The sequence below is a fragment of the Anolis sagrei genome, chromosome 4 (assembly GCF_037176765.1).
Source record: "Anolis sagrei isolate rAnoSag1 chromosome 4, rAnoSag1.mat, whole genome shotgun sequence".
NCBI lineage: Eukaryota > Metazoa > Chordata > Lepidosauria > Squamata > Dactyloidae > Anolis > Anolis sagrei.
The window spans coordinates 167,785,662-168,891,876 of NC_090024.1; the positions used below are offsets into that span (position 1 = coordinate 167,785,662).

Sequence of the window (1,106,215 nt, forward strand, 5' to 3'; positions counted from 1 at the left end):
GATTATTTTCAAACCATGATTGGTTGAAATTGTGGGTGCAGAACCCATGGATATGGAGGGCAGACTGTTAAAGCAGACTGGAATGTAGGAAGATAACAGCTTCTGAAATTGAAGTAATCTCTATTAATATAGGTGTTTTATTTGAAATGAACTGCTGGACCTGTCTTAACTCAGTCTGGTGATCAAACACAGCCTAACTGTCCCTATATACTCATGTATAAGTCTAAAAATTTCATTCGAGAAATTGTCCCAAAAATCTGGGTCAATTTATCATGGGGCAATATACCTTAATCCTTATCAGAAAGAAATCATTCTCTTCTCTAAATAAAGTGGCAAAAGGTGACAGCTATCCTGGGAGAACCTAAAATATGTCTCTTTACAGTGGCACCACTCCTGGCCCTTTTGAATGCCTGGATGGAAAAATAGCAGCAGCCCCCTTGAAACAATGGTGGTGTTTTCCCCTCTGGAATAATCCTCAATCTATCTACAAACCATATTAAAAAACCCATAATATTGCCCCCTCCCAAACCTGTCCTTGACTTATACACAAGGTCAACTTATATATGAGTATATACAATATGTATCAGGAGAGGGCAGAAACGTGTGGCCTGCCAGACATTGCTGGACAGCTGTTCCCTTAAGAGTTTTCCAGAATAATCCATGGTGAATGCTGCTTTGAGTTGTAATCCAGCAACACCTGGAATTCCCCCTTTAATCAGAACAATGATTCCCATGTGCAATTGTACTGATTGCTTTTAGTCCAGAATTTGTGAATTCAATCGAAACTCATCAGTTTATAAATGACTCATTTTCTTGTATTTTGCTTTCTTATTTTTCCCTGGAAAAACTACTAATTTAAGAAAAGTACTTATGTTTAAAGACTTTCTTATTTCTCCATAGGAAAGGAAAACACGGGGGTGGGGGTGGGGGTGGGGGTGGGTGGGATCCACACATCTGGAATTCTGCACCTGGTTATGAAAAAAATTTAACAATATTTTTAAAGCAACAAAATGTTTTATATTCTAGACACAATGACTTGCTTGCCATAGGCACTTTATGTGCTTGTCTTTGGAGAGCAGAAAGGCAATTATCTAAGGATACAGTAAGGTCATCCTTATACCTTAACTGAGTATAAACTTCTGGCACCAACAGTTTTTCACAATTAATGCCTGATCTCTCTTGACCCTTGATTTCCCAGTTAAATTTTTCATTTACAATGAGCCATCTTCTCCTTTCATCTACAATATAGCAAGGATGAAAAAGCATTGAAGTTTTTGTTTTGCTTATTTAGCTGATGACTAATATATTCCTATCATTGTTTGAACAGTCACTTTCTCTTAGGTGAGAAGGAACACGAGGACTCCCACTCACTAGTAGTTCTCCTGTGGGGAATGACATAATTCTGGATATGAGAGAAATGAAAATAATCGAGCCTGAGCAAGAAAAAAAGGAGTGAAATAATTGAAATAATATGTAAGTTTAAGCTTAAGAAATTGGTTACAATGTTTCTTCTTTCATACACTATTACTTTTATTCAATATAGCTATCTATGATATAGTGTGACCCCAAATACCAGTACCTGAACTTTCATCTACCTGCATCCAAGAAAATATATCCTCTTTAAGAATTACCTGGGCCCTACAAATGATTCTAATATATGTTTCTGCCAGACATTATCATATAGTCGCACTCAAGGACCTAGCAAATTCTTAGATGCCTCTCTAACGGCCCTTCCACACAGCCATATAACTGAGAATATCAAGGCAGAAAATCCCACAATATCCTAATTGAACTGGACTATCTGAGTCCACACTGCCATATATTCCAGTTCAAAGCAGAAAATGTGGGATTTTATTTAGCTGTGTAGAAGGGGCCTTAGCCTAGGGCAATTCTATGGTACCTTCTGGCACAAGTTGTTTATTTCAAAAGAGTTCAAAGATTATCATGGTTTGCTGATTCCACTGTAAGTTCAGGAATATATCATGGATACAAGGAACCTACTATATCTGTACTTCCAGTTTTTTATATGGATAGGGGACGTTGCAACTTATTAGGATGGTGGTGGTTTACTCCTTCTCTTCAAGGCATAATATTGAGGAAAAAACACTTCCCTACAATCCTCTCTGATTCTAGGCTCTAAATCAGCGGTTCTCAAAGTGTGCTCCACTGAGAGGCTCTGTTTTCCTCCCTCCTTCCCTCCAAGTTTTCCCTCCTCTTTCCTGCTCCTCTCCCTCCAGCGTCTCCCTCGCCATCAAAAGCCTCCCCCCACCCCCAGTTACAAAAAGTTTTCTTCTCACACCCCTTTTCCCCAAAAGCCTTTTTTTCCTCGCCTCCCATGCCTGGTATATATACATGCAATGCAATGCAATGCAATGCAATGCAATGCAATGCAATGCAATGCAATGCAATGCAATGCAATGCAATGCAATAACATTTCTTGGGGCTCCATGAGAAACATTTGCTTCAGAAAGGGCTCCATGGCTGAAAACATTAGAGATCCACTGTTCTAAAGGGAAGAAAAAGGTCTTATTTTATCATAATTCTATTTTGTAAGGTCCACTTTTGGAGAAAGGTGAGGTATAAATAAAGTGATGGATGGATTGGTGGGTTGCTGTGAGTTTTCTGGGCTGTATGGCATGTTTTAGAAGCATTCTCTCCTGATGTTTTGCTCACATCTATCACAGCATTCACATTTGCAATTAATCAATTGCAGCATTCACACTTGTCTCAAACAGACAAGAGTTTGTTTCCCCCATCCCAGACATTTCACAGATGTATAAACCCCACTTGCCTTGTTTCCAACAAACCTCACAATCTCTGTGGATGCCTGCCATAGATGTGGGTGAAACATCAGGGGAGAGTGCTTCTGGAACATGGCCATATAGCTTGGAAATCTCACGGCAACCAAGTGATTCCAGCCATGAAAGCCTTCGACAACACAAAGTGATGGATGGTTGGATTATCTGCTTTTAAAACATTTTGAGAGAGGTATATACAGAATGGAGGGCCTCAGTTTAGCCCTGGCATGACTTTTTCACCTGCAATATGAATTTCAATAATAGAAGAACCAATTGTTTATTTCTCCTTTCATTTAGATGGTACCCACGATCACTATAGGTTATGCAATACTATAGTGTAGATGGAATGAGTGTATTGCAGTGTTTGCTGTTTCCTGTGACTTACAGACATGCTCAAAGATGGAGTACTATTGTTCCAACAAGAAATCAGGTCTTTAATTCTTTTATCCCATATATGTGGAGAAAGGTGAGAGCAGATTATTCTTAAACATATGTGAATTCTTCATTTCTTACCATAGCAAAGTGGGACCCGGATGCATGGAACAAAAGCAGGTTTCCAGCCTGTTTTCTTGTTGCTCCAGTCTTTGATGCATCTACCGTGTAACTCTTTGGTTCAGGAGGTTAAAAGTTATTAACTGAAAATCAATTGAAATATTTTTAAAAAGCTGAAAGGAAAAAAGTCCATTTGCCGCACTATACAGTTTACTCCCCAGATTGCTTCTCCCTGCATTGCAGTAAAATAAACCTGCAACAGTGAAAGAAAGAAAGCTAGATGAATAAAAATAAGACAAGAATGCAACACGGAAGCCATGGAAGCCTTTAAATATATTCAGGAAATAAGATTTAAGATAACTAAGCACTCTAGTTAGAGAAGATTGGAGTTAACTGAATGATGTAACATCAAATGCCTCTAGAACATGGCCATATATACTGAGTGGTAAATGCACATAAGTTTAGGTGATTGGAATTGTGGTCATGGAAATTTACAATTTACAATGTAAAAAAATTAGCCAAGTATAATAGTGAACAGTGTGCAGAATCCAAGAATAGTGCATAGAGGGATCCAGTGTCGACCTGTGCAGAGCTGCATTGCACTGGGGGCAGTTCCACCTGTGACTGAAATAGCCATGGATTTGCCACAGAGGACACTAGGACAATTGGTTGTTATTGCTTTTCCACAGAGTAAATATCCCATTGTGCATATCCTGCTCCCAGCACAACTGTGCTAGTGGAAGATGCCCATAGTGATTGGATATAACCACACATTAATTTTTTAAAATAAAATGGCTAGCAGTTTGATCCTGTTTCATGAAATGTGTCCCGTTCCCCACTTCTTTCTCCTCCCCGCTCCTCTTCCTTCTCTCCTTCTTTGCCTCCTCCTCCTCTTCCTCCTCCTCACTAAGCATTTTAACCAGGTTTTTAAAATAAAAAAATTATCAAGTTGCCATGTTGTTGTTTATTCATTCAGTTGTTTCCGACTCTTTGTGACCTCATGGACCAGATCACGCCAGAGCCCCCTGTTAGTTGTTGCCACCCCCAGCTCTTTCAAGGTCAAGCCAGTTACTTCAAGGATAACATCCATCCACCTTACCCATGGTCGGGCCCTCTTGCTTTTTCTTTCCATTTCCCTTCAGCATCATTATCTTCTCCAAGTTTCCTGCCTTCTCATTATGTGGCCAAAGTACTTCATCTTTGCCTCTAATATCCTTCCCTCCAGTGAGCAATCGGGCTTTATTTTCTGGCGCATGGACTGGTTTGATCTTCCTGCAGTCAAAGACATTCTGATAATTTACCTCCAGTACCACAATTTGAAAGCGTTATCTTCCTCCACTCAGCCTCTCTATGGTCCAGCTCTCTCATCCATAGGTTACTACAGGGAATACCATTGCTTTTGCAAGTTGACATACAAACCCAAAAAATGCAACAGTCATGGCCCAGGCTTACAACCTAAAAGTTAAACACAAAGGGGGTAAGGAGGGGGTAAACATGCCCAGGTGCCAGTTTTTAAACTTAAAGCATAATTCTTATTTTTTATTGTGTTTGGATTAGAGACAATATTTGAAGGCTGGTCATAGAACCATAGAATTTAGAGTCCTAGAGCTGGAAGGAGCCCTAAGAGTCATCTAAACCAAACATTTGCCATGCAGGAAGACACAATTAGAGTCCACTTGAAAGGTGCTCATTCAAGCTCTGTTTAAGGAACTCTGAAGTTGGAGAGCCCACCAGTCCCTCAGGTGCCCCATCCCACTACTGAACATTTCTTACAGTATATTCTTCTTAATGTTTAAAGGAGGATGGAGTTGGTATTGCAATAGAGCTGTGTTTTTCAACCTGGTAAACTGGCTGGGATTTCTGGGAGTTGTAGGCCAAAACACCTGGGGACCCACAGGTTGAGAACCGCTGCAATATTTATTTATTTATTTCGTATACTTCTACCCCGCCCTTCTCAACCCCCAAGGGGGGACTCAGTGCGCCTTACAAAAAGGCACAATTTGATGCCTGCACAGTAATACAGATAAAAAATATAGACAGTAATTAAAACAGTTTCGACAGTTAAAATAATCAATATACATCACAATCAATAAAAAACCAATCTTATGCTCAACGTTCGCAACTCAGAGTCCATAACATCATTCCACAATTTCCCATTCCTATCAGTCGTCGTTGTCCTTTATTTATCTCTCTGCCAGATTGCCCGAACGCCTGGTCCCAAATCCATGTCTTCAATTTCCTTCTAAAGGAAAGGAGGGATGGCGATGATCTAATTTCCCCGGGAAGTGAATTCCATAGGTGAGGGGCCACCACCGAGAAGGCCCTGCTCCTCGTCCCCACCGATCTCACTTGTGATAGAGGCGGGGCCAAGAGCAGGGCCTCCCCGGAGGACCTTAAACTCCGAGTTGGGACGTAGAGGGAGATGCGTTCGGACAGATACACTGGGCCAGAACCGTATAGGGTTTTGTAGGTCAAAACCAGCACTTTGAATTGTGCTCGGAGCTGGATCGGCAGCCAGTGGAGCCGACACAACAGGGGGGTGGTATGCTCCCTGTATGACGCTCCGGTGAGCAATCTGGCTGCCTCCCGCTGGACTAATTGAAGTTTCCGAACAGTCTTCAAAGGCAGCCCCATGTAGAGTGCGTTGCAGTAATCTATTCAGGATGTAACAAGAGCGTGGGCCACCGTGGCCAGATCCGACTTCCCAAGGTACGGGCGCAGCTGGCGCACAAGTTTTAATTGTGCAAAAGCTCTCCCGGCCATCGCCGAGACCTGGGGTTCCAGGCTCAGCGATGAGTCCAGGATTACTCCCAAGCTGTGAACCTGTGTCTTCAGGGGGAGTGTAACCCCGTCTAACACAGGCTGTAACCCTATGTCCTGTTCGGCCTTACGACTGACCAGTAGGACCTCTCTCTTGTCTGGATTCAATTTCAATTTGTTAGTGCTCATCCAGTCCGACACAGCAGCCAAGCACCGGTCCAAGGTCTGAACAGCCTCCTTGGTGACAGGTGAGAAGGAGTGACAGATCTGGACATCATCTGCGTAGAGATAACATCTCATTCCGAAACTCCAAATGATCTCCCCCAGCGGCTTCATGTAGATGTTAAATAACATCGGGGACAGAATTGAACCCTGTGGGATTCCACAAAACAACGGTTGTGGGGCCGAACAGGTGTCACCCAATAACACCTTCTGGGACCGTCCCTCAAGGAAGGATCGGAGCCACTGCAGAGCAGTGCCCCCGAGCCCCATATCCATGAGGCACCCCAGAAGGATACCGTGATCGACGGTATCGAAGGCTGCTGAGAGGTCCAACGGGGAATGGGGTGATGCCTTCTGTTTCCTGTATGAAATGAATGAATAAACAGTTTCCCTGAAAGTGCCCATCTTATTGTTAGGTAAAGTCCACTGCCTCAAGTAACAGGTTACCAGTAATTGTTGTTACCCTGGTTTTGCTACCAGTACCTTGTTGCCATTGGGGTTTTAATATTTATGTTTACTCACCTACTTTAAATCCTACCTTTCTTGCAAGATGGGTTCCGAGGCAGCCTTCTATGGGGAAGAGGTCTCTAACTTAAATAATAAAACAACTTAACTAGCTTTGGCTACTGTGCAGGTTGGATAGCTGAGATATGCGATTGGCTGATCTGAGGTAGGTGCAGAAATGTGTTTGGTTGTGCTGCTTGAGAAACGTGCTGTATTTATCATCATCATCATCATCATCATCACGATCATCATCATCATCATCTCATGATTTATTTTTCAGGTGAGATATATCATTTTCACAGAGCATATCATGCAACATATTTTTAACAGATTTATATAGGAACAGCTGTCTGACAAGACAGGCAGCTTGTAAAATTACTTGTGAGCCACTAGATGGCAGCAGATTAACTCTTCAAATGCCAGAGGATGATTTATTTTTTGAAAACTTCCTAACAGAGAGTGGGGCCAGAGGGTTTCCACTGAAACTTTGTTGGTAACTCCTAATTGCATCTGATATGGGTACGTAACTACAAGTATGTTTGGTGGTTCCCCTTCCTAGCCAGCAGTCCACTGTATTAATAATTTTTGTGAGCCCAACTTTTAGCATTTTCCGATAGCCTTCTTCGGCTCATGTCCCAATGCCTAATCTAGGCAGTATTATTTTTCAGTTACTATTTGAATTCTCCATCACATTGCCAGCAGACAACATTTATTTTAAAAATTCATATCTGTGTAGAAACTAGCTAAATGTTTGAACCTTTACTTTCTGAATTTTCCATAAAGATCCCCAGATCATAGAATCATAGAGTTGGAAGAGACCTCATGGGCCATCCAGTCCAACCCCCTGCCAAGAAACAGGAAAATTTCATTCAAAGCACCTTCGACAGATAGCCATCCATCCTCTGTTTAAAAGCCTCAAAAGAAGAAGCCTTCACCACACTCCGGGGCAGAGAGTTCCACTGCTAAACAGTTCTCACAGTCAGGAAGTTCTTCCTAATGTTCAGATGGAATCTCCTTTCCTGTAGTTTGAAGCCATTGTTCCGCATCCTAGTTTCCATGGAAGCAGAAAACAAGCTTGCTCCCTCTTCCCTATAACTTCCTCTCACATACTTATACATAGCTATCATGTCTCCTCTCAGCCTTCTCTTCTGCAGGATAAACATGCCCAGCTCTTTAAGCCACTCCTCATAGGGCTTGTTCTCCAGACCCTTGATCATTTTAGTTGCCTTCCTCTGGACACATTCCAGTTTGTCAACATCTCCCTTCAATTGTGGTACCCAGAATTGGACACAATATTCCAGGTGTGGTCTAACCATGGCAGAATAGCAGGGTAGCATGACTTCCCCGGATCTAGACACTATACTCCTACTGATGCAGGCCAAAATCTCATTGGCTTTTTTTGCTGCTGCATCACATTGTTGGCTTATGTTTAACTTGTTGTCCACGAGGACTCCCTACATCTTTTTCACATGTACTGCATTTCATTTTTTCTGCCTAAGTGGGGTATCTTGCATTTGTCACTGTTGAATTTCATTTTGTTAGTTTTGGCCCACCTCTCTAATCTGTTAAGATCATTTTGAATTCTGCTCCTGTCTTCTGGAGTATTGGCCATCTCTCCCAATTTGGTGTCGTCTGCAAACTTGATGATCATGCCTTCTAGCCCTTCATCTAAGTCATTAATAAAGATGTTGGACAGGACCGGGCCCAGAACGGAACCCTGCGGCACTCCGCTCGTCACTTCTTTCCAGGATGAAGAGGAAGCATGGTGAGCACCCTCTCGATTTGTCCGCTTAACCAAGGGAAGGGGCCATTTTTATCTCTTTAGGGAGGGCATTCCTCCCTAAAGGAATGCCAGAGGTAGGGGTGGATTGCAGAGAAGGCCCTCTCTCTCATTCCAACCAGCCATACTTGGGACGTGGGTGGGATCGAGAGTAGGGCCTCCTCTGCTGACTGCAGTGTCTGAGTAGGTCTATAAGAGGAGATGCAGTTCTTCAAATAGCCTGGACCCAAACTGTTAAAGGCTTTAAATGTAATGGCCAGCACTTTGTATCTATCCTGGAAGCAGACAGGCAGCCATTAGAGCTGCCGCAACATGGGAGTTGTCCACTTCCTGTACAGAGCTCCAGTTAGTAATCTGGCTGCTGATCTCTGCACCTGTTGAATCTTCTGAAATGTCTTCAAAGGCAGCCCTGCATAGAGAGCATTGTAGTAGTCCAAACGGGATGTGAGTAAGGCATGGACTTTAACTGCAAAGTCTCTCCAGGCCACTGCTGACACCTGGAATTCCAGGGTGTGCCTTCAGGGGGAGTGTGACCCCATCCAACACAGACTGTAAGCCCGCACTCTGATCTGCCTTCCAACTGACCAGGGATACCTCTCCCTATCTCTATCTGTAAAAATATAGTTCAAACTAAATCACTATTCTGCTTCTCTTTAATAGCATCAAAAATCTGCTCCTTAATATGACTTATCTAATGGAAAGTCAAATGCTGTCATAATATAACACATTCTCAGGATGTATGCCAAAGGTACAGAATTTGTATGAAATTTATCTTCATATTTGTCTGATAATTGTAGCCCTTCGGGTTTTATATTTCAAAGTTGGAGATGTTCAGCACCTCACTGAAGTCGTGGCTATTATTTTTCTTTGCCTTTCTCATACACTTGCATTATAATCCACAACATGTATTTCTTTTAAGAAAGTAAATTTCCAAGAAGTGTACAATTTACAAGAAAAAAACACAAATATTGCATTTGCCACTCTTCTGCTACAAGATTACTATTCCTAAAAAAGTTAGGATGACTCTGTCTTCTATTACACTGAGGACATTGTTGAAATAGAGCATTCGTTTGTACTCAAAACTTGTCAAAAACTCACTTTGAGACTGTCCACTCTATACCACCTACTACCTTCTCCAAGACATCATTCCTGCCCCAAGAGATTCTTCTTTTTTTCAAGGAGAGGGTGTTTCTTAATCGGACCAGACCAGACCAATTGCTAGCAGATGAAAGCCAGCAGCTACTAATCTATCTGTCTGATCAATCTTGATGCAGACCTTCATCTGCCAGTGATCACTATGTCTGAAGGTAGAAGAAGGCAGGAAAGAAACACTTGGTTAATAGATGATTTTTTAAACTATGCCACACATTTGCATTTATATTTCCAGATGTGTGTGAGAGCATGTCTGTTTAGTAATGATAGAGAGAAAGACAATTTGGAAAGGAACTAGAAAAGGAGTGTAGGACAATGGGCAAAGTTTTGGCTTGACTGACAAACTTTTTCTCCTTGACACCTAATCATTAGGGCCAAACTTTCCAGACATTTCATGTTAGTGACACTCTTTTTAGACATGCATCATTTTGCGACACAGTAATTCATTTTTTACTAGCAAAAAGGAGATTAAAGCAATCCTTTATAAAAGATACAGACACATACATAACGAAATGTATGGGGACACAAGGCCCTCTGGTGATACAGCGGGTTAAACCGCTGAGCTGCTGAATTTACTGAACAAAAGGTTGGCGGTTTGAATCCAGGGAGTGAGGTGAGCTCCTGCTGTTAGGCCCAGCTTTTGCCAACCTAGCAGTTCGAAAACATGCAAATGTGAGTAGATCAATAGATACCGCTTCTGTGGGAAGGTAATGGCACTCCATGCAATAATGCTGGACACATGACCTTGGAGGTGTCTACGGACAACACCAGCTCTTCAGCTTAGAAATGGAGATGAGCACTCCCCCCCCCCCCCAAGAGTTGGACACAACTAGACTTAATGTCAGGGGAAAACTTTACCTTAACTTTATCTGTAAGGGGACACATATCTCATGAAAACCTTTCATTTATATTTTCAGACATATATGATTTGTAGATAATATTTATTTACATGATTTTTGTCACTTATAGTTAACAATATGTAAATATGTGAAGAATAAAAATTGTATAATGCTGCTTTTTAAGATTTGGTGGAATATTAGATGAAGACACTAGCATTTTGTCAAGGATGTTTAAAATTTCCATGTTTCAATGTTATTGCTTATTTTATGTAGACTCAGTGATTTCTCATTACTTTCACGCAACACACATACACACTGCAGCTGACAGACTAATGTGTTGCTACATACTGATTGGAAATCTCTGCATTAAGGCATCTAGGGTCACACCTATATCAAGCATAATATGCTCACTGAAGTTGGATCTACAATACTTTATATCCCAGGATCTGATCCCAGATTATCTTCTTCTGAAACATTATCTCGCAGTGTAGGGCCCTTCCAGACAGGCCCTATATCCCAGGATCTGATCCCAAGTTTTCTGTTTATCCCAGATTATCTGGCAGCGTGGACTCATATAATCCAGTTTAAAGCAGATAATTTGGGATCAGATCCTGGGATATAAAGCAGTGTCAAAGGGGCATGAATGTCCCCAACCACTCAAAATCAGAATTGAAGCAGAATTGAACTCTCACAATTGAAAATGAAGCACAATAGCAGTAAAAGAGGTCATTAACATATTTAGTATATATATAAATTTCCCAAATCATCTTCCAATGGGAGAACAATAGAATATAATTAGCCCCAGCCAAAGATGCGTAATTGCGATTTACCTACCTTGTTTGATAAAGCTCTTAGTATAGAGTATAATCCGCATTGTCATCAACCACATGTCACTTCACGTTGCCATATATTTTAATTACCTAATCAATTTAATTTCTTAATTGTTATATAAGGTAATTTCAGCCCATTATTGTTCCGTGATCAGAATGAATCCCTTGATGCCCTGCTTATTTTGTCCGATTAAATGCCCGGTTGCATGGATAAGATACCTATTTAGGAGTCATTAAGCATAACACATTTTCAGTGGCAAGATACTTCTGATAGACCAAATGCCTCAAATTTCCCCCAAGGTGTTCAGATTAATTCAATACTTTTCCAGTAATAATGTTTGATTATGACCTGAAAACAACTACATTGCAGTGAATTTCATAGTGATAAAAGTAACTTTACAGGACATGTTTACTAGTTTTTTCCAGCTTTTTTAACCAGAACATTGGTGCTGAGGGTGGGGAGGGGGTGGGACTCCAACTGCTACTGCAAAGAAAGACTTGAAACTTTATCATTAGGTTACTCCTGACATAAAAAGCCAATAGAAGATGCAAATGACCAAGTGTTAATCTTTTGTGCAGCTTCTTATGTGTCATGTTGTTGGCCTCCTCACAATTAATCTCTCATATTGGTTACTGCACTTAAATGTTCTTGAGATAAACATGCCCTTGAAGCACCTACAATAGCCTTTTATGGATTGTACAGGCATGGAGGAATCTCAGAGTGAAAGTATTGCCTTAAATAATGTGAGTATATACATTTTCCTCAAATGTACATCCAGAAATGTGGTGTGTTTCATCAGAATGATCTACTCTCTGCAACTGTGATTGATGTAACCATCAAGAGCTATCATGCTCTTTTGTAGACTATCTTGGACTTCTTTTCCCAATACATTTTATAAAATCAAATGAGTTTCAGTATTGTCAGAAATTTCAGTATTGTCAGATTTCCCCCTGACAGATTCCAATGACTTGCATGAATATATACAGTCTGGTAGTCAGAATGATGCATAAGGTCCATCAGTGTCTGGCTCGTCACAGACAGCCCTAGCACTGGACAAAACAAAGTGGTTGTCATGCGTGAGCAGCAAATTGTTATATATTTAATTTGGAAATGTGTTTTTTGCCAGCGGTTGGAGGTGGGCTAGTGATATTGATGGGATTATCAGAATTGTGTCTGCCAAAATTGTGTTAAATGGTTAAGATTCTAATGTATCTTGATTTAAGCGAGAGTGAAAGTCACTTGCTGCTCTTCCAAATGTCCTAGCGTTGGGTGGTAGTGTCTCTCCTGAAGCTAAAGGAGGATATGCTTACCAGTTTAGAATACTAGAAGGATCATCGTACAATCGACTGCATAAACAAACATGCAGAAAGTGTCATGAATCTGTAATTGTGTTGTGTTTGACTTCAAATTATCACCACATTTGAAAAACTTGGCAAAGCGGCTGTTAAACCTTTCCCCATTAATTCAGAGTTCACATTTATAATTTTGTAAGCCATGGCTGGTAACCAATGAATATGAATTAAAGAATTTGCAAGTCATATATTAGGAGATTTCATTTAATAGTTTGTTTTTATCATTCACTTCTATAATTGTAGGCATGGCTGAATGAGTTGCTGAGCTGGCAAATGAGTGTTTAGATGGGGTGCCGCAGCTGGGGCTCCCATACAAGGTATTGGGCTTACTTTTGGGAAGGATCTAAAACATTTGGAACCACCTCTAACCTCTAGACTTTCCTTTACATCAACACTATACAACATGGGTGATCCTCGGGAATTCTGGGAGTTGTTGTCCAAAACATCTGGATTGTACCAGATTGTTCTAGTATCTAAGACCAATGTAAATTAGCACGTCTAGGGACTTTATCAAACTCACTGCAGAAAGTGTGTGTGTCCCATCAGATGCTTTATGTTCTCTGGCCTTTTCCTTCTTTCCCACATTCTGAACCATCACACAAGTAAGTGACACTGCATTCTTTTTTTAAAATCAGGGGAAACTTTGAAATTGCCGAAAAACAAAATTAAAAAGTTAGCTATAGAGCAATATTGAAAGCCAAGGTTACTATAGACCTCATTCCATTTTGGTAAACCCTTTTGCCATGATTGGTCTTTCCCATACCTTTCTGCCCTCCATTACACCTGTGTTATTATAAACCCCTTTTCCATGATCCCTTCCTCCCATGCCTTTTATTTATTTATTTATTTATTTGCTTCACTTTTATACCGCATATTTCAGCCCTTGACAGGCGACTCAATGCGGTTTACAGTGTAATTAAAACACAGCAATACAACAACCGGGAGGACAACGTCGCTCCACAACAATTAACATCAGACAGACAAATCAACAAACAACATATATAACGCCTCCGTTAAAGTCAGATCCATTCTCATAGCCATTGTGCCGTTCCTATGTTCAGTTACCGTCTTCCTTAGTTAGTTGCATTGCTTAGCCAAACGCTTGTTCGTAAAGCCAGGTCTTGACCATTCTCCGAAACGCCAGCAACGAAGGTGCCTGTCTGATGTCTGCTGGCAAGGCATTCCATAGCCGAGGGGCCACCACTGAGAAGGCCCTGTCTCTCGTCCCCGCCAAGCGCACCTGTGACGCAGGCGGGATCGAGAGCAGGGCCTCCCCAGACGATCTTAACGTTCTAGTCGGTTCGTAGGCGGAAATGCGTTCGGAGAGGTAAGCGGGGCCAGAACCGTTTAGGGCTTTATAGGCCAAGGCCAGCACCTTGAATTGAGCCCGGTAGCGGATTGGCAGCCAGTGGAGCTGGCTCAGCAGGGGAGTGGTGTGCTCCCTGAGTGCCGCTCCTGTTAGCAACCTGGCTGCCGAGCGCTGGACCATCTGAAGCTTCCGGGCTGTCTTCAAGGGCAACCCCACGTAGAGCGCGTTGCAGTAATCAATCCGGGATGTGACCAGAGCGTGGACCACCGTGGCCAAGTCCGACTTCCCAAGGTACGGGCGCAGCTGGCGCACAAGTTTGAGTTGTGCAAATGCTCCCCTGGACACCGCCGAAACCTGGGGTTCCAAGCTTAGCGAGGAGTCCAGGATCACACCCAAGCTGCGAACCTGCGTCTTCAGGGGGAGTGTAACCCCGTCCAACACAGGCTGTAACCCTATACCCTGTTCGGCCTTCCGACTGACCAGGAGTGCCTCTGTCTTATCTGGATTCAATTTCAATTTGTTCGCCCTCATCCAGTCCGATACAGCGGCCAAGCAACGGTTCAGGACCTGAACAGCCTCCTTAGTAGTAGGTGGGAAGGAGTGACAGAGTTGGACGTCATCTGCGTACAGATAACACCGCACCCCGAAACTCCGGATGATCTCTCCCAACGGCTTCATGTAGATGTTAAATAACATGGGGGACAATATTGAGCCCTGCGGGACCCCACAAGTCAATGGTTGTGGGGTAGAGCAGTTGTCCCCCAGCAACACCTTCTGAGTACGATCCTCTAGGAAGGACCTGAGCCACTGCAGAGCAGTGCCACCAAGGCCCATTCCCGCGAGGCGTCCCAGAAGGATACCGTGGTCGACGGTATCGAAGGCCGCTGAGAGGTCCAGCAGAACTAACAGGGACACACTCCCCCTGTCTAGCTCCCTGCGCAGATCATCCACTAAGGCGACCAAGGCTGTCTCGGTACCATGTCCCGGCCTGAAACCAGACTGTGCCGGATCTAGATAATCAGTGTCTACCAAGAATGCCTGGAGTTGTGAGGCCACCACACGTTCCAGGACTTTGCCCAAAAAGGGAAGATTGGAAACAGGCCGAAAGTTGACGAATTGAGTGGGATCCAGTGATGGTTTCTTCAACAGCGGTTTTATCACAGCTTGTTTTAAGCTGGCTGGAATTTTGCCTTCCCGAAGGGAGGCATTAACCACCACCTCCACCCACTCGGCCAATCCCCCTCTGGCCTCCTTTAGAAGCCAGGATGGGCAGGGGTCTATGATGCATGTGGTAGCTCTCATTCCTCCAAGCATCTTGTCCACATCCTCAGGTTTCACCAATTGAAATGAATCCAACGAAATCGGATAAGCAGATGCTCGTGTTACATCCTCTGAGACTGCCGTTAACATGGTGTCCAGGTCAGAACGGATCAAAGCGACTTTGTCCGCAAAGAACCGAGCAAAAGCTTCACAGCGGGCCGTCGAGTTGTCAGGGTTCCCATCCGACTTGGTGGGATTTAATAGACCTCTGACAACTCGAAACAGCTCAGCTGGACGGTTCTTTGCGGACGCAATATTGGCTGCAAAGAAAGATTTCGTTGCTGCCTTTATTGCCACGGCATATGCCCTAAGAAGAGCGACATACCGTGTTCGATTTGACTCGCTCGGGTCCGAACGCCACACACGCTCTAGTCTCCTCTTTCTTCGCTTCATTGCTGCCAGCTCCTCGGTGAACCAAGGAGCTGGTTTAGCTCGGCTACTTGAGAGGGGACGTTCCGGAGCAATCGTGTCTATTGCCCTAGTCATCTCCCTATTCCAGTGAGACACCAGGGCATCAACAGGATCACCAACCAAGGAAGCGGGAAAATCCCCAAGAGCCGTCAGGAATCCATTCGGATCCATAAGCCTCCTGGGGCGGACCAACTTAATGGGTCCCCCACCTCTGCAGAGGTTGGGAGGTGCAGTAAGTCTAAAGCTGACCAGATAGTGGTCGGTCCATGGCAACGGAGAGATGGATAACTCCTCAACACCGCCACTCTGCTCCCATCCCTGACAGAAAACCAAGTCCAATGTGTGTCCAGCACTGTGAGTGGGGCCAGATATCTGTTGGGACAGCCCCATGGTTGCCATGGAAGACATGAAGTCCTGAGCCGCTCCTACTAGGGTAGTCTCAGCATGTACATTGAAGTCCCCCAGCACAAGAAGCCGTTGGGACTCCAATGCCAGGCCCGAGACCACCCCTGCTAGCTCAGGTAGGGAGACCGTAGTGCAGCGAGGTGGGCGGTACACTAACAGAATCCCTATTCAGTCCCGGTCACCCACCTTCAGGTAGACACATTCAAAATTAGTTGACTGCGGGATGGGGCCTCTGGTCAGGGGAATGGAATTCTTATAGACAACCGCAACTCCGCCTCCCCGCCCTCCAGGTCTCGACTGGTACTGTACGGAGAAGCCTGGTGGACAAAGCTGGGTCAAATTTACTCCTCCGGCTTCGTCCAACCAGGTCTCCGTAATGCACGCCAGATCTGCCCGCTCCTCCAGAATTATATCTTGGATGAAGGATGTTTTTCCGTTGACAGATCTGGCATTCAACAGCACCAGCTTCAACCCAGAGGGACCGCCATCCTTGGTACACCCACTTACCATGTCAGGAGACCGATTACAAGTTCTTAAATTTCTTTTTCTATCCCTAGGCCGAATTTGAGTTATTTTAAATTTTCCGTTATCTCTAGGCCGAATTGGCGGTCTCCCTTTCCCGCATCTCCGCCTCCCCATTATGGTTTCTATGGGGGCCCCTCGGCCAATGGAATACCTCTCCTCGATCATATTGCACTTCAATTTTGTGGCTTCATCCCATAGTTCTTTCCAAATTATTTGTTTTAATGACTTCTCTTTGTGCCATACAACCTCCTTCCAGTCCTTTCCTAACCTTGCAATGCTATTTCTAGAATCTAGCCCCCCACTCCACCCTCTGTTCCCTTCCCAGTTTATCAACAATGTTGTTAGCAAGTACCAAAGGATGAGAGCCGACATGGATAACAGCGATGGGGCAACGTTGGTACAAGTTACTAGCTTCAAGTATCAGCAGATGTTAAAGTGCAAGATGCAATAAAGTGCTTTGATCTAACCCATTGGTAATAGTTAAAGTGCTGTAATGGAGGCTAATGGGATTAAAGTGCGAGAGTTTAAAGTGCACTCAGCAATTGAAGTAACAAGGTCTAAAGTGCAGGTTATACCTAGTGGCTTAAAGTGCTGGCAGATGGGGAATGAGCAGCGTTGGCCAAAATGGTCGTAATAACAATGTAACAACAATACAACAAGATTTAACCCCCCCTCCCCCCTATACATCAGACATAGGGCAGAGTCAAGGGTGGAGATCTTATGAAAGGGAGGGGGCAGCACGGATGAGCCTTGCAGGCTTGGTGGACGCCGCTGCTGGGTCTCGTTCCCTTCTCTTCCTCCCCCAGAGAGGCAGGAGGGAGGGGGCAGCACGGATGAGCCTTGCAAGCTTGGTGGACGCCGCTGCTGGGCCTCGTTCCTTCTCTTCCTCCCCCAGAGAGGCAGGAGGGAGGGGGCAGCACGGAGGAGCCTTGCAGGCTTGGTGGACGCCGCTGCTGGGTCTCGTTCCTTCTCTTCCTCCCCCAGAGAGGCAGGAGGGAGGGGGCAGCACGGATGAGCCTTGCAGGCTTGGTGGACGCCGCTGCTGGGCCTCGTTCCCTTCTCTTCCTCCCCCAAAGAGGCAGGACGGAGGGGGCAGCACGGAGGAGCCTTGCAGGCTTGGTAGACGCCGCTGCTGGGTCTCGTTCCTTCTCTTCCTCCCCCAGAGAGGCAGGAGGGAGGGGGCAGCACGGAGGAGCCTTGCAAGCTTGGTGGACGCCGCTGCTGGGTCTCGTTCCCTTCTCTTCCTCCCCCAGAGAGGCAGGAGGGAGGGGGCAGCACAGAGGAGCCTTGCAAGCTTGGTGGATGCCGCTGCTGGGCCTCGTTCCCTTCTCTTCCTCCCCCAGAGAGGCAGGAGGGAGGGGGCAGCACGGATGAGCCTTGCAAGCTTGGTGGACGCCGCTGCTGGGCCTCGTTCCCTTCTCTTCCTCCCCCAGAGAGGCAGGAGGGAGGGGGCAGCACGGATGAGCCTTGCAAGCTTGGTGGACGCCGCTGCTGGGCCTCGTTCCCTTCTCTTCCTCCCCCAGAGAGGCAGGAGGGAGGGGGCAGCACGGAGGAGCCTTGCAGGCTTGGTAGACGCCGCTGCTGGGTCTCGTTCCTTCTCTTCCTCCCCCAGAGAGGCAGGAGGGAGGGGGCAGCACGGAGGAGCCTTGCAAGCTTGGTGGACGCCGCTGCTGGGCCTCATTCCCTTCTCTTCCTCCCCCAGAGAGGCAGAAGGGAGGGGGCAGCACGGATGAGCCTTGCAAGCTTGGTGGACTCCTTTCATAGTTTAAATCATACATTTGGGCACAATGTGATATGAGTACTTGTAAATTTAAGGGAAAATTATAAGGTTACTGCAAATTGTTCCTAAACTTTCATAAGCACCAGAACTTCCTACAATGGGTAAAAAAAGAGCAAAAAGGTTAAAAAGCTAGCAATAGCACAATTTCAAAAACCTAGACTACTATGAAGGAGAAAATGCAGCGGAAGCTAAGTGGTGATATCTTACAATCATGCTATTCCTAAGAATTTCATTATTTTTTTTAAAAAAAACTACTCTTCCAGGCTCATGCAGAAGGATTTTGTAAAAGAATTGGAGCATCAGAGACTGCCCATAGTAGCATCCATTCCTCCACATCACTGAAGAGATTCAAAACGGGCAAATCTGACAGATCCCATCCCATGTGTTTTTAACCACATTCTCTCATTTCCAGGCATGTTGGGAACTCAGAAGATTGTTTTCACCCATCTCCTGACCCCATCCTTCTCCACACTTGTAGTACATTTCAGGGTGAAGTGCAACAGATGACAACCAGAATTAGTTCTACATTGTGCAAAGTGCTCAGTGGCACTTTATCTCTGAAATGTATTTGAAGTGTGTGGAAATGGAGGAGGACTTGTGTTTAAACTCCAGCATCTGCTTTCAGTACTCTACTGAGTACCCCCCCCCCATACTTTGAGATTATATGTGCTGTCACACAAAGCTATCCTGGATGCAAAGGTATAGAACAAGGCATGAAGGAGTTGGAATAGCACCTGCCATTTAGATGTTACTTCCTTTTCTCTAATGCTGTGGAAAAATTGTTGCTAGAATGAAGAGAACCTATTGTATAGCTTAGATTGGCACTGGGACAGAATTTATATTTTGCATTTAGTAACTCCAGATTAATTTTGAGGCATTTCAATTGAAAATTGGATGAGGTAGCCAGTGATAGAATTGGGGTACCGTCAACTCTCCATATTAACGAGAGTTAGGGGCACAGGAGCCTTGCAGAAGTGAAAAACTGCAAAGAATAAATTGCTACTTTAAAAAAACTGAGATAAACTTTTCCTGGAATCTATAGATTCTCCAACATAACTCTTGTCAACTTCTGCTGGAGGACCTAGAGATTTCAAGAAAGGTGTTCTCCCTAGGAATCTCTACATCCTCCAGCATGGCTCTATGGTCACCTTCTGGCAGAAATTGGCCTAGAGTGGTATTAGAGGATCTAGAGATTCCTAGAGATTACATTTCAATCATATCTGTGAATAACCACATCTACAAAAGTCAAAAATGCGGATGGGCGATTGTAGACAATTCTTGGTTTAGTAGACAAAATAGTATAGGCTAGTATAAAGCAGCTTCCCATGTATTCCACCCTACCTCCCCAAGGGGACTCAGAAATGCTGGGGTGGGATTTGGGCCTGGCCAATGTGTGCAGAGGATTTTGATATTCCAAAAAAGCAATTCTTCTGAGTTGTGCTCAATGCACTAAGGGCATTTTTGACAGTTATAGAATGTTATGCATTTACTTTCAGAAGCAAGTTATTAGAATGATTATGAGTCAATACAAATCAGTCAATCAATCACTTTATTTCTTTCACACCTTTTCCCAAAGAGTAAAACTCAAGGTGAATCTCATTTTGGTAGAAACGTAGGATATAAATTTGACAAATAAATAAGGATGGCTTTTTGAATAAAATATAACTAAATGCATACAAATAATTGAGATTAAAATAATATTAAACAGTCTTTAGAATTAATATACCAATGATATGACTATGAAGAACTGAAAAATGGAGGAATCATGGATTACACAAATTGGATAAGAGGATAAGAAATATTCTAACTGGATAAGAAATATTCCAATTCATCAGCAGAAGGTTTTGGGAATTTTCAAATTGGAATTACAGTGTTGGTCTTGGTGGGGGTTACTGATGATTCTTTGGCATCTAAGCTTGTTTCCCCCTTTCCATAATCTGATATAACTTATTAGCTGAGACAGCTATGCATGGAACAAAACATAAAACAGCTAGCTTCACCATATTGTATAGCCTTTGAGTAAATGCAAGTCTTTTTTGTGTACAAAAGACCATGAAGGACAAAAAAATGGTTCGATAGATATTTCCTGCCAGCTGGCAATCCGTAGTGATATTTTCCCTCAGGTTTGCAAAATGTCCTATATAGAGAATTAGAAAGCACATTGATAGGTCAAGAAGGCAAGGTGAGCACTGATGGTTACAGGCACTGCTAGCTTTATGATGGTAATCTGAGAGCATAGCAACAAGAGAGCTACCTATGCACAAAAGTAGCCAGGCTGTTACAGTCCTAAAAATATAAAATCATAGAATAGTAGAGTTGGGAAAGACTACATGGGCCATCTAGTCCAACCCTCTGCTATATTGCTAAAATATAGGAGGGAACTCAACAGAGTAGATGCACCCATTGTGTTAGTGGAGAAACTCAATGCTTTTCAGTTTTCTTGTTTGCTGGGGTGGCACCTCCTTTGTTCTTCAGTTAAGGTATACAAGGAACACTTGTATAGCAGGTTGTGTAGGTAACAACTGTATTGGATTCATGATGGTGCTTTGTCTGTCGCTAAGAGTAGATCTACACTGTAGAATTCATGCAGTTTGATACCACATGACCTGGAATGGCTCAATGGTAAAGAATCCTGGGAGTTGTGATTTTACAAGCTTTTTAACTTTTCTGCCAGAGTGCTGGTGCACCATCAAACTGTAAATCTGAGGTTTCCATAGCACTGAACCACGGCAGTGCATGTTTTGTCAAACTACATTGATTCTACAGTGTACATGCACCCAAAATATCTATATAAACAAAGTTATTTGTACTTTCAGAATAACACAATAATGGTTTCTGCTTATTGTCTTCATTGCCTTCAACTGTCTAAACAATTATGTAGCCTATACTCAAATGCCCACTTTTGCAGCAGATTTGTTCCCCTTTCTCCTTGGCTTACTTCAGTTGCTGTAAACCAAATTCAAAGTACAAAAATAATTAAAGTTAATTCACAAGAGGAGAGAAGAGAGGAAGACGTGAAGATGTGGTGTCTATTTGATGCTTAGACAATTTTATGGTAGGGAAGACCTCTAAATGGGCCCAAACAATCTGGAGAGTGGGAGATGGCAAAATAGTCTCTTAGGACATTTTCCCACCAGTGTTATAAAATAGAGGTTATTATCTGTCAATTGTCAGAGTTGCTCCTGCAGGATTCTGGGAAATGTAGTTCAGGCTGGAGACTTTGGAATTCTTAGCTAGTGAGGTTCTTGGCTTCCCTAAACTACATTTCTCAGAATTGTGCAGGAACAGACTGGAAGATTGGCCTCCGTTTCATAACGCTGGTGGGAAAACATCCATAGAACTTTAAGGGTGGGTGGAATTTTGCATATTTTTTCCAAAACCTCAGGTGGAGCTTTCTTTGAGGGATTGCACACACAGATTTCTGAGGGGACAACTTATGGTCTGTGTGCCCATTTTTCATACCCCTGCCTTCCATGGATGGGACGGGTAACTTTATGTGGTAGTGACTGTAGACCTTCTTGGAGAATTTAAGACCTCAAAAGCGGAGTCAGGACTTCTGCCACATGGACATTATTGTGTCTGTGCAAGGCCTCTCTGTTCAAATCTGCTCCATCCAGAGATGGCTGCCTTTTTCTGCACCTTTCTGGCTTTCTGTTGTTATATCTGTATTCTTCAGAATTGCTTTGTCTTGAGTGGAAGCATGTATTAAAACTCATTCACATTTCCCAAGATCCCACTGGAAGATAGTGTTCTTGCCTTCCCTTTTTCCAGAGTGCAAGGGAAACATTTGAAGGAACTCTAATGCAAGTTTGTTGCTGTTGCTTTCCATATTAAATATTTGGCTCCCTGCAGGTTTGATTAAAAGCTCTTCCAGAGTGTTTACGAAAACAACATCTCTCCCTTTTCCAGACTTACTTCTTGTTGTGTACGGATGAAGCAACAAACTTTTTGAACCCGGAGCAACATATGGTTACTGTTTGCTCGGAAGATGTAGAAACCCATTATTCCATAGCGTGTGACCAAAAAAGAAAAATCTAGTATGTTAACAGCAGCAGTGCTTAACTTTGTTTAATTTTTTAAAGGATGGCTATACTTTTAAAAATTGTGCTCTTTCTTCTTTGTTTCTTCTGAAAACCAATGTGTGGTTTCAGTGGCTTCAGCTGTAATAGGCTGAAATGGATTGCATGTGATATTACTTAGTTTGGGAATCTGGTTTCAATTTGGGTTGTATTTTGCGCAGCGACTCGTTAGTCACAAAACACTGACATGTTGTTGTAAGTATGCCATCTTTCCCATTGTTTATATGCAAGTGCTGAGACTACAATGATTTATTTATGTTTTAATTAAAAATCGGCAAATAGACCCGTGGATTTTTCTTCCTCTTTTCCCTTTTGTGTGTGTGAAGTATGCCATTCCTAATTTGTGGCCTCTAGGGAGAAAAAATCAATAACCTGATACCATTTATATTTTTATAGTTACCTCAGGCATTTGTAATGCAGACCTGCCATTCACCTGTATTCTGACTTGGAGAATAGCTACCCGTTCAGTATAAATCTTAAAAGGAGGGAAAGAGGTTCTACATTTCTGAGTCACTTCAATCCAGTTTGAGTAAAGCAAGAGAGAGCAAGCGATGTAACACCTTCCTGCTCTTGTCAAGGTGTATAAGTAAAATTAATATAGCAAGTAAATTGATGTACTGTAAGTTTTATAACACCTGACTGAATCCGTAACAGATGCCTAGAATTTTAATAATTTAAGCTCATTGATTCCCTCTTCCATTCCCCCATCATTTGACATATAGTATGCTGATCTAAAAATGTAACCCATGGGCTCTTTAGAGAGGGAGACATGCCAAATGCTAAGGTTTTATAAGGAAAGAATGTATTTCATTCAGCTTAGGCTCATAAATTATAAATTTTAAAAAATGGGGTGATGTCAGTGTATTTAATTGTATACACAGTTAATACATACACGTCATACAGGTTCCTCCCCTCCTCATATGAAGAAGGAACAAGATGAGTTGTGGACATGTAAATGAATGTTCAGATATTCACTGTGGTAAACCGTGACCTGATGTATTTGCAGGGCAGGAGTGCCTTGAATACGAAAACTGTGATTTAGAACGGTTGAGAACTAGTTTTTACTGACTTCTTAAAGAGCTTCTCAGTTTGATGAACTAAGGCATGTGCATCTGCTAGGAAACTGGCATGTTCTTGAAGAAGTGTTGGCAGAATGAGAAGAAAGAGAGGCAAGCCTGTTTGGCATTTGAATGAGATGCTTGTTGTTGTACCCGTTGGTGGTCATAGATATCAGACCACTTCTTCTCAAAGGGATTGTTTTAATTCCTGCTTGCTAAATTTGTTATAGGTTGAACATCCCTTATGTGAAATTCCAAAATCTGAAACTGTCGACATGGATGGCTGAGACTGACACCTTTGCTTTCTGAATGTTCAGCGTACATAAACTTTGTTTCATGAAAATATTTTTTAAAAATATTATGTAAAATTATCTTCAGGCTATGTTTATAAGGTGTATATGAAACATAAATGGAGTTTGTGTTTAGGAGTGGATTGCATCTCTAGGATAGCTCATTATGCATGTAAATGCAAATATAGGTATTCCAAAATCCACAAAAATAAAATCCAAAATACTTCTGTTCCCAGGCATCTCATATAGGGATTCCCAACCTGTATTAATGTTCTGCCTACCTCTTTCCACAGTTTAATGCTCCCCTCATTAGAGGATAAGGTTTAAGCAGATAATCTTATATCTTTCATGGTCCTAAATTGGCCCTTCAAAATATTTATTTATTTACCATATTTATATCCCATCCTTCTCACCCCGCAGAGGACTCAGAGTGGCCTTACAAAAAGGCATAATTTGATGCCACGTAACATTCATACAGTAAGGTAAATAAATAAACCAGCCCCTTGGTTCACTGAGGAGCTGGCAGCGATGAAGCGAAGGAAGAGGGTTCTAGAGAGCGTGTGGCGCTCGGACCCAAGCGAGCCAAACCGAACACGGTTTGTGTCCTTTTTAAGGGCATATGCCGCGGCAATAAAAGCCGCAAAGAAAACTTTCTTTGCGGCCACTATTGCGTCTGCAAAAAACCGTCCGGCGGAGTTGTTTCGGATTGTCAGAGGTCTTTTAACTCCCCCTATTTCAGGTGGGAGCCCTGACAATTCGGCAACGCGCTGTGAAGCATTTGCTCGGTTCTTTGCAGACAAAGTCGCTTTGATCCGCTCTGGGCTGGACGCCACATTAAATGCAGTCTCCGTGGATGTGACACAAGCACCTGCTTGTCCGATTTTGTTGGATTCTTTTCAGTTTGTGAAACCCGAGGATGTGGACAAGATACTTGGAGGAATGAGACCCACCACGTCCATCCTAGACCCCTGCCCATCCTGGCTTTTGAAGGAGGCCAGAGGGGGATTGGCCGAGTGGGTAACGGTGGTGGTTAATGCCTCCCTTCGGGAAGGCAAGATTCCAGCGAGCCTAAAACAGGCTGTTATAAAGCCGCTGTTGAAGAAACCATCACTTGACCCCACTAAATTGGACAACTTTCGGCCTGTTTCCAATCTTCCCTTCTTGGGCAAAGTCATGGAAAGCGTGGTGGCCTCACAACTCCAGGTATTCTTGAGAGACACGGATTATCTGGATCCGGCACAGTCTGGTTTCAGACCGGGACATGGTACCGAGACGGTCTTGGTCGCCTTAGTGGATGATCTGCGCCGGGAGCTAGACAGGGGGAGTGTGTCCCTGTTGGTGCTCCTGGACCTCTCAGCGGCCTTCGATACCGTCGACCACGGTATTCTTCTGGGGCGCCTTGCAGAGATAGGTCTTGGGGGTACTGCTCTGCAGTGGCTCCGGTCATTTCTGGAAGGTCGTACCCAGAAGGTGTTATTGGGGGACTCCTGTTCAACGCCACAGCCGTTGACCTGTGGCGTTCCTCAGGGCTCCATCTTGTCCCCCTTGCTGTTTAACATCTACATGAAGCCGCTGGGTGAGATCATCCGGAGTTTCGGGGTGCGGTGTCACCTGTACGCAGATGACGTCCAACTCTGTCACTCCTTCCCACCTGCTACTAAGGAGGCCGTCGAAGTCCTGAACCGGTGCCTGGCCGCTGTAATGGTCTGGATGAGGGCGAACAAACTGAAACTAAATCCAGACAAGACAGAGGTACTCCTGGTCAGTCGCAAGGCCGAACAGGGTATAGGGTTACAGCCTGTGCTGGACGGGGTCGCACTCCCCTTGAAGGCGCAGGTTCGCAGCTTGGGTGTGACCCTGGACTCATCGCTGAGCCTGGAGCCTCAGGTTTCAGCGGTGACCAGGGGAGCATTTGCACAGCTTAGGCTCGTGCGCCAGCTGCGCCCGTATCTTGGGAAGTCTGACTTGGCCACGGTGGTACACGCTTTGGTCACATCCCGCCTCGACTACTGCAACGCTCTCTACGTGGGGCTGCCCTTGAAGACGGCCCGGAAGCTTCAGCTAGTACAACGCGCGGCAGCCATGTTGTTAACAGGAGCAGGACGCAGAGAGCATACAACGCCCCTGCTGTCCCAGCTCCACTGGCTGCCGATCTGCTACCGGGCCCAATTCAAGGTGCTGGTGTTATCCTACAAAGCCCTAAACGGTTCCGGCCCAAAATACCTTGCAGACCGCATCTCGGCCTATGAGCCCACGAGGGCCTTGAGATCATCCGGGGAGGCCCTTCTCTCGGTCCCGCCTGCCTCACAGGCACGCCTGGCGGGGACGAGGGAGCGGGCCTTCTCGGTGGTGGCCCCCCGGCTGTGGAACACCCTCCCTACTGAAGTTAGACAGGCGCCCTCCTTGATGGCCTTTCGTAGGGGCCTGAAAACATGGCTCTTCGAGCAGGCCTTCAACTGAGTATCTTGGAACGACACTGGAATGGACTAGGACTATGAAATCGACTATGACCCCAGGTTTTGACGAAGCGGATTTTTAGCATAAGTATATGTTATGTTAGTAATAGTCTGGTTTGTATTGTTGTGATTTACTGTACACTGTCTTTCTATGTTGTTGTCCACCGCCACGAGTCGCCCTAGGGCTGAGAGTGGCAGTCAATAAATGCAAGAAATAAATAAATAAATAAATAATAAATGGCCTGAGTCTCTTTCTGGAGGTTGAGAATAGGATGGGATATAAATGTTCTAAATAAATAAATACATAAATAAATAAATACATACATTAAAATTAACACATTAAAAACATATCAATATTAAAGCCAAAACCAACTGATTAAAACCACATAATCCAAAGTCCTAGTCCGTAGCCAGTCCAGTTATCATTGCACTATTCCATATCTTCTGACATTCCTCTTGCAAGGACAGGAAAGATCCACCATAATCACAGGAAGCTATCAAGAAATAAAAGCACATTTCCTTAAAGAAGAACAGGAAAATAAGATTCTGACTGTAAATAGAAGGCCAGCTGCTGTCCTCTCCTTGAAGTGACTCAGAAATGTAGAACCTCTTTCCCTCCTTTTAAGATTTATACTGAACGGGTAGCTATTCTCCAAGTCAGAATACAGGTCTTTTACTCATGTTATATTTTGAAATGGTTATATGACTGGTCAAATAAATAAATAAATAAAATATTATTATTTCTTTATTGCGCTGCAGATTACTGTCCAAAAGCTTGGTCCCAAAGCGATATTTTACTTTTTTTCTGAAGGTCAAGAGAGAGGGAGCTGATCTAATTTTGCTGGGGAGGGAGTTCCACAGGCGAGGGGTCACCACTGAGAAGGTCCTGTCTCTTCTCCCCAACAACTGCACCTGCGAAGATGGTGGGATCGAGAGGAGGGAGATGTGATCAGACAAGTAAGCTGGGCTGGGACCATTTAAGGCAGGCATCCTCAAACTGCGTCTCTCTAACTGTTTGGGCCTCCAACTCCCTGAACTCCTGGCCAATGAACAAGCTGGCAAGGGCTTATGGGAGTTGGAGGCCAAAACATCTGTATGGCTGCAGTTTGAGGATGCCTGGTTAAGGCTTTATAGGCTAAATCCAGCACTTAAAATTGTGCTCGGTGGCTGACTGGAACCCAGTGGAGCTGATGTAACAGGGATACTGCACATAATCTGAGGTATGTGTACAAAGTATTTTTCCCACCACACAAAAAAATGTAATATTATATAGAAATTCTATGTGATTATTGTGCATTTATTTTGGAAAAGAGATGAGGAGCTCAGAGGACTGAAGATTTGCATTGAGTTAGGCTAGAACATAAGCCCAACATAAGGCATTTTATTTCAGATCTGTCACATATGAACCTACCTGAGGTTGTGATAACTGGAAGCAAAGTTTCTTTCAGATCCACTACTTGTGGGAGAAGTTATTCAGTTATTCAGAAGTTATTCAGCATTTTGGAATTAGATGTCACCAGTATGTAGATGATACCAAACTCTGTATTCATCTTTTCATCCATTCATCTTTCTGTTTCATCTTTCCATCCAGTCCCAAAAAATGCTGTCTCAGTAAACCAATGCCTGCTGTTGGTAATTTACTGATTTTGATTAAACAAAGTGAACTTAATCTGGACAAGACAGAAGTGTTTCTGGTCAGTTGAAAGACAGATCAAGGAATTGGGATCCAGCCTGTGATAGACTCCTGAAATTTCAGTTTCAGATCTTGGGCATGCTCCTGTATGTCCAGGCTTCAGTACTGGACAGGAGTGTGTATGCACAGGAAAAACTGGGATGTCAACTGCATCTGTTCCTTGAGACATCAGACCTGGCTACAGTGAAATATGCCTTGATTACATCCTATTTGGATTTCTGCCCTACACTGTATATGGGGCTGCATTTGGAAACAGTTCGGAGACTACAGTAGGTCCCAAATGCTGCAGGCAGGTTGTTGATTGGGGCAGGTTATAGGAATCCCTTTGTTAAATCAGCTCCACTGGCTGCAAACCTATTTCAAGGCAGAATGGAAAATGTTGGTCAAGATCTTTACAGACAAACACATCTTGGGTACAGACTTTTGGGGAAAAACATGCCTCTTTATATTAGCCTGTCTGTGATCTAAGATTTTATTTTGGTCCCTTCATCATCCCAGGCATGTCTAATGAGGACACGAGAACCTTGCTCCCCTGTCTGGTGCTTACTTCCTTAGGAGATCCAATTGACCCCCTCCTTGCTGTCTTTCCACTGCAAGTAAAATTAATACCACTCCATTGTTACCCTTTGTGGATGTGCCTTTCTCTAATTCTCCAGTCTCTTTGGAGTATGTGTGAAATGCCAGAGATTCCAGTACATGGTTGGGATGAATCCATGCCTCTCACCATTTCACAAATCTTCACATCTCTTTCTAGCCTCCCATCTCTCTATAGTCTCCTCTCTTTGGGGAGATGACAGGTGCCTACTTTCACTTTACAAACAGGAGTGCCACAGCTTCTGCTCTGAAGGCATGAACAGGCTGGCTCCAAAAAGTTTCAGATTTTGGAGTATTTTAGAACGTAAATATCCAGATAAGGGATGCTCAACCTTTACAAAGCTGCTCCTTCCTGTCACACACCACATGGTGGAACAGGGGAGTGTATGGCCAGCTCTGCCACTAGCAGAGTGAGGCAACTGTCAAAGGAAGGAGATGATGAGGATTAGGATAGCACTTCTGTGGCAATCTCATCAGTTGCCATTTTATACATAGAAAGGCCAAGAGTGGGACACCATTTTGACACTTGTCTCAAGCAGAAAAATATCTTGGACCGATCCAGAGTGTATGTGAATAAAATACAATAAAATAATCATAACCAAAATAATGTTATAAAATAAAACAATCCTAAAAGAAGTAATTCAAAACAAGGCAATTTTAGTACAATAAGGTACTGAACACTGGCTAAAACCCATAACTATAGTTCTCAGGATTTCTTGGGCAGATATGGGGAGAAGGGGGAATGACTGTTAAACCAACTTAAGTCTGTCATTCAGATACACCTAGAGTTTTGCAAGGAATGCAAAACACTTCCAAAAAATCCACATAACTCAGGTGAAGATAACAGATGACTTTAATGTGATGTGAGACTTTGAAGATGAAGTAAGTTGCTGAAATAACATTCTCACGACCTTGAAGAGCCACGGCTTCAACCCTTGTGTAGTTTGCTCTTGCTCATTAAATCTCTTGTACTGGTTTATTTTCCACATGCCATGAGATATACTAGCTGAAGAAGCTTGTCACATGCATCCCAAACCTCCATTTGTATTGCAAAAGTTTATTCAGATGATTTATAACTCTGTCATAACGTTGATCCTACAGAGTAGGGAGGTGAGCATTCCTTTTCACATAAAGTAAAAGACTGAGATAGGATTCTCTGATAAGCAGCCCTTCCTCTTCAAAATACAACAGCTGGACTAAGTCTTTATTTAAACTATCCAGTGTAAAGGACACATTGAATTATGCCCTTTAGAAAATTATCTACCAAACTGACCCAAAATACTGCTCTGCCCAGACAGCTGTGTAAGTTACACCTCAGTCTAAAATATCAACATTTGTTCTAGCATCAGAGCACTGCATCAAAGGCATGACAATCTGGGATATTTTATAAAAATGGGTGAATCTGCCAGTTTCACTTTCTTCCACCTCTAAAAGTTGGGAATGTTGAGATACTCACTACAAAATTTTACTGAAATGAAATCTCTATCTGTTCCTAACGTTTTCTTTACCAATCACCATCCATGAAGCTCCTTTTTTGCTTGTTTTTCTCTCCATACTTTAAGGTCAGGGCAGACAACATGTATCCCCAACCCAAAACCTGGGGTGGGTGTGGTTCCCAAGTCTTGGGCTTTGGTGCCTTTTGCCTTTTCCAGACTCTGAACCAACCTTTTTCTAGTCCAAAAGACAAAGGATAATTGCCAGCATTGGAGAGCTCCAAAAGTTGCAAGCAATCTTTTAAATGGGATTCACCCCATCCAAACATTTCTGCAATTTTGTAAAAAAGAAAAAAAAAGACAGAGGGGAAAATGTTGCTATGGGCGGTTTTATGGTAATGTCTGGCAGAAGCATCTTACAGAGTCTCCTGGAAAAATCCTAGTGAGGACATATTTTGTCATATGTAAGTTAGTAAAACCACAGGTACTGTTCTTATGGGCATGGAAATAATATTGCAGTACAACACAGCCCCAGCAAATCAGATCTCTAGTTTACACAACTTTTCAGGGTGGAGCCAATAGTCCCATTCCCTGATTTTAAAAGAAGAACCAACTGATAGATGACTGGACAAAGAGGTGACAACGATTGACAAAGAATCTTACCTCTTTAGTCTCATATGTAGGGAGAATAAACTGCTGGGAGAAGTATGCTGGCTTTGTCCCTCCCTCATCCATGCATTCCTTGCATGAGACATGGTTTTCTGATCAAGAGAAACTTCCTCTGTTCATGGAAATTGTCCCCATAAATCAGAATGCTGAATATAAGGTTCTGGATTGTGTGAAAAGACATAATGGATAGAAAAAGCTGCTCCAAAGTGTGGTGATATCATGGTTTAGTTAGTATGGATCCACTCTTCCTGTGTCTATGTTGGCATTTAGTTCCACCCACACAGACATCAAAATCCATGGTTGTGCAAGTGCCATTACATACAATTGTGTAATAAAATTGTGCCTCTTGTATAAAATCGCAAACAACACAATCAAGTGCTAAAAAGAGCCTGAGGATCTAAGAAATGGCAGGAGGCTACCTAGAGGATATCCCCACATGTCAACATAGTGTGTGGCACATAGCAATATCAAGTTGTTTTTTTTAACCCCCCCCCCCCCCCAAATTTTAGTGCCATGGTTGGTTGAACTTGTGAATGGAGAACTCATGGAAATAGAGGAAATACTGTAATAATAATATGAAAATATTGCTGACTCTCAATGGTTTCACAAGGCTGCATTGTTAATAGCAGGATGTTTAGTAATGTACAACATTTCACCATTATTTCATGAAGGTCAGTTTACTAGATACTACTCAAGCACCCCCCTGCCCAGATTGTATGGAGGAAGGTGATCTTGTAGGTAACCTGGACCCAAATCATGTAGGGCTTTAAAGGTTAACCCCACACTTTGTACTTTGCCTGAAAATGAATTGACAACCAGTGGAGTGACTTTAATATGAGTGTCATGTACTCACTCCTAGATGTTCCTGTAAGTAATCTGTATGCTGTGTTTTGAACTAATTGCAGTTGGTACAGAAGTAACCCAATATATAGCACACCGCAGAAGTCCAATCTTGAGGTTACCAATGAGTTCATTACTATCTTTTGGTCTTCTGAATCTAGGAAGGGACACAGCTGCTGTATCAGCCAAAGCTTGTAGTAAGCACTCCTAACAATCATATCTATTTGGACTAACATCTGGAGCAACAGATCCAGGAGCACCCCCAAGCTGTGAACACAGTCTTCCACAGTGTAACCCCATCTAGGACTGGTTGACACACCTGTGTCCCTAGATTAGGATCCTTAATTGCAAGCACCTCTGTTTTATCTGGATTTAGTTTGAATTTTATCCAGCCCATTTTTCCCCCAGGCATTCATTCAGAGGGGCATGCTATTCTTAGGTAAAGCTATATTTTTAAAATAATCTTTATTTGAAATTTTAGTTTAAAAACAAGACAACATCAAAAGGGGGAGAAGAAACATAAATTTTACAAAATTTAAACAATAAAAAAAGAAAAATTACAAAGAAAAAAACTCCATATACAGATATATAAAAACTCCATATATAGATAAAGAAAATAAGAAAATTTTGATTTAGTAAAGAGAAATTGGGCAATATAAAAAGGAAGAGTATAAGAAGAGAGGGTAAGAAGCAAATAAGAATAAGAAGTAGAAGAGGAGGGGAAGAAGAAGGTGTGGTGAAGTGTGAGTTTTAATCTACAGGTATGTATAATAATAGATAGGTGTTTATAAGGGTAAGTATTTAAACTAGCATAGCATAACTGGGGGGATGGGGGCCCCCGGTGGCGCAGTGGGTTAAAGCACCGAGCTGATGAGCTTGTTGATCGAAAGGTCGCAGGTTCGATTCCGGGGAGCGGCGTGAGCTTCCGCTGTCAGCCCTAGCTTCTGCCAACCTAGCAGTTCGAAAACATGCAAATGTGAGTAGATCAATAGGTACCGCTCCGGCGGGAAGGTAACGGCGCTCCATGCAGTCATGCCGGCCACATGACCTTGGAGGTGTCTATGGACAACGCTGGCTCTTCGGCTTAGAAATGGAGATGAGCACCACACCCCAGAGTCAGACATGACTGGACTTAATGTCAGGGGACTACCTTTACCTTTAACTGGGGGGATGGTAGCCAGCTTAGCTCATTTTGAGCTGAGTTGTCAAGGAAAAAGGGGCGGAGCCAACTGCCACTTGGCAGGGCAGCTATTTTAAAACAGTCAGTCTGTAGTCAGCAAACTACAGGGAAGGCTGGTTCTGTTGTGTGTTGAGAACCAGAAAGGTAGTCTATAGTCTAAGAACTACAGAGAAAGGCTGATTCTGCGGTGTTGAGAATCAGGAGGGTTTAGGCGTTTAACCTGTGTAGTTTAGATAGGTCAAGTTGACTTATTTAGGTTAGTAGTTAGTGTATGAGTAGAAAGGGTGAGAGACCCTAATAAGAATCTTTACTGCAACAGAAATAACATAAGGAAAGAATAAGCTTGTGCCTGAAGTAATCTGTTAAAGAAAGAAACACATTTTGAAGGAAAATAAGTTTAAAAACTGTGTAGTGAAAAGAATAGTCCTCTTAAGAGTTGTTTTATGAAATGTATTAAATGTAACCTCTGAAGATATGTGCCTCTAAGAGTTAAGAAACATTGAAACCATCAAGCTTCTTCTATAACTTCGATAAACTTGTTACAGTTTCTTCTAAAGCCAAGTCTCTGTTACAAATACTTTCAAGTTAAGCCACACTACACATTCAAGAAAGACCAATTCAATATTACAAGCTATTAGTTGTGTTATCAATTTAGTAAGTTTTTACAAAGTGGTGGCTCCTTTACAACATTTACAAACTGGTGGCATCTTTACAGATTGGGTGCCTCCTTCACAAATTAGTGGCCCCATTACAAAAGGGAAGAAGAATACAAAAGAAAAAGACCCCAGGAAGATACCAGGAAGACAAAATATCTACTTGTCTATCTATATTCTTAGCTAAAGCTATATTTGGATATCATCCGCATACTAATAGCATCCCACCCCATGTCTCCAGATGATCTTTCCCAACAGTTTCATGTAAATGTTAAAAAGCACTGCAGATAGAATGGCCCCTGTGGAATGCCACATAACAGCTCCTTTCTTGAGGAGCAGCTATCTCCAAGGACCATCACCAGGAACCAGAACCATTACAACACAGTGCCTCCAATTCCCTTCACTTTTAGGCATTCCAAAAGGATACTATGGCCAATGGTATCAAAAGCAACAGAGAGATCTAGAAGCACCAACAGGGACACACACTCAATGTCAGTGTTGAGATGGAGATCTCAATTAAGAACCTTTTCTTCTTAACTATTCCATAAACTAACAAAAACAGGACATGCACATACAGATAGGTACAAGCACACACATGAAATGACATCCAATCTTTTTATGGTTCCAGGAGAGCTCCAGAAAGTGAGAAAGCAATTGGTGGTAGAGTTCAAATTGGCAGAACTTTGAGAACAGCATCCTCTTGTAAAGTTCATAAACATATGCTTTCATCTATTTCCTGAGGCAAAGGAACACACCGACTGATGAATATGGAGATAGCCATGCTGTTAGTAATGTAATGGGTGCCTTGACTTTCTGACAGGCACTTTTAATAAATTAAAACAAATAACTGAACGTCAAATTGTGCTGTGTATTGCAATACAGGCTCAGTGCTGTGCTCCACATTTCTTTTCCTTTTCATGGCTCAGAGAGACCCCTCCCCCACCGATATCTTATGTAAATGTGTATTAATTAAAGCACTTTGGCAATGCAGAATATTGACCTAATAGGCTATAATGGCTCTGTTGAAGCAATTACTATCTATCACAGAGATATACATTTGCAGAGTTATTTTTCTGGAATATGCATTATTGGCTTGAGGGAGCTTAACAGTTTCTTCAGAGCTGTTCCTTCCTGTGCAGAGCTGCCTTGTCTCCTAGATCACGGGCATAACTTATTGAAACAACTTTAATATGAAGTGGCCATCAGATCAACTTTGATTTGAAGGGCAAATTTTCAGTATTGCCCTCTGGTTGCTCTATAGATCTTTTATAATACATTCTATATTTATGCAACAAAACTTAATGCACATGAAAGGAATGGGGGATACGTATTGTTCATCATACGTTGAACCCTGTAGTGGGTTGCCGCAGCAAAAGCAATCAAATAGTATTTTAGGCTTCACTGATTATAACCATAGTTTAATATGTTAAGTGAAGTAATAGTCCCACCATACTCTGTACTAGTCAGTCTCATCTGGGGTGTTGTATTCACTTCTGGCCACTTCATTTTAGGACCATTGCACTAGCAGTAAGTGTGAAGTGCAAGTATATTTGGGATCTTTTTAAAGAACCCATCTTATTGTATTTACGCAACATTCTACCTGTCACAATAATTTTCTGTCATTTAAATAATCATAATACTAAGCTCATTTTTATTCTTTTAGAAAAAAAGGAACTGTCTGTCAATATTTAGGAAATAATCAATTATGTAAAATTCCCAAAGAACAAAAAGAGATATCTCTTTCCCATTCTTTGGATGGCAGCCTGCTCCTGTTTATATCCCCCCACCAGCATAAATTAGTTAAAATATTTAGTTGACATTACCCACTGGTATATTTCAGAAACTCCCAGAAAAAGCATTGCCTAGTATTGTTCTGGCCATTGCTCCCAGCACTTTGGTACTATAAAGTTTCCCATTCACCTGACAAGGCCAGGCTCATTTAGATCAGAGATTCCCATCAGATTTCCAGATTTGTTTCAAAACAGTTATAATCTCATGATGCAGGAGGACTCCCTGCCTGTGCCCATCATGCCCATCATGCTCTGTAAGGTAAATGTCTAAAACAGTCTAAAAAAGGGGAGTGGGGAGAAGATGATCTGAGATCGTCTCAGGAGCTTAGGATCCATAGTATTCCATTTCTAAAATACCATGTGGGATGAAAGCTGTCAGAATCACCTGAATTGAATTGAATAGGATGATCTGGGCAAATGGACTGTCCTGTGGGTAATCTCCTAACCAGCAGCAAGCCCCCAGTACTCTGCATAATGTGGCCATTCAATCCTTTTCAGTTTTTTTTAAAAATTAAAACTAAGAAATATCATAATGTTGTTATTTTACTTTGTCTTTTGTGTTAGGGTTCAATCATTTGCAATGTTGAAATTAGACACCTTTTTTTAAAGGGAAGAGAGCAGGGATAAAGATGAAAAGGTATAGTAACAAGTAAAGCAGCTAATTCAGATGACATGTGACAAGTTATGAATACAGAACATAGTGATTTGCAACGTTATAGGACTAAACACCATGCTTAGATGACACAACCCCCCCCCCTCCTCACACACGCACACACACACACACACAGGATAAGGTCCTCAGTCTTTGTCTAAAGACATTGACCATCACTTTGTAGTAAATGGAAAGGAAATACAGAATTTCAGCAGGAAAATAGATAATGTTGCTGCTCCTTTAAAAGATGGCATATGCAACTAGTTATAAACACACTTGCAGAGGTAAAATTTAAAGCTCTCAGATGACAGCATGTTTAATCTGATAAATCATGATATGATTAACATGATGAAGAAAAACTACAGCATGAAGTCAACACAGCAATCGGTTGGGTTTCCATTTATTTCCAGGAGGTTGTATTGACTGAATGGGTTTATGAATGAGGAGGGGGGCTATTAATTAACATTTGAAATAACAAATTCACAAAGATAAATAATAAGATTCCGGTCTTCACTGTAGCAGATGAATGCCCTGATTCATTTAATGAATTTCAAATAGTTCATGACATGGTCTTTCCCTTTTCACTTCTGTCCTGTTTCTAAACCAGTGATCTGTTAGTTTCCCTTCGTTTTAGTTTTTAAGTTTATTCTGGCTCTATTCCAGTTTAGCACTTAAGCAACTGATTAAATTTAAGCACATGAGTAGCAGCGGTAGCTTCAATGGGTTATTCACAGATCTAAAACAGTTAATCAAGTGTAGGAATCTAGTTGAACCAGATTCAAAGACTGCCTCAAAGCTTGGACAAAGTGAAGGGCAGTCATCAGTTTCCTTTTATTGAGGTTTATATATGTAACTACAATACTTGGATTTATAAATGTATTTTTTATCCTGGTTATTTATGAATTTTGTAGTTTTGTAGTTTAGGTGACTTAAATTAGAACTTTTTCAACTGCAGTGAAAGAACATATTGCTGTTTATTTTTGTTATATATCAAGGTAATATGTCATCGTAAACACAGCTCTGCTCGGGTATCATATGGGCGCATACTTCAAGAAGAGACATTGCTAATATCTTAAACCTGGCTGTAGCATCCATGGTGTTATTAATTTTTTTTAAAAAGTTACACAATCAAATGAAGTCTATCAGCATACAATGTGAGTTAGAAATGCTTCCCAGGGATGAAACTTCCCTTATCATTATGAAAAAGAAATACGAACAGTGTGAAGAAGTAAAAAGGGATGATATGACAAACACTAAACCCAGAGATGCTTGGATCTCAATGAAATGGGACAACTGAAAAAAGTAATTGCACCTAGCAGATGGATGTCCTATCCATGGACCAGCTTCATGTGGCAGGTGTAATATTTAAAACAGCATATTATGGCCTTCTAAATTTTGCTAGCCTGTGACACTCACTCAATCAGACTCAGATCTAGGGACAGTTGTAATGCCAAACCTGAGCACTTGAGACAAGCCACATGTGACAGAATTTATGTATTTAGGAATTTCCCTATATATTAAAAAAACCTGCATCTGCAATGACAGCCAGGTATGCATATGTACAGGTATTCCTCCATTAATGAAGTAGAGTATTCCTGGGCATTACTTCTTTAACAGAAAATTTGGTGACAGAAGTAGAAATGATATAAGAATAGTGATAGGTTTCTACATCACAAAAAAGGAAGAGCAATTCAATATGTTTCAATGAAGTTTGTATTAAAATGGCATGAACATGCAAAATGAAACAAACTAAGTCAAGAAATCCTTGCGTAAGTGCCCCCAAACCCCTTGAACCTTCTAGAGATTCCTCGGAAGCTCCTTCAGTATCCAGAGATAATGCATTTTTTTCAACAGCATTTTTCTTACGAGTTCCATTTTGATGGCTAAATTCAAAGATTTTTGTTAACATGTTGGAGGGTAGCTAGTGATGGAAGCTTTGTTTTGGTTTGGTTGTTCACTCATTAGGTGTAAGGGATTCTAGAGGGACCAGCGATTACAACAGTGAACCCTATATTTTACCACTGTATTTTGATCATTGTACCGTGTGTTTTGGTATATGTATTTTATAGTGATGTGTTTTGACATATCTACTTCGTTGTATGAAATTGGTTTGTTTTAATGCATAGGATTTTGTTAACAAATTACGTTTATGTTTTAATGGCTACTCTGTATGTTTATGTTTTCTGTGGAAACCCCCCTGAGTCCCCAAGGAGAGACAGAGTGGTATATAAATAATAACAACAACAACAACAATAATAATAATAATAATAATAATGTTGGGAAAGGCTGATACCAAATAATAATAATAATAATAATAGGACTACTTGTTTATTGTTTCCAAATGCCGGCAAATCATGATCTGTCAACTGTAAAAGGCCACCTTAATTGGATCTGCACCTTAATTGGATCTCCACGTATCATTCGATAATACATCACACAGTCCTAGTCACTTGGGAAGTGATTTTGTGATAAGAAATCCAGCATATATATCTCATTTGCTTGACATGCTGTGTTTTTGTATCAGTAAAATAATAGGAATACTTGCTGCTGACATGCTGCTGCAACCAAACAATTGCATGTCCTTTCCTACCTGCCCAATTCAAATACTCTATTTCTCTTCTTTTTTTTAAAAAAAAAAACAACGATCTCATGGTGGCATGGGAATTGCAGTTCAAAAAGATTTGAGAAAAGAGTTGAGCAGAAAAAGGTATGGCTTCTTCGTTAAGCTGTATCTAAACACATATTCAATCTCATTTCCTAATACTTTCACTGACAACCAAGACCTGCCATGTTTCAGCGAATACAAATATTTTATGTAGAAATTCAATATTAATACTTAAATTGAACAGGAATTATTGAATGTTGTCTCAGTTAATTTAGTCATGAATGGTGCTTAAACCTATACAAGCATCTCCGGAGATAGGTCTCTCTGAACCTTCTCCATTTAGGAATCATTTTCTGTTTTGTAAAGTAGGATTGCCCAGTACTTGAATCAAATTAACAAATTATGTAATCTGGGTGTCCAAAATGTTGACATTACCATCAGTCCCCACTATTCATAGGTTCTGTATCCACAGATTCAACCACCCATGGTTTGGAAAAATCCAAAAGGAAACCTTGGTTTCCCCATTCTACGAATAAAAAGGATGTCATTTTAGTACACCATTGGATATAATGGGGCTTGAGCATCCAGAAATCATGGTATCCCAGGAATCCTGGAACCAAAACCCAGTGGACAACAAGGGTTTACTATAATTGCTCCACTGGGAATTAAATAGGTGTCATTTATCTTGATTGTGCCAATGACCTCCAAGGTTTGCTCATCTTTCATTTTTTATTTTATTACATTGACATTCTATTATTATTTTTTGTAATTAGTCCTGGACCAGACTACTCTGTTTCTCCAAATCCTTTTGAATTACAGTTCTCACTATTTATAACCATTGCTTATGCTGGTGAGGCTTGGTAGAAACTGAGGTCCAACAACATCTAATCCAGTCTACTAGCTTAAGTTTCAAGTTTTTAAAAAGATGGTATAATGAACTGCAATAAAATCTAAAGATACCAATATTTCTAGGAAGATGCTGCAAAATATACCATGCAAATGTGATGGGATTATGTCCAGAAGACACTATGTCATGTTCTACTGCAGGAATGACATTTAGCTGCTAATGTAAATCTATGCCCAGTATCTATGCCCTGTAATCTAGAGATTCTCTCTCCCTCTCTTGAAATTCTAATGTAATTCTAAAGCCTTTTTGTTTATATACACTCTTCCCTCACTCCAATGCTAAACTAAATGATTTCAGATTCTAAGGTGATGATTCTTCAAGAGACAGCTGGTATGAATGAAGAATGGAGAAATATCACTACACAGTATTAGAAAAGAGAATTTACCCAACTGCAAAGTCTTGTGCAAAGAGGGTGAGGATCGGAGACAAAGATTGTAGGATTCCTCTTGAGACTTAAAACTCTGTCGGAAGCAGAGAAGAATATGACAGAGGAGTTGATGTGCCTTGGCTATTATTCATGATCAATGAATCATGGGATAACAATCGCAACTACAACCTGAAAAAGTCAAGGGCATGTAACTTACTTATGTCCCAGGGCTGCTATAACTCCTCCACCCCATTTCAATTATTACTGCTGAATGTGCGTTATTTATGCATTCTTCCAGGCCTGCACTTTTTCATTATATTTTACGCCTTTGTGGCATATAGCTGCTTTGCATGCAGTCACCAATGCACACTGTGTAACAGAATGTCAGAGTCAAAAGGCTCAGATCAAAGGTAGACCCATATTTAACCATATCCTGAGCAATAAATCACCAGGCAAAAGACGAGGCTACCACACTGACCACAATGAGGGTGTTTTTTTGTTTTATGTTTAACTAAAGCTAAGCATGTACTAAAGTTAGGCATTTTAGAGCCCTGTTTATTTTACCAAGCCAGCATAGGGACATTTTCTTAACTTTCCTATTAAAATCCATTGGGGTTAAAAAGTGTCTAACTGTACTTAGATTATTCCTAAAATTGTTCATTCTTGAAAATCACTTTGCTAATCCGGCAAAGAATGTAACAATTCTTAGAACAAAAAATGAAAATGAAACAAGCCAAAGCTAATTGACTTGTTATCTAGCAGTATATTTAATGCACTGGTTTAATGACTAGTGGTAAATACAAAGGGTGAAATCCACTAGATATTGACCTCTTATAAAGTACTAGCAGTCCCCTGCCACGCGTTGCTGTGGCCCAGTCTGTTGATCTGGAAAATAAAGTAATGAGAAAGTGTTGGTTTCTAATATATGTAATTTCTTTATGCTTGTGGGTTAACAGTATTTCTTGCTGTTTCTTTGTCAGTGTTGATGTAGAGAGTGTTTGGTTTGCCCACCCTGGAACATGCAACATATCATTGCCCTTCTTTAAGGGTCCCTTTCAAATCTATGATTCTATACCTGTGAGTGTGTGAATCATATCTATCTATCTATCTATCTATCTATCTATCTATCTATCTATCTAGTCTGTCTGTCTGTCTGTCTGTTTCTATCTATCTATCTATCTATCTATCTATCTATCTATCTATCATCTGTCTGTCTGTCTGTCTGTCTGTCTGTCTGTCTGTCTGTCTGTCTATGGCTGGATGGCTCTTTGTCAGGAGGACTTTGATTACGTTTTCTTACCCTGATGAAGGGAGTTGGATTGGATGGCCTTAAGTATTTTCTGTTGGTCATGGGGGTTCTGTGTGGGAAGTTTGCCCCGATTCTGTTGTTCGTGGGGTTCAGAATGCTCTTTGATTGTAGGTGAACTGTGAATCCTAGTGATGACAATTCCCAAATGTCAAGGTCTATTTCCCCCAAACTCCATCTGTGTTCATATTTCGGCGTATTGAGTGCTTGTGCCAAGTTTGGTCCAAACCATCATTGTTTGAGTCCACAGTGCTCTCTGGATGTAGGTGAACTACAACTCCCAAACTCAAGGTCAATGCCCACCAGTATTTTCTGTTGGTCATGGGAGTTCTGTGTGCCAAGTTTGGTTCAATTCCATCATTGATGGAGTTCAGAATGCTCTTTGATTGTAGGTGAACTATAAATCCCAGAAACTACAACTCCCAAATGACAAAATCATAATTTTTTGTTTTGTGAGACATTTTGTTGCCAAATTTGGTGTGGTTTCATTCATTGGTTCTTTTGTTTTTAAGGTACTCATTTTGCACAGAGCATTTTTATATATATAGATGTGAGATGAATGCCGATGGCTTATATTACTGTCTTTGTCTAATGAATTACAGGAAGGTTACATTATTTGAGGTTAATGGGAATGCAAGGATGCATCTCCACTGTAAAATTAATGCAGTTTTACACCACTTTAACTGTCATGGCTCAATGTTATAGAATCATGGGAATTGTAGTTTGGTAAGGCACCAGACCTCTTTGGCAGAGAAGGCTAAGATCTTGCAAAATCACAACTCCTATGACGCCACTTCATTGAGCCTTGGCAAATAAAACGTGGTGTCAAACTGCATTCATTCTACCTGGAAATGCACCCTCCAGTACTGCTATGGCATACTCAATCTTACAGATATATCTATTTATTGAGTTGAAATGCCTGGCCACTAATTTTCTAGCTTTCTCTTTAGGATAGCAGATTCCTGAGGGGTGTAAGCATGCCTATGGTTGTTTTGCTCAAATACAGCAGATGACATCCTGAGGGCTTGTATTCAATCATGTAAATATGAGGGTTATCTGGAAAGTAAGTTTACAATTTTTAAAAAATCAGAGAATAAATATATTTTAATAAAACTTACATGGATTGTAGCATAGGTGTTACATTATTTTTCCACATAATCACCATTCAGTTCAATATATTTTGCCATCTGTGGGATGAGCTTTTGATTCCTGTGTCATAGAAATTTCCCTCCACCTTTTTCAGCCAGTTTGTCACTTCTATGTTCACCTCATCATCGTCAGAAAAGTGTTTTCCACTAAGGTGTTCCTTCAATTTAGTGAACAGATGACAATCACTGGGTACAAGATCGGGGCATAAAACATACCAACCAAATGAAGTCAACAACTCTTGTGTTGCATGAGAGGTGCGAGGATGCACATTGTCATGAAGGAGACAGGCTCCTGCCGTCAGCATCCCATGACTTTTGTTTTGGGTGTCTCTGCAAAGTTTCTTCATGGTCTTACAATATATTCCATACCCATTTTGTTACATAATGTCTTGTCCATAAACTGAAACAATTTTGCAATGAATCACAGTGGCGTTCATGCCCATAGCATTTAGGAAGCATAATACAGTGCAAACTTCACATTTGGAGGGAAATGGAATGAGGACGCTCATCTCCAACCTTCACCACAATGCCAGTCAATGAGCTACCGACGACTGGCACTGCTCATTTGCTTCCGCTGGCTTCCTACTACATGGCAGTGATACTAACTTGCCCCAAGAAAATTCCCCACAAGAGCTACATGCCTTGTAACCTTACTTTCTGGATAACCTTCATAAAATAGTTTAATATAGTACGTCCTGCCAGACACTGTGCTCCTAAAAATGACAGTCTGCTTAAGGCATTTACAAGTGATTTGTCATGTCAGGAGCGACTTGAGAAACTGCAAGTCGCTTCTGGTGTGAGAGAATTGGCCGTCTTCAAGGATGTTGCCCAGGGGACACCCGGATGATTTATGATGTTTTATCATCCTTGTGGGAGGCTTCTCTCATGTCCCCGCATGAGGAGCTGGAGCTGATAGAGGGAGCTCATCCGCCTCTCCCTGGATTCGAACCTGCGACCTGTCGGTCTTCAGTCCTGCCGGCACAGGGGTTTAACCCACTGCGCCACCAGGGGCTCCTGGTGATCCAGTGCTTTGCTGGACTGTTGACTGGTGTTTTCAGAACAGCTTTTACTTGCAATTTCCTTCAACTTGGATTCTGATGGAAAGCTATAACATGAGTCTTTCTGATTAGTTCAATAAGATACTCAGAATTTGTTAGCGACTGATAATTTGATCTAAGCGCCAGTCCAATGGGTATAGATGCATTTTGCCACATGTGCCCCATGGTGAAGAACAACATAGTTATGATACTTAATGCTCTAATGCCATCCAGATTAGACTACTGTAACACATACTTTTCAGGGCAGCCTCTCAAAAACGTCTGGAACCTATAACTAGTACTGAAAGCAGATGCCAAGGTTCTGCCAAGGACAGGCAGCTTGGAACATATGATACCAATCGGTTAAAAACCACACTGGTTTCAAATTGTTTCCAGGCTCAATTTAAAATTCTAGTTTTAGGCTTTAAATCCTTAAATGATCAGGGTCAGGGACATTGGAAGAAGCACTTTCGCTTGTATAAGAGTAGGAAACATTTTTCTTCTTTAATCTATAAAGGGCCTGCATTCAGAGCTCTCTCTCTCTCTCTCTCTCTCTCTCTCTCTCTCTCTCTTTCTCTCTCACACACACACCACTTGCAAAATAATACAACCGCCAGCATATTCTACTATGTTTTCTTTATGGAAAAGGCTACACAGGCTTATAATATATCTTACTTGCAAATCGCAGTACAATTCTTTCTCTTCAGCTTGCACAGGCATCAATAGAATTAGTGTATAGTATATTATTTCCATATTCAGTGCAGCTCATGAAATGGATTTTGATCCATATCACTTTATGGTGTTATACATTAGCTTATTAGGTATCCACTACAGAATGCTTTGCAGTATTTCAATTTTTACTCCCATGTATCTTGAAGTCATGTATCCTTTGCAGTCAAAGGTGGCGGACATCCATCCAGTCGGTGAAAACAAGACCTGGGGCTGACTGTAGCTCAGATCACAAACTTCTTATTGCTCAATTTAGAATAAAACTAAAGAGATCAGGGAAAATACACAGACCAGTTAGATATGATCTCACTAACATTCCTAGCGAATATACAGTGGAAGTGAAGAACAGATTTGAAGGACTAGATTTAGTAAACAGAGTCCTAGAAGAACTATGGACAGAAGTCCGAGACATTGTTCAAGAGGCGGCAACAAAGTACGTCCCAAAGAAAAAGAAAACCAAGAAGGCAAAATGGTTGTCTGCTGAGCACTGGAAGTAGCCCAAGAAAGGAGGAAAGCAAAAGGAAACAGTGATAAGGGGAGATATGCCCAGTTAAATGCGCAATTCCAGAGGTTAGCCAGAAGAGATAAGGAACTATTTTTAAATAAGCAATGCATGGAAGTGGAAGAAGACAACAGAATAGGAAGGACAAGAAACCTCTTCCAGAAAATTAGAAACATTGGAGGTAAATTTTAGGCAAAAATTGGTATGATAAGAAACGAAGATGGCAGGGACCTAACAGAAGCTGAAGAGATCAAGAGAAGATGGCGAGACTATACAGAAGATCTGTCTAGGAAGGATAATAATATTGAGGATAGCTTTGACGGTGTGGTGAATGAATTAGAACCAGACATCCTGAGGAGTGAGGTTGAATGGGCCTTAAGAAGCATTGCTAACAACAAGGCAGCAGGAGACGACGGGATCCCAGCTGAACTGTTTAAAATCTTAAAAGATGATGCTGTCAAGGTGATGCATGCCATATGCCAGCAAATATGGAAAACACAAGAATGGCCATCAGACTGGAAAAAATCAACTTATATCCCCATACCAAAAAAGGGAAATGCGAAAGACTGCTCCAACTTCCATACAGTGGCCCTTATTTCTCATGCCAGTAAGGTAATGCTCAAGATCCTGCAAGGAAGACTCCAGCAATACATGGAGCGAGAGTTGCCAGATGTTCAAGCTGGGTTTAGAAAAGGCAGAGGAACGAGAGACCAGATTGCCAATATCCGCTGGATAATGGAGAAAGGCAGGGAGTTTCAGAAAAACATCTATTTTTGCTTCATTGACTATTCTAAAGCCTTTGACTGTGTGGATCATAATAAACTGTGGCAAGTTCTTGGTGGGATGGGCATACCAAGCCACCTTGTCTCTCTCCTGAGGAATCTGTACAAGGACCAAGTAGCAACAGTAAGAACTGACCACGGAACAACAGACTGGTTCACGATTGGGAAAGGCGTATAGCAAGGCTGCATCCTCTCACCCAACCTTTTTAACTTGTATGCAGAACACATCATGCGATGTGCGGGGCTTGATGAATGCAAAGCTGGGGTGAAAATTGCTGGAAGAAACATTAACAACCTCAGATATGCAGGTGACACCACTCTGATGGCCGAAAGTGAGGAGGAGCTGAGGAGCCTTCTAATCAAGGTGAAAGAAGAAAGCGCAAAAGCTGGGTTGCAGCTAAACATAAAAAAAACCAAGATTATGGCAACAAGAATGATTGACAACTGGGAAATAGAGGGAGAAAATGTGGAGGCCGTGACAGACTTTGTATTTCTAGGTGCAAAGATTACTGCAGATGCAGACTGTGGCCAGGAAATCAGAAGACGCTTACTTCTTGGGAGGAGAGCAATGTCCAGTCTCGATAAAATAGTAAAGAGTAGAGGCATCACACTGGCAACAAAGATCCGCCTAGTCAAAGCCATGGTATTCCCTGTAGTAACCTACGGATGTGAGAGCTGGACCTTAGGGAAGGCTGAGCGAAGGAAGATCGATGCTTTTGAGCTGTGGTGTTGGAGGAAAGTTCTGAGAGTGCCTTGGACTGCGAGAAGATCCAACCAGTCCATCCTCCAGGAAATAAAGCCTGACTGCTCACTGGAGGGAAGGATACTAGAGACAAAGTTGAAGTACTTTGGCCACATCATGAGGAGACAGCAAAGCCTAGAGAAGACAATTATGCTGGGGAAAGTGGAAGGCAAAAGGAAGAGGGGCCGACCAAGGGCAAGATGGATGGATGGCATCCTTGAAGTGACTGGACTGACCTTGAAGGAGCTGGGGGTGGTGACAGCTGACAGGGAGCTCTGGCGTGGACTGGTCCATGAGGTCACGAAGAGTCGGAGACGACTGAACGAATGAACAACAACAACATCTTGAAGTCAGAGAGCCGGTATTCCTCTCCATTTGGTGTTGGTATCGTATTGTGTCGTGGTTTAAGTGTTGTGACTATGATTCTGGAAACCAGGGTTCAAATTCCTGTTCTGCCATGGAAACTCATAGAGGTGTGCACAAAGCCAAAAGATCCTTTATTTGTATTGACAAAATTCATGTGACCCCCATTTTGATTCTGTTTAGAAAAATGTATAAGGGTTTCTGTCATATCTATTATGGGTTTCCAAAAAGTTAGTTAGATTTGTGTTATGTTATTTTTAAAACCTACAAGAGTTAAGCTAATGCTATACCTTGGGGCCTCCTCCTCCGCCAGGTGCATGGCTTGCTTTGAGGGGGAGGCCGACGGGGAGTAAGGGAGAGAGGGGAAGAGAGACAGCAACCCTGCCACTGCTGGTACGAGGAGGAAGAGGGGAGCAAACGGAAGGGGGATGGTGGCTCTGGGGTTTTAAATCCGGTTGTAAGTATGAATTTAACAAAACAGGATTTACAACCCTCTTGCAATTTTTTGCATAGCCTGAGAAACTCATTGGGTTTCGCCATAGTTCTTCACACTTTCGTTGACCCTCCCATCTGTAATCCTATTATGTAAACATCTAAGGACGGTATCCTTCCAGTTGTGACCTTAATCTAATTTGAAGTGCACCTGCACTTTCCCTGGGCTCTATCTAGAAACGATTGCACAGTCCCTGGCCCCTCCGCACTCAGCACTTATTCTCTCAGCCGTGATATTGTTTTTAAAATGTGTAATATGATTGTAATGTTTCTCTGATGTCATGGTTGATTTTATTTTGTCTTTGTTATTTTATTGTGTGTGTTTTAATCTGTATTTTATTGGGCCTGTCCCCTTGTAAGCCGCCCCGAGTCCCTTTGGGGAGATGGTGGCGGGGTACAAAAATAAAGTTATTAATATTATTATTGGGTGACTTTGGGCAAATCACACTCTCAGAATAAAGCAAAAGTAAACCCTATGTGAAGTCATCTTGCCAAGAAAACTACATGATAGGTTTCCTCTAAAATTGTCATAAGTCAAAAATGGCCTAAAGTCATGTAACGACATCTTAAAACGTGTCCATATGACTCTAAGGCCTCTCTTGCTCATAGCCACAGTATCTGCATTCACTTGGGAATTCACTATCAGTAAAAGAGGCAAAAGATATACTGTTAAAAGTCAGATTTTTTCATTGTAATATCTCCCACTTGTCCTGCTTCTCCAGCCATTGTTCAGTCAAGTATATAATTTGAGATGGATCCTTTTGCTGCTCTTGTCCTTACTCCTCTAAGCAAGCCCCCAAAGAAGGAGTGGATTACACTTTGAGAAAGTTATGCTTCAGACTATATGCATGCTTACTGAGAAATTTGGGATGTTTGTCCAAAATCTTTTTTCAAGTTATAGGTCACCCCCCCCCCCCACCAATGGGCCTTATGGGCCCAAATTCCTGCTACACAAGGATAATAATAATAATAATAATAATAATAATAATAATAATAACCATTGCTCAGATTATTCATTGGAACCTGTGCCACAAGCCGAAAAAAGTTACAGAAAATGAACACATCAAACTACTCTGGTACTTCCGAATTCAGACAGACAGAGTTTTGGAGCACAATACTCCTGACCTCACGATCGTGTTAAAAAACAAAGTATGGATTGTCGATGTTGCAATCCCAGGTGACAGCAGGATTGAAGAGGATCAACTGGAAAGATCGAACTGCAAAGACTCTGTCACAAGCCAGTCAAGGGGGTCCCAGTGGTGATCAGCACACTGGGTGCAGTGCCTAAAGACCTTGACCTGCACTTAAACACAATCGGCGTTGACAAAATTAACATCCTCCAGCTGCAGAAGGCCACCTTACTGGGATCTGCATGCATTATTCGCCGATATATCACACAGTCCTAGAGACTTGGGAAGTGTCCGACATGTGATCCAATACAACAGCCAGCAAAGTGATCTTGTCTGCTTGGACTCATCTTGCTGTGTTTCAAATAATAATAATAATAATAATAATAATTATTATTATTATTATTATAATTCTCCTTCTCATATAAGTGACTTCTGTTCACCTGGTGCTGGTTTCCCCTCTTGCCATTGCATCCTTCTCCTTTTCCTTCTCATATAAAATTAGCATTCCACTTCCATTCAGCATGCATGACCCTCATTTGGCTGCTTCTGGGATGTGTTTTATCTTGCAAAACTTGGTGTTCTCCCAAGCTCGCTGCCTCTTGGGCATGAGTGCTGCCATTTTGGCTACATAAGCACTGATATGCATAGCCTGAATACTTCAAATAGAGAAAATTATACTGCCTTAGAATATGGAGTTTCCATTTAGCTGTCACTATTGATGTATCTGTCCTCTATGAATTTATCTAAACCTATTTTAAAGCTGTGCAAGCCTGTACCCAACACAAAGTCTTGCAGCAGCACAATTCATATATTAGTTGTGCATTTGAGAAGAAATTATTTTCTTGGTATTGAGTCTCCTTCTAATCAGGATCAATGAGTAATCCCACATTTCTGGTCCTTACCAGTGGTTCTCAACCTGTGGGTCCCCAGGTGTTTCGGCCTACAACTCCCAGAAATCCCAGTCAGTTTACCAATTGTGAGGATTTCTGGGAATTGAAGGTCAAAACATCTGGGGACTCACAGGTTGAGAACCACTGGCTTAGACAATAGATATTTATCCATGTAAAGTTGATGAACTCTTCCAGACAGCACTAAATCAAGGATTTAAGTGAGGGGGGAAAATCCCAGGACTTCAGGAGAGGTCCACATACAGAGCAGTCGGTCCCGATATTTCTGCCTCTGTTGTCCAGACTTGATGCTTTGTTCCAAGAAATAGAGGCCCCCAAGATGGCCACTGTGGGACTTCTGCCAGAAACCGGCATTTTTTCTTTTAAAAAACTGCAAGATGCTAATATGCGGACTTTCAGTTATGTGGATCACTGCAAAAGTTCCATTCTATGTGCAGGCCAGAGAAACAGTGCCCTCCACACATTTCATAAAGTTTCTGACTCACAAATAAAATTTACGGGGTAGGACTACTTCTGTCCAAGTCAGCACTACACAATGAAACAGGAACACACACTTTTAAGTCAGGAACAGAACTTTGTCATTATCTACTATTTTTAGAGCCTGGCTGCCAGGCCATCTGCCTAGACAGATTTGCTTGTGTACTTGTGGCATCAAACAACAGGGTGCTGTTCCTGGATTATACATGGCTGTTCCTGATTGCTTTTCTTGTGAAAAAATGTACAACATTGACTAGTGGGACACGACTTTTTCCTGGTCAGAAAAAATATGCTGTCCACATGTTTCATGAAGTTTCTGCCACACAAACTATGTTTTTGCCTTCTACTCAAGTACCTTCTTTTTAGGAACCAACCAATCAGGAACAAGCATCTAAAATTTGAGATTGCAGGGACATACAGGCATGCAGAGATCTGGATATTCAGTTCAAAAACCGTGATATTCCCGCACTTGGAAATCTTGCGGTTTTTGCCTTTTGTAGCGATTGCTTGAGGGTTTACAGAGAATGGGGTCTGGCCACCCTCCTGTTTGCTGTGGAAGCTCCTGGGATAAAGGAACTGTCTGGATAGGCCCTCAGATACTGGTTTAGGATAGATAAAAATAGTTGCTAATTGGCCACATCCTCTCCATTCTGCATGACTCTTTGGGCATCTTCATATTTAACAGGAGCAGAAATATTCTGCTAATGAACCAAAAATGCATGACTTCACTTAAATGATACTTTTTGAAGGACTGGGAAACAGCTTCTATTGATGCAATTTCTAAAGGCGTAAAACAGCATTAAATATTGACTTCAGGGTGGCTTAAATCATGTCAGAAACAGCATCAACACCTTGCAAAGAAAGCTTTTGTCCCTTGTGAAATATACCACCAAGTTTAATTTGCCCCCTAAATCAAGCAATGTATTAATCTTCAATAGAAAACATGTTTCAGTTGCACAAACAATATTTAAATGCTATGATAGAGACATCTTTTATAAATACTTGCAGCAAGTCCTGCAGAAAGGTATGGGGCTATAATTAATCGAAATGCCAAGTGCCAGTTAAAGCAGAAAAACTCAAACATCATAAATCTGTCCTTAGCACTCTCACATATACTGATGGATGGTTACTCTATGCTCAAACATTTCACAATCAATAATTCAAATGCAGCTCCTGCCCTATTAAATTTGTCATTTTTATAAATAAATACAATATTTAGCTGACTTTCACATAAAACACTCATATACTTCATTCAATATCCCAAAATACACATTTTTGAAAGGTCTCTCTCTCTCAAAAACAAGGAGTACCATACTTAGCATTCTGGGAGAATAATCACACAAATCAAGGCTGTCTATTGAGAATATTTCATATCATTTCCTCCCATATAGCTGACATGCAAATCTACCCCAAACCAATCTCTTTTAATGTACAGTAAGCACACTTAAGGCTAAAGATACCTGGAGTTTATCAAAACCACATTGGCAGTTGGGCAGATGAAATTGAACACAATATTGAATGAAACTGTGAATTATTTACACAGAGTTCTGTAGCTCTTTGTGGCACGGAGCAAGATCACGTCTCTCATTGTTATTCAAGCCCTTTCCCTCCCTATGAGACAACAAGTACATGGAAGTTATCCTGAGCTACTGGCCTTTGGAAGCCTCCCTTTTGGGTGTTTCATTACACATTAAGAATATTACTATTGGAATGTAACCATTTTAATTAAATACACACACAAAGGAAAGCAGTAATAGTGAACTGTGATTGATTCCCTCTACCTGGTCATTCAACTTATGCTTCTGCTTTCATCTTATCTGACTCTGGAAATACTACTGGAATTCTCCATTTGTACCTAGCCCTCAATGGAGTGACCCTCAATAAAGTCTTCTGCTTACTTGTACCTTTTTTTTTTGAGCTGAATGTTGTGTTCGTTAGTGGATGAAGATGATAATTGTGGTTAGTTGCCCATTCATAATTTAGTAATATATTCAAACTGGTGGCTTCAAAATCTAAAACTTGATAGTGCCAGATACTTATTATAAGTGTGTAGCTCATCTTGGAAGCTAAGCAGGATCAGTCCTGGTTAACATTTGAATGGGAGACTGCCAATGAATACCAAGTGCTGTAGTAGGCTATATTTCAAAGGAGAGAACCAGCTCTTGAAACTGTGTAATTCTAAGTATTATGTGTAGTTCCAAAAGAATGAACCTAATCCAAATAAAATAGTGATTTTCATTCTTGTTTCAGCTGTAATGCCTGGTTAAAGGGGCAGGATTTACAGCTTTGTTTTTTGGACTGCACATTTTCCACCGACCTTACTAAATTTTGAATTGATGTGCAGTGGGTAGAAGTAATGGTATGTTAAAGATATCTGCCTGATTCATTTACTGTCCTAAACAAATGATTGTTGTGAGGCTCAGAATGTTGTTGTTCTGATCAGCTGATGGAGACACTTTCACAGTACTTGGTTTAGGTTTCTCAGCCTATATTGTATTTTTATACTTCATGCCCTTTACAGCTCTCACACTTTCTAGAAGTTCCTTTCATTCTGCGAAGTTACTCATTGAAAGCAAAAATAATTGGTTTGGGAAGAGATGCTCAGGAGTCAACTACAGCCAGGAAGTGATTCAGATGTGTACACTCCTAGTTTGGTGAGATCTTGGTTGTAGTTTTGCAATTTTTAGCCATGTCTTGATTGGAAAACTGTAATGTGTTTGAAATACGCAGGGGTGGCTCAGCCCATTACGCAAAGTAAGCATTTGCAGTATAGTTGATTTTGCCCAGGGGCGCTCTTGAGGCACTCTTGGGGGAAAATAGACCTTGACATATGCGAGTTGTAGTTACTGGGATGTATAGTTCACCTACAATCAAAGAGAATTCTGAACTCCACCAATGATGGAATTGAACCAAATATGGCACACAGAACTCCCATGACGAACAGAAAATATATATCTGTGATTGGTTGGGGGTGGGGGTGTGTGTGTGTGTGCCAAAATACTGTTTGCTTACCGTTGAAAATTACCTAGGGCCGCCTCTGGCAATAGGTCAGCCTGTAAAAACCATTCTGAAAGATTAGGTGGTAAAGAATATTAACCTTCTGTTCTGTCCTATAAATAAAGCTCATGGCATGTTAAAATCATATGTCCCCTGCTAAGTGAACCTGTCCATCCTTCAAGTCAAGTCACTGACGCTTCTTTCAAGTGACATTACCATCCAAACATGTCTCAGAAATCAATGTGCAAAGACAGTCTTCTCTGCATCTGTGTGCCATATCCACTTCATTTATGCTCAGTTTGCAACTGGAGATACTTCTCTGTAAACAACAGTTTGATTCTGTTTTTGTTTGATTTCATGTATGAGTTCTTTGGGTGGTTGGCATTTCAGGCTTTGTTGCTGCTTTGAGTTTGATAATTTGTTTCAGACATTTCAGTGACTGAATATTACAGTTGCATCAACTGGCCCTGGATCTCCCTTCCTACAGAGGCTAGATTGGTTTCTTCTTTACTGACCTTCCAGCAACAGGCGAAGACTAGTTTGGAGTCATATTTGTTGCTTCTGAATTGGTATGTTTTAAAATTGCTTTTAATACTATGGACAGTTGAATCATATTTTAACTTCTGTTTGTTTTCAAAAAAATTGATTTTTATTTGCATCTTCCTGTGCCTGGAGATAGGGAAAAGGCAGGTGACTCTTCATCCTCCTCCTCCTTCTCTCTTTCACCTTCACCCCAACATTTATAATTTCTGTTCATTGCTTTATGTTCTTACTTGTCGCCCCAAACTAATTTGTTAATTTGACCAGTGAAATGTCTGCATGAAGTTACTTTTTAAATGAATTAATTACTATGTAATAGAACCACTGAAGGAGTAGAGCATGATAATGTAATATGTAGGTAGGTGTCCTATTATCTATATAAAGAAAAATGTAAATGTCAATTTCTTCAAAACCTTAAATCTCCCCAAATACTTCACTGGTTGCTTTGAAATTTTGACACAATGTAGCATTTGAATAGGTGCATGTTTTTATGTTTTTGAATTAGTTTCATTTTGATTTAATTGTGTTGGCATTCTCCAGTGCCTGGAATATCAGTATGCCAAGTGATCACACTGTAGAACGGATTCAGTTTGACACCACTTTCACAATCCTGGCTCAAGGCTGTGGGATTGTAGGAGTTGCAGTTTTTTGCAGCACTCCTTGGCAGAGCTGGTTAAATGCCTTGTCGAACAAAGGCTCCCATGACTTCATGCCTTTGAGTTGGGGTGATGTCATAGCTGCACCCATTCTTCAGGCAAAGAGCCAAAAGGAGGCAGCAGCAATGACTCACCCACTCCCTGTGTGGGGCTCTCTGGGGAGCTGTGATGACAACAGGGAAAGACAGGCGGCGGTGGCTCCCAGGACCAGGAGGAACCCGGCTAGTGGCCTCATGGCAGAGCAGTGATGAAGCAAAGGCCGTGGGGAGGCACAAGATGCAGGCTTTATCTCTTCCTCTTTGCCTTTCCACACAGCCATATAACCCAGAATATCAAGGCATATAATCCACAATATCTGTTTTGAACTGTATTGTCAGAGTCCACACTACCATATAATCCAATGTGAATTTTATACAGCTGTCTGGAAGGGACCCCAGAATATCAAGGCAGAAAATCCCACAATATCTGCTTTGACTTGGGTTATCTGAGTCCACACTGCCATCTATCCCAGTTTGAATCAAATATTGTGGGGTTTTCTACCCTTGATATTCTGGGTTATATGGCTGTGTGGGAGGGCCCAGAGTCCACACTGCCACATAACCCAGTTCAAAGCAGATAATGTGGGATTTTATTCAGTTGTGTGGAAAGGGCCTCAAAGTGGCTCACAATCAAAAACATTACAACTTACAATCTTATATAAATAAAAATGTAATTGAAATTACATATACTAGGAACCAGCTCTTTCTCTTTTCTTTCTTTTCCATTTAACCAGACTGGGCCACAGCAACACATAGCCGGGGACAGCTAGTGGATTATACATATATGGTTGCTCCTGGCTGTAAGATGTCATTAATTTCTTACCAGAGATTAGGCATTATTCAGAAAATGTTGATTTAAAGAACTATTTCATGCAAGTCTCCAATGTCTTTGCTTAGTGTGACTTGCAATTAATTCCTTAAAGGTTCATTAAGTAACTTGGAAAAAGAATAAAATACAAAGACACAATGAAGTTATCAAACACTGGCTATTAATAGCATGTCTCATGAACAGCCATATCTGGTTTTCCTCTTCAAAATTGTGCTTTTATCTCAAAAGAGAACTTTTTTCTTCTGGTTGACAAACAGAAAATCTCAATTTTCAGGAGTTTTTTTTTTGGGGGGGGGTCATCACCCCATCTTTCCTCTTGACTCCATTCCTTATATGATTTTTTGTAGTTTGCATCGGTCATGCCTGTATTCAGTTGTTGCTGATGCATCAGATTTGAACAACTTGTGCTATATGGAGTTAGAATTAGCAATAGAAGCATAGCACATAATATTTCCGGCACCTATGAGGAGTAAACAAAAGTTGACATAATAAACTGTCTTGAAGACATTGCCTTCAGCATTTAATTTTTAGTAAATCCATGAGGAATTATAGCTGGGCTGTGAACCTTTCTCCTATGAAGTATTGCTTGACTCCATCTCACAAGGTAATGATAACACAAAGTACAAATTCCAGGGCATGTTTACCACTATTTTTCTCTCTGTCTCTTGCACTCACCATACCCTACAAATATCCTGATTTGGCAAGGACAATCTCAGTCAATCCCACTTTGTCAGCTCCTTTCATGTCCTGGTTTCTCTCCCATCCCTTTCACCTCTGCTTACTTCAGTTGTTGAAAACTGAGTCCAAACTGTAAAAATAGTTTGCACTCAACTCAGCAGTAGAAGAAAAGCAAGCAAACTTTTGTCCTTCCCAGTAGATTCAGGAAAAAACAAACCGTTGAAGCCTTTCCGATTTGGATGTTCTTTCTCATCAAATTATTTTGGTCACACTTGGATATTGCCCAGCCACAGACATCCTGGATTTAAGATAGCAGGCTAAAAGTGAAACGGCCCTTAGAAAATGTCTCTATTACATAGAAGAAGCTGAGAATGCAGCTGTTCAAAAGAAATGCAATTTACAATTTTAGCATCTTGTTACAAAACACCTTATACCAACATGGTCTTATGATTTATGGGGCAATACCTATCTGATGGTGCAATGGATCAATCCTTGTGTCCCCGGATTCAGCAGTTTGAATCTGGGGAGAGTGGGTTGAGATCCCTGTCAGCTCCAGCTCCCCAGGTGGGGACATGAGAGAAACCTCCCACAAGGACAGTAAAACATCAAAAACATCCAGGCATCCCCGGGGCAATGTCCTTGCAGACAGCCAATTCTCTCACACCAGAAGCGACTTGCAGTTTCTCAAGTCACTCCTGACACACACAAAAAATCTCTTGAAGATAGTTTAAAAGCTGCAACTAGTCCAGTCAGGTTACTAACTGGAGCGAGTACATAGAGAGAACCACTCCTATGTTAGGGCAGCTCCACTGGCTGTCAGTCAGCTTCCAGGCTAAATACAAAGTGTTGGTTATTACCTATAAAGCCCTAAACGGTTTGGGCCCAGATTATTTGAAAAACTGCATCTCCATATACAAACCAGCATGAACACTGCGGTCTGCAGATGAGGTCCTGCTCTTGGTCCCACCTCCGCTGCAAACATGGTTGGCGGGAACAAGAGGGTGCCTTCTCCATGATCACCTCCCCACCTCTGGAACTCCCTTCCCTAAAGAGGTAAAAATGGCCCCCTTTCTCCACTTCTTTAAAAAGCTTGCCTAGAGGACACCTACCTCAGCTGGATGCTGTAAATCATTTTATGCTTTTAATGCATTTAGTTTAATTTGTATGAATTTATGTGTTATGTTTATTTAAGTTTGATTATTGGCTATTCTTCTGTTCGTTATAAAAGTCATATTGAGATTGTTTTATCCATTGTTTTGACTTGATTTGTTGTTTGTCTGTTTTCAGCACTGAATGCTTGTTATTTTTGTTACTCATTGGAAACTGCCTGAGTTCCTTTGGGGAGACAGGACGAGTTACAAATAAAGTGTGTATGTGTGTGTATCCAGATATGTAAACCCCACTTGCCTAGTTTCCAACAGACCTCACAACCTCTGAGGATGCCTGCCCTAGAGAATGCTTTGGGAACATGGCCACACAACCCGGAAAACTCACAGCAACCCGAAGTATTATTACTATTGTTATTATTATTATTCGTAGATATCAGCAGTAGTATTTATTACAGTGGGACACCAATATCTGCTAGGGTTTCATTCATCACATTTGCTTTTAGGATTTTTTCCTGAATATTTCTGAGCCATAGTTTGTTGAATCAATGGATACAGTACTAATGGATATTGAGGGCCAACTGTATTATTATTTGATTCATACATTGGTTTCCTGACTGCCCTTTAGGGAATCCAGAGTGCCCAATGCAAACTTTCTAACCCTCTTCCATCTCAAGTAGTAGCTACATTCCTTATAAGAGACTAAGCTTTATTAGATGTGTTTAAAGCTGTCCTGCATCTTCTCCACTGAGTTAAAAAGCCCTTTTGTCTGCCTTGCACTTTCCTATCTGTTCTTTAGGTTCTCCAGAGGGTGAGTGCAATATTATGCCTCCAAATGCAAAACATACTCTGCTTGGTTAGCAAAGAGAAATATGCAGTTCCTATAATTACCAATGTGTAATTGAACTTAGCTCTGCTATAGAGATGCACACTAGAGAAGGGGAGCAAGGAATAGTGGAGTAGTTAGTGCTCATGGTTAAGCCTAGTGTGAATGAATCCTTTAAAATATGGTTTTTGTTCTAAGTAAGTGAGAAGGAAGATTATACTGAAGTGATCACACAGCCTCATCTTAGTGCTCCTCTGGAGCTAAATTTGAGTTATGATTACATAAATCTCCATTTCAAATTTATTGCCATAATTTATCAGCTCATGTTGCTCAATGGCCAAGTAGTTAATTTTAAAATGAAGTGGTGCTATTTTCATTAATACCCTTGTGCTAACTACCTATCAAAACACTCAGAGGCAATTAATACCATGTTGCTGAAGTACTGAACCAATAAATATCTCCAGCACTGCCTTGACTTTGGCAGATAAAAGGCATTAAGCTAACCCACTATTTTAATAATGCTTCCCCATTCCCTTTCTTCCCATATTATCAGAAACATTTACACTTTGAGGAAGGGATTAAATAGCCTAATAAGCGCACAAGATGAATTTAAAAGGCTGTTCCTTTTGAAATTCTTCCTGACACCCAAGAGATCCCTCAGGATATAATTTCAAATCAATAAGCTTGAAAGTTGACGCAAAATTTTGGAGCTCATATATCATGAACACATGAAATTGAGCTCATACAAGGGACCTCATATTGTCCTTAATGGTATGGCAGGCATTGTACATTTTGCTATCTATTAATTGGTTAGAAATTATACTTTTGTTATGCTTTTGTTAAAAAGGCCTTTTTCTTACATCACACCAGGGCTCTTTCAAATATTTTTAAAAGGTTTGCTGAAATGGCTCTATGTTGGGAAGGATAAATGTTTTGTAGGGAAAACATTCCTCTGAGCTTTTAAAAAATCTGACACATTATACAGTTATAATGCAGACATGACTTTAAATCAGCTGTTTAGGGTTTATGGACAATGAGATGATTTGAAATGGCCACAAATGTACATTCCTGGAACCCATGGATGGAACAATCCTTGTTCTGGGATGATTCATGGAGAAAAATCACTGAAACCTTTAAGGAAAAATGCTCAGGTCTTTAAAGAATATATGGCAAAACCTTTAAGAAGAAACTCAAGATGCTACAGGAAATATCCTAAGGACCTTAAATAGCCAATAGTCCTGAATTTACAGCACTTTTCAATTTAAAACACATGGTATTATCCACCACACAGGATATATCTGGGGCTTTTCAGTCAGTGGAAACTACAATCAGCTCTTCACATCCACAGATACAGCCATCAACAGCTTGAAAAAAAGCTAAAAAGCCAAATGCCAAAAGCAAATTTTGATTTTGCCATTTTACTATACCAAAATCCACAAATGTTCAACTTGTAATATATACATTGTGCACTAAAATAGTGGCCCTCACATAAAATGACCAAATCAAAGGGGTTTTCTTGGAACTTTTTTGGAGAATATTTTGAAGATAGTAGATGGTTGAATCGGTGGAAAAATCTATGGTTACAAATGGCTGATTGTATAAAGGTGAAGGCAGTTATCACAGTCAAGGTTACACAACACTTTTATTAGCTTAATAGAAGCTTGTTTTTAGTCGAGGTGCCCTTGCCCTCCTCCACCAACAGACATTTTTGGGCGGGGTGGGGTGGGGTGGTGTTTTACTGGAGAAGATAGCAAAGGGAGTCTATATTGTGCTTCTCCCTTTTTTGTGGGAAAAGAAGACTGTGATTTTGGCTCAAATATTACTTGAGAGTGCTGAATGAAAAAGAAAACATTCCTCTCTCTTTTTTTGCATAGAAGGAAGCTGCTTAGGACACAACAAGATGGAAGTTGTGGCTTCTATCTCATCACTTTCTGATTTTACTATGTATTGCCACTTCTGTGGGTATAAAGCATTTATTTGTACATACAAATAATGGGGTTTTGTGCAGTAGTTTATATAACTATATACATTTATATCACTATACAATTTTACTATATATATAATACATATAGAGAGAGGGGGGATACAAAGGGCACCTAAACTATTATAATCTCTCTGTGCCCATTAGATAATCTGCATGCCCATCCCCCTCCAAACACCCCACCTGTCATGCTCAGCACGTTTTAATTTTAATTTTAATTATTACATTTGGCCTGGCCATTGTTTTTAACTGCATCATTGCATGTTGTTAATGTTATTGCTTGTTTTTTGTTTTATTTTGCTGTATTATAGTTGTTGTTTTATTGTTGTATTTTGGGCTCGGCCTCGTGTAAGCTGCACCGAGTCCTTCGGGAGATGGTAACGGGGTACAAATAAAGGTTTATTATTATTATAGTCTTAAATCTGATTTCTCTACAGCATTTTCCAGTATTTTTTACTCACACAAAGCAGCAAAGTCATTATATATTGAAGTTGCAGTTGTGTTCTGCAGTTCTGAAGGAAGCAGCTTCCAACGCCCAGCCAACATGACAACCATATTTTCAAGAGACACGGTTTTGAATGAGGCTACCTGATAGGGCAGGAGTGAAAATGTGTAGCTTCTTCTGAGTTTCAACCAGGCTCATTTATCATAGAGCAAACTGCTGAGCAAGTTCCTGGTTTTAATCTTATCTGGCCAGGACATTGCAAATTGAGGCTATGGTTGTCTGGAGTGGGGGTGGGTATGATTTGTTCCTGACTGTAAATAGAAATAAAATAGAAACTTAAATCTTTCTGTTTTTTGCAGCTACAAGGTCTGTGAAAGGTGTGCAAGGTGTGGAAATCATTTAAGCCATGCCTTCGCTATTGTATCTAGAGTTTTAAAAACAACCCCTGAGCATCCCCTGTGTTGGAAGTATTCACATTATCTTTCTACAATATTTGTTTGTGGAGATTTCTGACAAAAGCATATCAATACAATGAAAAATAGAATCTCTCAACCAGCAATGCCAATGGCAGAATCCTGGAGATACTCAGATATTGAGCAAGCATGTTATAGTGGGTTCATCTTTTTGTTGATGAGACTGGTTTCCTGAGACACAGTCTTCCTCATTGCCAAGATTCTGGTTGATTTAAAGGTTTTCTTCTTCACATAGCTTCTATCAGCCAGAGTGGCAACTCAAGGATGGTTTAGAACCACATTCCTATGCCCCTGACGTCTGCCTACGATACCCTGCTAGTTTAGGATGACTAGAATTAGAAATCAATTGATAGTAGTAAGAATGGCACGCTGATATTCATAGAAAGAAGGCTCCGAGTTGTTACCTGCATAATGGGTTCAAATAATACAGAGAGAGGTCAACCCCCGTTTAAGGGGCTCCACTGGCTGCCATTCATTTTCTGGTCCCAATTCAAGGTGCAGGTGCTTACCTACAAAGCCCTAAATGGTTTGGGACCCGCCTACCTCCGTGACCGCATTTCAGTGTACGAACCCACACGATCTCTTCGTTCATCTGGAGAGGCCCTGCTTACGATCCCACCGGCATTGCAAGCATGATTGGTGGGGACGAGGGATAGGGCTTTCTCGGTGGTGGCCCCTCGACTCTGGAACTTTCTCCCTAAGGACATCAGGCAGGCCCCGTCGCTAGCAATCTTTAGGAGGAGCTTGAAAATGTGGATGTTCCAGTGTGCCTTTCCAGAATAAGGAAACTCCTAGCATTATGTCCCAATGCACTTTATCAGATATCTGCATGTCCATCCCCTCCAAACATCCCACCTGTCATGCCCAGCACTTTTAATTTTAATTTTAATTATTTAAAATTTTAATTTTAATTATTACATTTGGCCTGGCCATTGTTTTTAACTGCATCATTGCGTGTTGTTAATGTTTATTGCTTGTTTTTGTTTTATTTTGCTGTATTATTGTTGTTGTTTTATTGTTGTATTTGGGCTCGGCCTTGTGTAAGCCGCACCGAGTCCTTTGGGGGATGGTAGTGGGGTACAAATAAAGGATTATTATTATTATTATTATTATTATTATTATTATTAGGCTGTGAGCTCTTCTTGTTACACTGTTTGTGCTCTAGAGCTCTTAATACAGTAGTTAGGATCTGGGGATCTGGAAACCTCCTTCTAGACTGGAACTTCAAGTAGAATATAGGTAAAGAGAAAAGTTTCCCCTGACATTAAATCTAATCATGTCCGACTCTGGGTGGTGGTGCTCATCTCCATTTCTAGGCTGAAGAGCCTGCATTGTCTGTAGACACCTCCAAGGTCATGTGGCCAGCATGACTGCATGGAGTGCCATTACCTTCCCACAGAAGCAGTACCTATTGATCTACTCACATTAGCATGTTTTCAAACTGCTAGGTTGGCAGAAGCTGGGCCTAACAGTGGGAGCTCACCCTTGGGCTCCAGATTCGAACCGCCAATCTTTCAGTCAGCAAGTTCAGCAGCTCAGCGGTTTAACCTGCTATGCCACCAGGAGGCCATAGGTAGAATATATTCTACTGATATTTTTTCCTGAAATCCTGTGAAATACATATTTGTATTGTTATTTTTTGTTAGTGAAGTCAGTATTGCCAGTATCAAACATTTAGTATGCTTTTTCTCACCCCAATATCTCAGTATTGCTCCTGCTAATCGAAAATGTACAAAATATGACAGTTATTTTCACAGTTCCGTAAATACATAGGAGTATTCATGCTGGGCTGTTACCATACAGGTTGCCGTAAGCAGCAAGGAAATACCTCTGTGTAGTGGTTTGAGTTTTAGGCTAAGTCTTTGAGAGACCAGGGTTTGAATCCCTGCTCAGTCATGGAGTCACAATCTCTTCATCTCAGAGGAAGGCAATAGAAAATATCGTCTGAGCAAATCTTAGCAAGAAAACCCCATGATAAATTTACCTTAGGGTCACCATAAGTAGAAAACATCTTGAAAGCAAGCAATAACTTGTATACACACTATAGACTAAAGAACAATGAAACGTGTTAGCATTAGCAATTTTTTATTTTCCTTTTTTGTTGCATAGGAAATGCAGTACTTGCTTCCAGTAATCGTATTGTAATGTGAGAGGGTGGTAGCACTAATGGTTGAATACAAGTGTTAAACTAATCCACACCAGCTCAAAAAACCTGCAGAGATTTAGTTTTTTTTTTAAAAAAAAGAATGGATGCCCACAGTGATTTTCAACCAATTGCAAAATTTTTACAGAACACAGTAAAACTAAAATGGTAACTATGAGAGTCAATACAAGGATACTAGAGGCACAAGGGACCCGATTCATACAATGGTGGAGACATGAGAGTATTAACACAGGGATCAAGTGATTTTGCAGCAGATATTTCACATATATATTGGAAGAACTTTTGTTACACCAAATTGGAAAAAAAATAGATATCAGGGATATCTATTAGATCTGCACGAGTGAATTACTCAGTGTGCAAAGGCCAACCATAGGTATATTGTGGTTATTTCCACAAACACATTTTGCAATCTTGAAAAATAACTGCAAAGCGAGCTTCCAATCTTTTTTACAGCAGCAATAATAGCAGAGGTACAGGTGAGAGACTGTCCACTCAGCCACGTTGCTATATTTAATATCTGTGCTCTCTAAGCATCATTGAGTTGGAATGATACCTCTACATTAAACTGCCAATCTTCTCGCTCTCATTCACATTTAGATTTCTCTCTTTCTTTTGGAGAAGAATTGTTCAGTGATCTGAGGCTTGCCACTCAATGTGAGTAAGGAAATACTTGGTGAAATACTGGATTGTAAATGTTTTCTCTTATACTGCTTAGACTAGGGAGGGTCTTGAAAACAAAATCCAGTAGATCTTCCTGTGGCCAAGAGAGTTTGTTGAGCAAGATAGTAAAACTCTTATATCTGAGCAGAGTGCAGAATTCAGGAAGCTCTAGACAAATTAGCATGACTTAGGAAATGTTTTCCTTCATGGTAACTGATACATGTACTCAAGTTATATGCTCCAAATCTTGTTCTGCCTTCATGTAGAACTTGGGTGGATGTGAAAATCATGTCAAATCTTGGCAACAGCAATGTGCTGAAGTTCTATTGGCCTTAGAATGAAAGAACAAGTCCCCAAATTTGGATTTAAAAATATACACCAAAATCCTATGTTAATGCCCAGTGACCATTCATGAATCGGGCCCAAAGTATATACAGAGTTTTGAAGAAAAAAATGCAACAATGCATGAAACTAAAGAGCCATATGACGTTGGGTTTTAAAAGGTTCTTTAAAAGTTTGTTTTAATATAAGGAGGTCTGGTGTGAAGAAGGGTCAAACATGGGTACCTGGTTTGAATATTGTCCATTAAGAAACCACTTTCAAGGTCAGTTCCAAGCTTGAGGATTGTTCCTTACTTTGAAACTTGATGTCTTGTTTTTTCTTCTGAGATTGAGCTCTTAAAGAGTTCTTATGGATGCTTTAAGCGAAAAAAACAAAACAGAACAGAACAGAACAAAACCCTACCAGGCAAGGATTTTTTTGATTTGAAACCCATGCCTTCCCTCAAGAATAAAGAATGCCCCCCACAAATAATACTGAATTTTAAGTTAACTGTATATCTTCAAAATACTGAAAACACCCAAAATCAAGAGAGAAAAAACCCAGAAGTTGTGTTCTCAGTGAAATATCTTTAAACCTATCTGACAAGAACCAAGTCAGGAAAAAAAAGACTAACATAACTTTGAGTAATATTCATACAGCTCACTAAGCATTATGGAATAGCATGCATTAATATTGTACGGTTATTTTACATCACCTATATCAGAAGGTTCTGACAGACAGCGAAGGCTACTGGTGTAGAAAAATCTTACTTCAGAAGAGCAATATAATACAGATTTCACAGGCACTACATTTTTAATATATCAGGTATTATGCTGGTTTTCTTATATTTTCTTTCTGTCCTAAAGCTGGCATTTATAATAATGACCAAAAAGGCAAGGATTGAAGTAAACAGAAACTAGATACCAAAGTTGATATATTTCTTTCTCTTTTTTCAGATTTATATTAGTGCATAGTTCTCATGCAGATAAACACTGCTATGCATTTACATTGTTGGAAAGCAGAGTGAATTGAGCCCAAGTTGTCACATTTTTGTAAATCATTTTGCCAGCCTGTAATAGCACCATGTAATGGATTTGCATTAAACATTAAATTGATTTCAGAATTGGTGACACAGTATTCACTACAGTTAAGTGCTATGGAATAGCTTCAATGTTACCTGCTATATATCAAAGCAATTTTCATCCCACGGCTTTTTTATTGGGAAAAAAATAAAAGGAAAATGTACTCGATACTAATTAGACTATTGCACAGCCTTGGACTTGATGGTGGCATAGCCGGGTTTTACTGTCAAACAGTAATACATGCATTGACTTCAAGACAAAATTGGCTCTGTAAGCTTGATTTAATGGAAACCTTGCCTGGTAGGCAGAGTTCACTTCATGAGATCTCCTCCAATAGATTTCATGAAAGATGGGTTTCATTTAGGTGCCATTGAAGCTCTCCTTCCATTTCTATGCCGGTTGTGGTTTGCAATGTTTGTTCTATGGAGGTCTTCTACCAAAGTAAAATTATTATTTTTTTTAAAAAAGAAGATATTTCCAGAGACACAATGCAAAGTATAATGGTGACATTTAAGGAAAAAAAACACAAGGGGCAAAAAAGCGGTTTATGTTATGTATTTGGGGTTCTCGTTGTGTATATGTGTACGGTAAATGTTAACACTGTCACTACTAAGCTGCAAAATATATAGAATGAAAAAGATAGAGAGAAAGAAAGCTAGGTAGAGGGATTTTGCATATTCCTGTGGGCTGACTGAATACTGTGGAGCTGGAAAAGGTTCTATTCCTTTACTCTTCAACTTTCCAAAGAGAAGGAGGAGAGTTTACAATACAGACAAGGTATACTCATGGGTGATATTGGCCTATCGTTTAAAAATATATATATAATAAGATGAATAATTACAATATTGCAGGGGTGTGCAGAATAATAATAACAAGCTAGAGTCCTATTTTGAAAAGGGGTCAGGGGAATAATAATAATAATAATAACAAAAAGACTATTTTCGGTAGTGTCAATTCCAAGTGGGCTCCTGTTTGTGTTTTGTGTGAGGAAGCAGAAGTCGGTGTTGTGCGTTTGTCAGTTCTCAAAGAAAAAGATCAGAAAGAAAACTGGTTTGTACAAAGGATGAAAAGCGATTTTGGAATGGGCAAGTGCGCGTGTGAATCTGCTTTCTAAGTGTGACCCGAGATTATTTCTCTATTGTCGACTGTACACCCCATGCGGTTGTCTCCCCTCATATCTCCGTTCTCTGCTCTACTTCGAGGAATAAAACTCTGTTTGTTCTCCACACTTGAACAGATCCGAATTGCTGTGTATCTGCATGAAAATCAGATGAACCACCATTGAATTTAGTGTCTTTAATACTTTACAACTCCTGTTGGTAAACACCCCTGACCGCCCTATCTAACGTTTAAAGCCTTGAAAACAATTTGTTTTGACACAATTCCGATCAGAATTTCCCTAACTTTACCATCTTCAAACTTAATATGATAAAACACCTTCAAAAATACAGCATATCTGTAATGTCCATTTACAATGGTTCTTCAGTAGCCTATACTTCTCAAGCATAGGAATATGCTATACTATTGAGAGAAGAAAAAAATAATAACTGTATTTAAATACATACAAAAAGGAAACAGGAAAGTTTTAAACTTAAATCCAGTTCCCAAAGGAAAAAAAGCAATTCTATGAATGCTGCCTTTATAACGAACAATCAGAAATTCCGCTAAGCTAATTTGACAGAATTTTTCCTCATTTAAACAACATTACAAAAGTCCTGCATTATAAAATAGGGTAGAATAAATCAGTGTAATCAATAAAACTATACAACATACAAATTACATCGCTTCTGCGTGGGCAGCTTTGATTCTCTCTCTTTGCGGCCATGACTACGACATGCTCACTAAAAACAACTATCTGCCCAAACTATTGCTTAGTTTGCTTTGTTTTTCTTTTTTAAAAAAGGGTGCAATTTTGTTGTATATACAACCAATTCACTGGTAATACCTTGGCTTATAGCAAGGTTCTGACAAAATGTTTGTCTAGGCTTTTTTTCCCTTCACTGTGAAGCACTGAAAGCTGCTATTTTTTATCTTTTCTTCTTTTTTTTAGTGCACATATGTCTTAATAAGGTAATGCCCTGCTAAGTGCTATAGGGAAGGCAAAAGATGCTGGCTAGTGGATGTGATACCATAATACTAACAATCACACAATACAACAGAGCAAATGACTACTCAACCACTTATTTGACATATATGAAAATCCAAAACATTTTTTTCTTTAAATAGAGAATAACCAGTAAACAATTTTCAGAACTTGGAAGTTTAAAAACGTGCATATAAAAATGGGCATTATATACTTTTTATTGAATGTGGGTTGATTGCAATCTGCTAATAAAAATGGGTGTGGGATCTGAAGAAAAAGGGATTTCTTTTTTTTTTTAAGGCTTGCTTGTGAAAGGAACAGTTGTAAAACAAAAAAAAAAATTGCTTGAAGCAGGGTTCAGCTTAGTGCTTCACAGTTTGACTGCTTCTCTAAGAAGAGCCCTTCCTGCGTGTGCATTCAAAAAAAATCACGACAACAAAAAAGTACAAAGACAAACACCTAAAACACACTGCGTCAATTGCAGCACCGACTTTGGTCAAATAAAAAAAAAGTCAAAAGAAAAATCAAGAATTGCTAAGCTTTTCTTCTACATGATATAAGCAGGTATTGCATATTTTCATATATCTGGGAGAGAAAAAAATTAAAAACAAAACAAGAGGAAGACTCCAAATAAAATGTAAAATGCAGCAACATCAAAAATACTGATAATCTAGCATCTACAGATCTTAGAATAGCACTGCCACTGACCGTACAGGACAAGAAAACACTACCCCTATCTGTGGAACAACTAACGCTCTACTCAGTTCTAAGATGCCGAAACTGACAATGGCTGACATAAAAGTCACATTTACAAAAAAGTGTCTCCAAATGCTTGACTAGGGAGAAAAAACCCCTTTCAATATAGGAACATGTGCAACAATTCCACAAATAATCGCTATCCAGGGCAAGGCACATTGATATGGAATTCTTTTTTTTTTTTGTTTCGTGCAAATCAAGAAAACAAAACAAAAAAAATTAGTTTTAGGGAAAAGATGAGGAGCAAAGTGTCTTCCCAAGAAATTCAGTTTACTTGATTGTATAGGACAGTAGTAGAAACCCTTCTGAAGGGCTGAACAAACATAGTTTAAAGGCAAGTGCCTGGATTAGGGATTACAATATTGTGTCTTAATGCACTCTACTTTACCCTACATTAACTATATAAAAATTAGTTACTAACACTAGAACATGCAGAGACTTTCTCTGATTAGCTAGATCGGCCAACCAGAACGTATATATATGTATAATATAGGAAACCTTCTTAAAGTTGCATGGGAAGCAAAGGGGTGCTCCGCTGTCTGATAGAAAAAAAATCTCTTGCATTTTTTTGCTGTTTTTTTTCCTCCTTTTCCTTTTTTTTCTTTTTTGTACATAACATACAGGACATTTGGGGTCCAAACTCTTCTTCATCATCTTTTTGTTTTGTCTAAGCAAGTGTCATTGCCTTGAACTGGCACAAGATATATAATCAGCATTTTGCTTCTGTATTGCTGCCTTTGCAGTCCAGGAAAAATAAAGCCAGTTCAGGGATACAAAGGGGTTCTACGTTCTGGACAGCTCTGTCTTATTATTATTGTCTCAAGGGCCACGATCCAATGCAGGGAGAGGCAGGCTTAAAGCCATCTGTTCCAAAAGGCTTAAGCACACCTACTTCCGTGTTGGGTTGTGTCCAAGGTATTCTGAGAAGTGATATACCCTATATTGCCGGAAACACATATGATTTGTCAGAATTGGCATAATTTATTATAGTGACTTTTAGCTTATAAAATTAACAGATATTATGATTTAATTTTAATTATGTGCTTTGATAACAGAAAATGATTAATTAGCATTTAATGTAGATAACATAGTGTGGTAAAAGCACCATTAAATTCTGTTTTTTTAAAATTTCCTTCAGTTTTAAAGGGATACAAGTTTAACAATAAAAAACATAAAAAGCAAAAATAGCTCCCCCTTTTTTTCTCGCAAGGCTGTTTTTTACCCCAATAATTTAGAGTCCTGGGGTGATAGGACTTGGAAAACAAAAATAGAATTTTCAACAATCTCTATCTTACAAAGATATTTAGCTATCCAATGAAATTGCACTTTTCTCAATTCAAAATTCGATTGTTTTGATTGACTTCTTTCAGTTTCTATCAAAACAGACCAACTTCCCCATCTCCATGTGGATTTTATGTCATTGTTGAAAATTGTCACAAATGCTTTATGTAAGTGCAGCATTTAAACCCTTTTTTCTATTTCACGTGAATAGCAGTAGGTTGATCTTTCATATTTCTCTGCAACTTGGGTGGAAAATCAACTTGTTGATAATGTTCTTATGATTCATGTCACATATCTAACTAACCGCTGACTGCAATTGAAAAAAAAAAAGAACTGATATGTTACAGAAAAAAACAAAAAGCAAAACCCAACCCCCAGGTCTGTCCTGTAAATTCTGTATTGCAGAATTCAGGTATTGCAAAAGTTATCATTTAACGTGTGTTCCTTATGATTTCTCAAGAAGTTTCACACCTGTATGGGGAAAAGTCAGTGAAAATACTGTAAAACAGTTAGGCGCCATATGGAAAGTGTTATAACAGCAAGTCAGTAAGCAGCCAGAAGGCTGGCTCTACTACCAGTGTCCCTAATGCTTACACTACCAATTGAACACTTCAAAAAGTATGAAGCCCAAACATTTCCAGCACCATATGAGAAATTACATCGGTCACTAAGGTGTTCTTATTTTTGTTGTTGAAAAAAAATCCCCCTCCTCCCCATGCCCCTGAACAATGTTACGGCGTTTGTTGATAAACCATAACTTTTGCCATTTTTTGAAGATAAGCAGTTGTTTGCTATCAGTATCTGTTCATCTTCCCTTCCACAGAGGTGAAGTAACTGCACTGCACTGCGGCTGCTTCCATGTTACAGAGTTGGGAAGGGGTCAGGTGGTCGGTCTGGCAGATGGTGGGAAGCCGAGAGTTTTATCCCAGGTACCAGGACTGTAAGGAGGAAAGAAAAAGGGAAACAAAAAATGGTTAGTATGTGTGGCAACAATAGCAAAATGATAGCAGTTTGATGCCTCTACATGGCATGGGTCCATTGATTATGGAATCAATCAATCTGATCTCACCACTGTTGATCTCATCAATTAAAAAAATTACAGGGTTTCAAAAGATATTAAAATGATAATACAGTATTGCAATTATGTAGTATGGATATACCTTGAAACAGATACCCAGAGTTTGGAAACATTGTCTTTCTGACAATAAATTCCCTATATTAGCATGATTTATGGCTGGGGAGGATTTTGGCAGTTTTAATTCAATATGTTTATTTTCCAATCTTTTTAACCTCTCCCATGTATATGTAAAGGTGAAAGAAATCAGCTTGTATCTTAATTAAAGTTCTACATCAGCTTTCTTCCAATGAGTTTGGCTCCTCAAGGCTGCCTGAAAGAGCCTCTGTGTGTTGGTTGTTCTACATCAGTGGCTCCCAACCTTTGGTCCTCCTGGTGTTTTGGACCTCATCTCTCTCAGTTCTTAACACTGATAAGCTAGCTGGGATTTCTGGGAGCTGAAGTCCAAAACAACTGGAGGACCAAAGGACCACTGGAGGACCACTGTTCTGCGCTACGGTTGCGCATTCTATAATACATAATCACCATCACACTATACTGCACCTTCCTTCAGTGGGAAAGAGGATGCAATGATCATCGGCAGAGCTGCAGCTATTCCATACAGTCCTGTTGTGTGAACTTTCAATGCGTGAGGCAGGGATAGTCATGTGATCTTTGCTATTTGTGAGAATACAGAAGTGTTTTTCAGAGGTTATGGGGGGGGGGGGTGTCCTGAATCTCATGGCAGAATACTCCATGTCTTGATGTATAATAGTAACTGGAGGGATTCCCGAATGCATCCTTAGTCCCCAGCCACTTATGGGCTGTGGAGGTGTACTTTGGTGTACCTCTGCTCTTTAGCTCACTCAAATGAAGGAGTAAGCATACACTGTGCCCTTAAGCCTGTTGTTGCACATCTGGGGAAGGAGGAAGAGCAGGAAGAAGTATCTCTCCAAATCTTGGTCCTTTTGTAACCTTCTTCTTATGAAAGTAAATCAGGCACTGGATACTATAAAATGGATTGGAGTAGCCATGGATATTTTTCAGGACATTTTCAGGTGTACCTCTGAAAGAGTTGAATGCACTTATTACATGGAGCCCCTGGTGGCGCAATGGGTTATACCCTTGTGCCGCCAGGACTGAAGACCAACAGGTTGGCGGTTCAAATCAGGGGGAGCACGGATGAGCTCCCTCTTTCAGCTCCAGCTCCCCATGCGGGGATGTGAGAGAAGCCTCCCACAAGGATGGTAAAACATCAAAACATCTGGGCATCCCCTGGACAACATCCTTGCAGACAGCCAGTTCTCTCACACCAGAAGCGACTTGCAGTTTCTCAAGTCGCTACTGGCACACAAAAAAACCCAACATCTGGAATACATTTCATTCCCTGTGAACTTAGAGTAAGGCCTGACAGTTTATCCAAAAAATCAAGAAGTCACTGAATTCACCAATGTAGATCACCTTACAGCATCAATTCTGCACTTAAAAGAGACCTTAATAGGGGACACAGAAAGAGCCTCCTCGAAGACTGAGGAAATACAGTCAGGAGTCCCTTGGGCAATGTTTCTTGTAAATGGCAAAACTCAAAAGCATTGCTGTACAACATATTAACCAGAAGGTATCTTTCTTCCCTCCACAAACAGACAAATTTATGTAACGCTTTTGACACAAAATAAATAAAATAAAGATATTCCAATGTTCTAATTTAAAATGGTGACATGAGTTTGGAAAATTATATATTTAAAACCAAAAGTTGGAACACATGCCACAGCTGAAGAATCTGGAAGCTATAGTTCAAATATGCTTCAAGTGCTGATCCTTCTAGTTTGAAATGCTTAGGATAAGGCCTCATTGCTTTGTAGTCAAATATCAGTCATAATGGCAAATAAAAAACAAAACAAACATTGACAGTACCTTAACATCAACTTTCAAATATCATGATTCAAATAGCTCCTTTGTTATACAACGGCTGCCAAAATTCTAATATATGGTTAGGATGTTTCCCATTTACATTTTAATTTATTGATTTGCTTTGCCATTAAAAAATTGTTCATTGATTTGATATCCCCACCTTTCTTCCAGACTTCACAGACAAGTTGGTTTTCAACTGAACAACTTCCAGTAAAAAACACAATAAATCACACAAAATAACATAAATTAAATTAATTATACTATTAAACTGTGAATAGAAAAAGCTGAAAATGCTTCAGCAATAATACATAAGCAGTAAAATATTTATAGGTTCAACACGTTTGCCCAATGATATCTCTGATGGTAACATACAGTAGTAATTTGTTGAAGGCCTGCATGAATAGGAAGGTCTGGATCACAAACCCAGGTAACATAAATAATCATTTATTTGTATAATGTCAATGGAGTTATAAAATACAAATGATCTAAGCATTACACAAAATTGGGTTCAAAATAAATGAAAATAGTAAAAAAAGGAAAAAAGAATTGATAATAAGCTCTACTTTTAGATGCCCGCTCAAATTGTTTTAAGGCCCTTCCATACAGGCCCTATATTTGAGGATCTGATCCCAGGTTTTCCACTTTAAACTGGATTATATGCGTTTGCACTGCCAGATAATATTGAAAAGCCAGACTTGGCTACTGTAGTCCATGCTCTTGTTACATCTCAAATAGGCTACTGCAATGTGCTCTACGTGGGCTTGCCTTTGAAGACTGTTCAGAATCTTCAAGTAGTTCAAAGGGGGGCAGCCAGGTTGCTTACCTGAGTGGCATACAGGGAGCATACAACTCTCCTGTTGCATCATCTCCACTGGCTGCCAATTTGCTACTGAGCACTATTAAAAGTGTTGGCTTTAGCCTATAAAGCCCTAAGCAGTTTTGGCCCAACTTACCTGTCAGAACGTATCTCTCCTATGAACCATCTAGAGCACTAAGATCTGCAGGGGAGGCCCTGCTCTCAATCCCACCCCCCTCACAAGCTCAACTGGTAAGGATGAGAAACAGAGCCTTTTTGGTGGTGGCCCTCCCAGCTATGGAACTCCCTCCCCAGTGACATCAGATTGGCCCCCTCCCTTCTGATATTTAGGAAGAACCTAAAGACCTGGCTCTGGAACCAGGTATCCAGGCAGTAGCACAATATGGAATATGCATATGGAAGTTGGCTTAAATGCAGCACCATGAATAATGGTTTGGGAATGGGCATTAGGTTTTAATCTGTGCTAATTGTATTTATATGTTTTATTGGTTTTACAGCTTTATATTTGTTTTTGTCTATTGTATTTATAATGTGCCATTGAATTTTGCCTTATTTGTAAGCTGCTCTGAGTCCCTCTCAGGATGAGAAGAGTGGGTTAGAAATATAGGAAATAAATAAATAATCTGGGATAAACAGAAAACTTGGAATCAGATCCTGGGATATAGGGCCTGTCTGGAGGGGACCTTTGTTTCTGGAATCAAAACCAGAACTGATTCCAGAGGTTAAAAACTAGAACTGGTTTCATTTGGTGCACAAGTTCTACTTAGTGGAAGTTGGCAATGATGTGCAGATGCTGGGCTGCTTCCACATGATTTTTTTCTCCACATCTTCTCCTAGGAATGGATGTAACCTTCAAACATCCATTTAGACTATACCTCCCCCCAGCACCAACTGCAGCTCTGGGCCAGAGCAAAGAGAGGGGAGGCCAGGGGACAGTTCCACCTTGTCTCCTGTGCTATTCTAATAATATGTTATAATATAATATATTGTATATACATATAATATTTATAATATTGTAATGTAATGCAATATAATACTAGTAATTGTTTTTAAATGCATAATGATTTTGTATTCTGTATATCTAAACTGTTGTAAACCGCTCTGAGTCGCCTAAAGGCTGAGAAGAGCGGTATACAAATAAAGTAAGTAAATAAATAAATAAATAAATAGTGAAGGTGGTCCATTTAGCTTCAGATCAGGAAACAAGGAGAAAGATTCCTACAAATAAACCTGCTATGAGTAGAAGAGTCCTTGTGGCAGGCTTGCTCTCTAATAAGAAGAGAAAGGGGAGCTGGAAATGGCATCCTCCACAGCAACTGGCTAGGAGCCGTTATTCCAGCACACATTGTATGCTCTCAGTGGTTTAAGACTTTTGGCTCACAAAGGGTCTTCCCATTTTATTGTTACAACAACATTCTCCAAAGTCTAATATATCCACTATACTTTCAGATTCTCCAGGCATCTACCTTATCAGTAAACTAATACTATCAGTCTTACCTTGGTCTTTTTTTTCCTTTCGGAAGAATAGCATACCAGTTATGTCATAATATAATGTATTTACACTGAGGCATTTTATGATAAGTGGCCTATCCCGATCAAATTAGATAATGGTCCCTGTTGATAAATGGTGATGAAAATTGAGGCCTTTACTGTCCCTATAGTATCCCATACAAAATACACCAAAATTGGTACCACATTACTTAAGTTATAATATTATTAAGCAAAGTATTTTTCTCTGTTTTAAGATTTCATAATTTTTGTTTTGACAATATCTGTTGAGCATCCTTAATCTAGAATTCTCAGTGGTGGCCCCTTGACTCTGGAAATCACTCCCCAAGGACATCAGGCATGCCCCAACTCTGGCAGTCTTTAGGAGGAGCCTGAAAACATGGTTGTTCCAGGGTGCCTTCCCAGAATAAGGAAACTCCCAGCAATACGTCCCTCAATACACTTTATTAGTGATCTAGGAATGTCTGCTCGCCCATTCCTCTCTGAAAATTCTATCTAAGTTATATTTCACCTGGTCATGCTCAGCATTTTTTATAATTTTAATTATTAAATTTGGCCCAGCCATAGGCTTTTAAACGTTGTTGTGTTACTATTAATGTTTACTGCTATTTTCTGTTTATGAGTTTTATTTTATTGTTATGTATTATTGTTGTTATTGTTTTTACTGATGTGCTGTGGGCTTGGCCTCATGTAAGCCGCACCGAGTCCCTTGAGAGATGGTAGCAGGGTACAAATAAAGATTATTATTATTATTATTATTATTATTATATCCGTCAGAATCCAAAATTTCCCGCATGGGTGGCTGAGATAGTGACAGTTTTGGTTTCTGATGGTTCAATGTATACAAACTTTGATTAATGCAAAAGTATTAAAATGTTATGCAAAATTATCTTCAAACTATAAAAATGAATTTTGAATGAAATGAAATATCTCGTTGTGTATGGCTATGCAAACACAGGTATTCCAAATCCCCTCAAAAACTGGAATCAAAAACATTTTTGGTACTTCTGGTACCAAGTACGTCGTCGTCGTCATCATCATCATCATCATCATCATCTAATTACTTATTAATCACCCTCCATCCGAGAATGCTCCAGGCGATTTACAGCTAAATTGTAAAAGATAAAATACATACATACAAAAATTAAAATTAACAGAGATCGAATGCTCTAGTAAAAAGCCAGGCCTTAAGTGCTTGAGTAAAAGGCCCTAAATCACGCATGGCTCTCATGTAGGGCGGCAAGGAATTCCATAAGGCCGGGGCAGAAATAGAAAAAGTCCTGCGCCTGGTCCTTTCCAAGGGATATTATGTAAGGGACTATGTAGAGAAATTAAATTAATCAACATTAATACAAATACGCATTTGAAACGTGTTTCAAATATTTGTATGTGCATATGTCTCTGTGTTAACATTTTCCCCATCTTCTCACTGAATACTTTGTGAATCAGATACATTATGTAACATTTAATCAAAAGACAGAACTTTGAAGTTACATCATTTTCTTCACATCAACTCCACTGACTAAATCAAAGTACTTTCTCTATACAACTGTTTTGAAAATTCCTGCATTATCAGTGTAATGTATACTAATAATCAGCAGATTCTAACACTATGATCTAAATGTGTTAACTAAAATCTCCAGAAAATAATCTCATGTGTTCTAATGGAGCATCCTAAGGTAAGTTTTACCTGGGCATATCTGCTTGGAACATGGGCATGAGCTCCTATTTCACTGCAAAACATGATATTGGTAATACAAAGAACCACCAAAAAGTTTGAATTCCAGGTTTAGAGAGCTGATAGCAGAAGGCTAATGGTTTCACTAGAAAAAAACCCCATTTGTTCTGAGTATTAGGTAAACTCATATTTCAAGTTACTATCTATTTTGAAATGTATAGTATTTGCCTATCAAATTGCTATATGTTACAAACATATATAAATCCACAATAACCTTAGAAGCCTTAAACAATGATGCCATTTAGGTTTTTTTTAAGGGACTCGTCACAAAAATGGTCCAGGGATTTGATTCAACCATCTGGGTGCAAGTATACTCTATCTCACTCAGGGACATGTAGTAAAAAAGTTTGAAACTGTAGCAGAACATGAACTATACTCAGCACACATTTTGATAACGGTCACTACGCATTTTGGACACGAGGGGGTGCACTTTTCCATGACACCTTTTTCCCCTGTCCCACTCACTGCATTAATTTTTTTTCACCAAAAAAGTCTGCAGTGGTTTTGCACTTCTCTCAGAAAAGGGGGTGTTGGAGTTGGGGGAGAGGAGGAAGTTTCTTTACCCATCTTACTATTCAGTGTGTGCCTTGCAGACAAGGTTACCCCAGAGCAGCTCTGTAATCCTTCACTGAAATAGGCTTTATTGATTGCTCTGGTCTATTGTTCCCTTTTCAAGTCCCCCAAGTTCAAGTTCATCCTGGTGTTACATCATGTCTGGTTGCTATGAGCAACCAGACAGACCCAGACGTGACTATCATTAGCAAGACACACTCGGCTCCCCTCCCACCAACCTTCCAGTGGCTCTGACGTAGCAGGGCCCACTGCAAACACATTGAAGTATTTATTCAGCCTAATTTATGACCTACCCAGCCAGCGAGACCCCCTCTCCAAAACCCAACGCTGTTGTATATTTAATTAATCAGCCTCTCCCTGGCACTTGGGAAAGTTAGACAAAGGGCTAATTATTGTGTTGTTGCACTCCCCACCCTTTTCTTCTTTTCCTTCTTTTAATAGTTGGGGGGTGATTCAGGAGGGGGGTAGAAAAGAGTTGAATATTTGCATGGGAAAGAAACTTACAAGGCTCACGCCATTTGCACCCTCTTCCCATAAACACCTTTCTCCCACTCTCCTGCCCTCCTGACATTTTGTGAAATACTTGAGCTGCTTAAGGGAATTAGAAAAAAAAATCTGATGTGAATGTAACTCCTTCAGAGTTGGTATTCAGTAACACAAATCAACTCATGACATGTTTAAATTTAAATGCTAACCACACACTCTGAGAGTTACTTTAAAGGTTAGTTTTTAATCAATAGAAGTTGCTGACTCTGGAGTTTTCGAGCTGCGCACTGCAGCTCTTGTGCCTTTGTCTAAGCCTTAAGGCTTTCAAACTTTTTTCTTTTCTTCTGTTTTTTTTTTTTCAAAGATGATTTTAGCAATGATTTGCAGACAGAGTGCTATTGTGTTCTCGGCGAGCAACATGTCAATAAAGGAGTAGAATTACCCTGCGCTGGGGGTGTCAATATGACTCCGGGAGGCACCAATCATGCCGGACAGGACAGAAAACTCATTTAACCCTTTCTCAGTCCAACTACTTTTCAGAGATGTTGGTTCTTGTACACATTTAACTGGCTCCAAAGTTCTTTTTCAAAGTGAGACATCCCCAAACCACATTTTATAAACAGTACAATACTTCCAGAGTCATCCAACTCCTATCCAAAAACCCTACATGCCAATGCACTTACTAAAACCACATCTTTTTTTGTAGCAAGAGTGTGTTTATTGGATACAAGGTGAATTTTTGAGTGTGTACATACATCAGGGGGAAGAATAATGCACACTGATTTTCGTGTGGTTATTTTAAGATCCCCGCTACTCAATTCCACAATCCTTTTGTTTTCTGTTTTTAGCCGAATGTTTGGAATTGCGGTCAAAGTCTATTTCTGATGAACTTGCAGAGGTACTACTACAAGACAATTTGAGCTTGAAAATATGTGATCAACAGATTATTATTAATTTACTATTAAACATGGGTATTTTTTGCATGCTAGGTATTTGCAAACAGGATTTTTTTGGGGGGGGGGGGGTTATAGGAATATTATTTATTCTCTTGGGAATGGATCTCCTGCCAGAAACTGTTACTGTGTCTATACCTGCCCATTCTCAGCAATTCTGCAGCATTAGATGCTCTGAGACTGCTGCCTGGCCGGCATGGAAACATTTTGCTTGCTTGCACCCAGGGCTATTACAGTTCAGTGTTGTCCTAAAATGGCACTGTCCTTTCTCCAGAGCTCAAGGTGAAACATCAAAAAGAATTCTGCAGTCCACTACAAGATCTTCGCCTTCCTTTCTCCAGTCAAATGAAGAAGTAATCTCATCAGGTTGAAAACTGCTGACTAAGGATTTAATAAAGTGCCTGCAGATGTGTGTCATCTCTAAGGTATTCAACTCATGTAATGCAAAACAGTTCCACATTGAATGTGCTTATAAAATTCCATTTAACCATTGCTGAGCTCTGTTTTAATGTTCTCGGAGGAGTATTATCACACTCCCCCCTCCCTAATTTACAGCACAATGAAAGTTGAGACTCTATAATGCCAGTATCCTGAAATCCTCACAGTAGTAAGGTTTTATGAACCATAAACAATATCTACTTGACTGAATCCTAAACAGGAAATCTGAAATGGCAATTACATTACTTAGAGAATGTCAATCTATATCTAATGCTAGCTGAAAGAGAGGATGCTTTGAAAAACAACCCTTCTAATTCTGCCTTTGGTATTCACTACCCATTCTGATTCTGCTTGTTGTTGTGTGCCTTGAAGCGATTTCTGACTTATGGTGACCCTGGGGTGACCCTACCTTGGCAAGATTTGTGCAGGGTGCAGGTTTGCCCCTGGCTCCCTCTGAGACTGAGAGAGTGTGACTTATTCAAGGTCACCCAGTGGGTTTCCATGGGTGAGCAGGGATTTAAACCTTGATCTCCAGAGGCATGGTTCAGTGCTCAAACCACTATGCCATGTTGGCTCTCAATTGCACTTAGCAGAACAGAAATAGGAATTTCTGTTCTGGAATATTTTTATATTTATTGTCTGCTATCTCATTCAAAAGATTTCTATCTGTGCATTCCCTCACAAATGTGGTTATGGTAATAAGAAATTGTTGTTTTTCCAAGCACAAAAAGTTACATTGATTTTTCAAGGGAAAAGTCTAATACTCTGGAAGGAGGTTGTTAATATGGAATCCAGAACTAGGTGTGATGAGTTAGTTTGCTTCAGAAGTCAAATTGGCTATTTAAGGACATGCATACAGTTTAACTGTTCTCTGACAATGGCATAGATTAGGATTTATGAATGATCACGCTGTTTTTATCAATGTACTAAATCTGTATCCTATTCTCCCCAGGGGAGAATCCTTTTGGAGAGAATCCTTTCTAAAATCCTGTTGTGGTTTTACACTAATATTATGCAAGTATTTCCACCTTCTTAGAGGTTAAACAAGGGTAGTATTCTATTCAAGGTTGCACAAACCTTACTACCTGGAAGTAAACCATTGCACAAGTGGCTCAATTGGCTTGGAAGTTTTTAAAGTGTGATCCTCATTTGTGGGTGAGAAGCTAGATTATAAAGGAATCGAAAGGCCATACTACCCGTTATATGCTTTACTGTACAATACTAAAACCTTGAGTACCTATGCTGGTGTAATATTATACCATGCAACTAGTGAGCATAACAGGGAGGAAGACAGGGGGAGGCAAAACAGTAATGTGGCAGCATCTTTAATTTGAACTGGCTTTATTTTTTGCATGGGTTTTGTGGAGATAAACCTTTTTAGATCTAAGCCTCTGAGAGCTCCAAACTCTGTGCTGTAGTTCGAAAAAGTGACATTTCCCAGATCTGTTTTCATCATGTAGCTACTAAACCACTGTCCTGCACCGATATTAAGCCCTTCTGATTTAAAGATGTTTGTAAGTAAGTTAATTTTTAAATTAAAAAAGCAAAAAGTGGACAATACTTATTTTTTTAAAAAAAATCTAGGTGGCTCTATTGGAAGGGAAAGGACATTGAGGGGATATGGATTAGGAGGAAGTAGAATGGGACAATGGGTCAATGGTTCAGGAAGAAAAGGACATTGAAGGGAGGTGGATTGGGAAGAAAACAAGTGGGTGAAGACATTGATGGACTGGAAGGAGTTTAAAATCTGGATAGAAAGATAAGACATTGAGGGAGGAGAACTGAGAAGAAGAGTAGGGTGAAGAGGTTAATAGACTGGAAAGGAGTTTACAATCTGAGTGGATCTGCTGGAAGGACATGAGATTCAGGGATGAGAATTGGGAAGAAGAGGAGTAAGACAAAGAAGTTGATAGACTTAAAAGGGGTTTTAATCATCATGCAAATGTCCTTGTCACAATACAGCTGGCCCTACACATTCTTTGGTTCCTTTTTGCAGATTTGATTATTTGTGAGTTTATAGCTGCCCTTAACTAGCTATACCAGTGATTCTCAACCTGTGGGTCCCCAGGTGTTTTGATTGACATCTCCCAGAAATCTCAACGAGTTTACCAGCTGTTAGGATTTCTGGGAGCTGAAGGCCAAAACATCTGGGGACCCACAGATTGAGAACCACAGAGATATACCCTCTACTGTCTCAGTCTTATATCCTTCCATTAGAGCAGTGGTTCTCAACCTGTTGGTCTCCAGATGTTTTGGTCTTCAACTCCCAGAAATCCTAACAGCTGGTAAACTGGCTGGGATTTCTGGGAGTTGTAGGCCAAAACGCCTGGGGATACACAGGGTGAGAACCACTGCATTAGAGCCACTCAGATTTTAAAGCCATTTAGAATGTTCACATTTCTTTCTTTATCTGTTAAATTATATCATTACTGTTACAATATATAACACTCTTATTATATGAGAAGCCAAGCCTTTGACATGTTTTTTGCCTAAGGCTACCTTTTGAGTTTTTGGCTGAAATGACATTTGAGCAGAGTGTTAAAATTGCTTTTGAAAATAGTTATATAGTTTCAGAAGCCCTAAATAAGTTACCACTATAGTTGCAATTCTAAAAACAGTTAATGTTGTCTTTACTGCTTTACAAAATGAATGAAATAGTTATAGATATTAATAACCTTACCACCTGAATGTTATAAAATACTATAAAAATAGCCCAAAACACACTTTTTGTTATTAACTCAACAACTACACCACAACATAAGAGTTACAGTTTCACTGCAAAAGGATTAATATTATCCCACAATAGATCACAGTACCAACTGAAAATTAAATACAAAAATATTGTTTAAAGAAATTATTTGCAAAATTGTAAGTAAAGAAATAGATCGTGTCTTGCAAAAACAATTATTCTCCTTTAAATTTTATTGTTTTACAATCTGGAATTGAATTTTGAATAATGGAATTCATTGGGATTGTCACCACTTATACTATGCATGAAAGTGCAAAATGTGTTTATTGTGGTAGAGAAGTTAAGTAGACAAAAACAAACTAGCACTAGTTGCTTAAACAAAGATTCCTTAGTTATGCAATCAATACTTGTGAGAAGCACTTTTCATGGCAGTTCTAGTTACGAATCTTGCACATGTCTTTTCCAGCTTTGCACATCTGGACCCTGCCAATTTTCTCATATGTATTGGTAAAATTTCAACTTATTCCTGGGTCTTACCAAAATCTATAATTTTGGCCCCCAAACCTGCCCTCAGCCATTACACAAGTTTGATTTACATGCACAAGTATATACAGGATCTAATCACAAGACAAGAACTTGCTTTGTCTATTTAGAACTAGTTCAGATTATCATGTTACCAGAGACACAACCGAACTATGAACTAGGTGCCAAATTTTACAATCATAGGGGTTCTTAATGGTCCCCTATGTGCAGTGGACCCCCATCTCAATGAAATTAAGGTCCAAGCATATGTTCCTTCATTTCAATATAGCCCAAGCAGGAGATGTAGCAAGATTTTCACCTGTCTATAAACAGTTGATAATTCAAGAAAATGGAGACAAAAGTGGGAGTTAATATATTTTAATGAGAACTATATGATCTAATAAGAGAATGCAGTTTATTCAACCCTTTAGTAAAAAAATTCAAGCCCATCTTTATAGCTGGTTGTTTATTTTTCATAGTCTGAGTCTTACCTTTTCATTATTTTTGTGCTGAATTCTTTTTGTATTTATGGCAAAGAAGCCTGTTTCAGTAAAATCATTCTAAAATGTCCTAAATTATCATGAAATAGAGGACAAGGTATTTTGACAATTCATTAGCCATTATTACTCAAATTAAAACTAATGTTATGTGTGGGTACAGGGGAAGACACTAAGAATTTGTCATTGTTTAATAATGTTAAATACTTGATCGATGTTTATTTCAAACATAAATACATCCACAAAAAAGGGACGCTCCATGGATTAGCAAAGCATAATGTATCACCAACAGACAAGGCCATATTTCATGGGGAAAAATAACAGGACAAAATATACAGACCAGCTCTTGAATATATTCAGTATTTTCAGTGCAATCCTATACAGTACATGTCTACTGCAAAAGAAACCCATCTACATCCCTGAACCTTACTCCCATGCAAGCTAGTATAGAATTGTGAAACATGAAAAATGTTGAGATCTTCCCAAACATTTATTATAGTTTTTTTAAAGTCTTAAAAAAGCAATGGTATATTAATCATATCAAGTTGAATTACCAGTTAGATGCCATAGCTTAAAACAGGGCCTCTGCTTGCTGACTGTTCAAGTTGAAGTCACACCTTTTTTTTAAATAGAGAGTGCACTTGCACTGGGACTGCTTGACCTTTTTATATTAATGTCTAGTTTTACCATTTACTACTGTGTCAGTCTTTCCCCTTCTTGTTTGGTTGTCCAACCAGTTGCTAAGATTTCATTTTTCCCTCCTCTTCTGGAGAACAAACAAAGCATGCCAGAGATGATGGACATGGACAGCCACTGGAAGGGAATGCTTTGTTTCCCAGTCGGAAGAACACAACAGGCTACCACCTGTATGCAAACAGGTGAGCAAGAATGGAGGGATGAGGAGGAAATACTAGTGTTCAGAAGAACTGCGCGATAGAGACAGAAAGAGTTCAGCTCCCAGCACATTTAGTATATTAAACACACTTCTGTCTTATATTGATTTCTACTATTCCATTGCTGGGACTAACAAATGTTTTTCAGTTCCAATCTGTTTGGACTGAATTTCAGGACTGTACCCCCAATCAAGATTTCCCTTTCAACTCATTCTTTCCATTCTTTATGCCCAATGAATGCCCATCAAAAACCCTCCACAAAAAGTTTCTTGCAGCAGCTCTTTCTGTTGGTTCCAGACTTTTGAACACGAAGAACATCTATCTACTAATCCAGGAAGTTTCCTGTGTCTCCGGCCTAATTCTAAAAGACCCCTTGTGTTTGAAATGTGAAGAATAAGTTTTAAAGGTTGGTTGAACTGTAACACACTACAATTTAGTCTGAAAATAATATAATACAGAATTGTCACTTGGAAATTCTTGAAATATCCAAGCAAGCAGGACAGACGCTACTTTGAATATGATGTATAAATTATGTATAGGAATATATGATCTAAATTAGATAGATAAGAAGAAAACTTTCATTTTCTTTTCAACTACAAAGAAAATAAACTGACGTTATGTTTGTAAGAGAGATGTTAAGGTTTTTGTCACGTTTTGAGGGAAAGTCATGCTTTTGAAGAAAGGCTTTTCTTTTATTTTATTACCAAGTTTACTTTAAATGAAGGTCCTAAACTTTCATGTCACAGATTCAAAGACAGCCACCGCAATAGTAAGCTTCGGATATGTCTAGTAGAGAGGAGGGCGGAAAGGAAGGCAAAGAAAAGAAAGAGTAGTCAAGCAAACAAGAGAAAGAAACAATCCCATTCGGGTTTTGTTATATGAGGGCATACTACATAGATCAGAGGCTTTAAAAAAATACAAACCCCCACTGTACACAAAGCACAGGAAAATGTGGTGGGGGGAAAGGAAAATCTAAAAGCAGCTTAGGATGTGTTAACTCTGCCATTCTGTCAGCTTAAAGAGTATTTTATGCTTGATCAACAGCTCCCTTTTATTATGCTTTCCTTTCATTCATTGAAGACATCAAAGAAGTGAGCCACCAGTGTACCTGATCTACTTGGAGAACTAGTAAGGGCGTTCTAAAGAAACGGGGATATTGGGAGCCAGACACCCCTGCGGACAAGCAAGTTCAAAGGGAATATTTCAACAATGATTACATTTTGTAAATCTTTTTTTTCTCTCCTGCACGAAAGACAGCTTATTTCCTGCTTTTTCATGAAAAATAGATTGTGCCCATTAAAGTAAGCCTGCGGAATGGAAGTTACTTGAGAGCTGAAGTACAGCAAGGGGATTAAGTGGAAAGCAAGATGAAATCTTTCAGAGACTTCCAAAGTGTTGCTTGCTATTTTGTTGTAAGACATCAAGGTTTTCTTACTGGAATACAAATGCTTGGGCTCTACCTACTTCGTTGGTGACTCTAAAGCATGCATAAAATGTAGCTTCCACCCACCCTGATATTCTACCTAGTGGAGATTAGTGTACTAAAAATCTACTTGACATCTTGAAAGTACCTGATACTATATTTTAAATATCTTTAGTAGTTTTTTCCAACCTTTTATTATTTCTTGAAAGGTTTTCAGATTTTTTTTTCTACAGTAAAATAATTCCCTCCTCCTTCTTGCCCAATTATATTGTTGAATACACCAGTCGGCATATTCCAAAAGACTTCTGCAGGAATTTAGCCGGGACACAGCAGATGGCACAATGAGATGGTGAACTTGCCAGCATTTTGTGGATCCATTACGCTGGTAGTTTAATGACACATTCTTATTTGATAAAGACCCAGATGTGTATCATGAATCAGAAAGAGAAAAGTTGCCATTTGAAATAGAATATGTGTCTATCTATATTGCTGGGATCGGCTCTGCCTTGCTGAGAATTCTGGCTCCTCCATAGAGAAGGAAACCAACAAATGTTGTTGATAAAGGAATGGGATAATTAAATATGGATGATACTTCATGCCTTTAGGAAGTAGTGATCTGTATGATGTCTGTTGTCAATCTGTCACATGCAACTCAGCTTAAAATTGAATGTTCTTTTAATAATAATATATATTTGTGATTAATGAAGGCTTGATCTCAACTAAATAGGAGCACTGCAGGCCATCACATGTACAGTACAAATACATTCCTCCATGCTTGCGAGTTCAGTCATGTTTAACGTGACAGTTTTGTTTTGCTATCTATACATGTATACAAGTGTGAAGGGGAAATATGTTCCAGACATGCTTTGGATATATGCCAGGGAATCCTGGCCAAACACAGCTCCCCTGACATATGTCCGTCACCTGCTTCTGAGAGTTGGAAATGTGTCTTCCCTTCACACTTTCTGTGTTTTATGAAAGTCTGGGATATAAAACTACCTCTTCCCCCTCCCTTTCCCCCCTCTTTTAATTCCCCCTTTTTTGCAACGGGACTGTACTCAGAACAAAATGGTTTCCTGCTGTACCCAGCAAAGCTTTATGTCCAGCCCCATTGGAATGTATTTAAAAGTTCAAGTTCAGATATAAACCAAATAAAATGCTCCTTGGGAGCCTAGAGCCAGCCTTCATTTACATGTGATCTCTCTGAACTTCTCTTGTGCTAGCTTGCTCTGTTTCCAGGGCCCACCGAAGGAATGTTCTGCAGTTACAGCCTGCAGTGCTTTCTCAGGCATTTGAGACCCAGAGGCACAAGTTTCAAGCTGGAGTTATTAAAAGTTTCCACTTATCTAAAGCAGTCAGGAAAGGAGGGTACAAGGTACAACAATATATTCCTAATTATTTACATATAGTATCACACTTAAAGTATTATTATTCTTGTTGTTATTGTTGTTGTTATTTCTTTAAAGGGACATAACTTATTCCAACAATCTTAGTATTATAATATGGACTTTCATGACCTCTTTGTTCTTCTTAGCACTTTCTCCTTTTGCAAAAATCCTTTTGTTAGTCGTCGCTCAAGACTGTACTTGCAGTTTTATTTAGTTTAAACCACAACCTGGGTTCCTGAAGGAAGTGAACTACAACAGACCTTTTTATAGTGAATCTCAAGAGGATGACATGGAAAAATGTCAAAAAGTGTAAAATAATGCTATTGTTCTTTTCCAAATAATTGCTAAGTGCCCACCATAAACACTAGTATGCAGACATTGGATAAAATTGCTTCTTTAATTGTCTGGCCATGAAATGTACCTTATCTCTACCCCCAACAAGGATAAAGAGAGATGTGAAAATATCAGAGAATACTGAAATTATATCTCAAAATACACTTTGCTGTAAAAAAAAATCAGAGTTTTACTACAGTTGCAGATCAATTGCTTATCACCTTTCTTAGAGGAAAGAGATTGTGTTATTTCCAATATTATATTGACATGAAGCAATGCTGATTTAATGGCAAGTGACAGTAAATATGTACACACATACACCCTCAAACACACTTGAAAAAATACCTTAGTAAGCGATGGCCTCTCCTTGTCCGTGGCCACTATTTTAAAATCAGTCATAATGACTTCAGTGGATACTTCAAGAATTAGTCAGAAAAGTTTCTTATGATATATTTTGTATTATAAGTTGGTCATGCCAAAATACATGAGTCTACAGTGTTCATTGTCAAAAAAGGAAAGTCTGGCTGGCACACAACTACCTCACACAATTAATATTTTACATTTAACCAAAGATGATGATGATGTTTATTTTTTACCCCACTTTCTTCTCCTAAAGATGTTTTAGACTTAAAGCTGAAATGGAGTGAGTGTGTTCTTGAATACATCTTGATTTTCTTATCAGAATGGTACAACTATTTGACTGTCAAGAGAAGTAGTGCTAGCACTGAGAGTTGGTGTTCTATAAAGTAAATGGGCATTGACTGATCATTCAAGAACAGGATACCACAAAATACTTTGCATTAAAACAGGGACAACTCAAAAGAATGCACTCTTTCTGGGAAAAATCCAGTTCTTCCCAGTTATCTCAGGATTTTATCTAAGGTGAGATAGGATGCAGCCTCCTTTTTTCTCTATTACCTTCTCAAACATTGTCTGTTCTAGTGAGTCATGTTTTCTCCTGGTATGTACAAAGTATATCACTCTCAGTTTAGTCATCTTGGCTTCTCTGAGAGTTCAGGCTTGATTTGCTCCAGGACCCATTTATTTGTTTCTCAGCAGCAACATGCTACACTCAGATACAGGAACAGAGCTGGATGCAGAGTGATCAAAGGAATGTGATCACAGCAAATATAAATGTTCTAAGTGAGAATGAATTACAATATCTCACTATGAAATGCTAGAAATTCAGAAATAGAAGGAAATAGAAGGAAAACTTCATTTGCAGGGACAAAATTCCTATGAGGAGTACAGTGTCTTCAATTTGTGTGCCCCCCCCCCCCCCCGCCACCAAAATACCTATTTCCTGGAACATAAGAGAAAAAAATGAAAGAAATCCAGCTTTTTGCCACATTTCTGATTTTGAACAGAAGTCCTTCCATTTCATTAAGGAATAAACTAGTTGTTAAATCATTGTGAACAAGTCACCCACAGGGCAAAATGACTCCAAATTCCCTTTGACCCAAAAATGAACTTCTATTTTCTTTCATTGCTTCTAGCTGAATCCAGGCCATGCAATTAATCTAATCTTATACAATTTCTGGGTCCAACATTCCTGGCCCCCTTAGCTTTGCCTAGACAGCAGCAATATGCAGAGCTTTCCGAGATGAACGAAGCCGAGTCTCACATTACGCTGCAGTGACCCTCTGGCTGAGATAGGAAAATGGCTAGAGGAGCCCAACACAGCTGTCCTTAGTGAACAAAGGACACTGCATTGAATATCCTGGAACACAATGAAAACATAGACAGTATTGAGGGGCTGGATCTGGAGAGTCATCCATGAAGGACAATTAAAGTCAAGGACAATTTGCAAAAGCAAACTCTGACTGAAGAAATACTAAATATGAACTATCATTTAATTAAAAACTCTGAGGAAATTTAATTAGTCACTCTTCGTGTAATTAATGATTATTTCAGCACACCTTCCTTTTCATAAAACAAAATAGTTTGGGGAAGAGGTATGGATATTGATGCTTTTAAATGATGTTTGTTTGCAAAAAATTAGGAAAACTGTTGTGTCTTGTGGGAACCAGAAGGGAAATGGTATTTTCCCCCCTAAAACGTAGGAGTATAAATGGTCCCACTCAAAATACAGGTCACTGACATACAGATTATGAAGATATCTTTACTGAAAACCATTTACAAGAATTCTAAATCCCGCCACTGAATTTCCTGGACAGAACTAAGAGTAGAAATACTTATTTTCTTTTGCAATTTTCTAGGTTGTTTAGTGCTAATTGTTATGTCACTAAAATAATCTTTTGGCTGCATATTTCCTGACCACTGGTATTTCATTTTATTTGGCTTGATCTGCATACTAATTAGAGAATACTTATTGATGGGTAGCCATACATATTTAATCAAGCAATGATTTACTCAGAAGCAAGTCCTATTGAAGTAAGTAAGTGCTTACTTCAAAAAAAAAAAAAAAGGTCAATTCAATTAGTTGGCCCTCTGTAACTATGGGTTCTGCACACATAGATGACTTGAACTTTTTTAAAAGATAAAAAAACCAGACTGATTTTGCAGTGACCCTCTTGCGCCCATACCATGGGAAATCTGACTTGGCCACGGTAACCCATGCTCTTGTTACACCCTGAATAGATTACTGCAACACACTCTATGTGAGGTTGCCTTTGAAGACTGTTCGGAAGCTTCAACTAATTCAATGGGCAGCAGCCAGGCTGCGAACCAGAGTGGCATACAGAGAGCATACAACCCCTCTGTTATGCCAGCTCCACTAGCTGCCGCTCTGCTACCGAGCACAATTCAAAGTGCTGGCTTTAGCCTATAAAGCCCTGAAAGGTTCTGGCCCAGTTTACCTGTCCAAACGTATCTCCTACTATGAACTGCCGCGAAGGTTAAGATTGTTGGGAGAGACCCTGCTCTTGGTCCCACCATCCTCGCAAACATGACTGCTGGAGAGGAGAGACAGGGCCTTCTCAGAGGTGGCTCCTTGTCTGTGGAACTCCCTTCTCAGTGTCATCAGATAAGCCCCTCCCTCCTATCCTTTAGAAAACAACTTAAAACATGGTTGTGGGGTCAAGCAGTCGAACATCAGATGCAGAAATTGAGATTGATACTGAACTTATATTACTGACAATTAGAATCACAGAATCATAGAGTTGGAAGAGACCTCATGGGCCATCCAGTCCAACCCCCTGCCAAGAAGCAGGAAAATTGCATTCAAAGCACCCCCGACAGATGGCCATCCAGCCTCTGTTTAAAAGCTTCCAAAGAAGGAGTCTCCACCACACTCTGGGTTTGGTTTGACCTGGACTATGATTTAAATTTAAGTGGTTTTAAATGAATGTTTTAATAATTTAATGTTTTAATTACAGTTTTAATTGCAATTGTTATTTATAAATCTGTTTGATTTCATCAAATGGTTGCCTGTTGTAAGCTGCCCTGAGTCCCCCTAGGGGGCGAGAAGGACAGGATACAAATATGTGAAATAAATAAATATTAGTAATGTGCTCAAAAAGCACAAAATGTAGCCAATGAACTGATTAATAGCTGCAATAATGAAAATAAAAAGAACAATCACTTCTTTTGATTTAGTTCTTTGACAGGACTGAATAAGGGAACCACACACACCTATGTGTTTACTCATCTTCAAAACTTGTGATTTTGAAAATTGCTCATTATTTCATATGCTTAAATAAAATGTTTGAAATGTCAGATCTTGCAGGCACTTCAATTGGCAAGAAATGACTTACTAACACTTGGGGTTTGTTGCAATCCTACACATACACTGGAATTGAGGATCCACCGTGTGGCACCATGATGGAGAAAGCAGAGAGGATTGGGGTGTTTAAATTCTCCTGGGACTGATTAAGTTTTTACCTTTCTCCATTCTATTCAGAAAAAAATATTTTAAAAAATAGGAGTTAAGCTACATTACTTACATTGACCCATAAATAATTTGGCCCTTGTGTTTGCACCAACATTTCTGGACTTATACATAGAAGTTATAATGCTAAAATATTAGCCTTAGTTAGAAGAGAGGAGACCTGAATTTTACATATAAACAGAGGAAAGGTGCTCTGGACTCCTTGAAAAATAATCAATATGGTGTGTACAAGAATGGCTTTTAGACTATAACTACATTTACTGCCTGCAAAGAAAATGGCTGTTTTGACCTTTGTCCTCTCTTCAACATGAAAGATGAAAGTCACTCTGTCTCTTTTGCACATATATTTTAAAACAGAATGTAAGCATTGATTTTTTTTAAAAAAAAGTAGGGGGGAATTCATTGCAAATATCAACTAACTGCAGTTGTAGATGTTAATAGCACTGACTTTGCAGCACTTTCCCTCTTCTACAGACACCAAAAATCTTTGTAAATGTATATGAATTATGGGCCATATTAGTACATTTTAAAAATTAATCAAAGATATTTTTAAAAACTGCATAGCCTGCACATTCATAGTCAATGATTCATAAATCTGCTTTACTCTGTCTCTTATGTAATATATTATCCGATTTTAGATATCTTTGCTCAGCTGGTCAATATCATTCCCATTTTTATATATAGCATGTGGTAAAGATTTTCCCTAAGATCTATTAAAATCTACCATTTTTTTCCAAATTGTCCTTTGGTGACAGAATTATACAGCTTACAGATGGTGAGTCCCATCACATATCAATATATATAGAAGCCATATTTTGCTCCAAACACTCATTTCCAAGTGTACAGATTATGTATCTGAATCCTCAGACTACTCAACTGATATGGCTAAAATGCTTTCAATGATAACATCTCAACTTACTTGAAAGGTCTTTGACATGTAGACTTTACTCTTTTTTCATTTACTCACAGTTCTTTAGTATTCATCCATCATCTTAATCCTGATTCCATTTCTTTTAATAACATTGATTGGAATCATGTATCTATATATATAAATCTGTTAGGTTGGTTCAACCGGACAGCAAAACTCCACAACCCCCCAACGAAACTGTACCAAAATTGCCATGCCCATAACACAACCCACAAGGTACAAACATATCTACTCAAACTGAAAAACAACACAACAACACACTCACAAAACGGCAAAACAACAAAACTCAAAAAAACCCAACGAAACTTAACCAAAATTCCCATGCCCATAACACAACCCACAAGGTACAAACATATCTACTCAAAATGAAAAACAACACAACAACACACTCACAAAACGGCAAAACAACAAAACTCAAAAAAACCCAACGAAACTTAACCAAAATTCCCATGCCCATAACACAACCCACAAGGTACAAACATATCTACTCAAAATGAAAAACAACACAACAACACACTCACAAAACGGCAAAACAACTGAGCATGCGCATTGGTGCCCAGCCGCAAGTTCCCTGGCGTGCCCACACAGTCTTCCGGCCAACGTTCCCTCTGCGGAAGCCATGCCCACTCCAAGCCCCACCGTGCCGCTTCCCACACACCCCCCCCTGCTGCACGCACACACAACCCCACGCTCAATCACTCCCCCGCCGCACACACACATGCAACCCCACGCTCCATCACTTCCCCCACCGCCACACACACACGCGCAACCCCACTCCCCCCGCTGCCGCACACACACGCGCAACCCCACGCTCCATCACTCCCCCCGCCGCCGCACACACACACACAACCCCACGCTCCATCACTCCCCTGCCCAATCTTACCTCCTTTTACTTCATGCCACCTCCAAACCCCACCCCGCCCCTTCCCGCCCTGTCAAAATCCAGGAAAGACAGGAAGGAAGGAAAGAAGGAAGAAAGAGAAAGGGAGATAAAGAAAAGGGGGAAGGAAGGAAAGTTAGAGAAAGAAGGAAGAAGAAAAGGAAAGAAAAGGAAAGATGGAAGGAAAGAAAAGAGAGACAGCAGAAGAGAAAGAAAAAGGGGGAAGGAAGGAAAGAGGTAGAGAAGGAAGAAATGAGAGACAGAGGGAGGGAAAGAAAAAGGGGGAAGGAAGGACGGAGAGAAGGAAAGGAAAAAGGGAATAAAGGAAGGAAAGAGGGAGTGAAGGAAGGGCGAAGATGTAGAGAAAGAGGGAGGGAAGGAAAGAAGAAAAGAGAGAAGGAAGAAAAGAGACCAGAAGAGAAAGAAAAAGGGGGAAGGAAAGAAGGAGAGAAGGAAAGAAAAAAGGGAATGAAGGAAGGAAAGAGGGAATGAAGGAAGAGGGAAGATGTAGAGAAAGAGGGAGGGAAAGAAAGAAGGAAAGAGAGAAGGAAGAAAAGAGACCAGAAGAGAAAGAAAAAGGGGGAAGGAAGGAAAGAGATAGAGAAGGAGGAGAGAAGGAAAGATGGGAGGGAAGGAAAGAAGGAGGGAAGGAAGGAGAGAAAGAGGGAAGGTTGGCCACAGCAACGCGTGTAGGGTAAAGGTTGTTATTTCTATGATTATTATGATGCTATTATTCCTATGAGACCCTTTTAGGGGGAATGGGAGAGGTGTCAGGTCCCAGAGGCAATGCATTGCATTATTGTTATTGTTATGATGGTGGTGAAATAACGGGAAATAAAAAGAAAAAGAAGGAAGCAAACAGGGAGGGAAGAAAGGCAAAGGAAGAAAGGGGGAGGGAATGAAGGAAAGAGAAGGATGAAACCAAGTAGTGAAAGAAGGAAAGAAAGAAAGAGGTAGAGAAGGAAGAAAGGAGAGAAAGGGGGAGGAAAAGGGGGAAGGAATAGGTAGGTACCTCTCTTTCATAATAGTCCAGATATCTACCTCAACTTTGATAAGTTTTACTATAGGCCACAGCAACGCGTGGCAGGGCACAGCTAGTCAGCTTATATTTTACTAAGGGTGCTTCCAGACAGTGCCAAACTCTGTGCCAAAGCAGGTTTAAGAAACTTGTTTTGGCAAAGATTCCTATCCCCAGTCTCCCCGAAAACCCCAGGCTTTCCCGGGGGATGGGGGTGGTGGCGGCTATATGCCATCCCAATAACAATCGGGGTGGCTTGCAGCCACCCCAAGGCCCTCCAAAACAACCCTTAACACTTTTAAAAACTTACCTGGACTCCATTAAGGTCTTCCTCTCTTCTGGTCTCTTTTCTTCCTTCTCTCTTTCCTTCTTTCCTTCCCTCCCTCTTTCTCTACATCTTCGCCCTTCCTTCACTCACTTTCGCATGAGGAAATGATGCGCCAGGAGAGGGGGGTCCCACCCCCCCCCCCAATCTCCTGGATTACACAAGGTGGACCCTAATTGCAGGCAGGTAAGTTTTTCAAAGTGTTAAGGGTTGTTTTGGGGACTGGGGGGAGGGGTTGGATGCCATTCTGGACTTTTGGAAGCCCAAAAGGTTTGGGATGGCAAATGGGGCTTAATAATAATAATAATAATAATAATAATAATAATAATAATACTTTATTTGTACCCCGCTACCATTTCCCCAAGGGACTCGGTGCGGCTTACATGAGGCCGAGCCCAAACACAACAATACAGGCAATAATCACAACAATACAAGCAATTAAAATAATAAATGATAAACATATAACATTATCAATAGGACAGCATACAGTTAAAACTGTGGGAAGGCCAAATGTAAAAATTAAAATTGGAATAGTGCTGAGGCATGGACGAAAAGGTAATAGTGGCGTTTGTGGAAGAGCAGACCTAAAAGTATAAAGTGCTTTGGTGGGAAAAAGTGCTATGGGACCATTATTCCGGGAAGGCACACTGGAACAACCACGTCTTCAAGCTCCTCCTGAAGACTGCCAGAGTTGGGGCCTGACTGATGTTCTTAAGGAGTGAGTTCCAGAGTTGAGGGGCCACCACCGAAAAGGCCCTCTCTCTCGTCCCCACCAATCGCGCCTTCGATGCTGGTGGGATCGAGAGCAGGGCCTCTCCAGATGAATGAAGAGATCGTGTGGGTTCGTATACAGAGATGCGGTCACGCAGATAGGCGGGTCCCAAACCGTTCAGGGCTTTGAATGTAAGAACCTGCACCTTGAATTGGGTCCAGTAGATGAATGGCAGCCAGTGGAGCTCCTTGAACAGGAGGGTTGATGGCCCCCTGTAAGGAGCCCCAGTTAACAACCTGGCTACCGCCCGTTGGATCATCTGAAATTTCCGGGCCGTTTTCAAGGGCAGCCCTACGTAGAGTGCATTGCAGTAGTCCAGTCTAGAGGTGACTAAGGCGTGGACCACCCTGGCCTACCCAGTAGTGAGTCCCCACAGGCCCAATACTCCATTAGACCTAGTTTTTCAGGGAGGCCTGGATCTAATGGGGTATTTGATTAATTTGGAATAACCAAGGTTATTCCAAATTAATTCGTTTTATTGGGGTTGGTTGGATGCCCCTCGGTAAAAACCCAGACAGGGTCTGTCTAGATCAGGGGTCCCCAAACTTTTTAAACAGAGGGCCAGGTCACAGTCCCTCAAACTGTTGGAGGGCCAGATTATAATTTGAAAAAACAAACAGCAATGAATTCCTATGCATACCGCACATATCTTATTTGTAGTGCAAAAAACACTTGTATACAATAATTAAAATGAAATTTTTTAACAAATATAAACTTATTAGTATTGTAATAGGAAATGTGGGCCTGCTTTTGGCTGATGAGATAGGATTGTTGTTGTTGTTGTTGTTGTTGTTGTGTGCTTTCAAGTCATTTCAGATTTATGTTGACCCTAAGCAAGGGCCAGGTAAATGACCTTGGAGGGCCGTATGCGGCCCCCGGGCTTTAGTTTGAGGACCCCTGGTCTAGATGGTCCCTAAGTAGCTTTTCCTAGCTCAGTTCTTCCAAATCAGATGGAAAGATTCAACTATGTTCTGATCATTGGCATAATGGATCTCTTTTTCTCCTGTAAGTGATGCCTTGTTAAATAAGTTGGGGATATTCATGGAAATAGTCAAAACTATGACTTAAGGTGTACTGTAAAATTAATGCAGGATGGCACCACTTGAATTGCCATGCCTCAATGCTGTAGAGTCAGGAGAGTTGTAGTTTTACAAGGTTGTTAGCCTTCTCTGCCAAATAATGCTGGTGCTTCACCAAAGTATGCATCCCATGATTTCATAGCATCAAGCCGTGGTAGTTAAGGTGGCGTTAAATTGCTTTAATTGTATAGTGTATATGCCCCCTAAGTATTGATGATGAATATTACATACTTAGCTAAGTATAATCTGATTGTGTTTCCATTCTTATGCTTAACAGGTAATCCAAATGGCATTTCTGAGACCTCTTGCTCCCTCTTTTTTAAACTTAGGAATATTTCCAGTAGCAGCTCAAAGAGTATTCTCCAATGTTCCTACCACCTCTTTAAACTTCAAAAAGCCGAATAGTGTGCCTCACAACCCCTCACTTGTTTTATGGCAAATTTTAGCCTAGGCATATATTTAATACCTTGACAAACATACATAGATTCACATCAGACATGTAGCTGGGGGGGGGGGGGGGGTGAGGGGCTTCAGCCCCCCCCCCCCCCCGAAATTCTCATGGTGGTTCGTGAAAAGACCTTACTGGTGCATTATTTAAACTGTTATGTTTATTCATATCATAATCTGATCACCATACTCAATATATCCCATATGCATGGGGGTATTAGGGTAACGATACAAAAAGTTTGCTAGGGTAGACCCTCTTTCACTCAGACTCAGCCCCCCCCCCCCGAATCGAAATCCTGGCTACGGGCCTGATTCAAATTCCAAACTATGCAGTGAGTATAAAAGTGAGTTGTGATAGTGCAAGCCTCATTTGGGACATCATAATTCACTAATAGGATGGTAACAAGTACTTTTGGTTGTCAAATTTTACTGCTAAATTTCAAGTTAAAATTCTCAGTGAGTCACTCAGTTATAGAAAAAAAATGTGGTAGCGGTGTCATTTTGAAATTTGTGTTTAACATTTTTCCGAGATATACATGGATCTGCTTCCAGAAATACTTTACTTTGCTGCAAGTGCACCATGTGTGGCAGAATGTTCCTTTTTCTTTCCCACATTTCCAATATCTGTTGGAGCAATTATACATCTTAGCTAGTCTTTCTGGAGAGAGTTACCATTGCAGGTGCATTTTATAAACATTTTCTTTTAGGTTTTGACATGCAGTGTATTTCATTTTTCTCTTGCATGTCTTTTCCCACTGGGACATTTTTATCTTTTGGCCTATTATGGTTTGGAATTTTATTCTAACAGGGCAACAACCAAATTCCAACTCCCAACTTATCTTGTAAGCAAAACACACATCTCTCTGCAACAAGGCTATTTCCATGTTGTTGGAGAGTGGGAAGAAGACTGGAAATCCATCCAGCTATTTTTCTGGTCCTAGCCATCGCAGAATGTACAGCTATAGGAAAATAGCTGGATGAGTCCCTACTCATCCCCCAGTTCTCTGATAAAACAGAAATGATGGTGTTGGGTGTGTGTGCTGCTTACAAGGTGAGCTTTTGGGAGTAATGGTACTCAAAAGACAGTGTTCTTCAGTACTAAGAATGCAATCCTATGAAGCCAACATAAAAGAATGGAAGGACCAAAGAAAAAAAGTTGGGGGGTTTTCTTAAATGGTGGTCTCAATGTCAGGCTTGTCACCAGGTAGCACCTAAACTGACGCAATTAATAATGTAAGGAGGAGCTGATTGACTTAAGTGAAGTCGTCTTTGCTACATAAACCCACCAAGATCTATAGAATAAGAAAAAAGAGGAAGGTAAGGACAGAATGAAATGCTATTTTTTTCCTATGGACATGCTCTTGCTTTCCATTCTGCTCTTGTAACAATTACTGTACTAGCCTCTCTGACAGAGTCAATAAATTGATCGGGATCTGATGCAGCTGCAAGGCAGGCTAATCCAATACACCATTATCTGCAGTAGAGGTTAGGGGGGGAGGTGAAAGTGGAGAGCAGGAAGTCAGAAAAGAAGAAAAATAAAGATAGAAAAATTCATAATTCAGTTTCGAGCCTTTATGTACATTCGGCACATCTATGAAGGTATGTGCTAGAAGAGAACTGGCTTCATGTGAGAACATTTTAAGCTAAAACTGGGTATCTATAAAACTCTGTAGTTTATCAGAGATCCAAAGAAGAACTATGATGTTGTCTGAGTCCCATCTCTCAACCAGATACAAATAGTCATATGAGCCAATACCAGAAAAGAAAGTCAAGAGGGAAAGCAGACTACCAGTTGATTACTTCCATGTTATCCTTCACTTGTCCTTTAATGTATGATCTCTAAATTACAGCGGAGAAGAAGTAAAATTGAAGTTCGGGTAGACAACATGACAGCTGACACAGGCAAATCACTAAAAGAGAGGTGAAAAATGAAGGTAGGTAAATGGATCCATAATAACAAAACTACATATTATGTGAAGAGATTGGGCTCTAATTGTCATCTAAGTATCTTCAGAACGGTCTGCATGGTCAATGGGCATAGCTGGGGATAACTGCTAACTATCTATACCTTGTTTCTGGAAAAACACACACCCCTCTAATTAACCTCAGTGGGAACAAGGCAATCTGAAGGGCATGGAAGTGGCAAACACCCCTATACTCTCCCCTCATTAAGAGACCCTGGTTTTACTATAACATTTACCTCCTTCACTCCTTTTCCAGCTTCGTCTTTCATTAGAATAACTATATGTTCCACAACTGGGCTTCATTCATCCTAGTTTTCCAAGAGACTAACTTCTCTATCAAAGACTGCTATCTAACTTTCTTGTTGTTCTCCAGCTGGTTGGTCTGACATTGATTTATAGTGTTGTAGAAGGGAGTGGCTCTAAAGGCAGAAAGCCAGGTAAGTTTTGTAATTTCATATTGAGGAGGATACCAAGATCAGCTATTTCTACGTGTATTTATATAATGATGTCATGTATTTGTGGACTGAGCATTTCAAACATAATTGTGATTAAAACTTGATAGTGCAGAATTCCTATAAAATATTTTTTATTAAAGAAGTATACCAAGCCTGTGGAGAGTTACACAGAATTTTAATCTCTATACACATTCATAACCTTTTCTCCTTTACTAGCTTTCTTAGTCTGACACTTATAAAAATAAAAATGTTTGCAAAAATGTAAGGGATGGGAAAGAAAAAAGAGTGTCTTAAAAATTAATCATTTTTGAAAAATAAACAGATAATATGCAGTAGTATCTTGTATAACATTGACATGCTATATAGCCCCATAACTATGGTGTTACATAGTGGATACCGGATAGACTCCTCTCAAATCCTGCCACTGGTAGCCAATAGTATTAATAGGGACACATTCCCCTACCAATTGAGAAGCAGCTGCCTAATATTCCCACGCTCTCCCACAAGTAATCTCCAGTACAACAGGCAGAAAAACGATCTGCTACAAATCTCTCTTTTCCTGTAGATCATGTGCAAGCGGAGTACTGGGGCTGTCAGGCTAATGCTTCTTGATCTACAGGGAACTACACCTCTACAGATCCCAGGGGTTTGGGGCACTTTCCTGGTCCCTAAATAGCCCCTAAACTAGGGATGAACACATTGCAGTTACATATCCATAACTGTCAGATTACGTATATGTAATTGTCCAACATGATCCTCTTGGGGACACTTAGTGGAACTGGATTCAAAAATCCATCTTTGTTGTGAACTTTGTTGTCATTCATTCTGATGAGCTCTTTAAGCAGAGTGCACAAAAATAGATTCTAAAATAAGCCAAATGCCCAGCTAGGTATATTGGGAAGAAAATGAAAGATCTCCCTCCTTGAGAGTTACTCAAGCATTTGAAGGTTTTGGCTCCCTTTGAACCCTTTGAGATATCCTAAAGATTGAAAAGGACACAAGATAGTAATAAATTCCTATGAATCTTGATTTTTTTTTATACACATGGTCGCTATTATTTTTCTTTTTCTTTTTCTTTTTCTTTCTTTTTTTTTTTTTTTTGCTATTCTGTCTCTGGTATAATTTTTATGTTAAAGTAATGCCCAGCAGTGTATCTACTTCCATGACAAGGCTTTTTTTCAAGGATGGTTGTGATGAGTTTTTTTTTCTTTTCAGCCTTTTCCTCCCTATAATGTCTAAGCAAATATAGGCAAAACTAGACATAATGAATGTCTAATGAAATGTTCATTCTTCTTCTGGATCTTAAAAAACTTGAGAAAATATAAGCTTGGTCATGTGACTCAGCACAGGATCCACAACTAACAGAAGCCAATACACCAAAATGCTAGAAAAAGAAGGGAATTCTCAGTGTGTTTTGGCAAAGACATAGTAGTGTGTGAATCACTGAAGAGTAGTAGTGTGTGAATCACTGTTTCATATGGAAGTCAGTGTGGGAAAAGGGGCCAAGGAAGTGTTTTTGCACTACAGACATCAATGGAGCAAATAGTTCAGGGAACTAATGGTAATACAGGAATCTGCCATTTCTTGCCAAAGTAGTTGCAAAATAGCCAATATCACATGCAAGTAAGTGTATGCTTTAGTATTGGATGTCAAGGCAGAAAATACTGAATATTATTGCTGGGAGAATATATCTATGAGATATTACTTCCTTTGTGGAAAAAAGAGCACCTGTATATCATGAGTAATGTACATTTTTTATTTATTTTTATCCTGCTTTTCTCTCAATATAGGTGATCAAAAGCAAACAGCAATACTGTGAACATGTCCTAAAATCTAATATGTTTTATTCTTTTCACAAAAAACACACCCTTTTCAATTTGGCATGGTGTTGTGTCTGGGAAGAGAAATTTTTGTTCACATGCAAAGTCAACAATCATGAACGACAAAGTTCTAAGAAAGTACATCGAGATCCAGGATAGGGTTGCCAGCTAAAATAAGGGATTAAGTTGCTTTCACTTTATTACTAATGTAGAAGAGAGAATCTCAGGAGGCAATGCTTGCATGACATGGAATATCTGCTGAACTTCCTCTTCTACACAGCCATTAAAGGAACAGGAGCTTTGTCTATTATTTCACCTGGATCAACTTTAGGGCAGGGAATTCTCCAGACATTCTAGGGGTTCCATCCCTAATGTTGTTGTCAGTGAGTGTTTTATGGGAGAAATCAATATGTTCATTTGGGGAAGTTACAACCATGAATCTAAAAAGACAGATGGGACAGTTTTATAGGATTTCGCCTTGTGCTACTGTAGTGCAGCACATGGAACCAAATTAAACAACAAATGGTTAAGCCCAGACCAATGCAAATAAAGGTGGTCATGTCTACTCCTGGTTAATAAAAAAGATTAAAATGAAAGCAAGTATAGTAGAAATTAGATCCCATTAAATCAATATGATTTTCTTCCGTGCAAATAAAAGTGAGTCAGTGGGCACCTATTTCTAAGTGAGTGTGCACAAGATTGCTGAAGTGTACAGTTGTGCACAGCTTGTCTTATACTATTTCTTAATGATAATATTTGCAGCTACTATAGTAATGCTATAGTTTAACTATAAAAGTGTTTTTACATTTTCCCCCACATCTGCTAAACGGGAGGAACTTGAAGTGAAACTGTACTGTAGAGAAGCAGGCAAGCAAGTTGCTTTTTGCTGCTCAACCAATGGAAACAGACCCAGAAGAGTTAAAATATTCTCTGAGCTGCTGGTGTACTTTCTGTGACCTTGTTCAGTGCAGAAATCCAACACAGTTTAACCACTTCTATCTATGTTGCTATAAAGGAGAGCCTTTGCCAAAGAGTGCAAATGGAGACATCAGCAAGAAAACAGAGAACGCTCTCACAGTCTGAGTCCTGAAAAAATATTGATTTCATTACCGAGGATAAGTTCACACAATTTTTGAACATGCTATAACTTGCAGTTTTTGTGAAATGAACTGCAGCTACTCTGTGACTGCCTTCTTACTTGCTTGTGAAAAGGTATTTCTCAGTTTTGCCATTCTTACTTATCACATATTAAGAAAACTCTGGCAGTAAGTCAGGGATAACACCTTTACACTAACAAGTGTTCTCTATATTCCATGTTTATAACATAGAATACGATTGGTCTTCAAGCGAGTCACCATCGTGATAGGTCATGTAGTTTTAGCTGGATTCTAGGCACTATCAAGTGTCCATTTGCACCATTAGCTGGCTCAAATTCCAAATTTTCATTTTTTAAAAATAAGTAAGCCTCTGGTCCTTTTGAAAATCATGCTATAAGACTGTTTTTATTTGTGTTTTGCTTTGCATGAAACACACCCATTACAACTTTTCAATGTTTAGCCAATACATGAAGTCTCATGGAGTTATAGAACATTAAATCCTAGATTGTCCCATTTCCAATTATCTGTATAAATGTTGCAATTTTGAAGAAATGTTGACTGTTTGAAGAGAGTTGGGGTCTGTTTTTACAAAGCTGCCTGTGACGACACATAGAAAGAATGGAGCTGAATCATAACATACCATCATATAGGGTTAACATATACCCTCTTCCTGGTTGGGTTTCTTTTTTCTTTTCTTTTTTTTTGTGGTACGATTTCTGTTTTAACTGATGTTTTAAATATCCAGGTGTTCTTAACTTGAGATTCAAATGGAAAATTAAAGGTTTTTAGAAAGAAGTAACAGAGGACTCAGTCCTCTATAAGCTCAGTTTCCTAGAGCGGTAGGAAATGTTAATGATGGGGAAGGATAAGAATGGTGCACCTTTTCTTTTCCAGAAATTAAAAAAATATTCTTATGTGGAAAATGAAAGCAGGTTGGTGAAGAGCAGTAGGAGAAGGATTAGGAGAGATGGATGGAGGCCTGTTCTTATTTACAGGAGAAAAGAATGGAGAAGACACTCTTGGCATGGCTAGGTGGCAGTGGCTGAAATGTCTTCTGTATGGAAAGAGCCTTGGATGGGTCACGAGAATTAACTAGATATGGGGCAGGTGCCTGTTTTGGGGGTTTACATGAAGGACAGAATGATTGAGAAATATTATAGGATGTTGGAGTGCCAGAGGAGCCATGAGTAGTGAGAAATAGAATCTCAAAAGTGGGGAAGAGATGGAAGATAGAGCTTCTTCTTATTGGAAAGGCAAACAATGGGAAGTATGGGCAGTGAGAGATGACCGCCCCCCTCCCCAACCTCCCCATTCTTGGAATGGGTGTGGAATGCCTTTGAGTTCCCTAGAGGTGAGGAGAGCATAAGCTAGTGCATGGAAGAGAAGGAAGCATAGTATGTATGCAGATTTGTATATTTATTACAGATTCACCCTGTTCACCAACAAAATGCTACTCATACCAGCAATGAGGTAGATGGTAAGAAACTTTTATGTTTGCCCGTCTTTATATGCAAACTGTCCTGAGTGTCCCTTGCGGGAGAGAGGGCAGTCTAGAATAATAATAATAATAATAATAATAATTATTATTATTATTATTATTATTATTATTATTTTAAGGAAAAAGGGTAATATGTCCTCATGAGACTGGGATATTAATTAGTATTAAAATAGATGTCAGGAAACCACTGTCTGCATTCAACTTACAATTCAATGGACTGGAGTTTGAAGCTCTTGAGCCCAGTTCATTACCTCTTTCTGGTTCCTGGCCAGCATCAGGTTATATTACAAATATTCCCTCCACCGTTCACATGGTTATCTACTCAACTTGGTTTTAGGCAATATAATTCCTCCTTTGTTCCCTAATGACCATAGTTAAAACTGAACTTGTCACTTCATTGCCATATTCACACATTTCACATTTCTATGAATACACACATACAGCATGCTGTTAAGATCAGCTCCTATGCACTTCACTCCATGCATCTGAGAAAACAGATATAGTCTATGAAAAGCTTATGCTACTAACTTCTTTCTGAAAGTTAGTTTCTCAAGTGCTACAAGATTTCTTTGCACTTCCTTGATGTATTGGATTTGCATATTGCATAAACACCCATTAAATGCAAATAAACACCTCTGGGGTTGGAGAGCTGTAGTATGACACCCCACCGCATATGAATGGATCTGTGAACACACTACAGGGTCCAGAATTAGGTCCAGTTCCCCAAAAGAAAGAGTGCCAGGTGGCTAATTCAAATACAAATGTAAGGTTGTTGGTTAGTGCTACAGTTTGTGTTAAGTTATAATATAATGTTATTAGAGTTAAAGAAGAACTTCACTGCAAGAAATAGTTATCTGTAACTAATTGCTTCCAACTCTGCTCACAGCTGGTTATGCAACAGTATGTGCACTCTCCCATTCCATTTCCACCAGTACTCAACTGTGTGAAAAAATAAATGTCTGACCAGGCCTATATAGTAGCTATTGGATGTATGCAACTAGAAACACAATAAGGATGCAGTTTATTTTGGAACGGATTCTTCTAGTATGTCACATCTGTGTGCTGTTTAGGCCATGCTTCATATTGTTCCAATTTTATGGAGGAGGAACACAATTAAATCCCATTTTAAGTTTTCATGCTAAATTAGTATTTTGAAATTATAATTGCCAAATGATAATGCTTCTTGTTCTTGACCTTTCAAAGACTGTGCTGTAACCATGAAAACATGCTAAATAAAAGCTATAGTTGTCCTAAACATAAGTTTCTCTGGTTAATTCTTTCCGTCCTCATGATGATGGGAAATTAAGCACAGCCTTAATATTTTTTAACATCTGCTTCAAATTAGCTGCTAACAAAACTGCCAACAATTATTTTCTTAAGTGACATTGGAAATTTGAAATGGCTTGGGAAAAGCACATTCAGAACGTGTCCCTGTCTAAGACGACAAAGTGTTTTGGTCAAGCTTCTGATTCAAATATTTCACAAAGTCTGTATAAGGTGAAGGTAGAGTTATCCCAATATCAGTGAGATCAAATTAGTGTTGGATGAATTTAAGATGCTCTTCGTGGTTTCTCACTTTTATGTTCCATCTGATGTAAAAAACAAAACAAAAACCAAGGGTGCATTCAGACTGATGAAAAAGACTAGAAAGTCTCAAATTTTGTTCCTGTTCTTTCTGATATTTTTTGGAGATACACACACATTGTTGTTGTCCAAGAATATTTTTAGTAGGTGCCTGATACAATTAGATATTTTTTTATATCAGCTTGACAGACCCGTTCATTTTAATTCAGTATAAAATCAGGAAGCATAAGACCAAAATATGGAACTTTTCACTCAGTCTGGATGCACTCCAATGGCATTATCTTCCTTTTCTTAATATCAGTGAGAAAACTTGGTATGTGCCCCCCCCCCCCCAAATGTCTTCTGGCCTATGTAGAGAAATAGGATGTATTCCAACATGTTTTCATTCAGTTTCCTATCACTGTTCCTCATCATGTCTGAATCACTTGATCTCATATGTTATTGCAACTGATCTAATGAGCAAGAATCGAAAATTCAAAATGGTGTTCAGTTCAAAAGAGCTTTAGATTATTGTAAGGGAATGCTTTGTCGTCATGTATAATATGAATGTTGGACAACCAAACCAGGATTAAAGCATAGATAAAGGCTTCTTCATCCCAAGTCTATATTCCAATGTTGATTGGGTCTCCATGAAACTTCTTTTTAAAATCCTGTTAGCTAGGGCTAAGTGGTGAATTTAGTCTGGTACTGCTTCACCACTCCAAAAAACCAAACCAAATATACAATAACTTCAAATAACTCCCTTACAATACACCAGTAGTATTTTATATAATAAAAAACAAGGCAAATTTTAAATAGCAAACAGAGAAAATATAGAAGACAAACTCATACAAATCAATGGTGCACCCATGGCTTGAACATTATGTAGTTCTGACTGTGCTATTAACACAAAGCATTGTGTGAGTTGAAAATGCTGAAAATGAATGTCTGCATAGGACCATTATGCTGTCGAAGCTAGACAAGTCTGAACAAGTAGAAGGGAGTTGTAATGGGCACTCTTAAGTACTGACATTGAATATTTCAAAGGGATAGCCATGGCCTATCAAGCATATATTCTGAAAATATGAATCATATCATGTCTACTGAAAAATAAGTCCAATTGAATTATTAGGGACTTACTCTCAAATAAGTATGTTTAGCATTGTAGCCTCTGACACTCTTGGTCCAAAAATAAAATGCTTCATGCTGTATGATAAAAATGATGAATTGCATTTATTCACATAGTTAGCATCTTTAACTCTGTATTATCTTTTTTACTTCCCCTCACTAGAAATGAGATTAATGTGGCCCTGCAGGTTTTACTGGACTACAACTCCAAACAGTCCTAGCCAGCATAGCCAATGATAAGGAATGCAGGGAGTTGAGGTACAACATATCTGAAGGGCCACATTATTCCCAACCTTTCCCCTTCCATTAACAGAATATTATCATAGGAAGCCAGCTGTATAAAGATATCTGCCAAGTTAGCTAGCTGAATTCAAACTAGTAAGGAAGTTGCATATCAAGTTCTAGCTGATCAAGTGTGTGTGTAAGTATCCTATAATACACTTTTTTGATTTCATACAGACTCTAAATATTACTGTTGTATGGTAGAATATTAGAAAACATTAGAGACCACGTTTCTGGAGAGATGCATGTACAAGGAGCTGTTGGTGAAATTTTTTTTATTGCTGCGTAAGTGTCACATCAGCTGCAATACAGATGCTTTGTCTTATAATTTATGGTTTCTCTTTAGTGGAGAAATCATGACTATAACAGCAAGCACTGTAATATAAACTTCTGCCCTACTCTAAATCCATTGTTCTATTTCCTCTAATGCATTCTTGATCTCCTTGGTTAGAACTGTCCGATATAACATTATTCCCCTATGTAATCAAGTATAAATGCAATTTATTTTAGTATCACCTCTAATCAACTGGGGTAGTAGAAAAACATTCATTTCAGTCTTAGGAATATTTAATCAATAATATATTTGAATTTGTGAATTTAAATTTATTCCAATTCTCATTAAAAAATGTTTTGGAAATCAATCCAAACCAAAAATATCCAAAGACAAAAGTTAGTGTGCCCTAGTGTTAAAACTGTTGTTGTACCTCTAACTGGGCCCTGGTGGCACAACAGGTCAAATCACTGAGCTGCTGAACTTGCTGACCAAAAAGCTGGGGGTTCGAATCTGGGGAGCGGGGTGAACTCCCGCTGTTAGGCCCAGCTTCTGTCAACCCAGCAGTTTGAAAACATGCAAGTGTGAGTAGATTAATAGGTATCGCGTCTGCAGGAAGGTAACAGCGTTCCATGCAGTCATGCTGGCCACATGACTTTGGAGGCATATATGGACAACACCAGCTCTTTGGCTTAGAAATGGAGTGAGCAACCCCCCCCCCCCCCCCCGAGTCGAACATGACTAGATAATCGCAGAGGAAACCTTTACCTCTAACTATGATGGTTATTTTATAAATACATTTGCTGTGTTTTCATTCCCTTTGTAACTTTGTCTGCCCCTTTTCTTGTGATGTCTAAACTGCATTTCTGAATGCACGACTAAAGTTTTTAACATGCTGCAATGCTAGAAATTTGGGGCATGAAGGAAAATTAATGGGAGGGAAAGCAATGCCCTTATTTCCCCTTATTTCTTGAAGCTCTCTTTTTGAGTAAGACCATGTGACATCAATGTACAAAACTGAACTTAAAAAAACATGTTGATGATACTAATTTGCAAAGTAAGGCTTACCAAAAAAAAAGCCTTTGACCATTCATGAGATCTCCCCAATAAAGTTCATATTTAAAAAGGCTTTACTAACTAGAACAAAACAGAGACATAATGATTCATGGGCACTGTGTACTAAAAGCTGTTCCAAAACAAATTTAAAAGTTGAAAATGGGGAGCTATTCTCTAAGGTCCCATAGAGGACTGATGTAGCTCCTCAGTTCTCTGTTCTATAGGAAATAATTGCAGATATCTGAAGTACAGGAGTAAAAATAATGGGTTTTTTTTCTAGGTACAAAGAACAAAAAGCACTGTTGTCACAACATCCTGGAACAAATACAAACATATACTCGGAATGACATTTCACCATTGACACTCAGACTATGAGAATGAGCTGACTGGTGGAGAAATGCAAGTTAAGTGCCAAAGCAACGTGAAAATACACCAGAGAATTAACAAGCAGCACATCAAAGAGCAGTAGATGAAAGCTTCCCACCTGTGTCTGTTGAGGGATATTTACAAAGCTTGGATCCCGTGGTCCAACACTGACGAATCGGTTTGCAGGGGAGGTGCTGGGTGTCGAGTAGGCTGTGAAGGGAAGGGATACATGCGTTCAGGAAGCAGCACTAGATCACGGACAAACAACATCAAAAAAACAACAAAGCCACCTAAACAGATGCTGATGCTGAAACATATAATGGAGTCATGTTGTCAGGACTTGGAACAACTGGATTTTAAATGATGGAGATAATCAATGTGGACATAATTAGGTAAGAGAAAATGGTCTCTCTTTTCAACACAAAGTGAGATGATGTCATACATCTGGACTAAGGCATGTCAACTTCAATAAAAATACTTTTACCTGTGGGACAAGTAATTTATAGCAATCATTTACTCCACTCATTCACAGGAACAAAGATATGATCTTCACTGATGCTAAATTGATTTGCATGCATTTTATGGCAATCAGTTCATTGTTCCAGATCAGAACTCAGGGTATGAATCCAAGGCTGACAAATCCCTCATCATTTTATTATGGATTTGTTCAGTAAAAATGATACAGTAACAGAACATAATGGGGTGCTGTGCATTTGGTAGGTGAAAAACTATATCAATAAGTTGATATTTATATAAAAGCATTGGCCGTGATTAAGTGGCTCCTATGTTACTGAGCAACATGGTCCATTAATTCCATTTGTTCTAGCTAGAAATCTGGAGGATCACCATTAAATGGTATATGAAAAACTAAACTAGAACCCTTCAAAATATACTTGTATTAAGAAAAACCATACTGAGCGGCATAGAGACTTATGCTGGCTAAGGGAGGCAGCAGGCAAATGTATCTTTTTCTTGTTGCCAACAGTTCAGTTTTTGTTTTTTCCTCTCAATTCATTTCAATGGAACATAGCTGTATTATCTCCATGCTGATGTTACTGAATGGCCTAATCCTAGGGAATGAATGGAAATGCTGTCTCTGATACAGTCTTGGAAGACCTTCCACTGGCAAAACATCACCAGAGCTATGCCTATGGAGTTTTCTGTTGGTATACCAAGGACCTCATCTTTGCCAGGGGAATTCTTTTGTCTAACATAACTCACTTTAATTAGTAGATCTGAAAAACAGGATTGTTTAGAAATAAATGATCTTAATTTTGACCTAGCATTTCTTCACTGTTGTTTTTAGACCTTCTCACACTTGGAATGCAAGTGTCCAGTACATTTCTCAGTAGAGTTTTTGCAGACATCAATTCACTGTGCAAAATGAGAACAAGCTATATTTCTTAGAACAATTACAAACCTTAATTTGATTTATATGACAAATTCATTTTTTCCTTTGAAAAAAGTATACATGAGTAAAAAAAAAACAACCCTCCAGTCAATGAAGATCAGGACCTTGTTTGTTGCATCATTTTCTTACTAACAGAATTACTGATATCAGTAAAATAGTGATCAATCATCCTAAATCAATGGACAAAGTCTCAACAAAATCTAGTTTATCTCCCCCACCTCCACAACTCCATAGTTAGGCCACTCTTTTGTTAGATTACTAACATAGAGTAACTGTGAGACTGCCATCAATATGCATGATAGTCAACAAACGATTACTGGAAAAATGGTCAACTATTCGTGTCTTATGAAAGAATTAAATTCCAGTAGGATTATGTGCTAAGGGTATGAAAATCAACACAAACATTGTTGCACTTTTCCCAATATCAAGCAGGAGAAGAAAACACATAAAATATGCCAGCTCTGAGAAACCTTTTCCTCCAATGCCCTACTTCCTTCACTGATTCTATGCTCGCAACCACAACCTCCTAGATTGGTATAATTATGCTGATATAGTACACCAAAAAGATTACAAAATGCTGCTTAGGATCATAACGACCCACCATTTTATCTCAGAAAGATAAACCAACAGATGTATAAGGTAGTTTCCTATGTTCTTACATATACAGGAAAGAAGGATTGTGTGGATCTGAGCAGCACAAGAAAAACAACTGTTGTGAAGAGTGAAAGAACTGGTTGCATTACTATGTTCCTGGACAGTGGTTCCAACCTTTGGTACTACAGGTGTTTGGGACTTCAACTCCCAGAAACCTCAGCCAGCTTGGCCAACTGTCAGGAATTCTGGGTACCAAAATGCAAAAGCGCCTGAAGGATAAAAGGTTGAGAACTTTTAGAAGCATCCAGCAGTTATTCCCAAATGTTGGTTCTCCAGTTATTTTGGACCTTGGCTCCTTGGAAACTCTAGCCAGCTTGGGCAATTGTCAGGAATTCTAAGAGCTGAAGTTCAAAACACTTGGAGAACCAAAGTTTGGAAACCACTAGCATATAGCATGAAGTGTTTCCAAGATAGTCCTGAGTTTAACTGCACTACCTAAGAAGTTAATAAACTTGTAACTGCATAAACCAAGTGGAGTGGAGGTGTGGGATAAGCATTCCCCTACTTCCTCTAATGCAGTGGTTTCCAACCTTTTTTTTTTTTTTTTGACAAGGGACCACTTTTTAACATTAGTAACAAAAGGATTATAAATTTGTTTTTGGTCAATTTTAGTTTCAGTTTAGTTATCTGGGGTGCTGATTCAGAAATGTACATTGGATAGACCACGACAGCTCTAGTTTCTGATAAAGATATGCTATCCAGTTGTCTGTTTACCCACAGAAAACCATATTTAATAAGTCTCGGCACTATATGAGGGTTTTATGAGGCCAGTAGCTCTCGTTGCAACAATGTAGAAACAGTGAGGCCATAGACCATACTTTAGTTCTTGTGCACCACTGTGGGTCCATGGACCACAGGTTGGGAACCACTGCTTTAATGCAACTTAGTCTACACTGCTCAAATGCTTTTCTCTATTTATAATTAGGATGGATTTTAAACCAGAGAGGGTCATAATTTGTTCCTGTTCTTTTCAGTATAATTTTGGAGATCCGTACATATTTTTTAATCCCAAAATATATCCTGTTAGCACTTGGTATAATCTGATAAATTTTATACATGTTCCCTCACTCAGTTTATTTTAACAACCAGTATAAAATAAGAAAGAATAGGCACAACACCTGGGGCTTTTTAAATCACTTTAGATGTAACCTCTGCTAAGAAAAAGCAAATGGCAAACAATTCCAGATCATTCATTCCTAATACAGTGACCCGATTAGGAACTGCACTACTTTAGTACATCTGATTATCTACTTTAGTACATCTGCTGTAGTATATCTCAACTGACAATGCCCTCAAAGTTGCATCTAGAGAGAAAAAAATCATTCTGGACAGGAATCATCAAAAAGAGAGTGCTGTTTCTTTTGTCACAAGAAAGAAGATATGTACAAATGCATAGTTTGAATAACTATACTGACATAGCTGGTAGTAACATTTAATCCCCTCCAAATGCTTTTCTAAGATGCAAACAAGAAAACCTGACAGAACACATCTGAAAGACAGTAATTTTGGAGGGTAGCAACACCTTCTGGCATAAAGCATGCTGCAAACATTAGAAAATGGGCTTGTGCCAGCAAAGTGCTTTCAGAACCAGAGTGTACATAAAGGAAATGAAAGCTCAGCAGCATTTTACAGATGCAGAAGCAAACGATATTGCTCCAAGAGACAAGAAGCATGCCTGTGGGGGAATAGCCCAGTCTCAAAATCTGCCACCAAAGCTATCAGATCAATCTGCATACCTGATCCCGTCCTCCCTCCCTTTCTACACGATACATCTACTACTACAGCACTACCATGTTGTTGTTCATTCATTTACTACCAATTTGTTGTTATGGGAAGATCCCACCATCAGCTTCCAGGAAGCTTCTCAGGAGACACATCCAGAGCTGCTTGCACTTTTCAAATCTAATTCCAGCTACTCAAGCATGACATTTGGTATGACTTGCAGGGACTTCCCTGAACATACCTCCAATTAATTTGATCTTAAACCAATGTAATTTTGAGTAACAGTAGTGAGTCCAAATTGTAGCTTTTGAACATCCAGTGGAGATAATGGCACACGTATAATTTAATCAAAGAACTAAGAACACAGATTCAGACTGGACATGAAACTGACTAATGCTAGGGTATCACATGTGTAAAAATATTTACTCCCTTTTAAAAACTTGGTCCAATATGAAGCAAACAAACACCCCACATGAGCCATTTGAGTGAGGGATACTCAATAATAATTTCTTTTAAAATAGCAAACCTTCATTTTTAAGTATAGGCATCATGCTTAGGCAAAAAAATAAGGAGTAAATGTGAATTATCTAACAAAAATTACAGATATGATGTGTTAGTGTACTGTCTAGATCAGGGGTCCTCAAACTAAGGCCCTAGGGCCAGACAGAGCCCTCCAAGGTCATTTACCCAGCCCTCGCTCAGGGTCAACCTATGTCTGAAATGACTTGAAAGCACGCAACAACAATCACATCTCATCAGCCAAAAGCAGGCCCATACTTCCTATTGAAATACTAATAATTTATATTTGTTAAAATTGTTCTTCATTTTAATTATTGTATTGTTTTAAGGTGTTTTTTGCACTACAAATAAGATATGTGCAGTGTGCATAGGAATTCATTCATTTTTTTGCAAATTATAATGTGGCCCCCCAACAGTTTGAGGGACTGTGACATGGCCCTCTCTTTAAAAAGTTTGAGGACCCTGGTCTATATTGTGGGAAATAGCACCACTCTATTCTGTTTTGGTCAGGTCTGACATGAAATACTGCATCTAGTTCTGGGCATCACAATTCAAAGACACTGATAAGTGAGAACATGTCAAGAGGATGACCAAAATGATTAAAGGTCTGGAAGTCAAGCCCCATAAAACCGGCTGAGGGAGCTGGGTATGCTTAAACATAACTTGGAGAAGAGAAAGTTTAGAAGGGACATGCCTGTCATTTTTAAATATTTGAAAGGATGTTGCAATGAGAGTGGGAATGCTTGTTTTCTGCTTCTCTAGAGACTAGGATACAGAGAAATGGATTCAAACTGTAGGAAAAGCCCACTTAAACATTAGGAAGAATTTCATGATAGCAAGAACTGTTCACCAGTGGAATATGCTGCCTGAGAGTGTGGTGGAATCTCCTTCTCTGGAGGTTTTTAAGCAGAGGCTGGACTCGATGGCCATCTGTTGGGGATGCTTTGATTGTGATTTTCCTGCATGACAGGGGGTTAGACTGGATGGTCCTTGAGGTCTCTCCCAATTCTATGATTCTATGAGAAAGGGATAGACACTCAGATGTGCAAAACTATGCACGACCAAAAGAATACTGATGCCAGTTTCAGCATCAGTATTCCTGCATATGTGGGCATGCCAAGAGTGCACGTCCACATATGCAGTGTCACCTCATTAAAAGTTTGCTTCCACAACCTCGAATTGGATAAAAAATTTCTTCATGACAAAAATGTCTGACCACTTCCAAAGGGGAGTACTAATAGGATTCTAGCCTCTATGTTACCTGCATGAATGATGGATTATCAACCCAGTTGATATCTAGCTCTTTCATGGCAACAACCTTATTGATTTACCCTGTTAATCCTGAAATGGAGCTGTGGATACTGCATGAATGGGCTCTTTCAATGTGTGGAGAGAAAGAGACCCCTTTTGCAGTGACAGCTGTAGGCAAAGAAAGGTGGGCAGCAGATAACTGATAGCAGATAGCAGAATATTTTAGTTAAAGTACAACATTATCAGGTTTTCTCTTTTTAATGCCCCAAGAAAGGATCAAGTATATTTGGGGATCATTGTGTTGATATCAAATTTAAAAACATTTTTCATAGATTTCAGTGGGAAAGTATATAAAGGTTCAGTATGCCTTAAATGAAATGCTTGGGAACAGAGGTATTTTGAATATTTGTTTAGATTTTGGAATACCTATATTTACATATATGTTCATGATTGGTTATCTCTAAGATGGGATATGAAATTCATTTATGTTTTATATATATATATATCCTATACACTTAGCCTGACGGTAATTTTATACATAATATTTGTTATAAGTTAATGCATAAAACAAACCTTTGTACATTGAACCATCAGAAAGCAAAACCCTCATTATCTCAGCAACCAATGTGGATAGCTTTGGATTGTGGAGTATTTTCAATTTTGTAATTCCAGATAAGGGATTCTCAATTTATACCTAGATCCACACTACCAGGGAACTTTACAAATATTTAAGCAAGAAAGCAAATTTAGTAATCTCTCCTTACACTTTTCACAAGAAATCAATTCTATTATTTTATTTTTTGCTGTTTGGCAGCTCTGACGCTCACAAGGAATGTTCTTAATGAATTATTGTTCTACTTCTCAGAGGTATGAAGGAGGGGTTGAGAAAGCCACAAATAATAATATCAGTCCCATTGTTTTCTCCTTTCAGCAGTTGTACTTACTTGGTGAAGTAGGAGAAGCGGCACCTCCTTCTGCTGACGTAGTTGGAGGCTTTGTGTCTGGCACTGGCAGAGGTACAGGCCTGGCCATTGGTGGTGGAGGTGGCGGTGGCAACATTGGAGTAGGAAGGAATGGATTGTGCACCTTGCCTTGGCTGCTACCATTGGGCTGCCAAATACACAAGGAAACAATTAATAACTATTAGTTACCTCTGGTAACAAAATAACAGCACATTGACAGCAGAAGCTTGAAATTGCTCAGGGCTAAAAACACATGCACACACACACAAAATTCGTAAGAGAGTTGGCTTGGATTGATATAATTTAATATATACATTTTGCATGGCTTGAACCCAAATTTCCTTTTGTGCATGCCTCTCTTTTTCCTCTGCTGTTGAGGCACTGACCCATTGAAAATAGTAGGATACATCCTCTGGCTTGGCTGCAGATGAATGAGACAAGTTGATGTAAATCACACCTTCTGAAACCAGTGAATGAGGAAGCAACTTAGGAGTCAAGCCGTATTATGTTATATATAGAAGGAATTTTTTTATACCTTTTCCAACATTGTGTTTTTACAAGGGCTCAAATGTAAGAATCACTTCTGTCATATTCTTTGATTTCATTTGAGAAATTCTGTTGATCAAGGTGATTTGGGGATTTGCAGTTCAGAATTAACACACGAAGAAGTCAAAACCTCAAGCAACTTTTCTGTTGTTAGATGTTTCAACAAATGAAAGGGCTGGCATCACACCCAACCACTTTTCACCTGAATCCACTGGACAAAAATTCTTTCTAACATTGCATAGACAAATCACAAATCTGATTTTAGGAATGCAACACTAATAATGCTTAAGAGCATTATTTGTTTTATGTATGAGAAGGAAGTGAACCAGGTGCTTCTTGGATTTGTTTGTTCTTTGGTCAAAATGTTTATTTTTGATGAACGTTATGAAACCTATAGGCACTTTGATTAAAAGAAAAGAAAAAAAAACACCAGAATGCATGTCAAATAAACAGATGCAACAATGGGGAAGGGGTCTAACATGGAGTAAATGGTGTGTGAGCTTTTTCTTTTACTATAATGTGTCTTTTTACCACTTTGCCCATCTATTTTTAATTCTTTCCAGTTTATGACAAAGCACATGATTTGGGATAAGAAAAGCAAATTGCTATTCATAAAAAAACTTTTAATGTCTACAAAAATATTTTAATGATAGTTTGGGTAATAGTTAAAATAATGGCTCAAATATACAGAATTGTATTGGATCAGACCTTTCACTGGGATGCTGTGTGAGAACAAAGAAAGTAGTCATGTAATTCTATGTATACCTATTCAGAAGTTAAGTTTCCCTAGACCCAATTTCATAAAGGTACAAAGAAATTCCAGAGATATTGCTTATGCTACACCCTGTGCAAAGCACTGAAAAGCAGAAGCCTGATAATTGCTACAGAAAGCAGTCCGGCAGGTACTGTTTTAAACAATGTTAATTTCCTTATGCCTGTAGTTGTTTGGGTCCAGCTCCAGGGTCTGGATCTAAAGCATTGGTCATGGTGTCAGATATAGCTTTATCAGACACAGCTAACAAATTGGGTGCTAAAAGCAACCATTTATACTTTCAGGAATGATGCATATCGGAAACATAAAGAGTAAAAACAACAACACCAATCATTATTCTTCAGTTAAGTGCCTTACTGTTTGCAAGATATTTAAGCCTTATTTGTAGATAAAGCTCTAAACAGAGTCAATCATTTCTGCATACAAATGGAATGTTATTCCAATCCCCATGAAGATAATTATTAAAGTTTCTTTGAGAAAAGCAACAACCTGAGGTTGCTCAACCATAATCTTGGAACATTGTTTAATTTTTCAGAGAGATAAGGGGAAGATAACAGCTTTTAGCAATAACAAACCATAAGGAACTGTACTTTTATCTCCTTGAGTTCAAGTTCTGGTCAACTTAATCTAAAGTGCTATAGGAAAGCCTTTTTAAAAAAAGTGAATGTGGCTGATCTGAAACAGCTGTCTTTTACTTTCCCGTCTGAAGACATAATTAGTAAAAATTACAAGGTCATCATTTTTAGTTATACTTTCCTGTCAAAAAGGATGAAACTGAATAATTTACCTTTCGAATCATGGAAGGTAAAACTAAGAGACTGAGATTGCACTTATATTGTAAGTGATGTTGTCATTTTATTGTTAGATTCCCTATCAATTGTCAGCCTATCATTTGATTATGATTAGATATTACACAAAGTAAATATTGTGACCATACAGTGAGGCTCTTTCTTGTCTTGAAAATATTAGGGCATTTATACACCTACTCTTTTAGGAGCGGGAACCTCATACCCTGCAAACTGAAGAACTTCTGACATTTTCTTCCAGCCATGTAGACTCAATCACCTGCCTAATGTTCCTTCCTTGATATCTGCACACCTCTCTAATAGGCCATTATAAGATGACATGCAGTTGGAAAGTATTCATCATAGTAGGTTACATCACAGTAGCCCCAAAGCACTTCCCCCCCCCCCCCAATGCCACTTTCTCCATTACCACTCTGGATTTTAGTCCCAGCTTTAAAGGGGGTGCTGAACTTATTTTGGGAAATGGTACTTCCTTTAAAGTTTTAACTGAACCCCAGAACCACCAATACAAGCTTCTGCTTTTATCTGATTGTGAGCAAGAGAGAACGCCAAAAGAGATCTCCATATAATATTCATAACTTGTTTGTACGTAAATATGATTAAGCATTACATGGATGGCACTTTGACTTATCTCGTTTTAGTGTTTCCATTTTTAATGCTTCAGAGTTATGTTGAAAATCTATGTAAACAATAGAATCACATGTCTGTTTTTTTCTTGTCTCATTCCCTTCTTTACACAATTGTATCTTGTGAAACACTTTGTGAGTGATAGCATTATATCTGATGGCCATTATTGGCATGATGTCTTGAGCTTACTTGAAACATTTTCACATAAAACTGTGCTTAGGAAACTACTGTTCAATGACTCACCTGAAAATTATATATTAGCAAATAAAAAATGTGTGATGGGCACAAGCTAGCCAACATCAAGCATATGCAAATCTCATCAATCTAACCCCATTAACAATCAGTAGGTCTTAATTCCCTTAAACTTGACCTCACTCATGTTCCACAATATAGTTTTTCCTTGCAGCAGCACACAATTGGTCAAATGTGTCTTTAACTCATCTCCTCTACCACCAACTCTGTCAACATGATTATTTGATACAGTAATAATCATCTAGGAAATAAAAGAGAAATGGCTTCCTTACATTGAGGAACCCCACCTGTCCAGCCTGCTGACCAGCGTCGGGACAGACAAGTTGGACAAACTCTTTCAGAGTCTCCTGAGGATGATAGCGGATTGCTGGGTGTGAGAAGTATGGCCCAGGCTGTTGAATAATGGGTGATGTTGGAAAATGAAGAGTCGATGGTGTTGCATGTGGACTTGCTATAGGAAAGAAAAACAAAAGACATTATAAGGAATAGAGTTTTGGGTTTGGATACACATATTTAAAATTCATTGTAGCTCTAATTATTTTAATACATCTCCATTTAGAAAGCCCTTTCCCCAAATGTATATTTTGTAAAATACGATGCTCATGCTCCCTGTACTGATTTTCAGAGTACATCAGGTCATATTAAATTCTACAGCATTGCAAGTATAGAGGCAGAGCTTAAATGCAGCCAGATTTTAAAATGTCTTTCCTGCATTTTTAGTGGTCATCATTTATAAAGGAGCCAGCAGTTCTTGGTAAAAGTGACGAGTATTCATTACCTTAAGAGCCTTTCTAATGAAACCAGCAATAAAAAATGTATTTGGGAGATTACAGTTGATTTAATTGACATTCTGCATAATTCTGGTTTGCACATGGGGACCCATTTTATTTTGAGCTATAAATGGGCAATAACATAATGATGGTTCTCTTTCAGGCTTTGTTTATGTCACTTTTTCTGTACAGTGGAGGAATATTATTTTTAAGGAATTTGTTTTCATGTAAACCAGCATCCATATTCTATCTTTTATATGTGAGAAATGAAACGTTCCCAGGCAAAATTTTTAGATATCCTATTTTGAGAAGTATAAGGTAGTAACTTCACATGTTAAGGATTCACAGATAAAATCTTAACAGGAAAAGAGATTGGGTTATTGCTGTTAGTGCAGTTGCCTTTAGATATCCCAAGGCAATGAATGAGGCAGTGAAGTACACTGATGCATTTCAGTGATGTCATTTGTTCATGTGAGCAAACTCTTTTAAAACCCTAATACTCTACTTCAATGACCAGGATAATCATAAAAATTAGTAGTCACAGTACAGTTTGCTTAAGTGGATTAAGTGCTCTACAGATGCTGTATTATCCAAGTAGGAGACTACAAATTAATTTCAGCAGATATAGTTTTTTCTTGAAAACACCAATATGGTCTTTTTAAATACAACATACGTTTAAGCCAATTTAACTACCATAACTGAATCCTTCAGAATTCTGGAAATGTAGTTTGGGGTGGCGCTAGAGGTCCCAAGTAGAAAATTCTTGACACCTTATGAAATTGCAAATCTCAGAATTCGTTAAATATGCATGTGTACTGTGAAAGAGATCTATCCTGCTATCATACGTCATAGCTTGTGGAGAATTTCCACCTAATAAAGATATGGAAGAATGACACTTTTATAATGGCAGTGTGAGGGTGTCATCCTGTGGAAGGCAATTTTACAAGTAGGACTGTTCTTATTTTCATGTTTGGTATACTCAGAGCTTGAGACTGTGGATGCATCTACATTGAAGAATTAATGCAGTTTGGCACTGCTTTAACTGCCATGGTTCAATGCTATGGAATCCTGGAACTTGTAGCTTGATGTGGCACTAGCTGAGCATTAAGACGTGGCCGTTAGAGTGGTGTCAAACTACATTAGTTCAATAGTGTAGATGCATCCTAAGCAACAGTGGTTTGTCTAAGGCTATTCTATGTCTGGGCTGTTGGTTCTGAAGTCAGAGGAAATGTGAATCCACTCAGGTTTTCACATGATATTTTTTAAAGCTAGGCAACTGTTTTCCAAGAATATTTCAGCATAATCCTGGAGTGGACTCATCACCCCAGTGAGATTGGAGGAACTAGCTACCCATGTTTCCATCTTGTTTCTGTTCAAGATGAAGAACAATCAGCTTTCTACCTCATTCAACATCTGTTTCAAAAGATCTGGGTGACAATAGCAATGATAAAGCACGTAGACATTGGTTGGCATTGGTAGATGAAATATGATAGAAGGCAATGTATCAAAAAGTCATAGACACTCATTTTTAGTAGTATCATGTGGTAATGTGGTGTTGAGGTACAGACAATGTTTTGAATTAGCCTTTGCTAATTTTACACAGTACTTATATATAGTTTTATTTTCATTTTCTCCCCAATTTCCCCCCTCTCTACCAAAACTATGAAAACAACCACATCTAAGATAGCATTCCATATTTCAGTTGCTCTGATAACTGGGGAACAAAACTGTGTCCCTGAAAAAATAATATTTCTCTCTGAATTCTGGTTAAATATAATACATATATTCAAAATAAAAGCAATCCTTCGGTAAAGTTATTTGAATTCCATATTACAAATTCATCATTGTTGTACTATAAAGCTGATCATGTCTAGAAAGCGTCTATATTTTGCTGACTTTCTTTCATTTTAGCACACTGAATCACAGAAGAGTATTGGATTTGTACAAAATAGCTTCTCTCATATTACAATTTATTTCTGACTAAAGTATATAGTCATCCTCTCTTGGCCAGCCCTATTAAACTTTTATGGCTATCTACGCCCATATACTGCACTTGTAAACCACAAAGAACTGCTTCAATAAAAGTTATGAAAGTCACGCTGTGTACAGGGAAATATATTGCATTAGTCTTGAAGTATGCTTAATATATTGAAGGAGCAGAATGTATAGACAATCTGGCAATACACAATTTGGCAGTACACAGCAAAGTTGAATGAAGATTGTAAGCCAATATCAAAAGAAGAGCTAAAAATATGCACTTCTGTCTCACTGATACTATAGAGGAAGCTTAATGAAACAAATGCAAAGGTCCCTTTACTTGCCCTTTGTTCCATGCAAGTTGGACTATGAATACTTTTCCATTAATAAATCGTTCATAATAAAGAATGTGGACATCACAGCCAGTAGTTCTGGACCACGCTCCATGCAAAACAACCTTATTTTTTAAAGCCCCACAGACCTTTTTGCTGCAGAAGTAGCCATCTTGGCAGCTTGGTCACTTCCTCATCTCCTTTTGAGTGAATGGCTATAGCAGTTCTCCCCACATCCTGAAACTTTCAGCTATGATGTGCATATGCGAAAATTATATATGTAGAGTGTTATCCTTCTGAAGTACAGGCTCCTGGACATAGATGATCTCCATAGCCACATACTACTGCATCCCATATAATCATTAATACTACACATACTACTGCATCCCATACAATCATTAATCTCAATGGATTAGAAAGCCCGCACAACAAGGAATTTTCCCCATTTTAAAAACCAAAGCATATTTTTATGAGAAAAAGAGAAGCAGCAGTAGAAACACTATCTGTTCTTCATACTGCAGCCTTCTACATTTTGCCTCATGGTGGTTGTTGAATTTTGTTTCAGGGTGGCATATCTAATTTGGCTCTTACTGCCACCCATCCTTAAGATGCTGCGAGGTCATCTAGACCTCTGTTGATTCTGAACTCTGCACCAGGGTTCATTCTTAATTTGGATTGTCTGTGTGTGGAGAAGTAGAAAATTGCTGTTGGGACTTGCTGCCCCCATAGCAGGAGATTCAGGAGTCAACCAGTCCGCCCACCCATGACGAGACGTTGAACTTTGCTTCTGGTTGTTTGGTTCTGATGTTGTTTTATATACTGTTTAATGTTGTTTATTTCATTATATCATTTCTGTTATCATTTTGTTGATATGCATTTTAATGTATATGCACCAGCTCCACTGGCTGCCGATCTGCTACCGAGCTCAATTCAAAGTGCTGGCTCTGGCCTTTAAAGCCCTAAACGGTTCTGGCCCAACTTACCTATCCGAACGTATCTCGGCCTATCAGCCCACCAGGACCCTAAGATCTTCTGGGGAGGCCCTGCTCTCTATCCCGCCTGCTTCACAGGTGTGGCTGGCGGGGACAAGAGACAGGGCCTTTTCTGTGGTGGCCCCGCGGCTATGGAACGCCCTTCCCATGGAGGTAAGATCAGCCCCCTCATTGATAGTATTCCGTAGAAGACTAAAAACCTGGATGTTCGAGCAGGCATTCGGTTAACTCAGTGCAAGGAATGTAATGATTAAAGGACTGGCAATATGGACAACGAAACTGGATCACGATTTTAGTCAGGAGTTGAATTGGATTGTTTGTTGATATATGTATTGTGTATTATGTTTTTTATGCTTTTAAACTGTATATTGCCGATTGTTATATTTTGTTGTAAACCGCGCTGAGTCGCCGGCTAGGCTGAGAAGCAGCGGTATACAAGTATAGCAAATAAATAAATAATAAATATTATGTTTTAACTGTTCTATTGGGCTTAACCCCATGTAAGTCATTCTGAGTTCCTTCAAGGAGATGGAGGCGGGTTATTAAAATAAAATATAATAATAATAATAATAATAATAATAATAATTACTATTAACCCGGACTTCACTGGAATTATCTTAGCATGAACAGTGTGCATACCCGTCCCCTCCACACTTGGGCTTTACGTTGTAGTTCCTCATTTTTCAACTTTTCCTCATGCCACTGCTTGTGTCAAACTAGACCAAATGCTGCTTTACTAGACTCTTTTCCTAGGAGATATACAAGCCAAGTTACCCTTTCTACTGTTCAAATATGGGAGGTATCAAAATTTGATAAATTTTACAACTTCTGTACTCTTTAAATGGGTAAATAAGAAGGCTATAGGAGCCTTTAGCTCATTTTTTGTGTTCTACAAACAGCGCCAATCTAGTAATGTGCATAGATTGGGATGGTGACAGGTGATGGAGTATCCATTTCAAATATCTTGCCTAGAGTTGAAATATATACTCCACATGAGGGAAATCCAGATGTGAACAGATGGGTTTGCCATTTTCACATCTAATTGTGATTATGCAAACCTATTGACTACACTTTTAAACTCAATCTGCAAGGAAAATCTTATAGATAACAAAACTGAATGCAGATTTGTAGTGCTGACATGGATAATGTTTATCAAATACCACAGAGTTTCAAAACTTCATTGTCTATAAGGTCCTTATTTTACAATCCTGTCACTAATAAAGAATAAAAATGTGAAACTCTATATGCTATTTGATCCATGTAAGCATTACAGTAATTCTGCAAGATAGGTTAATTTTGATATCTATTGATAAGCTTCGCACTGCAGACTGAGTTTAAAAGTAGAGTCAGCAGCTTTGCATAATCACAATTAGATGTGACAGTGGCAAAGCTGTCTAATGAAATAGATCTCCCTTATTCACACAGGCTAGAATCCAAAGTGTGGTTCTGCTGTAGGACCTCCTTCCATTAGCAGACCCATAGGATAGATGACTGCGGGTCCATCCAGACAGGCCCCAAAACCGGGACCTGTCTCGGTTTTACCGAAGGCATCCAAATGAAACCTCTGGTAGTACTGAATTAATTTGGAAGAAACCAGGGTTTTCATGCTCTGTTCCGAATTAATTAAATACCTGGTAAGATCTGGATCTTACCAGGTATGGGCCTAGTGTGGATTGGGCCCAGAGACCATGCCAAGCAATCCTCGAGCCCAATCCACACAGCTATTTTGGTTTTTCAGGCTTGTTCCCACCTTTGTCTCCTGCTGAATCATCTCCTCATACCAGGGGGGTGTGAGGAAAACCACAATGGCAGCTCAGTAAGTTTTTAAAACTTTTTACAGGTTCTTTGGGGTGGCTTTGTGGTGGTTGCATGCTGCATGTAGACAGGTTCTTTTGGGTGGCTTTGTGGTGGTTGCATGCTGCATTTCCCCTCCCACTGGGAAAGCCTGTTTTTTTGGGCGTGTGGGGAATTTAACCCATGTCAAAGTGGGTTTTTAAAATTCACTTCAGCGCAGCGCACATTTATGCCATGTCTGGCAGCGCTCTGCCTTACAACACCCCATGCACCTCCAGAACCCGTTCTAGATGGCAGAGACACTTTCTGGAGCTGTTTTTCTGTGTTACGCACAGCTGAAGGGGAAGGGAAGAAAGTTTTATTGCACTAGCCATTGAGCAATAGTGTGACACTGCTTTATGGTTAGTTACGGAACAGGGAAAGTTTATATATGTTTTAATCGTAACAGGAATGCAAAAGTGAGAAGTGCAAAATTCTTACTATATGCAACATATTTTATAACAGTCCTACTCTACTTCTTAAAGATTGTATCTTTATTTAATGAGCTCCCTTCTCTAACTAGAGCCTATATGTGAGGAGAATGGCACCAAGGAGAGGAAAGATTAAGGCCAGTTCAGCCATAAGTTGACAAGGAAATTTGGCAGTTGTGAGTAACACATTCTTCTTCTACTTCTTAGGCAATCCCTCGTAGTCTGAGGATGATGGTCCTCCAAGAGTGGTAACCTTGGGGTGGATCCGTAGGTGGCTGTGGAGCCCTATTCTTGATTTGCATCTTCTCCTGCAGTGAGGGCATCGGTTTCCAGGTGGGAGGCTGTCTCGTTAATGGTTGGCTCGACACGCCTTCCTTTTGGCACATTTCTCTCTTTCGCCCTCCATTCGTGCCTCTTCAAATTCTGCAGCACTGCTGGTCACAGCTGACCACCAATTGGAGTGCTCAAGGGCTTCCCAGTTCTCAGTGTCTATGCCAGAGTTTTTAAGGTTGGCTTTGAGCCCATCTTTAAATCTCTTTTCCTGTCCTCTAACATTCCATTTTCTGTTCTTGAGTTCGGAGTAAAGCAACTGCTTTGGGAGACCGTGGTTGGGCATCCAGACAACATGGCCAGTCCAGCGGAGTTGATGGTGGAGGACCATTGCTACAGTGTTGGTGGTCTTTGTTTCTTCCAGCACGCTGAAATTTGTCCGCTTGTATTCCCAGGAGATTTGCAGCATTTTCCGGAGGCAGCGCTGAAGGAATCGTTCCAGGAGCAGCATGTGAGGTCTGTAGACAGTCCATGTCTCATAGGCGTATAGCAGGGTTGGGAGGACAATAGCTTTATAAACAAGCACCTTGGTATCCCTACGGATGTCCCAGTCCTCAAATACTCTCTGCTTCATTCGGAAAAATGCTGCACTCGCAGAGCTCAGGCGATGTTGAATTTCGGTGTCAATGTTGACTTTGATGGAGAGGTGGCTGTCAAGGTAGCAGATATGGTCAACATTTTCTAATGTTACACCATTAAGCTGTATCTCTGGCATTGGAGAGGGATTAGCCGGTGACTGCTGGAAGAGCACTTTGGTTTTCTCAATGTTTAATGACAGGCCAAGCTTCTCGTATGCTTCTGCAAAGATGTTTAGAGTGGCTTGCAGGTCTTCTTCTGAATGCGAACAGAGTAACACACTATTTCTCAGTGAATATTACACCCCCTTCTTTCTATAAGATTGGGGTAGTTGTTACTACTACTACTACTACTACTACTACTACTTTTTAGATTTATAAGATTGGGGTAGTTACTACTACTACTACTACTACTACTACTACCCTGCTTTATCTCTTCTGAAGGAGACTCGAAGTGGCTTAACATAAAAGCATTAGCCTACAATTTAACTATACAATTATGCAAACATTGAAACAGAACTAAATATAAACAGTACTTAAAAATGCACAGTTAAAATCCATTAAAACATATTAAAAGTTAAAAACCACAGCACCCCTGACTTAATCTTTAAAACGTTCATCTTTAAAAGCCTGTCTGAATAAAAAGGTTTTAGTCTGCCACTGGAAGAACAGCAGGAATGGGTCCATTTGGCTTCTCTGGGCAGAGAGTTCCAGGGTTGAGGGGCTGTCACCAACAAGACCTCCTCTCTCGTTCCCATAACTGAGCTTGGGATTGAGGTGGAACTGAGAGAGGGACCTCTTCTGATGATCTCAGGGCCCGGGCTGGTTCGTACAAGGGGATACATTCAGCCAAACAGCCTGGACCTGAATCTGACAGAGAATTGCTGTCATTCTGCCTAATTTAGCCCTTAGGCTACTAGATGAAAACATGGTTGAGGTGACATCAGAACCAAACACTTCTTATACTCCCAGAACTTCCCTTCATACTCATAATACTCGTTATGACAACTCTCTGCAATAACCAAATCAAAAACTTTCAATGAACAACTGCTGTTCTGAAACTATGGGGACATTTTAGGATGGCATGGGTTCATAGGCAACAACAATTCTATCATTCAGGTGACACAAGAACTACTCTTAGAACCTTTTTCCTTTTGTTTCATAGGAGAAAGATATAGAAATATCTCTTAGGTTGGAATTTTGTTGTGTAACTGAAGTAACAAGTCACTGAATTTTCTTGGGTGGTTGAGTACAGAAAGGTGGCACAAACTCTTTATTGATTGCACAAGTACTGGTTATGAGGTAACACTTTCTATAAAGCTCTATAAATGGAGACTTGGATCAATGATACAACAGCATGATGAGTTGCACAATAGCATGATACATTATTGTAGTCTTTGACTAATTTCATGCTGTCCCACTAGTGGATAGGATCTTGGACCTAAATTTATCATAAAGCATGCATTTCCCCCCTTATAAACAGTTTAGTCATGAAGAAGCAAAATAATGCTCTATCAGCTCTATTTTTTTTAAAGAAAAGACTTAACCTTATTAGAAATGGGAAGGTATTTGTTAAAAGGCATTTAAGTGGAAACCCTGTTGTAGTTCATTCCCTCAGATGCTTCCCTTTCAATCTTTTTGAGATGTTTTAGCTCTCTGTGATCTGCAATTTCACTCGTAACATTAAAGCAATGCAAATGCCAGTTCAAATTATGCAAGATAGATCCCATCCTTTGTACCCAAAAAGTACTTTTAAAAAATGGCTGTATTAGAGAACTAATTGAATAAGCCACCATGGTGGCTGATGTGAAATGCTTTCAAATGCAGTACAACAGCTGTGTTGATCAGAAATAAGAAGACTTTTTAATAAGAAAAGCTGGCAACATGCCAGGATGTTTGAAGGGAACTTGAACTTCTATATGTAATGTAATTCAAGAGTTAGAGAACAGGACTCTGAATGAACAGATTAAAAATACAGAATTAAGGTGTAATTCTATTAAAACCAGTGGGGACTTTTCCACAAACTACTGCGGGAGGTAAATTACAACCTGTATGGAAAAGCATGGTCCCCACTGTACCTTTCACCAATGCAAATCTGAAACAACCAATCAAAGATTGTTCCAAAGTAGCTTACAATACCTGTTCAAATACATTTGAATAAAACTGTGTCACAGCAGTTTGTGAGCAAGATTTGTACAGAGGAGATTTGGCATTGTCCTCCTCTGAAGCTGAAAGAGGGTGACTCGTTAGAGGTCAACCAGTGGGATTTCTATGGCTAATGAGAGAGTTGAACCGGGTCTCATAAAGTTCTAGCTAAACATTAGAACAACTGGCTCTCAAAACTTTAGCCTTAGAATTTGAATTCACTGAATGCAATTTCCTATACAGGCATGTCATATTTACAGATTAACGAAAAGAAAAAAACACAGGATACTCTAAAAGCTACTTAAAAGTTTTATAACAGGTTGTGATGTGGACTAAATGATGCAGCAACTCTGTTGAAGACAAGAAAGCCCCGATATGGATAGTTATGATACAAACAAAATGAGATATAAAAGTCATAAATGGAAAGACAGTAGGTTGGAGTATCAGAATAGACATGAAGACGTCCAGATCACTATCTCTCAGCCAAGCTCATCCAGTTGTGAGGACAAAATGGATGTAAAACTATAACTAAAACTAAAACTATAACTATAATGCGATTTATAGGAGCTCCCGGTGGTGCAATGGGTCAAACCCTTGTGCTGGCAGAACTGAAGACTGACACCTCAGAGGTTCGAATCTGGGGAGAGCACGGATGAGCTCCCTCTGTCAGCTCCAGCTCCCCATGCGGGGACATGAGAGAAGCTTCCCACAAGGATGGTAAAACATCAAAACATCCAGGCGTCCCCTCGGCAACATCCTTGCAGACAGCCAATTCTCTCACACCAGAAGTGACTTGCAGTTTCTCAAGTCGCTCCTGACACACACAAAAATGTGATTCAAGGTTCTACCAATATAATAGGTTGGAAATCCTGAAGTCTGATGCTTAAACATGGGTTCAGGGCATACGGGAATGATATACTTTAGTGTGAATGCCTGAAGTGAACAGAAAATTTAACATACAAGGACAATTAGCATTAAAACTATTCAAATATATAGTTTAACCCCACTGACACATCAAAGCAAAGCAATGAAACTAAATATATAACAAGCAAAAGAGCAGGCTAAATGTCATGTTGTAAGAGTATTCATTTTATGTTATTATTTTATATATGCACAAAATCTTATTGGTGTGTTCAAAATGTATCTCTCCCTTTTCCTGTAATGTGGGTGTGGTGTGATGTGTTGTATTGTGTGTATGTAACTTTAAATCTCTGTCCACTTTATTATTAATCACCCCCAGTCTTCTGTGTAGCATTTCTTCCCCAAGGCATTTTTATTCCTCTTTAAGAGATTAAGCGTCCAAATCATCTTATTGCTCTAACTTGTCCTCAGTGGAACAACATATTAACACAATGCCTCACTAAAAAGCCCCTTTTCTAGAAGTTTGCAGCAGGGATGACAAATTATCCCAGCATGATGTCCCACACATCTATCTTTGTGCAAATTATTAGTGTAATAGAGCTTTTAGTTATGCATTTATCTAGAGTTATTGAACAGTTGAAGAGAACGAAGCTGAGCAATCAGGATCCTTTACGAGGTAATCCCAGTGGGTGGCCTTATAGTTAATTTCGGCTAGTAGTCCTCTAAGCTTTTTACTCACATACAAATTAGCTAAATAAGCTATTCCTTTAAATATTTCCTATGTCATGGGGTAACTCTTTAAAATCCAATAAAGGTAGAGTTTTAATTACATGGTTCCTGACTTTTGATTAGTTCTAGTTTTAACTAATCACAACATTCTTGTTTACAGGACAGGATGCAAGCATGAGAAAACTATACATTTCAATCAGAGTTTACAAGTCATAGATTCAAAGTAATTATGTTACTTATCCTGCTTTCCTTTTTTCGAGTAACAAGAAGGCAATATTTTCACTTTTTGATATTCTCAAGGCAGGGTGGACAACTGTGATGGGTTGGGGGGGGGGGGTGCTGCCTCAAAGACCCTCCAGGGGCCACACAAGATGCCAAAAAATCCTCCTCAAAAGAGAATGACTGGAAATCCATTTTGTTTGAAAACTTTAAACTTTTTCTGATCTTAAAGTGGAGGATGGATGCCTGGGAAGTTGCAACATATTTCAAAGGTGACCTTGGTTCCTACTCTTGGTGGTTTTCAGGAGAGGCAATTAACCCTTTTTCCACAAGGAAAAGGGAGAGCCAGAAAGTTTGGGAAGTGATCAAAAGTCACCAAAATGTATTTGAAGGTCACATGAAGCATGAGGGCTGTGTTTTGCTCACCTCTGTTCTAATGAATGAATTGAAGGGATACCACATTTGCATAACAAATCATACTCACTCATGATTGCAAAAAACATTTATTTTGGGGAGACTTGTGTGTGTGCATGTACTTTTATCTAAAAACAAACCATATCTATTACACATAACTATTTACATCTCTAAGCTCTGGTTTCACTAGGGAATTATCTCATTGAAGTCTCTACTAATGAATGCTTTGTTCCAGCAATTTCCATCACAGCTAGTTAAAGTATGTTTTAATGTCTGATGCATAGTTAAATCTATGACATAAATGAGCCCCTTATCAGGCCAGCCTCAAATATGTGGGACCCCAACAAAGAACACCCATTAGTTCTCTTTCTATGTTGATGACCATTTTCATTATATTATAGCAATCCTATTAAATACTTTGAGGAAATGCTATATCATTCACTTGTGATAAAAATGGTGAGTTAGAGCCACTACATTGGAAAACTGAAACAGGAGAAGTGCCATGAAGGAGGGGGGAAACCTGCAGGGATATTGTGCCTGCGTAGTTCCTCAGGTTTGCAAATTTTCCTGCTAGGCCTAGAATATTTCATTCTTGATTGAAAGAAAGATTATAAAATTGAAAATGTTTTCGACCCGCAGGGTGTGATTCTGCATTTTTAAATTATGTGTTTTCTGACTTTTTTTTGAGAGTGCAATACACACACAGATATACATATACAGGGTGAGGCAGCATAAATTCCTGTTTTCAAAACTTAATAAAACCCATTCTATGAATCAGAAATTTTTATTCTTTTTATAATCTAGGTGCATACCTAAAGCTTTGTTTTACGTAGTTTTGAAGATCAAATTAGGTAGGTGACGTCCCCCATTCTCCATTCTCCATACACTGAGTAAACCAATTTCTGGCGTTTGTCATGACTTTTGCCAGCATAGCAGGCATTATGTTGGCAATTTCTTCCTGGATGTTGGTCTTCAAATCTTGTAGGGTCCTTGGACGGTTCACATAAACATGGGATTTCAAAAGAAACCCATAGAAAAAAATCACAAGGGGCCAAATCTGGAGAGCGGGCTGGCCACTCCAAATCCACTCAATGGCAAAAGCACGCTCCTCACTGTTCCAACACATGATGGCGACTGAACTGTGTCAGGACAAAACTTTATACTCCCGCCTCTCGAACGAGACCACTAGCTCTCCGCTACGTCTTCAACCGACTGAATGGTGCACATTTTAAAAAAGGAAGGTATACTGCCTTACTCTGTACATACACACACACATACAGTGGGAAAAATACTTTTTGTAAAAGAAAATAAATTCTCCCAAATGTGTAGGCTCTTGTTGCAGTGGACCACTTTGTCAGTACAGCATCTCAATGTTCCAAGATACCCTTTCTCACCGAAAATAAAAAATGTGAGTATTCTTTATACCACTTTACCTCAACATAGTTTGGCATATATATTAAATATGTCTATCTTAATATTTCCTCTATTCTATGCCACCCTTCCATTTTTATTCCTTTCTATGCCCTTGCTGTTAAAAAAAACTTAAAAGGAGGAAAATACTACCTTGGGTTCTACTTTAGGTCTTCCCAAAGTGGGCTTTGGGGAGCCTCCCTAATGAATAGCAATGCCCTTACACACATGCAAACCTGTGGTTCGTACATGACCTTCATGGGTCTCCTGTGCCATCCACTGACCAATTGTGTTCAGAGACTGATCTGCTTTCTGTCTCCATGTTCAGAGACTGGCAAGGAAGGGAATTCATTCTTCCTTGCTTGTGAGTTTCTTTCTGAAATAGAACACTAACGGGACATTCCTTGATTAGATGCTTTTCCGTCTCCAAGCCTAGAGAGCAGACTACAGAACACACCAAATGAAATGTCTAATTTCTCACTATCTGGTTGGAAACTGCAACTGCAACTGCCTACCACATCTGGCCAAATATTTTATTTCCCCTGCCATTTCCTTTTTTTTTTTTTTTTTTAGCATTCTAGACTTCTGCTCCAATAACAACTTTGTTACAGACAGTGTATACCTTCTATAGAGATTGTTTTTGTTTTGGGCCTTCAGCTGATTCCAGTTATAGTGGCACTATCCTTGTGTTATTTTGGCAGATTTTATCAAAGGATGGTTCCACTGCTTTTCTCTTCAGACTGAGGGAGTATGACTTTCCAAAACCAACAGGCAAAGGAAGAGACAGGTCTGCACATACAGTCTTTCAAAAGCCTTTCAAGATTAACCTATTTTGTAAAAAGCCCTTGGCATTTTGGCCTTTACATTGCATTGAATGGTCTTCTTAAGGGGCTATACTATAACCAAACATAAATACCAATAGGAAATTAAATTTCAAAATTTAGTAAGGATAACACATATTTCTAATTAGGTTTATATAAAATCCCCTAATGGTTAACATTACTTATAATTTAACAATTACTTAATTGTCCAATGTGTAAAGCTAAAGCAGATGCCTCTAGTTCCCTGGGGACAGTGGGAAGTGTGAACCACAAATACCACTTAGTATATGAATGCAATATTGCATTTCCTTACAGGATTTTTATAGGGATTATAAAGAAACGTACAGCAGGTTATATCAAAGGATACTGGGATGTTTTTAGGAGTGGGGAGCAGAACATGCTTGACTTCTAAAGTAGATGATGTTGATTATTCAAACTTTAAGGTTGCACTTTCTACTTTTATAAGCTCTTTATAAAATGGAAACTACAGTTTTGAGTAATAACCTTCCACGTCATTTCTGTATCCACATTTATTCCAGTGTTCAATCATTTTTATTTTTCCCAGGATTACATCTATTCTTGTTCAAATGCACTTTACACATTTTCAAAAAGACACGCTTGAATATTCAGAACTACCAATAGATCTGGCAATAGAGATCTGGCCAACACTAGCACAGAGTCATCCAGTTGCTGGATGGGATGAGAAGCAATAGCATCAGGAAGAGGCACAGATGGAAAAAGACAGGTGTGGTACCCCTCACAAATGTTAACTCGGCGATTCAGGTAGCATCTTCCTGCTGTAAGTTGATTTCCTCCAAGGCAGTGTAATGTTTCTGTTTCTTTCAACTTTATTGTCATAGCAATTCTGTCAGGTAGGTCAAGCAGAGAGAGAAAATGGCATCTGGTATGTTAAATAGCTTAGTGGATTAGAATCTGGTTCTCTCAAGATCCAGTCCAACACTTTAACCAGTATGTGTTGATGTATTTTAACATACCTGTTTTTCCCCACCTTGATCCCTAGAGAAAGGCAGGGTAATAACAAAAATGACAATACTAGAACTACTACTACTACCTCCACTATAATACTATACAGAATCCCCTCCACAACAAAAGAAATGGACTTATGACTAAAAAAATGGTAAACTTCTAATGATGATGTTCATAGGGCAGCATTGTTTTTATTTATTTCATACTGAATAACTGTAATATTACTTGATATGAAAAATGTATTATTATAATCAGTATTAATATTATTAGTATTTATGTTCCACCTTTTCCACAATTACCCATTTTTTCAAAGTGTCTTATAAGAGATTTAAAATAGTCAAAATTCACAAAACAAAAAAGTTAAACACTGATTAAATTTTAAAAATAAAAGTAAATAAAAATAAACTATAAAAGACACTACAGCATGCACACACGTGTGCACACGCACACTAAACGTAAAAAGCCAGCACATCTTCCATGCTGCCTAAACAATCAATCCTCAAAGACCTAAGAGAACATAAAGTTCTTCACCCATTTACAGAAGGAGTGTAGGAAGGGTGTTTATTTAACTACTTTGGGCAGCCACTAAGAATGCTTTCTCCTACAGTATGTAAGATGTTAGATGACAAGAAGTGGGGGGAGGGGGGAGGACTAACATCAATAGAATACACTATATTACGAGTGTATAGGTGAAGCACTCACCACTACATGTCTGAAAAATAAAATGTCTGTAACAGTCCTATGTTTCGTGTCAGGAGTTAGGTATTAGACTCCTTTTGGGAATGGCTTTCTCTTTGTTTCAATCTATTAGCCTTTAAGATGCCTCCCAACTCTGTTGTTTTTATTGCAACAAACTGACATCGTTTTCTGGTGGATAGAAGACTGTCAAAGTGAGTTGACTTGGACAGTCCGTACCACGCCTAGCCTGTATGAGATATCGCTCCAGCTCCAGCAATGTAATCCTCTGGTGGGGATATGACCACAGAAAAGACCAAGATAGGACTAGGCGGCACTTACATTTCAGAAGAAACTTCAGAGTCAGCTGGTGTACAGCTGAATATACTGCTAATGTAGCTTTGATACTATGAATACCTTGCTATTATCACCAATTATCAAGACTGTTCTTAAAATGCATGCATGCATGCCTCCCAGCAACTGGCTATATGATTAGCAAAAATTAATTCCACCCCTGGCCTCCAATGGAATAATTGGTCTGTAATTTTATTCTGATCGCTATGTAGGCCACAAAGCAAAGTTTCATTGTAGTATGATCTCATGCACTGGTTCAGTTGCTGGATTTCAACTTTATATTAGGACAATTTATTTAGAGGACAATAAGGTTTTAGGATTGTAATTCTATACACACTTAGGAGGAAGCCTCACTGAACTTTATGGGCCCTACCTGTGAGTAAACAGGCACAGAACTGGACTTTACAAAAAAAATTGTCCTTTTCTCAAATATGAATTTCAACCATGTTTTATATGCTTGGCTCAGGAGTATATTATTTAAATCAAACTGTTACAAGAAAAAATTGATACAACATTCCATTTTATTTTTATTTATATAAAGTGTTTTAAGAAGTTTATAAATACATGGTTCATGGGGAGGAGAATAAATGTTTAAAATTATAAGGTACAAGTTGAGGATCACTGTACGTTAAAATTCCAACATCTAAAACACTCCTAAAATCATCTACTTGGGTAGCTGAGATATTGGTACCATTGCTTTCCGATGGTTCAATACTCAAAATTAATCTAAATATTTTATAAAATTACCTTTGGACTATGTATATAAGGTATATATGAAACATACATGAATTTTGTGTTTAGGCTTGGCTCCTATCTCCAAGATATCTATACATACATGAAAGCAAAGATTTCTGAAATCCAAAAACACTTCTCATCCCAAGCATTTTGGATAGGGGATACACAACCTGTCCACACCTCAAATTTTAAATGCCTATAAGAATCTAAATGTATGATATTTTCCAAATAGACATTTGGCTTTTGCAACCTGTTCTTCACATATTAACATAGTATTTTTATTTCTCTAATACAAGCTGACAATCTGTGTCCAACCAATTATTTACCAATCATTTCTATTCACACAAAAGAGGACTGGTGAAAACCAACTAGGCTATGAAAATTCAATAAGTATGTGAATGAGGGCAAATGCTCTAATACCATGACTCTTAAAGCTGAATGTAAAAATGACATACAATGCAAAAAGCAGGATTGTTGAAGGATTAAATCATGCAGCAATAGAATGGAGGTCTACTGATGATCTGATTGCAAGCAACCTCATAACACACATTTACACTGTAAATATTGAAGTCTCATTGCCTTTGACTTCAAAGGCAATGAAACCACCCCCAGACTGCTCCCAGGCAATGAAACCATCTGTACAGTATCAGATCAGAGGAGCAAATGTTTGCCTGCTCTCTGTCTTGGATAGGCACTTGAAACAGCAACTCCTTCACAACCTGATGGCAAGGGGCACCATGGTTCAAGTTCAAGTCCACTGGTGCGCTTTGCTGAGGCCTCACCTCTGGGTCCTGTAATGACAGGTCGATGATGCTGTGTGAATGCCGTTCCAAGGGAGGAGGTCTGCGAAGGCGAGGGACTGCTGAAACCAGACTTCTCTGACTTCTTTAATGTAGTTGGCGATGGCATTCCTGGCAAGAATGATTGATAAGTGCAATTTAATAATGCTAGGTCATGGAAAAACAGCCTATGCATTGTGAAAGTGGGTGCAAAAGCAGATAGATAAACTTAAAGGACAAATTAAATTGCATAGAACAGCAAGCTTGAAAGCTCACCTTTATTTATTATTGTCTTTGGGGGCAAAGGGTTGGCTATCACTGGCATAAAGAAACACCTATTACAATGAGGACACCTTTAAAAAAATTTGAGGGAGACTCACTAACATGTTATTAGTATGCAAAGGGCTCGTGTAGCATCTTAGTGACTGAGAGAATGAAGCTGGTAGCATAAGCTTTCACAGGCTAAGTCTACTTCCTCAAATGAATACCATAGTATGCTGTGCAAACATACCCAAAGGTTTTGCATTTCTATGGCTGTTCTCACACACAGTCAGCCCATAAAGGTCACTTTCCTAGGGTGTTCATTCTATGTCTCTGAGGAAGTGGACCTAGTCTATGAAAGCATACGTTACCAACTTAATCACTTACTTGGTCTCTAAAGTGCTACAAAAACCCTTTGCATATTGATATTCCAGACTAACATGGATTTGACTTCTACTGACAGGTTACTTGCTATCATTCTTATTAAGCCCTGTTCTTTACATTTTAATGGCCTACAATATAGATGCAGGAGTTTACTGTTTTAAGAAACATATTTTAAAGTCTGTTCTTACATAAACCTTCTACTTGCTCTAGTTTATGTCTAATGAAGTGAATAAAACTCTAAAATCCCAGAGGGTAGACACGATGAAGTCATCTCTGAGATTTCTGGATCAGTCTTGTGAGTGAGAATGAAGAGCAGTGCACAAGAATCCAGATGGCAGTGGTCGGGAAGTTCTAGGGATATACACAAAGTTGAAAAAATGTTTTTGGGAACTGGGTGGGTGGACTGGATGAATGTTTTAAAGAGTTCCAGATGTTTCTGAACTAATGAATGTTTTTCTTAGCATCATATGAATGGGGTTTTATATCAGTCTATGTGTTTACTTTGCTTTATATAGCATTAACAGAGACTTCAGTGGAGGACAGACCTTCCATCGAAGTAAAGAAACTTTCTTCTAACACTGATTGCATCTTCAGCCTTTTATGCTGAAAGTAGGAAGACTGGATGTTGCCTTATACCAGGTGGTCTGGCTATTTTTCCATTGATCCCAGTGCTGAGTAATGTGACCAGCAGAGAGTCAGCTGAGGTCTCAGTCAAAGGTCTGACTCATCAACTGTTGCCTAAGGAATTAAGGCCTGGGACTTTTCACACACAAAATATGTGGCCTATCACTGAACTATGATTTCTCCTTGTTTTTTTCCAAACTTATTATTCACTTTATATTAGATTTAATTATTATGTTTGTGAAAATTTATATGCAATATATAAGAGAGACTACTGTGTACATCTCATATTTGGTAAATATATTGCCTAAGATATACATACAGTAAAAGGGAGATGCAAGAAAGACATGGATGAAGTCTTTCCAGCAATGTGTTAAGTGGGATTTACTCATGGGTGTGGCAGCTTAATGACTTTTTGTAGCTTTTCTGTCAACCCAGCAAATTAACTAGTCTGTAGAACTGTATTATTTTAAAAAAGGGTTGCAATCATGAAGTCATGAGTGCTAATCCTCCGCCCTCTCAAAGGTCTTTCTTCTTCCAGAAAAAGAAGAATTGTCCTTCATGGGAATCTCAAGGAGCACCAATGCTCTTTTCATACAACCAAAAAGAGAGAGACATTCTCCCCTACTTATGGGGGTTCTCATACTACATTATAGCACTATGATTTTACTTTAATTGTCATAGCATCCTATGGAAGTTGGGATTTGTAGATGGTGAGCACTAGAGCCATCTCTAAATGGCAAATTTCAAGATCCCATGGCAGTTTAAAGTGGGATCATAGAACTATAATTGTGCAGTGAAAGGACTTCTGACAACTTCTAGTGTTTTTTAAAAAATAAGGAATAATATCTCCTTGTTTCATCTAATAATAATAATAATAATAATAATAATAATAACAATAATAATAATAATAAGAATAATAGCTTTATTTATATCCCACCCCCTCTCCCCAAAAGGACCTGGGGCAGCTTACAACAGAAGAACACAATATAGATGATAATAAACATACCACCAAATCTATTAAGGAGTCTCTTTTAGAGTCCTGAATCTTTGGTAAATTGAAGGAACTCTTCTATTAGTGAAATAGACAATGTGGGTCTAACCTATTTTTTTTTATTCTTTTACCATATATTTAAGGAAATGTGCAAGTATAGGGATTTACATACATACTATAAAAGTCTACTCGACTGGCATTGATTTGATCAGTGGTTCTCAACCTGTAGGTCCCCAGGTGTTTTGGCCCACAACTCCCAGAAATCCCAGCCAGTTTACCAGCTGTTAGGATTTCTGGGAGTTGAGGGCCAAAACATCTGGGGACCCACAGGTTGAGAACCACTGGACTAGATAGTCTTCTTTTCTGAGTCAAGCCATTTAAAAACCCACTTAAACCCAAAAGGGCTTCTAAATAGACACACATACCTTTGCACTATAGCAATGCAACTCTTATTATTATTTGGAAAAAAGACCCCATTGTGTTTACTTCCTTATAAGTATGTTCAGTGTTAATACTGTTTTAATATTTGTATATTGTGAGTTGTATTGCAATGGTTTTAGTTGTGAGCCACTTTGAAACTCCATATGGATATAAATAACCATAATAAAAATAAATAAATAGGGTTGCATGCTAAATGTGGTCATATGAATTAAATTCAGAGTTTAATTAAATTCAGAGTTCTGTTTAAGGTTGGATGACATGAATAGTATAAATATGAGGTTTCAGCTGATGGTTTATACTGTAAAATTATTATTATTTGGTACATAAAGGTGGCTAAGCTCCAGTCTCATGCAGATGTGTCACAGTGTGAATTGATTCTAAAATATATGCATAGTCTTGGCACGTAGGGGTGAGAGATAAAGTACAACTGGCATATCGTGTCGTGGTTGGGAGTATGTCCTATATCTGAAGCCTGACCTCACCTTTTGCTGCTCTGTTGCAGCACACAGACATGTGAGCATTTGGGTTTGCTTTCTGATCTAGGTTCTAATTTGGGCTTGTACAGATAGAGATGGTATATATATGTGTGTACTGGATTTATTACGTAAGTCTTAATTTGAAGAAAACAAATAAAGGGACTCCTAATGTGAGTGTTGTGCTAGGCGAGGTAGAATAAGGTATTATCTGACAAGTTGTTCTAGCACTGTTATATATGTATATTTTAAGTGTGGCTTGAGTAAAGTTGATCTCAGACTCAGCCCCTTGCCACAATATGTAGCTTCTAATTGTAGTGTGTTTTATAGGGCATTCTTTAAGAAATAACCAGATAATATATGTGAACTGTTGCAGAAATACTAAGCATTAAGCACCAAATATTCTGATTTATATGATCATTGCAAAATATAAAGAAAGTTAGTCACAATAATGTCCCACTGAAATTTTGGACATAAATTTACTACATATATTTTCTACTTGTCCTATTGATTTCTATGGCACTTAAACATGACACTTCCTGGTATTGGCCGCTAAGTGTTATTATCAAAATCATTTGAAGAAAGAGATTCTTCATCTATCTATTTATCTATGACCTAAGTAAAATTTAGGAAGTAATTCCCAATGAATCCAAGGGGTTTTTGAGTAGACGTGCATAAGACTATACTGTTAATATGTTTGTTGGAGACAGAAATACTTCACAACAACCTTATTTAAACCCTTTTATACATATTAACCGGAATGGCTTTAAAATTGTGTGAATGCACACATACACGTTTTCAACTGTAATTTGTAACTTAACAGAAATGTATGAATGTATAAACCCATTTCATTCAAAGGAATTGGAGACTTGCTTCTTTTAGATATTTTGAGGTGTTCTAAATAAACTAGAACTGCACATTTCTAGGAGTATATTTTAGGGTCTAGAAAATCTTTTAGGAGCGTTCTCTCCTCTTATAAAACTTGAGCTAAGATGGAAAAGACTTCATTCTTCAAGATAGCTGTGCTATTATCAGTAATAACAATAAAAGTAATATGAAATATATTTTGTCCTTTAAGACAGAAAAGTTATAGTGGGCATGTTAGACAGTGCAAAACAAATAGCATCATTCACATTTTATGGTTCATTAGCATGGTGTTCCAAGCAACAGAACTGAAACATTAATTTGAATGGGTTAATAAAAGGAGGCATACAGCCAGCATGCAAGAATGGAAAGTTCTAAGAAGCAGCTAAAATAAAAATAAATTTAGTTCTTCATCATTAGCTGGATGACACTGTCCTTAAGACTACAAGGCAAGTCAGCATTTGTGACATATTTCAGAAGATCTGCTGTGTCTTAAAATTGAAACTGTAATTTAGCACCACGTTTTGTTAATGTTCTTGATACATCCCACATGTTTCTTAGCCTATTCTCTTTCATTATTCACATGGGCAACTGATTTGTAACTGCACCTGATTTGCTATTCCTAATCTACATCAAATGATGCAGCCATTGGTGTTCGAGACAAATGATACAGTGGCAACAACTGGACACTGAAGTCACAAAAAGGATTAGCATTTTGAGTATTTGGCTGACGATCAGGTTATTTGAAAATCTGGCATTTTCAAAGTGATGCCACAACACAAGAGCAATTACCCAAGCTGGTAGGATGCTTGGAAAATCAAATCTAAATAACTAATAAACCATGTTGTATGGTTGTTCATGCAGCACAGTGTTAAGATAATGCCTTAGTGATGCTAGTCCTAGTGCAGGGAGAATTCTTTCTCCTTGTTCTAGTTAACAGAAGCAACAAAATTTGGATTCTAAAGGACTTCTAAAGGGATGGGAAGGAAGTCCTTTTCACCTAGCACTCAATCTTAAGGTCCAATTGACTTTCAAATATTCCAAACATTGCTTCCCCAATATTTTAAAGAGGGTTACTTAGGATATTTTTTAGGACAAACCATGCAGTCCTGCTATGTTGCTTTTGCCCTACAAAATATGCAGATCTCTAGGTGGCTTCTGTAGATTTAGAGTCTTAACTATACCTTGCTTCCACTCATGCTGTTATCGCTCAATCATCTTAGATAGTACAGGCAAATAGTAATCCTGAGGCTCAGGGTCTACCAACGTAAATCGTTTAGGGATATAAAGCTATTTTGTCTTCCCTCTTAAAATGCTTGGGCTTCATGGGATTAGAGTTCAAGAGCATATGCTCCAGATGGGTAGTTTAGTCATATATAAATATACTCTCATAATCTCTTTACAGGCTCAATCAGAGCAACTGAAGGTCAGAGATCAGAAATATTTATTGGTAGCTACCTCTGTCCCATAGGCAATCCTGAATTGATAATCTAGGATACTTAGTGTACATGCTCTAAATTAGTGCTACTGGTTCCTAGACTAGTGCCTATCAGAAACTGTTAATTCATTGCAAGATTCCAGAAAGAAGAATAATAATATCTAATGGAAACAAATACAATGCCATCTCCAAAAATGCAGGTCCCTAAAATCACTTGTTTTTTTTTCAAATAGATCTATTAATTGAATGTTCTGTTAGTCATTTAAACAGTTTAAATCATAGTATGATTCTACAAGTATCCACAGAGAGGGAAGTCTTCCAGACACAATGCACTTGGAGAAAGCCCTGCATCCCATCCAATCTCATCTGGTTCTGGAGCATTTGCAGATTCCACCACATGAGCTGCTGGCTCATCCAAAGAAACCTTTGTAAACCAAACTCTAGAGACCATGCCTGGAATACTTGGGTGATGAGCAAATGTTGCTGGATGACATATCTCATCAGTCCTAGCCAACAGTTAGTGGGGAGGAATACTTGGAGCTACACTCCAGGAACGCTTGGAACCCTGCATTATTCCCAGTCTTATGATAGTACTTTAGAAATGATACATAGAAATATGGCAATACTTTATGCCATTTTGACAAAAAAAGAAAACAAACTATTTACAACTGTCTAGAAGTAGGGATGCAAAAAGACTACTTGCAAATGTTATTGGCCTTGATCACACAAGGTCCCTTGACACATTGAAACATCCCACTGAAATAATGGTTCACGTTTTGGGGTGAATACTTCATATATGCAATAAATTTTCTATAAAAATATTTGGGAGACAAAATCCCACAATGATTTTTTTTTTTACAAACACTCTCAAAATTTCATCCAACAGAGGAAAAAAGACAATTGTTATTGTATACAAGAACAAAGTAAGAAAAGAGTTACATCCCTAAGTCCCACTGGATCTATTTCTAAAGTTGTGTATATAAACTTGAGCCATTCAAGTATTTAACTAACCTAAAATAAGTCTAATCGTAAAGCAATTGAACTATCATATTTCCAATTTCTGCCGATTTTAGTTGTAGCAGAGTTAGGATACATACAGTCAGTCCTCCATATCCATCCACCAATTCCACCATCAACAGCTTGAACGTATTACAAATTTCTTTTCAAACATCCAAAAAGCAAAACTTGATTTTGTCTTTTATATAAAGAAACTCCATTTTCTGACACCATTGTATCCAATGGGGCTTGAACATTCACAGATGTTGGCATCCATAGGGGACCCTGGAACCAAAACCCCAGAAGAAACCAAGATCCCAGTGTATACAAAAAGAAATTACCTTAAAAAAACACAAATTCTGAATATTTGTATTTTTGCTTTGGACATATTCATTCTCATCATCATATTGAGATTGTGTCCATATCTGATCATCCTTAGGTCAGTTAAGTAGATTTGTTTGACAAATCTCTGATGGTGCAGGATCAGGTTTATAATGGTGCTGAACAGAACAACATATTATTTTTATATACAATTAATAGGGAAATGCACGTTAGATACTAATTGAGAAAAAGAATTTGGTAGCAAAAGCTTTCATAGACTAAGTTGATTTTCTCAGCAGATGCAAGGGATCTGTAGGAAATCCAAACAGTAGTGAACTTGAAAACTGTACACAAATCCATTTTTATCTTACAATAAATGTGGGTATCCCTTCTCTAATTAAACCTAACTGAATTTTCTGTGTGCATCATTTTCTCAAATATAAATCTATTGTGTCCCTTCCAAATAAAGCATCACATCCATTTGCTCAATGTACAAATGCAAGCATTAATGGGATCCTTCTCTTTTGGATGCTTCTGGTCAGTGGAATCGTGGCACAGATGGCAAAGTCTCCCAGGAAGGCCTTCCAAAATGCTGCCATTCACAAACCTCCAAACCAAGTTAATGTTTGTTCAATAACTTTATATTCATCATCTTCTATGGATCAATGGAGCAATGTATTGGTTTATAATCCTGGACCTTGTTATTTGCTAATCAAGAAAGTAACTAGTCAAGAAATATAAATGTTTTTACTCCACAGACAAAAATCCTTTCCCATAAACTAGAAAACAGAGTTTTACGTTTAAATAATCCACCACTACCCTGGATACCAACAGCGATAATATTTTCTGTGTCAGTGTAAATGTTGGGAAGGAGGGGACATCACCAAATTTTATTCCTTTTTATTCATGAGTACTTCTAGGTAGCTTTCAGTGTAGAGTTACATCACAAACCAGGTATCCATTTCTGATCTTCTTGTTACAACACAGTTCCATGTTTGTCCTATGAATGAAAGTTAGTGACGGCTAATGTCAACATAAATATGAACGCAGCACTGATTGGTATGTCTTTCGGCAGGAGGAATGCGCTCAAAGGAAAATAGGATGGTAAATCATTGTAAGGAATACTCTTCTAAATAATTCATAAGAAAACATATTTGCACCAGAAAAAAATAGTAAGTACAGTTGAAAGAGAAAGAAAGAGGAGTTTTTTTTTAAAGATGGTAATTTGCCAAAGTAAAGCTGTTTTAATTATTACTTTGGCAGGATCTCTTGGTTATCAGATGGACCTTAATACCCTCTGTTAGTCTAGTGCAGCTGCAGTTCTTTCTGACACATATGTAATATAAAGTTGGGGTAGAGGGTTTGCTTGAATAATGCATACGGTCCTATTTTCTGGCTTAATTCTTAAGCTCCTAGAATATCATTACCTCTATTATCTACCAAGTGACTATTATAAAAAAATGTCCATTTTGCAATGTTAATCAACTATATGATAGAACGTATGCACCATTTCCAGGGCAATCCTATACTTGCCTCCTCAAAAGCAATCTCAACTATGTACTATGAGACTTATTTCCTGGTAAGTGTATCTAGAATTACAACTGTACTGATTTATTTAGCCGCAAGAATGCTGAATAAACTTTTATTTCTCAGTGTCTCCTCTATCTGTCCAGGCTCTTTCGCTGGTTAACAACTATCACCACACTCAACTGACTTCAATATAAAAGAAGATTCAAGCATAGAACAGAAGCATAATCATTCTTTTAAGAAATGATGGTGAATCATTCTGAATACATAAATTACACATATATTATGAATATCAAATACTTCAAGGGAAACAAAATTTGAATTCTTTTTTAAAGAATATTTAAAACATTTCTTTAATTCTTTACAAATAAAATTGCGGGATATTATTAGCTCTCTTTTGGAACTGTCACAGACCTTTGCGAGACTTCTGAGGATTCTTACTAGCTGCCCTCCACTGTAGTCTCTGCATGTTGCCGAATGTGATGGGAAGTCTTTCATTCATCAAAGACTGGGGTTCTTTCAATTTAAAACCATCTTGCTGCCTTTGTATTAAATATATAAGGCTGTCTTAGCATCAGTTTTCTTTTACATATCTCACATCCCACATGAAACTTTATTTCATTAACGGGATTCGATTTATTCAGATGCCACAGTACCTTAATACCTTATGTCATTATACATAAGTGCTCTTTTTCTTAAGATGCTCTGGCTTTAAATTTCTAGGAATCTCTTAAAGCTATTTTTGCAACTGATATTGTGCTCTGCTGGGTATATTAGATAAAGCAGTAGGAACAAATCATAGCTATTCAGAATATACTGTTTTATGAAGGCACTGCAGACTGGAAAAAAATTGTGACAGGCAAAATACAATTATAAATTCAAACAGTTACTAAACTGTTACCTATTATTGCAGCTGAGGCACAAAACCTTTGGAAATCAGTGATCAAAGACACATTTATACTATCTTCACATGAGACAAATGGCTAGTAAATTGTATGCGAATGAAAGGAAGGTGAATACAATTCTGAACACAATAGAAAAATGATCACTACAATTCTTCTGCACAAACATACAGACACCTTAATAGGAAATGATAAAACAAGCGAACATTAATATTACTTAGATATGTAACTTTTTACAGCAATACTTTGAACACACACTTTGTACAATATTTTGGCTGCATTTACTCTTAGGTAGAGCTATTTAGTCTATGTTTTTATTACTAAATGGATTTCATTTCCACAGAATTAAATATAAATGAGAACTGTTTAAAAGTTATTCCACTGGCAAAAAGATACATCTCCATATGGTAAGAATGTCAATACTCAGGAATTCTTAGGAAAAGAAAAAAGTGCAAATTATGAGAGAACCGACAAAGAACATTTGCATCAACCATGGACCAACAAAGCAGGCTGAGTTTTTTTTTCTGCATTTGCATCAAATTCAGTTATTCCACTACTAAGAAGAGTTTCGAGTTATGCATGTCTTCGATAGTTTTGTTTTATATGCTCCACCATTAAACAGTTTGAATTGATGGTATACTTATAGGTCTCAAACAGTTGTTCTAGTATGCCATCTTTATATGCATTCCTTTCCCAAAGCCCTACACATTTTGCTGCCTAAGGCAGAACAAGTAATGGTACCTCATTCCACAAAAGCAAGGTGCATAATACCCAAAGTATTTTGGAACCTTTGGATGAGGTACCCAACTCTTCTTATTTCAAGTAAAATACAATGATAATAAATATGTAATTAAGAATTTGCATCTTTTTTCATTACCCTGAAAACTAGTTGTCTGAGATATCTGCCTCAGTCAAATAATAGGGCTCGTCCTGTTTTTGCCCCTCTTTTTTAGTTTCCTGCCGGTAACTGTTGTAGCTGGATCTTCTTGGGACCTAGAAATCCAAGACTATCCGCACTGACATTTTCTCTGACATTAAAATTAAGATCCAATAGGAAACCACCATCTCTTTTACTATCTTTTCTTCTTTGTTCATCTACTTCATTATTATCTTTTGTACTTGTTTCTGGCTGGAATTAGGCAATATTGTCTGCTCTGCTTTTCTGTGACTTTCTTTTATTTTGGTAAGGCAATGGGTCTTTGCAGTCACCTTCCTTCACTGAAAAAATGTCGTTGGTGTCCTTGAAACACTGATATTTTATTTTAGGGTTCTGGCTGCCTTTCAAATGATGTGAAAGTGTAGATCACTTCAAGATTATTTTTCAAGAACTAGCAGGGTTATGGTGCAATGTAACAGATTGTGAAAATATATTTACAATCTTAGTCAAGAATGTAGCTCTGGAAATATGTTATGCAAAGTCCTAAAACTACGGGCTAGGAAAAAAACCCATTTAAGTACCTACCTATACTACTTTGTGCTTATCATGCAAAAATATTCTTAGTTTCTCATAGGTTTTGTGTGCATGGATCAACTGAGACCCAGGTATATTATAGCCAATGTGTTGTAAATATTCTAGGAATTGCAATATATGTCCAAATGAGCATTTTTAACTGAGATATTTTTGGATTTTTATGCAGAAGTGCTCCAAATGTACTAACACAATGGAGTTGAGCAATAAGATACTCCACATGTCTCTCTCATTATTGAGTGGGCCAAGACAAAGCAGACATCTGAAAGGGAGAATCTAAAGCAGAATGTGAGCCCCCCTTGAAGACCCAACAAAACATGTAAAGCAAATGAGATTTTTATCCTGCTGCAATGATTTGATATACTCTTACTTATTTTTGCTAAGACCTTAAGAAAAAGGGCTGAAATCAATGATCAGATCTCTGATCTCTTTACAGTTAAGCCAACTGCAGTTAGGGGTTAGAACCATGGCGAGGGGTAAAAGAACCTCAACGCTTCCCCCCACATCATCTCCCAGATGAAAAATCCACCATCCTCTTAAGCTGCCAGCAGTTTTCATTGGGAAAATGGCATTAAACCCTCCTCCAGCTCCACGACTTTGATCTCTACTGTCACAGATCTGCATTCTTTTGCCTAGTTAGGCCGTGAGCATAAAAGCATTATAAGATAATGTAGGCAGGGCTGGGAATTTTTTCTATTCTCCCCGTCGATCCTCTAAAATAAAGTGGACAGGATTCAATCTGAATAAATATGCTATTATTAAATAAATCCTGTGGCAAAGAGTGAATTTAAAGTTCAGTTTTAAATCATAAATATCATCTAACTATCCTCATATTTATAAAGCTTGGCTCATGGTGTTAAGGACACCTTAAATCCCATTACCCCGATTCTATTTCTTTTTTCTTTTCTTTTCATTACATCTTTTTATTACAGGCTTTCTCTTCCTGCAGTCAGATCTTAATTCAGAATTGAAGACAAAGTCCTTATTTCACCTCCTAAAAGCTTTTTTTTTTTTGTTCTCTGCAATCTTTTTCCAGCTTTTCTTCTAACTCCTTTTTCAACTTTTACTCCTTTCTCTGTTCCAGTCTCTCTTTCAATACTCTCTTGGGATTGTCATATTCTGCTAAAGCACATTTATGGATAGGAAACAGAAGGTGAGATTTTCGTAGGCCTCATCTACACTGACAATTAATGCAGCTTCAAACTATCTTCAAAATGCAGCAAGCTATACAACACACACTGTGAAAGAGAGCTGCGGTGTATTTTAAACCTGTTAATCTGGTCCAAGCAAAGTAGGGAGAAAGTGTTTAAAAAGTTGATTATGTGCATCAGCATGCTACAATGTAAATTACATCGCATGGCAAAATCAACTCTGTAGAATGCTAGTCGCTGTGCTGATACCTAAAGTGCTCCGCTGATGCACAAACGCGCATTCCAGGGAGCAGTTAGAAAAAACTTCTTTGAATCCTGGAACTGGTTAATCCATGCACTGTGGTGTGTGTAAGCACCATCCAGACCTCAGACTGGTTCCAGAATTATCAATCTAATTATATGTGTACCAACATTATTTTCTTCTAAGCCAGTCTGAAACTGAACTAAGTGGTAAGTGCAGATTCATCCTTAGGATTTTAATGACGGAGAGTACAAACTACAGCTCTTTTTCACTTTTGTTTTTTTTAATTTAAGAGATGAACCAGAAGATAAATATACATACTTTAACTTCAGCTTACATGTTCTATTGCAGGAAATGTACAGCTGGAAAACACAAAACCCAGAATATTTATAACTCACAACTAAACTATTCTAAAATTTATAGTTGACTATTATCATTTTAGCCTTGCAACAGCAATAGCTATATGCAGCATGCATGTATAGATTATAGGGATCAATGGGTCACTCTACATTCTCTAATCTATTAAGATGTCAAACACTGATGTCAATCACAACTATGACAACACTCATTAACTAATAAAGGTTGAATAGCCCTTGTCCAGAAGTGTTTTGGATTTCACATCTTTTTTTTCAGATTTTCCAATATTTTCAAATACATAATGAGATATCTTGAAGTTGGGAACAAATCTAAATATTAAATTGATTTATGTTTCATGTACACATCATGTGTAGATAGTGTATTAAATATGAATGATATTTGTGTTCAGATCTGGATTCCATCTCCAAATAGCTAAAGGTAATTCTAATCACAATATTTTTAATAATGTTGTGCATGAAACAAAATTTGAGAACACTTTACAACCAGAAAGCAAAGCTTTCACTATCTCAGTAAATCATGTGTACAATTCTGGAGTTTCAGATATTGAATTTTCAGATGGGTATATTCAACCTATATTGCTTAAAAGTGGACAAAATATTTCAATAAAAGTGACATTCTTATACCAGAATAAAAAAGCAACAACAATCATGCAGTCTTCTAATACCTTGCTGCTTTCTTGCACAGGGACGATGTGATATTACTTTTAGAGAAAGCTAAAATGTGCAACTGTATGTCACAGCCGACCTCAACAGCTTTATTTAAAGCAAAAATTAGAAGGTGATCAAAACGTTTTATAGAGGAGAACCAGAATATAATGCTTAAGCCTCTTAAAATTGCCTGAACTGTGAAATCAAGTAATGAACACTAGAAAAGGTTTTGTCAGCTGGAATCAAAGCTCAGGCAAGTCAGCATTTTCACCTAAACCCTTATTACAGTGAGGCATTTGATTTTTCATCTCTGCACTCCATTCTGCCCAGCAAATAAACCAGCCTGACCTCTACCTGTTATGTTATGAAGTCTGCATGCCATCTTTTAACTCAAGCCTTTCTTCTCAAAACCTTTTGTGCCAATATAAGAGAGATGTCAAACTAGCTGAGATTTCAATTGTGTGGTTTGAGAATTTGAAAATTTTCTCCTTGATCTTACATGTTTTTTAACTAATTGTAGCAGCTGAGGGAAGCTGGTCTGGATCTGGCAAAACCGTTCTGTATACCATATTCCAACTGAAACAGACCACTATTTGCTGCTTTTATCCAATGATTTTAAAATTATGGCTCCCATTCTGCTTGTCTCATGAATTTTTCCTTTAGTCCCCAATTTCTCGGGAACCATAACACAATACATTATTCACAAAGAAGCAATGCTTTTATTGGGCCACCAGTAGAGCACAAGAATTAATAGTACTGCAGTAATTTATAAATACAATGTAGGCATCCAACGAAGGGGGCGGGCCAAGTTACCAAGGGAATGCAAATACAGCAAATGTAAAATTTCAAGGTGTGCCTAACTTTCAATGTCTCACACTCTGCAATGATAGATATCTGGGGAGTATAAAAAATTTCCACATAGGATAGTATCTTCATTTCATAGCATCAAATAAGAATATATAGTTCCACTCCTCTAGCTCTTTCATATGCAAAGTATCTCTTTGTATGTGAGGTATTCCAAAAAAGTTCTACCAATCTTCTTGAACACATCTGCAAAAAGTGAGTGTCACAAAAGTCTACACAGGAAGGTGGACATATCCAAACTGATCTCTTCCATGAACACAGCTTGAAGGAGAGATTTCTAAACCAGGAAATTGGTGCAACTTTCCCATGGCTCCAAACTTAATTGAGGGGGGCATTTCTAAAAGAGCCATGGCCCACTTGCACCTACTTTCTTTAGATAAACAACACCACAACAACCACAACACTATATAGCCAAATATTAGAGAAAAAAGGTAACCCAAAATTCTTTTGAAATTGCAACTAATGAACTCCATAATCCAAAACCATAAAATTGTAGCTGTCAATTACTTCAAGTATGATATCTTGACAAAAGAAGTGTAAGAAGCTTTCTAATACAAAGGCATATCAGTGAAAGCTCTTTTCTGGAAAGTTGGGCTTTTCCTACTGATTAATGCTACATTCAACAAAAAAGACACTGTCTGGCTAATTACGTTAAATACTTATCTTCAGGGGATTAGCAGGGTGTTTCTGCTCAATGTCACTCTTCCTGACAACCTAATGATAGATCTGTTTACTTAAGAGAGCAATTAGTATTTTTAAAAACTGTTTTCTTAACTGCTTCCATATCATGAAAATATTTGATTAACACACACTAGCTTATCTTATAGTGGGAACAGCACATTCCACATATTTTGCTCTTTCTTCAAAGAAGTATGACTGCTACTTGCAGTTATCTTCCAACACCCTCACATTCCACCTTCATAAAGTCCAAGAATTAGATGTTATATCAAAACAGTATTTTAATGTTATCCCTCACCACCATAATGCTATGAACTAAAAGGTAAAGAATTAAACAGAAAAACAGGAAAGGATTTTGCCTGTTACCAAATATATTAATGTACAAATGAACCTCATGTATAAGTTGACGGCTTGTTTTGAGGCCAAAATTATGGAATTTGACATGACCCATCGATAAATTGAGTATCATTCCAAAGAGAGCAGAAAGCACCAATGCCATCTCAGGCAGGCAGCTGACCCTTGCTGCCGTCGCCACCATTTTCCCACCCAGAGATTCATAGAGACCAGAAGTGGTGCCACAGCAGAGAAAGTACAGAGGGACAGTGTGTCTTTTAGGTTTTCCTAGGATGGACTACTCTTTTGCTTTTGCTACTTCACTCTGAGAAAGGAATGGCTCCTTTTTGAAAGAAAGAATCAAGTATAGTACTTACACTGACCTGTCGATAAGTCAAGCTACTTGGGCGTTTGTGTGATTTTTAAACTAGTGAGTCCAAAATGACCACATTGTTCAACCAAAAAACAAGGCTCTAAACTTTCAAGCTACATCTCAGCAGTCCCCACTAAAGGCATAAAATCAAAAACTGAGAAACATTGCCCTTTCCAAGAAAATACGCAAAATAATGCAATAGGATTTAAAGAAGATATAACCTTGCTCAGAATCTGACACATGCAAAATTAGAGAATGCCAATATGTCAGCTACTGAGGCTCCTAGATGTTGGCATGTTTCGCAACATTCAGAAATGGAAATTGTGCACTAATTATGTTGTGGCTTTTTATTGTGGTGTGTAATATTATTAATAATGTGCCATTTGTTTTTAATATTTGTGATTGCTATCTGTCTTGATCATGGAATCATAAAATCTTAGGGTTGGAAGTGATCACAAGGGTAATCTAGTCCCATTCCCTGGCATACATTTAGCACTTCTGGAAGATGCCAAATTTCTGTTTAAAGACCTCCAAAGATGGCAAATGGTTCATATTCTAGCCTTTACAGCAGGAGATAACAGGCCTGTTCCATCTTTTACATGGCATCACTTCAGATATTAAAGAATAACTATCATGTCAGCTCTCAGAGTCTGAAGACTTAGGCAGATAGGATAAAATGTTTCAGCATAAAGGAAAAGCATAGCTAACTGTCAAAACATCTTCTTATAAAACAAAAATTTAGATACAAGATAATTACATTGTGTAAAATTTATAATGACATGGTGTTACTTGAAGAAAAATATGGAAAATGCAGTTGAATTCTAAAATAGTCACATCATTAGAGTGTTTTTTTCATGTTGGTTCAGTGTGAATTTAGAGGGAATATTGTTTACCAAAACCCAAACTTAACTAACAACTCTAAAATCTGAAAATTCAGTAGTGAGTGAAGGTAAGTAGAATAATTATTACTAACCTGGACTCTGGGAAGTTATTGAAGGACAAGCAAGAAATTATATTTCAGGCATGAGATAACACTGTTCTTCAGGAATTTCCTATTTAATATAAGGAGGTAACCAAATACTGCTCTGCCATAAGATTTCCAAATGATTTTCAAGAGTAGCTGCATTGCAGTATTCGAGTGTGGAGCCCACAAGGGCAGTGATAACTGTGACACAAGAACTGCATCAGCAAAAAGGGTCATAGGTATTCAGCTAAATTTGTACTTACACTGTGGAGGTTTAGACACCAACAATAACTTTCCCTGCCTCTTTCATACCTTGAGTTTGAATAGGTTACAGAACTGTCACCCCTTTGGTCCCATCATACTATTGGCTGTGGGTTAAAAGGTTTATGAAAAAAAATATCTTGGCTGTTATGTTTCCTGGAAAGAATGTCAAAAGGGGAATGGTAGCAAGAGAACAAAAAGTGTCAAGAGGGATTAGAACTGGAAAGCAAAATATTTGCTAGACTACCACATAGCTTGTTAATTTGTTGTGTGCCTTCAACTTTCCAATTATGGCTACCCATAAAACTATCATGGGGTTATCTTGGCAAGATCTGTTTGAAGGGAGTTTGTCTTTGCCATATTCTGAAGCTGAGAGAATGTTACTTGCTCTGGTCTAAGCCTTGGTTTCCACGGTAATGGCCCAATGATTTCCAAGCACAGCATGCTGCTTCTCTATTCTCGCACTAACAGAACCAAATTTTATATGGCATTGAGACCATTGAAGCCATTTCATTTCTTAAAACTTATTATAGCTTTTTACCTATTACATTATCCTATTATCAAGATTCAAATAAGAATATTTTTACAGGATGTTGCAATTGTAGCAGTCTTCCATTACTACAAAGGAACTCAATTAGTATTTGGCAAATCTTAAAATAATAAAACCATGTTAAAAACAGTGACAAAATAAAAATTAACACTTAAAATTTGGTAGCAACTTGTGTGCTGTGTTTGGAAATCATATGGCCTTCCAGATGTTGGACTCCAGGATCTTGTATTCTTGACCACTGGTTTTGCTTTCCTGAGATGCTGGGACTTGGATTCTAACAAAACAAAGATGCCTCATGATCTGCACTCCTGTTGTACTCCAGTGAGATTCTAAAATTGATAGCAACTAATGATCTTTGGTGAGGCTTGGCAGATTAAAATACAAATATGGGGGCCACGTTCTATTTCTGAGATGTTCACTGGGGCAAAAGAGTGAGACCAGAAATGCCAGCATATGCTGGTCTTACTGCCAGAAGTTCTTACTGCCAGAAAGGAGGTAGGTAACCTTAGAAGTGGCCATACTTTCTCCCATGACTTCATATGACTTCATGTAGATGGTTATTTGTTCTTCTGGGGAATCCTGCAAAAGATTAACTTTAGATCCTAGGAAGGGCTGAAATTCTCTTTCCCTGCCATAAATGTCAGAAATAAAGTTTCTGCTGCACTTACCTAAGACATTACCTCAATGATATGGTAGGATGGGGCTACTTCCAGCTTATGGACACTCTCCAAGGTAGAAGGAACCTTCTTTGCTCAGACTACCTGCTGGACTACATAATTTGGTATTGTGGGGGAATGACACATTGTGGACTAGAACTCTCACAACTAAGATACATTGGAAGGACATACAGATCAAGGAAAGCCTATGAAGTTATATTTTACTGGCCAAGTGAGGAAAGATACAATTTACTGAAAGTCTACCCATCTATAAGCTAAATGATTGCAAGTTAAAAAATGTCAATGAAACAGATTATTGTCACAGACAACGGTCACCAGCTGCTCTATAAATTGCCAAAGAAAGAAAGACATATTGATCCAACTGTAACTTTCTGTCATTATGTCTATGCCTATTAGAGAAAATGAAGGCCATTTAATTATTTTACTTAATGGCTACAATGGAAAATTTGTGATTGTGTTCCAAGTACTGCTATTGACCTGCTACATTTTGTGTATTATCATATCCATTAATAGATTTTTGTTGGCTACAGCTAGATGGACATTATAACAGTGGGGTTGTATAAAACATGACAATGTATAAAAGGATGTACAACCATACTACTCCTCAAAAGTAATGCTGAATCTATTGCAAGTCAGTCCAACTAGTACTTGTAGAATGAATTACCAGAACACAAAAAGATGCAGAATAAGTGATCATAAAGCAGAACATGAGCTTTAAACCTGGAAATGTGGTGCATGAAGAATCTGGAGCAAATAAAATAGAGTTTGGAAGGTTCTAAGAAACTGCTACAAATCTTCGAGAAGTAATTTATTACTGCTGCCATTCAATTCAGAGATAATCCAAATTACTTTCTGCAGTAGACCCCCCCCCCCGTTTCCAAGATCCATGCTAAAGTTACAATTAAAAGCAATTCTCTGCTTTCTTATTATCCTGATAACTAAATCATTTTTGTTAATTTATTCAATAGTAACTGATTAACTATTTCATGTAAAAAAACCTCCAAAATGCTATAAGATACTGGTCTGAGAGTAAACAACACAAGAAGTAAGCATTCACTTCCCTGTTAACAAAAATGAATATAAATACACACAAAGTTACAATGCAAAAGGGGTGGTGTTATACAACACTAAATTACAATTGTTTAATAACTTATTTCTGCCTTATAAATCAGGTAAGAAGTAATTCCAAATGAACAGGAGTGTTTCTTCCAAGCCGTAGCTGCCAAACAAGATGAAAAAGCTTAAAGGTAAAAGTAAAAACACTCATAGTATATAAAAATCCATGTTTATCCAGAATTCAAGTAAATCCATTCATGAGATCTGGTGCTATTTTTCTAGTCCCAGGCTGAAACAGGGCATGTGCCATTCTTTCCATTTAAAACAGCACATGGCCAGAAGGTCAATTCCACTTAAAAGAAACAAAATTCCAGTTTGGTGAATAGCATAACCAAATGGTGGGTGGCATTTCAGGTACAATTGGGTGTTGTTTTGGCAGCCCTTGATGAGTAATTCTCAATTTTGTGTCAATTTTTAAAGGAAATTTAGGAGGCGCGTAGGGTAGCCAAAGCAGAAATACCTTCCAGTAGGCCACATGCTGCATATAATCTTCACTCTTATGTTAGAAATATCATACTTGCCATACTTTAAGGATACTTTTGACATTTCTTGCCACGCTATGGAGATTCCCAGGTCTAGACTTCTAAAGAAGTTCAACTATTTTTGAACTTCAGTTCCCGTAATTTCCTGGTGATTTGGCTAATGGTAAAAATAATGTGTGCACAATAATTCATCAGCATCTGGAAAGCTGCATGATCCTTGTTTTAAACGACTATGTGACCAGGCAAATTTTTATATCTACACTGACCACTGGCAAAACAAGAAAAATGGATTCTGGTCAAAACAGAGTTCACATGAATTGAGAAGATCATTTGAGAACAATAAATTCTGACTTCCTCTTTCCAACCACTCAAGCACTATATTCTTCATCTGTAATATTACAAAAAATGATTTTAACGTACTTTAACATTTGCAAACAACTAAGTTGTGGAAATAGTTCTTTTTCCAAATCAATGCTAGTATATCTGCACATGACCTTTTCTAAGATGTTGAAGCATTCCAACACAAGCCTGCTTCTATTAATGACCTTTCTACACAGTGACTAAAGAGACACCTTCTACCAATTCTTATAGTTACTTTCAAAACCCGATTATTCTGATAACAAAATCCAAGATCCTATGGTGATAAATTGCACAGAGAAAAAGTTAGATGGTAGAAGATGCTGATTCAACATACTGTGTACTTTCATCATTGCTTGCTCCCTACTTCTTGCAATTAAAAACAAAGCAAAAAAGTTGGTGCTGTTCTGATGACAAATCCAATAGCAGTGCAGCATTCTAAGACAAAGTTTAGATAAGAAGCCAATCACTCGGAGTGTGAAAAAGCAAATTGCTAACACAGCTATCCTCTTTCATATAGCAACAGCTGAGCCTAATGCATTGTGATCTCAAGGTCCTATGGGCTTGTTCTTGAAAAGGTACTAGATGTTTAGAAGCAAAAAATTATCTCCTGACTGCCAGTGCTAATGAACCAAAAAGTAAGGTGTGTGTTGTGACTCGTTCTTATTGTTATTTTTTCCCCTCACTGTATTGCAAGGTCACCTCTGATTCTGATAATCATTTATAAGGCCAGGTTGAACCATGTTATACCTTGCTGAACTACCATCAGTTGTAGCCAACATAGCCAACAATGACAAATTAGGGAGGATTCTAATACCATTTGACCACTCATGGTTTAGCCATTTTAGTACTGCTTTGAATTTGTGTTGCTTGTCTGACAAACCAAGGTTCAAATTGTTTCACGATTCTATATCAGTGCTTTCTAGACTTGGATCCCCAAAAACTACAGAAGGAGTCCCCATAACTGGTCATGTGCATCAGAACTGCTAGAAGTTGTAGTCCAACCATACCCCAGGTCCCTAGATTGGGAACCACTGCTCCACTAGTCTTCTGAAGGGGTAATTATCCTGCCAGGGTTCAGACCAGTATTCTATAGACTATGGCTTAAAGGAGAGACAGGAGGTTGATGAAAGTTCACAGTTGGCATTAACTAGAACTGCATGGGATGCAGCCTTAAGAGAGAAATCAAATAGTTGCTTGGGAGATTGGCTGCAGGAGGAGTTGTTTTAATCTAATTGTGATCTATGTGTGAATTTGCAAATAAAGCAAATTTTATAAAGACTTCTTTAAGAATTTCATATGTTTTCATTCAAAAGAAAAATGAACAACACAGTCCTTTCTCTATACCTTCATGGGGTTTGTGGATGGAAGGATGTGTAACAATACCTATGCAACAAGAAATGCCTTTGAATGAAAATCTGGTGTATAGAAAGCCCCAGAGACCATAATTATATGACACAGTATTCAGTTATAAATATTTTAAGCCTTGATACTGCACTCCTTTGATTGTTTGCCTTTTGGAGGGGGGAAAGTTAAATGCTTTTTGTAGAAATCTGGTCAACGATTCTGAGTATTCATGTCTGCTGTGTATCTCAAGCAGGTTAAATAAACGATCTAAGGCTGTTATTCAGGCTGTGCACTGCTATCCAAGAAGGGAGCATCAGGGATTCTAGCCATACTGACAAAGAAGCCTCTTTGCTGCAAAAGGTCACAGTAGGTCATATAGTAAACTGTGACTTCTACAAAGGCTCATTCAGTGGTGTGAACCACTAGAAGATTCCAGTGTAGTTATTGATTGACATGCTCCCTGATGGTTTGGCTTTATCATTAACTTAACAGAAATGGTTCCTGTCTTATCTGTTACTCATCCCTGTGTTTTATATGATAATTCACCTATTAATACAGAGATTTGGTTTGCAAAAAGATCCTGGTGGAAACGTAAGGGAAGGAGATTCACACTCCATGAAGAACATGAAACAATCTAATAAAAAAGGAAAAATGAGACCACACTAATGTTCAAGTGATTCTTAAAATATACAATGTGTAATAAATATGGCATACATGTTATTTGGCATAAGAATTTTGTATATCTGAATACTTTTATACATGTCACCCCTATCTGTCAGCTCTAACCTAGTTCCAAGGGTAAAGTCCTTATCCAAGCACATGAACCAAAGTTGGTTATAGCTCCTGGCAGTGCTTAAAACTACATTTCTTATAAAGGTTTAAAAAGTTGACCCTCTCCTCTATGCTAAGAAGATGGGAAATCTGATCAAACAACTGGACCTTTTTTATATAGCAAGCAGGCATGTAGCCAGGGGGGGGGGCTCGGGGGGCTTCAGCCCCCCCCGAAATTCTCATGGTGGTTCGCGAAAAGGCCTTACTGGTGCATTATTTAAACTGTTATGTTTATTAATATCATGATTTGATCACCATTCTCAATATATCCCATATGTATGGGGGTATTGGGGTAATGATACAAAAGGTTTGCTAGGCTAGACCCTCTTTCACTCAGACTCCGCCCCCCCCGAAACTCAGCCCCCCCGAAACCCCCCCTGAAAATTTTTTAGCCCCCCCCCGAAACGAAATCCTGGCTACGGGCCTGATAGCAAGAGAGAGAAATTATTAGCTCTCAAGATATTTTTGGAGTCCCACAATCCCTTACCATTGGCCATGCTGAATGGGGTTATTGAAAACAGCTGGTCCCAAAATCTAGAGCATCTCTCAACCACTAGATTATCAAGGAAACAATTTTTTTTAAAAAAAATAATAATTGTAATCAGTATAAGGTACAATGATTTTGATGGTTTATAGGAAAATGGTCAAAGCTTGTTAATTTAAATGTAACAAATGTATCCATTTTATCATATTCCTTCCCTTCTTCCCCTTCTGTGTCTCTAAATAAGAAATCTGGGGGGTGGGGGGGGGGACTAGCACCTTGGACAAGATGTAGCCTTCAAAAAGACCGCATAAGTTAAAAACAGCATTGAATCTGTACTTGATAAAATAATGCAAAAAGGAGAGAGAATAACAAGGAGGAAACAGAACTATTTTATATCATTTGGCTTCATAAATTGCATTTGATCATGGAAGATTAAAAAAAAACAAAATCCTGAAGTCAAGAGCTTTTAGGTATATTTATGGCTGTGTAACAGTTCATACTAATTTAAAAATGGATCCAATACAGAATTGCATCAGAGTGGAAATTCAAGTCTGACGCTGCTTGATTTTACTTACCAAGTATCCTCATTATCTTCTCTTGCCTTCTTTCCCTGTTAGCAAGAGTTATGCGATAAAAGTGCTGAGATAAAGTAATGGTAAGGAGGATACCACAAGAGGTATTTGAAAAGCAGGAATAATTTACTATGTCTCTGCTTTGTTTTACTTCCCCGAGTCTTCCTGTGGTGAAAGCGAATTTATCTTTTCTGGCAGACTCTAGCCTTTTTAGGCCTGAGAGCTCCCCAAGCACACTGGAGTGCAGGTAAATGGATGCAAGTCTCCATGAGTACAGTATTAGGAGGAAGGATTTAATGCAATATTTTGCTTAGTATATCATGTTCCAACTACCAATCACAGGGAGGAAAATTCAGAGTTTGAAGGGACACAAGGCCATGTAGCCCAACCCAATGTTCAGTGCCGGTTTCTTGCCATTACAGAGTCCATGCAGGCTTATTTACAAAAAAAAAAAAAAAATGCATGCTGACTAGGGGATTCTGAAAGTTGTATGTACTTTTTTTCCAAAATTCCAAACATTAATAACAACCATAATTGGAAATCCTTTCTTTTGAACATTTTTCTGGAATTTTACAGAATTATAACACTTCAATTAGGGCAAAACTATGGGTGTGATTCAAAGTATTGATCCATACAGAAAAACAGCAACACAATAGTAGTTTTGGCAGTATATCCTAAAATGTTGAATAGATGTTAACTTGCAACAAGTTGGTGTAAAAGCACTAATAAACCAGTAAGAAATAAAATTTATAGCTTCTATTATAACAGACACGGGAAAAGTATGTCCATCAAATATCTGACGTGGCTCTGCTTAAAGTAACTGTAGTATTTCCCCTCACCCTTGCTGGTTTTAAGAAAGCTATGCTACGTCAGCTTAAAAAAGGAAATGAAAATGCCAAACTCAGTTTGGCAACCTAGAAAAGAAGACTATGGACCTTATCATACAACTCCTTTATGCAAGATAATTCCATTTGAAATCTGCTCCAGCCATTCATGTGAGGCTAGCAGATTGTTGATTCTTTCCACCATGCCCTTGTTGCATTTGCCCTTTAATAATGGCATTGATACTGTTTCTTCGTCCACATAAATGTTGTGCACCTTCAAGTTATTTCTGATTGATGGCAAATCTAAAACAAATCTGTCATGGGCAAGATTTGTTCAGAGAAAAGTTGCACTAGGCGATTCCCTTGGCCATATGGGGAATTGAACCCTGGTCTCCAGACTTCCAGTCCAACACTTAAACCACTGGACCACACTGGCTCATCATGATTGTGGATACATATAATTTAGATGCATTGGAACTGATTTGTTATTATTGTGCACCTTCAAAGTAATTTCTGTCTTATGTTAATCCTCAAATGAAACTATCACAGAGTTTTCTGAGTCTGCGAGAGTGTGACTCTCTCAAAAATGGTTTTCATGACTCCATGTTGGCTTCCATATTAGGATTTATATCAATTTATTATGTAGTCTGATAACCAGTTCAGATACACTAAGACTGCCCTAACAAATTGTAGTCTGTCACATCATAAGTGAAAATTCAAAATCTAACTTTATACTCTCAGTAAGATCTAAAACAAGTATGATGGAATAAAATATGCAAACAATGCCAAAGGATTAATTTAAAACAAAAAGGCTTCCAGTTACAGTTGCAACCACCCTTCCCCACATAGCTACTGCTTCACTGAGGGGCAATATGGAAATACAGAGGAACGCCCAATACTGTATTTGTTGCCTAGCCTTGTTACAGTCATCCAACACTGCTTTGCATAATTTTAAAATTAAATTAAATTAAAATCCATATGCCTAAACATCAAAATACACAAAGTGGTAGACACACCAACAACACTGTGTGAATATGACATTTATTGCTAGAAAAGTCACATTTATTTATTTATCGTATCAGAAGTGAACCAAGGGTACAGTTGTAATGAGTTTAGAAACTTGGCATTATATTAAATGCCCTTTGACCAGTAGCTAACCACTTGGAGTGCCTCTGGTGTGGCTATAAGGAGGTCCTCCATTAGGCATGTGGCAGGGCTCAGACTGCATTGTAATAGGTGGTCTGTGGTTGCCCTCTCCACACTCACACCAGAAGCAACCAGAAAAGTCACATAAACCATTTATACTTTTAGGAAAAGAGTTGTCTCCAGGACTTGCTTATACTTGTATTGTTGGGGCCAAGTGTAGTACTGGAGGCATGTTCTAGAAATGTGGTGACAGCTATAGTTCCTGGCCATCAATATCTGATAAACCACAAATTTTAACCATTGAAGTTTTTGAACTAATTTCAAAGGAATTCTCACAAAATGTGCATGGCAAGGTAACAAGTACATGGATTCAAATGAACCAGATATGACTACAAGTCTGGGCTGATAGAAAACACACAGACATCCAGATGACTTCTCCCAGATACTTCAATATATTAAGAAGAACAAGCTTGAAACTTGAGATTAAAGATGGAAGAACAATTACCTGGTAATATCTTACATATCCTCAAGATGCTATATGCGCAGAACCTGGAGATGTTACTTATTTCTACAAATCCCAAAACAATGTAAATAAATCTTATTCCGGGAAATATAGTCCAAAACTGGATTCGGGGAATTGCAGTACAAAAAAGTAAATTTTGCCAAGCCCTGGTGAAATTTGTGTGCAGATCATAAATCAACAATATAACACAAGAAGACATAAAAACAAGAGAGTTGAAAATTAAGTAATTAATCAGGCAGAAATGCAACAATATCATAATAGATAGAACGATTTCATTCAACCTTTCCAATGTTTTAACAGAACAAAACAACCTTTCTTACAATGCCACTAAGAAGCCATTGCAGAACAAAATCAATTCAAGTTAACAATAGCCTGGATTTTTAAAATTATTTTTTCTTTTCAAATGAGCCGAACTATTTTCATTTTACAGTACAATATAACTGAAGTATGCAGCCCTTTTTGGGGGCAAGCCAGCCTAATTCAGAGTAATATTTTGGGATAAGGAAGCCTTGACAGCCCAGGAAGACAATATTCAACATTACAAACGCTTTCCTGTGAACATCGTCAATATGTTTGCAGCTGCAGCAGACCCATTCAGCTTATGTAGACTTTCATACGACAGTTCACACATGAAACCTCTCTCTTATAAGTCTTAAAGTGAGTATACTCAGCATTGCCTAGGACTCTTTTAGAGTCACCTGAGTGACCCTATTTACCTGGCTCCACTTCATGCCATCCACTTGACTGACTGCCACTTCCTGGAGACCGCCCTTGGCTTGTATAAAATGGCTCTTCACCCGGACTGTCCATTTCATCCTCTACAGATTTGAGGCGCTTTGTAGAGCTGAAATTGAAGGACAGATACATTATTACATCACCTGAAGTGAGAAGACAGGTCACACGGCCCTGGAGGTCTACAGAGCCAGACAACATTCTATTTTTGAAGAAAAGGTGAGGCAGACACTGTGCTTGCTTCCCTGTTCCGGCTCCTCTGACTGCCTTCTGAGATGCAAGCTGGCTTTTCCTTTATAATCTGGGCAAATAGTCATCAGATTTGTGTTAAATAAGGCTACACAACATTTTGAAAGTTGTCACAGAAAAAATAGGATATGCAAAATGAGTACTATAGGAAATGAGGAGAGAGGGGGAAAATCTGATATGAATTCTGATATAAAGCCTGCCTTGGGAGCCACTGAAACACTTCGATAATATTTATAATAGTAGTAAAGGAGAAGTATCCCTTAAAGCTTTCCACACAAAAAAAGAAGAAGAAGAAGAAGAAGAAGAAGAAGAAGAAGAAGAAGAAAGAAAAAGAGGAAAAAAGAGGGAGACTAATCTCAAAGAAGAAGAGAATGATTCCCAAAATTTGATCTTGAAACCCAAAATCAGATTTTTTTTTGGAACTTGAGCAATTCAGAAGGAAAACACAGATCATTACTTATCACTTGCCCATATACATTTCTCCCTCATGTAACATCCAGGCAAAGCCTGAAAGAAAAAGTCACTCTTATGCTGAGCTCTGAAGGTCAATCGACTTGGACTCTGGCAGGGGAATGTGGAGAACTGTGGAGCCAGAAGCCCTCAGCTTCTTGAGCTATAGTAAGAGGAACTGACTGCATTGGGGAGGGGAAGATGTCCTATTGAATTCACTTTTCAAGGCAGGCTCGGCAAATACTACATCTATTGTCAGCTTTAAGGGGTCTATTGCATATTTCTATGTATGATGGCAGTAGAAACTCACAAGGGTAAGCTGTCTGGCAAACTGTGGTGAGATGATGAAGACTATTTTCCATATCAGAAATCCAATGCACTGGGGAACTGATATCATTTTACACATATCTAAATCTTTATAGAGATAATTTACACCGGTTCTTCTTGAAATTTAGGATATTGTTTTTTAGTATTTGAAAAGAGATCTTCTCAGAGCTGGGAAGAGCTCTTTTCCTGGAACTACAATTGCCAGGATCCCCAGCTAGCATGGCTCTCAAAAGATTACTTTTCAATTCCCTGGATCTTGGTAGAAGAAGATATGAAGACATGGGTGACTAATGCACAAGGAACAGGGATTTTTTTAACATCCTCTATTACATTCTCTCTGCATTAGTCATTTTATTTTCTCACACTAACATAATCTGAATACAGTCACTCCTCACTGACGTTAGAGCAGGCATGGGCAGACTTCGGCCCTTCGAGTGTTTTGGACTCCAACTCCCACAATTCCTAACAGCCTACCAACTGTTAGGAATTGTGAGAGTTGAAGTCCAAAACATCTGGAAGGCCGAAGTCTGCCCATGCCTAGGTTAAAGGCTTAAATCCTCACAGAAATGGAAAAAAATGAATTGAAAATGCTGGTTTTTTTCCTTGAGAAAACACTCATCTATGCATCTCTAGGTCCTCTAGTTGACCATGGAAGTAAACTGGAGGACTTAGAGTTTTCTAGAGAGAACATTGTACTCAAATCTGCAAAAGTCAATCCACAAATGTGGAGGGCTGACTGTATTTTATCTTTAGGGGGAAACATAAATGTGTTATATTACATCAACATTCATTGCAAGTGTAAATATAAAGATGGCTTGTTGAACATTTGGTCCCCATATTTTTAAATTTGTTTCAGTCTCATGAACACTAGGCATTCCAGTCATAGATGAGCCATAGATTAGGAATACTAACATATCACAGTGCTAGAAAACCTCAACTTTGTTTCTGAAGCATTTTAAATGTCAAGAGGAGACATTTTTTGCTTACAATATAATTACTGTCTTGGTTGTTCTATTCAACTTCAAAGCTAAGTAAATGTTAGTAAAATCAATTGAAACATATTTCCAAGTAAATATATTTAAGAGTGAGATATAAGTCTTTGATTTAAGGACTCTTTTTTGTCTAACAAGAAAGTAATATAATGTGAGGAAAAAAACAAACATGTTGTGCAGTTATTAACTACTGATGCTGTTTATAATTAGCTTCTTATCTGTATCATGTATTTGTGGAAGCATACAAGAGTGACATCTGAGCTTTACTTATAAGGAGCATTAATAATCTGTCTATTCTATCAGTCCTGAAGTAAACATAGCTTGTGAAGACTAAATCTAATGAATTACTCTTGTCCATATAGTTTTCAGTGTACTTACCAAAAATAAAAAGCCAAAGAACGAATATCCTGATGAGTGCTTTATCTAATGATTAGTTTATTTGTCAAATAACAGAATGTTGACTGAGTACAAGTCACAGATATTGTCTGTGTCAGCACAGCTACTAGCCAAACAGCCACCATTCCAGATACATTTATGGAATGAAACAGTGAACTCCTCATATTAATTCAATGATTGAGTGGCTGGCATCCTGGGAAGCATCTACATTGGAGAATTGATGCAGTTTGACAGAACGTTAACTGTCATGGCTTAATACTATGGGATCAAAGGAGTAATAGTTTGACAAGGTTGACATTAGCATTCATTGCTAATGAGTGTTGGTGTCAACACCAAATCTTATAGGAATCAATTGCACTGTGCCATGGCATGGAAGTGGCATCAAATTGCATAAACTCTATAGTGTAAATGCACCTCGTGGTGGTACACCACAGCAAAACTATGATGGCATGGGCAGGAGCCACAGAAGGGAAAACAATGCAGGCATAATGGACATGAAGCAAGCAAAGCACTGGAGAAGCAGGCTGCCCGGAGTGGCAGATTTTGTCTGCTGCCACCTGTAACCTGCAACTGCCAGCATACTTCACCCATATGATTCTGGCTACCATACCTAAAACCTCTTCAAGTGGGTTTGCAGAATCAGAAATACCAAATAAGGAAATACATTATTTCCAATGTATTCCTTTTGAAAATAATGCAACTACAGTAACTACTGTAACTAGTCCAACTACAGTATCCACAGGGTCCCTTGGACACATGAACCTGCCGATAATAGTGAACCATATTAAAATGAATATCCTCCAGTCCATGCTGGAGGACCTAGAAAATTCCTGGAGAGGACATATTTTGTCAGATGTGGATAAATGAAACTGCTAATAAATAATTATGGGCTACAATGCCAATTTTCTGTACATAAAATAATATTTACTACTTACTTTTTATTATTATTTGGAAGGCTAAAATGTTTTCCTGGTAGGTTGTGAAGAGATTTTTTATAAATATTCTAGTATTTTAATTTTTTACCCCCATCCCTTATTCCCAGACTTTGTTGAAATCAATCTAAATCATAACAAATTACTTGAGTGGTGGGTGGGTTATATTATGGATTACCTTTTTTAAACTGTCTTTATAAGATTAATGCAGAACTCGGGAGAATGCACATGACATTTTATTACACATCACTTCAATATAGGAATAGTGATATATAGGTAGTCTCTCTCTGTGTGTGTGTGTGTGTGTGTCTGTGTGTGTGTGTCTGTATGACAGCATAAGGAAGGGTTAACACCCCTGTGGTGTTGGTTTTGCCGTCTGTGCCCCTGTTCAAAAGATTTCACCTCACTTTCTGTCTGTCATAAATGAGTTTGGATATATTTGGCTTCTTGTGGAAATAAGGATTGGTAATAATGCTTCAGTTAAGACACCTTTTCCTCATGAAAACTCTTTCAGGAGTGAATTTCTCTCCCGAGGGGTAGAATTCTTTCACTTTCTCTTGTCTAACCACTGTTTGTAACTATGAGTCATTTGTAAGTCGGATGTTTGCAACTTGGGGACTGCCTGTTTTCTGACTATTTTGCTGAGTGCATCCATAACAAGAAGCCACAAGTTATAAGGATGTGATTACCTGTGTGTGTGTGTGCATATACTGTTACGGTTTGCGTATTATAGACATAATTTCTCTTACAGAGAAGTGACATTTCTGTAGGAAAAACGTGACTTGTGAAACAGCCCTATGATCAAAAGTAACCAGGTGAAACTGTTATGTCTTGTCATGTGTGTGAAGTATCTGATCCACTTTAAAGGAAAGAAAAAAAATCAATTTGGATCATTACTAGGATTCAAAATGGCTACAGACTTTGAGCCTGTTTAAACATTGATTAGATTGGATTTGTGAAGAAAAGGCCATGGCATAAAGTAATAAAAAAAATAAAGTATCCTTATCTTCAAATTGGTATCTAAACTGCAAAATCAAGAGGTACAGGAACCCAGATCAAAATAGTCACCATTGTTGAGTCACTAAATTCCTACAGCTTTATTTTTCCAGTCAATTTCCAAAGGTCAGTTCCTCAAACCTACATCAGTGTCTTAGTTAATGCCGTTACAGATAGTACATACTGATTTATCTGAAGCCTGCTATTATTCCTACCTTTCCTACAATATTAGGAAACTTCTCTGTTCATACTAACAGAGAAGTTAGTATGAATTTACTAATAAACAGCAGTTTAAAGACATCATGTATTTCTTATACATATAATACAGGGACCTAATTCACATGTTATGGGTTTCTGCTATGTGAACAATTCTGCAAAAACACTGTCCCAACCTTTCCATTTTTCTTTTGCAGATGTGAGCAGGAAACAAACTTTATAGTGTTCCACATAAATCTGGTCTAAAATAGTGGGTTAATTCTGCATTGTTCTCTGTAGAGTTTGGTTTCTTCTCCCTAGAGTTTAATTCTTTGGTCTCACAAGTATTTAGGCCATCATCAGCTGCTTACCACTAGACATGTTGGGTGGGACAAATGACAATTCCTGGACAAACATCTGGAGGACCAAATGCCCTTCATCTCAAGTTTAAGCTAAGCAGGGTGGTTAGATATATACATTACAGTGAACTTCTGTATGTTTAAAACAGTGGTGTTTACTCTTTGGTCCTCCAGGTGTTTGGGACTCCAACTTCCAGAAGCCCTGACCAGCTTTTCCGATGGTAAGGAATTTTGGGAGCTTAAGTCCAAAACACCTGGAGGAACAAAGATTGAACATGACTGGTTTAAAAAGTGTAATGGATGCTTCTAATCTCTTTCTTGCAGCTGCAAGAGAATAGCAGATGAAAGGGAGAATGCATGAGCCTGTTTGTGCAGCCTTATTTGTAAAGAAGGAAACCGCAGGTCAATGTTGTGAAATGCCCTTTAGTTGTTTCAGTATCGCCTGTGGCAACTGACATTGGGTTTTTAGGTATACATTATTTGCCAATGAATTTTTCTAACTGGAAATGCCAAGGATTAAACATGGAAACCTCGGCATCAATAATGGTCAGCACATAATACTGAAGTCCATATTTTTGCTACCCCCAACTAGGCCACTGAATTTCAAGGGCTATCTGTACTACTGATGTTGATGGTGCAAAAATTAGCTATCATTCTATCTTGAAGATAAAATGATCTTCAATGAACAATAATAACAAATGTCCTTTGGAAGGCCCTCTTGTTGAAATGCTATCAGGCTTAGAGAACCAAGCATGAAATTAATGCTATACTATGATATTACTTACCACAACCATTAATAGATTGACCACTGCAGTGGCAGACTGTACACTGCTGTTGCACATTTTGTCAGCCAAGGAGACACCATAAAGACAAACCGTTTGTGTGTAGAAGAACAGCCTTCTGTTTTAGGTACTCTATTTGATTCCTCTTTATCTAGCCTTGATACAGCCCAATAGATTCTTCTAATAGGCTTACTGTTTGTGAACCATTACAGTTGAACGGCTGGCTGCTGTTCATCTGTGTGGCCTGTTCAGATCCCCAGACATGTTTGCACCTTCCTGGCCACCTGAGCAGCTGCATAAATTGAAAATTCCTGGATTAGACCCAATTTAATTTAGATGTGCAAATGGCACTGTGATTACTGCTTGAAACACAATGGTGTAGAGACAGTTCCATGTGGCCAGCCATTTGTGTGAACCAGCTTCCTGCATTATTCCAGCACTTTTAGCCATGCCAGTATGGACTCTGTGCTTTGTATGCACTGGGCCTTTGTCATTATATTGCCAATTTTCTTCATTTGCATTGGGTTACCTCCTTTCTTCTGGCCTTAAAAATATTCAGAATAATGATCCTTAACTCTGAATCCCAAACTAGTGTATTTTTAGCTACTTCTGTTCTAGTGATCTATATGATGTTTATTGACATCAGCTTTCAGCTAGAGAGAAAAAATCATTTTTTCTACAATTTCACAGAATTGCAAAGAATAAATAGTGTTTAGAGTGGCTGGTTAAAGTGAATGTTCCACTAAATTCTTAGAAAGTTTCAACGTCTCCAACAGAATACATCACACAACATGAGCAAAAAATGACAGCATTACTCATTTTGAAACATGTATCGGAAGTCAGAGGAATCTGAGTCATAACTAAAAAGCATGCATAGATTAAATTACCTGGTAGAGGAAGTGCTTGGTAAAGATCTTCTCATTGCTCCTGGGCTCATGCTATAGTATGAGGAACTTTCCAAATCTGAGAGTGAGAAATTAGGACCTGTTCCTGTAGTTATTGGTGCTAAAGAAACAAAGAAAAAGATAGAGAAGAAGCAGTCAGTAAGTCATGTGTAAAAGGTATAATTATATTTCAAATATTCACTTTCACCTTAATGACTTCCCCCAGCATGTAGATAGAAAGGTATGAGTTAATTGGCAGTGTAATCAGCAAGATTAAATGATCACTATGCTGCTTTATGATTAAGGTCTTTTTTGAAGGTCTTTTCTTGGTGGCTAAATCTTATTTTGTAACAATGTATTTCTGTGGTTTTTCCCTTAGAAACTAAAATAATATCATTTTTTCGTAGACTGTTTTCCCATGAATCGTAACAGTGGATAATTCAACAATGCTCTCTTGATTAGTTATTACTGTTTGATGTCTGATACACTTGAATGATCTTCCTTTCCTGATACAATTATTTGCAATGATTTTTAACAAATAGAATATCAAGTCCTTTCTCTGTTGTATTATTCTCCTGCCGTAAATAATATAGATCTGGTACCGTTCACATGAGAAGTCAATAAATGACTTTATAGATAATAATTTTATTACAGAATAAACATGCAGTTAGATTCCTCTGAGGATTCCTACCATAGATGCAGGCAAAATGTCAGGAGAGAATACTTCTAGAACATGGCCATACAGGCCAAAAAACCTACAACAACCCAATGATTCCAGCCATGAAAGTCTTCAGCAATACTACCGAAAATATATTGAGAAAGTTTTCCAAGGGCCAGGGCAATTCTAAATTGTGTTTTAAGGGATAACAGAAAGAAGAGCCTTAATGGATTTCCCCCACTATCTAGAAAAACTTGGTTTTATTGTTCCAATTGTAATTTAGGGTAGGGCTACTGGTCCATGGTAATTCATGAGTTCCCAGGAAAGAAAAAAAAATGTAACTAGTGGACACATATACAGTGCTGGGGAAAAAAACTGTTGGTCTCCCATTGCAGGTAGCTTGGAAAGCACTGTTTTATGGCCCTTCCACACAAACATATAACACAGAATATCAAGGCAGAAAATCCCACAATATGCTGTGCACTGGGTTATCTGAGTCCACACTGCCATATATTCCAGTTCCAAGAAGAAAATGTGGGATTTGTGGAAGGGGCCTTAGTATACTCTGATGCCATTTTATTTGTATGGCTACAAATGTCTATTTTCAACTGCTACAGCAGAAGTGGTGATATATGAATATTTATAGTATTTTATAGTACAGACCAGTGGCTCATATCAAGCACTTTCTCCTACCCTCATGAATTTCTGGGATTTCATTCAAAGGTTTTGCTATCTGAAATCCTTTTTGTTAGGGAACCCATAGCTAAATCTAGGACCCTATGCATTCAAGGTGCATTGCAATTTCTACTATTAAAGTCAGATTGCTAGGGGCTACTATGTACTAAGTGGTCAGGAAACTGCAGCTGAAGTACAACAATAATGGGCAACGCAAAGAAGAATATCCTCATTCAACACTGCATACACAGTTGCCTCCCATAATCTATGAAGTACTATAAGTAGTGGTTTAAGCACAACCAGCGAATTGATATGCACGGAGAGCAATGCATTTTTAAAAGCATGGGATGGGAAGTAGAATGCAATGATATTAAAGAGGGAGCCAGTCTGTAATGATCTTTAAAAGGAATTAACTGGGGAAATAATTTACAAGAACACTCCAAACTCATTTGCTATCTTACTTTAACTACAATATGCTTCCTGAGCAATTGGTGAATGAATTTTTTTTTAAAAAAAGCATTGTAAAATTAACTCATTTTATCAATTTGTGCTGTCTGCTAGAGTTTCCTGACAGCAGAGACAAGGAGCTGTAAAACTGATGAATCTGCATGGAAAAAGAAACCAGTGTAAGTAATTTGTGTAAAAGGTAACACGGACATGGACTGCTATAATTCAGGCACCCTGCAGATAGCAAACTGCTGCAGTGTGAGCAGTTATGGGTTAGAAAAATGACCACACTGCAGTCAGTCTGACTTGAATGGAAATCAATCATAAAGGTACACTCTGCAGCACCCACTCTACAGTTTCAGCAACTTCTTAGCCAAACATATTTGCACTTTAAAAAGCTTTTGCTTGATAAATTTTCTTTCATACCATACCTATGGGAGATGTAGTTGAAAGGATAACAATGTTCCTTTCAAACATAGCATTTTCACTTCCTGACTACTATAATATGTATTAACCAAATTTATTTGGGACAGAAAGTTTGGGGATAAAAATACTTCTTGATAAGTCCAGTTTATACATGCATTATTGGGAAGTATATCTTTCAGCAGAACCATAAGATATTTAGTGGTTGGTTAGCACAGAACCACATCTATTCAGCACCAGCAATAATCTCCCCGGTTAATTCTGATAGAAAAAATGTAACAGTTTGCAGGTGCATAAAAGGGGGATGTGTATGGAATTCTACTTCTTCAGGTAGCGTTAATCAATGACACTGCCTGGAGAGAATGGGTGGATGACACTGTTGGATATTTCTGCTGAATGACATTCTGTGACATTCACCATGTACACAAGCCCATGTTCATGGCCACTTAGGATGCACCTACACTTTCACAAATAATTTGAAAGGCTGTATTCCAGAGCATCCCCAAAGCCATTTAGTGCTGAGAGCGCTTCGGGCCTCTGCTACTGCTGTTGTTTTGCCACTCAAAAACCAGCTCCCTTGCAGGGGCTTGCTAACAACATTGCTTCTGGTGAAATCACATCAGGGTACTCCATGAGATCATCAGAAGCAATGTCAACAGCAAGGCTCTGCAAGGGAGCTTGTTTTGGCTGATGAAACAGCAGCAGCAATCAAGAATGTAGGCTTGTATGCATTCCACAAGAGTGTCTTTCAGCAGAATATCCAACATTGCCATCCACCCATTCTCTCCTGGAAGAAAAATCTAGACTGTGTCAATAGTGACACAGCAGTGAATTTGTTGGACATGTGGGCACTGGACCTTGCCAGATCTAGCCTAATCTAGCTATCCACACTTCAAAAACATCAAGAGCACTCTAGAGCTTCTTGGAGCTCTGGATTAAATTCTGTTTCCCCTTATTCTGGATGCACAACTGTAAACAGCACTTCTGCTGTGAAACCAGCAGCATGTCATGTAGATTCCCTGCAGCAGATGCAAAGCGAGTTTGCTTTATTTGGCCCATGTAGATATACTCTTGCTCTTTCCCTTATTTATTTTTATCTATTTGCAGTATTTATATACTGCCCTTCTCAACCCCAAAGGGGACTCAGGGTAGTTCACAGTGTTGGCAACAATTCCATGTCATCGATTAAAAAAAACAAACAGTAGAATGGACAACTAAACATTACCACCCTCTTCACATGTTCACCCAAAAATAATTTCTATTTCACATCCGAGTCTGGAGGGAGGAGATTAAAACTTGATTTAATCTATAGTTTAGGGTTGCAGAAATGTGTGGCCTTCCAGGTTTTTTTCTAGGTGGTAATTTCCATCTTTTCTTACTACTAACTACATTTTCTAGGGGCAATGGGTGCTGCACTCCATCAACATGTTGCAGTCAAACAAATGTCTTGTCTTAGCTGAAGTGCTATATATTCTCTCTCCCTCCACCCCAAGTATTCATAGCATGAACTGCACTTAGGTATCAATAAAACAGTCCAAATAGTTCAAATGTAAAAGTGTTTCTCAGCATTTCCAGTAAGTGAACAAAGATCATGCTGGAGTAACCCAAGGACATTAACCTTTGTAGCAGAAGGAAAAGGAGAGGGGGGAAATCTATGGTAGAATGAAATAACTTATCCACTATATTTTGTGACTAACTAGCAATAACCAAATCTATACTCTCAGTTTCAAGTTACTGGTCAGCTGAATAATTTTTTGCAGTTAGCAGTGTAATGGAAGTGGGATGCAACAATTATATTCAGACTATGTTTAAACAATCAAGGTTTTTCTTCTAGTGCTTGGGAAAAAAATATTCCCCTTTTTACTATAGTGCTGAACTACAGATATATACTCATTGTTTTGTTGGGTAAAACTCAGTCAAGGACACACAGAACAAAAATATATAGTGCAGCATTGTGTGCCCACAGTGGCAACCAAATGCTTACAAGCAACACACAAAAAGGATATAGGCATCTAGCATGGGATATGATGTGGAAGCAGGTGTAAGGCAAGGCCTCTAGGGGGGAAATGTTGCCGTATGTAGTTTGGTGCCCTACTCCAGGTCCTTGAATAAGAAAGTTACAAAGGGAGACTAGAAAGAGCAATATTTGGATTGAATTATATTCAAAAATTACAATCCATTAGCAGAAGAAAGAACAGAGATAATGGCTTCATGGCAGTCTGCATGTGTTAATACAAGAGTCCTCACTACTACTCAGGGAAAGTTTTGAATCTCTGGTACACACATTTATTGCTTTTACATTTCAGCACTAACTGATCACTGTAAAGATCTGAAATATCTTTCGCAGCCCTTTGAAAATTTAGGACAGGGGTCATGATTTGCATTATTCTGGATCCTACTGCATTCTATCCCAGTCCCACAACTGTATAATTATTCCTTCTATCTGAGGCCTTAATACAAATGGTTACTGCATCTAAAAAAGTGGGTTTATCGCCACAAACGCTCTTGCTAAAATAGAAACCAGTTAGCCTCAAAGGTGCTGCTACATTACATTTTTTTCTACCCCCTCCTCCTTTTTAGCCATTAAACACTCTCATAACAGGTAGAATTTTGTAGTTGTCACAGAAACTGAATAAATCCCACTAAAATTATCTGTTATTCAAAACTAAACTTTCCCTCCATTTTCCTCACAGTTACTTGTGCCAAAGAATTTATTTATTTATTTATTTATTTATTTATTTATTTTGCTTATATACCGCTGTTCTCAGCCCAGGGGCGACTCACAGCAGTGTACAACATAGGAACCACAAAATTCAAGACACAGTATAAAACAATTCACAATCCAGCATTATACAAAAACATCGTCATTACTACGAAAACCATTCAGCGTCGTCTCATCGTCCAGGCCACAATCCAGTACATTTCCGTTGTTCCATTCCTATAGTCATTACCAATCATTGCACTTCTTGTTCGAACGCCTTCTTGAACAACCAAGTCTTTAATTTCCTGCAGAATATCATCAGGGAAGGAGCCAGTCTAATGTCCGTGGGAAGAGTGTTCCACAGCTGAGGAGCCACCACCGAGAAGGCCCTATCTCTCATCCACACCAGCCGTGCTTGTGAAGCAGGCGGGATCGAGAGCAGGGCCTCCCCGGAAGATCTCAAAGTCCTGGTGGGCTTGTAGGTCGAGATGCGGTCGGATAGGTATCTTGGGCCAGAACCAATTGTCTAGTGACAATTGTTTCATGATAGGGAGTATTGAATACATTGGCTTTACGTCCAGTGATAGTCCTATCATAAAGGACAAGGACCTTGCAGTTCTGTTTTAGAAATCAAGAAACAAATGTATAAAAAATCACACAAAATAGTGTTTTTTACACAAATTGTTAGTCTTAATTACTCCAATATAACACAAGAGGACTTTTTTTTGCTTTGATTCCAATGCCCAATGTATTGCTCACCTGCTTGAAACAGTTATCTAGACTAAAATGAATGCACACCAAGTGCATTTATTCAGTGAAAGACTAGCTTATCCTTCAGCCTCTCACAGGATTCATGTGTGTAGGGCTTGTCTAGCTGAGCTAATGCTGCTTTGGAATCCAGTTTCAGCTGACTGGGTGGCCTGGTCACAAACCCCAACAGACACAAGGGATATATTTCAGTCACTGGGAATGTAGAATGAATTTGCCAGAAGGAGTCACCCATGATAACACTAATTAAAAATATACCAGTAATTGTCTCCATCTACCCAGGTCATTTTAAAAAAGTCCAAGTTCCTCAAGAAAACCTAGGACAACATTACAAATTTGCTTTGATTTGACAGAATGTGATAGGTGGTGCAGTGTTCAGAACAGGAAGAACCAGTATCTGGGCTTCAGAGGGTGCTGAATGTGAACCAGCTGGGTGACACCACACTCTCCTGCCAATCGGTTGCTCCCCAGTTACTCAAGAATACATGGAGAAGGCACAAGATCTTACAGGCATGAACTATACTGGAAAATGTATTGTTTATATACTGTACTTATTTGATTTATATCCTGCCCTCCTCCCAAAATGGGTATAAGTGGTCTGACTCTGGATGACCTGGGCTTATAGCCTCACTTGGCCATGGAAACCCACAGGATGACTGTGGACAAGTCTCCTGGCCTCAGAGGAATGCAATGAGAAATCTGAATAATCTTGCCTTGGGTCACCAGAAGTTGGAAATTACTTCGATGTACACAACAACAAAAACAACAACTGGAATAACTGTCCATAAATGTTCAGTAACACAGGAAACTATGTTAGTGGTTTGCTTAACTTAAATGAAGCCAATAAGTTCAGCTTGTATTTAGAACCTTTTGGGATTTTTAAAGTAATAATAATAATAATAATAATAATAATAATAATAATAATAATGTGTTGCATTTACCCAAAGTTATAGCAACAAGTTGGCAAATATCCCTCCACCCAACTCTAAATCAACATGCTTCATATTTTAGCAAGATACTTTGGTACCCTTTTTGCATTTATAATAAACCCCAGATGAAAGCAGAATTTGGAAAACTACAGCAGTAAAGGGGTGGCGTATTTAGGGTTAAATGGAGGTAAAGAGAAGTTTCCTTTAACCAGCATGTCATTTCAATAATAAAGTAATAAGTAGGAGGCAGGAGAAGTGCTTTGCGACAAATGTGGCTAAAATTAGTGTATCCGCCTTTTTCTTCAAACAAACAATTGTGGCAGATTTGTCAGAGAGCTTTGTAAGAAAATCACAGATATGAAATGTGTGTTGTTCATTTTCACATTACTAGTACATCATGTTATTGGCCATCGAGTTATGCTGAATTCCATGTATAAACCACAAAGTTTATGGCAACTGTGTGTGTATGTGTTTTAATAAGATATTGATTGAGAGCAAGGTTTGAGTGCACTGCCATTGAATTGTGTAATGGTATACAAAAGGCAAGGTCACTGCAACAGTTCGTTCAAAGCCCTCAGTTCATTTGTATTATGATTCTTTCTTCTCCCCTTCTTTTCGTATTCAAACTTAAATAGTAAACTTTGGACAGCCATCCTTTGCTGTTAAAGATGAAGTTAGTTACTTTTGTGGTTCTTTTTCATGCTGCCTTTTTAACTATCAGCCTCTTACAATATTGATTAGTACAGAAGAAAACTAACAGGCTTGTACATGGAGAAGCAGCATAGATAACTGCAGTAGAAATTACAAGATGTCAAGGGACTGCAAATACATTTTCTGTGGATGATCAATTATTTCTCATTCACCACATTTTGACTAGGACAAAATCAGCTTCCCATCTGGAACTCCATGTGAATGAAGAATGCTGGATTTTTAAGCACCATTAGGCTGCTTAAAAATCTAACTGAATTTACAAGATCCTGCACACAGTTGTGGCACAACTCACAACTATGATATAATAACGAATTACCATCATTTCTGTCTTTAAAGCCTTGACACTGCTTAATTTTCTAAGAGAGAAGGTAGTAGGTTGCAATTATGTTCTCCTCAAACCCTCAGACATAGCCTGTTCTTTCATATATCCTTAAGTGCTCAAGCAGAGAAACCCTGGAGAGCCCTGGCTAAGTTGGGGCTTTCCCTTCTGTCCTCCATTTAAAGTGGCTTGAGTACTGATACTGACTGGAAGTTAATGTCCAGTATCTATTTGGTCCTTTCAATCAATAGCTGTTGTGTGTCTTCAAGCTGCTTTCAAGTTCAAGTTGTTTCCAACCCTAATGAAAACCTATCACAAGATTTTCTCAGAAAGGTTTGTTCACAGTGTTCTTTGCTTTTGCCCCCCACCTGTTGAGGCTGAGGGAGAGTTACTTGTCACCCAGGGTGCTTTCACACTACACTTAAATGTTCGCTGAAGTTGATTTAAAAGACATGTTTCAGTGCACATTTAAGCCCACTTCAAAAAACAAAAAAAAACAAAAACAGGTGTTTACATGCCACCCTGATAAATACTGGGATGGCTCACAAGCTGCCCAAAAGCTGCCCAAGACAACCCTTAAAATAAAATATAAACTAACCTGGCCGCCATTAAGGGACTCTTTGAGTCCTTCTGGTGTGAAGAAATGTCATACCAGGAGATTGGAAGAGGAGCTGAGGAGGAAAATCACCCTCCCCCTCCTGGCACATAATTTCTTCTTGTCAGGAGGATTCACAGAGTACCTTATTGGCAGCCAGGTAAGGTTTTTTTTAAAAAAAAAAAATTAAGGGTTGTTAAGGGATCATCCTAGCCTTGCCCTTTCTCTTGTTGCTCTCCTAAGAACAGCAATTTGATGAGAAGACTCCCATATTGGTAGATCCCATATTCATGGTTTAATTTATTTGCTGTTTTCATAACAGCCTCAGGTTTTTTTTGGGGGGGGGGGGGGCAGGGCAGAATTGCTCCTACTGCCATCACTGCTTTGTTGCCCTGAAGAAGGCTGGAAAGCCCCCCTTTCTTTCTAACAATGAAACAGAACTCTGTCAAGTGGGGATGAGAGACAAGCAGCCCTCTTCTCCCAGACAAGAAAGCAAAGGGGCTGCATCTACATTCAGCTCTATGGGGCAGTAGGTGAGTGAGGGGGGGGGGGGGGGGAGTGAATTATTTGTTTTTGCTCCAAGTGTGAAAATAAAGCATTTACTCATGGTTTCCAAACTGTGGGAGGTTCTGGAACACATTTCCAGCAACTGCAGATAATCATCCCCTACATTAGTAAATGACTATGTGAAGCTGGGCCCACTGGAGCATGTTTGTTCACATCACCACTGTTTGAAAAACAAATAGTGATCATCCCAGGACCAAACCCCCACAGATAGTGTGGGCCCAATGGCTTCAAATTGCCTTTCTAGTTATGGCAAACTCATAAATGTTACAGGGTCTTTAGGCAAAGATTATTCACATTACCTTCCTTTGGATAGACCCTGCAGTACCTAGTACTCTCTGGTGGTCTTCTTCCCAAATACTAACCAGTCCTGATTAGTTTTTGAGATCACTTGAGGTCTTACCTTCACAGTATTTAAGCAGATACATAGTGGATATTATATCCAGAGAAATATGTTTTGCTAGATGTTTTGGACTTTAATACCCCCAATCCCTTATCATGATTAATAGGACTTTGGGGAACTGTAGTCAAGAGTTGGAGAGAAAAGGTTCTTGTCCCTGCTAGGACCAAAAGCACACATCACTGCATCCTCCAAAGATGACTCCTTATCTCCTCAATCTCCTAGCCAGCGGGGGATTGGCCAAGTGGTTTGTGAGGACAAATTCCATCCTGCCTAAAACAGGCAATAGTAAGACCAATCCTGAAAAAGGTATCCCTTGACTCCTAAGGAATGAATAACTATTGGCCAATTTCAAATCTTCCCTTTTTTGGGCAAGGTTCTGGAGCGAGTGGTTGCGACTCAGCTCCAAGGATTCTTGGATGAAACTGACTATCTGGATATGTCACAGTCAGGCTTCAGACCTGGTCATGGTACAGAGAGGGCTTTGGTCACCTTGGTGGATGACCTCAGCAGAGAGCTTGACAGGGGGAGTGTGTCCTTGTTAGTTCTCCTGAACATCTCAGTGGCTTTCGATACCATCAGTCATGGTATCCTTCTGGAACAGCTTTCTGGAATGGGTTTTGGGAGCACTGCTTTGCAGTGGCTCCAATCCTTCCTGGAGGGTCGCACTCAGTCGGTGAAGCTAGGGGATTCCTGCTTGGACCCCTGGCCTTTGTCCTGTGGGGTCCCACAAGGTTCTATTCTATCCCCTATGCTCTTTAACATTTATTTATTTATTTATTTGCAGTATTTATATTCCGCCCTTCTTACCCTTCAGGGGACTCAGGGCAGATTGCAATGTACATATACATGATAAACATTCAATGCCATAGACACACAATACATATAGACAGACAGTCAGAGGCTATTTAACATTCCAACTTTTTCTGGCCACCAGGAGAGCTGTCGCTTCACCGCCCATCTGCGATGTTGATGAAGTACTTCCTCATTCCCCGCATGCTCGCTGATCTTTATGGCTTCGTAAATTAGTTAAATTAGCCTCCCCAGAAAGTGGTACCTAAATTTCCTTCTTGACAGATTCAACTGTCTTTCAAGCTGCAAAGTTCGACAACAAGCTACACAAATTTGGTCGGAAGCTCACTCCGACCCGGGCTGGCTTCAAACTCATGCCCTTTCGGTCAGTAGTGATCTTAATGCAGCTGACACCCAGCTAGCTGCGCCATAGTCACCACTGTAGCTCAATGCCAGACTGGAATAGGAAGGTTCTGGTTCTGATTATGACAATCAGGGCACAATATAGGTAGAATATTCTTTATCCAAAATTCCAAAATATTCCAAAATCCAAAATTGTCCACATAGGTTGCTGTGATCGTGACATCTTTGTTTTCTAGTGGTTCAATATATATAGAACTGGTTTCAAGCATAAAGTGATTAAAAGTAGTATGTATGTATGTATGTATTATTATTATTAACTTTATTTATAAGATAATAACTTTATTATTATTATTAACTTTATTTATAGAAAACAAATTATTGTTGTGATTAGACTTGGGTCCTATTTCCTAATGTATAAATAAATATGCAAATACAGGTATTCCGAAATATTAAAAAACCCTGAAATACCTCTGGTCCCAAGCTTTTTGGATAAGGGATCCTAAACCTATACATCCTTACCTGATCCATAACTTCTTTCTTGTGTTTCCCCCTCTTTTCTTTGATGCACCTTCGGCTTTAGTTCTAGTCCTAATTCAGCAGCAAGAAAATCCCTAGTCTTATGAAAATTTTCAGATCAGAAGGTCATCAATGAGGAGGATTAACCTGCTAAGGTGATTGTGAGGAGTCAGATTGTACATGAGAGAGAGAGAGATCGCTATGTTCTTTATTCTTTTAAGCATCAGTGATTCATGCTGCTGAGCAGGAGAATTATTGCAAATTTCAAACACTAGGGTGCCACCTTATGCCAATCTATGACTTACATTTCATTCTAGTTTTTATTGCCAGAGACTCTGCATTCAATATACCTGTTTGTGCAGCAATTGCAATGTATTCCTATTATCCGTTTAACTAGAGAGCACACATCCAGTTCGGCCAATACCATAACAACCTGTATTTCTGGATTTTCCAGATGCCATAGAAGTACATTTGATATATTGAATATGGATTTGAACTCTGCAGCAAATAAATTAATAATAATAATAATAATAATAATAATAATAATAATAATTCCTGTGTGTATATGTTGTTGGAGGGAGGATATCTCAGCTAATAGTTTTAAAATACTGCACCCATTTGGATATCTAAATATGATTAATGGGCTGAAGAAGTAAGTGCAATGCATTTACAAAGAGATCTCATTCTGTTTAATGAGGATCTGATACATATGGCTAAGGAAATATGCATGAAGACTGCTGTGAAAGCTTCTTCTTCTGAATGGAAAGGAAACGTTGTACAGAATTTGTATTATAGGAAAGGCATATTCCAACTTTGTTTTTCACTGTACATGAAAATCTCCAATAAGACAAGTTCTGGTTTAGCTATCATCAGAGCAGCAGCACAACAGTGACACAATGGTGTCCATGTCTCCTTGGACTGTCTGGATTATGTCATAGTAAAATACAATAAAAGGACCTTTGATCAATGGAACAGGGTGGTGACAGGTACTCCTGATTCACTGTTGTTAGTGAATATTGACAAACTGGTAATGATCATACTGCAGAATGCCATTCAGATGAAGGGCATCAGCATTCTTCAAAGGTCAAAAGCAACTACTTTTAAAAGGCAGGATTCCATTGTATTTAGGCCTCAGAAATTTGAAAGTCTTTATTCATTTGGAGTATAAAAAAAGTATGAGAGCGATCAGTTCGCTAATACTGGACATGACTTCATGTTGTGTAAGTTTTTGCAGATTCATAACACCTGTAAAAATAATCAGTGCTGTATAATCCAGATGCAAAACATATGGACAGACAGCATAAACAGAAAGCATGTACTATTGTGCATAAAGAGGATTTTGACATCATTTGATATCCAAATGTATCCAAGTAGTTCATATTTTTAAAAGTATAAAAACAATATAAAATTGTAAAACCTATTTAAAACTAAAGGATTTTTTAAAAAAAAATAAAATCTGATGTTCTGTGATTGAAGGCACAGGGATTTCTATATGGATTTACCAATCATTATAAAATTGCTAGGAAGCTGTAAACCAGAAGTGAAATGGTAGCTGCTTGAATACAGACCAACAAGGCTGTTCTTGCCCCCTTCCAAAATTTTCAGTGGAAAGTGAGTGCGCTACCCTTTTGTCTCAGATCCAAGTCACTTTCCCTCAAACTAGAAGTGACCTTCCTTTTTCCAGGGCAGCAATCTCTGGGATAGAATAGTAGAGACCTCAAGGGCCATCCAATCCAACCCTCTGTCATGGAGGAATATAAAATCAAAGCACTCCCAACAGATGGCCATTAGCCTCTGCTTAAAAATCAGGTATCAGAATTAACAATCTAATTCTTCTGAAATCATGGTATTATTACTTATTACTAGATAATGTCTTTTCTTAATATGTTTCTAAGTGAGTTTTCTAAGTAGTTGTTGACAAGGTATAGCAGGGATTATCTGGGTTGTTGTAGGTTTTTTAGCTGCATGGCCATGTTCTAGAAGCATTCTCTCCTGACATTTTGCCTGCATTTATGGCAGGCATCCTCAGAGGTTGTGAGGTCTGTTGGAAACTAGGAAAATTGGGTTTATATATCTGTGGGAAATCCAGAGTGGGAGAAAGAAATCTTGTCTTCTGGAGCTAGGTGTGAATGTTTCAATTGGCCACCTTGATTAGCATTTGATGGCCTGACAGCTTTTAGGTGTGGCTTGTTACTGCCTGGGGGAATCCTTTGTTGAGAGGTGATTAGCTGTTCCTGATTTGTTTCTTGTCTGGAGTTGCTAATCAAGGTGACAACCCTGAACTTTCCACAGATATATAAACCCAATTTCCTTAGTTTCCAACAGACCTCACAACCTCTGAGGATGCCTGACATAGATGCAGGCGAAACGTCAGATGAGAGTGTTTCTAGAATATGGCCATACAGCTGAAAAACCTACAATAACCCTGTGAATCTGGCCATGAAAGCCTTCGACAACACAGGGATTATCTGATTTACAAATTACCTCATCTAGAAATTATGCCAGGGTAGAGAAATCAAGGGAAAGATTGAAATTAAAAATATTTGATTATAATAAGAAATTATACTTACTTTGCGAGACCCTTACTAGTTCAGTCACACTGAACACACCTGATGTGACAAAACTGTCTTGGAAGCCCAAATGTCCTAGAAAACACAAGAAAATTATAGATGCGATTAGCCTTAAGCACTTAATGACAGTACTCTCAAATACCTTGGTATCTGTTTAATGTAGAAGAAATTGAATATTTAATTTCCCACTTATCACTAATTGCTATTTAGGTAGGCAGATATATGGTTAGAGTTTAGGGAAGTTAACATGACACATTAACAGAGAGAACTGCATGTATTAAAACATCACAGCTGGAAATCTGAAACAAAAGCAGCTCATTTTCATAAACAGTTACCTCAGATGACCCTGACAACTCAACAACTGAAATTAAAATGCTGTACCTAGGAATCAGATGGGATAACTAAGTTCTATAATCGTTTTAAATGTTATTCTCCAAAGAAACATCTGATCAGGATTATCTACTCCTTCGTTCAAACAAAACAAGATTTAAAGATGTACTCTTCATTTTCTGTGGTTACATTAGGGAGATCTTGAAATAGCAGCTGTTAAAAAAATCTTGAAAAAGAATGCCTTTCAAAAAGGAAAAGAGAACAAGAATGTTTTATATATTTTAAAAGCCTCTTTAAAATGAGCTTTTCCAAAAGGGAAACCAAATCTTTGCATAAGAAAGCTTTAACTCTAATCCTCTGAATTTCTTTAAGAGACAGGGCATATGGTTGCTTGCTGATTTCATTTGTGTAAAGGATTTTTTTATATCAAAATGTTATTACACTTCCCATAACAAGTAGTTCCCTTTTTCTGTAAAAACATGTCTATCACCAAATGTTAATTTAATTTTCTGGGTAGAATCAATTACAAAATAAGAAGCTCTCAAACTGCAGGATGGGCAAAGGGAATTGCTGAACCACACAGATTATTGCACAAAGTATCTATCAGGACTTAAATTAAAGGTCTATAGCTAATAGGCTAGCATGACCTATTGCTTTTGAAGCTGGGTCAAAGAAAACAGAGGATAAAAGGAATGTGAAAAGATCTGTAAAGTCATTCCTGTCCGGAGGATGTGCCATATTTTTTTTAAGATTGTCCTAATTAAGGTTACCCATTCTAACATCCATGAGCAAAGACATATGCTATTTAATGCAACATAAGACTCCATGTGATTAAACACAAGACATAGTGAATATTCCATTTGATTTCAATGTATTCATCAACTGAATTAACTTCTTGCTTGCAGCACACACACTCACACACAATGTAAAATGTATTTGGTGACCTGCAAGGATTGATTGAATTCTCTCTGAATGATTTACAGATTGATCAAAAATCTAAAATAACCGGTCTATTCCTGCAAAAGAAATCCAGTATTGACAGTATTATCGAGAGTAATCTCAGAAGTGCTTTCATTCAGGCAAAATATTCAAATTGGTTTCCCAATAAATAATGTAATGCTGCAAGCATGTTTTTGCGGTGCAGAGGCACCAGTTCGGATCCTGGATATGCCAGCTTCTTCCGCCTACTTTCATTCAGGATTGCAGAATTTGCAACCAACACTAAAAGCTGCATGAAGGATTTGGGCCCCACCAACCTATTAGCTAATGCTTCTCCTGGACAGCTACCCAGGTAAGTTGAAGGTCAGAGCTGCAAGCGTTTGAATAAATTCAACATACAATACTTATCCCCAGAAATCAATGAAGACTTTAGTACTGTGTGCAGCATCCTCAAGCCATAAATTACCCCAGAGTAAATCTGCTGTGTGCTTATAATCTCAGGAAAGGATTCCTTCCCTCAGGTATTAGTGAATATAAGCCCTTTAAATTTCCTGATCGATGAGAACAATGTAAGATTGTATTTTAAAAACTGTACAGAATAATGAGAAAATTATGCACATTTCCTGTAATAATTTATAAATGATTTGGAGTTTGTTTAATTTATTTATTCACAGTGGATTTTATCATCTGTTTTATTCCACATTGGAACTGGTTTAAGCAGAGATAAATAGGTCTAAGGGACACCTTGTCATCATAAAGCCCTCCTGGGGCTGCATAGATTGAAAAAATATCCAAAGTGACTCAGATTATTTCTGGATTTGAAAAACATTACTTGCAACCTATTTAAACATTGAATTTCTGCTCCTGACTTCCAGAAGAGGCAATCCAGCTTTGTTTTTGACAAGAAAAAACAGCCGCCTGGGGAAGCTGGAGGGTCAACATGGGTCACATAAATGACGTGACTGAATTTTGCCTACCTCTGGGTTAGAGGTTTGGGCTGAAATTTAAAATATTAAGGTCTTCACACATTATAGTTCCCAGGGACCCTTTTACACCATATATAGCTCTATGATTCCACTCTTCCTGTCATAGTAGCATCTTGTGGAATCCTGGGATTTAGCATTTGGGAAGGATATTTCAAATTCTTAGACACAAAAGTTTTCTACTGCTTCCACAAACTACAAACCTCAGGATTTCAGAAGAATTGTTGCAGTATATCTGTATTTATAAAGGGAGCCCAGATATTCTTGGGACAGTGACCGTATCTGACCTACCCACATTGGACTGTGTGTACTGAAAATTAACTGAAAGGAAGTTGAAATATAATATTAATTTATAAGCCTAGAGTTGTTATGGTGAATATCTGGGACACTATACCTGGGTGTGTGTGTGTGTGTGTGTGTGTGTTTGCAGGGCTCAACCAGTCCAAGATCTCCAGATTGCACTTTTCCTGGTCAAAAGAGTTTACAAATGTGGCCATGTGAATTTTGCCCATGTGGATTTTGGCCTAGATGTTTCCAGCACTGAAAATTAACATTTGAAATTACATGGCTCCTCTGCCCTGTTAAACATCAAAACTCAAAGACTCAAAGTGGGCTTTTATCTACACCTGGAGTCATTTATTTTCTGGCACGTATAACAGCCAGCATACTGTAGTGGTTTTCGTGTTGGATTCTGGGTTACTAGAGTTGGAATCCCCATTTGGCCACAGAAACTCGGCCACTGGATGACCTTGCACAAGTCCCACTTTCTCAGACTCAGTGGAAGACAAAGGCAAATCCCCTCTGAACAAATCTTTCCAAGGAAATCCTATGATAGGTTTGTGATAAGTCGGAAATGACTTTAGGTCACACAACAACAATCCCCCCCTCCTGAAGGTCTCAAAAGAAGACTGTCCCTCAAACCTACAAAAGTTGCCTAATCTTGAAATAAAATGAAGGAAGGAATAAAAGGCTAACAAAACATATAAAACAGTAAGAAACCAAATAATAACCACTTCGGCATGAAAAAACATACTTCAAAATCTACATGAATATATGCATCCTTTCTTTTTTTACAGGATCAACCAACACACCCACAGAATATTGATGAATAAATGGCTAATAAAATGCATGTTCTAAATACTCATCATGCAACCTGTAAAAGCTAATTTTTAAATCACAAAGCTATACCAACAAGGAAAAGCCCTGCCTTACAAAGTATCTCAATATACACAGACCTTTAGAAACCTTAAAATAGTCATGATCAATTAGAACCTCAAGCCTATTATCTTAACCAAATGCCCGATTAGAAAGAAAAGCCTTCCCTACTCTAACTGCAACTTGATTCCTCTTGGTTTTATCCCCTCCTGAGATTATCCTCTGTTTCACAAACAATGTCATGCAAGTAACATCTAACAATACTTTAAAAATAGATGTCTATAACACTGGTTACAGAGACACTTTTGGAGAATCACTGAAAATATTTTCTGCTCTATGTAGGAAGGTAAGTGTTAGCAATGTCCTTTGAGGTAGATTTTGAATGCACTAAGCACATTAAATTCATTACTTTAATTTGAATTGTCATGTACTTTCATATCTGAAAACTTCACAAAATCCGCAACAGTTATACATGTATTATTTTGACCCTTTATTGCAATCAAGCTAGCTATTTGCTATTGGTGGAATACATTGGCTGGGATCCTCCTGAAAAGTTACGAATGAGTAAGATAGAATTATTCATTTGTAAGTGTTTGGTATTCATGTTTATCATTATTGTACTACTGCCATTATGACAAATGCCTCCCAAAGCTACCTTCTGAAGAAGCAGGACATCTAACTGGAAATCCCTTCCTCCCAAAGATCTCTGGTCGGAAGAGGCTGGAAATGTACTGATATACATTCTGATCATCAATAGAAAATACAGTCTCTCTTTTTAAAAGAGGGCTTCTCTTTTTTAAAATGAAAATGCTTAGACATAAATTCTATGTCTAATTCCTTGAACCGAAGGATTTACTTTTGAGTAGATATATATAGGACTGTACTGCGTTAAATGAAACACGGTTAGTTTGACTAAACCAAAACGGTTAAAACAAATGCGTTCTTATTTTAATAATTAGGATTCACTATAGTTGAAAAATAAGAGTTCATACAATATCCCTCTATTTTTCTAACTGTACATTATTTGCTAACTGTTATTTGTCATTTTCACACATCAGTCATTTTATTAAACCTTCAAATGATGTCCGAAATATCCCACCAAACTTACATTGCCAATATTGTCATGCCAGTATTATCAGAAGTGTGCTTGCACATGCAGTTTCAGAACAACTTTCAAGAACCACTAGAACATTCTTTGTAGGAAATACACAGATAGACTATTTTAGCTAAATAATGTTAATACAATGGAGGGTACCTTAAAGACTTAAAAGTCATGTAATACAACCCTAGGCTGGATCAGTTGTTGAAAAGGGCAGAATACAAGTGGCTAAAAGAAAAAAAGAGCCAATATTTGACAACACAAATCAGCATAACCTTTTAACTGCAGCAGTCATGGATGACTGCCCTTTGACCTGAGGAGATTATGTGGGATTTCAATGACAACAGCTGGAAGTGAGTATGTCTGAATAGGGAACACAGGATGTTAGGCCTAACACAAAAGCCTGTCCAGATCAGAGCATTGATTAGAAATTGCTTCCTGGTCCCAGCTTAATAGAGTGTAATAATGAAAGTTTTGTTAACTCTTCCAAGCATCCAAAATTAGAAGGAGCTTCATCTTTTGTAGTCTTTCAAATAAATTTCACAAATCCATCCTCTAATGAAGATATGTTCAAAGGAAAGGCAAATATGGAAACACGTGTGTAGAATAGGATGCAAAAATGTGCATGACTTAGCTCAGATTGAACATGCCCATTTATCTGAATAGCACATGCACAAGAAATGTGGAAAATTAAAAAGGTGAGGCATATTGATGACAATCAGACTAATGAAATAATATGAAAAAGGAGCCAGTAGATTCCAAAGATAGATTACTGTGAGTCAGGCCGTTGATACATCAAGCCCAATATAGCGCCTCATAGTTTCCAAAACTCTCCCCTCCCATTTAGCAAGTTTTCATAAGAGTCTTATTCAAAAATAAATTTTCCCTCCATGCTAGCTGTCTTGGTATTAGCCCTTTGTGTTGTCCATGCATTGTGAACATTTGCAAGGAGAAAGCCCACAAAACATGTATAAGTTGTTGTTGCCATACACTGCACTCTTAGCGTGCAAAGTCTGTCTATCTCTCTAAGCAAAAGTACCTGTATGGAGAGAACCAAACCAAACAGCATGGTTTCTCAACATTTCAGGAAAGTTTCTCCAACTTATCTGAGATTTCACCCAGCTACCCAAGACACATCAATGTCCATCAGCACCATCCAGCATGTGCTATAGTGGAATATGATGGTAGCTCTAATTCAGCGGGGTCTGCTTTACCAGGAAATGGCAAGACTGAACAGGAGTCTTTCTATACAGAAGGATTTGATCTGACATTGTCTTATAGCCTTCCAACACAGTGTAAGAACTGAAGATCACAAGCAATGGGCTAATCATGCAAGGTTGACTGCTTGAGAAATCAGAGTGAATTATACCTACAGTTATCACAGGGAAAACTGGGGGTGGAAAGTGATATTTAGGAGTAATGCTGTTTGGAGCAACAGCAGAATCACATACATTAGCTTTGCTGTTGTACCCCCTTCTTGTCCTGCCCCATTACATCAATTCACTGTGAATGATCTGAGGATAATGGTACTAAAATGTATAACGTCTTTCCATGAACTGCAGAACTCATTGCCCTTTTCTTATGGAAAGGCCAGCACTTTAGCCCTGAAAAAGCTTGGGGTCGTTGCCTTAAAAGTAAGGAATGTTCCATTGTTCTGAACAGTGCTATAACATTAAAAGTCCACCAGCAATTTTTGGTGAAATAAAAATGAATCACCTTTTCATTAGAAAATCACCAGCATAATCGCTGTTTAGGGAATCTGCCTTTTTGAAAGGAACAGATGTCTCAATTTAGCATTTTTCACATATCTAACTTAAAAATTAGTATTAAAAGGAGACACCATTACAAATAGTAATATTCATCTGACAGATTATATGATAACATATTTTTCAAATCCCCTTCAAACTAAATGAGATGGAATCTACAGAAGGTTAATCATTTTGGAATATTTATGGCCTCTGAAAAGATGGTAATAAAAAGAAAAGTCACCCTAAAAATAATGAAAAGGAGATATTTATCTTCTTCTCCTAATCATTGCTGCCATAATTTCTTTCGCTAATTGCAACAAAAATCACAACTATAATCTTTGAAAAAATCAGTGTGACTTTTAATGTTTTTAAAGCCCTTTTGTTTAAAATCCACACTGTTGTTCACAGGAACTGTGGGCACTTCATATTGCTATATGAAACTTTAAGATGAGGTGGCTTTTCCATTTCTCATTTTGTTCCGATAAACATAAATTTAAGTCTGTTTTATCGTTTTGAACCATTTATTTATCCAAACCAATCAAGAGCTGGAATCATCACATTTGTTTCAGTGCCTGGCTTACTGGTGCCCATCCCCTCATTCTTTTAAATCTTCTCCTTTGCCATAGAGGTGTTTACTGAATATCCATCATTTTTGAGCAGTTTGTGCCAAGAGCCAGCCTTACTGAAACCCTTTCTGTTTTCTATTCTCTAAGGGGCTCGTTTAGATCAGCTGTTACCCATGTCCAATACACTTAGGGCTGTGAATTTACAATGGTACCCGGTTCACCCAGTTAAGCATAATATTGAAGTGGGGGGGGGGGGGGGGAGAGATCATATGGTAAGCAGTATTTCTCACCAAGTGTAAATTGTCAACCTGATTTGAAATTAATTTTTTAGATTAACATGAGACTACTGTGTATATGTGTGTGTATCTTTTAGGAAGCCAGTAAGAGAAACTCTTACATAGAATAATAAAATCATAGAGTTTGAAGAGACCACATGGGCCATTCAGTCCAACTCCCTGCCATGCAGGAAAAGCACAAAGTGGGCAGCCAGCCTGTTTGAAAGAAGAAGCCTCCCCTACACTCTGAGACGGACCGTTCCACTGTTGAACAACTCTTGGATGTCAGGAAGTTCTTCCTAATGTTCAGGAGGAATCTCCTTTCATATAATTTGAATCCATCACTCTGAATTCTAGACTTCAGGGCCACAGAAAGCAAGCCTGCTTCCTCTTCCTTATGACATCCTTTCAGATATTTCAATGTGGCAACCATGTCTCCTCTCAATCTTCTCTTCTGCAGGCTAAACATTCTCAGCACTTTATGTCACTCCTCATAGGGCATGGTTTCCAGACTTTTGAGCATTTTAGTCAACCTCCTCTGAACATGTTCCAGCTTGTCAATATCTCTCTAAAATGGTGGTGCCCAGAAATGGACACAGTATTGACTAAAGTAGAATAGAGGGGCACCATATACGCTGTATTCCTTTTGATGCAGCCCAAAATCTCAATGTACTGCATCACATTGTTGGCTCATGTTCATCTTATTGTCTACTAAGACTCGAAGATCTTTTTCATATGTACTCTTGTCTAGCCAGGCATCACCCATCCAGTATCTGTGCATTTCATTTTTCTGCCTAAGTGTATTATCCTACATTTCTCCTTGTTGAAATTTGTTTTGTTAGTTTTGCCTCAGCTCTACAATCTGTTGAGGTCATTTTGAATTCTGACCATCTTCTGGAGTATTAGCTATCCTTCTCAATTTGGTGTAATCTGCAGCAAACTTGAGAAGCACACCATCAAAACTTTCATCTAAGTCATTAATAAAGATATTGAACAGCACTGAGCCTAGGACAGAACCCTGCAGCATTCCATTAGTAACTTCTTTTCAGGATGAAGAGGAACCGTTGGTGAGCATTCAATTGTCTAGCTCACATTTTACTAGTTTGTTTGCAAGAAGACCACGGAGAACCTCTTTAGTTATATCTCCCTTTTTTCATTTCTTGTACAAGTCTCTTTAAATTAAGATGAACCTTTCCACATTTGTGGAGAATTATTTTAGAAGTTAAAGAGTCAGTGTGGCATAGCAGTAGGGATAGCAGACCAAAACTGGTGAAGCAGGTTCAACTCCTACTCTTCTAGTAGGGCATTTGCTAACTCTTGGTTTAGTCTGTTTCACAAAGCTATTTTGAGGATAAAATGAAAAACTGTGGACACCATGGTCAGACTTTTGGAGAAACGAATGGGTTCTACCAAATATTCAAGCATGCCACTGCCAATGGGCATGCTGCCTAATCTGCTATCTAGGTGTTCACTGTGGATGGGCAACTGTCCTTTCTTAAAGTTGGTTAAATCAGACGTAAACTGAACTGCCATTCAAAAATATGCCATTTTCAATTATAGGACTGGCCTCTGCCATCCGTTCAAGTTCTGGACATCCCTCTGTGAAAGGTGGAGCATCTCTTATCCAGAATTCTGAAATCAAATATAGTGACACCTCCGATTTCTGATAGCTCAATGCACACACATTTTGTTTCATGTACAAAACTATTACAAATATTGCATAAAATTACCTCTGGGTTATGCATATAGGGTATACATTAAACAAACAAATTTCATATTTAAATTTGGGTCCCATCTCCAAAATATCTCATTATGTATATATGTAAATATAAGTGTTCCAAAATCCAAAAAAGAGAAAAGATCCAAACCACTTCCAATCCCAAGCTTTTCAAATAAGGCATGCTATTGCTAAGCTCATGGAGTATATTTGAAGAGTATGTTTTTTTTTCTTTTTTCTTTTAAATACACTTCATATAAAGGTCGCCAATGAAGGACAAATTCTTGTCCCATTACTTATAACTTGACTTTAAAAGGCCTGAAATTATTTACAACAATAATATATATTGGTACCATTGAGCTAGCCAAACTATCTCTAGTTGCTCCTGAAAATATTCAACACATTGGGGGGCTGGGGGGGGGGGGAGCCTGGAGAAAAATGGTGGCAATCTCTACTGTCTAATTCAGTTATGGGCAAACGTTGGTCCTCCGGGTGTTTTAGACTTCAACTCCCATAATTCCTAACAGCCTTCCGGAGGGGCAAAGTCTGTCCATGCCTGGTCTAACTGCTTAAATTCATTTAATTCAGACAGTGCCCTGAGGTTTTATGATACAAGGAATAAACCAACAAATAAAGGTGCCCCATTTTTCACTTCTCAGAGTAAAAAAGCTTTAAAAGTTAGTCTTAATGTTGATTTTTTAATTCTCCTCCCCACCCCACCGACTTCCCGAACTCTAGTTCCCTTCTGACAAAGAAGGGAAAAAATCATCCTTTCCCATTACAGTGTGCTGTCTTCATCGTGCCTTAAGTGCTAATTTGAATTTTTTTACCTTTATTCCTGGCACACAGTTTTAACCTAAGACGTAAAAGGTTGTAAAAGTCATGTACTGTACTGCCAGTCTACCCTTGTGTTCCTGTCCATCATCTTGTTCAGACACGGAAAAGGCTAATGATCTGTCAACTAGGTAAATTCATTACCCAAGAGAGAATACTGTGCCTGCTTCGGCTGCCCATTTACAGGCAGAGTTTCTTTCCGTATGATGTTGCATCTTCTCGTCTCATGGGAACTGTTTATGGTTGAGAGGATAGCACTAATAACAACAATTTACATTTATGTGATTCAGGGTACATTCTATATTTCTGCTCGTTGATTGTTCATACTCCCAGTGCAGATTCATCAATCAGCATGATGGCACACAAGGAAAAGGTGCTGTTTTTATTTTCAGGAAAGGGTGACAGTAAGCCTGATTCAAGAAGTTCAATTGGTGTAACTTGGAGAAAACAGGAGATGAGAACAGACTAGTGATAACAAGGGTCCAAAGAAAAGAATCTTATGAGAATTATTTCCTAGCTAATATTTCTGTTCATGTTTCTCTCTAGATGAAAGAATGCATATTAAGCACATGTACCAGGTGAAAGTACCCTAATTCAGACAGGAGCACTTCCATCAGAAGAAGAAGCCTTTCATTGGAGAAAAGGAATTCTTAGACCATTTGATGATCTGATTTGTAGGCTTCTGTTTTTGGATAGATTTCTGTAGGCTTGCATTTTGAGTCCACTTCTGATTCCCCAAGTTGCATGGTGTCATGATGAAGATCACAAAACAAGGGCTTTCTGTGTAGATTTTGATACAGTTAGACTGGTCTTTCCATTGGCTTAAAACTGTATAACCAAGCATCCTTTTTAAACAGTATACTTTCACAGATTTTTATGGAAATAGTCTACAAATAGTTTCCCAATTTCCTATATTGCTGCTTGTTGTTTTTAATCAGCTATTTTGCATTTCAACATAATTTGTTGAATCCAGACTTAGTCATGGTAGCTATACCTACTGATTTCATTTGGTTTTCTCCAAGCATTTCTATCTCTGAATTTAACCCACCATTTCTTTCACATGTACTCCACCAGGTACACTTGAAATCAGTCATATAGAAGATAGATCCCAGACTATTTCTGCTGTGATCATTTCTGGCTGGATTGATTAACCAGCCAGAAATTATATGAAATATTTCAGATCATAAAATGGGGAGTGCATCTGTGTAAGAAATGTTTGTACCCATTTGGATACGAAGTTCACAGTTTTTATTCCAAAACTTCAGGCATTCAACACACAGAGATTATATTTGGTGATCATTACTAAGTTTTATATTAGTTATATATTTTGCAATATTTTTATGGATTATTACATGGTCTATTTAGTGTTTAGGTTAATGATGTACAGTAACGGTTTCTTATCGTAACACTAGATATTAAAAATGAAAAAATACTGACTTCTTTGTATTATATTTTGATTTATCACTTATCGGTAACAAAATGTATCTTTGTCATAGACTTTTTAAATCATATATGCAAGCATTTTCTTTATTTATAAAAAGTATACATTTTACACAAATAAAAATGGAAAAAGACATTTTTATTCCACAATGTACACCCCAATATTAATTTTGTTTCAGGAGCTTTTCTATGAATTGTCTTTCCTATTGTCCAAGTAACCTAACACCCGTGAATCTTTAATTATATATAATTTTGTTTGTATCTTGATTTTTAATATTTTGTTACTCTGAGATTTACTTTTAAAAGTGTTTATTAATGGTCTGTGCCATTGACAGTCTTATTATTCCTCATACTTCAACACATCAAACTATTAATGTTTCCTATCCTTGTATCACAATGCTGCAGTCTATGATCATTCTATGACACTGATTCAGGGCATAAAAGAAAGCAACATACACAAAAGCATCTCTCAAATAACTTGCTACAATGCAAGGTGGTGGTAAGTGTTAATTTGGATGAATTTTAAATTCATGGAGGATGTCTCTTTCAGTGCCTACCCGACACAATGTCTAGATTGCACACCTAAGATCTTCGGGTGCATTCCAGAGGTGTTTGGACACTATGGGAAACAGGATGTTTATCTGGATTAATCTTAACAGGTATCTTCTAATATCATGACTGTTGTGCCCCATGAAGCACTGTTTACCCCTAGTGAAACTCTTTTAGTTAGAGGGATTAATATTTTATGTACAGTTTCTAGGGGGTTAGTCTAGACAACCTGTTTGCATTTGAAGCCTCCGTCACCTTGCCCCTTTAAGAATCTCCTCAGGGGCGGAGCCTCAGGCAAGGCACTCCTGGTTCTTGGAAGAGTCATCATTTATGCTGACTGGAAGATAAAGAAAGAGGAAGGCCGGAGGGTCCACAAAATAGCACATCCAGTCAGAGATGTATTCAAGTCCAGTTGGAGTTAAATATTGAGACTATCTTAGAGATAGCTGAACGCCATACAAGAAATAGACAATAGAAAGAAATATAGATTCAAGAGCCTCAGTTCAGCCAGAACTGTGTCTGTCTCTTAAAGACTTTATCTCTCCTCGTGAAGACTTTGTAGTGAGACTCGGGAGGAGAGAAACTCTAAAATTCTTATTACTTAATAAATTCTTGTTTGATTCAACTATATAGTGTCCATTCCCTGTGCAGCCAGTTCATCTTCCAAGTAGTTAAGACAGCATGGAGGCACAACAATGACCTTGTGCTCCAAAATCATGGAGCAGGTCACATATAAATGTGAAGCAACCAGATTTGCATTTCCTAAACTTATAAATGAACTGAACAGTTCTTTCATAAGCTAGAGATAAAAACATGTGTACTAACTTCAGGTATTAAATGAAGTAGAAAGAAAAATCCATATATCACAAAAAGTGCTTAGAGCAGCATTTTATTTAGTGTGGTGAACACTTGGCAAAGTTTGTGTGAAAAAGTACACACTGAGAAAAGAAAACAGAAATATGTCTGAATTTTCTGTAGAATGTGTTATAGAAAAATGGCAAACTGTAAGGGAAAAAAGCCAGAATGGTGAGGATCTTGCTGGGAGATTTTACTACAAGCAACCCCCCCCCCCCCTCTAAAGTTGTATAGTTATGGTGCGGAAAGACTGACAAAGTCTGCTGCTTTGAGCAGCCTATTTCTCTAGGGCTTTACTGTCTTCACAGCAACTGTGCCCCTGAACTTTTTATTCCAACCGTCATTTACTGCCGCCACCAACAGAATTCCAGCCAATGAATTTAATGTTTGAAAAACAAGAAACATGGTGATAGATACGTCCATTTGTTGTAATGTACCATATTTTTCTTGCCGTACTGTTTCCCTTGTCACAAAACACAAATCTGGAACACGAGTTTCCTCTGCACATCTGGCACTATCTAATAGTAGGAAAATAAGTCACTGGTGAAACAGTGAGATCAGCAACTTGGGAAGAGAAAATGCAGTGTCAATCTTTGGAGCATTAAAACAAAAACAAAGATGATGATCTGCAGCTAGATTCACTGCCTCTTTATCAGAAATTACTCAAGATTAACCCTAACAAGTCAGATAAAGATCTTCCCTTTGAAAGTCCAGTCTTCTGCTCTTGATTCATCTTCTGTTGCTGTTTCTTTTCTTTTTTTAATTTCTGGCTTTTTTTTTTTTAGAGAAACGCATGCATTATTAGAACTGTGCTTCTCATCTACTTTTAAGACTCCTCACTGCACTGCTTGGAGGCAATAGAAAGTAGTCGTTCAAGAATGCTAAAGGATTTTATAAATCACTGTGCAGATGAGATGGAGGAGAGGGAGGAGGTGCTTTACTTGACAGCACATATTCAGCCAACAAAAGTCTCCCATTTGTCAAACTTCAGCATTTCCTTGCAGTACTGTAGCAAGCAACACATGGAAAGAGACACAGTAAATGTGATGGACATTATAAACAGCCTATCAGCAGTTTGATTCAATAGTGTTGCTTTGGCTGCGGCAGCACAAGCAGAGACTTGCGCCACTGCAGCTGAAATGATATATTAGGCCATGCGGCTCTGTCTTCTGTTTCATCCAAATACCTAACAACTTTATATTTCCTCTTACTAATATGATACGACACTGCAGTAAGCCCAGGTAAGCCCCTCTCCCATTTATTCTATTTAGAAAAACACACATCGGCACAGAGGCTTCAAGTAAATGGTGGCACAGCTGGACCAGTGGCTCTTATCGTGGAGGTAGCTCAGGCACTGCCACTATGCATCATAATTGAAACATGAACTTAAAAGTGTACAGTATTTAGAACTCTATATTGGTTTTGTTTTTAAACTCAGAGGTAAATGACTCTTGCATCCAGAACAGTATGGTGCAGAAATCCTTGCTTTGTATAAGGAAAAGGTCTTTAAATCTGTCCCTATCATGAAAAATTTCCACCAACAAGCTCCCATTGGTAATGTTAGTGACTTTTAAAACAGTCAGTTAACAGGAAGGAGATTATCATTGTAGTACGGTACTCACTTGTGAATGCCCCAGACTACATCCCAGATAACTACACATTGCAACTAGAATCCTAGCCACCAACCGATCGCTTAAAATTTCACAAATGTATCTATGCTAAATAATAATACTTTATGTTTATAGTATAAAAATAATACTAAAACATTTGATTGTGCCCAGGCCCATAGCCAGGATTTTGAGTTGTGGGGGGGGTGAGTTTGAAGGGGGGGCTGAGGATCTACCCCCAGCAAACCTTTTGTATCTTTACCCCAATACCCCCATGCATATGGGATATATTGAGCATGGTGATCAGATCATGATATGAATAAACATAACAGTTTAAATTATGTACCAGTAAGGCCTTCTCACGGACCACCCTGAGAATTGGGGGGGGGGGGCTGAAGCCCCTCAAGCCCCCCCTCCCAGCTACATGCCTGATTGTGCCAGTGCACAAGGAATGGCACAGTCATGCACTCTGTAATTGTGCAATAGTCACTCCAACTCCCCATCCACTGCTAAGGACCATGCTTAGCAAATATCCTAGGCAGAATGCCAAGGCTTCCACGATAGTTTAAAATAGTGTGTAATAGATTGTGCAAAACCTTGCACAGGATCTCATTCTTGTACAAGTTCCAAGAAAGTTCAAGAACCCCTCACTCCACACAGTCAGAAAGTGAAATTGGTTGAAAAGTTGAACCCAGGTTACTTTAGCTCACAAATGCATTTTAGCCACTGAAAAATAGAAACAACACACAGTTTGAAACTGCATTATATGGCAGTGTAGATCAGACTGAAAATTACTTTTAAATGTGTAATAAAGTTAACAAAGCTTTTTGTACACTCAAAAGTGATTCAAAGAGAGGTCCACTTTTTCCTTTGGTGAGCCTTGGGACCACAGATATGTATGCAAGCAGTTCCAAGCAAGCCTTGTAGGCAGGAAGAACTGATAACAGAACAGAAACCTTGTGAAATTAACATAACTTGTATGTAATTTGCAAGCAGTGAAAGAGTGAATTGTCAGAAGCAAAGCATCTAAAGTTGGAGGAAACCCTTGCAATGCCAAGGTCACAAAGAAATTCTGACATCCCTAATTGCATATGCTGCATATGCTTCTTTCTAACATTACACATTGCTTGGAAAAGTTACTTGGAAAAGTTACTTTCTGGATTACTATTTCAAGAATCCCCCTGACAGAATGGGGCTTCTAGGGACTGGAGTCTAAAAAGTACTTTTTCCAGGCTCTGGTCATTTATAACCAACTCACAGAAATGACTACTCTCTAGAGTAAAACAGCATGGTGCATAGTGAAGCCATGTCATGGTCTGCTTATTCAAGGGGCATTCACACACCCTCTTCAGTGTGTATGGGGATCCTCAAGCCATATGGACTAGACCCATTCATTGCTAGAAATATAAGCTGCTTCTCTTTTCCACTGATGAATGTTCACTTTCATAAGAATGAAGAAGAGAGACTTAAAGAGCTGGGTATGTTTAACCTGCAGAAGTGAAGATGGAGAGAAGACAGGACAGCCTTGTTTAAGTATGTGAAAGGGTGTCATTAGGAAGAGTGGGCTGGTTTGTTTTTTGTTGTCCCTAAAACTAGGACTTGGAGCAATGGGTTCAAATTACAGGAAAGGAGATTCCACCTGAACATTAGGAAGAACTTCGTGACCATACAAGCTGTTCAAAAGTATAACTCTCTGCTTTGAAGTGTGGTGGAAGCTCCTTCCTTGAAAACTTTTAAACAGAGGCTGGATGGCCATCTGTCAGGGATACTTTGATTGTGCTTTTCCTGCATGGCAGAGAGTTGGACTAGATGGCCCATGTGATCTCTTCCAACTCTATTATTCTATGAGTTCTCTACTTGCACTGTTTCCATGAGAAGTGAGGATGAGGTGGAATACAGTTGTCATAGTGGGCATGCAATAAGGACTGTATGTCACTTTGTGTAATGAAAGAAAGTCACCTCCAAGTTGAAGTCACTTATAATAATTTATTTCTGACTGGAGAGGAATTGTTTCTCGGTAATTTGAGGGCTCTGATTTCAGCTTGGAGGCTTCCAGGAGGATATGTGCAACTAACTGTATGGCTGCATCACAATTATATTATTATACTGCAGATGCCTTTTGCACACACTTAATGAGCGCTAAGAGTGTTTATAGGCTGGATTTTGAATACTGCGATGGACTCTAGACTCCAGAATAGGTATCAAGCCAATGGGATTTAGAAAAAGTGTTTCATTTAAATAATATATTTGGAGCAGAGCAACTCTACTCATCCCTGCCTGTTCTGAATTTCCCAACTGAGAGTTTATTCATGATTTTCATATCCCAGCTCATTTTTAACACTGTTTAAGATTTTCCTCACTTGACCATTTTGTGCAGGAAAGGCCCTGGAAATGATAACTCCCACAACATTTAGCATGTGCCAAGCTAAAGTACAGTCTGGCACACCCTGGACTTGCTTTTGCCATGCCCTCACTGACCCACATTTGGGGCAATTTGTGGAGGAGTGCCAAAACGTTAACCCAACCACTTGGCACAGGCTGATACAGCAGCAGTTAGATTTTTTTCTATGATTGCTGCTAACTAAAATGAGCATGCGAGCAAGCTCCGAATCCTGTTTTAAATGCAAACAGAAGTTTAGGTTCTGGTTGCCTATATCATTTCTTCTTTCTTCCTCCTGTTCATATGCATAGACATATCAGAAAAAGAAATTACAACAGCCAATGTAAAACTGTTTGCAAGCCAAAAGCTAGACAATCACAATTCTATCAGGAGTACTTTGATTGTGTATTTCTGCACGGCAGGGAATTGGACTGGATGGCTCTTGTGGTCTCTTCCAACCATACAATCCTATGATTCAATGATTACTGTATTCAGAGCTAAGGGACCAATTGTACTTTAACATGAGCTAATGGTAACATCCTCCTGCCAGAATGTCTTCAGGAGAGGACTGCAGAGTTTTGGCCTCTAGTTCTTGAAATTTTATAAAATGGATAACCATGTAATATAGTTGTTTATCAAGTCCCAACTTTGAGGGAAAAGCAGTGTATAAAGGTTCTTTTTTTAAATGTCAGGAGCGACTTGAGAAACTGCAAGTCACTTCAAAGCACTTCTGGTGTGAGAGAATTGGCTGTCTGCAAGGACGTTGCCCAGGGGATGCCCAGATGTTTTGATGTTTTACCATCCTTGTGGGAGGCTTCTCTCATGTCCCCATGCGAGGAGCTGGAGCTGAGAGAGGGATTCGAACCTCCAATCTGTTGGTCTTAAGTCCTGCCAGCACAAGAGTTTAACCGATTGCACCATCGGGAGCTCAATGTTAATGGAATGGAATGGAATCTATCTATCACATGAAGCTTGAAGGGATAGCCTGCAGCACAGAATGTGGAATCAATGTTTAAAATGTGCAGGTACAAATAAAAATAAATAATTACATATATATAGTAATCTATTTAGTTTTTTTAACTGAAAGCCACAAGTATGTCTAAGTGGAGAAGTTTAATATATGACAAAAGTAAGACATCGGAACTTTTTAAAAAAAGTAAATGCACTAATTTGCTACATAAATAGAACCTTTCCCCTGCTTTTGTAAGCCCTCTATTTAGAGTGAGGTTCACAGGAAGGAGATAGTGGGAAATATATGAACCACTCCAACTGAGCCAGGTCTCCTATCAATTCTCTTTTCTCTCTGGACAACAGCTGTATATATCCCATATGGCTTGTCTTCATCCTCTATAAAAGCCTGATGGCCTTGGATGTGCTGGAGGAGGCCACGTTAGTACTGAAGTTAACTTCGTCATATAAAATGAAGGGAAGCATATTCTAGTTCTTTGGCACTTGCAGCAAAGTGTTTTTGGATGGTTCTGTGCCAGATTTTTAAAAGAATCATAGAATCAGTGTGGAAACTGACCTTATGGGCCATCCAGTCAACTCCCCGTCAAGCAGGAAAACACAATCAAATCACTTCTGACAAGATGGCTATCCAGCCTCTGCCACTACACTGAGGCAGCATATTATTCCACTGTCAAATAGCTCTTATCATCAGGAAGTTCTTCCTAATATTTAGGTGGAAGTCATGGAGTTCTTGTACTTTTGCATAAAAGTTTCAAATGAGTTTATTTTAGCAGGTTTGACTTGCCATGAAAGATGAAACTGCTGAAATTATAGCAGGATCCCCATGAAACTGGGAAACTGCAAATAAAAAAGCACTACAAGCTGTCCCTGAATTACAAACATCCGACTTACAAACTACTCATTGTTAAGAAGGGAGGGTGACACAACAGAAAGTGAGAAATATCTCCCCCCTCAGAAGGGAAATTCCCTCCTGGAAGAATTATCATTGAGCAAAGGTGTCTCCGCTGAAGTTTTATCACCAATCCTTGTTTCCACAAGCCAAATTTATCAAAATCCAATTAACACAGGGACTGTCAGTGAGGTGAAACAGGGGCACAGATGGCAAAACAAATCACAGGGGTGTTAACCCTTCACTATGCACTTATTTTAACTGAGAGAACACCTCTGTGAATATCCAGAGTGACCCAGTGTTGGCCAGAATGTTGTGCTGGAGGACCTAGACATTCCTAGAGAAGTGTTCTCTCTAAGAATTGCTAGATGCTCTGTGACTTCTAGCAGAAGTAGACCAAACAGTTGTTGGAAATAGTAACTTCCCAGGCCTCCAAGCCTCCACTTACTGTTTGCAAATGTGTATAATTGTTAACCTATATTGTATGCACATTTTGGTTTGCCAGTTTGACTGTACCTCTTTGGTGTGGGAAGGGCTTCAGACTCAGGACCCCATTTTTGTTATACAGTATGCTTTTATTTATTTATTTTATTTACATCATTTCTATCCCACCCATTTCAGCCCGAAGGCAACTCAGACCACAATGGAGGTGGATGTAGTGTGTCTCCTTTCAGACTTCAATGAGTACAGTTAGACTATGTACTAGTATGCTGAATATATACAAATAGTTTGCCAGTAAACCTGAGATGTTATTTTTAAAGAAGACTACTTTGCTTTTGTCTCTTGAGTGCACATTTTAATTAAGAGGTTTCAAGGGAGTGTATATCTTTTGGGCAATTACAACTGCAAATTCTACATCAAATAAACAACCATCCTTTGCTAACTAAACCTATTTTTGTAGTGGCATGTTTTTATCCTTGGCAGTTTAAAGACATGGTTCTTCCGTTTAACAGCTGAGTTGCCTGTGTGCTGTTACACAAGTGTTTATGAATATCACTTGTTCAAAGAGTTAACTTCTAACAAGGCCATGATTTTCTTGACAAGTAGTTTTCAAAAGGTGGCCTCCACATGTTTATGGAGATTCACATTTGCCAAACGGATGTGACATCATTTTTACCCTTTCAATAAGGTTGTGGTGCAGTTATTGCCAATAGGTTATGAAATTTCCAATAACATTTGCCCTGGAGGATATAAAGATTCATATGGGATGAGATCACATTAGCATTATAGAATGGAGGATTTCATCTCCCTACCACTCAGTTCACTCCAGAAGAATTCTGGGATATGTAATTTAAGGAAGCCAGGGCCTCTCCAGCTGAAAATTCCAAAGGCCCTGAATTTTGCAGGAGCAAACTGGCATATTGGGAAATGAAAACCTCTGTTCTATAACACTAATGTGATCTCATCCTAAGAGAACGTATTAATCAAATTCACAAATAATCAGATCCACAAATGTTAAACCCACAAATGTGGAGGGCTGACTGTATTTCAGGAAAACTACCATCTTTTTTTTTAAAAAAAACTTGTTCCAGATCTTTCTTTCTTTTTAGCTCTGATAAAGATGAGGAACCACTTTTTATGATTTGGTGGTCTGTGCCTTCATGCAAAATGGTGTCATGTGGAAGTAATGTGTGGCAACATACACTGATGTAAGAAAGGGAAAAATGAGCCTAAGACTTGTAGTAACAATCTTGTAATGGGAAGTCATGGCTGACTGTCAGTTCCAATCTACACACCTAAATGAATGCTCAGCCCTTTTTCTGAGTCAGGTAAATTGACCCTTCCTGCCTGGCTCTTCATCTAGCTAATTTATAGAATTATCAACTCTTTCATGGCTTCATCCCAAAGAAAGAGGACCCATTGCATTTGTCATCCTAGAATTCATCATTTAAATGATACTACAAATCAAACCATCCCTGTTTGAACATGAAACTCGCCCTGGGCATTTTCTAGGATAGATACTATGATGAGGTTCTTTAAGTATGTTAGCAAGATGACACAGAACACTTTTTAACTGCATTACTTATCATTTCAACATGCATTCAATTGAATTACAACAAAGCAGTATGAGACTGGGTTCAACATGCAAATGCCAGGAGAGTCACTCTCTGATTTCATCAAAGACTCCTTGAGATATTGATCTATGTTTGACAACGAAGAGGAAGGATATGACAGTTGTGTACAGCAGTGACTATATTTGAAGGCTGGGGCCAATTTCTACAGGATGGGATGTTGATTTGATATGTATGTGACCTGCATAGGAAGACAAGCCATTGGACCCTGGAACATCTAATAAAACCGAGCTGGTGGGAAAGAGGCATCCAGTTGAGCTGAGTAAGCAGCATGGCTAAAGTCCCTGTGATATTTCAGCCTATAAAGCAGGGGTCCTCAAACTTTTTAAAAAGAGGGCCAGGTCAAAGTCCCTCAAACTGTTGGAGGGCCGGATTATAATTTGAAAAAAAATGAATGAATTCCTATGCACACTGCACATATCTTATTTGTAGTGCAAAAACACTTAAAAACAATACAATTATTAAATTGAAGAATAATTTTAACAAATATAAACTTAGTATTTCAAGGGGAAGTGTGGGCCTGCTTTTGGCTGATGAGATAGGGTTATTGTTGTTGTTGTTGTTGTGTGCTTTCAAGTCGTTTCAGATTTAGGCTGACCCTGAGCAAGGGCTGGGTAAATGACCTTGGGGGGCCGTATCCAGCCCTCGGGCCTTAGTTTGAGGACCCTTGCTATAAAGGAAGGTATTCCATGAGGGAAGCTCTGGTTGGCTTACCTCTAAGTAAGCTAAAGTGCATTCAGAGGAAGGAATGGGTGCTGCTACTTCATTGCTAACGGTGATGGAGAAATATGATACTTCAAAGGTAAAGGTTTTCCTCTGACATTAAGCCCAGACATGTCTGACTCAGGGTTGGTGCTCATCTCCATTTCTAAGCCAAAGAGCCGGCACTGTCTGTAGACGCCTCCTAGGTCATGTGGCCGGCATGACTGTATGGAGTGCCATTACCTTCCTGCCGGAATGGTAACTATTGATCTACTCACATTTGCATGTTTTCAGACTGCTAGGTTGGCAGAAGCTGGGGCTAATAACAGAAGCACACGCCGCTCCTCGGATTCAAACCTGCGACCTTTCAGTCAGCAACTCAGCACTTTAACCCACTGCGCCACTAGGGGCACATATCTCCATCTATTTCCTCTCACTTCCAGCATACTTTTTTCCTGATATAAAAGGATGAATCTTGTGAAAACAATATTCAATCATGTCAGTCTTCATAAACCAAGCAAGCTCTGTCATGAATATGTTAAAGGAGTCTTACCTCAATCACAAAAACACTTCCACATTCGACACCATCTGACACTTTTTTTGCTTTATTTACCCAGAATTACATATATTTTAAGCTACATTAATTTGCATAGAAGATAGAGACACATATAAATTACAGTACATACCATTGATTTAAACCTGATTAACTCTGGTTGGTGCTCGGCCTTTGTTTTCCCCCAAACATTCCTTTGAACCATCAAGCTAATGTGTGCCCAACCCTTTCTTTTTAAAAAAGTGAATGAATGAAAGAATTCTTAGGCTACATTTGCAAGCTCAGTGTAATTTACCGCCAGGGTTGACAAACCAGTTCTGTGAGTAGTGGTTTGTCATTTGTTTAGTACTTTATACTGTTAGGAAGAACAAGGTGCCTTTCACTGATGAGATACAGTCAAGGTACTACATCCATCTCAAAGCACAAAGAATGCCTTGGAATTACAAAAATGTTTGATTTGGCTATAAAGGACTTTGTTTAGAATCCCACCCACAGACAAATCTCTACTTATAAAACGAACTAAAGATTGCATTGACCAATAGAAGTCTTGTGTGCAGATTCATTTTGGATGTTTGCTTTCAATTTGTTCCATTTTTTTTCAACCGAAAAGGACCACGCAGCTGCCGGTCGCGGCTACCTTCCATTTTATTCGGTATCATCCAGCATGTGGAGAGGCTGCTGCATGCTCACATGGGGTTTCCTTGTGAGGCCTGCCTGTTGGGCCAATCAGAATAGAAGAAAGCTATAACGTGTATTACGCAACCTGTGTCTATTTAATGGGGTGAGCGCCTCCATTGCTCAGTTGTGTTCTGGCTCTAGGAGATTGGTCGCTGTAATCACATTGCCTTGCCACTTGCTATATTATGTTCTTTATTTTTTATTAAGGGACTGGGAGTTGGAAAGTGAGTGGGTGCGTGGCGTTTGAGGACTTGTGAGTGAGCACATCGCTTTTCTTTTAGGGTTTATCTGAGGTTTAAGTCACCCTTTACCTTTAAAAGGTAAAGGTTGTCCCCTAACATTAAGTCTAGTCATGCCTGACTCTGGGGTGTGGTGCTCATCTCCATTTCTAAGCTGAAGAGCCGCCGTTGTCCATAGATACCTCCAAGACAATGTGGCCAGCATGACTGCATGGAGTGCCGTTACCTTCCTGCCGGAGCGGTACCTATTGATCTACTCACATTTGCATGTTTTTAAACTGCTAGGTTGGCAGAAGCTGGGGCTGACAGTGGATGCTCATGCAACTCCCCGGATTCGAACCTTTCGGTCAACAAGGTCAGCAGCTCAGCAGTTTAACCCAATGTGCCACCAGGGGCCCCTTTGCCTTTACTAAAGCCTTTAGCGTCTTCTCTTTTCTCTCCTCCCTTTCTTTTAGAAAGTACTTTTAAAAGATTATTATTATTTATTATTATAAGAATTCCAGCAAACAGCAAAGCCTTATTCTCAGAAAAACTACCTACCCACCTACCATCAATACCGATTTTTTTTTCTTTTGCAATCTCATCACAAGTTCTGTTGTTTTATTATATTTCTCTCTGTGCTCTCTGCCTTCTTTATTTTCATTTTAAAATAATAATTTGGTTGTTGCCTAAAAATAATAAAACTATTGGGCTTCTGTAGAAGCTCTGCCAAAACCAACAGAACCCATCGTCTCTCCCTAACTCCAATCTCCATCTGGACATAAAAGATTATAGTTTGTTATTATTATTTGTATTCATAAGAATCGTACCAGCAAAACACCATCAACCACAGTTATACCAGCCTTCCTCTACCAACTCTATCCTTTGAAATCTCTCTGCCTTTTTAATTTCATTTAATAATAAAAATTTGGCTCTTGCCTAAAAATAACAAAGCTATTGGGCTTCTGTGGAAGCTCTACCAAGCCAACAGAACCCATCATTTCTCTCCAACTGCCATCAGGACAGAAAACATTGTTATTGTTATTATTCTTTGAATTCATAAGAATTATACCAGCAAAACATCACCTTCCAAAGTCAAGAAATGCAAAAGCTTTGGAAGAAGTTGCTTGCTGATTTTTATTTATAAAGAAAGTGGAATAGTGGGCTGTATGATGTGGAAGTCTGAATCTTTGACATTTGGCAGGAAGGAATGGTGTCCTGCTGCTGCTCCTGGAGCTGTTACAGGGTGGAGCCAGCAGGGATACATTTTTAGAAATTTTTAAAGGCAATTTTTATTTCTAGAAAGAAAATAAATTCCTAAAAATCAGGGGATGACACAAATGTAGGCCAACAGTGATCGATGTATTTTCCAAGTTTGGCCATTTTCATCCCGACAGCCCTAAGAACTACAGAAAGGGGAGCCCAGGAAGTCCCACCCCCACCCCCATTGCTGGATCTTGTCACATTTTTTGGCTGTGTACTGAAATTGGCTTTTTGGGCAGTGTCTACTTTCAGGAGATCCACAAAAACAGATCAGTGGTCCCACCAAAATTTGGATAACAGAACAGATTGCTGTTCAGCTGAAATGCACAAGCCTAACGAATAGTGACCTATATGTTGTTGTTGTTCATTCATTCAATCGTTTCTGACTCTTTGTGACCTCATGGACCAGGCCACGCCAGAGCTCCCTGTTGACTGTCACCTCCCCCAGCTCCTTCAGAGTCAAAACAGTCAGTTCAAGGATGCCATCGATCCATCTTGCCCTTGGTCAGCACCTCTTCCTTTTTCCTTCCATTTCCCCCAGCATAATTGTCTTCTCTAAGTTTTCCTGTCTCCTCATGATGTGGCCAAAGTACTTCAACTTTGTCTCTAATATCTTTCCCTCCAATGAGCAGTCGGGCTTTATTTCCTGAAGTATGGACTGATTGGATCTTCTCGCAGTCCAAAGCACTCTCAGAACTTTCCTCCAGCACCACAGTTCAAAAGCATCTATCTTCCTTTGCTCAGCCTTCCCTGTGATCCAGCTCTCACATCCATAGGTGGCTATGGGGAATACTTATGGCTTTAACTATGCAAATCTTCATTGCTAGTGTGATGTCTCTACTCTTCACTCTTCACTCTTTCATCGAGATTGGACATTGCTCTCCTCCCAAGAAGTAAGCGTCTCCTGATTTCCTGGCTGCAGTCTGCATCTGCAATAATCTTTGCACCTAGAAATACAAAGTCTGTCACTGCCTCCACATTTTCTCCCTCTATTTCCCAGTTGTCAGCCATTCTTGTTGCCATAATCTTGTTGTGTTTTTTTTATGTTTAACTGCAACCCAGCTTTTGCGCTTTCTTCTTTCACCTTGATTAGAAGGCTCTTCATCTCCTCCTCACTTTCAGCCATCTAAGGGGTATCATCTGCATATCTAAGGTTGTTAATGTTTCTTCCAGCAATTTTCACCCCAGCCTTGCATTTGTCAAGCCCTGCACATCGCATGATGTGTTCCGCATGCAAGCTGAATAAGTTGGGTGAGAGTATACAACCCTGCCATACTCCTTTCCCAATCTTGAACCAGTCTGTTTTTCCATGGTCAGTTCTTACTGTTGCTACTCGGTCCTTATAGAGATTCCTCAGGAGAGAGACAAGATGATTTGGTATGCCCATACCATTAAGAACTTGCCACAATTTATTATGATCCACACAGTCAAAGGCTTTAGAATAGTCAATAAAACAGAAATAGATGTTTTTCTGAAATTCCGTGCCTTTCTCCATTATCCAATGGATATTGGCAATTTGGTCTCTTGTTCCTTTGCCTTTTCTAAACCTAGCTTGTACATCTGGCAATTCTTGCTCCATGTATTGCTGGAGTCTTCCTTGCAGGATCTTGAGCATTACCTTACTGGCATGAGAAATAAGGGCCACTGTATGAAAGTTTGAGCAGTCTTTAGCATTTCCGTTTTTTGGTATCGGGATATAAGTTGATTTTTTCCAGTCTGATAGCCATTCTTATGTTTTTCCATATTTGTTGGCATATGGCATGTATCACCTTGACAGCATCATCTTTCAAGATTTTAAACAATTCCACTGGGATCCCGTCGTCTCCTGCTGCCTTGTTGTTAGCAATGCTTCTTGAGGCCCATTCAACCTCACTCCTCAGGATGTCTGGTTCTAATTCAATCACCACACTGTCAAAACTATCCTCGATATTATTATCCTTCCTATACAGGTCTTCTGTATAGTCTCACCACCTTCTCTTGATCTCTTCAGCTAGGTCCCTGCCATCTTTGTTTCTTATCATGCCAATTTTTGCCTGAAATTTACCTCCAGTGCTTCTAATTTTATGGAAGAGGTCTCTTGTCCTTCCTTTCCTGTTGTCTTCTTCCACTTCCATGCATTGCTTGTTTAAAAACAGTTCCTTATCTCTTCTGTCAAACCTCTGGAATCGCGCATTTAATTGGGCATATCTCCTTCTATCACTGTTTACTTTGGCTTTTCTCCTTTCTTGGGCTACTTCCAGTGTCTCAGCAGACAACCATTTTGCCTTCTTGGTTTTCTTTTTCTTTGGGACATACTTTGTTGCCACCTCCTGAACAATGTCGTGGACTTCTGTCCATAGTTCTTCTGGGACTCTATTTACTAAATCTAATCCTTTAAATCTGTTCTTCACTTCCACTGCATATTCACTAGGAATGTTAGTGAGATCATATCTAACTGGTCTCTATATGATTGACATTTAAATGTGAGCAATTTCATAAATTAAAAAGTTATCGTAAATTTACAATTAAAACTATAAGCATTGCAATATGTGATTGTTCAGACTATTTCAGGACTACAATTCACAATTTTTCATTTTGCATGTTTCTAGATTAACCGTTTATTCTACTCCTGAAAAGCAGATGCAAACCTAAATGTTGTTCTTTTTAAATGTTGAATTTGTAAAATCATATAAAAAGGTCTTTTCAATAGAGAACACAATTTGGAACCAATGTTCCAAAATGGCAGAGGGAAGTCCTGCTTCATTCTCCAGTCCTAGCAGAACATCCTAGAATGATCATATGAAGTAGTGAAGCATATTATTAATCCCCAGGTTGAAATCCATGGAGACAAAAAGATAGTGTCAGCACTCTCTTCACTGGCTTCAATGATTTTGAGACCAAGTAAAATATAAAAATATCTCCCATTAAGGTTTTCTACAGTTCTCTAGTAACACATATGCCAGCCATTATCTTCTAGTCCAGAGTTTCTCAAATTATTCCTGGCTCTAAAATGGCAACACTGGGTACAGGGGATGTGGCACAAATGCCCCATTACACCCCTAGAAGGCATCTGGGAACATATGGGAAGAACTGTTTTTCCTTTTTTAACCTCCATAGGTCTGTGGGAGGCCAGAAAGCAGACCTAAGGGGCCATTTGCAGCCTGTGGATAGCACTCCGCTCTTCCCTGATTCAGAAAGAAGTATGATTTTGTACCTGGAGTTTGTGGATTCTTCCTGATCTACCTTTGCAAATAATAGCCAGATTAAAGCAATCTGTTGAGTTCCCTGCTTTGGGAATACCAAAATTGTCCTAAGGTTATGATTTAAAGTGAAAACTATTCAAACAAATACAGACAGGTACAAACTCACCATTTTCTGGCTGGTCCTTAATATCAGCTTCGCTTGGCTGGCTTGGACTTTCAGACTGACTTGAATCTAAAAAACATAAAGATGCCCCAAAATTATAGAACTCAACTGCAGATTGGTAACAAACGTTCAGACCTTCAGACTTCAAATGAAATATATTAAAAGTTACATTTTTTCAACTGATAACTAATATCTGGCCACTGTTTTTTTTAAAACAAGGAATTATAGGATTGAAGACTTAATAAAAGAAGCATATGATCATACAAGCCTAAGTAGTTCTAGGATTGATCTCTTACTTTTCAATCATTATTGTATTAAAAACCCTTTTTAAAACTTCAGGAGAAATTCTTCTGAAATCAAAATTACTAGTTGCATCAGATTTCTTAAACTGTGTCCCAACTAGAGATGTTGGCTCTGTAGTCCATTGGTGTGCTGCAAACATAATTGTTTCCAATATGGGTTGAACATCCCTTATTTCATCCCAGCCCGGGGCCAGAAGTATTTGGGATAGTAAATTCCACCCCCCCCCAAAAATCCCAGGATTCCTGCATTTGCATATACATACATAAGAGATGCAAGCTGGGTTTAAACAAGAAATGCATTGCACCTTATATACTTTGTCTGAAGGTCATTTTATATAAAAAAAAAATTAAAAAATTGGTATGAAACAAAGTTTGTGTATACCAAACCACCAGAAAGCAAAGCTGTCACTATTTCTGTCACCCCTCTGGAAAATTTTGGATTTTGGAATATTTTGGAATTTGGAATTACAAAAAAGGGACATCTGGATGGCCATCTGTAGGGGGTGCTGTAATGCTATTTTCCTGCTTCTTGGCAGTGGGTTGGACTGGATGGCCCATGAGGTCTCTTCCAACTCTATGATTCTATGACACTCAACTTGTATTGAATTTTGTCATTTTTTCAGTACTCTAGCAGTTTGCTACTAAGTTATTAATCTTTAATGTTTGTATTACTAGTTACACAAGTACAAAAGTCCAAACTAAATAAGATATTAGAGAACACTTATGAACATATTTCAGCCTTTACAAAGAATTATGGTAACTGAATGCCATAATTTTATCCATGTCCAGATTTTTTGCTGCTGACCCAAACAACCAGATTACATTATTGTAATATACAATGCAGATGAGAACTACAGCAGATGTCAAAGAGTAAATCTCCTCATCTCTACACTAGAGTTATGATCCATACTATGACTTCAGCACTTCTTCCGGAATAGGAACTCCAAAGTTTGAATGGGAGAAATGGAGATGATAGCTATCCTATAAAAAGAACAATGTTTCAGCCCTCCTTTCTGAAACTATTAACAGTAAATACAACTATGCAAACAAGTTCTAGAAATCACAAGACAGTACTGTCCATTCAAAATGAAATGAAAATCTAAGGCTGAAATGCTAAGTATACTTAGATGGAAGTAAGCAGCATAAATAGTAGTCCTTACTTTTAATAAAAGAAGCATATGATCATACAAGCCTAAGTAGTTCTTGGATACCACCCTCTTTACTCAAGTATATCCATCTCAGTCAACTCACGATATCACTCTAAAGTGAGTTTGAATCCATTAAAGTTTAAGCCACAGTGCCAAATACAGTAATTATTTTTTATTTCATTCTGCTATTACGCTAAATTTAACATTTTGTGGCATTTTTAAAGAAGTTCAAAAACAAGCTGATTCCTAACGTTTCAAAAGGCACTCTGCCCCACACAGAAATATACAACATATACCAGAATGAGAAAAAAGTTCACAACTGCTTTACTTTAAAGATACATAAAATGTAACACATTAGAATTTTTGAAACCGAAAGGGATCACTTTAATATTATATAACAATTCCAGCCCACCCATCCACATATAACTATATTGTTATCCAGTTTTCCTCTAACACTTCATTGTATTTACCAAGTTGAGATCTTGGAACAGAACAGAAAAACAACAGCTAAAATTAAAGTAGAAGACACTTTCAAGCTTTGCATCTTCACTCATATGAATTTAGAAAATATATGTGTTTTTTAATCTTCCAACACTAATCATGTTGAAGAACTTTCATTTCAGACTCTGAAGTTTTTTTTTCTTTCTCCTCTTTTTGAAACCTAGTAAGTTGAGGAACAAAAATGACGGAGACAAAACCTGACAAACTGAATCTAGCTGAAAGAACTTCTCTGAGGTCTTCTGAGAATTATCTAAACATTCCAGGAAACATCACCCTGTAATGAACTTAGACATAATGTTAACCAGACGATACCAAACAGGACTGTTGAGATTCAAGAGAAAAGTATCAGCCTTGCAGAACTCTAAAGTTAGGAGAAAATAAATGTACTGCTATTTTCCCATCCATGAGATCTTAATGGTGACCCTGAATCAAGCTATTTTAATATACTACTTTAATTTTTTTCTTTTAGACTAATGAAGGTTTTCATTATTAGCCTAACATATAAAGAAATGCCTACTGTAGATATTCAGCCAAAAACAGTGTTTACCTATCGGAGTAAAAATGCAGAAGAAAATCCTGCATAAATAACAACTGTACAAGTAATGAAAGTACACATAATACAGGGCTCTTAAGTTGTAATGTTACATTTAAGCAAATAAAACCAAAATTCAAGTACAGTTTAGGAATTCAATTCAACCAATCTACATCAGTGAGGAAGAAGAACCTAACCTAAGTATATACTGTACATTAATATATATTCATGTATATTCTCAGGAATCTAAGTTATATTAACGTAGATATATTAACTTATATCTGGATTACTGTCCAACTTTAACACATAGTTCTTTCCCTGATTTCTCTACAATAAATGTGATAAGAGTTAAACTTAAAATGTAAGTTATAAATTTATCACTTCATCAAATTTTAGTATCATATTACTACATGGAAATCTATCATGAAATTAATGTGGGCCACAAAGGTATCTGGATGACCAGACAAGAGGTGCTCATTGTTTATGTATAATATTTACTAAGAGGAACTGGCAGCTTATGGACCAAGTGAGAGGGGCATCTGCTACAACACTACAGAGTGACTTGCCAGCATCAAGTCCATGGTGAGTGTCTTGAAGCAGAATTCGTCTGGTGACTATATGCACAAAACTAGGTTTCCTACCTATACCATACCTCTTTGCATAAACAATTGTGGGTCTGAAGAAATGTTATATGGCTTCTAATGTTATATGGCACCAGGTATCATATATTTTACAGTTGTACAGAAAACCTTCCGATTTTATATTCAAACCTGGATGCAATGAAATGCAGAGAATGGATTTAGTAGTTGTGCCTCTTGGAGATGTCATTCAAATGTCAACCTAGATAAGTTCCTTACTCCTAGAGTGTCTGTGTTCTGTAAAGTTAACTAGTGATTTCAACACACATTAGTTTAACTGAAACTGTTCTGCCCCCATGCTATCTTAAATACTTGGAAGGTGCAGGGAACAGATCGGAGACTATATAGTTGAATCAAACAAGAATTTATTAACTGACAAGAATTTTAGATTTTCTCTCCTCCTGAGTCTCACTACAAACTCTTTATGAGGAGAGGTAAAGTATTTGAGAGATAGACACAGTTTTGGCTGAACTGAGGCTCTTGAATCTATATTTCTTTCTATTGTCTATTTCTTGTATGGCGTTCAGCTATCTCTAAGATAGTCTCAATATTTAACTCCAACTGGACTTGAATACATCTCTGACTGGATGTGCTATTTTGTGGACCTGAGGCTCTTGAATCTTTATTTCTTTTTATTGTCTCTTTCTTGTATGGTGCTCAACTATCTCTAAGATGGAACTAGGTTGACATTTGAATGACATCTCCAAGAGGCACAACTACTAAATCTATTCTCTGCATTTCAGCAGTGGAACTCTCTGCCCCGGAGTGTGGTGGAGGCTCCTTCTTTGGAAGCTTTTAAACAGAGGCTGGATGGCCATCTGTCAGGGGTGATTTGAATGAAATATTCCTGCTTCTTGGCAGGGGGTTGGACTGGATGGCCCATGAGGTCTCTTCCAACTCTTTGATTCTATGATTTTAAAATTGATCTCCATATTTAACTCTGACTGGACTTGAATACAGCTCCAACTGGACGAGCTATTTTGTAGACTTTCTGGCCTTCCTCTCTCTTCACCTTCCAATCACCAAAAAGGCTGACTCCTCCAGGAACCAGAAGTGCCTTCCCTGAGGTTCTACCCTTGAGGGGATTCTTAAAGTGGCAGGGTGATAGAGCCTTCAAAGGGAAAGAGTCTATCTAGACTCCCTCCCCCCCCCCCAAAAAAAACCCTATACACAAAATATTAAATTCCTCTAACTAATAGGGTAAACAAAGTGGTAAACGTCGAAGGCTTTCATGGCTGGAATCACTAGGTTCTTGTGGGTTTTTTCGGGCTACAGAGCCATGTTCTAGAGGCATTTCTCCTGACGTTTCGCCTGCATCTATGGCAAGCATCCTCAGAGGTAGTGAGGTCTATTGGAATTAGGACAATGGGTTTATATATCTGTGGAATGGCTGCCCCGCCCCACCCCTTCCACAGATATATAAACCCATTGTCCTAATTCCAACAGACCTCACTACCTCTGAGGATGCTTGCCATAGATGCAGGCGAAACGTCAGGAGAAATGCCTCTAGAACATGGCTCTATAGCCTGAAAAAACCCACAAGAACGTAAAGTGCTAAACAATGAGAGTTCTTGAGGAGCCACAACAGAAATCCTGATTCGTAGTGGTTTGGTCCTGATCTCTCTCATTCATTTCATTGATTTAGATTCCATCTATTGGGACATCATCAGAAAAGACAACAACTCTTTTAATATCCCTATGGAGGAGCGTCTGTCATCTTCCTTTAAAGATTTCAGAACCTGTTGTGATTCCAAACTGCAAGTGTTGAAAACTTTTTTAAAAACCCATAGGGTGTGATAAATGTCATCAGAATAGCACAATGATTTTCAGTTTGGCTTCTTGCTGTGAAGAGGTTCATTAATATTGGGGAAAATTTTCCTTAGCTTCATCAACTGTTATAAAATCTACATTCTGTTTCTGTTGATTAATGGCTACACCAAAGGTTATTCACATTCACACAGGTAAAACAATATGTAAAAGGCAACAATATAAAACTGTATAAAAGGAAAATGGTGTAAAATATTATAAAATTACTGCATAAAACAAATGGCATAAAGATATTGTGATCAAATTCAATATAATTAAAATACAATAAAACAACGAGGATAAAATTCTTTAGTTAAATTTGTCCCCATAATAGTTAACTGTGATACTGACAATAAGATTCACCCGAATTTTCTTTGCTGCCAGGGCAAAAAGAGAAGCCTTGTGAAAGTTACCAGAGAATTGGTGACACACAGGAGGTAGGGTTTTTCCCGTGACACATTATAATGACATATGGTACATTATATATGCAATCCTTGTAAAACTTCAAGGACCTTATTGGTTGCAATTTTTCCTAAAAACTCATTTGTTTAAAATACCAAGACCCATATTTATCTCTAAGGCAATTTTTTTATCAGTGCCATGTCTGTTTGCACATAGCTCTAACAATTGATGAATTCTCCAGGTTTCTGAGTTCTTTGAGAGAAGCAGGCCTTCTCAAAAACCTTTTTTTTTTACACAAAAATAAGTGTGAAAACATGATCCGCAGTGAAACCCTAGCTCAGGAGCAGAGAGGCTGGAATTTGTTGCCCTCTGTGGCAATCCTGATGAGAACTGGATGGATCGATGCCTATGATTCACGGGGGGCAACATTTCCTACCGAAATTCCCATATTCAGACTCGAGTTTGTTTAAAACACCAAATCAAATAAATCCCTAGTTTTTTGAAAATAATTTGCAATAAAGTAGTTTTTCCAACATGCACAAAAATATAATTGGTTGGTTGTTCTACCAAGATGTGCCTAAAATATCTTCAAGGAACTTTTCTCATGGCAGATTATATGTCTATCCCATAAAAACAATGGTCCAAATCAAACACTGTTCTAGCACCTAAATCTTAGGGTGCATCTACACTACAGAATTAAAATTTGACACCTTTTTAACTACCATGGCACAATGCTATGGAATTCTAGGAGTTGTAGTTTGGTGAGGCATTATTTGACAAAGAAGACAAAAGACTGTGTACAACTACACCTCTTATGATTCCACAGTATTGTGCAATGGCAATTAAAATGTGTCAAACTACATTAATTCTACAGTGTAGGTGCCCTCTACTCTGTGCACACGTAAAGTACTATATGTGACCTGGAAACTGAAAGGATGGGTGTAGAATCTAAAAGGAGTGTTCAGTGAGAAAAGCAGTTCTGCCCACAGAACTATCATGCTGGAGAGTTGCCCACAGTTCTAAAGAAAAGGGGTGTCCAAATGTTTCCAAACATTTTAATTCCTTGATCCAATTCAGGCAGTGAAAAACTCAGATCTGAATTATATGAGCCCCTCACAATATGCACATTGATACAAATGAAATAATTTTCATTTATATTTAAATTTATTTATCACCCAATACAGATTTGGGTAAGCAATTAATCTGATTTTCTCTTTCCTGTATAAACAATTATACACAAAGAAAAATACAAGCAAGGAAACTTATAATCTACCATCGACAAATACATTAACAGTACGAATTCTAGGCTGGAATCTGTCTCTAGTCAGATCTTGCTGCAAAAAGGGTGGGAAAAAGGATAAATAATTGTAAAATTGACACAAAAGGGTATAGACACAATATAATAATTTATAAATCTCATTAATTTTATTTGAAACAAGTTAAGCATCGACATAATTCTGCCATTAAAACCAATGGGATTTAAAGTGGATTGTGCCCAATGTATTGAAAGTGAGACCTTAATTTACTACAGATGGAGCTAGAGGCATTACATTGAAGAAAACTCTATTAGAGATAGAAATATATTTTAATCCAGGTATCTAGTATTAGGAAACTTTTGCTAGTAAGTTTCTTTAAAAACTTAAATGTCAAAGAGTTGGTTTTGTTTTTGGTGCATAAAAAGGAGTTAGAAATCTTCAGATGTGATTCTTAGGATACAAATTATCTAAATTATCTAAGGTTCTATAGCAATATTCTTAAGAGATTGCACTGTGGAATAACTATCAGAGCTACTAGAAATATGTAATTGTTGAAATAATTCCCTAACTTGATTAATATACTGTTTCTGATGAGAGAGAAAGTGTGACAGATGATCCAAACATTCCTCTTTGTACAGAGTATCTGATTTCATGCTCAGGTTTTCAGAGACTTTTTAGCTCTTAGACAGGATTTCTTGACTTTCACAGGCATAGTAATACTATATCAAAATCCTTACTCTGATCCTGAAACTTTATCAGTCTCTAAAAACCACAGAAAGCTGCGATTTTTTTCACTAAGATGAAAACCTTTTGACCCCATTTTAAAAAAAATCCCAGGAATTCTACTCTCTCATTTTTCAAAGATGTTTGGGGGATATGTGGGCAGAAACTCATAAATCTGCTAAAACAACTGCAGTTTGAAAAAAGAAACCTGTGCAATGAAAATTATAAATAAAGAGTAACAGCAGACACTAATTGGAAGATTAATACAGAAGCACTGCAGCAGTTATTTCAGTCATAGAAAAAAATGGTCATCAAATGTAGTATAAATGTATAAATGTATAGGAAGAAGGGCAAAATTAATACTTCATATGAAATTAATTTATCTGCAGCTTTGAGCCAGGATTGGCTCTTTCACTTGTGGAAGTTATGATGAAGTGTTTTAGTGTAGTGGGTGTAATCGTAAACACATTCTAATATATATATATAGAGAGAGAGAGAGAGAGAGAGAGCTACCTCAAGACCACTAAGTGAGTTTCATAGGTCAACTGAGATTTCAACTTGAATCTCCTCTAACCCAGAGCTTTCCAAACATTTCATTTTGGTGACTCATTTCTTAGACACATGCCATTTTGTGACACAGTAATTCAGTTTTACAAGCAAACCAGAGGTTAAACCAACCTCTTACAAGAGATATGGACACATACTTAAATTGTAATAATGGAATTCATGGGGACATAACATATTGCATGGGAACTTTTCATTTATATTTTTAAAATATATGATTTGTTCCTTATTTCACCCAGACTCATTATGTTCACATGACATATCTATACACTGCAGCCGACATGCTAATGTGTCATGACACACAGTTTGGAAAGCTCTAACCACTGTGCTATACTAGCCACTGGAGAGATAATGGAAACTTTTTTGATGGATAAGTAGAAGACTATCTTTGGTTAACTCTACACTGATAATTTCCAGAGTAAACTACTGCAAAGCATTGCTACAAAGGACTTCCTCTGAAGACGATGTGAATGTTTTGGAAAGTATAACAGTTAGTAGGAATGTATCTCACTGTTTGTCACTTAGGTCAATTATTTTTCAGCAAATGAGATACCAATGTATTCAATCATTTTCTTTCAAAATCTTTAGCTTTTCTGCCATAATATTTCTAAGGCCTGAGTCTGATTGTTAATTCTAATTAGTGTAGCACTACTGAATTAACTGTTGAAGGGCGGCAAATACACCTGAAGCTGTACAGCACAAGGAAAACATATATATCCCATTGATTCCATGGGTCTAGCCTAGTTGGAGTAGGACTCATGCTGGAGCCCTTTTCCTTTTAGCAATTATATCCTAACAGCTCCTGAGAAAAAGGTTCTACATTGTGATAAAATAACAGCAACCCAGCCTCATTTTTCTGAGAGGACTCTTAATTCCCATACACTGGGAAAGAGATTATCTTCGATAATGGAAATGTAAATTAAAGCTTGCTGTTGTTTATTCCAGACAGACATTTGTGCGTTAAGTCTGTTTATCAGGCAACACTCTGTCTAAGCCAGGAAGCAGTCAGCCTTTGTGAGAAGATGTATGCAAATATATTTCCCAAGAGTCCTTGCAATAAACTTTTGTAGCCAATCCACCCCAACCTCCCACTCCTTGTTACTTTACCAGTAAAATTGTACTAAGCCAGCCCACAAGTAAATGAGCAAAAACAACTAGCTAAACTATGCTGATGAGCATGAATAAAACCAAAACATGTGCGCACAGTCTGCTGCCCTTTATTCTAAGCAGACTTTGTGTATTACATCTGTTTAGCAAGCAATACTTTGTCTGAGTTGTCGGGCTTTGAAAAAAAGAGGTTCCCAGAAACTTCAAGGTAAATGTTAGGCACAAAAGGACCTTATTACAAGCCATAATACACCACTCCATATAGAATATTATTAGGATTCTTAACAGGATTCCCCGAAAGCTACATCAAATGCAGCCTCACTTCACTTGAATGTATAAAGTTGAGCGTCACTTTAATTTATTCTAAATTTTGCATGAATTTTTTTGCTGGTACTGTCTGATGGGCTACACTTTTTGGAGGGGGAATGTTGCCAACTTTTAACGTACTTTAAAATGTTTGCTTTCAAAATGTCTGTTTGCTTTGTTTCATCACTAGACCACATTTCTTTTGTAGCATCATACATAAATTTTGACTTAATTAAAACTGTCATAAAAATGTTTTCCTTTTTTAAGAAAGTATTCCTAAATGATATTGTGCTCTGCTTTCTAAGGGTGAAAAAAAATTCAAAGGCGAAGGGGGGGAAATCTGTTACCCAAAGGAATTGAAGTCCAGGTTTTCTAGCCTCCCCTCCCACTAACTGAAAATAAACATTTTAGGACTTCACTTGTTTGTATTCTCCTCAGTGGGCTTGTATGCATCAGCAGCTAAAAACAAAGAAACTTTTAGCTGCTCAGACAAAATGCAGAAGCTCCCCAAACGACAAAGCAAGGGGAGGGGGCTGGGAAGCATTCAGAAACTCTGACAGTCCATTCAATATACGGATGATGGCCATAATGCATCCAGGGTCCCCTTGCTAATTAAATATGCATTGGCACAGTTTTGATCGATGCGAGCCATGGATCCGATGACACACCTGCAAAATTGTGAGCCCAGCGCTCCCAGGGAAAAAAAGGGGGAAAATACAGCCTGTCTCCTTATCTTTGTTTTCAAAGGCTCTCAATTTCTGTGCTTAGATATCTAATTTAATTCTCTCACCCCTCAGCAAACTGGATTAGGAAAGTCAATACTGCCTTTGTGCATCGACAGGAACACACAGCTTTCCTTTTATTCAATTTAGCCATGACCTTTAGACAAAGATAATGACAACTGTCTAAAAGAAAGGTACAGCTTCAAGGAAGGAGTTCTTGAGAAGCCTGCTGCCCCCCCCCTTCTGCCTCCTGCGGTTCCCCCACTCGGGTTTGTCTACAAGATAAGCTTTCTCACAAGGAACCAACACTTAGCCAATGCCTGAAAGCTCTTAATATTGCCATAGGCAACTCTGATATTTAGCACCCAACTTCTGTACTTGGATTCACTTTCTAACTCTTTGCCAAGGAAAAGTAGTAACTACTTGGACAAGAGGTTGCTTCAATGGCAAGGATTTTTTTTAAAGCAAAGGCAGTTAGTTAATAGGCTTTATAAAAATAAAGATGGAGCAAATACCAGAACATGTTGGTTGCATCATAGTAGGTAAGAATACGCATACCTCTGCATCACTTGGAAAGATTCTGTCCAAAATAATTATGAATAATTTCAAAACTGAGATGTAATTCAGCTCTCTTTTACTGTAACAATCACAACAACTTTAAGAGTATTAAAATTAGACACAAATGCACATCCTAGTAAACTACGTTTGATTAGTAAAGTTCAGTGGTACTCTTACTTTCCTCCTTTCCTGTGTCATATTAACAGACTGGATTTTTAAAAAATAAATAAATAATAATTTTGGAATTCATTTAACAGGCTCTAAATTGCAACCAAAAAATTCCTTACAATATAAATTACTGTGACTGTTTTTTCTCCATGATAGCATATGCTTATGTATTATGATAAAGGGAAAACCATTTGTTCATTCTCTGTGTGAAAAATTAGACTCCCAATATGAAAAAACAAAAAGTGTGGCAGGATGAACCGTATGACTCAAGAAAGTCTTATGTACTATTATTTGCTCACATTTCATCACCATAAACTGATTTACACACATGCATATACACAGAGGGAAATTAAGTCTCTGTCCTCTTAGCCATTTCTTAGCCTGCCCACACAACTGATTTACATTATTCTCGACTATGAATTCTAGCATGATTTAAATTTATTGGGTCGTTTAAATTTTTAGAGAGCTTCCAATTGGATCTATATGGCTTCCTAGACATATGCAGAGCTCAGTTATTTAAAATTAATTGCAGTACAATAATTTTAAATTACTTCACACTGTACTAATCTCAAGTACTTTGAAATATCCGAATTGCTCTATTTAGAAGCCATCAGGACTCTGCTGCATATGGGCACTACAGATCAATGTAAAATACTGAATGGACCTCTAATGATTTATGCCAACAAGCAAACAATTACGGCAGCCTTACCGTTAGCCATAATGTCCAAAATCTAAGTATGATTCTAGTTATTTTTTATATTTGCTTTCAATTAATACTTTCTGTATCATCTGAAAAGTGGCTACAAAAAGGTTAAACAATTAAAAAGTGGGTCAACATAAGAAAGGGAGCCACTGGATTTTTTAACTGTCACGTGTCCATTTTGAATCATATTTACTGACATTCTGTAAATATAGATGATTCTCCAAAGGTCAAGATAGGAAACAGACAAGTATCAAAGTAATACTGTCTTAAAAATTCCCTATCTCTCCTGGTAGTTTCCTACTTGATAACTTCCAAAGCAAGAAGGGGAAAAAATGTAACATTATATCAGAAGGCATTATCTTCATTATAGAAACTGGGCAACATATGGTTCTCTAAGAGGCATAGCTTCAATTTTTTCAGCTTTGTCATATTTTGTAGTATACATTATGTTTTCTAGATAGGGAGCAAGAGTGACAGCAGAGATCATTCAAAAAGAGTAATTCACACAACACAGAGAATGTCCTAATGCAGTACAGTATAACCTCCATATCCATGGGGATAAGTTCCTGGACTTCTCATGGACATGTGAAACTATGGATAATATCAAACTGTATTATTAAAATGGGACAAATGACAGAGCTAACAAGAAGAAAATGTTACAGTAGGCCCTAGGTGAATAAGTGAAACTGTGGCTAAGTGAAACTATGTACATCAGTTCTGCAAAGTATTGTGTTCTCTTCAACATGGCTTTTGTTACCAAGGGATTTATAAGACAGACCAAGTATCTTCCTGATATTCTGTCTAGGATGATGGGTATACTGCAGTGCCAAATGGCTGTAAAGTGAACTGTGGTCTATAATCTGGGGGGGGGGGGGGGGAGAGAGGCGGGAGGTTGATCCCAACTTCTTAATAATTTTCTGAAATGCAGTCACAGAACTATGTTGATATGAAGAGGAACTATGCCTCCACACTGCTATTATCAGTACCACGTTTCAGAATTTGCCCTGGAATGTGATGTCCAAAAGATAAATGTCCCGAGAACCTATCATAAGTACATAAAATGCCTACCTTTCCAAAGAGTATCTGGGATTAGGTCAGAACAATAGCCCAATTTACCTGTCTGAACGTATCCTCCCCTATGAGCCATCAAGATTACTAAGATCATCTGGAGGGGCCCTGCTCTCGATTCCACTGGCCTCACAGGCGCGGCTGGTGGGGACGAGAGACAGGGCCTTCTTGGTGGTGGCCCCTCGACTCTGGAACTCCCTTCCACTGGAGATCAGAACTGCCCCTTTGATCTTAACGTTCAGGAAACAGGTGAAAACCTGGCTTTGGGGATTGGCATTCAACGAATGAGCCATCATCCTGTGATATGGATGGATGACGACGAATAATGACTTTGATGACGACTGACCACTGTAATCATATGATTGTATTTTTGCCATTTCAATTGTTTCAATGTTTTAATGTTTTAGTGTGATTTAGAAATATGATGTTTTAATGACAGTCTGTAATATTGATGTTGGAAACCGGCCCGAGTCCCTCAAATGGAGGTGAGAAGACCGGTATACAAAACTACCAAATAAATAATTCAATGTTTCAATGTTTTAGTGTGATTTAGAAATATGATGTTTTAATGACGATCTGTAATATTGATGTTGGAAACCAGCCCGAGTCCCTCAAATGGAGGTGAGAAGACCGGTATACAAAACTACCAAATAATATTTTATCACAATGTAGACCTCTTGGTCATATCTAGATTGGACTACTGCAACGCGCTCTATGTAGGGCTGCCCTTGAAAACGGCTCAGAAATTCCAACTGGTCCAACGGGCAGCAGCCAGGATGTTAACCGGGGCTCATTACAGAGAGAGGTCAACCTTCCTGTTCAAGGAGCTCCACTGGCTGCCGTTTATTTTCCGAGCCCAGTTTAAGGTGCAGGTGCTTACCTACAAAGCCCTGAACAGTTTGGGACCACCCTACCTGCATGACCGCATCTCCATCTACGAACCCACACGTTCACTCCGGTCATCTGGAGAGGCCCTGCTCATTATCCCGCCCGCGTCGCAAGCACGCTTGGTGGGAACTCAAGAGAGGGCCTCTTCTGTGGTGGCCCCCCGACTCTGGAATGCCCTCCCAAAAGATCTTAGACAGGCCCCTTCGCTGGCAGTCTTCAGAAAGAACTTGAAGACCTGGCTGTTCCGATGTGTCTTTTCAGATTAGGAACCCCCAATAAAGTCCTAGAAGCACTTTAGTAGAGCTAAGATCACTGCACACCGCACACTGCACTTACTTTATAATCCTACATACCTCCTGCCACATCAGCACTTTTAATCTTGTACCCATTACTCTGGCCTGGCCCAATTTTATAGTATTTATTTTATTTATTATTTATTTCGAGGTTTTATATACCGACCCTCTCACCTTCAAAGAGGGATTCGGACCGGTTCACAACATGTGCTAACATACAAAGAATATACAATAACAACACAATGCCACATAGTGTCTTGATGTCTCGATGTATTGTTATTGCTGTTGTTTATTCTGCTTAACTGTTTTTAATTTGCTCTAGGTATTGTATTGTTGTATTGTGTTTTGAGGCTTTGGCCTATGTAAGCCGCATCGAGTCCTTCGGGAGATGCTAGCGGGGTACAAATAAAGTAATAATAATAATAATAATAATAATAAATATTGAAAAGGGGAGCTTTTAATTTTGTGTATATTTATAGAAGCAGAATGATTCTTCACACTGTGCTCTTTAAGCCTGAGGATGAGACTACAGGCAGTCCTCAGGTACCCAGCATCTGATTTACAAACAACTCATAGTTAAGAACTGGAGGGTGGGGGCAGGGGTTGAGACAACAGAAAGTGAGAAGAAATCTATCCCCAGGAAGAGTTTTCCTTGGGAAAAGGTGTCTCACTGAAGCTTTATCAGCAATCCTTGTTTTCACAAGCCAAATTTTTCAAAATCCAATCATCACAGGGACAGAAAGTGAGGTGAAATCTTCTGAACAGGGAACAGAGAGCAAAAACAAAGAACAAAACAAAAAAAACCCCAGAAAACCCCCACAGAGATGTTAACCATTTCCTATGCTATCCAAAACTGTTCCGGCTTACATACAAATTCAGTATAAGAACAAATCTACAAAACATATCTTATTCATAAGTTGGGGACTATCTGTATACAAGATGGGTACAACTACACATTTTAAAACTGTTGTTGTTGTTGTTTATTCGTTCAGTCGTCTCCGACTCTTCGTGACCTCATGGACCAGCCCACGCCAGAGCTCCCTGTCGGCCGTTACCACCCCCAGCTCTCTCAAGGTCAATCCAGTCACTTCAAGGATGCCATCCATCCATCTTGCCCTTGGTCGGCCCCTCTTCCTTTTGCCTTCCACTTTCCCCAGCATAATTGTCTTCTCTAGGCTTTCCTGTCTCCTCATGATGTGGCCAAAGTACTTCAACTTTGTCTCTAGTATCTTTCCCTCCAGTGAGCAGTCGGGCTTTATTTCCTGGAGGATGGACTGGTTGGATCTTCTCGCAGTCCAAGGCACTCTCAGAACTTTCCTCCAACACCACAGTTCAAAAGCATCGATCTTCCTTCGCTCAGCCTTCCCTAAGGTCCAGCTCTCACATCCGTAGGTGACTACAGGGAATACCATGGCTTTGACTAGGCGGATCTTTGTTGCCAGTCTGATGTCTCTACTCTTTACTATTTTATCGAGATTGGACATTGCTCTCCTCCCAAGAAGTAAGCGTCTTCTGATTTCCTGGCCACAGTCTGCATCTGCAGTAATCTTTGCACCTAGAAATACAAAGTCTGTCACGGCCTCCACGGTTTCTCCCTCTATTTCCCAGTTGTCAATCATTCTTGTTGCCATAATCTTGGTTTTTTTGACGTTTAGCTGCAACCCGGCTTTTGCGCTTTCTTCTTTCACCTTGATTAGAAGGCTCCTCAGCTCCTCCTCGCTTTCGGCCATCAGAGTGGTGTCATCTGCATATCTGAGGTTGTTAATGTTTCTTCCAGCAATTTTCACCCCAGCTTTGCATTCATCCAGCCCCGCACATCGCATGATGTGTTCTGCATACAAGTTAAAAAGGTTGGGTGAGAGTATGCAGCCTTGCCGTACGCCTTTCCCAATCTTGAACCAGTCTGTTGTTCCGTGGTCAGTTCTGACTGTTGCTACTTGGTCCTTGTACAGATTCCTCAGGAGAGAGACAAGGTGGCTTGGGATGCCCATCCCACTAAGAACTTGCCACAATTTATTATGATCCACACAGTCAAAGGCTTTAGAATAGTCAATGAAGCAGAAGTAGATGTTTTTCTGAAACTCCCTGCTTTTCTCCATTATCCAGCGGATATTGGCAATCTGGTCTCTCGTTCCTCTGCCTTTTCTAAACCCAGCTTGAACATCTGGCAACTCTCGCTCCATGTATTGCTGGAGTCTTCCTTGCAGGATCTTGAGCATTACCTTACTGGCATGAGAAATAAGGGCCACTGTACGGAAGTTGGAGCAGTCTTTTGCATTTCCCTTTTTTGGTATGGGGATATAAGTTGATTTTTTCCAGTCTGATGGCCATTCTTGTGTTTTCCATATTTGCTGGCAAATGGCATGCATCACCTTGACAGCATCATCTTTTAAGATTTTAAACAGTTCAGCTGGAATCCCGTCGTCTCCTGCTGCCTTGTTGTTAGCAATGCTTCTTAAGGCCCATTCCACCTCACTCCTCAGGATGTCTGGTTCTAATTCATTCACCACACCGTCAAAACTATCCTCAATTTTATTATCCTTCCTATACAGATCTTCTGTATAGTCTCGCCACCTTCTCTTGATCTCTTCAGCTTCTGTTAGGTCCCTGCCATCTTTGTTTCTTATCATACCAATTTTTGCCTGAAATTTACCTCCAATGTTTCTAATTTTCTGGAAGAGGTCTCTTGTCCTTCCTATTCTGTTGTCTTCTTCCACTTCCATGCATTGCTTATTTAAAAATAGTTCCTTATCTCTTCTGGCTAACCTCTGGAATTGCGCATTTAACTGGGCATATCTCCCCTTATCCCTGTTTCCTTTTGCTTTCCTCCTTTCTTGGGCTACTTCCAGTGTCTCAGCAGACAACCATTTTGCCTTCTTGGTTTTCTTTTTCTTTGGGACGTACTTTGTTGCCGCCTCCTGAACAATGTCGCGGACTTCTGTCCATAGTTCTTCTGGGACTCTGTTTACTAAATCTAGTCCTTCAAATCTGTTCTTCACTTCCACTGTATATTCGCTAGGAATGTTAGTGAGACCATATCTAACTGGTCTGTGTATTTTCCCTGATCTCTTTAGTTTTATTCTAAATTGGGCAATAAGAAGTTCGTGATCTGAGCTACAGTCAGCCCCAGGTCTTGTTTTCACCGACTGGATGGATGTCCGCCACCTTTGGCTGCAAAGGATGTAGTCAATCTGATTTCGGTGCTGACCATCTGGTGAAGTCCATGTATAAAGCCGTCTTTTAGGTTGTTGGAAGAGAGTGTTTGTTATACACAGCGAGTTTTCCTGGCAGAATTCTATCAGCCTGCGTCCCGCTTCATTTTGTTCTCCCAGACCATGCTTGCCTGTGATCCCAGTTGTCATTTGACTTCCCACCTTGGCATTCCAGTCTCCTGTAATGAAAATAATGTCTCTTTTTGGTGTATTATCCAGTAGGTCCTGCAGATCCTCATAGAACTGATCTACTTCTGCTTCTTCAGCAGCTGTGGTTGGGGCGTATATTTGGATCACTGTAATGTTGAAAGGCTTTCCTTGCACTCGAATTGAGATCATTCTGTCATTTTTTGGGTTGTATCCAAGCACCGCTTTAGCAAATTTCTTATTAATTATGAAGGCTACTCCATTTCTTCGATGTTCCTCTTGTCCGCAGTAGTAGATCTGGTGGTCATCTGATGTGAAGTGGCCCATTCCAGTCCATTTCAGTTCGCTGACCCCCAGAATGTCTATCTTTAGTCTTGACATCTCACCAATAACAACATCCAATTTGCCCTGGCTCATAGATCTTACATTCCAGGTTCCTATGGTGTGTTGATCTTTAGAGCATCGGATTCGTCGTTCACCTCCAGTACCGTCGGCCGCTAGCCTTCCTTTCGGCTTTGAGCTAGCTGCGTCATCACATCTGGGGCTAGTTGAACTTATCCTCTGCTCCTCCCCAGTAGCATTTTGGCCATCTTCCGACCTGGGAGTCCCATCTTCCAATGGCATACCGACATATCTCTGGTTGTACTGGTCCATTTAGTTTTCTTGGCAAGGATACTGGAGTGGTTTGCCATTGCCTTCCCCAGGGATCACGCTTGGTCTGACCTCTCTGCCACAACCGTCCCGTCTTGGGTGTCCCTTCACGGTTTCGCTCATGACATCATTGAGGTGCTCAAGCTCCAGCGCCCCGACAAGGCGGTGATCCTTTGCTGGAGTTTAAAACTGTTATTACAGTATTTTTTAGTCAAACTAAACTCTGATATCAGCAGTGAGCTAGGCTGTGATAAAAAATGCCTGAAGCAATGAAGCACAGAAATGTGTGAGAGGAGGACATGTTTCATTGATGTCCATTTGGCCAAAGTTACAACTATACGATGGGGCAATTTACATGGTGGTTTAAAGGAAGTCTTGGTCTTTAATTTAGGTGTTAAGTAAGAACTTTGGAAACTGCAAGAAGAAGTGCACACCATCCCTTATAAATAGTATTGTATTGATATACGGAGAACACATTTCTAGTTCATTTATACTCTGAAGGACCTCCAAAAACCTGGTGCCATTATGTAGTCTACACTGAAGAAAGCTGAAGATTAGCAAGATTTAAAGCAGTGCCCCAAGATGAGTTCCCTATGCTTACTAAATAACAGATTACCTTTCTTGTATATTCAGAAAGTTAAAGCATTAAAGTTTAGATTTCCAAGCATAGAAATGCAGTGTATCATTGTCATCCAGATCTTAACCAGCCCACACTAGAAATGAAAAGATATCTGATGTGGGTGCTCACAATCAGCTAGATGAATCTATGGCTAGGTGCACATGACTTCTGTATGTTTTTGAAGTTTATGAGTTATGACATATCTTAGCTGCTTTATGTAGGCCCCAAGCCCATATTGTCATATTAATTTTCCCCAGCTAGCAAGTAAATTCCATATGTGAAATAGTGAAATATAAGAGATCTTTCACACAGGGCAGCTGTATCAGAATTATAAAGAGATCCAAAAGCAGCTTCCTACCCATTTTGAATATCAATAGTTAACATTCATTTGTTTATTTCTGTCTTTGCTTTTCCCCACCAAACTTTCAAATTTCTATCAACAGAAAAACAGTAACTTTTTGATCTGAGTTTGAAGGCATCTTCTGATAAGATCTTATGATCTTATTAAAGTTACTAACTAAAAATTACTCTCTTTGTATATTCAGGAAGTTTGGAAAGTTTGAAGATGCAGCAGTCTACAGAAACTTATGTATGAGGCTCTATATTTCTGAAAAACTTGATAATTGCAGTACCTTTGAACCTCAGAATTATGCTGATCAGAAGAAAAAAACCAGTTCAAGAATCCTACTCGGGGACTTTTTATGAGATACTATGGATCACATCTAAATGCTGTATGAAGTGGATTGAAATTAAGTCCCCTTTTTTCCTTGGGTACATAAAGTAAATGCATTGTTGTTGCCTTGCACATTTGCTCTTCCTTTTGCAAAACACAGGACTTTGCCCAAGCCTACCAGCTCCACAACATTCCTGACATGCATGGATGCAAAGCATACCCTGTCTAGAATGGACTAAGAACACATTATAACCTGAAACTCCTTATCTATAGGCTGGTTCAAAACACTATGAAGAAACCCAAAGGAAAAGATTTGGAGTTCTAGATCTGAGATTCCGATCAGGATTTATACTTACAGCCCTCCAAATGACCATATCTCCTAATTTCCCATGCCATTTGAGGGACATGAAAAATGTGAAAACAGAGCAGTCCTTCTTCACAAATAAAACAGCTGGGAATAGTCTGTACTGCCAGTATGTTTGTGCCTCATCGTTCCACTTTTCTCATATCATGGTTTCTAATAGAAGGGTGTCAAAATGTCTGAGGATGTTTGGTAGACCAACCATGCTTACAATATAGGCAGGATGTGAGTAGAAGTATCTGGAGACTAATGAGATGGCATCGCTTCTTTAGTTCTAGTCTGCTCTTATTTGGCATGCTGAAGCAAATGTATTATCCTGAAGAAACACTACTGATAACATAGATAACTTTTTATAGTTCAGGGTAAAGGTCAACAGGACTACTTTTATACTCAAAACTGCCAGTAATGTTATCATAACTATGTTTACATGAAAGTGTTTCCATCACACTATATGCCAAGTATGTTTTATAGTTTCTTCTTTCATCTGATTCCTAATGGCAGCTCTTTGTCTAAGGGCTATTTTAACGGGTGGGGATGGGAGGATGTTGCTCAAGAAAGCTTATCTTCTTTAAAATAGTTAAAGCTACCACCCTCTTGCTGTCTTTCGTTACTTCTTCACTAGCAATATTGGGGGGCAGATTTAGCCCATAGCTACAGTTGCTGAGTCTGTTCTGTACTCAACCAGAATACAAAGAGGCATATTAACTGAGAGCCAAATATGCAGCTGCATTTGCTAATAGCTACTGAAGCTAAACTGGCGTTCTATCCAGCAGCTTGGACTGACAACCATTAGACAGAGCAACTAGGGTATTCTACAGTTCCCCAAATGACTAGTAAATCTGCTCTTCTCTTCCCTCACTTCTGCTATAGCAGTGCACATGTTCACACGGCAGTGGAAATAGCACGGAACCATAACAGGGATACAATTGACTGACAAAATCAAACCTGGGCTTACTGGTTTGGACCAGTACTACCAGGTGTATGGAGTACCTTAGGAAAAGGTCTTTCTAGTCTTGTTTCCTGATTTTTTGTTAATACAGTCAACATTTCATCACATTTGCTGGTGTTAGAGAACAGTGAAAGTAAAAAGTTGCAAATAAACAAAACCACTCTTTTTTATCTGAGAGATCACTTCTCTAAGAATTTCTGTGGTTTAGGAAGCTGACCACAGAAATGCATTGGAGGACCTAGAAATGCATTGGAGGACCTGGATTTCTAAAAAAATACCTCAAGGTCCTTCTCTCTAGAGAGTACTAGAGAGAACATTTTAAATCAAATCTATGAATAATCAAACCTACAAAAGCCAAAACTGCAAGTGTGGAGGGACAAGTGTACTAGACTTCACAATATGGGTTGGACAGGGCTACTACAACAAATCAGTACTCTTAAAGTAATTTATCTTTACTCCTTTAATTGTTTCCTAGGCAAAGAAACATCCCCAGATCTCTTTGTTATCATTGGGATCTGCTATTCATTCTCTAACACTACATAGCATATGACTATAATTAAAGCACTATAAATACAAAACACTATGTAATATAAAAAAGCTGCATAGGTGAAATGTCATTTTAATGTCATGCATATCATTTTTGAAATTATATCAAAGTTATGTAGCCATATAAGCAGAAATAAAAAATGTACAAGAGTCTACTCTATTTTCAATTTTTTAAAAAATTCTACCATACTTCTTACAGCACCATCTACACATGTCTATTTAGAAGTAGGACCCACTAGCTAAGTAACATTTACAAAAATGAGGTGGCTTTTACAGAATTACAACCTTAGAAGGAAATATTATTTAGTTAGCAGTGGTAGTAGTTCAGCCCAGTCCCGTAGCCAGGATTTCGTTTCGGGGGGGGGTGTGAATTTTTTTGGGGGGAGTTCGGGGGGGGGGCTGAGTTTCGGGGGGGGCTGTCTGAGTGAAAGAGGGTCTAGCCTAGCAAATCTTTTGTATCATTACCCCAATACCCCCATGCATATGGGATATATTGAATATGGTGATCAGATCATGATATGAATAAACATAACAGTTTAAATAATGCACCAGTAAGGCCTTTTCGCGAACCACCATGAGAATTACTAACACCAAAATGTGCTGACTTTTTGAATTCCAGGATGAGAAAAGATCACACAGTACCAAAGCCTTAAATAAGTGAATGGTTCTGCAAGTTTCAAAAAGTCAACAGAAGTACAAAATAAAACCTCACATTCAGTTGCCATTGTGAAGTTCCTGAAAAAAAAATCCAGGAAATTTTAGTAAGAAAACTAGATATTTTCATGAAAAGCCACTAATCAGATGTTTTGAATTTTTAATGTGTATGTTTGTAAATATTAGCCTTTCATTAAAGCTTGATAATTTGGTTATATCTTATTACAATTATATTGTATTATATTTTATATACATCCAGGTTGCTCTTCTATTGTTCTCTTGACATCAAAATACTGAATGCATTCAAAAATTGAAAACCTATACCCTACTGAGACTTAAAAAAGTGAAACAGGGAGATAAAATAGCATTTAAAGTGTTAAAATCACAACAACAAAAACAATATCAAAAGGAGGGAAGATACATTTGAAGGCATTCTGCTAAAATCTATATTCCTTTGAATTGCATCGCTGTTGTAAAATGTTAAAAACAACTAATGAATATAGAAGAGTTATAAAGAGTTTGACTCTAACTTTTGATTCGATGCCTAAAACTCACATTATGGAGACTGCTTCCATGCAAATTAGGATATTAAAAACTGTGATCACTCTGAGAACTGAATACAAGGCTCCATCAATGTATCACAGAAAAACAATGGTAATCCATGAACACTCAATGCTAAAATAAACTCTTTTCAGTTTTCTTTCTACAAAGTAAGCAAGGATAGCACGTACTTGTCCAACATAGAAATACTGATGTATTTTTATCAGTGCTTGCCTGGTTGGTTCCCTGTGCATGGGAAAAGTGTAAGTGCAAAGTGCAAAGCAAGGGCAAACACTTTACTGAGAAGGCATGTCTACTAATTTTTTTTCACATAATTGTACCAGGATTTTTCCATATGCCTGAAAAGATTATTACTAAATACAAATAGTACGTATTCCCGATTCAATATACTGTACACAACATAGAAACAGTTTATGCCTTCCTAGTGAAGTGTTTGGTCTTTCTTGGCCCTTTGCACTTGCTCTTTTCCCATGTACAGAGAGCCAACAAGGCAAACTATTATTAAAATACATCACCGTAGTACAATATGCAGAATAAAGAATACTACTGTACTTAATAATAACCTTTCCAGGCACATAAAAAAGTCCTAGTCCAATACTGTTGTTGATGAAGCGATTAGTAGACATGCACTGTTTTGTTTTGTTTTGTTATCAACAAAGAAAACTGTACCTTTCAGAAAGGTATCCTGGAACAATGGAAGAAACACATTGTGTCAGAATTATGGACCATCTAAGCATTTCACCTTTAACTATAACCACCTAGATCCACGAGAAAGTCACATGCAAGACAAGGAAACCTAGTCTGTATATGATTCCACATATAAGAGCTAGGAAAGCCATGTTTTCTTGATATTGTATTAACTCTACATTCTTTCACACACACACCAAAAAAACAACAACATAATCATGATACTGTTATTCTGCAAAACTATGGGATTTGTTCTCAAACAGAAGATTCTGTTCCTGTTAATTCTCATCACTTTCATTTTGACACACCCTTTCTTATATTTGATTCTGTTCTTGAAATATCATAGCTTTGAAAGACAGTGCAGTTCAATTTTTGAAAGAATTTCATCCAAATATTTATGGGATCCCATCTTTGGAAGTTTGAAACAATGGTACAATTTATTTGTTTGTTTGTTTATTTGTCCTATTCATACTCTGCCTTTCTCAACCCCGAAGAGGACTCAAGGCAGCTTACATATAAACAACTATTCAATGCCTTAAAACAACATACAATTGAAATGAACATTTAAATTAAAAATTAAAAATAATACATATTAAACACTAAAAAACATTACCATCACTATGAAAATCATGCCACCCACAATCATAATCTGGCCCAATCCAGAATTCACTGCACATATTCCATATCTAAAAATGGAATATCATGAAAGCTATTGTATCATATCTTTCTAGCAACCTCCTAAGCACAGCAACTAATATGCTGAAAAGCTTCAGGCAAGGGACTTTCTACAAACCAGGAATACTGCATTTTCCAGATCACCTCATCTGGATGTGTCCCTTCTTTGCACTCTCAAAATATTGCAAATGGTTAGCAGAGCACATATTTCTTTTGCAGAAGTACTATTGTCTCCTGTTTGTACTAAAATCTTCCATTATTTGTTGAAGAACCTATTATCACAATGTATATTCTATTTAGAAGAAACTTCAGTGAAGTCAACAGTTTTTACTCTGGTATTAATATGCTTGAAATTCGAGTAATAATAATACTCAACAATGCCTTCCACTAAGACAAAGTTCTGGCAGACTTATTAGTACATTGATCACTCAATCAAAAAATAAACATAGAAAAAAATATTTTTTTATCAAACTGTTTTTAAAATTTAGATGTTTGTTTAGATATTTGTTTGCTTTGTGTGGATGTGACAAAATCAATGCTGCATTATATTTCTTTCCCTCCCATCAGTGCTTTATTTGTTGACAGAATGGCATATTCATATTTACTTCATTTTCCCAATTGTATTTTGTAAAAGCATAACACATAGGACATTTCTGTCCTGAGCAAAGATAAGGCTAAATCCTTTTTTGAGCTATGCATATTATAATCCTTGGAGGTTTTGTACCACAGGAACGGCTGGACAGTGAAGAAAAAGCATTTGAAGTCCCTGGAAAGTTCGACTTCTCTATTGCAAACACTACGAAACATAAGATTCAAGACATATTGCTGACACAGCAACATCATTGCCTCAAAGTAACTGTGGGAAATGTCAGATTTATGGTCCTATGGGCAATGGGTGGAAGATTGTCCCCCCTCCTCCTTTCAACAAGCCTGTGTCAGAAACAGAGCTTCTCAAAAGTTTTTGGCTATGTCCCAGCAAAGCAGAAGGAAGCTGTATTCCACGGTTCCCCTGGGACCCAATGAAATATACAGCCTCTGGGTTTCTTTCAATTTGGTCTTTCAGATTGCTAAACCAGTGAAAGAAGGATCCTAGCTGTTAGGGACATCACATGTTTGGGGTCACCTGCTGCTCAGGGGTACTCATGCCAGTTGTTGATACAATAAGCACCCCTTATACTTTAATTACAATTCACAGTGTGCAAACTCAGCAATCTGTTTTTTACGGCCAACTGTTGTTGTTTTTAAACAACAACACTGTTCTCTACTTACTTTTAGCTCGTAAATGGGGTAACAAAACACAGTATAATCCCATAGATGTGTTTATCCAGAACTAAGCACCTCTGAATTCAGCATGACGTGCTCCCAAGGAAGTGAGTACAGTACTGCACCCTAAATGTATTAAATGTTTTTGGACTCCTGGGGAAAAAGAAGCAATATCTAATTTGTACTCATGCAATTGCATTCTCTGTCCGTAATAATACAGAACCTGAGCTGAAATGAGATCACAGCCTTCTAACTTATTTGGCAGCACCAGGTGACTGAGAGAGTTTTTATTTGGTGGATGCCTGTGATGAGTGACATTTTCAAGAAAACTCTTCGAGACTGTTTCTTTTCAACTCCATATAAGTGGAGCTTTCTTTGTCTCGCTGTATGTTTGTGTGTTTATGAGAATCAAACAAGACAGTGGCTATTGAAATATTGCTCACTGCCGACTGCTCACTGGAGGGAAAGATATTAGAGGCAAAGATGAAGTACTTTGGCCACATAATTAGATGGCCAAAAAGCTTTGAGAAGACAATGATGCTGGGGAAAATGGAAGGAAAGGGGAAGAGGGGTTGGAGAAGGGCAAGATGGATGGAAGGTATCCTTGAAGTGACTGGCTTGACTTTGAAGAAGCTGGAGGTGGCCATGGCTGACAGGGAGCTCTGGTGTGGGCTGGTCCATGAGGTTATGAAGAGTTGGAAGTTACTGAATGAATAATACAGTTTTAGAACGAGTACTCCCATACTAGGTATTCTGGGAGCTGTAATCCAAAAAGTAACTTTTCCATGCTCTGCTACAAATTTGGGCTGCTTTTTATAAAATAGTAATATTTCAGTGCTGTGTACTGAAGTTGTCAGGAAAAGCTACCGAAACAACTTTTTTTTTTCTCACAATCAGTTCTGTTCCATGGCCATTTTCCTGAAATCTCCCAGTGTCTTCATAGAGGCTCTTCACTTATCATAAAATCTACAGATTTCTTCTGTGGCTTTCCTTTTCTACACTTCTCTAGACTCGTCTGGTTCCTTTGAGCTTCTGCTATTGCCCAGATGCTATTCAATGTCTGTGGAGAACTAACTGCCCCATGGTTTCCTGGTCATAGGTCTTCACTTGGTATTTCAGGTTTTAACTTCTTCAGGTCCTATGGGGATGGTTTTAAATTAGAGTGAAGAGCTGAAAACAAAGAAGGCCAAGTTGAGTTCCCTATCAGCACCTTGCCTTCTTTTTAAATGGAAAACACCCCTTTCTAGCAAGTTCTCAGTGTTTTTCTCTTGTTGTTAACACAACACTAAGCAGAATACCATTTGACAAGAGAGAAAGGTCAGTGGGTCACCTATGGCAGCCCTGTTTCCCTATGATCCATAGTGGGAAGTATGGCAGCCTAAGCAATCTTGAAAGGCCCAAGTCACATTCTCCAAATGTGTTGGCACAAAATTTTCTAATGCCCCCTCATGTAAAGGGAATAGAGATACAAAGACAGCCATAATAAATGTGTCCCTCACATAATGGTGACATGTCTGAGTATAAAGACATGAGTGCTATGTGATTCTGGGTCCCAAGTCCAAAGTAGTAGTATTTTTCAACTGTGATCATCCAAGTAATACATATAAGGACTATTTGGATGAAAAAGTGGAAGAAAGACAGCATTCAGTGTTACTGTTGCAATTATGACTGATACAGATTAGCACCGTTTTGTGAATATTTTTTTCTTAAGGAATTCCTTTGTTTCATTGTAACTGAGCATTGGGTCGCTCAGTTAAAAATGGAACAAACAGAACAATGAGAAATGACTAAGTGTACCGAGAGTAAAAGTTCTGGCCTATTTCCCAAAGCAAGTGTATCCATATCATAGCATGTTGCCCGTGGCCATCTCACTATTCTGAACAGTTATTCCTGTAATCACTGTCACATTCAGCCACAGGAACAATTATGACTAAGGTTTAAGTGTTGTAAACCTTTAAGTTGGCATCTTTTTTGTTAGTCCCAACTATAACTGGCCCATTAATCCAATTATTGAATTGTGAGTCAACACCATTTGGTGCAGTGAGTCTACTCTATTGATAATTGACAACAGAATTTAGCTCAACATATGTAAGAAAGCTGTTGTCAGAGGTCCCCTACACTCTAGTAGAGCCCAATTTCAAAGCTACCTTGTGTAGGGAGAGCAAAGGAGATTTCCCTAATTGATGGTGCTGACAAATATCTTCCTCCAGATGAATACTTGAATATGGAATGATCCTGGACTTGCCCCAGCACACATCTTGCTGAGTACAGACATTGAATGGACTAATATGGCCCTTGAAACATTACAGTCGACACTATAAACAGGTATCTCACAACATCCCTCGGCAAATGGACACCACATGTATCTTAGTATGTTATCCATCTATTCTTTCTCTGGCAGATTCTGGAATATCTGCTTTGATTCCCCTCTGCCACATGCACACACACACACTTGATTCACTGGACAATGCCAAGATGCTGACAATAAACCCAGCCTTGAATGCAAAGCAGCACATACGAGGAGCAAAGAGCCATTTTAAAAAGTAAGTATTTTCCAGATATCTAGACCAGAGCTTTCCAAACTGTGTATCGCAACACATTGGTGTGTTGGCTGCAGTATAAAGTGTGTCACACACAAATGTAATGAGAAATGACAAAAATCTCAGAAATGTATGCCGTATCTTACAAATCATATCTTTAAAAAATATATAAATAACAGGTTTTCATGAGATACGTTGTGCCCCTGTACAAATAATTATTACAATGTATGTATGGCTCTGTATTTCTTAGAACAGGTTGGTTTAACCCTCTGGTCTGCAAGGAAAACTGAATTACTGTGTCATGAAATGATGGATGTTAAAAAAGTGTGTCACCAACTTAAAAAAAATGGAAAGTTGTGATCTAGACCAAATCCCAAAAAGTATGCACAGTCTGAAATAGGGATGTATCCTATCATGTTAACTAGGAAATAAGTGAAATATGAGTTGCCGTACATCCTCCTACTTTAGTAACTGTGTGCAACCATTTATTCCATTTTTATCATCTATATGTACCTTGAGAATCTTATTTAGCAGCTTCACATTTCCAAATCATACTTCTTCTTCTCATTTCTTGACTACTGTTTCAATTTTAGAAAATATTTTAACAATCTTCATCAACCACGTTGAAATTATGTAAGATTTCTTTGAGAGATTGTATGCTGTAGTGTGGTTTGGGTGTTGGACTAGGACCCTGCAGCTTAGAATTTGAATCTGTGCTCAGTCATGGAAACCCACTGTCATACCCTTTCAGCTTGAAAAAGTAGTTAATGACAAATACCACATTATCACTGCAAACATTCAGTCTGAAAGCCGTTATATTTACAAAAACTTCATACCTGTATACCCATCTTTGTGTGGTATTAGTATATCAATGCATCCCTGCCTGATCCATCACTCACTGGAATTAAAGCCTGACACACATAATAATAATAATAATAATAATAATAATAATAATAATAATAATGTGGAATCCAACATATATATCTCATTTGCTGTGATATATTGTGTTTTTGTGTCAGTAAAATAATAATTTAATTTCTTACCTGCGTCTCCCATGGCTCGAGACAGGTCACAATACAGTTAAAAACACACAAATATGTAAAAAATTCTACAAACATACATTAAAGATACAGATCAAAGCATGTATATAAAATGCACATTAATCACATAGGACAGAGACCAAAACACATGACACAAGTTTAAAAACCTAGCTGGGTAGGCCAATGCATAGGAATAACTACACTACATGGTAACAAAGGAGGGTGCTGTAAGTATGGCCTCTATAGTGACCTTTTTTTATTCTTCAGGTTGCCCAAAAAAGAAATGTTTATCATGGTCCAGAAATAATATTTCTGGAAATACTATGACAGAGTGATTTTTTTTTAAAAAAAAACTGTTTTGAAAAGTTAACGACAGCAGGCTGTATAAGCAAAAAGAACACAAACTCGCTGTTACATATAAATTCTCTGCCTCTCTGTAAGTGTTAGTGGGGGTGTAGTACACAGCATGTTTGGTTAAAACCATTTCATGTTCAAAAGGAAATGAAACCAAAGAATAAGTTATTAAAAGGAGTCTTTGAAGCCAAAGCAGTGATGTGTGAAAAGCATAACCAGAAGAGTTTGTTTAAACACAGAGCTGAGAAAACAGGGGAAAACAGGAATTAGGAAATCAGAGGCACAGTCTTCATGGCACCATGCAGCCCTTTCTTGGTAGCAGAAATTCTTGTATCTATGAATATTTTATCCAGATTCCAACTACCTTTTTCAAGTTCTCCATATCAACATCCCAGACTCTGTCTTCAATAAATTTAGAAATGAGTCCCCCAAATTTATCAGTCCTAGTGGTTGATGCATAAACAGTTGTATATGGCTATGACAAGCAAAGCTTCAGGAAGCCTTCTGCCCTTCAGTTTTCATGCTTTCCTCTGCAAACCATTCAATAAGGGAGCAATAATAAAATCAGCAATGGATGAGGTTCACTTTTATTTCATACAAATGGAGGCAAGGAAAAGGAAATGAAAGGAGAGGGGGAAATGTAACGGTTTTCTTTCATTTCTTTGCTATGAGTTTTAGGCTTTGATATATTCTTTGCCTCGAAAATCTGAAACCATGTCTGTTACAGCAAATCTACTACTGCAGGAGAAGAAAGACAGACTAATTGAGATGCAACATTTGTTCTTCCTACACAAAATACACACGTAATACTTTACTGGGAATTTTAACCAATCCAGTATCTTCAGGAATAATTCACTAGACTTTGTAGATGAATTGTATGAATCAAGAGGTCTCCTAGCTGTTGATAGACTACTAATCACAGCTGTAATAATGAACCATCAGGAATGATGGGATTTCTGATCAACAGGGTCTAAGGCCCCTTCTGCACAGCTGAATAAAATCCCACATTATCTCTTCTGAACTGGAATATATGGCAGTGTGGACTTGGATAACTCAGTTCTGCAGCTATTGTCGGATTTTTTGCCTTGATATTCTAGGTTATATGGCTGCGTGGAAGGGCCCTAAAAGGCCATAGGATCCCCTCCTGTATATAGTTAACCTATCCAAAATGTTTTGCTACAAGTGACAACCCTGTTGTACTTTCTTCTATGAGTTCATTCCTCCTGTCTTGTTCGAGACCAAAGATGTTACCAATTCCTGCAATTATTTACTGTCAAACCACAGTTTGTTCAGTAAAACATGTTCACAGGTCGGCAACAACAGTTATCACCCTCTAGAGCATTGGTTCTCAATTTGTGGGTCCCCAGATGTTTTGGCCTTCAACTCCAAGAAATCCTAACAGCTGGTAAACTGGCTGAGATTTCTGAGAGTTGCAGGCCAAAAAGACCTGGGGACCCACAGGTTGAGAACCACTGCTCTAAAGTCATGTTCAGATACCACTTGAAACTTCAGTGTTCAAACTGGACTATTTTATTTGTATCACAATGCAAGTATACTGAGCTTTAGAACTATGACAATTTATGGGTATTAATTTGCACAGTAAATCTTAACTCATGTGGGCTCAGAACTAAGATCCACTGAGGCCTGACAGCAATCCTATTCATGTTCATCTAGAAGGAAGACTTAATTGAACTCAATAGGGCTTATTTCTGATTAGACACATATAGGACCGTGCAGTGAATCTGCCACTTTCTCTTTTCTTTGGCAATTAGTTACTAAAGGCTTCAGTGGGATTTGTCTCAGAGGGGAGTCATTGCTGCGAAGACTGGGAAAACAGACAAGAGGCCCAGAAGATTTTTATGTTCTAAAACACAACTTCTTTTGGAGCAGAGGAAAAAAATTATCCTGTGAGCTTCAGAAAGCTTTAATGGCCTATGATTTAGAGACAAAAGAAGCACTTTTACAAATAGTTCCTAATTAATCAGTTGTACGATCTTGATGATTCCCCCCCCCCCACCCTTTCTTAAGTTAATCCCTATATCTATTGTGCTGTTCTCAGAGATTTTATTGTAAAACTATTTCATTATTTGGTTATGCTGCAAAAACATATTTGTGAATGGTTCTATTATCTCAGTAATCAGTGCCTTGGTGAACAGAAATAAACTTTATGAACAGCCATTTACCGAGTCTGTTGTATTCTTTTTTTATCCTATGGTTTGGCACACACACAAAAACTTTTCTTCTTCTTTAGTGTTTCTATTTTCAATAATTCCTACTTTCTCCAGCCACCAAAAATAGTAGCTTCTACTGTATTTATACTGACATTAAATGAAGGGGAGAAACATTTAACAAATGAGATTCTTTTCTGAAGAGAAGGTTCTTATGGAATCTTGCTTCTGATAAAATGTTTCAAAATATAGAACTTTCACAAAAAAAATATAGATGGCCCAATTAAGTTTATAATTTACTGCCATGAGGGATGTAGCATAAGTGAAGTTTATTTAATTGTTATTAAAACTGTTCTCCATAATTTGAGGAAAAGGTTCAGTTATAAATAAGCAACTTTTATAAGTGTGGTGGTCTCTGGAGAAGTGCCAGTCTCAGAATCACTGGGAGTCAATCCTTAACAAGTTTCCAAGAAAAAAAGGAAGTTGTACCCAGCGGGCATAAATATGGTCCCAGAACTGAGGGAAAAATAATCAGAATTTTATCATAACTACACTGGTATATTTATACACTACAGTAGAACTAAATATGATTTGGGTCTAACTTGAGAAACACTGCTTTACAATACACGAGTGCTTCTTTGCCCTATTTTGATGTAGGAAGGGAATGGAAGAATATGATGCCAGTGAAATTTCTGCTAACTTCTGTTCATAAAAACCTTGCTGAGGAGAGACCTAGACCAAGATCATATGTGCTTTAACCATAGTGTATTTACAGGGATCTATTCATGCCCCATCCTTAAAGTCCAAACTGAGAAGGGATTGTGTGTGCACATAATTGGCTGTGCTTGTCTTATAATCCTTCCCAAAAGCCACTTAGGCAGCTCTTCATTCCATCCTACTTCTTGTCAACTCAATTTCAGATTTCATATCTTCTCAAATCCATCAAAGCTTCTGCAAAATATACATTCCAGTACACCATCCAGTTCATATAGATGGGGAGGGTCTATGGGGGACTGTGGTGAGACTAAGAAGAGTTGAAGGCCCCTATATCTTGAGCCCAGAGATAATAAGCTGAAATATAATGGCTTGAAGCAATGTCTTTAAGTCTGGCTGGTGTGGGATTGTGAGGTGGGAGCAGTGGTTGGGTGGGGGTGAAGAGTGTGTTAACAAAGACACTGTCACCATTCACCAAAAGGTGCCAATGTTGCTTTTTTACTCAGCAGATAACATGTTGCTTTTGAAATTGTTTCACATAACTTGAAAAAAATTGCTGTGCACTGACGTTGTCTTTTGAAATTTAACATTCGTCATCGATTGGATTCAATTATTTGCATTTTTGGAAGCATAATGGCTAAAAACCACTAGTTAAGCAGTGGCATTTGGAGAGTTCACTGCACTCTCTCACCTACGCTGGCGAACACATAGCTCTGGCTGTGAAGAAAACCACAATGTGGGAAGGAAAGCCTACAAAAGAATGAAAACAGAAAGTGTCTCAGGCCTTGGCAGAAGGACACTAAATAAAATAGAGAGTGGTGACTCATTCTGGCAGGGAATCTACCTCAACCCCTTCAAAGGTTTTGGCAAGAGTCCTCGGAGGAGACCCTCAGCTTTTGCCAAGCCACAAAACACCACAATTATTATCGCAGCAGTCATCAACAAAACAGATTTTGTAAACTGACTTGCTGGCACATAGATTAAAGAAGCTATAAAAAGGAATAACAGCTGTTTGGGTTATCCTGTACTGAAACTCACTCCGAGGAAACCATGTCATGCCTGTAACATCTGCCTACATGTATGTTAATGCACTAACTGCACACATACAAAAACTTTGAGTAGTTCCAAAACTGAAGTAGATCAAAAGTAAAAAGTAAGTGACTCTGGAAGGCAGAAAATCCATGCTAACTGCTGCTGTAATTTCTGAATGTTTTAGTTACATCAAAGACAGTGATAGGTTACATCTCAAAATGCAGGAGATTGCATATTGGACTGAAAAGAATATCCCAATGCAGAAGAGATCAGGGCTCCTCTACCTCTAATTGTTAGATAGCAGAAGAAAAACTGTTATTCGCATGAAGTAAAGGTTGTACATTACAGCTTGAAAAGTTACATTTCAAATAAGTATTAGACTTTCAGTAAGGAAGCTCTTAACAATATAGTTGCCATTAGCTTTAACCTCATGAAGCCACCTTTTACTTTCTTCTTTCTTATAAGTCCCCCACTCTGGTTAGGGCAATAAGACATTGATTTCAAGTCTCATCACTTCAAAAAAGGCTTCTTACCTCTGCCTCTTGTCATAATCCAGTTTCTGAATCCAGATTATCTGCTTTCAACTGGATTATATGAGTCTACAGTGCCATATAATCCAATCCAATTCAAGCAGATAATCTGGATTCAGAAACTGGATTATATGACAGTGTAGATGGAAGCGGAGTCTAACAGAGACAGGTTGCTTTTCTTGCTTCTCTCCCCCCCCCCCCCCCCGCTCTTTTTTTCTAGGCCACAATTCTTTTTCTTTTTATCATATATATTTCTTTCCCTGTCTGAATTTGTAGAGTTTAGACATTTTAAGAACAACATTATAATTTAGACACACGCAGAGATGCTATTTTAACCCACAATAAACAGAGCATCATCTTCTCTTTAGCTCTTCCTAAATATGTTCCCCCTATGTACTTTTAAAAGGAAATGAAAGTATTTGTTTGTTATATCCCCCTATGTTTTATCCTCCACTTACCCATGGTCATAGCAAATCCATTATTTTGAGCCCAAAATATGTCCTCAATGTATTGACAAAGTCAACTTATAATCGACTATATATATGGTCGCATAGTTATTTTTTAGCTAATTTCTGAATGCTACAAGACACTGGAGATCTTTTATAAAATATACACTCCTTTCTTCTTCAATAGCTACAAGGCAGAACACTGACATTCCTCCTTTGTGAGGCCATACCTTACAAGCATAAGATAATAAAAGCTTACTGTTACATCACAAGAGGGAGTGAGGTTATCCCTTTGTCAAGATTCAGTCATAATGAAATATAGTTATGAACCACTGCCTTAACATGACATCATGAAAAGCTGACTCAAAATTAAATAGAGTGCTGCTTCCATGAAAAGTAGTAAGCAAGAACTTGAGAGATTTCTTAGCTTGGGTATGAAGGAAATAACTTGGTTTAGATATAAAGATAATGAAAAATGGTTCAAATGTACAGATTTAATGGTCAAATATTTTCTCTGCAGGTTCTATTCCACTTAAATATCAGCTGTCATCTGTCTTCATTCAGGCAACACAATTTCCGGCCTCAACAAACAGAAGGGGAAACAAACAAATAGAAGGGAAAATATTTATTAACTCTCCTTTGACAAAATACCTTACAAGCATAAGATAATAAGAGAGGAGATTCCATCTGAACATTAGGAAGAACTTCCTGACTGTGAGAGCCGTTCAGCAGTGGAACTCTCTGCCCCGGAGTGTGGTGGAGGCTCCCTCTTTGGAAGCTTTTAAGCAGAGGCTGGATGGCCATCTGTCAGGGGTGATTTGAATGCAATATTCCTGCTTCTTGGCAGGGGGTTGGACTGGATGGCCCATGAGGTCTCTTCCAACTCTTTGATTCTATGATTCTATGATTCTAAAATAAGTTTTAGGCGAAGCTGCCCTGGTCTAAAAAGTATCAAATGAAGAGCAAACCTGCCAGATTTTCATTCAGTGAAACTGACTGCAGGGCAAAAAGAATACCAAGTACTTTACAATGTGTAGAGTAAAAATGAGATGGCCTATTGACCTTCAACTAACTTCTGGCACAGGCGACTCAGCCGCAAGGGTGAGATAACTGAGGATGCCTTCACTTCCACTGAGCTATATTTTGATCTAATTTTGGTTTCAACATGTGCATGTATGTTTATAAGACACACATATAACAACAACTTGAAAGAAAACACAAGACAACAAAAGCAAAAATTGCAGACTCCAACTGTGATTTCCAAAAAAGGTCATATTGACTTGACTCAGTTAAATAAGTCTCTAGAAGGAAAAAATCTCTTGTTAACACTCATACAGAACTTTTTACACTGCAAGGGATATATTCATGCATGCCCCCTTCCCAAAAAGGCATTCAAACATCTGTAAATTCATTTTGTACTTTACTAAATATACTTCTAGCCAATGGTATATTTAAAACTTGTCTTGTTCTATTTAGCATTTTCAGCATTTTGCTGTTCTTAGAAGAGTAACTATTTGTTTTATCTTATTCTTTCTCTACTGCCTTTACACCTACCTGGGATTTAATATTATTCCGCTACATAATTAACGATCACACTAGCAGCAGCTATGTTCCACCTCTTGAAGAATTCAAAAAGTATTCTAGTATGGAGCGTCTTCTCTATAACCCAGAGGAGCATCCCCATTGAGTCTCTGCCAAGTCCCTGAAAAGTTGGACACAGCATTCAGTATTTACACTAAGCTAAAATTCTAATCATCATTAACAGCCGTGTGTCTTCATTCAACATTATGATTTTATTTCAATCTGCTATGCAACTCTACTGCCATAATGAAAGTTCCTATAAATGTAAGTAAACAAATGCAGCAACGAAAATACATTTGAAGCTTGCACCATAAAGTTTGCATTTGTTTAGAGATGCGTGTTAAAAAAAAGAAGGAAATAGCTTGAAATATCCTTGACAGCTGCTTACTTCAGAGTTCTTTGAAAATAATATATCCTTCCAGTTCATGTTTGGTATACTGTAGCCAAGGAAAGAAAACTCCTAGCATTATTTTACACTAGCTAGTTCACCTCATGTCATCCCTTAAAGAGCTTTCTGCCAAGTTCTGTGAAACAAGAACACAGTTACTATTCAGATCTCTGGATGACTCTATAAAATGTAGTGCCAATAGACTGGTGCCAAGTTCAGCATCTTCCTTGCTTTGAAAGTAGGGGGGGGGGGGGCGCAGAACTGCCAGCAAAATTTTGTAAAGTTGGTCACCATTTTGGACCTGTTTTATGTATTCATACCTTGGCAGCCATCTTATAGCTTGGCAACCATTTTGAGAATTTGTCTGGCATGCACTCAGAAGTGTCTGACGCTGTTTAAACAGAATGGCGGTTAAATATATTCCAAATTAAACAGTATAATTTGATACCAGGTAACACAGTTCTTATGAAGTCATCCAACAAAACGGCTGATAAGCAATTCAAATAAAAATAAATAAATAACCATTATCTGAAAATAATCATTCAGATTTCCTAGAAGAGCACATATTCTACGAAGGAAATTGAAGCTGCAAGAACCATTATGGATCCACGATTAAGAAATGACAGATCAAAAATTACAAAGAGAAGAATGCACTTTCTCTTTTGTTAATGTTTAATGAGGCTATTTCAACTCTAGCCAGAGTCAGAATACAGGCTCACTTTTTTTTATTTTGGATAAAGTTCATAAAAAAAGAAAGTCTGAAACCAACACTCTGAGATTTGGGGTTCAGATTTATGCAGATATATATTTTATTTTAATATTTTGAATTAGAAATGAAAGAGCAAAACATGATCCCAGTACAGAACTCACATAACAATCAAACAAAAAGGTAATTAACACTATAAGCAATTTTAGAGCTGTCAGGTCCCTGGGTATTGGGACAAAATTTCAGATAATTCTAGTTTTCCTAGTCTCCAGATGGAGTAATGTCAAGGCGGCTGACAACGGAAGTCGATAACTGTACATCAAGTGGCTAGATGCTTTTTCTCAGCTGTGTTCAGGACTCTCTGGTTCAAGTGTTGATATGATATTTGTACAACCCTGGGGCACAAAAACACACACACACACACACACACACACACACACACACCAGGAAATGAGGAGATGGAAAAGGGGATGGGGTGGTAGGTGAATGCATTTGGACCATCATTCCATTTGGACCAAACCACAGACTCGAGTGCCAAAATTCTTGCTATACAAGTTTTCTTAATAGTAGCTCAGGGCCTGGGTAGGGGGTGGGGGAAGCTGGGAATTGGCAGTGGGCCTTTCAAAACCCTCAGCAGCAGAGCTAGGCACAGATAGATTGCTCATGTATCTTTGTGCTATAGATAATACCCCATAGAATAGTTATATATTAATTCCGATGTTTTATGTTCATTTCTATGTTAGTTATAATTTTTGATAGATTGCATTCTATCTAAGTTATAGTTGTTATGTTTAAGTTGTTCTTTATGTGGGATTATTCTATGATTATTTTATTTGTACTTATTGCTATTGAGGCATTGAATGTTTGCCTTTTTGTTTGTTGCAATCCACCCTGAGTCCCCCAGGGGAGATAGGGTGGAATATAAATTAAATTGTTGTTGTTGTTGTTGTTGTTGTTAGTATTATTATGGGATGTGAGGCCTATAGATGGAAATGGGAGCAACTTGAATTCTGGGTTACATCATTATACCGGGTTAGGTGGGTCTTGCCCAAATTCTTGTCTAATTGTTGTGCTGATCCTTTATACCAGTGTTTCTCAACCAGTGGGTCCCCAGTGTTTTGGCCTACAATTCCCAGAAATCCCAGCCAGTTTACCAGCTGTTAGGATTTCTGGGAGATGAAGAAACATCTGGGGACCCACAGATTGAGAACCATTGCTTTCCACAATCACTTAAAATCAGTTCTTTCTGCCTCCCTATGATACAACAAGGATATATTCAGTGTCATATCTGAAAAGCACATTTCTCTGACAGTATAGGAACACTTCTTCATCCCTGGTTTGAGCTCTTAAACCTGAGAGACTGAGATGTGTTGTTGACCTAACAACCCTAGTAACCATGTGCTATAAAATCATTAAAGGTAAACAGTCAATAAGTTTAGTTTACGGCATCCTATTCTAATTTTAATATTGCAATATCAGTCATTCAGAAGTAGATAAATGATCTATAAAACATTTCTATGTAAAGTACATATTTGTCTTTTAAAAATCTAATATAGGCAATTAGCACAAAACAAATACATAAATTGTACCTTAAATGACATGCTTTCTAAAGTACAGGAAACGTTTGATGAGGAAATTACATGTTGTGCAATGTATGAGGAAGAAATTCTGCCATAACCTCTTTTAAGTTCTAGTTCAGATTACTATAGCTTGACTGTCACTCAGGAGGGAAGGAAAGGGCAGGGCAAAAATGAAGCTTGCACTCAGAAGGCTTGTGTTTATCTCAACTTATTAAGGCAATACAGGATTGGTCAAATTGGGCTCCTTTTTTTCTCAGTCCTATGCACAATCTGGGGTGTGGTTTGTTTGGGAACTCACTGACTGGAACACACAGTGGTTAAAAATATGAGTAGAATAAACTGGATATCTCTAGTCACATTTATGATCTCCCAAGACTTTCTGTATGAGGGCATTTAAATGCCAAAATAACAACATACACCTGTGACTTGGAAGTGCTGAAATTATGTAGCTGAAGCCAAAATGCATGGAAAGTATATTTAGGCCAAGATCTAATTAGAAGCTAACAGGACAAAGTTTCATGATGGTAATTATGCAGATCTGAGAAGGAGACAGGTTACCAATTGTGTGAAAGAATGAAGAAGCTCTCCCACTACACACACATGGGGGGGGGGAGGCAGGGGGGAGGGGGGAGATAGATTTTGGCCAACCAGTGGGCACTTGGATCAAGGACAGAGATGTGCTCTAGACTAGAGCCATCAGGCACTTGTGCATCAAGGATGAAACCATTATGTTAGGCTGAACTACATGCCTCCTTATGAAATACAGTATTTTCTGGCGTATAAGATGACTTTTAAACCCAAGCAAATCCTCTCCAAAACACCTAGAGGAGCAGTTTGAGAAACACTGCACAAAACTGATGGAGCTTACATATAAATATTGATTTATGTAAATGCCAGGTGTTGTCTTACAGGGCGGGTGCTGAAATTTCTGAGCCGGACTGGAGAATCTGCAGTCACCGGATATGGTGGGGGGGAGCTCAAAAACAGCTGTGGCCACATTCCCATCGTATGTAGCAACTGTACAAAAGCAGCAAGGGTGGCACTGTACAAGTATGGTAGAAGAAAATCCACTAATCAGGATTTGTGGAAAGAAGTAACTTAACTAGGTCCAATGACAAGGGGAGGGGAAGCCTCATCAGGAAGGTGTAAGTGAAGGATGGAGCAAGCATCTGGGATGCCCAAAGTATGAAAAAAGAGATAAAGTGGCACTGTGCCCAGAAAAACATGCCTCTCTCACCTGTCTGGCCTACCCTTGTATCCTATTACTGTACCCCTTCTCTGCCTCTCAGATCTCGCTCCTGACTACTGCAGTGAAGTGGAACAGGTGCACATGTGCGAGATCTGAGAGGCAGAGAAGGAGATACGGTAACAGGAAAATTACCATATTGAAATAAAATCTGATGTTTTTTAAATTTTTATTTGGTGTGCATTGGAAGAGGAGTAGTCTTATACGGCGAGTATATCCCAAACTCAATATTTTAACTGGAAAAGTTGGGGGTCATCTTATACACCCAAAAATCTTTTATGCCAAAAGTACTCACAATGGCATAACCCAGAAACTATGTAGCTGAAGCCAAAATGCATGGAAAGTATATTTAGGCCAAGATCTAATTAGAAGCTAACAGGACAAAGTTTCATGATGGTAATTATGCAGATCTGAGAAGGAGACAGGTTACCAATTCAGACAATGTTCTAGCCTACATGAAATTTTAAGCTGTCCTCAATCACAGTGAGGGTGAGTGATAACAAAATAGATTAGGAGACAAAATTTGGGGTACTATGTTTCTTTTGTAAGGTAGAAATTGGCATTTTAACTCTCTTCTTTTAACATTAAAAATAAACTTTAGAAACCTGAAAACAAACCAGTTAATTAAGTAAAATTCCGCAGTGAATGGTAATTGCACTGCATGAGAATATATTAAAGTGAAATAGATAGGAATAACATCCGGACTGCTGGATATTTATAGATTGAGGGACAATATCTGCAATGCCATGACGTCAACTGTGCTATACAAGTTTGGAATGCATTGATAAATTGCTCCATCGATTCTGTTCTGCTTCACTTACCATAATTATAGCATAGTAATGGATGGCATGAGTGATATATTCTTACTTTAAAGGAAAGCCAAGAGTTTGCCTGTTTCTTTATGAGATTAGACCAAATCCTTTCAATTAATATAGCATGATTGATACCTAGAAGTGTACTGAGTTCAGGCACTTGCTTTAAGTGTGTGTACTTGAAGTTTATTGACATAAAAATTTCTTGCTGATACACAAAGCTCAAAATATTTTTAAACTGGCACATTTTTTCATTGTCTTTCTGAACCTAAATCTAAAACTTGATTTTGGTTGTTATCCTTTTTTGGGGGGTGGGGGGGGGGTGCCTAACCATACTAGCGTTAGCATAATTTGAGCATAGGTCTAGGGTCATATCTAAACTGACATTATAATGCAGCTTGGAAATGATTTGGGAGGAGCCAGTTTCACCATGTGTGCTATTAGATTGACAGGTATGGAACTGATTTGAGGCCAAGAAGGTGATTACATTAACCATAAAGCCTGGCCTCAAAATACCACCACCCCTTTTATGCATATCAATGCTCTAGAAGAATAGGAGATCCAAAAAAGGGGGAAAGTTAAAAGTGGAGGTAATCTGTTACCTGTCCCAGGGTCATTACTTAGTCTCCTGCTATCCAGTGATGCCCTTGGGTTATTTTTGGTAGCCTCCTTGCCCCTTGTTCCCGAATCCTACAAAGCACTTCAAAATGCAAAGCCAATGTTGCCCTGGAATCTGCTACAGTGCATTAAAGGGCTTGTTTTGGAGTCATCTTTGAATTTCTATAATATACTGTATACACATTAACCATGTTGCAGCATTCATTTTGTGGCCACTGCAGTTTCTAATTGGCTTGGAAACACTGATGTATGCATGAGCCCTAGGATTCTGGAGACCATGGTTCAAATTCCTGCTAAGCCACGAAACCTACTGGGTGACCTTGGGAAAGTCACTCTCTTAGCCTCAGAGAAAAGAAAAGGGCAACCTCTGCTGAACAACTCTTTCCAAGAAAACCCCATGAAAAGTTCACTTCAGGTTGGTAAGAACTTAAAACACAGCAGCACAAACATACCACAGGAAATTCTTGAATTTGAAAAATTCCCTCTGCTGTGATCTTAGCTGAGCTAGACATCAATGAAATTAAGGGCAATGATAAATATATTATGTATTTTACATACCTTGTGTGAGCTTTCATTCATAATATAGAGGCAAATAGATGGTTATCTGCAATCCACTACTGGACCACCTAATGATTACTGGTTGCTGGAATACTTACAAAGAATGCTAAAATACTAGCTGGAATCTGGCACAGCACTTCTTATGTTCTAAAGCAAGGGGTTATATTTAAGAGCACTTAATAGAAGTGAGCTGTGTTTTAACTGCTAAGAGAACTTCAGTACGTTCTCTTAAAAACAGATTTGCGGACCACAGGAATTCTAGTAATAAAAAAAAAACCAGGAAAAAGGCCAAGTCAATCCACTCCTAACTATTTGCCTGCAACCAGAAGTATTTTGTTGCGAGTTTCACATTATAAAAATTGGATGCACAGAAAATTACAAGTATGCAGAATAACCATAATTATTCAACTTGGAATTATCTAGCAATCTTGAGTGCTTAGATTTAGAATAATTTAAGTTTAAACTTAGTAATGCTTAGAGCAAAGTCAGTGAAATCAACTGATTGATTTCAATGAATATTGTAAGCATAGTACTTTGTCAACAAATTACAAGAATACCTGTGGGAGGATACACTCCCAGACTTTGTGAGGATATGTGAACTATTGATATTATTTTCAATGGAGCAAACACTGGAGGAAGTGAGAAAAAGGTGTAGCTTGCACAGGAGGTCTTACATGAATAAGTGAAACCACAGATGTGAGGGTCATACTGTAATCATATATGCAAGGATGGAGAGAGACAAATATTATCAGCTTCTAGGTAGGACTGTGCCTATCATAGCCCATGAGAAGAATATTTCATACTGTACTAGCTGTGCCCTGCCACACATTGCTGTGGCCTATAGTAAGAATTTTCGAAGTAGAGGTAGATATCTGGACTATTATGAAAGAGAGGTACCTACCTATTCCTTCCCCCTTTTTCTTCCCCTTCCCCTTTCTCTCCTTTCTTCCTTCCCTATCTCCTTCTTTCATTCCTTCTTTCGCTCTTTGGTGTCATCCTTCCTTTTTCCTTTCCTTCCTTCACTCCCCCTTTCTCTACTTCTTCCTTTGTCTCCTTTCTTCCCTCCCTGTTTCCTTCCTTCTTTCACTTTTTCTTTCATTTTCTCCTTCCTTCTTTCTTTACTTCTTTCCTGCATTTCCCTCCTTTTTTCTTTCCTTTCTACTTTCTCTTCTTCCTTCCTTCAGTACCTCTTGCTTTCCTTCTCTCCTTCCTTCTCTCCTTCCTTCTCTCCTTCCTTCCCTCTTTCCTTCTTTCCCTCCCTCCTTCTCTCTTTCCTTCCTTCCCCCTTTCCCTTCTTCATTCCTTCCCTTTTTCCCTCCTTCCTTTCTTCTCTCCTTCCTTCCTGTCTGTTCTCCCCCAATACCATGATAGAGTCCCTTCTAACTCTATTCTATGAGTCTATTTAATATAGTAATATATAGTAGTAACATTATATTATATAGTAGTATATATAACAATAATATATATAATATAATATATATGTATTATATAGCAATATATAATAGTAACATATAAAGCATTGTAATTACACACACACACACACACCAGTGATCCAACATCCATCCATGTGTGTGTGTGTGTGTGTGCATGTGTCTACACTGCCTTATAATCCTGTCCTAAGTAGATAATCCGGATTTTACATGGCAGTGTGGAAGGGTTGACTATGGGTGCATCTACACTGTAGTTTTAATAAAGGAGGATGAAGCTGGTGAGGGGAGGAAAAAAAGGAGGGAAAGAGAGGAAGGGAAGGAGAAGGAAGGGAAGTAGAGAAAGGGAGGAAGGGAGGGAGGGAAGGAGGGTAGGAGGGGGTTGGACCGAATGGCCTTTACGGCTCCCTTTCAACTGGTTGGCCATCCATTATGAGGGCTTTGATGGTGTCTTCCTTTACTGCCAAATGAGGTTGGGCTGGATGGTCTTTAGGGCTCCTTTCCAAGCCATGTCAGTTTTGTGTGTCCCTATGACCCCCCTTCCTCCTTTCCTTGTGCTGTGGGAGTGTGTGTGTGGGAGATAGAGTGTGTGCACAGAGTGTGGCCCACCTCCCTCTTTTTTCCTCCCCCCCTCTCTCTCTCCTCCCCCTCCTCCTTCTCCTCAGCCTCTGCCCTTTGATCCCTTGCCTTAGTGCTGCTTCGGAACTTTCATTCTGTGTCCTCAGCGGGAGGGGGAGGGGGAAGGGGCAGGGACAGGGGAGGTGTGTTGGCCTCTTCCTTTTTTGATTTTTTTTTCATAATGATTTTTATTTTGCATATTAGTGTATACAACAAAAATCAACAGTGACTGTAATGACATCAATGACTGCAAACCCGCCACCTCCCCTACATTGTGAAAGAAAGATAGATTAAAAGAGAGAAAAAAAGAGGGGAGGAAAAGAAAAAAAGAAAAAAACACACCAAAAAAAGAAGAAGAAGAAAAGAATTAAAAATTGAGACTGAACTTCCCATAATCTTCTGAGAAGTTAGAGTAACTTTGGTTTGTTATTAGCTCTGTTTGCTCTAAACTTCTCGTGTTCACTTTAAGTAACTTATCATTATTTCATAAGTTAGACAAGTCTATCATAAGTGGAATCTTTCTAGATTCAATAAAGTCTGAAAAACCTGACCAGTCCGTTCTTTTCCGGGCATTATTCAATTTTTGTGATAGACAGTCCATTTGCACTATTTCAAATACTTTGATTATCCAGTCTTCAGTCCTGGGAACTTCTTCTTGTTTTCATAGTCTTGCAAGCAGTAGTCTGGCTGCGGTGCTAAGTAAAAAGAGCATCTTCTCCTGGTTTTCACTTAACTTTGCCTCTATTATCCCTAGTAGATAGGTCTCTGGATTAAGGGAGAAGCTGGTTTTTAGGATCTGTTGTGTCATGGAGTGTATTTCCTTCCAATATTTTTTGATTCTCTTACATGTCCACCATGCATATATAAAAGTCCCTTTTTCTTCTTTACACTTCCAGCAAGCATTGGATATCCCTTTATTAAATTTGGCAAGTTTATCCGGGGTATAGTACCAGTGATATAGCATTTTGTACCAGTTCTCCTTTAGATCATTAGCTGCCGTGTATTTTAATTTTTTATTCCAAATTTCTTCCCATTGTGCTGTGAGGATGTTGTGCCCTATGTCTTTTGCCCATTGTACTTGGCAATTTTTAATTTGTTCTTCTTCTGTGGACCAGGTTAGGAGTTTTTGGTATAAAATTCTAATCAGTTCTTTATCTTTTTGTAAGGTTATTTCCCAAATTCCCTCCTCTTGATTGAAGCCTATTTTGCTGTCTTCTTTATAGCCTTGTTGAATTTGGAAATACTGTAGCCAGGTTATTTTTTCATTTAGAGTTTTTATATCCTCGTAGGGTTTAAATGTAATTTTTCCTTCGGCGTCTTTTTAAAAAAATTGTTTATAGGTTAGCCAATTCTCCTCCCCTAGATCTCTCTTGTGACTGGCTTCAATTGGGGATATCCACTGAGGAGTCTTATTGTAAAACCTTAATTTATACTTTTCCCAGGTTTTGATAAGTGCCGCCCTTATAAAGTGATTGCTAAAAATTTTTTCCACCTTCCTTTTATTATACCACAGATAGCCATGCCATCCGGTTCTCAAATCATGTCCTTCTAATGTTAATAGTGTTTTGTTTTTTAGGGTGGCCCATTCTTTAATACCTACCAGATTGCAGGCCTCATAGTATAATTTGAAATTTGGCAGGCCCAATCCCCCTCTTTTCCTATTATCAGTTAGCACTTTGAAGTTTACCCTTTGTTTGCAATTTTTCCATATAAATTTAGTGATTTCTTTGTTCCATTTCTTAAATAGGTGGTCATTTCTAATTATCGGTAATGTCTGAAAAAGGAATAGGAGTTTAGGAAGTATATTCATTTTTAATATTGCAATCCTACCCAGCAGTGATATGTTTTCATGTTTCCATCTCTCTAATTTTTTTAAATTTTATTCCAGGTATGCTCGTAATTGTTCTTTATTAATTTTGCGTTGCTTTGTGTGATTGTTATTCCTAAGTATTTAACTTTGCTTTCGATCTTTATTCCTGTTTTGTCTTGTATCTGTTCTTTTGTTTTTATGTCCATATTTTTGACTAGGAGCTTTGTTTTTTGTTTGTTAAGTTTAAAACCTGCCAACTCCCCAAATGTTTCTATTTTGACCAGCCAATCTTTAATGGTCTTTAGTGGATCTTCGATTATGCAGACTACATCCCTTCCTTTTTTGAATTTAAAGACTCTTCCTTTTTTGAATTTAAAGGTGTTTTTGTGGGGGTTTTTTCAGTGATGGTCACTCCTTGGATTGTGAGGAGTTTTATTGCCAAATTTGGGGTCATTTGGCTCCGCAGTCTTTTTGTTTTTAAGCCACTCATTATGCACAGTCCATTTTTATATATATAGATTCGCCTTTCCAAAGATAAATACTATCTGTGCCTATTCCCTAACATGGTACAGGAGAGAGAGAAAATCTATACAAAGCAACATGACACATACTCAACTGATAGCTGATTCATTATTTCAACTACCTCTGTTATACAGTTTCAAAGGACTAGGCAGATAACTAAGGGAACCTATGGAAAGTGTAGGACCAGAGAGCATGACCCCCCCCCCCCCCCCGGCATAAGTTGCACACCTTGAGTTTTTGTTTTATCCAGAAGAGCAAAGAAGATGTCTGATAAGTATAGCAGAATGGAGATGGATACAAAGGGGCAAAGCCGGCCCAGAAAGTGTTTACTCTTAAGTACCCATGTCTTAAGGCAGAACTAGACAACAGAGATGGGATGTTTGCATGCCTTGTCTGTTTTATAACCTCTGTTGATGCCACCATCACTGGTCCTTTGAAAGCAGTTAAAATAACAGATCAACTATAAGATGGGTATGTGTCACATTTTTTCACTCTGATGTTTTCTTCTTCCCAGTTGCATTGCTGAAAGAAGAGGTGTTCCTAGTGTGCCATGTTTACAAGTAGATTTGTCCTTCCAGGAGCATACATCTATTTCTAAACAAGGAACAAGGGAAATTATTTCTTTAATTGTAATGCATCATTTTAGAACTAAACATGGTATTTTGTAGTAAGCTTTCACTGAAGGCTATATTGTAGGTTAAACTTAACTGAAATCAAGTGCATGTTATCTATCTCTCTATCTATATGAATATATGAATGAGTGTTCTTTTTCAACAAAACTAAATGTATAGTGACATTATGTTAGTACAATTCAGATGTTAATAAAGGACATGAAGGCTTTTCTTTTTACCCAGATTTTTTAAATAACATGTCATGATTGATTGTTGGAGAAAATGTTAGCATTAACGTTCAAAAGTTGACTGAAAAGCCATCATACTGTCTTTGAATTAACGGCATCTTTGGCTAAAGCCCTCTCAAAAACTCTGCTCTTCAACTATTGCAACAATCAAATTGATCTGGACTCAGAAATGTTGGATTTCTTCCCTTCTCACCTTACAAACCCTGTCACTGGAAATAAAAGGTAACTTGGGATGACTGTAGCAGCTATCAGACCTCCTTTGACACATTATAATGTCTGATGCCCAGACACTCATGGTTTACATCAGAAAAACTTCAGCATGTAGTGAACAACTCAAAACCAACTATTGATCGCATATATTGATTTCTGTGCAGAAAACCAAGAAGGAAAAAGCCCCAGAAAAGATAAGATTTCTCGCCCCCGCTCCTGTGTCTAACTTACTGGCTCCCAATCTCGGGTCTTCTAAGGCTAAAGCCATCAGAAGTTTATGTTGCAGCTCGCCAGAATGTCTGCACAAGATAATTCAAGCTGAAGGCAGATATTCTGTAGGAGGGCTGAAATCCATTGTAAAGAGTGGAAATCCCGAGAGAAGCTTCTTTACTGTAAAAGATAGTTGGACTTCAAAACAGTACACATAAACTTCTTTATGTTTCAAATGTCTTTGATTGCACCTGACTTTTCTATATCTGCTGTTACAAGCTGCTATTTCCACAAACATATTCTAAATCAAGTTCTCAAGAAGAGTTTAGATTTAAATCAAATTGCCACATTGTGTGTGTGTATGTGTGTGTGTGTGGGGGGGGGGGGGGTCAGAAAGTTAAAGTGACTGCACATTAGACCAGTCCACTGTAGTGGGTGAGGATGGCAGGAGCTACCCAATAGTTTTGGTGCGGGGATGTAGTCCAGTTTCAAGACTAACACAGCAATGACTACTGGGAAGTACTAAACACAGACGGGTAGAAAAAGAATTTAAAGAATAAATTTCCCTGAAATTCCATGTTGCTGTAAGAATATGAGCTAGTCCAAAAAAAACCAATTCTTCCAAACTCTATCTAGAGGTAATGTCCGCAGCCCAGAGAGGGTAGAAAATAACATGGTCCACCAATGTAGCCATTATTTCCCTTCCTCCTCTTTTAATAAGAATTATTAGGTAGATTTTAATGAAAACAATGGCAGGGTTAATATGACATTTATCTATACTGATATTTATAAAATGGGGATGTGAGGCCTCCTGTCATCCAAAGATCAAAGAGATAGTGAAAATGAAAATGATGCCAGTCTTTATTCATCCATACTTATGAACAAATGCAAATACATTTCTATCATAATGTTTTGAGATCTAGTTTTGAAATAACTTGGCCAGTGTTCAAAGCTCAGGAAAAAAATTGTGAGTTCCATATTGCTTCACTAGATAAACATGGTTTTTCAATTTCTAAGGGTATAGTTAGGGTGCAAATCCTTCAACATAATGTATGCACTGTAAATGACACTTGATGGAAATCTCAATAGGTAGCCTTTTTTTAAAAAAAAAAAAGCTTATTAGTTTTAGGTTAAATCATCTGTATGACAAAATTATGTTGAGTCATCAGTAATAAAGCATCTAACTAGTTGTTTTTTTAATAAGGCCTGAACCATGTCATTTATTCCAGTACACAATGTTGTTGTTGTTTTTTTTCCCCAAATCATTTGCTTTGCTATCTTTTGTGTTTATTCTATCCCGTTTTGTGTATTATTTCAACAGCTACACTGTTTAACCTATTCTTCATCTTTATGTGGGTGGGTGCATGCCTGTCTTCAAGTTGTGATGAACCCATGGATTTCATAGGGATTTTTGTCTCACAAAATATGTTTTTAATTAAATCAATTTAATACATATATGCTTCTGGTTGCCTGCCAACTTATGGGGACTCCATGAATTTCATAAGGTTTTCTTAGGCAAGGAATATTCAGAGGGAGATTTGAGAGTTACTTCCTCTGAAATATAACCTTTAGCACCTGATATTTGTTGTTGGTCTCAATTGAAGTGCTATTCAAGGCTATCTGCTTAGCTTCCAAAATCAGAGCAGATCTGGTGTGTTTGGGGAAGTAGGCCATCTTCTAGGTATTCACCATTATAATCTTTCAGCTTTATGGTTATCATTTTGGGAGATAATTTTATTTTTAACATACTTACTCCCTTACTTTTTACTACCTAATGTTTCATATATGAAAGTGATCAGATTTCTAGAGTGCTCGAAATAACCAGCTGCATTCACATATATGCTGCTCTTGAAATGTGTTCTTGAAATGGAAACCAATATAGAAGTCGATGGCTTTGTCCTACTTTGCTATCCAGTCTCTATGGAGCCTTGTGTTCACCAAAATGCAGAAACACAGCTATGCATTTAAAACACAAACTTGGAACCTGTGAAAAGCAATGCTAGCAGTGATTCAGAGAAAAATTGTGGATATTGGAAGGACTATTCAACTTTTTCTCTTCCTGAAACTTGTTTTTGCTAAAGAGCTGTCATGATAACTTAATTACATTTGGTTATTTAAGCTCAAATTATAAACTTTCAATTCCTTCAAAATTAACCAAGATAAACTAAGATATTGTGACCAACACATAATAATTTGTTTTTTTTAAAAAAATCTGAAAATACACTTATGAAAACCTAATAATGAAACACTGAACCACGACTGGAGAAATACATAAAACCGCTATCTAAATAATCCACAACACGGATGAAAGCAGTCCTAAAACTCAAATCTAAACATTATCGATAAACTATGTTAAAAATTATTAATGTATTAATAGGCAAAAGTAAACAATAACTCAACCCAAGACTAAAGACTAAAGACAACTCTGTAAAACAAAACCTTTTCCAAAGCATTACTTCACATTCATTGATGAATTTAATCCCAAATGAGCCCAGAATTATTATTTTTTGTGTTTTATTTCAAATATGTTTGGAGCACAGTTAACCATTTTTAATCTCATCAATACCTTCATGAACAACATGGAAATTACATCCGTTCACACAGACACTTATGGTACCTTCACTGATATGTCCCAATTGCTAGTGGTTTGAAAAAGACAAGAAGGAATCTCTTGTTTTTACTTAAGCTAGGAAAGAGTCCCATTATCAATCATTTTGACAGAGACAATTGTTGGGACTCTGCATGAAATAGGTTCTTGGTCCACCACTCACTACCTAGAATGAAAATAGACAATGGCTGGAAAATGTCCCTTTCACAGTGAATCTGGGAGGGAGGGAAGAATGTTCCAGGATGTGTTAAAGAACATTTTATTTCTCAAAATACTGTAGCCCAGCATGTTTTGGCCTAAATAAATAAAATAATACTGGGATGGCCTTCTTCAAGCACTTTTAAAAGAAAAGGAGGCACAATACACATATAGTAACAGTCACAGTGAAGGCACACACTAAATATACACATATGCAGACAGCTTTATTAAATTATATGTTAAATATGCTAATTATGAAACATTATATTAAACTGTTAACTAATAATAATAATTTGAAAATTTATTTGGGTGTTTGGAAACCCTTTTTTCAGAATGGCAAAACATTGTCGAGAAAGGGAACAGATGAGTGCTAAAGGTTGGTTTAATTGGGTACTGTCTAAGTGGAAATCTGTAGTCTGAACATCCTGAAAGTTTAGACCTTCACTGTTCTTTACTCTCTTTGTTTTAATAGCCCTTGAACAAGGCTACACTAATACTTTTCAGTTGAAACACTTTTTTTGAGAAATAAAATCTTATTTACACATCCTGACTGTATATTTCACACCAGATTCCTTGGATATGTCCAGTCCCATCTGCTTTTATTTCACAATGCGCCAAGCAAAATGATAAAAAGTCAATTATAAAATACGGATGAAACTATTCACAATAGCACTGATATTTTTATAACAAAAGATATATTTTGTTTTTACACAGAGGAAAAGAGGCAAGGTGGCAAGCCTATTGAAACCACATGCAAATATTTCAAAATGAAAGAATTGAAGCAAATGTTTTTCATTGGAATCACTTCCATTTTAAAAAAAAATCTTAAGGAAGTCATGACCCAATATATCTCTTTAATGAATAGAGACTGCTGCACAAAAGACATAAATCAGCTAAAGAAGAGGATTTTCCCTTAGTACTACCAAGTCAGCAACAGGAAGAAAGTATTTGTGATCCCATTTTGTCGAACTAAGTTTCTATCCATAAAAACTGAAACCTATCTATGTACATATATATGGCTTGATGAATCTTGAACCTATTAGCCATCTTTTTAAAAATGCATACATACAAAACAAAATAGAAAACAGCCTTTCCCAACCTCATTCTTTTGGAATGCAACTTTCATCATCCACAACCACAACCATTGTTCATAATGGCAATGCGGGCTATAGTTTAACCTGCTATGGGGACACAAGGCTGAAAAAATGATGACTAAAAGAATTTGTTTGAAAAATTTGGTCACATTGGTTTACCCTATTATGGAGGTAGAAGTAAAATCACGAGACAGGCATTTGAGGAGTTTGATGAGACTGCATATTTATTCTGGGTCAGAAAAAAACAATCATTATGTTCATCTTAGAAGAAAACAACGTAACCAAGATAGATAATTTTTACCTGCCATCTATATTCCTTGAACACATTCACAAAATATTAGTTAATGATCATGTTTATCTTGCTGATATGAAACATTTCTCTCATATATATATATATATATATCTTCAGGTGATGTTATATAGCATGAAACCACTTCAGGCCTAGTTTATGTAGTGAGTTGTTCAACTTAAGGTTCAGTATCTAGCAAAGTCAACTGCCTGCAGAAGGAACCATAACCTACATCACACTTCAACAGGTTAAGTATGTGTCAAACTATCTGGGAAAGGCCACATTTTTCTTTATCCTGCAATAAAGATCCATAAAATAAGACACCACAGAAAAAGAAAATTCTTCCATCCAAGCAGAACTATCAACACACTAACTGACTGTACAGAAGTATGTTTACCATTTTCCAGAACCCATTTCCTATCAATAAATTGAAAGAAATGCTGTCTTGATTCCAGGACATTGCTGCCTGGACAGAAAAGGTCTGAAAAAGCATTTCATAGTGAACAGCTTTGCACAAAAATGACAAACGATCATTCTCATTTGTTTCAGCCATCTACCATTGCCATATTTTATCGAATACTTGCTGAATGGAATTTTTGTTCCAATTCCTGGCCTTGTCGTCAAAAACTACCCACACTGTAAATTAAAATTAAACTGGTTATTTAAAAAGAAAAACCTGTATCACTGAGGCCTCCATATGGCATAAATGCTAAAGTTATATTTCATTGGATTGCCACTTCCAGAATGTGCGAGCAAATATTCCATAATGTAAGAGACAAACAAAAATCTTTGGTAGGCGCTACTTAGAAAATACTATCTTTACAGTCTTGGGTTGAAAATGGTGGCTTGTCAGTCAATGTGTCTAACTGCAGCATATGGATAAAGGTTTCAGTCTGCTATCTCCAGACTCACGTTATGGCCCTGGTTCAACACGACTGAACTGCTCTCCAGACAAAAGAAACACATTCAGAATGGGTGCTGAGAGCTGTCTGGCCAGTACAAACTACAGAGTCTGTCTGAATGTGCACAAACTACTGGCCGTGGCAACATGGGATGTAGTGCAGAGAGGTCTTTAGAGCTTTGTAAAAGCTAAAAGAGAAAAAAAGCTGCCTGAAGGTTAAAGCTGGCTAGTCAGAATGGCATACTTGGCTGCGTATATAGCCAGGTGGCTTAGGCATATTGGCAAACTGCCCAATACATATGGCTTGGATTGTTTTGCTCTTCCCAGGAAGCTTTTCCTAGACTCTTGAGCAGACATTTAATTCAGAGTAATAGGCATAAAGATTTTAAAAGAAACTTGCCTCCTGAAATGTACAGGGGTTCTCTCTTTTATTCCTCGACAAAAAAAGAAAACGTTAAAGTATGTTCCCACACACACACACACCCCTCTCTCACTCGAATAACTATATTTTGATCATACCATTGCTGCCTGGTTGATCACACCACTCTTTCATTTCCTTGCTTTATTAGTATTCATCACCTTTAACTCCAAAACTGAAGTCCTATGTTAGAAACAAACCAAACAATGGTACTTTTGATGACACTCTCAAAGACACTTTCCACAACAATGACAAAAACCCATCCTTTTTAATTAGAAAATTTAGAATCAATTTAGAACTGCAATGAAACAGAATAAATGAACAACAGAACTCTAGCAAAAAAAACCCTTTTACATGAAAAAAGAAAAGACACACTCACAGATTTAACACACCTCCATTAAAAGCTCCCCCAAAAACCCACTAAATGGATTAAACTGGGTTTTTTTTAATCTTAGGTAAGTGGGGATTCCATAAAAATTGAATAAAACTGAAGGATAAATGTTAATAAGGTCGAAACAATTCTGCCTGTGTCTGGTGGTAGCATCTTCAACAGGATCCATACAGAACTTGAGCATTAAAGAAGCAACCTAGACCAAGCCTCTACAAAGTTTCAAAACAGTCCTTTCCAACTTGGATGCCTATAGTTGTTTTCATCACTTTCTTGAACACATTATGGTTTCCAAATACGATTCTCAGATCTCAGGACATGGTTGTGAGTTGTTTCAGAGCCTAGAACCACTTCTAAAATTGCAACAGCACAACAACAGAGAGGAAACAAACAAGGACATCTAATTACCTCTCAACAAAAATTTGCCCCAGGTGCAGTCAGGCCATTGTATGCTAATCAAGGTGGTCAATTGAAACATTCACACCTAGCTCTAGCAGAGAAGAGTCCTTTGTCTCACCCTGGTCATGCCACAGATATATAAATCCTTTTGCCTAGTTCCAACAGACCTCACTACCTCTGAGGATGCTTGCCAAAGTGCAGGTGAAACGTCAGGAGAGAATGCCTCTAGACCATGTCCATACAGCCTGAAAAAACCTACAACAACCCAGCAAAGAAAGTAATCTATGGGAAATCCTTTTGAAATGAGAGAAGTATTTATTCAAATTAAAAGGTTTTACTCCATCTAAATATACATTATGGTGTGTATGTTGTGTTTATGTCTGTATGCTTTTCAATAAATGGTAATTCTTTAGTATATTAGCTATACTGCAGGGCAGCCAGATTCATGAGAAGGGCATAAGGACAATTTTGCCTTTTGGATACTAGCCTCTTTTTAGAAATCTTGGGTGTATTCCTTCTCTGCTCTGTCTTTTAAGGAAATTCTTTCCCTTTGAATAAACTTTCTTCCCATTCTGTCAAGTGAGTGTGACACTGATATCTTTCTACATATAGGGAAACAAGCATCTTATTGCCTTGCCTTGCTGTAAAGTAACAAGGTCAGAAAGAGGTGGAACAAAAATGTAAAAATACCTGTTTGTGGGTGCATTCAAGGGAAACAGAAAGAAGAGGACTCTGTCTAACTGAAGATATAAATTGCATAAAAATTGAATTACCCAATATAATCTATTCACTAAGTTATAAGTGATGTATTTTGTGATGTTAACGCCATAAAACAAAAGTGTTGGAGAACAATGTACTCACTAAAGACATTTTTAAATACACAATTAAACACATAATGGAGAAATGGAGAATGGGTCAGTCAGGGGTTGTTCTGAATTGCGTTGCTAGAGAATATAAGCCGCTAGGGCTCTCAAAGAAGTCTCAACCCTAAACCACATCTGTAAACTATATTAAAAGGAGTCAATACTATATCATCTACAGCAGTAGTTCTCAACCTGTGGGTCCCCAGGTGTTTTGGTTTTCAACTCCCAGAAATCCTAACAGCTGGAAAACTGGCTGGGATTTCTGGGAGCTGTAGGCCCAAACACCTGGGGACCCATAGGTTGAGAACCACTGATCTACAGCATGTCTGACTTCTGCTTCTTTGTTTCAATGTGTGTTATAATCTCTAGGAGGACAATGTATCTCAAACTGTGCTCCTCCAAATGTTTTGGACTTCAGCTCCCACAATTCCTAACAGCTGGTAAGCTGGTTGGGATTTCTGGGAGATGATGTCCCAAAACACTTGGAGGAACATAGCTTAAGATACACTACTCTAGGATAATGCAGTTCTATATGTGAGTTATCATCCCAGGTGTCTTGCAACTCTTTGTTGTGACTTAATGTCCCAATCAAATAATGGGATGGGTTAACTCTGTGGTCAGACTCCTGGCAAGATTCTCCTCTCTTACTGCACTGGGAAAGCAAGGTAATACTAAAGGTACACTATTTTTGGATTTTGTCTCCTCCTCTCAAGTTACATGTATCCCAGAAAACATTTCTCAGTGGACCTTTTTTAAAACCAATCATAGCTATTACAGCCTTTTTCATTAAAATGTAGTAAATGTGCCAAAAGCAGAATATCTGAACATTCCGATCTATAAAATTAATATCCTTTGGACAGTCTCAAACTACTATTTGGCAGACCAGGCTCTGCCAAATAACACATTTTAAAAAGCCCAGTGAAATTTTACCAGTCCAATCATAAAACCTGTTTACCTAGAAGTAAATTCCACTGGTATATATACTTCCTAATAAACATAATAAAAACGGCTGCTTCAAAAACAAAGCTAGTTGGCAACATAGACAGGAGCCTGAGCAAACAGTAACAAAATTCTAAAATTGTAAATGAATTGGAGGGGATAGGGTTGAGGAATACCTCACTTCCTGACTGGTGCCATCTACACATCCTCCATATTGTGAACACAACTGAGCCCCTTTTTAAGAGACTGCTTTTGCATAGAGATAAGGTTACCAATAGAGGAAGAAAGCTCTTCCCCAGGCTGCTTCTACACAGCCACATAATTTGGATTAGAATGTAGATTAAATAAATCAATATCCACTCTAGAGAGTCTTCACACACACCCAGGGAACTGTGAAAAAGCTCATGCAGAACCCACAATGTTCTCCTCATGCTAAATCAATCTAACAGACCACTTTTTTGGGAATGGAGATACACATAATTTGAGACAACAGCACTGAAATGCAGCAGCCCATTAGATAAGAATCAGCAATAGAGCTCATTTCTTCTGAGGGAAGGAAGGAAAAGGTGTTTGTTTACCTTCTTAAGAGCGCCATATCCGGATTTTTATCCACATTTTCCAGAGGTTGCAGTTTACAATTGACTGCAGCACATTTTAGTGCTGGACTGGATTTTGGACTATCTTCTGACTTTTTAAAACATGTTTTCCATGTGGTTGAACATTGCACCATCCACATGTGTGTTATCTAGTCACCGCTGCCCCCACCCCCTTATAATCTACATAATTTTGGATTTTATAGCATATGTAGACTGATCCATCCTCCATTTCTATTTTTTGTGTTTTGTTATAATTAGAGACACATTCACCATATCTGCTCCCTCTGTTGTGTGGCTTCAAGTTATTCAATTGGCTATTGTTGTCATCTAGTTATCTCTCCTCTTCCATGTTGTCAAATCTGCACAACTTGTGTCACACGAGGACATGTAAATTGACCTGTAATGTGCTTCACAATCAATTTTTGTTGTCCTGGGAAAGTGACAGAAACACCTTTGTGGATTGGTTAAATAATGTACTGGACAATACATCTAAATAGATGATTTTCCAACATATGATTTTCAATGTACAATTTCTCATGTATCATACACACTATTCAGACTTGGCCCAACTCATTCTTAGAACCAGAGGAAACATACCTTCACAAAATGTTTTGTGATATTGAATAATTAAATAATAAATCAAGAGAGAACATGACAAAAATGATGCTTCCTACTTTATAAACTGCTGGATAATCTATTTGAATACATAAGGTAAAGGTAAAGGTAAAGGTTTCCCCTTGACGTTAAGACTAGTCGTGTCCAACTCTGGGAGATGGTGCTCATCTCCATTTCTAAGCCCAAGAGCTAGCGATGTCCATAGATGCCTCCAAGGTCCTGTGGCCGATATAACTGCATGGAGTGTCGTTACCTTCCTGCCAAAGCGGTACCTATTGATCTACTCACATTTGCATTTTTTCAATCTGCTAGGTGGCCAGAAGCTGGGGCTGACAACAGGAGCTCATCCTACTCCTCAGATTTGAACTGCAGATCTTTCAATCAGTATGTTCAGCAGCTCAGCAGTTTAACCCACTGCGCTACCGGGGGCTCCCATCTGAATATATATCAGGCTCCATTTATATCACCATAAATCCTTTTTTAAGAAAGACATATTTATATGAAGGTCTTTATTATTAATGTAAAATGCTTTGTCATCTTGAGTTTTTACTTATTTTCTGAACAACAAAAATGTTATCTGAGACAATTCAAGATAAGGATAAGGTCAGCCTGGGAGAGTTGCAACCAGTTTTGCTGGGGAGAAAGCTGTGTATCCTCTAATTTTTCAATACTGTCTCTGAGCTCAAGCAATGCTGAAGGAGCCAGGTCTCTAGATTCTTGGTAACATTCCACACGTATGGGAAGCTATGAAGCTATATGCAACAGATGTTAAAAGCAAGCAAGCAAGCAAGAAAGAAACTCACTAAGAAAAAACAAAGACAATTGTCTATATATAATGCAGCTGTAGAAATCTTTACTGCACTCATGATGTCCTCAGGGCCACATATCTTCAATATAATATTTTCCAGTTTATATTCAATATATTCTTTTCAATATTTCTTTCCCATTTACACTAAATGTTTCAGACCATAACTAACAGTTTTTAAAATCTGCTTCTTCTAGTTCCAAAGTGAGGAAAAGAATTGCATGCCATGGAATAAGTGTAATATAGCACTTTGATGTGTAGTGTTTAAAGACCATAATCATGACTGGAAAAAAGTGAAGTCAAAGAGGCGAAGTCCTGCTATATATGCACACCTTTTTCTTGGTACCAGTCTCTGGAAAATGATGTCTGTCTTTATATTTAAACTTCTGAGAGCAAAACATTTCTGTATAACTTTTTACAAGTTCCTGAAACCCAAAGACCAACTCTTCAGGTTTTCAAACCAACAATGTCTGCTCATTTTGTTCCAGTCCTTCCAGCTTAAAAATTCACAATGTGCCATTATTATGGAATCATTATCTGCTCTGACAACAGCATCATATGGGCTATGAAAGGCTTCTTTCTTCTCATGATTATTCTCAAAAACATTTCCTCATCTTACAGTGCTTTTTGACTTCCCAGAATGCATTGCTCAATTACAGTGCTGAAATTAACTGTATGCCATTCATATTTATCAATAAAAGAATAATAAAATGCCCCAGCCCATATCCTGCTTTAGCCATAATTTCTGTATCAAGTTCCAAGTAATTCATTTAACATTTTCCAAGTCAGAAACTTGCCAATATTTTTCACAGTAACATTGGAATTGGTTCATTTACATGTCACAGTCTCCCATATAATGCCTGTGTACATTGAGACTTTTTAATATATCAGCTGTGAAAAATAAAGATATTACACTTCTCCTTTTCAAATAGGTGATAGGTCCTTAAAATTGCTTAAAAACGTAACAGTTAAAATATTCTACAGAAGGTTGTCTAATAGCTAAGTTTGTACAAGCAGAGAAGTACAGTAAGAGTACAGTGGATCCAATAAGCCCAATGAACTATATCTGTTTTAAGTAAGGGGATACTATAACTTGCCAGCTGGACTCTTATACTTGGTGATGAGCTATCCTAGTGAAATCAGACTACTGAAAGGTTGTATGGCAACAACTGATCTGGAAAGTAAATCTCAAAGTATATTACAGGCATTCGCTGCTTATTCTACAGGATAGAGTCACTGAAATGGGGAACCCAATCTTTCAGATCGCCAGGGTAAGCGCCGGTTATTGTTGAAGGAGTGAATTGTTGAAAAGCAGACTGTTGAAAAATGGTCTCTGCTGTAATCTAGTTTTGCTTTCTCAGAAATGACTACCTTCTACATAAGATGGGTTAATATTTCAGATCTATAAAGCAGAATTCTGTTCCTTACTCTTCTTCAAGAATACCATCCAGTATATTCAAGATAGTGATTGATGATATGCTTTACATTCCAGTCCTATGAGTGCCCATTTTCCCCCTAGAACTATGCTAACTATGGTATGAAGCATGGATTTATGCAAGTACAATTCACTCTGTGACCACAATGTCTTTTGTTTGATGCATGAAAATAACAACTGAAATGTTATAGGACAGATATTACTAATGAAAACAACTTTTAATTTCCAAAAAATTTAAAGCAAGACATATGTTTAAGTTTATATCACTGAAAGTAAAGAAATATCTTTCTGATATTTAAAGGTTATGATTTCAATAATAGTATGGGCCTTGGCTGTCATAGGAAAAAAAATATAAAACTTTCTTTAAACCTCAATGATACTTGCTAACCCATGACTACATTAATCATTTATACCACATGATTATTGCTCAGCATTTGTGAAATAACAAAAGGGAGGGGACAGGGGTTACTGTGGGTTTTAGGAAACCACATTCTATTTAGGCAGAGCCAACTATTAAACAAAGGCTGAACTTGCCAAACCAAGATAAATAGTTGCCATTATTACAATGACATAAAAGCCACCATTTTCAGCATTACATTTTCTCTTATAATTCACACTATTATAATTAATTAAATGAATGCATATGTTTACAGGGTGTCTGGGATGGTGAAGTGATTTAACGATGGTGCCCATAATTCCTTTAAACTGCACTACTGGCAGACTTCACAATTGGCGAAATAAAATACCACACCACCACAATAAATTGGTTAATCATCTGGTAAAGTCAGCATCACTGTTGAGCTTAAATGCATCATGATATTAGAACTAGTTCCTCTTTAGTATGGAGTGCATATTCACGATTGGTTTAAGAACTCCCCGTAGATACCAAAATCTATGGATGCTCAAGTCCTATTATATCCTAGCACATTATAAAATGACATCTCTTATTTTAAAATGGCAAAACAAGTCCAGACAGCAGAAGTAGTGGGTTTATCCCGTGCCTTCCAAGAAGGTGTGGAATAAATCCACTAACAATTAAATTCACCACAAACTAGGGTTTCCCCGGTTTTTAGTAAATGGTTTTGTGTTTGCCTAGGACGTCATCTGGATGGCCCCCTTTTAATTGCAGAAACTCCCGCATTAAAGGGGCTGTCTGGACGCACCCTAAGTTGAGTCAGCTCCACGTACTGGTTAGTACTTGGATGGCAGGTCACTAATGAAAACCAGAGGAAGGAATGGATAAAACCATCTATGAGGATCCCTTGTCTAAGAAAACCCTTTGAAATTAATGGGGTCCCTTCCTATTAGCCATCAAGGCAACCAGAAGGCACATATACATTAAACTGACTTAATGAAGGACATATTTTCTGAGAGAGAGAAAATGCTTACAAAGCAAAGTAAGCATAAAAAAGAAGCCTGTTGACATATGCCTCTGTAACTATCAGAGAGAGGGATAGGGAAAGAAACAGAATTAACATCTTAATAGGATTTTTACTCCAAGGGAAGCCATATACCCTCACACATACATATATAAATAGATAGGAAACTACAGATACAGCTGCTATAAACTACAATTCAATTCAGGCTTTTCAGAAACAAGACCTATTGATAAAGATTTTAAAAGTTCCTGGAGCTATTGCTGATCTGCATTTTGTTCAAAGAGGCCTACCATCTTAAGATATAAGAATAAAACTGCAGATTCCATTTGCAATCCTCACTCTATATTATATACTGCAAGAGAGGGAGCCCTATCTTATTTGCCATTAAATTAGTTTTAACTTGTTGTAACCCTATGACTGAGAGACTTCAGTGAGCTTCAGTCATGAACAACTCTGCTCAAGTCATTCAAACTCAGGGCCATGGTTTCCTTAGTTGAATCAATCCACACATGAGGCAAGCTTTTACTTTTCCTACTGCCTTCCACTTTCCTGAGCATTACCATATTTTCTAGTGAACCATGTCATTACATACTTTGTCCTAAAGTACAATACCCTAAATTAAGGCTATTGTGGCTTGAAAATCTAATCAAGTCTACTTTTGAGCCAGTTAATATATATCCAGGTGGTAAACTAATCTGAGTTTACAAGAACAGCGTGCATATACCCAAATTAAGTAGACTTAGGAAATCAACTGATGTTATAGAACAGAGGTAAGCAAATTGTGGTCTCCCAATGTCACAGGACTACAACTACCATATTCCCCTCACCATTGCCTATGCAAGTTAAAGCTGATGAAAATCTCAGTAAATGACATCTGGAAAGCCACAAATCACCCATCTCTGAGGTGGAAAAAAACCCACAGGAAGTAATCATTTGAATACATCTTTCATTTGTTGCTGTTTCCCCAGTCTATCTGGACTGCAATGTTGATCAAACAATTAGGAAACTATTTACTCCTGCATTAAAAAGCATGTGTAAATGTGACATCAGTACCTAAAAATGATACTGGAATTACATGTGGTCACAGCTGGTGTCTCTTTCTTGTCCTGACAGCTCTAGGCTGAGATGAGACATCTTTCCAAGAAACAGTGTTTCAATTCCTGAAGCAATCTTATTAATTTTAATGGGACCACGTAGAATTTAAAAGGTACTCATCAATGAGGCAAGCAGATACTTGTGTGGTAAAATGCCATTGTTAATAAAATTACAACAGCTGAGATCTTCCCCTACTAAAATGACAGATAGCATAGCACAGCCCTCACCAGCAATAACTCTTATCCCATATGTGGAAGATAATTCTTTCTCCTGCAAAGATGAGCAGAATTCAGGCTGCAAGTACCTCTGGCACGCAAAGCAAACCAAGTAGGATTTTATAGAAGCAATGTAATCTGCATCACCCTCCAACTTCAGATATACTTGCAAATGTCACCTCTTCACTTATCCATTAGACTTGGTCCTCCATATTCACAGATTCTGCATTCACACATTCAACCATCCAAAACTTGAAAGTACAGTATTTTAAAGAAAAACAAAAAAACAAATGTTGATTTTGTAATTTTCTATAAGGGAAAGGGTTGTACTCTATGCCATTGTATATAATGGGATTAGAGCACCCACAGTTTTTGGTAGTCACAGGGGGTCCTAGAAACAAACTCCAGCATATACCAGAGGCCCATTATATTTTGTTATTCAAATTGTTCTTTCTTTCTGACCATTTGCATGTTTCTAAGTAAGGTTCACAGCAGAGACAACTGGTACCAAAATTAATCTCAAACATCTGCACCTCAAGTTCTGCTTTTCTGGAGGTACACATCTAAGGTAGTCATTTTCTATATTTGTCGAACTCTAACCTGTATTCAGGCCACCTGAACTAGATATTTTAAATGTGTGTATACTCCTTCAATTAGTCTTGCTTTTACATTAAAAGTAACAATCATGAGAGATCCAATCATGATTGGGATTGTAGGGTGTGATTTTTTTTTTTTTTTTTTTTTTTGCTGTGCATAGAGATTTCCTCTACACCAAAAGGTGATGTTTGGAAGGAAGCTGTGGTTTGGCCTTAAAAAATCATGTTTTAATTTAACATGTTCTAAATGTGAAGAAACACTGCAGATTATATGATCAGAACTGTTTGAACTTTTTAGCAATGCAGTAGAGTCTCACTTATCCAACCTTCATTCATCCAACGTTCTGTATTATCCAATGCAGTTTGCCTCTTGTCCGGGTCCACAGCTGTTTCAATACATTGCGATGTTTTGGTGCTAAATTCATCAATGCAGTAATTACTACATAACATTACCATGTACTGAACTGCTTTTTCTGTTGATTTGCTGTAAAACATGATGTTTTGGTGCTTAATTTGTAAAATCATTACGTAATTTGACATTTAATAGGCTTTTCCTTAATCCCTCCTTATTATCCAACATTTTCGCTTATCCAATGTTCTACTGGTCCATTTATGTTGGATAAGTGAGACTCTACTATATGCATTAAATGCTTGTTTAAATGGGTCAAAGTATGTCGTCTTACTGTTAAGTAAATTAATGCATTTTATTCCTTTTCCTGTACATGCTTCACTTGGACAACAAAAAAAGGTTTTAATATCTGTATGATATGCAGAATTTCTTTTTTTAGTTGTTAGTATGCAAATGTTTGACTCTTAATTTTACCCCACGTTTCATCTGTTCAAGGGAATGCACAAGAATAAATCTAAAAGATAGTTTCAACAGTAGTAGACAAACTGAATCATGAACAGAATCTATTTGGAACTCTAGAAGTTGGATATAGGCCACAAGTATCACCACACCATGATGAACAAGATAAGAAACATAAAGCAAAGCATACATTAGATGGGAAATATGTGTACCAAATAATATGTAACAAATTAATTTGAATTTCTGTGATGGAGTATTGTTAGTTTCCTCCAGTGAGGATCAGAATCATGTCATTGTGGTTGTTTCCACAAGTACAAAAATACAGCATCAGTAATCAATTGGTTGTGCCTTGCCGTAAGAGTAGCTGCTGCTTATCTGTGGAGTTTCAGTTCTTTTATGACCTGCTGCGGCTTCCTACTCTGCCGTTCCAAGTAAAAGGGAAATCCCGGTGGCACTCAGCCACTGCCTCTCTGGCTAGAGAGAGCAAGGCGTCTAGGCCAGGAGGAAGATCCTACTGCCCTGGCATTCCTGGGCTGATAGAAAAGTCCCTTGAGGCTACTGGCAGGCAGAGAGGATTAGGTCAGCCATTCTGTCAGACAGTACTGAAAAGTGGGTTTTGCAGCTTCCAAGCAAAAATCCAAACAATGTGTGTGTGTGCATACGCACACAATATGATTTCTTGTGATTTTCAAAAACAAAACAAAGTATCACACTACATATGAAACCAAAGCAAAAACATGCAGTCCAAAAATACTGTGTGATACAGAGCTTGGAATTTTATTTAGCAGAGCTTGGAAATTTTATTTTCAAAAGAATACAGCTCCCAGCATCCCTCAGCCAACAAGGGCAACAAAACTGATCTTTTCAGTACTCTGCACTTTAATCATGAAATCACAAAAATTGATCAGGGTAGCACTATAAATAAGTTTCTGCCAAACTATTTTAGTTATGCAGCTCAGTTTTTGCTAGAAGCTTGGGAAGAATGACAGGATGGATCTCTCCAGTATTCCACTGTCAGGCTAAAAACCAGTGTACCACAAAATGGGATATTATGACTGTATGGACAAGGATTTTTGTTCAATAAAAGTTATAAAGTGCTGACTTACAACCAGTTAGTGAAAAATGGGGAAGAAAAATCATTTTTAAGAGGATAAAGGCATTTTTGGCGTGCTACTATCACACATTTAACATCTGGGAAGAGAGACTGGCACATTTCAGTAAATCAATACCTGAAATATCAGAACATCTGTGTGCCGCTGCATACCACTTTGCTAGCACTCTATGAACAAATACTACTTCAAAAACATATAAGGCATTTGCATTCATTGTTAATTGCCTGAAATATATTAGGCATGACTAAGATATCCAAGCCTGGGACAAGCAAACCAAAATCTTCTTAAGGCTAAAAGCAACAAGGCTGTTTCACTGAAACTGCTCCCTATTCCCTATAGTACCCTGAACACTTCTTTTACTGATTTATCTTTTCCTCTTTTTCCTCCCTCTTTGCTAGCATAGCATTTGTTACCAGGAATGTTGTAAAAATGACCATGTGCCTGACTCCTTGCTATATCTAATTTTTAAAACACATTTTGTAATCAAAGGCTCATCATTCATCAATCAAATAAGGCTGTTGTCTCAAATTATGTGTGTCTCGATTCCCAGAAAATAGTGCAAACTCCCAGATGAAACACTCCTAAACATTATGTGATTACAAGTCACTGACTAGGGGGCTTTACAGATAACAGATGAACAATTCCTTAACATCTGTTCTTAACAACACTTTGCCAATTGTCTTGGAAGAGTCACAGATGTACAGAGGACAAAGGGCAGAATGAGCCATTATGAGAACAGATACAACTTGCTTTCGGCAAGTGAACACTTCCCAAACCAAAACCACATACAGTAATGTCGCTGTTTGTACAGTATAGATTGACAGTTCATATAAGGTCAAATCAATCAATCCCTTCCATCATTGGCTCGATCTGACAGCTATAGAGAGACAGCTATGAATCAAATTGAGAAATCTGAAAACAAGGGAGGCTTATATGTTCATTTAGGCACCCCTTGATGTTGCCTGAACCCAGAACCCCTGTGGACTGCTCTGCCGCCTATTTGCACAACTGCTGAATAAAGCAGCAATCTTGAAAACTCAAGAAAATTAAGGGTCTTCAATGTGGTGATAATGCTCTCTGCTAAAAAGCAGAGCTTGGACTATAACTCAGAATTTTCCACCTAGTATGACCAGATCTAAAATATTGATGCTGGGAAAAATGGAAGAAAAAAGGAAGAGAGGCCAACCAAGGGCAAGATGCATGGATGGTATCCCTGAAGTGACTGGCTTGACCTTGAAGGAGCAGGGTGTTGCCACAGCTGACAGGGAGCTCTGGTCCATGAGGCCACAAAGAGTCAGAAGAGACTGAATGGATAAACAACAACAAAATGACCATAACTAGTGAACAGCAACTAATACACCCGGCAGGTGTTTCAGATTTCAGCTCTCAGAATTCCTGGACATTGGACAAGCTGGTTAGAGTTTCCTGGAGTTGGAGGCCCAAATACCTAGAAGCCTATGCTTTTTTTGCAGGCCTGCTCTAATCCATGGGTTCAATATTCAGTTTCACTCTCTCTCTCTCTCTCTCTCTCTCTCTCTCTCTATATATATATATATATATATATCCTGGAAGTGTTTGTAGGCCTCTCTAGGTCCTCCATTGTGATTTTATAGTATTTACCTCCCACAGATACATAGGTCACATTGTAGTAACTAAAATAACAAGCAAATTGTTTTGTTTTGTTTTTGAAAAAAACCCACATGTAATGGGAATTCTCTTTTCACCAGGTTTTTGGAAGATGCTTCCTCTTGAAGTTCTTCCTCCTCTTAAAAGGGAAGGTTAGGAGGACAACTAAAACAACAGAAAAGCATGTGAAGAATTGATATGGGCAATCTTGGTGTTTGGCCATCTACCTTCCCTTTGTGGTGAAAGCTCTCCCTCTCCAACAACAAAGCTAGCTCCTTGGATAACGTATTGGTTTCCTGCTGGCTAACATCTGAGGAAGTAGTAACAAATTGACTGGCTTCCAGCCCACAAAGGAATCAGAGAAGAAATCTCACTTCCTTACCCAGAAAGAATCTTGTCCTTTATATACTCCCCAATTTATAAGTCCCCAATTTATAACCACGTTTCTCATTTCCTTGAGCTATAACTCACAAAAAATGTCCTAGGCAACAGTAACACACAACTCCCCAAAATCTTCCTCTTAAGCCAGGCAGCAGCCTAACTCAAGGGTTTTGGATGGGCTGCTGATAACCACTTTGGAAAATTAATGACTGCAGTGCTTTCTTGGTCAGGGGATGCATTGAGACAATCAGCTATGGTAGGACACCAAGAGAGTCACTCCAGCTTCCTTTCTCAAAGTGCCCCAGAGCTGGCAGAGTACTACAGCCTAATTTCCCAGTGCCCCAATTCTCAATGCCTCTGAATTCCTTCACTTAGAGAACTGCCTGGCTTAAGAGATAGTTTTTTGGGTGGTGCCATTCTCCAAAATAACTACTAGGGCAGAGGTCCCATATCATAGCTATGTCTGATAATGCAGGATGTTGGCCAAGGAGTATATTTTCCAACCTTGCATTCATAGATGGTGAATGTTCATGCACCAAACTAAATCCATTTAAGATATCCCATTTAAGAATATGTGATGTCCGATTTCTTTTAAAAGCCATTATGGTGAGCTACATATGTGATTTTATAGACAGTCCTAAGGACTACTTAAAGATAAGCACGAATGAATAAAGCAGAATTCCCCTGTTCTACTTTTTAAAGTCTATAGAGATTTTCCCAGCAATTAGCACAAAACTGGACCGGGCCTAAGACCTGAAGGACCACATATATAATTTTACTATATAATTTATTGGAGGGTTCCCCCCCCCCCCCCCCCCACTGAGCTAGCCATATTGTTTTATCCATTTGCGTGACAGGATGTCTAGGAAGCAGCTGAAAGAATTATTTGCAGTGAACTCAGAACACACTGTGAGAGAAATATGCACACACACAAAACCTTGTTAAGCAAATAATGGGGTATCTGTTCCCTGGCTGGCTTTTAGAATTTAACCCCTTCAGGTTATATGCTGGGTGTTATCTGTAAATGACTGCATTACCCGTGTTGTCTTAGCTTCCATCACGCCTGAAAGTTATAACGAAGTGAAGATGATTTCCCATTAAGCTAAAAAGGAGTGGCTGATTAAAGCGAAAGAAAGCAAAAGGGAGAACCTTTTCCTGCACCCTTTCTAGAGAGATCATCCAGTAGTAACAACTATAGATGAATACTTCCCAGATTAACTTTATGTTTCTGCTTCTACAGGGAAACACTGAATGAGAGTACAAGTACAACAGGTTCAGGACATGAGGGAAAACAACATTTATGTAACTTTTCATTTAATTCATATGACTAGTCCAGCACACAATCAAAGGAACAACAGATCCCAAAGATATTTACATGGCTAGACTATCAGAAAAAGCAAAATATGACTAAGAAAGAAGAACATCAAAATAAAATCAATTACACAAAGGGAATTTTCCATTTTCCAAGTCAAAATATTGCATTGGTTAATTATCTCATAACAGCAAAATGTGGGAGTGAAGAGCACACAATATGTATATGCAAGTGTGAGAAGCAAAGGTACAAAATGCACACAAACAGTGTTACTCAGCTAAATTTGTCTGGCTTTGGAAATGCTCCCCTGAGCCATCACATTGAGACAACGAACAGTTAGAAAGCCTATCATGACTTACAAACATTCCAAAATTTGAAGAATAACATTATCAATTTAAAAGTATTTTTAATCCAATAGGACCTTTCAAAATTGTCCAAAAAATTGTATTTAACATTTTGAAGAAATGTTACTTTTTACACCAAATAGTCAAACACTATTAATTATCACATTATTTTTCAAAATATTATGATTTTGTCTCTTATGGCTCACAAAGATACAAGTGTTCATAAATACTTATTACACTATACATCAAAGCCAGTGGTTCCTGAACTGTTTTTGACCAGGGACAACTTTGACCAGGGGGCACTGGAGTCAAAGAAACAGCCAGTTCAATGCTCCCTGAAAAGCCCCTGTTTCTTCACTGGTGGTTGAGGTGATAGGCTCCTTCCAAAAAATGAGGGAACATTAAAAAGAAGTTTGCAATCTATATGAAGTTCAGTGTTTGAACTAAAAAGGGGGGATTAAAAACCCAGCCTGCACATGCTTAAAAAGGGATACCACCCGTTTTTTGAATTAGCAACATCTAAGGACCCTTCCACACAGCCCTATATCCCAGAATATCAAGGCAGGAAATCCCACATTATCTGAGTGTGGACTCAGACAGTCCAGTTCAAAGCAGATATTGTGGGATTTCTCGCCTTGAAATTCTGGGATATAGGGCTGTGTGAAAGGGCCCCAAGAATCCTCCAGCAAACTTCCCCCAGCTCTGATGTTTTACTACTGACTTTGCTGAGTGCCAGGTTTTAGGATTTACCATCTAAAGGTGTTTTTTTTCCAAGCTCTGGTTAGTTCTCATATCATACTCATCTAAGTGTATGTCTCCTATAAAAAACAACCCTAGAAACAATGGGAGAAACTGTTCTTTTATTTCCTTTTCTCATTATAAATGCATTTCTTTCTCAAGTAAAGGAAAAGTTTATATGGCAGAATGGCCAAAATAAAGTACACTTTCTAAGCACAAATCTATTAGAATTCACACTAGAAACTATCCCATTTCTTCCTGTTTGTTATTAATAGATGTTCCACAGTGCAATACATTGGATATCATTGGTCATCTGTGACAAGGTTTTTAATATTGCAGGTCAGATCAATACCAACGCAAATAAAATAATGTTGTGTCAGTCCTGATTTCTCTGGGTAGCCAATGAGGCTATGTCCATTTCTGACTTTCAAATATTAGCTGTAGAAGACAATAAATGTAAAAAGCTTGGTATAATTACTGTTTTTTAATGGAAGTACTTATCTGGCAACCTATCTAAAAACATATCAATCTCTGAGAATCAGAAAAAATAGCAAAGAACCATTTTAGCACAGATGTTAAGAAATTTCATTACTGAAAATAAAATTAATCTAATTGTTTCATTTGTTGCGTCTGCATTCATACAAAGCAAATGAAGGAAATCATTTGTTTTCTTATTCACTTTCTGGTTGATCTAAAGTTGCAGGTAACCTTTCTTTTGCACCTCAGGTTATGTGCTAAAAGATGAAATACTGACGGTACAAAGACAATGGAAGCACATCCATTGATTTCATTGGAGCCAGGATTCCAGCCACAGAACCCCAGTGGAGCTCTCTAAAAATGCAGGTTAAGTGAAGGGTTATTCTGTATTGGCATATAAATATAAATCTTTTATACAACTGTACTAAGCATACAAACATGTGGCCTACTTTATTATGAGGACTAATCAAATATTGTAATACCAGAATGTGCAATGAAAGCAGTGAGCTGTTTGAATTGAACTCTTTAGCACTAGTCAGATGTTGTCCCTTGCTCCATGATTGTGTAAAGGGGAAGGGCAAGGATGATCTCATTGGCCCTGCCAAGATGCACATTTGCGTGTGTGTGTGCGTTTGCTGCAAATCAGATTTTCCTTATGAATGAGAAACATCCAGGAGCCCTTGTTATCAACAGCCTTGTTCAGGTCTTGCAAACTGAGGGTCATGACTTCATTAACTGACTCAAGTAACTGCAATGTGGTCTTCCTATAGTTATCATAATGTTCTCTGAATACAAATAAAGGGGCAATGCAAGGGTAGACAAATAACAAGGGGGTGCATCACTCCCCAAAGGCTGCTGCTCTTTGCCTTCACCCCTTTTAGGCTCCCTGGGAAATATTGGTGTAAAACGTACTGATTTAAAGTCTCTAACCATTTTGTAAAGATCTGGTTCACTTTGCATCCCCCTCACCCTTTTATGGTCAGAATGGGCCTTATTTCCAGGCAGGAAGTGACCAGTAAGTTTTCTTGCTTTTAAAAAATTCCCCATTGAGGCCTTTGAAATGTAAGAGGAATCCCAGACTTCCATGGTGGGTATAAAGAATCTTGGGTGCAACAAAAACAGATTTTGCTAAAGCAACTTGCTTTGGCTTGAACCTCCTTTTATCTCCTCAAAACAAAATTTACACATCCAGAAAATATGCTGTACAATGTATCTGGTAGGACCGTTCATTTACAATTCAGAAAACTGAATGTTTGCCCATGAGTAGGCATTATAAAATGCACACACATAGTAGTTTTCCCTTCCTTTGCTTAAGGCTATTGCAATTCAATCATGAAATTGTATCTGCAATATTACAGAAGGTGATTCTGATTACTGTAGCTAAGATACCCACTGTGGAAATATTGATTTACGTAGCAAAGTTATATTTATTTTCTTGTTCTATTTGTATTTATCTTGAGCATTGCTGTGGCCTATTGGCTAAAACAATTAATTAACAAAAGGAAGAAAAACCAATTCTTATAGCAATACATCTACAAAAGGCTTACTTGTCTACAAGAAAAGCAGTTTAGTGGGTCAAGCATGAGAACGGGATTCCAGGGGGAAAGAAAAGCCTGTATTCCTTTCCTAATCGAGAACACAGAAGAATTACAACCACACTGTCAAATCTGCTAATGAAAAATAAACTCTTTTTTTCCTGTGTCAGCAACATCAAGGTCAACAGAAGCCTGACAATGGTTTTGAAATGGAAAGCTTGCTAAAAACTTTGACACAATGACTATAATTATACTCTCAGTTATGTTGCTCTAGCAGGAGCATGTCTGTAAAGAATGAACAGGACTGAAGAGCTTTCTTGCTACACAATGGCAAGACAAGATCCGTTTGTGTGGATGGCAGAATGGCAGTAGGTTTTTTTTTCTAAAGCAGGATGGCATATGCTATTGACATATGGCAACGCATTGCCATCTGGGTTCAGAAGCAGACCTAGGTTCCCAAGCTGTTGCTGGCCAAAGCCAAGAACATCGGTAGGTGCTAGGTCACAGCAGCTAGGGACCGTTCTGCCAAAACAAAACAAAATTCCCCTGGATGCTTTATTGCCTTCATTAAAAGGCTGCCTGCCTGCCTGCTTGCCCTCGGAGGTGAAGGTCTGTGCAAGACAAAAGGAACAGTGTGGAGCAAGATCAAAAAGCAGTTAAGCTGAAACAACTAATTATTTCCCAGGTTTTGGTCTTTACAGATAGATAAATCAAGTATATTAATGATACAACAGGCGGAGGTAGAGAAAAAAGAAGGCTCCTTCCACTGGCTTGCTGGTCGCTTAGCCCTTCCCTCACCAACCAGCCCAACATAAGATAGAGAGATGAAAAGCTCATTTCTGTCTGTCTGCTTTGATGAACTCACACTGTATATTTGTTAGGTACCTTGAGATGTTCAATTGAAAACTGGTGAGAAATTAGGCTCAAACCCATAGCAAAAGAGACTTGTGAGAGTAATTTGCAAAATTGGTTCCTCAAATCAAGTTTCTTCATCTTGGCATTTAACTAAGTTAAATTTCAATTTTGTTTTTATGAGGGATGAAAAAACATCACTTGGAAAAGAAATCTGCAATTCAGTGGCAACTGCCACACTGTCACGGGCAATGAAATTTTCACAGTAACACATTTCTCTTAAGTCACTCCTCTGGCTGCCAATTAGTTTATGGGCAAAGTACAAAGTGTTGGTTTTGACCTTTAAAACTTTCATGGTTTGGGCTCAGGCTACCTACAATCTGCTCTTTAGGACACTGAGGTCCTTTGGTGATCATCTACTCCAACCAGCCAGAACCTGACTGGTGACTGTCATCCAGAGAACCTTTTCATTGGTCACCCCAAGATTGTGGAATGACCTGCAGGAAGAACTCCCACAGCTAAACAAGGTGTTGGAATTTTAAAGGCAACCGAAGACCCATCTCTTCCAGTAGGCTATCCAGTCAACTGTCAGTCATGAGTTCTGTCTTGCATTCTATTACCATTATGTGTCAATTTTGTAGCTTTGTTAGGTATAAATTTTATATGTGTGTGCTTTTACCTATGTAATTTCGTAATTTATTGTATTTTATGTTCATTTGTTCTTGAATTGTTGCACCCTGCCTCAAGCCATCAGGAGAGGCAGGTAATAAATTTATTATTATTATTATTATTATTATTATTATTATTATTCTGACACAAAAACACAGTATGTCACAGAAAATGAGATATATATGCTTGATTTCATATCACAAAATCACAAGTTGAACTTTTCCCAAGCATCTAAGACTGTGTGATGTATTTTCTAAAGATGTCTGCAGATCCTATTATTATTATTATTATTATTATTATTATTATTATTATTATTTGCAATCCACTTACTGTAGTTGCTATAAAATGTTCCAATTTGTACTTGTACTGGTGGAACCAAACAGTAGTTTACAGTTTTACACTGAAACTTGAAGGCCACATCAATGGGGAGGAATGAATTCCTCCTCCACTGCAACTTTAAAAAATATTGAGAGTTCTTGCCCCTAATTCTTCTTATTTCCTCATTCTGAAACCGACTGGGCAAGAAAGTGCAAACTTGGACATTTTGGGCTACTAACAGGAGGAAGGAAAACCAAACTGGTTTCCCTGAACAAAAAACAAAAGGTAGATAGGCAACAGAAGATCCCATTTCTACCAAGTCCATAACTTTGACGCAAGAAGATGGAATCTAACAACCTACCTCATGCCTTTGGTTAACATTCTATCTTAATTGGAATTAATTTAAACCTTTATAAACTCTGTCTAAAACAGCCTTACTCGATCTTTTTTTTTTTTTTTTTGCCTCAGAGGAATCGGAAATAAATGTTAATGCCTCATAGAACCCGTCTAAATATTGTTTTATCTGCATCTACACCTCAGAAAGGAAATGATTATTGATTTTCAATTATAATCTCTTATAGAACCCCTGACAACCTTTTGTAGAACTCAGGGATTCCAGGAAATCTCAGCTGAGAAATCCTGGTCTAACGATTCATAAAAGTCTGGAAAAGCTGCTCTGTTTATAAATCCTCCAAAAGCAAGCATTCTTGGACCTATCCTCTGTACATCTCTGTCACCCCTTAGAGAGAAATTAGAAGAGGTCCTCTGTTGAAATATTTATTTTATCAAATCTGGTGCAAGGAAAAGAGAGGCAGTGAGTGCAAGAAAAGAAACGCGACCTACCTCTCTTTAAAGGATCTAAATTCCGAAGTCTTTGCTCATTGTCAATCCTACCAATTAATCAGATGCCAAATTTTAATCTGCTACTAAAGCTTCAGTTGATTAATCGCTTTGATTAAAGCTTGTAGGCCTATTTAAAATGTTTTCAAATACTCTACAGTCAGTTCAAGAGGATAAGCTGAAGTTACAACAGCCACCAAAGTGGGAAAGTCTGAGACCAAAAATGCAATTAACAGATGATACATTTGAATGTTCATCCTCTCAGATCAGAGATCTTGTTCAGGTTTTTTAAAGTTGCACTCAATAGCTCACTGTATAGAATAAATTCAGTCTACTGCTTTCTAGTACACAAAATGAATGGATTTACATCACAATTTATTTTTCTTCAAGTTAATTTTTGGAAAGCCACAAAACAAATAGAAGATTAGCATCAGTTATCCCAGACTTCAGAAACCCTGCTGCAAGCTGGGAAATGTAGATATTACAGCTTTATACTCAATCGCTGTACGCTATTAAGGGGAGGTGGGTAGCAAACTCATATTTGGTGCACACACTCTCTAAATGAGCTATTCAGTTTATGTGTGCCAGAAAAAAGTCTCCAAAACATTAGATATTAATTTAAATGTGATAGTGAATACTATTTCTAGGACCATATAAAAATTATCAAACAGTTCAATTATACCAATACAAATCTCTAAGTAAAAAAATTCCAAAATATTTATTTCTTTTGTTCATGAAACACAGTATGAAATGGAATGGTAGATATCATAAAGATTTTCATTCATTCTTTCTGTATCAGTTAATAACTGAAAATAACTACATATATTCATCATGTAAAGGTCACAATAACGCTATATCTGTATTGCCAGTCTAAAAGAGGATTTTCTGTTCTCTTATTTTACATTCTTGCATCATTTGTTTTTATTGTACATGTACAGTATAGTGATTCTATGGAATGCATTCATTTAGCCTTCTTGGCAAGATTTCTTAAAAGAGGGGTTGAAATTGCCTTCCTCTGAGGCAAAGAGAGTGTGTCTAACTCAAGCACACCCAGTGGGTTTCTGTGGCCAAATGACCCTGGTCTCCTAAACTCCTAGGATGCATCTTCACTGCAGAATTGATGCAGTTTGAAACCTCTTTAGCTGCCATGGCTCGGTCCCATGGAATCATGGAAGTTGTACTTTTTAGGTCTTCAATCTTCTCTGTCAAATAGTGCTGGTGTCTCACCAAACTCCAACTCTCATAATTCCATAGCACTGAGCCATGGCAGTTAAAGTGACATGAAACTGCATTAATTCGACATGTAGAAGCACCCCAAATCTAACATTCACACCACTATACCACACTGGCCTTTGTTCTATATATGCTTTCAGAAGTGTTCAGTCCCAATTTCAGGATTTGAGCAAATGAAGTCGTAACTTCGAGAATACTATTTCTATTTGCCTCAACTGTAGTCACAAGATTAGAAAATCTAGACTGAGGTTGGATCTAGACTGCCATATAATGCAATTTTAGAATAAAGATGAATTACATTGCTCTGGATTATATGGCAGTGTACAGTCATATAATCCAGTTCAATGCAGTTAATCTGCATTCTGAATCTGCAGTGTATAACAGTTTAGATCCAGCCTGAGATAAAGGTTGTAACTTTGAAACAGTAATTAGCAGATTTGACTAAATGTTGGGAAGCTTCATGCTTTTAGACTCTGACAACACCCTAGCTCATTCTTCCTATCTGGCTCCTTGTAAAAGAAGACTATGAATCAATATACTGGGGGAAAATCATAGCTTTGTGAGTCACAATACTCCACTATTTATCACACAGGCCACAGAAACCTGGTATTTTAACCACATTGACCCACTGGGCCTGAAACAATTCAGAGTACCTGATATTTTGTAAAAGCATTTATCTCATAGTAGGTGGTTTAAAGAAATAAAAGAATCCTCTCCAAACCCTATTATTATTCCCCAGGAACCGCCAACAAATACAATCAAAGCCCATAACTATCACTTACTAAAACAGAGACAAATCACCTCTCTCCCTTAATAGTCACAGTGCTTCTTATCCACTTCTCTTTCCTAACCTGCTGTCTACCTTTCTATCCCCTCTTCTCCTTTTCTTTCTCTCTCCCCCTCTCCAACATTCCTCTCTCCTCCCTCCTACAGCTATTATTTAACCTTCAGGTACTCATTTAAGCAAGCCACCAACCAGCAATAATGATCACATATAGTTACTAGATTGCTATGTAATCACCTTGCCTGCTGCGTTAATGTCAGTTGTCTTTTGCTTATGTACATGACATTTCTTTATCCTTCCCGTATGTTAAACCTGAATTACTGTTTGTTTGGTATCAGCTATTCTTAACTGCACCTGGGCTCATTTTCAATTCTTAAAATAAAACAAAATTACCAAGGCACATTATATATATAAACTAGTGGAATAATAAAAGGTCTACTCTCATCCTTCCATCACAGCAATGCAAGCTGCAGGGTAATGACACATAGACATATACAAATCTATTCCCTCCAGACTAATAGAACGTACTATCATTATTCTTCAACAGTTATTTCTGAAAGTTGCTTTTATTTTCACTTGGTAAGCTGTAAACTGAAAAGACTTTGACTAACAAGTCTTTATACTTCCTAGAGCTTTGAAGGTACTGCTGTTGCATAACCCTCCATGAAAGGGATATATTGTTGGCTAGCATTCCTCAGTTAGACAATACAATTTATAAAATAAGCTGATAAAAGGGAATAACAAAGCCAGATTAGGATCAAGGGACAGCAAGCATAAGCATAGCTGGCAGAGAGAAGGGTCAGAGATGGCTAAAGCGCTATCAGGATTATGTAGTGATGAACTGATCCCACAACAAATGATCCTACTACGGTATCTCAAGATTGTTTTTCAGAACTCACAAAAGTCACTGTTATGAATTATAACTCCCTGTCCCTGAATCTCCAATAGCCATTGGCCATTCTGGGAGCTGTAGCCCTTATAGTATCTTTCCCAGGCTCTGGCATAAGCTTTTAGGGACTGTAGCTAGTCTCTGTTGATGTTGTGGCAACAGCATAAAGCCCATTCCCACACAAAGTATTTTTGTAATTTTAGCAGGATCAAAGGGAAATTTCATGAGCTGTTATATATTACATGTCAGAATCTAAAAAAAAATAGCCTTCTTCAAGTAAGCATGTAACAGAACAAAATGCAGTGTTAAATCTAATTAACAGACTTCACACCTATATCCTCTTTATTTATTTATTATTTGTGATATTTATATACCGCCCATCTCAACCCTGAAGAGGACTCAGGACGGTTCACTGGGTTGGCAACAATTTAATGCCATTGATACAAACCGTATAAAACATTAAAATTAACCCTCCCCAGATAAAACATTAAACATTATTAAACACATCACATAAAATAACATCACCTATCACACAGAGACATAGCTGTTGTTGTAAACAGTCCTGGGTCATTGCATTTTCAACATTCACTTTCACTTTAAATATTCCTATGATGGACCGAATGCTTGGTTCCACAGCCAGGTCTTTAGCTGTCTCCTAAAGGTCAAGAGGGAGGGGGCCAACCTGATCTCACTCGGAAGGGAGTTCCATAGCCATGGGACCACGACTGCAAAGGCCCTGTCCCTCGTCCCCACCAGCCGCATCTGTGAGGCCAGTGGGGCTGAGAGCAGGATCTCCCCGAAAGATCTTAATCTACAAACTAGTTCATAGAGAGAGATATGTTTGGACAGGTAAGTTGGACCAGAGCCATTTAAGGCTTTATAGGCTAAAGCCAGCACTTCAAATATGCCATTCGTTTTGCGACTCCTCAAACACACCTTCTACTGAAAGACTGTGGGAGGAAATGCTCAAGATAAAAAATCTATCAGAAGAGCATGATTCAATGACAATAATAAAGATAAAGGAGACTTCCCAGACCACACAGACATCACAGAAAAATGTTTAGCGTTGTTGTTGCTACTATGGTTTAAATGAAGATATGGAAGCTCACCTTTGGTCTTGCTTGGTCCAGTTTCTTGTTAGTAAAACAAAGTCCAGGTAATTTATAGATATTTTCAGATTTTTTAGCTTCCACTTCTTCTTTTCTTACCCCTATAAAACTCTGGCACAAATACATGTAAAAACCTTTAACAAGGCCGAAAAAATGAACATTTTATTTGATCTTCAATTAAAATAATTTTAAAACAGCATTAGATACTATAGTCATGGCTTCCTATCTAGGAAACCCATGTGGTTTATCTGTCTCATAGTAGTGTTTTCAAAAATATTTTTACAATGACTAGAAACAACTTGTTGTTGGATCTGGAACGATTAATGGGGAACTGTCAATTGTAATGCTAAGATGATGTCTTGAAATCATGTAGGTATGTTGCATATGCTTCTGCTCTAGCTTGCCTTGTTCTTTGTCTTATATTTTATATTTAGTCATAGTGTCAGACTCTCTGACTTTTAAGAAACTGCCACTGACGGCCCTTCTAGAGAGACACTTAAAGTTTTCTTTAATTTTTTCCCCTTATTGACACTGAGATGCGCTCCACCTCATAAGTGCTGATGTGCATATAAAAATGTGCATACAAGCAAATTTCCTGCCATCCTCTCTCCTCAATGGTTTCACTTGCTTGCTATGCTGGTGCCGACTGTGTAAATTCAAGCTCTGTTTAATTTCAGAAATATGAGAACAAATGAATGGTTGAAGAAGGTTCTCATGGGAATTGCTTTCCTCTTGTGCTTCCATTTGGCATCATCTGTTTACACCAGTGGTTCCCAACCTTTTTTTGACCAGGGACCACTTTGACCAGGGGCCACTCTCCAACATTAGTACCAAAAAGGTTACGAATTGGTTTTTGGTCAATGTATTGTCGAAGGCTTTCATGGCCAGAATCACTGGGTTGTTGTAGTTTTTTCGGGCTGTATGGCCATGTTCTAGAAGCATTCTCTTCTGATGTTTCACCTGCATCTGTGGCAGGCATCCTCAGAGGTTGTGAGGTCTGTTGGCAACTAGGAAATTGTTGGAAACCCTGGACCTTCCACAGATATACAAACCCAATTTTCCTAGTTTCCAACAGACCTCACAATCTCTGAGGATGTCTGCCACAGATGCAGGTGAAACATCAGGAGATAATGCTTCTAGAACATGGCCATAAAGCCTGAAAAATCTACAACAACTCGGTTTTTTGGTCAACTTTAGATTTGGTTTGGTTATTTGTGGTGCTGATTCAGAAATTTGCATTTGGATAGACCACATCAGCTCTAATTTCTGATACAGAACATATGCCATCCAGTAGTCGCCATCTTCACTACAATGCTGATGACCTAGTAACTTATATAAAAATATTGCTTGCTTTACCCGGTTTTTAGAGGACTTCCTCAGAAGTTTCACTGGTTGGAAAAGCCAATTTGAAAACCAGGAAGTCATCCAGATATTTTGAATGGGAACAACCAAAAGAGTGTCCATCTTTGTCCATCATTCCTTTCTTCTTATGGAAAGTAACATGCTTGAAGAAAAGAGTTCCCTGTTTAAATGGAGGCTTTCTTTGTAAGAAGATTTGTGATTTTCTCAAGCTTATTACAAAAACCTCTCCCATTTAGATGCTGTGTTTTTCATATGAGGGAAATGACAGTAAAGAGGGTCAAGGACCAGCACTTGAAGAAAGTAAGGTCAGTAATGTTTAGAAAAGTAAGGTCAGTAAGGCCTCAATACAATTAAAAGTCTGCAGATATTTTCCCCTATAAAGGGCTGATCAGACAAATTACAAAATTTTTCAACATCCTTCCATTTCTCTAGGGTCTACATTGATGGAAACCAATAAATACATGGAAAAGCTCTACTAGAGAGCACAGACCAGATCCAGAGATGACAGGAAATATTAGGTTTTCTGCAGCTATCTCAATCAAAATATATGCATGAAAATGGAGTCTACATTATGCTCAGTCAGGTTCTTTGCAAGTCTTTCTCCATCAATGCTGTAGTTTTGTTCCCATTTATCTTATTACTCTTATTATTCCCAGTTTATCTGGAAACAAGGGAATCTTAATTGTTTTCTGCAAGGGAAAGAGATGCTTAGGAACAATTGTTTGAGCCAAGTCTTTATTTCAAATCATGAAGGCACTGTCATAGGTGATAGAAATCCTTCAAAGCCACCATTCAGATCCATTGACTTCTGAACCATTGGATAGTTGTTGTTGTTGTTCATTCGTTCAGTCGTCTCCGACTCTTCGTGACCTCATGGACCAGCCCACGCCAGAGCTCCCTGTCGGCCGTTACCACCCCCAGCTCCCTCAAGGTCAGTCCAGTCACTTCAAGGATGCCATCCATCCATCTTGCCCTTGGTCGGCCCCTCTTCCTTTTGCCTTCCACTTTCCCCAGCATAATTGTCTTCTCTAGGCTTTCCTGTCTCCTCATGATGTGGCCAAAGTACTTCAACTTTGTCTCTAGTATCTTTCCCTCCAGTGAGCAGTCGGGCTTTATTTCCTGGAGGATGGACTGGTTGGATCTTCTCGCAGTCCAAGGCACTCTCAGCACTTTCCTCCAACACCACAGCTCAAAAGCATCAATCTTCCTTCGCTCAGCCTTCCCTAAGGTCCAGCTCTCACATCCGTAGGTGACTACAGGGAATACCATGTCTTTGACTAGGTGGATCTTTGTTGTCAGTCTGATGTCTCTACTCTTTACTATTTTATCGAGACTGGACATGGATAGTTACAACCCTGAATTTAATCAGGCAATTCTTTGAAAAAACAAAGCAATTCAACATTTCCTCATTCCTAGATTGAGCATGGCCATTGAATGAACCAGATATCAACTGTGACAGGCCCATTGTTATTGGTGTTGCCATGAATTCCTGAGCTACTTTTGGACATATTTGAGAACAAAAAGCCCTGGGAACTTTACACCACATCATATCCTTGTTCACTGATGTTGCACATAAAAAGAAAGCATGCCAACTGAAAACTAGAATGCCAAATCTTAAGAGCCAAAGCTGGATGAAAACTCAGATGGAGAAATGGTCCCTATATCATTGAGATCTCTGTTCCCATAACAGAATAATAAATACCAATTGTTATGTTATCATTCCCATCCGTCCCAAAATATTTTCTTCCTGGGTGTCACTGCTTCTGGTCACTTTTACAAAGCACAGTAGCTTAGGAACTGTAAGTTTTGAACTTGCATGGTAGACAGGAAAGTAAAAGTTATTCCATGCTGGATAAACTATCTCTGTTGCATTGCAACCCAGGCAGAGGAACCCCAAGAGACAGAGGCTGGTCACTCCTTCCAAGTTTTGCTATATCCTGTTTTTTTTTAATTCTGCGGTTACCCTGGAAACCAGGGGTATCCTTTTCTCTGTACTTGCTGGACAGTTGCCCAGCTGGTTGTCTGTAGTGAAAGGAGATGTATAAGAATAGTAATGAGCAATGGTAAGATGTGTGCCAGTGCTCATCAGAAGCAGGTGAAAAATGATTTCACATAATGTGTGACTTTTTAAGACCTTTTATTTTAATGCCAACCTGCTTCATTTAATAGCATCATTGCATCCATATTTGCTGGTTCATCTTCCAGTGATAAAATGGTGATCTGGAAAAAACTCATCCATCCAATGTAGGCATTTGCAGTGGAACTCTGACCTTAATGTCTGACACTGTTTTATATACCAAACGTGAAAAAATAACATATGAACCTAAATCCAATTGTTTGTCTCAAAAACAGTAGGCCAACTGGATCAAAGGAAACCTGGGAGGGTCAATGCCTTGGGAAGTGCCACTGCTTGCACTAACAGTAAGATAACAAGAAGCCATGAGTGACTTGCAGTGTAACATCTGAAGAAGACTGCTTGCCTTTAGATATAAGATCTCCACTGCTTTTAAGGTAACATTTACCTATATTGGAGATTGGGGAGGAATCTAGCCTTCTCCTTGCATACTTTTTGCCCACTTTGTGTCTTCTCTGCTATGGATGTACAAAGGCCATCAATAACAGATATGTTCCACTTCTCTCCGATGTGGGACAGGTCTAGTGGGGTAGGATCTGCAAGACTTTGGTGAAGCTCCAGCACTGGTTTGCCTGCATAGAGACTTCATTATTGTTGCCGCAGTTGCAGAGTCAAAGTTCTGGTGATAGTCCTAAGATAGAGTTATCTGAGCGTCTTATGAAATCAAGTGCTCACATGTATGCCTTGTCTAATTTATTGTTAGACCTGGATGCTGGACATTTGGCAAATCGTGATTTTATAGAGCTTGCAAAAAATACATGGTCAGCTGTCTGGAGGGAAGCATTGTTATTCAAAAAGTATGTTCTCTGCTCTTTTGTGAACATTCCTATCATCAAAGTCCCTAATTATGTATTCTAGATTCCCTAGAGACAGGCCCGTAGCCAGGATTTCGTTTCGGGGGGGGGGGGGGCTAAAAAATTTTAAGGGGGGGGGTTGGGGGGGGCTGAGTTTCGGGGGGGGGGCTGAGTCTGAGTGAAAGAGGGTCTAGCCTAGCAAACCTTTTGTATCATTACCCCAATACCCCCATACATATGGGATATATTGAGAATGGTGATCAAATCATGATATTAATAAACATAACAGTTTAAATAATGCACCAGTAAGGCCTTTTCGCGAACCACCATGAGAATTTCGGGGGGGGCTGAAGCCCCCCGAGCCCCCCCCCCCCCCCCTGGCTACATGCCTGCCTAGAGACTAAGGAGAGCAAGGTCATTTAATGCAGTGTCTCTAAGTGCATTTACTGGCTAAAGCGTTTGTGCTGCTGGTGGCATGTTTTGATTCTCTACAATTCTATTCTCTGTTATGACTATGGAAATAGTGAGGAGAATTATCTGGGGCTCTCCACTAACTTCAATGACAATGTGTTAATTTGCCATCTATTCCACAGAGCTAAAACTATACTCTCACTGGGGTAGTGCTGACCTGTGAAAAAAAAAGCCCATCCATTTTTGCAAGCCAGCAATACACTGCCAAAATAACAAATACACCAAGGCAACCACAGTGTAATGCCAGTGCATTTTGGCATACTATTAGGTTATTCCAGTGCATGGAGTTTTGCATAGATCATATACTTTACCAACACAATCTCACTTTAGAAAAGCTCTAAATTACTATGTCAAGAGCAAACTATGTGGCTATTCTGGTTTCCTACCTTAACTTTTTTTTCATAGAGACAACTATGTTTTTAAAAGAATTGAATCTTAATTTTTAGCATTGTTGTCAAATCAAATGTGGAACATAAGCAAAGGAGTGCTTGACTGGAAATGCTTCAGTATAAATTTGGAACTCTGAACTGGAATGCATGGGGTTAAGCCTGAACAGTACAGAGAAAGTCTGGAGAAGGCGGGGGAACCTCACAAAAGTAATTTCAATTCCACTCTTCCTTCCTCTCTCCCTCCCTCTCCCTTTTCCTCCTGCTTTATGTTCTAAACTGTATGATTTTATTCATTCTGGACATCACAGTTGTATTTCATCCCTTGTTCCTCTGAAATAACATTTTAAAAGTGCCAGTTCAAGCCTCTGCTATAAAACAAGAAAGAACCACTGGTGTTTGGTTCCTGTGAGCTTTGCTCACGGAGTACCGTTCCTATTACACAATAATGTGTTATTTTGTTGAATTCTGGCATCTCTCTCACTTGTCTGGTCAGGAGCCAAAAATTAGAGTGTGTCAGTCCACCAGTTCCTCTGCAGAGAAGCTCTCTTCTCGCCCAGCGAGTGTTCTGTGCTCTTGGATTGAGGCCAGGAGGGGAAATCCATTTTACATAAAGAATGCACACAGCTCAAGTGCTCCGAGACTTTTTACCTACTAAAATAACTTTGTGGACCAACGCCAGCCTGCTAGACACGTTCGGCGGAGAACATTTGGCATCAAAAACAAGGTAAAGTACTCGGTAGAGGTAACAAAGTTTTTAGAAACAAGGAAATGACTGTAAGTGCATTCGTGGCATGTCACATGATTTGGCACAGACTGTTCGATTGGCCGGAATTGAAGTAAATACAGCCGCCATGTAAGGAGTCTGAAAGCTTCGCCCTTTGCTGAATTCTTAAAATGGCGGACTCACTGCGCTCCATGAGAAGCAAAACGAGAGCCAGTCTCAGATTTTTTCTCCCCCTCTTTCTGCCTCTCTCCTGAAGTTTTTATAAACCTTACAGATTTGAGTAGAAACAGATTTCTCACAACTTGCTCTGCTTCTCAGTTTCACAGTTCAGCATACACTCAGGCTCTGTCAAAAGCTTGACAGCATTCCAGGGAAAATATTAACTGTAAACTTTCCAACAGGAATTAAAGGAACAGAGCTCAAATCAAGATGCTTCCTTTAAATCTTTCTCTCTCCCTTTCCCTCCCTCCCTCTCTCTTTCTCTCTCTGCTTAATGTTTATACAAATCTGTGAAGTTTATGCTAGGGAATATACAGTTAACACTGAAAAAAGGCCAGCGTGGTTCCTCTTCACTTTGTCCTGAATGCAATCAAAATGGACACACATCTCCCTTCATTTTTAAAAAAGGTTTCCTTCCCCCATTCTTGCAGGCCTGACCAGTGAATACTGCATATTCTGAGATATAAATATTTGCCTCTGGCTAAAGTTCAAGCAGCTCAGTGTGGCTGCCAGACACAACAACCAACTTCCAAGGGAAAGTGTTTCTTGCAGCAGTGGCCAAAGAAGCCACTGCCAGCAAACCATCAGCTCTGATTGGCCCAGCCCTGCAAGCGCTTATCTTCAGCTATCTGGCCAGCCGCCACTGCTGGACTCCCACCCCCTTTCTTAATGGTCACTTTACCTAACACACCTTTCCCGCAGTTAATATGTTTATATCTGATGCCAATCCATTTACAAGTCCTGTCAGTTCTGGAAGGTGGAGAATGAGTCATGTTAAAACATCTGTCCCACCTTCTCAGCTTTGGCGCCCTTTTTGAACTGAAGCCTTTACTGTTGACTAATTGTCCAAAATCAATCTTTTAATTGCATTTCCTGGGTAACAATACAAAGAAATTGAACCTAAGACTCACAGCCATTCAATGGCTTGGATCTATAAAAGCACAAATGGGGAAAGTTCTGTCTGGGGAGTTGTTCTGCAAGCTATATGTGCTGGGGAGGGCTGCCCCTCCCCAGCACATACAGGTTGAGTAGATCTTGTCTTAGATGTTTTGGATTATATGGGAGGTTTTTGGATTTTGGAATGCATATTCATTTTTACTTTCTCCTGAGATGGGATCCAAGTTTAAACAGTAAATGTATTTACTGTAGCTTCCTATATACCTAATGCATGTACTATGAAGGTAATTTGAAGTGCTGGTCATGACCTTTAAAGCCCTAAATGGTTCTGGCCCAGTTTACTTGTCCAAACGTATCTTCCTCTATGACCCACCTCAGAGTTTACGATCATCAGGGGAGGCCTTGCTCTCGATTCCGCCACCCTCGCAAGCGTGATTGGCGGGGACAAGAGACAGGGCCTTCTCAGTGGTGGCCCCCCATTTGTGGAATGCACTCCCCAGTGAAATCAGGGTGACTCCTTCTCTCCTCTCCTTCAGGAAGAAACTAAAGTTTTGGTTTTGGGACCAAGCATTCAGGCAGCTGGCTGAGCAACAACTGTAATGACTCGTGAGAATTGTTAATTAAGAAACCTTTGACAAGGATGATAAAAACATGATTTGGATTTGTGGATTCAGACTTGGTTGTGTTAATATTTTAAAGGCCAATGTTTTTTAATGTATTTTATTGCTTTTTAATGTATTTTTATTGCTGTTGACTTGTTTATGTGAATTGTTGTATTCTAACTGTATCTTGTCAGCATCTAACGACTGCCAATTGTAAGCCATCCAGAGTACCCCTTTGGGGGCTGAGAAGGACGGGATACAAATGCTCTAAATAAATAAATATGCAATATTTTAATAACTTTAATAATTTTGTTCATGGAACTAAATTTTTGTACATTGAACCATCAGAAAGCAAGTTTGTTTGTTTTTTGGTCATGTCAGGAGCGACTTGAGAAACTGCAGGTCGTTTCTGGTGTCAGAGAATTGGCCGTCTGCAAGGACGTTGCCCAGGGGATGCCCGGATGATTTGATGTTTTTATCATCCTTGTGGGAGGCTTCTCTCATGTCCCCGTATGAGGAGCTGGAGCTGAAGAGGGAGCTCATCCGCCTCTCCCCGGATTCGAACCTGCGACCTGTCAGTCTTCAGTCCTGCCAGCACAGGGGCTTAACCCACTGCGCCTCCGGGGGCTCCTCAGAAAGCAAGTGTCACTATCTCAGTGACACTATCTCATGGCTGAGATAGTGACACCTCAGAAAGCAAGTGTCACTATCTCTGCCATGTTGGTTACCATATTTCATCGCATAATTGTTGTCACTGCAAAATAGTTGTACCCCCATTTTTTGGGTGCCAAAACGTTTACTTTTGTTTTCCTCACATAATAGTCACACCCCCATTTCAGGCTGACATTCCTTCCTCCCTTCTTTTCCTGAAGGCAAGGCAATTTAAAAACTATAAAATGGGAGTCTCTGAAGCTTTACTTGTCTCTTCTCCTCCTTTCCCCTTTCTTCTGAGGCAAGCAGTTTACAAAACCTGGAATAGAGTTCTTTAGAAGAAGGAGGGACAATCTGAGTCCAAGAGACTTGATTCCAGATTTTGTAAACTGCCTTACCTCAGAAGAAGGCGAAAGGGGAGAACAATGGAGCTTCAGAGACCTCCATTTTTAGTTCTTAAATTGCCTTGCCTTGAGAAACAGAAGGTAAGGTATTTTTTGAAGAAAAACAACAGGGGTGCTATGGTTTTTAGCTTTGAATATGTTTTAATAAAATTTTAACTGTGAATTTTAATACTGTTATGTTTAATTCTGTTTTAATGTTTGCATATTTGTATATTTTAAATTATGTGGTCATACTTTTAATTATAAACTACTTTGAGACTCCTTCAGGAGCGATAAAGTGGGATATAAATAAATACAACAACAACAACAGAAACAGGAGAATAAAGGCAGATTTTTTCCCCTTGCGTAATAGTTGCACCTCCTCCTTTTTTTAAAAAAGGGGAGTGGGAGTGTAACTATTATGTGATGAAATATGGTCTTTGTGGGTATTTCAGATTTCTGGATAAGGGATTTTCAACCTGTACTTAGCACAACCATCTTTTTTCAAACATTTTGCAAAAAAAATATATCAACAAATAGTAGTAGTGATAAGAATCCAATGGCATTCAGTTCTCTTTTCTTTCTACACAAGGATCTTGTCCTAAGTGAGAAATAGATCCAACCCCATGTGAGTTGAGATACTTGGCTAAGTGTTTTAATTAATCTAAGTGTGAGCCAATGAATCAAGAGTACAACAAAGGGAGAGATCACAAGGAAAGTCAATCCACATGGTATGCTGAGAGAACAACACCATCAGGCTTCTTATGTCCCACAACTGTTATCTAGTAGCAACATTTCAGTAATGTCACAGAGAAAGCTAGAAAGTAGGACAGGTCAAATCCATGTCATCCTGCCCTCAGGTCACGCAACAAAGAGCAATAGAGCTACTCTATCCAGTTGGTTGAGGCACTAATTCAGTTTGGCTCCACTTCTCCTTGACTTGTCTCTATGCAACCTCTTGCCATATGAATTTTGTAACACTGATCCATTGATAACTTTCATCCCTATGTTGTCAAAAGGGATTTTAGCAATCTGGAACTAAGCCCATATAAATTTTGCATAATCCACCCTTTTACATGTACCTGTGTTGTCTACAATTTGCAATCTAAAGGAAGTGTGCAGAAGGGTTAAATGCCATTTGGTTGCGTGGGATCAAAAGTATTTTTAGATTTTACACACATTTGGATTTTTTGGGGATTGTATTCATCATAATCAATCCTTTTTGAACTCCATGACCATTTAAAATAGTGGGAAAACATGCTTCAAATTTCAGAAGAACTGTTCAATATCCTCATAGGACAGCAGGCATGTAGCCGGGGGGGGGGGGGGGGGCAGCTTGAGGGGCTTCAGTCCTGTCCCCCCCCCCTCCGAAATTCTCAGGGTGGTCCACGAGAAGGCTTTACTGATACATTATTTAAACTATTATGTTTATTCATATCATGATCTGATCACCATGCTCAATATATCTCATATGCATGGGGGTATTGGGGTAACGATACAAAAGGTTTGCTAGGGCAGACCCTCTTTCACTCAGACTCAGCCCCCCCCCCCCCCCCGAATCAAACTCACCTCCCCCTGAATCAAAATCCTGGCTATGGGCCTATAGGACAGCTTCACTTATATGAACATATAACATTTTCAGATACTCAGATACCTTGCTCTGCTTGACTAGCCATGTGCTTCAGACAATAAAGGCTAAACCTGTGGTTATTCTGCTTCAGCATATATTCCTCCCACAAGTAATACAATCCCTCAACAAATATGACAGCACTTGTTTTTCCTTTTTTTCAATCTTTCTTAAACATCAGAACAATTTTAATCAATGAGGCAAATAACTGTTTCAAGGGCACAGAGGTATCTTTTGCTTTGCCTCTCCAGAACATTCCTCGCTTACAACTTCTCTTGGCAGCCATATTCTTTCATTTTTCATTTCTGCACCCATTGGCCTTCTAAGTCACGAATGGAAGGTGGCATTACATTTTTACACCATTCAGCTTTACCATTCTTACAAAACTTCACTAAAGAATTCAAAGTACCGAAACTTGGAGCAAATCTTATGAGTTAGTCCCATTTTATGGCAATCTGAAACAAGCAAATAATACCTTGATCCAAATTCTATTGATTGCTGAAAATATACTGTCCTCAGTATGTCTTTTATGTGATGTCTCACTTTGGGTTTTTTTCTTCTTCTTAATTTGGTGCAGCTTTTGAGGTATCATCTTTGAGCAGGGACATTTACTTCTTTTATTTACTATAAATGCATTTTACCACCCTATAAACACAGTATCCTCAGGGTTGTTTACAAAATGAATTGCAAAAGCAATGCAATCTAAATTACAACAAACTAAAGCTGCAGAAGAAATATTTTAAAGAGCTGCAACAGTAAACAGTTTGCCCTAAATCACCCAACTCTCACTTTCAATTAGAATAGATCCATTGAATCAATGGAATTTAAGTGCTGACTTATAAAATATCATTGATTCAAAGTGTTTACTCTCATTGGGATGAATTACTGGGTTGTTGTTGCTGCTATTGTTTGCCATCAAATCATTTGACTTGTGGTGAATCTAATGGTAATCTATTACAGCATTTTTTTAAAATTTCTTCATCTTCTGACCTACAGATTAAAAATTGGCATCTATTCATTTAAAAGCAGACTAGAACATTGTTGTTGTTGCTGCTGCTGCTGCTGTTGTTATTGGCACATTTGAAAACAGTCAGAGAAAAGAAATATCAGAATTTTGTTTTGTTCCTTTGATAGTGATAAGTTTTTAAACTGTGCCATCAGCAGTTAAATGAAGCAACTTTTCATTGCTTTTTTTCCTTGTTCTACTGGTGCACACTAATTCCACTGCTATTGAATTCACATTTGCGTTTTGATTCCCAAACTCATTTTACACAATTGGCTGTTTTGATTTGTTTTTAGTGTAAATTGCACTAGGAACCATCTGATACATAAATAATAAATATGGTAAATAAATAAAGCTGCACCACAAGTTTATTTTTTCTTATTAGAAATAGCAAATATAAGTGCACTCAAAGGAAAGGTTTGAGGTGCAACAACAAAAGGGAGAAAGGGAAGTAATAGGAACAGTCATAGCAACTAGCTGTAGGAGCAGATACAAGTTGAGCATCCAATTCTAAATTCTGAAATATTCCAAAATCCAAAAATGTGTGTATTGCTGAATGAGATAGTTACACCTTTGCTTTCTGGTGGTTTGATGTATACAAACTCTTTTGACACCCAAAATTATTTAAAATATCGTACAAAATTGCTTTCAGGCTACACATAGAATATATATATGAAACAAAATAATTTTGTGCTCAGACTTGGGTTCCCTCTCCAAGATATCTCATTATGTACATATATGCAAATAAAGATATTCCCAAAATATTAAAAAATACAAAATACAAAACACTTCCAATTATTTTAGATAAGGGATAATCAATCTGTAGTAATAACAGTAGCAATAGAAACCATGGAAAAAATGAAGAATACCAAAGGTTACATACCACATGCAAATACACATAGAAAATAATCAGAGGCATATAGAGTTACCTCAGAAATTACTGATTTAAAGCTGACACCAGCAGAAAGATTCTTCCTCACCTATACTTTTTTTTTCCTCACAATTAGGGTCACTCTTAGTTTAATGTGTGCATGCAGATTTTTTTTTAAAAAAATGCATCATTGCACTGACATGATAAGAAGAGTGCTATTAGCTGATGAGGCAAAGTACTCCAAGATGAACCAAGGGCAAGACATGAGCTCTTAATTATCCACTGGACTTAAAACAAATCAGAGATGGCTGGGTCTGCTTCACACTTTTAAAGATAAGTAATTGTGAAGCTTGATAAAAGAGTCAGAATTTTTCTATGATAGGCAAGATAAGTATAAACAGCAGAGAAATTTCAAGAAAAAAATCAATAAGATCTTACAGAGTTGCCAGGTTTAGGCGTCAAAATCATGAATTTTGATATGACTTGTGGATAAGCTGAGGATCATTCAACAGATAGGGGAAAGCATCAATACCATATTCCTGTCTAGGGATTTGGAAATGCATTGCACCTCAGGGAGTTAGTGTTTCTTTTAGGTTCTCTTGGGTTGGACTAAGCTCTTGCCTTTTGCCACTTTACTTGCATCTTCTTTCTACCAGATGGAAGGAGTAGACATCCAAATACAACACTCATTGTACAGTATTTCATCACAGTGAAACAGAGGGAACATCTACAGCAGTGGTTCTCAACCTGTGGGTCCCCAGATGTTGTAGCCTTCATTTCCCAGAAATCCTAACAGCTGGTGAACTGGCTGGGATTTCTGGGAGTTGTAGGCCAAAACACCTGGGGACCCACAGGTTGAGAACCACTGATCTACAGTGACCCTTTATCCTGAAAAGGCGGGTGAATCAGCTTCATGGTGTCTACAAGATGCACAGAGCTGATTTGAGTCAATGTTGCCTTGAATGGCATTAATAAAAGTCTTCCAGGAAATTCAGAGCAAACAACTGGCCCATATAAGGAGTTGGACCAGTTCCAAAATGGAACAGGCCACAACTGTTTACACAGACATCCTATATTCCTCAGGTTTGGGTGGCCAAAAAACATGGCATCACACTTAGTGACTCCCTCCTGTCCCTTTTGATGCAGTGGCCAGCAAGTGCAACATGGCTAGTGATAATTGTTTATTGCCTGGAGTGTAGCTTGAGGGCCTGTCCGGACAGACCCTTTATTGCGGAAACTTGCACAATAAAAAGGGGGCTGTTCAGACAATGTTCTGGCCAACCCACAATTAATTCGGCACAAACCAGGAAAACTCTGTGGATTTATTCTGCACCTTCTTGGAAGACGCGGGATAAATCCAATAATTTTATTGTCTGGACTACAGTTCAGACACAATTCCCACAGTTTACCGGGCAAAATAAGCCCGGTAAAATGTGGGAATCCTACTCCCCTTCCCCAAAGAGTCTTGGTCTCATTAGAGTCTCAGTCCCCTCCCCCTGCTCTCCTGGCGTGCCATTTTTACATGCCAGGAGAGCTCCAGCAAGACTCTAATGAAGGCTGGGTAAGTTTATTTCACTTTTAAAAGCGGTTTGGGGGAAGGGGGGAGGGTCCCCAGATGCTCTGCCGGGTCAGTCCCGGAGAACATCTGGACACCCACCCCAGAAAGCCCATGCTTTCTGGGGTGAGTGTAGACAGCCTCCCAAAAACATCCACGTTTTTTTAACGTGGATGCTTGCAGGATAAAAGGCTATCTGGATCTGCCCTGAGTGACAAGGTGATGAGATAAGGAGGGGGAAAAAGCAGGGTTCCTCCTCTCCCCCTCTCTCTTCTGTGTTGCTCTGGTGGCCCAGCCAACATCACTCCAGGTGACAAATGATATACTCATCATAGTAAACTCACTGGCTGCTATAATGAGGAGGATGGGACTGAGATGGTAACGGTGGCTGTCTGGGGACTGTCTGCCCTGGCCCAATGCAATGCAATTATGAGAATTGTAGTTTTACAAAATCTTTAACTTTTTTGTCAATTTACAACTCCCATAATTACATAGCAGTGAGACACGACAGTTAAAGTGGTGTCAAATTGTATTAATTCTACTGGGTTTCTAGTTGAAAGATTCCAATAATTGAATAGGATTTTTTAAAGTCTTCTATACTTGTCCAAGAGACAGGAAATTGATAAGTATAGAGATTCAGATACAAGATGGAGTTGTTTCAATAAAGTCTATTTTCATACTGCTAGCTCTTTTATATACAGGCAGCCCCCAAGTTATGAACAATATAGGTTTTGTAGGTTTGTTCTTAAGTTGAATTTGTAAGTTGGAGCAGGTACATCTTGTAAGCCATATATATAGAGAGAGAGGGGGGGAGGGGGGGAGAGAGAGAGCACGCTCTTTGGTAACATAGGGAAGGGTTAACACCCCTGTAGTGTTTGTTTTCCTGTCTGTGCCCCTGTTCAGAATGTTTCACTTCACTTTCCGTCCCTCTAATCATTGGATTTTGTAGAAAAAATGGCTTGTTGTGGAAACAAGAATCTGTGCTAAAGCTTCAGTGGAGACACCTTTTCCCCATGATAACTCTTTCAGTAGTGAATTTCCCTTCAAGGGGGTAGACTTCTCTCACTTCCTGTTGTCTCACCCCCATTTTATTTATTTGACTTGTACACCGCCACTCCCAATTTGGCTCTGAGCAGTTTACAGCAGTAGATTAAAAACAATACAACTAACTTTAAAATACAATAAAACGAGAACAGACATAGTCCCGAGTTATTCACCCATCGAAAGCTTGTCGGAAAAGAAAGGTTTTACAGGCTTTCCGAAAAGCAAGTAGCTCTCAGATGGTTCGGGTTTCAACTGGCAAGGCATTCCATAAATAAGGGGGCACAATCAAGAAGGCTGGTAAGTCCGGATGTTGGGGACTTCAAGCAAATTTTGGTCTTCGGACCAAAGTAATCTCTGGGGTTGGTAGGGGGATAATTAATTATCTTAATTATTAGTCATTTTAAAGTTGGATGTTCGTAACTTAAGGACCACCTGTACATGCATTAATTTGTACTAACAAGCCAGTTAAGAATTTCTGATACCGAAATTCCTTGTTCCTTTCCCAAGGCCTGGCTTAAACAACCTCTGATTCACTGTAAAAGTGTACAAATGCCTTGCTATCTAATCTTATTTTCTACTCTACTTTCCTTAATATGAGTCTTAACAACTTCACTTGCCTGGACCAATCTATCTCTAAACCACAAATGGTCTGTGATGTAACTACTGTCAATCTACTTAGACCTAAGTATCCCAGCACTAATAGTATCAAGAGTGGCTTCCAGGAGGCCTGAGTGAATCATGTGAAAGAGGATCATAGAGGAATGTTCTGTTCCCACTGAGAACAAGACAGAATTAACTCAGAGAGGTGCTTCCTTCTGTTGCTCTGTTTGTCAGAAAGGTCAAGATGATTAGCTCTTGTATACCTAGTACCAGACATCAAAACAAAATATATGTAAAACCCTAATCTATTTTAAGAAGACCAAGGATACACACAGGGAAAGGTAACTGGCATTATCTGTATAGAACAATAACATAAAGTCAAATAACTGTATTTAGTAGGTACTCAAGATTAAAAAGACATTCACCTCTCAGAGCATCAAGCTAAATAGGAAAAAAAACCTTGTGCACATTATTTATTATGCTCATTACATCCACACCTCCAGTTTTAAGTCCTAGCTCATTTGAATAAAAGGAAAATCTGCATCCTTTTCTTTTTAAGCAAACTTAATTTTACTGCATTTTTAAGCAAAGTATGTAAAAGTATAGAGCAGCTTTCTTATCTGCTTTGGTTTGCTTCCAGGACCCCTGTGGATACCAAAATCTATGGATGCTCAGGTGCCATTATATGCATTATTGTACTAAAATGTGATTCATTACATAAAATAATAGATTTTTGTTAATTAATAAATATAGAGTTTAAAATGACACTAAGAGCCCTTCCACACAGCCCTATATCCCAGAATATCAAGGCAGAAAATCCCACATTATCTGAGTGTGGACTCATAACCCAGTTCAAAGAAGATATTCTGGGATTTTCTATCTTTATATTCTGGGATATAGGGCTGTGTGGAAGGGCCCTAAAACAAATAATCATGCTCTGGTAATGACATCATCTAATACTGACCATTAACATGGTCCCCAAATCTTAATTGGGAGAGGTTTTCATCAGATCTGGGGAAAGTATTTAAAATCGTTTAAGTGTCAGCTTCAGGTGCTATAGGCTGCAAACCAACCTTGTTTGTAGGAATTTTCCAGCTATACATTCAAGTGCATACGGAATATAACCTTTTTAAAATAAAGGTATTTTTTTTTTAGCAATCCTAGGGCTGCAGAACTGAACAAAAGCATATCCTGGTTACTGCCATTAGCTTGAAGACTAAATACCATTGTGATGTAATTTCCCTTGTTTAACACACAGACTATCCCAGCAAGGGGTAGAACAGCCTGGCCTCAGAGAAGGTTATGTGTTTGCCATTCCTTTTCTTATCGAAAAGAACACTCTGGCCTAACTGTCAAGTGTCTTGCAACAACAATCCCATTGCAGGAGGCACTCTGTGGCTTCATTCATCAGCAAGAGGGCGTTGAGCTGGTGTGTGGCTATTTTTTTGTTCATTTATACCAGTTTATGGTAGGACTTTGTATAACTATATTATTATTTTGTGTTATTGTATTGTTGCAATGTGTTGTAATCCACTCTGAAGCTCATCAGGTCAAATTCTTAAATAAAGAAACAAATAATGTGTGTGTAAATTATCAAATCGATGGAAAGCTTCTCAGCAGCAGTGCTTTGTGGGTTGAACCCAATCAGCCTACCTGTCCAGAGACTAAGGGCACTTCCACACTGATCATATACAGCAGTTCAAAGCCAACTCGAGGTCATGGCAACAAAATACACAGAAACGTGCATTGAGAGTAATACAGTAATTTTTTAAAGTCCCAGGTAAGTTCAAGTTCATCCAAAAATGTGCTGCAACAGATGCCAGTGTATTCCAGGTCCAGGGTAAAATTGGCTCCGCAAAATGTGGAGCATGTTGTAGACATCTGTCCCTGCTGAAGTGCAGTAAAGAATCTCCCAAGGGCTGGAAGACAGGGGACTAGCCAACCCTGCCACTAACTGCCATTTTCTTTTGCCCCCATCCTATATGCCTCTGGTTCATTGATACACATCTATCAGGGAAATAAGGAGAAAACTCTGCAAAGTGGTTTGGGGTCAGGTTCCATTATAAATGTAATCACATTCTTAGCCTCAAACCAGTTCTAGACCTGTCAATCTAACTACCTCACAGTGTAACCAGTTCCTTTTGAGAAACCCTGAAAATATATTCAGCAGACATGCATTGTTTCTAAAGTGCAAGGAGTTCCCTATTCACCACAGTGTTATGTGCCACATGATACAAAAAGATTGTGCGTCCAAAAGGGGTTTTGAAGCTCCATGGAGAAACATTCACATGTGCAGGTATGCCGTATGGATACCTGGGTTCCTGTACCCATGAAAATTTCATGGATTTAGTCTTTCATATTTTGTTAATTACTGAATCTGCATATGGACTGAATGGATATAAAGGTTATACTTCATAAAATCCTACAGCATGTGCATCTACAGGGTACTCGAAAATGTTCAAACAATAATCAAATAAAACTAACAGCATCAATATTCCATCCAATTGTGTTTTTCTTCATTGTATATTAGTGTAAATATAGACCAAAGTAATCAAAATGCCAGATATATAAATATTCCCTTTAATGCCACCGAATCCATCATTTTACTAGGAAAAGGCTTAACTATGTTATTTGCAATTCCCTCACTGCACAACAATGTACATTACTGTCTGTAAGCTCTAATTTGGCATAGCGCATCATTAATGACCTGAATGGTGGCTGTTTCACACATACATATTTAATTACAACAGCTGAACAAATTACATATTTATGCTTTATAAAGGGGATTGCCAGTCTAATTCATTTGCTATGCATGCAGGTACAGGGCTCCATCTGCAACAGCATCTGCACAACAAGAGCTAACAATTATCCATTGTACAGTGAGTGTATCTGGTGAAACCTGTAAGAGATGCAATCGCATTAACCACTTCACTACATTCATGCCATTATTTTTCTCAATGGCCCCAAATACTTTGAATAATGGATTCTTAACCATAACGATGCCTTGCATGTCTCTCAGCACATTCCCTAAAGCATTTTAGAAACAACAACGAACAAAATCTTGGGAAATACCATTTGGGAATACAAACTCAGTGGTGCTCATCCTCCTGGACAAAGAAAAAAAAACTACAGGTTGAATAATACCAAGGTGGCATCACGACCAGAAAGAGCAATCAAAATCACATCTTCCACTGTTCTATGACTCAGAATTTTCATATTGTCTATGTGGTTGTTATATGAAAGAACATTGTTGCACCTTAAATGCTACTATTTTACATTACTGGGAGCTCGAGTCCACATCAGTTACATTCAAAGTGGTGGAGTGTTACTGTGTATTCATCCAAGTTGCCTGTCAACATATGATGACTCCATGATTTTCATAGGGTTTTCTTAGGCAAAGCATTCTCAGAAATGACTTGCGAGCTCCTTCCTCTGAAATATTGCCAACAGCACCTGGCATTCATTGGTAGTTTCCCATCCAAATACAAAGCACGACTGACACTGCTTAGCTTCCAAGATCAGAGGAAACCTGGTGTTTTAGGGTATTCAGGCTGTTAACATTACTAGGATGAAGTAAACGGTATTGTTACTCGTTACTGCCACTTGTGGCCTAATCGTTGTCATTAACACTTTCAGCAGGGTCCATATAACTCATTATTGACAAGTTGTTTTTGTATTATATTACTACTTTGCAAGAAATTTGGAGGACATTTTTTCTATTGTGTTTGTTTAACAATGTAACTACTCAAAAAAGTCCCCCACATCCTGCTTCCGAATCTGCCACGCTGCACCAAAACCTAGAATTTCTCCATTTTCTTTCTTAAACCATGCAAACAGCATACCACCTAGAGACAAGATGGAAGCAATTATAAAATGCATGAATGCCTTGTCTGAACTTGTATTAGTGTTTCTGATGCCAAAGGCTTCTTGAAGTACTGATACATGCCACAAAATGGTTGGTGTGGTTTATAAGAAGAAGAAAAAACATTTTTGAAACAGAAAAACAAGTGGCAATTGAGGCAAAGTAACAAGGAAACCCATCTAGTGCTGCTTATAGGTGTTTCGAGAAGCTTCCCACAACAATAGTAGCAGAAAGAATGGCTGGCACATGTAGGCCACCATCTTAGCCCCATGTCTGAGGCACCTAGTGGTATTCTAGTGGTATTCCTCCCATTCTTAGTGGAAGTCTCACTCTAAACCCACACGACTGAGAGGAGGATGCATTGGCTAGGGATGCATTGGCTACATCATCAGGGCTTCAGTCCATGAAGGCCAGGGGTTCCTCTGTTCTCAGTACACCAATTTCCCCCTTGCTGAACTGCTGCTGTATTTTTCTATGGAAAACACCATGTACATGTATATGTGCACACAAACACACATATTTAGCTGTAATTGTCCAACTGTTATACTGCACTCAGGTGGACCAAATATAGAATATTATGTTCTTGTTATTCTTATAAGGAGACAAACATCAACAAATATTAGTGCTCAGAAGAACAAAACAAAAAAGAAAATGCATGCATTGCAATGTTCATTACTATTTCACAAAAGCTTTTTCTTTGCAACCAATTGCAAGCACAAGCAGTCAAGAAAAATGTAGTAAGTTGCATGTTCACAGACTCACAACCATCCTTTAATATTAAGTTAGTTGTACTGATTCAGATTTTTCTCAAATTGAAATGGAACTAAAAAGTAGTTCATAAATTGGGTGGTTGCAGCTGATAATACGATAATTATACCTTAGCAAAAGAAAATTTAAATTCTAGATACAAGATCTATCAAGTAGAGCTCTCGTTAGGAATATGTTATAAATATAATGGAATATTCCCTTTATCTTATTACAAATATTCCAATAAAACAATTCGCACATAAAGATTTGAGTGTGTCTGAATACAACATTTCAGACAAATACACTAAATTATGTGACATTATTCAGGGCACTGCAAACATTTTTGGATTTTTTTTTTCAGTTCTACTTTCCCCATAAAATTCACATCAATGTCAGTTTATATGAATTAATTGTTTGTTTGTTTCTTAATGTGAGTTGATCAACTCTGACCAACTGACATTAATGACTATGCTTCCAGTGCCGTGTCTTATGACATAAAATCTCCACTAAAAGTCACCTGGTATATTGTTTCTTCCTTCTTAAAAAGTTTCCCTGTGTTTATAAAGACAAGGATGTCTTACAATTTTTCTGCAAAACAGGAACCTTCAACCATGCATTGTGGTTTGCCAGTGCCTGACAACCATTCATTCCTAGCAAGTACAAAAAATGATTTATCGGGAGTTCTAGTGGACTAAATGGTATAGCTGCTGCAGTGACTTACAGTTAAATCGATGTTAGAACTGCTTGCTATCACTATCATTTATATTTGTCTGAGACTTCTACGAACCTTGAAATCCTACTGACACTCACCAGTAGAACAGATAGAATAACCAAACAGATTGTATCTGTTCATTCAGCAAAAAAACCCCAAAACAAAACACTGGAATGATAATTTGGCTGTTGACCGTAAAGTATTCTGCCAATGTAAGCTTAGGGCTGCAATCCTAAATTCACTTTCCTGAAAGCAATTCAGTGGGACTCAGAAGCATGGCATATTGGCATGTCATGATTACACTATTAATCACTCAAATATCTTTGAAGATTTGGGAAGCCCTGTCACAAAATATAGTATTCTGTATCTGCTACTTAGTTAATTATATGCAGCTAAGTAACCTCTCTTGGCCGGCATACCATTCCCCCCAACCTGGTGGAAACATCATTCATCCACATTCTTCTCCTTCTCACCAGGCAGCTGATGCCTACATTCTCTGAAATGAAAGACAAATTCTACTCAATGCATTGCATGCCAGGCATTTTGGGGAGTTGGACACATCTTCTTGGTTATTTCATATTACAGTAGGAGCACATGTGTGTCCAGTAGACTAATCAAAAGTAGGAGTGTATGTGGGTCCAGCAGACTAATCAAAATGATTCACAAGCCAAACAGCTAAATGTGACAAATGTCAAAGTGGTATATTGAACATGAGAAGTCCTATCTCACTCCCTACACCTATGCATCACAATTAATTCTATGAACCAAGAATGAAAAGATATTGGCACTGAACTGGGCAGTCTTGAGTGAGATATTCAAGTACAAATTGAGACAGTGATGGAACAACCACACTCTGCCAAGAGTCATGAAATGTGGGTAGTATGAAAAAATAATAAAACCCAGGGCACAAAAATTAGAATTTAATTCATTTTCAAATATATATATATATATTTAAACTATTGGGATATCACTGGATTGCCACAATAGCACCTTAGAAGAGTCTGAGAGGAAGCTTCCTGCTCATTATGAGTTCCTTCACACACTCCCCCTCAAGGAGATAACAGAGACCTACCTGTATCAGACTGTGAGATAAAATCAATTTCTTAGAGAGGAATGGGATGCACAGTGCAAACCTAAAACCCATTTCTGATTTCTCCCAGTATGAATCCCAGGATCTGTTTAGGCAAAAGGCATGCTCAGATACATCAGGATAAGCCCTTAAGAATAGCCATTTGTTGCATAAAATGTGCTTGCCTATTCCATGGAGTTCTTTCTCCCACAATATCTAGTGATGTATCAATAAGTAAACCACCCACGATGGCCTCTTGAAATTCCCTAATCTTTCAGTTAAGACTCACTGTTATAGCCCATTACATAAAGTATCAAAGAACAACCACCCAACTAATTAGAGGACTACAGAAATGGATTAAATGATGAACACTTCAAAGAGCTAAATGTTCACAGCTTGATTATGCAATAACATCAGAGAAGACTCTAAATATTTAATAGTATAAACATCAAGTAGAGTAATACAGGATGATAAAATTGAGAACTAAGTGATTACATTAAGAAAGGAAAATTATTATGGAGATTAAGAAAACTGTCCTTGTGACAAGATGGTCTGGCTCACTCAAGAACCTTTCAAGGGAACAGGACAGAAGCAAAACTGAACAAAATAAGTGTACTGCAAGGAACAATCACATAACAGCAGGACACAGTGACCTATTAGATCTTTTCCATCTCTGATTTCCATAGATGCACAAGAAAAATAAAGAACTCTCACATAAACATTAAATGCACAGAATACAAGAATATAAAAAGGAAATGGACAGCAAAAATAATCAATCAAGATATTTCCCATTATCAATTAAAGGAAGTCTTAGACACAAATGTGTTTAAACAGCCTTCTCTGTTATGGATGGCTATAGGTCAATGTTTTACCATCATTCACAATGACATGTCTCGAATATATGTGGAATTATTAATTATGGGTGAATTTGAAATTGTCACTCAATTTAACTTTGGTGGCAATTCAGAAAAAGTACCAAAAAAATCTTATAAATCCAATGAGACTGATGCTTCTAAGAATCCACATTGGGGTGTGTTCTGCACTTTATAAAACAAAAGGTCACCTGCCCTTTAAAGGATGTTTCCTATGTGAAAGTCATTCTATAAAATTAATGGAATTAATACTAAGGGATGAGGTCATTTGTAATGTCAGCAGCAGGATTAAGAGTCCCCTGCCTCCTTCTTCTTGTAGTAATCCACCATACCATGCTGCTCCAGAGGTTTCCCTGCTCTCCAGAGACTTATAGTCATCATAAGACACTATGTTGCTTCCATTCACGAAACCATTTCCACCATTTGAAAAGCATTGTTGGATATTTCCTTATGTAACTTATCTTCAGTAACTGAGTATTATAAAATGCACTCTTCTTCAATTTGATGATCATCCACAAACCTACATAAATAATAGATTATCACCATAGATTTCATATATGACCCTATACCAATATTTGATGGGGCTTGTAGAAATTGCAGTCCAAAATATCCTAAAGACCTCAGTTTACAGAATGATGCAAAAGTGTTTTTGTAAATACTCATTCTGAGAATACATGTGCTAAATAATCTGACTAAAGTCTCCTGATCATTTTGTAAATTTTGCAAGATGCAGATTGAACTTTTTAAGATTCTACAGCCATGGGGTTGATAAACTTATGGTCTGATTTTTTAAAGCATAAAACATATCTTTCTTGTAAACAAAACATTGATTGCCCAGTTTCAAGTTCAGCATGCATTTAATGTTCACCCCAAATACAGGCCACTGTAACACACACTACAATTTTATTTCCCATTGTTTGCCATAAGCATCAACATTTATTTACAGAGGGATTAAAATGCAAACATTATCTGACATTGTAGCTGTTGTTAAGAGAAGCATTTGAGGTACTGCGATATCAGCGTTCAAAGTTTCTATGTAGAAAACCAAAAGCCAAAAGGAATGTCTGCACCACAAAGCAGGTTACTACTGCCTGAGATCAGCTACTTTGACCGACATGCCCTCGTTCAATACCTCATGTAACCTTCTCAACTCTCTGGCCAGTCTTCCTAAGAAAAGCAAGTGCATTCTATAGCTGTTGAACTGAGACAGGGAGGATTGTTAGTTAAGTGTATAAGAATAATTAAATCAGCTTCTTAGGTTGTCTTATATAAAGGACTTTGAGAAATCCAAAAGAACTGACAAGTGAACCCTTGTCAAAGAACAGCACATCTCAAACTAAGGTCGTCTGCAAATTGGGATTAAGAGGGAATATTTGACAAAGCTAGCTGAGAAACTAACAGGAGGTTAATGTCTTTTTATCTCTGTTTGCCTGAATTTTATTTTGCTGCATTCTTCAGTTTCTTTGACTAAATGGTGAATAATTTATAGCATATATTTAAAAATAATAATATTTTATTTTATTCACCTTTAAAAGAGAACTCAGAGTTGAATTTACCCACAGGCCAGCAGGCTACATAATAATTGTGCCCATTGAGGCATTTTGCACACGTGGAAATAGAAGAGAGGCAATCCCAACTGGCTGAGAAATCCGATCCAGAGGGAAACTATCCACAACACATTTTTGGCACCAGAAAGAGTTGCAAAAGAAGTAGGAAAGCAAAAATGCTGATAAGTGTATAATGGAATCTCATAATATGCTGAATATTTTCAAGATATATTCTTTATGGTTTACGGCATCAAACTATAATCAGAATTAGGATACTCTTACACAGTGTATAAGATTTGCAAATATCCACTCATCCACTTTAGAATATTCTAACAACTTCTCCTATTTATAGAATTAATTCTGTGTGTTGAACATTTCTTGTCGCCCATTCCTACAAAATTGCTAAGAACATCTGCATAACAAAAACAAGAAAATGGGAGACAATGTTAAAATACCCAGGTGTTCCAGATTTTACATATTGAAAGAAACTATTTCATAGTTAGATCTAAAGATTTTGAAATGAAAAGAAAAATGAGATTAAATGTGTTATTGGACACAAAAACAAAAAAATCCCTACCATGAAATATTATTTCCCAAATCCATTATAACTTATACAGCCTGTCACAATGGAGGATCTTAATCAACAATTTGATTTGCAGGAAGTCTGAGTCCTTTATCAGTAATTCTCTACCTATAATTTTGACAATATGGAGAAACCACATATTATGTTGCCAGTGAAATTGAAAGTGATGAGGTAAAGGATGAAGGAATTTGGCAGCACACTGGACTAACTGGTTTAGTTAAGTATGAATTTTCATGCATTTCAGCCCACTTCTTCAGATGCATTGATAGGAATGAAAAGATAAGAGCAGGTCCATAGGGTACAAGGTAGTAGTAGCTGGGGTTAGAAAGATTTAAAATATGATTAAAAGATTACCGCATTAAGATTTGGTTCAAGCATTTTCATCTAGTACAGTGGTTCTCAACCTGTGAGTCCCCAGATGTTTTGGTCTTCAACTCCCAGAAATCCTAACAGCTAGTAGAAACTGCTTTCTGTGGACAGAAATTCTCTTCTGCCAGCATCATTTCAAGTGATATAGTACTGCCTTATATGTTATTCCACATATCTTTCCCAACATTCTTGCATTCAGTTGAAAAACAATAGACCAGAAGCCGATCACACACTAATAGAAAATTGACAGCAACTCCAAAGAGGATGCAAAGTGAATGTGTAACAAACCACTATGGGGGGAAAAACTACCTAAAGATATAGGAAGAATCAATGCTAACATCTTTACAGTGTCATGAATAATTTGCTTCAAATCACAAAGGTTCTTCTTCATTCAAACTGTTTTGCATATTCCTGACCAAGCATTAAAACCACACAACTATTAAGCCAATGCCTATTTTAAAGAAGTTCATTTAAAGAAATATACACATTCATTTCCCCAAATTTCTTAATTACCCTTTCAAATAAAATAATTATGATAGCCAAAAATCATAACTTTTAAAAAATGATTCACAAGCAAATTTAATAAATTGCTGTGTTCTATCCATTTCTAGATGCTTCCTGTGAGCTTTTTAAATTATGCTTTCAACATTTGAAAAATGTGGATTCCATAATAGTCCATATGTCATTACCATTTTTTAAAGAACTTAGGAGAAGCAATCAACATATCCCAGAGCCTCACTAACACACATTTTCTCAATCTCCTCTTCAAAAAGTGAATTTTTGTGAATACCAATAGGCCCTTGGATGTCAATTACCAAAAACCATAGTAAGAAGCCATGTTTGGAAATCAGAATAGCACTGTGCCTGATTTCAGTGTAGCTGGGATCAGACTAACAGAAGCATTCCTTCTCAGTCTTCATTATGCTGGGATTATAAATGTACTCTCACACAAAAGAAGGCCCCTACACGTAACTCTGCTATTTCAAACATATTGCCATCCTGGAATCCAGAGAACTGCTACACAGTTTTGACTATACATGTATTTGGGTAAATTCGAGAACACAGCTCAGAAAATATTCACAAAAATGATGCACGGAGAAAAAATACTGTACTTGCTTCTGGCTTGCACTATATTAGGATTTATGTATTACGCAATGAGCTGTTTCACACTAAAGAAGTATAGCTTTATGATTCCATTTCATTTTCACGGCTGTAGTTGCATCCTACAAAATGTTGAGATCTACAGTTAAGGAAGAGGTCTTTAGTAGGCTTGTGCTTTTTGGCTGAACTTCAATCTGTTTCTGATATACAAATTTCAGCAGGCCTGCAGATCCATTTTCGTGCACCTCCCCAAAACAGGCGAATGTCCAAAAAAAGCCAAAAAATGTGGCAAGTCAAAAAATGTAGCAAGATCTGGCTCATTGGCGGCAATAGGGAGAGCTTCACAGGCTCCCATTCCCATCATTTTTAGGGTTAGCAGGATGAAAGTGGCCACACTTGGAGAACCTATCTACTAATATTAGCCCACCAAGTTTCATAACGTTTGGGTCGTCCCCTAATTTTTAGGATTTTTTTTCTTTCTAAAAATAAAATTTCTTTCAAAAATTCCCAGAAAGATATCTCCCACTGGCCCCACCCTGTAACTAAGAATCATAGAGTTGGAAGAGACCTCATGAGCCATCCAGTCTAACCCCCTGCCAAGAAGCAGGAAAATTGCATTCAAAGAACCCTCGACAGATAGCCATCCAGCTTCTGTTTAAAAGCTTCCAAAGAAGGAGCCTCCAGAAGCAGCAGCAGGGCACCATTCCTTCCTGCCAAATGTCAAAGATGTGCTTCCACATCACACAACCCACTATTACACTTCATTTACTAATAAAAAAGCAGCAACTTCTTCCAAAGCTTTTGCATTTCTTGTTCTCACAACATAGTGGAAGAGGCCAGCAGTCTACCATCCATAAGCAAGCAAGCAGCATGCCTCCTTATTAGAAAAACACTCCTGTATGATCCACTGAAAACAAAAAGAATTCAAAATGTATCAGGGGAAATCTAGCTATGTTTGGAAAGAAATGAATGTTTTTGGAGCATATCATATTTTTTTAAGTCTTAGCTATTCAGAGCAGGTCATCAGCTTCACTGATTTGGAAAGGCAAGGTGGTGGCAGTCCCAAAAATGGGCATTGGAGGGGCTCAGAGACAAGGGGAGAAGGATGACTTCAGCTCAGGTAGGCAGGCAGCTGGCAAATGGAGAAGGTGGGGAATGGGGCTGCTGGATGTGGCTGGCTGATTGCTTGCATGAACAGAGAGTTTTTCTGTGATTTTATTTAATTAAAAATTACTCCTGAAGGTATAATTTTTATGAATACAAATAATAACAAAGATAATCTTTTATGTCCTGATGGAGGTTGGAGTTAGGGAGAGACAATGGGTTCTGTTAGCTTGGCAAAGATTTCACAGAAGCCCAATAGTTTTATTATTACTAGGTGGTAACAACCAAATTATTATTATTAAATGAAATTAAAAAGGCAGAGAGCACAGAAAAAATAAAAGAGAGAACTTGTGATGATATTGCAAAGGAAAGAAATTAGTATTGGTGGTAAGTTTAAGTAGGTAGGTAGGTAGGTAGTTTTCTTAGAATGAGGCTTTGCTGTTTGCTGGAATTCTTATAATTGTTAATTATAATAATTTTTAAGATAGTTTCTGAAAGAGAGGAGAGAGGAGAGAGGAGAGAAGAGAAGAAGCTGAAGGCCACTTTAGTAAAGGCTAAAGGTGGCTCAAAGCTCAGAGCCACTATTCCACAAGTCCCCAAACGCTGTGCAAGTACTTTCCAACTTTCCAAGTGTTTTGGCCTATAACGCCAAGATATCCCAGCCAATTTACCAGCTTTTAGGGTTTCTGGGCGTTGAAGGCCAAAACATCTGGGGGATCCAAAGGTTGAGAACCACTGCCCAAATGAAAAATAAAGAAAATAATCTAGGAAATCTAGGGAAAAAATAGATTCATTGAGCCAAGCCAAAAGCTAAAGCTGCGAGTGGGCAAGTGGTAAGGCAATCTGACTGTGTAGTGATCGAAGCACCTCTCCCTGGAGCCAGGATGCAACAGAGCAATGGATGCAGTTGCCCCATTAAATAGACACAGCTTGTGTAAGACACGTCACAGTTTTCTGCTATTCGGTTTGGCGCAACAGGAATGGTTCACAAGGAAACTCCATGTGAGCATGCAGCCACCTCTCCGTGGGCCACGTGAGCCTGAATAAAAAAGAAGGTAGCCACAATCAGTAGCCACGTGGTCCGTCTCAGTTGAAAAAAATGGTGGCAGAGTCCTTGCCATTATGGGCATCTGAACAAGCCAAAAAAGCCAACGGCAAATGGCCAAAATGAATATGTGCACAAGCCTAGTCTTTAGTCTTTTCAGCCAGAGAAATCCTCTACCTTATCAAACGACACACAACAGGATTCCAAAGGATACAGCCATGACTGGTAAAGAAGACTCAACACTACAATTATGTAGATGGGCCTCGTATTTAGACATTGTATTTGCAAGCAGTTAGGGTTAAGTAAGTCAGAAACTAAGGAATGCGTTGATCCCTCACCTGTGATGGGCTGGTTGGATATCCCTAAATCCAAACCCCCATAAACTATTTTCTAACAATTTTCAAGAGATTACATGATGACTTTCAGAAAGGCCACTCTTCAAAGTGCATCCGCCTCAGTTTTGACCATTTAAAAAAAATTTAAATATTACATGGTATACATTTGGATTTTTACCTTTGACATGGTATAGGGCAGATATGAAAACTATATGGATAATATTTTGATGATGGGTAATAATAAATTGACTCAATATAGTAGGAATCCTATAGTCAGAAAGCAACGTTTTGTGCTTCTGCTATCTTGCTTTTCCATGAACTATTTTATCCAGGCCTCATTCATATATACTAAAAATAGTTGAGCGGCATATTAATCTGATTTTCAATAGAACACTGAACATGTAATTATTAAAAAGGTATGCTTGATAAAAACAAAGGGGCAATGTTCCTCTGTCTGAACACATCAACAGAATGACTTCCATTTTTGAAAAATTATCCATTGTAAAATGTGACCTGAAAAAAAGTGGTTTTGCTACTGCTGTTACGCCAGCTTTTGATTTTTTTTTCACATCTGAATGCTTCATTTCCCCACCCCACACTAAACAATATGATAACTGAGACATTGCTTTTTAAATAAATAGACAGCTCCCCATCAGCAAGTCAACCATGCAAAAGGAAAGCACTGATAAATGACTGTAGAGGAAAGATTCTGGACTACCGGCCACAATTAACATCTCTTTAATGAACCGAAAATGCACACACAAAAGAGATACCGCTGCGGCAGATGCCACCAGACCTTCTGGTATATTGTTGCCTACAGTTAACTTGGTAAACCAGGCTTCTCTAATCTATTTGAGCAATATGTTGTGCCTGAGATTTCTGGGCAAGAGAGTCTCCAAAGAAGTTCTCTGATAGTCTGTGATACCGCTGGTAACAGTAAAGTGTTACCCTATTCTTTTCCTTCACTAAAGCGTAGCCTGCAGGCTTGCCATTGCTATTTCCCTCTTTTCTGAAACTTTACTCCTTTTACTTAAAATAGATGGAAAATATTCTCATCATGAATTGCACTTATTATCTTAGACACTGCAATGCAGTTAGCCCTTGTTTGTTTTTTTTTCTGTTCAAAATATGTGCAAATGAGAAAATGTGGAGTGGAGGATAACCACACTTACAATTTTGAGGGAGGCTGATAACTAATGTAATTTATGGTAGCAGAGTTCCAATCCCCGAGTCCAAACATTAACTGCACAAACCTGGACCAGCTTCCATCAAGTTTTCATACTTTACAGGTTTGAAGATGAAATAGAACACTTTGTATGTCATCTTAACTTATAGGGTCCTTTCAGGAAGTCCAAGACACAGAAATAAACATATTAATATGACTCAGTAGGATACAGGAGATGCTGGTGGTGCAATGAGTTAAACCCTTGTGCCAGCAGAACTGCTGACCGAGAGGTTAGTGGTTGGAATCTGGGGAGAGTGGGTTGAGCTCCCTCTATCAGCTCCAGTTCCCCATGCAGGGACACGAGAGAAGTCTCCAACAAGGATGGTAAAACATCAAACATCCAGGCATCCCATGGGTGACGTCTTTGCAGGCGGCCAATTCTCACATGCCAGAAGTGACTTGCAGTTTCTCAAGTCGCTCCTGACATGGAAAAAAAACTAGGATATAGACAGGTTGTTTCTGCTTGTCAGCCAAATGATAGTACCCAGTTTTGAGTGGAGAAATCAAAATGTCAAGGAGGAAGGCTTCCAAGAAGGGGCTATCATAACCCACTGTGACATCATTTAAAATATAACAGAGACTTTTTTTGTTATTTCCCAAGCGGCAAAAGTCAATTTCAAGACAACATTCCAAATTTTAGTGGGGAGATTCCTAGGAGCAAAAGTTGGAGCTGCTGCAACTCATTATAATTGTTATGAAAGATAGAAAACAAGTGCTCTCTGAGGGAGAGTGCTGTTAACATTCCCAAGGTTAAAAATGGGTGGAAAAACTTGAGAGGGTTCTTTGAAGCACAATTAGTTAGATTGAGTTAAAAAGGGGGGAAAGGGAAATGGAGGGGCCCATTTGTAACATCAGCAATTTTGGTACACTTCAGCTAGTACAAAATTAAATAATAATACTTGCCCATATTTAGCAGAATTATCACTAACAGAAGCTGACCCGAGTTAGAACAGGTACATTTTAAAGTGTAATACCAGACACACACACACAAAAAAAACACACAGAGAGCTTTGGATAGCATAGGGAAGGGTTAACACCCCTGTGGTCTTTGTTTTGCTGCCTGTGCCCCTGTTCAGAAGATTTCACCTCAGGTTTTGCCCCTGTGATAATTGGATTTTGAAAATTTTGGCTTGTTGTGGAAATAAGGATTGGTGATAAAGCTTCAGTGGAGACACCTTCTTCCCAGGATAACTCTCACAGGAGTGGATTTCCCTTTCAAGGGGTAGGTTGCTCTCACTTCCTGTTTTCTCACCCCTGTTTGTAACTATGAGTCATTTGTAAGTCAGATGTTTGGAATTCAGGGGCTGCCTGTACGATGAGAGCCTATGTGTATCTAGCTCAGAATGCTTCCCCCTTCTAACTCTAAATATTATAGTATCAGATAACAAAATGGATTTCATTATTTATACATGCAGGGTTTTGCCAATGAACTATAAGCCTTCTTTCATTGAAAATAAGTGGTTTTGATCCATTTTTGTTCTGACCCACCAGCTAAATAACTAACATGAAGTGCTGGATCAATAACTAGTAAAAATTCACAGTGTAGAATAATGCATGGTATGGATTAAAAATAGCCCTATGGACAATACACTAAGGCAAAAGAATTGCCTAGATGAATGAATTACATTATTACACAATAATGAAGAAAGAAAAAGAAAATATGCATTCAAAGAGGTTTGGATTATAGATATACTTTCTCCTGTGGCATGTATCACTTTCGGATTACTTAAGATGAGTGCATTTATCAACCCATTTCAATGATATTTCCATGGTGAGGAACCTTTACTCTGAAGTTATATAGTATCACTTTCTGTCAGGAACATTCTGCATGAGACTAAGTTGTAAGTCAGAAAATCCCTAGTTCAAATGTCATCTCATCTCCTGATAATAATGTTATTATATTTGAGTCTCAGTTCCTTCATTTTTAATATGAGGATGATGCTACTGATCTATCTTATATGACTTTAAATATGTTCTGTGCACATTTCTTCTTAAATAAATTTCCAGTCAAAAGCAAAGTAAAATTTACTTTTTTTGTTGAGGCACCATCATTCTTTGGAAGAGAAGGGAATTTTACAGCATTGAGCCATGGCAGTTTAAATTGTGCCAAACTGCATTAATTCTAAGTGTAGGTACATTCAAAGACCGGCAAAAGTATGATAGCTGGGACCTAATGCCAAGACAGTGCAGTGAGTGAGAGACGCAGGTGCGACAGAGTCGTGGCAAGATAGTTCACCAGAAAAGTGGGGGGGATAACAAACAGCCAATCATAGTGCTTAAGGCTATCCGGATATCGTATGTAAACACATTCAAATATGTAATTCCTTTGCTTCTCTAATTCTGACCCGCATTGCGCAACCAGCATTGGGTTCCTCCCAGCTATCATACTTTTGCCCAAAGATCTATGAAACTGAGACATATAAACTATCCCATGAAACAGTTAAGCCAAGGGGACAGTTAATTCATCATTCTTCTCTTCAGGGGCCCAACACATTGGCAGCTGGTGATTTCCATGTTGTGCATCCACTCCAGGTTTTACAGGCTCAATCTAAGACACTAAACCTTTTTTCCCAGTTAAAACTTAGTACATTTATTAGCTCCCTTAAAGTTGGGCCTAGAGTCAATACTCACATTGACATGCAAGCCACCAGCTGTCATTGGCCTGACATGTAACACACATCTGCTTGAGAGGCTCTGCTTACCCACACATCAAAATAGAAAGGTAAAGCTCTTTTAAGGTAGGTGTGGGAGGCACAGCCTTTTTGGGGATGAAGCCAAAGGTCTGGATTGCCTCTGCTTTTAGAGTGTTCTGTGTTTCCTCAAAGTTAGTGTTTTAAGTTTCTTTTTCAACAGGCTTTCAGTGCATGTTTTTAAAAAATTTCTATTTTTAAAACTTTAGCATATTCTGTTTTGAATCAACATGACTTTCATGCTGATATCTGCATGTGCTTTCTTGAGACTTGTTTAATTATAATTTTACAGAGTGCTTAATTCTTTTCATTTTATACAGTGCTGTGGTAAAGCAACAAATAAATAAGAGTTGAGGATGAAATATTTGTACACTCATGGAACCCACTCTTATACTGATCTTAATGATATTGAACCCAGATGGAAACAAATGAAAACTTTTTTAAAAAATGCAAGCATTACTATTGAACTGGATAGAACAGACTAGGGTACGTGACTTTTTCTGATTGAAATGAGGAATGCTGCTACTAATTTAACTCAGCCTAGGTTTCGGTAAGGTGACAGTATGTGTCTATAATGATTCCATATGTTGTCAGGACACTCAATACAGATGTATGGCAGGGATCTCCTGCAAATTGATGAGGCTGAAGCTGCTCAGATAAAAGTTACAGATATCTCCAATCAGTGCTGGTCTGCAGCAGACCACTGGGCATCCCTGCTCTTAAGGGAAGTGTGTTATAAAGGATAGAGAAAAGGCTAAAACAGTTAAATTTGTAGACAACTGTATAAAATATGATTTCATTCACCCAACTCGTCTTCCTCCCCACTTACAGAGGGAAGAAAGAGTAGGCCTCAGTACTTCTTAAAGGCAGTCAGAGAGCCAAAGCTTTGCTGCATCTACTCAAATCACTTTTAAGATGGTTTTCCTAATGAATATAAGAAATATTGATTTTAAACCTATGTACATTCTTGGAGACAATACAGACAGACTTAATTATAATCAATAAAATTTACAGACAGTGATGCAGCCTAGCAGAAATGTTCTTATCCAAAAGTACAACAAGCTTCTTGCTCCACGTGTGGTTTTTCCCCCTCCCTACTGCACAACAGTTCTATGACCTTAATAAATATTTTATGGTATATAGTGAATAACCAAATATCAAGATGGCAAACTTTAATAGCTGGGAAATAATAGCTTGAAAGAGTTTACTGAGAAAAATACATCTGTTCATCTAACTGACTCCTCGCAGCTCGAGACTATAGGCTAAGGTTGGATCTACACAGCCCTATATCCCAAGATCTGATTCCAAATTATCTGCTTTAAACTGGGTTATATGAGTCTACACTACCAGATAATCTGGGATAAGCAGATAAATTGGGATCAGATCTTGGGATGTAGGGCAGTGTAGAAAATACCCAAGTCTCTGCAAAGTTTCTGCTGCAGCAGCCAAGGACTTTTTGACAACTCTGTTCTACTCAGTCGTTTCTCCAAATGTTCCTTATATGAATCATATGGGAGCACCCAATGTGGTAAGTTCAGATGATTTTTCAGGACACACCACTTGAAAATTTACCATTTAGATGCTGAGGAATTTGTATATCTTCAGATGTTGTTTGACTGCAACACTCATAATTTTTAGCCAGCAAAAGCAATAGAATGATGGGAGGTTGAAGGCCATTTTTTTGCCCCTGATTTAGGAGATAGTTGACCATATGAACCCTGAGAAGAAAAGCCACCTTGCAATAACTCTTTCATCTCTTAAGTGGTCATGTAAATCAGTCCTAGTAATGAACCCAAGGTTAACTTGTTAGAGAAACTAAAACAAAAGCTATGTATCACAACATCCATTAACTTAATTATTATTTCTGTAATAATAATAATAATAATAATAATAATAATAGCTGCTTCAATTAAAAACACCCTTGTAGATCTTACGGTGCTGGAAGTATCTTATTATTAGATAGGAGTGAATGTTTTCCATTTTGCACAACCTAAATGGAAATAATCTGGACTGCTCTTAATTGCCTTGATTATTGTTCTTGGTAATTCTATCAAAGTCTAATAGACTAATGTAAAGAACCCTGTAAAGTGAACGCTCAGAGAAGATTTATTATGTTTAAAAAGGACAGTGATCAATGGATTCAATTTGTTATAGTATAATTCTTCAACAGTGAAAAAAGATCAAGATGCAATGGAGGTCTTCCAGGGCAGAAAACATAAATTAACAAAAAGCTCTTCTTCATTTCTATTTTCTTTGCTATAATATCAGATCACAAATAAGCAAAGTACAAGCAAGCAGCAGATTACTTGGAAAAACTGGATCTAAAGAAAACTATCCCACAGGTGGATACATTTAAATATTCTTTAATTAACTGCAAACATCATATCCTAGGATTCTGGTATCACTTCAAGAAATAGAAAATCTTATTTCTTCATGAAAACATTCTGATTACAGCATATAAACCTTTCACATGCCATGACCAATAAGAACTACCTTCACTATCTGTACAGACAAATGTTTTCAATTTATAAACAGTTATGACACTGTTCCAGTGCTTTCAGAATGTGTGTGCTGATTTGTACTAAATATTTGGAGTGGTTGTGAGTGTTACCACATGACTACTTTGATGCAAATACATACTGTGATTCTGGCATACAAACAGTTAAGGATTATCTGTTACACATCCATAACTACTTCACAGAATTATAAAGCCCAACTGTATTTAAAGCATCTCATCAAACTCTCTTTGTGTTTCTAAAACTAAAAAAACATTTACAGTTTTGGATGACCAAGAGAATAAGCCTGTGTTCATATGACCATAATGGGAAAAAACATGGGGTACTATCAGGAGGGTGGGGTTTGCTTCTGTACTATTAACACATGTTGAAGGGTAAATTTATATGTTGTTCTAAACCAGGGGTCCTCAAACTTTTTAAACAGAGGGCAGGTCACAGTCCCTCAAACTATTGGAGGGCCAGATTATAATTTGAAAAAACACGAATGAATTCCTATGAACACTGCATATATTTTATTTGTAGTGCAAAAAATAAACCACACTTAAAAACAATACAATATCAAAATGAAGAATAATTTTAACAAATATAAACTTATTAGTATTTCAATGGGAAGTGTGAACCTGCTTTTGGCTTATGAGATAAGATTGTTGTTATTGTTGTTGTTGTTGTGTGCTTTCAAGTCGTTTCAGACTTAGGTTGACCCTGAGCGAGAGCTGGTTAAATGAGTTTGAGGACCCCTGTTCTAAATAAATGAATTGCCAAAGAGAATGCAATCTCTATACATTACATTTTAGGGATCTTGGAGAAAATTATTTCTTAAAAAAAAACTACAATTCACAAAAATTTCCTAGCTAATGAGGCTCGATTCTGGAAGGAGTAGTCCAAAAAGACAACTTGCACAGTTATCACTATTAATTAACAATCTTATACCATTTAACCACTCCTATATTGTGAACAAAAGAATAGCCAAAATGTCTTCAACTGTTTTTGGGTGTTCTGCTTCAATAGCATTTTCATGATCTCATAAAAGATCACCACCATTATCATGTTCATGCATACCCCACTTTTATACCAAAACTGGTGTTAAAAGGCACTTTACAAATTAAATGTTTAAAAGATGGGCATTAATAACATTAAAAGAAATTTAAAGCATGAAATTAAAACGATTAAAAGCACTTACTACAATTAAAACAATTACAGAGCCCAGACTTACTCGGGTCACTTCATCTGCACCCAATCAGCAAGGGAAGCCTGGCACAGCAGTTGGTAATGGTGTGTAGCACTTGACTTCTTATTCCCAGGAGCCTCCTAGCATTCGTGTAAGCAACCAACCAAAAAGGTTTACTCTATATAATATATACTCATATATAACTCAAGAAATGTTACTTTAAAAATCAACCCAAAAAAGCTGGGTCAACTTATGCACAGGTCAGTCTAAGTACTTTGACTCAAAAACAAATCACCACCAGACATTTTCTGTAAGGAATGGCAAATTGTAAGAGCTTATTCCATCCCAGAACTCATGGGAGGGGTCCCCGTAAGGGACTTTGGGTGAAGACAACTGAGTTTGCCCAGCTTGGGGATATGGTCTAACCTTAACACCAGGTTCCAGGGGGACCACACAGTGGCTGGTGCTCATGTGGGATTCTAGTCTGTCACCCGTGGAGATTTCCTCCAACAATGGCATGGTGATTTTCTGATTAGTCAGCATTTGGACTGATTGGCCCTGTGCTCCATGCCTAAACCAATGCATTGGCTCTAATGAATAGTGGCCTGTTTACCCAGCTTAAATGTGGCTGTCGTTTGTTGTGCACTCAATCAGTATTCATTGCTGTGGGACACAATACAGCATGCCTTACAAACCCTTTCTTTATAACCTTCAGTTCTCAAAGACTTGTTGAGATTGAGAGGGAATCTACCTTGAAATTCACAGGATTCAGGCAAATTCACATGAATCAATTGGACCCACTGATACATAACAAAACAAACATCTCTTCATAGCTGTCCTGCTAGGAGCCCCTGGTGTTGCAATGGGTTAAGCCCTTGTGTCCACAGGACTGAAGACCAACAGGTAGGAGGTTTGAATCCGGTAAGAGTATGAATGAGCTCCCTCTGTCAGCTCCAGCTCCCCATGTGGGGACATGAGAGAAGCCTCCCACAAGGATGGTAAAACATCAAAACATCTGGGCATCCCCTGGACAGACGGCCAATTCTCTCACACCAGAAGTGACTTGGGGTGTATCAAGTCACCCCTGACTCAGAAAAAAAGCCGTACTGCTAATTTTGGAATATTAAGGTCTGAAGTAAGAAATCAACATGTGTAGGAGACCCCAAAACCTAGGGCCAATTCTGGCCAGTTGGACAATGCCGAATAAACATTGCATCTTCACTATTACGACAATGTTTGACAGTTTTCAGCTTTTGCATACTTTTTATGCACAACTCTAACGGTTTTAAAGGCCTCTAGTTACTGGCAGTAAGAGCTTTAAGCTAAATTAGACTGATTCCCCCATTTGAGCTTGGTGCCAACCACCACAGAAATGTGGCCCCAGTTAAGGTTTTGGAATTAAATCCAGCCCTTGAGCAGGAAGATTTCTCATTCTTGAGTCAAAAACTAGCATGGCCAGGATTATAAGACTGCAGCTAGTCTACAGTTACCATTCTAAGTCTCATAGTTCCACCCGATAAATCCTTGGATTCGTAGTCAATGACATAACTCTTAGGCTCTTCTGCACTGAACTACAGCACTAGCAGAAAGTGTTAAGTTCCACACCACACTACAAATCCCATGACTCTATAATGACAGGGCAATTAAAGTGGAATCAAACTGTGGCAACTGTGCCATATAGATAAGATTTTAAGGCCCCTTCCACACAGCTATATAAAACCCACATTGGACTGAATTATATTGCAGTGTGGACTCAGATAATCCAGTTCAAAGTAGATATTGTGGATTATCTGCCTTGATATTCTGGGTTAGATGGCTGTGTGGAAGGGCTCTAAACTGTGCAGGTAGTCTAGGCGTATACCATCAGGCATTCTTCTTCAACACAGGGAGGACAGTGGATTCAATCTACTAGCAGGCTCACTTTCCCCTTCATATGACTGGAACAGCTGGAAGAGTGAGGGATTAACTTTAGAATACAGCTTTGCATGGGCAACTAATCTTTATTAAACAATGGCACAAACACTGTCCTTGGAGTCAAGATTTAGCACAGTAGCATAAATCAGGACTTGATATTTTTCCTTATTACAGTCATCAAAATCAGATCTCTTCATAACCATCAGTTGACTCTTATCCAGGCAAATACCAAAAAGCAGACAGGACTATTAGTTCATCAGGTGATACATACACAAAGCAGCAGCAATATTTAACAATGAAATACATGGCAGCAATATCTAAACTGAAATTTGTACTTAAAATCGTGTTACCTTGTAGTAAAAGACAAGAGTATTTTTCTTAAAGAGCAAAATAATATGAAAAGTTGGGCAAATGACTAACAGATTCAAGAATTCAATTAAACAATTGAGTCCTGTAATCTTAATCTCATTATTTGCATAGAATAAAGGGCTCTAATCCATTAAGAGCTGGTTTTTCCAGTTTCATTAAGCATAGCTATATAGTCTATCAGCCAGTCAGAATCTGCCTACAGCCTAGAGTGTTCAAGGCATACTTTTATGTTTCTTCTCCCTCCAGCAAGTAGCACAAAGCTATTAGTGGTTTGCCCTGCTAAAAGCTCAGCAGTGGGCGTAAACCAATTTAAAATGCAATTTAGAAAAGCCTGGAACACAATGTAATGCAAACTTTTGCTTGTTTCAAGATGTCTCAACTCTGACCACACCGTCAATCTGGCAAAAGGCAGGGAGGGGGGAAAATCCATATAAAAAGTTCTCACACCCAGTTGGCTTAAGAGACAGTGGGTATTAATCCTAGCCTTGCCATGCCTAGCTTCCTTTTTGTGGTCAGTTGAGAAGCTGTGTGGTTGGTCTGAATGAGTCCAGCCTTTTCTCTCTCCATGTGTTAAAACAAGAGAAAGTTGGTCTGTTACACAGTAAAGGAGAAACCACAGCCAGCACTCTCTGCTGTTGCTCTCCCTGAAAACGTGGCCTGCAGCTATTCTGCTTTCCAAAAAAAGGTTTAATTTAAAACATGCACTGCACTATGAGCTGCCACGTTTCCAAGCTAGACATTCTTTCCTAATCTTTATGCTTCAAAACGTAACAGATTCTGTTTCCACTGATAGCAAGACAAAACGCAATGGTCAAGATCCCAATACCTGCAGAACTTGGGTCCAGTTGTTACCAAATCATTGAACCAGTATAGAGGATGGAGAAGTTTGGACTATTGATGGGGGTCTTCCTTGTGTTCCACCCCCACTAAGCATCTCTTTCCAAACAGAAAACATTACTATGTCTAGAACAGCACTTTGAAAAATTACTTTTTGGACTAAGATTCTCAGACTCTTCCAGTCACCATGGCATGTGTCCATATTGGTTAGAGATGCTGGGGGTAGTAATCCTAAAATGTAACTTTCCCAGCTGTATTCCAAATATAGTATTATCCCATCACTGGTCTGTATAAAAGACTAGACTGAAAGCCCCTTCTCTCTGAAATCTAGAAAACTACTTTTTAAACTGAAAGAATGCTATAAAAATGGCTAAAGATATGTTATGGAAATTAATTGTTCGCCATACACACACAGAAGTAGATACACAAAAGGAGGAAAGAATTCCAGTGGACTATGAAGAAAAAAACTGCATGAAATTAAACAGCTTTTTGAATTCTAGTCATTGAGCAAATTAAAGTGTTAATTGATGATTTTGATTCAATAATAAAAGAATAATGCTCAACTTCTCACCAGAGATTACATCGTTTCTTTGTATTTTGTGGGTGGGACCTGAAATATTATACTTAACAAACAATACTTGAAAATGAATTTCCAACATAAGCAAATGTTTGGACAAGTTGGAAGGTCACCAACATCTCTTCTGCCTGCTAGTCTACAGATGCCTAGAGACAGGTAAACAGCTCTTTAACCTTTCTTCCAGCCTGAATAGCAAGGTAACTTTTCACAGATACCTTGTATTTTGTTCCTTTACCAGATTACTTTCATATGACTGTAACCTGTCTTGTACATAGTAATAAGCAGGGGCGGCTCAACCATTACGCAAAGTAAACATTTGCAGTATAGTTGATTTTGCCCAGGGGCGCTCTTGAGGTGCTCTTGGGGGGAAATAGACCTTGACATATGCGAGTTGTAGTTACTGGGATGTATAGTTCACCTACAATCAAAGAGCATTCTGAACTCCACCAATGATGGAGTTGAACCAAATATGACACACAGAACTCCCACGACAAACAGAATATATATATCAGTGATTGGTTGGGGGGAGGGGGGCACCAAAATACTGTTTGCTTACTGCTGAAAATTACCTATTGCCGCATCTGGGCATTTATTTATTTAAGCATCTGGCTCGGCTGCAAATTGCAAAAGTTGTCTCCTGATTCTGCCTCAACTTGGGGGAGGGGTGAATAGGATGGTGGATTGTGAGGAGGGGTTTCAGTTATGGTCACCTAATGAAATTTTGTTGAATGCACTTAAAGAGTAAATAAAGACCAAACCAAGTAGGAACTGTTGACATATAGCCCTTCTAGGTCTCCCCAGTAATCTCTATTGCCCTCTGCCACAAATATATCTAGGACCCTTTTCACACAGCTGAATAAAATCCCACATGTTCTGCTTTGAACTGGAATATATGGCAGTGTGGACTCTGATAACCCAGTTCAAAGTAGATATTGTGGGATTTTCTGCCTTGATATTCTGGGTTATATGGTTGTGTGGAAGGACCCTAGCGTGGCAGAGGACATTGTTCGGGAACTAACCATATGTATGGAAGCAAATCGCTTTTTTATTTTTGTCTGCAAGCTCAATATATTAAGACAATTGCAAGTTGATTCTACCAACATATTTCCAAGTGGCATTTTGTCATAGCACATCCAATAGGACCTGAGTAAAGACCTCAATCTTTAGTAATGTCCCTTATTTTTGAATGATAGGAACAAGTAAGATTTTATAATAGGATAACCCATGCCTTAGGACTGTGGTTAGAAGTTCAAACAAGTTGCCATCTCTCAGTTGATCTCATTTATTATAATTTGTCCAACAAGTAGTTTTCATAATCTTTTAATATGACCAAAAAAAATGTAAAGGTGCTGAGTTTCATTTATTTTTTGCTTTTCTGAGTATTCTGGGAGAAGTCATACTTTTAAAGTGGTTGCACTTCTTTCTGAGCCAATTTATTCTCCTTTTTAAAGACATCCAAGGACATCTTGGTCCATGATTCTGAGACTGGGCAAAATGAAAATCTTTCGTATACATTCTCATTTATATAAATAGGACAAGTATTTGTGCACAATGCATATTATTTTCTGCTCTTTTCAGAAGAGTGCTACGTATTAAATTTCATTTTCTTTTAAGGATAGAAAATGATATACCATAAAAACAGCAAGGGACTGAAATCTACCTTTGTCTGGAGAGTTGTGACTGATTAAATGTAACTTCAGTCAGAAAAAGAGTAAATCTTCAGAAATACGTGTCTATATCATGATTAAGAAATTGCTAGAGCCAGCATGGTGTAGTGATTGAGTGCTGGACTATGACTGGAAACTAGAGATCAAATTCCCGTTCAGAGGATGACTAAGATCTTCTGAACAAATTTTGCCAAACCTCCTCTAGCCCTCATGAAAGGTTTGCCTTATGGTTGCCTTAGGTCAGAATGAATGTAAAGGTACAACAACAAACTAGGTTTAAAAGATATCAACACTCAAAACTCTCTGATTTGAAGAAAAAATTAGTACACTTTAGAGTAGGGGTGGAGACCTCTGGGGATTAGGAATGCTACATTGGCATCTCAAACTTAAGTGTAGAATAGTATACAGAGTGAATAGCATAATCAAAGGCACAAAAGCTGGTGGGACATTAAATACAAAAGACATGTTTTAAAGCCTTGGAAACAGGTTTTTTTGTCTGAAATCCCATCACATTCTTAGGGTAGGAAAAAAAACAGATATTATAAAACAGCTCACTTATTTCTCCCTTGATAATACACATAAACACTGCAGTTGTCTTGTGGGCAAAAGCATACATCCCCAAATGTAACATTGTAGGGGTTTTTAAAAGAAGAACTTTTTGAGAGGAAAAACGGATAGCTCAGTGTGTACTTTTACCTCTTGGGATAGCAGCAGTTTACTAACCAGAGGTTTTACTTCGTATAAAACACTGAAGTTCAGTACGGTACAGTGCACCATTTCATAAGACCGGTCACTGCTTTAGGCAGGTGATTAATCACATGATCAATAGAGCATATGATTAGGCACTAATAGCTGATAGCAGAGAGAACAAACAACAATAAATCTGCTTTTTACTCTGTAATCTAAGAGTAAGAGAGGTTAGATGATAGTCACCTAAGGTCAAGTAATCTAAAGCAACCTGATAAGAAAGACAAAGGATACACACATTTCAGGTAATACTAGGTTGCTGACAATAGAAGTACACCTGACTCAGTGGCTCCTCCATATGTGTGAAGAGCATGTGCATAAGCTTACACATAAAAATACAAATATGTGGAGAAGGTTTACAGTTTCACTAAATATCATAGCAAACATCTGCATTAACCAGTGCTTCTGGTTGCCATTTTAAATCATATAGGTAATGTAGGCTAGTTCACACCTGGGCCATTTTCATACTATACAAGTACAAAACAATGATTTGACTTTAACTGCATGGCTGCATCTGATGAAATTTGTAGTTTCAGGAGGTACTAGAGTTCTCTGGCTGAGATTTCTAACTACCATTCCTAAACTCTAAATCAGGGGTCCTCAAACTAAGGCCGGGAGTTGGATACAGCCCTCCAAGGTCCTTTACCCAGCCCTCAGTCAAGGTCAACCTAAGTCTGAAATTACTTGAAATCACACAGCAGCAGCAACAACAACAACAATCCTATCTAATCAGCCAAAAGCAGGCCCACACTTCCCACTGAAATACTAATAAGTTTATATTTGTTAAAATTGTTCTTCATTTTATTGTTTTTAAGTGTTTTTTGCACTACAAATAAGGTATGTGCAGTGTGCATAGGAATTCATGCTTTTTTCAAATTATAATCTGGCCCTCCAACAGTTTGCGGGACTGTGACCTGGCCCTCCGTTTAAAAAGTTTGAGGACCCCTGCTCTAAATCCTAGGATTCCATAGAATCATGGTAGCTAAAGGGAGCCATAAGCTCCAGGCTATGCATTGCTCATGATTTCAGTGAAACAAGATCCCACTATTTCAAGAGATTAAGACAAATATGCAATTAGGAATAGTTTACAAACTTTACACACAATCCAAAGCCCTTTCCACACAGACATATAATATCTCACAGTATCTGCTTTGAACTGGGTTATATGGCAGTGTGGACTCAGATAACCCAGTTCAAAGCAGATATTGTTGATTGTCTGCCTTGATATTCTGAGTTATATGGCTGTGTGGAAGAGCCCCAATTCATACTTCATCAGAAGCCTCCCAATAACAAGTTGCATACTCTAGTGCCCTAGGACAAGGTTTCTACTGTTTGCAGAAAGCCCATTTCCACACCTGTGCAAATGTCAAATTAAAATGTTGATTCTGGTTTGATAAGGAATTAAGTAAGACAACTGTGCACAACTAACTGCATTTTTATTCAGGTAGGTGTTGTTTCAATTAGCAGCACCTCTTGTTCTGGTTATCAGCTGCACACCTGGTACCAAAACAATGCCAACATATATAATTTTTCCACTAAATTCTGTTTGGATCCCCCCCCCCCCCAGTTGTTCTTATGGGTAAAATTGGGCAGACCATTTCATTACTTCTTATATTATCAGTTCTGCGGATGTTTTCAAGGACGCCACAAACTTTTTTTAATGAACCCTGGATGCTTGGAATAAAAGCTTGACTTCAGATAGTTATAAATCTAAGTCTTTCACTGATCTCCCCACACCTCCTTCCCACTCTTCTTTTGTAAAGCTCTTCCATCCCTGAATGAAATTCAAACCAGGTTTACAGTAAATGCATTCTTTGTCTGGGAGCTGGCTAAAAAAAGAAAAAGAGGGAAAGAGGGAGGGAGCTTCCCTTCCCATACACCCCACATAAAAGCAACACATCTTAAACTCAGTCAGTGATCAAATCTAAGCATAAAGGTTTTCTTTTATTACAGAGAGATTCAAAAACCCATTAGTGAAAAATTACAGCTCTAGGACTCTATAAGACAGTATCTTCTCCAACTGTCCAGTTAACTAATGCTGGATCTTGCTATTCTTTGGCACAGGAAATAACATATAAATATCCCTTTCATAAATCAAGGGAAATGTACAAATGAGAAATGTAGGCCTTGTGGCTGATTCATTCATTCATTTATTTCACTGATGCTGTTCAGTAAAGGAGGAGGAAGAGTAACTTTCTTTAGAGTGCCTGTTCCAAATTCCTGCTGCAAGAATTTCATCTCCTGTCCACCACCTGCTAACCACATTGTGGGCTCCCCAGGTACAGACACTTAAGAGGGCTCCTGGTCATAAATTTGAAAGCCTTTATAGAAGGAACATTCTTCCAGGTATGGCTGTTCCCATAATTCACCACTGTGGTAGGAAAAAACACACAGCATAACAAGCTGGAGGTTATACTTGTGTCTATTTGGCCACTGTGGGAATAAAATACTGAACAGGATAGACATATGGTGTGATCTGGAAGCTCACTTCAGTGTTCAACTGTCCCACCACATTTGCATTTTTGACTTTTGTGGACTTGATTAAAATGTGCTTTCTAGGAATATCAAAATTCTCCAGAGTGACTCCATGATCAATTTTCTTCACTCGTAGTTGAAAACCTAGAGATTTCTAGAGAAGATGCCTCTGAAGGATCTCTAGGTTCTCCAGAACTTCCAGGAAATGTCAACCATAGAATTTTGCTGAAAAGACCCAGACATTCCTAGAGAAGTGCTCTCTCAGGTAAAAAAAACTTTTTATTTACAGTTTTCACTTTCATTGGAGTTTTGTGCCCTTAACTCCAGCTAATGTGAAAGGCTAACTGATGATGATGGTGATGATGATGACTATAAATGTATACCTCAACTTACCATCCCATTCCGCATCTGGATGAGAACAACACAGTACAATACCAAGATCTTGATTTAAAACATAACAGAAAAATAAATTAAGAACACAACTGAGAACGCAACACTGAAAACAAAGCCAGCACCCAAAGAACTAAACCCTCTTGCATTGCAGACCAATGTACTTGCAAAAGGCCTGCCTGAGTCAAAGAGGCTTTGCCTGCTATTGAAGGAGTCAGCCTAGTCTCTTTCAGCTGCAAGCAGCCACCTATGGAAGCAACTTTTTGATATGAATGCACACACTGCAGTTCAACCCATAAGCTTTTGGAATGCAGCTGAACGTCTTAACTGCATAGCTATCACTCATGCCTCCTCCTTTACAGCCTTATCATGAGCTTTGGATATAACAAGAACAATATTTTGCACTGTATATTTTTAGTACAGAACTCTCTGCACTGCACTTTCAGTGACCTCTGTAGCACAGACCTCCCTGGTAATGGCGCTAATTCCATCTTCAATACAGGCCCCCATAAACGGTGTGTCAGAGCACATTCAGACAAGAGTCACTTCACACAAATCTGTAAGGTGACTACCTTGGGGGAAAGTATGAAACAGACCTGAATAGAAATGAAAACTTTCTTGGCATTGATATGGAAGGGGATATTTAACAGGGCTGCCAGATGAGAAGAGAACTATCCTGCAGGAAGTTTGCTTCTTCTGTTAACATCCTGCAAAAATTGCTTCAGAAGTTTTTAACAGCAATCCCATCAAGTTGTTCTATCCTAAGAAAACCATCAGTACTATAGCTGACCATTGGTGCAAAGTTAACACAGAGGATAACCATTAAAAGTTCTTATATGAAATGAGTAGCCATCAGAAACTTCTTCTCCTTCTAAGTCCTTGGTACATCTGAATGAAAATCAGTTTAGCTGAAAAACCGTCATTCCTTCATAAACACCAATAGAAATATATTTTGACTGTCTGTCTAGCCCCATTACATATTCATTCAGTTATTTCTGCTGTAAATTCTGAGACATGTGACAAAGGTCTCAGTAACTATTTTCTAAATAAACAGCAATATAAAGATTCCTCTTTATAACCAACACTTCAACACCCAATTAGCACTCTCCAATCTAACTTGAGCTGTGCCTGTTATTACAGCTGTCTTGCTTATCAGGTCATTTGTGACTTGTTCTGAAGAGACATCTGACAAAATGCATCATCCCACATGAGCCTGACCAAACTATGAACTTCAGAGGAGACCTTTCTCTTAGTCCCATCACTTTCATGGAAGATGCGAGTTAGGACCTTCTTGGTGGCTGCCCCTACACCGTAAAACTCCTTTTTCTAAGAGGTAATTCCTGTTGCTTCATTGGCAGTGAAAGTCTTTTTTACTCCTACAAGCTTTCTAGAATGCAACATTTTCAAAGAAAGTGATTTCAACAGTGTCCTATACCAAGAAAAAACTGTGATAGCATTGCTATAGGTCCAAAATTACATAAAGGAACACAACAACTACTACAGCAAACACATTTCAATTGTACTACTCAAACTGCTTTCTATCATTTTCAATCATATGTTTTAAATCATTTTTAACATAACTAATTAATTATATTTTGAATTTATTTTAATTTATGGTGTCTTGAGTTGCCGCTTTGGAGAAAAACATTACATTCAGACATCACACTAAGGGCCCTTCCACACAGTCCTATATCGCAGAATATCAGGCTAGATAATCCAACAATATCTGCTTTGAACAGGATTATGTGAGTCCTTACTTACTTAGGTGATCCCTCATTGGACGAGTAAGATGGTCTTCCATGATGGGTTTCCTTGTGGATTCGTAGGTGGCTGTGGAGCCCTATTTTTGACCCGCATCTTCTCCCACAGTGAAGGCATTGGTTTCCAGGTGGAAGGCGGTCCCGGTCGGGATTGGCTTGACGCGCTTTCCTCCTGGCACATTTCTCTCTTTCACCCTCCACTCGTGCCTCCTCGAATTCTGCAGCACTGCTGGTCACAGCTGACCTCCAGCTGGAGCGCTCAAGGGCCAGGGCTTCCCAGATCTCAGTGTCTATGCCAGAGATTTTAAGGTTGGCTTTGAGGCCACACTCAGGGTGGATACAGGCAGGCTTTTATCCCAGGAGAATCAGTGTTTTAAAAATGCGGATTTTCCTGGGAGGCCTGTCAACACCCACCCCACAAAATGCACATTTTCTGGGGTGAGTGTCCAGATGTTCTCTTGTGACTAGCCGAGAGATACCACAATAAAGATACTCTCTGGACTGGCCCTCGGATAACATGGGATTTTCTGCCTTGATATTCTGGGATATAGGGCTGTGTGTGGAAGGGCCCTCAATCTTGCTTTAGTTAGTGTGATGTGCATGGAGAGGAGGAGGAGGATACCCAGCACTTCTGGTCACAGCTGTGTGCTGAGTGTGTGCTTTCCCTCCTGCTCCTTTAAAAGCATGGTTTTGGAAATGTTTATACAAACCTTTGTTTATTTTAGCCATGGCTCCTAGTTTGAATAATATGGGAAGCTATGTAAGAGAGGAAATTAAAGCTTCTAAATGCCTCATTTTGACCATATGTGAAGAGAGAATTGGGAGAAGAAGGCATTATTAGCCCAAAACTTATTGCAGTATTTGTCCTCATGCATGTCATGCTAAACCAAAGTTCAGCACAGCACTTTTTAAAAAAAATGTTTGACTGGATTTGCAGAAATCATGTTCATTTAGTCATGAAATACTGTCCAAGATCTTAGTCCAGTCACATATTGTAGCTGGAGTGATAAAAGGGAAGGAGAGCCACAGATATCATCTTAAGTTCACTGAAGTAAAGGTGGCATATTAATTTTGCAAATGAATAAAGATCAACCACATATACCAGTAGATTATTGCTCAGCTTGTTCAGCTGCTATGGTACACATAGTTTCCTGTTATTATTCTGAAGGCATTGAAAAAAAATTCTCACATGATCTTCTAGAACAGTGACGTTTATTTAATTAATATCTTTTCTTTCTTCCAAATCCAACTAACACAATAAGCCTGTATTCAAAGCAAGGCATGAATAATTCAGATTTTAAAACCTCATTATTACAAAGATGTCAAGTTCACACACTGTCAACACTAATAAACCTTCCGACCTTCTAAAATTTAGACCTCCCTCAACACTCTGTTAACCCCCTCGGATACATCAGGCCAAACACAAGGCTTGATAGTCCTCACAGTGAGATGTGAATGCCTGCAAACTCGGCATTGTGTTGGACCAAGAGCAGATTGCTTTGTGAAATTAAGACCTCCCACCTCTTACCCAAAGAAACACCCACTCTTGACCATAAAAAGAGTGTCAATTTGAGTGTTCCAGATGAAACATAATGTTCAGAATAAAAATTTAAAAACAAGAACAGCTGTAGAACATGCACATACCTCACATAAAATATAATTGTTTGATTTTGTTATTATATCATAATATGACAGAATCCCAATAGACCAGAGGCAGCAACAATTCATCTTCCTGAGAGTAAAAGAAGCACATATTGTGAAACTTCTCAATCATGCTTCACGTGCAGAAAACCAATCTATGTTACTTAAACCCTGCAACAAAAAAACAAAGGAGATTATATATATATATATATATATATATATATATATATATTCTTCCATACTTTTTTACTATTTTGTTTATTTTACTAAAATCCTTATAACTACTAAGTGCCACAAAATGAAAAATTGAGAACTGAACTATATTAAGAATTTTAAAATAAAGTGATTCTGAACTCAGCCTGGAAATGTGCAGTTGACATCAATCTAGCTTACAGAAGGTTTCATTCAAAAATACAATATTGATTTCTTCCAAACTTTCTGTTCAGAAATTCAGTTCTGGGAGAGGATCTATTTGGATGTTCATATTATTATACAACAGGAAGTCAGAAGACTTTGCAAATCACCCAAAAATCTATGGCACAACATTGTCATTGATGAAAGACCCTGTCAAAGTTTGTTTGTTTACACTGTTTTGCCTGGACAGTAATGTGCTGCTAAAGAAATATACTGCACAAAAAGAAAACACTCCACAGGTGTTTGTTGGCTTTGACCGCTAGCAAAGTTAGATAATTTACCCACTCTTACTATGAATCTGTCATGACCCAAATCATTTTGAACATATCTAGTTTCATTTGATTTTGGAAGCTGAATGGGGTTGGAGCTGGTTAGTATTAGGATGAGAGACTGCCAGGGGAATACCACGATTTCCAGTCAGGGCTGGAAAAGAGATCTGCCTGAAATGATGAAGAGCTGCTTTCAAACACAGTTGACCACAGACTGGACCACACAGACCATTAGTCTGACTCTGTATAATGAATTTTCCAATATTGCTGCCTTTAACCATGTTCTCTGATGTATTTATTTTATTTATTTACCCTATTTATATCCCACCTTTCTCTACCACAAGGGGGTAGCATTAAGCTTTGGAGACACTTGCAAGTACTGGGTTTTTTATTGCTCCAGTGGCGCAGTGGGTTAAAGCGCTGAGCTGCTAAACTTGCAGACCAAAAAGTTGGCGGTTCAAATCTGGGGAGCAGGGTGAGCTCCCACTGTTAGCCTCACTTCTGCCAACCAAGCAGTTTGAAAACATGCAAATGTGAGTAGATCAATAGGTACCGACTGCTCCAACGGGAAGGTAACAGAGCTCCATGCAGTCATGCTGACCACATGACCTTGGAGGCGTCTGCAGACAATGCCGACTCTTCAGCTTAGAAATGGAGATGAGCACCATCCCCCAGAGTCAGACATGACTAGACTTATTGTCAAGTGGAAACTTTTACCTTTACCTTTAAATAGCTCCAATGCAGTACCAAGTTCTTTGTCTTTTTCTAGGTTCCTGGTTTGGGAGATATGGGGGTTGGAAGCTCTCTGATGCAATCAGACTTTTGATTATATAGTCCTGTTCACTTTTGGTGCAATACATCCCACCCATTAAGTGAGGTATCAATAAGCAAGCAAGGCTACTTAATGACTCTAACAGCAACATAATTTTTCCCTGGCTCATTTTACCCCTAACAGTTTAAAAAGTATTATTTGTGTATACTAGTGAAATATATTTTTCCTCCATGGCTATCTTTCATAGAACATGATTAGGTGTAGGCTAGTAGACATTTTTAATGAGCCAGTTAAGCTTTTCAAACATTCATGACTGGATTAATAGTGTGTATCCTTTAACATGATGGCTTATAGGTCACTCTTTTTAGCTTCAGGTGAAGGAAATAAAATAAATTAAAAATCAGCAGGGGATGAATCCTGATCCATCAAGATCTAAGTGCTTCTGAGGAAGATATAAACATTTGCCGCTCTCATTAAGGTTAATGAGACTATGCATTCTCTTTTAGGATCAATTCTTATATAGTTTTGGATAGGAAACTTCCCAAATCAAGTCAAACCCGCATTTTGGACTTTAGGAGAGCTGATTTCCAAAAAATGAAGGAAACGCTGAGCAGCATTCCGTGGACACAGATACTAAAACACAAGGGAGTTACGGATGGATGGGAATTTCTCAAGAGTGAAATACTCAAGGCGAAATTGCAAACCGTGCCAACAAAGAGAAAAAATAGGACAAGTGCAAAGAAGCCAGAATGGATGTCCAAAGAACTTCTAACTGTGCTAAGACACAAAAGAGACATGCACAAGAAGTGGAAAAAGGGAGAAATCACCAAAGAAGAATTCAAACAAATAGCCAACACCTGTAGGGAAAAGGTCCGCAAGGCTAAAGCAAAAAATGAGCTCAGACTTGCCAGGGACATTAAAAACAATAAAAAGGGCTTCTATTCTTATGTCAGTAGAAAAAGGAAAAACAAGGAGGCGATAGGACCTCTTCGAGGAGAAGATGGGGCAATGCTGACAGGGGATAGGGAAAAGGCAGAACTACTTAATGCCTTCTTTGCCTCGGTCTTCTCACAAAAAGAGAGTCTTCAACCTCAGCAAGATGGAGTGGATGAGGGATTGGAGGACATCCAACCCCAAATTGGGAAAGAAGTCATCCAGGAATACCTGGCCGCTCTTAATGAGTTCAAGTCCCCAGGGCCAGATCAACTACACCCCAGAGTATTGAAGGAACTAGCGGAAGTCATTTCGGAACCATTGGCAACCATCTTTGAGAGTTCTTGGAGAACGGGAGAAGTTCCAGCAGATTGGAGGAGGGCCAATGTAGTCCCAATCTTCAAGAAGGGAAAAAAGGATGACCCAAACAACTACCGTCCGGTCAGCCTCACGTCGATACCAGGCAAGATTCTGGAAAAGATTGTTGAGGAAGCGGTCTGCAAACACTTAGAAACAAATGCAGTCATCGCTAATAGTCAACATGGATTTATCAAAAACAAGTCATGCCAGACTAATCTGATCTCTTTCTTCGATAGAGCTACAAGCTGGGTAGATGCGGTCAATGCCGTGGATGTAGCGTACCTGGATTTCAGTAAGGCCTTTGACAAGGTCCCCCATGACCTTCTGGCAAGGAAACTAGTCCAATGTGGGCTAGGCAAAACTACGGTGAGGTGGATCTGTAATTGGTTAAGTGGACGAACACAGAGAGTGCTCACTAATGCTTCCTCTTCATCTTGGAAAGAAGTGACAAGTGGAGTGCCGCAGGGTTCCGTCCTGGGCCCGGTCCTGTTCAACATCTTTATTAATGACTTAGATGACGAGCTAGAAGGCATGATCATCAAGTTTGCAGATGACACCAAATTGGGAGGGATAGCCAATAGTCCAGAGGACAGGAGCAGAATTCAAAACGATCTTGACAGATTAGAGAGATGGGCCAAAACTAACAAAATGAAGTTCAACAGTGACAAATGCAAGATACTCCACTTTGGCAGAAAAAATGAAATGCAAAGATACAGAACGGGTGATGCCTGGCTCGAAAGCAGTACGTGTGAAAAAGATCTTGGAGTCCTCGTGGACAACAAGTTAAACATGAGCCAACAATGTGATGTGGCGGCAAAAAAAGCCAATGGGATTTTGGCCTGCATCAATAGGAGCATAGTGTCTAGATCTAAGGAAGTAATGCTACCCCTCTATTCTGCTTTGGTTAGACCACATCTGGAATATTGTGTCCAATTCTGGGCACCACAATTCAAGAGAGATATTGACAAGCTGGAATGTGTCCAGAGGAGGGCGACTAAAATGATCAAGGGTCTGGAGAACAAGCCCTATGAGGAGCGGCTTAGGGAACTGGGCATGTTTAGCCTGAAGAAAAGAAGGCTGAGAGGAGATATGATAGCCATGTATAAATATGTGAGAGGAAGCCACAGGGAGGAGGGAGCAAGCTTGTTTTCTGCTTCCTTGGAGACTAGGATGTGGAACAATGGCTTCAAACTACAAGAGAGGAGATTCCATCTGAACATTAGGAAGAACTTCCTGACTGTGAGAGCCATTCAGCAGTGGAACTCTCTGCCCCGGAGTGTGGTGGAGGCTCCTTCTTTGGAAGCTTTTAAGCAGAGGCTGGATGGCCATTTGGCAGGGGTGATTTTAATGCAATATTCCTGCTTCTTGGCAGGGGGTTGGACTGGATGGCCCATGAGGTCTCTTCCAACTCTTTGATTCTATGATTCTATGATTCTATGATTACCTAGTGAGCACTGGATTCACTAGCAAATAACCAATAGTAAAATTAGGAAGAAAAGGATTCTGACAATAGTTTAATCAAGTTGGTTAGAACAATGAAAAAGAACAAGGCATAACATACTGCAGTATTAGCCTTTTCTATGGCACAGAAGTTTGAGAATGAATAACAACCACACAGGAAATTACAGCGGTATTGAAAAGAAACCATTTGGGAGAGGATATACTGTGCTGGTGAAAGCTGAAGAGCAGTAGCTTTAAATAATAGGTGGATGACATTAAAATGCTTTCTAAATCTTTAAAGTTGCCAATACACATTGCCTATACCAACTAGACAATCAATAAAATGCCAAAAAGATAGCAAGTATGACAGCTTTTGGCATGTGGCATCTACTTGTCCAATGCTAAATTATATAGTGATGGTTTTATGAAAAAGTTAGGTTTCCTCATCTGAGGTATATGCCATTAACCTCTGATCTGTCTTTTATTAGATTGGCTCCATTATTAGTTTGATTTAAGTGATTCAATGGAATAGAACCCCACCACCAAGACAACAACGATCCAAAACTCTTCCTTTATTGATAGTTGAACTGTCCCTTTCAAACCAATAGTGGAAGTTTTCATTATACCATTTGAGACATTGAACTGATTTCCTCCTCTTTGGGTCCCACTGTTGTTAAGATACAGGAAATTTAGCTAAATATCTGTTGCTTAGTTTGAAGTAATCATCGTACATCTTTGTAGGTATGAGAAGGCACTGAAGAAGGAAGTTGTGTGCAAATTGCAAATCCATAAATAGGCCAGTTGCCATCTAGAATTTCTATCTGAACAGGATAAGAAGAGATCAAGAGGGCAAAAGGTTATGGATCTAGACTTTAGCAAGCATCAGTTCACATCCTTCTCTATCCGTTCATATTACTAAGGAAGAATAAGTTAATCAGTAGCCTACACATAACACAGTGAAATCATGTATGTACAATTTGTAAATCATAATTGCACTAAGCAATGGAGAAATGCTGCCAGAATCATATGAAGATTAAATCTATCACAATTAAGTTTTTATCAAACAAGGATGAAACAGGTATTAAATACAAACACTAGTATAAGAAGTTAATTGGGGAAGGGCCAAAGGCAAAGAATGCCAATTGTAAGTATATGATCCTGGATTCATTACCTGCCATAGTTAGCTAAATAAATCCAGCTTGCTGTAATTTGTAACTGCTTTGTTTATTTTTTCTATGGAGCTAGTCAAATGGGATAAGAGTTAACCAGTCAAACCATTGTCTCAACATGACAGTTCTTTCAAAACACACTTATACAACATTGGAACTAATATATTGTATATTTCCTTAAAAATAATTTAATATTGTTTTTCAATAATGGCTTGATATTATTATTTAGTTTATGCAAGGAACTGTTACTAAATCTTAAGTAAGGTAGGACATGCTAAAATGAGAAATCAGTAACAGTAAAACTTTTTGTGCTTCCTCAAAACTACAGTTACCTACATTCTGTAAGACTTTACTCTTTATAGTAAGTGTGTTCAGGATTGAACCCTAAATGAATGGAGGAAAAGCAATCTGCATCTGAAATCTGCCTATAAGAGATGCCAATTCAATTCAATATTAGAAATACAGAGACTTGGAATTTCAGTGTGGGTTAAAGCACAAGCAGTGCCAATTCACCAGTATCAGCAAGTAAGCAGCAGGCAATGTCAAGATTTTTATTACTGATGCTCCAACATATTGCCTATGGATCTCCTGAGGATCAATTCATCATTTCAGACTGTCAACACCCAACTACATGTTAAAAGTTTTCTCTGTCCTCTTAGACACAAATGATTCTAGGGGCAAGCAGCCAAGGAAAGTGGCAGATAAAGGAGGAAGCCTTCAGCTGCCTGTAGAGGATAAACCTCAGTTTGGTGGGATGCAATCAAATGCAGCTGCTTCTATGGCAGCATATGGTTAAGTAAATCACGCCTGAGGGCAAGCGGGATGGTAAGCAGCCAAACCTCTTTAGAATGGGCACAGAGATTATTAAATCATCTTATTGCCAGACAGACCACATGAAGAAGCTCGTTGGGTTTCGTGAGACCCCGTGTGGTGGCCTCCTGTAAACTAAGCCTTGCCTAGACGGGACCGCAAAATTAAGACAAATTGTGTGGCTGGACAAGGCTAGAAGAGTGCCAATGGGCTTATCTGGAAGCTCTACTGGAGAACGACAGGAGTCTGTGCGTGCATGTGGTGTGTGAGAAACAATGCTTTGAAAGCAAGGCTGTCCATGATCAATATGCCAACAGCTGTTGCCAGGGCACAATCTCTTTTGGAGAAGTAAATAAAGCCTTGGTGATTTTTTAAACTATATCTTATCAAGACATGAACGTGTACATTTATATTGATATGTTCCTTTCTGAAATATGCTGATATTTTATGTAATATAACATGTATCAAATAGGATACTGAGCAAATTGTTGTGACTCAAATTGCTGTCTAATCGACCAACTTTTTTTTAAAAAAAATAGCTTTATCCTGAATTATTAACAACATAAACCATTTGTGGTGATATAGATGATGTAATTAAATTGCCTTGCTAACAAATTAAGGAATGACTGCCTTTTTTTCTGTATTTAAAATATTACTAGCACAATATTATGCATAGGTACCAAGACTCATAAGAAATAGAATTCACCTTAGAAAAGTTATGTTTTTGGATTCCAGCATGCTGACTGGGAGATTCTAGGATCTGTAGTCCATAAAAATAACTTTTCAAACTCATGACTGGACATGAATAAAAACAAGCACATTGAATATACAGTAAAGGCAAAAAAATTAAAAAAGAACACTCAAAACACCTAAACTGTTTAAGAGCAATAAAACATACTAGGTGACATAATTGTTACTAAATATTATACTTCAGGAAGGGGAAAGAAGGAGAGGCCCTCATACAAAGATCTTAAGATATAAGAAGGTTGTACTGCTCAAACAGTAAAAAAAAGAAAATGCTGCAAATTGCAATCAGTTCTATTCTGATATCAACAGATAATCACAATGTTCATCCATTTGTAGACTTTCCTTCTGGCAACATCTATCATAAAGCAGAAGAAAGACTTTGATTACAAGGTGACAATACATATGGAGTACACAATGAGAGTATAAATGCTTGAATGTATAGAACGGAATAACCGTAGTATAGTGATTTTAATGTTGGGTGAGGATTCTAGGAAACCAAAATTTAAATCCCTGCTCAGCCACAGAAACCCACTGGGTAAATGGGCAAATAACATTCTCAGAAGGAAATAGCAAACCGCCCTTGAAAAAAATCTTGCCAGTAAAATCTTATGAATATTACGTAATTTCAATTTGATTTGAATGTTCAGAACAACAGCAGGACCATCACTAACAACAGACATGAGCTCTCATTTTTTTTAATTTTGCAGTCTAAATATCTGCAAGGTCCAAATCATCACATGAGTGATTAAAAGCTATTTCCTAAGAGAAAATAATTACCAATTTTCCTTCTATAGCTGTCAGTGTATCACTATATTGTAAATGGATAAAAAACACAGAAAGTCTGTGTGGAACATCCCAAGATGGAAAGTCTGAATTCTACCCTGTTTCTTTTTCTTCCAGAGATAAATAATTTACATATAATACTATACTATGCAGAAGTCTGCGAGTCTGAAGAGCCACCTTTTTCTGATGTGTGTTTTTCAGTATGCTTTATTTATATGGAAGCTTGATCCCTTGATTCCAAAAAGAATTAGGGCCAAAGTGTTCTAGCACTTTGGCACAACAACCTTTGTTCCCAAGGTACTTGCAATCAGCAGTCTTGATCCTGCAAGCATTGACATATATGCATAACTTCTGTTATTTGAGAAATCCCACAGGATTCACTAGAAAGTACTGAGATTTAAAAGCAACAGGCAATAAGGCACTCGGAGTAGAAGAGTATAGCAATACATTTTCTGCACTTTGTTGACCTATAATCACATAGATTATTTGTTCTCTATCTCCTTTGCCATCTTTTTATATTGCACTCTTTTCTTTGCATCCACAGTTACATTTATAGTTGATAGTGCCCCAGAAAATTTAAGACAAATCTGGTTGTTTTAACCTTGTTTTAAAGGGAATCTATACTGGTAATTTGGAAGTACAGTGCAGATTGTGAGGGCAATGGCTTGTAGTTTAGCATGTTTACATACACACTGTGTCAGCAGAAACAATTCCTTACCACAGAAAGATGGTTGCATGTGCAAGAAATAAATAGCCTTTGACATGCCGGTTAATTACATCAGTTAGCTACTATCACACATGCATGAATGCTGTGCTAATGAAAACACTTCACTGTGCAAAATGGAATAGATCAAGATGTCTGCGAGTAGTTAGATTTGCACAGAGTCTAATTTAAAACAAGGGGCCCCAGTTAAATGCTCAGGCATTGAGTCCAACTGATTACATGGAGCAGTAGCTATGCTAATAGACATTATGTACACAAAAAAGAATAAGTAAAAGTAAATGAGGATTGTAAGTATGAGGTCAGTAAATTTTAACCACTTGTCTGTGGGTCATCAGATTGCCGATTAATCTGTAGCAAGTGGTACAGTAAACTAGCCTGTTCTTTCTCCAGTGGCAGATGACTCTCATTTTAACAAAAGAATTGAGTACCTGTGGGAATGCATTTGACACAAGGAATGCCACTTGAAAACACAAAGGGACCAGAGTGGTAGTAGGAACAATTGTGATAGCTAAACACATCCTTTGGATACCCTATGTCTGAAAGTAAAGCACATGCTGCTTTACATGTTACATGGACATAAACCAGTAAGTAGATGGCTGGCTCTACTGTACCTAGATGCTCGAAATCAATAGAAATTGACATAATTTTTACAGCAAATGCCTGCTTGAAAGCTTTGCTACTGCTTTTAAAAAAATGAATCAGGCATCCCTAAGGAAGATGCTAGGGGACACAAGAACAGAAGCACAAAATATCTCTTTAAGTGGTCTCCAGGGACTACTAAGCATTAAGAGTCATTCTGACAGCCACATCAGCCTCTATAGAAAGTGATATATGGATAGGTTTTAATACATTTATAGCAATGAAACTGTATTTTTAATTAATTATATGAAATAATAAAACAGTTTTGATTTTCAGTGAACTTTTAAAAGATAGAAATGTTTCTATCTCTTTTTAAAACATATGATATGGATTCATAGCTGGATACAAATTAGCAGACTGTCAAATATAACTGCACTAAACATCAGCAAATTAATCTGACAGTAAAAACTAAGCTCCTGCTTTTCCTTATATGTGTGTGTTTCCCCTCACTATTCCATTTTCAATGATTGAGAAGAATTGTCTACAAGTTCAAACCAAGGTTTGAAATTAATTAAACCATGTTTTCAATCCATGATGTAGAGACAATTTTCCATCTGTTTATCTCACCTTAACAATATTAATTATTCCAAGATAGTTCACAAGAGTACCTACACATCACAATCATGATATGAAACTGAGGCCCCCAGTGGCCAAATGGGTTAAACCCTTGAGTAGGCAGGACTGAAGACCAACAGGTCAGAGGTTCGAATCCAGGGAGAGCGCGGATGAGGTCCCTCTGTCAGCTCCAGCTCCCCATGTGGGGACATGAGGGAAGCCTCCCACAAGGATGGCAAAACATCCAGGCATTCCCTGGGCAACATCCTTGCAGATGACCAATTCTCTCACACTAGAAGCGACTTACAGTTTCTCAAGTCACTGCTGACACCAAATAAAAGATATGAAACTTAATAAAATATAAAAGGAAAAAATCAATCTAAGAGGGCTCAAGAAAAAAAATACTACATAGCTGGGATCTCATAGAAGACAATTTCATATACAACCAGAGAGATATCACTTAGAAGCTCATTGTGCCAGTCTTCATACAGACAATAAATCCACTTAAGTCTACCTTAAGGCCTAGGCAGGCTCATATAGGTTCAAACAGTGTTTCAAATAACATTAGCTAACATTTCTTCAAAGTGAATGTAACACAGCACAAAAGTTAGGGGTTCTGCACCCTTAACCAACAAAAGTTGAGGGCCTACTGCATATACAATATACAATACAATATACATTCTACTCATTAATACTGTATTCTATTTATAAAAACTAAAGTGAGGCTGAAATTTATGAATCTGGATAACAGAATAAGAACAAAACTGTAAATCATACATTGACTACAAAAACTCTGAATCATGAATTCGACCACAGATGACCTCAAATGCAAAGTGCTAACAAGCCTTCAATAACACTGTTGATCTCACTGCACATATATAATGTTGCTGCTTATTTTCATTGAAAAATCTAAAACAAAATTTTGTCCTCTGTGATTTGTGGTCACTTCCTCCTGCTAAGAATTTCAAAGTCTACTACTGCAAAGAAAGAGAGGCAAACCTTATTTTCACCCATTCTTTCACCTATCTGATGTCAAACAATATTGTTATGTATGGCAAAACCACAATGCTAATATACTGGCAGTTAAACTGCTTTTATCACTTCTATTTTTCATAAGGTTTTATTCAAAAAATCCCACTTAGTCATAACTAAACCATTAAAAATGAATGGCTAATGTAGTGGCTTACTTTACAATGACACATGGCTACAACATGTAGTAACTTCCATGACAAAATCATACATTTTTAACAAATTTCAAAACTTTTTTTACACTTGCCTTGAGTTAAACAAAAAAAAAAACCCCAAAGATTACCAGTTTGCTTTTTTAAAAAATACTTTCCTTACTTTGTTCCTCTTGGGAAACATGGAAAGAGCCCTTACTTAAGATAAAATAATGGCACAAGCATTTGCTGAAAGAGAAAAATAACTCTCTACCTGCTTTCCCCAAGCCCCTTTCAGATCAGACATCATAAAGTTCAAAAGGTAAGAAGGAATAAAAACCGTGTGTTGGGGAAAAAAGTTTTTAATTAAAATTGGCGTTTCTGAGCTTGCTGTTAGTAGGAAGGCCTCTTGTTAAATAAATTACATCATTTCTGACCCTGACAGCATGGAAGCATAATGAAGGACTGCAAGTAAGTGAAAGTTTTATTTTGGTGCTGCAAGAACAATCATAAAAAGAACACGAATGTTGACAAATTAAGGGCTTCAAAGTTGTGCCCAAGAGGCACACTCCTGCTTTGTGTGCCTCTTGGGCACAACTGTGAAGCCCTTAATTTGTCAACATTTGTGTTCTTTTTAGGCCGGTATCTCCTGCTTCAAGACCACAAGATCTGCAGTTTGCAAGTAGCAGAAACTGCCTCTCAGTTCTTAGGGAGGAACACTTATCTTACCATCTCCGCGCAATATGTACCTTCCATTTAAGTGAAATTTTCCAGCTAAAGTTCAAAATATGACATACTCCATAACTTTCACTGAGCAAAGCAAGATTGCACAACTAATTCAATAAGCATTAGCATCCTGCAGTAAGACCTTCAACTTGGAAATCAAACTTCTTTGGGCTATAAAACTCAAAATCACCCGTCCATGGTGAATGGGGGATCCTGAGAATTGTACTCCCCAAAAGGAAACAGCTCTGCTTCAGACAAAATTACTGCCAGTCAGTTTGCAATTTATGACCATTACAAATCTCATCATGTGTTCCTAACACAACTGGTTGTTTGAATTTCCATTACTGTCCAGTTTAGTATGTGTCACTTGGAATGCAGTCAGAGTGGTCCCCTAATACAAACATTACTTTCTAGCCAAAAATATAAAGGCTAAAAATTGTTTTGTGCATCTGCACAAATCATTTCAGGAAGCCATGACAGATCAGAAATTAGGTTCTCAATTTGGCAAGATTATTCTATTCCACATTAAGAAATACACTCGTATCTGATTGAAGCTTGCCTCAGTGTTTCATATCTAGTTAAGAAGTATCAATATATAAACTTAACTGGTTTTTATGACCTTTTATTACATGACCTTTGTGTGTATGGACCTTTATGAACTTTTGTGGACATACTGAATCAGAAAAAGTGGGTTTATTCACATGGCAGCTCATGCAAAAATAAAATGTTAACCTTTGCTTATCTCTGCTTTAGTGGTTCAGTGTTTTGCTCCACCTCTTCACACCTCCTAGAACAGTTAGCCATTACTGGATAGATAAGATAAGCATTTAATAAACAGGCTTTGTTTGCCCACATTCCCCTCAATCTCTCTTTGCATGTCTATGGGTGGACATCAGCATTTCTCAACAGCCAGAGCATAGTTTACATATGCAGCCGTGTTATTATCTTATTGCCTAAAAAAGGAAGGAAGACAGGTAAAAGTGGCAGCATCTTTAGGACTAACATTTAGGTAGGCTCTTGTTCCAACTGGAGCAGTCTCCAAAGACTCAGATTTTCAAGAATGCGTAGTATTAAAGTATGCTTTACAATAGGAGTCTCTCGGGTCCCTTCTATTTATTTATTTATTTCAAACACTTTTACTCAAGGGACTCAGGGCGGCTTCCAATTGACAACAATTCTATGCCGCATAATAAAATACAAAACAACAATAATTAAAATAGTTAAAAGCATAAAAACATTAAAACAATATACTTACAGTCTTCACTGCCATATAATCTAGATTATCAAAGCTTTGAACTGGATTATATATGAATCTACACCACCAAATAATCCAGTTCAAAGCAGACAATGTGGATTTTTATTGGAAGTAAAAGACACATTGTAGCTGCTCTATTTGGAACAAGCTGGGTATTAAAGTATACTTCTCTGGAAGATGCAGGGGCGGCGCAACCCATTATGCAAAGTAAGCATTTGCAGTATAGTTGATTTTGCCCAGGGGCGCTCTTGAGGGAAAAAAGACCTTGACATATGCGAGTTGTAGTTACTGGGATGTATAGTTCACCTACAACAGTGGTTCTCAACCTGGGGTCCCCAGAGGTTTTTGGCCTTCAACTCCCAGAAATCCTAACAGCTGATAAACTGGTTGGGATTTCTGGGAGTTGTAGGCCAAAAACATCTGGGGACCCCAGGTTGAGAACCACTGACCTACAATCAAAGAGCATTCTGAACTCCACCAATGATGGAATTGAACCAAATATGGCACACAGAACTCCCACGACGAACAGAAAATATATATCAGTGATTGGTTGGGGGGGGGGGGGGGGCAAAATACTGTTTGCTTACCATTGAAAATTACCCAGGGCCGCCTCTGGGAAGATGTTACATATTTTTAATTGGAGATATAATTTGAAATCAAAAGTAGTCAGTTGCAATTCTTTTCAAATCCACACTCTGGAATAAGGCATGGTATTCATTCATCACAACTGTTTAAAGCAGTTTTGACATGACTGGATTCTATGCATATTTATAGAAAATCACAGCACTCTGGGCTTTTTAAGACAAGTTTCTCTATCATAGGACTGGCCTAGGATGGCTGAGTTTGATAGGAGAACTAAAGTTTCCTGCTTTTGCTTTTGTGGCTATGTGACAAAACAGACATTTGGTAGGGGAAAAAGCTCTGTTAGGCAATGCTTCTCTTGCTGAATTCCAGCTTACTTTGCTTTGCTGAAGGCCTAAGTTACCTGTCCTTATGGTTACATAGTTTGTTCAATACCTGCACATTACACAAAAGCAATTACAGGCAGTCCCCAAGTTACAAACAAGATAGGTTCTGTAGGTTTATTTTGAAGTTAAATTTGTTTGTAAGTCAGAAAAGCCATACACACACACACACACATACATACACACACACATCTAAAGCCAAATATTTATACGTGTGTGTGTTTTGGATATCATAGAAGAGAGAACATCCCTGTGGTGTTTTTTTTTGTTTTTGTTTTTTTGCTGTCTGTTTCCCCATTCAAAAGAATTCACCTCATGTTCTGTCCCTGTGATAACTGGATTTTGAAAATTTTGGCTTTTTGTGGAAGCAAGGATCAGTGCTAAAACTTCCGTTGTGACATCTTTTCCCCATGATAACTCTTTCAGGAGTGAATTTCCCCTCCTATAGGGGTAGACTTCTCATACTTCCTGTTGTCTCACCCCTGTTCTTAACTCTGAGCCATGCATAAGTCAGATGTTTGGAACTCGAGGACTGCCTGTATAGTCAAATATAGTTAATTAAAATTTACTCCTTAGCTGCTTATCAAGACTGTTCTTTACAGCTTGAGATCAAATTTTACTCTGCACATTTTCTATCTTCGGCTGGGCAATAGGACACTTCCAACATAAACTAATAATTTGTTTATTTTCAACAGCTTGGAGTTTATGAGAAAGCAGCCAAGACCCCCACTCCAGCCCTACAGGGAAAACACTTGGAGTCCCTGAATTATCTGTTGGTTTGAACTACAACACATCCAGAGACAATGCAATAAAAACAGTGGATGATGTCCTGTCAGTAGCCCCATGGAAAAGAAAAAGAAGTAGAAAAAAATTACGAACCACAGGCTCTATTGGCTGTTCAGCTGATAAGCCTAATAACAGAAAAAAATGCTAATGAACATGAGGGACAGTGCCCAAATGGGAGACTGCTTCAGTATATTTTGTCTGCATTTCCTAGTACTTTGCCAAACCAGTGGTAATATTCACTCTGAGGGTCTTTCCTTCATTGCTTCCCCCCCCCCCCCCCCTCCATTTGCTTGTCCAGAATTTCCTGCATGAGTCAGCATGAACTGGAGGAAAAGATTGCACAGAATTAGAAAAACAAAACACAGAAACACCACCTTTACAATTTTCCCTTACAACATATTTCAGGGTAATAATCTCTTTGCAGCTGATGCAAACCACAGAATGGAGAGAGGTCAAAGTAATGCTCATCTCTGTAAGAAGTCTGTACGACTATTATGCCAAATCGATATTAAGATTCATGTTAGCTTTTATGCTAACATCCCATTTCCCTTTTAGTGAAGGTTTTGGGGGGCCTTTTCCTCCTCTAATTCTCTATTAACCCTTACTTTGTTTAGATTCCCAGGGCATCTACCGGGTTGCATATAATTTATCTAATTAAATGTAAATACAAGATTTTTGTGTTGCACCAGTTCATCTCAGGCACGCACGCACATTTTGCACTTCATGCTGTGGACTTTAATGAGCACCTTAAACACCAACTTAACTTGGCTTTAGTTTCAGCCTAGATGAGCTCTGCTTGTTAAGGACGGTTTTTAACTTGTCCAAAAAAAAAAAAAAAAAGCTTTATTAAAATCATAGAACCCTCTAGAGTTAAGGCTAATCAAGGCAGAAAATGTCAAATCAAGCAGCAGTGCAAGATTCTTGATGATGGTGATGATGATGATGATGCTATTGTGTCCAGTGAAAAAAATAAGCAGAAACAAGATTCATGTAAAATGTTGCTTGTTACAATGTGTCACCTTGGCTCAAAAAAAATTCTGTAGAAGAGAATGGGCCAGTTGCTCCCTGGCTGCTTTTTAAAAAGAAGTTATGGAGGTATTATGAGATGTCCTGTTCCTTCAGGCTAAGTCAATCAATGCACAGGGAGCCCACCAATATGCCTGGCATCTGAAAGGATGCAAGTAGTAATGTACATTTTGCAGCATATACATGTCACTTACTTGTTAACCTGAACAAGTAAAAATGGATTACCCAGAATATCACATTTCTGTCTAGATTTACTGTCAAGCAGGTGTAATTCTCACAATTTTACAGTGCCCTTTGGAGTCTCCCACTATATGATTTGCAAAAGGAGACTGAGGATTACTGGAAACTGAAGCATGGTACCAAAGGCATCTTTCAAGATACAGGCTGTAACTATTCAGCTATCTGTAATTATTATCTAGTGTTTTATTTGTGGATGCAGGTTGCATACAGGCAATGTGAAAGAGATATCTTGTTGCATAAGTCACACAAAGGAGGGGGCTGCTGTTGACACATATTTAAAAACATATTACAGACACAAATGAAATGTTCATTGTGGCCTTGTCAGTCACCAGCAAGGCACAGCTATTGAACTAGTCACCCAGTTTAACACCGCACCATAGATGTATGTTCCATTAGCATCCATATGCAATGTCTGAAGAGTCTCCTTACATTGGAGAAGACAGCTAAAAAACAGTAGTAGTGATTTCGGTGGTTCTGTCACCCACAATCTAATTCTACATATACAACCATTTCAACATTACTTTTCAGTAGAACGGACAGAGGTCAAAATGGAAAGGTATACAATCACACTGATAAAAGTTTATTTATTTACTTACTTTATGCCCCACCTTTCTCCCTGAGGGGACTCAAGGCATCTAACAATCAAACTTCCATCACAATTTAAATAAAAGTGAATGCATTTTTTAGAAAAACCCAATTAAATAGTACTGTGTGGATTTAAGTTAACACACAGTTAAAATATAATACATACTTAAAATAGCATTTTAAACTCACACTGCCTCCCCCATCCCGAGCCCCACCCACAGCCTCCTGAGCAGCACATTCTTATCCTTCTCCAAATGCCTGCTGACAGAGAAAGGTCTTTACCTGCTTGGAAAGACCAGTAGGGATGGGGACATCCTGGTCTCTCTTGAGAGGGAGCTCCACAGTCTAGGAGCAGCCACCAAAAATCTCCTCTCTCATGTTCCCACCAAATGCGCTTGAGCAGGTGGTAGGACAGTTTCATAGAAAGAGATAGTCTTTCAGATAATCTTGACTGGAACCATATAGAGCTTTGTAGGTCAAAACCAGCACTCTGAATTGTGTCAGGAAATGTGTTGCAACAGCGGAATTGCATGCTCCCTGTAGCCAGTCCCAGTTAATAGTCTGGCTCCTGCTCTTTGGACCAATTAAAGTTGTGGTTTGAACTGAAAGTGGAAGGTCAAACTAAACATGTTTATTAGGCTAATTTATTTCAGTGATATTTTATGTCATATCAAGTGGTGCTTACAGTCATGGTCTCATACTTAGTGATGTAAAACTGAGAAACCAGGGAGATTTTCAGGAGCCCAGAAAAACTGAGAAGTTTGCTTCTAAATACTGCAGTCGTCTATCACAATTAAAATGTATGTATTTATTTAATTGCAGTATTTGTATACCACCCTTCTCAACCCTGAAGGGCATTCATGGCAGTTCACAGTGCTGGCAAAAATTCAATGTCACCAATAAAAAACAGTATAAAACACCAAAATTGGCATTTTTATCTACTCTGCCTAGATATTTTTCCTCACTTGCTCATGTTAGATAGCTGACTCCAAATCAACTATCTGTAAACAGAATGCGTTCTGTGAAAATAAAGGTGTGAGAGAAAACTGACTGACCATTACATTTAACTTTTGTGACAATCCTATACATATAGGTAAGTGTATCAAGAATTGCAGTCTTGTAGAAATGTTGATAACTAACCCATGTATTAACATCTGATGACCTAGAGAAGCCACCCTCGATTGACATAGCATACAATTCTACCAGTTTGCATATCACCCAAGAATATATATTTTATGTATACAGCAGCTATAAAAATTGTTACCAGAGGGAGTTGTTCACAGAACATTGTGTTTGTTGTTTTCTTGGTAAGATTAATTCAAAAAAAGTTTGCCTTCCTCCAAATCTGAGTGTTCCTTGTCTAAGACCAACATGCTCAAGTGGAGGTTTGCACTCTAATTCAACACTCCAACCACTATTCCACACTGGCTTTCTAAAATGGAGCTAGACCATGCATGGGCAAACTTGGGTCCTCCAGGTGTTTTGGACTTCAACTCCCACAATTCTTAACACCCTACCAGTTGTTAGGAATTGTGAAAGTTGAAGTTCAAAACACCTGGAGGACAGAAGTTTGTCCATGCCTTAGCTACACTGTAGAATTAATGAAGTTCGACACCCTTTTAACTGCCATGGCCTAATGCTATGGAATCATGGGAGCTGCAGTTTCATGAGGCACTAATACCACGTAGCAAGGAAGGAAAAAGAACTTGGAAAACTAAAGTTTCCTGACTAGCCATTTAGATCCAAAGAGAGATATAGTTAAGAGGGCAAGAAAATCAATCTGTGAGTGGTTTCAAGGCTTTCAGTATCTTCTTTAACTATTCAGTTCTTTTGAGTATGGTTGTAATTTTGCATGCCATGGAGTCAATCTAAATAAAATACCTATGCCAGAAGCAGTTTAAACAAGAACAGTAAGATCATTCACATTTGTTTACAATTAGAAAATGGACTTCAAAAATAAAAGAATGCATTATGCGTTATGGGTGAGGCTTTTTAAGGTTAGTTTTCTAAAAAAGAAAGGGGAAAAATGTCCCGGAACTTGAGGCGTACACAAGGATATCCTGCTAGGAACTGGGATAGAAAAAATAAATGTATATATATATATATAAATAAAAAACACACAGCCTAAACAATAATCAATATTAAAACAATAAAATCGTTCCCTTGTTCTAAGTTTGTGTTCAGTGAAAGATAGGAAATTAACAACAGTAGGGCAGAAGTTCTTGCCAAGACCGGCTCTGAAAGAAAACATACTCTATTGTGTCGAGATGTCTCATATCCATACCTTGAGTTATACTTTAAAGCTCTTACAATCCTTTCATAGGCTTTATTACCTTTTTGGACACTTAGTGCTCAGCTTTTACTTATCTCTTATTGATAAGCATTGTGTCATTAGGCAGGTACATCCAACATCTAAATTATTTTAGAAAGACAACCCTTTTGTATCAAAAATGATGCTCAGTGTATCTTACGACTTTTTTTAAAAAAATAACATGGGGGGTTTATGTGTTGTGATCAACATTGTGTGATGTGATTTCACAGAACATAAAAATGTCATCTAGTATATCGAGGTTTCATTTTCCCAAATGACCATACAGAGAAAGGGCGCTAAACACCTAAAAATGAATTACAATAATAAATATGAGCTGAAAGTAGTAAAGTTGTAATTGAGAATAATATTAATTTCCAGTTGTTTTTTTTAAATTACTGATTTTTTTTAAAAAAAAGAATGTACTGTTGTTTTACTTGGTTCAGTCACTGATCCTTCAAGATTTTAAAAAAACAAAACAAGATTGAGAGCCTTATTGCACAAAGCAGGTAAATCGCAATTTCCTTTGGATAAGAACACCTTATGTTGGGGTTCATCACATGACATCATTGCTCTTTTGCTATTGTCCCATGGGAGACACTTTTAAATCAGATTCTTTTTACTAACACAAAAAATCTATTATTGACCTCCTTTCCCACTTACATTACACTATGATTTACTGAGCAAGCGTTCAATTGCATTGTTATGCAGATTTTGGGTGGTCAGTGGGGCTTTAGGAGCTCATCCAGCCCCTTTCTGGAGTTTCTGCTGCTACAACAGTAAAATGCTATGGCTTGGTAACACCTTATTCCCTGTCTATCACCATCTCTCTCACACAGATAAATACAATGGTTTCAAAAACTTTTTAAAAAGTGAAGAAATCCAATACAAGATTTGGTGTCCATGAATATCATTCAGGTCCACAGTGGGGTACAGTCTCATAAAGATAGGCGGTCTATATGCGGTAAGGTTTTTGGTGCTAATGGACACCGTAATCTCAGAATGGTTCCAAAGGTGCACAAAGCAAGACAGAATTCCAGTTGCATATGTTTTCATAGACAATTCAGTTGTAGCTGGAGAGGGAGCTCGTGTGTAAGGCTCTAAGACAGGCCTACAGAACCTGAAGTCCTCCAGCTGTTTTGGCCTCCAACTCTCAGAATTTCTGGCAATTGGACAAGCTGGCTAGGACTTGTGGGAGTTGGAGGCAAAACAGCTGGAGGGTCACAGGTTGTGCAGGCCTGCTCTAAGGCAACCATCACAGACCCACTTCCCTGGGAGTAAGCTCCTGAGAACTCAATAGGGTTTCTTTTTGAATAGACATGTTTACAAGTTCAAATAATCTAAATAGCCCTGCAGGATGATACTATCAGTACTTTGTTTTCTATACACAAAACAAAGCTCTTCATTGAATCATATGGATATTACTAAAGGCTTTATTATTTAACTGGGAAATGTTATATTTTTATTTGTGTGTAAGTATAGCACATTCCCTGGAACTTACTCCCTCATACATATTAGGGAGCTTAAAGTATTTGCATTTTTCCCAGGTGACATACAATAAATAAATAAGTTTCCCTCAGGTGTCAAACAAAAATTTTAGATGCAAAAACAATGTCAAATGTAATTAATTTTAAAAACTGAACTTAAATGCTTCCTTTGGCTGCATAATATCACATAGCAATAACAAGTATCACTTGACAACCTGATTGTGAGAAACAATTATCACACATGGACTTTCACTGCAATGAATACAGGGCAAGATCACCGTAAGTTCAACTCGTCTCTGTTGAATTATATTCTGTTTGCCACTGAATATATATATGTATGTATATATATGTATGGATATATATATATATATATATATATATATATATGTATGTATATATCTCCTGAAAATATATATCCTTTGGCAGCTACAACAACTCTTTAACAGCGGCCCCTCCCAATAAAGTCATGGCAAGGACAGCTTTGCCTCTATTTCTGCTCATTTCCTCCCACCACGAAACTTCAGGCAGTCTCTATCAAATTATCAAGGATTTGCAAAGGAGCTTGGGATGATAATGATTGGCTTTAATATTTAGTATGTGGTTGTGGTGATTCACACAACTGAACTCTTAGGCTTGCCCAGAAAAGCACTTTCAAAATTAAAGGACAAGTAGTTGGCAGCTTTAAAAAACTATACATGTATAATGTATTGTCAAAGGCTTTCATGGCTGGAATCACTAGGTTCTTGTGGGGTTTTTTCGGGCTATAGAGCCATGTTCTAGAGGCATTTCTCCTGACGTTTCGCCTGCATCTATGGCAAGCATCCCCAGAGGTATGAGGTATAACTATACATGTATAGTTGCAGCACACCTCAGAATTGGTAAGTAAAATTTAAGATTACAGTCCAGAGTTGACTCTATCCTTTGGCTGCTTAGAGTTGTGAGTAAGGAAAAGGAAAGAGAACTAGTTGCTAAAGTATCAGCTGTGAAAGTTTTCTGGGAACATTCCAAAACCCAGTATCTGCTTGGCAACAACTCCTGTGGAGATACTGTTGCACTTTTAACTCTAACAGAGCTTTCCCAGGCTAGGGTAATATGGAGAACAGCTTGCTCTGTTTTGCAGCACTGCAAAAATGTATACAATTCTCCTTCCCTGCAATGAACATCAGTCTCGCTTCAAATGATGTAGGCTCAACAAATATTGTGTCGCTTAAAATGTGACAGCAAGGGACTAAAGATTGGATCCTTACAATTACCTCAAAGACATGCTGTTGAACTATATTAAGTATTGTTTCAGAAACCTAATACTGGCACTGCTTTTGTAGCACTGCAACTATGGTATATGCATGCACTACTGAGGTAACAATGTGACTTCTCTTCATTGGTGGCCCAATACTGCGTATGTTTTTTGTATGTATTCTTAATTTTAATTTTTATATGCTTAAGTGAATTGTATTTTTAACATTGTATATTTTAACATGTTGTAAACCGCATTGAGTCGCCGCACAGGCTGAGATATTGGCGGTATACAAGCATACCAAATAAATAAATAATAAATAAATAAATATATCAAATGCTTCAAAATATTCTGGTGCAGGAAGAGGCCTCAAAGACCCTCAGTATCTGCAAGTGTGTTGTTCCCATCTCCTGTTAGTAAACGTACATATTTGGTCCTGCTTCAAATAGGCACTAAAGTCTTAAGGAAAGGTACTGTTTTCTTCAGGGTATCTATTGGAGATGTCTTGCTTCCCTGGATGCAAGCATTGGCAAAGAAGTTCCTATTTTACTTCCAAAACACCCACAATTGCTTTATGTTTCCCACTGCCCAATCTGGGTAAGCCTCGCTCTTTTTTTTCCCCTCCAGTGCCAGGCTTTACAATGTGTTAATTGAAGTTTAACTCTTTTTTATCCTTCCTGTTGTCTTTTCAGCACCCGTGAAGTACACTGTTCAATATTATGGGCATTCACTGAGGAATACATAGCTGGTAGCTGAAGATGAAAGAAGCTCCATTCCTAAGAAGACATTGGCAATGAATATAGTGCTTACTGGTCATTTCTATGGGAACAGGAAAGCAATAGGAAATGGCAGACATCCTGCACATCCACTCCAGTGTTCACATTCAGGGAGAAGAACCAGTTCCCATGTCTTTCATGTAATCTCTTTAGTTACTGTGCTTTGAGAAGGCTAATGGAATATGGTTTGTCTAAACCAGGGAACATAATGGGTGAGACTTATACAATGCTCTGCTACCATAATTCTCATAATGTTCATAGAGGTACAGCATTGGGTTTCATCTCTTCTACATTGGACAGACATACAAAACCACCAAGCTAGAAGTTTCATGGTTGTTACTACAATGAAATTGTCCTCACAACTGAAGTATTATTATTATTTATTAACTTTATTTGTACCCCGCTAGCATCTCCCGGAGGACTCGATGCGGCTTACACAGGCCGAAGCCTCAAAACACAATACAGTAAAACAACACAACAATAGAAAACATAGCAAATCAATAAGTTAAGCAAGCAATAACGACAATAACAATACATCATGACACTTTAAAACTGGGCCGGCCAGCGCAGTGGGGTACAGGGTTAAAAGTGCTAGAGTGGTAGGAGGAGCATGGGAATAAAATAGTACGGTGTGCAGTAATGTTAATTGTGCTAAAGTGCTTCTAGGACTTGGGTGGGGATTCCTAATCTGAGAAGGCACATCGGAACAGCCAAGTTTTTAGGTTCTTTCTGAAAGCTGCTAAAGTAGGGGCCTGGCGAAGATCTTTTGGAAGGGCATTCCAAAGTCGGGGGGCTGCCACAGAAAAGGCCCTGTCTCGTGTCCCCACCAGGCGCGCTTGCGACGTGGATGGGATCACGAGCAGGGCCTCCCCAGATGACCGGAGCGAGCATGTGGGTTCGTAGGTGGAGATGCGGTCACGCAGGTAGGGTGGTCCCAAACCGTTCAGGGCTTTGTAGGTAAGCACCTGCACCTTGAATTGGGCTCGGAAAATAAATGGCAGCCAGTGGAGCTCCTTAAACAGAAGGGTTGACCTCTCTCTGTAATGAGCCCCAGTTAGCATCCTGGCTGCTGCCCGCTGGACCAGTTGGAGTTTCCGAGCCGTCTTCAAGGGCAGCCCCACGTAGAGCGCATTGCAGTAATCCATTCTAGAGGTGACCAAGGCATGGACCACCCCGGCCAGATCAGCCTTCTCGAGGTACGGTCGCAGCTGGCGCACAAGTCTCAATTGTGCAAAGGCCCTCCCGGATACCGCTGACACCTGAGCCTCAAGTGTAAGCGACGAGTCCAGGAGGACACCCAAACTGCGGACCTGTGGCTTCAGGGGGAGTGTAACCCCGTCCAGCACAGGTAGCCACCCTATACCCCGATCCGGTTTACGATCGACCAGGAGGACCTCTGTCTTGTCAGGATTGATTTTCAGCTTGTTCTTCCTCATCCAGATCGACACAGCGGCCAGGCACTCGTCCAGCACCCGGGAGGCATCCTTGGCATTAGGTGGAAAGGAGTAGTAGAGTTGTGCGTCATCCGCATAGAGATGGCACCCAACTCCAAAACTCCGGATGACCTCTCCCAGCGGTTTCATGTAGATGTTAAAAAGCATGGGCGACAGAATAGAGCCTTGCGGGACCCCACAGGTCAAAGGCCAGGGGTCCGAGCAGGCGTCTCCCAGCTTCACCATCTGGGTTCGACCCTCTAGGGAGGACCGGAGCCACGATAGAACCACGCCCCCGAGGCCCATCCCAGAGAGACGACCCAGAAGGATACCATGGTCGATGGTATCGAAAGCCGCTGAGATGTCCAAGAGAACCAACAGAGTCACACTCCCCCTGTCCAGCTCTCTTCGGAGGTCATCCACCAAGGCGACCAATGCTGTCTCGGTGCCATGACCAGGCCTGAAACCAGATTGTGACTGATCTAGGTAGTTGGTATCATCTAGGAAGCTCTGGAGCTGGGAGGCGACCACCCGCTCCAGCACCTTACCCAAAAAAGGGAGGTTGAAAATTGGCCTGTAGTTACTCAGCACCGTGGAGTCAAGGGAAGCCTTCTTGAGGAGTGGACGAACCACAGCCTGTTTCAAGTTAGATGGAAAAATCCCTTGCTCCAACGATGCGTTGATAATCAATACAAACCAATCAACCAGCCCCTCCCTGGCTGATTTAATGAGCCAAGATGGGCACGGGTCTAGGGGTGAGGTGGTCGCTCTCACAGCCCCAAGAATCTCCTCCACGGTTTCAGGAAGAACAAGCCTAAAAGAATCCCACAAGGTTGGACAAGCAGATGTCTCCGTCACCTCTTCTGGCACTGCGGTGAAATTGGAGTCGAGCTCAAGGCATATCTGGGCGACTTTGCCTGCAAAGTGGTGTGCGAAATCGCGACACCGAGCTGCTGGGTCATCAGTGACCTCCTCCACCACAGGTGGGTGGAGGAGTTCCCCCACGACCCGAAACAGCTCCGATGATCTATTTGCTGCAGACGCTAGCCGGGTGGTCGTGAATGATTTCCTGGCCACCCGAATAGCCACGGAGTATGCCTTAAGAGAGGCTTTAGCCCGTGCTCGATCAGACACGACCCGAGATTTCCTCCATTTGCGCTCTAGCCCCCTTCTCGCATGCTTCATCACGGTCAGCTCCCCAGTGAACCAGGGAGATGGCCTGTCACGACGCAACGAGATGGGGCGTTCGGGTGCGATCACATCTAACGCCGTGGACATCTCCCCATTATAGAGAGACACCAAGGCGTCGATGGAATCGCCAGGCTCCAAGGCAGGAAGAGCCCCAAGATTCCTCAGGAATCCATCCGGATCCATCAGTCTCCTAGGGCGGACCAGTTTAATCTGTCCTCCACCCCTGCGGAGGTTGAGAGTCGCAGCAAGTCTAAAACTGATCAGATAATGATCAGACCATGACACCGGAAGGATGTTTTGATCTTCCACTCTAATCATTTCGTTGTCCGCCACAAAAACAAGGTCAAGAGTATGTCCAGCTTGATGAGTGGGACCAGATATTATTTGTGACAGCCCTATGGTCGTCATGGTGGCCATAAAATCCTGAGCTGCACCAGAAAGGGTGGTCTCGGCGTGGATGTTAAAGTCTCCCAGCACCACCAGGCGCTGGGAGACCAAGGCCGAATTAGAGACCACCTCCGCTAGCTCAGACAGGGAAACTACTGGGTCGCGGGGTGGGCGGTACACCAGCAGGAACCCCACACTGTCACGGCTCCCCACTTTCAAGTGGACACACTCGAACCCCGAAGCCTGCGGAACAGCGCATCTGATCACGGCGATGGATTGCCGAAAGACTACTGCGACCCCTCCTCCCCGCCCCCCTTGTCTGGCCTGCTGATGCACTCCGAAACCAGGTGGACACAACTGAGTGAGATTTACTCCCCCCCGCTCATCCAACCAGGTCTCGGTGATGCATGCCAGATCCGCCCTCTCATCCATGATCAAGTCCTGGATGGCCGCAGTCTTACCATTAACGGATCTGGCATTAATCAGCAGGACCTTAAGGCCAAGGGGGCTGCCATGGAGCCTACCACTACCTACCTTCTCCAGGGTCGCAAGAACTCTGTTGCGCTTCTCCCTGGGATGTTGGTGACCCGCTATTCTCCTCCCCCACACGACTTGGATGGCACCCCCTTCCTCTGGAACCCTCCTCCCCCCTACGTGGGCAGGATCTATGACTAGTCAGCTCTCAGAGGAAGAAGTCGGGCTGGGGAATAATCTCCCTTGGGCGTTAGGTAAGGATGTTTCTGATGATGAGGTAGATAATGAAACATCAAGGGAGCTGAGTGGGCTGAATAAGGGGAGTGTTCTCGAGCGAAGGAGTGTGGCTGGTTGAGCGGGGGCGACCGGGGCAGATGGAGTCTCAAAATGGTATGAACCAGGAGGGGGGGAGGGGGAGGCCCTAACCGGGGAGCTAATTGTGGAGTTCACACGGGGACCTGATGGTGTATGGCGAGAAGGAACCCCGGAGGCAAATAAGGGGCGTATCTGGGGGTCCACAACTACCCTCCTAATGGTAATGCCCCATTTCTTTAAGACAGAGCGCTTTGCCATAAGCTCTCCAAGCCATGAATTGTCTTCTGGTGTTATTTGAAGACGGGAGGAACGGTCAGATGATTGGTAGTCCCTCCATAACCACACTATGGCTTCTAGTCTTATATCCTGTTGTCTTTTACCCAGGATTTGGGCCAAGGAATTACAAAGTGCCCTCTTAGAGGTCCATCTGCCTCTGTTTACCAATTGGTCAGCAATTTCCACCGCGAACATGTCAGTTTGTAGATGATGATCCTGAGTGCAGGCTGCGGTTGGCTGAACCAAAAGATCTGTTGTTATATTATTGATCGTCCTCTGAGCGGTCATCATAGACCGCTGCCACTCCACAATGTTCTCAATCCTATGACTGCCCAAAGATTCTCCCCTTCCCTCAGTCAACTCATCATTCAATCCTCGTTCAGCCCCCAGATCCCCAAGGTCCGACATGCCTTTCTCCCCATTTTGGCACAAGTCCTTAGCCAGATCTGCACACAAAGAGTTATCAGTCTTTGGGGGATATGATTGCACTGGGATTCCTGAGAAAGAGGCAAAACCTCTAAGGAGGTGGTCCATTTTCTCGTTTAAAAACCTGAGTTGTAACAACACATGATTAAACGATTCCCTCAGGAGGTCGTAAAAGTGCAAAAGATCATTCTTCGCATGGGGTTCTGCTTCACCCATTCCTATGTCTAAAAGGTAGCTCACACAACACTCGTATCTAAACACTCCCACCAGCTTACATTCACATACAACTTCCGGCACAGTCAGCCACTCCCAGGCACTCCCAAGAGCCCACAAACTTCTCTCTTTCCCACAATTCACTCAACTATCCAATACTACATCTGCACTCTCACTCACTAGACTAAACACACCCAACAATCATCCACACTTCCTATACGACTCTTTTTATCACAACCGCTAGTCACAAGCAGTAAATGATCTCATTGCTTAGTGTTTCACCAGAAGCCGAGGAGGCCAGGTTGTTCACCTTCAGTACCATGATTTTTTTCCTTTGGCAGCTTTATGCACTGCTTTGTATCTATACATTTTTTTCACCCTTGTGCTAGACTATAGCTAAATGAACCAACTAACTTCATTAAGTATGCCACGCAGACAAACATATTCTGACTTTGTACCATTTTGGCAGAATAAAGAGTTGAAAGGGTTTTTGTTTTGTTTTTTGTTTTTTGTGGAAGTAAGGAAGAAGACCTGCGTGCCCTGGGAAATATAAGACATCACCACTGAGGCAGCTGTCATAGCCATTCACCACAAATGACATATCAAAAACAATTATTGTTAATTACAAAATTAATTGATCTTTCTTCCCCACACTGCTAATTAGCAAGATAACATCATAGTTACTTTAGAAGAATTAGAAGAATTTTGTTTATGAGGAGTTACTTCCCAAGAAATAAATAGAGGGGCAGTTAGAGAAAAACAGATTGCTTCACTGTAAAATGAAAGGAATTACTTACCACAGTTGGGTGATTTTTTAATACCGCAATTAATACTCTAATCTTACTGGGTGGATGTAGATCTAATATGTTATTGGAGTTTTCACTGTCATTGCCAAACTGAGTACAAGAGAGGAAAAGAGAGACTATTTCTTTTGACTCATTCTTATGTTATAAAAGGCAATAAAGAGATTTTCAAGCTGCCACTACTGTACATCAAAGCATGGGCTTGACTAGTCCCTGCATGTGGCTAAACTAAAAGGTTGTATATCTTATTGGATAATTTAAGACACTATCAAGTATGGTACTAATTAAGGTGGATCTTTTGTTGATGTTTATTTGTTCATTGCCTCCAACTCTTCATGACTTCATGGACCAGCTCACACCAGAGCTTCCTGTCGACTATGGCCACCCCCAGCTCCCTCAAATACAAGCCAGTCACTTCAAGGATACCATCCATCCATCTATCTTGCCCTTGGTCAGTCCCTCTTCCTTTTTCCTTCCTTTTCCCCCCAGCATCATTGTCTTCTCCAAGCTTTCCTGTCTTCTCATTATGTGACCAAAGTACAACCCTCTAATATCCTTCTCTCCAGTAAGCAGCCGGGTTTTATTTCCTGGAGTATGGACTGGTTGGATCTTCTCATGGTCCAAGGCACTCTCAGAATTTTCCTCCAACACCACTGTTCAAAAGTGTCTATATTCCTTCACTCAGCTTTCTTATGGTCTAGCTCTCACATCTATAGGTTACTACAGGAAATACCATTGCTTTAACTATGCAGATCTTCATTGCCAGTGTGATGTCTCTACTCTTCACTATTTTATTGAGACCTAAAATGGAAACTATCAAGAGAACCCCATGCTCAGTTCTCAAAAGCTATAGCTATCAATCCAGGACAGTCAGGATCTTCTCCAAACTGGCAAGAAACTGCCATCCATGATCAGACATACTATTACATTTGGCAGAAGCTAAGAGGATGCCCAAATGACATAGAATCGGCAAATTTAATTGCTCTATCTCTACTTCTTCCCAAAAAGTCCTCATCACACTCTGAACTACCTCCCTGCATTTATTTGTGTTCCCCTTGCCCTATGGAAAACATGAAAGTTGCTCACATAGAACTTTTCCTACTTCTCTTTTTAGATCTCACAACTAGTTCTTTTGACAACAAAGCACCACAACACTTTTGTGTTCAGATGTGCCAACTCTGCAGGCTGTACCATTTTATGCTATAAATGTTCTCTCAACAATGCTACTTTATCAGAATAATTGGGACTGAGGTCTAGCTCTGAGACAGCAATAAATCAGAGACTTTTATACTTCTTCAAAATTCAAGTGTTGTTTCATATAATTATATGTTCTTTTTCCTGAAATCTGAGTTCTGGTGTTTTGCTTACAACACATATTCCTCTTCTGAGGTATGAAATGCACTAATAGGTATGGCACATCAGTGAAAACTAAGCCTACCCAGTATAAAATACCCAGTTGATTATCTATATATTGGTTTGGATTCAAATTTCTTTTACGAGATAATACAAGTTACCATGGAGGGTATCAGTCAAACTTCAATTATCTAGATCTCTAAATGTCCAAAGACAAACATGTGTTTTTAACATAACTAGTGAATTCTTGTGTTTTTGGTTTATTCAGAGAAGTGTTTTTTTTTTCCGATACAAAACAAAGAGAGATGTGAAGCATTTTAACCACATTAAAGAGTATGAACTTTTTTTTGCCAGTACAAGATTTTTAGATCAGTGGTACCAAGGAACAAAAGCTTTTGTATTTCTGTGAGAACCCAAAGGATCAGGACAGTAAAGGGGAAAGTTTGGTTTAAAAAAAAACAGATGCCAACTACAGCGATACTAGTCTCTTGCCTTTCAGCTACTGTTTTTGACAAACCAGCCAAGCCATTGTCCCTTTGTTTTCATTTTTAAAAATCTTCATATTAATGCCTTCTTTTACATGGGAAATGATATTGAGGCACACTGCATTTTTACATGCAGTAATAACTGTTATGTGGGCAAACTCATCTCCCTCATGTATACTGCAGCTGTAATACATTTGCCTGTAGAATTTTTCCACATGCTCACTTGAATGTCTGAATTTGCTTGGACACATGGAAATGAGATATCATGATACAACATTACATCTTAGCATAAATAATTCAGACAATTCAATGACTGAAGCTGGTGTCAAAAATCATCATGCTTGTTTGTTGCTTTACACTGGGGATGGCTCCTTCAACATGTACCAAGGACCTCCATCTGTCCACTCTTTGTGCTGCTCTGAGTCCCCTTCGGAGTGAGAAAGGTGGCACATAAATACAGCAAATATATAAACAAATATTATCTAAATGGTTTGGACATACCCAAGCTGTATGGTTGCTGGAGACATTGTTATTTAATATAAAAAACAATTCAAAGCCCTCAAAAAAACTCATGAATCAGAAGATCCACACAGATGCCAACTCCACACTCAGCAATGAGTTTACCAGTTGTAAAGAGACAACACACTCACCAAAATGGGAACAAATTAATGTAGCTACCCTGAAGTCAGGCATATTCACCATGCAATCAGATAAGACCAAATTTAGATGCTGTTTTACTGCAAGGCAAATGTTCTGTAAGCTGCAGGGATACCCTGTCGGCGCTGCCTAGTGTGACCCATTTCTAAAACGATTGCAGCTTGAGTCAGAAACCTGTTAAGACCCAATTAACAAAAACGTTATGCATCATTGGTGCATGTTTCATCTGGAACTTTAATTCCACAGTTTTCCCAAGTAAATTCTCTTTTATTTTGTAGTCATTAAGTCACTTCTTCCCTAGAGTACAAGGGAACTTCTTCTTTCCTCCCCATGTTTTAAAAGGGGATAGTTGCCCATAAGCAAAAGAAAGAAACTGAGGCTTTACTTCTTGTTTTGTCAAGAGGAAACCAATACAAAATCAGATAGACTTATGGTGGTTCTGAATAGAAAGAAACCTAATAAAGATTCCATACTGAAGACAAGTCAGTTGAAAGGCCAACACTGCCATGTAGGCCCAGAGAAATGCTTTCTTAGCCTGGCCTTAAAAACACAATAGAAATCAGTTAGAAGGCTTTTATTTGGCAGATGGATACAGCCAGTGAGTTTCTGGCTGCCTGAGTGGGTAGCCTGTTATTTATTGTTTATGAATAAGTCAGTTTTAATTATTGTGAAGAGGCCAGATGCTCTGGCATCCAGCACCCTAAACGTTTAGGAATAAAATAAATGAAAGTGTATTATATTATATATATTAATCTTCTAATGGCTTGAGTAACTTGAAAGCCCCTCCAAAGCCCCTTATACATTTAGACTGACTGTAAAAAGTAAAGAGGAAAAAATATTTAAAAATTATTATACCACTAAAGCTGCACATCTTAGAGGATATACATCTATCACTTCGACTAGTAACCCATATTCCTTTTTCTTTTGAGTAATATTGTTAGCTCATTTCAAAAAGTTTTCCACTTCCCCTTAAGTGTTTCCACATGACTCTGAATCTTACAGGTAACTTGAGTTTCTGCCATTCGTTCAGCAAAATGCAGTGTAAAGTTTTCCACTATCTCAGCAGTATTCTATGCATGGTCGTTAAAGCAGACGTGTACATACATATATTCTTGAACAGAATCATCATGGATGTTTAGTGATTTCCAGAATAGCTTCTTTAATTAAGCCATTGATCAATACCTAGTTATCTTTGAGGAAGCCCCATTTAAATCAATGAGGATGATGTCTGATCACATATTTATGAGTTACATGTATAAATCACTTGACTACCAGCTTTCTCCTTTCATCAACAAAACAGGAGCTTTCCTTAAATAAAAACAGTAGGATTGGAGAACCCATACATAAATATGGGCTCAATGCATCCAATGTCACAAAAATAAATAGCCAAACTAGCATAATTCTGGTGACACTTCAGGCCCTTGAGATGAAAAATCTGATTTTTTTAAAAAAGATTGCAAATAGAGGACACATGACCCTCCAAATACAGTAGGACTAGAACTACCAGTAATCCTATTGAGCTTGGCCAGTGTTAAGATATGATTAGAGTAGATGTTTAGAGAGCCAGCAATTCACTCTCTCTGTTCTAAGCAGTTCTCAAAACAACACACATAATCGGAAACATGCAATCTAGTAAGGGGAAAAATCTGTACATCTAAAAAATGAGAACACTGATTCTTCATTAGCTAACAACATTAAAACCATTAGTTGTGAATAAATCCCAAATTAAACTTTTTAACGTCTTTTGGTTCCAGAGTTAATCCATGCTACAATGGATTAAACATTAATATGCTCAAACATTTTACCCCACAGGGGAGGGGAGGTAAAACTTTGTGAGTGCTTAAAAGAAAGTATTCAGTATTGACTTATGCTACAGCTGGTATTTAAATAGCCCTATAAGTACCTGCCATAACTTTTAAGAGTCAGATCTAGTTGACAGATCTTGTCTCCATTACTTCTTTAAGAACCATGGGAACAGCAGTGTATTTGAACAGAGTCCTTGAGTATGTATTATATCAGTTTAATGGCTCTCTTAACAATGGCTTTTAAGCATTTTTTTCAGCCTATTTTTTAAAACACGTCTCTAATAATGGCCATCTAGGAAGTGAATCTATTTTATTTTAGCCATTCTACTGCAAAACCTCTGTCATTTACTGATTACATGTTGTTCAGTGGTATTGGTGAAGTGTCTATTCTATTAGTTGTCTTGTTTAGAGTCTCTCTGCAAGAACACACATTTTTCCCCACGTCAACTAACTGCCAGTTAGAAAACTATTAAGTATGATTCTTTCCTTCTATTTTTGTTATTCATACAAACATAACCCTAAACAGTTTTAATTCTCTCATTTCCCTGATCTGTGTTCTTGCTTTCCAGATGGGTTATCAGGTTTATGCTTTTGCCAGCAGCAGCTTGTGCATTATTGTTTAAAACAAAGTTGATGGATTATCAGCAGAATCCAATATACATCTGCTCAAAAGCGAGTCCGAGACAGTTCAATGAGGTATACTCCCAGGTGTATAATGACAGGAACTAAAGCCTAAATATCATATGTAAAGCTAGGAAATGGGTCAAGAATACTCCCTTCAGCTGAAAGGCCTGGATAAGCAACATCTCTGTTCTCTAGAAGTTAACAAATATAAATTGGGGGGGGGGGGGGGGGGGAGGGGCGGGAAGAGAAGGACGCTGTACTTCTTGTTCTCGGAGGGGAAAGAATTTCTCCCTCTGAAATGAGAGTCCTTCCCAGCACTCGTGAACTGAGACTTGTGCTGATCGTGGCTCTTTCTCTCTCTAAATTATACAGACTAACCAACAATTATGTCATTTCATTCAAACATTCATTCGCACGTCATGTGCCCAGATTAAACAGTAACACTTTGTTTTAAACATTCCGCTCAAATTAGCAAAGTAGCATTTCCGTCACCTATATTTAAGTGCTTGGTGAAGCATTGAAAGTTGCCTCACTTGAACTCAGACAAGTTCAAGCAGGAATTTGGAACTTCAATTTAAAATATTGAATGAATAGATATCCGATCTTTTTTTAAACACTGTATATTTGATACTGGCTCTGGCTATGAGCTTTCTCTATTTATCAACTCGGGATACATTTAGAAATAATGCACTTTGACACCATTTTAAGCATAATTGCTCAATACTATGGAACACTGGGATTTGTAGATTCTGGTGAGTCGCCAGCATTATTTGGCAGAGAAGACTAAAAGACTTTGCAAAAATACCTACAGCTCCCATGATTTAATTGCATTGAGTCACAGAAGTTAAAGTGGTAATGAACTGCATTAATTTTGTAGTGTAGACGCACTCTATGTGTGGCAATCTAGAAGCATCAACATATTTGCAAATGCAGTGTAACAGACATAGGAAAATGGAACAACTGGACGGTGTGACTGGACAATCTTTTTAACAAGGAGACCCTAATGATACATGTTTTTATTGATTTTGCTTAATTTTATATTTATATTAATGTTTTTAATTGTATTTTATAGCTTTGGTGCTGACTGTAAACCGCCCTAAGTCAGCTATGGGCTGAGAGGGGTGGTATATAAATATAGTAAATAATAATAATAATAATAATAATAATAATAATAAATATTTATCTTGAACAAAATATGTACAGCTACAGTGCTACATGTTTTTCAAAAAGAAAGAAAAATAACAAAGTCAAAGAATGCTATCCTCAAGTTTTCATTGCACAATATCTCAACATACAAGCCCTAGATTTTTTTTTAAAAAAGTCACATATCGAAGATACAATTTTAAATACCCTATGGAATTGACCTTATTATGAAAGCAGCAGAAAATGTTTGAAATGAGCAAGGCTGTTTTTCACCCATCAAGATGTAGCTCAACAAATAGGAAAGGATATAAACTGATTGGCATCCTTACCAAAGTCTGTAGTACTACCTACACTTCCAAGATGCCAGTTTCCTTCTACCCACTTTGTATGACAGATCAAACTACTAAACAGGTTGTGCATTTAATTAGTTGTACATACTATAGATCTACTGTAACAAACTTTGAGCTACTTTGTCTGAAACTGTAAAAATATGACCCCTATTTTTACAGTTTGACTGCCTAACACAAAATTAATTCAGTCTTATTTTCACTAATCTTCTTGTATGTTGCATATGGTAGACATTTTATTCCTGTAACTTCAGTATTTTTGTACATGTGGCCATACAGAAGCAGAATGAGGAAGCATAAGTGTAGGATAAAAGCTACAGAACAGAATGTTCCCATTTGCTAACTGGGGCAGGGTGTGGAATCTACCCTCAACAGTATTATGAACAAAGATGCTGTACATAAACAAAAATACACAGTGTGTGGAAACATCACGTTTTCCACACAATTTTTCTTTCTTCATACTAAAAGAGTATGGATACAGAAAATTAAATCAAGACATATGAAACAAAGCAGTACTGTTACCACTTTCTTTCCATGAGAAGAAACCACTTTAACTTCCTTTTTCCCTACCCACAAATAATTTACTTACATTTTTGCATTAGATTAACTGAAGTCAGACATTCCCTGAGACATCTGCTATATAAATTGTCTAAAACCAGGATGTCACCTTTTCAGTATGATTCATTACACCTTCTACTCACCATTGAAAAGGGTCAAGTTAAACGCCCAGAAAGGTCCAAGAGTGTTGTAAACATTACACCTGCATGTACGGTTATTTCCTCTCTCTTCTACTATTCTATGACCTGCCAGAAACTTGCCTTAACCCAAAGATAGTAAGAGAGGAAGAGGAGCAATTATGGGTTTTTGAGGCCCTGGATGGTTGGATTACCAGACCCTAGACTTTGGAGAAGAGCCTTAAATACACTATTTTGTCTATTGTCAACAGAAATTGTAAATATAGTGTGCACGTGCGCACACACACACACACACCTCTCACACACATACACAGAGAAGCTGGGACTTGTCAAAGTCAATCACCAGTGCAAGAACACATTTTCAGGACCGAAAGAGCAACCAAAGCCAAGATAGGCAACTGGGAAGAATTGAAGCCCAAGAAATGAGACACAGTGATGGCAACTTGCAAAAGCAGGGGTAGACAGCCCAATCAGTCAAGCTGAGTTTTGTAAGCATTCTTTAATGCTGTGGATTACATGACTTTTCCTCCAAGTAGTGAGGCCTGGATCACTGTCTGTTTCAATGTCTGTTAAAGATACAGAAGACATAGCAGAGATTTCAAAATCACATTGCATTCTGTAGCAATCGCTTCTAATGGTTTTTGTAGTTATTGACCTAATTTTTTTGTCGTTATTGACCTAATTTTTAGTGACAAATTATACAAGTTGCCTTAGCCTATAATTGTACACTATCAAAAAGTCCTAAAATACTTTCAAAGAACAGTCCTACACATACTATACATACCCATTTAGTTCTCATTCTTGATTCCTCTTCCCTTGTGTTATCCCACTATGAACATTGCACTATTATAGCCAAACTCTACCATCAAACCGGGGGGTGGGGGGACCTTAAGTTAATGAGATTTATTTTTTAAAAAAATTACAACTATCACAAGAAGGCCAGAGGGTTTTGCTTCTTTACCTTGGAGGAAAAGGAAAAAAAATGACAAGGTAAAAGTAAAATTCACAATCAAATAGCACTCTGACAATGTTAAAATGAATTATCACATTTTAAAACTGTTTGGTTGATTGGCCCCTTGAGAATATACTATATATGGAAGATTGATAATGACAGGTTTCAAAGTAAGAGCTGCTGAGAACTACAAACAAAACATTTAGGATGTTTTCTTGGATGATTGGTGTAAACAGGCCACCACTTTTCAACGACGACACCAGAAGTAGTAGGGTCATCTCTGATTTGTCAGGGTCTCCTACTATTTGTAATAGATTTACAAAATTGATATCACAGCTAATAGCTTGTAATATGTTGCTGGTCTTTCTTCAATGTGTAGCACGACTTGACTTGAAAGTATTTGAAACTGTTGTGGTTCAACAACAACAGCATGATGGGGATGAGAGTGAGAGTGCAGCTGATGTTGGCTTTCAGTTTTCTCAGTCACAGCCTGTATCTGTAGAGAGGCCGCAGTTCTCACAGGAAAGGAATGCAGATGGTAAGGTAGACGCTGGGAACCAGGGTCGAGGTGCCCAGGTGTTGAGACGGAGCCCACGGATTGCGGCCAAGTGTTGAGATCATCAGTTGGGTGGGAAAGCTGCTTGTTTTGATGTTTAGTGAATATATGCTCTGCTCTGGAGATTTCTAGTTGTCAGTTCCAACGTTGCTTTATGGCTGGCTCCGGCTCCGGGCCTTGGGGAAGGCTGCTTCATGCTATTTCATGGACTTTACACTGAACCTGTGCTTCAAGTCTCCTGCTTTGGCAATATGGATTATACTGGATTATAACCTGTACTATTGATCTTTTCACTGCTTATAAACTGCCTTTTGTTTGGAAACCTCACAATAAACTATATACCTCACAACTGTGGCTGGTTTGTTGAAGAGAGCAAGGTGAATCTTATTCTGAGACACAACAAAAACAGAGGCTTGGCTTTGAGAGAAACCGTAACAAGTTTATTGAAGTATAGAAGAAGCTTAATGGTTTCAATGTTTCTTATCTCCTAGAGGCACATTTCTTTAGAGGTTACATTTATAACATTTCATAAAACAAGTCTTAAGAGGACTGTTGCCCCCACTAGACAGGTTTTAACTTATTTTCCTTCAAAATGTGTTTCTTTCCTTAACAGATCACTTCAGGCACCAGCTTATTCTTTCCTTATGTTATTTCTGTTGCTGTAAAGATGCTTACTGGGTTTCTCTCCCCCTTTTTGCTCATACACTATCTACTAATCTAAATAAGTCAACTTGACCTATCTAAACCTCACAGGCTAAAAGCCTAAACCTTCCTGATTCTCAACACAGGAGAACCTGCCTTCCCTGTAGCTCTCCAACTACAGACTGACTGTTTCAAAATGCCTGCCCTGCCAAGTGGCAGTTGGCTCCGCCCCTTTTTCCATGGCAACCCAGCTCAGAGTGAACTGAGCTGGCTACCATTGGGGGGATGGCTACCATCGGGGGGGGGCAGTTATGTTATTTTAAATACTTACCCTTTTTAAACACCTATCTATAATTATACATAACTGTAGGTTAAAATTTACACTTCACCACAATTGGCTATTAAGTATGATTAGTTCCAAAACTCGAAAATCTTGCCAATGTTACTCTAAACTTATTTTTTAAAAATTGGAAGGAGGGGGAAGAGAAGAAGGTGGTGGTGAGTGTCCTGACTTGGCTAAGTTTCTATGGTTCATCTTACGTATGATCCTGGACTCATCGCTGAGCCTGGAACCCCAGGTTTCGGCAATGACTAGGGGAGCATTTTCAAAGTTAAAACTTGGGTGCCAGCGGCGCCCATACCTTGGAAAGTCTGACTTGGCCACAGTAGTCCACACTCTGGTTACATCCTGTATAGACTACTGCAATGCACTCTACGTGGGGTTGCCTTTGAAGACTGCTTGGAAGCTTCAAATAGTCTAGTGAGCAACAGTCAGGTTGTTAACAGGAGCAGCACTCAGGGAGCATGCAACTCCTTTGCTGCACCAGCTCCACTGGCTGTCAGTTTACTAGTGAGCACAATTAAAAGTGCTGGCTTTAGCCTATAAAGCCCTAAACTGTTCCGGCCCAGCTTACCTGTCCAAACGGATCTCTCCCTATGAACCATCTAGGAACTTAAGATCATCTGGAGAGGCCCTGGTCTCGATCCTGCTTTCCTCGCAGGCGGATTTGGCGGGGACAAGAGACAGGGCCTTCTCAGTGGTGGCTCCTCAGCTATGGAACTCCCTTCCTAGGGATATTAGATTGGCCCCTTCCCTCCTAGCCTTTTGGAAAAGAGAAAAAACTGGCTCTTCAAACAAGCTTTTGGAAATGCAGCTTAACAGATAAAAACAGTACAATGAAATAATGAACACGGAATGGCTTAGACAATGCAAATAGATAAGGAGTTGATCTGGAATACATTGATGTTTATAGTTTTAATGGTTTTAAATGGATTTTTATTATGTTATATTAAATGTTTTAATTGATATGTATGTATGTATGTTGTGGCATCAAATTGTTGCCAATCTGTACACTACCTTGAGTCACCTTCGGGCTGAGAAAGGCAGGATAAAAATGCTTTAAATAAATAAATAATGCATAAACAAAGAAACTATACAAAATAGGAAACGTCTGGCCCTACTATTAGGCATCTATTTCAGGCAACTGATTCAGGGTGACATGAAATGACAGCAAGTTGTTACTCCTAACATTGGATGAGTGGGATGAACTATTTGCTTTTCTTTCTCAGAGTTTTAGGCCAGACCTGGAAAGACTGAAAGAAAAACACGCCTTAGGTATAACATACCAATTAAGCTAGAACTTTTAATAATAAAATACTCGTCTTCAATTTTCCACCTAGAATCTCTGTTAGAAAAATTGTGGAGAGCAAGTGACCAAATTAATTTATGACTGGAGACTTCAATATGTGGACATATCATGGTTGTAAGATTAAGTCAACAAATACTGGCAGCCCAGAGAGATTATATAGGTGTATGATGACAGGGATCACTTCTGGGAATACTAGATATGTCAAATTTACAACTAATCTTCATTCTTGCGGTATTTGTAACTCCAGTTATTATGATCCACTATAAACACTTACAAGCAGAGCTCTCTAAAACCAAATGAGGTAATAAAATGTTCCTGTGTAGAGATATTTTTCTGCATAATCAAGTCTAATTTTTTTTTAAAAAAAAAACTGGCAATGCTTCTGATAAAGCACTATGAGTCAGGATACTGAAGTTTGGTCCTTGGTGTTTTGGCTGAATGGTGTGTGGTTTTTTAAACTTGCTATTAATTAAGTATCAGAAAGTGATATATTAGTTATATTAATTACTTACATTAACAAATGCAATGCTACCAAATAAAAATGAGAGATGCCAAACAAAAATGAAAGACGCAGTGCAGCAGCTTCTTGACTTCTTTACAACTACTTTTAGAGGACAAATATTTATCCCCAAAACACCGCAGTTGCACTTAATTTTCTGGTGTTTTTTCCATGTTGTGTACGTACTTCATTCAGCTAACCTGCAACACCAATCACTCTCTGGATTGCAAACTCAAGGATTCCATTGAGCAGAAACATGATACTTAAAGTGGAATAAAAGTGTTATACTTATGTAGTGTGAAATGAGTCCCTATTATGTCTGTGACAAAGTAAGTACTTGAACTTGGAATTCGGCGCTCCCTGTTCCAAGTCTAGTATTTGCATACAGTGCTACCTCTCTCAGACCAAGGCTTACTACAGAAAAATCAAAGTAGCAATTAATATAATTAATCTACATATTATGAAGATGCACATAACTGGCATAAAATGCAAAATTTCATAACATGGAAATTAAAATACCAAGCTTTGAAGAACTCAAGATGGCAACCATATTATAATGGTGGTTCTGCACATATTTGATTATATATAGCTATGTCAGAAATAAAATGATGTAGTATCAGGATACAAATAAAAACATGAGTATATATATTAAATATTATATGTAATAATAATTTTAATTATTTACTTATTTATTTACTTAGGATCAGTCCAGACTTCTGTCCTTCTTGCATAATATCTGAAGAGCAGATATGTCAGTAAATTAACAGGGGACAGGAATTGCTGGGACTCTGGCCAATGATGTCTATAAGTCTTACATGCACACATATTTATGGATTTATGGCTCAATATGTGATAAAGTAAAACAAGTAACCACATCTTTTTAGTCAACGTGGACAATTTCTGCATTAACTCCCTTTTGTGTCTATAAGATTTGCCTTTTAATATGTTTGTTCCCAGACCAAAGAACTGTTTTAGATATTACCTTGCTGTGCAGGACAGGATGCAGACATTTCCTGTGTTTCTTCCCTATCTGGAACAATGTCACACCCAAATATGTCTCTCCCTACCTAAGACAAGCTCCAGCATACAGTTTCTATATATCGTTGGCAAAGTGTGTATCTGAGCCATGACAATCCTGTATAAGATCAGGAAATAAAGGGAACTACCCTGTAAAATTAATGCAGTTTGACACCACTTTAATGCCTATGGCTTAATGCTATAGAATTATGGTACTTGTGGTTTTGCAAAATCTTTAGCTTTCTCTGACAAAGAGTGCTGATTCCTCGCTGACCTACAAATCATAGAACTTCAGTTAAAGCAGTGTCAAAACTGTTATTAATTCTATAGTGTAGATACAACATGAGTTGTAATTATTTTAATTACCAGAGGGCAACCTGGACATATGTTTTTGGTACACAGGACTCAAACTCAAGGTCACATCTTTGGCATAAGGTGGGGGACATTTCTTAAAACAGATATTCTGATAAGCATGAGGCACGTATATCAGATTAATCAACTGCACCCATGTACCTGTGACACTGCATCTACACTGCTTTAATCAGCATCAATATATATATATATATATACAGACACACACATACACACACACACACAGAGAGAGAGAGAGAGAGAGAGATTATATGATAGGTTTTTTGCATTACTTAAAAGAGATGGGGAAGCAGTTTGGAACAAAATTCTACTACGACTAATTTCTTTCTCACTGGAAACAGCCAATCTCTTTTAATTGTATCATAGCCTTAGGTACAACTGTTATGGATACTGAAAATGAGCATTCAGTCTGATATAATTAAATAATTATTTCTAGTGGTGTGGATCAACAATAGGATCATTACTGTATAACTGTATAACCTCATTGTTTTAAATTGATCAAAATGTGTGGCTGTTAGCCACCTTAAGTCCCCTCAGGGTGAAAGGTGGGGTATAAATAAAGTTAATAATCATAACCATAACTCAGCGAACAATACTACATCTATAGCAGAGTTGAGCAGCTTCAGTGAATCCAGCAGCCACTTTTCTCACGTGAGGTCTAAAACTGCCAAAATATGAGGCATAAATTAGAATTGCATTTGAAGTGCACTTCTATCTTTTGGAAGTGAAAAAAACAACATAGCACAATGTGGACATAGCTAATTATTGTTGCACACATGAAATTACCAATCTTTGAAGTTTCCTGAAGAAACAATTGGTTCTTTCTTTTTGGCTAAGGAGATATAGACAAGTCAACATCTGCAAAAACTCCTGGCTGGCAACCTCAGGGACATTTAGTCCTCTGCATTCTCCACTGGCATATGTGTGTGTGCATACCTGCCTTACAGTATGTGACCTCATCAATTTCATTGGATTTTCTAAAGCAACAAATAGTCAAAGGTGATTTTGCCATTTCTTTTCTCTGAAATATAGCCTAAAGCACCTTGCAATCACTGGCAGTTTTCCATTAAAGTACCAACCAGGGTTGATCCTGCTGAGCTTTCAAGATCAGACAGGAACTGGTCCCTTCGGGGTATTTAGCATACAAATAAAATAACATTCAAAACTAAGGCACTGAATATATGCAATTTATGAGATCAACTGTCAATCTGAAAAATAACAAACGGAAATGTTTCCTCGTTGTTCAGTCATTACACCATTATTAGTTCCCTATAAAGTTTGAGTTATTAATCTTACTCATCTATGATTGAAACTTGAATTCAAATACAGAGGAATACATGAAAACTTTCCCTGCTCATGTTCCTTAGAAATGATTGTTCAGGTTTAGGTAAAACAGTAGCTTAATTTTCATTACAAACTAGTTACTAAACAGAGGCTGAGTTATTCCAATGCTATACAACTTTCTTCTGTAGATTAAAAATTCACTGCAAGTGAAATAAGTGATACAGGACTTAGTGCTGACTTAGTCCAGAGTAACTATAACACAACTAACACCATTATGAATGTTAAATCATGGACATGGACAGATCAACTTCCAAAAATGTGTACATACTTCCTTGTAAACATAAACATTTTTAGTCAAAAATCTGAATGTATTTTGATTTTGACCTATTAAAGCCCCAGTCCTTAATCCATCCATTTTCAGTATCTTGATGGAATAGATCGTGCTTAAAAGTAGAATAAATATGATTAGATTATTCAGGCCAGTTGCCGTGGCAATAAGAGGACTTTTTAAAAAGCTAACCAGGTCAGTGATTGCATAGAGGCTATAATCAGTTAAGGAAATAATCAATATTTCATTAACACATGGAAGGGAGAGGCAGAGAATGAGTGTGAGAAGCCTTATGCATACCTCCCTATAACTCTTGAGAAGAATGTTCAACACAAAGGACTAGACTAATTTCATCAGTTAATGGATGAAATCACAAAATATTATTTAGCATCATCATTTCCAAAAGGGTGAACTGCCTATGAAAGAGCTATCCAATGCAAGAAAATCCATCCACCCTTCATCCAATCAAGACAAAATAACACTTACATCCTAACTACCAGTACATATGACTGAGAAGTGTATGGTTTTATCAATCATTTAATTGATTGGAAGATGATGATTTGTTTGGTTTCTTGTTTATTCTCACGACTGTTGGATAAGATTGATATCTGCCACCTGTGTTGTCTTTGGATTTGGGTGGGCTAGTGTTTGGACCAGTTCACACATACATGAATCCATCAAAGTGGTGGCTGCTTGTGACACATAGTATGCCATTTGTATGAAGTGTCTCTCCACATGGTTCAGGCAGGTTTAGCCATTCCCTCCTTACAGTTCTTGAGGGTCTGTAATACTTGAATGGCATGGGGAACCACTTCACACAAGTGGTATACCCATGTGGAGCTATGCCACAAGCAGCCATTCAAGCAGATGTCTGCATGTGTGAATTGGGCCTTTGTTTAGTCCTTAATCCTATGAGTCACTGTAATGGAGTGCTAATCTACCCTGCCTGTTTGAATGCTACACTAGATGTAGCAGCACAACTCTCCACTTTTATCACTACAGGGTAAGTTTGCCTGTTAGGTTTAAGGAGACGACACTGGGTTGTTGTTGTTGTTTTCCTTCTTCCTTTGGGGAAACTGCATTTTTTCAGATCAAGTATGAGAGTTCTAGTTTAGAATAAAATAAGAACATAAAAAACCCCCACTATAATTGATTTTAGGCTGTTCTGGTGAACCTATGGTTTCTTCTCTCCAAGAGAAGTTCTTTCACTTGAGAAATCTTTACAATCATTTTGTACTCAGTGCTCAGAGTAGCACTGCTGAATCAATTACACTATGTAACACAATTTTTGTTTGTGGGTTATAAATGTCATTTCCTATTTGGTTCTATCATAAAAACATGGGGGAAGTTTATTAAACTGCAAAAATGTTGGTTTTGCAGGACATCCTGCAGCACATTTTGCTATAGTTTCTCAATGAATGTTTCATCGATTCTCACTCAATTCAATATAGTTTGTGGCAGCCACAAAAACAAAGTTTCTGGAGTATAACAACAACTTTCAAAGTAAGTACCATACAATTAAACAGGAATAATACAGATTTTTTTTTAAAAAAAAATTACATAGTGTTATGCTTGCTGAAGCTGTGAAACTGTATTAGGGGAGTGAACAAAGGTCTTAGGGACTGAGCAAAGATCTAAAGTCCATAGAACATCTATACATTTTTTTTATCTGCTCCCATCTCAAACCATCTTCGAGAATATCCTATTTCATTTCAACAAACTTAAACAGGAATCCAGAAGTTAACATTTTAGCTCCAGAAGGACCAAACTATTTTATTCCTACAAACCAGCTCCTCTGATCCTTTATTATTTTGGAAAGCCTTTCTGAGTAAGGATACACAGCAGGTGAGCTTCAACATATTGCAACTACCTTTGGAACTTTAAAAATACATAGATAATACAAAGTAGGCCTACCGAACAGTGTTACAAATATCTCACTTTGAGTGTTAGGAAAGAGGAAATATGTTATATTCTTTTTGTTTAATACCTCACCTTTCCCCCACCATGGGATTAAAGACACTTTACAATGAACTTTCTTTAGATTTCAGACATGATTGTTCTTGTTAAGGTATTTGATGTGATTGAAATTGAAGTAGTGCTATCAAAAATAGTCTTGTACTTGCAAAGGGAAAAGAAAACAAAGGTCCACTTTCACAACAAATGTATGTGATCGATTCTAAAATGTCTTAGCAAATGTTTTAACAAGTATGACCAATTTATGTGTGATTAATTCTGGAGAACAAATTTCAATCACATTTATTCTCTAATAAAGAAGGTGTATTCAAATTTAAAACATATCAAAACATAAATTAATTGCAAAAATTGCATCTAAAACATTAGATGTACTTGCTCTTATTTTCCCAAACTGTGTTGAAGAAACACATTTCAGTACTAGGGCACAGCTTCTTAAGCAATGCTTTGTTGCTCTGCATTCAAGCATTTATGCAGATAAGATGTTAATTAGGGTAATTGTAATTTAAATTATGCTTGTGTAAACCTCTCCATTGGTAGGAAAGTGTGGGAATCTAGACAACTGGTATTTAAAGCAGCTGCACTAAATGTCCTAAAAGTAAAACATACCAAGATGTTTTCATGTCTTTACAATTTGTTTTTATGAGGTGTAGCATTTTTACAAATACCATGATTTTTGCTTTTTTTATATTGTAAGTGACAGTCTGACATTTTACAACTGGCTTATTGAGAACAAGAACGGAGCACTCTTTCTGTAACGGACATTAACTGCTGAATAGAGATTGAGATGCTAATGAGATGAAAGAGGCTACAGAAAGTTTTGATATGTGCTGTACACACTCTTAACTACCAGTGAATATGGGTTAACAACTACCATCTATACACTTGTTCTGTAAAATGTAACCCTTTAAATTAATCATAGTAGCAGTATTTAATAGCATGCAAAAATCTCCTTTCTGATGGCCATAAAGCCCAAGAATTGCAGCACTTGCATTTCAGTCTTCATTTCATTCCTAACACTGCTATTTGTGTTCAATCAAACTTGCACAAGTGTTCAGAAAATGGGGAGGAGACAGAGTAGTTACAGTAAAACAGGAAACCAGAAAGTATATATTTATTTTTTTCCCCTTAATTTGTTCTATCTTTTTAAATAATACTCCATAGGTGTTGAGGCGCTAATGATTGTTATACTGATGTTTAATTATTTATGTTACAATTGTTTTTAATTGCCCTATACCTGTCTTGTGATGTTTTGTATCGATGTTGTTCACCGCTTTGAGTCGCCTGAGGGCTGAGAAAAGCGGTATATAAATAAAGTAAATAAATAAAGTAAATAAATAAATAGGTGGGGAAAATGTCAAAAAAGAAAGAAAAAAAGAAATGGTAACCCTCCAATCAATATTTTTCATCTTTTCCCTTTGTCCGCTGTACACTCCTCCAGACAGAACACATGTTTCATGTGGTAGCTGAAAGTGGCAGTATTTCTTGCTATAGTTCTCGAAGAGATTTTTTAAATTACCAAGTAATCTTTTTGTCACTTCATATAGCTGTAGTTTTATTCCCACTATTATTAATTTTAAAAATTCCTGGAATACAGAAATAAAAAACTAATAGAGATGTGCACATCAATAGTTGTGGGATAAATCAGCTATTTTCAGACATTTAAGTGAAACACTATTAGGGAGATTATGTGGGCTGTCGTGTTGTCATCCTGGTTGAATTCCATTTACCTTACCTGGTTCTTCTTTAACATTTTTCTCATTCTCTTCCTTTCTCCTTTAAAAATATTTTAGAGGTATAGCCAAATTGGTTAATAGAGTTTTTGCATTATAACACTGTTAGAAAGATTAAATTCAGAGTGGTGAAAACCTGAAAGCCTTGTCCTTCAAACTTTAGTATTCAGCTTCAGCAAACATTTTTTTTAAAGTGTCAATTTACAGATCAAGAAATACCAATAGCTACACCCAGTGACAGCATGCACAAAAAATTCAGAAGATGCACACTGACACAGAACAAGTGGACCTATATGTGACAACAGTTGGCAAAATCCAGCAAACCCCATTACTGCAATGTGGCTAATATGGGAATGCCATGCATAGCATTACTTTTGCCCTGAAGCTATTGCCCAGTTCTGAACATTGCCATCATGAAAATGCAATACTATATAACTCTTAATCACATTCATATATTTTGTGGATAAAACAGAGGAGTTTTTGACTTAGCAACTGTCCCAGGTTTTTAAGTCAAGGCTAACAATGCACATTTTGGTTTTGTAGTATCCAGCTTCAGAGTAGGAATTAGCCAACTATATGTTGACTTTTCCTGTACTGTCCTATGTTCCAGGCAATTAGTGTTCACAATGGAATCAGATTAATTCCATTAGCTTATGGGTTCCAGGAACTAAATAGTACAAAGGAGCGTCACATTTCTTAAGACCAATGCCTTCCCTTAAACCTGTTATTTCTTCCTAAAGTGTCAATCCTTAATATCCTCTATGGTTTTAGTCAATTTTTATTTTGGCAAGATGTGTAAATCTGTGTGCTTGGAAACATTATAGGCTTGTTGGCTGTTGAATTTTCCTTGGCCAATGGCTGAGTGATATCCCTATCTTTTTAAAAGGGCAAGAAGTTCCTCATTGCAGTATTCAGCATGACCTAAAATAGCAGATTAGGCCAAAATATGACCCTACTATTTGAATATAAATTCATATTTCTTATCATCATACATATACCCACCTAATCATGCCCAGTTGTTGAATGCAACAGAACTTAGTTCCAGCAGGTTTGCCATTGATTCAGTTTCTTGTATAAATTAAACATTTATCAATTAATGATCAAAAGGGAAACCGCCTATGGGATCAGAAACCCTATGACTCCCTTTCACTGACTCCACACCTTTTAAGCTTAAATTTGTACACACTTTCAAGCTGATTCACTGCTCTCATATAATCCTTAGGGACTGATTATTTAAACTGATATCTTTGCCCTTCAGCAAGCTTCTTTTTTTAATCCTTCTTTTTTGGAAGCTGGGGCAGAATGCATGCAGAAATCTAACTCTCCCTCTCTCTCCATCTCCATCTCCCTCTCCCTCTCAAAAAAGGAACAAGTGAAGAAATGTGTGCTGCAGTTCAGAAATAGCCATTTAGCCAAATTGCATACCTGTGCTGTGTCAGCTGTATAGTAGATTCATCTCATTCCATTGGTCTAATGGATGGCAATTGAATTTAATTAGCAAAACTACTTTGACTTAGTCTCATACTGTGCTGAATGTAATGAAATCTTCTCCCCTCTCTCTCCCTCTCTCCATCTCTTTTTTGTTCAACTAAAGAATGTCCTTAAACTGCATTCCACTGTTAGAATATTAAATGCTATATAAGTTACACTTAAAGACATAATGTTTCTTTTTCCTTTCAGGAGATTTAAATTTATTGCACCACAGTACAAAATATTTTTTAAAGGACTCTGATTGCTAAACGTGGTTTCAAAACTAAAAACTTTGGGCTCTAAGAAGTTTAAATTCAATTACCACACTGGCTCAATTGAAAACACTTTTATAGTATGAATAAAATGAATATCCTTTTTGTGGATCAATACTTTAAATATAGTTCCGTACTTAATCTTGAACAGGATGTGAGCTTTAATAAATTGCTTTCACATTGTTCTCTCAAAATTGCTACATATGTGTTATGCCTGTGCACTGGTGTATGAAAGTAGCTAACACAAAATTACATTATTGTTACCTTTAAACAGATACATTCACACCATTTTGAATGGACTTGTATACATTCTTACCAGATGAAATGATGATTGCAAACTCCTTCAAGATATCACACTGAAATCTCATGAGTGGTCTAGAAGAGATGATCATTCTTGAAATCATGAGCTTCAAAGGCTTATTTTCCCAGCCATCAGAAATATCTACATCATTCCACTGACCAACAAGAAAGCCCCCAATGGAAAAGCACAAGTCAAATTCTTGCAGGATTGCTGTTCCTCTTGTGGTCTCATCTACAAAAATCCAGTTTTGGAATGCAGATTGACTGCATTGAACTGGATTATAGAGCAGTGTAGACTCATATAGTCCAACTCAATGTGGTTCAATCTGCATCATATGAGTCTACTATAATGTAGTTCAAACTCTATTATATGGCAGTGTAGATGGGAGTCTAAGAGCTAAATCCACCTTCTCTTTCTTTCTGGGCTTTTCCAGATAGGACCCAAAATGCAAGCCCTGTCAGACTTTTCACCTTACAAACGATGCCTCAGGTAAAAGAGGAATAATTTGAGACAGAGCAAGTAAACCTTGCTATGTCCCAAATTATTTAGTTACCGGATTAAACCAGGGTCTTCCTGAAAGGCCTGGGTCTAATGGGATGTGGGCACTGTGGGGACAGACTCTTGGAACTGCTTCCACACCTCATCTTCTTTGGGTTCGACGAAGCGAGTTTCTACTGCTGTGCTATAGAGAGTGTCCTAACCTACTGCATATGCACATGGTTTGGTAACTTTACAGTGGTAGATAGGAAGGTGCTCCAAAGGGTCACCAAACTGCAAAGAGAAGCATTGGTTGCCCTCTCCCCTCTTTGAAAGAACTTTTGAGTCCCGTAGCCTTAAGAAACTCAGAACGTTCTTAAGGACCCATCTCACCAAGCATATTTCCCCCTTTTTTTTAATTATTACTATCCAGCAGACAGTACAGGATGACAAAGACCAGACAAACAGACTGAGAGATAGCTTTTATCCTAGAGATGTAACTATATTGAACATCATGGTTCTGCATTGATGTGGCATTGGAGCTTGTGTGCTGCTGGTTAAGAGTGTGGAGGAATGGGTATGTTGTTTTGTGATGTGTTCTGGAGAAATCACTTAATTTTGTTGCAAAATGTACAATAGCAATAAAGTTATTCTATTTTAAAGTTATTCTATATTAAATAATCCAATTCCCATTGCAGATTACTGCAAAGCAAGTCTGACATCAACAGTAAATGGAATGCCTCTCTCTCCTTCTAAACACAAACATATGACAAAGTCTATACATTAAAATGTATCTTTTGATAACAATAATAGATTATTTAAGCTGCAATTGGTAGTTCACTGTATCATGCTTTTTATCATTTTATTCATAGCAATGGCTGAATACAGTGTGATAATCTATGGGTTTCCCGACTCTTTGGAGTGAATGTCACTTTTCGATGTTTCACTTTCTTGGAATGAAGTCTCTGCCAAGAATTAAAGGGGAAGGTCAGCTGATGGAAAGAGCAAAGAAGTATCTCCATTCACTAGATAAATATCAGATACCCTTTGGTTCATAAGCTGCCTCTGAATTGAACCATAATGCAATGCCTGATTCATACAGATGTCCAGATTGTGAGTCGGTGAGGTAGGGAAGCCTGTTCCTATGGCATTCGCCATGTGTATTGTCTTCATTCTGTGCCCCTCAGGAGGGTTTTCTAAAATTGGAAATTTAAGTGTTCTGGCTGGCCAATCAGTTTGCAGTGGCTTGCTGAACACTCATTGGCTGCCAAGCACATCTTTCCTGGCCAGAGTTGTCCAGACATGACATCTGAATGACATCTGAATGATTTGGAATAAAAAGGAACATCTGGATTATATACCCTCAGTTTGCTCCAAGTTTCATCCCATTCATCCTTCCTTTGAAATGCTGGCTAATGCCTATAATTATATATTTGTTCAACTTTGTGAGGCAGTTGGAATGGACTAAGGACCAATAATTGGATGACATATGTTATACAGGCATTCATTTTTGCAGGGGATCCATCAGGGGACTCAGGGTGTGTGCTCCAGAGACTGTCTTGCCTAGTTGGGAGCAGGTACTCTCCACACTATCTGGTAGCTGAGGGCGCTTTCAGACAACACCAAGACACAGGATTAATATTTGGGATAAACAAACCCAGGACCGCAGAGCAGGTCCCCACACAGATATGCCAGTCCTGGGCTTTCTTCCCCCTCATTCCTCACAGTCCTTTTGTGTCTCTGGATAAAATGGAGGGCAGACAGGGGACACCCGCTGGAAGTCTTTTTTAAAAAAAATCAATTATGCACTGATGCTTATATGCGCACATGTAAATATCCCAATGTAAATATGGAGAGATTCTTATTTGTGCATATATGTATCAGTAATAATAGTGGGATTTTTTTAAGTGCCATTGGATTTCCCTCTTTCTCCAATTGCTTATTTATGATCTATTTAATATTATAAAGTTTAAGATAAGCACTTTCAGAGACCTGTAATGGCTCTCCACTTCTCCTCTCTTGAAACCAGTGGGAAGTCAGCTGTGTCTTCATGGGGGCCCGAACAGCTGATCAGCTGTTTTGGGCTTTTTAAAACCAGCATGGGCAGGAAACAGTCTCCACATGGGTAAAGGGGGAAATCCTGAACTGCAGGGGCACTTTTTTCACCTGATAAAGGTGGGCCTTTTTGAATTGAGTTTTCCTGCCATTGCTGCAATTGAGCACCCATTTCACACAAACATCATCTGGCTACCTCCCCCCCCCCCCTTTAACCCATTCTCCAAGAAGACGCGGAATAAACCCAATATCTAATTAATTCACTACAAACCAAAGTTTTCCTGGTTTGTAGTGAATTAATTCGGGACTCTCCAGAATGTTGGCCAGACAGCCCCTCCTTTATTGCAATAGATACCGCAATAAAGGTCCTGTCTGGATGGGCCCTAGGTGTTATGATCACAACGCTAGCCAGAAATGTTTTAGAACTTTGGCTATATAATCCAAGATTTGAATCTAGTAAAAACTGATAAGAAAATATAGCAGAATAAGCCTTAATGCAAATTTCTATAAATATTCCTATTGGTTTTTCTTCTTCTCCCTTTTCCTTTTAATTCCAATCTACTTTTTAGAAAACTGTTGTATTGTGTCACTTTATAATTTACAAAAGCTTGTTATACATATTTTCTCGTACCTTCTTTCAATTGTGGTGTTCAAAAACAACAATGGAAAGGATTTTTGGAACTGCATTAAACAACACACTCAAACTTCTTATTTAATGCATTTCAGAATGATGGGGAATCCCAACACATAAACAAACAGGAATCACCAATTATTTACCACTATTACTCAATGCCATCTCAATTCAAAATGACCACCATGAAACCTGTGTTATTGCACTGTTTATCATGATGAAAAATTTAGGAACAATATAGGTGGATTTGGTAGATGTCACATTATCTTGGAATTCTTCAAAATACTGAATTCCATGAAAACGACACGGTCCTGGCATACTGCCCAATGGCAGTTGTAATGCTGATCTATGTGTTGCAATGGACAAATCCTAAACTCTGTCTTGTTTCTTCCCCAACAAACCTGAGAAAAAATCCATAGCTTGCTTTTGGTTTCATTCTCTGACTTCTTAAGGGAAAAACACGACACAGCACTGAGTTTGGTCATCACAATGGATAAACCAGACAGTCTGTAGTTTGTTTAGACAGGCAATGTTTACCAGCACAATGCCTCATTCACTGCAGGCCAGTATTCTGAAGAAATCCGCTTTCCTATGATATGCAAATCAGGCCAACACGGGTTGTTTTTTTTCCATCTATAAGGAAGCTTGAACTAAATGGAAGTTATTAGGAATCTTCTGTGGTCATGTTATTCTTTAAGATTTCTTCTACAGGCACCTCACTTTCTGTCCCTGTGATAATTGAATTTTGAAAACTTTGACTTGTTGTGGAAACAAGGATTGGTGATAAAGCTTCAGCAGAGGCACATTTTCCTCTGTTATTACTCTTCCAGGAGTGAATTTCCATTCCGGGGGGGGGGGGGGGGGGGAGATTTCTCCCACTTTGTGTTGTCTCACCCCTGTTCTTAATCACGAGTCATTTACTAGTCATATGTTTGTAACTCAGGGACTACCTGTACCTTTCTTTGTTCAACTGGTATTGTCCACTTGGTGGAAAAAGGACAGATAGTGGCACGTAGGCTTGTTTTGTACATTCCATTTTGATCTTATCAGCCAGATTGTTTTTTAAAAACCTAATGTTAAAGAGTTAAAAACCACCTTTCATTCTATGTGTAAATTAAGAACCTAGGAAACAAGTAACAGCCACCAAAATTTAGCATACTACTCCAAACTCACATACTTAATTCCTGTCTCTGACTTGAACTCAAAGTACCAGAGATCAGAAAGTCAAAGCACTGAAGCAGGTGCATTAGTATATTGAACTGCCATGTTGGCAAGAAAAACTGTGCAGTTCTGGACAGATTCCATTTTTTTTAAAAAAAAATCAATTTTGAGGTGTAAAGAGTTGTTTTGTGAAGCAACGCCCTCCAAAACAAAACAACCAGGAAGGAAGAGAAGGCAAAGAGGATTTCATAATGTGGCTGGACAGAAATGTACAGCAGTTCTAGAGATTACTTATTAAAGAAAATGCTTTCATCTGCTGATCAACGTCTGAAAGTAACAGATAACAATGAAGGAATGCAGTCTTCTGCTATTTTGTTTGGACAATTCTGGAAAAAGGTGCTTATCTAATTAAAAATAGTCATGATGAACACAAAGTTCCCATGAATTAATTCATGAAAAGTAAAGGTTTAAACCTTGCATACAATTACTTGGAAGGAAATGCGCACTGAAAACAGCAGGGACTTGTTCCTAGGCAGATAGGCACAGGATTACACTACATGAGACGTCAACTTCACTGGTTAGCACTGCAGTAACTTCAATATCAGCCTAAATCAGTATAACAAGACATAAACAAAAGACACTCTTAATAAGCTACATCCAGTGATCCATAAGACACATCCAGTGATCTAAGTAGAATAATGTATTGGTATGTGTTTACCCCAGTTCTCTGCTGTTATTATTTGCCACCAAGTCAAATTTGGCTTATGGCAACCGTGTGAATAAGATCCCTCCAAGAGCCTCGGTCAAAAACTACTCTGCACAAATGTATTGTAATCCTAGGGGTGCAAATTCCCTGATAAATCAATCCATCTGCAGTGTAGTTTTCCTATTGACTTCCACTTTGTAGGTGTATGTACTTTCAGGTTGTTAACTTATGGGGACCCCATGAATTTCATAGAATTTTCTTAGACAAGGAATACTCAGGCCCATTCTACACAGCTGAATAAAATCCCACATGTTCTGCTTTGAACTGGAATATATGGCAGTGTGGACTCAGATAACCCAGTTCAAAGCAGATATTGTGGGATTTTCTGTCTTGATATTCTGGGTTATATGGCTGTGTGGAAGGGCCCACAGTTTTATAGTGTCTAAATCGGGACCCTTCCGCACAATCATATAACCCAGAATATCAGGGCAGAATAACCCACAATATCTGCTTTGAACTGGAATATCTGAGTCTACAGCAGCGGACAGCAGCGTTTCGGTGCAGTTGAAGGACTGAGCAAAGAGCATCATTGCACCTCATTTAAATTGTTTCGTATTGTGCCATATATCCCAGTTCAAAGCAGATAATGTGGGATTTTATTCAGCTGTATGGAAGAGGCCTTGGTTTCTAGTAAGAGGTCAGGCATGATTTATTCCAGGATGCATTCATCTGTCTTGATATTTGCAGAACCTTCCTCTAGGACCGTGATGGTGAACCTATGACACGCGTGTCAGCACTGACACACATGGCTATTTTTGATGACACGCGGCCACATGCGGCCGCATAAAGAGAAGTTCACCTTATAAGAGCCATTCTAATTCCATCCTTAAATTTGTAAAAGGCTCTAGAGATTTAACATCTGTACGTTTGAGCACTGTTCACTCCATAACTCAGCATGGAATATACATTTTTCTTATTTAAACTATAAATATTGCAAAACTACATTAATTTTTTTCTCGAAGTTGACACCCCACCCAAGTTATGGTCAGGTTTTTGGCAAATTTTGACACACGAAGCTCAAAAGGTTGCCCATCACTGCTCTAGGACCACATTTCAAATGAGCTTATTTCTTCTTGTCAACTCTCTTTACTGTCTAGGTTTCACAACACTACTCGGTATTTATTTATTTATTTATTTATTTATCGTGTCAGGGCAACCTGACACAACATACTTGGTAATTAGAAATACTATACATAATATTAATATACAATACACAGTAATCAGAAATACTATACATTGTTCTGACTTTTGGATTTAATTTATATGGTGAAAACTGGCCAATGATAATACTTATCTTTTTTAAAACTGGTGATACTTATAGAATCATAGAATCACAGAATCATAGAGTTGGAAGAGACCTCATGGGCCATCCAGTCCAACCCCCTGCCAAGAAGTAGGCATATTGCATTCAAATCACCCCAGACAGATGGCTATCTAGCCTCTGTTTAAAAACCTCCAAAGAAAGAGCCTCCACCACACCCAGGGCATATTAAACTATATTTTGAATACACAAATATTTTCCCTAGTGTGCAAAGCAAGTCCAGTCACTAGTCATGGTCCAAATTTGGTATGTTTAACAGCCAAGCAAGTTCTCAGCAGCTACATATTAAAGTGAAAAAACTCCATCATGAATGAAGAAAAATGCAGACCGTGGGGTCATTTTTGTGAGCCTTTGAGTTCCTGAGGACCCAATAAATAATAAAATAAAAAATCTAGTCCTAATACTAAAAGGTCATAACTTTGTAACCGAGGTCATTTCTTATTGGGGGAATGGTGTCTTTTGCAGCTAAAGTGGAGCAGAGTTGGCCAAAAAATATAGCTGAACTGCTCCTGTGGGGACAAAGATTTTTTTTTAAAAAAAAAAATGAAATTTTTATCCATAGCGTCCAGGAGATACTAGCACTGTGGCCTATTACCCCTTGTGCAGACCTATATGTTCATATGACTCCTCTGCCCACTTTGGAACCCTGATTGATCCAAAATTCCTAACTGCACAGAAGACCCATAAGGCATCACTCAAAAGTTTTTGCAAGCCTCATGCCAGGTGATCATTGAGATGCTTAAATGTTGAAGCAGGGATAGTCCAGGCAGTCCCATGCAAGGCTTACTTGTTCATGCAAGGCGAGGAAAACAACTGCAGTATATGCAAAGGCCAAGATGGGCTGCTCGCCTTGTTTTTGGCCAGGTACTGGTACAAAATAAAACCTATTGGTATTTCTGGTTTCTAGTGAGGTTTTGGAAATGAGAGTGACTGGACAGCTATGATAGTCTATTAGAAAGGCAAAACTGCAACTCTAAAAACAGAGGTGTGACTCTTTGGTGGTTGTTTTAGGATGAAGACACATGCAAAAAAGTGGATTTTTTTCTGGGGGTGGGTGGGGGGTAAAAGGCCCTTCATTGAAGGGAGCGCTATCCACCTCAAGTGACACAAAATTCTTTCAAGAGCTACATGCAGCCTTTATGCCATACTTTTCCTACTCTAATGCAAACCATAGGTGTTCTGAAAACATCTACTCCTAGAAGTGGATCACTTCAACATCTAGTATGCCACATTCTACTATGCATTGGTTTGAAATTGTAGATTTGTACTTAGGGATGGGCTGTTCAAAATTGCAGGGGGTGAAGGCAGACTTACTGAATCTTTATTTCAATACTAGGGGGAACATGGGTTTGGTGCTGGAACAGAAATCTCTCTCCCCCCCCCCCCCCACCACACACACACAAAGGTCTGTTTTCATGATATATTTAAGTAGCAGAGAGGATTTACATGAAGAATTAAAGGAAAGAAAGTTCTGTTGCAATTATCACGACAGTGCTGGATTAAACCCTCTCTTTCTGTGCAAAGTCCTAGAACCCTTTTGCATGGTACAACAACCAATAAAATAGGAAGTATGAGTGAGTTAGATATCCTCTTTTCAAGAGATGTGCAAACATAGACTCATATGTCATGTTCCAATGATTGCTCTAATGTGCAGAAATATCCTTAGATTAAACATATCCTTCTACCTGAGCTACTACACTGGATCAATGTAACAGTGTATTCCACGCCTCATGAAACTCCAGCAAAATTCATGGGGTACCAAAGATTGACAGGCAAATGAAAGGCACATATACACACACCTTTATTCCTCCCACGACCTCTACATGGGAAAGAACTGTGTTTTCTTTGGGAAGAAGAAAAGATGGCATAATATGAAGAATCTGAGATGTTCAATTTCAACCCAGGCAACTTTCCCATTAGACAATTCTTTCTTTTTCTTTTCATTTTACTTGATTCCAGAAATGGTATTTATAGTAACACAATTATTTCCTACATATGATAAAATGCTGTGATATCATTTTAAAATAAAAAAAATTCTACTATTTTTAATGTCTCCTTATGCTTTTTCAAAAATCTATTACCAATGTTAGTTGAATCTAGGTTTAATTCATTATCCTTTCTCGTTTCTTTCAACACAAAACAAACTGATCTGTTTCACAAAAATTTCAGATATTAAGTGTGACAAATTCAGGCCCAATTTTATTTGGAGTGCTATGGACACCATTATGACAACCTCATGGCATTCTAAAAGTGAAGAAAACCATATGGCTAAGAATTACACAGCCCACCATTTATTAAACATTTTCTTCATTTTGTAAACAAAATCTGACCTGAAAAACATAGCACTGACAATTGACTCCTTGACCAAATTGCTCACTGGGAATTATTCTAATGATAAGCCCCAAAAGATACTATTGACAAAAATCATCAACATGTAAAGTATATATTATCTCTCTCTCTTGGTATTTCATTTATCAGCCATGCAGTCATCATTCTCCTCACTACCACCATCTGTACATACTTTCCCAATAGACCATCACAGCTGTCCTGTTTTTCACACACACGGAACCTTTTATACGCTTTCCAACTGTTTTTAATAACTGTTCTGTGCCTAGCACTGTACTTCCTTTGTCTTTTTCTCAAATATGAAAAGATATTATCCCAACAAACAGGTTATCATAGCAGAAAGCTTTGTGTATATAAGAGGGAGACAAAGAGGAGAGAAGGAAGGGGGGGAGGGGGGGGGGAGAATATCACATTATTAATTCTTCTGAAGATCCTAATACTTCCAAACATCTTAAGACTCTAGCTGAAGGGCCCTTCTACACTGCCATATAATCCAGAATATCAAGGCAGGTAATCCCCATTATCGCTTTAAACTGGGTTATCCAAGTCTACACTGTCATATAATCCAATTCAAAGCAGATAATCTGGATTTTATACAGCTGTGTAGAAGGAGCTTGTCTACTGGACAAAAGTTGTTAAGAGAACAGTTCCACAAAGAACTGAACTTAAATAGTCATGAAAACAATGTGCATGTTACAACTTTGCTACTTTTCAAAATCTCAAATAATATTATTTTCCAAATAATATGTGGATTGTTCACTGATATGACTAGAAGCCCTGATGGCTGCTGACCAACAGATTGGAGGTTCGAATCCAGGGAGAGGGGTGAGCTCCCATCTGTCAGCGGGGATATGAGAGATGCCTCACATAGGATGGTAAAACATCCGGGCATCCCCTGGGCAATGTCCTTGCAGATGGCCAATTTTCTCACACCAGAAACAACTTGCAGTTTCTCAAGTCACTCTTGACACACAAAAAAGTGATATGACTGCTCAGAACTACTATCCCCATCTTCTGAGGTATCTCATTGTACTCAGCCTGATATCATAGGACCTATAGAGTGTTCCAATATGTATCTGATTAGACACTCAGGCCTCTTCTACACTGCCATGTAAAACCCAGATTATCTGCATTGAACTTTATTATGTGGCAATGCAGACTCATATAATCAAAGTAGATAGTGTTGATTATCTGATTTGATAATCTGGATTATATGGTAATGTAGAAGGGGCCACAGATGACAGTAGAAATGGAGGCAACATATAGAGAACCAGATTAACCTGTGCAATGCTTGTTGCAGTAGTTTCAAAATCCTGTAGAATCCTGAATCCAACAATTTGGAAGAGCCTACCAAAACCACTGATGCTTTAGAAAAGTAGTGTCTTGATTGTACAAAGCAATTGCCTCCCCACTTTGCCAAGTTTAAATAACACAACCCATCAATTGAAAAGGGGAAATTGGCTGGATCTACACTGCCCTATATCCCAGGATCTGATCCCAGATTATTTTCTTATTCCAGGTTATTTGGGGGTGTAGACTCATATAATCCAGTTAAAACAGATACTCTGGGATCAGATCCTGGGATATAGGACAGTGTAGATCCAGCCATTGTATCACTTTAGAGACTATGGCTGGATCTACACTGCCAGATAATCCAGATTATCATCTTTAAACTGGATTAAATGAGTCTACAGTGCCATATAATCCAGTTTATTTGACAGTGCAATTGCGGCCTAAGAGAATATAGTTGGTAGCATAAGATTTAAAAAAATAAAGTCTACTTTCCCTTACAAGTTTATGCTACCAGTACCAACCTCTTTCTATCATTCTCAAAGATCCCATAATCTTTGAGAATGATAACCCTACTATGGAAAAACAGAATTTCCAGGCTGGACTATCATTTTTAATTTGATGTGATGACTATGAATCAGTTCTAGAAAGTGGTGCCAGAACCTCTGACTATGAAGTGGGAGGTTTCTCCAGCATTCAATAGTTGTAGTGGAGTCTGTCCTGCACTGCAAAATAGAAGTGTGTGCTTTCTAATGTTTGTCATGCTAAATGTGTGATCCTGACTATAGTGCAATTGGGCAACCAGCTGCATCAACTAATTGAGGCTCAGATAAAATAAACTGCATTATACTGCTTTATACTTATCTTCAAAAAATTATCTGCAAGTAAGATTGCTGTCTTAGAAAATATTTAGCAGTACAGTTGCATAACATCAGTTTCTGCGGTAAAAATTACCAGGTATTTAATGAGCACATGAATCCAGTTCCAACTATTATAAAGTTTTCAAAACTAATGAATTCAGTGACAGATGTAGGCAATGTTTATGTGAGAGAACTTTCAAAACCGAAACCCACAGCATCAAGGAATGTGGTCAAATGCACCTTAATTCCATAGTGATTTAAGAAGCAAACAAGACTTCAGTTACTTGTTGTAACAGCTGGACTGAAATTGATTCTTTCTACTAAATGCAATAGAGATAAAAACCATAATCCACATATGCTGCACTATGGAAGAATCTTTTTCAATGTTTACATAGTCATCCATGACTTCACCAAAATATATGGCTTGCAGATGAAGACCGTAGTGTTTGTCATGCTTGAAAACCCAATCATGCTAGACAAACTATAATGTAAAGAAACCACATAACAGAAGGTCCATGAACATCTGGAATGCAATCCAGCTACAGCTGTGCTCCATGGACGTCTTCCCCGGTATGTGGTATCTTGTATTTGAATCTGCAACCAGTGCATCAGTCCCTGTGTTCATACTTGCAAGAAAATGCCACAGTATCAGTTTTAAATGTGCTCATACAAACAACTACAAATGGCCTTTTTGTGTTGCCATGCCAATCTGGGATGAGGCATGCATATAATATGTTAAAAATGGGGAAACTGTCTGCTTGATTCAAACTGAAGATTCCATGGACTCTTGAGACCTCAAGGCTAAACCAATAAGCCACTGTCGTGTTCATGAACAATGGTTTATTGTATTGCTGAAAACTTCCAGCAGAGAATCAGGTGTTGTTTTTCTGATACCAGAAAATTCCACTGTGACTGAAGAAATGTGTTTCAGATGAAAGTTTTGCTAAATATGAAATTAGTATTAAGCATGTTCTAAAACAGAACTATGCTCTATTCATATAATGATATATATTATTAAGTAGAACTGAATTTGTAAAACTATGTTCAGTACACAAGTGTCCTACAATCTTGATGTTTTCAATCCAAAGCCCTATGCAAATCTGTGAGTTTTTACCTACAGCACACAAATATCCTTTCCTCCACTTTGCATTTAGCTGCTGGAATAGTGCTTCTTAAAACAGGATAATTCTATACACAATTAACCTAGAATGAGAAACAAGATCTTGTTCCATTACCAATTGTCTGGAACTAAACTTTTCAAATTTTGCATCTACAGTTGAATAATCAAACAAATAATGTATGTAAAGTTTGAAGATTTCTTATGTAAACAACTTGCATAGTTTCCCGTTATTTTCCTAACAAATGATTTTTTATATTTAGCTACCAATGTGTTCCAAGTAAGAGGAAAAAAATTTCATGTAAGCCCCAATGACAGAACAAGAAAATATAAGGAAAGGAGCTATTAGGAAGCAGAGTGGCTTAGCAGAACTGGACAAATCCAGTTACCGCGTTATCTCTTTGAAGACCAGTCTCGTAATAAGAGTCTGCTGCTGAGAATGGTACACAACAACCCAGCCATGCCATTCTGCTAACTGAAATCAAAGGGAACACCAAGTTATTAAAAGTACTGTGAGCGACACTGAAACCGGACACATGGATTTTTTGCATTCTGATAGAGATTAAGGGGAGCTGAGCTACGCAGACAATAAAGGAACAGATAAGTATTACAGACAGATCTGTAACTAGACACTGGGAAATAGCAGCAGTGAGATTCAAGGCAGACTAACACATGGAACTCTGAGATGCAGGCCTAGTAATCTAAAAGGTTATTTAAAAGAAGACTTCAACCATTACTTATGTTGGAAAAGGTGGTCGCATTCAGATATTACTATCAGTGCCACACAGGGCCGGCCCTAGGTAATTTTCAATGGTAAGCAAACATTATTTTGCCCCCCCCCCCCCCAAAAAAAAAAACCAATCACTGAAAAAAAAAAGGTAGAGGTGAATAAAGAGTTACCTTAAAACCAGAAGGTTACTTACATTATGTTCATATAGTTACATTACATAGAATTAACACAAATTAATGTTTTTTAAATGCAAATATTTTGTTGTTATTTTTGATCTACAAGTACGACACAAAGATTTCACAGAAAATACAAGATCTTTGCATTATGACAATTCCGCTGAGACAATTGAAGACAGAACAGCCCTTAATACATACACATACATATACATACACATACACACATACATGCACACAGACACACACACATATATATTATTTTATTTGGAATTGCAAATTGCAATACATTCCATCACACACACATTTAAATAAATATTGTGTGGCCAATGGCAACACTCACACTTGCCTCAAGCAGGCAAGAGTCCTTCTTCCCACTCTGGACATCATTCCACAGGGATATATATAAACCCCACTTGCCTAGTTTCCAACAGAGTTCCCAACCTCTGAAGATGTCTGCCATTTATAACACATAACAATCTAATAAATATAAGTAATTAATGATAAAAATAATAACGTAATAAATAATAATTGTAAATAGAATAATAAATATAATAAAATATAATAATAATAATAGTAATAATTCCAAAGCTGAGAAGGAAATGGGGGTGAGTCAGTTTCCAACAGACCTCCCAATCTCTGAGGATGCCTGCCACTGATGTGGGTGAAACGTCAGGAGAGAATGCTGCTGGAACATTTTGAGCCTTCCAGGCGAAACAGAGGCTTCAAAGGGCAGAGAGAAGAGCACGGAGTGGGGCAACAGCAGCAGCGAGGTCTTCCCCCCTTCTCCTCCAGGGTCTTCCTCCTCCTCCTCATCATTTTGAGGTGTCTAAACGGAGAAGAGGAGGAAGAAGAGCCCAGAGGAGAAGGAGATGGCCAAGCCTCGCTGCTGCCGCCGCCCTACGCTCCTCTTCTCGCCCCCTTCGAGGCCCCGCCTCGAAGGGGGTGAGAAGAGGGTGGCACAGAGCAGCAGCAGCAGCGAGGATGCCCCCCTTCTCCTCCAGAGTCTTCCTCCTCCTCCTCTCCATTTGGAGGTGTCTAAACGGAGAGGAGGAGGAAGAAGAGCCCAGAGGAGAAGGAGATGGCCAAGCCTCGCTGCTGCCCCACACTCCTCTCGCCGCTCTACAAGGTGCACGGGGCATGAGGGGAGGGAAAGGCGTGCACCTTTCTCTTCTCCCTCGCACGCCTTTCCTGCCTCTGCCGCCAAGAAAAGCACATGCAGGGCGAGAGGGGAAGGGCAGAGGCGCGCGCCTTTCCCTTCCCCCTTGCCGCATGCGCGGCTTTTCTGCTTGCTCCCGCCCATGCCCCCGCCACCGGCGCTGCTCATGGGACGAGGCCCAATTGGAGGGGCATTTAAGGAGGCGCGTGAGCGCCCCTGGGAAAAACAAAGTATTCCGCGGTCGCTTACTTCGCGTAATGGAAAAACCGCCCCTGGTGCCACACATCTTTATGCAATAGACAACCAGTTTTTTTGTTGTTGAAAAGTAGCCTTTTGATTTCTGAGGCCTAAATCCATTTGTTGATCTCAATTAAAGCAGATTCACTGAATAAATAAAAACTTAGTAAGTCAACATTGATAAAAGTGTCACTGATACAATGTATCTACTCTAGTTACATTACAAAATATTATTGGATTCTGGCCTACCCTCTTCTGCATTTTAAAAATAATTTTTAGCATCTATCCTGATTAAAAGTTCTGAAGACCACACAACAGGCCCGTAGCCAGGATTTCATTTCGGGGGGGGGGGGCTAAAAAAATTTCAGGGGGGGTTTCGGGGGGGCTGAGTTTCGGGGGGGGGGCTGAGTCTGAGTGAAAGAGGGTCTAGCCTAGCAAACCTTTTGTATCATTACCCTAATACCCCCATGCATATGGGATATATTGAGTATGGTGATCAGATCATGATATGAATAAACATAACAGTTTAAATAATACACCAGTAAGGCCTTTTTGCGAACCACCATGAGAATTTTGGGGGGGGGGGAGCTGAAGCCCCTCAAGCCCCCCCCCCCCCCCCCAGCTACATGCCTGCCACACAAGTTTGTCTCCTATTATGCAATTTTGGTTGGTCTTAATGAAAATATTGATCACCCTGGGAATTTGAGATTTCTTTTGTCCTTCTTTTTGTATTTCTATTTCTAGTACTCCAACTTGTCTTGTTGTTGGGGTCTTTAAATGCTGGACTGGGAGACTCAAAAAGCTGTGCAGCATGACCTAATGTGAATTACAAGAGTGATACCACTGCCATTTATGCATGTGGTAAAAGAAACAACTACTTCAAGGTGGGTCCTGAGTTGAAAATCGGTAATGACTATTGGACCAAACTGTAAATCACAAGCCTATATGGCTTCTATAGAAATAATACATTCTACACATGCATCCATACATGTAACTCTTTCAGTAACAAACTCCAGTTTAATGTTTGGCTCCTTGCCTTCCCAAACTTGGCATTGGCTGGAGACACAACATGGGCTCATGGCTTGAGGTTTCTCAAGTTACCAAGCAGTGCAGGAATGTGAAACATCGAAGAAGTTCTCATGATGCCAGTGTGACATGACAAAAGCTCTCTTTCATATAGTATTTGATCTAAGTTGGTTGTTCACATATTCAACTGATGCTTCAATCATCGTAGGCTGTGCAAGCTAAATCACCACCATTACAGTAGGTTAGTATAAACCATAAAAGCATTTTGCAATCACACTAACTTATTTTCTGCTCCTTTTTTCCAGGTATTCTTTTCTGATTAACAGAGGTATCTGGTAAGTTTAAAATCATATTCCATTTCATCCAATAATCTTAATCAAGATAATCCGGGACTGAAATACTTGACTACTGGTGATCTTTGTATAATTTGCTGTGTCTACATACAAACATATTATTCGAAGAGAAGAAGATGGGGACTGGATTTTGACCAGTTTGAAAGATGCTGACAACGTCTTTGTTTTCTTTTATGTACATTACAAATATGTAAAGGGAAATGTTAATACATCTATTTATTCAGTGCCTTCTGAATGAACTAATCTCAGAAGTTATCTCCTCCTTAAAATGTAAAATGCTATTGGAAACCATTGACATAATGTATCCTTTAGATAATTGTTTTTGGTACAGGAACCGAACAGAATGCACAATAAAATTACAAAATAGAAAATAAAGTTAATAACACCAAGATGTTTGGATAACAAATAAATGTGTTTGACAGTATATCCTCAAATGTATTGTTTCCCAACATAATTAAATCATTATTGTTACATTGTACTGAACTGCATTTCACACATTTTTCTTATCACTTATGCTGATTATTTTCAGTATAAAAACAACTATTGAGTATTCCAACATGTTTCCAGACTGAATCCAAAGTATTAGAGGGTCTTCTACATAGGCCCTAAAATGTGGAGAAACTGGGATAAAAGGGGGAGCTAAATGATGTTTAAAGAAAATGCACAATGATTTGGATTAAAAGTGGAAAACATGTTTTAAAAACCCCTATTTTGTGCTTAAAACCCCATTTCAGGGTTGCATATTCACATGACTGTATATCCCTGCAGTCAAGGAAAACATGTGACTTCATTCCTATACACTGGTGTGGACTGTCCCAGCACATATCCTCATTTTAAAATCCTGAAACAGCTGATGGGGCCTATAAACAAATAGAGTCGCAGACACACAGGTGGCAAAATGGAAGCATAATAGGAAAGCAATTACAATAAGAACTCTCTGCAAGGATTCCTTTATTCTGATGTTTATGAAATTAAATGGAGTTTGAATTTACAGAAGGGTGAGAAGAGATAATAAGAAATCTGCTTATGTGCACAGTTAGATATCCACATCAGCACATATTAGGTCCAGTGCATCTTGGGGCCCTTCCACCTAGCCATATAACCCAGAATATCAAGGTAGATAATCCACAATATCTGCTTTAAACTGGATTATCTGAGTCCACACTGCCATATAACCCAGTTCAATATGGATTTTATACAGCTGTATGCAAGGGAGAGTCAATTAAAAAAATAAAGTAAATTTCCGCCAGATGTCCCCAGTCCATCTTGTGAATTTCTAAAATCTGCTACAAACAAAGGGAGCAGGACAGCAGAGGAGGATTTAGTGGGACTGACAGCTCTGTGTTTAGACTTGCTGTCAGGCCCTGTGATTCCCCTCACCCCACTTCTTTGACCCGGATTATGACTGTGGTTGCCCTAGGAATTATACTCAAAGCCCTGCAAGGCTGAGATGTCAGTACTTGAAGGGGTGCCTTTCTTTCTCTCTATCTGTTTGAACACTGGGATTTGCTGAAGATTCTTGCTTCTGCATCCTACAAATGGGAGCAATATACTGTGTGAAGACATGGGAGGCTCACCTGGGGCCAGAGCCCAACCCTGGAGAGTCCAACCTTGGCCTTATTCTGGCTCTAAGTTAGCTTTATTGTAAAGCTGTAAATGTCTAATGACTGACCAAATCTATACTGATACACAGTGTTAAACAGCTTTAATGTATTGTAAACCAATTGTCTAATATGCTTTTATTCACTGTTGTAATTATACAGTATGACTCCCATATCCGTGGGCTAGCACTCACAATTTTACTTACTCATGTCTGAAAAAATATGTTCTCTCTAGGCATTTTCTAGGCCCTCCAGCTATTTCTATGATATGCTTCTGCCAGAAGTTATTCACATCAGTGAGATTCTCTATTATCCGCAGTTTAACATTTCACGATAAATCCAGGAAAATCTCCCCTGTGGATATGGGGGTCATACTGTACTTCAGTTTTAAACATTTTATAAATTACTTCAAATTTTTGATACATGGCAAAAATGACATGTTTTCTAATAAATAAATAAACATTTTAAGTGGGTTTTCAACCCAAAACAATGAAAATTAAATCTCGTCATTCTTAATTTATAGTTGATAAGTGGAAGAAATAAATTTTGAAGAAAAAAGGCAGTTCATTGGCAAATTAAATGATGCAGCATGACTTTAAATACCCCATCTGGAACCCATATGGCAAACTGTCACTGAATTGAACTGACCTTTTTAAACATAACACTTACTTGGTCAGCCATGCTCCAGTGTGATCAATTGATCTACTGTAGAGCAGACTGAATTTTCTTCCAAATATAAGGCAACATGGGATGAATGTACCATATGGCCATCTAGATTATACTAGGTGATGGAAGAACAATGCAGGAAAGAACCATGGTAGGATCCATTTCAGAAACGATCATAAAACTAGAATTGCCTTTACTAAATGAAATCAATTTCACTAAATTTGTTGTCCTCCACATACACTTCTCTAAATTTGTTCCATATACACCCTCTCCCTGGATAGCAAAATCCATAAATGTTCAAATCCCATAATACAGAATATTATAAACGTTATAATTTATAAAATTATAAATAAATTATTTTCAAGTTGTGGGTGGTGAAATCCATGTATGCAGAAACCATGGCACAGATGGCCTACTGTAGTATTTGGAAACATATAACCAGTCTATGGAGTTCAAGCAGTCTTATTATCTTAGCAATAGGTCATGTCAACCCATCCATCTCCTTTAAAATCTCAATGAAATATTAGGCTAGTAACTCCTTTACATCTACTTTAAAAGAAGAATTCCTTGAATTCATTAATCTACTTCTCTGACAAAAGAGAAATCAAATAATAGAACCTTGAAAATTACTGAAAGCAAGTATTCCCAGAATAAAATTATTGTATTTCCTTTCTCTCATTCTTTACTTTCATCTCTTCATTAGAAATTTGCTTCCTAACCATCAGCATAGATTGCTATATCATTACCACTAATTTAGGCTGCAATCTATATATATAAATCTGTTAGGTTGGTTCAACCGGACAGCAAAACTCCACAACCCCCCAACGAAACTGCACCAAAATTGCCATGCCCATAACACAACCCACAAGGTACAAACATATCTACTCAAAATGAAAAACAACACAACAACACACTCACAAAACGGCAAAACAACAAAACTCAAAAAACCCCAACGAAACTTAACCAAAATTGCCATGCCCATAACACAACCCACAAGGTACAAACATATCTACTCAAAATGAAAAACAACACAACAACACACTCACAAAATGGCAAAACAACAAAACTCAAAAAAACCCAACGAAACTTAACCAAAATTCCCATGCCCATAACACAACCCACAAGGTACAAACATATCTACTCAAAATGAAAAACAACACAACAACACACTCACAAAACGGCAAAACAACAAAACTTTTTTAAAAAACCAACGAAACTTAACCAAAATTCCCATGCCCATAACACAACCCATAAGGTACAAACATATCTACTCAAAATGAAAAACAACACAACAACACACTCACAAAATGGCAAAACAACTGAGCATGCGCATTGCTGCCCAGCCGCAAGTTCCCTGGCGCGCGCACATAGTTCCCTCTGCGGAAGCCATGCCCACTCCAAGCCCCGCCGCGCCGCTTCCCGCACACACACCCCCTGCCGCACGCACACACACAACCCCACACTCCATCACTCCCCCGCCGCACACACACACGCAACCCCACGCTCCATCACTCCCCCCACCGCCACACACACACGCGCAACCCCACTCCCCCCCGCTGCCGCACACACACACGCAACCCCACGCTCCATCACTCCCCCCACCGCGACACACACACACGCAACCCCACTCCCCCCCGCTGCCGCACACACACACACAACCTCACGCTCCATCACTCGCCTGCCCCAATCTTACCTCCTTTTACTTCACGCCACCTCCAAACCCCACCCCGCCCCTTCCCGCCCTGTCAAAATCCAGGAAAGACAGAAAGGAAGGAAAGAAGGAAGAATGAGAAAGGGAGATAAAGAAAAGGGGGAAGGAAGGAAAGTTAGAGAAAGAAGGAAGAAGAAAAGGAAATCAAAGGAAAGATGGAAGGAAAGGAAAGAGAGACAGCAGAAGAGAAAGAAAAAGGGGGAAGGAAGGAAAGAGGTAGAGAAGGAAGAAATGAGAGACAGAGGGAGGGAAAGAAAAAGGGGGAAGGAAGGAAGGAGAGAAGGAAAGAAAAAAGGGAATGAAGGAAGGAAAGAGGGAGTGAAGGAAGGGGGAAGATGTAGAGAAAGAGGGAGGGAAGGAAAGAAGGAAAGAGAGAAGGAAGAAAAGAGACCAGAAGAGAAAGAAAAAGGGGGAAGGAAGGAAAGAGATAGAGAAGGAAGAGGAGAAGGAAAGATGGGAGGGAAGGAAGGAAGGAGGGAAAGAAGGAGAGAAAGAGGGAAGGTTGGCCACAGCAACGCGTGGCGGGTAAAGGTTGTTATTTCTATGATTATTATGATGCTATTATTCCTATGCGACCCTTTTAGGGGGAATGGGAGAGGTGTCAGGTCCCAGAGGCAATGCATTGCATTATTGTTATTGTTATGATGGTGGTGAAATAAAAGGAAATAAAAAGAGAAAGAAGGAAGCAAACAGGGAGGGAAGAAAGGCAAAGGAAGGAAGGGGGAGGGAATGAAGGAAAGAGAGAAGGATGAAACCAAGTAGTGAAAGAAGGAAAGAAAGAAAGAGGTAGAGAAGGAAGAAAGGAGAGAAAGGAGGAGGAAAAGGGGGAAGGAATATTTCATAATAGTCCAGATATCTACCTCAACTTTGATAAGTTTTACTATAGGCCACAGCAACGTGTGGCAGGGCACAGCTAGTTCTATATAAATACCTACCTGGAGTACATGTGATTAAATTTAATCAAGCTTACATCTGAGCAACAGAAAGCCAACAGATAGGTTTTTATATCATTATCCAAACAATGCCAACCCATTAAGTCTATTAACTCTTCAGAAATAAAGTATTTGTCAAGTTTTGAATGTATATAAATTTTCAAACTGGCATTCTGAACACAAGATGTGTTCTAATGCTGATCCAATGGAGAAGGTGCTGCTTGCCAAAACATACTTCAACTAAGTAAGGAACATCTGTGAACATTTTATGGAACACAAGTTTCATAAAAATTAACTATTGCAACTATTGGCCTTAGTTTAAGTTCCACTAGGCAGCATGGACACTTTTATTTATGGTATGGGTAAGAATTATATAATAGCATTTTTGAAATATCATTTTTATTATATTATCATTTACTCTGATTATGTTCTGTAAGCTATTACAAAATATCTTCTAAATATCGGGTGTTTAAGACTAAAATATCAGTAAAACTCCATCAGTCCACATCAACAGCATGCAAACAACTGATAGACTGAAATAGACTGAAATAATAGACTGAAATAATAAAGGAATTGGGCTGATATTTTGCTAGAGTTAGGTTACTTAAAAACAGTCACTTCAACAAAGTTTAAGTGCCCTTAACTACCTCCAGTACCACAGGATAACAGTAACATTATTTGTTCACCAAAGAATTTGCCAATCCCAGAAAATATCAATAGTGAACAAGTATTAAAAAGTGCAATGATTTGGATTCAAAATGCAGAAAATTCCTTCTGGTCAGAGAAGGTCATACATGACCTACTAGAAAACTGCTGTATGAACAATTCCCAAAACTAGTTGCATTTGGGTTCTTATAGGTTTTTTTGGGCTCAGAAGTATCTGTTCAAATCCTATTAGGGAGTTACAAATGCATTATAGTATAGTATTATAGTTATGGTGTCACAAAATGAACCCCTACCTGCTGGCAGCTAAGAACCCTCTAGAGATACTTCACTACCTCTGAGGATGCTTGCCATAGATGTAGGCAAAACATCAGGAGAGAATGCCTCTAGAACAGTGTTTCTCAACCTGGGGGTCGGGACCCCTGAGGGGGTCACGAAGGGGTGTCAGAGGGGTCGCCAAAGACCATCAGAAAACACAGCATTTTCTGATGGTCATGGGGATTCCATGTGGTAAGTTTGAGCCAATTCTATCGTTGGTGGAGTTCAGAATGTTCTTTGATTGTAATGAACTATAAATCCCAGCAACTACAACTCCCAAAAGTCAAGGTCTATTTTCCCCAGGCTCCACCAGTGTTCACATTTGCGTATATTGAGTATTTGTGCCAAGTTTGGTCCAGATCCACCATTGCGTGATTCCACAGTGCTGTCTGGATAAAGGTGAACTACAACTCCCAAACTCAAGGTCAATACCCACCAAACCTTTCCAGTGTTTTCCGTTGGCCATGGGAGTTCTGTGTGGCAAATTAGGTTCAAATCGATCACTGGTGGAGTTCAGAATGCTCTTTGATTATAGGTGAACTATACATCCCAGCAACTACAACTCCCAAATTACAAAATCAATCCTTCCCCAACCCCACTAGCATTTACATGTGGTTGCATTGGGTATTTGTGCCCAGTTTGGTCCAGTGAATGAAAATACATCTTGCATATCTGATATTTACGTTATGATTTATAACAGTAGTAAAATGACTGTTATGAAGTAGCAACAAAAACTATGTTATGGTTGGGGGTCACCACAACATGAGGGACTGTATTAAGGGGTCATGGCATTAGGAAGGTTGAGAACCACTGCTCTAGAACATGGCCATATAACCTGAAAAAACCTACAACAACCCAGTGATTCTGGCCATGAAAGCCTTCAACAATACTAGTTGCATTTGTTTATATATGGCGAAGCATCAAAAATTACTTTTTAAACTACAGCTCTCATATCCCTAGCCAGCCTGGCCTTTCTCATATATATATGCTGCCAAATCACTCTGAACACATTCTTATACTTTAAAAAATAAGCATGAGCAGGCTTTAGTAATACTTGGCTGGAAGATCTATAGGCAGGGCTAGAAACGTAGCCTGCTTTAAACTTCGTGGAGAACCAGCAAAAGTTAGCATTGATAATTGTGAACTACATAAACAAATGGACAGTCTCATGTTCCAAGCACTTATGAAAGACTTTGTCAAGCTTTCAATAGCTTGTTGTGGCTAATGAGAGGGAAGGTCGAAGGAGGAGGGGAGATAATTTAGATCCCACTTCCAAATGCTGAAGGACAACTCCAGATGCTGAATGACTACGAAGGTCCCTTCCACACAGCTGAATGAAATCCCAAATTTTCTGCTTTGAACTGGAATATATGGCAGTGTAGACTTAGATAACAGATATTGTGGGATTTTCTGCCTTGATATTCTGGGTTATATGACTATGTGGAAGAGTCCAAATTTAGACACTGTAAAACTACATCTGAGCATCCTTCCATTGTGACAAATGTTTCTCCTTCCACTTGACATCCACATGAAAAATGAGTCAATGTATGGATTCCTCTATTCTCAACAGATGCTGGGACAGGGAAGGATGCATATCTTACAAAATTACAAATCCCAGAATTTCATACTACTGAGCTATGGAAGTTCATTTCATGTCAAATTGCTTTAATTATGCAGTGTGGATACAACCAATGCTTGCAGGTCCACATGATTACCACTTTTGCCCATATGGCATTGCTACTCTCATTTGTGTATTTATAGCCCAAATAATTTAAATATTCATAATAAGACTGCTTATAATTTCTTGAGTCTATACAAAGAAGTACATTTGGCACTGCTTATAGTTTATGAGCAATATTCAAAGGAACTACCATGATCAGTACATGTAGTATTTATGTATGTTTGCTTGGTACTGCACTGATTTATTGCTACTTCTGCGACTCTCACCACTACCATACATGTATTAAATTTCAAAGACGCTGACATACAGTGAAAAGTACAACCACTGATCAAGGAAAATAAACTAATAATGGAAGAAAATGAAAACCTAGGGGATCAGTGAGTGGACACAAGACAATAGAGCTTTAAAAAAAACCTAAGGTGACATTAAGGATCTTGAGAGATCTAAAAAGCCTAGGAGGACAGCAATAGAAATAAAATGACACTACTGAAAAAGTAACAGCAGAGATATCTTAGAGGTATCCATACTACACATGGGGTAACACAAGCAAAAAAGTTGCACGGTGGATCTGTACACATACTGCAGAATATGGAGGTACAAGAGGAGACAGAACAACCATCCTTGTCAATATCGCAATTGTTAGTCCCTTATGTTTATCAAGATAAGGATGATTATTGTACAAAAATGGACACAGCTGGAATATTGACTGAATTTGATAAAAAGCATTTTTGCCCAAGACTGCCACCTGTGCCTCCAGGAACAAAGCCAAATCCAAGAGCACGCCTAAGTTATAGTTAATAAGAAGTGCCTTATTAATGACAACAAAATCTCATTAGAAGAGGCAGGCTCCAGATCACATGGAATTTTCACCGTAATAACATCCATTTTTATGGACTTTGAATCACTTTGGGAGACTTCAACTCATCTCTCTGCTTCAAGACCAAAACAACAAAATGAAAATGAAATACAAAATTAGTCATATTGTATATACAGATGGTATCATGGTCCAAAGTCAATTTACACTGCAGAATTAATGCAGTTTGATGCCACTTTAACTTCTATGGCTTAATGCTAAAGAAAAATAGAAGCTGTATTTTTAAAGGACTTTTCTGCTATAGAGTGATGATGCCAAACCAAAAGTATATTATTCCAAGAAGTTAAAGTGATGTCAAATTGCATTATTTCTATAGTGTAGATGGACCCCAGATCTACTCTTAGGTTCATAGATATATTACCAAAAAAGAGTAAACTGTGGAATCCCTCCAGAATTTTCCCACCCATTGTCTGGAACAGATTGGATCCCAACTAACAGTCTAAAAATTAGGATGGTATTATTACCAATATGTGATAAGGAAAGTCCTAATAATATAACGGAAACCCCAAAACAGCACCCACCCCCTACCAAAAACCCTTAAAAACACAAAAAAAGAAAATAACTTACCCAGCCACCCTTTTCCTGCTGCCAGTCCTTTCCTGGCATTTAGAAATGATGTGATTTTCCTTCCCCCCCCCCCCCTTTCTCCTAGGACATCATTTCTGCATGCCAGGAGAATGCGAACAGCAGAGAAATGGTGGCCAGGTGAATTGTTTTCTCTTTTGGGGGTATTTTTAAGGAGTTTTGGGGAGGGGGTGTGGATGTCTGAGTGTTCTCCCAGAAGGTTCTGAGAAGACATCTAGACACCACACACCCCGCCAAAAGTGCAGTTTTTTCTAGCCGGTGTGAGAAGTCCGCCCTTACCCAGGTTTTTAAAACCTGGGCCAGAGCGGACTTTTCCCCTGTGTGGAACAGGCCTGGATGTTTACATCTAATTCTATCCATATCAACATTTTGACAAAGTGAAGCATGAAATACTAGTTGATCCAGGTATAAATCTGCTTGTTGCTCCATCAACTTCCAGGGACACAATCTTTTAAAAAAATGTTCGTGGTTTTGGGGAAAACCATGAGATTTTTGTCTACCAAGGTCACTTGTGAATACTATCAAACTATCACAAGAGACTAGCAGCTCACAGCTTCTGGAATACCTTTAACAAAAACCAAAAACTTTTGAATGATGATTTAAGAACAGTAAGAGATAGGTAATATATGGATGGTGGGGGGGGGGGGTGTCTCATTTTTCCAACTCTAAAATTCTTCACATGCCAGATATGATGATATCTGTGGAAACCAGTAATCACACCTCATGGTATCACAGAGCTTTTGAACAGAACACTAAGGCTAGTTCCACACATAGAAACAATGAACTTGGAGAGGGGGAGGGGGGAAAAATCACTCGACGCCCCTTCCCTTCTCCTGGCATGTCATTTCTACGTGCTAGGAGAAGGCTGGCAGCAGGGAAATGGTGGCTGGGTAAGTTATTTTCTCTTTTTTGTGTGTTTTTAAGGGGTTTTGGGAGGCGGTGGGTACTTTTGGGGGTTTCAAGGCTCCAGAAGCCCAGAAATCCCAAGACAGCTGTATGGATTAGGCCTGGAAGTCCCGCAAAGTGATCCCCTGGCCCAATCCACATAGTGCCCACACCTCGAAAGACACGGGTCTTCTGAAAGATCCAGGTTTTTCTAGGTATTACATTAATTCGGGTTTCCTGCTTTGTCCCAAATTAATTCACTTTCACTTGAAGCATTGTTTGGATGCCTTAGATAAAAGTGCAGGTGCTCGTGCATTTTTGGTGCTATGTGGATGCATCCTAAGGGAAGCTTTTCAATCTGATGCTGCTTTCTGCATTGATGGAAATTTCCAACAGGCCAGATTCTGATACTTAGCAGCACCATTTAGGATCACAAGCTAAAGGTCATGACATACTAACACAGCACCACACAGGTTGGGGCCTTAAAGCCCACAGAACAAATAATCTGGCATTATTATATTACACAGCATAGCAATGCGCCCCCTTGTTTGGGCATTATTGGGAAAAATCTGGATTGCTACATACCATACATCAAACACTGAAAACAGCTTCATCACATCTTACAGTTGCTCTCCTGCAAAACCCCACAGATCCACCCTGAATGATCTAACAGAACTTCACTCATGGTCCATGCTTCATATAAAATCCATTGAAAAATCAAAGGCTTCATCAGAAGGCAGCCTTCCAACACAGTCTTTGGGTATAATACTACATGTTGGTCAAAACAACCAAAATTGTTGATCAATGGGATGTGCTTCAAGAAACACATCATTCCTAAAGCTTGAAGCAGAGGAAAGTATTTGTAAAATGATGGCATCTCTGCTTCAAATTACAGACTGGTTGTGTTAGTTTAATTTGGTGTGACTGTGGGATCTATTATGCTGCAAGGGTGATTAGATTTTTGCAGAAATGTGCATGGGCTAATTTTTGTTATTGTCACTTTGCTTTTAACATTTGCGTGGGGGCAATAAGCAGGTATCAGAACAATAGCAATTATAGACACTTTTTGCAGTACAATTTACACAAGTCTTAGAAAAAGCTGATATGATGTTTTACATCTCCTAAAGTCTGCTTTCAGTCCCCAATCAAGTGAAACTTCCAGCTCTGCTGTATACACCACTGACCACAACAAAGAGTGTGGTTTCTCCCACACTTGCCTTAAATAGATTTAAATTAATGCTATTCATCACAGAGTGGAAAAGAGGGGAAATATAAAAAGGACAGTAACTTAAAAAGTCCAGGCCTAGTTTGGATTTGTTTGTAATGCTGTGGACTTATTTTAAAAGCTGTTTTTAACTTACATTTTTAAACAGAAATTTATATTGTGTTTTAAGTTTTGTATCAACTGTGTTTTAACTGTATTCCACTTTAAAATACTGTATCTTGCCTAAGACCTTGTCGAAAGGTGAAAGGTGGGATAAAAAATATATATTAAATTACATAAATAAATGGGCATTTTTGTACTGTTGAAATAGCCTCATGGCTACAAATTAAATAGGCGTGATATAGAAGATTTCTTCTCTCCATGTTTACACTAAGAACCTTCCATTCTTACTGATTGAGTACATCTGCTATTTCAGGACACAGGAAACTGCATTTAAATCATTCAATACCCACTCTCTCCCCCCACCCCACCCACCCCCAAAAAACACCTGGAAGTATTCTAAGAAATATTAAAAGCCTACATGCTACTCAGTTTTATTTGTTTCTGTTTTGGAGAAAGCTTAGCCACATGACTGAACTGATGCCAACAGTTCATGATATAGCAAACACTCATAAGTTCCACTACCGTTAGGGTTCAAATTAGCATGGATGCTTACCATCTCAATTACAGCAGCAGAGGGAATGAATGCAGTTGTCCCCATCTAAATCCTTCTTCTGTCAACTACAATCTGCTACAGCTAACCAAAGAAACTGACTCCTCAACTTGCCAAAACAGAAAATACTAATGACTACAAGTCCTTTTCTCCAGTGTACTGAAAAGCAGTGATTCTTATAAAGATTCTGGTTCTGGGTATAGGATCTTCAACAGTTAGGACAGCAAACACTGCAGATTTAACACATTACACTGAAGCGTCACTTAGACAGAAGTTGGACCTGTCTAAGTGACGCTTGGAAAAATGATTTATTAAACTGCAGCTCATAGGACTGCTATGTACGTGCATAAAAGTAACTTTTATAAGCTCTAGTTCTAAACATGTGAAAATGGAAGGGGCATATGAATTGGAAAAACTGCCTAAATCTAACCCTCAGCAATACAAGTCGAAAATTTTGGGTGCAAGTATTCCAACTATTACATAACAAAATTTCTGACAGTATAAGAATTTAGGCATACTGGACAACTTTTCCAATAGTTTTAGCTCTAGAGAAGTTTTTAAATCTTTAGTTTTTAGATGTCAGCCTTTTGCAGAAACAAAATGCTCCTTCCCCTCCAATATCACCATTAATGCTTGTCTTTTTCTTTTTCATTTCCAGAAATAGTTAAATGCTAGAGGCCCCATCTACAATGCAGTTTGAAGCAACATTATATAGTCAGTGTAGACTCATGGTGCATTTTAACTGAACTGAACTGCATTATGTGAGTCTACACAAACCATATAATGCAGCTACAAACTGTATTATATGGCAGTGTAGATGAGGCCAAGGTCTATATATGCTTCCATTTTCCAATCAAGAACAAGAAGCTGAAACAGGCAGGGAATAACAAAGCATGTTCTGTTGCATCAGCAGTATGCTAAACAACTACAACATCTTGGTTCTATGTAAAGGTAGCTAAATCAGATACAAATTTCTCGTAAGAGCATTACAAAAAATATTGACATATTACAACAAATATTTTCTTTTACTGTTTGTCATAAACCAGATGAAGATGAGCCTGGCGTAACCCCACAGTGGAATTACACAACCAGCTGTTTCAAGAATGGGCCCTCATCAAAAGTCTCAAGCACACTTGTAGGGTCCCTGCAACAGCACAAATATCAACATCCACAGCACCAAGCTATCTCATTTTCTTCAGAGCTGTTGAAGACTCTTGGCAAAAAATCCTACTTTGTAAATGCAACAATGAAACAATGATGAGAGTGGGACAGGCCCTGCTCTCACAGAACATGACAAGCAAATTATGGCCTCAAAAATATTTCACTTTCTGAGAAGCAATCAAAATATTTGATATCGTCACATCAAAAAGAAGGGCTGTTCATAAAGTGTTCTATCAGATAAGGGTTTTTTTTGCCAGAGATGTACTGTGGATGATAAAGATATCTGAATAATATAGTTTCAAGTTAGGGTGATCTGTGATCCCACAGTTGTCTAATCAGTTTACTCTATATGTACATGAATTCCAGGGAAGTGTGCCTGAGACTGTAGACTTTATGGTCTTTATGGACACAGCATGATTAATTGTGAGAAATTATGAGAGTTGGAGCTGAACATCTGGGAGTTCAACATGTTACATGATTCAGTTATAAGAAATGCAACATACCTCATGCTATAATTACATATAGAGTGCAATATTGTATTTGTAGTGGATCTTGTTCTATCCAGCACAAATGAATCAATTAATTAATTAATAATGCAATCAGAGAGTTGGAAGAGATCACATGGTTCATCTCTTTCAATCCCATCATGCAGGAAAAGCACAAACAAGGCACCCCTGACAGATGACCTCTAAGGAAGGAGCTTCCACAGAACTCAAAGACAGAGTTTCACTGTTGAACAGTTCTTGCAGTCAGGAAGTGCTTCCTGATGTTCAGGTGGAATCTCCTTTCCTGTAATTTGAACCAACTGATCGAGTCCTAGGGCACTTCTACACTGCTATATAAAATCCAGAGTATCTGCTTTGAACTGGATTATTTGGCAGTGTAGACTCATATAACCCAGTTCAAAGCAGATAATGTTGCTTTGATAATCTGAATTATATGGCAGTGTAGAAGGGGCCCTAGTCTCCAGGGCAGCAGAAAACAAGCCTGTCCCCTCTTCCTAATGAATGAATGAATACATTTAGGGACAAAATAAAAAATCTTAGTGATCCTATGCCTACTTTATAGCATTAGGAAGCATGTTTTCATTTTGTTATCATGACCATGTGGTTCGTCGGCACATCCTGGATAACTGTAGTAATATATGACACAATGGCAATGGCAGCCACAAACTAAAGATAAACTATCTTGCCTAATGAAGCATATTTGTTGTCCTTTGATTTAAAGTAAATAATAAATAAGTGACCAGAAAAAAACCTGTTAAATGTTAAATACTTTTAAAGTATTCATACTGCCACACAGTTATGGAAATGGTGTGATGGGATCAGAAAAAACTTTATATGGTTAAACTAGTATATTTTAAAGAACTATGTAAATTTCTCTATTGGGTACAACTCTTTTCATTATAATAACTTTTACTTTGCTCCTGAACACCAAATGGATGTCATAGGGAGGAGGGAGCAAGCTTGCTTTCTGCTGCCCTAGAGACCAGGACACAAAACAATGGCTTCAAACTACAAGAAAGGAGATTCCACCTGAACATTAGGAAGAACTTTCTGACTGTGAGAGAAGTTCAGCAGTGGAACTCTCTGCCCGGGAGTGTGGTGGAAGCTCCTTCTTTCGAGCCTTTTAAGCAGAGGCTGGATGACCATCTGTCTGGGTGCTTTGACTGCAATTTTCCTGCTTTTTGGCAGGGGGTTGGACTGGATGGTCCATAAGGTCTCTTCCAAATCTATGATTCTATGATTCTATGTTATCAGGGTGACTACAATAACAGTAAATTATGCTAAGGGCACGAAATGAAAACTTAAGGGCCTTTTCAGCTTCAGAACTAAGAGCTGCGACCATAAACGCTGCAAATGTATCCAAGTTTTTAGGTAAGAATGTATTTTATTATTTGATACCCAGTCTTAATGTATAACAATAATAAAATACCCATTTTTAAAATCTCCATTAAAAACTTAATACAAAAACAATTTTAAAACAACACAAGGCCTAGCCAGAACTCAACTGCTTAGATACCTTTATCAGCTATAAGCCAGGCTATGAGAAAATATATTTGCCTGAATAAAAATCTCCTGGTCAATGAACGGGCTACACTAAGTAAGAAAATCTAAATTTCCATAGTAGGGAGTACCAGAGTTCAAGAACGACTACAAAGTACTTACATTACTGTTCTCATATAATATAGTATCATTATTATGCTCATTATGGTGAAAAACTCACCTATTTCAGAAACTGTCTTTTATTAGCCTACAGGCAAATATTGTCCACTTCTAATTTAATATACAACATTGTTTATTTTAGGTTGAAGAAAAGGGGATGTATAATTATCTCCAGAAGTGAAGATATTTTTACACTTTACCAAAAAAAAATGGCTTTGGTCTCAATTCTATAGAAAACAGCCTGCTCCAATAATCTATCACAGTATTTTTTAAAAAAGTTTTTATATTTTTTACAAAATTAATATTATTAAATGTATTTTTAAACATTTTTACACAATTCTTGTTTTATATATAGTTCAAATCGTTTGAACAATTAAAGACTGCAGTCATAAATATACCTACTATGGGGGTGTATTTAAGGATGGAAGACAATGGGCTTTACTTCTGTTTAAACACACAAAACCCTTACATTTTTACATTCACGGTCAAAACTATCAGTTGCCCAGCTCCCAAAGCATAAGCTAGTTTAGTCCATTACAAAAGGCCTTCCACTCCCACTCCAAATAATAAAGGAAAAGGAAAAAAAAGAACCCAGAAAAATCTTTTAACCTCTCATAGAACCTAATACTTGAGCTCAGAATCCCCTTTTACAATGTGACCATGGTAGCTGGAGTTGTTCTGCTGCAGTAAAAAACAAGGAAGTTCTCGCTTGAGTGCCTACTAATGAACAAAGGTTAACTTTATCTCAAAGGTCAAATGCCTAGTGGCGAAGGTTATGACCCTGACAACTTAAATGGTGACCCTGCCACGTGCCTAGTATATTGCAGATCCTGATACAGATCATCTGGTAGAGGACTGGTCATAAATTACTTTGGTGTTAAGACTCCCACAAAGAGCACTCTTTGCCACAACAGTTTTCCAGCATGTCATTTGATACATGGACTGGAGAACTGAAAGGGAAAAAGCAACCCAAAATCTGGGATAAAACAATTCACCCTTGCTTTTTTTAAAAACTGCAACATGAAACTTTTTTTGAAAAAAAACTCATTACACACAAATTTAGCCACCTCTTCACTCTCACAATTCTGATTTTAATTCTTCTTCAATATACATAATGACTGGAATAGTTGCCAGATATTAGACTGGGGCTTCTTTGCCATTTATAATTAAAATAATATTTTTTTCTGATTTTAGGAGAAGTATAATTTCTCATTTTGAAAGTGACTGTGCCATGCTCCTAGATAGGAAATAGGTATTTTTAAAGGCCACAAAGTAACAGTTATAAATATACATTTAAGAAGAAAAGAGGCATCTTATTTCAGAAATCATTGAGAATGAAAGCATCTTGGATCAGTACAAAATAACAGTACGTTGGGTGGAAAGCCACAACGATTTGGCATGTATCTAAAAGCCCGTTCTGGAGTTTGAACCCCCTCCCCTTGCCAATACTGGCAACTTTTCAAAACTTTTAAGGAAATAAAAATAATGTTTTCTGTGTGTAGCTCTTCTGGGTCATAGCCGATATTCTTCAACCCAGCTATACTTAGGATGACCAACTGACCTATTTTATGATACATTCATACTGGCAGTAAACGCCTTACATAAAATTAGAAATACCTGGAGACAAAGGGCCTCCAAGACTTTGTTTCTTAGTGCTCTTGTTGCGCATACACTATAAGTTGCCATTACTGCGGCTCTGAAAGAACCAATCACTATCAACTTGGCCAATGTTCAGTTGGGACAAAGGATTCTGGGTTATAGCAGAGCGAAAAAGAAAGAAACCCACAACAATACTCCTGCATGTGCAAATAGTGAGGGTTGTCTGATCAATGATATTTTGTATATAAAAACAATATGATTCAGTTATTTAAACATTCTCTACAACCCAGAGAATAGATAGGAGTGTGATACAGTAAAATGTGGAAAAATAATGAGTTAAGGTATGAACGTTTTACATTTTCAAACAAATTGTGCACAAAACACTAATTGTAATTAAATATATAATTAAAACATTTAGCCTACTTTCAAAAACCTCAAAATTCAAAAACAAGATTATATTACAAAATTGGAAGGCAAAAGGGCTTTCACTAAAATAGTAACAGTATATATGCATGTAAAATAAGATTATTAATATTACTAATTATATAATTGTATAGGTGTAATAGCTGATTAGGTTAGGCAATTTGCATTGGCTATTCTCTATATAAACATTTCATATTAAATTGTTTTCCAAACTATGTTATATTATATTACAGCCATACTTTTGGTAAAAGTTTTATGATCACAAAACTCTTTTTCTGCAAATTATTGATTAAACACTTACATTTATTAAACCAATGTTTTTTAACGATAATCCTTAGAACAATTTTAATGACTATCACTGATTATTTGAAAAGTCAGCCTAAAATGATCACATCAACAGGTGCACAAAGATTAAAGCATGCCATTTAGCATCTTAAGTGTCTCTTCTAAAACTTTTGGCAGATCATCACTTTTCCATATGTAATTCTAGAAAAACATATAGAATTATTACATGTCACAGAAAATCCTAAAACAAAGTCTGTTCTCACACTTTTAGTCACTTGATGAACAAAGAAGCATGTTTCTTTTTTAAAGGATTCACCCCACAGAAAAGGATAAAACATTCACTAATATTTTAATGCATTTGTTACCAGTACGCAACACAAATAACATCACATCCAATTCCAAAGTCAACACACGCCATCGTTCCTTTGTACAAAAGCACAAAGACCAAAGCATCTCTTTCTGATTGTACATGCCAGCAATTCCAAAAATATCACCACACAAAAAATTCTAAATAAGCCCAACCAAGCTACGAAGATCCTGAGCACCTAAAATTGTTTGGTCATAAATACTAGCTAATTTTCCATCAAACTGAAGTCTTCATTTGTACAAAAGCAAATTTGAAGGACCTACAGCAAGACCATCAGGTTGCTTTAAAAGGTCAAACTGCTGCCACTGTTAACCCTAACAACGAAAGATCCAAAACTACTATAAACAATCAATGGTGGGAAATACCCATTGCAATCTATATAGTTTTGCTCAGTAGCAGTACTTATTTGTTTTAGTTGCTTGTATGCTAATAAGAATTAGCTTATGTTAAGAGTATGAAACAATGGAAAGACAGCAACATTATCAACTTTCTCTAAAATCAATGAATTACATATAAGAGGAAACTCCTGAAGATTTGTGTTATCCTCTCTCATTCAGCAAGGATTTTCTTTAGTCGTGAAAATTAAAATCAACTGCTCAGGTATCTATGAGATACATCCAATTCATTCTGCTTTGGTCAGGTTTTGCATACTTAAGCAATATAAGACTGGACTCATCACAGAAATAGAATCAATTTCTTCTCTAAATGGCTGGATTTTAGCATACATGGATAATAAGTTCTATAAAATAAACAAGATCGTGTTTTCCAACTTTAAACACAGTCAAATGTTTTACTAATAGTCTTACAAAAATATTTTGTGTATGCAGAAAAGACTCCATTATTTTGTTTCTGTTAACAATACTACACTATAATCTAACTTTTTCCCACTGTGGTTTACACCTGAACCCTAATCATTGTTTCAAACCAGCACAATAATATAGGGTGTCAGCACAAACGTATTGGCCTAAGTCAATAAAGTAAAAAATGCATTCAAAATTGGATAACATGGGGTAAAGGTACTTACCTGCTGCGTGCACAAAGTATGCCAAATATAAATCGAGTTCCTTAACTGAAACCCCTATATGATGCGGCTGTACACACAGCCCTGGGTTTGAGCACTGTGGGGACTTTACAAGGCGTTCGCCATCAGTACTTTCAAGCGGAATACCTTTAAATAAAATCACCATAACAAGGTCCAACCTCCAGACCTTATCTGCCTGGCGTAAGCAGTCAATTCTTCTCATTTTGCCCTTCTGGTCTGGATTTGAAAGAACACAACATGGAGGTTTTTTTCCTGTGACAGTTAGAACAAAATCCTCTCGGTATTCAGGCCTTATATCTTTCCGTAGCTTTGCCAGAAGTCTGGACGCCCATTTTTGTTTGACCTCTGGTTTTTCACTTAGCAATTCATCCTTCACAGCTCTTTCTTCCTCTTTTGACATACGCTTCTCATGTTTTTTAAAGTATTTTCGCTTTCGAGCTTGTAGGTTGAACCATGTGTATGCAAATGCTCGGACGTGGGGAAGAAGTGCTTCAATGAATGGATGGAATTCATCCTGGAAATAATTGAAACAAAGTATTAAAACAAAGAGAAACTGACATTGTAAAAGTTCTATGATTTCCTTAATATCACCTTACAACTTACTTATACACAAGCAATAACTTAAATCTAAGAGATCAAGAATTGTTAGAATGTGAGGAGGATGAAAGCCCTGCAGTCTATGTTGCAGATTACAACCTAAGCATTTATGTATCTTTGCTGAAGATGAAACAAAAATTTCTGAAACGTATTATAGAAACCAATTTTCTGTAGTCGCTAGGCCTCATTCTTTAAAAAAAAAAAATAAATCAAAGATCTTGAAATACACATGCAAAAAAAACAAGCATGCCAGTCCCAATTACATTAGTTCAGAAATAATTCCTACTAAAATCCATGGCACAGACTTCTGATCAAATGTACTTCAGGTAAAGATGTATGTTTGTAAGCCCCAAACCACTGACTTTACGATAGTCCTATTTAAATCAATAAAGAAATTCTAGAATCGTTTGTTTTAAGTGTGCAAAAAGATTACTATAACCTTAATTTCAAAAAAGGAAACACTGACTCGCTTTTTCCCTGTCCGGTCTATGAATACAATGGCCAATATAGCACACAACTGCCAATTTGGCAATATTTAAACATCTGGATGCCAATCAGTGTTGATACATGACAGCATGATGTAGAGTAAAAAAAAACAACAATTTCCCTAATATGTAAGTATAGCGTGAAGGAACTTCAATTACAATTGACAACATTTTTTTAAAAAAAGCCTAATATATGTTCTTTGTAATTATATATACAAATATCCTTTGCAACATTCTCCTGAACTTACATATTAAAGGATAAGCTTTGGGCTGGGTGGGAGGGGCAGTTGATCTATACAGGTAAAACAAAATTAGTATACTATATATAATGATAAAGTTTTGTTTAAGTAAAAGAAGAAGAAAAAAGGAACAAGTTATAAACCATGTTCACTGCGCTTAAAGTCTTCAAAATAGTTTCTAAAAGTATTATGGAAAATAATAAATAACTGTTATAGAAAGTACTCTACTACCCAATATTCTATCTATCTCTCTATAATGGTGTCCTTTTGTGAAAACAGATTTAAAAATTAAACATTTTCCCAGTACCAGTAAACATATTGCAAGAATAGTAAATGTTTAAATAAAGACAGGAATATTGTAAATTTGGATGATTAGAAATACAATGGTTGTGACAAGTACTATAATCATGCAGTTAGTTGTACAACTACCTCTTCAAAAAAAGGTGCAACATAAATGCCTGATCCTCCAAACATATGGCTGTGAGAAGTTGTATTTTGTATTGATGAATCCAGCTTAGTCCTTGTAGGGGGTGCTATCACAGTCTGAATATGTTTTTGTACGTTGGGGGAATCCCACCATCTTTTTCCTACGCAGCGTCTTAGTTGTATGCTCCTATATGAGCCTTACGTAGGGAGGACACAAGCAAGAGCTTGTCTACTTCAACTAGAGTTCCTGATTTATTTAACTTCTAGTTACAAGTAATTTCAGGTTTTTCTTTTTAAAGAGTATCTTTACATGGTGCTTTAAAAGGTCTCTAAAGGTTATTAATTTGCATGAGCAAACACAGAAATGAAAGGAAGGGGATAAGTGTTGTCCAACTATACTATATGAAAAACTTTCATAGGCTGAACCTCATATTATTGTCCTCTCATAAATAGTTAACTGTACATTAATGGACATGAGAGGGAGTCCCAAAAAAGGGGGACCCTTAGAAACAATAAGGAACAAAAAACGTATTACTAGATATTGAAGGAATAGATAGGAGCATGGACATTTAGATGGCTTTAGAGTATCAAATAAATATTTAACTAAATGAGGAGTTCCACAAGTCCCCTGAAAAAGAAACCTGACATATGTTCTGAAGATGTACAAAAAAAAGAAATGTTATGATAATGGCAGTTTTGGTGATTAGACTGAGCAAAGCTCCAGGTTGTGGGAGTTTAGAAATGAGAAAAGACAACCAAATACATTCTGTGTTTCAAACATGAATTAAACCTCCTGAACCTATTTCTAAAACAGACTTCCATGAAGGGGAAATTGAACTCTTGACCATGGTTTAACACACTTATAGGCCATTTCGATGCACACAGAGACAATTTGAACCACCCAAATGCATTAATGGAGGGAGGGGGACTTTTTGAATGCTTATCTTATTCAACACACAAAACAGTTGCTGGAATATTTCATTCCCGTCAAATCTTTTTATGCTTTATTAAATACAATTTGACTCATACTACAAACAGCTTCTGTTCTTGTGCATGCTATGCTCACAACCCAACCTAACCCGAAACCTGAATTTTCCCAAAACTATCGTTCTTTTTGTTTGTAAGGCAAAGCCTTGCACATACCTGAAAGTGGATGGGGGAGCTACTTAAATGGTATAAACTACAGAAGCTGGGATATGGCCATCCAATTATGATATATGTAACAAGATAATAATATAATATCTGCTATTTTAATGGCATTTCCAAAAAAAATGGAATACATGAGGTTAATTGCTTGCAAAAAACCCTCTCAACTTTCAAATAATGTCTCTTCCCCTCCTCTCAAAAATGCAAGCCTTCAAAATGTTGCTGTGATTGGACTAGAAAAGTAACCCGATAACATATACTATATTCAAATAATAGTTTTATGTTTAATTTTACATTGCTATTTGTATCAAAGTTGTTCAATTGCCAAGGTTTTCCAAGCAAAATTTCAAAGGGTAAGGTATCTCCACAGAATCAGGAACAGAAATTACAAACAGCAATCCCTAGTAAAAGGGGGTGGGGAAGACATGCTTTTCTCTCCTAAATTAGGATTCAAATGAAAAGTTCTTCAAAAGTTCCATTAATACCCTCTTGAACACTGGAAAATCTTATTGATATATCACAAGTGTCATCCACGAGTCTTCTAGCATTTGCAGGAAAGGGAAATAAACAAAAGTGAGTTTGTGATCTTTTTCTGTGGTTCATGATATTGTGCTCTAAGCCGCTCTTGGCCATAACTGTACAGGCAAATTCTGGATCATAGAAGAAAGACTATCAATATGTATTTCTAAATCCCTACTGAAAAAAAAGGGAGGGAAAAGGAGTACTACACACTGAGCCCACAGCCACACTGTTCTAGAAATCATTGGAAGCAAGACATTAACATTGCTCTCTTTGAAAGTTAGCCAGTTTTATAAACTCTCATAACATTAAAATTGTCTATAAACCATAAGTGGATGTCTATTTGTCTGCCCATCTATAATGATCTGTTAATGAAAAGACAATACAGGAACAACAAACAGGTAAAACACCCATAGTAGAAAGCATAGGGAGCGTGATAACTCTATGACGGATACTTTGTCCCAGTCTTCCATTTCCATTAGCTGGATAAGTGTGCTTTGCGATCAATTCTTAAACCACACTGGACAAATTTAAAGGAGACACGAGCTTTGAAATGTTCCCAACTACTTAAGCTTTTTTTTCACGCTGCAGCATATACTCCATATAATGACTGTACATATTCAACTCTCTTGCTACATTGTGCAGAAGTATCTTTGAATCCCTAAACGCCATTTCCAAAATGCATGCTGAGAATGCATAGCACTTTTACAGCATAATGACCCTTACGTTAGTTATAGCAGTTATAAAACCAAAGTATATCTGTAATCTTCACAATGTATTGACTGGGCCTAAAAAAAAAATCAGATTGTCAAAGTGTATTATGCACCAGTGTGGGGAATAGGAGGAAAGGAAGATGTGTTTGGGGGAATGTGTATGGTAAAGAAAAAAAAATAGTTGATATTCTAAGCAAGCAAGTCAATACAGAATGGATCCAGGCTGAGTTCACTAAAAGTCAGACAAAACTTTTCAGAACAGCCTGCCTTTGAAAGACAGAAGCTGGAGAGGTCTTCTAGAGTATTAGCCAGGGGTATCTTCCACCTATAATCTACTTTGAGAGCGTCAACATGGTTAAACTGGATTATGGAGCAATTCTGGTTGCAATAACAAGCCCATCAATTATAGGTTAGGGCGGTGAAGCTCTGCCAGTGGCTGAACGCAACTGAACTAATTCAAAGTTACCCGGGACCGAGAACTTTGGTCAAACTGCAGCACCGAAAAGCGCTCGCTGCAGACCCCCCCCCCCCCCCCGCCCGCCCCTTCTGTTTAGAGGAATGCAGTTCAAGGGGGATGGCGGTGATTCTGGGTCCCAGAGTGTTTCCTACTCAGCCCCAGCATCAAGTCCGGCCAGGCTGAAGGAAGGCGCGCATATTGCCCACCCGTCGCCCTTCAGGCGCAAAGGAAGGGCTGAAAGGCTTGGAAAGCAGCTCCAAGTCGCAAGAAACTTTCACTCTCGAAGCTGGGAGGGAAGAGAGTTCTTCACCGAGATTGCAAAGTTACACAAAGCGCCAAAAAATGGATACAGTATACAATACAGGAGAGAGAGAGAGAGAGAGAGAGAGAGAGAGAGGAAGAGAGAAAAGGAAAAATCTTTCCTTTTTTCCAATGGCGAAAGTATGCCTGAGAAAGAGCAGGCTGGGGGTGGGGTGGGAATGCTCTCTGAAGATCTGCTTCTCTTGGGGGTCGGTGGGTGGGAGGGGGGAGCGCGGGTGGAAGTGGCAAAGAAAGGTGGTCTGAACTTGAACTTTTTCAACTCAAGAGCGGGACTGCATGCGGAGATTTGTAAAAATTTTGTCCCCCAAAATAGCAGGGCAAGAAGAGGTGGGTAGTGGAGGTGGCGATGGCGTTTGAGAGTGTTTTCAACCTCGGGGAGAAACTTTCAAACAAAAGGGATCCAGAAACTTTCTACAGTAAAAGCCCCCCCCCCCCCCTTTCTCCCTGCGTTCCTCCTCCTCCTCCTCCTCCTCCAGGACAGGACGTTGCAAGCCCAGCTTCCCAAAGGAAACAACCCCCGGCCAAAGTGACACCCGAGCAAGTGACAGGGAGCGCCGGAGGCAGCAGCAGCAGCCGCCGCTCCAGGAGTGGGGTGGCCCTTGCGAGCCTCTTCCAGGACGGTGCAGGAGGGAGGAGAGGAGAGGAGGAGGAGGAGGAGGAGGTGCCCTGGGCTGCTGCTGCAGATCCCGGACTGCAAAGAGAGTAACGGAAAGGAAAGTAATGCAATGCAGGAGCTGCAGCAGCGGCGGCCGCGGCAGGAAGAACGCGGGGCCAGGAGCGCCGGGAGGATTACGGAAAGCTCCAGCTATCCATCAAAACTCGGTGCAATGTGCAGAAGAAGGGCAAAGGCAGAGCGAGGAGGTGCAATGCATCTCTGGAGCTCTACACGTCTCTGCCTGGGACTCCAAACCCAGAGCGAGGCAAACAAACAAACCAAAACAAAACCTGGAGCCACACAAAACCCACAAAGCTACCTAACCCCCCCCCCCTTTCCCCAAAAGTGGAGTTTAGGAGACTAAAGCAATGCGGTTCTAGAGTGAAGGGGGGGGGGGGCTGCATGCAGCAGGCAGTTCACTTCATGCCACGCTTTCCAAACAACAACAACAACATGCCACAAAGCCTCGCCGGAGAAGGTCTCTGTTGTGGTTGTTTCCTTTCCATGCCTCGGAAGCACAAACAGTGAGTATTGATTTCAGATGACCAAGCATGTAATGGGGCTGCAAAGCGGCGGAACACGTGCAGCTCGCCCTCCAAGGCACACTCACACGCGCTGAGGTGGGGTCGGGCTAGGCACCCCTCAAAACTCCCCCCGCGGCACCCCAATAATCTCCAGGAAACCCTCAATCCTAACGAGGCGCCATTAGCCATGTGTCTACTGTACAAATGGCCGTGCAGGAGAGCGGGCGCGGAACCGGAGGGGAAAGAAAGTTACTTTTCCCGCAAGCTGGGTCTCAAGGCTCCAGCCACGACCCCCCCTCGCCCGCATCGCCACCCACAAACCTATAGCAACCCACCAACAGCCCCCTCCCTCCTTCCCTCCCCACCAGAGGTTTTTTAAAAAGAGCTTCTTACCTGGGTAAGACAGAGAGGAGAATACATGCTTGCTGTGGGGGTTTTGTGGCTTGGAGGTGTGTGAGGGAGAGAGAGAGAGAGAGAAAGGGAGGGAGGGGGGAAAGGGGGAGAGAGAGGAGAGAGAGGAGGAGGAGGAGGAGGAGGAAAAAAAAGAAAGAGGAGGAGGAGGAGGGGGGGGAGAAAGACCCGAGCCTGCTTCTTGCTTTCACATTTCCAACTCTGCTCAACTGCAGCCAGCGCGGATCAGCTCCATGAGCTGAACTTTAACCCCGCCTAGAGTTTCCCTACACTGCCACCCTAGGCATGGCTACTGTACCCGGGCGTTAAAGGCATAGCGCACGCTTCCTCCGCCGCCGCCCCCGCCGCCGCCGCCGCCGCTGCCGCCCCCTCCTCCCCCGCCCGCTGCCAGCGAAACCAGCCCCGGGCTCCAGTTTCTCTCCGGGAACCTGCCAGCGTGCCTCCAGCCTGCTTCTGCGCCGCTCTGCAACGCTCCGGCAGGAGGAGGACACGCAGAGGCGGCGGCAGAGGCAGCAGAGGCAGCGGCAGCAGCAGCAGCTCACTCGCTGCTTCGCCCGGGGAAAGGGGGAGGGGGAGAGGGGGAGCGAGGGAGGGAGGGGAGGAAGGAAAGAAGGGGGGGCTGCGGTGCTACCGCTCGGCCAGCCCTCCCTGCCCCGATCCCGGCTGGGGGGCGCAGGCAGGGCTCCTGAGCTGCGCAGGATGCCTGCTTCAGCAAAGAAAACTACTTTGGCACATTGCGCTCTCCCCCACTCTCCTGCCTTTCCCTCCGACACTGACTCCCTATACACAGAATACACACACACACATTCCCCCCCCCCGTGTCCCCCTCCTTCTTTCTGCAGAAGACCTTCAAGGGGATCGCCTTTGAGGACTTCTAGGGAAACTTCCATCCTTTGCAGCTACTAAGGAAAGCTTTCTAATGCTGTGTATGGGTTAGAACTAGGCATTCAGTTCACCCAGTCACAGAAGAAAGTTTATACGTTTGCAAAAGGCCTCCAGCACACAAATGCATTGTGTGCCATGCATTTGGGGAGAAAAATTAAAACAGGGTTCTGCCTCATCCCTAAAGATCAGTGGTTCCCAAACTTTTTTTTTAACCAGGGACAACTTTGACCAGAGACCACTTGTCCAGGGACCACTTTGACCAGGGACCACTTTGACAAGGGACCACCTGACCAGGGACCTCTTTGACTAGGGATCACTTTGACCAGGGACCCCTTTGACCAAGGACCACTTGACCAGGGACCCCTTTGATCAGGGACCCCTTGACCAGGGAGCACTTTGACAAGGGACCACTTGACCAGGGACCACTTTGACTAGGGACCCCTTTGACCAAGGACCACTTGACCAGGGACCCCTTTGACCAGGGACAACTTGACCAGGAACCCCTTTGATCAAGGACCTCTTTGACCAGGGACTCCTTTGACCAGGGACCACTTGACCAGGAACCCCTTTGATCAGGGACCTCTTTGACCAGGGACCCCTTTGACCAGGGACCCTTTTGACCAGGGACCACTTTGACCAGGGAGCACTCTTCAACATTAGTACCAAAATGGTTTCAAATCGGTTTTGGTCAACTTTAGATTTGGTTTGAGTTGGTGATTCAGAAAATTGCATTGGATAGACCACATCAGCTCTAATTTCTGATACAGAAGATATGCCATGGTCAGCAACAGAGAAGGAGTGACAGGCGGTGTGAAAGGAGTGGAAATAAAATTAAATAGATACACAGAGAGGAAGGAGACTTGCAGACCAGATTTTTGTCCTTGCAGCCCACTGGTGGTCCACGGCCCACAGGTTAAGAACCACTGTTAAAGATGATGGCCCTGGATCTTCATCTCTGTGGGTTTGCAAAAGGCCCCTAGCCAGCACTCTTTTCTAAAAGCATGGTGTGCTCTGTATTTGGAGAGGAAAACATTAAAAATTGTTGGAGAGTCTGAGCTGTTGGGCTCAAAAATAACCAGCAGTTGGGGTGATTCCACCATAAATATAGCAGAGTACAAGAAGTAAACTTCATGACCAGCAGAAACTTACATGTGATAAACTGGGATAAGCTTCTATATCTTAGGATGGCATAGGATTGCAGAGTCAGAACTTTAGGTTCAAAAATATTTATTAAAGTCAAAGAAAGACATTCTTGATAGAAAACGTCTTAGAGTTAACTAGCTTATTAAATCTAATCTTCTAAAGAGGTAAAAGGATAAAAAGTCCATGCAGCTACATTTTGCCTAGAGAGGGGCAAAATGTGTATCCTTATAGGTAGAAAGAAAAGCAGAAGAGACTGAAAAATGGCAAATGGCCACATCCTAATCCTATCTCTATTCTAGCTACTCATTGAGGTCTGGAAACTTAATGACACAAGAGACTTGTGCAGTTTAAGGATGAAACCCAACAAAAATACTATTCTTTCTCACCCCTGTCTCTGGGTCTTCACCTCTATGGGGAGAAAAATAATAAAAATTGGGGTCTTCCTGCCCCTAGAGATGTGTCCCTAAGCTCCTCTCTATGCCAAATACCTCAGACAGCCTCTTCTAAAGGCATTGTGTGCTCTGCATTTGGAGAGTCAAGACAAAAATTAAAAATAGGGTTTTCTCAACTCAAGGTGATGTTCCCAGGTCTTCATCTCTATGCTTGGTTATTTTATGTAAATAGAGCGAACAGTGAGTCTGTGTTTTTCAGACAAACATGGGTATCATGTGTATGGACATCCTCACAAGGATTAGTAGCTGACGACAGAACCAAATCCATTCAATCCGGGCCATCTGAATGTCATCATTGTGATCCTGTTGTTGTTATTGTTTATGTAGGACACTTTGTATCCAAGGATGCTTATTTTACTAATAAAGCACAGCTCTATGACAGCACTGCAACCCTCAAGCAATCAAGTAGTTAGTACTTAAAAGTGCTTCGACTTAGAACCGAGCCTTCTGTCCTTTATTTATCTTATAATGCATTGTTTTGGCACAAGCTTCACTTTGGTTTTGGGGGTTTGGAAAGTTGCCAGCCAGCCAACTTTTCCTTTTATTGAGTCTTATATTTTCCTCTTCTACAGCCAGCCAGGCCTTTCTGATTTCCCTGCCATTTCCCAAGGAGCTGCAGCCTCCAGACACTTCAACACCCCCAACCATTCATAAGATGGGGCGGGTGGGTGGGGAGGTTAGAAACCCAAACAGGAAGAGGATACCACAAAACATACCACATTCTGCGTGCGAGTCTTCTTTTGTGGAACAGAGATTGAGGTGTTTCAAAGGGAAGAATGTTTATGAGGCCTTTTAAAAGACAGGGAGGGCTTTTAGGAGAAAATGCCTTGCCCAGAGCTATCCAGAATGGAGGCCTAAATTGTTCTATTGCTTTTATCGTTCTGTTCTGGAGGCCCTTCCTATTCCTGAAGTTGAGCACTTCATTAAAATTGTTATCATTTTTTGACCTCAAGTGGCTTATCTAAATGCAAAATTGGCTTCCCATTCATATTATTTTAAAGAGACTAGCCCAGTACCTGTCAGTGACATGGAAACACACCCAGCTAAACATTTGCTGGGAGCTCTCAGCTTTCCAAGTTCCTCGACAGACTTTTCTGGCTGACAGTCTCACCAAGAGTGAAAGCACGAGGAAAAAACAACTGACAAAGTACTGAAGTTCTTCTTAGTTTTGACTGTACACTTGTTCCTCCACAAGTCTATTTCCTTTTCACTCTTTCTGTCCTGCAGCTCCAAGAATACTTTAGGGCCTACTCAGTACCCTTAACATTCCCACATCTAGAGCTTAGAGAAGTGTGGGTTTTTTGTTGTTTTTGGCGGGAATAATATAATTTCACTGGATGCCTCTACCAGCAGTCAGGGGATCCTTAGAGTTATAGCAGTCTCACTCCCTTCAACGCCATCTCTGACCTCAGTCCGCACTGGCACCAAGAGTTCAGTGCTTAATGTATCCCTATTTTGAGTCGAGCATAAACCAGCTGATTATTACAGTTGCCACCATAAGCAGAATTTGGGAAACATGGCAGTGTTGTAGCCACAAGGGAGGTGTTTGTGGTAGGGAGTGGGAAGCTAAATGTTGCACATGGCAGCAAATGCACACAACTGGTTAGCCACAGGCAGCTTGGGATCTTCCCCATATTGGCCCAGTCGTGTGAATAGGAAGACAAGCAAGAACTGAGATTTAGCAAACCAACAGGTGACCGGAATATATTTCAGCAATAATATAAAAGATATATATGTGGGTGTGTATGTTTATATGTGTATATAGATGTATGTATCGTTGTTGTTGTTGTTGTTGTTGTTGTTGTTGTTGTGTGTTTCTAACTTCTGGCTACCCAAGAGGTTTTCTTAGAAAGATTGTTCAAAGGGAGTTTGCCTTTGCCTCCTTTTGTGGCTGAGAGAGTGTTACTTCCCTAAAGTCACACCTATCTATTTGTATATAAAACCAGTTAGCACAAATATTTTCCACAGTGGAAACCCATTATTCCTTTTCATGTATAAAATAGAATGAATTGGCCCTTCAAATAGGGCATAGGGTTACAGCCTGTGCTGGACGGGTTACTGTCCCCCTGAAGACACAGGTTTGCAGCTTGGGAGTGATCCTAGACTCATAGTTGAGCCTGGAACCTCAGGTCTCAGCAGTGGCTAGGAGAGCTTTTGTACAATTAAAACTTGTGCGCCAGCTGCGGCCATACCTTGGGAAGTCTGATTTGGCCACGGTGATCCATGCTCTTGTTACATCCCCGAATAGACTACTGCAATGCACTCTACATGGGGCTGCCTCTGATGACTGCCTGGAAGCTTCAATTAGCCAAATGAAGCTTGCTGAAGGTTACTCACTGGAGTGGTGTACAGGGAGCACACAACCCCTCTGTTATGCCAGCTCCACTGGCTGCCAGTCTGCTTCTGAGCACAATTCAAAGTGCTGGTTTTAACCTTTAAAGCCCAATGGTTCTGGCCCAGTTTACCTGTCTGAATGTATCTCCTGTTATGAATCATCACAAAGTCTAAGATCATCTGGAGAGGCCCTGTTCTCAATCTCACTGCCATTGCAAATGCGATTGGTGGGGATGAGGGACAGGGCCTTTTCAGCAGTGGCCCCCACCTGTGGAATTTCCTCCCCAGGGACATCAGACTGGCCACCTCCCTCCTGTCTTTCAGAAGGAAACTCAAGACTTGGCTATGGGACCAAGCATTTGACCATTGAATAGCAGCAAAGTGGGAAGAAGATTTAAGCAACTTGCCATAATGAACTGACCTGGACCTGGATTTGGATTTTAATTGGCCTATATTAATTGTTTAACTGACTGTTTTTAATAATTAACTGTTTCAATAAATTGTTAATGTTTGTAATTGTATTGCTAAATGTTTATGATTGTGACAGCACCGGATGGTGCTTGCTGTGAGGCTGCCCTGAGTCCCCCCTCAGGGGTGAGAAGGGCGGGTTACAAATGCAGGAAATAAATAAAAATAAATACATGTTTGGCAACTTTCTTCCAAACAGTTTCTGACTTCTGGCGACCTTAAGAGGTTACCTTGGCAAGCTTTGTTCAGAAGGGGTTTGCTCTTGCCCTCCTTTGGGCTGAGAGAGTGAGACTTGGCCAAGGTCACCTCTGCCTATTTATGGATGTGTGTGTCAAACCATTTCCACCGTGGAGACGAAGCATGTGTAATAATATAACGTTTTGGTCATTCTCTTCCATGTAGGTGAAGCATAAACGGAGAGAGAGAGAGAGAGAGACAGATTGGTTTCCCGCCTTTTCTGGTTTCTTTTCCTATAGGAAACTGACCCGAGCCGACAGCCTTCCCTCTCCAGGCTTAATCGGACCCTTGGCTGCTCTCTCTCTCTCTCTCTCTGCTGGCAAGGGCTTCGCTCGGCGATTTCCAGCGCTTTGTGGCTTGCAATATTATCTTAAGTAACTTTTGGCGCCCTTCGGAAGACTTTTGGACGTGGGATGATTGTTTGCGCCCTCTAGGCAGGCGTTGCATCCAAGTTCAGCGCCGAGGCTCTCACATCCGCTCCCTCCCTTTGGCCTGCCGAACAGACAGCAGGAAAGGGCTCCCTCTCCCTCTCTCTCTCACACACATGGAGACTTTAGCGAAAGGCCATTCAAAGAGGGAGGAGGCACGAATGTTAATCAACAAAACGTAAACTTTCTTCCCTCCCGCTCCCCTTTCCCTCTTTCTCTCTTCAAATCTTGCTAGAAGTGCCAGAGCACGAAAATGTCTCAGTCTCCAGGAAGCTCTAGAACAGTGGATATGCAGGAGGTATTTTCATTCACTGGACCAAATTTGGCACAAATACCCTATTCACCCAAACTTGAATACTGGTCGGATTGGGGGGGATTTATTTTGTCATTTGGAAGTTGTAGTTACTGGGATTTATAGTTCACCTACAATCAAAGAGCATTCTGAACTCCACCAATAACGGAACTCCCATGACCAATAGAAAATACTGGAAGGGTTAGGTGGGTATTGACCTTGAGCTTGGGAGTTGTAGTTCATCTACATCTAGAGAGCACTGTAGGCTCAAACAATGTTGGATCTGGACCAAACTTGGCATGGACACTCAATATGCCCAAATGTGGTGGTGGAATTTGGGGAAAACAGACCTTGAGATTTGGATAGTTGCTGGGATTTATAGTTCACTTACAATCAAAGAGCACTCTGAACCTCACCAATGGTAGAATTGGGCCAAACTTCTCACACAGAACCCCGATGACCAACAGAAAGAACTGTGTTTTCTGATGGTCTTTGGCGACCCCTCTGACACCTCCTTATGACACCCCTCAGGAGTCCCGATCCCCAGGTTGGGAAACACTGCTCTAGAAGGAGGGAATAAAGGGTATTTCTCCACATATATCCGGAGTGTGTGCAATGTTGGGATGGATACACACACACACACACACATACAGTGGATGAAAGGGGATAGCTCCATATCCCCACAGATATGCACACAGAGAGGGAGATTGGGGAGAAAGGGGGATCACTCCACATAAACCTATCTCCTGAGTGTGTGTAAAGATTTAGACAGATACACAGGCAAGAAATGAAAGGGAGATCCTGCCCATTTTCATGTATCCTGAGTGTGTGTAAAAAGTAACTGTACACACATATATGGAGAAAAATAGAGGACCTTTCCACATATCAATATCCCATGGATATCCTATGGATATTTGCAGATTAAGGCAGATACACACACAGGCACACATATATGGAGCAAGAAAGGAGATATTTCCACATATCTATATATCCCATGTATATGTGCAGACTAAGACAGATACATACATACACATATGATGTGGCAATAAAGGAGATACCTCCACATATCCATATAGCCTATGTCAGGCATGTAGCCAGGGGGGGGGGGGGCTCGGGGGGCTTCAGCCCCCCCCGAAATTTTCATGGTGGTTCGCGAAAAGGCCTTATTGGTGCATTATTTAAACTGTTATGTTTATTCATATCATGATCTGATCACCATATTCAATATATCCCATATGCATGGGGGTATTGGGGTAATGATACAAAAGGTTTGCTAGGCTAGACCCTCTTTCACTCAGACTCAGCCCCCCCCCCCCCCCGAAACTCAGCCCCCCCCCCGAAACCCCCCCTGAAAAAAAATTCAGCCCCCCCCCCCCCGAAACGAAATCCTGGCTACGGGCCTGCCCTATGTGTATGTGCAGACTAAGACAGACAGGCAGACAGACACACACACACACACACACACACACAGTGTATATATGTAGGTAAGAAAGAGGATATATCCACACCTCCATGTATCCTGAGTGTGTGCATAAATTATATCTACACACACATATGAGGAAGAGATCTACATATGTGTGTGTGATTTTTACATTGTGTGTGTGTGAAGATTAAGACAGACAGACACACAAACATGGGGGAAGTAAGGGGATATCCCCACATAGTCTTATATTCTGGGTGCATGTAAAAATCACACACACACATATGAGGGAAGACCAGTGTATGTAAAAGACCAAAAGGCACACACACACATCTGAATCTTTGCATAAACTCAAGATTCTCCACGTATCCATATGTAAAAACTAATGTCACACACTCTACATAATCTATATATCCAGAGTATGTGTAAAATCTACACACAGTTTTAGTTTTATACAAAAACATATGGAGGGGGTAAGTGGGATCTCTCTATATCTATATATCTTATGTATGTATGAAGATTAAGACAGACACACACACACAAATACACATATGAAAACTAGTTTTATACACACACAAACACATATGGGAAAGAAGGGGGATTTCTGCACATATTCATATATCCTAGGTGTGTGTGTGTGTGTGTGTGTGTGTAAAGCAATAGTTCCCAACCTGTGGGTCCCCAGATGTTTTGGCCTACAACTCCCAACTTATTGTTAAAGGCTTTCATGGCTGCAATCACTGGGTTGTTGTAGGTTTTTTGGGCTATATGGCCATGTTCTAGAAGCATTCTCTCCTGACGTTTCGCCTGCATCTATGGCAAGCATGTTGTTTATTTGTTTAGTCGCTTCCAACTCTTCGTGACCTCATGGACCAGCCCACGCCAGAGCTCCCTGTCGGCCGCCACGACCCCCAGCTCCTTCAGAATCAAATCTATCTATCTATGTTGTTGTTTATTTGTTCAGTCGCTTCCGACTCTTCGTGACCTCATGGATCAGCCCACGCCAGAGCTCCCTGTCCGTCGTCACCACCCCCAGCTCCTTCAGAATAAAATCTATCATCTATCTATCTACCTACCTACCTACCTACCTACCTACCTACCCATCTCACAAGGAGTTAGAGTAGAAGACATATTTCAGGAGGTGGCTTTCTGAAGGAGCGTGGGCCAAAGGCGTGCCATTGTGGGCCACCTGCCTGCTGAGCGTGGCGACTTCGCCAAGCGCCTGCCTGCTCTCCTCTCCGTCCGCCTCGGCGAGCAGTCTTTCCTCCTCCCTCCCTCCTTCCACCCCTCTTTCCTTCCCTCCCTCCCCATTTTCCCTGGCGCGGCGCCCGGCGTTGCATTTGCAGTGTTTTATTTGCAGAAACTTTTCCCTCGCCAGCCTCCAGTGAAATCCTCTTTAGATATATAAATTACGTCGCCAAGGGTTCACTTATACGGGCCCATCTTGAATATATTAGGGGGAGAGACGTAACGGGAAATCGCATTAATATGATTTAAAAACTTTTTGAAAAAAAAAACTGAGGAAGGGAGGGGGATTTTTTTCCCGAGTGCTTCCTTGGGATTAGTTCCCTCGCTCGACGAGAAGGAATGACTTTGTCGGAGGGGAGCCAACGACAGGGGGCATCTGCACTGGAGAAGGAATGCAGTTTGACTGACATGGCTCAATGGAGTTGTAGTTTGGTGAGGCACCAGTACTCTTTGGCAGAGAAGGTAAAGACCTTGTCAAACTACAGTTTCCAAGATTCCACATCAAAGAGGTATGGAATTGCATTCATTCTACAGTGCAGATCAGCCAAGGGAAAGCTTGGGCCCTCCAGGTGTTTTGGACTTCAACTCCCACCATTCCTAACAGCCTCAGACCCCTTCCTTAAGCGGCTGAGGGGGAAAAGGAAAGGGCCTGAGGCTGTTAGGAATGGTGGGAGTTGAAGTCCAAAACACCTGGAGGGCCCAAGCTTGCCCATGCCTAGTATAGATGCACCCGAAGTCAAAACGGGTCGTTAATGTTCACACCAGCCTTCGCTTTTCCCTTTGCAGCAACTTCTTGTGACTTGCCAAAGGCCAAAAGAGGTTAGTTTCCTTTTCAGTTCCTTATGGGCTGGAACTGTCACTTTCTTGGCGCGCTTTCTCCTTCAAACCCATCTTCAAACTGCTGTGTAAACTGGCAGAGGAAAAGCGTGCCTGTGAGACACGTGTGTGAGAGATGAACTTCCAACCCGTGAAGACTTTGAGTAGGTCCACACTGTAGTCTGACACCACTTTGTCACGGCTATGGAATCATGGGAGTTGTAGTTTGGTGAGGCATCAAGGATTCTTTGGCAGAGACGACTGAAGACCGCCTAGGGACTTTATAACATTGGGCCAACGTGGTGTCAAACTGCATTTCATGAAGTTCTTGGGCAAGCCCTTTCCTCGGAAGGACCTCCTCTTCCTCCTCTTTCACGGTCGCCCGAAGGTTAGGAGGTTGACAAACACAAGGGAAAGGCTGCCAGACGCTTGCCGCCGAGGCCAACGCTCGGGTTGGGCTTGATCTCTGTCTGTGGGGCATTTCCGATCCAGGAAATAAAAAAAAGAGAGAAACCGCGGGCCAGATTTTACAACTAGCGCAAGCGCGCCCACGAGCCCGCCTCCGTCATTCCCTCCGGAAGGAGGAGGACGCGAGGAGAGAATGGAATGCAGCACGCGGGCGCGCGCATGCCCCCTCGCTCTCCCCAGCTAAGGCGCGCTCTCCGTCTCTCTCTCTCTCTCACTCTCTCACGCGCGCGCACTTAGTTCTTCAGTCTTTTCCTCCTTGCTCGCCTTCCCCCCTCCCCTTCCTTTCTGGGACGAGATTTCTCCCCTCAAGCCAAACTTCAGAGCTCTCTCAGGTCCCGCCACTCCATTTAATTGATTTTTTTTTAAAAGTTTCCAATTTTTAGCCGCTGCGGACGAAACGACACGGAACGCCAGGCCTGTCTTCCCAAAGCGCGGGTAAAAGTAACTGTGGAACAAGCTGAGGAAAGCAAATCCGCGAAATGGGGGAGACAACTCGAGCGGAGAAGTCCCTCCCTGTGAAAATGTAGACATGAATGCAGTTCGGCACTACAGTGAATTGCCAGAGCTCAAATGTTATGGGATCTCGGGAGGGGTTGTTCTTGTTACAAGGTCTTTTGCCCTCTCTGCCAAAGCGGGCTGGGGCCTCCCCGAACAACAACTACCAGGGATTCCATAGCATTGAGCCAGGGCAGTTCAAGTGGGGCCAAACTGCATGAATTCTGCAGTCTAGATGCACCCTGTGTCTTACCTGGACTTGGAAGGCGCTGAACAGACTGAATTCAGGCACCACGAGATGCAGAACCAACCTTAAGAAATGGGGCTACAAAGTGGAATCCACGACACTCGAGTGTGAGGAGCAAACCACAGACCACCTACTACAATACAACCTGAGCCCTGCTACACACACAATGGAGGACCTTCTTGCAGCAACACCAGAGGCACTCCAAGTGGCCAGCTACTGGTCAAAGGACATTTAATAGAATTCCAAGTCTGTAAACTTTGTGTTTTGTTTATTTGTTTGTTTGTTTTTAATGCAATACAACTGGTTCACTCCTGACACACTAAATAAAATCTGGACAATGCCAGTTCTTGGGCTTAGAAATGGAAATGAGCACCATCCCCCAGAGTTGGACACGACTAGACTTAATGTCAGGGGAAAACTTTTATATTACTATGCATTTTCATAAGGTTTTCTTAGGCAAGAAATACTCAAAGGTGCTTTGACCAAGTGTCTGTTACTGAAATACAGTGTGTGTGTGTGTGTGTGTACACACAGTATATACACGTACATACATTTTCCCCCAAAGGTCAAGTGAGGTTAAACTATTGGGATAATGTCCTGTTAGGATCATAACCTATTAGGAAGTATGACCTATTGGGTAGTAGAGTTATGGAAGTGTTCCTTTCGTTTATTGGGCAATGGATGATCACTGGGCACATAGATATATTGTTTCAATCTGATGCTCTCAGCAGACAAAGATTCAAATAGACTTCTTTTAAATTAACAAGTTTGTCTTACTCATAACTTCATGTAGTTAAATATACAGTAGAGTCTCATTTATCCAACATAAACGGGCAGGCAGAATGTTGGATAAGCAAAAATGTTCGACAATAAGGAGGGATTAAGGAAAAGCCTATTAAATGTCAAATTACATTATAATTTTACAAATAAAGCACCAAAGCATCATATTTTACAACAAATCAACCGGAAAAAAACAGTTCAATATATGGTAACGTTATGTAGGAATTACTGTATTTATGGATTTAGCACCAAACAGCTGTGGATCCAGGCAGGAGGTAGACTGCATTGGGTAATGCAGAATGTTGGATGAGTGAAGGTTGGATAAGCGAGACTACTGTACAGGCACATTTCTTGTCAGGTTAAACTTTAAAACGTTTTGGTTTGTGTCTTTAACTTATAGTCTTTAACAGTCTCTTCAAAAACTATATTGCTCTGTACAGTTCTCTTTTCATAACAGTCTACTTTCAAAGAAACTCAACAGTTTTCTAACTTCTAACACTGGCTTCTGTACTCAAACAGACTTCTGTACTTAAGCTGACTCAAGGCTCAACTGGTTTCTAACTTCCTACACTGACATTTGACTGAAAACTGACTCAAGGCTCAACAGTCATTTCTCAACTGCCACTCTTTTAAAACTGCCTTCTAAACAGTCTCATGATCTGCAGCCCCTCCCACTTCCTCAAGTACATAGAGCTAAGGAAACTGCAAACCAAATAAGACTTGAAAAGGTTCCTGTCTCCAACATAAACTAAGACCTCTTTCACATAGTTGAATAAAATTCCACATTACCTGCTTTGAACTGGGATATATGGCAGCACAGACTCAGATATTCCAGTTCAAAGCAGATATTGTGGGTCATTCTGCCTTGATGTTCTGGGTTATATGACTGTGTGGGCCTTCAATACACACATATACATACAGCCTGAAACAGCCCTAGAAATCTCCCATCCAAATACTAACCAGGTCTGATCCTGCTTAGCTTCCAAGATGAGATGTATCTAAAAGTCCCTTCTCATCCCTTAATGTGGGAACTCAAGGAAGTCCCAGGAAAATCAATATGGGCAGACTTCCAAGAAAATAGGGAAGTGATTGAAACTTTTTTGAGTTCTCCATGCCAGAAGAAGCCAATTGGCATCCACTAAAACCAGTGGTTCCCGGCCTTTTTTTTTTTTTTTTTGGACCACTTTGACCAGGGCCCACAACGTGAGTACCAAAAGGCTTACAATTCAGTTTTTGGTCAACTCTACATTTGATTTGGTTATTTGCGGTGCTGATTCAGAAAATTGCATTGAATAGAGCACATCAGCTGTAGCTGCTGTTACAGAACATATGCCATCCAATAGTCGCCATCTGCTCGCCCATAGAAAACTATATTTAATAATCTAGAGCTGATGTGGTAGTAGTAATATTTCATAGGCAGTCAGCCTCTCACCTCCTGACATCCCTATTGACTCGACAAGGTTTCACAAAACCAGTTGCTCTTGTTGGCACATGATTTGGAGGCAAAGGTGTAGTAATGGTGAGGCCACAGACCATATTTTCATTCTTGCAGACCACTGGTGGTCCACAGACCACAGGTTGGGAACCACTGAATACGACTAATACAATGCAAACATTTCAGGTCACTTAGGGTGCATCTACACAGTAGAGCAGGCATGGGCAAACTTGGGCTCTCCAGGTGTTTTGGATTTCAACTCCCACAATTCCTAACAGCTGGTAGTCTGTTAAGAATTGTGGGAGTTGAAATGCAGTCTGATCCCACTGCCGTGCCTCAATGCTATGGGATCCTGGGAGTTGTAGTTTGGTGAGGCATCAACGCTGAAAGAACTTGTAGATCAGTGGTTGTCAACCTGTGGGTCCCCAGATGTTTTGGCCTTCAACTCCCAGAAATCCGAACAGCTGGTAAACTGGCTGAGATTTCTGGGAGTTGTAGGCCAAATCACCTGGGGACCCACAAATTGAGAACCACTGTTGTAGATCTACAACACCCAGGATTCCATAGCGCTGAGCCACAGCAGTTAAACTACATTCTACAGTGTGGATACACCCTTGGCCAACAAAACCATTGCGCAAGCAGAAAATCAGGGTCAGGGAAGACTAGCTCATGCTGAGTCCTCCTAATCCGAAAGGAAATCCTGTCCTCCTAATCCGAAAGGGAACCTCTAAAAATGGGACGAGGTTGTGACCCTGGCGCTCGCTGGATTCTAGTGGACTCAAAGGGTGAACAAACTCGATCAAGAATATTTTCACGAGGGGGGGGGGGAATGCAGATAGCAATGTTCTGCTCTTTTCCCCGTTGTTACTCTTCCATATCCCATGCGGAAGTGTCCCCTCTTGGAGCCCAACAGACAACTTCAGCGACAAAAGCTGCATAGCTGCAACTCCCTCTCCCTGCTCCCCCCCCCCCTTCGCCCTTTCCCTCTTCCCATTTGGGATAGTTCCAACCTTGCCCCGTCCCGCCTCTCCTCTGATTGGGCGGCGCGCCAGTCCATCACAGGGCTTTGCTGCATGGATTAGAGAAGGGGTTTGTCAATTACAGCCCAAGTCTAGACACTTCCTTTTGTGTGCTGGGGTGGCTGTCGAGCCCAGACGTCTTTTTTACAGAGCTGAGCACGTACAAAATGGAAAGGGGGGGGGGGGGGGGAGGATTTTGTCAAGCTCAGCGGATTTCTCAAAAAGGGGGGGGGGGGGAGAGGAAGAGCAGAGGGTCTCTATGGCGCATGCACTTAGCTGGTTTTCTGCATCGCGGTTGGCACAACATTATTCTTTTTTTTCCTTTTTTTGCCGGAATTAACATAAGACTAAAAAGCAAACATCTGCAAGGCGCCAGCTATCAAAACCTCACGTCGCGGCATCTCCTTCCTTCCTTCCTTGCGATGTGTGTATATATAAAGAAACTTCTAAGAGGCTTAGGCGATTGCCTTCAATTAGGGGTCACGTGGGCGCCTGAGGTCACTCACCGTGCATCTCGTGGATATAAAAAGTTGGACGGACTCAAATCCATTCAAGGGAGCTAACATTGTTGTGACTCTATTGAAACAAGAAACACACACACACACAGCAAGGACACCTTCCACATAACTGACTGAGGAATCAGACCAATCAGCCTTTGCAAAGCTATCCATGCCTTTCCCCCTCCCTCCTTCCCTGCCTCCTTCCTTGCACTTTGGGATGGCGTTAGACTTTGCTGAAGTTGCAATCGTTTGCAGGGACGCCCCGCCCCTTCCCTTCGAGCACTGATTTCCGCAATCGCTGCAATTTGCATAGGAACCCCCCTCAGCCCCGCCCCCCGCGAAGAAGGAGGAGGAGGAGGAGGTGCCTTCCCACGGAGGCCAATGGCGGGCACAGGAATTCCTCTCCTCGGGACAGCGCTGCCAAGAGACGCAGAGGCAGCAGGAAGAAAGGAAGGAAGGAAGGGAAAAGGGAGGGAAGGAAGGAAGGAAGGAGAGGCACTCCATCTCTTTCCCTCTCTGTGCGCAATGCGAGTCCTCTTTGGAGGCGGAGGTTGCCTGGCATGAAAGAGAGGAGGGGGAGCTTGACTGATGGGGAAGCGCAGAAGGGCTGCTGCATTCCGCGGGACGGGTCCTCTTTGGCCAAAAGGCGAGCATGCAACCGCAGTGCTAGGCGCGTCAACACATGCAAACAGAACGTTAGGCCAATGCAATGCACAGGGCCCTTGAATCTATATTGGGAGAAAGGCGGGATGCAATGAGGGTTGAATGAAAAGTAATGCCTCCACCTTTGTTACTTGAGTTTGGATGGGGATATTTTAATAAATCAAACGCAGAAATAATCCTTAGAATGTGCTCTTTAACTACCACCAAGCATGTAGCCAGGCGGGGCGCCTTGAGGGGCTTCAGACCCCCCCCCCCGAAATTCTCATGTTGATCCACGAGAAGGCCTTACTCAGGCATGTAGCGGGGGGGGGGGGGGTTTGAGGGTCTTCAGCCCCCCCCCCGGAAATTCTCATGGTGGTTCGCGAAAAGGCCTTACTGGTGCATTATTTAAACTGTTATGTTTATTCATATAATGATCTGATCACCATACTCAATATATCCCATATGCATGGGGGTATTGGGGTAATGATACAAAAGGTTTGCTAGGGTAGACCCTCTTTCACTCAAACTCAGCCCCCCCCCCGAAACTCAGCGCCCCCGAAACCCCCCTGAAAAAAACTCAGCCCCCCTCCCCCCCGAATCGAAATCCTGGCTACGGGCCTGGCCTTACTGGTACATTATTTAAACTTATGTTTATTCATATCATGATGTGATCACCATGCTCAATATATCCCATGTGCATGGGGGTATTGGGGTAATGATACAAAAGGTTTGCTAGGGTAGACCCTCTTTCACTCAGACTCAGCCCCCCCCCCCCCCCGAATCAAACTCAGCCCCTCCCGAATCAAAATCCTGGCTACGGGCCTGGCTACCACTATTCACTTTCCCACATAACCACCAGACAATTGGATACATTTCTGCCAAAGATGAACAAGTTTTCTTTTCTTTTAAATTATATTTTATTAAGGTTTTGTTGAAAGAAGATATTTGGAAAAAAGAAAAAAGAAAAAAAAAGAAAAAAAACAACCCCAAAAGTGGGGGAACACTTGTCATTTATAGGAAAGTATGAAAAGAAAAGAGAGAAGAGGGGGATGGGGTAAGAAAAAGGGAACAATAAAAATAAGCTATGGGATGAGAAAACACTTGCTGTTTTCCTTCTTGCTTTCTTTCTATTTAGAGTTTTTTGTTCTATCTTTAACTGTAAGGAGAAAGAGATACTTCGATAGTGTATCTGAGTGTAACTGTAAGGAGAAAGAGATACATCAATAGTGTTTCCTGAAGCCATCACAGAAGAAGTCGACCCTCTGTTTCCACAACCCATTGTGCACAGATCTTCCAGTAGCCAAGCAATAATGTGACCCACACGTTCTTGTGAAATGCTGATTATGCTGATTATGCTTGAAATTTCTCTCTGAGTGATACCACGATCGTCCTGAATCAATCTGTCAAATGTCTGGTTGCTGATGACACGATAAATAAATAAAAAAATAAAATCTGTCAACCTTTTGCTTGTGAAGTTCGGTGGTTGCTGTCACAGGACGTCCAACTCTTTGCCATGCAAGTCAGATGTTCCCACCTCAACATCTTTAAACTTACTCACCCAGCGACGCACAGTACTCACACCAACACAATCACCATAAACAGCTTGCATTCTCTGATTAATCTCCTTTGGGGTGACACCTTCTGCTGTCAAGAATTTAGTGACTGCACGTTGCTCAAGTCGCATTGACCGACCATCTGTGCAGGGTTCCCTACCTTGCACTTTAACAACACAATCATTCAATGCTAAGGCTTCCCAGCAAAATGGAACTGTAGAGGAGAGTCTACTGAACAAGCCAGTACCTGTCACATACCAGTACTGCCATCTGTTGAGGAGTTATGAAGGTGGGGACATTACTTTTCATTCAACCCTCTCATGGGCACATATGTCTACCCCCCTGTTTAAGGAGCTCCATTGGCTACCATTAATGTTCCAGTCCCAATTCAAGGTGCAGGTTATCACCTACAAAACCCTGAACTGTTTGGGACCCGCCTACCTTTATGACTGCATTTCTCTCTATCAACCTGCATGATCTCTTCAATCCTCTGGGGCCCCCTCCTTTCGCTCACATCTTCATCACAAGCATGCCTTGTGGGGACGAGGGAGAGAGCCTTCTCCGCTGTGGCCCCTCGGCTTTGGAATTCACTACTTAGTGAGATTAAGCAAGCCCCTGGCAGCCTTTAAGAAAGACCTAAAAATCTGGTTCTTCCAGCATGCCTTTCATGAGTGAACACATACCCCCATATAATGTCCGTCCCAATTACAGTTCTGTCCTCACGATGCACTTTCTCCCATCCTTAATGAAGGCTCAACCCCATTGTTCACCCCTTCTGAGCTCCCCTCTCAGAAACACATTCTTCCCCATTTACTTATCTTACCCAGGGTTTTATCAATTTTACCTTGTGCATTTGGCCCACCCACTGTGTCTTATTTCTCTATCATGCTATTTTGTATTTGTTTATTTTATATCCTGTTATTTCATGTATTTTATTTTAATGTTGTTATTTGTTGCTTTGTATTTTATTTTGCTGTGCTGTAATTTTGAGCTTGGCCTCATGTTAGCCGCTCCGAGTCCCCTTTGGGGAGATGGTGGCGGGGTATTAATAAAGTTTTTTCTTCTTATTACATGCCCATGCAATGTTAGGCACAGCTGGCTTGAGTCCCAATATATATGCATGTACAGGCAGTCCCCAGGTTACAAACATCCAGTTTATGACTCATGGTTAAGAACGGGATGAGAACAGGAAGTGAGAGAAATCTACCTCTAGGAAGGGAGTTATCACGAGGAAAGAGTTATCACGAGGAAAGGATTTCTCCACTGAAGGTTTCTAACCAAGCCTTGTTTCCACAACAAGCCACATTTTTCAAAATTCAATTATCAGGAACAGAAAGTGAGGTGTAATCATCTGAACAGGGGCACAAACAGCAAAACAAACACCGCAGGGGTGTTAACCCTTCCCTATGCTATCCAAAGTGCATGTACAGTATAAGTTTATGTATGTGTGTGCATGTGTATACACACACATGCGCAAAGTACAAAGTGTTAGTTTTGACCTTTCAAGCCCTACATGGCTTGGGTCCATGTTACCTAAAGAATCACCTTCTCCCATACAATCCGCCTCACACACTTTGGTGTTCTGGGGGGCTTCTGCTCCAACCAATTAAGACCCTGACTGGCAACCACCACCCAGAGGACCTTTTCATCGGCCACCTCACGACTGTGAAACAACCTGTTGGAAGAACTCAAATGGCTAAGTGAGCTGTCGGAGTTTAAAAACCATGTAAAAACCTATCTCAGGCCTACCTAGTCTTTAAACATGAATTTTAAGTATCCTTTGATCTCTGTTTTGTGTGTTTTAGTATGTATTTTGTAGAGATACATTTTGATGTGTTTTATGGAGGTATGTTTTAGTTTGTAATGCTTTTTTGCTGTGCTAATGTGCAGAATTGCGCCGGTAGCCAATGGTGCAGAAGGAATAAGGAGATCTTAAAATGTGCGTATTGGGGAAAAGAAGACATAACACTGGTTTTTATAAATGCATGGCAGCTCATTCTTTCTGCAGAAGAAATCTATGTTGCAAGATCAGGTGATTCCATGGAAAAGAATGTCCAAATATTGTTTATTTGGCCAAATTGTTTTGTGGGCACTGTAAAATACCACACTCTGCCTTTTCAAATACTGTTTTTACAGGTGATTCCTAGATCCTCCAATGTTGCCTCTGGATTAACATCTTACTTCTTTTCTTTTTTCTACTTTTTAATCATAGCCAGCTCTATAATTCTGTCAGTAGGAAAGCTGAATCAGAGAACACATGCTATGCATGTAAACGGTTCAGTCCTTCTCATCTCCAACTAAAAGGAGCAGGTATGAAATTCTGGGGAACATCTTGCCCTCCAAATGTTGTTGGTCTTTAGCTGCACAAGTCAGATATGGTGATAGTAACACATACCTTGATTACATCCCTTTTGGATGACCGTCATGTGCTCTACATGGGGCTGCCTTTGAAAAGCATTCAGAAAGTTCATTTGGCCAAAAGACCCACAGCCATATTGGTAACAGTGTCTGTGGAACAATTTGAAGTGCTGTATCTCCCTAGGCTTGAAACCCTATATAGGGATAAAATGGGCTAGAATGTACATCTAGGCACCTATGGCAATGCAATTCAGGGGCGTATTATGACCAGACATTAAGCAGCTTATCCTGGGTTAACTCACATCAGCTTGCATGCATTGTGTGGATGCAGGCAGGCCGGATGCATTCCCCCCTTCAAATGGCTGTGTGGAAGAAACCTTAATAATTCTGGAAATATTACAGTCACTAGTGCAGTACCTTTACTGTGTTTACAGGGTCACTCCTACTGTATATGTGGAATCCCAACAAAATTTCAACAATATCCCTAATTAAATGCTCTTAAGTTAATGTAGAACTACAGAATTGGGGGAATACTTTTGGAGCAATGGGATTTAGATTTGCTGTAGCTCTTTAGCAGTGAATGGCCAATCCAAAATAAAGATTTTTGGAAATGGGTTGATCCTAAAGGATTTCTGGATTCTTCTTGTACCATGGATGAAACGCTAGTTGGTATATGGAATGGGAAGGTGATCCAGTTAACCTGATTATTTCTAAGTACCCTCTGTTTAGATGCAGATTATTTCATCAGTTGTATGAAGAGGTAATGAAACTTTGGTGCACATGACTACAGTGACTAATACATATTATGGAGAATTTTGGGCCCATTACATGGTGTTGAGGGCAGTGAAAATGAGCTATTTCTATGCTTCACTTGCTTCGGCAGAGTGATATCCAATGTTGTTTTTTTAGGTGGTTCCCAGAAGCTAGACAAGAAAGGTTGTTATGGCATATGTAGAATATTTTGTTAATTAAAATAACATTTCCAGAACAGCCTTTGTTGACTATAAGATTATGGAGTGGGTGATAGCATTGTACCCCATTCTTGCTGGAGACCATCTGGAATCCTTTCTATTTGCATTTAGGCTTAGTTTGGAATAACGGTAGACTTGGTCATCTTGGTAGATGCCCTACACCGGGATATGTGTGTGTGTGTGTGTGTGTGCGCGCACATGTGTAAGAGAGAGATACTCCCCAGTTCTTTAATTCAGAAAAAAGGGAAATGAGGGCAGAACAGAGAGTAAAAATAATATATTTTTATTTATTGAGTTTACTCCAAATCTTTCTACCATTATGTGCCAAGGTGGATAGGGAAATTTCTCTGTCCCTCACCCTTCAGTTCCAGAACTCAAGGCCATCCACTGAAGCTAAGTGGTGGCAGATTCAGGAAAAATTAAAAGAGGGTGCTTCTTCACAGAACAGAAAGTTACATTTTGAACCATGTTAAAAGGGTATTAGGCAGATTTATGGAGGAAACTATCAACAGGTACTAATCATGGAGACTGTACATTTCCATTAATATGTCAGTTGTTTGGAAACATGGGAAGGAAGGTGCTGTTAAACTAATATCTACTTGCGAACTTCCTATAGACATTTGATTCGCCACTATGTGAACTGAGTGTTGGAGGGTTTTTTTTGTGATAGGAGTGACTTGAGAAACTGCAAGTCCCTTCTGGTATGAGAGAATTGGCTGTCTGCAATGATGTTGCCGAGAGGATGTCCAGGTGTTTCATGTTTTACCATCCTTATGGGAGGCTTCTCTCCACATGGGGAGCTGGGGCTGACAGAGGGAGCTCAGCCCACTCTCCCCAGAATCGAACCACTGACCTGTCGGTCAGCAATCCTGCCGGCAGAAGGGTTTAACCCATTACACCACTGGGGACAAATTTTGGGTGGGATGGACCTTTAGGCTCATCCACTACACCCCCGGTTATGCTGGATTTCTGAGAATACTTGAAGACATTAGCACTGATATTATTTTGGGATATTGGGTCAATAAAGGAATTTGGAGCATGGTTTTACAGAGCATATCTCCATGAGCAGTTTAACCTGGGACAGACAAGAATCAGCTCTGTGATGTGCAGGGCAAAACTGCTTAACACAGTTTTGCTTTGGATTAGGCAAAGCAGTCCCACACTTTGGGAAAGTGTAAAGAATTGGGCAAATTCTGGCTCAAAACTGGCCCTGCTATTCACATGGGCATCCTGCTTTTCCTGGGCTCTGTGGCCTGAGGACTGAGGGGTGGCACTTGTGTTCATTGTCCTGTCCTGTTATATGTATTGTCACCTAGGGATATTAGATTGTTTGGTACTTGAGACACAGTATTTTCTGTGGCAGAACCACAATGACAGAACTTCAAACCTAGAGAGGTTTAATTGGCTCTCTTTCTATTATGATATTGATAAGAAGTGAAGACTGCCCACTTCCATCTATCTTTTAATTATGTGTGGTATTGATTTATATCACCTTTTAGCCACTTTCAAACTTTATTGTAGTGGATATTTTTCTCCAGTGTTCACTATATTTTGTGAGCTAGAAACACTTCCTTGATTTTTGTTGCAGTTTTACTTTATGTCATCGTATGCCCAGTATGCAGAAGGCTCAATACATACATGAATGAAATAAATGGTAAGAAATGGTAACCTATGGCCATATAACACTATTAATCTTGGCTACCTTAAATGTCAAAAGTTGTTGTTCACAAGAAAGGTTGGAAATATGTGCAGTACGTGTCTCTGGAGAAAACAAATTAATCGCTCATGAAAATTCATATCCATTATGAGTTGCCATCTACAGCCCACTGACTGTCCCATTTGAGATATACAGCATTAAACCAGGCTGCTGCTCTCTCTGTTCAGTTTTCAGTTGTCGTTGTCTGTTTGCTTCTGTGGTTGTTATCTTTTGCAACACTTCTAAGTCTTGTGTTGGCAAACATTCCATCTATGTCCTGGTATGCATTTTGGATAAGGGCGAAGGTAAAGTGTGCTGCTATGCATCTCCCTGCATTGTAGCTGTTTCCGGTTTAGACAGAAGCAGGAATGAAAAATCTGTGATCCATTCAGTGTTGCTCTAGATGAAGATTTCTCTGATGTTTGAACATTTCTCATGCTGACTAGTGTTGAAGGGACTTGTAGTCCATTATTATCTGCAATGCCATAGATCTCCTTTGCTGGATAAAGACAGCAGCAGTTGAGCAGGAGTAGGTATTTGGAAGCAAGATATGGCAGGAGCAGCATGTGTCAAAGGAAAAGATATGGAGAGAGTCAGAAATAAATGAAGAGTGGATGTAAAATATTTTGTAGATCCGGTCTGTGCGCAGGGATTCAGAGACCTGTTTCAGATGTCATTATAACTTCTGAGAGCTGTTGAAGGCTATAAATCATTGTATTCCCAACTATTCCTTTTTTGATGTTTACAAATAGATGCATGTAGATATCATTTTGAAGAAAATTGTTCTTCAGACATGGAAGCGTACTTTTAAAAAGGCAGCCTAGAGAGCACTGATCAAATTAGAAGGTACAAAACAGGCTAAATGTATTGGACTAATTTATGTTGATCAAAAATAACATCAGAGCAGAGTATCTAAGCCGAACATCAGCTGCTTAGATAAAGCAAAAATTCCATTGCTGCCACTATCCCATGCCCGGCCCTTTTATAGCCTGGTCACACCTATTTGTGTAATTCTGGTCATGGGTTTTTGTTGACCATTGTCTGATGGAGCTTCAATGCGCTGTTTTATTCTCTTATGCTTAATTGTGTTTTTATCTGGATTGTTGTATTTTACGATGCTCTTATTTTAGTGGTGTTTTTTGTTTTAATAGATTGTTTTGCTTTAATGTCTGTTGGACTTTCTGTCCCATATGAAGTTCCTTCAGGGAGATGGTGGTGGAGTATAAGAATAAAGTTATTATTAATATTATTCTTAAAAAGCCTATTTTGATAACAGGCTATTTGCAAAACAGGTGAATGTGCAGCAGTTGCTATAAGGCCCAACATTCCCATATCCTTCTATTTTCCGGTTGATGACCTCTATAAAATTCCAAACCTTGCAAATTAATCCAAGTTGTTCAGATAAAACATGTTAAATATGTATGTATATGTATAAAAGTGAGTTAAAGTGAGAAATACTGCTTACAGAAGTAACCAAACAATTATAGCTGACAATGGCTATATATATGTATATGTCCCCCAGATATTATGCTCACTGTTAGTGTACTTTTCAGACTTGAGATGACCAAGGATTACATTAGCTCACCACAACCTCAACAAGAGAATGCGTTTTCCCTATTACTGTCTATAGTTTGGCATTTTGTAAGTTAGTTCCATGTAGAGAAAATACATTCACCAAACAGCTTTTTTTTTCCATGTCTGGAGCGACTTGAGAAATTGCAAGTCATGTGTGAGACACTTGGCCGTCTGCAAGGACATTGTTCAGGGGATGCCTGGATGTTTTACCATCCTGTGGGAGGCTTCTCTCATGACCCCCATGGGAAACTGGAGCTGACAGATGGGAGCTCACCCTGCTCCCCAGATTCGCCCATTGCACCACCGGGGGCTCCAATAAACTGCTGAGCCAACACATAGAAATACCATTGATCTAATAGTGTTACTGTGTTCAAGACGAACAACAGGGTTGTTGGAAATTAAGAAAATGTAAACCAAATCCTTTGTTAAAAACAGGAAAAAGGATTCTGTGGAAGGATCTGAAAGTCATGACATGAGAGATCATGACTTCAATCCTATACCATACTATCCAAGAAAAAAACCCTCATTGAGTGCAGTAGGAAACAGTAGTGATTGAGCGAATGAATATCTGCTTCTTGAATTAGAGCCCATGGTTTATGTATAGAACACTCTGCAATTCTTTCAAAAGGATATAAATTAGCCAGCATAGATCAATGTCTGATATCATGGGGATTTAATCCAAGATAGAATATCTCACATATTGGTGTAGACTACATTCATGTCCAGTTTTGTTTGTTTGTATAAACTAGAAGCAAAGAGCTTGTGTATTCAGAAAAGTAAATGCACAATCATTCCATTGTTTTTCTTCAAAGTAACACTTTAATCTTTAAATCATTTTTATGCACAATAAAACATGTGTCCTATGGTCCTCATTATTCCTATTGACACTGTTGCTTAGCATCATCAGCACTTATTGGATAATTTCCATGATATCATTAATTACTGTATATGCTCGAGTATAAGCCTAGTTTTTCAGTCCTTTTTTTAGGTGAGGGTCCTGGTGGGAAGGCATGGGGCTGAAAGAAGGGTCTTTCAGCCCCACGCCTTCCTGCCAGGACACCTCTCTGCACAGAAACCCAGCTGTCCTTCCTCTCCTCCTCTCTTGCACAGCGCACACCTTCCTCTCTTCCTTTCTCACACAGTGCGCACTTTCCTCTCTTCCTCTCTTGGCGAAAGTCTTCCCCACTTTTCCTCATTCATATACACACAGCATTCCCCCAAATGTATAGTTAAAATAAACGATGGTGTTATTGGAAGGATATGTAAGCACATTTACACTGAAGAAGGTTAGAATAATGAATTAATCAAAGTTGGATAGTCTTATCTTAAAACAGTTGTATGTAAATATTAAAAAACATTTAACCTACGGATGCCTCAATTAATGTAATTTTTTTGGTATCTATTTTCTAAAAAAATTATCAGTAGCTGCTTCCTTTCCCACCCTTGGCTTATACTCGAGTCAATAAGTTTTCCCAGTTTTTTGTGGTAAAATTAGGTGTCTTGGTTTATATTTGTGTCGGCTTATACTCAAGTATATATGGTATTTGTCTTTTAAACTATTGGTTTTCACTGGTCTTCTGTTTTAATTCATTTGCTTGTTAAATTTAACATTCCTCTAAATTTGCAAAATTATTCAGGAAATTTTCTGAATTAATTGGAATGTACTCAGTCATATGGTGGAGTATAATTATTTAAATATACAAACAAATGTATGTGACTCATCCTACTCCTGATGCCATTTTGTATGGTTAAGATGTTTTTTTCCCACTAAAATAATCTGTTGAGCTATGTACTCTGTTGTTATCCTTCTCAAAGTAAAGAAGTACTCAACTAACTCCTAAACCAAAAAGAAAAGTATATAACATTAATCTCCCCATTGCAACCCTATACTGTATATGTAAAAGTTCTTAGAAGATTAAAAAAATGAATCTTGCAAATTTTATTTCCCATTCTCTCAAAATTGAGGTTTTACAGCAGGGCATTGCTTCTATCAGTGACTGTGTATGGTGCATAAACGTTCAGTTGAATGCATGATTGTGCCCATTGTATCTCTAAATAAGCTTGTTTTGTTGGCTTTTGTATTATTTCAAGATTGGTCCCCAATAGTACACAGGTTTTATGGCAAAAGCCAATTGAGGATATCCAGAAATCACTGTGGTTTGCTTCATGGTGTGCAATATTCATTCTAAGTAATATCACTACATCTACTACTCTTAATGATAATGAATGATAACCACAACATAAGTGTACATATAACAATGTTTATGTCTTTAATCATTACAAGACAAAAACTATAATTGGCAATGTAAAAAACATTAATTAGATTTCAAAATAATTCTGCAAGATGTAACAGTGGTAAAGTCAGACACAAGAAGGAGTCTGTGGAGCCTACAATCACAAAGGCATAATAACTAGCTTCAGATGTGGCACTGAATATCTCTTAACATTGGGTAGCAAATATATTCAGCACAGAGAGGATTAAAAGCAAATCTAAAGTATGGCCAAGGCCCAAACCATTCACCATCCTTTATTATCAAGAATGGCATTGTAAATTCAATGTGTCACTCTTTAGGGAACCAATGGAAATTGTGCAAAGCTGGGCTAATATGGCTACTACCTCTCAAGCTAATAAGCAATTCACGCTGCTGCATTCTGTGCAAATTGCAGACAATGGAAAGGCACTACCTTGTCTCAGGGCTGAAAAGAATGAAAATAAAATGGATGTATTGTGGCATAACGGCATAGACCGCTGTGGCCAAGGACCTATCAGGTAAAATAAGGATGGCTGTAGTTAATGCATGCTGAAAAATAAAAACTACCTATTGTTGCTTCATATTTTATATGTAGCATTTTGTAGACAAGGAGAATACTTAATTTGAAATAGGTTACATGGGTTTTGCCCAGCTTAGCTTCAAAGATAACAGTTAAAGTGTCTTAGGTCTTGTGGGATGTGATCTTGACAGTTGACACAAGTTCCTCAATAAAGAAGAAGAAAGACACAAAAAAATCAGAAGAGAACTGTTTTATCATCATTCAAATATATACAAGATCTACTGTCATTATCTTCTCTTTTTGGTACTGGTCATTGATCATATATATATATCTTCTCTTTTCCCATTTCCTCTTAATTAGAAATTATTTGAGCACTGTTTTTCTTTTTACATGCATTATCAGTCTCAACCTTGAAAAGAAAAGATGCAAACTCCATGCTGTCATACTTGAATAATAACTTTATTACAAAGTGATTATTAACCCACTTGGTATGAGTTTTTCCTCCTAGAGCTAAGAGCTATAATGTGGGGCCACATAGTAGCCCTCAGAGTTGGGTGTGGTTAGGCTGAGCAGTACAGAGTAATTCAAGATGACCCATCTAGCATCAAGCTAAACTGGTGTTTAAACCCAACACTCCCCACTTCTGACTAATCCCACTTCCAGTGGCTCTCAATCCTTAGTACCTCAGCTGTTTTCAAATATCAGCTCCTAGAAGTGTCAGCCAACATGGGCAACAATCAACTGGGATTTGATTCAAAACATATGGAGGACTAACTGTAGCACACCATATTGAAACACTCAGCTATTTGGTAGTATGCCCAGAACAGGGACTGAAACTGAGTGGCCCTCCAGATATTGTTAGACTGCAACTCCCAGCATCTCTAGCCAACATAGCCAATTGTGAAGACTGCTGGGAGTTGAGTTCAAAGGCAGGATTCTGACCTTGATCTAGAGTAGTAAATATGCCTGAGGTGTACAGGGCTTTGGGTTAAATCTCAAAAATGAATTTAGGGTTCATCTAATACATTGACCTGTGAGGAAGGTCAAGATGAACCCCCATAACATTCCACATATAGATATGGGGTTTTTTCTGGTCGTGTCAGGAGCGACTTGAGAAACTGCAAGTCACTTCTGGTGTGAGAGAATTGGCCATCTGCAAGGACGTTGCCCAGGGAACTCCCGGATGTTTTGATGTTTTTTCATTCTTGTGGGAGGCTTCTCTCATGTCTCCGCATGAGGAGCTGGAGCTGATAGAGGGAGCTCATCCGCGCTCTCCCCGGATTCGAACCCGTGACCTATCAGTCTTCAGTTTAACCCACTGTGCCACCGGGGGCTCCTATAGATATGGGTGTGCTGGCAGTAGACTCTGACTTTAGAACACAATAAAAATCATGTTGGATCTGAGAATAGCCAGCCAAATGCTTATGAGCAGCAACTGGCATATAGAAGCATACTCCCTTTGATACAGAACCAAATGCATATCCATGATTAGCATTTATTAATAGACCTAACCTCTATGAATTTGTTCAATCCCCCCTTTCAGTCATTTATGTTTGCAACCATCACTTGTGGTAAATTTCAGTTTATCTATAGTATGAAGCACTTAATTTATCTGTCCCAAATCTCCCACAGCTCAGCATTTTCCTTAGCTACTTTCCCCTCACCATGCATAATTTTTATACACTTCTGCTGTGCTTCCTCTTATACATTTTATGTCTAAGTTAAAATGCTTCAAGCACTGCAAATGCACTTGTCAGCCACGTTTCTTCAGCCAGTTGAGCATTATAGTTACCCTTTTCTGCATTTATTCCTGATATACAGTATCCAGGTGTATTCAGGTGTGGAATGGTTAGTTTCATTCTGTATTTGAGTTTTAATAATTGATATCATCATCATCCACTAGCATCACAGCCACTGACTAAGTTGACATGTTAATTGAGCTATCTACAATTCCAAAATATTTTTCTTTGTGAGTCACTGCCAGCTTAGATTCCATTAATATACGTGACATTTTGATTTGTTGCTACAAATACACCCCTTTATGCTTATTTACATTGAATTCCCATTCCCATAGTTGACAGAAGCTCACATTAGGGCTGTTCCACACAGCCATATAACCCAGAATATAAAAATGGAAAATCCCACAGTATCTGCTTTGAACTAGGTTATCAGAGTCCACACTGCCATATATTCCAGTTCAAAGCAAATAATGTGGGGTTTTATTCAGCTGTGTGGAAGGGGCCTTAGTGTCACTGGCTAACTTGGCCATATTACTCTGTTAGTTGCCAGAGAAAGGTATCTATCATCTTCTAGAGGAAAAGTAGAAGAATGAATTTAGCTTTTAATAATCTTTAAGTGATCCATTTGGTGGAACAACATTGAAATGGCTGTTTTGTGAATATAATATTATTAGTAATACGCTCCTCAAAAATGCAAGTAGGTGATATCCTTTATCACCTACTTGCATTTCTTTTGTACAATCTTTTATATTTCTCTTTCAACTCCACATTACCCAAGATCTTGGAAAAAAACATTTTCTCAACAGAGGAATACTTCTTGTTAAACTATGGTAGCAACCTCTTGGACAACTGCATTTCCAGACTTGTACTCTACAAGTCCACCTGAGCCCCCGTTTCTATGATTTTGTGTAGGCCTCAAGTCTTTTGAAGAGTTCTGGTCCTCTTATCTTTTACTTTATTTGTTATTGTCACATTATTTTTGAAGCTGCTTCTTTAGCAGTTGACTAGAACATGTTGGAATTTCTTGACACTTTTCCCACTTACACGTAAGTTAGTGGTATTGTCACTTTCCAAGAGTCATATATTACGCTACTTCTGGATAATATGACTTTGGATTAAAGCCAAAGTTCCTTCCCCTCTGCTTGGGTCCATGACCCATTTTTCTGTGATGAGACTATTATAGTAACTAAAAAAAGAGAGAGAGAATTTTTACCCAAACTGGAAAAAATGTATTAAACTAATTTGGGGGCAGTTGAAGTTATCCCTTCCCAAACACTCTCATCGTTGGACACCTCTCTGGTTTTGCTCCTCATCATAAGACGAGCAAAATCAAAAAAATTAATGAGTCAGCGGCTTTTAAAATTTCTATCCCTTCTTTAAAATGCAGTGAAAGATGATTTCTGTTGTGCTTTTGTAAAATTTGAGGAAAAGCTACTTTGGAAGTTCTGGGCCACAACCACATATCTAGCATTTTAAAGTTGGCTTTTTAGATTTCATGACTACCATTTTGCATGTTATGTGATACTCAACATATATCAATATTATTGACTCTGTCTCACCACTATCTACTACCCTATCTACACAATGTGTGATATCTGCAGCCAGGGAGTCAATTCACTATGCAGTGTAGACACCCATAATAAAACCTGCATTGGATATTCCAACACCCTGCTGGTTTTCTATCTGCACAGCTTTTACAATTACAGTAAACCCCAGTACCTGTGGAGAATACATTCCCTACCAAACTGCAGTTACGGGAAATTGTAGATAACTACCAACAGCACTAAATTACTTCACTTGTTCCAGCACAGCAGATTGCATTTGAGGACCTAGAGATTCATAGAGAGGATATCCTCTTTAGGAATTTGCTATGTCCTCCCATGCTACTGTATGGTAACTTCTGAGAGAGATATACTTTAGAAATGCTTAGATGACAGCAAATTTCCTAGAGAGACCATTTGTATGTAAGTGAAACAGCAAATATGGTTCTGCAGTTATAGGGGTCTTATTGCATTATCATTTAGTGCATGAATTTTAACTGGTTAACCAATTCATGAGTAAACCAGATTTTTTAAAACCTGGGGGGGGGGGGTTGAATTCTTAACCCCTCTCCCTCTAGCTACAGGCCTGATTTAGCGTAGTCTGTATGTTTGAGAAAAAAAATCAAGGCATTTATTAGCAGAGGGCAGGAAATGGAGTAGAACCCTCCCTTTTGGCTGAAGAACACCTTAGGGGAAATAGGATAGGCCCCTTCCACATTATCTGCTTTGAACTGGGATATATGGCAATGTGAACCCAGATAGCCCAGTTCAAAGCAGATACTATGGATCAACTGCCTTGATATTCTGGGTTATATGACTGTGTGGAAGGGCCCATAGACAAAGACAACTTGTCTTCCAGTTCTTGACGCTGCTACTTGACCTTTCTCCATCAGCTGCATCACTCTGCCTAATAGGAGCATCTTACACCACTGATAATGCTGCATCTTACTATTTGAGATCCATATCTTGGAACCTTATGCAACCCAAACAGATTTTGGGTGCTAGTAATAAAAGTTGTAGAAATAAAAGAGTTGATATTTGACAAGAGCCCTATATTCTTAAAGGGTGTCTCTTCTCTTTACTATCTCAAAGGATATTATATCAAGGCAGAGACTGCCTAGCTATAACATTTAGTCATCACATTCATATGACAATAAGTACATTTTTTTCAAACCCACACAATACTTCTCAAGTTCATATTTGGGGAAATTCCCAAAGCTTAACCTGAACATCTTCCAGCAGTCTTCTCACCTAAATATGGCATTGATAGATGGATCTAGGCAGTTGGCACTAATCCTTGCCTAATGAGGTATTTCTGCCAATAAAGGTCCATTTGTTTCTAGCTTTAAATAACCAGGTTGAACTATAAATGAGAAGAAAGCAAGAAGTTTCTACAATAATAAAAGGGAAAAATCTTCATTTATAGCTTTGTGTAATATCTTATAGAGCAGATGTTGACAACTTTAGTGAGGCCATTTTTCTCCTACTCAGACTATTGCCAAACATATTCTCTTTTCCAATCAGAAGTAACCAGATTTTGTTGGTGGGGTGAGCTTTTATGTTAAACATTGCAGAGGGTTCCATGACATATTTAGATAGTAAACCATCATTCATGACTGCTTCTAAGAAAAGTCAAATTATCCACATGTGTATGTGTCAGAAAGCAGGAAGAAAGGCAACAAAAATTCCTAACAGTTATAATCCTAGGGCTAAATTGTTCCACTATGATATGTTTACATTTTCTGATTTAAAAACTTAGCATCTTTCATTCAGAGGTGTTTAGCTTTATGCACCACACAAAAGAGAATGTGCAAAAGATATGGACAAGCATTTCCTCGGAAATAATTTCAGGTCACTAAAGGCAGACTTATTCTTCAAGCAGCTGCACTAGATGAATACTTGCATTGCTCATAGACAGACTACATCATATACACCAGCTACATGTAAACACTAGATTTCATTCCTCTGCTATAGAGCCCAGCAATGGATAATTACAAGAAATAGGATTTGAGGAGGAAGGACACTATTTAAGAGTTCTCCCTAAACCATCTCCCTACTCCAGATGCAAACCTTCTAACAATCCAAATTTTGCAGGGACAGACCTTAATCTCCAATCCCCTGTCATCTTACTTTTTATCTGCATTTAAAACACCCCACTTTCTCTCTCCTCATTCTGCCTTCTTCCTTTAGCCCTGACTTATTTCAATTGCAGCAAACTGATGACTTCATCAGAAAAATCTTCGGCAGTGTTGAAGGATGCTTTCATCCCAGTTGAGAGCACCATACCACCCATCACATAATTCCAGGCTCACTTCTGGTGTGGCTCCATGGGTCATCTGGGCCACAAGTGTCCTACGACACTGCACTCAGAACATGGGAAGCTTCCCACATTGTGTTGAAAACAACAGGGGCAGCAGAGGGGGAAGCTGCAAATTGCCCCAAGGGACTTCATCTTAAATTCAGAACACAGAAATAGTTGGCACACAACTCAGCAGAGAGGAATGGAGCGGAGGGGTGGCATTTTGCCCTGCCCTGTATGTAAGCAAAAAAAAAAAAAACAACAACCCCAAACCCCCTCCTGCATCTTCTTCCTCATGAAATACCTTTTGCCATCTTGGCCAAATATATAATAGGCCCCTTCCACAAAGGTGAATAAAATACCACACTATCTGCTTTGAACTGGGAGGGTATGCCACTGCTGTTAACCTGGTAGACTTCCATTTTTGAGTTTATTTTACAAACAGAATTTCAGTAATGAAGTAACTGGATGGGGAAGTGCTAAACACTTGCATGCTTCTAGAACATGGCCATATAGCCTGAAAAACCTACAACAACCTAGTGATTCCAGCCATGAAAGCCTTCAACAATACACTTCCATACTTACTGCCATTACTTATCCAATGCAAAATATTCCCCTTCAATACTTTGTTGTATGTGACTACAGTTCAACTGCTGTCATTGTTACCTGCTTTCAAGTCAATTCCAATGTATGGCAAACCTATCATAGGATTTTCATTGCAAGGTTTAGTCAGTGGAGATTTCCCCGAGACAGCGTGACTTGCTCAGTCACCCAATGGGGTTACAGGGCTAAATGGCATTTGAAACCCAGATCTCCTGGAAGCATAGTCTAACTCTCAAATCACTTTAAAATTAGCATCTAGCATGAAAAATCTAAACATCAAGTATAGCATCAAAGTAATACAACAAGAAGTCAACTGCAAATTACCAAAATTCTAACAGAAGTATTTTTTGTGTGTGTCAGGAGTGACTTGAGGTCACTTCTGCTGTGAATCACTTCTGCTGTGAGAGAATTGGCCATCTGCGAGGACGTTGTCCAGGGGATGCCCAGATGCTTTGATGTTTTACTATCCTTGTGGGAAGCTTCTCTCATGTCCCTGCACGGGGAGCTGGAGCTGACAGAGAGATCTTATCCACACTTTCCCAGATTCAAACCTCCGACCTGTCAGTCTTCAGTCCTGCCAGCACAAGGGTTTAACCCACTGTGCCACTGGGGCTCCTACATAGTGGACATAAGTCATTGTCCATTAAACACAGCAAAATATACCAAAGCCACCTTTACTTATAAATACTTTTAAATATATAAATAGGAAGAAAATAATTATTTGGATGCATAGACTCAGGACCCTTCCACACTGCCCCTATATCCCAGAATCTGATCCCAGATTATCTGTTTATCCTGGGTTATCTGGCAGTGGGAACTCATATATTCCAGTTTAAATCAGATAATCTGGGATTAGAACCTGGGATAAAGGGTGGTGTGGGAGGGTCCTCATAGAGGGAATCTACACTGTAGAATTAATGCAATTTGACACCATGTTAATTGCTATGGCTAAATGGTATGGAATCATGCGAGTTATTGTTTTACAAAGTCTTTAGCCTTTTCCGCCAAAGACTACTGGTGCCTCACCAAAATACAAACCCCAAGACTCCATACCAATGAGCCTTTGTAGTTAAAGTGGTGTCGATGTAGAAGCACCCTTAGTCATGCCTAGGTTCAAGTCACTGAAATCAAATGGGGCTTAAATTAGTCATGACTAATTCTCATTAATTTTAATAGGTCTACTCAAAGCATATTTTTCTTTGGATCCAACCTTTTGTGTATCAATGAATCAACTAGCCAGCCAAGAACTATACTGATGCATACACACCCACACAGTACATAGTGCCTCTCTATCATATCCATGCCAATGTTTACAATTTATTATTTATCTGCACTTAGAAATGTGTATCCTTATATTTTAATACTACCAACAGGTTTGCTTTTTAGATCAATAATTTTATATTGGGTCAAGTTATAAATAATTAGCACTAAAAGCTAATTATTACTATACTAAGAGCATTTATCAATTATTGGTACAAATAATCAATGAAGCCTTTCATTGCACATTTTAAAATGTGGGTATTTAATCAGAGCCATCCCTGTTAAGAGGGGATCAATGCTGATAGCATGGTTATAAATCTCTTGACTCCTGCAGTGGGTTTGATTATTGCCCAGAAAGAATTTGTCTGGAGTAGTTCGACAACAAAAAATATATTTGCAAGATCAAAGTGTGCCTAAAACTAGTAGTATTTGTAATAAATGTTGCATTCATTCATTGCTAAGATAAAAGCATATTAGAACAGATTGTTTGACAAACAAGGCTTTGAGAATTCTATAAAAATGTTGGAGACACAACTTGGCCTACTCTTTTATGCATTCCATGCTCCTTCTGAATAAATCAGTGTTTCTCAATTAGGAGTTTGGGACCCCTGGAGGGGTTGCGAGGAGGTGTCAGAAGGGTTGCCAAAGACCATTAAGAAACTGTTTTTTCTGTTGGTCATAGGGGTTCTGTGTGGGAAGTTTGGCCCAATTCTATTGTTGGTGGGGTTCAGAATGCTCTTTGATTGTAAGTGAACTATAAATCCCAGCAACAACTCCCAATTGTCAAGGTCTATTTTCCCCAAACTCCACCAGTGTTCACATTTGGGCATATTGAGCATTTGTGCCAAGTTTAGTCCAGATCCATCACTGGGCCCTTCCACACAGCCCTATATCCCAGAATATCAAGGCAGGAAAGCCCACATTATCTCAATGTGGATTCAGATCACCCAGTTTAAAGCAGATATTGTGGACCCTACATTTGAGTTCACAGTACTTTCTGGATGTAGGTGAACTACTCCAATGCCCACCAATGCTTCCAGTATTTTCTGTTGGTTATGGGAGTTCTGTGAGCCAAGTTCGATTCAATTCCAGAATGCTCTTTGATTGTAGGTGAACTACAAATCCCAGCAACTACAACTTCCAAATGACACAATCAATTCACCCCGAACTCCACCAGTATTCAGATTTGGGTGTATTGGATATATGTGCCAAATTTGGTTCAGTGAATAAAAGTACATCCTGCATATCAGAGATTTACATTACGATTCATAACAGTAGCAAAATTACAGTTATAAAGTAGCAACAAAAATAATATTATGGTTGGAGGTTACCACAACATGAGGGACTGTATTAAGGGGTCATGGCATTAGAAAGGTTGAGAAACATTGGAATAAATTAACCTATGAGAAAAGTTTAGCCAAATGGGTATGTTTTTTTAAAAACGCTGTCACTGACGTGTCCAAGAGGTTATAATAACTGTATATTAGATTCAGACTCTGATAGCTAATCAACTGGTTTGTGTGACTAAATTTCTTCTATGTCAGAAAAAAACAAATTGGCGTTTGCTATTTTATAGTGTATCAAGATGAAAATATGATGTCTAAATAGATAATATTGAGCTAGGTAATCTCAGCTTCAAGAACAATCAGAAAAGCAATACAGATATGTTAAAACTTGTGGGTTGTATAAAGAGTAGTTAGAAAGCTATTTCACAACCTTTACTATGCCATTCTTGGACAATTAATAAAGGAGTAACAAATACAACGCATTCATCTTTTCCTGCCTGGTCACTTGCACTATCTTTCAAAAAATAGATTTCCTATGTGATCTAATACTTGTTTACTTAGAAGGAAGCCCTACTGAGTTCAATAGGACTGTGCTCCCATCTGAAAAATTACAAAACATTTTTCCAGTGGTTAATTGTTTTCAATTCCTATATTCAGCCTTATAAAATGTCCACAAAGTTAGCACCATAACTTTTGAGGGACAAATCATCTTCCCTGCTGAACAAAGTAATGGTATTCTGTAACACAGACAAGGACTTCATTGTTTCAGCAGACGTTTTATTATTATGGGGTGTGGATCACAGTGCCTTATACTAAATAGTTTTTAAAAGGTCTTAACTGCTTAAAATACTTCTCAGCATGAAGAAAGGAAGTACACAGTGTACGCAATTTTTAAAAGAGTAATGTAAGGAAGTATTATTTATAGCCATATTTTTCTGTGATATACAACATAAATTCCTGACTCTGAAATTTAACTATAAACCTCTAGTGTAGATTTCATACAAAAAAGGTGTTTCCGAATAATACATGTTATAAATGTTGAAAGGTGCTATCCTTTTTAAAAGTATGTGTGTGTGGGTGTGTGTGTGTATCCTGCCCTATATCTTAAAATATTTGGCTGTCTACAATAATATTTGAAAAATTAACTGACATCTGTATCAATGGACTTAGATGAAAATGCAAAATATGGACTTTAGAAGCCACATACTTGGAAAAGAAAGATAAAAGATAAGGAAAATGCTATGAGGAATGCTAATGTTTTAAAGGTGTGTTTTTTTTTTTAAAAAAAAATACAACAGTTTGCCTAAAAATCAACGCTTCGGCCTTCACATGGCCTAGTTATGATTTTTGAAGGGGAAAAAAAAATCTAAATAGAAACAGATAACATTCCATTTTTGCCAAGAGATCTGTTCTAAAATTTAATTTTCAGTAGTTCTTTTACGTTTATATTTTACATACAAAAATACACTTGAATATATTTTTATTATATTTATTAATTTTATTATATGCTTGTTTTGGAATTGTATTGCAAATAAATAAATAAATAGCTCCTACAGTGTTTTAATGATAATGAAAAACATTTACAGTAAAATTAATTAATTATTAGGACTGTGATGCCGAGAGTGGGTTTTCAGCGGTAAATTCTATGAAAAGTAGACTCGTTTCCACTTAAACAACACCAATGTATACTGACTTCAGAGTTTGAATGATTGTCCCAATTCTGCACTCCTTTGTGTGTACTTATTTCAGAATTATCTCCATGAACTTCCAAAGATATATGCATAGCATCAGCTACACATTTTCTTTATTTTTTGCATCTAAAAGATGAGCATAGTACAGTTGGGTTATGTTATCCATAGTGTTGGCTTTTGGTCACTCCCAAATAGATGGTTCTTTGCAAAAGATATTGTGGACCTACTTTGTCAATTGTTTGTTTGTGGATTTATTTTTGTGATAAGAAAAACAAGTAGCAGAAAAGGTGGGGGTTACCGGTGAAAGGCAACATAGCTGTACTGGCCATGCAGCAAAATACATCAGAAATTAAAAGTCTACAAAACTGTTAAACTTTTATACAGGCAGTTCAGAGGCACAAAATACTTCATCGAAGCTTTCAAAGCCCTACTGCCTTTGTGTTAAAAATCATCTAGGAGAGTGATGGTGTTAAGACTCAAAGGCCTACATTTTGTCTGAGATGTTATGGAAGGCTAAATTGCTTTGACTCTCTGTCTCATAAAATTTGTAAAAGACACAGAAAGTAGCACAATGAAAGCTGCATCTGGAAGCACACTGAACATTTGAATGTTAAGTGGCACAAAATTTAAGACATTGCAAAATTATCTTTGTTCATCTAAAAGTCGAAAGACAGAAACAGTATTTCTGATTTCCTGAAGCCAAGCAGTTGTAACTGGGGTCCCTTCCACATCTGAATACAATCCCACGATATCTGCTTTGAATTGGGATATATATGGCAGTGTGGACTCAGATAACCCAGTTCAAAGCAGATATTGTGGGTTATTCCGCCTTGATATTCTGGGTTATATGGCTGTGTGGAAAGGCCCTGGGAGCTAACTTCCACATCTAACATGATTATTGAGTGCAAATGAGGATTTTTTTTTTTTAAAAAAGGGAAAGTACAGTATTACAAATGTACGAGACAATAGAATTCTGATTCAATTCTGATTCTAACCCTTTCCATGGCTCTTCCAGAGTAACATATTTGCACTACTTCGGGAATCATATAATGACATCATAGCTATCTCTGGATTTTTTTTTAAAAAAGGAAAAGTACAGTATTACAAATGTACGAGACAATAGAAATTCTGATTCTAACCCTTTCCATGGCTCTTCCAGAGTAACATATTTGCACTACTACGGGAATCAAATAATGACATCATAGCTATCTCTGGTGGTCCATCCACTCTCAAGGATTGCTGATGCAGTAGGTTTCTGGAACGGCATCATCAGGTCACCAAAGAGGGACAAACTGACTTCATTTGAGTCTATCCATTGAATCTGGCCCACTGACATCACTCAAGAATAGTGCACAGTTACTTATCATTCATAAAACTGGGATTAAAATAAAGAAATCAAACAAACATAATATTTTGGTGCTAAATTTTATTTTTTATTTGGCCTGAAAAAGGAGTTCCAAAATATCATTCTCTGCAGGGTAGACAGAATCTTAATTAAAATAGTTCAAGGACCAAGAAAGTGCAACAAGTACAGCTTTGGGGAGTTTTCCTCCAACCCTGTGTATGTATGTGTACGGGTGTGGCTGAGAAAAAGAGGGAGGATCTCTGCAGATCCCTTGCCATGTCCATCATTCATTATAACCCTTCTTAAATTTAGTTGGTGCTCAAGGACGAAACCATAAACATCCTCAAGGCTTGGAAAAGGATAGAACTGGCACATCCTCCAGTCCAATTTGTCCCCACAGTGAAAAGCCAGTGCTCACATTTTTAAAGGAACCAGACCAAATAAGTAAACAACAGAAGTAGGGTTCACAATTACATATATGTCAGGGTGTTATTACTAACACCGCAGTTAGCTTTTGGGCTGGCAACCCTGCAACATGGGACTGCCTTTGTCAGAGACCCTGCTCTTCTCTGTGTAAATGGAAGGCATTTTTCTCCATTGGTTTCTTTCTACAGCTCAGAGTCTTATCTGTCAGGGTGCTTTGGCTGAGTACTTAAAGTATTTCTACAGCATGACTGCATTCCTTTCTTTTCTGCTAGCCTCCAGAGCCCCCTAGTTAAGACAGTGGGGCTCCAAATGGTTCCTCTTTTCACACTTTCTATGCAGAGGAGTGGTGTGTGTGTGTGTCTGTGTCTGGAAAGGAATGGCTAGGTCAGCATTCTCAGCCACAATTTTTGCCTCTGCACCTAGCAAGGGGAAATTGACTAGAGAAAAAAAAGCAGAGGTCAGGGTTGTTATTATCATAACTATTATTAACAGGGTTTGGTTTTACGATGCCATTGCATTTGCAGCAAGGACAGATGACTCCACACACAGAGAGCTGCAATACAGCATGTCGCCTCTCCATACAAAAACTGTTCCAGAGAATCTAATATTTCTAGGTGTTGGCATTTCTTGCACTCCTACTAAGATAATTTTATAATATATATTATTATAGTACACAATACACAATAATAATATATAATTATTATTATATAGTATAAAATTAATATAATATACAATTAATAATAAAAATAATCATAGCAGGAGTGCAAGATAATATTGATGATAAGAATCAGTAAAGGCAAACGTTTCCAGGGCTGCAAACTATATGTAAAGCTTTTCATTATTATTATTATTAATAATATTAACATTTAATAATAATGCCATCTTGCACTCCTAGCAAGGATATATATATATATATATATATATATATAATCCACCACCATCATCATTCTGCTCTCCTACTAGGATGATTTTTAATTATATATATATATATATATATATATATATATAACCTTGGTAGGAGTATAAGATGGTATAATTAAAAATCACCTTGGTAGGAGTGTAAAATGGCATATATATATATATATATATATATATATATATATATATATGGTAGAAGTGTTAGATGGCATTATTAATATATATAATTAAAAATCATCTTAGTAGGAGTACAAGATGATGATGATGGTGGTGGTGATGAACAGCTTTACATATAGTTTGTACCGCTGGAGAAATTTGTCTTCCCTGATTTTTTTTTATTTTTTGGGTGTGGGAAAATCTAAAGCTTTTTTTTTTAAAAAAAACACAGACAAGAAGCAACAGACACAAACACACACAGACGAACGGATGGCAACACACAGAAACGGAGCTTCGGGTACAGAACCGAATCCTGGGGTCGATCCAGCGGTTGTTTCCACAGCCGAGAGAAGAGGAGGAGGAGGAGGAGGAAGAAAGGGATCCGAAGCCACTCCGGGTTGCTTCTCCCGTTGCTGCAGAGTCTGGGGAGAGGCTCGACCACCGAGTGCCTTTTTTTGCCGCAGTCCATCTCACATATTAAAAAAAAATGGGGAAAAAATAAACCCACCCACTAGCTGAACCGAGAGAGTTTGGAAGGCGTCAGGAGAGGAAGAGAGAGCCAAGGAGACAGTCTCCCAAAACCTGCAAAGCTCCCCGAGAGAGAGGCAGGAAGGTGAGCTCTAGAAGGGGGGCTGATAAGGAGGAGGAGGGGGGAGGAGAGGGAGAGAGGAGGAATCCAGGTAGCTCAGAAGGGAGGAAAGGGGGGGGGGAATGGGGAAATTCTTTCCAGTACTAGGAGAAAACGCCCTGTAACGCAAGGATTTTTTTTGGGGGGGGGGGAGGGGGAGAGGTAAAAAAAAGAAAAGAAAATCTTCCCGTCTAGACAGAGAGAGAGAGAGAGAGAGAGAGAGAGCAAGTCAAGCAGGTCGGCCGTGCAATGGCTTGGATTCTGGTCCCTCGCGAGCGGAGCGTTTCCCACTCCCAGGCTCTTCCTTCCATCCACAGCCTGCGGAAGGTAAGCAGCCGCTTGGAAAGGCGCCCTCCCAGCCTTCTTCGCCCAGCCTCCCCTTCCTCTTCCTCCTCCTCCTCCTCCTCCTGCTCGGGGCCCAAAGGGAGCCAGCGCGACGTTCCGTCAAAACCAGAAGCCACAACAGTCGCCACCATCGCGTCAGTCTGGACTGCGATCCGGAGGCAGAAGCAGACCGGGATGCAGGTCTGTCTGCGTGAATGGAGGCAGGGAAGGAGAGAGAACGACTGTGTGTGTGTGTGTGGGTATAATAAAGCATACAAAGTTGCCGCAGAATGCGACACACGCGCATACGTACATACGCATGGTGTGTGTCTGTGTCTTCGTCACATCTCGACTTATGGAGACCCCACGACAAGGTTGTCACACAGGCAAGGAAGACTCAGAAGGGGTGTCCCTCTGACACAGAGCACCTGTTGTCTCCCATCCAAGTACTAACCAAACCTGGCCCTGCTTAGCTTCCAAGATCAGATGGAGTCTAGGTCCTGTCTACGCACAAAGTACAATTTTGGAATTTTCTGGTATGTATGTGTGCGCACATGCCTTCAAGTGTCTTTCCATTTATGGCAACCTCACAAAGTTTTCATAGGCTTCCTCAGAGGTGGTTTGACCACTTCCTTCCATTGAAACATAGCCTACAGCACCTACATTTCCCATCCAAGTACTAACAAAATCTGGCCCTGCTTAGCCTCCAAGATCAGATGTGCCTTAAAAGTGTTCAGGCCTTGTGGAAAAATGACAATTTCCTCTGAAATATAGTCACCAGCACCTGTAGCCCTAAACAGTTTCTGCTCAGCTTATCTTTCCTGATGTATCTCTCTCTCTATGATCCACCTCAGAGGTTAAGATTATCTTGGAAGGCCCTGTGCTCAGTCCCACCTCCTTCACAGGTGTGGTTGGTGGGGGCAAGAAACAGGCCCTTCTCAGTGGTGGCTCCTCAGCTTTGGAACTCCCTCCCTAGTGATCAGCTCCCTCCATCCTGACCTTCAGAAAGGAAATAAAAACATGGCTATGGGACCAAGCTTTTGGACAGTAATTTGCAATCCAATATGTGAATATGAAATAGTGCAATGACTATTGGAATGCCTTTGGATTATGATTTTGGATTGCATGGTTTTAATAATTGTTTTGTTTTATTGATGAGAGGTTTAAACTTGCTGGCTTTTAATGTATATGTTTATTTTATTGTATGTATGTTATGCTGCAGTGAATTACTGCCTACTTGTAAGACTGCTCTGGGGTAAGAAGGGCAGGGCATAAATATAGTAAATAAATAAATAAATAAATAGTCTCCCATCAAGTACTAATCAGGTCTGGCCTGCTTAGCTTCCAAGATGAGATGGAATCTGGTGCCTCAAGGATCTAGTTTAAGCTCCAAGGGAAAATGACAACTTTGAATTTTCATATTAGGTGCCTTCAAGTCACCCGCCCATTTATGACAAACCCATAAAAAAATTTCATAGGGTATTAAGTAAGGGATACTCAAAGGCTTTTTTGTCAGTTCCTTCCTTCAAAATACAGCCAACAACACCTATAGTCTCCCATTTTAGTACTAACCAGATCTGACCTAGCTTAGCTTTCAAGATCAGACAGGACCTGCTACTAGATCCTAAGGAAAAACAACTTTGCATTTTCATGGTATGTGTGTATATAAGTGCCATCAAGCCACCTATCCATTTATGGCAACCCCATGAATTTTAATAGGTTTTTCTTACTTAGAGGTGGCTTTGCCCATTCCTTCTTCTGAATTGTAGCCTACAGCACCTGGTATGTATTGGCGCTCTTCCACTACTAACCGGGTTACATCCCACTTATCCTCCAAGGCATTACTGAGAGGCAATACTTCCACAATGCGTTTCACTGCAGATTATATTCATATCACTTCAGTTTTTCTAATTACATTGGTGCCACGAACATTAGATTATTATTGCCATTGTCATTATCACTCTGTTATTGTTTGTCATCATCACTCTGTTATTTTTACTGGCTCAGCCTAGCCCAAGTTCAATACTTTGGAGTTGACTGGTTTCATTGGAAAGAGCAGTAGGAAGCCAGTGAGTCCATGAGTCTTAAAAGAGCTTAACATCAAGTGCGTCAAAAGCAGCCCTAGCACCACCACTGCAGTGAAGTAATAAAATAATTGTCAACTGCTTTGTGAATGGTGGAGTCGCTTTTGATGTACATGATTTGTCTGTACAATATGTTTCACTACATTGTCAGGATTCAACCACTGAAATTAAAGTGTACCCCTATCTGTAAACAGTTTATGATCTATGCTGGACAAGGAATACAGCAAGGGGGATGGAGAAAATGAAAGGTATTAAAACATATGAAATTAATTCCCAGTAATGATGCATTAAAATGTTGCACATAAGGTCATTACAGGACTCCTAAATCCTTTGAATATCTCATTAAGTATTAATGTTATCAGTAATGTTAGTTTCCCCGGTACGGCCTTGTACAGGAACTAGTGCACACTGTGCTTTGAATAGTGCATCTGGAAAATTGCTGATTCAGAAGGAATGTATTACTTTCACTGGTAGAACTAGGCACCAATTAATTGTAAAACTGCATTAGTTTTTAAGACCACTTTTTCTAGACAGTGTGAGAATGTGTAATTTTCAGAGAAGACACATTCTTCCTAGGACAGTTACTATTTGGGATTCTGTGTTCCTAATGAAGTCATAGCATGGAATGGTTGCAAGTCTTGAATATAGCTGCGTGAAACTTGGTTTTCAATTTCTTATCAGTATGATTGAATTTTGTTACTTATCCTAAACTAGCTCTCTGGTTTGTTGAAAAGATAATATGGAATGATCCCAGATATGCTTTTCCATATTAACTAGGATAAAAATGGGAATCAGTTTAGATCAGGCAATCCCAACCCGTGGTCCATGGACCACCAGTGGTCCCCAGGAACTAAAATATGGTCCGCGACCTCACTGTTACTACACCATTGCAACAAGACCTATTGGTCTCATGAAACCCTCTTATAGTGCTGGGGCTTATTAAATATAATTTGCTGTGAGCGAGCAGATAGTGACTACTGGATGGCATATGTTCTGTATCAGAAACTAGAGCTGGCGTGGTCTATCCAATGCAATTTTCTGAATCAGAACCCCAAATAACCAAACCAAATCTAAAATTGCCCAAAAACTGATTCATAATCCTTTTGGCACGAATGTTGGAGAGTGGTCTATAGCCAAAGTGGTCCCTGGTCAAGTGGTCTCTGGTGAAAAAAAGGTTGGGAACCACTGGTTTAGAAGGACAGACAAATATTCAAATAGGTAGAACCGGGTGGAGATGTTGTAATATTTTATCCCTTTTAAAATACTTATGAATAGAAATACATTCGAGGGAAGTCTAGGATGAGCTTATATGGGACTTACTTTCCATGTGCAAAAATGAAAAGATTGTGTGCCGTATTCCTGAAAACTCATGCAACATGTAGGTAAGTGTCATTCATTTCCAAGGGCTGTACTACTGAGTGTATGTGGAAGGATCAGATTTAGGGGCTTCTCTATTGTGACACCTCATGGAAGCCCAACTGATGTCAATATTGCATCCTTTTTGGTTTCAGGTTAAAACATGACTTTTTGCTGTAGCCCCTGTGGGCTATTTGATTTATTCCAAAAGTATATTCAAGTTGGAACACGTTTTCAGCTGTTTTAACTTCTTAAATAGTTTAGCATGCTTTCAGTTTGCTTAAATTATTTGTATCATTTTATTTTTTCCATCATTTGAAACTCTTTAAAAGAACTTTACTTGAATTCTGTGGTGCAGGAAAGGCCATAAATATATTGCAGTACATTCCCTATATACACAAGGGATATGTTCCTGAACTTACTATGGCTACAGGGAAAAATGGATAATAGAAAAATGCTATTGAAATGAACAACATCTACCAAAGTTTATTGCAGAATCTTGCTGGATGATCTAGAAAACTATCTAGGAATTTGCTTGGTCCTCCAGCAAGATTCTTTGGTAACTTCCACAGAGCATATAATGAAAAACGACCAGAGGACCTAGAAAATTCCTAGTGAGGATATATGTTGTCACATGTAGGAAGGTAAAACTACAGGTTCAAGTCCCATGGGCATGGCAGTCATACTGTAATATATAAATAAAACAAATTATGATTAAGTCAGGGATAAAGGGTGTGTGGCCCTCTAGGTTTTGTTAAACTTCCAACACTCATGACCAATGATCATACTGACTAGGACTTGAAATCCAACATCTTAAGTACCAGGGGATCCCTGTCCTGAAAATGTCCAGTTAGTTGTGCTTTGTCCTTCTCCACCAGTAAACTACTTAAAAATCCCATGGACTTGGCAGGAGGTTGAGCTGGTTGACTCTTGTGATCTCTTCCAACTCCATGATTCTTCGATTCTAGACCAACTGCATTATTGGTTCTGCCATAGCTTTATTATTCTATGTATAGCCCCAGTATATACAGGATAACCCAGTTATACATGTAAGAATATGGTTCTAAGCATATTATTTCTGTATCCATAGATGCTCAGAGCAATTGATAGTATCTCAAAATACTGAAGGTGCCCCTAACATAAATGAAAGGTACCTGTTGATAACATGCCACTGTGATCCAGGTTCAGTAAATACATCCAAATGTATGTGCTGTATGGGGGTGAGAGTGGGAGTGATTTTGGTCTCAAATCAGGACTTTCTCCAGAATCAGAGCAGCTCCTATGATGAAGACAGACATTTCCCTTGGTTTAAAGTGTATATAAGAATGTCTGTGTCAGCAGAAATTGGACTTGAGACTTGTTCATGGATTGAAGGGATTGGATATGCTAGTCACAGCAAGGAGGAGAATGCGGGTGAACAGTGAATGCCATCTCATGTACCTGGAGTGTGCACCTGGGGAATATGGGTGGCCGTGTAAACAGTTGCAGCTGCTCCATCTCTAACCAGCCCAACTGTTAACATGGGCCCAAAGTCACTGTTTGCTTAATGCTTTAGATTCTTGGGAATAATACAGAGCCTCCAATTACTTTTATTAATGTGGTTCATGGTTATGGATTGAAGTGTTGATTTCAAACCCTAGAAGATTAGGGTTCAAAACTCCAATCAGCTATGGAAACCCACTGGATGACTTTGAGCGAATCACACCAAAGGCAATGGCAAAATCCTTCTGAGCAAAACGTGCAGAGAAACCCTGTGATAAGTTCATGTCCGAGTCACCATAAGTCAGAAACAATGTGAAGGTATACAACTACAGACCTCAGGGTTATTTTCATAGCATTTGATCCCACCAGATTCTCTGAATACCTTTTTTTCTGGCAAAAAAGGAGATTTGTCTTGAGAACATGCATTTTATTTTTAAAGTAGATTTTGAGAGCCTCTACACTGTTTGGCATTAAAATATGCTTCTCAAAAGCAGAAAGTGGACTACTTCAATATGGAGAAGAAATCTTTGCGGGCCTCAGAGTGCAGAAAATTGTTCCCTGATCTGCCCCAGTTGCTTACCCCTTTATTAAATGAATGTATTATTATTATTATTATTATTATTATTATTATTATTATTATATTGTTAGTATCTCACTTTATCTCTCACCTCACAATAAAACCAATACAATATAATTTAAAACCTAAAACATGCAACAGTAAAATAGAATTTAATCTTACAATATTAAAAAATAGTTTAAACCCTCAAAACCAATTGATTCTCATTTAATTCAGTGGGTCTGTTCACACTATCTGGAATTATCAGCTAGATTTAGTCAGCAATCTCATTAAACCTTAAAATAGCCACTTATAGTTGACCATTGTCAGGTCTGGGTGTTTAATTATTTGAGTGTTGGACTAGGAACTTTACAGACAAGGGTTCAACTCCCTCTCAACCAAAGCAACCCTCTGGATGTTCCTGGGCAACATACTCTCAATGTTAGTAGAAGGCAATAACAAATTTCCTCTATGCAGGAAAACACCATGACAATTTCATGCTAGGACCACCATATGTTGGAAATTACTAGAAGACACACAACAACAACAACAACAGCAACAACAACAACAACAACAACAACAAACTCAACAACAACAAGGTTTGGTAAATAGTTTCAGTTTTACAGCCCAGTTCAAGGAGATAGCAATGAAAAGAGAGTTTTCCAATTCCTTCAGTGGGTTGGATGTGACAAGGTTTGGATGTAGGGGTTTCTTTTTTTGTTTTTGCTGTCATGCCTAGTTAATTTGAAGGTCATGCTCAAACTCAACACCTGAAATCTCAGAAAAAAAATTCAAAACTGTATTGTATTGTATAGGCAGATACCATTATTTGAAAATCTGGTCCTAAACCAAAGGTTTGACTATTATAAACAGCTCAGGGCAGATGGAAATCATTTCAGAAAGACAGGAATAAAGAATCATGATCAAATTCATAGGGTCTTCCAGCTGGCTTCTCAACATTACATGTATGTTAAGCATTATGAAAGAACCTACAGCCAGGACATATGTGAAGGCTTTGGTCCAATGTCTCAGAGGACTTCAGTGATGCTTGCCAAACTCAGTGCACAAATCAAGATTGGAGTAATTGTGGATGCAATTAAAATGTTGAGGTGAGCTTCAAAAGAAAACAAAATGGCACAGGAAAAAAGAATATAGGCACAAGGGAGCAAGCACATCACTCTACCCATTGTGGCCATCATTTTGTTTAAATGGATGACCAATTAGCTTATGGATAGATTTGTTTAAGGGAAAAAAAGACTATACACTTATTTTTGTTTCACAGACAAATTTTGCTCCTTAGTTTAGAAAGTAATTTCTGCCTATATGCTTTGCACTAATGTGTGGGCAGGCAATCTTGTAAATGTCTGTACGAATGTTTCATAAGATCCAAACAATACTGTTCCAAAACAAGTTCACTATGTAGACATGCACACAGTCATAAACCCATTGATATATTATTGCCTTTTGTCCCTTTAAAATAATTTTCAGTGAGATTGGTATCATTAAAAGTTACATATGCAGTACCATATTAACAGCAAATGCAACAAACCAAATCATGTAAAACAGAAGCAACCAATAGAGAAAGGGGGGGGGGGGGGGAATCTGCTGCCCGAGGAAATTAAAAAGGAATATTAAAAGTTTGGGAGAAAGCTAACCAGGCTTCTTCAGGGAAGCACACTCTGTACTTTCAGTGTCATAAACAAAAAGACTCCATCTGACTCAACCTCCACAAATAATAATAATAATAATAATAATAATAATAATAATAACAACAACAACAACAACAACAACAATAATAATCCTAGACACTTGGGAAGTGTCCGATGTGTGATCCAATACAAAAGCCAGTAGAATGATCTTGTTTGCTGTGGACTCATCTTGTTGTGTTTCAAATAACAACAACAACAACAATATAAACCTGATACAATATGAAGATTTAAAGATCGAACTGCAAAGACTCTGGTACAAGCCAGTAAAGGTGGTCCCTGTGGTGATTGGCACACAGGGTGCAGTGCCTAAAGACCTTGGCCTGCACGTAAACACAATCAGTGCTGACAAAATTACCATCTGCAAACTGCAAAAGGCCATCTTACTGGGATCTGCACAAATTATTAGCTGATACATCACACAGTCCTAGACACTTGGGAAGTGTCCAGTGTGGGATCCAATACAACAGCCAGCAGAATAAGCTTGTTTGCTGTGGACCCACCTTGTTGTGTTTCAAATAATAATAATAATAATAATAATAATAATAATAATAATAATAATAATAACACCTTTTTCTTTTTCTTTATCACTTCCATTGAAGCCTGTTTCACATGTAATCACTACATTGTATATTCCAATACAACAGAAACAAAAAAGATATTCTGTGAAAAGGAAAGTTAAATTAAAACAATGGAGACTTGCTTTTACTTATCTAGCCTAAATAGGAATGTACTCTGGACATGAGAAATGAAGTGATTCTTCACAGTCAACCTTCCAGAATGGCTTCTCTGACAGTTTCAATAAATATGGACCTCTCTCTCGCTTTATCTCTCATCTAACTGCACATACCTGAATATCCACAAACATCTTTGTCAAGAGTGAAAGTGTTTAGATATATGTTGTACTATTTGATTTTTTTTAAAAAAAGCTCCCAATGTGTTCTGAATCCAATTGATACTGTTTTTGAATTATGTTGTCCTTCAAAATAATAAAAAGGTTGAATTAATATGACTTGAACCATGGATCAAAACCTTGTAATAAGGAATGTCATTAATAATTATGGATTGTGTTCATATGTTTTGGATCTTGCAAATTTGCAATAAACATGTTTTTCTAGACCGGTTTAAAAATAGGTATTATTATTATATATTGAAAGAGGGGGAAATGATGTTTCATCTCTGGACTTTTAATTCACATAAGTCTCTGTTGCATTTTCTATCACTTAATTTTTCTTTTGTATGCATTATTATTAATTCAAGTATTAAACATGTTTATGCTAATATTTAAAAATGACTTCAGAAACTAATATGAAATGTATTTGTCTAGAAACAGAAGATCTACCACATCTGAAAAAATTAGAAAAATACTAAAAACACTATTTCTAAGACCATTCTGATTTAAACTTGATCTACATTGTATGAAAATATATTTTATTTCACTTTTAAACAAAATAAAAATGTTGTATCTATTATTTTCAAAATACTGTGTGATTTATCTTGCTGATTCAAACAAATACACCTTCCATTGCCATGCTCTGCAACATTGTTAATGTTTTCTTTGTTCAATGAGTTTTATTTTCCAGGATGTTGTATTTGTAGTAAGTAAGCAAATAATAACAATAAATTGAACAGCATACTTGTGTTTAATTTTTTGGCACAGCAAGAAGTGCTATTGATATACACAAGTGTATGTCCAGTATACATCTTTTAACAGTTTGCTTGACGAAAACACCATGAATGTGTGAGACAGACTTCTTGGAAAAAACAGAAAAGCATATAATGATGTTTCAAACCATTCAAACATTTTCAAAAAGAGCAGGTTAAATGTTACCATTTTATACCATGTTACTTATTTAGAGAATGGAAAGATTTACTTTGTATTTAATCTATCATTTGCTGACATGTTTGCATATGTTATAAAATGAAAGCAAGCAAATGAATTGTGTGTATCCATTAGGTGGGTTTGTGCAATCAATTGAAAAGCAAATACTCATACCCATGCAGAGAAACATGAAGAGAGAAGTCATACCAAGTCAGAAAAATAATTCTGGAGTTAGATTTTCAGCTTGTGCAACAATCACATATTGGCTGAAATCCTATTGACAGTCCTCACTAGTGGTTCTCAACTTGTGGGTCACCAGATGTTTTGGCCTTAAACTCCCAGAAATTCTAACAGTTGGTAAACTGGCTGGGATTTCTGGGAGTTGCAGGCCAAAACACCTGGGGACCCACAGGTTGAGAACCACTGCAAATCAATGGTATTTGCCTATGTGTCAATTCACCATCCAACAACTGACTTTAGTGGGGACAATCCAATAGGATGTTTGTCATTGTTTCCATTATGTTGCTTTGCCTAGACCTTGGCAATAATTAGCAGATTCAAAGAAAATCAAAAAGAACTATCTGCTTCCCAATTAATCTCAAGTAATGTTATTTGCAGATCATTAGAAAAAACTCTTAATTAAATATCTGGCTTAGTGATCTTTAATTGACTATGAACGATTATGAAGAATCTAGCATTAAACCTTAGCTGAAAAGGTGTTTATATGTGTGCTTTTTGATGTGTATATACAAACATTAGGATCTGCAGTGGCACAGTGGGTTAAACTGCCTAGCTGCAGAACTTGCTGACCAGAAGGTTGGTGGTTCAAATCAATGGGACAGGGTAAGCTCCTGTTGTTAGCCCCAGCATCTGCCAACCTAGCAGTTCAAAAACATGCAAATGTGAGTAGATCAGTAGGTACCACTTCAGCAGGAAGGTAATGATGCTCCATAGAGTCATGCTGACCACATGACTAGGAGGCATCTATGGACAATGCCGGCTCTTTGGCTTAGAAATCGAGATAAGCACCCCCCCCCCCACTCCACCAGAGTCGGACATGACTAGAGTTAATGTCAAGGGGAAACCTTTACCTTATATACAAACATTAGCCTGGCCTTTCCAAACTTTACTGAAAAGTTTTCAGACCTTGCTGAAAATGAATTAAATTGATCCTTAAGGGTTTGGAAACTTGTGATCAGGCTCTTTAAAAAAGCTAATAATAGTGCATGTTCTGTGAAACTTTTTAAAAACATTGCAAAATCTCTGTTAATCCTTTATGAAATAACTGTCTAAGTATGAGGAAGGGAGAGGCATTCATGTAGAAACACATAGAAATATACACTTTGGACTATTGAGAGTTCTATGTTGGAGGACTTCTAAGCCATAAAGAAGAGGCAATGAAAACCGATGACACTGAAAATAATATTTCTAGTAGCATTTTATACAATCCTACAAGTGTTTCATCGGAGGCGTTACAGATTGTGGAGAATGCTAGATATCACTGCACTGGACGGAGATTTCAGTACTCACAGCACAAGTATAGGGATATTAAACTGAGATATTCAAACACTGCAAGAGTTGTTAATTCTTGTAGTTAATTCTACTAGTGCAGCCATACACATATGACTTCTAAAGCACAAGATCTTGTTCATTTGATTTCAGGCAATGTCTGCTCCCTCCACCCCTTCCCCCTTCCAGCTCTAAGCAGGAAATCTGTCTGGGATGGTGAATGGTATGCAAAAGCTAGCTAGCTTGCATATTAATGTGGCTTTTAGCAGTCGGGGTGTCACTCCACTTTACAAATAAATGTGTTGTGAAGTGAAAACATTCTTCATCAAGATCAGTTCTAGCCCCAGAGGGTTGGTATGCATCTATAGATTGAAGCAACAGGAGCAACAACAACAATAAATCAATAATGGGAGCTAGGGGAAACAGTTAAGTATTTCTGGAGACTTGTGTGCAGGACAGTCAAAGGAATGGTTTGAGTTATCAAGTTGGAAAATTGAGCAAGGCGGTTAGCCCGCCACCTAGAGGTGAACCCAAGGTAACACCTCTTCAAAGATTCCAGCAGAGTTTTCCCACAGTGATATCAATTCTGTCAAAATATATGAAAGCTGATGTGACACCAACTCTATATTGGATCAAAACGAAAGCAGCACCATGTGTAAAAATATGGATCAGCGAGGAGTACTGAAATGGAAAACTGGTTTCAAAAGTGCAATTTGAAAGGTACTAAAAACGTTGACAGGAACACCCTTGATGGATATGTTCTTAAGACAATATGTGTTCAGTATGTTTTCATACCTCATGAACGAACATCCCTGTGATAAAATATAAACCCTGACCAAGCAATTCTGTGTTTCTCTTTTATGGAACACCATTCCTTTCACCTAGCCCTGCTTCACCATGTCCACCCTGGTGTAATCTAAAAAAGGTTCACTTGCATATACAAACACATCAGAATCAAAGCTCTCTGTTTCATTTGTATAAACATGACTGAGGGCTGGGATGGACTAGAGAACACAGTGTCCGTGTAATTTTAACTGCTATTTAAGCTGAATGGATGTGTGTTTTGGCCACAGTACAAGGGCAAGCCCCACTCTTCCCCATTTTGCATAGTAACAGAGAAAGGGCAGACAAAGGCAAGGAAAATTAAAAAAATCAAAAGACTGGGAAAAACCTTTGTGCATCCATGGGGGACCTTGCTTCTGTCGTCATGATCACAACAAAATTATACCAAGACACAACAAATGGGAGAAAATAAGATCACAATATTTATTGTAAGGTTGGTGTTATCATGTGACCAGATCCAAACTAAACTGTTAGTTAGTCCATGAGCCAATTACCCTGGGATGACAGCTATGGATTCCCCATGGTTTCCCTGTCATATGAGCTGGGCATGCCTACTGCTGTCCAAATCACCAAAGTCCCTTAAGGAGACTCCTCCAATGTTTGTTGGACCTAGCAACATAAAGTCTACCTTCCTGGATACGGATATTATTGTGCATGCATTTATTATAACAATACATGCATGCAAAATAACATTTCACACCAAGGGTCAGGGAGTGGGATGGTGCTCTTACTTGGATTGAACCCAATATGCTGGGGAGCTGATTTATATACTATCCAACTGGATCTAAGGGAAAACGTCTTGCCTTCTCACCATTCCTATTGTCTGGTGGTTCCCATTGTTTTCACAGAGCTTTCGTGAATGTGAGTGGGCTTCTAGGAAGAAGACAGATTCTTGTAATGCATGAAAATGGTCCATCAAGTCACCAGATCTCAAACTCACCCCACTGAGTTGGGAAGCACAGTTTGCAGCAAAGACCTACCAGGTGTAAGTTTTGAAAACTGACAAGTTAGTTGCGTGTATGCACATGGTGATGGTGGGTGAGAAAAGGCACTATGCCTCACACGTCCCTAGAAATCAGAAAAGTTACTTTTCTTTGTACTACAACTCACAGAATCCCTCTGGCAGCACACCCACACTCCTTGAAACAACTGAAAAGGTAAGTTTGCCCTGTATTGTACATTGGGATAGAAATTTAATTGGACACTATCTGTTAAGTACAGGCCAGTGGTAGGACCTATTGCCTGGAACTAGTTCCAATTTTTTTTAAAAAACCCAAACATGTTAATAAATAAAAAATGCCTCCTTAATATTGTAATCAGGCCTCAGAATATACCTTTCAGCATGGTTACCAAAGGAGTCTAGGGGTTGAAATGTGTCTGAGCATTGCTATAAATCACTTCTAAAAGTGCTATCTCTGAATTCTAACTAAAGGATCTGGACTAACCAGTACATCCTATATGCCTCTGGTTATCACTTTGAATGTAGAAATCTTTTTTGGCAGTGTTGCTGTGTCTTTCATGGCAGGCAAAAATTAATACTAGCATTCTTTTATGTCATGTCTTACATTCCCTCCTCCTTTGGAAAACAAAGATCTCTTCATAGCAAAAGAAAAGAGTGAAAAAATGATTAGAGAAGCCATACTAAAGAGAGGGAGAGAGGGAGAGAATCATTCAAAAAATATACTGGCAACCTGACAGTTGATTCACTAATATTATATTTTGTTAGCCTTTCTGTTTGAAATGGATTAAGAAATGGCAAGATGTTACAAGTTCCAGTTCAATTCAATGAGTGCTTTAAGGATTTTTCACATAAAGAAAGAGTGTGCATTTTCTTGCAGGAAGTGAAGAAAAGTAACAAGGTTAACAAAACTAGCAGTGCTTTCAATCTGTCACAGAAAAGCAGAAATAAAACTTCAGTTTCCTTTTTACATTGGTATCTTGCGCTTTCTTTTGAAAAGACATAGAACTTTATAGGAAGCTTCCAGACTTTATTTATATCTTGGCTTTCCCCTAGTCAGTTCAAGATGGTATAAATGCCTCACCTCCATGCTGTATTCTCAACTACAATCCTGTGAGCTAGGTCAGGCTGATCTGGAGAGTGACTAACAAGGTTTTACAATAGATTTCAGGGTCCACTGGAGGCTTGAACTTGGATTGCTCAGGTGCCAATCTAAAATCTTAACCTCTACACTGGTGCTACTCAATACATGAACCAGTGCCAGGCCATGAGCTGCCAGTCTGCAGCAAAGAAAGAAACAGTTGTAATAGATGGGCACAAATATAGTTCTGGTCTCTGACATAATAAAGTTGAAAAAAATTGCCATTGCTACTGTAACCTACAAAGCATTGTTTTACTTCACAGCAACAGGCCAGAGTTATTTCTGTTTAGTTTCAAAAGTGTTGTAACATTGGGTGCACCAAGGCTATTTATGGGGCTGAGTCAGCTGTACCAATTTTAACTGTGACTGATATTGTCATCAAACATAAGCCCTATTCAGACACTCTTTAGCTTCAAATCTATCTAAAACTTCATCTATACAGTAAGAAACACGCAGACTGAATTTCTGCTCCAACACTGTGCGAGACCTGTATTTGAAAACTGCACAAACATTTAGGAAACTTTAAGACTACATGTGAGAAAAACAGACAATAGTTCTCTATTGGGGCATAATTGGTGCATGCATGTAGGAAATACTTTATGGGTGTGCAAGAGTATCTGCCTGCCTATATGTATACACTGGAGTAATGAATTCCGCAGTTTCTGAGAAGAGCCAGAATGCATAACTTGTTGCTAATGTGCAGACTTGTAGCAGTATTTTATTGATTCCTTAGAGAACAGATTCTTCAGTCTCAGCAGAAAAAGAAGTCTTTTTGGTTGGCCTCATGTAACATAATAATTTAAGTATGTTTCATAAGAATATTACATGCCAGTGGAGTAGAATGAGCTGCGGAAAATCTTACCAATTATAAACAACCACTTGCTTGAACTTGATAGTCTCTCTGTCTTTCTGTCTCTTTCTCCTCACTTAATATAATGTGACAGTAGAGGGCACCCTTTTAATGTAATTCAGTACCAAACACTCTCGGACACAAACGCACAGAATATAATTCTCGTGCAGTTGCTTTCAGGGAGTGAGATTGGAAACACACCTTCCTAGGATGCCTCTTCCCCCCCCCCCCCCCTCAAGGGATCTCAAGGATAATTCATTGGTCCAACCAATTGAGAAGGATGTCCCATGGGCCTAAAAAGGAGATGCAAAGGAAGAGAAAGGAGAGAATAAAATAACTTACAAATGTATTGGAGTAGCCAATGTTCCACAGCTGTGTGCACAGTAAATATCATCTATTCACTGGGCATGTTTAATACATCAGCAGAACAACCAAAAGCCTGAAATACGGAGAATTATGGGAGACAAACAGGACAGAAATGTGAATGGATGCAGGACACTTTACTGTGATTGATTTATAATTGATGGAGGAAGATCCAGGGAAGTCTCCTGCTGTGGTTTAGCACCGTGGGCAGCCTATTTCCTTATCTAAGCATATATTTGGTGGATAGTATTTTTCAGTGCAAGTTTTTCTTTGATGCTACATTTTGCTTGGTAATTTATTCAAGAGTACACAACTGATAAGACATTTAAGTTAATTGGCAATGTCTTTCTTTAAAATTGTTTTTGCTTATTAGTACCTTTGGATATATTATAGTTGGCCCTGTAATTTTTCTGATTCTGTATCCACTATCCATAGCTTGAACATATTTTAAAAATATCCGCAAAGCAAAACTTGAATTTGCTATTTTATTTAGGAGACACAATTCCATTGTATATAATAGGATTTTGGTGTCCCTAGCAGGGGAGGGAAAACAGTTCCTGGAACAAAATCCCAGTAGATACCTAGTGCCCACTGGATTTTAGTACAGCAAACTGCCTTTGATGACTTTGGTTTTGACAACAAAGGGAATATGTGTGTGTGTGTGTGTGTGCTGAACTTGCTGACCAAAAGGTTGGTGGTTCAAATCCGGGGAATGGGGGTGAGCTCTTGCTGTTAGCCCCAGTTTCTGCCAATCTAGCAATTCAAAAACATTGGATGCGAAATTGGGCTCGTCGGGAAGCTGAACGAAAAATAAAGGAGCGAGAGGCACTGGGCCTGCCCGTCCTTGACTCCAATTACTATGACCCTAGCAAGATTGTGCTTCCTCTGGAGGATGAAGAATGAGCACCTTGATGTCTGTCTGTATGCTGAGAATAAACCTCTGAGATCACAAAAAAAAACAAACACATGCAAATGTGAGTAGATCAATAGGTACTGCTCTGGCAGGAAGGTAACAGCGCTTCCTGGTTCATTCTGAAAATCATTTAAACAAAGTCCTCAGTGACAGAAAGGAGAGTTGTCCATGCACATAAATGAAGTAAATAAGGGGCTTTCTAAAATAAAAGGACATAACCCAACCCGATGCTTTAAAAGATCTCAGCAGCAAAGAGAAGACATGTACTCCCCAGCTCAAGTTTTTGGTGTAAAACAGTGTGCAATAAACCTTAGGATGCAATTCCTAAAACAGTGCAGTTCATTCTTCCTGTTATATAATCAAAGGAGCTATGGCTGGGCAGGAATACCTTAAGACAGTTCTGTAATGTTGTTCACACCAGACTAAATTTTACACAGAGTGTTGCGCCCCTATAGTGTTGTTTGCTGGAATATCTTGGCAGTGCTGCTTGTCTTCATAAGACTCCTACTGCAGTTGAGCCGAAGCCAAGAGAATACATCAACCCTTGTAGTTCACTGTTATATCAATTTTGCTGGTGGGGGTGGGGATGGGACTATAGCAAAAAAACAGCAGCCTAGTCCATCAGAAGTATACCTTAATTAAGCAGGTAGATGTGTATCTGGGTATTATATCTTTCACTGAAAATTTGGCACCAGATGCAAAAATAACATGGAAAGAAAAGGGATATGTTCCTACAACACATACACAAATAATGTTTCAGAAAAATATTTTAATTCAAAACTAACATATGAAATGAAGCAAGTAGGTCAGGGAAGTATAACATAAGTAAAGAAAAATAGTTTTAAACTGTTGGACACCACCTATGGGCTTCTTCCAAAATGGACCCAGAGATTATTTTTTTATTTCCCTAGCCTTCATACCATTTTGATGGTCACACATATAGATCTATGCAGCTTTTTTAATGGTCTATGATTGCTGGTGAGATAGGCTTAACCGCTTTCCTCCTTTGTCTTCATTTTGTTGTTTAAATATGCTCAGTGAAGGATTCTGGTGGCAACTGCTGCTTACCTTGCCTCTTGTGGGCAGACACACCCAGTTACAGTTGTCTTAACACCAGTATAATTAAATTATTTATCTGATAAAGTTTTATTGCATTACTTACTGCGGACATGCTGCTGGAACCTAGGCCCCATCTACACTGACCATGTAATGCAGTTTTAAATTCATTATATGGTAGTATAGATGGGACCCTAGCCATGAAAGTCTGTTTCTGCAGCCCATCTTTAACATCTTCCCAATGCTGATGCTGCTAAAAATTCCCTTCTTCTTAGAGAACAAGAAAGAACAGTGGAGGGTGGGCAGGTGTAAAAAGGCTTTACAAAAAGGAGCTTCAGCATCAGGGGTTTAACTGACGTATGCCTATATTAATATTGTGTCTCAGAAGTGATACCAAGCCTCATTTTCATTCCCATTCAAAAATCCCCCAGACTCATAGGATGCAATGCAAATCAATATATTCAAAGTATCCCCTCAGATCTCCCTCCCAGGCCAAATGAGGTTTTGTGCTGCATTGATTTGTAGGAAGACTTGTTGCACTTTTAAATGTTCAAAAAGCTAACTACATTTTTTTGCACATGAAATAAGACCCATGAAGAGTAGAATCACTTGCCTTTGATGTTAATGTTTGATTTCCCTCTTGCTCAGCTACAGGCTCAGGTAACAAACAGACACCAGGGATACATAGCAACATTTTGCTGCAGGCCCTGGCTTGTAGTGTTTAATTTCAAATGAAGCATTTCACAGCATGAGGATGTCACAGAAGTAAAGTTCACTGTTGAATTATTTTTTGCCGTTATTAAAAGTATAGGGCTCACCAAAGAAAGAAAAGTTGTCACTGTATTTAGAATGTAAAAAGGTTTTATGGCAGATGCTGAAATGGAACATGTATTAACACTGAATGATCCCACTGAGCTGTTGAATTGTAGAAATCTAGTTTCTGAATATTTACCCCTCACTACTCCTTGGAAAATATACCATATGAATCACAGATCCCATCTACACTGCCATATAATGCAGTTCCATAATGCAGATTAACTGCATTGAATTGCATTATATTAATCCATGCTGCTATATAGTGCAGTTCAATGCATTATGCATTATTAAACTGCATTATGAAACCACGGGTCCTTCCAGACAGATACTTAATCCAAAGTAAGAAAGTGGGATTAAAAACATGGTACTTTAAGAAAAATCCTCACACAGAAAAAGTTCCCATGTTGTCCAGAAAGGTCTGGATAATGCAGATTGAAGGGAACCACAAAAGGTATGTGACATGCTTTGGAAGTTTTCTTTTCTTTTATTGATACTCCTGAGATGCGCTGCACCCCATAAGTGCTGATGTGAATACAACAAAGTGCACACAAGCAGATTTCCTGCCATCACCTCTCCTCACCCACCTGGTGCCTTTACGTTTGCCCTCTTAATCCTGTTTCCCTTTGGGGTCATTTGCCTGCCATGTTGGTGCACACTGTGGAAATTCAAGTTTAATTTTAGAAATATGAGAACAAAGGACTGGTGGGAGAGAGTTCTCATACAAATTGCTTTCCTCTTGTGCTTCCATGTGGCTCCATCTGTTTACATCCCTCATCAGCTGTTTTGGGATTGTAAAATGAGGATAAGTATTGGAACAGTCTACACCAGCGTATTGCAAGGAACTCTTACGTTGTTTTGAGTGAAGGGATATATAATGCTCTGTAGCAGAGCATTTTCCCCCTGGTTATGGATTTAAAGCAAACTATTTTATCATGCATTTTTCATGCCATTCTGTGATCTAGCGAGCATTTTTGATGCACGTCATCTAGCCACCCTGCTTTTTATCCCACTTTTTTCCAGAATTTAAGTCCTGGGTAGAAGGGGCCTGCATTATATGGCAGTGTAGATAGGGCCACAGATCACCTGCCCTCTGTTACTTTCAAGGGGTCATTCCTTCCTGCTGCTTTCCAAAAGCATAGCATGACAATGTTAGAGAAGAAGGGAGCAAAAATTAGGTCCCACATGTATCTGTCTGAAAACTGATGGCATTTTAATATTTTTGGCCTCAGCTTTTTGCTAATTTACAAATTACCAATTAATTTTCTAGCATACTTTAAATTTAGTTTGTATAGAAAATGGGATTGTAGAGGGGGGTAGAAAACACATCTTCTACCAGAATGGAGTTTGATGATATGCACCTGCCATTAATGTATTGTACACAGTGTCTCTAGCTCATTATAATGATGATTTGGGTGAGAAAAAGAGTCATATAGACAGAACCACTTCAACATGTGCCTCTTCATATGCATAAATTCCTGTGTACCAGATGGCAAAATATAATGACATCTTAAACAGCTAATTGCATAAACCTTGTAATGCAGATAATTGCTGAACCAAAGTACAAGTTAATAATTTCCCACTGTAATGCCTGGCTTGATAGTAATCCTCAAGGAAAGTTGTGACAATCCTCATACGCTAAAGTTCACCAAGCAGTAATTAAAACTAGCACTCAAATCATTTGCCTTTCAAACCTTCAATTATGACTCGGCAGACTCACTTTTCAGAAACGCCGACATGATAGTCAATGTTTTGTCATGTTCTCTTTTGACAAATAGTTTGAAGTCCTCTGGGCTGTTATTCAAAAGAATGCAAAGGACTGGATGAAAGGACAGTAAAGGACGGAGCATGAATAATGCCTTGGACACAAAATATATGACTAATCCCAATGATTTTTCATTTGCCTTCTATTAAAAAGAAGGAGGGAAGAGGTGTCCAATTTACAAAAGCCTTTGTTATAATGGTTACTTATGATTCTCCAAAACTAAATTTAATTTCTTACTCAAATATTCTTCAAATTAATCTCATTTCTTATTGATGTCATATTTATAACCTGGTTTTTTTCTTTATTGTTGATGGTGCCAAGTTTCATCGTTGGAAAACTGCTATTGCCTGAAACTCCAAAGCAAAGTGTCTAGATATGACAAGGACATATTTAGAGTTTTTACAGTTCTTGCAAACCAGCACAAAATGATAGCAGTGGCAGCAAGAAAGCTAAGCAATTCACTTAGTACATTAATAAAATTGCACAGTCTGATTTTTAGAATTGTCTCCCAAGGCTCCCGCCTCCTTCTAACCAATATCAAATTAAGGCTTACATTGGTGTCTTTAAACACAATTCAATTGCTTGCTACCATAGTATTAAAAAAATCTCCCTAGAGTATTTTTATGGATCTCCATGATTTTTTTTAAACATCAGATGCTAACAAAATCACATGAAATCACAGAGTGCTTATGAAGAAACGAGGATTGCCTACAAATTGGATGGATTGTTTAGAAGGAGGGAAAATCTCTTTTAACATTAATGAGGATCCTTAAGGATCTGAGCCATTGACCCATGTTTTTGTGCCGTGGCCATGTTGACAAGTGCCAGGCCTATGATTAATTGAAGAAAGATTCCCTTTGTTCTGCTGGACAGCTGCTGCTAGTCTGTAGAGATAACAGAGAGCTAGATGAAAAGGGTCTGAAATAACTTCCTGTTTCCATATCATGGCTGAACTTTTTCATCATGTCTTCTTTCTTGAGGAAGTTGTGAATCATCATTGTAGTTTTACAATGGACATGCAGTGAGAAATAAGGATATTTGGTTGTCTTTCACAGAGGCAGGCTCTCAACCCTTGCTTTCTCTTCCTATTACAAAATTAACCCTATTCTACTATAATGTGTTAAGAAGGCAGATCCTGCAATACATCCACATTTAGTCTTCTTTTTGTCTCTCTAGCAAAACTCTGGTTACTATGTTCGATGCTGATACATTACTTCTGGTCATATATTTAGTCATTTCTTTTTTATTGGTCCAGAGCTAAGAGGTCTTTAAAGCAGAATGTAATGGACCCAGAAATGGGTTTTCCTCTTAATATGTTTTTGGTCTATTTGGAATGGTGGTGGTCCAGAACATTTCAAGGGTTGATGGAGGACCAAATAGCCATATTGGACCTCCCAAAGGGCCACATACAGTTCATGGGTTGCATAATTCTCATCTATAGTACATATAGGCATACAGTAGTTTAGTAGTAGATCACTGCTTTGCATGCAGATGGTCCTATGGTGACTCCAGGGATTTCCTGGTAGGGCTGAGAAAGAAATATACCGTATAACCCCCAAATCCATGTAGAATACATTTCTGCTGTTTTTGTGAAACACATATAATAGCAAACTGTACTGCAATGAACAACTTCTGACAGAAGCATACCATAGAATTGCACTGGGAAATGACAATCACTCTAGCATTTCTAGGTCCTTCAGAATGATTCTATAGAAGCATGCTAGAAGGCTTAGAAAATGTCCACATTCTTTTTTTAAAGAATGTGGATAAGTATAACCTCAAGTACCAGTTTTGTGGAAAAGGGACCACACTGACCCTTAAAACTTGAAGAGGTGATCTCAGTTAGTCCTAACAATCTTGATGGCCAATGATCTGACTACCTGTATGGCAATTTCTTGAGTATGGATATCTATGGCAATACACTTATTTAAGAAATGAATTAATGTTCCTCTCTTGAGATGCAAGGGACCACCAACATGATTTTGCTTAATTCTATGTTCCACAACCTAGTCACACCCAGCAGAACATCTTAAAACAACACAAAAAGGATGGGTTTTTGTTATTGCATGGTAGACTTGCAACCAGCATGAATGGCCATTTTGTTTTTTCACAAAACATTTGAGACTGACACCTAAGATGAATTTGTACAGGGTGAAACCCTCCCTTTGTGGGGAGGGGCTGGGGGGAGAGAACATACAGATGCTACATTTGTTGGGAAGATGGCATATTGCCCATGATCGCAAAAGCCCCATGGGGAATCACTTCATTACTGCTGGGGAATCAGCAAGTGAAATGTAGCTATCTGGAGGAGTGAAAGCTGAAAATAACCACGAGGTATGGGGGTACATTAGCAATAGTGGGGGGAAAGGTCTCACTGTTGGCGTTGCCTTAACACTAGCTGCATTGAGAGGGCATATAGCATACATAAAACCAACACTGTAGAACCACAGGTGTGAGAACTGAATGAAACCCTGCAGGGAGCAAGCACCTTGCTGGTTTGAATCAATAACACCAACTGCATTCATGAAAACTTTATGTGTCTTTGTGGAATCAAGCTTCTAATTAGTTCCTGAGAGAACCTTATATATCGCCCACCTCTGACCCCCATACACAGTCAAAGCTGTGCATGCTCTATGTTAAAAAGACAGTAATTTACAATTTTATCTGATTTTTGCATCCTGATAACCCAGGATTTAAATCTATAAGTGAAACAAATCAGTCAGGTATGCATATTTACATTGACTTATTTTACATGTTTTATTGTTTGTTTTTTCTGGTTGTTAAAAGGAGTGACTAGGTGCCATGCAGAGCAGGAAGGTTGTACCTGCCAATGTAAGTTTACCCGACCTTTGAGATTTCATCTGTCTTTATTTGCACCATTTATCCTCAACCCTTGATCCACTAGATGCTTTTAGACTTTGGCTCCAGGAAGTCCCAGCCAGCATGGTGCACGGGCAAGGAATCTAGGAGTTGAGTGTAAAACATCTGGAGAACCAGAGGCTTAAAGCTACATATTCAAGTTGAGTTTTATTTTATTTATTAAATAAATGATGTGGCCCTTCATCATAATATAACAGTGTGGCTTACCATAAAACTAGTGGAAAAATGTTAAAATTAAATCAATAAAAGTTATTTGTGCCATAAGGATTAGCAATTTGATTTTTTTTTTTTAAAAAAAGAACATTGAGATCCTTAGAATGTTAGCTCCGCGTTCAAACTTGAGTTACCAATTTTTTTTTACAGCATGCTGAAAGAACTTCAGCATGCTGAAGATCATACAATAAGAACTGGCCTGACAGTCAGCTTTCCTATGCATTTTAAATGACTTTCAGTGCACCTATTAGAGTAAATTGTTCAGAACTGTCGCTTCTTTCTCATGTATAGTAATTCCTGCCCTCACTTTTAGGTTCCAATAGCTTGTGATTTCCTCTGAAATCCACAATCTATGCCTGACATCAATTCTGGCAGAGCATAAAATTAGGTAATGTTTGAGGGCTCTTCTGATGTCTGTTCTAGATCATTGCCTACATTTATGCCTTCTTCTGTGGTCAGCTTTTAAGCTGGTCCATCATGCTGCAGGTTAAAATGTAATTGTGTGAGTAATGGGGTACTGGATATCTCTTGATGATGCAAGCATGTGGAAAGTACATCTTCCAGCATTGGATTTATGCTGATATAACACCTCTGATCCAAGATTACCATAAACTCACTTGGAACTATCCTCAAGAATAATTTAGTTTAGTATTCCCCAAACTCTGGTTTTCCAGGTGCTTTGAACTTCAGCTCCTAGAATCCAGAATTGTTGGCCAAGACAGCTGAGATTTCTTAGAGCTGTAGATCAAAACACCTTGAGGGCTAGAGTTTGGGAATCTCTGATCTAGACCAACCCCCTGCTACTGCAGAATATCCACCACTAAACCATTTTTGAGAGGTGACCATCCTCTGTTAAAAATTTCCAAGGAAGACAAGTTCACCATTGAACTCCACCATCAAATAGATCTTTATGTTAAGAAGTTTTTCCTAATGTGTTGTCAGAATCTCGTGTCCTTCAATTTGCATCTGATGGTTCAGTTCCCAATCATTGAAACAGCAGAAAACAAGATTTTCCAAAACCAAAGTCAGATAATTCTGTTTCAACTGGATTTGAAAATTTTAGTTTGGAGTCTATCTATGATTTGCAGTAAACGTTGTTTGCCCAATTTATATAGTTGTATGGTTCTTTTAAATTGTAAGCTGCTTTGAGTTCTAATTTTGGGGAAAAGCAGGATACAAATTGTAGGAGTAACAGCAACTACAACTTCAAATCAGAATGGGAAGAAATAAATCATGAAAATATGAAGGGGGAAGAGAGTAGTATGGATCTGATAGCTAAACCATAATTTATCTATCTATTCTGAATCATAATACTTTATAAATTCCAGCTATTTAAACCTGTAGATTTGTGATGTTGCTGTTTGTATTAGTAGTTCTAGTTGGTTTAAAATGGTTTACTTGCTATCAAATCAAAATGTTCCTGGTTCTATGGTAAATGTTAAAAAATCCAGGGTTTGTGTAGCAGGAGTTAAAAATATATAGATCACTTCTGATTTCCACCAAGAGTACTGACTCAGCATCTTTGGTACTGAAATGCATTTTCAATAATCTTAAAATGGGAAGAGAGAAGCTGGGCATGTGGTCAATGTCTGATAAAAAATGTAGAATAATACATTACATTTTCCCTCACTTGGAGACCTGACCAGCTCAGTAGTCGACACAATGCAATCAGTATAATATGTAAACGTCCTGTGTACTAGCAGATAGAAATGAAAGAGTGGGGAAAGTGAATGATGCAAAGGATTGAGGTAAGACAAAGAGACACCCTATGTATTGTGTTACGCCAGACATTGGTCTGGTTTTTCTCGTTTAGATTTGCATGTAAATATTTTAAATTGCTGTGGTCTTTTCCATGCTACAAGTCATCTTCTTTCACTTTATAATGTGCACTGGGAGTCAGGAGAAAGGGGAAATGTGGTGGATCCCCTTTACAGGCTGACACACACAGTTCCAACCCTTGGGTCCCTGTGGTATTTGGATTCAGGATGACCACTTATATGTGAACCCATGGATGCATTGGTTTGTGGGCTCATTCGGGTGACCATGATCTGACTATCAGCTTGATGGAGGAAGCCAGGGACAGTTTTAAACCAAGGAAACAAGTTGAAATCTATTAAGTAAGAAAATAAAATATTAATCCCTTGAACAGTCTATTCATTCACAACTCCCCCAAACCAGAGTCCGTTCTCTTCTCTGATTGATTATTTTGTCCCTGTTACAGCCCTTCAGGTCTCTCTGAAATCAGAACTCTGTGTCTGTGAAATCTAACCCTGTTTCTCAAAACTAGAACCTTATGACTAGCTGGCTTCAGTCAGACTTGCCTAGTTTGGTCTAGATCCATCATTGTTTGAGTCTCTGGATGTAAGTGAACTACAACTCCAAAACTCAAAATCAATCACCACTAAACCCTTCCAGTATTTTCTGTTGGTCATGGGAGTTCTGTGTGCCAAGTTTGATTTAATTCCATCATTGGTGGAGTTCAGAATGCTCTTTGATTATAGGTTAACGATAAATACCAGCAACTACAACTCCCAAATGGCCAAATCGATCCCCCCTCCAACAAACCCCACCAGTATTCAAATTTAGGTGTATCGGCTATTTGTGTAAAATTTGGTCCAGTGAATTAAAATAAAGCCTGCATATCAGATATTTATATTACAATTCATAACAGTAGCAAAATTACAGTTAAGAAGTAGCAACGAAAATAATTTTATGGTTGGGGATCACCACAATATGAGGAAGGCTGAGAAACATTGGCTTAGATGTTCGTTGACTCCAATATCATCAGTCCCAGCCAGCATTCCTAATAGTCAGATATGATGGAAGTTGTAATTCAACTCCAATCATAGTGTCTCTGTTCCTCATCTCCCATATGCTAAAAAGAGAGAGGATCAAATAATTGTTGGTTGCAGCAGTCCGATCCCCATGCATTAGAGTTTCGTCATTCATTTCAATGGAAAGTGCAAATATTTCATCCAAACCAATGAGATGTCCAGGTACTTTCCCCTTCTAATTAAAACAGATACCTTTTTATGTAAGTTATGGGAACCAAATAAGAGATGGTGTGGGTTAAAAGAAGCTTAATCTTTGGCTCACAGCCACAGTACGTTTTGCGAATTTTATTGCCAGGGCCATGGTAACACAAACTTGTGATACTTATGGGCATAGCTGTGCCCAGTTATGTGCATTTAAATTCTTTTGAAGGCCATGCAACTTTACAGCATGCCAAATTCACATGTGGCTGCTATCCTAATCTACATTTCTTTGAAAGATTGGTTGCTTGTAAGAAAAGATGCTAAAATGATTCTGGCTGAGTTTTATCAGGCCTTGGAAACTCTTAAAAATGAAGGCTTGCCAAGGGGTGGTTGTAGGTGACGGATATCACCAGGTATCTATTCACACAACAAACCAGGTGATGGAAAGTAACATGATCTGGATTGAATTAGCAGCCCCGCCAGAAATGAAATACGTAAAATCAGATCTGAGTATGCATAGACAACACTTTGATAAAACAGAGCAAATTTTGAGATCATTTGTATGTCCCCGTCTATGATATGATCCCAATTTAGCTACTGTTTGAAAATCTTGTTCAGTACTTGCTTTATTTGCTGAGGTTGATTACTCATTTCCTATGGAATGAGAGAATGAATTGAATAGCAAACTCTGATATTACCTTTTTTAATTTCACACCTGATCACTAAAAGCAGGAAAGTCTGTTTCACCCCAACATTCCTTAACACTTGTATTAATCCCAGCCATTGAAACAGCCTCTCTATAGGCATAGACTAGTTTATGCAACTCCCTGAGGGACTATTCACTTTCCCATATGTGCAAGTCATTCCCATTAATGCCTGTCAATAGGAGTTAACGCATGAATACTGACAAGAAAAGAGGCCCCTTACTGTGCTTTTGACAAAATGGCTATAATATGGATCCAGATCACTTATTCTCAGAATTCACAGAATTAAGAGAGGCTATCTGATGCCTTAATATAATAGCTGTATATTGTTTAAGCAACAATAAGATGAAAAGCATGAAGATGTATGCATTCTTTTAGCAATAGACAGATTTAGATACAAAATAATTGCAGGCCATAAGGTAATAGGCACACACCAGCCTTAGAAATTGAATTTTGTGGAAAAAGCTGTATTATATGTGCAGAGTTTGGGAAAGTTACTTATTTGGACTACAGTTCTGACTATCTTCCAGAAAGCAGTGTTATTGACTATACTCAATGAAATATGTGTATACATATTTAAAGAAATTTTCCACAATAATATAATAATAATGATACTTTATTTCTAGACCGGCCTCTCTCCCCAAAGGGGACTCAGGGTGGTTTGCATACATATAAAAAGACAAACATTAAATGCCATAATTTTAAATCAAACAACATCAGAAATGCAAAATGGACAATAAAAAATTAATCACCAGACAAAAATTAAAGTTAAAGTAATACAAAATACGGCTACTTAAATAAAACATAATTACACTAATAGAATATAATTGCATAAAAAACATAGATCCCAGACAATTAGATGATTAAAATGTAAACAGTGCCTGACCATAGCTGTAAAATAGATAGCAGCAACCATAAAGTGCTAATTAAATTGTGCTATTCCTCCTCCTCTCCGTATGCTAAAGTGCATAGGTGTGTTTTCAGAAGTTTTTTGAAGGAGAGGAGGCGGGGGGGGGGGGGGTATTTTTATTTCTTTAGGAAGGGAGTTCCAGAGGTGGGGAGCAATCATGTAGGAGCCCACCCCTACTCGTTCCCACCAACTGCATTTATGATGGAGGGTGGGACTGAGAGTAGAGCCTCCTCCATTGACCACAGTGTGCGAAGTGGTCTGTACAGGGAGATTACACAAATAGTCTGGACCTGAACTGTTTAGGGCTTTATAGGTAATGACTAGCGCTTTGTACTTAGCCTGGAAGTGGACATACAGCCAGTGGGGCTGCCGTAACATGGGAGTGGTTCTCTCCCTGTATGGAGCCCAGTTAGTAACCTGGTTGCTGATCTTTGGACTAGCAGTAGCCATATTTGTTCATAAGATTGAATTAATTGCTCCTCATTTGACTCCAGCATACTGAGGCTGCCCTGGCCTCAAACCTATGTGGATACCAGCAATGCAAAAGAGAACATATTGGAGTTTTGAATATGATATAGTCATGTGGGTATCTGATTTTCCCAGAGGCTCATGTGAGCTTGTGAGATTTTCAGCAGTGTTCATGTACAAAAAAGGTGAGGATGGTACTGTCAAGTCCAAGATGCTCCAAATAGTTTATGGGGCAACAAGAAAGTATGAGATCTTTAGCCTTTTCTACCAAAGAGTGTTGGTGTCTCATCAGACAACTCTCGATTTCCAGAACATTGAGCTAAAATTGTGCCGAATTGCATTATATCTACAGTGTAGACTAGGCGTGGGCAAACTTTGGCTCTCCAGGTATTTTGGACTTCAACTCTCACAAATCCTAACAGCCTTCTGGCTGTTAGGAATTGTGGCAGTTGATGTCCAAATCACCTGGAGGGCTGAAGTTTGGCCATGCCTGGTGTAGATACACCAAAGTGCCCAGCCAATAAACACCCTAGCTTTTTATTACTTTATTTATAAATATTTGTCTACTGTTTGTTACATAGACAAAGTGTGTGCAACAACAAAAATGTGTAAATACAATATGCATCAGAACAAAACCAGAATTTTTTGTTCACATAGTCCTAAAGAAATACAAAAGCCTGCTATTAGTGCCCTTAGCAATGCTTAAGAAAGGACTACAAAACCCCCAATAAGCACAAAAATATGGGGTTTTGCTTTTAGAATGGATTAAGAATTTAATTTTCAACATACTTTTTATTAAAACTGTTTTGTTGTATCATGTGATTTTAGGCACTCACCTCCAGTTTGCAAATGCAGCCATGCAAGTCTGTTCTGTCAGCAGGGCTCACTAAAATGACTGTCAGTGTTCTATGGCCCTGAAAATCACATTTCCATTGTGGTCTAATTTGTTTTAATCAAAGATGCTTAAATACTTCATTACTTATGGATACAGTTCTTCCTGCCTTCTTTGCCCCAGAACTGACTAATTGTGCAATGCTAATACTAATTTTACCATTTTGATTTGATTACATAGTGGGAGGGCTAGACTTGACATTTCCATACATTGCTTTCTTGAATTTTTTTTAAAAGGATAGGGATGGCCATAACAGTACGTAGAGTCTGAGGTGTTGCAGGAATGTGTTGGTTATTCATAGTATTTAATTATTATTGTATTTATTTTAAAAAAAGAATAATAGACTTCTAGAACTAGAAGAGACTACGAGGATCATGTAGTCCAACCCCTTGTGCCATGCAGTAATTCACATCAAAAGCGCGTACAAAAGATGCCCATTCAACCTCTGTTTATAGACCTCCAAAGAAAAAGAGCACAGGTATATGAAGAAGGGAGAAATGCTTGTGGTGTTTCCTGCTTCTTGTACCAAAGCAATATTGCCTGGATATGGGTATTGTGCATCCGGTGTGGGTGCTCACAAGAGAGCATTGTTAACATTATCTATTAACTCTCCTAGTGAAGTGTAATGTCTTGAGTCAGTTCTGTTTAAGGCCATGGATCTGGAGCCCCTACTACACTGCCATATAATCCAGATTTTCAAAATGGATTTTCTACATTATCTGCTTAGAACTGGATTATATCAGTCAACATTGCCATATAATCCAGTTCAAAGCAGATAATCTGGATTTTATATGGCAGTGTATTAGGGGTCTTGGTTGTTTCTGTCTTTGAGATGGAACATATCATTGCAATGCAGAGAATGATAATATGCTGCAGTGGTCAGATAATTCTATACTTCACATCTTCTTTCAAAGTCAGGAGCACATATTTGCAGCAAATGCTTTATTCTTTCTAAAAGACTATATATGTGATAATGGGGAAACACAGTAATAATGGGGAAGCACAATTCTTAGGGCACATTAACATTGCAACATTAGAGCAATTTGATACCACTTTAAATGCAAAGGAAGCATGGGAGTTGTAGTTTGGTGAGACGCCAGTGCTATTTGGCAGAGAAAGCAAAAGATCATGTAAAACTAGAAATCCAAGGATTCCATAGTATTGAGCCATGGCAATTAAAGTGGTGTCACCCTGCATTAATTCTATAGTCTAGAATACTCTAGATGCATGCTTAGTCCTAAATACTGGTAGATTAAATCTGTTCAGTCAATAAGAACTTGGTAAATTAACACTTTCAAAGTTCAATTCATTTAATGGGTCTACACTATTGGGAGAAATGAGGGGATTTGGATCAGGCATGGGCAAACTTTGGCCTTCCAGCTATTTTGGACTTTCAACTCCCACAATTCCTAAGAGCTAGTAGGTTATTAGGAACTGTGGGAGTTGAAGTCCAAAACACCTGGAGGGCCAAAGTTTGCCCATGCCCATGCCTGATTTAGACCAACAAGAGGCTGAAGATTTCTTGCACCCTCACTAGTGTGATCACAAATATTAACTATTACATTAAAAGAAATATTATTAAAACATGGCCATGGAAATGTTATTAAAATATTGTAAGGATATTATTTTTAAAAGGAACTTCATATTCTGTTCTGAATCTGCTGCATTCTCCTGTCTGAAATGTTATTTCTGGATAGCCAATTCAGCGGGTACCATTACCCCATGTACCTTGGAAAATCTTCTTAAAATAGTTCTTAATTGGGACTATATGTTTTAAAAGATTGCTCCATTACAGAGTCAAAATAATCATCAACATTACCTCATCTTCCTTTACAGCCCATAGTTCATTCTAATCTGGGAACATCTAGATCTTAACTACAGTGCATAGCAGGATGACATAAACTTTTGGATGTCCACAAGCCTTTACTTTATTGAGGCAATCTAGCTAATGCTCAGTTTTGTCTTCAAATGTCTCTGTGGATTTTGAGCAGTTCAGAGAAAAGAGCAAAGAAAATCACAGGTTGTTCCCTCTGAAATCATCATGCTTGTACATTATGACAAGGGAAGGGAGGGAGCTGCAAGTTCATCAGTGGTAGTTTTATTTCTGTAATTAGTCATTCTCAACTGAGGAAGTTTGCACCACTTATTTCAGATTCATGAAGTACCAAGAGAAGTATCTCTTTAGTTGATAAAATATTTAAGTATCAATGAAGCGCAAGACTTTTTCTTCTGATAGGCATGTAGAACAAATCATAAGAATAATCTCCCAGAGAATGCACTGAAAAGCAGTTTTGGATACCTGTAAGTAATTACACTATTGCATTCCCCATTGAGTTTAATTCAGGCCAAGTGGCAACTACTGTGCGTCCAAAAAGATAATGAATTAAAGCAGTGCTTTGGCATATTCCCTTACTGAAACATTAGCAGCCTTTTGAAATGATGTGAAAAATAGGCTTCAATAAAATGAGCAGGAAAATATATGCTGTTGGATTCAATCAATAGCTGTCCTTGACCAATGTCCAAATTTTTAAAACAGTTCCAAATGAATTATGAGGACTTCTACTCTGATTTTAAGTATATTAATTTTGCAACGTATGCACAGGAAGCAATGTGTTATTTAAAAACAGAATTTCTAAAGCAGTAGAACAAGTAGCAAAGAAGTTCTGTGTTCCATTTCCAAAGGTAGAAAGGATAGATAAACCAGCATTTGGATGAAAGATAGTCCTGCCACTAATAAAAGAGGGAGGGGCATTTTAACAAAATGTTATTTAAAAAATGAGATGAGGGAAAAACAGAGTTTATATTTGCCAATCTTTAACCCAGCTGTAAGAGGACAGAAAAGTTTCACCTTCTATAGCAGGTATCCTCAAACTGTGACCCTCTAGCTGTTTGGGCCTTCAACATCCAGAATTCCTGACCATTGAACAACTTGGGGAGGGCTTCTGGGAGTTGGAGGCCCAAATAGCTGGAGGCTACAGTTTGAGAATGCCTGTTCTATAGGGTAAGCAAGGGTTTCCACTCACAAGATACTCTGGTTTTTTTTAAAGGTTTTGCCCCTGTGTTTGTTGGTTCTCTGCAAACTCCTGCTCCAGAATGGTCCCACCAAGAAGATATCCCTAAGTCTATATGCTTGTTCCCACACAATCCTAAGGAACTAAGCAAGTGGTAAACAGTACTGCTACTTCATGCAATATTCAGGTGTGAACTCATATGGCACACTTCTTTTATTCCCGTAGCAACAGAAGCTGGCACCTGAGATATTGACTTTCAACAACACTAGCTGCAAGTTTGAACATGCATCTACTTTGCTGAATTACTAGTAAAAGGTCAGGCTCCAAAGAGAAGAAAACTCTCTCAGTGGGACAATGGTGGTGGATATGCTGTGTGCCAGTTGCAATTAACTGCTTTTTCCAGAGAAAGATAGGAAATATGAAAAATGTTCTTATGCAGGTTAGAGGAACTGATGCTTAGATTTCATTTAATCCTATGATATGTGCTATTGATACTGTTCTCCTTTCTCTCTTCAGATCTCATTTTTAGAGTATTGTCCACCTGGTCCCTTCTGAGGAAAGATTCAGAAGATGGTAACAGCATGTATTGTGTGTATGTGTATGGTGGGGGAAGGATTTGGGTGTATGTGGAATAACAAGGACTCTGTTATGACTGGGAACGTTTGCAGTACTATAAATAACTCTATCAATATTGTGATAATGGCACTTTAAAGAGGTCTGTTTTACAAGTGTTGAATGTAAGAGACTGCAGCTGTGCTCATTAATTCTGAAGTATGCTTCTCTCTATGTACAGTTTGCAGGTGTAACAATAGGGGTGTTGATTCATGGGAAGTCTGGATTGTTATTGGAATTTGTTCAGATCCTTTTTTGAGAACCAAGAAGAAAATGAAGAAAAGGTTACACTAACATTGTTAATGCTTAATAAGACTTTATTGTGTTTGGCAGGAGGAAACTAAATTATAACAGTTTAATTGAAAACCTTGAAGAAGAAGACTGTTAACACTATTTCAGTGAGACTGAAATAGATGTTTCCTACCAAAGAGCAAGTACTAATTGATAGAAATAGGTTTTTTTTAAAAAATAATTGCAGTAAATTATCACTTGGCACAAAGATGGCATAATTCTAATTAATTTGCAACCTTTCATAGCATAACATTTGATTGGAGATGGCACTGTTGTTTTTTCTCTTGCAAGCTAATATTGAGCTGAAATATAGAATATTCGTGCAGAGCTTTCATAAATACTCTTTATTTTGAATAAGTTTATTTTTCTACTGTGGTATTTCTGACTTCTTGAAAAACACCCAGGAGCCTCAGCATTTCTTGTTCAACTTATGTTACTTAACTGAAAAATGGGAAGAAGCAATCATGCTCATTGGTTCTGTTTCAATGGACAGAATAGTTTTAGAAGGTTTCATTTTGCAAACTGCCAGTGGCAGATGCCACCAAAACTGAATAGTAAAGATTAGGACAGTAAGAAGAAATGCTTCTTCATACAGAGGAGACAATGGAATTTTTAATCAAAAACCAACTTAAGTTTTGGTTTTAAGAAGATAATATAATAGCAACATCAATACCAAAATTTGAAAACTGGGATTATTAAAACAGATTTAGGGGGTTAAGATCATCGGTGGTTACCACAGACAATGGCTATATTTTTTATATAAATAGGACAGTATAATTACATTTTTGGGCCATTAATGTGATTGTTAGTCCCAGCTAAAGTAGATCCATTGGATGGAACAATGAAATTTACCTAATTGTAAAGGCACCGATCTACATTTGATTCAACAGTCTTGCCTTGGTTAGGACTGACTAGTAGGATTCAGGGAATGCCCTTCTGTTGGCTTCTATAAACAAAATGCTGGACTATTTAATCCTTTGGTCTGATGCTGTTAAGTAGATGCACAACAGAAGCTTGAGTGTTTTAATCTTGTTTCTGCTTCTATTCTACCTGTAAAATAATTCCAGTTGGCTCATATCAGTACCAACCTTGGCATAGCCTCAAGAGTGAAGCTGTCTTTGCATTCTCTTGCTACTACTTCATGTTTTCTACTCAAGATATTGTAAAATTTTGCACTTTGCTCAAAATCCGTGCCTCTGTCCTCTTGCTACCCTTCCCACTTTCACCACTACTCCCAACTGCTTTGTTTAGGCTGATGTATAGCAATGGAAAGTGTTTAAATATCTTTAGGGCTTTGAGTGCTCATAAAACAAAGAGGAAAATTACTGAATGTTGCCTTCATTTCATTTAATATGTTCACAAAGGCCTGCTATTTTTCACTTACCATTACTCAGAATTTCCCATTATTCCCAATTCTAAGTTTGCTTCTACTTAATTGTTCACAATTATTATTATTTCTCAAAATTTCACTTGAACCTATTCTACCTATTTGTCAGCCCACAGAAAATAGCCCAACTCTATACACATCTACCCAGATGTAAGTCCCGTTAAATTGTGTAGAAGACTGCAATTTAATAGTAGAAAGAGGAATTAAATATACAATAGTACTACAAAGGAATGACATAGAAAGGAAAGAAAACAAATGTGAAGAGAGAATGAAATTTTAAGAATTCTTAAGGTATCAGACTAAAGTAATTTAGCATAGATGAAACCCTATGTTAGATTACTGCAATTTGCTTTGCATTGAACTGCCTTTGGAGACAGTTAATTTTAGGTAGTAAAAAATGAACTGCATGTTGTTTACAAGAATTAGATGTTCAAGAACTCCAGCAGAAATTATTCCAGAAGATGTAGTCTTTCGGAACATAAAACTCCTGTACTGGTTGCCCATTTATTTCCAAATTAATTCAAAGTGCTCGAAACGCCCCAACTTCAAAATCTTTTATCATTTAAAACTATTTGGACCATAAAATTGACATCTGTGACTCCTCTCTCTAAGCCATCTGGGTCTTTTCTGTGGCAGCCCCCCACTTATTGGAATACTTTCTCCAGGAACAGTCACCTTGTTACCTTTTCGGCAAAGTCCTTTGTCTTTTCCTGTAGTTTGAAATATTTTTAGTGGTCCAGATATCAATACGTTTTCTGTTCTTATCTTTGCTGGGCATCAAATTTGACCATGTACATATTTTTTTTGGATGGGAGAATTATATGTGGTCTCTTGGACAGATTATTTATTTATTTATTTATTATTCGAACTTATATGCCGCCACTCCCTTGGGGCTCGGAGCAGCTTACAAGAACAGGCTAAAATCTAACACAATTTAAAAACAATTTAAAACAATTTAAAAACAGCAATATCAGAGATCAAAGGCCTGTCGAAACAGATATGTCTTACATGCTCTGCGGAAAGCTGGTAAGTCCTGCAAGGCACGGACTTCAGGTGGCAGAGTATTCCAGAGTGATGGTGCCACTGCTGTAAAGGCTCTGCGTCTGGTTGCTATTAGACGCAAGGTCTTGACACTGGGAATTTCCAACAAATCTTGGTCCTCAGAACGGAGGGATCTCTGGGGTTGGTAGGGGGTGAGGCGGTCTTTCAGGTACATCAGCCCCAGACCATGCAAGGCCTTAAAGGTGAGTACCATCACTTTGAAAGTGATCTGGTGCTCAATTGGTAACCAGTGCAGCTGCAGTAAGATTGGTGTTATGTGGCATCTCATCGGAATTCCCGCAAGAAGCCAAGCAGCTGCATTTTGTACCAACTTGAGCTTCTGGATCACCGACAGAGGAAAGCCAATGTAGAGGACGTTACAGTAGTCCAGTCTTGAGATGACTGTAGCCTGGATCACCGTAGCTAGGTCGTCCCTGGACAGGTAGGGGGCCAGCCGTCTAGCCTGCTGCAGATGAAAAAAGGCAGTTCTGCTCATGGCGGAGACCTGGGCCTCCATCGTCAGCAGAGGGTCCAAAAGGACTCCCAGACTCTTTACCAATGATGACGGGCATAGCGCCTCGCCATTCAGGGTAGGCAGCTGGATATCCCCACTGCCCGGTTGACCCAGCCATAGGATCTCTGCCTTTGCTGGATTCACCCTCAACTTGCTGGCACGCAGCCATCCAGTAACGGCCTCAAGGCACTGATGGAAATAATTGGGTACAGAGTCTGCTCGGCCTTCCATCCTCAGCACAAGCTGAGTGTCATCAGCATACTGGTAACACTCAAGCCCAAAACCTCGAACCAGCTGAGCAAGTGGTCGCATATAAATGTTAAACAACAGAAGGGAGAGAATGCCCCCCTGAGGAACCCCACAGGATAGAGGGGACCTCTCAGAGACCAGGCCTCCCCTCTCCACTCGCTGTCCACGGTTGTGAAAAAAGGAGGACAGCCAATTTAAGGCTATCCCCTTGACTCCAACAGCAGCAAGGCGGTGGGTCAAAAGATTGTGGTCGACTATGTCAAATGCTGCTGTGAGATCCAATAACACAAGCAGCGCCGACCCGCCCTGGTCAAGCTGGCATTGAAGGTGATCCGTGATGGAGACCAGCACAGTCTCTGTCCCATGCCCAAGCCGGACTGGAAGGGATCTAGTCTGGCTGTGTTGTCTAGGAATTGCTGCAACTGCTCTGCTGCTGCCCTCTCAATCACCTTGTCCAGGAACGAGAGATTCAAAACTGAGCGGTAACTGGAGGGAACCAAACAATCTAAATCTGGTTTCTTCAGCAGGGGAGAGACCACCGCCTTTTTTAAACCCTCTGGAAAAACTCCTTGCTCTAGGGAGCTGTTTATAATCTTCAACAGAGGGTCATGCAATCCCTCCAAGCAGGATTTCACCAGCCAAGAGGGACACAGATTGAGGGAGCAAGTGGTCGGTCTAGCTGCAGCTATGAGTCTATCGACAGCCTCTGCGTCCAACGGGATGAACCGGTCGAGAATGGGCCTCAAGTCTCAAGTTCTCTCATTGTATCAATTGTGGCGGGGAGGTCATGTAAGCCTTCCTGAGTTGTATGCCGGCCTGAGCACCCCCCACCTTGGAGGTGAGAAGGATGGGATATAAATGTTTGAAATAAATAAATAAGTAAATTTTGTAAATTTGCGTTCTTTAATTCAATATGTTATTATATCATGTACTTTATTGACCTAAAGTCTATTTCATGACGTATGAAATAGCACGTACATTTTATGAATGAACTAAGCAAACCAAAAGTGATGTATACATTTTGTGTTGTTTTCACCCTGTCTGTACTGGAATGACTGGCAATCCAGTTCACATTTATTTTTTGCAGATTTATGGTTTCAGATCTCTAAGCAAAGTGGTTATATAAGAGAAACTATGATTGTGCATTAAGCCAAACCAGATGTCTAATGAGAAGAGAATATTCAGAATAAAATAGGATTGAATGGTTAACCTCCCTCCTCAGCTACATTGACTTCTCCTCCTCCTTTGATTACTATTAGTCTTGACAATAATGATCTCACCAAAGATATAAGCAGCATAGTCCATTCTGTGGTTTAATCTTGATCCCAACAGATCAGGGTTTGATTTAATTGCTTCACAATTAATTAGAAACAGAGACAAAATGTCAAAAAAGAGAAATTTTTCACATGTACCCAAGAAGTTGTTTACATGCGGTTGGAGCTCATGTTGGACCAAATCATTTAAACTATAAAAGATTACATCTGGTCACGAATTAAAGCCAAGCTGATTCATTAACCCAAATGGTAGCCTACAGATTACTGACACGGTATTGCTGCTGCAGTGATCAAAGGATCAAGGGATACATGACCAGATGACCCTAATTGAAACAATCTCCCCTGAATTCCGTAAATGGAGAACTTGAAAGGATTAAGAAGATATTCACCAACTTCTGTCAACATGGAAAGTAAATTGGTTCTTATAGCTTTGCTTTATAACGACTGTAATGAAAAAAGAAGAAAACAAGGATAATCACAATCTTTTCTATAGAACATTTTGCAGTAAATTGCATAGCTTAGCTACATAAATTGTTTGTAGCCATCTGTTTAAAAGTATGGAAGTGGTGGAATTTATAGCCAACAATGTCTTCTATATTATCCTGCCAATAATATCATACATGACCTTTAAAAAGGCATCTCTTTGAGAAATGTTATTCAACCAGCCATTGACATATAAGGTATTTTAACAGGAAAAAGGAAACACCCCACATATGCCAGTGGGGATGAAATACATATCAGGCTGTGCTGTAGATGTAGACTTATTCAGTGATCCTGTGCATGTTTGCTCAAAACAAGTCCCATGGAGAGCAACGAAACTCTTCAGAAGTGTGTTTAATGTGTCCTTAATGTGGCAAGCATTGAAGAAAGCCTGTTAGAGTGGAATTTCACCTAAGCAAGAATCATTTTTCCCCATCGTCTTCTGCTCTACTCACCTCCCATCCATTCAGTTTTCTTAGTACTGTATCTGGAAAACATTTTACATGGCCTATGGAGCTATCGAGCGGTTCCTTTTCTATTTCCCTCTGCTGATTTTTACAGGAAAGACATCACCAGATCTCACCTTTTGTATTCTTGCATATGAAATTACATGCTAGTGTGCACTTCCATCAAGATGCACTTAAGAAATGTAACAAAGAAATGGAAAGGAAATTTATTTGGAAATGGTATCAAACCTCAACACACCCATCAGATATGATTATCAATAAAAATTTAACATGTTGGCACTGTGGATTAAGCAAAGGATGGTATCTTCACATGTGGTGGGAATGTCCAAAGGCAAAACATCTTGGGAACAAATAATGGGAAAAAGGCAGAGAAATTATTTAAAATACCACTTGAAATAAATATGGAGCTGATGTTGATGGGAACATTAGGAAACAATAAGATCAATGTAAATTATCAAGATTTATTCAAAGCAACAATTCTTGCAGGAAAGGCCATAATAGCTTGGGGTTGGAAAGATGAAAAAAAAAAGAGTATGGTAAATTGGAACATCTACTTGTTTGATCAGGTCTAATCAGATATTACAGCAAGTGTAATCTGTCAAGATAAGAAGGAAGATAAAATGAGAAAAAAATAAAAAGAAATGGTTGATATATACATAATGGATAAAAAGGGGTTAAGCCAATGTAAATATTGTATGGGGATGGGAAAAGCTGAGCTCATGGATGAAGTTAAAGTTCTAATGGAAATTGTGGTATAGATAGGTATGGAGTGGGGGAAGGTGGGAGGGAAAAAACAAAAAAATTGAACAGATTTAAAATATATTAGATAAATGAGTGGATAATATAGAATGGAGGAAGAATGAGAAATAGTAAGAAGGCAGAGAAATGGGGTTATAGATAAATAATGTGTGTGTATTAAATGTATAAAATCTCCTCATATAATGAAATATAATATTTTTTTAAAAACTGAAACCTAAAAGCACTACCAAAATACATTATCAACAAGCAAAATGTCATTTATCATGTCCCGCAGTTGATGATGGTTGGTGGTGGCAGACCTAGCAGTTGGTGATGGAAGAGTTAATGTAAGTCTTAGTTCTAAAGGGCTGAGTAATTTGCAAGTAACAGGTTACACGTAAAAGAAATTAAGGGTGAAGAGACAGGTTGCAGCTGGGTGTTACTGGATTTAAGAAGCTAACTTTGGGGCTGATCTTTGGGAGAAAAGTATTTGTCTTAATTTGGTGGTAGATGCTGCTGGTTTTGCCTTAGGTCTCTGGATTTTTGGTATCCTGACCTGTCTCCTGAACTCTTGGAACCCTGGAACTTTGAATCTCTTGATTAGGCTTTGGACTATGGTATAGATTCTTGATCCCAGCATTTTGCTCATTGAACTCTCAGCATTTGACCACTGGACTGGACACTTTGACTACAATGTAGCTTTTGCTATCAGTTTTTGTTTTATATTCTATGGCTGAGTGCTATCTTTATGTTTTATATTTTGGACTATTAAAACATCCAGGAAGTAAGTGCTGTTTTAATTAAACTGCTTGATACAAACTGGGTTTTTGTTTGATTCATCTCTACATGGGTACAGGCAGAGCCCTGGCATCTTGATACAAAACTGGGCGCCAGTGTACCTGGGAAAATAACAATGCTCATCTCTGCTAAAAGGAAACAAATGTCACAATGTTGTTGCATGAGCAAAACTCACCTATGACTAAGAGTATTTAAAGCCCCAACATCAACATGAATGACCCCAACTCATGTAAGGGAGTTTGATTTTCAAGCACGAATTCCCTTAAACTCTGAAGGGTTGCATTTAAAGTGGTAGGGAGGAACATGGCAGAGAAATCTGATGTATCTCCCTGATGACACCCCTTCCTCACTTTTAGAAAGCAGCTTTGAAGCTTTAAAGGTGCAACAGCTGTGGTCATTAACTTGCTGGAAGCAGGGAGGTGACCAGACAGTCCTCAGCTCTGAATCACGGCCATCAGGCAAGTAACCTCATTTCTCCTCTCTGAGCTGCAAAACTGAAGCCAGGCCAGGGACTGCTTGGTTATCTCTCTCCTTACTATGAGTGGCCATAGCAGTGACCCCCCCAAGGCTTGACAGATGCCTTGAAATGAGGCTTGGATATTGCATGAGGAACTAGTGAATTGCTCATGTGCAAAAACAGGCATATACACACTTAACCCTAAATTATGCTGACAGTATCAGGACCCCAGCAATATTTTTCCTATTAGAAAAAATGAAAGGCAAACATACAGGATAGGTGATGCCTGGCTAGTCTTCTTGGACAACAAATTGAATATGAGCCAACAGTGTGATGCAGCAGCTAAAAAAGCCAATGGGATTTTGGGCTTCATCAAAAGGAGCATAGTATATAGATCGAGGGAAGTCATTGTGCTCTTGTATTTTGTTTTGGTTAGACCACACCTGGAATACTAATTCTGGGCACCACAGTTCAAAAGAGATATTGACAAGCTGGAAGGTGCCAGAGGAGGGTGACTAAAATGATCACAGGTCTGGAGACCATGTCCTTTGAGGAGTGTCTTAAAGAACTGGGTATGTTTAGCCTGCAGAAGAGAAGGATGAGAGGAGACATGATCGCCATGTATAAATATGAGAAAAGGTGTCATAAGGAAGGTTTTCCACTGCCCTTGAAACTAGGACTTGAAGCAATGCATTCAAATTACAGGAAAGGATTTTCCACCTAAACATTAGGAAGAACTTCCTAATCATACGAGCTGTTAAATAGTGGAACTCTCTGCCTCAGAGTGTGGTGGAAGCTCTTCCTTGGAAATTTTTAAACAGAGGCTGGATGGCCATCTGTCAGGTATACCTTGATTGTGCTTTTCCAGCATGGCAGAATGGAATTGGACTAGATGGCCCATGTGGTCTCTTCCAACTCTGTTATTCTATGATTATATAGCAACTATTTTGGTTGAGGATTCTATATGATGGGAGATTATTCTTTTTTCTATTTCATTTCTAGTATTGGCTCTCTGATTTGAGGACAGAAGATTCTTTTGTTCTGAATTTCCAAAATGTGGCAGAAACATAATGGATGCTCATTGATGCATCTTGAGAATATGATAGGTTTGTGTGACATTTTTTCCTGGTTCTCATGATGTCACATCACATGACATCTTTTCCTTATCAGTTGTAACCACTTGGGTTTTATTTACATAACCAGTATATCAACATAAAGCCACTGGTAAAGCTAAAACTGTGTGAGAACAACAACAAAAGCATTGTGCTTTTTATTATAGGACTCATTGTCAGGATTTGTAAGTTACCTGGCACCTGATGTGGGATGGATAGATGGAGATATGGAGGTTTGCATCAAGTAGGGCCCTGAAGGGTGACATAAAAGTCCTTCCTACCTACAAGCTGCAGTGTGTCAAGCAGAAGCAGGTACCATTCCTGAAGGATCTTGTCAAAGCTCTTGTCACTTCATGGCTCACTGCCGAGAAGGAGTTGGATGCATAGTATTTCAGAACATTGCTCTCCAGTAGTCATGAAAATATGCCATGGTTTTTTAATGTGAATACCATAAAAAGAAACCATCCTCCTCGGAATCAGTAGAGTGGTGAATGGGAAGTGCTCTTAGTCCATCCTGGAGAAATTAAAGGAAGTGTTAACCCCCTCTACTGAATCTGAGGGAATGGTGGATGTGGCCGGGGGTGACTGACCGCCTGAGTTAGCTTTGGTGTTTTCCTTTCTCCACAGGATAACCTCTGACTTAACCTCAAGTCATATCAAAATTTATAACTTGTGCCTGTAAACCTGCCTTTGACTTATACATGAGTCTATACGATATGTGCTATGGCATATGGAAAGACGATTAATACAGTAGTTAATATGGCTAATAGTTACTGACCAGTGCAGACTGTGTTTATATATATATTCACTTTTTAACATTATAATCTGAAAGAAGACAGTGACAACTACCACATGGCAGCAAGTTTTGAAAGAAGAAAGAAAAACACACAATGAGCTAAAAGCAACAGCTAAGGTGAGAAAGATTTCCTTGATTCCCAATCGGCATATGGACAAATGTGTTTACATTTAGAATGAGAGCTATAATAAACTTCTCACCTTTCTGCAGTGTTTAGTATTTGTGGATACTATGCAAATAAAAAAGTTAGAGAATTTGTGTTTTGCAAAGCAAGACATTCTTGACATTCCCCTGGACTAGAACAAGATTCCATTATATTTCTTATGGTTTATTGGACCTGTTACACAGATGTCCATTTTCTGAGTCAGCTGTATAGAGAGCGACTTAGACCTAAATGAAAGATATTGACAGTATAACATAAGGCCAGATGTTCTGCATTTTACACTGGAGGTCACATGAAAAAGTACAGGATGCCTATAGCACAAGTGATTTTACATAAACATACATTTGGTATGTGGATTACTCAAAGAATGTTGGAGGAGGGTGGAGAGAGAGAACTGGCTTTGTAGCAGTTGGAGAAGCTATAACAATTGTTCATTAAATCACCACAGACTCTGTTTATGTCTATTGAAGAAAAAGTGTGAGATGACATTACCCACTAAAAGGTGTCAGAAACAATCAATCTTTATAATATATAAGGCAGGGTCCACTACAAATTGTTTCGGATAACATTGGTTCTCACATTTTTCTCTCCAAATGCTATTTGAGCTGTATTTGTACTCATAAACAATAGTTTTCATCTGCAAAAGCAATATGAAACCATAATAAATCATGCAAGGGCTACTGGAAAATCTTCATGGACAAGGTGAGAATAGAAGTGAAGTGATTATGTTTTATTTTTGTTACACCTACCAAATCTCAAAAGATATCTCCCTGAAATGATGAATGCCAATTTCATATGTTCAACTTCATATGTTGACTGCTATGGTCGCCTTAGTGGATGATCTCTGTTTCAACACCGACAGGTGGAGCAGGTCTCTGTTGGTGCTTCTAGACCTCTCAGCAGCCTTTGATACCATTGATCATGGGGGGTGGGGGTGGAAATGGAAATTGGAGGCACTGTTCTACAGTGTTTCCAGTCGTACCTCTCAGGTAGGTTCTAGATGGTGGTGCTTGTGGATAGCTGCTCCTCAAAAAAAGGAGCTGTTATGTGGCAACCCACAAGGTGCCATTCTATCCCCAATGTTTTTTAATATTTACATGAAGCCACTGGGAGAGATCATCCATAGGCATGGGGTAGGGTGTTATCAGTATTATGATGACACCGAAATATATTTCTCAATGCCTCCAAAAACAGTGTGTCTCTTCTGAATGAATGCTTGGCGGATGTAATGGACTGGATGAGGAAAGACGAAACTGAATACAAACAAAACAGAGGTGCTTATCATCAAGGATCCTAATCTGGGGATGGAAGTGTATCAACCACTTCTTGATAGGGTTTCCACCTTCTGAAAAATTGTGTTCGCAGCTGGGAGGTGCTCCTGGATCCATCCCTCCAAATGTCAGCCCAGGTAAATGTAATGGTCAAGACTACTTACAATCACCTTCGGCTGATATGCCAGCTGTGCCCCTTCCTAGATCTGGAGGACCTTAAGAAGACAATGCATGCGCTGGTAATCTCAAGGTTGGACTCGTATAATCCGCTTCATGCACTGAAGTCTTCTGTGTGGTGTCTGCTGCAGCCTGCCAGAACCTGACTGGCGACTGTCAGTCAGAGGACCTTTACATTGGCTGCCTCATGATTGTGGAACAACCAGCCGGTAACGCTCCAATAGCTAGATCAGCTGTTGCAATTTAAGATACAAGTGAAGGCCTATCTCTTCTGACAGGCCTACCCAGGCAGTTTTAATGATGAATGTATTATTATTATTATTATTTTACTGACACAAAAGCACAGTATGTCACAGCGAACGAGATCTATATGCTGGATTTTGTATCACAAAACCACAAGTCGAACACTTCCCAAGCATCTAGGACTGTGTGATGTATTTTCGAATGATGAGCGCAGATCCAAGTAAGGTGGCCTTTTGCAATTGACAGATAGTGATTTTGTCGATGTTTATTGTTTCCAAATGCTGGCTGAGATCTTTTGGTATGGCACCCAGTGCGCCAATGACCACTGTGACCACCTGTACTGGTTTATGCCAGAGCCTTTGCAGTTCAATTTTGTGGTCTTGATAGTGGCTGAGTTTTTCCTGTTTTTCCTCAATGCGACTGTCACCTGGTATGGTGACATCAATAATCCATAATCAATAATCTATAATAATCAATAATCTAAGGAGAAGCAAACCAAAACAAAGTCTATACTGGCTTGGTTGATGTCCAGGATAAAAAGGACTGCGGTGGATGCTGCTGATTCTGGACCTCCATCGACAAGTGGGCTACAGAATCAAAATACAAATGAACCATCACAGAAGTGGTAGAAATATACAATGCTAGAAAACCGCACAATTATTATTATTATTATTATTATTATTATTATTATTATTATTATTATTAAACTTTCATGAATCAGATAAAATCAGGAGATATTCAATTTTGTCTCAGTAGGATTCCTTCCATCCTGAATGTTACGGTTTCTACAACATTCTATGATTACTGCAAGTTTACTACTCATGTCTAGCATTTTGCATTAAACATATCCTAAGACTTTGAGTCTGGAAGCCAAGTTTCAAATCTCTGCTTAGCCATATATGATTTCTCATCTTTTAAAAAGACCTTTTCCAGGCTTGTGCAGGTTCAAAGCATCAGAAGATCAAAACCTAACCAGTAGCAGCTATACATCCATAAATTCTATCATATCTAACCTTTTAATAAATTGTATCTATTTTCATTACTTTCTAGATAACTTTTATATAACTGTCAGCCTGGATAAACCCAAAGCTGTTTGTCTAACTATATGGTTCACTTGAAGCTGGAGGTTGCTGCCCATAAAAACAGAGGCTTAGAGTATGTGCATGTGTTAAACCTCTTTATTGTCAGCCAAGCCTTTGATTATCCACTATTAGCACCTTTGTCCCTTGAGTCTTGCACCTTTGTTTTCTAAAGCTCCTTTGTTTGATACAGAACTAGACATTTGAGGCCCATCACCATATATTTACCAGTTGTTTCCCCCAGACTCTGCCCTCCCAGTGGGTGTCTCTATGGCAGATTGGTCCTTCATTCTCACCAATTCCTGGCTGCCATTCTCAGTCCCAACCAATCCTGGTATTGATTCTAGCCAGCCTCTTTTCTAGCCAATTGAGGGAGTGGGCAGGAAGTCTGAATAGCTATCAGAACTGTGTAAGATGCCTTGTATCTCCCTGTATGGTTATGCTTGTACATTTTGAAGCAAATTGCTGTACCTGCATTTCTTTTGGCCAATTGAATAAACCTCTGTGGCTTGTCTACAACTTGGTGAATTGGTTTTTCTGACCTGACCTATCTGGTTGATCATATGCTCACCAGGCATGGATTCTCTTTAACTGCGGTCCTAGTTAACCACAACAGTTTGACTTGGGCAAGTCAGTCTGTGAGGAAGACAAAGGCTAACTGTCTCTGAACAAATCCTCATGATTGGTTCACTTTAGATATATTATAAATCCAAACTGAGCTGAATGCATATAGCAACAACAACAAAAATATAAAAAAGGAGTCTAGATAGTTGAATGATCTCGCAGAAGATCAGAGATTGGTCCTAGGCATTTGGTCATAACTTCATTAGCTAGAAAATATATAGATCAGTGTTAAAGAATTTGCCTTTCTTTGGTCTTCTTTTGTAGGTTGTAATGGTAAAATCTGGTGTCCAGTGTTTCAAAGCACTGGGCTAGTAAATTCATTGAGTCTTTTACTCTAAATTTTAAAAGAGCTATCCAAGATACTTTGAGGGCTGAGTTCAGCCTTTGGGATGATTCCTTTAAAAATCAGAGTAAAACCAACAGTGGATGTGCCTGGATTCACTGACATGGGAGCAACCAGCCATCAGTGGTTCTTGATTGTCCTTTGCATATGTCCAGTGGCTCTGACCTCATTCCAAAAGCACACCAGGACTACTGCAAATGGAATCTAATCTCAGGTTGTTTTTTTCGGTAAATTCTCATGCAAGAGAACTGTCTTCATTTTATAGAGTTATGAATCGGGACTTGATCTGCAATAATGGGAAGCTAATAAATGACACTCAGATGTGGCACATCACATCCTGGGTAATACTCATTTTGAAAATGCCATTTCCCCAAACAAGTACAATATTAACAGATATTATCAAGGAATTGCAATGCTAATTGGAATTTTTTATCATGTGAATATTAGATGTTTAGCAACTAAAATTAAGGAAATATGATTTTATGGAGTTCTTATATATTTTGCTATAACACTAATTGCTTACTTATCTTTTCACCATCCCCTCCCCAACTCAATCTGTACATTCCCTTATCTCTTCCACTCTCATTATAGAATGACCAGGATTTATGATTTGATAATTGTATAACTGTTAGACCACAAAGTGTCATTTAATGTTCTATCCTGACCTTAACTGCGACCTCTGAGGATTACAGTAAGAAGAAAACATATGAAGACGGCATTGCCAAAGGGTGTAATACAACCCAAAGCATCACATTTCAGTAACAAAAGAACACAAAAAGTTTCTTAAGAACTGCAAGCAGGCTGGGGCAGTTGGTTTGCATTTGTACTAAAACACTGCATCTATAGACATATCCAGGGACCTATAAATAAAATATTAAATAAAAGTATGACATATATTGAGATATTTTAGATTATGTAAACACCTCCTAAGAAACCATAATGAAAAAAACAGATTTGCAAACCTTTGAAAATGTTGAGTCTGAAAATTAATATTTTGTGGACCCAAGTAACATATTTCATGACAGCTGTATTTACTGCATTTACTGAGATATAACAGTCAATGAACAGTTCATTTTTGGTGTAGCATAATACCGTCGCCATGTGAATTAACTTGTTCTAAATGACCCAGTTTTCCTATGCCTCCAAGCAATATATCCAAAAAATATATCTTCTATGTGCTTCTCTCAAGTCAGTTTAGTGACTGAATACAAGAAAGAGAAAAAGAACCTTTGGAGTGATGGCACCAGATCTGTTGAAAGCCTTCTCTTAGTATGCTCATCTGGGGTCTATGGAATGCTATTTCTCTCGCTCTGTCTCTCTGTGGAACACACCATGTGATGACTCTTCAAATTTCCAAGGCATTTTAACCACTTTATTAGTTCCAGTATTGAAAAGCTCAGTTTTACTTTTCTTGTTGAATTTGCTTTTAGGCTACAATGTTTTTTGCATGTTATTGTTGTTTTGCATTCTGTGACTTTAATCTATCTATAGACTATTTAGAAAGTTATGCTTTTTGGATTATTTGGGAATACCAATCCCATGTGAACATGTGATATCCTATACAAGTTGTCCTGAGAGACTCCAGGTTTCAACTATGCCAGGATCACAAAGTTGTTGTTGTTGTGATTATTATAGCTGGAATCTTGTATTTCAGCAACAGATTCATTACCTAGACTTGCAGATCTGTAACATGTTCACCTATGCTGTGTGCTCTCAAAACAAAGCAAAACAGTTGTAGAACTGTTGCCACAGCCTTGCATCCTCTATTAGTTTCACTTTAAATTCCAAGGAGCTGTTCTGAGTGATAGAGTTTTGTTCTGCTTGAAACTGGGGCATTTGCATGATGCTTCTTCAGCCACCTCCTGCCAGCAAGCAAGGCTGTGACAATTTCTTCTATTGTCATAGATTGTTGGTAGAGTGGGCAGGAAATATCCTGTTGCATCCTTATCACTAGTAAGCCAGATTTCCCTCTTTCAGAGCACCTAATGGCTGTTAAGGGGGGGGGGGGGAGAGAAGAGGATAGTGTTGGGCCACCTCTTATCCTACTCTAATTTTCCTTGTTTACTTACTGTCCTTATATGCTGGCAAAATTTAGGCCATCCTATGATGCACAGCCACTTCTGGTTTCTGTGCATGGAAATTGGTCTTGCCAGCATGCAAAGATGGAGAGAGGAGTCTGTTTTGAGCAGTTGGATGTTCCTCAACTCCTGATTGAAGAAAGCAGTGGGAAGCAAAGGGAAGTGCGAAGAAGATGGAGAAACATCATGGGATGGCTGGCCATCCTCGCAGATGTATCTTGCTGGGTTAAGTGGGGTCTTCATTCTTAAGGATGATTTCCCCCACTTTCCCCCATGTTTCCCCTCTTTCCTTTGTTATGATAGTCCTTTGTTATGCAATGCATTCATAGCTGAATTGCCAAGGTAGGATCTAAACCATTAGTTGTAAGTTCGAATCTGGGGAGATGGCCCCTCTGTCAGCTCCAGCTCCCCATGTGGAGAGATGAGAGAAGCCTCCCACAAGGATGGGAAACAGTGATGGGTCATAGGGCCATGTTGCTGTCTGTGGGTGCCTTTGAGAATTGCATGGAGTTCTATAAATAAAAAACAAAATGTACTGAGAGTTGAAAAAGTGATACCTTTAATGTCAAATAGGGCAGGGCTTTGACCGACATAAAAATCTACATTACTTGTTGTAGATTCTAAGACACATTTGTCATGCTTTGCACAGAAAAATGGCAACCCAGGGAGTTTAGAGGGATTGAAGATGGCAAAAGCAGTTGCCTAAACAACAACAACAACCAACCAACCAAACAAAACAAAGCCAAAGCCAAAGCAAAAACAAAAGAAAAAGAACTCTCCTATTTCACCCCATTGCACATGGCTCTGGCCAAAGATCCATCATCCTCTCTATCCATCACCATGCTGGCAAGGGATTGTGGGAGTTGTAGTGCAGTGATACTGAGGAATGGATTCTGGCAAAGGTCCAAAGAAGAAACAAAGGCAAGAACAGACAGGACATTATTTTCTTCAGGAACACTGCCACAAGTACTAGAAATGCAAATGTGTGGCTTTTAAAAAACCTGGTCATCAGTGGATAAAAGATAAAGTACCTATTCTGATAGGTTGCCCCATCCTATACTGTCAGTGGAAGCCTACAATTTAATTTTATGGTGGTAGTTCTCAATTAGTATGCTAATAAATGTTTACGAGATCACCCTGCATAAACTATAAATTTTTACATGTTATTAATTAACCTTATGCATGGGAAAGGGAACTCCCGAGGTACAAAATTTGCTGTAAATCTGACTGTATTGCTTTTGGTATGGTTTACTATATTAGCTAGTCTTTTATTTCTTATAAGATGTGAACAGCCTAGATTCAGAAGTAATCACTGCTAAATTGATCCGTTTGCATTTATCCAGTGCCTATTGTTCAAGGTTGGACAATAATAAAGATTTACAACATACATGGATACCTGGGGCCACATTTATCCAGAGCAAAACTTTGCAAGACAGGGAGGCCAATTCCAAGGATTCCTGTTTCTCCCTGCAGCCCTCTGATAATCTACAGAAAGCTAAAGGACCCCATAGAACAACCTAAGAGGTCATGCTGGGGCTAAGGTTGAAAAGGAAATAATTAACATTTACCCTATATACTCTTGTCTAAGTCTAGAAATTTTAGTAAAAAAATTGACCCCAGGATTATGTATGTCCCAAGTAGCCCTTTTCTTTGTCATGGCTTCTTCTCACAGAATGTCTGTGCTTTACAGGAAAAGGTGCAGATACTGAACTGCTACAGCTTTACTTGGAAGAGTAATTCCAAAAAGTGGAGCATCCTGTTTGAGCATCTGAAAATACAAATACAGGTGCAAATATACAGGCAGCTTCCCAGTTACAGACATCTGACTTACAACTGAGGTAAAATAACAGGAAGTAAGTTATATATTGTTGTTCATTCCTTCAGTCATTTCCGGCTCTTCGTGACCTCATGGACCATCCCATGCCAGAGTTCCCTATTGGCCGTCATGGCCCCCAGCTCCTTCAAGGTCAATCCAGTCACTTCAAGGATGCGGTCCATCCATCTTGCCCTTGGTTGGCCCCCTTCCTTTTTCCTTCCATTTTCCCCAGCATAATTGTCCCCAGCATAACACACACACACACACACACACATATGGCTGGAGTTACACTTAAAAAATAAACCTGTTCTGACTTGCATTCAAATTCAACTTAAGACAAACTTACAGAACCTATCTTGTTCATAACTTGAGGACTGCCTATATATAGGTTGAATATCACTCATCTGAAAAGCTTGGAACAGGAAATGTTTTGGGGATTTTGGATTTTTTAATAAGATTTTGGAATATCCGTATTTGCGTATATAGTATGTATGTAATGGGATATCTTGTACATGAAGTCAAACTCAAAACACAAAATTCATTTATGTTTTATTTATATCTTATATACACAATCCAAATGTAATTTATACAATATGGAGAATAATCTTGTGCATGAAACACAATTTGTGGACATTGAACCATCAGAAAACAAAGCCACCTGTGTGGATAATGTTAGATTCTGGAATTCTGGATAAGGAATGCTCAAACTTTACCATAGTAAGATTAAAACCCACTCATGCTCTGATAAAAGAAAGAAAGAGTAAAATGATCAGCAATATTTTTTTCTCAAAGTAAAATGTTGCCTCAAAAAAAATTCCACCCCTTTTGGTCTGTAAGCAGCAGGCACTCTGGTCTTTGTAACTGGAATTACTCTGTGCACCATTCAACCAAGTTTGATGGAAATGGGGCTTGGCTTGTACGACTCACAGCTATGTGTTACCTAGGCATCATTTTAGCAAGAGTCTATCAAGCTTCTGTCTTCTCTCAAACTAAGTGGCAATGAACCTCATAGGGAAACAAGTTATAGTCGGTCTCTCCTTCTCAGCTTTACCAGTTTGTAGGTTTGCTTTATTCTAGTTCCAGAAAACCAGGCAATCATACCAAACCTTGGAGAAGTTTGTTTCTTCAGCAAGTATGGCCACATACTTAGAGTTTATTAAGTACAGGTATGTTCCACCAGGAACTGCAGTGGTGGGACCAGAAATGGAGAGGCCAGATGTTGGGAGCACAATACACTATGGGTCCTGGGGATCATCTGATTACAAGGAAAAGAAAAATCCTGTATTGCGCCTTGAATTTTGCTCATTTCACCCAACCAGTGGTCCTGTTTATTTAGTGCCTAGGAAGGAAGGAGACTCCTGACTTGCAATACTTTATAATGTCTCTGGCTAGAATGTGGTGTTTTCATTGGTTACTTTATTTTGTTGCTTTTCTTAGTTTGAAAACATACATAAGAAGCACAATGGGGCAAGAAAAATGATTGGACTTGCACTCTTGAGTGTCCACTGAAGTTTATCAATGGAGCCTGTTTTCTGTCAAAGTGTATTAACAGTTTATAAGTGTTTCCAACAGGCATTTTGGTATTTTTCTTTGAACCACTAAATTACCAATTAAGAGCCATTTTCAGTTTTTGTAGATTTAAAACTTTGTAGCTAAATTAGAAATTTGATTTAAGTATATAAAAAATATAGAATGGGTAATAGAATATAAATTATTTTATGTTATGGATCTACTCAGCACCTCCCACCCCTATTCCAAGATGGAAAACCAGGTTGGAATAGTTTAGCCATGATGTCCTAACCTGTTTTTTCTCTCTCTGATGCTTTAACTTAAGATATTTTGACTCGTTACAAACAAGTACCCTTTGTCCAGTCTTCCCAAAGCACTCTGCATGTTTGCAATATACCTTCAGAGGGAAAGAAATGCATTCACGCTGTCTTACACAGGCCTCCCTTTCTCCAAGCACCTTACTCATTTTTAAAAAAAACCAGAGATCTCTTATCAGTGGAAGATAGCCGTTTGGCAAATCTTTTGGGACAGTTTTGGGACAGGTCCAAAAACTGATGTGTAAGTTTTCTTAAGAAATTTAATTTAAAATCCATGAAAGGAATGCAAGCTTCTCTTTCCGTTTTCAGGTTTCTTCTGTTTCCACAGTAAAATGTTTTTAAAAATACTACCTTATTATTTAGAATGTCATTATATTAAAAAGTTGTGGTTAAGCTGAATTGTTGAGGTACATTAAATGTTGAAATGTTTTAAGCAGGCATGGGAGAAATAATTTAATGATGTTCTCTTTATGATAGTTAATTAGCCTGCTATGAATGAAAGTGAAACAAGAACACCACCTACTGTAAAAGTGAATGTTCTACACTCAGGATGATAATTTATTCATGTCTGCATAAAAAGAGAAGATCAAGGCTATATTAACCCCTTTATGGCAAATACCTTTGGGCTGTGTCTAAAGAGGATACTAGTGGAGACTCCTAGAAATTTAGTTTTTATAAATAATCTGCATAAATGTATTGGGTTTATAATGTGCTTAAAATTAGTCTGGATTGATGTAATTCAAATTGACAACAATTGACATTAAGAACAAATGTTAGTGATATCATGTGTAAATCAGTATCAAAAAAGGTAAAAGCACAGATTTTATCTTGGATGGTTTTGGTTTTATGCCATTTTCCCCATTATCTGTTAAGACAACTTTTATTAGATTTTTTTTTTTAAAAAAACAAAACCCAAAATCCCCAACTCCCTTTTTTGTTTTGTGGAACACAATATCATTTGGAACTAAATTAAATTATCAATGCACCAATAGGAAATGTAATCATTTTTGTTTTGTTTTGAAATGAGTCGGGTTTAAACTTTATTGTCAAACTACTGGGTTAAGTCCAGGAGCCCTTTCACACTACACAATAACAGCATGATGGTTGCATCCACACAGCTGAATGAATGAAGTTTGACACCACTTTAACTGCCATAACTTAATGCTATGGAATCTTTGGAGTTTGTAGTTTGGTGAGGCACCAAAACTCTTCAGCAGAGAAGGCTAAAGATCCTGTTAAACTACAATGCCCAGGATTCCATAATATTGATCCTTTGTAGTTAAAGGGGTATCAAGCTACATTAATTCCACAGAGTAGATAATCCCTATGCCAGAGAAGAGATTTTGCTTTCTCTGTGTATTTAGCCTGCTGTAGTCCTGAGTCCCTGAGTTTAAAGCTGCTTGTCTGGAAGGGAAGCTCCCTTGGTGACAAACAGTGGCTGAGAGGGATGTGAACTGGATCAGGACTATGGCAGCTGAAAAGGGCTAAAACTCCCCACCCACTGTGCCATGATATTGATCCAGATCTTCTTCTTGTGCCACTTACTTTCTACATATACATATATATGTATGTATTTCTGTATGGAGCCCCCGGTGGCACAGTGGGTTAAACTGCTGAACTTGCTGACCGAAAGGTCAGCGGTTTGAATCTGGAGAGTGGGGTGAGCTCCCTCTGTTAGCCCCAGCTTCTGCCAACCTATCAGTTCAAAAACATGCAAATGTGAACAGATCAATAGGTACCGCTCATGTGGGAAGGTCATGGCGCTCCATGAAGTCATGCCAGCCACATCACCTTGGAGGTGTCTACAGACAATGCTGGCTCATTGGCTTAGAAATGGAGATGTGCACCAACTCCCAGAGTTGGACACGACTAGACTTAACATCAGGAGAAAATCTTTACTTTTACCTATGTATTTTCATGCACACATACAAACTTTTGAACAGCAAAAGTGAAAACCGGGTCAGTGTCCAGCTTTAAATTTCCACTGTGTTCTTAGAATTATCTGTTGATTTATATCCCACCTTTCTCCTAATATAGGATTCAAAGTAGCCTATAATATTAGTCAAAACAAAATAATTGAAAGAATTTGGAGTATAAATGTTAAAAAGCATTAAACAACAAATCCAGTTTGATATATTAATATATTTAAAACTCATTAGCCACATATAGCATATTAAAACATATCACACACATTGCACATTCTTCTCCTCCAATCAGTCAATGACTGGAGGACTGTTTGAATAAGAAAGTATTTGTGTGCAGGTGAGAAGAGAACAGATAATGGATCAATTCTGCTTGCCTTGGGGAAGACCTCAATAGTCTGAGAGGGGATCTGTTGTGAATGTAGTGGGTCTCCTAAGTGTTTCACTGTTGTGAATAACACACAATGTAGAGGTCTAGAATGGTGAGGACTTTCTCCATTTAGCATTCAGAATGTGGCCTCCTCTTCCTTAGGAAGTCTGAGTAACAATGACATAACTTTTGTCCTTATTTTGTGCCAAGTAAAAACTTGGCAATTGACTTAAGCATTTTGGGGCCAAATGAGATCATGGCTTTATTTTGTTCTGCTCAAGTTGTTAAATTTTTGGATTGCTTACAATGATTGTATTAATTGTACCCAGATCTGAGATATGTTGATATACATTGGTTTAGAAATATATATGTTTAAAAAAATGAATAAAACAAACTGTATCCTGCTCTGCTGGGTTGTCTTTGCTCTTGCCCATATGTACAGGGTGGAACTGTTTGTAACAAAATACTAAGTCACACAAACAGTCTTCATGGACAGAGGAAGCCAATTCATGGACTGACAATAGCAAAGAGGTACATCTGGACTATTAAGTTTTTGTCACCAGCCTCATGAATTTGCAAGGTATTAATCCCAAGAAAATAATATAGACAAACTCAGAGAAGCTATTTAGGGAAGTGTTCATTCATCTCCAACCTAAATCTAGGAGTATAAATTTTGTAAAATTAGAAAATAGGAAAACATCCATCCATTGATTTCCAAATAAATTTGATTTAATGGTATTTCTCTGATCCCCTCGCCCCATTTTGGATTTAAGGTTGAATCTCTAATACTTTCATAAAGTAACTTTCATAAAGATAGATATCTACTGTCCTTCAAATAAATGCCACTGTTTGGAATAAAAATCATCAAATTTAGCTTGATAGGGAGAAAATGTTCACAAATAAACTATACCTTGATCAATCAAATTAGAAAACATTAATTGATGATCTGTGTTATTTATCAGGTCTTATTGTTTACAGGGGAAGAAGTTAATGCAATTTCATATGTATTGTTTACAATTTTATACCATGTACTTGGTAGGATAAGGAGATTGCAATATACTTTAATAAATTAATATGATGATCAGCATTGCAAGACAAATTTAATTGATTTTTTTCGTCAAAGGACAAACTGGTAAAATCGGTTAATGAAATTTGTTAATCAAAACTACTCTTTCACCTCAATAAAAAGTAGATTTTCCCGTGCTAAATATACACATTCGTTAGTATCAGGCCACTTGTATTGATTATCATCTGAAGTCTTGAGGCAGATTTGAAGGGCTGAAAACATTTTTTTTTTTCACAGATAGAGGCTTGGGGTGGAAACCGACATGGTTTAGGTTAGAAATTTACATGGAAGGTTAAGTCAGGGGTGTCAATCAGCTTTATGGTTGCCTTCAAAGAGCCATTTGTAATTGAAAGAATGTATAAATGTAACTATGTTGCCCTGCCATTGAAAGCCTCATGGGCCTATTAAATGATGTGATTAGGCCTGGGTAACAACGCAAAAATTTGTTTCTAAAATCGATTTGTAATTGGGGTTTTTTTTTGTTTCGATATTTAAAATAATTACAAAATTTTCCAAAAAAAAAGTTCGGTATTTACGAAATTTCGTAAATATTTACAAAACATTTTGTAAAGATGGCGCCCTTTTTTTCCCAATATTTTTAAAATATTTTTTAAATTTAATTATTAATTTAGTAGAATAGAGATTAATTATTATTAATTATTATTAAGGAGGGAAGGCAGGCACTCACTCTGGCGGGCCCTCTCGCTCGCCGCTCGCTCGCCCCTCTCGCTCGCCACTCGCTCGCCCCTCTCCCTTCCAAGGAAAAGTAAAAGCTCGCCCTCTTAGCAAGCATCGGCAGGCGGCCATCTTACGTATTTCCGAAATGGACGGAAATACAAAATTTTTTGGCGCCTGCCGTTTCGATATTTAAAAACACTTCCAGGTTAAAAAAAAAGTTTTGTAATCGTTTCGTAATTCAAAAATTAACGAATTTTTTAACGAATTACGAATTAACGAAACGAATTGCCCAGCCCTAGATGTGATGGGTCAGATTTGGCCCATGGGCCTTGCATTTGACACATGTGGCTTAGATGCTGGAGTACAATGATGAGTGACATACAGGGACAAGCTGGAGTACAGAATCAGTGCATAATTAGAATTAGAACAAAATTCCAATAAGCAAGGAAATTCAGATCACAGGTCTCCATGCTAAGTCAAACATAGCTACAATATGGCTCCTTCGTGTATCTTAAATTCCATTTCAAGTAAGTGTTACAGTATAATCCCACTAGCCACTGAACTTCCCATATCAGTTTTGCTAGTCTAGTAAAGTTGATTCATTTTGGGGAGAGAGAAGACTTCTCCAGATATATAATATCCATGATGCACCTTATAGATAGGTTTAGCTTCTATAGATGCTATATTTCTGGGTTACCTGTTTTGTAAATGATTACCTTTTTCATCCAAACCTTTTCTCAAAAAAGGAGACCCCGTTCAACAAAGCTAATGAATGTGAACTAAATCTGAAGCAGAGTTGTACTTTCTCCAGATCTTACAATAGTGGTTGTTCTGGCATCAAGTTATGATGATACATAACACCAAAAAGTAGCCTACATGAAGTGGAAGCAAAGACTATGTAGGGGTCTGATTAGTTTTTCTCAACAAAGACAACAGAAATATGTAATAGATGCTAAAGCAACATCAGGTGTGCATTTTTATTTAATGTTTCAAATGAACTAATGCATTTTAGTTAATTAAATCTGTATGATGCATGCAGTGATATTTCATGTCACTTTTAGCTTATATTGATTGTGGAAGCAGGCCTAAGATATTCATTTAGACATATCACTTGAAGCTCCATCTGCAGGCACAGAACTATTCAAATGGTTAGATAGAGAGAACTCTTTTAGTATGGGGAGGGGAAGAGAGCATGGTACCCCAAAGGACTACTAAGGGAAATGCAGATCCCCAACCCCCCAAAATTCTCCACTCCTGATTTAATTTTATAGAGAAATGGATAATGAACTATTCTATAACTGGTCTTGAGTTAAGACACCAGAAACTTCTATGGGCACTTCCAGACAGCACTAAATCACAAGTTTTAAACAGGGGCAAAAATCCAGGGACTTAAAAGGTCCACATACAGACCTGTTGGTCCTGGGATTTCTGCCTCTGTTGTCCAGATTTGATGTTTTGTTGTGAGATTTAGACGCTCCCAAGTTAGCCACTGCAGGACTTCTGCTGGAAACTTTGGATACGGGGAGATTCAGATTTGCAAATCACTTCAAAAGTTTCATTCTATATCCTATCCAGAGAAACTATGCCCTCCAGATGTTTCGTGAATTATCTGGCACACAAACATTATGGGGTAGCACCTCTTCTGCCCAAATCAGCTCTGCACAATCAAACAGGATCACATACTTTTAAGCTAGGAACTGAACTTTGTCATTATTAACACTTTTTAGAGCCTGGCTGCTTGGCCATCTGTCCAGACAGATTTGGTTGTGTACTTGTGGCATCAAACAACAGGGTCCTGTTCCTGGATTATACATGATTGTTACTGATTCCTCTTTTTGTGAAAAGATGTACAACATTGACTAGAAGGCCACAACTTTGTCCTGGCCAGACTAAATGTGCCCTCCACCTGTTTCATGAAGTTTCTGGCACACAAACAGTTTTTGCCTTCTACTCAAGTATCACCTTCTTTTTAGGAACCATCCTATCAGGAACAAAGTTCTAAAACCCAGGGTGCTTCTAGAAAGCCCTTTAATCTGAGAACAGTCATGTTTTAAAAATGTGAATGTTCCCAATCATAGTCTACACACACACCTCAGAAAGCGTGTGCTTTTTGGGGTGGGTGTCCAGATGTTCTCCTGGAACTTTCTGGGAGAACACCTAGAGACTCTAAACCCCTCCCCAAAAGCCCCCCAAAGCTCTTTAAAAATAATATAACTTATCTGGCCTCCATGCGTGTGGTGCTGGAGCTCTCCTGGTGCATAGGAATGATGCGCTAGGAGAAGGGGGGGTAGGAGTGATTTTCATTCCTACGTGTCAGGAGAGCTCCGGTACCATGAGAATGGAGGCTGCCTAAGTTCTTTTATTTTTAAAGGGTTTCGGGGGTTTTTTGGAGAGGGGAGTTTGTGTTCTCATGGTTTTCCAGGCTAATTAACCCCGGAAAACTGTGGGACTACTGTCTGGACTGCCCCCTCAAAAGTCCAGACCTGTTGAGGGAGCAGTCAAGACAATGGAAGTAGTGGGTTTATCCTGTGCCTTCCAAGAAGGTGCAGAATAAACCCACTAACAATTAAATCGCCACAAACCAGGATTTTCCTGGTTTTTCCTGGTTTGTGGAAATGGTTTCATGTTTGCTTAGGACATCATCTGGACAGCCCCCTTTTAATTGCGGGAGCTCCCACATTAAAGGGGCTGTCTGGAACAAATCCAAATAAAACATCCTGTGATTTCTGATTGCAGGGACATAGAGATATGTGAAGATCCAGCTCAAAACCACAATATTTCCACACCTGTTTTGCCTTTTGTAGCAATTGCTTCTACGTTTACTGGGAATGGTGTCTGGCTACCTTTTTGTTTGCTGCGGAAGCTCCTGGGATAAAGGTACTGTCTGGACGTGCCCTATAGCACATAGTTATAAGAAGCAGATAATCATTACATATGTATTTTGGTTTTATACCAGTTTTGCTATTATGGCCCAACAAGAACATACCTGGGAATGGTTGTTTATTAGAAATGAATGTATTTCCAAATAGAAATTACAATCCATTTTCATGGTTTGACCGTTTTGATGGTTCCCTATGGAGAGGGGTCAGAGTTGCCATAAGTCCCGGCCAACATGGCCAATGGTAACAGTAGCCTGAAAAAAACAAGTATGTATCCATCTTAGGACTTACTAAAATAATATAATTCTGTGACATAGTACAATTTAAGAAAAAAAAAAACCCTACAAGACATTGGTATTCTAAAGTCTGCTGGAAGTAACTTGAATACACAGAATATATATCTCTTTTATTCAGTGCTTTAATGAAAGGCCACTTTCACTCTATATAGTTACAGCAACTTGGTATCATTTAATTGTCATAGCTTCATTCTATGGCATCATGAAAGTTGTATTTGGAAAGTTAGCATTTAAAATTCAATGTCAGAAGTTGTAGTGCCTCACAAAACAACATTGAATTTAGTTTACTGATGGTTCCTTGCTGATGTTCACATAATTAAACATCATCATATATTATGTGATGTTCCTTTTTGAAAAATCATTTAATTAACCCAAACAAGTGATAGTGGAAGCTCTGGGTTTTTGTCTTGGCATTAATATTCTCACAGTTTTCATTCTGTTTGCTGTTTCAAATCTTTGTTTTAATCGGTTCTTTTAACTAGGTTCTTGTGGGTTTTTTCGGGCTATATGGCCATGTTAACTTTTGCATTGTATGTTTTTATTCTGTTGTAAACACCTTGGGTCTGTACTCAGAGAAAGGTGGGATATAAATTTTTCAAATCAATCAATCAATACTGTCATACATATATTTAGGTAATTTGTGCAATCATGGGATGGGTTTGGCATGCATCAGACAAAGGTGGGAAACATACTGCCTTTGCTTCCTTTTTTGTGGCTTCTGCCACTGTCCAGCTGACAATAATAAATTGTTATTAGGAATTCCTTATGTGAAATGCTCTGCACCACAGTCCCAATATGTTTGGTGGTGCAAGAGGATACTCTACCACAGTGGTTCCCAACATGTGCTCTGTGGACCACCAGTAGTTCACAAGAATGAAAATATGGTCCATGGCCTCACCATTACTACACTGTTGCCATGAAACCACATGGCAACGAGAGTGAGTGACTGGTCTCGCGAAAGCCTCTCATAATACTGAGGCAACGGGGATGTCAGAAGGGGAGAGGCTGACTACCCATGAAAGCTTACTATCAGGGCCAAGTTGGGGGGGGGGGTTGAAAATTTCGCGGGGGTGTGTGTGAAAACTGCCTCCTAGCTCACGCTGAAGCAAAGAGCACAGCAGGGGGCAGAGCAGCCTTCAATAGCCTGCAGCTCAGCCCCTGTCAGCCACCTCCATCAAGTCTGGCCTCCTTAATGAGAGCATTCAACACCCCCCCACCCCCCGCCAACTTAGTTGCTTCACTATAACGGCTGTTGCTGCAAGCAATGACAGTTGAATAAATTGTCAATATTTGCTTGAGATAGTGCTTGCAGTTCTGGAGGGGCTCTTAATTTTTTGCATCTCATAGACTTAGCATGGAGATTTGGTTAACCAGTTAAAATTCATGAGTAAACCAGTTTTTTTAAAAAAATCTGAAACATTTGGGGGGGGGGTTGAACCCCTAAAACCACCCCCTCGCTACAGGTCTGCTTACTACTACCACATCAACTCTAGATGATTAAATATGGTTTTCTGTGGGGCAGCAGATTACAAGTACTGTTGTTTCTGCTTTCATAATTTTAAAGAACTTGTTTTAGTTTTAATTCTTGTTACGTTTTAAGGTTTATATTGGAAAGTGTTTATAAAGTTAGTATTTTACTGATGTCATGGCCTATGGCTAGTACAATAAACAATTCATTCATTCATTCATACAAGTACTGGATGGCGTATGTGTTCTGTATCAGAAACTGGAGATGATGTGGTTTATCCAATGCAGTTTTCTGAATCAGCACCCCAAACCAAATATAAGGTTGACCCTTTTGCTACAAATGTTGGAAAGTGGTCCCTGGTCAAAGTGGTCTCTGTTCAAGTGGTCCCTGGTTAAAAAAAAAAAAGGTTGGGAACCACTGCTCTAGCACAATTTTGTACAATAGCTGCTGGAGCTGCTGCCAAATTTCATTTGCAATGACAAATTCAGCGGTTGAATGCTGGCAGTAGGAAAATGGGCAATGGTGCAACCTATGATTGGTTTGGAGGAGTCCAATGCAGCCCTCCAACTCTTGGATGTTGTCCTTTTATTGTTGTCCTTTATTATTTTGGTTGATGCAGTCTTTTGAATCATTCCTTGTTTATTTAACTTCCTGGTTTTCGAGTCTTACTCAATCCCCTGCCCAGTTAGATTAGCTCTGGAAATTGCTGTGAACAGTTGTGCATCATCTCAACAGATGTTACCTTGGAATAACCAATCAACTTGGCGCTAATGTGAATGCATGAGTAGTTAGGTAATCAGTAAATATTTGACCCAACTGAAACACAGAGTCAATTCCTCCTCTAAAAAAAAAGGAGGGGGTAAGTCTAATTTGTACCAGCATTTACTTGGATGATCTCCTCCCCATCAGTGATGTTCCATGAATAAATTATTAATATTCACTAATTTATTTATTACAAGTTTTATGCCACCCTTCAATTATATTACCAGAACTGCTATTTCAAGTTAAAGTTAGACCAGTTCTGTTTCCATTATGAAATCACTATTGGCTCCAAAGGGCCTTAATACACTCTGTGCTCCATGCTGCTAAGGTTATTAAAATAGGTTCAAATGCAATATTGTTAGGAAGGAGTGATAAGCCAGGGAAAATAAGTCAGCAAAAGAGGAGGTAGTATAAAATCCTGTGTTTGTTTCTCCTATTTTGTTTGCTTTTTTGTTTTTATGATGACAGCATTTTTTTCTGGTGGTTTGAGGCCAGTTCTCTTCTTTTTTCAAGGATAAGGTGGGACTGACAAGCACAGTAGCCTTTCTGATTAAGCAAAGTCTTTAATAGAGAAACTCTTTGGCTGTCAAGTGAACATACAATATTGCACAGGGGGCCAGCCATACTTTAGCCATGATGATAGAGTGGGCAGCTCTCTTGTCAGATCAATTATGTACAAGGCCCATCTTCTCTATGATTCCCCTAATTTTTCCTCCTGACAGTTCACCTTGGGCTCAACCTTCTGTTCTCACGGAGACAAACCTGCAGACAATAGCAAACAATAGCTGTTCGTGCCTTCTCTGGAATATGACACAAAGTAACCCCTTCCTGTCCCACTTCTTGCTGCCTTTCAGACTATTATGGTTGTCTTCATCGAAGGTTTTGTGAGAATGTTTGAAATGTTTTTCAAGAAAAAATGGCAACTGCTTTTTTGTTACTTGCATATATGAGCAGAGGTTGAACCTATGTGCATACAAGTCAGCTCAAATTTATGGATAGTCTTTTGTACGATATCCTTGGAAAGCTGTATTCAGAGAGGTTTTCCCATTACCTTCAAGTATGAGAGAATATGAGCTGCCCAGAGTCACCCACTGGGTTTCCATGCTGGGCAGGGATTCAGATCCTTGCTCCCAGGAATCCTAGTCCTAGCTCAAACAACTACACTATGCTGACCCCTTCTATGGAAATGCAACATATCTACACTCACTGCAATACAACTTATCTACGCTCACTGGAATTTGTACTTTGGCCTGAACTTTGAATTCTCTGTAGACAGGTGCTACATTCTTTGACAAAGAATTCTAAACATCTATAAATTCAAAAGTTCCACAGATTAAAGTGATACCAACTAAAATTGCATAAAAATGCTGTGGCAGTGCAATGCGGTGGTTCCCAATATTTGGTCCTCCATGTGTTTTGGACTTCAACGTCCTCCAATTTGAACTTTGCTGAGCCGCATGTCTAGTGTGAGGCAGGGTTTATCTAGTATTATAGACTTCTTATCAAGAAAGGCCAGATGTCCATGTGTCTAGATTGCTTTGATTGTGTATTCCTGCATGGTAGGGAATTGGGATAGATGGGGTATTTCCAAACTCCTTTTATATTTCTGCCTTGTGTGTGGAAAAAAATGACCCCCCCCCCAAATCCTGCAAGTAATTGATAAGTACCTCCAAAGTCCCATAACCTCATTCAAAGGGGTGATGTGGGGGGGGGGGGGATGTGACATTTCTCTTGTCTACTTACTAAAAAAAAGTGGGAACTTACATCCCTAATCTGTACTATATTGTTACATTGGTTTGATATAATTTTAATTTACATGGCTCCTTACTAAGAAACCTTGTTATGTATGGTTGAATATTCTACCTGTGAGCTTCCCTAGTTTCCCCTGATTTAATATTCAGTCCCTCTTCTTGGGGTGACCATTGTGAGAGCCTACTAGAAAATATAGTGGTATATTATTCCTAGTGTTTCTGCTAGTAACCGATTTCTCATGGATTCTTTAATAATGCATAGATGCATAATGCAGCTTGAAAGATCACAGAATACTTCTTTTATTTTATGCAAGAAAATGTCAGTATATTTGGGGAGTTTGAGCAAGAGTTATCAAGATGACACCAACTGGAATGGTGGTCATATAATTATATGAAAAATGCAAAGACACACTTGCCAGAAAGTATAAAGAATCAAAGTCAGGTTAGGTTTTTTTTATTAGTACTTGCTCATTTAGATAGCATATTCATTCAGGAGTTCTGAAAAACCATGTGGGATTGGAACATATTTTCTTTGGGTATGGAGCAATGTGTAATATGTAAGTCTCAAGGGACACTGTATAAGATATAGCCAATTCAACTGCAGATTGAATGTCCCTTATCCAAAATGCTTAGAAACATAAGTGTTATGAATTTCAATTTTTTTCCAGATTTTAGACTACCTATATTTGTATTCACATATGTAATAAGATACCTAGAACCCAATTCTAAACTCAAAATTCATTTATTTTTCATATGCACTTTATTGACACTGTCTGAAGGCAATTTTATGCAATATTTTAAAATAATTTTGTGCATGAAATAAAGTTTGTGTACACTAAGTCATCAGAAATCAGTTATCATTGTCTCAGCCACTAAAAATTTTGGAATAATTTGAATTTATGAATTCCAGATAAGGGATACCCAACCTGATCAAGAATGCTAAAAGAGTGAGGTTTTAGTCATTAGGGTTGCAAAGCAGGGGAAGTGTTATAAAGCAGAGGAAGAATAATAATAACCGAACACATTCGTTTGTACTAAAGAACAGGGATGTGATTCTTTAGTAATGTTCTTTTTGATGGAAACAATGAGTTATTTTAGGAATTTTCTTTGCATTGTTAGGAAATCTTTAAGAGCCCATCCACTGTTATAGCTATGTTTTCTGATTTGATCCCTAGAAACCTACCTTCAAAGCCAGACAACTATGTTAATCGAAGGACTTCTTTCCACACCATGCCTTGCCGGTGAGAAAGTGCTGAAGATGTGCCTTTTCCTCAACACCTTGGAACTACCTTGGTCGATTCTGCTATATAGCTTCAAAGTTGGGTGGTTGGGTGGGGCATTGAATGGTACCACAAACATAAATGTGAGTTGTAATATTTATGATGTTATAAATCAGGCTTAAAAGATAAAGGTAAAAGGTTTCCCCTGACATTAAGTCTTGTTATGTCCAACTCTGGGGATGAGCTGGTGTTGTCTGTAGATATCTCCAAGGTCATGCGGCCAGCATGACTGAATGGATTGTCATTAGTGACATTGTAAATGTTGAAAAGGCTGTGTATCAGGTTGGCGTTCTGGACAATTCTTCCTGTCAAATCAACTTCAGTTCACACCATTCTAGTAGCTTTATTGAAAAAAGACAGGAATATAAACATAAGAAGTCCACAATGTATTTATTTATTTATTTTAAAAAGCAACTTATACTTCTGTACATTGATTTACAATAAGTGAGAATTAAAACCAAAAGCCACACATACATTAAGAACAGTCATAGCTTGTTTACAAACTTATACAACACATTATAAGTAAAATGGCATTTTGATTACTTTTGAAATTAGATTTTGATATGTAAGGTCCACCAGTACTGTTAGGTAGTATGAAGCAATAGCCTCAGTAAACAGATGCAGAAGTACAGTCATAAGTATTTTTCAGCTGTATGACCTCCAACCATTTCCCTTTGATCAAGGACAGATCCTGCACTCTGTAAACTACTTGCTACCCCAAATTTACTGGAGGACATAGGCTCTATCCCCACTGTTGAATGAAAAGTTAACTACCAATCCAGTTTCTTTCTATTACATGGATTGTTGGTGTGTGTGTGTGTAACATCTTTGTTTCACAGGAATGACTGTCATTGAATATCACACTACAGCCTGAATATCATACCATGTTGTATATGCGAGAGAGGGTGTACTTACAAAACTGCTCATTCATTGCTTAGTAGCCTCGGCTGAAATAGCTTTGAGCAAACCATGGTTCGGTTTCAATTATTAATAGTTGTTTTGGCAGGTTGAATTTGCCATTTGGGAGTTGTAGTTGCTGGGATTTATAGTTAATCTATAATCAAAGAGCATTCTGAACTCCACCAACAATGGAACTGAACCAAGCTTGGCATACAGAACTCACATGGCCAACAGAAAACACAAGGTGGGCATTGGCCTTGTGTTCTGGAGTTGTAGTTCACTTACATCCAGAGAGCACTGTGGGCTCAAACAATGGTGGATTTAGACCAAACTTGGCTGGGGTACTCATTATGTCCAAATGTGAACAGTGGTGGAGTTTGGGGAAAATAGAACTTGACATTTGGGAGTTGTAGTTGCCGGGATTTATAGTTCACCTACAATCAAAGAGCATACTGAACTTGCAGACATTTGATAATTATGCACCGAGTGCATAAAGAACAAAAAACTCAAACATTTGGAAGTAAAACAACACTTTACACTAATGATTTCAACAAGTGACATGGCTTTGCTGGTAAGCCTACTTTCCTAATATTTGTCTGCTCATTCCTTATTGGAACAAGAGACACAGTGGCCCATGACTGGATAGGTCAGCATTTTTTATTTCCTTTCTGCTCTCCCTAATGAAAAGCACATGTGTCTAGTAAATCTTGCCTTTCTTCTTATTAAACCAGTCAGTGTTCATTATTGAGGTCCAGGCCTCGCTGGGCGGGAATCAATAAGATGATCCTTTTAATCACTTTAGTAATCAACAGCCTATTTCTTATTTCACTCTCTCTGCAGTAGTCACTGAAATAAAAAGATTTATCTGCCCCTACATACATATAAATCACACAGATTTGTACTCACAAACATGTGTGCACAGGAAAGCATACAGATATCTGTTCATCTAGGGTAACTTTTAACTGTAATTTGTAATGCACTCAGGGTATTCTAAAAAGGAAAAGTGAAATGATTTTCTCTATGTCAGAAGTCAGCAATGTGTGGGCTTTCAGATCCTTCATCATGGGCAAGGTTGTCTAGGGTAGATGTGGACCAACAATATTTGAGCAAGACCACTTCTGATGGAAAAGAACACACATATCCCCTCCCCTTAATGTTTTGGATTGGTCATACATCCAGTAAATTAATTAAAAACAATGGGACTCAAAGTAGTCATGGCAATTTGGCATGTGGATTATGGAAAAAATAACCAAGAGGCTCTTGAATTGAAAAAAAGTGTTCCTTCCCATTCATAATTTAAAGCAGGTGTAGAACCCTGTAGATCTTTTTAGCCAAAACAACTGTAGTTCCTTATCAGCACTGGTACACCTTCAGAGGGTTGTGATTCAACAATATCCAGATGGCTGAATTATTCCCACCTTTGGCTTAAAGGAAATAAAACTGTTGGCGTGGCCAAGAGATTTTGAACTGGGAACTTACTTTTTTAAAACTACAACTCCCAGAATGTCTACTAAGGGGATATTGGGGGAGCTCTAGACCCTCTAAATTAAGTTTTTCCAAGTACTGCTGAACATTATAGATTCTTATAGGAAATAATAAAAGAAAAGATTTGGCCAATGTTCTAAAGAGTTTCACTAGTAAAATTAAAGTGTGCTTATTGGTAGAAATGCAAGACATGGTGGTAAAGGATGGGATGTCAACCTAATGGTTTGCAAAGTCTGAGCCCTGATCATAGTGAGTGATTTCCACTGCTGCATTTTGCACAGAGGTGACAAAATTACTATGGCATTACAAGGTAAGACCAGAAATATGAAGACTATAACAGTCAAGACAGAAGATAAGCAGAGCACAAACCAGAGTTTTAGCTGAGGGAACTTCTCTCGATATATATTCTCAGCTGTATGTTTCTTGTATATTGCAGCATATTTCCAGCACTGTAATTTGGTTTGGCCAGAAAAATAGCCAAGAAGAAGACAGAACACATGAATTCAAAACGTACAAAGTAAGCAAAATCTTTTGATTTGCTCCACTGACATCCACCAACCTAGACGCAAGAAGAGCAAGCATCAATGACAGTCAGACTTGTAGATTAATGGGGCATTCAGTCAGACTGCATGGTCAACAAGCTAATGATAGCAAAGACAGGGATGGACTCCTCAGTTAAGATACTGAAAACTGCAGTGTCTTAAAGAAAAAGGCAAAGGCAAAGTCATCAGACAAATAGACTGGTCACTGAAGAAGCCAGAAGTCACTGAAAGTGTTCACAAAAAGTGCTGAAGACAGAGCAGAGGAAAGGTGGGGAGTACAACCTTGTATCACTATGAAGGGCAAACAGATGGCAGTCGAAAGTATAGTTTAAGGCAGTTATTCTTAGCTTGAAAGCCACACAAATTAATTGTATATGTTAGATTTTATGGACATATGCAATTGTCTTTATCTCTTTCAATCCATCCTTCTGAGACAAATATCTGTTGGTGTGTTGCAGCCATGGTTTCTTAATCAGGTGCATGTGTGTGTGTATGTATTGGGGAAAAGAATATTCATTGCAAAAATTAAAAGAGCAGATCAGCCATATTATTAAATGTATATCAATACATCTGATATTATAGAATTAGCTCCAGCTATAGATGGGCCATTTACTCCAAAGCTATCAGTGACCTTATTTCCATTTAACTTTTTTTTTTTTTTAAAAGTTGGCAATGGCTTGAAAAATATGCAGAGGTCTTTCCTTTATCTCTAATGATCACCTGCCTACAAATGTTTGAGCTTAGTAGGATGTCATGAAACATCTTTGATGTGAGGTCACACAAATAGGTTGTAGGTACAGTTGAGATCACAGCCATCTTGAGACAAGATATTTTGCTGGCTGGTGCTTCCGTCCATAAACTGAGTTGACTACCATTTCAATTTTGCTCCAATCCACAGGCAATAGAACAGAATTTCCACTATATTTGAGGGCAGCAGATTGTTCTAGATTATGGTAGAAGACTATATCTCACAACAGAAGAAATGGTTAGTAGTGGTGTGCAGTTTGGACAAAAGGCATGCCATTTTGGGGTCCATTTTCAGCTAACCCCTCATTCTGTTTATCGGGAAGTTACTCGAATCGAGAGAAGTGTTTCCGTTTTTATTCGGCAAAGCTTCGGCCTATTGGCTACAATGGGAAATTTTAAAGGCTCAATCCTCAGTCATGTTAAGGCCTGTCTGCTTGAGACCTACCTCAATTTTAGACCTCATTTACAACTGCAGGCCTGCCAAGTTTCTGAACAATTCACCAATCTACTGATTGTTAAGAATTATTTTAAGTTTTTACCATAACATTTTTTTAAAATAAGACAAACCACAAGAGAGGGTTCTGGGAATTGTAGTTGCCAGTAGTGCCCGTTCTCAGCCAATCAGAACATGGACATAACCAGGCCTTTTATTGTCTGAGAAACAGAGACAGAGAAAAACTTCAACTCCCATCATGCTCCAAGAGGAACTCAGAGACTTTTCAATGCTTGCTCCATGCAAGTGCTGCTGGGAAAGCGAGTTTCCAGCAGGGCCCTCTCTGGAGGAGAAGCGTAAGGAACTTTTCTGCTGCTCGTGAGGGAAGAAAAGATGCCGCAGGATCTTTTCCAGGAGCCCTGCAGCAGACCCCTGCCTCAGGTATAATGGAGACTTAAATTCATCCTCTCCTATAGCCGATAAATCTGGCTCTCTTGATCCAATTTTCCCAGCTTTTCTGTTCCCTCCTCCCTGTTCTGTTTTTGGGGGATTACACGACCCAGACCACAGAATACTGTATTACAAATCACTGTTGGTTAAACTGATTCGGGATGAAGCCTAATGTTTGGTTGCTCCACTCATTTTAATGATGGAGCCTGCTTTGGATGGAATCATTTAACAAGTTGAGGCTTCAGACAATATTTGGACTTGATCACTGTTAATGCTAGCAACAGGTTTTTTTTAAAAAAAACCTTAAATTAAGGATTGAAACAGAAATATTTTGTCTCCCTCTCTTTCTTTCCTTCCAGATGAGAAATATTCAGAAAGAGGAAGAAAAATGAAATTATAGCATGAAGTGTGGCTACAACATTTCATAAACTGAAAAGGAATAGTTTGAATAATTTCAGTATAATATATACTTGAATAAGAATTATTCATGAGTGAGAAGTACAGGTTTAAATGCAGGCACTGAACTTATGTATTCCATTGAACATTATATCATGAATGACTACATTCTACTTTATTTTGAAGGAAGGTTAGATTTGCTAAGCACTTCTCATTAAATGTTGAACAATCCAATTTTCACACCTCTCTTCACACTGTGGTGGTAATAGAGAAAAAAGATGAAAAAGTTCAAACTTTCAGTGCATCATTCTTTGAACATCTTTCATCTGTGCCTCTTGTTATGTAATAGTGATATTTGTTTACTCAGACCTGCAACCTGACACTAGCCATTCTTTCCCTACAGAGGTTTTTCTCATAAAATCCAGTCAGTCCCTCTTCTCAAGTTCTTCATACAGTTTTCACAAGAAAAAAGAAATCATTCATATCCAACAAAGAGAGTCTCGGATTCTTTAGATATTTTCCATTATAAGCTTTTGGCACCATTGTGAGTTTCAGCTCAAGTTACGTTCTTGATCCCCCTTCTTTCATCTGGTAAAAATGGATTATTTCATTATTAGCCTGGAACCGTTACTGTTCACAGAGATCAGATCTGTGTATGAACAATTTCTTCCCTAGTGTATTGCAGAAAATCCCAGGGTTGCTATAAAATATGCTCCAGACGCCAAAACCCTTGTTGGTGAGATCAGCAAGGCAGCTAACTTTCCCAAATGGCTCCTTTCACAAGCAGCCCCCACCACCTCCACCCCAAAAAACAAAACAAAACAAAAACAAAAAGCAAAACAAAACAGCAAACACCCTAACACAGTTTTTCAATATAAATGATATGGCATTCAGAAACATTCTATATCATGGAAATTTTGAAATTCAAAAGTTTATTATTAAAACAAATACATGGTTTTCACATAGGACCCAAGCGGATGCCAAGGGCCCAGTGTAGTTGTATCACTGTGAGATGTTAAGCATGCATGAGATAAAAGGTAAAGTGAACTGCAGCCTACAAAGAAAGCAAAGTTTAAATAGGAATCTCAAAGCTCCAATTCTAGTGGCTGGAAAAATAGTTTTGTGTGTTGGAAACCATTTTTATTGCAAAGTATTCTCTGATGTTACACAAACAGTGTTAGTTTATGTTGATTTGTAAAGCATTTTGAACATGTAAGCAGATATAATTGGAATTTCCCAAAGCAGAAAGAAACAATGTTGTCAAAAGGCATAGGCCAGAATCCTGTTAGTGACATATGGTTGTATAGGGTAAGGTAAAGATTTTCCCTGACATTAAGTTTAGTTGTCTCTGACTCTGAGGGATGGTGCTCGTATCAATTTCTAAGCCGCAGAGCTGGCGTTGTCCATTGACACCTTTTAGGTTTTGTAACCAGTATGACTGCATGGAGCGCTGTTACCTTCCCGCAGAAGCATTGCCTATTGATCTACTCACATTTGCATGTTTTCAAATTACTAGGTTGGAAGAAGCTGGGCCTAACAGCAGGAGCTTACCCCACTCCCCAAATTCAAATTCAATCTTTTGGTCAGCAAGTTCAGCAGCTCAGCGGTTTAACCCACTGCACCACCAGGGGGCCCTATAGTTGTATATGTCCTTCCATAATCCTTGTATATGGAGATAACTAACATGTCTGTCCAGAAAAATTCCTCTACCCATGCAACCACCCTCCCTGTCACCTGGACATTTCTGATGTCCATTTAGTGGTCATAGTGAGGACAGGGTGTTACCTGGCAGTATCTGGCTGTGTTGCTATACCAAGAACACAAAGAAAAAGAAGCTCATTTGGATCTGCCTTGAATCAGATTTCAAAATAACTTTGGAGGACTTTGGTATCAACTATCATAACCTGGATGTATACATGTTGTTCATGAATCAGAATGTCTTGGACTTAACTGATCCTCAAATAGCATCAATCAGCCAAAGTGGTTTGGCATCCACACTGTATATGTCAAAATGAAAATATTGGAGGATAATGCTTTGATACTGATGAATATGTAGTCATCATATTTGTTCTGTTAAAACCAGTGTTCCCCCTAATTACACCCAAATTACAGATATACTCAATGGAATAAAGGAAATTCACATTAAGGAAATACGAACATTTCACTTGGGTAAGCTCACAGATTTACCACTTTCCTCCATCATCCCACTTCAATTAACTCTCAGATAACCCCTAGCAATGGATACCACTAATTCAATATGTAATTAAACATGCATTCTCCTATTATTACATTGAATTATGGTTTAGATGAATGAGTAACATCTTAGGGAGAGATAGCTTTTCCAGATCCCTCTTCTGCCATCATGAAGCACTCCCAAATCACACTAAAGTGCTCCCAAAAGGGCAAGGACTATTTAAGCTTTATAAATTCTGCCCTCTTTTTAAAAAACCCACCTCACTCCACATAAATGTTTCATGTCACTTCTTGGTGATGCACAGGCTCCAAACATTTAACTGTGAGGGTGTTTATATTTGTGGAACTCTTTTGAACATTTGCTGTGGATTTCAAACAGCTGCTACACAGAAGCACTGGGAATAGTAAAATCATGAATATTCAGGTGTAGCGACTGGAATGAACAGCCGTTAATAGAATAAATGGCTGAGCTTTTCAGAGTTGTCAGAGGCCTGTTAAATCCGCCAAAAAGCGAGGCCTCGGATAACTCGGTGGCTCGCTGTGAAGCATTTGCTCGATCCTTCGCGGATAAAAAGTGAGCAGATTCGGTCAGGTTTTGACATCACATTAACGGCAGTCTCTGGGGATGTAACGAGAGCATCTGCTTGTCCAGTTTTGTTGGATTCGTTTCAATTGGTTCAGCTTGAGGATGTGGACAGGATTCTTGGAAAGGTGCGACCCACCACATGCATCCTAGACCCCTGCCCTTCCTGGCTGATCAAGGAAGCCAGAGGGGGTTTGGCAGGGTGGGTGAAGGTGATGGTCAATACCTCCTTACAGGAAGGAAAATTTCCAGCGAGCTTAAAACAAGCTATTATAAAACCGCTGTTGAAGAAACCATCACTGGATCCCACCCAATTCGACAACTATCGGCCAGTTTCCAATCTCCCCTATTTGGGCAAAGTCATGGAACGTGTGGTGGCAACACAACTCCAGGGGTTTCTGGTAGACACTGATTATCTAGACCCGGCACAGTCTGGCTTCAGGCCGGGACATGGAACTGAGACAGCCTTGGTCGCCTTGGTAGATGATCTATGTAGGGAACTAGACAGGGGGAGTGTGTCCTTGCATCAGCGAAGAGCTAACAAATTGAAATTGAATCCAGACAAGACAGAGGTCATACTGGTCAGTCGCAAGGCCGAACAGGGTATAGGGTTACAGCCTGTGTTAGACGGGGTTACACTCCCCCTGAAGACGCAGGTTCGTAGCTTGGGAGTGATCCTGGACTCATCGCTGAGCCTGGAACCCCAGGTCTCAGCGGTGGCTGGGAGAGCTTTCGCACAATTAAAACTTGTGCGCCAGCTGCGCCCGTACCTTGGGAAGTCTGATCTGGCCACGGTGGTCCATGCTCTTGTCACATCCTGGTTGGATTACTGCAACGCACTCTATGTGGGGTTGCCTTTGAAGACTGCTCGGAAACTTCAACTAGTCCAGCGAGAAGCAGCCAGATTGCTCACCGGAGCGGCGTACAGGTAGCATACCACCCCCCGTTGCACCAGCTCCACTGGCTGCCGATCCAATTCCGAGCACAATTCAAAGTGCTGGTTTTGACCTACAAAACCCTATACGGTTCCGGCCCAGTGTATTTGTCCGAACGGATCTCCCTCTACATCCCACCTCGAAGCTTAAGATCTTCTGGGGAGGCCCTGCTCTCGACCCCGCCACTCTCACAAGTGAGGTTGGCGGGGACGAGGAGCAGGGCCTTCTCAGTGGTGGCCCCCCACCTGTGGAACTCACTCCCTGGGGAGATTAGATCGGCGACCTCCCTCCTGGCATTCAGGAAAAAACTGAAGACCTGGGTTTGGAACCAAGCCTTTGGACATGCTGGCAGTTAAATTAAGGATCTGACGACAGACAAGGACAAATGGAATGGAATGGATATATGGACTCTGAACCCGAGCATGAGATTGTCTTAATATTTTATTATGCACTGATGTTTTAATTTTAACTGTTGAACTGCTTTTTTGTATTTTGTATTACTGTCAATTGTTTTAGGCATTTAATTGTGCCTCCTCTGTAAGCCGCCCTGAGTCCCCCCCCCCCCCCGGGGTGAGAAGGGCGGGGTATAAGTAAATGAAATAAATGAAATAAATAATAAATTTTGTAAATTCAGCTATTGAAACTTTTCCTCTGTGTGTCTCTGCCTTTAAGGACCTTAACATATGTAGGTTGAGAAACCGGGGGACAGCGGGGAAAACCGTGGGCCAGTGTAATAGTGTTCTCTTACTGTTGTGGGTTGTGGGATCCCTTCCTACAATATTTCCCCACTGACCCTGGCTTCCTCCTGCTTCCTCCCTGCCTTCTTCTCTGCATTGCTGGCATGCTGCCACCACAGAGCCTAATGAAGCCCTCCTGGAAGTAGCCCTGTGTTATCTGATGGGCTCTGTGGGATTCTGTGTTGGCAGTGTGCTGGCAGTGCAGAGAAGCACAGAGAAGATGCTTCTCAACCTCCATGTGATGTGGTCGTAAGTTTCCTATGACCTATGGCAAACCCCATGAATTTCATAAGGGGTTTTTTTTTTGCAAAGAAGTCATTTTGAAATGCAGCCTGTAGCACCAAGTATTCATTGAATTGTCCTACTATTGACTGGATAATGTAAGCAGCTGATGGGCAAATCCCCCAAGCGATGGTGCAGTAGCTTCTGCAATATGCATGGCTATTAGGTAGTCAAGATGTCCACAGTTTACTGCTTAGTTAAAGGACTGGTTTGTTTTGTTATCTGGTTGCATTTACAATATTGAGCTTGGACATGAGTAAATATGCCTTTTGACAATGGGAAAATATGAGCCCAAGAAATATTTTATCTCTTTTTGTACATGCATACAACTGGATTGGAGTCAAACATTCTCCAGTTTTGATTTGAACCCCCCCCCCCCCAATTATTAAAAAAGATAGAAATATTGAAAAAGTTACAAATGTTTTTGTACTTTGATCAGTCAGTTAGCTTAGATTGCATGACCCTAGCCAATCAGAGAGCATGGGGAAATGTGACATCATGGCACTATGTAGCTCAGGGATGGACTGTGTGCAGCTATCAAGTCTTTGTGTGTGTATGTCCATAGATTATCCTGAACTCATGCTTGAAAAACAAAGTCAGAGTCAATTGCAACTGCTGAAGGGCTCTGAGTGGAGGCTTAGTTAGAAACGCCTTCCAACATCTTTCCACCACCTGAAATTTTCACTGGATGCAGATATCTAAATTTCGGGCTATTTTAGATCATGAAAATAGGCACCTGCATTTGCTGCAGCTACCTGCTATTGATGTACCCAGTCAGATCTGAAAGACTGAATTGATGGAAATTGACAGTAATTAAAATACTGTCTGGATCACTGATATAAGTTATCCTGGCCAATTGGAGTCCATATACCTAACTGGATGGCATCACAATATCCTATAACTAATTGGTTTTGGCTGCATTAAATTGTTAGTGTGAACAGGTTAAATCAATTGAACCTGAGAATAAAATGCTGGTGTATATATGAGAGTATTGCAAAAAAACAAAAAACAAAACAAAACAAAACAAAACAAAACCCTGTGTTTATTTTATACCAACATTTCTATACAACACATTGCCTCCTGCTAAGGTAGTAGTTGAAATGTAGGATAATAAAACAATATTTGGTACTGTTCCATTATCCAGGCGGAGGCCACTAGAAAGCGCTAGAGAGAGAAGGATACTTCATTTTATGGGGGTGGGCGGTGGGTTGAAGAAGTAAAACAATTTCCTCCTGTTTTCCTGTTATTTCCCCCTCACCACCTCATGTCCCTGTTGTGGAAACAACCCTCCTGTATGATATGGGAAGGGGGTAGGGTGAAGAACCAGTGACAATGGGGGAAATAGTTCTTCTCCTTCAACTTCCTCTCCCCGCATAAAATGAAGCATCCTTCTCTTTCTAGCAGCCCCTAGTGGTCTCTACCTGAATAATGGAACTGTACCTAATATTTTAAATATTTTAATCACAATAAAAAAATCAATTTTACAGCCATTACATTTTTGCAATACAATTCTTCAAATCAATCGCCAGAAACTAAAAACATTTCCTTTTCTATGTTTAATCATAACTAAAATATTTTTACCAGTATGCACTCACTTGTAAACTAGGGAAGATCTTTTTGCAATCACTCTTTTCAGGTTCCTGTCTCCTCTGGGGTTTTTTTTTTTGGGGGGAGGGGGTTTACACTTTATGCTGATGTTAACCATAGAGCTTTGAAAGATCTTGAATGTGTTTGGTTTTGCAGATCAGGAAGAGACTTTTTGTTAAGGCTGTCTTGTTATAATGGTTCCAACTTCAGATGACTTTTTAAAAACTAGCTTTGGTGGAGTTGTGCACAGAGATTGGATCAAATAACAGACCGATTTAAACAAACCTTGTTTCTACACATTTAACAGATTAAAATTAGTCTGGGGATTAGTTTTAAATATTCCTTGAAGTGATCTGGACAGTAATTCTATGCTGCATCTGTAAGGTGGCTAATTGCTGTAAGACAGCTAGAGTTTTCTCTGTCATGTTGCATTATGCTCTGCTTATACTGCTTGGTTTAGCTGTGCAGCATCACACAACATTAAAATACCATATAATTAAAACAACTCCTGCACTACAAATCTAAAGGCAACCTCAGCAATATTCAGTTACTTGCTCTCAGTTCTGATGAACAGCGCCTAGATTTAAACTGACAACCTTTTCCACCACCAAATCCACGCTGCTTAGTATGGCGAAACACATAGAAATCTCCCTGGTTTAACAATACAAGTAAACCAAAGCAAATATTTGGAACAGCAGTATTTTAATGCTGGCCAATTAGGGTAACTACTTTAGCATGCCACTTTTAGGATGCTTTTAGACTTGTAGAGGTTCAGTATTATGATACACGATTCTCAAAAGATGTGCAGCTATGTGCAGTTTGAAAGTTGTACTTTAGAACTGACTTTGTAAAAAATATGGACTTTGAAATGTCTCAATAAATTATATTCTTCATTGAGCATAACTATTTTTTCTGTGAGAATATGTGCCTACAAGCCACCTGTTGCTTTATTGTGACTCAATGGATTTCATATTTTTGCCATTTTGTTCCTGGTATTTATTCATTGGCAGTCTCCCATCCAAGTACTAACCAGCACTGATTCTGCTTAGCTTCCAAGATCATACAAAATCTGGTGTCTTTAAGGTATTTAGGTCCAATTCTTGTTCTACTAGTTAGCAAAAATACCCATACTGGCCATTTATGACAACCCATGACATTTCCTATCAGTCCCTATGCAGTTCTACAATAACCAAAAATTTTAAGAGAAAATATGTTTAGAAATGTTATTTGGTGAGGAAATATATGTAAAATACATATCTATATGCCATTTTTAATTCAGACTCCAACCTGTGCAGAATAATGAGGAAATGGGATGAGATGGATTTATGAGATAAGCATGTGGGAATGACATGAAAAATAGACTGGGCATGTTCTGGATTGGAATTTGTTTGTCTGTGTTCTGATACACAAGCTACCCTCCATGGTTCAATGTCAACGAGACTCAATGGAACTCAATGTTCTGGGTTACAAATCATGATGTTACTTCTGACATACATGAATGATACTGATATGTTGCAGGATAAATATGAAAAAAATATTGTATGATTCACCCTTTATCCAGTGATTTCTGAGGACATCAGTATATGTAGTCATATAATTTTATTTGACTTGACTAACAGATTGAGCCTTGTTGCAGTTAATCCAGTGACTTTCGTGGCTGAACTAGAATTTGACCCCAGATTTCCCCAGTCAAAGTCCAATATTCCATGCCCATTATTACATAGCAGCCCTTGGGAAAAATTAAAATACATATGAAGATAATGTGAATACAATGATGTGAAAGAGTAGCCAAATGGAAACAACCGTAGGATGAATAATTGGTGTCTGAAGCTATATATATATATATATATATATATATATATATATATATATATAAGCTTCTTAGGGCATACCAGATTTCCCTGCTTTTTAAAAAGTTGCATGAATTAGGCCAGACAAATGGACTGGTTTAATGTATTCACCATACTTGTAAGTATCAGCACGCTGGATCAAAGCCATTCAGAATGAAAATAATTGCCCACTTTTCCCTCTTCAGTCTCTCCTTCTCTCCCTCCCTCTATACCCTTCCATTCTTCTATGACCTGGTTATCAATATAAGAACCAAATCTGTTTCGGAAATTTCTATGTTATGGTTGTATTGGTGGAGGAAAGAACAGATGGAATAAATTAATTAGTCAAAGCCTGTTTTAAAAGGAAAGACATTTCTTTGCCCAAGCTGCCAGAGGGTAGAGGAGAATGCATAAAGAAGTTAACAGACGTCTTGCTAACTTATCAGAACTTGTTGATGTATTGGAACTCTACTTCACCTTTTCCTTCTAACCCAAGAAACATTTGCATGTGAAAAGGGAAGTCAATAAATGTTTGATTGGGAGGTGAACATTTTGGATTACTTTTCCTTTTTGAAGTGCAGAAAGGTGCAACAATGTTTGCATGTGCAGAGGGGCAGGAGTGATAATAATAGATATGTGCATAGCTGATGTTCCATTTTGTCCTCACCTATAGATTAATATTCCATAGGAATTACTTCACTTCCTTCCCACTCAGAACCTGCTTCTCTATCTGCCGTAACTGTAGCTTCATAGTAGCATACCATCTTCAGATGGAATTTTCATAATAAAGTATTCTTTGTTTGCCTTTTCTCTAAAAAAGCCTCTGTTGTTTCACCTAAATTATTCATATTTCTCACATATTCAGATAATATATTCCTTTAAATTTGTTGATGTTAAATGCCTTCAGATTGACTCCAATTTATGGTGACCCTATTGTAGGATTTTCTTGACAAGATTTCTTCAGAGAAGATTTGCCATTTGCATTCCTCTAAGGCTGAAGAGGGTGTCTAAAGTCATCTAAAGTCATCCAGTGGATTTCATGGTTGAGCAGGGATTTAAAATCTGGCATTCCACAGTTGTAGCCAAACACTCAAATCAGTACTAGCCACATATCATTTACATTATTTGTACCAGTTTTCTTTGACAAAAAAAGCCCATCAACATTGTACATGCTTATGTGCCTATCTCAACACTGTTCAGTTCAATGGAAACTATAAAGTACCTTTAGACAAAGGACTTCCTTGATGGGACATCCAACAAACAAGAAGGGAAGCACCAAAATGCAACAATAACAAGAGCTGTCAGATGCATATTGAAATGTTCAATTTTATTATCACAATTATTCAGAAAAAGTCCCTTAAATACTGTCTAAAACATTTCAAGGGACAGCTCTCCTCAACAGCATGTGGACTATAAAACATTCAATTTATTATTTTTATTTACTGTATTTGTATACCGCCTTTCTCAGACAATTGGCGACTCAATGTGGTTTCCAACAAATCAGTATACATAAAACATAATATAGATAAAAAACATTAAACAGTATAAGACATCACAAAAGCAATAAAAACAACATCATCAGCGTCTCATTATTCTCAAGCATTGTCCAATTCCATTGTCAGGTCATTCGATTTCCTATATTAGCTACTCTGTATTTGTAAACGCTTGCTCGAATAGCCACATTTTAACTTGCCTCCGAAATGTCAAGAGGGAGGGAGCAGATCTGATCTCCCTAGGGAGGGCATTCTATAGCTGAGGGGCCACCACTGAGAAAGCCCTGTCTCTCATCCCTGCCAAACATGCTTGTGACGAAGGCGGAACCGAGAGCAGGGCCTCCCCAGATGATCTTAAAGTCCTCAGTGGTTCATAAGGGGATATACATTCAGACAGGTAAGTTGGGCCAGAACCATTTAGGGCTTTATAGGCCAAAGCCGGCACTTTGAATTGGGCCCGGTAGCAAACTGGCAGCCAGTGGAGCTGGTGAAACAAGGGGGTTGTGTGCTCCCTTGTTGATTCAACATTCAACAATGCTTTTTGATATTGAAATTTAAATGCCTAGTACAGGCTAAGCATTTCTTATGTGAAATACTTGGGATCATTGGTGTTTCGGATTTTGGAAAGTCTGCATTGACATGTACATACATAATGAGATATCTTGGGGGATGAGAACCCAGTCAAAACATGAAACTCATCCAAGTGTTATATATATATACACACACACATCACTTGAATATATATATATATTCTAAATAAGAGATGCTCAAACTGTATTTCAAATTGTATTGAAATGCAAAATATGCACAACCAAACACAGCTGGAAAAAAATAAAATTCCCAAATAAAATTGATAATAAAAATAAACTGAAATGGATTGATAGCTACACAATTTAAGCGAGGCTTATATTGTGTAGCTATGCTACTAATTTAAAGAATTGGGAGATTGTTTTTCTAATGTCATTATATATTTCTGTAGTACTCCTGTGTTTTCCTATTGCCTTTTAGTTCATTTTTCTTATCACATAAAAGACTGTGTAGGGTAGCAGTGTTTTTTGGGGAAGAGAAGAACTGTAGCACCTATTGGCATAGACTTACTAAACCTAGTAAATAGTGCATGGCCTCACTTCTATAGGTACTGAATCAATGTCATTGTCTTAACAGGTACTGCAAACTACACAAAAGCCCTATTATCTAGGTTTTCTTGTATACAGTAAAGATTGGTGAAGCACAGAAGAAGTATGAATAACAGTATTGTGCTCTTACAAAAACATGGTCCTTACAAAGTTATGCAAGGAATGTGAAGAAGGAAATCACCTGAAATGCTAGGTCAGGGGAAAAAAAGGATTGTTTCCTCCTTATGATTTTATGACAGTAGTAATGGTGGGGATTTATGTTCATCTGAATGTACAGTGAAACTCCAACTGGTCAATTTTATGCATAGCTATAGTTTGTGTTACTGCCTATATGAGATTATTCCAGTGTATATGCAGGTTAATATTTCCCTGAAAAAGTCTACACTGGCTGTGCTACTGAGAATCAGGAAACAAAGAAGGGGGGCATCCTTCTGCTAAGGAAGAGACATGAAGATGCTTGTTTGATATCAATAAGAACCACAAGTCCTTAGTTTTCCAAACTTTTTGGAGGATGGAATGAAGAGAAAAGTATGCTATTTCCTATTACATTTTTCAGCAAGTCACAAGTTTTGACCCTAGTAGATCATTCTTTTAGTTGTGATGACACCTCATCACATGGAGACTTGGAAGCATCCTAGCATGCTGCCAGTTTGTTTCCTCAACGGAGCCCACTGGGAGGCATCACACAATGTAAGACTACTTCCAGAGGGGTTTCATAGAAGAAATGTCCTGCCAGTGTGCTTCATTAAGAAGATCGGGGAAACCAGATCATAATGCTTCCCCCCATGGGAAAAGGTAAGGGGTTCAGCTGCATGGCAAATCCCCTGCAACCACCTGGTTTATTGATATCAGTGTAATGAGGTCCCAAGATTGAGAGCTAGTTGTTCATGCATTCACAATGTTCATTTGTGGCATCTGAAGTATTTTTACAAACAAGGAGAGCACACTTGACACTGACTCATGCTTTCTCATACATGTACTCTGTCCAAAAACTTAGCTCAGGGCACTTCCAAACAGTAGAGAATGCACAGGGAACCAGAGTTTAAACTTCTTGTTCCCTGCACATTTGATACCGTTGTTGTTGTTCATTTGTTCAGTCATTTCCGACTCTTTGTGACCTCATGGACCAGCCCATGCCAGAGCTCCCTGTTGGCTATCACCATCCCCAGCTCCTTCAAGGTCAATCCAGTCACTTCAAAGATCCCATCCATCCATCTTGCCTTTGGTCGCCCCCTCTTCCTTTTTCCTTCTATTTTCCCCAGCATAGTTGTCTTCCCTAAGCTTTCTTTTCTTCTCATGATGTGGCCAAAGTACTTCATCTTTGCCTCTACTATCCTTCTCTCCAATGAGTAGTTGGGCTTTATTTCCTGAAGTATGGACTGGTTGGATCTTCACGCAGTCCAAGGCACTGTCAGAACTTTCCTCCAGCACCACAGTTCAAAAGGATCTATCTGATGCCTTACCGAGGGCTAAAACTTTGGCTTTTTGGTAAGGGGACAGCCACATTCCCATCCAAGGAGAAGGGATATGGCCACTGGACCACTGCCCTCCACCCCATTTTTACCTTATAAAGTTTAAAAGGCAGAGTATAAATAAAATAACTATTATGATGGGTGCTGCATTATACAGCAGTGCTGATAGGCCCTCAGATCTTGCAAACTCAGATCTTTCACCCTCCATTCGTGCCTCTTCAAATTCTGCAGCAGTGCTGGTCACAGCTGACCTCCAGCTGGAATTCTCAAGGGCCAGGGCTTCCCAGTTCTCAGTGTCTATGCCAGAGATTTTAAGGCTGGCTTTGAGCCCATCTTTAAATCTCTTTTCCTGTCCACCAACATTCCGTTTTTTGTTCTTGAATTTGGAGTATAGCAACTGCTTTGGGCGATGGTGGTCGAACATCTGGACAATGTGGCCGGTCCAGCGGAGTTGATGGCGGAGGACCATTGCTTCAATGCTGGTGGTCTTTGCTTCTTCTAGCACGCTGACGTTTGTCAGCTTGTCTTCCCAAGAGATTTGCAGGATTTTCTGGAGGCAGCACTGATGAAATCATTCCAGGAATTGCATGTGATGTCTGTAGACAGTCCACGTTTCGCAGGCATATAGCAGGGTTGGGAGGACAATAGCTTTATAGACAAGCACCTTGGTATCCCTACGAATGTCCCAGTTCTCAAACACTCTCTGCTTCATTTGGAAAAATGCTGCACACGCAGAGCTCAGGCAGTGTTGTATTTTGCTGTCAATGTTGACTTTGGTGGAGAGGTGGCTGCCAAGGTAGCGGAAATTGTCAACATTTTCTAATGTTACACCATTAAGCTGTACCTCTGGCATTGGAGAGGGGTTGGCTGGTGACTGCTGGAACAGCACTTTGGTTTTCTTGATGTTCAATGACAGGCCGAGCTTCTCGTATGCTTCTGCAAAGGTGTTTAAAGTGGCTTGAAGATCTTTATTTATTTATTTACAGTTCTTATATTCCGCCCTTCTCACCCCGCAGGGGACTCAGGGCAGATTACGGTAAACACATATATGGCAAACATTCATTGCCAGTTTGACAAAAAACATTTAACAGACAAATACACCGAGGCTATTTAACTTTTTTCTGGCCACCAGGGGAGCTGCTGCTTTTCATTGTCCATCAACGACACCGATGAAGTTCTTCAGCATTCCACATTCTCCGGAGTCTTTTTTCTTTATGGCCTCATAAATTAGTTAAATTTAGCCTCCCACACAAGGTGGCACCTTATTTTCCTACTTGACAGATGCAACTGTCTTTCGGGTTGCAAAGGTCGACAACGGGCTACACAATGGCTGGACACTCACTCCAGCCCGGGCTGGCTTCGAACTCATGACCTTTTGGTCAGAGAGATCTTAATGCAGCTGACACTCAGCCAGCTGCGCCACAATCCCGGGGCTTCTTCTGAATGCGCACAGATGACATTGTCATCAGCATACTGGAGTTCTATAACAGATGTTGTTGTAACCTTGGTTTTGGCTTTCAGTCTGCTGAGGTTAAACAGCTTGCCATCTGTCCAATGATTTCCACTCCAGTGGGAAGCTTCCCATCAACAAGGTGAAGTATCATAGCGATGAAGATGGAGAATAAAGTTGGGGCAATAACACATCCCTGTTTGATTCCGGATTCCCCCTTAAATGGGTCACTTTGGGAGCCATTGTTGTCCAAGACTGTTGCCATCATGTCATCATGGAGGAGCCGTAGGATGTTCACAAATTTGTTAGGGCACCCGATTTTTTGGAGGATGGTCCAGAGAGTGCTGCGATTCACTGTGTCGAATGCCTTTGCAAGGTCAATGAATGCCATGTACAGAAGTTGATTTTGTTCCCTGCAGTTTTCTTGGAGCTGTCGTGCAGTGAAGATCATGTCCACTGTTCTTCTGGGGAGTGGAAGCCGTTCTGGGATTCTGGGAGGGTGTCTTCTGAGAGGGGTAAAAGGCGGTTTGCAAGGATTCTTGCGAGGATTTTCCCAGCTTCATTTTCCCATGAAGCAGTAACCCTACAGGAGACTGTATACATTTAGTGCAGTAAAATGCTATTGTTTCCAAAGTTGCTACTTTATTCTATACCATCTGTCCTAGCTAGAGAATGCTAGGTGTTATAATCCAAAAATATTTTTTTTCCCCAAGCTCTGTTGTACCACTTTTGGTATTGATGGCATGCCTATTTAAAATGTTTGATAGCATATCACTTTCGAGAAAAAAAGTCAAACATGCCACATTGTTGAATGTTTCTACATTGATACATGGGCCACAGAATTCAAGCATATGGCAGAACAAACTGCAACAAATCCTTACAGAACAATTTATATTGGAAATTGACCAATACATTTTGATCACACAATTGCTATGTTCCAAATTTCTCTACAGCTGCTCCTTGCAGCAGCTGAATATGGACAGGTTGTTTGGTTACAGAGTTTTCCTTTTCTACATCCCATTTTTCACTGTATACCACCACAGCCATGTGCACTGTGTATATGTACCTGAATCCTAAATATATTCTATGTATCCAAGAAGGTGAATTATACCTACAAAAGCTCATATTGAAATAATCACTGAATCTTTTTTTAAATTATCAGGAGATTAATAATTATAAGCTTGTCTACCATCAGAAGAATGCTTTGTAAATGTCCACAGAACCCCTAGATTTCCCAGAACATTGTTGGAAAGTGGCCATGTAAATGTACAGGAAAGTCTAACATAGTAATGACATTTTCCTGAGAGGAGAACAAGAGATGCTGTACTATATCAAGCCTAAGAAAAACATTATTTTTCCACCAAAGTAAAAAAGGAGAGGAAACATAGGTAAGCTGGATTGGTTGTCTTTGGTATTAGCACCTAAGGCTGGCTAAGAGAGCACATGCTATCATGCTGAGAAGGAAACGGCTTCATTAGCCTCTAGCTAGAGGAAATGTGCTGGAACTTCAACCAAGCGGAGTAAAGGAAAAAGAGAATATGGCTTGAAGCAAATACAGCTGTTTGTCTTTATTGCTGACTGTGGAGCAACAAAGCTAGAAATGACCACCAAAGACTAGTCTGTGATTTGTGCTTTATTTTTTTTCTCCAAAGAGGGCAGGATTGCCAAATAGGCACCATCATCTTCTTAGTTTTATTTCTTTAGCATATTTTATGAATGAGGGAATTGCATCAGAAGAAGAAAGTAGACAATATATATTACATCACAACAACAATAATAAATAATAACATTTATTTAACTATAGTAATTGCTTTGCTTCTAGGGATAGACAAAAGGGGTGGGAATTCTTCAGAGGTGGGAATTGTGTGGCCCCTAAATATCAACCCTATCCAATAGAGTAAGTGATGGAGAATACAGAGAATAGTAGGTTAGTAGCATTTGAAGGGCCACATTAGTCCTATATCTTATATATGTATCAGTCCCAACTGGCCTTTCCCATTTTCCTTTGATCCCATTTTATGTGTCCATGGTCATGTTTCTGTTCTCTTGCTCCTACTTGCTGCCTCCAAGAACTTTTCAAATTGAAATGCATCTCCTGGGCAGCCTTTGAAATTGGAATTTGGTCCTCTGGGCATAACAAGTTTCCCAATCCTTGCTTTAAAGTTAAAGTTTATTATTATTATTATTATTATTATTATTATTATTATTATTATTATTATCTTTATTTGTACCCTGCTAACATCTCCCGAAGGACTCGGTACGGCTTACAAAGGCCAAGGCCCTCAATAAAACAACAGCATAACAAATACAACAATAAAACTCATAAAGCAAACCAATAAACATTAAAGCAATAACAGTAAAACATCAAAACAATACATCATGACACATTTAAAACTAGGGCCGGGCCAAATGTAAGGAATAAATTAAAAAGTGCTGGACATGACAGGTGAAATGTAAGGATTTTAGGGTAGGTGCGATGTGCAGGCAATCTTAAATCTCTGGTAAAGTGCGTTTGGGACATGATGCTGGGAGCTTCCTATTCTGGAAAGGCACACTGGAACAACCAGGTCTTCAAGCTCTTCCTAAAGACTGCCAACGTTGGGGCTTGTCTGATGTCCTTGGGGAGAGAGTTCCAGAGTCGGGGGGCTACCACAGAGAAGGCCCTGTCCCTCGTCCCCACCAACCGCGCTTGCGACGCAGGTGGGATCGTGAGCAGGGCCTCTCCAGATGAACGGAGGGATCGTGTGGGTTCTTATACGGAGATGCGGTCATGAAGGTAGGCAGTTCCCAAACTGTTTAGGGCTTAAAGGATTTTAAGTGGATTTTTTTCCTCTAGTGTGATGAAGTAGTCTACTAGCATCTGAAAATGAAAGCAAACTGGAAGAAGCAGTATCATATGATCAAGCAACACAGACCCAGTTAATAATCTTGTTGCTCTTTCCTGGGCAAACTGAAATTTCTGAAACGTCTCTAATGGCAGCTCTCCATATTGCGATATTCTAATCAGCAAGTTGTTGAAATTACTTTAGTGAGTGTGCTTATTTGAAAATGCGAATGCCTTTTTTTGACAGACACCCTTGGATTCATCTATAACCAAAAAGGAAGAAAACAAGAAGCTATGGCTTCACAGCTACATTTAGACATACAAAAGGCTTTGGAAAACAAGCCCATGCTTAATTTGCATTCCAACTGCATCTTGGGTTCCCATCTTTCAGCAATACTTGAATAGACTGTAGCATATACAAACTTGGCAGGAAGTCCAAACAAGAGTGGATGAGTACAAGGGAAGCACTTTTGAATTCTTCTCTTTGCCTTTTAATTCTCTTTTCCTAATATATGAAATGGCATGGATTTTTGTTCGCTTACTATTTTACTTATCATCTATATTTACTTTTGGAGGGAAACAATGAAGATCAGACAAAAAGCCATTAGTTTGATATCTCCTATTAGTTTGATATTTAGCAGGAATCTGCAAATTTATTGCTCCTAGTGAGTTTATTTTAAGTACCAGCTTCCATCAGACAGACAACCAGCCCGGTCGCCACAGCCAGAAAAGCACTCGAGTCAGGAAAAAATTTGGAAGAAGCACAAAATCCCTGCATTGTGCTGCTATCAATTTTCCATTTCAGAACATGATGTCCTTTGTCTATTTTCAGAAGGTATTTTCAGAAGTTCCAGGGATGTGAATGAAATATATGATGCTGCATTGACTGTTTTCTCTCTTCTTCAGATTGTAATTTAAAGGATATATAAAAGCACATGGGGGACTGCAATAGGACAGATGGGTTTGAAGATATACAACTTTCAAACATAGTCTTTAATTCTCTTTATGTATTCAGATGGATAAATTATTATCTTACATTGAATGGCTTTTTGGGTTAGTTTCTGAACATATGGGGAATTCCAGTGTACTTCGGGGAATAAAAAATACCCCATACCAAGGAAAGTTTTTTTGTGGGTGTTCCACCTTACCCAAATTCATTGAGTCAGAAAAAATATGCACATATGAAGTTGAACATCTGTTTTGAGTAGCTGCCATACTTCTTTTTCTGCAAAACCAAAGCCAAAACAACAGAAAAGATAATTTCACCATCCCAAAACTGCTGCTTCTGGTAGTTCCAAATGAAAGCAAAATGATAATAAAAATCTTTGTTGTGAAGCCTCATAGATAAGTCCATCTTGACAGGACAGTTATTCTGATGCTGATCTTGAGTGGACTACTACATGGCAGCTACATCAGCAGCTCCTGAAGTGGACTGGTGGCTGAAGGACAGCTACATGGCCAAGTGGCAGCGAAACTGGTTTGCCAATGCTTGTCTGTCATCGGAATCTTGTCTCTATTTTACTTAAATTAGTGGTGCCTGCTGGGCATCAAAATAGAGGCAAACTCTCCTTGGTGCCTGGAATGATGCTAAACTCAGCACACTGGATAGCTGAAGACATACAATGCAAAACGGGGACTACAGCAAACTAGGATTGCCAGTACTCCAACAAATTGTGTCTTTGGGATACTAAATTGTCCTGTCATATCTTACTAATCAAAAAGTGAACGCATTCATAATGATTGTGTCCCCTTATCCACTTACTAGCAAGACTTCAAAAATCTGTTTTCAGTTTTTTTAATAAAAGAAAAACAAAAACAAAAAGAAACCAAAAACAAAATAAAGGGTATATTTACATTATGTACCAAGCGTAGTTGAATTATACAACTGTATGATATAGGAAAAAATCAATCCTTGTAAAAGAGGCTAATCATGATCCTAAATTGAATTTTCAAACCTTTAATTGATCCCATCCCACAGGTAACATTCTATTTTAATTGCCAGGCCGAGATGGTTGCAATTAAGTAAATTAAAAACTCCACTCAGTGGAAACTGGGAAAGCCAACTAATTGAACAGATGATGGCCAGGTTTTCTAACAGTTGATTGCAAAAGGATGTAACCACTTTGCTCATATTTCCTATTCTGGTTACATCCATCTGTATTTGCATCCCGTTTATTCTGAGACCACCGCCACAAGAAATGAATGGAACATAATACCACACAGCTCTTTAAAAACCCAAAATCAAATTTTCAGCCAAAGATAACATGTTTTAAAGTTCATGTATAGACCAGATAATTTAGTCCAGCAGTTCTTATATCTTTGTAACATTTAATTAAGGGAGGACATTCATGGAATTTTGATATTGTTCTGGATCCACATGTCATGGTTAATTCTTAAGACAGATAGGAAACCACTGATGGGGTATCAAAGTGTGTTCATGTTACCATGCCAGGGACTATTCTCATCACAAGAGAGGGCACTGAGATTTGAAGTTGTTGTGTAACATGGAAATGAAAACAGTGAGGGACTTGTACTAAGGACCTCATCACATTGAGGTCAAAATTCTAGGAGATAGTGGGTGGATTCACCATGTATCATGGTGAATCCAACAGGTGGTGTACGGATCGCCCCTTCTCAAATCCTTCTAATTTCTGGTGCTCAATCTCGAGTTAAAAATGGGAATGAAAACAACACCAATGGTAAGGTATTTGGGGAAAAACTTTTAGGTCAACAAGTTATGTAGCTACCTGTTTCCTTGACTATTTTCCATTTCTCTTATTGATTGACTTCACAGTCAATACATTTAAGACTACTGACTGAGAGGTCATGAGTTCGAAGCCAGCCTGGGTCAGAGTGAGCTTCTGGCCATTTGTCTAGCTTGCTGTTGACCTTTGCAGCCTGAAAGACAGTTATATCTGTCAAGTAGGAAATTTAGGTACCGCTTATGCGAGGAGGTTAATTTAACTAATTTACACCATAAAAGCTTTCCGGCAATGTGCAAAAAAATGAGCAAGTACTTCATCAGTGTTACAAGTGGATGGTGAAGCAACAGCTCCCCCAGTGGCTGGAATTCAAAAAGTATACCCTCATGAAGCTGGAAAGTTAAATAGCCTCTGTGTCTCTGTCCTTGTCTATCGCATTGAATGTTTGCCATGTATATGTGCATTGTGATACGCCCTGAGTCCCCTGCAGGTTGAGAAGGGCGGGATATAAATACTGCAAATAAATAAATAAATAAATAAATAAATAAAAATGATGCTTAGTTGCCTATATTGTAAATGTGAATGAGTTAATCATTGCCACCTTCAAATATGATTTCTTTTCTTTTGAAATACTCTTGACAGATATTCAGAATTCTGAATGTCATTGGTGGGACGTCAGTAACATTTTAACCTTGACCGTCACTCAGATTAACTCTGAAAAGAGATTCCATTATCTGTATGCCTTGGTTTTATGTCACTAAACAACAAGCCTATGTCAAGCACAATCTCACATATATTTTTGTATATGGACAAGACACTATAATTTCCTGCTGTTCTGGTGCTTCATTAAGGCTCATTAGTTTTGTAAACGGATACAAATGTTGAAGTAAGACATTGATTGAAGTAAGACAAAGAATCTTTAAGGATTATTTGATTTCATTATGGTTAGTATGGATAAAGCATGTGCACTTCTAACAAAACATCACCTAAATACATTGCATGACAAACATAACTTAGAAATGTGGCTCATTTTCAGAACCCATTCTCAAGTATTCCTCCCATGTAGGCCTGTCATAAAGAAATCCTGTATGAATAGTACTCTATTTCATTCAGATGTCTGAGTACTGAAAGAATGGATATCCCAGGTCATTCAGATGAAAGAAGCAATTGTATATTATTTGCTTTTGTTGCAAGATTCATTGGGTTGCTTGCCAATATGCCATTCCTTTGCAATCTTGGCATTGTCTTCAGGAAGGGTAGAAATAAAAAGTGGGTAAAGTAGTACAGAGCCCTGTTTACAGAAGCAAAATTGTTCACAAAATGTCATTGCAGATAGACATACTGCCTTCATTTCCATTTCCTAATGGAAAAGGGATGTTTTAGACTACATTTTTGGCTAGCATCTACTAGCTACTCCAACTACTACCATTATCATCATAACCAGGCCTAGAGGGAGTACAGCAAACTCCTTTAAACTTCTTATTTGTGCAAGTGCGTTTCTCTTCTGAAATGCTGCAACTGCACAGAAGAAACCCATTTCCTCTAACATAGACATGCTAGTTTGGATCACTATACAATCCCTATGTTGGAGCATCTTTGAGAGTAAGAGAAAGACATTTGTAACTTCACCTTTTATAGAGTAAGGTCCCATCTACATGGGCCACAAACCCCAAAGTGGGCACAATGTCATTCCTGGGTGTCCTCATGATGTGTAGGGCCTTCAAGACTCCAGTGTAGGTAAGGCTACACCTTACAGCTGTTCACACAGGTCATTGCCACTATTCTGTTTTTCCTGCATTTTTCAGGGTAGGGAAAATGAGATGCCATTTACTTTTTCATTCCTTGTTACTGCAGCAGCAGTCACAGAACTCCAGAAAGCTCCTTGGTGTTTCTGGGTGTATTTGCTAATGACATCAAAGGCATTTGCATGACCTCGGGAACAGAGGGGGAAAAGGAGTAAACTCCTTCCTCCAAGTCATGGGGGAACCTTTTCAACAGCCAGGAGTTCACCAGAATGTCATGACTGCTGCTGCAGATCAAAAAATGACATAGGTAAGAGGCTAAACCATGCTCAGCTTGACTAAATAAGCCGAATTACATCCTGACACCATAATAGTGGGATGGAGATAGGTAGTCTAGCTACCCCCAAGGCTGTTTTTATGATATTATGTTTTATTGTGATGTGTTTTTGATCTTATCTTATTGCATTATGTTTTTAACTCTGTGCTCTCTGGGCTTGTCCCTTTGCACGCCGCCCCGAGTCCCTTCAGGGAGATAGAGGCAAATTATAAAAAATAAAGTTGCTGCTGTTGTTGTTATTATTATTTTTATTGAGAGAAAAAATTAATAAATTAGTGTTGGCAGGGACAGGTTGAATATCTGTGTATGGTTTTGGGAGCGTGAATGAAGAGATTTCTTGTTAAGCTCATTTTCTTATAGAATTAATCTTTACTTGTTTATTTTCTACAACTAAATCAAAGTGCTCCATTTAAGAATTGATAAGTAGTAAAGCAGCAAGGTGAAGGTCAGGGCCCTACGATTGGAACTGTGGGATCATGCTACAGTGTAAATCTCATATCCATGGGGAATCTGGTGTGAACCTCCACCTCCTATGGATAATAAGCATTCCTGTATTTTGACTATACTTGGGCCAGAAGCATATTATAAAATCACACCTGATCCATGGTTTCACTTAGAGAGCCTCACAAGCACTTAAGGGGAAGGTTTTTTTTTTTTTTTTAGTGAAACCATGGACCTCATCCCATTTGCTACCGGAATTGCCATGCATTGTGGCGAATCCAGTGGTGCCCGGCATGGAGCGTGGGGAGCCTGTCACCCCACACCATGCATCATCTGGCCTCTCCCTTACCTCATCCCACAGAGGAAGTGTCCACCACCTGGCTTCCTCCCATTGATCTCTATGCAACATGGGAAGCTTCCCATGTTGCCACAGTTCTCCTTCCCTTTTACTATGGCACCCGCTAGAAGTAGCTGTGCATCGTGGGGTGAGAGGCAGTGGGCTCCATGGCAAAAGGGAAGGGGAAGCGGCATATGCCGCTGAATCCAGCCTCATGTAATGAGGTCATAAGATTTATTACAATGGGGAAATGAAACACCATGAAGATTCAACAAGTGACAATACTACAATATTTTCTATTCCCTTGTACTTGAAGTGGAGGTAAGCTAGTTGAGGGTCACCAGCTTCCTGATGGAAAAAAGCAAACATTTAATGACAGATTTACCCATGCAGCTTTATCACTTAATAACTTACAACCCAACGACTGGAACTTGTCAGCTGCCTATACTGGATACTACGAATAGATGTTCAAGATACTGAGGTGACAGTAAAGTTCTGTCTGTCATATTAGAGCTATAATAGCTGCTTCACTTTTGCAAGTTGTCACTATTTATTGCACTCATGATGCACTTGCATGGAGTAAGTATGTTTTCATAGTCATCAAGTTAATTAGTGTCAAGGTTAGATCCATAGTTAACTTAAAGATATTCAATAAGGCCAGATGGGATGTTGTCAGAATAACTGGAAACAGAAAATAACTATATTCATGTGAAGGGCCAACCCCACATCTTTTAAGGAGGCATCAACAGAAATATTGTCAAAGTTAATGTGATGGATGCACAATTGTGTCCTTAAATGCTGCCCTTCCCCAATCACATATAAAATGGAGATAGGGTACTCTATTTTAAGAGGAAAGGATGTATGTGGGAGAGGAGTATTGAACTCTACCCCATCTGTCTTAAACTTCTTAGTGTTAAGTTGTTTCTGACATAATAACCCCGAGGAAATGCTATCATGGTGTATTCTTGAAAATATTTGCCTTTGCTTTCCTTTGAGGTGGAAAGCATGTGATTTGCCCATGGTCTTCCATGCTGGGTGGGAATTCAAAGCCTGATCTCTAGTGACTTAGTTTAACATTCAAGCCATGCTGGCTCTCATGGAAGGTAAGATCAGTTGAGGGGAAAAGTCCGGGGGAAATAGTTAGTAGGGAGGTGGTTGTGTGTGTGCTTTTTTGAAGGAGGTTGAGAGTTCATCATCCCTTTCCTGCACTTGCCTTTTTATTTTACAACTGGACTTCCCCCTTGCTGTCCATTTTATATATGCTTGTTCGAATTTAATAGGAAACTTCTATTTACAGCTTGAAACATCATAAAAAACCAAGTTTCCTTGTTCATAATGATGCAAGCCTTCATTAATTTCACTCTTATAAGAAAAAAGGGGGGAAATTAAACATTTTTCTCCATGGTGGAAAAGTTCTCAACAACTGAATTTATTTCAAGTGCTGTTTGTTTTCAGAATTTATTCTGTGAATAAATCATATATTTTAACAAAGAAAATATCATGTAGATTTCTGCAAAGAATCACACAGTTGGAAAAAATCACAAGGGGCATCCAGTGCAGGAATATACAATCAAAGCATTACTGATAGATGACCATCCAGACTGTGTTAAAAAAATTCCAGAGACGGCGACTCCACCACACTATGTGGCAGCATATTATACTATTGAATATCATCAGGAACTTTTCTTAATGTTTAGGAGGAATCTCTTTTTCTATTGTTTGAAGTCATTGCTCTGTGTCCTACCACTTCATTACACTGGGGTTTTTATTTATTATTTTATTTATTTGTGGTATTTGTATACCATCCTTCTCAATCCTGAAGGGGACTCAGGGCGGTTCCCAGTTTTGGGCTACTTGTCCTTTGTGGGAATGGGGCCTGCCGAATGCCATCACATGATGCAGGTTATGGTCCTGCCCCATTGATGACTGAAGTGGAGAGGCAACATCACAAGATGCTTCCTCCCCAACAACAGAGAGAAAGTATGTTTTGGACAGCTCTGAAGGAGCTACCCACATTTTTGTGCCTCCCCCACATCTGATGGGGTGAAAGGGCAATGTGGGAATACACATTGCCACCCTTTTCCCCATCTGATGAGGGCAGAGGAAGACATGCCTTGCCCCGATGCCCCCATGTGATGGGGAAAGTAGAGAGGGCACACGGAACTAAACGGGGAGGGGGCATCAGTATGATGAGGTCCCTAGTCTCTTGACCAGCAGAAACAAATCTTGCCCCCTTCTCAATGTGAAATCTTTAAAAATATTTAAACATAGTTATCATGTCCCCTCTTAAGGAGCCCCTGGTGGCGCAATGGGTTAAATCATTGTGCCAGCAGGACTGAAGACCAACAGGCCGGAGATTGAATCTGGGGAGAGTGTGGATGAGCTCCCTCTGTGAGCTCTGGCTCTCTATGCGGGGATATGAGGGAAGTCTCCCACAAGGATGATAAAACATTTTAAAAAATCCACGCACTCCCTGGGCAACGTCCTTGTGGACAGCCTATTCTTTCACACCATGAGTGACTTGCAGTTTCTCAAGCTTAATCCAGAGCAATCTGATGCTGTAGCCACTACAGGATGTTTCACAAGCTTTTTGTGACATTTCCTGCACTGGATAGAGCATCTAATTTTGTGATTGATCAGCCAGCATAAAAGGACCAGTGCTGCTCTGATTAGTGGGGTCTACAGAAAAGCTTTCTGACCAATTTATATTCATCTAAGTCCTGGTACAGTCAGTCCTCCACATTCACTGGGGTTAGGGGCACAAGTCCCTCATGAAAGTGAAAACAACAACAAAGAAATTGTTATTTTTTAATCTGAGATAAGACCTCTCTAAGCTTTTCTAGGTGTCCTAGCACAACTATGTGGTCAACTTCTGCTGGATGGTGACACTGAATTTCGTCAGGAGATCTATAGGTTTCTAGAGAGAACATTTTCAATCAAATGCAAGAATAATCAAATCTGCATAAGTCAGAATCACAACTGAGGAGGAACACCCAAGCAATCAATGCCAGTTAAGCTAGTTATTTTTACACTGGGAATGAACTACATTCCATTACACTGGAAAGGAACAATCCCTCAATCAAAACTAGTGTTTAATAATTTAATTATTTCCAAGTAGCCATTTCCAAGTTCTGGTTGTGTTGCCATCACACTCAGTTTGACCCTCATTTATATAAATGAGCATCATCCTCTTAGAATATGGGTTTGGAGTTTTGTTATCATATATCCCTCTTCCATTAATGTAATAAGGGTGACTCCAGAGTAAGAAACGAATTTTTCAGTACAACCTATCCAATGCAACTCGTTAAAACCTCTGGTCACATGATTACTGAGTTGTTAGATGTTGTACACAAGTTGTGTTGAGTATGTGGCAACTTGTGAGGCTGGTGGAGATAATATGCAATGAATCAATCCTACCTACATCAAATTAAATCTCTTTTATCCTGAAAAATCGCATGGCAACAGCTTTTAGTCATGCCCCTGTTGTAATCATTAGGCCGAAGTTGTGTTTTAATTGATTAAATGTGCTATACAGTATGACAAAATTGGAGGGAAGAAAAGCCCTAACAAACCTTTTGTTACCCTTCGTAAATGTGACGGAAGTGCCAGAAGTAAAGACTCTCTGGATTGAAATGAAATAACAGAAGCTCTCTATCCTTTCTCAGAGACACTCGTTAGATTTCACTTCTCACATTCTGTTTCCATGGATGGGATCCAAAAATAATGGAGGGAAAGTTATTAAGCAAGTGATAGTTTCAAAACTCTAAGTGTCATCACTCATTGTGGAAACATGGTTACTTGGGCAAGGAGAGTCTTTATTATCAGCAGCTTTATAAATACTGTCATTTCTACAAGGCATTGAGAAAGAGTGAGAGTTAATTTATAAACGAAGGCTTGAAAGATGCAAGACACGTTTTTGACTTGGTACATAAATATATCAGAATGGTTGAATGTTCCCTCAGTTAAGTATGCCAGTATTAACAAGAAAAATGGGAAATGAGGGTATATTAAGATGCAGGAAGAAGTGGGTTCTAGGTTTCAGCCTTATGATGAAGCAATATGAAATAGTGGCTTTTAGTAGCAGATTCTAGAAAGAATGCCATTTTTACTTTATTTCATCTGTCACACCCACACACTCATATCTGTATCCATATTCATATCTAATCTATATATATCTAAAACTTCCATATGGGAAATTAGGGAGTCATTTGTGCTTGTTTGTTTTGTCCTTTTATCAATCTATGAACAGAAAAGAGTAAGTGTTCATGTATGCTCAGGTTTCCAGCATAGCTCCAAGACGGTGAAATTTAAGACACCTAAAACTTGGCATGGATAATAAGCAGATGCTAGGAGTATACACCTTGGGGTTGTTTTGCTTTGAAAATGGTTTAATGAATTTTACTTAATTAGCACCTGCCTGCAGCCTGTAGTACCATCGTCATTCACTGGTTGGCAGGCCTCTCTCAACTTTCATATCCACCAGAAGGAAGTCAGTGGTCAGGTTTGGAATATTCAGTGTTCACAAAGCCCTCTATATCAGGGCTTCTCAAACTGCGCTCCACCGTGCCCTTGGGGCTCTGTGGGTGATAGTGAGGGGCTCTACAGTGCCATGATGTTTCTCGCCTCCTCCTCTTTCCTCCTCCTGGGAAATCCAGGGAAATTAAAGTTTTGAGCTGCTGGAAACAGTAGCAGCAATGTTCTTCTGAGGCAATGACCCCTTCTCTCCCACCTCCTTCACCACCCAGACTCTTTTCCTTACTGCCGAGCCCCCCCCCCCCCCCGCTTTCTTTGCTTCCAAAGCCTTATTTTCCTCCCACCATTCAGGGGTTTCTTTGTGTTTTTCCTGCATGGCAGAGGGGGGTTTGGACTGGATGACCCTGGTTTCTGCTGTTATTATTATTATTATTATTATTATTATTATTATTATTATTTTGATGTCTGGATGGCCATCTGTTGGGGGGTGCTTTGTTTGTGCTTCTCCTGCATGGCAGAATGGGGTTGGACCGAATGGCCCCTGGGGACTTCCACTAAATACTATTAAGTTTATTTTGGTTAAAATTGTTCTTCATTTTAAATATTGTATTGTTCTTTCTTTCCTCCCCCCCCCCCCCCCCGGTGTGAATTAGTTCACACAAACACTCTCCGTCCATCTGTCACTGGTGTGACCCATGACTAACATAACATAACATAACATAACATAACATAACATAACATATAAACATTTCTTGGGGCTCCATGAAAAACTTCTGCTTCAAAAAGGGCTCCACGGCTGAAAAGTTTTCAGAGCCCCTGCTCTATATACGGCTTCTCTTTGCAAAGCTCCCAAGCACTTCAAAGAGTTAATAAAAGAAAGAAGAAGGGAAAGAGGGTTGCAAGATGCCATCATGGGTTGATCAGAGAACCTCAATTTAATCTGGAACTCATAATGGGTTTTGGGCCCGTCTGGAAGATGCCTCAGGTTAATCTGGATTAATCTAGACTAAGCCTGAAATTCCCAATTTACCCAGGATAAAAAAACCCTCAAAAGATCTGGACTTTTCAGTAAGGTCTGGATTTTTTCAAGTTTTGGGCCTGTGGGGATTGATGATTGGGATGGCCTTCCATGATCCCAAGGGCCAAACCCCACTACCATACTAGTTCTTTGAGCTCTGAAGGAACAGAACAGCACCCTCACACTCCCCTCTCAAACCCCCATTTTCTCCTTTAAATTTACAGGAGGGGCCTGGCTGCATTGAAAATTGGTATTTTCAATTGATCAGACTTGTGTCATATTGTCCTAAAGCTGTATAGAACCTTGGTTCTCTTGATGTTTTGGACTTGAGATGCCAAAATCTATCATTATTGACCATGCTGATGGGGGTGATGGGAGCTGAGGTACAAATCAGCTGGAGGATCAAAAATGGAAAATCCATGGCATAGAACAGAATAACTAATTACTTTTCTTTGATAGTAATAAATAATACTTTTTTCCTAAATGCTTAATAATGATGAAGGTAATTATGTTTTCCATCTAGTTTTACAATGGAAAGGCTTTTTTAAAAATTGAAACAACTTCAGTTGGTTATTAGGAAAAAAAAGAAAATCTTTTTTGAGAATAAATCCCAAACCTAGGCATGAAAAGAATTGGAATATGGCCGAAGTTGGCAAGTAACTTAATGATGCTATTATAGGCTGTCTTGATAACGAAGTACAGTTGGAAATTTTCTATTCAGTTATTTAAAATCCCTTCAATTTTTATTACAGTCCAATGAATGACAAGTTAAAGATTTATTGTCATATAGGAGTAATATGTTTCATTATAATAGATAGAGGTGTAGTTACAGGTTTTGTATATTTCGTGTGCACAGCCCAAGTTCCAATTTTCTGTTAGTGTATTCACTATTGCCAACTACAACACAAGCATGATCTAATGACAAACTTCCTACTTACTAGCCAACAAGAATATTTCAGACTCTTAATCTTTATAAGGCCCCCCACTATCAGATTTTAAGACATTTCTGTGGATTTGACTTATTTATTTATATGTGCACACGTGTCTTCCACAGACAAATACACCCCACACATGATTCCTTGTAATGTCAACACTTCCATGAGAAATGTATTTCCACATCAAATATTTTCCCCCTTTGGCTAATAAAAACAGTTTGCAGTCTAAGTGAAAAGAAGAAACATAAATGATGTAAGGAGTCTGTTTTTAACCAGCAAAAGATAGTAAATTCGGAATTAACACTTAAATCATCAATTAAATCTATGCAGAATTTTTTTAAAAAACATACTATTTCGGTATTTCAACGACAACTCCCATGATTTTATAGCATTGAGCCATGACAGTTAAGATGATATCAAACCGCATTAATTCTGCAGTGTAGATAGATACACCCTTATTCTCTCAACCTTAATGTCAAATTCTCTCTGAACAAATCTTGTAAAAAAAAAAAGCGACTCTCACAACAAGTTTTTATTAGGTTCATCATATGTTGGAAACAGCACTGCAAATGGCTTGAAAGACAAATTCTTATCTCTGAATTTTTATTTTTAAGCATCATAGAGTTATAGTGGAAAAAATGCAATTACAAACATGTACTATAGCACAATAAATTTAATTTAAAAAAAAAACAAAGGAGACGGAGAGAAGGGAACATGTTTTTTCAATATGTCTTGTAATTAAAAAGAATGCCATCTCAGGAGTAGGAATCTATGTTAATACAGGGACCAGGAAATTACAGAAAATAATCCAAGCCAAAAGAAATATCAGTTTAAAAATCCAAGAACAGCAGCAAAAAATGATCCAACCTTCTTATACCATCTGGAAAGGACTAAGGGTACTTCCAGGCAGGGCTTAAACCCACACCAAAGCATGTCTAAGAAACGCACTTCAGGTTGGGTTCAAATTCCCAGCCTGCCCAAGAAACCCAGGCTTTCCTGGTGGGGTTTTCTCATGCCATTCCAGTAATCCCCCCCAAAGCCTTAAAATTAAACAAAAACTTACCAAGCTGCCATTAACCTCCTCCAACAGGCCTAGAAATGATGTGCATAGAAATGGGGCATAGAAATGATGTCTGGCGGGGACGAGAGAGAGGGCCTTCTCGGTGGTGGCCCCCCGGCTGTGGAACACTCTCCCTGTAGACATCAGACAGGCGCCCTCCCTTATGTCCTTCCGTAAAAGCCTAAAGACATGGCTGTTCGAGAAGGCATTTAATTAAGTGCTATAATAATGTGGTAAAGTTGACTGGAACGGAATAAGGAATATGAGATTGGTTACGATTCTACTATGAGACGAAGCGGATTATTTAGTGTAACTATATAATTGTTGTATTGCTAATATATTGTTTTGTAATTGCCCTTTGTAAATTGCCTTTTATATGTTGTACACCGCCATGAGTCGCCCTAGGGCTGAGAATGGCGGTTAACAAATGCATCAAATAAATAAATAAATAAATAAATAAATAATGTGCCAGGAGGTTGGGAAGGGGGGGGGGCAATTTTCCTCCTCAGCCCCCTGCTTCCTGGTGCATCATTTCTATGTGCCAGGAGTCCTGCCAGAGGAGGTTATTGGCAGCCCAGTAAGTTTTTGTCAAATTTTAAGGATTGGGGGCTGGGGGGTGCCCTCTCAGTTTTCTGGGCTCATGGAGCCTGAAAACCTGAGAGAACTGTGGGGACTGACCCTTGGTACTACCCAGTAGTCAGTCCCCACAGGCCTCATACCCCATTATACCCCCGGGTTTTCAGGAAGGCCTGGGTCTAATGGGGTATTTAATTTGGGACAAGCAGGGTTTACCTGCTTGGACCCAGGTTAATTCACTTTTACCACTGGCATCATTTGAATGCCTCTAGTAAAAGTCCAGCAGGTCTCATATTTTGGGGCCTGTCTGGAAGGGCCCTTGGTATAAGCTATTCCTACTATATCTACATAAGCATTCTCCATTCTTATGAAGAACCTTAAGATGGAACACAGCTCAGGATGTTATTTGAATTAATCATAAGATTACATTTTATTTTCTTCATGGTTCCAATATATAGTGTAGTGTAGTATAGTATAGTGCAGTATAGTTTGTAATTTAGTGAGGCATTAGAATACTTTGGCTAAGAATTCTAAAAGTTTTTCCACAAACTGCCACTCCAAGATTACATAGACTGAAACCATGGGGGATTCATTAGAATCATCCATTGATACAAACAGAAAGGTCATAGCACTCACTTAGCATGTTGCTGGCTAGGTAATGTGAAATATGACCTGAATCCTCATGCCATCCAGTAAAGATAAACTGGAAACATCCTTCTCAGCAAAGTGCCTGAAATAACACTATGTAATATGATTTTATTAATTGGGTCTATCATTAAAAAATGGTAAATGTTCATTGATCTGCAAAAACTTTGTTTTTACGGTCTGCACACCGAAAGGTTTAAAGTGGCATATTTTCATTAAGGAAAATTACAAACTTTTGGGGTTCAGGTAATAGAATGATATAAAAAAAACAACATTAGATATCAAACCAAGCATAATTTTTAACCAAAATACTACAAATGGATGAAAAGGAACTAGAAATATGTAGTTTTGAGAGATTTACAAGGTTATGTCAGATTGCTTTCACAGATTAGTCCCAATATAGCCCCCCATCATGTTTTCATTGTAGTTTCCTTGCTAGCGATGTTCATATTGTAAGATGTCTTGGTGAAAATGCTTTCCTTGCTCCCCTGAATATGCACCCATATTCTCTTTAAATCTACCGAGATGAGCATCAAGGATATGTAATTTTTAAACATCTTGCAGCCCATTTTGCAATAGTTTTCCACCAGAGTCTCAACCAGCCAAAAAACCAAACAAAAACAAAACAACCTCCCCCCCCCCAAAAAAAAACCCCCAAAGTTTCCAGAGCATAATAATTACTTTCAAAGTAAGTACTGCACGTTTAAACAGGAAATAACACTTTCAAACCAGAAACAGAACATTTTTTTCAAATTTTATTACATAGTGTAACAGTGTTGATGGATCATCTCGGCAGGTTCATCCTTTTGCTAACGGACTTATTCCATGTGAAAGACCAACAACTGGAAGAAAGGTGATAGTTTTGAAATGAACATGTCTTGTCATGAACCCAATAATTCTTTATTTCTTCCAATGGTAATCCCATTGTAATTATTTGATCACAGGACTGTTCATATCAAATGTTGTTGATAACTTGTCATCCAATATCTCTTGTTTTCAAAGTTCTCACTTGTATCTATCAGAAAATGTCAGCTAGAATGTTATAGGCAGCTGTCACATGGCTATCCTAGATTAAAGCTTCTTCAACTGTGGCTCGCAACCCCATTTGAGGTCTGCAAACAAATGTGGGGGTTAAAAAATTCATATAGCTTGCCACCTAGTGGCTGTTTTAGACATTTACATGAATCTGTTAGCAATGACATGCAGCAAATGCACCAGTTGTTCTTCATTATAAAAGGAAAATCAGCCTTGTTTAGCAAGCCCTGCAAATGCTGAGTTTGCTTGATAACCATCGTTTTAGTTTCAGAAATACTCCATTTCAAATTTTGTTTTAAAAAACTAAGTTGGGTTCATAAACCACATTCAATTGAAATTTTAAAAATGCCAGTCCCCTGCCATTAAAATTTCAAGAAGAATCAGTACTTCCCAGGGCCGTAGCCAGAAAAAAAATTCAGGAGGGGTTGAAATTTTCGGGGGGGGGGGGGGGGGTTGAAAATTTCACGGGGGGGGGGTTGAAACCTGCCTCCTAGCTCACGCTGAAGCAAAGAGCACATCAGGGGGCAGAGCAGCCTTCAATAGTCTGCAGCTCCGCCCCTGTCAACCACCTCCACCAAGTCTGGTCTCCTTAATGAGAGCATTCAATGCACACACCCCACAATGACAATAATAATAATAATAATAATAATAATAATAATAATAAACCTTTATTTGTACAACGCTACCATCTCCCGGAGGACTCAGTGTGGCTTACAAGAGGCTGAGCCCAAATACAACCGTAAAAACAACAACAATACAGCAAAATAACTCAAAAACAAGGCAATAACATTAACAACACACCATGACGCAATTAAAATCTGTGGCAGGGCCAAATGTAATAATTAAAATTAATAAGTGCTGGGCAAGACCAGGTGAAAAGGGTAGGTGTTTGGAGGGGGGTGGGCATGCAGTTATCCTGGCTGGGGCTTGCCTGATGTCCTTAGGGAGAGAGTTCCAGAGTTGAGGGGCCACCACCGAGAAAGCCCTATCCCTCGTCCCCGCCAATTGCACTTGCGATGCAGGTGGGATCATGAGTAGGGTCTCTCCAGATGAACGAAGAGATTGTGTGGGTTCGTACACAGAGATGCGGTCACGCAGGTAGGCGGGTCCCAAACAGTGTGAATAAATTGTCAATATTTGCCTGAGATAATGCTTGCAGTTCTGGAGGGACTCTTAATTTTTTGCATCTCATAAACTTAGCATGGGGATTTGGTTAACCAGTTAAAATTCATGAGTAAACCAGGTTTTTAAAAAAATCTGAAACATTTCGGGGGGGGGGGGAGGTTTGAACGCTACAGGCCTGGTACTACCTATTTGGGGTTCTTTTGGGGTGAAGATATAAATTGTGCATGTGTATGTGAAAAAGTCAATGATGGGAACAAGAGAGGGGTGGTTATGCGTCTATTTCAGGCATATGGCCCACTTTGCGACCTGGGACCTTTTATTAAAACTCCCCATAGTGGTTCCTCAATTCAGAAGGGAAAAAGAAAGAACACACAGAGTATATGCTGTAAACCAAGCATGCTAGCATGTCATGAATTTTTTTTAAAGATGTTCTATGCCCTGTAGTATCTTCAACTTCATGAGCTATTCCAAACTCCTTTTAGTTCAGATGCTTAGTTTCCTGACTAGTGTGATCTGAAAACCTAGGAACAATAGCCATTTATCTTTTTGTTACAACATAACATTTTGGATTTCCTTCTTTACTCTGTTATTGAGGCAACATGAAACAGATGACTATCAAGATGTTGGACTACTACAACCATTGTCTATCTATTTGCTCTTTGCTAGGCAGTATAGATATGTCTCCTTTTCAGCTGATTGGTATGGCCAGGGATAAAATTATGTCTATATAGTTCTTGGCGGAGTATCTGGGAAAGAATAATATATACAGTGTTGTTTCAGTAAGTGATTTATCATCACATTAGCAAAGCCTATCTCAACTATGAGGAAAGGTCTGAAATCTACACTGAACCACAAACCAAATCCACAATTAAGTGTAGATTTTACATAAGCTTACCAAACTGGGACCACAAACCATAGTTGAAATTCATAAAGTTGACTGGTGTTTTGGCTTCTGTTCAATTATCAGATTGTGCCAAAAGGAGGGTCTACCTCAGGATTTCAGTCAGTTTTGGATGAGTCTTAGTACTTGGCAAAAGAAAGGTGTTTATTTTTGCCTCTGGCAATGAGATATAGGTAGAAATGTGTGCAGAGCAGTTTATTGCTACATCAATACAGAGAACACAGATGAGATATTCTAAAGGGAAAGAAAGAGATTTTGAACAACGTGACCAAGTGTCTAGTTACAGCTGGAGAAACATATAATGGATGTCTGTTAGGACCCAATGGTTAGTCATTAAAAGATTCCAAAACCTTGGCTTGTACCAGTTTTCCACTTGAAAGCCCATGGCCCAATTGCCTACATTTATATTTGAACAATGGATGTTACTTCTTTACAGCACAACCCTGCACAGTACCGCTACCATTTTGCATGTATGCTGTGTTTCCACCCAAGGTATTTTATTTTAAAGTATGCTGAAAAGGTGTGCATAAACTTCCTCATCTCTTGAGAAACCAGAGCAGGTAAGTCATAGACATAGAGTTGCCCTTGGGCTGAGAATTGCGGTATATAAGCGCAGTAAATAAATAAATAAATAAATAGACAGATGAGTCATGGCACTTAGGTGTGCACACAATGTCTTACTGTCATATGAGAATGAACTGGCCATATTAACAAATGAACCATTGAAAAACCACTTTCGAAGGCAGTGACCTCCTTAAACATGGTCCAAGGGAAAGATTTTTTCATGTGGATATATTGTGTGTCAGATAAGACACAAGGTAGAGAAAAAGTCTTCTCTTTGGATGCTGATGATGAATGGAAGGTGATAAAAATCCTACTCTCTCCATGAGAAGTTTATCTAAGCAACATTATGGAACCATCCCTTCTTTGTGGACATAGTAGTTGTATTTCAACTACTTCAAAACCATATCACCATCAAATACAGTGGAGTGACCATATTAGCAAAAAAGAATGGGATGGTACCTGAAGGTATTATGCATTTTAGCATAAAATTTGATGCGCTGCAAGTCATTTCTGGCATCTGTTAAGGTGATGTATATAGTTCATGAAACTTCATACCACAGTGCATATGTACTCTTTAAGGTATTACAGGATTCTGTTGTTTCTGCATACTATCAGCAGCCTAATGGGAAGTTGACCATTGGGATGATTCATGATTTTTAGCAGAAATGCCACACGTGATAGAAAGCTATTAGATAGGAAACTATTGCTTCCTTAATGGCGCACCCCTGTGAAGGTGCAAGTTTTTCAGTCATCTTCTCATGTCAGCATTAACATTTGAATGAATCCCTCATAGAGTATAAATACATAAAATGTTTTAATCACACAAGAAAATATAAGGTTTAAGAAAAGCCATTAATAAATACAGAATCACCATCTACCTTCCTGAACTCAGAAAATGATTTTTAAGAAAAGGTGAATGTAATAATAGAACTATAGTGGAGCAGTGGTAATATATATGGTTTGGAGACAATTCTTCATTAATTCCCTTCTCAAAAGAAGCAACAAATATTTTTTAAAGTTTCCTTCCCATTTGAGTAAGTCTTCCAAAATAGCACAGTATAAGAAGGTGTGTGTGTGTGTGTTTTGTTTTTTTTTTTTTGCATTTTAAGACTTACTATGTTCAAAATTCACATGTGATTGTGAAATGTAAATCTTGCTGTGAAGGCCCTCATCAGTTTAGAATTCCCTTTATCTGTGGAAACACATATTTTGAACATTTTCCAAACAATTTCATCTCCCCCCTCCCCACCTATAGCACCATCCTACCACTACTCAATTATGGATTACTTCCTATATTGTTAAATCCATTATTCTTAAAAGCAGTTTTGTTTGCTATGTAATAATCTACTTTAACATAACTTTCATACTACCCAATATTCTATTTTGAAATAGAACACAATAAATAGATAGATATGGCACACACACACACAGGAATTGATAAAGAAAAGCACTGGAAACATAATGCCTAACTTAAATGTACTTTATTTAGCTTACAGTCTAATGAGGCTTAGTCCTATGATAGATTAAGTCTGATAAAAACAGTAGAGCTTGTGCTAAAGAATTTATTTCTGTTCCCTGATGTGAACCAATATGGCACACACACACACTATTCCCATATGCCTTAGTGCCTTCATTGTTGTTAAAATTCAGGGTTATCTTGGCATTTTATAAGAGATCAAGCAGATAAAAGTCCATGAAGCTAACATTTACTAAATGAATCTATAGAGAGATTATGCCTGGATCTACACTGCCCTATATCCCAGGATCTGATCCCACATTATATCCTTATCCCAGATTATCTGGCAGTGTAGACTCATATAATCCAGTTCAAAGCAGATAATCTGGGATCAGATTCTGGGATACAGAGCAGTATAGGGCAGAATTTATGTTTGAAATTGCTCTCTTTTAAATATGTTAATTAAGGCTTTAGAATTATTTTATATTGTTTCTAGGAGTGTTTAAAAGGGTACAGATTGCGCACCTGTTATGAGGAATTCTGAAATCTGAAATACTCCAAAACCTGCAATTATCCACATGGGTAGTTGAGATAGTGATGGTTTAATGGTTTAATGCACACATGTTTTCTTCATTCATAGAAATATTGTGCATAAAATCATTTTCAATATATGAGAATAAAGTGTATATGAAACATTAATGAATGTCATGTTTAGATTTGGATCCTGTCTCTAAGACAACTCGTTAAGTACAAATACAGCTCTTTCCAATCTGAAAAATATACAAAATCAACTGGCAAGTTTTAAGCACCTGCAATATGAGTAGAGGATGTACATGTGGGTTATGCGAGAGCTGGAGAGATGGAATACAGGACAGAATAATTTTCCCCCTGTAAACAAAGCCAGGTATTCATAGAAGTCATCATTCTTTGGCAAATGAAAGACAATACACAATTCAAAATCAAAAGGTGAGTCAAAGAAGAAATATGCCCAGAGAAGTAAAAGCTGCCCAGAATATTTTTTCCAGAGCCAAAACATGTGACACATCCAGAAGCAACTCCAAAGCAACCCAACCAACTGCCTGTTGAGTCTCTGCCAAGCAGCCAGATGCTGCTGTTTTAAAAATATCTTCCACAGCTGAGTATCTGCACGATCCTACTGCCATCAAAATGAGGAACAGGAATTCATACACAGAATGGCAGAGATATTATTAATGCTTTTTATTTTCAGTTCAAAGCAGTCTACAGTGAATATGGAAGGAGGGAGGGAATGGGATTCAGGCTTATTCAGTTGAATGACCATCTTGGTTTATGACAGCTTTTTGAAATGGCTGTAGGAATCATATGCAGGTGGACGTAGCCATAAAAGTCTTGTAGTATGCTACCTTTGTCTCCTATCTAGGGTTATTTTTGAGTATGTGCAGTTGGGAAGGAATATTTGGTCATATTTTGTCTAATTTTTATATGAACTTGACTTTACACAGTGTCAAGAAAACTGCATAAGAACTTTTGGCATGACAATTCCATTCTTATGCTTTACAGAATTGCAGTTTACTTCTCTTCTCTTAAAAAAACTATATCCCTTTCTAAGAAAGGCACAAATGTTCATACAACTTTTGAAAATTAAAATTAAAATATTTGTCCATGAAAATGAATATAGTTAGAATTTTATTGATGGAATATTGAATGCAAAATACACTATAAAACAAATATAAAATAATAAACTATAAATGATTTATAAACTTCTATCAGAAGATACTGCAGAGTATATAACTGTTTACAAGACAAGGACAAGCTTGGGAAGGTTATTTTATTTATTCATTTATTTACCACATTTTTATCCCACCCTTTTCAGCCCAAAGGCGGTTAATTTTCATGCAAACCAAACTGTAAGGTTACTCACCCAAAACCTTTTGCATGCATTACAACATTACAACATTAGTAAGTCCAATATGGCATCTCAACCTTTTGATGTAGGTAGCAAAACAAAAAATCAACACAGACTTTTAAAAAGAGCATAGATTCATAAATAAATGGATCCTTCAAACATTCATTACCATAAAAATAAAAAAAATGTGAACTGTTTTATTTTAATCTGCCCCTTCTATAATTTCTATTGGGATCTATTTCATACATGCGCATAATCTATTTCACACATAAAATTGTTAAAGAGTAACAGAGATCATTTTTAAAAATGAGTTGTAAATGAATGCATTGCTATGATAACCCAATTTACTTGTATAAGGAGTGAGGAATAGTATGATTGCACTAGCATAAAATTAAAAAGCTAATATGTCTTTAAGTTATTTAAGATAATCATGCATGAATGATAGGAGCATTAATACTACAGAGGAAGTAATTGACAAGTTCCAAGTATGATTTTTAATGGTTTACATAATCATGTGGTCCTATACTAGCAGAGCACAAGGTGTAGAATAATGAATAGATTTACTTTAAACAACCTGAAACAATTCAAACACTTTAGAAAACTTAGGCAACTTGAAACAAAACTCATGAATTGGCACAATGAAAACCAAGGGCCCTACCACACAGCCATATAACCCAGAATACCAAGGTAAAAAAATCTCACAATATCTTGAACTGGGTTATCTGAGTCCACATTGCCATATATTCCAGTTCAAAGCAGAAAATGTGGGAATTTTTCTGCTGTGTGGAAGGTTCAAGTCATGTTTTCCCTTCACTAGGTTCCAAATGTGAACCAAACTAGGTTGTGTCAAAATAAGATCTGTCTTGCAATCAGTTGGCTTTCTTGGGAAAGACATTTCATAAACAGATTGACTGTTGTGAACCTCTACTCCAGCTGTGGGGTAGCAGAACCTGGGAGTGTGGGAGGATTGAGAACATATTCAAGAGAGTTATCTACAGGACCTTCCTGCATGATCCTTGGTGATCTGTCTACAGCTCTGAAATTTTTGCACCCAACCACAAACCTTTGCCAGACTCTGGACTTGTGGATTCATGCTTATGGAAATTTTGGCAAATCATGGGTGTAAGAATGAAGTGGGATTTGATGAATGTGTGGACTGGTGGCACTAAAAATAAATCACAGTTTTATAGTTTTGAAAAACACTGTCTAGAAAGTCATATGTCTGGCGTTTGATTCAAGTAGACTGATTCACATGTGCTGTAAGAAAGAATATAAGAGGCACAATTTATATTAGATACAATCAACATATTTTGTATATATGTTTATTGCTGAGGCTTCGAATTAATTCATATACTTTAAATTATCTAACAAATTATCTGAGAACAGCTTAGATATTTTTTTCAAAGAACATTTTATGATTTTGTTATCTATAAAATGTAAACTTAATGAGTTAGTGGAAGAACATGCCTAGGTTCGGGGTTTGGTGAGTCTTCACCAGAATTGTACTCCAAATGGGAATTTCTTATGGAAGTGAGTCATTTGAGAAACTGCTCAGATAAAACTTCCTTATTCATATAGAATGTACAAAAGGCACAGTGAAAGGCTTGTTCTTGCCAGTTTAGGCTTTTTAATGTAAGAGGAAGAGGAAAAAAGAGTTTTCTAAAACAGAAAGATCCATATCAGAGAATCTTTTCCATCAGCTCTCTGCAATTGTGGATTTAACTTTTCTGGATTTTATTATTAATGGATTTTAATATGGTCTATGGGTTTCATTTATTGTTTTCTAAATGCAGTGTATTGGGAAAAGAAGAAAAATACTGGGAAATAATTGGCTTTGAAGAATTGCTTAGGTTCACAAAAAGGCTAGCCTAGTATAGACTCTTTTAACTCTTTCCTTTGACTAGCTGGGTCCCATCTCATATAAACTCCTGTTACAGCCTACTTTGGGTTTTAGGAAGTTTATCAGTACTGGCTGAGAAGTTAGTGATTCAGAAACAAACTCCCAGCAAATCTAGTAGCTCTCTGGTCTCACAGAAGTAGTTTCATGCTGTACTGGATCTTGGTCATAGAATGCATCTAATACACTATGTTCAGAATGGTCACAGATGACCTTCACGATTTGTAATTTGGGATGGATTAGAAGAAACCAATGATGGCTTTTAAATGAGCGTTTGGATAAAGCTTGTAAAAATCTAATCATTGCAAATCCACTTCTTATGTAGACGATTCCATTATACACTCTGCAGCTTTCCTCCCTTATCTCAAGCTGATTCCCTTAATTTTATACATGCAGAATAGTTCAAATTCGCTTGCTTCTCTTGTTCTTTATTTTAATTTGGGAGATCTTCTCCTTTGAGCAAACATTATGATGTCCTGAGAATACCTTTCTCGTGTTTGGTTTAGGACTCATACAGTTAATAGGCCAGAGAAGGAAAAATACCCACGTGCCTGAAGCCTGTCACCTTTTCTTGGCAATTACACTGCTAATGGCTGGGTCCCAAGCAAAGTGGCAAAGAATATCTCTTCTCACGTTCCCAACTCACAGTGCATTCCCAAATACCAGATGGTGTTTTTGGAATCCATTTCACTATGTTTGATATGACAATGCTTCTGTATAACGTTAAATTATATATAACAATTTCAAGTAGCTGATACCGGAACAAGTAGGGAAACGGAATATCAGGGACAATTGGAAGAAGACAGAAACCAAAGACTTGGGGCCTCCCCTTGTTGTGTCTCATCTTTCTAAGATTTTCCTGTAATTTGTGGAAAAGGAAAAGGAAAGGAGGAATAGCAGCAATTTAACTCTTGTAATAAATTGTCATCACTTCTTTCTATTTAACAGTTGTCCCATAGTTCAAGAACGTGGTTCTCTGCGTAGGAAGTCTATGAAAATGAAGAAATAGGTGTGTAGGTTGTAATGCACATGTTCTAAAATATTTTCTTTAGATTTTCATTCTCTACATAAATTATCCCCTTATTTCATCATAGAAAAAAGCAGCTAGAAATAGGATCCATATCATATCTGCCCATTTGAAGCAATTCATTAATGTTAATGGAAACATCCTCTAATTAGGAATAATGAAGATTTGCTCCAGTAGTATTTGGTATACAAAATCAAGGATAAATCTGCCTACAGAATGAGTGTACATAAATACCATTTTCACTGCTCAAAATTATGATCCAATCTCTTGAAAAACATTGTGAAGCCAGAGCCATTTGTTTTAAAACAATAAAATTATTAATTTTGATAAAAAAATCAAACTCTTCTAACATTCTTAAAAGTTAAAATTTTATCCAGTTCTTGTGGGTTTTTTCGGGCTATATGGCCATATTCTAGAGGCATTTCTCCTGACGTTTCGCCTGCATCTATGGCAAGCATCCTCAGAGGTGAGGTCTGCTGGAAATGGGAAAAAAGGGGTTTATATATCTGTGGAATGACCAGGGTGAGACAAAGGGCTTTTGTAAGTTGGGCTAGGTGTGAATCTTTCCACTGACCACCTTGATTAGCATACAATGGGCTGACTGTGCCTGGAGCAAACTCTTCTTGAAAGCTGATTAGATGTCCCTGCCTGTTTTTCTCCCTGCTGTTTTGCTGTTGCAATTTTAGATTTTTTTAATACTGGTAGCCAGATTTTGTTCATTTTCATGGTTTCTTCCTTTCTGTTGAAATTGTCCACATGTTTGTGGATTTCAATGGCTTCTCTGTGTAGTCTGACATGGTGGTTGTGAGAGTGGTCGAGCATTTTTGTGTTCTCAAATAATATGCTGTGTCCAGGTTGGTTCATCAGGTGCTCTGCTATGGCTGATTTCTCTGGTTGAAGTAGTCTGCAGTGCCTTTCATGTTCCTTGATGCGTGTCTGGGCGCTGCGTTTGGTGGTCCCTATGTAGACTTGTCCACAGCTGCATGGTATACGGTAAACTCCTGCAGAGGTGAGAGGATCCCTCACCTCATTTCCCATTTCCAGCAGACCTCACCTCTGAGGATGCTTGCCATAGATGCCGGCGAAACGTCAGGAGAAATGCCTCTAGAACATGGCCATATAGCCCGAAAAAACCCACAAGAACTGAGTGATTCCAGCCATGAAAGCCTTCGACAATACATTAAAATTTTATCTTTATTCATAACTGCATAATGCATATATACTTGATACCTGAGGACAGAAATGGGACCTCCACGATGGAGACTCACAATAGCTGAGATAGTATAAGTTTAACATCTTTATCTGTAATTCAAAAATCTGAAATACTCCAAATACCAGAATTGTCCACATGGGTGGGTGACACAACAATTCCTTTGCTTTCTGGTGGTTCAATATACACAGACTTTACTTCATGCACAAAATTATTTCAAATATTGCATACAATTATCTTCAGGTTATATGGCTGAGGTATATACAAAATCAAAAATCAACTTCATGTTTAGACTTGGGTTCCATCTTTTTATGTATGTATGTGCAAATATAGATATTCCAAAATCTAAAGGAATCTGAAATCCAAAACATTTTGGATAAGGGATATTACTCAGCCTGTATTTTCATTTGACCCAAGCACAATACATCTAAGGAAATGAGAGATGGTAAAAAGGTTGAATAAGACAAACAATGCAGAAACACCTCTTGATATCAAGATCGTAATCTCCATTTAAAAGTTAAAGTTTTCATGATAGGTAATTTAAAATTATTATTATTATTATTATTATTATTATTATTAAACAATAAAGTCTTCATGATAGGTTGAGAAGTTTCCATCAAAAGTACTGAAAATATAATTATGAAATATAAGTTTCACAGGCTGTCCTTTTGTCATTCATTTCCCTCCTCCTCTTTAAAGAAATTTGATTTAAGGTTTACAATGGCATCTTTAGTTTGGTATTTTTTGGATAAGAACTTGTCTGTATGCAAACTCAGACATTATCTGTTAAATTAGCTCCCTTTTAGTGTAATTGAATATGGTCAGGGATGGGGGCAGATGACCTGGAAAAAGATTTGTTTCACTTATGGGAGTACTTGAATGATTCAATACTCTCTGAATTGTGTGTTTATGTCTGCATGATTTAAATATATATATACATATAAATACATGAGCGCAAACTCTCACATTTCTAAACACACAAACATTTATCCTTTGATTCCTATTTTGCACATTACAAAGATTACGATTGCCCCCAGAACAGGTCACACTGATTCAGCAACTGCCTCATAATTAATACTAACTCACAGAAATGCAGTTTAAGAGTCCTTTTAATGAGCTTGGTTGGTAAGATGTATATAGCCCATCTTTCTTTGTCACCTTGCAAATGGGGCCCCATGTGAAGCTGCTGGTTGGTGAGTGATGCTTTGTAGTCTGTACCAGAGAGCTGCGCAGTACCAGCTGCATTGGCTGGTAGCCGAAGTGCAAGAAGATAGCTGCCAAACTATGCTATAGAAAAGAAGCAGTGCCAGAGAGAAAAGGTCTTTTGCGTACAATGACCTTTGACCCTTCTGCCAGCATGGATCCCATATTCATCACTTCCAGACAATTGCATCTTTCATTCCAACACAAACTATGATCAGAAAGGGAGCATTTGTGCTAGCAGTTGTTAGTTTACAGTTCCCAGAGCTTGGATTATTTAGCCTTTCGTTTTGGTGGTAGCAATATTTCCACAGATTCTTTATTTACAACACTCACATAGCTAATAAATAGTACTAATACTAATAATACCCAAACACCTATACATAAGGTTAGAGGGGGGGAAAAATCACCCAATTCTTAAAATATAACATAATAGTGATGCTTACATGACTTTTTCCCACACACACATCCAAGAAATAAATGAGTTTTTAATTGTAACTATCTGGATTGTCTGACAGTATGCACATTTTGATACCAAAACATTTACTTTAGTAGCCAATGCCTTCACTTTTCCCATTTATCATGGAGATCACAAATAATTTTACACACATGTACTGTTAAAGAAATAGTAGTAACCCAAAGTGCAACAGATGAGTCTTACAACGAAATGGTTGTGGTTAGGGCCTATTTCAGATGCGGCGGCTGCAAGGGGAGAGTGTGCCAACATTAATTGTGAAGAGTACACTAGAGATGCAGAGCAATAGAAAAGGATTCAACTATTGACACTGAAAGCACTTTTGCAATTTATTTCCAACTTATTCCTATGCACATTCACAACAGGGAGCTATAGGGATACCTATAAGTAACCCTGAAAGAAAAAAATGGCTGTAAAACTGTTTGCCTGACTCTCTATGCAACAAATATTTGAAGAAAAATTGAGGTTAATTTCACAGTGGAAGAGTATAAGCATATTAACATTTCTACAGATGTTTCAGTGAAAATTCTGCACCTTGTGCTGTCACCTTTCTTCTCCCTCTTCTCCCTTCCCCAGATGTCCACCTGATCTTTTCCCTCTTGTATTAAAGAATGTTCCTTTGAGGGATGTGACATGGGATGAGGGAGGGAAGGAAACTTATACCTGAAGGCCAGCTTCATTGTACCGCACCTGATGTCTGGCTTGTATGTGAGACCGTCTGTTCTTGATTTTCACTCTGTATGAAGCTAATGGAATTTGCAGTTGATTAACCTCAGATCTTGAATAATGATCCAGGCTGGGATTGCAGCTGGCAGCACCACAGTAACTTGTACTTCTTAACTGAGTAAGACAGCAACAAGTACAATGGTGCAAAGGTAAAGATCTAGGATGGATCTAAATGTCAAAGGTACACAATGGCAGTCAGCAACATGTAAAACAGAGAAGACAGAGAGAGGGAATAATGTCATAAAAATGTGTGTATATAGCTAGGCAACAGGTTAATTTTTGATATTTTTTATTCTTTTTTTGGAGTGCATGTGTATCTTTTCCCTAGCATTTCTTACTTAATATACATTTAAATGTCTATTTTTAACTAAGGTAAATTAGCATCTTGATAAGTATACTTTTGTGTGTGTGTGTGTGGGGGGGGGGGGGGGGGCAGGTATAAGTAATTTTATTATAAAATGTATTATTATCTGGATAAGGGTATTGTATTGAGTGTAGACAGCATCAAGAATCATTCTCTCTTTTTTTTAACTGACATCAACAACTGGAAATAAGTGGGTAGTTAGTGAGTCACCAGGTAAAGATTTCAGACTGAGGACTTGTTCCAAATATATAAACTTCTGAATTCTTTTGAGGTTCAATTACTTTCAATGTTTTAAATACAGTATGTTCAAGATATGTAAAGAAATGGATTCTCCATGATAAAGTTGCCAGTCTCAATTAAAACAGACCTACTACATTAATGGTAGCCACATTAGTGTAAAATTTGACTAACTTAATTTATCCAATGTTTGGGAGTAAATATTGGATTTAGGCTCATGTCCTATAGGAGGTAATTTGGCAAGAAAAACATTTGTATGGTTTGTTGTAATTCTGAAGTACTTTTATAGCTGCATATTACGTTGTCACTTGTAGTCACATTTTAACTTCAGGTTGAGTATTCTTTATACTTGGGACCAGAAGTACATATTTAATAATTTGGTACACCCCCCCCCTCCGCCCCAATGTTTGTGTACATTGAAAAGTCAGAAAACAAAAGTTTTACTTTCTTGGTCACCTGTTTTGGAATATTTTGATTTTGGATTTCCAAATAAGGGGTACTCTATCTGTTGAGATTAACTTTTCCATTTCTTGGAACAGATTATTCATGGAAATTATTCTAATACACAATGTGAATGGCAGGCTGGTGTTATTCAAATTAGATTAGATGTCTAAACATGACTCATAAAATGCCTTCATATCTTCCTGGAGATTCCTCTTTTGTACAATGATATAGCCCAAATTTGAAAAAATGGTTTGTGTCTTAGCAATAATGAATGCCATTTTTGATTAGCAAATCTCCATACACATATACAACTATTTTCAATCTCTCTTTATATGTACTACTTTATATTTCAAAAAGGTCAGTACCAGTGGTGACACGTGACATCCATACCAGTGGGGTGGTAAATCTGTACTATTGCAGATTTTACAGATGTTATGTAAAGGGCAAAACCTAATTCACAAAACTAATTTTGCACCTTTGATAGTTACTTTAACCTTTACACTAAAATATATTGACATCAATTCATCTGCCACAATTGGGTAGTACATGACAAATACTAAATCTGAAATACTCTATAATAGATCTAGTCATCCTATGATAACAGGTTAATTATAGTGAATACTTCTAAGATCCATAGTTTGATGAATTTGTTGTTATCAGCTCTATTATCTTCATCTTGTATATAATGGAAGCAATTATGAAAAATGAATTATTTTTTTCTACATCAAAAGCAAAGCTAAAGTTACATTACAATTGTAATGTACAAATGAGAATGTTACCTTTTTTGCAATGCTTGTGTTAATATTTACAGGTTTTGTATAATATAATTACTTGGCATACTGTTAACCAGCTTAGCCTCATAATATTTTGCACAAGATAGCAAAGATATTGTTTTTACAAATGGTAACTACATTGGTGACAAATTACTTTTGGGGAGTCTTTGGACTATAATGAAGTATTTTTAAAAAGTAACTTTCCATTCTCCGCTACATTTTTTGCAAATTGGCAGTGTGGATCTAAAAGCACGGCTTGCTGCAAACATAGTGAGTGCATTGCTCAGCCAAGATGCACCTGTGAATTTATGGCTATTGGTCAGTATCTAAGCTGCTATTGTATTTTAGCTCTTACAGTTGCTCTAACACAGATGACCCCCACCCCCTTTGGGTATATGAGTCGTCATGTTAGTACAGGACCTCCACTAAAATGGGTGAGATGGAATAAGTAGCTCTATAAGCACAAACAATGTACATGCAGAGATGTCTTTCCCTTGAAATGAACATGTAAAGTTGGCTTGAATTAGAGCTCCATGTATGCTTTTAAATATACCTGGAGCTCTGGGTCAAGCTGAGATGCAAATCTATTCTCAGCTTTAACAAAATTCAATCAAATGGACTATACCAACTTGAGTCACCAATAAGGCTGAGAAAGGCGGTATACAAGTATAGTAAATAAATAAATAAATAAATAAATAAATAAATCCCCAATCTCCCAAATGCTAGTTCAACATACTAGTATAGCAGGTCTGCTTGCTGATTTTCAAACCGTTGGGAAACTCATTCAAGAAATTTGAATACAGCAGTTCTCAACTTAATCCACCCTGCCCCCACCCACTTTTCCCTTCTTTTATTTTTTTAACAAAACATGTAAGAAAAATATAGTCATGTGAGCTTCCATATTTTGGTATGACATAATAGTGTGGCATTATGAAGTGTAACAAAGAGGGGAGTTATTAAGTGATTTGTTGTGTTGGAGTTCAGACATAATAGTTATAGATTCTTTCTCCTGCTTACCATGTGTCAATATTCACTGTGTATTAGATCATGAATAAGAATAGCACAAACCATCAGAAATTGTTCCCAGCATTTCTCACAATTGGCCATACTGGCTGAGGCTATTGAGAACTGGAGTTCAGCTGAAGACCTCATGATTCCCACTCTTGTATTAGGCTGAGATTCTCCCTGATTTCCATTACAAGAACAACATTCAACTTCTAACAGGTGTTTCATATGTCCACCCCTTATAGTCTTACAAGGGTGGTGCTACATTGCTAAATGATAGAGTGGGATCATGGATGCTGTCATTTTGGCTTTTTCCTTTAGATGCAGTCATTAACTTCCAAAGACCCACCAGCCCCTGTGAGATATCTCAAAAAGTCCAGATATGCAAAAAGATATGAGACTGGTCCCATTCAATAACAAAAAAGCATTGATTTGATAAACTCTTGAAAAAGAAACGAATAAATTATCACCCATCTGCACTAGCCAAATTCCATTAGATATATTGCCAGTATGAAGTGGGAGATATTGCATCTGCCTACCAAATATATGGCAAAGAAAAGGAGCTTCTCAGAAAAATAGATAGATTGCATGGACTGGCAAATCTGTCAGTTATTGGCAGAAATCTTGTTCAGCAGTTATATGGCATACTGTATAATACTGATGCTACATTGGACAGTACTGTCTACTCACCTGTTCCACAATGATTTATCTACTTTGCAAGTGAACCACAAGGTGAAATGGAGGAACTTTGAAAGTGCAACTACTTATGCAATAGATCCATGAATCTGACACCACTTGCACAACTCAGATTAGGACGCCATGTTTATTCAATGTATTGTCAAAGGCTTTCATGGCTGGAATCACTAGGTTCTTGTGGGTTTTTTCGGGCTATAGGGCCATGCTCTATAGGCATTTCTCCTGACGTTTTGCCTGCATCTATGGCAAGCATCCTCAGAGGTAGTGAGCATCCTCACTACCTCTGAGGATGCTTGCCATAGATGCAGGCGAAACGTCAGGAGAAATGCCTATAGAACATGGCCCTATAGCCTGAAAGAACTCAAAAGAACCTAGTGATTTCAGCCATGAAAGCCTTCAACAATACATTGAATAAACATGGCATCCTAATCTGAGTTGTGCAAGTGGTGTCAGATTCATGGATCTATTGCATAAGTAGTTGCACTTTCAAAGTTCCTCCATTTCACCTTGTGGTTCACTTGTAAAGTAGATAAATCATTGTGGAACAGGTGAGTAGACTACTGACTACTCGGCAGCCCGCTGTGAAGCATTTGCTTGGTTCTTCGCAGACAAAGTTGCTTTGATCTGCTCTGGCTTTGACCCCACATTAACGGCAGTCTCTGAGGATGTAACATGAGCACCTGCTTGTCCAATATTGATGGATTCATTTCAATCTGTGCAGCTTGAGGATGTGGACAAGATTCTTGGAGAGGTGAGACCGACCTCATGCATCCTAGACTCCTGCCCATCTTGGCTGATAAAGGAAGACAGAAGGAGTTTGGCAGAGTGGGTGAAGGTGGTGGTTAATGCCTCCCTAAAGGCATTAGGGAGCCTAAAGGAGGGTGTTATAAAACCACTGTTGAAGAAACCATCACTGGACCCCACCCAATTAGACAACATTTGGCCAGTTTCCAATCTCCCCTTGGGCAAAGTCTTGGAACGTATGGTGGCTTCACAACTCCAGGGATTCTTGGTAGACACTGATTATCTAGATCTGGCACAGTCTGGCTTTAGGCCGGGACATTTTACCGAAACAGCCTTGGTCACCTTGGTAGATGATCTACGCCAGGAACTAGACAGGGGGAGTGTGTCCCTGTTGGTTCTGCTGGACCTCTCATACTGTCAACCACGGTATCCTTCTGGGATGTCTCAGGGATATGGGACTTGGGGGTACAGTTCTGCAGTGGCTCCAGTTCTTCCTGGGGGGTCGGTCCCAGAAGGTGTTGCTGGGGACACCTGTTCATCCCCACAACCATTGACTTGTGGGGTCCCACAGGGTTCTATACTGTCCCCCATGTTGTTTAACATTTACATGAAGCTGCTGGGAGAGATCATCCGGAGTTTTGGGGTCAGATGTTATCTGTACACAGATGATGTTCAGCTCTATCACTCCTTCCCACCTGTTACTAAGGAGGCCATGGAGGTCCTGAACTGGTGCTTGGCTGCTGTGTCGGCCTGGATAAGGGTGAACAGATTGAAACTTTATCCAGACAAGACAGAGGTACTCCTCGTCAGTTGAAAGGCTTAACAGGGGATGGGGTTACGGTCTGTGTTAGATGGAGTTACACTCCCCCTGAAGATACAGGTTCACAGTTTGGGAGTGATCCTGGACTCTTCGCTGAGCCTGGAACCACAGGTCTCGGCGGTGGCCGGGAGAGCTTTTGCACAATTAAAGCTTGTGTGCCAGCTGCGCTCGTTCCTTGGGAAGTCTGACTTGGCCACGGTTGTCCACGCTCTGGTTACATCCCGAATAGACTACTGCAACACTCTCTATGTGGGGCTGCCTTTGAAAACTTCTCCTCTGTTGTGCCAGCTCCACTGGGTGCTGATTAGCTTCCGGGCACAATTCAAAGTGCTGGTTTTAACCTTTAAAGTCCTGAACGGTTCTGGCCCAGATTACCTGACTGAACGTATCTCCTGCTATGAACCATCACGAAGTTTAAGATCATCAGGAGAGGCCCTGCTCTTGATCCCACCACTCTCACAAATGCAGTTGGTGGGGACGAGAGACAGGGAACTCTCTTCCTAAGGATATCAGGTTGGCCACCTCCCTCCTGTCCATTAGAAAACAAAACCTGGCTCTGGGGCCGGGCGTTCGATTAGAGGCCAGCAGCAATAGGAAAAGGAAATTTGGATTTTTGTGACATGGATTCTCCTGGCTCGGCTTGGTTTTACTGGCAAGTTAATCTATTAATTTATTGTTAAATTTTATTGATGATGTACAATGTTTTAAAATGATTTTATTGTGAGTTGTAGTTTTTATGGTATTTATGTTGTTGGCATCCTCTGATGCTCATATGAGGGAGCTCTGAGTCCACCTTGTGGGGAGAAGGGTGGGATATAAATATATGAAATAAATAAATAAATAAATAAATAAATAAATAAGCTGGTGAGTGGGGTAAGGGCCACACAATAGCACGACAGGAAATTAGCTCCTTTCCTCTGGCATCTATCTGTAAAGCACAAATGCCTACATAGAAACACATTCCTGATATCTCTTTCCACTAGGAAGGTGGCCTAATGAACATATAACATTGTGGTGTGGCTCATTTTTTAATTGTGTAAAACCGGTTATGAATAAATGATCACATGTCTACACTCTAAAGTGTATAACATCACTATACTAAAGAGAATCTTTCATTTTTGAAGAACATGCAGGAGAAGAAACAAACCCTTATCATTGAAAGTTTCTCAGATTGTGGCTAAAAGAAACTCTAAACCCGGAATAAGGTTTGGCTGAATAAAAATCTACATGCTTTTCAAAAATTATCACTACAACTTAGCCCAATTTTTCAGAATTCAAATTAAACAGTGAACTCATTCAGAATAGCATGTGAATCTTTGAAAGCGAGCATGCTGTCATTTGGGGAAGTTAAAGTCTATGAAGCATGCGGTGTCTGCATTATACCATTGCATGACATGCTTTAAGTTAGATGGTGGTTAAGTTTATCCTGAGCAGTCCCCTGGAAAATCTATGTTTACATATAGCAAATGGTTTGAATTCAGCCCCATTAGTTAATATATCTGTTTTGTCTCTTCAAGGAATGCATAGATTACCCATAGCCAGGAATCTGGTATATGGGAAACAGTCCAGAGTTTTGATTACAGTGGCCACAAAATCGAAAGCTCTTTGGGACATACACTATTATGTCCAATACATTAACACTTTTAAACCTTGTGCCTGGTTGGTCTTTAAACACAGTGTTGGTATGAATTTCTAAGCATTAATCATAAACAACTTCTTATGCGCTGATTGCCCTTTCTTTATTTGGTCTCTTCAAAACAATATAATACTAATAATTTAGCATGTAGTTATATGTGTGTGTGTGTGTGTGTGTGGCATGAAAATAAGATCCCCCTTTCTTTCTGTTTCAAAATATCCCACTGCCAATGTAATTTATCAGTCTTTCAAAATATTTCCAACTTTAGTTTTCACCTGCTATTTCACAAAGATGAATAATTTCCCTGTATAGTGAGTTATTCTGTGAGTCTTTTCAGAGAAATGGTCTAAAACTCCGTCAATGACTTAGCCCTCTCCACTGTGGACCATAGATTCAGATACAGATTTATGTGTTTTCCACAGCTGATGATTGCATAGCTGGAGACATATGCAGTGGGCTCACAGTCATGCCCACTGCCTGTTATGTCTAAAATAGCAAAGAAAGGCATGAGCTTCAGTGTGCAAGACTGCCATTCAAATAAAGCAAACAGCCTGAATGGGCTTCCCCAATGTCACATCCTTCTAGTTGCAAGCTGTAGCAAACACTGATAGCTACAAGTATGAAAAAAAAGATAGCTTGTCCTAGAAAAGTCACAGGAGGAGCTTGAAGCTGGGACTTTCCTTCTCTGAATCACTAGCTACAGATAGGGAACTTTCTTGAAAAAGAATTAGTCTACCATCTAAGAAAGAGACTGAGCTTTGTTAAGATGTTTACTTCACCATTGTTTACTAAAAATGAAAAAGCAAACTGTATTCATTAGGATAGAAAGAGTTCTGTGTTCACTTCTGGATTTTGTATTTTCAAAAATCATCCTCCACCCTTTCTTTTCAACAAGCTCAGGGATCACTCCAACTGGAAACCTTCAATTCACCCAATGGAACTTTCATTTAATTTTAAGCAAATTGTCTCTATTTGTTTAGGATGCTATGCAGAGCATATTATTTTTAAAATTGTAATACCATCTTTCTTCTGTGTGAATTTGTAACATTTTGCTTGATCTGGAACTCTCAAAGCATGTACACATCTTTAAGTGGGCTTATAGAGATGCTATCCTAATGTGGGTTTTGGATTTTCCCCTCTGCCAGCTCAGACATTCTACTGCCCACAATCAGTTCTAGACCTTCAGTGACATTCAGGAACTGGTAGGGATTTCATGGGCAATCTGCTGTAGCCAATAATTGCTGGATAGCATGATAATACCTAATGATAGTTAATGTAAATAATTGTCAATAGATTCCAGTAACCATTTTTGATAGCGAATAGGTGTATCATTACAAGTTTATCAGCAGCACCATGGCAGAGGCCTTTTGCAACCTAAACAAGAGGGAACTAAAAGACTGATGGCGCTTCTACACTGTGATATAATCCAAAATATCAGGGCAGAAAATCCACATTATCTGTTTGATCTGGATTTTCTGAGTCCACACTGCCATACAATCCAGATCAATGTGGATTTTATACAGCTGAGAGGAAGAGGAGCCTTACACTGAGATATAATCCAGTTCAAAGCAGATAATGTGGATTTTATATGGCTGTGTGGAAGGGGCCTGAGATTTAACTCTTTTGAGTTTTCTATCTATAACAAAGGCAAATTGCTTTGATTGGACTATATTTTGATACTAAGATCTGGCACATTTAACCTATACTGCACCTAAAACCCTTTTTCAGGTTACTGAAAAAAATCCAATGCTCTGCCTAAGAAAGGAGCAATTAACTTTGCATAGGATCGGAACATCTAGATCTTTTCTGTTGTTAATAGAGTTGAAATTTTATTATCTGTTTCGTATTCCTTTGTAGTCATCACATGGCCAAGAAGAGGGGTAGCCTGTGACACTAACATTGCCAACAATTTTCTCATGTATGATTTTTTACATCTTTATCTGATGAGTGAAGTTTGGAAAGCTTGCACAATGCATTTAGTGCTTTGGAGTGGCCCAATAAAGGTATAGCTACTTGTGGATTTTGGATTTTGTTACCATTGTTTACATGGATATATTTGCATGTAGTACTTCCCCTGAAATTCACAGGAGAGTTAAAATGGAGAGTTAAAATGTTTTCAGAAAACTATTATAAAATAATATTGTACAGAAAAATCTAATAATATTTCAATCAAGATTCCATCTAAGGTTCTTTCTGCTGTCATTATGTTATTTCTAACCATTAAAAGTTAGAATACTTTAATACCTTCAGAGGAAAGGGGGCATTAAGACCTTCAGGGGATGAGGGACATTTGGTTCTCCCAGTCTTTGAACCACTATGTTGTGAGGCTTACATCCTTCAAGAAGGTTCCCCTTGACTTCAATAACTTGGTAGTTAAGAGTGTCAAGCTCTCTGGTGCCTCCCAAAAACCAGGAAAATTTAGATGTGAGCTAGAACAGTCTTGGTTTAACTGTGAAAAAGAAATGCACCCTTAATGTTCTTCACACCCTTCCCTCTTGCCAATAGGGCAACTGTGAAAAAGTAAACATTTTCCTGGCAAACTCTGACTTCGAACACTAGTTTCTAATGTTTCTGTAAGGTACACTGGTAATCTTACCATTCCTACAACATGTTACATGGATTTACAATGGCATTACAAAAGATTCGGAATGTTTCTGATGGCGGAAAGGTTTTAATAAGGATTATCGTGAGGCATTTCCCTCTTAGCAAATAATGCAATTTCCTTTATAAAGTTTTGCATTATATGATACTTGGTTCAATGTCAATTGTTTATACATTCATGGACATCATGCACACACACTTTCAAACAAATCTTGAAATGAAAAGATGAAGAGATCTTTGTAATGTCCATAATGATTCAAATCTCTTTTAGTCAATGCTGCAAACAACTGTTCTTGGCTCAGAGTCACCACTGCCCGAAGTCCAGATTTTCTAAAGAAATTAAAATTAAGCAGAACATGGAAAATAACATTGTAACTGTTGTTGAGTTTATAATCTAGTAAAAGGTACTGAGTGCTGATAAGTAAAGGAAGTTCAACCAGACAGTTTAATCCTCCAATTTCCTGTCTTCTAATCAGCCACTGGCTCTTTCGTTTTTAAATTAGAAACATTCCTGACAATATTCAGGACAGGTGAGGGAAGAGGATAGAAATGAAATGGAGGTAGTATGTACATCTGAAAAACTAACTGGGAATAGTATAAGAAATAGCAAAATATTTGGAGTGCAATCCTATACCTGCTTGCTTAGAAGTGAGGCTCATTGGGATCAATGGGATTTTCTTCAAGGATATAGGATTGCAGAGTGAATGTCATAGAAAGTAAGTACTTTGAACAAATGTCATAAAGCAAGAAATGTTAATCTATTATTGTGTGTCTCTATGGGAAGGAAAATAAATATTCAGATAGATTCAGAAATGGCTTTCAAAGGTACTATATTGCTTTGGAAGAAACCTATTATTTGATCATGGGTATAACAGAAATCTGAATATAATATAATATTTTATTATTCTCTTAAAGAACTGGTCAACATATGGGGCATCACATTTCTAAAATATATATATTTTTTAAAAAAAATAAAACAGACAAATTGGGTACACAGTGCTTCTGTTTTTAGTTAGCTGTACATCAAACAAGAAGTACTTGCACAGCATCTTTAAATCACAAATTGCCTGTTTTCTCATTTTGACATATTTTAGTTACTTCAGAGATTTCCTGGATAATTTTTATCATTTTTACAGACAACAAAGTATTGCCAATATAGAAGAAAATGTTTTAAAGACATATAGCACCACTTTCAGATTTTAAAATACTAGTTAGTATTTACAAGAAAGAGAATGTCATCCAAAAATAAAGATTGTGAAACATAATGAACTATGCTGGGATACAATGAGTGTTTATATTGGTAGCTTTGCTATCTGAATTGCTAAGGAAAGCAGGTAAAAACAAACATAGTGAAAGAGGTGTTCTTGTCACAAAGTTCTGACAACATAAAGGATAAGTTTTAATACATAAATGCATGTGTATATATTCTTTCTTGTAGCAGAAGCCACTCATCAGTCCAAATTTTGCATTTATTAATAAGGAACATCTTTAAGAAACGGCGCCTTTGATTTCAGCTATAACTACATATGATTGAGATGTATTCTCTATACTTTGCTTCAGAAACTCATCTATACATCAATCTGACATTAGAAATACGTCTAAAATGATCTGAAAACTGGTATTGTTGCCAGATTTGTAACATCTACGTCACTTGTTCTGTTATAATAATAACAATGCTATATAGGGTCATAGTCATAAATAAAATATAAAGCTGATAAAAAGGAACAAATATTGATGAAGCAGACTGAGTCCGTATGCTGGAGTACATAACTTTTGAATGTGTATTTTAATATATTAAATACTGATGATAGAGTTTCCAACTTTACTGTTTGCTTATTTGGGATGTGTATATGTGTGTGAAGTGCACCAATGTATTGCATTTCTGTAGGTCCCAAACTTTTAAAACCAAAGATGTCATATGAGTATTAACCTAAATTAATATCTGTTTCAAGAATGGCATGATTAAAGCATGAGGGAGAGAGGGTTAGATTTCAAAAGATTTCTTGTAAGTCATTACAACAAATGTAATTATTGTTAAAATGTGCACAGATACTGAGTCTTGCTTACAGTCCTATGAAGTGTCTGAAGTTACTGAACCTATGGCTTGAGAGTAAGACCTACCGGAATAATAAAATTGCAGTCAATTAATATTTGATCTAAATGTGAAAATTGTTCATTCCATTGTAGAAGATAACAATGAGATAAATGATTTTTCAGATGTGGATGGTAAGACCATTTATGGGAGCGGACATAAGATGTCATAAAAAGTCTGTTCAATAAAGTGTGTGTGTGTGAACATACATGCACACAGGCATATCCACACATTCACAAGCCATTTGTTCCAAAGATAAATGAGATTTTTTTTAATTTTTACTAGAGAGCAAAGCAAGTAACTATCTAGCTACAAACATACTGTAGACTGGGCTGAAATCATGCCAAAGAGCGAGAAAGCAAGGGGGAGAAAGTGAGAGAATGAGTGTGTCCGAGCTAAGAGATTACTATGCCCACCCTTTCATACAGCCATTTCTTTCATTATAATAGGTCTTTTCATCAAAATGACACAGAACCTTTAAATTTGGACAGCATATTCCCATACAGTAGAGACGGCAGCCACTTCAAACCAATTCCAAACCTGCTCCTCTGAAATAAAACAAACTTGCTTCATTGGCACACATAAATTGTTTACGACTCATTAAAAAACAAAATTGCATATCGCACAGTTGGCAGCTGAGTCCATGCGGGTGGAAAGGGGGCATTCACTCATCTCTTTGTATGCTGGCAGTACCAAACCGAAGTTTAGCAGTAGGCAGTAGCCGAGATTTTTTTGTGAAGCCAGACGATGCATGAGGTAACTTTCAAAGCTTCCTTTTTGTCTTTGTATGTTAAAATTCATTGTGTAGCCAAGTTTTGATTAAAAGAACTTAACAGATGTGATGAGGCTTGGGGTTTAAAATATGCTTTGTATTAAAGTGTGCACAGCAAAATTGCTTACTTTTGTACCAATAATTGAGCCCTTGTCTGAAAATGGGCATGCCTGTCGTACAGAATCTTGCGTGGTTCATTTCAGGGATTTTTTAAAAAAAAATACCAATTTCTTTTTGTTTTAGTGCACTAACGTTTAGAAATGTGATTTTGAAACCTGTATTTTTAGAAAATAAGTTATGCGGCATGTTAAAAGTTTAAAACTTCCCATCCTGTTTCATCTAAACAACAGCCTGTCTAGTAATAAAGCTTGTTTATTTTCTTGTCAAGTGCATTGCTAAATGTTTCCAGGATTATTTAATATAATACATAAATCTATGTATTGTTCTGAATGGCAAGACATGTGCAAAATAACTTTTCTAAAGACAACCTTTTTTATATACTTTCAAAGAGGGAGACAATATTTAAAGTCTATTACTTCACAGTTATCATGGGAACCAAACAATACAATGAGGAGTATAATAAGAGTTTAAAATCACAGTATTATGTATTAAGGAAATGCAGTTTACAGCTTCTCCCTGCAAACAGCTTCAGTTCAATAATAATCACATTTCATTATTTAACAAGTTAATCAGTCATACAAACAATCAGTTTCAAAGCATCCCACACCATCCTTTCTGTATTTGCTCTTGGAGGAAAGTCTAATTAGAATATTGGTATAAAGTGGTTAGACTTCCTCTGTTCTAGTTAACCAGAATTTGCATGTAACGTTTAGCCGGCAACCACTAGTTAAACCTTTCTAATGAATAAAAGTTCCAACAAACACCTTTTGATGCAAGCAACCAATACCGCCATGCTGCAGAGTAAAATCCTTCCACATTTCAGTTTCCCATGTCTTCCAAGTCCACAGGCATCCGAAACATCTCCGGATGACATCAAAATTGATCTGGGTGATGTTTCTTCTCTCTCTGTATGTGTGTATGGGTGCGTGTGTGTATGTGTGAAAGTCTCTTTGCTCCCACTTACTTCTTGGAGCATATCATGAAAAATAACGGCGTGATCAGTGTCATTGTAATTCCGCTCAACAGTCCTCTTTAAAAACAAAAAAACAAAAAACAAAAATGAACCGTGATATCTATGTGAACTCAATAGAGAGGTTCACGGTCCAGTTAGGAGCAGATAATACGTGCATTGTCTCAGCAACAAAATTGCGTTTCCTCAAAAAACATTTAAAAAAAATCATGCATTGCCACAAGAATTATAATTACAGAAAATTAAAAAAGGAAAGCAAGTAAAGAAGAAAAGCAGCAGCTCTGCTAACAAATTAATCTCTAACGGACAGCATGCTAACAAGGGCAGTAATGATTTGAGGACTCTCACTGACACAACAGGGTTTGCATCTTCTGCCACAATGGGCTATTGTGCATCCTCCTAACTCACTGTACCTCTGATAGATTCAAGATGTCAAAGGTTGTCTGGCCTGAGTGACCATGACATGCAAGTTAACTCATTCTGAGAGTGCCTGTTGGAACTTTATTAAAACTTTTAATTGAACCCAAAAGACATTCATGTGGGATCTGTAACACCCGGCTACAGATCTTAACCGGACAGGAATCTATTCTAATGTAAACAATTAAGAGAAAAAGTTAAACTAGGTCTCTTGATGAGACACTCAAACATCACAAATTCATGAAGTGTCACTAAAAAAACATTGGCGGGTTTTACTAGAATTGTATATCTGAAACTGTTCAAGACTTCCTTACCGTTTTACTTGTGAGCCTTGCCTGGCACATAATCTTTATGGGCACATTTTACATTTCCTCCACATATACAACTCCATATCCACAGAAAGACAGAACAAGAACCTGCAGTTCCACATTGCAACGTACAACACCAATAAGAACATCCAAATAGAGTTTAGGAAAAGTTGCTCTTTGCAAAGAAAGCTTTTCAAACTACTTGTCCACACAGTTTTATAAAAAGAACTAAAGGAAGAAAAAAAGAAATGGAGGGGGAAGCTGCCAGTTTCTTAAGTGTAGGGCACATGAACAGTGTCTTGTTACAGAAGAAAAAATACACAAGTGGGACAAGTAGAAGGCTGCTCCAGTGAAGAGTGTGAAAAAAAAATCAAATGTTAATTTGATAAATGTGAGGTCTGGGACATTTTCTCAAAGAGGGAGGGAAAGTAGAAAAAAGGAAGGGAGGAGAGAAAAAAAAAAGCAGCCGTGCTGCCAACTCACCATCCACCAAGTTCTGGCCGAGATGTCATAGCAGAGCTGCCATTTGATGGATCCGTCGGAGGTTTTCCCTGCCATTATGCTGTCAGCAAGCTTCATCTGATGCTAACTCACGGGAGATAAGACACCTAATTGAGAAAACATTTGCACTGGCATGTTGGGCAACATGTAGCCCAGTCCATACCATATGGAATCATGGGTAAAAAAAAAGTCTCCTTGACAGTGAACCAATCTCTCACAGACCCAGTGGCAAGGTGAAGTGGGGATGAAAAGTCATCTGCTCCTAGCACTGTCTTCTTCTCCTCTCTCTCTCTCTTTCTCTCCCTCCCTCCCTCCCCCCTTTTAAAGTAAGAAGCCACCGCTTAACATCAAAGAGAGGAGGATAAAATTAAGGTTTCATCATTCGGATGATTTTAGTCTGCGAGATTTTCCCCTTTCCTTTTTTTCTCCTCTTCCCCCCTCGACTAGCTTTTTTAAAAAAAATGAATAGAGACTTAGTAGGACAAAGGCAGGTAGTGGACTGCGAAGGGAGATTGCCACAGGCTATTAGCCTAAAATTTCTGCTTGACAGATGGAACTGCTTAGAGACTATCATGCAATGTTTTGGGTTTATTTCTCTCCACCCCCCTGCCTGAAAAAAGAGAATTTCCAGTCTGATTCAGTATCTGTTTATCACAGCTACTTTTCCCATGAACGTGACCAAGAAAAAAAAAGACACACACTTGAATGAAGGTTTCAATTTATTTATTTTTCAAATATCTCTATATGTAGATATATAGATAGATCTTTGTACACATTCATTTTAGGAAATAAAAGGAAAATATATAATTAGCTTAAGGATTTTGTTTCACCATAATGACTCAAAGTGTTTTATGTTTCATAGAAATTTAAAAAATGCTTTTGCACTAAAAAATAAAATCCAAAATTTGACAGCATCTTGCTGATCTTTTCATTTTTTTGGATAACAGAGTATGTTTTAAAAGATTTTGTTGGCATACAAATGGTTACTCAGACAATGCACTTCTGAATAAGACCCCCCTCTCCATTTCCAGTATGGTTTTGATGCAATCTATTAGAATTCTATTTTCCAAAGCTTGACTAACCAAAACACCAAGTTATCCAAATTCGCCACATGCCTCCAAATATCTGCTCACCAGGTGATGCCACACAAAAATAGCATGCCATTGATACAACATTTATGAACATGCATTTTCCCTGCTGTCCAAATAAAGAAATCACATTGTATTTAACATTATTCTTTGGTCATGTCTGCCATCCTTGACAAATGCTTTTTATTCATATTTGCAGCAGGTTCCATCAATAAACACCCCCTAGGCTACACACGATGTACAGCAACACAAACACATGAGGAAAGAGACAATTCTACAGTTTTATGTGTCTTTTATGGAATGTCTGGAATTTTAAACGAGAATTAGTGAATCAGATCATTTTTAACCACCTATCTTTTTACTTGAGTAGCAGCAGGATTTTATTCATGGTTATTTGGAAATAAGTCCATCTAGATTCAATGGAATTTACTACCTATAGCTATATGGTATTATCATGAGGTCAACAGGTAGATTATTAAGCGAAAAACTTTACAATTGTTATTCCCACTTTTCTGGAATATTTAGCTCCTTTAACTCCACCCACTTACTTAAAGTAAACATACTGAGCCTTGGGTATCCACTTTAATATCCATGGACTTGAATATCCATGGAGAGTCCTGGAACCAATTCCAGGACCTTCCAGGGATGCTCAAATCCATTGATGTTCAAGTTCCGTTATGTACAATGATATGCCTCAAATAAAAAAACCCAAATCAATGCTTGCTTTAGGAATTTTATGAAGTATTTTAAAGCCATGTATGGTTGAATCCATGGATGCATTTTCCATGGACTGTATTTTCATTCATCAATCCATGAAGAAACCTTTGAACGAATCCTTCTGCCCCACCCAAATAAGGAGTGCTTCATTCTGTTGCATTATGGGTAATGGGAGCTCATAGAGCTACTTTATGTTTAGGACAATTGGCATTCCCATTTTTAGATGGTTAAAAAAACTTTTCTTGCGAAAAAGGATACAACTGTGATATTTTGGTGTGGTACACAAATACTTTGTGTAATAATATGAGCTTTTTAAAAATGTGCTTCACAACTGAAAAACTTTACATAATAATAATAATTCTTATTAGCAAGACTTTCACATTAGCTTCTTGAAAAAAACTCTATTTCTTCTACATCTGTACTTCAACAGCAGTCTTTATAGGTAGGATCTACATTTTATACAATACTCATTGTACTGAAGGATTTTGTTTCATCACACCCAAGGGGCAAATGGGAACCTTATTATTCTTTCTTCTTACATGATTCTCATTATTGTATGTAGAAATAATTATATTTGTAAATGAGACTTTTACATTCTTTCAATGTGATGCCTGCATTGCACATGCATGCATATGTTTCTTTAAAGCAAAAATATGCGATGTTGTGTGCATGTATGTTATTCATTATGAAGTCAACATGTTTACATTTTAGATGTGTGACATATCATTATGTGTTATATGTTTGGACATCTAACTTTGTGAATAGTTCTTTTCTGAATCCAAAATAGTTCTATTTTGAAACCAAAAAGAAAATGATAAAGAAAATGATGTTATCTGCATAGTGCTTTTGATGAATACCTATCCGTCACTTCACTCCATTTCATTAAAAGTACCTATTATTTTTTAGGCTTCTTGAGGATTTCAAAGACTTCTGCATAAAATATAAAGTAAAATGATTGACCAACCATCAGTATCTAGCCAGTATCAGTTTGGATTTCTTCCTTCCTAGTCAGCACTTGTGATTATTAATTAAAGAGTATTAAGCCTATATTGGTGCTGTCTTTTATTAAAATGTTTCAAAAATTGGGAAAGTTGAGTCATAATCCATGAAAAGCAAGCAATGACTAACTAATGGTGTGCATTCAATGGCAATTGGCTGAAGGTTTCCAGCTACAGGCTGCCTTTGAATAAAGGTTCAAATCTTCCTTGGTTATCTATGCCTGTTTGCCAGTTGACATGTTCTTGTATAAGTCTATATTGGCCAATACGTTTCTCAGGTATTTCTTTGTTTTCTGTTCAGTTGAATACCCATGGGCTTTTGAAGTACAAGATTATTGCCACTGAGCCTGTCCTTAAATTAGCCATGAAAAATGTATCAAACATCACAGTGATTACTTGGGAAGACTATAGTTTTGAGCTTACCAGAAGGAGCATGAAATCACTTTATTCTGGACAGTACAGTAGTCTGATGCAAAGAAAAGAATCAATGTGCAATAACTGTGTTTTCGATCCAGAACAATTAGGATGCAGTTAACTTTACCATTTTTCTTTATGATGTGGGTGGCAGTGGGTTTTCCCCCCTGCCAACCAACTACATCTTTTCTAAGTGAGCTGTTACTAATAGCCTTGAAAGAAGATTAAATGTAACATGTTAAATATTACAATTATTGTGGAAAACAAAATTATTTAGTGAACATAATGGGGAGCAAATCAAGCATTTAACATGATCCAGGAAATGCTACTCTAAACAATTGCATTTGTTTTATGCAATTTTTCCTCCTTTGATTGCTGACAGATGCCGTTCTGGAAACAAACATCTAAACAGTTTTTCTTCAATCACAGAGGAGGGGAAAAGGAAATAATAAACCCCAAACACTAGAAAATGACTACATGTTTTGAATTTAACTCTTGTCAATCACTATTCTGCAAAACATGACATGTGAATGGCATCCATGCAAGATAATACTATTATAATCCTAATAAACCAGAGAGACCCATTACCTCAACTTATTTATTTTTATTTAAGCAGGGAAAAAACTTCAGAAGTGAGATTTTGTGAGTCATAGTCAGTGAACTCAAAATGATGTGAGTGAAGCCAGTATGCCCAGAAAGTTTTGGTTCCTTTTATTCTGATTATTTTAGAGTTATATATATGCGAATCAGACCACATGTTTACACTAATAGAGGCAGGATGGAAATTAATATGCATTCATCAAAATGAATAAAAATAATTATTGTGAGAGGTAACAACATCTATAAGGCACAGGCCCGTAGCCAGGATTTTGATTTTGGGGGGGGGGGGGGGGGCTGAGTTTGAATTGGGGGGGGGGGCTGAGTCTGAGTGAAAGAGGGTCTACCCTATAATCCTTACATATCACCTGTCACATCAGCACTTTTAATTCTGTACCCTTCACTCTGGCCCGGCCCAGTTTTATTGTGTTTTGGTGTATTATTTATTGCTTGTTGTTTTGTTGTTTAATATTGCTTTAATTGTTTTTAATTTGCTTTAGGTTTGTATTGTTATGTTGTGTTTGAGGCCTTGGCCTTTGTAAGCCGCATCGAGTCCTTCAGGAGATGCTAGCGGGGTACAAATAAAGATAATAATAATAATAATAATAATAATAATAGCAAACCTTTTGTATCATTACCCCAATACCCCCATGCATATGAGATATATTGAGCATAGTGATCAGATCATGATATGAATAAACATAACAGATGGCTCAGAAGCTCCAACTAGTCCAACGCTCGGCAGCCATGATTTTAACAGGAGCGGAGCGCAGGGAGCATACAACCCCCCTGCTGCGCCAACTCCACTGGCTACCGATTTGCTACCGGGCTCAATTCAAAGTGCTGGCGTTGGCCTTTAAAGCCCTAAACGGTTCCGGCCCAAGTTACCTATCTGACCGCATCTCTGCCTATGAACCCAACAGGGCTTTGAGATCTTCCGGGGAGGCCCTACTCTCGATCACGCCTGCTTCTCAAGCACGGTTGACGGGGACGAGAGATAGGGCCTTCTTGGTGGTGGCCCCTTGGCTGTGGAACGCCCTTCCCATGGACATTAGGCTAGCACCATCTCTAATGGTATTCCGTAAAAAAGTTAAGACCTGGTTGTTTGAGCAGGCATTTGAATAACTAGTGCAATATTTTGTAATGAACATAGGAATGAAAATGGTTGACGAGTCTGGATTATGTTTTTGTGGATGAGATGATAGTGATTAGTTATTGTAATAAGTGTTTATTAATTGTGTGCTGCGTGGGATTGTTAACTGTTTTATATCTGACATTGAATTTCTGCTGTTTTTGTTGGTTGTGAACCGCTGTGAGTCGCCTTCGGGCTGAGAACAGCGGTATATAAGTAAAGTAAAGTAAAGTAAATAAATAAATAAATAAATTTAAATAATGTACCAGTAAGGCCTTTTCGCAGAACATCATGAGAATTTTTTTTGGGGGGGGGGGCTGAAGCCCCCAAAGCGCCCCCCCCCCGGCTACATGCCTGATAAGGCACAACATATTCAATATGGAAAAACAGTAGTGCATTTAATTCAGTTCTTGTTTTACCACACCTTAACAGAAAACCAAAAGACATCTTCTGTGATGAGCAAATTGGTTTCCTTACATTTACCATTGGCTCAAAATGTACATTTTTACTGCCCTTTTCCTGTTCTTTAAAATTCTGTTCTGTGGAATGATTTAGCTTGTAAGCCAGGTGGTTGGAGAGTGTGTCATTGATATATCCTAGGGCGGTTCCAGACAGCAGTCTAACCCAGGAACAACCACGTTTTAAAAATGCAAATGTTCCTGGGTTCTAGTTCACACATGAACCAGAAAGCATGTGCTTTCTGGGGCAGCTATTCAGATGCCCTCCCAGAACCTTCCAGGAGGACAGGGAGACAGCCCCCACCCCTCCCCCAAACTCCTTAAAAAACCCGGGGGGGGGGGGAAGAGTAAAATAACTTACCCAGCCACCATGAAACTGCTGCCAGTTTCATGGTGGCTGCCAGTTTCATGGTGGCCAGAACTCTCCTGCTGTGTACAAATGATGTCACAGGAATAAAGGAGAGGGGGCAGGAGGAAAATCTATCCTGGCCCCCTTTTCCTGGTGTATCATTTATATGTGAAAGGAGAGCTCTGGCAGCAGTTTCATGGTGGCTGGGTAAGTAATTTTATTCCCCCCGCCCATTATAAAGGGTTTTGGGGAGGGAGTGAGAGCCCTCTGACTTTTCCAGGGTAATTCAGTCCAGAAAACACAAGAAGCCAGAACTTCTGAGAGCGCCATCCAGACAGGGGCCATATTGGGTTCGACCCGTGCCTTTCAAGAAGGTGCGAATCTAAACCACTATTAAATTACCTCAGCACAGGGTTTTCCTGCTTTGTGCTGAATACAATTGCATTACTTGAGGTGCCGCCTGGACACCCCAGGTAAATATCTAGGAGGGCATACGTTTTGTGCCCTGTCTGGATGGGCTCCCAAACAAAAAATAAAACTGTTATCATCTATCCCTTGCCTAACTGAGCTCAATGGGACTTACCTCTGAGTAAACATGTATAACATCCCACTGTTACATTAACATCTGTTAAACAAGTATGCAGCATGAGCGGTAATAGTTGCAGTAGAAAATTAAGCCATCAGTGCATAGGAACAGATACATGAACTATACATTGAGGGCTTGCCCTAACATTGGGTTTCAGTTCTATGTATTTTATTACAATAACTTCAAAATGTTTGAGACCAAAACAAATAAAAATAGCTTCATAGCAAACAGAAGGGCTTTGCAAGCCAAAACCTTCAAGTCCAGCATGTTGTTTGTTTACTATAAGCAGGACAGTGGAACAATACACTTCTATACACTTCTAAAGTTAAAGGCACACTGCCTTTGGAGGCAGAATACTGAAATCCTGACTTATAGCCACCCACTTTTCATTATGATTTCCCACCTACATAGGCCTAAACATGTGCACTGAAGCACATATTTAGCCTGACACAGTGCATTAAAATAACTCACCTGAAAGTCTGAAATTGGTGATAAAATGCACTGCAGTTGTAATGACTCTGTATAGTCATTATAGAGCAGGTATTAGGGAGCAACAAGTGCAGCGCTCATAGAAACAACATCACTGCTGGATGCAGGAATTGAATATAGTGCTCTCAGGAAGATAAACACTTTTCCTCTTTTTGTTTTTCCCCTGCCAGGATTCCCATCACTGATTCTCATTGAATGGGCTACTTCTGTTCAGCATATTTCTCCCAACTGAGGAAAAAAAAATAGTTCTATATATTGAATCAATTTCATATGAGAAAGTCTTTGTGGATGCCATGGGTACTTCTTCCTGGTTCCTGGGATGCCTGTGGAGACTCTCGGGAGTGGAACTGGATTTCTTTAATCCACATTGGCCGACTGGTCTGAAATACTCATGGCCGACTGGTCTGAAATACATTGGGGATGCCACATGGCCTTGCCTGCTCTGGCGCCAGTCTACAAACATACACTCCTTCACCAGTTCATGTTCTTTGGCACATCCACTATTAATCCTGATGCAACCTTGCAACCTTGAAAAATAAATTAATATGAAAGAGTATGGATGCCTCTACAATGTAGAATTAATACAGTTTTACAGTTTTACACTACTTTAACTGCCACTGCTCACTGTTATAGGTGTCATAACATTGAAAAATTGGAAGTAAGCTATGGAGAACTGAATATCTATCTATCTATCTATCTATCTATATATAAACAGGAAGAAGGGTACTGCTCCACTAAGTTATAATATGTAACAGTGAAGCATATCAAATCTATTAGACACATAAAAATGCATGTAACTTCTAGTGCTGGGTAACAACAGAAAAATTTGTTTCTAAACTCGTTTCGTTTTTAGGGGGTCCATTGCATTTCATTTTTTAAAAGAATTCCGAATTTTTCTTTAAAAAAATTCGTTATTTACGAAATTTTGTAAATTTCGAATTGATTCATTAATGGCAGACGCGATTGCGCAATACGCTAAAAAAACCTCCAAATGGGACAGGGGGAACTTCTGAAGCTTCCCTCTCCCTCTGTTGTTGACTGTTGGTGTGATAATTTATTTTTTTTTATCACTGATAAAACAAACAACAACTATAAAACTTGCACCAGACATACGGAAATAATAACGAAACGATTTTGAAACGATTTCGAAACGATTTTGAAACGATTTCGAAACAATTACGAAACAATTACGAAATAAATTGAAAAATTCGTTTTGATTTTTAGTTGCTCCTGCATGGCTCAATATCGGATCGTAAGCTAATTTAAATACGAATCCATAACGAATTACGAAATTAACGAACGAAACCGCCCAGCCCTAGTAACTTCCTTTATCCCTTTATTACAGCAAGTAAAGTTGAAATGTATACCTTAACATTGTATTTGTTATACTTGCTGTGGATTGATACACAAATGTTTTCTAAATTAAAATCCAATATCTTTCCTCACTCAACTTATGGTTTGGTTTGAAGTAAAATGTAGACAACCAAAAATACATTTACATACCTGAAATTCTCCATGTATTGGCAGAAGTATACAAATTTGTAATATAAAAGAAAAGTCACTTTTACATAGTCCATATGACACAGCAAACATGTAGCAAGAAGTTCTGGCATACTTTTGCTTTAGTTTGCAAGAAGTTCTGGCATATTTTGCTGTAGTTACCTCCTGTTTGCTTGGATTGTTGACTTTTGTAAATTGGTTCTTACATAGATCTTGCTCCTGAAAGGCATGTAACTTCCTCTTCCTCTTTTTTAATGTTCTCTTTGTTGATAAAGAATAGTGACCAACACTGGAAATAGCAGCCATGAAAAACTCTAAGAGTAGGGTCCCTTCCACACAGCTGAACAAAATCCCACATTATCTGCTTTGAACTGGAATATATGTCAGTGTGGACTCAGATAAAACAGTTCAAAACAGATATTGTGGGATTTTCTACCTTGATATTCTGAGTTATATGCAGAGGTGGCCCTAGGTAATTTTCAACGGTAAGCAAACAGTATTTTGGCACCCCCCCAATCAATCAATCAATCAATCAATCAATCAATCAATCAGTGATATATATTTTCTGTTAGTTGTGGGAGTTCTGTGTGCCATATTTGGTTCAATTTCATCATTGGTGGAGTTCAGAATGCTCTTTCATTGTAGGTGAACTATACATCCAAGTAACTACAACTCGCATATGTCAAGGTCTATTTTCCCCCAAGAGTGCCTCAAGAGTGCCCCTGGGCAAAATCAACTATACTGCAAATGCTTACTTTGCGTAATGGGTTGAGCCGCCCCTGGTTATATGACTGTGTGGAAAAGGGCCTTTAAGATTGCCTTGGGTGTCAGCTGTATCCTCTCAATATTATTTGTGGAATGGAATCACCATCTTTCATTATTAGATATGTTGATTACACTGATCCTTCACTGACTCTTAAATAGGTTCTCCAGTTATTTTTTTCTCTGAAATTACTATATGCTTTGAATACATATACATTCAAGTCTTATTTCATTTTTTGGTAGCAAGTTGAACAGTACCTGTATCTGGTTATCTTGCATTATTTATGAACTTCTCTAAGCTGGTTACTACCTAGTCTGCCATTTTGAATTCTGAAAATGTTAGAAATGCTTTCATATCTAATTTTGAGCTCCTTAGGGCTTTAAAAATATGTACCAAATGTTTGTATTGTTATCACAAACGTTTTTTTTTATTTTTCTAAGTTTTTATACTACAAGTAATATTTGTTACTTAGGGTCCATACTCTAAAGCTGGATCTACACTAACATATAATGCAGTTTCAGACACAATAAATAAAAAATAACTGCAGCAAACTGGATTATATGAGTCAACACTGCCATATAATCCAATTCAATACAGTTAATCTGCATTCTGAAACTGAATTATATGGCACTATAGATCCAGCCCTAGTGAGAGGGAAGAATCTGTTTTGTCTTAAATTACAGCTTTCTCCATGGCACACAGCATAGTTGCTGCCACCTACTGTGCTTCTATGGGCAGTGCTCCCAAGCAAGAGAGTTTTCAGTACTTAACACCACTGTAAATAAAGCAGAACAGAACATTCATTTGTGTGTCCTTGTTCAGTTAGAAGCTGTGAAACAATAGGAAAGGATAGGACTTTAGTGAATATGAAAATGAGGAAAGAGTTAAGAAAATTTGAAAGGTCTGTACTTCCATGTAAGATAGTAATAAAGTGCTGCATTGTTTATCTGCTTTTATCAGCATCAGGTACATAGACATTAAATGAATAAAACATCTCCTATGTTTCATAAAACATATATCAAGGAAGCATGGGTGGTCATCTTATGATTCTCCAGATGTCCTCCTTTGGCTTTGGCAACTAGGGCTGATGAGTGATGCAGTTCAACAATATCTGTAGGTCACAAGTATCTCACACCTATGTTATGCAATGAAAACAAAGATCACAAAATGTAGACTGTGGTATCCACATGATGTAGAGGAAAGATGATGTGTGACTTCACTTCTATAGCAGTATGGAATTCAACAAGTTACCCTCTATGGGGTTATAGCAGGCATAGGCAAACTTTGGCCCTCCAGGTGTTTTGTTCTTTAACTCCCACAGTTCCTAACCACTGGTAAACTGGCTTGGATTTCTTGGAATTGACGTCCAGGACACCTGGAGGGCTAAAATTTGCCCAAGGCTAGGATATAATAATTCGAAAATGCTTGCCTATTTTTTTCCACTTTTTATGTGGATATTAAAGGAGGAAGATATATCACCTTCTAGATCTTGTAGGATTGCAATTTCCATCAGCCCAAAGCTATTGGTGAAGGACTATAGCTCCAATTCATTAATTACAACTAGCTGGGAGCCATTAAGATATGACCGCTGACATATTGCCCACCTCTGCTACATAGGAAAGGGCTGAACTTGTTTAAAAGACCACTGATCACTACACAAACTGGGTGTAAAGTCTTGAAGAATAAATTAAGAGTGCTGAAATGTAAGAAGAAAAGAAGTGATTAACTTTTTTTCAAATTGAGAGAATATGAATGATGAAAAACGGATTGTATTTGGAGGGGGATACCAAGGAGCAGCAGCCATTGCAGCTCCCTCCAAGTAGCAGCCATCTTACCAGTAGGATATTTAAGTTTTAATAAAAACCTGACATGCGTGTTTTCTTTTACCGATGAGGGCCCAAAGTGATAGGAAAAGTTCCACCTGCTTAATCTTTGTGTGTCAGGTTGCAATTAAATTTTGGGCATTGTGCCAGTATTGGGAAGGGAGAACAGAATGGCTAACTCTGCCTACAAGCTACAGCAAACACATTTTTTTCTGTGTCACATGATTTCCTTTTGCTTAAAATGCTTTCTAAAAGAAACTCAAATACTTACTGGCTTTAGGAGACCAAAGAATTGCTTACATTGGTATAGTAGCCATTACTTTAATGCAAGGGGGGATTAAATTACTGCCTCTCTAATTAAGTAACCTGTTCTTAATATTTATTTCTATTCTTTCTTTTCTGCCCCCCCCCCCCAACACTCCAGCTCAGTAGGGTCCCAATTCACCAAAATACATATGCAATTACCTCTAAGCAAATGCTTGATTATAATGGTGTTTTAGGAAGGACTTTCAGTTACCAAAAAGTATAAATGACAGCCAACTCAATTACAAGCAAAGTGCTACTTCTGATGCCTTAGGGCCTAGTCTTTTGCAGGCATAATGCGAGTAGCTCTCCTTTCATCAGTTTGAATACTGAGTATTGCATACATTAAATCAACTATGTGACATATGCTAGTAAACTCAAACCCTAAATAAATTTTGCATAGAAAGAATCAAGCTTAAAATGCATAAAGCTTCAGCACAGCCTTGAGTTGGAGTTTTGTTCAAAATTCAAATAGGTCAGTATGCATATTGAGCCATATTGAACAAATGTACATTTCAAGGAATGCTAATGTAGTGATAGGTTAATCTTCATCTGCTGAACTTCGGCCTATCTGCTAATGATACAGGAGCTCTGCCAGATAAAAATGCCACAGCCAAACCAACTGTATTAGGAACATTTCTGCAGTAAATAAATGCCACATTCTATGACATTAATGTTCTTAGTTCACAAAATACATGGAATTTGTCTAAGATCAGGTGCCCAGATTGCAAAAGGATCCTATACATGCAATAGTTTTATAGGAGAATTTTCATGATAAACTAGACCTGCCAAAGTTCCAATCTTGCCCAGCTATTAAAGGTAAAGGAGCCTTTTGTCATTTGACCACCATGTTCTCAGTAAAGTATGTGCCTGAGGGCACTTCCAGACAGGGTTTAAACCTGTTTCAGATCGGGTTAAAGAAACTCACTCCGAAGCGGGTTGTAGTCCCCATGCTCTGCCCAAAACAATCAGGCTTTCCTGGTTGGTGTTGCCATGCCAGCGTGGTAACTTCTGCGCTGGCATGGTGCCACCAACCCACCCCCCAAGCCCTTAAAATAGGAAGAAGGTTACTGGGTGCCATGAGCCTTCTCCAGCAGGCTTCCTGGTGTGTAGAAATGACATGTCGGGGAGGGGGGGGAGGAGTGACCCCCCTGCCTCCTGGCACATCATTTCTACACACCAGGAGGTCTGCAGGGAGGCCTCATGACATCTGGTAACTTTCTTCTTATTTCAAAGGCTTTTTCAGGGGGGTTGGGGAGGGGGTTGGTGCCCTCTTCACTTCTCTGGGCTCATGGAGCCCGAAGAAGCAAATTGGGCTGTGGGGACAGGCTCCTGGGACTGCTTCTGCAGTCCCAGGAGTCTGTCCCCACAGGGCCCATACCCCATTAGACCGGGGCCTTTCAGGAAGACCTGGGTCTAATGGGTTGTCTAATTAATTCAGGACAAATAAGAGGTTTCCTGCTCTGTCCCAAATTAATCTTCTATTACCTGAGACATTGTTTGAACACTGCAGGTAAAAGTCTGACGGCCCACATTTTGGGCCCTGTCCGGAAGGACCCTGAAAGAAATATTTAAGAACACTGAATAATACTAAATCATATGTCCACTTGGCCACAGATGACACAATGAAATAATGTACAGTAGAGTATTGCTTACCCAACATAAATGGGTCAACAGATGTTGGATAATAAATGTTGGATAATAAGGAGGGATCAAGAAAAAGCCCATTAAATGTCAAATTACGTTATGATTTTACAAATTAAGCACCAAAACATCATGTTTTACAATCAGTCAATAGAAAAAGCAGTTCAATACACAGTAACGTTATGTAGTAATTTACAAATTTAGCACCAAAACATTGCAATGTATTGAAATGGATGCAATGTGAATCCAGGCAAGAGGCAAACTGCATTGGATAATACAGTACGTTGAGTGAGTGAAGGTTGGATAAGCGAGACTCTACTGTATAAGCAATTGGAAAGGAGTGTGGACTTCCTGAATTCCTGCATGATCTTGGCTAGGACACATGCGTATATCCACTCTGAAACTTTTCTGAATTCAGTGCACATTTAAACTCCCTATTATTTATTTATTTAAGATCTTGCCTTTCTCCTGATATGGAACCAAAAAGCAGAAATGTGTACATTGGAGGAGGGTGTATACAAAAATGACTCATTTTAGGAGGAACTACCTGCAAAAAAAAGTCTGTTTGAAAAAATTGTGTACACAAGGGTATTTTCTTCACTGGAAAAGAAGGAAAGTAAGCTCTATTTGCACTGCTGCTGGAAAACCGATTCTATCTTTGAGGGAGTTTCTTTTGAATATAATTCATTTTGTTTAATATTGATGTCTTTAGGTTTATTTTTATATATTGTATTTATCTTTTCATGTTGGTATTGTTAGTAAACTAATATATCAGAATACTTATACCAGAGACTGGCAGGTACAGTGTAGATCTGATTTGTGCCCAAATCATCATGTAAATTGCCAGTCACCTCATTCTTACCAAAGTTTTAGCACATTTCTGAAGAAGCATATGCAGACTTTTCTGTGTACAAATTTCACAAATTATCTTGACCCAAACTAGACTTTTGTCTTTTAATATGGAATTTTGAAAGGGAAAATCATCAAATGGTTTGCATGTGTCTTTTGGAGCATTGCTTCTGTGCACAGGACCAGCCAGCCGGTAGATGTGTTGCTAGCAGAGTGCCAAACCAGATCTTCTGGGTTTTATGGGAGTTCTTCTGGGGCCCTTCCACACTACATGGTTATAGTGCTATGATTCTATGTTCATGGCAACATGCTATGGATTTTTGGAATTTGGATTGTAGGGAGGGATATTTAGAATTCTCAAATGAAGACTTTTACCACTTCACCAATCTATGTACTCCAAGATTTCATGGGGTGGAGCAATTACACTGATCAGCATCTGGATGGTTCATGTACAACATGTACCAGCTGTGAGAAGAGCTACCACAAAACAAAGAGTGGATTAATTGCCTTCACACAAATGAAATCACCAATAGTCCTGGCAGAGTTTACCTCCACAAATTGCAAAGACTTCAGAAGAAATGAAGGAATTGCTTCTTCTTTAGCTCCCTGATAGTTCAGATGAGTCAACTTACCTTTTGTTACTAAATAATGTCAACATCATCAAGAACAGCAACAAAACCAGTTGAATATTCAAGTATTTCTACTTACAACTCCCATCAGCCTTAGCCAGCATAGTCAATGGTGAGAGAATATGCGAATTGCAGTGAAAGAAATCTGAAGGATGCAGTTTCCTATGCTTCACCAACATTGAATCTCACCCTCCATACATACACTGCTCTGACTTGTTTATACTAGTAGCTCCCAGCATATGATTCCATCCTTTGGTCATTACCTAAGTGTTCATGGGATCCAGCTACAGGGAAGCAGAAACTATGCCATTCTGAGAGTGCATGAACTGGGCATGGGATCAAGGCTTCATCATAGGCGAGGCTTGAATTCCAGAAAGAACAGCCAAGCTGAGGCAACTCGCCAATAAGAGCTAGCAAGTTGTGGTCTGAAAGCTTGGCCAAAGCAAGCATAGAACATGCCCTTAGTCAAAACAAATAATTCTATATGGGGTAGAATTGACTTTCACAAAATGAAGAGATACCAAGGTTTCAATCCTATACAAAAGTATCTCTGTGTCTGTGCTTTTGAATGCAATGGGTTTCAGATCTAGGTATACAATATAAGACTGCACTGTAAATTTACAAAAATGTTTCCATTAATTATCATTTTCCATTCAGTTTTCTTCCTGGGTTGAAATACTAGTAGGTGTTGACATTGCCAGACATAGGCATGGCCACGGGTTATGGTAGAAGTTCCAATTCATCATTTCCTTTCCCTGACCATAATATTTATTTTTCTCAGAAGTTCGGGGGGCAATTGGAGAGTTCCCGCATTTTGCATTGCCCCATGCTAGTTCCCCAAAGCCCCTTCTCAGCTTCAAAACTCTGTAAGTGCAGCTTCATAACTTCATACGAGGAGCGCTTAAGAAAACTAAAAGGTTAATATATTCTAACTAGATGTTGGGGATAGAATGTCATATCTGTCAAACCACATTAGAGTGTGCTGCTCAATGAAAAAGATTTGATTTCTTCTGCCACTGTCCTACTATGTTCAAGTCACACAGTGCCAGCAGCAACCAGCCAGCAACCGTGGGCTGGCACTGAGTGGACCCGAGTGGGAAGCCAGCCGCAAGGACCATCTGTTTCCGATTTCTAACTGAGCCAAGATGTGCAGTGAAGTGCATGCCATTCGCAGAGCCAGCCTTTGCCATGCTCAAGTTATTAGGGTTACAAGTGAAATTATCTTTTCCAAACAGCAGGGGAGCCATAATCCTTATGGAAAGAGACTTAAAAGATTCAGATCTCTTTTTCCTAAAGTTGCTGGGAGAGGCAGCTAGCTTGCATCTTTAATTACAATTTTCAAGGGTTTTATAATACAAAGTATATGTTTTATTAAGCAGCATAACCTTTGAGGCAAGGAAGGTAGATGTTAGCTTGTCTGGCTTAATTGAAGAAATCAAGAATGTTTTGTATTGGCTCTTATGTTTTCCAAAGGAAAAGATGATGGAACTCCTATACATTCATGGCTCAAAAAAGTATTACAAAAGGTGTGATGGTGAATCTTAAAATCCATGAAATTAATGTTAATGTTTGGTTTTTTTTAAAAAAAACTTTGGATATAAAGATATACAAAGAGAGCATGTTTTATTTAATGTTTTCTGACATATGACCTTTGTGAAATAAAAATATTTTTAAGAATTAAAAAAATGAAAATGGTAAAAAGAAATGGCAATATTCATTGAAAAAGCTTTTCCCAAATTCAAAAACATGTATATATTCCTACTGTTTCATTTTTGTGATTTTACTCCCAGTATGATTAACGATGTAGTAACTGTCATTGTGTTAGATAAATACTGTCAAAGTCATGTAACAGTTGCTCTCTTATTGGACAGGAGTGGGCAGCCACAGAAATAGTATTGTGTTGTGGGCTGGCCAATTATGGATCAGTTTACTCACAGACTACAGCTTCTTTCTTTGAATTAATAGTGCCATGTTCCAGCAAAGTTAGTTTGTGATTGGCCAAGAAGTGAATGGCACAATGCCAAAGCTTATTATTGTGGCACAGAATATCTTAGATTCAAGAAGATGCCATGCTATAAATATAATATTGTATGGCCAATATAGCAGCGTGTCATAGGAAATACGTTACTGCAAACATTTTCTAAATAATTCACAGTAATGTGTCACAAATGTAATCACACCTTTGTAAATGTTTTCCAATTATCTAACGTTTATGAAAATGTTTAGGACATCAAACGTTCAACAATTAGCAAACAGCTTTCCTCTGTAGTTATAAATTTTAGACTCATGCTATGTTTCTATAAAAATTACTATTAGTCCAATAACTCACTGAGTCTAGAAAAATGTGCTTTCATTTTACATCTGGTCTCTTAGTGTATCACTTAGTGCTATAAAATAGTAACTGTAACCTGACACTTTCAGGCCTCACCTGGAATACTATGTCCAGATCTGGGTACCACAATTCAGGGAGGATATCAACAAACTGGAACATGCCAAGAGGAAGATGACCAAAATGGTTAAAGGTCTGGAAACTATGTCCTATAAGAAGTGGCTTAGGAAACTGGATATGTTTAGCCTGGAGAAGAGAAGGTTAAGAGATGACACGATAACCTCCATGTTTAAATATCTGAAAGGACGTTATATTGAAGACAGTACACGCTTGTTTTCTGCTTCTACAAATACTAGTATGGAGCAATGGATTCATACTAGTATTCAGTCTAAACATTATGAAGAGCAGTCTACCGAAGGCTGTGGTGTGTGGGCAGCCTTGCAAATCAGGTAAAAGCGGGTGCCTGGAAGTGGCGGCTCCTTTTCCTCTTTATTCCCTGGCAGCCTCCTCCATCCCTTCCCAAAGCTTTCCCAGCCCCAAGTGGAGCACCTGCTTGAGGCAAATATGGCTGGAAATAGAGAAAGAGAGAAAAGGAAAGGCTTCAGTAGACCTCTCCTCCAGAGAGGGCCCCAGCAGGAACTCACTTTTCCAGCAGCACTTTGCATGATGTGGCATTGAAGGAGCCTCTGTGATCCCTCCCAGGCCATGAGGGGAGTTGAGGTTTTTCTCTCGTTTCTTTCTCAGCCAATCAGAGGCCTGGTTGAATCCTTCCCTCTTGTGGCACAATGTCACAAGAGGAGACTTCAATTCCCAGAATGCCTTCTTGTGTTTTTTTTTTAAATGTTATAGTAAAACCAGAAAATTTCCCAAAAATCAGTGGATTGGTGAAGTGTTCTGAAACTTGGCTAGCTTGCAGTCGTAAATGTGACTTACAAGTGAGACAAGTTTCATCCTTGTAGACCTAAAAATGATGGAGAAAAGAGCCTCTTCAATCCATTGGCACCAATGGATTGAAGTTAATAGACCAAAAATGGCACCCCTTCCTGATTTTGGGAATTTCCCAGTAAATGGAATTGGGGGCACCTGAAAACAGGACCAAAAACAGCACATCTTTTTTTGCCAAGTCACAAGTTACTGTGTAAGAGATAAGATAATCTTTTAAAAAAAATAACAATGACACTGGGAAATAGTAAAAATATCTGTATAATCTGAAACCATGGCCTCATTACGATGGCAAGTCTTGCAGGTATCCCAACAAGGAAGGCAGGGATTCATGAAAGCATGAATAACTTCACTCAGCAGCTATTCATGAAAACACAAGTCAAAATGGTAACATCACCCAGAATTCATAGCAAACTGTGTAGCTCATCGAACAAGGGTAATATCCTGAGAGGGCCTTCATGATCTTATGATGGAACAGCTTGCCTAGATGCCTTGTGTACTACCATCATACCATTTGCTGTACTGACACAGGGAGAACAACCTGCAGAAAGTTCTGAGAAAAGGTACTAGGGGCACAACTAGGGGCACATCTTCAACTCCCAGAAATGTACTGATCAGTCACTGTGGAAAGGGTCTGGATCAGCTCTGTGGCAGCCAAAAACCACATGGAGCAGATTCAGGTTAACATGGGGCAAGGCTTCCTTGATGCGGTCTCGCTTTGCATTAACCAATGTTGGGGGATAGTCTGAATTCTGCCTCAGAATTTGAAGTATCTCCTGACTGTGGGTCAATCTACATAGCTTAGATAGTTGTGGAATAGAATTGGGCATAACAATTATCACTGCCGCCCCATGTTTCCTACACTTGGGCAGCCCAGGGACACAGCTGCATCCTCCAGCTGCACATGGGTCCTACCAACTAGCTATTGCCTACAACAGTAGTTCTTAACATGTGGGTCCTCAGATATTTTGCCTTCAACTCCCAGAAATCCTAACAGCTTGTAAACTGCCTGGGATTTCTGGGAGTTGTAGGCCAAAACACCTGGGGACCCTCAGGTTGAGAACCACTGGCTTACAGTGACCTTGGCCAGGGCAATGTGGCTATTTACTTCAAAATGTCTTGTTATAACTTCTAACAGCTGCTGTTATCCATTTTACCACATTTAAACTTCTTCTGACTAGGGACATCTCACACAGCAACTCCCCCTACCCCAGGGTTTTGTAAACATTTGTAATACAGAAAAGAAATTATGTACAATGAAGCTCATTAAATCACACAGGAGGGCTTCCTCAAAAGTTGCAGGATTAGAAGGGAAAGTCTAATACTCCCAAAGTGGTATCTCTCTTCCCAGATCAATGCCTCCTGTCTACCCAGGACCTCTGACAACAAGAACTATTGGGATTATGTTCTCCCCAATAATTGGGACAATTGCAACCAATCTATCCATTGCAGAATTCATTTTTGCAAAAACCATCCTGTTGTTTTACAAGCTTATTGCAGCAAAGAAATCAGTGGCTCTTTATGCATTCAGCTGCTCAGCCCTCTTTTTAACTGTGTCTGTTTAGTGACCCCTAGAGAGAATCTAGGGCCTACCCTTTTATCTTTTGGAAGGAGTGATCATGTAAAGTGAACTGGCCTCTGCGGCTGGGATTAGATGTTCTCTGTGCTGAAAATGGTCCTGAAATCATTCCTGATAGGCTTTGAAGCTTGTATTGTAGGAATGGCTGGAATGTATATATCTAGGTTACCAGCAGACCGCTTTGATGCCACTAGAGAAAATGTAAGCTGAGTAGCAGCAGTTGACAATGTTCTTTTAAAAAATACCCTGTATTATTTTAGCATGACATTGTAAAGACATTTTTAAGCACCCACCCTTATTCTGAATCTGGGCAGACAAATTGGAACACTGGGGTTTCCAATTAACAGTGTTAATTAGAGCTATCTTTGGTCTTGATATACAGCAGGGTGTATCTCAGAATGAATATCATGTACAGATTGCTTCGTCAGTAAATAAAGCTCCAAACACACTGAGACTCTTAGTCATTTTCAAATGAGGAGGGAGAGAAGATAGTGTATGTTCTTTCAAAATACTAATAAAATATGTAAGAGTCTTTTCAATAATATATCCTTAACTGTAGCATGGACAACAACAAAAAAAACCCCAACTCTTAAAGAAAATCATAAACTTTAATCTCAAACACAAAACAGCCATGTGTTTACCAGCAGTTCCACCCCACCTGACAAATAGGCATGGTGTGTTGTGTGTGTAATAATAATAATAATAATAATAATACATTTTAACTGTCATTGTTCCATCCTGTGGAATCCTGTAATAGAAAAGCTCTCACAAAACTATGAATTCCAGAATTCCATAGCATTGAGCCATGACAGTTAATGTGGTGTCCGGTTGCTATGATTCTATAAAGTTTATACAGCTTAAAACAGTATCTGTAAATTCTTTTAGTAGGATTTTAAACAGTCTAATAATTCATGTTTGTCACATATTTATTTAATGAATTTTTGAGACTACAATCTAAACCCCAGAATGAGATTCAAAGCAACCGATAACATTTTTTTACATTCTGTTTATTTGACACCAGGAAACAGGGAGATAGAAAAAGCTTCTAACTCTTCACATGTATCACACAGATCTGAGATATTATCTACACAGCCATATTATGCTCTTTCAAAATGCAGTTTAACTCATATAATCCAGTTCAATTACATTAAAATGCATTCAGAAACTGCATTATATTGCAGTGTAGATGGGGCCTGAAGGTTATCCTTGTGAAATATTCTATTTGAAAAAGTCTTTGGAAATTAATAAGAAATATCCATGCTTATGTTATTAAACAAGAAGAAGCAATGGAAACTAGTCTTCAGTGACAGCCTTATGGCCCTTTTGCACACATCGAGTGATTGTTAGGTCGAGAACTTATTTTGTCTGTATTGTTGAAGGCTTTCATGGCTCGAATCACTGGTTCTAGAACATGGCCACAGCCCAAAAAACCTACAACAACCCACTTATTTTGTCTATTTGCAAAAGAAATGACTCCACAAACAGTGGCAATTTTGCTGTTAAGAATTGTTAAGTTGAGAACTTATTTTGTCTATTTGCAAAAGAAATTCACTTGCAAAAGAAATTCACACTGGATACTTGGCTGCACAACAGAAAGCACTAGGTTATCTGTGTGCTTATCGCAATCTACACACTCCATTCCATATTGATACAACCTACCACCATTTCGAAGGAAACATTTTCCATTTCTCTATATTGCACAGTTTTTTTTTTGAAAAATGGAGGACTTCTTTGGAGGGAAGTCCGGATATATTTGATAATTTCCCTGCTGATAGCTACAATCATACTTTTAGCTGCAAGTAATAACTTGGTGATTGTGTTTGTGGATATCTGTGAATATCTGTGGATGAATGTGTAAACATATTTCCAATGAAAACTATTGTGTCTGGGTTGTCACTGAATATATGCAAGCTCTGTCTGAGTTGGCTTGTGATGTTACAGCTAGGAGGTGATAAACAACCTGCCTAGGATTATGAAATTGATGGAAATACAAAATTTAACAAGAACTGCAGACAAATATAAAAAATACAAGTCAGCTCATTGTTAGCAATTAGAAAAGGTGATACACTCCAGGACTTGGAAAAGTTTTTTGTTTGGGTTACCGTTTCCAGTATCCTGTAATCCAAAGAAGTAGCCTTTCCAAACTCATACTTGGTGCATTCCATGACTATGATTCAGATTTGTTTATTTCAAAGCACACTTTTTTCTGCTTCAAATACATATGGCAACAGCCTTCTGTTAATCAGCTCTTTTTTTCATGTTTAACACCATTGACTGAGAACTTTTCCATTTTTATTTTTGCTAGAAAATGTATTCCAATTATTCTATAGTAGGCTGAAAATTTAAGAAAAAAAAAAGACATTTCTAGAAAAACTTCACCAGGAAGTTGGGCTACTTTGAGAGAAGGGCTTAATCTCATCATTGATCAGGGCAACCCACCCGCATCATTTTCACTGCAGCAACAAAGTGCCTATTCTTGATGACCTGACCAAAAGGAAGCAAAAACAGAGTGACTCCTACCAAAGCACATCTGTGGGGTGTATTTCACAGGAAGCAACTCAGCTCCTCTGAAGATATGTTTCACTAAGGAACAAAGAATTATTTTGTTTGGGAGCTCTGGAATGATGCAGTGACCGATTGCAGCCTTTCCCCTTTTCTTTCTTTCTTTTCCTGAAAGTAAAGCTAAGAAAATGAAAACGATTTTTCTCTCCTCCTCCACCGTAAGCTAAGCACTCCTCCAATTAGCATCTTCCCACATGAAGAAAGCTTTTAAAAACGTATCAGCCTTTTCTTCCCAAGAAATAAACAGAATGGATACAGAGACAAAAATAGAAATACAGAAATCCTGCAATAATAGCATATTTTCTAGAAAAAAAATATCCTAAACTTTCTTAAAGAGTAGCATATATTTATGGCTGAAAACATTAGAGGATAGTAATAGATTAATGTTTATATAAACACACACCTGTATATCACCACTTCTAAAGTTTCACCACCTACTATAGCAAGCTTTCAGTGAGGTTAACATTTAGCCACACATTTGCATATATTTGTTACACAGATTGTATTTATTCAACAGTTTGATGCAGGTAGGAGTCAGAAATATAGTCATAGTATACAGAAATAGTAGGACAGAAATTACCTCTCTTTCACTGTCAGACCTTTTTTTGCTTATACAGCATCTTATGATTGGTGCTGAAAATATACTGTGTCAGTTTCTTCTTTAAAGTTTCATTTTCTTCTCCCATCTCCATTGTTTGCAATGTCTTTGCCCTCTAGAGCTGGAAAAATAAAATTTCCTTTCAATCATTTTTGTTCTCTGCTCTTCAGGTGGGAAAATGGCCCTTTTCATAAAAGAGTTTAGCAGATGTTGTTCGTTCTTTTGAAAAGAGAATTAGAAGCAGTGATATTGCTGTGTTTTTCTGATTTAGGACAGTGTCACACTAACCTGCTATTCCACTGCTGTTGTGTTAGTGTAGATAATGAATACACCTTAGGTTGAACAATTTTAATATCGCACATCTTTTTAGTAGTGCGGTTGTACCAATTTTATACTTCATGGTCCTGTAGTCATACCTGCACACACCCTTGTAACCCTATCTTCCTGCACCACTGCAGAAAGGCAGAGTTTGATTATTGTTTTCTTATTAGTTTTATTATTATCTCAATTGTATAATTTCAGCATTAAAACAAAAAGGGGGCAAAGATGTGTGTGTGTGTGTGTGTGTGAAAAATAGTCAGCTTGAGAATAGTAAGGGCAAGAAGGAAGATGCTTCTCCGGTGTCCTCTTCTCTCCATTGGCTGCTAAAGTAGGGGCAGCTGTAGCTACAAGGTGTGTCCTGGAGAAATTTCAGTCATTGCACAAGGTCAGTAAAGAATTCTCACATCTGCAGTGACCAAAGAAGAGACTTACAATGATGTAAGTCCAACTTGTGCCTTCCTACTTCACTAATATGATGCTATCCGATATTTGAAAACATGCATGAGAGGACTCCCTTATTCCTGGTTACAGAATATCACTTATAGATCTGCCACCAGAAGTTGACAGAGCAGCAGTAGGAATATCTCATATTAATGAAAATATGGGGGTGGCTTGACTGACACCTTTCCAAGCCTCTTAGTATAACTGTTAAGACAATTGAGCTCTCCATCTGCAGCAACAGGACCTCATCATGTTGAAGGTTTTCTCAAATTCTGTGCAGTGCCAGCACATTGCTGGTATGAAATCCACTGGAACCCATCAAATGATGCAGGGCTACTTCTGACAGGACTCAGCTGGACTTCATGCCAGCAGTGCACCAGCAGCACAGAGACACAGAGCCCAGAGAAGTTGGGTGGCTACCTGACCTCTCATAGAAAAAGGTGGGGACAGCAGGGAAACATTGTGGGATGGCAGCCCACGACCAACCATGATAAGGGGATGAAGTGATATGCTGCCCCCCGCTGCCTCTAGTTTCTCCTGTGATGAGGTCCATAGTTCCATAGCCTGACTTGAACATCTTTAAATTTCAAACTTATTTTAGACAAAAGGTGAGAATTTGTGTCCTGTGTGATGGGTGTATTCCTACAGCCCTTAGGATCCCGATTGACACTAAGGTCCCAACTGTCCCCCAAATGTTTTTTCAACCAATAAACCAAAACAAACCAAAACAAAATACAACACCATTTGAAGACTTTTCCTAAATAAATGAGGCTGTTCCTGCCCCATGTTCCCAAATGTAAATGAGAATGATGCAATGTCAGTTTCAGTTAACTAAACCCTCTAGTGTTAGGGAAAAGGCTGAAATGTTGTAATATGGCTTCTGAGCCTCAGAGCATACCCACCCATTTAGAGGAACACTATACCAGCTATGGTACAATACAGTCAGACTTCAGTATCTGCTAGGGTTTGGTTTTAGGAGTCCCCATGGATACCAAAATCTGTGCATGTTCAAAACCCATTATATACAGCACTGCAGTAAAATGACATTTATTTATTTTGTGTCAAAACATTGCAAAAACAAACAAGTATAAAACTGATAAAATAGAGGGAACACAAGCGGATAAATAATTTTAGACCAAAAACAGACAACAGTGACCACATTATCTGTAGCTTTAAAGAGCTCTTCTTCTATGAATGAGGCAGGGCATTGTGGCCAAGCATACAGATGCCAAGTTGTTTTGCTCCACAGTTACACAGGTGGAGGATTCTTCTAGGTAGTGCCATTTAGCCAAGTTGTCTTTTAATCTCCCAACACCACTTTTGAGTCTGTTAAGGGGCATTCTTGGTTTGCCCCTGGAGGCAGACCCTCATGTGTGTGTGGGGGGGGGGAGGGGGGCACCCAGTTTGTATTGCCTGATTTTTCTGTCCAGACGGATACTCTTGCTGTTGCTGGGGGAACATTAAGAGGAGTGATGGTTCTTAGGAAACTTTTCCTTGATTTGAGTCTACTGGGAGGGGGCTGATAGCCACACAGTCATTTTTTTTTAAAAGAAATGATGTTTCTAATAGAACATGGCAACAACTCAAATGACTACTGGAGAGAGCCTGAGGATCTGTGAAATGGTGCGAAGCTACAGCAGAGTATACCTACACATCAGTGCAGGAAGATCAACATTTGCTTTTTTGAATATTTTTTCTGGTTGAAGTCCGACTGAACTGAACTGTTGTAAATCTCTGAATACAGGTGTTCTGTAAGACTGGTCTTTATGAAGACTACAACTTTGCATCCTACATTTTGAATTCTACATTTTACATAGGTGAGATTCACAATAGCATAGATTTAGGTCATTTCTGTGATGGTACAATAGATTGGTTTCCACTGTAAGATTACAACACAATTCTCCTTATTGCCTCTTAAAGGAATCTGACATTTCAGGATGATTTTATTACTGATCAATATAATTTTCTGTAATTGTTCTATTTTTAGGATTCCTTTGGGATTTTTTTTTAAAATGTGATGATTTAAAAATCATTTGTTAGGTGATGTAGAAAGGCAAACCAATTAACAAATAAAGTATAATCTCAATGCAATTTTTGTGGTATACATCTTTTACTAGACAGCTTATACTGTGATTAAGTGTTTTACAGATTTTTTTTTCTTTTGAATGAGGAGTGCACATTGCAAATTACATGCTTGCTTGATGGAACAATTAGAGTTCAGAAAGGAAAATGAGAATCTGCTTATAGTGTCAGAAATTGCAAACCACAATGAGTGGATGTGGTCACATTAACATAACGAACATTGGACACACAGGAAAACTGTGTTTACGCTGGCCAAGAAATTAAATGCTGAAAAACTTGATAGTGGTGGCTAGATGGAGATAATAGTGGGTTTATCAGCTTTTAAATAAGATCACTCTTAATGAACCAAAAAAGACACTATAACAAATTCGATTTCTATGTATTTTAGCTGTTTCAGTCAAGTTACACAAGTTAAGGTATGATGTGGCCACCCACGCAACCTTGACTTCTTCAACTTAGCTGATACATCATAAATCTATTAGACATTGAATCCAATACAGACAGCAGTTTAATAAACCCCAGACGAATGCATATGTGCTTGTTCTTATAAATGTAGATAGCAGCTATCTGTATGGCATAACACCATATAGATAACTGCCATATCTCTTACCAATATACCACAAACTTCTCTTTTAACAGTCAGTGTAAATTTAGGACCAATTTTTGTGGTCATCTTCAGCCCAGAGCTCTTCTGGGATATAGAAGTAACACTTTTCCAGAATAAGATGAAGGACTTTATCTCATACACCGGAGAAAATGCCTTTTAAATTAGGCAACCAGTGTTTTAAGATTAAATGAGAACTTGATAACATTGGATACGTATCCACCCCATCACCCCTAGACCTTTCCTTCCTGTATTTAATATAATAATCACCTTTGACTTATCACACAGAAGAGGACTGGCTCCTCCAAATCGATTGGATGTCCACCCCACCCCCACCCCCCATTTCACTGTCTTCCTTAAAAAGATTTTTAAGCAGATGTTGTGCAAACATGCAAGTTTGTGGCCTCCATCAAAATGGAGAGATGCAGTTCTGATTTATTGTTTGTTTTAGAAAAGGAAACAATCACAGGGAAACAATTTTTTTTTTTAAAAAAACTATTATTATAGTACTTCTAAAATTCAATTTTGTAATAACTACAAAAGTAAATGTAGGGAAACTGAGCATGTATGGTCAATTCAAACCGCGTGATCTGTTTAACCACTTATTTCAATGGGGAACCCACAATCTGTTAGACCACTTCTGGCAATGCAAACCCCAAGATTCATTAACAGAGGGTGTGTAGCCAACGACCTGCAGATGGATGTGAAGTGTATTGTTTCCTCATTTTAGGAAATGTACCTATAGGTTGATCCTTTGCCTACAGGCGCCTATGGATTACCTACAAAATGAACCAAGCATCATGAGATAGGACCTGTAGCAACCAGTATGCAAAAGTCATCAGAAGCAGGGTATATACCTGTGTGATAAAGTCTGGAGAACAAATACTCTAAAAGCAGATCTTGTCTGATCTTGAAAGCTAGACAGAGTCAACACTTGTTAGTATTTGGATGGGAGATTGCCAATGAATACCAGGTGCTGTAGGCTATATTTCATAGGAAGGAACTGGGAAAAGTCAGTTTTCCTTGCATAAGAGAACCCTGTGAAAATCATGTGGTTGTCATAAGGTGACTTGCCTGCCAACCCCCAAAATAAGTGACACAGACACGATAAGGAATAAACTAGGGCAACTTTATTAAATGTTACCTATTTAAACTTAAGATTGAGTTTCAACTAAACCTGAAGTGTCTAAGAATTTGGTGAGAAATAAAGCCGAGGTAGTGTTCCTGTCCCGTCCTACCCCTCGGCTGCAACTGGGCGAAACACAAGATCTCCGGATGGCAAAATCCTGGATGACCTTGCATAGCGACTTAACGACCATTCTGCCCAAGGAATTTGAGGTCAGAATATCTCATTTTGGTCATTTCTATATGTCCCACTTGGCAATAATAATTACCAGTGAGGGTTTTCGTCCATGGCCTAAGCCAAGGTTGTATTGATGTACGCCAAAATGTATTTTTCTTTCTAATTTCGTCATGGATTAGGGGCAAGAGTCAATTTAGCCCCTATCCCCCACCAAATCCTCTAGAATGTGTCTAATGCCCTCCTGCAAATCAGCCAAAAAATGTGTGTTACCTAGTTCAGAAAGGTGTATCTCATCAGAACGGTAAAGTTCAACTTTGGTGTGAAGAATTAATGGGTGTGAAATGCAAGAGCCCCAACTTTAAAACAAGACTTTGAGCATTGCACGATTTACTCTTTTCCTGGATCCATCACTCTTATGTGGCTCACCTCCTCCAGGCCACTTCAATCTTGGTATCATCTCAGACCAACTTATATGCGTCTGAGGCCAAAGCTCTCTGATCCTGTAGAGGTCGGCCACAGCCTGGAGAAATAGGGCCCTGCCTTTGAGCAGGCCCAGATCATTACCACCGAGGTGGGTAACTAAAACACCTGGATGTCCAACATAACCGGAATCAAACAATAACGGGATGAGCCTATCCCAGCGGAGGCCCCTTCTGACTCTCCACTCAATGGCTGCCCTGGAGGTGAGGCCAAGGTCCTGGCCATAGGAACCCTTACAAGCCTGACGTTCTGCCCAGTGTATGAAGCTATGGCCACAGATCAGTACCTGTCTTCTATGTGCCATCTGCACCACATCTAGGAAGAAACAACAAACATAACTACAACTGAACATTACGAACTTATGAACTATAAACACCCAATCTCCATCTCCCCAGCTCTTTTATTTGGCTCACTCCATAACCCATGGCCACTGCCATTGATGCCGCCCCAATTTGAAAGGAATGAGTACCAAATTTGCGGTCATGAATCCCCAGTATTTTCAGGGCTTTGGAGGTCACTGCCCAAAATTGGTATTTTGTCAAAGGGGTCCCATCCTGGCGAGTAAATAGAGGGCCTGGCATGTTTCCCCTAACCCTCAAATAATTGGTCATGGCAGTGACTGGGCATAAACCCATGTCACTACACCCAGTTAGTCTAACCCAGGGGTCCTCAAACTAAGGCCTGGGGGCCAGATGCGGCCCACCAAGGTCATTTACCCGGCCCTCGCTCAGGGTCAATCTAAGTCTATAATGACTTGAAAGCACGCAACAACAACAATCCTATCTCATCAGCCAAAAGCAGGCCCACGCTTCCCATTGAAATACTAATAATATTATATTTGTTAAAATTGTTCTTCATTTTAATTATTGTATTGTCATTTGACTTCCCACCTTGGCATTCCAGTCTCCTGTAATGAAAATAATGTCTCTTTTTGGTGTATTATCCAGTAGGTCCTGCAGATCCTCATAGAACTGATCTACTTCTGCTTCTTCAGCAGCTGTGGTTGGGGCGTATATTTGGATCACTGTGATGTTGAAAGGCTTTCCTTGCACTCGAATTGAGATCATTCTGTCATTTTTTGGGTTGTATCCAAGCACCGCTTTAGCGAATTTCTTATTAATTATGAAGGCTACTCCATTTCTTCGATGTTCCTCTTGTCCACAGTAGTAGATCTGGTGGTCATCTGATGTGAAGTGGCCCATTCCAGTCCATTTCAGTTCGCTGACCCCCAGAATGTCTATCTTTAGTCTTGACATCTCACCAATAACAACATCCAATTTGCCCTGGCTCATAGATCTTACATTCCAGGTTCCTATGGTGTGTTGATCTTTAGAGCATCGGATTCGTCGTTCGCCTCCAGTACCGTCGGCCGCTAGCCTTCCTTTTGGCTTTGAGCTAGCTGCGTCATCACATCTGGGGCTAGTTGAACTTATCCTCTGCTCCTCCCCAGTAGCATTTTGGCCATCTTCCGACCTGGGAGTCCCATCTTCCAATGGCATACCGACATATCTCTGGTTGTACTGGTCCATTTAGTTTTCTTGGCAAGGATACTGGAGTGGTTTGCCATTGCCTTCCCCAGGGATCACGCTTGGTCTGACCTCTCTGCCACAACCGTCCCGTCTTGGGTGGCCCTTCACGGTTTCGCTCATGACATCATTGAGGTGCTCAAGCTCCAGCGCCCCGACAAGGCGGCGATCCTTTGCTCAAGATCCTGCAAGGAAGACTCCAGCAATACATGGAGCGAGAGTTGCCAGATGTTCAAGCTGGGTTTAGAAAAGGCAGAGGAACGAGAGACCAGATTGCCAATATCCGCTGGATAATGGAGAAAGACAGGGAGTTTCAGAAAAACATCTACTTCTGCTTCATTGACTATTCTAAAGCCTTTGACTGTGTGGATCATAATAAATTGTGGCAAGTTCTTGGTGGGATGGGCATCCCAAGCCACCTTGTCTCTCTCCTGAGGAATCTGTACAAGGACCAAGTAGCAACAGTCAGAACTGACCACGGAACAACAGACTGGTTCAAGATTGGGAAAGGCGTACGGCAAGGCTGCATACTCTCACCCAACCTTTTTAACTTGTATGCAGAACACATCATGCGATGTGCGGGGCTGGATGAATGCAAAGCTGGGGTGAAAATTGCTGGAAGAAACATTAACAACCTCAGATATGCAGATGACACCACTCTGATGGCCGAAAGCGAGGAGGAGCTGAGGAGCCTTCTAATCAAGGTGAAAGAAGAAAGCGCAAAAGCCGGGTTGCAGCTAAACGTCAAAAAAACCAAGATTATGGCAACAAGAATGATTGACAACTGGAAAATAGAGGGAGAAACCGTGGAGGCCGTGACAGACTTTGTATTTCTAGGTGCAAAGATTACTGCAGATGCAGACTGTAGCCAGGAAATCAGAAGACGCTTACTTCTTGGGAGGAGAGCAATGTCCAGTCTCGATAAAATAGTGAAGAGTAGAGACATCAGACTGGCAACAAAGATCCGCCTAGTCAAAGCCATGGTATTCCCTGTAGTAACCTACGGATGTGAGAGCTGGACCTTAGGGAAGGCTGAGCGAAGGAAGATCGATGCTTTTGAGCTGTGGTGTTGGAGGAAAGTGCTGAGAGTGCCTTGGACTGCGAGAAGATCCAACCAGTCCATCCTCCAGGAAATAAAGCCCGGATGTTCACTGGAGGGAAAGATACTAGAGACAAAGTTGAAGTACTTTGGCCACATCATGAGGAGACAGGAAAGCCTAGAGAAGACAATTATGCTGGGGAAAGTGGAAGGCAAAAGGAAGAGGGGCCGACCAAGGGCAAGATGGATGGATGGCATCCTTGAAGTGACTGGACTGACCTTGAGGGAGCTGGGGGTGGTAACGGCCGACAGGGAACTCTGGCGTAGGCTGGTCCATGAGGTCACGAAGAGTCGGAGACGACTGAACGAATGAACAACAACAACATTGTTTTTAAGCGGTTTTTGCATTACAAATAAGATATGGGCAGTATGCATAGGAATTCATTCATGTTTTTTTTCAAATGATAATCCGGCCCTCCAACAGTTTGAGGAACTGTGACCTGGCCCTCTGTTTACAAGGTTTGAGGACCCCTGGTCTAACCAGTGACCTTTTACCTTTTTGATCCGATTTTGATGACCTAATGCAAAGCCGTAGATCGGCCTGACTCAGCTGTAGGTCCGCCAATAGAAGGGCTTGCTGAATCAAGTCAGTTTTTGATCCCACAACTAATTCACTGACTCTCAGAGCACCGAAAAAGGCTGTTAACGAGGCTGCATGAAAAAGCAAACTCTCATAGTCGGACTGACATATCTGGGGCCAAATAAGCTGCAGCCCCCTTAGGATTTATGGGGTCAAAGGCTCTCGGGTGTCACACGGGTTACCGCGTTCTCTTGTTAAGCCCGTCAAGCCATTTCCGAATCTGGAATTCGCTAGTATGGTCGGGGAAGCCCTGTGCCTTAAGCCAAAATGCAAATGCGGCCAGTTTCAAGAGAATAGATTTGGGAACTAAACTCCTTTTCTGCAAAAATATAGCAAACTGTGCTACCTGGGCATATGGCACGGGTGTTTCAAAACTTAGCAAATAGACCTGTCTGAATTCGATAAACTCTTGTATGGCTCTGCTGTTAGACTTTCTTGAGCTTGGAGCCAGGGCTAACTTCATGCCCCTAATTAATTTGTCACTCCAATTTGCCAAAGATGGGAGGGCATGCGGTAGGGCAGTAGATCTGCATTGGGGGCGAGCATTCTGAAGTGATTGATCTGCTTACGGGACCGAGCATCAGCTATTGAATTATCTGACCCCGCAATATGAAATGCTCGAAACAAAATGTTGAGTTCCAAGCAGTGGAGGGTAAACAATCTCAGAGCTTTCATAACCCTCTGCGATCTGGATGTAGTGAATTGATAATTTGGACCGTGGCTGCATTGTCGCACCAAAAATGCATAGTTGAATTACCAAATTGTTTAACCCATATCTTGACCACCACTATGATGGGAAAAATTCCAGGAAAGTAAGGTCTGAAGTTATCCCTTGGGTGTGCCATTGTTCCGGCCATAATTTGGCACACCAGTGGCAGGCAAAATAAACTCCAAACCCCAGTGCTCCCGAAGTATCAGAGGCTATCTGTAGGGCATCTCTCAATAATAATTCTTGCCGCAAAATGAAACTCCATTGAATTTTGATAAAAATTGCAGCCAAATAACAAGGTCACTCTTAATAGATCTTGTATTCTGATGCGGTGGTGTGGTGTGGTAACTCCTGCTATTGCATCACACAACCTGCACAGGAACGCTCTGCCTGGGGCCACCACCCTACAAGCAAAGTTTAGGTGACCTATGAGTTCATGAAATTCACGCAAAGTTGCCTTATTTCTATCGAGAAATTCTTTAAGTCTCGCTATAAGATTGGAAATCTTATCTGGCAGCAATCTAGAGTTCTGCTGTAATGTGTCTAGTTCTATCCCCAGGAATGTCAATCTGGTGGCCGGGCACTCAGTTTTTTCTTCGGCTAGCGGCACGCCCAGTAGATACATTTGATTTCAAAAGGACCTTAACAAGAGATTACATTTGCCTGAATGGTGTCTACCAATAAACAAAAAAATCATCTAAATAATGAACTATACCTGGTAAACCTGTGTCAAATCTAACTACCCATTCTAAAAATGTTCTAAACGTTTCAAAAGCTGAACAGGAAACTGAGCAACCCATTGGATGTGCCTGATCCATATAAAATGAACCCTCGAACTGGAAACCTAGTATCTCGAAATCCAGGGGTGTACTGGGAGCAGGCGGAAAGCCGACTTAATGTCGCACTTTGCTAATTCCACCCCCTGGCCCCTGGCCTAGACCCTCTGTAGTTCTATGTGAAATGAAGTGTAATGAACGGTGCAAAATTCGTCCAGAATTGCATCATTCACTGATCTGCCCTTAGGGGAGGACAGATGGTGAATGAGCTGAAACTCCCTTCGGTTCTTTTTAAGAACTATACCCAGCAGGGAGACTCTAAGGCAGGGGTCCTCAAACTAAGGCCCGGGGGCTGGATAAGGCCCTCCAAGGTCATTTACCCGGCCCTCGCTAAGGGTCACCCTAAGTCTGAAATTACTTCTAGCATACAACAACAACAACAATCCTATCTCATCAGCCAACACCAGGCCCACACTTCCCATTGAAATACTAATAAATTTATATTTGTTAAAATAGTTCTTCATTTTAATTATTGTATTGTTTTAAAGCGTTTTTGCACTACAAATAAGATATGTACACTGTGCATAGGAATTCATTCAATTTTTTTTTGTCAAATTATAATCTGGCCCTCCAACAGTTTGAGAGACTGTGGCCTGGCCCTCTGTTCAAAAGGTTTGAGGACCCCTGCTCTAAGGTATGGGGTTGGGGGTGTGGAAATGGGGCCCAACACTCAACCCTCTCTAACCTCTTTGTTGATCTTTTTGCACACTACATCTTCCATACCGATTAGAGATTTTAATCTGGAATTCGCTAGTATGCGAGGGCCAATAGCTGGGATGCGAAACCCATCCCTGAAGCCACTAATTAGATAGCTAGCCACTGCTGAATCTGGATAAGATTTCAGCAACGCTTGTAGCCTTGGTAAATTTATTGGGCTGGGGCCCCTTTGGAAGAGGGGAAGCTCCCGGGCTTTTCCTATAAGACTGACCCTGTTTGAAGGGCTTTCCTTTGTTGCAGGTTTTAGCAGAGTGGGTCCCGCTACATATTGTGCACAAGTGTTGAAATCTGCAACCTTTTCTTGAACATGCACCCTGTGCTGAGAATTCCCAGCACAGGGCTCTTTGTTGTTGCTGTGACTGTTGATTTGCATTCTGGCGGAAGGCCTGGCCTATTTTAAAATTTTGGACAGTATGTCCACTATCCACCTTTTCCCCATATACTGCTCTAGTGGGAGTCATCACCTCCATCCAGAGTTGGTTATCAATTAGATCCCATCTTAGAGTAGGGTAACGGGCGGCTTCAAAACGAAAGTGTTTATCGTATAAAAGCCATGCATTACCAGTAAAATTGACGCATGCTGAATATATAATATTTAGATATTGAAATAGTGAATGTGCCCTGACGGGATAAGCCTCAGCTAAAACTCCTGCGTATATCAAAAAACCAAGTAAACCAATTAGCCCACTTTTGGTCGACCTTTCTCTTTTTAATTTTTTCCTTATGTTCTTCGTCCAATTCGTCTTTTTCCTTTTTTAAAAAAATTCACGGTAATAGAGGTTGAAGATGTCAATATATTCATTTCTCAAAAAAAAAAAAATCAATTGTTTTTTGGGCCAGAGAAGCCCCCAACGATTTGGTGCTCATACGGCAGGGAGCTGGGAGGGGTCATTAGGTCTTGCCCCAATATTGGTGAGCTGTCTCCCTGGTAGCAGGTGTTATGTCTACTGTGTTAGCTACTATGGTTGGCTGGCTAGTATTGGTGACTATTTCTCCCAGAGATTGAACTGAATTGGGCAGTGATGTTGTAGCTTGGGCCTGAGTATTGGTAGTGGGTTCAGTGTTGTGTGGTATGGTAGCATTGGGTTGGCTACATCTCTCCACCTGTGAGTGCAACTGATCCCAGGGCCAGATAACTGTATTGACTGTACATGATGCCTTGGGGGGCCTGTCAATTTGTGATGCTTGGGGTTGAGTTGCCTGGGGTGCTGAAGCTGGGGATGACTGCCCAGGCTGTCCAGTCATCTGGCTGCCCTCAGGGGCCTCATTGTCATGATCCCTTTTTCTTTCTGCCTCTAAAACAGAAATGTGAGAGGGCAGAGCTTTTAGCATAAGAGCTTTGCTAGCGAGCCGCACGGGCTGCTTAGCGGAGGTTGGATTGGCTGCTCCCTTTTCTTTTTCCAAAGCATTGACCCTAGCCATAAGTGCATTTAGTGCTTCCGTGGTAACTTCCTCATCATCGGATGAGGAAATAGTAGGAGGTGGAGGTTGCTTGAATTGAGTTCTTTTTGCTGGGCCCTTTCCCTTGGGGCCTCCAATGTTCTTTCTAGGAGTCAAGCTGTGAATAGATAAAGTAGCAATACGTTAGAACTCAGCTTAGGCTGGAGCAGTGATCCCATCAACCATTTGCTCCAGTGGCCCTTACCCAAGCCACTGCCGTAGTGTAGCCTTACTGGCTTCTGACTTCGGCTGTATATCTTGTAAGCACAATATTGTTGAAGCTGTTTGGTTATTGTTATTATTATGTTTGAATGACAGAATGATAGAGTTGGAAGAAACCTGATGGGGAACCAATATTGTCCACAAGCGTTGTGTATGATTGGGAGAATCTCCCCTTCATTATTACCCTAGCCACCTTTATATTATTATTATTATTATTATTATTATTATTATCATCATCATCATCATCATCATCACCACCACCACCACCACCACCACCACCACCCATATATCTGTATATTTGTATATCTATATCTATATCTAGCCCCACATGTGTATATAAATTTACTTGTTAAATCAAATTGTGGTGGACCACTAACACCGTTATATCTCTCATCCCATAATCATGTGAGTTTGTACGTGCCAGTTTAAACATTGTTTGTGCCCTCTTTCCATTGGGACCCAGGAATATAAAATGGCCACCAGATCAAAACAAGATGGCGACTCCCTGAGGTGCCATGAGGCAGGCAAAATGGTGATAAAAATGGCCGCTGCTATCCTGGAGTGTGGTGGTTTCTCTTTCATTTTAAGCCTAACAAGTTATTGTCTAAACCCTCCTTTTTTTTTGAAAAAAGGGGGGAAATTGGCATGCTCGGATCTCCTTGAAGGAGGTATGTGGCTAAAAGTTAGCTCCTTACAATAGCAGGGGTACAACTTGTTGGTCTCTAGCCCGTCCTTAAACCCTAATAGGGGGTTGGGCGGGTGCAGTATATTCCCACCTACTGCTACCCCAACATCCTGGCCTCAGCACCGAGCAAGGTTAAAGGAGTATGTCCCATCCTGGGTAGCAAAGGGTGGCAGGGACGCGGGTATCTGCGCGTCGCTGCCAGCACTCTCCTGCTGTGGCCAAGACGAGCGGAACCCACCTGCCATAGTTGAAACTGGGGCAAGCTGAACTGCACCCCCCCAGGCCCCCCCGTGGCAGGCTGTGGCCCATAAGGCACACATCACCCAGGAGCAAATGCTGCCAGAGGTAGGCGCCTACCCCCGCCCGTGCGCCCGCACGCGCAGCGAGGGTGTGAAGCGCCGCAACCTACACCCGGTGAGAAAGTGGAAAAAAAGGGGGGGGGGAAGGAGAAGGCTGCTGTTGGGCCTACCCCTTGACACCCCACCCTCAGCCTACCGACCTCATCTTGGCGTCCATCTCCCTCGACGTCTTCTTCAGACTGAGGGGAGTGGGGGCGGAAGTCAGTCTTGTTGCTCCACCCCCTATGGAAAGTAGATCCGGCTGGATCTACTTTCCAAGCTTTTCCCTTTGGGGGAGGAGGCAAATTTCCTTCCCTGCTCCAGCTACGCTGGTGCAGGGAAGTCCTATTGTACACATGCATCACATCAACTAGCATGCAGAATTCAACTGGCGAATTTGAAGGATCCTCAATGAGTTTCTATGTTTTCAGCAGTAAGTTTGATTTTCTCTTTTTAATACTTAATATTATAGTACAAAACATTTTGCTGTTGTGCTGAATATAACAGCAAAAACTTGTTTTATTTTTATGCTGAATCTATCGGAAGAATGCTTCCGCCCTTTCCTGACAAAAGTCAAAATTCTTCCTCAGAGTATCGAATCCATTTTGTATTAGATTTGAGAAAGAAAGAGATGCCAAATCTTTAGGTTTTTTTCCCCTCAGTTAGAAACACAATTGGTTTCTAAAGAAATTATCTTGAGTCAGAAGGTGAGAGTTCTGGATTACATTTTGTTTTGCTATTTTGATGTCCTCTAATTTGGGAATTTCATGAAAAGGTACTGTCATGACCACGTAACCTCTTTTCAAATCCCAGGAGAAAATATTATTTTTAATTCATTGCATTCTTTTTCTTTGGTTAGATATTTTTGTTTCATTCTTTTAAATTTAATTGTGGTTAATTAAATTGTTTTTAATATTGTGTCAGTAACTGGGATTTTAAAATATATGATCCTGAAGTCCACTTAGGAATGAATTTCCTGTTTAGAAATATATATATAATGAACAAATTAATAACATGGAAAGAACCTCCTCTCTCTATATATATATAAAAACCAAAAACTCAAAGACCACTAAAATGGCCCATGTAGCAATGGGCCCTTTGAAGACCAAGAGTTTGCCTCACTGTGGTCCTGACGCAAACTCACTGAGTTTGCCTCAGAAAATGTACTTTTTTGGATTACTGTCCCCCAGACAGCATGTCCACTTTTTGAACTTCAATCACAATGCCGAGAGCTAAGATCACAAAAGCACAGTTAGGGTTAATTTGGTGGCACTGTAAAGAATGAACTGTTGTCTAATAATAAACAGTCATGTTCTTTTGTTATAGTAAGCATTTGGGTCAACAGATGCTTTTTCTTTTAAACAGTGAGAAAGCCTGTTCTGTTCCATCAGCTTTCCCAGATTTAAATTAGGAAGCACATACGAATCTCTCTCTCACACACACACACACACAAACACACACACACAAACACTCCTTGGTATTTCAATCTATGTAGGACATTTGTGCAAATCAGTTATCCATGGTCTCTGATTTTCAAGTGAGAAACAAAACCTATACATGTACAAGAGACCTCCCTATTCTAACAGAAAGAAAAATATGTAGATAATAATTCATCACTTTTCTGGTGATATTCCAGTTGTATAGAGAGAATCTAGATGCTTTAAGAAGAAACATATTCATGGGTCTGTAAAACAAGTCAATTCTTGTTCCAAGAAGTGTCTACCCAGAATACATCTAATTTCATACGTTTGGAAGAGTGTTTCAGTATGCGAGATTTGCATTGCTTTCTATGATCAGTTTATTCTTGCCATGATGCCAAAACAGGAATGAGAAAATTGTGAGTTTTATGGTAAATTGAACATTAGCCCTTAGTTCCTCTATTCTTTTGTCTCCTCCTGACCTCCCAAAGATGTGTATTGATCTGACAGAACCCGTTTTTGCTAGCACATTTCATTACTGAGATACTTGGAAAGTTTGATTTGGTTTCTCATTTCTTGAACATTATTGTATGCAGCTGTATTTGCACTGAACATAAAGGGTATCAGCAAGATTCACACACATTTTGATTGCATTTCTAAAACTATGGATATCTTAAGAGTGGTCGATATACAGACACCTTTCCTCAATGTTCTCAAGTCAAACACTTCTTGACTTCATCTAACACCATGAATGTGTGCAGACTTTTAATGTGGAGGATTTTATATAGAAATTCTCACCTTCAGTCTTTTGGGTTCATGACCTGTTATCATGTCATCTTTTTACATAGTGCAATATATTTTACTTAAAATAAAATGATATTTTATATTGCATACAGAACAGAAGAGAAATATAGATACAATGTTCAGAGAAATTTTTGATAATAGTTTTGCCAATTCCTTAGGTATTGTATAACTATGTGAAAACACAATCTGACAAACATTTTAAAAAAGAATACTTCTGGGACATGGCCATACAGCCCAGAAAACTCACAGCAACCCAGTGATTCTGGGCATGAAAGACTTCAACAACACATTTTGAAAGTTAACAACACAAAGATCAGCAATAAAATACCATACAAAATGAGGGATGAAACCAATCAATGAACAAAAAACTTAAACCAGAATTTCATAAGAAGAATCTAGGCTAATTAAATGTGGTCTCAAACTGCTACCATTTTGTAGAGTACATATACCCTGAGATGACTGCAATACCACGAAAGATCTAGATATAAACAACATACTTAAATCTTCTTTATGATTAAGCAAATGATCATGTTTGATCATGGGAAGGAGTCTCTACATGTTCAACCAGAGGGGAACCAGCATATTCAGTGATGCTGGAACAGGATTGACCTTGCTTCTCTTTCACAGGTAAAGCTCAATGATACCTAGATAATATTTTTGGTGAGTGTTGAATGTTGACACCTGATGACATTCTTCTCCAGTGTAGATGTTTACTGTGGATAAGACAGTAAAATGAGTTTGATTAAAGAAATAAGAGCAACAAATGAGAGCAAAAGAGGTAATATTATTTTCGAACTTCTATGCAACAATGGCATTTCACTGAAAGGCTTTGGTCTGCTACTATCCACACTCAGAACTACAATTTCAAGAGTACTATAGTTTTAAACTTTCCAGGTTTCCCCTTCTCCCTCATTAACATTTCCAGGTTTGACGGGAACAATGATTTGGTAATGTTGGTATGAACTTAATTCTTGTCTCAGTGGCATTGAGACCAGAATTTCTTTTTCAAAGCACACTTCTCTTTGAAATAGCTACAAATGGATTTGTCCTGGGATCCTGTCGAGCAAAATTTGGCCCCATAAATCTTTTTTTTATTTCCCAGGTGTTAATTAATCTTTCCCTAAGAAGTGTCTCATTAATTTCACATGGCCAGAAATAGAATTGCAAAACACTTGGAAGTCTTGCACACGTTTCTTCCTTTTAGGCTGCTTGACTATATGTTTATCTTCTGTTCCACTATACTGTCCCTTTAAATTGTTGGCACTGACTTCTATAGCGTTGGCAGCTGGAGTCAGTTTTCTTCAATAATGTTAACAAAGAGAGCAAGAAAGAAGGAGCTGCCTGAATATAAATAAGCATCTGTATGAACAACATTGTACTGACTTCAAGGAGCAGTGCTGACAATTCATTTGTTATTTGCACCCAGGCTGATTCTGCTTCAGAAGCATTCTGTGGTCCAGTGTAATCACCCAGGCTTTGCAAAAAACAAAACCCCAAACCAAAAACCTGTTCTATTAGTTCAATTGAGCTCCAGCATACAGGAGCAAAAAACTAATCACAAGGCCCAAACAAGATTGTCAAGGTGTTCTTGGCGGGAGCACAATTGAATCTGTGCTGCAACAGCGCAAACAGTTCTGCTGCCATTGCGAAGATGGAGTCAGCATTTCTGCCATGAGCTCTTATTTCTAGGCATAATAGATTAACTTGGTGATAGAAATTCACTTGTGGCTGAGACTTGGCAATTGGGTTTCCACTAAAAAATGCTAGTGAGTGAGCACACAGTACATAAAACCCAGTATGAACTCTTTGCACCCTGTGGCTGCATTTTTGTTTTTCCAGAACTTCATATGTATTTTTCCCTTGAATTTCAAGAGCAATGTTTCTCCCAGAAAGTGCAGTGGAAAGGTTCAGCTATGCATTTCTCAGCTCAAGAAGAAAATTATCAAAGAATTAATGCTTGCCTTCATCAGGACTGATTTATACTGAAAGATTGGTGGATTCATAGAATCATAGAGTTGGAAGAGACTTCGTGGTCTATCCAATCCAACCTCCTGCCAAGAAGCAGGAAAATCGCATTCAAAGCATTCCCAACAAATGGCCATCCAGCCTCTGCTTAAAAGCCTCCAGAGAAGAAGCCTCCTCCACACTGAGGCATAGAGTTCCACTGCTGAACAGCTCTTACAGTCAGGAAATTCTTCCTAATGTTCAGGTGGAATCTCCTTTCCTGTAGTTTGAAGCCATTATTTTGTGTCCTAGTCTCCAAGGCAGCAGAAAACAAGCTTGCTCCTTCCTCCCCATGATTTCCCCTCACATATTTATACATGGCCAGCATCATGTCTCCTCTCAACCTTTCTATTCGTTAAGCTAAATATGCCCAGCTCTTTAAGCCATTCCTCATAGGGTTTATTCTCCAGACCCTTGATCCTTTTAGTCGTCCTCCTCTGGACACTTTCCAGCTTGTAAACATCTCCCCTCAATTGTGGTGCCCAGAATTGGAAACAGCATTCCGGGTGCGGTTTGACCAAGGCAGAATAGAACAGTACCTTGCCTTTTTTGTTCATCATAATAAATATCACCATAATTTAGAATTGTGTGAAAGTAATATTTTCCTTTTTTAAAAAAAACAGCAAGGACATGGGCATGTTGAAACAGCACTCTTATTTACAGTTCTTTTGTGTAAATAAAAATGTTTCTTGTTTCTTCTCTATGTTAGTAATGCTATGATCAAAAGATGAAATTGATAGTCTACCTGATGTATTTCTAATGAGTAAAGCAATAAGGAAAATGCTTCCCTAGAATAGGCCCATTGTTTGGATCTAAGTGAATGATTGTGAGTGAGGCAATCCCCTGGCTAAATCACCTGTAAGATTACCCCTTGTCTTTGAAAACTGGTTTGAAGTATCTCTTCTCAGAGCAGAAGGACAGAGTTACTTTGATGTGGTCAAGTAATTTCCCGCAATCACATAACAGATTATACTTCACCTATAATATGTGAAGTTATTGGAAATGTCCAGTGGCCTCAGTTCTTCTCTAAGAGAGTTAGAAAGAGTCAGGTGTCCCTCCAATTGGTCCACAAGAATAGAAACCTCTATTAGTTCTCTAAATGTGTGTAGTTCAAACTGAAGCAATAAGAAAAACATTTTCATAGTATATGTTAGATATGGCACAAGTTCATAATAAATCCATTATGTATTTTCAATTTTACTTCTGCAAAGTGTTCAACGCAATGCTGTCCTTGAATTTCTGTGTGATTTCAAGCTGATTCTGATTTACTGCAACCCTGAAGCTTACCTTTCACAGGGTTTTCTTAGGATGAGAGTGTGTCATTCACCCATGGTCACCCAGTAGGTTTCAGTGGTCAAGCAAGGAAACAAACCTCAGTCTGCAGAGGCAAATGCCCCAAACCACTACACTATGCTGCCTCTTGGATACTGGAAGTGAAAGATTATGAAGATATTTTATCATAGCCTCACATTCATGAAATAAGGAACCAGGAATATTAGCAAAACTAAAGAATTAGAGATGCCAACAAAACGTTCCAGGCTTGTACATAAATACAAGTGTTGGGAACTTGTAATGATCATCTCAAAGAATGTGAATATTACAAGATCCATCAATGACAAATTAAAATATAGAGAGAAAGGTTCCAAATCAACAAGGCAAGAGCTTGTCTCCCCCTTTAGTACAGGAAAGGGGATTTCAGTGAGTGACTGTTTCAACTGGATATTTTTAGAGAAGAGGAAACTAAACAGGGGCACCTTTCTACTTTTGAACAGTTTGTTTCATGGAATGTCTGAGCAATTAGCACTTAGTGCTGAAGGACAAAATGACTTTGACAAAGTTAGGCCTATGGGCTACTGGGTGACATGTGCAGTGTCGGAGATTTTCAGTGTATGTCTGAAACTGACAGTGATTCAATATAGAAGGATGTATAGTTACGGATTGGCATGTGTGATTATCTTCACTTTGTTGGCACTGTAATAAGCTGTCTTTTAACCTAATTGAAAGGGCTGCCCATATCAAGATGAAATCCCTACCATTTGGAACATCAAGTTGGAATCAGGATTGTTGTGACAGGTGAAAACTGACATGTCCAAACTAAATCCTACCTGATTGTAAATATTGATGACCTTAATATTTGTTTTGAACATTTTGAACTGGGTTTGTGAAATTCATCCGTTTTGCTTCTTCCCTTATTCTTTTTGTCATGGCAGTAGCCTGCATATAAAGGGGAAGGAACACAGAATTTTATCTTGTACTAAGACCATTTAATCCATCTACCTTAGTACAGTCAAGTGGTAGCAATTGCTCTCAATGATTTTGGACAAGATTATTTTCTAGCCATACCCGTATATCACTAGGGTTCCCTTTTTATTCTCCCACCCAAGGACTACCTAGACCTTTTGAAATCAGGTGAAGAAAGGGTAGAAAGTTAGCAAAGGAATGTGAATTCCACAAATGTGCAAGTTCTAGGTGTGAATGCTTTTCATTTTGAAATCAAGCAATTTAATATGGTCACAGATAGTGAGATATGGACCACAGATAACAAGACCCAATACACGGATATCAAGATCCATTAGGTGGATAATGAAACCTGGCAGCAAGCCGCTAAGAGTCCATGCCCCGTGAGATGAAAAGCTATGACCCAATTTTTCCCAATCAAAGAAATTTCACCAGTTGAAGAAGAAGTCACCGAGGAGTTTGTTTAGTCTGGCTAGAAAGGATGACAGCTAGTGGTAAACCACTCAAAGAAGCCGAGATGTTTGATACAAGTAACACATACATTTTTCTATCATACGGTCTTTTGTTTTTCCTACTCATGCCCAGCTGGGGCCAGCTTTGCGCTGAATGGCAGAGCTGGTCTTGACATTAAAGCCAGCTGGAAGGATTCCCACTGTGAGGCAGGATTGTGGCACCCACCAGCCAATCAGGGAAAGTTCTCCACATCCAATGCAGATTTCCGCTCTCCGATAGCAGGATGACCCTTGAGATAGAAGAATACATAGTTTTTGAGTAAATTACAGTGTCTCTATCTTGAGACGAACAAAGTAGGGCCATCAGGTTCCTGATTGTTATGGGGTTGTCCTTTGTATTGTGAGTCAAGTTGGGTTGGGCATCTATGGTGCCCATGTCCATTGTAGTCCATGTCAGGTTATTGTCCAAAGTGATGGTATTATGGAATCCATCCCTGGGAAAGCAAGGCAGGACCTCCTGGTATCAGAGAAGTGTGTCAGGTGATTAATAATAATAATAAACTTTATTTATACCCTGCCACCATCTCCACAAAGGGAACCCGGGGGGGGGGGGGTAACATGAGGTTAAGCCCAACAAAATACAACAGATCAAAATCAAATACACAGCAAATAATAACATCAAATAAAAATAACATAAAAATAAAAATAACCAGCAAAATTAATACACAGTCAAACACAGGAAATGACAATAAAATAAAATAGTAAGGTGAGGATAGCGGATAGGGCTTGTTAACATTGTAAAGTATAAAAACCCTAGGTGAGAAGGATGAATAGGGCAGTGTTCCTTGTGAGAGATCTCAGAAGGGACAAGCAATGGGGTGAGTTTCACTAAGGGATGGGATAAAGTGCACCAGGGGCATATTGTACAGTTCTTTTTGTGTCTATGTGGCTGCACAAAGGGTCCTGTTATCTCCGGTACGGCCAGTTTTATTGGAATCAACGGTGATGGATTGATTCCAGATGTGATCAGTGCTTGAGTCCATTGTTGGCGTGATGACCAGGAAAACACTGGAAAGAATTCTAGAGTCAATAGGTGCCGGTGAAGATTACCTGAGAAGAAAAGAGGAAGGCCCGCTTGTGAAGTCTTGGCCTAGTTTTACTCCTCTGTTTATTTTCGTTTCCTCTCTTGGAGGTGGACTGTTCCATTTGCTGAGTTTTGGGGGAAGAGCTTGGGATCCCCCAAGAGGGTGAGCTCTAGTGGTTCAGCCCTTCTGGATCAGAGCTTGGTGGAAGGACTTTTCCCCTCCATTCTTTCTTTGGCAGAGCCAGAAAGTGTCTGGTCTGGCTTGGTCATCTGAAACAGGCAATCCTAAGCATGTATTTGCCCCAGAGACTTTAAGCTGTATTTGCCTAATAGATCAGAGCAGTACATGCATCAAAGAACATAGATGTACTTGTCTCATAAATGAGAGTTGTACCATCATAGAGAGTACTTACCTCATAGAATATAGTTTGTTTTTACCTCAAAGCACATACCATCATTATACCTCATAGTTTCCTGATATCTATACTTACCTCAGAGTTTATACTTTATATCTGTACTTCACTATTGTAATCCTGTGTCATTTCAGTCATCAAACAGCGCCTTTGTACTACCTTGTTTTGATTCACCTTGGTTGTTCAGTAAACTTAATTGATTAAATTTAGTCTCATCTCCAGAGTCTTTTTTTGCGGAATTAAAGTCCATATAGGGCTTACTGATGGTCACTGGGAAAATAGCTGGACACGTATAGTTTATTTTCCATTCCCGGCGTGCCATCATACTGCTCCTAGGACTGTGGGAGCCAAGTGGTTACCGGGACAAGCTGCAAGAAGTAAAAAGGAGAGAGAAATACACAGGAGGCAAAAAGGACACAAAGAATCAGAAATTATGGGGTTACTTTGTAATAAAGGGTGAAAGTGGGTTTAGATAGAAAGCATCCTTGGTTCTGGTAGCTGCTGCAAGTCTCCTCCAGTCAATTGATGAACTGAGCTCCGGGCTCCTATTCCCTGCTGATCTCTACCATGATTCCAATTTCATATCTTTATTAATTCTACTGGGTGGGGGGCAGTGTTCAACAACAATTTGGGAACTAAAAGAAAATTTCACTGGGGCCGCAACATTCTTTGGGGGCAGGGGATGCCCTAATGTGCAACCCTGAATGTGGAGTGTAGAGCAGGTTTTGAGGCAAAATTCATATCAGTTTTTATTTGTACAACACTGAAAATACTATTTGATAGGCCTGGGTAACAACGCAAAAATTTGTTTCTAAAATCGATTTGTTTTTTTGGGGGGGGGGGGGTTGCGTTTCGTTATTTAAAAGAATTACAAAATTTTCCTTTAAAAAAGTTTGGTATTTACGAAATTTCGTTATTATTAACGAATCGATTCGTTAAGATGGCGGACCCCCCGCGCATGCGCAAATCACTTCCGAAACTTCGTTATTGATGCGGGGTCGATTCGTTAAGGTAATAACGAATCGATTCGTTAAAATGGCGGACAAGATTTGCGCATGCGCAAAAACGACTTCCGAAACTTCGTTATTAAATACGAATCGATTCGTTATTAAAATAATAATGAATTGATTCGTTAAAATGGCGGACGCGATTGCGCAATGCTAAATTATTATTATTATTACTATTATAACTTTATTTGTACCCCGCTAGCATCTCCCGAAGGATTCGATGCGGCTTACAACAGGCCGAAGCCCACACAATACAATAATACAATACCTAGCAAATAAAAACAGATTAAGCAGAAAACAATACAATAACAATACAACAAGACATTATTAAAAACTGAGCCGGCCGGAGTAGGGGTACAGGGTTAAAAGTGCTGATGTGTCGGAGGGATATGGATTATAATATAAGTGCGATGTGCAGTGTGCGGTGGTCTTGGTTCTGACTAAAGTGCTTCTGGGATTTGGTCCTGGGATTCCTAGTCTGAGAAGGCACATGGGGTTCCTAGTCTGAGAAGGCACATTTGAACAGCCAGGTTTTCAGATTCTTTCTGAAATGCTCTATAAACAAAATCATTTCATAAAATAAATCAAAAAAATAATCAAATAGAACAAGATATTAAGATAAAGATATTAAATAAAAAAGTAATAAGATAAAGTAGCCAAAACTGAGTCAATAATGAAAAAAACAATAATATAATAATAAAATTTAAATAAATAAAATACAAATAATAATAAATAATAATAATTTATAAATAATAATAAATATAATAAATAATATAAAATTATATAATATATACAATATAAAATAAAATTATATAATATAATAATATATTATTATATATATTATATAAATGAAATAAATAATAATATAAATATTTAAATAAAATATAATTAAATTTACAAAATATTTATAAAATATAATTATAAATAATAATAAAAATAATATATAAAATTAAATTATAAATTATTAATATATAAAAATAATGTTATTATAAAAACTTAGAAAGTAAATATAAGAAATAAATAAAGAAAAAGTAACAAAAAGTAACCAAAATTGCACTTTGAAAAATCTCTGAAAATTATCTGGGAAGTATTACATAGTACTTATAATTTCTGTAGCACTGGAACTACACAAATAATGAGCGAGCACTGTCTTATAGCACTTTGTGTTGGCCAAAGGAGCGCACTGGAACTACACAAATAATGAGCGAGCACTGTATTATAGCACTTTGTGTTGGCAAAAGGAGCGCACTGGAACTACACAAATAATGAGCGAGCACTCCATCCTGCTTTATGCAGATGATGCTGCTGTACTCTCTAGAACACCCATTGGGCTCAAAAGAGCTTTGAGAGCATTAATACAACATTGCAACACAGAGCAGCTCCAACTCAATTACAATAAAACCAAAATCATGGCTTTCGCTAATAGGCCCAGGACTTACCCTTGGAGCATAGATGGACATAAAATTGAACAAGTTACATCCTTCAAATATCTAGGTGTAGTTTTCCAATCTAATGGTAGCAGAAGAGCTCATGGGGATCAAGTATCCAACACCGCGCAGGGGAGCTCAATTGCCATTCTTAAATATCTCAGGACAAGAGGGGGCCACTTCACACCGGCAGCGCTCAAGCTGTTCGAAGCCAAGTCATTAGCCCAACTCTTGTATGGTGCTCAGTTGGGCCCCTTCCCCAGTTTTGCCCCATTAGAGGTGGTTCAGTCCAAGTTTCTGAGATCGGCCTTGCAGGTACCTAAATGCGTTTCTAATGCCACCCTGCGACTAGAGACGGGTTTTATGAGAGTGGAGGCCAGGGTGTGGGTGGCCATACTTAACCTCTGGCTCAGACTGTCCCGTGTACCCCTTGGCCTTGCCCCACTAACCATGGAGGATGACTTCCAATCCACATGGAAGCAGGCGGTAGCATCCAAAATCTCCTCATTGGGATTTTCTCCAGATCTACTATTAGCTATGGATTACAATCAAGCCAAAGCACTTATTAAACAACGTATCACAGACACAGAGCGCCAACTAGATCTGGCCTCGGCTCCAAGCTTCCTTATCAGTGAAGACAGCAGATACCTTGCCGCCCCTATGGCATATTTAACATACCTAGAGGTTCCTATTCATCGAAGGGCTTTCACCCTGGCCCGATGCCATGCTCTCCCATCAGCTGTACTTGAAGGCCGCTACCGGAAGATCCCTTTCCCAGAGAGGCTCTGCCCCTGTGACTCGGGTCACGTAGAAACAATAGAACATGTGCTCCTCCAGTGCCCGTTCTACAGGGATATCCGTGCCAGGCTTATCTTACCTCTCATAGACAAGCACCCAGGCCATTCGGGACAATTTTATACCTCCCTGCTACTTGCAGATGCTAATTCAGCTACAACCTACAGTGTTGCGAGGTTCTGTGCAGCAGCATGCAGAGTCCGCCAGGGAATGACTAGTTCCAAAAGTCAACTGTGTGTCCTGTGATCTTCTTCCCTGAATCTGCAATTTGGTGATGGATCTGGGCATTGTATGTTTTTACCCTGCTTCCCCTTCCCTTCTGCTCCCTCACCCATATTGTGTTTTTAGTAGTTATATTTATATTTTAATGTACCAAGCATGCCAGGTTTGTCTGGAAATGTGACACTATTTCCTGTGCTGGTCAATGACCGAAATAAATATTTTGATTTGATTTGAGCGAGCACTGTATTATAACACTTTCTGTTGGCAAAAGGACCGCACTGGTTGGAACTACACAAATGAAATGCTTGCCCTGTTGTGGAGCGAACACAGCCACAGGACAGGGACAAACGCACACACAGGCACACAAGTTTCTTTTCTTTTTTTAGAATATTTTTTGAATTTTTTGAAGAATAAAAGAAATATATTTTTCAGAAATATTTAAAAATGTAGGGCGAAAACAGGGCAAATCCTCCCTGCTGCTCCCAGCCCAGGGAATGAATGCAAGCAATGAATGAATGCAAGCAAGCCAAGCCTCCCTCCCGAACCTCCCGTCTCCTCGCCTTCCCCAGCAATGAGCAATGCGGCCACGCGGAGCCGCTTTTAAAGGGCAGCCCGCCCAATCACAATGAGCCACGGTGCTTGGGAGCGCCGGATTGGCTCCCGTTGCACCCAGCATCCTCCATCCCTAAAACGTCATTTCCGAAACGGGCGGAAGCTCGTAAAAAAGATGGAGGATGCCGTTTCGATATTTAAAAACACTTCCGGGTTTGAAAATAAGTTTTTAAATCGTTTTGTAATTGCTAAAAATAACGAATATTTAACGAATTACAAAATTAACGAACGAAACCGCCTACTATTTGAGCTGAAACAGAAGCACTTTTAAAGAAAAGTAGTTTGGCAATGGATGAAGTAGTCAGAAAAGGAAAGGAATTTTCCTTCTCTCACTGTTTTACCTCTCTCTTCTTTCTGCAAATAATTGCCTTGAACACTGTGTGGGGTGAGGTGGATTGACTTTAAGGATGAATTACTTTAGAAAAACAAACAGCTGAGAAATAAAAGGTAAAATACATCCTCCCGCCACACACATAAGCACACACAGGAACATACTTCCTTTCTGTAATTATATTTTCACAAAGTTAGTTTTCCATAAACAAAGTGGTCATCAGCATTTACAAACATATGTTTGTATGTCTTATTTTACCAAAAAAGCTGTAATGAGTATCAGTGTAAAATCATTTCTTTGCTTTTAAAAAAGTACTAAATTATATTCAAGTAATTTGCATTTTGCCCACACCAATGGCTCCTGTCAAAGACAAATTGGTTTATTTGTTCTGTGTGATGATTTCACAATATATATTTAATGGTCTTGTGATTTTTAAAAATAGTCTTTTTCAGAACAAAGTTTGCAATTGATCAATACAATAAATGCTACAAATGTTTTAATGCTTTCTTGTTTTCCAGAATTTTAAGTCAGGATCAATTGTGGAGGAAGGGGTGAGAAACAGAAAAGTCCAACAATTAATTTAGATGTTAGTGCCATGAGGCCCACACTTACAGTCAGATCAACGATTGAGATTACAAATAGAATAAAGCATTAGTATGTGACTAGAGATGAGGGTCCACCTAATAGCAGTTTGTCATTATCCCTATGAAAATAGCACATTTAAGGAATTCAGTTTTAAAAAATTGATATCTCCCCTACACACTAACTTTTGCCACTGATGTTCTCTCCTTACACTATCTGGCCATGTTTGCATAACACACTACTGCAATGGTTCTCCACCTGTGGTTCCCCAGGTGTTTTGGCCTACAACTCCCAGAAATCCCAGCTAGTTTACCATCTGTTAAGATTTCTGAAAGTTGAAGGCCAAAACATCTGGGGACCCACAGGTTAAAAACCACTGCACTACTTCATGGGTTATGTTAGCTTCTTTAACTATAACTGCCTAGGTTCATTTACAAACTATGCATTAAGCATACCAGAGTTCATAAGTCAATAACAGACTATGGCTTTTAACAGTAATTTACAGGTGACTAATAAGTCATATGTTTTTGTGGGTGCTTGTGCGGACACAATAAACTACAACATTGCTTACAACTATGTGCAAACCCAGCTGCTGGTTACTATTCTTATGGTTTTCTAATATGATAATTTGTTCATATTTCTGAAGCCTACAAATGTTTGCATTAGTTTAAAAAACACAGGAGTGCTCTTTTCAGAAATGTATATCTGAAAGAAAGAAAGAAAGAAAGAAAGAAAGAAAGAAAGAAAGAAGGAAGAAAAGACTTTTAGGAAATGATGTCTATGTGACCAGCAGTTAACAGAATGCACACTTCTTTCCAGACTGGATACTGCGTTTCTCTTTAAGCTCTTGTTCTTTGGGGAGTAAAGTTAAAACTCTTGGCTGCCAATACTCTATAACATGTGTCATCCAGCATATGGTCTCTTGTCCCATTTCAGTGCCAGCAAACTGAATCACAGCCAGTGTAAATGAAACAATGCATCAGCCAGACCATTAACCTTTGCTCGTACATACTCAGCTCTGAAGTGGATATTATTTATCAAGTGGTGTGCAGGGAAGCATCTTTAGCAGACCTGATTAATATGTCCAATGGCACTACACTAAGTAGGTAAGCTGCACCATATATAAGAGCTAAAGAATTTTCAAGTGGCTAAACCAGCTGATACCTGTTTGTGTGGAATCTGAAAATGAATCAGTCAATATAAAGGCAATAACAATTTCAGACTCACTTTGCAAAACTATACTGTAAATGTCGAAGGCTTTCATGGCAGGAATCACTAAGTTCTTGTGGGTCTTTTCGGGCTATATGACCATGTTCTAGAGGCATTTTTCCTGACGTTTCGCCTGCATCTATGGCAAGCATGCTCACCTCTGAGGATGCTTGCCATAGATGCAGGCGAAACGTCAGGAAAAATGCCTCTAGAACATGGCCATATAGCCCGAAAAGACCCACAAGAACTTATACTGTAAATATTGTGTGTGTGTGTAATGCTCCACTTCTAATACATATCCCAGTATGCACACCTAGGCAACTTCTGCAAATAACCTAAATTATTGTTTTGTCTTTAACCATTACTGGCATATTGTGCGATTAGGTCTTAAAAGATTAACATTTCATACCTCAAAGTGTGCCATATTAATTTCTGTACCTTACAGTAAGCTAAATTTGTTAGAGGAAAAACAAAAAAAGTACTTTTAATATAGGTTATTCTTAGAACTGTTGAGCTGACAAGGTACCCACTCTAAACCTGCTGCAAGCACCACAAACATCTGGCTATAGTGCCTGTTGCATCTAGCTTCAGTGTGACCTCTTAGAAATCTTTGCATATGATACAAAGACTTTCAGATTGCAGCTCTCAGAATTCCTCAGCAAGTACAGCCAATAGCTGTGGTAAGGAAGAAATATTTGTCATGAAACTGGATTGGCTTTCCTTACATGGAGGACCTATAGTACATATATGCAAACAAATAAATGTGCATACATAAATTTTATCCACTTTTTCTGGACATGTATTAAATAGCAGCCAAAAAGAGGAACATGTTAATTCTCTCCTTCCATCATCTGTTGTACCGTTCACCTACTTGTCCCATTCTCCAAATAATCAGAGACCAAAAAATGGGGGTGAAGTAGTTACATAGAAAATATTCATGAATGGCTGGGGGTTGGTGAAATTGGAAATAGAGATGTCAGGAATAATAAATAAATAAATAAATAAATAAATAAATAAATAAAAATGGGGTGTCATCAGCATACTGATAACATCCATCCCATGCCTATGGATGATCTCCCCCAGTGGTTTCATGTAAATATTAAAAAGCATTGAGGATAGAATTACACCTTGTGGGGTGCCAGATAACAGCTTCTTTTTTGAGGTGCAGCTATCCCCAAGCACCACCATCTGGAACTTGCCTGAGAGGTATGACTGGAACCACTGCAGCACAGTGCTTCCAATCCCCCCCCCCCCCGCATTCCAGAAGGATACCATGGTTGATGGTATCGAAGGCTGCTGAGAGATCTAGAAACACCAACAGAGACTCACACCGCTTGTCGGTGTTAAGATGGAGATTATCCACTAAAGTGACCATAGCAGTCTCAATTTCACATCCTGCTCTGAAACCAGTTTGAAATGGGTAAAGGGAATATGTGTTATCCAAAACTACTGTTGCAATCCAGAGCAGGGAACGAGGCCCTAAGATAACAATCCACCACACTTGGCTGTGAAAAACAATCCTTTTTTATTGAAGAAAAATGGTTACAAAATAAAGGAAAAATGCAAGTCAAAAGCCACAGCAAAATCAGCAAACATGAATTTAAATGGACAAAGCAAACCCAAAAGCCTCACTGGGAAATACTGGAATCTGTTAGCAATCCACTAACCGTACTTGATATCCTAGAAATCTTCCCAAACTATAGCCAGGGAACAGGGAGAACTGCCAAGGTCTTCATCAATTCTGAAACGATGCCTGAACTGAGACAATCAGCCTGGTGTATTGCAATTAAAACTCAAGAATTGGTTCTGTGAACCGCCCTTCTGTTTTGAAGCCAATGTTTCTAATTCTTGAATTCGGGAGGATCGACGCAAACTGAGTGATTTACTTCTGTCTTCCCAAATTTGGCCCCTTCTGTTGTCATTACAGTTAACAGGTGCAGAAGGGAGGGAAAGTTCAAGGTCTCCCTCTGAAACATTCTCATGAACACTGGTACTTTCATTTTCCAAATCTACAGAAGTTCCTTCCTCACTAATTTCAGGAACATTGGCATTTTCCAAACCTACAGCAGTTTCTTCCTCAATAATTTCAGGAGCATTGGCATCAAAAGGTACATTTCCACTAGCATCAGTAAATATACTTTCATTAGCATCAGGAGGAACAAACAGAGAATCAGGTTCAAGTTCAAACTCAGGCTGAACCCCAACAACTACCTGAAGTAGGAGGGCAACTGCCTTCTCAATCATTTTGGCCAAAAAAGGAAGTTTAGAGTCTATTTTGCAATTACTAAAATCCAGGGAGGGCTTTTTCAGCAGTGGTCTAACTACTTTTTCTATTAAACAGGATGGAAAATTCCCCTTTGTGAGAGATGCATTAATAATTTGTTGTATTTGAGAGCTAATTGTATCTCCTCCCTGGATGACCAGCCAAGAGGGACAGGGATCAAGAAAGCAGGTTTTTTTCCCTACTTGCCCCAGCAGCTTGTCCACATCAACAGTACTTATCTATTGAAACTGTTCTAGTGTAACCCCACTCACAGAGTTGCTGGGTACCTCATTGTTGGCTTCTGCTTCAGTGACAGTATATAATTTGGCTCTTATGTGAGATATTTTTTCCTGCAAAATGGTTGTTAAAAGCATTACAGTGAGCTACTGAACGTTTTAATAATGAGTTCAGAGAGGAGGGTAAGTGAGTTAAATCTCTCACCATTCTGAACCACTCAGCTGGACATCAATTGGCAGATGTAATGCGTGCAGAGAAGAAAACTTTCTTTGCTGCACGTATTGCCACATTATAGAGGCAGAGGTGCCCTCTATATAATGTCTTGTGGCATAAAACTTGAGTTTTATGGCATCTGTGCTCTAGTCAGCATCCTTTCTTTTTCATTTCCCTTAGGTTCTCTGTATACCAAGAATCCTCGTTTCATGAGTTCCTTTAAAAATATTTGACTAGAATATTCTTAAACAAGCACATAACTTGGTGCTCACCTTGGCAAGGTCATTTTTTGAAATAATTGCACCATGAGGAAGAGCATTGTCATGCTAGCTCCACCATCATTAACTTCTTTGCCTTCCATAAGGCAGTGGCAATTGCTATGGAAAGAAGTCTTTTCTAGTACTGTATGTTCCATATGTATAATTGTGTTGTGTATGCATAATTTGAATGCCATAAACAGAACTATTGATTTTTAACTAATCTTTTACTTTTGTTTGAAATAGTAGTAATGTGACTCTATTGAAAATTTCTACTACTTTACAGTTATAATGCTACTGATGTAATTCAAATAATCTTGTACAGAAACATGTCTTGACCATAGTTTCATCATGAAGGCAGAGCTTGAAAATACTGAAATGCTGACAATTTTGAAAATGGTCTCTACATAGCTCAAAATACCTGATTTTGAGGATTTCCTGCTGCTTTTACATCTCTTCCTTCCTTTTTGCCCCATTTCTTTCTACACTCAAATATTGGTCACAGAGCGTTCTTGCCTCTCCTATTATATTTGGAGCTTGTATATTTTATATGCATAATTTTTGCCTTTTTAAGTAAGACTGTAGTACACATTACTTGTGCATTTTTGCTTTTCACCCATTTCATAATGAATGACACTACTCAGTCATTTTTCAAAGGATTCAGATCATTACGTTTGAATTACTTTTAATGATGAAGAGTCAACCTAGTTCTTTATTTAGACAAAATCATTTGTAATCTTCTTGTGCCCCATGTGGAATTTGGCTATAACTGCAGAAACCATTGAATCATTGTGAAGATTGGCAAAAGTCTAAGTGAATGATAGTAATCATTCTCCATTAGATAATCATGTTATACTTTTTGATTTTATATGGATGGCAGCACCATAAAGCCAAGTATTGTGTGTACCTTGTAAAAATTAAAACCGAGAACTGTATTATTAAATTTGGCAATGAGCAAACCATACATTTTATTCCTTTGGTTGAATGTATTATGCTGCCATATAGGAAATTAAATGTTAGGCCATTTAGCTACACTCTTATTCCAATGAACAGCAATTTCCTCACAATTGGTTGATTGATTTCCTTTGAATGGGAGAAACCACAGATGGTGGAGATCTTCTGTATATAAAGCATATGATCTGCCACAAAGACACAGCTCCTTCCTTCCATTATTTGAGACTAGTTATTAATGGTTTAAAGAAGGATGACAGTTTCTTAGTGATTCATGTACTCTGTATCCTCCAATAAAACCGACTATAAATAGGAAAACAATGTGATGTAAGCAGGAAAACAACAAGAACTCTGGATTAATAGAAGTATCTTCCTGACTCTTAGGTTACTTGGAAGTAAAATAACCCATGTCAAACAATGCAAAACATAATATTCAAGGCTAATCGGAAACATGGTAGGAAAAATATGGTTCAGTCTTGAAGTGTTTTCATAAGTACCATAGCGATCACTAGGTTAAATCCCAGTTGTCTAGTCTAGTAGCCTCTACTTGTTAATCCAATTGAAGTCTGTGTTTTACAGTGTTTAATGAGTAAGCCCAAATTTAAGCAAGAAACCAGGTAACTGAAAGAGAAAAGAGTTCTTTCTAGGAACAAAGCTATTTGATTAGAGCTTAATTTTATCCTCAGAACATCCATATGCTTAAATTGCAGTTGTCTTATTTTCAGTTGAGAAGATAAGACTGATTTTTTCCATGTCAGGAGCAACTTGAGAAACTGCAAGTTGCTTCTGGTGTGAGAGAATTGGCTGTCTCCAAGGATGCTGCCCAGGGAATGCCCGGATGTTTTGATGTTTTACCATCCTTGTGGAAGGCTTCTCTCATGTCCCTGCATGGGGAGCTGGAGCTGGCAGAGGGAGCTCATTCACACTCTCCCTGGATTTGAGCCTCTGACCTGTCGGTCTTCAGTCCTGCCGACGCAAGGGTTTAAGCCATTGGGCTCCTTGTGTACTGATGAATTGTCTTAAAATCCTTCCAGCATTTATCTGCTATGCTCCCTTCTTGTTGTGACCTGTCCTTCATGATTGAGTCCCCCTTTCAAAGGCAATGGCTTTGCTTTTCATTTGTTCTATTACACTATGTAACAAAATTCGAAAAAAAAATGTCCCTGGTTTGAAAGTATTATTCCTGTTTAATTTGTGCAATACTTACTTTGAAAGTAGTTGTTATACTCCAGAAACTTTGTTTTTGTGGCTGCCATAAACTATGTTGAATTGGTTGAGACTCAATGAGATATTCATTGAAAAGCTATAACAAAATGTGCTGCAAAAGTGTTAATACACTTTCCCCATGTTTTTATGATAGAACCAATTAGAAAATGACATTTATAAATCAGGAACCAAAATTGTGTTACATAGTATTTTACCATTATACCCAGAGATCATAAATTATGTCTTGCTGCATTTAGGTGACTGGTTCTCTAGTGTGGTGAATCCACTCAAAGTTTTAGTTCAATCTTTAAACATGTTATCCAACATGTTAAACATGTTTTGAGCACACTTTGGATAGCTCTTTAAAGTTCAGAGTAAGATCTTGATTAGATTCACCAGTTCTACCAACATGTGGTTCACTAAACACCACAATATATAAGTAATGTCTATTTCAGTTTTGCCCAACTATAGTGGGATAATTGTTTAGAACAGCTGAAAGTTTCATGTGGCATGTGTGTCTAGGGGCTTGAGGCTACATTTGTCTGTAGCTTAAAAATCCAGGGAGGCTGATGGTAAATGGTATTACTCTTAAAGATTGTTGGTTTTAAGCTCAATGATTTAGCCTTTCTGTAGTTACATCTAAATTCAAGGCCATTGGACTGGCCTTTGCAGAATTTAAAGAAATTGCCATTATTTAGCTTCCTCCCCTCTCCTTCCTCTTCTAGCTTCATTGCCTTTCTTCATGTCAGAAGGCAAGGAGAGGTGCTGTTCCATTGCTCTTCATTCAGTAATCTATTTTTTTTCAGGAATATTCAGCTCCAAACAAAGCTCAGGTCTTTCACACAATTGCTTGGATTGCTGTTTATTCTCCACAATCATATTTTGTAGACTTTGCCCACATGGGAAACAAAGCTAGTTTTTTCCTGATCATTCTCAAATCTAATAAATTCTGTTTCCTGTAACTTTGTGCTTTCGTCTTCAAGCACTCCCTTGCAATTTTCTAGCACACTTTCAACTCCTTATTGGAAAGCTCTAACTCCTGCCAGTTTACTGTTATTCTATCACCGACATTAAGAATAGTCTTCTATTCATCTTTTAAGGTTGGCATGCTGATTATTGTTTTGCAAAAGATTTTTGATAAAAACAATCTTAAGTATTCAAGCTTATTCTTTGTTAGGTGTCTTGAACTACTATGAATTACTACAGTGCACATTCCATATCCCATGGCAATGTTCTTACATTTCGTCATCTATTGAGTACATAAATGTGTACTAGTAAACATTCATTTAACACCAAAAATCACAAATAACAGAAGACAACTATTTGTAGAACCTGTAAAAATAAAGTTGAAACAAATTATACTCAAATTGTTTGCCTATTCAAAAGTCTATTAACACTGGATTAAATCCATCTTTTAATATTTTCTTTGTGTTAGTCTGATTTCCTTTTCAGTTACACATTTGAATGTGTCATGAAACTTATGTTCAGTATTTTTCACACCTCAGTCCTACTCTTGGGCTTAATTAGTGTGTCTTTCCTTTAAAAAAAAGACCTAGCCTATTGGCTTATGTCCAGACAGCATGCTTACTCTTTAAATGTACAATGTGACTGTGAAAGATGAATTGGAAGAAAGTTGGGGGCGGGGTGGGGAGGAAATGAAACCATGTTTTGTTTATTATTTTGTGGAAACACTTTTATTTCACTCTCCATCATATATGATCCGGTTGACACATTGTCATGGTTTTGCATATTTCCATGGGCTGTCCTTTGAAGTGTAATTGTTTAGTATGAACATTTGAATTATGTAACAATCCTCTGTGACAGGCTTTATGAGCAAGGTCTACAAGGATCTATGAAAAGACAGGGTCTATGAAAAGAAAGTATGAAAAACAGGAGGCATGTAAGATACATACTCTTGGGCCATGAGTGAACTGACCCTGTATTTCCAGTTGATCTAAATTTATATTCTGCCTGTTGTGTCACTATGCCACTTGATGTATATTTTATCTAAATAGTTTGGGCTTCTTGTCATCCAAATTGGCTCTATGTTTTAGGTTCAATGCAACACCAAATATTTGCTGTTAGAATCAACTGCTGGAGGACCTCTGCTCGACTTCATGGAAGGCAAAATGGAGCTTTTGATTCAATTGCCCAAATTTTGCCATTTTGACATAATGGCAAATATTTAGCCTTGAATATACCTTATTAGAAAGGTACAATTCCTGGAAATTTAGAAGCCATAAAAGTTGAAAAAAGATTTATTTTTAAAAATCATGTCTTATTACCCTTTACAGAGTGAATGTTATTTTGTTGTTTCAAACATAAAATGTATTTTAACTTGAGTTTCTATAAAACCAATATGTTTGATGTAATAAAAGTATAGTTTACATAGTTTGTTCAGAGTACAATTATAAAATGAACTATTATAACCATTATAATGTCGAAAGCTTTCATGGCCGGAATCACTGGGTTGTTGTAGGTTTTTTCGGGCTGTATGGCCATGGTCTAGAGGCATTCTCTCCTGACGTTTCACCTGCACTTTAGCAAACATCCTCAGAGGTAGTGAGGTCTGTTGGAACTAGGCAAAAGGGTTTATATATCTGTGGAATGACCAGGGTGAGACAAAGGACTCTTCTCTGCTGGAGCTAGGTGTGAATGTTTCAACTGACCACCTTGATTAGCATACAATGGCCTGACTGCACCTGGGGCAAACCTTTGTTGAGAGGTAATTAGATGTCCCTGCCTGCTTCCTCTCTGTTGTTGTGCTACTGAAATTTTAGAGTTTTTTTAATACTGGTAGCCAGATTTTGTTCATTTTCATAGTTTCCTCCTTTCTGTTGAAATTGTCCACATGCTTGTGTATTTCAATGGCTTCTCTGTGTAGTCTGACATGGTGGTTGTGAGCGTGGTCCAGCATTTCTGTGTTCTCAAATAAAATGCTGTGTCCAGGTTGGTTCATCAGGTGCTCTTCTATGGCTGATTTCTCTGGTTGAAGTAGTCTGCAGTGCCTTTCATGTTCCTTGATTCATGTTTGGGCACTGCGTTTGGGTGATGGTTGGAGTTTTTATGTAGATATCTATCTGTGTGTGTGGGTTTTCTGTAAACGGTGTGACCCAATTGTTGATCTGGTTTGCGGATGACTAGGACATCTAGAAAAGGCAGTCTTCCTTCATTTTCTTTTTCCATGGTGAACTGGATGTTTGGGTGGATGCTATTAAGATGTTCCAGGAACCCGTTGAGTTCTTCTTCTCCGTGGCTCCAAATGGTGAAAGTGTCATCCACATATCTGAACCATACAGTGGGCTTTTTGGTTGCTGTTTCAAGGGCTTGTTTTTCAAAGTGTTCCATGTAGAAATTAGCTATGACCGGGCTGAGAGGGCTCCCCATAGCTACTCCATCTTTCTGTTCGTAGAATTCATTGTCCCATTGAAAGTAGCTGGTGGTGAGGCAATGGTGAAACAGAGCTGTGATGTCTTCTGGGAACCTCTGGTTGATGAGTGCCATAGTGTCTGCTACCGGGACCATGGTAAATAGAGACACCACGGGCCCATGGTAAATAGAGACACCACTATTATAACCATTGAATATTGTATATAGTATTAAATAAAAGTCTTTTTCTTACATAGTTTTGAAGATCATTTTCATAAATTATTTTCAGGGAAAAAGAAATTTCTTCATTTTCCCCCAGCTTCCACATCTCAAAACTTTCAGCTTACATATGATGTAGAATCAACACCAAGCCTGTAGCCAGAAAAAAATTGGGGGTGGAGGTTTAAACATTTTTTTAGCAAATCATGGAGAATAGGTTCATAACACAAAATAAATTAAATTCTACTCATTCTATATTTTATTTATTTATTTATTTATTTACTTCACTTGTATACCGCCATTCTCAGCCCTAAGGCGACTCATAGCGGTTTACAACAATCAAGCAAAACATGGCGAACAATCAAGCAACAGGTACTTAAAAACAGTTAACACAGGAACAGGTTAAGCAATTAACAATAATAGACAGTCAATCAATTGGCGTCTCATAACTAGAATCATGATCCAAACTCGTCAGTCGTAGTTCCATTTCCTGAAATTCATTGCACTTTTTATTCAAACGCCTGTTCGAATAACCAAGTCTTCACTCTTCTCCGGAATACCATCAATGAGGGGGCCAGTCTGATGTCCGTGGGAAGGGCGTTCCACAGCCGAGGGGCCACCACCGAGAAGGCCCTGTCTCTCGTCCCCGCCAGCTGCGCCTGTGATGCAGGCGGGATCGAGAGCAGGGCCTCCCCGGAAGATCTCAAAGTCCCGGTGGGTTCATAGGTGGAGATGCGGTCGGATAGGTAACTTGGGCCAGAACCGTTTAGGGCTTTATAGGCCAATGCCAGCACCTTGAATTGAGCCCAGTAGCAAATCGGCAGCCAGTGGAGCTGGTACAACAAGGGGGTTGTATGCTCCCTGCGTCCCGCTCCTGTTAGTATCATGGCTGCCGCACGTTGGACTAGTTGGAGCTTCTGGGCTGTCTTCAAAGGCAACCCCACGTAGAGAGCGTTGCAGTAGTCTAGGCGGGATGTAACCAGAGCGTGGACTACCGTGGCCAAGTCAGACTTCCCAAGGTACGGGCGCAGCTGGCGCACGAGCCTAAGCTGTGCAAATGCTCCCCTGGTCACCGCCGAAACCTGGGGCTCCAAGCTCAGCGATGAGTCCAGGATCACACCCAAGCTGCGAACCTGCGCCTTCAAGGGGAGTGCGACCCCATCCAGCACAGGTTGTAACCCTATACCCTGTTCGGCCTTGCGACTGACCAGGAGTACCTCTGTCTTGTCTGGATTCAGTTTCAATTTGTTAGCCCTCATCCAGACTGTCACAGCGGCCAGACATTGGTTCAGGACTTCGACAGCCTCCTTAGTAGCAGGTGGAAAGGAGTGACAGAGTTGGACATCATCTGCGTAGAAATGACACCGTACTCCAAAACTCCGGATGATCTCTCCCAGCGGCTTCATGTAGATGTTAAACAATATGGGAGACAGTATTGAACCCTGGGGAACCCCACAAGACAAAGGTTGTGGGGCTGAGCAGGTGTCTCCCAATAACACTTTCTGAGACCGACCCTCCAGGAATGACTGGAGCCACTGCAAAACAGTACCTCCAAGACCCATTCCCACGAGGCGTCCCAGAAGGATACCGTGGTCGACGGTATCGAAGGCCGCTGAGAGGTCCAGCAGCACCAACAGGGACACACTCCCCCTGTCGAGCTCCCGGCGCAGATCATCCACTAAGGCGACCAAGACTGTCTCAGTTCCATGCCCCGGCCTGAAACCAGACTGCGCCGAATCCAGATAATCCGTGTCGTCCAAGAATACCTGGAGTTGTGAGGCCACCACACGTTCCAGGACTTTGCCCAAAAAGGGGAGATTGGAAACTGGCCGAAAGTTGTCGAATTTAGTGGGGTCCAGTGATGGTTTTTTCAACAGCGGTTTTATTATAGCTTGTTTTAAGCTCGCTGGAATCTTGCCTTCCCAAAGGGAGGCATTAACCACCACCGTAATCCACTCAGCCAATCCCCCTCTGGCCTCTTTTAGAAGCCAGGATGGGCAGGGGTCTAGGATGCATGTGGTAGGCCTCATTCCTCCAAGTATCTTGTCCACATCCTCGGGTTTCACCAATTGAAATGAATCCATCAAAACTGGACAAGCAGGTGCTCGTGTTACTTCCTCAGAGACTGCCTTTAACATGGTATCCAGACCAGAACGGATCAAAGCGACTTTGTCTGCAAAGAACCAAGCAAAACCTTCACAGCGAGCTGCCGAATTGTCAGGGCTCCCACACTGAGTGGTGGGATTTAAAAGGCCTCTGACAACTCGAAACAGCTCAGCTGGACGGTTCTTTGCAGATGCAATAGTGACTGCAAAGAAAGATTTCTTTGCGGCTTTTATTGCCGCGGCATATGCCCTTAAAAAGGACACAAACCGTGTTCGATTTGGCTCGCTCGGATCCGAACGCCACACGCTCTCTAGTTCCCTCTTCCTTCGGTTCATCACTGCCAGCTCCTCAGTAAACCAAGGGGCTGGTTTAGCTCGGCTACTTGAGAGGGGACGTTCTGGAGCGATCGTGTCTATCGCCCTAGTCATTTCCCCGTTCCAGAGAGCGACTAGGGCGTTGACAGGATCACCTACCGAGGGGGCGGGAAACTCCCCAAGAGTTTTATATAGACTTAATTAAATTAAATTTCTATTTTGACTACAAAGTTTCAAGTCTTAAAAAACCCTGGAAATGACTCTTAATTGGTGATTCACTGGTTACAAAAGAAGACCACAGCAACTGTTGGAAACATTTGAAAACTGTGTCAATACACTTTGACAGAAATCAGGGTCCATCTATAAACGTTGGCGGACACTCAAGAGTGCAAGTCCAATTAGTCTTTCTTACCCTATTGTGCTTCTTATATATGTTTTCAAATGTTTGAGCATTGAAAATGACCTTTCATTTGTAGCTGTTGACAGAGGCAATGTTGGAGAAATCTGAATAAGCTTATTCACATTTGGAAAAAAACTGCCTATCACAGGCAAGTCATGGTTTCAGTGCATTTGATGCTTTTTCTGCAGGTGCAATCTTTTTTCATTTTCTATAACACAGGTCAAACTCTTCCACCAATGTGTCAGTATCTTGAGGGCATTCATTGTAGCGTTCTTTGTGCTTGTTCAAGTTGGATTTTAAATCACCACAATTAATAGGGAGGAAGACTTGCAGTCCCTGAACTACTTCTCTGTGGCTTGTACATTTTTATTGAAGCTGACTGCAGAAAAAGTCCAGAAATGAGACGCACACATTTAGCCTAAAATATTCCATTGGTGTTGGTGAAGTTGCCTGCATGTTGCTTTTATAAGTCTGCCATGAACAGATGCAAGGAATCCTAAATTCTCTACCCATAGACTCCACCACTGATCTTGCTGTGTCAAAGATCTCCTGAAATTATTTCACAAAATCTGTGTGCATCTTCCTTGCTTTTTCTAAGAGACTGTCGACATGTTGCAGACTATAGAAAATATCCATATCTACTCTTTGTAATGTTTTACTAAACTGAAGGGATGATGACATAAGCTTTCTTAGGATGTGTATGGTTAGTTGGTTACTACAAATTCAGCATTCAGAACAGATGAAAGAAGGCATCCAGCTTGGGAAGAAATCTCACTGTTGTATGGAGGCCTCACTTTTAGTTCCTCAAGTGTTCTCACTACCATACAGTACAGTTCAACAAAACATAAAACTACATCATGTTGCTCAACCCAATGGGTATCACAAAGGAGCAACAATTTTTTGCTCTTGATTCAGGGAAACAGTCTTTCATATTTTTTTCAACAGTTCCAGTCTGATGGATGATGCTCTGAAGAAACTGCACACAGATTATATTGTTCCCTGGACATTTCTGACCGATGGAATGCTGCAAGGCTAAATTTAGTGAGAGAGCACTGCAGTGGATGGAAACACCCATTGGATACTTCTGCAATATAATAATAATAATAATCATCATCATAATCATCATCGTCGTCGTCGTCGTCTTTATTTCTATCCCACCCTATATCCCCACTGGGGACTCAGGGTGGTTCACAACATTCAGTGGCAACCATTCAATGCCGGAAAGATAATGGCCTGTGCACCACTCATAGCAGCTCAGTTATAACCTGTCAACCCAAGTATTGCAAGTTCAGCCCAGTTTTTTTCAGTGTTTTCAAAATAATGCCTGCAAGTCCTACACCTGTCATAACACTTATCTTCACAAAGTCTATAAAGTCTTCTCCTATTCTTGCAGCTTCAACATCAACATACCTTACTGAGAGTGATAACTGTTCTAAGGTACTCACACCCAAAGTTTCATCTGCCAAAGCAGAGAAAAGCTGTGATGCATTGCATCTTTCAACAGTTTTTGGACTATCTTATCATCACTACTGGATAATACACCAAAAAGAGACATTATTTTCATTACAGGAGACTGGAATGCCAAGGTGGGAAGTCAAATGACAACAGGGATCACAGGCAAGCATGGTCTGGGAGAACAAAATGAAGCGGGACGCAGGCTGATAGAATTTTGCCAGGAAAACTCGCTGTGTATAACGAATACTCTCTTCCAACAACCTAAAAGACGGCTTTACACATGGACCTCTCCAGACGGTCAACACCGAAATCAGATTGACTACATCCTTTGCAGCCAAAGGTGGCGGACATCCATCCAGTCGGTGAAAACAAGACCTGGGGCTGACTGTAGCTCAGATCACGAACTTCTTATTGCTCAATTTAAAATAAAACTAAAGAGATCAGGGAAAATACACAGACCAGTTAGATATGATCTCACTAACATTCCTAGCGAATATACAGTGGAAGTGAAGAACAGATTTGAAGGACTAGATTTAGTAAACAGAGTCCCAGAAGAACTATGGACAGAAGTCCGAGACATTGTTCAGGAGGCAGCAACAAAGTACGTCCCAAAGAAAAAGAAAACCAAGAAGGCAAAATGGTTGTCTGCTGAGACACTGGAAGTAGCCCAAGAAAGGAGGAAAGCAAAAGGAAACAGGGATAAGGGGAGATATGCCCAGTTAAATGCGCAATTCCAGAGGTTAGCCAGAAGAGATAAGGAACTATTTTTAAATAAGCAATGCATGGAAGTGGAAGAAGACAACAGAATAGGAAGGACAAGAGACCTCTTCCAGAAAATTAGAAACATTGGAAGTAAATTTCAGGCAAAAATTGGTATGATAAGAAACAAAGATGGCAGGGACCTAACAGAAGCTGAAGAGATCAAGAGAAGGTGGCGAGACTATACAGAAGATCTGTATAGGAAGGATAATAATATTGAGGATAGTTTTGACGGTGTGGTGAATGAGTTAGAACCAGACATCCTGAGGAGTGAGGTTGAATGGGCCTTAAGAAGCATTGCTAACAACAAGGCAGCAGGAGACGACGGGATCCCAGCTGAACTGTTTAAAATCTTAAAAGATGATGCTGTCAAGGTGATGCATGTCATTTGCCAGCAAATATGGAAAACACAAGAATGGCCATCAGACTGGAAAACATCAACTTATATCCCCATACCAAAAAAGGGAAATGCGAAAGACTGCTCCAACTTCCGTACAGTGGCCCTTATTTCTCATGCCAGTAAGGTAATGCTCAAGATCCTGCAAGGAAGACTCCAGCAATACATGGAGCGAGAGTTGCCAGATGTTCAAGCTGGGTTTAGAAAAGGCAGAGGAACGAGAGACCAAATTGCCAATATCCGCTGGATAATGGAGAAAGGCAGGGAGTTTCAGAAAAACATCTACTTCTGCTTCATTGACTATTCTAAAGCCTTTGACTGTGTGGATCATAATAAATTTTGGCAAGTTCTTAGTGGGATGGGCATCCCAAGCCACCTTGTCTCTCTCCTGAGGAATCTGTACAAGGACCAAGTAGCAACAGTAAGAACTGACCACGGAAGAACAGACTGGTTCAAGATTGGGAAAGGCGTACGGCAAGGCTGCATACTCTCACCCAACCTTTTTAACTTGTATGCAGAACACATCATACGATGTGCGGGGCTGGATGAATGCAAAGCTGGGGTGAAAATTGCTGGAAGAAACATTAACAACCTCAGATATGCAGATGACACCACTCTGATGGTCGAAAGCGAGGTGGAGCTGAGGAGCCTTCTAATCAAGGTGAAAGAAGAAAGTGCAAAAGCCGGGTTGCAGCTAAATATAAAAAAACCCAAGATTATGGCAACAAGAATGATTGACAACTGGAAAATAGAGGGAGAAACCGTGGAGGCCGTGACAGACTTTGTATTTCTAGGTGCAAAGATTACTGCAGATGCAGACTGTGGCCAGGAAATCAGAAGACGCTTACTTCTTGGGAGGAGAGCAATGTCCAATCTCGATAAAATAGTAAAGAGTAGAGACATCAGACTGGCAACAAAGATCCGCCTAGTCAAAGACATGGTATTCCCTGTAGTAACTTACGGATGTGAGAGCTGGACCTTAGGGAAGGCTGAGCGAAGGAAGATCGATGCTTTTGAGCTGTGGTGTTGGAGGAAAGTTCTGAGAGTGCCTTGGACTGCGAGAAGATCCAACCAGTCCATCCTCCAGGAAATAAAGCCCGACTGCTCACTGGAGGGAAAGATATTAGAGACAAAGTTGAAGTACTTTGGTCACATCATGAGGAGACAGGAAAGCCTAGAGAAGACAATTATGCTGGGGAAAGTGGAAGGCAAAAGGAAGAGGGGCCGACCAAGGGCAAGATGGATGGATGGCATCCTTGAAGTGACTGGACTGACCTTGAGGGAGCTGGGGGTGGTGACGGCCGACAGGGAGCTCTGGCGTGGGCTGGTCCATGAGGTCACGAAGAGTCGGAGACGACTGAACGAATGAACAACAACATTCACCACAAATGTTTATTAGTTCATTCTGTGTTTGAGGATGAGTGTACTAGGCAGTTTTGAGATGGGATTTATAGTTCACCTACAAAGAACACTCTGAACCCTACCAATAATAGAATTCAACCAAACTTCCCACACAGACCCCCCACGACCAATAGAAAATACTGTTTTTTGATGGTCTTTGATGACCCTTCTGACACCCCCTTGCAACCCTTCCCAGGGCCCTCGACCCCAAGTTTGAGAAACACTGGCTAAGGAGATATAATAATATCAACTTTTAAAGCAAGCACAAATTATTATAGTTGTTATATATCTGGAACCATTATAAATTGTATTTAAATTTACATTTTTCTTATGGAGTTTAACCTGGAGAGTCTGATTCTGATGTCTGTTTTGGTGGGTTACATTGTCTTCATGTCAGAATGCTGATCAAACATATGTGACACTAAAATCTAGTTGCTTCCACTATGTTGGCTATTGCAGATATTGCAATGTCAATTGGTGAAAAGATAGGTAATTATAGTGTGAATAAATCCAACATTTGGTTGAGATAGTGTTTGCAGTTCTGGAGGAATTCTAATTTTTGCTTCTCAAAGACTCGGTGTGAGGATTTGGTTAATTAGTTAAATTTCATGAGTGAACCAGGTTTCTTTTAACATAAAAAATGTGTGTGTGTGTGTATGTTTGAACTTGTACCCCCCCCCCCCCGCCCCCGGAGCTATGGGCTTGATCAACATCCTTTCCTTATTTACCTGCTAAAAACATCACTGCTTTAGACACTTCTGCAATTATGGAGTTTCCATGCTGAGATAAGCCATCAGCTGCACTTCTCCCCCAACACTTCATGTTCAAAAATTCACATTATGTAAATAGCTCTGAAAATGACATAAAACTGTTGGATCAAAAATCAGCATTAATAATTACTGAAACTTCTTTGAAAGGATTCCATTTCCAGTGACAACAGCAAACCAGAGTTCTGTATTTGCACCCTGGGTCCCCATATGTGGTGATACGTCTGCACAAGTCCATAAGGATAAGACAAAACCGTGTCAGCAGGAGCCAGAGGGTACACAGCACGGGTTTCTGATTTGTAAATATCACTGGATCATTCTGAAGTAGTGTCATTCCTAGCTTTGCCCCGAGGACTATTTGAGGGGCTAATTCTGTTTTACTTCTCTCCATTTTCATCTTTTTAGCATAATTAATTTGATCAGTCCAGTGAAAAGAATGCTTCTTTCCTTAATGCTGCTGCAATCTGATTTCTTTGGCCCTTGTTTCTCAGCTGCTGAAATGTCCAGCTTCACAAGGATTAGAAATCCTTCTTTTCCTTCCACAATCTGTTCAACTCTTCTCTTTGCTTTTTCTCATGTCCCCTCTATGACTTCTTTTCTATGTGTATAGATTTTTTTCTTCTTACACCTTGGTGGTTGTTTCCCTCAGTCCATTCACATTCCACTGAACAAACCCATGTACACTTGGAGTGCTACAGAGCAAAATGTCATATTGTATGGCCCAGAGGTTCTCTGGAAATTTGAATGTCTCAACCCTGCCTGCAACTACATAGCTAGAGAAAATTAATGCTCTCTCTCCTCTTACTTCTTCTCTTCTCCTTTTCCCGCTCACCAGTCTTTCCATCTAACTGATACTCATCCAGTTTTCTGCCCAGTTCATTGGACTCTACCTTCCTACCAAATAATAGGACTTATTTCTCTTTTTTCTTAATTGTTTGAAAGAGTTTACATGGAGGATTACATGGAGTTGCCTAGAGGCCTTTTGAAGAATGAATAGGCCAGGCCTCTGGGATATTCTGATTTATCCCTAAGGAGATTTAACTGCCTATTCCATCTAGTAAATAAAGATAGTACTTTAGGCCACAAACCAAATTTAATTAACTAAAATCAATCCATGTTAAAGGTAACTCCAAGATGCACATTCTTAAGTCTCTCTTTAGTATTCATACCTAGTTTCAGTGTCCAGATTGCATGGCCATGGAGCTATGATGGACACGGACACATCGATACACATTTTTTATTATATATTTTTATAAAGGTGTGCTGTGATGATGCCTAGGTTATCATGCATCAAATCAAGATTTTACCTCAGGATGGTCTAATGACCCATTAGTTTGATTAGTTTTATTTTGTCCAGTCAATACCTTTACTTCACAGGATTAGATAATCTGCCTATGAAAATATACTTTTACTGAAAAGATGACACTTCAATCATTTCCCACATCCTGTCACAAAGACATTTCAAGAAATTTCATTTTCTCTGTGAATGCTGCCATTTTCTCTTTTTATCTTCAGAGGCCATAGAAAATAGGAGAAAATTCTGGCAGTAACTTTTACACTTTGAGTGTCACTCAATTTCTTTGTCTAATGACTAAATTTAATCTTTTCTTAAGCATGCTGTTAATTGCCAGAATAATTTCATATACTCTCTGATGAAACATGACTGTTCAGGGACTTTCAACAAATGTTTCAAATTTCACATACTTTCAGTCATCAGCTGGTAATTTTCAGTGAATGTATTCTTATACTGTGCCTACTTCATTTTGTACAAGGAGGCTTTAGGTTATTTAGAAATGTTCATTATGAGCTTATGTAATACTTTTGACCTTAAATGGAAACAGCCATAGATACTGAGGCAAAATAAAAGAAATCTTTGTTATCCAAAAAATTAATGAAGCTCCCAGTGGGCTTTATTTAAACAAAAAGTAATTCCTCTAAGCCAGTGGTAATTGTCCAAGACTCATACAGTGCCTGGAAAGGTGTTAAAGTATTTTCAGATGCTGCACCATATAGTTAAATGTACTGCAAGGTGTTCATAGGCATTATTTATTATTTAATCTAAGCACTTAGTCTTGGCATCTATGTACACATTCTGCATTCTTATCAATGTTTGTTTCGATGAGTATGGCAGAAATTAGTGCAAATATGCCCATGGAATATATTAGGCATACTACAACATACCTCGCCCATTCTTGTTTCAATAGTTGCTCTTCAATTGCAACTTTTGAAAATTAAAAGACTGAAGGTTTGGCTTTCCTATTCTCTTTTGGTGTTATTTCAAAACAAGCCCAACTTCATTTAGCAGATTTTAAAATGTCTGTGACACTTTGTTTGGTCATGTCTCCTTCAATTAATGGGGGTTATACTAATAGATTATATTGTATGCAGGCATGTAGCCGGGGGGGGGGGGGAGGAGCTTGGGGGGCTTCAGCCCCCCAAATTCTCCTGGTGGTCCATGAGGAGGTCTTGCTGGTACATTATTTAAACTGTTATGTTTATTCATATCATGATCTGATCACCATGCTCAATATATCCCATATGCATGGGGGTATTGGGGTAACGATACAAAAGGTTTGCTATGGTAGACCCTCTTTCACTCAGACTCAGCCCCCCCCCCCTCCGAATCAAACTCAGCTCCCCCCAAAACAAAATCCTGGCTACAGGCCTGATTGTATGTATCCAGTATGTATCAAGTCCTCAGTGAGCCTTTTTAAAACACAAGTTGCCTACTTAAAATACATCTCCTCCCATGTGTGTGAAGAGGTCCTCGGTCAACCATGCTTGTGAAAGTGTTTAAATGCATAGTACACCATTGATTTGGAAAACATCAGGTAGGGAAAATGAAATACAAGGTAATCTCTTTTAATATGCTGATTCAAAATTATTTAAAGGTTTTGGATGGTAGTGCAAGTTAGTGGCTTCTATTTTACTGGGACAATTTTATTACTCTGAGTTTTAATTTGAACTTAGAAATATCTATCCAAGGCGCTGGATCTGACAGATTTTAAAAACTCTTGAATCGTTTCTTTAAAGACTGAAATGAAAATCACCATGTGTGAGATGGTTTTGTTCTGGGAATTGTAGTTTGAGCTTGCACAATATAACTTGTGCAAACTCAAAGTAGCAGTTTAAATTACACTCATAATGAGTTCATAACTGATGAAAAAAAATAATGGTTTGACCTGTAAAATAAGCTCCAGAAGACAATCTGGTCATAGTTTTTTGCACCAGCTGTAGTTTTTGAAGGCTTTCTAGAGTGAGCTATATGTAGAATCTATTACAATAAACAAATATGGAAGCGACAAATCATGTGAGAAAATTTCCAGGATGGTATAAATAGCTAAAGCTATGTTACAAGTCATCACATTAGGATACAGATGGAAGGTCAAGTTTCGAAGTACTCCCTTGGTTTAAAGTCTGGTCTTGTTAGGTGCAATCTTATGGCATAAATAAGAAATGTATCCTCACTCCCTGTTCAGGTCACCAACTGATCACACTACTATCAGCAGGATTGTCCATTCTGGAATCCACCTCAGTTTGTAAGCAATGAAGAAATTTTTAAACAGAAACTTACACTACATTAGAAATGTAGATCTATGAACTGAATTGTCTCTGTTGTGCATCTCTTGAGATGTTCATGCTTAAGAATGCCTGCTTGCCATTGTCATATTAGTCTTCTTGAGGCTGTTGTTCTACCAGAAGGACTGAATTCACTAAACAAATGGTGTGATCAATCTCATACTCAATCAATTTTATAATGATTATCCGATGATTGTTCAAAATATGTCACTTAAGATCTTATATTACAAAAATGCTATAGGGCATTCATGGCTTGCTTCTGATCATTTTTCCAGTGGAGTATCTCTCTATATGAAACAGAAAGTGGTGAAAAATGCATGTATTCATAACATACAAAGCAGCTTGTGCTTTTTTTTTCAATTTCAGTCTCAACAAAATAAAATATGATAGTTCCTCCAATAGTAAATTTAGGTGGGGTTAGAATAGAGGGGAACAGTATGGGGTTGCCAGATCTCAGGGTAATAACTGAAGTCCTTGGGTTTTCAAGTAAAAATACAAATTGCCAGACAAGAAGTACTTAAAGAGATGATTGTTTGATTTTAGTGTGAGATGTGGTAATAACAACAACAATAATTTTATTGCCCGCCTCTACTTGCAGCTTAAAACGGGTTAAAACAGAGAGATAAAACACAATACTATTAAAATAAAAATATCAAAATGCACACAAAACTACATCAATAAAATACAAATTGAAAGCATGGGCCCCCATCCATCATCGTACATGTGATCCACACCAAAAGAGAAGGGTTTGAGGATCCATTGTCCCACTTGGAGCAAAGTAGTGTAAGGAGATCTTTAGAGTCACAACTCTTTTTTGAGCAGAAAACAGCATTTTCTAGACAGGAAATAATATTTCTTCACAGAAATATTTTTGTGGCTCAGGAACTGACGTATTAATGTGCTAAAATGGGTTTTATATCAATAGTATAAATTTATTTATTTAAAAAACCTTTCTAGTTTATAGAAACTTTATTGTTTAATATTTTATTATACAATCTCTATTAGGCACCATGGATACTATCTCTAGCATGCTGGGGTTCATATAGTAAATATAGAACTCAATATTGACCCTTGCTTCTTCACAGAATGATTTCATATAGCAAATAGTACTTTACCCACTTGATTTTATTGCTAACTGAAACAAACAATGCATCTCTTACAAAATACCAGCATGGAGAATGTGGCATTAAATTTATAGGAAAAGGGAAGGAATGGCTTAGGTGCCTCTAGGGGAAATTTGAGGCCAATAGCAGGACATTATGTTCAAATTACAGCATTTAAATATAATAGTCAATTCTGTTAATTAGTGCCAGGATGCGTACCCTTCTAATATTCATAGAAACTTTTCCTATAATTTTGGAGTTCTCTGTTTTTGGTACAGTCTCCTGAAGAAAACAGTTCTGTTTCAGTATCTTAATATATTCTCTAATTCTGCATGTCAGCTGTGTCCCAGCCAAGAGTTCAAATAAAGTTCTGAGGATCTAGAGGATGAAGCTATCTATATTAAAGTGTTTCTACTTTATGTATATAGATGGGTCAGGGGAGGGTTGATGATTTGGTCTTATTATTTTTATGAGCCTCCTGTTATTAGATAAGCCCCTTAACAATTGTGGTTTTGATGTGCAATGGAAGCCTGCTCAGTAAGGAGACGGCAAAGTATATATAAAAAACAAACAGCTTTTTGGAGTGAGTTCTTTTGATCCCTACATACTACATATATCTACATGCCCTTACCTCTTTCTATTACCTTTAGCCTGTCAGAGATATATCTCTCAGGTAATTTGACATGGAGTCCTTCATTGCTCCACAATTATAGACCTATGCCATGGCAATATCTTCTGGAATCTTTGGTTTTGCAGTTTGGCCAGATGCTAGAGGAGGTGTCTCATAGGGAATTCTGAATGGACCTGCCTAAACTCCAAATCCCAGAATTACACAGAATTTTGCCATGACACTTAAAGTGAAATGAAGCAGTGTGACTGTATAGTGTGAAAGGGTCCCTGGAATCATTTAAGCACAAATATTCTGAAAATACATTCTGCACAGGCTCAATCTCTTCATGTTTCCTTGGCTCATATTATTATTAGAATTTGTTCTACCTCTAGTTGATCCCATATTTATCATACATACAAAGATTACAGATTTGTGATCAGCAAACTTGTAAACATATAGGCATCATGGCAAAAAATCCACACTCTATTGGATGTTTCTTTCCAAAGGCCTGACCAACTCTTAATTTTATTATAATATTTGGGGCTACCCAATTCGTGAGGAGTATTTGGGTGATGGAAACTTGTTTCACACCTGGATGAAGTGAAGCAGAGTTTAAGGATCTCTTCACGTGGCCCTTTTAGGTCGTGCCATTGCACCGGCAATTGCCAGCTAAAAGGAAGGTGCACAGGGTGCCTTGTGGCACCTCACATGCTCTCCTTCCTCTCCTCATCACATGGAGGGGCAGGAGAGGGTGTTTTTGCACCCATTCCCTCCCCTCATCAGACAGCAGAAAGAGTGGCAATGCATGGCAATGCATATTACCCTACCGGCCTTCCTGTCATCACATGGCAATTTAGGGAGGAAAGTGTGGGTAGCTGCGTTGGAGCTACCTGAATAATACTTTCCTCCCCATGGTGGAAGACAAAGCACTTTTCAGCACTTCACCTCCACTTTGGGAGGAAAGTGAGTGGGGCCTGCCATGTGTCGTGTGATGGCACATGGCAGGCCCCATCCAAGTTGAGAAATAATGTGGCAAAGTGAAGAGGTCCTAAGATAATGATTGAGATTTATAGGGAGACCTGTTTTTACTAGGAAATACACAGTTTCCAGGAATTATTGCAATCTAGTATCTCAGTTTTTCAAAAATGATTTCTAAATGGTGAAGGATTTGCATATGCTGTTAGTCACTAATATCTCAACCATGGAGATATTAAACAAGTACCTTCCAGCTTTGTCTTCTTAAACATTGAAGAGTAATTTCCAGCATCTTTGTTCCCTTCTCTCCCTGTATGCAGTAACCTAATCATCTCAGTACAACTATATCAATTTATAGGATATAGTAGAGATGACTTAACTATAGTAATGCATCTTGGAGCCATTTCCCCCTCCCCCTAAACTTTACCAGACATTGTCTGGTTTAATTTATTTTTACGGCTGGTTCCTTAGCTTCTGGCAAGGCAAGTATTTAAAAAATGAACATATGTTGCATAAAACGACAATGCATTTAAATTAGGCTAGAGTTACTTAGTTTTGACATTTGTTGCCTGCATTATTTTTTCTCTTGCAGTATAAAAAACAGTTATTTTCTTAAATATTTGTTGTTTTATCTACCACATTTTGTTTAAAGTTATATATTGCTGGGTGAGGGAGGGGGGCAAGAAGGTGATTTACAAATCTGTCATATATTAGTTCCCATGCACCTTTATTGAATTTGTATTCTTATAGGATTAGGTATGAACATCATTTCCATAGCACACACTGGTAAGGCCTGTACAAAAAGTATTTTTTAAGAAAGCAAACAGAAGGAGCCTAGCCTGAAAACTTACAATCTAAAAACAAAAAACATAAGGCAGAAAGAAACAGGGACATAATTCAGATGGATATATGATTTCATCACATGAAGCTGCTATTCCATGGCAGTCAGATGATCATCCCCAAGATACCCTCATATAAGACATGTTTCCTAGACTGAAAACATATTCATGTCCCCACAAAACTTCTCTGTATTCTTGTATGGATACTCACATTAGGCTATTGCAGTAGATACAATACAAAGCCTTATGATGACTCAAAAATGAATAAAATTGTCATGAACTAAAATATACAGTGTGAGCTTAATCTAGCCATGAATACATGTTTGGGGAAGCTGCACTTAAACTGAAATAAAAGGAGCTCTCTGAATGAACAGCCATTGTTTTGGAGACCTGGCAGATGTACAGGAGGAACTGGAACAGCTTATGGAAGTACTAAAATGTATCCAAGCAACATGTAAGTTGAGAACAGTCAGATTCAAATGTGTATTGTTGAAACTTTCACATTGAGAGTCAAATATTGTAATTTTGTGAATGAATCAGATGACAGAGCCAGAGCAGAACAGAAATAAAAGGCAGAGAGAAGGACATAAACCACGAATGTGGCACAAGGAAAGGTAACTAATCAAGTTGCTGTAATATGGCTTGTTATTACTGTTGTTATCGTTGTTGTGTGGCATGAAGTCATTTCTGACTATGGGGAATTTAAAGTGAACCAAGGGCAAGACTAGTTCAAATGATGCAGATATTTGCCTTTTTCTGAGGTTGAGAATGTGAGGGTGCATCCAGACAGCTCACAAAAAATGCGTTCCCATCTCAATGTGATGTAGTGGTGAGAACACAAACTGTGTCTGAGTAGGATTTATTTTTTAAAATCAGGTTATGATGTGTGCCAATTTAGTTGTCAATACTGAGAGAAAGAGATGAAAACAATATAATAAAAGCCAATTCTACCACCCTTTATCTGATTTCAAGAGCAAAGAAATAGTGGTCATTTGTCTTTCTCTGTCCTTGGCCATCTTGGAATGGCAGTGACAGGATGGAGGTAGTTAGATGTGCACTTCCCCAGGCGACGGATGTGCGTCCTGGCTTTGTGAACAACATCCAGAGTGCTTTGAATGCAATTGTCCTGCTTCTTGGCAAGGGGTTGGACTGGATGATCCATGAGGTCTCTTCCAACTCTATGATTCTATGATCTCTAGATTCAGAATGAGCATGCTAGATCTGGGACTGCTTTGGGACATATTTATCACTTTTTTAGTTAAAAGTATCAAACCTGACCTGTGGGCTGCCAGTTACCAACCATCAGATTTGTGGCTTTTTTAGCTGTATGAAATATCTTATGTGAGAACAGCACAATATAAAACATGCCCACAGTTTTTTTATTGACATTTGGATAAAAGCAGAAAGTATCTTCTTCTTACATTTTCTTGCTTTTTGTTTCCCTCCTACCTGCTTACACCTTCTGAAAAATTAGAAAAAAGATCAGATCAATAATCCTGACATTGGTGCAACATTGTAACACTCATCCTACATAAAATAATTCCAACACCTGTTCCTTTGTCATGTTGCACAAAGCTAGCTGACTAATAACATGATGGGGCTGATTGTAAATGATCTTTTTTGCTATTTGAACGCATTTGATTGATGTACTGAAGGACATGTTGTACTTTTGTGGCAGCATGAAATGATGGGGGAAATCATTGGATGGGGGGGAAATTCCCATGTGTTATATGCTGGCAAAAACATAAAAGCAAAATAAGTTTAAACAATTGTGCTTCTTTTTCAGAGTTTTACCACAAGTCATAGTTCTGCTTTTTTGAGGGATCTACTTATTTTACTACATCATCTACTGATTTCTTATAGGAGTTGGCACAAGATCTAACATATGCAAGGGAAGCTCTTCTCTTGGTTCCACCATTAGCACAACTACTTTGATAGACAGGAGAGGGCCTTCTTAGTGGTTGCTCCCAGGATACAAAACACCTTCGTTGGGGATTTTAGATTTGTTCCTCCTTGTTATGCTTCCACCAGAGAATAGAAACCTTTTTAATTCAGTGAAGTTTCTGGAGTTCACTGCAAGGCTTTTTAATAGCATGCTGTTTTATTGACTTTATATTTTGTCTTTTAATGGGTTTGTTTTAGATTATATTGATTCTATGGGTAGTATTTTAACCACTTTTGAATTTTACTTAAACCCTTGTATGTACTTTGACTGTATCTGTTTTCATTTTTGAAAGACACATTGGACTTCAGTTTTGGGAGAAAGATAAGTTATAAATGATAGCAATTTTTATTTATTATGATTTTCTCGTTCATCCTTTGCAAGATCCAGTATGAACTCTAATCCTACTCAGATGTCCACCTTACAGTCAAAGTAAACACAGTAAGCTGGGCTCCCAAAGTATGTGCTCCCAGCACGATGAACATAGCATATTCTGTTCCCAGGTATCTGCACATATACTGTGAACATCCTCAGAGAGGTGCTTTTGCATGAATGTGATCCAGGAGTCTGATAACACGGGGTTGCAATAAGAGTACTGAAACATTTTTTTTTTAACACCAAAAGCTTTCATGTCTTTTTATATCACTCACTATCACTCAACTTTTTGCCTTTCAGAGTCGGCTAGTGTGGCCAGTTGTAATGGATTCTGGCAGCTAAAACCCAAAATTTATTGAGGACCAAAACTGGAGAATCATATTTTTTATATAGGGGATTTTCTTTGCTGTTTTTGTTCCATGGATACAAAGTATGCTGGATTGGGGGATTTTGGGAGGTTTTTTAAAAAAATCTTCCTGGGTGCAGACAGAGGTGAGAGACTATTGATGAAAGAGGAATAGTAATCTGTTAATACGATGTTTGAACCATCACTGATAGCAACATGGCCTGCCTTGAAATTTGACATACAGTATTTTCCTTTAAATTCTTAATGCAAAGTTTTACTGTGAAGCCTTTCTAATTACAGGAAGACACTCCAGGGCTCAGATAATCAAATAATTTACACCTAGATGCTTTGACAGCACTCGGCCTTTGGCCTTGTGCCTAACACCACAATAAAGCGTAAATCATTGCAGGGTGATTCACACACTGTCATGTCTTATTGCTTAATTAATTTGTCTCAAATCATTTTCTCCAAGAAGTCAAGGCAAATGGAATGTGTTGTGTGGATGTCCTTAACAAAAGTTTGAAACATTGCCCCTACTCCCCATCATGGTGCACAAAATAATCTTATCCCAGTTTGTTATTGTTTTAGAAGCAAAAGAAATAGATTTTGCTCTTTCAAACCTATACAATTTTCTAAGCATCACATCATGGCATAGTTTTATATGAACAGTATAGCTACTACCACAATATTCAATGCATCTGAATGAGGTCAAAGTATCTGCACTGTATTCAAATTGATTTCATGAAATGTTCATCATCACCTTAGTAATCACAAGTGTTTGTTCGCAATTATCATTTTGAGGGCCAAAATTGAGACTGCTTTTAAGGTGTGTCTAGCAACCATAGCTAGGTTTTTTATTATTTAATACCAAATATGAGAATGCTCAATTACCATTGGAATTACAGAGAGAGATTAATTGTCCAATTGCAATTAATTTCGTGCCAATCTCATAATCTGGCACGAAAAAGTTGGGCAAAAAATGTGTGGTACCTGAAAGGAAGTCCAACACAGAGGTGTCAGTCCCAGAAAATAGTCCTCTGGCAACCTGAAAGGTTTGTTTATAGCGGATTTTAAAAATCTGAAAAATGGACACCGGACATATGCTGGAAGTTTTCTTTTAATTTTTAAAAATTGATTCTTCGAGATGTGCTGAACTTCATAAGTGCTCACGTAGGTATATGAATGTACACAGATTCTTGTTATTATCTTTCCTCACCCTCCTGCTGCCTTTACATTTTTCCTCTTAAACTCTGTTTCCCTGACATGCTGGTGCCCACTGTGCAGATTCAAACTCTATTTAATTTCATAAATATTAGAATAAAGGAATGATTCCAGAGTTTCCATGGGAATTGCTTTCCATTGGTGCTTCCATTTTGCCTCCTGTGTGTCCATGTCTCCATCTGTTTTAGGATTTTAAAATGTGCCCATGCACTAGAGAAATCCACATCAGCATATCACAACAGTCCCGTGTTTTTTGAGAGTGCAGGGATATAAAGTGATGTGAATATGCACATGATCTCGGATTTTAAGTGCACCCTTTAACCCATGTTTTCAGCAGATGATGTAATTCAGCATGCATTTTTGGCAAGTGTCCCTCCCCCCATTTTATCCCGGTTACTCTTGGATTTTAGGGTCTGTGTTGAAGGGTCTAAGGTATGTGTATGAAATTCGAGTCAATGCCAAATAAAACTCCATTCCCAAGGCTGATTGTGGTGGGAAGAAGATTTGGGAGTATTGTATCTATGAAACGAAGGAAAATTCCCTACTCATTTAGACATTTGATATCTGGAATCATGTTGGGGGGTTTGAATGCATAATCTAAGGTTACACATTCAGAACTTTTCCATATTCACAATCCTTACATAGAATCTAGTTTAATAGGTTCTTAGGAACTGACAGATGCCAACCTATCTATTCTCTCACAAAATCTGTTTGAGGTTCTTTTTTCTGACTGTTCTACCAGAGATTGTCCCTGGGGAAGGTTAGGAACAGTAGTTGGCTGCTTCTTGTTTGACAGACAATCTGATCCTTATCAATTGTAGAGGTTGCTGCCCCTTAAGTGCCCTTCCAGACAGGCCCAAAATGTGGGAACTGTCTCAGTTATATCTAAGTCAGCCAAATGATACCTCAGGTAAAACCGAATTAATCTGGAGAAAACTGGGATTTTCCCGTTTGTTCCAGATTAATAAAACACCTGGAAAGATCTTGCCCTTAAGCTAAGGTTTGAATCTTTCTGGGTGAGGATCCTGGGGATTGACTCCTAGGACCATTTCTACATAGTTTATCCTGGTTTTTTGGTTCTGAAGGAGCTGGATGGTGCCAACCCCTCCCCCAGCTCCCATTTTCCCCTCAAAATTTTACCTGAGTTACTGAAGAATTCTCCCAATGTACAAAAATGACACATCAGGAGGTATTTCCTTCCCCTCCCCCCACACCTCCTGACACATCATTTGTGCATGTCAGGAGAACTCTCTGTAGGGGCCTGAGCTGCCGGCAAGTAGGGGTTCATTTTGTGACCCCATAACTATAATACTTATGCATTTGTAATTCCATAACAGGATCTCAGCAGATGTTTTTGAAATGTTAAAACTCAAATCTTATTGAAAACACCATACTAAAATTAACATCTGGTCAGGCCTCAGGAAATGCAGTTTAGTCTTGTGCATGCTTACTTGAAAGTAAAATTCATACTTATCAGTGGTGGATTCCTTCCTTTCTTTCAATATGGATATGCTTTAATTTGTGAACTATTTTGTATCTGCACTTAAACTGGTTTGCACTGAGAATAAATGTGTGTAATACAAATAAATACTTCTGAATAAATTTTGAATCAAGCCAACTAAGACTGTGAACCCATAGTATTCAGGTACTGGGGAACAAAGCAAAGTGCAAGAAGACAAACTTGACAATTTGTGTTAATTTTTGAAATCTGTTTTAAAGCTGGTGTACCAAGGTACGGAATCATGCAGGATGACAGATGCAGTTGGATTGCAGTCCCCAGCAGTCCTAGCACCATAGCCAATGGTGGAGAATGCTGGAAGCTGAAATCTAGAAACATCTGGAGAGAAGCATGATTTGCCACCAACCCACCCATGTTTACAGTGGGCCCTCAGTATCTACTGAGGCTTGGTTCCAGGGCCTCCCTGCAATGTATAACAAAATGTGTGGATGCTTAAATCTCATTATATACAATGGTGTAGAAAAATGGCATTCCTCTTATAAAATAGGTGTGACAGTGGTGGAGTGTTCAATAATGAAAATGAGATAATTGTGGAGATGGAACCTTTTTGGGATTGTGACAGCTGATGAAGTGTCCTAGAGAGATGAAATGCACCCTAGACTGGGAAGTCTGCTTGGTTTTTTGGCCTTGCAAATTTCACTCAGAGATGTCTGTTAATTTGATCAAGAAAATGACACATAGTTAAGAAACTTTTTACTCTGTGCTGGTTTTCTTCAGTTGTGCCTGATTTTAACAGTCTAGATAAAGAAAATCAGTGTTAACCTGTGTTAAAATGCTCTTTGCTCTGTGAAGAAAATACTAATCTTCCTGCCCTCCAAACCCCCAATGAAACAGCTGCATTAGTAAAACAAAACAACAGGGCATCAATCATATATCTCTCTGTGCAATGTGTAGTTTGGCCCTTAGGAATTAGGATTTTTAGGTTGCCTTTTTACATAATGATGGTTATTATATATTTAAGCCCATTTAAAGGAAGGTTGACAGGGAGCAGGAGGATTTCATTCGAGGCAGCTGCCAAAATAACAGCAAGCTGATGTCATACAGAACAGCAAATAATCATCAGATGTGATCATCTCTCAGTGATTATTTCCTTGGGATGAGTTTATACACAAGGTCTGGAACTGAGAGATTTTTATCACCGAATCAGTCCAGGCGTTATGAATTATGAATACAAAACATATTTGGGGAGTAACAATCAAAGGGCACTATTGTGCTTTAAGTTTTAGAGCATCTCACTTCCATCAAGCATCTAATTTCATCCTTTAAAAAAAGGCATAGGTCAGAAGCACTGAGCTTATTTTTAAAAATAAACACCTAGGAAATGTGGATGTCTGCTTCTTCTTGTTCCTTTATTTCACATGTCATCTTAAAATTGGACATCTGGTAATGGTAACCGAGAGCATGGTAGCTGAGATTTTGATTATTTTTGTAGCAAAATGCAATTTGTTTCCTTAAAGACAGTTCCAAAGTGCAAATATTTCCTTTTAAACTTACTTGTTACATAACCTGTTTTCAATATAGAAAAAATGCATGGGATTTTTTTTTACTAGTTCACTTGTCATTCAAAATAGTTTTAATGAACAGATTACAAGGTAGCGAAGAGCTATTGTCTTTACCTGGAGTAATATAACTTTGCAATGGGATGTTATCCCATCATTGTTATATCCAAAACTCACAGAATGCTTTTTGCCAAATATAATGATATAACTCTAGCAGCTTAATCTCTGTCAGTTTCATATACTGCAATATTCTTAATAAGTATCCAAATACTTTCAAACTTTGATCCAACCATGAGGACTAATTATTGGATCAAAGTTGCATATACCAGTACTGGAAGGAATCTGTTATCAGGTTCCAGCTACACTGATTATTTAATACAGTTCAAAGCTAGTTTCTAACTCTGCCAGCCAGACAACAAACTCCCCCAAAAAAGTGCATGAAAGAAATACCTCAGTGTTTGCATAATAATCACCAACTGGACCTCAAACTGTTCTAGGATTTCCTATGTAATCATCTGCACTTTCTTCAATATCAATTGAACTGTATTTAATGATCCATGTAGATAATAATAATAATAATAATAATAATAATAAATAAACTTTATTTATACCCCGTCATCATCTCCCCAAAGGGAACTCGGGGCAGCTAACATGAGGCCAAGCCCAGAATTACAATACAACAAAATAAAATAAAGTACAAACAACAAATAATAACATCAAAATAAAATACATAAAATAACAGAAAATGAAATAAACAGATGCAAAATAATGTGAGGAAGAAATAAAATAAAAGCACAATGGACAGCCAAAATGCACAGAATAAGATTGATAAATCCCTGGGTGAGATAAGTAAATGGAGAAGTATGTGTCTGTGGGGGAGCTCAGAAGGGGCGACCAATGGGATTGAGCTTTCATTAAAGAAAAGGAAAAGTGTGTCATGAGGACAGAACAATAGTTGGGACGGACATGATATGGGGATATGTGTTCACTTGTCAAAGGCATGCTGGAAAAGTCAGGTTTTTAGGTCATTCTTAAAGGCTGCCAGGGTGGGGGCTTGCCCAATCTCACTAGGCAGTGAGTTCCAAAGCCGAGGGCCCACAATGGAGAAGGCTCTCTCCTCGTCCCCACAAATCGCACTTGTGATGGAGGTAGGAGTGAGAGGAGGGCTTCCCCTGAGGATTGAAAACATTGTACAGGATTGTAAAAGGAAATGGGGTCGCAAAGGTAGGCTGGTCCCAAACCATTCAGGGCTTTCTAGGTGATAACCTGCACCTTGAATTGGGACTGGAAAATGAATGACAATGGCCTGATGTGCCCTCAGTCTTTATTAGAAAAACCATAACAGAAAATATTTCACAAAATCTCCCACCCCAAATGAAAATACACAAAGTGGTTTTGTTACATCCAGTAGCTGGCAACTAGGAATGTGGTTCTGCTGAAGATAGGGCAGAGACATTATAATGTCAGCAGCATGCAACCTGGGCACCCAACTCTTTCTCATTACAGTCAGCAAACTTGTGTCACCTAAAATTCAGTGTGGCATTCACTACTCATTATGATAAGTAGAAAGAGCTAGACAGACTGGTCAAGAGCCTGAATCTAATGTAGCTACTAGCTACAAACTAAGAGACTCTAACAGGGTAGCCATGCCTCCCAATACTACCCCCAAACGGTTGAGGACAGACAAGAGGAAGATTTCTGAGGCATTGAGAATGGGGTATTGGGTAATGATATATTCAGCTCTCTTCCAGGAGCAAAGTGTGACGCAAGAAGCAGCTACAACAGAACTCTTATAATCTGTGTATGGCTATAGTATAATCAATGACTGGATACACACACACACATACACTAGCTTGGGGACCCGGCGGTGCCTGGGTTATTTGAGAAAGGCATTTTTGTCTATGCTCCAAGTTTAGTCTAGATCCAATGTCAGCTGGGTTCAGTGGGTACGTGTGAACTAAACTCCCATACAAAACTCCCATTGTCTATGGTCCATTCTCCTCCAAGCTGCACCAGGATGTAGAGTGGGTCATGGGGGCTCTGTGTGCCAATTTTCATCTTGATCAGTCATTGGTGTGGGTCACGGTGGTCTAAAGAAGTGAGTGAAAACACTGCAAGTCCCAGCATCTGTGGTCCATCATCCTTCAAACTGCACCAAGATGTAAAGTGGGTCATGGGGGCTCTGTGTGCCAAGTTAGGCCTTGATCAGTCATTGGACGAGGTTGGCAGTCATCTCAGGAAGTGGGTAAAGGTACTGCAAGTCCCATCATCTATGGTCCATCATCCTCCAAACCTCACCAGGACTTAGAGTGGGTCATGGGGGCTCTATGTGTGATGCTTGGTCTTTCTCGGTCATTGGATGAGGCCACAGTGTTTTGTGGGAACCAAAGCCTTTGAAAGTACTGCAAATCCCATCATCTGTGGTCCATTCTCCCCCAAAACACACCAGGATGTAAAGGGGGCCATGGGGATTATGTGTACCAAGTTTGGTCCAGGTCCATCACTTGTGCCGGTCGCAGTGGCCTGTGGAAGTGGCAGCCAATCAGAAAGCTGCCACATATACCATCACATACAAACATACATACAAACATTCACTTTTATTATAGACTAGCCTGGGGCCCCGGTGCTGCCCGGGTTATTTGAGAAAGGAATTGTGTATCAAGGTTGGTCTTTATCTGTTATTTATATGGGTCACAGTGGTTTCAGGAAGTGAGTAAAGGTACTGCAAGTCCCATCATCCATCGTCTGCCCTCCTACAAACAGCACCAGGATGTAGAGTGGCTCATGGGGGCTCTGTGTGTCAAGTTTTGTCTTGATTGGTCATTAGATGAGGGTTGCAGCAGTCTTGGGAAGTGAGTGAAGGTACTTGTAGTCCCATCATCCATGGTCTGTCCTCCTCAGTGCACCAGGATGCAGAGTGGGTCATGGGGGCTGTGTGTGGGAAGTTTGGTCTTGATCAGTCATTGGCGAGGGTCTCAGTGGTCTCAGGAAATGAGTGAAGTTACTGCAAGACCCATCATCCATCTCCAAATTCTTCCAAACTGCAACAGCATGTAGAGTGGGTCATGCAGGCTCTCTGTGTGAATTGTGGCCCTGATCCATCATTGATGGCAGTTGTAATGGTCTCAGGAAGGGAGGGCAGGTATTGCAAGTCCCATCGTCCATGATGCATCCTCCTCCAAACTGCAGCAGAATGCAGAGTGCATCATGGAGACTCAGTGTGCCAAGTTTGGTCTTTATTGGTAATTGGATGAAGGTTGCAGTGGTCTCAGGAATTGAGCGAAGGTACTGCATGTCCCATAATCCATGGTCCATCTCCAGCCAAACCACACCAGGGCATAAAGTGGGTCATGAGATGTCTATGTGCCAAGTTTGGTCTTGATCAGTCATTGGATGGTCACAGCAGTCTCAGAAAGTGAGTGATGGTACTGCAGGTCCCATCATCCATGGTCCATCCTCCTCCAAACTGCAGTAGGATGTAGAGTGGGTCATGGGGGCTCTGTGTGCCAAGTTTGGGCTTGATCAGTCATTGGAGTGTGTCACAGTGGTCACAGAAAGTGTGTGAAGGTACTGCAAATCCCTCAGGCCCTTTCCTTTCCCCTGTCATGCATTTGAGAGTGTTAGAATGTTGAGGCTGGCCAATCAGAAACCATATGCAAATTTCCTTTCCCCTCTCAGCCACTTGAGAATGTTAGAATGTTGAGGCTGGCCAATCTGTGACCATATGCAAATAATACCACAGTGGCAGCCAATCAGAAAGCTTCCACGTACATTTCCATCTTTCCTCCCTTCCACCCTTCTGCCCTCCGCATACATACAAACAAACATTCACTTTTATTATAGACTAGCTTGGGGACCCGGTGCTGCCTGGGTAATTTGAGAAAGGCATTTTGTGCCAAGGTTGGTCTTTACCAGTTATTTATGTGGCTTGCAGTGCTCTCAAGAAGTTAGTGAAGGTACTGCAAGTCCCATCATCCATGGTCCCTCATCCTCCAAACAGAACCAGGATGTATAGTGGGTCATGGGGGCTTTGTGTGCCAAGTTTGGTCTTGATCAGTCATTGGATGAGGTTTGCAGCGGTCTCAGGAAGTGAGTGAAGGTACTTCAAGTCCCATCATCTGTGGTCCATACTCCTCCAAACTGCATCAGGATGTAGACTGGGTCATTAGGGCTCTGCGTGCCAATCTTGGTTTTGATCAGTCATTGGATGAGGGTCGCAGCAGTCTCGGGAAGTGAGTGGAGGTACGTCAACTCCCCTCATCCATGGTCCTCTCTCCTCCAAAGCGCAGTAGAATGTAGAGTGGGTCATGGGGGCTCTGTGTGCCAAGTTTGGTCTTTATCAGTCTTTGTTGGGGGCCACAGTGGTCTGTGAGAAACAAAGGGTTTGAAAGTACTACAAATCCCATCATCCATTATCCGTCCTCTCCCAAACCTCACCAGGATGTAAAGGGGGGCAATGGGAGTTATTTATGCCAAATTTGGTCCTGGTCCGTCACCCGTGCTGGTCACCGTGGCCTGTGAAAGTGGCAGCCAATCAGAAAGCTGCCACATACACCTCCCTCCCTTCGCATACAAACACTGACTTTTATTATATACATAGATAGATATAGATATATACACACACAGTACAACCCATTCATAAGATATGTTTCAAGACAATACCTGACAATCCCTACATATCCTAGTTTGGTGAGGCTGTGAAAATCCTTCAGTCTCTGTTTACCAGACAGCAGTCATTGTGGTCAATGTGTGTCCCCTGTCACCCAGGAAGCCACTGATTGCTATTTCATCTCTCCTTGTGTGAGGAATCTCCAGTGCAATGTAGGGGTCATGACAGAGACTTTTTGATTTTGCCTGTAGCATTGGATCACTTGTGGAAGAGGGTGGAAATGGCAGGCAGCTGCTTCCTGAGTGACAGGGGGCAGATGGGGATGGGGGAGGGCAGAATTCACTGCATAAAGTATGGTGTTTATACATACACAGACACCATATAAGCTTACAGTAATACATTATAATACTGTAGACCCCTATAATTAAGTACATCTCAGCATTAGTCAATAAAAATCCTCTCTTAAATGGTTCTGTGTGGATATGGTTTATTGACCCCAGCTTGCCTAAGGCACATTATTGCCAAGGTCACATGATTTCTTCATATCTCTTATAAAGGTGATCTGAGATCGTATTTGGTAATAACTGTTGCAACTGTTAATTTAACTTTACATAATTATAGAAACAAAATTGGGGTTGACTATCGTTCCTTCTCCTTCTGTGCATTCATATATATATTCCTGCAATATTGTATATCTTGTTATTAATTCCTGATGCTGTGAAAAGAATAGATTGTAGGGTGTTTTTTTTTACAGAGGTTTATCCTCTCTTTAAATAACACATACCTACTCAATGTAGGTCGTTCCCCTTTATCTGTCCTTAACTGTCTTTATCCATCATTCCTTTATAGCTGATTTAATATTACAAAAATAGAGTTCAGGACAACAATAATTCCCAAAATAAACAGTTTATATTCACTAGTGCTATAAACTGTCGAGGGCAAGGGTGTTTGGCTCATGATACGTGCATTATACCCTGCAATAACTGTCACTGTGTTTATGATTCGGTTGTTCTTGTGTGTGTGTGTGTATGTATGACGCCACTTTAAGTTTACAACACAATAAAAAACATGAAGCAGCACCCCTCCAGCAATGTAGCAGTGATCACACATGCAAATCCTTTATTCTGTGTAATTCTTGCTCATAGGTTAATGCTTGATTTTATTTTATTCATACCTTGAAATTCTTGTAAGATGGCGCAGAATGTATAATTACCCATGCTCCCCCCCCCCCCCCCGAAGTGGGAACCATATGGGTGCAGGCCTTGATGCAATGAGCCCTAGGGTGCCTTTAGCCAGTTCACTTGAAATGTAGAGTCTGTCCCATCCTATCACCCAGCAGCGATAGAACATTTGTTCCCTGAAGGCCCGGCATGCTGCCAGCAGCAGGTGTTAGGTTGTCCTCTGGGAAGAAGGCAGCAGGCACAAGCATTGATGTGTGCCTCTGACAAGATGTTGCAAATCTGCTCTGGTAGTGACAATGACAGCATCTGGGAAAGGGCTTTGGAGTTACTTATTTGTAACCATTAAAATACCGCTTGCCATCTCCTAAATAAAAAAAATTAAAATCACACTCTCAGTTTCTGCTTGTTTAAAGTGAGAAGTGTGTGGAAGTGTGTGTGTGTGTGCATGCATGCAATTAAGCGCACAGTCTAATGAAAGAAAACCACTGGATTATAAACTACCAGAGAAGCTGTTTGTAGCAACAGCATGATTAATGAGTGGGATATCACAGGAAATCTTTATCCAGAGACTATATGAAAAAAGCAGAGGATAAACTAATTCTTCCATGGGAAGGACTCTCCATAGAAAAGAAAGACAATCAAGAGAACACTGGCTTTGGCCTCACTTCCAAACAGCCGAAGCACAGATTTGAAAAACTGTAGGTACAGTATAAACTGGGGTAGACTGAGAGGTGCTTTTTTCTTCTTCTTCAGCCAATCATTTAGGGCGCACACAGACAGCACACAAAACACATGGCCTCCTGTGTTTTCACCTGGGGAATCCAAATGACACCTCAGGTAAACTCTGTTTTGTCCCAAAGTAATTTGACAGCTGGAAAGACCCATGTCTTTCAGAAGATCCAGGTCTTTCCAGTTGTGGGTGCTGTGTGGATGGAGCCCAGGAATTGTGTTGTGTGAATTTTGGTGCACATCCACACAGCTGTCTCAGTTTTTTTGGACTCCTAGAGTCCAACAAACACAAGACAGTCGCTACCCCCCCCCCCCCCCCACCGAAAAGCCTTTAAAAAAGAAAATAAATTACCCGGCTTCCATTTCCGCATTGCCGGAACTCTCCTTGTGTGTAGAAATGACATGCCAGGAGAAGAGGGGCCAGGAGCAATTTTGCCCCTTCCTCCTTTTCCTGGCATGTCGTTTCTACATATTGGAAGAGCTTAAGAGAAGGGGGAATAGCAGCTGGGTAAGTTATTTTGTTTTTTAAAGGCTTTACTGGGAGGTTTTGTTTTGTGTCCAGGTGCCCTTCTGGAAGGCCCGGCAGGGCATCTGGACCCCTCCCCTCAGGTGCTGGGGGTAGGTGTGTGGACTTTAACCCAGGTCCAATCAGGTTTAAGACATCCGATTGCGCTTGGGTTAAAGCCCTTCCACACAGCCATATAACCCAGAGTATCAAAGCAGAAAATTCTACAATATCTGCTTTGAACTGGAATATATTGCAGTGTGGACTAAGATAACCCAGTTCAAAGCAGATATTGTGGGATTTTCTGCCTTGATATTCTGGATTATATGGATGTGTGGAAGGGCCCTGAGAGTCTTATATCAGCCCAGCCTTGCCCAGTCCAGCACGGCCTTCACTTCACTTCACTTCACTTCACTTCACTTCACTTCACTTCACTTAATTAGTCGCTCTTCACCAAGGTGCTCCGAGCGACTTACAGTCTAAAATAGCATTTACACAATATAAAAACATTCAACAGTGACTATTTGGCAAATTAGATCTGATTACTTAAATGCACAACCAAACAGCAAAGTCTTGAGTGCCTTTACATTTCCTTCAGTTTGGCCCACATACTCTGTTTGTTACAGAACTGGGCAGGTTTTTTGATCTAGAATATCTGATTGCAGAATTTAACTAAAGGTGGTCAGAACTTTTTTTGGCCTATCTAGCACTGATGACCTTGGGTACGCAGATATTAGCTGGGGCTATGGTCTAAATAATTAACTGGTTATATTTTTGCTGGGAAGTGCAGAAGAGGCACACAAACATGGGTGCTTTAGCCTTATTAAAGGGGATTCCTGGACTGGCAATTTATGTTATATGTGACTCGGGTACTGGTGATCAAACAAATTTTGGGACCAGCTAAGGTCATGTTTCCAAAAATGTTCAGGCAGAAACAGAGCCAAAAATGTTTTGTATATACTCAATTGTCTTTTTAGTTTGAAGGAAGGAATGTAGATTGCACCCTGCCTCGAATATATTCCTCACTAATTGAAAGCTCCACTACAGTTTTGCCATTTGTGAATATTTCAATAACATGTGGCTCTTGCTACATCTGGTCCCAGGGCTTTGAATGCCTAGCTATGGATTCCACTATGTTAGTGCTGAATGATGCTTGCCACCTCTTTTTTTGGCAGGTTCCTCATATTAAATATTTTTATGACAGACAAGGGTTGCATGTTTTTCTCCATGCTTAGAATAGCTGTGCTGATAGAATTTCCTTGATAGAAATAGTGGAGAATTTCATTTAATGCCATATTTGAAACATTTCAAAACATTTCAAATCACTTATTCAGTGCAAATGTTTTATTTTAAAAAATAACCCAATGCAGCAGAAAGCAAAAATCATTACATGCATGCTTTCTTTAAAATTGTTTTGAAGACTTTGTGTGATCCAAACATTTGTTTTCAGTGTTTTCAGCATCAGTTGATTGCTTTACTCTGGAAATAAAATTGTCATTAATTTAGGATAGTGGACACACAGAGATATGCCTCTCTCCATATAGCTTTGTATTAGAAAAAATAAAATGCTTGTGCTGCTTGTCCAGAGCCATCTTATGCTTCCCATAAAACAGCCCTTTTAAATTTATTTCTCTGTTTTGTTCCTGACAATTTCTGACCACGGGTTTAAGATGGTGAACAAAAACTTCCTCAAACTGCCATAATGGCAATTAATCATAGCAGTTGCTTTTAAAGTTCTGCTTCCATTCCACTTGGTCCTCCATTCAACTGTGATGTGATACTCGTGTCACTTACATGTGTGAAATTTAAACTGAACATCCCACCGGGAAGGAAGTAACTTGCTGCTCTTGAACTGGGATCACAATTATTAAATCATTGTTTTAACCATTTTTTTCTGTTTTAAATTCTATATTTCTTTTTAGACTCAGAAGTGTTTGATAGGCTGCTGAGTAATTTACTGACTACTTTTACAAATCACCGGAGTGTCTGTTATAGAACTACTCTTTCAAAACAATCTCTGCTGTAAATCTTGGGGTTCTGGAATGGGAATCAGAAAACAAATTAACAGAAATATGATTCAAAACAGAACCAGTGCTAAGTAGGATCTTTGTGAAAACATCTACACTGTATCATGCATTTTTGCCTGGCATGATCTACTTTAAAAAAAATGGAGGAAATTGATCACTGCCATTGATACCATTGTTGAGTGGACTCATGTGTAGTGTGGCATATAAAATATTGTTTTATTTGATAGCAAGATCACCACTGGAGATGGAATTAAAGAACAAGAAAATGTATCTGAACATTTCATGGATTGTGCATGAAATTATTGTCACTACTTAGTTACAAGGTGTGTCTATACCCTGCTTGACATTGTACCATCATTATAACTTGATGGTTTATAACCTTCATACCTTCTTCATCTTCAGTTAAAGTCAGGAGAACATCTCATGTAGTAAATCTTCTCTTGCAGCCTTTTTGAATCTGGAAATGTAGACTGTCAAGGAAACTGCAAAGCACTAAAGAGACATTGGACAAAACGGGGAGAACCCTATGCAATTATGAGTCTATCTATTTATCTATCTATCTAACTATGAGAGTCAAAGACATTCAAAATATTTCTATAGATTCTTTCAAGAGGAACTAAAAATATTTCAGCACAGTTCCAGTTTTTTATGTACCAGTGAAAAACAATCAATATTAGATAGATTGCCATTCTTAGAATACAGTCACACTAACTGCAATATTGGGATAAGAGTGACAAACTATATTGAACATTATATTGGTGGCTCAGAGACAGTGAGAGATGTGAGAATGGTACATCTAATTGTGTCAAGAAAAGAAGGAAGGGCAAATCACCAAGGAAAAATACAGATGTGTAGCACAAGTTTGTAAGAACAGTATAAAAAAAGCTAAAGCTCAAAATGAGCTGAGAACTGGCTTGGCAAGCAAGGAATAACAAAGATAAATTTTGCAAATATGCTAGAAGATGGAAATGTTGGGACTTCTCTTTAACAAGTATGGTAAAAAAAAAAATGAGCAGATTACAATGAAAAGGTAGAGCTGCTCAATAGCTTTTTTGTTTGGGTTTTCTCCAAAAAAGAGGATTGTGTGCTTCATCAGAGACCTTGATAAACAAAGATCGATAAGGAGTTAGTAAGGAATCACCTAGTTAACTCTAAATGAGCTCAAATATGCAAGCCAAAGTGAAATGCATGCCAGAGTATTGAGGGAACTCTCTGACATACTTGCATAACCACTGGTAATCATTTTTTAGAAATCCATGGAGAACAAATGAAAATGCCACCAGCAAGGTGTTCCATTACAATTGGGTCTGATACTGCACTCTAATTTAAGAATGTTTGTTTTATAGAAGTAAATTGTAATAGCCAGAATCCTCTAGATTGGGCATGACTCTGGTTGAGGGATTCTGGGACTTGTCATCCTAAAAAGTGCATTATCTGAATTAGAGAAGTACATTGAGGCCATCCAAACATCTTTTAGAACCATAGAACCTTAGCTGTTAAAGTTAGGTGGTAGTAGTATCAGTACTAACAGCAAAGTTTTCACTTAAATTTAGTTAGGTTAGATATCCTTGAGTTAGGGAAAATTATTATATCAAGAGTTTAGATTGGAAAAGCTACTTTTTGACAGCTGCTTGTGCTCAAAAAATGTATTTTTTTTCAAGCTATGGCCATGATGTTTGTATTTGGAAATGAGGCCACTATAATCATATTGGCCTTCTTTAGTGGCCTATGCTGAAGACCAATGAATAATAGAAACAGGTATGGGAGCTGAACTTCAGAAGTTGTAAATTCTTTGGAATAGCCAAAGGCAAATAAAAGTGAGTATATGGCCTGAAGTCATTTTGAAAGGATTGACCAAGAGTGACCCCTGCTGGGTAAAGGAGCTGTCCTGACTCAAAGCCAAGAGTAACATGGTGTGTTTATTTTGCTGCTGTGTGGAAAATTGCAGAGGTTTGCTTTTTGGCATTTAAAATTGGAAGGCAAAACAGGAAAAAATTAAATAAAATGAAGGAATAGAGTTGGAAATGTGTAAATAAACAACGGGAACTAATATTAATTCATTGCCTGTGTTGTAAACTTTAAAAACATTTCCTTTAAAAACCTCTTTAAAGTCAATAAAAAGTTCAAGTTTTTCAGAAGGCAACTATATGGTTGAGAGGCTCACACTGTGTATGGGAGTTTGGCCAGCATTTCATTTTAGATAAATAATGGTGGTGGTGGTGGTGGGGGAGCTCCATCATTGATAAATTTTGCTGTTTTCCTTAATTTAATTAATGATATTACAAGACTAACATGACAGCAGGGATTTAAAATCAGATGAAATACACTATCAGATGAAAAAGTATGCATTTATTATTACATGACATTTGTGCACAATGCAATTCATAAGACTGATTAAATATTTAAAAGGTTTTGTAAACATTTAGTTATGTTAAATAGCACTTCTGTGTAGGACTACAATCCTCTGCATCCCAGAAGTCAGCTGCAATAAATATTGGCTGCTATTCTTTTAGTGATACTGTCATTTTTATTGTTGTGAAGGGAGGAATTCAGTGCTTCCCTCACAATGGCACTTGACGTCTTCAAAATCCACCATGCTGGGGTCTCCTAACATGCCCATTTATTGGCCAGTGGAGACTAGGGAACTGAAAGAAACATATGGCTATGTGCTTATGTTGTTTACTGCCATCAAGTTGACTTTGACTTGTGAATTAGAGATTTCAATATCACCTTGTCCTCAACAGTTCTGCTCAGGTTTTACACATTCATGGACATGGACTCCTTGATTGAGGTTCTCCATTTGTATTACTGTCATTTGTACAAAGCATGTGTTTATCTTTTCTACAAGGTGAAGAGACCTCCAAAAACCATTGAGCATCCCCCCTTTTTTAACCCTGGACTGAAAATCTTTCTTACTGAAAGCCCTCCTCTCACAGCCTTCTCTTAAAACACAAATGAAAGAGTGCTTCAATGCCTGGTTCATTTTAGGACATTGTCCCACACAGCCCCCCCCCCCCCCATTTCTAGACACTTTTAAAACAAAAAGGAAACTATGTATGATGAAGCCCATCCCATGATGCACTGGGACTTCCTGCCTGTGTCCAACATGACTTGATATAATAGTGTTCCTTAAGTGCCAAGGGGGTGGTGGGGGAGGAGGGGGGGGAGAAGACAGTCACTGATTATCTTCTGAGCTCAGGAGTTGCTATGAAACTGGAAAAAAGGGAGAAAAACACATGAGATGGGATCTGTCAAATTTGCCTGTGTTGAATGGCTTCATTAATGTGGATCATGGGGCACACCTGTGGGTGATCCTCTACCAAGCCTGGACATTTCTCTCCCCAAACCCTGCTTCATGAGACTGGCATGGTAATTTTTAATATTAATATAATAATTAGAAATAGTGGGATTGGAGGGTGGGAACTGTTCATGTGATAAACCTGAAAATGGATGATTTTGGGAGAAACGGTAAGAAAGAACAATGTGCAAGGGGATCTGAGAAACAATACAATTTGCTTTCTAATACAAGGGGACAAAACACCATGGTAATATGATGCTCCCCCATATGTGGAATAACATCCTTAACCTGATAAATAAAAGGACAGTTGGTCATTTCACTTCTGTGGGGATGGAGACTCTACTCTTAATTTGACCACTGCCCCTCCTTTGATTCAAAAGGGAGCTCTGCCAGCACTTGACACTCCTTGAATGATGAAGCTGCATGATATGGCACTGTAAAGAGATGGAAAATCTCTTGAATTTGGGCAGAGATTCTTGCTACAGTTGCCCTATATGATACAATCAGGATCTCAGAGAAATTTTGCAAGTCTGAACAAGATTGTTTTTTGAGGATTGAATGACAAAATAGACCTTATTTTTTTTTTAAAAAAATAATAATATTGGCATAGCATGAAAATGTAAATTTTTCCATCTTTGTAAAAAAAAAAAAGGCTCTTATGGTGTCAGAAATTTATGGGCCTTGGTTCTCCAGGCCCTCAACTGATGTGCCAAGTCAACCCTGTCTCAAATAGGCTCTTTATACAACTCACACTGTTCTGGGGACAATAGACAGAGGAAGAGAGTGACTGGTTGAGCAAACCATCTTTGGTTTGTGTGGCCATTGGGAACAATGCATTGGCAGGGATTACCAAGAAGACTAGATGTCAGTGGATTTTATATATGGCTGCTTTATGTGTAATGACTGGTTTTGAGCTGTCCTGGAAATAGAGAGGTTTGTTCTGTATTGTTGTTTGAATAACCTGACAACCCTCGAGAAGTTTATCCAGTTTTTTCCCCACTTGGATCCAAACCCAATCTCAGTGGCCCACTGTATTGGCTCTTGTTTATTTTTTGTGGCGGGATTGTGGCGGCACTGGGAATGTGGCGCAGCTGGCTGAGTGTCAGCTGCATTAAGATCACTCTGACCAAAAGGTCATGAGTTCGAAGCCAGCCTGGGTTGGAGTGGGTTTCCAACCAATTGTGTGTAGCGTGTTGTCAACCTTTGCAACCTGAAAGACAGTTGCATCTGTCAAGTAGGAAAATTAGGTACCACCTTAAAGTGTGGGGAGGCTAAATTAACTGATTTATGAGGCCATAAAGAAGACTCCAGCAAAGCATTCCAGCGGGGAAGCATGCGGGGAATGCGGAAGTGCTTCATCAGCGTCGCAGATGGACGATGAAAGCGACAGCTCCCCTGGCGACCAGAAAAAAAAAGTTAAATTGTATCTGTGTATGTCTGTATATGTTTGTATGTCAAAAATTGGCATTGAATGTTTGCCATATATGTGTACACTGTAATCCGCCCTGAGTCCCCTGTGGGGTGAGAAGGGCGGAATATAAAAGCTGTAAATAATAATAATAATAATAATAATAATAATAATAATAATAATTGTAATATACTATTAAAATTCTTTGAAATAATGTCTAAATCCATATTGTTCATATGTATTTTAAAAGTCATGAAAGTAGTAGTTTAACAATGAAAGTTGGAACACTGGCTTTATGTACACAGTTCCCTTTAACTTAACTTTTTACCCTTTCTGTGAATGCCAGGATAAGAACTATGTGTTAAAGAAAAGGTTAAAGCTGTTTTTCTCAAGTTGTCTTCTAATGCCTTCTCACATAAGATATAGGCACACTTATTTATCAGAGGAATGTCAAGAAAGGTTGATAGTTTCTCATTCTGAGATGCCACTTGTTCTTTTAACACCTTCAGGGCAGCGATACATATTTGAGAACAGGGGCTCCCAGTTGACTGAACTCAAGCCCTACTTGCTGTGGGGAAGGTAGGAGAATAGACTATCAGAGTGGGAGTGGTATTGTAAAACAGCAAGTAAGGCTTTCAGACCAACAATTTGTTAGTTCTTCAACAAAGTAAAATGAAAGGACATTGCCATACATTGAATTAAACCCTTAGACCTGTGAGTTTTGTATTTAGTTACATATAGTAACTTATTATAGTGATATTCAACAGTCTTTTACAGCTCTGCCTGAAGTGGACCATACAGTACAGTATATGCTGTATGTCTAAATGATTTAACACATCTAACCAGTAACTACATTACTACATTTTCAGCTCACTGCTAGAGATTTAATTGGAGTACTACCTGCCCTCATTCTAATCCTTTTGCCTCATTTCTCCACTTGCTCAGTCCCCATGACCATCCAGGCTTGGCCATGGATATCAATTAGTTGCTAGTTAATGGGCCTAGAAAGGAATTTTATATTACAACTTGGGCCTCTTGCTCTTGGGGTTTTCTCCTGTCTCGTGGCAAACAGCTTGCTCTTTATTTTGCACAATAGTGATGCATGGTGTTTTTCTCTTGTCATTGCTTTACGCTACTAAAGGGGACCCCATATTATCCTGATCCTAACATCCCAAGCTGGTTTCCCCAGCAGGCAGGGTGGAAGAGGCATCAGCGAACAGATGGTCTGGCCGATGTCCAGTTCCATGCCCTATGTTGTGCCAAATCCTGCAAAGTGTGGCATTTTCATTTCATCCCTAAATTTCGTCCTGTACCACACCCTTAACTGCACCCAATTTCTTAAGTCAAAAACTATTAATTGAAGTCATGCAGTGCTTACGTGCACACATTTACTTTATTGAAAGATTTCCTTGCTTAATTGTTATTGAATAAAGACACAATTGCATCCATAAATCATTTCTAAAAGGACAAAGCCAAGCCAGAACAAATGGCCCATGCCATCTGCTTGTGATAAAGTACACAAGAATAGAGATATCTACTGGAAAGGGTTCACCCTGTATGTTGCTGAGGAATGGAACTTATATCCAATAACTTAGTGGAGATTGGGCTTAAGTCAGCATATTAAAAAGCATTCTCTGCACTACACCTTACGGATGCAATGCTGTTCTTGTCAAAAAGTTGTTGATTCTAAAAGAGTTTGCTTAACAATCAACTGATCACATAACAGACAGCAGACTTTGAAACTATCAGTCTAATTTTGCAATAAGACGAAAAATGCTAAAATTTTGATTAAAGGGGTTTTTTTATAATCAGAGTAGTCTTGAAAATGGTGGTTCCAAGTATACTTCAAAACAAACAAACAAACAAACAAATCAATCAATCAATCAATCAGTAAATCAAAAGCCTAATATGAACCTTCTCAAATTATTTCTCTCTCCTCATTTGTCTGTTGAATTATTGCCTCAACTGGCTTCACACAAATATTTTCACATGTCATCAGGCATCTGAATTGAACTAGAAAAAGAAAACTAAGACACAATTTGTAGACAAAAAATGGTGAGAATAGTCACTGAAGACAACATGCGAGGTCTGAAGATATTCCTTTTTTCTGTTCTTTCCTGTTAAAATTTAAATTGATTTTGCCCCAAGACAATCTGGTTCTTTTTGTGTAATGCTGAATTCTACTGATTTTCAAGCATTAATAGAGTCATCATATCAATGTATAGGGTTTATTTCTTTCCTATGTGGACATTGAATGTTGATGAAAATTACAACTCATCAAAATGAGGATTTTGCTGTTTGTTTTTTTTCCAAGCAGGTTGTTGACTTTAGCCATACATTTGATTATGTTGATGGGGGCAATTATTTCTGCAAATATTTTCTCCCCCTCCCCCTAATTTGCATTTTTATATAACAGTTAACTGTAATTCACTAAGTTAAAATTATGAAGAACAAAAGCTACTGATCCTATTTTGATCAGTAACAAAAATAGATGACAAATGCTGCAAGTTGTATGATCAAAAAGTGTTTTATACATTAGTATCTGGTGAAAGACGAGATTCAAAATCCTGTAATGGTTCTTAACATAAATATCTACCTTTTGCACTATATTTTACACAGAAGAGTCTAGCTGTGTAGCCTAAATGCCTTTTGGTTGATTATTAAGATGTAGGTCATGTCACACTACTTGGGCTGCATCTGTGCAGCAATATTACAGCTGTCTGAATGCAGAGGTCTTTAGAGTGGTGGTGCCCTTAGAGCCATCGCAAACTCTGTTCCTGTGGGAGCAAACCTTGCTAGCACGTCCCTGACGTCATGAGCCTGCGCCTCTCTCCCCGCCCCTTTCTCCGCCCCTTTCTCTTTGCCAGCATGGTTTTTCCTTTGCTAGGGCAGCATTGCCCGCATTTTCTCTCAGTTGAATTCTGCCAACTGAGAGAGTATGCTGGCAATGCTGCCCTAGCAAAGGAAAAACCACTCTCGCAAGGAGAAAGGGGCGGAGAAAGGGGCGGGGCGAGAGGCGGATTTTCATGACGTCAGGGACATGCTAGCAAGGTTTTCTCCCACAGGAACAGAGTTTGCGACGGGTCTTAGAATTCTCCACTGGAGAGCTCAAACACTTCTCTACAAGGAATTTTAAGTTCCTTCTTGTCAAACTACAAACTGAAGACTCATTAGAGTGAAGCCTTTGCTATTATACTAGTGTATAGTCTAACACTGCAGCCCAAACAGTAAATTTCTCATAGAAGAAAATCCTCCCCTGAAATGTCAATACATGGGCAGGAATAAGGTCCCAGCACTATGAATTTGGATCTGAAGCCTATTGTAACTAGTGAAATTTGGGGGAGTCCCAAAAGTTCCCCATTGCCACCAATGGGTCAAAAATATACAATTTTTTGGATGTGGAACAACAACACTCATTCAACAGAGCACCCATTTTTGGGAGGCGCAAGAAAATTGATATGGGCGGCTTCTGGTATCCGGCAAGCAGAAACAGATAGGGATTCTCTCGAAATGCACAAGCCTACTATGCAGATTCTGAGTTGTCTTCAAGGGAAAAACTATATAGGCCACATTACAGTAGTGTGACTGGAAAGGTTGCTTGTACATCCCCATCCAAAAAAGTCTATATTTGCCAGCCCACAAAAAGTGGCTATAGGTACTCCAAGCCACTTGGGTTTCTAGAACAACTTCCAAGCTATGCACCTGCTCCCTCAGGGGTAACACAGCTCCTTCTAGGGCAGAAATCTTTCCAAGTTTACAAATCCAGGAGTCATCAATGCACAGAATTTTCTATCCTATTGGGATTTATCTTCATCTTCCTTGGCTTTCATTCAGCCCATGAAAGAATATTCCATATGTTTTCATAGCATTTTTTAAAAACTTCAGCAACATTGAGCCTTGCTGTTGGTTTTGCTAGTAAAGCTGCTGCAAGTCTTTGCATAGCTGGTATACATTTTATCCACCGAGTCATTATAAATATTCAGATTTCATTTAAGCCACACAGTCGTTTCCTAATATAAATTAAGCAATTTATTAGTTTCAACAGCTGGCCTTCTCTAAATGCCAAATACAGGATTTTAACAGATTACACTCCCGCTTTTGCTTTATTTAGAGCAAAAGATGGTGAATATTCTGCAGCCTTCATGCTGTACATGCCTCTAGCCTATAGGCAGTTTTGTGCAATAAGTTTGTTCTCATTCAAATAATAACTGTTTCTGCTTTATTGCATGGGGTGCTCTACACAATTATTACAGAGCCACTGTGTTATGGTAGTGATGGAGTATTTGACTCAGGTATGAAATATTCAGGTTTAGGTCCTCAGCCATGGAAATCAACAGGCCAGCCATTCCTTCTATCTGATCTATTTTACAATATTGTTGTAAAATGTGTTAGAAGAAAATGATGCATGCTGCCTTCATCTTATAAAGATAGGATACATTAATTAAATAAAATTAATGTCAAGCTGAGAAACTTTCTGTTGAAGGACTATCACATAAAGCCACTATCCAATGGGATTCATGTGGTCAGGTCAGTGGAAACCTCATGGGATGGTGACCCTTACTATCACCGTGTAACTGGAACACTTCACCAACCAGTAGTCCCATGAACATACTTTTAGTTAGCAGTGCAACTCCACCCTCTTGGAGTTCTGCTTCTCTTGATTTATTTTTTCAAAATACTTTTATAAAAGCAACTTTACAATTCCAGCAATAATTGGATAAATAAACAAACCAAACCAATGTTGTAAATGATAAATTGGGATGAGGTGGAGTGTTAAAGAGTGGGAGAGGAGGACAATACTCCCCTCTATGCATGCTGGGATAGAAGTGGATAGAAGTCATTGGGCCATGGCACAATCAAGGTTATTGATAGCTTTGACACCTGCTGTGTTGCTCTTTGGGTGCCAAGAAAATAATTTTTAACAGACCCTCCAGACTCATTGACACTTAACTATTGTCAATCTTGCCTTCTATAGTTGTAATGGTATATTTATTGTTTTTCCTCATTTTGGTTATAAACCTATTTGGAATCAATTGGAAAATTCCGTAAACCAATAAATAAAAGCATAAATTGTATCAAGCCAAACATTTCATAGTGCCTCTCTCATTTATTATGAAGGAAAGTGTAAGAACAACACTTAACCACAATGTAAGGGATCTAAATTTTGGACAATGGTAAGTTATTTAGTTGATGTGACATAATCTAACTAATTGATTCATTGTATTGTCGAAGGCTTTCATGGCTGGAATCACTAGGTTCTTGTGGGTTTTTTTGGGCTATAGAGCCATGTTCTAGAGGCATTTCTCCTGACGTTTCGCCTGCATCTATGGCAAGCATCCTCAGAGGTAGTATCCTCACTACCTCTGAGGATGCTTGCCATAGATGCAGGTGAAACGTCAGGAGAAATGCCTCTAGAACATGGCTCTATAGCCCGAAAAAACCCACAAGAACCTAATTGATTCATTATTTATTTTAGCACCATCATGCTGTGTTTACTTTTACATAGCTATGCAATATATTATATGGGAATGTCCCATTGTTCACCAGTAACTAACTTCTCAATATACATGCTACAATGGTGCTGAAAATAGTTCACCAATTATAAATTAGTGATCTGCAATATTGTATGCCAGTTTTGTTGCATCTGTCCAAATCTCATCAGTATCCTTTTCTCTTTTCTTTGCCTGAAATACACTGTTTATGGTTTCCACGTATAAATTCATTAATACACGTTGTTTTAAAATGTTGTCCATAATAAACAAACATATATTTGCCCTGTTCTCTATATGCTTTCTTTTTATACATTTCCACCATTCATTAGGGTGTATCTTTGTATGGTTTTTCCAACTGCAACTGTATAAAGTACGTTGAATTCTATTTCTCTGAAATGTACTGCAAGTCCCGGAAATGGGTGAATCTCTAAAGCAAGGAATCCTTTGTATCAGAAAATGAACTATTTCAGCAAGGATCTCAAAATCACAGAAATATTTTCTCCATTCACTAAGGGTATATTTACAGCCTATTAGTAGCATCAGGAATACAGTTGCCTATCCAAAGTGGTTCCTTGCTTGCAGAGGAGCCGTGATACCCATGTGAAATTTCATTGTAGACAAGAGAGGCTACGCAGACATGGAGGAATGGAATATGTCTTGTGTTTTTCTACATGTTGAATTACTTCCTGCCCCACTGAAACAAAAGCTAAATGCTGCTTGTGAAAGAGCTGTATGCATCATATGGCAGTAGAGTTGTGGACTAGAGTCCTGAGGGTACAAGAACTGGAATTATTCCAATCACTTCCCTGGATTTGATTGTTCTCTGTTTCTTCTCATCCACCCACCTTTTCATCATTCTGAATTGCAGTGCGTTTTTAAGCTGAGGCATGAGCTGCATATTACCATGTTCAATTGCATTGCTTTCCAAAAAGGGATCCCAATCATAGTTGGGTTGTCAGGGTTTTCTTTTATTTTAGCTCCCCCCGCCCCAAACTGCTACTGCATACAAACACAGACTAATAACAGTCATTGGGATATTGATGAAAAGCAAAATAGGAGGGAGGTTTTCCTTATTACGCCTGGTGTTGTCCCATTTCCTTTTCTCAGAAAGCATACAGTCCTGATTAATGAAACATTTTCTGGCTTCCTTTCAGTGTCTGGCTTCAGAACATTTGCTATTTGATATCTGAGATACGTACAGCATGTTCACAGCAAATTCTCCAACTGAAAACAGCAGAGTTCAAACCAAGTCAATTAATTCACGGAGTGAATGGATTCGAGCCCAGAATCTCATGCCTTGTGGAGGCCTCTTTGATGCTCCTGCCAAAAGATATCTGTTTATAAATGCAGCAAATGTAACTATTTGATACTTATAGCTCTTACGGTCTTATGTGATTTCTTACCCCCCTTGTTATGGCTGATCTTTGATAATTGAGTTACATTTACAGACATTTCAAGCATTTTTTTCTCTCCCTCTGTAGTCTGCCCCCCTTCCGTACTATAACCCAGCCAGTGCCTTCAATGGTTTCACATTTCCTCCTCATGCCCCCACCCTTGTTGCCTTGGATATTCTGCTGAAGTCAGGCATAATAAAGCCCTATCCAATATCCACAAATGCAGCTGAGCCTCCTCCTTGAACCTGTGTTGTTGCTTTGGAAGCAGTAAGAGCCCTGCTTATCTAAGAAAGCAGAACCACTGGGCACATGACCTCGATGAAAACTACCACAGCAAATGCTCTGAAGCACTCATCAACTTTCATTAACATGGTACATATTTATTCAATTTATAGTCCGCAAAGGAGCTGCCACTGTAAGGCAGCCACCTCTTTGGCAAGAAGGATCAGATGTTCCAGAATGCAGATTAATCTTTCAAACCTCACATCAGCAGTTGTTCTAAATCTGGAGCTCGAGGACATGCACTTACTCTCCCTGAAAACACAGCAAGGAAGGCAGTGAGGTGGACTTTGTCAGTACATTACAACCGCTGTATCCATGGTGGATAGGTTTCTGGATTTTGTGTGGATATATGAAACAACAGTTAGTTATAAATGAGGTTAAAATGAAGGACCTTTTCCCCAAGAAAACCATATAGTTGTGCTGGAGGACATATATTGTCATACATGGATACATGAAACTCTGGATACTAGTCCTGAGGATACCGGGGTGAGTGATGGTGGTGATAATCTCTTAAACCATACAAAGTTGAAATTCATTACAACTCATTGGAGAAAGGAATATTGAGGGCCCCTTGACACTGCCAGATAACCCAGGTTATCACAATAGAAAATCCACATTATCTGATTTGAACTGGGTTATCTTAGTCTACATTGCCATATAATCCGATTCAATGCAGATAATGTGGATTTTATACAGCTGTGTTGCACGGGCCTGAGACAGCTTGTCTGAAAAACCAAAAGCATATTCTGTCAGATGAAGATCTTGATGTAGACAACAATTCTGATGATGACAATGGTGATAATATCCTCTGAATTTTTTTTCATCTTGTGGTGGTTTTACTGTGGTACTGTCACTAACGGTGTGCATGTCAGCAATGGATAAGCATATAGGGCACCCATTCACATCCACATCCCTGTTCAAACGATGTGTATCTTTTTTTGGATTACCACCATTCTTAGACCTCCAAATGGAAGCCATGGCTCATAAACAGGATGTAACTGTAACTTTGCTATAGATTGTTTCATGGTCGCTGTGGAAGTCCCAGAATCTCAGTTCCAAGTTAAAGGCCTTGCATTGAGGAAATAAAGCTTAATTTCATTATCATAAGGATGATTATAAGCAGCTTTAAACTGTACTGCTTCCTGTTTATCTTACTCATGGCCTTGATCTAAGCAATATTTACTATTTAGAGATAATTGCTTATTTTTTAATTTTTTTTTACAGTTAAGTGGAGCATTTTAGCACAGCTGAATTGCTGCGAGCCTTAGTGGAACAAATCTATTAGCGGTATGGCTTAAAACAATACACAAAAGAGCCCTGTGTGTGGTCTGTTCGACATGCTTTTCACTTCCTTATGTTAAACAATAAATCTCTGAGTCAGCTAGAACTTGGGAGCTTAGCATCCAAGGAGAGCTGCATTTTATCTTTTATTCATTGGCAGGAGCATAGCTGTAGGAGGTATTCAAATCACACATTTATTTAAACAAACACAGCTGGATCACATCCTCTTAATATAGCAATTCTCTAATGAAAAATAACATCATAGCAGTTATCTCTCTTCTTTTGTGCAGCTCTCAATTTGCTAAATTAGGCAGGTTTCAATCCTGTAGAAAAATTTGGCATGTTTTTATGACCAGAGCTCATAGCAAATAACTGCAAAATTATAATGGTGATGCAGTTATAGCAAGGCATGTGAAACATACACCCTTTTGCTGTTGTACAAGGTTATACATGTATATTGTATTAACAGCATGCTCTGTAAGACTTTTTTCTCAGACAGATCATTCCATGTATTTAACACTGAGCTCCCCTGTTATTTTCTATTATGGCTTAACATAATGTGTACAAACTGATTTAGTGCTACAAATCTGGAGTTCCCTCAGTTGAAACACTCCAACATGCTGTGTTTGCATAAAAATTACTCCCTTGCCTATGGATGTGAAAATCTGTTTTGTTTTCACTGCAATTCTCAAAATCCAAACTCTCATCCCATCTAAGTCCTTATGGAAAATTGAGGTTATTTTAGTACATGCACCTTTTTTATAACACTGGCCAGTTAGTCTGTGGCAGTCTGGAGGAGAAATGCTCCAGATAGGCTCTGGAGATAGCCACGTGCTCCATCCTGAACCTATGGAAGGTTGGAGTTCAGGCAATTCAGCTGAGCCATCACCTTATCCATCTGTGCTGCCATCACCATTCTTGGCCATTGTGGACATTCCATACTAACATCAGCAGGGGAGCCCACATGGCAAGGAAGAAAGAGGGAGCTGATATCACCTCCTCCTTCTTGGCCACCTCTTCTTCTTTCTGATCCCACAGATCTCTGTGGCCATCAGGGAGTGGAGATGGTAACATGAATAATAAGGTGACATTTCCCTTTTCCCTGTACGGATGAGCATAGGGAAATGGGATGGCAGCATCGCCTGATGGAACAGCGTACTGGTCCAAATCAGATCATATCTTACTGCCACACTATCCTGAAAAAGCAGGGTTGCTCTGGAGTTTCGTTGCCTGACTTTTCTTCAATGACACATGTGCAGAGAGACAAAAGAGCATTTATTGTATCTATTCCAGTCAAGTTTGGTGTGGAAATAGGTACTCTCATAAATATTTTTCATTCCCTATGGGGATAAATTGGTTTTGCATGCAATATCTACTGAAAGTGCAGGAACATCAGAGACAACCACATCAGGATAAAATTTCCATTGACTATGTGTTATATTGTCCATGTAGATGAGCCCTTAATGTCTTTTCTCACTGATAAAATGTATTTGTATTTATTTTTCAAGTACATACCTTTATCTCAGGGTCAAGATCTTTAGTCTTCAGGGTGAGGGAGAGGAATCTCGGAACATGAGGATAGACTTGAAAAGATCTTGAACTCTCTTTAATTAGACTTGATATTCTTCATTTGAAAAGGATACTCTGTGGAACTGTGGTTGATGCTTACTGGATCACAATGAATGATAGCAGCAGAAGTTGTCCATTGTAACACCATCTATATAACAACATCAGGGCCTGCCTTCTGTGACATCATAAGCTTTTGACCCTGAAATCTCACTGCCCTACATCCCAGGATCTGATCCCATATTAGCTACTTTAAACTGGATTATATGAGTCCACTGCCAGATAACCTGGGATAAGCAGATAATCTGGAATCAGATCCTGGGATATAGGGCAATGTGGAAGGAATCTCAGGCTCTGAACTCCTGATATAATACTAGTAATTGTGCATTCCTACTGAAATCATACAATGGTATGACTATATAGATGTGTAGAGTGGTTGCAGAAGAGAAAAGACTCCAAGCAACCCATCCATGAAGGAAGAAAGACATTTTTTTTTCTTTTTGTGTCAGGAGCGATGTGAGAAACTGCAAGTTGCTTCTGATATAAGAGAATTGGCTGTCTGCAAGGACATTGCCCAGGAGATGCCCAGATGTTTTTGATGTTTTACCATTCTTATGGGAGGCTTCTCTCATGTCCCCACATGAGCTGATAGAGGGAGCTCAACCCAGGCTCCCCAGATTCGAGCTGTTGATCTGTCAGTCAGCAGTCCTGCCAGTACAAGGGTTTAATCCATTGTGCCACTGGGGATGTTATGAAAAAAATTCATGTACTAAAATAAGCACAATTTTCCATAAGGACATAGATGGGATGAGAGTTCTGATTTTGAGAAATGCAATGAAAACAACAGATTTTCACATCTATAGGCAAGGAAGGCATTCAAAGAGAAGGTTTCTTAGGGGCAGTATATTTTTTTTATCTATATTGGCTTTCTATCACTGCCCAATCCTGGAAAAGGTAAAACAGCTGGTTTACTGCAGCAGCAGGATACTGTCCATAAAATCAAGAGGATGTGAGTTTGTCATTCTTCTGATCTTTTAAAGTCTAGTGTTAAAGCAGTAAACTGTGTGTGTGTTGAAAAGGTGTGAATAAACAATTGTTTGACAGGACAGCTTTATTTGGCTCAGTCAGAAGAGAGTAGCAATGCTTTCATTCGTAACCATTGTGTTTACCTATAAATAGTGACCTTTGTCTTAAAGCATCCTATTTAAGGGTGCTTTTCTGGGGGTGTGGTCAAGTTAAACAATCCATTGAGATTATTTTTAATCCCTAGCTTTTGTGTTCAGCTTCTCTAAATGTCAGTTTCACATATAGCAAATATTGCCATTTATGTCGTTATGCACTACTCACTGAGTAGTGAGAAGTGGAGTCAGAGTGTCTGTATTTGAGAGAAAGCAATCACAGGAGTCTTAGGATGCTTCTATGCTGGAGAATTAATACCACCTGATAGCAGTTAACTGTCATAGCCCAATGCTAAGGAATCATGGGAATTGTAGTTTTACAGGGTTTTTAACCTTCTTTGCTAAAAAGAGCTGCTGCCTCACTGCAATAAATAAACAAACAAATTGTCAGTCTATTGCACCATTCCGGCACTTCAGTTTTAGCCAACTCTAATTAAAATTCTTACCTTTGTTTCAATCAGCATTCAAAATCACATCTGTTTCTCCAGCTATATGAATAGTACCATGCTCAAAAAATAAGGAGTTACATTTGCAGTTATCAAATATCAATTTTACTGCAAAGACAATAAGGAAGATGTATTTGTTTTATGCCAAACTCCAGCCCAAATCATGAGATTAATTTATTCTCAGTCAAACCATGGTTCCCAATCGGTTACTCAGAAAAATGCTCATTTACAATATTCAGGATTAAAATAGTATTAATATCTAGTGACAGAGGGGTTGAAAGCACAATGATAAGCATATTAAATGTATTTAGTGTAGATATTTTGTAAGTGTAGACTCTGAATAAGAACCTTCTACATAATGAAGGAGTTTTATCCATATTGTTTGATCAGAATCAGTTTGAACAGTTAGGCTAGGATCACCATTTTTTCTATGATGTGCCATATTTACTGCAGTATGGTGACCACTCTGCCTGCATTGCTTTATAAAGAGACATTGAGACTGAGACTGGTACATGGATGGCCATGAGCAAGACAAGGAGAGGAATCTGTCCATACTGACACACAGAAGAGTTGAACTGAACAAGCAGGCTAGAAAGGTCTGGCAATCTCAGTGTGTCCCAAAGGCAACCTATTAAGGATAAGAATGTAAAGGGTGACACCATGCACACAATATTTGGCAAAGGAGGCAACTCTTCTAGCAATTGTCCACCCACAACTGATGGCGCAAAAACAAATAAAGTAACCTTGACATTGACCTTGAGGAATGAAGCCCAGTCAAAATAATTCCATTAATATGACAAGTAATATGTCTGGGCACAGTGACAACTTTTAGATTTTTGTCTACTGATGTGCATCTTCTTTGGAGGCAACACTCATGTCTGCCAGTATAGCCTGTCAAATCTGGGTCTAATATTAACATGATTCCTTCCAGTGGCATAGAAACAAAGGGGAAGTGATTTACCTGTGGATAAAACACACAACTATCCACATATTTAAACAGTATCTTAATCATTTAGTTTAATTATTTCATAGTTTATAACTTGATAACACATTTCGAATCTTACTTATTTTAACAACAATCTCTTGAAGAAATTGTTATTAGTTTTCATTCTGTGAAAGATCATTGAAAAACAGAGAGATATGGACTAGCCAAAACTCACACAAGACCACTGCAGTGCTGCAACAATAATTCAGATCTCCCTGTCCAAAGTAAAATTCTACAAGAGTTTTAGATGGACTTATTTTTGCAACAAACAAAGTGGTAATGTCATATTTCATGTGCAAAGAGAAGACATTCCACAATTGTATAAGGAATGGCTGGAACTGGAAAACTTTCAAGAAATTAAAAGGTTGCAGCCTAAAGTAAATGAGTGCTGTACTTTGAATAAGTATACCCTTAATGAAGTAGTACTTCCTCAAACTATAAATCATGTCATGTCAAAATAAAGATGTACTACATGAATCTTCATTACAGTGATCAACTTAAACTGCATTATAAAAATTGATATTTCATGTTATGTGTAGCCACTCATGAGTCTATAATTTCAAATAGAACCCATTGTAAGGAATCTTACAGGTAGCTCACTGAACGTCAGGCTGTATATCACGTACAACTGTAAACAAAGTCAGACATGAAAATAGGTGGCTTTTGACAAATGGAATTAGGACTAATATGTAGATGAAGAATAAAACTGCATACCTTTGATAGGCTTTTATAATGAAGTATTAGAAAACATTGTAGTAATATGTTCTCTTTTTTCAAGTTAATAGGACCTTATGATGTGACAGTGAGAATTTTTGCAAGTGGTCCTATAGTGTGGATGGCCATGACAACTCTTGAGAAAGTCACCTAAGGTCTTTATGTATATGAAGGAGGCCAAACAGTAGACACACCAGTGGCTTGTTAAACTCACTGGCAGGCTAGTGTTGTCTTGGCTGGTCTGCCTTCCAATGTCAGACAAGAAGGGAAAGCAATTGGCATCGCTTCTATGCAGTAAACACTCGGTGGAGCTTTGCCTGTGGATTTAGGTCACACTTCACCAACTTCAAAACCGCTGGAAGAGTTTTTTCATCTTGTTTTGCTTTGTGAATTGGAGAAATTGGAAGTCGGCAGTAACATTGTTATGTGCTCTCTGTGTTGATGTACACTTGTTTCATTGGTAAAACATAGAAGTACATTCAGTCCTTTGAAATTGTTCATTGACAACAATAGCATTGTTTTTGGATACTCCACAAGAAAGGACTTCTATGACTAATATAGATAGAAAAATGAGCATTTGCCAAATTATATCACTCAAATTCCTTAAGATGCCCAGCTTAGGGTAAGTGGGACAATGCATCTGAAATGTAGAATATCTCAGTTTGTATTAATTTTTTTTAAATGTGCCTGGCTTAATCCTGTTTGTACACAGAGCTGTTTTCCCTCATGTTTCCTTTTTATTTTTATGCATACATAGCTGCTTGAGATTCTAATATTTTGAGTATTATGTGAATGGATATCCATATATATATATATATAGAGAGAGAGAGAGAGAGCGCACAGGAAAGGGTGAACACCCCTGTGGTGTTTGTTTTATGGTCTGTGTCCCTGTTCAGAAGATTTCACCTGACTTTCTGTTCCTGTGATAATTGGATTTCAAAAAAATTGGCTTGTTGTGGAAACAAAGGTTGATAATAAAGCCCTAGTGGAGACACTTGTTTCCCCTTGATAATTCTTTTAGAAGTGGATTTCCCTTTCTAGGGGTAGATTTCTCTCATTTCTTATTGCCTCACCCCTGTTCTTAACTATGAGTCATTTGTGCATTAGATGTTTGTAATTTGGGGACTGCCTGTACTAGATACAAAAGCTCATCATTACACATATAGACAACATGAGCTCTCTGTAATAAACCTACAGATCGCCATATCTCTTCTTTAAAGTATCCTCCCTCCCAGCTCTCATGTGGATCTCCTTTTTCACTCTTCACATTCTGTGAATTCAGGAGGTAGACTGCAAGTCCCTCATTCAAATGATATTACATGTTTAGTATCCCTTATCTGAAATGCTTAAGACTAGAAGTGTTTTGGACTTTGGAGTTTTTCATTATTGGAATACCTGTATTTCCATATCTATCCATCCATTCATCCATAATGAGATATATTGGTTATGGGACTGAAATCTAAACATGAAGTTCATTTATGTTTCATGTACACCTTATACACATAGCCTGAATGTAATTTTAAACAATATTTTAATAATGTTGTGCCTGAAACAAAATCTGGTACACAAAGATGTTATTGTCTCAACCACCAATGTTGGAAAAAATAGATTTTTGATTTCAGAATTATGAATAAGTGATGCTCAACCAGAACTCAATCTCTCATCCCAGCAGCATCATTCTCTATGGATCAGCTTGATCAGTTTCCAAGATGGTTGAGGCCAGAGAAAGAGGAGGCCCTTAATGTAAATCTCTTACCCCTTGCACAATGAGGAGATCACAGCATGGAGAGAGGGATTAATCTCAAATGGTGGGTTGATACACTCATTGTATTTGAACCACAAGCTGCTGGTGAATGGTTTTGTTTTTAAAAAGCATCCCCCTTTAATTAAATGTCTGATGGTATAAGTGTTTACTTGCATCCCCACAATTATAACTTTAAGAAATGTGGTGTTTGTGATTGCACTGGTTGTCATCTATTTAAAGACATTGGCCAGAATTTTGTATCCGTTTATACTGAACTAGTCCCCCTTCTACATTGCCATATAAAATCCAGAATATCTGCTTTGAACTGGATTATATGGCAGAGTAGACTCATATAACCCAGGTCAAAGCAGATAAACTGGATTATTTGATTTGATAATCTGGGTTATATGGCAGTGTAGAAGAGGCTTAAGTAACGTCTACTTGCCTGACCCAAAATCATCCAGCTATGTTCCCATCATTGGCAGAAGGACGTTCCTCCTTCTAGTGCAACCGATGCTTGGCAAAGTAAGTTGGGATGGGGAAATTATGATCGTAGCAATAACATCAACATTATGATTAAGTAGTGATAGTGAATAGGAATCAGTCACACAATCACTACCTGGTTACAATTTTGCACTATGGTTTGATTGGAGTATGTAAAGAAGCTGAAAATATCTGAAGCACAAAATTGGGGAATAAAAGACAAGATCTATACATTGGTCACAGATGACCTCTTAATCAAATCTGAGAGCATTACTCTATATTACAGTTAAGTGCAACTGATTTCACAATTACCATATATATTTGTATGTAAGTCAACCTCATGTATAAGGCAAGGGCACGTTTCAGGGCCAAAATTATGGATTTTGATATAAAGTATAGATAAATTGAGGATCACTCCATGGAGAGGGGAAGTGCCTGCACTACCTCAAAGTGATAACCACCACTTTTAGCCACAACACCATTTTCCTGTCTGAATATTCAAAAAGGCCAGAAACAGTACCATGGTAAGGAGAGTAGCAGTGGTCAGTGCTATCACATTTTACCACCCCATTCAGATAATTGGATGATTCCTTTTTAAACAGAAAATAAAATATTATCTGGAATTGTTATGTACTTGATCCAAAGGTGTTCCAAATGTTTCTGTGGACTTGCTTCACTTTGACAAGTACTATTGCTAATAAAAGGAAACTAACTTTCTGTAAAGTTGGATTGTTGAAGGCTTTCATGGCCAAAATTACTGGGTTGTTGTAAGTTTTTCGGGCTGTATGACCATATTCCAGAAGCATTCCCTCCTGACATTTCACCTGCATCTATGGCAGGCATCCTTAGAGGTTGTGAGGTCTGTTGGAAACTAGGAAAATGGGGTTTATATATCTGTGGAATGTCCGTGTGGGAGAAAGAACTCTTTTTGTAAAGTTTTCTGTGTCTCCATCCTGTTCTTAACTACTTTCAAACCATACAACTGGCATTACATAATTTTTGACATTAGTTCATAATAGATGAGTGGTATGTTTTATATATGAAATCTGGGACAATGTTTAACTGGGGTGGAATGGGATGGGATGGGGTGGGGTGGGGAGATTCTTTTGGCACTTTATCAGAGCTAAACCACATGTAGCTAAGGAAATCCACGATCAAGTTTCACAAGGGGCTAATATCAGAGTATTGGGGAGAATTGTTTAACTTCTTCCAATCTTTCATTGGATGGATTTAGATCAGTGGGAAAGAGGCAAAATTCTATCTGCCAGCATGGTTATTCCAGTTAAATTCTGAATCCTCTGTACTTTCCTAATTTTTTAAAAAGGAAACCCAACACACCAAGTGATCTAACCCTAGACCATGTGGATCATGTGTCATTTGGTTATCAGTTAAGCTATTTCCATTCTATTTCAATTAAGCAATCCCCTTCTGTTTCAGGGCTACTTGTGTTACATTGTTCCATCATGGGTTTTTTTTTTAGGGCTGCCAATCTAATATTTTGTCATAATTGAATAATATTTGCAATTTTGTTAAACACTCTGCTCGTTCTGTTTTTGATACGCTTTCAAAATTAATAGCCAATTCAGTTTGGGACATGATAAATGCTCATGTCAAAGACTAATCACATCTAGGTTTTGTTCCAACATAGTCCAGAGATTTTTTTTCTCTCCCTCCTCTCAAGTCTATGCATTTTTACAAACTCAGAATAAAAAGCATTGGCTTTCATCCAATCCCCAGAATGATATTCATTTAATGAATATTGTTACAACTATCAGGGTCATTACTGCTCCTGTTATTCTACAGCTTCTTCAGTTCTTCATCTGAAGACATTTAGCTATATGCCAATAGGACCAATACTTGACTCCTACCGATGACAGTAGGAGCTATGTATCTTATTTTTTCTGAATTGGGATTATCATGCTTTTGAATATTTCCACCCATTTCAGTTTAGCCACAATCTATTTTTATGGATTTATTATCCTTAATTCAAAACCTTCATTAAACTACAGATGGATGGCTATCCAAAATGTACATTTTGTAGATGGCTTTCACTTTATGTAACACATTTCTTAATAAGCTCTTTAATTTGTCCTTCAGGATTTTAATACCTCATGCTAGAAATGATAGCAAGCTTGAATCTTCATGAATCTGCAGTTAGGTGATTCATTTCTCTAGTATGCAAACCACATAACACATGAGGATTGGAACTTAGTTGTCTATTAACTTTGGTTATTCCCAGATGTTTTGATGCTGTTTGCAGTTTTTTTTAAAAAAAATGTGCATTTTGAGATACAAATTTTATAAAAATAATTTTTAGAATTGTTACAATATTTACTTATATAATTATCCATTTTCCAGTGGATGTTAGTATTTTCAGAAATGTATCTTCTGAGCAACTATATGTTTATATATAAATATATAATTATACTTTACTCCAGTGGATGTTAGTTTTCCTAAAAAGAAAAAGATTGGTATGGAAACAGAATATAAAAGAAAGAAGTGAAAACAAGCAAGATTGACAAGCACTGGAAATAGACCAATTTGTCCATCCCTATCTAATTGTTGCAGCAATGCTAACAATGAACCACAGTGTAGGTCTATGGGCCAATGTCTGTCTTCAACATTCTCCTTGCCAGCTGGCTAGTTGTCTTGTGGATGGATGAACATAAGACAGCATTAGAAGATGGAAACAAGATTCAAGACAGAATAGGGACCTAGCCTGACAGCAATAAATGTAAAAGGGATTCTGGGTGTATAGTAAAGCCAGAGCCTAAAAAATACATTTCTAGATCCATCGTTCACAAAATCCCCCAATTCTGGCAGCGGTAGTTCTTCCAAGTTACTTCCAAGTTACGTAGGAATCAGGAGTGGAAAGCAGTAGCTAAGAAGTCTAAGACAATGCTAGACTTTATCAACTTATATATAAAGTCCCCAAGTTATGAACATGATAGGTTTTGTAGGTTTGTTCTTAAGTTGAATTTGTTTATAAGTCAGAATGGGTACACTTTAAATTATAACTCGGGTCAAATATGTATATATATTTAGCTTTGGATATCATAAGGAGGAGTTTTTCTTTCACTTTCTGTGCCCCTGTTCAGAAGATTTAACCTCACTTCCTGTCCCTGCAATAACTGGATTTTCATGGCTGGAATCACTGGGTTCTTGTAGGTTTTTCGGGCTATATTGCCATGTTCTCAAAGCATTATCTCCTGACATTTTGCCTGTATCTATGGCAAGCATTCTCAGAGGTTGTGACCTCACAACCTCTGAGGATGCTTGCCAGAGATGCAGGTGAAACATCAGGAGAGATTGCTTCTAGAACATGGCCAAATAGCCCAAAAAACCTACAAGAACCCCAAAAAATTGGATTGTTGTGGAAACAAGTATTGGTGAGAAAGCTTCAGTGGAGACACCTTTTCCCCATGATAACCCTTTCAGGAGTGAATTTCCCTACCTAGGGGTAGATTTCTCTCATTTCCTGTTGTCTCACCTTGTTCTTAACTATATGTTGTTTGTAAGTTGGATGTTTGTAACTCGGGAACTGCTTTTATTTTAAAACTGGAACGTGTCCTGATGAGGGTGAAAAAGAGCAAGGAGGTTGATGATGTTTAGCTTGAAGAAGGGATGATGAAGAAGTAATATCATTACCATCCTGAAGCATATTTATTTTCTATTATATTGGAGGGTTGGCTCAACCCTCCAATACAATAGGTCCAAATTTCAAAAAGAGATTTTGTTTTTCACTATGTATACAGATAATGTCATTGTCATATGAGCTAGAATTGCCTTTATTGGCAGGATTCAAGCAGATGCTGAATAGCCATGTTGCAGGAATTTTTAGCAGGTAGTTTAGTGATCAGACTATATGAGCTTTGAGTTCCATTTCAACTTTGTAAATATAAGAGTAATTGTATTCCTTACTTCTTGAGAAAATTGTCCCATAACCTCAACTATGAGAGACTGAGGCTTTAAGTGCATTATGATAATCTGGCATGTGTATTTTTAATGGTTTTATATATGAAACATTTCAATTAATTAGTGTAATAACTTTTTTAAAAAATGATATATTCACTAAGCCTTTCACTGGCTATCTTATTACATTTAAAATGTACACTATAAATAATTTCTGATTTCTTAATCCTTATAATGCAGTTGATGATGGAATGTGTTTGTCGTAATATGGTCTCATCTGAAATCGGTTCAGTTGGCATCATAGTGACTTATTATGTTGTTTAACATCTACATGAAGCTGCTGGGGGAGATCATCCGGAGTTTCGGGGTACGGTGTCATCTGTACGCGGATGATGTCCAACTCTGTCACTCCTTTCCACCTGCTACTAAGGAGGCTGTCCAGGTCCTGAACCGGTGCCTGGCCGCTGTGACGGTCTGGATGAGGGCGAACAAATTGAAATTGAATCCAGACAAGACAGAGGTACTCCTGGTCAGTCGCAAGGCCGAACAGGGCATAGGGTTACAGCCTGTGTTGGATGGGGCCGCACTCCCCCTGAAGATGCAGGTTCGCAGCTTGGGTGTGACCCTGGACTCATCGCTGAGCCTGGAACCCCAGGTTTCGGCAGTGACCAGGGGAGCATTTGCACAGCTAAAGCTTGTGCGCCAGCTGCGCCCATACCTTGGGAAGTCTGACTTGGCCACGGTAGTCCACGCTCTGGTTACATCCCGTTTAGACTACTGCAACGCTCTCTACGTGGGGTTGCCTTTGAAGACAGCTCGGAAGCTCCAACTAGTCCAACGCTCGGCAGCCATGATTTTAACAGGAGCGGAGCGCAGGGAGCATACAACCCCCCTGTTGCGCCAACTCCACTGGCTACCGATCTGCTACCGGGCTGAATTCAAAGTGCTGGCGTTGGCCTTTAAAGCCCTAAACGGTTCCGGCCCAAGCTACCTATCTGACCGCATCTCTGCCTATGAACCCACCAGGAGTTTGAGATCTTCCGGGGAGACTCTGCTCTCGATCCCGCCTGCTTCTCAAGCTCGGCTGGCAGGGACGAGAGATAGGGCCTTCTCAGTGGTGGCTCCTCGGCTGTGGAACGCCCTTCCTACGGACATTAGACTAGCACCATCTCTAATGGTATTCCGCAAAAAGGTGAAGACCTGAATATTTGTGCAGGCGTTTGAGTAATTTAGTGCAATCTGGTAATGGAACATAGGAATGGAACAATGGACGACGAACCTGGACTACGCTTGGATGATGAGAAGATTGGGTACGGTTGTTTTTTGTAATAATTGTGCATTGTAATTGCTTATTGGTAATTTATGGATAATGTGTTAAGTCAATTGTTATATGTTGTATGGAACCACTGCTGTTTCTACTGTTTTTACTGTTTGTGAACCGCCGTGAGTCGCCTTCGGGCTTGAGATACAGCGGTATATAAGCAAAGTAAATAAATAAATAAATAAATAAATAAATTATTAAAGCTTGAATCCTTAGAAGTTTGGAATCAAAATTTAGGTCATGAACATACAAATGTCTTTCTTTGTACTTATGCTTTTCACTTGATTGTAAACTGTTTCAACACTTCATATACATTATTTTTATATTCTCACAACCTCTGAGGATGCCTGCCAGAAATGTGGGCAAGATGTCAGGAGAGAATGCTTCTGAAACATGGCTGTACAGCCCGGAAAACTCGCAGCAACCAAATTAGTTTTATTGTTTGAGATGATGTTAACCTGTTATATTAATAATACTTGCATGTTGCCCTGAGATCATGTGATATAGGGCAGGATATAAATATTTTAATCAATAAAGGATAACATTAATTAACTAAATATATGCAAACAAAGGAATTGAGAATTCTCCTGATTTACTGTTTGCAATTTGTGCATTACATCTTCTGAGAAGATGGAAAGGAATTAACTCTACCCATCTCAATTTTGAATGGGATTCTTTTTTTCACCATTATCTCCAATTTGGGCTAATGTGATTTCTTCAGTTTCCAGTCTTGAAAATTTACATTGGAATAAATATAGATAACATATGAGTAGCAACAACAGTAGTGGCAGCTCAAAACAATAGCATTTGGAGCACCAAAATCCAGCATACATGCTACTAAGGAGGCTGTTCAGGTCCTGAACCAGACTGGATGAGGGCGAACAAATTGAAACTGAATCCAGACAAGACAGAGGTACTCCTGGTCAGTCGTAAGGCTGAACAGGGCATAGGGTAACAACCTGTGCTAGACAGGGTTACACTCCCCCTTAAGGCACAGGTTCGCAGCTTGGGTGTGATCCTGGACTCATCGCTGAGCCTGGAACCCCAGATTTCGGCAGTGACCAGGGGAGCATTCACACAGTTAAAACTTGTGAGCCAGCTGCACCCATACCTTGGGAAGTCTGACTTGGCCACGGTAGTTCACTCTCTGGTTACATCCCGTATAGACTACTGCAACACGCTCTATGTGTGGTTGCCTTTGAAGACTGTCCGGAAGCTTCAAATGGTCCAATGAATGGCAGCCAGGTTACTAACAGGAGAGGCGCTCAGGGAGCATACAACTCCTCTGTTGTGCCAGCTCCACTGGCTGCCAGTTTGCTACCAGGCACAATTCAAAATGCTGGCTTTAGCCTATAAAGCCCTAAACAGTTCTGGCTCATTTACCTGTCAAAACGTATCTCCTCCTATGAACCAACTAGGATGTTAAGATCATCTGAGGAGGCCCTGCTCTCAATCCCGCCTGTGTCACAAATGTGTTTAGTTGGGACAAGAGACAGGGCCTTCTCAGTGGTGGCCTCTCGGCTATGGAATGCCCTTCCCAAAGACATTAGATTGGTCCCTTCTTTGCTAGCATTTCATAGGAAGATTAAGACCTCATTGTTCGAGCAGGCATTCGAAAAGGCAGTGTAACAAATATTGGAACATGGAATGACTGGATCACGAGATTGAACCTTGATTTTAACTAAGAGATGCTATGAGTTATGTTGTATTGACTTTGTATGATTGTATATTGATGCCATGGTTTTTAATTGTTTTAATTGTTTTATAATGTTTAAGCATTGAATTTTTGCTACTGTAAACTCTTTTGAGTCACCCTGAGGGCTGAGAAAAGCGGTATATAAATGGAGTTAATAATAAATAAGTAAATAAATAAATAAATAAATAAATAAATATGGATTATATACAAGCTTGGTTCAAAGGTATTATATCCTATAGCTACTAAAAGAACCATCCCGAATTGGTAAATGTCTTTAAAAAAAGATTAGGTATATGAGTGTAAAACTGAGGAGGCTGCTTTAAATTCTTTTCAGTAATGATGAAATTAGTATCTTGGATATATAGGAATCAAGTTGTTGAAAATTTAAAACTTTTGAGCAGAAAATCCTAGCTGAATTACAGAATAAAGTCCCTGAAATCTTGATATTTTGTATTCCATTCCAATTATAGTTGTCGATGTAGAGATACAGAATGTCCAAGGATATAGGAGAGGAAAACATATTTTCACCTTTATCCTCTTTATGAAATTTTTAGTAGCTGGCATCTATACCAACTTGGTGTACCGCTTGTTCACTTTCCCCTTTATCAAATACTGATAAACATCTATTGTGTGTGACCTAACTATGTGCATAAATAAGATTTTGTTGAAAATCTGGAATATGTCCAGAGAAGGGTGATTAAGATGGCTAAAGCACTGGAAACCCACATCGTTTCTGACTTGGGAAGTTGTCAGAGAAAGGAAGGTGACATTATAGCCACCTTTAAATATTTGAAGGGATACAATTTAAAAAATGGAGGAAGCTGTTTTCTACTGCCCCAGAAACTAGAATTCCACCCGATGGATGCAAATTACATGAAAAGAGATTACAGCTAAGCATTAAAAATGGCTTCTTTACTGTATGAGCTATCAGATAGTGGAATGGAGTGTCTCAAAGAGTGATGGACTCCCCTGATTTGGAGGTTCTTAATCAGGGTATGGGTGGGCATCTTTGAGGAGTGCTGTAGTTGCATATTCCAGCATAGCAGGGGTTGGACAAGATGGTCCTTGTAGTCCCCTCCAAGTTCATGATTCTATGATTCAATTCATGAAGCTCAGCACTCAAACAATGCCAATTTTTGTTTTATTAAATTTGTTTAATCATTTGGTATAAAGACAGATCATATGTACCCTTTGTAGCCTATTAGAGACACGAACTTGTTATATTTTCTACAAATTAACTATAGGAAATCATCATACTCTTTAAAAATTACATTGTCATTGGCATTGTTGAGAAAAACAGTGAGCCTTAACTTCTGAAACACCAACACCAGGTACACTATTTGATTTATCTTCTCTCTCTTTTGGCATTCTAACCCTATATTTTAGTCATTACTGACAGGTAGAGGGCAAATTTGCATAATGTACTGTTTAAATATTCAGTTTCATCAGGCTTCAAGGCACTATTTGTCCTCGGTCTCTTCAATAGTTAGTGACCCTATTGAAATCAACATCATTTGTCAAATCAAATTAGACTTGTTGTTAATTTCAGACAATGATGTTCATCTTTTTGATGCTCTCAAACAACTCTTTGGTAAATCCCTACGACATCATCCTACTTAAATATGCTAAATGAGTCACTCATTCAATGCTGCAATTGTCAGAAAAATATGAAACTTTGCTCTAAGGTAAATATTGTTGGGTCACTTGAAATATATGCAAATTTGACATTTCTTAACTGATTAGCATATCCACACATCAAAGATTTCTATATATCACATCAGATATTTTTGATTCAGGAGACTTAAGGTCAGTGGCACTTGGCACACTTGTTCTGTTCCATCAGACTAGATAGGAAATGAAAAGGCATTTTAAAGAAATTGCTAGGAAGGGGTTTATTTTGTTTTGGAAGAGGAAATGTACTTCCAAGGAGCTGTTGCATGGCTTATAGCACTTGATATAGGGAAAAGACCCATTGTTGGGCTTTGGATTTTTGAATTGTTCACACGAAGGACCTCATCACATGGATGAGGTCCCATGAGGTGATTCACTACAACCTGTAGCTAATCAGAGGGCAGCAGGGCAATCCTGTTGCCTCACCTCATTGGCAGCTGATACTTCCCCACCTCACGTGGGAAAACATCACCATGCAGCTTGACCCTGTGGTTTTCTACAGAAAAGGGGAAACAATATTTAGTGGGAAGCCTCCTGTGATGTGGTCAGGATGCTTCCTCCACAGGTAATGTGATGGTGTCTGGTGGGCAGTGAGGAGGTTCTGAAAGCGTTCTAGGATGCTTAATTTACTTCATATGATAAGATAGTAAAAGTGTATAAATATTGCTATAGAGGAGGAAAGTCTTATGCAGAACAACCCCAGAACTCTATTAAACCAGAACAAATATTAGTATATTTACTAGCTACCATTGCTTGAATGTTGAATTTTGACTCTGGAGACCATAATTTTCTTGGCCATGGAAACCCACTGAGTTACCTTAGGCGAGTTACGCACTCTCCGATCCAGAAAACACCATGATAGTTTAGCTGGAAACAACTTGAAAGCACACAACAAAAATGTGTGTAAAAAAGTTACTGCTAGATTTTAGATTTAACAACATAACAATTACAGGAGAAAAAAGGATGACAGTCAATCCACATCATCTCTCAATCCTCTGCAGCACCACTAATCACGAAAAGCAATGACATTCCAACTCCCACATATGCTGTGGTTCAATCAGTGATGAAGCCAGAAGTCAAATGGAATGTGATGTGGTTCCCCAAAAAAGTAAGTAAAAGGTAAAGATTTCCCCTGGATGTTAAGTCTAGTCATGTCCGACTCTGGGGGTGGTGCTCATCTCCATTTCTAAGCCAAATAGCTGGCATTGTCTATATATGCCTTCAAGGTCATGTGGCTGGCATGACTCCATGGAGTGCCATTACCTCCCTGCCAAAGTGGTACCTATTGATCTACCCACATTTGCATGTTTTCGAACTGCTAGATTGGCAGAAGCCGTGGCTCCCCAGAATCGAACCACTGACCTTTGGGTCAGCAAGTTTAGCAGCTCAGTGGTTTAACCTGCTGTGCCACTTGGGGTTCCAAAAAGGATAAAATATTAAATAAATGGAAAACTGACAACTTTGCAATAGTAATGCAGATGGAGGAGAGGAGATGTTACTTTACTGCTGGTATACTGTCACAGAAGCAAAAGGGATCCATGACAGCAAGGTAGACTTTAGGAACAACACACATTGAGGCCTGCAGGCTGTGGAAAGTTGGCTTACTTGACTACACATTATTTCCAAATTATTATGCATGATAACTAATGTCACACATGGACAGGAGAGACATATCCTAAGAAGAAAGAGATAAAGCCTAATATGGGATTTACACATTTTGGATTTTTTTAAACCTTCATCCTGTTAGTCCTTTACAAATCTTCTCTTTAGATTCATAGGGATCAACACGTGAATTGTCATTATCTCCATTTGGCTCCATGGGCATACTGTTACTGGTAAAAAATTCTGCTGTAAATCTCAGACTAATTTATGTTTTAAGATAAAATATATGAATTCTGAATTGTAAAGCACTTTAGATGTTGGAACTATTATAATTGATATGTGCTAATCAAACCTCATTTAGTACATTCAGTGTAATCATTTGTGGCAGAATGATGCTGATTTTATCAATGACTAGGGCTTGGCCTAATTCTCTGACATGGTCCCCCAAATCCTGGAAAAGGTCAACAGAGGGCCCTACCACACAGTCATATAACTATAATATCAAGGTGGAAAAGCCACAATTTCTACTTTGAACTGGGTTATTTGAGTCCACACTGCCATATAATCCAGTTCAATGTGGTTTTTTGCAGCTGTGTGGAAGAGGCCAGAATCATCTGGTGCAGCATGCAGTGAGAATCATATGCTCTCATGCAATATAAATCATTCCATACTTGGTCAGTTTACTTATATGGTTAAATACCTTAAGACATTATTAAACTATATAGACAACGAAGGACTGGACACAGTCACACTGTCCTATCAATGAAAAAGGACATTGGTTGCAACTATTTTAGATTGTGACTCTGTAGCTTCTCAATTCAGCAAGCAATTGTTCTAGTGTTTTTGTCCTCATACACTCCTGACTAAACGGATATTGCAGTGGAGGAATACACTGTGGTCTATAGCATAAAATAGTTTACTTCCTATAGAAGACAGGGAAAAGCAAAGCAATCTATGGAAAATAATCTGGTGGTTTCAATCACACTGCATTAGAGTAATGACACAAACACTGAGCAGAGAGGTATCCAGTTAAAAGTTATATGTTTTAATGAGGGATTAATCTATTAATCAAATAATATAATGGCTGATCTTATTATTTTAAAATCCTAATTTTATCTTGGTAAAATAAGCCATTTTTGCCTCTCAAAATTTTGAAACTGGGAGTGGGGGAGAGAGGAAAGAACCTCCCTACACAGTCCAAAAGCCAACATTTTTTGTTTAAAAGATAAACACATGCACACATTTTGTAGAAATTATTGGAGCAGAAAGAGTGTCAGACACCACTAACATATGCTTATTTTCCCTCCTGTAGCTGAAATATAGGGAAACTTTTCTGTATACACTCTGTTCCCTCTCCTTCCTCATCTACATTTTATATAGATACGTTTACTCATACCCTGTGACCTCGTATTCAAAGTTCCAGGACGGATTGAATGGTTGACTTACTAGACCCCAGAAAATTAGGATCAAGAATGCTGATGGATCTGTTTTTACTGCAGGGCAAACAGAACCACTATAATAAATTAGTTGTTGATGTTTGACAATAAATCAATAACCACTTTTATCTTCTAAGTAAAAGATACTTTATATTGTCTCCCCTGTTCCTCATCTCATGGTGTTGTGCAAAATAAAGATACTGAAGGCACATTCTGAAGGCAAGATTTCCAAATGACATCAGCGCAAAATTCACATTTGCAAGCTGCCCATGCTTTTCCCATATTGGCAATGAGTTTGACAAATGAAAAAAGTCACTAATATTTTGACACCTTCGCTGCCCAAGCATGATACCAGCTGGCTGTGAATTCTGGTATTCATTGTTCTGCTCTATTTTAAAGACTGGTCTACAGCCAATGTACTGGACTAGCTCCATTCATTAATTTTCAAGAGTGAGATTTCAGCTAACTGTAATGGCCTTTTAGAGAAAAAAAAAACAAATTTGGAAACTACTTCAGATTTAACAGCAACATTCAGATTACTGGAACTCAAGTGTATGTTCCGACTTGAAGCCACTTTTTTCATGAGGAAATATTATTTTTCCACCCAATATATCACTAGCTGAAGGATTTATGAACACAGAGTTATTTAGGTCACTGTTTGAAACATTCTGTTCAATAAACACATGAAATAAATACTAGTTCTTTATGCTGATTAGTTGCCTGTCATGTGAAATCAGTCTGCTGCTTGGTTTTTCTTTTTTCACTTTAAAGATGGTTGGGAAGTGTTATGCAAATAAAATGAACATATATTACACATGTGGCTTCAGGAAAATAACTGTAAGTTTAAATGGGAGAGTCAAATTGCCATCAATCTATATTGCAGTTCAGTTGGAACAAATTCATTTCCAGATCTGTGCTTTTCTACTTACCATGTGTTGAAGAAAGGTGAAAGCTCTCCTCTAAAGGGGTTTTCCCCCTGACTCTTTCACCAAAAATTAAAAGAGGATTATGCTTACCTTGCAAAGTCTTCTTTTTATTGTGCCTGCAAAGAGTTTTATATAATATTTTCCCAAAGTCAATAACCATATTTAAACCCTCTGGCTTGTAAACTCACTGATTAAAAAACAGATTGCCAGCAGTTATCTGCTATTGTCTGGCTTCTTACATTCTGTTTCTAGTTTAATTTACTTGATTGTCCCATACACTATTCATGAGTTCTATAATATTCCAAACTTTAATTTCAACAGATTAATTCTTGCTAATTATTCAACATATGAACCTGCACATGAGATTTCTACTGTATGTACCATCCTGAGGCGCAGGCTGCAATGTCGAATCATTTTCTGATTTCAAGTGGAAAACAAACTAATTATGTGGAAATATGATAATATATTGTGCTGCAGGGACCAGCCCTTTGTCTATTTAGAAATGCTTGCTTATGATCAGCTCCCTGTGTTATTTCTTCCAGGAGGAGATGCCCTTTCTTAATGCATAAACATTATTGACTGGTCCATGATTCTTTACTTCATGTAAAGTTGATTTACATAATTTTATATTACTTCCATCTGATGGAAGCAAACAAGACATCTAAGAAATCTAATAGTTGACTCAGCCCCAAGCAATGAAGTACAGCGATAAGAATACGGCCAGTCCTTTGCTAAATCTGGCATTTTTTTCTTCATTCGGCTTCATGCATGTTTCTTCCTTTTATGTCAATTTATTAAGTAGCAAATTACAATCCTTTGTCACGAATCTTTGTAAATCATCTATAAAAATGAACAGAGCTGAATTGGTCATACATTGGTTGTACACTGGGCCCGAGTTGAACTTATAAGGCCTAATTAGCAAAGTGATAGTGCTGGGACCTTGTTGGTTGATAACATGTGACCTTTTGGTACCTGCATACATATTTTGGGGTTGTGAATTGGGGTTGTATAATTAAACAATTTTGAAAAGATACTTGAGTCATAAAAATAACTTTATATTAAAACATAACAAGGTATAGGACATATGGGTAATTGATGACCACAGGAGCTGCTCAGTTGAAAAATAGTTGATTATAGGCAAGGGCAAGTGGTCAAAATATAAAGCAAGCATATACCACAATACATAATTACAGCAGTTTGGTACCTGTGGAAACCTGAAATATGTAGCCTGATAAAGTATTATCTGCTGCACTCTCTTGAGATATAGCATTACTGATTACTCCCAGATATTTTGTCCTTTTTTCTTGACTTTCTATTTTTGATTTCTTATAAAAAATCATACATCCCTATAAGAGTTAAAATAAGAACAGGTTACTTTATTACATAGTCCACATGAGTGGTTAAAAAAGTATTGCATAAAGACATCAACCAGTCATGGTCTTCTTTTCCTTGTGATCTATACCCTGCTTGACTACACAGGAATAGATTAGATAAATGATTTGGCATGGTGTTGCATGCATATTAAGGAGAACCAATACTGGCATGCAATCTGGGCTGAAAACAAGCTTCTAATTCTCAAATAAGATGGGATACTAAAATTCAGAACAACACAATAATAGAGTGTAAATTTCCCTCTTGTGCAAAAAGGAATGTAAATATGTGAGCTAAAGTCTTGTGCCAGCTCAAACTTATAATTAGAAATTATGCATTTATTTTTAAACTAACCAACTGCCTTGGTCAGACCACACCTGGAATACTTTGTTTAATTCTGGGCACTGCAATTGAAGGGAGATGTTGACAAGCTGGAATGTGTCCAAAGAAGGGTGACTAAAATGATCTGGAGAACAAGCCCTATGAGTACCGGCTTAAAGAGCTGGCATATTTAGCCTGCAGAAGAGAAGGCTAAGAGGCCATGCATAAATATGTGAGGGGAAGTCATAGGGAGGAGGGAGCAAACTTGTTTTCTGCTGCCCTGGAGACTCGGACACAAAACAATGGCTTCAAACTATAGAAAAGGAGATTCCACCTGAACATTAGGAAGAACTTCCTGACTGTGAGAGCTGTTCAGCAGTGAAGGTCTCTGTCCCGGAGTGTGATGGAGGCTCCTTCTTTGGAGATTTTTAAGCAGAGTCTGGGTGTCCATCTGTCAGGGGTGCTTTGAATGTGACTTTCCTGCTTCTTGGCAGGGGGTTGGACTACATGGCTCACAAGGTCTCTTCCAACTCTATGATTCCATGATTCTATGATTAAGATAGGAAGGTATTCAGAAATGTATTGGACAGTCCAAAAGTGGGTTTGGATAGTCAAGGAAGCACTTGAACTCTGGTTTGGATTCTCAGTGTCCAGATTTTGAAATACAAACCGGAAAAGTGAAAAAATATTATCAATTCCAGAAATGTTGTTGAATGGTAAGATCTAAACATTTCAAATAAACAAATAATTTTTTTGCTGATAGATAGATGGACGGACTGTTGAATAATGCATATGTGTGTTATTAATGGTGGGCTTTAGTGTGCATCTGAAATGTTTATGTCAAAAAGGTTAGTGAACCAGAAGTAATAAAAATACAACACAGGAAAGACTGATTAAGCAGTAAGCACTAATCATAGATGAAGATATTTTTACAAATAAAACTGTTATGTATTCATTCAATATAGATGGTGTTTTTGACTTGATTATTGAATCCCCGAAATAAATGGATGTCTAAAGGAAAAAAGTGATCTCTGGGATGCTGCAGAACATCCAGTCTCCTTAAAGTACCAAAATAATGTTTCAAAAACACATGTGCAGTTCCACTAGAATTATGCTAAAGTTTGAAGATATATGCAATGTGATGTGTGTATTTATATTTCTTGTCGTTTTTAACTGTAGCTGTTTAAATGCAATATTCATACTATTTTTGTCTGGCTGTCTATAATTAAGGTTTAAAGATCACTTGAATTCAGGCATCTTTGTTTTTCCTTTACTGGTTTAGAAATGGACTAAAAACCATAAAGCAATGCACCAGATGGTGATGCAGTGCACCAGCGCTGAGGCCTATTACGTAGGCTAAGGGTTTCTTACAGGGCAACGGAAAGAGGAGCCACAACTGATTCTTGTTATGACCTAAAGCCATACCATTAATTGGATGCTGATCTTAATTCATATATTGTTGAGTGAGACCAGACTTGAACAGGAGATGTTTGTGGAAAATGTGGATGCTACAGGATGTGGGTATCAGAAAATAGACAAAATGCTGTCTATTCATGACCACAAATACATAGATAAGTGACCATCTTAAACCATTATTGACATTCTAATTATTCATTCCTATAACTTGGAATTACATTTTACCACATTTAATGGGACTGACTCCAGGGGAGGTGTGTATAGCATGTAGCCATGGTTATTTTCATTCCAAACCTGGAAAGCTACAGAACATCTGGAGACATTCCCTGCTTCATTTCTTAAAGAGAAAACCAGTTGTACATGGATATAATCTTCTTTTTTCTTTATGAACTTAGCTGCAATCTGTAAAAGTACTTCTGGAACTTATCCATGCAACAACAACAACAACAAAACATTACATGCAGTTAGCTTTCTCTTGCATGGAAAATTAAAATCTGCTCCTGGTAGAAATGGAAACTGGGAGGTTGGCTTTCTTGGTTTTGAGATAAAATGTTTCTCTCTGATGGTGTAGCGAAAAAAATCAATAAAATACTAAGCAGATGACTGTCATACCACTGTAGAGAATTGAACATCCCAGTAGCTAAAAAATCCTACCTTTTAAAGAAATTCTGGTTGTTGTTTTTTTTTAAATCTTTATGGTAGAATAGCAGTGGATGTTGTGTTATATGTTGATTAGCATGTTTCATATTACTGTTTGTGTTTTTAAGATGTTCTTGAATATTGTTTTTAATATGTAATGTGCTGCCTTGGAATAGGTAACTGTGAAACTTACACACAAATAAATAAGTAAATGTGTCTGCTAAGAAGTAAGTCTATGAAGTTCAAAGAAGCTTAGAATGTGTAAGAATATAATCTAACATTGTACATCTGCATAGAATATGTGGAGAGGGGGAAATGCCAGTGCCAGTATAGGGAGGCAGTTGTCCCTGCCCAGGGATTCACAGAGACCTTTCAGAATGAATGAGAAGGTGGTGGCTCCTTTTAAAATAAAAGTTAAGGTACAGTACTTACATTGACCCATGGATAAGTCAGCCCAGGTTTTTTGGACTGATATTTTGACAAAAAGTTCTAGACTTATACATGAGTATACAGTACATAACTTTGAAGTGGGTGATGAAAGCCATAAAATGGCTCAATCATCAATCAAAATAGGGACTGTAGTCAAGAAATCAGAAGAAAATTAAGAACTGGAAATGCAGGAACCAGGTAGGATACATGTACGCAAAGACAAATCCTTGAATACTAAAGTTAGGATTATTCATACTATAGTGTGTGGATGTGAAAGCTAAACAGTGAAGAAAGATGACAGGGGGTTAAAAATCCCAACCAATTTGAAATGTAGTGCTTGAAGGGAGTTTGAGGGATACCACAGTCTTCCAAAAAAAAAAAAAAGACAAATAAATAGATCCGAAAGCAAATCAAGGCTAAATTTGCATCCAAAACCAAAATTACAATAAGGTTGCTATTATTTGGACAAAGGAGGTAAGATCTGCTCCCTCGCTCCTGACCTTTAGAAAATAATTAAAATCATAGTTCTGGGACCAGGCCTTCGGACAATAGATGTATGCAGCTTTTAGTGGGACAAGGACTGGAACAGCGACTTGACTGATGAGATAGTTTTATGGTTTTAATAACTGTTTTGACATTTGATGATGTACTGTTTTTAATAGGATTTACCTAGGGGACATCTATTTATTTATTTATTATTTATTTGCTTTATTTCTATACCGCGTTTCTCAACCTATAATAGGTGACTCAATGCGGTTTACACAATATTAATTACCACAACAATAACAATTAAAACACAGCATACCCAATAACAAACACACAACCATTCATACAGTGCCTCGATCGCAACCAAGATCCAGTCTCATATCCTTATACCGTTCCTATGTTCAGTTTACCGTCATTCTGTGTACAATTGCGCTGATTAGCCAAACGCTTGCTCAAAAAGCCAGGTTTTGAGCTTCTTCCTAAATGCCAGCAACGAAGGGGCCTGTCTGATGTCGCTTGGTAGGGCATTCCATAACCGAGGGGCCACCACCGAGAAGGCCCTGTCTCTCGTTCCCGCCAACCGTGCCTGTGACGCAGGCGGAACCGAGAGCAGGGCCTCCCCGGACGATCTTAATGTCCGTGTCGGTTCATAGGAGGAGATGCGTTCGGAGAGGTAGGTGGGGCCGGAACCGTTTAGGGCTTTGTAGGCTAATGCCAGCACCTTGAATTGTGCCCGGTAGGGAATTGGCAGCCAGTGGAGCTGGCTCAACAGAGGAGTGGTATGCTCCCTGAGAGCTGCTCCTGTTAGCAACCTGGCTGCCGAGCGCTGGACCATCTGGAGCTTCCGGGCAGTCTTCAAGGGCAGCCCCACGTAGAGCGCGTTGCAGTAATCTATGCGGGATGTGACCAGAGCGTGGACTACCGTGGCCAAGTCCGACTTCCCGAGGTACGGGCGCAGCTGGCGCACGAGCCGAAGCTGTGCAAATGCTCCCCTGGCCACCGCTGAGACCTGAGGCTCCAGGCTCAGCGATGAATCCAGGGTCACACCCAAGCTGCGAACCTGCGTCTTCAGGGGGAGTGTAACCCCGTCCAACACAGGCTGTAACCCTATGCCCCGTTCGGCCTTTCGACTGACCAGGAGTGCCTCTGTCTTGTCTGGATTCAACTTCAATTTGTTCACCCTCATCCAGTCCGACACAGCAGCCAAGCACCGGTTCAGGACCTGAACAGCCTCCTTAGAAGTAGGTGGAAAGGAGTGACAGAGTTGGACATCATCTGCGTACAGATAACACCGCACCCCGAAACTCCGGATGATCTCTCCCAACGGCTTCATGTAGATGTTAAACAACATGGGGGACAGTATTGAACCCTGCGGGACCCCACAAGACAAAGGTTGTGAGGACGAGCAGCTGTCCCCCATCAACACCTTCTGGGTACGACCCTCTAGGAAGGACCCGAGCCACTGTAAAACAGTGCCACCAAGGCCCATTCCCGCGAGGCGTCCCAGAAGGATACCGTGGTCGACGGTATCGAAGGCCGCTGAGAGATCCAGCAGGACCAACAGGGACACACTCCCCCTGTCGAGCTCTCTGCGGAGATCATCCAGTAAGGCGACCAGGGCTGTCTCGGTACCATGTCCCGGCCTAAAGCCAGACTGTGCCGGATCCAGATAATCAGTGTCTACCAAGAATACCTGGAGTTGTGAGGCCACCACACGTTCCAGGACTTTGCTCAAAAAGGGAAGATTGGAAACAGGCCGATAGTTGACGAATTGAGTGGGGTCTAGTGATGGTTTTTTCAACAGCGGTTTTATTACAGCTTGTTTTAAGCTGGCTGGAATATTGCCTTCCCGAAGGGAGGCATTAACCACCACCTCCACCCACTCGGCCAATCCCCCTCTGGCCTCCTTTAGAAGCCAGGATGGGCAGGGGTCTAGGATGCATGTGGTAGCTCTCATTCCTCCAAGTATCTTGTCCACATCCTCGGGTTTCACCAATTGAAATGAATCCATCAAAATCGGACAAGCAGATGCTCGTGTTACATCCTCAGAGACTGCCGTTAACGTGGTATCCAGGCCAGAGCGGATCAAAGCGACTTTGTTTGACACCACTTTAATTACCATGGCTCAATGCTATTGAATCTCAAGAGTTGTAGTTTTGCAAGGTCTTGAGAATTCAGTTCTTGTGGGTTTCTTCGGGCTATATGGCCATGTTCTAGAGGCATTTCTCCTGACGTTTCGCCTGCATCTATGGCAGGCTTCCTCAGAGGTCTGCTGGAGCTGGGAAAAAGGGGTTTATATATCTGTGGACTGACCAGGGTGAGACAAAAGGCTTTTGTAAGTTGGGTTAGGTGTGAATCTTTTCAACTGACCACCTTGATTAGCATACAATGGGCTGACTGTGCCTGGAGCAAACTCTTAATGAAAGGTGCTTAGATGTCCCTGCCTGTTTTTCTCTCTGCTGTTTTAATTTTAGAATTTTTTAATACTTGTAGCCAGATTTTGTTCATTTTCATGGTTTCTTCCTTTCTGTTGAAATTGTCCACATGTTTGTGGATTTCAATGGCTTCTCTGTGTAGTCTGACATGGTGGTTGTGAGAGTGGTCCAGCATTTTTGTGTTCTCAAATAAAATGCTGTGTCCAGGTTGGTTCATCAGGTGCTCTGCTATGGCTGATTTCTCTGGTTGGAGTAGTCTGCAGTGCCTTTCATGTTCCTGGATTCTTGTTTGGGCGCTGCGTTTGGTGGTCCCTATGTAGACTTGTCCACAGCTGCATGGTATACGGTAGACTCCTGCAGAGGTGAGAGGATCCCTCTTGTCCTTTGCTGAACATAGCATTTGTTGGATTTTCTTGGTGGGTTTGTAGATTGTTTGTATGTTGTGTTTCCTCATCAGCTTTCCTATGCGATCAGTGGTTCCCTTGATGTATGGCAGGAACACTTTTCCTCTGGGTGGATCTTCATCTTTACTCTTGTGGCTTGTTCTTGGTCTTTCAGCTCTTCTGATGGAATATCCATTGGCCTGTAGAGCCCAGTTGAGGTGGTTCAGTTCATCTTGGAGGAGGTGGGGTTCACAGATTCTTTTTGCACGGTCTGCCAAGGCTTTAATGGTGCTTCTTTTTTGACTTGGGTGATGGTTGGAGTTTTTATGTAGATATCTATCTGTGTGTGTGGGTTTTCTGTAAATGGTGTGACCCAATTGTTGATCTGGTTTGCGGATGACTAGGACATCTAGAAAAGGCAGTCTTCCTTCCTTTTTTTTTTCCATGGTGAACTGGATATTAGGGTGGATGCTGTTAAGATGTTCCAGGAACCTGTTGAGTTCTTCTTCTCCATGGCTCCAAATGGTGAAAGTGTCATCCACATATCTGAACCATATAGTGGGCTTTTTGGTTGCTGTTTCAAGAGCTTGTTTTTCAAATTGTTCCATGTAGAAGTTAGCTATGACTGGGCTGAGAGGGCTCCCCATAGCTACTCCATCTTTCTGTTCGTAGAATTCATTGTCCCACTGAAAATAGCTGGTGGTGAGGCAATGGTGAAACAGCACCTTGATGTCTTCTGGGAACCTCTGGTTGATGAGTGCCATGGTGTCTGCAACTGGGACCATGGTAAATAGAGACACCACATCGAAGCTGATCAGTTTGTCATTTGTATTTAGCTTGAGATTGCTGATCTTTTCAATGAAGTGGGCTGAGTCCTTGATGTAGTGTGTTGTGAGCCCAATGTGGCTTTGTAACTGTGCAGCAAGAAATTTGGCTAAGTCATATGTGGGGGACACAATGGCACTCACGATTGGTCTGAGTGGGGTGGAGTCCTTATGGATTTTGGGGGGTCCATAAAGCCTGGGTGGAAGGGCTTCCGATTTACATAGCTGCTGTCGCATGTCAAAGTTGATTGAGGAGTTTTTAATTAGGGTGTTGGTTTTTCTTGAGAATTCCCTGCCAAAGAGTGCTAGTGCCTCACCAAACTACAAATTCCAGCATTCCATAACTTTGAGTCATGGCAATTAAAATGGGGTCAAACTGCATTAAATCAGAAGTGATGTGCCCCTAGATTCCGGGGAGATAAGCAGTAACAGCTAATGAGGTGGGTATCTATGACTAGCTTTTGAAGGATGAAAAAATAATGCAAAAATCTCTGAAATATAAATTAGAAGAGTTTTTTCTCTAAACCCTTCAGGTTTTGAATGAAAAACGTCCACTATGCTTGCCAAAAAGATGACAGAATGACTGGATCCAAGCAATTTAGATGATTCTCTCTTTTTCCACACTATGTGAACTAGTAACTATTCATTGTGGATTGTCTACTGTCTAGTGACACCTAATGAATCTCCTCACCAGTGGGATTTATAGAAAGCCAGTTATTTGTCCTTTGAACAGATACAATGAAACAAACTCTAGAAATGGATTCTGGAAAAGAGAGAAACAGAGCACTGATCCATTATCCATGCAGAAGGAATGTGAAATGAAAATACATTAAAAATTGAGCAGGCTGTGAAAAATGCACTTGTTCTTGTGGCAGGGAGGTAAGAAAAAAATACTCTTTCAATTTGTACTTGACAAAAGCTGCACAATGCACCAAATTCCAGTTTTTCCTCAATACAATGTTTAGTTGTAAGTTTTCTTTCTCTGAACAAATATTCTGGTTAAAAGTAGGAAAGGGAAGCCAAACTAGATATGTTTAGGTCAGAAGGCATGGGATATGACAGCATAAAGGTGTTGTTCATGACGTGGGTTTAGATACTTATTTGAAACAAAACAAAACAAAAAATGTTAAATGAAAGACCATACACCTTTGTGGAAAGGCTTATGTAGAACTAGAGCACAAAAGTATTTTATTTATCAAGAAGTCTCCTCAAACATCTGGCAGCATTGAGAAAATATTTCAGTTTTTCTCAAATGTTGCTCTCCAGGTGTTTTGGATTTCAATTCCCAGAAGCCCTAGCTTGAGTATCAGTCATGAATTCTGGGAGCTGAAGTCCAAAACAGAGGACCAAGGTTTGACAATCAGTTTGTTTGAATTATTCCTTATCTTCTCAAGCATTACTGGGAGACTGTAGGGAATCTGGAAGCACTGATTTCTAAACTCAAAGCCAGGAACAAACATATATATTACAGAGCCAACAGAGGTTGGCTGTAGGATAAACAAAACCCTGGAGCTCTGTCTAGAGTTTATTTATAAATAAAATAGAACTCATCGTGTTTATTTGTATTGTGTGTACTGTTTGGTAGTATTACCAAAAAAACAAGGCAGAGTTCCAATGGCATTCTACTCTAGAATGAATGAGCGGTATCAAGATGAAACTGAAAAAGAGATATACTTGAAATGTTATGGATAGAAGCTAATTTTTAGGACCTCGTCACACACAATAAAATCAGTGTTCCACACATTTAAGAACAGCAAACCACAGTGACCTTCACATGATGCACGCTTCAGCTGTGGAGGGTGACGTATTTTGTCATTTCTAAATTGTTAGTTTTTCCAAAGATTCTTAAGCTGGTTGTCAATTGACTTATGTTTAAATTCCCTACATAGAGATGGGAAAACTGCCCCATTTCCCAGTGTGATGTTAATACCTTTTGCCTGCTTTTGTTGCTCGCTTGTAAATAAAACGATGATGCTGTGTGTGTGGGAGGAACCAAAATGCCCATTTCCCCATAGTGCCAATGCAGAGGCTTGGGGAAAGGGTTAGTTTAAAGCCACTTCCTATGATCGGCAATGCAAAGGCTCTGGGAAAGTTGAGGATTAATTTAAAACCACTTCCTGTGATCTGCAGTGATGCTTTAAAAAGATAAATAAAAATCCTGGAGGGACAATGGGGGGAATTCTCAATGCAACCGACCCCAGGGAAAGAGCTACCTTAAGACCCTTCCACTGCAACAGAGTTACCTTTCTTGAGTGCAAACGACCCCAGGGAAAGTGCTACCTTAAGAAAGGTACTTCTAGGTTCTTGTGGGTTTTTTCGGGCTATAGAGCCATGTTCTAGAGGCATTTCTCCTGACGTTTCGCCTGCATCTATGGCAAGCATCCTCAGAGGTTGAGAAGGTACTTCTGTTTCAGTGGAAAGGTCTTGAGTGCAAAGTGACCTAAGGGAAAGTTATGCCTTAAGAAAGGTTCTGTTGCAGTGGAAGGGACTTGAAGGCAGTGCTACTTTAAAGGGTGCCTGTTTTTAAAAGTGTGCTGGTATCCTTGAAATGGGATTATTGCCTGTCCATGTGATGAGAATTAAGCATATGGTTGAATTAGAAGCTGGAGGAAGTGATCTTAGTGCGATGGAACTGAGTAAATTCTTCATCATCTTTAAAGACAGAACCCCTTGAAACTACACCCTTTCCCCCACTTTCCCTTATTTTCTCCAGCTCCATGTGAGAAGTCCTTAGTTTTAGCTGCTTTGAGTCTCATTTAGTATAAAAAGTGGGGTGTAAATACCTTAACAACAACAATATAAAATAATAACTTATTTTTATGCAGTACACACACACATTCCGTAAAACTTGGGGAGAGGTTGAAAACACTTACTGCTCCCAGATAGTAAGCTCGGTTGGGATTGTCTATTATCTCTGTTGAATGAGGCTCATTGCAGACAAAGCAACAATACATACATTCAGTAAACTCAAAGTCACTTCGTTCCACATGGTGCCCCCTAAGGCCAGCTTTGGCTATTAGAGTACCAGAAAACATGTTATAAATCCGTTTCTTTGGAGTACTGGTAGTGCATTTCATCTTGTAGATGTTCCTGAATCGTATTGCTTTGCTTTACATATCCCAAGGCTCATACTCATAGTAATCCCTATAGAGATTTACAGACATCTCATCATCATAGTCTTTTAACTCCTTATACAAGTGAGAACGAGTTCATCCAGCTGGCATTCTTAATATGGCTTTCTCTTTTAACACCTGTTATGCAATCAAGGGATGTATAATTGTAACTGATAATGTTGCAAGTTTCTGGAAATATGAAATACAGAATCAGTTCTGGGATATAAAGGTATCTCTTGCATGTAAAACAAATATACTAATTGTATTTACCTAGTGGAAGGTAGGCAAGGTAGAGAGCCCCATAAAAGAGATCTATTTCCATGGGGTTTGTGCACCTGTTCTCTAGGCAATAACAAATGCTTACCACAGTGGAAGCTGCATCACACAGTACATATGCTGCTTCTGACATATATAACACCTCTTTAAGGAAACACATGGCCCCATATGTCCTGGGAACTTGTTTGCATTCTGCAATCCGGGAAGGGGAAATATGTTTTGTGATAAATGTTTTCCTACTTTTTGTGTGAGGGGAAATGAGACTGTTCGTCTTTACTGTCAATATTTCAATTTAGGATGATTTTTATTCACCATCTATAAGTAGGTTTGGAATGGAGAGGTGTGGAAAAGAGAGAAAAAAACATCAGGAGGGTGAAAGAGGGTGTTAAATGAGAACAAAAATCATAGATCAAAGTGTCACAAAAACATTTAGATTTCAATGTGATATGTAGAGTCATATCTTTAAGACTTCCTGTCCTTCTTGAAAAGGCAGCAGTCTATACCTCAGACATAGCTGCAATAAATTATATCCAAGTCTTGACTTTGAAGATAGACTTTCCAGGAGTTCAGCTACATGGGCATGTATAACCCTGGTTGAACTCACATATGATATAACTATGTTATGATATAACTATCATATGTGAGTACAACCAAATGATGTGAAATAGAGCTGGAAAATATAAATGATCAGGGTTTAAATATCTGTTCAACCACTTTTAGCAAATCATATTCTTTTAGCCTTTGGAGAGAGAAATTTCTGAACAAATTCTAACAAGAAAATCTCATATTGCAGGGGTTTTCTAGGGTTGCTCTAAGGGCCTCATCACAAAGGCCAGGCAAAGCAGAAGAAAACAAAAGACCAGCAGGATCAATCTGTTGCCATACGCACAGCTCCCTCTCGGTGATGCTTTCCCTATCACATGGGGGAAGCATCACCCTTCCATGGAGGACCCATGGAGTCAGCACAATACTAGAATCCTCTTGTGTTTTGGGGAAAGCATCCGGTTACACTTTCACCTAGGTCAGGGGCAGGGCTTTCACCAGTAGTTATATGACATCATGTGGTGGCCGGCATGGGGCTCTGTCTAGCAGGCCCGTAGCCAGGATTTCGATTCGGGGGGGAGGGGGGCTGAGTTTTTTTTCAGGGGGGGGGGGTTTCGGGGGGGCTGAGTCTGAGTGAAAGAGGGTCTAGCCTAGCAAACCTTTTGTATCATTACCCTAATACCCCCATGCATATGGGATATATTGAGTATGGTGATCAGATCATGATATGAATAAACATAAAAGTTTAAATAATGCACCAGTAAGGCCTTTTCGCGAACCACCATGAGAATTTCGGGGGGGGGGGGGGGCAAAGCCCCTCAAGCCCCCCCCCCCCCCCCGGCTACATGCCTGCTGTCTAGAAGACACGGTGAAAGTGTCCTAGGATAAATGTGATGAGGTCGTAAGTCAGAAACTATTTGAAGGCATCCAATATCAATGAAGATTCCCCTTCCCCTCACAAAATATCATACACCCACCAAAAAATCCCTGCCTTGCTTAACCTTTCAATTTCTACCTGAACATCTATTTTACAGAGCAAAGCACTTCTATGTGAAGAAAAGAACTTTTAAACATGTCAATTTTTTGTGCAGGGCAAAAATTTGAAGAAGTTGAAGTGTTGTTAGTGAGTACTTTTTTCCAAAACCGGTGCTTGGCCACTGTGACGGACTGGATGAGGGACAACAGATTGAAACTGAATCCAGACAAGACAGAGGTACTCCTGGTCAGTCGCAAGGCCGAACAGGGTATAGGGTTACAGCCTGTGCTGAACGGGGTTACACTCCCCCTGAAGGCGCAGGTTCGCAGTCTGGGGGTTCTCCTTGATTCATCGCTGAGCCTGGAGCCCCAGGTTTCAGCGGTGGTCAGGGGAGCTTTCACACGATTAAAACTTGTGCAGCAGCTGCGCCTGAACCTTGGGAAGTCTGACTTGGCCACGGTGGTCCACGCTTTGGTTACATCCCGCTTAGATTACTGCAACGCTCTCTACGTGGGGCTGCCTCTGAAGCCTGCCCGGAAGCTGCAGCTAGTCCAACGCTCGGCAGCCAGATTTCTAACGGGGGCCGGGTACAGGGTGCATACAACCCCTCTGTTACGCCAGCTCCACTGGCTGCCGATTAGCTTCTGAGCACAATTCAAAGTGCTGATTTTGACCTACAAAGCCCTAAACGACTCTGGCCCAGTTTACCAGTCCGAACGGATTCTCCCCTATGAGCAATCAAGGCTATTAAGATCTTCCAGGGGGGCCTGCTCTCGGTCCCACCACCCTCACAGTCGTGCTTGGTGGGGACGAGAGACAGGGCCTTCTCGGTGGTGGCTCCCCGGCTCTGGAACTCCCTTCCACTAGAGATCCGATCTGCCCCCTCCCTCCTGACTTTCAGGAAATTACTAAAGACCTGGCTCTGGAATGTGGCTTTTGAGGACTGAATCTTTAATGAACTGTGACTACAACTACGACTGTGATTGTATTGACGTTTTGGCCTGGGCAATTGTAATGATGATGTTCTATTGTATTTTATTGTGTGGTTTTAATCCTTAATGATGTTGCACTCGGTTGTATTTGTATATTTTGTAATTGCATATATGCTGTAAACCGACCTGAGTCCCTCGGTTGAGGGAAATCTTCCAAATAAATAAAAAATTCCCAGGATCCCTTTTATTATTGATATTGATTTCTTGCTTTAAAAATGGGTGTGATCCTGTTGCTGCACTGCACTAACCCAAGAGCCTCTTACACTAGTGCTGTCAATTTTTTCTGCCATTTTTAAAGGCAGGAGCCCACCTGTTTTTCTAAGGGTGCATCAATGCAGTTTGACACAACAATTTTAACATCTATGACTGAATGCTATGGAATCATAGAAGTTGCAGTTTTACAAGGTCTTCAGAATTCTCTGTCAAAGCGTGCTGGTGCCTCACCAAACTAGAGATCATAGAATTTTCAGTGGCAGTTAAAGGGTGTTAAATTTCATTCATTTTACAGTGTAGATGGACTAAAATAAAATTTCCAGGCATCCAGGCTACATAGATCCACCTGGAAGCCAGACATTCAAGAAACCAGTATCAACATGGCAACCTTTTCTTCTCTCCACCTTTCCTCCTACAGGATTGAGTTGGCCAAAGACAATAAATGATGATGATAATGGTGGTAGTGATGATGAATACCCTGTTTTTCTCCCAGGACTGAGATCCAAAGAAAAGCTCTCATCTTTAAACATATCCAAAATGTGGGGGTTTTCTGAACATTTTAAACCATCTTGGAATCATCCCACTTTAGCATTGAATATCAGCATCTCATGTTAATATACAACATTTATTTTTTACACTGTGACATTGACCCTCACCTCACCCCCACTGAGAGAAAAAATAAAAAAGGAAATATAAATATATTTTATACTTTTATGACTTGATATAGGCTCTCTTTATTCTATCCCTCCCCAATAATACGTAAGATTGTATTGAAAAGAGTTGGCCCCAGGGTACAATTTTTTTAAGTGTGAGAAAAGCAGAGTTCTCACATCTCATTTGGAGTTGTGATTCATGAGCAGACATCTTTTAGTTTAACCACACACTTGACATGATTGTATTATTCATTAAGGGTCCATGAATCGAGTCCATTATGTCTTATTTTATTGTCAGTGGGACAAATATTTTATTACATAATAGAGTAGTGTGTCTTGGTTGCTATTTGATTTCCTTTGAAAACTGAGCGAAGTTCTCAGTGCCTACATCTACAAAAAGAAAATAATGTATCTCTGTGTGAGAGAAAGGTGGAGGAAAAAATCATCCTCCAGATGCCCTTTAAAATAGGATTTATTGTCATTCTATGAAATGTGCTACTGAAAAGTATTCACATATTAATTTTCTCTATGAACGGTATAAACAGAGCTAATGGTAATTTACTTAACTGCCACTTTGATCAGAAAGGTTTATTATGAATGGGAGAATAAATCATTAGATCACAACAACCAAAATTTGCCTCCAGAAGGATCCCATCTTTGCCAAAGCAACACACATTGTTTCAACAGTCTGAAGCCAGCTTTGTTTGACTGATGCTTTTTTAAAATGTGAAAAAAAAATCAGAAATAATATGGAAAATGCTTATAAAGACCTGGCAGCAGACGTAGATAATTGCTTCTACGGATACAACTGATTGGGTTGTGTAATGTGAACAAAAACAGAATAGTTTTTAATAAAAATAATGAAAAAAATCTGTTTTGTTATAAGACGCTTGCAAATGCTTTTCAAGAAAAAAATTGTTTCATTGCTGCCTCAAACTTGTTTGACCAAAGCCAAATGAAATTTCTGAAGATGGTTTTTGTAATGGTTACTTAGTGAGATCATGTTATTCCTATGTTTTGGTCTGATGAAATACAGGTGCAAAGACTAAACACAGTGGGTCCCAGTGGCACTATTTTCTGGCGATTTCCTCTCACAGTGGACTCAGCAGCAAAAGTAAACCCCAGCGAGCCAACTCTTGGAGGGGAAAAAAGGAGGGTAGAAGGGAACCCCCTGCAAAAATCTCCCTGTCCCATATAATTTGCAAAACAAAGCAAAACGAAAACTGGCCTTGCTTAATTTTGAGAGCCCAGTTTCTGCCACTATGCAGGCATCATCTGGGTCTTGAGCGAGGCAGCAGACTCGCGGAACGATTGTCAGCGTATTTGCCAGTGTCAGTTCACAGACCAGATGGTAAAAGTGCCTGCTTTTAATAGGGCTCAGAGAAGGGTTTCTCTTGTGCTCAAAAGAAAGGAGTTAGCACCCTCTAGCACTGAGACTTTGCTACCACTCTGGTGACAGCAACTGTCAAGCGCAAGCCATAAAATCCCCTTCCTAAGGATTTGTTCCCCCTTCTTTAGACCTCCCTTTTCCCAGGGCTGAAAAGGAACCTTTCCTGGTTCTTAATTCAATCACACATCCAACTGGCAATCTTACATATCAAAGTAGGAATCCAGGGAAGCTGCTCAAGTATGCAGATCAACAGAAGCTAATTAGCATTTAGTCACAGCCACACTTAACTGATTGGCAGAACAGCTGTGGGGACCAAACAAAACACGCTGAGTTGCATATTTGTAAGGCCACCTGCCACTTGGCAGAAGCCAAAATAGGGTAAACTACCATTTCATCATAACTCAGCACCGACCTTCGTTTCGAAGCAATTCTGAACAGACGTATTTGGCTAAGTGTATAATTAGTACTTGTTTCACCTGACATGCAGTTCAGCAATAGACCGTAGTGCCTGCCGTACCTGTTAGCTTGACATGCTGATGTCTTAATTGAGATTGACAACTTGCTAAAGTGGCACTTTATCAGAATCAACTCCTTCGGAAACAATGTGCTTGCCTGCTAGTGCACACACACACATATAGACATATATACATCACACAGCCATTTAGGATGAAGCAACTATACATTAATGGATTCCTTCTGAAGTGAAGGGAAGAAAAAATGTCTTCTCTGAAAATAGTTTGCAGTGCCATGCATAATTGGTTAGCAATCCAAAAAATTAAAAAATGCCAAGAGCCATGATTTCGAATAAATAATGGACATATAGGAAGAAATGTTGAAAATAGTAGGTAGAAAGATTATTATCATTTTGGCACCTATGACTTATTTAAATTTATTACAGACAATAATAATGATATATAAAGAGCTACTCAGATGAGAATGGTACAGTTTAAGACAGATAAGATATGTCTATGCTCTAAATCTCCAATTCAGAGACCTGATTCACCCATGTGTATAAAAGAAACAACTTGGTAAGAACTCAGATAAAGAGAGGAAGCAAATTCACAGGGAATCTAAAATGTGATGACACTTTGGTATTGTTTTCCAAAAGTGACAAAACTCTAATGAATCCCATTGAAGCTGTGCAGTAGCTAATTCTGGTAAATTTAACAAGTTCAATTCAAAATTAATTTTAATTAATTTTCATTAATTTTCATTAATTTTAGTATGAAAGGAATGTGTCATTTCTAACAACAACGGTGTGATCTGGGATCTGTATTTTAAATTATTTATTTATTTATTGAATTGATGAATATATACTTTGACTTTTTCCTGATAATAAATTCAAGGTGGGTTGTCTTCTCTAGAGTAGGTCACCTTCAGTAAATTCCAACAACTTCAATTTTAGATGTTTAAAAAGAGACAGAAAAATGGGCTCAAGAGTCCTTCACACCAATACATTCACACCAATCCCATGATTGCAGGGAGTTAATTTAAAAAAAAAACCCTATAAATACAAACAAGAAGTACAAATAACTACAAACAACAAGCAAAATAAACAGATACTATATCACAGCAACATAATATAATCTGACTTAGCCATTTATTCTGTTCAAACACATCATTCCAAATATTCCCCTGAGTTTTGAGTGGCTGTGTCTGTTAGAAGTGCAGCAATTATTAGCCTTGAAGAATCAAGAATGCCTCAGAGCATGCAACAGTAGTAGGTTAGATAGTCCCCTAGGGGAGATAGGGCAGAATAGAAATAAAGTTTATTATTAGTATGAGTGACTCAAGTGTTCTCCTTTCTGGTATACCTTTCCTGACCCCTCAATGATGTAAACTGATAATCTTGGAAATGTTTTTCAACCGCTTCACTTCCTACTTAGACATCCCTCAACTCTCCCAGATTGATGCTAGAGCAGATGAACTTCTTGCATAATTTTTCCTATCTAAGAATGAAGTTTCCATATAAAAGTGTGTGTTTGTTTATGCAAGCCACTGGAATCTTTACTTCTTAATCAGGCTCTCTAACCACCGCACACACTCTCTATCAGGTTGATAGAGGTGAGACCTTTGTTTTTAAGAGATATGTGAAACACTTAAGGTAGATCAATGAACCAAGCCACATGTGAGAAGAAAGAAGCATGAAAACCTCCTGGAATACCAACATGACAATTCCCAAATTTACAGGGGAAAACCTCTTGACATGGATCTGCTGAATATAACTTGAATTAGCAAGAACCTAGCTCTTGCCTGTCTGAAAGGAATAGGGGTCAACTAGAAGCATAGAGGGTTCCAGATTGGAAGATTATGGACCTTGAGTCTTGTTGCCTCATTGCCAACACTCTTATTGAGCAGACATAAAATTATGTTTGAAATGAGAAAATTGCCAAATCAATTATAGTATATCTTGAAAAGATGCACAAGAAATCAGTTGCCAATCAGGATATTTCAATGCTAGAACAATTAATCTGTGTATAAACGGAACTTGGTGAAACCATTCAAAAATAGTTGTGCGGCATAAAGGCTGCCACTGATGAACTGAAGAAAATTACATAGAAATTGGATGAGGAAATCATGATTATGTATATTTTCTTAAAAAAAAAATTCTTCAAGAAGGAGAAAACATGATACAAATATGCATTTTTGGGGATATATGACACTAAAAGCAATATAACTACATTCAATCTGCTACTACAGGACTGCAACTAGACACCTCTTAAACAAAACAGAAACCGCATAAACAAATACACACAAAAATAAAACAAATACAGTTAGCTTGAAATGCAAAAGAAAGATGTTCTTTCTGCAATAGACATGGCTTTAAAGGCCATATTGGCCAAAATGTGACATGAGCCAGCATTTAAAAAAAATGCCAGTTCATACTGCATTGTAAGGTCATGCACAAGGGACTGTGAAGTTCATTTTGAATACATATTTTTAAAACTCCTTAGGCTGCTTCCAGACAGCAATTTATCACAGGAGAAAACAGATCAAAGTAACCCATTTTCTCCCACCAGAGGGAGATGTGTTAAATGCCTTTTGGGTATGATACCTCTTTGGAGCAAATTGAAGTTCCAAATGAGGCTACTGAAAAAGAATCTTCCTTGGAGTCTAATATAGTAAATAACTATCTCCAACATTACATTTTTGGTTAAGTTATGGAACAGATATGGCTTTAGTTGCCTTGGTGGATAACTTACATCAGAAACTGGATGAGGGGAAGAGTGTGTTCCTATTGGCTCTTCTGCGGTTTTTCATGCTGAAGACAATGCTAGCCATCTGGGCTGACTTGTTGGGATAGTGCTTGGAGCCCTGTTTTTAGCATGGTTCCTGTTCTTCCTGGAAAGAAGCACTCATAAAATAGTGTTGGAGTATTTCTACTTGACTCCTTGGGCATAGTCCTATGAACTCCCAGAGTGTACTGTTTTATCTGTCTTCCCATGCTATTTAACATCAAAATGAAATCACTAAGAGAACTAGTTCAGAATTTGGGTCATTTTGTGGGTATCTGAATTCAGTCCTGAGCCTGGATGCCAGACTTTAATGGAGATGAGCTGCACTCACTCCTAGTGATGTCTTGATCTGACCCTGGTACCATATGCCTTAGTTATGTCCCATTTAAATCACTATAATGTAATATCAAATGCACCTATGAATATTTTTTTTGTTTTAAAAACCTATGAAATTCATAGGGTCACCATAGATCAACACATACACTCATACACAATATACGATGTGGGTTTGTTTTTGAAAAGCACTCAGAAATTTATTTTAGATGAAAGAGCTGCAGACAGATTGTTGACTGAAGACATTATCAAATGAGGGTGAGGTGCACATTAGCAGCAGCTAACAAAGATTGGAAAGGCCCTTGACTGCGCTCAGTTTGAAGCCCTCATCTGAGAGGTTTCCCAGTATATCCCCAAACCCCTAACCTCTAGAGCAGATTTGAGGAGGAGCTGATGGTGTCAGGAGGGAGGACAAATCTGTTCTACCAGCAGCCTCTTTTCTTCTGAACCCTGTCTAGCATTAAGGACTAACCACCTCCCATCATGAATTACTTCAGATTCAAATACACACTCACACACTCACACATGAAACAACAACCATAGTTGTGTATGGACCAAAACGTTCACATACATCAGTGGATATTTTGTTACTGACACATATTTATATATTCTACAAATTGTATTCATAGTTTAGAAATCAATCTTCTTATATGAAGCCTCTTCATTACAATTCAATCTCGTATTTCACAATATTTTGAACTAACAAAAATGGTTCAGGTGGACAGGAATGTATTGCGGCAATCTACATAAGTGGGACCATCCTACTGAATTTTATTTCCCTCCTTAGAGAGTATTGGTCTTATTTTTCTAGTATGCAGAATAAAAAGACCAATCTCTGAAATGTTCTTAATGAATGTAAGCCCAGTTATTAGCAACAGTAAACAAGACTCCATTTACTCATAACTTGTCGTATCAGTGCAATAAATTAGCCAGGAACACATTACTGTTTGACAGTTTAAACAATACAGAAAAAAGCAAATCGCTCAGGGACCATGTGAAGCCTGTTGGCAGTTTAACAGGCATGTGGAGATGGAAATACATAGATCATAGCTCTCTCTGAATACAGTCTTGGTAACTCTTTTTCTAGCCTGCCGCCAAAAGATTCCTGGCCCAAAGACTAATGCAATCCAGATTTGTTTATTTTTGGTGACTCAGGCAGATTCACAAGTCCCCCATCACACTTGTAGAGGTCGTGTGATATCATTGTAAAACAGCTGAGACAAGGGTTTATCTCTTGGTTGAACATTTGAGGGTTTAAAATGAAGTCTCTGGAGGTCTGCAACCATTGTTTTCATCAATAATTTCAAATGTACCTATTTTTTTCTTTCCCTCTTGTGTTTCCTATGCAGATATTCACAATTATTATCTTGTTTCCTCCACCTTCCTCTCCCAATGCTAGTTCTCTTACAAGCTCCTCATCTATTCTTTTTTTTATTCTCATTTCCACCCCTCCCAACCCAGTGGCTAATGAGGTCACATAAAAAACAGAGGCCGAAGTCATCTGCGCTGCTGTACCTGTGGATCTAGTCCCAACTTGAGTGTCCAAGTCTCTCTTGGTATCCCATCTTCCCCAGCTGCAAATACATTCTAAAAACTAAGAATATTCTCCACCTTGAGCAGGATGATTACCCAAAACGAACAGCAGTTGAAATATATATATATATATATATATATATATATATATATAAACAGCAATTAATTGATAACATTTGGAGTGCCATGGTTCTGTAGCTATTTATTAAATGCAGCAAGGAAGACATCTTATTTACTGTATTTAAAAAGTGTTCACCATGGTTTGCATTTATTAACTATAGGAAGGTTATTCAAAATTTTGATGAAGTTCTGATCAAATACAGTGACACATTTGTCCAGTCACTGTGTGTGTGACTTATGTATGCTGAATAATTTATATATTCAATAAAAAAATGGAGTCACAAAAACACAGGTGGCTAAAGGGAAGCAGAAGAGTTCCTCTATATACCATTTTACTCAGGCTGTATTGAACCACAATATTATAAAGGTGTAACTTATTTTTTTACTTGTTTATTTGTTTGTGTCTTTATTCCTTTTGTGATTTCATGGTATTGCTAAATACAGTGGAACCTTTACTTAAGAGCATCCTAACTTAAGAGCATTTTGAGTTAAGGGCTGTTGCTTGGCCTGGGCTTTGCTTTGACATAAGATCAGCATTTTGAGTTAAGAGCTAGCACTACAGAGAGCATTAGTGCCAGAGAGAGCACTAGCGCAAGAGTACAGGGCTTTAGAATTTCATGAGAGCAGCTTCTGTGCCTCAAGTTTCCATGCCTCATATTCTTGTCCGCTTTGAGAGATTGCTGTCTGCTTTGCTATTGTCTGCTTTGAGGAACTTTGGGTTAGTTGATTTTGTGTAGTTTTTATTCCTGGTATGTTTTGGTTCATGAAGAGAGCAAGGGAGAGAGAGCAAGAGAGGGAGGGAGGTTGGAATGAGTACAGTACGAAGAAAAGGATGCTTCTGCCACTTCACTTTGTGTTTCCTTGCCACAAGGTGTGCTTCTACCATTTTACAGTCGATCTTACTTTTTTATTGTTCCATGTGAATGTGCAGGTTTTTGAGATTAAGAGCAAATTGAGTTAAGAGCTCAGGCACTGAATGAATGAAACTCTTAAGTTAAGGTATCACTATACATGCTTCCTTTTTCTTTGTGATGTTTTTGATTTCAATTCCATAGGAAGAAAGGAAGGATAGATATTTTATGCAATTGGTTTACAAGGCATCAAGTGATTTTGTATGTAATTACAATGGGTACATCTAAATTGTGGAAATAATGGAATCTGACACACTTTTACTGCCACGGTTCAATGTCTTGGAATACTGGGAGTTTTATAATGTATCGAGCCTGTGCTGTGGTGCCTCACCAAACTACAACTCACAGGATTCTATAGCATTGAGTAATGGCACTGTAAATGACATCAAACAGCATTAATCCTACAGTGTATATCTGGCATGGGAAAACTTTGACACACCAGGTGTTTGAGACATAACATCCCAGAAATCCCAGCCAGTTAGGAATTGTGGGCATTAAAGTCCAAAACATCAGGAGTCCAGTTTTTAGAGATGGTTTCATTTAATTATTTCATATATCGGCTGGATATACAGTCATATCATCCAGCATTTAATCCCAGATTATCTACTTTGAACTGGATTATATGAGTCTACATTGCCATATAATCCAGTTCAAAGCAGATAACCTGGAATCAGAAACTGGAATATATTACAGTGTAGATGGTGCCATTGATTGAGTAGTATTATAACTCACAATACCTAAGCCAAATTCCTTGTGATGGGGGCAAGAGCAATGAAAATAGACAGAGTGACTAAACACGCATTTTGGAATCTGTGAAAAAGAAGGGGAAAAAAAGGACCCTGTGAAGGTTGTGAACAATGCCCTCTCCTACTTGGCTACATAACATTATCATGTTTCCACATTCCTCATATTAAGTGGGAAATTGTTTTCAGAGTGTTGGCATAACTCCCAGTTCCAGGCAACCCACCCATATCACCTCTCCTTTTAGAAATTAATCACTGCCCTCAAGCTTTGAAAAAAATTAAGTATTTTTTATTTCAAAAATGGCCAAGAGAAATTTCAAAATGACAACACGTTGTTCAAAATCCCCGTTGAATCATTTTCAGTTAGCATGACCACATAAACACAATGGAGAACCTCTTCACTTCCATCATACTATAAATTAACAGTACTTAATAAAGGTTGATGGTATAATGGTATACATGCTTACCTGGGTTGCTTTGGTGAATGCAAATTGGCCGATAGTTCATCTACACGGCAAAAATGTAAAAGTTTGACATCACTTTAACTGCCATGACTCCATCCTATGGAATCCTGTGGCACCAGATATTTTAAGAGTAAATATCTCACAAAATTACAAATTCCAGAATTCTAAAGCATTGATCTATGGTAGCTAATGTGGTGTCACACCGCTATATTGTTGCAGACATCTTTGCTATGATTAACATAAATAGAAGCAAGCTGCAGAAATCCCATTCCAAACTAGCATCATTTGCCATCTCCATTTGAGTCTGGTTTCTGAATAATATACAGGTACAAACAGACCCAGCCTCTGTTACTCATAATGACCTTTGAGAGACTTGGAACCCTTCTGCACATGGCTATAAACCCGGAAGTAATTGGAATAAAGGGGGTGAAGTGGGATGGGTGGTGACATTTCAACAAATTCTGGGCAGAATCGGGTTAACAGCTGAAAAGCATGTGTTAAAAAGGGTATGCTTAAAACCCTATTCTGCTTGAAAAATGTGCACCTTTGTATGACTATATATCCCTGCAATCATGTAAAAGATGTGTTTTACTCTCCTTCCCCTTGTGTGGACAGCTTCAGCACATGTGCAAGCTTTAAAAGCCAAAATAGTTGATTGGATGATCGAGCTCTCAAAAAAATGGAGTCACGGACACATAGGTGGCTAAAGGGAAGCAGAACGGGAATGGGAAATTAGAACTCTTTGCAAGCATTCCTTTCTTTTGATCTTTATCATATTAAACAGAACTTGAATTAACAATTTGGAGAAGCGAGAGATAAGAAATCTGCTTGTGTGTACATTAAGATATGTGCATGTGTGCATATGAGGTCCAGAACATTATGGAGAGAATTTTGTTTTAAAAAACCTTTGGACAGATGTCCCCCATCCACCCTCTATCTTGATCCGTTTCTAAGGAACATGTAAGGATGGCAGGGGAGCTTTTCCTGAGACTGAGAGGTCTGTGTCAGGTCCTGGGATTTTTTGCCTGTTTTAAGATGCATTGTTTGGAAGGGCCCTAAGATGTGATGGAAAATGTGCAGATGTTAGGAAGAGATACGTGACTCCTTTCCCCAGTTCCTTGCTTTAAAGTGCATTACACTTTCTCTCTTGAGATGATGGTGATGATGATGATGATGATGATATATCTGACCCACTCACCCCAAGGGGACTCAGGGTTGATAATAAGACAAAAAGGGCAAACATTCAATGCCAGGTTTCAATACATACAGTAAGTAACAATATAAAGCAATCAATCCACACCTAAACCTAACAGATATTAAACATAAATTATATAAACAACACATTAACATTCATTTAAAATCATTATTTAAATATAATACTGCCAATAAAGACAGCAAGGACAATGAGATTGACTAAGCCAGAAGCCAACTTGAGTCAGAGTGTGATGAGAATTTTGGAAGAGGACTATTAAGTGACTGTAAAACTTCTAGTCATCCTCCTATCCATATGCAAATATACAGAAATAAGTTTTTAATTATTTTTGAAAGAGAGGAGGGAGGGGGCTGTTTTTATTTCTTTAGGGAGGGAACTCATTGCTAGTGTCCCAAAGTTATTCTAACTTGCTATCTCTCAGGCCTTAATTGCTTTTCCTTGACATTGATTGCTCTCTTTTCCCCCCATATCGCATCAGTCTGAATTAACTGCTCTTTTTCCATCTTCCAATTAACTATCTGAGAGCTCTTAAATGTTTCTTGTTCTCAGTTGTTAATATTAATAATATTAATTATTCTATTCCTCTTGCTTTCTGATTTTTCCATTCCCTCATCTCTCTCATGCTGCACCTATCCGTGTGTAATCACTCTTTCTCTTAAGGTTGTATAGTTTTTGTCCAACTGAATATTTTAGCAGTTTAAGACAAGGTACAACAGTCAGCAGTCCAGATAATTCTAATCTGAGAAGGTGCTGGGATGAATATTCCCCCAGTTTTCCATGGTTACCTCTAAACATTATTGAAGCTACCATGTATGTTTATTGATTGATTGACCATATGATTACTGGAATGCTGCCTGAGATCCATTAATGTGCTGATTTAAGCCAAAACTTTAAAAATAGGCTTTTGGGGACTACAGTTACTTGAATTCTGCAGACATCGGCTATGCTGCCTTGGCAATTCTGATGGATTTAATCCAAAAAAATAACTAGTCTCACCTTAAAACATATTACATTTTTTTTTAAATGATTGACATTCAGATAACCTATAACTAGACAAAATGCAGGTCTAAACCAACATAAAAAACAAAACTAAAATAAACATACATATAACATATCTCACAAAAGGAAAAGTTAAAAATACACATGACTTCCAACTTCCTAGGTTATATGTGTTAGAATATTTTTACTCTCCAAACAATGATACATTCAATACTTTCAGAATGCTCATAAAATTGTCTTACTACGCCATCACGTTGAGAGGAGAAAGCATGGGTGACCATACTTTAAGCGTAGATAATTACCCCTCATATATAGTCAGATGCCTCCCCATCACACTCACATGTGGAAATTTGAGAGCTGGCAATACATTCATCTTACATTTATCACAAGGACAGTATTACCTTTTAATTTTTAATCAGGAGAAACAACAATATCAAAAAACCAAGAGATAACTTGCCCTACCCACTTTACATTTTCAAACCTAATTTTTCCACTGGAAAAATTGTTCTGTCTCAAACCCCAGAAGATACAAGGGACAGTGATCCAGGTTAAAACCATTGCTTTCCATGGAATCCTATTGATCAGCATCAAACCTCAGGGGATAAAATCGGCAGTGATCCAGGTTAAAACCATTGCTTTCCATGGGATCCTATTATTCTGCATCGGACCTCCCCAGCTATTTTTGCACAATCAGCCACTCTCTCTCGCCCAAGGACACTCCCCCTATTCAGTCCACTTAGCTCATTTACTGACTCTCCATCCACTCCATCATCGGAAGCATCCCTATCCAACATCCAAGGGAGATTATATTCCAGCATTTCCCCTTCCGAGAGCTGACTAGCCACAAGTTCTAACCAGGTGGGAGGGGGGAGGGCTGAGGAGGCGGGTTCCATCCAAGTCGTGTGGGGGAGGAGACTTGTGGGTTACCATCATCCGAGGGAGAAGCGCAACAGAGTTCTTGCGACCCTGAAGAAGGTAGGAGGTGGTAGGCGCCATGGCAGTCCCCTCGGTCTGAAGGTCCTGCTGATCAATGCCAGATCCGTTAATGGTAAGACCTCTGCCATTCAGGATTTGATCCTGGATGAGAGAGCGGATCTGGCATGCATCACGGAAACCTGGCTGGATGAGCTGGGGGAAGTAAATCTCTCCCAGCTGTGCCCACCGGGTTTCGGGGTGCATCAGCAGGCCAGACAAGGGGGGCGGGGAGGAGGGGTCGCAGTGGTCTTTCGGCAATCCATCGCCGTGGCCAGATGCGCTGTACCGCAAGCACCTGGGTTTGAGTGCGTCCACCTGAGGGTGGGGAACCGTGACAGTGTGGGGCTTCTGCTGGTGTACCATCCACCCCGCGACCCAGTAGTTTCCCTGTCTGAGCTAGCGGAGGTAGTCTCTAATTCGGCCCTGATCTCCCAGCACTTGGTGGTGTTGGGAGATTTTAACATTCATGCTGAGACCTCCTTGTCTAGCGCAGCTCAGGACTTTATGGCCGCCATGACGACCATGGGACTGTCACAAATTATATCAGGACCCACCCATCAGGCTGGACACACTCTTGACCTAGTCTTTGTAGCGGACAGTGTAATGATCAGAGTGGAAGAACAAAACATCCTTCCAGTGTCATGGTCTGATCATTATCTGGTCAGCTTTAAGCTTGCTGCGACCCCCAACCTTCGCAGGGGTGGAGGACAAATTAAGATGGTCCGCCCCAGGAGACTGATGGATCCGGATGGATTCCTGAGGAATCTTGGGGTTCTTCCTGCCATGGAACCTGGCGATCCTGTCGACGCCTTGGTCGACCTTTACAACAGGGAGATGTCCAAGGCGATAGACACGATCGCTCCCGAACGCCCCGTCTCATTGCATCATGATAGGCCGTCCCCTTGGTTTACCAAGGAGTTGGCTGCGATGAAGCATACGAGAAGGGGGCTAGAGCGCAAGTGGAGGAAATCTCGGGACGCATCTGATCAAGCATGGGCTAAGGCCTCTCTTAAGGCATATTCCGTGGCTATACAGGTGGCCAGGAAATCTTTCACGACCGCCCGGATAGCGTCTGCAGCAAATAGGTCATCAGAGCTGTTTCGGGTTGTCGGGGAGCTCCTTCACCCACCTGTGGTGGAGGGGACCCCTGACGACCCAACAGCTCGGTGTTGCGATTTCGCACACCACTTTGCAGGCAAGGTTGCCCAGATACGTCTTGAGCTCGACTCCAATCTTATCGCAGTACCAGGAGAGGTGACTGAGGCATCTGCTTGTCCAATTTTGTGGGATTCTTTTCGGCTTGTTCTTCCTGAGACCATGGAGGAGGTTCTTGGGGCTGTGAGGGCGACCACTTCGGCTCTTGACCCTTGCCCATCCTGGCTTATCAAATCTGCCAAGGAGGGGTTGGTTGATTGGTTTGGGTTGATCATTAACGCTTCATTGGAGCAAGGGATTTTTCCATCTAGTTTGAAACAGGCTGTGGTTCGTCCACTCCTAAAGAAGTCATCCCTTGACTCTACGGTGCTGAACAACTACAGACCGATTTCCAACCTCCCTTTTTTGGGTAAGGTGCTGGAGCGGGTGGTTGCCCTCCGGCTCCAGAGCTTCCTGGATGACATCAATTACCTGGATCGGGCACAGTCCGGTTTCAGGCCTGGTCATGGCACCGAGACAGCCTTGGTCGCCTTGGTGGATGACCTCCGTAGAGGACTAGACCGGGGGAGTGTAACCCTGCTGGTCCTCTTGGACATCTCAGCGGCTTTCGATACCATCGATCATGGTATCCTTCTGGGTCAGCTATCTGGGATGGGCCTTGGGGGCACGGTTCTGTCGTGGCTCCAGTCCTTCCTGGAGGGACGAACCCAGATGGTGAAGCTGGGTGATGCCTGCTCGGACCCCTGGTCTTTGACCTGTGGGGTCCCGCAAGGCTCCATTCTATCTCCCATGCTTTTTAACATGTACATGAAACCGCTGGGAGAGGTCATCCGGAGTTTTGGAGTTGGGTGCCATCTCTACGCAGATGACACACAACTCTACTACTCTTTTCCACCTAATTCCAAGGAGGCCTCTCGGGTGCTGGATGAGTGCCTGGCCGCTGTGTCTATCTGGATGAGGACGAACAAGCTGAAGATCAATCCCGACAAGACAGAGGTCCTCCTGGTTGATCGCAAACCAGACCGGGGTATAGGGTGGCAACCTGTGTTGGACGGGGTTACACTCCCCCTGAAGCCACAGGTCCGCAGCTTGGGAGTCCTCCTGGATTCATCGCTCACGCTTGAGGCTGAGGCATCGGCGGTGACCAGGGGGGCTTTTGCACAACTGAGACTTGTGCGCCAGCTGCGCCCGTACCTCGCGAAGGCTGATCTGGCCGGGGTGGTCCATGCCTTAGTCACCTCTAGACTGGACTACTGCAATGCGCTCTACGTAGGGCTGCCCTTAAAAACGGCTCGGAAATTCCAACTGGTCCAACGGGCAGCAGCCAGGATGCTAACGGGGGCCCCATACAGAGAGAGGTCAACCCCCCTGTTTAGGGAGCTCCACTGGCTGCCGTTTATCTTCCGAGCCCAATTTAAGGTGCAGGTGCTTACCTACAAAGCCCTGAACGGTTTGGGACCATCCTACCTACGAGACCGCATCACAGTCTACGAACCCACACGCTCGCTCCGGTCATCAGGAGAGGCCCTGCTCGTGATCCCACCCGCCTCACAGGCGCGTTTGGTGGGGACGCGGGACAGGGCTTTCTCTGTGGTGGCCCCCCGCCTCTGGAATGCCCTCCTGAAAGATCTCAGACAGGCCCTCACCTTGGCGGTCTTTAGAAAAAACCTGAAAAGCTGGCTATTCCAACGTGCCTTCTCAGATTAGGAATCCCCACTACCAAAGCCCAGAAGCACTTTAGTAGAGCCAAGATCACTCTCAACGCACACCGCACTTATATTTTAATCTTATATCCCTCCGACACTTTTTCAGCACTTTTAACCCTGTACCCCACCTCAGCCGGCTGAGTTTTTTAAATAACGTCCTGTTGTATTGTTATTGCCATTGTTTTCTGCTTTAACTGTTTTATTTTGCTATGTATTGTATTGTTGTATTGTGTTGTGCTGGGCTTTGGCCTGTTGTAAGCCGCATCGAATCCCTTGGGAGATGCTAGCGGGGTACAAATAAAGTTTAATAATAATAATAATAATAATAATAATAATAATAATGATACAAGAGACTGCTGACGGTTGGGCAATGAAACAGGATGGGAAACTTTGATGGTTTCCATCATTCCTGTTTTTCAGTTGTAAAGATGTGAGTGAAATGTGATAAGAGGTCAGAGGTCTGAACACAATTGCTGGCCCGTGTTCACAGTTCCCTTCTTTCAGGACATTTCAGCCTCTTTTCAATCCTGGAACATGTGATGAGTTCTGTGCCTCTCCGTGCTAGAAAAGAGGCTGAAGTGTGATACGAGGGGAAAATTTCTCAATGTGATATTGATTGCTGAAGTTCCCTTCTTTCAGGACACTTCTGTCTCTTTTCAACCATGGAGGACTATGCATGACTGACAGAAGTAGTTTAACTCATGTGATGAGCTCAGTGCCTCTCCATGCTTGAATAGAGGCTGAAGTGTGCTCCGACTGGGAAATTTCTCAATGCAATAAGGTGGTTAGTGTATCAATTAATTTTTATAATTAAATTGGCTTTTTTCCTTCCCCAGTTACTAAACATATTACCAAAATAAAGCTTTAATGGAGAGATTTCATTAGTTAACAGTTACAATGTCTCCTCTTAGTTTGCCCAATTTTCTTCATCAGGTTTTATGACAAAAATTTATAATTCCAAAATTGAATAATTTTACTTATTGTCTAAAGTTCCCACAAATCCAACCATCTTATATCTCATAATTACTTACATCTTGTATAAGCCCCACCCCCTTCAATTTTAACATCCAATAGTTTGGTCTGTTCCCATTGTTACATGGTTCATTTTTTTCCATAGTCTCTATTAAAAACTGACTATTGTCCTTGCATTGCAGTAGCTTCCCAGCTTTTTGTTTCTTCTCTTTGATCACACTGCAGGAGACTGTTTTGTTCACCTCCTTCCATTTAAAATCTTTAGTTTCCATTGCAATCCTTTCTAACAGGATCTCCTCAAAATTTGTTTTGTGTTCTTTCCAGCTTTAGCATTTGTCTACATTTTTGCCAGTGGATCTTTCTTTTCATTGGCTGCTCCCAACTCATCAACAGCCATCTTGAACTCATCAATCACACCACAACACATCATATTACATTTTTGCATATTTTATTTATATCTTTACATTGCTTTTTGCCCACTCATCAATGAAATAATGATACCACGTGACACTGTTGGGATAATTATGGGCAACTTTTATTAAATTGTTACCTATTTAACTTTCTTCATGAACTGCAACCAGCTAAAAGGGTTGGCTTGAACTTGATGTTGTGTAAGTCAAGGCAGTGGCAATCTCAGACCCACTCCTCAGCTGACTTGGGCGAGACACTCCACATAACTCACCCTGAGTTGTAAACAGGGCAACTGCTTAGGGAAGCTGAATAGAGTATTCAAGCACCAAGATGGGAGACTTCAGGGATTAGAATTTCCCCATAGCTCCAAGGCCATTTTAGTTTGCCCCCATCTCAGTTGAGTGAACACACTGGTGGGTGTTCCTGTCCCAGGCCTGCACTAAAATGGGTGTCTTAGGTGCATGCCGAGATGTAAATTGTACCCCCACATTCTGTCAGAGACTGGGGGCAACCATTCACTTTTTCCCTGTCCTCCACCAAGCCTACTAAAATAGCTCTAATATCTTACTGCAGATCATGAAAAAATTGCAAATTTCCCTCTCCAGACAGATAGGTACTATCAAGCCTGAAAATTTTACAACAGTGATAAGTGCTGTCATTGTGTAGAGTGTAAAAACCTCAACCATGTGAAGGTTCCAAAATTTCCCCATTTGTCCTCTCACAGGCTTTATTTATTTTCTGCAGGTTTCCATCATCAGACCATTTCTACCTGGGAATTATGGCAGGCCATACCACATGTATCTGAGGCCAAACACCATAATGCCTTAAGATGTCAACAATGCTTGCAAAATCAGCACCTTGCCTTTCAGAAGGCCAAGGTGAATTCCACCCAAGTGAATAACTAAACATTCAGAGGGGGCACATCCCCGATTAACAGTAATGGCCATAAACTATTCCACACCCCAAAAGGGAACTCCCCCTTGTTAAACAAAATAGGGTATAAACCATTCACATTTGGAGGGGGCACTGTCCGTTGTTTAAAGAGCAATGGGTATAACCCATTCCACTGAAGGCCCTTGCACCTTTGCCATTCCACATTGGCTATATCACCCTAATTTGTTTAAACAAGGGGAAGTGCCCTTTTTGGGTGTGGAATGGTTTATGCCCATTGCTGTTAATTGGGAATGTGAATTTGGCGTGAGGCCTAGCATGCAGAGTGGGAAGCCATGCTTGTGGCCAGAGGCTGTAGCTGTGGCCAGAACAAAAATGTTTGGGCCCCCTGGATAGCCAGTCCCCTGCCCTGTTGCACTCACCCAGCCATGCTTGGAGGTGCAAGGCCGGCCTGAAAGAGCCACTGAGGCCAACGGGCTGCCACTGCTGTGCAATGCTGGGTGGATGCCTGCACACCACCCAGCCCAGCAGTGCACTTCCCAATGGCATGAGGAAAGTGCCTATGAAAGCGAAGCACTTTGTCTCCTGTCAACAGGAGCTGACTTCATAAGTGAAAAGGAGGCCCACAAGCAACAATTGGCCCAACAGACCCTGAAGCTGTCTCCCCCAGAACAACAAACCCTCTGCTTACAGTTCTGTATGGGTGAGTGCAAGGGAGACAAGGACAGCTTGTTGATAGGCCACTGACCTCAACAATGTTCACTGCTCAAATGCTGGAACTTAGGAGGATGGATGCCTTAAAATGTTGTGCTCTGTCCCCATAAGTTTGTCTCTATTAACTGGGGTGGGCAAATAGCCCTCCCAATCCAGGCAAGACAGGAAAGGGAAACCCAGTTATCTGTGCTGGTTTTCATTGCATTAAGTGGTAGCCAGACATGCATATTAGAGTAAAACAGGCCACAACTTTATTAATGTCAATCTTAACAAATTTAGCTATTGTACTATTACTTTCATATATATATTATTTTCAACTATATGCCATCTCACAAAATGAAAGCAGACACTGAAAAAGCTCTGTCTCAAGTCCTCATGGGACAAGCCTGTACTAGTGGCAGGATTAGGAGAGAAAGCTCTCCCTTGCTGCATGAAAGTGTGGAGGGGAAACCTTGAAACACTGGTCTGCCCCAGCTTCCCTCATAAATCCTTGTGTTGTGCTGGATCATCCTGCACTCAGGCTTGGACCCAGGATTTCTGCTTTCAAAAGCATCTTAATTTTGGCTATACCTTTTGCATATTCTTGGTCTTCAGCACTTTTGCACACACTAGTCCAATGCTTCCTGTTAGAGCAAAAAACACTGGTAGGAGAGGGAGTTGCATTGCTTTCTAACAACTTTGGTTACTACTTCTAATTTTTTAAAAGTAATTTTTGAAAATTGGTGTTTTCTTTAAAAGCTTTCATGAATCCTTTGCAGTTTAATGTATTTCCTATATAGCACTGACTTGATGGAGACTGATGATTTATATTCAGCATTGCCCCAGTTCTACTACTGTGTTCCTCAGACTCCTTATTGCTTCAACAAAGCCTCCTTTATAAAAGTTAATCACTTTCTCTTTGAACAGTTCTGCACTAGTTTGTATTCTGTTGTTAATGGGGAGTGATGTTCTGAAAGTAGGTATCCATTGCAACAGCAGGTGTTAAGACAGAAGAGCCAGAAACAAAAGCATGAAAAAGCCTAATAATAGACAATTTATTCACCTGGCTCAGGCTGCATTTGCATTTTAGATGAGTTCATTGTTATTTGGCAATCAGCTTATTGTACATCCCAGAGGAAATATGTGAAAAATCCAGGTTGTGGCAGTGAGGTTTTGCTGATATTAGAGTTACATTATATGGGTCAGAAGTTAAAGGCTCCATTTGATATTAACTACTCGATTCTCTGAAAAAACTTACACTGAGTTTGAAAGACACTTTGAGATCCATCCATAGGCTTTTAAAAAGTTAATAATGTTTTACTTACTGATTTCTTACTTAAGTTCTACTTAGGGGAATAATCAGTGAACACAAAACAAAATCAGTGCTATCATATCTTGCAAAAATGTGCACAAAATAATCTGAGATCACTTTTAACTGTTTGAAAAACTCTCCAATGTAGTTTTGCACTAATCAGTAAAGCATGAGTTAGTTGAGTATGTGGTGATTAGACTAACAAACTCTCAATAAGAAGCAAAAGAAATCAATGGTTTCTAAATAGAGTCATTAATCATAGTGGTTCACATGGGTAGTTCAACGGTAAATGTAGAGACTACAGCAGAACTGTCATTACCACATTTTGTTTAGCTCTGTTCAGTTAAAACATGTATTTCTTTCCAGATGAAAATTCAAGCTGGCTAATAAGATATATAAAATCAGTATAATGCAATCTCAGTTGCTAATGAGATCTATCAAACTACGATAACACAACCTCAATTCAGATAAGAACCACTAACATTAAAGATGGGGTTGCTTTTGATGACTTCAAAACCACTGTTACCAGAGCATATGGGATATAGATTCTTCAGTGGGGTTGTGCATTATGATCAAACAATGGAGGTGTTACTCTCATTTCATTGGCTCTTGATCTGTTTTCAAATTGCACTGTAGTGCAATGTTATGATGTTGTTGTGTGCCTTTAGTATGTGATTTCAGCTCTGCAAGAACTGCAGATTTGGGGTCCTGATGTGCCTATGCTCCAGAGGTCAAATGAGACACAAGCAGATTGAAGGCAAGGATCAGAAGCTTAATTTACTTGGCCAAAGTAGGTTTCAGGAAAATCTATGCTCACAAATAATGCCTAAAGGCAGTGGATACATGCACAGACATTTATAGAGGTTTGACAGCTAATCAAACAATGGGAGTACTATTTGGTACAAGTTGGTGCAGGCTAGGATCTGTGTACTGATTGGTTGAAGTGTGCTTTCTGCCATCTGTTTTCTGGATCTGCCTTCAGTGGGTGCATGGGGAAAATTATGTGGATAAGGTTTGATGATGGGTCATTTTGAAGAATGATACAATGATGCCCTAGATTAATCAGCTTCATTCTGGTGTTGCTAAATTATGCACTGATTCATTATGAAATTATTTTCATTCTTCTTAAAAGTAATGCTTCTGGCTCAGCTGTTAAAGTCTCTGGAGAGAAGAATTTACTATTTGGAACCATAATTTTATTTTATTTATTTATTTACTTTATTTATAGACCGCTGCTCTCAGCCCGAGGGCGACTCACAGCGGTGTACAACATGAAAGCAACAATATTCGAAGCACGATAAAAACAATTCACAACATTATACAAAAAACAGTAACATCATTTCTACAAAAAACCATTCCTCGTCGTCTCATCGTCCAAACCACAAACCGGTATCATTTTCCGTTGTTCCATTCCTGTCGTCATTACCAATTATTGCACTTCTTGTTCGAACGCCTTCTTGAACAGCCAGGAAGGAGCCAGTCTGATGTCCACGGGAAGGGTGTTCCACAGCTGAGGAGCTACCACCGAGAAGGCCCTGTCTCTCGTCCCCACCAGGCGCGCCTGTGAGGCAGGCAGGATCGAGAGCAGGGCCTCCCCGGACGATCTCAAAGTTCTTGTGGGCTCGTAGGCCGAGATGCGGTCAGATAGGTATCTTGGGCCGGAACCGTTTAGGGCTTTATAGGCCAAAGCCAGCACCTTGAATTGAGCCCGGTAGCAAATTGGCAGCCAGTGGAGCTGGTACAACAAGGGCGTTGTGTGCTCCCTGCGTCCCGCTCCTGTTAGTAACATGGCTGCCGCACGTTGGACCAATTGGAGCTTCCGGGCCGTCTTCAAGGGCAACCCCACGTAGAGAGCGTTGCAGTAATCTAAGCGGGATGTAACCAGAGCGTGGACTACCGTGGCCAAGTCAGACTTCCCAAGGTATGGGCGCAGCTGGCGCACGAGCCTGAGCTGTGCAAATGCTCCCCTGGTCACCGCCGAGACCTGGGGTTCCAGGCTCAGCGATGAATCCAGGATCACACCCAAGCTGCAAACCTGCGCCTTCAAGGGGAGTGCGACCCCATCCAGCACAGGCTGTAACCCTATACCCTGTTCGGCCTTGCGACTGACCAGGAGTACCTCATGTCTTGTCTGGATTCAATTTCAATTTGTTTGCCCTCATCCAGACCGTTACAGCGGCCAGGCACCGGTTCAGGACCTCGACAGCCTCCTTAGTAGCTGGTGGAAAGGAGTGACAGAGTTGGACATCATCTGCGTACAGATGACATCGTACCCCGAAACTCCGGATGATCTCTCCCAGCGGCTTCATGTAGATATTAAACAGCATGGGGGACAGTATTGAACCCTGTGGAACCCCACAAGACAATGGTTGTGGAGTTGAACAGGTGTCCCCCAATAACACATTCTGGGTGCGACTCTCCAGGAATGACTGGAGCCACTGTAAAACAGTGCCCCCGAGACCCATCCCCGCAAGGCGCCCCAGAAGGATACCGTGGTCGACGGTATCAAAAGCCGCTGAGAGGTCCAGCAGCACCAACAGGGACATACTCCCCCTGTCGAGCTCCCGGCGCAGATCATCCACTAAGGCGACCAAGACTGTCTCAGTTCCATGTCCCGGTCTGAAACCAGACTGTGCCGAATCCAGATAATCCGTGTCTCCCAAGAATACCTGGAGTTGTGAGGCGAAATCAGGTAGTTGATATTTGCAGACTAGGTGATTTTTAGCCTTCGCTTCACAACTTAATGTTGTATGATTTCTAGTCATTTGTAACTTATGGTGATCCTAATGTAAACTGGGAAATTTTATTCAAAGAGGGTTTGCAACTGTCTTCCACCGAGACGGAAAGAGGAAGATTTGCCCAGGGTTTCCATGGAAGTGGATTTTCCAGTCTGAACAGATATTCAAATACTTGTGTTCAGAATCATAGTCAGAAAATCATAGAATCATAGAATCAAAGAGCTGGAAGAGACCTAATGGGCCATCCAGCCCAACCCCCTGCCAACTGCATCTTGAACACTCAAATAGAGATTCCACCACCACAGCGTCCAGAGACTGAATAAAAATTTTTGCGGCCAAGGAAGCTGATGGATCCTACTAGACTTTCAAGTGTCCTTAAAGAACTGGATTACACCGCTGATTCTCTATGTGAACAAGTAGAAAACTGGAACAAAAATCTATCAACTGCCTTAGATATAGTTGCCCCTAAACAAGCTCTTCGCCCTTGCCGGAATAGATCTCTGTGGTTCACAGATGCATTACGTCAAATGAAACTTGAGCAGAAGAGATTAGAACATAATTGGCCCAAGAAACCTGATGAAACATCAAAGTCGGCTTTTGAAATACATCGAAAAATCTACGAAGCAGCCACCAGAGAAGCCAAAAGAGAATATAATTCCTCATTGATAGCATCCGCCAGATCTCGACCTGCTCAAATATTTAAAATTGTTCGTAACATCACAAATCCAACCCATCCGGCCAAAGATGTGGCTAGTCAAGATATTACAGCAGAGACATTCCAGAGCCACTTTATAAATAAGATCAATCTGCTCCGCGAAGGGCTACCTCCCACAGAGGACACATCGAGGGAAATAGAGGTCTTCTGTCCGGAAAGCGAACATCGTTAATCTCTCCTTCATTGTGGGCCCAAACAACAACAGGAAGGCCCACCTGATAGTGGTTTCAGCCTTCAGCTGCTTTCATCAGAACGCATAGCAATACAAACTCTGTTAAGTGCAATATCGCCCTCTCTGGCCGGAGGTGCAATAACATTATTCCACACTGCTGCTAAAACTATTTCTTGGGAGGCTCTGCTTGCAATATATAAGACCAACTCCCACCAAGCTCTACCAGCTTCTCACCTGGGTGGTCAAGAAGAACTAAGGACTGGGCCAAGGGGTGCCGGCTTGTTGTCCACGGGCCCTAGAAGCTGGGTCCTGTGTTTCGATTGCCCATCCTAGTTGAATGATATTGGGAATTTCTGTGGGCACTGACCCTGAGTAATAGAACTATCAAGCACTTAAGATCATATTGCACTATTAGAACTGAGCCATAGAAAGCACTTAGCACTTTACTCCTGCACTTTAGGCCGCCTGGTTCTGTCAGAAGTCACTAACTGGTCCCAAACCACTAAGTTTACTGCTGAGGTGCTAGCACTAGAGCACTTTAGGCAGACTGAGTCCTTGGTTATCCCGTGATATTCATTGTGTATTGTTAGTAATTTATTGATGTCATCACTCCTGTCACTTTTGCTACTACTGATATCCATCTTTGTCAGTGACGCACAAATGCACTTTATGATTTCCAACAAACTGGAAGGAGTAGAAAGCAATGAGGGGGATGACCCACGGGGTCAAGAGTTATACAATTACAATAATGTCTGTTATTATGCTTCAACAACTGATTTTGCAAGTGAGGAATATGGAGGAAATCCCCCCGGGGCGGGTGGTTCTGCAGGTGGGGGGGCTGCCATAAGGGTGGTGACGGGTAGGGGGAGATACGGGAAAGGGAGAACGAATTACCCAATTCGACCCAAAATTTATAACAACAATTTGGTAAACTCAAAATGTAGTAAGGACTTGAGACAAAGACAAATTCGGCCCAAAATTTACAATAGAACATTGGCAATCCCAAAAATTACTCATTTTACAACCATACAAACGATTCGGCCAGAAAATAATAGGAATGTATTGGCAACTACAAAAAATTCTCCCGACAAGATACAGCTGAGATGTCAGGACGGTGGCCCCTCTGGGCTAAGGGTGGTGCTGTTTGATGCCAGGTCGGTAAATGGAAAAACCTCCATTATTCGAGATCTAATTCAGGAGGAACAAGCCGACCTGGCATGCATAACGGAGACCTGGTTGGACGAGGGGGGAGGGGTGAATCTCTCCCAACTCTGCCCACCAGGTTACTCCGTGCAGCACCAGCCAAGACCCGGAGGGCGGGGAGGAGGAGTGGCAGTGGTCTATAAGGTGTGTATTCCCCTGATCAGGTGCCCCATCCAACATTCATCGTCATTCGAGTGTGCCGGCTTCAGGTTAGGTGACCGGGACAGGATAGGGATTCTGTTAGCGTACCGACCACCCCGCTGCACGACAGTCTCCCTACCTGAGCTAGCAGGAGTGGTCTCGGACATGGCATTGAGCTCCCAGCGGCTTCTGGTCCTGGGGGATTTCAATGTTCATGCCGAGACTTCTCTTTCAGGAGCGGCTCAGGACTTTATGGCCGCCATGACAACCATGGGCCTGTCCCAATTAGTATCTGGTCCCACCCATACTGCCGGGCACACACTGGATTTGGTCTTCACTCAGGGATGGGTTGATAGTGTCGGGGCAGAGGAGCTGACCATCGCTCCATTGTCATGGACCGATCACTACCTGATCAGGTTTAGACTCACTGTACCTCCTAACCTCCGCAGGGGTGGTGGACCCATTAGAATGGTCCGCCCCAGGAGGCTTATGGATCCAAATGGCTTCCTGACGGCTCTTGGGGAATTTCCCACCTCCTTGACTGGCGACCCTGTCGATGCCTTGGTCTCTCATTGGAACATCGAGATGACTAGGGCAATCGACACAATCGCTCCGGAACGCCCCCTTTCAAGTAACCGAGCTAACCCGGCCTCTTGGTTTACTGAGGAGCTGGCAGCAATGAAGCGAAAGAAAAGGTGGCTAGAGCGCGTGTGGTGAAGGAATCCGACTAAATCAGCCCAAACACATCTGAATGCCTTTTTAAGGTCCTACGATGTGGCAATTGCGGCAGCACAAAAAACATCTTTTGCTGCCAATATTGCACCTGCGAAGAATCGTCCAGCTGAGCTCTTCCGAGTTGTCAGGGGTCTGTTAAATCCGCCGAAAAGCGAGATCCCTGACAGCTCTGGAGCTCGCTGTGAAGCGTTTGCTCGATTCTTCGAAGATAAAATTGCGCGGATTCGGTCGGTTTTTGACACCACTTTACCTGCAGTCTCTGAGAATGTGACGAGGGCATCTGCTTGTCAGGTTTTGTTGGATTCATTTCAATTGGTTCAGCTTGAGGATGTGGACAGGATCCTTGGAGAGGTGCGACCCACCACATGCATCCTAGACCCCTGCCCATCCTGGCTGATAAAAGAAGCCAGAGGGGGTTTGGCAGAGTGGGTGAAGGTGGTGGTTAATGCCTCCTTACAGTCATTTCTTGAGGGACGGTCCCAGAAGGTGTTACTGGGTGACACCTGTTCGGCCCCACAACCGTTGATGTGTGGAGTCCCACAGGGTTCGATTCTGTCCCCAATGTTATTTAACATCTACATGAAGCCGCTGGGAGAGATCATTCGGAGTTTCGGACTGAGATGTTATCTCTATGCAGATGATGTCCAGATCTGTCACTCCTTCTCACCTGTCACCAAGGAGGCTGTCCAGACCTTGAATCGGTGTCTAGCTGCTGTGTCGGACTGGATGAGAGCTAACAAATTGAAATTGAATCCAGACAAGACAGAGGTCCTACTGGTCAGTCGTAAGGCCGAACAGGGTATAGGGTTACAGCCTGTACTGGACGGGGTTACACTCCCCCTGAAGTCGCAGGTTCGCAGCTTGGGTGTGATCCTGGACTCATCGCTGAGCCTGGAACCCCAGGTCTCAGCGGTGGCCGGGAGAGCTTTTGCACAACTAAAACTTGTGCACCAGTTGCGCCCGTACCTCGGGAAGTCTGATCTGGCCACGGTGGTCCATGCTCTTGTCACATCCCGAATAGACTACTGTAACGCACTCTGCGTGGGGTTGCCCTTGAAGACTGTTCAGAAACTTCAACTAGTCCAACAAGCGGCAGCCAGATTGCTCACCGGAGCGACATACAGGGAGCCTACCACCCCCCTGTTGTGTCAGCTCCACTGGCTGCCAATTCAGTTCCGAGCACAATTCAAGGTGCTGGTTTTGACCTACAAAACCCTGTACAGTTCCGGTCCAGTGTATCTGTCCGAACGTATCTCCCTTTACGTCCCACCCCGGACTTTGAGATCATCTGGGGAGGCCCTGCTCTCGACCCCACCACTCTCACAAGTGAGGCTGGTGGGGACGAGGAGCAGGGCCTTCTCAGTGGTGGCTCCTCACCTGTGGAACTCACTCCCGGGGGAAATCAGGGCAGCACCATCCCTCCTCGCCTTCAGGAGGAGGGTGAAGATGTGGTTGTGGGACCAGGCCTTTGGGCACCTTGGCAATTAAATCAGACAATCAGGCGAGTAAGACCAGCAGGATTGATGAAATGGAACGAAATTAGATCTATGAGCGAAATGCTGACCATTTAAAGGAGAAATTGGGTTTGTATTTGTTTTTATTGATTTTATTGATTTTATGATAATTAATGCATGCACTTTTGTGAATTATATTATGATATGATGTAAGTTTATGTATGATTGTTTATGATGCAGGCATCGAAGGGTGCCTTTGCTTCTGTAAGGCCGCTCTGAGTCCCCTTCGGGGTGAGAAGGGCGGGGTAAAAGAACCCCAAATAAATAAATAATAAATAAATTCTGGCCATCTAGTGGCCAACTTCTGGAACATTTTGTGCCATTAGAAATGGAAGACCTGGAAAAGACTCCAGCTGCAGCAAGACCAACCACCACCCTTGATCCTTGCCCCTCCCGGTTGGTTAAGGAGTGCTGGGAGGGACTACGAGATCCCTTAAGGAGCATCATCAACAACTCCTTGGAGCAAGGATTTTTCCAGATTGCCTTAAAGAAGCAGTGGTCCACCCTCTTTTGAAAAAACCAAGCCTAGACGCCACCATACCTAGTAACTATTGCCCAGTTTCAAACCTTCCATTTTGTTGGGGTTCAGCCTGAGTTTGAACTTGAACCTGATTCTCTGTTTGTTCCTCCTGATGCTAATGAAAATATATTTACTGATGCTAATGAAAATGTACTTCCTGATGCTAATGAAAATGTACCTCTTGATGCCAATGTTCCTGAAATTAGTGAGGAAGAAACTTCTGTAGATTTAGAAAATGCCAATGCTCCAGAAATTAGTGAGGAAGAAACTTCTGTAGATTTGGAAACTGAAAGTATCAGTGTTCATGAGAATGTTTCAGAGGGAAGCCATGACCTTTTACTCCCCTCTGCACTTGGTAACTTTAATGAAAACAGAAGGGGCCGGATCTGGCAAGACAGAAGTAAGTTCACTCAGTTTGCGAAGGTCTTCCCGATTAAAAGAAATACAAACATCGGCTTCAAAGCAGAGGGGCGGTTCACAGAACCAATTCTTCGGCTTTAAGTGCCTTCCACCGGGCTGACTTTTTCAGTTCAGGCATCGTTTCAGATTGATGAAGACCTTGGCAGTTCTCCCGGGATTTCTAGGATATCAAGTACGGTTAGTGGTTTGCTAACAGGTTCCAGTATTTTACAGTGTGGCTTTGGGTTTTGTTTTTGTCCATTTAAATTCATGTTTGCTGATTTTGCTGTGGCTTTTGACTTGCATTTTTCCTTTATTTTGTAACCATTTTTCTTCAATAAAAAAAGGATTGTTTTTCACAGTCAAGTGTGGTGGATAGTTGTCTTAGGGCCTCGTTTCCTGCTCCGGATTGCAACACATTTTTGGGCAAGGTGATTGAATGGACAGTGGCAGGGCAGCTACAGCAATTCTTAGATGAGACTGCTGGTTTGGACCCCTTTCAATCAGGCTTTTGTTCAGGTCATGGGATAGAGACTGTCTTGGTAGCTATTACTGATGAAATTCGTCGTCAGTTAGACCAAGGCGGATCAGCGCTATTGGTACTCTTGGACTTCAGAGCTGCATTCGACACCGTGGACCATGACTTGCTGACTCATCGATTGGCTATGTCTGGTGTACAAGGTTTAGCCCTGAAATGGTTCAATTCATTCCTCCGGGACCAGAGACAGCGGGTGGAGTGGTTAGGCCAAAGCTCTGAGAGCTCCTGCCTTTGTTGTGGAGTTCCCCAGGGTGCTATCCTCTCGCTCCTGTTATTTAACATTTACGTCCGGCCACTTGCTGTACTGGTGCAGAGCTTTGGCATAGAATGCTACCAGTATGCAGGTGATACCCAGCTACTCTTGCATCTCGAACCTGGGACAACAGCGATTCCTGAGAACTTTAGACTGTGTTTAGAAGCAGTGATGAGTTGGCTGCGAGCGAGCAGACTAAAAGTGAATCCTGCTAAAACTGAGAAACTCTGGCCTGGCCAGCCGCCAGAATTAATCGAGTCTCTGCCTGATTTCGATGGGGAAGCTCTAGTTCCATCTGCCACTGTTAAAAGCCTTGGGGTTGTGTTGGACTCATCGCTGACGATGGAGGCCCAGATCACTGCCATAAGTAAGCAGGCCTTTTTTCATCTTCGACAGGCAAGGAAATTGGCATCCTACCTTTTGGTAGAAGCTTTCGCAACAGTAATCCACGCAACAGTCACCACGAGGTTGGACTATTGCAATGCCTTATATGCTGGCCTTCTGAAGTCAACGACCCAGAAGATTCGGATGGTCCAAAATGCGGCAGCCAGGCTGCTAGTGGGATCATCTATAAGATCCCATATTACACCGATTCTGCAACAACTGCATTGGCTACCAATAGAACATCGGATCTCTTACAAGATACTGATCCTGACATTTAGAGCTCAAAATGGCCAAGGACCTTTATATCTTAGGGATATAAAGGTCCTTTTCTCCATCAGTGGTCACCTCGATCCACCCAGAAAAATCTCCTATATATACCGGGCCCTAGGGAGGTACACCTGGAAGCTACAAGGCATAGAGCTTTTTCGACCTATGCTCCAATTCTGTGGAACTCATTGCCTCCATACATTAGAGCAATGTCGGAGTTGCGACCTTTTGTAAAGGCACTCAAGACTTGGCTGTTTGTTTGTGCATTTAAGTAATCAGATCTAATTTGCCAAATAGTCACTGTTGAATGTTATTATGTTGAATGTTTTTATATTGTGTAAATGCTATTTTTAGACTGTAAGTCGCTCGGAGCACCTTGATGGAGAGCAACTAATTAAGAAATAAAGTGAAGTGAAGTGAATAAACAGGAATATTGCCTTCAAATCACCCCTGACAGATGGCCATCCAGCCTCTGTTTAAAAGCTTCCAAAAAGGAGCTTCCACCACACTCCAGGACAGAGAGTTCCACTGCTGAATGGCACTCACAGTCAGGAAGTTCTTCCTCATCTTCAGATGGAATCTCCTTTCTTGTAGTTTGAAGCCATTGTTCCACGTCCTAGTCTCCAGGGAAGCAGAAAACAATCTTGCTCCTTCCTCCCTGTGACTTCCTCTCACATATTTATACATGGCTATCATATCTCCTCTCAGCCTTCTCTTCTTCAGGCTAAACATGCCCAGCTAAACGTGAACAAGCCTCCTCATAGGGCTTGTTCTCCAGACTCTTGATCATTTTAGCTGTCCTCCTCTGGACACATTCCAGTTTGTCAATATCTTTCTTGAATTGTGGTGCCCAGAATTGGACACAATATTCCAGGTGTGGTTTAACCAAAGTGGAATAGAGGGGTAGCATTACTTCCCTAGATCTAGACACTATGCTTCTATTGATACAGCCCAAAATCCCATTGGCTTTTTTTGCTGCCACATCACATTGTTGGCTCATGTTTAACTTGTTGTCCTCAAGGACTCCAATATCTTTTTCACACATACTGCTCTCGAGCCAGGCGTCCCCCATTCTGTATCTTTGCATTTCGTTTTTTCTGCCTAAGTGGAGTATCTTGCATTTGTTACTGTTGAACTTCATTTTGTTAGTTTTGGCCCATCTCTTTAATCTGTCAAGATCTTTTTGAATCCTGCTCCTGTCCTCTGGAGTATTGGCTATCCCTCCCAATTTGGTGTCGTCTGCAAACTTGATGATCCTGCCTTCTAGCCCTTCATCTGTCATTAATAAAGATGTTGAACAGGACCGGGCCCAGGACGGAACCCTGCGGCACTCCGCTCGTCACTTCTTTCCAAGATGAAGAGAAAGCATTGGTGAGCACCCTCTGGGTTCGTCCATCCACCTCACCGTAGTTTTGCCTAGCCCACATTGGACTAGTTTCCTTGCCAGAAGGTCATGGGGGACCTTGTCGAAAGCCTTACTGAAATCCAAGTACACTACATCCACAGCATTCCCCGCATCTACCCAGCTTGTAACTCTATTGAAAAAAGAGATCAGATTAGTCTGGCATGACTTGTTTTTAATAAATCCATATTGACTATTAGTGATGACTTCATTTGTTTCTAAGTGTTTGCAGATCACTTCCTTAACAATCTTTTCCAGAATCTTGCCTGGTATCGACATGAGGCTGACCGGACGGTAATTGTTTGGGTCATCCTTTTTTCCCTTCTTGAAGATTGGGACCACATTGGCCCTCCTCCAATCTGCTGGAACTTCTCCCGTTCTCCAAGAACTCTCAAAGATGATTGCCAATGGTTCGGAAATGACTTCCGCTAGTTCCTTCAATACTCTTGGGTGTAGTTGATCTGACCCTGGGGACTTGAACTCATTTAGAGTGGCCAGGTATTCCTGGACGACTTGTTTTCCAATTTGGGGTTGGATGTCCTCTAATCCCTCACCCACTCCATCTTGCTGAGGTTGAAGATTACTTTCTTTTTGTGAGAAGATCGAGGCAAAGAAGGCATTAAGTAATAATTAATAATTAATAATTAATAATAATAATAATAATAATCAACAACTGTATTTGTACCCCGCTACCATCTCCCCAAGGGACTCGGTGCGGCTTACATGAGGCCAAGTCCACAGCACATCAATAAACAAAAGCAATAACAATAGTCAATACGAAACAGTTAAAATAAACTCAAAAACAAAAAATACGCAATAAACAATAACAATATCGAAACATACAGCATTTAAAACCTATGGCCAGGCCAAATGTAATAATTAAAATTTAAAATTTAAAATGCTGGGCATGAACAAGGTAGGGTAAACTAGGATGGGGTTTTCAGAGAAAGATGAGGGAGCACAGACAATCTTAAATCAATATTAAAGTGCATTTGAGGACATATTGCTAAGAGTTTTCCTTATTCTGGGAAGGCACACTGGAACAACCATGTTTTCAGGCTCCTCCTAAAGACTGCCAGCGTTGGGGCATGTCTGATGTCCTTAGGGAGTGAATTCCAAATGCAGCGGCCAGGCTGCTAGCGGGATCATCTATAAGATCCCATATTACACCGATTCTGCAACAACTGCATTGGCTACCAGTAGAACATCGGATCTCTTACAAGATACTGATCCTGATATTTAGAGCTCAAAATGGCCAAGGACCTTTATATCTTAGGGACCGTCTCATTCCTTTTCTCCATCAGTGGTCACCTCGATCCACCCAGGAAAATCTCCTATATATATCGGGCCCTAGGGAGGTACACCTGGAAACTTCAAGGCATAGAGCTTTTTCGATCTATGCTCCAATTCTGTGGAACTAATTGCCTCCATACATTAGAGCAATGTCGGAGTTGCAACCTTTTGTAAAGGCACTCAAGACTTGGCTGTTTGTGCATTTAAGTAATCAGATCTAATTTGCCAAATAGTCACTGTTGAATGTTTTTATGTTGAATGCTTTTATATTGTGTAAATGCTATTTTAGACTGTAAGTCACTCGTAGCACCTTGGTGGAGAGCGACTTATTAAGAAATAAAGTGAAAGTGAATTCCAAAGTTGAGGGGCCACCACCGAGAAGGCCCTCTCCCTCGTCCCCACCAATCATGGCTGCGAAGGAGGTGGGAGCGTGAGCAGGGCCTCTTCAGATGATTGAAGAGATCGTGTGGGTTCTTACATAGAAATACAGTCATGCAAGTAGGTCCCAAACCATTCAGGGCTTTGTAGATAAGAACCTGCACCTTGAATTGGGACCGGAAAATGAACGGCAGCCAATGGAGCTCCTTAAACAGGAGGGTTGACCGCTCCCTGCAAGAAGTAGTTCTGCCTTTTCCCTATCCCCTGTCAGCATTGCCCCATCTTCTCCTCGAAGAGACCCTATCGCCTCCTTGTTTTTCCTTTTTCTACTGACATAAGAAAAGAAGCCCTTTTTATTGTTTTTAATGTCCCTGGCAAGCCTGAGCTCGTTTTGTGCTTTAGCCTTGCGGACCTTTTCCCTACAGGTGTTGGCTATTTGTTTGAATTCTTCTTTGGTGATTTCTCCCTTTTTCCACTTCTTGTGCATGTCTCTTTTGTGTCTTAGCACAGTTAGAAGTTCTTTGGACATCCATTCTGGCTTCTTTGCACTTGTCCTATTTATTCTCTTTGTTGGCACGGTTTGCAATTGCCCCTTGAGTATTTCACTCTTGAGAAATTCCCATCCATCCGTAACTCCCTTGTCTTTTAGTATCTGTGTCCACGGAATGCTGCTCGCGTTTCCTTCATTTTTCAGAAATCAGCTCTCATAAAGTCTAAAATGCAGGTTTGATTTGTCTTAGTTTCGGCCTTCCTTGGTACCTCAAATTGCAGAAGCACATGGTCACTTGCCCCTAAGGATCTGACCACTTCAACTGCATCGATCAGGTCCTCCGCATTTTTTAGGATGAGATCAAGAGTAGCCAACCCCTTGTTGCCTCTTCTACCTACTGGACCATGAAATTGTCTGCAAGGAAAGCAAGGAATTTGTTGGACCTTGTACTCTTGGCCGAGTTTGTTTTCCAGCAAATATTGGGATAGTTGAAATTGCCCATGACTACTACATCTCTTTTCTGTGCTATAGTCCAACCACTATGCCATACTCACTCCCCTCCCACTTTCATACCTAGGTTCACAGAATGTATTACAAGTTTTAAATTGCTATTTATAATGGAGGATGTCTGACAACCTATACATGTTCTTTGTTTTTTTGACAGCAAGGTCATGCATTATCATTATCAAAAATTTTTTTTCCTTCCATTTCAAAATATTTGGAAAGAATAAGCTGCTCCCAGTATTATTTTCTAAAGAAATTTCTGCAAAAGTAATTTCTGCCATGTTTAAAGCCTTGACATTCATGGAGGATCAGGCTCCAAACAATGCATTCTAAGCCCTGTGGCTTCTTACCTTTGAAACCTGATACTGGAATTCTCACAATCCCTAAGTTTGTAGCCTTTCTCTCATCATGTACAGTGATGCATTCTCATTAATCAAAAGAAAAGCTGAGTAAAGTAGTGCAAGCGGTAGTTTTATTCAAGCAAATTAAAAGGCAGAATCCTTATTAAATGGCAGTTCTACTAAACATTTTCTGATGGAAGAAGTAATTGGATGCACTACACAGAGCTGGGTGACTTTGCCAAAAATGTGACACCAAGAGACACAATAAATGGATGCATAAATAGTTATTGTTCAGAAGGAGTAGTCATAAATCACCAAGCCAGTAACAGGACATTTTTTCTCTCTCTCTCTATGGTCAGGCTCGAATGTGATAAACCTTCAGCAATAATATTAGTAAGAGAAACCTAACCTGCCCTCTTTTGGTTGCATTAAGAAAGAAGAGGCAAAAATAGCAAGAGTGCTTCCCACCCCACTATATATTGTAATAGGCAGGTCTTATACAAAGTCAAATAGTGATATAAATTGTGCACTTTGTCATTGCCACAGAGAAGACTTGTAATTATATTTTCATAACATTTTTTTTATTTCTTTCAAGTCAAGGATATACAGTAGGGTGGAAGTTTCTTTTTCCAAATGTGGCTTCCTGCTTGCATCACAACATAGGTAAAGGTAAAGGTTTCCCCTGACATTATGTCCAGTTGTGTTCAACTCTGGTGATTGATGCTCATCTCCATTTCTATGCCAAAGAGCCAGAATTGTCCATAGACATCTACAAGGTTATATGGCTGGCATGACTGCATGGACCACCATTGCCTTCCTGCCGGAGCAGTACCCATTGATCTACTCACATTTGCATGTTTTCAAACTGCTAGGTTGGCAGAAGCTAGGGCTAGCAGTGGGAGCTCAGGCTGCTCCCTGGATTCGAACCTGCTACCTTTTGGTAAGCAAGTTCAGCAGCTCAGCAGTTTAACCCACTGCATCCCTGGGGGCTCCTCACAACATAGAACCAGTAATTAAAGATTTTTAAATATATATATATATATATATATATATATATATATATATATATATAAATCACATAGGATTCTCTCCTACTTTTGATTTTTGACTTTGCTCTCCATAGGATTTAAAAATCTTATTTCTAAAAATGAAAATGCACTTCCTTTTCCTCCAAAAAACAGGAAAAGGGAGAAGTTACCAAACACGGAGGCAGCAAAGATTTTTCGTAACATTTATCTCATTTTGCAATACTTCACAGTAAATAGGGTGCTGGAGGAAGGAAAAATCTATGTCTGAATAATGTAACCCAGTCGCTTCCTTTCAATCTAATTAACTCCCAGACTTGTGAACTTCATGCCAATGTGCCACAGCTCCATCCTGTTGAATTCCAGGATTTATAATTTGGAGAGGTATTTAGAATTCTTTATCTCTCCTCCCCCTTCAGAACAATAGCAATACTCTTTTAAAAACTTCACAAAACTTCAAATCCCAGGATTCAACAATATATAACTATGGTAGTGAATAATAGAGGTATGGAAGTGATATAATTATCTAGTGTGAATACATGTCTGTTCAAGGAATGAAATAAGAAAAGCCTATATATGTTTCTTTAAGCTTTTTAGAACAATAGTATTGTAGTTAGGATACCCAAAGAGGTATGTGAATATTGCTTAAATAATATTACAGATATTTAAATCTATTTGCCAGTTGAGAAACACTTGCTTTGTAGTGCTATTCAGCATTTATGATATGATATGACTGTGTGCTGTCCAGCTTGGCTTGCCACAGTCTGACTTCTGAATTGTTGTTAATTAAGAGGATTCACACCAATTATTTTGGCAGCTGTTACTTACTCCAAAACCAGACTCCTGCTTTTGTGTAGTGCTTTCAGAGAAGGCCTGTTTTTAATCCTTCAGACATGGATTCACTCCACTGAATCAACAGATGAAATAGCCATTCAACTTTCACATGGAAACTGTTGCCTTGGAGTTCAAGGAATCAAAGATGACTGCCTTTCTGAGAGGGCAAGGACAGGAAACCACCTGAAAAAATAAGGATACTCTGCTCTTTGTCCAAGAGATGCTTTAAGGAAATGTCATCTTTCTCTGAATTGCATTGTCATTTCTTTTTTTAATGGTATATTTTGTCTCTGAATATACAACCCAATTAGTTTTTAAATGGGGGAAGTGTATAGATTATGTGCATGATCCAGACAATGTTAACAGATTTCTGTCCCACTCTCTTCAGTGGAGAGGTTAAGCATATGCAAATCTGTGGCTTAGAATAATTTTACTTGGGCTCTGATGTGATCTGCACTTTTTGAAAATTTTGATTTCTAAATATTTTGCTGAACATTAAGTATGAAAGTGAAATGAAACATAATGCTTTATCACTGTTTGCTGAAGGCTTTATTTCTAAGTTTGCTTCATTGTAACTGAGAGTCCATCTACATATGCCGCAAACAGTAATGCTGATCTAGAGTGGTATACTCCAGATTAGTGCTATCCGCACCATTGGCACGAAATGGCACCAAACCCGGAACAGCATGTTAATACTATATAGAAAATAACCTGGTAGAGAAAACATTAGGTATAAAACCTTTTCAGATTATTTTCTTTCTCTCTTATTATTTGTCATTGTAAAGATATTGCTTTCAGTAATATTAAGAAAAACAAATGAAGGATTTGAAACATCAAAATAAGCAAAGAAAATAAATTTAGATTACCTTGTCGATCAATTAAAATTATATGGAAAGTTACAATTAGAAACTGAATTATTATTGAATACTGTAATAATATTTAGAAATGGAAGTCATTATTGATGAATATGCAACACTATCAATAAATAGAAAAATGCTGAAGAAATAAAGCTCCATGATTGAAAAGACATTAAAAACTCCAACCATAATGGACACTGCAAGCATTAGAGAATATTATAAGTGGAGGATATCTAAAATAAAAAAGTGAGAAATAATCACTCATAGTAAGTACATAATAAGAGTATGCAAAGTCCTAAAAATGAAAAGTAAGTCATCATTTTGGCCATAAACTCCTGGGCCTACCAGTTATTTGATACAGTGTTGGAACTGTTGATTGGTCTCAGATAGATTTAGATACACTAGACAGAAAATGATGATCGCATACTATTCTTAACATCTTCAATCCTTATTTGATTACATCCACCACATAATATGGGTTTTCAGGTTTTAATATATATGAAGGAAACTGCTGAAGAACAGAAAATATCCTTGAGTTAAAATATCAAAGAACACAAAGGAATGGGGTTAATACAGAGAGAAAATATACTGAATGTTGAAGAAATAAAAGAAATGAATAGAAATAAGCCTAATAAAACCAGAGAAACACTTCGAAATTACTACAGAACAAACACAGCAAAGAGAAGAAAAAGAACATGAAATATTGATACCTACAAATTGAAATTCAGAGTCTCTGGGAAAAAAACTAACTGTGATTTTAATAGTGATAGATACTCTAGAAACAATTCAAAATGGACTAACAAAGTAAAATCACCATATATAGGATCATAGTAATACAGTTATAAAAAGTGACACTGCTAGGAACATTCCATATTATCAGGTAGAAACTGGATCTTTGATGGTTCAAACCCCCAGAAAACAGCAAATAAATCTCTGATAGATTTTGAGATTTTAAAAAAGGTGATGGTGGTGGTGACGATGATGCAATGGATGTCATTAATGAAGAAATGAGCACTGGATGAAAAATGTGTTCCAATATTTTAAAAAATATTTTCCACATAATATTTCTATTCTAAATATGGAAATAATATTTGAAAATATTTTAAAAATGACAGAAAAACAGGTCTTTTGAATGTTGAGAAATTCTAAAGAGAAGGCTCCTGGACTGATGAGAAGCTCTGCTTTTCAGAACTTATTCTGTACAAAATTATCATGTTATTCTATACAAAATGTGTGCAGGGTTGCTATGAGTTTTTCAGGCTGTGCGGCCATGTTCCAGTAGCATTCTTTCACGACATTACACCTGCATCTGTGGCTGACATCCTCAGAGGTTCTAAAGATGCTTGAAAATGCCAGGCACAGAAGCAGGTGCAACGTCAGGAGAGAATGCTAAAAAAACCTCACAGCAATCCAGTGATTCTGGTCATGAAAGCCTTCGACAACCTAAATGTGTGTGTGGTTTTTCTTTTTGGTAGAAAATATTGTTTGTATGTAAAATATGCATTGAATTCTTGCCATTTATTTGATGTAAACCACTTCAAGTCCCCCCAGAGGTGAGAAAAGCAGTATATAAATGCAATAAATAAATAAATAAATAAATAAATAATCTTCACAAAATAAACATGAGTGAAACTTGCGCAGAATAAGTTCTTAATTGCAAATTCCTCCAAAACACCATGGTTTTTGAAGGTTTTCTCACAGCTGTAAGGAAATTGTCCTGATTATTCATTACTACTTTTGAGAAGAAGCTTAGTGAAGAACTAATCTTTTGTGACTAAATGAGGGGATAATGGAACATATGATCTGTGGCAAAGAACATATTGCATGTATTGGTAGAGGCTGAAAAACTTCTTGTAAAGTTGATTCCCATTAGAGTTAATAATACTGAATAAGATTACTAAAAAACCAGTAGGACAAAAATAAAATCTCAATGTTTAAAATATTGTGTAAAACTTTATTCCAGTTTTCAACTGTGTTTCTTCAGGTAGTTTAGCTTGAACAGAGATTACTACCTAGAGATGATCCTGTTGGTTCCCATTCCTTGTCTGCCTTTCATGTTTCCTCAGGCAAAATTAATCTTTATCTAGCTTGGAAATTGTTTCCAGTTGGAGGATTGTCAGCATAACTAAAGAATTTTATTATGAATCATGACATGCTGACTCCAGTTTAGCACATAACAGTCAGAGAAGTATGTAAATTCGATGCCTATTTGGTACCTTCTGGGGATTGGCTTCTGGACCCAACTTATGCACTTTATTAATGAATATTTATTTATTTATTTACTTCATTTATATACTGCTTTTCTCAGCCCTTAGGTGACTCAAAGCGGTTAAGAACAGCAAAATTCAATGCTAAACATTACAAAACAATTGGGACAATTAAAACAATAGCATAATAACAATTAAACATCAATATAACAAATCAATATCTACATACCTATTATATGTTCCTTCATATGTGCTTTTGTTGTGTTGTGGTTAAAATGGATCAGTGGTTCTCAACCTGTGGGTCCCTAGGTGTTTTGGCCTATAACTCCCAGAAATCCCAGCCAGTTTACCAGCTGTTAGGATTTCTGGGAGTTGAAGGTCAAAACACCACAGGTTGAGAACCACTGAAATAGATGAAGATGAGGGGATTGGTATTTCAGAGCCTGGAGGGCCTGGGAGAGCAATGGATCATTCTTTCACTGAGGAAAATTAGGAGATTTTAGATCAAGATTCTGTCTGTGAGATGGGGCTTGAAAGTGAAACTGTTCCACAGTCCAGCAGCAGATAGGGAAATACAGAGAATGGTGGAGATGACTTCTCACCTACAAGTAGCTTAGCAACTCCTGATAAAGGACAGGAAGGCAGAGATAGCTTGCCTGAGAAAGCAGGTATGTTCAACAGGGGTATCAGGCTTGATCTTAGGGAGAAAAACATCAAGCTCAGGAAATCCAAAAGGCTCAGTGAAAAGGAAGTGCAGAGAAAGTCTCACAAGCCAGAAAGTCAAGGTCAAAGAATGGCTTCATGTTTTTCAGCCCTTAAATTAGAAAGCATATCTTTGAGAATTCAGAACAGGCAACACTGCTAGATAGTGAGGAACTCTTCCTGTTTCCAGTTCATGTTTTAGCCTAAGTTCTTGGTTTTTCTGGATTCATATTCATGTTTTGATTCTTGTTTCCCTGATTTATGCTCATGCTATGACTTGTTTTTCTCTACTTTTTGGATTATTTGGATTATTGCTTTTGAAGTGTTTTACTCCTTACCAGCTTTGTTGGGCTTTTTACTTATGAACGACCTTTTCTGATTACTGATGGATTTTGCCTTTCTTATCCTTTTTGATTATTTTCTCTTTTTATATGTACTTATTTCAATAAACTGTTTTATTACTGCTTTTGGAGTCCTGGTTGGTGCTAAGGGCAAGATGAACTCTGGCTGAGATAAAACACATTGATTACCAAAAGGCCTTTCACTCGATGAGTAGCATGACAATAAGTGATAAAATCAGCAACAAAGAACTGCATCAAAGAATGACATGGTCAATGAGATCTATGAGGCAAAAAGAAAATGGGCAGGGCATATAGCATGAACAAAAGACAAACGATGGACATGGTGACTAATGAACTGGATACCAAGAGACCACAAGAGGCAGTTGGGCAGACCATGTACTAGATGGGACAAACAAATTGTTAAGCTATTCAGCCAGAAATAGAAAAGAAAAGCACAGGATCATATATTTTGGCAAATGGTAAATTTGCATGAAGCCCAAAGGAGTGGATGTATGACAAACCAAATAGAATAGTATATTACATGTATATAGTATGTGTATATCATAGTCTATTCTGCAAATTCTAGCATGTTCGGACATGTGGATTACACACTATTCAAAAGTTATTAAATTTCACCATCTTGGTTTCATCTCCACTCTTTGAAATGAACTCAAAATTTGGAAATCTGCTTTTAAGACTTATGTTGCTTCTCCCCCCCCCCCCCCATTTTCTCTTCATGACAGAGGAAACCATGGCCAGCATATGCAGAATTTGATCTTTTATGTCTGTGAACTTAACTCTGCATCTCAGTTATTATTTTTATAGAAAGAAGGTGTAGCAAATAAATACCCTCCGGAAAAAGTGGCAGAGTCTCACTCAGGAGGCCAAACCATTATATATGGAGGTAAAGAAGGGAAGGCTAATCTTCAACTACAATGAAGTTATTACACTTTGGTTCTGATAGAGACCAATACATTTCAATAGCAGTTTTACCCTCAAAAGTTTCATGTGTTGCTGTTATTTTTAAACGCAAAATACATCAATAAAGAGCTACAAAGTACATTAGAAAGAAATATGAAAAGATAACAATACTTTTCTAAAATTTTTGAATCAAATCTTGGTGGGCATGCCCATACAATTTGCATGATTTTGCCCATCCCTTTTTATGACATAATAGATTGATTAACACTACTATATCTTGGAAAGCTAATATTTGATTATTTGCACTTTCCCACCTTTTTTTGCAGTGGATATGAAGCATAGACCTATGGTACTGTGGAAGATCACAGGTTAACATAAAAAAGAAGAAAAAACTCAATTTTCCATAGCAGATTGATTTATGTCACCTCTCTGTTTAATCTACTTTGATGTGTCAATACTTTTGACAATGCTGTTTTATAGTCTGAGTTATCAGAATAATGAATACTCATATCCCCTCCATGTTTTCTTCATGATCAGCTGTAAAATCTGCCTTTGTGGAATGTCCCTCAAAGAGTTTCAGGAAATGGAATGGGGGTGGGGTGTAGAAAGTGTGGGAAATAAAATGGAAAACACTCCAAAGAGGCATAGCTGCCTTGATAGAAATTTGTAGAACACTATTTTGCTGCAGGTCTTACAAGTGTAGGTATGTCTGTGATATTCATGCATATTGCACATATGAATATTAGGCCTGGGTAACAACGGAAAAATTTGTTTCTAAAATCGATTCGTTTTTTGGGGGTTTTTGCTTTTCGATATTTAAAAGAATTCCGAAATTTTTCTTTTTAAAAGTTCGATATTTACGAAATTTCGTAAATGTTAAAAAAAATTACGAAACATTAACGAAACATTAACGAAACAAATACGAAACAATTATGAATCGATTCGTTAATGGCGGACGCGACCGCGCAATACGCTAAAAAACCTCCAAATGGGACAGGGGGAACTTCTGAAGCTTCCCTCTCCCTCTGTTGTTGACTGTTGGTGTGATATTATAATTTTTTTTCACTAATTAAACAAAAAACAACTATAAAACTTGCCCCAGACATGCGGAAATAATAACGAAACTACCTCAAACCGATAACGAAATGAATACATAACGAATCCGAAGCATTTACGAAACGAATTTAAAAATTCATTTCGTTTTTAAGTTGCTCCAGAATGGTTCGTTATCGCTTCATTATTAAAAAAATAACGAATTTTTAACGAATTACGAATTACCGAAACGAAACCGCCCAGCCCTAATGAATATTATTTGAAACACAAGTTTGGTAGAATTGTAGGTGGTAATTGGAAAAAGTGTCTTGTATCTCTGATGAAAGCCCTTGAGACATGAATATTTTCCCCCAACCACAATTTTGAGAAGCAGTCAAAGGAGAGGGAGACTGACCTGGAGGATTAAAAGATCTGGTTCCTTCAATCCACATCCCACCCAGGGACTTCTAAATGGTCCTTGAAAACCAAACTTGTAGGGTAGAGATTACAGGTCTTTAGACTTAGGTTTGGATCTGTATTGACAAGTTCACTCTGAAAAACACTTAAGAATTGGCTTTTTACAAGCTGAAATTGTTGCCAGCAGAGTAGAAAAAGCCATGAATGTTGTCAGGTTGAGTTTGAAAAATTCTTCAGATTGAACCAAAATTAAACAAGAATGGGAAGTTGAGTCTCTCCTATACCATTCTCTTGTTGGAGATGAGAAACAAAGACAAAAATATTTTCATGAACTCACATTATGTTATAACGTTGAGGGTTTTTTCAAAATAATGATCTCAATCATTATTAAATGTTCAAAACTTTCTAACACATTTTATTCATATTTCTGCGTGGCTCATATTTACTCAGTAGTGACTCCAACTGAGTTTAATGTTGCTTCCTCCCCAGTAAATATATTGTGGATTTCAGGCTTAACTTTTTGCATCCTTTGCAGCGGAGATCAATTCTTGTTTGTCATTCTTGCTTAATGACCATGGAACCTCTAATCCAGGCCACAAATTCCTCACTGCCCATTCTTTGGCTATCTTTTTTTTAAACATCAGAATGCGTATCTAATAGCAACCAATGACTTTTCCTATTTTCTCACTTGGAATTCGTTTTGGAGCTTTGGAATTGCTATCTCACTTGAATCAGTAACATCTGTGAGAACAGAGCCAGCTTGAGTTAGACAGATTTCCTGCATTTGAAGCTCTTTTTTCCCTCTCTGAAGAGATTGCTCTGGGACAATTACATTTAATGCCTCTTATTTCTTTTCCCTTTTTTTAGTAGCTTGACTTGAAGGATTTTTAAAGTGACTTTACCACCATTTTGAAAAAGTTCACTTTCAAAACACATGAAAAGAAAAGTTTGAGGGGATTCCTAAAGCTGTATTGCAGCTTGCAGGTATGGCTTTGATTTTCCTTTCTTGGCAGGCTTGCTAGTTTCCATTCCATTAAAAAAAAAAAAAAGATTACCGGGTGCCTAAAAACAGTGCTTTAAAAAACTTTTACACTGGGCAAGAAAAGGGAGCAGTTATGTTTCAAATTCATACACAGACAAAATTGGCATGTTTAATTAAGGATCCATTAGAAGATATTCCTTCAGTATGAATAATGTAATTTTATTTTGATAGCATGATAACATAACTACATTTTAAGAGTATATAATGAATAGAGGATTTGCAAAATGTAGATGGAAGACAAAGTTATTATTTAATAATTTTTAAAATGCACTAAGCAATCTTGTCTCTAGGCTGGAGGATTACCTCACACTACAGGAAGATATGGCTTTTAAAAATGAGATAATTGTGTCTGTGTTGATTAATGAAGAACATATTTGTGCTGTCAACAGGGCTGCTTTTATAGTTTGAAAACTTCTTTTGTCCTGGCAAGTGGTCTTGTTGCTGCTTCAGCAAACAACAAAAGTGTCACTGTTGGATGTTGATAAATTATTCATGTCACTAACTAGGAATCTGGATTTTCATGTGAATTGCAGTGGTGTTGTATCATTGTTGTTGTTTTTAAGACTCCCACAATCGAAATACATGTTTCTTACACACCTGCATGCTTCGGGCAATCAGGTGTTCAAAATCACAGATGGGCTGTTTTGCTATACCTCATCCCCCTCCTCTCAGCTTGAGTGAGTCACATATCAAAGGCGTCCCATGAACACTTTGTCTATTTATTCATACTTGCCTGTGAATTCTCCCCTCCTTTCAACTAATTAGTAGGAGGGAAAGGGGGAATCTAACGGGATTCTTCTAATTAGCATTGGGGAATCCAATAACTTGGCTTATTAATTTGAATCCTAAAAGATGCAGGTGTTCTTTCATCCTGGCTTTACAAACTGAGAGCAAGCCTTGAGAATATTTCCTGTCTTGCTTCCTTGCCTCATCCTGTAGTAACAGTATTTTTTCTATGGAAGTCTGTCAGCAAATTGTCTCGTAAAAGAAGGCTTTGAGAACTCTACAATGAAAGGATTGATTATGTTCATCCTGCCATCATGTTTTCATGTGGAAGTGGACAGGCGGGGGGGGGGGGGGAGGGAGAGTGAGCCCTGTAGCTAGTAACCAAAGAAGGGTTACCTAAAGCCTTGACTCCTTAGAGTTCTGAAGGAAATAGAAATTTAGGATAGGACAACGATTTTGTGAGTCATATTTGTGAAAATAGCTGCGTGCAGAAGGAGAGATAGTATTGGGGGGTACAAAATTTTACTATTTGTCACTGAAGCAAAGTCACCTTAAAGAGTGGATAATATGCTATGATATCCTATAGCAGCAAGAGTGTACACCAATTTGAAATATTAACTAGGAGCCTCAGTGCAAGGAATAAATACATTAGGATTATCTGACCAAGTTTGTGCTCATATGGGAAGTGCAAGAGAGATGAACTTCCCATTTTTGTGCTCTATATTTTCATATTTCATTATGAAGATGCATATTCTGCTTCCATATGGAAGGTGTGATTCCCAAATGCTAGTCCTCCAAGTATTTTGGATTTCACCTTGCAGAAGCCTAAACTCCCTTGGCCAGTGATCAGGGATTCTGGGAGCTGAAGCTCAAAACACCTGGTAGACTTCAGTTTGTGAGACACTATATAAAGATTCAATTTTGGGCATTGTAGGAGAAGCAAGTTACCTATCAATATCTATTCGGGCTGTGCAAACATTGTTTCTGCATCAAATGTCAGATCTATTTTGTAAGATTTGTGCATACAATGCGATATTAAGAAATGCATGTGGCACCCACACAAAAAAAACTGAAGAATTGGAACTCTCACCCAGTAGTTTTGCATAAGTTGTGTAAGATTCAATTTTGACACAGTTTTAATTTCCAGAGCAAGTAAGGGAGGCAAAGCCAAACTTGTTATGCCTTTTAGCCTATCTCTATTATTGAATCTTCAAAGAATGTGAAACTACAACTGAAGTAGTATCAAAACTAATCTAGTGAATTATAGTACTATAAGTCATTCAACTTGAAGTGCCCCATGTGCTCTCTGGATCTGCCCATGGTTTCAGAGGGGGAATGAAAAGGAGTGGAGTTACATCTCCTTGCATCCAGAGAGCTCTGTGACCACCCCCTCCCCCCACCTCCAATGACAGATCTGAAACAAACTTGGCATACAGACCCAACATGGCCAAATTTGATTACTAGTGGAGTTTCAGGGTGATTGACCTTTGAATCCAGGAATTTTAATTCATGTTTTTAATTAAAAACTACCCATGTGTATTAGCATCAAGTCAAATTCATTCAGAATTCTTATTAAGTAAATGCAGGATTGTGACCTACATCAGTTTCTATATTTCTCTTATCAGACAGTCTGTGGAACAGCTTTTCCGAATCTATGCCCAAGATGTGATGGGCATTTCAACACACCACAACAACATTGAGAGGAAAAGATTGTAGAAAAGTATAGTACGGCATATCAGCAGAGTTACATGCTAAGCCAATGAGATGCTTGACTGAAATCTGAACCAGCATTAGAATCAGAGGCATACTGGAAATCATCCATGTGGAGAATTTTGTCATAAAATAAAGTTGTAATGATGCAACTGTTAGTTCTGGGCTGGAGGGAAAGAAAAAGAGATGACCAATTGAACTATTTTGAACACAGATAGCCATGTAGGAAGTCTGTGTATACCTGTTACAAACATCTTTTGCTTGTTTATTATATGATGACATTTCCCAAAGTTTATTCTGTCTCAAAATTGTGTTAGAATAAACTTTGGGAACTTTTCAAATAAGTTCTTTGGGAACTTTTCAAATAAGTGGCTTTTCACTCACCCTATGTGACAACCTGATGCTACAGAAACAATGCTTCCTGGTTATTTGCCATACTTCAACATTAAATACAAGAATTTAATCATTGGTAAAAATCCTATAATTTTAAATTTCTGTCTTCAAGACGTAGATAGTAGTGTAATATGTTGTTTCTGTTTTTCAACAATATTCTTCAATTTTTCTTTATCTTTGAAAAAGTACATACAGTTTTTTCCCCATTTGTTGTAGATTATTATTTTCCAGAAGCTTCTCCTTAATGTTTTTGTCAGCAAGAAGATTAATAATAAGTTGATTTAATTTCTTTAGCTGGAATTCCAATAGATGAAACTGTTCACTCCGTTCCTGATTACTCAGACAGATGCTTTCTCTATTGTGGTACAAAGAATCACAAAGGGCAATTACATCCACATCCATCTTTGTGAGAAGTAACATTTGATCTACTGTTAATAGATCAAGTAGTGGCACTTTATCTAGATCAGTGGTTCTCAACCCGGGGTCCCCAGATGTTTTTGGCTTTCAACTCCCAGAAATTCTATCAGCTCATAAACTGGCTGGGATTTCTGGGAGTTGTAAGCTAAAAATATCAGGGGACCCCAGGTTGAGAACCACTGATATAGATGTAGCTCTTCAGACATCTGCCCAAGGCCTTGTGTGTTCTGGACAACTACTTTGGATTCTTCCCTTCAAGAAGCTGATATAACCTTTGTGTTGCATTATCCCTCAAATCAATAATACTCCAGAAGATTTTATGATTGATGGGATATAGATGGCTCAGATATTGTTTCTAGTGTCTGGGCCAAAGTATCACTGCTCCATTTTAGATCAGGAACCATACTTTCAAGCAGATGGCTATAATCCCTATTTTCTCAATTCAATTTCATAAGCCAGCAGAATAAATGCAAATGATGACTTCTGTTTAATCAGTTGGTGACAAATTTGATCTTGTCTTGATATCTAGTAGGCTTGGTTGATCAAGAAAAAAAATGTTTCTAAACTCGTTTTGATTTTAAAATTATTTCTCAAATTTTCTTGAAAAAAAGATCGGAAATACCAAAAATCTGAATAGCTTTGTTTACTTCGTTAATGGAAGGTGCCCTCCCCCATTAGTTTAAAATCTCGCAGTTTCCCTGGCCTCCCTGGCGACAAGCAGTGATGTGGTTACCCCCTGTGACCGTCAAGAAGACCTGGGCGTGGCCACGCCCACCTCCTCCCTCTGCCATCCATCGGCCCTTTGCAGTCACTTGGGCGTAGCCACACCCACCTCCTCCCTCTGCCATCCATTGCCCTTTGCAGTCACACAGAGAAAGAAAACTGCCACATTACTTTTAAAATCTTGCAGTTTCCCTTTTCTGTGTGACTTCAAAGAGTGATGGCAGGCAGGCAGGGGAATGAGGTGGGCGTGGCTATGCTCAGCTCTTCTTGACGGCCACTGGGGGCATGGCCTTCAGGAGGAGGTGGGCGTGGCCATGCCCAGCTCCTCCCTCTGGCATCCATCGCCCTTTGCAGTCACACAGAGAAGGAAAACTGCAAGATTACTTTTAAAATCTTGCGGTTTCCTTTCTCTGTGTGACTGCAAAGGGCGATGGATGGCAGGCAGGGGAATGAGGTGGGTGTGGCTACACCCAGCTCTTCTTGATGGCCACTGGGGGCGTGGCTTTCGAGAAGAGCTGGGTGTAGCCACACCCACCTCCTCCCTCTGGCATCCATCACCCTTTGCAGTCACACAGAGAAGGGAAACTGCAAGATTATTTTTAAAATCTTGCAGATTCCCTTCTCTGTGTGATTGCAAAGGGTGATTGATGGCAGGCAGGGGAATGAGGTGGGCGTGGCTACGCCCAGCTCTTCTTGATGGCCACTAGGGGCACGGCCTTCAGGAAGAGCTGGGTGTGGCCACGCCCACCTCACCCTTCTGCATCACCGCTTGTCGCCAGGGGGGCCAGGGAAAGTGCGAGATTGTAAACCTTGACCAGACATACGAAAATAATTCCAAAAAATGGGTAAATTGTTTCAATTCGTTATTACTCCTTACACTATTCCAGCATGGCTTGAAATTGTTTTAAAAGTCATTTAAATACGAATTCATTCTGATTTTAGAAACTTCTGAACCAGATCAACCAAGCCTAATATCTAATATTTCTCTTGAACAATCCGCAGATCAAATCACCCCTTACTGTTGCCGAACATAACCCCCTCCTCCCCAAAAAAAGATAGTTTATAATCAGGGAATTCATAGTTTTGCCAAGGACACCAGGCTGGAATGATATAATAAGGGCTGGGTTTTGGCCAATCTGTAGAAGGACCAACAACCACAACAGGACAATGTGCTGGCTCTTTGGGGCCAGACAAGGATGTTGTTTCAACTTGGTGAGATTTATTGGGTAATAGGGAAAATCTTTACTGGTGCTTATTGTCTCACCAGGCATTACAGGTCCTCTTTTTGGGTCTTGCTGGCCTCTGAATTCGTGCTCGACATCATAACCACTGGCATGTTCAATAAATCTGCATCTATCTTTATCAGCAAAGGCAACATTTCACTGCTTATCATAAACATAACAGTTTAAAAAATGTACCAGTAAGGCCTTCTCGCGGACCACCATGAGAATTTCGGGGGCAGGGGCTGAAGCCCCCCAAGACCCCCCCCCCCCCCCCGGCTACATGCTTGCCCTAGCCTTTACATTTATTGGTTTGCAGTGGTTGGGATTTGTTCACAAATAAGTCCCCTAACTTCTATACTAAGCATTTTCCATTTTAGCACTTTTGTCTTTGCAGATGCATTTTTAGACTCCCAGTACTTAGTTCTATGTCTCTTATTCAACTTTCACAGAAAAATCCAAGATAGCATCTCAGGTTCAGATCTCAATGTATACATCGCTGTCTTTGCTTCCAAATGTCTCAGCAGGACTCTGTCTGCAACATTGTTTTGAACCCCATCTACTTCTAAAAATAGCATTAGTCAGTCTGTTTCCCAGACATGCGTCATTAATATCAATAAACATTATGAAGATCTAATGTTTAATTCTGTTCCAAACTATAGATCATGCCATAGTTTTCTTTCTCCATAAAGTCTACTCTCCCTTAAAATCTTTTGCTCTCTTTAATGGAATTTCTTGAATGAAGGCTCTTATTCAAACTTGAAAGTTATGTGTTTGTTTATTTAAGGCCTTTGTTTCTTGTGTGTTTGATTATTATTTTAAGCATTTGATTACTAGACAAGCAAGGTGCCATCCATCAGGGTCCCCACAATTACATTAAAGTGAATGAAAACATTACAAATGTATGTGGAGGCTGGGATAGTTGGCATTTTTGCTCAAAGTATTTGTCTATCTTCTTAATTTGATTTAGGGTTCTAATCCAACTCTGTGCCATACCTAGGAGATGCAGTTGGGTTGATATCCCAGTCTCTCCTGACAGTGGAGTGAATGTTTTGCTGCCCTATTGAATCTAGTGTGCCACTGAATGTACTGTGTCCCTCAATTTTCAAACCCTGAAAACAAAAACAAAAAATAATTGCTGGCGAATATAATGTGTAATGGCAAAAAGTGCACTCTATGTAATCTGGCCAGAAAAGGTGTGTGCTATAGTTGCTGCCTGCTTAGAATCCCTTATTTAAAAACCAAATCTTCTAGCAATTGAAAGGAAAACCAGAGAAATAGGTAAAACTTCCATCAAGGAGCCTCTACTGCAGTGGTTCTCAACCTGGGTTCCCCAGATGTTTTTGGCCTACAACTCCCAGAATTCCCAGCCAGTTTACCAGCTGTTAGGATTTCTGGGATTTGAAGGCCAAAAACATCTGGGGACCCCAGGTTGAGAATCACTGCTCTACTGTTTATCCTGCCTTATGTTCCTTGGGTGAATATATGATGTACAATGAATGTAACTTGACACCACTTTAATTGCCCTGGCTCAATGCTATGGAATCATGGGAGTTGTAGTTCTACAAGCTCTGTAACCTTCTCTGCTGAAGAGGGCTGGTGTCTCCCCAAACTACAAATCCTTGGATTCTATACACTGAATAATGGGATTCTAAGTACTATCAAACAACATCAATTCTTACAGTAAAGATGCATCCTAGATGATTCCTAAGTCCTTGGGTGAATCTACACTGGAATGAATGCAGTCTGATATCGCTTTCACTGCTATGGCTCAATGCTATAGATTCAATGGGGCAGTAGTCTTTAGCCTTCTCTAAAAAGAATGCTGGTGCCTCACCAAACTACAACTCCTAGGATTATGTAGTACTGAGCCATGGCGATTAAAAGTGATGTCAAACTGCATTAATTCTGCAGTGTAGATGCATCCCAGGAGGCTATGCTGGCATTCTAGACTTAGCCCCCAAATCTACTTAGGGTTGCAAAAGGGAAATCTGTTGAAATTATCTTTTGACTTACTGGAAGTAATTTTGGGGACTAAATACTCCAAAGGCAATCACAATTTAAAAATAGGATTTAGAGTATGTGCCCAGTTTCATTCCTGCTGCTTGAAACAGAATCCTACAGAATCTTGGGGCTTGTAGTTTAGGGAGGGGTTTTTACCCTTCTGAGCAAGAGAAGTCCTAGGAGACATTCAACTAGGAGCCCCATAATTCTGCAGGGTTTTTTTAAAGTGGGACGAGGTAAGTCCTATCTGATCTTGGAAACTAATCAGGGTCAGTGCTAGTCAATATTTGAAAGGGAGATCAATGAAAACCATTCAGTTTAGGCTATATTTAAGGAATTGGGGGAAAATCACTTTATGAAGCTGTTCTCTTTCTTTCTCTTCCTCCCTCCAGAGCTGGGTTTCTTCCCCACCTCCCAAGTCCTCAGGTGCGGTAGGTGGGGTAGGGAGGCAGAAAATGTTTTAAAGTGAGTAGCTTCCTTTTCTGTGTCTTTTCCCCATGGCTGCCCCATGTTTGCAAGCATGCTGGTGCTTCTGAAACAACTTCCCCACTTTGGCTTGGCACTTAGATTACTATAATACTTGACACTAATGTGCTCCCTAAATTTGGAAATTTGTTTTAGCAAAAAAAAAGAAAAAGAGAGAGAGAGAGAGAGAGAGAAAGGGAGAGAGAGAGAGAGAGAGAGAGATGCACATTAGGCTTGAGTAAATATGGTATTTATAACATCTTATTTACATTTTTAAAAACAAAAATGTAAAGGAAGGAAAAATAGTACATAATACAATAAGTTACTTTAATTAACAACCTCAAATATATGTTCTGTGTTTTCCCCCCAGTTAGGCACATTTTAGCACATTACATAATAAAATGTGCATTTTTAAATATGCACTTTTAAAATGCATACTATTTTTCAGAAGTAATCTGCTATACCAAAAATCATTATTCTCCCACATCTCCACTGAGAAAAATATTGATTCAAAAGGAGAATGGTTTTTTTTTTTAGAATTTGGCAAGAATTTCCTTACAAAACATGGCTTTAATTAAATTTATGTGAAGGATTTTCTATTTTTTTTCCAGAACCTAAAAATAAATGAGAAAAAAATGCATTTTGTTAGAACATGTATAACTCAAGGGGCCAGTAAGCCTTCAAGCGTATCAAATTTGTCCCTTTCGATATACCTGCATGTACTATACCCGTAGTGGGAAACGTTTAGCTCTTCCAATGTTTGGAGTACAGCTCCACAATCCCTTACCATTGCCAATTCTGATGGTCTAAAGATATCACACTTCTTTCCGTACCATAGCATTCAGTACTACAGCAAAAAGTTTTCAATGTTAAAGATAACCAGTTATAACATGCACGTGTCCCTATTTTGTTTGTTTCTACTCTGAGTTAGGACCTCTTCAGATGTGCCACTGGAATTGCCAAGGATTCTGGAAGATATCGCCCCATGCCCCACTCTGTCCTGGCTTTCCCCTGACCTTATCACAGTGTCCACCGATCAGCTTGCTCTGTTGAGAGCAATGTAACTAGAGGAAGACTCACGTGTTGCTGCCAACAACATTTTTCAGCGGCAACTCCAGTTCCACAGCAGTTTTGCCATGAAGCTGCCCTGGAAGTACTCATCTAGTGTCTAATGGGATCCAGTGGTAAAGCTGCTGTGGAACCGGAGTTGCTGCCAAAATGTGCCCCATGTGAAGAGGTCCTTAATGTGTTTCAACAGAACTATTACTTTAGTTTGCTGTGCATTTGAAATCAGTTACTTAATAAATGCTATATATTTTCAACATTTGCAGTTCATACATAAAAGAAAGATATAATCTAGAAAAACACTATTTGAAAAGGATTTTCTCTGCTATGTGTATATTAGGTCTTGATAGAAAGGAAAGAGATGATTTTGCAAATTATTTAAACTATAAAGTAGTTACAGTTTAAGTGTCTTTTTCCATTAAAACTTACCAAATATAAGAACCTTTTTGTATGTTACTTATTTTGAGAATAAAATAAATGTCAGAGAAAATAATCTCTTAAACTGTCACATAAATGGTGAAAGCAGATAGTATTTCAAGTATTACATCAGCATGTCTTGTATTTTATTCATGACAGTTATGAAAGATTTAGGGAATACATTTAAAGCCACCTAAGAAATTTTGAAGAGCTCTGTTGTGTCAGCTTCATTCTTGCCTTGTTAACAGATTACATGATAATGACTTAAAAAAAAAAGCTGTTTCTTTTACAGTGGCAGACTTGGCTTCATAGACAATTTTAGCTGCAGTTTGACCAACAGGCAAAAACCCAATTAGCATCTAAGTTTTTGCTTGAAAATTCTAAATGCATACATTTTCAACCTGATAATTTCAAGTCATAGAATTATAAACACAGAGATGAAACTGACAGTGGGGGTCATTTAGCCTCCTACACGCAAGAATGTGTGTCTGTATTATGCCATTCTTGAGATATAACCATCTCATCTTGTTAGAAACTCACTATAGAAGAAGAATCCATTCTGTTTTTGAATTTCTTACAGTTAGGAAGTTCTTTCTAATGTTTAGATGGAATCTTTTATATTTTACATCTGCCTTAAATTTCCTGTTTCCAGCTAGTATTGCCAATAGGGAAGACTTTCTTTCTGTTTCTATTTCAATGAATTTCTCCAAATCCTGTCCACATTTTCTTCCCCTCATTGTCAAGCTGCAATACTTTGTATTTTCATCCCACCCTGCGCTCTTTAGACAATTTTCCAAAATTAACTTGGGCATTTATTTAACTGAAGCATGTTTCTGTGTGTTTTTCAATTATGCACATTTTATCCTATTATGTATTAAAATATGCATTGTTTTCTGCACGCTTTATTTCTTGGAAACACCCTGTAAGCCTGCAAATTCACAAGGCAATTTGTGACAAATCTCAGGAGGTGTGAACATGCTACTTTCATCGAGACTGTCAGTTTCAGTAAAACTTCTGTCCACCCCTAGTTCCAACTCTTATTTTCTAGTCCAGCTCTAATCCTGTTATTAATAAAGACCAATTAGAGTATTTGGCTCAGATCCCTTTGAGTGTTTGTATTGTTGGGGAACTGTTTTGGCCAGGAGGGTTAGTAGGAATCTCAAAATGGCACATAACATAGAGGCTGTCTGTTCCTTACCTGGTGTAACAAATTACTTAATTTACAGGAGTTTTTTTTTTTAAAAAAAAGGCTTTATTGAGTGCAGGCAGGTTAGTTTCAAATGTAGCCGTTTGTTTAGCTGATGCGTTGCCATAGTGATGTAGGCCTCCAGGCAGAAGCAAAAGGGGCAGAGCTAACTGCCACTGAAGGAGAGAGCACAGTTTAAAAAGTCAGACTTTGGTGAGTGAATCAAAGTGGAAGGTTGGTTCGTGGAGAAGCCGAACCAAAGGGGTTTGAGTCTTTAGCTGGAGGGCTAAAGGGTGGTCCTAGCTATGTGAGGGCAGGACTCAGGGGTTTATTATAACCAGTTTATCCTTCAGCCTTGGTATTTTAAGAATAAGAGTAATTAACTTAAGTATAATCTAGCTGGGGTGCTAGAGGAAAGAGATTCCAAATAGTCTTATTGTGCCTTCAGTGTCAATTCTGAAGTAATAAAAGTGGAAATTTGGATTTAATGTAAGTCAGAAAGACTGAGGTAAAAGGTGCTCTTCAAAGAGTAAATATTCAGTCAAATTATAAGTAAAGTGAAGAAACCATAAGATTAAAGTGACCCAATCAAGAGACTGAGGGAAGAAACTAAGTTTTAAGGAAAGGAAGCAATAAACATTGAGGTGGCAGAAGAGAAGCCATTCTTAAAGATTAATAGTAACCGTTCCATGTTTTCAGAAAAACAAAGAGTTAACTGTAGCAACAACAAGAAGATAATGTGTAACCTCCCTGCTTGTGTGAACCTGAGTATTCTTTAAATAAATATCTTTCTGTTCAGTTTGAATACTGAAGACTTGAGTCAAAGTATTAAAGAAAATATTCTCCACAGAAGGGAATCTGAAGATCCTGTGGATCTGAATACAGTTTTGTGGTATTGGGTCACACATATTAAAGAGGCACAAACAGGTGTTAGAAAAGTCATCTATCGGTCATTGTAGGTTTTTTCGGGCTATATGACCATGGTCTAGAGGCATCTATCATCTATCTCTCTCTCATACAAGCTTCACTAATCTCTCAAATATATATAAAATAAACAAAGTCTCAGCAACACGCACCACCACATTTGTCATTTGTTTGTTTTCTTTTACACTTGGAATTCCAAAATCTGAAATGCTTCAAAATCCAAAACTTAAGATGTGTGGACCTGCACTATTTTTGTGAGCTGCACGGAGACATGGCTAGAGACAGGAAGATCTTTGAAATGGTGGGAATTCTTGACTTTGCGCTATTTCACAGATACTTGCATCTTAGTTGAATGACTAAGCAGGAGCACCTTCATCGCTGTCTTGAAAGTGGAAGCATGCGTCTAACAGTCCAACATTTGCTTCTGCCACTACTAAACTTGGGTTCCCATTCACAGAAGACTTGTGAACACATCAGATGGGCTGATTTACCCATCCTATGCCACTTGTTCTCACCTTTCACCATGAAGCCCTTCCCACGGCACACACCAACTTCTGGCCAGTCTCCATGGTGAAAGAGGAGAGGAAGCAGCATTCACTGCCACCGCCTCAACATGATATATTTCCTGTGTTGCCTTAGGAGCAACACAGGGGGTCAAGGTAAGTTGCACGATATATGAGTTCTCCACGCCCCCTGCCAGGACCCCCATGGATTTGCCAAAATGCGTAGTGAATCCTCAACCTAATGTGATAAAGTAGTTGGATAGGAAAGTCACTGACAGATCTGGAATCCGATAGTGGATGCAGGAGGAAAAGGAAAGGGGTGCTGTTTTATAAGATTATTATGGCCAAGGCCGCTGCTCTATATTACTTTAGAGCCCATCTACATATAATACGGTTTCAAACTGCATTAAATGGTCAGTATAGACTCATATAATGCAGGTCAATGCAGTTATATGAGTCTACATTGACCATTAAAATGAAGTTTTATGAAGTTGGTGGGGTCTTTGGCTGGGTATTGGTACAGAAAGAGTTATGGCTGCCACTTGAGCGAGGTTTGGCATGAGAGAGAAACAATACCTTTCTTAATAGAGTAACACAGACAGTAAATCTAAACTATTTTGTACCTTCAGTGTAAGCCCTTTCGTCAACATGCAGAAACATCAGGGGTTTCAATCAGTCCCCCTTGAAAGCTCTAAAAAGACAAAATGTCCTATAGAAGTGCATAGGATTGTGTGGAAGTAGAATCTTTTGGCCTACATTTTAGTAAAGCACAAACTGTGCCTTAGTGAGAAGATAGTGACAAACAGTTTGAGAGGCAGGTTGCACCAGTCATAATTCAGCTGTATTTGAGCTCAAGTTCAAAGAAATGGCTGACAGCTTGTTTATTTCAGGTTGTTGCCAACCTTATTATTGAAATTATATTCAAGCATACTTCATCACTTGCTGAATATGGAAATATTTTATGGAACATTTTACTCCAGTTGTTTGTTTAAAACTGATTTTCAAATATTTTATTTATTATGGCTAGTATGGGTCACATAACTTCCAGTATAATTTAGAAATGCACTATTTGAGTTCTTTTGCCTAGTTGCTATCTAACAAATTGTTTTTCTGTTACAGTTTCACTACTAAGGCACTACCTATTTTTACCTGTCCCACTGAAGATAGCATCATTGGCACACCATTTGGAAGCTTTAAAAAGCCCTCACATTTATATTTCATTATATAGAAACTCCTTTACTCACATATTTGATATTCATAGTTTCATCTGTCAGCACTTCAAAATACATTACCCCAGAAGTTTTTATGGATTTCTCTAAGTCCTCTGATATGATTCTATGATATACTTTCAACCCAAGCTTGCGATGTAGGAGCCACCATTATAAACAATTTCAGGGTATCCACATCAGAATACAGGGTTCATACTGTACTCTCTGACTTTTTCCCTCCCACATCTGTTGGCTATGCAGGATTTGCGTTTTGATGTTGGTTTGCTGATAAACCCCAAACAAAACCTTCATTGTCTCCAGTCAACAAGAAACAGAATGGGCAGAAGACCTTTTGGAGAAGAAACTACAAAGTGAAAGAAAGGAAAGTAGTAACTTATGAATCAGACCAAAAAGTAATTTGATACAATGTGTCACCAAAATATCCCAAAACCACTTATGGATATTATGAGTTATTCTTTTTTCATTTGTATCTTTCGCCTTCTCTGTATAGTGTATTTCTGACTGCTTTGAAGAATATCAGAACACTTGCTATCTGTTGAATATTGATGGGAAAACAAGGAGCCTGACCCATTCATTATACTCAGCTCCAAGTGTAAATTCTTCTGTTGTTACGTGTATGGGCTTCCATATTTTCATATTTTAACATTTGTTTTTATTAGCTGAAAGAAAATAGAAAGAGCACAATGATGGAAGCTGTGAATGTGTTTCTGGCTTTGAGTGTTCTTATTCTCCTGGGGAACCTTGAACCTCTAATAGTAGCCAAGCTTGTCTTGGTGAATAAAGGGATCAGTGCTGAAAGAGGACAAATCACATATGTAACTGAAAATGAGCTGCAGTTCAACATTTCTAAAGAGAGAGATTCTTGCAAAGTTGAAGTGGTGATAAATGAACCAGTGACACAAAGAGTTGGGAAACTGACACCTCAGGTAAGTACCATTATTCTAGCTTCTCCTTTTAAAACATCTGATTACAGATGAAATGCAAATTGTTTGTTTGAATGAAACAGCTGTGTTAGATTACTCATATTTCTGACACTGTAAATTTACTCATGTCACATTCTGAGATCCTTCTAGCCATCTATGTTTATTGCATTGACACACCATAAAACTGGCTTGAAAAAAGTGTTCTTATGAGCAAGTTTGACTGGTAAAGTATGAGCATTAGAAATTAGTTTAAAGCCACAGATGGATGGGCCCATTGATTGATTAAAAATGAACCAAATTGTTTTAGAGAAAGAAATAATTCAGCTCATTTTCTAAACTAGTTCATCATGTATAGATCATCTATAGATTTGCCTAGCCACTCACATCTCCCCCAACTTCTCCATCATCACTACTTATCCAGATGGGGCAATAGATAATGCTCCAGATAGGGTATCATCATCATCATCATCATCATCATCATCATTTATTCCTTACTTTATCTTCCCAAAGAGAAGATCTCTGGTGTCTGGTGTACTCAGTTGTAAGCTCAATGAATAAAATTGGCAGTTGTTCTTGAGAATACACACATATGGCCTAAACATTCGATAACATAAAGCACTGACCTCCATTAAAAGAATGCATATTCCTTGCTGCTCAGGATTTCTCCACCTACTTACTGGCCACTACCATTAGTTGTTCCAACCATTGACTTCTGACATCTCACCATACAGATCTTCGGTATAGGGTCCTAATGCTTCCACTTTTCTAAAAACCACATTGGATATTTGCTCATTTTGTCCATGGTTTATTTCCATTTTCCTTATCAGGTATTTGATTGTCACTTTCTACCCAATGAAGTGAGGTACATTCATAATGGATGTCCCCTCCTTAAAGAAGATACGGTGATACTGAGAGTATACAGGTATATCCATAGCATTTGCTAGCTGCTTACTATGTTTTAACAAAAATACACATTTATAAAGATATGTACATTTGTTGATGGTTTGTTATTCTGATATAAGGAACTGCAAATTGTTGATCTCTTAATTCTAATTGTATTTGAGCGCAGTTAGCATTTTCTCAAGAAACTGTTCTTCCTTTTCTTTGTCCCCTACTGTTTTGTTTTTGAATGTTCATCATAGAAATTTATTTTATTGTAAATGGATGAAGAAGTATAATGGATTGTTGATTTTTTTTTGTTCACCCCAAGAAGGGGAGAAGCATTTCTGTTTGGTTGTTCTTTTAATGAGCACTTTTGGTTTATGAAACTGAATCATTTTACCAATTGTGTTACAGGAATTGACTCTGAAGCCTGAATAACATTGATTGCTCTGTTTAAAGACAGTTGAGAGAAAGTTAGATAACTGATCCTGTTTTCTTTTCAGATCACCTAAATCCTCATCTTTTAATGAAAATTACTGAAATTATATTCAAGCATAGTTTACCAATGATTTTCTCCTTGAATAATAAAAAATCAGATTTTAACTGTCTCACATTTTTCAGGTTTACACCACTGGAGACTATGGTAGAAACATTTGTCATTGATGTAAAAATCAGAAACCCATCATCAAGTCTTGCTGAGTTTGGACATGTGCCTCTAGAAGTTCCACATTTCTTTGGGATTTCTCAACCCATTGACAGAAACATTTTGAGTTTTAGATACAATGGATTTGCTAAAATCTGCACAATAAGGATCATGTCATCTGAATCACAATTTCCTGCTGTTGGCCAACTAATTGTTGAAGATCCAAAAAACCAGCAAAGTGAAGATGAACAAATGGCCATCAAACTGAAGAAAGGTTATTTTCTTTTTTCCTTTTTAAACTTATTTGAAAATAACTTATTATTTGAAAAGAAGATGCTTTTAAACATCTGTCTAAATTCTAGTCATTTATGGTATATTTTCATCGCTAAGAGAGAAAAGTAAGACCTTATGATGAAGGAGAGTAGATGCTCTGTAGACAAAATTCTAGAAAACATGGGAAGTGGTATTTTAAAAGAAAAAGGGAAATTCTTACATCTCTGACTATTCCAACAATGCTTCCAAACCTGTATTTTTTTTAAAAAAACCCAAACGAAACCATTTTCACTGCTTTTTTTTACCCCTCAGCTCTGAGCACCACACATTGGACTCAAATGCAACATTTAGGTCCCTTAAAAAGTCCACATCATAGCTAAATGTGAGAGTTCTTCCAGAGCATCATGTGTGAGGATATGTTGGTCAAAATCACCACCACTCTCATTTTATGTGGTATAGAGATAGAAATGAAGGTCATTTTCTTCCTCAGGTATAGACACTAACTTGTTCTTTTAGATAATGATACTGTGATCTCATAATTTTCTTCTCGAAATAATATATTGTAGCTATTCCATTTGCAATGACACCACATGATTATCCAGGTGCACCTTATGCCCCATCTAGTTGATTCAGCGATTGTATTTAGACTATCAATTCTGGCTTATTAAGCAAGAGATATGAACCTGTGTTTCTCACATGCATGCAACCCCTCACTCCTTTCTTCACATTAATGCAGTGGTCAACATCAGAAAGCCCCAACAAGGGCTGCAGCAGCCAACCATTTAGAGTCATTCTAATAATAATAAATAAAATTGTTGAATCTGCAAAGAGGACTAAAGTAAGTAAGTAATAGTATAAATCTGTGCTAAGTTGAAGTTATGTCATAAAGACAGAGCATTCAAAGTGATTGCTTGCTGTTGCTTTTTTGTTTTTGTTTTTTTGTTTTTTTGTCTAAACTTTTAAAAATTACCAAAGATATGTAGATATGTGAATCTTTCTGAAATTTCTGGTGACTGATGCTCTGGTTATCTTGTGCATTGTGTATAAAATTCAAATAGATAGCTCTTGTAGTTTTCTTAAAATATATATTGTTTGTTAAGTATTAAAATACTCTTAAAATTAGTTGATGAGTGTAACATTCTGATATTTGCTGGGCTACCAGTGGAAAATGTGTGGTACAATTCTAGCAAGTTTCATCATGATACCTCTAAAACTGAAGGAGAAATGAGCCCCTGAATTTTCCCCACTTGCTCAATCACAATTACTATAAAAAAGGTAATGAAATTGTGTTCCTCTCATTATAGTAATGAATGTTTTACCAACTATACTTTAGAAACACTTTAGAAATGAAATGCCAGCAATCCCGTTTTGTAATGACTTTTGAAACATTTTATTGATTGCACATGCCTAGTGGTTTGCAACAAAAGAGGAGCCAATGGATGCATGCACATGCAGATGGTTAATTTATTTGCCACTTTATTAAGTTACACCATGTTTACTGCTATACAACAGTGTTTCCAAAATCAGAGACCTCTCCCATTAACATTTAACTCTTGAGATGGGAAATTTCTCTGAATGATGGATCATAATATCATAATATTTGGGAACACAGTGCAGCTCTTTGATAAATTGCACAAGGCCCTATTTTCACATGTATTTTCAATTAAAAGAGAAAGAAATACTTAGTCATAGTTTATAATCAAAGTATGATCTGGCTCTTGCGTATAACCATTTAGATTAAATGAAAACACTTCTTAAAAATATGAAGTAGTCATGCAGTATTAATTTCTTTATAGTGTATGATTCCATTTTACAAATTCTCAAAAACCTTTCACAGCAAGAGAATTAGGTTGTAACAAACCATTATTTCAATTCATCAGGATGTTGATAAACCATTGAATACCTGCATTTGTATATATGTATCCTAATAAATTGACCTTGATATGGTGGTATGATGAATATATAGTAAGAATGCACAAACAGAAATTACTAGGTCATTCAAAATCTGGTTTATTAATTACCAGTACTAAAGATATGAACATTCTTGCAAAATTAATTTCAGTATAAAAAACAGATTTTTTTTAAAAAAAGAGGGATAACTATGATATTTGCATTTGCATTGTAAAAAGTGTGTTTTCCTTCCTGTTTTGGATCACGAAAAATTGCCTAGTCTGAGTAATGCTGCCTATCATTTAGGGTTCAAAGAAATACATGATTTAAAGATCAGTTGTGAAGACTTCCTAGAAATGGGTATTAGGTATCAACACCTCAGTCCTCCATCACCTGATAAGGATTATATCTCAATTCAAGTGGAAATCAGAGACAAAAAGAACAGATTTCAGCAACAGGTGAGAATATCCATCTTGGAAATGTAATTAATTGTATTTCTATATGACATCCATTTCTCCCTCTACCCTTCTCATACACATGAGGATGAAGATCCTCACTATACATGTTATGGCAAATGACCACCTTGTTGAACAAATGCACTACAGTGCTGGATTATTTCAGATGTGAATTCCTGCACTAGCTGAAGGTGGAGTGCTTGAAGTACCTTTACATTCCATTGTTGTATGGCTGACAGATATTTCAACAATTTTCTTTTTGAAACTCAGGGAGACAGAGAGGGAGAGGGATATTTTAGCTGCTATTGAGAAATGATGTGTATTTGTTCCTTCTGCAGTGACATGAAGATAAATTTATTTTCCTTTATTTTCCTTTGTAGGCAGAAAATGTGTGGATTCCTGTAAAAATAAAAGGTGCCATTCCAAATGGAAAACCACAAGCTGCATTCATGGCTATGTTCATCTTGGAAATAGATGAATTTATTCTTACTCCTCTTACGACTGTGACTTTGGATGCTATAGATGAAGAGACTCAAAGGCAAGGACTGGTATTTAATATTACTAAGCCGCCTCCTCTGGGATACATTACCCATCTGGAAGATCAATCAAAAGCTATTAGATCCTTCACTTGGCAAGATTTGTATGACACAAAAGTTGCTTTCCAACCATCCAATATTTCTCATTCTGAAAGACAGAACTATGAGGTGAGTGATGAGACTTGAGTGTTTTTCCCACTTCTTCTCTTTGCATGCTTTCAAGTTACTTTATGCCTGTAATTCAATGGTCACAAATATGTTGCATTAATTTTGTTCTCCTAGGTTGAGTTTCAAGCAATTGATAGCTTCTTCATGAACAGCTTGCCTATCAGTGTCCATTTTTCAGTACGAAATGCTGTAACAGATGCTCCTAGAGTTGCATGGAACATGGGTAAGGGGAATTTCATTTATGAAGGCCTTGTCTGCTTTGTGTTTACATATGTAGGTTCTTAATATATTCGGTATGAAAGGTCTGTGAACATCTAAACATAATTAGAATGCTATGGGTAGTCTTTTATTTCTTGGAGAAAAGCATGTTGGGCCATTGTGAATAGTTTGAGTATAAAATTAAATAGATACCTATCCAGTCTGGAAAAAATTCCCATGATTATGTTGAGGTTCTCACATACTGTGGTTGTTGTTGTTATTTCCATTAAGACAACTTTTGACCTCATCGCATGAAGTGTTTCTTCGTTGTAGGACAATTGAGGTCCATTTCAAGGACAACGTGGCATGGAACCTATCAGATGATGTTTGCCTACTTACAGCCATCATCTGTTGCCTTCCATCCTTGAAATGGAGCTGAAGCATGCTGAAAGGCGGGAGTTCAGAACACAGATGAGAAATTGTGTTTTGAGCCCCTGATGCATGCCAGAACCATTGCTAATGCTGAAGAACACATGTGATGGGATCTGATAGATGCACTCATGTTGAATCATTTCGGTGATGTGAAGGAATGGGCATTCTTCACCACTTTGCTTTCACTACATTTTGTCTTTAATAGTAATCTAGGCTTGATAGGAAGTGGTAGATTTCTTCATTATACTCTATTTTATGAAGTGCTCCTCCATGACCCTTCTGTTGTTTAAAGAGGTTTAAAAACTGTGTGGTCCCACTGAAATAAATGTTTTCAAAATGTGTTGATCTCCTCTAGAGGGAGACCACCAAATTGAAAGGAGTGTTAAAAGTGGAGTCAAAATTCTGCTGATCTACTCAAAGGGATGAATTCAAAGAGAAGAGGGGGAGATCCCATTAAAAGGAGTGTTTTAAAATTGTGACATGTGAGGAGACATCACCTCCTCTGGTGTGTGGGGATTTGGGGAGGGCAAGGGATCCCATGGAAAGAGGAGTGTTAAAAGCAGTGTCCCGCTTCCTTTAATATAAGGGGCTTTGGGGAGAGCAAGGGATCTCTTGGCTTTTAGATACTGAAATTTTCCCTTATTTTAAAAAAAAGTAATATGGAGAGGCTGGAGAAAAGGATTTCCCATGTGATGGTTCTGAACATGGGCAACAACAGGCGAAAACATGAAGAGAGAAACATATGATAGGAAGACAGAACTTGAAATGGGATGATTGGGGATCTAACAGTACTATTCCCTTTGCTAGACAGATGGGTCCCCACACTTTTCAAGGTCTATGTGATAAGTCCTTTTGACTTATGGCAGCCCCATTCATTGGAGATCTCCCAAGGGCTCTGGCTATCAATAGCCTTGCTCAGTCTCGCAAATTCAAGGGCCCTCCTTTATTGAGTTCATTCAGCTATAATATATTTTCCTCTTTTGACTGATGCCTGATTCAGTTAAACTTTCTAGTTGCGACTAATATTGTGACTTAAGCAGAGGTCCAAGAGAATTTCAATATTGATTTGTTCTATAATTTTACTATGAACCATGTAACTCCATTGTACTTAAAATTCTTATGTATAGGGCTTGACTTGTTAGAAGGACAGTCTCATCCCATTACCTGGCAATCCCTTCAGATTGTAGATAATAACAACCTTCATAGTGTTCAACTGCTTGTGGTGGAAGGCTTAAATCATGGTTGGCTCACGGTACAAGGTATGGCACTTCCTACAATGTAAATAATTATGCAAATATTTGGTCAGTTAAAAATTAAACATTACCATTCATTTTTTTCTCTTCTCAAAAAGAGTACAAAATAGATAATTTATATAAGAATACAACAGGCATTTTACTAGATGTCAAAGAAAATAAAAACAAAAAATATAATGAAATGCAGTGATTCAACTGCTTGCCTTGTGCTTTTTAAACTTCACTGTAATTATAGTTGCATATTCACAAATGGCAAAGAAATGAGCTATTTCAATCTATGGCAATGACTCATTTATCTGTTAAAGAAACAAACATTGGGGTGGTATGGAGAAAAGTTGAAGGGGAAACAAGCCAGATATGCTTTCAATTATTTTGTAAACTTCTATATTATAAAGCAAGGTATATATTTCAACACAAGAATTTTGACATAAATTGACCATGTATTATACAAGCATAATACTGAAGAATCTATAATTATTGTTGAAGGTTTTCACAGGCAGAATCATTGGAGTGTTGTGTGGTTTCTGGGTTGTATGGCCATGTTCTTAGCAGCATTTCTCCTGCTGTTTCACCTACATCTGTGGCTGGTATCTTCAGAGGATGAAGGCGAAATGGCAGGAGAAAATGCAGCTGGAAACTGCACAACACTCCAATCTATAATTACTAGGCCTGGGCGGTTTCGTTTCGTTAATTCGTAATTCGTTAATAATTCGTTAATTTTTCCAATTACAAAACGATAACGAACCATTCTGGAGCAATTATTTAAAAAAACGAATTTTTAAATACGTTTTGTAAATGCTTCGTATTTCGTTATTGTATTCGTTTCGTTATTGTTCTGAGGTCGTTTCGTTATTATTTCCGCATGTCTGGGCCAGTTTTATGGTTTAATTAGTGAAAAAAAATTATATTATCACACCAACAGTCAAGAACAGAGGGAGAGGGAAGCTTCAGAAGTTTTTGGAGGTTTTTTAGCGTATTTCGCGGTCGCGTCCGCCATTAACGAATCGATTCGTTATTGTTTTGGAAATCGATTCGTTAATTTTTTACCATTTAGGAAATTTCGTAAATATCGAACTTTTTAAAAGGAAAATTTTGTAATTATTTTAAATAACGAAACGCAAAAACCCCCAAAAAACGAATCGATTTTAGAAACAAATTTTTGCGTTGTTACCCAGGCCTAATAATTACATTCCTAAGGATAGTGTATTAACTTTTGTATGTTAGCCAGCAATTCTACACCGAATTACCTGGGGAATAGCTTTACTAAAGTTAGTGGAACTTTTGAATACTTATTTAGAATATAATGCAAATATTTTTTCAAATAATGGAAATGTGTTGCTGCTTCTGTATTCTGAAAGATTTTGAGTACAGTTTTTTTGTAGTAAATTGGCAATTAAATCATATTCTAATATTAGCATAAAAACAGAGCTTGTGAACTTGGCAAATCCTTTCAATGCTTGCCATATAAAATGAATAATATGTGTGTAAAATAAATGTGGTCTTGATTCAGCAAGTTGTAAAATCTAATTTTCAGAATAGTTTTTCAATATTGCTGTTCATATATTGTGTCAAATAATGCATCAATTCTTATAATCTGAGCCCATTGATCTGTTACACAAAGTTGAAATGATACAGTCTTTGTTTGGTCAATTGTAGCTAGTCAAAAGAGCCACCCTTATGGAAACAATAGGAAGAGACAAATCAGATCCTAGAGTGGATGGGTATAATAATCTTGTTGGTGTACGTACCCCATTAAATATTGAATATTAAATATTAATTCAGTAATATGTGAACAGAACTGTTGTCTTTCTCATTTGATTTTGTGTAGGGAAAAAAGGTTTCAAGTTTGGAGTTAAAGAACTCAGAGATGGAGTTGTCAGGTATCATCATGATGACAGTGACACAACCAGGGATGACATAGTCTTCAGAATCTTTGATGGAAAGCACAGTATTAGACACAAGTTTCCTATTAATATTCTTCCAAAGGATGACAGCCCACCATTCTTGGTGAACAATCTTGTCCTTGAGCTGGAAGAAGGGGACACTGCTCTTATTGAAAATCATATACTTATGGCAGCTGATTTTGACTCGAGTGATGATTATGTCCTCTATAAAATATCCAAGCCGCCCAGTGCAGGAGAACTTATCAAGCAACAATTGCCAGATGGATCAGGTAGCACAATTAATCATGTTTATTGAAAGGAAGCTAGAGACAAATTTTTCATTCAATACTTCAGGCTGCATCTTAGGCTAGATATCTACTGTCTATTAAAGGCCAGGTGAAAGTGAAATTGATTTGTTGTGTAGTATTTCTAAGGTGAGAGTAGAATATTAGTCCTAGTTTTGTGATAAACTGTATGTTTGATATGGAACAGCTATAATAATAATATTAAAAAGGATCTCTGACCAAAGAACATGGGGAGAGCGTCCACTGGTCAAAGTAGATGATATCTGGCTATATGGCTCATGATCTGATTCCATTATGAGAAAAGTTATTTGTAGAAGTAAAATTAAATGCTATGCTTTCTGCAAAATCTTTTTGTGCTCTGTTGAAATCCCAAGGTATTTCTGTGTCCAGCTTTTTCCAAAGGGATCTCTTTCATGGTCTCATATACTATCATCATTTTGGAGATGAAATTTTCCAAGACTCATTTGAATTTATCTTAGCTGACAGCCAGGAACCACCCAACCTTTCAGATCCTCAGGTAAATATTTATGGGTTTTTGAAATATAAAATTAAAGAAGAGCAGCCTCCCAAAATCAACTGTGTTGCGATTCTCACATTCTGGGATTCTTCTCACTGTTGGGGATGAAAAGAATATTCAAAGAATATTTGAAAAATGGTCAAAAGTTTTATTTCTCAAGTGTCATGAAGTCTTGACAAAGAAGATCCTAAAACATCAAGAATGGTCATTGTTTAAGATGTATCCTTTGTGAAACTGCATGACCTCCAACATTTCACAGACACATATAGCCACTCAACAGCAGAGATGAAGATGGAAGAACACAAAAGCTAGAAAAGGCTGTAGTACTTTTATACGAGATTACTGGAAAGGGCAAGATTCTGATCCTGTCTCTACTGTCATCCTTACTGAATTAGCTAAATGCAAATTACTTCCTGTCCTGTGAATTCAGTTTGCAGCAATTGGCATAAACTGATAACAACTGGGGAAAGTAAGAAAAAGAGAGGAAAACAGGCACATTTTAAAAGAAATAGTGGGCTGGAAGAAGATTATGGCCCAGTTCCAGGCTATTTGGCAGATTGTATTTTTCTGTATGAACCTGACTGGTCCCAGAGATTTTCAGGATGACCCTTCTCTTAGCCCTATGACCATTGTGGGCCCAGTTGGTGGAGACTTCTTGGTGGCTGCCCCCCAACTCTGGAACTCTCTACCTAAGGAAGCCAAAATGGCACCTTCCCTGTTGGCCTTCTGATGGCAGGTTAAACCTTTTTATTCATGCAAACTTTTCAAGAAGAAAGATTTTAAGAATGAGCCATGAGGTGTTTGCTATGCTAAGTAGTGCCTTAACTGTATTGTTTTTAACAATTTGCAATTGTTTTATGTGATTTTAATTATTTGTTTTTAACAATTCTATATTAAAATCTACTTTGCTATTTATATCTTGTAGGTTTAAATTTCTATTGTTTATAATATTGTGAGCTGCTCTGAGTTTCATTTAAGAGAGGAAAACAGGGTATAGATATAATAACAATAATATTAATAATAATACAATAACTTGAGTTTTGTACCCTACCTCCATCTCCCCAAAGGGACTCAGGGCGACTTACATATGACACAAAGTGTCTAAAACAACACATACAGTGAACACACTATGCAATACAAAAAGTAAAACCAATAACATATAAACCAACAATTTAAAATTCAGAACAACACCCAATACCTTATGGTGACTACTGCCATAAAACATGGCCAAACTGTAAACAGACAAGGGAATGGGATAGTGCAAATGGTAGCTAAGGAACAAGGGCATGGGACAAAAGTGCAGTGCAATAACTCTTTCTGAGAAGTATATCCAGTCACTACAAGAAAAGGTATCCTTCAAACATGCATAAGATAGATAGATAGATAGATAAAGAATAACAAGTGCCTTCCTTTTTGACATGTGGCATTTCTTTAATCCAGCCATATCCCTTCAGGGAAAGCAGCAGAAATTGTCTGTTTCCCTCCCCACCCCTTCCGAAAGTTACAAGGCTGCAGGCAACGTGGTTGATGCCAGCTGCAAGGACTCTGATCTTGCTTCTTGTCCCTCCTGTTTAATCCATATGCCATCTGTGTGGTCCAGCAGTCTGTCTGGTATTCCACAACTTTCTTAGTAGCAGGTTTAAACAAAGGTGTAGTCTATCCTTGACAGGGTCACATGTATGTACTTTGGATATCTGCAGAATTAGACTTGCAAATGAAGCGTGCCGATATTTTAATTCAAAATAATGTTATGATTCATACTCCTTCCTTTTATATTGTTTTCTGAATTATTAAAACAATTCAGCAGAGCAAATAAAGACTAACAATTATTCAGTAGATATTTCTTTGTGTTGAAAAAATTGCATTAACATGATATTTATCATATCAGATGCTTCAGACTACATATTAATTTTAAATGGAAAAAGATTAATCAGTTATAGATGATGTAATATTTTGGTGTGTATATATATACAGTCAACCCTCTGCATCCATGGATTCTGCATTCATAGACTTCAAACTCTTCTTTAAAATAATCACCAAAGCATGCCTTGATTTTGCCATTTTATGTTAGAGACACCATTTTACTGGGCCAAGTAATTTAATGGGACATGTACATTTTGGTGTCCACAGAGTCCTGGAAGCAAATACCAGTGGACACCAAGAACCTGCCATATACACGTGCATGCATATGTATGTGTATATAAAGAGTATAACATAAACGTCATTTGTTTTATAGATTGTGATGATCCACATTATGCCAGTGAAAGACCATTTGCCAGAAGCCATTCCTGGGGCAATAAGGCATCTTGTTGTCAAAGAAACAGAGATTGCGCTCATCACAAAGAACCACCTCCATTTTACAGATGCTGAATCACCAGACAACCAAATTTTATATACAGTAACAAAAGCTTGTTTCTCTCCCACTTCTCCTGGGTATGTGATTCTTTTACATGCATAAGGAAATGAAATCTGTCTAAAAGTATGTATTGGCAAAGTATGACACTGGGGCTTCATGTAGATTCTGTTGTATACATTTTTTTCATCCCTAGTCATGCTGCCTTGACTACCTTCCTCTGGCCAGGGAGGGAGAGAAATCTTCTGGAAGTCTAAATAAATGGCAATTCACCATTTACATATGTTATGGGCCCCAACTTAACTGTTTAAAGCACACATATACAACAAAAAGGAGCCCCCGGTGGTGCAGTGGGTTAAACCCTTGTGCCGGCAGGAATGAAGACCGACAGGTCGCAGGTTCGAATCCGGGGAGAGGTGGATGAGCTCCCTCTATCAGCTCCAGCTCCTCATGCAGTGACATGAGAGAAGCCTCCCACAAGGATGATAAAAAACATTAAAATCATCCAGGCGTCCCCTGGGCAACATCCTTGCAGACGGCCAATTCTCTCACACCAGGAGTCACTCCTGACACGACAAAAAACAAACAAACAAAAAAACCCCTAAAAACAAAAAAGAAAAGTTTGGGTTTCTAATTCATCAGCCTGTAAGAAGTTGGAAAAATAACCATACCAGTTTAATGGAGAAATTGATGAGGTAAATGTTGAACTTGAATTACTGAGTCCATTTACTAAGTACCAAACTGCTTAGAGTTGTTTGTTACAGGTTCATTTAGAAGTTGGTTCCACTTAAATTCTTCTAATGATTGCTGTTAAAGTTGGATACAATGTTGGAGGTAGTACTTAAGTTTCCAAAGGTTAACAAGATCCACACCAGACTTAGATCTTTTTGAACCAATACAAAACTACTAGCTTCTTGTTCTCTTGGAAAAATCAATGTAACACCTTCTACTAGCGAAAGGAAATCTGGTTATTCCTAGTAGAGTTCTTAGCAGAGGTTACTGCTTGGGGAATGTCAAGTGCTCATCCTTTCTTAATAGCTTCAGTGACATTACTGTAATTCTATAATGGAGAATTCTGGGGAAAAAGCCAATTCACCTCCTTTTTGCATTGCAGCGGTCATGAGACTTGCTGCATAAATGAAGGAAAAGGAATTTCATCATGATTTTTACATCCGAAACTGTGCATACCACATATCTTTTCTTGTTAAAAGAAACAGGAACGCCCACCATTGTTTTTGTAACTGTAGCCTAGTTAAGATTCTAGACAAATGAAAGAAAACTGGCAAAACACATTTTGAGTTTATTTTTGGCTGTACACATATGAATTTATGGACATAGCACTGTCCATTTCCTCAGATCATACTTCATATTTAGATGAAATGGAATATGGTCCACAAGGTATTACTTGCAATGAATGTATTAGTCCTAAAGTGCCATAAGACTTCTAAAGCATTTTGTCTTGTTTTTTCCTATAGCATACTGTATTAAACTATTTCCCCACTTCCTTTGTTAGGCTTTATGATGCAGGAAGACTAATCTTCACAGATAATGTGAAAGGTTACATGAAAAATTCTCCTCCCCACGTTTTGTCATCTTTCACGCAGGTAAGTGGATACACAACAACAGCTGTTGCACTTTCCTTAAGAGAAGGGATCAAGGAAACAGACCAGAAGAGTGTTTTTTTTCTTTGCAGCAAAGCTTTTGGTTAACTAATTACCTGTGTGGAACATTTTATCGAGGTGTATTTCTTGCTTGACCCAACTTCTTAACGTTCTCATGTGTGGGATTTCTATTAATAAAATGCATTGAATATGTCATTAGGTATTTCCAGATCCCATGAAATTCCAGTACATTGTGAGTTATGACCTCATGCATACTAGAGTGAAAGCAATATGAGATCTGTTAAGTTAAACAAGATGGGATTTTTCTCCCAGATTTCACAGTAAAGGAGCAATTCTTGATTGATGGGACAAACAAATTGGGTGGTTGCAGTAGCTTGCGATATCCTTTTAGTTTGCATCGTACGTAAATGAATTTATGGGATTCATGCAATGCAATCATTTTCATTTCTTTCTACCAGCATGCTGTAAACCATCTGAAAGTGGCATATATGCCCCCATTAATGGAAATGGGCCCTGACCTGTTGTTTGTACAGTTTGAATTCTCTGTCAGTGACCAGCAGGGAGGAATGAGGACTGGCCTCATCTTTAATATCACGGTTATGCCTGTGGATGATGAAGCACCTGAGGTATTTACTCAAAAACCTAATTAATCGATAGCTTGTGATTTCATCTGAACAATTTTATGCTGTAGAGAATTTGAAATAGGAAATGTGTTGGATTAGCTGAACATTAGAATAAGAGAAATTCAAATAAATTTGAGCATGTGTTGTAAAGCAATGGCATGTGTGCATTACAAAAAGTTTTGCAATGCCTAAACATTTCCTTGTCTTTATTTACTCTGCAAAGTGCTTAGTGAAGGATAAAAGTGAATTGTGGAAATGATGAGGAACAGACAGGCATGTAGCCGGGGGGGGGGGGGGGGCTCGAGGGGCTTCAGCCCCCCCCCCCCCCGAAATTCTCATGGTGGTTTGCGAAAAGGCCTTCCTGGTGCATTATTTAAACTGTTATGTTTATTCATATCATGATCTGATCACCATGCTCAATATATCCCATATGCATGGGGGTATTGGGGTAATGATACAAAAGATTTGCTAGGGTAGACCCTCTTTCACTCAGACTCAGCCCCCCCCCGAAACTCAGCCCCCCCGAACCCTCCCCCCGAAAAAAATTCAGCCCCCCCCAAAACGTGCCTGGGAACAGAGGTTTCTTGGGTATTACAAGCTGAGCCCAATCCTTCCCCCTTCAATTTCATTTTCCATATTTTCAGAATAACTTATTTGTGTAGGAAAAGGAAGTGGGAAAACAGTGCTTGAACCAAGATCTAGGGGTTCATCTAAGCTGTTTTTATACTGACAATGTGAAATTTAATTTATTTTTTATTTTGAAATCCTTCCTGACCCTTTGATAAGAAGAAGCAAAATAATGTTATCTATGGAACTAGGATGGTTGTTCCAAGTTGTTCTTTTATCTTCTAAAGATGTATACATTTCTGATTATGTTCAGTGTCTGCTTTGTAATATCTAATAAATATTGGCCTTTATATCTTCCTGTTATGAGATGATAATTTTCTTAGATGGTTCCAGTATACAGCAAATACAAATGAACATAAGAAATTAGAAGTAAGTATTGGTGAGCACATATTAGGCTTTTTGGTCAAAATAGTGTTCACTGATTTGTGAGCAACCAATGGGAGCCAACTGGAGCAGGTTCCTCTTTAAATCCTGATGATGTAGAGGAGGAATTATATTCAAGACAGTTTTCCCAGTATGGCATCAGCTGTTGACAGGTTTATACAATAGTTTCAGGCTGAGGTGACATACGCTTTAGATTTGGAGGAAGAGGAATAAGTTTATGCTGGTCTCAAACCAACTTCACAGTTTGCAGATTGAGAGTCTACGAAATAAAGTACAGTGCTAGTTAACTCCATTACAACCAGCACAAGCCACCTCATTACAATGGGAGTTTTGGGGTCTTTGCTCCTCTTCGGAGATGGGGCCTGCCGAGCACCATCACATGCCGCTGGCTGTGGCTCCACCCCATTGATTGCCAAAAAGGAGGTAAGATGTCTTTTGGGTAGCTCTGATGGAGATACCTGCATTTTTGCCCCTTTCTGCTGATCTGATGGGGGCAGGGACAGGGCGTTAACACACCTTTTTGTGATGCCCCAGGTGATGGGGGACAGAAGAAGTGTGTGTAGGTCACTACAAGGCACCATGCATGCCTTCTGTTTTGCTGGCGATTGCCAGGGGGGGGGGGGAGAGGAAATCTGTCTGATGAGATCTCTAACCCCAACATTTCTTGGTTGCAATAGGTATTTCTTGTTTTCATTATGGTAGCTCAGCTACAAGCATACAGTTGTACTACTGTTTGGACCATACAATTAATCCTGTGATCATGGTGAAAAAAAGAGCAAAGACAAAGTTATATCAGGGTTACAATAAATGCTAAAGTTTGCATTGCTTTTTTTTTTTTAAAAAAAGCCATCCAACATAGATTGTATAATATGTCTGCCCCCTTTTCATATCTTAGCAAATCTGCTTTCCTATCAAACACAACCCTGTCCCTTCTCTCAATTTTCTAGACATACTGAGTGGTGTTGTCACTGCATTATTTAGTCTTCTTACCCATAGATAGCTTTTGACAAATAGGAACAGAAAAAGAGCCAAAGTTCATCGGGTTACATGTGGTAATTTCTTCATGCAGCCATAGCAAGTGGAAAGATTTATTTTGTTAAATTATTGATGCTATTCCCCAAATAACAGTTAGAAGTTTCTTCAAATGAAAAAAATGAACTTCTTTTTTTTAAAAAAAACATAACATCCTTATGCAATGTTCAAGTACTTCTGGAGTTGATCCCCTCAAAGTCATGCTTCTATCTGCACTCTTCTAGGTTTCAGTTACAAAAACTGTTCCTTATAGTAGGTAAGCATATTTCTACAAATCCATAAGCTTTAACATCAAAACCTAACACATGGGAAGAGTGTGTTTCACATGAATTAGAAAAGCTTCGTTCTTGGAATATAAGGGCATAATTTTAAGCAGCTTAAATTCACAATGTCTCGACCAAAGCATTTGCTTACTTTCTTTTTCTGAAGTTCTTGGAAAGCAGTTATTTCTCTTACTTTTTTAAGATTAAAAAACATTAGTATATAATCTTCCTTGTGCCTCAGTGGGTTGCCTGTAGTGTATCTTTTGCCTTCTCGGTGTTACTGTAGTTATTAAGAATTGGGAAAAAAAGATAGAATGAGTCGAAATAGTCTGGGACCAAGTACAAACCAAACAGGAAGCAGTTCTTCCCTTTTGAATAGGAGGCTGGGAGAAAGGCCACCAGCTCTGTATTTTACATTATCAGGATAAGAGGTTGGGATCTGAAAATGGTATTTCATGAACGACTTGATGAAAACAAGAGCATCATGATAGTTTTCTACCCACTGTTTGATTAATGACTCAAGGTCAGGCATAATATGGCTAAGCTTCTAGTCCTAAATGCCTTTCCCAAAATGATTGAACACCGTCTTTGTAGTTGACTCTTTCCAATTACTAGCTAGAGGTAATGGTTAGATGTGCCAGTTGATTTTTGGAAAAGCACTTTAGAAATAACTTCTTTATTCTGTTATATCACAATACAAACCCTAAATCTAAAAACCTTAAGTAATGCTGACTATCCAGTTTCTCAGCCTAGGAGCTCTTGAAAGTCTAAATCCCTGAACATCCACTGCCATACATTGGACAAGCAGTCTGGCTTAGTATAAACAGCTCCATGTGCTTATCGTTGAAGAAATATGTTGTTAACATGTTATATTCCATGTATGTTTTATGTTGTTCCTGATAGTGATTGTTTTGAGTTTATGACTATTTTAGATTTTCACCAATCATCTAAAAACAGCAGAAGGTGGCCATTCATTCATCACTGCAGAGCATCTAATGGTTACAGACTTGGACACTAAAACCAGTGGTATAAAAATTGAACTAAGGAAATCACCTTTGCATGGATACATTAAGCTACATGGAGACATAATGCTGGAGGGGGATAAATTTACCCTTTGGGATTTGCACTCTTCCAATGTTTGGTAATTTTTAGTGCTTAGCAAACAATGACTCAAATAGTAAGATGATTAATTTTTTAAAAAAGAAATTATACCATTTTGTTGTTTTAGAATAACTGATGCATTTAGGAAATCCTTTAATATTAGTCTTAAATGTATCTAGAGACAATGTACATGAGGATGGCATGGGGAATCCTAGTTCAAATCTTCCTTTTGCTATACATTTCATAGGTACTTTTTGAATGTGTCATTAAACAGCTGGTTTAAATAGATGCACATAAAATACCTGTGGATACAGTCAGCATGAGAAGGGCATACTTAAAGATTCACTCTCTTTTGCAGGGAGGTTATTCATTACTGGATAACCTTGGATTAAGAAACACCAATAAACTTAAAAGTTGCCCAAATTCTATTCACAAAACAATTAATGTCACATATTTAATACCGAGTTGTCAATCCCTTCCTATTTTCTGAATTTGCTGTATGGCTTCCTTGTAAATACACATGTCAGTAAGGTAACAGCTGTTACTTATTTCTGTCTGACTCCTATGCAAGAACAAAAATTCATTGTGGTTACTACCATATAAGTGATTGATACAACTCGTTTAATGCCAGTGAATCTCACTAGAACCAAGCAGGTTCTCTCAACTGGAGATATGGCCATGATTAAACGATATTAATGTTATAAGTTTGTAATGTGGCAGTTGATAGGGCTTGTTCTTGCCCAGCTTGATAGTTTGAAACTATAATTAATGGGCGCACAAATTTTCTATAATTTTGTTTTAAAGGTATCAGCATGACAGTACAGAAACCCTTGAAGACAGAGTCATATTTTTAGCAACAGATGGATTTAACACTGCAGATGGAACATTAAGAATACAGGTAATAACAACTTAGAAATAATCTGTGTATGTGTGTACATGCCTTCAATTCTACCACTAAGCAACTTTTAAATTGCCATGCATCTTCCCCTTAGATTCTCACAGAGATCTCTGTTTAGATCAGATCAAAATAATCTGGTTGCAGTATTTTGATGGTAGATCCAAATTATTAAGTAAGGGCATAACTAATCATGATAGTAATAACGTTGTATATTACAATTTGATTTACTGACCAAAATATAAAGTTGCAGATTGGAAGTGGGACATTTCCGTAGTCTGAGCTCTTTTGCTTTAAAACAATTGAGTCCTAGATTGTTTTTTCTTAGTTTAGCTCCACCTTTTTCACACTGCACTATTATGATTGAAATGAAAACGCATGCTTGCAGAGATTTTAGTATGGTTGAATGTAAGTCTGAAGACATTGTGCCAATAGAGTTTTGTCTAGCCTTTGCAGGGCTTTGATATACTTGAGGAAGGCCTGGTTTCTGCAAAATGCATATGTTTTGACTGTACAGATAGGGGAATGAGCAGAGGCGGCCCTAGGTAATTTTCAATGATAAGCAAAGAGTACCAATCACTGATATATATTTTCTGTTCATCGTGGGAGTTCTGTGTGCCATATTTGGTTCAATTCCATCATTGGTGAAGTTCAGAATGCTCTTTGATCGTAGGTGAACTATATATCCCAGTAACTACAACTCGCATATGTCAAGGTTTATTTTCCCCCAAGAGCTCCTCAAGAGCGCCCCTGGGCAAAATCAACTATACTGCAAATGCTTACTTTGCGTAATGGGTTGCGCCGCCCCTGGGCATGAGTGGTGCTTCTATCAACATGGACAATGTGCATGCAAGAAGAAGGGGATAAAATGGGAGCTGAAAGTAAATTTCACAAATCACAGAAGCATAGTGTGATGGACTCATTCAGTCATGAATTGTCTATACTAGGGGATTACTTCAGAAGTTGACAGTATAGATGTGAAACTGCAACCAGCCTGAAGTCACCTTGGAAATTGATCTTGGAAATTAAGCAGTCATAATCCTGATTAGTGCTTGGATTGGACTGTACCATGGTGAAACCAACTATTTCCATACACAAAAGCAGAATCAAATCAACAAAAATTCTTGGTTAGTTTCCATAGAATGCACTAATTTGTCATAACAAAATACCTCTAATGATCAAAGGCCACTTGGCCAACTTTCAGATTTTCTCTACCAAGTAAAAACAAACATTTGACCCATTGTTGTTTTGCAGGCCACAAATATTAAATACAGTCAGGCTTCTACTTTCCTGGTGTTAGTAGCACAGGACCCCTGTTAAAGTGAAAAATGCAAATAAAGAAATTACAAATATTTTAGCTGAAAGAAAACCTCTGGGAATTTCTAAGTGTCCAACATGACTATGGTCAGCATCAATAGAGTCATACAGAAGATTAAGACAGAACATATCAATCAAAGATGAATAATCAAATTTGCAAAACTCAAGCCTGCAAATGTGGAGGGCCATCTGTGTGCTATTTTAACTGAGGTTTGAAACATAAGGTTCATATTTCAGCCTCCTTCTAGTTATGAATGGTGTTTTCTCTTGTTCTTTAATTCAAGATCATTCCAGTTAATGATGAGCCACCAGAACTACAGCCCGGATTAAAGTCAAGCCTGGAGTGTCTTGAAGGAGAGCAAATTCTCATCACTGCTGAATATCTCTATGCAACAGATGTTGACAATGATGACACTAGACTCACTTACATGATTGTGAAAATGCCAAAGTATGGTGTTATTCAAAAGGATAACTTTGTGGTGAATAGATTCTCTCAACATGATGTTACTCAAGGTGCCATCTCTTATGTTCACACTGGTAAATAACTACTTTTTTCCGGCTTCCAAGCATTGTTCTAAATGCCTTTCACTATATCCCTCAGAAAGTATATTTTTGTTACTTATAAAACCCAAATATTTTATATTATGTGCCAGATCAGCTTCTTAAGATTTTAAATGCTATTTTAAAACATTTTATTTTATTTTTAAACCAACACAGTTTCCTTTCACATTAGCAAAAGTATTATTTCATCCATAAAATTAATTTTTCACAACGTCAGTGGCCGGTGCTGCAAGTGAAAGAAAATTATGATAGTTATTTCTCAGTTGTCTTCAACTCTTCTGGATTATTTTAAATTTAAGCATTTGAACATTCTTCCAAATGGCTGCATGGCAGTAAGGACATTTTATTTTATAATATAATAAATAGCATATTAGTTATAAAAGAACTTGCCTGTGAAAGTGCTTAGTTTCTTGAAAGTCTTGAAAATCAGCTGGTCAGCATCTTTAGGTACTGATGAACCTTTCATTAAAATATTATGTGCACACAATTGCCAGAGTTAAGCATTTTAAATCTCATTAATTTTAGTTTCAAAAGTTAAGTATATCCTTAAATCTTTCCCAGAAAAATCAGTGGGGCTTAAAGCAGTCATTACAGTGCCTCTGTCCCTTCTTATACCTAACAGCAAGGTAAGGTATATTGTGGCCAAAGAGATGTATTTCAACAATTGAGCAAGTGGCAGTCCTCCCTCCCAATGTACCTTCCTTGCTTCCTCTCTTCATTTCTTCTTTCTTTCATCTGTATTATTATTTTCATAACCTACCCTCTACCTGAGTATCTCAGGGCAATTTACAATAAAATCATTTTATATAATATATAGTTTTTTAAAGGACTAAAGATATACTAAACCATTTATTAATTAAAACCAGATAATTTACCAGTTTTAGCTACCGTATATTCCGGCATATAAGACGACTGCGCGTATAAGACGACCCCCAACTTTTCCAGTTAAAATATAGAGTTAAGACAACTCCCATGCATAAGACTACACCTGCGTATAAGACGACCCCTGACTTTTGAAAAGATTTTCTTGGGTTAAAAAGTAGTCTTATACGCCACAATATACTGTAGTTTGAATAATACCAACCACAGAACGTGTGCAAATTGGAAAAAAATAAGTTAGGCTCAATGGGTTTAATCAAAAGCAAGAAGTCCTTCTCTGATGTCCTCCCACAATGTACGGCAATCACCAGTGGTGGTTCTTTGGTGGACATATATAACAAGAGGCATTCCCTCAAGTGCTGAACCCCCAAAGTCATTGTTCATCATCTCTCTTAGTGAAGCCCCCAGTGGCACAGTGGGTTAAACCCCATGTGCTGGCAAGACTGAAGGCCAACAGGTCACAGGCTCGAATCCGGGTAGAGCGTGGATGAGCTCCCTCTGTCAGCTCCAGCTCCTCATGCGGGGACATGAGAGAAGCCTCCCACAAGGATGATAAAACATCAAAATATCTGGGCATCCCCTGGGCAAAGTCCTTACAGATGGCCAATTCTCTCACACCAGAAGCGACTTGCAGTTTCTCAAGTCACTCTGACATGACAAAAAAAACCTCTCTTAGTAACAGCTTCTTCTTCTCAGTTTTTAGAATCGACAGATTATCTCATTTCCCCTTTAACCCAAAATAATTGTTTCTTATTAGTGAGATGCAGATATGCTTTCATTCATTCATATCCTGTGTCCAACAGATTTATAAATAAAAATAGAATAAATACAATAGTAAAACTGTAAATTAATATATAACTATAAATGCCATTTAAAAAGATGTAAATAATTTTAAAGTTCAAAACCATTACATTTAAAACCTTATACAAAACAAAAAATATATATTTCGGTTCTTGCCTTGCTAAGGAGGGAATTCCAAAGACTGGGAGCAACCACTAAGGAGGCCCTCTCCCTTGTTCACAGCCAACAAGCCTGAGAAAGTTGTGAGATGGAGAGAAGGGACTTGAGTTTCTGTCAATCTTCCTTTCTAATTCAAATCTACCCTGTTCTGTTACCAGCCTCTCCATCACACTCCTCTCAAGACAACAAATAAAAGTGTACTTCTGATCTATTTCACCCCTTCATTAAAAAAAAAAACCGTTGGAAATGAAGTACTGTCAAATTTATACAGATCTCAGCCAAGCAAAAATGTTCTTTCTTCCTTACAAGTTATTTTTAAATCATCCATATTTAGCTTGAAAGTCACCATTTTGAGTTTCCTTGATGTGTTTTTCCATTTTCTGCAACTGTGAGATCTTAAGGGATGTTTTCATTTTATAGAGTTTTTCTTTGCATTTCAAAAAAACAAAAGTATCTTGCAGACCATTAGGTGGATGGAAGATTTTCTCTTTAGCTGAAATCCAATTGCTAAATGGAAATAAATTTTGCTCAACAAACTATAGGTATATTTGTTGTTGCTCCTTCTTAACGTTGGCAGGGTGGCATATAAAATCATGTCACATTTTGTCCATCTCTTACTACTCCACCTGTCTTTAAATAGTTGCATTACAGTAGAACACTTGTGATGTAGACCTGGGATACCTATTTGCCTAGCATATTGCGTTCTCTACAGAGTGTACTTAGTGTCAACTATACTAGCAGCATTTTGTCATAAAAGGTGACCACCAATTGTGTTATTTACAGTGATCACTTGGTGGGACTGCTCGAGGAAAATGGTTCTAATTCGCATGTACTAATATTTTCCACCATTCTTCTCATCTTATGGAAACAACATTTAATATTTCTTGTTTTGAAGCCTGTTAGGATATTAATAGCCCATGTATGTTTGTGTGTATTGGTTCTCTAGGTGGAGAAATAGGTTGTGAATATATTGTGGACAGCATAACTTTTGTTATCTCAGATGGAGAAACTGGAATAGGAGATGACTGTTGCATTGATACAAAATTCCCATCATCTATACCACTTCATCCTAGTTTACGAGTGCATGATCTGAGCTTCACAATTCTGCCCATTAACAATCAGGAGCCATCCATTCAAACTGGTATGTATGTGTTGAGCTGTTCCCAATGTTCTGTATCTTAAGGTTGAAACCTGAACTGTATAGTAAAAAGAAACTAATCATTCTTCACTGGGCAATGCAGAGTTGTTAAAATCTGTGTCGAAGGGGTGTTGATATAGCTTGAAGGTATACAAAAGGCATCCAAAGAATTTTGTATGCAGTTGTGGAAGGTGGACAAAAATGGTACCCATTCTAACAATCTCCCTACCAAACCTGTGTCAGGCTTTTAGAAACAAAACAAAACAGGCATGGGTCCAAAAACATCAGTGATAGAAAAAATAGTCCCCATTTTTTCTTCTCCATGATGACAATGTCTTGCTGCCTGCCAAAATTGGTTTTTCATATTCAAAAATGAAAATGTTGATGCCACATTTGCTAATTGAGAGAAACTGGGAACCTTGGATACAACCCTGAATCATTACAATCTCATTAACTATGAATTGTTAACAGTACAATCTAATCTAGTACAAGTTTCTGAGAATGGAAGGGTAAGGTCATTTTCACATGTGTTCCTAAATAAATATGTTCCATCATGTTTCTACATTTAAATATGCATTTTAAGCAAAAAATACACGAAAACATTTAAAGTTTGAACTCCTTCAAAATATACTTCAAAAAATTCAGCCAAAAATTCTGTTAAAATCTTCAGAGAAGTGCAAAATCTGAAAGATAGTGATATCGGAATTCTCAAAGATCTGATTCTTCACATATCATAATGTTGAAACCTTGATGTCAACATGTCTATTTGAGACCTAAATGTTTGCTTATTTTCCAATAAATGGAAGTGGCTTGTGTATGGGGTGGGGGGAGGGGGATGGTGGGGGCCGGGAGTGGTTAGACATGCAGGTTTTGAAAGGAAAATGCAATGCCAACTGTGTTAAGTCCAATTCTGGCTGTACCATTTGATAGAATGCGGTGTTTACTTCACATGGCAGATCCTAGAACAGTAGTTCTTAATCTGTGAGTCCCCAGATGTTTTGGCCTTCAACTACCAGAATTCCTAACAGCTGATAAACCACTTGGAATTTCTGGGAGTTTTAGGCCAAAACACCCGGGGACCCACAGGTTGAGAACCACTGGCCTAGAGAATAAATAAAGACTACCTTATATGCAACTAGCTAGCCATCTGATGTCAGATGTAACAAAAGCAATCATCATTGAAATAATAATCAAATGCTGTAGTGGAATAAGAGGAGGAGCTCTATCATATTATTTGTTTCAGATGGAAAAATGGCTTGGAAGATCTATGTTTCCAGTGATATTGGTTTCACCAAATGATTGCCCCCAGAGAAAAATGTTTGTGACTTGCATTTTGAATGCAAATTCTTATCCATGCTTTTCATCTGTTTTTCCATAGATAACAAATAATACATTTAGCAGAGTCAACGGTATCAATCCCTAATAATTCAGTATTCAAGAGTCCTACGCAATGGGTTTCCTCCATTTGTATCCCAAATCCAGGTTTCATTGCACACTCATGTCCACACAAATGCTTGCCTATCTAGGTTAAAATGTAGCAAAGCCTCTGTATTTTCTTTCTACATTCCACATAGACAAGGCACAATACAAGTGGGAGTGGGAGGTCCATAGCTCCAATAGAATAAGAGAACTTGGAAAAATGCAACTGGTGCGGAAGAATAAGCAAGGTCACTGGTGACACAGTTCCGTTCCATCTGTGCACTCTTTTAACAAAAAAAAAATCAGCATCAAGGTTTTCTGTAGCTTTTCTTTCACTGCCTTGTTGCTTTTCATTCTTTTTTTTTTAAAGGTTATTTGCTTGCTCTTAGTAATGAAACAAAGATGTCCTTTCTTTTCTAATTAAATGCAACTCACTCATTTTATGGTGAAATTAAATGCAATCCTCCCTGTCAACGTAGGAACCTTGCTCTCTTGCTTGTCTCCAGAGAGAAGGGAACATTGTCTCACTCCCTAGAGCAGGAGGATTTACTGGTACTCAGTATGTCTCAAAATCTCCACTACCACCCCAGCAGTTACATAACCTCATCCAAAATTTTGAAATGTGAAGTTGCTTTGAATCAGAAACCCAGTTTAAGGTGAGCACATTGATTTGGTTAAGTAAGGCTAGAAATGGAAATGTGCCTTAAGCAAATTTGTGATATATACCAGAGATGCAAATATTCACATGGACGAATGAATAGTCTCTGTAGTTTTTTCCTATCATGGCAGAAACAAAATGTAGATTTCTGGACTGTTCTCAAAAGGTATTCACACTTTGTGAAGTCTCTAGGGGAATTATGCTTCACAGAAATACACATACTTTTAACTCCACACACGCCAATTCACACACTCTATCCTTTTGCCTCCCCCTCCCCCCCCACTTTGTAAAAGATACAATTCCTACACAAAATATTCCATTTTCTGTTCAGGAAACACATGTCCTGTGATTAAAAATATTGTGCAGCCTAATAATGCTATCCAAGTAACTTCACAAAAGGCAAAAAACGAAAGAAAAACCATTATCCGCTGCTGCATTATTCTCAGCAGAGATTCCCATTTGGTAGGAAATATTGTTCTGCTGCTAATAAATGAGAAATTCCTCCCCCCCCCCCCCCAAAATTCTAATTTCACGGTGGCTTGCTTTTTCCATATCAGGACTGATTTGCTCTGGATTGTTGTGATAACTTTAAGAGCTATCCAAGGTGCTGAATCTAATTTGAGAGTATTAGGTACTTTGGATAGGTCTTGTGAAGTCTGGATCAAAACCACTACCTCACTGATATGGAAGCAAGGGTAGTTTATAGGTCCTTTCTCACTACACCGTTGTTGTGTTATCATACATTTTAATTGCTGTGGTTCCTTCTGCGAAATGCTGGGATTTTCATTTGAGGGAGGGGAATTTAGGATTTACAGCCAGAGAACTGTAATGCATTGTCAGACTATGAACGACAGTATGGAATCATACTGTTATCTTTGTTGTTAGTTGGAAATACTTTTCTTAGCAGATCTTGATTGTGACCTTTTGCAGCAAGACCATTCATGTCTTTCCTGCTCATATTTGCTGTGGCTAATGTGTGTGTGTGTGAGTGTGTGTTGTGTGTGTGTGTGTGAGAGAGAGAGATTGGTCCACAGTTTATTTATGCCTTTTTTACTGCACTCTGGTGCATTCCCTATGGAAAGAAGACATTGTGAGCTCTCTGTGTGGAAAATTGGGATGGAATGCTGCCAGGTTCTGTTATGCCTGTTTAGGTTTCTGTGGTCACTTTAGGAAAAACGGAAACATTGTCCCATCCCTGCTGCCTTGTAGTGCAACAACATTTTACAAAGAGAGATTTCTAAGCAGTTTAGCTCGCTCAGTGATTGCATGCATTTTGAATCCATAGATATGAGCATCATACAAACAATTTGGGAATGGTAGACAAGATTAGAGAAAAGTGATTTGAATTCTGCAGTTCTTGGCTCTAAACTGAACTGATATATTATAGTTTTACATACTCTTCAGGCACTTTAAGAAAGACTACTTCATTTATGCTAGTAACTGTAAACAGAGATATGTGCCATCCCAATAATGCTGAGTAAGTTATCTTAAGCTGAAATAAAGTTTCACTACTGCTTTTCTGAGCAGCAACTGCCCAAATCAATAGCTGATTAAGTTGAGCTGCTAGGAAGACAGGCAGGCTGCAAAGGCTTAGTCTCCTCTTAATTGTAAAATAATCAAAGTACAGCCTTAAATCTGGAATAGTGAAAATAATGTTCTTCTTCTGCTTTACCTCAAGGAGAGATATTTGTAGTGGATGAAGGCACTTCAACAACTATCAGTTTAAAATATCTGGATGCCAAAGATGAAGACTCAAAACCTGAGAAATTAACTTTCTTCTTAGAGACAAATCCTTTGTATGGTTACCTGGAGAATACTCTTCCTACCCCTGGATATGAGAAGAGCAATGTGGGCTTGAATATAAGTGAGTTGCAAATGTGTTGCTCTATGAGCAGGCACTAAACTAGACACACAAATGCCAAGCAGTGAGCAGATGTTATTTGAGACTTTTACCATCTCTGTAGATACCTTCAAGCTAAGTAGGGTGTTTAGAAATATAAATTAAATGCTTTCTCTGGATTTAAAAATTAATAACACATACAATTTCATTACTTCTCTGTCATGAAAACAATCCTTTTGCAGAAAGCTACAATGAACTCTCAAAACCCTAGTATATAGAAAGGGAGCTTGAAATTTTGAGTCTCTTTTCCAAATGCTGAACATAATCTACCTATCTTTAGAACAAAAAAAATCTGTTTCATCTTTTAAATGAAACAGATAGTAGTGATTTTAAAAGAGCTCTTTGGTATTGAAAACTATCATAAATGCTTTAACACAGTCTTAAATATAGAAGCAAGGAGTTATAAAGAATCCTAAGAAAGGAAGGGGAAAGCAGAACTGGAAAGAGAATTACATTGCTAAGGTACTTTGCATGATATATTTTAGGTGTATATACAAAGGATACAAGTACAAGTATAATACCATTGAAAAATATAAATTATGAGTCTCCAAAATGTATGTATTCAGGCATGCTTCTGAAGGAGTTAGTTAAGAAATTAATCATCATATCTATTGAACATGCCCTTAGAAATAAGTGTAAAAAAAACTGGAAAGAATCATTGTCTGTTTTTAACACCCAGACTCTCTCCAAAAGGTGTCTTCACAGTTCAGAACATCCAGGATGGTTATATCAACTATGTTCAGTCTAAGCATGAGAATTTGGAACCCATCTCTGATGGTTTCATGGTATCAGTAAGTGATGGCCTTCATAAATCCATAGCAATGCCTTTCTACATTGTCATCGTTCCAGTTAATGATGAAATCCCACAGCTGAAACTCAGAAACATAACAGTAAGTCATATATGTTCTTCTTTGGTTTCTGTAAAGAATGTTCACAAAATACAAAGTATAAAAACATCAATTCAGTGGGCTAGTATATAATTATGGTACTGTATAATGTTGCTATTCATGTTTAATATATTTTCTGTAATCTGCAGGAAATACTGTAGTCGGGGACATGTCTTTCCAATGAAAGATCCCATAGGAAGTAGCAAAAGATTCCCAATATCTTTATTCTTATTCTGTTAATGACAGCTTCATGTGTTGTGCTAAGGACTCTCACTAAAGCTCCAAAATGCTGGGAAATTGCAGGAAATATGAATCACATGGTATGAGATCCTATGCTGAAGTTAGTTTCATATCCTAATTTGGCAGAGTCAGTCTCAGTTAATCTTCTGTCTGCTCAAAATGAGAACTGAGTAAAGAGAGGATCTCAAGATCCAGTTTTAAAGATCTTCTCAGGATCTTCTCGGAGAAATTTCTGGAAATGTAAGAAAACTGTCAAACGTTTTAAGCACACATTTAAAACATGTATATACACAACTAAATAAATTGCATCCAATGCCAGACAATCAAAATAGTATATTGCCTACCTACAAAGTCATTTGAGCTTGGTTCAATATACACAGTCCAGTGGCATAAGATTTTGTAGAGTTAAGTCTACTTCATGAGATACAAGACCATAGTCTACAAAATTGTATGCTACTGGCCTCTTTCTCACAGTTAATCTCAAAATTTCTTCAAGATCCTTTTGTGTTACCTATTTCTGATGTTTTAAACTAGGAGGATCTGCAATTTCAACACATTAAATGTTTAGTATTCTTTTTTAAATTCATGGGGCAAAACTGGTTAAGAAAGGAAACTTAAGTTTAAAAACAGATGTGAAAGTTGGAATTGGACTCTGAAAAAGGGAGCATTTACCTTTGAGCAGAACATTTTTCTGATCTAAATCATTTCCCCATCTTGCTGAACAACCTCAAGGGATCATACTAGTTTAGGGCCAAATATTTACAGTAAAATATGTGAATGCATGTCTGTCTTCCTTGCAGACATCACTGATGAAAGATCATGGCATGAGTGAATAATGTCTTCTTACACATTTTCCCCAATGAATTAATCCTTCTTGGCTGGTAGAACATACAAGCATATTAGCCAAAACAAAAATGATGCTAAGAATTAGGCAAATAGTATAGAAAAGGAGTTCAGCTACAACAGATATAAACATAGTAATACATCTTACTTAAGACTTTATTAAAGGCATATAAAACAGTACTGTATGTTTTAAGAATAATATTTAGTACCACTCTATGGAATAGAGGGGGATGATGGGAAGGTGGAAATAATTAAGATATTTGAAACCTACTTCCCTCATCATTTTGTGGTGATTCTTGGTGTCTTTATCTCTAGGAACCTAGTGTATATATTGCACTATATGCTGCTTTCAAGAAATATTAGCTTCAGAAAACTGACCCTCAAAATCTGAGTTAATTTATCCATAGGTCTATGTAAGTAGTGTACCTTAACTCTTATTAAAAAAAAAAACCCTTTTCTGACTAGAGTGGTGAAAGGCAAGAATTTAACCTGTTCTGGGAGAAACTAAAGAGAGCACTGGCCACATTTGGCCTTCCTGGATGCTTGGACATGGAAATTCTGTCAGTATTTTTTTCTCCACAGAAGTACTATAGACTTATTCACAGGTCACATCAAAATCCATAATTTTATACAGACACCCCAAACGTTCCTTTGAGGCTGACATATACTGAGAATATACAATATGTACAAAAGTTTTAAAAAATCATTTTCTTCCATTATAAAACTAGTATTGATGGATGAGCATGCCAAATCAAACTGAAGTGGCAAGGTAAGAGAGAGGTAAAGCAATAAGAAGAGGAAGAGGGGAATGGGGACAAACTCATTGAAATCAAGTAGATTTCTTTTAACGCAACTGTAGACGTGAGAACAGAATGCCTCTAGTAAGCAAAAGAGAACACCACAAACATACCACATTCAAGCATGTGGGAAGGTATTTCTGGTCAGCTTCCATGGCACAGAATGAAAGCTTTGTAAATCTAAGCCTCCATATGTGGTTCTCAGCTGGTGTAAGACCCTGAATGAGAAACATGTGAAGAGCTAAATGAATGCTGCACACGTGGTGGCTAAACTTGAAAGCAACACAAATTGCACCTGAGAATATCCTAATACCTAATCCTAATGTTTGAAGATGAATGAAAGCTGAAGCCCTTCTTATGCATTGCTTCATTTATGGTTCAAGGGGTATGTGTGAGGAATTGAATATATGTGTGCTTGAGGTGAGAAAGATAGTGGTTGCATCTGTTTTGCTGCAAAAAATTTTTCCTGCTTTGAAGGAAACAGTATATTCTTATTAGAAATTTGAAATGAAAGTAGTTTGACAGCTACTTCTGCATTAAACAGTCTGCACTTGGAAGTAATAAGTTATAAGTAATGTCATTACATGTAAGTAGGTAAATTTAGGGCTAAGAAGGGTGCAATCCTGAGAGACAAATTGTTCCTGTTTAATGTTGTTTGCTTATCAGATTATGCATATTTTTCTTTTAAAAATAATGGACAAAATGAGCACATTATCAACCAATGTAAAGAGTTATTCTTCCCTCTAATGAGTAACAGGAATCAACTACTTTTTAAACACTATTATGAGTAATGAAACAAATTATTTTAAAAAGTAATTTTCTAAGTTCTAGATATTAATCTTGTTGAACTTTGATCTCATTCTTAAAAAGTCTTTGTAATAAACTGGAAGGAGGCATTTTTTCATCTTGCAGTTATTATAAAACTACTACTACAACAACAACAACAACAGACCATGTTCACAAGTTGTTGTATAGTTGAATGTGAACAGGGATTTAAAAATAGTTCTCAATTGATTTTAATAGATAGCAATAAAATTCCAACATAAAATATCATAATAATAGTGAAATGTTCATAAAATATTATTTTTTTGTAAGCATTGGGAATGTGTCATTAAAAGTTTGTGAAACAATTTTGCAGTCTTCAATTAACTTTATAATATATGGTTGGCTTGGAATATTGGTTTTAGCAGCCAAGTTCCAGTTCCAGTTTCATCTACCCCTACTTTTGGAAAGCTATTGAAATAGACGCTGAAAAAAATGAAGTCTCTTCTACTGTTGGCGAAAGGCTAACTTTCTCCAGTTTGCACACAAAATGGTCAGCATTGAGACCACTGCCAGACTCCTGGGATATGACAGTAATACATATTTCATTGCAACATGTCAGAAAAATATGTGAAGCAACCCTAAATAAAATGCATTTTTGAATAACGATATGTGCACACTTTCCTTAGTGAACAAAGGATGCAATATTTTTCTATTTAACAAAATTCCTTTTTTCTCTCCTGTTCAGTATTTGGTAGCAAGATTTTGCTTTGTTCCCCCCCCCCCCCCCCCCTTTGCAATCTGTGCAGTTGTTTAGCCTAATGTTCATTTGTGCAATGTATCTAATGTATGATGCCTTTCCCCTCTAACATTGGTCTCTGCATGTTTCTCCTTCACCCCCATGTTATTAATTCACATTTTTTTAAATATAGGCAATGGCTTTGCATATATTTTATTTATAGAAAAAACATGAAATATTTGTAAATGTGCAAGCATTTGAGGTGAAGTGCATATTTTATTTCAACAAGACTTTAGAAGTGCACAAATGCTGTTTTCCATGAAGTTATGGTATTTCATGACATTTCTTTCTTCACTTCCCTCCTGCATAATGAAATTGTGTATAGAATTGCAATGGCAAGTCCAGACATACCCATGAACACAAGAAAACCGCACTTCTAACACATTATGGCTTTTTTGATATATTTGAATGTGAATCCAATCAAACTGGTTTTGATCCTTAGTATGAAATGCTTTCCCCATTTTGCGTTGTTACAAGATGGAGAAAAAACCCTTACTTTCTAATGGAATTGGACCAACATACCAGATGAGCCATGTAACTAGGTATCTGAATTGTTTAGACACATTGGTTTGCTTCTTCATGACATGAAAGTAAACAATCTACAAATAGAGAAAAGAGACAGCTCCACACTCTGTATTATATGTTAGCTGAAGTGCAAAAAAACGTGGTGGGACATATGCAGTATGGCTTCTTTTTAAATAAATATGTGTGCATATGTTGGGGAGCAGGCAAGGTAATTCTTTGCCAGGAGTTTTCTTATTTATCATACAAGTCTCTTGATGAAAGCTGAACTAGTATAAACTAATTGGGGTGTTACTGTAAAGCTGTCCAATTGCAGTGTGTAAAAAAATGGAGCTGAAATGCATTTGAGATGGCAACAAAGAAATTTTTGAAACAAGATTTCATTTACAAATTGCATTTCCAGCTCTGTAAATGATGTAGAGATTTTAGGGGGAAATAGTATGCTATTGGTTGGCTGGCCAATACTTAAAAATTTATTAGGAAAACTAAATATATAGTTTCCAAATCAAATTCAAGATGCTTTCAAGCATAGAAATTCAAAGCAAAATTTGAATGTATATCACATAGAATCCAAATGCCCATATGTTCCAAAACTGGAATGGCATTTTAATTTAATCTCTAACACAAATTTGAAACTGTACATTTGTTTTTCATTGCCTTTTGAATTAAAATGAAGTTGTAGCTTGCCTGATAACCAGTTTGGATGCATAGGTTTCTTCATTTGCCTTTTCCCCATATTCTCTTTATATGGAAGTTGCCATTAGTGAGCCTTGAAAAATGTTTCTAAAATATAGGGATGCACTGAACACAATCTCTGCTGATGCCGCAGCAAGTGAAAGATTAAGATTATTGTGAAAGAGGGGATTTTAATAAATTGGAGAAACAAGGCATTGTCAAGAGTTTAGAAGGAAAAGAAAGCTGATGTAGTCTAAATATTGGTTGGAAAAGTAAGGAGATTCTCCACAGCTTTGTGAAAATCAGGAACATGTAAAAAGGCTTCTAAGATAACCATATGAAAATCAGAAAGCCTCTGTGACCAAAGTTTTTAATACTGAACTTTTATGCTTGTATAGTTTTTTGAATATATTTTCTGTTTTGAGAACTCAACATAAACTTTTAAAACTTTTGAAAGAAAGTGTACACTACTCTTTATGCATAAGTTTGAAATTTAATTGGAAATCATCTTTTCCTTTAGGTAATGGAAGGAAACACTGCAACAATAGGACCTGACACCATTAATGTTGAAGATTTTGACATCCCGCAAGATCTGTTAAGATTTTATATTGTTACCCCACCCTGGCATGGGCTGATACTAAATGGAATTTATGGCAGTGAGATTGAACATTACAGAAAATTAAACCCAGTAAAACTTCATCAGGATTTAGAGATTCACAGCTTTACTTTGGAGGAACTCAAACAAGGTTTGGAAATCATTTTATTTCTCTTCCTTGGGATAGTTTGATCTACATTTTCATAGCATAAACTATCTTAGAAGACAGAAAGAGAGATTTGAGAAAGATTGAGCACATTATTTGGGCGTGTCCCTTGTAAGCCGCCCCGAGTCCCCTAGGGGAGATGGTTGGCGGGGTATAAAAATAAAGTTATTATTATTATTATTATTATTATTATTATTGTGACTTTTTCATAGAGATATACAATAATAACCACACAGACTGTCATTTGAGACTGGACAGGGTTTCAGGCTTAAGGCAAGCAAAATAGCATTAATGAACATGGCTCAATTCCCCCATATAACAGCAATAATATATTGGGAATTTTATTATTAAATTTATACCCAACTTTTCTCTTGTGTTGGCATCCAAGGTGTTTTACAATTATTTTAAATAAGATTAAATTAAAATATTTTTACAAAAATAAAAAATAGAATTTAAAAATGGCCAAAACAATTAAAATTTCTTTAATTACTAATAAACGATACAAAATGTAGCTTAGCACACCAGTTCTCACACATTACTGTTACACTATTAAATGTTTTAAAAGTCATTGTCACGTATAGAAACATATAGTTAGAATATGCCTCATAGTCCATCTAATATTCTAGTCCATCTAGCTCAATCTAGAATTTTCAGATAAAGTATCTACAGCAGGTAGCTGTGCAGCTGCTCTTTGCAGAAAAGGACCCCACCTCCTCCCTAGGCAAACCACTCTTGCTCTCCAGAAGTTCATTTTAGAGTTTACTTGAAACCTATTCGCCTGTAACATCAAATCATTAGATGTAGTCCTAACTGCTGACCAATCTTGGTCAGCAGTGAACAAATTTACCCCCCATCTTTCTTGGCAGCCCTTGAAGTATTTAAAGAATGCAATTATGTCACCCTTCAGTCTTCTCTTCACTGGGCTGAACATGCCCTGTCCTTCAATTTTCTTTGCATGTTTAGTTTGCCATACTGCATTTCATCCTCACTGCCCTTCAGTGAATCTGTGACAACTTGTTTTCTCAACTTTACGTGTTCTCAGAAGTTCTTAGACATTCAGTAAGCACAGTTTCCAATTCATGTGCAGCCCTGAACACAGGAAGCTTATTGGGTCCCTATTCAATTCCAGTATTATGTTAATAGTAATCACATCTATATGATCTTATTTTTTTACATTCCACACTAGAATAAGGAAGGAATAAATCACTGTTCAATATTTTAGGTTTAGTAGGTTTTAAGCTTATATACTGTTGGAAAACCTTGAATAACACTGGAATGCAACTTTTCAAGGCCAGAAAAGATTACTGATGTATGATACCCTTGATTTTTACAGTGGTAGAGATTTGAGTATGGTGGTACTCTGTCTCCTTTCCTTTCCAGATTAAAAAAAACCTGACCTCAGTAGAGATATCCTTTTTGGAAAAAAAATGAGACCATCCTATGGAATCCTTAGATTTGTCATTTGTTGTGCCACCAAAGCCCTCTAAGGGCCATTCCACACAACCATATAACCCAGCATATCAAGGCAGATAATACACAATATCTGCTTTGAACTGGGTTATCTAAGTCCACACTGCCATATATTCCAGTTCAATGTGGATTTTATACAGCTGTGTGCAAGAAGCCTTTCAGAGGAAGCTAAATACATCACTAAAGTTGAAATCTCAGAATTCTATAGCACTGAGCCAAGGCAGTTAAAGCCATGTCAAACTGCTATAATTTTGCAGTGTGGATTCAACCTGAGAGGTCAGGTCTACATTTGGGAGCCCAAGTCTGCTGTGATGGAAGAAATAATATTGGGTATGTTCACACAGCCAAAATATCCCTCTGAGTTATCCCATATCAGCCCTGTGTGGCTTTTGGCCATTGCTGTTTATAAGATGCTTGTTTATAAGACTATTGCACTTCCAACGGTTGTATGCCTGCAAAACATGGACCATCTAGAAATGCCACTCTCGGTTTCTAGAAAGATTCCAGCTGTGTTGTGATTCTTTGAAAAATCATGCAAAGACAGCTGACGCCTGGCTCGAGAGCAGTACGTGTGAAAAAGATCTTGGAGTCCTCGTGGACAACAAGTTAAACATGAGCCAACAATGTGATGTGGCGGCAAAAAAAGCCAATGGGATTTTGGCCTGCATCAAGAGGGGCATAGTGTCTAGATCTAAGGAAGTAATGCTACCCCTCTATTCTGCTCTGGTTAGACCACACCTGGAATATTGTGTCCAATTCTGGGCGCCACAATTCAAGAGAGATATTGACAAGCTGGAATGTGTCCAGAGGAGGGCGACTAAAATGATCAAGGGTCTGGAGAGCAAGCCCTATGAGGAGCGGCTTAGGGAACTGGGCATGTTTAGCCTGAAGAAGAGAAGGCTGAGAGGAGATATGATAGCCATGTATAAATATGTGAGAGGAAGCCACAGGGAGGAGGGAGCAAGCTTGTTTTCTGCTTCCTTGGAGACTAGGACACGGAACAATGGCTTCAAACTACAAGAGAGGAGATTCCATCTGAACATGAGGAAGAACTTCCTGACTGTGAGAGCCGTTCAGCAGTGGAACTCTCTGCCCCGGAATGTGGTGGAGGCTCCTTCTTTGGAAGCTTTTAAACAGAGGCTGGATGGCCATTTGTCAGGGGTGATTTGAATGCAATATTCCTGCTTCTTGGCAGGGGGTTGGACTGGATGGCCCATGAGGTCTCTTCTAACTCTTTGATTCTATGATTCTATGATTCTATGATTCTATGAAATGTCAATTTTCTGGAAGAAACAATGGCCACTGGCATTGAAGCAATAATCATCCACCATCAGCTTTGCTGAACTGGCTATGTTGGCCAATTACCTGATCATGGTCTCCCAAAGCAGTTACTTTATTCTCAGCTCAAGAATGGAAAACAGAATGCTGGTGGACATTAAAAGAGATTTAAAGATGGGCTTAAAACTAACCTTTAAAATGTGAAATAAACTGGGACTCCCTCACCTTCAAGCACTATAACTGGACGTCAGTTGTTACCAATAGTTCCATGGATTTTGAAGAATCACAAATAGAGGGTGGAAGGGGAAACATGCCAAGAAGAAGGTGTATCAGGCAAATCCTTCTCATGACCACTTTCTATATGGAAATTTATGTCCTCGCTGCAAAGGACCATGTCAGTACAGAATTGGTTTCTACAGTCATTTATGAACCCACCACCAAGACTCTATCCTTAGTCAGACAATCATACTCAGCTATGAGGGATTGTCTATACTACAATTCTCATACAATTCTTTATTGATTAGTCAATTTTGACCATATCAAAACATGAAAAACATACAAAACATACACATACAGTAAAACCATATATGAATACAAGGCATCATGGTCTACTGGCCTGTCGACCCACCCTAAATAATTGAGCAACTACAAGATAAAAAGATTTAAAGATTAAAAATGATTAATTCCTTAAAGTAGGGTTTAGGCGGGGGCATGGGTAGGTAAAACTAGTGGCATGTCCATATTAAGTTTTTAAGTTTGAGTTTTGTTGATGGCAGCAAGGTCACCTCTCTCTGCTTCCATCTTCTCACGGATGGCCAGCGCTTTTTGGGTAAAAAGGGTCAATTTTAAAATAGAGTTTTTATCTGAACCCTGAAGGAGGATGTGCAATTTCTCCTTATTCTCTAAATAAGTATGATTCTCTAGCAGAGGCTCTAGGTAGTAAGACCGGATCCTGTTATAGTAGGGACATTTTAAGAAAAAATGTTCTGAGTCCTCCACTTCTGCATCTACCTCACGACACCCACAGGTTCTCCTCGTGTAGGGAATATTCTGATGTCGTCCCAACTTGGACTTAATTTTCGAGCTGCTCAAATCTAGCTCAGGTAAAAAGTTTTCTAATATAAAGTGGAAGTATAAAAGAGAGGTAAGGTTCCATGTCCATGTTACATTTAAATTTGGCCAGGTATGGAGTGGCTCTAGCTTGCGCCATGTTCATTAGATCATTTTGTGCAGCAATGTCGAGAGCTCTTTGGTATACAATTGAGCATACGTTTGCCCCAAAATTTGTTAACTCACGGGGGGCAAAACCTAACCTCCTGACTGTGTGACCAAATCTGCTAAGCCAAGATGACCACTCTTTGTGGTTTTCTTGTTCAAGAAGGCATATGGCTGAAAGTCTGTGTGGTTGCATTTGTCTTATTTTGTACCACCAATTGATCTGCCTCTTCAGAATTGTGGTGGAAATTGGGGGTACTCCCGTCTCTGCTCTCACTGCAGCTGACAGGGATGATCTCTCCACACCTAAGCCAATTTTCAGGTGGCGCAGTTGAAATCTCTCTACCAGTAAAGGGTCTTGCTCACACCATATTTCAGCTCCATACAAAGCGATGAGGAACACCTTTGCCTTAAGAACCTTCAGAAAGGGGCGCAAGGAACCCGGGTAATTGTGGTTGCATAATTTATGAATTGCCTGCGCAGCATTATCAGCTTTTGCAATACTTAATTTTAGATGTTGGGTCCATGCCCCTGATGCCGCAAAATGAAGACCTAAGTATTTAAATGTCCTCACTTGCTCCACTTCGTGCCCGTCAAGGTGCCAGTTGGAATTGTCTATAGTAGTATAGCTAAGACACCATATTCATTTTAATATCTGCTGCTATAGATTGGGAAACCAAACAGTAGGCCATAACCATTGTCTCTATGCAGAGGTCTAGGATTTTTTTTTAAGTTTGAGGTTGATCATGGTTTAATGGAGGATTGGATAGGCCTAGATATCACAATGTTTACCTTACATTAGGATTCTGTACGCATGTGCGTCTTTGTGTTGAATCTGGTGAAATATAACTTTCAGAATTTTGAGCATTCCTTAATAACATAGGAATATCATATTCCTATCATATTTGGGCTAATAGGATTCAGAAAATGCTCACTCAAAGAGTAACAGCTGGAAGCAACGAGGCTTTAAAATGCAGCATCTTCATTTTCTTACTGACTGTATCTCCTGACTTTATCATTTGTTTATTGTTGCAGGGATAGCCTCAACTTTCTCAGGTACAGTTATAGTGACTCACTGTATCTGCTCATGCGAATATAGCAAAAGTAAAATAAAATAAATAAATTCATCAACCTGAAATAGAAAGAATAGCATTTGTTTAGAGTAAATGAAGAAACAAACTTTAAATGTATGGAAGCAAAAGGCATACATTTCTAATTCGCTGGGTAGACACAAATAGGATTTGTAAAGTTTTGAGGAGTGGGTAAATAAAATCATTGGTTCTGAATGTGTTACCAATGTTATCCCCTTCTTGGCTTCCTTCTGTAACAAACTAGATTTATGTTGTGTGAGCAGTGGATGTCCTCTACTGGAAACCACAGTTCATTGCAGCAAAGTGCTCTTAAGAAAGCAGATAATTTTTGTCCCATCTGTTCTTCTGCTAAAACAAAAACTTAAAGAGCCTTAGAAGTTTTTTACAAAAACCAAAAATGACATTAATACTTACATTGACAAGGATTGTTACAAGAGTTGTGATATTTCCTCATCATTCTTTCTTTCTTTTCCTTGTTTATTTTAATTCTGCAAAAGTTTCTGTTTAGATTATGTATGGTCAAGTCTCAATACAGCTTTTCTCCCTTTGTGATTTAATATATAGTTCATTCCCAGATTTAAAAACCAGGTGTAAAAAGCCGGAGTAATAATGGAGATCCTATGGTGTAACCAATGGTGTAGCCAGAGGCACCTCTGTTGCTAACCCAACTGGTCACAGAATATGCTTAGGAACCAGAAATAGCAGATCACATATCTTTTCTAGCTTGGCATCTGTGCCTTGAGCTTGCCAAGTAGGGCAAAGGAGCAGCATGCAGCGGATGAGCAGAATAGACCTAGAGGCAATCTGGCACTCCAGCAAACCCCAAAATGATTTTGGTGTTATATTAAACTGTTCTCTGTGTAAAGTTTGGGGGTGGAGGGAAGATGTGATGAATCTATGTTACACATTAAAACTATGCTCATTTTAAAAGAAGGGCTGACCCAAGACATTTATTTGCCTGAGGCAGAACAATACATTCCACTTTCCTCTAAACTCAAACACACTTCCAAGCCTCGTCAAATTATTTTGGAACCCAAGGCGCAAAATCTCATACACACCTCCCTCCCTAGCAGTAAAAACAAAACAAAATATCTGCCAATCTGCTACTCTTTCATGACACCCAAAATATGCTGCCTGAGGCAGATGTGCCTCATAATGGGGTCACAACCTTATGTGAAATATTTGTCTTAATTGTTATCTTATTCTTTTTATACATCATCCTATGCCATATAGATTGCACAAACAGAAGTGAACAGAAGAGCCAAAAGGATATAAAACAATTATTATTTTATCTGTAATAGAAATGCAGTGGTTCCTTCGTTTCTACTGAGGTTTGCTTCCAGGATTCCCCGCCCCTTCAGATACTAAAATCTATGGATGCTCATGTCCTATTATATACAGTGGATATTAAAATTGTGTTCCATTTTTAATATTTTCAATCTGTGAATGGTGGAACCCATTGCTGCAGAATCCATAGATACAGTAGGCCAACTGTACAATGTTTATTTATTCCTTTTTCTGTATCATAAATAAGGTGTTTTGAAAACATTGACATATAGTTATTGATCAGGTTCAGTTAACTCTTCTCAATTTGCAGCAGCTTCCTAGAAAGCTAATCTTTAGAAAGTGAATAGGGATACCAATAGTAGTATAAGTTGTTGTTGTTGTTGTTGTTGTTGTATTCAAGTTGTTTTCCTGACAAAATTTATTTGCTTGCTTTTTTCTGAGGCTGAGAGACTATGAAATTGACCAGAAGGTGACCATATAACTAGGCTGGAGGACCTTCAAAGGTCTAGAGAGAAAAAATCATTTTATTTTATTTTTGTGAGTGGCAGCAGTGGAGGGACAGTTCTCAAGTAATTTAAATACATGAATGTTTAACCCACAAAAGTGCATGGATGACTGTATTTCTCATCCCTACTTATAAAAGCATTAGAGAGGACTGGAGAATATGTGGCCTTTGTGATGTTGATATTATTATCAGTCCCCAGAAGTAGACAAGCTATCATGGGAAGACCCATGGCAAACCTCCAGAATAGAACGACTAGATGATGCCATCATGTGGAGACCGGAAATTCTAAGTGAGATAAACATGGCAATTTCAACCCCAAGATCTCATGCTAAAATATTCTGATTCAGCACCTTGAATGCAGTCCTGAAACACACAGGCAGTCAATTCAACTGGGGTAAATTGGGATGATATGTTCCTTGTATCCCCTAATGAGATGTACTCTTATTCAGTGTCATTCTAAATCAATAAGACTCCCTCCTATAATCCTTTGACTGCATTTGGCAGTAAACATTAGTTTTGTGCTTTTGTATCAAATCACTATCCGGTTTTGTTTATTTCATACACATGGCCCTTTTTCATTTACCTCTTACTAGATGCTTGGTGTTCGGCTGCAAGCCCTGGCAGTCGCAGGCACTTTGGGACTGCAGGTCACACACGCACACACTTAAAGATAGCCTCTTTCCAAGTTACTGTATGTTGAAAAATACAGGGGAGTCTTGCTGCCCATTTTAAAAGATAATGGAGCCTGAAGAAGAGCCAAGGGCTGCAAAAACAGCCCTTGGCTCTTCTTTGGGCTATCCGGATTCAGAGACGGGTTTATCTCACCAACACTAACAACAGAAATGAATGCTGGGGAGAGCCTGAGGATCAGTGAAATGGTGAGACCCTCTAGCTCTAAAACTTAGGGGAATGGGAGCTTGGGAAGCCTGTCCATTGCCTCCAGTGGGATGAAAATCAAACAACCAAATGGGTACCATTCCCACTTTCCTTCTCTTTTATTGGTATTTTCATACCAGAGGGTGTGTACCATTTCGTGCAATCTGAATGAATGGTACAAAATGAAGCACGAAATAAACAGATAACACAACTACCAAGCCCATGACTAGTAATCATGTTTCTTCTCAGTGCAACAATATTATAACAAATGGGAGGAAATGGTGGATTAGGAGACACCAATGCTGACTGCAACAGAGATGTAAAACAAATAGCCCAATTTCTGAAATGCAGGCTCCAATAAACGGAACTTGATTTTTTCCCCTTGAAATAGGGAATGGATCTCTTGACCTATGTTTGATAACCTGCTCATGAAAATTGGTCTTTACACCTAAGTGGACATTCTGAAGATGTGACACCCCAATTCCTTGAGGATTTACATTATAACTTTCAGTTCCCATTTAGCAGTCATTTGCCATTTGAAAATCACAGTCTAGAATGATACAGTATAAAACTATAACTGGTACCTTCCCATAAGATAGCTTGGCTTCTTTCTGAGGATGATTACTAAGCAAGCTGAATTGTTATTTTTATGAATATGATTTTCCCCATAAAATTGCTCTTTCGACACTGAAATCTCAAATGTGAAATGTTGCTAGGATACTGCAATGTCAGCAGGAATAAGACCGAGTTTCTCTAGTCTGGTAATCCATGATAATGATTCCAGCTGGGAATGTCTGGACACAGAGTCTGTTAAGATACTTAGAGGTCTAAGGATATCTCTAAAAATCATTTTCTGTCATATACATAAAAGGCTTGAGCCTTAATAAATTTCAGTAATGAGTGCATGTGTGCCCACCCTACCACCATACATTTCATAGGTACATTGTTCTAAACTCCTTTTGTTTTCATGTTCAGCACAATTGAGTTTAATATTACTGGTAGGAATCTGCCACAGTATATACTGTAGATGTGATTTAATCCTCTTTATCATACAATCATGGAATCCTAAAGTTAGAAGAGTCCACAAGGGCCATCCAGTCCAACTCCATTCTGCCATGTGAGGAAATGATATCAAAGAACTCAGGCATTTATTATTAACTAGGAAGGGCCTTCTGTCTATCCCACCATCTTCTCAAGTGTGTTTGATGGGCACATGGGAGGTCCTTTTTGGTGGTTGCCCTCCCAAGAGAGACCCTGGGGCCTCATCACACTTGAGCATTTATCCACTTTAATCCACTTTAAATGCAATGACTGCCTCCTGCAGAATTCTGGGGTTTGTAGCTTAAGGATGCCCAAGGCCTCTCTGGATAAGTAGTTTAAAGGCCCCTCCGTAAACTACAAACTCCCAAATTCTTCAGGAGGCAGTTACGACATTTAAAGTGGATTAAAGTGGATAAATGCTCAAGTGTGATAAGAAGGCTTGGTCCCATTCCTGCTGGCCTTCTGCAAGCAAGTTAAGACCTTCATCTGCCAGCAGGCATTTGGGGAAGAATAAGGGGCACACTGCTGGGGAGGTTGTGGGTGGGATTTGTATTTATTATATTTTAATTGTGTTTTAACCTAACACACACAGTAGTATTTAAATGTTTTCTAGTTTTTGTATTCATTTTGCTTTAAATTGATCAAAGTGTGTGATTATTAGCCACCTTGAGTCCCCTCAGGGAGAAAGGTGGGTATAAATAAAGTAAATAAACTAATAATAATAATTAAGCATCCCTGAAAGATGGTCACCCAACCTCTATTTAAAAACCTCCTCAGAAAGTGTCTCAACTACACTCCAAGGTAGCATATTCCACTTCTTCTTAATGTTTAGGTGGCATCTCTTTTCCTGTAATTTGAAACAAACAAGCTCATTCCCTTTTCAACGGAACATCCTTTCAAATATTTAAGCATGGCTATCATGTCCCCTGTTGTCCTTCTCTTGTCCAAGATAAACAAACCCAGTTCCCTTAAGCACTTCTCATAGAGTTTGATGTTTACTTCAGAGTTCAAATTCTTATAATCAATAATGGGAGAATTCATGGCCTGGAATATAACCCCCATTATTCCAGAGGTATAGTGTCACGGGGTGGAATGAAGGTCCCCCCCTCCCCCCACTAAAAATACTGCCCCCATTGAAATTTTATTTCAGTCCTCATTTTTAGCATTTCAGTAAATTAAAATGCCCATTGAGCATTTATAAATACAATTCAGGCACTCAAAGCAAAGGAACAGGTACAGTTGCTAAGGAAATATAAATATAGAAAATGGAAGGATTCTGGAGATCAATAGTTTCAATGACTTTGCAATGCTAGTTATTTGGGTAATGAAGGAGAGTAAGAAAGGGGCAGAATTCTTATTTAAGGGCAATCCCCTCATTCTTCTCTCGCTACTGTTGGTTTTATGACGTAATCCCAATACTCATTCTGGGTTCCAGTGTCAATTACAGAAAAATGGGCAGGTACATATTAGCACACAGAAATCCAACTTTATGCCTCTATGGTAATTAGGCAGGTCTTTTTAGACTTCCTGATCTAAGCATAGTAAAAATTCAATATCATGATCATGTAAATCAGCTAAATCAATCTTGCTCCTTTTCCACCATTAAGGAAATTCAATTCAGCTTGAAACATGGCCCAAAAATAGTTCATTTAGGAAACGTTTCTTGTGCTTATTGAGGTGCAGCTGTAAATATCCTTAAGGTTCCTGATCCTGTCTGGTTGGAAGCTGAGCACGGTCAGCCCTGGAAGTACATTGATGGGAGACAGCCATCAAATATCAGGTGCTGTAGGCTATATTTCAGAAGAAAGATCTGGTAAAACTATCTCTGTGTATTCCTTGCCTAAGAAAATCCTATGAAATTATTGAGTCACCATAAGTTGACAAGCAACTTGAAGTAGATACATGTGCACACTGATTTGCAAGCCTGTCCACTGGTTTATAATCCAAGGCTCCAAATGTAGGAAATATCCACCCTATTTATACTTTTAAAAAACCCATGAAGCACTCTAAACAGTGGAATAAGAGGCTTAAAACGTTCAGGTGTATCTTCCTGCATTACTTTCCTGGTTGTGTGCCAGCAAGCTATCCATGTTTAATTTGTTTAAATGAACAAGAACAATTGGAGCCTATAGTGATGGTACTCTATCTCATGAAAGATTTTAAGAGGGTCAGAATGAAATGTGAACCATTAGTCTCTCAAGCATAGCATCTTCTCTGGAGACATTAATAAGAGATTAATTCTTCCTTGCATTCCCTGATCTTTTATCTCCTTGAGCAACTATGTTCGCAGAAGGAATTATCTTTGAAGGCAAGGGTTTAACAATGCTGAGAAAACAATTACATAATAATGTTTTGGTCTAATAAGCACCAGAAATCTACCAAAATATGGGTACATGGTAGGATCATATAATGAGCATTCGTTGAAGTGCAAAGAGATCTGTTTTATGACTCCTATTGCAGCTATACAAATGGGGTTCAAAAACCAGAGTGAAAAAACCTTAACAATAATACTTGGATATCTAGTAGAAAATCAATGAGAAAGGAAAGGATATACCTAATAAGAATTTATAACACTGACATGACTATCAATCTGTGAAATATTTATTTCATTCACCGTTTTCCATTCTGCAGAAAACAAATAGAGAACAAATTGACCCAATTCTGACTTTGTACTTTATAAGTGTTTGGCCTTCTAACCCATACTACACTAGATCTCCTTTTGAGTCATTGGGAGCAACAATAGATGTGAATTCTCCCAGAAACTGGTAGGTTGACTTCATGGCATCTGCATTTGAAATACCTCTTCGCAATCTCTTTCCCCCATGTTCTTGATACTACTTTAATAGTTTTCTTCAATGGAAGGAGTAAGCAAAATATTTTTAGCTCTGCATAACAGATATTCAGAGGGCCTCATTGCTCCTTAGAATATCTATATTTCAATGCTCTTCCTTGACATTCTGCTTTATTTGTGAATACCGAACCTCTGTTCATACACAAAAGTTACTTTGAAGTCACTCATAGGCCTATTCAATTCTATGGCTTAATGTAAATTCTGTTCCTTCCCATAAAAGATTGGTTTTATGCACAATATATGCACAATCTCACTCCACTGGCAAGAAGGAGTTGTACAGTTAATATAAACTTTAAATAAATGAATACACTCCAGAATCTCATTTTCCTTCAAATTTGTTGAGAACATTGATCAGTGCCAAATGAGTCATAGTTTTATAGTTCATAGGGTGTCCATTCAAGTGTTGGCAATTCATTATGTTAATGTTTATGTAATACGTGAATAATATTTGCACAGTGCATATATTTAGATACATTTAAATACAGGTTGACTATCCCTTATTTGGAATTCCAAAATCCAAAATACTCCAAAATTCAGAATTGCCCATATGGTGGCTGGGAAAGTAACACTTTTGCTTTCTGAGTTTTCAATGTATATTAGTAATTTTGTTTCATCGACAAAATTACTAAAGAGGTTGTTTATCAATTTATCTGCAGCCTATGTGTAATAAAGTACATATGAAATAAATGAGTTTCTCATTTTGACTTGAATCCCATCTTCCAGATATCTCATTTCCACACACAGACAAATACACATATTTTTTTTTAAAAAAACCCTAAAATTCAAAATATGGAACATTTTTTGTTCCAAGCAGTAGAGATGTATTCATTTTAAAAATAAAAGAAAACACTTACATAGCAATTAAATGATCATATGGAACCAGTCTGATGGCTGCATTCTAGCAATTTGGCAGAAAAGGGTGGTTTTAATATCAGAGTAGCACCATTCAAAATAATTATGAAGCAAACCTATTCAGTCATACTAATAATGATATGATAGTTGTAAAAATAATAATACTTTTTTCAAATAGTTCCTAATTCTGGATGGGGTTGCATTTCCCTTGAAAGACTGTGTTTGCAGCTTGCGAGTACTCTGGATCCATCACTCCAAATGTCAGCTCAGGTAGATGCGATGGTTAGAAGTCATTAATACCAGCATCAGTGGCTACACCAGTTGCACCCCTTCCTAGAACAGGAGTACCTAAAGATGATAGTGCACATGTTGGTAACCTCAAAGTTGGACCTCTGTGATGCACTTTACATTGGGCTACCTCCATACCAATTTCAGAAACTCCAATTAGTTCAAAACATGTATATGTTTTAATATGTTTTTATGGAATTTATTTTAGTATTATGTTGTATTTTAACTATTTTGTGCCCCATCTCAAGCTATAAGGAGAGGTGGGTACTAAATAAATAAATAAATAAATAAAATTATCATTATTACTCTAATATAGCTAAAATGTTCTGATGGGTGGGGTTGGGGAATCACAATTTGAACCTTATATACTAATTATGCAATTATAATAGGTATGCAATAGAATGTAGTAGAAAGCTGGAACTTGTAGAATGTCCTTATTCCTCTCAGGTTATTGTTGCCAAATCCCATTTCAATATACCTGCACATTTGAAAAGTGTGTGTGTGTGTGTGTGTATCCAGCTCCATAAGTTTTTTCTATCAGGCTTGTTTTCCAAACCTATGATCATTAAGATCAACCCCTTCTGAACATTCCAGCTTATCAATATCCTTCTTGACTTGTGCTCCATTCAAGCACATTATTAGTGGTATTTCTGACTCACAGTATCCATCTTAAAAATAACTCCTTCTACTTATCTTGACTAGAAATGTGCTGGAAAAAGCCACACTTTGCTTATAGGAGAAGTTTAGATGGGTAGTAGCATCCAACTGGTGTCTCCAGTTGAAGTTACATCATTTCTTCTTTATAGACTTTTTGATACCACATAAAGATCTTTTAATCCTCTATTCTATAATTGGACCTGCTGATTGACTTTAATTATTCCTCCATTGTGAGCAGTCCAAAACAAATCCCCAAAGTAAATAAATAATTTGGAGTGCACTTTTTCAAAACCTACACAGAAATGTAAGCTTTTTTTTTGTTCATTAGAAAATCCCCCAAGTTTTTTTTTTTTGTAAAGCTACAGTGATATGGTTTTTGGTTTTCCAAAGATTCTTCCTTCAATTGGCCGTTTATTTAGAGAAAAGGAGGGAGGTACAACATACCATCAGTGGACATGTTATAAATCCCATCTGCACATTAAAAGCTCTTGTCAAACACTTTAAGATAGGAACTCAGGATCACTGTAGACTCATTAACTTATACTGAAATGGGTGGATATGCACTCTAATTATTTCTGAGTTCTCCTCTCTTTAGATCTTATATTGCCCCTGCTGACTCATACAAAACAGATTAATGGGAAATATATTGGCTTGGTACCCCAGAAATGCTCTTTAATGTTTAGAATCAACAATTGGAAGCTTCTTATTCAGTTCTTCGATTTGATGTGGCTTTGATAGACTAAATTTTTTCAGTTTTACTTGTCTTTAGAATTTGGCTTTACTACTCATTTGTCTGTGGCTCTTTCACCAATAGGACTGATGCTTATGTACATGCATGATGACACAGAAAGCCTAGAGGATAGCTTCACCGTTCGGCTGACAGATGGCAAGCACACAGTCCAAGGGACACTTTACATCTACATCATGCCAGTCAACGATGAAATCCCTCATCTTTCCAGGTTAGCTGTTGAAGTGACATTCTATGCAAAGTGACTTTAGGAGATATTGGTGGGGGGGGGGGGGGGAGAGAATTTTATCCTTCTTTAATTGTTAACTTGTTTTCTGAATTGTTTATTGGCAAGATGATGGGGGCATTGCTTTATGCCATGAGTCTCTTTCTCTTAATTCTCATTTCTTACAAAAAATGGCCTGTTACAATTATGATGAAGAAATGGAAATTAATTAACTTTTATCAAAGAATTAAAATAGAAAAAATTAAATTCTTTAGTAAGCTGTGCATCAGGAAGGCAAGCTGTATGGACACAATTGCATGGTAGCAACACGATGCTGCCTGAATGATCTGGAGAGATTCTCAAGAATGAAGAGAAGGGCAGTTATCAAGAGATGGCAATTCACAGATGATGATGATGATGATGATGATGATAATAATAATAATAATAATAATAATAATAATAAATCTTTATTTGTACCCCACCACCATCTCCCCAGAGGGACTCAGGGTGGCTTACAGAAGCACTCCAAGTGCCACACGCAGAAAACAATACATAAGCACAACCACAATGACACAAGTACAATCAACAGTGCATAAAAATCTCATCAATAATTTCACAAAAATTGTAAAAACATAAAATTCCTAAAAAGCAGTGGAACCTGTGGGCTGGCATAAAAATCATTCAAAGTGTGGGCCAGTACTATCAGTGATTCATCACATTGGCCATGGATTACTCAGGATTAAAGACCTGACTGAAGTTTTTATACTCACTCGGAAGTCCCGAAGAGAAGGACTAATCTAATTTCTTTAGGGAAGGTATTCCAGAGCTGGAGACATACCACTGAGAAGGCTCTTTCTCTCATCTCCACCAACCGTGTGTGGTGGGACTGAAAGAAGGGCCTCCCCAGCAGATCTTAATGCCTGTGCCAGTTTGTAGAAGGATACACAGTCTCAAAGATAGCTTGGACCTGAAACATATAAGCTTTATAGCTTGGACCCGAAGCATATAGGCTTTATCTAATCACCTGCACTTTGAATTGGGCCCAGAAACTTATTGGGAGCCAGTGAAGCTGCTTAAAAAAAGGGGGGTGGTATGCTCCCTAAAGCCTGCCCCAGTTAATAATCTGGCTGCCACTCTGCACTAGCTGCAGTTTCCGAGTCAGCTTCAAAGGCAGCCCCATATAGAGTGCATTACAATAGTCCATTCTGGATTTAACTGAGGCATGGACCAACATGGCCAAGTCAGGCTTTTCAAGGTACGGTCAGAGCTGGTGCACAAGTTTTAACTGTGCATGGCCCTCCTAGCCATAGCAGACATCTGATCCTCAAGCATCAGCAAAGAATCCAGGAGAACCCCCAGACTGCGGGCCTGTGCCCTCAGGGGAAGTGTGACCCCGTCGAGCACAGGCAGCCACCCTATACCCCAATCAGCCTCGTGGCTGACCAGGAAGACCTCTGTCTTGTCTGGATTAAGCCACAGCTTGTAGGTCCTCATCCAATCCATCACAGCTCAGTTCCATGACCAGGTCTGAAACCAGACTGCGAGGGATCAAGATAATCAAGAATTCCTGGTGCTGAGAAACCACCACCGACTCCAGAACCTTGCCCCCAAAAAAGAAGATTTGAAATAGGTCGGTTGTTGTTTAATATAGTGGAATCCAGGGACATTTTTTAAGAATAGGCTTTACAATTGCCTTTTTAAAATTGGATGGTAAATGTCCCTGGTACAGTGAGGAATTAATAATCCACGAAAACCACTCGGCCAGTCCCCCACTGTTGAGTTTGATGAGCCAGGAAGGGTAAGGATCTAGAGCACAAGAGGTCACTCTCACAGCTCCAAGAATCTTGTCCATGTCATCAAGCCGAACATGCTCAAAAGAATCCAATAAAATAGGACAGACAGATGAAGTGGTTGAGCAATCTGAATTTTTGTAGTATAATGTGAGTGGGTGGTGTCACTGCAAAAGGCATTCAAGGGCCCCTTTCACATAATAAAACTATATGATTCCACTTTAACTGCCTCAGCAATATCTTAGGGAATGTACCCTTGAGGAGCAGTATTTAGGATTCTCACCAAAGTGCTTCAGTGCTTCACCAAACAATAAATCTCAGAGGTCTAAACGCATGCTGACTATAGTCATGATTTGATCCATAAAACAAACTTGTGTGGCTCTTCTCCAACTCTGTCCTCATGCAAGATATAGGGAACGGAAAGGGTTGAAATGTTGAAGCATGTATGGAAATTTTATCTCTGTATCCTTGAAAATGGGTGATTTGTACACAATCACTTTCAAAACTAAATTTTAACATGCATTCAGGGTATCAACCTATGGTATCAACCTATGGATTTCTTCTAGAAATCCTAGAATTTGTACTTTAGTGAGGTACGTAGAATTCTCTGTAGATAGGCACATGAGCTCTCGAATGGAGAATTCGAAGTCCTTCAAAATGTTGTAACTCTCAGGATTCCATGAACTGGACCCATAGTAAACAATGTGATACGCAGCTGTAATCATGCGTACTTCTCAAGTGTCCCAGTTTGCCCCAAACAGTCCAGATTCATCCTGAGTCATCCCACTTTTATACCTCACACCTTTACCTCTTCCTCATACATTCACCCTTTGTATTCTCTTTACTGCTAAAGCTTCTCCTAGCTCATAAAATGTTGCCATTTCAACCATTCTCTGATGTTGCATGGACACACAAGGCTTGGTTTTCATCTGTGAAATGTTGGAGAATGTGATGATAATGCAATGGGGTCAAGATGCATAGAACACCAAAAGTAGGAAAAGGAAGAAAATGTCAAACACATTTCTCTATATCCCTGACATTGCAGTAACAAAGTTGTTTTTTTTCCCTTGCTGCCCTTCCTTATCACCCAAGGTTTTTACATCATTTAGCTCTGACCATTCTTTCAACTGCAGCACAGTGCAGAACATGCTGGCTTATAGACAAACATCTATTAATATTTCCCAAACATCTATTTCTCAAACATCTATTCATATTCATCACATAGTGTAGCACCTGTAAAGCCTAACCTCTAATGGGCCAGCCATGCTCCAACCTCATAGCATATAATATTACAACTATTCTGTAACACAGCTCAACAAAAAAGCCTTAGTGTCTTGGTTTTATGCCTGGGGGTTTTTGGGTGCTGATTCAGAAAATTGCATGGGATGGACCGCATTAGCTCTAATTCCTTAGATATGATTATAACCCCACACACTCTACGTGGGGTTGCCTTTGAAGACTGTTTGGAAGCTTCAAATGGGCCAACGGGTGGCAGTCAGGTTGCTAACTGGCACAACTCCTCTGATGTGCCATTGGCTGCCAGTTTGCTACTGGGCACAATTCAAAGCCTATAAAGCCCTGAACGGTTTCAGCCCAGCTTACCTATCTGATCATATCTTTCCTTATGAACCATCTAGGACTTTAAGATCTTCTGGGGAGGCCCTGCTCTCGGTGTCGCCTCCTTCGCAGAGGCATTTGGCGGGGACGAGAGACAGGGCCTTCTCAGTGGTGGCCCTTCGGCTGTGGAATGCCCTGCCTAGGGATATAAAATCAGCCCCTCCCTTCTGACATTCTAAAAAAGGTTAAAACATGGCTTTTTGAGCAAGCGTTCGCAAATGCAGCATAATTATATGAAATCATTGAATAACTTGATGATTTAATTGGATAATGACTTTGGCAAGAAGATGCTCATGACAATGTTTTTATGACTTTGTACATTTTTAATATTTTATGCTAAATGTTTTAACAGTATTTTATGATTGTTTTAATTGTTTTATAATTGTTGAGGCATCAAATTGTTGCCAACTGTGAATCGCCTTGAGTCGCCTCCGGGTTGAGAAAGGCAGTATGCAAATATGGCAAATAAATAAATAAATAAATAAATAAATATAATGATTTTCTATGGGCAAACAGATAAAGACTGGTATATGGCATATGTTCTGCATCTAACTAGAGCTAATAGTGCTACCAGGTCAAATATAGTCAGGAACAGGTTTGAGGCACCAGTGTTTTTGTTTAATAATAGAATTTCTGGGACTGGGAGATTGTGATTTGCCCAAGGTTACCCAGATTTTCAAAATGTAGTCCAGTGCTCACACCAATATACCACACTAACAATGCAGAATGGTAAACAATGGAGTAGAGAGAGTTTTCCAGTTTATTTGAATGCAGGTAATTGCTATAAATATGTGCTACGTTTGTTCTGAAAATCCATTAATATATAAAGGGTGTTTTAAAAAGCCTTAATCTATGACAAGTCTTTAATGATGAGTTTGAACCCAATGAATAACTAAGCTCAAACAGAGATGTATATATTTGTGCATCCTTTCTCTCTATTCCTTAGATTCATATTCCCTGACTGAAATCAGCACTGGATTTATCCAGGATTCTTCTGACCAAGAATTCAGTTCCTGTTTTGAAATAGAGGAACATTTTGGCATTTTGTACATGTAAACTACCATGACTAAGTTAAGATTTCATTCCTGGCCCCAAAAGAAGTATTTTGTGTTTCTGATAGTAATTTAGATCTGAGGCCCCATCAACCATATAATCCAGTTTCCGTTTCCAGATTATCTGTTTTTAAATGGATTATATGGCAGTGTAGACTCATATCCAATTCAAAGCAGATAATCTGGGACCAGATACTGGATTATATAGCAGCATAGATCCAGCCTGACGTTAGTAGACCAGCTCCAGTTATATAGCTTACTTTCTTCATTTAAGAAAATAAATCAGAAGAGACAAATAGCAAGAAAGGGTTTTTGCATATCTAGAGTGTGGGGAGTACTGCATGTGAAATAAAAATGAAGCTTATACTATTCTTCAAAGTTTAGAATGAATTCTGAATTGCTGTGCTTCTCCTTTCCTCCTCTTCTGTGGACATATCCCTTTCTGACATGCCAGGAACACAGGCTTGGAAGTTGAAGTTGGGGGCAGTAAAGTTATTTCCAGCATGTCATTAGAAGTGGAAGACAAAGATTCTCCAAGAAGTCAACTTCAGTATGTCATCAACAACAAGCCAAAATGGGGACACCTCAAATTAAAGGTAGTAATGATTTTCAGTATTCTCCCCTCTCTTTTCCCTGTCATCATGTGGTATTCTATGTCTGCTATTTTAAAAAGTGGACATGCTTGAATTATTTCCAGTTCCTGTGGTGTGGCCTAGTCATTAACACATAATCTTTAAATATTTACTGAACTGTATTCTTGGGAAATATGATGCTGTGAGGGGGGAAAATGAAGGACTGCAGGTGCTATTTTAGAGGAAGAAACTGGCAAAACCACTTGTGCATATCCCTTGCCTAAGTAAACCATATGAATGTATGGGGTCATTATAAATTGACAGGCAACTTGAAGGTACACACACACACACACAATTGGATATGAACCCTGTTGGCTCAGGCATGCATCACAAAATGGTTCAAAGTTGTTCTGTCATATACACTTTGCCCCTGATTGTCCTCTCGCATTTGGTGGAAGTCTTTTGTAGTTTTTTTTAAAATAGTGGTCATGGTGACCACTCAACACCTTCTAGTTTTTCACAGATGAAAACCAGGATATATATGGCTAGGCAACATCAATAAGTGGTCAAGATAACAAAAGGTTATAAATGAGGAAGAACACACAACCCAGCTTTTCCCTATCCTGACTGATGCAGATTCAGTATGTACAGATCCAGCAGTGACAGTAAGGAAATTTTTCTGTCATTTTTTGGGGAGAGGATTGAGGGTGCAGACAGGGAAGGAAGGCACTGTCATTCCACCTCTAGGGAACACAGGATTGCACTGGGGACGCATTATGAGATTGCACAAGGCAATCATTTTGGCAGTCCCCACTGCAAAAACTCTGACAAAGATCCAGATCTTCCTGGAATATTTGAAACTTGCTGTTGTGTTTTAAACCTGGGATCAAACTGGATTAAATGGCTTAAACTGGATGAGAGTGCATTAGTTCAGATCTTCCTGGAATATTTTGATTTTTACGGGTGCTTTTTTAAAAAACCTGGGGTTAAACTGGAGTAAATTGTTTAACCTGGGTTAAAGCGCATTAGCTTGTGTGTGCCATTTGGATGCACCAGGCTAATGTGTTTCCTACACTGGATTATATGGTAGTGTAAGTGCAGCCCACAAGAAGCTGCAACAATTTAGCCTGAGCCTACAAAGACAATGTCTCTTTTCCCCTTTTCTTCTCCCTGATGAACGGAGTGCAAACTACTTTTGCACTTTTAACTCAATACAAAAGTGATACTGACATTCATTTTAGAGATCAATTGTGTGCACAATATTATTTAATGTATCTATATGTCATGATTGGGAAAGAAGCACTTCATAAAATGTTTCATCATCTACATTATGACCATTTCCTTTCTCAGCCACCACCCTGTGCAGCAGTTGGGTTCTTAAAAGGACTTTTATTGATAGAAGCAAAAGATTTTTTTAAAGTAATATAATGGGGGACAACATTGACATAATGGGGGACAATTTTCAGGTATTATAGCTAGGGATAGAAGAAGTAACCTTGTGGGCACACCTACTGCCAAATGGGAGCTCTCCTCCCGCAAGTATTATTGCTATGAGGGCTGGACCAAGGAGGAAAAGCAAGAAGGAAGAGAAAGGTGAGAGGAGGAAGATAACGGGGGAAAGAAGTGGAAGGCCAAGGGGAAACCAAAAATATGAGAGGAAAGGGAAATGGGAGAAGGTGGATGAATGGGTGAATTATGGGTGAATGAGTGTGTGAGTGGATGTCTGAAAGAATGAATGGATACTCTCTCACCAATTCATCCCCATTTAACTCTGTCCGCAAAAGTTCCTATACTTTGATGTCTAATTCTGTGGCTTTTCAAGTGTGCACTCTTTGCAGCTATACCAAAACATCTTAGCGGGCTTTTATATTGGTTAGCTAAAACACTAGGATATAATCTTTCTTTTATAATTAAGTAACCCGAGAAATCTGTTGGGAATAATAAATTCTGAGAACTCTTACATAAAACAGTATAAAGTGGATAGTCTTGCCATCAGAAGCCCATAAAAGTCAATGACTTTATATGACACCTCTACAAATGGCATTATGTCATTGCATAATATTAGTAGGAAACTAAGATTTTTGTGCAAAACCATAAAAAGTAATGAGTTTCACATAATCTACTCATATAAATGGAGAGCGAGGGAGACTTTTTAAAGTGGACTTCCAGCTTTTTGGCATCCTTCGAACATAATGAAATTTGGAACCTAGCTCAAAAATAATGAAACATTTCAGTGGCTACACCATGTGGTTGTTTCCTTTTAGTTGGTGGGAACATACACCTCAACTTTTTAAAACTGTTCAACTGGTGGTCTTAAGAGGGGAGGGAATGGCCAAGGATCTGAAAATGGAAAATTCTAAGGGAGCCAAAAAGGTTTTGTTTTAGCTGAGCTAAGGCACTATATGTTACTTGTTATATTTGCTGTTGTACCCAATAAATGAAGTTAGAATATCCTCATAGATTCTGTGGCAATGATTTTCAGTTCTTCTTGTTTTCCTTCTTTTAAATGCGTACATGTATAAATGGCCAGTTGGAAGAAATCCTGTAAAGTTGAGTGCTGAAATTTCATTAATTTAGTAAGAGGAAGGAAATGATCGTCGCATTGAGGTGTGTTTACAGTTATAAATATTTTAGTTATGTGAACATTAAATATGAGCTGAAAGAAATGGATTCACAGCTTTTCCATCATTGCAATGTGTATACATAAACAAATATGGGCATGATCCAATGTAGGAAGGTGACCATGAATGGAGTTTATATAGCTTTGAAAAGTGTTCTCATACACATTTAAGAAAAAAAAATGCCTGTAAATGTAAGGGTGTCAGAACACATTTTTTTTAAAAAAATGAAAACTCCCAAAATCATCTAACATCTCTTTGAGATTACAGCAAAAACTTGAATTGCTTAGATATTTTATTTTATCAATGAATCCAAATATAAACTTGCATTTTGCTTCCTTATTGGACTATTGGACAAGTGGTATTGTTAAGCAGTGTATATTGTGTGTTCATGTCTTCAAAAATGTATCTGCAAAATCCATAATATCCGGCCTGCCAGAAATCTTTGAAGCAAAGGTTTATGAAGGAATCAAAGCTGACCAGACACTGATATCAATGATCACTAAAAGAGTCCCAGACATTTACCCTGAAAGTCTGGCCTTGACAGGCATGAAAAGTTAGTATAACAGCTCCAATGAAAGACCTCAAAGCATTTGACCTACTCATATCATGCAGGAGTGGGTGAAAGCAGGGTGGTTGTGGGGAGGGGGGAGAGAGGGGGAGAGGGAGAGATCTAAGAGAGCAGGAAATGGAGGGTGAAATTTTGAAAGTATTTAACACTATATAATAATAAATGTAGAAAAAAAACAATTCAAGAGTTCATTGCTGTACACTATACATAGATATACTGTTCTTATTCAATCCTAATTTGTGCCTAATATGATGTTTTCTTGGCAAGCTGGTTCACGAGGGGTTACCTTTATCTTCCTCAGAGTCAGAAAAGTGCAACTTGTCCAAGATCACCTAGTGGATTTCCATGTCTAAGCAGAAGTTCAACATCTGGTCTCTAGATTTATAGTCCAATGCTCAAGCAACTACATTACACTGGTTCTCGCAGTTATATACAGTTTTATGTAAAAACAGGCAATAGAAAATGCAACCCATAAAGGAGAAATGCTGAAGATTCATAGTTTCCCCCTTTCCCTTAAAAGCCCTACCATCCATATGTGAATTTCCAGCACAATTTGAAAATAGATCCAAATTAAGTTCTATTCAGATTGTTTTTGTGGTACAACTGGGTAGCAGCACATTAAAATTTGAACCCAAAACATTTCTTATGTAGTAAGTAGATGAGGAACAGAGAATAGAGCTGGTGAGAAAGTTCAAATATTATGCAGACCTGTTCACATAGCTGGCAATGAAGATCATTTGGCAAAAGTTAGGAGATGGTATAAATATTCCTGAAGAACAGAGCTTTTGTGAGGAACAAATGTGTTTTGAAAATGCTGCCACACTGAAGAATCTCAGCTATATATATTTTTTAAAATAAAGTTTTCAGCTTCTCACATTGTCTATTTTGAGAATTTTATATTTACTTAAGGAGCACAATGCATCAAACATTGGTTGCTTTTTAGTCTCTTTATATACATACAAGCATATCATACTGTCATGGTACAGCTGAATTCACTAACAGTTAAAGAAGTAAGACTGAAAATAACAAAGCTGGTTTTGGTCTTAGCATTATTCATGTGAAAGCAGCAGGTTGAACATGGGTGAGATTATTGGATTTCAGTTCCCATCATATAATGCAGTTTCTTAATGCAATTTAGCTTCACTGAACTGCATTATATGACATGGTAGATTCATGTAATCCAGTTCAATGCAGTTAAACTGCATTTTGAAACTGCATTATATGGCAGTGTAGATGGTGCCGAATTGTTGACTCTGCTGGCTAAATCTGATATGAGTTTGCAGTCCTACAGTAACAGAGAGAGGACCACACATTATCTACTCCAGATACTGAAGATTCCCAACACATTTCCACATCCTGTGGGGCACTACACATGTTTGGGAACCATGAATTCCAATGTCATTTCACAACTGCAAGGAGAGGGGGGGTAATACATAAAAATATTAACGTTGATGTTGGAACCATATTCAGGCAACATTGTCATGTTCCACTAAAAGAAAGCCTGCACAAATGAAGAAGGGGGGGATGAGAACCAGAATAAGGCAGAAGCACTTCACCATCTTGTGTGACATAACTTAAAAATGCAGATAGCAAGACCCAGGCTACTTAACTGCTGGCTATATATTAGATCAGCAGAGAACAATAGTGCTTAATTCTCTGTAACATCTATGGCTTCCTGGGTCTCTAACCTTTGGTGTTTACTTCTGGTGTAATCTTCCTGGCATTTTCAATCCTGACTTGAACTCTGCTCAAGACTGCTTTTCTCTCATTTAATCCTAGTAATGTGATTGCCATACAACATATTGTCAGTCTGTGTGTGCCTTGGGACTCATTTATTTTATTTTGGGGCAATCACATTACTTGCTCAGTTTGTAAAATGGGTCTTTTTTGGATCTGTAAATAGGCAGCAATCAAGGGTTTTTTGATGAAAATGAAAGATTGCTGCTTTGGCTTTTTATATCACATTCATATTGCTCAGGAAAGGTTGTGATATTTGGCTCATGCCTTGCATGGGTGGTTGATGACAATGCCAAACAAGGTTAACTTCTGGCTGATGGTGAGAGAACATAGGATTTTGGACAGAAGGGCTGATTGTGTGTAGAGGCCCTGTATCAATGCCAACTGTTTGAGACTGCTGATGGTTAGTGTTAAGACACCCTCTAGCTTCTATTATGATGGCATCTAATTATCTTGAATCATGTCTTGGAAAGAAACCAGATTCTAGTGAGCTAGCAAATGCACATTAAACACCTGGGTATTGGCTATGAACATCAGGGTGTGCTACAATGGATCCATCTGCATCTCTTGGCATATACCAGAACTTTTTCTGTATCACTGGTTGGAAAGCAGGATCCAAAAAGAGACAGATTATTGATGCTTGTATAAAAAGCATACAGGGAAAGAAACTGTTTTGGAAGTCATGCCAGTAAGTTAGGTAAACCTGTATGTGTTTTCCCAACCGGTAATGTTTGGTAAATAAGTAATGGATAATTATCAGGTCAGTAAATACTTTCAGCAGAAGAAAGAACAATATATAGAAGCATTTATTCAGTGTGTCATGTTTTCAGAGAACTCAGTAAGCCAGTATAATGTCAGACTTCAGCAGAGAGAACCAGTCTCACATCTCCATTTAGAAAGGAGCATCCAATGGACTAAACAGTTGTTTTTTGAATGGTTTCTACAGGAGGATTAAAATGTGAATGACCATGTAGAAATCACCTAGAAGGAAGTGTGTGACACAGCTATGATCAAACCCAAATAAGTCTTTAAAAAGTCAGTATTAAATAATGTCTTACATTTGTAATACTTTTGTAAGTATATTTGTAAGTATCTTACGGAGATGTCAGGTGACTTATGCATGTGAATACTGACTTTCTATCATAGATGTTGGCTTCCCTCAGATATTTAGTCATTAATGGAATATCTGACAGATGAGTTAAAAACTCATTCCTATTCTATTGTATTTCTCACAGTGACTTCTGTGATATCCATGAAGCCCTTCATAATGTAGCCAATGGCTGATTCACAATATTTTGCTCTTGGAGGCAGAGCAGCAAATATACCTCCCAGGTAAACCTAAAGTAGAGGTGTTTTTGGGGGGTATCAGACAGAAATTCCTACAAATGATTTTTCCTGCCCCCAACAAAGCAAATCAGAAAAAAGTCTGTTGGCACTGCTGGAGTAGACTATTAACAGGACAGGATCACATGGATTTGTACTCACTACTTCTTCCCTAGGTTTGATTGCCCCAGTTTGCTGGTATAGAGGTAGGTGGGGACATAAGTCATTTATCAGCCCTGGAACTTTGATTACTTGGTTAAAGAGCGGCACTCTGAACATATGCGAAGATGGACATCAATTTTGTGTATGTATATGCACGTACATATACTGTTTTGTTTCTAGCTACTTACTCCACAATGCTTTTTCCCCCCAGACTGCATCAGCTTGGAGCACTCTGCATCCTGGAATGAATTTCACTCAAGATGATGTGGACATAAACCGCCTCTGGTATTTCCATACTAACATCCTGATTCCAGAAAGTCATGACAGCTTCCGATTTTATGTGACAGATGGGCAAAATAGCTCTCCACCAGGAAGTTTCTATATGTTCATTAAAAGTATGGAGAAAGGTATGAAATGAGAGTAGTTATGTAGGTTATTCAGTAGAGAAGCCAAACTGTTGCAGAGGGAATGCAGAAGAGGGAACGACCCCCATATATTCTTATGTGGCACTGGTGTAGTTTTAAATGCATGGGTGAAGTTTGTACTTCAGCAATCTCTAAAGGATGCCATCTCTTTCCAGTATTGTGATAAACATGCTAATTAGAATCCAATCCATTATGCGCATAACTAATTGCACAAGTTTACAAATCTGTTGACTATAATGACTCCTGTCCCCAGTGTGTGTTTGTGACTACTGACCAAAAGGAAGAGTTCAATTCCAAAACTGCCTTCCGTGAAAAAATCTAGGGTTAGATCCCAACTGAGTTTCAAAGCTGTCAGAAATCTAGCTAATTCAAGACTTAAAGACAAGTTATGAGATGTCCTTAGAAGATTTTAGGGACCTTTTACAGATGGGAGGAAGAGGGTGTTATGAGCAAAATTGACTGCCTCACTTTTCTAAGCTGAGGTGTCAGGAGAGTGGATGAAAACTGACAAAATCAAAGCAAAGTAACTGTATGAGGCCTGCTTCAAGTATTGTTGTTAAGTCCATTTGGAAATGAATAGAAATCACAATGAGACACACAGGAGTCCCTGGAGTGTGAAATACTTCTAAATTTGTGCCAGGTGGCTGTAGTTATTGAACATAGGTTTTTGTGAAATAGTGCTCCTGTCACAAAGAAGATTGGCATAAAAGAAGTGGAAGCGCCTAAATCTCTGGGGGTCTTCTTTGGCGAAAACCCTCTATTGAGTCCTCCTGTGACTTGTGCTCATAACTGCTGAGGAAAACAGGGATGCCATCTGTAAACTGTGATTCATAAACACACTGTCAATCTGCCACGTTACCCTGACATCATAAAATAACAAGGAGCAGCATTGTAATAAAGAGGGGAGGCTTGCAATCAACCAATTAAATGCATCTAATTTATTTTCTGTTACAGCTGAGGCTTTATTTATTAGTAAACAGCTGCATTTATTACAGGGATTTAAAAAAGGAATCCAGGAAGCCGCCAACTGGCACTTTTTGATAATCTATTAATCCTGAACAATCATCTGGATATTCCATGTATTTTAGGAAATAAAAAAAAACTTGCACATACATTATTTTGTGTGCAAGTAAGTGTGTATGTGTTACAATGGTGCAGGTTGACTTGAACGCTAAAGGTCTTGCACTCCTAGGTAAGCTCCTACATGTTTTAAATATAGCTCAAATTAGCACCATGAGAGTCCTTTGTAAAAATCCTTAGAAATAACATCTTGCAGGAGACATTTCCTCCCCTGATGTGGATCTATGATTTTGGTTAATTTGTCTTATTCTGAAGGTCAAATCATGTACTTTGGACCTGGAGTAGTGCATGTTACACCTTTGGACAGAGATAAAACTTTGGAGTAGGCATGATGCTTGGGCAGGGACTAGTCCTTCAGTCATGTGTGCATTATGGTGCCCAAAGAAAATTTAATTACATATTCAGACATTTTGCTCATTGTTTTATAACAACCCAAAAGCAGGTATCATCTTTACACATCTTATTTTCTTTGCTTTCATTTTTATTTGCAAAAAAAGAGGAAGTCTTATATTTCCTAACAAATGATCATACTATTTTGTATGAGTGTGTATTTACAAAATGTATAAATGTGTATTTAAAGTTGTATGTGTGTATAATTGAAGAACAAAATTACAGTTCCTTGTTCCAATCGATCCCCAACCAACAATTGAACTCCAGAAGATTTTTTTTTTGGGGGGGGGGGGGAGGGGAGATCAATCTGATTGATTACATTTTTCTTCTCTTTACTTTCTGTATTTGAGAAGTAAGGAAATCTGTGAGAAAGATGGGGAGGGGAAAAGAGCGGGCTCATAATACTTTACAGCTGGGATCACAAAGCTAATGCCAGGTCAAGAACCTGGCTTGTTAAGCATTCCTTTTAGAAACTGACAAAGATTACCCAAAGAAGGTGTGTGTGTGAATATCAGACAGATAATTCATAGTTTTCAGACATTTTCATTTTAGCATTCAAAATATCTATCTATTCATCTACCTATTTGATTTATTCCATCTGATTGAATAATGTGCTACACAGCCTAAAATATAGGAAAACACACTAACACCCAGTCAGCAATTCTACATCTTGTGTGAATCTCAGATCTGGGTGGTACTGAGGTTTATTTGCTTTCAACTCTGAGGAGTCAAGAGAGCTGGTCATTCAGACTAAGTGTTCATTATAGCAGGGAAATGTTAATAAAACCCTGGAACCTTTTCCTTCTTTGGTTAATGGGTGAACCAGGCTGGTGTACTCTGGCTACTGCAGTCTTCCTAAGAGGCAAGCAGTGTAACAGGCTAAAATCTCTGTGTGTCTGTCTGTCTCTGTCTCTCTCTATCTATCTGATACAGATTTTCTCCATTACTGGGAGTCAGAGCAGTTCACAGTAAAAGTGCATTCCTCATTTGTCAAGGTGGGCTAAGGTCATGTAAGCAAATCCGGGACCAGCTGAAGCTCTGTTAAATATAGCACGGAGAGGGGGTTGGTAATTATTTTGCACTAACTTGCACTGGCCTAACTTGTGCCAGCTTTGTGAGAATATCCCTGGTATGGAGGAAGTTATTTCCCTAGTCAAGCTGTATTGCACTTTTTTCTGCAGACATCCAGCTGCAACCTAGCAGAATGAAATAAACAAACAAAAGACTGGATGAAATAAGCATAAACTATTAACCAATTATTATGCATCTTCTCAGAATGCAAATGAAATTCCTATTCACCACCAGGCATTCCAGAACCCTTTCGAAATCTACCCTTTAAGAATCCTAACTTAAGATCTAAACTAGACAGGAGCCTCATTCACCTTTTCCTTTGTTTAATCTACAAAGAGGAAGATGAGAACGCTCTTACTTGAACAACAACTGTCAAGTTTCAGTGGTGAACAACAACAATGTGTCAGGCCATTGCCCCAAGCACTTTTCTTTCTACCTGTCTCAGACATCAGAAATGAGCCAGGAATTGAGAGAATTGCCTTGGGGAAAGAGAATGACATGGGGTAAGGCATGAGAGGTGGAGTTTCAGAACCACTCTCCACCTGCTCCTTCTCTTGTTAAACTATTTTATTTAACTATCTGCATTTTACATGCATATATTACATGGGGGGGGGGGGGATGAAAAGTAACTCATGTCCACCACTATCTTATTTAATTTGGTCTCATTTTAGCCGCTGAAGTCCAACCCCCTTTCTCATTTAAATTTGGCAACATGAGATAGGTTTGTTTTTTTTTTTTACATGAGTTGTGTGCACACACTCCAATGTTGCAGAGATGAGAGCTGGGGGCACATGTGAGCAAGCAACATCAGAGTATAGTCAAGATAGCAAAAGTGACTAATGAGGAAGAAAGGTGGTAGCAGTTTGTTTTACTTGAATCTCTAAGAAAGGTTGAGGTGCCATCTATCCCCCATTTGAGTTAATTAAGTACAATTAACAACTGTACACAATGAACAATTGAGTTCATTGTGATGCTCCCTACCAGAGGCTCTTTAACACTATGCAATAGTCATTGCACTATCATTCCTCTTTAACTGCCATGGCTGCATCCTATGGAATGTTCTTACCACCCTCATCATAACCTTCATAACCCAGGATTCCATAGGATGTTGCCATGGTGATTACAATAAAATCTTGGTGCTTTAATGGTCAGGAATCAGAGTGCTATGATCCCATCTGACAGAACAACACACTCTGGGATTGCTTTCCCGCTGGAGGCCCAAATGGTACCAACATTGCTGTCATTCCAGCACGAAATGAATAATAGCGGTTTTGGTTCATTTGGACCTCCAGGGAGAAGATATTCTATAACTGGGCTGATACGGCAGAGAATGCCCTTCCTGCATACTTTCAGAACATGTTGTCCTGACAGATGAGAGAGAAAGGAGAGGGGTCTCCAGCAGATCAGTTCTTGGACAGTCATTCATAAACAGATAGATAGACAGACAGAGGTGAGAGCCAGTGCAGTAGTTTAGGCCAGACTTGGGGAATGTCTGGCCTGGGGGGCCTTATAAGTCCTCCAAAATCATTTGGTCTTCTGCTTGGTCTCCTAGCCAAATGCTAACCAAGTACTAACTTGGGTCTAGTGACTTTCACAAACTTCACAAAAAACTAAATCTTAAATGAAGATTAAGGAAATTACAGTGCACAGAAAAGATCTCAAGAGTTGACGAAACAAATATTGGATCTGTTCCAAATCCAAGGTGCAAGATTTATGCTGGTTTTGACCATAATAAAGAAAGATTTGAGATTTGAAGGTGCAAGATTAGAAAAGTGACCAAAACAAAATAATTCACACCTATCACTGCACAGCTGTGGCTGCTGTGGGTGAGGGAGCACTTTCAATGGCTTTCCTGGAAAAAGACCAGAGTTAAGCTGTGTGAGTTCTGAGGCAGGTTACATGGGGAGGTTGGAGCCACATGTTTTATAAGCCCCAGCTTCCCTCCTCTAGCCCTCTTTCTGCTTTTCAAGGTTGGATTGGCAGAAGTGCTGCATCACTCCATTGGATCCTTGGCCACAATTTGCATGGATCCTTTTTGCCTGCTTTGATGTGGTTGCAATGCTGGCATGGGGATGAAAATTAACTATTGAATTGGCAGCTTTGCTGGAAATGGGAGGCAGGTTGCTCTTTTTAAATAGGCCTCCTTGCTGTCTCTCCTTACAGTGGATAATAGAGTTCTAATTATTATGCCTTTGTCACTCAGGCATTTATCCTACAATTTGGGCTGCTTCTGTCCATGACAATGTTGGCATGCATTTCTCAGAAAGGCATAATGTAGAGGTGGGGAACATCTAGCCCACAGTCCATATAAGGCTCACAAAATGATTTAGTCCAGCCCAGCATGGGGAAGGATGCCTTTTCCAGTCCACTCACTTGGCCTGGCTTATTTTGCTTCTCTGAGCCACCATACTGACTCTTCTGAGGGCTGGTTGCTGCTTACCATTCAGACCCCAACCACTTCCAGGTTCCTCTCCTTGCATAGATGTGTTCTGCTTCTTCAACTCTTGCTTTTGCCAGCTGTGACAAAGACAATAAGCATGTCCATATGCAGGTAGCTTCCTGTGTCACTTGGTCTTTGAAACTTTCATTTTATTTTAATATACAATTTAATAATGTATAATGATAGATAATTTCATAAAGCCCTAAACAGTTCTGGCCCAGTTTACTTGTCCAAAGGTGTCTCCCTCTATGAACCACCTTGGCAGTTTAGATTGTCTGGGGGAGGTTCTTCTCTCGGTGCCAACTCCTGTGCAAAAAACCCTTTGCATTAAGGTTGCCATAAGTTGACAGGTGGGATAACACTGTAAGTTGGAAAAGGCAACTTTTGCTAGGAGGATCCATCATTTTTATTGCTGCATAATATAAGTGTAAAGCATATTTAGGCCAAATGAAGGGTCATTGATCCTAGAGAAAGGAGGAGAGGAATAACTTGACACTATGACCCATTCTGGAACTCTCCACTATATTATGTCTGCCAATTTCTGGTGTACTTCGTTTGAGATGTTAAAAAGGACAGGAGACTGAGACAAATCCAGTAGCAGAGGAAACACCCTTGGCAAGGTTACAGCTTCAGATAACACCATCAGCTTAAAGTGTCATGCCATGCTTAGTGCATTTTGTCTGTCATTCCACATGGGACTATTAACGTAATTGTTCTGTGTACACAAGTGGGTCACTTAGAAACAAAACCAATTTTAACATAATTCATTATAAAGGTGAGTTTGAATGGTCAAAATATGCTTATAACCTACACTTTGAGAGATAAATGGACAGGCATATCTTTCTCCATGTGTAGGTGTATAGATACAGCTAGGCATGCCCACATGTGTAAATACACATATTTATTCAACAAAGACTTCCCATTGAGCAATACCATTTACAAAGATATGGACAAATGCAAAATGCTTGTGTATGGAGGAAGAAAATGATCAGTTCAATACACCCTTCAATGCATCAGTAATTTTTAGTGGACACAAAAATATTTTAAAAGCTGGCAGATACCAAAGGAATCCCCATCCAGGCTGCTTTTGTTAATCCTTATGATATGCTTCACCATTGCATCTCTCAACCCTGGCTTTTTCCTCTTGCCTCCCCAGTGTCTAATACTTTTCCACACACTGGGCTGCTTTTTGTCCATTTCCCCACCACAGCCTGGTTTCCTCTATGGAATATCAAAGACATGGGCTCATACACTCACACACACAGACACCCTTTGATTTTCTACTCCCTGTGTGTGATTTCTTTCTCTCTCTCTCTTGCTCCCCTTTTTATTTTAGGTGACATTGTTCTATTCACCAGACCTGTAACTTTAACAGAGGGTGACAGGGTGACCTTGACGACAGATGTTCTTATGGCAACAGATGGCACTGGTAAACCAGAGAAGCTGCTGTATGCCATTTCTGTGCCACCTGTGCATGGTCAGATTGAGTACATCAATTATCCTGGCGTGCCCATTCCCCGCTACAGCCAGTTGGATGTTGTGGCCCAGAAGGTCTGCTACATTCATGACAATAGCCACGAGGCTAGTAAGGATTTATTCAGGTGAGAAAGCCTACCCTTTTATATATATTTTTCTCTTCCCCACCCCATGTTTTAAATATGAAAAAATGTTCAGAAAACTAAGTGTTAATACAGCTTCGGAATAGCATTCAGTGAACAGTGATTGCAGTGTTGAGATGGCTGGCATGAAAATCCAAAAGAAATAAATATCCCATCATCAAGTACCAGCCATTGGTTGACTGTAATTTTTCAGGCTTTTCAGCCAGAAACTGTGGGAGAGGAGCATATTTTGTATGGCAATATATTTTAATGATTTTCTAATTAATTAGTACATCAAGGGAGAGCTATTTATACATTGCCGTATAAGCCTGCTTTCCCCCCTTTCCCAGGCACACTTTAAACTTATTTGGTGGCAGAGGAGGTACATTGCTAATTCAGTTACTGTTATTCTCCATCTGAAACTGTAGTTGCTCTCTGGGGTAGTTTTTTTTTTCCAGTCAGCAGGGGAGAGAAAAATCCACAATATTGTCTGAAATCATTGGTAGAAGTTAATCCAGATGGTGGTGTCATTTCTAAAGAAAAGCATATGTTGGCTATTATGGTACTTAAATGTAATGGTTTTATATACCTCAAGTGGGCAGAATGGGAGGGGGGAATACAGCAGAATTTTTTCTTGCTCTCTCTATGTCTCTCCCAAGTACAACAGAAAATAGATTTCATCTCTTTTGACTGAATTTCCGACCAGATGTGACAACTGTAATGGATTAAAAACCTATTAATGCCATCTCCCCTGCAAGAAAGAAGGGCCCATATTGTTTAAATCAGTAAGAGGTTACTGACTTAATTTATCACTCACTTGAGTATTATTGCATTCTAGGTATTTTGGTATTTTTCACACACACAGGAGCTATACATATATTGTTTGTAACTATCAACATCAGGACCCTGGCACTAAATTTCGATTGCTTTGGAGGAGCATGATGAAGGGCAAATATGTGGGGAGATGGCTAGGGTGTCCAAGTCTTTCATTGTTTTGCTAAGAACAGCACTGAATCCCTATAGATGGAAAAGTTTTTTTTAGGGTAGTTCAGGAAAGGACAGACAGAAATAGCCCCCCCCCCCCCCACAATTATTTTACCATTTCAATCACCACCTCCTGAAACTGTTTTTCCTAAAAATAAAAAAATGATGCTGTGCCCCTTAACTTGTTTCTTCCTTCCATTTTCAAACTCACAGTTATTTATACTCTCTTTGCCACCAAATAGACACTCAAGCTAATTTTATTCTTGCAATGATTAAGTGTGTATACTTTCTTCAGAAATGGGTTAAATTAACAAGAGGAAGAAAGAATCAGTAAATCATGCAAACAGCCTCTTTCTAAGTGAGGTTAAGACCATAGTTAAATAAATCATAGACCTTAAATCTTTATCCATTTTTTTGGCATGCGGAAAATATTTTCTTCTTTCAAGAGGATGCTATCTAGTCTTGGCTAAGTAGAGGTGGAAAAAATTGGTTGAGTCTGTGATTCTTTTCAGGTATCCTCTTCACATCTCTTAAGACTCCTTAATTTGGAAATATGCATACTTGTGAATCCTTCATTGTATTTTGGAGAAATAAAATACTTATAACTATACTTTTTTTGGTGAGAAACTGTTATTAAAAATCTGTGGTTCGGAAAGATGTGTGATTACAATCCTGACTTGTACAATAAGGGGATTTAGTTTATATTCCATTCCCTAACCCTTTCTCCCCTCCTCTCCTTTCCTGTCTATATTTTACTTCCTTTCTTGTTGATCAACCTATTTACCTCCTCTTCCTTAAGACTTCAATTTTTCTCTTTGCAAAATAGGAGCAGCAAAACAACACAAAATACAGCTGTTGGTAGTTCTCCCATCTACCGACAATGAGGGAAAACTAATAGGATCAATTATGCAACTTGAATTCTTTGCCTACTTACTTAGAGTTACAAAATCATAGAATTGGAAGGCACCACCAGGAGCATCCAGTCAAACTCCCTGCCATGTAAAAATACAAAGTCTAACCTATCCAACTTCTATCTAAAAACCTCCAGAGGAAACTCTGGCCCCATCTACACTTCTAGATAATCCAGTTTCTGAATCCAGATTATTGGATTTGAACTGGATTACATGGCAGTGCACATTTATATAATCCAGTTCAAATAAAATAATCTAGAATCAGATCATAGAATCATAGAATCATAGAATCAAAGAGTTGGAAGAGACCTCATGGGCCATCCAGTCCAACCCCCTGCCAAGAAGCAGGAATATTGCATTCAAATCACCCCTGACAGATGGCCATCCAGCCTCTGCTTAAAAGCTTCCAAAGAGGGAGCCTCCACCACACTCCGGGGCAGAGAGTTCCACTGCTGAACGGCTCTCACAGTCAGGAAGTTCTTCCTAATGTTCAGATGGAATCTCCTCTCTTGTAGTTTGAAGCCATTGTTCCGCGTCCTAGTCTCCAAGGAAGCAGAAAACAAGCTTGCTCCCTCCTCCCTGTGGCTTCCTCTCACATATTTATACATGGCTATCATATCTCCTCTCAGCATTCTCTTCTTCAGGCTAAACATGCCCAGTTCCCCAAGCCGCTCCTCATAGGGCTTGTTCTCCAGACCCTTGATCATTTTAGTCGCCCTCCTCTGGACACATTCCAGCTTGTCAATATCTCTCTTGAACTGTGGTGCCCAGAATTGGACACAATATTCCAGATGTGGTCTAACTAAAGCAGAATAGAGGGGTAGCATTACTTCCTTAGATCTAGACACTATGCTCCTATTGATGCAGGCCAAAATCCCATTGGCTTTTTTTGCCGCCACATCACATTGTTGGCTCATGTTTAACTTGTTGTCCACGAGGACTCCAAGATCTTTTTCACACGTACTGCTCTCGAGCTAGGCGTCCCCCATTCTGTATCTTTGCATTTCATTTTTTCTGCCAAAGTGGAGTATCTTGCATTTGTCACTGTTGAACTTCATTTTGTTAGTTTTGGCCCATCTCTCTAATCTGTCAAGATCGTTTTGAATTCTGCTCCTGTCCTCTGGACTATTGGCTATCCCTCCCAATTTGGTGTCGTCTGCAAACTTGATGATCATGCCTTCTGGATTATATGGCAGTTCATCCTCCACCACACTCTGAAGCACTATATTCCACTGTCAAATAGATCATACAATTAAGAGTTTTTCCCCCTAATGTTTAGATGGAATATCTTTTCATGTACTTTGAATTCATTGTTCTGTGTCTTAGGATCTCATCACATGGATGTTTTCCCATCCTCACTCCATTTTTGCATGCTGGCAAAATAGAGTCCCATGGAGGCCATCTAATGATACATGGCTGCCCTTGGGAATCTGTCTTTCCAGCATGCTACAAGGGAGAGAAGACACCATTTTCAGAAGTTGGGTGTTACCTGATTCCAGAAAGTGGGGAGAAGTGAGCAAAAGTGGGAAGAAAACCAGGAAAGGTCATGGTATGGCTGTCCATCTCTGAAGACAGACCTGGCCAGGAGAGAGTGGGGTAAGACGGCTTCCCCACTTTTCCCAACACTTTCCCCTGCTTTCCCCTGCCTGTCTGATGAAATCCTTAGTCTCTGAAAGAACAGAAAACATATTTTCTGCCTCCTCAATATGACATCCTTTCAAATATTTAAACATGGCAATCACATTACCTGTTAACTCTCTCTTATCCAGGCTAAACATACCTAGCTCCCTTAGTTGCTTCTCAGAGGACATTGGTTCCATATCTTTCATTATTTTGGTCGCTCTTCTCTTGACAGAGTTCAGCTAATCAATATTCTTGAATTTTGCAGCCCAGAACTGCCCAGCAGTATTCCAGAGGAGTTCTAGTTAAATAGGAATATCCTTCGATGTAGACACCACACTCCGATCAATGCAGACGAGAATCACATTGGCTTTTTAGCTGCTGTGCCAGACACAAGGTAGACAGTGAAAGCTGAGACAGGATCAAAGGAGATGAGCTGACTCAGTGCCAACAGTAACATCTTTCTCACATTCTCTAGGTTGCTGAAGTTCATTTTGTATAACTGGATACAAGGCTTTTATTTCTTTAGTAGAGAACATGCCCCTGTTTAACCATAGACCTAAGACTCCTCCCATGCAAAAAGGGAAGTTTACAAATGTGAAATGTTGAACTTGCCCTCTAATAAATTTACTGAGTAAAAGCAAAGGCCAATGGTACGAACAGGAACTGAAGAACTTTTCAAAAGCTTCAGATTGTCAAAGTGATGCAGCCATTCTGTTCACTGGGGCTGGTTGCATGGAGCTCCATTTTTCTCTTGTTGCAATAGTTTCACCAGAAATAGTTCCATTTCCAAGGGTATGATATTTATTTATTTTATTTATTTATTTGACTTGTATACCGCTACTCCCAATTTGGCTCAGAGCGGTTTACAGCAGTAGATTAAAACAATACAATTAACTTTAAAATACAATAAAACAAGAACAGACATAGTCCTGAGTTATTCACCCATCAAAAGCTTGTCAGAAGAGAAAGGTTTAGAGGCTCTCCAAAAAGCAAGTAGGTCTCGGATAGTTCGGGTTTCAACTGGCAAGGCATTCCATAAATAAGGGGCTACAATCGAGAAGGCTCTCTGCCTACTAGAGGACAGATGATAAGTCTGGATGTTGGGGACTTCAAGCAAATTTTGGTCTTTGGACTGAAGTAATCTCTTGGGTTGGTAGGGGGATAAGCGGGCCCTCAGGTACGCCGGCCCCAGACCATATATGGCCTTAAAGGTTAGTACCAGCATCTTGAAAGTAATCCGGTACTCAATCGGTAGCCAGGGCAGCTGTTGTAGAATTGGGGTGATATGACACCTCGCCAGCACCCTGGCAAGAAGACGAGCCGCCGCATTTTGCACCAGCTTCAGTTTTCGGATCACTGACAAAGGAAGGCCAATGTAGAGGGCATTACAGTAGTCAAGCCTCGAGATGACCGTAGCCAGGTCGTTCCTAGATAGGCAGGGAGCCAGTCGCCTAGCCTGATGTAGATGGAAAAACGCAGATCTGCTCACAGCAGAGACCCGGGCCTCCATTGTGAGCAGAGGGTCCAATAAGATACCAAGACTTTTATATGAGCTATAAAACCTGATATGACTTGGTTTAGGTTGTCTGAAGGACTGAATCTCCTGTATGGATCTGCAAAGTTTTCATATCTTTTAGGGAACCCTTCCTTTTGGAACCTTATCACAAATACTATTTTGCAAAAATAATAATAAAAAAATAGGAGGGACAGCAGAGCAAATCCATTGCCCCATGGACATAAGGAGCATCACCCAAGGGCTGAGTATTTGTGCTGGCTCCATTGGAGCCAGCACAACATGGGCAGGCTCCTGTGTTGAGAGGGAAGCATCATATGACTCTTCCACTCCACTTGTGGTCCAGTGAAATCATGGGAACTGCAGTATGCACATCCATCACTAGACTGGCGGTAAAGTGACCTACGATAATTAAAAAGCCCCATATATCCCCAAGGACATCTAATGAGAATATAAAAGTATGGTTTCTCACTGGACTATTCCTTTAGCTCTGGAACTTCCTGTGTAGTTAAGGTAACTTGTTTTCCTTCATGTAGTCTTTTTTTTTTGTGTAAAACTTTTTATTCAGAGATGTCTTTGGCAGCTGGCCATATTTGTTGTAGAAGAGGTTTTTCAAATGAAGACATGCTTTATTTTGCTTTTACTGATGTATTTTTAAATTTTTCATGAATTATTCATTTTATGTATTTGTACTATTTTACTGAGGTCCATCTACGAGAGGAAAGTGACATACACATCAACAAGTAAATAATTAAAATATTTTTTTCTGTGGCAGAGGAACCATTCTAGAATTGACAAGATACCATGGAAACCATTTTGTTTTAGTATCCAGATCTCTTTCTCTCTCAATCTTTCTTGCACTCTCTCCTTCCCCTCCCCCCCTCAAATTTTATTGCCCTAACAGAGTTGGGCAATCCTGAAACCTCTTAATCTTAACAAGACATGCATTAGCTCTAGAACAAAAAAATGGAAAGAATGATGGTGTTATATATTTAAATATATTTTAATTATATTTTAGTATGTTATATATTTTTCAGAAATCAGCACTTAAACTGAAACCATTTTGGCACATTTAGATTTACCTCTTCTGGAAAATATATATCTATACAAATGTCACTGACTATTCATAAAGTTAGGTTTTTACTGACATTGGATTACATGGAGGACACCCATGGAATTCAGACAATCACGAGATTTGGATAATTGTGATTCAGTTAATTGGAGTTTTTGTGTGTGTTGGCACATCTGTTTAGCATAAAACTTACATTCTCTCTCATTTTAAGATTAAAAATTCCTAACTGAGCTTTGTTGGTAGCTTGGAAGCATCTGCTGGCATATTGTTGACACCTCTCAACCACATAACAGAATACAGTGTCCTTTCCTGAAATGAAGGTTGAGCACATAAAAGAGATTACATGGTAGGAGAAGACATAATTTCAATGGTGTTTTCATTTGATCATTTAAATCAGGTACTTTGGGAAGACCTGATGGGGTAAGGAGAGGCTGTTTCCAGTTTTAAAGGGGTTAAAAGGAAGAAGATTAAAATATCTTCTTTCTCTCTCTCTAAATGTGCACTCTAAATTAATTTCCACTGGTAATCCAGATCGGGTTAAATAACTCCTCATTATTCTGCTACACAGCTGAGGCTTCTCAAAATGTTTATCTTGTTTTGTAACTGGTACCTTCTGGCATATTCCAGTGCCAACTCTTGTAGCTCCTGCTATATTTCATTCCCACTATTTTTGGAATGGAGCTGCTGGTTCCAGGTGATTTAATAAATTGCTTTTTTTCTTTCATTTTTTCCCTTTTTTTGGTGTGTTCCTTTTAACTTACCCATCTGCGCAACACATGCGTAACTTGCAATCTGTTGGCAGTTTGCAGAAAGACAAACTGTCAGAGCTGCGTGCATTTGACAACTTTGTTCCCAATTAGATTAGTGGTAATTTTAACAGATTTCAGGCCATTCGGGAGAGGAGGAGGAAAAAAAGGAATGACATGTTATTAAAGCATCAATTTTGACAGACCTTGAGCACATTGAGCATCAGTGTAAATTATATTAAATGCTTTAATTAAAGCTATGAAAGATTTACCCTTTAAGCAGTAAGTGATTGCACTGCAAATATAAAGGGAAAGTGGATAACAGTTTCCTAAATGGCTTCTGCAGTTTGAGACGGTGCACCAGTCACTTCCTCCACCATAATCTATGAGTGTAATGTTGGAAGCATCGTTAATTATTCATAGCCACATCTATGGTAGCAGATGTGATTAAAAACATGAATAGTACCAGTCAGCAATGAAGCACTGCCTATTTTTCAAAGGAAAAGAAATCATGGCTCAAGTTCCTTTTCATCACAATGCTGCTTAAAAGCTGCCAAGAAAACAAAATAGTACTCTGGTTAGATATGCTTGATTTTGTGTGTACATGTATGATGTGGATGGAAGTATATTTTTTTCTAATTTTAGAAAAATGCTTGAAAATGGTTTCTTAAGCATTGGAAACCACTGACAAGAAGAAAACTGAACTGAGATCAATCTGTACTCTTCAGAATTTATTCAATGCAAAATTTGCATGTTGCCCTTTTTTTGGCATGGAAAAATAGCATTTTCTGTGCAGAAAATAATATTATTTTAATATATCTGTGGAGAAAGGAATATTTTTATGAAGGAAGTGTTTTTTTCCTGAGCAGAAAAGGTATTTTCTGCGCAAAAATACTGTACAGATGTTGTGCAAAATAAATCCTGAACGGTGAATATTTTCCTAAAATGGCAGAGTTTTCAATAGTTTTCTTGTCATATTAAGAAATTTCCCCAAAATTCCTAATTACTTATTTTGAAGATGAAATTAGTGAAGAATGACACCCCGGGATATATGCATACACACATGCTTGTACACATCACAAAAATGCACTACAGCGATAGTATATTTAATCATTTTTCTTACATTGCTTTAGTTTTAACAGAGAGTTTTGCAGCTTGCCAGGAATGACTTATTCATTTCAGACCAGATCTTATCTATGTGAAAAACCATGGCCTTTTAACATATAGAAATGTCTTTTTAAAAAAATGAACAAGGTCCAGTTGTTTGCTGGAGTAAGCTGGGCTCCAAGGAACTCTGGCTTAAGGCACAAACATTTGAAAAAAATCTGAACCTTGCCCTTTTCCATATTCACATGCACAAATGTAGAATATAGAAAATGGAAATGAATACAAGACTGCTTTCAATGCATATCAGGATATTTCTAAAACTTTACACTTGGAAAACATTTATGTAATGACCTTGAGTATTTTAACATGATGTATATTTGGAATTGGTTTCTATACATCCCAAATTACATATAGTATTTCTAGTATATTTGAGGACCTCTTGATTCATGATATAAAACACAAATGCTATATATGTGTTTTTAAAAAGAAGCATTGTTAATTGAAAAATAAAACAGCCTCAAAACAAATTCCTTAGGTGTCTGCTCCCCCCACCCCTGATCTCTTAACCCTAATCTTTGTCCCTACTCATCTCCTGACCTAACAATTTTACTTATACAGCTCCCCAAAGAGAGAGCAGAGAACCTGGAGCCACAAAATTAAGGATCTAAAACTGCAGAAATGGAAGTGGCTCTGTTGGCTGAGAATTACTTGGCAGATTTTGGATAAGTGAAACATGGAAAACTAAATTATCCTACTTAAAAGTTCAGGCATGAGCTAAATGCAGCACATGGATAACCAGGGGCCCTACACAGTTATAGCACAATGATTATACTTTAACTGCCATGGCTACATCCTATGGAGTCCCTGGGCTTCTATTTAGTGAGGCACTAGTGCTCCCTGGCTCTCCTGGTACTATAGACCCCAGGATTCCATAGGATGGAACTATGACACATGACAACGTGTCAAGAATCAAACAGACCCAGTTCTCCAAATAGGCTGGACAATAAGATCTTTGGCCTTCAAACACTGCTTACTTTTCATGCATGTAATTAATAAAGCCATGCTCAGATTTTAGCCCAACAACACCACTGTGTGTCTCTTCATAAAGATTTTCCTGCTCATGTAACTTTTATTTTTATTTTCAGTGAATGGCAGCTGGTAGTTGTACATAAGTACCCAATCAGCTGTCTTCATTTCTTTATTGCAGCTTCTGGGATGTGTGTGTGTGTGTGTGTGTGTGTAGTAATTTAGCACTGGTAGGACACAGCATTTGTCTTAATTAGTGCTAATGCATGAGAAGTACCTAGGGAAGCTGCAGAGCTTGACATACAGAAAAGCCTGGAAGCAGTTACAAAGAAATTAACCACTGTGCCTAAAGACAGGAAGTCTCCCAAGCTTTGTGTGTAGATAAATTTGTGAGTATTTCCTGAAACCCCAGTGAGAAATATTAAAGAATGGTTAAGGGTGGAAGAAAAGGACAACTTAGATGCATAGTGACATGATGAATCTGAAAGGGAATACTCATGGACAAAATGCTGTCTTATGATGGTATTTCTGATCTTGATATATTAAATATAAATAAGGGGTAACATTTAGCATTTAGTGGTTGTCAGTGCAATAGTTAGGTATATCTTCTTAAAAGACAGTCCCTTAGAGCTCAGTGTAGATGGATGTTCAATCAAATTCAGTCAAATAAATGGATGTACAATTGCACATGCAATTGGATGCTACTGTCAAAATGCCATGTTTCTTAACAAAATAATCATCAAGACTCTGTAAAATGTATCAGAATTATACCCAATATTCCAGATTGTGATCTGAGATAGAGAAATTGTAATAACTAGCTATGGCCACCTAACAAATTCATGGCAGAAGTCAGATTTAAGCTGGGAAGTTCAGAGTTTATACTTTAGTATCTACATTATTAACACTGTGGCTAAGGGTTCTAGACTTAGGACCTCATCACATGAGGCTTGGGGCCATCCTAAGACACTTCCAGAATAAAGCCCACTGGAGCCCATCACATGATTCAAGGCTACTTCCAGCAGGGCTCCATCCTGGAAGCATCCTAGGATGGAGCCCTGAGAACATGGGTGGCTACTCATGTTCTCAATAATTAAGCTGAGGGCAGAGTAGAGGGAAGCTGAGGGTGACCCCCCCCCCCCATGTGATAGGGAAGGTGGCAAAGCAGGTAATGCAGAGCATAGGATGATGGTTCACCTTCCTACTGGATTTGTTCCACTACCCCATGGATACCCCCACTGACCGCTGACTTGAGGACCTCAGTGTGATGCACTCCTTAGTCAATAGTCAGAGTAAATAGAGGGGATCTTGAAGAATGTGTAAGAATATTTTTCAATTTGTTAGATTTGTTGTTTTATTTGAATGGCACAGTTTAACATATCTTCTGCATGATATCACCAGAGCCTGCTCCTTGTAACGTCACCAGGGGTTGTTTTCTATGATATCACAAGGAGAGTCAACCCTGGACCTGATGTTTTGGCATTGAAATCTTGGGGCTTGGAATAGCCTCAACTGGGCAAGCCTAACTGTGGCTAATTTAATTTGAAACAAACTATGGGATTTTAGTGTTATATGCAATCTTTAATGTCCTGAATGGCTCGGCTCCAAACATTTATTATTTATTTATTTATTTATTTACTTTATTTGTATACTGCTCTTCTCAGCCCTTAGGCGACTCAGAGCGGTTTACAACAATTTAGGTATACACAATACAAAATCATAAAACATTTAAAAGCAATAGCATCACAAATCATTAAACATCAATATCAATACATCACTACATCAATATAACAAATCCATCAGGTCTCATCAATGAAGTTTGGACATGTTTTGAAATCTTCTGGAAAGGGTTTTTTCTGTGTTTTCCACCTTTTGTAAGTAGACCTTGGGCCTCACCTTGGGTGAGACCTTGGTGGAAGGTCCAAGGTCTCACCTTTTGTAAGTAGACCTTGGGCCTTCCGCCTTTTGTAAGTAGACCTGTAAGTAGATGAGCAAAATTGCCTGTCCTATGCTGCTGTCACACCTCTTCAGGCATGGAGCCCACTGGCTCCCATCCAACAAAGTTGATCTACTTCCAGTAGGGCTCCATACCTGAAGAGGGGTGAAATCGGTGTTGGTTGCAGTGGCAGCAACATGGGAGATTTCCTGTGTTGGATAAGAAACAATGGGGAGAAGCTGGGTGGTGGATGCTTCTCCCCAGTGGATGGAGTAAATGGCAAGGGGAATTATGCAGGCCATGGGTTGCTGGGTCCCCCCCCCCCCCGTCCCCTATTCAGGCCCCGCTGGATTTGCCATGATCCATGGCAAATCCAGTAGTTAATGTGGTAAGATCCCATATTGGAATAAAGAAGAGAGCTCTCAGATTCTAGAAAGGTTACGTGACTGACACCCTTTTTAACCTCTTTCTGCACTCACATTCAGACCTTTTTCTTCTAGCAAGGCTTTGAGAATTATTTTTAAAGGGGACAACAAGCCTCCATAACCTGCTAATTTTCTCTAAAAAACTTTTAATGGTTTACATTTTAACTGTTTATTTTTCATAAATTAATTATTTTTAAATGCTCATGTTATGAAATTTGTATATGTTTGTTTTAAGTGTTGCCATCTACCTTGCACCAAATTGCAAAAGCAACAACAATAATGCAGCCCCTCCCCCCAAAAAATAGCTTGCTCATGTGAAATTATTTGCCTCCACTGATATTTTTTGCCTTTGGTTTTTTGTTTTTGTTTTTTGTTTTGCAGACTTCAGTGCTTACTGTGCAAACAGTAATTCCTGCAATTTTTTTGTTGTTGGTGCTCCCATATACCCTGATCTCAAAAGATCACACAAAAGGATTCTGGACTCTTTAATGCTGAATGTTTCTTGTGTCACTGCTTCTGTTTTTTCTCTTTAGCTCCTACTTCTATAAACACTGTCTTGTGTGTTCTAGCAGCCATTTCTGTGCAGTGCACAACTGAATGGCAAATAGTAAAGGGATGAAATCACAGCTGAATGCAGAGAGTGTTTGGCAACCTGCTGAAAACACCAACAGTTTGAAAAAAAATATTGTGGTCCCAGAATAAAAGGAAAGTGGAAAGGAACAAGATTGACAGAAATTAATAATGTTATGTGTGTAGACACAATAAGAACTCCCCAAAGTACAGCAGAGCATTTTATTTCCTGGAGGTGGGGAAGGAATCCCTACAATAATCCAGGTGGTGAGGGTGGGTCCAGCAATGTGGTAAATTGACCATTACCACCTGCCCCAAAAACTGGATGTTGGTCATTTATGGGCCACTCTTCTTTTTCCAGCCTTCTACATAGGAGTGGCATTATTGGGCCTATTTTCAATCATTAAGGTCCCCTGATACTGGTGCTGATAGGTTTTCCTATCTTTATTTCTCGTTAAGCAATCACGTTAGGACTCCAATTTAACTATCACGGCTTCATCTTATGGGTTCCTGGGATTTGTAGTTTAAAGAGACAGTAGAGCTCTGTAGAGGAACATTCACAATGTCCCTCCCTGAACTGCCTATCTCATGGCAGTTCAAATGATATCCTAGCACTACCATTAAGTAGTGTGAAATTTTATTGCCAGTGGTTGAACTGACCATTCCAAGTGAGCTCTTACTAGAAAAAATGCAGTGGTGTTATTTTTAGATCCATAGTCCAAATGCTGTTGGTGTACAAACAGTTGCACTTTTTCTAGGGTCACACAAAGCTATTTGTACATCATGGGAGCTTCATTCTTGTGTGTCTTCAAGTCATTTCAGGCTTATGGCTACCCTCAAGGGAATGTATCACAGGGTTTTCTGAGCCTAAAACTGTGGAAATCGAACCCAGGTCTCCAGAGTCATAATTCAACAGTCAAACCACGACACCAAAATGTTTATTTTTCCTTGTCCTGCCGCCATCAACAAGATTCCAGTCAATGTGTAATGCAGTCTGTATGTAATGCAGAAGCAAAACGATAGCATCGATCAGATGCATTCTGATAGGGAGTGTGTTGTATTCATTTCTGTATACTGATACATATAAATATGATATTTATAAATTTACAATAGTTTATTATCCCTCTGTTCTTTCTTTTTATCTGAAATAGTTTTACCATCACTAATGGTCATATGGAGAAGAAAGGCCATCTAGAATTTAACATTGAGCACAGTGACCGGATTCCACCTACTTTACTTTATAACAAAGGTCTTCATATTATGGAGGGCAGCAAAGGAATCTTAACTTCAGATGTTCTTCAACTTACAGACATAGACAGCCCAGCAAAAAATCTCACCTATATTATTACCCAGTACCCACAACATGGACATTTATACGTGAAAGAGATGGTCTTACACTGGGGCCAATTTACACAATTGGATGTGGATAACACAAGAGTGTACTATAAACATAATGGACGAGCTGGGCAAATTGATAAGTTTTCCTTTGTAGCTACAGACAGAGTCAATCGTGGAGTTTTGGTCAATGGGCAACTGAGAGATGACCCCATTGAATTTATGATACAGGTATGTATGGATATGAAATATATTCCCTTTTCTGTACATGGTCAGTATTTATTAGAAGTAGAAATATACTAGCTGGCATTTTCCAATTATGCTTCCTTAGCAGCACATATTTAAGATGTAATATTGCAATGAATGTACAATATTAAATGCTGGAAATTGCCCCAAGATACTGTATTCTCTGAGGCTGTAGAAAGAAGAAAGATTTCAGTGGAATTAAATATTTATGGCTTATCAGGGCAACTGGAACCTGATGTATCTCAGCCTTAGGCTACCTCTGGCAAAACTTTTTCTGAGTGAGTACCTCCCTGTATGTTCCTGTGAGTTGTATGCATGAGTACTACCTTGCCTACTCTTTTATGTCCATGTCTATGTCTTTGTACATGTATGAATATCAACTTTCCCTTGAGTTCCTCCTGCGGTTCTCTCTGTTATTGTCTTCTTGCTTTTCTTTCACAAGGGCTCTAGCCATGATGGATGGAGGTGGTCATCTAAGCTCTGTGGTTGGGTGTCCGAGCAGGCATAAAGGAGGGCTCATGAATTGTACAGAACTGAGAATTTTGGCTGTATTTTTTCTCTCTACAACTCTCTTGTTTCAAAGATGCTTTTGTCCAAATTCTGTCTCCTCTGTAACTGGATCATGTTCTTCTGTTCAATCCATACCATACACTTAGGTCCTGTGTGTGACATTTATTCCAAAGAGCCAGGACAAGACTGGCAAATGTTACCCAGAGCACGTTTTCCTCTAGCTGCCCCTAGACAGGGGAACAACCTGTTGGAAAAGACTCAATAGCTGAGTTTAAAACAGGCTGGCCTATCTAAATGATTTTTATATTATGAATTTTAAATTATGGATCTGAATATGCATTGAACTTATATATATTTTTAAACTGATGGTATGTTTATATGTTTTTAACTGGCATGTGTTGTTGTTTTTAATCTGTTGATGATTCCCATTTTGATTCATTGGGGAAGGTGTGTAAAATGTGTTGTTGGATTCCATCCCCCTGTGCAGCTATTTACTCAAAATTAGGCAACATATTTATTTATTTATTTACTTTATTTGTATACCGCTTTTCTCAGCCCTTAGGCAACTCAGAGCAGTTTTTGAACTAACCAGGATCCAGACCCAAGAAATGCTTTGCGGAAATTGGTGACATATTAGAATTATCACAGAGAAAGGGGAAGTAAATTAAACTCAAAAGTGGATTAGAACATCAAAAGAATCCTCCCATTCAAGTTCCACAATTTGGTTCTGGGGCCCACAGATTTCCATAAAGCAAACATCTCCGCTCGTTGAGAAGTGTTTTAACTCCCCTTTGAAATGTAGCTCTGTGCCTTTAAACTCATTCTTCAGTGTTAGGAATACATTTAACTGCTTATTCAGGACTGAGAGGCTTACATGTCTGGTAAATCAGCCTCAGTGGCCACTAGAGAGAGGCACTTCTGGCAAAAGTTCAGAAATCAGTGTTTTGGAAAGATTGGTTTGACCAGCTCTCATGTGAGCGCATGTTCCTGACCAAATGCAGTCAAATTCTAAATGACATTTAACTGCTCCCTTGCTACTCCTAACCATGGCCAAAGCCCTCCTAAACCTCACAGGATGCTCAGGAGGAGCTTATTTTGAACTTCCCTTATTGCAACTTCGTGTTCCTATTTAATATGTTGAGGTTGTGTTTTGAATAACCTGTTTTCTTGTGATTTATTGAGGAGTCTTGGGAGATGCGTGCATTATAAAATATGCTTCTACTTGTTAAATTGTTTAAATGGGGATTCCTGTTTATTGCCAACAGCTTTGACACATACAGACAAATCCAATGCGTTTTTACTCAGATGTAAGTCCCACTGAGATCAATGGAATTTACTGCCAAGTAAACATAAGCTTTCTAAGTTACAGATGGTCACTGCAAGTTTGTCTCTATCCCTTTTCATTAAACCTGGCAGTGCTGTTTTTGAAGGGTGATAGATTTTGGAACTGAAAGGGTTAATGGGCAATAGCCCCTAAACTGCATGTTTCTTAAAACTCATGGCCTAGTTTACTAATCAGTTGTCATAAGATGTCAGATAGGGAACCATCACTTAAGGATTGCAGAATGCAGTCAGTCAAGCAGCTAATTGGTTGGACAGTGGCATGAAGGTGTATATCCCAAAGGATGGTGAATTATCAGAACAGGTGAAGAAAGTTTGGATAGATGAGCATCTCAGTGGTATAAAATTCAACACTTGGCTGGATTACATTGATGTTGACCAGGAGGGCAGCTTTGTTCCTTCTTTGGGGAATGCATATCAGCATAGTTGGCTGAAAAACCGTCATTCCCTTCTTTAGTTTAATTGAAGAATGAAACTGCTAGTCAGCTGAATGCTTGAAAGAGCAATACCCAAGGAATACCTTGACATATTTTTGTCTTATATACTGAAAAGTATGTACTTTCTACTGTAGCCACTCTGAGTCCCTTTGAGGGAGAGGTGCAGGTTAGAAATATAGTATTATTATTTGAAACACAACAAGGTTAGTATACAGCAAACAAGATTCTGTCTGTCATATTGGATCACACACTTCCCAAATGTCACACACTTCCCAAATGTCTAGGACTTCCCCTTCTTCCTCCTCTTCCTCTTCTTCTTTTTCCTCTCCTCCTCCTCCTCTTTTGGAATTCATCTTTCTTTTAAATCACCAGCAAACTAGTCTGGCAATAATTCATTACAGAACTTGTGACAAAGATCCCAGTCAAAAACCTCTAGTATCTCATCAACTTCCATTCTCTTGTTATTTGTAACAAAATTTGAAAACAATTCTGTTCCTGGTTTGGAAGTGTTATCCCTGTTCAATTGTGTGGAGCTTACTTTGAAAGTAGTTGTTATATTTCAGAAACTTTGTTTTTGTGGCTGCCAGAAACTATGTTGAATTGGGGGTATTTGTGTGTGTGTGTCAGAAATTGCAAGTCGCTTCTGGTGTGAGAGAATTAGTCGTCTGCAAGGGCATTGCTGAGGGGATGCCTGGATGTTTTATCATCCTTGTGTTTTATCCTTGTGTTTTATCATCCTTGTGGGAGGTTTCTTTCTTGTCCCGCATGAGGAGCTGGAGATGATAGAGGGAGCTTCCCCCAGATTCGAACCTCCGACCTGTCCTGCCGGCACAACAGTTTAACCCATTGTGCCACCGGGGGCCCCTGTGTTGAATTGGCTGAGAGTCTATCAGATATTCATTGAAAAATTATAGCAAAATATGCTGCAGGATGTCTTGCAAAAACAAAGGTTTTGCAGTTCAATAAACTTTTTCTATGTTTTTATGATAGAACCAATTAGGAAATGACATTTATAATCCAGGAACAAAAGTTGTCTTCTCCTACTAGGTGCTAGGGTTGTGCAATCAATGAAAAAATGTTTCAATACTCATTACAAAATTAGGGTATCTGGGGAAAAATGTTTCTACAGTGTTTCTGAAATTGCATGGGATCTCTGTTATATCTATAACAAGTTATCTACTGTATTGTCGAAGGCTTTCATGGCTGGAATCACTAGGTTCTTGTGGGTTTTTTCGGGCTATAGAGCCATGTTCTAGAGGCATTTCTACTTTTTGTTACTTTTCATTAAGTAATTAATTGTGCCAATATGGAAACTTCAGGAGAGACTATTACCCTCATTTTTACAGCTATTGGGGTGAAACTTGCTACAATGGTAGAACTCATTTACTACTCTTAGCCCATCATGTTTCAGAATGTTTTGCTCATCCACTGTTTTGGGGGGGAATTTTCAATTTTTCAAATTTTTAAAAAACATTTTTTAAAAAAATACAAGAGTGATCTCCTTGAATTTTCTGTACAATGACACAAGAAACGTATTTCCAAGTTTCAGAAATATGCATACATCTACTGATTTTTTGAATTTTTAAAAGTATTGACAAAAACCTTTTAAAAAAAGCCACAACAGCTATCTCATTGAATGTCTTTCATATTAACCAATAGAACTTCAATTTAGGGATTTCTTCCCAGCCCAGCACTGATTTACTTACTTGTATTGAAGTATCAGCCAGTCCTCCTTTTCAGTTTCAACAATGTATTGGAACTCTGACTGCTGCTAAGAGGGGGGAAAATTGAGCTTTCTGATGCTGAGTAGAATTCTGGGAAATGTGGTTTATGGCAGCGTCTTTTGAATTCTCTGCCATTGGGCTCCTCATCTTCCCAAACCACATTTCCCAGAATTCTGTGCTCTCTCAGTCTCTTTCCCAGTTCACTCAGCTTTGTCCCACCCTTCTGCTTTCCTCTCCTCATGGTGAGAGGCCATTAATTTAAAGAGGAATGGCAACCTTTTTGGCTTCACCTCACTTGTGCTGAAAATGAAACTGACTTTGATAGCCCACCCCCATGTTTCTTAATATCTGTTCATATATACAAAACTTATGAATTAGATACGACTTACTAATTAAAAATGAAATTTTGCACACCCTTACTAGATACACATTATAGGTTAAACACAAATAATCCACTTATAAGGATAAGATAATGAATAAGTCCAACAGATAGGTAAATTGTGAAACTTAGACTGTTCAATTCACAGTAATCACAAAATTAAGCAATATGCAATAAGTTCTGTACAAAGCAATATGAAATAAGTTCTGTACAGTCTTTTAGTGATGTCGTTGTATGTTCATAAATCAGCCTCCCACGACCGGTTTCGGCCTTAGCTTCAGGCCTTCTTCGGGTGGTCTGTAATTTTACATACATAAATACATTTTACAATTGTATGGGTTGAACATAATGTAATAGAATGCATTTAGAAATACTTACAAAGTTCAGTCTTTTACATATGTTCTCATAAGAGATACTTAAGTTTTTTGTAATGGGATCTAGGTGAAAGGAACAAATTGTGGCTATTAACATTTAAAAATTACATATATCAAAATAAATATTTTCCCAATATATTTCACCAATTTACATACATAAATACATTTTACAATTGTACAGGTTGAACATAATGTAATAGAATGCATTTAGAAATACTCACAAAGTTCAGTCTTTTACATATGTTCTCATAAGAGATACTTAAGTTTTTTGCAATGGGATCTAGGTAAAAGGAACAAATTGTGGCTATTAACATTTAAAAATTACATATATCCAAATAAATGTTTTCCCAATATATTTCACCAATTAGGTGTATACTCACAAGATACTCTGCTTCTGAGTTTGATTCTAATTGCGAGTATGAACAAGATCTGGGGGTTTCCTCTACTTAAAGAGGAAAATGAACATCAGATGTAGAGGAGACAGAGAAGTTGATTTAAGGTTCATTTAAAGTTATAGGTGTGGAAAATGTCAACACTAGATGGCGTTGTGAGTAATGTACTTCCCAGGGATGTGTAGTATACAAGGGATAATGCAAAAAACCTCAAAGTTATATATAGCAACTGTATGAATTATGTTCATTGAGACCATATGGGTGTTCCGTCCGTAATCTGAAGATCCAATATGTTTCCCTTTGTAGGAGTTTAGTGTTAAAGTCCATGTGTTTGGATTGTGTGACTACTTCTAATATGTGGTATTTAAAAGATTCAGGGTTGTGCCGTAGATCATCAAAATGTTTATACAGTATGGAATCTCTGGAGTTAGTTCTAATTTTGCTCCGGTGTTCTATAATCCTAGACTTCACTTCTCGACGAGTTTGGCCAACGTACATCAGATTGCATTCACAAATAATCCCGTAAATAACCCCCTTGGTTGTGCATGTGGCAAAATGGGAGAATTTAATTATCAATGGTGGGTGTTGGTGTGTAAATCTTTACACACCAACACCCACCATTGATAATTAAATTCTCCCATTTTGCCACATGCACAACCAAGGGGGTTATTTACGGGATTATTTGTGAATGCAATCTGATGTACGTTGGCCAAACTCGTCGAGAAGTGAAGTCTAGGATTATAGAACACCGGAGCAAAATTAGAACTAATTCCAGAGATTCCTTACTGTATAAACATTTTGATGATCTACGGCACAACCCTGAATCTGTTAAATACCACATATTAGAAGTAGTCACACAATCCAAACACATGGACTTTAACACTAAACTCCTACAAAGGGAAACATATTGGATCTTCAGATTACGGACGGAACACCCATATGGTCTCAATGAACATAATTCATACAGTTGCTATATATAACTTTGAGGTTTTTTGCATTATCCCTTGTATACTACACATCCCTGGGAAGTACATTACTCACAACGCCATCTAGTGTTGACATTTTCCACACCTATAACTTTAAATGAACCTTAAATCAACTTCTCTGTCTCCTCTACATCTGATGTTCATTTTCCTCTTTAAGTAGAGGAAACCCCCAGATCTTGTTCATACTCGCAATTAGAATCAAACTCAGAAGCAGAGTATCTTGTGAGTATACACCTAATTGGTGAAATATATTGGGAAAACATTTATTTGGATATATGTAATTTTTAAATGTTAATAGCCACAATTTGTTCCTTTTACCTAGATCCCATTGCAAAAAACTTAAGTATCTCTTATGAGAACATATGTAAAAGACTGAACTTTGTGAGTATTTCTAAATGCATTCTATTACATTATGTTCAACCTGTACAATTGTAAAATGTATTTATGTATGTAAATTGGTGAAATATATTGGGAAAATATTTATTTTGATATATGTAATTTTTAAATGTTAATAGCCACAATTTGTTCCTTTCACCTAGATCCCATTACAAAAAACTTAAGTATCTCTTATGAGAACATATGTAAAAGACTGAACTTTGTAAGTATTTCTAAATGCATTCTATTACATTATGTTCAACCCATACAATTGTAAAATGTATTTATGTATGTAAAATTACAGACCACCCGAAGAAGGCCTGAAGCTAAGGCCGAAACCGGTCGTGGGAGGCTGATTTATGAACATACAACGACATCACTAAAAGACTGTACAGAACTTATTTCATATTGCTTTGTACAGAACTTATTGCATATTGCTTAATTTTGTGATTACTGTGAATTGAACAGTCTAAGTTTCACAATTTACCTATCTGTTGGACTTATTCATTATCTTATCCTTATAAGTGGATTATTTGTGTTTAACCTGTCTACCAAGGAACCCATTCATATTAGATACACATTATACTCATCATTTCAAGTGGGGGCATAGCTTCATTTCAGAATGAGACAGATGATTACATAGAGAGAGATATAGTTTTTCATTTTACAGTAATGCACAGTGAAATAACCCTTGAAGCTACTATCCTGGGTGCATAAATCGGAAATTGTGCAAAACCTCTGATTTGACACATCTACTAACAGTGTAAGGTTTCTATATTTATATTTAAATACATAGCTCTATGGAACAGGCAGCAGTCGTTCCATATTACCTCTGATTCTAGCAGAGCTTGGGACATACTTCAATAGTAAGAAGTTATAAGTAACAAGGCCCAAAAGATAGGTAGTTGTCATGGTGTTATTATTTTTTAAATTCTTTACTTTCTAGATTCTCAGAGATAACTAAATGAGTTTCATTACTTATTTGGGAAAGGGGGAACATTTAATGTTACAAGCTATTGGCCACCATCCATCTATACCTTATTATTGTTTCCACTCCCATAAGAGAGTTACACTTAAACTGTGTAATATTCTTTTTTGTATCACAATTATAAAAATAAATTTAAAATCATAGTTACACCACAAAAGATGTAACACTCCTGTTTGCTGAGTTGCACTTTTCTATCTCTCTTTCTGGAGAAAAAATGTATTAAAGGCAATAAGTTATTTGTAAACTGGGACTTTTAAACTCTGGTTTCCAAGTTGTGGTTTAGCAGAGCCAAGAGCAAAAAGCAGTGTGTGGTATGTAAGAACATCTGCATTTCCAAGCAGTTGGATCAATTATTTACAAAAGAATAATGCAAATGTATGCCTTATATTTGGTATTCAAGCTGAATAATACATTGTATGGAAGAACACTGTAGAAATCTTCCCCCTCATTTTGCCAACAGGTAGAATATCAAGATAAAATGGTTCCAAAACTCCAAGTAAAAGCAAGCCCAAGCACCATACAAAACCTGAAAGATGGGAGATTAGCTGTTCCAATCACAGTTCACAACCTGAAAGTTACAGATGATGGTAGCAGAGATGAAGATCTCATCTTCAGAGTTCGACGTCAACCTTACTTTGGATATCTTGAACACTCAAGAGCAGGTACTTCCACCCTTTCAGTCCTGAAATGCTAACAAATATGTTTAATTACCTGAAATATTTTGCAACAGTTTAGTCCTACAGAAATCTATTCAGTTGTCACATTCAGGATAAATGTCTGTGATATCTTTATCTCCAATCCAGGCATGCTTATCCAAAATTGCTTTGAGAAAGGAGGAGGACAAATTTTCCATTTACTCCCCCCCTCTTTACATTTCTGAGCCCTCTCCCCATTTGTTTGTTCTTGTGAGTTGGGGAACCCTATTTGAACTGTAGAAAGGTTTTTCTGCTGTTTGTGGGCGTGGGGGATGGGAAGTTAGGAGAAAAATATGAAAATTCAGTGGCTTCCTCTCTGACTAACAATCCTGTCTGTGTTTCTGTTTAGGAAACTGAATCTAGTTCAATTGTATATTCCAATAATAATAATAATAATAATGTTCAGAGACAGTGTGGGCTCGTGCCTTCCGAGAGTCCTGGCTTGGCTTGAGCTATACAGTCAAAATTTGCGTTGCTTCAGACTTATCTAACTTTTCAGCAGCACATTGATAGTCTTTCAACAAATAAGAAGTCTTTAACGAAGCAGCTTACAACTAGTAGGCCCCCAATGGTCTGGAACAGAGAGGGGTGCAAGCCATAGGGTATTTTCTACTCACTACTCACTCTTTGCTGTTCAGTGGTTGTTGTTCTTTTCAGTATTTTGCACGTTCCACTCAGTTGGTTTGAAACCCTGCCGCAGGGGAGGACCCTCCCAGGGCTCTCAAAACTGGAGGAAACAAAGGTTTTGGATAAGCAGGACGACGTCTTTTGGCTCATCCAGTTCTGTGATTTCTGTCCGGGGGGGGGGGGGGGGTCCCGCTGCAGCTTTGTTGCACAGTGGTATTTCCTCTCCTGTGAGTACCGATTGTGTCTCTGGGGCTCTCTCTCCTACGGCCGTTCCGCAGCTCGTGGTCCGTGACTTCTCGCTGACTATGTTAGGCGCAGCCGTGAGTTGCTTCAGTTGCTTCAGTTTACTCTCACCAAGTCGCTGCCGCTGGATGGTCTGTGTTTTCGTAGCGTCACCCGCGGTTTGTTTTGGTCTGTTGAGGGGCTGCAGAGCCTCCGCCCTACAGTTCCTCAGCGTCTACCTCACAATATTCCGCGGTGCTTTTTACAGCCAGCAGCGGCCAGCAGAGGCGAAGGTATCTTGGGTTTGAGTCCTCTCTGGAGTTCCTGGGCAAAGACCCGCCTGTTAACTCCCGCTTTCGCTTTCGCTTTTTGCTTTCGTGTTGCAGACGCCCCACACTGAGCTCTCGTCACTCACTCTCTCTCACTCTCTCTCACTCCACCGCCCGGGAGGAGCCTCGCCGGCGCTACGCTGAAGTGTAGTAGTACTCACTGAGTAGGCAAGTACTCTCGTAAAGAGCTTCTCATGGGTGAGTGGAGTTCTTACTTTGTCCGACGACGCTCGTTACTGCCCGGATTCCTTTCTTTCTTTCTCGATATTTCTGGTTAATTCATATTGAAGGGTCCTAATTTGAAATAACGGCCGGTGCCTGTCCGCACAGCTTAGTCTGCCGGGTATCCTTGTCGCCCTGCGCAGCTGGTTGGTGTAGCACTACGTCGCGCTGGAAACACAAATGTCCCGACATGTAGAACCCACCAGCTGGACGCTCCAACCCGCCTCTCGCTGTTGGGTTGGGGGAGCAAATGCTCTGCCTAGGGTTGCAACAGGAACGGTTGCTGAGGAGCCTCAGCAAACCGTGGCACACGCCATCTTGCCGCTACCGGAAGAGATCAATTAGACAATTTCACTCGATGCTTTTCTGCAATTTTGAGGAAATATTAATAAATTAATAATAGAACAAAATAGATTTTTCTATCCCAAAACTCAGAATAATAATGTATATTTATCCCGTAAAACTGAGTACACTCATATTGTATAATACTATAACTCATGTGAGCTTGTGGCATGCACATTTAAGATAAATGGCTAAAAGACTGTTGTTTCCAGTAAGCTTCTTTTCTAGTGTGCTTTTCTAGTCACTGATTATATGACTCACTATTTATCTGATAATGTAATTAACATTTGCCAGCCTCTGCTGACTCGAATTCTGTCTCAAAACATTTGTTTGAAAAGTTGCCTTGTGTTTGAGCTGTCATTTTTTTAATATGACATAAATAATTATCTTGAATTAGGTTGGACAGCTTAAAATAATTTGAGTTTCAAAGAGCTTGAGAGGCAAGATAATTTTCAAAAAGTGAACATTGATCATCTTGCATAAAAAATGCATGTTTTATTTATAATGTTTCTTTTCCCCTCTCTCTTTTTCTATCTTGGAGGTGGTATTCTGAAAAACTCTTTTACTCAAGATGATCTAAATCACCACAACATTCGATACATCATAAATCCCACCTCAGAGGTAACTTCAGATAGCTTCACATTTGAAGTTTCAGATTCAGCCGGCAACACAATACTTCCAGAGAAGTAAGTGTCAAGAGTCAGGGTCAGTCTATTGCATGAGGAAATCCTAACATTATGCTATATAGATTTCTTTTCATAGATTTTGTGAGCATAGGTATTCAACAGGGGTAGTATAATGGTTTGACTGTTGGATCAGGACACTGAAAAATCATGGTCAGCCATGAAAGCTACTGGGTGATCTTGGGCAAGTCACATGCTCATGGCCTCAGAAGAGTGCAAGGGCAAACTCCTTCTGAGCAAATTATGCCAAGAAAACACTATGACACAGTTGCCTTACAGACACCAGAAGTGAAAAATGACATGCAGGCACACATTTCAACATTAATATTTCACACACACACACACACAAACACACAGGATATTCTGTAGTTGAAAACATTTCGGTATATAGCTCTGGCTATTGGAACAAGGTGATAATTTTAAAAAATATGCCATATTAGGTAAATCTGTGCTTTTTATAAAAGGCCAATGAAATCCTATTTATATCATTTTCAATCAAGTAAATCAAAGAAACCCAATGAAATATTCTTTTGCTTTCTATCCCTGTTCTTTTAAGATGTAAATTGTTGTAAATTGTTCCCTTGCTTTCCAGAAGGGAAAAAGAAAGGCGAGGTACGTGGCAACTAGTTTAATGTATCCCTTCCAGGCAGACCCTATATCCCAGGATCTGATCCCAGGTTTTCTGATTTAAACTGGATTTTATGAGCACACACTGCCAGATAATTTAGGATAAACAGAACACCTGGGATCAGATCCTGGGTTATAGGGCTTGTCTGGAAGGACCTTGTGTTAAATATTCCATGTATTTAATTGGGGGAGTGGGGTTGATAATCACTTTGGGTTGATCAAATGGGTATGCTTTGGTATTTATTATAATAAGAAAACCTGCTTAAGGAAGTTTCCCAACCCTCTGTAGTAGGTTTTTAGGCTGCACAGAGGAATACGGGAGTGAGGGTCTGCAGATTCTGGCGGAAGTAGTAGGATTCTGTGGAAGGACTCCATTAAATCCAATAGTGGTCAGTATCAGGAGTCCTATTGGGGTCTTTTTTATTGTGCTTTTACTGCATGACAAGAGGTTAGACTGGCTGGCCCATGTGGTCTCTATTATTCTTTGATTCTATGGAAACAATCCATAATGGATACAAAAGGCTACTGTACAACTGTCTCTAACACACTCTCTATATAAATTAATGTTAAGTTTAAATTGCAGTCATTACATAATGTATGTGATTGCCTATATTGCCTCGCTTCTCTGCTTATATCCTATTCATCTGATAGGAAACAGCAAATAGGCATTCTTCATGACGGATGTCCTGAAGTGCCCTTACAAAAATATGAAAAATATTTCATTCTCAATTTAACTGAGTTTCTCCAAATTTATGTATATCTTTTTTCTTTGTTTCACTTCAAATTGTGAGACTTCCTTTCAGCACAACTAGCAGAACTTTAGTGTACTTTCCCCTAATTTCCATATTTATCTATATCATTTACTTCCATTTATACAACTTCGTCCCATTAATTGACATATTTATCTGTGTATTTTTTCAGTTATGCATATTTTGGTTGTTCACATTTTTACATGTCCTTTGTAAACCCCACAAATACAGGAATATTCAACACGAGGGATGCTTTTTCTCTCAACAAGTTCTTGTGAGGCATAAAAATGCTACCTTCAACAAGACTGTTGAGTACAAAGAAAATTTATTTCTATTTCTTTTCCTGACTGTTTAGACCAGCATAAATACAGTGTAATCGTCTGCTCTGGGAATTGTCTACAGCCAAATGGCCCTGTATCTTCTGGCATGGTCTATTAAGAGACCAGTGTCTTCATCTCAGTCAACTGACCAGCTCTGCTCTGTTGTCTTCTCTCTCTTTTTATAGACCCCACAAAGCTTTGTTTTGTGTTATCTCACCCAACCAGTGAAATGGATATTCCTTATCAGCCATTAACAGAGTGGACCATAAGAGAGTCCATTCAGAGACTCTTGCTAACCTTGCAGCTTTGATTTCTTCCCTTGCATTGGCTGTGCCTTGGAGTTCCTTTCTATGCCTCTGGGGACATTTTCAAGCTCTCTCTTTTTGTGGTAACACCTTTCCATTTCTCATCCCATATATTTTAATATGCTGTCGCAAAAGAAAACAACATTGCATAACAATGATTTTAAATCGCACTAAGACACAGTTTTATTGCCTTGTAGCAATTCAAAAATAGCTGGTAGGCTACATTCCATGTGGAGCAAACACAGTATTCCTAGAAAATAAAAACCAGAAGATAACTGAAATTATTATTTTGCTCATTCTTATTGCTTTGATGTTTATTCTAATATCAGACAAGAATAAGGTTAGCTATGACAACAGCTTCTTTCTTCTACACTTGTTCACCAATCAGGTGATATTTATATAGAGGAGGAAAATGAAATAATCAGTACTGAAAATGAGGGCTGTCCCTGAAAAGTGCCCAGAAACTTCAACCAGTCCAAAGATCTGTAGCCAGGTTGCTCACAGATGTTGGACCCAGGGAGCATACTACCCCCCCCCCCCCCCCACTACAACACCTGCACTGGCTGCCAATGTGTTTCTGGGCCCAATTCAAGCTGCTGGTTTTGACCTTTAAACGTTTCAGATCCAACTTGCCTATGTGACAGCATCTCCTCATATCAAAGGGCCCAAGCATTAAGATCTTCTGGAGAGACCCTTCTCTCATTGTTGCCACCGTCACAAATGCGGTTGGTGGTGATGAGAGAGAGGGCCTTCTCAATGGCTGCCCAGACTCTCCAGAACTCCCTCCCCAAGGAAATTAAAACAGCCCTTCCCCTGATATCTTTCAAAAAACAGCTGAAGACCTTCCTGTTCAAGCAAGCATTTAATGAAGAAATCTAATTTGAAGTAACAGGAAGGCTAACTTACAGTGAGCTGAGTGAAATGTGTAACTTGAATTGATGAGTTCCCACAACATTAGTAACTGTTCAAGTGATTTTAAATGCTTATTTATGTTTATGTCATAGATGGTTTTATTTGTTATATATGCTGTTTGATTTGTACTGTTTTACTACGTTGTAATCCGCTTTGAGTCCCATTTAGGGAGAAAATGGGATATAAATAAATTATTATTATTATTATTATTACTATTATTATTATTATTATTATTATTATTTAAAGCACAACAAGATGAGTCCACAGCAGACACTCTGCTGGCTGTTGTAGTGGATCACACATGACACTTCCCAAGTGTCTAGGACTGTGTGATGTATCGGCAAATAATGTGTGCAGATCCCAGTAAGGTGGCCTTCTGCAGCTGGCAGATGGTAATTTTGTCAGTGCCAATTGTGTTTAAGTGCAGGCCAAGGTCTTTAGGCACTGTACCCAGTGTGCTGATCACCACTGGAACCACCTTGACTGGCTTCTGCCAGAGTCTTTGCAGTTCAATCTTTAAATCCTCATATTGTGTCAGCTTTTCCAGTTGTTTCTCTTCAATCCTGCTGTCACCTTCTTTTGCCAGTTTTCTCTTCTGCTCTGGATTGTGTTTTTATGGTATTCGTTCTTTGTCTTTTGCACTTTAAGCAGTTTACTTTTATTGACTTCCCTCAATGTTGATTCTTGACTGCCTTTCACATAATCTGCCAGTGCATGTTTCTCTTCTTCTACCATTTGTTTCACTTGCAGAAGCCCTCTGCCTCCTGATTTTTTGGGCAGCTAAAGTCTGTTGACATCCCTACACGGGTGTAATGAGTAGTGGATTGTCATCAGTTTTCTTGTTTTTCTGTTTAGATCATCAAGCTCTGCTTTTGCCCACAATTCCAGCAGTGTATCTAATGATGGAAATGGCACAGGTGTTGATATTATTATTATTATTCTTATTAAAAATAAAAACACTCTAGCAGAATGGCACCAGGTTTCTACATTTTTGCTCCTGGGACATTAAATGTTTTACATAATCCCAAGAGGAAGGCAGTTTCCTATTTAGGGTTATACAATGTTCTTCTGTATGCTTTGTTTTCATGCTGAGATGATAACTGCTTTAACCTGTCACAATATGATGCAAGAGAAACTTCCTGTGAGATTTCAGAAAGTAGGAGCAAAACTTTTGTTATGAGTCTTTAAGGCATTTCTGGCTTGAGGAAAACTCACAGGGTTTTCTTGGCAGAATTTGTTCAGAAGAGGTTGCCTTATCTCTCTCTGAGGGTGAGAGAGTGACTTGCCCAAAGTCACCAGGGGGTTTCCATTGCTGAGTGACAATTTGAACCTTGGTCTGTCAATGTCTTAGGACATCATCATATTATCATCCACTGGGGCCAGTGTGGGCCGTGGAGAACTCATTGCCCTGCACCCCACATTGCCCAGTTTCCCCCTCACCCCATCTCCCATGTTTCTGTGGTCATGGCTTACAACTCTCCCTCTTTACTTGCACCACAGAGCTCCACTGGAAGTTGATTTATGTTATGGGATGGAAGCCGGCAGGCTCCGTGCTGCAAGTGAAAAGGAAGTGTCTTTACTGTTGGCTCCCAGAACAGCTATTAAAGCTCTTTAATTCTGCCAAGTTTTAACTGATTTGTGGTACTCCTTGATGTAAAAAGGTTTCCCTCTTTTATTGCTATATGATACTTTATCTGCTTTTATTCTTATTTTTGTTGAGATGTTGTGTATTGTGGTTTTTATTATTAATTGTAGTTCGCTTGGGTAGTTCCAGAAATATATTAAACAAAGGCACAAAGAAACATGACTATGTTTAAGGTCATGAACTCAATGATTGCCATGCTTCTGAGATGGAAAAGAAAGCTCCACATTCTTGTATTCATATCCTAGATCTTGGGGTTTTGGGGCCTTCTGGGAATTTGTTGAATGTTATGAATCTTCCTCAAAAGGCACTTATATACTGTTTTTATAATAATGGGAAAGTAATTGGAGATTTTTTAAATGTCCCTGAACCCCATCCATTGATTCCTTAGGCACAAAGACAAGGATGGGGAAAATGCAGTCCATGAACTGTGCAATTCCCAATGACATTTTTATGTTTCTAAGGATCACCAGTCCAAAGATTTTTGAAATGTGGGTGTCCCCAAATGGTCTCTGGGGTTATAGCAGATTTTTTTGTCATTTTTTTGGTACCCTTGGGGTGCCTTAAGCTCAGGAGAAGGCATTATTCACAACTGGAAGTAGCATAGAAGTTAATTCCAGATTACTTCCTTTTAGAAAAATACAGAACTAAAGCAGATGGGAAAGTGAGAGTAGAAACATGGTAAACTTATATCCATGTCTCCTATTTTGGGCAAAAAATTAACATTTTTCCAGAAGGCCCCTTTACTCATTGACAATTATCCATCCTTGGTATAGGTGTACATGAACTATTAGGAACAGCTGTCATAATGCATCACTACCAGAGCTACTGGTCATTCTGGCTGGGTTATTCTTGAAAGCATAGTCCAAAAACTCATTCTAATGATTACCATAGAAGACCTTTGTATTTCCTTTGTAACTTAAAAAAATATGTTTCACTATCAGTCTTGAAGTAAAATGGTCTCGTATAGAACTGGAAGAAACATGCTATCGCATTTGTGAAAACACGGGATCTCTTCCTATCAAAATTCTAAGAAATGGAGAGAGTGCTGAGCCACTGTTTGTCGGAATAAAGGTAAGATATAACATAAGTTAGAAATATCAAAAATTTCTATTAATACCTGCTACTTAGTATTTTGTTGTTGTTTTTAAGGTCCAAGATGGTTCAGCTAGAAATGGCTTGGACTTCAAACATAGTACAGCAAGATTAATACAGTTTGATCCTGGTAAGACAATTTGTTTTATATCTTTACTAGCAGGTTTTCCTAGCATTGCCTATTTGATGTTTCATTTTAATGAATTTGCTGAGGATTTGAATGAAAATAAATTTGGACCAGTATTCATGCCTGCAATTTCTAAAATAATCTTTCAAGCCAGGCCAATTTTCATGTAAAATAAATGAAACCTCAGTGATTTATAGGGGTGTGCACAATTCTGATTGGCAATTCGGGATTTGGGGAAATTCTGTGATCTGGCAGATGGATTGTCAAAAAAGGACCAGGCAGGACCTCAATTTCACTAATGAGAGCTTTTGACTCAAATATCATTGGAGGGGACAGTCTGTCCTAAACTTTAAATACAAGGTCCTGAACCGATTTTAAGGATTGCCTTCAGTATCTTGAACTAAAACTTAACACAGATTCATTAACCACTAACAAGCAATCTGTAAACCAACAAGGATGATGGATATATTTAACTAAATTATTTTCTGCTGGTAAAGTTGTGCCAAGCCACCTAATTGATAACAGACTTCATACATGAACTCCACCAGAACTTTCTTTGTGCTCCCCAAACTAGAAGCAGTTGGAGCAGCTCAGAGTGAGCCTAGAATGGTTAGAAATGTCCCCCGTGCCTTCCAAGATTTTGCTGCTATATATTACTGAATACTTAAATATTATTTTGGGTTGTTGTCTACTTGACTTGTGGTGAATGATGCTGTGAAGAAGTATTAATGCCACCGAAAATTGTAAGGAAGTTCCGAGAATGCTAAATTAAACCTGCCACCAATATGTATAGAGACGCTGGTATTAAAGTCTCTGTTTGTCCCTATTTGCGTTGTGAGGTAACTTTGGTAGAGTGGGTGCACCGAACGTAAAATCAATGGAGATGAGGCAGTTTTAAAATAACAAAGAGAACAAGTTTATTGTTAAACAAAGCATATTGTTGCAATATGAAGATGTTGAGCTTGACATATGCTTGATGGTTACAATATGGCTTGGTTGAGATACAATTCAGGCTTTTGATGTTACAACTTATAAACTCTTTCTGTAGTGAAGCGCTTTACTATTTCAGTGTTCCCTGTTGTGAATATTCTCACTGTTTGACCTATACTGGATCAAACCACTGATCTCCAGTCTTCCACTACTGGCGATCCTAAAAACGCCTCTGTTAGATTCTTTTTACTCAAAGTAATCTAATGAGGTTTTCCCTTCAGCTTCTTTGCTGAAGAAATATTCACAAACACTAAAAACTAACTGACTCTACACTGCTTCACTCCTCAGAGTCCTATCTGACTCTGCTCTTCTTCTCAGGGTCTCTTCCTCCTGACTGAAACTTAACTGTCACTTTCAAACCTTTTTCTCTCTAAGCTCCTCCCACCTCCTCTTCTGCCTTGTCTCCATGGCAACCTATCTCTCACAGCTAGGCCATACACCAATGTAAAACACAAATACCGATATAAACACATTATAATAAACACTTTATAATAAACACTTCTCTACACCTTCCCCCCCAGAAAAATTATTACTTCCACAATCCCAGAATGGCAAAAATAATTCCACATATTATTCAACAATATATACATATACAACATTCCTGGAAGGCAAACATATTATGGTTAAATACATTTCAATTACACATACATACAAACCTTTAACCTACGAAATTCTAGATAAGGCGTCCGCAACTACGTTCCGTTTACCTGAAACATGTTTAATTTCAAATATAAAATCCTGTAAACACAAACTCCATCTCAACAATCTGTCATTTGTACCTTTCACATTATCTAGCCATCTGGCTTCTGTACTAACACTATGGGTGAAGCTAAAGAGCTAACTGATGGAACAATAATACCTAGGTCCAACATTTCTTTAATCTCCTTTTCAATACACTCATTAATTCTCCCCGTGACCCTGTAGGGTGGAGATACTATAGGAGGTGCATCACCGGTGTTTATTTGATGCTGGACTCCCTGGACCTTTCCTGGCAAATCCGAAAATATGTCTCTATATTTACTCAAAACTTCCACAACCTCTCTACGCTGTGGTTGGGACAATTCTATGTTCATTTCTACTCGATCTAAATTTTTGTACTGTTCACGATCACCCTCCCAAAAAGAAAAGGGACCGGATTCTTCTTCCGAAACAACAAAACATACATTAGCAGATCTCTCAACATAAGGCTTTAACATGTTTACATGGACTCTTCTTTCTACATTGGAATGTTCATCATAAATATCATAGTTTATTTGGTTGTGCTTTCTGATGATCTTCCAGGGTCCCGACCAATCCAATTGAAGTTTGTTGCTTTTGTTGGGAGATAAAAATAAAACTTCATCTCCGATGTTGAAGATCTTTGGTTTAGCAGTAGAGTCATAATAGTCTTTTTGTCTCTGCTGAGCCGCAAGTAAATGTTCTTGAGCAATGTCCCTAGCCAGCTGCATTGTTGCTTGAAGATCTTTCACATACTCCGACACTGGAACTGGATCTGTTGCTGGACTTTCCTCCCAATATTCCTTTATCAGGTCTAATGGACCACGAGCTTTCCTTCCATATAGCAATTCAAATGGACTGTAGCCAGTACTGTCATGAGGGACGGTCCTGTAGGCGAATAACAGTTGTTGCAATTTGACGTCCCAGTCGTATGGCTTCCTTTGACTGTAAGACTTTATCATTTTGACTAAAGTCTTGTTCATATTTTCAACTAGTCCATTTGTCTGTGGATGATAAGCTGTTGAAGTCAGGTGTCTGATTCCACATAACTCAAGCAATTTCGACATAAGCCTGGAAGTAAACTGGGTTCCCAAATCCGAAACCAATTCTCTAGGATAACCAGTTCTTCCCCAAATGGATAACAGTGCATTTGCAATCGTGGTTGTCTCGATGTTAGTTAGAGCTACAGCCTCTGGATATCTTGTGGCGTAGTCAATCATGGTTAAAATGTATCTGTAACCACGTCTGCTTGGCTTACACAGAGGACCCACTATGTCAATGCCTACTCTGTAAAATGGTTCTCCAATTATTGGCATAGGGATCATAGGAGCTTTAATTTTATCCCTTCCAGTACTCAATCTCTGGCAGATGTCACAAGACTGGCAAAACTCTTTGATCTTCTGGAACATGCCAGGCCAATAAAAGTTCTTAGTGATTCTCTTTGTGGTTTTCTTCACACCCAAATGTCCACCTTGAGGGTTTTCGTGTGCCACCCTCATCAGCTGTTCTCTAAAACTTTGAGGCACTACAATTTGACTACATGTCACTGATCCTTCTGTCGACTTCACATTTCTGGTTTCTCTATATAAAACACCATTCTTTAACACAAACTCGGAGGGCTGTTCTTTTGCCGATATTGTGGGGTTTTGAGCCAAAGCGAATAGAGGTTTCAGAGATTCATCGGCTCCTTGTTCCTGCCGAATCTCTTCAACTCCTCCTGTCTTCTTAACAAGCTCAGCAACCATAGCGCTGGATTCCGGACTCTCATCCCCATCCTGTTGTATGGCAAAACACATGGCTTTTCGATCAGGGCTTTCGTTGTTATAATCTTTCTCCTCACACGCCATCCTCCAGTTTTCAATCTTCTTAGCCAGATCATTTCCAATTAAACATCTGTATGGTATGTCAGGACTGACTGCAAAATCCCACATACCCTTCCATCCTCCATATTCTATTGGCAAAGTCACCACTGCCGTTGGTATCGCAGGTCCCAGACCTTTTAATCTTATTTCAGAGGTAGGCCGCTGAAATTTCTGAGGTATTATTTCTGGGTGCACTATACATACTTCGGAGCCGGTATCTCGAAGTCCTTTCATGTCTTTGTTGTCAATAGAAATGGTTTCTAAGTAATCTTTAAATGGGCTGCCTGACAAGATGAACAAACATTGTTTCTCTTGAGGCTCTGAGCCTGAACTCTCCTTTGACACAGTATCTGGTTCTGCCTTTGGTGTTTCTTTTATTTTATTCATAAAGAGGGTTGTTTTCTCTTTTCTTAACAGGGGACATTGATACTTTATATGGTCCCATTTTCCACACTGAAAGCACCTTCTTTTTACCTCAGGAGCAGTTTGTCTTGTTACACTCTGCCTCCTATAGATGGTGTTTTCTATGTCAGAACCCTTTTCTTGCTGTGGGCGCATTTGTTGTTGATAAAATGGCTGCCTGTTTGTTCTTTTGTCACTTGGCAGATCTTCCCTTTTGAATCCTTCTTTTAAGGTTATTATTTGATCTGCCATAACCGCTGCCTCTACAATAGTGGATGGTTTGCGATCCTGAATCACCCAGCGAATATCATAAGGCACTAATTGGAAAAATTGTTCCAGCTTTAAAAGTTCTCTCAGCTGTTGGAAATCTTCTACCTCAGACGTCCTTAGCCAACTATCGAACAGTTGAGACAATTTTGAGGCCACCTGAGCAAAGCTTTGGGTTTTATCTTTCTTTAAGGTTCTGAACTTAAATCTGTAATATTCAGGAGTCAATCTAAACTCTTGTTGAATCTGTTTTTTAAACAGATCATAGTCTCCATAAGACTCCTCAGGCATCTGTCCATAAATCTGCAAAAGTTTCCCACTTATCTGAGGCCTTAGGTATGTCATCCATTTTTCCTTAGCCACCCCAAAATCTCGACAACATCTCTCAAAAGAGATTAGAAATTTCTCTGGATCATCGTCCTTGGTAAATTTAGGGAATTTCTTCATTAAATCTGGGGTATCCACTCCAGATCTCCCTTCCTGGATGTCACTGGATGTTTGAGACAAAGCCAATCTTTGCTTCTGCAGCTCAAACTCCATTCTCTTCAATTCTATCTCCTGTTCTCTCTCTCTTTGTCTTTCTTCAAATTCTCTTTGTTTAGCCTCTCTCTCCATCTCCTGTTCTCTCTCTTTCTGTCTTTCTTCAAACTCTCTTTCCCTTTGTTTTTCTTCAAATTCTCTTTGTTTCGCCTCTCTCTCCACCTCCAATCGTTTCATCTCTAGTTTGTACTTATAAGCCATTTCTGACATAGGCACTGGCTCTGTTTCTGCCTCAGAGCCCGAAATTGCTTCTTGGTCTCCCTCTGTTTCCCCAGCAAGCTTTCTCTGTCGCCTGGTAGCCATATTCCAACAACTTTTACCTCACAACTTATTCTTAAATTAAACTTAAGGCACTCGATCAGTTGTTAAACGAATCCCGTCGTCTGCCACCAAAAATATGTGAAGAAGTATTAATGCCACCGAAAATTGTAAGGAAGTTCCGAGAATGCTAAATTAAACCTGCCACCAATATGTATAGAGACGCTGGTATTAAAGTCTCTGTTTGTCCCTATTTGCGTTGTGAGGTAACTTTGGTAGAGTGGGTGCACCGAACGTAAAATCAATGGAGATGAGGCAGTTTTAAAATAACAAAGAGAACAAGTTTATTGTTAAACAAAGCGTATTGTTGCAATATGAAGATGTTGAGCTTGACATATGCTTGATGGTTACAATATGGCTTGGTTGAGATACAATTCAGGCTTTTGATGTTACAACTTATAAACTCTTTCTGTAGTGAAGCGCTTTATTATTTCAGTGTTCCCTGTTGTGAATATTCTCACTGTTTGACCTATACTGGATCAAACCACTGATCTCCAGTCTTCCACTACTGGCGATCCTAAAAACGCCTCTGTTAGATTCTTTTTACTCAAAGTAATCTAACGAGGTTTTCCCTTCAGCTTCTTTGCTGAAGAAATATTCACAAACACTAAAAACTAACTGACTCTACACTGCTTCACTCCTCAGAGTCCTATCTGACTCTGCTCTTCTTCTCAGGGTCTCTTCCTCCTGACTGAAACTTAACTGTCACTTTCAAACCTTTTTCTCTCTAAGCTCCTCCCACCTCCTCTTCTGCCTTGTCTCCATGGCAACCTATCTCTCACAGCTAGGCCATACACCAATGTAAAACACAAATACCGATATAAACACATTATAATAAACACTTTATAATAAACACTTCTCTACAGATGCCTAATTATTCAGGTTCTTGGTCTGTTACAGGTATAGAAATCCCAATTTCACGAGCACAATTCAAAGTGCTGGTGTTAACCTATAAAGCCCTAAACGACTCCGGCCCTGTTTACCTCTCCGAACGTATTCTTCCCTACGAACCATCAAGACCACTAAGATCTGGAGGGGCCCTGCTCTCGGTCCCACCGCCTGCACAAGCACGGCTGGTGGGGACGAGGGACAGGGCCTTCTCGATGGTGGCCCCTCGACTTTGGAACTAGCTGCCATTAGAGATCAGAACTTCCCCCTCCCTCATGACGTTCAGGAAACTAACAAAGACCTGGTTGTGGAAAGCGGCATTTGACAACTGATTTAATTCTTTGCCCACATGAAAGGAGGATGATGAATGGGGCTGTGATGGTGTTGGACGATTTGCCTCTTTTAACTGTGATGATAATGTTTTAATGTGTATGGTGCTGCTATTTTAATCGTGTAATGAAGTGGCATTGTGTTGTTATTGTATATTCTTTGTATGTTAACACATGTTGTGAACCGGTCTGAATCCCTCTTTGAAGGTGAGAGGGTCGGTATATAAAACCTCAAAATAAATAAATAAATAAATAAATAAATTTTATTAGCTTTCATGTAATAATAGCAGTGGCATTGATGTATTTTTTCTTATTCAAAAATCAAAGTTTTTCATGGAAAGCAGTTAATTGTACTTGTTTTACTTACTTACTTAGGTAATTCCTCGTTGGATGAGTAGGATAGTCTTCCATGATCAGTATTCTTGTGGATCAGTAGGTGGCTGTGGAGCCCTATTCTTGACCTGCATCTTCTCCCACAGTGAGGGCATTGGTTTCCAGGTGGAAGGCAGTTTCGATCGCAGTTGGCTTGACGCGCCTTCCTCCTGGCACGTTTCTCTCTTTCACCCCCCATTCATGCCTCTTCAAATTCTGCAGCACTGCTGGTCACAGCTGACCTCCAGCTGGAGTGTTCAAGGGCCAGGGCTTCCCAGTTCTCAGTGTCTATGCCAGAGATTTTAAGGTTGGCTTTGAGCCCATCTTTAAATCTCTTTTCCTGTCCACCAACATTCCGTTTTCCGTTCTTGAGTTCGGAGTAGAGCAGTTCGGTGGTCGGGCATCTGGACAACGTGGCCGGTCCAGCGGAGTTGATGGCGGAGGACCATCGCTTCAATGCTGGTGGTCTTTGCTTCTTCCAGCATGCTGACGTTTGTCCACTTGTCTTCCCAAGAGATTTGCAGGATTTTCCGGAGGCAGCGCTGATGGAATCGTTCCAGGAGTTGCATGTGACGTCTGTAGACAGTCCACGTTTTGCAGGCATATAGCAGGGTTGGGAGGACAATAGCTTTATAGACAAGCACCTTGGTATCCCTACGGATGTCCCGGTCCTCAAACACTCTCTGCTTCATTCAGAAAAATGATGCACTCACAGAGCTCAGGCGGTGTTGTATTTCAGTGTCGATGTTGACTTTGGTGGAGAGGTAGCTGCCAAGGTAGCGGAATTGGTCAACATTTTCTAATGTTACACCATTAAGCTGTATCTCTAGCATTGGAGAGGGGTTGGCTGGTGACTGCTGGAACAGCACTTTGGTTTTCTCGATGTTCAATGACAGGCCGAGCTTCTCGTATGCTTCTGCGAAGGTGTTTAGGGTGGCTTGTAGATCTTCTTCTGAATGCGGAGAGACGGCATTGTCATCAGCATACTGGAGTTCTATAACAGATGTTGTTGTAACTTTGGTTTTGGCTTTCAGTCTGCTGGGGTTAAACAGCTTGCCATCTGTCCGATAGATGATTTCCACTCCGGTGGGAAGCTTCCCATCAACAAGGTGAAGTATCATAGCAATGAAGATGTTGGGGCAATAACACATAACTGTTTGATACCTTATTCCACCTTAAATGGGTCACATTGGGAGCCATTGCTGTCCAAGACTGATACCATCATGTCATCATGGAGGAGCCACAGGATGTTCACAAATTTGTCAGGGCACCCGATTTTTTGGAGGATGGTCCAGAGAGCGCTGCGATTCACTGTGTTGAATGCCTTTGCAAGGTCAATGAATGCCATGTACAGAGGTTGATTTTGTTCCCTGTATTTTTCTTGGAGCTGTCGTGCAGTGAAGATCATGTCCACTATTCCTCTGGAGGGGTGGAAGCCATTCTGAGATTCTGGGAGGGTGTCTTCTGAGAGGGGTAGAAGGCGGTTTGCAAGGATTCTTGCGAGGATTTTCCCAGCTGAGGTTAGAAGGGAGATACCTCGATAGTTTCAGTAGTCTGTTCTTTCCCCTTTTTTGAAGAGGGTGATGGTGGTGGCATCCTTGAAATCTGCTGGGATTTTCTCGGTCACCCACACTCTATGAGCTGGTGGAGTTGTTGTGTCATCTCAGGTCCTCCCTCTTTAAAGATTTCAGCAGGGATTCATCAGGTCCACTGGCTTTGTTATTTTTTTTTGTTGGCTGATGGCATTGCTGACTTCTTCCAAACTAGGCGGTGCTGCAAGCTCATCCCTGGTTTGTTGTTGCGGGATTTGTGAGAAAACCTCTTTGGCCACATTGGAGCTGTGGTTCAGGAGGCTTCAGGAGTGTTCTTTCCAACGTAGGTCAATTGAGTTTTGGCCCCTCAGGAGTTTGGTTCCATCTGAAGAGCGTAGAGGCTGTATGCCATGGTTTCTTGGTCCATAGATGACCTTTGTGGCTTTGAAAAATCCCTGAGGATCATAGGTTTTTGCCAGGTGTTGGATTTCTTCAGCCTTCTTTGTCCACCAGTTGTTCTTGAGTTCTCTTGTCCTTCTTTGGACCTCAACTTTTGCACGGGTGTAGATCTTTTACTTAGCAGCACACTTGATGTCTCTCTGCCATGTTTGGAAGGCTTTCCTTTTCTTGTCAATTAGCTCATCATTTTCATCAAACCAATCTTGATGTTTCTTGGTTTGATATCCAATAGTTTCTTCACAGGCTGTGGTGATGGAGGTCTTCAGTTTGTCCCAATGTTCCTCAACATTTTCGGGGTGTTCTGTGGGGAGATGGTCCTTGAATGCTGTTTGGAGAAGGGCTCGTCTGGGGGACTCCTAAAGGGCTTGGGTGTTCATTTTGCGTCTTGTCTTTCTTCCTTGAAGTCTGTGCCTGGGGGCGATCTTGATAGCCATCGTGAATCGGATTAGCCTGTGGTCTGTCCAGCAGTCGTCAGCACCTGTCATGGCTCTTGTGAGGAGTACATCACGGCGGTCTCTGGGATGTGTGATTACGTAGTCTAAGAGATGCCAATGCTTTGACCGGGGGTGCTTCCATGATGTCTTGAGCTCGTTTTTCTGGTGGAAGAACATGTTAGTTATGACAAGGTTGTGTTCTGCACATTTGGTGAGAAGCAGGATGCCATTCGAGCTGCTGTTTCCAACCCTATTTTTTCCTATGGTCCCTGGCCACAGGTCAAAGTTTCGCCCGACTCTTGCATTAAAGTCCACCAGGAGGATGATTTTGTCCTCCTTAGGTATCTCCGTTAGGACAGTGTCCCACTGACAGTAAAAATTTTCCTTGATGTCTTCATCAGCATCTAGTGTTGGTGCATAGGCACTTATGATGGTTGCCTGTTGGTTTTTTGCAAGATGAATTCGGAGGGTTGAGAGTCGTTCGTTGATGCCAGTGGGTGCTTCGGTCAGATGTTTCAACAGATCATTTCTGATAGCAAAGCCAACTCCATGCATTCTTTGGTCTTCTTCAGGCAGTCCCTTCCAGAAGAAGGTGTAGCCTTCTTTTTCTTCCTTCAGCTGTCCCTCTCCTGCTCTCCAGGTCTCCTGAAGGGCTGCTATGTCAATGTTAAAGCGTTCCAGTTCCCTTGCAAGGATGGCAGTTCTGCGTTCGGGGCATTCACTGTCAGTGTTGTCCATCAGTGTCCGTACGTTCCATGTACCAAATTTCATTTTTCTTTTTTGGCCCCAGGGTGGTGAGCCCACTGGACGTAGCAGTCTAGTCAGGGATAAGAGAGGCAGACTATGTTTAGGGTACCTTTTCTAGCCCCTCCCCTGTGTGGGGTGAGCAGAGAGGGTCCTAAAAAAGACTTCTCAGTCATGGATACAGCTGCCAAACTACTCAACTGCCTCGGACCTTGAGGTAGAATGACTGAGTCTGTATCTACCACCCACGTGCCAGTCTGTGACTAGGGGCTTCCAGATTTCACAGTCCTGCCCCGTCGCCACTCGCTGATCACCATGGGATTTTTGTTGGTTTGTTTTTATTTTCTTTGGAAGACGCCTGTGCGTGAGTTTTTTAATGTGTGGAGTTCAGTGCACAACTGATCAACACACAGTCTTCACAGAGTGAGGTTCCACTGGTGGTGTAGTTTAATACAATGACCATGGCTTCTCAATCTGTTGCAGCCTTCTTCCGTCTTCACAGCCATTGTAACATGTACCATGTTATCCTCCGCCTGCTCCACCGTTGAGGTCTTTGGGTCTTCAGGCTGCGCTTGGTCTGGAACCTCCCCCGCGGCCACTCCTGGGAGTGGACTCCAGTCATTGTGCCTGCTGGTTCATTGGAACACACAAGCCCCCTCACCACGACAAGGTGACAGTCCATCGAGTTAACTGTAAGAATATGAGGAATTAGAAAGGAAACATACTCCCTTACTTCAACAAAGAGATATATGAGCCAAGATTCAAGATAATTTGGTTACAATCAGCTGAGTGAATGTAAGAAAGGGTGTGTGAAGGGTGGGGCTGAGAAAAGATTGAAAAGCGAGACAGGAAGAGGGAAAGGGAGGAGCAGGACAAAAAAGAGGGAAAGAGGTTGTCTTAATACAATGACCATGGCTTCTCAGTCTGTTGCAGCCTTCTTCCGTCTTCACAGCCGTTGTAATATGTACCATGTTATCCTCTGCCTGCTCTGCCGTTGAGGTCTTTGGGTCTTCGGACTGTGCTTGGTCTGGAACCTCCCCTGTGGTGAAATAAAAAGCTGTGAAGGTGAAATAAAAAGATGTTGTTTCTTGACAAGCATGTGTGCTTTTACTTGAATACTATTTGACTGACTTTTATTTACCCGAATGAAAAAGGGAAACATTTGCCATGCAAGTCAAAGCTTATACAGAACTTCTACCAATGAAAGAGGATAAACTGCAGCATGAATGAAAAGGGTATAATTAGTAATTACACACTTACAAACTGAATTTCAGGGAAACCAACTTTTCTGTTGCTAACGGAGTTGAACTTTGTCTTTTATTATTCTTTTTCCTTGCTCCTCACCTGGCCAAGAAGGGGAGTGGCCTTGGACTGCATTGAGATCTCTCCAGAACAATTAAAATAATATCTGATACTAAATGTAGCCTATGCCCATAATCACCTTTCTTCTTCTATATAATTTTTCAACATCTTCTGCCCCATGGAGAAGGCAGTAAGCCTTAGAATCATAGAATCATAGAATCAAAGAGTTGGAAGAGACCTCATGGGCCATCCAGTCCAATCCCCTGCCAAGAAGCAGGAATATTGCATTCAAATCACCCCTGACAGATGGCCATCCAGCCTCTTTTTAAAAGCTTCCAAAGCTTGATGTATTTTGTACACTTGAGTTGCCCAATAAATGTATCACTTTTTGTGGTTTGATTTTTTTTTATACTTCCTAGTGTAATTGCTACCAAGCTAGCAACTGATAAGTACACAATTTCTTGACACCATCCTACTATAGATGGTTAGAGTGGGCTCATCATTCTATTATTATCTGACCTTAAGGTTTTTTTTTTTTTTTTACTTACTGGCACTGTCTGTTTAGAAGACAGGTGTACATTTGTGTCTATTTCATCAATGATAATTCTAGATGTGAGCACCAATTCTAGACTTGAGCACAATTTAATTAACAATTTAATTGTTAATTAAATTGACATTTTAAGATGGAAGATTTTCTTTCCAGTATCATTAACACCCCAGTCTACAGTCTTTGGCCATGATCCACAAAGTGCTCAAACATATGAGAACATCGTGAGTATTTTACATCATTGAAAATCTAAGTTGTTCAGCATGCAGAAATGCTACATTGTAGTGACAGAGGAGAGCATGGGATTTTGTCTATGCTTTATTCAGTTGTTCAATGTGAAGTTATGTAGAAATCTACAGGAAGGGGATAAGATATATAATAGCTAGATTTGCACCAAGTAGCAACAGTAAGAACTGACCACGGAACAACAGACTGGTTCAAGATTGGGAAAGGCGTACAGCAAGGCTGCATACTCTCACCCAACCTTTTTAACTTGTATGCAGAACACATCATGCGATGTGCGGGGCTTGAGGAATGCAAAGCTGGGGTAAAAATTGCTGGAAGAAACATTAACAACCTCAGATATGCAGATGACACCACTCTGATGGCCGAAAGCGAGGAGGAGCTGAGGAGCCTTCTAATCAAGGTGAAAGAAGAAAGCGCAAAAGCCGGGTTGCAGCTAAACATAAAAAAAAAAACAAGATTATGGCAACAAGAATGATTGACAACTGGGAAATAGAGGGAGAAAATGTGGAGGCCGTGACAGACTTTGTATTTCTAGGTGCAAAGATTACTGCAGATGCAGACTGTGGCCAGGAAATCAGAAGACGCTTACTTCTTGGGAGGAGAGCAATGTCCAGTCTCGATAAAATAGTAAAGAGTAGAGACATCAGACTGGCAACAAAGATCCGCATAGTCAAAGCCATGGTATTCCCTGTAGTAACCTACGGATGTGAGAGCTGGACCTTAGGGAAGGCTGAGCGAAGGAAGATTGATGCTTTTGAGCTGTGGTGTTGGAGGAAAGTTCTGAGAGTGCCTTGGACTGCGAGAAGATCCAACCAGTCCATCCTCCAGGAAATAAAGCCCGACTGCTCACTGGAGGGAAGGATACTAGAGACAAAGTTGAAGTACTTTGAACACATCATGAGGAGACAGCAAAGCCTAGAGAAGACAATCATGCTGGGGAAAGTGGAAGGCAAAAGGAAGAGGGGCCGACCAAGGGCAAGATGGATGGATGGCATCCTTGAAGTGACTGTACTGACCTTGAAGGAGCTGGGGGTGGTGATGGCTGACAGGGAGCTCTGGCGTGGGCTGGTCCATGAGGTCACGAAGAGTCGGAGACGACTGAACGAATGAACAACAACAGCTAGATTTGCAGTAGAACATGTAAAAACGATGTTGTCTTTTCAGTTATTGTAAGATGAAGATTACATGACAGTAAAATGTGAATGCTGAAAAGATTAATGCATGAATGTATTAGTGGAGACACAATTGCCAGGTTGTAAGAAGTAATAGTTTCTCTTCATTCAACATGATACAAGAAATAGGAGGCCAGTTGTCCCAGTGCTTTAGCCTGAATTTAATCAATACATGCTGGCCTCCAACTTTGATCAGAACATTGACATGGATGGATGAACTGTTTTGCTTTTTCCCAAGCTATCTTCTGAGTGTAAGCTATCCTTTCCCAAACACTGCTGTTTTTTCCATAGGGAAGAAAGAACAGGTATCTAATATATTAAAATGAAAACTAAATACATTGCCAGATCCAACTGTAGATCTACTGTAATGCACAGTTTTGCTTAAAGCAGCAGATAGGCAGCTTTGTTTTTATACTGTGTAGTGTTTCAGATTTAAAATTTTCTGCTTCAGTATGGGTAGGAAAAATATTACTGTACCGTCTGTCTATTTCACCATACTCTGAAAATAAGGATTTAGCAATGCAACCTTTTTATTTCTGCCAAGTATATGCGTTCCAATAAGCAAGGGAGGGAAGGCAAAAAAAGTGGTTGGATTGCTTCTTCCTCTTTATATTTCTTTCTTACAGAGTTGTAAAATGGTTATTTCCCCCCATCAACATGTAGCATAAAAATGCTGAAAACCTTTTAAAATGAGTTTTCTTTTCAATATGATTCCATTGTCATTGGAGGGGTTTTGTGGGTCTCTCTGTATTTACTCAAAGTAAAGAAATATACACATAGTGTTTGATGCTATGAAATCCTGATATGACTTAAGCATGTGGTTAAGTACTTTGTTGAACTGGAGCCCAGGATGGGAATAAAACTTCATCTGGATCCTACAATTCTGAAATTGTTCCCAAAGTGCTTGCCTGTTTCTATTCAGTGGAACTTATGCCAACATTGTGCTTTGGAAATTAGACTATAAGAATCCTTCATGACAATGGCACATTATAGAACTTGGTTTATGAATATCACAGAATCATCTACTGGTTTGTTTTTTCACCAACTGTAATAGCCTTTTTGTTCAGAAAGTTTGGAGACTCCAGGTGCAGAGAATTTCTTTCATGAAAGAAAGAAGAAAAAAAGAATGGAAAGGCAGACTTTAAGATCTGAACAACTGTGCTCTTTAGGAGGCTTCTCCTTTTCTGTGAATTTACTTTTGAAAATTTCCTTGGTACTTTCCCCTTTTGTAATTCCATGCTCAACAGGTCTGTCTTGCAAAATACTCTAAAAAGAATAATCTGGTTGATAAAGTATTCATTTAATAAATTTAAACATGGAAAAAAAACAGAAATCTGCTAGCACGATATATCTGTGGAGACATGAATTGATTGTTCCTGAGACTCTGCATGGTTCTTCAGATAATAGCATAAATTATTTACTAGGCAGTCAGTTGTAAGTTTTTACTTGTAGTTTTACTTTTTTTTTAACCCCCCCCCCACTATATATTCATTATTTTGTTCAGCAATATAAGTATTATACAATTTGTAAAGACAGTAATTTCCCCACATATCACTATATTAACCAATTAAAACTAATTTCTTCCACCCTCCCCACTGGAAACAATGATCAAAATAATAAAATTTAAATGTTAAAATGAACTTCCCACTTTCCACCTTGGAGACACACAGTGAAAATACTATTGTAACCTCACAATCTCTTATCTTAGGCAGTTTCTTTATTATATCTTGCTATATCAATGTTTTACTTAATCATCAAAATCTGTAATCATCTTTTCATTTTCTTTTTTCTTTGTAAATAATATAAATCATTTCCATTTTCTTAAAGTTGTCATCTTCTCCTTTATCAAACTGGATACCTTGTCCATTTCTGCCATTTTAAGAAGTTCTACAATCCAATTTTCTTTTAGTAGTTCTTTAGTTTTCCATTTGTGTACTTACTTAGGCGATCCCTCGCTTTCCGAGGATGATTGTCTTCCAATATTCTTGTGGGTCCGTATGTGGCTGTGGAGCCCTATTCTTGCTCTGCATCTTCTTCCGCAGTGAGGGCATTGGTTTCCAGGTGGAAGGCGGTCTCGGCCGGGGTTGGCTTGATGCGCCTTCCTCTTGGCACGTTTCTCTTTTTCACCCTCCACTCGTGCCTCCTCAAATTCTGTAGCACTGCTGGTCACAGCTGACCTCCAGTTGGAGCGGTCAAGGGCGGGGCTTCCCAGTTCTCACAGTCTATGCCAGAGTTTTTAAGGTTGGCTTTGAGCCCATCTTTAAATCTCTTTTCCTGTCCTCCAACATTCCGTTTTCCGTTCTTGAGTTCGGAGTAGAGCAGCTGCTTTGGGAGATGGTGGTCGGGCATCTGGACAACATGGCCGGTCCAGCGGAGTTGGTGGCGGAGGACCATCGCTTCAATGCTGGTGGTCTTTGCTTCTTCCAGCACGCTGACGTTTGTCCGCTTGTCTTCCCAAGAGATTTGCAGGATTTTCCGGAGGCAGCGCTGATGGAATCGTTCCAGGAGTTGCATGTGACGTCTGTAGACAGTCCACATCTCACAGGCATAGAGCAGGGTTGGGAAGACAATAGCTTTATAAACAAGCACCTTGGTATCCCTACGGATGTCCCGGTCCTCAAACACTCTCTGCCTCATTCGGAAAAATGCTGTGCTTGCAGAGCTCAGGCGGTGTTGTATTTCGGCATCGATGTTGACTTTGGTGGAGAGGTGGCTGCCAAGGTAGTGGAAATGATCAACATTTTCTAATGTTACACCATTAAGCTGTACCACTGGCATTGGAGAGGGGTTGGCTGGTGTCTGCTGGAAAAGCACCTTGGTTTTTCAATGTTCAATGACAAGCCGAGTGTAGAGATGTGTTTATTATAAAGTGTTATTTATAATGTGTTTAAACTGTATTTATATATTCCATTTGTTGCCATGTCCTAGCTGAGAGAGATAGGTTGCCATGGTGACAAAGCCGAAGAGGAGGTGGGCGGAGCTTAAGGAGAAAAAGGTTTGAAAGTGGCAGTTAAGCTTCAGTCAGGAGGAAGAGACCCTGAGGAGAGGAGCAGAGCCAGTTAAGGGCTCTGGGAAATAGCAGAGTCAAGAAAGGACTCTGGAAAAGTAGTTTAGTCAGGAGGATGAGACCCTGAGAAGAGGAGCAGAGACAGTTAGTGCTCTGTTGTGTGAAGTAATATAGATTTAGTTAGTTCTTAGTATTTGTGAATATTTCTTCAGCAAAGGAGCTGAAGGTGAAACCTCGTTAGATTGCTTGAGTAAAAAGAATCTAACAGAGAGGGTTTTAGGATCACCAGTAGTGGAAGACTGGAGATCAGAGGTTTGTTCCGGTATAGGACAAACAGTGTGAATATTCACAATAAGGAACACTGAAATAATAATAAAGCACTTCACTGAAGAAGGAGTTTATAGGAATTGTAACATCAGAAACCTGAATGTATCACAGCCAAGCCATATTGTAACCAACAAGCATGTGCCAAGTTCAACATCTCAATATTGCAACAATTACGCTTTGTTAATAATAAACTTGTTCTCTTTGTTATTTCAAACCTACCTGCCTCCATTGATTTTATGTTCGGTGCACTCCACTCTACCAAAGTTACCTCACAACGCAAATAGGGATAAATAGAGACTTTAAGACCAGTGTCTTTACATTTTATTGGTGGCAGTTTAATTTAATAGCAGTCTAGGAACTTTCCTTATATTTTTGGTAATCCCATTTGGTGGGATAAAGACTTCTTCACATTTTATTGTTGACAAGCGGTGGCATTAACGCTTCCTCACACCGAGCTTCTCGTATGCTTCTGCAAAGGTGTTTAGAGTGGCTTGTAGATCTTCTGCTGAATGCACACAGACGACGTTGTCATCAGCATACTGGAGTTCTATAACAGATGTTGTTGTGACCTTGGTTTTGGCTTTCAGTCTGCTGAGGTTGAATAGCTTGCCATCTGTCCGATAGATGATTTCCACTCCGGTGGGAAGCTTCCCATCAACAAGGTGAAGTATCATAGCAATGAAGATGGAGAATAAAGTTGGGGCAATAACACATCCCTGTTTGACACCTGATTCCACCTTAAATGGGTCACTTTGGGAGCCATTGCTGTCCAAGACTGTTGCCATCATGTCATCATGGAGGAGCCGCAGGATGTTCACAAATTTGCTTGGGCACCCGATTTTTTGGAGGATGATCCAGAGAGCACTGCGATTCACTGTGTCGAATGCCTTTGCAAGGTCGATGAATGCCATGTACAGAGGTTGATTTTGTTCTCTGCATTTTTCTTGGAGCTGTCGTGCAGTGAAGATCATGTCCACTATTCCTCTGGAGGGGCGGAAGCCATTCTGGGATTCTGGGAGGGTGTCTTCTGAGAGGGGCAGAAGGCGGTTTGCAAGGATTCTTGCGAGGATTTTCCCAGCAGAGGTTAGAAGGGAGATACCTCGATAGTTTCCGCAGCAGCACAGTTGATGTCTCTCTGCCATGTTTGGAAGGCTTTCCTTTTCTTGTCAATTAGCTGTTGGATCTCGATGTCATTTTCGTCAAACCAATCTTGATGTTTCTTGGTTTGATATCCAATAGTTTCTTCGCAGGCTGTGATGATGGAGGTCTTCAGTTTGTTCCAATGTTCCTCAACATTTTCGGGGTGTTCTGTGGGTAGATGGTTCTTGAGTTTTGGGGTGTTCTTGTGGGTAGATGGTTCTGGAGATGGGCTCGTCTGGAGGGCTCCTGAAGGGCTTGGGTGTTCATTTTGTGCCTTGTCTTTCTTCCTTGGAGCCTGCGCTTGGGGGCAATCTTGAGAGCCATCGTTGATCAGATTAGCCTGTGGTCAGTCCAGCAGTCGTCAGCACCTGTCATGTCTCTTGTGAGGAGCACCTCACGGCGGTCTCTGGCACTTGTGATTACATAGTCTAAGAGGTGCCAATGCTTTGACCGGGGGTGCTTCCATGATGTCTTGCACTTGTTTTTCTGGCGGAAGAGCGTGTTGGTGATGACAAGGTTGTGTTCCGCACATTTGGTGAGAAGCAGGATGCCGTTTTAGTTGCTGTTTCCAACCCCGTCTTTTCCGATGGTCCCTGGCCACAGGTTGAAGTCTCGCCCGACTCTTGCATTGAAGTCCCCCAGGAGGATGATTTTGTCCTCCTTAGGTATCCCTGATAGGACGGTGTCCAGCTGACAGTAGAATTTCTCCTTGATGTCTTCATCAGCATCTAGTGTTGGTGCATAGGCGCTTATGATGGTTGCCTGTTGGTTTTTGGCAAGATGAATTCGGAGGGTTGAGAGTCGTTCGTTGATACCAGTGGGTGCTTCGGTCAGATGTTTCACCAGATCATTCCTGATAGCAAAGCCAACTCCGTGCAGTCTTTGGTCTTCTTCAGGCAGTCCCTTCCAGAAGAAGGTGTAGCCTCCTTTTTCTTCCTTCAGCTGTCCCTCTCATGCTCTCCGGGTCTCTTGAAGGGCTGCTATGTCGATGTTAAAGCGTCCCAGCTCCCTTGCAATGATGGCAGTTCTGCGTTCAGGACGTTTGCTGTCACTGTTGTCCATCAGTGTTCGTACATTCCATGTACCGAAGTTCATATTTCTTTTTTGGCCGCAGGGTGGTGACCCCACTGGACGCGGCAGTCCAGTCAGGGATGAGAGAGGCAGACTATGTTTAGGGCACCTTTTCTAGCCCCCTCCCCATGTCGGGTGAGCAGAGTGGGTCCTCAATAGGGCTGCTCAGTCGGACCTTGAGGTAGAACGACTGAGTCCGTACCCACCGCCCATGTGCCAGTCTGTGACTAGGGGCTTCCAGATTTCACAGTCCTGCCCCCGTCGCCACTCGCTGATCGCCATGGGACTTTTGTTGGTTTGTTTTTATTTTTTTTGGAAGACGCCTGTGCGTGGGTTTTTTTAATGTGTGGAGGTCAGTGCACAACTGATCAACACACAGTCTTCACAGAGTGAGGTTCCACTGGTGATGTAGTTTAACACAATGACCGTGGCTTCTCAGTCTGTTGCAGCCTTCTTCCGCCTTCGCAGCCGTTGTAACATGTGCCATGTTATCCTCCGCCTGCTCCGCCGTTGAGGACCATTTGTGTGCATAAAGTAGTGTTGCTGCAATATTAATATAATGTAATAAATTGAAATTTGTGGGATTTGTTTGTTCATTTGGAGGTCCCAGTAGAAATAAAGTTGGATCAAATGGTATTCCGATTTTAATTTTAAAATATCTTTTGTAATAAATTTTGTATGAATCTCCAATTTTCTTTTGTTTTGTCACATGTCCAGCACTTATGATAAAAAGTACCTTGATGTATTTTGCATTTCCAAAATGCATTTTTTAGTGTCTTTGTAAAATCCTTGTCAGATTGACTGGCGTCAGGTACCATCTGTACATCATTTTGTAGAAATCCTCTTTTTTTTTACTTCATTGCCTCCCATCTCTCCAGCTCAATATTCTGTCCAATATTTTGTGTCCAGTGAATCATACATTCTTTCATTTGTTCTTCCTCTAATTTAATTTTCAATAACAAATTATAATCGTTGCAATTAAGGTTTACTAAATAATTAAATGGCATCAGGAAACAGATAACTTTTGATTGGTAATGATGATGAACCAATATTTGTATAATTACTAAACCAGCATTGGATAAACAAAGGCATTCAGAAATCTATTTGTTGGAAACTTTGCGATGCATTCTACTTCTTTTGAGGTTTTACAACTGTACATCCACAATTATCACTAGTAGTAAGTGCACATGTAGAAAGGAAATGTATTTATCCTGATCGAACTATTTCAGAGATGATAGTAATTCCCAGAACCTGCAATTATTTTTAAATGTTAGACCACAGAGAATAATATTTTGAAATATGAAGTAGGACTCACATCTACATACTATGCCTTTGGCAGGTGTTTCTACCAAGATCTGGACTATTTTCCTTCAGGATGATGGCCTTGAAGAAAACAATGAAGTGTTTAAAGTAATGCTGAACAAGCCTAAAAATGCTGTGCTGGGACACAAGAGGGAAGCAACTATTGAAATTCTAGACCCAAGAGCTGGTAAGACAAACCATTCCAAATACCTTCAGATCTTGCCTTTAGATCTTGGACCTAATTCTTTTTTTGGTCCAGACACATACTTACTTACTTACTTACTTAGGCGATCCCTCGTTGGACGAGTAAGATGGTTTTCCATGATGGGTTTCCTTGTGGATTCGTAGGTGGCTGTGGAGCCCTATTCTTGACGCGCATTTTTTCCCACAGTGAAGGCATTGGTTTCCAGGTGGAAGGCGGTCCTAGTCGGGGTTGGCTTGATGCGCCTTCCTCCTGGCACGTTTCTCTCTCACACCCTCCACTCATGCCTCCTTGAATTCTGCAGCACTGCTGGTCACAGCTGACCTCCAACTGGAGCGGTCAAGGGCCAGGGCTTCCCAGTTCTCAGTGTCTATGCCAGAGATTTTAAGGTTGGCTTTGAGGCCATCTTTAAATCTCTTTTCCTGTCCACAAACATTCCATTTTCCATTCTTAAGTTCAGAGTAGAGCAACTGCTTTGGGAGACGGTGGTCAGGCATCTGGACAATGTGGCCGGTCCGGTGGAATTGATGGCAGAGGACCATCGCTTCAATGCTGGTGTTCTTTGCTTCTTCCAACACGCTGACGTTTGTCCGCTTGTCTTCCCAAGAGATTTGCAGGATTTTCCGGAGGCAGCGCTGATGGAATTGTTCCAGGAGTTGCATGTGATGTCTGTAGACCACGTTTTGCAGGCATATAGCAGGGTTGGGAGGACAATAGCTTTATAGACAAGCACCTTGGTATCACTACGGATGTCCCGGTCCTCAAACACTCTCTGCTTCATTCGGGAAAATGATGCACTCGCAGAGCTCAGGCGGTGTTGTATTTCGGTGTAGATGTTGACTTTGGTGGAGAGGTGGCTGCCAAGGTAGCGGAAATGGTCAACATTTTCTAATGTTACACCATTAAGCTGTATCTCTGGCATTGGAGAGGGGTTGGATGGTGACTGCTGGAACAGCACTTTGGTTTTCTCGATGTTCAATGACAGGCTGAGCTTCTCGTATGCTTCTGCGAAGGTGTTTAGAGTGGCTTGTAGATCTTCTTCTGAATGCGCACAGATGACATTGTCATCAGCATACGGGAGTTCTATAACAGATATTGTTGTAACCTTGGTTTTGGCTTTTATTTATTTATCTATTTATTTATTTACTTTATTTGTATACCGCACTATCTCAGCCCGTAGGCGACTCAGTGCGGTTTACAACAGGACAATATACAAGTGCATAGCATTAACATCTAAACAGTCATTAAAGCAGTTAAAACAATACAACAATACATCAGCAAATGAACAAACATCAGTACATCCAATAACTAATCCGTCACGTCTCATCAGTAAAATCACAATCCGATCTCCTCATCCATTATTCCAGTTCCAAATTCAGTCAATTGATTGCACTGCTTAATTGAACGCCTGTTCAAAGAGCCAGGTCTTCACTCTTCTCCTGAACACCAGTAGGGAGGGAGCCGATCTAACGTCTGCGGGAAGGGCGTTCCACAGCCGAGGGGCCACCACGGAGAAGGCCCTGTCTCTCGTCCCCGCCAGCCGTGCTTGTGAGGCTGGCGGGATCGGGAGCAGGGCCTCCCCAGACGATCTTAATGTCCTAACTGGTTCATAGGGGGTGATGCGTTCGGACAGATAGGTTGGGCCAGAACCGTTTAGGGCTTTAAAGGCTAAAGCCAGCACTTTGAATTGTGCCCGGTAGCAAATTGGCAGCCAGTGGAGCTGGCGCAACAGAGGAGTGGTGTGCTCCCTGAGTGCCGCTCCTGTTAACAACCTGGCTGCCGATCGTTGGACCATTTGTAGCTTCTGAGCCATCTTCAAAGGCAACCCCACGTAGAGAGCGTTGCAGTAATCTATACGGGATGTAACCAGCGCGTGGACTACCGTGGCCAAGTCAGACTTCCCAAGGTACGGGCGAAACTGGCGCACAAGTTTTAATTGTGCAAATGCTCCCCTGGTCACCGCCGAAACCTGGGGTTCCAGGCTCAGCGATGAGTCCAGGATCACACCCAAGCTGCGAACCTGCGTCTTCAGCGGGAGTGTAACCCCGTCCAACACCGGCTGTAACCCTATACCCTGTTCGGCCTTGCGACTGACCAGGAGTACCTCTGTCTTGCCTGGATTCAATTTCAATTTGTTCGCCCTCATCCAGACCGTTACAGCGGCCAGGCACCGGTTCAGGACCTCGACAGCCTCCTTAGTAGCAGGTGGGAAGGAGTGACAGAGTTGGACATCATCTGCGTACAGATAACACCGTACCCCGAAACTCCGGATGATCTCACCCAACGGCTTCATGTAGATGTTAAACAACATGGGAGACAAGATCGAACCCTGAGGAACCCCACAAGACAATGGTTGTGGGGTAGAACAGGTGTCTCCCAATAACACCTTCTGAGATCGACCCTCGAGTAAGGACCAGAGCCACTGTAAAACAGTTCCTCCAAGGCCCATTCCCGCGAGGCGTCCCAGAAGGATACCATGGTCGACGGTATTGAAGGCCGCTGAGAGGTCCAGCAGAACCAACAGGGACACACTCCCCCTGTCGAGCTCCCGGCGTAGATCATCCACTAAGGCGACCAAGACTGTCTCGGTTCCATGTCCCGGTCTGAAGCCAGACTGCGCCGGATCCAGATAATCCATGTCGTCCAAGAATACCTGGAGTTGTGAGGCCACCACACGTTCCAGGACTTTGCCCAAAAAGGGAAGATTGGAAACTGGCTGAAAGTTGTCGAATTGAGTGGGGTCCAGTGATGGTTTTTTCAACAGCGGTTTTATTATAGCTTGTTTTAAGCTCGCTGGAATATTGCCTTCCCGAAGGGAGGCATTAACCACCACCGTTACCCACTCAGCCAATCCCCCTCTGGCTTGCTTCAAAAGCCAGGATGGACAGGGGTCTAGGATGCATGTGGTAGGCCTCATTCCTCCCAGTATCTTGTCCACATCCTCGGGTTTCACCAATTGAAACGAATCCATCAAAACCTGGCAAGCAGATGCTCCAGCTACATCCTCAGAGACTGCCGTTAATATGGAGTCCAGTCCAGAACGAATCAAAGCGACTTTGTCCGCGAAAAACCGAGCAAAAGCTTCACAGCGAGCTACCGAGTTGTCAGGAACAGCTCCGCCGGACAGTTCTTCGCAGACGCAATAGTGGCTGCGAAGAAAGCTTTCTTGGCAGCCTTTATTGCCACAGCATATGCCCTTAGAAAGGACACAAACCGTGTTCGGTTTGGCTCGCTCGGATCCGAACGCCACACGCTCTCTAGTTCCCTCTTCCTTCGCTTCATCGCTGCCAGCTCCTTGTTGAACCAAGGGGCTGGTTTAGCTCAGCTACTTGAGAGGGGACGTTCTGGAGCAATCGTGTCTATTGTCCTAGTCATCTCCCCATTCCAGAGAGTGACCAGGGCATCAACAGGATCACCTACCGAGGTGGCGGGAAACTCCCCAAGAGCCGTCAGGAATCCATCCGGATCCATAAGCCTCCTGGGGCGGACCAACTTAATGGGTCCCCCACCCCTGCAGAGGTTGGGGAGTGCAGTGAGCCTAAATCTGACCAGGTGGTGGTCGGTCCATGGCAACGGAGAGATAGACAACTCCTCAATACCGCCACCATGCTTTCAGTCTGCTGAGGTTAAACAGCTTGCCATCTGTCCGAAAAATGACTTCCACTCCGGTGGGAAGCTTCCTGTCAACAAGGTGAAGTATCGTAGAAATGAAAATGGAGAATAGAGTTGGGGCAATAACACATCCCTGTTTGACACCCGATTCCACCTTAAATGGGTCACTTTGGGAGCCATTGCCGTCCAAGACTGTTGCCATCATGTAGACACATACTATAAACAGTATGGCGGGATTTCATTGGGTTCTACTATGAATTGGGCTCACCATACATGACTCCCATTGACTGCTTTGCCATTTTATAAAGAAAGGCTAAAGTTGTGATCATACTATATTGCAAGTATGACCTGATTAATTCAGGAGGATTATATTCTGTATAGACATCTTAAGAATAAATGAAATAGTGGCCCAATCACTACAGAACCAGCCGTTTTGACACTTGCAAATATAACAATCTGTTGTTGTAGGTTTTTTTGGGCTATATGGCCATGGTCTAGAGGCATACTCTCCTGACGTTTCGCCTGCCTCTATGGCAAGCATCCTCAGAGGTACTACCTCCGAGGATGCTTGCCATAGATGCAGGTGAAACATCAGAAGAGAATGCCTCTAGACCATGGCCATATAACCCAAAAAAACCTACAACAACCCAGTGATTCCGGCCATGAAAGTCTTCGACAATACATTAAATAAAACAATGTGTGGCTATGGTCAGTTCAGAAATCTGAGGTCTATAGCACCAAACTGCACAAAAGTTAATGTACCTAATAACCATTGGGAAATATGGAATAAAAGGAAGTTCCCCGTGAGTTTATAGTTGACCATATACCTCAGAATTAAGTAAATGGAGGCAAGAAGACGTTGTATTACTCACAAAGTGAATTATTTATTTGAAGAAATTTCAGAGTTCAATCTTAGTGCATTTTCTTCAATATTAACAATAGCATGTGGTGGAAAGGATATCTACCTGAAATAATGGGGAGGCACTTCCACTTAAAGTCCATAATACTGGTGGGTGAGGTGGTTTACTATGTACTTTTGCACCAGACATTTCACAATATATAACAGTAATCGTTTTTGAACAAATTTTGCTTATCACACTATTAGCATAGAGCTGCAACTGTAAGTCTATAATAACCTTCAGACTTATGGAAAGGTGATGGGTGAGAGGGTTTGCTTTTGTTTTTGTTTTAGTATTCCGTGCTACGCTGTGCCATCAATATAAACACATGGAAAATCTTGTAAGATCCTATCAAAGTTCTGCTTCCCACGTCAAACTAATTCCAAATGCAGAGTCAGCATATAGCCATCATGTTTGGTAACCACTCATCCATAAAGTATCTTCACCTAATAGAAATATTTGATGAAACATAATATCCCTGTTGCTTGTATCGGAAAGGTTGAAATTAAAACATAAGTTCATATTTGCCATGGCTAAATACTATGAAATCCTGAGAACTGTAATTTTAATCATCTCTGCCAAAGAGTGATGGTGCTTTATGAAACAACATTCATTGCATTAATCTGTGGCAGTTAAAGTTATGTTAATCGCCATTAATTATACAGTGTAGATATACCTAAAGACATGATATCCTGTGGTTCCTACAGCACTCAACCGGTTCCCAAATGCATTGCCACAACCCACAAAGAAGTCTACTTTTCGAACAAGTTGCCTGGGGGCTAATCTTATTGTGAAACTCTGTGAAGAAAAGCAAAGGAACTGAAATGAAATGAAAAGATATTTTATTCCAAAATTTTGTATGCTTCTGACCTTGCCTAGTGTCTTTATATAGCTTCAAAAACATACAAAAATATGTTTCTGTAAGGGAAGGCAAAGGAACTGTAACTAAATGAAAAGATATTTTTATTCCAAAATTTTGTATGTTTCTGACCTTGTCAGTATCTTTATATAGAATTTCAGAAGCTGAAGTGCAATTTTATGTTTCTGCTTTCACCTGCTTTTATGTTGAACCAATTGGATCAATTGGATCTAAACAATCTTTGACATGTTTTGTTCTGCTCCTACTAGAACTACTCTTAACATTAAATTAGAGTCTGAGATATTTTTTTCCAGAGTCAAACCAACTTCATTTCTTATTCCCTTGAATCCTGGATGTACTTTTCTCTAAAGTTTCTGAAAGGCTAACAGACTGTATATCTGCTAATATAGATGCTGAATGTTAAGTTGTGTTTAGGAACAAAACATGTTTTTTATTTTAAAAGATCCATATTTTTAGATATTCAGCTGTTGATTACCTTGATCTTTAACTGCAAACGAGTGGCCGGTAAAATATGGAGTGCTGGCTGACAAGTAGCAGCCAATATGCCCTGTACAGTAGATATCTAAATTCTTGAGTTGAAATGAACCATCTACTCTTCTAATATAACCAAAGTGCCTGTTAATGTTCATGCTAAGCCATCTTTCTAATGCCCTACACAATGACATAGTTTGACCCAAATTTGGGTCAAGAGTGACACCCTGTGGTTGAGTTACTCTGTAACTCTTTTTCATCTTTCTCTTGCTATCCTTCCCTTAAATGTCTTCCAGTGTTTAAAGCTTATACATATTGCTCATGGTGATTTCTTTAAAAAATGGGGAAAGAGGGCAAAGAGCCTTTGATAGTTTGTTTGCTGCACAACCAGCAATTCTGTCCTCATCTTCAGCAACTTCCTTTTTCTGTCCTTGCGTTTTCTGAAGTCGAAACTGTAACCTGAGCTCCCACTGCAGTGGTGAATTTGAAAGTGAGACACCCTCCTGGCACAAAGAACAGCACTGTTGTTTTGGGCTTTTGTCTGCAGCTTCTGGCTTTGGGCCCTTTCAGAAATGAGTTCTCTGAAGATTAAGCTGAGATTGCAAAATTAATCTCATTTGTGGTTTATTTTAGATTTGACCTTGGATTGCAAATATTACAGACCACCGTGCAGCAAGCCTCTTGTGGGGTGTCAGGAATTATCAGCAGCACTCCAGAATCAGAATACCTCAGCTTTCCACTCTTAAAATATTCGATTCAAAGGAGCATGGAAGCAAAAAAGGATTTACTTCAGAGGCTGGAGTATCTTCTATTTGCTTCACAGCTCATTTCCACTGGGCTCAAGCCACTTTTGTTATTTCATGTACTCTCTTGTGCTTCAAAATACTGTGTATGTTTAATATTTAGGTGGCTGCCCTTCATTTGCAATCTACAAAAATGGTAGAACTAGAGAAGTGCTAGAAAAAACCAGCAACATTTTAAAAGGTCCATTGCATGCTGGCCATTCCTGTATTCCAACCAGAAGAGAAAATGGCCTTCAGGATAAGCAGCATTTGAACAGCAAGGAAAATTCTCATCCTAGTTCTTCACCTAGAAGACATGTTCCTCAGCTGAACCACTGGCTTGATCCTGTGAGTCTGGATTTTTTTTTAATTTTTTTCTGATGCTAACTTTAATTGTCCAATCCTCTAAATGTTGGATTTGCCATTCCCAGCAACTATAGTCAGAATAACAACACTAGGAGTTGTCTGAAGAGTCCATTTAGTTAAGAGGAAGAATCAAACAAACATATAGAAATGGTATTTATTTGTGTACAAAGAATTGCATCAATATAAAAAATCTAAGTCAAGTGGCCCAATTATAAGAATGTTATTTAGATTATTACCCAAGTCCTTCAATTTGAATTGTTGTAGGCCATGAATCCTTCTTAGTTTATTTTAGAAAATATGAAAAAATACAATATTAAATCCTTGCTCCATATAAAATAATGTGGCTCCATTGACTTTACTGAGCCCTTCATCATTTACACTAGCTTACAATGGAGCCAAATACATTTTAATCACTTTTTTTGGAGGTGAACCAGCCAGAGTAATGTTCCTTCAGTAGAAAGAAATGTTATTAAATAGCCTTTTTCTATTACACGAGGGCAAGGAAGGAAAAGATATTCTATTAATAACACTTCATTTTCCTGCTGATGTTGCAAAATAAAGCATATAATGCTTTTCTGGGTGAATTAACTACTTGGAAAAGTTGTAATGGAAGATTTGCTAATGAAAGAGAGTAATGGAAAGAATATAGTAGGTGTCATTCACTCCATGTACCTGCCAAAGGAAAGTTTCACCTCCAATACATAATGTCATAATTAGGAAGATAGTTTTATTCTGATATTATTAGTTGTTCATAGATCATAAGATTTGGAAGTGGCTTCATGGGCTATCAAGTGCAACTCCTTGTTCTATGCCAGATCTCTAGCTAGAGCATCACCACCAGGTAGCTGTCGAGCCTCTTTTTGAAGATGTCCAGAGAAAAATGCCACACTATTGGTTCCTTTTAGTATTCAGTTGAAATCTACTCTCCTGTAACTTAAAACCAGTAAACCTGATCCTATTCTCTGGGGCAGAAGGAAACAGGCAGCCGTCTCCTCTTTTGTGGGGCAGCCCTTGAAGTACAGTATTTAAAGAATACTGTCATGTCAATTGTATTTTATTATTTAAAATGTTTTTCTCAAGTGGAAATATATCATTCTAGGAAATTATAACAATCAGACCAAACAAAGAAAATATTTCTAGAACAAGGAACTGCACAGTATTGATCCAAGGTATCCCTAAATGAAAAGGTTGGAATAGATGTACTGAAGATTTGCAAATGAATATTCTTGGTATATCTTTTCACTACCTGTGCCCATCGTCATATTTGTTGCTCAGCTCATTTTCATTATTTGATTCAACCTCACTCCAAACCTCCTGCTTGCATGATCCCAGCCAATCAGAGACTAGGTAATTATCAAGTGACTGTGTTGCAGAGCCAAATCGGTGTGACAATGCTTCTGACTTTATGATGTGACTAAAAAATAATAGCACTTATACCATGTTACAGCTATAGTTAATGTCACATATCAGTAGTAGTGGGGTGGCTTTAATAAATGATTGAAGTGGGCTTTCAACCATCTTCAAAATAAACAGTAATTTGGAGACTTGGCCAAAGCTCCCTAGCCACTTAACAACTGAGCCAACAACCCCTCATCCAAGACACATAATCTTAGACTATGCTAAATATTTACAATAGCTAATTTTTTAAATGCTGGTCTATATATTCAGAAGTAAATAATAGTGCTTAGCCCATGTCAGGACCCAGAAGCCTTAATTAGAGCCAAACACAAGATAAGAGTTCAAACACAGCTTTATTATACAAAAATAGTCTTTCAAAGCACTTAACTTCAGTGCAAAGAGTCCCAGTAGTAATTTGGCATCAAAAACAAAGTGATACCAGTAACAAAAATATAACCCGGATTATAGCACTGCCTTATAATCCGGATTAAACTCAAAGTTAAGCAATTCGCTTGAAAGTTGACACAGCACAAAAACACAGTCACAGAAGATGGAAAAATGAAGTCCCAAAACGAGAAATTGTTCAAGCACAAAGTTATAAGAGTTTAAAGTTCAGAAAGCCAAAAACAATAGTCAAACCGGTCCGTGGTCAAGCCGTTGGTAAACAAACGCTGAAACGCAGGAATCACCGAGGAACAGGAATTCAGGAACACATGAAGCTGTAGCCCAAGGATCCAAATTCAAGAATTGGCAGTACAAAGAGTTATTTCCAATAAAGACGCTTTGCCTTCTTCAAAGTATCATGCAAACAGAGCCCACTTTTATCTCAAAGTTCCTCATCAGAGCTTGATGAGCTCCCCACCCTTTTGTCATCGCTCTCAGCTGCCCCCAACCCTGCAGCTGAATCCGAGGGCCCATTCCTCCACCTTTGCCAGCATCTGCTAAGACTTAGATCCTGCCAAGAGGTCCCTGGCTGCCAATCCTCAGTGAACCCCTCAAATTCCTCACTGGAGGTGGGTTGGTTACAAATGTCCCTTATTTGTTGAACACAGGTCCAATCCAATTCCTCCTCTTCCATATCACTCCCAGACCCAGAACTCCTTTCAAACCCCAGGAAATCCTCATCCTCTGTTGGCGCACTAAGTATTTTCCGGATGCGCTTTCTCTGCAATTCCCCTTCGGACTCCGGCTCGCGAGCAGCCCTCTTTACAGCTCTGCTCTCTTCCCCATCCCCCATTTCGCAATCTGAGAAGCCTTGAAATGTGTCAGTATCACTTGGGGGCATAATGATTTCCCTAATGCGCTTTCGCTGTTGTTCTCCTCCGACTCCTGAGCAGACCTTTTCTCCCTGCTACCAGGAGTAGCAAACGCTACCAACACGCTGAATTACAACAGCCCATCTTTCTTTCTACTTTCCCCTAGATGGGTTCCCAGTCAAGCGTCTGACACATTAAATGGTAGAGAGTGCTAGATGGAAGTGTTGGAAAGGAAGACATGTCAACAGGATTAAACCAGTTACTTCTAAGTTTTTATTATCCTTCATATCCCTATCCATAGCACATTTCAATTCATTGCAATGAAGAAGTGAATATGATAATTATCAATTGTTGGCATTTGTTTTTCTTGATCATTTTTAGTACCAAGGAGCTACTCCTGCAGGAGAAGAAGTATCCTTTAGTTTGCATTCTGAAAATCGTACAACTGCAAGGGAGCCCTTTTCTGGCCTGTCTTTTCACCTACAAAGTCAACAGGACCATCCTCAAGAAGATTTAGATGTGAAGAATAAACCAATCCCATTACAAACGAACACAAAACAGGTAGAATTCACATGTTGGTTTTTGTAACTGATGACAAGGAAAGCAAGGGCATATATCCTTAAGAATGAAGGATATATTATAAATCACAGCACTATGTCTAAAATTATATAAAGGCTATATAGCCGTAACATAATGTTTCTGGGCAATAGTACCCCAAAGTATCCCTCAGGAGTTTTATTACCTCTACCAGAAGGAAAAAATCAAACATTCAGAATTCAGTCAAAACTTTAACTATTACCCAAATTGGAGCAACAGATTAAACCCAGATTTTACATCCCATCCTACTGTTCAGAAACTTGATAAAAATAATTCTCCATATATATTTGAGAGCAGAAAGTTTCTCTTCTATCTTATTTCATTTTATCTTTGCTAAAGTACATTGTTAGTGACTTGCCTCAGGCCACTAGTAGACTTTGGGGCTGGGCCAAGATTTAGAATGATGGTTTTCTACATTCAAATAAAATTATGTGTCAAGTCAACAACAACAACAATTCTTTATTGATTAGTCAATTTTGACCATATCAAAACATGCAAAACATACAAAGCATACACACTTGCCCATACATACAGTAAAGTGTCAGGTCAATTTACAGGTGTTTAAATTTCATTCAAACAACTACATTTTGCTAGAGTTTCTTATGTCTTACTAGCAACTTCATTGTTTGTGAGGTAGAAGGCTGGGTTTTCTTTCGACCTCTAATATTGTCCTCTTGAGCATTGTGAAGGTGAACCAAAATGTCCAAACATAGTTATTTCATTGTATGCAAGAAGAACAACTAAGAGCCATTTTTGCTAGCTTGTTTCCAGCTTGTCCTAGGGATGGATGTTATACAAGTTCATCTGAAATTTCTGTTGACATTTGTGTCAAGTGAACATCTACCGATCTTTTCTCTCTCCAAGCAAGATTGCTTTTGCCCTTTTGCTAGGAAATCAGTTTCTTGGCAGGTTTCTTCTGCACGTGATATTCCATAATAAAAACTTGTCTTCACTGAGTAGCCAAATTTGTGCTCTTGTGAGACATTTGCATGTCCCCTTTTCATCAACAAGATCAAAATGTAATGCTGTTTATAGCAAAAGAAGGAGTTTAATCAAAACTTTTGGTCTTGGTATCCTGATCATAAAATTTTAAATGCCTATTAAAATTGTGTCCAACTGTGTTCACACCATTTCACAAAGTTAATGTAAGGTTTAAGGAGAATCTTAAACCTGTAATTCACTCATCCATACTTAGACAATTAGATCAAAATCTCATGAGGAAGAATGAACATTGAATGTCCCTGTATCTGTCCTCAGAATATCTGTATCACCAAATGTCTGTAATCTATTATAACTAAGAGGTAAGATATGACAAAGTGTTATAGCTACAGCCCTGCTCAAAATTAGGGGACTGAATGATATTTGGCAAGATTAAGTGCCTTATTGCCTTATTCAATGGGGTTTAAACTTAGATGATAACATATATTTGCAATCCCAAATCCTTGTTTGGAAACAGTTCTAGTGAGTTCTGTGGGTTAATTCGTGGTGAAGAATACAAAGTATACCCACAAACAAGACAAGATGAAAGAGGCATGTGATTACCTCTAGATACTAGCTGGCTCAAAACATTATACTCCTGCATTCCATATGAAAACTGACTGGGCTGATAGCCTTGGAAGACTCCCTTCCAGAGGACAATGGGCTAGCTGGAGGGAGTCCTCCATAGCACATACAACTCTGTCCTTCAAGATAGGAAAATAGCCAGGAGGCCCAGGAAAAAGCCTTCCTTGGTTACCACTGTATTTGATAATTACCCCTTGGAAGACGATCCTACTCTATTTTAAGAGGACCGGACGTATGTTATATGTTGTGTTTGCACTATCTGTTTTTGATAAGGCCAACAGGCTAATCAATAAAAATTGTTGATAATTACCCATAATTCCTAGGGGACATACTATAATGTATGGTGGCCTCTGTGGTCAGATTATCTAGATCTATTTCAACCTGGCTTCAGGCCTGTTTGTGGATGTGTTTTGCCACCTTGGAAGATGACCTACACCAGGAGCTGGATAAGGAGAGTACGGTTCTCATAGAATCGTAGAGTCTTAGATAACATCTAGTATTGCACTGAGCCCTGCACTTTAGTTGCCTGGTTTGACAAGAATTAATTGCCTGGTCCCAAGCCACCATTACTGCTGTTAGAATACTTGCACTGCAGCACTTTAGATAAACACTGTGATTTATCTGGCCTAAGGCCTATGCTGTGACTTACCATCAAATATTGAGTATTGATGTTCGCATTTGTATTATTTCTGTTGTTATGGTTACACCACCAGCCTTCTGTCCAGCCCGGTAATGCACAAGGGCACTTTATGATCTGTAGCACACCGGAGGGATTAGGGGGGATTGAAGGGCAGGACCTACAGGTCCTAGATACCTACAGTTATAACTACAACAATGTCTGTCATTATATGCTAACAGCTGAGATAGCAAATGAGGACTGGGGAGGGAATGCTCCCGGGGCAGGTGGAGGGGCTGCTATAGAGGTGGTGACAGGTAGAGGAAGATACGGGAAAAGGAGACTAAACTATTCATTTCGGCCCAAAATTCACAACAACAATTCAATAAACCTAAAACATAAGAAGGATCTGAGACAAAAACAAATCCGGCCCAAAATTTACAATAGAACATTGGCAATTCCAAAAACTATTCATTCTACAACTCAAAAAACAATTCAGCCTAAAAACAATAAGAATGTATTGGCAATTCCAAAAAACTCTCCCGACAAGATACAGCTGAGATGCCAGGATGGTGGTCCCTCTGGGTTAAGGTTGGTGCTGTTCAATGCCAGGTCGGTCAACGGAAAGACCTTCATTATCCGAGACCTAATTCAGGAAGAACAAGCGGATCTAGCATGTATAACAGAGACCTGGCTGGACGAGGGGGGAGGGGTGAATCTCACCCAACTATGCCCACCTGGCTATTCTGTGCAGCACCAACCAAGACCCGGAGGGCGGGGAGGAGGAGTTGCAGTGGTCTATAAGGATTTTATCCCCCTGATCAGGCGCCCCATCCCACAATCATCATCATTTGAATGTGCCAGCTTTAGGTTAGGTGACCGGGACAGGATAGGGATTCTGTTGGTGTACCGACCACCCCGCTGCACGACAGTCTCCCTACCTGAGCTAGCAAATGTGGTCTCGGATATGGCGCTGGGCTCCCAGCGACTGCTAGTCCTGGGGGATTTCAACGTCCATGCCGAGACCCCCCTTTCAGGTGCAGCTCAGGACTTTATGGCCGCCATGGCAACCATGGGCCTGTCCCAATTAATATCTGGTCCCACCCATACAGCCAGTCACACATTGGATTTGATCTTTACTCAGGGATGGGGTGATAGTGCTGGGGCGGAGGAGCTAACCATCGCTCCGTTGCCATGGACCGACCACTACCTGATTAGGTTTAGACTCACTGTACCTCCCAACCTCTGCAGGGGTGGTGGACCCATTAAAATGGTCCGCCCCAGGAGACTTATGGATCCAAATGGCTTCCTGACGGCTCTTGGGGATCTTCCCACCTCCCTGGCTGGCGATTCTATTGATGCCTTGGTCTCTCACTGGAATTCTGAGATGACCAGGGCTATCGATGTAATCGCTCTGGAACGCGCCCCCTCGAGTAGCCGGGCTAACCATGCCCCTTGGTTTACTGAGGAGCTGGCAGCAATGAAGCGAAAGAAGAGGTGGCTAGAGCGCGTGTGGCGTCAGAATCCCACTAAATCAGCCCAAACACATCTGAATGCCTTCTCAAGGTCCTATGGTGTGGCAATAGTGGCAGCACAAAAAACATCCTTCGCGGCCAATATTGCATCGGCGAAGAACTGTCCAGCTGAGCTCTTTCGAGTTGTCAGGAGTCTATTAAATCCGCCGAAAAGCGAGATCCCTGACAGCTCAGGAGCTCGCTGTGAAGCATTTGCTCGATTCTTCGCCGATAAAATTGCGCTGATTCGGTCGGGATTCGACGCCACTTTAAATGCAGTCTCTGAGGATGTAACGAGAGCATCTGCTTGTCCGGTTTTATTGGATTCATTTCAATTGGTTCAGCTTGAGGATGTGGACAGGATTCTTGGAGAGGTGCGACCCACCACATGCATCCTAGACCCCTGTCCATCCTGGCTGATAAAGGAAGCCAGAGGGGGTTTGGCAGAGTGGGTGAAGGTGGTGGTTAATGCCTCCCTTCGGGAGGGCAAAATTCCAGCGAGCCTAAAACAAACTGTCATAAAACCGCTGTTGAAAAAACCATCACTGGACCCCACTCAATTAGACAACTATTGGCCAGTTTCCAATCTCCCCTACTTGGGCAAAGTCCTGGAACGTGTGGTGGCAACACAACTCCAGGGATTTCTGGTAGACACTGATTATCTAGATCTGGCACAGTCTGGCTTTAGACCAGGACATGGAATGGAAACAGCCTTGGTCGCCTTGGTAGATGATCTGCGCAGGGAGCTAGACAGGGGGAGTGTGTCCCTGTTAGTTCTGCTGGACCTCTCAGCAGCCTTCGATACCATCGATCACGGTATTCTTCTGGGACGCCTCATGGATATGGGACTTGGGGGTACTGCTTTGCAGTGGCTCCAGTCCTTTCTTGAGGGACGGTCCCAGAAGGTGTTGCTGGGTGACACCTGTTCGGCTCCACAGCCGTTGTCATGTGGAGACCCTCAGGGTTCAATTCTTTCCCCAATGTTGTTTAACATCTACATGAAGCCGCTGGGGGAGATCATTCGGAGTTTCGGACTGAAATGTTATCTCTACGCGGATGATGTTCAGATCTGTCACTCCTTCCCACCTGTCACCAAGGAGGCTGTCCAGACCTTGAATCGGTGTCTAGCTGTTGTGTCGGACTGGATGAGAGCTAACAAATTGAAACTGAATCCAGACAAGACAGAGGTCCTACTGGTCAGTCGTAAGGCCGAACAGGGTATAGGGTTACAGCCTGTACTGGATGGGGTTACACTCCCCCTGAAGTCGCAGGTTCGCAGCTTGGGAGTGATCCTGGACTCATCGCTGAGCCTGGAGCCTCAGGTCTCAGCGGTGGCCGGGAGAGCTTTTGCGCAATTAAAACTTGTACACCAGCTGCGCCCGTACCTCGGGAAGTCTGATCTGGCCACAGTGGTCCACGCTCTTGTAACATCCCGTATAGACTACTGCAACGCACTCTACGTGGGGTTACCCTTGAAGACTGTTCGGAAACTTCAACTGGTCCAGCGAGCGGCAGCCAGGCTGCTCACCGGAGCGACATACAGGGAACACACAACTCCCTTGTTGTGTCAGCTCCACTGGCTGCCAATCCAGTTCCGAGCACAATTCAAGGTGCTGGTTTTGACCTAGAAAACCCTTTACGGTTCCGGTCCAGCGTATCTGTCCGAACGTATCTCCCTCTACGTCCCACCCCGGAATTTGAGATCATCTGGGGAGGCCCTGCTCTCGACCCCACCACTATCACAAGTGAGGCTGGTGGGGACGAGGAGCAGGGCCTTCTCAGTGGTGGCTCCCCACCTGTGGAACTCACTCCCGGGGAAAATTAGGACATCAACATCCCTCCTTGCCTTTAGGAGAAAGGTAAAGACGTGGCTATGGGACCAGGCCTTTGGGCATCCTGACAATTAGATATGGAAACCAGATGGATAGGACTGACAATGTGCGGAAAGTAGAACCTAACTATGAGTCTGTTAAACGCTGTCCAGCAATGAGGTTTGTATTGCTTTTACTGTTTTAATGGTTTTAACTGCTTCTACTTTATGGGTTTTTTGGATGTGTCGCCAATAATAATGACTGCTTAGGTTAATTGTTATCATTGTTATAATTGCTATTGTTATTGATGTTATGTTTTGTTATCATGTAATGCGGGCATCGAATTGTGCCTTGTTGTGTAAGCCGCCCTGAGTCCCCCTCGGGGTGAGAAGGGCGGGGTATAAGCGACTGTAATAAATAAATAAATAAAAATTCTCATAGAATCATAGCATTGAAAAAGACCACAAGGCCCATCCAATCCAAACCCCTACCCTGCAGGAGCATAAGATTAAAGTTGATAGCCATCCATCCTCTGCTAACCCCCCCCCCCCAAAAAAAAAAAAAAAGAATTCATGACACTCTGAGGCAGCATATTCCACTACCAAACATCTTTTACCATTGGAAATCTTCCTAATGTTTAGGTGGAATCTTTTTTCCTGCCATTTGAATCCATGTCCTAGTTCTCTAGAGCAGCAGAAAACAAGCTACCCCTTCCTCAATGAAATATCCTTTCAAATATTTATATATGGCTATCATGTCCTCCCTCAGACTCCTTTTCTACAAGCAAAACATATTCCACTCTCTAAGCCACTCCTCACAGGCCTTGGCTTCCAAATCTTTGATGATTTTGGTCACTCTTCTCTAGACATCCAGCCTCTGTTTAAAAGCCTCCAAAGAAGGAGCCTCAACCCCACAATTAGCAAGGTATTTGCTAATTGACATGTTTCTGTCAATTAGCAAATACCTTATTTAAATAAATTTTGGCTCTGGTTTTATGTGCAAGATGTTTTTTTAAATGAAAATGATGGCACTTTTCTCATTTGTCATGTTTTATTGTTTTAAATTGTTTTTAAAGCTCGTCCTGTTTTGCATTTATGTTTTCTGTTTCTTAAATGTAATTATGTAATTTAACTATAATAGCACAATTCTTTAAAAATCATATTATGATTGAGCTTAGCTCTTTTCTGTTTTGTTTTCTGTATTAGGAGAAAGGCAGGATATGAAATAAATAAATGTGATTGGGCCATTAACTGTCTGTGAATAAAACATGCTGTCTTGTTTCCAAGGAACAGACTTTTTAAGCAGTTCTGATGCTAGTTTTTCTTCATTCACAAACAAAGTCTAGGGATGGTTAAAGTAGTTGAGAACTTGATATGGAATGCATCATAGCTGTTGCCATCTCTTCTATTAACTCCAGACAAATATTTGGCTATGAGAAATTAAATAGCCATGCTGACAATTTGCAGGTTAACTTTCCTTGTATCATGTTTCATGTTCTAGACCTTTATCTCAAGAAACATATCACATGAGAAGCATAATTAGGGAAACCATTTGGTTAGTTTATACTCCTTATCTTATTTTGTTAGCAATGATGATGTGTTGTTGTGGAGAAAAAAAACAGGATGTTAATAAGAGATGCATGATCTTGTTTTGTTTATATATATATATTTATATGTATTTCTTCCATAGAGAACTAAATCCAGGAAATGCCCTCCCAGATGGACACTCAGAGACAAGTATTGCTACATTTTGAGTTCAGCTAGTAATGCAACATGGGAGAGTGCTGAAAGAGCCTGTGGAAAATGGTATGGGAAGGCTACAAATATTTGACTGTAGGTTGTCCCTCACTTTTAATACAGTACTGAGCTGCTGAACTTGCTGACTGAAAGGTTGGTGGTTCAAATCCGGTGAGCAGGGTGAGCTCCCACTCTTAGTCCCAGTTTCTGCCAACCTAGCAGTTCGAAAATATGCAAATGTGAGTGGATCAATAAGTACCGCTTTGACGGGAAAGTAACAGCTCTCCATACAGTAATGCTGGCCACATGACCTAGGAGGTGTCTACGGACAACACTGGCTCTTTGGCTTAGAAATTGAGATGAGCACCACCCCCCAGAGTCAGACTTGAGTAGTCTTAATGTCAGGGGAAACCTTTACCTTTATACCTCAATTAACAAAGTTAATATGTTCCTGGGAATTGCTTCTTTGAAATAAAATTTTATACAGAGGCAGCAAGAACATGGAAATAATATGGATATGTTCCTACACTCCACAAAAGACAAAAACAATTAACATGTTTCAGCAGACCTCTTATCCAATACTTGAGCCCTTAGTGGTGCAATTGGTTAAACCCTTGTGCCGGCAGGACTGCTGACCAAAAGGTCAGCAGTTCAAATTCAGGTAGTGGGGTGAGGTTTCTTCTGTCAGCTCCAGCTTCCCATGCAGGTACATTAGAGAAGCCTCCCACAGGATGATAAAACGTCCTAGCAGACAGAAAATTCTCTCACACCAGAAGCGACTTGCAGTTTCTCAAATCACTCCTGACACACACACACAATCCAATATTGATAATACAGTAGACTTTCAGATAACTGGAACTCAAGCAATCGGCGCAGTCAAGCAACAGGCAAAAAAAATTAATTAACTAATCGTACTTTAAATTTAAAAAGCTGATTTTATGATACAGTAAAACAGTAAGACTGTTAAATTATGTTACGTTTGTTTGCTTTTAATTACTTTACTTTTAATATTCATTCAATAAAGAGTTTATGGCATGGTATAATATGGGGTATAGTATTAGACCTACTTTTAATAGTGACTGTCAAGTAACCAGAAGCTACATTTATCTGGCATTTACCAGTCCCCATGGGTGCTGATTAACTGAGAGTTCTACTGTATAAGATATTAAGGAAGCAGATCAGGGAAGCCTTGCACAAGTAAACAAAAACATTTGGAACCTTCTAGGGATCTCCTAAATTTTTTCCCCCAAGGAAGATTTTTTCTTTGACCATTCTTCATTTTCCATTCTGATTTCAATTTTGGTGGCCAAGTATATAGTTTTAAAATGATGAGGGTAGCTCCATTTATTCTTGATCAGTAGTACGTTCTTAATATAGTGTGAATTTACCTTGTCTGCTGTAGTAGAAACACACTGTATCAGTAGGATGGACTACAGCACTTTTTCTTAAATTGTGGGTCCCTTAGGTCAATGTTGGAGTCCTGAAATTTTTTCTGAACATCACCTAGTCATTGTTTTAGACATGTACATAAATCTGTTGTGCAGTGTTTACAGTGGATACTGCAGAAGATGCTTCAGTTGTACTTCATAAAAAGGAAAATCAGCCTGTTTAGCAAGCCTTGCAAATGCTGATTTGTTATCAGTAAATGTTCAATTTTCATACTTTTTTAATGCACCTATATATTCAGGGTAATAAAATTAAGAAACTCTGGCCTAGAGCAAGATTACAATTCTTTCTCAGCTCAAATTGGGACTGAAAAGCTGTATTTTAATAGCCCTTCTTTGCCGTTCCCCAAAGTCAGTAACGCTAAAAAATACCTCTTGCTAGATAGTGGGCAAGGAGAAATGGAAAATTTGTCATGTGTAGAAATATTTTGTTAAAAGGAGCTTCTTAATAATAATAATAATAATAATAATACTTTATTTATACCCCGCACCATCTCCCCCAGGGGAATTTGGTACGGCTTACATGAGGCCACACCCATCGATACAATACAAGCAATATAACACAAAACACAATAAAATGAGCAAAATACATAAAATGCAAAATCAAAATAATATACAACACAACAATATAAAATCAAACATTAAAAACACAGGGAATTTCACTAGGCAGGGCCAGATGCATTGATAAAATTATAAAAAAAATTAAAAGCACTGGGAGATAGGACAGTGTAACTTATAAGGAGGTGGCTCCAAGAATGAGGAAGGATTTCAATGCACAACCCATAAAATAAAGTGCGTCTAAGGACATGTTGTGCAAAGTGTGGTCAGGGAGAATCTTACATTCAATCACTGAAGGCACATTGGAATAACCAGGTTTTCAAATTCCTCCTGAAGATTGCTAGTGTGGGGGCTCGTCTAATGTCTCTGGGGAGTAAGTTCCAGAGCCGGGGGGGGGGGGAACCACAGAGAAGGCCCTCTCTCTCATCCCTGCAAGTCGCACCTGCGATGCGAGCAGGAGCGAAAGAAGGACCTCTCCAGAGGATCAAAGGGATTGCGTGGGTTCGTAGATGGAAATACTGTCGCACAGGTAGGAAGGTCCCAAATCGTTCAGGGCTTTGTAGGTCAAGACCTGCACCTTGAATTGGGCCTGGTAGATAAACGGCAGCCAGTGGAGCTCCTTAAACAGGAGGGTTGACCGCTCTCTGTAATTCGCTCCAGTTAACAGTTTGGCTGCCGCCCGTTGAACCAGTTGGAGTTTCCGGGCTGTCTTCAAGGGCAGCCCCATGTAGAGAGCATTGCAATAGTCCAATCTTGCCCAAGTTAGGTTTCCATGGCTGAGCAGGGATTCGAACTTAATTTAGTATTCACACCACTACACCATGCTGGCTCTCTGGAAGTGCTATAGGAAATAAATTACAGCATACTAGCCTGCAGACCAAATTGGTGAATTACTGAAGTCTGTGGAAAGGCTATCTTATCCCCTTTAAATTGATTTTTAAAAAGTAAAACAAACTAAACACTTCTTTCTTGAAGAAATGAATCTTTTGCCTTATGCGAAGCATCCGAATGTTCCCTCAAACTGGTTAAAATTCCTGCAAGTGTTTATGGTCTCTAGTTTTATGCTTGGTGCTGACAAATTGGAAACTGAAGTAGACAACAACGGAATGATTTAGTCATATGTGTTAATAAACTCCCTCCTCTAGTGTGAAGTTGTGCTGACCTCGCATCAAAAGCCTCAGTGGATTGTAATGAAAATAGTCTCACTTAAACGGAAACAAAATGTGTTGGCAAATGTGTTGCCTGGACAGAATTGGAAGCAAAAGAAGGTTTGAAACTATGTATTTCTGAGTTAGTATTCTGCTTAGAATATCTTGCCAGAACTGCAAAGCTCTTCCTTTATGTTTTTATTTAATTCAAGTCTTTCTCATAACATTAAATATCCATGCAGCTTTAACTGTTTTTATTAGATTCAAACAGGAAAGGGAGAAAGGATGTGGGTTTTTATTAAAATAAATAACAACACTACATTACTGTACTCTCTTCTGTTTAAAAGAATCTTTTTTGAAAAAAAAGTTTTTAAAGGCAGATCAAATTAAATATATTTATAGTGCAGCAGAGGTATTGGCTTAATTGTTCAGGGATACGCTAACACAGTTTTATGAAGGAGAAAATGAAAAATTAAGTGTTAACTGTTCTTTGTTAGGCATAAAATATAGAAATTGGAGACAGTTGAGGAGTATTTTTAGAATCTGTATTTGGAAGCAAACTAACCTAATGTGCACTGCCCAAAATAATGTGTGGACTAAGGGTGTTTATTTGAGTGTTGTGGTGTGTGCTTTAAACCCCTCCCCCCACAAAAGTGATAAAATTGTATTGCATGATAATATGTAAAATAATAGTAGTAGTAAAACACATATGAATCACGTACAAGTTTTTGTGCAGATTTCTCACTATCTCAAATATTAGAGATTATTGTGCCAATAGGACTAAATCAACTTGCAGATGAACAGAAGCAAAACTGACACAAAAAATGTACAAGCCGATCTATCCTTTCTTAGTATAAACATCACTGAACCTAAGAAGAGGCTTTTACACCAGGAAACAGGCTAACCTGTTTATATGAGAGGCTATCTACATACCATAGATCACTGCTATTCAAAGTGGTGGACCATAGACAAAAGCTCTTTCCTGAGTCATTGGCTGCTGGTTTCTGGTGAGTTTCTAGGAAAGAAAGAACTATTTTAGCCACTGGGAGTAAATATAGTATAATTCCCTATAATTCTGGGAAGAAAAAACCTAATTATTGATCCTCCATCTAAGACAGTCTGAGAACCACTAGTCTAGGTGATTCAGAACAGTGACAGCTAGAGACAATTTCATGGGCAAGATTTAGATTGTTTGTTGTTCTTAACTACTATAAAGCCAACTTGAACTTATGATGACTGCATGAATAAAAGACCTCAAAGTTTCTCTGTCGTAAACAGCTCTGTTCATGTCTTGCAGATGCAGGCCCATGGCATTACTGCTTGATCTAGCCTAGGGCCCCCTCTGTACTGACCATATAATGCAGTTCAAAGCTGACTTGAGACCACAGTGGCCAGAAAATGCATACCCACAATATGTGCTGTAGTTCACATCTAAGGGTATATAATGCATTAACAAAGTATTGGAAAAGTTTGCTTTCAGGGCAAAAGATGCTACAGCAGATGCCAGTGTATCTCATATCCAAGGTGAAATCAGCTCTGCAAAATTGACGTTTCTAAATTGAGCGCATTGTAAATAACTGCCCTTGCTGCCATGCAGTAAAGAATCATGAATGGAGGCTGCCAAAAAACACCATGAGCGCATACATAACTGAGCAGAAGGGGGATAATCAAACCCTTGGGAAGGATAAGTGATCATATCTACTTTCAACTATCACTTCCCCTTTTATAAAATCCCATATGCCACTGGCGTACTGATGTGTGTCTCTCTGGGAAATAGGGGAGACCTACAAAGCAGTTTTAGGCCAGGTTCTGTGGTTAATGTAGTCACCTTCCTGGCCTCAAACCTGTTCTGGGCAATGCAATGTAGTAATTCCCACAACAACACTACTTTCTCCCAAATCAGTTCTATGCTGAATTATAGTGTCGGTGTAGAGGTGCGCTAGGTTAGTCAAATGTAGAATTTGGTATTTGCTTTCATTCTGTCAAATTAGGCATGACTTAAATTCCACTGAACTCAGTGGAAACTAATTTCAGTTAAGATATATTCCTAAGTTGTAAGCCTGTTTCTATGTTCGCTGTTTTTATGGATCAGGACTTGTGCAAATAAAGTAGTTTACTTGCCATGATTATCAGTAGCCAGAAATATGCAAACCAGTCACTTCTGAAAGGTTTATTTCTTGATTTTGTATGTCTGTGTAGAAAAGCTCTTTATAGAATTGCATTAACCTAAATAATTACATTTGGATCTGTGTGTCATCTTGTGTAACAATTGCATGCACTGATAATTGTATCTTTTTTGAGATGACAGACAATAAAGTTAACCATATTACCTTCCTAAGTATTCACTGATAGAAATGAATTTTCAAATGGATATAGAAAAGCACAGAGGCTAGAAAAAAATCGAGACAACTTACATAATGTACTGTATATTATATTTTATAGAATACATTTTATTTTCTATAGCCTTCAGAATTAATGTTATTCTGTATGCAAAACATAGGGAGGATTCCTTCAAGTGATTGCTACAAAAGTGAGAACCGATTGAATATTACATCTTGCACATAAGAGTCATTATTTTAAAAAGCCATATAGAGATGTATCTGGTCTTCAAGGAGGCTAAGATACAAAATGAATATATTTCCTTTCATAATACAGAAATAAAAATGGGATTGGAAATGTCATTCTAAATATATAAATCCCATTCCACAGTCATACATCTAAAACCTACACCCCTTTATTATAAAATAAATAATCTGAAAATGTTGTTAACATCTACATGTATTGCTAATAAGATACCTATATTTATTTAATTTTCTATAACATCTCAAAAGTGTAAGAGTGCTATAATAGATATTCATGGAAAGATCAGAAGTATTAGCAGCAGAATAGTACATAGGTTCTATTATTTTCTGTTTTGTGGCACATCAAACTCTTAATTCTAGAGGTTGTGCAACACAAGTGTGATAAAATGAAAGAGGCTGAAGAAAGAGTTAGTGATTAATCACATGCTTTGAATGCAAGTGGACCCAGATTTAATCATCTTAATCAGGTGATGGAGCTGACTTCTGTATTGGCTGGAGAACTTCCTCCAAGCAGAGTAAACAGCAACAGGGAAGTAACAGTATAAACAAGTATAAGGAAATGTCCTATGTATTTCAATTGTCATTTCAATTATAATGGTTCTGTACTGGTGAACTACAGCTTTCATCAACGTTAAGTGTGATGGGATGTGCAGTCAAAAGAATAATTGGAAGCCACATATCATTTGTAATATACCTTGATTGTCACCTGTCATTATGAACATCCCGAAAAATCCTATTTTGTAGAAAATGCACCCCATATCTATGCAATAGCCAGGGTAGGAAAAATGAATTTCTTGATGTTATGTGTCTTCAAGTCATTTCTGATGTATAGTCATCTTATGATGAATGTCTCATGTTTTTACAAGATTTGTGCAGAGTGAGGTTTTAACAGCTTCTTCTGAGATTGTGAATGTGTGACTTGTCCAAGTCACTCTGTGTGTTTCAATGACTGAGTCATCGCTCTGCCAGAGTCCTAGTGTTACATTCGTATATCAACAACAACAATTTTATTCTTATTTATTTATTTATTTATTTAGCAGTTTTGTATACCGGTCTTCTCACCTCCATTGAGGGACTCAGGCCGGTTTCCAACATCAATATTACAAACAATCATTAAAAACATCGTATTCCAAATTACTAAAACATTAAAAAGCAAAATACAGTCAAATAATTACAATGGTCAGTCGTCATCATAAAATCATTGTTCGTCGACATCCCACCACTACCTCCCTGAAGGGATTCGGGGCTTACACATGGTACAAGGTGACTAAAAACAGAACATAAAATAAGCACAGTATAAAATACAATAAGTAAAACATATACACATATAAAACCCCAACCAAAACTCATACTACTACACAGTCCTCTCACATCAAAGTAACTTCCAAGCTATGTTTTTTTTTCCCTAACCTAAGAATATTTTGGATTTTTTAAATGAGCCAATGTTTCCATTTAATGAATAAACCCACTTTTCAAAGATGTTGTTTACCATTTTTTAAAAGTTTTTTGGCTGACTTTCATTGTCATACTTTCTTGTCTGGCACACAGGTCCAGTGGTCACCTAGCCAGTGTGCATTCCCCAAAGGAGATGGCATGGCTCTGGAACTTTGCCAATAAGCAGTCATTTTGGATTGGTAAGAAGATGTTTTTCAGTATAGTCCTGCACATTCTTTAGGATGCATTTGCTGATACTAAAAGCAATTAAAGAATAAATATGTGTAACTTCATTTTTCACCTGGTAAAAAGAGTAGTGCTACATGTACATTTGACCCTTTGTAGTGTGTTGCTGTAGATCATTACAAATACCTGAATTACAGAGATTGTGGTAACATTACTTTAGGTAATTCCCAGTTGTGGTCCAGAAAACGAACCATCTTAGACTCTGGGTCTTTTTTGTGATCCTTGGTTTAGGTTGGTGGTGTTTAGATACCAGAAATAATAAAATATTTCCTCCCCTGTATTTATTTCATATATTTATATCCCACCCTTCTCCCCACTAGGGGGACTCAGCGTGGCCTATATTATACTATAACCTTTCACTTAACTGCCTATATTGTACTATAGCCTTTCACTTAATTGCCTTTCAATTTTGGTAGCTGTCCAGTTTCTCTGAAGGTCAAGCTTATACGTATGATATCAACTCCATATCAGTTGGATTTTTACCCAAATGCATGTGTATAGGATTTCCCCAAAGATTCAGTATTTCAGTAAGTTGAAATGAATTGATGATGACATGTAAAACTATCCTTCTTACTCGTGTCAATCAAATATGTATTTACAGTAAATCTGACCAATGTTCAATGTAGCCTCAAGCAACATTACTCAAAAGGGTAGTCTATGTAAGTCTACCAACTATTTTCTGCCAGTGTACACTGTGTTTACTATAAAGAAGGCAACAAATGTAGTCAGATAACACAAATATAAGGCTGGACCTTCGCCCATCAAGGGAAATACCATGCTAGTCCCCTGTCATAGAGCTGGCGATGCTTTCCCCAAGAAAATGATCTTCTCTGATTGGCAATAGGTGCCCAATGTTTCAGGCAAGAAATATTTGTCAGGGCAGTTGACTGAAACCCTTAAAAACTGCTATTGAATCAACAACTCTATCAACATAAGGTGTATGCTTATGTTTTTTTTTCCTTTCCCAGCTTGAAATGATTAATCATTGAAGCATGGGTTTACTAGAACAGGCTGACCCTTTACATTTTACTCATGAATAATGTCCTTATGAGATCATGGGGGATGTCTGGTTGCTCCTGACATGATAAATAAAAATGGGGGAATCTGTCTTATGAATTGCTTTATTTAAGATTCCAAAGACCGTAATGTAGCTCCTGTCATCATTTTGTAGCACTGCTGTACACAATAGTTTCATAATTTCAATGTCTCCAATTTTAGGATTGAAAGAAGATAAAATGGGGAGCTGGGTGTGGAGTAATAACCATCCAGTTACCTTCCATCACTTCAAACATGGAAAGGCAAGACCTCACAGGACCACTGAGCAGCGATGTGCTTTTGTCCAAATGGAGAAGAAATGGGCTACAAGAATATGTAGGCAGAGGCTGAATGGAAGATTTGTTTGTTCTATCCCTTCAGTATCCTCTAACAACAAATTCTAGAAGGGCAGCTATAAAGTCAAACAACATATTAATTGTAAAACTGCTTCATAAAAAATATTGTGCTTGACAGTATTACTGTTTGTGCAAACTGCTGGTTAGCTCTGCATAGATCATGTGTAGCCAGATCCAGATGTAAAGTCTAGAGAACAAAGTGTGCAAAGGTTTCTTGGAAACCATCAGGAATATAACTAACCTGCATCACTTGCCTTCACTTCTTGAATAAAACAGGTCCAAAAGGCAGGACTAGCATTAATTCACCATTTGGCAATGTTCTGCACATCATTGTAAAATAAAGTTAAAACACTTGCTGATATTGGCAGTTTACTAGCATAGGAAAACATGAAACAAAGCAGAGATAAATAAATAAATAATGATATTCAAATAAACAATTTTATATAACTCAGAATGAGAACCAATAGTTTGAATCATTGTTCATTTGGAAACTAACATAAGGATTTGTTTATGTGAAATGAGCACAAATGGGGTGTCTTGACCATGCTGAAAGCTTTAAATGACTCCTGGACACTTCTATGTTTGGTTTTTAGAAATACTTCAGCCTCTCTCATTGGTGATGAACTTCGATCTCTATTGCAATTGCCTACCCTGGGATAAAAGGAAAGGCCTTCTGCACTCATTATTTCATTGGTCGGGACTTTCACTATCTAAAACAGTGGTTCCGAACCTATGGTCCATGGGCCACCAGTGGTCCACAAGAACTAAAATATGGTCCGGGGTCTCACCATTACTACACTATTGCAACTAGAGTAACTGGTCTCTCGAAACCCTCTTATAGTGTTGAGGCAACGGGGATGTTGGGAGGGGAGAGGCTGACTACCCACGAAAGGAACCACACAAGCATTCTGATTCCTGATTCTCCACCTCCTCCCTCTCCCTGAGTGGAGCCGTTCTATGTGGCATCTGGAAGTGGGGGCACCTTGGTGTCTTCATTTTTAGGCCTGTTCCTGGGGTTATTTGGGGTGCTGATTCAGACCACATCAGCTCTAGATTATTAAATATGGGTTTCTATGGACGAGCAGATGGTGACTACTGGATAACATATGTTCTGTATCAGAAATTAGAGCTGATGTGGTCTATCCAATGCAATTTTCTGAATCAGCACCCCACTGTAACTAAGCTAAAGTTGACCAAAAATTGATTCATAACCCTTTTGGTACTAATGTCAGAGATTGGTCCTTGGTAAAAGTGGTTCCTGTTCAAGTGATTCCTGGTAAAAAAAAAAAAGTTGGGAACCACTGATCTAAAAAAAGCTTTGATGTAAAGTAACATTAAAGCATTTGTTTATGTGAACAGACTTTTCATCTTAATATCTTTGTGTGTGCCTTCACATTGCCTATTGACTTATGGTGATCCCATGAATTTACTAGGGTTTTCTTAGGCAAGGATTTCTCAGAGATAGTTTCATCAGTCCAGTCCTCTGAAATATAGCCTATGGCAACTGTTATTCATTAGTGATCTACCATTCAAGTATCGACAAGGGCTTACCCTGCTTAATTTTAAAGATCAGATGGGATCTGATGCCTTTAGAATATGTAGGTCTGCACCCACCAAGCTTTATAAAAAACACTTCATTATAGTAGATAGGTTATAATCACATTAGTTTTTTTAGCCTTTTTAAGGCTCATGTAAAAACTAATTAATAAAACCAGCTATTTTTGCTTTCTATTATTATAAAATCTCTGTTGAATAAGATCATTTCATCCTTCCAGCTTTAGAGAGGCTACATCAATGAAGTGTTCTCTGACAATGAAGTTAATGGAGCTATCCCTGTTTATATACTTGGCTCCATGTATGCCTTGGCACTCTAGAGTGTATTGAGTTATGGCAGTATGATGTTTCTTAGGCTTACACATTCAGCTCATAAATATAAATGTTGAAGACATTTTGAGAGAATGAAAAGTAAGCAAAGAAAAGTAACACAAATCCAAGTTACATATGTCATTTTGTCAGATGGTACTATTATAGCTGGTTGAAAAATAAATCAATAGCAGGAAAATAATTTCTATTGAGGTGTAACTCAGATCAAAGCACCATCTAATCAGGCCTTAACTAAGTTTAGGAATGAAAGTTACATTTATATTACAAGCAGCCTTCCAATTTTCAATTCTCTGTCTTTATTATATATGTTGTTTTCTGTAGTTACATACTTAGCAAATCAACTGTTAATTTCTTTTCTACAATCATTAAATATTATAATGCATATTATTGTATGAGTATATGTCTTGATTTGGATATCTGCTTAGGTTTTGGATTGCATACATATATTATATGCGCAAGAAAAGGAACAGAACCTTTAACCACAATCTCTTGAAAGAGTCTTTCTTAAAATTGAATTATTATTTTTTTACGCTTTGGTGAAAATTCTAAAAATATCACATGAGACTGGTGCTATTTTCTTAAACTAAAGAAGTACATCTCATTTCAGGGAAGCAATGACTGCCTTTATACAATTTATTTCTCTCTCTTATCAAGAGCCATAATTAATACAAAAACGATTTGTCTTCTGGTTATATCAAAACAGTGAAAGAGCTCTGCATTTCAAACCTAAACTAATTATCAGGATTTGCCAAAACACTATTAGATTGGATGGAATAAAACTCAAGGACAACAAGAGCTGAGATGTTTGTCTGTGTCTTGTTGAAGGTGAAATCCCAAACATAAATAGTGAAAATGTATTGTTGAAGGCTTTCATGGCTGGAGTCACTAGGTTCTTGTAGGTTTTTTCGGGCTATAGGGCCATGTTCCAGAGGCATTTCTCCTGACGTTTCGCCTGCATCTATGGCAAGCATCCTCAGAGGTAGTGAGGTCTGTTGGAAATAGGAAAATGGGTTTATATATCTGTGGAATGACTGGGGTGGGGCAAAGAGCTCTCTGCTGAAGCTAGGTGTGAATGTTTCAGCTGATCACCTTCAATAGCATTTGAAGGCTTGGCTGATCCTGGGAAAATGTTCTGTTGAGAGGTGTTAAGATGTGCCTGGTTGTTTCCTCTCTGCTGTTTTGCTGTAGTAATTTTAGAGTTTTTTTTTAATCTGGCTACTGTATTTTGAACCAACTCAAGTTTCCAAATTTGGTACAACAGTAGTCCACTGTAAAGCACATTGCAGAAGTTCAAATTTGAGGTTACCAGTGTGTGTACTACCATCTTTAGATCCTCTAAATCTAGGAAAGAGCACAGCTGGCATATCAGCGAAGCTGGTAGTAACCACTTCTGATGTGGGATGACATTTGGAGAGACTGACCCAGGAACACTCCCAAGCTGCAAACACAGTCTTTCAGGGGAAGTGTAACCAGAACACCTTCATCTCTAGGTTAGGACTCTCAATGACAAGACTACTGTCTTTCCTGGATTCAGTTTCATTTTGTTTTTCCTCATCCAGCCCTTTACCTCTTCTAAGCATTCATTCAGAAGAGATACATTATCCTTAGCTGAGGCTGTTTTTGAAGGCATAGAAAAATGTATTTGGGTGTCATCAGCACACCAAAATATACTTTAGTATTCCTGTATGGATGGAGTTGGACTAGGTGGTCCTTGTGGTCCTTTCTAGATTTTTTTATTCTATTTGATATTATGTATTTGTTTGAAAGTCTGAAAAGAAAACACGCTGTCTTCCTTCATTACAGTTTTATGTGGAATCATAACCTAGAGCTACAGATCTGTAACAGCTTCATATTAATTTATTCACATATTTATGACCATTGCCAAGATTGTAAATGCCCCCTCCTCCTATCCTACATTAAAAGAAGCTACTCAAAATGCTTGAACTGTTTTAATTGTAATTCTTATGGTGTATATGTTGTTAGCATCATCTGATGCTTATGTGAGGCTGCCCTGGGTCCCCTTGTGGGGAAAAGGCAGGTATAAATGTATGAAATAAATAAATAAATAAGTTATATGAGGTTGGACCAGAAGGCAATAATCTGCTTTAACTATTTTGGCAATATAGGATATCGTTGTCAAAATATCCTGTTCTCAAATGAAATTGATACCAGTGGTAAGGAACAGTGACTTCTTTGGACAGATACAGTATGATAATATAATAATGAAATTCGAAAACCCTTTATAAATTCACACTTACAGTTGGTTAGTGTGCTGTAAATTTTAAATGCTACTTCACAGCCTTAATGTGAATAACATTAATGCAGTTAAGACCTGGGTTTTATCTTTTCTTCTAAATTTACCCTCCAATGTGTTGGACAGATGTGGTGTCAATTTTATATTTACCAGCAGATGTGCTGCTAACTACTTCTGGTAAAATCATTAGAATAAATGGAATTTTACATAAATTTGTCTCTCTCACACACACACTCAGTCTATTCCCAGAGGAAGAGAAAAAAAATCATGAACAATTAGTAAATCTTCTCGTGTTGTTATTATATGGGGTATTTTTTCTTGTTTAAAAACTGAAATATAAGGATATTTTTGCAATGATGATTAACCCTGTCAATAATTTTTGACCTATTTTAGGAAAAAAGACTGCATAGTATGTTTTTAGACAAAATGTTCATTTCAGCCGCCAAGGTGGTCTTTCGATTCAGGCATTCTCATCTCCTCCACAGCAGCTTAAGGGTTCTATGTCAGGGTACAGTGAATTTCCTCTGCATTTTATTACAAAACTTGATGACACTATCCAGGAAGCTGGAGCAGCTATAAGTTTGGGTTCTGCTTCAATTCTGACTTTCAGCAATATGTTCAATTTGGAATTGCATTTCAGAAGCTTTGTGTTTAACTTTATGTTTATTGGAAACCCATAATTTGTTATTTGCTACTATATTATTTTGATAACCCAAATTTCAGAGTGTTTATATTTGTATAAAAAGGAATACCACAAGCCAAATGATCTATTATGAAGGGCAAACACAAGAAAACCTAGTGCCTATGGGCGAACTCTCGTAGATTCTTCTTCTCCCCATCCTCACTAACCAATATCTGTTACTGTCCTCACACTTTTAAAGCATGGGACCATATTTTCTCTTGATGCAGAGAGCAGCAAAATATTGAGATACTCTTTTGTCAGTAGCTACATTGTGTATCAGGGAGTTTAAAGAAGAGAAACTTTTATACTACTCTCTGCAATATAGATTTTCAGCCAGAATATGCTCAAAACTTTATTATAGATCTGAGTTTTCAGATTTGTGGTCAGATCAATTTCAGCATGGGATAAATTTAAAATTTATTCTTAGCACATTTTGCTCATTCATTTGCTCAGAAGATAAAGTAGACAGTTGTGTCATGGGAGTCAGTTATAGTGCTTATGTTAAACAGGCCATGTGTGAAAGCTGAAACACTAAACAGCCATCTGGCCTAGGTTGAGGACAAAATTGTGACAGAGTCCTTAGAGCTGGGCCCCTGTCTCAGAGGTAAGATGGCACACACACACACACACACAGCAAACACTGGGAATCTACTATGCCAGCAAATCTTTTTTTTTTTTTGTAATAATTTTATTATAGGTTTCCATACAAGCTTATAATAAAAAGAGTAAGGTGGGGAGAAGGAAGAAAGAAAGAAAAAGGAGGAACCCTTTTGGAATCTTTGAAGCTCCTTAAACAAGAAAAAAACCAGACCTTATACTTGATTAAATGCAGTATCTTTCAGAGTTCTCACATGAATATTTCTTGCACATGAATGGTAAGTTCTTTTTTAAAACTATAATTCTGATGGCTTTTATTGGGAAACAATATAGAGCTAGACCTGTGTCATCTTTACTGAAGACCTACGGAAACCAATGACCAAAGACTTATTTATTTTTTTAAAGATCTATTCTGATTATTTGTTGTTAGCTGCATTCACATTGACCTAGACCTATGGCAACCATATGAATGAGACATCTCTACGACAGCCTATTCTCAACAGCTCTGCTGAGGTCTTGCAGGCTCAAGTCTATTGACTGTAATCTTCTTCTTTTCCTACTGCCTTCTACCTTACTGATCATTATTATTTTCTAGTGAGTCATGCCTTATCATAATGTGGTCAAAGTATGACAGCCTCAATTCAATAATTTTGGCTTTGAGGGGAAAATAGTAGTTTATTTGTTTTCTTGAACACCCCAGGATTCTCTGCAATAAGTTGGGAGAGAAGATATAACCATGTCAGGTGGAACACATGTGATGTAAGATCTTGACCACTATACTGAATTTGAAGTCCTAACTACAATGAAACAACACCTTCCTTAAATACATTCTATTATGGTTCATTCCCACAAAAACATATGAATTGCTGGATCAAACTAATGGTTCTTCTAAATCAGTATTCTGTTTTTGCCATATTCTCCAATTGTTTCTGCAGACAATGTATAATGAGTTCTCCTTCTACTTGACCGCACCATGTGGTATTTAGAGGAATATTTACTCCAAACATGAAGATTCAATTTAGCCACCATAGTTTATACTTACTCACCATATTTAATAGTTGTTGATAGATTCATCTTCCATTGATTTTTCTAATCTTTCAAGGATCCTTCAAGATATTAAGAACTAAGTTTTTGTACATTATATTGTGCATCTAACAATACATTTTGACTTCAAGGCCAGGTCAACCTTTTGAAAGTTCTTTAGTTCTTCCCCATGACAATCATACATCTAAGATGGTCTACATCAGGCATTCACCACCATTAAAATGAGTCATTAATATCCAATATGCATAATCACACTAATGGATCATGCTTATAAGAAACATGCATTATTAAATGATTTCAAATGTGTCTTGGGAGGGGAATTCATTTTTGACTTACAATCATGAAACTAAGCATTCATATTCCTTCTCAGATTCAATTTGACCGAATGAGCTTGGTGCTATAGCCCTGAGCAAAAATTCTGCCCAACAAATTTGGACTCTTAGGTTTTAATCTCCTTCACTACCTTTCATTCTCTTTTATCATTTCTCCACCACCACTCTCTGAATAGAAGTCTTCTTGTGCTACTTTCCTATCCTTTCATTAGTGAATCATAAAAGAATAATAATACCTTGCACTTAACATCTATCAACAGTGCCTGTCATGTTGATATATGTATAGTCTCTTACCACACAGAAATGACTGGTCAGTAAAAGTTTCCGAATATTGAAAAGGTCAAAGTATTACAAAGCTCTATTACTATCACTCAGAACTATATGAGGCATAAAAATTTTAATGGTAGGAAGAATGTGAAATGTAACTTGCTCCCTCGGCAACCCTCACATTGGTATCAGAGGATTTGGAGTTTTTTTTTTTCACCCCTCAATCTATTTTATCTATTTAAGAGTTCATATTTTAATATAACTACAATTATATATAAATGTATATCTCTAATACTATTAAAACAGTCAATATGTCTATAAGTAATATGGAAAACACAACTTATTACTTATTAGGCTAATTTATTTATCGCCTATTACTTATTAGGCTAATTTATTTATCGTATAAATCTCAGATTTATCGTCATCAGCAACCATACCATTGTATTACATTTCCAACAGAACAAAACAAACAAACAGATTAAAAAACACAGATTTTGCAAGCTTGGTAGTTGATTAAATGTCCTTTGACCAGTATCTGGTCACTTGGAGTGCCTCTGGTGTTGCCGCAAGAAGGTCCTCCATTGTGCATGTAGCAGGGCTCAGGTTGCATTGCAGCAGGTGGTCTGTGGTTTGCTCTTCTCCACACTCGCATGTCGTGGATTCAACTTTGTGGCCCCATTTCTTAAGATTGGCTCTGCATCTCGTGGTGCCAGAGCGCAGTCTGTTCAGCACTTTCCAAGTCAGCTAATAAAATAAAATAAGAATGGAACATGAAGAAAACCATATACAGGCAGTTCCTGATTTACAAACATCCGACTCACAGATGACTCATAGTTAAGAATGGGATGGGACCACAGAAAGTGAGAGAAATCTACCCTTAGGAAGGTAAATTCACTTATGAAAGAGTTTTCATGGGGAAAAAAGGTGTCTCCACTGAAGTTATATCACCAGTCTTTGTTCACACACCAACCAAATTTTTCAAAATCACAGGGACAGAGAGTAAGGTGAAATCTTCTGAATAGGGGCACAGGCAGCAAAACGCTATTGAAAAATGTGTTTGCATGTGTGTGTGTGCACACGCCCATGTAGAGAGAGAGAAGCTGGAGTTACACTGTAACAATGTATCTGTCCTGAGTTACTTACAAATTCAACTTATGAACAAACCTGCAAAACCCATCTTGTTCATAACTTGGGGAGTATCTGTACAAACATTAAGATCTTATTGTTAAACTAGCTGGGAGAGAGCTTATTGTTAGTAGTATACATGTGAGTAGGGTCATAGAATCATAGAGTTGGAAGAGGCGACAAGGGCCATCCAGTCCAATCCCCTACCATGCAGGAACACACAATCAAAGCAGAGGAGTGTAGAGTTGCCAGAACAAATTTATGAACATCAGGTAGGTACGGTTCCGACCCAGCGTATCTGTCCTATACGGTTCCGGCCCAGCGTATCTGTCCGAACGCATCTCCCTCTATGTCCCACCTCGGAGTTTGAGATCCTCTGGGGAGGTCCTGCTCTCGGGCCCAACTTTGTCACAAGTGAGATTGGCGGGGACAAGGAGCAGGGCCTTCTCAGTGGTGGCTCCTCACCTATGGAATTCACTCCCCAGGGAAATTAGATCAGCAACATCCCTCCTTTCCTTCAGAAAGAAATTAAAAATATGGATGTGGGACCAGGTGTTTGGGCAATCTGGCAGATGAATAAAGGACGGTGACTACGGATAGGAGTAGACAATGTGGAACTAAGTATGGACTCTGAGTTGGTGAACGCTGTACTTGAGATTGGCTATCGATTGTGAGATATATTGTTGTTTTAATTGTTTTCATTGTTAACCATTTAATTGCTGGTTTTATATGTTATTGTATTTGTGTAGGCACCAAATTATGCCATTTTGTAAGCCGCCCTGAATTCCCCCTCGGGGGTTGAGAAGAGCGGGGTAGAAGTATATGAAATAAATAAATAAATAGGTACATATGTATATTACTATCTGATCTTCCACAACATAACATGCTGTTGCATAAATAGGCTGGCTATACAAAAGCCTTGGAAGACTGTTAATTAAGCCGTCATAATTTGTTCCATTGCCTTCTTGGTCCTTTGATTTATTTTTATGGACAAGAATGTTCTGTGTTAACCAAAAGTGTTTTCCTATGTACATCCATTAGTGTTGGAGCCATTTGCAACATTAATTGGTTGACCTGTAACTTCAACTTTTTAAAAAGTGATTGAAAGATATATAAAGAAATTTATGACATTCTCGGATTTTTTTTAAAAAAATGCTGTGTCCTTAAGTGGCTTTCTTTATTAATATAATGTGACAAAAGTTTGCTCCTGTTTATTAAATCACATGAAAGGTTAATTATGCTAAGCGACTATGGGTAGAAAACAATTCTTGGAAGAGGCTTTTTCAACAACAGGTTGGCAGCTTGCAAGTGCCATCTGTTTCTCACAAATGTTAAGGTACAATCTCAAACTTGTGAGGTTAAAAATTACAGATTGCACAGTAGTTTCAGAGAAGGAAAATCCATGCTGTGATGATATGAAAGTTCTGATTCTCCTTGACGTGCCGCCTGGCAGAATTGCAAAGTTCCCTAAAGATGGTGGTTGGCTGCTAATATAACCATGCAAATTACTGGAGAATAAAGCACCAAGAGCAGAACCCTTATCCCCTGCTGCGGTTCTCATAAAAGGGGCATTGGCAACCTGCAGTGATGAAATTTTGTCCACTGCAAAATCCAGCTTTTTTCCCCAAGATTCAAAATCATAACTTTAGAAGGGATCCTAAGGACCATCTAGTTGAACCCACTGGCAGTGCACAAATCCATCACTAAAGCACTCCTGATGGTGATCATCTAATTTTTATTTCAAAGCCATTAGCAATTAATGTATTACATTGTATTGTCGAAGGCTTTCATGGCCGGAATCACTGGGTTGTTGTAGGTTTTTCCGGGCTATATGGCCATGTTCTGGAGGCAATATTTCTCCTGACGTTTCACCTGCATCTATGGCAAGCATCCTCAGAGGTAGTGAGGTCTGTTGGAAGTAGGAAAAATGGGTTTATATATCTGTGGAATGACCAGGGTGAGACAAAGGACTTTTGTCTGCTGGGGCTAGCTGTGAATGTTTCAGCTGGGTTGTTGTAGGTTTTTCCGGGCTATATGGCCATGTTCTGGAGACAATTTTTCTCCTGACGTTTTGCCTGCATCCTCAGAGGTAGTGAGGTCTGTTGGATATAGGAAAAATGGGTTTATATATCTGTGGAATGACCAGGGTGAGACAAAGGACGTTTGTCTGCTGGGGCTAGCTGTGAATGTATTATTTATTTTATTTATTTATTTGGTACACTTGTATACCGCTAATATCTCAGCCTGTGCGGCGACTCATTGCGGTTTACAACATATTTAAAATACAATATTCACTTTAAAAATATAAAATAGAATATCAAAATACATACATATACATACATAGTATTGGGCCACCAATACAGACCGGAACATCTCATAGTTAAAGTCGTAATCCAATTCGTATCCTTGATTGCTAGTCCATGGTCATTGTTGAGCAGCCATTACTATATGCTATTATTCATTTGTATGTATGTATGTATGTATATATATATATATATATATATATATATATATATGTTCCAAGATAGAACCTGATGCAAAATCCTTCATGGCGTCTTCCTAATATTTAACCAGAATCCCCCTTTCCATTTGTACCCATAAATCCTGTTCTGTCCTGTCCAGCAGAAAGTAAGCTTACTCCATCTTCTTGATAGCTCATCAGATTCTTAAAGATGGTAATTATATCACCTATTCATCTTCTCTCCTCCAGTGCATGGCTAAAGAGCCTCGGTTCATTCAACTGTTCTACACAGAGTTTGATTTGTATAATTTTTTGCCACTTGTCAATGTCCTGCCCAAGCAATTGTGTCTGTAAGTGGCCACAATATTTGGGTATGACCAAAGCAAACTACCATATTTTTTGAGTTTAATGCACCATAGAATCTAATGTGCATCTCAATTTTCAAAACCTTAAGTATTTGCTGCCAAATGTAATGCTCGGTGACAAAAAGTACACTCTTTGTCATTTAGAACACCAAAGCTTCCAGCAATGGAAAAGAAAACCTTAGGTGCATTTATGCTGCAGAATAATCCACTTTAATTGCCTTGGTTCAATGCCATGAATACTGGAGACTATAGTTTTACAAAGCTTTGAGTCTTCGCTGCCAAAAACTGCCAATGCCTCACCAAACTACAGATCCCAGGACTGCACAGGATTGACCCATAACTATTAAATTAGCGATGAGGTCCCTCAAATAGGAGCTCCATATGCACCTCCTGAAGCAGATTCCCCTTTGGCTTTAGCTCAGCACTAAGATTGCCATATGATGCAAATCTAACGCTTGCGCTCATTTTGGCAAGAGAACTTTCCAAAAAAAAGGTGAGCGTTAGATTCGAGTAAATAGGGTACTTACTTCCCTTGAACTGAACAGTATAGGTCAGTCCAAATTTGCATTTGGCTCAGCCTGATATTTGGAGCAGCTAAGTTGCTAAAGGACTTTGAAGATTGTTTCTGCATTTTATTATGTGTTGTCTCACAAACTCCAAAGAGAACAGTGGCCTTTGCCTTCATGGATATCCAGCCCATCTTAACTGACAACAACAAAAAGACACATCTTGACATAATGAAGGCCTGTGACTCTAACATCCTCAATTTTTTCTTCTCTTGTATAATTTTTAACACCTGATGAAAAAGCCAGTGGAGCTTCAACATCTTGCACAATGTGTTTTGTACATTTTTGCTCTTCCCAATAAAGGTATTACCTATTTTAGATGTTATTGTGCAATGTTCTTAATCCATCTTAAAACACTGTAAATACTATGATTTGCCAGCCATTTTTCAAAATAATTTCATCTTTGATAGCCATATTCCAACCATGTCCATTTAAAGTCTCATTTTTCTAGAAGTGCTAAGTTTGGATGTGTCAGGGTATAGTGCATCACTTTGCACTATGGCGTGCTTTTTAACTTGTACAAAGAACAAACGTCCTTTCCACTATGAAATTTGAACCCCCCCCCCCCCCCCAATTGCCAATACATCAGTGCATACTCTACTGTCTAGTAGAATCTTTGTTTTTCTTCTAAAATCTAGAGGTCTATTTGGTGAACTTTTACTGAACCTCCTGAGAGCGAGCAATGTATTCCTTCCCTCCCCCATCACTTAACTCTCTGAAACTCTTCTTAATCCTTCTAAATTCTTTTAAGCTGCTCTGCCTATACATAGTTGGACTAGCTCAATTATCCCTCTGTTGTTCCAAATGCTTGTAGTTTGTTAGTCCTGCTGATATTAGTTACTATCCCCTGGGGAGGCAAATCCACCCGACCTCTGAGGATTCCCTATTGTGTAAACTAGGAAAACAGTCTGCCAACCAAACTGTTTGTGCACTAACACGTCCCTCCTGCTGCAATGATTGTGGACTGGCATGTTCTGCCCAGCCTGGCAACAGGACTGCGTCCTTAGTGACACATTCTTGGCTGTCGTGCATTTGAAAAGCAACTGACTGCAATTGAAACAGCAGCTGGAAATCTTTTATAGTTTAAAGAAAGGCAAGACTATACAGAGGACAAGACTGAGGTGGGTGCTCTCGGTCCCTTATATTTCTTTTCCCACGTTAACTTCAGGGCTAGCTCTACTATTAAGCAGACCAAGCCCATAGTCTCAGGCTGCTGGTTTCACTTGTAAAAGGACAACATAGTGGTAGCAGAGATGATGGTGAGAATGATATATTTTACAGTTACTAGGCAGAGCAGTGTTATTTCTATTTTATCCACTAAAATGGTTTGGCTGGGTTTGGATACTATGAACCTTGATTTGTGCTGTGATAAGGGCCCCCAGTGGTGCAGTGGGTTAAAGCACTGAGCTGCTGAGCTTGTTGACTAAAAGGTCACAGGTTCAAATCCAGGGAGCGGTGTGAGCTTCCGCTGTCAGCCCCAGCTTCTGCCAACCTAGCAGTTCAAAAACATGTAAATATGAGTAGATCAATACTGGCGGGAAGGTAACAGCGCTCCATGCAGTCATGCCAGCCACATGACCTCTTTGGCTTAGAAATGGAAATGAGCACCACACCCCAGAGTCGGACACGACTGGACTTAATGCCAGGGGAAAAACCTTTACCTTTACCTAGGGGAGGAATTAACTTGTTGCTCTTCAGCAGATACCAGCTAAAGATTTTCTGGCACCCAGGACAAGTTAAATGTTAAGACTGCCTTTCCCAACTCTGATATCCACTACTTTGGTTTAATTTCCATCTGGAAAATGTTGGTGAGAGTTGGTGTGCAATGTATCTTAAAGAGACTAGATTGTGGAAGGTGCAATCAGATGTTGAAAGCTAAAGAAATCTGTTTCCTTATAGTAGAATCTGGACAGTTGCTTCTGACAGCAATGGCACTCTAGCAGAAAGGTGAATATTTGTTTATTCAATTCCTGTGTTTACACAAAAATAAATAATTTGAAAAGTCTTTTTTTTCCCACAGGTGAAATTATGAGATTTTAGGGGTACTTTTGATTTTTGTATGTGTTTTTAGACAACCTGTTTTATAATGTCCAAAAACTGTTTTCCATAAAACCCAAAATTTTTCAAAGAAAACATTGGCTTGCATCCTGCATCAGGAGACATATTTCTCGCTGTGATGCATCTCCCATTTTCAAAGTGGCTGCATCTACCTATTTTCCTCTATTTGCATGTCATACTGCAGACATGCCAGAGTTCATGATCATGTTTGTTTGTTGTGTCAGAGCAACCAGTCCATTATATTACATTTCTAACAGAACAAAGCAAAAAAACAGACAAAATACAAAACTTGTGAGTTTGGTAGTTGGTTAAATGTCCTTTGACCAGTATCTGGCCACTTGGAGTGCTTCTGGTGTTGCTGCAAGTATTCTGCATATAACTGAAGGAAAATACCTGGATACATCTCTGTGCTCCTGAGCCTTCTAGTGCATCTTGACATGGTGCTGTCATATTGAAAATGTACATTTGAGGGGGATTTGTTTGTTAGATAATTGAAACCAAAAAAGTGGCTACAGTGACTGTTACAATGTATTGGATTACCCATTCTAACTCAATAACAGAATGCTAGGCTATAGTGGAAACTATACTATTTCCCGCAAAAACAGAAAAAAATGATTTTTTCACAAGAAGTCTAGAAATGTAAGAAATCACAGTGTATTGTCTCTACTGCACATCTCAATGTCTGAAAGTAATTATGACTGGGGCAGAGCAATAAGTAACACTTCCCCTGTCAATGTAGACAGTATCCAAAGCCAGCCAACTTATTTTGTCACATAAAACAGACACCCTTCCTTGTTGAAGACAAGAGAAATCTGTGAGTGCTCTTTACATCCCTCACCTCTAGCTGTTTACTAAACTGTCCAGGAGCAACATCAAGAATACAGTACCTACATAGCTGTTACACTGAGTACAAGGAAATGATAAGGCAAAAGGTATTCGGTGAAATTCTGTGTGACAGTTATGTGCAACTCCCACTTACACATAAGCAAACACTGGGATCGACAGGGGTTTGTCCCCCTATTGATTTAAAAAGGGTTGCCTGGCATTCCCACTCTGTGAGTGATAAAAAAGGACCTATCACAAAGCTCCCCCAAGCCAGAAATCATGCACAACAGAGTGGGAATATAAGTCTTGAATAACAGACAAATGGTCTTCCATTAACTCCATCAACTGATTATCGATAAGTGGGATTTAGGGAGCTTGTATGCTCTCTACACAGCTCCTAAATTGGATGCTATATAGGAATCATGAATTCATGGCAGTTCAGAATGTCATGCTCTTTCTTATAGTAATAGTGTTTCTTATCAGGAGTTGGATAGATCCAAATATTTATACAAATAGCTACAATTAACTCCTTGGATCTTCAATGGAACATGGATTTATCAAAAACAAGTAATGCCAGACTAATCTGATCTCTTTTTTCGATAGAGTTACAAGCTGGGTAGATGCGGGGAATGCCGTGGATGTAGTGTACCTGGATTTCAGTAAGGCCTTCGACAAGGTCCCCCGTGACCTTCTGACAAACAATGTGGGCTAGGCAAAACTACAGTGAGGTGGATCAGTAATTGGTTAAATGGACGAACCCAGAGGGTGCTCACCAATGCTTCCTCTTCATCTTGGAAAGAAGTGACGAGCGGAGTGCCATCAGCAGGCCCAGTCCTATTCAATGGCCTAGTCCTCGGCCCGGTCCTGTTCAACATCTTTATTAATGACTTAGATGAAGGGTTAGAAGACATGATCATCAAGTTTGCAGATGACACCAAATTGGGAGGGAGAGCCAATACTCCAGAGGACAGGAGCAGAATTCAAAATGATCTTGACAGATTAGAGAGATGGGCCAAAATTAACAAAATGAAGTTCAACAGGGACAAATGCAAGATACTCCACTTTGGCAGAAAAAAAATGCAAAGATACACAATGGGGGACGCCTGACTCGAGAGCAGTATGTGTGAAAAAGATCTTGGAGTCCTCATGGACAACAAGTTAAACATGAGCCAACAATGTGATGTGGCGGCAAAAAAAGCCAATGGGATTTTGGCCTGCATCAATAGGAGCATAGTGTCTATATCTAGCGAAGTAATGCTACCCCTCTATTCTGCCTTGGTTAGACCACACCTGGAATACTGTGTCCAATTCTGGGCACCACAATTGAAGAGAGATATTGACAAGCTGGAATGTGTCCAGAGGAGGGCAACAAAAATGATCAAGGTTCTGGAGAACAAGCCCTACGAGGAGCGGCTTAAGGAGCTGGGCATGTTTAGCCTGAAGAAGAGAAGGCTGAGAGGAGATATGATAGCCATGTATAAATATGTGAGAGGGAGTCACAGGGAGGAGGGAGCAAGCTTGTTGTCTGCTTCCCTGGAGACTAGGATGCAGAACAATGGCTTCAAACTACAAGAAAGGAGATTCCATCTGAACATGAGGAAGAACTTCCTGACTGTGAGAGCCATTCAGCAGTCGAACTCTCTGCCCCGGAGTGTGGTGGAGGCTCCTTCTTTGGAAGCTTTTAAACAGAGGCTGGATGGCCATCTGTCTGAGGTGCTTTGAATGCAATATTCCTGCTTCTTGGCAGGGGGTTGGACTGGATGGCCCATGAGGTCTCTTCCAACTCTATGATTCTAATAAGGGGTATCACATCTCATTTTTTAAGAAGTATGTACAAGGAGGATTTACTTAGCACAATTTCTATAGTATGAAAATGCCCAAATGATAGGAGTAATAGGAAATATTTTGAAATATGCCTAAATTGCTGAACCTGAACAATCATTACAGATTTTAAAACAAGTATTAATAAGAATTGCAGTATGTTCACATAGTAATATCTAAGGAGAATAAGCCAGATGAAAACAAAAACATTTCTCATTTTTGCTTACTAGTACTTCCAAAAATGGTTCCTCAGTTGGTCACATTGATGTACCTATGTAAAGAAGGAGAAAGAATGCATGGCCTCCAAATATGAATTTTGATTCATAAATGAATTTTCCCATCAATCCCCAGATTTCTAGCACTGCAAAGAAGAAGACATTAACAATTGTTCATATCTAGAACTCTTACATTTGCTGTGTTCTCATTCCCTTGGTAACATTGCCTGCCCTATTTCTTTAGATACCTAAACTGTTGGTGGCATCCTGCTCAGGATATACAAAGCTGCAAACCAAACAAACAGAATAATAATAATTGGAATTCACTTTTACAGTAATTGTATCTTTGCTCCGACTGAAAACCTTCCACCAACCTACATTTTAAGTCAGACAACCCCCCCCCCCCCAACTCCAATACAGGGCAGGATATCTGAAGTGAGAAATGATGTATCCATCTCATACCCACAGCAAGGTGCAACAAGCAGCATCTTTCATGATGCCATGCTATGCAAAGAGGGCTGCACAAATAATTTAATATTCTGCTTTCCTGTGGCTCAGAAATCTCTATGTGACAGAGAGCTCTCTGCCTTCAAGGAGCATTGGGTAGCATTGCAAGACACAGCTACAATGACAGAACTTCATCGTGGGAGCTACATCTCTAAAGGCATGGTTTCAGAATGTATTCCTAAATGTTCAACTAAAATTTGAAGTTTCTGCAATCGTGAAAATGTAGGGACCAACAAAAAAATTCATTTGAGGGACAGAACTCTTATTTGAAGGCAATATCTTCATTTTGCTGCCCTGTTCCCCCAGTCGCTAAACCTGCAATTATCATGTAAATGGTCAATTGCAAAAGACTAAAAACAGTTTGGGGATATCTCACTAATTTTAATGCAGCTGGCTCCTTTAAAAAGTCACAGTCCTATGAGGACAGAAGACCAGAAACCGCCAGTGAATATTAAAATTGGCTATGCTGAGTGGACAGTTCTTGGAGTTGTGGTCCATAAGCAGGCCCGTAGCCAGGATTTCATTTCGGGGGGGGGGGGCTAAATTTTTTTCAGGGGGGGTTCAGAGGGGCTGAGTTTTGGGGGGGCTGAGTCTGAGTGAAAGAGGGTCTAGCCTAGCAAACCTTTTGTATCATTACCCCAATACCCCCATGCATATGGGATATATTGAGTATGGTGATCAGATCATGATATGAATAAACATAACAGTTTAAATAATGCACCAGTAAGGCCTTTTCGTGAACCACCATGAAAATTTGGGGGGGGGGGGAGCCCCCCCCCCCGGGCTACATGCCTGTCCATAAGGCTCTATATATTGTAACTTCATTTGCTCTGTATTTCCATGCATTTCTTATTATCTTCAACTGCAAGGGCATTGGGGAAATCAAAAAGGGATACTAACCCTTTGCTTGGGAGAGTCCTAGAAATTAGAAGCTCCTGAAAATAACAACATTACTGGGGCCTTTCCTACAATATTTGAGAACCATGATGCCCATCTTAGTTCTGTTTAGGGGAAAAGATGGAAAAGTTTTTTTGAAGAAAATCACCAATAGTGTGCCTTTTAAAATTACAGGGACAGATCATTTTGTAAAGAGATTCTGAGAATGGCTTCAGTCAAGAACAACCCTTATGGGTCTAATTCAAATTATGAGACTGTCACAAAAATAATTGGGAGCAAATACATCCAATGTCGTGTAGAAAAAAAAATTGGGTAAGCATCATCTCAAAAAATATTTTTTAAATATGTAATTAAGAATTTTGCATTTCTTTTATGTTTGAATAATAGAAGATCCTATACAAAATGTGATCACTGTCAAATTGCAGCAAGCCATATAATAGCATAAAGTAAAATGGTATAAAATCTCTATCTAATACAGGACTCTGTACACACATGTATGTTAAGCACATATGAGATTGATACATCTCATTTTTATATAACTCAATTGGATTAAACATGCTTATGTGCATGCTTCCCTTCCTTAACGTCCAAATAATATGAATAGATTTTCCCTGCACAATAAACTAAAATTTTTCAGAAGACATTTTTCTCTATGCAGTTTCTAGGATTTTGCTTTCTTTTCTCCCTTTCCCTCCCCCTCCCTCCCCCCCCCCCCCCTCTCTCTTCTGGCAAAAATTTCTCCCAATGTTTTGTATCATTTTTAAAAAACTTAAGGAGTTACTATTCCACCCTTATGTTCTGAAATATCACAAGTTCTAGATCATAGTGGATGAAGAAAAATAATAGCTGCTGTATAACTTCTGCTGCCACTATTGATAGTGGCAGCAACAGCAATACACAAACAAAAAGGGCAGGAGGAAGCTGTCTATTGCCTCTTCTAATGGAGAGCCCTATCCATGAGAAACTATTGGTGAATCCTGCTTTCCTTTGCAGAAATATGGTGATTGCATTGTCTCCAAATAAGGTTTAGGATTTCCATAGGCTGCTCAAACCCAGGTGGAAAGCAGAGCATGGAAAGGTTTCTTAAGATGAATGAATATAATGACACGCTGAAGCCACCCATTACATCAGCAAAGGTGGGGTGATGTTGTGCGTCCCAGAACACAGCCATACAACTCATTACTATGTCATTGTTTTTCATAATCTGGTTTCTTTTCAGATCGTATAAATCTTTCACCTTTTACTATGTCATTATTTTCATCCTTCTGAAGAGTAGATTTACAAGCTATACCTTGTCATTGGACATCACAAAGCTTGTCTCCAGAAAATTTTCATCCAAGGATCTGTTTGTGGAAGAGGGTGGGTTTGTTCCATTTCTCCATATTATTAGTTTGGCCCTACCTTGATGGAACAAGCAAGCCAACACTGAATTTATTTTATACCATGATTCTTGGCTTGACTCCTCTTGATGTTAACAAGTCTTCTGAAAGCCTCTCTTGTCAGTGCCAGTTTGGGATACTTTTTTTCCCCGGAGTGTACCAAACTTTTCCATTCTGTCTGAATAAGACTATTTTCTATCATTTTTCATACAAGTTATCTCCAAAATGTGAAACATATGAGCTGATAACTAGAGCAAACAAATTGGAATATAGGTGTTGGGTTACTAAATTCCCATTGTTGCAATGATCCAACTTGGAAGTAACAATTGAATTTAGGTCATGGAAGGTAACATCTCAGCAATATTAGCAGAGTGCTGTTGTTTCTTAAGATTGCTTTGCTCAGAATTATAGTTTTCTTTCCATATCCATGAATCATGCATCTATTGATTCTACTGTCCATGACTTCATTTTTTTTTAAAAAAACATAAAACCAAATCCTGATTTTTGCCATTTTATATAAGGAACACTATGACATTGCATTCAATGGAACTCAAGCATCCACAATTTCTGATATTCATCGGAGGTCCTTGAACCCAACCCCCATGGCTCACTGTAAACTTTCCCTGTTCTTATAGTCCCTAGTCTTAAAATCCATTTCACTTATTATATTACTTCTATCCAGCTAGAAAATGCTGCAAGAAACAAATAGCTGTAGCATTATTATGTAATGTTATGTAATATAAATGATTGCATAGTGTGATTTGCTTAAATATCAATAGATATATTGTTTGCCTGTTTCCTGACAGCAAAGCAAAGGAGGATGTGAAAGCTGAGATACAATCCATGCTCCAAACATTACCCCCATGTAATACAAGGCAGACACGTGGAAACGCTCTAGGCCTCAGTAAACCTCCTTGTCAACAAATCAATTATGCTCTCAATGATGAACAACAGAACAAAGGTGAAAAGGAAGAACATAAGTCTCAACAAGCAGAAATGAATGATAGCAAATCTGTGGGCAGTAAAGTAAGTTGCTCTAAAAGTCATGATTGCTAATTCTCATGGGTTTCTCATAGAAATAGAGGAAAAATATGTCCCATTGGCACTTGAGTATTAACCAGTCTAATGTGACATATTCAAATTAATATCCAAAACAAAATAACATAATTTTCACACTTCTCTAATTCTATGCAATTCTCTAGTACAAAAAACAAAGTACAAAAAACCCCTAAAACACATACATTAATGATATTTGCATATAACAAATCAAACAGCTGTAGAAAATTTAAGCCTCTTCTACACTGCCAGATAATACAGATTATCAAAGCAAAAAATCCACATTATCTGATTAGAACTAGATTAGGGACCTCTTCACACGGGGCTAAAATGGGCAAAATGTGCTGGTTTAGCCCAGGGCACTCACGGAGCCTGCTGGCTCCATCAAACAATGTGGACAGGGCTCTGTGGGTGAAGAAGGGCAGAGCTGACACAGGCTGCCACCACAGCCACACAGGAGCCTTCCTGTGTTGCCGTTGGAATCAATGGGAGGAAGCCGCACACTCCACGCTCCCCCCCCCCCAAGGTGATTACCTTTTCCACAAGCCATTCAAGAGGACATGGGGCAACTCTGGCTACCATGTGACAAGGACATATCTTAGTCTACACTGCCATATAATTTGATTCAAAGTTGGTAATATGGATTTTATATAGCTGTATAGAAGGGGCCCTTGTTAAATATGTGTATAAGGGCCTGTGTACAAAACTGACTGAGCTTTAGTACAGAATTTAATTTTTAATTTTTTAAAAGATAGCTTTGATTTACTCCTGCAAAACCTTTGCCTGGTAAAATGTGCTTGTTATGGAAACTTTTTAGTTCCTATTTAGTTCAATTCAGCAGTCAGATTTTACTCTTTCTGGACAGGCTAAAATGAATGGCAATAACCTCTTTGTTCCAGCATTAAAGAGCACCCTACATATAACTTGGATTTATATGATCCTCCAGATTTTGTTCAGCTGCAGCTTTGTTGTTGTTGTTGTTGACTGCCATCAAGTCATTTCTGACCTATGGTGACCCTATGAATGAGAGACTTCCAACCAAATCACCTTATCATTAATGGCCCTGCTGAGATCTTGCAGGTTCAAGGCTGTGGCTTTCTTGATTGAATCCATCCATCTGCAATGCCTTTAACTACTACAGGGCTTTTATACAGTCCTGAATCTGCAAGACCTTCTACCTTACCAAACATTATAATCATTTGTAGTGAGTTTGATCTTTTCATTATGTGTTCAGTAGCCTCAGACTTGATTTGCTCTAGGAATTATTTATTGGTCTTTTTAGTGGTCCACTTTATATAGAGACCTCTTCTCCAGCTGTATTTAAGATTATTTGATTGTCTTTCTATTAGCTTTCTTTATTCCAACTTATTCCTTTGTTGTTGTCTTCTCTTTTTCTGCATTGGTTGTTATAGTTCTCTTTGTTTCTTTATACCACTGGTTCCAAACCTTTGCTCCTCCAGTTGTTTTGGATTTCATCTCCCAGAAATCCTGGCCAGTTTACCAGCTGTTAGGAATTGTGGAAGTTGAAGTCCAAAATACCCAGAGGATCAAATGTTGGGTACCACTGCTTTATACAAATTGCAACAGTGCATTCAAGGTTCTGCCACCATTTCTGCCACCTTTTACTTTTGCTTCTTGTTTGTCTTTAATTGCTTGTAGGGTTTCATTGATCATCCATTAAACCTCTCCATCTTTTTTGGCAGAAGAAAGTGGTTTCTTTCTTTCCTCCCTGATAATGTTCAAAATTCTTTTGCCTCCGAGTCAATTAGTTTGAATAGTGCAAATCTATTTTAAAAACATCTCTTTACTTCTATAGGAATGTTCATCAAGTTGTCTTTTGGCACAGTGGATTAATGTTCTTAATGTTCTTCTTTAGCTTTACTCTAATTTAAGATAATATCATTTCATGGTCTGGATCACAATATGCCCCTGATCTTATTTGGCTGGAGAAGAGAATGAAACTTCAAATTATGTAATCTATTTGATTTCTATTTTATCCATCAAGTGATGTCCATGTTTACATGTATTGGCTATATTCATTAAGCCTGACAGAAATTGTAGTCCAGCAATATTTCATTGGCCACTTGATTCCTGCTTCTGCTCTGTGATGACCAGATAAAGAAAATATTTGTGTGTCAAAATACAATGTTCTACTTTTCAGCCACATCTCACTTTGCTCTTTCTTCTGGTTTTCATAGCTTGTTCACATTCTTAGGCTCATTTGACCCTACTCAGTTTTCCAACTTTTTTAGAAATCTTTTCTCATTCTTCAAATGTTTTCGGGGTTTTTTAAATATAGACACTAAACATGTAGCTTTTATTTATTGTACTATATAGTAATCAAATGGCCTATAAGAATAGTCGTCATGGTTATAGATAATTCCATTTTTAGACTAAAGACTACATTTTAATCAATATGGGTAAGATATCAGACCTCTTAAATGATTATTCTCTGACCAGAACAAGTTGCTACTTTTCTCTGACATCTCAATATGCACAGGCAGGATATACACAAGGCTTAAGATGTGGCCTATGAGGTTTCTCAAAATCTTCCTTCCATCACATATCTTCATGTTGTGATGAGGTTGATTAACGCTATCAGTTGTCACCTTCAAAATTTTATTTTCATTGAAAAGTTGCTAATTGACAAGTTGGCTCCCACGCTGAATTCTGGCAACTTAATGGTTGCCTGGAGAGCACCACTCTTTTACATAATCCAAAATCAGGGCCAGTTCAATTACAAACATGGCCAATATAATGCCTTGTCATAGATTAGCAAGAACAAATTGAGAAATACCCTATCCATGCAATAAAGAGTAGAGTCCTTAAGCAGAAGCTTATTCTCAGTTTAGACCAGTTGTTCTCAACCTGTGGGTCCCCAGGTGTTTTGGTCTACAACTCCCAGAAATTCCAACCAGTTTACCAGCTGTTAGAATTTCTGGGAGTAGAAGGCCAAAACATCTGGGGACCCACAGGTTGAGAACCACTCACTTAGAACAATTTACAAAGAGGAAAATAGGATGAGGATTCTAATGTTAAATATTTGGGTAGAATGGTAGTAAAATTGGTCCTGTGACAGCTAGTGGCTTCCATAATATGTGGGTAGGGGGCAGTGACCCTTTTGGGTTTCATCTAGTGCTTTAAAGGGACTTATCTCAAGAACATAGAACTTCTGGTTTGAATTCACTGCTTTTTGTTATAATGTTCACAGTATTCCAAAGCCCCTTCTACACTGTCCTTATATCCCAGGACCTGCTGTCAAGTTATCTGCTTTGAACTGGATTATATGAGTCTCCACTGGGATAAATCTGGAATATAATGACAGTGTAGAATGGACCCAAGATGGTTTCTTGCTTTCTCTTGTTTTAATACAGTTTGCTGTTAAATTGACCATGGTTCACACTTTTGACGTACTGAAGTGCCCTTGTTTAAACCATGAAGCAAATTCTTTCAGTCTTCTCCTTGCGGAAGAGTCCTCATGCCTCATACAGCAATCTTAAACTATGTTTTGGTGTGATAGCTAGCCAGGTAGAACTGTGTTTATATGATATTTTATCTTGTCTTTCTCCATCAAGTTTTGGGCACAGTATATGAAGATTTCCCACATTAATAAAATAACATTCCTAAAGTTAAGCTGAGTACAGTTACTGACTAGAGGTCATGTAGTAGACCTGGAATTGTTTATGCTTCGAGCTCCCCAGTGAAAGCATAATATTAACCATAGTTTTTTTATAACTAATAGACCAGGCCATACACTACATATTTTCTTATTAAGTGTTTTAAAATTTGTACTAATGTTCCAGAAAAAAAGTTTTCCCTTTATCGCATTTCTTTTAACTATTCATTCCAGGATTTAAAGCCAGTAAATAAGCATTGTGTCACTGCTCCTTCTGGAGACAAGTCTTTATCCTACATTCATACTCTCAAAAAACCATTTGTTGGACCACAGACATCAGGACAACTTGAAAGACAAGAGGTAACTAACTAAATATGAGTTTGTAACCATCATTAGCTAGTGGTTTTAAGAAGTGTTCCTTTGATGTTTTATTTTGTTTTTTAAAGAAATATTTTGAATACAAGGAATATGCTGCTTATAATTGTTTCAGTGTAATTCAATTGTTATTTGTGCATAAACATGTTGATCCTGGATTTTGGATCTGAAGGAAGGGGTTGGTATCATGCTACGTTTCCCTGTTACTTTTGAGTTGAGACACAAAGAGGAATCATTTGAAGCATAAGTCTATCTTGGTATGTTTGGATGCTCTCAGAACTTGCTTTGTGTATATGTCTTCTAGTTATCTGTCTACTTACTGTGATCCCATTAATTTCAAAAGGTTTCCTTAGGCAAGGAGTACCTAAAGGTGCCCCCCCCCCCAATTCCTCTGAAATATAGTATACAGCACCTGCGATTCATTGGCACTTTTCCATCCAAAGCCCCTTCTGCACAGTTGTATAAAATGCACATTGAACTAGATTATATGGCAGTGTGGACTCAGATAATCCAGTTCAAAGCAGATATTGTTGATTATCTGCCTTGATATTCAAGGTTATAAGGCTGTGTGGAAGGGCACTAAGATCTAACCAGGACTGACGCTGCTTAGCTTCCTAAATCAGATAGGATCTGGTGACTTTAAGGTTTTTAGGAATGTCAGTGTTCCCATTTTAGAATTTTCAAACTCCTTGCTTCAGAGGTCCCTTCCACACAGCCATATAACCCAGAATATCAAGGCAGATAATCCACAATATCTGCTTTGAACTGGGAGATCTGAATCCACACTGCTATATAACCCAGTCCAAAGAAGATAATGTAGGATTTTTACAGCTGTGTGAAAGGGACCTGGGTTGACCAATTGGAGTGTGTCTGCAATTAACATGTAACCCTCCTTGTCTTTGGCACATGAAAATGGAAGAAGTCATTTCCTGCTTTGTTTGCAAGACAACAGCACATGTTATGAAATAATCCTGTAAACCTGGAAAACTCACAGCAGCCCAATCCTGAAAGAGTTTTCTTAGTTTCGGGGAAAAACACTTATGGTCTGGATGCAGTACTTTTTGATACATTACATTTATCAAAATATATCATACACACACACACACGCAGAATAAATAAATAAATATTGTCATTTATGGGGGGTTTTCCCAGTGACTGAGGAATTCCTTAGTGAGGAAGGTAAGGTTGTCCTTTAACTAACAAAGGCCCCTTCTACACTGCCAGATAATCCAGATTATCGAAGCAGTAAATCTACATTATCTGATTTGAACTGGATTATCTTAATCTACACTGCCATATAATCCAGTTCAAACCAGATAATGTGAGTCTTATACAGATGTGTAGAAGGGGCCAAAGATTGTATCATTCAGGTGGGCTTTTGGAAATGACCAGCTGCTGAAGAAGAGGGTTTTTTAAAAAAAATACCAAAGCCTGTAATATTTTCTTCATTGCCCCAAGGACCCAACATAACATTTACAATCCCCCAAGAAAGCCCAGGGTGTATTTTTTTACCCTTTCCATTTTGTATTCAAAATGTACCTAAATAACGTTGTGTCTGATGGGATGCGGGGGGAGCAGGGAGGGTATAAAAAGAAGGGCTGAACACTATGGAGAGAGAGTGGGGGGAAGTGAAGGGGGTCTACATTGTTAATTGCAGCAATAATATGTTTCATGCTTATGTCTATGCTTGATGTTTTTTATAGTTTTAATGGTTGTTTTCTATATTTATATGTTACTGATTTGGATATGTGATTTTTTGTATATATGTGAGGCACTGAATTTGCCATTTATTATGTTGTAAACCATTTTAAGTCCCCCCAGGGGTGAGAAACGCGGTATAGAAATGCAGTTAATAAATAAATAAATAATATTGATATATCTTAAATTGCCACTTTAGTTAAAAACATTTTAAATACCTGTATTTGTTATTTTTTATAATTCAGAATATCATGGAAAAATCAAGAGATATATATGAGGAAAATGATTCCCTTTTGGCTATCCTAAAAAAAGAACAGGATCCTTTGAGCCTGACTATAATAGACAAACTGCAGGAAGAATGCAAGGTTTTGGACCGCAGGGTTTCAGGATTTCTATCTCAGGCACAGCTGAGCCACTTACTCTTAAAACACGAAGTTCCTCTGCAATTGCCAACTGTCAAACTCCTTTTCATGAAGTTTTCAAATGCAAATGCTCAAGAATTGGTGAGTTTATACAACCTTTGTAATTATAGTAAAAAGAGTTATATGTAATTTGGGTACAATGGGTTTTTTTTTAAAAAAAAAAGCTTGTTTACCATTTTGTAATACAGATGATGTTTCTTAACTATTAAACTAATGTTAAATGCTATGTGTTGTTGTTAACTGCCATCAAGTAAACTTTGACTCATGGTGACAGTATGAATAGCCGCTTCATCACATAGGGCTTTTTTAGCATCCTAGGACACTTCCCTGCCAGTCCAGCGATGAATGGGCAAGCTGCCCATCACATGATGTCACTCCTCCTGCAGAGGCCCCACCCACAACTGGAATTGAAGCATCTTAGAAAGCTTCCCGCTAAACATGGTGGGCCTGCCCATGTTGTGTTGGCCCTAATGGAGCAAGCATGGATTCGTGCTGCTTCAGCTATGCTTCCTCCTTGGGGAAGCATTGCCAAAATCAAGTGGTGTGTGGGGTGACAGAATCACCTCTAATTCCTACTGTTTTGCCACAGTGGTTGGTGAAACAGCATGGGGAGGAGTCCCCTGTGTGATGAAATCCCAAGAGATCTCCAAGACACTCTGTCATCAATAGCCCCACTCAGATCTTGCAGACTCAAAACCATAGCATCCTTACATAAGTCAATTAATTTTCGGTGTTGTTTACCTCTATTCCTATTGCCCATCCCTTTGCTAAGCCTTATTGCCTTTCCTAGGGAGGGGAGGAGGAGTTGCAGTGGTCTATAAGGATTTTATTCCCCTGATCAGGTGACCCATCCCACAATCTCCTTCATTTGAGTGTGCTGGCTTCAGGTTAGGTGACCGGGACAGGATAGGGATTCTGTTGGCGTACCGACCACCCCGCTGCACGAAGGTCTCCCTACCTGAGCTAGCAGGAGTGGTCTCGGATATGGCATTGAGCTCCCAGCGGCTTTTAGTCCTGGGGGATTTCAATGTCCATGCTAAGACCTCTCTTTCAGGAGCAGCTCAGGACTTTATGGCCGCCATGGCAACCATGGGCCTGTCCCAATTAGTATGTGGTCCCACCCATACTGCCGGACACACACTGCATTTGGTCTTTTCTCAGGGATGGGATGACAGTGTCGGGGTGGAGGAGCTGACCATCGCTCCATTGTCATGGACCGACCACTACCTGACCAGGTTTATACTTACTGTACCTCCCAACCTCTGCAGGGGTAGTGGACCCATTAGAATGGTCCGCCCCAGGAGACTTATGGATCCAAATGGTTTCCTGACGGCTCTTGGGGAACTTCCCACCTCCTTGGCTGGTGATTCTGTCGATGCCTTGGTCTCTCGCTGGAATTCTGAGATGACTAGGGCAATCGATACAATCGTCCCGGAACGCCCCCTCTCGAGTAACCGAGCTAGTCATGCCCCTTGGTTCACTGAGGAGCTGGCAGCAATGAAGAGAAAGAAGAGGTGGCTAGAGCACGTGTGGTGCCGGAATCTGACTAAATCAGCCCAAACACATCTGAAAGCCTTTCTAAGGTCCTAAGATGTGGCAATAGCAGCAGCACAAAAAACATCCTTTGCAGCCAATATTGCATCTGCGAAGAACCGTCCAGCTGAGCTCTTTCAAGTTGTCAGGAGTCTGTTAAATCCGCCGAAAAGTGAGATCCCTGACAGCTCGGAAGCTTGCTGTGAAGCATTTGCTCGATTCTTCGCTGATAAAATTGCGCTGATTCGGTCTGGTTTTGACGCCACTTTAACTGCAGTCTCTGAGGATGTAACGAGAGCATCTGCTTGTCTGGTTTTATTGGATTCATTTCAATTGGTTCAGTTTGAGGATGTGGACAGGATCCTTGGAGAGGTGCGACCTACCACATGCATCCTAGACCCCTGTCCATCCTGGCTGATAAAAGAAGCCAGAGGGGGTTTGGCAGAGTGGGTGAAGGTGGTGGTTAATGCCTCCTTGCAGGAGGGCAAGATTCCAGCGAGCTTAAAACAGGCTATCATAAAACCTCTGTTGAAAAAACCATCACTGGACCCCACTCAATTAGACAACTATTGGCCAGTTTCCAATCTCCCCTATTTGGGCAAAGTCATGGAACGTGTGGTGGCAGCACAACTCCAGGGATTTCTGGTAGACACTGATTATCTAGATCTGGCACAGTCTGGCTTTAGACCGGGACATGGAACGGAAACAGCCTTGTTCGCCTTGGTAGATGATCTTCATAGGGAGCTAGACAGGGGGAGTGTGTCCCTGTTAGTTCTGCTGGACCTCTCAGCGGCCTTCGATACCATCGATCACGGTATCCTTCTGGGACGCCTCATAGATATGGGACTTGGGGGTACTGCTTTGCAGTGGCTCCAGTCCTTTCTTGAGGGACGGTCCCAGAAGGTGTTACTGGATGACACCTGTTCGGCCCCACAGCCGTTGTCGTGTGGAGTCCCTCAGGGTTCAATTCTGTCCCCAATGTTGTTTAACGTCTACATGAAGCCACTGGGGGAGATCATTCAGAGTTTCGGACTGAGGTGTTATCTCTACGCAGATGATGTCCAGATCTGTCACTCCTTCTCACCTGTCACCAAGGAGGCTGTCCAGACCTTGAATCGGTGTCTAGCTGCTGTGTCGGACTGGATGAGAGCTAACAAATTGAAACTGAATCCAGACAAGACAGAGGTCCTATTGGTCAGTCGTAAGGCCGAACAGGGCATAGGGTTACAGCCTGTGCTGGATGGGGTTACACTCCCCCTGAAGACTCAGGTTCGCAGTTTGGGAGTGATCCTGGATTCATCACTGAGCCTGAAATCCCAGGTCTCAGCAGTGGCCGGAAGAGCTTTTGCGCAACTAAAACTTGTGCACCAGTTGCACCTGTACCTTGGGAAGTCTGATCTGGCCACAGTGGTCCATGCTCTTGTTACATCCCGAATAGACTACTGCAACACACTCTACTTAGGGTTGCCCTTGAAGACTGTTCGGAAACTTCAACTGGTCCAGCAAGCGGCAGCCAGATTGCTCACCGGAGCGACATACAGGGAGCACACCACCCCCCTGTTGTGTCAGCTCCACTGGCTGCCAGTTCAGTTCTGAGCACAATTCAAGGTGCTGGTTTTGACCTACAAAACCCTTTACGGTTCCAGTCCAGTGTATCTGTCCGAACGTATCTTCCTCTACGTCCCACCCCGGAACTTGAGATCATCTGGGGAGGCCCTGCTCTCGACCCCACTGCTATCACAAGTGAGGCTGGCGGGGACAAGGAGCAGGGCCTTCTCAGTGGTGGCCCCTCACCTGTGGAACTCACTCCCGGGGGAAATTAGGGCATCAACATCCCTCCTCTCCTTCAGGAGGAAGGTAAAGACGTGGTTGTGGGACCAGGCCTTTGGGCAATCTGACAACTAGATATGGACAACCAGATGGATAGGACTGAAAGGACTGACAATTGTGGAATTGGAATTTGAACTATGAGATTGCGAAACGCTGACCGTCAATGAGGAGAAATGGTTTGTATTGGTTTTATTGCTTTTACTGGTTTTATAGTTGTTTTTGCCTTACAATAATTATTGTTTTCTGTTAATTGATATTATTGCTAGAATTGCTGTTTTCTGTTAACTGATGTTATTGTCTTATTGCTGTTATGTGATGTGGGCATCGAATTGTGCCTTGCTTTTGTATGCCGCCCTGAGTCCCCTCCGGGGTGAGAAGGGCGGGGTAGAAGCAACCGAAATAAATAAATAATAAATATTAGACTTTGAATATGTCCAAAGACCAATAGTCTTCATTTTGTCATCTTGGCTTCCAGGGATGACACAGGTTAGATTTGCTTTATGAACCATGTATTTGTCCCTTTGGCAGTATAGGTTATCTGAAGAACTCTCCCCACAGCACCACATCTGAAATAATTAAATTAACTTTTAAATTTAAAATTTAAAATTAAATTTTTCAACCTTCAAAGTAAAAGGCTTCAGGATTGGTTTATCATTGCCTTCTTCTGTGTAGTACTGATGAGCATTATTTATGGTGCTACTGCTGTTATCTCTGAGAGATACTCCACCAGTATCATCCTTGATGCTGGTCATAGTGGTTTTCTGCACCTTGATTACCTATTTTGAACTAAAGCCCAGAGTGATCTTAGCATCCCATCAACCTGCTACCAGAACCCCAAAGTTCTCCTGCCTAAAAATAAAGGCTTAAAATGTTCCAAGATTTATCAAAGTAGTCAGTTGCCACTATTGCTGCAACTTCAAAATTATTTCTTATATATATATATCGGTAATGAACTTGTTGGTTGTAGTTAGTTTTTAATTTTTTAAAAAAAAAATGGATGTGTTTTGTTCAACAGCACAAGTACAGTATTACCTAGCACCTCATTCAGGCAATATTTTTCCTCATTTACTGAATGAAACCCAAAACTATTTTATTACCCCAAAACACTGCAATTATACAACAAATCATTCTTTGTTACAATAATGATATGTTACAGAAATGCTAATTTTGTATTGGGAAGAGGAATTAATAACAGTTTTCTGTGACTAGATTCTTACAAACCACTGTTACAGGCAGACAGACTCAAATTTACCTTGTCTTAATTACAATAATTATTTTGTCTTATTTCTGTAAGAAATGTGTTATAAAATAATTTCCACAAAGTCAGGTCAACTAATCACAGAGACCTTTTTCTAATCAGCTTTCAAAAGGAAACTTCTTTGTTTTTCTTGTAGGTAAATTATGAAAAACTGCTCCAGTTTTTAAGACGAGGGGCAGCAAGTACAACACAGCAAAAACAATCCCTTCCAGAGAAGACTCAATACGTAAAGAATCAGAGGAGAAGGTTCTGTTTTAATTTTCAGTATTCTCTTTACTGTCAATAAATGAGCAATGTATTTGACAGACAAATATATATATACTCCTCTTAGTTTCCATCTGGTAAGGATCTAATAGGGGCTGTTATTATAAGCCACTCAGAAGGATTCCAAATGAAAAATTGGCTCACTTATCCTCAGAAAATAATTTTATGTAATCCTTAAGAGCACAGATTTTCTCTCCCAGCCATCCAAAATCCCTGCTAAAGAAACATGTTCTGAGTCTGTGAACACCTACTCTGCAGACTGCTGGGATGTATCAGTGGAGATTAGGCAGACTTCCTGTTAATTAACCTTGGCAAGGAACTCTAGCAAGAAGACATATGCCTTTAAAACATATATATGTGTGAGAGAGTGTGTGTGTGTTGTGATATGTGCTGCTTTCGTAACTGAACAGTCTGAAGACTCCAAACATACCCTCTTTCTTGGGAATTAACCTCACTATACTCAATGAGACTTCATTTGAAATGAATTATGAGTCTCTTTTAAAACAGAACATAAATATAGCCAGAATGCCAGTGAGTGTCTTGTCTATACACACACACATCTTCAGTTAGCATTCCTCATCTGGATGCATGAGAAGTCAGGACACATTTTCTGTATGAATTCACAAATGTCATATAGTGTCCTCAGCTTATGTTCCATGGTGGTATTTTATGACTACATATTTTCTAAATATTTTACACAGTCTGGCTGATATAAGTGATTGCTTTTAGGGTATTAACACCATAACTCTATGACTATGTAGTCAAAATAGGTTACAATCTTAGTAAATTGTGCCCAATGGTTACAGCTTTAGAGGCAATATTCTAAAGTAGTAAGAATAGAAGTGACATGAAATTATCCCTCATATTTTCCCCCAGTATAACACCTGTACTCATGAGGAATGCATCCCAAGACCTCATCTGAATACCTGAAACAATGAATAAGAGCAAATCCTGTATTTTGTCTATACTTGAGCCAGAAACATATCATAGAATTGCAATGGAGGACCTTGGGGGCTCATAAACAATCCTAGGGGTATTTTTGATTTGAGTAAATGAAAAAATAGATATCACATCCATGCATAAGGGGATCATACCATAGCTGTAGATGTTCTGCCAATATTCATCACTGTGTAGAAAAGCAATGTTAATCATGAATCTTATCACACATGCCTCGCATTTTTATCAGGCAACCCATCACTTAAGAATGCTACATGATGACTGGATAACTACTCATCCCATCTCACACGTTTCCTTTTTGTATCTAAAAAAAAAGTACAACAGAGGAGACTCCTCCCAATCTGTGCCATATTCTCCTACATCAGGATTTTAACACTTTAATAAGAAGAAAAAGTATTCCTTTGGGTGCATCTATACTGTAGAAGTAATGCAGTTTGACAGCACTTCAGCTGTCATGGCTTAATGCTATGGAATCTTGAGATTTATAGTTTGATGAGGCACCAACACTCTGGCAAACAAGATTAAACACTTTGTACAACTGAACTTCCGTGATTACAAAGCATTGAGCCGTGGCACTTAAAGTGATGTCCAACTTCACTACTTCTACAATGTAGATGCACCCAAAGAAAAACGTTTTGCTCTTATTAAAGCATTAAAAATCTTACTACTGCTGATAATGCTTTCATGACCATTTTTAATGGGTTGTTAAAATCTTGTTCCTTCAAATGAGACTTTCTCCCAGGCAAGTGTGTAGCAATAGTCTCCTTATTCAAGTTTCCAAACAACACTTTGGGCACATTTACACAGATCATTTAATGTAGTTTCCAACCAGTATTGGGAAAAAAATGGTTTCACTATGCAGATAATTACATAAGAAATCCTGGAAACAGACTGAGGCCTGGATGGTGAGATGCACAAAGAGTAGTGATGTGCATTAAGGATTTTCTTTTGCACACTTTTGTGGGTATTTGTTGTCTGGCCACTGCAGTTTGAAGTTGGTTTCGAACTCCATTAAATGATTAGTGTAGATGGGGTCAGAGATGAGGCCAAGGAGGCTCAATCTGAAATAACACAAACCAAGCCATCAACTTACAATCTAAAAACGATGCCATCTAGTCTGCTCATTCTCAGAAACACAGAATCAATTATTGATGGTAACTTCAAGAAAACCAACATTATATTAAAGCTTTACAGAAATAATAGTCTAAGGTCAAAGCAACCCTGTTTAACATATATAGTTTATAGCTTTAAAGACTCAGTGGTGATCGTTTCCCCATTTCTCCTGATAGCAAGATAAATTATCTGTGGAGATATTTAGTGAAGGAAATGCGAATAATGAGGTGGCATTTAAAAAATATTCTCAGTTTTATCAAATATAAGGAATATCAACATGGCAATACAAAATCTATCAGATAATCAAATAAACTAGTCAGAAGCCCTGATGCATGCACCACAACCCGTGAGGATAGACTCCTCTGTAGCAGTCACCTAATTGTGGAACTCCTTTCCAAGGAAAGTAAGTCTGGCTCCTTCCCTTCCTATTTTCTGGCAGACAGCAAAGGCAGTGCTCTGATACTTAAAATTCTACTCCACCTGTGTTAGTAACCTGCATATATAATTTAATTAGTTTTCAAATGCTTTTATTGATGTATTCTAAAAGTTATTACCCTTTGTGTATTGTCTTGGTCACCTTGCTGGGTTTTGAGGTAAAAGAAAAATGCTATAAATACATAATGCCAAATTTCTTCCGTTGAGTGTATAAACTCTCTTAAGTAACAGAGTATTTTAGTGTGGACACTAGGGGTATGCAAAACTTCATTTTTAATTTATTTGTTGTATCTAATTCATAATATTTGCATATACAAACAGATATTTTAAAAAGAGGGGGGCACCCACGCAGAAACTTAAGAATCAAAACACTCACCCAAGATTTTCGTTTAAATTTTGTAATCCTTGGAAGTTTCCCAAAGTCAGTTTCATTTTCAGCGCAAGCAAGTGAGCAAGCCATGTCTTCAGCTTCATTCAGTTGCTGCTAATTCAATTCAAAGTACAAAAGCAGTTTGCAATTTTTAAGCTCTGAGCCTTCCAGTCTGGCCTAAATCCCAAAATGAACTGAATTTTAAAATCCCATCAGGATTTAAGTCACACAAAGGGCCAAAATTTCACAATTTAGGGGGGAAGGCTAAATGTCCTCCCACATAGACCTGGGATGCTATTCAGCCCCCCCATTCCCCCCCCCCAAACAGAATTAAGCTCCTGTCATGCCAAAAGGATACATCATGAGCTTTGGAGAGAAGAGGGGCTTAGTCCAAGAGGCTTGCAGATGGAGGCAGGTCTCTCTGGTACATTTAGGGGGGAAATGAGGGGCTGGCAGGGTCTCCCTTGGGATCCTGGAACCCAAAAAACCAAGATAGCACTGGGAATTGACCCTCGGGATCGCTTCTCAACCTTTGGACTAAGATAAAGTGAGAGTCAATCCCTACAGGCTCAACACTTGCAAAGATCCAGACTTTATTGAAATGTCCAGATCTTTGCAGTTGTTTTTTAACCTGGGGTAAACCTGGAAATTCATGTTTATTCTGAGTTAATTCAGATTAGCCTGAGGTGTTGTTTGGACACCTCAGGCTAATCTAGAAGCCATCACGGGTTTGGGGCCTGTGTAGAAGGGCTCTCAGAAAGCAGCAGAAGAGAGAAGGCAGAAGTTCACTGCTGCAGCTTTTCCTAGCTTGTGTGTTTTTCCGTATTAAGAACTTTTGCCATTTTGACCACATTTTGATGCTGCTTAGTCACACATTTCTGAATTTTCATCTCTGACATGTTGAGGGATGTGCAATTTCACATTTGTGTAATAGGGCTCACACAAACATAGGTAGGAGAACACCCTTTAGCAAAATCCAAGAAAGTGCACTAGTGTAATTACAATTACATTGATGTAATGGTATTTACATTAATGTAAAGTCTCAGCAGAATTCCAGTATTGGTGTTTTATTTTCTTTCATTGTTACTTAATTTACCCACAGTCATTTTTTTTCCATTTTCCTTCAAGGGATGTTTCATTTCAATTAAATCTCTGTCCCTGTAATTCATTTCTCATCTGTTTTGTATTTGATTGTTTATAAGGTCTTTTGGTATTTAATATGCTTACTATAGCTACATGGTATACTTTCTTTGCCATTAATTTGGCTTATTGTTACTTTAGGCTGGTAAACATAATGTGAAAACATATTTTATATGCTTGTTATCTGCAGGAGGTTTTTACACCCACAAGTCTATGTACTTATGAAAATTTGTTACAAAATGGTTAATTTTGAGAATTCTATAACAGCTGTTACTTATGTTTGAACTGAATGAGATGGATTATTTTTATTATTAGACTGATTGCTGAAAAAGACTTTATGATTCCCAGACTGTCTATTTATACCAACTTCTGAATGATTAGGTTGCTTGTTAAATAGTTATCATTTTGTTGCTGTATCCATAAAATAACAAAAAGATCACTATTTAATTGGTTATCATTTTGTTACTTGACCCATATTATCAATCTTATCATTCAGAAGTCTGTATAAACAGACAGATTGAGGATCAGAAGTGATATTTGCTTGACTTTTTGGTTTCAGCCATTGTCTGTATTTTTGACTATACAATTATTTATAACATTGTGATCACATTTGTGCATTATTTAATGTGTTTAGTTCGATATCAGAGTTCACTATTTTGTTTTCTAAATACCTCTGCAGGTCTTTTTTCCTTCTGTTTTATAGTTTGTTGGATGCTTCCTTCTTTAGTGTGACTTCTTTCAAATTATCTTAAATTGCATAGGGACTTATTTAAAGATATGCTAAATGAATCATGTTTCATTCTTTGTCATATATTTGATCAGCACCAAATCAATAAGTGGATGAGGATTTAAGTTGTCTTAAGTTTAGAAGCCTCTTGTCTGAAAGTGACATCTAGTTATGTTGCTAAGAGAAGTCCAAATTCTGTATGTGTAAATAATCCCACTACAGAACCTGGAGTCCAGTTCTGGCCACTGCAATTTAAGAAGGATTTTGACAAACTGGAATGTCTCCAGAGGAGAGTGACAAAAATGATCAAAGGTTTGGAAGTGAAGCCCTATGAGGAACGACTTAGGGAGCTGTGTATATTTAGCTTGGAAAAGTGAAAGCTGAAGGGGAACATGATAGCCATATTTAAATATTTGAAAAGATGTCACATTGAAGAGGAGGTATGCTTGTTTTCTGCTACTTTAGAGATTAGAACATGGAGCAATGGATAAAAGTTGCAGGAAAAGTAATTCCATCTAAACATTAGGAAGAACTTCCTGATTAAAAGAGAAGTTCACCAGTGGAATACAATGCCAAGGCTGTGCTGGAGTCTTCTTCTCTGGAGGTTTTTAAGCAGGTGCTAGATGGCCATCTGTTGGTAGTGCTTTGATTTTGTTTTCCTAGATGGCAGGGGGCTGAAATTACTGCTTTGTTTCCCTTTATTTTAAAAAAGAAAAATATTTAATTCTTCTTTTAACAAATTTTAAAGCACCATGTAAACATAGTAGAATAACAATGAACACAACGCAAATAGTTCCAATAATGATATGACATCAAAGCAGTTTATATAGGATGCAGTTGATTAGTATGGTGTATTTTGGTATCCCAAAACATTCAGACATACACATCTGGTTCTTACCATCATAAACACAACCAATTTTGAAGAAATATTGTGGTGGATGTGGCACAATAGCATCAACATAAACTGAGATACAGAGATGGAAAGCCCCAGCAGTAGGGTTGCCAGGAAAAAAACTGCAGAGGGTTTCTGTACATTAATGGATGTATAGAGTCTTAGCAGGTATTGCTTCTTATCTCTTTGTTGCACTTCCACCAGCAACATTTGCTAAAATCCCCTTTCCTACACAACCATTAAGGGCATAAAGGCCTTCATGGCAACCTTAACCACTGGTATGAAAGTCATGTTAATGCACACAGAACAGTCTAAAGTGACAAGGGATCAAAACTGGATGGGCACAGCACCTGCACTATATGAACAACTCCACAGCAAGCTATGTAACTGAAGCAGAAATATCAATAAGTTGTTTTTATGTGCCTTCAAGGGTTTTCTTTGAAACAATTATTTAGAGAATGTTTGTCATTGCCTTCAGTTAAGGTTGAGAGAACATGACTTGGCCAGGTTTCCATGACTGAGCAGTGAATTCAGTCAAACCATGTTGGTTTTCAGGAAATGGCTATAGGACCAAGTAGGAAGCAACTAGACTCATCCTTTCTCCTGCATTGTATGAAATCTATTATAAGTGAAAGTGACTTGCAAGCTTTTTAGAAGTCTGAATTTTTCAATTTTATTTTTTAAAAAGGTTCGTTTCTTTTCCTTTTCAGTGTGTTAATTCACTTGTCTTGATTAAGTCACCCCACAATTTACTTCTTAGCTGGAGTTGTACTTGGAGTTTTCTGAGGGTGGCATGGGTTTTGTTTACAAAATAACTGGATATTTTTATGTCTGTATTCAGAAAGAAATTATAAAAGCAATGGTCAAATTCTTTTTTGAAATAACCTCTCTATCATATGTATTATTATTCTATAGTTCTTGGACTCCAGAAGATGCATTGCAGACTCTGAAGGAAATGCTGAAAGATCATAAAGGAGGAATGAACTTAGGAAAACTAAGGCTGGATTTTATGCAACAAGACAAATCTTCCTCAGGTCTTCTTTCACTCCCTGAGGTAATAATCAGAGTCATGATTTCCTAGCCACACTGTACAGTGCGATCCCGATATCTGTAGGGGAAATCTTCCAAAACCACTATCCCTACATGAATATTTGAAATCATATAGTGAATCCTATATTTTGACTCTACTTGGGCAAAATGTTTGTGGGTCTCTCTAGGTCCTCCATAGTAATTCTATATGTAGAATCACAATGGAGGACCTAGAGAGACCCACAAACAATTCTGGGGCATGAGTAAGTGAAATTATGGATATTGAATCCATTACTAAGAGGGTCTTACTGTATGTTCAAGAAAGACTTTCTATATAGAACAGGGCTGACAATAACCTATTACTTTTCAGATGTTGTTAGACTGCAGTTTCCATTACTTCTGACTACTGTCTATGCTGGCCAGAAGTGATGGACATCAGAGTCAAACACATCTATCAAAATATTTTGAAATTTCAGTTACAAAAGAGTTAATTTGTGTTATTTTCCTATCCAAGTTATCCTTGTTATTAAAGGACAAAGCTGAAAGAGATGAGAAACATGAGTTGTCAAAATTTGGCGCTGAAGGACAGAAACATGAAATTCTTGTGAGTGCATTTGATTGGTGCCATGTGCTGTAAATACTAAATTTTCATAATACAAAAATTACACAATTCAGTTTATAAATGCATCAATCAAATGTATCTAAAGTAATATATGTAAAACAATGTTTCTAGCTTAAAGAAGAGTTTTGAAAAACTCGGGAGGTTGCTAACTACCTTGTGCCTTCCTTTTCTGTCTGTCTGTCTTTCTTTCACTCCCCATCCTTTTATCTCCTCCTCCCCCTTTGCATTAATAAATGGATTATTATTATTATTATTATTATTATTATTATTACTATTATTATTATTACTATTATTATTATTATTATTATTATTATTATTATATCCCGCCACCGTCTCCCCGAAGGGACTCAGGACAGCTTACATGGAGACAAAGCCCAGTCAGACAGAAATTAAAATATAACAGTAAAATTTAAATACAAAACATAATAAACCATCAAACCAACCAATAGCCTAACCTAGAGGCCATATACTGAGCTGAGGAGCAAGGCAGCAGCTTGTGCAAAACAGTTGCAAGGACAGGGCTGATAGAAAAGTGCAGGAGCCATATGATAAGTATGGGCTAAACAGGCCAATTCAGTTAGTGCTTCTACTCTCTTATTTCTGCTCCCTAAATAGGTAGCATCCCAAGTTGTTTTATAGATGTACACACACACAAACAGAGAATCATTCCTATAAAGTAGTTTCTTTTCCTTTAATGTTCTCCTTGTCTCTTAGAGTGCATCTACACTGTAAATTTCATGCAACATGACACTCCTTTAACTGCTATGGCTCAATGCTATATTCTTCTCAGACAAAGAATGATGATACCTTACCAAACTACAGCTTCTGTGTTTCCATAGCATTGAGCCATGGTAGTGTTGAACTGCATTCATTTATAGTATAAATGTACCCCGTATCAGTCCAAGTACTTCCACATAGCCCTCCCAAAAATGATGTCACATTATTTTTGGCCTTCATTTTTGTCTATGGGTGCATCTACACTGTAGGATGAATGCAGTATGATGCCACTTTGACAGCCATGGCTCAATACCATGGACTCATGGGAACTGTAGTTTGGGGAGGAATCTGTACTCCTTGACATAGAAGCTAAAAACCTCACAAATCCACAAGTCCAATGATTCCTTAGGATTGAGCTCTGTGCAGTTAGTGATGTCCATGTGTATTAACTCTACAATGTAGATGCAACCTAAGGTATGCTTGAAATCCAATGTTGGGGAGAGTCTGTGGTCTAGGAAGGCTAAACCAGTACATGGTTTTCTTGGATTTCAGGGCATTGGGAGGTGGGTGGATGAGAACACCTTAAAATTAGCTTGATTTTTAAATTATGGTAAAAATGATGGGATTAAGAGAGGCTTAGGACAACACCAGAGGGTTTCAGTGGGCACAAAATTGGGATTCTGGAGTTGCATGCAACCCACAGACTAAGTCGGCCCACCTTGCTTTAAAAATGTGGGCATTAGGCAAGTTCATGCCAAGTAAATAGGTAAAGAATAACAAAAGATATATATCCTGATATAGCCTTTGTGCCTCATGGGAATCAGTTTTGCAGACTACACCGTTCAAATAAAAGTTTCTTAATAAAAGTAGTCTTCTTCCAAAATATATTTTGTCCAACCTTTCAATGTTTTGTACTTTTAAAAAAAGGTTTTAGGTACATCACGCCCACACATACAGTACCCTGGCTTGTTGATTTTTTAAAAAAATTATGTTCAATTTCAACACATTTAAAAATGTCATTGTTGACTGACATGTTTCCTAATTAAGCTTTCTACTGACAATTTTGTAATAAATTGTGTAAAGCTACTGGCAGCACATGTACCATGAAAGGATAGGGTAAGGAGTTGGAAATGTTACTTTTGGGACTAAAGCTACCAAAATTCCCAGTGGTCATGCTGATTGGGGTGTTGTGGAAATTTTTGGACTACAACTTCCACAACACCCCAATCAGCATGACCACTGGGAAGTAACTTTCTCAAGCTGTGGTAAGGAACACCTGAAGAGAAGGAAATCTCCAACTCTGGGTGTAACCCAGCTGTCTTCACTCAGAACAGACTGTGTGGCTAGCTACAGTGCCATAAAATGCAGTTTGAAATTACATTACATAGCCAGTATAGACTCATATAACATATCTTAACTGCATTGAATTGCATTATATGGGCCTACACTAAACATATAATGCAGTTCTAAACTACATTATATAGCAGTGCAGATGGGTCCTAAGTTTCCAAGAGAATTCACTATTCATTACAGTACGGGCTCTTCCACTCTACTATGACTTCTCACTTAAGTTATCATGGCTACTCTCCCTTTGGGGGAGATAAAGCAGATTATTATTATTATTATTATTAACAATAATAATAAGGAATTTGGGGATTTGTAATTTGATGAGGCAAGAGAGAATTTTCTTACTGAGAAGTCTACCTCTCCCTAAACTGCAAATCCCAGGATTTCATAAAATGGGGCCATGTAATTGTAGTGCTACAATTTTGTAGTGTATTAATTGTATCTCCTTCACAAATAGGTCTAAGACCTGGCAAACTCATTTACACTACTCTTAGGTTAATGAAAACCTTTTACTTTTTTAATAGCAGTGTACCAGCTCCAGAGCCAGCACACTCAAGAGTTCAAAGTGATTGGACATTTTAATTAATGGGAAAGGCAATGTCATTTGTCAAATCTGCAAAATGTCTATGTCACCTTGCAGCTTAACTGCAGTCCTTGGAGGGTTGAGTTTTCCACCAATGGTGTATTATTATGAGCTAAATTGTGGGATAGTGAGCATTTTGTTGGTCATAAATACACAATTCAGGCCACAAACCACCTATGAGTCGTCCTTGCCTAATTCATGGGGTTGACATATATTAACAAATGACTGGAATGCACACACATAGAGAGAATTGCAAAATCCCTGTCTCTGGTGCAGAAGTGAAGAGATGGGAAGGGAAAGCACAGGATAATTGTTTTGGAAGTTTTCAAAAACAGGATTGTTTTGGAACAGGGAGGAACAGAGAGGTGCTGAATTGAAGGACAGAGCTAGAAGGGAAAAGTGAAGAAAAGGGGGAAAGGCTTGGTTTGTGTGTGTGTGTGTGTGTGTGTGTTTATTTCAATCTACTCTGGTCAACAATAAAACCCATGCTACAGAACAGTCAAGGGTGGCACTTGGACCTGGTAGTATATTCTGTAGTTTAAACTATTGCATTTTAGACTCATCTCTGGTTTCTGATTGGAATATGGATACTAGAGATTTTTGGGGCACCAAGCCTCAACAGAAGGAACTGCTATAATTGGGTGATATGGATCAACACAGCTGTTGACTTTTGGGGGGGGGGGTATAATTATAGTGGCTCTCATAATCATTTGCCACCACACAACTGCAAACTGGTTATGTTATAATTAAGATTAATTTTATCTGCAGATTGAGATGATTTGCCATATGAATGGGTTACCTCTCTATCCTGGTATGTTGGAGGTTTTGGCTGTCACCTATGATTTGAACAGAAGAGGTAGAATACTGTAAGTTTTAACATGTTTTCCCTTCCTGTACTTTACATTTGCATCTTGATCTTATGCACCAGCTCAAAATGTGGTATTACTAAGCTGATTCCTGTGGAACTGATTTATTTTGTTCAAATCTCCCCATTTTCTTGATAACTAGCAAGCTTGATGTAAACCTGGTGCTTACAGGCCAAAAAGGCTTTATTGTGTCAGAAGCGAATTGAGAAGCAAGTTGCTTCTGGTGTGAGAAAATTGGCCATCTACAAAGACGTTGCCCAGGGGATGCCCGGATGTATTACCATCCTGCGGGGAGGCAAAAATACTAAAACAATGTTATATGAGAACTAGGAAAAGAAGAACATGATTTCATCTTGTTTCCATTAAGTCTTTATACTGGTCTTTATATAGCATAAATGTACAATGCCTAAGGTAAGGATTTAATTTGTTGCTAAGCAACAAGTAATTTTAGCAATTTTCTTCCCACTGCAAGGAAATTGTCCTAAACGATGAAGTTTGGAGTTGATTCTGTACACAATGTGTGTAGGGCATTTGTACACAGAAAGCAATGTTTTCTGTGTAGGAAACAGCATTGCCTGCAAAAAAAAAGTATTATAAGGTAATTTTTTTGCTGTTTTCTCCACAAAACTAGCCATATGTGAATTTTGTGCTAATGCACAAAAGAGTGTTTGTGATCACACATCGAGACATCATATTAATAAAACAGTTGACCACTGTGAGGAATTTTTTTTGTACTTCTTAAAACATTTATGAAACACCTCTTTCAAAACAAACAATGCCTCAAAAGTTGAGGAGGGTTTATGGGTGCAAACACAAGTCCTATCCTGTTCATCCCCATTTGCAACTGTTTCTAGTCGCTGATCTTCCCATCTTGAGGTAGGTGATCTGAATGCTTGCGTTCATTTGAATATGCTATTGGTTATGCTGCCTAAACAAAGTTGCTGATAATATGCATTCAAATGAGCATACAATAGATTTTTTCCATTAGCATAAGGTGTTCATGGACTGAGGGGACAAGGATCTTGGGGATTATATTTGCTTGTGTACTCATGTGGCCTCCCCACTTAAGATTCCACATGACCAAATGGGATAATGTACAGAACTCTAGTCACATTCAACTACCAATGGGCATCAGCAAATGTTACTTCCATGGTTTTGCCTAGTCATTAGTATCAAAATGGTTAAATATAGGCTTTATTTTAGAGGAGGGAACTGGCAAAAGCACCTCTGAGTACTCCTGCCTAAAAAAAAAACTCTATGAATTTCATGGGGTCACCAAAATTCAATAGGCAACCTGAAAGTGCCAATGTACACAAACCACAAACACGATCTCATGAAATCTTGACTTTCATTACTCATGAATCACTGAGCTAGATTTAGACTAAGCTATGGTCTGGCAATGCAGCACCATATGCAAATATACTTTGGTGGTACTGCTGACAACTGTATCATAGTACATTTTCAGGAATTGCCTTTTTGTCAAGACATATGCCTGGTGCACCCTTCCAAATTGCTTAGGCTGGATCTATACTGACCTATATCCTAGTATCTGATCCCAGATTATCTGCTTTGAACTGGTTTATATGAGTCTACACCATTAGATAAGTATCAAATCAAATCATTTATTTCGGTCATTGACCAGCACAGGAAATAGTCACATTTTCATACAAATTTGGTATGTTTGGTACATTATAAATATAACTACTGAAGCACAATATGGGTGAGGGAGCGGAAGGGGAAACAGGGTAAAAACATACAGTGCCCAGATCCATCACCAAATTGTAGATTCAGGGAAGAAGATTACTGGACACACAGTTAACTTTTGGGACTAGTCATCCCCTGACGGATTTTGTATGCTGCTGCACAGAACTTTGCAACATTGTAGGTTGTAGCTGAATTAGTATCTGCAAGTAGCTGTGAGTGAAACTCCTAAGTAATTAGAGAGGTTTCTATTATGAGCCACTTTGTGATTAAATGTGCTTAAGATCAATAAAACTTCATGATTGATTGAATTTGTGCAAGATTAATCCCATTGTACTGTTTATACTGCCAAAAAAGAGACTAGGTCATAGCAAGATAAATGGAAGAAGAAGAGGAAGCCATGGATTTCTTAGCCCATTTTTTCATCACATAAAAACAAGAGAGCTATATAAAAAAGTAACAGAATTCACTATTAAAGCACAATTCCTTTAAATGTTATGCAATCTTTCCCCTGCTCTATGTACTGTATATATTTCTGAATAAGTTGACATGTTGAGGCTAGATTTAGGACCAATATAAATTTTGATATGACACATGGATAACACTGGTCAACATACATTTTGATGCCTCAGATGATATACTTGTTTCTGGGCATATTGGGTCTGCTGATTCCAGAAATGGCAACACTTTCCCCCTATCAGCTCTAGTTTTTGAGAACAGCAACAACAGGAACTTCCTGAACAGCCTTGGGGGTCCCTGCAATATGCCACTCACAGTATCTTCAGCTACAGGAATGGAGCCACCACCACACTGATTCCTTCAATCCTCCAACAACACGGAAAGGACACTGGTGGATTTGAGAGTCATAGTTCATTGTACATGTATATATCCCGGTGCGGCATTTAAGCAAATATGTTCAGTTCTGGGATCTTTCCTCCTATAGGTGGAACACATTTGTTGAGTTTCTGAAGAAAGTCCAGGTTGGGAGAGACTATGCATCACTTTTTTCTAAAAGTAAGTAATGCAGTCTCCATTTCTGGGCACACGCCCACTCATTACAAGCTGGAAATAACATTTTCACATACTTGTATGCATATATAGGTAGGTTAATAAGCATTCCTCTTCTTTTTTTCAGAATAACATGATAAGTGGTGATCTTGATTTGAGACAATGTAAACTTTGTATGTGGTTATTAAAACATTTCTTAGGAAGAGCAATGGTGCTTTCTATACATTAGAAAGCTCAGAAATACAGTATGAGAGAATAGCTAAACATCCATTTTAGGCAGAATGATTTTCACATAGGGCCAGAAGTTAAAAACAAATAAAAAATTGTGTGTGTTTCTTCATGCTATATTTATTTAACATCATTGACTCACAAATGAAGGACATGAAGTTGTAGGCAAAGAGAGAAAAAAGGATTGTTTACCTTCCAAAACCAGGTTTTTCTGCATATTTAAGCATGAACTAGGATTGATGATATATCATTTTTTCTTTTTCATTTGTTTACAAGTAATTCTCATAATCACCTTTATACAGACCATATATATATGATATAAATGATCAACCTTACTTTTAAAAACCTGTGGTCGTGATGAAAGTTGCCAAGTTAACTATGTATGATATATAGACTCACAACCAGTCTTGCCAACAGGAAATCCACAATGCCTGTTGAATAGTGCATCTTATTTGTATATGCCAAATTATGGAGGTGAAGTGTGGCCAACATTTATCATTGGATGTATTAGCAATGATGTCTTGCACTATTGATTAAACTAGCTAATCTTTCTAATATTCAACATTTCCTTAGCCTGAAGTCAGAAATTAGCAACAGTTCTGATAAACAGCTCACTTTAAAGCAGAACATCTGGAGTGAGTAGAAGGCATAAAACTCCAATTTTGTTTATCTTTAAAGTCATAGGAAGTGGTCTTCCAGTTCAGAGTTAATTACAAATCCTAGGGGCTTCCTGCACCACCACTTCATGCAAGATTGATATGCTATAATAGCCAGGATCTTTGCTTACATCTTGAATTAAGACAGGGTGAGTTTGCACAAAAGGTTAGAGGACCTATTTTAAGTCCTATTGAGTCACATGTATCTGAAAACAAAAGTGATGCTGCAATCATTTCTGGTTGCTGTAAAATAAATGTTTTTTTCATATATTTCTGGGTAGCCTCCATAATTGTAATATTGTGCAAAGCCACACATTTTGCAGCATTTTGGAGCTGGAAATTGTTAGTTCCTCAGCTATGTTTAGGGGCTGGAAGGATGAAGATAATGTCATACCAGAACCTCTCACAGGCCTCTTGCCCTCCCCTCCTTCCATGCAAGGGAATTTCAATGAAGTTCCAATTCCATGCAATTCACAGAACTAAAAAGGCCACTTCTGGGAGCGTTTAAAATCTTCTGAGTCCAAATCCACTTTTAATATACACCAAATGCCTAGAGCTACTAGCAAAATCAGACACAAAGAAGCAGAAATGTTTTTGATGGGAACAATAGTGGCTCTATAAGACCTCTTAATCATAAATGTCCATTGCATATTTAATAGTTGAAAAGATTACGCACATTCCCCTGCACTGAATATGAAGAAGCAGATAAGGTTGCCTATTTATTGTTTTTAATGTCCCTGGCAAGCCTGATCTCGTTTTGTACTTTAACCTTGCAGACCTTTTCCCTACAGGAGTTGGTTATTTGTTTGAATTCTTCTTTGGTGATTTCTCCCTTTTTCCACTTTTTGTGCATGTCTCTTTTGTGTCTTAGCACAGTTAGAATTTCTTTGGATATCCATTCTGGCTTCTTTACATTTGTCCTATTTTTTCTGTTTGTTGGCACTGTTTCGCAATTGTGCCTTGAGTATTTCACTCTATAGATGTGCTCTTTGTCAGAATTTCCCAGGTGGATAATGTGCATGTCTGAAATACCCTGGTTCCAAAAAGGAAGTTATTCCAGGTGGATATTCCTGTGGAGCTGTTTGAGAACTTCATCCATCCTTGTTCACTTACCTTGCTATAGAAGATCTATGAAGTGCACTGTAATACTGCCCTGATCATTATTGGATCCTGGAGGCTTTACAATACATCTGTTAAAAAGAATTAGATTTATTGGTACTGAGATATAAAGAATGCTAGCTATTTTTTTTTAAAAAAAGTGAAAGGGATTATGGATGTGAGACACTCACATAGTGCATTAATCTGTCTTTAGAAAGCTCTCTGGAATGCTTAATATTCAAGAGGTGACACAGTAGACAGCGAGCCAATTGCAATCATTGCTACAGTGACTGATCAGGATGCAACAGTTGGACTTGAACTTTAACCATCTGGCTGCAGGGAAACCAGCTGTCTTTTCCACCTAGAAATATTATTCGTTCCTGGCATTGAATTCATCTTTCTTATCACTTAATTTTATGACCCACAATCTGGCCAACCATTCATAATTTACTTGGAGCAAATGTCCAAGCGTTGTGGATGGCAAATTACAGGACTCAGTTAAAGGGTCAGACCACCTAGGACTTGACATATACAAACTAAAACTGGGAGAGTACAGGAATGGGTTTCACCTAACATGAGGGAGGGGTGAAATCGACAAATATTTCCGAAGATGACAGCCTTGGAAGAAAAACATCATCTACCTGCTTTTCAAAAAGCTGTGAAATGAAAATGCTACCTACTGCACTGTATGTAGCAGCTTATAGGCTTCAACTGCCTTATTTCTTTTTGCAAATTATTTATTTGGTTTTAACATTAACAATCCAATCAAAGTAATATACATTTAGAAAATGAAAAAAGGAATGAAAATAAGAGACAGAGACAGGTAGGACTATGATTCTACCATTATTTAACCAATTTTACTAAGAGTATATTGCCCTGAGTTGATGTGACCCAGAAGAAGGCATCTACAGCAGATCTCAAACCACCTTACGTAAAGAGAGGTACTCTTTCATATTAGTCACTTATACTGAGTTACATATGTATTAGCTTGTTCAAATAACTCATGAGACACAAGTATTATCTGTACAAGATGATGTCCAACTCTATCACTCCTTTCCACCTACTGCTAAAGAGGCTGTTCAGGTCCTGAGTCAGTGCTTGGAAGCTGTGATGGTCTGGATGAGGGTGAACAAATTGAAATTGAATCCAGTCAAGACAGAGGTACTCCTGGTCAGTTGAACAGCCTGTACTGGATGGGGTTACACCCCTCTGAAGACACAGATTCACAGCTTGGTAGTTCTCCTGGCCTCATCAATGAGCTTGGAATTTCATGTTTTGGCAGTGATCAGGGAGCTTTCGCATAATTAAAACTCATGCGCTAGTTGTGTCCATACTTTGGGAAGTCAGACTTGGCCAAGGTGGTCCATGTTCTTGTTACATCTCAAATAAATTACTGCAATGTGCTCTACATGTCTCTGAAGACTTTCTGGAAGCTTCAAGTAGTCCAACGGGCATCAGTCAGTTTTCTAACTTGAGCTGCATACAAGGAACATACAACCCCCTTGTTACGTCAGCTCCACTGGTTGCCAGTTTGCTACCGGGCTCAATTCAAAATGCTGACTTTGGTCTCTAAAGCTCTAAATGGTTCTGGTACAACTTATCTGTCTGAAGGTATCTCCCTTTATGAGCCAACTAGAGTTTTAAGATCTGCAGAGGAGGCCCTACTATCAGTCCCACCCCCTCACAAGTGCAACTTGTGGGGACAAGAGACAGGGCCTTCTCAATTGTGGTCCCTTGGCTGTGGAACTCCCTCTCCAGACTTGCTCCATCTCTCCTGGTGTTCAGGAAAAAGTTAAAGACATGGCTTTGCACACAAGCATTCTGAGAGTAGTGTAATGTGACATGGAATCTGACTTCAGTGTAGCAGATTGTATAAGGACTATGGAAAGTCAAAGAGTATGGAACCTAAGGCTTAGCACTTTGTACGTTGCAATATATCCTTAATGTGTTTAAATTGGTTTCTAATCTGTTTATTGTTTTTATATGTCTTAACTGTTGCAAATTGAATTGCTTACTATATTTTTATTGTGTGTGTTATGCGGCATTGAATTTTTGCCATGATTTGTGAGACACTCTGAGTCCCCTCCAAGATGATAAGGGCAGGGTATAAATATAGTAAGTAAGTAATTAAGTAAATAATGGGATTTACCACAACTTTTATTGGATATAACTGATAATAAGGGTTGGCAACTGCACACGGGTCCTGAATCATCGCTTTAGCCAGTGCAATACTCCAATATAACCTGTTAGAGGCAACTGGGGCCTGTTGCATTTACTTCTACTCTTCTCTTATGCACAGATAACTATATTGCAATGCAACAAAAATGGTTTCAATAGAAATTGGCAATACAAAAACAATTTTTAGTTTTGCTTTACAGTCCCAACTGGGTTCTAATTGTTACTATACTGTAACTCCTAAACATAGTCTGCATAAATATCAAAAGGAGAATAGTACAAATGTCAAATATATATACACAACACAACTGTCAGGATTATATTCATAACACAACAACAAGTACCTTACAATCAAGTAATAACTGACTGTAAGGTAAATTAGGTATTGCCCTAAACCCTAAAAATTGTTTTTGCATTGTCAGTTTCTATTGAAACCATTTTTGTTACATTTGTTTCTACTCTTGTCACTAATGGGAGGATGCTATGGATGCATCTATCAAGCTGCTAATCCAGACCTCCAAGAGCACACACTCACTGATCCCTGGAGGGACTTCATATGCCATACCCGTTGCTGGGAGGGCACATGTCAGTGATACTGGATCCAGGGCCCATGTAAAAAAAACCACGGGGAAATCAACCTTTCTAAGGGATGGAGGGTGGGGTGGGATGAAAGCTTGAAGGCAACCTCAAGGAGACACCCCAGCATTTGCCTTATATTTCTGAGTAGTGGACCTGAGAAAACAGTCTTCCCTCAAGTCCATCTCTATCCATCAATTTGAACCTTCAGGTTTAAACCGATTGGCTATCTTTCCCACTCTCTCCTCTTGGGCTCCCCTACTCAGAGCCTGCTGGGAAGGAGGAGAGCCATGCGGGGGAGGGGGGGTGGGGCTGCTGGACTTTACACCCAGCCTGGACAGCAACTGCCTCATCCGGTAAGTTAGGAGGATGACTTATTCTAATTCTTTGTTGGGGTTTCACATTGAAAGAACAAGAGAATATTTAGCTTCTTCATAATGTTTACCTATGAGTAACTGATTTCAGAGAAATGAGAACTGTATTTTTCAGCTAAGTAATCAAAGTGTTCACAGTTGTTTTTTATCTTAGGGAGAAATAAGGAGAAAGATGAAGATAATCAGGTATTGTCAAAATTATATAGATAAATCTGTGGATCTTTAATAAAGTTTGATTTGTACAGAGGATTGCTTGCCAGTGTTAATATTGCCACTAATATTAATCACCTCAACTGCTTACTGCAGCCATCCTCTTCTACCCTTAGTGCAATCGTATAAAATATAACTTTAGATTGTCTTGTTCAGAACTTGAAAATATTTTAAGACTACAACATTAAAGAATCCCCCAGCCAGCTTGACCATTGGCTAGACTGGTGGGAAGATTCTGAGAACTTTAATCCAAAAAATTCTGGTCTGTCTTGATTAAATTGGGATGGAAAGATGTCCAAATGTTAACCTTACGGTGATGTCATTTGTTTCCTGTGAAGAAGGGCAACAAACATCACAAAGATCTTTCTACCAAACCTTGGGAGCAAATGAATCCTGACACATCTGATTCCAGTGATTTTGAGGAACGGGATGCCTGGATAGACCGCTTTAGAAAACTAGAGAAAGCTCTCTATTTGTCTGATGTCAAAAACACAGGTAGTGGATAGTGGATTGATGCAACAAGCATTTTCATTTTTAGATTTTGTATTTTGGTTTTATCTAATATCGATTCATATCGGCAATGATTGATAACCTATGATGATTCATATCAATTGCATATTCAGTTTATATACTGGGGGGGGGGGGGGGGATTAGTCAACATGAAATTATTGGAAATGATGGACATTATTGTTCGTGTTAGTTCACCCAAAATTCTTAAGCATGGATGATAACTAGGGGAATGATGAACCCAATATTAACAAGCAGCTCTGCTCTTTCCCATATAATTGTGAATGTTGACTGCCTTCTGCATAATGGCCATAATAACCATCAGTGATACCATACTGAGTAACAAAACGCCACAACTTTATTTAGTTACAACTTATCAGGGTTGGGATCCAAATGGGTCTGAAAATAGAACACTGCATCTTTCAACAATTTTTGGACCATTTTGTCATCACAAATGTCTATTCATTCATTTTTTTTATTTGAGAAATAGTATTCCAGGCATTTATAGTGCAGTTTCAGGTCAGCGTCTCCTGATCTGGCACAATATCTCAACAAGGCCACAAAATTACCATCATTGTGCAAAGGTTCTTCACAACTAATAGATCTTGAATCATTGCTCCCTCGTAAAGCCAGTTCTTGTTGGTCACAAAGACAAATATTTCCACAATTAGCAGAAGTTTCTGTTTTTCTTCTGCTTTCTTCTTATTTTCTTTATCATGATAATGGGTTAGTGCTTGCAGTTCAGGAGGAACTCTAATTTCTGCTTCTTATAGACTTAGTATGGGGATTTGGTTAACCAGTTACAATCCATGAGTAAACCAGTTTTTTAGAACTGAATGTGTGAGGGTGTTGAACCTGTAACCCCCCCCCCCCTTGGCTACAGACTTGACAACAGGCCCTCCTATCTCCCTCCCAGTGGTCATGTTGAAACTAATAAAACCTGGTGTAGACTTAAAATGTTTGCTGTAAACCAGGGGGGGGGGGGAAATAAAGCCTTATGGTGAAGGGGAAACAGGAGCATTGAATTTGTTCCTATATCAGCAAACTATGTATTTGGTGTAAATTAGAACTTAGTCTGAGGATGACAAATTCTCCAAGAATTCTCCAAGAAGGATGTGATTTATTTTCTTAATATTCAAGTCTGTTTTTGTGTAAGTGGGAAAATAAATTTTCTTTCTTTCTCTTTCTTTGAATAAATAAATGCAGGAAAGTTGGAAAAAGAGAAAGCAAAGCGCTTGATCCATAACTACAATCAAATTTATGACCTGTGCCTTAGCCCACTGAAAATTGATAAAGCATTTCGACCTTTCCGTCATGGACAAGACATGCCACTGGAACCTCTACTACAATACTTGAAGGAGCTCTAAAAATCTGTACAACTAATATGATGACCATGAGTGTACTTCTCCTTGTTTCAGTTCTATTTACGCACTGACAGTCTTAGTAATGCAATATAAGCAAATCTTTCCTCATCGTTAAGCCTTTATTTTCAAATGAGAGGAAACAAAAGTCACACAGATAATACACAATGGATGTTAAAGACAAAAGTATGGAAACACTCCTTTTCTGATCCTACTTAACTAAAAGTGGTTTGGAGCGTGCTTTCAACAGTGAAATATCTAGATAACATATAATGGTCTTGGGGGAGTAAAACCATCTTTTGAGGCTGCAAATATTTTAATTGCACATAAGCCACCTTGGATCCCAAGCAACGAGAAAGCCATGGTATCAATTCATACATTAAGTAATTAACACAGAGTTGGTAGTGCCTGCATTGTAGAGCAGTGAGGTGGAGGGATGTGAGCAATTATGTACAACAAAAGATAGAAAAAAGGCAATGAAGATGTGACATATATTCATGCCTACATGATCTGAGAAATAAATATGACTGAAATCCTGTTTGCAAGGCTCAATCAGTGTAGACCCATTCACTTAACTGTTGAATGGCAAGTCAACACTTAAATAAATATCATTTATTGTAATCCCTATTCAGGTTAAACAACAGAATATAGACTCATATCTAGCTCAAACACTTCTGATTTTGTGGCACTTTAAAAGCATAGACTGGAAAGAAGGAAAAAAAGGAATGGAAGATGGAAGGAAAGAATGATTCTGCATGATTTATAGTTGTAATCCCCTGAGCTGTGTAACCAACCAATGTCCCCCAACATTACCTGCTCAATTGGCAGGAAACAGTCACTGGGAGCACTGGGATCTATTCCCTTTTGATTGGGAAGCAGTTGATTGACATTCCCAGCTCCTAACATGAGAAGCAGGATCTTTGATCATTTGTATAAAACAGAGTTTGTCAAACTGTGCTCCTCTGGATGTTTGGACTTCAGTTCCCAAAATTCCTAACAGCTGTTAAGCTGGCTGGGATTTCTGGGAGCTGAAGTTCAAAACACCTGGAGGAGGATAGTTTGAGAAACACTGGTATAAAAGACCACCATGGGATGGGGGTTAAAATGTCAGTTAACTGCTTCTTGACAGGGGACAGACACTTGTTGCTCAGTATGGTTGCTGCCCAATAAGGAAGAAGTATGGGACTTTATGGTAACTATATATTCCCTTAGTGAGTTAACACATAGGGATCCCTAGTGAATACAAAAAGATTGTGAAGATGAATGAGTCATAAATGTATAGTTTGAGTTTAACAAATTCCAGCCACGGACTTTGTTATAAATGTAGGATTCTACAGATCCTCAACAATGAAATACTTATTCAAAGTAACTTTAGATTTTACAGATCAATCTTTCTCCAACCAGCCCCATTTTTGGAAATGAAGTTTTTCCATCTGTTTGTCTTGCTTTCCCATCTGTTGCTGAAGTCTTACAGTTTTGTTCAATATGTTTACAAGTGTTGGTTTTTAAAAGGAATTCTAATATTGAATGGTTTGCTTCTTCAAAGATCAATTGGATAGATAGAATTCTAAAGGAAGAATGTTCCTAAATTGTGAACCAGATGGATGAAATAATTGGGCACAGAAAAAAGGTGAATGTAGATAAAAGTACAGGAAGAGAGTGGCATTAATATTTTAAAACAATGCTAACTTAAATCTGTAGTACTTATCCTTCTCTGTTCAGCACTACATAATAAAAATGGCTTACTCACCTTATTGAAGATGCTGATTTAACTGTGATGGCTTTAATCCATCAATATAACAATGGCAATTGTTCTGTGAGTTAATTAAGAGATGGGGGCATACCTTTAGAGATAAATATTTGTCAGACATCATTAAAGGGGAAGCAATAGAGGGTAAGTATTGTTTTAAAAGTGTACACTGTGTTGTCTCAATCAGTCCTACTACATTGCTAGTCCACAAATTGTTAGCTATCAATCTCCAGGAAAGAAAAAATAGTAATAGTCAATAGGTAAAAATATGGTGCCATCTTATGGCATATTGGTAATCTCTGTCAATTCAGCACCTCATATAGTTTCAAAATCATTGCTTTAGATGGCAATTGTTCTCTGTGTTTGAAACATAACTTTAAACCAAGGATCATCAAACTTATTAAGTGTAGGGCTGATACAAGGTCCCTCAAACTGTTGGGGGAGGGGGCAGACTTCAATCACTTTCACTGCCACTCACACTCACCCTTACAGCAAAATATGTACTTGCTGCCACTTGTGTGTTCATGCACATGCCATGTGTGAACTCACCAGCCACGCATGAGTGTGTGCATGGTGGTAGTGGTGGGGGCTGGGGAAAAGACCTGGGGAGGCAGATTTGGCCCTATGGGCCTTAGTTTGGTAACTCTTGTTTTAAATAGTTACAATCACTCTGGCTTTTGAATATGATGGTGGCACTTCCACAGCCAAATGAATAATAAAAAGTATACCTTTCTTTGTAAGTTAATAAATAATATTAAGCCATTACACATCTAGGATTAGAGAGGGACTATTAGTCATTCTTGAATCTGACCAGTTTTTGCTAAATTTGAAGTGTTTGGTTTTTTTTGTTTTTTGTTTTTGGTGGTTTAGAGTGCTTGAGTATAGCCAAGAACAACTTAAGTAATTGCTATTAGCTCGATAAAGGTTTGAAATAACCCAGCCTTCTAATTAAATCCTTTTTCTCAAGTTACTAGATTTCACAGTAACTGTTGATGGCTGGCAGGAGTCCATTTTAGGAGCTCTTGCTCATCACTCCCAGAATCTGCAAAATGTCTCTGTTCTCATGGTTTGGATCATATGCTACTATGGACAAGACAGTAGAGAATACATATGTAGAGGCTAAGGGCAATGGTGGTCTTTGTGCCAAACCAGGTGAATAATATTCTCCACATTTTGAATTAGAATTCATGCTGTTTAGGCCAAACATCTGCTTCAGCTCTTCAGAATTCCTCAGCAGCAGTCACACTCTTATACGTCACTAGGAATTAGAATAACCACGGTGCCAAAAACACCCCTTCCAAAACCTGTGAAAAATCCAGTTGCTTTTCAGGCTTCCTTTCAGGTCTCACAGATGCCAGCATATTAACAAATCCTCTGACTCTCATTTTGCAATTCAAAGGCAGCTCCAAAACATGCTGTTACAAAAAAAAACCCTTCTTTCTGCTCCCCCCTTTTAAAAATGCATATTATTCATTAGCAGTCTAATATGAGTTTCAGACTGCACAGAGTTTCTTTGCCAGAAGGGCATATGTGCCTGGCCATGTGCTTGAGACAGATAAGTACATAAACAGCATATTGGCACCAGACAGACATCTGTGCTTGGAGAAAAAAAGTGTGTGATATATACATGAATGACATTTTAGCTTTAATTAAATCCACATAGCACTGTAAAGAAGGACTGTTTCCTTCCTCTAAATAATGAAAAACATGTTTTATGGTTGTGGATATTGTTGTTGTTGTTTTACAATATGTGTGTAGTATTTTAATGTCTCTGTCATAATATAACCTCTCATGCTGCAATATTTCAGAACTTGGGAGGTTTAGCTTTAAAATGCTTACAGTTATAATTCTCAAGGCCAAAAGTAGTTGGCTATCATTACAGTTTCACTCTTATTTTCACCCCAGCACCCCAACAGAGCAGGAAAACAAGCCAACATTTGAACCATGTGGTGTGAGACGCACAAAAATATCAGAAGTATGTATTATAATTCACACACACACACACGCATGCACACGCACACGCACGCACACATATATAGTGGCTACTTCATTATAGGAAAGCTGAATTAATTGCAAAGCACTAGTCAAGGAAATAGAACACCTGTCACTGGTACAAGCACACTGCAGACAGTTGAGAAAATTCACAGTTCAATTCACTGTTCATGGATCAAATCCTTGTCAGAAGAAGTAAAACTGCCCAGTATACCAAAGAAACATGGTTACAGGTAAGCAACCTTACTTTCCTTTTCTTTCAAATGTAATTCCTTCTCAGTTTTCAGGCTGGATAACACACACACACACACACATATAATGATTTTTATTAATGAATAACATAAATGATATTAAACAAAAACTTAATGGACACACAAATAATTAAAATATCTTATACATACCTAAGATACTGGTTTTTATACATTGAAAGTAGGTGAACATCATAAAAAGAAAAGTGGAAGTATAGGGATGGAAAGGAATGAAGAGTAAAGAAAAGAGAGAAAGAGAAGAAAAAAAAGGAGAAAAAAACCCCAGCATCATGATTAACATATACTTATACATTTTTCCTTATGATTTCCAGATCACATCCCATGGTATTACTTTACTCTTTTCCCCCATGTGTTTCTAATATTCATGTCATTTTGCATACATATTTAATCTTTTCTTTAACCGCTGTTGATAAAACCATAACTGGACCCTACTCAATTAGACAACTATCGGCCAGTTTCCAATCTCCCCTATTTGGGCAAAGTCGTGGAACATGTGGTGGCCTCGCAGCTCCAGGGGTTTCTGGTAGACACTGATTATCTAGATCCAGCACAGTCTGGTTTTAGGCCGGGACATGGGACTGAGATAGCCTTGGTCACCATGGTAGATGATCTTCGCTGGGAACTGGACAGGGGGAGTGTGTCCCTGTTAGTTCTGCTGGACCTCTCAGCAGCCTTCGATACCGTTGACCACGATATCCTTCTGGAACACCTCGTAGACATGGGACTTGGGGGTACTGCTCTGCAGTGGCTCCGGTTCTTTCTCGAAGGACGGTCCCAGAAGGTGTTATTGGGTGACACCTGTTCGACCCCACAACCATTGTTGTGTGGAGTCCCACAGGGTTCAATTCTGTCCCCGATGTTGTTTAACATTTACATGAAGCCACTGGGGGAGATCATATGGAGTTTTGGAATGAGGTGTTATCTCTACGCAGATGATGTCCAAATCTGTCACTCCTCCTCACCTGTCACCAAGGAGGCTGTTCAGACCGGTGCTTGGCTCCTGTGTCGGACTGGATGAGAGCTAACAAATTGAAATTGAATCCAGACAAGACAGAGGTCCTACTGGTCAGTTGTAAGGCCGAACAGGGCATAGGGTTACAACCTGTGTTAGATGGGGTTACACTCCCCCTGAAGACACAGGTTCGCAGCTTGGGAGTGATCCTGGACTCATCGCTGAGCCTGGAACCTCAGGTCTCAGTGGTGACCAGGAGAGCTTTTGCACAATTAAAACTTGTGCGCCAGCTGTGCCCGTACCTTGGGAAGTCTGATCTGGCCACAGTGGTCCACGCTCTGGTTGCATCCCGAATAGATTATTGTAACACACTCTACGTGGGGTTGCCTTTGAAGACTGTTCGGAAACTTCAGTTAGTCCAACGGGCGACAGCTAGACTACTCACTGGAGCGTCATACGGGGAGCATACCATTCCTCTACTATGTCAGCTCCACTGGCTGCCGATCTAGTTCCGAGCACAATACAAAGTGCTGGTCTTGACCTATAAAACCCTATATGGCTCTGGCCCAGCGTACCTGTCTGAACGTATTTCCTTCTACATCCCACCTAGGAATTTAAGATCATCTGGAGAGACCCTGCTCTCGGCCCCACCCCGTCGCAAACAAGACTGGTGGGAACAAGGGACAGGACCTTCTCGGTGGTGGCCCCCCACCTGTGGAATTCACTCCCTGGGGAAATTAGATCATCGTCATCCCTCCTCTCTTTTAGAAGGAAATTAAAAACATGGATATGGATATGGGACCAGGCGTTTGGGTAATCTGGCAGACTGACAAGGACAATAATGACAAAAGCTTCGGGAACGGACTATGATAAGTTGAATGGACTCACTAATTACAGAGAAATGATGGCCACCAGGCTGGCTTTTTTCTATTAGATTTTTTCTATTAGATTTTATTGTATTAATTTAATGTTTTAATTATTTGTAACTACTGTTATTTGTATTTTACTGTATTGAATTGTAGGCATCAAATTTGTGCCGGTTGGAAGCCTCCCTGAGTCCCCCCTAGCGGGTTGAGAAGGGCGGAGTAAAAATACATGAAGGCACAATCCTATACAACTGAAGGCACAATCCTATACAAGGATCTTTTCCCTCTATCTCGCAGACTAGAGATTAATTCAAAATGGTTCCTTTATTACTTTAATATCATGACTGAAGACTCAACTTAAACTAGGAACCCCTTCACTCTTGCTCAATTGGCTAATGACTGCCTCATTTTTAAAATGCCCCCTCTTTCCTTTTCAGTTAGCTCTGCCCCTCTTTTGCCTGCTATCCACTCTAAAATGGATACATTTCTAATGCAGTGGCTTTGCAACCATGGCAATGCATCAACCAATCATATGCATCTACTTCTGCCTGGCCTTGTCATAATATTAACAGTAATAAACATAGACAAAACTTCCATTATGATTAGTTATTATGTTACAATGACCATGTTCCAGTAGCATTCTCTCCTGATGCCTTCACCATTTGGAGCCATGGAGGAGGAGAACTAAACAAGTTCCTGGACCACATCAACAACATCTACCCAAACATCCAATTCACCATGGAAAAATAAAATGAAGGAAAACTACAATTTCTAGATGTCCTATTCATCCACAAACCAAATCTACAATTGGGCCACACAGTTTACAGAAAACCTACACACACTGATAGATATCTACATAAAAACTCCAGCCATCACCCAGGACAAAAAAGAAGCACAAATGAAGCCCTGGCAGACCATGCAAAAAGGATCTGAGAACCTTACCTCCTCCAATGTGAACGGAACCACCTAAACTGGGCTCTACAGACCAATGGATATACTCCTCTGCAGACAGCAGAAGAGCTGCAAGACCAAGAACAAGCCACGAGAGAAAAGATAAAGATCCACCCAAAGGAAAAGGGAACCATACATCAAGGGAACCACTGACCGCATAGGGAAATGGATGAAGCACAACCTACAAACTATCTACAGACCCACTAAGAAAATTCAATAAGTGTTACATTCAGCAATCGATAAGAGGGATCCTCTTGCCTTTGCAGGAATCTACCAGCAGAGAAGTCAGCTGTAGCAGAGCACTTGATGAACCAATCTGGACACAGAATATTATTTGAGAACACAGAAATGTTGAACCGCTCAGGCAATTATCATGTCAGACTAATGGAAATCCACAGACATTTGAACAATTTCAAGAAAAATGAGAAAACAATGAAAATGAACAAAATCTGGTTAAATGAAAGTATAAAATGAGAGTACATAATGATATATATGTTATATGCCATAAGTTAAACTAAAACCACAATATTAAAGAATAAAGAGGGTTGCATTAGGAGTTTGAAGCAGGGAGGGAATGCCCTTATCAGCACAGCTGAAAAGGTTGACAAATGGCCCAGAACAAACTAGCACAGTTAAACGTGGAATTGTAGTAACACTTCTTTAAAGGCAAGTTAGTCTAAACTCATGTGATAGAAAAGAAAAAGAAAAAGAATTATTATGTATTATGATTACTGGGTATTAATGCTATATAAGAGGTAAGTTAGAGATAAGTGGGAAAAGCATTATGAGATGGGATGGAATTTGACAGTATCGGCTGAGAAGGTATACCCTTATTAAGGGTGGCCAAAATGAAATAATAAAAAATAAAAAATATATTTGAATGTTAAAGTAGTATAAGATTTAGATTGAAAGGAAATGATAAGTAGTTTCAAGGAACTTTTATTTGGAAATAAGATGAAGGGCAAAAGGTAAAGGGCATTGTTGGGGGTATTATATCAAATGAAATGGGGATACAGGTAGAAGAAAATGCAGAGGTCAAGGAAGCTCAATGGAGGGGAGGGAGATTAGTCTCTTACTAAAATCACATTGGCCATATAGAGAGTTGCCAAGAACTAAAGAAAAAAGGAATGAGGAAAATAAGCCAAAATAAAAATAAAATAAACACATTTAAATGGGATTATTCCTAAAATGCATCAGCTTTAATATTAATAGATTAGCTTCAAACAATAAAAGGGCACGGTTAAGAAGATACACTGAAAGAAATAATTTTGGCTGTATAATGTTACAGGAAACACAGAGATAAAGAAAAGACCCAGAAAAATTACTAAATTTGCCAGGGTGGAGTTTAGTGGCAGAGGCTTGAGCGAATAATAAAACAAAGGGAGTTGCCATCTGGATGAAAAATAATTTAGAGGTGGTACAACATGATTTGGTGGTGGATACTAAAAAGAACCCCTGGTGGTGCAGTGGGTTAAAGCACTGAGCTGCTGAGCTTGTTGATCGAAAGGTCGCAGGTTCGATTCCGGCGAGCTGCGTGAGCTTCCGCTATCAGCCCTAGCTTCTGCCAACCTAGCAGTTCGAAAACATGCAAATGTGAGTAGATCAATAGGTACTGCTCCGGCGGGAAGGTAACAGCGCTCCATGCAGTCATGCCGGCCACATGACCTTGGAGGTGTCTACGGACAATGCTGGCTCTTTGGCTTAGAAATGGAGATGAGCACCACACCCCAGAGTCAGACATGACTGGACTTAATGTCAGGGGACTACCTTTACCTTTACCTTACTAAAGGAAGATGGGTAATTTTTAAAGGAGAAATTTATGGGATAAAAATTACAATTTTGAATATATATGTGCCTAATAAAGGTAAAAAAAGATATATAGAGAAGATATTTAGAAAGCTGGAGGGAATATATGAAGGAGAAGTAATTGTTGCAGGTGACTTCAATATGGACTTAATACAGAATAAGAGTAGTATATTAAACACATGGAAATTGAAGGACTGTTTCAAAGAAGTAGACATACAACCAAAACCAACATATTTTTCAGGAAGGCATAAAAGTTTACTTCTATAGACTATATATTAATCAGACACTCCAATCAATCCAAGATATTAAAAGTTGATACCGGACAGATAGAAATATTAGACCATGCACCAGAACAAATAACAATACATCTAATAGAGGAAAAATCTCAATATAAATGGAGATACAGGGATTCAATACTGAAACAGGAAAAAAACAGGGAAGAGATAGTAAAGGAAATGAAGTTTTTTCAAGTGAACCGAAAGTCGGCAAAAGAAGGAATTATATGGGATATGATGAAAGCATTTGTAAGAGGATTATTAATAAAAAAAAGTAGTATTCAAAAAGAAAATAAGAAATTTAGAATGGAACACAATATATAAGCAAATGGAAGAGAAATATAAGGAGTTACAGAATAGATATGATAAAAAATTAAAAAAGAAATTTATATGTTCAAAGAAGAGCTGGAAGAAATTGATAAATTTGATATATGGAAAAACGAATGGGGACTTTCCAACATATGTGGTGGTCCTGTAAGAAGATAAGACCGTATTGGAAAATAATCCAGGAGAGGTGTCAAAAATACTAAAAAAGAATGCTTCCTACTAGGATTAGCGGATAAGACGTGGGACAAAGAAATGGATAAAATATTCATGTACTTAATAACAGCTGTCCGCATATTGCTAGCTAAAATATGGAGACAAAGGACAATACCATCGGAGGAAGATTGGATAGAGAAGATACTAGACAAAATAAACATGGACCACTTAACATACATTTTGTCAACCGCTCGTAACATGCCTGTGTCAGCAACAAACTGGACTCCCTTTAAGGAATGGCTCAGGGAAAGGAAGATAAATATATACATATGTTAACATCAAATAGTAAGAGGCCAAGAACTAACTATTAGGTAGAATGACAGTTTATAAAGATGTACTAGGAAAGCAAATAGGAACAGGAAAAGGATTAACAATCAGGTAGAATGACAGATTAAAAAAGATGTACTAGGAAAGCAAATAGGAACAGCAAAAACAAACGGCAGGACATGAGTAAGTGTAAGAAAAAGATTGTACAAGAGAGATGATAAACAGAAGCATATCAACTATAGACATTTGGGGGCTAAAAGATATATTTTTGTATGCTTGAATAAATATTTATATGTGTATAGTATTAGGGAAGGAAAGGTATACCGAGAACATATAGCACAATAAGAAGAGTGAAAGTACAAAACAAGGAAATACAGAACTTGCTGAAATACTTGCTGAAATACCATAGTAGAGAGAGGAGGAGGCCTGTGGCCATTGCGGGCCCTTTTTAAGGTAGACTTTATATGTTGTGTATGTCGTAGGTAAGTTTGTTGTTAGTCTCGAGATGTGTGTTGGTGTATGTTTGTACTTTTCTCTTGTGTCTTTTTTATTACTGTATTAATAAAACTCAATAAAATTTAATAAAAAAAGAAAAGAAAAAAGAAAGGTTAAAAATTATTTCGAAAGGACAAATATCAATTCAGTTAGACGACTAACAAATTATCTTTTAAAAAAAGAAGGAAAAACATAGATTGAAAGAAATATATGAAAAAATAATAAATTTATAAAGGACAATAAAAGCATAAGGGAGATATTTGCTGATTTCTATCAGAAATTATATAAAGGAGAAAATATATGTGAAGATTGGGTGAGGGGAAAAATAGGAGAGGAGGGAAAAAACCCAAATACAGAGCGAAATATCATATCAAGAGATTGAGGAAGTAATAGACAATCTTAAAAAAGGAAAATCACCAGGAAACGATGGATTTACTGCAGAATTCTATAAACAAATGAAGGAGGTCCTGATCCCAGAATTAGCAATAATTTTTAATAATATAATAAAAGAGAGAGAAGTACCGGAGTCCTGGAGAGAAGTGGAAATAATAACCATACTCAAACCAGGGAAGAATCCAAGAGAAGTGAATTCATATAGACCAATTATTTTACTGAATCAAGATTACAAAATATTTGCGAAAATTTTAGCAAATAGATTAAAGGATATATTACCAAAAGTGATAGGGGAAGATCAATACGGCTTTACAAAGGGAAGAAATATAAGCCACCCACTGAGGAATTTGATCAACATTATTGCCCAGAAAAGTAAAAAAAAAGTTATGCATTTATCAAATTGGATGTATATGAAGCATTTGATACAGTTAATCACAATTTCTTATTTAAAAGAATGGAAAATTTGGGAATAGGCAGTGAATTTATTGAAATCATAAAAGAAATATATAAAAAGGGGAAGGCAAAAGTGGAAGTAAATGGGGGAAATAGTTATAGAAAGAGGGTTTAAGCAGGGATGCCCACTATCCCCAATACTATTCACATTAGCTATAGAGTATTTAGTGGACAGAATAAGAAGTAATGGTAGAATAAGGGGATATAGAATAGAAAATAAGTAGGCCTGGGTAACAACGGAAAAAATTGTTTCTAATATCGTTTCGTTTTTAGGGTGCCTCAGCGTTTTGTATTTAAAAATATATCCGAAATTTTCCCTAAAAAAAGTTTGGTATTTACGAAATTTCGTTAATATTTACAAAACGTTTTGTAAAGATGGCGCCCTTTTTTTTCAATATTTTTTCAATATTTTTTAAATTTAATTATTAATTTTTAATCTGGGATAAACTGAACACCTAGGATCAGATCCTGGGATATAAGTTCTGCCTGGAAGGGCCCTGTGATAATCCAGTTCAAAGCAGATAATATGAAAAAAAAATAAGAAAAAGAAAAAAAACTCAACTCTGGGGGGTTTTTTTGTTTTTGTACATCCCCCTGCCATTGGTATTATTCTGGATCATGTAGTTGTGCAGAAGGGCCCTAAACCTCCCTCTCCACTGCCATATACTCACGGGGAGTGGGTGGCTGGGAGTGGAATGAGGAGGTCGGCGGGAGAGGTCGCCCCCGGCTGCTCTTGCCCCACCCCCATGGATGCCCCTTCCTGCCGCCGCTGCCCAGTCACTCCAAGCTTGAGATGGAGCCGGGGGCAGGGACAGCTCAGCTGGCCACCACCCCACCAGTCTCCCTGATAACCGGGCCTGCCGCTCCTCCTCCTCTTCCTCCCCCCTCGCCCTCGGCATCTCCGAGCAGCGCAGCCTGAGGAGGAGGAGGAAGAGAAAGGGTCGGAGGATTGGGGGGGGGAGGAACGGAAGGCCCCATGACCAGGGAGACTGGCGGGGTGGTGGCCAGCTGAGCTGTCCCCACCCCTGGCTCCCTGTCAAGCCTGGAGTGACGGGGGGCGCCGGCAGTGGAAGGGGCCATCCACAGGGGCGGGGCAAGAGCAGCCAGGGCTAGAGCAGCAGGCTGCGCCGCTCGGTGGGGGCGGGGAGGAAGAGGGACCCTGCTGCTGCTGCTGCTGCTGCTGGAGGCGGAGAAGGAGGAGGATGGGAGGAGGAGGAGGAGCAGGCTTCGATACCACCAGCAGCAGGGTCCCTCTGGCCTTTGAGCCTGCCCAATCAGGAGAACCCACAGGGCAATCAGCTCCATGGGTTCTTCTGATTGGCTCCCGGAGCTGCCAGCAAGCATCTAGCCATCTTACGTATTTCCGAAATGGACGGAAATACAAAAATATTTGGCGCATGCTGTTTCAATTTTGAAAATACACTTCCGGGTTTGGAAAAAAGTTTGATATCATTTCGTATATGGAAAATTAACGGGAAAAAAACGATATACAAAATTAACGAACGAAACTGCCCAGCCCTAGAAATAAGGTATTAAAAGTAAATTGTTTTGCCGATGATTTATTGATAATAACAGAAAGCCCAAGAGAATCACTAAAAGAATTGGAAATAATAGTAGACTTTTATAAATGTTCAGGATTAAGATAAATATAACAAAATCAGAATTACTGGGGTTCAATTTGGGAAAAAGATTACTAGAGGATATTCAGAGAAGAGAAGATATTTAAATAGCAAAAAAGAAAATGAAATATTTGGGTATTTTCCTAACTAATAGATCAGAGAGGCTTTGGGACTTAAGTTATAAGAAAATATGAGGGAAGATACAAGAACAAATGAAAAATTGGAAGGAAAAAATTTAAATATATCAAAGAAAATTAGGGCAATTAAAATGTGTATATTTCCTAAAAAAATTTATTTGTTCCAAACATTGCCATTAGATATCTCACAGCAAACATTTCAAAAATGGGATGGAGAAATTAGAAAGTGGATATTTGGAGGGAAGAAACCAAGAATAAGTAATAAGGAATTATATATGTCAAACAAAGAAATAGGATGGGAGATACAAAAATTACAAGAATATTATGAAGAATTTCACTTGAAGGCAATTTTGTAATTAGAAGAAGAAAATCAAGTGAAAGGGATAAGAATAGAAAATGAAGTAAACAAAGGTCAAGGTGAATATGGAATTTTCACACAAAAACTAAAAGAGGCAATAGGAAAAACAATAGGTCCGAGGAAAATAGCTTTAAAAATATGGGAAAAAATAGGGAGTCTGAAGAACAAAGAGGATAAGAGTGTTATAAAGAAACTGAAAGAGTTGGAATATTGTAAAAGAAAGGATTTATATAACGAAAAAGATGTACTAATGGAATGGAGCCAGTTGGAAAATTTAGGAGAAGAAAGATTTAGGTTAATACTAATATTAAGAGGCATTTGGGAACAAATAATAGAAGAAGAAAGTAACAGAGGTGAAAATATAATAGATAGAATATTAAAAGATAGATCCAGTGGTAGGCAAAAAGGGTTGGGTAAAATATATGGAAGAATGCTAGAAGACAAGGAATTTATGTACAAAAGGATGGGAAATAGATGGGAAAAGGAAGGAGGCATAGGGAAAGTAAATATAGATACAATAAGGAATGGATTAAACAAAATAAAGATAGAAAAATATAGGGAACTGGAGCAGAAAGTAATAACAAAATAATATAGGACACCAATGCAATTGGCACATATGATCCAGGGTCTAAATCCGAAATGTTGGCACTGTGGGAGTAGAGAAGCCTGGTATTCGCATCTGTGGTGGGAATGTAAGGAAACACAAAAGTTCTGGAATCAAATTTTCAAGAAAATTGAACTATATACAAAAATAAAAAAAATTTAAATCTGCAGATTCTCTTAAAAGGGATTTGCGGGTACAGTAAAATAAAAGCGCATGAACAAAAATTAGTTATGATGATGTTTAGCACGGCACATGCTGTGATTGCCTGGGGGTGGAAAGAAAAAAAGAAATTGACCCTTGAAAAATGGCATGAATATGTGTGGGAACAAGTATAATTAGAAATTATGGATATTATAAGAAATGAAAAACCATGAACAGAAAAGAAAAGGGGTGGAAAGAAAAAAAAATTATTGAAACTTAAGCAATGTAAAGTAAAGATAAATGTATTACAAATAGGTGATAACAATACAATAAAAAATAATTTTAAAAAATCTGGCTACCAGTATTTTAAAAACACCAGAATCAAGTCAGCAAATAAAGAACACAACTTAGAAATGGGGGAATTCCAGACAGCTAACAATCAAGTGCCAGTTAACACCTTCCAAACAAAGGATGTCCTAAGGCAGCAACAGCCAGACTTTGAAATTGCTAGGCTTTTCAATGCTAATCAAGCTGGCCAATTGCAACATTCACACTTGCCTCAAACTTGCTCCCACCACGGGCATTCCACAGATATATAAACCCCACTTGCCCCATTTCCAACAGACCCCTAAACAAAACTCTGAGGATGCCTGCCATAGATGCAGGTGAAACTTCGGGAGAGAATGCTAGTGGAACATGGCCGTACATCCTGAAAATGTCACAGTAACCCAATAATTCCAACCATGAATGCCTTCAACAAAATACTATAAATATTTTTAAATCCATTTTTTTGTGTAAATGTTACATTAAGTTGTTTTCATTTGCTTTTAATGGCTGTATTTCAATAGAAAGATCAAGTCAATAAGAATGTATGGCAATATATGAGATATAGTATTAGGCCTATTTCTAAAAACAACTCTGCAGCAACCAGAGACTACATTGATTCAGCATGTATGGGTGCTGGTTAATGGAAATATGTTTTTCAAAGTTGAGCAGCTGTGGCCATGTAGCCAAAAATAATCTAAACTTTTAGAAATACAGACCATCTTATAATAATGCTCAGCATAGGTTTTTAAACGCCGTTGTGTTATTGTTAATGTTTATTGCTTATTTTCTGCTTATGAGGGTTTTTTTTTTTTTGTATTACTGTTGTTATTGTTTTTTACTGTTGTATTGTGGGCTAGGCCTCATGTAAGCCATACCGAGTCCCTTGAGGAGATGGTAGCAGGGTACAAATAAAGTATTATTATTATTATTATTATTATTATTATTATTATTATTATGGCAGCATGGTGAATTTGGCAGAAGGAAAGATGTGGCCAATAATGGTGATTTCATCGCAATGTATGTGATGTGTGTGGCATTAACAGGGTTACTGCGGGGACAATGCGGACTGAGAAATCATGGTGTCAAACACATTTTCAGCCTAATGAGAATATTAATAGAAACAACCAAACCCTCCCTAATGAATAGGCATGGTTAGGTTCGGTCGGAATCTTCATAATTCGGAATAAATTCGGAAAGATTTGCTTTTTGAAGTGATTTCAAAGTTTTTAAGGAAACCGGAAGTCCCTTTGCTCTTCCAAAGCTTCCCCCCCCCCCCATTTCTGTTATGAAGCAGTAAGTAAGTCGGAAATGATTCAATTCAACATTTTCCCGCCTGGGTCCTGGAAAGCCACATTAAAAAAGCAGCCTGGGTGACTGTCCCCCTTCCTTTCCCTTCCCATTCTCTCTGGGTCCTGGAAAGCCACGTTAAAGAAGCAGCCTGGGTGACTGTCCCCCCTTCCTTTCCCTTCCCATTCTCTCTGGGTCCTGGAAAGCCACGTTAAAGAAGCAGCCTGGGTGACTGTCCCCCTTCCTTTCCCTTCCCATTCTCTCTGGGTCCTGGAAAGCCACGTTAAAGAAGCAGCCTGGGTGACTGTCCCCCTTCCTTTCCCTTCCCATTCTCTCTGGGTCCTGGAAAGCCACGTTAAAGAAGCAGCCTGGGTGACTGTCCCCCTTCCTTTCCCTTCCCATTCTCTCTTGGTCCTGGAAAACCATGTTAAAGAAGCAGCCTGGATGACTGTCCCCCCTTCCTTTCCCTTCCCATTCTCTCTGGGTCCTGGAAAGCCACGTTAAAGAAGCAGCCTGGGTGACTGTCCCCCCACTTCCTTTCTCTTTCTCTCCATTCTCCTCTCCTTCCTACTCTTTTCCTCCTCTTCCTCCGCTTAAGTGGATGAAGGGGAAAGGAAAGGGCCTGAAGATGTTAGGAATGGTGGGAGTTGAAGTCCAGGACACCTGGAAGAATATCTGATCTGCTCTCAGGCCCCATATACATTGCCATGTAATGCAACTTGAAACTGCATTATGTATATACTCAGTGATGTACACTTCTATCATGCAGTTTAGCTGCCTTCTATGAGTCTTCATAATGCATAATACAGTAGGTCCGCAGTTTAAATCTGGTTTGAATCTGGTTTTACAGTTTGAGGTGCCAGCAGGAAGGTAATGGCACTCCATACAGTCATGCTGGTGACATGACCTTGGAGCTGTCTACGGACATTGTGTCTCTTTGGCTTAGAAATGGAGATGAGCATCACTCTCCAGAGTACGACAGGACTAGACTGAATGTCAAGGGGAAACCTTTACCTCTACTTTGATAATCTGAATTATGTGACAGGAGGAGGAGGACTGCCTCCTCCTCCTCCGCATTGACAGCCAAGGCAGGCCTGGAGAGCCCCTGAAGTTTCCCCAGTGCCAGTGCTATTTTTTTCCAACTGCGCATGTGTGTCTGCCATTAACAACACTATTCCGAAGTTTCTGAAGTTTTGGAACGTTATGGATTTTTTGAGGAAAAAAATCAGAATTCAATTCTGAATCGAATCTGAAATGAGTTTTGAATCTTTTTTGTGTGTGTGTGGATCAACCAAGCCTACTAATGACTTTCCTCTTTCAGTACAGGTATCATAAGATATTTTTTTTCAGCTTGACATATCTGATGTTCTCTAAGGCTGGATCTTCACTGCTCTATATCCCTGGATCTGATCCCAGATTATCTGCTTATCCCAGATTATCTGACAGTGTAGACTCATGTAATCCAGTTCAAATCAGATAATCTGGAATCAGATCCTGGGATATAGGGCAGTGTAGATCCAGCCATAGGGCGTTTCCAGACAGTCTTTTATCCTAGGAGCATTTAAAAATGCGGATGTTCCTGGGAGGCTATACCCATCCCAAAAAGTGCATGCTTTCTGGGGTGGATGTCTAGATGTTCTGCTGGGACTGGCCTGGCATAACATCTGGAGACACTCCCCCCTCCTCCTCCGCAGCCTCCATGATAGTCTTGCTGGAGCTCTCCTGGCATGTAGAAATGACACACCATGAGAGCAAGGGGGGGGATTGCTCTCCCCCCTGCTTTCCTGGTGCACCAGGAGAGCTCCGGCAAGACTGTAATGGAGGCCAGGTAAGTTTATTACATGTTTAAAAGGGGGGTGGGGGCTGTGGGGGAGGGGTGGGATTTCCACAGAAATCCAGAAATCTCCAGAAAACTGTGAGAATGGTGTGAGAATGGTGAGAATGGTGTCTGGTGAAGTAGTGGATTTATCCCATGCCTTCAAAGAAGGAGTGGAATAAATCCACTATCTAATTAAATAACCACAAATCAGGGTGAATTAATTGCGGGTTGGCCAGAACGTCATCTGGACAGCTCCTTTTTTATTGTAGAAGTTTCCACAATAAAGGGACTGTCAGATGGGCCCTAAGTCACAGTACATATTTCCTAGACATAGCCATGTTATTTTCCTAAGCCCCAAATTTAATGAAATATTTTCTTCATGCCTCATAGTTAAAATACAATAGCAAAGTGGACGGCTCTAATTTTTTAATTTTTTTATGATATCTGAAATCTGCTGCCTAATGCATATTCCTCACTCTACCTAATAGAAAGGCTCAGTCCAGCTTTTAAAATAGGGTTTTCTAGAACTATAGCTATAGGGCACTCTACGTATTCTACTATGCTCTGAGATCAAACTTACACAAAGTCTTCAGTATTGTATTGTGCCTTTGGTATTTGTTGTTTTGTGCTTTTAAGTCCTTCCCAACATATAGACATCTTGAGGTGACCCTAGAGTTGTTGTTGTTTGACAAGATTTCTTCAGAAATAGTTTGCCATTGTTTTTCTTTGTCTCTGATTTCCCCAAAGTAGATACCCAAGAGTTTGAAGATTCAAACAAGAGTTTGAAGATTAAAACTCTTGTTCATCAGACTACTAGTCCAACATGTAAACAAGCACACTTTACTAGGTCTTGGAAGGCGTGGGATAAATCCACTACTTCACCAGACATCATTCTCACCATTCTCACAACTAAGGGTGTGTAATGAAACATGAATTCATTTGAGCATATAGCTGAGCTGGACAGTAAACAATGCTTTCATTTTAGACTTTTTCTTTTTTCAAAATATTTTATATATGATAAATATAACAGATACCAAGAGAAAACTGTAATGGTAACACTCATATTATGACAATGAAAATAATAAAAAATGTGGTGCAGTTGCATATTGTAACCACAGGAGAGCATGCTTTACTTGTTATACTGTTAATATTTTATGGTATGGGAATGTCCTAGATTAAATTTAAAGCCTGTATCTAAAATAGGTCATTCAATTGAATGCAATATAGATTGCACATCAAACATTCATTATCCAAAATTACAAAATTTGAAATGCACAAAAATGTGAAATTGTCCACATGGGTGGCTGAGCTAATGACACCATTTCTTTCTGGAGGTTCAATGTGCATAAACTTTTTTGTGTTCAAAATTATTTAAAATATTGTATAAAATTATCTGATCCCAAGCATTTGACAATTAGCCTGCAATCCTGAGAAAATATCCATATGATTGCCATGCAATTTGCTTGATTTCATTAGCAAATGTTTTGCTTTTCAAAAAGATTTAAAATAAAAGTATTAAATAGTCTTTCAGTTTAGAATACAAGTTAATAATAGTGCTTGTCTTAAAGGAAAGGCAAATATTGTATTATGCTATACTGCAATTTTAATAACAAGTGTTCCAGAAGGACGAATGAGACACAAATGGGTCAAAGGCAAAATGAGATATTTATCCTCAATCAACAGAGAGGACATCAGCAGAGACAGTACTTCAAAGAACTGACATGCCACAATAACAAAAGGAGAGCATTTCAATTTCATTTTGACAGCTATTCAAGAAACTTGCACCAGCTCCTGATTGGTTTTGAAACCATCCAGCAAGAATCTGTGCCCTTAGTGGTTTAGGACTCCATCTGACATCATTGCTGGTTGGCTCTTTGTGATGGAAGGAACTTTAATAAATGGTGATTGGAGTATTTGAAGTATCTGTTTGTTTCTTTGATCTGCCCTGGGGGGGGGGGGGGGCATGGTCGGATAAGAATGTGGTGTGGCAATTGTCATTGGGTTTATGATGGACTTTATGGTTTGGCTCTAGTGGACACAAAAGTGTTAGGCCAAAGTACAAAATAAGTGCTTAAATATGATAACAATTTCAATGGTTGTTGCAAGGACGAGGCTGGCTTGGGGCATGGGAGATGGATCATTCCCACAGATAGCCCTGATCATATCGGGGCTATTGGGTAAGGATGAGGTGTGGCAATTGCCATTGGGTTTATAATGGGCTTTATGGTTTGGCTCCAGTGGACACAATGGAGTTAGGCCAATGTATACAATAGGTGCTTGAAGACGATAACTATTTCAATGGTTGTTGCAAGGACAAGGCTGGCTTGGGATATAGGAGATGGATCACTCCCACAAATAGCCCCAATCATATCAGGAGAAAACAGGAAGAAGACCCAGAAGTTTGGATGCAAATTAATCATGTGTTGTCCTCACATTTCTCCGTTCATTGTGTAAGAATTATGGAAATTTTAAAGATTGTTTCCTGGTATGCAGGGGTATTAGGAAACATTTCAAAGATATTCACGAAAAGGGTTAGTGTACGACAAAGGTGTACATGCTTGCTTTATGTTCCAAGGGAGCCACATCTCAGAATTCATATGCTTTATATAATCCATAATTTGGGGATCCATTTTTTTGATAACATCATCATTACAGTAACATTTGCAAAAAGCAAGGCAAGGCAAGGCACTTCTTGGGATGTTACAGTAACACCCGGTTTGCATCATAATACCAAGTTGTTCAAACCTAGCCCTAGTATATATTCTTCTTAAGGGTAACGAAAGTGGGATAGTCAGATAGTGTTCTCAATGAATACACTATGCTCTTCTAAGATAAAAACCATTATTTTTTAAAATACAAATAACAAGTAAAAGTTATATGGGGTAATAAGAATACTAAAATGCAGTTGCAACAGTAACCAACTATTTAGGACATTGGAATAACCTGTTTCACTAATTACTTTTGAAAGATCAAATTCCACGCTAAAAGTAAAAGTGGAAAGAGGAAACTATGATTAAGAAAGATCCCTCTCTCTTCAACATGATATCAACAGAACATTCTCTTTCATTATTAGTCAAATTCCTAGTCAGATAATCTACATGATACATCTGGAAATATGATATATTGATCCTTGTCTTCATTTTTTCTGAGCACCAGGTAAAACATTGAAAAAGCAGGCATGCTGGCTCAGAGACATAGCAGTCAGTCTTGAGTATACTAGTTGAGACTGATAATGTGGTTCCTCTCTTTTGCTATCTTCTGGGAGGCCATATCTCTGCAGATTATTCTTGGATTCCTTGCTACATTTCTTCTCCTTACTGACTACGTAAGGCGGAGACGGCCAAGGGATTTCCCCCCAGGTCCTGTGCCTCTTCCTTTTCTGGGCAATCTGCTTAGTTATGATTTCAAGAATCCTCATCTCTATAACCAAAAGGTAAGGTGGAGAAGTGCTTGGATAGTGCATATGTCCTTTTAAGACGCAAGGAGGCTCCTCTAATAAAGAAATAACTGTTGCTAATTGTTGCTTTGAGCTGCCAGGTTAGCTTTGATGTATGGTGACTAAGGTTGGATCTAAACTGCCCTATATCCCAGGATCCTATCCAAGATTATCTTCTTTGAGCTGGATTATGTGAATTTCCACTGTCATATAATCTGGGATAAGCAGATAATCAGGGATCGGATTCCAGGATATAGGGCAGTATAAAAGTGGCCCAAATGAGTAACAGCCCTTCCGGAGATAACTTTTACTACAAGCCCTTATCAGCTCTTGGAAAACTTAAGACTGAAGCTTCCTTAATTGAGTCAATCTATCTGCAATGTAATCGTTCTTTTCTCCTGCTGCTTATTTCTCATTTTATAATGACACAATATTTGCTTTCTGATAACCCAGGAGTGGTTATTAAACCTGATGGTTTTAAATTACATCAGATTAGGTTCCAAGTAAAAAGAAGAAAGTGATTTATGATAAGAACAGTTCATTGATGTAATAAATGCCTATGAGCAGGGTTGGCTTCTCTGTCCTTCGAGCAGAGCGTAGCTACCCCTTTGGAATGTTCAAGGACTTTTTCAAAGAAGTAAGTAGAACTGGATGACCTAGTATACAACTTCAGAAAAATCATCTGGCTATGTCCCAATAGCCAGAAGTACCATGATGATATCATCCACTGGGGACTACAGATTATAACCTGGAGCTCTTAAAGATGCTTGTGTTATAACTGGACACTTTGATCATCACTGGCTACTAAATGGTCATGGTTTTACACCTTCACAAGGAAGACTGTCAGGGAAATCTCCAAGATAACAGAATATTTAAAAAATACAAAACAGGATAATTAACTTGGTAGTTAGCTCACAGCAAGCAGAAAGTGTAGTGTTGTGGCTGTAAAAGAAGTATTGAGCTAAGGAGGCAAAAGTGCAGAGTTCAAGCCTTAAAGTTTCAAAAGGTTTATTAAAAATATATAAGAACTAGATTGTTGATTAGGTCTAAGCTTCTCTCTAACTCTATTACTTCTAAGGTTCAGACAAAAGGGGGAAAAACTCTGAATACTACATTTTCTCATTTACATAATGTAGAGAGAGGTCTGAATGAAAAGGTGGAAAAAGAAGTGTGATCATGATGTCTTATAATGAAAAGACATGCATCCTAAAGAAATGCCATTCTACTTCATCAATTACGTCATCAGCAGAGATTTTATTAGTTTCTGGATTAAAAGTTTGGTACCTTCCATTTCCTGAACAGAACTCTGCAGTCCAGTCAAATTTGTCTCTTTTTTCTTTTGGAATAGATTTGTAGACTTTGCTGTCAAATACTCTCAAGTGCTTTACATTGGGTGTGTGTTCATGCCATAATTCATAAGGTAATACAATCTTTGCAGCCATGGGTAGTCTATTTTGCAAATAATTAGCACTATTCATGGTTTCAGCCCATAGGCTGGGTGGCAATTTGGAGTCTAAGAGCATAGATCTGGTCATTTCAATCAGACTCCTATTTTTCCTTTCAGCAATGCCCTTCTGGCATGGAAAATAGGGGAGCATGTGCTCATGGTCTATGCCAAATTTCTTGAGAAGGTCATCTACTGACTGGTTGCAATACTCTCCACCATTATCAGTTCTCAGTGCTTCAGAAATTCTATTGATCTTGTTGCTTACAGTTGGGAAAAAAACCTACTGTAGTCTGTCATAAACTCCATCTTTACTCTTAAGGAAATACACAACTGGATATCTGGAATAATTGTCAATAAAGGTCAGAACGTTGACAGAACTCTCATTGCTCCACAGACATCAATGAAATGAGTTGCAGAGGGTGCTCAGTCATCATCTCAGTGGACTTAGGTGCAGGCAGGGCATACGATTTCACCTCGATACACACATTACATTTCTCTGTGCAGCAATTTTGCATTTCAAAACCTGTAGTCAATTGAGCAACTTGAATCAAATACGTATAATTTGCATGAGAAAAATGATGATAAAGTCTTAAAATGAAAGGACATGCATCCTAAAGAAATGCAATTCTACATCATCAATTAGGATGAGAGGAGAGAGAGAGAGAGAGAGAGAGAGAGAGAAAACAGATACAACGACAGACATTCAGGAGGGGGAGCGGGGGGGGGGGGAATTCCTAATGCTATCTAGTTGCTTCTCATTGATGACTGCAGACTTGAGCAGTGTGTGGTTGAATTCCAACAGAAAGAAGGGTTGTACCGGGATTTTGATCAAAAATGAGGTAATCAAGAATTTTTCAAAAGTTCAAAACTTAACCATAACATATTTCCTCCTTTCAGCTTGTTGCAATATATGGCAATGTCTTCAGTTTGCAGTTTGGAAATATGCATATTGTCTTTGTGAATGGACTGCAAGCAGTGAAGGAAGCTCTTATTCATCAGGGTGAAAGCTTTCTAGGTCGGCCACAAATCCCTATTATCTATGACATTTCAAAGACATTTGGTTAGTATATTTGCCTTCATTTCTTTATTTTCTGCAAAGAATCTTCCCCATCTTTTGTATTCATAAATCAGATTTAATTTTGTAGGAGTACACCCACTGAAAAATTCTAAATGACAATTTCTAAACAATTTAATATACAGTCTCTATACTTTGAGAACAGCCTAATTTTAGCTTACAACTTCTCACTTGGTACATAAACCATTATAAAGTACTACATATCACTAAATAGAACCCTATATTCATTTTCTAACATAAAATAAATAAAAGAAAAGATTTTATTTAGGTTTCAAAATAACGGAAGAATGCCATATTGATGCAGCCTAGAAACACATTGGGGATTTTTTTTTATAGCTGTTCCATCACACTGTTGACTTATGTTCAGCTTGTGGCTTACCAAGGGTCCTTCCACATAGGCATTTCACCCAGATCAAAATGTGGATCATTTGATTTGGTCTGGAGTGGGTACATAAAACTGGCTGTAAGCTGAAATGCAGGACAAAGAGCCACTGGAACTCTTAAGCCACATTTTGATCTGGAGTGATTCTATTGAACACAGGTGGGTTTTTAGAATTTCCTTACCTTCTCATAGAGATAAAAAGCTTCTGTAAGCTAGCTTCAGAAACTGTCAACTGCTGAATAATTCTGTAATTTTTTTCATTGGAAGCAGGCTGCTTTTTTACCCTGACTGCTCCAAGATCAGCATTCTTTATATTCAGACACAGGAGGGATTCATCAGATCTTCCAGCTGGAACTGGGGTTTCTCATGAGGATTTTTTATCATGCAGTTTCATGGTAGATGCGAGTTGGAGCTCACATTGGGGTGAAATATTATCAGGACTTCACCATCTTAATCTACTTTCAAGATGGATTTTAGTGTCTGTGTGGATGGAGCCTAAGACTGCTAGGGATACATTAATAGTTCACTTTCACATGTACTGTTTTCAAGCCAGGTTTACCCCTCCTATATTTGTGCATTTCATTTTTATTGGCAAAATGTAGTATTGTACATTTCTCCCTACTGAAATTGATTTTGTTAGTTTTGGCCCAGCTCTCTAATCTGTTAAAGTCATTTTGAATTCAGATCCTGACCTCTCGGGGTATTAGCTATCCCACCCAATTTGGTGATACCTGCAAATTTAATAAGCATACCTTCTATTATTATTATTATTATTATTATTATTATTATTATTATTATTATTATTATATTTGTACCACGCTAGCATCTCCCAAGGGATTTGATGCGGCTTACAGCAGGCCGGAGCCCAACACAATACAACAATACAGTACATAGCAAATAAAACAGTTAAAGCAGAAAACAATAAACAATAGCAATACAACAGGACAATTATTAAAAACTGAGCCGGCCGGAGTAGGGGTACAGGATTAAAAAGTGCTGAAGTGTCGGAGGGATATGGGATTAAAATCAAGTGCAGTGTGCGATGAGCAGTGATCTTGGCTCTACTAAAGTGCTTCTGGGGTTTGGTAGTGGGGTTCCTAATCTGAAAAGGCACGTTGGAACTATTCTGTCATCCAACTCATTGATGAAGAGGTTTAATAGTGCTGGGCCCAGGACAAAAACCTTTGGCACCCCTTTTATCACTTCTTTCCAGGATGAGGAAGAGCCACTGGTCAGCACCCTTTGGATTTGACCAGTCAGCCAATTCCCAAGCCACCTAACAGTCCACATTCTGTTAGCTTCTTTATGAGAATGTCAGGGGGAACTTAACAAAGGCCTTATTGAAATCGAGATATTCTGTACCCACAGCATCCCCTTCACCTACTAAACTTGTTTTTAAAAAACCGTATAAAGTCAGTCTGGCTTTGTAGCATTGCTTTTTAAGACTCCCTCTACACTGCCATATAAAATCCAGATTATCCAATTTGTTAATCTGGATTATATGACATTGTGTAGGGGGCCTAAGTGCTTACAGATTCTCTGCTTAATTTTTCCTGGTATCAATATCAAGCTCACTGGGCAACAATTGTTTGGGTCCTTTTTTGGGGTCCTCCTTTTTGAAGATGAGTTTTAAGCCATGTCTGTTAAAGAGCTATCAAATGGCATTAATTTTCTACTATAGATCAATGTTTCTCAATCTTTTTCAACTATAGGGCCCTTCTTGAACCAGAAGTTTCTCGTGGAGCCCCAAGAAATATTATTATATTATAATGTATATATACCAGGCATGGCCAAACTTTCTGACACATTGTGTTTTAAAATTTGATAAACAAGCTGGGCCAGTGGCAGATGGATGGAGAGTATTAGTGTGAACTAAATTTTAAAAATGAACAAATTCCTATGCACACTGCAGTGCACATATCTCATTTGTAGTACAAAAAGAAAGGAAGGAAAGAACAATGCAAAATTTAAAATTAAGAACAATTTTAACCAACATTAACCTAGCAGAAGGGGATGGCTGTCCAGTCCATCCCCTTCTACCATAAATGGAAAGTACAATCAAAGCACTCCTAACAGATGGTCATCCAGCATTTGTGATGATAATGATGATAATGATGATGATGATGATGATGATGATGATGGTAGAAAAAGAGGAAACTCCTGGTGCCATACAGTCTAAGTCCCTTCTCCTGTGCAGGAAAAGCACAATCAAAGCACCCCCTGAGCCGTGGGGAAACTGAGTTTTGAAAGCAAAGAAGTTGATGAGGAAAGAATCTGGATTATGAAGAAGATGAGGGGAAAAGGCTTTTGGTGAAAGGCAGGCAGGGGAGGGGGGAACAGAAAAGAGGAGGAAAGTTTGGAGGAGGAGAAGGGAACTGCAGAGCCCCTCAGTAGGCTTCATAGAGCCCCAAGAGCTCCACAGAGCACATTTTGAAAAATATAGCTATAGATACATCCCAGATAGATGTGTGCTAAAACTGACGGATAGTTCCAAAAAGAAGGCAGTCATGGAAGCTATTCATGTGGAACCTCAATTTTAATTTAATTGCCAGCTCACTATGAAAAAACAACAAAATAATTTTCCAGTAGCACTGGAAGCTTTTACAATGCTACTCAATACTGTAAATTGCAGCAATAATATGTTTCATGCTTATTTCTATGTCTGATGTTTTTATAGTTTTAATGGTTTTAATCTACAGTTATATGTTATTGATTTAGATATGAGATATTTTAATATATATGTGAGGCATTGAATTTACCATTTATTATGTTGTAAACTACTTTGAGTCCAGCCAGGGGTGAGAAAAGCGGTATAGAAATGCAGATAATAATAATAATAATAATAATAATAATAATAATAATAATAATAATGTTTAATACAGAAGGAAATCTCACTTCCATGAAGGTTCAAAAGCTGTTGATCAATGAAAAAATGTTTGAAAGCTCATTACAAAATTAAGGGGTGCTGCTGACATTTCATTTCTAAAGAATTTTTAAAGTATAATTAGTGAAAATTTTCTTACTATTATGAGAGTAAAGAAATTTCATTACATTTTTGTTATAGTAATGTACAAGTGGGGAAACTTCAAGGCCTCCTTTCTCCCTCATTTTTACAGCTATTGGGGTAAACATGCCTAAACAGTATCCAGAGGTCTCCTTAATTGTTGAGCTCTGAGTAATCTCTGGAATGGTATAAAGAATTGGGGTGGACGTTATGGGGCAGGAATCGGGAGGCGGGTGGGGAAAGGGGATGGTAACTAGACCGATATAGGTCCTTTTTAACTTGTGGAATTATGCAATATAATATTTTTTTTATTTGGCCAGCACCTTAAACACTCTGACTCAGACACTACCTCAGCCCTGTTGACTTGTAAATGCCTTTTTATGTTTAAACTGTTTGCTGCTATTACATCAAATATGTCCTAAATGTTTGATTTTTACATTTACATTTCTAATTTTGTTATTTTTGAGTTGTTCTATAAGTACACCTGATGTACTTATAGAAAATTGAATGTCTGCCAATTTTCTGTTGTAAACTGCCCTGAGTCCCCTCGGGAAGATAGGGCGGTATAGATATAAAATTTATTGTTGATGTTGTTATTAAATTTGCTAAAATGGTAGAACACATTTACAACTGTTAGCTCATCAAATTTCAGAATGTTTTGCTTATCCTTTGGAAGTTTTTGGGAATTTCCAAAGTTTTTATAAACAACATTTTTTTTAAAAAAAAAAAAACTGCAACAGCTATCTCTTTGAATGACACAAGACAAGAGGATAACTCCCCCCCAACTTTCAGAAATATTCATCCATATACCCATTTTAGGGAAATTTAAAAAAAAATGGGGAAAAAACATTTTTAAGTCACAATAGCTATCTCATTGAATGTCTCTCATACCAATAGAACTTGCATTAGGGATTTCTTTCCAGCCAAAGAAAGATTTACTTACTAGAAGTATCAGTCAGTCCTCCTCTTTGCTGAATATGCTCCAACAAGATTTCAGTCTTTTTATTTTTAGAATTTACAGGGCTTAGTGATGTGATGCCAACTTTTGCCATCTAGGAGTGATAATGTCTAATGGACTGACCTGGAAACAACAAAGACGATTTGTTTTCTCAACGCTAAGAAACTTTGGATTGCGCAAAACATATTTGGAGGAACGAATACAGGAAGAGAGCAGGTTCCTTGCGGCTGCCATTGGAGATGAGAAAGGTAATGATACCTTTAAAGTTTCATAGTGCTCCATTGCAGACATGTGACTTTGTTGGAGCTGTTTGCAATTTGTAATGTAGATTTCAAAGTATGTATGTATGTATGTTTAAAATGCAGTCACTATGTGCCGAGTGTATTCCTGTGTGGAAAGAGTTAACTGAACTATGGAGGGAACGGCATTTCTAGAGAGGTCATAAATCAAGTGTACAGAACAAATGGACACAGCATCGTGTGTCACTCTGGAATGCAGGAGTTGTGGACTAGTACTGATAACAGTGTTTGTGTGTTCAGAACCTTACGATCGGTCGGAATAGAAGCAAATTTACCATGTGCTGAGTGTTAAGTAGCTTCTAATGTATATAGCTGTAAAATATAGTAGTTTATAGCCTAAGGTGGCTGTGATTGATCTGTTCCTGCCTTGCTGTGTCACTGACAGACTTTTCCTGAGCTGGACATTTGGGAAGTTCAGCAGAGTCTGCCATTGACCTGATTGGGTGTATGCTGATAACATGTGTACAGCTTATGGCAAAAATGTACTACTGGCTATTGGGACATGGATTTGCTGGAGAAGAATGTAAATACTGACAGCCAAGGTCAGGCAGGTGGCTAATAGGAGCCATGTATAACCCAGGAACAGCTCCTTGTTGTGACAATAATTACAAAGTGCTGTTCCTATCTTGAAATTGTGTGTTCTTGTTTCAATGCATAATGCTAACATGGATAAAAGTAGTCCTACCGCTCACTTCCTTAAACCACTGCGAGCCATAATAATGACAGATCAGGACCAAACTTGGTGCACAGAGTCCCCATGAGCCATTCTACTTCCTGGTGTGGTTTGGAGGAGGATGGACCATGGATGATGGGACTTGCAGCACCTTCACTCACTTCCTAAGACCACTGTGACTCACCCAATGATGGATCAGGACCAAACTTGGCACACAGAGCCCCCATAGCCCACTCTACATCCTGGTGCAATTTGGAAGAGTTTGGGCCATGGATGATGGGACTTGCAATACCTTCACTCACTTCCTGAGAGGACAGCAATACTCACCAATGAAAGATCGGTCTTGGATCTAATAGAGGTTTTAGATAAATGGTTCTCAAACTGTCCTCCTCTGGATGTTTTGGACTTCAGCTCCCAACATTCCTAACAGCTGATAAGCAGGCTGGGATTTTGGGGAGCTGGAGTCCCAAACACCTGAAGGAGCACAGTTTGAGAAACACTGCTCTAGGTAAACAAAATGGAGGGGGAAAGCAGCCCTGATATTTTGAGATGTAGAGAGAGGCATTTGATAATGTCAACTGGGTATTTATTTTTGCAATATTAATAGACATGGATTTTGGAAATAATTGAATAACATGGATAAAAGCAATATATAAAATCCAAAAATATTGATAAATGGAAACAACAAAATTCCACTAAAGAAGAGAAATGTGATATTGAGGATGGTTAATGCAATATGTATCTGCTAACAATAACAATGTGACTGTAGTAGAAAAACAGGTTTATGTGATAGAGGCCTTACTGTATAAAGTCATGCATAAAAACCCGTATATGACATTTTAGTCAAAAATTGATGTAAAAACCCCCAAGTCAGTCATTTGATCCACAGGTCAATGTAAGTACTGTATCTTAACTCTTTACATCTCCAAGTAAAGTAGTGAAAGATAAGAGCTTAGTTTATCCTGGGAAAAAGCTGAAAGAATTATATCCTTCTACTCCTTCAACTAATGAGCCACATATTACCTTGTTAAATAGCTAGTTGGAAAAAAATATTGTGAGTGGGTACTGGCTTTTCTCCTCTCCAGAGAATGTCTCTCAACTCATCTATGTCTCATATAAAAATCCATAGTTTTGTTTCCAAAGCTGCTCTCAATTTACACATGTCAACTTATACATGAGTATATGTGGTAGTTGTTTATGCTGGAATAGACCAACACATCTACGCCTCACTGTTGCTTAAAATGTATTTACCATGCTTTAATCCATAACAACATCAGAATATTTTCCTGATGTTGTATTTCTGTGATATGAAAGGTGTAATCTTTCCAATTACTCCTCTGCCAACATTCTTTTCCTTTCCAGGGCAGCCATTTGACCCGTACCATAAAATTATCAATGCTGCTTCAAATGTAATTTGTTCATTCACTTTTGGAAACCGCTTTGATTACCATGATAGTCAGTTCCAGAAACTTTTGCATTATCTTAATGAAATAGGAGTCATCCAGCAAGGTATTTCGGCCCAGGTAAGGCCTATTTGTGATCTTATGGGCAGCAAGGACCAAGACTGTCTGCTTTTGACATGATTTTCTAATCCCATTCATTCTTCATTCATTTGCTTGGAATAGATTGAGTCTGCCCATTCTAGCTTTTCTGTTCTTTCTTTCTTTCTTGGTTTATTTATTTTATTTTATTTCCGGTATTTCTACCCCATCTCTTCTCTACCCCCGAAGGGAGACTCAGGACAGCTTACATTAGGCAATGATTCAATGCTGCTTCATATAAAAAATTTACAATAATACAACACAATTAAAAAACATAAAGCATTAATTAAAACAGTACATAAACATTAATTAAAACAATAATACAATGCAATGATACAATAATACAGGCATCTAGTGCCATACACTTCTATTTACTCTTTTCACCTGATTTTGTATTATGGTACGGATGTGTCTCAGTTGTTGCATGGATTTGGGTGCAGTATGTCAAATGGATATTATTTAGTCATTTATTTATCCATTTTGTTTACATGCCGCCTTTCCTCTGAAGTGGAACTCTAGGTATCTTAAAAAGAAGAAAGAAAGAAAGTGATAATACTGTTTTAAAAACACGCATTATTATTCTCAAAATTTAGAAAAATTGCAGCCTTGATGCATACACACTGAATGCCTTCTTTTTTTAAAAAAAAATCATCTTTATTGTTACAGTTTTTCTTATTTTGTATACAATACAGAGGGGGCGGGGATAGAAAGAACAATCCACAATTAAGTATGTTGTGTGTCGGGAAATGGGATGGGGGATGGAGTAGGGAGGTGAAGGGGTAGGAGTAGTCGTATAGTGTTCTGTACAAATGTTGACTTCCTGTATAGTCCACAGGGTAAAATGAAAAACAAAGATCTTGCTACATATATTTTTGTTATAATTTAGAATTACCTTCACTTATATTCTATCTGTATAGATTTCTTTTCTTTAAGATATTTCCTTAGCGGTTGCCAATCAATCATTCTCTTCTTATTCTGATAGTAAACTATATTCGCCAACTTATCCAAGTCCATATATTCCTTTATCTTAAGGATCTAGGAATCAAATGATGGGAGTTCTTTGGATTGCCTTCTGAAACAAAAACATCTTTGCCTTTTAGTGAATGGAAAACAGGGAGGGGGCGGGCAGGCTAACTTTCTAGGGAGGGGCATTCCATAGGGTAGGAGCAAACATTGAGAAGGCTCTCCCTTGAGTCCTCACTACATGAGCCTGTAATAGTGGCAGTGTTATGGCTTAAAATGAGGAAAGACAGGCAGAAGATGGGAAAGGAACACGAGATAGCTGGCTATCCCAGAAGATGGGGAAAGACGATAGGGAATCAAGTAAGATAGTTTTCTCCATATTCCTCTACTTTCCCCCCACTCCGTCTGATGAAGTCCTATATCTTCTTGTTCTGCTGGCCGTTAACCTAATTATAACTGGTGATGCAACTATAGAGATGTTCTACAGAAGTTACTAGTTTTTCTCTCCTTCTCATCTAATTTTAGTGTTTATCTTCCAGCTGTACAATGCTTTCCCAGCTCTCATGAGGCGATTGCCAGGACCCCATCAAACCTATTTTAAAAACTGTAAACTACTGGAATCCTTTGTGAGAAAAATAATTGAAAAGCACAAAGAAGACTGGAATCCACTTGAAACAAAAGATTTCATTGATGCTTATCTAAATGAAATGGCCAAGGTATTTAATAAATTAGGAGGAAAGAATCTATTTCTTAATTTGAAGTGAAGATAGATAGATAGTCTAAGATACCATAGATAATTACAGTATTTGTTAAAATAGGGTTTTTTCATGGCTTCAAGTTATTATACAAAGTCAAATCGGGTATAGGAAGGTTGGAAAGAGAGGTACTGTGTAAGCATATGAAAACATTTTACTTAGGAAGTGCCTTTGTTTATGTGATATCAATTGTGTATTAGTTAAATATCACTACCTGGCCATGATGTTTCAGAACAATTTGTGAATAAAGCTGGGGAAACTTTACTTTCCAGATGTCCTGAAAAGGAAATCCTATTATCCTTCAACAATGTCCTTGCCGTCAAGGACTTCTGGGAAATGAAGTTCAAAATAGTTGGAGAGTCTGGATGTTTTATTCATCTGGATGTTTTATTCATCTGGATGTTTTATCTATTCATACCCTTGCTGGTTTTAATACATTTAATACATAATAATTTTCTGGGCTTTTAAGTCTAGGTCATGAATTTTTGCTAGTGTGTTCATACTTCCTATTGGACTTGTGCAATTGTATAGAATCACTATCTGCTTCTATTTCTTTCATTCATAAGGCCCTGGTTTTTTATTTATTTTTATACTTTTTCGACACAAAAATAGTACCATTACATACGATCATTGTTAGAAATTCAGTTGCTAAATTACATTATGAATACATATCACATATCACATATCGCATATTGTTTTCCTAATGTTCTTATCTATCTCCCCTTCACCTTACCCTTGTGTCTGACAGTTTTACACCCCTCCTCCCCCCCCCACCCCCCTCAGGGAACAGTATTTACCTTAATTCAGATCTTAATTTAATTGAACAATTGTAAAGAGAGAATGGTTTAGCACATTATATCTTTCTTTTCCTTCCACTTTTACGATCAGTCTTTCCCATTTCTGCACCCAAGTTTTCTTAAATCGGCATGTTGTGTATTTGCTTCTTTTTTCATGGATATAATCCTGAAGCATATATTCTGCTAAATACTCATACCATTTTTAACCTCCCATTTTCTATAATCTTTCCACCCCAACGCCACAGTTGCTTGGGCAGCTAATATCATATATTTTATAATTTCCTCCCAGGCTTTGATATTACCTTTTGTCAGATTTCTGTGTAAAAAATTCTATTTTATTCAAAGCCAGTTTATATCCTATTATTTCTTCCATTTCATTCATTACCTTGTTATAGAACTCTATCACATTTCCACCACATGTGGGAATAGGAGCCAATTTTCCCACATCTATGCCAACAAAGTTTTGTGGTAGTTTTTGTCATCTGGGCTATTTTAATTGGGGTTCTATACCATTTAGTCAGTAATTTCCTTTGCGTTTATCTAATCTTTATAAGCTTAATATTTTTAATTGAATCTATCCAGTTTTCTATTTCTGAAACTTTATTATTTAAATCATCTTTCCATGTTTCTATCAAAACTTGTTTTAAATTATATTGTATTCCAATTAATTTCTTGTAAATAAACCCCATCAGCCCTTTCTCCTTTTCTAGTTTCCATTTTAGAATTTGATCTAGGGCTGTTTCAGGGCCTTCTTTTTTCTTCCCTTTAATGATCCTTTGTTTCAGTCCATTCCAAAGGAGCCAATTACCTTGACCACATTTACCCTTTATTGGAGCCCCCAGTGGCGCAGTGGGTTAAGCCCTTGTGCCGGCAGGACTGAAGACCGACAGGTCACAGGTTCAAATCCAGGGAGAGGTGGATGAGCTCCCTCTATCAGCTCCAGCTCCTGATGCGGGGACATGAGAGAAGCCTCCTACAAGGATGATAAAAACATCAAATCATCCAGGTGTCCCCTGGGCAACGTCCTTGCAGACGGCCAATTCTCTCACCCCAAAAGTGACTTGCAGTCGCTCCTGACACGACAAAAAACAAACAAACCCTTTATTGACTCCCAATCCTTGATTGTCCCATCTGAGTTCAAGAGGTCTTTTATCAAAATCATTCCATTCCATTTCAAATTTGTTACTTTACCCAATGTCTGTTCTTTTTTATTGTCAAGAAACCATATTGGGAGTATATCTACCCTATTAATTTCTAGTTTGTTTTCCATTTTTTCCAGCATTCTAGGGATGAGATCAATGGCCCCCCTTTAATTTCTGTTAAGGCTTTTTTTTTTGTCAACCCGTCCTTTTAAACATAAACAGTGGTTCCATCCATTAATTGCTTTTTCAATTCTAGCCCATCTTCTCGAATCATCAAAATCTAATTCTATCAGTCTTGTTAATTGGCAGGCATCAAAATAATTCTGTAGATTAAGGGCACCCCATCCTCCATTCTCTTCTGGGGAATAAAATACTGATTTGGGAATTCGATTTTTATTTATTCCTTCTATCCAGGTTTTGATCGAAGAATCCAATTTTTTAATAATTTTAATAGGAATACTAAATGGGAGTGCTTGAAACAGGAATAAAATTTTGGGAGAATCATCATTTTAACCGTTTTAATTTTGCTTGATATATCCCAATTTTGTTTTTTCCAACTACTCATCTGTTTATTTTTTCCCATAAGTTATTATAATTAGATTGAGTTATAATGTTTAAGTTTTTGGGAATGTATATGCCTAGATATTTTATCTTCTTCTCCCCTAGTTTTATCCCTGTAGTACTCTGAATTTCTTTAAACTCTTTAGGAGTCAAATTTTTTGTGTAGTATTTCTGATTTTTGTATATTAATGGCCAACCCTGATAAATTCTCAAATTTCTTTATAGTATTTATAACTACTTTTATAGAATCCTCTGGTGACCCCAATAACACCATGGCGTCATCTGCAAATAAATTTATTTTCATTACTTCTGACCCGATTTTTATGCTTTCAATTTTAACGTTGTTTCTAATTAGATTCACCAAAGGTTCTATTGCCAGAGCAAATAGTATGGGAGAGAGAGGGCATCCTTGCTTTGTTCCGCTATTGATCTTAATAATTCTTGTTGTAGTTAATTAATATTAATCAATATTTGTGTTTGATTATCTTTATAAAGTTCCTTAATTATTTCACAAAATTGTCTTCCCAAGTTAAAGTCTTCACAAACTTTGTGCAAATATTGATGGTTGACCGTATTGAATGCTTTATACACGTCCAATTTTAGTAACAAAAGTTTCTCCTTTACCCTAGTAGCTTGATTAATTTTATTAAGGATATTTCTTATAGGATCAACTAATCTTCTATTTTTGATAAAACCATATTGGTTTTCCCCTATTAAATTTGGAATTATATCTGCCAACCTATTTGCAAGAAGATTTGTAAAAATTTTATAATCTACATTACATAGGCCCCTGTTTTAATGTTCAAGGACCTTTCGAAAACACGTGCCTTTACGAATGGGTGTTTTTGTTCCACATCCAAAAGAAAGGAACATTTTCAATCCATTGGCCACAATGGGTGGGCTTCCCCAGGCTCCCCTTCCCTTCAGTATTAGTGCTAGAGGGGTGAAAATCGCCACACATGAGGGGTACATCTACCACTTTTAGCCCAGTTTTATAACATTTGGCGGTGGCCAGGGAAGCTTTTGCACAATTAAAGCTTCTGTGCCAGTTGTGTCCATACCTTGGGAAGTCAAACTTGGCCACAGTGGTCCATACTCTTGTTACATTGAGAATAGACTACTACAGTGCGCTCTACATGGTGTTGCCTTTGAAGACTGTTCTAAAGCTTCAAATGGTCCAATGGGTGGCAGCCAGGTTTCTCACCAGAGCGGCATACAGGGAGCTCAAAACTCCTCTGTTACGCCAGTTCCACTAGCTGCCAGTCTGCTACTGATCATAATTCAAAGTACTGTCTTTAGCCTATATAGCCCTAAATGGTTCATTTCCCAGCTTCATTGCTGCCAGCTCCTCATTGAACCAAGGAGAACATTTAGCTTGGCTACTTGAGAGGGGACATTCCGGAGCAATGATGTCTATTGCCCTAGTCATCTTCCTATTTCCTATTTCAGAGAGTGACCAGAGCATCAACAGGATCACCTACCGAGGTGGCGGGAAACTCCCCAGGAGCCATCAGGAATCTTTTGGGAGCCATAAGCCTCCTTGGGCAGACCCATTTAATTGGTCTCCCACCCCTATAGAGGTTGGGGGGGGGGGTGCAGTAAGCCTAAACCTGATCTGGTGATGATCAGTCCATGGTAAAGGCATGATGGTCAGGTCCTCCACACTGCCAACTTTCTCCCATCCCTGACAGAAAACCAAGTCTAATGTGTGCCCAGCTCAGTGGGTAGAGCCAGACTAGTTGGGACAGCCCTACAGTTGCCATGGTGGCCATGAAGTCCTGAGCCACTCCCAACAGAATGGTCTCTGCATGGACATTGAAGTCCCCCAGCACTATGAGCCACTGAGACTCCAACACCAAGCCTGAGACCACCCTGGCTAGTTCAGGCAGGGGGACTGTAGTGCAGTGGGGTGGCCGGTACACTAACAGAATCCCTATTCTGTCCCGTTCACCCACCCTCAGGTGGACACTCTCAAAAGAGGTTGACTGTGGGATGGGGCACCTAGTCAAGGAGATGGAATCCCTTTACACCACTGTGACCCCACACCCCTGCCATCCAGATCTTGGCTGGTGCTGCACAGAATAGTCTGGTGGGCAAAGCTGGGTAAGATTAACTCCTCCAGCCTTATTCAGCTACGTTTCCGTTAGGCATGCCAGATCTGCACACTCCTCCTGAATTAAATCTTGGATGATAGCAGTTTTTTCATTAACAGACCTGGGGTTCAACAGTGCCATTCTTAATCCAGAGGGTCTGCCAACCTGGGTACCAAGTTTTACCATGCCAGGAGACCGTTTTGGAATTACCAGTACTCTTTCACATTCCCTAGACTGAATTAAAGGTTTCCCTTTCCTGTATATACCCCTCCCCAATATTATTTCTATGGGGGTCCCCCGACCCCCAGAACCCTCCCCTCCCTCATTATGTTCTTCCTTCCTGGCCTCAGCCCATGATCTAGTGGTAGTTAGTTGATGATAACTTTCCAACAAAAAGTGGCACTTCTTCCCACTATTTCCCCTCTCCCGCCCTGTAAACTTCAAACCCCTCCAGCCCTCCCAATCCACTCCAAATCAACAAAGTGCAAATGCAGATCTTTAAAGTACACAATGCAAGGGGGTTGAGGGGCAGCATAGATGTGCAAATCTACAAGAGGTCCATAAAGTGCTAGGCAGGTCTTGGGTGAATTATAATCCATGAGGAAAAACCAGTTAAAGTGCTAGCAGGTGACCAAGTCTTAAATAGTGCAATTAGTTAGATTAATTTGATAGCACGACAGTACAATTTGATGATATAAAAAGCTCCCTGAAAGAGTAGATTCCACTGCCCTCCCCTCTCCCTCCCCTCAATATGGTTGTCCATGCTCTTTGGCAACCCTTAAAGTCAAAAGGCGCCAAAGCAGCTTTCAGCCACAACCGAAGCTCGGCATAAAGCAGGGTACAAAATAAATGACATGATGGAAAAGCAGTCAAGGGATGCAGGAGTACTTGGCAGATGAAGGGCAAGTTATCAAGGAAACCACAGGCAGTAGCTGACAGGGAAAACAGCAGGGTTGGCAGCTGGTGGCAAGTGATAAGGAAGCAGGTAGCACACCAAGTGGTGGAGGCAAATGGTGATTCAGCCAGGCCTAGGAGCAGCTAACAAGTGATTTCATTCCACAGAGGAAAGACAGGTGGTAGGCCCACCCAAAGCAGGTCCGCATCCCAGTCCCTACCAGATTTTGACTGGATAGGTTCTGACAGGAGTGAGTCCCCAAGAGCTGAGCCAAAGACATCAAGGAAAACAAACACTGTTCCTTCCCTTAAATCCCCTGGTGATAGTAACTTCACTTCTTGCTTATGGCTGAGGCCCTGCAGACATCGTCCTTTTATTCCTCAGCCTCTGGGGCAAGCAGGTGTTGTTGTTGGCCTCAAGTTGCAGAGTCAGGGCCTCAGTTCTGCCAGGAGTGAGTCTCCAGGAGCTGAGCCGGAGGCAACAAGGAAAAGCGAACATTGCCTCTTCCCTCAAAGCCCCTGGTAATGATACCTTCACTTCTTGCTTATGTAATCTCTTGTACAGTGAAAATGGTTCCTCTGCATTGTACTGACAGTGTAGTTGTGCCCTAAGCCTCCATAATTTCCAAGATACTGAGCTCTCTTTAGGAACAGAGAAATTACAATGATTGATAGAAACTGCTGTGGGCCAAATAACGGTTTTACTAAGAATTGAAATTTTTAGCTGTTCTTTCTTACTTTCCTTTTAAGGACAATACTTCTTCCACTTTCCATATGGAAAATCTCCTGTACTCAGTACTAGATTTGTTTTTTGCTGCAACAGAATCGGTTTCTGCAACCTTGTACTGGGCCGTATTGTACATGGCTGTTTATCGGGAAATTCAGGGTAAGATTGCAATCTCCACCCAACCCCCATTTAAGTTTTTAAAAAGAGAGAATGGTCCTTAATTTCCAGGCAATTATAATAATTCAATGCCAGTTATAGATATTCTTTGTGGTGGCTTGGGAAGAATAATCTTTCTGGAAGCAAGATAAGTGAACTTTGCTCCATGGTTTTTCTTGGAGTATTTACCTGAAGCGTCATTTGGATGCCCCATGTAAACATCCAAGAGGGTGCACATTTTCCACCCTGTCTGGATGCGCCCATAGACAGAGCTGTAGATGAGCTTATGGTTGGAAACAAGAGAGTAAATATGCAGAATGCATTGGAAAGTTTAAAAGGGAAGGGGGATAAAATTTACTCATATTGTTGTGATTAACAAGATAGAGAAAAATAAATTACCCAACTTTGGCACCAGAATCCCTTATGATGTGTGTAAGCCATCCTGAGACCAAAAAAAAAAGCCTTATTGTGCTCGCTTCTTAAACCAAGGGGTAATAAAGCACACTAAACACCTCTGGGAAGAAAGCAAAACACTGCTTTTTGCCAAAGTAATTTGACAGCTGGAAAGACCTGGGTCTTTCAGAAGTCCTGGGCATTTCCAGCCATGGATGCTATGTTGATTGGGCCCAGGGATCATGTCACACATCTTCTGGTCTCAATCCACACAGCTGTCTTGGGGTATTTGGGCTCCTTGACACCAAAACACCCAAGAGAGTCCCTACCCTCTCCCAAACCCCTCCCCCCCCCCCAAAAAAAAAGAAAAAAAAGAAAAAATACTTACTTGGCCAGCATTTCCCTGCTGCTGACCTTCTCCTGGCACGTAGAAATTATATACCAGGAGAAGGAGGGGAGGAGGAAAATCACTCCTGCCCCCCCTTCTCCTGGCACATTGTTTCTATGTGCCAGGAGAGGGCTGGTAGCAGGGAAGTGCCAGCTGGGTAAGGTTTTTTAAAAAGGCTTTTATGGGGGGTTTTCTTTTGTGTCCAGATGCCCTGCTGGAAGGTTCCGCAGGACATCAGGACACCCCCCCACACACAAACACACACATGAAAAACCCAATTGGGCGTGCATTAAAGTCCTATCTGGAACAGCTCTATGCTGCACTCTACTCTAGATACCAAATATTCCTACAAGGGAAGGCTGCAACAGTTTGAATAGCTGTGACATTTTCAGGTTGTATGGCCATCTTCTAGCAAGATTCTCCCCTGACATTTCACCTGCATCTGTGGCTGGCATCTTCAGAGGTTCTATTAGCAGAGAAGCAAGCAAAGTGTGTGTGTGTGTGTGTGTGTGTGTGTGGAATGTCCACGGTGGGAGAAAGAACCCTTGTCTGTTTAAAGCAAGTATGAATGTTGGGATTACTAAACTTGAATAACATTGAATAGACATGAGGTTGCAAAGACAGTCAGTGAGGGTATCTGCAATAGCTTGCTTTTGTATGAGCCTACTATTTGTTCTTCTCACCATTTCTTGAGTGAAAAGTTATTTTTCCAAGTTGAACTCAAGTTGAAGGAACTGAAGTATCTTCAACACAAATGAGAAAGTGGAAGGAAGAGAATAGCTTCCAGGCAGCCTTTATTATTCCTGAGAGACCTCAACATCAGTAAATGTCTTATTGTTTGTTAGTGCTTAATCACTTAATGCTTTTCAATTGATAATTCCTGTGGAGGCTTGACAACAAAGGGGTCTTGGTGATTCAACATTGACAGATCACTTCAGAGAAGCCAAATCTTGCCTAACCTAGTCTTTGGGGTCTAAAGCAAACACACCTTGACATTCCACCCCCAATAGGTCAAGGCTAAATACTTTCTCCTAAACTGTTTCATCAAAATCTTGCAACCTCATCAGGGAGGGATTTTTCTTCCTTTTAGCATGTTGCTGGGATGGAGGTGAGATGGAGTCTGCTGGAGCCCATCATATGATGCAGGGCTACTTCTGGTGGGGCTCCACTGGGCTCCATCCCAGTTGCATCCTGGATCTGTCCCAGCAACATGCTTAAAGGAAGCAAAGGGGGTACTAGTGACTACCCATATCCTCATTGAAGAAGCCAGGGACAATACAGGAGGAAGCCAGGGACAGCCAGGAAACACTGTGGGATGGCAGCCCACAACCAACTATGGTAAGGGGACAAAGTTGGGCACTGCCCCACAGTTTTCCCCACTGCCCCATGCTTTCCCCAATGTACCCTGGCTTCTGAACCTCCATCGATGAGATATTTGCTCATATTAAATACTTAATCTGGAATGACAAGCTACTATATGTATTTATGTATAAGTCATGTATATGGTTAGGGCAGATTGTGGGGCCAAAATCATGCATTATGATATGACCCATGGATAAGTCAATGGTTATTCCTGAGGAGAGAGGAAAACATCAACACCATCTCAGAAGGCATTGCCACTGCTGTTTCCCTTCTCAGATATTGAAAAATGCAAGAAGCAGCCTCATGGCAAAGAAAGAAGAGAGGGTTAGTGCTTCTTTTAGGATCTCCTGAGATGGATCAAGCTATTGCCAGTGTTGAATAAGGGATGGTTCCATTTTTGTACAGTGCTACATTGCCTCATGGGTTGATTTTTTTTCACCAAAAATCTGTACTTATAAATGTGTGTATAGGGTATCTCTTTTTCTCAGAACAATAACTGTGTGCATTGTTTAGATGTAGCAGCCCTGTCTCTATCCTATATTCCTTGGTGAAATGAATACTGACTCCATGCAGTCATGCCGGCCACATGACCTTGGAGGTGTCCATGGACAACGCTGGCTCTTCAGCTTAGAAATGGAGATGAGAACCAATGCCCAGAGTTGAACACAACTTGACTTAATATCAGGGGGAAAACTTTACCCTTAGAATATTGACATTGTGTTTTTAATGATTATAAATATCACTTATTTGTAGCAAAAGTTCAGGAAGAAATAGACTCTGTGATTGGCCAGTCTCACATCCCATCAGTGGCTGATAGGGATAACATGCCTTACACTAATGCAGTTATTCATGAAATTCAAAGAAGAAGTAGTATTGTGGTCGTAAATGCTCCTCGATTGACAACAAATGACACAAAGGTAGCTGGATTTCATCTGCCCAAAGTAAGTCTTCAGCAAATATATCTGATATATTTTCTTTCCTTTTCCTTGCCTGTTGTTTCAAAATTTAAGACCAGGTTCTGATTACTGAGTTACATCAATACTGCAAAAATGATGTAAATATCCTGGGTGATCTTGGGCAAGTCACACAGCAACAAGATAAAGTACATCACTATGTAACACAATTTTTGTTCCTGGGTTATAAATGTAATTTCCAAATTAGCTGTATCATAAAAACATAATAAACATTAATTAAAGTGCAACATCCTACAGCACATTTTGCTATAGTTTTTCAGTTAGAATCTCATTGGCCCCTTCTACACTGACATGTAATCCAGATTATCAAAGCAGATAATCCAGATGATCTGCTTTGGACTGGATTATATGAGCCTATACTGCCAATCCTGTTCAAAGCAGATAATCTGGATTTTATATGGCAGCATAGATCCAGCCATAGAGTCTCAACTAATTTAATGAAAATCTCATAGAAGCCCCATCTACTGTGTCAGATAAAATCCAGATCATCTGCTTTGAACTGGATTACTTGACACTGCAAATTCAGATAATACAGTTCAAAACAGATCTTCTGGATTATCTGCTTTGATAATCTGGATTACATGACAGTGTAGAAGGGGTGAGTGACATACTAATTGAAAAATTATAGCAAAATGTGTTGTAGGATGTTCTGGCAGCCACAAAAACAAACTCTCTGGAGTATAACAACTACTTTCAAAGTAAATACTACACAATTAAACAGGAAGCAACACTTTCAAGCTAGGAACAGATTTTTTTTTCAAATTTCGTTACATAGTGTAAGTATAGCACTTTCTTTGGATTTGGAATTGGAGGTGGGGAGCTGGCTGAAAATTTTGAATTTTCAGCCAGAGAGCTCAAATAGCTCCTCAAACTAAATGGAATCTCAAATATCATAGACTCAGTATTTTCACCATATTTGGTTTCCTCACTGAGTCCCTCCAGAATTCAATTTTTTTGTATGTTATATTGTATATTATTTATTTTTCAAGACTTCATTACCAGATGAATTTTTAAACATATTTTCAACACAGAGAGCTCTTCAGATTTAAAATTAAGATTTTTTTTCCAAAAAAGTATTTTATGTCTCAAAATGATGCCAAATGTCCTCTAGGAATTCAGTTCAATTCATCCCTTTTTGTTGGAGTCAGGCACCCAGAAGGAAGAGGATGCCACCACCATCTCCGACTCAGAGAGGAAGGGTGAGAGGCTGGCTCGGTCTGGACTCACTTCCACTGGAAGCACATGCTCAAATTGACAGAAATGCAGGACAATTGATGTCCTGGGACATGGGACATTTTATTTAAATATGGGACTGTCCTTAAAATTTGGGATGCTTGGCAACCCTGTGAATTCCAGTTCTCATGGGGGAAGCAGCTAATATGTCTCCTTCAGTCTTCCACAGTTATGCCTGCTTTTGCTTTATATCCTGCTTTAGTCCAGTGAGCATAATGTGATGTGCCTGAAACACTTTGGCGATCTTCTTCCTACTGTATCTTTGTTAAAATATTGTGAAATAGGATAGGTGGACAGTGGGTGCCAAATCAAAGCCACCCAGTAAATTTCCAAACTTTGCAGAGATCAAGGCATGGTCCTCCAAGGTTTCTGTCTGAATCTCTCACTACTGCACTCCACTGGTTCTCTTTTACAATAGTGTTCAAACCTACATAATCCCCCTTTTCAACTTGTTCATTTTGAAATTTGCCAGTATATGGAGTTCCTAGTTCTAAAGCTAAACTGCTCTATGTTTTGAAAATGCAGTGTGACCACCATAGCTCTAGGAGCAGTGGTTCTCAACCTGTGGGTCCCCAGATGTTTTGGCCTACAACTCCAGAAATCCCAGCCAGTTTACCAGCTGTTAGGATTTCTGGAAGTTGAAGACCAAAACATCACTGGTTGAGAACCACTGTTCTAAGTCCTCCCACACAATTCTGTGGCATTCTCAGTTGGAAAGCCTTTTATTTCAATCTGGGAACATATCTCCTGTGCACAAAGTCCATACTATATAGTAAATAATCCATCTAATAAACTTTAGAAAATGAATTCAGCAATTACCAAAATATTACTAGATAACCCTACAGCTAAGACATACTTTGTCACTCTCTTGGCATAAACAGAGTTACTCTTGCCTTTCGAAAGCTTGGTTGTAGTGTACATCGGCTGTCTCTATAATTTCCTTGGCAGGGTACTATCGTGATGGTCGACCTGACATCAGTCTTGTTTGACAAAAATGAATGGGAGACACCAAATGTATTTAATCCCAACCATTTCCTGAAGAATGGTCAATTCCGGAAGAGGGAAGCTTTCATACAGTTTTCTACAGGTGAGTGTGGGGAAGGGAATTGTGACATAATTTTTGGAAGTACTGCCTGCATCCTGAATAAAAGGAGTAATTTGGAGCAATGCAACAAAAACACTTTATTGAAGTGTGAAGATCTGTATCAGAGCAAGCAGGTTCTCCAGATATAGCTCACATGCTCTTGATGTGCATTGGTTACTCCCCATGTGCAAGACACCTCGGATGTAATTTGGACCCTTCTGATTTGCTCTGGAGACTTTTGATGGACTTATAAGGCTCACTGAGCACTTCTGTGGTATACCAGGTACTTTTCATACCAGGTATTTTGATATGCATTGGGCATCCCATTACATTCTCACACTTACTCATTAGTTTCTGGATGTGCTTTGGGTGTACCACAGTGAAGATTGGTGCACATTGCTCATCAGGGACAGACACACCAATCTACACTGGCATTCAATATGGACCTTGCCAAACCATACAATTCTACTTCTCACACGTGTAAATCGTCTTGTGAAAAGGTAAGCGCCATGATGAATGTATGATACTACACTTTGCCAATAAAAATGAATGCACAGATATAGGATGGGGAACACATGGTTTGAAAACAGTCCACAGGAAAGAGATCTAAGAGTCTTAGGAAACCACATGCTGAACTTGAGCCAACATGTGATGTGATAGCTAGAAAAACCAATGCAATTTTTGGCTGCATTAATAGGAGGATAGTGTTGAAATCAGGGGAAGTCATAGTGCAACTCATTTGGAATAATGTGTCCAGTTCTGAACATCAAAATTCAAGATGGATTTTGACAAGCTAGAATATGCCCAGAGAAGGATAACTAAAAGGATCAAAGGTTCAGAAACCAAGTCCTATGAGGAATGACTGAGGGCCCTTCGACAATCATACAACCTAGAATATCAAGGCAGAAAATCCCACAATATCTGCTATGAACTGGGTTATCTGAGTCCACATTTCAATATATTTCAGATCAAAGCAGATAACGTGGTATTTTGTTCGACTGTGTGGAAGGGGTCTTGGGAAGATGGGCATGTTTAGCTTGGAGAAAAGAGAACCAAAAGGGGCCATGTTTAAATATCTGAAAAGATGTCACATTGAGGAGGGGGCAAGTTTGTTTTCTGTTGCTCTGGAGACTAGAACAAAGACCAATGGATTCAAGTTGAAGGAATAGATATTCTAATTAACATTAGAAAGAACTTCCCAACTGGTTAGAGCTGTTCAGAAGTGGAATATGCAACCTCTGAGCATGCTGGAGTCTTCTCCTCTAGTCATTTTTAAATAGAGGTTGGATGACCATCTGTTGGGGATGCTTTGATTGTATGTTCCTGTAAGGAAGAAGTTTGGATTGGATAAATAATAAATAAATACAACTTTGTTTCTAGACTACCCCCTCTCCCCAAATGGACTCAGGGCAGTTTACACACAAAGAAGGCAAGCATTCAATGCCCAAACAAATGTAAAAAAAAAACATCAAAGCAACATAGTACAAAATAATAACAACAAAGAACTAAATATATAAAATTTAATGTCAAAAAATGAAAAACAAGATACAAAAACACATAAAACAGACTACCTTAAAAGTATAGTAATAGTCCATGGCCCTTGTGGGCTCTTTCTGCTCTATGACTCTATGAATTCCAGCCCTTAATCTTGACCTCATATATTTCCATAAAAATAAAAACATCTTGTAAAACTGCCTGTACTAAGGGTTGAATGCAGATCTTTTATTTTTTATTTTTATTTAAAAGTTTTCTATACCGATCTTCTCACCTACAAGAGGGACTCAGATCCGGTTCACAACATGTGTTCATATAATAATAATTATTTATTTGATCAGTCATATGACCATTTCAAAATAAAACACGAGTAAAAAACAAAGCAACAAGGTGATAAGTCAGAATCTTATTTTCCTGGTTCTTCTTTCAGGAAATCTGCTCTTTTCTTAATAGCTTTCAGAATAAAAAGACTTACTCTGATTATGTTGGATCTTTCCTGCCCTTGCAAGAGGGATGTCAGAATATCATTTCTGTTGGGGGACCTGCAGTTGGATAATATTGGATGTAAATATCTGTCTCGCCGTTCGGTGTATCCTGGACAGTCAATTAGGAAATGTTCAATGTCTTCCACTGTTTGTTCTCCCCAGACGCAGAATCTCTCACTTCTTGGGATGTTACAGTAATGCCCGGTTTGCACCATAGTACCGAGTTGTTCAAACCTAACCCTAGTATATGTTCTTCTTAAGGGTAGAGGAAGTAGAATAGTTAGGTAGTGCTCTAAATGAATATTCCTTTTGTGGGAAGCTAAAAACCTTGTGGCTGAAGACCTACCTATGCTCTCTAGGTCCAGCTGTGCATAGACATCCCGAATGCACCGCTTGAGCACTTGCCCTGCCCCCGGACCCAGAACACCCAGAAATTGCAAAGGCAGACCGAATCCAGCCAGCTCATTATTTAGAGCCACCATCCACGATGACTTCTGGTCATGCTGGACTTGATCCTCTAGACATAGGCAAGGAAGTCTACTGGGATCCATAGAGTTTACTTTTGACCAGTAATTAAACTGTCTCATTAGAATTTGAGCTTTTACTGGGAGTATTCCTAGCTCAGCCCTTACTGTCGCCGTCAGCGTTGTTCTGGAAAGGCCCAGGAAGGTGCGAAGCTGCTTCACTTGGAAGGCTTCAATCTTAGCCAGATTGATGTGCCCCCAAATTTCAGCCCCAAATATAAGTGCTGGCATTATTTTTGTTTTGTCCTGCAGCACATAATTCAAAAGTATAATTCAAGGGGGATGTGTCTGTATTCAGCATTTATAAACTTGTCTTCAGCGTTTGACACAATTTGTCGTGACATACTATGGGAAAAGCTGGCTGCCACAAACATCAACAGAAGATTACTTACTTTAATTATTATGCTGTACTCTGACACCATACTGAAAGTTAGACTTGGACCCAATGGAGCCCTGAGCAATGAAATCAAGACATCAACTGGGGTGAGACAAGGGTGCATTTTAGCCCCCTTTCTCTTTAACTTCTATATAAATGACATCGTAAATACATTATCCTCTGACAATCTACATGGTCCTAAAGTTTTGTCCAGAACTATTAACATCCTGCTTTATGCTGATGACATGGTGATTATGGCAACATCTCCAGTGGGACTAAGAAGATCCCTGGCAAAATTCAATGTGTACTATGAGCTAAATTCACTCACTATGAACAAGGATAAATCCAAACATGTGTTCATATACAAAAATAAAAACCACACAATGCATCATCATTACACAATTAAAAACATATTACAATACAACATCGTCATCATCACAATCACATAGCCACTTCGTCAAAGCATTCCTGGTCATAATTTACAGTTATTCATTCTCCTTCCATGTGGACCAAAGTTGACTCAGTTGTGAAAGGCCGCATTCCATAGCCAAGTCTTTGTTAGCTTTCTGAACGTCAGGAGGGAGGGAGCAGTTCTAATCTCCTGTGGGAGGGAGTTCCAAAGCTGGGGAGCCACCATCGAGAAGGCCCCGTCTCTCGTTCCCACCAACCGTGATTGTGACAGTGGTGGGATCGAGAGCAGCCCCCCCCCCCCCCGGAAGATCTCCAAAAGCTCAGAGCAGTAACATTACTGTAGTGCTACATTTAAGATATGCTATGATTTTTGTCAGAGATGTTGAGTTGATTACTAAATTAGTGATGGTGGTGGTGAGTTTTCTTTCCCCCGTGTAACATTTGGATACAATATTGTTTGTATTGCCACATTGAAATGTCTCACACTGGTTGAGCTCCTAAACTGGGAAGACATAGCATAAATCTCAACCTACAGAATTATGCACTGAGTGCCTTATTCACTTACTGTATTGAATAGAAATATTGTGCAACTAAACACAAAGCAAACTGTGTATTATATTGGTCATATACATCAAAATGCACAACCTCCAAATGCATATCAGATTCAAATTTGCAAGTTCTGTGGCATTTTCTTCTGCAATCTTCTTGTGAATATGAGTGTTCTGTGCCAGACAAAAATGCCCAGTTATGTTAGTAGGAAAAAGCATATCACCAAAAAGATTCCAGCCATTTTCTGCAATACATATATAAAATATTATTTTTTATCTCGACAACAGAAAAAAAACGGAATAAAAATAAGAAACAATGTCTAAATTCTAGTTTCGGATTAAGACATACATATTTATGCAAAATCTCACACACATATATACAAGTAAACAATACTCTTATATAGCCATTATGTACTATGTAGCACCATAATACCATTTCTATATAATAAATTCTGGCATGGGCGTTCCCTCCTCTTGTCAGTAAGCAGCCATTCCTCTCCTTGTTGAAAAAGAAATGGATCTGTCACTTGCAGCAGCTTACTGGTTAGTGGGGGTATGGAAGACTTTCATGGTCCTTATATCTCCAAAACTTAGTGCTGTGCGGGAATTGTGAATATGTAGCCCCCAACTCTGGGGGGTGGTGCTCATCTCCATTTCTAAGCCAAATAGCCAGCGTTGTCCATAGACACCTCCTAGGTCATGTCACCAGCATGACTGCATGGTGCACCATTACCTTCCTGCAGAAGCGGTACCTATTGATCTACTCATGTTTGCATGATTCTAACAGGATTCTAACCATTCTTTTTAAAAGATGGATACACAGATTAATAAATATTTTATTTTAATTGAATAAACCTTGAAATTAAGGTCTATACTTCACAACTCTAGAAAGCATTGTCAAAACTACTCGGCTCTCTGTTTTCCTGAACGGGAAATAAATAGAACAGACATGTAATTTAAAATATATTTTCTTATCTGGTTTAGAAAAAGCTGTTTTCCAAGTGTTTTGCTGTCCCTTAACTTCTCTTAAAACTCCATCTGAAGCTATTTTCTTCTTCTCTTCCAGGAAAGAGAAGCTGTCCTGGAGAGCAGGTGGCTAAAATGGAACTTTTCCTTGTCTTCACTACTCTACTTCAGAAGTTCACTTTCCAGGCTCCAAAGGGTGTGAAGTTAAGCCTTGACTCCAACACAGGGCATGTACTAAAACCAAATCCATACGAAATATGTGCCATCCCTCGTTAAAGCAAAACAACATTGCTATTTTAGGTGACTCGATTTATTTGTTGCATTGGTTGCACTAGTTGTCCTGGTGTAGTTGAGTCATGATTACCCCCCCCCCCAAGATTTCTAGTTCAACAAAGGGTCAGAAATAAATAAATGGTTTTCCTTTATATAAAAAATCCCTCCTTCCAGACCTGTTCAAGTTCAAAGCATCAGAAGATCGAGATCAAACTGCAGCAGCAGTAGCTGCAAATGCTATCATACCTAATCCTTTAATAATTTGTATCTATTTTTCATGGCTTTCTGTGTAATTTGTATCTTTCTATAAAAGGCAAAAGATTTATACCAGGCATGAACAAACTGGGGCCACCTTGTGTGCTGGTGGGGCCAGAAGGAGCCGGGTCGTAGGCTGGAAGTGGCAAGACCAGGGCCAGGAGGAGTAAAGCTGGAGCCAGGATGGGCAGGATGGGGATGGGGATGGAGCTGGGAAGGGGTGGGATGGGAGGGGAAAGGGGCAGGTCATCACCTGATTCTCTGTCCTCCCAGAAAAATGCTGAGGCTACTTGCCCCAACTTTATGCCGAAAGGAGGAAGAGGCAGGCAGTGTCTTAAAGGGTTCTGCAGCCCTTTCAGACACCACCTGCTTTCCTGGTTCAGGCCGTTCTCTCAGCAGAAGGAGGGGGCGATCCCCCTCCTTCTGTCAAGAGAAAGGCAAGGCAGGCAGACATCAGTCGAAACAGCATGGGAATTTTCAATTGGTGGCTTCCTTCCTTGAGCCATTGCTGAAAACTCCTTCTCCGCAACAGCTGTCCTTCCACCCGCTCTCCTTCCAGCCTGTGGAGGCAGCAGCCTGCTGCGTTCCCAGGCTAAAATGAGCAGGAGGAGACAGGCCATTGCAAGAAATCTCTGCAGCAGTGGCCTGCCTTTCCCGAACCCAAAGGAGGGAGATAAACACGCAGCTGTCAAATGTGCTCAGCAGTGGCATGATTGTCTCCTCGGCTCTTCTCTGAGCCCTGGGAAGGCAGTGAGCTGCCTTCCCTGGGCCCAGAGAAGAGAGACAAACATGCAGCTGTCAAGCATGCTCAGTAGTGGTGTGTTTGTATCACCAGCTCTTCTCTGAGCCCTGGGTAGGCAGCAGCCACCTTCCCTGGGCCCAGAGAAGGAAGGCAGACACACTGCTGCCAAGTGCTCCCCAGAGAGTGATTGGCAGTGGCATGTCTCTGCCTCAGCCCTCCTCTCAGCCTTGAGATGCAGCAAGCTGCTGTGACTGCATACTGTAAGGGGGGCTGGAGCAGTCGGGGCAGAGCAATGAGCCCAATAGGCCACATCTGGCCTGTGTGCTTAGGTTTGCCCATGCCTGACATATGTTGTGAGGAGAAACCAGAGTACGGTGGGAAAGGGATGGAAACAAGTAGGGGATGAGGGTGATTATATATGAAATTCTTTATCTCTGTTTTGTTAAATTGTTAAAATATATAGACCATGTAAGTCACCTATATTATCTTCTAAACTTCCTCATGAGGAAAAGTGGACATGCTATATTTGTTTGACCCAAATAAATAAACTTGTATCTTTCTGTATACTGTATCTATTTTTATATAAAATGTATAAACACCTTTAGAAGATGTAACAAGATGTATTTCAGAGACAGTCACCTTTTTATAATCCCACTGTGGTATTTCCCTGAAAGTGTGAAGGTTGAACAAATCCCTCTGGCTCTTTCTCAGCCAGGCAATCATCATAACCCATTGTACATGTATATGCAGAGATAGATTACTTTCCTGTCAATCCAGATATAACCTTGCCTATTTGTCTAGTTAAATGGTTCTCTTGAAGCTGAGAGATTGCTAACCACAGAACAGAGGTTCAGAGTATGTGTATTTGTTAAACCTCTTTCTTGACAGCCAAACGTTTGATTGCCCAAGATCATCACCTTTTGTTTTAGGAGCTCCACACCATTGTTTTCTGAAGCTCCTATCTTGTTTGGCATGGAACTGGACATTTCAGCTCACCAGAAGCCCATCAACATATTTTTACCATTTGTTTTCCCCAGACTGTGCTCTCCCAGGGGACATCTTTGCCGCTCATTGGTCCATCACTATGACCAATCCCTGGCTGCCACCCACCACCACCATCACCAGCCAATCCTGGCACAGAACCTAGCCATTCTCTTATCTGGCCAATTAGGAGTGGGAAGTCTGAATAGCTGTCAGAACTGGTATTTCTTTGTATGTTTATGCTTGTACATTTTGAAGCAAATTGCTGTGCTTGCAATTTGCTTCAAAACCATAATAATCTGTGGGTTATCTTCAACTTGGTGAGTTGGTTTCCCTGTCCTGGCACATCTGTGTTAACATAAACTTGCCAGGCATGGATCCTGTTATCCATGGTCCTAGTTATCCATTACACTGGCATAACCATTTGTATCAATACCTAAGCAGATCTTATACTGGCCAAATCATCATTTTTGATGCACCATGAATATTTGTTTTTCTAGCATCGTTTTTGGTGATTGTTTAATAGTAAAGGTGATTGTTTAATAGTATATGATACTTACTGTTCAAAAAAAGTTATCCAGTCTCCAACATCAGAAGCTTTTTTGCGACCAGATTGTGTCATAGTGACTTAAGGAGGATAACCCAAAGGATAACCAATCTCTCACTTGTCTTCTAAATCTCTAAAATCTTAGTCTGGAATATTATTATGAACTACATTCCATCCAAAGAAAAATCAGTTTGGTGATTTGGCTGGCATGCCTACTTATGGTATGGAAAAGTTAAGGCTAATAAAGATTTTAATAGATATCCCATAAGAGATAGCCTATTAGTGATGTGGAATAAATACAAAAAAGGGATGGAGTAAAAAGATTCCTTATACGGCTGGGTCCTTGTATGTTAAAACCAACATATATTGAGGAATTGATAACTTACGGGTAATATCTAATTGAAGAAAAAGTCCCCTCCAACTCTAGGATTTTATGAAAATGTAGAATTGGTTAATATTGGTTTCTTCTATTGGTTAATATGAGAGACATTCCATATTGTGTCTTTTTAAAAATGTTTTTGTCATTTAAAAAAACCCCATAAATCAGTAGTTTATAAATATTTCTGAAAGTTGGGGGGGGGATGTCCCCCCATTACCTAGTGTCATTGTATAGAAAATTCAAGGAGATCGTTTTCTCTTTTTAAAAAAGTTTTTATAAAAAAAATTAAAATTCCTTAAAAGTCAGTAGATCAGCAAAAGTTTTGAAATTTCATGCTCTAAGAGTAAGGAATGTGTCCTACCACTTTAGCAAGTTTCATCATGATAGCTCTAGAAATGAGGGAGAGAGAAGCCTCTGAAGTTTCCACACTGTCTTGTTAGAGTAACAAAATGGACTTCCGGTAGCGGTAGAGATGGCGGACACCACGGTTTGCTGAAGCTCCACAGCTTTCGGCAAACCTCCTTCTACACAAGCCCTTGGTAGAGCAGGGTAGAGCGGGGTGTTACCCCCCCCAGCTCCCCCAGCTCCCCCCAACCCGGCAGCTAGAAGCGGGTGAGCGATAATAACTCGTCCGGGTCAAATCCTAAGCAACAGCATGCAAAGGGGGAGATCCCAACCCGATTTGACCCATAGGAGAGTTGTGCAGGGCGTGGTAAGGTTAACTGGCCAAAAGCCGGGAAGAGGACTCCAACCGCTATTTTAAACAAGAAGAAAGAAGAAAGATAGAGAGAGGAGAAGAAAGGAAACCCAGGGTGGGTAAGAAAGCTACAAGTACCCTTTTTTTGGATTTTTAATTGGCTAATAAACCATTGGCTATCCGGATTTAAATCTACATCTGAGTGGACTTAAGTAGACTTAAGTATATATATATGTAACTGAAGGAGAAATGCAATGCAACTGTTCGATCTGCTCCTGACATGATAAATAAATAAAATGTTGGCAATAATCCAGTGAAAAAAGGACCATTTTGGAATGGCACTTCAAACAATGAGCAACTGCCATGACACACGTTATGTCACAGCCACTGATTGTCACAATGAGAAGAACAGGAGGGTAGGAAAGGTGATTGTTTAATAGTGCCAGGGCTGCAGCCAAGGGGTGGGGGGTGGGGTTAGGGGTTCAACCCTCCTCCCCCCCAAAAATTTTTTCAGGTAAAATCTGGTTTACTTATTAATTTAACTGGTTAACCAAATCCCCATGCTATGTCTACAAGAAGCAAAAATTAAATGAGTCCCTCCAGAACTGCAAGCACTATTTAAAGCAAATTTTGACAATTTATTCCAATGTCATTACTTGCAGCAATCTATATCTATAAATTTGTTAGGGGCGTCCAACGTAACAGCAAAACTCTAAAAAAAACCCAACGAAACTGAGCCAAAATTGCCATGCCCCTAGGACAACCCACTAGGTACAAACTAATCCACACCAAATTAAAAACAACACAACAACACACAGATAAAATGGCAAAACAACTGAGCATGCGCACTGGCGCAAAGTCCCCAGTGCGCGCGCGCACATGGCTGAACGGCCAATGCACCCTCTGCACTTCCCTCCCTCCCTTCCGGCCGCGCTCCGCTCCCGAGATGGACGGCCCTCCCTCGCCCTGCCCAGAACGAACACGTCACCACAAGCACGCAACCAAGCCCAGCATGCTTCCGCCACCCACACCCACACACACCATGCACCATCCCCCCGCCCCCTTCCCACACCGTCAAAACCCATCCCACCTCTCCCTCCTCCCTCTTTCCCATGCTCACGCCGCCTCCAAGCCCGGCACACTTCTGCCACCCACACACACACACACACACACACACACGCACACACGCACCACGCACCATCCCCCTGCCCCCTTCCCACACCATCAAAACCCATCCCACCTCCCCCTCCTCCCTCTTACCCTGCTCACGCCGCCTCCAAGCCCGGCACGCTTCCACAGCCCACACACACACACACACACACACACCACACACCATCCCCCCGCCCCCTTCCCACACCGTCAAAACCCATCCTACCTCCCCCTCCTCCCTCTTACCCTGCTCATGCCGCCTCCAAGCCCCGCATGCTTCCCACCGCCAACAGGGCGCGGGGCAGTGACGTCAGCGGCACCAGCGGAATGAAGGGAGAGAGAGAGAGAAAGAGGAGAGCGAGGCCTGCCTCCCTTCAGGGCCTTCCCCAACATGACAACCCCGCCAGGTAGGCCTCAGACCCACTTCTCAAGATAAGTTAGGAAGACAAGGGGGAAGGAAGGAAAGTAAGAGAAAGAAGGAAGAAGAAAAGGAAAAATGGAAGGAAAGATAAGGGAGACACCAGAAGAGAAAGAAAAAGGGGGAAGGGAGGAAAGAGGTAGAGAAGAAAGAAATGAGAGAAAGAGGGAGGGAAAGAAAAAGAAGGAAGGAGAGGAGGAAAGAAAAAATGGAATGAAGGAAGGAAATAGGGAGTGAAGGAAGGAGGAAGATGTAGAGAAAGAGGGAGGGAAGGAAAGAAGGAAGAGAAGGAAGAAAAGAGAGACAGCAGAAGAGCAAGAAAAAGGGGGAAGGAAGGAAAGAGATAGAGAAGGAAGAGGAGAAGAAAAGATGGGAACGAAGGAAGGAGGGAAAGAAGGAGAGAAAGAGGGAAGGTAGGCCACAGAAAAAAAAAGCAAGAAGGAAGGAAACATGGAGGGAAGAAAAGAGGCAAAGGAAGAAAGGGGGAGGGAATGAAGGAAAGAGAGAAGGTACCTCTCTTTCATAATAGACGAGATATCTACCTCTACTATGAAAAGATTGACTATAGGCCACAGCAAAGCGTGGCAGGGCACAGCTAGTAGCTGATATAGTGGAAGCAACCAAGTCCGCCCGCCCATAACTGGCAGGCAAACTTAAGGCATGGGAGGGATTTGAAGTCCCCCATGAAAGAGACCAGAAAATTGATTTAATTAAGACTGTATAAGATATAGAATGAACCATACTATTTAAATTATTTTTATGTTATGAAACTACTCGTGATTTGCTTAAAAAAAAAATTCAACCCCCTCCCCATTTATTTATTTATTTATTTATTTATTTTAGCTATGGATAGTGCCAAACTGAATACACTGCTGTTTGATAGTCAAGGCTCCTTCCCACTTCTGCAGTGACTGTGATATAAACCATCCTGGGACCAATCCAGCATTTACCATGCTGGATCAGCCTTGAGATAAGTGGTTATTATAGAACCATGTGAACTCCCTTGAGGCCTTTCACAAATAAAGCCCTTCTTTTCTGACTTCTCTCCTTTAGATCTCTCTCTCTCCCTCCCTTCCTCTCCGATTTTCTTGTAAACTCCAGTCATGTTTACCATGGAAAGGTGACCAGTTAAGTATTAAGACCTTACCTAATCTTGTTATGAGTTAGTTGAGATGTAGATCCCCATGCATATGTAAATGCATAGCCATTACATTACTTTTAAAATTTGTAAAATTCACATTATTGCCTTGTTTGTTTTTGGAGCCAACAAGGGAACTCAGCACAGCAATACAGAGAGAGGTTCAGATATACCGTCCCTATTCAATGAAAACTAATTCATAAAATTTTAGTTTTCACACTGTTAGTGACATATGCAAGGCATGTAGTTCTTTTATGACAATGTATGTTGTTTTCAAGTCATTGCAGAAGAAGATATTCAGTACCTCTTTGTGCCCATTCTCCGTGCATCGGTGGTGGAGTACACTTTCCATAGGCACCGACTGACAGGGAAGAAAGAAATTCCCCAGGGAGTAGATAGCAGGTGAACACATAGAAGATTTGTGGGAAGATCTGTTGGTGCGTAGGTGGTACGCTTGAAGGGACACTCTGCTCCTAGAAGATAAAGACCATTATTTTTAAAAATACAAATAACAAGTAAAGGTTATATGGGTGATAAGGATACTAAAATGCAGTTGCAACAGTAACCAACTATTTTGGACATTGGAATAACCTGTTCCATTAATTACTTTTAAGAGGTCAAATTCCAGGCAAAAGGTTAAGGTAGAAAGGGTTACCTACAATTAAGAAAGATCCCTCTTTCTTCTCTTTCTTCAGCACAATATCAACAAAACATTCTCTTTCATTAGTCAAATTCCTAGTCAGATAATCTACATGATATATCTTTGTGGGTTATGGTATATTGTTTTTTGTCTTCATTTTTTTCTCATCAGCAGATAAAACCTTGAGAAAGCAGGCACACTGGCTGAGACATAGCAATCAGTCTTGAGTATACTAGTTGAGACTGATAATGTGGTTCCACTCCTTTGCTATCTTCTGGGAGGCCATATCTCTGCAGATTATTCTTGGATTCCTTGCGACATTTCTTCTCCTTACTGACTACGTAAGACGGAGACGGCCAAGGGGTTTCCCTCCAGGTCCCGTACCTCTTCCTTTTCTGGGCAATCTGCTTAGTTATGATTCCCAGAAGCCTCATCTCTATAACCAAAAGGTAAGGTGGAGAAGTGCTCAGATAGTACCTATGTCCTTTTAAAACATGAGGAGGCTCCTGTAATAGAGAAATAACGGGATGCTGCTAATTGTTGCTTTGAGCTGTCAGGTTTGCTTTGACCAAGGCTGGATCTACACTGTCCTATATCCCAGGATCAGATTCAAGATTATCTTCCTTGAGCTGGATTATATGAATCTCCACTGCCATATAATCTGGGATAAGCAGATAATCTGGAATCAGATCCTGGGAGATAGGGCAGTGTAGAAGTGGCCCAAATGAGTAATAACCCTTCAGGAAGTAACTGTAACTAAAAGCTCTTATCAGCTCTTAGAAAACTTAAGGCTGTACATTTCTTAATTGAGTTAATCTATCTGCAATGTAATCTTTCTTTTCTTGTGCTGCTTATTTCTCATTTTATAATGACACAATATTTGTTTTCTAATGTCCTTGTGGTTAAACCTGATGGTTTTAAATTACATCAGATTAGGTTTCAAGTAAAAAGGAGAAAGTGATTTATGATAAGAACAGTTCATTGAGGATGTAACACGAGCATCTGCTTGTCCGATTTTGATGGATTCATTTCAATTGGTTCAAACCGAGGATGTGGACAAGGTGCTTGGAGGAATGAGAGCTACCACATGCATCCTAGACCCCTGCCCATCCTGGCTTCTAAAGGAGGCCAGAGAGGGATTGGCCGAGTGGGTTAAGGTGGTGGTTAATGCCTCCCTTCGGGAAGGCATTTTTCCAGCCAGCTTAAAGCAAGCTGTGATAAAACCGCTGTTGAAGAAACCATCACTGGACCCCACTCAATTGGTAAACTATCGGCCTGTTTCCAATCTTCCCTTTTTGGGCAAAGTCATGGAACGTGTGGTGGCCTCACAACTCCAGGCATTCTTGGTAGACACGGATTATCTAGACCCGGCACAGTCTGGCTTTAGGCCGGGACATGGTACCGAGACAGCCTTGGTCGCCTTAGTGGATGATCTCCGTCAGGAGCTCGACAGGGGGAGTGTGTCCCTGTTGGTGCTACTCGACCTCTCAGCGGCCTTCGATACCGTCGACCACGGTATCCTTCTGGGACGCCTCGCGGGAATGGGTCTCGGAGGTACTGCTCTGCAGTGGCTCCGGTCATTCCTCGAGGGTCGGTCTCAGAAGGTGTCACTGGGGGACTCCTGTTCTACCCCACAAGCTTTGTTTTGTGGGGTTCCTCAGGGTTCAATACTGTCCCCCATGTTGTTTAACATCTACATGAAGCCGCTGGGCGAGATCATCCGGAGTTTCGGGGTGCGGTGTCATCTGTACGCAGATGATGTCCAGCTCTGTCACTCCTTCCCACCCGCTACTAAGGAGGCTGTCGAGGTCCTGAACCGGTGCTTGGCCGCTGTGACGGTCTGGATGGGGGCGAACAAATTGAAATTGAATCCAGACAAGACAGAGGTACTCCTGGTCAGTCGCAGGGCCGAACAGGGTATAGGGTTACAGCCTGTGTTAGACGGGGTCGCACTCCCCCTGAAGACGCAGGTTCGCAGTTTGGGTGTGATCCTGGACTCATCGCTGAGCCTGGATCCCCAGGTTTCGGCGGTGACCAGGGGAGCATTTGCACAGTTAAGACTCGTGCGCCAACTGCGACCGTACCTTGGGAAGTCTGACTTGGCCACAGTAGTCCACGCTCTGGTTACATCCCGCCTTGACTACTGCAACGCTCTCTACATGGGGTTGCCTTTGAAGACGGCCCGGAAGCTCCAACTAGTCCAACGGGCGGCAGCCATGGTATTAACAGGAGCAGGGCGCAGGGAGCATACAACTCCTCTGCTGTACCAGCTCCACTGGCTACCGATTAGCTACCGAGCCCAATTCAAAGTGCTGGCTTTGACCTTTAAAGCCCTAAACGGTTCTGGCCCTACATACCTATCCGAACGTATCTCGGCCTATCAGCCCACCAGGACCCTAAGATCTTCAGGAGAAGCCCTTCTCTCCATCCCGCCTGCTTCACAAGTGCGGCTTGCAGGAACGAGAGATAGGGCCTTTTCTGTGGTGGCCCCCCGGCTTTGGAATGCCCTCCCTACTGAAATAAGATCAGCCACCTCGCTAATGGCATTTCGGAAAAAACTGAAAACTTGGATGTTCGAGCAAGTTTTCAACTAATTCCGATGTGATGATGTTTTGATCATGGACTAGCAATCAAGGATAACGAATTGGATTACGACTTTAACTATGAGATGTTCCGGTCTGTATTGGTGGCCCAATACTATGTATGTATATGTATGTATTTTTATATTTTATTTTATATTTTTAAAGTGAATATTGTATTTTTAAATATGTTGTAAACCGCAATGAGTCGCCGCACAGGCTGAGATATTAGCGGTATACAAGTGTACTAAATAAATAAATAAAATAAATAAATAAATGCATGAGCTGGGATAGCTTCTCTAACCTTCAAGCAGAGCATGGATCCTTTTACAAAGCAGTAGCTAGAAGTAGATGATCTACAGGATCCTCTTTCATGAATCTGATTCTATAAACCTCAGACTCTTGTAAAGGATTTGATTTCTTCTCCTCTATCCAAGCACTCCATGAGAACAAAGCAGAGAAATTTGTGTAGAAGTTGAGACTCTGCACTGAAAGGCACATTGGATGTTTCACTTGGACAGAGCTACAATATATACACCTATTTCATATAACTCCTTTTTCTTTTGCAGTTATCTTCTCCATGGTCATTTAGAGCCTAGCAGAGAATACAGCTTCAGAAAAATCATCTGGCTATGTCCCAATAGCCAGATGGAGTGTGATGATATAATCCTATGGGGACTTCAGATATCCTGGAGGTCTTAAGGATGCTTTTGTCATAACTGGACAATTTGATCTTCACTGGCTACTAAATGGTTATGGTATTAGACTCACACAGGAGTAAGGAGGGTCCTACCAGGATTTTGGTCAAGAATGAGGGAATCAAGATTTTGTCCAAAAGTTCAAAACTCAACCATAACATATTTCCTTCTTGCAGCTTGTTGCAATATATGGCAATGTCTTCAGTTTGCAATTTGGAAACATGCATATTGTACATGTGAATGGACTGCAAGCAGTGAAGGAAGCTCTCATTCATCAGGGTGAAAATTTTCTAGATCGGCCACAAGTCCCTATTACCTATGACATTTCGAAGACATTTGGTGAGTATATTTTCCTTCATTTCTTTATTTTTTGCAAAGTTAAATTAATTAATCAGATTAAATTCTGTTGGACAGTACTTTGATCATATCTTGCATTTTTTGGATTCATAAATCAGACTTGAGTTTTTAGGAGTACACCCACTGAAAATATCAAAACAACAACTTCTAAACAATTTAATATACTGTATATCCTCACTGTATTTTGAGAACAAACAGTAGTGACTGCATTGCAGCCCAATTTTAGTTTACAACTTCTCACCTTATATAGTATTACATATCACTAAATAGAAACCTATATTCATTTTCTAATATAGAATAAACAAAATAAAATAATTGATTTCAAAATAACTGAAGAATGCCATATTGATGCAGCCTAGAATCACATTTTTTAGCTGTTCCATTACACTGTTGACTTATGCTCAACTTGTGGCTTACCAGGGGTCTTTCCACATAGGCATTTCATCCAGATCAAAATGTGGATCATTTGATTTAGTCTGGAGTGGCTATAGAAGGCAGGATCATCAAGTTTGCAGACGACACCAAATTGGGAGGGATAGCCAACACACCAGAGGACAGGAGCAGGATTCAAAACGATCTTGACAGATTAGAGAGATGGGCCAAAACTAACAAAATGAAGTTTAACAGTGACAAATGCAAGATACTCCACTTTGGCAGGAAAAACAAAATGCAAAGATACAGAATGGGGGACGCCTGGCTCAAGAGCAGTACGTGTGAAAAAGATCTTGGAGTCCTCATGGACAACAAGTTAAACAAGAGCCAACAATGTAATGTTCCGGCAAAAAAAGCCAATGGGATTTTGGCCTACATTAATAGGAGCATAGTGTCTAGATCTAGGGAAGTAATGCTACCCCTCTATTCTGCTCTGGTTAGACCACACCTGGAATATTGTGTCCAATTCTGGGCACCACAATTGAAGAGAGATATTGACAAGCTGGAATGTGTCCAGAGGAGGGCGACTAAAATGATCAAGGGTCTGGAGAACAAGCCCTATGAGGAGCGGCTTAAGGAGCTGGGCATGTTTAGCCTGAAGAAGAGAAGGCTGAGAGGAGATATGATAGACATGTATAAATATGTGAGACGAAGCCACAGGAGGAGGGAGCAAGCTTGTTTTCTGCTTCCTTGGAGACTAGGACGAGGAACAATGGCTTCAAACTACAAGAAAGGAGATTCCATCTGAACATGAGGAAGAACTTCCTGACTGTGAGAGCCATTTAGCAGTGTGGTGGAGGCTCCTTCTTTGGAAGCTTTTAAACAGGAGTTGAATAGCCATCTATCAGGGGTGATTTGAATTCAATATTCCTGCTTCTTGGCAGGGGGTTGGACTGGATGGCCCATGAGGTCTCTTCCAACTCTTTGATTCTATGATTCTATGATTCTATACAAAACTGGCTGCAAGCTGAAATACAGGGCAAAGAGCCACTGGAACTCTTAAGCCACATTTTGATCTGGATTGACTCTACTGAACACAGGTGGTTTTTTTAAAAAATTCCTTACTTCCTCAAAGAGATAAAAAGCTTCTGCAAGCTAGCTTCAGAGGCTGTCAACAGCTGAATAATTTTGTAAAATTTTCATTAGAAGCAGTCTGCTGTTTATCCTGACTGTGCAAAGGTCAGCACTCTTTATATTCCGACACAGGAGGGATTTATCGGATCTTCCAGCTGGAATTGGGTTTTTTCATGAGTTTTTTTTATCATGCAGTTTCATGGTAGATGTGAGTTGGAGCTCACATTGGGGTAAAATACTATCAGGACATCACCACCTTAACCAAGTTTCAAGACAGATTTAAGTGTCTGTGTAGATGGGGCCTAAGACTGTTAGGGTTATAGTAATAGTTCACTTTCAGATGTAATGTTTTCAAGCCAGGTTCACCCCTCTTATATCTGTGCTTTTCATTTTTATTGGCAAAGTGTAGTATTGTACATTCCTCCTTACCAAAATTAATTTTGTTAGTTTTGGCCCAGTTCTCTAATCTGTTAAAGTCATTTTGAATTCAGATCCTGTCCTCTGGGGTATTAGCTATCCCACCCAATTTGGTGTCACCTGTAAATGTAATAAGCATGCCTTCTATTCTGTTATCCAACTCATTGATAAAGAGGTTTAATAGTGCTGGGCCCACGACAAAAACTTTTGGCACCTCGTTTCTCACTTTTTTCCAGGATGAGGAGGAGACACTGGTCAGCACTCTATGGATTTGACCAGTCAGCCAGTTCCCAAGCCACCTAAAAGTAGCATTGTACAGTCCACATTTTATTAGGGGAACTTATCAAAGGCCCGATTGAAATCAAGATATTCTGTACCCATGGCGTTCCTATAACCTATGAAATTTGTTTTAATAAACTGAATAAAGTTAGTCTGGCTTTGACTTGTTTTTGAGTAAAACAAAATTTACTTTTTGTGAGTATGGCATTGCTTTTTTAGGCCCCTTCTACATGCTGTACTATTTATTTATTTATTTATTTTCTACCCTGCTCCATCTCACCCTGAGGGGGGCTCAGAGTGGCTTCCAATTTTGGCAAACATTCAATGCCACAAATATACAAAAATCAGACAAAACTTACACAATTAACCATTAAAATCAATTAAACATACAAATACAAATTTCAAACCAATTAAAACATGTAAAACACAGCACCAATCCCGAATTGTCGTCCAGATTACCTCTTACTTAAGTCTGTCTGCAATTTAATTTCTAATTTCTAATTTTGACTCACCAAATGCCTGGTTCCACAGCCAGGATTTCACTTTCCTCTGAAAAACCAGAAGGGAGGAGGCTAATCTGATGTCACTGGGGAGGGAGTTCTATAGCCAAGGGGCCACCACAGAGAAGGTCCTCTTTCATCCCCATTAATCATGCCTGCAAAGGGGGTGGAACCAAGAACAGGGCCTCCCCTGTAGTTCTTAACACTTGGCCTGGCTCATAGAGGGAGATACACTCAGACAGGTAAGCTGGGCCAAACATATCTTCACAGGTAAGATCAGTCACAGAGCCCGTCTTGAAGTAAAAGTTTCTCATGGACCCCCAAGAAATGTTTATATATTATATTATATATAAAGTGTGTGTGCATATATGGTTTTAAATGGTGTATTTAATATTTTGATAAATGTTTTTTAATGTTTATGTATGTGTATGTGAATTTGTGTCCCGGCATTGAATGTTTGCCGTGTATATGCTATGCTCCGCCCTGAGTCCCCTTCGGGGTAAGAAGGGTGTGTGTGTGTGTGTGTGTGTATCAGATATGGGCAAACTTTCTGACACATTGCATTTTAAAATTTGATAGACAGACCAGGCCAGTGGCAGATGGATGCAGAGTGTTTGTGTCAACTATTTTTTTAAAATGAACAAATTCCTATGCATACTGCACATAATAATAATAATAATAATAATAATAATAATAATAATAACTTTATATCATGCCCCTCTCCCCAAAGGGACTCAGAGCGGCTTACAACAATGTGACAATAAAAAAAAATCATAAGCACAGAAACAATATAATAAAAAAACCTTTAATTATAGACCATCCTATCTCCCCAAAGGGACTCAGTATCAACGAACAACTAATATCAATGTGGGATTTTCTGCCTTGATATTATAGAATATATGGCTCTGCTTTCCCCCTGCTGCTTCCCTCTCCTAATTATGAGAGACCATTAATTTAAAGAGGAAAGGCAGCCTTTTTGGCTGTGTGTTGCTTCCTCGCACTGAAAATAAAACTGATTTGGGAGGCTCCTGAGATTTACAAAATTCAAACAAAGAAGTATTGGCTAAGTATTGATCCTTATGTTTTGGGGACGGGCCATGCCCACGTGTTGGTTATTGCATTTTAAGTATGAATTTAACAAATTGTATATGACCTTCAACAACTAATGAAACATTTGCACACTCCTAGTAAATACGTATAACAGGTTTTGGGAGTTCAGCTCTATGTGACCAACTTAGCCATTTCTCTTGCCCTCTAGGATCCACCCTGATGGTCTGCTTAGTAAAATAAGTACATAAATACATACTAGATCTGTCCAACCCCTCCTTCCCCATTTGTTTTCATTCAGTGCATTACTCAAAGACAAGGTTCTCAGCAATGCTCTAATGCCATTCAAGTATATTTCTGTGGCTGTTCCAGGTCATGGGGAAGAAGCTTTTAAGATGGCCTATCACAGTGCAGGTACATGGGAAACTACTCATTTAATGAGTCCTGGATACCTCCTTATTCAAGTATGTAAATTGTACAATGAGCTATGCTGGCATAATGCTCCAACAGGATTTCAGACAACTTTTTATTTTTAGAATTTACAGGGAATGTTTGCAGTGCTAAGTGAGGTGATGCCAATTTTTGCCTTCTAGGAGTGATTGTGTCTAATGGACTGACCTGGAAACAACAAAGACGATTTGTTTTGTCAATGCTAAGAAACTTTGGATTGGGCAAAACATATTTGGAGGAACGAATACAGGAAGAGAGCAGGTTCCTTGCAGCTGCCATTGGAGATGAAAAAGGTAATGATACCTTAGTTGTGCTTTAAAGTTCCATAGTGCTTCATTCGTGTGAATTTTCCTGAGCTGGCCATTTGGGAACTTCAGCAGAATGCTGAACTTTTAAACCTTCCCTGATGGATCTGGGCAGAATCTGCTATTGTGGAGTTCCCTTGAGATGCAGGTCCATCCATCTCAACTGGCTTGACACTGGGCACATTCAGGTCTAATAAACACATGGAATAACATGGATAAAAGCTACATATAAAATCCAAAAGGCAAAAATATTGATAAATGGAGACTTCACAACATTCCACTAAATAAGTGAAGTGCAATACTTAGGATGCTCAAATATTTATATTGACAAATGGGGTTTTTTTCACAGCTTCTGATAGCTAAAACAATACTGCAGGAGACTTAAAATGGCTTAACATAAAAATATTAGCATACAATTTAAAATATATAAATATGCAAACATTAAAACAGCGTTAAATATAATTAGTATCAAAAATATTATTAACATTAACATTATTAACATTTTAAAAATAGCAGCCCCAGGACCAGATGGTTTTCCCATGTTATATGATAAGAAATTTGAGAAAGAGCTCAAAGAACCTATACAAGATTGATTCAACACAAAATTAAATGACCAGAGACATGGGAAAATGCAATTATTACAAAATTGTGACTACAATTTTAGCAGAAAGATTTAATATTTAAATGTGTTCTTATATCATGATCAGGCAGGGTTCTTACCTCAAGTGACAACCTGAGAACAGTCTTGGATCTAATAAAGGCTCTAGATCAGTGGTTCTCAAACTGTGCCCCGCCAGATGTTTTGGACTCCCACAATTCCTAGCAGCTGGTAAGCAGGCTGGTAAGCAGGCTGGAATTTCTGGGAGCTGAAGTACAAAACACCTGGAGGGGACAGTTTGAGAACTACTACTCTAGATAAACAAAATGGAGGGGGGAAAGCAGCCCTAATATTTCTAGATGCAGAAGAGACATTTGATAATGTCAACTGAAAATTTATATTTGCAATATTAAAAGACATGGATTTTGGAAATAATTGAATAACATGGATAAAAGCAACATATAAAATCCAAAAGGCAAAAATATTGATAAATTGAGATTTCAAAAAGTTCCACTAAAGAGAAGTGCAATATTGAGGATGCTCAATGCGGTATGTATCTGCTATCAGTGAAAATGTGACCATAGTAGAAAAGCAGATTCATGTGATAGAGGTCTTATTTTATATAGTCATGTATAAGAAACTCATACATGACGTTTTAGTCAAAAATTGATGCAAAAACCCCAAGTTAGTTGATTCACAGGTCAATGTACCTTAACTCTTTTCAAAATTAGCTATCTCTGAGTAAAGTAGTGAAAGACAAGAGCTTAGTTTATTCTGGGGAAAAAGCTGAAAAGAGCATATATCCTACTCATTCCACCAGTGGGCCACGCCTTACCTTTTTATAAAATGTGGATGAAAAAAATGTGAAGAGCAGCTGACTCTTGAGTGGGTACTGGCTTGTCTCCTCTCCAGAGAATGTCCCTCAACTCATCTATGTGTTATATCAAAACCCATAATTTTGTTTCCAAAACTGCCCTCAATTTACACACAATGTCAACTTATACATGAGTATATGCTGTAGTTGTTTGTGCTGGAATAGACCAACACATCTACTCCTCACTGTTGCTTAAAATGCATTTACTATGCTTTAATCTATTACAACATCAGAATGTTTTCCCAATGTTATATTTTTGTGATATAAAAGGTGTAATCATTCCAATTCTTCCTCTGCCAACATTTTTTTCCTTTCCAGGGCAGCCATTTGACCCCTACCATCAAATTAACAATGCCATTTCAAATGTAATTTGTTCTGTCACTTTTGGGAACCGCTTTGATTACCATGACAGCCAGTTCCAGAAGTTGTTACATTTGCTTGATGAAACAGGAGTTTTTCTGCGAAGCATTTTCTGCCTTGTAAGGCCTGTTTGTGATCTTATGGGTAATAAGGACCAAGACTGACTCCATTTGACATGATTTTCTAATCCCACTCACTCTTAATTAATTTTCTTGGAATACTTTGATTCTGCCCATTCTAGGTCTACTGTTCTTTCTTGCTCTATTGAGGCATCTATATCTCAATTTACTCTTTTCACCTGATTTTGCATTATGGAATTGATGTGTCTCAGCTGATGCATGCATTTGGGTGGATATTATTTATGTATTCATTCATTTAGTTATTTATTTTGTTTATATGCTGCCTTTCTCCTGAAGTGAAACTCTAGATATCTCAAAAAGGAAAGAAAAAAAAAACACTGATAATACTGTTTAAAAACCCATTAAAATCTGCACAATATGAAATTATTCTCAAAATTTAGAAAAATGGCAGCCTTAATGCATAAACATTGAATGCCTTCTGAAAAAAAATCTTTGCCATTTAGTGAAAGAAAAACAGGGAGGGGGGCAGGCAGGCTAACTTTCCAGGGAGTAGCATTCCATAGGGTAGAAGCAAACACTGAGAAGGCTCTCCCTTGAGTCCTCACTACATTACGAGTGTTACTCGACTCCAAGTGGCTTAAAATGAAGAAAGACAGGCAAATGATGGGAAGGGACATGAGATCGCTGGCTATCAAGTAAGGGAATCAAGTAAGGGAATCAAGTAAGACAGTTTCCTCCACTTTCCCCTGCTTTCTCCCCACTCCATCTGAAATTCTTTATCTTCTTGTTCTGCTGGCTATTAACCTAATTGTAACTGGTGATGAAACGATTGAGATGTTCTACAGAATTTACTAGATTTTCTCTCCTTTTCATCTAATTTTAGTGTTTATCTTCCAGCTGTACAATGCTTTCCCAGCTCTCATGAGGCGATTGCCAGGACCCCATCAAAACTATTTTAAAAACTGTAAACTACTGGAATCCTTTGTGAGAAAAATAATTGAAAAGCACAAAGAAGACTGGAATCCACTTGAAACAAAAGATTTCATTGATGCTTATCTAAATGAAATGGCCAAGGTATTTAATAAATTAGGAGGAAAGAATCTATTTCTTAATTTTAAGTGAAGATAGATAGATACTCAATGTAAGATACCACAGATAATTACAGAATGTGTTAAAATAGGGATTTTTTCAGGCTTCAAGTTGATTATACAAAGTCAAATTGGATATAGGAAGGTTGGAAAGAGAGATACGGTGTAAATATATGAAAACATTTTACTTAGGAAATGCCTTTGTTTATGTGATACCAATTGTGTATTAGTTAAATATCACTGCCTGGCCATGATGTTTCAGAACAATTTGTGAATAAAGCTGGGGAACCTTTACTTTCCAGATGTCCTGAAAAAATTCCTTCAACATTGTCCTTTGCTGTCAAGGACTTTTGGGAAATGAAGTTCAAGATAGTTGGAGAGTCTGGATGTTTTATATCATCTACTCATACTCTTGCTGCTTCTTGACAGGGGCTTGGGCTGGATGGTCCATGAGGTCTCTTCCAACTCTATGATTCTATGATTCTTGCTGGTTTTAATACACCTTTTCTGGGCTTTTATGTCTAGGTCATGAATTTTGCTAGTGTTTTCATACTTCCTATTAGGCCTCGTCTACATTGATCCTATAATGTGACCAAGAAAATTTGAAACTGCAGTATATGCAAAACACATGCTGCGAAAGCATACTACAATCTACATTAAAGGGAATATAGTGTACTAAAACATCACAGGAAAGTCTGAATCAAGCCATAAAGTGCACTGCAGTAGGTCCCAGAATATCCCAGATCCAGGACAAAAATGGATCTGAAAAATATTGAGTATATTGTAAATACCTGCCTCTGCAGAAGCACAATAAAAAATCCAGAACAAGGGCATGGCTGGCAGCAAGGGGATAATTGACCCCTTGGCAGTGTTATTGTTTACCTCCACACAAGGCCGTAGTCAGAAAAAAAAATTCGGGAGGGGTTAAAAATTTCGGGAGGGGGGGGGAGTTACTTTTCTTTCTTTTTAACCCAGATGTCTTTTTGGAAAAAATCCCTTTTAGAAAAACACCTTTTGGAGATCAAAACTTTTTAGAAAAGCATGACTTTCCAAAGACGAGCCAAAAACTCTTTAGAGCAGAATCTTCTCTTATGGTATACAACATGCAAGGCAATGGTTTCCGTTTTTAGACTGAATAAGCTGATATCTCTGTTCTGTTAGGAAAACAGAGATATGCCAGTGCATTAAAATAGCAGAGTTTCAGAACTATTTTTCAGTTGCCCATATATATATATATATATATATATATATATACACACACACACACACACACACACACACACACACACACATACACATATACATATACATATATACTAGGGCTGGGCAACCACGGAAACATTTGTTTCTAAAATCGATTCTTTTTTGGGGGGTTTTGCGTTTCGATTTTTAAAAGAATTCTGAAATTTTTCTTTTAAAAAGTTCGATATTTACGAAATTTCGTAAATTACAAAACTATACAAAACAATAACGAAACAATTACGAATCGATTCGTTAATGGCGGACGCGACCGCGCAATACGCTAAAAAACCTCCAAATGGGACAGGGGGAACTTCTGAAGCTTCCCTCTCCCTCTGTTGTTGACTGTTGGTGTGATGTTTATAATTTTTTTTCACTGATTAAACAAACAACAACTATAAAACTTGCCCCAGACATGCGGAAATAATAACAAAATGATTTCAAAACGATAACGAAACGAATACAAAATGAATTCGAAACAATTACGAAACTAATTTTAAATTCGTTTCATTTTTTAGTTGCTCCTGAATGGTTCGTTATCGCTTCGTTATAAAAAAATAACGAATTTTTAACGAATTACGAAATTACGAAATTACGAAACGAAACCGCCCAGCCCTAATATATACATACATATACACACATACTCCCTTGTCTTATAACATGCACTCAAGAGACAAATGAAGTAGACGTTGATTAAAAAATAATATATGTGGTTTACTCACAACCTTCATGTGTTCAGCATACAGAGGTACAAAAACATATCAGTTCAGTTTCAAATATGTTTGAGATAATTCTCTGTGCCATCCAGCCATGGCATCTCTCTTATAACAAAACAGCAAACAAATGTGTTATCTGGGGTCTGAAGTAGTCTGCAGTCAGCTATCATGTAGTCCCTTTTATAACTTCTCAGGAGCCATAGAGTAAAGAAAGCTGAATGCAAGAACATACACAGAGGAACAGTAAACATTATTAGAGAAGGCTTGAAGAAGGTTGTCATTTACAACATGTCTCTAGTGCACTAATGCACATTTCTGTAGAACAAAAAATGATACAGTAGTTTGAGTAGGTTCCGTGGTTAATGTAATCACCCACCTGGCCTTAAACAAATTCCAAAACTGTCTGTGTCATCACTTGGACAGCGAAAATTATTCCTCTGAAACTGGTTCCATGCTTCATTATACTGACAGAGTAGTTGTGCCCTAAGCTTCCATAATTTCCAAGAAACTGAACTCCCTTTAGGAACAGAGAGATTACAACGATTGATAGATATACCCCTTTGGATCAAATAAGGGTTTTACTAAAAAATGAATTATTTAACTGTTCTTTCCTATTAAGGAGAATGCTTCTTCCACTTTCCATATGGAAAATCTTCTGCACACAACACTAGATTTGTTTCTTGCTGGAACAGAAACAACTTCTGCAACCTTGCACTGGGCTGTGCTGTATATGGCTGTTTATCCGGAAATTCAGGGTAAGATTGCAATCCCCATCCAACCCCTATTTGAGTTTTTTAAAAAGAGAGAATGGTACTTAATTTCCAGGCAATTATGATAATTCAATGCCAGTTATAAATGTATCCGTTTTTGCTCGAGAAGAATAATCTTTCTGAAAGCAAGATAAGTGAACTTTGCTTGTTTATCTTGGAGTATTTTCTCAAGGATGCTCCTTGAGCATTTCAGTGCAAGAATTCTCTTGTTCTTAATGTTATTCAAGTTGTACAAAAAGCAGAGCAATATTTATTTTCTAAACAATGTGGTGACCTTATTATAATTATTAATTATAATAAATACACATACAGTTAATAATATACCGCTGAAAGCGGTCCCAAACACAAACACACATAGAGTGCTTTTTCTCCAGTACCGGCATCCAGAATTGAATATAGTTTATGAAAATTAAGCCACCTACTAATAATATAAAACAAAACACTATATACAGTAGTGAAATATAATACTCTCCAAGTCATGATGGAAACAAATTTCTATGAGGAAGAAAACATAGACTAGGCATGGAGAAGTAAAGATGTGTAGATCTCCTGTGCCGGCCTAATATTGTGTAGACCTTGTGCTGGCCTTAATATTGTGTAGACCTTAATATTGTGTAGACCTCTTGTGCCGGCCTTAATATTGTGTAGACCTTTGTGCTGGCCTTAATACTGTGTAGACCTCTTGTGCCGGCCTTAATATTGTGCAGACCTCTTGAGCTAGCCTCCTTTGGATTGATAGTTATACAATAGACCAACGGCGCTGACTGCCGCTGTGTATACCACCTCCGGATGTCCCATCCGCTCTCAGACCAAACGTCTAGAGGTATACCTGAATCATAATAACTTTATTTAACTGTTATTACCATCATCCTTGTAAGAGTGTGACTATATACCACTATCATAACACACTCCTTGGTTGTCCTCGCTGCTAAGTTGATATAAGAACGCAATAGCACTTTAAGGCGCCTGCCACTTGCTGCTAAATAACATTTGCACTTACGCCCCCTCCTTATCCCTCTATGCCGCACCTTAGTGAATGCTGAGACCCAGTTTCAGGTACCTACTGCACTTTAGATCTTGCACTTTATGTATGTGCCTAACGGCACGCAGTGTGTTGTTAACTGAGCGGTACTACTGACTGTGTCGTACTTAAGACTCTCGCACTCTCGCACTTTACAAACTGTCTAACGGGTGTGGCTGAAACGCCTCTACCACCTGAAGCTATTGTCATCCATGTGGCCCCCCACCCCCCTGTTGGTACTGTCCCTGTTACTACTGGCTAGCGGAAAGGACAGGGGAGGAGGTGGGCTGGAGCCTATGGACAAAAACGGAGCCGGGAGGAGGGAGGAAGGGGAGAAAGGGTGTCGGCAGGGTCCAACAAATCAAATAACTGATGAAGCAGGAATTAAGACCTTGAGATTAGATCGCGGCATGGAGGGGGGGAGGTGTTCCACTAGCCGAGGGGCCCCCATAGAGGTCGTGGTGGGAAGGAGGAGATGCGGAAGAAGGAGACCTCAAATTCGGCCTAATTCGGACCGCTTATCTAAATTAACAATTCCCAATCGGTCTCCTAAGGTAAATTGGTGTAACCAGGTGAGCGGGCCCTCGGGATTGAAGGTGGTGCTGCTGAACGCCAGATCTGTCAACGGAAAAACGACCTGGATTCAGGACCTAATCCTGGAGGAGCGGGCAGATCTGGCGTGCATTACGGAGACCTGGTTGGATGAAGCTGGAGGTGTAAATCTGACCCAGCTTTGCCCTCCAGGCTTCTCCGTACTGCACCAACCGAGATCCGGAGGACGGGGAGGCGGGGTCGCAGTGGTCTATAGAGATTCCATCCATCTGACCAGGAGCCCCATCCCGCAGACCACAAATTTTGAATGCGTCCACCTGAGGGTGGGTGACCGGGACAGAATAGGGATTCTGTTAGTGTACCGTCCACCTCGCTGCACTACAGTCTCCCTACCTGAGCTAGCGGGGATGGTCTCGAGCCTGGCGTTGGAGTCCCAACGGCTTCTCGTGCTGGGGGACTTCAACATCCATGCCGAGGCGACCCTCACAGGAGCGGCTCAGGACTTCATGTCCGCCATGGCAACCATGGGGCTGTCCCAACGAATAACTGGCCCCACCCACTGTGCTGGACATACATTGGACTTGGTTTTCTGCCAGGGATGGGAGCAGGGTGGCGGAGTTGTCCATCTCTCCGTTGCCGTGGACTGACCACTTCCTGATCAGATTTAGACTCACTGCGCCCCCTAACCTCCGCAAAGGTGGAGGACCCATTAAGATGGTCCGCCCCAGGAGGCTTATGGATCCGAATGGATTCCTGACGGCTCTTGGGGACTTTCCCGCCACCTCGGCAGGTGACCATGTCGAGGCCTTGGTCGCTCTCTGGAATGGGGAGATGGCCAGGGCAATTGACATGATCGCTCCGGAACGTCCCCTCTCAAGTAACTGAGCTAAACCATCTCCTTGGTTCACTGAGGAGTTGGCAGTGATGAAGCGAAGGAAGAGGGAACTAGAGAGCGTGTGGCGAGCCAAATCGAGCACGGTTTGTGTCCTTTTTAAGGGCATATGCCGCGGCAATAAAAGCCGCAAAGAAAACTTTCTTTGCGGCCACTATTGCGTCTGCAAAAAACCGTCCGGCGGAGTTGTTTCGGATTGTCAGAGGTCTTTTGACTCCCACCACCTCAGGTGGGAGCCCTGACAATTCGGCCACGCGCTGTGAAGCATTTGCTCGGTTCTTTGCAGACAAAGTCGCTTTGATCCATTCTGGGCTGGATGCTACATTAAATGCAGTCTCTGTGGATGTGACACGAGCACCTGCTTGTCCTATTTTGATGGATTCTTTTCAGTTTGTGAAGCCCGAGGATGTGGACAAGATACTTGGAGGAATGAGGCCCACCACGTCCATCCTAGACCCCTGCCCATCCTGGCTTCTGAGGGAGGCCAGAGGGGGATTGGCTGAGTGGGTAACGGTGGTGGTTAATGCCTCCCTCCGGGAAGGCAAGATTCCAGCGAGCCTAAAACAGGCTATTATAAAGCCGCTGTTGAAGAAACCATCACTGGACCCCACTAAATTTGACAACTTTCGGCCTGTTTCCAATCTTCCCTTTTTGGGCAAAGTCATGGAAAGCGTGGTGGCCTCACAACTCCAGGTATTCTTGAGAGACACGGATTATCTGGATCCGGCACAGTCTGGTTTCAGACCGGGACATGGTACCGAGACGGTCTTGGTCGCCTTAGTGGATGATCTGCGCTGGGAGCTAGACGGGGGAGTGTGTCCCTGTTGGTGCTCCTGGACCTCTCAGCGGCCTTCGATACCGTCGACCACGGTATCCTTCTGGGGCGCCTTGCGGGAATGGGTCTTGGGGGCACTGCTTTGCTGTGGCTCCAGTCATTCCTGGAGGGTCGGACCCAGAAGGTGTTATTGGGGGACTCCTGTTCAACTCCACAGCCTTTGACCTGTGGGGTTCCTCAGGGTTCTATCCTGTCCGCCATGCTGTTTAATATCTACATGAAGCCGCTGGGTGAGATCATCCGGAGTTTCGGGGTGCGGTGTCATCTGTACGCAGATGATGTCCAGCTCTGTCACTCCTTTCCACCTGCTACTAAGGAGGCTGTCGAAGTCCTGAACCGGTGCCTGGCCGCTGTAATGGTCTGGATGAGGGCGAACAAACTGAAATTAAATCCAGACAAGACAGAGGTACTCCTGGTCAGTCGCAAGGCCGAGCAGGGTATAGGGTTACAGCCTGTGCTGGATGGGGTTGCACTCCCCTTGAAGGCGCAGGTTCGCAGCTTGGGTGTGACCCTGGACTCATCGTTGAGCCTGGACCCCCAGGTTTCAGCGGTGACCAGGGGAGCATTTGCACAGCTTCGGCTCGTGCGCCAGCTGCGCCCGTACCTTGGGAAGTCTGACTTGGCCACGGTGGTACATGCTCTGGTCACATCCCGTCTTGACTACTGCAACGCTCTCTACGTGGGGCTGCCCTTAAAGACGGCCCGGAAGCTTCAGCTAGTCCAGCGCGCGGCAGCCATGTTGTTTACAGGAGCAGGACGCAGGGAGCATACAACGCCCCTGTTGTTCCAGCTCCACTGGCTGCCGATTTGCTACCGGGCCCAATTTAAGGTGCTGGTGTTATCCTACAAAGCCCTAAACGGTTCCGGCCCAAAATACCTTGCGGACCGCATCTCGGCCTACGAGCCCACGAGGACCTTGAGATCATCTGGGGAGGCCCTTCTCTCGATCCCGCCTGCCTCACAGGCACGTCTGGCGGGGACGAGAGAGAGGGCCTTCTCGGTGGTGGCCCCCCGGCTGTGGAACTCCCTCCCTGCTGACGTCAGACAGGCCCCCTCCCTCATGGCCTTTCGTAAGGGCCTGAAGACTTGGCTCTTCGAGCAGGCTTTCAACTAAGTGCTATGTTACTGGTAATGACAACCGGAATGAATTATGACTACGAGATTGACTATGATTCCATAATATGACGGAGCGGATTTTTAGTGTAATTTAGATGTTATGTATTAGTGATGTTAGTTGTTGTTCTGATTTCTTTGTAAAGTGTCTTTTTGTACTGTACACCGCCGCGAGTCGCCCTAGGGCTGAGAGCGGCGGTTAATAAATGCAATAAATAAATAAATAAATAAATAAAGAAGCTTCAACAGAGGGAACCCAGTAGTGGATGTGTGCTTTCTTCTTTGCTTTCCTTGTTTACTGTGCTTTATTACCCCTTGGCTTGAGAAGGGTGCGAATTGAGGCTTCTTTGTCTCATGATGGCTTACCCACAGAATAAGGGATTCTGGTACCAAAGTTAGGTAACTTGCTTTTGTCTATCTTGTTAACCACAATAATAAGAGTAAATTTTATTCCCTCCCCTCTCCCCCCCCCCCCCTTAAACCTTCCCAGACCATTCTACATATTTGCTCTCTTGTTTCCAACCAAAAGCTTATCTACAACTCTGTCTATGCTGCACTCTAGATACCAAAACATTTTCTCCTGATGTCTTGCCTGCATCTGTGGCTGGCATCTTTCTGTTAGCAGTGTAGCAAGCAAAGTTTGTGTGTGTGTGTGTGTGTGTGTGTGTGCGTATCTATGGAATGTCCAGGGTGAGAGAAAGAACCCTTGTCTGTTTAAAGCAAGTATGAATGTTGGAATTAACAAGTTTGAATAGCATTGAATAGACATGAGGTTGCAAAGTCAATCAGTGAGGGTATCAGCAATAGTTTGCTTTTGTATGAGCCTACTATTTGTTCTTCTCCTCGCCATTTCTTGAGTGAAAATTATTTTTGCAAGTTGAACTCAAGTTGAAGGAACTGAAGTAACTTCAACACAAATGAGAAAAGTGGGAGGAAGAGGATAGCTTCCAGGCAGCCTTTATTATCCCTGGGAGGCCTCAATGTCAAAAATGTCTTACTGTTTGTTAGTGCTTGATCATTTAGTGCCACTTGGGTTGATAATTCCTGTGGAGGCTTAACAAAAAAAGGAATCTTGGTAATTCAATGTTGCCAGATCACTTCAGGGAAGTTGAGTCTTCCCTAACCTAGTCTTTGGGGTCTAAAGCAAACAAGCCCTGCCATTCCACTCCCTATGGGTCTATGCTAAAGACTTCTCCTAAACTGTTTCATCACAGTCTTGCAACCTCATCAGAGGGTTTTTTTTCTTCCTTTTAGCATGCTGCTGGAATAGAGGTGAGATGGAGTCTGCTGGAGCCCATCATATGACGCAGGGCTACTTCCGGTGGGGCTCCATTCCAGCTCCATCCTGACTCCATCCTGACTCCATCCTGACTCCATCCCGGCAACATGATAAAAGGAAGCAAAGAGGATACTGGTGACTACCCATATCCTCATTGAAGAAGCCAGTGACAGTACAGGAAGAAGCCAGGGACAGCCGGGAAATGCTGTGGGATGGCAGTCCACAACCAACCATGGTAAGAGGACAAAGTTGGGCACTGTCCCACAGTTTTCCTATTGACTCATTCTTTTCCCCAATGTCCCCTGGCTTCTAGACTTCCATCCGATGAGGTCATTGTTCATACTAAATACTTACCCTGGAATGACAAGCTACTATATATACTCATGTATAAGTTAAGCTCATGTATGTCTAGGGCAGATTTTGGGGCCCAAATCATGGAATGACCCATGGATAAGCCAATGGTTATTCTGTGGATAGGGGAAAGCATCAATGCCACCTCAGGAGGCTCTGTCACTGCTGTTTCCCTTCTCAGGTATTGAAAAAAAAGGTAAGAAGCAGTGCCATGGCAAAGAAAGAAGAGAGGATTAGCACTTCTTTTAGGATCTCCTGGGATGGATCAAGTGATTGCTATTCATTCATCTACACAGAATATGGGATAGTTCTATTTTTGTACAGTACAGCATTGACTCATGGGTTGATTTTTTTCCCACCAAAAAGTCTAGACTTATATGTGTGGATAGTATAGGGTATTTATTTTTCTTAGGATAATAACTTGGTGCATTATTTAGATGTTGCAGCCTTGACTCTGTCCTATATTCTTTGTGAAATTATACTTGTGAGAATATTCATATTGTGTTTTTTTAATTATTATAAATATAATTTTCTTTGTAGCAAAGGTTCAGGCAGAAATAGACTCCGTGATTGGCCAGTCTCACCTCCCAGCAATGGCTGATAGGGATAACTTGCCTTATACTAATGCAGTTATTCATGAAATTCAAAGAAGAAGTAGTATCGTGGTCCTAAATGCTCCTCGGTTGACAACTAATGACACAAAGGTAGCTGGATTTCATCTGCCCAAAGTAAGTCTTCAGCAAATACATCTATTTTCTTTTCTTTTCCTTGTCCCTTGTTTAGAAACTTAAGAACAGGTTCTGATTACTGAGTTATACCAATAGTGTAAAAACGATGCAAATATCTTGGGTATGTAACATGATTTTTGTCCCTGGGTTATAAATGTAATTTCCTAATTGGTTGTATCATTAAAAAAACATAGGAAAAGTTTATTAAAGTGCAAAAACTTTGTTTTTGCAAAACATGCTAAAAGACATTTTCCTATACTTCTCCAATGAGTATCTCATTGGCCCCTTCTACATTGCCATGAAATCCAGATTATCAAAGCAGATAATCCTGGTCATTTGATTTGAGTCTATACTGCCAAATAATCCAGTTTAAAGCAGATAATCTGGATTTTATATGGCAGTGTAGATCCAGCCATAGAGTCTCAAACAATTTAATGAGTATCTCATAGAGACCCCATCTACACTGCCAGACAAAATCCAGATTAACTGCTTTGAACTGGATTACGTTAACTGTCATATAATCCAGTTCAAAGCAGATAATGTGGATTATTTGCTTTGATAATCTGAATTATATGACAATGTAGAAAGGGCTGAAAGTGCCATAAGTTGTTGGCAGCCACAAAATTGAAGTGTCTGGAGTATAACAACTACTTTCAAAGTAAATACCACACAATTAAACAGGAAATAACACTTTCAAACCAAGTACAGATTTTTTTTTTTCAAATTTTGTTACACAGGGTAATTATAGCACTATCTTGGGATTTGGAATTGGGAGTAGGGGCTGGGTATTTTGAATTTTCAGCCAGAGACCTCAAACAGCTTCCCAAACTAAAAGGAATCTCAAAATACCATAGACTCAGTATTTTCACCATGTTTGGTTTCCTCACTGGGCTCCTCGGGGATTCAAACATTCTTTCGTATATTGTATTGTATATTATTCATTTTCCAAGACTTGATTACCTGAGAGGGTGGGCACCCAGAGGGGAAGAGGGAGAGGCTGGTTTAATGTGATTTGCCTGAAACCGACAATTTTATTTCTACTTTATCCTTGTAGAAATATTGTGAAATAGGTGAGGTGGACAGTGGGTCATCCAGTCATTTTCAAAACTTTGCAGAGAACAAGGCATGGTCCTTCAAGGTTTCTGTCTGAGTCTCTCACAACTCCACTCCACTGATTCTCTTGCAAAACATTTAATAAAAGCGTTCAGGCCTATATCATCCCTTTTTTTGAACTTGTTCATTTTGAAATTCACCAGTATATGGTGTTCTCAGTCCTAAATCTAAACTGCTGTAAAACACAGTGTGACCACCATAACTCTAGGCATCTTCAAAGTCATCCCACACAACTCTGTGGTATTCTCAGCCTGAAAGACCTTTATTTCAATCTGGGAACATATGTCCTGTGCATAGAGAGTCAATACTACATAGTAAATAATCCATTTAATAACGTTTGGAAAACGAATTCATCAAATACTAAAATATTACTAGATAACCCTACAGCTAAAACATATATTCTGTTGGCAGAAACAGAATTATTCTTACATTTGGAAAGCCTGGTTGTAGTGTACATCAGCCGTCTCCATAATTTCCTTGGCAGGGAACCATCTTGTTTGCCGACCTGACATCAGTCTTGTTTGACAAAAATGAATGGGAGACCCCAAATGTATTTAATCCCAACCATTTCCTGGAGAATGGTCAATTCATGAAGAGAGAAGCTTTCATACCATTTTCTACAGGTGAGTGTGGGGAAGGAAATGTTGACATAATTTTTTGGAAGTACTCCCTGCGTACTGAATAAAAGGAGTAATTTGGAGCAATGCAGTGTGAAGATCTATATCAGAGCAAGCAGGTTCTCCAAATATAGATCACATGCTCTTGCTGTGGATTGGTCACTCCCCATATGCAAGACAACTTGGGATGTACTTTGGACCTTTATGATTAGACTTTTGATGCACCTCAGACACTTATGAGGGTCACTGAGCACTTCTGAGGTATATCAGGTACTTCTAATATCAGGTATTTTGATGTGCATTGGGCATCCCATTACATTTCACGCTTACTCATTAGTTTCTGGATATGCCTTGGGAGTGCCACAATGAGGATTGGTGCACACTGCTCATCAGGGACAAACACGTCAATCTCCACTGGCATTCAATATGAACATTGCCAAACAGCACAATTCTATTTCTCACACGTGTAGGTTGTCTTGTGAAAAAGTAAGTGCCATGGTAAATGTATGATACTACACTTTGGCAATGAAAATGAATGCACAGATATAGGATGGGGAACACATGGCCTGAAAACTGTCCATGAGAAAGGGATCTAAAAGTCTTAGGAGACCACATGCTGAACCTGAGCCAGCATGTATTTATTTATTTATTTATTTATTAACTATATTTATACACTGCTCTTCTCACCCCGAAGGGGACTCAGAGTGACTTACAGATTATGGCAAAATTCAAAGCCCCATTATACATACAAATAAAAAATATAACTTATCAAATTATAAAACAGTTAAAACATACAAATGCATTAAAACAGATTAAAACATCGTTTCCCAATCGCTCTCCCCCCACAGGCCAAACAAAAGCCTGCTAGCAAAAGTGGTCTTATGCATTATTACCATGGGGTAAAGAGAGATAAGGTGCTGGTCTAGAAGGCTAAAGGATTAGGATACAGGTGCCACAAATTAAACAACAATTCCAGCTGGCTGGAATGAGGGTGTGGCTGCAGGTCTCCCCATGGGTAAGCCCAGGGCTGAGCAAGACAGCAAAGCTGGATAACAAATGCTCTGGCCCCAGGGTCTCTCCTGCAGCAGGGCCCAACAAAGCTCTCCCAGGCCTCTAGGTCAGACTTTTTATGTTCTCTCTTGGAGGATGCTGGGTCAGCTGACTGGAATGAGGGTGGAATGAGCATGTGATGCTGGAATGAGCATGTGATGTGGCAACTAGGAAAAGCAATGCAATTTTAGGCTGCATTAATAGGAGGAAAGTGCTGAAATCAGGGGAAGTCATAGTCTCACTCATTTAATACTGGACATAAAAATTCAAGATGAATTTGATAAGCTAGAATATGCCCAGAGAAGGATAGCTAAAATGATCAAAGGTTCAAAAACCAAGCCCTATGAAGAATGAATCCAGACAAGACAGAGGCACTCCTGGTCAGTCGAAAGGCCGAACAGGGCATAGGCTTACAGCCTGTGTTAGATGGGGTTACACTCCCCCTGAAGACACAGGTTCGCAGCTTGGGTGTGATCCTGGATTCATCGCTGAGCCTGGAACCCCAGGTTTCGACGGTGACCAGGGGAGCATTTGCACAACTAAAACTTGTGCACCAGCTGCGCCCGTACCTTGGGAAGTCTGACTTGGCCACGGTAGTCCACGCTCTGGTTACATCCCGCATAGATTACTGCAACGCGCTCTACGTGGGGTTGCCTTTGAAGACGGCCCGGAAGCTTCAAGTGGTACAGGGTGCAGCAGCCAAGTTGCTAACAGGAGCGGTGCTTAGGGAGCACACAACTCCTCTGCTGCATCAGCTCCACTGGCTGCCAGTTTGCTACCGGGCCCAATTCAAAGTGCTGGCTTTAGCCTATAAAGCCCTAAACGTTTCTGGCCCAGCCTACCTATCCGAACGCATTTCTTCCTACGAACCCTCCAGGAAGTTAAGATCATCTGAGGAGGCCCTGCTCTCGATCCCGTCTGCTTCACAAGCATGCTTGGCGGGGACGAGAGACAGGGCCTTCTCTGTGGTAGCCCCTCGGCTGTGGAACTCCCTGCCTAGGGATATTAGATCAGCCTCCTCCCTCCTGACCTTTCGTAAGAGAGTGAAAACCTGGCTCTTCAAGCAGGCATTCGGAACCCCGGAATAGTCAAGCTTGAGATGGAGAATGACCCAGGAACGGCCAAGGCGATGAAACGGATGAGGATTGGAATGAGAGGATATAGCTCTCTTTTTTGTCTAAATGCACTTAATGCACTTAATTGTTTTTTGCTTTTGTATTGTATTGATGGCATCGAATTGTGCCAATATGTAGACCACCCTGAGTCGCCTGCGGGCTGATATGGGCGGGATATAAGTGATGTAAATAAATAAATAAATAAATAATGATTTAGGGGGATGCACATGTTTAGCTTGGAGAAAAGTAGACTCTATGTGGACATATTTAAATATCCGTCACACTGAAAAGGGGGCAAGCTTGCTTGCTGTTTCTCTGGTGACTAGAACAAGGACCAATGCATTCAAGACTGACATGGCTTTGGAGCACAATACTCCTGACCTCACAATCATGTTAATAAACCAAGTATGGATCGTGGATGTTGCAATCCCAGGTTACAGCAGGATTGAAAAGAAACAACTGGAAAAGCTGACACGTTATGAGGATTTAAAGATCGAATTGCAAAGACTCTGGCACAAGCCAGTAAAGGTGGTCCCAGTGGTGATTGGCACACTGTGTGCAGTGCCTAAAGACCTTGGTCTGCACTTAAACACAATCGGCACTGGGATCTGCATGCATCATTCACTGATACATCATACAGTCCTGGACACTTGGGAAGTGTCCAACATGTGATCCAATACAACAGCCAGCATAGTGATCTTGTTTGCTGTGTACTCATCTTGTTATGTTAATAATAAATAATAATAATAATAATAATAATAATAATAATAATAATAGCCATCTAATAATAGTAATCTATTTACATTATGTACTATGTAGCACCATAATTCCATTTCTATATAATATATTCTGGCATGGGCCTTCTCTCTTCTTGTCAGTAAGCAACCATTCCTCTTCTGGCTGAAAAGGAAATGGATCTGTCACTTGCAGCAGCTTACTGGTTAGTGGGGTTTAGAAGACTTTCACAGCCCTTACGTCTCCTAAACTTGGTGCTATGCAGGAATTATTTATAAGTAGCCATTGGGAATGCATAACTGTAGGCTAAAGATTCGTAATTTCACAGCAGGATTCTAACCGTTCTTTTTAAGATAGATACAGAGATTAATAAATATTTTCTTTCTAATGGAATAAACCTTCAAATAAAGGTCTGTACTTCACAACTCTAGGAAGCATTGTCAAAACTACTCAGCTCTCTGTTTCCCTGAACAGGAAATAGATAAAACAGACATGCACACTACTTTGCAATTTAAAACATATTTTATTGTCTGGTTTAGAAAAAGCCCTTTTCCAAGTGTATTGCTGTCACTCTAACTTCTCATAAAACCCCATCTGAAGCTATTTTCTCCTTTACTTCCAGGAAAGAGAGCCTGTCCTGGAGAGCAGATGGCTAAAATGGAACTTTTCATTATTTTCACTACCCTACTTCAGAAGTTCACTTTCCAGGCTCCAAAGGGTGTGAAGCTCAGCCTTGACTCCAAGACAGGGCATGTCCTGAAACCAAAGCCATACCGAATATGTGCCATCTCTCGTTAAAGCAAAATAGCAATGCCAGTTCAGGTGACCTGATTTATTTGTTCCATTGGTTGCATTAGTTGTCCTGGTATTGTTGAGCCACAATATCCCCCCCCCCCCCCCCCCCAAGATTTCTAGTTCACGAAGGGCTCAGAAATAAATATATGGTTTTCTTTCTTCTCTTTTTTTAAAGAAAAAGACCCTTTCCAGACTTCTGCAAATTCAAAGCATCAGAATATTGAGACCAAACCAGCAGCATCAGTAGCTGTAAACACTTTAACCCTATCATATCTAATCCTTTAATAAATTGTATCTATTTTTCATGACTTTCTGTGTAACTTGTATCTTTCTGTAAAAGGCAAAAGAAATCAGAGTATAGTGGGAAAGGGATGGAAGCAAGTAGGGGATGAGGATGATTATATATGAAATTCTTTATCTCTTTTTTGTTTGAAGATTTTATGCAAACTGCTGTGTTTGCATCCTTTTTTGGAAAACCATAATAAACCTCTGTGGTTTGATTTCAACTTGGTGAGTTGGTTTCCCTGTCCTGGCCTATCTGGTTTGGCATACACTTACCAGACATGGATCCACATATCTGTAGTCAAACTTATCTGCTACACTGGCATAACCATTTGTCCAATATCTAATCAGATCTCGTATTGACCAAATCATTGCTTTGGATATAACATGAATACTTTTATTTCTAGCATCATTTTTTGTCTGTACCTGATAAGCTAGCCAGTCTCTAATATCATAAGATATTTTACATCCAGACTGTGTCACAGTGACTTAAGAAGGATAACCCAAGCTGCAATCTCTCACTTATCTTCTAAATCTGTAAAATCTCAGTCTGGAATAGGATTATGAACTACATTCCATCCATAGAAAAATCAACATGGAGATGTATTTGTTATTCTAAGGCAAAGTGTCCATAATGTATTCTCATATACTGCAAGATTAAGAAAACCCATGATCTGCTGTGTAAACTCTCTTGCGGGAAATAGACTCCAGTGGTGAAATCTAAGCATGATACAACAATAGTACTTTATTTTTAGAATGCTTCATTTTATACATTCAAATTCAAATTGTAGGTAGTATTGTGGTAGGGGATGAAGACATACTGTATTTATTTGAGTTTAATGCACCATCTATTCTAATGTGAACCTCAATATTCAATTTTCAAAACCTTGAAACTAAAAAAGTATTTGCTGTTGAATGTAATGTGCAGTGGCAAAAAGTGCACTTTTTGTAATTTGGCCAAAAAAAGGTGTGCAACGTAAAAGTGCTGGAACACTAAAAGTAAAAGTGCTAGAACTCCAAAGCTTCCAGTAATTGAAAGGAAAATTGGGGCACATCAATAACTTAAGATTTGGCTGGCATGCTGTGAAAAACCCGTATCTTTAGCAGCCAGAATGTGGGCCTAGCAAAGCCTGTCAGCCTGATCAGTAAAAATGTGGGCCTAGCAAAGCCCTGGTGGCCATCTTAGGATAGGGAAACAGGGAGACGCCATCTTAGGTCAGGTTTTCTTAGAGGGGGCATGTCCTAGTTCAGTAAGCAAAGAGTAGATGGCCAGGATTGGTTAGGAATAGGGGTGGAGCCTAATATTCAAATAGAGGATAAAAGTGTACTTTTTGAATTTGAGGCTTAGGGAAGACTGTAGATATGGAAAATTGGGAATAATTATGGAAATAGCTGGTTCTATAGAGATAACATATATAAAATCTTCTATAGAAGTTATATAACACTTGAATTATTGGCCAAAATTGATAAAACCAAAGGCGGGGGTGGGGGGGGGGATGTTGGAGATACAAAATAGAGAAAGGTACTTTCTTCCATGTTTGGTGGACCTGTAAGATGGCAATTTTTTTTTTGAAAACATGAGAAAAGAAACTAATAAAATGGTTTCTAAAAAGGTTAAGAAAAACCCAGAAATGTACCTATTGGGTATGTTTCAAGAGATAATTGGTAAAAAAAAATGTAGAGATTTGCCAATATAATTTTGTGGCAGCAAGAATTACAATAACAAAATCTTAAAAGGGGGGAAAAGAACTACTTATTAAGAAATGGAGAAGAAAATTAGTTGAGTATATTCAAATGGCCAAAATCTCCAATGGCATGGGAGGAAACAATGGAGAGTTTGCTAGAAAATTGAGACTTTTTTGGGGTATTTAAAAAAGAAAACAAAAATAGATTTTGAAATAATACCACAGGGAATTTATTAGCATAATAAACCAAATCATGCATTTTTGTCTCTGATTGAGCAACCACAACCTGCACTAGCATTACCTTTGTTCTAATACTTTCAGGGCATATAGTTCAGCTTTTGCATTCCCTTTTTAAACCCCAGCTACTCCTTGCCTCTCATTATGGATAGTTCTGCCTCCAACTCTGTAGTAAAAAACAAAAAAACCTCTATTATTGAGATGGCTTATCTTTCAATCACTATCTTTCCTGTATTCTGATCAAACCAAAGAAGAACATGGTTTCTATGCAGCACCTTGCAGTCAAAAGTAGCTTTATTTTGAGCTGCTCAACACTGAACCATCAAGGAGCCAGTATTGACTGGGTCATTATGTGGACATGACTTTCTTGTGTTTGGGCAGCAAGTGAAGGCAGCTGAGGCTGCAGGCATGTAGTATAGATATGTGGAGCCTCATCAACCAAGGACGAAGAGGACGATAATCCAAGCTATCATCCAAAATAGATAAGCAACATTTCCACATTTCTTATGAAAATATTACCTGCAAATGGGATCTGATAGTTCTTACTTTCAGAAAATGAACGAATGTCATCAATAATCCAGAAAAATATATATCCTGGAATAGGAGTTAATCATTACTCTGTGAAATAATTTATTAGAAATAACAGGAGGGGTACTTATACTTTTTACATTGGAAGAAAAGCTCATGGAGGAAAATAGCTGCAAATAACTAGTACATTACAAATCCCTTATCCGCAAATTTAAGATCAATGGTTTCAATAACCCATACTCCCAAAAACACAGCCATCACTCTCTGAAATATTTGTGGGCTTCTCTAGGTCTATAGTAGGCTTCTGACCAAGTGCAGCTGAAATATAGAGTTCACTTCTATTCACTGTTCCAAGTATCCACGACCAGTCATGGAATGTATCCCCACTATATGGGCATCATACTGAAGCTGCATTGAAATCATTTTCTGTTTGTCATTATAAAGATATAATTAAATCACATTACATTGAAAGGTCATTTCCACAGTTTTTGTAGTTCTGGAAGTTCTAAATGGTGAAGCAGGGATATCACATGGTTAAAATGCTAACTTGTATAATGTCCTTTCTTACTGCCTTCTGCTCTGATGTGAGTGTTAGAAAATTCTAGCATTCTTTCCTCACTACATATCTTGCAGAGCCCCTGGTGGCATAGTGGGTTAAAGCGCTGAGCGCTGAACTTGCTGACCAAAAGGTTGGCGGTTCGAATCCGAGGAGCAGGGTAAGTTTGGCTGTTAGGCCCAGCTTCTGACAACCTAACAGTTTGAAAACATGCAAATGTGAGATCAATAGGTACCGCTTGTGCAGGAAGGTAATGGCGCTTCATGTAGTCATGCTGGCCACATGACCTTGGAGGTGTCTATGGACAATGCTGGCACTTCATCTTAGAGATGGAGGTGAGCACCATCCCCTAGAATCAAACATGACTAGACTTAATGTCAAGGGGAAACCTTTTTTACATATCTTGCATGTCAAAACCTTCAGTTTATTTCTCTTATCTAAACTCTTCTCCACCTGATTGATTCCATGGATGCTTCTCTTGCTCCATTCCCTATCCAGCACTGTCTCCAGTATCGTGGACCCCAGGGATGCTTCTGTGTCATAGGTGGCTCTTGCAATTATGATGGAGCTACCAGTTCTCACTATCCTTTTAAATGCATGGTCATAAATGCCTTGCAGGTAGACAAGTCTTTTGGTCATATGAAGTCCCCCCTTCACAGACTTCTCTCCTATAGATATATTTTTCTGATAAGGAGCTTCCGGTGGTGCAATTGGTTAAAACCCTTGTGCCGGCAGGTCTGCTGACCAACAGGTTGGCGGTTCAAATCCAGGGAGTGGGGTGAGCTCCCATCTATCAACTCTAACTTCCCATGCAGGGACATGAGAGAAGCCTCCCACAGGGTGGTAAAAATCAAACATCTGGGTGTCCCCTGGGCAAAGTCCTTGCAGTTGGCCAATTCTCTCACACTAGAAGTGACTTGCAGTTTCTCAAGTTGCTCCTGACATGACAAAAAATATCTCTGATCCTTTTGAAGCTCCAGACTTGCTTCAGTCTTTCATCAAAAGGTGCTGAGTAAAAAAGTGAAGATTTACCATTATTTTAAAAAATGCAACTAAGAAGTAAAAAGGTTAAAAAGAAATGGAAATTACAATATTATCATGCAAGTATAACAGTAACCAACTATTTTGGACCTGAGAAACAACCTATTTCATTAAACACATTTGAAAGCAGAAACATGTTTTTTTTAGATTTGGCAGGAATGGATTAAGCTCTTTCCACTCTTTATTTAAAAAGGGGGATGATTCCTTTTTTGATAAGAGTTAAAAGACAGCACTCACACTGACACATGGATAAGTTGCCCTAAGTTTTTGGGGTTGGGGTTTGGACTATAATTTCTAGATTTATACACATACATCTGTATTTCATCTGCCCAAAGTAAGCCTGCAGGATATATATCTATTACATCTTTTGTATCCTTTTCTCTTTGCTTTTTTCCAGAACATTAAGCCTAGACCAGTCATACCACTAAAATTGTCAGTTACAGAAAGAGGTCTTTTCATCTTGTTGTAGGTCTAGCCATATATGAACACATGGAATTGATCTGGGGACAGGATATCTGCTCCTAGAACTTTCCATTAAAAATTGAATTTACAGATAGAAGATCCTGGCTCACTATATATAGTCATTTTTAGAGTGACATTTTTAAAATGTAGGTATCTTGCATGGGCATTCATATCCAAGAGAATTTCCAATTTACACTTGCTGCAGGTATAACTGGTGAAACATTGTGCATAATTGTGCAGCTGACCACTCTGAACCTGACTGCCCCTATCTCTCCATTTCCTCTTGCTCCCTTCTGTACAGAATCTCATTACTTCTCAGATTTTTCACTTATTACTTGAAAATTGCTTTCAAGACTGCTCAGCCTTTTCTGTGAAGTTTCTCAGAATTGACCCAATTGCCCCCAAGACTGCTCTAACATCAACCTCAGGCTCTCCTTAACAGCTTCCATTGCTGAACTGGTGACAGGGATTATATTTAGTTTGTGGTGGTGGTGAGAAGAGCTGAGGATGCTCTTGCCTCCTCCTCTTCCTTTTCTGCCATTGTTACCTCCTGCACCTCTGCTGCAAGACCTCTGTTTCTGCCCCTGCTGGTGCAGCTAGATTATGTTGCTAATGTAAGCCACAACACCTAGTGATACTATTTATTTATTTACGATACTTCTATCCCAACTTTCTCAAGCCTGAAGGAGACTCAAGGCAGCTTACAAATTGGCAGCAGTTCAATGCCATAACAATCCACCATATACCCTGTGCCCCCCCCTCCCCGATTGTGGAACACATTACCTGGAGAGCTTAGAAAAGCCCCTACCCTAGAAACCTTTTTTTAAAAAAAAAAACTTAAAACCTGTCTCTTCTGCTGCGCCTTTGGTGAGTAGGTGCACAACCTCATACTATTGCTCAGCCTCAACTTTCTGTCATTGGAGTACAGGTCCCGTCCCCTCCCCCCCCCCCCCCCCCCCGTGGGAAAGCTTGGTGCCATAATCCCTGTCTTAATGAGCTCCCCTCCGCAAATAACCTGCTCCTCCTTTTAACGCGTCTGAGTTTTTTAACCAGTTTTTTAATCATTTTATTCTGCACATGTGGCCCGCCCATTGTCACTGTGACTGTGTTTATTGTAATCTCATTTTGCTAATGTATTCATATGTTTTATGTAATTATGATGTTGTTGCTTGTTGCTTGTGTTTTGGTTTTATTTTGCTGTAATTTGTTGTGTGGGCCTGGCCTCATGTAAGCCGTCCCGAGTCCCTGTTGGGGGAGATGGTGGCGGGGTATAAATAAAGATTATTATTATTATTACAATTAAAACATTTAAAACAACATTATAAAATTAATATAAAATCAATACAATACAAAAACCATAAAAACCATATAATAACCAATGTCTTCCTGTTAATCTCATTTTCCAGTAGCATCGTCTAAGTTGTTCTATGTTTCAAACTTACATAATTATGTTGGTATATTGCACTGCATTTCCAAAGGCTTTTTCAAAGAGCCAGGTTTTTACTTTTTTTGGAAAGTTAGGAGGGAGGGGGGCCATCTAATATCCCTAGGGAGGCAGTTCCACAGTCAAGGGGCCACCACTGAGAAGGCCCTGTCCCTCGTTCCCGCTAAACATGCCTCTGAAGAAGGTAGAATCGAGAGCAGAGCCTCCCTAGATGATCTTAAATTCTTAGATGGTTGATAGGGAGAGATACATTCGGACAGGTAAGCACTACTTTTTTCAGTACTTTCTAGGCACCCAACTCCAGCTTTTTCATTGCCCTTTCCCATTCAAGTCACTCTTTTCTACTCTCTCTGGGTCCTTCTGCATCCAATTTTGTAGTGTAAACACAAGAACTCAAAGATTGTTTTTGAGAGGTCTTGTCCTTCACTCATGTTTCCTATTTTCTCATTATACTAGACCAGTGTAGTATAGTTCCTAGGCAGGATCTTGCAATTAAACCACTATTCTGAGCTAGCTGACATAATGCAACAGAGCATCCATGGGAGGTATGACATTCTTGAGGTTAGTGAAAGTTTGGGCAGCAAGTGAAGACAACTGAGGTTGAAGTCATTCAGGATAGATATGAAGTGTCACATGAACCAGGGAAGAAGAAAAACGGTTCTTATTCCAAGCCATTGTCACCGTTGCTAAGGAAAAATCCAACCAAAACATCATGTTAAAGCAGGGTAAACATTATCTGAAATCAAGACCTAACAACCTTCAGCGTGTAAACTAATGTTGGCAGTGATCCAGTAAAAATGTCCATCCAGAATAGCATAATATGTGAGATTGTTTCTTGGAAATAATAGAAGGGTCTTGCAGTTTTTACATTGGAAAGATCAGCTCATAGAGGTACTAGCTGCAATTAATACAGTACAACCCCCCCCCCCCCCCCTTATCCACAGACTTGAAATCAATAGTTTCACTTAGCCGTGAACCAGAAATGTTTTCTCCCCTCTCCCCAAATGTTTGTGGGCCTGTCTAGGTCATGAAGTGTGATACCATATTATGATTTTCACTCAATATAGTAAAAATACAGGTTTCACTTTTATCCACAATTTCAACTACCCATGGGGAGGGTGAACTTATCCTCAATTTCAGATATCCATGGGAGTTGTATTTTATTCATTTTCTCTTCCCCATTACAAAGATATAATTAGATCTTAAGAATCAACTTCATGGCTTTTGTGCTTCTGAAATGTTCAGTTACTTGGGGTATAACCTTACTAAATGGTGGACGAGGAAGGTCGCATGGTTCAAACATTTACTTGTACTATACATTCTGCCACTGGATTTTACTGTGATGTGAATTCCAAGGCACTCATAAACAGAAGAGGGCCTTGTTATCTCAGACCAGCAGTTAATGACATTCCTCTGGACTAGAATTTTGTTGGTGATATATGTATTTCTGTTATGCCAGTGTATGTTCTTTTAAGGATGTTGCAAAAGAAGGTAACCAGTGCCCCTTTTGTGCTCATTGACCTATTGGCTGGTGGTTCACTACTGTTACCAAGCTAGGTCAGAATGCTGTAACTGTTGCCAGCTGGATACAGCAGTGAGGGGACTCAAATCATACACCCCCAGGCTGCGTGAGCTTAAGGAGTGTAGTAAGCCTTTTCAAGCTCACACTTACACACTGGCCCAGCCATTTGAATTGTCACTAATTTAGGAGACAGCCTGAATCTTGCCTCAGGATTCAGATTATTCCCCTGAGTTTGTTTAATGTGGAGCAAAGCCTCAATGAGTGGCTTTCCCCCAGTTTAAGACAGTTCAGCCTTGTGCGGTGTTTATCTTCCACAATGCTGATATAACTCCCTGTTCTGCCCTTACACTATCTTAACTACTTGGAAGGTGAACTGTCTGTACAGGAGACTATATAGTCAAATAAAAAAAGTTTATTAACTGACAATAATTTTAGAATTTCTCTCCTCTTGAGACTCATTACAAAGTCTTTATGAGGAGAGATAATGTCTTTGAGAGATAGACACAGTTCTGGCCAGACTGAGGCTCTTGAGACTTTATTTCTTCTTATTGTCTCTTTCTTGTATGATGTTCATCTGTCTCTAAGAAGGTCTAAATATTGAACTCTGACTGGACTTGAATACAACTCAGACTGGATGTGCTATTTTGTAGATCCCCACCCCAGCCTTCCTCTTTCTTCACCTACCAGTCATGAAAAGGTTGACTCTTCCAAGAACCAGAAGCACTGCCCCTGAGGGGATTCTTAAAGGGGCAAGATAACAGAGGCTTCAAATGCAAAGAGGCTGTCTAGATTGACCCCCAGAAACTGTACATAAAATACTAATCTCTCTAACTAAAAAGGGCTTAACTAGGGGTAAACAGTCAGGGTCATCATGTGGCAGGACACTCCACTGATCTAATTGGTCAGCATAGATGTGCCCAGTGAAGAGAGAAGAGTCCCAGAGAGCACTGGGTTGCATTTCCACAGCTAGACACAAACAAAAGACATCCTCTTCCTGTGCAAGGATTTTTTTAAAATTCTCTCTTTCCTTCCTGATTAACATGCTAACAACAGAAATAAGTCATGAGTCAACATCCCAGTCAGCTAGACTATGGTGCTTTTTGTGGGTGTGGTGTATTAATCTGCAGCATGTGAACTTTGTCCTCATCTTCCTGAACAGCACAGAGAAAGTATGCCAACTGGAATAATGTTGTGCCACTGCTTTGCTGTGTTCTGGGAGGCCTTATCCCTAAAGATTGTTTTTGTGTTCCTTGTTACATTTCTTATCTTTGCTGACTACATAAGACAGAGACGTCCAAGAGGCTTCCCCCCAGGACCCAGGCCTCTTCCTTTTGTGGGTAATCTGTTTACTATTGATATAAAGAAGCCTCATCTTTCTTCAGAAAAGGTAAGAGGGAGGAAGAGTCTGAGCACTCAGACAATGTCTATTTCCTTTAAGACTACCCAGGAGAACCTCCATTAAGGAAATAGCTTTAAATGTTATTACAGGTTATTTTGAGCATTCTGGTGGGCTTTGATATAGTGACCCTTCAAGAGCCTCCTGTGTTGCTACTTTAGTGGCACATGCCGGTTCCTCTTCCCTTTTGCCATGGAGCCGCACTGGAAGTAGATGTATATAGTGGCATGGGAGCCAGTGGGCTCTGTGGCAAAAGAAAAGGGGAACAGGCAATTTAGCTCATTTGATAAGCTCATTGTTTTTAGTGATGCTTATATGGGGAAAATGTGTGCCTTAGAATAACTGTATTTCTTTACCAGGATGCCCACTAAAGTTTATCATTTCTCTTAACATTCTGTCCATTTCTCTTTGCAGTTTATAGACATATATGGCAAGGTCTTCAGTGTGCAGTTGGGAATACTTCGGTGTGTAATTGTGAATGGCCTGCAACTGGTGAAGGAAGCTCTCATCCATCAGAGTGAAAATTTTATAGATCGGCCAATATTCCCTATTATTTATGATCATTCTAAGACATTTGGTGAGTGATATATTATTATTTCATTTCTTTAATTTTTACAAATAAATGTGCCTAACAGGGGGAGTCACCTTTAAATTCATTCACCAGATTGAGCTCTGATGAGCAATGCTTTCTTAAAATTTTGCATTTCCTGTGTCCAAAAATCAGATCTGATTTTGTAGGAATACATCCATCTAAAAGTTTCAATTGACTGTTTCTAAACAGTTTGACATTCAGTGAACATATCCTCAAATGGATGAAAATGGCTAAGAATATGACAAAGGACAAAAACGTAAATACATAAAGACAGCGATTGTCTGTATATTGATTTAGTAGACACAGAGAACACAATTAGTATGATACAGAAAGAATGTCACATGTTAACTGGTTTAGAAGGCTGATTTTCTAATATGTATTACTTATTGCTAAGCCTGTTAGAGAGCTAAATAAATAGAAAAGTCCCTATAAATGTGCTGATGAACATCTTGATGGCTATATGACCTATGTCATATGTTATTAAATGTACGGTAATAAAACTGAAGTGTACAGATTATTCCCTTGGGGGTGTGTGCATCTGTCTGTCTGTCTATCTGTCTATCCATCCATCTATCTGTATGAATACTTACAATTAACAACCTAAAATAGTGCTGAAACGTCTGTTCTTTGACATATAAATATCCTGGAACCCCAAGATTTTAAAATATTTAAGTGGAGCGTTGATGGTAATATGACCTCTTTGGTTTAACCAAAATTGTAGGCTAGAATCTTTGATGATCAGAAATTGATAAAGGTGCTTCCACACAGTACCAAAATAAGCTGGCAAGTAGTAAGGACATTCGGTTTAAGAGACAGTGATGCGGAGCCAAGTCTATATCAATTGGATAGCTCTGGTGTCATGCTGAAACATTGCGTTAGAACAAATATTGGTTTCTCTTTTGTCTGCTTATGCATTTGATGACCTGAAACCTTTATACAGTGTGTAAACCAGCAGTTTATAAACTAACTATTCACATTTTAAAAACTAATCCTATAAAAAAGAATCCTTCTGTTGACTTTAACATGGAAATTGGTCCTTATTGGTGACTTCTATGTTCAGAATCTAGTGAATCTTTTCTTCATTTTCTTTCAGATTTTAAAGGTGCTCTCCAATATGTTGGACCTATTTAGGGTATAGAGTTCCACATCTTGCATAACTAATTGAGATGTTTGACTAAAACATGGAACAGATTCACCTACTTACACATAAGGAATCCACCAGTTGTGACCATACACAGCATTCTCAGTTCAGTTTCTGGTATCTCCACAAGAACTCCTGTCTTTTAGCAACTGTCTTAAGCAATTTTGTCCTTTTAATAATCTCAGTCCATAGAGCAGCAAATTTTACCCTGGAAAGCACTTATGCACAACTTTTCACTTAAGCAAATAAGGGTCCCATCCACACTGCCATATAATTTGAAACTGCAGTATGTGGTCAGTGTAGACCAGGCATGGGCAAACCAAGTGTTTTGGATTTCATCTCTCACAATTCATAACAGCCTACTAGGAAGACTGTAGACTAAGTTTCACACTAAATTATATGGCAGTGTAGATGTGGCCAAGGAAGCTATCATTGGGATAGGAAAGATACTTTATATATGGTAGAGATGCAGGGAGGATTCTCTACTTGCCCCTATCCTCTCAAAACCAAAACAAAATTGCATTATCTCAAAAGAAGGAATCTGAGAAAGAATAAAAGAAAGCACATTAGCAAGCCTGTAAGTCTATTGCTGGAAGGAAGAAGACCAAAAGTCAGATCAGGTAAATGCCAGTCGAGGAAACCTGAAAAATTATCCTCCTCTTTTCTCCTTCCCAACCATACATGCATTTTCATGCATGCATAGTTGTCTCTTAAATGCTTTATGATCTAGGAGAATTGATACTACTCAATGTAAACAATGAAAAGTAGTTTGAGCATGTGGAAACTTTTCAATTTACTTTTAAGATAATGTGTATAATGTCCTCAATATGTTAAGTTCCTGATATCGGCTTGCAAGGGAATTTTTTACCTTGCTTAGCTTGATCATAAAATAAAAGCTCAAGGAGGCATTGATACAAATGGTAATGGATACCTTCTTATTCAACTATATTGGATTCCAGCCAATATTTTTATTTTTAGAATGTTCAGAGAACTTTTAAAGTGTTCTGTGTTACCTTTTTCTATCTAGGACTGATCATGTCTAATGGACTTCCCTGGAAACAACAAAGACGATTTGCCTTATCAACTCTAAAAAGCTTTGGTTTGGGTAAAAGAAGCTTAGAAGAACAAATCCAGGAAGAGAGCAGGTTTCTCACAGGTGCCATTGAAGATGAGAAAGGTAACACTACATTAGCTGGGCTAGAAAACTCCATGGTCTTTTATTGCAGACATCTATTCTTTCCCAAGCTGAAAACAAATAAATGCAATATTCTTTCCAGTGCTCTTATTTTGCTTGAAATGTATTTACTTATTTACAAAAAAGACCCAAGGCATCTTACATATGACTGAAAACAAAATGCCCAAGTTAAAAATTGAGTAAAAACACAAATAAATGAGAAATTTTATTAAACCATCAATTATTTAAATCATATCAGTATAAAATCATTTAAAACATAACAGGAATAATAAAAAACACAGCATGCACTCACTATTCAATATTATTTAAGAATCTCACAAAGGTGTATTAAAAACTGTACCACTGTCCATGTAGCTTTAAATCACAGATCCTGTTGGAAAAACAATACTCTATTAATAAGTATTCATGTGGAAGTTATTCTCCACTTAAAATATTTCACAATGTCTCCCCTGCTTTAGCAAATAAAAGCCAAAATTCTAATAAAGACCATTTCTGTTTTGTGCCTTCAAGTTGTTTCTGTGTGTGAAGTTGTGTGTTGTATTTTATTTTTGATCTTTTATTGGTAATTATGTTTTAACTGTTTTTAAGTACGGTTTTTTTATAATATTGTTATTTACTTTTTTTCAACTTTTGTAAAATAATGTATTAATATCATCTAACTTTGAACAGCTGGAAGCTGCTCTGGATTCCATCTCAGGGCAAAGGCGAAATATACATACATTGAATAGATAGATATTCGGGCATCTTGATGAAGTCAGTTAGATTCCACAAATGGTCCTGCCAAATAAAACCTGTTTCTTTTTCCAGCTGCCAAATCAATCTTTGTTGTTTTTGCTGGAATAGACTGATACATCTATGCCCCACTACTATTTATAATGCATTTACTCATGCTTTAATTTATTACAAAATCCCATTGCTTTCATAACATTGTATTACTGTGACATGAAGGCTATAATCATTCTAATTCTTCCCCTATCAATATATTTTTCCTTCCAGGGCAGCCATTTGACTTCCACTATCAAATTAACAATGCCGTTTCAAATATAATTTGTTCCATCACTTTTGGGAATCGCTTTGATTATCATGACAGTCAGTTCCAGAAGCTGTTGCGTTTGCTGGATGAAATGGGAAATACTCAGGCAGGCTTTTGGGGCCAGGTAAGACCTTGTGATTTTATGCACAGCAAAAGCCAAATGTGTCCTCTTCTGGACAAGTTTTCATAATCACACTAACTTTTCATTCACTTGCTTTGAGTCCCTTGGCTTTGTTCTTTTTCAGTCATCTAGCTCTATGCATCTCCACTTATGCTGTTCACTTGCTTTAGCATTATGGTAGGGTAATCTCAGATGATAAACTGAAGCGGGTGCAGTGTGCCTAGATGGAAATTATTTATCTGTTTACTTACTTATTTATTTTATTTACATGCCAAATGGACCCAAGGCAGCTAAAAATCCATTAACATTTAACAATCCTATCTTTAAAAATCACCTTTTGAACAGTATGAACTTATAGTAAACATACAAACCCTTTGGCAAGTTCCCTGCTTACATACTGAAGGATGAAGGGTTGTATTTCAGATGCTCTGTTCAATTATCCAGTTGTATTCCTGAACAATCCATCCATTCTGATTTCCAAAGAGATTCAACACATAAAATTGGTTTTTTCCCCTATTCTTTTGCTACTGTTTCTTCTGAGCAGATGTGCAGATGTGTGCTTTGAACCACCCTTTGTTGTGCCAATGAACATATGGCAGACGATTGGGTGCTATTGTACCTCATATTTTGTATTTATTAGAAAATCATTTATTTAATTGATTTGTGAGCAATAAATGAACAATGAATGCAACTTATTAGATTGCAGCCAACCCCAATCTTAATGATGAAAAACTGATTTACCATTTGTCATCTCCAGAATAGCCAGTGTGGCTAGTAGTTTGAGCAATAGACTGACTCTGGAGATTAGGGTTGGAATCCTTCCTGGCTCATGGAAACCCAGTTGGTGATCTTGGCCAAGTCACATTCTCTAAGCCCCAGAGGAAGACAATGGTAATTCCCTTTTGAATAAATCTTGCTAAGAAAATCTGGTGATAGATTTTCCTTGGGTCACCAGAAATTGGAAATTAATTGAATGTACACAACAACAATAATTAACACATTATTTTTAAGCCTAATATAGCAAAAAAGAACGGCAATATTGCCAAAATCAAATGAACAATAAATATTTTGTCCATTTTAATGGCTTAGACTTAAGAGTTAGAACATAAGGTTGCTCTCAATGTAGTGATGCAATCACAAAAAGCACTTTTAGATTGGGTTGTTGTAGGTTTTTTCGGTCTGTATGGCCATGGTCTAGAGGCATTCTCTCCCGATGTTTCGCCTACATCTATGGCAAGCATCCTCAGAGGTAGTGAGGTCTGTTGGGACTAGGAAAAAGTCCCAACAGACCTCACTACTCTTTTTTCCTAGTCCAACAGACCTCACTACCTCTGAGGATGCTTGCCATAGATGCAGGTGAAACATCAGGAGAGAATGCCTCTAGAACATGGCCATACAGCCCGAAAAAACCTACAACAACCCAGTGATTCCAGCCATGAAAGCCTTCGACAATACACTTTTACATTAATTCTATACACAAACCTGGCCCCAAAAGCCTGCCTGGGTATTTCCCATTTCAAACCCTGCTCAAATCACATTACATTGGCTGTCCTTTTTTGAAACAGACCATCTATCGATCTCCTCACACAAGCTGTGAGGTTTTCTTCAGTTTTGCAATGGAGCCCAATGGCTCCCATCTCACCCTGGAGAAGTACTTCTGGGATGGCTCCATGTTATTTATGCCCATTTTAGATTTTGCTGTATAAACTGTGATTTTCTTCTTTTTATTTTTTTATTTTTATATTTCTGTACCTGATGTACAACTGTATTCATCCTTATATATCAGCTTACCTTACACAGAAATATAAAAAAAAACTTCTTTGAATTAAGTGAGCCACACATTTGGTTCACCTTTGCCCTCTGTTAGTGATCTCTTGGCTTTTTGCCTGGAGAAAGGTGTGTCTAAAAAAAAAACCTGCCACCACTGCTGAAAAATAGCCAGCATTTCATCTTGGTCTTCTATTCTGCACATCATCTATTTTTCATGTTTGTCCTTCAGGTGTACAACTCTTTTCCAGCTCTCATGAAGCGATTGCCAGGACCCCATCAAACTGTTTTTAAAAACTGGGATCAGTTGAAATCCTTTGTGAGGAAAATAATTGAAAAACACCAAGAAGACTGGAATCCACTTGAAACAAGAGATTTCATTGATGCTTACCTAAATGAAATGGCCAAGGTATTAAATAAATTAGAGGGGAGGATACGATCTATTTTATAATTTTCAGGTGAAGGTTGTGCCATTTGCCCATTGCCTGAATGGCACCACTTGGCTATGATGTTTCAGGACAAACAATTTGATAATACTATGGGGAATCTTGGGCTTGGATAACAATCCCCATAATATCTTAGCATTTTCCATGCTGCCAGGGCCTTCTGGTAGTGGTAGTCCAAAATAGTTGGAGAATCAGAAGGGCTCGTGGAATCTAGACTCACCTGTATTTGTTATAACAAATTTACTTTGGACTGTTGACTTGATCCTGAGCAATCTTTAGGAATAGAATTATAAACATTTTGATTTTTTAATAGATACCATTTAAATTCAATTATCTCAGTGTTCTTTCTTACTTTCCTTTCAAGGAGAATGTTTCTTCCAGTTTCCATATGGAGAACCTCATATTGTCAACATTGGATTTGTTTATTGCTGGAACAGAAACAACTTCTGCAACCTTGCGCTGGGCTATGCTGTACATGGCTGTTTATCCAGAAATACAGGGTGAGAGTGAAATTGTAACTTCTCCTCTGTCTTGCCTAATTGTAACTTCTCCTCTGTCTTGAATTTCTGTGCTCTTAAAGTGTTAAAGTGACCATAATATATGTTATGGTGGTTGTAGTGGTAATGGTGGGTCTTCAAGTCATTCTTTAAATGTGGCAAACTAGTGTGGATGATTAAGTATAAGAAATAAACATATAGTTCCTAACTTACCATTCAAAAGAATCCTCAGATATACACATACAGATTGTGAGAACAGTGGAACTCTCTGTCCCGGAGTTTGGTGGAGGCTCCTTCTTTGGAGGCTTTTAAACAAAGTGTGGATGGCCATCTGTCGGGGGTGCTTTGAATGCAATTTTCCTGCTTCTTGGCAGGGGGTTGAACTGGATGGCCCACAAGGTCTCTTCCAATTCTATGATTCTATGAATGCAAGATTCAGGGCTATTTATGAAAATTAAGCCATCCACCAATAACATAAAATAAAATATGTGAACAGGTACAGATTTGTGAAAAGATTAAAGTCCATATCACTAAAAATCATTCTATAGTCCAACATTTCACAGATGTAAACTGTGACAAGTATTGGTCACACAACATCAGCATGCGGTCAAGATGGTGAAAACACTGTGAATAAGGAAAAAGTCGCAGCCTAGGAGAGGCTGCAGCAGTTTGCTTTTGTATAAGCCTCCCCTCCTCTCCTCTCCTCTGAATTAACTGAGTGCAATTTATTTTTGCAGTTTGAACTCTATTTTCAACAACTGAAGTAAGATGGACACAAAAGCAGTATAAAACATGCAAAAGTTAAAATATAGCCAAAACTATCAATTTAATCATTTAAAATTCAGTTTCCTGGGGTATCCAAACCAGTTTGATACTTTCCTCTACAAATGGGTTGTTTCTATTAAAAGTTTCTAAGTCCCGAGAGCCCGTTTTTATCAGTGTATGTATATGTGTACATCAGCAGTGGAAGGAATAACTGCTGATCAGAGAACAAAATATGACTGGCAGAATTTGTCATTTATGCCCATTTTAGATTTTGCTGTATACACTGTGATTTCCTTCTAATTTTTCTCTTTTTATATTTCTGTAGCTGATGTACAATTGGATTCATCCTTGTATACCATCTTGTCTTACGCAGAAATATTTTTAAAAACTCCGTGGGTGACCTGGACTAAAATCGGCATATGTCACCGATTTTAGCCCTTTGTGATGAGGTGGATGTAGAATCTAAAGGAAGCATGAACCCACACTACTCTTCCCAGTGTTTCTGGCTTTTTTTGAATGTCTAGGTGGGAAAATGGCAGCAGACTCTTTGGTACTTTTTGAAGGAAAAAAGGATAGCAAAAGTATAGAGTGGGTCTATGTTTCTCTTAGGTTCTTTTGCAAATTGCTAAGCTCTCACCTTTCATTACTATACTCAGAGAAGGAAGTGCTTTCTTTTTTTATAAGAGTTAATGCTGCAGATTAACTTACCTAAAAAGAAACTGTCATCTTCCCTGAATAGTGGTACAAGGACATTTTTAATACCTGGGCAGAAACATGGTGATGGTGGTCCTCACTTTGTCCATGGGACATATCAAAATCCAAAATCCATAATTTTCATCCCAAATACATGAGTATTTAAGGTATGTATTTTGAAATGAATATATACCTATTTCTTCTCAGAGTAATAAAGGTGTGCATGTTGTAGATCCAGAGTTCTTGACACTGTTTTATATATCTTGGGGAAATCATGCCTGCTAGAATGTTGACATTGGTTTTTCTTGTACTTATAGTAATTATTACTTTCTTTGTAGGAAAAGTTCAGGCAGAAATAGACTCTGTGATTGGCCAGTCTCGTGCCCCAACAATGGCTGACAGAGACATTTTGCCTTACACTAATGCAGTTATTCATGAAATTCAAAGAATGGGCAACATCTTGCCTTTTAGTGCTCCTCGAGTGGCAGTTAATGACACAAGGATAGCTGGGTTTCATCTGCCCAAAGTAAGTCTTCCTTTTTTACTTTCATTTTCCAGAATCTTAAACCCAGATTCTAAATACTGAATCACACTATGAAGATTTTAGTGATCGGGAGATGTTTACTTATATTGTTGTATGTTTAATGAGATATAAACAAATGAGATCGATCTCAAAGCCAATTTTCTGTTTCCAGGGAATTCCAAGAACCACAAAGAGAGCTAAAGAACAAATGTCATAAAAAATTTAAAAAATCCCAAGATTCCACAGATTCAGCACTTCCACCATTATGGGCAAAATAATTCTTCTGCAATTTCTAAACAAAATAATTCATTTCACCAGATGTATTTTTAACTATATTTCCAAAACAGAGCTATTCATATTTCAGATTAGGATTTTTTTAATTAAAAAAATGTTTTGCCTGAAAATGTCCCCAAATGCCCTTTTGGGGCCCAGTAAAGATGCAGGCAAATGTTGAAAATGTTCCCATGTCCCGTAGAGGGATTCGAGGGCAAAAGGTGGTTTCTTTTGGAGAGGGTGTTTCGTTTTACAGGATTGGGTACAGTGGATTGTATAGCCTTCCAAGTTCTTCTAGGGAAAGGCTAATGTGGCCTCCTAGGCTTCCACATTCACCAGCTCTTGAATTATATCCACTATACTCCAGTTAATTTAATGTGGTACACCTGGCTCTTTTCTGATCTTGTCCTTGTACAAACATTGTGAGGTAGATCTAGGAGATTGTAGATGACAAATCAAAACTAGATAGTAGTTTGGTTTTGATTTGAATCTGGCTCTCTTAAATCACTCTCTGGGCCCATCTATACTGCCAGAAAATTCAGTGCAGATGGCACGTCAACCTGGGGCATTCAAATGAGTCACCAAGGCTAATACAGAATAAACCCAGGAAAACAATTTAATGTAATTTACACCTCGGTTAAAAAAAATCTATATCTTTGCAGTTATGAAAGCTGTGGAGACAGACACCTAGGATCACCATTTATGAACTATGCTATCCTTTCCTCCTTACCCTCTGTTTTGCCCCTAAATCAAAAAAAGCCCCAGCCTACTTACCATTCCTGGAAGATTCCCTGTAGCACCATCAAACTCAGTTATAATGTGACTGAGATTTGAAAGGGAGATGAGGGCTTCCCTTACTAAAGCTCTATTTTGGGCCAAAATGAGGGGTAAGAAGGGAAGGGTGGCACTGGCCATGCCCACCCATGATAAGAACATATCGGCATGACTGGATTGTATGGCCAATTGCCCCTCCACCAATAAAGTGAGGTTTTCCCCTTACATATGGCCTCAAATGGGGCATTAACCAGCATTTTTGGCAGTGTATAGAAGCACTCTCTGATTCTTTTATTACTGTGCGCCATTCCAATTTTTAAAATTGAATTCAAGCCAATGTTAGTCCTTCTTTTGAACTGGATGTTTGTTCTGAAATCTGCCAGTATCAGCTGGTCATAATCCTATGCTTTGAAAATATATCTAAAAGTTCATTTGGCAACCTGTGTCCTTGAAAATGAATCCATAAATTATTCAGAAACTATTAGAGAATCTTACAGCCAAAACATATGCTTTGTCACTGTGTTTCCAGAAAAAGAGTTCATCTTGCATTTAGGAGGCCTGTTGTATTGTAGACCCAATGTCTGTATGTTTTAATTAACAGGGAACTGTTTTACTTCCTAACCTGACATCAGTGTTATTTGACAAAGATGAATGGGATACCCCAAGAAAGTTTAATCCCAACCATTTCTTGAAGGATGGCCGATTCATGAAGAGGGAAGCTTTCATACCATTCTCTATAGGTAAGAGCAGACGAGGGAATACTGATGTACTTCTCAGAAATGCTGCCAGCTTACAGATATTTGCATAAAAAGAATGATTTATGTGGAGGCCTGAAAGTGTCAAACAGCATACATGCATGGAACAGTTACATTCTAGCACTTCCTTGCTGGTCTTCAAGTGTGTATTGGGAGAGCCACAGTGATCATTATCCAATAGGACAGTAGCACAACGGTCTCAACTGCCTACCATTATGGTGGAACATCATGGCTATCATGTTCCAGGGCTCTCCTGCTATCAGGGCCGAGGTTTAATTAAACAAACTCAAGGTAAGCATATTCACTTACAAGAAAACTAAAGTCATAAGATTTCCAAGGTCTGACCAACAAAATTGAATTGCAGCTGGAATATTAATGAACTTAAAGTCAAAAGTCTAATTAATGCAGAGAAGTGAAGTACTACAAAGACAGATCAGGAGCCAGAACAAACAATAGCCAAGGTCAAATGCCAGGAGTTCACTTATCAGAATTCATAAAGCAAGACCAATAATCCAAGAGCACAAACTGAAGTCAGACTTCTGAAGTCAAGACAGATAATAAAGTATACAAACTGATGTCCAAGTCCATAAATCAAGTCAGGAAATCAATCAATAAATCAGAGTCAAGGATTCAGGATGCAACAGGGTCCAGAAGTGAATTACAGAATCAAGGTCAGAATCTAGAATTCTAAACCAGACAGCAGATCCAGTAATAATAATAAAGAGTTTTGGAGCACAATACTGACCTCACAATCATGTTAAAAACCAAGTATGGATTGTCAATGTTGCAATCCCAGGCGACAGCAGGATTGAAGAGAAACAACTGGAAAAACTGACACGTTATGAGGATTTAAAGATCAAACTGCAAAGACTCTTGCACAAGCCAGTAAAGGTGGTTCCAGTGGTGATTGGCACACTGGTGCAGTGCCTAAAGACTTTGTCCTGCACTTAAACACAATCAGCACTGACAAAATTACCATCTATCAGCTGGAAAAAGCCACGCTATTAGGATCTGCATGCATTATTCACCAATACATCACACAGTCCTAGACACTTGGGAAGTGTCCGACGTGTGATTCAATACAACAGCCAGCATAGTGATCTTGTTTGCTGTGTGTACTAATCTTGTCCCCCTCGATGGACTGTCACCTTGTCGTGGTGAGGGGGCTTGTGTGTTCCGATGAACCTGTGGGCACAACAACTGGAGTCCTGCACTCCCAGGAGTGGCCGCGGGGGAGGTCCCAGACCGAGCACAGTCCGAAGACCCAAAGACCTCAACGGCGGAGCAGGCGGAGGATAACATGGCACATGTTACAACGGCTGCGAAGGTGGAAGAAGGCTGCAACAGATTGAGAAGCGACGTCATTGTGTTAAACTACATCACCAGTGGAACCTCACTCTGTGAAGACTGTGTGTTGATCAGTTGTGCACTGACCTCCACACATTAAAAAAACCCACGCACAGGCGTCTTCCAAAGAAAAAAAACAAACCAACAAATGTCCCATGGCGATCAGCGAGTGGCGATGGGGGCAGGACTGTGAAATCTGGAAGCCCCTAGTCACAGACTGGCACATGGGCGGTGGGTACGGACTCAGTCGTTCTACCTCAAGGTCCGAGGCAGTTGAGTAGTTCAGCAGCTGTATCCGCGACTGAGCAGCCCTTTTTGGGACCCACTCTGCTCACCCCACACGGGGAGGGGGTTAGAAAAGGTGCCCTAAACATAGTCTGCCTCTCCTTTCCCTGACTGGATTGCCGCGTCCAGTGGGGTCACCATCCTGCAGCCAAAAAAGAAAAATGAACTTCGGTATGTGGAACGTACTGTCACTGATGGACAACAGTAACAGTGAATGCCCCGAACGCAGAACTGCCATCATTGCAAGGGAGCTGGGATGCTTTAACATCGACATAGCAGCCCTTCAGGAGACCTGGAGAGCAGGAGAGGGACAGCTGAAGGAAGAAAAAGGAGGCTACACCTTCTTCTGGAAGAGACTGCCTGCAGAAGACCAAAGAATGCACGGAGTTGGCTTTGCTATAAGAAATGATCTGATGAAACATCTGTCCGAAGCACCCACTGGCATCAACGAACGACTCTCCACCCTCCGAATTGATCTTGCCAAAAACCAATGGGCAACCATCATAAGTGCCTATGCACCAACACTAGCTGCTGATGAAGACATCAAAGAGAAATTCTACTGTCAACTGGACACCGTCCTATCGGGGATAGCTAAGGAGGACAAAATCATCCTCCTGGGGGACTTCAATGCAAGAGTCGGACGAGACTTCGACCTGTGGCCAGGGACCATAGGAAAAGACGGGGTTGGAAACAGCAACTCAAACGGCATCCTGCTTCTCACCAAATGTGCGGAACACAACCTTGTCATCACCAACACACTCTTCCGCCAGAAAAACAAGTTCAAGACATCATGGAAGCACCCCCGGTCAAAGCACTGGCACCTCTTAGACTATGTAATCACACGCGCTAGAGATCGCATCATGGAAGCACCCCCGGTCAAAGCACTGGCACCTCTTAGACTATGTAATCACACGCGCTCCTCACAAGAGCTATGATAGGTGCTGACGACTGCTGGACCGACCACAGGCTAATCCAATCCACGATGGCTATCAAGATCGCCCCCAAGCGCAGACTCCAAGGAAGAAAGACAAGGCGCAAAATGAACACCCAAGCCCTTCAGGAGCCCTCCAGACGAGCCCATCTCCAAACAGCACTCAAGGACCATCTACCCACAATACACCCCGAAAATGTTGAGGAACATTGGAACAAACTGCAGACCTCCATCATCCAAGCCTGCGAAGAAACTATTGGATACCAAGCCAAGAAACATCAAGATTGGTTTGACGAAAATGAGATCGTGATCCAACAGCTAATTGACAAGAAAAGGAAAGCCTTCCAAACATGGCAGAGAGACATCAACTGTGCTGCTAAGAAAAATATCTACGCCAGTGCAAAAGCTGAGGTCCAAAGAAGGACAAGAGAACTCAAGAACATTTGGTGGACAAAGAAGGCTGAAGAAATCCAACACCTGGAAGATACCCATAATGCTCAAGGATTTTTCAAAGCCACAAAGGTCATCTATGGACCAAGAAACCATGGCATACAGCCTCTACGCTCATCAGATGGAACCAAACTCCTGAAGGACCAAAACTCAATTGCACTACGTTGGAAAGAAAACTACCAAAGCCTCCTAAACCGCAGCTCCAATGTGGCCGAAGAGGTCCTCTCACAAATCCCGCAACAACAAACCAGGGATGAGCTTGCAGCACTGCCTAATTTGGAAGAAGTCAGCAATGCCATCAGCCAACAAAAGAATAACAAAGCCAGCGGACCGGATGGGATCCCTGTTGGTGTGTCAGCTCAGGGAGGACCTGAGCTGACACACCAACTCCACCAGCTCATAGAAAAAGTGTGGGTGACCGAGAAAATCCCAGCAGATTTCAAGGATGCCACCTGTAAAGAAGTTCCGAGAATGCTAAATTAAACCTGCCAGCAAATGTATAGAGACGCTGGTATTAAAGTCTCTGTTTATGTTGTGAGGTAATTTTGGTAGAGTGGAATGCACCGAACGTAAAATCAATGGAGATGAGGCAGTTTTAAAATAACAAAGAGAACAAGTTTATTGTTAAACAAAGCATATTGTTGCAATATGAAGATGTTGAGCTTGGCATATGCTTGATGGTTACAATATGGCTTGGTTGAGATACATTCAGACCTTTTGATGTTACAACTTTTAAACTCTTGCTGTAGTGAAGCGCTTTATTATTCAGTGTTCCCTGCTGTGAATATTCTCACTGTTTGACCTATACTGGATCAAACCACCGATCTCCAGTCTTCCACTACTGGTGATCCTAAAACGCCTCTGTTAGTTCTTTTAAATAAAGCAATCTAACGAGGTTTTACCCTTCAGCTCCCTAGCTGAAGAAATATTCACGAACACTAAACTAACTCTACACTTCTTCACTCCTCAGAGTCTCTTTCCTGACTCTGCTACTCTCTCAGAGTCCCTATCTGACTCTGCTACTCTCTCAGGGTCTCTTCCTCCTGACTGAAACTAACTGGCACTTTCTAAACCTTTTTCTCTCTCAGCTCCTCCCACCTCCTCTTCTGCCTTGTCTCCATGGCAACCTATCTCTCACAGCTAGGCCATAGGCAACCAATGTAAAACACAAATACAGATATAATCACATTATAATAAACACTTTATAATAAACACTTCTGTACACCACCATCATCACCCTCTTCAAAAAAGGGGAAAGAACAGACTGCGGAAACTATCAAGGTATCTCCCTTCTAACCTCTGCTGGGAAAATCCTCGCAAGAATCCTTGCAAACTGCCTTCTGCCCCTCTCAGAAGACACCCTCCCAGAATCCCAGAATGGCTTCCGCCCCTCCAGAGGAACTGTGGACATGATCTTCACTGCACGACAGCTCCAAGAAAAATGCAGAGAACAAAACCAACCTCTGTACATGGTATTCATCGACCTTGCAAAGGCATTCGACACAGTGAACCGCAGCGCTCTCTGGACCATCCTCCAAAAAATCGGGTGCCCAAGCAAATTTGTGAACATCCTGCGGCTCCTCCATGATGACATGATGGCAACAGTCTTGGACAGCAATGGCTCCCAAAGTGACCCATTTAAGGTGGAACCCGGTGCCAAACAGGGATGTGTTATTGCCCCAACTTTATTCTCCATCTTCATTGCTATGATACTTCGCCTTGTTGATGGGAAGCTTCCCACCGGAGTGGAAATCATCTATCGGACAGATGGCAAGCTGTTTAATCTCAGCAGACTCAAAGCCCAAACCAAAGTTATAACAACATCTGTTATAGAACTCCAGTATGCTGATGACAATGTTGTCTGTGCGCATTCAGAAGAAGATCTACAAGCCACTCTCAATACCTTTGCAGAAGCATACACGAAGCTTGGCCTGTCACTGAACATCGAGAAAACCAAAGTGCTGTTCCAGCAGTCACCAGCCATCCCCTCTCCAATGCCAGAAATACAGCTTAATGGTGTAACATTAGAAAATGTTGACCATTTCCGCTACCTTGGCAGCCACCTCTCCACCAAAGTCATCATCGACGCCGAAATACAACACCGCCTGAGCTCTGCAAGTGCAGCATTTTCCCGAATGAAGCAGAGAGTGTTTGAGGACCGGGACATCCATAGGGATACGAAGGTGCTTGTCTATAAAGCTATTGTCCTCCCAACCCTGCTATATGCCTGTGAAACGTGGACTGTCTACAGACGTCACATGCAACTCCTGGAACGATTCTATCAGCGCTGCCTCCGGAAAATCCTACAAATCTCCTGGGAAGACAAGCGGACAAATGTCAGTGTGCTGGAAGAAGCAAAGACCACCAGCATTGAAGCGATGGTCCTCCAACATCAACTCTGCTGGGCCGGCCACGTTGTTCGGATGCCTGACCACCGTCTCCCAAAGCAGTTGCTCTACTCTGAACTTAAGAACGGAAAACGGAATGTTGGTGGACAGGAAAAGAGATTTAAAGATGGGCTCAAAGCCAACCTTAAAAACTCTGGCATAGACACTGAGAACTGGGAAGCCCTGGCCCTTGAGCGCTCCAGCTGGAGGTCAGCTGTGACCAGCAGTGCTGCAGAATTTGAGGAGGCACGAGTGGAGGGTGAGAGAGAGAAACGTGCCAGGAGGAAGGCGCGTCAAGCCAACCCCGACCGGGACCGCCTTCCACCTGGAAACCAATGCCCTCACTGCGGAAGAAGATGCAGAGCAAGAATAGGGCTCCACAGCCTCATACGGACCCACAGGGAAACCCATCATGGAAGACCATCTTACTCGTCCAATGAGGGATCGCCTAAGTAAGTAAGTAAGTAAGTAAGTGTTGTGTTAATAATAATAATAATAATAATAATAATAATAATAATACTTAATTTATATTCTGCCTTATCTCCCCAGGGGGACTCAGGGCAGATTCCAACAAACAAAAAGGCAAACATTCAATGCCTCAATAACAGCAAGTACAAATATAATAGCCCCACATAAGAAAACAGCTTAAACATAACATCTATAAATTAAATGAAAACATAATGTATCAAAATTATAACTAACATAAAATGTGAACATAAAACATTTGAATTAATTTACAAAAAAATAGAGAAAAATTTTGGTAATTATTTCATTAGGGCGGCCATCATAAAACCGTGGGAAAGGTATAAAGATAGAATCTATAATAAGACCCCATTATGGGTCTCACCCATGGAAGCCTGCCAAAGGAGAGAAGCAGGATGGAGAAACTGGCCTAAATACAACGAAATACTAGAAAAAGTAGGAAGAGAATACCAACTAAAGACACAGGAGAAAATAAAACAAGACTATAAGAATCTGTCTTGGCTTTAATACAGACAAATACAGGAATACTACAACAAAGACAGAATGCTGGGATTTATGAAGGAAGAAAACATCTGGGACAAAATAATGAGGACACAAAAGAAAATGATCTCAATGACATATAAAAAACTTTTAGAATGGAGCACGGAAGAGGAAAGGATTAAAGAAGGAATGGTAAGATGGGCCAGAGATATAGGGAGATCAATATCTCTAACAGAATGGGAGAACACCTGGACTAGAAAAATGAAATATATAAAGGCATATAACCTAAAAGAAAACTACCTAAAGATGCTCTACAGATGGCATATGACACCGAAGAAACTAGGAATATATTATAAAAAAACTTAACAACAGATGCTGGAAATGTGGAGAAGTTGAGGGCTCCTACTATCACATGTGGTGGCGCTGTAGAAAAGCAAGAACATACTGGAGAAATATACAGCAAAAATTACAGAAAATATTGAAAATAACTATACCGTTGAAACCAGAGATCTTCCTGTTAGGACTCACAGAAGAGAAAATGGATTTAAATAAGGACACGGACAAGCTACTGTTCCTAGCAATGACTGCGGATAGGATCTGCTTTGCCAAGAAATGGAGGAAGGAGGAGATACCGGATATAGAAGAATGGGAAACTAAGATAGTGGATATAAGAAATATGGACAGACTAAGCTTTTTGATACAGAAAAATAAGGGACTTACAGAAAAGGAAACGGACTGGACTCCAATAAACGATTACTTTGGATGGAAAGGATAGATAGAAAACGAGAGACATTTGCCAAAACAAATACAGAGTCAACAAAAAATTAAAATCCATACATAAGAAAGAAAAGGAAACTTCTTCAGCAACACCACAGAAGTTGGACCAAACGAAGGGGTAAATCCCCAATCTTCTTACCTACGCTTTTAAGACTTTACACCTTTCACACTTTCCCATCCTATTTCCACTTTTACCCTCAACACGCATCCCCTTTCCCTACCCTCCCCTCCCCATCCTTTCCCCGACCTATTTTATCATTTCAAAACTGAATACTCTTTATTCTTTCTACTTTTCTCTTCTATCCTTTCACTTGTTTTAATGATGTAAATAAGAAAATCTCAATAAAGATATATTAAAAAAATTATAACTAACATAAAATGTGAACATAAAACATTTGAATTAATTTACAAAAGCCAACAAAGGTTCACAAAGATGTGTGCATTGATTGTGTGGCCAGTGATGTTAAATGAGCGAGGTACAACGGTCCAATATTATCTACTACCAAAGAGCTATTCTTTTTTAGTTCCCCTTTATCATGAGATTCCAGCTATTGGTCATTTCAGCAAGCATGTACACAAAAGAAGCCTGTGATTCTTTCCTTGAAGAGAAGTTCAGATTAATCCCTTCTAAATTTGCTGTAATGCTAAGAAAAGTCTTCTCCTGGATACCTGCCCCCAGCAGAAGCCAAGCCAGGCCAGACAAGCTGCTAGCCATGACAACGGCAGTCTCCAGGTGAATATGGACATTGCCAGCAACATAGTTCTGTTTCCGGCATAAGCATATCCACTCACTTATTAAGCCACTAATCTACACCTCATCTGACATCGTAAAACAAAACTGTCTTTGTAAGAGTTGAATGCCCACCCCCAAAGGTCAGAGAGGCAAGTGAAACCCAAAATCAATCAATATAAAGATAGAGTTAAAGTATGCTATGATCCTTATTAGGGTTATTGAATAGGTCACTGTGAAAGATGGTGTGGTGGTTGTACATTGTTTTACTTTCTTTGCCCGACATTTGAACAAATTATGTCTCACTATTTGAAATACTATATTAGGATTGCATAATATAAATACATACCTGCTGATTTATGCATTGTTTGCTTACTCCTTGTGTCCAATGCTAAAATATTGCAGCTAAATGCATATCTAAATGCAAAACATAATGTTCATGCATATTGCAATAACCACATGTGTGACGGTGCGCCACATATATTTAGAATTGTTAGTTACAGGATTTAAACTGCCATTTTATTCCTGTCTACCTTGTATATGTATAGTTAAATTTCATTGGTTATTATAGCTGTCAATTTATTGTTGTTGTGCACCAATTGGCTTGTTTCCCCAGTTCAGTTGTTTAGGCTCCGCCCCTTCCAAGGGAGAAAGGGAAGGTATCTCTCTCACCTTTTTTACCTCAGAAAAAGACTCATTGGATGGACGTGTTCAAAGCTTGGCCCAAAGCCCCTGGTCAAGGCATTTTTTTACTACCAATTCTTAGGTTTTTACCCCTGAGTCTTATTCTTTATGTTCAGACCACCCTGAATGGAATTGTGAAGATCTCAGGTGCCTTCATTCCGGTTCTTTGGCACCATAGGAAGGTCTTGTCCTTCAACTTAGGCCACTGAACTGGGGTTGTGGTTTGCTCCGGCATTCACAACCATTGAGAGAGAGGGAATAGGAAAAGCTTCTCAGCTTATTACTCCTAGGATCCTGGACTTTAGAGTTTGTAAAGTATCTTTCCCTGTTGAAACATCAAGTGTGTGCCTAAGAAAGAGAACTAATTGTCAACAATAAACACCATTTCGAGTTACTTGTTGTGTTCTGGTCCTTGGGAGTTCCAGTTTCCCTAAAGGAGGGCAAGAAGCAATCCCCTGGGGAAAGAAGTCACATCCATGCCTCTTTCTCTATAGCCTCAGGCGCGACGGCACAACATGCATTTATGACAAATTTTAAACTTCCACTTTATGACTAATTTTTGTTTATGTATTTTAATGTATATTTTGTGGAAATATGTTTTAATATTAATATATGTATTCTGCAGATTATTTTTAAATGTTTATGGGTGTTGATTATTTATTTACTTATTTATTAACTATATGTATACCCTGTCCTTCTCAACCCCGAAGGGGACTCAAGGCAGTTTACATATAGGCAATTATTCAATGTCTTAAAACAACATACAATTAAAATGAACATTAAACTAAAATTTAAATTAATACACATTAAAACATTTTAAAACAGTATATTCACTATTAAAACCACACCATCCACAATTGTAATCTGGGCCAATGCAGTAGTCATTGCACATATTCTGTATCCATTTATTGCACTACAATTATTCTCCAAAGGCTTGACCCCAAAACCACATTTTCACTTTCTTTCTGAAGGCCAGGAGGGAGGGGGCTGATCTAATGTCACTGGAAAGGGAGTTCCACAGCCGAGGGGCCACCACTGAGAAGGCCCTGTCTCTCATCCCCACCATTCTCACTTGTGAAGAAGGTGAGACCGATTTCTTATTATTTAATAATTTCTTATTATCTGAGGTATTTCATAGGAGGAGATACATTCTGACAGATAAGCTGGGCCAGAACCATTTAAGGCTTTATAGGCTAAAACCAGCACTTTGAATTGTGTTTGATGTTTCAGCAATGTTGTAACCCACCTCGAGCCATGAGGAGAGGTGGGGAAGAATTATTATTATTATTATTATTATTATTATTATTATTATTATTATGCACATCACCCTCACATATGCATCAGATACAATAGCATTTTCATTTGCAACCTTGTTGCGAATATTGGTATTCTGTATCAGACAGAAATGTATAGTCTGCCTGCATCCTGGGAAGGCAGAGAGGGAAGTCAGAATGAGAAGGAGGTTCAGTGTATTGTCGAAGGCTTTCATGGCTGGAATCACTAGGTTCTTGTGGGTTTTTTCGGGCTATAGGGCCATGTTCTATAATATTATATAGCATTTGTGAATATATAACTGTATGTAGTTTAAAAGAATTCCAGACAGTGTTTTTTTGCGGGATTACCCTGTTGGATTACACTCAGTTACACATTCATGATTGAATGATAAGTTCTATACAAAGTTCATGAAGGCATTGTGGATGCTATGCAGTTCTGTTTTCCTGAACAGTTACTAGATAAGACAGACATATGCATTTAGTTGCAATTAAAGAGATTTGTAAAGGTTTTTGCTGTCTAGTTTATAATAATTCTTTTGCTGAGTCTGTTGCTTGCCATCACAACATTTCACAATATTACCCCAAAGCCATTTTCTAGGCCTGGGTAACAACGGAAAAATTTGTTTCTAAAATTGATTTGTATTTGGGGTTTTTTTTTTGTTTCGATATTTAAAATAATTACAAAATTTTCCCTTTAAAAAGTTCGGTATTTACGAAATTTCGTAAATATTTACGAATCGATTCGTTAAGATGGTGCCCGCGTTGGCGCATGCGCAAAGCATTTATGAAATTTCGTTATTGTTGGTGGCTGAGCTAATAACGAATCGATTCGTTAAGATGGCGCCCGCGTTAGCGCATGCGCAAAGCATTTACGAAATTTCGTTGTAAGGTATTTTTCAAAAATATTTAAAAATGGAATATTAACAAAATGCTCACCCTGCTGTGCAGCAAACAGCCACAAGACAGGGACAAACGATAGCACACAGGCACAGAAGGGTCTTTCCTTTTTTTAGAATATTTTTTTATTTTTTTTAAGAATAAAAGAAAGGTATTTTTCAAAAATATTTAAAAATGGAATATTAACAAAATGCTCACCCTGCTGTGGAGCAAACAGCCACAAGACAGGGACAAACGATAGCACACAGCCACAGAAGGGTCTTTTCTTTTTTTAGAATATTTTTTGATTTTTTTTAAGAATAAAAGAAAGGTATTTTTCAAAAATATTTAAAATGGAAAATTAACAAATTAACAAAAAAACCCCTCGCTCTCCCAACAACAGAATTAAGGAATGCAAAAATGAAAGCAAATGAATCAATGCACGGAATGAATCCAAGCTTTAGCCAACCAAGCCAAGCCAAGCCAATCCAAGCCGCCCTCCCATCTTCTCCCTCCCCTTCGCAGCAATGAGCAATGCGGCCACGCGGAGCCGCTTTTAAAGGGCTGCTCGCCCAATCACAATCAGCCACGGTGCACTGCTTGGGTGCTTGGGAGCGCTGGATTGGCTCCCAGGGCACCCAGCATCCTCCATCCCATTTCTGAAATGGGCGGAAGCTCGTACAAAGGATGGAGGATGCCGTTTCGTTATTGAAAAACCCTTCCGGGTTTGAAAATATATTTTGAAATCATTTTGTAATTGTTAAATATAACGAATATTTAACGAATTACAAAATTAACGAACGAAACCGCCCAGGCCTACCATTTTCTACTTCTCTTCCAGGAAAGAGATCCTGCCTTGGAGAACTGCTGGCTAGGATGGAACTTTTCCTGTTCTTCACTACCCTCATGCAGAAGTTCACTTTCCAGGCTCCAAATGGTTTGATACTGAGTCTTGACTTCAAGATAGGGAATGCACTCAGCCCAAAGCCATACAAAATATGTGCCATCTCTCGTTAGAGAAGAACCATGTTGCTCTTAATATAAGTACTAAGTAGTGATAATCAGAGTATTTGTTGCACTTGTTGTATGAATATAATTATTTCTAAACTCCAGAGAGCCCTCATAGATCTCTGCAGTTTTACCTTTTCATTTTTGGCTGTAGAAAGGCAATCAATAATTCTCCAGTCCTGCTTGATCCCCACAAGGCACAAAATGACCATACTAGGGGCTTCAGAATCTTAACAGAGATGTTATTGTCCCTTTTATATTGACTTGGACTGAATAGTCCATGTGGTATCTTCCAACTCTGTGATTCTATGACTTATTATGGTCCTAAATCATTGCTTTGGGAGTATCATGAACAAGGCAATGTTTTTGTTTCTAACAATGTTTGATCATGTCTTTTTTTGCTACTTAGGAAGGTAGACAGTCTCAAATATCAGAGGCTCTGTTGCAAGCAAATTGTGTCATAGTGACTAAACAAAAATGCTTCAAAACTACAAAGTAATGGTTGTGGTTTAGTAGGCAAATTCTTGCTTGCTTACATCAGTATGTAACTTTTAAGATTGGAAACTACTTATGAACAGCACCACTCTGTAGAAGCCGTAACAGATGCCAATGAATCATCCAGTGCAGTGTCCATAACCCTTTCTTCTTTGCTGCAGGCACAAAAAGCATGATGTCGTATAAAATATCTTATAAGAAATACACACAGAATCCACTCTAAGCTCAGTAAAGTAATACATTATTTTTTCCAAAGTTTCATCCTAAATATTTAAATTGGGGGAAGTTTTGCTGGAGGGGACGAGAACATCCTAGTTCATTTTAAAAATCTTTGGTAGCAATAATCAGTAGTATAACAAGTTTAATGGATGATTGCACATTGTTGACAGTCTTTTTTTCTTCACTGGACCACAGGTAACCCTTAAAACTACGAGTATATATTATTTTAACCCAATGACCACTAGATTCCTGGGAGAGAGAGAAATCAACAGCACCTCATTGATATCTAGTTGTAATATTTTAATTTTGTACAACAGATTTGCTCAATAAATGTTAGATTTCAATTAAAAGTGTCCTGCTGTCATTTTTTTTTTTGTTTCTTGTGGAAATCCTTTAAATTTCTAATCTCATTTCTGTCAAATATATATGTATAGAGAGAGCTGTGATTTTTCCATTTACAGAAAGAGTGTTCGATACTGTTAAAATTTACCAGTGGAATCCTACATGATACCTTAAAAATCTTTAAAATTATTTTACTGGGCATTGATCAGATGCCCAACCAGATGCATTATGGCTGCATCCGTTTTAGGAAGCCAAAATCAGCAGCTCTCTTCATAAGTCTATATTTGTTTTTTTATACTTACTCCTTGTGCTCTAAAGTAGGCTTGATTAATGTATTATGATTACAATACTACAGATGCACCTACAAGTTCAATATGTTAAATACCAAAAACTACAAAACATGTGTCAAAAACTTTTAATGTGAATAAAAATAATCGTTTTACATCATTCTTGCAAATTTTTACAAATCATTTTTACAAATGAGTGCAAAATCTTTTTTCACCTTTTTATACAGCCTGTTTGTTCTTCAAAAACGTAAATAGTTAGGCATTAAAGGGGCAAGACTTATCACAACTCTAATCAATATAATCATGGGCTTGGGCCCCATGTAAGCCACCCCGAGTCCCTTTGGGGAGATGGAGGCAAGGTAGAAAAATAAACTTCTTCTTCTTCTTCTTCAAAGGTACCACTAATTCTTATTCATGGAAAATTTTATTAAAGGAAAACATTACCACCATTTACAATTATGTTATTCTAAGTGGAGAGTTATTTAACAGTCAGTGTGGTGAACCAGTGGGGCAATGGGAGAAACAGTTGACCCAAACCCCACATTGCCCGTTGTGCTGCTTTCTCCATCGCACAGGGGAAAGTGTCACTGCCCTGCTTTCCCCCCCCCCTCCCAATTCTATCTAATTAGAACATTCTAGGATGCTACCAGGACACTTCCTGTATAGAATCCCACTGGAGATTCCCTTGTGTCATATGATGGGCTCCATCAGGCTCCATCCTGGAAGTGTCCTGGATGCTTCCTGAAGACAATGTGATGAGGTCCTTACTTGGAATCAAGTTCTAATGAATTTAGTAGGACTAACATCTGATAAGGCTTAGATAGTCCCACACTGTGATATAACAGAAACAAGAATAGTGGATGGATAAACACAACAGAATGTAATACTGCAGTTAAAAAAACCCACATATTTTAGGTCAGTTTTAATAAAATCTGAACTGTAGCTTCACATTATTTTGAGTCCACCAACCAGGGAAGAAGAGAAACTCTTCTTGATCCAAGCTGTTGTCTGAAGTTGTTAAGCAAAATTCCCACATTTCATATACAGTAGGGCAAAAATTACCTGTAAGCAATTTCTCACAACTGATACTTCAAAAGTGTGATTTAATAATACTGTAAAAAAGGCCCATCTGGAATATCAGTAAATCATTAATATGTGTTATTATTTCTTGGAAATATCAAGAAGAATACTTGCACACAAATGCATGTGTGTGGGCTCACTAGGTTGTCAAGTTTGATACTGTGTTATGCTTCCTGCCCAATGAAGTGAAAATATAGGGTTAAATATTATTTTCAGGCTCCAGCAAAGGATCACCGCCTTCGCTAACATTCCTAGCGAATATACAGTGGAAGTGAAGAACAGATTTGAAGGACTAGATTTAGTAAACAGAGTCCCAGAAGAACTATGGACAGAAGTCCGCGACATTGTTCAGGAGGCGGCAACAAAGTACGTCCCAAAGAAAAAGAAAACCAAGAAGGCAAAATGGTTGTCTGCTGAGACACTGGAAGTAGCCCAAGAAAGGAGGAAAGCAAAAGGAAACAGTGATAAGGGGAGATATGTCCAGTTAAATGCGCAATTCCAGAGGTTAGCCAGGAGAGATAAGGAACTATTTTTAAATAAGCAATGCATGGAAGTGGAAGAAGACAACAGAATAGGAAGGACAAGAGACCTCTTCCAGAAAATTAGAAACATTGGAGGTAAATTTCAGGCAAAAATTGGTGTGATAAGAAACAAAGATGGCAGGGACCTAACAGAAGCTGAAGAGATCAAGAGAAGGTGGCGAGACTATACAGAAGATCTGTATAGGAAGGATAATAATATTGAGGATAGTTATGACGGTGTGGTGAATGAATTAGAACCAGATATCCTGAGGAGTGAGGTTGAATGGGCCTTAAGAAGCATTGCTAACAACAAGGCAGCAGGAGACGACGGGATCCCAGCTGAACTGTTTAAAATCTTAAAAGATGATGCTGTCAAGGTGATGCATGCCATTTGCCAGCAAATATGGAAAACACAAGAATGGCCATCAGACTGGAAAAAATCAACTTATATCCCCATACCAAAAAAGGGAAATGCGAAAGACTGCTCAAACTTCCGTACAGTGGCCCTTATTTCTCATGCCAGTAAGGTAATGCTCAAGATCCTGCAAGGAAGACTCCAGCAATACATGGAACGAGAGTTGCCAGATGTTCAAGCTGGGTTTAGAAAAGGCAGAGGAACGAGAGACCAGATTGCCAATATCCGCTGGATAATGGAGAAAGGCAGGGAGTTTCAGAAAAACATCTACTTCTGCTTCATTGACTATTCTAAAGCCTTTGACTGTGTGGATCATAATAAATTGTGGCAAGTTCTTGGTGGGATGGGCATCCCAAGCCACCTCGTCTCTCTCCTGAGGAATCTGTACAAGGACCAAGTAGCAACAGTAAGAACTGACCACGGAACAACAGACTGGTTCAAGATTGGGAAAGGCGTACGGCAAGGCTGCATCCTCTCACCCAACCTTTTTAACTTGTATGCAGAACACATCATGCGATGTGCGGGCCTGGATGAATGCAAAGCTGGGGTGAAAATTGCTGGAAGAAACATTAACAACCTCAGATATGCAGATGACACCACTCTGATGGCCGAAAGCGAGGAGGAGCTGAGGAGCCTTCTAATCAAGGTGAAAGAAGAAAGCGCAAAAGCCGGGTTGCAGCTAAACGTCAAAAAAACAAAGATTATGGCAACAAGAATGATTGACAACTGGAAAATAGAGGGAGAAACCGTGGAAGCCGTGACAGACTTTGTATTTCTAGGTGCAAAGATGACTGCAGATGCAGACTGTGGCCAGGAAATCAGAAGACACTTACTTCTTGGGAGGAGAGCAATGTCCAGTCTCGATAAAATAGTGAAGAGTAGAGACATCAGACTGGCAACAAAGATCCGCCTAGTCAAAGCCATGGTATTCCCTGTAGTCACCTACGGATGTGAGAGCTGGACCTTGGGGAAGGCTGAGTGAAGGAAGATCGATGCTTTTGAGCTGTGGTGTTGGAGGAAAGTTCTGAGAGTGCCTTGGACTGCGAGAAGATCCAACCAGTCCATCCTCCAGGAAATAAAGCCCGACTGCTCACTGGAGGGAAAGATACTGGAGACAAAGTTGAAGTACTTTGGCCACATCATGAGGAGACAGGAAAGCCTAGAGAAGACAATTATGCTGGGGAAAGTGGAAGGCAAAAGGAAGAGGGGCCGACCAAGGGCAAGATGGATGGATGGCATCCTTGAAGTGACTGGACTGACCTTGAGGGAGCTGGGGTGGTAACAGCTGACAGGGAGCTCTGGCGTGGGCTGGTCCATGAGGTCACGAGGAGTCGGAGACGACTGAACGAATGAACAATTATTTTCAGGTATCCATAGGAGGTCTTGGAAGGTATTAGCCATGGACACAGAAGTTGTATTGTAATCGTTTCTTCTTGTTCATCACTAAAAAGGCATAATAACATCACATTACAACAAAAATTACAACAAGAATGTGTAATTTTACTAAATGGTGGAAGAGGAAAATCACATGTGTCAAATCGTGACTTCTACCATGCCTTCCCTTGCTGCCTTCTGCTCTGATGTGAGTATTTATTTATTTATTTATTTAAAAGTTTTGTATACCGACCTTCTCACCTCTCTTGAGGGACTCAGACCATAATATCACATACAGTCAATAAAACATCATAATTCATATTACAATAAAACATTAAAACATTGAAACAGCAATTACATTCAATAACATTCAATAAATACAATGGTCAGTCGTCCCACTAAAATCGGTGTTCATCATCCTCCATCCATATTTCAGGGTATTGGCTCACTTGTCGAATGCCTGTCTCCATAGCCACGTCTTCACCTGCTTCCTGAATGTCAGGATAGAAGGGGCGGTTCTGATCTCCGGTGGGAGAGAGTTCCAGAGTCGAGGGACCACCACCGAGAAGGCCCTGTCCCTCATCCCCACCAGACACGCTTGCGAGGCTGGTGGGACCGAGAGCAGGGCCTCTCCAGACGATATTAATAATCTTGATGGTTCATAGGGGAGAATACGTTCGGAGAGGTAAACAGGGCCGGAGTCATTTAGGGATTTATAGGTTAACACCAGCACTTTGAATTGTGATCGGAAGCTAATTGGCAGCCAGTGGAGCTGGTGTAACAGCGGAGTGGTGTGCTCCCTGTACCCAGCACCCATTAGTAGTCTGGCTGCCGAGTGTTGGACTAACTGCAGCTTCCGGGCAGTCTTCAGAGGCAACCCCATGTAGAGAGCGTTGCAGTAATCTAAACGGGATGTAACCAAAACGTGGACCACCGTGGCCAAGTCATGGAGTACTAAGGCACTGATATATAGAAGCTGCTTCATACTGGTGCCCTATTTGTGGCATATGCAGGCATGAATTCTTATTATGCAAATATTTGTTCTTTGGAGAGAGTTGCAGAACAAAATGACCAATCCTTCTTTGTGCCAAGATCACTCTCCTTGCATAATTAACCAATTCGCTGTTGGTGTGCACTTTCTAAAGGCATTGACTCACAGGGAAGATAGGTCCATAGGGAGCACTGGATTATTTTTTTGTGCTAGGATGCAGAAAAAACTGTTTCATCCTATGGGAGGAAGTTTGGGTACACTTAGTGAAACTTTATGTTCAAACAAGCTAATACAGAATCAATATACTTTTTTAAAGAATGCAAGTAGTATATTTTTTTAGAAATGGGGAACTAAAAACATCATTATAACAGGAAATTATCTGGATCTTGGGGCAGCCTGTTCCATTAATTAAGTTTGAAAGATCACTGTTCAAGTTGTAAAGTAGAAAGAGGAACATCCAATCGCAAAACAGCCCTCTCTCCCCTCAGTCTTCAACATACTAAAAACAGAAAATCCCTTTTCATGTGTCGAAATCCTAGTTAGACAAGCTCTATGACATTTCTTTGTTTGTGCTATATTATGTGTGGCATTTGGACTTTGTCCTTGTTTGTTTTAACATAGATATAATGTTGAGAAGTTAGGCCAGATGAGTCAGAGAGAGACCAGTTAGTCCCAACTTGACAAGATCAACGGAGTCTGATCATGTTGTTCCACTGCTTTTCTATCATTTGGGAGTCTTTATCCCTGAAAATTGTTCTTGTGTTCTTTGCTACATTTCTTATTGTTGCTGACTATGTAAGACGGAGACATTCCAGGGACTTCCCTCCAGGGCCCATGCCTCTTCCTTTTCTGGGTAATCTGTTTCATCTTGATGCTAAGAAACCTCATCTCTCTACACAAAAGGTAAGTAGGAAAACCATTCTGAACACTCGGATAATGTTTATCTCCTTTAAGCCCACCTAAAGGCATCTCCACAAAGGAAATAGTTCTGAATATTGCTACATGTTGGTTTGTGCTGTCAAGTAGGCTTTCATGTATGGTGACCCTATGAATAACACCCTTTCAAAAGATACTATTATAAATGGCAATGTTTGGTTCTTGCAAAATTAGGGCTGCAGATTCCTTTATTAAGTCAATCTTCCTGCAAATGTAGTTTTCTTTTCTCCTGCTGTTCATTTCTCATTTTATAATGAAACAATTGATGATCAAATTCTGGGTTCTGTACTTTTAAAAGAATGGCATAAGTTCATAGAAGGGCAGAGAAGAAAGGCAGAAGTTTGGAACATTTGTCATGAACACTTCAAAAAGCATTTAAAAGGTTCTTTTATGTTATTCACAATGAGAAAGAGTATACAACAGAGCAATACAGAGAAAGGAAGTAGACACACCAACTATAAACTCCATTGGGCTTCACAAACAAAGGGAATATTACATTTTTATTCAACATTTACACACATAAACATTAATTCCTCATCATGCATATATTACCATCTCCTCTTCCTTCTCTTGCAAAAGAGATTCCACATGTAGTCCAGATTGCGTTCCCAGGAAATCTGCCATTCTGTGAATAGACTATCTTACTCCGTCACTTGGAGAAGATCATCAGGTGAACCAGACTCCTCTGGTATGCCACAATTTTGGAATAGTAAAGTGTCTCTTATATTGCAATATTTCTGCTGAAGTTGGCCGGCCTCAAATTATTGATATCAGACTCTCCCATTCCCGGGCCATATGATGTCCCCTCACCCATTTGATGACCTCTAGGTGAGTGTTTGTTGTGTAATGACCCACACCCTTAAGGGGTGCCTTGTGTATCTAGCGATCTTTGTGTTTTCCTATGCTATTTATGCTAGACTATTTAAAACCGCACCATCCCAGCTAGCCCCTAATAACAGTATAGGGTAGGCGAAAAAAACCATACAACATAGGAGGGCAAAAAATTCCTACCCGGTTCCAGAAGGCAACCAAATAATTATACTGTTAATGGGCGAGCGTGGTGGGCTGATGGCTCCAGCCAGAATGAGGTAGGAGGCTGGCTGTAACAGTCAGCCAGCCCCGCCCACTTTTCTAGATGGTCCCACTGGAACCAACCATTCTCTCCTTCAAGGGAGGGGGAGGCAAATTGCTCTCCCCACCAACTGGGTTGGTGTGGAAAGTCCCTTAATACAGTTCCTCATGTTATGGTGACCCACAGCCATAAAATTATTTTCATTGCTACTTTATAACTGTAATTTTGCTATTGTTATGAATCATCATGTAAATATCTGATATGCAAGATGTATTTTCATTTAGCGGACCAAATTTGGCAGAAATACTTGATAATCCCAAATTTAAATACTGTTGGGTATTTATTTTTGGAAGGGGGATTGATTTTGTCATTTGGGAGTTGTAGTTGCTAGGACTTATAGTTAACATACAATCAAAGAGCATTCTGAACTCCACCTACAATTGAACTGAACCAGATTTGGCACACAGAACTCCGATGACCAACAGAAAATATTAGAAGGGTTTGGTGGGCATTGACCTTGAGTATTGGAGTTGCAGTTTACCTACATCCAAGAGAACTGTGGACTCAAACAATGATGGATCTGGACCAAATTTGGCACAAAAACTCAATATACCCAAAGGTGAATACAGGTGGAGTTTGGGGAAAATAGACCTTGACATTTGGGAGTTGTAGTTGCTGGAATTTACAGTTCACCTATAATCAAAGAGCATTCTGAACCTCACCAACAAGAGAATTGGGCCAAACTTCTCACACAGAACTCCCATGACCAATAGAAAAGACTGTGTTTTCTGATGGTCTTTGGTGACACCTCTGATACCCCCTCGTGACCTCCCCGGGGGTCCCAAACCCCAGTTTGAATAATGATGAAGTAGAGGGAGAAGGAGGAAGAGGCTGCGGTGGTAGTAGAGGGGACAGGGGAAGGGAACATTTGTTTTATGTTGTCCCAAAAGTGAGGACTAAATCTAATGGATTTAATTAACAGAAGAACAGGTTTCCAATAAAATGAGGGAAAAAATCAATGATAAGAATAGTTCATTGATGGAATGAATGCTTACAGTAAAGACTGGCTTCTCTATCCTTCAGACAAATCTGAGTAACCATACTTTGAGAACATTCAAGAATTTCTGCAAAGTGGTAGCTTAGCTAAATGTAAATGACCTCCAAGATTCTTTTGATGTCCTTGATTCTACAAACTCCTTCATCCAAGCATTCCTTGAGATCCAAGGACATACATTTATATAGAAGCTGAGATTCTGCAATGTGAAGCATATTAGAGTGTTTGACTTGGACACAACTTTCCTTTTGCAGGATGCACTTTCCTCTGCTTAGAACCAGAAGGAAAATTAACGACTTTGGAAAAATAAAACACTTAGACAAGTCTCAATAGCCAAATACCAATTATTATTTCTCCATTTGGGACCTTCAGATAATCCCCAGGAGGTTTGAAGACTGCTTGGCGGGTCATATATGATTTTGGTCATGCATGAGCGGATCAACACCTCCTCCCTCTGGAATGACTAAAATTTCATAAAATATTTCCTCAACAGGAAGTCATCAGTATTTATCATTTCTATTACATTCTGCCCCATTCTCCTTGCAGCTTACCGACATATATGGCAATGTCTTCAGCTTGCAGTTAGGAAACCTTCAATATGTATTTCTAAATGGACTGGAATTGGTAAAGGAAGCTCTTATCCATCAGGGTGAAAACTTTCTAAATCGACCAAAATTCCCTATTATGCATGACTATTGTAAGGAATTTGGTGAGTGTTTTTTCCTAAAGTATTTCTCTTTCGTTTCTTTAATTTTCACAAAGGATCTTTCCTAACAGAGGAACAATCTTTAAATTAATTCATCAGATTACCTGTATCCATACATCAGAGTTGTTTTTGTAGGAGTATACTTATGGCGGTTTCTAAACAATTTAGTATACAGTGCCAGTATTTTGAGAGTAGACAGTAGTTACTATGTTACAGGCCTTGAAGAATTTTAGTTTACAACTCCTCACCCAGTGCATAAACAATTAAAGTATTTTTATATTTCTAAGTAAGAACCTAGGATTTATGAAAATGCCCATTTTCAAACAAAAATGCAGGATACAGGTATTTGATTGGATTACAGAGGCATTGAATGGGTTTCCAAATATAATTTTAAAAGCTAAATTAGAATCATGTAACAAGGCATTCGAGGTATCCCTCCAATGCTGGGTAGAGAAGGTAATGATGTGCCCTTCCTGAGAAACATTTCTGATAAGCTCTGAAATGCTACTCTAAAATGCTGCATTAAAATGTTAATTCTAATAAGGATAAGAGAAAGACCCCATCTACACTGCCATATAACCCAGTTTCATAATGCAGTTTAACTTCATTGGACTGATATAATGTCTGGTTATAAGGCAGTTTGAGTCACCTTTGGGTTTAAGAAAGGCGGGATAGAAATATCATAAATAAATAATAAAATAAAATATAATCCAGTTCAATGCAGTTCATTCTGCATTATATGAGTCTACACTGACTATTATAATGCAGTTCATACTGGACTATATGACAGTATAGATGGAGTCATAAATACTCAATGCAGTTAAGACCCATGCATGTCCTGATGGCTATATGACCTAATATAAAACGCTTTATGGAGTTTAATGGAGCTGAAATGCAAGGTCTTTAGTCTTCTCTGTCAAGTAGTGGTGGCTTGTCAACAAGCTGCAACTCCTGTGATTCCATAGCTCTGATCCCTGTCAGTTAATGTGCTGTCGAACTGGATCAATTTTACAATATAGATGCAGCACAGACAGATAGATATCTATTAAAACAGGAAGAAAGCAACTATGGAAGCAACACATTTTAATTCCACTACCAGCTTATTGTGAAAAAACAAAACAGTTTTTCAGCAGCACTGAAAGCCTTTGCCATGCAATTTAATATAGCAAATGTTCAACACAGAAGCAAATTCATTATTTCCCAAGTTTAACAAGTTTGGGCAAATTGTGGCTCCATCTGGCCCACATGGCCATTCCTTTGCCCCCATGGATTTCCGCTGATGCTTTATTGGTAAAACAAATATTTAAATAATAGATCTGCCCAAATGTTTTTCTTTATTGTTTTTTCCCATTTAGTACTTTATTCAGTGGTAATTCAAGGATGGCTGTTACAGGTCTTGGGGATAAAGGTTTTAAGCTTGTCTGTTGCAGTGCAGACACAGAGTGGTATAAAGAATCCTCTTTATTCAAGTATATAAGATGTACAATAACTATGCAGGACTTTTGGCAAACATTTTTTGTTATTTTTGAAATTTACCTGAAATTATTTGCGTGCTTATTGATGTGATGTTAACTTTTCTCATCAAGGGTTGATCATGTCTAATGGACTTCCCTGGAAATAACAAAGACGATTTGCCTTGTCAGCACTAAGAAACTTTGGTTTTGGCAAAAGAAGCTTAGAAGAACAAATACAGGAAGAGAGCACGTTCCTTGCAGGTGCTATTGAAAACAAGAAAGGTAACAATGCATTAGCTATGCTCAAAAATTTGATGATCTTTCATTGCAGAAATGTAGCTTTTCCTGAGCAACAGGGTATTACAGAAAGTCAGTACAAAGTTGCACGCTCACATATGATATAAGGTGCATATACCTTTAGTGAATTCAAAATTATAACATGAAAAATTAACCAGGGACCACTTTGACCAGAGACCACTCTCAAACATTAGTAACGAAAGGGTTATGAATCTGTGTTTGGTCAAGTTTAGATTTGGGTTGGGGTGCTGATACAGAAAATTACATTGGATAGACCACATCAGCTCAAGTTTCAGATACAGAACATATGCCATGGTCAGCGACAGGGAAGGACTGGCAGGCAGTGCAAAAGGAGCAGAAATAAAATAAAATAAAATAAATAAAGAGGAAGGAGGCTTGCGGACCAGATTTTCCTCCTCACAACCCACTGGTGGCCCACAGCACATGGGTAAGAATCACTGGTGTAGATGATATCCCTCATTAAAATCATCTGATGCTTTGTCACAATCTCTGTACAGATTCTAACAGACTTGTTATTCCTGTTGTGTGCCTTCTTGTCATTTCTGACTTACATCTGCCCTAAGGTAAACCTATTGCTAGCTTTTCTTGGCCTAAGAAAAAGAAAATGTGACTTGCCCAACATCATTCAGTAGTTTCCATAGCTGAGCAGAGATTTGTCTCTGACTCCAGTATTCAAATTACTACACCCCAAAGGTCCTCAATAAAGAGAGATACTTTCTTGGGAATAAAGTTCTGGAGAATGTCCTGCCCACAAATATACATTGGTTCTCAAGTTTAAATAACTAGAGGCCTCATCACATGGAGGTCCTTAAGCCAGGGGACAGCGGGGAAGCTGTTGGTCAGTTGGGCAAATCCATTGGGTAGCAGCGGAAAGTGTAGTTAAATGGCCCGCATCACCCACTGGTGATGCGGGCCACTTAACTACTGTTTCCGCCACTGCCCATCACACAAGAGAAAATGTTGCTGCCCGGTTTCCTCCCCCCCCCCCCCCATGCTGTTTCATTGGGCAGCAGGGGAAACTGTGTTCTGTATGTTGTTTTTAAGATTATTTAGTAATTTTAACATTATTTTTACATAATGCTTTTATTTAATTCTTTCTCAACTTTTCTAAAATACAATTTTAATCTATGGTAATCTTATTTTCAATTAATAGAAGTCATCCTGGTTTCCATTTCAGGTCATAGACAAGATATACATGTAATAAAAATAAAATAAAATAAAAAGTTAAGGAACAGCAGTAGTGTGGAATGGCAGGATTGCAAGCTTACGCAGTAGGATCGTGAGACCACAGATTCATAAATCAACACTAATGAAGAGAGGTGTTATATTGAGGCTGCTCAATGTGGTATATATCCACTATAAATGAAAATGAGACTGAAATAGAATAGCAGGTTCGTGTAATAAAGGCCTTTATTGTATATACTCAGGTAAAAATCTATAAATTTTATTCAAAAAGTCTGAGTCACTTGATCTACAAGTCACTGTATGCACTGTACTTTAGCTCTTACTAAAAGCAATCATCTCATAGCTTGGCCTTGGGAGAACCTAAAAGTATTACATAGGGAGAACTTTAAAAAAGTACATTACTCTGCCACTGAGCTTTTTCTGGCCATTTTCAATACCTGGGGAAAAGACTATTGGCTGCTGGTCCCTGATGTGGTGATGGCTCTGTCTCTTCTTCCCAAAATGACTCTTGTAGCGAATGGTGATATTTGTTTTCTATAATCATAAGCCAAATGTGATGCTATTAATTACTTAAATGTTGTATTCCATCATTCTACTTTCACTTGACTTAGCCGTTGGTTTGTTGACCAAAATAAAAGCTACTGACTGACTGACTGAAAATGACTCTCAACTCATCTATGTGTCATAGCGAAATCCATCATTCTGGGCCAAAACCCATCCTCACTTACATACGAGGTTAACTTATATATGGAAGTTGTTTTTGTAGTAATAAATCAACACTGCTATTCCCCACAACTAGTTAAAATGCATTTACTCATGCTTTTTTCATTATAAATATACATCTTTTCTGATGTATATTTTGTAGCATAAAAACTGTAATCTTTGTATTTCTTCCTCTGCCAACATTGTTTTTCTTTCCAGGGCAGCCATTTGACCCCCACTATCAAATTAACAATGCTGTTTCAAATGTCATTTGTTCTATCACTTTTGGGGACCGCTTTGATTACCATGACAGTCAGTTCCAGAAATTGTTGCATTTGATTAATGAAACAGGAGCCATCCAGCAAAGTATTTGGGCTCAGATAAGACCTGCTTGTGATCTTATGGGCAGCAAGGGCCAAAACTGCCTGCTTCTGGGTAAGATTTTATAATCCAATTCACTCTCCTTCCATTTGTTTTGAGTCCCTTGCTTCAGGTCAACATCTAGCTGCTTTCTTCTTTCTTAGGTCATTCAGGCATCTAATACTCTTTGCATATGATTTTTCATTTATTGTATTGGTGTTTCTGAGGCCCCATCAGTGTAGACTCATATAATCCAGTTCAAAATAGATAATCTGGATTATTTGCTTTGATCATCTGGATTATATGGCAGTGTAGATCCAGGCTCAATTGATAAATGCTTTTGGGTGCAGTGTGCCTGGATGGAAATGATTATATGTTGTATTGTATTGTATGCTACCTTTTTCCTGATGTGGAGCATGAAGAAGATCAGAAATGAAGGAGGGAGGGGCGGATTACAACCTTACAATTTTGTTCTGAAAACTATTAAAATCCTCACAGTCCGAAATTATTTTAAAACATACAAAACTTTGTAAAAATAAAGGAAAATTGCTTTACAACCTCCCTTGTTACACACTGAAGTCTTCTGAAGCAAAGACATCTTTGCCTGCCAGTGAAAGGAAAACAGGAAGGATGCAAGGGCAATTTCCAATGGAAAGGTGTTTGAAAGTGTGGGAGTCACCATGAGAAGGTTCCCTCCTACATTTTCATCAACTGAGCCAGTGATTGTGATGAGACTGAGAGAAAGGTTTTCCCATGTTAAGACTCTAGCAAGTTCACATAGGGAGGTAGGTACACTCTTTTGGATAATCTGCACCTAAGCGATATAGGGCTTTATAGGTCATAGTGCACTTTAAATTGTGCCCAGAAATGAGCTAGTAGCCAATGAAGCTGTATTAATAAGGGACTTGTTAAATGCACTTTGTGAGATATGGTGTTGGTGCCTGATTTCATGTAAGCAAATAGATATTTATTACAGTTGGATGGAAGTATGGCTATGAAATGGATGTGTGTGACTTTGATGATACATAGAACAGGTGGGGGAAAGCAGGACAAATGGGGAAACCATTTTATTTCATTCCCTACCACTTTTCCCTGTCTTCTGGGATGGCCGGCCTTTTCTTGTCATTTCTGGTAGGTGAGGAGTTCTTCATGATTGCTCTCCAGCTCTGGAACTCTTTCCCTAAAGAATTAGAAATGCCCCCCTCCCTGCTTTCCTTTCTCAACCATCCTAATGCTGTGACTCCTTAATACTGTTCCTCATGCGGTGGTGGCCCTCAACCAGAAAATTATTTTCATTGCTACTTCATAACTGTAATTTTGCTACCATTATGAATTGTAATGTAAATACCTGATATGCAGGATGTATTTTCACTGGACCAAATTTGGCACAAATACCCGATATGCCCAAATTTGAATACTGGTGAGGTTGGGGGGATTGTTTTTGTCATTTTGGAGTTGTAGTTGCAGGGATTTATAGTTAATCTACAATCAAAGAGCATTCTGAACACCAACGATGGAATTGAACCAAATTTGGCACACAAAACTCCCATGACCAACAGAAAATACTGGAAGAGTTTGGTGGACATTGACCTTGAGTTTTGGAGTTGTAGTTCATCTACCTCCAGAGAGCACTGCACTCAACAATGATGGATCTGGACCAAACTTGGGACAAATACTCAATATGCTCAGATGTGAATACTGGGGAAAATAGACCTTGACATTAGGGGGGTTGTTGCTGGGATTTATAATTCACCTACAATCAAAGAGCACTCTGAACCCAGCCCACAATGGATCTGCACCAAACTTGGCATACTATCTACAGTACATGGCCAAAATTGAATACTGGTGGGGTTGGGGGGGGGGGGGATGAATTCTGGGAGTTGTAGTTTACCAACACCAAAAAGAAGAGGACAGTCTTCTCTGCCAAAGGGGTTCCTTAGACCATCAGAAATATGTGTTTTCTGATGGTCTTTGGTGACCCCTCTGAAACTTCCCTCGAGACCCCCCCCCCCAGGGGTCTTTACCCCCAGGTTGAGAAAACTGCTTTAAAACTTTTAAAAACATCCCTATGCACTTTAGCTTATGGAGAGCTAAAGTGCATAGGGATGTAAATAAGGACTAATTACACCTTATTTACACCCCGCCTGTTTTGTTGAACATCTACCTTCGCTAATCTGCTTTGTACCATCTTAGCCACAATAATTTTAGTCAAATTTTAAGATGTGTGATTGTATTATGTCTTGTTTATTTAAGCTGTTTTTGATTCATAATTTGTACTTCTGGCATTGAATGTTTGCCAATATGTTTTATGTGCTGTAAGCAACCTGGGTCCCCCTTGGGGAGATACGGCAGGCTATAAAAACTATTATTATTATTATTATTATTATTATTATTATTATTTCCCTGCTTCCTCTCCAATTTCTGCAGTTAGGAGTGGGGTGCTACCCAACACCTAACTTGAATCCCTACTCTGTTATGTTTGCAGGAGTCATTTGATATTCAAAACATGAGTCCATGAAAAACCACATAGGAAAATCCAAGGCTTTGAGTCCATGAATCTTGAAACACGAGAGAGGAACGTAGG

The 1,106,215-nt window shown here is 39.2% G+C and overlaps 6 protein-coding genes and 2 long non-coding RNA genes across 16 annotated transcripts; 6 read left to right on the forward strand and 2 right to left on the reverse strand.

Annotated features, from left to right (window-relative positions):
• Positions 1-61,999: 61,999 nt before the first annotated feature.
• NFIA (nuclear factor I A) lies at positions 62,000-588,895 on the reverse strand. 5 transcript variants are annotated; one of them, XM_060773618.2, is made up of 11 exons: positions 588,353-588,893; positions 414,088-414,619; positions 206,576-206,641; positions 179,407-179,481; positions 165,979-166,096; positions 159,398-159,525; positions 133,196-133,324; positions 116,096-116,274; positions 112,803-112,968; positions 106,420-106,511; positions 62,000-69,216 (listed from the first exon to the last, which is right to left on the reverse strand). In XM_060773618.2, the coding sequence occupies exons 1-11, from the start codon at positions 588,446-588,448 to the stop codon at positions 69,199-69,201; spliced, it is 1,599 nt and encodes a 532-aa protein (XP_060629601.1). In that variant the 5' UTR covers positions 588,449-588,893; the 3' UTR covers positions 62,000-69,198. The 5 variants fall into 5 exon arrangements, with proteins under 5 accessions (XP_060629601.1, XP_060629603.1, XP_060629605.1 ...); XM_060773620.2 differs by lacking the exon at positions 588,353-588,893 and adding an exon at positions 420,581-420,943; XM_060773622.2 differs by lacking the exon at positions 133,196-133,324 and having other exon boundaries at positions 588,353-588,895.
• Positions 585,489-930,590, forward strand: LOC132773991 (FRAS1-related extracellular matrix protein 1-like). 5 transcript variants are annotated; one of them, XM_067467858.1, is made up of 35 exons: positions 585,493-586,038; positions 782,042-782,308; positions 783,133-783,227; positions 783,809-784,104; positions 786,300-786,451; positions 786,829-787,152; positions 787,267-787,375; positions 788,910-789,041; positions 790,864-791,208; positions 791,598-791,740; positions 793,977-794,173; positions 795,607-795,697; positions 796,174-796,341; positions 799,577-799,785; positions 800,550-800,643; positions 802,242-802,494; positions 805,304-805,498; positions 809,251-809,436; positions 810,166-810,362; positions 815,518-815,743; positions 829,984-830,128; positions 835,036-835,177; positions 841,776-841,971; positions 848,307-848,571; positions 861,630-862,044; positions 870,026-870,227; positions 872,544-872,688; positions 878,185-878,314; positions 878,393-878,465; positions 898,468-898,617; positions 905,401-905,624; positions 908,678-908,857; positions 916,087-916,202; positions 923,415-923,500; positions 930,455-930,590. In XM_067467858.1, the coding sequence occupies exons 1-35, from the start codon at positions 586,030-586,032 to the stop codon at positions 930,472-930,474; spliced, it is 6,177 nt and encodes a 2,058-aa protein (XP_067323959.1). In that variant the 5' UTR covers positions 585,493-586,029; the 3' UTR covers positions 930,475-930,590. The 5 variants fall into 5 exon arrangements, with proteins under 5 accessions (XP_060629600.2, XP_060629599.2, XP_067323959.1 ...); XM_060773611.2 differs by lacking the exon at positions 930,455-930,590 and adding an exon at positions 924,765-926,137 and having other exon boundaries at positions 585,494-586,038; XM_060773614.2 differs by lacking the exons at positions 585,493-586,038; positions 930,455-930,590 and adding exons at positions 768,061-768,342; positions 924,765-926,137.
• Positions 866,566-866,910, reverse strand: LOC137096975 (uncharacterized). Its single transcript, XR_010909863.1, has 2 exons — positions 866,829-866,910; positions 866,566-866,747 (listed from the first exon to the last, which is right to left on the reverse strand). It is a non-coding gene; the product is annotated as an uncharacterized lncRNA (long non-coding RNA).
• On the forward strand, positions 868,719-869,063 carry LOC137096974 (uncharacterized). Its single transcript, XR_010909862.1, has 2 exons — positions 868,719-868,800; positions 868,882-869,063. It is a non-coding gene; the product is annotated as an uncharacterized lncRNA (long non-coding RNA).
• Positions 930,591-937,155: 6,565 nt separating the features above from the next.
• C4H1orf87 (chromosome 4 C1orf87 homolog) lies at positions 937,156-978,696 on the forward strand. The gene is made up of 12 exons (XM_060773610.2): positions 937,156-937,635; positions 943,012-943,149; positions 945,023-945,242; positions 949,123-949,248; positions 951,207-951,464; positions 956,141-956,250; positions 962,818-962,956; positions 966,969-967,066; positions 969,711-969,781; positions 975,037-975,068; positions 975,431-975,587; positions 976,806-978,696. Exons 2-12 carry the CDS (start codon positions 943,043-943,045, stop codon positions 976,964-976,966), a joined length of 1,479 nt encoding a protein of 492 aa, XP_060629593.2. The 5' UTR covers positions 937,156-937,635; positions 943,012-943,042; the 3' UTR covers positions 976,967-978,696.
• An 18,797-nt stretch (positions 978,697-997,493) lies between these two features.
• On the forward strand, positions 997,494-1,025,678 carry LOC132772702 (cytochrome P450 2J2-like). Its single transcript, XM_060771568.2, has 9 exons — positions 997,494-997,694; positions 1,000,042-1,000,204; positions 1,004,662-1,004,811; positions 1,006,898-1,007,058; positions 1,008,579-1,008,755; positions 1,015,032-1,015,167; positions 1,018,061-1,018,248; positions 1,020,463-1,020,601; positions 1,025,503-1,025,678. The coding sequence occupies exons 1-9, from the start codon at positions 997,494-997,496 to the stop codon at positions 1,025,676-1,025,678; spliced, it is 1,491 nt and encodes a 496-aa protein (XP_060627551.2).
• Positions 1,025,679-1,032,869: 7,191 nt separating this feature from the next.
• On the forward strand, positions 1,032,870-1,058,717 carry LOC132772701 (cytochrome P450 2J2-like). Its single transcript, XM_060771567.2, has 9 exons — positions 1,032,870-1,033,070; positions 1,036,075-1,036,237; positions 1,040,598-1,040,747; positions 1,042,550-1,042,710; positions 1,043,569-1,043,745; positions 1,046,334-1,046,469; positions 1,053,068-1,053,255; positions 1,054,853-1,054,991; positions 1,058,508-1,058,717. Exons 1-9 carry the CDS (start codon positions 1,032,870-1,032,872, stop codon positions 1,058,681-1,058,683), a joined length of 1,491 nt encoding a protein of 496 aa, XP_060627550.2. The 3' UTR covers positions 1,058,684-1,058,717.
• An 8,799-nt stretch (positions 1,058,718-1,067,516) lies between these two features.
• On the forward strand, positions 1,067,517-1,091,153 carry LOC132773988 (cytochrome P450 2J2-like). Its single transcript, XM_067467859.1, has 9 exons — positions 1,067,517-1,067,824; positions 1,068,248-1,068,410; positions 1,070,594-1,070,743; positions 1,071,758-1,071,918; positions 1,073,915-1,074,091; positions 1,074,493-1,074,628; positions 1,076,422-1,076,609; positions 1,078,255-1,078,393; positions 1,089,954-1,091,153. The coding sequence occupies exons 1-9, from the start codon at positions 1,067,609-1,067,611 to the stop codon at positions 1,090,127-1,090,129; spliced, it is 1,506 nt and encodes a 501-aa protein (XP_067323960.1). The 5' UTR covers positions 1,067,517-1,067,608; the 3' UTR covers positions 1,090,130-1,091,153.
• Positions 1,091,154-1,106,215: the final 15,062 nt, after the last annotated feature.

Excerpts from the sequence above, each read along its gene's own strand:
- LOC132773991 (XM_060773611.2), top strand. Across the intron at positions 848,572-861,629 it reads GCTAGTAAGGATTTATTCAG|TTTTACCATCACTAATGGTC; the intron begins GTGAGAAAGCCT and ends TATCTGAAATAG. Across the intron at positions 908,858-916,086 it reads TACAAACGAACACAAAACAG|AGAACTAAATCCAGGAAATG; the intron begins GTAGAATTCACA and ends TTTCTTCCATAG.
- NFIA (XM_060773618.2), bottom strand. The coding sequence starts at position 588,448 with ATGAAGCTTGCTGACAGCATAATGGCAGGGAAAACCTCCGACGGATCC. Across the intron at positions 206,642-414,087 it reads ATACTTTGTGCACGCAGCAG|ATTCAAGTCAGTCTGAAAGT; the intron begins GTAAGTACCTTT and ends TATGTTTTTTAG. Across the intron at positions 159,526-165,978 it reads CCAAGCACTTCCTCTACCAG|CTCTACAAAGCGCCTCAAAT; the intron begins GTAATTTAATCT and ends CTTCAATTTCAG.
- C4H1orf87 (XM_060773610.2), top strand. The coding sequence starts at position 943,043 with ATGGCTTCAGTCAAGAACAACCCTTATGGGTCTAATTCAAATTATGAG. Across the intron at positions 949,249-951,206 it reads GACAACTTGAAAGACAAGAG|AATATCATGGAAAAATCAAG; the intron begins GTAACTAACTAA and ends TTTATAATTCAG. Across the intron at positions 951,465-956,140 it reads ATGCAAATGCTCAAGAATTG|GTAAATTATGAAAAACTGCT; the intron begins GTGAGTTTATAC and ends TTTTTCTTGTAG.
- LOC132772702 (XM_060771568.2), top strand. The coding sequence starts at position 997,494 with ATGTGGTTCCTCTCTTTTGCTATCTTCTGGGAGGCCATATCTCTGCAG. Across the intron at positions 1,008,756-1,015,031 it reads ATCTAAATGAAATGGCCAAG|GACAATACTTCTTCCACTTT; the intron begins GTATTTAATAAA and ends TTTCCTTTTAAG. Across the intron at positions 1,015,168-1,018,060 it reads TGTTTATCGGGAAATTCAGG|CAAAAGTTCAGGAAGAAATA; the intron begins GTAAGATTGCAA and ends ACTTATTTGTAG.
- LOC132772701 (XM_060771567.2), top strand. The coding sequence starts at position 1,032,870 with ATGTGGTTCCACTCCTTTGCTATCTTCTGGGAGGCCATATCTCTGCAG. Across the intron at positions 1,033,071-1,036,074 it reads CTCATCTCTATAACCAAAAG|CTTGTTGCAATATATGGCAA; the intron begins GTAAGGTGGAGA and ends TCCTTCTTGCAG. Across the intron at positions 1,054,992-1,058,507 it reads TTTCATACCATTTTCTACAG|GAAAGAGAGCCTGTCCTGGA; the intron begins GTGAGTGTGGGG and ends CTTTACTTCCAG.
- LOC132773988 (XM_067467859.1), top strand. The coding sequence starts at position 1,067,609 with ATGCCAACTGGAATAATGTTGTGCCACTGCTTTGCTGTGTTCTGGGAG. Across the intron at positions 1,067,825-1,068,247 it reads CTCATCTTTCTTCAGAAAAG|TTTATAGACATATATGGCAA; the intron begins GTAAGAGGGAGG and ends TTCTCTTTGCAG. Across the intron at positions 1,074,092-1,074,492 it reads ACCTAAATGAAATGGCCAAG|GAGAATGTTTCTTCCAGTTT; the intron begins GTATTAAATAAA and ends TTTCCTTTCAAG.